The sequence below is a fragment of the Eschrichtius robustus genome, chromosome 17 (genome assembly GCF_028021215.1).
Source record: "Eschrichtius robustus isolate mEscRob2 chromosome 17, mEscRob2.pri, whole genome shotgun sequence".
Lineage (NCBI taxonomy): Eukaryota > Metazoa > Chordata > Mammalia > Artiodactyla > Eschrichtiidae > Eschrichtius > Eschrichtius robustus.
Window position 1 is genome coordinate 49,001,868 of NC_090840.1, and position 1,018,665 is coordinate 50,020,532.

At 36.9% G+C, this 1,018,665-nt stretch overlaps 3 protein-coding genes and 3 pseudogenes across 13 annotated transcripts; 2 read left to right on the forward strand and 4 right to left on the reverse strand.

The window, feature by feature from the left end:
- The first annotated feature begins 94,876 nt into the window (after nucleotides 1-94,876).
- OSR2 (odd-skipped related transciption factor 2) lies at nucleotides 94,877-102,542 on the forward strand. Of its 3 annotated transcripts, none has more exons than XM_068525840.1 (4): nucleotides 94,877-95,247; nucleotides 99,276-100,044; nucleotides 101,116-101,215; nucleotides 101,958-102,542. In XM_068525840.1, the coding sequence occupies exons 2-4, from the start codon at nucleotides 99,389-99,391 to the stop codon at nucleotides 102,138-102,140; spliced, it is 939 nt and encodes a 312-aa protein (XP_068381941.1). In that variant the 5' UTR covers nucleotides 94,877-95,247; nucleotides 99,276-99,388; the 3' UTR covers nucleotides 102,141-102,542. The 3 variants fall into 3 exon arrangements, with proteins under 3 accessions (XP_068381941.1, XP_068381942.1, XP_068381943.1); XM_068525841.1 differs by having other exon boundaries at nucleotides 102,040-102,542; XM_068525842.1 differs by lacking the exon at nucleotides 94,877-95,247 and adding an exon at nucleotides 98,623-98,895.
- A 74,352-nt stretch (nucleotides 102,543-176,894) lies between these two features.
- Nucleotides 176,895-941,896, forward strand: VPS13B (vacuolar protein sorting 13 homolog B). 7 transcript variants are annotated; one of them, XM_068526229.1, is made up of 62 exons: nucleotides 176,908-177,192; nucleotides 177,634-177,812; nucleotides 192,744-192,887; nucleotides 219,448-219,568; nucleotides 238,202-238,369; nucleotides 242,169-242,350; nucleotides 248,058-248,232; nucleotides 254,920-255,188; nucleotides 260,726-260,821; nucleotides 261,296-261,418; nucleotides 261,896-262,033; nucleotides 262,991-263,078; nucleotides 269,302-269,493; nucleotides 273,487-273,656; nucleotides 276,452-276,646; nucleotides 282,349-282,473; nucleotides 310,080-310,261; nucleotides 403,589-403,723; nucleotides 404,515-404,688; nucleotides 484,370-484,479; nucleotides 490,322-490,469; nucleotides 519,612-519,739; nucleotides 530,335-530,569; nucleotides 553,779-553,999; nucleotides 566,468-566,671; nucleotides 580,325-580,496; nucleotides 581,003-581,117; nucleotides 583,469-583,610; nucleotides 589,589-589,997; nucleotides 602,971-603,082; nucleotides 642,093-642,296; nucleotides 650,773-650,899; nucleotides 653,311-653,454; nucleotides 707,271-707,958; nucleotides 728,460-728,597; nucleotides 761,859-762,251; nucleotides 783,000-783,202; nucleotides 796,604-796,811; nucleotides 797,115-797,299; nucleotides 836,405-836,601; nucleotides 845,963-846,144; nucleotides 847,241-847,590; nucleotides 852,853-853,014; nucleotides 879,103-879,258; nucleotides 888,715-888,978; nucleotides 889,658-889,741; nucleotides 889,919-890,094; nucleotides 890,510-890,680; nucleotides 891,039-891,240; nucleotides 892,372-892,560; nucleotides 895,208-895,354; nucleotides 897,361-897,644; nucleotides 901,313-901,440; nucleotides 901,639-901,838; nucleotides 916,522-916,640; nucleotides 920,563-921,368; nucleotides 925,483-925,659; nucleotides 927,594-927,764; nucleotides 934,120-934,296; nucleotides 936,600-936,702; nucleotides 937,200-937,449; nucleotides 941,132-941,896. In XM_068526229.1, exons 2-62 carry the CDS (start codon nucleotides 177,666-177,668, stop codon nucleotides 941,378-941,380), a joined length of 12,054 nt encoding a protein of 4,017 aa, XP_068382330.1. In that variant the 5' UTR covers nucleotides 176,908-177,192; nucleotides 177,634-177,665; the 3' UTR covers nucleotides 941,381-941,896. The 7 variants fall into 7 exon arrangements, with proteins under 7 accessions (XP_068382332.1, XP_068382330.1, XP_068382331.1 ...); XM_068526230.1 differs by lacking the exon at nucleotides 583,469-583,610 and adding an exon at nucleotides 582,841-582,907 and having other exon boundaries at nucleotides 176,909-177,192; nucleotides 761,856-762,251; XM_068526225.1 differs by having other exon boundaries at nucleotides 176,909-177,192; nucleotides 761,856-762,251.
- On the reverse strand, nucleotides 191,534-192,552 carry LOC137751610 (heterogeneous nuclear ribonucleoprotein A1-like; annotated as a pseudogene).
- Nucleotides 337,101-337,632, reverse strand: LOC137751574 (novel acetylcholine receptor chaperone pseudogene; annotated as a pseudogene).
- Nucleotides 895,056-895,162, reverse strand: LOC137751679 (U6atac minor spliceosomal RNA; annotated as a pseudogene).
- A 1,574-nt stretch (nucleotides 941,897-943,470) lies between the features above and the next one.
- On the reverse strand, nucleotides 943,471-952,834 carry COX6C (cytochrome c oxidase subunit 6C). Of its 3 annotated transcripts, none has more exons than XM_068526002.1 (4): nucleotides 952,778-952,834; nucleotides 951,569-951,703; nucleotides 950,474-950,602; nucleotides 943,471-943,601 (listed from the first exon to the last, which is right to left on the reverse strand). In XM_068526002.1, the coding sequence occupies exons 2-3, from the start codon at nucleotides 951,680-951,682 to the stop codon at nucleotides 950,489-950,491; spliced, it is 228 nt and encodes a 75-aa protein (XP_068382103.1). In that variant the 5' UTR covers nucleotides 951,683-951,703; nucleotides 952,778-952,834; the 3' UTR covers nucleotides 943,471-943,601; nucleotides 950,474-950,488. The 3 variants fall into 3 exon arrangements, with proteins under 3 accessions (XP_068382103.1, XP_068382104.1, XP_068382105.1); XM_068526003.1 differs by lacking the exon at nucleotides 952,778-952,834 and adding an exon at nucleotides 952,633-952,768; XM_068526004.1 differs by lacking the exon at nucleotides 952,778-952,834 and adding an exon at nucleotides 952,353-952,371.
- Between the last annotated feature and the right edge of the window lie 65,831 nt (nucleotides 952,835-1,018,665).

Here is a 1,018,665-nt window from a genome sequence, read left to right on the forward strand (position 1 = left end):
CCCTCAAACTTCAAGTTCCTGCTTTTGCTCAATTGGATCAGCTGATGGATGGACTTGGATGCTGTTTCTTGATCCTCTGTTCTGGGCAGTTAACCCAAATGTGGAACTCCACCCTTTTCTTAGATTTCCACCAAAAGCACACTCACATGTATGTGTAGTATACTTAACTAAAATGGAAGCAATATAAAATTCCATGTTAGATATACCTGGCCTAAAAGTCTTCTAACAATTTTTTGGTTTTTTGTTTTTATAAATTTATTTATTTTATTTATTTATTTTTGGCTGCACTGAGTCTTCATTGTGCTGAACGGGCTTCTCATTGTGGTGACTTCTCTTGTTGCGGTGGCTTCTCTTGTTGTGGATCACGGGCTCTAGGCATGTGGGCTTCCATAGTTGCAGCACACAGGCTCAGTAGTTGTGGCTCACGGGCTTAGTTGCTCCGCAGGATGTGGGATCTTCCGGACCAGGGCTTGAACCTGTGTCCCCTGCGTTGGCAGGTGGATTCTTAACCATTGGCAGGAGGGTTCTTAACCACTGCGCCACCAGGGAAGTCCCTTTAACAATTTTTGGATCTCCTTTCTCTTGCTTCATTGCTTAGACCTCTGCCTTCTCCATTTTATTTGCCTGGCCAATCCCTCCTCTACCAGATCAAAAAAATATTTCCCACTCTCTTATACAAAGAAATTTAACTCTTTCTAGTTCATACCCTTAAACTCAAGCTTTGGTGTCACTTTAAATATCTAGCCAAACCCACCTAGGTGTTCACCCCTCCAAAAAGTCATTTCATGTACATTAGTCAGATTTTCTGCAGCAGCAAACAACTTGAAATCTCTATAGCTTCCAAAAACAAGCATTTATTTACTGTTCATGGTAACTGTTAGTGATTGCAACTCTGTTCTATGGACCTTCTCATTCTGGGAACCAGGCTAAAGAAGTACCCTTTCCCATGGTAGAGGGAAAAGCAAATACTTTGGCAGAAACACACTGCTTCTTAAAGCTTCTGCTTAGAATTAACACATTGTCACTTCCTGTCATCTTCCATTGACCCAAGTCACATGGCTGACTCAGAAAATGGGGTGGGAAAGTAAACTTTGCTTGTTCTGTTATAGAGAAGAGGATAGCTGGAGACATTAACACAATTTATCACAATGTAAGGAGTCACCCTCCTTAAAATTAATTGTAAACCGAAGCTTTATCCCCACCCCCTTATATTATATTCATGATTAAGATGGGTGTGTAATAGTGGTTCTGGAGGTTATCAGTTATGGGTGTGGGAGGGTGCCTATCAGAAAATCTAAAGAGCATTTCTATCCTAACCTCCACCCCGTTCTGATTTGTCCCTGGGGATAGGGGTAGGTATGTACATTTTGCAAAGAATCCTCAAGTGATTTTGATACTTCCTACCCTCAACCCTTTTGAGAACCACTGGAAAATGGTTTCAGAGGGAAAGCTCTTGTCAGATTTTGTCCACGGCATTCCTGTCACTTTAAGTGTGAGTCCTCCAGTTCTCTGTGTTGCAGAGAGCACATAACAGACACAAATAGGCAATAACATCTGCCTCAGATATTTGGCCAGAACTCTCCTTCTGCCAAGAGGAGCTTTTTTACACTGCAAGTGTTGGGTTACAGTGATTTGCTACTTTAAATTAAAAAACTATTGGTGAAATTTCTGTGGGAATATATTTTGAAAGCATTCAACCAGGAAGAGTGAAACATCACTTTAGATTGGGCTGAATTGGTCAATGTGGATGTACTTACCAGAAGTGCCACATGAAAACTGCTGGCTCAAGCAGCTGGGTGTCTAACTGGGTTGAATAAGACAAATCAGTCTCCAACACTGGCCCTCATTAAAGAAAGCAAAGATGCCAGAAATCCCTTGGCATATATACAGGAAGGAAATTAAAGACTCCTTGAGTTAGGAATGCTGGAAGAGATCCATTGTGAGTATCCTGCTTGTGTACCCATAACTGTTGCCCCAAGAAGGACTGGAATGACTATTCCCTGCCTTAAGGCCTTGAGACCCACCCTGCTGAAGGAAATTTCAGCATCTTTTTAAAAGAAGTGCTTCACTATGTTTTGAATGTTGGAAATTGCTGGTGGGAAATGTTGCAGTGAAAATGTGTTCCCTAGTTTCAACTGGGAAAGGGGAATCTTGGGACTGTAGAAGTGAGATAGCCTCCCTCAACAATCAGAGGCACATTGTGCGTGATTATAACAGTCAGGAACATCAGCTTGGTAATCAGACTGATCTCTCAGAGCTCTCTGACCAGGCCTATTTGAGCATAGCATCCCCACTAAAGTCTTACTTGATTTGTACAGTCAAAATACCCTAGATGTGTTGAATAATTGTCTGAACTGAGCTAATACAATAGAGTCATGACCTCATCCAATTTCCAGAGCTGAATCCACAGATCTACAGCAACTTGCTTAAAGGGGCAACTAGGTACCATATTATAACAGCTAAAGTTCATTCTTTGACTATTACTCCTGGACATTCTTAATGGCCATTTAATAGGATAACTGTGTCTAGGATGAGAGAAATAATTAAAGCTTTTTTTGGAAACTTTTAGATACTTGCTTTGAGCTAATAGTAATTTCTGGCACACAGAAATCCACTGAAACTTACCTATAAGAATAAGGACGTACCTGGGTCAGGTAAAATAAATGAAGTTTGACCCAGTCAAACTCTAAACCCATTCACTCTGTGGATTTTTTTTTTTTCCAGTTCCTGTGTTGATAGAATATTCTCAACAATTGGTAAAAATTCCCAGATTTTTTCCCCCTGACTTTTATGGTTGGAAGAACCAAATGGAACACACTGGTTTCCCACTCCCTTTTAAAATAGTAAATCAAAGGCAATGCTATATCCCTGGAGGAATTTCAGATATTAAGGCCTACCCAACAGCTGTTTTTACTTGCTCAACACAACGCCTTTTTTACTTTAAAGTTATAAGACAACAATTTGCCTCAAGAAGACTGAACTCCTCCCAGATACCTGAGGGTGAATCTTAATTAGACTAAGTCCAAATCTAAATAATTCCATTCTCCTTGCATTAATTGGTTTAGGAATGGGAATATGATGCCATTCTGCCCAATATGTGAGGGAAAGCCTGCTGGGGGAATGAAAGTATCCCAAAACATTCTTGGAAGAACGACAATGGATTACAGCTAGCATGATCACGCGGTGATTCTAGTTCCAAGTGCTGTTCAACATATGTATGGGGCAAAATACTACAGCCTCAGACTTCCCTGGTGGTGCAGTGGTTAAGAATCCGCCTGCCAATGCAGGGGACGCAGGTTCAAGCCCTGGTCCGGGAAGATCCCACATGCTGTGGAGCAACTAAGCCCGTGCGCCGTAATTACTGAGCCTGCACTCTAGAGCCCATGAGCCACAACTACTGAGCCCGCATGCCACAACTACTGAAGCCCATGCTCCACAACAAGAGAAACCACCACAGTGAGAAGCCCACTCACCACAACGAAGAGTAGCCCCCGCTCGCTGCAACCAGAGAAAGCCCACGCGCAGCAACAAAGACCCAACACAGCCAAAAATAAATTAACTAATTAATAAAAAAAAATACTACAGCCTCAGGCACTAGTATACAGCTCTGGAGCTAGGAAATACTCTTTTCTACATTCTAATAAGCAAGTAAACCAGAAGCACTTTGTTTTCACCTGACAAAAACCAGTAACAGTTCTAACAGGGCATCCTAGGGGCAATGACTTGAGATTGTCAATTAGTTCCTTCTGGATCTCTGGACATGCCCAAGTTCCTATCATTTCTGATGCTTGATTCTTTAGTTTTTGTTTTGATTCTGTGGCTACCCCATAGCCCTCTGATAAATTCCTTTCTTTGCTTAGAGTTCATTTCTATTGCTTGCAAAGAGCCCTAACAGATATACCTTCCTATAAAAAACCCACATATTTCTTTCACAATTGTTTTTGTTTTGCAGTTAGTTCTATGATATATTTATGAGTTTTATCCTGTATGTTTACTTGGCTTTATTGTGTGTCAGCAATTTTTTCTGCTACAAATTCCAAATTTTTTAATGCTTTAGTTTTGACGAATTTCTCAGTGCAATAGAGGCCATTTTTGAGAAGTTTTTCAGACAGGACATATAGATGGTCTAATTCTGAGATCTTTTATAACTGAGAATGCCATTCTTTTGACATTACACATAAATGACAGCATTTCCACTGTCGTCAAGTTTCTATAGATATTGTTTTATTTTTTAATAGTATTTGGTATTGCATAGAGATCTGAGGCGTGTCTGTTATTTTTCCACTGAAAATACCATTTTTCTGTGTTCATATACTTGGAAGTTTTCTCATAGTTTATTTCTGCTCCTTTGTTGTTTTTACCTTCAGAATTCCTACAAACTTGTCTGGATTGTTGAAGTTGCTTTGACAGAAAATCAATTTAAATCAGTTGTGTTTATCAGAGTTCAGTTGTAGACAACAAAATTCACTCTAGCTGGTATAAGCAGAGAGAGATTTCCTAAAGAGTATTAACTTACTACAAAATGACTGAAAGACTTGTAGTAGCAAGCTGGACTTTCAGATCAACACCTGAAGCTACAACTAAAATCTGCCTCAGCAAATGTGCTGTCACAACCACTGCACCACTGCTTACTTAAATAAAGACCATGCTGACTATATGCCATGGTCACAAAAGCGGCCAGACCAGAAAGTTGCTACCATCAACTAGGGACTGAGTAGACATCAGGGCTTCTGCTGAAGCTGCTGCAAAAGCACCAAAATGGATACTACGTCACATGCGGAAATCCTCACTGCAAAGGCACCTGGGTAATATAGACTTCAGTTTTCCAGCTTCTGGTGTACAGAGAGTCATGTTAATATTGGGCTGGACTCTTACCAAGTGAGCCAGTTTGCAATATCTGCCACACTAATTAGAGGAATAAAGGGAATTTATTGGCTAATGTACTTGGGAAGCCTGAGGGGTAGAGCTGGCTCTAGACACGACGAGAAGAAGTTCAAACCATGCTACCAGCCCTCTCTTTCTCTCTCTCTTCCTGTTCTTCAGTTCTGATTTTATTCATTCAACAAACATTTATTGAGAGACTACCATGTGCCAGACACTGTTGATAGTGCTGGGAGGCCACCCCCAGAGCCTCTTCTGTCCGCATGGGTGCCTGGGCCCAAGCCCCGCCCCCGCCAAAGCCTCCCCACGGGTCCTGGCAGCCCGAGTTCCACCCCCTCCAAGGCCTCCTCTGGCTGCACTGGCCCCAGTGGGTGTTGTCCTGGGCCTGCCCCTCAGGTGTCTTGTGCAGGCACGTGTGCTCCAGACCAGCACCAGGAACAGATGCTGGTGAGAGGAACACTTGCAGAGGTGGGGCTGACACAGCAGGTCTAGAGACCTACCTAGAGGTCTTGGAGGTCTACTGGGGAGGCAGGGGTAGGCTGTAGCTCAATGTGGGGGCAAGGACACTGATAGAGGAGGCACCAGGGAATTTTTTATTTTCATATTTTTTAAATTGTTTTTATTCTCTTTTACTTTTTATTTATTTATTTATTTATTGCTGTTGTGGTTCTGCTTTGCTTTGTTGTTGTTGATTCATTTTTATTGTTATGTTTTCTAATATATTTTTATTTTTTTAATTTAATTTAATTTAATTTTTTAATTCTTTGTTATTGTTCTGCTCTTTTCTGTTTGTTGTTTTTTTGGGTTTGGGGGGGTTTATTGTTTGTTTTCGGGGGGAGTTTTTGCTTTTTTGCAGGGCAGGAACACAGCCCCACCCATCAAAAAAACAAAACGACAAAAATATATGTTACAGGGCTTCCCTGGTGGCGCAGTGGTGGAGAATCTGCCTGCTAATGCAGGGGAAACGGGTTCGAGCCCTGGCCTGGGAAGATCCCACATGCCGCGGAGCAACTGGGCCCGTGAGCCACAGCTACTGAGCCTGCGCGTCTGGAGCCTGTGCTCCGCAATGGGAGAGGCCGTGATAGTGAGAGGCCCACGCACCGCAATGAAGAGTGGCCCCCACTTGCCACAACTAGAGAAAGCCCTCGCACAGAAACGAAGACCCAACACAGCCATAAATAAATAAATAAATAAATAAGAAATAAACTGGAAATTGCTAGCTGACAAAGAGGACCTTAGCTTCTACTAGGATTTTCACAACGCTAAAATTGAGATTTTTAAAGAATAAGATAAAGGTATAAACAAGACCACATAATTTAAAAAAGAAAAAAAAATGTTACAGACAAAGGAGAAGGTAAAAACCTATAAGACCAAATAAATGAAGAGGAAATAGATAACCTAACTGAAAAAGAATTCAGAGTAATGATAGTAAAGATGATCCAGAATATTGGAAATAGAATGGAGGCATGGATTGAGAAAATACAAGAAATGTTTAACAAGGACCTAGAAGAACTAAAGAACAAGCAAACAGTGACGAACAACACAATAACTGAAATGAAAAATACACTAGAAGGAAACAATAGCAGAATAACTGAGACAGAAAAACAAATAAGTGAGCTGGAAGGTAGAATGGTGGAAATAACTGCCGAGGAGCAGAATAAAGAAAAAAGAATGAAAAGAAATGAGGATGGTCTTAGAGACCTCTGGGACAACATTAAATCTACCAACATTCAAATTACAGGGGTCCCAGAAAAAGAAGAGAAATAGAAAGGGTATGAGAAAATATTTGAAGAGATTATAGTTGAAAACTTCCTTAACATGGGAAAGGAAATAGCCACCCAAGTCCAGGAAGCTCAGAGAGTCCCATACAGGATAAACCCGAAGAGAAACACTCCAAGACACATATTAATCAAACTAACAAAAATTAAATTCAAAGAAAAAATATTAAAAGCAGCAAGGGGGCTTCCCTGGTGGCGCAGTGGTTGAGAATCTGCCTGCCAATGCAGCGGACATGGGTTCGAGCCCTGGTCTGGGAGGATCCCACATGCAGCGGAGCAACTAGGCCCGTGAGCCACAATTGCTGAGCCTGCGCGTCTGGAGCCTGTGCTCCGCAACAAGAGAGGCCGCGACAGTGAGAGGCCCGCGCACTGCGATGAAGAGTGGTCCCTGCTTGCCAGAACTAGAGAAAGCCCTCTCACAGAAACAAAGACCCAACACAGCCATAAATAAATAAATAAATAAATAAATAAATAAATAAAAGCAGCAAGAGAAAAGCAAAAAATAACATACAAGGGAGTCTCCATAAGGTTATCAGCTGATTTTTCAGCAGAAACTCTGCAGGCCAGAAGGGAGTGGCAGGATATACTTAAAGTGATGAAAGGGGAAAACCTACAACCAAGATTACTCTACCCAGCAAGGATCTCATTCAGGTTCAATGGAGAAATCAAAAGTTTTACAGACAAGCAAAAGCTAAGAGAATTCAGCACCACCAAACCAGCTTTACAACAAATGCTAAAGGAACTTCTCTAGGTGGGAAACACAAAAGAAGAAGAAAAGACCTACAAAAACAAACCCAAAATAATAAAGAAAATGGTGAGACTTCTCTGATGGTATAGTGGTTAGGACACCACACTCCCAATGCAGGGGGCCTGGGTTTGATCCCTGGTCAGGGAACTAGACCCCGCACACATGCCACAGCTAAAAGTTCCCATGCCACAACTAAGGACCCCGTGTGCCGCAACTAAGGAGCCCACCTGCCTCAACTAAGGAGTCCGCCTGACACAGCTAAGACCCGGTGCAACCAAATAAATAAATAAATAAAATAAAATAAAAATCACTGATTCTTCTTAAAAAAAAAAAAAGAAAACGGTAGTAGGAACATACATATCAATAATTACCTTAAATGTAAATGGATTAAATGCTCCAACCAAAAGACACAGACTGGCTGAATGGATACAAAAACAGGACCTGTCTATATGCTGTCTACAAGAGACCCACTGCACATCCAGAGACACATACAGACTGAAAGTGAGGGGATGAAAAAAGATATTCCATGCAAATGAAATCAAAAGAAAGCTGGAGTAGAAATACTCATATCAGATAAACTAGACTTTAAAATAAAGACTGTTACAAGAGACAAGGAAGGACACTATGTAATGATCAAGGGATCAATCCAAGAAGAAGACATAACAATTATAAATATTTATACACCCAACATAGGAGCACCTCAATACATAGGCAAATGGTAACAGCAATAAAAGGGGAAATTGACAGTAACACAGTAATAGTGGGGGATTGTAACACCTCACTTACACCAATGGACAGATCATCCAGAAAGAAAATAAATAAGGAAACACAAGCTTTAAATGACACAATAGACCAGATAGACTTAATTGATATTTATAGGACATTCCATCCAAAAGCAGCAGAAAACACTTCTCAAGTGCACACAGATAATTCTCCACGATAGATCTCATCTTGAGCCACAAATCAATCCTCGGTAAAGTTAAGAAAATTGAAATTGTATCAATCATCTTTTCCGACCACAACACTATGAGATTAGAAATCAATTACAGGAAAAAAAACTGTAAAAAAACACATTGAGGCTAAACAATACACTACTAAATAACCAAGAGATCACTGAAGAAATCAGAGGAAATCAAAAAATACATAGAAACAAATGACAACAAAAACATGATGACCCAAAACCTATGGGACGCAGCAAAAGCAGTTCTAAGAGGGAAGTTTATAGCAATTCAATCCTACCTCAAGAAACAAGAAAAATCTCAAATAAACAACCTAACCTTACACCTAAAGCAACTAGAGAAAGAAGAACAAACAAAACCCAAAGTTAGTAGAAGGAAAGAAATCATAAAAATCAGAGGAGAAATAAATGAAATAGAAATGAAGAAAACAATAGCAAAAATCAATGAAACTAAAAGCTGACTGTTTAAAAAGATAAACAAAATTGATAAACTTTTAGCCAGACTCATTAAGAAAAAAAAGGAGAGGATTCAAATCAACAAAATCAGAAATGAAAAATGAGAAATTACAACTGACACCGCAGAAATACAAAGGATCATGAGAGACAACTATATGCCAATAAGATGGACAACCTGGAAGAAATGGACAAATTCTTAGAAAGGTATAACCTTCCAAGACTGAATCAGGAAGAAATAGAAAATATAAGACCAATCACAAGTAATGAAATTGAAACTGCAATTAAAAATCTTCCAACAAACAAAAAGCCAGGACCAGATGACTTCACAGGCAAATTCTATCAAACATTTAGAAAAGAGCTAACGTCTATCCTTCTCAAACTTTTCCAAAAAATTGCAGAGGAAGGAACACTCCCAAGCTCATTCTATGCAGCCAGCATCACCCTGATACCAAAGCCAGACAAAGACATCACACAAAAAAGAAAATTACAGACCAATATCACTGATGAACATAGACACAAAATCCTCAACAAAATACCAGGAAACAGAATCCAACAACACATTAAAAGGATCATACACCATGATCAAGTGGGATTTACCCCAGGGATGCAAGGATTCTTCAATATATGCAAATCAATCAATGTGATACACCATATTAACAAATTAAAGAATAAAAACCATATGATCATCTCAATAGATGCAGAAAAAGCTTTTGACAAAATTCAACACCCATTTATGATAAAAATTCTCCAGAAAGTGGGCATAGAGGGAACCTGCCTCAACATAGTAAAGGCCATATATGACAAACCCACAGCAAACATCATTCTCAATGGTGGAAAGCTGAAAACATTTCCTCTAAGATCAGGAACAAGACAAGGATGTCCACTCTCACCACTATTATTCAACAAGTTTTGGAAGTCCTAGCCACAATCAGAGAAGAAAAAGAAATAAAAGAAATACAAATTGGAAAAGAAGAAGTAAAACTGTCACTGTTTGCAGATGACATGATACTATACATAGAAAATCCTAAAGATGCCACCAGAAAACTACTAGAGCTAATCAATGAATCTGGTAAAATTGCAGAATAAAAAATTAATGCACAGAAATCTCTTGCATTCCTATATACTAACAATGAAAGATCAGAAAGAGAAATTAAGGAAACACTCCCATTTACTGTTGCAACAAAAAGAATAAAATACCTAGGAATAAACCTACCTAAGGAGGTAAAAGACCTGTACTCAGAAAACTATAAGACACTGATGAAAGAAATCAAAGATGATACAAACAGATGGAGAGATATACCATGTTCTTGGATTGGAAGAATCAATATTGTGAAAATGACTATACTACCCAAAGCAATCTACAGATTCAGTGCAATCCCTATCAAATTACCAATGGCATTTTTCACAGAACTAGAACAAATAATTTCACAATTTATATGGAAACACAAAATATCCTGAATGGCCAAAGCAATCTTGAGAAAGAAAAATGGAGCTGGAGGAATCAGGCTCCCAGACTTCAGACTATACTACAAAGCTACAGTAATCAAGACAGTATGAGAATGGCACAAAAACAGAAATACAGATCAATAGAACAGTATAGAAAGCCCAGAGATAAACCCATGCACATATGGTTACCTAATCTATGACAAAGGAGGCAAGAATATACAATGGAGAAAAGACAGTCTCTTCAATAAGTGGTGCTGGGAAAACTGGACAGCTACATGTAAAAGAATGAAATTAGAACACTCCCTAACACCATACACAAAAATAAACTCAAAATGGATTAAAGACCTAAATGTAAGACCGGACACTATAAAACTCTTAGAGGAAAACATAGGAAGAACACTCTTTGCATAAGTCACAGCAAGATCTTTTTTGAGCCACTTCCTAGAGTAATGAAAATAAAAACAAAATTAAACAAATGGGACCTAATTAAACTTAAAAGCTTTTGCACAGCAAAGTAAACGATAAGTGAGACAAAAAGACAACACTCAGAATGCGAGAAAGTATTTGTAAACAAAGCAACTGACAAGGGATTAATCTCCAAAATATACAAACAGTTCATGAAGCTCAATATCAAGAAAACAAACAACCCAATCCAAAAATGGGCAGAAGACCTAAATAGACATTTCTCCAAAGAAGACATACAGATGGCTGAGAAGCACATGAAAAGATGCTCAATGTCACTAATTATTAGAGAAATGCAGATCAAAACTACAATGAGGTATCACTTCACACCAGTCAGAATGGCCATCATCAAAAAATCTACAAACGATAAATGCTGGAGAGGGTGTGGGGAAAAGGGAACGCTCTTGCACTGTTGGTGGGAATGTAAATTGATACAGCCACTATGGAGAACAGTATGGAGGTTCCTTAAAACACTAAAAATAGAACTACCATATGACCCAGCAATCCCACTACTGGGCATAAACCCTGAGAAAACCATAATTCAAAAAGACACATGCACCCCAACTTTCATTGCAGTGCTATTTACAATAGCCAGGACACATAAGCAACCTAAATGTCCATCAACAGAGAAATGAATAAAGAAGATGTGGTACATATATACAATAGAATATTACTCAGCATAACAAGGAACGAAATTGGGTAATTTGTAGAGACGTGGATGGACCTAGAGTCTGTCATACAGAGTGAAGTAAGTCAGAAAGAGAAAAACAAATATCGTATATTAACGCATGTATGTGGAATCTAGAAAAATGGTACAGATGAATCTATTTGCAGGGCAGGAATAGAGACACAGATGTAGTGAACAGACGTGTGGACACTGGGTGGCGGGGAGAGGGGTGGGATGAATTGGGAGATTGGGATTAACGTATGTGCACTGCCATGTGTAAAACAGATAGCTAGTGGGAACCTGCTGTATAGCACAGGGAGCTCAGCTTGGTTCTCTGCGGTGACCTAGTCGGATGGGATGGGGGCTGGGGTGGGAGGGAGGTCCAAGAGAGCGGGGATATATGTATACATATAGCTGATTCACTTCATTGTGCAGCAGAAACGAACAAAGCATTGTAAATCAACTATACCCTAATTAAAAAAAAAATAGTGCTGGGGATGGACGCCGCAGTGAACAAAACACATATAAATCTTTGCCTTCTTTTGTGCTTACTTTCCTCTCTATTCACTTTGTTCTCTGGCAGGTTCTCTGAAAATGGCAGCAGAAGTGATTCCCGGTAGCCGTAAGCTTACAGGTTACTTGAGATTACACAAGGAGAAAGGACTTGTCTCCCCCCAGAGCCCAGATAAATTTCACACACAAAAAAATGATTCTAATTGGCTTTAATATATGATGGACCTATGACCAATCAGAATATGGAGGGGCATGCATCATATGCCCACCAGATGTTGGTGAGGCTGTTCCCAAACAGAAAAGGTATGTTCCATCCCTAAACTACCCAGCATACTACACACACATACATACACACACTCAACTTTACTTCTGTACATTCATTTTAAAAAGAGTTCCTTTCTATGACAATACAAATTCCTCTTCCGCAAACGAAATACACTCTTCCTTCCTCCCCAAAAGAAGAGATCCCAAAACTCATCTAGTTACTACTTCATGCTCTAAAGTACAGAACTTCAGGTCCAGATATGACTCATCATCTAGCAACCTATGGAAATATTAGAAATATAACTACCCCAACATATTCAATATTTCAATACTTAAGGGGAAACAGAAAACTACAACAGTTCTTATTTGAAAATGGAAAACCAACCTCCGGCCACCGCTCTCTAACAGGTACCTATCCAGCTGGAAGAAAGAGCAAACATCCTGCCCTGGCAGCAGAATCCTTTTGCACTGTCAACTCCGTGGACTAGTAACCAAAAGCCAGAGATCTGGTAGGGTCATGATCCCCTAGCCCAGTGGCTTTTTCTCTTTGCCACAGACTTTGATGGTCTGCCCTTCCCCCTAGTCCTAGGTTTAACTGTATTCCTCCAGCTTCTGTTCCTAAATGTGACCCAACTTCCCAGGACTCATAATCTTTCTCTGGACTACATCCAGTGGTTGTCTCTCAGTGGTGGAATGACTCTTACCTTTATCGAGCAGAGAAGGAACAGCAGGAGGTGTCTGGGTGAGGTCCAGCGGTCACCATTCTACCCTTGCCAGTTTTACCTTGCAATGCACTTCCCATCACTAACTTTAGCTTCAGGTTCAAGTAGAGAATACCATACTTAGACTTCTCCAAATGCACGTGGTTATCTGACTCTTGGGTATCTTGGAATGCTGGTTATAGGCAGAAAGGGCCTCTCAGCAAATCTATATGCCATTCCCCTTCTGCTTGCTGTTTAGACTAGAGCCTGCATTTTCAACAGTGTTATTGAGATATTTCCATACCGTATTATTCACCCATTTAAAGTGTACAAATTAATAGCTTTTAGTATATTCAAATAGTTGCACATCCATCACTGTAATCAATTTTGGAACATTTTCATTACTCCAGAAAGGAACCCCACTCCCTCATCTCCCAGTCTTCCCATCCCTGCCAGGCCCTGGAAACGACTAATCTACTTTCTGCCTCTGTAGATTTCCTTCTTCTGGACATTTCGTATACATGGAATCATACACTATGTGGTCTTTTGTGATTGCCTTCTTTCACTGAGCATAATGTTTTCAAGGTTCATCCACATTTGTAGCTTGTATTAGTACTTAATTTCATTTTATTGCTGAATAATATTCCACTACATATACAGCATCTTGTTTATCCATTCATCAGTTGATGGACTTTTGGGTTGTTTCCACCTCTTGGCTGTTAAGAATAATGTTGCTATAAACATTCTTGTACAAGTTTTTATGTGAACATATGTTTTCATTTCTTTCAGAGTATCTAGGAATGGAATTGCTGGAGCATATGCTCACTCTTTTTAACTGTTTGATGAAGCCTATTTTTTCTTGATATTATTAAAAACATCAAAAAGTCATTAACTCCAACATCGTGACGTTTTCTACAAGCCACTAACGTGTTAGTCACAGGAGGCATGTGATCAGATTTCCAAAATACAACAGGCGACAGTCTAATTTGTGTCTACCCTATAACCTAGATGTTCAGTTCTCAGGTGGGAACAGAAGAATTCTCGGGACTTCCCTGTTGGCACAGGGGTTAAGAACCCGCCTGCCAACACAGGGGACACGGCTTCGAGCCCTGGTCTGGGAAGATCCCACATGCCGCGGAGCAACTAAGCCCGTGCGCCACAACTACTGAGCCTGCGCTCTAGAGCCCGCGAGCCTCAACTACTGAGCCCATGTGCCACAACTACTGAAGCCCGCGTGCCTAGAGCCTGTGCTCCGCAACAAGAGAAGCCACGGCAATGAGAAGCCCGAGCACCACAACGAAGAGTAGCCCCCGCTCGCCGCAACTAGAGAAAGCCTGTGCAGCAACGAAGACCCAACGCAGCCAAAAATAAGTAAAAAAATAAATTTATAAAAAAAAAATTCTCATTACCACTTACCACACCTCAACTCAGACAATTCTGCGTTTTAGGGCCTTGACACTTGTTATATTCCACTTCCAATATTTATCTTATGATTGCAAGTGAACAAAAAGTAAGGTCTCACCAAATTGTGAGTTTGATTGTGAGATCTGACTTCAGATATAGCTGGATGCAATGGTTCAAAACTGTAAGTCAGATGCTGTCTCTCTGCTTTTCAGCAAGCTTTCTTCTACTTTGGCCGAATTCTCAGTTGGGCTTGCTCCACTTGACAGCAGAAGTGCCCCACCCCCCAGAAGCTCATGAATTGAGATTCCAAAAGGGATCCATATTAGTCCCTTCAAAAGAATGTTAAATGGCCTTGATTGTCGGGGTGCGGGTGGGGGATTCCTTCCTGGTTCAATTTCCAGGTCCAAGGTCTCAGGTCAGCCTGGGTTACATGTCCGTTCCTACGGCAGGGATGGTGTGGTCAAATGATTAATATCCACACTAGGTATGGGACGAGAGGTTTCTAAGAGAAGATATATACCTGGAAAAAAAATAGAAACAATTGCCAGTATACTTTCTATATCTATTATACTCAATTTCCTCATTTTCATTTTGATCTATCAATTTTCTTTGTGTTCTATGAAGTACTTTTCAAATTTGCCCCATACATCATTTATTCAGTTTTCTGAAAGGTTAAGTCTGTAATTGGCTTCCCACACTTTTGGTTTCTATTTCGTTTTAAGAATATCATTTATTTTTTAAAATATTTACTATGGGTCTATTCTTCCCTGGATATTATGCTAGTGTAAGGACCCTGTGTTCAGAAAGATATTGCCTAGTAGAGGAGGATGCAAATAAACAGAAACTTACAATACAGTGATATGATTAAGGTAAGCACAGTCATCCAACTCAGCCAGGAGGATTCAGAGACTTCTTCAAAGAGATAGCATCTTTAAAGAATGAGCGCTCGGGGCTTCCCTGGTGGCGCAGTGGTTGAGAATCTGCCTGCTAATGCAGGGGACACGGGTTTGAGCCCTGCTCCGGGAAGATCCCACATGCCGCAGAGCAACTAAGCCTGTGAGCCACAATTACTGAGCCTGTGCTCCAGAACAAGAAAGGCTGCGATAGTGAGAGGCCTGCGCACCGCGATGAAGAGTGGCCCCCCCGCTTGCCGCAACTAGAGAAAGCCCTAGCACAGAAACGAAGACCCAACACAGCCAAAAATAAATTAAATAAATTAATTAATTAAAAAAAAGAATGAGCGCTCATTAGATGGGGAGTGGGGACCAAAAAAGGAAGGGAATTTCAGGTCAAGACATAGTATGTGCAAAGGCACAAAGATGTAAAAGGGCACGCCTGAGAGAGGAACACTGATTAATTCCATGTGACTGGTACAGACAGAGCAAGGTGAGTGGCAAGAACACAGCTGATGGGGGACTTCCCTGGTGGTCCGGTGGTTATGAGTCCACCTTCCAATGCAGGGGACACGGGTTTGATTTCCAGTCAGGGAACTAAGATCCCACATGCGGCGGGGCAACTATGCCCACACACTCTAGAGGCTGCGCACCACAGCTGGAGAGCCCGCGTGGGGCAACTACTGAACCCACATGCTCTGGAGCCTGTGCACCAGAGCTAGAGAGAAGCCCACGCGTGACAACGAAGAGCGTGCACCCTGCAAGGGAAGATCCCGCATTCCGCAACAAAGATCCTGTGTGCCACAGCTAGGACCTGACGCAGCCAAATAAATGAATGAATGAATGAATTAATTAATTAATTAAATTTTTTTAAAAAGAACATGGCTGATGGGGTTCACAGGGCCAGGTCATAAATAACACTGCAGCTGTGTGCCTGGGGGGTTGGACTTTATCCTGGGGAAACGTTTAAACAGGAGAGTGTCATGATAATAGTTACATTTTAGAAGGGCAATTCTAATGCTAAGGTAGAGAGGGCCGTTCAGAAAACAAGACTATTCAAGAGGTTACTGCAGTCACAATAGTGAAAGATGGTGAGGGTCTCAATTAGGATCATGTGGCAGGTGTGTGACCTTCAAATGTTCAGCTCCTTCTCGTGATTAAGGCAGAAACTCAGCTGATGCCTGCACAGAGATTTTCTCAGCCCTTCTCCATATGGCTAAATCCTCCTCATCTTTAGAGGAGGCTCAGGTGTTACCTTCTCAAATAGGCTTTCACTGGCCACCTTATCTAAGGAAGCAATACCCCAACCACACGTACCTACTCAAATGCAACTTCCATGAGGGCAAGGACCTCATCCATCTTATTGACAGATCTGCCATACAAGTAGTAGAAACTTAAGAACATTTGTTGAGTAGATGAACATTGAGTGAACAAAAGCCATTCTCATACTCAGGCAATGTGCAGAAGCCCCTCAGGCCCAGGTCAGTGGGGAGAAAGGCTCTTGTCCTGAGGTCGTGGTGGCAAGGACAGAAGTCAGAGTCAGAGGGGTCTTCAAGGATGAATTTTCTCTGGGCCCTTTATCTTGTCTTCCATGTCACAACTGCTCTACTGGCCTCAAGTGTGTTCATTCACTGTTTAATTTAATCCCAAACAAACAATTAGCTCTAAAGGGTATGAAAAGCTATTTTTGTCAGAGGCTATCTTCCTCAGCCACACGGGAGAATCCATCTGCAGAATGAAGCAGCATAGGGGGAATAGAAGAAGAGGAGGAAAAGGAGGAAGGAGAAAAAGGCAGAGCCAAGAGATGGAAAGAGCAAGAGAGTAACAGCATCCAGCAACATCTCATCCCTCAGACTTTGCAATTATGTGAGACCACAAGGTACCTTTGGAGGTAAGCTCATTTATGCTGGTTTTTTGGACTTTCAACTGAAAGAGTCCTGACTCAGTAAATAACAAATCGAATCATCTCTCTGTCTCTCTACCTATCTATTAATGTTCCTTACTTTAAGGAAGTTCACAAATTCACTTGTATGATTCTTTTCTTCATCTTTTTCTATTCTTCTAGGACTTCTCATCTTTTCCTTCAGATTTTAAAAGAGCCAGAGGGTGGAAAAAACTTTGTAGGGGTGATTCTCACAGTTTATTTTTGTTGTGTTTCTCTCAAATCTCCTTACATGTTTATGTTAGATACTACTGTGGGTCTCATATTATCCACAGACTCTTAAAAGGGATTATTAGCATAGCTGTGGCTTTCTCCCTTTAAAATAAACCCCATCTGACTTGGAATTTGTATTCCTCAAGGGAGCGTCTTTTTCCAGATACACAATACTAAATATTTTAATCAAATATGTGATCAAAAATATTTTCCATTTTACTTCTTTTATTTATTTAATGGACTCATGTTACCCATGCTTTTTGGAAGAGAATTAATTTGGAATAAAGGCTCCGCTTTTATATTCCAAAATATGAGAAAATAATTTCTTGTCTCTGGGACATATAAAATGTCAGTCTAATTGTGCATTGTTTGGTATAGTCATGAGTAGTTCAGGAATGGATTTTAAATTATATATACTAATACTAAATTAAATTAATTGTTCTCTTTGGGAAATCTCTGTCATAGCTAAGGGGTTGGGTTTTAGGGTATGTCTTGAGCAGGTCATGTGGATCCTTTTAGAATTCTCCCATTATTTCAGTTCTCTTCTTTCATTCCCCAGTCTGGTCAGATAGTCCCACATGTCAACATCTTTGAATCCCAGGGCAGCAAGCTTAGGGGGTGGTTTCTGCCTTTCACCACGATTACAGAAAAGCTCCTGGGTTGAAGCAGAGGTGAATTCGTTACCAGGCATTAGGCTCTGTTCTCACAGCTAGTCTCTGATCTTTCTGCCTAAGCCTTAGTCTACCTTTTTTCTATTTCTGTTTTCCCTTCCCAGATTTGCATACCTCTTGGTTCTTAGCCTCCTTCTGGGGTCTGATCTCCCACTAGCTCTGTTTCATGGCGGGTTCTGACTTTCCAGCTAATGCACATGCTGGCTTCTATTGAGTCACAGGTTGTTGACCCCTGGCTGATTTTTATTTCTTCCAAGTTTTGCAGCCAGACACACTTATTTGTGGTCCATAATCCTGGTGCCGATTTATCACATCAGCTGCCAATGCTTAAAGACAATCAAGTGGGGAGACGCAGAAAGAGAATCAGGAACCAGAGAAAAATACAAGCTACCAAAACTGACTCAAGAAGAAGTAGAATATTGGAATAGAGCTATAACAAGTAAGGAAATTGAGTCAGTAATCAAATATATATATATATTTATATATATCCACAAAGAAGAAACCAGGCCCAGATGGCTTTCTCAAAGAATTCTACCAAACATCCAATGAAGACTAAATATCAATTCTTCACAAACTCTTCCAAAAAACAGAAGAGGAGAGAACACTTCCCAAATTATTCTATGAGGATAATTTTACCCAGATACCAAAATCTAACAACACATCACAAGAAAACCACAGAACAATATTTCTTATGAATATGGATAAAACGGGGCAATAAAAAGAAATAAAAAAACATCCAGATTGGAAAGGAAAAAATAAAACTATATTCACAGATGACATAATCTTGCATATAGAAAATCCTAAGGAATCCACTTAAAAAACTAGTAGAACTAATAAATGAGTTCATTAAGGTTGCAGGATACAAGATCAATATATAAAAATCAATTATATTTCTATACTTGTAAAGATCAATCTGAAAATGAAATTTAAAAAACAATCCAATTTATAATAGCATCAAAAAGAATAACATACTTAGGAATACATTTAGCAAAAGAAGTACAAACCTAATACTCTGAAAAGTGAAAGTATTCTTAAAAGAAATTAAAGATCTAAATAAATGGAAAAACATTCCCACATTCATGGATCAGAAAACTTAGCATTGTTAAGATGTCAATAATCCCCAAACTGGTCTATAGATTTTATGCAATTCCCATCAGAATTCCAGATGACTTCTTTGTACAAATTGACAAACTGATTCTAAAATTCATGTGGAATTGCCAGGGACACAGAATAGCCAAACCAATTCTGAAAAGGAAAAATAAAGTAGGAGGACTCACATTCTCAATTTCCAAACTTACTACAAAGCAACAGTAATCCACACTACAATGCCACATTGAGATGTGGTATGGGCTCAAGGATAAATATATAGATCCATGGAATAAAGTTGAGAGCCTGGAAATAAATGCATACATCTATGATCGACTGATTTTTGACAAGGGTACCAAGACCATTCAATGGGGAAAGAATAGTCTTTTCAACAAATAGTGCTGGGACAACTGGCTAGCCGCATGCAAAAGAACGAAGTGGACCCTTCACGCCATATACAAAAATTAAGACAAGATGGATCAAAGACACAAATGAAAGAGCAAAAGCTATAAACTCTTAAAACAAATTTATGGGCATGTCTTCATGGCCTTAAATTTGGCGATGCTTTCTCAGATATGACACCCAAAAGCAAGAGCAACAAAATAAAAAATTGGTAAGCTGCACATCATCAAAATTAAAACTATTATGTTAAGGGACTTGTATCTAGAACATATAAAGAACTCTTACAACTCAATAATTTTTTAAAAACTCAGTTAAAATTGGACAAAGGATCTGAATATACATTTATACAAAGAAGAGATACAAATGGCCAATAAGCACATAAACAGATAATTGACAGTGTTAGTTATCAGGGATACACAAATTAAAGCCACGAGGAGACACCACTTCACACCCACTAGGATGGCTAGAATCAAAAAGTCAAATAACAAAAGGTTTTGGCGAGGACATGGAGAAATTAGAACACTTATACACTGCCAGTGGGAATATAAAATGATGCAGCCACTTTGGAAAATAGTCTGGCAGTTCTTCAAATGGTTAAATATGGGATTACAATATGATGCAGCGATAATCCCACTCCTAAGTATATGCCCAAGAGAAATGAAAACATATGTCAGATCAGAAACTTGTACACAAATGTTTAGAGCAGCATTATTCATAATAGGCAAAAGGTGGAGACAACACAAACGTCCATAAACTGATGAGTGGATAAATAAAATGTGGTATATCCATGCAATGGAATATTTTTTGGCCATAGGAACAAAGTCCTGATACTCCTCTATAACACAGCTGAACCTTAAAAACATTATGTTAAGTGAAAGAAATCAGTCACAAAAGACCACATACCATGTGACTCCATTTATATGAAAGTCCAGAATAGAGAAATCTATAGAAACAAAAAGTCAAGTAGTGGTTGCTTAAGGCGTGAGGTGTAGGTGGGGATGGAGAGTGGGGTGGGGTGATAGCCAAAGAATTGGGGTTTCTTCTTGAGGGGATGGCTGCACATATCTGTGAATGTACTAAAAACCATGAAATTGCACACTTTAAAGGGTGAATTGCATGGTGTGTAAATTATATCTCAATAAAGCTGTTAAAGGAAACATACAAACAGTAAGCCAAATCCATTCAAGGGGTGTATTTGATGACTTTTCAAAACATTAGAAAGCTTTGAACATCTAGTACAGATTCCTGAAGGTTTAGTTTCAGGTATCTGTTCATTTTACAATTAATGATGATGAACTGGGAGATTGGGATTGACATATATACACTAATATGTATAAAATGGATAACTAACAAGAACCTGCTATATAAAAAAATAAATAAAATTCAAAAAAGAAAAGCAATTAATGAAGACTAAAGGAGCATTCTCAGAAATTGTTACTTGGGAGCTTAGAATTTCTAGTTGTGACTCTAAGCACAAGTACAGCACCTGTCATGTCTTTCAAAGGAGGATTTATTTGTCTTATTAACAAATCAAGAGTACTGAGTTTCTATCAAAGAGAGCAGAATAAAGAAAAAAGATTAAATGTTTTATTTGCTCAAATTGTTTAGAGAAATATGCTAGAGAATAATAGATGGATTTAAACTTCTTTAAGAGTTACTAGCACTTCAAGTTCTTCAAAAAGGAATCAGACATTAAAGTCCATTTAAAACTTGTAAGAGTGATATCAATAACCATAAAGTAGAGGCTGAATGAGTATTTCAAGTTAAAATTCATTACTAGACCAACTACTGGCTATAAGCAATGAAACTAAATACAGAGTAAAAGAGTTAGGGATAAAAGGAAAAAAATAAATAAAGCCTGAGGAAGGAGCTGTAACAGTATCTGGATGGGGGGATGACAGAATTAATTAGGAGGCAAAACTAGAAAGAAGAGTAAACAAAAAACAAAACATGTGAAATACTTAAATGGATGCTGGAAATATGATTATTTTGATCAGATCATTTTTTACTAATTTTCTCACATGTTTACCGATGGCTGAATGTGCACATAGACAAAAATTTTTTATCACATAATAAAATAGTTTTTTAAAATAGTAAAGTAGGTCTGGTGATTTTTTTTTTTTTAAATGCTCTCTTGTACCTGCTTCCCATGTTAGCAAAGAAAGGCTGAAAATTGAGGTTCCAGACTTAATCATTATTTGCCCAGTCTGAAGTAATAGTGGGAGGGAATCAAGCCTATAAAAGGGAGATATATACACATTAGTGGAAATGTGAATGAAAAATAGGATTACTGAATATTTGTCAATTAGAGGAAAGCCAACTTGATTTCTGCAAGAAGAAATCATGCTTGACTAATCTATAAAATTCTTTCAGAAAAAAAAAAAAAAAAAATTCTTTCAGGAAAAAAAAAATAAACATGTGGAGAAAGGGGAAAGCATGCATGTATTTTATTCATGGAAAAATCTTTGAATTTTTTTCACACCAATAGCTGTTTTTTAATTGAGTCACCTTAGGATTAGGCAGAGGGTTTTATTATGGATAAAGAATTAGTATCAAGCAGTATTAAATGGAAAAATGTAAACTGTGGAATTTCCCAAGGAATCAGTCCTAGACCAATCTAATTTAATGGTTTATTATGTTTTGGAAAAGAGAGTGCACAGTAAAATCTCTAAATTTGAAAATGATACTAAATTTTTACAGGGAATGATATGCCAAAATGACAGGAATAAACTATGCAAAGTAAAAATGACAGATGAATTTTGGCCTAAGTATAAGTTAAAAAACACATCAGTGGGAAAATAACCCAAGCTCTGGTTATAGATGGATTATGATTTTTAAGTCACAACGGAGCACAAGGCACTAGGCATCACTGAGGCTGTTCTTTAAAGATATCTTGATGTGCTGTTGAGGTTCAAAAGGTCAGTACAAGGTTATTGGAAACAAGACAACTGACATTGTTGATTATTCTATCTGTGAGAAAACTGCTGTCCCGACTGTTCTCAGCACATTTGGTTCTGAGACCCAGAAGCATGAATAGAAGGAACTGGCCACGCAGGATGTGCAATGATTATCACATGGCATGAACATGCATGCTTACCCATAACGACAGAATGCCAGGTTGTTTGCGTCATTGGTAAGAACCCAAATGGCATTTCTTGGGCTCTTTTAGACATCAGAAAATGGAAGGAGTGACTCAGACATTTACTGAGAAACCACAATGTGAAAACACTTTCACTGGTGCTAGGGAAGATGCACAGATAAATTCCACAGGGTCCCTTCCTATTTGAGCTCCAAGTCTAGGCAGAGAAATAAGGCCATTGCAATACAAAGGAGAGAGCGATTATGCTATATGAAAGGTATGGATGTGGGTGATCAGAAGGAGAAACAAAACACATTCATTTATTGTTCATTCAACTAACATTTATTGAGTACTACTCTTCATTCATGTATTACATCAATATTTATTTACTGTTTACTAGATGCTAGCTATCCTTTAGGTGCTAAGGACACAGCAATGGACAAGACAAGGAGTTAAGATAGATTTTTGTTTGTTTGTTTCAAAGGATTAAAATCAACCCGATAACATCAGGTAGACAGTGTTATGAAGAAAACAAAACAAGGAATTCCCTGGCGGTCCAGTGGTTAGGACTCCGAGCTTTCACTTCCAAGGGCCCGTGTTCAATCCCTGGTTGGGGAACTAAGATCCTGCAAGCCGAGTGTGATGGAGTGACTGGAGGTTGGAGGCTACTTTACATGGGATATCAGAAAAAGTCTCTCAGAGAGCTGGCATCTGACCTGACACCTGTTGATGAGAAGGAGCCTGCCACGTGAAGATGTTCAGGAAGAGTTCTCTAGGTAAAAGGAACAGCAAGTGCAAAGGTCCTGAGGTGAGAAGGAGCTTGGTGTGTTTGAGAAACAGAAAAAAGACCAGGGGTGGCTGAGTGAGCCTAGAAAAGTTAGACAGACAAGGCTGGAGGAAGACCTGGTTCTTCCCTTTGAGGCTCTCTCAAGCCCAACAGAAGAAAGAGAACATGTAGGCAATTACATGGGAACGTGAGGAGCACACAGGCATATGAGAGAAATTAATTTTTCTTTAAATGTGAAACAGGCATTCAAGATGATAGGTTTTGAATTATATTTTCAGAAAGAGCTAGGAACAGAAAACTGAGGAAGAAGGACTATGGACAAGGATAGTCCCAAAACACAAAAGTCCAGACCTTGGGCTAAGATCAAACTATACTGCAGGGATAGAAGCAGCAAGGGTGGGCAATGGAGGTACTGTCCAGGGCTGGAAGGCTAAGATTCTTATCCAGTAGGATTTGAGTGATTCCTGAAACATCAGTCAACCCAAGCTCTTTTCCACCAGAAACCTCTCAGAGCTCACTGAGGTCTCAAGAGTTACATTCACTTAACTTAAGCTTTTGCCCAATTAAAATGCAAAGACACTTTATAGTTAATTATCTTGCAGGGTATTATTAGTGCTTCATTTTTTTTTTTTTTTTTTTTATTTATGGCTGTGTTGGGTCTTCGTTTCTGTGTGAGGGCTTTCTCTAGTTGTGGCAAGCGGGGGCCACTCTTCATCGCGGTGCGCAGGCCTCTCACTATCGCGGCCTCTCTTGTTGCGGAGCACAGGCTCCAGACACGCAGGCTCAGTACTTGTGGCTCACGGGCCCAGCTGCTCTGCGGCATGTGGGATCTTCCCAGACCAGGGCTCGAACCCGTGTCCCCTGCATTGGCTGGCAGATTCTCAACCGCTGCGCCACCAGGGAAGCCCTAGTGCTTCATTTATTTGGGCATTTAATCTTCAAGAAGTTGAAGCACCCCTTCAAGAGGTTGAAGAAGGAATGGTAACACCTTGGTATGAATTTGTGCAGATGATTATAGCTCTTCCATCTTTATAATGAAGCAGGACATAGTAATGAGACACTTGCAACTTTTGGATCAAAACAAATTGATAGTTTTATGGAGACAGCAGAGAGGGCCATGTGAACCTAGGTTCAAAGTCTGTGGACTAGCTTCCCTGTGGGACCCGAGAAAAATTACTTAATTATTTGGAGTCCCAGTTGCCTTATCTGAAAGAATGCCAGCCCAAGAGATTTAACTGGATACGTTAAGTGAAATTGTCTGCTGGACTCAAATGTTCAATGGTCTATCCCACTCAAGCCTGTGGCCCAAATTCCGGGTCATGGCTGGGGGTTCCAGGAGGCCCAGTCTGGATGGGGCACAGGGAATCCACAGACCCTGAGGAGAAACAGGGGATCAAGGCGGGGTCACTAGGAGAATCTAATCCTTCTTACTATGCAAATGAGAGAAGATAGGCAAAAAAAGGAAATTTAACTTTATGCCAAAAAGGATTTGAGTAGAAAAACTGTGGAATCTCTAGAGTTACGATTTTCTCCCTTCTTAATGCAGGAAGCTAACACAGACATTGGTTTCAACAGTGTTAAAATAAAATGAGGTTAAAATCATTTATTGCCAGGATTTTGATAACGAAATCCAAACATAAGAACCACTAACTCCACTCGTCAGAATTTAAATCGGGTTAACCTCAAATCAATCCACAGTACATCCACAGGGGGAAACCATTTACACTGCCTGACCTGGGATTCTAGCAAACAAACTTTAACTGTGTAACTTCCTAGGCCTCTTTAATACCGCATTAGTCTAGGTTCACGTCAATTGTTTCTAGCCAGGAAAATGGGTTTTTAAATGGGTTTCCATTTGGATATGGTTCAATGTCAGACTGAACGGGGCTTTTTGCAGGCATTGGAATGCTCAAATGTCACCAGTTACAGTCAATGCAATTTTAGCTCACGAGATTTTATTTAATGCAATTATTTAAAGAAACAAGAAGGCTGAATAAGGATACTGGTATCAGAGGGACTGCAAAATCCATTGAAATGGCATCTGCTGAAGCAGAAACCAGTTGACCTATGTTAGGCTCTTAGTTCTATTATTATTAAACTAAATGTAGGACTTAATTGGATGAAGTGACATATGTCTAATATTTTTCATTCTTATGTACACGGAACAGGTTCAAACCAGCCTAGCATAGATTCAGGTACTCACCCTGTGGATTGGCCAATTTAGTTTGAGGCAAGGAGGCACTCCAAACATACCACACTCCTTGGAAATATGTTGAGTGGTATTGATGATAGCCAGAGCTGCAGAGGGTGTCAAATGCATTTGAAAGTGAGCAGAGCCCAGGCCCGCTGCCCCCTGGGTGGGGACACGCTTGATTTTAGGTGGGTGTGTTCCTTTTTGTGCTGTGCACAGAAAGTCCCCAGTGAAGGATCTCGCCCCACACAGAGCACGTCGAGATAATGTGAAGGATGCTGGAGCTGCAGCTCTTCTCTTTGTGAAAATAGTCAGAATGGTGTTGTCATTATTAGCAGCATTTGCCTTCGCTTTTTATTCTCTTTGTTTAATTTCCTTTTAGGAGGGGCAGTACCACATTGAGGGGTAAGGCAGACTCTCAGCTAGGTTCCTTGGTTTTGAACACTGGCTCTACCACTTGCGAAATAGGTGACAGTGGGCAAGTCCCCTAACCCCCTATGCCTCAGTTTCCCCATATATATAATGGAGATAACAGTAGCGCCCACCTCAAAGATTTGCTGTGAGGAATTCATAAAATATAGACTGTTTAGAGCAGGCCTAGCTCTAAATCAATAAATAATCAATTAGTCATCAATAAAGTTAGCTATTATTATGTTTCTGTATGGGTGATTAGAACAATAAAACATGCTTACTATGAAACAATTAGTACACAAAATTTTTTAAAAAATGAAAACCACCCATTACCACCCATATTCCCACTCTTCAGAGGCAATCTAAATATTTTGGGAAGGAAGTACAAGATACTTTACATGTCTAGAAATGTCCAGATTCTATATTTCCATTTGAAGGAAAGGTTTTCTGGTATTAAAAGCTAGGTTGAAAATAATTTTCCCTCAGAATTTTGAAAGCATAGCTCTATTATCTATAGCTTGCAGTGTCAACCTGGTTCCCCTCACAGTAAGTTCAACAGTAAGAAAGTCTTATGTTCAAGGATGTGGAACATCTTGGCAAATGTTAAATGATATCGATTAAAGCTGAAAAAAAGCTTATTTCACAACTCAGTAATCCCTCTCTTAGGTGTACACTCAACAGAAACGCATAAATATGTTCAGCTAAATGTCATGCTCATGGCAACACTATTCATCATAGCCCCCAAACGAAAACTACCTAAGTGCCCATTAAACAGTTGAATGGATAAATAAATTGTGGGATGAAACTCTATGCAGTGATGAGAATGGACAAACTATAACTCAACAACATGAATGAATCTCACAAATATAACATTGAGCAAAAGAAGACAGGCCCTAATGAGTAGGCCCTGGTTAATTCCATTTATATAAAGAATAAAAAACAGGCAAAATAATCTATGTTCTTAGAAGTCAGGACAGTGGTTACTTTTGGAGGGATAATGACTTAGGGCAGGAAACATGGGGGAGGCTTCTGAGAGGCTAGTAATTTTCTGTTTCTTACTTTGGAAGATGGCTATAATTTGTGGAAATTCACTGAAGCACATACGATATGTACATTTCTGCATATATATTATATTTCAATAGTTTTCTTCTTAAATTATGAAGCTCTGATGGTAAAGTTCCAAGCATCAGCCACTAGATGAAGAAGGATTGGTGGAATAGCAATTAAAGAAATATTAGGAGGTTGTTGCCTCTCCTAGGAATGAGGTCAGTCCCGTATATAACAGGGCTGAAGCTAATTTATGGAGGAAAAGCTTGACTAAGCAAATTTGCTTTGAAGGGTAACCAGGAACTCAAGACGACAGTAGGTATTTTTTCACAAAGTGAGAAACATCTATATGAAGTCAAGTAGCCATATAAATCCAGTAGAGAGTCCCCATGCCCAGTGCAGAGTAGCTAACATTTCATGAACTCCAAAGAAGGAATTTTATATATGTTATCTCTTTGAATCTTCGCAAGAGCGTTGAGAAATAAATATTCTGCCCTTCATTTTACAGATGAGGAAATGGAGACTCTAAAACATATTAGACTCCCTGGAGATAGATGGGTATTATTGATGTCAGTCCCCTAACCGGGGTCTCAAGTTCTTTTGAAATTTGCTCTCACCACCTCTTGGATGGGCCTGTTCCACATGCAAGATGTTCTCCAGCATCCCCAGCTTTACGTCCTACCAATCTGGCAATCTAGCAAAAAGCAACGATCTTTTCCAATATCTCTGGCACAGAAGTCTGGAGAAGGCTCTGACTAACCCAAGTAGAATCATGTATTCATCCCTGGACCAACTGACATGGCCGGGGAGGACAATTTTGTTCTCACCCTTTGTGGTTAGAGGAGATAAGATCATTTGCTAGCAAATCACATGAAACGAATTTCCTACAGGGAAGAAGGGCTCTGTTACCCAAAGAATGGAAAAAATTAACAGACGCCTACTACAATGCCTAAGGAAGATTTCCTGGGAACCCAAAAACTGTTGACCAGTGAGTGCTTAAATATCACTATTTCCAGGCAATATATGAGTATCTTTTATTTGGGTAGCATTTCACATCACAGAGCTTTGAGATTAATGTTCTGATTGAATTCTTACAACAAACACTGGGAATAAAAATTGTGTTCATTTCACAGATGAAGGAATAGGTCCATGAAGTTAATAATTTCTAAGGGTATAAGGTTAAACTTATAAAGTAGACCCAATCTGAGACCAGGTCAGTCTTGCACCAGAGCTTGTGTTCTTTTTGCCAAACCTCTTGGCCTTCCAACATAAGCACTACTAAGTGGCTTTTCTGTGTCATATTAGGTTTGGGGTTTTTTTAAGTTATTTTTATTAGTTAGTTTTAAAGCATAGGCCATTGCTTAGGGATACTCCCTGATAAAGGTATACCACATGCCTTTAAATTAGCAGCAGGCCAGCAATATTGGCTATAGAGTATCTTCCTATACATCAAAGTCCATCTTCATATTATCTTGCAATACAGTGGAATATCAAGACCTGCTGTGCCCTTGTTACTGACCCACAGTGACCGTCACGTAGAACAGCCCACTAGCTTTTCTGTGAGGCCCAGAGCCTGCCCATAGAACAATGCACAGAGCTGCCTCAGTCTGTTTCTCCCTCCTGGCCATACAGTTCCCCGCCTGGGGAGGTCAGAGGCTCTGTAAGCAATGTTTCCAGGGTGCAAGACCATAGGCCCAGTGGCCGTGTGCGGCTGCTGAGCCCTGCTCTATCTATACCCTGTAGCTGCACAGATTTCTCAGGCATGTTGCTGATCGTGCAGAAATTCCAAATGTTGTGAAGTTCTCAAAGCACTTACTGTTGAAAGAGTGTCTGTGTCGAGTTCGTGAATTCCATCTCTTTGGAATTCAGAAAACTGAGTGTCCATTCTTCAGGGTCGGTAGCAGCCTTACATCATCAACAACAAACATTCACTGAAAGCCTTTTATGTCTGGGGCTGTGGGCAGCTACCTACATTGTGTAACTGGGTCTCCTCTAGAATCAGGATCAGGCTCACCCTGTGACCACTTAATGCGGGTTACATGCCACCCCTTACCGCGTGAAAAGAGACACTGACCCATGACTAACCAGCTTTTGTCAAGGTGCTCCCCTGTGGAGGTAAGATGTGGGATTGCTAAATTCTGATGAAACAGAGGTAGTCAGAGGTACAACATGCTCCCAAGTGGTGAGGCATTGCTGTAGGTTGTACATGAGGTGAGTAGGAACCCAGGAAAGAATGTATTGAATGTGCACTGTCAGACATCATACAAACAGTAACCACTGTAGATCACTTTCCCCAGGAAACAGACTTGGGGATGGAGGTTCACTGGGAAGTGATGTCAGCACCACTGCATCACTTCCCAAAGAGAGGGATTAAGGCAGCGGATTGGGCAGCGGGAGAAGTAGAGTGATGATGCAGTTGCTATGGCGTCATCAGCCGGTCCCCCTGTGGGAAGCCTCTGGAGCTGGGATGGTCCTTCAGAGTTGTCCTAAACTGAGGTAAAGGGGTGGGGCTTCGTGCCCTCCCCACAAATTCAGTTGATAAATTACTGGATGCTGGCTGACCCTGAGGAGGGGGCAGAATTTGGGGTGACTGACTCCCCTCAGCCAACAGCAATTTCTGGAAGAGGCTCAGCTCTGAGCAGTCAGCAGCAGGGGAGGGAGGTGAAGAATGCCTTGGTCCCGAAAGGGTGATCTGGGCAGCACGTCACAGCATCCGCTACATTATATTATTTAATGCACATGAAAATTCTATGAGCTAGTTATTATAATGAGCATTTTAAAATGAGGAAACTGAGGCTCAGAGAGGTCATCTAACCTGTCTAGGTGCACATAGGCAGGATTTGAATCCGGGTCAGACTGACTGAAAAATCCATACTCTTTCTCCCGCACCACCTGGCCTCAGAAGGGAAGCAAAGGGCAAAGGAGGGAGGGGATGAAGGAATGCTGGAGGCGACCACACCCACTGCACAATTTTGTCAGAAACAGATTAGGAGATGTAGACAAAGTGGTTAAGAGCATAGTCTCTAGACTATCACGGCTGACTTTGAGGCTCACCTGCACTGCTTACCAATCCTGGGCAAGTATTTAACTTCTCTGTGCCTGTTTCCTTACATATAAAATGGAGATAATAATAATAATATGTGCCTCAAGGGCTATGATAAATTTTAAATGAAAGAATAAATGTAGTACCTGCCAAGGGCCCAGCACTGTGCCAAGCCTGTACTAAGCACCTGGTAAACGTTATCTACTGTTATAACATTCCGTTTATGGGAACTTTTTTTTTACAGTGCAGGAAATGTTTTCTTTAGGGTTCTGCTGAATCTTGCTACCATATCCAAAGAATGATGCCTCTCTCGGGGCACCATACACATGGCCTCATCTCCATGGACCTGGATATTTTAAGAAGCCAGTTTTTAGATGGTCAGGGTAACTTCAGAAATCTGAAAGAGAACCACGTGCCAACCACTCCTAACCCTTCAATGTATAATCCTGGAGGCAGAATAAATAAAAGAGAACTGTTAAAATAGCTCTTTCTTGTCTGCCAAACAAAATACTTTTTATTGAAGTCAGCTTTTTAGAAATCTTGGACAGTGCACGAGTAGAGGCTGTTCAACTCGCAAAGAAGCCTCACTTGAGTTTTGTAATCCAAGTCCCACATCCTGGGGAGAGAGATTATTAACCTTGTTGCTGCAGTTTCACCACTGCTTCCTCTGGATAGCAAAGCACACGGAACTAAACCCTCAGTACATGTTTCTTAGGTTTGTGGCCAGTATCTTATTACCACATACCCCCCTAGAGCCACTCAGTGACTGAAAGTGGGTTCTGCCCTCAGCTCATTTCATCCACCATGTAGACAAATAAAAAAGGACCCAGAAAGTTAAATCAACCACTCTTTTAAAAAATCATTTTTAAGGAGAAAATTATTTATCCAAGTGTAGGGGGTTAAATGGTGACCTCCCCTCCCCCCACCACCCAAATGAGAGGTCCACCTGGAAGCTGTAGATGGGACTTTATGTGGAAAAAGGGTCTTTGCAGATGTAATTCAGTAACTCATTCTGAATTATCTGGGTGGGCCTTAAGTTCAGTGACAGGTGTCCTTACAATAGAATGGTGGAGGGAGATTTGAGACATACAGAGGTCATGTGAAGATAGGCGTAGAGACTGGAATTGTGCAGGAATGCCTGCAGCCACCAGAAGCTGGAAGAGGTGAGGGAAGATTCTCCCCTAGAGCCTTCAGAGTGAGTGCAGCCCTGCCAATACCTTGATTTTGGACTTCTGGCTTCTAGAACTATAAAAGGATGAAATTCTGTTGTTTTAAGCCACCAAATTGGTGGTAATTTGTTACAGCAGTCACAGGAAACTAATACACCAATTTTTTCCTGTAAAACCCATAAGTATATGTGTACTATCCATCAAGATGTTTATGAGTCTGTTACATATCCAATAAATTTAAAATACCAGTTTAGGGACTTCCCTGGTGGCGCAGTGGTTAAGAATCACCTGCCGATGCAGGGGACAAGGGTTCGAGCCCTGGGAAGATCCCACATGCCGCGGAGCAACTAAGCCTGTGTGCCACAACTACTGAGCCCACGTGCCACAACTACTGAAGCCTGCATGCCTAGAGCCCGTGGTTCACAACAAGAGAAGCCACTGCAATGAGATGCCCGCGCACCACAACGAAGAGTAGCCCCCGCTCGCCGCAACTAGAGAAAGCCTGTGCACAGCAGCAAAGACACGATGAAGCCAAAAATAAATAAATAAATAAATAAAATTATTTTTTTAAAATACCGGTTTACATAATTCAAAAAGAGTCATGTACCACAATGTTCATTGCAGCACTATTTACAATAGCCAGGATATGGAAGCAACCTAAGTGTGCAATGACAGATGAATGGATAAAGAAGATGTGGCACATATACACAATGGAATATTACTCAGCCATAAAAAGAAACGAAATTGAGCTATTTGTAGCGAGGTGGATGGACCTAGAGTCTGTCATACAGAGTGAAGTAAGTCAGAAAGAGAAAAACAAATACCATATGCTAACACATATATATGGAATCTAAAAAAAAAAATGGTTCTGAAGAACCTAGGGGCAGGACAGGAATAAAGACGCAGACATAGGGAATGGACTTGAGGACACGGGGAGGGGGAAGGGTAAGCTGGGACGAAGTGAGAGAGTGGCATGGACATATATACACTACCAAATGTCAAATAGATAGCTAGTGGGAAGCAGCCACATAGCACAGGGAGATCAGCTCGGTGCTTTGTGACCACCTAGAGGGGTGGGATAGGGAAGGTGGGAGGGAGATGCAAGAGGAAGGGGATATGGGGATATATGTATACGTATAGCTGATTCACTTTGTTATACAGCAGAAACTAACACACCATTGGAAAGCAATTATACTCCAATAATGATGTTAAAAAAAATACCAGTTTAAAAAACTATGATCCAATTTTTACTTTTACACATTACATGACAATTATGTATTGCTCAATGAGTGTTTGGTCTATACATATTTTTCAGAAAAAAAAAGAGTTAGAAGGCTTTATACCCATACATGCACTTGTGGATAGGCCTCAGATCCTATCCTCCTGTCCAGATTTGAGGAAGTCACTTCTAGGATTGTGGGATTGGGTAGTCTCCCTCCATGGTCTGGAAATATCTACTTCTTTTCCCCTCAACAGGCCCAGACCAGAGATCAAACATTCATAGGAGACATTCATAGGCAGAACATTGTTCAGTGAAGTGGGCCCCACAGAAGATATGCAGGCATTTTGGGGACTGTGGCAAACTGAGAAGAGCATCCTTGTCTCATATTAGAGCTTCAACTCAGCTCTAACGGCTTGTTGTCATAAGGAACCAGATTGAATGTTACCAAATCTGATTTTTCAAGACACACTGGAAATTCAGAATTTTTACACAAAATCTCCTGTTTTTTAAATGTGGGCTTCTAATTCAAATTCTCCTGAAACATTTTTAGGCCAAATAAAACAGAAACTCAGATCTCTAGGTTTCCACTTGTGATTTAGACCTTTATAAGTAAAGGCCATCTGACTCTTCTCAGAGGATAAAAGAAATCGAGGCCCCAGAACACCATGCCTGAGTTCCTTCATTGGAAGAGATACTGAAAAATTCCTTTCATTCTTTGTTGATCAGCCTACAGCCTTGAACACAAGATAAGTTATGTAATCAAGTTGTTCTGCCACATTAAATCTTTCATAAACTGCCCTGCTAAGTAAGCACTGTGCCAGGCATATGGTAAATGCACAATGAATAGTAGCTATTGTCTTTGATACGATGGGTATGAATTTTCCCCTCTTCCTTTGGAGAACAATTTTCTTCCACTCCACCCAAGCATAGAGATGGGGTAGGATAGGTGGTACCCAGAAAATCGTGGAAGAGCATCTATTCCTCGGGCTACCACAGTGGCAGGTGGACCAAGCCTGCAGGATCTGTTCAAAGGCACGTGGTCCTATTCACTCCATTACCCTCAGTGCCAAGCAGAGCCATAGGAAATGTCCCTCGTGGCACCAAAGGCAACAGCTTTTAGTGGTAACTCTAGTCCCCAGCTCTGCTGCTCCCCATCCCCATCAAAAGTCCTGTCCCTTCTGGAGGACAACTTGGGAGCAGCTGGTCCAATTGGCCCCCTTCAGCCCTTGGGGGCCCTCTGTCTCTAGGACAACTCCCCTCCAACACCTGTAGAAGCCTAAGGTTTGGGGGGTTGGGTGAGGAAAAGGCTTTTAATTCCCCTCAGAAACAAAAGCAGGCCCACGACCTAGGCTACTTAGAGGAGTGGGTCAAGGACCAAGAGAGAGAAATTCCTCTTTTTTGGTTTTGTTTTGTTTTCTTCCAACAGGAAACAACAAAAAGTAATCTCAATGAATCAAGAAACCATTTTATTGTGTTAGGGAGAAATGCCCCTAAAATTCAGATCTCTGGCTGCCATTAGCAAAGCCAATAAGCCAAATAGTGCCCAGGAATGGAACAATAAACCAAAGACACAGGCAAGAGAAACAGAGAGGCATTTAGATTGGGAAGGACTACAGCAACACTCTGACCATGCTGGGATCCTCAAAATTTTAGTCTCCTGGGTCTAGAGGAAAGCCTCTTGGAGCTAGAATATACAGCTTCCATGCCTGAGACAATGATCGCCTCCCAGCAGGGCTCAGTCAACTCCATTGCTTGGTCGTCTCTAAGAAGCTGTGTGAATGAGAGAAACCCTCCATCTCTCCGTTTCAGCTTCTTCTCTAAATGGGACTCAACATCAGCAACCTTGTCTGTCGCAGAGAACCGTTGTACAGATCAAAAGAGAAAAACACATGTATTTTTAAATATAGGCAATATGCTTGAAAATTTGCAAGTTGAAAAGTTAGAAATGCCCTTGAGTCAACTGCCAACTCCTCACAGAACAGATAAAGGAACTTTTATTCTGCCCAGAACAAAAAATCCTGGCTATTCCCTTAAAACGCTAACATAGCCTTGTAGTGTTATCTAAGAATTTGTTACACCTTTCCTAAACTTTTGTTAGCTAGGATGACTTTGATTAGATAGATAACTGTGATTTAGGATTGTGACATTTATTGCAAAAGGTTTTTGAAACAACATGCATTATCATATAATTAGAGGTTCAAAGAAAATAGTTCTTTTACCGTTTATATGGGCTATGTAATGACCAGTCTGCCCATAGTTAAATACAAAAGGGCATTTTGATAACAAAGCAGTATTAGGTCAGCATTTATAGTGCAACTATAATTTTATCAACTGTGGGTCTGGAATTTAAAATAATAGCCAGGTTGATGTCCCCCATACTGTCTCTGTTCTAGCCCAGGAGATTGTACAGCCTACTTTTCAAATTCTAGAGCTTAAGATGTTAGAACAATGCTTTCAACTATTTTTTAAGACTTTTCATTCTTAGGCTCACTTTTTAAAACTGAGCAAAAATACTATGTTAATAAATCCAGTCATTCCACGTTTTATGGAAAAATAACTTTAAAAGCTATTGGAATGATTACTATATACTATTTTTTAAATGTTTTCAACACACTATTAAGACACAATAATAAAACAAAAGAATTATAGAACTTGAGGGGATCTAAGAGAACGAGTTGATTTTATAATTTTACTGATGAAGAAACTGGGCTCAGAGCTCTGGATGAACTGATCTGTCCCAAGTGACATTACTAAATCATAGCCAAACTTATTGCAAAAATGTCTACTGATAGAGGATTCTTTTAGGAAGATGGGTATTATAAATTAGTATGCTTGTGTAAGCACACCCCTCCTCTCACTGAGGATGGGTTAATTGCCATAGGATCTACATAATATAATTAAGGAATTTATACATTTTGAACCTATAATAGGTGAACTTGAAGGTCTGCTCCCTGAGGGTATGAAGTGAAACAAACCTAATTAGGATGGGTCAATAGAGGAGACCAATTCCTAACAAATTTCCAGGAAGATCCTATTAGAGCTGGTGACAGTTGTTTTTAAAGTTGAGGGACTAGACATTCCAATAGTTCACAGAGTGAGCAAAGTTCATGAAAAAGATAATAGAGACATCAAAATCCTGACTAAAGGAGATAATAATGAAGTCGATGATAGAAGCTTGTACAAAGAAGGCCAGAACTGGGTCAAAAAGGACATGGTGGGAAGATCGAAAAGGTTTTAATCATATGTTGGTATCATCACCATAATAATAAATGACTGTCCAAAATTTAAGTATGCTCTTTTGGCTGCAATGGGTGCACATGTGTTACTAAAACGTGAATCCTAAAATGAGAAGCAGTTCCTGGGACCAGATTGAAATGAATTCTGTTGAAAAAGAATAAAACTAATATATTTTCTGTATAAAAAGAAACAATGTGGAGATGTTTTTGTCTTGTCCAAACAAATGATTCATCAGTTAAAAAAAAAAAAAGATGATTTTCCATTTCCATCATTCCTTCTACACTGATAAATTGTAACACTACCGTATAAAAGAGTTTTCCCTTCTCTCTGTTTATTTATTCAATTATTTAGTTATGTCAGTATAGAATCATGAATTTTTATTTTATTCTATGGGTTATAATCCATTTCTATCATTATTTATTTTGATGCTCAAATTGTCCCAATTTGGCCACTAGGAGTCCCTTCAAGTTCCTTTTGACATATTCCTATCATTTGCAAGGGCTTCCTTGCTTTCTGTCACAACAGATGTTCCTGACTCAGCTTATATATTTTTCCCCTCTCAGTCCTGAATCGAGGAACTCTTTTAGTTTGGAAATTGATTTTCTTCATTTCTGGCAGGTTTTCTTGAATTATTTATTTGATAATTTCTTTTTTCTGCTCTCACTCTCTTAAATTCCTATTAGTCAGATTTTTGGCTTTCATCTGATCCTGTAATTTTCTTTTCTCAATAAAAAGTTTTATGATAGAAATTATAAAACTGCAAAAAAAAAAAGTAGAGAGAACAGTCAAGCCAAACCCCATATGCCCATCACCCAGTACAATGATTAACATTTACCTCTTAAAAAAAGTATATTTTAGGGAATTCCCTGGTGGTTCAGTGGTTAGGACTCAGCGCTTTCACTGCCAGGGCCCAGGGTTCAGTCCCTGGTAGGGGAATTATCCTACAAGCAGCGTGGCATGCCCAAAAAAAATAGAACAAAATAATAAAGCAATCCCAGATATTATATCACTTTTCACCCATAAATACTTTAGTATATATCTCAAATATAGATGAACTTTTAAAAACATAACTACCATTATGACATAAACAATATCACCCTAATTTCTTTTTCTTTTGAATTTTTGATTTTGATTTTATTTATTTTTTTATACAGCAGGTTATTATTAGTTATCCATTTTACACATATTAGTGTATACATGTCAATCCCAGTCTCCCAATACATCACACCACGCCCCACCCCCTGCAGCTGCTTTTCCCCCTTGGTGTCCATACGTTTGCTCTCTACATCTGTGTCTCAGTTTCTGCCCTGCAAACCGGTTCATCTGTACCATTTTTCTAGGTTCCACATATATGTGTTAATATACGATATTTGTTTATCTCTTTCTGACTTACTTCACTCTGTATGACAGTCTCTAGATTCATCCACGTCCTTACAAATGGCCCAATTTCGTTCCTTTTTATGACTGAGTAATATTCCATTTTATATATGTACCACTTCTTCTTTATCCGTTTGTCTGACGATGGGCATTTAGGTTGCTTCCATGAACTGACTATTGTAAATAGTGCTGCAATGAACATTGGGGTGCATGTGTCTTTTTGAATTATGGTTTTCTCTGGATATATGCCCAGTAGTGGGATTGCTGGATCATATGGTAATTCTATTTTTACTTTTTTAAGGAACCTCCATACTGTTCTCCATAGTGGCTGTATCAATTTACATTCCCACCAACAGTGCAAGAGGGTTCCCTCTTCTCCACACCCTCTCCAGCATTTATTGTTTGTAGATTTTCTGATGATGCCCATTCTAACTGGTGTGAGGTGATACCTCATTGTAGTTTTGATTTGCATTTCTCTAATAATTAGTGATGTTGAGCAGCTTTTCATGTGCTTCTTGGGTATCTGTATGTCTTCTTTGGAGAAATGTCTATTTAGGTCTTCTGCCCATTTTTGGATGGGGTTGTTTATTTTTTTAATATTGAGCTGCATGAGCTGTTTATATATTTTGGAGATTAATCCTTTGTTAGTTGATTCGTTTGCAAATATTTTCTCCCATTCTGAGGGTTGTCTTTTCGTCTTGTTTATAGTTTCCTTTGCTGTGCAAAAGCTTTTAAGTTTCATTGGGTCCCATTTGTTTATTTTTGTTTTTATTTCCATTACTCTAGGAGGTGGATCAAAAAAGATCTTGCTGTGATTTATGTCAAAGAGTGTTCTTCCTATGTTTTCCTCTAAGAGTTTTATAGTGTCCGGTCTTACATTTAGGTCTCGAATCCATTTTGAGTTTATTTTTGTGTATGGTGTTAAGGAGTGTTCTAATTTCATCTTTTTGCATGTAGCTGTCCAGTTTTCCCAGCACCACTTATTGAAGTGAGTGTCTTTTTTCCACTGTATATCCTTGCCACCTTTGTCATAGATTAGTTGACCATAGGTGTGTGGGTTTATCTCTGGGCTTTCTATCCTGTTCCATTGATCTATATTTCTGTTTTTGTGCCAGTACCATATTGTCTTGATTACTGTAGCTTTGTAGCATAGTCTGAAGTCAGGGGGTCTGATTCCTCCAGCTCCGTTTTTTTCCCTCAAGACTGCTTTGGCTATTTGGGGTCTTTTGTGTCTCCATACAAATTTTAAGATTTTTTGTTCTAGTTCTGTAAAAAAGGCCATTGGTAATTTGATAGGGACTGCATTGAATCTGTAGATTGCTTTGGGTAGTATAGTCATTTTCACAAAATTGATCCTTCCAATCCAAAAACATGGGATATCTCTCCATCTGTTTGTATCATCTTTAATTTCTTTCATCAGTGTCTTATAGTTTTCTGCATACAGATCTTTTGTCTCCCTAGGTAGGTTTATTCCTAGACATTTCATTCTTTTTGTTGCAGTGGTAAATGGGAGTGTTTCGTTAATTTCTCTTTCAGATTTTTCATCATTAGTGTATAGGAATGCAAGAGATTTCTGTGCATTAATTTTGTATCCTGTTACTTTACCAAATTCATTGATTAGCTCTAGCAGTTTTCTGGTGGCATTTTTAGGATTCTCTATGTATAGTATCATGTCATCAGCAAACAGTGACAGTTTTACTTCTTCTTTTCCAATTTGTATTCCTTTTATTTCTTCTTCTTCTTTGATTGCCATGGCTAGGACTTCCAAAACTATGTTGAATAATAGTGGTGAGAGTGGACATCCTTGTCTCGTTCCTGATCTTAGAGGAAATGCTTTCAGTTTTTCACCATTGAGAATGATGTTTGCTGTGGGTTTGTCATATATGGCCTTTATTATGTTGAGGTATGTTCCCTCTATGCCCACTTTCTGGAGAGCTTTTATCATAAATGGGTGTTGAATTTTGTCAAAAGCTTTTTCTTCATCTATTGAGATGATCATATGGTTTTTATTCTTCAATTTGTTAATATGGTGTATCACATTGATTGATTTGCATATATTGAAGAATCCTTGCATCCCTGGGATAAATCCCACTTGATCATGGTGTATGATCCTTTTAGTGTGTTGTTGGATTCTGTTTGCTAGTATTTTGTTGAGCATTTTTGCATCTATATTCATCAGTAATATTGGTCTGTAATTTTTTGTGTGTTTGTGGTATCTTTGTCTGGTTTTGGTATCAGGGTGGTGGTGACCTCATAGAATGAGTTTGGGAGTGTTCCTTCCTCTGCAATTTTTTGGAAGAGTTTGAGAAGGACGGGTGTTAACTCTTCTCTAAATGTTTGATAGAATTCACCTGTGAAGCCATCTGGTCCTGGACTTTTGTTTGTTGGAAGATTTTTAATCACAGTTTCAATTTCATTACTTGTGATTGGTCTGTTCATATTTTCTATTTCTTCCTGGTTCAGCCTTGGAAGGTTATACCTTTCTAAGAATTTGTCCATTTCTTCCAGGTTGTCCATTTTATTGCTATAGAGTTGCTTGTAGTAGTCTCTTAGGAAGCTTTGTATTTCTGCGGTGTCTGTTGTAACTTCTCCTTTTTCATTTCTCATTTTATTGATTTGAGTCCTCTTCCTCTTTTTCTTGATGAGTCTGGCTAAAGGTTTATCAATTTTGTTTATCTTCTCAAAGAACCAGCTTTTAGTGTTATTGATCTTTGCTATTGTTTTCTTTGTTTCTGTTTCATTTATTTCCGCTCTGATCTTTATGCTTTCTTTCCTTCTGCTAACTCTGGGTTTTGTTTGTTCTTCTTTTTCTAGTTCCTTTAGGTGTAAGGTTAGATTGCTTATTTGAGATTTTTCTTGTTTCTTGAGGTGGGCTTGTATTGCTTTAAACTTCCCTCTTAGAACTGCTTTTGTGGCATCCCATAGGTTTTGGATAGTCGGGTTTTCATTGCATTTTGTCCCTAGGTATTTTTTGATTTCTTCAGTGATCTCTTGGTTATTTAGTAACGTATTGTTTAGCCTCCATGTGTTTGTGTTTTTTACGTTTTTTTCCCTGTAATTGGTTTCTAATCTCACCGCATTGTGGTCAGAAAAGATGCTTGATATGATTTCAATTTCTTAAATTTACTGAGGCTTGATTTGTGACCCAAGATGTGATCTATCCTGGAGAATGTTCCATGCACACTTGAGAAGAAAGTGTAACCTGCTGTTTTTGGATGGAATGTCCTATAAATATCAATTAAATCTATCTGGTCTATTGTGTCATTTAAAGCTTTTCTTTCCTTATTAATTTTCTGTTTTGATGATCTATCCATTGGTGTAAGTGAGGTGTTAAAGTCCCCCACTATTATTGTGTTACTGTCGATTTCCTCTTTTATAGCTGGTAGCAGTGGCCTTATGTATTGAGGTGCTCCTATGTTGGGTGCATATATATTTATAATTGTTATATCTTCTTCTTAGATTGATCCCTTGATCATTATGTAGTGTCCTTCCTTGTCTCCTGTAACATTCTTTATTTTAAAGTCTATTTTTTTCTGATATGAGTATTGCTACTCCAGCTTTCTTTTGATTTCCATTTGCATGGAATATCTTTTTCCATCCCCTCACTTTCAGTCTGTATGTGTCCCTAGGTCTGAAGTGGGTCTCTTGTAGACAGCCTATATATGGGCTTTGTTTTTGTATCCATTCAGCGAGCCTGTGTCTTTTGGTTGGAGCATTTAGTCCATTCATATTTAAGGTAATTATCAAGATGTATGTTCCTATTACCATTTTCTCAATTGTTTTGGGTTTGTTTTTTGTAGGTCCTTTTCTTCTCTTGTGTTTCCCACTTAGAGAAGTTCCTTTAGCATTTGTTGTAGAGCTGGTTTGGTGGTGCTTAATTCTCTTAGCTTTTACTTGTCTGTAAAGCTTTTGATTTCTCCATCGAATCTGAGTGAGATCCTTGCCGGATAGAGTACTCTTGGTTGTAGGTTCTTCTCTTTCATCAGTTTAACTATATCATGCCACTCCCTTCTGGCGTATAGAGCTTCTGCTGAGAAATCAGCTGTTAACCTTATGGGAGTTCCCTTGCATGTTGTCATTTTTCCCTTGCTGCTTTCAATAATTTTTCTTTGTCTTTATTTTTTGCCAATTTGATTATTATGTGTCTCAGCATGTTTCTCCTTGGTTTTATCCTGTATGGGACTCTCTGTGCTTCCTGGACTTGGGTGGCTATTTCCTTTCCCACGTTAGGGAATTTTTCGACTATAATCTCTTCAAATATTTTCTCTGGTCCTTTCTCTCTCTCCTCCTTCTGGGACCCCTATAATGCGAATGTTGTTGTGTTTAACGTTGTCCCAGAGGTCTCTTAGGCTGCCTTCTTTTCATTCTTTTTTCTTTATTCTCTTCCACAGCAGTGAATTCCACCATTCTGTCTTCCAGGTCACTTATCCATTCTTCTGCCTCAGTTATTCTGCTATTGGTTCCTTCTAGTGTATTTTTCATTTCAGTTATTGTATTGTTCATCTCTGTTTGTTTGTTCTTTAATTCTTCTAGATCTTTGTTAAACATTTCTTACATCTTCTCGATCTTTGCCTCCATTCTTTTTCTGAGGTCCTGGATCATGTTCACTATCGTTATTCTGAATTCTTTTTCTGGAAAGTTGCCTATCTCCACTTCATTTAGTTGTTTTTCTGGGGTTTTATCTTGTTCCTTCATCTGGTACATAGCCCTCTACCTTTTCATCTTGTCTATCTTTCTGTGAATGTGGTTTTTGTTCCACAGGCTGCAGGATTGTAGTTCTTCTTGCTTCTGCTTTCTGCCCTCTGGTGGATGAGGCTCTCTAAGAGGCTTGTGCAAGTTTCCTGATGGGAGAGACTGGTGGTGGGTAGAGCTGGCTGTTGCTCTGGTGGGCAGAGCTCAGTGAAACTTTAATCCGCTTGTCTGCTGATGGGTGGGGCTGGGTTCCCTCCCTGTTGGTTGTTTGGCCTGAGGCGACCCAACACTGGAACCTATCGGGGCTCTTTGGTAGGGCTAATGGTGGACTCTGGGAGAGCTCACACCAAGGAGTACTTCCCAGGACTTCTGCTGCCAGTGTCCTTGTCCTCACGGTGAGACACAGCCACCCACTGCTTCCGCAGGAGACCCTCCAACACTAGTAGGTAGGTCTGGTTCAGTCTCCTATGGGGTCACTGCTCCTTCCCCTGGGTCCCGATGCACACACTACCTTGTGTGTGCCCTCCTAGAGTGGAGACTCTGTTTCCCCCAGTCCTGTCAAAGTCCTGCAATCAAATCCCACTAGCCTTCAAAGTCTGATTCTCTAGGAATTCCTCCTCCCGTTGCCAGACCCCCAGGTTGGGAATCCTGACGTGGGGCTCAGAACCTTCATCCCAGTGGGTGGACTTCTGTGGTATAAGTGTTCTCCAGTTTGTGAGTCACCCATCCAGCAGTTATGGGATTTGATTTTATTGTGATTGCGCCTCTCCTACCATCTCATTGTGGCTTCCCTTTGTCTTTGAATGTGGGGTATCTTTTTTGGTGAGTTCCAGTGTCTTCCTGTCGATGATTGTTCAGCAGTTAGTTGTGATTCCGGTGCTCTTGCAAGAGGGAGTGAGCGCACATCCTTCTACTTCGCCATCTTGAACCAATCCGTCCCAGTTATTCTTAAAACACTCTACCCTAATTTCTTAATATAATGTAATACCCAGTCCACGTTCATATTTCTCTGATTATTTTTTTAAATATCTTTTCACAATTGGCTTGAAGTTCAAGGCAGGATTACATCAAGGCCCACGATGCTTTTGGTTATTAGGTCTCTAAATTTATAGCATATCCTCTACCACTCACCCCTTTCTGTCTATATTATTTATCTGTTGAAGAAAATGAGCCATGTGTGACCCTCCAGTTTTCTTATTTCTCCCCAGTTTCTATCTCTATGTCTCTCTTTCCTATAAATTAATTTTTTCTTATTTTTATTTAGATATAATTAACTTATAACATTATATTAGTTTCAGGTGTACAATATAATGATTCAATATTTATGTATATTGCAAAATGATCACCACAATAAGTCTAGTCAACATCCATCACCATACATTGATATTTTTTTTCTTGTGATGAAAACTTTTAAGATCTACTCTCTTAGCAACTTTCAAATGTACAATACAGTATTACTAAATATAGTTCTTTGTCTCTTTTATTCTGCTTGCTGGGAGATTTCCTCAGCTCATCTTCCAATCTTTCTACTGAATATTTTTTTGGCAAAGAAACTTAAATTTCATGTTTTCTCAATATTTGTTTATTATAGCAAACTGTTCTTTTTTCATGATGCACTACCTTCTCTTATCTCTCCAAAGATACCTTTTTTAAAAAAATTATTTTTCTGCCCTTATGCATTATCCCTACTTCCTCTGTGTGTTTTTTTTCTGTTTATCTGCTTTAGTGCTAGTCTTTCTTGTTAGAAGCTTTCCTCAAATGTCTGGTGAACCTTGACTCTCTGTCCTTTATGTTTAGGAATGAGACTCTCAAAAGTGGATTATGCATGCGCAGGGCATGTTGACTTGTGTGCTCACTGTATAGTGAGTGGGCAGGAACCCAGCCTTCTTTGTTAAGGAATCCTCAAATGTCAGCTGCTCTAGGACTTTTCTTTTGAGCAACTGAATTTCCCCAGAGAGAAATACTCTCCAGTCTCCCATCTGGGATGTGTAAGTCCAGCAGCCAGGGTTACCTGAGTTTCCACCTTTCTCCTGCCCTCTAATTTCCTTCCAGTGCTTTCCATTGGCCAAATAGAGCTGGATGCCAATTGGAAAGGAAGCCTGGAAAATGGAGTTTGCATGGGTCAGCCCCTACTACACGGAGCAGAAGACAGGTGAGAAATGGATCTGAGAAAATGACTGGGGCAAAGGCAGTGGGGGACAGAGGTGGAGGCAGCAGGCAGGGGATAGCATTCTAATCGGAGGGGTGACATGTACAGGGGCCCAATGGATAGAGGGGACACTGCACAGTTGGGGAACATGACAGAAGACAGAGAGCAAGCTGAAGCTGACAGGAGGTAGGGCCAGACCATACAGGTACAGCAAGCCATGTTAAATTTTGGACTTTAATGCAAAAGCAACAAGATGACAAAAAAGTGTTTTAAGAAAGTGGTCATTGTAACTGACAACTGTACTTGAAATAAAAAATAATTATCAGCTACTCTGCAGAGTTGAGGCTATAAACCATCATCAACAGGAAAATGCTGTGAACACTAAGACAAAACAAAGCTCTGGTGAACCCACTGATCACCACAGTGGGAAACCAAATCAAACTGGCATATAGACAGAGAGTGGGAAACACAGAATACCATTCTCCAGCTCTAACTGAAGACCTCTGCAACAGTGGTTATAGCACTTTTGAGCACCTACTATGTGCTATGGAAGGAGCTCAGAGAAGACAGAAAAAAATAAATATTTTTTTAATGCTCACATATGCTAAGTGACACTAAGATACATGCATGCACACACTTACACACACATTGCCATTTAATTTTTACAAGGATCCTATGAGATGGGCATTATCACTCCTAGGTTGCCGATGAGCAATCAGGGGCTCAGGAGGAGTGTTCTGTGTCACCAGCTAGGAAGTGAAGGAGACAGGATAAGAACTCTAGTCCTCCTGATTTCAAAGCCTAACTTTTTGCTGTGAATGGTAAACCCAGACCCTTCTCAGACTTCTAGTTTCTTCGACAACCCATTAGTAGCACTGAGGAACTGTTCTTAATGGCATCCAGGTCGAGGTGATAAAATAAGTCTTCCTCCATTGAAGCAGTGCTTCCCGCTGTATTGTTTCCCTGGGCCAGGCGTGGTGTCAGAACAAAAGCAGGATACCCAAGTGGTTGCCGTTTCCTTATTTTAAATGGGACAACCACAAAACTGATGGGAATAAAACATTCTAAGGACCAACGATTCAATTCTGGTAGAAGGCTGGCAATCAGTTTCTCTAAAAATGTAGTCATAGGGAATTCCCTGGTGGTCCAGTGGTTAGGACTTGGCGCTTTCACTGCCAAGTGGGCCCTGGTCAGGGAACTAAGATCCCACAAGCCACGTGGTGCAGCAAAAAAAAAAAAATGTAGTGGTAGTAGAGATGAATTCAGGGCAAGGAGCAGTTAGCTGGGGTGACTCCATCCTGGACAAAGACACTAAGAAGAACACAGTATTACGCAGGTCTGGACAAACCACAAAGCCAAGCAGTTACAGAGAATTTATGGCTCAAGAACCCTCCCTGACTAGATACCTGACAGTAGGAGACCAGCATGAAGCGGGGCAGAGGTAGCCTCTAACAGGGCAAGAGAATTGAGTCTCCACATGCTGGGGGAGGATCAAAGCAATGGCTCTGGAATCTGGAAGTCGAGGTTGGTTTGAGGTCTGAGCTGGTGGGCAAAAGAGAGTAGAGTGCACCGGGGATGGCAAAAGGTGGTCCCCAGTGCCTCCAGTGTTTGAGGCTTGCTTTGCGGGCTAGCAGGTGGACTAACTTGATTTACAGGGCAAGGGCTGGGCTGGATTCTCCTAGTCTAAACCAGTAGTTTTCAAACTTTTTAAGGCAGTGAAACATTTTCTCCGAAGGAAATCTTAAGCGGAAGTGTAAACAACCAAAACAAATAAAGTGGATTCGCTCTGGTGGAAGCCAGTGGTGGGGATGCAAGGTCCTGCCAGGCTGGACCTGCTTTCCCCTTTCCAGGCCTCCTGATGTTGAAGCAAAGAGGATTCACAAATGGAATCATAATTTTCTCTATTGAGAAGTTAGATTTGAACTCCAACTTTTTTTTTTTTTTTTAAAGATTGATTGATTGATTGATTGCTATGTTGGGTCTTTGCCTCTGTGCCAGGGCTTTCTCCAGCTGCGGCAAGTGGGGGCCACTCCTCATCGCGGTGCGCGGGCCTCTCACTATCGCGGCCTCTCCCGTTGCGGAGCACAGGCTCCAGACGCGCAGGCTCAGCAGCTGCGGCTCACGGGCCCAGTTGCTCCGCGGCATGTGGGATCCTCCCAGACCAGGGCGCGAACCCGCGTCGCCTGCATTAGCAGGCAGACACTCAACCACTGCGCCACCAGGGAAGCCCAGAACTCCAACTTTTAAGTATGCAAATTAACTAGACCGTCTCAGGTCTCCTTTAGATGGAATTCAAACAGAAAAACTTTGAATTAGCACACCAATAATCATTTTCACCCTGCTCTCCCGGCAGTCCCCAGTGGTCCCTGTAATTTAGCTGGCTAAACCTTTTCCTCGGGGCCAAACAGCTAAACTTGAGCCAGGTGGGCTTAAACGCATGAACCAATTCAGAGTTTACTGTCCAAAGATGAAAGAGAAAAGTCTGCCAGCATCTTCTACTCATCCACATAAGGTTCCCAAGAGCGGGATTCAGCCCTCATCCTCCCCTCCCCGCACCCGCTGCAAATACACAGAAAGGCCAGCGCAATATAACTTCAAAGATCGGTCCTGCAGCCCCCTCAGACAAATTACACCAAAACAAGCCAAAGTGAACGCAATTGTCTTTACCAGTTTCATAAGGGAATTGCCTGGGAACCATTCCTTTTCAGACCTAATTATAAAGTCAGTTTTGAATTACAGAACAACATGGCATGAAAGCCAGTGTTTAACAAGCGGAACAAACAAACACGCAAAGCTAAAATGCAGTGGGCTTTTACCTGAGGGCTGCTGCTAGCGACAGCAGAAATGGCCTCTTTCACCAAGTCTGGGGTGCCCTGGAAAACTTCATACTTCTCCAGGGAGACAGTTCCTAACCGCCGCCACCCTCCCTTTAAAAAGCAATCCGGTGATAAATAAATAAACTACATTTCCCAGAATTCTCTTCGCTCAGGCGCGGGGCTATGTTTTAAACCACTCTGTAATTGTCACCAAAAAAAAAAAAACTCAAAATGTTTAAATGTGACAATATTTTGACATACAGAGTTGACTCAGCTCATTTCAAATCTCATCTTATCACTAGTGCCCTTGGGTATGTTTTTAAAGATAGAAATACTAAACTATTATGCTATGCCAGGACCAGCTAAGCATAACAGAAACAACAGTTCAATGATTTTTACACTCGGTGTATATATTACGTGTCATTCAAACATTAGCATGCATCAGAATCGGCTGAAGGGCTTGTTAAAACACAGGTTGCTGGACCCCACTCCCACAATCTGTGATTCAGCAGGTCTGGAGGGGGTCCCAAGAATGGCCATTTCTAACAGGTTCCCAGGTGCTGCCTTTGTTGCTGGTCCCAGATCACATCTTAAGAGCCGCTGACTTAGATGATCTCCATGGGCTATTCCAAATCTATGGGAAAAGCAGGCACACAATTACTGATTTCTACTTATTCTGATTTCTACAAGCTTTGAACTAGCAGCATCTGTGACAGTGAAGACCCTAGCCTTCCCTAGCAGTGTTAGGAAGGGTAAAAGGCAAAGCAACTAGTTCAGGAGGATCCAGAAACTGACACTATCTGGTCCAACACTTTCATTTTCCCAGTGAGGAAATTTAGGCTTAGAGATGTTTGTGCAAAATCTCCCAGTGATTCCATGATTGTGCTGGGACAGAGAACCCAGATGTTGTGGCTCCTGCCAGCAGTGGAGTAAAATGGGACAAGTGGATCTGGCAAGGAACAGGGAAGCCAACCTGACTCTGATCCATACGGATTTTTCCCTTGGCTCCTACCTCATCATTGTCTCTGCACTGGCAGAGGCTCAAATCCCCAACCCAGGAACTCCTAACCTCCCTTCCTTTTTTATTTAGCTCCCTTGGAGCCCAAGACAGGCAGTCAAAATTGGGTGGCCAAATTGTCACAGCAGCCTTCAGTTACAATATTTGGGGGCTGAATTAATGAATACAGAGCCATTTATTTGCTTTTCTATCTATCTTGTCTCTGTGACAGCAAGTAATGATAGAATCTTCCCAAACAACTAACCAGACCCTGTGCATCCATCAGGTACTCGGTTATTCTCAAGAAATTAGCATTTAAGAAAAATTGTTTAGGTGCACCAGTCACTCCCATCAGCCACCAGGGGTCACATAAATAGGAGTTTTCACTAGACCTTTCTGACTCACAAACTACCCTCTTCCTCCAAAGGCCTCGGTACAACACATAATTCAGCAACTAGAGTCCCTTGAAGAAGAAAAAATAAACACCTATAAAACTAGTCTTTTTCAGATTTCAGAGACATGAAACCCTTTAGGAGTCTAGGCCAGGGTTCATAACAATCCATTATCTGACAACATAGATATACAGATAAACCATTATTTTGGTAAAGATACATCTTCTAAACACCACTGATCTGGGCATTGTGGTTGTCCTTGAATTGAAGAATGATCACATTTTATTGTCTTAGCCTTGAGCATGGTTATCAATGCCAGACACTGAGAGGCTTAATTTGAAAGATGGCTATGCGGTCCAACTGGCAAATGCCTTTTATTCAGTTAGCAGGGACAGCTGAAAGCTTATATACTGTTGCACAAGCGAAAAATCTGACTTCCTAACGGTTCTTAAAGATGCCAGCTAGGAGCCTGTGTAGGCCAGCCTGCCAGGGCTGGGGCTGCAACCACAGCTCTGTGCTAAGGCTTTGCAGCTCGGCACCGGGTGGTGCAGCTGTTATATTGGCCAAAAAAGCACTGGCAGCCCCAGGAGAAACAGAGACTTAATTCACTTACAGGAACTTTCCTGAAAGAGTCTTTTAAAATGCATTTAAGGCAGACCAGGTGCACTTATTTTCTTTTTAAATCTCATTGCTTTGTCAGATATTCTCATTTATGGTTTTAATAGTCTTTATGTACAACATTAGCCACCCTCTGTTGCATTATAAATTATAATAAGAACTTATAAAACATATTTAAGTATAATGATTTCTAGGTAGGTTCCTTGAAATATATAACATCTAAACATCTGTGCTACAGCACTCGCAATAGATATACAGCCTGGGTTGCTATTTGGGTTGCCTGGAATTTTGTTAAAGATTTTGTAAGCCATGCATAGTTAAAAAAAAATAAAGCCATTTGTGTGTGTGTGTGTGTGTGTGTACACATTGCTCAGATATAAACAGTAGTAAAAGAAAGCCGATTCAATTCAATATATCATGCTGTTAAAACACTTCCAGCTGTCAACTGCTTCCATTATAAACAGGAGTTGGGAAGAATGGGCTCCAGAGGGGAAAGTGGTTGCATAAAGATGAAACTTCATAATGTGAGAGATGGGGTGGGGATTGGATTCAAGTCATCATTTAGGTGAAAATTGCCAATAACCTGAATAATTCTAGGAAAACTCTCCATGGTCCTTCACTACACTTTGAAAGCACTCAGCCCACAAACACTCCCGCGCTAGCATGACAAAAGACCTCCCTATGCCAGTAAGTAAAAATGAGTGCCAGAGCCATCCTTAAAGGTAAATATTTGGGATAGGCAGCTGTTTGTATAATGTGATTTTAAGTGTGACAAGCATGCACCCCACCCAAAAAATAGCTGTGCTTACAGACCCGGGTCACGGATGCCTTGCAATTCTGCCATTAAGGAGTATTTCCATCCCAGTCAGAAACTTAGGAATCATCCTTGGCTCCTCTTTCTCCTTCTCTGACCCCATTCAATCAATCACAAGTTCCTCCTACAGAGCTCTTGACTCTGTCCCTTTATCTTCATTTCCTCTGACAGTACTATAGTTCAGGTCTCCGTCAGTTCCTACCAGGGCAACAGCAGTTCCCTCCTGACTTATCTCTGTGTCTTCAGTCTATTCTCCATGCTGCAACTAATGGGATCTTTCTAAGATGCAAATCTGATTATGACAATCCCCAGCTTAAAGCCATTAGCTGGTTCCTCATCCCCTCAGGATGAAGTCCAGGTTCCTTAACAGGGTACACGAAGCCCTCGTGGTATGGCTGTTGCTGACTGCTCAGCCCCATCTCTTGCCAGGTCCTCCCATCACACATTCACCTTGTCTTGGTCCCTCAGCCTGGCTTCCAGGGCATTGAGCACATCATCCCCTTTGCTTAGAACACTCCGTCCCACTTTCTACCCTTCCCGTCAAAGACTTCATAAATCTAAATTTATCCCTACTTTAGCACTTTCTTACTATGTAAGCTTTAGCCATTTGACTGTCTAATTGTTTCTCAACTAGGCTATGTATTTCAAGAACAACAGAACTGTCGCTTATTCACTAGTGTATTTCCAGGACCTAGCACCATGCTTGTCACATTATAGTTAATAAATATTTGTCCATTCGATGAACAAATGAGTTCTAGTAAAGTTCTTATGTTCTATTAACATACTAATGTTGGGAATTCACACTTTAGTGTGATTTTCCTTACTACAGCTCTCTGAGAATATGTTTGAGAGGGTTAATGAAATAGAGGCAGAATTGGCTCTGGAGAACCAGAGGAAAGTAGAAAGACAATGATTAGCCAAGATAGGAAGGCACTGGGAAGGAAGGAAAGAACAGGTACTATTGGAGAGTTTAGAATGGCCCTTCATGGGTATAGAGAAAATAACAACCAAAACTTGGTTCATTCCTGATCGCATCCCTGAGGCTACCACCAAGGAGAGGTCAGTTCCACGGCCTGGGCTGATCATCGAGGTACCTGTACCCTGGCCCAGTGGCTTCACCAGAGCTGGCCTGATGGCTGTGTGCTAACCCCAGGTCTATGCTGTGGAGAAGCTGCAAGGGCAAGGCAGAGGTGACTGGACAGACGCACTGTTTCCTCCTGGCCAGTTTGACTGAACTTGTCTAGATACAGTTGGCTGTGACTAACTTTCTGCTTATCACAGCCTTTTGAAGTATTAAAACTCTACCAGCCCATACTTCATATATTTCCCTCCCCAAGTAAACTCTTTTGTCTATGATCAGTATAGAGGAAGCATAACGTGGAACACAATTTATTTATTTTACTACTGACCTCAATGAATTACTCAGTGAAGTTTCTGGGCAGGCGAAAAATATATCGTCTTCCTTCCATCCCATGATTAGGGCATTCACCAAGGCTCAGACATGAGCTCCTGATTTTTCTCCCATCTGGTTTCTTTCCTTGATGACCCAGTTCTACATCATGGCTCTCACTTTCAGATCTGGGTACCATACTAACAATGCCTAAATCTAAAACATCCACCCTGATCGTACAAGCATACTCCAGGCCCACATTTTTCATTGTCTATAGGACTTTTTCCTTTGAATATCTCACCAAGAGTTCCACCTCAACAAATCCAAACTACCTCATAGTCTTGTCTCCTCCCTGCAAAATTGACCCACAGCTGCAATGTCCTTACTTCTGCCAGTGGTACCATCATTCTCTCAGTCACATGTCAGGATACTCCACTCTTCCCACTAGAACATAAACTGCCACCTCCTCAATGAGGCCCACCTTGACTACTCCATTTAAAATTGCCACACCATGGCCCCAGCAGTCTCGATTTCCCCCCTCACTTGCTCCACCTTTTTCATAGCACTTACCACTTTCTAGCATACTAATTTACTTATCTATTTATTATTTATCAGTCTCTCCTTGACTCCTACTAGAATGTAAATACCACTGAAGATAGGGATTTGTACCTGTTTTTATTCACTGATGTCATACCTGTGCCTACAGCAGTGCCTAACACACAGTAGGCACTTCTGTAGGTACTCAATAAATATTTGTTGGATTAATAATTCATGCCACAAGTATATATAACAAAGAATATATTTTAAAATACCTCTGTCCTCTAGCTAGAACTTAAGCTCCATGAAGTAGGGGACTTTGTTTTGTTCATTGTTGTGCCCCCAGGGATTGTAGGTATTCAATAAAAATCTGTTGAATAAATGAATGGATGGGAACTCATTGAGTTACCTTTTTGTACCAAGTACTAAGCTAGGTGCTTGGGGATTCTAAGATAATTTTAAACAACTAACTATAATACAATGGGGTGAAGAGATATGATAGGGGTAAGAACAAAATGCCATGGAAGCTCAGGAGTGACAGCACTGAAGGTAATTCTTCACACCTGTTCATCTGCTTTAGCTGCCAGGCGAAGGCCCTAGAAAGAAAGTACGTGGTATGGGGCAATGCTTCTCAAATGTTACTTGTATATGAGTCACCTGGGGAATCTTGTTAAAATACAGACACTGGTTTGGTGGACCTGAGGAGAGCCCTAAGCTTTTATATTTTTAACAGGTCCCAGGTGATACTTAGGCTGCTGGTCCTCAGACCACACATCGAGTTACAAGTGTACTTAACTCAGCACCCATTCCCCCTTATATCCTTTTAGTAAACTCCAATTTTGTTCATGTATCTAATCTTCCCTTCCCCAGTACTCAGAGGAAGTGATCCTAGCCCCAGCCCCAAGGTTAGACTGGGATGGAGCTCAAAGCCAATCAGTATAAGGCATTCTTCTGGCTGATTACTGGATGAGAATGGGGATGGGAACTCAGGATTTTTAGTCTATGTTTTGGGGAAAGGTTTCTCTTTCCCTTCTACTGTCCCTCAACAAGGAAGCATGTGGCTTGATGACTGCAGGAGGCCATCCTATAACCTGAGCAGCAGCATCTTAAGATGAAGCCAGTGCCAGGAGCGCTGAGTGAAAAGAGGGAGAGAACCTGGGTCATTAATGACATCATTTGGCTGTTGATTGTGCTGAGCCTGGAATTTACTCTGTCTCTGATCTAATAAATGTCCTTATTGTTTAAGCCAATTTGAATTCAAAACTTCTCTTATTTGCAGCAGAAATCATCCTACTGATTACACATAACTTTTTTTTTTTTAGGGACTAAATATTTATTGAACACCTACTATGTCCCAGGCACCATCCTAAGGAAACTAGACAGCCATAATCCCTACCCTCATAAACTTTATAGTCTGTAAGATAAATTAATTTGAGCCCAAGTTAGTGAGATTAACAAAATTTCATTTTACTATTTACTTTCTTGGATGGAGACTACTTCTCCCTCCCTGACTGTACCTCTGAAATGGTTCTTATTAATTACCTGTTGCCCTGGTACAACTGCCTTAATCCTAAATCGGAGCTCTGTCACCTCACACTTAAAAATTGCAACAGTACCCTAATACCACTCTCAGATCCAATCTACAAACAAGTAACCCATCAATCTTCCTAAAGCATCAACTTCATGGAGCAAAAACTTCCAGAGACCCTCCTTGCTTATACCCGTGATTTTTAACCTTGTTTTATTAAAACAAGAAACAGTTCTTCAAAGGCAAAAAATGTCTTACACAAAGTCCCAACGTGTAAAATAGATAAACCAGTGTTGTGTTGTGGACATAGGGAAGGGTGAGGGGCAGACAGAGTCTCACCTGCCCCACTCCAGCCTACTCCTCACCCCCACTTGACCCTCCCAACACACCCCACCCCTGAGGAGTTGTGGTGCCTTCATTTCACACTATGTCACAAAATCAAACGCTTCCACTTGTCATTCTATTAACTGCGCCCATTCTTGATTCACTTAGGTCAGTCTTTCCACAACCCTTCAAACACACGCACTCATTCTCATGTCTTTGCTCAGGCTGTTTCTTGCATCAAGAATGTTGTGTGTCCTCCTTTATGTAAAACTGACCCACCTTCACAAGAAACCTGACAACAACAAAATACAACGCTCCCAGCACCCACAGAGCAGGCATCACCAATCAATCCCAATCCATCAGGCATTCTTTCCTTTGAGTCTTTGAGTCTTTTCCATTGAGTTCACAATCCTTTTTCATGCATCATATAGTCAAGCACTATCAACCCCAAAAAAGCAAAAAGCAAAAAAAATTTTAAGTCTTTTTTATCCCCAGTATTAAGTACAGCTCTCATTCTGTCATTTTATAGACTCACATTATCACTTAGTTATAAAATAGTTCGATCTGTGTGGTTCCTCACTTAGATTATAAATGACTGGAGAATAAGGCCTATATTTTCTCTTTCCCCTCAATTTCTAGCTCAGTTCTAGCTACTTTGCTAGGTACTAAATAAATATACTGGATGAATGAATATTCAGGTAATATTAATTTGTGTCTTCTAAAGCATGCTTATATGATCACCATGGAGTATCAAAACATGAGGCAGCACCACAGCTGCAAGAACCTTAGGAATCAAGAAACCTGAGCTCCTCTCCCACAAACACTATGAATTACCTATGTGGCCACTTCGTCTGGTGGGCCTTGGTTTCCCTCATCTATGAGAAGGAACTTGATTAAATTATTTGTGTTGATACTGGGGCGTTCTTTGAGTTTGCTGGGAGAAGCAGAACTCAGGTTACCAGGTCGCCTTGTGGGAGTGGGGCCCATTGGGAGGATATAGGGCATCTTCCATGTCCTTGGCTGTATTCTGGGTCCCGCGACTTCCATGGCCATGTGGAGAACTGGAATAACAACTCCTGACACAGAGCATGACTGACTACCTTTCTTTGTGTGAACTCATCATCAGTTTATCCCTATCCAGCAGACTCTGCTGGTTGGGCAGAGTTTCACAGCAAACTCTGTCAAAGGCTGTTAACCTCCCGCAAATCCAGCTTATACATGATTTTCTTTGGATTGGACACCAATCTCTGGTCCAGTCAGGTGGGACCAAGGTATCAGGGTTGGTTTCACTCAGGGACCACTCCTGCAACTTTATGTAGGAAGAAATGGTTTGGACCACTCTTTTCAGAAAAGGGGGCTGCAGGTATGGCACAAACCTAGTGCTTCATAAACACATCTCTCTCTTTTTCTAAAGTGTTTTATGTTATTTAACCAAATATTCCCAATCTTCACAAAAAGCATTAAGAAATATGCATTATGAAGAAAGATTATATACCGTATTCACTTAGTAGTGAATCTTTCTGCCCAGTAGGAAAGTATACAGGAAGTAGACCTAAAGAAGCAGGAAACTACACAAATGCAAAAATCCAACTCTCCTGAAGACTTTCTGGGACCCAAAGGCCTTAAACATAATACAGTATTCCTTCAGTATTTAAAAAAAAAATTTTTTTTAAAAAGGACACCAAAGATTAAAGTGTTTTATAAACTTCTAATGTGGATCTAATTCAAACACAGCCTGCCTGGAACATGCTCAGTCACAGCCAGTGACAAAATCTCCCACCTGTTGACCCTTCCCCACGCCCCTGTCCTGGGGTCCCACCACCATGCGAGAGTGCTTTCCATGAGGGGCTGGAACGCGCTTACCCACACATCTCACACAGAGAGATAAGGGGCTGGCCCATGAGCCCAAGGCCTTTGGCAATGGACACATTTTTATAAAGAGAAAAAAAAAGAAACACCACACACAACTGTGACTTTGTTTCTCAACTTATCATTTCACAAAAAGGCTGTAAAATGGAGTTTAATCAGAGTGCCCTTCTTTTTTCCAAACGATTTTAATTATTGGAATGCAAAATTTTGCCTTGTACTGGTTTGCTAAACCTTTTGCAAGGTGCTTAATATTAATAATAACTGTTCATCAAGTGCTTTATTCTGTGGCAAGGACATAATATGCATAATCACGTTTACTTCTCACAAGAACCCTAGAAGATAGAAATGACTGCATCTCTGAGAGAGTAACTTTCCCAGTCAGCCAGCTTATAAGAGGGAAGCCAAGATGCAAAGCCAGATCGAAGTCTCTACTGCCTTCCCATCCACCTTCTCTGACCCTTCATTTCCTCAACTGTAGAATGATCTCCCTTAGAAAACTGTAGGGAGACTTCAGTTTTGTTCCATTTGTAAATGTGCGTGGAACATAGTAATTGTTCAATAAATGTGGACTAGTAATATAAGTTTACACAAAAACTGGAGTCCAGAGAGCTAAGTCACATGGAAACCTCATGGGCAACACTGGTTTCTTTGATTTCCAGCCTGGAATTCTCTTCCTTTTTCTGTATTTAAAAAAATGTCAAATTTAACATTCCCCAAAGTGCAAAATATAGAGAGAATGTAAAATCACTCAAAATCCCATTATACCCACATAGCTTTCTGTATGTTTTCTTCTGCTGTCTTCCCATGTGTTGATTTTACATTGTTATAGTTTTATATTCTGTTTTTTTCACTTGACATTGTCATAAATGCTATAAATGTCATGAATAATATGAATACTATGTTACATACAATGTATGCTATTTGCAAATAGATGGAACGTTTTTCTCTCACCCTCACTGTCATGAGGGAGAGTAGCATGGTGATGAATAGTTCAGACTCCCTGTGAGAGAAACCTAGAAAAGAATCCTCAGCCCCGCCATTTTATCACCATTTGACTTTAGGGAAGCTTCTTAACTCTCGAAGCCTCGGTTTATTTATCTGCAAAGTGGGGATAACGATTCCTACATCATAGTATTATTGTGAGGATTAAGAGAGATAATATATATAAAACCCCTATGCTTTTATTATTCACTCTAAGCATTTATTGTTAACTATAGCTATGTGTAATTCTAAGTTTCCTCTCCTTCTCCAACCAAACAGCATTACTTCACATTTTCAGTTACTCAGTGGCTTTACAGAAATATGCTTAGAGATTACATAGGTTTAAGAGAGGAAGAGGAGAAAGGGAGAGTGGAGAGAGGAAGACGTGGTTGCTGGGAGGCCCTGCTTTTTCCCCAGCTCAGCAGGAGCAGCAGGGGTTTCCAGGCTGAAATTCCATTCCCAGGTAGCTCACAGGGCAGATCTGGCCTCGGCTGGGCAGTGTGGGCTGTGCCCACCTGCTCCCTCACGGCAGCCTCATTCCACGACGGCTCCCTCGGGATGCCCGAAGCGCCGTGGCCTGGGATGGAAGCAGCTGGGGCGAGCAGGGCGGCTTTATGTGTTCTCAGAGAGCTTTTCAGTTGTCTGAAATCCTCAGCTTTTCAAAGGAGGGCTGATCCCTACGTAGAAATGTGAAACTGCTCTGAGTCAAATAAATCATTAACAGGCAAGCTGGGAAAGAATGGGCAATAAAGAGGACAAAGGGTCAACCTTAGGCCTTCTCAAAAGGATTGACTTCACATGTGGGCTCCACTTCCTTATTCAGTCACCCTTGTGACTCACAGGATGACTTCTGCTCCTCCAAGGGAGCACCTGGGGCTGTGCCAGGAAAAGTCCTGTCACCTTCCACCCAGCTGAGCCCTCGCTGATTCTTAAAACTCTATTCTCCTGGCTTCCCGGACGTCACCCTCTCCTGGGCTTTCTGCTCCTTCTCCATCTCACCCTCCTTTGTCAGCAGTTTCTCCTCTACTTGACCTCTAAACATCACAGTTCCTTAGGGCACGGCTCTAAGCCCTGACCTCTTTTTGGGCTTTCCTTCTTCCTACGTGACCTCATTCATTTTCATGATTTGAAATATCATCTACATCTCGGTGACTCCTACACTGTAATCAGCAGCTCAGATCTCTCTTCGGAGCCCTACACCTACACATCCAATACCCTGGACGTACAAATCTACAATTGGATGTCTCAGAAATCTTCTATAACTGAACAAGTCCAAAATGTAACTTCCTCAAATTGTCCCTTCATCCAGTGTTCCTGTCTCAGTAAATCTCAGTCACTCGCACCTGCTCAGTAGTTCACGCATACCTGAGACCTAGCAGTCATCCTCGACTCCTGCCTCTTCCCTCACCACCCCTATCCAATGTAACACAAATCCCTCTCAATTCCTCCTCTACAATATTTTTGCATCCTCCCACTGTCACCATCCTCTTCCAAGCCTTCTCTTCTGATAACCAGTAGCAATCCCCTGAGCCCTCCATGTGGCAACTGAGGATCATTTAAAAACATGATAAATGGGATCGTGTCACTAAACACTGGTCTAAACCACTTCGCATTGCACTTTAATAGCCAGTGCATCAGGCACTGTGCAAAGAACCCTACATGTATTATCTTAATGAATCCTCACAACCCTACAATTACTATCCTGTTTTAAAACTAAGGAAACTGAAGCTTGGAGAAATGAAGTAATTTGACCAAAATAATGGAACTAGAATGAAGTAGAATTAGGATTTGAACTCAGTCAGTCTGAACCCTCATCCCAGGCTCTTAAATTATTGCTATCCTGCCTTTCACCTAATCCAAAATCTCTAACACCCCTAACAGGCTCTGTGGGACCAGGACTCTATCCAGCTTTATCTCCATCATCTCCTTCATCTCCATTGTTCCTTGTGTTCCAGCCACATGATTCCTCTTTCAGCGACTCTAGTACCCTAAGCTCTTTCCCGCCTCAGGGCCTTTGCATATATGGTTTACTCTGTCAGTAACACTTTTCCTTATGTGTGGACTAACTCCTCTTCATCCTTCAGGACTCAACTCTATTGTCACTTTCTTACCAAGAGAACTTTGCCTAATTCCTTATCTAAATTATTTTCTTATGTTATGCTTTCTCACTGCATCCTGTCTTTTATCTTCATAGCACTTACTACACACAAAAAATGTGTATATGTAAAATTGTTTAATGTTTACCTCTCCCATAAACATGAGCTCCATGAAAGCATAGACCATGACCACATTTTTCATCACTGTATCCCCTGAGGTTAGCATAGTAGCAGATGTTTAATTAATATTAGTTAAGTAAATAAATTTATTTATCTTTATGGGATAAATAATTTATGCACATCAATAAGAAAAACACTACATTTCCCGGTAGGTAGAGAGGTAAATGATAACAATTAACAAAATTGGAATAAAATAAATAAACAGGGGGATGGTCTACCTTATTAATAATCAGGTAAATTGAAACAAAAATGAGATATACTTTTTCATCTATTTCAATAGCCAAAATGACAAAATAAATAAATAAAACTTCTTAATGTTGATGGTGAAACTGACCCTTTCATGTTTTGATGGTGAAAGTGTCAATTGGTTAAAAAAAAAAAAAATCTTACCAAAAAACAGATTGATATGTATCAAGAATCTTAAAATATTTATATTCTTTATAATATAATTCTACTTCAGGAACTCTATTGTAAGAAAATAACATTAAGACAGAAATTTCTTTTATATCAAAATATTTTATCTCAGCATTATTTTTTTTTGCGTGGAAAAACTCATTTATTCCAAAGATGAACAAACACAAAGCAGCCCAGCCAGGATCTATACAAAAAAGCTACAGAAACAATGAAGAAAGAAACAGTAAAACAGAGGGCTGGCAAAGATTTCTCAATAACAATATTCCTTCCAAGGAGTGGATGGAACTTGTGACAAGTTATTTTACTGGGAATTGAAACAGGTCATGAAGAAGTGACCACTAATTACCAAGAATGTGTATCATTGATAGAAGAGCCACAAGGGGAAAAGATTTTGAGACAGCAGAAACAGCTAAGCTCTGGACTGACTATACAAATGAATAAACAAAAAAGAGGAGGTAATATTACACAAAGAGGTTGCAATTAGGAGAACAAAGTAAATAGTGATTTATAGGATATGTTAGAAAAATAAACATAATAGACATGACATAGAAGGCTTAAAAGAATTATTGCTAGTGAGTGGAAACATACCTAGATTTTGTATATTGACCTTTTCCCAGAGAATAGTGAGTGGACATTCACTTACTAATTCTAATAACTCGCCTATAGATTCTTTTGGATTTGCTATGCTTCTACTTGCTGGACAATTCTAATTTATTGAATGTCCAAATCATATCCCAGAAGATACTGACGCAGAATAGTAAAATACCTAGAGAGCAGCAAAGGAAAAACATCAAATTGTTTACAAATAGGAAGAGCACATGATAGGTGTACAGAAAAACTCTGGAAATGAAGAGGGAACTCTTAATAATTATGCTGGGACAGCAGACACTAAGTGGGCTGTCCTGGAACATACAGTGGGCCCATATGTACCTGTCTCTTGTTCTAAATTGCTTGAGTAAAGGTTATCTCAGCATTATTTGTAATAGTGAAAAACAAGGTAAATCAAATGCCTAACAATAAACATTGGTATATCCGCCACATTATATGCAGCCATTAAAATTATTTTTACCACAACTTCACAATAGCATGGGGAAATGCCTTGGCTGTGACCTTGAACGCATTGAATGAAAATGCATAATTTCTTATATTATATATGCCCCGACATAGGGCAACTTTGAATATTACACAATCCCAAAATATCCTATTGAAAAATTTAAAACAATTGAGCTTTTAGGGGCAGGGGACACGAAACTGGAATACGCAAACTTTTAGCGATGAAGATGAAATATTTAATTATCTTCTTATATGATTTATTAATTTAGTTTAAAATATATCCAAAATCACATGTATAGAAAATATACTGTTAAAAATTTTTTTCCACTCTCATATTTCAGGAAAAAATTTTATTCAAACTCCTCAGGGGCAAGTTTGACATCAGTGTCTTCATCATCTCTAAAGAGATACCTACCAATTTTCCAGGCCACCTCCTCTTCACTTCTGTCTAAATTGTTTGCAAAGTGATACTTTTTCCTTTTCAAAAAAATTTTTTTCATTACAAAAAATTTCAGACATAAGCAGAAGTATATAGAAATCTCAGCAATTACCAACTCATGGCCAATGTTTTTTATACTCCCGCACGTCCTCCTTCCTGGATTGTTTTTAAGCAAATCCCAGACATCACATCATTTTATCCAAAAATACTTCAATATGTATCCCTGTGATAAAGGTCTTTTTAAAAATACAACTGCAACACCTTTATATCAGATTGAAAAGTTAATTATCCCTTCACATTATCAAATATTTAGTAAGTGTTTGAATTTCCCCAGCTGTCTCATAAAGTTGTTTAAATCAGGATCCAGACCAGGTGTAGCCATTTCATTTGGTCAATAAGTTTTTAAATTCTGTGTGAATCGATAGGTGTCCTCCTTCTTCTTGCTCTTCCTTTTCATACAATGTATTCATTGATTTGTCTTTCAGAGTTTCCCATATCTGGAATTTTGCTCATTCCATCCCTGCAATATCACATGACATTTTCTTCTGGTTCCCTCTATTTCTGGAAACTTGTAGTTAGCTCTAGAGACTTTATCACATTCACATTCGATTTGTTCAGTGGCAAGAATATTTCATGGATGGTACTGAGTACTTTCACAGTGAGGCACATAATGCTTTGTTGTCTTTCTTTTTGCCATAGTATAGCCATTGCCTTGATCCACTATTGCATTAGGGGTGCAAAATGGTGAAATTCTATCATTCCTTCGTCATTTATTAGCTGGCATACTTCTACAAGGAGAAACTTTCTCTCATCAACTCTTGATTACCCTAAGATGCAATAGGCAGGAGAAGCAGGATAAATGCTTGATTCTTTCTCTTTATTTATTAGTTTTCCGAATAAGGAGCTGATTTCCTAGCACTCATTAACAGTGACCTACAAGGTTTGTATGTGTGTGTCACTGCGTTTTGTTTTATCTTATTTAGGACATACACATTCTTTATCTCATATAAGCTTCTGGCCCTGGAAATTGTATTGCAAGATAAAACCAACTGTAGAATATTAAGACAGTGGACTTGTTTTTCAGTAGATAAGTATATTTTATTGATAGATGATACTGAATTTCTTGTGCTCACTTGCTTTTTTTTTTTTTTTGATAGAATCCTTGTACCATGCAATTCACCAATATAAAGTGTGCAATGCAATGGTTTTTAGTATATTCACAATTGTAGAACACTTTCATCACCTCAAGGAGAAATCCCATAACCTTTAACTGTCACCCACTATGTCCCTACCCCCTCCCCCAACTCTAAGCAACCACTAACCTACTTTCTGTTCTATAGATTTTTGTGTTCTGGACTTTCATACAAATGGAACCATATAATATGTGGCCCTTTGTAACTGGCATCTTTCACTTAGCATAATGGTTTCAGGGCTCATCCATGCTATAGCATATATGTGTACTTTGTTTCTCTTTATGGTTGAATAATATTCTACTATGTGGTTATACAACATCTAATTTATCCACTCATCAGTTCATAGACATTTAGGTTGTTTCCACCTTTTGGCTATTATGAATTATGCTTCTATTGACATTCAAGTACAACTTTCTCTGTGGACATATGTTTTCATTTTGCTTGGGTATATATCTAATTGTAGAATTGCTGGGTCATAGGGAAATTATGATTAATCGTTTGAGGAACTGCCAGACTGTTTTACAAAGCAGCCACACTGTTCTACATTCCCATTAGCAGTGTATGAATGTTCCAACTTCTCCACGTCCTCACCAACATTTGTTGTTATCTGACTTTTTGACTCTAGCTGTCCTAGTGAATGTGAAGTGATATCTCATTGTGCCTTTGATTTGCATTTCCCTGGTGAATGATCATGCTGTGCATCTTTTCATGTGCTTATTGGCCACCTGTATATCTTCCTTGGAGGAATGTCTATTCAGATCCTTTGCCAATTTTTTTTTTTTCCTTTGCCAATTTTTAATTGGATTATTTGGTTTTCTATTATTGAGGTTTTGGGTCGTTGGTTTTTAAAATTCGCCACATAGATGTATATTTGCAATATCCATTAATATAAACCCAACGCTTTTTAAAAGTAATCTAGAAAAGGCTTACTTACAAATATAACCAACACTTACAATTGTGTAGTTATGACCTCAGTGTATTAGGGTTCTCCAGAGAAACAGAACCAATAGAATATAAGAGGAGATTTATTACAAAGAATTACTCAAGTGAATATGCAGACTAAAATATCCCACAATCTGCAAGCTGGAGACCCAGGAAAGCCAGTGATGTAATGTAGTCAAGAGTCAGAAGGCCTGAGTACCAGGGGAGCTCGATCCTGATCTGAGGGCAGGAGAAGATGAGGAAGAGGAGGTGAGTTGTCCCAGCTCAGCAGAGCAGGGGTGGGGGTGTGAATTCTTTCTTCCTCCACCTTCTGTTCTATTCAGGCCCTCACCTCAACAGATTGGATGGTGTTCACCACGTTGGGGAGGGCAATCTACTTCTCTGAGTCCACTGATACAAATGCCAATCTCATCCGGAAACACCCTCACAGACACACCCAGAAACAATGCTTAATCCTGGCACCCCGTGGCCAGTCAAGTCAACATATAAAATTAACCATCACACTCAAGAATGAACTATTGACTTCATATTAATTTCTTAACTAACTTTTAAAGATTCCAGCAAGTGACCTGAAGAAACATGGAAAAATGGTAAACTAGAACTGACTGCAGTTTTTTTAAGACTAAAATGTCTTCCCTGAATAACACATTGTTATTCAAAACAAAATAATTAATATTCTATAATACGATAGACTTTATAAAGACTCGAACATACGGTGACTCTCTCTTTTCTGAGGAATACTTTTTGGGAAACCCTGTCTTTTATTGGATATATGTAGTACATAATTTACAACCGTGTTTTTAAATGAAGCTATAGCGCCATGCAGCCAGCATTATTGGATGATTAATCATTAATCCCTCTCAGTTGCTGCAGGATTGTAGTAGATAGCAATATTAAATGATATTACACAGGAACTGTTCCTGAAATCTGTGTTCTGCCTGTGAGGGTGTCCTTCTTCAACTCAGACTCCAGAGGAAATGAGTCTTTCCACATCTTTACGATGTCCTTCCCATGGTTACGGTGCCCAAGAGAAAAGTGGCTGGACAGAGAGATTGCAGCCCCAAGGAGAGCATGGGTGCAGAGCCCACTGGGGAGACTTTAGCGGCCAGACAGTGCGCTCAGCAAGGGAAACAGAAAGCTGAAGTGTTGCAGGAGAAGCGAGGACGAGAGAATGATCACATCCCAGGTCTTGGGCAAGTCCCTGGGATGGGCTGCCAAGTGAGGGTCCTTCAAAAGAGAGCCATAGTAAAGTGGAAGCAAGCTTTTTGAGAGGATACACATTCCATAGGCAGAATGAGGTGGTTCTCAGAAGGTGAGAGCGGGCCCCAGAGTATGGGGTTGTTAGTTTTTATGGACTGGGTAATTTCATACTAACCAATGGAAGGAATATTCTAACTATTTTAGGGGAGAGGTGGGGATTTCCAGGAATTGGGCCACTGACCACTTGTTGGTCTTTTATGGTTGGCCTCGGAACTGTCATGGTGTCTGTCATGGCGCCAGTGGGTATGTGGTTTAGCATATGCTAATGTATTATAATGAGCATATAATGAGGCTCAAAGTCTGCTGGAAGTCGAATTTTCCACCATCTTGGGCCTAGTTGGTTCTAACCAGTTTATGTCTGTATCCTGTTTTTCTCAGTGGCTGTGTCCCCCTCTTCCTTCTTTTGACGACTGTGCCCTGCCCCCTTCCTGTTTCAGAAGCATCACCAGGCTCCTGATGATGCCCACACACAGCAAGGCAGCAGGCAACCAGCAGTTTTGCAGACTGCTGGAGGGACCACACACTGTAGAAAGTTATGACTCATCCTTGGTGAGGAAGAACTAGGGACTGGAGTTATATGACACTCTTCAATTTTTTGTAGCTTGTTGCATATAATCTTGTAAGTAAACTCCAATTCTCTTTACTAAGAGTGGGCTTGCAGAAATAGAGTTACAGATGTAGAAAACAAACTTATGGTTACCAGGGGTAAGGGGGGTGGAGGGATAAATTGGGAGATTGGGACTGACATATACACACTACTATATATAAAATAGATAACTAATAAGGACCTACTGTATAGCACAGGGAACTCTACCCAATACTTTCTAATGGCTTATATGGGAAAAGAAATCCTAAAAAGAGTGGATATATGTATATGTATAACTGATTCACTTTGCTGTACACCTGGAACTAACACAACATTGTAAATCAACTATACTCCAAAAAAAATTTTTTTTTAAAAAAAGAGTGGGTTTGGTCCATCTCAACAAATTACTTCATTGTCATCCTGAAGTTCTAAGTTAAAGAAGCTCTCTAAGTATAGACAAATTAGGTGGACCACAGCTAATTGTTAAGTCAAGATTCTGCCCTTGGGGTGATCAATAATATATCAGCAGTCTCCCTTACAAAATGACTAAGGCAGCTACAAGGGTATATTACTCATAGAAAATATTCTTAAATGAAATATACCAAAAACATTGGTTTCGGTATATTTTGAGTGTTGGTCTTATAAGAGTATTTATCCTACTTTTTTCCCTTTTCCAAATTATGTTCAAAGGGCAAGTATTTTTAAATGAAAACTAATAAAATAAAAACTGAAAATGAAGTTTAATCCTAAATGATTCATATTTCTTATAGTTTATAGCTGCACTATCTAACCTTGAAATATTGACCAAAAAATTACTCCTACTCCAAAAAGATAGGTTATAGAAAAACATTAGCTGGGAATTTGCCTATATAACATCATATCTGTTGAGGTTTTAGAGAACTAAGCCCTTTTTTCCCCTCCAGAGTTTAAAACCGACTGAGAGATAGACACAAGAGTTAGTTGAAAATCAAAACTCTTGTCTTGATCCCTAGTAAGGCTGGATTAGAGAATGTGGCTTTACATCTGTGACCACAGTGGACTCACTCACATGTTGCCCCCAAATTAAACTTACCTGCCTGGTCACAGGAAGAGCTGGAAAACCAAAGGCTTTCCTCTCAAGGATGGATGGTGCCCTGCAACTATACTACGTGGGGAGCAGACCAGAGGACGTGTTCTCTGCAGACGGCTGGGCCAAGAGGAAAGTGAAGTCCAAAGGGGCTGAGCCATGACAGCCCAGTTCTTATGCCCAAACAAACCAGAGGTAGAGGGCTAGAGAGAGACCGGGAATGTTACTTTAAGGAAAGCCTTCTATATGGAACTACAAGACCAGGGGAAAAGAAGAATCTCAACCCACCTGCAACATAATAAATGGTAAAAACTTCATTCAGATAACTAAGGCTATGTGACCCTAAGAAACAGTTTTGACTATTTCCTAAACGAAATTAATAAAAATTTTGGTGTCAAGTCAATGCAAAAAAAAACCACACACAAAGAGAATAAAAACCCACGACAGTCATTAAACAGAAGTAGCTCTTGTATTTTGAAAAGAAATAAGAGTTTTCTTTTTAAAATATGCAACAATAGGGACTCCCCTGGTGGCACAGTGGATAAGAATCCGCCTGCCAATGCAGTGGACACGTGTTCGATCCCTGGTCCGGGAAGATTCCACGAGCCGCGGAGCAACTAAGGCCGTGCACCACAGCTACTGAGCCCACATGCCACAACTACTGAAGCCTGCACACCTAGAGCCCGTGCTCTGCAACAAGAGAAGCCACTGCAATGAGAAGCCCGCACAACGCAACAAAGAGTAGCTCCCGCTCGCCGCAACTCGAGAAAGCCCGGGCACAGCAACAAAGACCCAACTCAGCCAAAAATAAATAAATAAATAAAATATGCAACAATATATTTAATTGCCTTTTGCTTCTTTCATATTCCACCAGTTAAGTGTCTTGCCCGTGAAAATCAGAAAAAACATTATTATGCCTAATAGAATTCTTTCTCCCTTCCCTAAACACTACTTAGCCAGAAACAAAGACATAAAAACGTCTTGAAAAGAGAGTAGAGAAACTGTTGTTTGTTTTTTAAAAAGTTAATCCAGTGTGTAAAGCTAGTAAGGAAAGCCCATCCTCTTAACTGGAGTTGCATAACCTTCAAAGAGTCCCTGGAGAGTCATAACCAGGTATGTTGATTCAACACCCACACATGCTGTGCACAACTTCTGGCCTTCATCCAGGCTCCTCGGGACAAGGTGTCCACATGTGTCTGAGTGCCGCCCAGGAGATGCCGGGGAAGGAGCTATTCACGTAGGAATTTCAGTGTTCGAGCCTCTTGCACCATGGTGCCCCGCTCAGGCATTAAACTAAATCCCTTTCCACATTGCAGTATTACTGAACCTGAGGAAAAGAATCTTCCAATCAGCCACAAAAGAATATCTCTGCTTAGGAGCAAACAGAAGTCCAGGAATGAGCACAGAGTCCTCCGCAGTCACCGCTGTTGGCAGCCATAGGCTGTTAGCTGGGGCCTTTCTTTACTGGAAAACCTTGAGTTTCATTCAGCCTCTCTGTCCTTAGCTCAAAAATACTGAAGCTGGATTCATCAGGCTGGAACTGTGTTGAAATTCTATGGTTCTTCAGTTTCTTTCTATCCAAGTATTCCTATGGAAATCCAATAAATTAAGGTGAAAATTATGTCAGTGATTGATTGCTCTGTTAATGCCAATTCAAAAAAAAAAGCTTGTGAGGTAGGCTTCTGTGCATGCATGTACACACATACACACACCCCACTCACAAAGCAAGGAGCTTGAATTATTTCAATTGTTTGTTCACACAGGCCCAAATTACTCAACCTTGCACTTCACGCTGCTGCTATTGACATGTTAATTGTACCAAGTTGTTTTTAGTTCTTTCAAACTGTCCTCATCTCTCTTTAAGTGGAACAGATTTCTAAACATGGGTCCTCAAAACAAGATGTTTGAGCCAGCACTGTACGCTCCGGGGCATGTAAGAGCTAAACACACTGATACGCTGAGTATGTGCCTAAAAGACGGATGTGTGACACAGGGCAATAAATAGTGGTTGATTGAAGGAAAAAGTGCTGAAACATTGAAGGGGAATACATCTTTCATTAAATGGAATTGTATTTTGTGTGTTGTAGGACAATTACCTATTTAGGACCATATTTTTAGAAGAACATTGGATTTAGGTCCCAATTAATCTGCCACTTGCTGTGTAACTTTAGGCAAGGTCCTTAAACCCTCTCTTTGAGTTTTAGTTTCTCCTCTGAATAGTGTAGATAAAACACCCACCTCAAAGGAGGTTTGTGAGCATTGAATAAGAAACTCTATGTAAAAGTGCCTGACACAGTATCTAAAATACTCAAAAGTTATCTGGATATTATCAATAAAATAATTATTTTATCATCAGAGAAATCCTTTTGAAATGCAAATAATAATCATCACTGATTGTGTATGTGTGTGTGTGTATGTGTGTGCGTGTGTGTGTGTAATTTTAAAAACTGAGTTTTATTTTAAATGTCCCCAGGTAGGAGATATTCATCATTCTGTCATACAGGGCACCCGCCACTCAGAGAGAAAACATCCCCGCTTCCACATATACACATTCAGTTCTTCTACAAGGAGCAGTCCTCCCCAACTCCCAATGCCTCAGTGTTATCTCATACTGCCTTTTCCAGTGACAGAAATCAAGGATTAAAGGACCATTTTACTCCTTCTATTTTAGGATAGCTTTTCCAGAAACCATTAAAGGTAGAAGAAAATTCTTCCTGTTTCAAAGATCTACAAAGGAGCAGCAGATTCAACATCTCCTGCTGGAAGCTCTGCAGAGTCTTCATTCGCTGTTTCAAATATACTTTTTATTTCCCTTCTGTGGCACAAGCCTAAACACGCTCCAGAGGGCAAGTTTCCCTCAAATAAAGTAAACGTTAAAACTTTAGCTTCCAGCCTAGAGCCGGACATACAGGGAAGGATGCAAAAAATTTAAAAGGGAAAATAAGGAACAAGCACCATGTCTAGAGTCAGTCTTCATAACTGAGACTCAGTTTCTCTTTCTGTAATGTAAGCACAATTGCCTTCCCTGTCCCCTCTGGTTGTTGGGAGGACCACATGACTATGAGTGGCAGCAAAGCATTATCCAAATGGAATGCACAATTATTAACCAGCATGCATATGACAAATACTAACTTAGATCACTGTTCCAGGCACCGAGGATTCAGCATTAAATATGCCCCCGGCCAGCTTCCTAAGTAATTGTAAAGTAATTTCAGTTTGGGATGAGTACTAGGTGGGAAATAAACAGAGCAATGTAATTTAAAAAAAAAAAAAAGCAGAAGGAGATGGGAGTGGCTCTACGTTAGTTAGGCCTCTCAGGATGGGGATTCTGGAGCTGAGACCTGAGCGAAAGGAAGGAGCCAGCCACAAGCAGATTTGGGAGAGGAGCTTTCCAGGCTGAGAAGAGCATCTGCCCAGGTCCTGAGATGGACATAAGCTTGCTGTGTCAGTGGAATACGAAGATGGCCAGTGTAGCTGGAACACAGTGAGCAAACCAGAGACGAACAAAAGATGAAGTCAGAAAATAGATGGAAGCCAGGGCATCGAGGTCATGGTAAAGATTATTTCAGAGACCTGCCAAAATGCACACGTTTCTGAGAACCTATTTAATTGCCTTGGCACAAAAAAGGCACTTAATAAATATTTATATTAATTGGATTTCCTGTGGGTAATGCCTTGGATACATCTGTGATCAACAGCCATCTAATTGACCAGGACCCTGAGCACCTGGCAGATGTACCAACAAAGCCTTTTTTAAGAGGACAGCATGCAAATTTCTTCCCAGGGAGCAGAATCCAGAGGCAGCCTCCTCATCCATCTTGACAGAAACCTCTCCTATCCCACTGTAGACCCCAGATCCCACCAGCCCCTGGCCAAATACCAGGAACTGAGCTCAAGTTTAGTACCATATCTTCTGGGTCCAAGGCCTCAGAAACCATCCCTGGAGTAGTGGGATAGAGGAAAGACCACCTATTCAAGGCCCCTTCTTTGCTCCTTACTAGCTATGCAAACTTGAGTGAGTTAGTTACCTGGTAATAATATAAGAAATGTTTATATAGTGCTTTATATGGGTCAGGCTCTGTTCTAAGGACCTTACTGTATTAACTCATTTAATCTTCTGTCTCACCATCTGTAAAGAGAGGATAATAACAGTACTTAGATCATAGGCTGAGGTTCCAGGTATAACATTTAAATACCATAAATGGTGTTCCCTTCTTTTCCTCTAAAGACTAAAATCCATGCCTTCAAAAGCACTAGTAGAGATAAAGTATATAAAGCACCTGGCCACAGTGGGTGCTCAACATATTATAGTTATAATGATAGCAATGTTATCAATTCTCCCCAGTGAAGCAAGCCCTAGTTCATCTGAAGGGCCAAAGCCCTACTGAGCGACTTACAGAAGCCAGCTATTTGGGGTACTGTTTTACTGATAACTTATCTTAGAAGCTGATTGAGAGCCTGGCACAGAACAGATGCTCAGCTGAGACACAGTTTCACTATCAGACCAGGAACGTCATTAAAAGGTAGCTATCTTACCTCAGAGAAAACAACTGAATATCAACTGTAGAAAAAAAAAATCTAAATTTTGTGTTGGTGGCATTCTCCAATGTTCAAACCCATCCCTCGGTTACAACTGGTAAATGAGGAGGGGGCCTGGTGCCTGTCAGCCATGTCAGGACCCATCTCAGAGTAAGAGGGAATAGCAGTGTTACAGCCAAGCAGAAGAAAGGGTCAGGGGAGCTTGGCTCAGGCAGATGGGCCCACAACAGTGAGAATAAGCCCTGGTGATGATGGGAGGAAGTAGAGAATGTTCATAAGCAAAGACCTCTCAAGCAAGATGCGCCTGTGTATCAGTGTACAAATCCTGTATCCCTCCCTGGTTAGCTTCGCACACAACACACCCAAGGGAATAAGAGTGGTCTCCTGCAACCCAGCTGGCCACAAGCCCTCACCTTGGAAGAAGGACCCTTTGGGTATAATACCTATATCAACAAAGACCTCTGTGAAATGACTAGACTTGAGAGCCTCAACATATCCATCCATTGGCACCTACCAGTAGATAGAGGTGTATTGTCTCAGCAGATAAGCTGGCTCCTGTCTTAGGAAACTGAGAGTAGAGGTCAGAGATAGGACACAGATCAGAAAAATCTTTGTCAGTTCTAAAACAGGCCAAAAAAAACCAACAACACTGAGGTTTAAGAAAAAAAATCAGAACAATTGTTGCCTGGGGGGATTGACTGGAAAGGTACATGAGGGAACTTCCTGGGGACCTGGAAATTCTATATTGTGATGGGGTATAAGTTACACGGGTGGTGTATCCATTTGTCAAACTTGTACAGCTAAGGGCTGTGCATTTTAATGTATATAAAGTTTACTTTAAAATCTGTGACAAAAATAAGAACGGAGTGGGGAGGGAGAGGAGAGGTATACATAATCTAGAAATAGCAGCATGTAATGGGTACAGGAGCATTCATTATACTATTCGATTTCCTTCATATATGTTTAAAATTTTCCATAATAAAAACCCAAAGCATGTCTTTGTCAGAAGAGTTACAACCAGGGGCCAGGAAGGGACTATGTGGGATGAGGACCCATACGGTCAAAGGGCAGCATGGGGAATGGACCAGAAGTGGCCAGGGGAGGGGAGCCCTTTATCTCCTGCATATTTCTTGCCAAATTTAGTCCTGCATGTTGCATATTCTTTGTCTTGTTGATCTGATCCTTTTCCTTTGAATTTTCTAGCCGTGGAAGAGGAAGCTAATACTTTTTATGTATTTGCACAGGCCACTGTCTTAATAGTCACAAGCACTCTAAGGGGAGGGTAGAAGGTAAACGTTGTTTAAATGTGTCCCAGGCCAGCCCTGCTCATGCCCAGTGAGAGACCTCAGGGCAGAGGGGCCCACAAACCCAAATTTCTTGAGAAACCCCCACACGAAGAAAGATCGTATTCCCAGAAGTGATTGTCACCAAACAAAAACTTGGGGGTGGGGATGGGTTAGTGAATAGCCTTCATGTGTAGATGGATTTCTCCACCAGAGGTGGGGCTGACAGACCGAGGCCTGCAAACTCATGGAAATTAGCAGTAATGAGACATAAACAGTCAAACCTCAAAATAACATCTCTGGCCTTTAGAATCAACACAGCTCTCCTGTCAGCCTGCACCTGGCCTGTCCGGCTGGGTCCGGGAGCCAGTGGGGTTTTAGGCCCCTTTTAACAGCTGCCAAGAGCACATTACTCACAGCCAGGATGTCAGCCTTTTATGTTGCCACAAGTGGCCCAGCCGTTGTTTGGGCCTGGCGAAGTCCACTGACGGTGTTTCCCAGGGCTGAAGCTTTGCGCTCTGATTTTTGCATCAGCTCCAGTTTGTCCAAGTGTCACCAGTGTACACTGAGCAAGCCCCCTGTACTCCTGTGCTGGCTTGCAGCCACGCTCACTGCCGGCCCACATCCTCGGGTCGATGGAGAGACAGGGCAAGAGGCTGAAGTTAGAACAGCAAAGGGCAACAACTTCGCTCGAAGAACTGATCCGCCTCGTCAGTGCCTGGGTCCCTAATACAGTGTCAACAGCTGGGAGGTGCCAGTTGAATGCAAAAAGCCTGCAGAGAGCATACCTGTGAAATTGCAAAAAGACCTGATTGTAATCCTTGTGTTTGAAATACACTCTTGAAATGGGTCAGTGGCTTGAATGGATGGGTGGCTGTATTAGATTAAAAGAGTCCCAACTATATCTAGTTAGTAAGGTCCTTCCTGGATCAGTGGGGCTTGGCAAGATTGGATTTGGGGTTAAATGCTAATGGGGTCATCAGTATCTGATGATGATAAACTCATATTTATTGCAGTTATTTGTTTACCGTCTTTTTTCCTTCTAGACTTTAAATTCTTCAAGGAGTTTGCCTGTCTTATTCACAGCTATGTCTTTGGGATCCAGCCCAGAGAAAATCCTCAAATAAATTTTTACTGAATGAAGGGATATGTTGAATTTTGACTCTTCAAGTTACCACAGCCTCTGAGGGCCTGGCGGCACTTCACATGACACCAGGTTCCTATGGCAGGAGACGTCCTTAGCTGGGTAGCCAGGAGCCCTTTCTAACCCCCTTCTCCCTTTCTCTCTCCCACTATAGAGGCTGGAAGGTCTCCCTTGCAGTTAGGGGTCTAGTCAATAATGCATAAGTGTGAGTCTGCTGGGTACTTCTGGAACAGAATTTGCTTCCTGATTTAAAAAACAAAAAAAAGTCAGACAAAAGAAGAGAACTTGGAGAACTTGCTGGTATTGCTTTTTCTCCCTTCTTTTTGCTCTGAATGTAGACTGAAAATCCAGACACTCTGACAGTCATCTTGCTACCAATAGTGACAAGCCTGGGGAGGAAAATGCAACTTCTAAGGTTTATAGAGTAGAAACACAAAAATAACCCAGGTCCTTAGCCTTCACTGAGTCACCGAATCATCCTTGGAACCACCTACCTCTAGCCTTCTTGTTAAGTGAGATGATATAAACATTTGTAATGTTTGAGCCACAGTTAGTCTATTTTCTATTCCCTACAATCAAATACTTCATAACTGGTACTTTTCTAATTTCCACGTTAGATAGATAGGACAGAGACTGTGTTTTATTTTTATTTATTTATTTTTAAAATTTTATTTATTTATTTATTTATGGCTGTGTTGGGTCTTCGTTTCTGTGTGAGGGCTTTCTCTAGTTGCGGCAAGTGGGGGCCACTCTTCATCGCGGTGCACGGGCCTCTCACTATCGCGGCCTCTCTTGTTGCGGAGCACAGGCTCCAGACGCGCAGGCTCAGTAATTGTGGCCACGGGCCCTGTTGCTCCGTGGCACGTGGGATCTTCCCAGACCAGGGCTCAAACCCCTGTCCGCTGCATTGGCAGGCAGACTCTCAACCACTGCGCCACCAGGGAAGCCCCTGTGTTTTACTCATCTTGTTATTCCCAAGTACATAGTTCTGAACCTGGTACACAGTAAGAGCTCAATAATTATTGAATGAATGAATGAATGAATGAGTGAACTAACAAATCAAGAAATGAATAAGAAGAGATTCAGGAATCATTTTTTGAGCTTCTATTATATACAAGGCATTGCTGGTTGCTGAGTGAGGGCTGTGATTAGAATGTATTATTTAGCTGAATATTTTAGAGGAATAGTCTTTTATAAGGTATTGGTTACAAACTATTGTGAACCTTGGTTCTTGCTCTTTGATTTATGTAAATTATGGTTTTTCAAAGTGCATGCTGTTTGCCTATTTTCTTAATGCACACATACTCATTTGTTTTTAAAGTTTGAAGGAAAGTAACTGTTCCTCTATTATGTTTATTAGTGGAACTCTTTCTATGAAATATGGAAGCTATTTTTCATCTTTGAATTATCGAAAATTGGTTCCGTTGAGGATTGACAAACTCTGGCTGTTTGCTGACATCATTTCATTTAGAGCACTAGGATACATACTATCCATGGGTTTTCAAAATGTTTGATGTTTGGAACTTTTAAATTAAAAAAAAATGTGGAGCCTTGATCAAATGGAAAAGTTTTAAATATATCTAATGCAAATTGTAATGAAGCAAAATTTATACTAGCTTACAATCAATGACCCATGCGAGAAGACGGTCTAACATAACAAAAAGAACAGAAAAAAATGCAAATATTATGTTAATAAGTCTGGGGATTAAGTTTGTGGGAATTATAATAAATTTTCTCTTCCCTGCATGCTGATCTTCAGCAGGGCCCAAGTGAAACAAGTATAATGAATTTTGTATCAACAGGCGGCAACACTTGTTTGCTTTTTAGAGTGGGACTTGATTGCATTTCAACAAATGCACTGATAGCTTGTGAAGATGAATATATTTTTTAAAGCAACCACATCTAGAAATAACATCCTCATGCAAACACAAAATGAGAATGGTGACAGAAGAAATCATAGAAACAAACAAATAAGCCTGAAACCTAGCACTACTTGAGAAAATGGCCCAAGAAACCCCAGGGACATTTCCTCAAACAAAGATTGATTCTCCGTGAGCTGAAACTACCTAGAGTCCCATGGTAGGAGAATGAATGGTCATGCAGCCCAGATCTGTGAACAACCTATTCAGGGACCAATGGATTCCTTCCCAGGATTCTTTTTTTAAAAAGGGGAATACTTTATAGCCATTAAAAATTTTAAGTTTGGAGTACCAGCCAAGTCATGGAAATGCATATATGGAATAAAGTTAAGTGAAAAAAGTAGAACATGAAACTGTGTGTATACACAGATTACAGCTTTGCAAAAACTCACGTGCATATGCTGACAGTGATGGAAGAGAATCTGGAGGCATGTCGATGCTTTTATGTGGAGCTAGCCAGTTCTTTTTCCTTTTCCTTTCTTCCTTTTGGAAGTTGTTTAGATTCATGATATAAGAAAAAAGAAAAACCCTAGCACTAAAATCGTCCATGGTACCCTGAAAGATTTGTCAGGCTTTCTTATGGGGCTCATGGAGGTTGGAGGGCCCAGAGAGCTCATGTCAAGAAAGCAGGGAAGCGTGAAGACAAGGATGCTCTTGTTGCCCCTTTAGACTCTGAGGGGAGTGCTCCCCTCGCTTGGCAGGCCTCGCACCTCTTGTCTCCTCAGACTGCAGTCTGGACAGCAGGGAGAACCCTCGTCTGTTTGTGAACAAAGGCTGATTGCTTCCATTGTCAATAAACAAACATTATCTGCTTCTGTTTCTCTGCTAAATTGAATTTCTGCTTACCCTATCTAGTTATATAAAGAATTTATGGGGCTTCCCTGGTGGCACAGTGGTTAAGAATCCACCTGCCAATACAGGGGACATGGGTTCGATCCCTGGCCCGGGAAGATCCCACATGCCATGAAGCAACTAAGCCCGTGCACCACAACTACTGAGCCTGCACTCTAGAGCCCGTGCTCCACAACAAGAGAAGCCATGACAATGAGAAGCCCACGCACTGCAACGAAGAGTAGCCCCCACTTGCCTCAACTAGAGAAAGCTCATGAGCAACAACAAAGACCCAACACAGCCAAAAATAAAAACAAATAAATAAATTTATTTAAAAAAAAAAAAAGACTTTATGTACACAGGTAAAAGAAATGACAAGGTTGCATAAGCAGGCAGCCCTGGGTAGAGTTGTGAAGTTAGTACAGTTTATTTCTTGGGGATCCTTGCTTCTTTTATGCATACTTTTCTCCCCTTCCAAAAGCCCAGGTGGTTCATGAAGCCACTATTTTCATCTTTCATCAACCTATTCAGGAACCAATGGATTCCTTCCCAGGATTCTTCTTTTAAAAAAAGGGGGCAGGGGGTGGAGATAGACAAAGGAATGAATCATTATAGGCTGAATTTCGGGTATGGAGGTAGGGTTTATATTTGGGAATGAGAACTTTAAATCATACTACGTAGGCAACCGTCCTTGTAAAAGCCAGAAAAGAGGAACAAAGAGTTTAATTTACTGGCTCAGGGTCAAATGACTAAAAAGAGGGAAAGTCAGCATTAGAAGTGAGGTCTGTAGAAAGCAGTAGGTGTAGTGAGAGGCTGCGAGAGTTCAGGGGAATGGGGGTGAACCCAGCTTTCTTTTCCCATAGGAGAGTAGAATCTGGGACGGTTTCCTCCAACGGCTGGACCCTGTGGCCACAAAATGCCTCATGATTGTTGCTGGTGGGTGACACAGTGTGATGCCAATCAGAAGGAAGAGGACAAAATCCTCCAGTTTTGATACAGTGGAGAGGGACAAGGGAAGAGACCAGGAGAGAAACTACTCGTACCAATTATTCAAAGCTAGAGTCCACTGGTAGGTTGTCCTGCAATGAGAATCATGTTGCCAAAGCTTCCAAAGTTTCCAAACCTTCTCCAGGGTAGCCACAAGAAGGTCAGATTGGCTGGACAGAGTGGGTTCTCTTCAAAGAGCACCATCCATCAGATCCTGATTGCCATCTCTCCCTATGCACCAGGCTGCCATAGCTCTCCTGACAATCTCTAAGACAAAGTTTTTAATCCACCTTTTGGCTCAATAATCCTAATTTTTCTGGCAGGCTTAAGGTTAGTATTCATTTATCTTTCAGTTAAAAACTACAAAATAAAACATCCAGACCTGCAGTATCACAAGGCATAAAAAGACACTTTTTGAAAATTTAAAGAGCAATACACGAATATTCTGCAAAAAATTCATGGGCTCTCTCGAGATCATTGAGCAGATTGGCAGCAGAACTGTTCTGTATGCTTCACTCATTCATTTATCTGAGGGACCCAGGTTTTGAGGAAATAGCGATATAAAATGCTTAGCAATTTACGCTATAGAAGGCAGCCCCCATAGCATTCAATGTCAAGAATCTAAACTCATTCAAATGCCTCTAATTTTAAGGATTTTTTTTTCAGTTCCCCTTTCCATATGAAATTTGTATTGTTGTTGGCCCAAACACCACTTTTTGATTGCCCTTGCTGCTTGCTGAGAATGCAGTCTCTAAAGCACTCTGTTTAATCTTTGAATCAGCTCAGGAAGATGGAATTACCATCCTTGGAAAACTGCAGTTTCGTTTCAAGAAACTCACTGCAGCTGCAACAATAAGATGGAAATGTGACTGGCCTGGAGGAGGCGAGGATTAAAGGTATGGGATTAAGAAAGCCTTGCTTGCCCCAGTGAATAGAATGATCACATAAATCACAGGCTAACTTTGGCTCCACGCAGCTCGTATTGAAGTATGTAGTGTCACAGACTCCCCATAATTAGGATTTGTCATCTTGAGCATCAGGATGGAGGACGCAGATGCCAAAGAGGGGCCAGAGGGAGAACAGAGGATGAGGAGGAAATGAATAATTTTGGTGATGGTGACTACTATTTTGATAGGAACCAGAATGTCTGTAAGATTTCAAGAACCATGTATAAGGGCAAGAGCTGTTGGAAATGTGCCTTCCAACTTCAAAATGTGCCTAACCATAAGAACGCTGATAAGCACTGGGGGAAGAGCAGCTGGAACTCTGCAGGCTGCTTGTGTTTCCTTTCTTGATATTTATTCCGAGATCACATTTGCAGCTGCATTTATCTGCTCTTTAGAAGTTCTTATATTTGGGGAATCATTAATTGTAAGATAAATACCTACTCACTGACATGGAAATGTAATATATCAGCCAGCTACAGAACTAGTTGTCTGCTAATGCATCTATAGTGAATCTGGAACTTTCCACCCTACCCAAGATGTCATTTATGGAGACTCAAGTTTATCACACCTCATGTTGCCTCTATATTAGTGCCCTAGGCTAAGACACTAAAAATAATGCTCTTTTCAAGAGAAAAATTTTTTAATTATGTTACCCAGTAATATGGATGGGGACATGAGAAGAGGTTTTGAATAAGAGCCAGAGCCCTGAAGGAATGACCAGCAGCGAAGAAACAGCATTGTGAATACAGTTGTAAGAGCAAGGTCGTTGAGAAGTAAGGTGTAGCCTGATCTTGTTAAAATGGGGTCAACACATGTTGGGATTTGGGGCAACATAGGAAGAAGTTCGAGGACAGAGGTAAAACCATGAGGAAACTGACCCCAGGATATCTAAGGCACAATGTCTCAGGATGCAGCAAGCTGAGGTGTGGTCAGTACCAGTTCTGTAGCTGGCTAATAAATTACATTCCCACGTGAACGAGTATCGATCAAAGCAGTAGGTAAGGCAAGGTGCCAAGAGGATCCAGGCAGCAGCCGTGGGTAGTAGTGTGGGTGATCTACAGGGGTCACTGGACCAGAATCCAGACCAGGCTGCCTAAGGGCCATGGCCAAGCAAAATGAAGTTCACAGTGTGTCCCAGGTATATACAGAACCAGAATTTCGAGGCTGGGTAACCAAGCAGCTATCGAGCTGGAATCAGGACATCTAGATAGGCCCAGTTCTGAGGGAGTAAGGATGATGACACTTCCACTTTGGGGCTACATTAAGGCCCGGGCTCAGCCTCTGAATGTGAGCTCCTGCTGATAATTCAACTTCATTCCAAATCACACTGGAAGGCAGGGCTGAGGCTGCCTGTTTCTTTCATGTCCTGGTCAGGTTTAGACCAGATGTTGGCCCTGTAGTAGACATATGCCATTTGTCTGCCCAACAGTCCTTACTTTGGGAACGACTTCTCCATGACTCAATGTGATTTGGGTACTGCCCTCCCCAGTGCACAAGGGTGGGAATGTGACTCAGGTCTGGCCAATCAGATCACTTCATTCCCCTTCCCACACCGATTTCTCCAGAGATAGCACATGGCACCAGCTGACCCATCTCTTCTATTGAAGGTCTTCTAATACTGGCATTTACTGAGTACTTACCATGTGCCAGGAACTGCTCTAAATGCTTCAGATGCATTTAATCCTCATATCGATTCAATAAGGTAATGCTGTTATCTCCCCTTTACAGATAAAGGAACTGAGATAAGTTTAGAGTAATTTGTCTAAGATCACACAGTCTGTCTCTAGGTGGCAGAGACAGACTATATAATTAGGCAGTTTTGTCCCAGAGTTTAAGCTACTGATGTGCAAGGGAAGACACACTTGCTTCCACTGGGATTGTAAGCTACAAGGACTATGTAAACTGGAGATACAAATGACCATCTTCCCAGGCCTCAGGATGGGAGTTGTCTGCAGTAGAGGAGAATGAGGCTTTACATTATGAGTAGGAGAGAGAAAAAGAGAAAGAGAGAGAGATTGAAAAGAGGCCCTCATCGTGTGGCTTGAGTTCCTGGATCTAGGTGTGCCTGAAGCTGTTCAACCCATGGACTTTTCAGTTACAGGGACCAGGAAACGCCCTTTATTGCTTAAGCTAGTTAGAGTCAGGTTTTTGTCTTTTGCAAATAAGAGTCCTGACTAACACAGGCTTGTCTGTAGGGTACTTCCGTATGCACTGGGAGGATTGGGGAAGTTGAGAGCAGAAGAGATGAGTCAGGATGTTAAAAACATATTGGCATCCTATGACATTTGTACAATTGCTATGGCATTCCGTGGCTCCAGTTGTGTGCCCTGCCTCAGTGATGGTCTATAGACATACTGACTATCCCTCCCCAGATATAGTCCACTGGCCCCTGGACAGAGGTCTGAAGTTAAAGCAATACGGGGCTATCACCTCATGAGGAGAAAATGTTTGATCTGCCTTATCAATGCCTGGGTTTATAGCACACTGCAAATAACCTGTAGAAAGCTGGTTGAACACATAAAGGCCACACCTGTGAAACTATAAAAAGCGAGATAATTGCAATGCTTGTGCTTTGCAATACACTTACATGCCCCCTTTTAAAAGGTTGGGGGATTGGGTGATTGGTTGATTGGTCCCTCAGGAATAGCTAGTATGTTTTATACTTGATCCACCTTTGACTAGTTAAATGTGTCCTTTCTAGGTTCCTGGGCTTACAGAGAAGTGGGCCTTGGTGTGGTTTGGCCTTGGGGCTAATACAAGTGAAACTCTTACAACAGCGTCTGGGCACATAGTAAGTGCTCATTAATCTTTGGCTTTCCAACAACTTCAGTATCTGGTATTACTTTTCTAACGAACAGATTATGTGGTAGAGTGAGTCGGGAAGGGTTTAACAGCTGGATGAACTATTGAAAGTCTCTAATCAATACTCCCACACATGGACAAGTTTTAGAGCTGGATTTTTTTTTTTTTTTCAAGAAGTCCACACTTCTTTCCTGCAGGTTTTCGTTTTCTAACCAGCAGTATTTGTTTTTTTGGGGGTTTTTTAAATTTATTTATGGCTGTGTTGGGTCTTCGTTTCTGCGCGAGGGCTTTCTCCAGTTGCGGCAAGTGGGGGCCACTCTTCATCGCAGTGCGCAGGCCTCTCACCATCTCGGCCTCTCTCGTTGCAGAGCACAGGCTCCAGACGCGCAGGCTCAGCAATTGTGGCTCACGGGCCTAGTGGCTTCGCGGCATGTGGGATCTTCCCAGACCAGGGCTCGAACCCGTGTCCCCTGCATTGGCAGACAGACTTCCAACCACTGAGCCACCAGGGAAGCCCCAGAGCTGGAAAGATTTTTAATTCAGAGATCAAAACTGGAGAAACCGAGGTTAAATGAATGCTCAGGTCACACAACTGATGAGTAACTGTGGCAATTAAAAGATCAGGCTACCACAATTAAATTTTGACAGCGTCTCAGTTTACATTGACAATGAGAACAATTAAATCCCTCTACTTTTTGAGTGTGGTATAATCCAATCTTTAACATCTGAATTAATTATCACCTTTTTCCCTGTCATCAGATGAACTAGTTTGGAAATCAGAAAGTGATTGTTCAGCAAGAAACTGTAGAACGTTGTAGCCGAAAGGAACTTTAGAAATCAAATAGGGATGGGAAGGCAGGGTTAAACAGATGTCTCTCCTGCAGGACCTCTCAGTGCTAACATGACTTTTGATTGTCCAGTAGGGAATCTTGTATACACCTTTCTCAAGTTTATTTGACAATGGAATTGTTTTCCTCAGGAAAGTTATTAAAATCTTGCGGTGTCCCAAGCCCCTGAGTAGGCACACGTTTTATTCTATAAATCCTAATTATTTTCCTGCTAGCTGAGGCCCAGAGAGACAGAACCTTCATTTTCTGTTCAGTGCACTTCAACTCCCCTCACTACTGGGGTTTCTGACCTCTAGATCCCTCCCATGCTTTCAGCGTATGGGGGAGAAGTCAGAAATTGCAGCTGCCGCCCCAGGCCCCCAAACTCCCCTCCCCACTGCAGCTTTGAATTCCCTCCACGTGTAATTATAAAGTATGTGTTCAGTTATTTACTTTCCCTGTTCCATGCAGAGTGTGTTACTGCATAATACCGCTCACAAGTAAGCCCAGCTTTCCTGCTGCAAGGTCTGAATTAAAAAGATTACAAGCCTGTATCATCCCAGTTTAGAAAGAAACCACTACTTATATAGTTTTTTTAAAAAAAATAGAAACAAAGGTTCTCTGTCCTCTCAGAAATGCAAGCAACATTGTAAAATTAAGACTTTTACATGGATTTTGTTGTTTCTGACGGCTCTAAATTGCCTCATTTAGAAAGGTAGAAGGGCTTCCCTGGTGGCGCAGTGGTTGAGAGTCCGCCTGCCAATGCAGGGGACACGGGTTCGAGCCCTGGTCTGGGAAGATCCCACGTGCCGCGGAGCAGCTGGGCCCGTGGGCCACAACTACTGAGCCTGCGCGTCTGGAGCCTGTGCTCTGCAACAAGAGAGGCCGCGATGGTGGGAGGCCCGCGCACCGCGATGAAGAGTGGCCCCCGCTTGCCGCGGCTGGAGAGAGCCCTCGCACAGAAACCAAGACCCAACACAGCCATAAATAAATAAATAAAACAAATACTTTAAAAAAAAAAAAAAAAAAAAGAAAGGTAGAAAATACAATGCCTATGTTTCTTGAATTTCCAGGAACCGAGTCTGGCAGCTGGTTCACAGTTGTCTTTTAGAGTATGGAAGCAAGAAAAATTATAACCAAAGTGGTGTCAATTTGCTCTATTTATCTTGGGAATTAACTTTAAAGCTTAATTGTCAGAGACAGTGACCTCTATACTCATGCAAATCCCCAGGGCATTACAAAAGCAGACTACTAGAGGGGAATGTGAATGCCTTTACGGAGTGAATCGGCCTACACAGCGCCTGAAGGAAAATGCTCAGCCCACGAGAGATGGAGTTGACGCCACAAGTTTTGTACTCATTTCCCAGCACTCAGATCTGGTTCCTAATCAGCTGCTTCTCTCTGACCTGTGTTTCTGCCCCTGAGCTGGTCGCACAATTGCCCATGGATGTGCCTGGTCACAGAGAGACATATCTTAAAATGAGCTGAGCTGGGGTCCACCGAGGGACCCCATTCAGCTTCTGAAGGCCCTTTAGGAGACAGTGCAGGGGCTGGGTGGATAAAGTTCTGCTTACTTAGGAGGGTTCCTGGGAAGGGTTTTGTCTGGAAACTTCCCCTTAATCTGGCAGAATTTAGAACAAATGTTTGGCTGAAACCATATACTATCAAATTAATAGAACAACTGTAGGATAGAGAACAATAAGTCAGAAAACAAAAATGCAAGCATACAGCTCATAAAGTCTACCTTATGGAAGTAGTACAGTGCTGAAAAAGTCCACATGGTCCTTGGTGGAATAATCATCCTCACCCCCAGCCTGCCCCAGCCTGATCCATCTTGCACATATTTAACTTAAAAAAAAAAGAGTAAATCATCTGAGCGAATAATGCCCAGGCCTCAGCTATGGTCAGTGGTAAGCCCAGATACTCAGCAGATAACATCACTTGTAATGAGGTAACAGTGAACAGCCAGGAGAGGCAGTGGGTTTTGGTAAAAAGCCTTTTATAAGTATAAAAAAACTTTGTTGACTGGCCCCGCCCTAAATCATTGCCCCGTATGAGAGGAATCCTTCAGAACAAAAACAATAACACTGAACTAGATTACACTCTAGTATATACAGCGATCCCCTCTCCTGGAATCACCACAAATTCAGAGCTGGGAACCATGGTTAAGTGCTTTCTTTTACTCTGAAAAATGTAGCTCATTAACTGACTTAGCCTTGACTTACTCTGGGAATGTTGTTCCCTGGGACCAAATCACAACTTCAGGGATGAAGACATAGGTGGAGACTTGCATTTAGCAAACCACATTAGTCAAATCAATTCTGGTGATCATTGGAATATCAGATAAGGCAGCCAGATCAATCTGATGAGTGGATCTCAGAATGGTCTAAATAGGCCTCCGGGATACTTAGCTCCTGATTAACAGGGGGAAGTGGAAGAGGACATTTGAGACTCAGAGTTTATCTTCCCAAATTGGGAGCAAGTGAGAAGCCAATGAAAGGGAAAGAAATAAGAGAGAAAATATAGTCAATAGAAAAACAGCTTTTGTGATTTGGCTTTTGAGTTTTTCTGAGAAAAACAAGATAGCAGGGAGAAATGCTTGCTGGTTTCCAAGGTTTACCTATTCTAAATTATTCCAACAGAACATTTGAGATCACTTTTTCTCAAACAGCCAATTTAAGGACCCATGAAGGCCAGTCACCAGGCGACAGCTTTAAATATCTCGATTCCCAGATCCACCTATAAAGAAAGTCTAGTATATGACCAGGGTTCTTAAGGCATTGGAGGAAAATGATTAAATGTGTCTCTAAGGAAACAATGTGGCAGTGGAGACACAGGCCTGGAGCAGTTCTTCCTAAATTTAATCTACAGGCAAATTACCTGGGGAGCTTGTTAAAATGCAGATTCTCATTCAGTAGGTCTGGCTGCATTTCTAACTAGCCCCCAGGTCAGGCCAAAGCTGCTGGTCCTCCAACCACATTTTGAAAAGCTAAGTCTTGGAGGACGGCTGAGGCTGGAGTTCTGGTACTTGTAGGCTTGGTATGGCAAAACAGGCTGCTGGGATCAAATCAACATCTTTTCCTGGAGGAAAATTCTACCTTCAGCCTAGAGATTGTGAGGTATAACAGAAAGAGCCCCTTCTGAAATCAGTAGTCCCAGCTCTGGGCTGTGCAAAAGTCAGCAGCTTGAGAAAATTACTTTCCTCCTGAGCCTCTGTGACCACACAGGTAAAATGACAGCACTGAATTATGTTGTCTCTAGAATACTTTCTCATTCCGTGATCCTAAATCCTTTAACCCGTGTACATAGAATAGGGTCAAACCAACTTAGGTGGCCTTTTCTAACTCTGCAGGTTATTAGTTACTGTATTTTAAGAAATCAGCATGAGTATCATACATCCTTTTGGTATGTTTGCTGTAAAACATGCATGTCCTTCCTATATATCAATTGTATACATTACTATTTAGACACGTAGTTACACCCTAAAGGGGGGAAATACATTTGTATGTGGGGGGTTGATAAAAGAAAAAGCTATTGTATACAGACTGAAAAACATTATACTTTATTTTTAAAATATTGTAAGAGCTGGTATAAACAATTCATAGCTTACAGATGTGTATAAAAGCTGCACGAATTATGCACATTTACTATTTGGAGGAAAAAAAAGTTGGTTTTAAAAATTGTTTGGACTGTATGTTCTTTTCCTTTTTAGCAGGGTTGGGAGCCAAAGGAATCGAATTACAGGGTAGAATATAAAATACCTCCTTCAAGGAAATAAATGTGTAATAGGAACTATCTAGCCAGTTCTCTCAGGCATGGGAATCCCCCAGGGCTCGTGTAAATGTGTATAAGTATGTCCTCAGTGTCACTCCAGATGTTTCTGCAGGGAAAGAATCCTCCTCCCCACACACTGGCATTAATGCCGTGCATGTAACCTCCATGCTCAGATTTGCCCGTAGCCAAGCAGCATCCTGAAGGAGGACCCCAAGCGAGACTGGAGATACACAGGCCCTTCCCACCCACCTCCCTCTATACCTAGAAAGTCATGTTTGTTGCTAAGTATCCTCCTAGGCTTGGAGGGGTGAATAGAGCCTGTATTAACAGAGGATAAGGCCCAGAAGCAAAGTTAACCAGGCTAAGAGGTCAGGCCAGGACAACTTTAAATGGTAATTAAGTCTCTCCACACTTATCTTTGGATATTGTCCTTGGGCTCTAGCTGAGCAGGGCCTTCTCTGCTATGTGAGAGTCTGCTTGCAGTTTTGATTCTGCCCCTCAGGGCAACCTGAGCTGCACGTTTTTGCTGCAGCCTCAGGCTGCCAGGGCTGTAAAAAGGCAGACCCTAACTTCTACAGTTGCCCCCCATGCCTGCTTTATATGGTGACAGGGCTAGGAGGAATCCAGGGCTTCCACTTTTCCTCTAGTGTGTTCTGTCTCATTTCTCATCCCATGTGCCAAGGGAAAAAAAATGAAGTACTCCTGCAGAACTCCCACTCACGTGGCCTGCCTGACACCCAGGGCCCATCCCACAAAGGGAATGCTGCCATGTGGTACCAGTGGTATTCCCCACGATCGTCCCCAGGCAGGCTCCTAACACCACTTGTCTCCCAACCTCACCCACCTTTGTTCACACCTCCCCACTCTAAGCAGAAAGTCACATACCAGCAGCCACAACCAAGAGTAAGTAAGTAGTGGCAATACGCTGAGGGGTTCCAAAGCATAATCCTGCCACTGTGTATGGTGCTTAAAACCATAAAAGCGGCAGAGCGGACAGGGAATGTTATCCAGAACCAGTGACAGTGATTACGGTGCCAACACATGTAAGATTACATATATAAAGGATCAAGCATCAGATCAAGACATCCTGTGGCAGAGACTCTTGGTCATCCCCCCAATATCCATTCTCTCCTTCTTCTTTAGTAATAGAAGCCTGAACTTTAGCTAGGCATACAGCCACCCAGAGTAAAGACTACTTTTCCCAACTTCCCTTGCAGCTGGTTATGGCTGCGTGACTACGTTTTGGTTCTCTGGAATCTCCTTAAAGAGTGGGGGCATGTCTCCCTCGCTGCTGGCTGGAATGCAGCCATCTTGGACTGTAAGGTGAAAGTCATTTCTTGAAGTTTGTGGAACAATAAGACAGAAGGAGCCCAAGTACCTGATAATCAAGGAGCTAGACACAATATTGACTCTGGTTTGCCTATGTTTATGTGAGAGATAAAATAACTTCTCTGTGGTTTAAATCCATGTTATTTTGGATTTTCTGATACTCACAGCTCAATTGTATTCTGACTGATACAATCTCCTTCCCGGTAAGACCTCATGGGATGTCAATGACGTCTCAAAATTAATTGCATCATTGTTTCATTAAAGAGTAACATCCAAAATAATAGCTTTGAAGCCTAAAAAATCTGTTCATCATAGATCTACTCCATGTATTCTCTAATTGTGATAAAATAAAACAACAGAGTACCAAAAAAATGTAATGCCCAGTACAATATTCCTATTTTTTAGTATCAACAGTAAAAATAAGTCTTGATAAAAGTCTTACTGTCAAGGCAGATGACTTTTTCTCTAGAAATACTTGTTGCAGTGACTTAATTTTTATACTCTTGACAACTAGATACTAGACACTGGGTCAGATTTCTTCCCCTCAGTTTTCTCTCCAAATCCTTGAAGGGGTAACAAGAGTAATTTTGTGCTGAAGAGGTTATGTTGATGGGCAAGAAAAAATCATAACTTTGTATTGATACGCATTCATGTCATTTAACCCTCAGAATATTCTTAATTTGCAGATTCAGAAACTGAGGCTCCAACCAGTGGCATGACTTATCCAAGAAATAAACTATTAACTAGGTACATTAGATCCAGGCTTTCTAATTCATACTATATCATAATTGCCTATTTACTTGTTTGTCTCCCCACTAGACTATAGCTCCTTATCCATTGTTGTATCCCTAGCACCTGCCACAGGGCCAACCATACCAAACATCCTCAATAAATACATGTTAAATGAATTAACAAGTCTAAAGTCCCACTCTGCCATTGCTCCCTTGCTCTGCAAGCGTTCTACAAGCCAACGCTCCTCATATATTACAGGTCATTCCCAGGTCATATGGCCTGTCAAGAGAATGTGGTCAAGGATGAGACAGAGGGGAACAGGATGGGTGAACACACCCATATGACACACTCGTGTTCTCCTCCACACTCTCCTGGGCCTGGGTGGGCCCACCACATAGGGCATTTGGATGTGTGTCTCACAGCCTGGGAGACAACTTGCACTTTGTGTACTTTCCCAGGGAAAGGAAAAGGCAGCCATGGTCTAACATGCTAGAAACGCAGCTGCCTGGTGTCCTGACATCATAGCATCCACCCAGTCTGATTCCTGGAGGCAGGTCCACTTGCCAGGCATGGGCTGGGGAGGGTGTAGAGGGGGAGAACGTGGGAAGAAGGGTTGAGCACCATAAAAAGGAGTATGTGGCTAAGACATGCGGTGTGACCAGGCACTGCGACACAGTGCAGAGCGTAAGAGTACAATGGGGTCTCTCAGCTTCTCATATAGGTTTGTCTCCAGATCCATTGAAGCTGTCTGTGTTCTGTGCTTAGAGGCAAAGATAAAGAGCTCATCACTTCTTGTAAGACCTGGATTCCCTGAAGCAAACTGGATCTGAGCTGGTCCTGCTCCAAGTTCTCCCAGGGAACAATGAGGATGGGGCCAACCTAGCTGTCTGCCACTTCTTTTACCCCTCCCTCCAGCTAGGGTGCCAGAGGAAGAAGGGTGTTTTTCTTTCTATGGCTCCTTACAGAGTCAGGAGGTGAAAACAGGCTTGAGTGAGATATGGTCACCAATCATAAGGCTCTACAGCTAAATTACCACCTGGCATGATGGAAATAACATTATTGTAAAATGTTGTCATGATATTAAGGTCTTCCAGTTGGAAAGCCAAAAGTTAAGCCTGTGCTGGCATTCATTTTCCAATAAATGAGCTGGCTCAAACACTGACTTTCTCTCCTTGACTTGTAAAAATGACTTAAAAATGTAAGAGAAAGTTCAGTAAATGTTTTAAAGATTGCTATTAAGTACAAATACTTTAACAATTTAACAAAACCAGAGGAAACCAACCTTAAAATCCCACCTTCCTTGCCCCCGGCCCCACCCCAAGTCAGGATGAATGTTCAGGGTCTCAAACAATAACACAGTTGTCTAGTACCTGGTACATAGTAGACACTCAAAAATATTTGGTGACAAGGAATTCTATGTGCCTTATGAGTTGGCACCTCACAGACTTTTTAGAGCGTTTGATGACTTGGCTTAGATTCAAGAATAGTGTATTAATCTTCTGGGGAATATTCACAGGCAAACAGCTACAGGGATATACATTTTCCTTTGTTAAAACTTGTATCTGCATTCAAATACTGGCCTTGGCATTTCTTAAGTGCTGGCTGCTTTGAATGTTACTATGTCAAACCATCTGCACTGGAAAGCAAAGTCCTGTTAAGAAATATGATCACAGGTTGTAAAGAGATTATCATGTTCCTGACCATTATACATTTTATATTTTGAAAATCCCCATAAGAAAAGGTCATACTAAAATGGCAACTCTTTGTCAAAGTGGAGCTGAGTACTTTTAGACAATTTATGACTAGGGTAATATGAAAATTCATTTTTGTTTGCGTGCATTTTCAGTGGCTTCCCTGCAGTGGCACACTAAAATGAAACTTTTCTTTTGACTGAAAATAGACGACAAGAGGCTTCCAGTCAGTCCCGATATTTAAGCATCTCGCCACTGCTTAAGAGGCAGCGCCTTCCACTGTTCTCACTGTCCTACAATGAGAAAATCTCAGTGGGAAGCAAATGGTCCAGTGGAGGCAGCTCTTTGCCTGGCTGGGGACAGAAGTTCGAGCCAAGGTTCTAAAGAGAACGTGCAAAGTGAAAGCTTAAGGGAGATTGATTTGGTATAAGAAAACCAGAAAGTGCGAGTCTTCATTCGGAGTTTTCACTCTGTGAGGGGGAACAACAGATCTTGTACAACCAAGTGACAGTGAAGGGGATTTGACCCAATCCTAACGTGACAAATCCGCAGGTTGAGGATCACGACGTTAACGTCCGGGTACACCTGACCTTGGGAACCTGGTCAGTTCTGGACAGCTGGATGCAAGATGGGAGCCAGCGCGCAGCAGAGGCCGTGAGCAAACGTGCGTGTCAGTTTCAGCTGTCCGAAGATCTCCCTATGCAGCCTCAGGGAAATCCAAGGGCTCAGAGACTTTGAGCCCGGGTCCAAACACGTTCCCGCCCACCAACTGTGACACTCCCAAACCCCAGGCACCGAGCACTCTGACTCAGTGCAGGGAGGGCAGGTAAGGTGCGGGCAGTGTATGTCAAGGTGTGTGTGTAAGTGTATTCAGTAGACACAGAGTCCCTAGCATGTGATGAAAACAGGAAAAGAATAACATCAACCTGGGCGAAGAAGGCAGTCGCGGTCAGAAACTTTAAAATGGGGTGCATTGCTCCTGTTTGGTCCCTAACAGGGATATTCCCGGAAATCACATCAAATCTAGCATTAGATTATAATAATAACAACAACAAAAAACTGACCATGAAAGGGGAAGGCATCCGTATCGCTTTCTCTTCCTTGCTCTCCTGCATGCACCTGGGCATTCTCAGCACTGTCTCCAAGGACTCAGGAGGTGCCTCCGAAAAAGTCAGATGAATGAGGGAATGAATGAATGAGCGAATGAGTGAATTAGCTGCCCTAGGCCAGACATTTAGGTGGGCATTCTGTGGAGAGAAAGGAAAGATGGGAAGGAGGGAATAAGGGAGGGAGAGAGCTGGAAAGACTAATCACGCACACAGGGGATTGACCCCCAAAAGTCAATTTGATCTAGGTCAGTGGTTCTCAAACTTTAGCGTGCATCCGAATCACCTGGAGGGCTTGTTCAAACGCAGATCGCCGGGCCCCACTCCTAGAGTGTCTGACCCAGTAGATGGGGCCAGAGAATCTGCATCTCTAACAGGTTCCAGAAGTTGCTGAAGCTGCCGGACCACACCTGACAACGGTAACTCTGGACCGATTCCACAGTCCCAGAGAAATGACAGCTGCATCTAGAAATGGAAACTCCAAGGCAATCCAAGGCCCGGCATTTTAAAAACACACCGCAGACAACAGAGAGCAGAGCTGTTCGGCTCCAGCCAGCTCACTGCCGCGTAGGAAAGGGAGCTCACTGGAAATCAAGATTTTCGTTAGAATTTTCCCAGTGGTTAAGAGTTCGCAAGTAGTTTGTTTTGTTTTGTTTTGTTTTGTTTTAAGTGAAAACCAAATAAAAATAGGTTTGCAGTCTTTTCTGAGGATGCTCTGGGCGCAGCGCGAGGGCTGGGCCAGTCCCACGCTGCCTAGGTGGCAGCATCCGCAGGGCTCTCCTCCTGAGAGGCGCCTGGGTCTTGTCCTCGGCAGCGGACACCTCTTGTAAACCCGGTCTTACTAGTCATGGACACCAGTGGGCTCCGTTCGAAGCGCACCGTGAGCTGGAAGCTGTCCTTTGACGCGGGAGCATAGGGAGAGACCTGGCTCTCTCTGGCGAGGCCAACAGCGGTAGATCTGCTTCCCTGGGGCACGGAAGGCGAAAGCGAGTCGTGCCCCCGCGCACCCTGGGAGCCCTCGCCCAGCACGTGCCGGAGCCCGCCCGCCGCTGCTGCCGCCTGCCGCCCCGAGACCTCTCGGGACTCCGGGCGGGTGAAGGCGCAGGGCGGTTCTCCTGCTCGCGAGGGGCTGACGGACCGCCGGGAGGCCTCGTGTGGGCCTTGCTGCGGCGGCGGCCGACCACCTGCCCCGGGAAAGCCAAACTCGGACGGGACCCGGGCTCACGGCACGGGCTGCCCCCAGGCGTGCCCATCTTGGCTTTGGCCACGTAGCTAACCCTCCGACCCGGTCTTCAGCCTCCACAGGTAGCTCCTCTTTCCCGGTGACTCGGTGCAGCGCGAGCTGGTGGCTGGAAGGGCGCCCGCCGAGGCCTCCGGCGGAACGAAGCTGAGCGAGGGGCGCGGGCACCAGGAGGGCGCCTCTGGGCTCCACACGCCCTCCTCCCCCCTCCCCCTCCCCCCCCCCCCGCCCCTGGGGAAGAGCCCGAGAGGCTCGGCTGGCCTCGGGCCCCTGAGGCTGTCTCGCCCAGCCCGACCCCGGAGGTGGCTGGGCCGGGGATGGGACGGCTGGAGGCGGCGGGTGGTCCTCAGGCCCCCAGACCCGGGAAGGCTCCCGCGCTGTTCGCGCGCCTCGCGACGCGCATCTTCCCGCTCTCAGGCCTAAGGAGAGCACAGCCCGCCCAGGGAACCATTCCCGATAGGGCTTCAGAAGCTGGGTGAGATGAAGGGTAAGTCGTGGGCAGTGGGAGAGTCTTTCCAAATGGGGTCCCTGAGAAACCTCTCTTGCCTCTCCCGCAGGGACAACATCCGAGGCCTTGGAATCTGCTGGAATCTGAGCTGATCACCGGACCGCCGCGAACTCCCTGAGCGGGGGTCAGAACTAGTGTCTCTCCCTTGCCCTGCGAAAGTCAGAGCCGCCCTGGGCGGCGTCGTGAGTCCGAAAATCCGTCTCGGAAAAACTGGCCAGGAGGGGAGTCGCTGGGAGGCCAACGCGCAGGATGCTCACAAAGGTCCCAACGGTGGGGGTGGAGCGGCTTACTGGCCCTGACAGCAAGCCAGGCCCTCTCTCTAGCACCCGTGTCGCGCATACGACTCTGCCACCGCAGCCAAGGAGCCCAGGAGGAGGTGAAAGAAACCCAACGATCGGGAGGGTCGCTGGCAGCCGGAGAGTCACCTCGGGAGCTAGCCGCCTGAGTGACTACCCCCGGCGCCCGCGCCACGTAGTGCTCGGGCCGCGCCTCCAGGGGGCGCTGCGGCTCTTCCCGCGGGCCGCGGAGCTCCCGCCTGCTGCCGCGCTCTCCCACCCCAGCCCTTTGTAGAGCGCTGTCCCGAAACTACTTTTTAAAAGACAAAATTCTTAGTCTCCTGCCTCCACATACTCAGTTCTGAGCCCAGTGCCCGCGACCCTCCTCTAGGTTTGCGCGGCCCTCCTCACTACTTTGGGGCTGGAGTGCACACGCCCAGAGAAGAGCTGGGCTCTCAATTCCTCCGGGCTCCGGCGAAAAGCGGCAAACAGGGTGGGAAGTTCAAATGCAGAAGGTCCCTGCCCTGGAGAGGCAGGGAAGGCTGGAGAGAAGGGAGGCGAGTCCTCAGTCCTCAGAGGCAATGGCAGCTGAGATCCCTGGAAAAAGATGGTGTGTCCATAACTTGTGACATAAAGGGCAAAAGTCTTTAGGATGTCCGCAGCGCGCGGTTCAGACTGGTAGAGGCTCGGAGTCAACCTCAGGGAAGTGTGTGTCTGACACCTGTTCGTGGCTTAACTGGCAGAGCCTCCTGGGTGGGCCGGTGGGGCGGGTGGGGGTGGGAGGTAGGGGGGAAGGGGCCCGCGCTGCCGAGCCCCCTCCTCCTCCCATTCCTCCGTTGTCCTCTCCCCGTCCTGCGTCAGGTCCTCCAGGGGAGGTTCGGGTATGGGCTGCAACTGCTCGCGCTCCCCTCGACAGTCTGTTAGCCACTTCTCTGGAAGTGTCCTTGGTGTCGCAAGCCCAGAGCCGCGAGAACAGCAGATGACCAGTCGGCGGAAACGTCGGAGTGAACCGCAGCGCTGCTTCTGGAGGGCGCAGGGGGAGTGGGACGGCGGCGCAGGGACTCAGCCCCCCGGGGCGCGGCTGGGCCGCTCTGTAGGCTCCAGGACTTACGGCTCTGAACACCCGGACCCACAACTCGCCGCGGGCCTATCTTCCTTGCCAGGCGTTGTCGCCAGGGGAGTCCGGCCGAGGAGGCTGCTCCTGGGTGGGCCCCCAAAGAGCATGCGTTCTAGACGCCGGCGGGGGCGGGGGGCTTGCTTCGGGCAGAGCGTGGAGCAACTCAAGGGCCGGCCGGAGTGGCCGCAGAGGTGGCCCGGGAGAGCCCTGAGAAGGGTGCGGCTCCGCGTCCAGCCTCCAGCTTGCTCTCCGCGTGGAGCGCGCACCTGCCCGTTGCGGTGGCCGGGCCTGGAGGCTGCCGAGGCGCTGCCGCACCTCGAGGCTTCTCCCGAAGCCCGGAGCTCGCCGACGCTTCCCTACCTTACAAGCGGCTGCAGCGCTTGGGCCGGCGTGGCCCAGACTCCACTGTGGAGCTTCGGAAGCTGGGGTGGGCGAGGTAAACACGTTTCTGGAAAAACCCAGGCTCAGGAGGTTTGCGGAAAGAGGGCGCAGCTCGTGAATGGTTGGAAATTATGTTCACCCTCGGGAAGAGCAGGCGGTTCCGCACACAACACCACACACACACACACACACACACACACACGGTGGGAAGGTGTGAAACCCACCGCTGGGAGTTTCCTCCACTTGCAGAAAAGGAAATATGAAGCGTAGGAACACTCTTCAGGTCACCACCCCGGGAGTTGTGTCCTGGGGGTCTGAAAGAAGAGAAAGTTCCCTCCAAATCTTCCAAATTGAGAAAAGCTGCGGAAGGAATGAGGCGGTTAGAGAGAGGGGACCGCAGGCATCCCCATAGCTGGGGCTCAGGACTGAGCGCTAAAATGAAAGCACCCCTATAGAATCCATTAGGGAAAACTTTTTTTTTAAAAAAGTCCTGAACTCAGGCATCCCGCTACTTCCACGCTGTTTGTCAAGTCTACTTTGAAGCAGTTCAACGCTGAAGGATATTAAACACTCGGGTCTTCATTCCAGGCTCACTTTTTAACCTTTGCAAATTTGAAATTGGAAAGAAAAGAAAAAAAAGATCTGCTATCTCTGAATTATGTTTTACCGAAGGAACGAAAAATTCTACTTACCTCTGCATAAATAAAATGGAAGGGATTTTATCCTAATAATAATATCCCGTAGCTTCTGCCTGGCTTCCCAATCATAGCTTGACCTCTTGACAGGTTTTAAGTCTTCTGCTTGTATTTGTCCACTTCCCCGCACGATTGAGATTATTTTAGTTGTGTTTTGGGCGGCACATCCAAAACCACATTTTGGCAGAACACCTTTGAATTGTACAGCCTCTTGGCTTGCAGATCTGCGCCCCTCAAAGCGCGGACTTGCAGGGGGCTAACGTAAATCGCCTCTGGCGAACTCGTCTGGGACGAAGGGCGTTTTGCTCAGTGTTGCTCACGCAGATCTCATCTGGAAAGAGGCTGTTTAGAATGAGAGTATGTCACCCCCTGTCACTCGGTCACCCTACTTCCAGAGTAGCTGAAGTGCATCCTGCAATTACACTCACAGAGGACCAAATCTTTAGAAGAACCTGAAAAATGTATCACTACACTTCAAATTCGATTACGTTTCCTGGCAACTGAACAATGAACTCTGTTTTTTGCTGGGAATGAAGATGTACACGTTTGAGAAGCTAGCATAATATTTTCCTAAATATTTTAAATGACTGCTCTTCACCCATTCCAGATGGATTCTTTATTGTTTGCCAATGGGTTGCAGATGCCCACCCCTTTAACCAAGTTGGTTAACTGTTTATGAAATGTACATTGGCTGATTAAAGCTTAAATTTTGGAAGAAATTTCTCCTGGGATATCCCACATATGTCTTTGCAGTAATTACGAAATTAGTCAATTGTCACCTCTATAAACAAACTTCGTTTTGAAAACAGCAGGCGAAAGCAGACTACAGATACAGTCATAACTGACCAAAAGTATGTACAAAACTATTTAAAATTGGAGGAAGGGTGATATATGTTGGAGAATACAATCTAAAAGTGATTGATTTTACCTACGAATAAGATAGTTATGTTAAACGTGTTAAGATGTGGAAATTAACGCGGCGAGCGCGCCAAGTAAAACTACAAAATGCCCTTTGAGTTTCTCTGCGGGGTCTTCGGGAGGCAGAAAGCCAGTTGTTCAGTTTCTAACATTATAAGGAAAAGTGGCACCGAGAAGGAAGGGGGTGGACGTTGTGTTTGTGTGTGAGTTTTGAACTGAGTCACCTTGGCTCTGCCTCTGTAACAGAGAAACCTCGAGCAAACCTGTGCCTTTAAGACTCAGTTGCTATCCAAACACAAGTAAACAGAGTGGACCATTAGCGGGCGCCGGGCGCGGAGGAGGAGCCTGGGCGCCGGGGGCCCAGCGCGGCTGCGGGACGCCCGCCCGAAGGGGAGGCGGGGCCGCTACTAAAGCCCGGGTCTCCGGGCCGCGAGCAGCCTGGGGAGGGACGCGGGCGGGGACAGAGCTCGGCGTGCTCGCTGCTGGAGGGTGATGGCCCTGCGAGGCTGCAGGCTCCGACCTTACCCCGAGTCCGCGGCGAGAGCCTCGCGGAGGCGCGAGGTTCCGGGCGAGCTCTGAGCGCGGGCTCCAACCACCCTGGGTCTTTACACATTCTACGACCACTGACTCGGGACGAAGGCGAGGATCCGCTCTCGTTTTGGCTGCTCGTCGTCCTCCAGATCATGTCCGCGGCTCCCGGGACTCCGCGCGGAAAAAGAAGTTTGTCCGGCGTGGACCCAATGACCTTTCCAAGCTGTGCGCCTCACTGCCTGGACCAGGTCTGAGTGACGCTGCCCAGGCGGACGTTTCTGGGGGAGGTGAGTGTCCGCTCTGGGAAGGGGCTGCAGCCACCCTAAGGAAGGCAGGCTGCAGGGGGTGCAGGGGGGCGCTCGGATTCTCGGTCCGGCGTGCCACAAGTTCAGAAATTGTGAAAAGAAATCATACGGACGCACTCCCGGGGCATTGTATTTTTCACTTTATCGGATCCCAGGCACGCCACTCCCAGCTAACACGCAACGACACACGCTTTCACGTACTGTTTTTAGTTTTGTTTTGCGACATTTAATCTAAGCACTCAGCAAAGCTTCTTCTAAAAGCTGATCTACGTACGTTGAGATGAAACCCCACAATCTCATGTTCTTTCTCACCCTGCCATAGTATTGCTGGTCCACCCGTCCCGGGGAAGCCGCGGCAGAGCGGACGGGCCGCGACACACAGTGCCTGCCGAGCCAGCTCGTTTCAAGGGAAAAGTAATAGTTCAGTCCTAGATAATTCTTCAGCCTTGTGCTGGCCTTTTGATTTTCCTCCCATCCTCTAGTCCTGGAGGAGGGGGCAGAAGGCAAATCCCCCTGGGGTTTAAACACTCGGATTCTCGAGAAGTAGCAACAGAGCAAGGAGTTGTGTTTGTATGGTGAGGAGGGAGAAAAAGGTGTTTGTGGAGGGTGCGCTGGCTCTGTCTCCCTACCTGTTAGCAGGGAACAAAAGAGGGCTGGAGTTTCCCGGAGCGAAACGGCGCAGACAGCTACTTTCTCTGCTAAACAAACTGCAGTCCTGAGCAGAACAAGAAAATTACTCATGCAGGGGGAGCGAGGGAGCAGAGAGAAACAGAACCCAGATTATGCGGAAGGCATCTTAATTTAATTAACTCCTTGGGAAGGCAGAGGCGCAGCGAAGGGGCAGGAACTTCGCGGCCCTTTCTCTCTGTTCACCTGATCCAATCTGGCCATTTTAATTTTTTTTTTAAAATGATCTCCTTAGATCTACTTGGAGTATAGCTCTCTGATTAATGTAAAATTTTATTGTGGCTTGGGCTGAAATTCAGCGAGCCTACGGATTCATCAGTCATTTCTCTCAGACACCAACCCACAGGTGTTAGCAGATGACCCCTGACTGTATACGATTTTTAGATAATAAAGTGTAATAACACATTACCAAAGAGCGAGCCTCCTTATCAAATTACTATTTTTTTCTCCAGTGTTTTGAAAGCTTCACTGAACTGAAATTAGTACGTACACCTCTCAGTTGTTGACAGCAAGTGAACTAAATTTTACAAAACATCTGTACATGTCTGGAAATTCCTGTGAAGAAGGCTGATGAAAGAAAACTAGTCTCAGCTCCACGGAAATATTTATGTCTTTTCGTTGGTTTAAGTTTCTTTCCTTGCAAAATTAAAAGTAACCAATGGTCTGAAACGGGATGGTGTAGAAGTGACAGCAGATGATGGCTGTTATTGCCTGAAACTGAGTGTGAGAACTACATGCTCAGCTCTAGACAAAACGAAAGTACTTTAGATCTCTGCATTGACTTAAAATATCTTTTGACATATATTTCCAGCTACTCAACAGGAGAGTGGAAATCTAAACTCCCTAATTCTTTATGGCAAAAATGTTTAATGGATATTTAGGGTTGCTCTGTTTGTGAAGGATTTGCTCTTCTTCTATGAAGAAACTATTTGTCCTGCAAATTAAAATGAATACACACTATGAAATAGCACTTTTGTGCCACCATGAAGCTGAATTATAAAAGAGGCATTAATTTTGGGTTATAAACCATTTGGTGGAAAGGGAAGGAAGATGGCACTCAAGTTTCTGCTGGCGGAATTAACATATAAGCTTTATGGCAGAGTTCACTTTGTGCATTTGGAATCAAGATCACAGGCCATGATATTCCTTCAATCGATAACACACCCCACACACGTACACATACATACACGGAGAACGTGGTGGGAATTGCACTTTGCCTCCTGTATTTATTTCTAAGAAATCCAGTCTGGGAAAACACCCAAATAATAATTTCGGTTTCCTATGTGGGGAGGCCACTTTTTAATACTAGGGGAAAAATAATATTTTGAATCTCTAGAAAATCCTCCTATGCAAAAAGAAGGAAATAAAGGTATAACTTATGATTTTTAATGGAAGAGGAAACAAATAGATTACCAGGGATGTTAGTAGAATCTTTTTTTTCCTACCTCTCTAGGAGAGGGCTTGAGGGTTGCCACTGAACAAAAATGAATTGTGATTTGTGGTGGGAAAGTTTATTACTAATGGAGGTTTACAGTTTCGGTTGAACGGTCTGACTGAGACCCTCTGACTGTTACACACCTCTCATTAACTCCCGGCCTCAACTCCCAGACCGCATACCACTGGGCAGAAGCGGTTCATTAATAAATCCCTGTCTCCAAGCCGTTCCAAACAGGGGAGGAGGGAGGGAAGGTGTGGGCCTCGCAGAGGCGGCCAGATTCTGCCTGGCCAGAGCGCTGTGTCATTAGCGCAGCCCTCTAAGCCTGCCCTCAGATAGAGCCACAGACAAGACTTCACAGCACGCTAGAGAAGAGCATTTCAGGCGCAGAAAGCGCTGGTGGCAAGGAAGTCTGGACAAACTCTCCCATCTTCCTGCTGGGTTCAAAAGCCAGGCATAAAGGTTGATGGCTCACATAGGCCTGCCTGCCCTTCTCTAGGGAAAGCGCTTAACTGTGAGTCCCAGCCCCTGGGGAGCCACCTTCAGAGGCACGGCCCAAGCCGCAGAGCTGGCAGAACTCTCTGCTAAAAAGGGGCTGGTAGTGGGAGAAGGTGGGCCTACCCTGAAAGCAGATGAGGTGCCCTGGGAAACTGGGTCTGAAAGCAGACCTCCGTGTTGGCACTGGGGCTTCAGAGACAGGCATGTGCGTGCGCCCTGCTTAGGCCCAGGCCGCAGACCCCGGCCGGCTTCCCGGTGGCAGAAGCAACGTCGCACTCAACTCCAGGCCGACAAACAAGCTTCCTCCAGGCAGGCAGAGGCGCACCGTACCCGATCTGCTGTGGCTCCCCTGCTGCTCCTTCTTTTTTCCTCCCCGGGGAACACTCTCGCCTTACCTCTCTTCTCTTTTCCTGGGGCCTGGCCGGTGTAGGAGCTTCTCCTGGTGCCAGGTCGAGAAGCGCTCGGGCCTCCCGAGAGCTTGGCGCTTGGTCCTGGATCAGGGACTTTCTCCACCCCCGCAACCCCCCACTGAGCCTGAACCATCTGGAAGGGATCTAGGTGGGGGGTGGGAGGAGACGGCCCCTGGGAAGGTGGAAGGGGTGATTCTAGGCCTCACCGGCCCCCCCGAGGTGTCACTTTTCTTTCCTGTGGCCCGTCACCGCTGATAAATGGGACAGAGGCAGAGGAAGGAAAAAGAAAACCTCTGAGGTCAGCGCCGGGCGAGGCGAGCCCCTCCGAGGGCCCCGCAGCCCCAGGAGCGCAAAGTGCGCCCGGCTGCGCTCCAGCACCCCAGGCGCGGTCCGGGTGAACGGCGGTCGCCGGGCGGGTCGACGGGCTCGGGGCGCAGCGCTAGGAGCCGCCCGGCCGAGCCAGGCCCTCACGCCCGGGTCAGACCCACAACCCAACGTTCCCCGGGGAGCTTGGAGGCACGGCGGCAACAGAGGCTCAGCCCGGGCCTGTGGGCGTTGGCACAGCGGGGTGTCACGGATGACCAAGCTTCGCCCGATCGGGTAGCGGTGGGTGGGCTGGACTGGGTGCCGCCTCTGCTGTAGCCCCTGCCCACCTTTCGTTCTCCCCGGCCCGGATCTTCGGCTCCTCGAATCAGTGCGTGCCTGGAATCCGATTTTCCCACGGGCGACCCGCTCGCCGCCGGGGACCACTTTTGCCCCGCCTGACACCCTGGCCCCGGGGGCTGAGCTCGAGCTTGGGTGTCGACTCGCCCGCCGGGCAGGCTCTCCAAAGTTCCCTCACCACTCCACTTGGGGGCCTCGGAGTGGGTAGGGAGGGGGACTTAGAAGGAAGGTGTTGTAACCCACGCGGCGCCAAGGGACAGACCGAGCAGGCTTGGATAATAGTCACGACTTTCTCTCTCTCCCCCGGCCATTTTTAGGGTTTTCTCTGCGCGCCGTTGTCCTTCTGGGTTTTCGCCGGAGCCCCACGCCCAGCCGCCTCTGAGTCCTGGAAAAAAAGGGTGGCTACCTCCGCCCCCCAGCACCCCGGAAAATGGGGAGCAAGGCCCTGCCAGCGCCCATCCCGCTCCACCCATCGCTGCAGCTCACCAATTACTCCTTCCTGCAGGCCGTGAACACCTTCCCCGCCGCGGTGGACCACCTGCAGGGCCTGTACGGTCTCAGCGCCGTGCAGACCATGCACATGAACCACTGGACACTGGGGTACCCCAACGTGCACGAGATCACCCGCTCCACCATCACCGAGATGGCGGCGGCGCAGGGCCTCGTGGACGCGCGCTTCCCCTTCCCGGCTCTGCCCTTTACCACCCACCTCTTCCACCCCAAGCAGGGAGCCATTGCCCACGTCCTCCCAGCCCTGCACAAGGACCGGCCCCGTTTTGACTTTGCCAACTTGGCCGTGGCCGCTACGCAAGAGGATCCCCCTAAGATAGGAGACCTGACCAAGCTGAGCCCGGGGCTGGGTAGCCCCATCTCGGGCCTCAGTAAATTGACTCCGGACAGAAAGCCCTCCCGAGGGAGGTTGCCCTCCAAAACGAAAAAAGAGTTTATCTGCAAGTTTTGTGGCAGACACTTTACCAAATCCTACAACTTGCTCATCCACGAGAGGACCCACACAGATGAGAGGCCGTACACGTGTGACATCTGCCACAAGGCTTTCCGGAGGCAAGATCATTTGCGGGATCACAGGTAAGGTGGGGAAAGAGGTTGGCCTGGGGAGGGAAAGACAGTTTATTCAGAATACCGAATCCTGATAGACATTGCAAGCGTCACTAAAATCCCCTCTGAACTAGAATATATCCCCCAAAGCCCTCCCCAGCCAGCCACAACCAACCCCCGAAATTTACCTTTTTCCTCAGCGGGCCCCTGCTGCCTGTTCTTGTTTGGGATACAGGAGGGCCACCCCATCCTTACGTAGTTAAAATCTGCTGGGTTGGCCTTGGTCCTGGGATCGGTTTTCCAGTTTCCACCGGGTCGACCTTAGGGGGTGGGGCAGGTAGAGCCAAGAAACCTCGAAGACTTTTCTCTGGTGGGTGCAGGTCCTGCCTGCGATAGGACCATTTCTGGAAATCTCCTCGGCCACCTCCACTGGGTTCCCTCCCTTCCCTGACTCGCCCCCAGGTGCGCCCCAGAGCCTGCCACAGGGACCTTTCTTTAAACTTATTTGCGGGGGTCTCGAGATCACTGAATTTAGAAACGGCTCTTCGCATTCCCTCCACATCTTCAACTATGCATTAATCAAAGGCAATTGAAGAAATACTATAATGTAAGTGTTTTCATCCAGTAAAAACTTCCCAGGAGTGGGGGTGAGGGTATCTTTTCCCTGGACTCTACTTGCTGTTGTTACCCCAAGGTAGGACTTCTGTACCGATCCTCCGCGGCTTTTAAGGGGTTCGCTAAAATCAGTCCCCCTAAACTTGGCCTTGCCTTACATCCTGATTTGACCAATTTAAATCCCAGAGAAAACCGTAGAGGCCAAGAAGAGCTCGTTCGGCACGATTTCGAGCTCCAAAATACGCCAGAGAGGGCGATCAAGTGTAGATAAAGCCGGCGTCCGGTGAATGTTTTGAAGAGTCTGGTTAGTTGAGGTTAACCATAAACAGAATTACACGGGGGGGCGGGGGGGGTGTAAAAACATAAATAATGGAAATCCTGTTTCTTTTCTTTTTTCCCTCATGACTTCGTTTAAAGTAATTGCAAAAAGAAACTCCTCACCGTGGTGTTAAAGCCATTTCAATGAAACCTTATATTGATTTTCAGGTATATCCATTCCAAAGAAAAACCCTTCAAATGTCAGGAGTGTGGGAAAGGATTTTGTCAGTCTAGAACTCTGGCTGTTCACAAAACTTTACATATGCAGGTAAGTTTGTTTTCTTGTTTAAAAACAGTGACTGGTTCTGTTTTATCATTTTTGCTCTAGAAAAGGTGTTCAGTGGCAGGGTCTTTCTCATAAAAGGCTCTATTTAGATCAGTTTTCTAGGTGGAGAAAGCAGCACACAGTTTTTTTATACATGAAATTAATTTTATTTAACAGAAAACATTTATGTGTTTTTCTTAAAGAACAAGCCACTCTCACTATTCTAAATCCTAATTTTAGAATTATTATTTTTTTCACCTGATGTGCCCTGCATTTAAAGCTTTCGTGTTTGGGAGGAAATAAAGGTAATTTTGATAATGGAGGCATGGTGAAATCCCATACGTTCTCTCCCAGGGGCCTCATAATTTGTAGTTTTCAGAACATTGAGGAATAGTTTAATTTTCCACCAAAGAGGAGCCTTATTACCCGAGAGAATGTCGTTCCTTAAGAGAGGATTAGAGTTTTTCCTTCCCCCTTTTCCTGCCTATGACATGGTGATGAAATGTAAAGAGCTGGAAATCACAAAGCCCACCGCGGTTATCAGTGTAATCCGGTCCCTGTGTGTGCCTGTGTGTGTGTTTTTGTGATTGGAGGATTAGGAACACAGATGTGTTCCTGCAAGTCTCCTCTTTGTTGTCGTGCGCGTGTTCTGTTAACCTTGTGATACGGATAAGACAGAAACTATTGAGAAGGGTGCCGTGGTGGTGTGAAGGATTAATCCTTTGCTTGCTTCACATCTGAACAGGAATCTCCACACAAATGCCCCACATGTGGAAGAACCTTTAATCAGAGAAGTAATCTGAAAACTCACCTTCTCACCCATACAGACATCAAGCCCTACAGCTGCGAGCAGTGCGGCAAAGTGTTCAGGCGAAACTGTGATCTGCGGCGGCACAGCCTGACTCACACCCCGCGGCAGGACTTCTAGAGAAGCCCCGGATCTGTCCCGGGCCGCCGCCGCCGCTCCCCTCCCCAGACACCTCTCCACGCCTCCCACCCGGGGGGGCCACCCCCAACCCTTCACTGACCCCAGCTCTTCCCCAGCTGCAGCCACACCGGCAGCTCCAGGGGGTTAACTCTTCTTCCCAAGGACTGAGAACTGTAGAAAGCCACACAAGTACATCCTTTCACAAAGAGCATATGCTAGTGTCTTGTAGATATTCACAGCTCATTTTAGAGCTCTGTACATAATGTTGTGGGTCTCTGTTTCGTTGTTTTGTTTTGTCTGTTTTTGTATCTTGTTGGATGCACCTAGGTATGGAAAATGGAAACCAAATTTATCTTTAAAGACTGTATTTTCAAAAATAAAATGTTTTCTTGTTTGTTTCAACACTCCTGCAAAAGTGCCTTGCTATTTGACTTCTGTTTTTCCTCTGGATTCTGGAAGAGTGGCATGTCTCTGAAATATTAAATATTGAAGGGCATTCTTTATCCCAAGGTTTCAAAAGTAAGACTTCTCACAGTTCTCTTACTGAAACTTCACCTCTTCCCTTTTCATACTGTGGCATTTTGGAATTGGTCAACTGTGCTGTCTTTCTGCTTTTTGAAGATATTAAAATTGATACCCATGAGGTTTTTCCTGCCCTTTTGTTTATTTTAATTCCTTGTGTATTATTCCTTCAGATAAAAGCAATATAATAATCATTATTAATAACAAGGCAACTCCAATGGCTGACCCATTTGAAAACACAAGGTGGGAAGAAGCATATGGAAAAAGCAGAGAAGGGAGCTTCTCACCACTTCACTTTTAGAAGTCCTTGACCTATTGTCATAGTTTATGATGGGCAACTTCTCTTGCCATTAGACTTTGAACACTATGATTTAGCTCTATAGACAGAGACTTTACTCCACCTTTGGGGGAAAAGTCTAAAATCCTGCTACAGAAGAATGCAGGCAGGTACAACCTTCAGAAGATGGGGGACAAGAACAGAAAGGAGAGACTACTTAGCTATGTTTGCACAAAATATTTTTTCCCAAGGGTAGAGACCTTTTTTTCTAGAAGGTTCGTATTTCTCTGCAAAGCAAACTGAGTTAGGTCACTAGCAAGGTTTCCATCACTGGTTGGCCTTTTGTCCCTGGGAAAATGCCAGAAGTACAGGTTATTCTGTGTATAGAGCTCATGGCAAATATGTAATCACCTTCTGAGGCATTTCAGTTCTTTCCCAAATGGTTCTGGTGGAATATGACACTAATATAATGACAACCCCATGTAGGATTCGAGTGGAAGGCTTTGGATGCAGACAAACAGTAGTACTATTGCAGAGTCCAGAAGGGAAATAATTTCTCTTCAAGAGGGAACATTGGAGGAACTTGTGGCCCAGTGGCCCTGTTCTTGCAAACTTTAATACTGAGCAACAGGGTGAACTAGTTATCCTCAGATTTTTTTCATTTGTGTATTTGTGTGGGCATGGCATGTTTCATCATCAGGGAGATACCAGACAAAATGCCCTATGTTTGTACCTTAGAATCCTCCAGAAGAGTAGGTAGAGATTTGGGGACTAGACTCAAAATTCCTCACCTGTGCCTTATTCAAAACAACTTATGAGGAGGTTTCAAAAAGCGTTCCTGACTCACGGCTTATTCTGTTCGCAGGGTGCTGGCTGGAAGTCACTTCCTCTCATGAGAGATCAATTCTCTCCAACAAAATGTCCACCCACTAAGTCTGTGTGTCTAATGCTCACACAAACGCATTTCCCAACATGGGATGGGCCCAAAGGCTTCACCGGGGAGGGGGTGGGCAGGGATGGAATGTGGGGATGCATGTGTGTGTGGCATTTAGAGGAATGAAACTGTTTGTTTTCTTTTGTTTGTACAGAATTAACTCAGTGACCTCCCTACCCCTACTCCCTCAAGATCCTGCCCACCTTGGCACAGAAGATTTGAATACTTTAGGGCAGGGTTACACATTGACTGTCCCTAGAGCTCCCCTAATCCAGCAGGCTTTTTCCATGTAGTCAGCCTCACTGCCCCACCCACTCCAACCGACTACCAGTGACACAATTCCGTAGCACAGGGTTCAGTCGAATTATCAAAGATTGACCCTTGCTCGATATCAAGCTCAGGCATACCCTTGAAGTCCCTGTCACAGGGAAATACAGATAGGTGTAACCAGAATACTCTTCCTCTCCATTTATTTTTATTGAAAAAAATGGAAATCAGAAGTGAATGAGGAAAAACAGAGAAGGTGGAGAAAGCAGTTTCCCTTCCCATATACATGCTATCAAAAGTTCAGGTAAATTTATTTATGCAGTTATTTCTTTAACAAATATTTATTTTGTGCTCTTCATGTGCCAAGCCCTGTGCTAGTTTCCAATGATTTTCATGATCAGTTTCTGCCTTTCTGCATCTAGTGGCACATTTTTGGAATCTTGACTACTTAGATAATTTAAAAACCTATAATAGGGCTTAAATTAATGGCCCTCTTCAATCCGGACTCTTAAACCCAGCGTCCATCTAGATTCAGAAAGGATCCAGCCTCAGAGTAGACTCTTTCCACATTCTTCATGATGACAGGTAAACTTTTGAACAGTGGGTTCCTCTCCACATTCTGAGTTTTGTTTTCTTCTTCTTTACACATCCAAGTATGCAGGAAATGATTCTTACATGAGACAAACTTATGAGACATCATGGGGGAAATGATATCTTGTAGCTTATGAAATTGATTTGCTGTTTGTTTTTTTTGGGGGGGGGTTTAGAAAAGAGTCATTATCTGAGATTTAGATTAGCCCGTGTTTTCCTTACACCCTCTACCACAGTCAACTCATGAATCAATACTCCTGGCCAGAGACCAGGAGTGGGAAATATCATGAGTCATAACCACAGTGCTGAAGAACTTCATGAACAACAGTTAAGTATTTAGTTGTGACTTTAGTCTCATTTTGTAATCTATGTGTGGGATTTAAAAAATAAGTTCTATAAATGAATTACATTGTAATCAATTGTTAATATAAAATTCTGAACGTGTGTTAGGTGTACTTATTGATGCTAATATTGAAATGTAGGTCCTTGTACTTCTAGAGCTTGATAAATGTACTGATTAAAATTATTATTTTGACAGGCATATCCTCTCTTACATGAGGAAGCTTTCCAAAATTTGACTCTAAGACAACTAAATATTTAAAAAGTAAACATATTTAAAAATCTCAAATTATAAATGGGCCCAACCATTACTAGTGATGAAACCAGAGGCAGTTACTGGAGGTTTCTTCTACTGTTCATTTGTCAGATATTAGCATAGACATTTGAACTTCTTCACTTAAATCATGTTCAGTCAGGGGCCCTTGCCCCAGTTTTGATTCTGGAAGGCCCTTGGGAAACATTAGTTCTTGAATATTGTCAATGTGATAGACTAGGTGCATTTAGATTAAACACAGTGTAGAATCTACAGCAAATTTTAACATGAGAAGTGAATTACCATGGCATAACGGGCTGCCTTTCTTATTACCAAAGTAATTTTATTATAATAAAGAGAAAAAGTTGATGAAACTATGTAACACTGCAAACAGGAATAGCTCTTGTATTTCAGAGGATTATTTATGTTCACCCTTAATAGCGTGTTATGTTGAGACTGTATTTCCCAATTTTTCCTTCTGAAATGTAACTTGCCACTGATAACCACCTCTGCTGACAGCAATGAGCAATAAAGGGAGTGGAGATTCAGAATGATTCAGCTTTGATGACCTGAGATATTTCAAGTTCATTCCTGTTTCTTTTCTTTATTGCTTGCTTTCTTCCCCCCAACAAAAATTACATTACTATCTAGGCTATGTAACTTTTTTATTTCTTGAAACTATCCAAGGCAAAAGCAATAGTGAAAAACTGTAAGTAACGCAAGTAGCCTACAAGAGGAAAATTGTGTAGGAAGTTATAATGCTACATCTGTTAGGATGCTTTCTGTTGCAAGAAACAGAAAATCTGACTTAAAGGGGCTTAAACAATAGGGGATTTATTTTCTGACCCAACAAGAAGAAGGGTCCAGGGATGTGTGATTGATTGGAGTGACAAGATCATCCAGAGCCCAATTCTTCCTACTTCCCTCTTCTTCCATCTTCATTGTGTAGCTGGCTCCCTTCATGGCCACAAGATGGATGCAATAGTTCCAACCACCAGCTCTAGTGTTTCCTTCTCACACACATCCCATAGGCAGAAAAGGGGGTTACCTCTTTCTTGTTAACCACTTTTTAAGAACTAAGAATCTCTCCCATAAATCCAGTCTGTAGACCTGCCCTCATATCTTATTGGCCAGAATTAGGTCGCTTGCTCCTTCCTTAGCCAATCACTAACAAGGGAAATAGAATTACACCGTGATTGACTTAGACTACATAAAATTCACCTTCTGTGCACCAAATGGTGCCAGGATTCCCTGAAGTTCTTGACTGCCTGAAAGACCTGAGCTCTGTTAGCAAGGAAGAAAGGAGAACTGACTATTGTGAATATTAAGCAGATGTTAAAAATGAAGTTTCCATTAATAACTGTATGTTGGAAGATGCTTATGTTATAAAAGCAGGATATTTGATGGTATATACCGGTATCCCCTGCTTTTTGAAAGTTCGCTTTACTTCACTTCACTTTCACAAAAGACCGACATTAGTACCTGTTCTTGCTAACTGGAAAGAAATCCGAAGAGGATTTTCACTTTTCCGAAAAAAGGAGAAAATAGCATTCAGCATTTGTTTTGCAGGAGCTGTTATAAAGGCAGTGCCACACCCTGAGCAGGGAGAGTGGCACCACCAAGGTCTTTCTCCGGGAACTAGACTCAGCATCTCAGCATCAAGCGGCCATAGCTTTGAACTCTGTCTCCGAGCATCTGTGCTTTATCTCAATTTACTTTGTGCATGCATTAACAAGATGTGTGCTAAGGTAATTGCTTCTTTGCTTTACACCATTTCTTAGGAAAGGTTTCTCAGAAGGCTCTACTTCTGGATAGTGGGGTAAACTATATAACCAAACAAAACCTTCAAGAGACTAAGCAGAAACAAAGACTAGCAGAAGATATACCAAAATGTTAACAGGAGCTATTCACAAGTAACAAATTAAGGGTCCATTCTTCTTCTCCTTTTCTTATTTTTCAACTCTTCCACAATGAATATGTTACTGCTATAAAGGAAAATGGTAATAAAGGTTATTTTTAAAGTCCAAGATAAAGCCTTAATTTCCTCAATATTTTTGTATTTCATTTTGCTTTATTGCTTTTGACCAGTCTTTGCTTGTCACTTTTCACATCCACCCTCATGCTTCTTCTAAACCATTCCTTTAATTTAGTTACATATTTACTTTAACTTTCCTTTTCTTTCTTCCTTGATTTCTATTCAAACCTCCTTTTCCTATCTTTTCTCTTCTCTAGGTTTCTGTATCCTGGTCCTTTTTTTCCTCCCCTTTAAGAGCTCCAATAATTCCAGCTCAGTGTTCGTCCAGGGTGTGATCATTAGAATTACCCAGGGTACTTATTTCTGGGCCCTCTCTAATTCAGGGGGTGAGTTAGAATTCCTGGTGATAAAGACCCAGGACTCTCTATATTTTAAACAAACACTTCAGGTAGTTCTTACATGTATTAGAAACTGAGAACTTCTGTATTAGACATCATCATCCCCTTTATCTTATCCATCAGCCATTTACTATGTGCCTACCATAATAAACATAAAACAAATCTCAACCCCCCCCCCTTTTTTTTTCTCACTGTCCTGGAAGTTGTCAATTTTTTCTCTTTCTTGGTTCCTACTACTCTTCCATAGTCTCTCCATCTACTTTTTCTTTTCTATTGCTGCTGTCCACAAATTTGATTTTTCCTTTTTACATGAGTAGATATCTTTTGCTTTGATGTTTTATTTTTTTGTCTTTCTTTGTTCACTTAATCCACTCACTAATTTATGAAGCAGGAGAAGAAAGAGAATGTGATAATTGATTAAGATGAGAAAGTCACAGAGAAATTTTTTACTTCTTTTTTCAATTGGTGTATTGAAATATTGTCACCAGATGACCTGTTACTTTGGCTTCTGTATGAAGAATATTAATTTGCTATGAGTAATGTTTTAGGTGTTGAGGTGTGGGTGTATGCTGGTTTTAAGATCAGAGCTAAATGAAATTGGGTTTTTTTTTTTTTTGGACTATTTATATTACCATTACACTAACATTTTAGTGCAGGAGGCCATTTTGTGATGGAAAGAGCCATGGACATGAAGTCAGAAGAAGGATTTAATTTTTTTTAAGCTCTGGAACTGTTTACAGACAAGACATTTAACCTCTCTGAGATTCAGTTTCTCACCTATAAAATGAAAATTTGCTCCACATAATAAGGTCTTCTCTAGCTTGTAGGATGTATAGTTCTCATTGAGGTAAGCATACATGCATTGTTAGGTAAGTATTGTTGACTTCACAAAAGCTAGAAAATACCAAGAAATCATATCACTTCGCTCCCATAAATTATTTTATTAATTCAGTAAAAATAAATGTGGGTTTGCAAATTAAGCTCTACTTAAAAATGTTATATGATTTGTCTTCCTAAAGCACCTGAACTCTTTTTTTTTTTTTCTTTTTGGCTGCATTGGGTCTTCGTTGCTGCCTGTGGACTTTTCTCTAGCTGTGGAGTAGCAGAGGCTATTCTTTGTTGCAGTGCACGGGCTTCTCACTGCGGTGGCTTGTCTTGTTGAGGAGAACAGGCTCTAGGCGCACGGGCTTCCGTAATTGTGGCGCGTGGGCTCATTAGTTGTGGCACGCAGGCTTAGTTGCTCTGTGGCCTGTGGGATCTTCCTGGACCAGGGCTTAAACCCGTGTGCCCTGCACTGGCAGGCGGATTCTTAACCACTGTGCCACCAGGGAAGTCCAGCACTTGAACTTTTAGAGACTCTTTAGAAGACTGTTGATTGAAAGTAATGTTTTTAAATTGAAAAATAAATGTATTTCTTTATTATTTTTCAGATGATAAAACAGTCATGCTTATTGTAAAAAAAATTCAAATAATATAGAAGGGTATAAAGTAAAAGTCTTTTATTTTTCCCTCCTCCATTAATAACCCTCTTAATTCCACTCCCCAAAGGTAGCTGCTATTAATATTTCTCATATATCTTTCTAGACATTTTGCTGTGGATATGCAAATGTAAGCACATACTTAAAAGCATACACACACAAATATGATCACATTATAATATTATTTTGCAACTTGCTTCCCCCATCCCATTTAACAATAAAACAATCTATATTGGTTCTGTTTTTCAATATCAGCACAAATAGGTATTCTTCTAAGGTAATGGAAAAAAACTCTAAGGATTTTTAAACCTGAGGATTAATTCTTTCATTAGAATTTAATATGGAGAAATAGGAAAAAACATTCTGTTACTGAAGTTATTTATAAAACGCCATCTTTAACTGACAACCTTTAGTCCCATATCTTAATGACAGCGGCTGAGAGAGTGCCTGAGGGTTTTGAAGACTCTTCAAGGTGTGTCATATTATGGTTCACATCAGTGCACACTGATATACCTCCCTGGCAAAAACTGAAAGATACAGTTCTTAAATCCCCTGGTGACCCATTATCCATGGATCATTGACAAGATAGAATGTAATAGCTCCTGTCTTTTTACCAGGGTAAACTTCCCAGTGAAAGTATACTGTTCATGCCCTACATCTTTTATCTAAACAAGAAAATTAATCTATGAAAAAGAAACTATATTAAGTAGATAATACAAATGCTCTCATTTTCTTTGTTATATTTTAATATTTATTGAATGAGGAAATATCCATTGAAATATAGTAGCTGTTTAACTGTAGAGACAGACTTAAAAACTTTTCCTATATCCTACCTTTCCAAATAGATCATCTGAAATTCAAGGCAAATGAATTGCACAAGATCAAGAATTTGGAACGTCAAGTTAAACTAAGATACTTTGCCCATTTAAGAACAGTGTTAAAACAGTAGTTCAATTGGTACTATGGGTCAGAATTTAACGTTTCCCATTATTTTGCTATGGTCTGAAAAGTCAGTGCTTCTCTATCCTAAAAATTACTTCACTTGTGAACTGGGTCATAGTCATAAGCCTTCAGAGGGACTTATTCACAGACATCTGCAATATTTACCATGTGGCACTGTGTTTTTGCAACATCGCACATTGACAGCGCTGTGTTGTAAATATCATTATGTGATGACAGGACATGGCCATGTTTTTATGTGATTCTGATCTAGATACATCTGAATTTCCCTATTTTATGTTAATCTTCTTGACTTCTCTAAGGCTTCTGCCCCATTTCTGTCTGGCTAGAGATAGAAAAGGTCAGAAATAAAAAGATGATGCTCTTGTCAACTTGGTTAACACTTCATTTCCTGCCTAGGTGAAAAGAAAAAAAAAAAGGAAAAGGGAAATAACTAGACCAACTATCTCCATAAAAATATAGGCAAGTGAATCACATATTGTAGCCTAGACTAATGAATTTGAAGAGGCATAGCCCTTCAACCAAGCGATTCCACTACAGAAACTCAAGCATATCTGTAGAAAGAGACACGGGTGAGAATACTGTTTGAAATATTGTTTACAATAGGAAAAACTCAAAAGAACATAAATGTCTACTGACAGGAAAATGGATAAATAAATCATGAATATTCACGTAATGGAATAGTAGTTAAAATGGATTAGCATTACATGTATCAGCATGGATTAATCTCAAGCACATAATGTATGAAAAAAAAGCAAGTTGCAGAATAACAAGCATATAAAGTTTGAAGACATGATATGTAGTTTATAAAAATGTAGTAAAAGTATAAAACGTTCTTGGAAATAATAAACATCAAATTCTGTATAGTAGTTACCTCTGAGGAGAAAGAGAAAAGAAATTGGGAACTGGTACACATTGAGGGGGACTCCAATTTATTTGATATATTTTTTTAAAAATCTGAAGCAAATATAGAAATTGTGAAGATGGCAAATTTGAGTAATGCATGTAGGGGTGTTTATTATATTAGTTTCTATACTTTTCTATATGCTTGGAAATTTTCATAATAAACATTTTCTAAAAAAAAGAGGAATCAGGTTTTAGCGTTGAAGGGGACTTTAGGAACCATCTAATACTAGATATTTAATGAGCAGCTACTCTGTGAAACTAGAGATACACTGATATACCAGAAAGACAAATTCTCTACACCCTTAAAGCTTACATTCTACTGGAGAGAGGCCAAATAAAAATATACACATGTAAATATACAAAAACAGGTATTATTAAGGACAGCATGGAGTATTTTATTTCATTTGAGGATGAGGCAATTGAGGCAAAGAAAAGTTAAGTGATTTTCTCATGGTGCAAGACAGTTCTAGAACCTTGCCTTCCCTCTTTGCCTTCCCACATACTTCTATTTTCCCCTTGTCACCTGTTAACTTATTCTAATTATTCATGGTGTTAGTCACAAACTCATTGACAATGTCTCACTTGTTTTGTAGACACCTTCAACTGAAGATATAAGGCAAAAGGCACAAATTTATCAAACGCTAAAACTTAGCTAAATAAGATTTAAAATTATTGAAATATTTTGAACAGGACATTAAATTTACACAACTTTCTTATTAGGTAGATCAGGATTATCTTCATTTCATGGGTGAAGAAAGAGGTGAATGGTAGTGGGGTGAAGTGAATTGCCTAAGGCTCTGTGGGAAATAAGAGTGACAGCTTCTGGATCAGAATTCAGAACTCTGACTAACCTAGTGCAAAATCCTTGAGTACCTTTCTTTCTGATCTTTCTTTTCAGGTTGATGTGCTTCACTTCCACACATCCTATAAAGTCAACACTGCTCTTGAAAGTTGTAAGAAGAGGGCCCATAACACTAATATTTTGTCAGACAAATTGAGCATTTTTTCACCTTCAAAGTTGCAAATTTATTGATAAAAATGTTTCATGTAAGTTTTTGTGTCCATCTAAGTGTGCAAATCCTTCTCTCCAGATAGTCTCAAAGAATGTACAGGAAAATAATTCTCCAGACTGCAACTATTCTATTTAGAGCTTTGAAGACAGATTTCAGGTGAGCTTCTGTCCACTGTTAGCAAGTAAATGGAGTGGAAGAACAGAATGATTATGGTGACCTAATCTACCTACGTGGTGTTAAGACATCCATTCTACTTATAAAATTCCAGCAATTGTATAGTTTCTATTAATTATCTTCATATCTATTATTAAAATAACTGTTTTAAAATTATGATAACCAAAGGTAATTGTTTCAGCTTCTTCTTCCTGTATTCATTAAAAAAAACAGTCACTGGGGCTTCCCTGGTGGCGCAGTGGTTGGGAATCTGCCTGCCAATGCAGGGGACACGGGTTCGAGCCCTGGTCTGGGAAGATCCCACATGCCACGGAGCAACTGGGCCCGTGAGCCACAACTACTGAGCCTGCGCGTCTGGAGCCTGTGCTCCGCAACAAGAGAGGCCACGATAGTGAGAGGCCCGTGCACCGCAACGAAGAGTGGCCCCCGCTTGCCGCAACTAGAGAAAGCCCTCGCACAGAAACGAAGACCCAACACAGCCATAAATAAATAAATAAATAAATAAATTTTAAAAAGTGAAATTCTAAAAAAAAAAAAACAGTCACTTAAAGAAATGAAGTCTTTATGGGGAAAATTATTCTAAGCAGAACTTAAATAGTCAACAACAGAACGTAGTATGGTCTAACACTATTGCTTCCCAGGAGTCTATCAGCAGACTTTACCCATCACTATACACTTTCCTACGAAGCTGATTATAGGGTTATGCTGTAAGTGCTCAATATTGACTGGTACAGGAAGACTCCAGAATTACTTATTATCTTAATTTTCCAATGAATTCTTTCTTTCCTTGGCTGATGTGTGAAGCTAGGCTTCTAAGGACTTCTTCAGTGTCCTTATTAAGAACATCTGTAAAGAACATCAGAATGAAGTGTTGAATTTCACCCATTTGGATTTCATTAAAGTGTCTATAGTTGTCAAGCATTTAGAAAGTCAAGACACTAAGAGTTTGGGGTTTGACCCAAAGGAAATTGGTCCTCATTTTAAGGCTAAACAGGAGGGATAACTGAGCCAAAGTTTTTTAGGGAGATTTTTTTAAAAAATCATTCATTTCAGATACATGCCCCTAAAGAATGAGAGCTTAAACAATCATACCTAATGATAAGTTTTCCATCTTGCCAAAGCAAAGTGTAGGTTTATTGCAGAGTTCTTAACCCAGAGTTCATGGACTTCTAGTGGGTCCATAGGCAGACCTCAGAGAGTCCATAAACTGTGAAATTTAAGCAAAATTTCATGTGCATATACACACGTGTATCTTTTTTCTGGGAAGAGGAAGCTGTAGCTTTCTTCAGATTTTCAGAGACAAATGTGATTCAAAAAAGATTTTAAAATGTTGGTTTGTTTTCTTATATATTTAGGTATCTTAACATTCTCAAAGTGTCTGAATGAGCGAAGTTTTAAACTTCTCTTTTTACTAAGAGTACATAAATGTAAATAACTTTTAAAATGCTAAAAAGGTAAACTAATTTTTAAATTAACAAATGACCAGAATTTTGGTAATTTTTGAAATCTCAGTTATGACTAAATTAACCTACGTATACACTCTGATTCAAACAGGTTTAACAAAAGTAACCTGCTTGATTATTCAGAATAACATAAAAAGAGTAATTTGGTTGAAAAGTGAAAATATGTTGTATTAGTAGTATGAAGTGATAAAAAACTTAAAGGAGCTTGAAAATTTTCCATTGTATTTAGTAATAATAATAATACTATTTGTTTGGTTAATTAATTAATTATGCTCTAATTAAAGTGGCATGAATTAATTTATATTGTGCTTGAAATCCACCTTGAGTAAAAACAGCAATTTCATTTCATAAAGAACACTAAGTACAATTAGTGAAATTCTAATGTGAAAAATCCACTGGGTATTTTTAAGTTTATAACATTTAAAATGAATACAAAATAATCTGATCACCATTACATTAATTCTAGCTACAGTTATATTTGGAACAGTTGGTAAAATTTAAGAGGTCATATTTTAAGTTCAAATACAATACATTATTTCGTCTCTGCATGTGATTTTTAAAAAGCATTGTTTTAACTGGATCCTATAATTACATTTGGCTTTTAAAATAGACTATTTAGTATTAAACTAACAACATTTTTTCAATGTGGTTTTCCTAGTGAATCATCCACTTTAGACTGGACTCAAAACACAGAATGCAGAAACACAGCAAGAATCTTTAATTTATAGGCTATCTGCCACTTGTCTTTGTTTCATATTGCAAAAAATATATAAAGTTATTTTTATCCCGAGTTAAACTTCAGAAATCAGTCTATTTTGATTTATCTTTGCTCCTTGTGCAGCAAGCTTTCTTTGGCCACTTCCTTGAATTACCGATCCGCTCAGATAGTTCTTAGCTTATTATACGTGAAGCTGGCTTATTTCCAAATTAACTTGGCTGGTCTCTTAATCTTTCCCATCTTCTCTCAAAACTCCTGATCAGCCCTCTTGATATTCACCAAACCAAACTTAGTTTCCAGACTTCACATTCCCCTCCCCGCCCCGCACTCCCTTGATACATATACTTTATTTTATTTATTTTTAAAATAAATTTATTTATTTATTTATTATTTTTGGCTGCATTGGGTCCTCGTTGCTGCGCATCGGCTTTCTCTAGTTGTGGCAAGTGGGGGCTACTCTTTGTCGTGGTGCGTGGGCTTCTCATTGTGGTGGCTTGTCTTTGTTGCGGAGCACCGGCGCTAGGCCCGCGGGCTTTAGTAGCTGTGGCATGCAGGCTCGGTGGTTGTGGCTTGCAGGCTCCATAGTTGTGGCTTGCGGGCCCTAGAGCGCAGGCTCAATAGTTGTGACACGCATGGGCTTAGTTGCTCTGGTGCACGTGGGAGCTTCCTGGACCAGGGATCAAACCTGTGTCCCCTGCATTGGCAGGTGGATTCTTAACCATTGTGCCACCAGGGAAGTCCGATATATATACTTTATATCATCAACCTTTCTTTTCTTATATTATTTTTCAGACACTTTGTTCTCTCTTCAAACTTTTTCCTTCTAACTTTGCCTCAAAATATTTTCTTCTTAATTTGTCTTTAAAACATACTTGAATTTAAATATTAGTGAAACATGGACTCTTGTCTGTTCTTTGGCATCAAGTTTATCTCTTACTGTTTAAGTAGGGTTAAGAATCAGTAAAGTTATAGTGTATGAATTTTATCTCAATAAAGCTATTATTTAAAAAAACCCAAAAAACAGTGTAGCAGAGAAAAAAATCCAATAAAGTACAGGAGTGTACAGTGAAGTGTTTTGAAAGATATAAACTGCAATATGGACCCTAGATATTTATCAGTATTGTAATTACTATTACACGCACTGTTTAGCTTTACAAATTCTCTGAAGCCTTCCTATAAACTAATAATTTAAACTCCCCTGCTAACTCACTGTCCTAGAACTATTTATCCAAATGCAAGCTATGTGAAAGCTTCTAGCACAACGGTTGGCATATAATAAGTGTCCAATAAGTGTTAGAAAACAAAAAAAGTTAAAGTACAATTGATAGAGTCAAATCATGTATATTAGTATAGGATTTAAAGACTAGAAGAATTTAACTTATGCCTAAAATAGTCAGGAGCCAATTTAAAGTTATATAAAAAAAATCTTATTCTTTGATATTAGAGATAATATATGCTGTAATAGTAATAGGGTTGGAAAACATCAGATTAAGAGTTCATTTTTCAGGCCTTACTTAGAAGACTATTTGTAAATATCAGTTGAAAAATGGTTTTGTAGAGTAACATGATGATTCCCAATCAGCTTTCTTCTCATTATGGGGATCTCACAGTTCTGGTGAACAAAGAGTATTTATTCCAACATGGTTCCTCCTTTTGAAAAGAGAGAGCAACTTTTAAATTTACTAGTAAAATATTTAACAGTGAATATGCAGTTCAAGATGTTTTAGTTGCTCAGAAGGTGCTTTGTTTATTTCAACCCCAGCTCCCTCTCCAGTTCTCAACACCAATGAAGAAGGAAACATTACTTATCAAAGAAGTTAAGGACCAAAGCTGATGAGCACTAATTTGCTAGTCAGGACAGCTAGCCTATGTTCAAAGTGGGGGTCTTCATTATGCTTCAAGAATAGAGATGTCTTTGGATTGGAAAGGAACTTTAGAAATGACTTTGTCCATCCCTCATATAGTATTACTAATAGAAAGAGCACCACTCACTATCTTACGAAGCTGCAGATTCCATTCTTATATAATGCCAAATGTTAGAAAAGTCTTATGCTCAATTCAAAATCCATCTCCTTGCACCTTCCAATGATTGCCCTCAATCCTGTCCTCTACTTCCCCTAAGCTGTAAAGTTGCAGGAGGGGGAGAGGGAGGAGAATTCCTCTTATATAAACAGATGAGATTATTTGAGTTGCACTTTGTAAAATGTTTAGAGTTGTTAGGGAATGGTGTCACCACACCACCAGGTCCTCAGAAAAATGCATTGCTTATTCTTTCTTTACTTAGATTCTAGACTAAGAAGTTGTCATCTCTCTCATCCAAATGTGTCAGTGAATTTAGCAAATTTTCAGTCTTCCAGGGAGATATGTCAACAATTACCAATGAATCAATGTTAGCACACCTTATGGGAGGATGGAGAGGGAACTAGAAGCTTCATTGCTTTATTTCCTTCTGTGGTGGTATGGTAGGAAGGAGGATTAACTGCTTTGAGCTGAAGCCTTACTGGGTATGAATCCTTTAAACCCTTGGCCCAGATTAACTGAATGATCCCAGTGTTGAGCACACAGTTGATCAAGAGTACTTGTATCACACTGATCTGCCTCATAACAAATCTGTTTGCAACCTCCTACACATTTAATGAGGAGATTCCATTGTCCTCCTCTTGCAAGTTCTAACTTGCTATATCCCTATCTTGATTTAAAAGGGCCTGAATTGCGTGATAGTATCTCAATCTGCCAAAGACCACAGCTTCTTCATTAAAAAAAAAAAAAAAGAAATTATTACAGATCAGGCAGCAGGACTCTTACAGTGTACACCTGGTTGGCCCAGGTTTGGCTCTTCCTCATCTATTAATTCATCCAAATAATAACTTCAGGGGCTTCCCTGGTGGCGCAGTGGTTGAGAATCTGCCTGCCAATGCAGGGGACACGGGTTCGAGCCCTGGTCTGGGAAGATCCCACATGCCGCGGAGCAACTAGGCCCGTGAGCCACAACTACTGAGCCTGCGCGTCTGGAGCCCGTGCCCCACAACAAGAGAGGCCACGATAGTGAGAGGAGAGGCCCATGCACCGCGATGAAGAGTGGCCCCCGCTTGCCGCAACTAGAGAAATCCCTCGCACGGAAATGAAGACCCAACACAGCCAAAAATAAAAAAATAAATTAAATAAATAAATAAATAAATCAAATAATAACTTCAAAAAAAGTAAGAAAAAATGAGTCACTCTGGTACCAAGCCTGAGATAATGTATATCAGCTTTGATCACATGCTCTGAGGTTTGGGAAAACGAATTATTATAAACTGGGTATCATCCTCAGCTCTTCCCTGGAAACACTTTTCTTAAATGTTGCTTTTGATCATATTTTTAAGATGAAATTAAGGATTCCTTTTCCCTAGTCATGTTTTCTCTCGAGCTAAAACCTTATGGAAACAATCCAATGGAATTATACAGCTATGGTTCCACTCACAGGAGCTCTTGGTAATGATTAAGTTTGCCTGGACGAAAGAATATGGAATAGGTGTTTGCCTCGTGGGTGTGTCAATGGGGGCGCCCTTTTTACTTTTATACAACCTGAGGTCCTATGAAAATCCCTGAGACATATCTGCAACCAAGAAATTCCTCTGACTGAATTTACTCCAATACTTCTCATTCATTTGATAGTCATTCAACAAATATTTGAGTATCTCCAAGTGTCAGGCACTGTCTTAATCTAGTATGAGAGACAAAGAAAAGAAAAACATGAATAAGTAAGTAAACATTATGATCCAAGTATATGTTGTGTCTATGGCAATATGTAGAAGGTTCCCTAGTCAGAGGGAGAGGAAGGGAGGGGATAATGGATACTCACTGGAGAAGGTAAATGGGATTTCAATGAAGAGGGAGCATTCACAAGACTTTCTCCAATGGAAGTATGCTATCCCAGTAATGATCAGACAGTTATGACAAATACGTTTCCTTTAAAGCATAATCCATGACACAAAAGTGTCTTCAGACTCTCTGAGACAAAAAGAATTTTGTAGTCAAATACATCTGAAACTTCACAATGCACATTAACAGTCAATATGTCTCTAAGAAGCCTAGTAGGAAAGAGATCTGATTAACAAAGTATAACCCAGCATTTCCCATACTGCCCTGACAACAACTCTCCTCTTTTTTTCTTGGGGGGAGACCTATTGCCATCCTGACAGATGCCATTAAAAATTTTAACCTAAAGAGAATAATTTCCCATGAAAAATGGATGTTGTGGGTCAATGAAATACATTTCAGCTTTTCTATGCTTCACAGGTAAATATTACCATAAAAATGGTTAATGGAGATGGCTTTAGAATGTTGCAAACTGGACCACAACTTAGAGTCTCTTGCTTACTGAAGCTCTGTGCTGAGCCCTCAAAAAATCTGCATAGAATCCCTACCTCAGAGGTAAACCGACTGGAGCCCTAGGGCAAAATATGTCTCTACATTCCTTGAAACAAGTGTGAAGAAACAAATAAAAGAACTGCCATTATGAATTCTACTAAAGCCATGATCAAAAGTCTCTATACTTTGAAATACCTAATCATATTACAGGATTAAAAACACATGAGTGAACACTAACCAATAATTTATTCATTTCTTATATCTACTTACATCTTTTAATTTTGAAAACATAAATTTATGGTTCTTTCTCGATTATACTGACAAAACCTTTTTCTTACTTTCCATCTGGTAGGTCCGTTTTGCTATACGTCTTGTTGTTGTACTTGGACTACAGTCATTTTCTGGCTTTATCCAAACTCACTTTTCAGAGTGACTTTTGAGTAGAAGAAGGGTTATGAAAGACTAAGAAGAGTTTGTATAAGAAGTCTCATCTTTTCTAGGAATTATGAAAAGGGTGTAACCCTCATATGAATGTTGGTTTTATTTTGTTGTGTTCTAATAAGGCTCTACTGTTGAGGCCATAGTGTAAAGCCATACTCGTAGAGATAGACATGATCCTCTCTGAAGAAAGTGAGCATCCCCGTATCAATCGTCTGGAAGGGGCAGTTCCTCAGACCGATATCAAGATCTTGGAAGGTGGGTCTTGGACTTGGGTGAGAACTCCTGACTCCCTGTGGGATCACACTCTTGCTGGACTTTTAGGTATACTGACTATTTGATGATGCTCCCTGGTGGTATGGAAAAATGGCTTCTCCCAAGGGCTAGGCAGGAAGGCAGGACCCCTGTAGGGCATCCTAAGATGAAGTGACACCCTTTCAGATTATCAAGTTTTATGTTGCTCTCTGTGTTCATTCCCTTCTAGCTATGCCCAAGTCTTTAGCAAAGCCTTATAATAGTTTAGCCTGGCTCAGGTCTCTGTTGTACACTAAGGACCTTAGGTGAGAATTGGGAGTACATTTTCAGGCCAAGGAGCTAAAGAGGAGACAGTAACTTGTTAGCATAGTTATATGTAGTTATGGTTATTAATAAGGATAATAACTATCAGGTATCGAGTACCCATTCTGTGCCAGGCACTTTACATATGCTATCTCATCTAATCTTCACAACAATCCTCAGAGGTAGGTTCTATTTGTGTCCTACGTGGACAAGGAAATTGAGACTCAGAGAGATTACAAATTTGCACACATCCCATAGCTACTGGGAGGTGGGATTTCAATCTAGGTTTCATCCGACTCCAGAGGCTGAACATACTCTAGTCAAATTACTTAACTTCTCAGAACTTAAGTTTTTCTGTTTGAAAACATCCACCTTCTAGGGTTGCCATAAGAATTCAGTGAAATAATGTATATAAAGGTCCCAGGCCATTGACTAGAAGACAATAGGTATTCCCCAAAATGGTGCTCATCATTATGTTTTTCTTCTGCCTTTCTGGACATTCCTTCTTAATATCTTTGAAGGCTTCCTCTTCTTCGGATAGCCTGCTAAATTGTGTTTTCCAAATTTGTTTTTTAACTAGGCACTTTCCTTAACCCAGGGCTTCAGCTACCATTTTTATGCTGGTGATTTATAAGTCTTTACCTTCAGCCCTGATCACTGCTGAACTCCAAACGCAGATATCCATTTATCTGACATCTCCACTTGGATGTCTCATAGACACACCAAATTCAATATGTCCCAAACTGAACACATCATCTTTCTGTTCCAATTCTGGCTCTCTCTCAGTAAATGGCATCATCCAATCTCCAGATACCTAACCTAGAAGCCTGGGAATCTTTCTCTATTCCTCATTCTCACTCATCCCTCACACTCAATTAGTCACCAGGTTCTCCCAAGTCTCTTTTTATTATCTCTTGTATCAGTCCCTCCCTCTCTCCCTGTCCTCCCTGAATTTCATTTCTACAGCCACTATCACTGCCTAAATTCAGACTCTCATCACCTCTATCAGGCACTACTGCAATAGTCTTCTAACTGGTTTCCCTACAATCTACTCAACCTCTTATGTGCCCTCAACATTACTGACAAAATGATCTTTCTAAAAAGCAAATTGTATCATCTGTTTCCCACTTAAAATCTTTCAAGAGCTTCCCATAGCTTTCAGGACCAAGTTCAAATTCAGTACACAAGGCCCTTCAAGATATGGCTTTTTCCTGCTTCTTAAGCTGTATTTCCCACTATTCCTCTATTTTTCATCTTTACGCTTTGTATCTGCTTTAAAGAATTACCTGAACTTCTCTAAAGGAAGATATTTCTAGCCTTGGGCCTTCTTCAGACATGTCCTTGGGATGCCCATCCTTCCTCCCTCCTCCCTCCCCCCTCTGCCGCCCCCTTGCCCAAGTGCCCCCCTTTCAACTCTTTCCTTAAAGCTCAGCTCATGGGGCACTTCTCTGGAGAGCTTTTCCTTGATCTTGACTCTGGTGTTTCTTCTTAATGCCCCCATGACACCCATATATTGCTATGTAACAGTACTTTTCATACCACCCATCTGTTTCACTAGTTTGTAAACTGGACCCCAAAGTTTGTTCAATATAGGGTCCCCAGCACCTAACCCCTAGTACCTAGCTCATAACAGATGCAGATAGACTGTTGGTTTACGAAGGAATGAGTTCAGGAAGAGAGATTTCAACCCTTGGCTAAGTTTTATGTAAATCTAAGAAGCTAAAGAAAATTTGAGTTAAGATGCCACATTGCTGGAGATTCCTTAAATCTCATTTCTTTCTTTCCCACCTGGTCCTTTTCTCTCCATTTTACTTATGGCCAGGTTCCACCACTCACCCTAGGAACATTAAGACACAACAGCTTTTAGACACACCATATGGAACAAGCAGTTAAGATGCAGAGTATTCCAGTTGGCAATCTAGGGAGATGAGATGGTATGATTGGGACCTGCCAAGCCAACACACACCCTGCCCTCTACAGACCTGAGCTTCAGTGCTCCTTTGTAAACCTGAACCAAGGTTGAGTGTTAAGGGGTTCTGTTTGGTTTTATTTTCACCAAAGAAATTGGATACTTTAAAAATTATTGTTATTACATTAATTGACCTCTTCACTTTCTTTTTTCTTTCTCCCTTTTTTTCAGACTTCTGTGAATGTTTTCTCCTTTTCAATTTTAAGCTGTTTCTCACCTCTCTTTCTCTGAATGTAATAGAGATAAAAAGAGTTAAAAAGAAGAAAAGCAAATCCAACTAATTCAAATGGTCATCAAAATTTTTAAGAAGCCTCTTTATGGGGGAGAGTCTCTGAGTTGGAAAAAGAGCATAGGAATCATATGGCTTACCCAACAACTTTATCTAGTAAATGGTGAAATGAAAGGAAAGAGGGAGTTAGTGACTTGCCCAAAGACAGTTGACTTAACCAGTTGAGAGCAAGAGTTGTATTGTGGCCCTAAGTCCCCCGAATTCCAGTCTTGACAGTCTCTTTTTCCTTGAAGACTCTCTCCACTTGTGCCCACAGGAAATACATTTCTGTTTATGCAAGAATATATATATATATATAATATAAACATATATATATAATATATATATATATATATACACACACATATTTAACACACAGATCAGAAAGAAGCCACGTGCTCGACGCTCAGGGCTGGGGTGTGGCTCCCTATATCTTGCCCTTGGGAGAGTAAGAAATGTCGCCAAGGGACTCCAGACTCGCGGATACCAGGAGCCTGGAGCTGGACAGAGCCACTGTTCGTCTGGGGCCTTTCACCAAAAAGTGAGGTGAGACACAGAGTGAAAGCCAGGCCCGTGCCTGCGGGGGCAGCAGGACCGGCTCGAAGCCCGGAGGCACGCCCTTCTCCAGCGCCTGGTGCGAGACAACTTCCAGGAACTGGTCAATAGGAAGAGTCTGCGGAGAGCTGGGCTGGCCTTACATTTGGGCGCCGGCTCTCAGCTTCGGGGCTCGGGATACGGCTGGGTCAGGGCGCTCCCACCGCCCTGATGGTGGGACCCGTCTGCGCGCCCTGCTCGAAGATGCGGCATTTTAGGGGCCTGGACTCCTGTCCCCAGTTTCTCACTGCCCCGTGCGCCACCGGCGAGAGACAGCCCCGGCCCTGTCTTTTGAGTCTCCAGAGCCTGGGCAGTGCCCGGGTCAGAGATGGACGGTCTTGTGTGTTTTTTTTTTTTTTTAAAGAAATTCACGTTCTTTTATTTATTTATTTATGACTGTGTTGAGTCTTCGTTTCTGTGCGAGGGCTTTCTCTAGTTGCGGCAAGTGGGGGCCACTCTTCATCGCGGTGCGCGGGCCTCTCACCATCGCGGCCTCTTTTGTTGCGGAGCACAGGCTCCAGATGCGCAGGCTCAGTAATTGTGGCTCACGGGCCCAGTTGCTCCGTGGTATGTGGGATCTTCCCAGACCAGGGCTCGAACCCGTGTCCCCTGCATTGGCAGGCAGATTCTCAACCACTGCGCCACCAGGGAAGCCCGGTCTTGTGTTTTAACCAACGTAAAACTCTCCGGTTTCACCGATGGAGAGCAACGACCTTCGACTTTATCAATGGAGGAAAACTCCTGCGTGTGGAGATCCATTTCCTTTCCTTTTAAGAGTTTATTCTATATTTATGCAGCGCCCCTTGTATACCAGAAACTGTATTATGTACTGTAGTTAAAAGGATGAAATTAGCCTCATATCCGGGGAGAGTTTACTTCCATATAAACTTAAAAACATTAGGTTATGAAAGGTGGTGAGTGCCAAATAGATCTAAGTGGGGGGCGGGGGAGGAGACGACGCAGGCGAGAGCGGAAGTGGGGGAAGAGGAGAGAGGGTCGGAAGAGGAGAGGGTTGCAGAGGGTAGAAGGAGGGGGAGAGTGTTGGAGGGGAGGTGGGAGAGAGAGGAGGGAGAGGAGGTGGCGAAAGAGGAAGGAGAGAGAGGAAAGAGGGAGAGAAGGATAAAAGGGCGGGGCAGGGAAGCAGCTACAGGAGATCTCAGACGGACGGGTTGGGAGGGAGGCAGGCGGGGAGGGAGAGGCCTAGTCTGTGTCCAGGAGGCCTCTCCTCAGTGCCCTCTTCCTTTAGGAAAGTCTCTCAAGCCCCCGAAGACGCTCCCGGGATGCCTTCCCGCCTGGCCAAGCGCCGTCTGGCTGCGGCATCGCCGCTCACACCGCGGCCAGCAGTGCGCAAGCCTCCAGCTCTCCAGCCTACACCGAACAAGGGGCCCGACGGCCTCCGCCGGAACCAAGCGGGCACCCTCCTAGACAGCCCTCCTCTCCGCGCGCAGGCCGGAAGCCAGGTGGGCGCGACCCCGGCAAGGCCCCGCGCGCCCCGGGACCGCGGGTGTCCGCGTCTCGCGGCCCTGACAGCGGGCCGGAAGGGAAGCTCCTGCGGCGACCTAGGCGCTGGCCCAGATGTGGGAGAAACGCGCGAACCTGCGGACGTGCCCAGCGGGAGACCAGGCCCGGGCGCGAGTCTCCTCGGTTAACGCTTGCTTGTGCTACTTTGTGCTGACTCGTTGATAACCGCACTGGGGGAGTGAGAAGGGAACGCGCCCGGCAGGCCCCCGCGGGAGGTGGCGGGAAAGTAGAAGAACTAAGACTCGGGCGGGAATGGCGACTGCTCGCGGCAGCGAGGGCTCGCGCCCCACGCCGGGAGCAAGCGGTGGCCGGGAGCCGTGGGCACAGATGGGAGGCCGGCGCGCGGCCCAGGCAGGGTGGAAGCGCGGGGCCGGCCGCGGACGGTCAGCACGAGCGGACGGACCCCCGAGGGCCCCGGCTGAGGCGTCGGGTGTGGACTGCGTGGGGGCAGCCCTGGGCGGCGGGCCTGCCGTGGGTGCGCAGTAGAGGCCACGCCGAAGCCGCCGCATCCTGGATCCTCGCCCTAGACGGAGCGGAGGCCTGACGGGGTCACTGGGGCGCACACAAGCGTTCAGGGCTCTGTTCCTTCTCCGGGTGGGCACTTGCTCCGGACCCTGGAGGCCGCTCGCGTTTTCCCGCCTTCTGTGCGCAGCAGGGTTGGAGCGCGCCCGACTGGCCCGCGGGCGGAGGGCGGTGGAGCCCGGGAGGCAGCCCGGCCCCAGTCCTCCACCCCCGCGGCGAGCGGCGGCCTTCAGAACCGGCAGGAGGCGCTGTGCGGACGAATTAGAACAGAATAACAGGATTTTCGGGGTGGCGTTTTCGCATTCTAGGACTGGGCTCCTGTAGTTGAGTGACCCGATTCAGACCAGCTCCTTCTTCATCTTCTCCCTCTCCACTTTAAAATGGGTGTGTTTGTGTGTGTGTGTGTGTGTTGGGTTAGTCAAAAGGATGAAATGTCAGCCATAGAGGTTGTAAGTAGAAAATCTTAAATTTCAGATTCAATGACGGTTTTAAAAGGAAGATGTAAGGCAGAAATTCTGATTCTTGACTATTTACAAAGGGCTCGCCTATCAGTGCCAGTTGTTAAAGATCCTAGGGATCTAACACTCTTTTTTTTTTAAGGAATTCCTTTATTTTTATTATTTATTTATTTATTTATTTTATTTTTGTCTGTGTTGGGTCCTCGTTTCTGTGCAAGGGTCTTCTCTAGTTGCGGCAAGCGGGGGGCCACTCTTCATCGCGGTGCGCGGGGCCTCTCACTATCGCGGCCTCTCCTGCTGCGGAGCACAAGCTCCAGACGCGCAGGCTCAGTAGTTGTGGCTCACGGGCCTAGTTGCTCCGCGGCATGTGGGATCTTCCCAGACCAGGGCTCGAACCCGTGTCCCCTGCATTGGCAAGAAGATTCTCAACCACTGCACCACCAGGGAAGCCCAGGATCTAACATTCTTATAAGACAAACTCATTCGTAGGGTTTGGTTCAAATTCTTTTCTGGAAGTAAGGGTTTATACAGAACTATTTTAGCTTATTGCTATCTGTAAGATCACATATCAGTAACAGGAACAAAAAGAAGTTAATTCCAATATATAATTGAAAATCAGTATAATTATAAAAATATTGTGTTTGGGATGGCCTTTATCAAACTATAAAAATCTTATTTGCGAATATGTAGTGATCTGTGAATCATTAGTGAATCCACTAGAACTGGAGCAGTTATGCAAAAAAATGAAATGTGTTATTTAATTTATCGTCGTAAGTGTAGGACCAAATCAAACCAGTGAATAATCTTCTGAAAACTCCGATCGGAAGTAAAAGGAAATCCCTGAACTCATCGTGTTTATGGCCAGTGTAAACTCTTGAGTTCTGTACGAATGATGGGGCTATGAAGGGACTGAATGGTGCTGCCTTAATCTGTATGTATTTTCAGTCTCAGATCTGCCTGTTGGTAGAAACTGGTACTCCTGGACTTTGGTTTTTAAAGTGTTTTATGCCATTTTGGAAATTATTCAGCTGTGATTATAAATGCAAAATGACTAAAATGCGTGGACTATAAAGAGACATTTTATTCTGTTAATGATTAGTCTAATCATATGGAAGAACTAATTTCCAAACAAAGCCTCTATTTAAAAAAACTATCATTTATTTTACATAGTGTGATTTGGAAGTGAACCTGTTCTAGTTAACAAATAACTATTTCAGGACCTCAGGATATTAAACTTAAAACCTGCATGAATTTTTGGGAAAAGGAAGAGTTTATGGTTTAAACATCCTCTGTGAAGTTTTCTGATCTCTCCCATCTGTAAACTCTCCTGGTGCTTTGTATGTCTCTCATTATTTACAGCTTTTATCTAGTCCAATTGCTTCCTATTTGTGTACATGTTTTTAATCTTGCCTCTTAGACTTTAAGCTTCTTGTGGGTAGAGACATCTTACCTAGCATAATGCCTTGTACCATGTATTCATTAATGTTAACTAAATGAATAAAACCCAAACTGTATACATGTACTATTCAACATGAATTTACAAAACTTGATTATAAGTTTTATGGTAAAATTTATAAGCAAATATATATTTGCCCTAACAAAACAAGTTGCATGCTCAGTATTGGTCATGATCATTTTCATTAGGGGTAGTTTATAATTTTTTACTTCATGATATAGCATTATATTTACTGCAACTTTCAATATTAACCTTATATCTAGAACAGAAGGTATAGGGATTTTCAGTATAACTTTTTATGGCTAACAGAATTCATTTACCAAATTACATACTACTTCTTCGCCAGACTACAAGGTGTATGATATAACAATACCATTGTATATATTTTCCAGAATGGAGGACTGATTAACACTTTGTGTTACTACAGTTTTCTAGTTTTTTTTTTTAAACACTAAAAAAATTAGCACTTGAATGGCAAGATTTAAAAAAAACCTGAGTCATAAGCAACTATTTTTTTTTTAACCCCTAAAACACGTTTTGAGGCAAAGGGAGCTTCTTAAGTTCATTTATTCAGCTTCCAAAATTGGAAATGATTTAATCTCAGTGGGAGAATATGATTTGGTCTCAGTGGAAAATTCTTGCTCTTCACACCAGTAATTTTATGTATGCACTACTACCAGAAGTGTGCCAGGGACAGATATACTTATTGACTGAAATTTATGCCATACCCTTGCAGAATGACCACTACAAGCTGGCTCTTCCGAATAGTATTGTATAGTAAGTTTGTTGAGACATTTGATTCTTACATTTAATTCAATTAACTCTGCATTGCAACTGGAGTAATCAGCAACCGGTAATATCTTGATTTTCAAATTGCATGGAAGACTTGGTGTTCCTGAACCAAATGAATGGATTTTGAGCTAGAGAATGCAGAAGCAAAGTTGTGATATAGTTTTGAAGTGGAAGGTTGGGGGAGGAGGGGATAGATGGTTTTTCTAGTCTAAGATTTAATATATAAAAGTACAAATTGTGAGTCCTTAAGAAGCAGTAATGTGATATGTTTACAGCTAAAATCGTACTGCTTTTTTAAAAAATTGAAGTGTAGTTGATTTACAATGTTGTGTTAGTTTCAGGTGTACAGCAAAGTGATTCAGTTATACATACACGTATCTATTCTTTTTCAGATTCTTTTCCCTTACAGGTTATTACAAAGTATTGAATATAGTTCCCTGTGCTATATAGTAGGTGATTGTTGGTTGGTACTCCTTTCTTAAAAAGGAAAAAAACAAAAAAACCCTATGCAGCTCAAAATTTAAAATCACAATCCTGAAGTGTCTTTTTTTGGGGTTAATTTAACTACATGAAAGCAACTTTTAAAAGTTATTTCCTTAAACTTTGGAATGTAATATATTTTGGCCAGGTGACCTGAAATAGAAAACAGATAAAGATGACTTACTGGTTAGTGAATTACCAGTCTGAAACAGACAGCTTACTTTTTTTCCCTCTTCATTTCCCCTGGACCAGCTGTTAATGTTTAACCTTCATTTACTACTTCAAGAGTCATATTTACACTTCTCCAGCAACTCTTTATCCATATGTTCCTTGGCCTTATGCATTATATAAGGCTCTTTTGGGGCAACTTCCTAATCTTCTCATTAAGAAAATATCACACTCACCCCAAATAACCCTATAGAAGATGTCAGATGGTATCACTACTAAAATAACCCCATAGAAGATGTCATCTGATATCACTTATAGGCTTCCTTTCATTTTTGCCAGTAACAGTCTTTGACAGGTTGTTCTTCTCATTTAGACAGCTAGGTAGGATGTTTCCTTTATTCAGTTGATAGAAAAAAAATCTTCTAAAAATACTTCACAATTCACTTGATATCAGATAATGAATTAAGCATCTTTAGGAGGATCATAATACAAAGGTAATTTTTCTTTGTCATAATCAATTGTCCTATCTGAAACAAGTGATCATTATTTGGCTTATAAATTTCAAATTGGAATGTTACTGCTTTAAGACTGTGTAGGGGATGTGACAAGAAAGAACAGAATGGACTTTACCTCTTGTCTGATAACTTGCTTATTCTAGTTCTTATGTGCCGGATATTGAAAGAATTGACAGTAAGGCTTAGGAAGTGCTTTTTATGAACAAATCAATTTCATTATTTTGACTTCCTTGACCACTTAATATAGTTATATATATATTGGGGGAAAAGGTCAATAAATTTTCAAATTGTTTTGTCTAAGTTTGGTTATTGGTAGTTAGTGGTTAATTCAGTGAAGTTGGATTAAGATTCTTGTATTTAAAGCTTGTTATAATATACTGATTATCTAACTGAACTTTAGCCATTCAGTATCACCAGGTTCAAGGGTTTCATCTGTAAAATAGATACAATCATATTTATCACCTCTGAGGAATATATAACATTTTGGTTTAAAAGCTGCCAGATAAGTTCTATCATAAAAATAAATTTAATATATTACAACCAATATTAGATCACTTGTATCTTTGAAGTTGCTTAGAGATTTACAAATAATGTGTGATTTAAGTGAATGTGTCTCATTCCTGTCTGATTTTTTCTTGGCTTAAGAAGATACTAACTTTTACCAGAATCTACCACTCCTTTCAAGGTAGGCCCAACTGACCCAAAAAAACACTTGAATTCAAACTTCATTTTGTCAAAAATAATTTCCTCTCTGCACAGAATTAGGCTGTCTCATCTAGGGCAGTTCTGTGTAGTGATATGGTGCTGATTCTCTACAGTCTTACCCTCCTTCATTTTTAAGTCTGTAGAGTCATCCTTATGAGTGTCCATTTCTGGAATCAGTGTGAATGAAACTGTGCCTGAAAATCCATATATCTAAAGCAAAAGTTACAGAGATTTTTATCGAGTCTTTAGTGACTAATAGAATTCTCCTACTATATTACACGGTTCTTCCTCTCCAGACTATAAATCATTATGCCCACTTTGACAGTTGAGAGATATTGACAGCGCTTGTTAAAATAAATTACAATTTTCAAATTTAAACTTACTACTCCCAATTCTGACGTCCTTATGAATCAGTAATTTTGGCACTGATCACAGACTTGCATTTTAACATTTGTTTTATCCTTTGTTCTCCTTGAGACTGTAATGCTTCTGAAGGCAGGTTCTAGGTATTGTTAGATTTTTTAATGCCTCGCGACCCTTGAGTATAGTTTTGGCATGTGGTATGCTCTCAGTGAATTATTCTTCAAATAAACATGGACTGTTTTTATTGGGTGTTGTGTACTTTTCTAGAAATATGAAGAATTAAAAGACATAACCTCTACCTTTGTGGTATATACAGTCATACTAAGGTTCACATAATTTATTAGATCACAACCTTTTATGTGTAATTCTGAAATCCCAGAAAACTTATTTTGTTATTTTTTTGTAACATTTTTTTAAATTAATTAATTTATTTTATTTTTGGCTGCGTTGGGTCTTTGCTGCTGCACGTGGGCTTTCTCTAGTTGCAGCGAGCAGGGGCTACTCTTCGTTGCGGGCTTCTCATTGCGGTGGCTTCTCTTGTTGCGGAGCACGGGCTCTAGGCGCACAGGCTCAGTAGTTGTGGCACGTTGGCTTCAGCAGTCGTGGCTCGCGGGCTTCAGAGCGCAGGCTCAGCAGTTGTGGCGCACAGGCTTAGTTGCTCCACGGCACGTGGGATCTTCCCAGACTAGGGCTCGAACCCGTGTAACCTGCATTGGCAGGCGGATTCTTAACCACTGCGCCACCAGGGAAGCCCCTGTTTGTAACATATTTGGCGGTAAAATCTAACCCAAGGTTAACTCATTTGGTAGAAAACCTGACTTGAACTGATGTGAAGCTTTTTATATTCTTCATTTATTTCACTTAAGAGGAATATTCATATGTTTAACTTCAGATATATTAACGATTTTAATTATGGTGGTGTTATGCTTTACATATGTGCTATATTACTTTTTGAAAGCTGAAAAATTCTGACTTCCAAAATGTATCTGACCTCAAGAGTTTTGGGGATTGTGGATCTGTATAACATACAGAAAGTTAAATGATAAAATATTTAAATAACAACTGATATAATAATAGGAGAAATATCTCAAACCACTACTTGGAAGGACACCTCAGACTTGGTGTCTCTGTTGGGTGTCCCTGCAAATGGGCAGGTACTCAGTCTTGGATTCCAGGGGCCAGAGGCAGATGACATAGGAGTATTTTCCTGACATATTCAGGCATAAGAAGAAACAGAGGATCTGTACAAACCAAGTTCTTTAGAAAGCACTGAGGATTGGAACCAGGGAAAGAGAGTTCAGTCCTCAAGGGGTAAGAGATAGCCTGAAAAAAGGAGCCAGAAAGCCACTGGAATAGAAGGAGGAATTAAGGGTAAGGTGAGAGTCCTGGACAGTTACAACAACCTTAAAGTGTAGAGTTGGGATGGGCTGGTACAGACAATTGTTGCTTGGATCTGAAAGGAGCCTTTAAAGCTCATTTACTCCTGCACCCTCTCCCTATTTTACAAATCAGTAACCTGAAGTTCAATAATTATTTTTCAAACATCTAGTTAGTGGTTGAGCCACAACACAAATCCACGTTTCATATTGCCTATCTAGTGCTCTTTCTACTACCAGAGAGAGATAGTATTTCAGTCTGAAGTGGTTACGAATGATTTTTCAGAGGATATGAGATTTGAATTGAGTTATTATAGTAGTTTGTGAAAACTTAATTCCCCATAAATCTATGAAAGTATTTTTGTGTATATTTTGCATTTTTAAAGTACCTTGATACCAAGGACTGTCTTAATTTTTTAAATCCCTAGATGACTTAGGAAGTATTTTGCAGATAGTATAGAATGAAAAAAACAAACAAACATTGAAATGGAGGCAGACTGAAAATAAGTGTGTGTTAGAGTGGAAAGGATACCACTGGGCATCATAAGACCTGAGTTCTATTCTAGCCCTGCACAGATTATCTGGATAACTTTATGCAAATCACTGAACCTCTCTAAGTTCTGATTTCCCCCTTGAAAAAGGGTAAGATCAATGGCCTTGAAACTCTCTTCTTCTGTAATTTAGGTCTGTGTCTGTATTTGCTAGGACAAAATAATTCCCATAACACGTACTGGATTTAATTGTTTAAGTATTACAAAGGCATTGGTCATATGGATTTAGATTTTCCAGGGACTCTGTCTCAATGGAGAGAGATCTCTCAATATATCTGGAACATTGATTCAGATATTTCGGTAAAATGAAAATATAAAATAAATATCAACAATGCATTCAACAATAATCATTTAACATTCACTATGTGTATGCAACGCATTGTATAAGATGTGTTCTCTGACTTCAAGTTGTTTAGGATTTAGTCAGAGTTTCCTTTAAATAATTTAAAAAGTAAGTAAACATAACAAGCTCAGTGGAGCTCAGATATGTTTAGCTGGAATGAATCAGCCTCTAAAAGTGTGGTATGACTGGCCATTCAACCTTTTGTTGGGACTGTTTAAATTACTTAGCATTTCATAATGTAAATATTTTGATACCGTGCACTCCTTGATTAGTATGAAAGTGGTTTACCATCTTTGAAGAAAACTTATAACTCTTGAAAATCAACTCAGAGAATAATGTTTCTGAGTATCATCTGGGATAATATAACTATGTCCCCAAACCCCCTCTTCTGAATCTCAAGCATGTTAGAGAAGGATCATATTCATTTCACTTTATGTTGTATTAACTAATGGTAAAAATATTTGGTTGGAACTGCATAGCATTGTGATTGACTGGTGAACATTTTAATAAAGGAGATCTAAATAAAGATAACATTTTTCAAAAGAAGAACATTGCTTGTGCTTGACTACCTCTTTGGTAAGACATTTATTCAGTCTTGTCAGTTAATATAGACTGGAACATTTGAAGTTACCAGCTTGTGAACATCTTTATAGGATGAACCATTCTGTGAAATTTTCTTGCAGGTATTTTCCTAAACAAAGGTTTTTGTTTTTTTTTTTTCAAACTTTTGACTGTGATCCACAGTATGAAAAAAAATTTACATTGTGACTCATTACACACATATATATATTCATAACTGAAACAAAACTTTCATGAAACAATACTTACCTCACTATGTGTGAAGTATAATGAGTTTTTAAATTCTGCTCTAATCTATTTTATTCTTTTGAAATAGTTGGTCCAAAACCCACTAAATTGATTCCTAACTCCCAAAAGGTGACAACCTGAAGTTTGAAAAGCTTGAGCTAAACTCTGTTTTGAGAGCAGTTACTCTGTTCTATTTAACTTTTATTCCCCAGTGCCTAGGTCTGTGCTCAGCACGTAGATGGTGCTCAGATAATGTTGGTTGAGTGCTTTGTTCTCAGTCCAGTTTCAGAAATGTTACTGTATCAGTGAGGTTTGTCTACAGCAGTTGCATGGAACTGTTGAAGGAGTTAGAAGAAAATTATTAGTAATTAGAAGATGAAGGTAAAACATATATGAGAAGAGGCAAAAGTCACCATTTGCTTAAAAAAAAAAAACCCCACAATAACAATGTGTTAGTTCTCTTAGAAGTTATAGAATCAAGTCCTGACTTGTCTGTTTTTCAAATGCCACTATTTTAAACTCAGTATTCATTCCTCAAATAATTTTATCTTGAAATTATCATCTCACAAACAGATAGTGACTTTCTCCTAACTGCTTTTATGTGCCTGTCTGCATGTATGAAGCTTAACTTTGATTAGGTGTTATTTTTCTAAAAAATAAGATCTATATCTTGTAAACTTTCTTTAACTTATTCTTTATTACCATTCTTCAAATATTCTGAGCCAACTATTATTTGTGTATACATCACATTTTTTTCTTTTTTTGTCTTCTAATAGTACAGTTTTTCTTCCCCATAGTAATGTTTGCTTAATTTTTATCTTAAGTATGGTCATTAATAATTTAAACTTTTCCATTCATACTCATTAATAACTTTTGGGGGGGGTTGATAAATATTTCGGTTCCTTACATGTTCAACTGAAATAACAGTCTATTATAACAAATATTGTTAGAATTAAAATTTCTGAAAGATTGCCTGGTATATTCTAGCTGTTAATTTTTTTCTTTGTAGCAATAATTTGTATAATAGGGATTCTGTTTAGCAAAAGAATTAGGTTAGTACAATAAAATATTCTGAGATTTGATTAATCCACATAAATAAAAGATACGTAATTTATTGCCATCAGATTTGAGCAGGGTTAAATTACGCCAATAGATCAGGTAATTTTTCACAACTGTTATTTTGCACTAATGATATATTATTTTATAATTATTCTAAAAATTAATGTATTCTTCTCAGCCATATACTAAGTTCTTCAATGGAATCTTCTCTTTCTTTTTATTCTTTTTCCAATTTTTCCTCTCTTTTTCTATTTCTTTTTTGTATCACACAAATACTTCAGTGTTTTATACAATGTAGAAACTCAGTGAGTGCTTGCTGATTAACTTTAAGCTGTTTCCTAAATCATTTAGGATCTCTAAGCCTCTCTGATATTAATGTTATGTAGTAGATAATGATTCAGTATTAGAATTTAGACAACTAAGTCCGTAATTCTGTTTTCTACTAACTCGGTGATTTTGATCTTTATGTCCTTTTATTTTCTTATGTGTAATCTACATAGGGCTAATAATTGCTTTTGCCTTTTGTCTATTTCATAGCATAATATGAAGATCATATGCGATAATTACAGAATGCTCTTTGAAAATTTCAGAGCACTCTACATGTATAAACGGTTCATGAGGCCCTTCATGTAAGGTTTTGATTAAATGAAATGATGTAAAATGACCAGCACAGTACTTAACACAGAGTAAGCAGTTAATAGTAACAGCTGCCATTGATGTTACTTAACTTGCATATGTACTGATAAATTTCAGTTATTTTATCTTTCACATTTTAAAAATTTAATAGAGTCTAATAATAACTAATTTTTTGTAAATCTATTTTTGAAGCTTCTCATTTTCTATAGTTCTCTTACTTGGAATCCTCCCCCCTCCCCCAAATCCGGTCTATTGTTTTTTATACTTATTTGCCATTTTATAAGTTTTACATATAAAATAGTTAAAATTTATAACTGGATAATTGAAAATAAAAATTTCAAGGTAATTCTTTAAATTGACAGTTAACCTATGAGATTGAATATTGTGAATTCCATATTTTGTATTATGACAATTTGAATTATTCAATATGTAATCATATAATAAGGGGACATTTGAGTAATGGCAAGTGCTTTGAATTATACAATTTTGATTAATTATATTTTGCCCTATAGCAGATAAATAAAATATATATTGCATTATCTTTTATAAGCAACAGATATTTTCCCCAAAAGAGGAATTTTAGCCAGTTGAAGATAAAAAAGTACAAAAGCAATTTAAATTTAACAATTTAGATCACATTCAGGTAATCATATTTTACTTATTTATAATATTACTATAGATTCCTTCATATTTTTTTCAAATTATCATTTGTTTTATTGTTTTCCTTATCAAAAAAAAAAGTTATCCCATTATAGTGACTGGAGCCTTCTTTCTTTAAGCATTAAAGATAATTCATGTTTTTTGTGATTCAAAATTATATAAGTGGGAGTTATTCAAGTAGTTTAACTCTTCCTAAAGAGGGAAAAAAGTGTGCTCCTGTGTGTGTGTGTGTGTGTATGTGTGTGTGTGATTTAATTAAATTGAGTCTTTTTTTTTTTCCTTTCAGGAACCTTTCCCAAAATGTTAGAAGAGGGATAGAAAAACATTTACAGCTTTTGTTTCACTTGGTGAACGAGTCAGGACCTGTTTGCACACAATAATCCAACATCAGCTTAAGTTTTTTGGCTCTGTTTTTGCAAGAGCAAGAAAAGATTTTGCTGCCAATTCCTGCAGTATTCTTTTTTTTTTTTTTTTGGTTGTTTGGATTTCCTATTCAGCACCACTTTACTTTGATTCTTTTGGTCATTAATCTGTTCATTTTGGAAGAATAAGTAATTAAAACAGTTTTGTAAAGTATTTTTTGGTGTGTGTGTGATATTTTGTTGGAGCATCTACAAAAGCAATAAAAATACCTGTCCAAACCCTCAGAGATGCAGATGGTGTCATGAATGTTTTGAAGACAGGAAACCATGCAGTCCTATTTTAAGAAATTCTGTTTATTTTAAAGTCAAATAAAAATTTTTCCCTCCTCTTTAAAGTGCCTGACTGGCAATAGAATTTTTATGGCATCCATTTACAGAAAAAAAAAAAAAATCTAGTAGATTGAGGTTTGAATACCACATCTCTTAGAGATACAGAGATCTTTGCAGTTAACTTATGTTTTCACCTACTTACTGGCTGACTTCTTAAAAATGTGTAATTTTTCATCTGTTTTTCTATTTCCTTCAGTATAATTACATCATCTCCTTAACCAGGAGGATTGCTGTCTACTCCTCAGCTCTGTATCATTAATGAAGATCTTTGACTGTGTGTTGGGTTTCCTTGGTACAGGTTAGCACTTGACTTTTGGTTGGCTCAGATTCATTATCAGGATTTTTCTGACTGTACTATCAGTGCTTTATTTCTTTATTTTCCATGTGGTAATTTCTTTCCTAAAATTTTTGTATTTTCTCATTTCTGTTCTCTAATTACTTTGTCTTTCATAGGAGTTCTAATAAAACTGGCTAACCGGGGCTTCCCTGGTGGCGCAGTGGTTGAGAATCTGCCTGCTAATGCAGGGGACACGGGTTCGAGCCCTGGTCTGGGAAGATCCCACATGCCGCGGAGCAACTGGGCCCGTGAGCCACAACTACTGACCCTGCGCGTCTGGAGTCTGTGCTCTGCAACAAGAGAGGCCGCGATAGTGAGAGGCCCGCGCACCGCGATGAAGAGTGGCCCCCACTTGCCGCAATTAGAGAAAGCCCTCGCACAGAAACGAAGACCCAACACAGCCAAAAATAAATGAATAAATAAATAAATAAATTAATTAATTTTAAAAAAACACAAAAAACTGACTAACCAAACAAAACCAAAAAAACCTAACCTTCTTGCTTTCTGAAACCTTGACTCTCTCCCTATTGAGTTTCCTTTTTATTTCATTCTTCAATTATTACTACTTTTGAAAATTACTTGGAATCTCTTTTAATCCCACTAGGTCATGCTCTCTTTATTCCTAACATTTCTCAAACCTGCCCTTTCTATATCAGTGTCAGTATGGTTTCCAGAGTCAACAAAGTCATCTATTTAAAACACAAACATCAACAGATTACTTCTCCCTAAAAAAACATTTAATAACTCCCCATCACCTACAGAAGAAAATTAATCTTAGCATTGAATATAATAATCTATCCCCTGCCTACCTCCCTGACACTTATTTTGGAAATATGAGACTACACATAATTCCCAGAATTTACTATGATGTTTTCTTGCCTCTGTGCTTAGCTCATGTTTTCCTTTGTGTAAAACTTTTTCTCACCCCTTCTTTACCTGGCTAGGAAGGAAGATTTTCATCTTTCAAGACTCTGCTTGGATAACATTACTTCCAGGAGATCTTACTGGCTGGTCGTGTAACCCTTTCTCCTTTGATTTTCCATTGGAGTCCTTGCCCATCTCTCTGATAGCACTTATCTGTTCATCTATTGCTATCATTCATTAGAGAATGGGCTCGTTGAGGGCAGGGGCCAAACTGTAGTTGCCTTTGTGACTGAAAGTATTGTTAAAACATCTGTTGAACTGAGCTTTTCTCCACTCTGTGTAAAAAGAAGTTGAATGTGCTGTGAAAGGTGTTGATAATAGAGAAAACTATGCCAAACACACAAGCACATTATAGGTTTCTGATAGCTTTTCTGATACAAGGTAACTGATCCAATATCCTACAGTTCTAACTTTTTCCTACTCTGAATCCATTCATGGTGAGGGAGTGAGACACAACATTACATCTTGAAAATTCTGGATCAAGGGAATTTTCTCTGTTTGCTTTGTGAAACTGTCTGACTTGGACAGTTTTTGACAAGAGTAATAAGCTCTCAGATTATTTTAGAAATGATGAGCTCTGTGTAGCAGGTGTCTTTCCCAGTGTAGGCTAACAACAGAAAGAAAAATACAGCTAACTGATTCCAGGTCTGAAACAGTCTCAATCTGTAGCCATTCTCCAAAAGCCTTTGGCAGGAAATATATTGGAATGCTCTGATTGTCCCGTTCTTGGAAAGATGGAAACAGGAAAAAAGTTGCTTTCATCAGTCCAGTTTTCTACATGTCTACAGTTCATGAAGTTTAACCTCTCAAAGAACTTTTAAAAGAAAACAGAATTTTAAAACATTAAAGAAAGAGTACTGATATTAATCTCTACTTCTATCCATTCTCATAGAATTTGATTCATTCCTCACATATTTCTGGGAGAAGAATTACCCTAGAATTCATGGGAAGTAAGCTTTTTAAAACTGATCATATATGTTTTGAAAGGTACACATGCACTTGTCAATTTATAAGTAAGTGAGAGGTGTTCTATAGTTTATGTTAATTAAAACAGTTCTCTATTGCATTTTTGTTAAATTGTTCAATTAACACTGTTTTTTTCAGCTACTTAATTAGATTATATGAAGTCATCTTATGACATTACTAAAAAAGAGAAATAATTACCTTTTCGGATATAATTAAAATTTATTTACAACTGGCTAATAATTATACTGATTAGTATCTGATGCTATATTTAATTTATCTAGACCAGTGTTGTCCAATAAAACTTCCTGAGATGTTGTAGGTGTTCTGTCTGTGCTGCCCAAGAGGGTAGCTAATAGCTACATGTGGCTATTGAGCATTTGAAATGCGGCTAGTGTGACTGAGGAACTAAATTTATAATTTAATTTAATTTTAATTAATTAAAAATTAAATTTAAATTCATGTGGTTAGTGACTACCACGTTGGACAGGGCAGGTCTAGGCTATACAATGTTATCAGTAAAGTTCCATAATTAGCTGATCCATAATCTATAATGCTGGTTATATGTCTTCCTACTAGACAGATGCATATTTTTGTATCAAAAATATCTTCATGGCCTGAAAAACTCAATGTATTTGATATTTTTCAGAGAACTAGAAATCTTAAAAGGTTACTATCATTGTTCTCTAGGGATCTATAATTTTGGTACGGAAACGACAATGAATGGTGCTAGCTCTATATTAAGAATTTTAGTATAGACTAACTGGCACCTTTTATAAGATTCTTCCATCATATTTGCTGAGGACCTCTAAGATCTGGTTAACATTTTTAGAAAACTGAAAACCTGAAATTTTATATACTAATCACCATCTAAGAATTTCACCATTATGAGGATATAATCAAACACTTTTGTTAATTGAAGTCTGTGCATTGGATTTCCTGGTAGAGGGAATTACCAAAGGGAGGCAGTTGAAAGGCAAGAGCAAAGGAAGAAATGAGGTAAATAAACTAATTTGACTTAGGAACTCTGAAATGATCTAGAACATGTGCACAGATTTTTAACTCCTCTCTGTTGTGATCCCCAGTTACTTCAGAGTTCTGGGAAGATGGATATTATGAAAGTGAGAAGACAAGGGAAAATTGCCTGGAAGATACTGTTGCTGAGTGGGTGGAGATGAGATTAATGGATAGCCCGAGAAGTCCAGAATAAATCAGTAAGTGTAGTCTAACCCCACTTATGCTTCTGTTACATTGGAATAAGATCACTTTTATTTCAACTGGTTGTTTATTACCCTATTTTCTAGAAGATTACCATCTTCAATTAAAGTATATAATATGTTCACTATATAACATTTTAATGTATCTTGGTTGGTGCCTAAAGAAATTTTGCTATGTGAAAAGCCATTATTATTTCTTATCTGTACCACTTTCCTCCAAGGGGAATCAAATAAGGAAATCAATTGCAGTGAATTTTCCACCAACCATTGAGGCGGTAGTTCTGCCAATCTGAAACTGTTAGCCATTTAAAATAGTAGGAATGAATTATCGGAGAGTAAATAAAAACTGATTCAAGTCTTTACCCTTAATTAAAATAAAACTAATCTAAGATTTGATTAACTTTCTCTTGGAGTCATGTTAAATTTTGATGATGTGCTTGTACCTCTGAGCAGGCAGGTTCTATTCAGATTTTCAAGTGGAAAAGCCGAATAAAATGTCTCAAGACATTCTTGGCACATTTAGAAGCATGAAGTGCCAAAAACTTTTATGAGAAAAAGACAACCTATTTTCTCAAGATTTCTAGTCCAGCTAGGGAAATTCAACAAAGGGGAGATTCTTAACTCCTAGAACTACCTTTAGCTTGTGGAAGAGAAATCAAGGACCAGAAGTTAAGTAACAGAAAGCAGAATAGTAAAAGAGTGTTGCCACCTGCGTCTTTGCTTGATAAAAGGGAAAGATAAAGTGTGTGCACGTGTGCGAGCACAGGTATAAAGTGCAGCCCTTCAGCGGCTCAAGGTCAGTCAAAATAATGAGTATTGAAGGTGATTTGCTCCCAACTTTCAATTTGTTTCCAACTTTAAAAATGGTTTAATGAATATAAAGTAATCCAAATCAAAATCTCCTTTTTACTCATCAGCAACTTTCTCATTTATCTTTTCTTCAAACTACAACAATTTTATTAAGCAGTAATACCAAGACAAAAAAAAAGTCTTTTGCAAATATTTTGAGTCAATGTTTGATTTTTTTTAGATCTGACATTCTTTTTTTTTTTAACATCTTTATTGGAGTATAATTGCTTTACATTGCTGTGTTAGTTGATGCTGTATAACAAAGTGAATCAGCTATATGTATACATATATCCCCATATCTCCTCCCTCTTGTGTCTCCCTCCCACCCTCCCTACCCCACCCCTCTAGGTGGTCACAAAGCACCGAGCTGATCTCCCCATGCAAAGCAGCTGCTTCCCACTAGCTAGCTATTTTACATTTGGTAGTGTATATATGTCCATGCCACTCTCTCACTTCTTCCCAGCTTACCCTTCCCCCTTCCTGTGTCCTCAAGTCCATTCTCTACGTCTGCAGAGGTCTGACATTCTTTTTCTTTGTTTTCACATATTAATCTACTTTTCTCTTCTCATAAGCAAATTTTCATTCCTTTCAAGCCACACACTCATGTATGGCTTTGGTTTCTTTCATTTCTCTATTTCATCCTTACATGCTACATGAGAACTTTATACAAAAGTAGCAACTTGTGAAATGAAATTTGATTTTTCATTGTTTTGTTTTTCCATACATTCAGTTATTTTTTCATTTCCATTTCCTTCCCCCCCACCTCTGCCTCTCCCCAATTTTTATTCCATTTCCTCAGAAGGAAACAAACATTTATTAGCCAAGCTTTTTGCCTTTCACCTTTACAGAGGAGAAAATGCTGGCCTAGAGAAGTTATGTAATTTGCCTAAGGTCACATTGATAATGGATGAGTTGTTTTAAATACACCATCTGCCTGACTAAAACCTTCTCTTCTTCAGTATGCCTTGTTTATCCCTTTGTAGGCTTTCTTCAACTCTGTTCATGCTTCCCACTCTTCTTCCCTTCTCTTGCCTCTTCTTTGGCAGCAGTTTTTCTCTATGAGTTTTCCTTCCAACATATGCTTTCCCAGCTTTCTCTCACAATCTCTCAAACTCTCTACCTTTTCTCCTCAGTCGCAAGGTTGTTTTTCTTCTAGTGAGAAAGCCGAAGTGGTACCAAAAAATGATTGCATTTTTTGATTAAACGTCTTAAAATTGTTTATATCTCCTGGTCTTGTAATTTTTAATTTATTCTAAAGAAATCACTGGAGATGTATGCAAAATGTATGTACAAGAAAGAAAAAAACCCAAGCATTATTTGTAGTTTAAAAAATTAGAATAATTTTAATGCCTAACAGTAGGGTTAACATGGGTTAAATAAACCCTAGAAGATATATAATGGACTATTACAGAGTTAAGTGAAGTAATGAATACGTAATGACATAGAAAAATGTTCATCATATATTATTTTTAAAATTAATTTATTATGAAAGCTCATTTATTATAAAGTTATCCTTCATACAAAAGAGATTTAAAATGTACATATTTATGGCTTCCCTGGTGGCGCAGTGGTTAAGAATCCTCCTGCCAATGCAGAGGACATGGGTTCGATCCCTGGTCCAGGAAGATCCCACACGCCATGGAGCAACTAAGCCCGTGCACCACAACTACTGAGCCCATGCGCCTAGAGCCCGTGTTCCGCAGCAAGAGAAGCCACTGCAATGAGAAGCCCGAGGGCACCGCAACAAAGAGTAGCCCCTGCTAGCCGAAACTAGAGAAAGCCCGTGCACAGCAACAAAGACCCAATGCAGCCTAAAATAAATAAATAAAATAAATAAATTTATAAAATGTACATATTTAATTTAAAGAAAAAAATGAATACCTATGTGTCTACCACTCACTTATTAAAACGAACATTACCAGTTTCTTTAAATCCCCCTATAAGAGACACTATATGATGGTAAGTACAAGAAACAAAGTAGCATCTTAGAAATAGTATATAAAAATGCTAATAGTACGTTCAGTATAACTTAAGTTTAGTGAAAAAAATATATGTATAGTAGAAGACTGGAGAGATACATATACACTAAAACATTAGCAATTGTTACCTCAGTTTAATGGCATTGTGGGTGAATTTAATTTTTTTAATTTCTAATTTTTTATTTCATTCTTTTTTAGTGAAAATTATCAGATTTATAATAAAAATACACAATAAATGTTATATATACATATAAATTTATTGTCATTATGTTATTTGGTGAAAATGGTAGACTGAAAAGTCAAGAAAATTCTTTTTTCCTTTGAAGCTAGGAAGACAATATCAGAGACTGGAAAGTAAAAGGATTGTTTATAATTCACCATTATACACAAAGGTTTTTAAATATCATTCTTTATCAGTATAACAATACTAATTCCTTTTAGGCACAAGTTCTGTACTACGTGACTGGTGTAAAAGAAGCACAAGTGTGTAAGTGCCCCAGGTATTTGGAGTAGACAGAGGAGAAGTTCTTCTCCAGTTGCTGTGGTCAAAGAGCTTATCAAGGAGGAAGGCTTGTTTTGGACTTTAAAGGGTGCAGAAGATTTAGATCAGCATTGTCAAACTCTTTGGCCTTAGGACTCCTTAATAATACTCTTCAAAATTACTGAGGACCTCAATGAGCTTTTGTTTATGTGAGATGTATCTATCCATATTTCTCATATTAGAAATTAAAATCAAGAAAATTTAAAATATTTATCAATATATTTTAAAATAAATTACACATTAATATAAATAATATAATGTTTATGAAAAATAACTGTATTTTCCAAAAAAAACCATTTAGTGAGGAAAATGGTAATGTTTTACATTTTGCATTTTAATATTTGGCTTAATAGAAGATAGCTGGATTCTCTTATCTGCTCTATTGTGATACCACATGTCATATGGCCTCTGGAAAACTCCACCATACACTTGTGAGAGAATGAGAGTGGAAAGGGAAACAGCGTCTTAGAATTATTATGAACATAGTGTTGATGTCGTGGCCCCCCTGGGAACCATTTTGAGAATTACTGATTAAAATAAACTGAGGGCAAAATAGAGGGATGGCATAATCTCAGAGGTGGGAAAGCATAAAACATATCAGAGGGCGTAAACAGACCAATCTGGTTGCTGTGAAAGATTTATATGGGGGGGAGTGCGAGAGATAGGGTTAGAAATGTAGGCTGGGGGAATCATGGTATGTCAATTAAAAAATACCAGCTTTCTTATTTATGACTGTAGTTGCTGACTTCTACTTTTGGCTTCAGAAAGCTTTAGGAGGGACTTCCCTGGTGGTGCAGTGGATAAGACTCTGTGCTCCCAGTGCAGGGGGCACGGGTTCTATCCCTGGTCAGGGAACTAGATCCCACATGCATGCCGCAACTAAGAGTTCACATGCCACAACAAAGGAGCGGCATGCTGCAACTAAGGAGCTGGCAAGCCACAACTAAGGAGCCCTGGAGCAGCAAGTAAGGAGCCCGCCTGCCACCACTAAGGAGCCCGTGAGCCACAACTAAGACCTGGTGCAACCAAATAAATAAATAAATAAATCTTAAAAAAAAAAAAGAAAGCTTCAGGAGAGGGGTGATAAAAGAGAAAAGTATAATGGCAGTATTCCTATTGACTTACTGATTGCTTTTTCATTCAATTTATTTAGTGTCTGCTACATTTCAAGCAACAAGTTAAGAACTAGTGATACAAAGATGATAATGACACGACCTCTACTCTTTAAAAGCTCTCAATTAAGTAGGAAATTCAGATATTAAAAATAAGTAATCCGTTCTTTAAACTGGAAGAACACAGAAAAGAGGGCAGGTTGACTGTGACTGGGAGGTGTGATGAACAGGTTGTGAAATGGACAGGAAGTCTTAAAGGTTGAAGACCAAGATACCAACAACCAGTCATATCTAACCATGGTGAAAAATACTAGGAGTATAGCATTGACAAATACAGAACTAGAATTAATACAGTAGATTTGAGGAGATGGTCAAATAGTAGTATAGAATAATTTCCTGAATATATCTTCTCTTTTGGAAAGTACAAGTGTACAAAATCTCTTTCCCCTAAATCCCTACAGAATCTTTCCACTGCCAGGCCTGGGAGACACCGTCAATTATCTTAATGTCTCTCTTCTCTTCATTTGCATCACGTTTTTCAGTCTTTTTGTTCTCCTCTGTGACCAGTAACTAGAGTGAAGGGGAGGAGGAAATTTAGATAATTACAACAGCTTTAAACCAAGTACCGGAGAACACCTTTGCTTGCCTATATAATTATGATTAAATAAATAAGTAAAGAACCTGTCTCCCAGCACCACCTGCAGGGCATGAAGAAGTCTGCAACAGGATTTAGTACTTCTCTACCAGAGTATCTTCAATCCAACATTCCTTTATTGAGCATCTACTAAGAGACTGATTTTAATAGCTGAGGAGAACACAAAGATCAGTAAGAGACCATCCACCCACATTCTAAGGGACATTATTAGAACTTTTTGTGGTGATTAGAGTAGCTTGGAAGAAACTGATTAAATTTAAGAGAATCAGGTTTCTTTTGTGCAAATTGAATAGTAAAGCAACTACTACATTGCCTTTTTATACCCTCCATTGATAGAAACCGAGAACAAAGGTGATTTCACAGGTTTAAGTAGTGAAGTAATGAAGTCTGTTTTTGAGGCTTCAAGGCTGTTGAGCTTGTAATATGATGAGAAAGACCTGTGTTGTATACCATTTTATGTGGGCCAGTTAAGGTTGTTCATGGTTCTCTGCTGGTCATAAGAGGGATCAGATGGGAAGAAGATACGTGGCTTAATAGAAATCCATAAGCACCTATTTGAAATAAACTCAGAGTGTATACTAGTAAGAGCCTTTTACATTCCTCATCAAATCATGTCCTAGAAGCCAGGAAGAATGAGGTTTCCAAAAGTTCCTAGCCTTCGATAGTCTTACAAACAAGTACAGAATGTTTTTCTGATTTTTGGCATTTAAAATAGAAGCAGAATGCACCGTATACACAAGGGGCAAAATAGATGAAAGGAGAGTTCATTACACTTTTAGAGCAAAGAAAGACCTCCATTGGGTGAGTGATAAAGAATATGAAAAATGCTGATCTGCAGGATGGCTTTCAGTGTTTTTGTCTAGATTTGGAGTCTTCTTATATATACAGACAGGATTTTTAGGGGGAGCAGCCAGTCAGCTATGACCCCCATCACCCATCCCACAGCCCTAGGAAAATGCATACATGACCTTGGGTAGTCATATTCTGGTCTTTTCAGCTTTTTTTGGACCAGGCATTTGAACTAATGCAGATTAAGTCCTGAATCAACTTTCCCAATTATACCTCTTTCTAAAATCACACCACAAGTTATAAAAGCAATGGCATGGTCTGGTAAGTAAAATAATAATTGTCAGAGGTAAGGGGAATCTTGGTATCATACAGTCCAGTATTTCTCAGAGTGTGAGTCCTCCATCTGCTGAAGAATTTCTTGCTTATTACAAATGCAGATTTGGGCTCTACATTAAACCTAATCAATTTCAGTCCTTAAGGATGACATTCAAGAATCTGCATTTTTTTTTTAAACCAAACTTTTTTTTTTTAATTAATTAATTAATTTATTTATTTTTGGCTGTGTTGGGTCTTCGTTTCTGTGCGAGGGCTTTCTCTAGTTGCGGCAAGTGGGGGCCACTCTTCATCGCGGTGCGGGGGGCTCTCACTATCGCGGCCTCTCTTGTTGCGGAGCATAGGCTCCAGACGCGCAGGCTCAGTAATTGTGGCTCACGGGCTCAGTTGCTCCGCGGCATGCGGGATGCGGGATCTTCCCATACCAGGGCTTGAACCCGTGTTCCCTGCATTGGCAGGCAGATTCCCAACCACTGCGCCACCAGGGAAGTCCGAGAGTTTGCATTTTTAATAAGCTCCTTAAATTGATATGTGCATTAATGTTTGGGAGCCACTAATCTAGTCAAACTTCTTCATATGACAGATGGGGAAATAGTATCAGAGAAGTGAAGTGATTTAATCAAAGTGACAGAACCAGTCAAAGGCAGAAACTGGATTCAAACTCAAATCTTTTGACTCCCATGTTAGAAGTCTTCCAAATATAAGTAGTTTGTATTTATTTGTGAATTCCCAATAGTCCTCAGTGAAAAGGGAATTTGAGTTCTTTGTTCCTTGATAGCCCCCCAAATTTAATAATTTATCATTAGTGGGTTCCCAGTACTTGCTAAGCAAGCTGTTGCCTTGAAATTTTGGGAATATCAGTTATAGAAGCTTGTGGACAAAAGTATTTTATCTTGTTACCGTTCCATTCACCATCACAATAAGACAAGAAAGATAATTTATCAACAAGGACATATACTCATTTTTCTCAAATCACAAGAGACAGCAATAAAAAGTAAACGGAAAACCCTGCTACTAGTGTTAAATAAGAATATCCCACTCTCTGTAACAACATACCATATGGTATTTCCCAACCTTGTTCAGTATTTAACCTAACAATTTATTGCTAGGCGTCTTGGCAGCAAGCTGTGCAAGTTGAAGTGGAATCTGATTGAGGTGAGTTAATTAATGTGGTGGCAGCTTGGAATGTTGTCCAGCTGCCAGTGAGAATTATGTTTGTTTGCCTTTGGCCCAAGTGTGAAATGGCTGGCTATTGATTTCAGAAGTGTGAGTGTGATTTTTATATCTCACACGAATGAATACATTTTTTGTATCCTACACATTTGGGGAAATGCTAAAATTTATTGGGTAATGTTATTTACCACTTGTGTGGCAGGAAGAGAAAGGTGGGATTTTGCCCCAGAGTTGACTTTGCCTCTGTAGAAAAAGCAAAAGCAGGTGGCAAATAAATCTATGAGCAGGTAAATAAGCCATCTGAAATTAGCTCATCTGGGCTAATGTTTTCAGGAATAACTTTAAAAAGGAGGTAAGCAAGATTTGAACCAGAAAAGAATAGCTCTTGTAATGATGAAAGGATCCTGAAAGTAGAAAACACAATGTTAAACTTCCCTTGAAAGAAATGGTTTTTGGATTTACTATTGAATTACATTTAGAATTTTAATTTTCTCTTCACCAAACACAACCCTCTATTGAAGACATCATCTCTCTATGTAATCTTCCTTCCTATCAATAACTGATGATAGTGACTCCTGTGAAGTGTTTTTGATGTTAAATGTACTATGTAGTTTTGACTAGTTGTTACTGATATGGGCAGGGGTTCTCCAGATCAAGTAGTCAATAACTAACACTAAACAAACACAGTTCAAAATACATTTGAAGGGTGTCAAATATTATTGTTTCCCTACCATTTTTTTAATGTAAAAATACCATTAAGATAAAAGGCCTTGACAAAAGTTTACTTTAGTAGATTAAGGTAATGGATACTTAAAAATTTAAAGTATACACACATTTCTTTCTTTTATGCCACCAGTTGGAACAAATCTAAAATACACTGAAACTGGGACTTCCCTGGTGGTGCAGTGGTTAAGAATCCGCCTGCCAATGCAGGGGACACAGGTTCAAGCCCTGGTCCGGGAAGATCCCACATGCCACGGAGCAACTAAGCCCGTGTACCACAACTACTGAGCCTGTGCTCTAGAGCCCACGAGCCACAACTACTGAGCCCGCGTGCCACAACTACTGAAGTCCATGCACCTAGAGCCTGTGTTCCACAACAAGAGAAGCAACTGCAATGAGAAGCCCGTGCACCGCAATGAAGAGTAACCCCCACTCGCCTCAGCCAGAGAAAAGCCCATGAGCAGCAACAAAGACCCAACGCAGCCAAAATAAATAAATAAATAAATAAATAAAAATAAAATACACTAAAACTAAAGGAAACGGCAGGCAGGAGATGTAAGAGCAAATAATATGAAGAAAAGGTTGCAAAACCTAACAAAACAAGTAGTAATACCAGAACTCCTTTTTGATGATAAAAAATATCCTTAAATTTTGATGTTGCCATGAGAATATTAATAAAACTTAAAAATGAAAGTGTTCACACTTTGGAAGATACTAAATGAAATTAGTTTATCAGGTAAAAATCTAGCAAAAATAGTATTTTAAAGGTAGAAATGTATAGAAAAAAACACGATGCAGTTCTTACCTCCTAAAAGCTTTAATTTAAGAAAATATGATGATAGCTTTCAAAACTTTTATTCAGATAACTGAGAGGTACTGGAGGTTTGGACTTCATTTTATTGGAAGTTGGAGAAAGGTAATTTTTTTGGTCACATGCTAAATAATAGAATATGATGTTTCCTTTTTCCCCAAGGGTACTTAATGTCGTATTATTTATGATGTGTTTTTTTCTATGCTGAAAATTTTTAGTAATAGAAGAAATTATTATAATTATATATAAAGCTATAGTTATTGCCTGGTTACTTAATTTTTTTCTTTATTAGATATGGCAGTTTCAAATATGAGAAAGACATTTTATGCCTACCTTTCACATAAAAAGTCAAAAAGAAAACCCTGGTAATTATTGTACTCTTCAGATTATAGGTTTATCATATCCTTGACCTTTCAGGCTAAAGTAATCCTCAGAATCTTGTTTTAGATTATATTGCTGTCAGAGTCAATAAGAAATCAAACATTTTAATCTAATGTACACCTACTGGCCATCTCATAAGGTCGGACTTACCACAGATAACTGGCCTGAGAATGAACTTTTATAAATTATTTAGTTGTTACCAAAAAAAAAATTTTTAATTTAGCTTGGCATAGGTTTCTTCAGACAAAATGTTTTCCCCTTAAAATTTTCTGATGTTTATGGTATGTTTACAAGTACATAATGACTGTGAAAGATGCCCTTACACAAAATTACCCTAAATTTGATTATTCTCATATGAACTTTACATTAACATAGCTAATGTGTTAAATAATTTTGGTGAAATGCTAAGTTTTTAAAAATGTGGGGTTTTTTTTAAAGAAATATCAGGACCATTTAATATTAATGAAAGATCCTCAAATAATTCTAACATCAGGAGATTAAAATAACACTACAGTATATGTTTTCAAAATACTACAGCAAAAATTATGCACCTTCTATGTACAAAATGATACATCAATGGGGGATGATATAAGTTTAAATAAAATTTATTCTGTGGCATAGTGAGGTAATTTATAAGAAGCTTTCATTGTCTCTAGGTAATGCGTCCTGCCTTCACTTCGCACAACTTCATAAGTTCTGTGTGATAACATTTGAGTTACTATAATGAAATGGTCAGTTTTTAAAAAATTATTTTAATTTTAGTGAACTTGATGTTTTCTTAAGCATTACAAAATCATTTGAATGCTTCTTCATTTTCCCATGTGCTCTTTTCAGATATAACTGGGTTAGTACAGTAATAGAATCATGGGTTCATAGAACTTTAGACTCTAAAGAGACTTAAATGTCCCTCAGTCTGTGAAATATAAGGTGAGTTAACTAATGTCCAGAGATTTAAAGTGACTTACTGCAATCATGAAGCAGATCATAGGTAGAGTCAGGCTAGGGACTCAGATCTGTAAGTTCGATATGCTTCCATCTGCATTAATTACTGCCCTAAGAAAGAATATGACTATAACTATATATGTGTATAATTTTTAAGAACAGTTTTAGGTTTACAAGAAAATCCTGAAGATAGTTCAGAGGGTTCTCATACCTCACACCCAGTCTCTCTATTATTATCATACATTAGTATGGTTACATTTGTTACAATCAATGAACAATCATTATCATTAATTAAAGTCCATACATATTCAGATTTCCTTACTTTTTACCTGATGTCCTTTTCCTGTTTCAGTATCCCATCCAGGATTCCACATTACATTTTGTTGTCACATCTCCTAATGCTCCTCTTGGCTATGAGTTTCTCAGACTTTCCATGTTTTCAATGACCTTGACAGTTTTGAGGAGTATTGTCAGGTATTTTGTAGAATGCCCCTCAGTCGGGATTTGTCTGATGTTTTCTCATGATTACATTGGTTATGGGTTTTTGGAAGAAAGACTACAGAGGTAAAGTGCCATTTTCATCAGTCTTATCAAGGGTACATACTATCAACATGACCTATCACTGTTGGTGTTGACCTTAATCAGCTGGTAGTGGCTTTCAGGTTTTTCCACTGTGAAGTTACTCTCCCCCACCCTTTTTCACCTTTTCATACTGTACTCTTTGAAAGAATTCACTATGTTCAGCCCTCACTTAAGGAGTAAGAAGTTATGCTCCATCTCCTTGGGTATATGCATAAATTGTTTGGAATTCTTCTGCAAGTGAGATTTGTCTTTTCTCCCTCATTAATTTACTCATTCATTCAATTATTTATTAAAGTCAGTATGTTGTATAGGATATTTATTTTATGCTTTAGTTTATAATTCCATACTACTTTATTTAGATTTTTGCTCAAATTTTCCAGATTTGGCCATTGAGAGCTCTTGCAGTTGGCGCCTATGTCCTTCTGACATACCCGTATTACTGTGTGTGTGTGTGTGTGTGTGTGTGTGTGTGTATCACTTCCTTAATATCTGGCACTACAGGATGCTCCAGGCTCATCTTGTATATTCCCTGCCAGAGTCCTAAAATTAGCCAGGTCTCCAAGGAGCTCTGGGTCCTTTTATCAGAGAATGGTGTTAGAGAATAAGAGGTAGGCACTAGGTGTGATCATTGCTACTGGTGTGTCTTTGCATCTATATCCTCTCAACTGGCAAAGCAAGGAAATAATTGTACACGTACATACACATATCTATAAATACTTATTTGTGTAACCAACTGCATCTATATTAAGCTAAACATGGGTACATATTGATGTCTTTAATTCAGTATATATTTTTAAAACGTCTTTTATTAGTTTTATATTATAAATGTAAAGTATATTCTTTTTTGAGGTGAAATGTACATAGCATAAAATTAACCATTTTAAAGTGTACAGTTTAGTGACACAGTCATGCAACCACCACCTCTATTCAGTTCAGCAACTTTTTCATCATTCTGAAGGAAAACCTCGTACTCATTGAGCAGTGCCTTCTCATTCCTCTCTCTCTCAGCCCCTGTCAACCACTAATCTGCTTTCTGTCTCTACGGATGTACCTATTCTGAATATTTATTATAAACCAAACCATATAATATGTGACCTTTTGTGTTCTTTGACTTAGCATAATGTTTTTGAGGTCCATCCATGTTGTAGCATGTATCAGAACATCATTCTTTCTTATGACTGAATAATATTTCATTGTATGTATATACCACATTTTGTTTATTCATTCATACGTTGATGGGCATTTGGGTTGCTTCCATCTTTTGGCTATTGTGAATAATACTGCTATGATATATCGTAGTAGCAGAATATAGTTTCTGTTTGAATCTCTGTTTTAAATTCTTTGGGGGTATCTACCTAGAGGTGGAATTAATGAATCATATGGTAAATCTATGTTTAATTTTTTGAAAAAGTTACCATACTCTTTTCCACAGCAGCTGCACCATTTTACATTACGACCAGCAATGTGTGAGGGTTCCAATTTCTCCATATCCTCATCAATATTTATTTTCCCTTTTTAAAATTATAGCTATCCTAATTGGTGTGAAGTGGCATCTGATTATGTTTTTGATTTATATTTCCCTAATGACTAATGATATTGAACATCTTTTCATGTGCTTATCGGCCATTTGTATGTCTTCTTTGGAGAAATGTCTTTTCAGTTTCTTTGCACATTTACAAACTGAGTTGTTGGTCTTTTTGTTATGTTGTAAGAGTTCTTTATACATCCTGGATATTAAATCCTGTCAGATATATTATTTGCAAATATGTTCACCTAGTCTATAGGATGCCTTTTGACTCTCTTTATAGTGTTCTTTTCTGCACAAAAGTTTTAAATTTTAATGAACTTCCATTTACTTTTTTTTTTTTTGCCTGTGCTTTTGGTGTCATTTAAGAAACCCTTGTCAATTCCAAGGCCATGTAGATTTGCCTCTGTGTTTTCCTCTATGAGTTTTATAGTTTAGCTCTTAAATTTAAATCTTTGATCCATTTTGAGCTAATGTTTGTTGTGTGAGATAAGGGGCTAAAGCCATTCATTTGCATGTGGATATTGAGTTTTCCCAGCATCATTTGTTGAAGAGATTATTCTTTCTCCATTGAGTGGTCTTGACATGCTTGTCAAAAATCAATTGACCACAGATGTTAGAGTTTATTTCTAGGCTCTCTGGTCTATGTGTCTGTCCTGATGCCAGTACCACACTGTTTTGATTACTTGTAGCTTTGAAATCAGGAAGTGAGAGACCTCCAACTATTTTTTTCAAGATTGCTTTGGCCGTTTGGGGTAACTTGAAATTTCTTTTCAATTTTAGGATGGGTTTTTCATTTCTGCAAAAATGGCATTGGAATTTTGATAGGTATTACATTGAATCTGTATATAGCTTTGGATGGTATTATCATCTTAACAATATTAATAAATTAACAATATTAAGTCTTTCCATTCATGAACACCTGCTTTTGCTTTCTTACAGGATGTAATTATTCTATCTTCTTGATCAATTGACCCTTGTATCAATATATACTGTTCATCTTTGTCTCATAACAATTTTTGACTTAAAGTCTATTTTGTCTGATGTTAATCTAGCCATCCAAGCTCTCTTTCAGTTACCATTTGCATATAATATTTTTTTCCACCTTTTCATTTTTCAATCTATTTGTGTCTGTGGATCTAAGGTGAGTCTCTTGTAGACAACAAATGGTTGGATCACACTTTTCTTTTTGAAACGCATTCTGCCAATCTCTGTCTTTTAATTTGTGAATTTAATCCATTTACATTTAAGGTAATACTGATAAAGATGGATTTACTTCTGTCATTTTGCTATTTGTTTCCTTTATGTTTTATATATTTTTTTGTTCCTCAAAACACAAATACTGCCTTCATTTGTGTCTAAGTGAATTTTTTCTATTGTATCTTTTCACGCCCTTCTTTTTTTTGCAGTATATTTTTTGGTTATTTTCATAGTAGTTATCTTGGAGCTTCCAATTAACATCTAAAAGTTTTAACAATCTAGTTTGAATTTATACCCACTTAGCTTCAACAGCATACAAAAACTCTGTTACTGAACAGCTTTGTCTCCCCATTTTATTTTGTTATTGTCACAAATTACATCATTATACATTACTGCCTATTAACATATATTTATAAATAGTATATAAATAAATAATTTTATGTATTTGTATTTTAAATCATATAAGAAACAAAAGAAGAGTAACAAACCAAAAATATCATAATACTGACTTCTACACTTACTTATGTAGTTACCTCTACTGGCATTCTTGCTTTCTTTATATGGCTTTCAGTTATTGTCTAGTGTCCTTTCATTTCCCTGAAGGAGTCCCTTTATTTAAAAAAAATTTTTAACATCTTTATTGGAGTATAATTGCTTTACAATGGTGTGTTAGTTTCTGCTGTATAACAAAGTGAATCAGCTATACATATACATATATCCCCATATCTCCTCTTTCTTGCGTCTCCCTCCCACTGTCCCTATTCCACCCCTCTAGGTGGACACAAAGCACCGAGCTGATCCCCCTGTGCTATGCGGCTGCTTCCCACTAGCTATCTATTTGACATTTGGTAGTGTATATATGTTCATGCCACTCTCTCACTCGAAGGAGTCCCTTTAGCATTTCTTTTTCTTTTTTTAAAAAATAAATTTATTTATTTATTTATTTTTGGCTACGTTGGGTCTTTGTTGCTGCACACAGGCTTTTCTCTAGTTGCGGTGAGTGGGGGCTACTCTTCGTTGTGGTGTGCAGGCTTCTCATTGCGGTGGCTTCTCTTGTGCGGAGCATGGGCTCTAGGCACGCGGGCTTCAATACTTGTGGCATGCAGGCTCTAGAGCACAGGCCTGGTAGTTGTGGCATATGGGCTTAGTTGCTCTGTGGTATGTGGGATCTTCCTGGACCAGGGCTCGAACCCACATCTCCTGCATTGGAAGGCAGATTCTTAACCACTGTGCCACCAGGGAAGCCCCCTTTAGTGTTTCTTAAAGGGCTGGTTTGCTAGCAATGAACTCCCTCAGCTTTTTTTTATCTAGAATGTCTTAATTCCTCCTTAATTTTTGAAGAATAGTTTTGCCAGGTATAGAATTTTTGGGTGACAGGTTTTTTTCCCTTTGAACATTTAAAATATGTTATTCCACTGCCTTCTGGCTACCATGATTTCTGATGAGAAATAGGCTGTTAATCTTTTTAAGAAGCCCTTGAACATGTCAAGTCACTTTTCTCCTGCTGCTTGCTGAATCTCTCAGCAAGTTTTTGACAGTTTTATTATAATGTGTCCTGGTGTGAATCTCTTTGACTTTATCCTACTTGTAGTTTGTTGAGCTTCTTGGATGTATAGATTCATGTCTTTCATTAAATTTGGGCAGTCTTTGGCCATTATTTCTTCAAATATTCTTTCTGTCCCCTTTTCTCTTCTGGGACTCTCACGATATGAGATATTTAATGGTGTCCCACAGTCCCTTTGGCTCTGTTAATGTTTTTTTTTTTTTCATTCTTTTTCTTTCTGCTCCACAGACTGGATAATTTCCGTTGTCCTATCTTCAAGTTTGCTGATCTTTATTCTGCCTATTCAAGTCTGCTCTTAACCCTTCTAATGAATTTCATTTTAGCTATTGTACTTTTTAGCTCCAGAGTTTCTATTTGGTTCCTTTTTATAATTTCTGTCTCCTTATTGATATTCTCTATCCATATATTGTTCTTCTGCTTTTTTTTTAGTTCTTTGCCCATGGTTTCCTTTAGCTTTTGAGTATATTTAAGACAGCTTACTTAAAGTCTCTGCCTAGTATGCCTGGGCTGCCTCAGGGAATGTTTCTGTTACCTTTTTCCTTTGAATGGGCCATACTTTACTGTTTCTTTGTATACCTTGTGATTTTTTTTTTTTTGTCAAAAACTGAACATTTTGATATTATAACTCCAGAAAGCAGATTCTCCTCCCTCCCCAGAGTTTGCTGTTGTGGCTTGTTGATGACTACAGTCATCCATTTCTCTAGTGACATTCCCATACTCTTTTGGAAAAGACTGTATTTCTTATTTGTGTGTGGTTACTGAATCTCTGTTGCATTATATCAGTGGTCAGTTAGTGACCTGACAGAGATTTCCCTAAGTGCCTGGAGCCAAAAAGGAAAAAAAAAACCCACCACACTCTCCTTATTTTCTCAGATTGGCTCTGAGCAGAGGCAGTCCTTCAGTGCTTGGACAGGCCACCTAATTCCGTCTTAGCTTTTTACTTCCTGCTTGTGCAGACCCTAAAGATCAGCCTTAGAGGTGCAAGCTTAGGGTCCACTCAGGTCTTTTTCTGAGCATGCATTGAGCTCTAGGCATGCATGTTGCATTAAAAAAGTATCAGTACTTCTTTTATTGCTAAATAGTATAACTTTTATTGCTAAATAATACTCCACTATATGGATATATCATATTTTATTTATTTATCCATCAATTGATGGACATCTGGATTGTTTCTACTTTTTGGCTGTTATGAATAATGCTGCCCTGACATTGTGGACTCTTTCTAGGCTAGTATAGGTAGATCTAACTCATTTATATTTTAAAAACAGACTTATTTATTAGATATAATTGATATACAATGCACTGCATATATTTAAAATTCATAATTTGATGATGTATAAGTCTGTGACTTCATCACCATAATGAAGAAAACAAACATTTTCATTGCTTTCATTTCAAAAGTTTCCACATGCCACTCTGTAGTCCTATGCAACTCTACAGCCCTATCTGACTGCACCCACTGATCTAATTCCTGTCATGAAACATTAGTTTGCATTTTCTAGAATTTTATGTTAGTGGAATAGTACAATATTGCACTTTTTGTCTAGTTTGTTTCACTCGGCATAATTATTTTGATTTTTTCCCATGCTGTTGCATGTATCAATAGTTACTTAATTTATTGCTGAATGGTATTCCATTATATCACAACTTGCTTATCCATTACAATTACAAATGATCTTTCAAATGATCTGAGATATTACAAATGATCCTGTTTAAGCATTTTTGTACAAATCTTTTTGTGGACTAATTCTTTCATTTCTCTTTGGTAACTACCTAGAAGTAGAATAGCTGGGTTGTATGGTAGGTGAATATTTAACTTTTTAAGAAAATGCCAAACTGTTTCCAACAATGAAAAACAATGGTCATTCAGACAACAGCCAACAGTTGTATCATTTTACATTCTTAACAGCAGTGTATGAGCATTCCAGTTGCTCTATATCCTCACCAACACTTGGTATGGTCAGCCTTTTAAATTTCAGCCATTTTAGTATGTGTGTACTGGTATTTAATTGTAGTTTTTTTTTTTTTTTTATAAAGCAGGTGATTATTATTATTTTTTAAATTTATTTATTTATTTATTTATTTATTTATTTATGGCTGTGTTGGGTCTTCGTTTCTGTGCGAGGGCTTTCCCTAGTTGTGGCAAGCGGGGGCCACTCTTCATCGCGGTGCGCGGGCCTCTCACTATCGTGGCCTCTCCTGTTGCGGAGCACAGGCTCCAGACGCGCAGGCTCAGTAGTTGTGGCTCACGGGCCTAGTTGCTCCGCGGCATGTGGGATCTTCCCGGACCAGGGCTCGAACCCGTGTCCCCTGCATTAGCAGGCAGATTCTCAACCACTGCGCCACCAGGGAAGCCCTAATTGTAGTTTTATATTACGTTTTACTAATGACTAATGATGTTGAGCATCTTTTTATGTATAACAGTTTGCCATCCATTTTTCTTCTATGGAGAAGTGCATGTTCAAATATTTTGCCAATTTTAAATTGGTTTTTGCTTTTCACTGTTACTGAGATTGAGGGATAGGAGTTCTTAGCATATTCTGGATAAAACTCCTTTGATGGATATGTGTTTTAAAAATATTTCAGTCTGTGGCTTGCCTTTTTATTTTCTTGGCAGTATCTCTATTGAATTAAAGGCCAGCATGTAGATAAATAAGGAAATCTTCATATGGCCACAGTTCATGTGGAAGACTTGCAAGTTTTGTTTGTTTTTTTTAAGAATAATATTCATTATTTATTTATTTATTTTCACACACACACACACACACACACACACACACACACACACACTGTATTTTATTTTTGCAAGAGATAAATAGACTGACACCAAGCATTGTAAATGGATGACCACAACAAAAGCAACAATGATTGCAATTACCAAACACGAAACACACTCATGCTATGTCATAATATTGACATTTAGTCCAGTAATCCTCCACTATAACAGCTCCTTTACTTTGCAGTGAAAATTGATTTGTATATTCTTTGCCTCTGAGTCCTTGTGGGATTTTTTTTTTAATTCAAACAGAAAGTCACAAAAATTATAATCATCCTCATCAGTTCACTCAGTCCCATGTAATTAATTTTTTTTTTCATCTTGATCGTTTGTTAGCACTTTTATGAGTTCATCCGTTTTTCATTAGAGTTCTGAAAATGCTTATTCATTCAGTTCAGCAGTACAGTCAGTTACCAGAAACCTGTACTTGTCAGAGTCTTTTCCATGAATTCCTTGAAGATGAAACCCTTTTATAGGAACATATTTTCAAAAGCATCAGAGTACACCCAGAACTGTCTGTAAATGACAAAAGACTTAAAAATGACCATGGTTAAAGATCTGATGAAAGTTCATAATAATGCAATTGACAAGGAAATTTAGTTATTTTTGAGATATACATTTTAAAGTAATAACTAGAATTATGACTTATAACATTATACCAGAACATATAAGATTTTTAGAAATTTCATGTAATGTCTGAAACATTTATATTAACATATTTCCATACAAATAACCCAATGAAAGTTTATTATTAGTTGCTTTGTTTGTTTGTTTTTATACTGCAGGTTCTTATTAGTGATCAATTTTATACACATCAGTGTATACATGTCAATCCCAATCGCCCAATTCAGCACACCACCATCCCCACCCCACCGCAGTTTTCCCCCCTTGGTGACCATATGTCTGTTCTCTATATCTGTGTCTCAAATTCTGCCCTGCAAACCGGCTCGCCTGTACCATTTTTCTAGGTTCCACATACATGCGTTAATATACAATATTTGTTTTTCTCTTTCTGACTTACTTCTCTCTGTATGACAGTCTCTAGATCCATCCACCTCACTACAAATAACTCAATTTCATTCCTTTTTATGGCTGAGTAATATTCCATTGTATATATGTACCACAACTTCTTTATCCAGTCGTCTGTCGATGGGCATTCAGGTGGCTTCCATGACCTGGCTACTGTAAATAGTGCTGCAGTGAACATTGGGGTGCATGTGTCTTTTTGAATTATGGTTTTCTCTGGGTATATGCCCAGTAGTGGGATTGCTGGATCATATGGTAAATCTATTTTTAGTTTTTTAAGGAACCTCCATACTGTTCTCCATAATGGCCGTATCAGTTTACATTCCCACCAACAGTGCAAGAGGGTGCCCTTTTCTCCACACCCTCTGCAGCATTTCCTGTTTGTAGATTTTCTGATGATGCCCATTCTAACTGGTGTGAGGTGATACCTCATTGTAGTTTTGATTTGCATTTCTCTAATAATTAGTGATGTTGAGCATCTTTTCATGTGCTTCTTGGGCATCTGTATGTCTTCTTTGGAGAAATGCCTATTTAGGTCTTCTGCCCATTTTTGGATTGGGTTGTTTGTTTCTTTAATATTGAGCTGAATGAGCTGTTTATATATTCTGGAGATTAATCCTTTGTCTGTTGATTCGTTTGCAAATATTTTCTCCCATTCTGAGGGTTGTCTTTTCGTCTTGTTTATGGTTTCCTTTGCTGTGCAAAAGCTTTGAAGTTTCATTAGGTCCCATTTGTTTATTTTTGTTTTTATTTCCATTACTCTAGGAGGTGGATCAAAAAAGATCTTGCTGTGATTTATGTCAAAGAGTGTTCTTCCTGTCTTTTCCTCTAAGAGTTTTATAGTGTCCGGTCTTACATTTAGGTCTTGAGTCCATTTTGAGTTTAATTTTGTGTATGGTGTTAGGGAGTGTTCTAATTTCATTCTTTTACATGTAGCTGTCCAGTTTTCCCAGCACCACTTATTGAAGAGACTGTCTTTTCTCCATTGTATATCTTTGCCTCCTTTGTCATAGATTAGTTGACCATAGGTGTGTGAGTTTATCTCTGGGCTTTCTATCTTGTTCCATTGATCTATGTTTCTGTTTTTGTGCCAGTACCATAGTGTCTTGATTACTGTAGCTTTGTAGTATAGTCTTAAGTAAGGGAGTCTGATTCCTCCAGCTCCGTTTTTTTCCCTCAAGACTGCTTTGGCTATTCGGGGTCTTTTGTGTCTCCATACAAATTTTAAGATGATTTGTTCTAGTTCCATAAAAAATGCCATTAGTAATTTGATAGGGATTGCATTGAATCTGTAGATTGCTTTGGGTAGTATAGTCATTTGCACAATATTGATTCTTCCAATCCAAGAACATGGTATATCTCTCCACCTGTTGGTATCATCTTTAATTTCTTTCATCAGTGTCTTATAGTTTTCTGCATACAGGTCTTTTGTCTCCCTAGGTAGGTGTATTCCTAGGTATATTATTCTTTTTGTTGCAGTGGTAAATGGGAGTGTTTCCATAATTTCTCTTTCAGATTTTTCATCATTGGTGTATAGGAATGCAAGAGATTTCTGTGCGTTAATTTTGTATCCTGCAACTTTACCAAATTCATTGATTAGCTCTAGTAGTTTCCTGGTGGCATTTTTAGGATTCTCTATGTATAGTATCATGTCATCTGCAAACAGTGACAGTTTTACTTCTTCTTTTCCAATTTGTATTCCTTTTCTTTCTTTTTCTTCTCTGATTGCCGTGGCTAGGACTTCCAAAACTATGTTGAATAATAGTGGTGAGAGTGGACATCCTTGTCTCGTTCCTGATCTTAGAGGAAATGCTTCCAGTTTTTCACCATTGAGAATGATGTTTTCTGTGGGTTTGTCGTATATGGCCTTTATTATGTTGAGGTAGGTTCCCTCCATGCCCACTTTCTGGAGAGTTTTTATCATAAATGAGTGTTGAATTTTGTCAAAAGCTTTTTCTGCATCTATTGAGATGATCATATGGCTTTTATTGTTTAATTTGTTAATATGGTGTATCACATTGATTGATTTGCATATATTGAAGAATCCTTGCATCCCTGGGATAAATCCCACTTGATCGTGGTGTATGATCCTTTTAATGTGTTGTTGGATTCTGTTTGCCAGTATTTTGTTTAGGATTTTTGCATCTATATTCATCAGTGATATTGGTATGTAATTTTCTTTTTTTGTAGTATCTTTGTCTGGTTTTGGTATCAGGGTGATGGTGGCCTCATAGAATGAGTTTGGGAGTGTTCCTTCCTCTGCAATTTTTTGGAAGAGTTTGAGAAGGATGGGTGTTAGCTATTCTCTAAATGTTTGATAGAATTCACCTGTGAAGCCATCTGGTCCTGGACTTTTGTTTGTGGGAAGATTTTTAATCACAGTTTCAATTTCATTCCTTGTGATTGGTCTGTTCATATTTTCTGTTTCTTCCTGTTTCAGTCTTGGAAGGTTATACCTTTGTAAGAATTTGTCCATTTCTTCCAGGTTGTCCATTTTATTGGCATAGAGTTGCTTGTAGTAGTCTCTTAGGATGTTTTGTATTTCTGCGGTGTCTGTTGTAACTTCTTTTCCATTTTTAATTTTATTGATTTGAGTCCTCTCCCTCTTTTTCTTAATGAATCTGGCTAATGGCTTATCAATATTGTTTATCTTCTCAAAGAACCAGCTTTTAGTTTTATTGATCTTTGTTATTGTTTTCTTTGTTTCTGTTTCATTTATTTCCGCGCTGATCTTTATGATTTCTTTCCTTCTGCTAACTTTGGGTTTTGTTTGTTCTTGTTTCTCTAGTTCCTTTAGGTGTAAGGTTAGATTTTTTACTTGAGATTTTTCTTGTTTCTTTAGGTAGGCTTGTATAGCTATAAACTTCCCTCTTAGAACTGCTTTTGCTGCATCCCATAGGTTTTGGGTCGTCGTGTTTTCATTGTCATTTGTCTCTAGGTATTTTTTGATTTCCTCTTTGATTTCTTCAGTAATCTCTTGGTTATTTAGTAATGTATTGTTTAGCCTCCATGTGTTTGTGTTTTTTACGTTTTTTTCCCTGTAATTGATTTCTAATCTCATAGCATTGTGGTCAGAGAAGATGCTTGATATGATTTCACTTTTCTTGAATTTCCTGAGGCTTGATTTGTGACCCAGGATGTGATCTATCCTGGAGAATGTTCCGTGCGCACTTGAGAAGAAAGTGTAATCTGCTGTTTTTGGATGGAATGTCCTATAAATATCAATTAAGTCTATCTGGTCTATTGTGTCATTTAAAGCTTCTGTTTCCTTATTTATTTTCATTTTGGATGATCTGTCCATTGATGTAAGTGAGGTGTTAAATTCCCCCACTATTATTGTGTTGCTGTCGATTTCCTGTTTTATAGCTGTTAGCAGTTGCCTTATGTATTGTGATGCTCCTATGTTGGGTGCATATATATTTATAATTGTTATATCTTCTTCTTGGATTGATCCCTGGATCATTATGTAGTGTCCTTCCTTGTCTCTTGTAACATTCTTTATTTTAAAGTCTATTTTTTCTGATATGAGTATAGCTACTCCAGCTTTCTTTTGATTTCCATTTGCATGGAATATCTTTTTCCATCCCCTCACTTTCAGTCTGTATGTGTCCCTAGGTCTGAAGTGGGTCTCTTGTAGACAGCATATATATGGGTCTCGTTTTTGTATTCATTCAGCTAGCCTGTGTCTTTTGGCTGGAGCATTTAATCCATTCACGTTTAAGGTAATTATCGATATGTATATTCCTATGACCATTTTCTTAATTGTTTTGGGTTTTTTTTTTATAGGTCCTTTTCTCCCCTTGTGTTTCCCACTTAGAGAAGTTCCTTTAGCATTTGTTGTAGAGCTGGTTTGGTGGTGCTGAATTCTCGTAGCTTTTGCTTGTCTGTAAAGCTTTTGATTTCTCCATCGAATCTGAAAGAGATCCTTGCTGGGTAGAGTAATCTTGGTTGTAGGTTCTTCCCTTTCATCACTTTAAGCATATCATGCCAGTCCCTTCTGGCTTGTAGAGTTTCTGCTGAGAAATCAGCTGTTAACCTTATGGGAGTTCCCTTGTATGTTATTTGTCAGTTTTCCCTTGCTGCTTTCAGTAATGTTTCTTTGTCTTTAATTTTTGCCAATTTGATTACTATGTGTCTCGACGTGTTTCTCCTTGGGTTTATCCTGTATGGGACTCTCTGCGCTTCCTGGACTTGGATGGCTATTTCCTTTCCCATGTTAGGGAATTTTTCAACTATAATCATCTCTTCAAATATTTTCTCTGGTCCTTTCTCTCTCTCTTCTCCTCTGGGACCCCTATAATGCGAATGTTGTTGCGTTTAACATTGTCCCAGAGGTCTCTTAGGCTGTCTCCATTTCTTTTCATTCTTTTTTCTTTATTATGTTCTGCAGCAGTGAATTCTACCATTCTGTCTTCCAGGTCACTTATCTGTTCTTCTGCCTCAGTTATTCTGCTATTGATTCCTTCTAGTATAGTTTTCATTTCAGTTATTGTATTGTACATCTCTGTTTGTTTGTTCTTTAATTCTTGTAGGTCTTTGTTAAACATTTCTTGCATCTTCTCGATCTTTGCCTCCATTCTTATTCTGAGGTCCTGGATCATCTTCACTATCATTATTCTGAATTCTTTTTCTGGAAGGTTGCCTATCTCCACTTCATTTAGTTGTTTTTCTTGGGTTTTATCTTGTTCCTTCATCTGGTATATAGCCCTCTGCCTTTTCATCTTGTCTATCTTTCTGTGAATGTGGTTTTTGTTCCACAAGCTGCAGGATTATAGTTTTTCTTGCTTCTGCTCTCTGCCCTCTGGTGGTTGAGGCTATCTAAGAGGCTTGATGGGAGGCTCTGGTGGTGGGTAGAGCTGAATGTTGCTCTGGTGGGCAGAGCTCAGTAAAACTTTAATCCACTTGACTGTTGATGGGTGGGGCTGGGTTCCCTCCCTGTTGGTTGTTTTGCCTGAGGCAACCCAACACTGGAGCCTACCTGGGCTCTTTGGTGGGGCTAATGACAGACTCTGGGAGGGCTCATGCCAAGGAGTACTTCCCAGAAGTTCTGCTGCCAATGTCCTTGTCCCCACGGTGAAACAGAGCCACCCCCCGCCTCTGCAGGAGACCTTCCAACACTAGCAGGTAGGTCTGGTTCAGTCTCCCCCAGGGTCACTGCTCCTTCCCCTGGGTCCCGATGCACACACTATTTTGTGTGCGCCCTCCAAGAGTGGGGTCTCTGTTTCCCCCAGTCCTGTCGAAGTCCTGTAATCAATTCCCACTAGGCTTCAATGTCTGATTCTCTATGAATTCCTCCTCCCGTTGCCAGACCCCCAGGTTTGGAAGCCTGATGTGGGGCTCAGAACCTTCACTCCAGTGGGTGGACTTCTGTGGTATAAGTGTTCGCCAGTCTGTGAGTCACCCACCCACCAGTTATGGGATTTTATTTTACTCTGATTGCGCCCCTCCTACCGTCTCATTTTGGCTCCTCCTTTGTCTTTGGATGTGGGGTATCTTTTTTGGTGAGTTCCAGTGTCTTCATGTCGATGATTGTCCAGCAGCTAGTTGTAATTCTGGTGTTCTCGCAAGAGGGAGTGAGAGCACGTCCTTCTACTCCGCCATCTTGGTTCCTCCTCGACTTGCAAGTTTTAATTGATCATGGTCTTAATACAAGTTTAGGGTGTGATGTAGCTAGTGAACTCAGGCTTTATCTATGAGTACATTTTGTAAATAATGAGAAGTAATAATCTTATGATACATTGTGCTGATCATATCACATTATTATTTTCAATTCTGGGGCCTAAATGTTAACTGGAACATCGTCAAACTTAAGTGCATTCAGAGGAAGTAGATTAGGATATTAAGAAGACTGAAAGAGAAAAGATCAAAGGAACTTGAGATAGTCTAGAAATAAAAGAAATAAACAGAGACAAAGTTTTCAAAAATTTGAAGGTCCTGCAGAGTAAGAGAATAGTTAAGTGCGTGGGATGTGTACTTAGAGGGACATGAATTCAAAATCTAGTTACTGTTAATAGAGTAGGCATAGTACTCAAAGGCTAGGTTTTTTCACTGGTAAAATTCATAGTACATGTTAAATACTCAACAAATAATATTATTCTTAAGCTTACTATGTGACAATAGTGTTGTTATGAACTATTTATTACATAACTACTTCTGGAAAATCATAGGATAATTGGGATATTCATTTTATTAATTTATTCTGAACAAAATTGGCACTTTATTTGCAAGGTCTGTCAGTGTTTTAGTTACCTATTGTTGTGTAAGAAATTGCCCCCAAATCTAGCAGATTAAAATAATAAACGCTTATTATCTCACAGTTTCTGTGGTGGTTTAGGAATTCAGGATTTAGGAATTCAGGAGCAGCCTACCTGGGTACTTCTGGCTCAGGATCTCTCATGAAGTTGCAGTTAAGATGTCAGCAAGGGCTGTGATCATCTTAAGGCTGACTGTTTTTTTTTTTTTTTTTAATTTTTATTTATTTATTTATTTATGTTTGGCTGTGTTGGGTCTTCGTTTCTGTGCGAGGGCTTTCTCTAGTTGCGGCGAGCGGGGGCCACTCTTCATCGCGGTGCGCGGGCCTCTCACTGTCGCGGCCTCTCTTGTTGCCGAGCACAGGCTCCAGACGCGCAGGCTCAGTAGTTGTGGCTCACGGGCCCAGCTGCTCCGCGGCATGTGGGATCTTCCCAGACCAGGGCTTGAACCCATGTCCCCTGCATTGGCAGGCAGATTCTCAACCACTGCGCCGCCAGGGAAGCCCAAGGCTGACTGTTGACAGAAAACCCCAGTTTCATCCTTGCCCCTTGGCAGGAGGCCTCAGGTTCTTGCCATGTTAACTTTCCCCTAGTGAAGCTTGAGCATTCTCATGTCATGGCAGCTGGCTTCTCCTAGAGCAAATAATACAAAGAGCAAGGAAGAAGTCACAATGCCTTTTATGTCCTACTTTCAGAAATCACATATTGTCACTTCTGCCTCCTTGAATTCCTTAAAAGTGAGTCACTAAATACAACCCATACTCAAAGGAAGGGGAATTAGGCTCCACTTTTTAAAAGGGTTATTATTAAAGAATTTGTGGACATATTTTAAAAAACCAATGCAACCAAAAAGGAAATTTGTGCACAAAAAGATTTTAAGGATGTTTCTGATGTTGACTTAGGAAAGAAAAGTGTTCAGCCCTCATCTCTGTAATCAAGTTTCTGGATATAGATTTCCTATAAAATCACCACACCAAATATATTTCCCTTTAAGTTTGCTTCTTAAAATATTGGGTCCACCTCAGGTAAAGAAATGTTTCAATTATTTAATTATCATAAAACCCTGACCTCATGGAGAGATATCCAGTCTTTCCCTGTAAAAGGGTCCCCATTGAGTTTGTGTCTGAAGTCTTTTGGCCATTCAAGATAAGAATCTTAATTTATGTTCTTCTGCTAGCTCAGGGTTAATATCTTCATATTATATGAAGACTATCTCCCCTGTCAATCTGACCTAGTATATTAGTTTCCTGTGGCTGCTATAACGAATTACTGCAAACTGGGTGGCCTAAAACAGCACAATTTATTCTCTTGTAGTTCCAGAGGCCAGAAGTCCAAAATCAAGGTGTCAGCAGGGCTGCACTCCCTCTGGAGGCTGTGGGGGAAGAAGATTCTTCTTCCTCTTCTGTTTCTACTTCTTTTAGCTTCTGATGACTCTTGGCATTCCTCGGCTCAGAGCTGCATCACTCCAGACTCTGTGGTCACATTGCCTCCTCCTTTTCTGTCTGTTATCTTCCTTTGTCTCATTTTTATAAGGACACGTTACTGGATTTAGGGCCCACGGTAAAATCTAGAAGCTCCTCTTCTCCAAATTCTTAATCACATATTTTTCTATATAAGGTAATATTCAATCTTTTACCATATTACCAAGGTAATATTCACAGGTTCTGAGAATTAGGATGTGGTCATATCTTTTGTGGGGCCGCCATTCAGCCCACTACCCCTATTATCACTATTAATTAGCCTGGCAAAATAGGATATCCTTAAGATAGTCCCTAAACTATGACTAAAACTTTTGTTTCTTTAAAATTTACTCTAAATTATTAATATAATCAAATGCCTGAAAATATATAATTCCTTAGAAAAGGTGGGATTTATGGTTTTTTGAAGATGCGATATAAACTTGAGAAATGTTGGTCTAATTGATTAATCTTTTGTTATCAAGTATTTTGTACATATATAGACACACAAAAACACCTATGTACTTACCACCTAACTCTCAAATATTAATATTTTGCATTATTTTAAAAAACATTATAGATACAGTTGAAGTACCCTGTATTCCCTTCCCTTGTTTTATTCTTCCATCTCTTCTTCTTTACAGGTAATTACTATCCTGAATTTGGTGTTTTTCTTTGTCATGAAAATATTTAATACTATTTATAAATATGTAGCTATCATAATATAGAGCCATATATTTCTTGGAATGCCATATATATGTCTATATATATTATAAATATGATATGCTATACTTATTGTTATTTTCTCTCAATGTTATATTTTTCAGATTTAGTAGTGTTGTTAAATATATAATTTTGTTCACTGGTTTTTTTTGTAGACTGAGTTGCAAACCATTAGTAGCTCAATCAATTTAGTAGGTCATGAACTACTTTAGAAAAAAAGAAATAGAATAACAGAGAAAATAGAATGCACCACATGCACTCAAGTTAAGTATAGTTTTGTGAAAGTTCTCTCTCTTTCTCTCTCTTTTTACATATAAATTGAGTCATTGTGTAAACTATATTTCTAACTGTAGGTAAAACATTTGAAAGTCATAGGTCTAACTCATTTATTTTCATTAATATAAATTTCATTATATGAATGTACCACATTTTTCCTGTTGATATTCAATTGTTTGCACTATTTTACTACTACAAATAATGCTGCAAAATACTGTTAAACAAGACTCCTTGTCCCCATATGTAAGACTTTCTCTATATTATTTACAAGTGGAAGTGCTACAGTATATGCATGTTCAACTCTGCTGGATATTTCTAAATTCCTCTTTGCTGTGGAGTTTTCATTAGCAGTGTACAACATCCATAGAACGTATTTACAACATCAAGAGTGAACCCTATTGTAAACTATAGACTTTGGGTAATAATGATGCATCAACGTGGGTTCATCAATTTTAATAAATGTCACTGTGGTGGGGAATATCAATAGTGGAGAAGGTTTTATGTGTGTGGGGACAGAGATTATATGGGAACTCTCTGTACTTTCAGTTCAATTTTTCCGTGAACCTACAACTGCTCTAAAAAAAATAAGGTTTATTAATTAAGAAAAGCAAAAAACTTCACCTGACTCTGGAGAACTATTGCCTATATAACCAACATGGTTTAAAGGCTTACTGAGACTTAAAAAATATTCTTTTTGTGGGGGGAATATCTCAATAAAAAAATATAATAGTAGGAGATTTGGGAAGGGCTACTTATTTGACATTAAAAAAAAGCATGAGCAATGAAGGAAACATATGAGTGAAAAGGAATGAAACGTATCTTGACTACTTATGGAACAGAGCACAACAGAACACAGGCTGAAAACCACTACTTTTTGATTCTTAAAACCAAAGAAAAAATGTCAGTGCCCAGATAATTTTTCCAAGGCAGGAATTTGGGAATTTTTTTCTTGGCTCCAAGAGAAAAAATGCCATAATAGCACAAAAAATGTTTAGTATTCCATGGTTAGTTATTATTTTGTTTATACATCATAGTAAAAAATCTATTTTAAATATCTGGCTAGGAGACACTCAAGATGGTGGAACAGTAAGACATGGAGATCACCTTCCTCCCTACAAACACATCAGAAATACATCTACATGTGGAACAACTACAACAGAACACCTATTGGATGCTGGCAGAAGACCTCAGACTTCCCAAAAGGCAAGAAACTCCCCACGTACCTGGCTGTGTGGCTGACAGGGTCTTGGTGCTCTGGCCGGGTGTCAGGCCTGTGCCTCTGAGGTGGGAGAGCCGAGTTCAGGACATTGGTCCACCAGAGACCTCCCAGCTCCATGAAATATCAAGTGGCGAAAGCTCTCCCAGAGATCTCCATCTCAACGCTAAGACACAGCTCCACTCAACGACCAGCAAACTACAGTGCTGGACACCCCATGCCAAACAACTAGCAAGACAGGAACACAACCCCACCCATTAGCAGAGAGGCTGCCTAAAATCATAATAAGGTCACAGACACCCCAAAACACACCACCGGACGCGGTCCTGCCCCCCAGAAAGACAAGATCCAGCCTCATCCACTAGAACACAGGCACCAGTCCCCTCCACCAGGAAGCCTACACAACCCACTGAACCAACCTTACCACTAGGGGCAGACACCAAAAACAACGGGAACTACAAACCTGCAGCCTGTGAAAAGGAGACACAAAACACAGTAAGTCAAGCAAAATGAGAAGACAGAGAAACACACAGCAGATGAAGGAGCAAGGTAAAAACCCACCAGACCAAACAAATGAACAGGAAATAGGCAGTCTACCTGAAAAAGAATTCAGAGTAATGATAGTAAAGATGATCCAAAATCTTGGAAATAGAATGGAGAAAATACAAGAAACGTTTAACAAGGACCTAGAAGAACTAAAGAGCAAACAAACAGTGATGAACAACACAATAAATGAAATTAAAAATTGTCTAGCAGGGATCAATAGCAGAATAACTGAGGCAGAAGAACGGATAAGTGACCAGGAAGATAAAATATTGGAAATAAGTACTGCAGAGCAGAATAAAGAAAAAAGAATGAAAAGAATTGAGGACAGTCTCAGAGACCTCTGGGACAATATTAAATGCACCAACATTCAAATTATAGGGGTCCCAGAAGAAGAAGAGAAAAAGAAAGGGACTGAGAAAATACTTGAAGAGATTATAGTTGAAAACTTCCCTAATATGGGAAAGGAAATAGTTAATCAAGTCCAGGAAACACAGAGAGTCCCAAACAGGATAAATCCAAGGAGAAACATGCCAAGACACATATTAATCAAACTATCAAAAATTAAATACAAAGGAGAAGCATTAAAAGCAGCAAGGGAGAAACAACATATAACACACAAGGGAATCCCCATAAGGTTAAAAGCTGGTCTTTCAGCAGAAACTCTGCAAGCCAGGAGGGAGTGGCAGGACATACTTAAAGTGATGAAGAAGAAAAACCTACAACCAAGATTACTCTAACCAGAAGGATCTCATTCAGATTTGATGGAGAAATTAAAACCTTTACAGACAAGCAAAAGCTAAGAGAATTCAGCACCACCACACCAGCTTTACGACAAATGTTAAAGGAACTTCTCTAGGCAGGAAAAACAAGAGAAGGAAAAGACCTACTTTAACAAACACAAAACAATTAAGAAAATGGTAATAGGAACATACATATCAATAATTACCTTAAATGTAAATGGATTAAATGCTCCAACCAAAAGACATAGACTGGCTGAATGGATCCAAAAACTAGACCCATATATATGCTGTCTACAAGAGACCCACTTCAGACCTAGAGACACATACAGACTGAAAGTGAGGGGATGGAAAAAGATATTCCATGCAAATGGAAATCAAAAGAAAGCTGGAGGGACTTCCGTGGTGGCACAGTGGTTAAGAATCCGCCTGCCAATGCAGGGGACATGGGTTCGAGCCCTGGTCCAGGAAGATCCCACATGCTGCAGAGCCACTAAGCTCGCAAGGCACAACTATTGAGCCCACACGCCACAACTACTGAAGCCCGTGAGCCTAGAGCCCGTGCTCTGCAGCAAGAGAAGCCAACGCAATGGGAAGCCCACCCACCGCAACGAAGAGTAGCCCCCCACTTGCTGCAACTTGAGAAAGCCCACGCGCAGCAAAGAAGACCCAATGCAGTCAAAAATAAATAAATTTATTAAAAAAAAAAAACTTCATTCCTTTAAAAAAAAAAAAAGCTGGAGTAGCAATTCTCATATCAGACAAAATAGACTTTAAAATAAAGACTATTACAAGAGACAAAGAAGAAAACTACATAATGATGAAGGGATTGATCCAAGAAGAAGATATAACAATTGTAAATATTTAAGCACCCAACATAGGAGCACCTCAATACATAAGGCAAATGCTAACAGCCATAAAAGGGGAAATCGACAGTAACACAGTCATAGTAGGGGACTTTAACACCCCACTTTCACCAGTGGACAGATCATCCAAAATGAAAATAAATAAGGAAACACAAGCTTTTAATGATACATTAAACAAGATGGACTTAATTGATATTTATAGGGCATTCCATCAAAAAACAACAGAATACACATTCTTCTCAAGTGCTCATGGAACATTCTCCAGGATAGACCATACCATGGGTCACAAATCAAGCCTCGGTAAATTTAAGAAAATTGAAATCGTATCAAGTATCTTTTCCAACCACAACGCTATGAGACTAGATATCAATTACAGGAAAAAAATCTGTAAAAAATACAAACACATGGAGGCTAAACAATACACTACTTAACCACCAAGAGATCACAGAAGAAATCAAAGAGGAAATCAAAAAATACCTAGAAACAAATGACAATGAAAACACAACGCCCCAAAACCTGTGGGATGCAGCAAAAGCAGTTCTAAGAGGGACATTTATAGCAATACAATCCTACCTTAAGAAACAAGGAACATCTCAAATAAAAAAATCTAACCTTACACCTAAAGCAATTAGAGAAAGAAGAACAAAAAACCCACAAAGTCAGCAGAAGGAAAGAAATCATAAAGATCAGATCAGAAATAAATGAAAAAGAAATGAAGGAAACAATAGCAAAGATCAATAAAACTAAAAGCTGGTTCTTTGAGACGATAAACAAAATTTATAAACCATTAGCCAGACTCATCAAGCAAAAAAGAGAGAAGACTCAAATCAATAGAATTAGAAATGAAAAAGGAGAAGTAACAACTGACACTGCAGAAATACAAAGGATCATGAGAGATTGCTACAAGCAACCCTATGCCAATAAAATGGACAACCTGGAAGAAATGGACAAATTCTTAGAAATGCACAACCTTCTCAGACTGAACCAGGAAGAAATAGAAAATATGAACAGACCAGTCACAAGCACTGAAATTGAAAGTGTGATTAAAAATCTTCCAACAAACAAAAGCCCAAGACCAGATGGCTTCACAGGCGAATTCTATCAAACATTTAGAGAAGAGCTAACACCTATCCTTCTCAAACTCTTCCAAAATATTGCAGAGGGAGGAACACTCCCCAACTCATTCTACGAGGCCACCATCACCCTGATACCTAAACCAGACAAAGATGTCACAAAGAAAGAAAACTACAGGCCAATATCACTGATGAACATAGATGCAAAAATCCTCAACAAAATACTAGCAAACAGAATCCAACAGCACATTAAAAGGATCATACACCATGATCAAGTGGGGTTTATCCCAGTAATTCAAGGATTCTTCAATGTACGCAAATCAATCAATGTGATACACCATATTAACAAATTAAAGGAGAAAAACCATATGATCATCTCAATAGATGCAGAGAAAGCTTTCGGCAAAATTCAACACCAATTTATGATAAAAACCCTCCAGAAAGTAGGCACAGAGGGAACTTTCCTGAACATAATAAAGGCCATATATGACAAACCCACAGCCAACATCGTCCTCAGTGGTGAAAAACTGAAACCATTTCCAATAAGATCAGGAACAAGACAAGGTTGCCCACTCTCACCATTATTCAACATAGTTTTGGAAGTTTTAGCCACAGCACTCAGAGAAGAAAAAGAAATAAAAGGAATCCAAATCAGAAAAGAAGAAGTAAAGCTGTCACTGTTTGCAGATGACATGATACTATACATAGAGAATCCTAAAGATGCTACCAGAAAACTATTAGAGCTAATCAATGAATTTGGTAAAGTAGCAGGATACAAAATTAATGCACAGAAATCTCTAGCATTCCTATACACTAATGATGAAAAATCTGAAAGTGAAATTAAAAAAACACTCCCATTTACCATTGCAAGAAAAAGAATAAAATAGCTAGGAATAAACCTACCTAAGGAGACAAAAGACCTGTATGCAGAAAATTATAAGACACTGATTAAAGAAATTAAAGATGATACAAATAGATGAAGAGATATACCGTGTTCTTGGATTGGAAGAATCAACATTGTGAAAATGTCTCTACTATCTAAAGCAATCTACAGATTCAATGCAATCCCTATCAAACTACCACTGGCATTTTTCACAGAAGTAGAACAAAAAATTTCACAATTTGTATGGAAACACAAACGACCCCAAATAGCCAAAGCAATCTTGAGAAAGAAAAACGGAGCTGGAGGAATCAGGCTCCCTGACTTCAGACTATACTACAAAGCTACAGTAGTCAAGACAGTATGGTACTGGCAGAAAAACAGAAATATAGATCAATGGAACAGGATAGAAAGCCCAGAGATAAACCCACGCACATATGGTCACCTTATCTTTGATAAAGGAGGCAAGAATATACAGTGGAGAAAAGACAGCCTCTTCAATAAGTGGTGGTTGGAAAACTGGACAGATACATGTAAACGTATGTAATTAGAACACTCCCTAACACCATACATAAAAATAAACTCAAAATGGATTAAAGACCTAAACGTAAGGCCGGCCACTATAAAACTCTTAGAGGAAAACATAGGCAGAACACTCTATGACATAAATCATAGCAAGATCCTTTTTGACCCACCTCCTAAAGAAATGGAAATAAAAACAAAAATAAACAAATGGGACCCAATGAAACTTAAAAGCTTTTGCACAGCAAAGGAAACCATAAACAAGATGAAAAGACAACCCTCAGAATGGGAGAAAAGATTTGAAAATGAAGCAACTGACAAAGGATTAATCGCCAAAATTTACAAGCAGCTCATGCAGCTCAGTATCAAAAGAAGAAACAACCCAATACAAAAATGAGCAGAAGACCTAAAAAGACATTTCTCCAACGAATATATACAGTTTGCCAACAAACACATGAAAGAATGCTCAACATCATTAATCATTAGAGAAATGCAAATCAAAACTACAATGATATATCTTCTCATACCGGTTAGAATGACCATCATCAAAAAATCTACAAAGAATAAATGCTGGAGGGGGTGTGGAGAAAAGGGCACCCTCTTGCACTGTTGGTGGGAATGTAAATTGATATGGCCACTATGGAGAACAGTATGGAGGTTACTTAAAAAACTAAAAATAGAACTACCATACGACCCAGCAATCCCACTACTGGGCATATATCCTGAGAAAACCATAATTCAAAAACAGTCATGTATCAAAATGTTCATTGCTGCTCTATTTACAATAGCCAGGACATGGAAGCAACCTAAGTGTCCATCGACAGATGAATGGATAAATAAGATGTGGCACATATATACAATGGAATATTACTCAGCCATAAAAGGAAACAATATTGAGTTATTTGTAGTGAGGTGGATGGACCTAGAGTCTGTCATACAGAGTGAAGTAAGTCAGAAAGAGAAAAACAAATACCATATGCTAACACATATATATGGAATCTAAGAAAAAAAAAAAGGTCATGAAGAACCTAGGGGCAAGACGGGAATAAAGACACAGACCTACTAGAGAATGGACTTGAGGATATGGGGAGGGGGAAGGGTAATATATGACAAAGTGAGAGAGTGGCATGGACATATATACACTACCAAACATAAAATAGATAGCTAGAGGGAAGCAGCCGCCGCCGCCGCATAGCACAGGGAGATCAGCTCGGTGCTTTGTGACCACCTAGAGGGGTGGGATAGGGAGGGTGGGAGGGAGGGAGACGCAAGAGGGAAGAGATATGGGAACATATGTATAAGTGATACAGTTTGTTATAAAGCAGAAACTAACACACCATTGTAAAGCAATTATACTCCAGTAAAGATGTTAAAAAAAAAACACATTCATGTACCAAAGTGTTCATTGCAGCTCTATTTACAATAGCCAGGACATGGAAGCAACCTAAGTGTGCATCGACAGATGAATGGATAAAGAAGATGTGGCATATATATATACAATGGAATATTACTCAGCCATAAAAAGCAATGAAATTGAGTTATTTGTAGTGAGGTGGGTGGGGCTAGAGTCTGTCATACAGAGTGAAATAAGTCAGAAAGAGAAAAACAAATCCGTATGCTAACACATATATATGGAATCTAAAAAAAAATGGCTATGAAGAAACTGGGGCAGGACAGGAATAAAGATGCAGACGTTGAGAATGGACTTGAGGACATGGGGAGGATGAAGGATAAGCTGGGGCGAAGTGAGAGACTGGCATGGACTTCTATATACTACCAAATGTAAAATAGCTAGTGGGAAGCAGCATAGCACAGGGAGATCAGCTCAGTGCTTTGTGACCACCTAGAGGGGTGGGATAGGGAGGGTGGGAGGGAGTTGCAAGAGAGAGGGGATATGGGGATATATGTATACGTATAGGTGTTTCAGTTTGTTATAAAGCAGAAACTAACACACTATTGTAAACAGTTATAGTCCAATAAAGTTGTTAAAAAAAATCTGGCTAATGGATAAAGAAGATGTGGCACATATACACAATGGAATATTACTCAGCCATAAAAAGAAACGAAATGGAGTTATTTGTAGTGAGGTGGATGGAGTTAGAGTCTGTCATACAGAGTGAAGTAAGTCAGAAAGAGAAAAACAAATACAGTATGCTAACACATATATATGGAATCTAAGGGAAAAAAAAAAAGGGTCATGAAGAACCTAGGAGCAAGACGGGAATAAAGACACAGACCTACTAGAGAATGGACTTGAGGATATGGGGAGGGGGAAGGGTAAGATGTGACAAAGTGAGAGAGTGGCATGGACATATATACACTACCAAATGTAAAATAGATAGCTAGTGGGAAGCAGCTGCATAGCACAGGGAGATCAGCTCTGTGCTTTGTGTCCACCTAGAGGTGTGGGATAGGGAGGGCGGGAGGGAGGGAGATGCAAGAGGGAAGAGATATGGGAACATATGTATACGTATAACTGATTCACTTTGTTATAAAGCAGAAACTAACACACCATTGTAAAGCGATTATACTCCAATAAAGATGTTAAAAAAAAAATAAAAGAATTTGCAGAAATTTTATCAATACAACCAAAAGGTCTCTGACCTGCGTGGAACATCTGATTAAAGACTTCACATCTCAAAAAAAAAAAAAATCTGGCTAATTTATCTTAATATATTGGTCTCATTTATTAAATTACCACACAAATAAGACTAGGCCCTTTTTCTTCCCTAGCAGAATAACAGGACTTGGAGCTCCTGCTCTAGACCACCTAGGGCTTTCAAACAATTAGTGGAACCATTTATATTAAAACTTCTGAGCTATGGCTTCAACCTCTTCACTTTTCAAGTGAAGCAGATAACTAATTACTTGGATAATTTAGTTGGCTGATTTAGTAGGCTTTAATAAGACCCAGATTACTTGGGTTATTCATCAAGGCTTTTTGTGAGAAGACAGTTGCTCTGAATTAGCCATTAGCTGCTTCTCTTTCTTTCCTTCTTTTTTTTTTCCCTCCTTCCTTCCTCTTTCTCCAACCCCCCCCCCCACCTTCTTTCTTTTTGAAACGTAGTTCCTTATTTTCATTAACAAGACAGATCTAAACACCTTGGCATCCTCACTTATGCCTCTTTCGTATGGCAGTTTCTAAAACTCTTTCAAGAAACCTTAATTTCATCCTACCACCAATGAGTTGGGAGACTGGGATTGACATATATACACTAATATGTATAAAATGGATAACTAATAAGAACCTGCTGTATAAAATAATAAATAAAATAAAATTCAAAAATTAAAAAAAAAGAAATCTTAAATTGAATTCCAATAAAGAGTTTTAGGAATTTACTTAGGAAGTGTTTTCAATTAAATGCAACGACAACATGGGTGGATATTTTAATAACTTTGTAAGGAAAGTCTATTTTCAAAATGCAGTGGTAGGTGTCTTCTTCAGAGGTTACCAAAAATAGTAAATACTGGTCAAAAATTAGGCAGCATGTCCTATGCTATCCCTTTAAGCCCAGTATATAGGTGTTTATCCGGTGTTGGGTGTTTGAGTTTCTTGACTTCGTAAGCTTGCAAAGTACTAGAAGGAAAGGTAGTATTTTATACATTCATTTCAGCCTAATAAAACCAATACTGACTCTTAAAAAACTTTGAATTCATTCCCTATCAGCTATTTCTTTTCACTTTCTCTAAGAGTCTCATTTCCTTCTGCTATTCCTACCGCTTTTCTGAAGTTCCATATAACGGCCTGCAATCCAATGGACCTCCACGATTTTCTCTTTATTCCTTCCCCGCACAAATTTAAACATACTAAACCACTCCTTCGCCAAAGTAAAAGAACGCGAGAGCTCGTTTACACGTTTGGTCAAAACGCATTCTCCTACATCACACATCCCGATCCCTTCAATTTCTCCTTTCCTCCCGCAAATGAAGCTCTCGATCTAAATTTACCCCCCACCCCACCTGCAGCCTTATTGCTATTGCTCTGCACACTGAACCCAAGTTCTTTCCAGGCCTTCCATTTCCTAAGAAAAACAAAAACCACTTGGTTTTCAGGGCTTTAAACACTAGGACCCGCTTTCTTCCTCCTCATGGGACCTATGACCTTCCGTGCTTCCTCACTCGGACTCGATCTCCACCTCAGTTGCTCTCTTCCCAGAGCACCACTTCCGGATCTCCGGTGTCTCCGCTTTACCGGTCCGCCCACCTCCCCCGCGCACTTCCTAGAGCTTTGTGCGAACCACTGGCGGGGTCGGAGTGGAGACGCAGGCTGGCCGAGCGCCAGCGGTCTCCTTCTAGAAGACGCACTAAACGGCTTCTCCAGCCTGAGAACTCCGGCCCTGCTGCGGAGTCGAGTGGTGGCGGTGGAGGGTTAGTTTGTTTCGAGCACCGAGCGGGGCACACCCGGAAGTGGCGCGGTACGGGAGCTGCGCCGCCTCCGGAGGCGGGTGCCAGGTACCGGGAGGTGGAGGAGACGCCACAGTACTCTTCGGCGTGAGTGTCACCCGAGGGTGGAATACGGCGAGAGGCGTACGGCCTGCTTCTGGCTCTGTTTCTACGGTGGTAGATCCGGCCGGGTTCCGAGGGGCGAGGGCCTCCTGGGGCGGCTGGGCTGGCTAAGGGAGGGGTGCGGCGGCCAAAGGCGAGCCTACCTCTCTTCATTTTCCCACTCCAGGGGACCCGCTTTCTTTAGGTCACCACCTCTTCTTCCCACTCCTCGCCAGGCGAGTTGAGGGGAGTTGTACTAGTGAGGAAGTCGCGGCTGGAGCAGAGAGTCCATTTGAGTTTTCTCTGCTTCTGGGAGAAGGCGAGCGGCCGCTTTGGTGGGGACTGTTGCTTTTCGGCCTCTTCAACCTTTCCTGAGAAATGCCTTTTCGTTAAGAAATGCACCACAGACTCAGTTACCTCTAATGTTTCTGTCTTTACCCCTTTCAGCTTCTGACTTTGACTCCTCTGTACCTTAAAGAATGCTGGAGTCATATGTGACTCCAATTTTAATGAGCTATGTGAATCGCTACATCAAGAACTTAAAGCCGTCAGATCTACAGCTTTCACTATGGGGTGGAGACGTGGTTCTCAGCAAGCTGGAGTTAAAATTGGATGTGCTGGAGCAGGTAAGCGGTGTAGCTGTCACTGGAAACATTTTCAGCCTGCTCAGAAGTAATCTGTGCTTTCCTACACTCTGACTTTATGCTTTAAAAGCTTAGTTTTTCTGCTAATGTATTTTGGGCTATCTTGAACTAGAGACCTTGCTTTACAGAATTTTTTTTTTTACGCTTTGTTACTAGTGGTGGATTATTAGAATCATAATCCCCCAAATTGCCGCAACAGATAGAAAAAAAATTTCATTGTTCTTGTCAGAATTGTTCACCCTGTTACTCAGTTCTTAAGCTTTACCGAATATGCTAATTTACATTGCTAGGATTCTGTATGACGCTGGAAAATATTCCCTTTTTCCTTTTTTGGGGAACGAAGGGGTGCGAAAGACAGCAAGGTTACATCTTGAGGAAGGTTCACTTAGTGGGAAAAATGACATTACCCATGACATCCTCAGAATATTGAGTAGACAGACAGATTGAGAATGCCAGCATAGTTGAAAACTTCTTTCTTAATCACTTTTTTAGTTTTTTTTTTTTTTAACATGGGAATGGTCTGATGTAAATGAACTGTAACTTCAAAGTTAATATATTTATTAATTCACTTAGTACACTTATTATTAACATATGCCAGGCAATTCTTTTAGGCTTGAGAATACAAAAATTATCTCTGGAAACTCAGGAGTCAGAGACCGACTGCTTTTTAGGAGATAAGGGAAGACAATTTGATGGTGATGTTATTAGTAACTTTTAGTTATATTCCACTGCTTTCTGTAGTCTGGAATAACCTGGAGTTAACACTGAGAAATAATATTCTTGGTTTCTTCCCCTTCCTCTCTCCAAGGTTGATTATCTTAATATTTTCATTGTTTTTTAATGAGCACAAATCCTAAGTATACAGCTCAAATTTTGCATATGTATACACCTGTGTAACCACTATCCAGATAAAGAAATAAAATATTTCCTACACCCCAAAACGCTCTCCTTGCCTTTTTGTAATTAGTACCCCACCCCTGAAACAAGTGACTGCTATTCTGACTTCTATCAACACAGATAAGTTTCTTGAACCTGTTCTTGAAACTTAAATAAATGAGAATCACTTGTGTTTGAATTCTTTTTTTCAACATTATGGCCAGGATTAACCCAGGTTCTTGAATGAATGACAGTTTATTCTTTGTATTGCCTTGTGGTATTCCATTGTATAAAGATTCACAGTTTATATATTTATTTTCCTTTTGAGGTACATTTGGATTTTTTCTACTTTTGACAATTATGAAGAAAGCTCTTATGAACATTCTTGTATTGGACAGAGGTGTTGATTTCCTTTAGATGCATACCTAGGAGGCAGGCATATATTTAGCTTTAATGGATACTGATAGTTTTCCGGAGTGGTTGTACCAATTTACATTCTCACCAATAATGTGTGGGAGTTCCAGTTACTTCACATTTTTGCTGTTACTTGGTAAGTTTGTTATTTTTAGCCTTTCCCTGTGCTATTGGCTGTTTGTGTATCTTCTTTGGAGAAATGTCTGTTCAAGTCCTTTGCCCATTTTAGAAAGTTTTTTTGTTGTTACTGAGTTGTAGGAATTATTTATATATTCTGGATATCAATCCCTTATCAGATATGATGTGCAAGTATCATCTCCCATTGTGGGTTGCCTCTTGACTCTGTTGATAGTGTCCTTTGAAGAACCAAAGTTTTAAATTTTGATGAAGTCCAACTTACAACTTTTTCTTTTGATGCCTGGGCTTTTGGTGTTATATCCAAGAAATCATTGCCAAATCCAGTGTCATGAAGCTTTTCCCCTATGTTTTCTTCTAAGAGTTTTATAGTTTTAGCTCTCACATTTAGATATTTGATCCCTTTTGAGTTAATTTTTGTATATGGTACAAGGATCAAACTTCATATTTTTTTGCATATGGTTATTCAGTTTTCCCAACATTTGTCGAAGACTGTCCTTTCCCTACTGAGTGATCTTGGCACCTTTCTTGAAAATCAAATGATCATTGATAGGAGGGTTTATTTCTGGGCCCTCCATACGATTCCATTGGCCTGTATGTCTGTCTTTATGTCAGTATCCCATTGTTTTGATTACCATGACTTTGTAGTAAGTTTTGAAATCAAGAAATGTGAAATCTCCAACTTTTTTCCTTTATTAGTTTTAAAATTTTTTAAATTTAATTAAAAAAAATTTTTATCGGAGTCCAGTTGATTTACAGTGTTGTGTTAGTTATGCTGTGCAGCAAAGTGAATCAGTTATACATATACATATATCCACTCTTTTTTTAGATTCTTCCCCCATATAGGTCATTACAGAGTACTGAGTAGAGTTCCCTGTGCTACACAGTAGGCCCTTATTAGTTATCTGTTTTACATATAGTAGTGTGTATATGTCAATCCCAGTCTCCCAATTTATCCCTCCGCTGCCCCTTACCAGTTTTTTAAATGTTAGGAAAAATTAATCATGAAGTCATGCTAGTTAGGAGTTTTCTTAGTTAGAAAGTTTTTAATTCCTGATTTAATTTCTTTAACAGATATAGGACTATTTAGATTTCTGTTTCTCCTTTTGTTAGTTTTGGTTAGTTATGCTTTTCAAGGAATTTCTCCATTTCCTCAAAATCAGGGATCAGCAAACAATGGTGTGGGCCTAACTTTGTAAATAAAATTTTATTGGAGCCCAGCTATTCTCATTCGTTTACATGTTGTCTGTGGCTGCTTTTGCAAGCTAAAACGACAGGGTTAATTGGCTGGAACAGAGTCTGCATGGCTTGCAAAAGCCTGAAATATTTACTATCTACTCCTTACTGAAAAAGTTTGCTTGTCTCTGCTCTAAGTTGTCATATTTAAGCCATAAAGTTGGTTTTTTTTTGTTTGTTTTTCACTTTAAAGTTGCCTTAAAAAAATCTAGGAACTGTTATGATATCCTCTTTTCAATGCTTATATTAGTAATTTGTATTTTCATTAGTATTGCTAGGGCTTTATTAATATTAGTCAAAACCCAACTTTATTGATTTTTTTTCTCCTGTATTCCTGCTTTCTTCGTAATGTATTTCTTTTTTAAAAAATAATTTATTTATTTATTCACTTATTTTTGGCTGTGTTGGGTCTCCGTTGCTGTGCACGGGCTTTCTTTAGTTGCGGCGAGCAGGGGCTACTCTTTGTTGCGGTGCACAGGCTTCTCATGGTGGTGGCTTCTCTTGTTGCGGAGCACGGGCTCTAGGCACAGGCTCAGTAGTTGTGGCACACAACAGTAGTTGTGGCACGAGGGCTCAGTAGTTGTGGCTCATGGGCTCTAGAGCACAGGCTCAGTAGTTGTGGCACACAGGCTTTGTTGCTCCGTGGCATGTGGGATCTTCCTGGACCAGGGCTCGAACCCATGTCCCCTGCATTAGCAGGTGGAGTCTCAACCACTGTGCCACCAGGGAAGTCCCCGTAATGTATTTCTGCTCTTATTTTTTTAAATCATTTCTTTTTTTTCCTGTTTCTTTGGATTTGATTTGCCATTGTTTTCTCTAGCTTCTTGAGGTGGAAGCTTAGGTTATTGATTTTCTTCAACCCTTTTCTACTCTAATATGTGCATTGAATACTGTACATTTTTGTTTAACCATCTGTTTAGCTTTATCACCACAATTTTATATGTTGTCTTGTCTTTTCATTATTATTCAGCTTAAAAAATTTAAAATTCCATTTTGACTTCTTCTTTAATCCATGGGTTATTTAGAAGTGTGTTGCTTAATTTCCAGACATTTAGGGAATAATTATCTTTCTGTTATTGATTTCTAATTTAACTCCATTGTGGTCAGCACATTCTCTGTATGATTTTGATCCATTATAATTTATGACTTAGTATATGGTCAAAATTTTATTTTTGTAAGTATTCCATGTGTAATTGATGAGAAATGTGTATCCTACAGTTGTTGCCTTATTCTTCCATAAATGTCAGTTGCTTCAAATTGGTTATTAGAGTTCTTCAAATCTTATAAATCCATATGGATTTTCATTGTCTGCTTGTTCTGTCAGTTACTAAGAGAGGTATGTTAATGGTTAACATCTCCAACTATGATTGTGGATTTGTCTACTTCCCTTTTATAGTTTTGCCAACCTTCACTTTATATACCTTGAAGTTACATTGTTAAGTGCATACAGATTCAGTACTGTGATACCTTATTGTTGAATATACTTAAAAAAAATCATTCTGAAATGTGTCCCTCTTTCATTCACTCTAGTAATTCTTTTTGCCTTAAAGTCTTTTTAATTATACTCTTTTAAAAATCATTTCAGTTGCTTCTCTAAAGATAACAAAATGGATATCTGACTTATTGGCATCTACCTGAAATTAGCATTCTTACCATTTCCTGAATAATCTTACAGTAGTTTAACTGCATTTGCCCTCTTCCTCTCCTGCCTTTTTTGGTATTGTGGTCCTTGTTTTTGTTTGTTCAGTTTGGGTTAGCTTGTTTAGTTTGGTTTAGTTTGTTTTTCTGCTGCCTGCAGGTAGAAGCCTAGGTTATTGATTTGAGATAGTTCTCTTTTTCTGCTATAGACATTTACAGCTCTACGTTTCTTAGCTGCATCCTATGAATTTTGGTATGTTGTGTTTTTATTTTCATTCAGTTCAAACGTTTTCTGATTTTCCTTGAGATAGCAGTGTATTTTTGCAGATGTTGGATGGAATGGTTTATAGATGTAAGGTCTAAATTGGTTGATAGTGTTTTTCAGGTCTTCTATATCTTTGTTGATTTTCTGTCTGTTCTGTTTATTATTATAAGTTATTGAATTATTTATTTTCTCACTTTTGTCAGTTTTTGATTTTGGGGCTCTGTTGCTATGCTTATATATGTTTTATATTTTCTTTTTAAAAATTTTTTTATTGGAGTATAGTTGATTTACAATGTTGTGTTAGTTTCAGGTGTACAGCAAAGTGATTCAGTTATACATATGCTCATTCTTTTTCAGATTCTTTACCCATGTAGGTTATTACAGAATATTGAGTAGAGTTCCCTGTGCCATACAGTAGGTCCTTGTTGGTTATCTATTTTATAAATGGTAGTGTGTGTATGTTAATCCCAAACTCCTAATTTATCTCTCCCCACCACGTTTCCCCTTTGGTAACCATAGGTTTGTTTTCGAAATCTCTGAGTCTGTTTCTGTTTTGTAAATAAGTTCATTTGTATATATTTTCTTCTTGAATTTACCCATCTATCATTATAAAGTGTCCCATGTTGTCTTTAGTAACAGTTTTTTTTCTTAAAGTCTATTTTATCTGATAATAGGGTAATTACCTCTCTTATGGTTACTGGTTGCATGATACATGTTCTTTTCTTTTTCCCCTCAGTACACTGCATTTTAAACTATCTTACCACTTTTGCCTTGTGTTGTGTTTCTTCAAGCCTGGTACCACACTGTTTGAAAGTTTTACAGACATGTTATTTGGCTTCAACAATTCTTTAAAATTTCATCTGCTGTATTTTTAACCTCTGACTGGGATAAACTGTTTTTAATTGTTACTTATTTGCATTGGAGAACACTCATATGAAAACCAGGGGAAAATACTGCTGGAATTAAGATCATAGAAATTAAAATTCTTTATATGCCTAAAATAGAATACCATACCATTTCCCTAAATAGCAAGAAAATATGGTGATTTGATGTATTCAAGGCAAGAAACTGGATCACATGACTTCCTGGGATCTTGTTTATTAATTTTTTTATTACGGTGTAAAAGACATATAGTGTTATATTAGTTTCAGGTGTACAATGTAATGATTTGATATTTGTATATATTGCAAAATGATCACCAAAGTAAGCCCAGTTAACATCTGTCACCATACATAGTTAAAAAAGTTTTGTTTCTTGTGATGAGAACTTTCAAGATTTACTCTCTTAGCACCTTTCAAATATGGAATACAGTATTATTAACTGTACTCACCATGCTGTACATTATATCCCAGGACTTTTTTTATTTTATAACTAGAAGCTTGTATCTTTCGACCACCTTTACCCATTTCATTCACTTTCCACCCCATTGCCTCTGGCAACCACCAATCTGTTATCTGTATCTATACAGAAAAATGATACATTAAAATGAAAAAAAAAAAAAAAACCTTTTTCTTATTTTCAACCTATTTGTGTTTTTGAATCTAAAGTATGTCTCTTGCGGAGAGCATATAGTTGGATCTTACTAGTTTTTAAAATCCAGTCTGACAATCTTTGCCTTTTTTTTAAAATTAATTTTTATTGGAGTATAGTTGCTTTACAATGTTGTGTTAGTTTCTGCTGTATAGCAAAATGAATCAGCTATACATATACATGTATCCCCTCTTTTTTGGATTTACTTCCCATTTAGGTCACCACAGAGCATTGAGTAGAGTTCCCTGTGCTATATAGTATGTTCTCGTTAGTTACCTATTTTATACATAGTATCACTATCCCAATCTCCCAATTCATTCCACCCCGCCACCCTTCACCCTTGGCATCGTTTGTTCTCTATGTCTGTGTCTCTATTTCTGGTTTGCAAAGAAAATCATCTATACCATTTTTCTAGATTCCACATATATGTGTTAATATACGATATTTGTTTTTCTCTTTCTGACTTACTTCACTCTCTATGACAGTCTATAGGTCCATCCACATCTCTGCAAATGACCCAATTTCATTACTTTTTTATGGCTGAGTAATATTTCACTGTATATATGTACCACATCTTCTTTATCCATTCCTCTGTTGATGAAAAGACAGCCCTCAGAGTGGGAGAAAATATTTGCAAACAAAGCAACTGACAAAAGATTAGTCTCCAAAATATACAAGAAGCTCATTTAGCTCAATGTCAAAAAAAAAAAAACAACCCAATCAAAAAATGGGTGGAAGACCTAAGTAGACATTTCTCCAAAGAAGATATACAGACGGCCAACAAACACATGAAAAGTTGCTCAACGTCACTAATTATTAGAGAAGTGCAAATCAAAACTACAGTGAGGTATCACCTCACACCAGTCAGAATGGTCATCATCAAAAAATCTACAAAGAACAAATGCTGGAGAGGGTGTGGAGAAAAGGGAACCCTCTTATGCTGTTGGTGGGAATGTAAATTGATACAGCCACTATGGAGAACAGTATGGAGGTTCCTTAAAAAACTAAAAATAGAACTGCCATATGACCCAGCAATCCCACTACTGGCAGTATACCCAGAGAAAACCATAATTCAGAAAGACACATGCACCCCAGTGTTCATTGCAGCACTATTTACAATAGCCAGGATATGGAAGCGATCTTTGCCTTTTGATTGGAATATTTAATCCATTCACATTATGTTTTTATTCATATGGTTGGATTTCTGTCTACCATTTTGCTATTTTCTAAGTGTCTCATGTCTTTTTTGTTTCTCTCATAATCCTTTGTGACTTTCTTTACTATTAAGTAGATATTTTTATTTATTATTTATTTATTATTTTTTATTTTTTTTGGCTGTGTTGGGTCTTCATTTCTGTGCGAGGGCTTTCTCCAGTTGCAGCAAGTGGGGGCCACTCTTCATCACGGCGCGCGGGCCTCTCACTATCGCGGCCTCTCTTGTTGCGGAGCAGAGGCTCCAGACGCTCAGGCTCAGTAGTTGTGGCTCACGGGCCCAGTTGCTCCGCGGCATGTGGGATCTTACCAGACCAGGGCTCGAACCCGTGTCCCCTGCATTGGCAGGCAGGTTCTCAACCACTGCGCCACCAGGGAAGCCCCAAAGTAGATATTTTTTAGTATTGCATTTTAATTCCTTTGATTTTTAATTTATTTTGAGTTATTTTCTTAGTGGTTGCTTAGAGGATTACAATATGCATCTAGTTTATCACAGTCTATTTGAGATTAATGCTAACTTTATTCCATTAAAGTACAGAAACTTTCTCCACTATAGCTTCATTTCTTCTCTGTCCTTTGTGGAATTGTTTTCACATATATTGCATTTCTTTGTTATAAACCTAGTATATCAACGTTATAATTGATTTTTGTGATTGCCTTTTGAATCAGAAGAAAAAAGAAGAAAACATTTATACTGTCTTTTAATAATTATCTACATATATACTTTTATTAGTGCTGTTTGTGTGGCTTTGAGTTACAATCTGGTATTGCTTCCTTTTGGTCCAAAGAACTTCTTTTAGTATTCTGTTACAAAGAATTACCTGAGACTTTGTTTATTTCGGTATGCCTTTATTTCACCTTCATTTTTGAAGTATACTTTTGCTGGATATAGGATTTTTGGTTGATGGTTATTTTCTTTTGTTATTTAAATATATCATCTCACTGCCTTTTTGCCCTTATTGTTTGTAATGACAAGGTAGCTTTTAATCTACTAAGAGTTTTCTTGTATGTGACTAGTTGATTTTCTGTTTCTGCTTTCAAGATTTTCTTCTTGTCCTAGGCTTTCAAAGTTTTTGCTTTGATATGTCTGGGTGTGGATTTGCTGATTCTTTCTTCTGCCAGCTCAAATCTGATGTTGAGCTCTTTCAGTGAATTTTTAATTTCATTTATTGTATTTTTAAACTCAAAAATTTCTATTTGTTTTTTTTTTTTATATTTCTATCTCATTCTTGGTATTCTCTACTTGATGAATCTTTGTGGTCATATATTCCTTTAATTATTTAAATATAGCTTCCTTTATTTCTTTGAACATATTTATAATAGATGTTTTGAAGATCTTGTGTAGTTAGTCCTACATTTGAGCATCCTCAGAGATAGTTTCTATTGACTACTTTGCATGCTTTTCATGTTTCACAATTTTTAGTTGAAAACTGGACGTTTGGATAATATGTTTTAGCAACTCTGCATTCTGATTTCTTCCCTCTGGGGATATTTGTTGTTGCTACTGGTTTATGTATTTGTTTAGTGACTTGCCTGGGCTAAATTTGTGGTGTCTGTTTCCTCTGCAGTGTGTGGCCTCTGGTGACTGTGCTCAGTTTTTTTTTTTTTTCTCCCCCAATTCTTTCTGTTTTTAGGCTTGGCTTTCTAGGGATTGTCCCTGGGTCACTATAATTGAGTCATCAGCCAGTGATTGGCTAGAGGTTGTTTAAACTTTTGAACTAATATGGCTTCTACTCTTTGGCATGGGACATATACATGTACTGGATAATGCTTTCAAAGTTCAAGGAGTTTACAAATCTGATCCATGTTTTTACTTACTCTGTTTACAAGGCTTCTTGGTCAACCAAGGATGAGTAGATTGTTAGGGGTCTCTCCAGTGTCGTCTGAGTAAGCACAGCCTCGCACATACGTATAGCTTTCCAGGTTACCAGGGATACTGAGGTCATAGCAAGGCCATCTTTGGCTGTCTTGTTCTCTGGATTTCTCTGTTAATTTTCTGGCTGGTCTTCTGTTTAGTTTCTTGCACCAACTGCTGTTGTGACCTCAGGGTAGCCTTCCCTTATTGCCCCTGGGATTTCTGTTGTTTTTAATAACTTCGTCCAGTTTTGTCACTGCTTTCTGGGGAGAGGATTTGCCAACCTTCTAACTTAGAATTCTTGAAGTCCTGTCTTACATTCATTTTTATTTTGTGGTAAAAAGCATATAGCATAAAATTTACCATCTTAACCATTTTTAAGTGGATAGTTGTGTTAATTATATATATTGGGGTGGCCAAAAAGTTTCTTTGGGTTTTTCCATAATGTATTACAGAAAAACCTGAATGCACTTTTTGGCCAACCCAATACATTGTTGTTCAACAGATCTCTAGAACTTTTCATCTTCCAAAACGTAAGTTCTGTACCCATTGAAAAACTACTTCCCTTTTCTCTCTTCCCCCAGCCCCTGGCAACCACTGTTCTACTTATGTGTCTAAGAATTTGACTAATTTAGGTACCTTACAGAAGTGGAATCAGACAATATTTGTCTTTGTGTGACTGACTTATTTCATTTAGTACAGTGTCCTTGAGGTTCATTATATGTTGTAGCATATGACAGAATTTCCTTTTTAAAGACTGAAGAATATTTCATCATGTGTATATACCACATTTTCTTTATGCATTTATCTTTCAATGGACATTAGGTTGTATTCACCTCTTGACTATTGTGAATAATGCTGCAAAAAATATGGTTGTACAAATATGTTTTCAAGATCCTGGTTTCAGTTCTTTTTAGTTTGTGCTCAGAACAGACTGCTGGATCATATGGTAATTCTGTTTTTAGTTGTTTGAAGAATCTCCATTACTGTTTTCTATAGTGGCTGCACCATTTTACATTTTCATCAGCAGTGCACAAGGGTTCTACGTTCTTCATATACTCACCACACTTATCACTTCCTGTGGTGGGTTTTTTTTGGATAGGTGCCATTATAACAGGTGTGAGATGATATGTCATTGTGGTTTTGATTTGCATATCTCTGACAATGATGGTGAGCATGTTTTCCTCTATTTGTTGGCCATTTGTATATTTTTTTTGAAAATGTCTATTTGAGTCATTTCCCCATTTTTAAAATTAGATTATTTGTTTTTTTGTTGTTGAGTTGTTGTAGTTCTTTGTATATTCTAGATTTTAACCCCTTATCAGATAATATGGTTTACAAAAAGTTTCTCTCATGTGGGTTGCCTTTCCACTTTGCTGAGTGTTTTCTTTGCTCTGTGGAGGTTTTTAGGTTTGATATAGTCCTTTTCATCTATTTTTGCTTTTGTGGCCTGCTATATTCATTTTTCAAGTATCCCTTTTTTCTGTGTGAGAATATTTTTTAATTGCTTACCTAGAATTATATTTATGAGAGCTAGTCAATCCTCTTCTTAAATTTTTCATTACTATATCCTTTGTGCAGCCATAGATATTCTGGTTTCAGGGATGTATTTTTCACAATGTATTTCTGAGTAGTTACAAGTAAATAGAATATTTTTAAGTTGTAAAATATATTTTGAGAAGGAAAAGGAATGAAAAGAAAATCATTTCTTTGTGGTTACCTCAGGATGATCCATTTATTATAACAGTCAGCATTTTCTTTTGCCTTTTACAAGGCATAAATGTGTTCTTATTTGTTTATCACAACAACTCTGTGATGAGGAAATGGAAATGATCTTGCTTATAGTCAGATAATTAATAAGTGTTGGACTTCAGTTGGATCTCCAACATGGGCCATATGGTTCAAAATTCCATGTTTTAATGTAGAATGCTGCCTCTTGTGTTAGTGTTTTGTTAGTTATTCAGATGATTAATAGCATTCTGGTGATACCAAGGTCTTGAGTTTGGTTCAGGTGTCTTTTAAATTCTCCCTAAGAAAAGCCAATTTGTGCCCATAGACTACGGTTTTGGTAGCCATTTCACAAACGTATCATTGTTACACAAGTCAAGGGTAGAGATGGAGATGTCATTGGAACATTATCCAAATGGATGTATAACCAATGGAAATGTATTCAGTGCTCATAATGAAAGTTAGATGCAGTATAGTTGTTGATAAGAGCAAGGGCTCTGGCATCATATTTTCCGGTTTCGAGTCATGGCGCTCCTAGATGAGTCATTTTTGAAAGTTAGTTGACCTTTCCATGCCTCAGATTTTTTATCTGTAAAGTGGGTATAATAGTATTTACTTTTTGGGGTACTTACAAAGATTAAATTTTGCATGCAGGTAAAGTGCTTAAAGCAGCGTGTGGTACACAGTAAGTGCTCAGTAAACATTGTCTTCGTTATAGACACTGATCAAAATATAATCTGTCCCATTGATTAATGCTGGGAGAAATTACTGCATCTTTAAAATTAATGAAATAATGAGAACTGTTTAAAAATTGTGACATTCCATTAGAATAGTAGAAATAGATTTTTAGTATTCTGCCCTTTAAAAAAACTTGTGAAGACAAAGGAGGCTTATACATTTGTAATAATAAATAGTTAGCATCTTTATATTGATTGCTCTTTGAGGAAGACAGTGTCCTAAGTGCTTTATATAAATTAATTCATTTAATCCTCAAACACACTACTATTATCCAGTTTTACAGATAAAGAAACTGAGACACAGATAACGTTAATACAACTTGCCTATTGTCATTGTGCTAGTAAGTAGCAGAGGTAGGATTAAATCCACTTGTGCTGGCTCTAGAGTTATTGGTCTTAACCACTTTGCTGTACTGTCTGTATATATTTAGCTATATTGCTACTATATTGCTAAACCAAGTAGGTGGACAATTCTTAGATGAATGAATAGCTTAATATTTATCTTAACTTTCACAGAGTTACAATAATGTGATTGAGATATAGTCCAAATACAATTTGTTTTTTTCTTTTGTTGGTTTGTAACATATTTTATCTGAAGGTGAAACAGTTTAGTATAAAATGATTGTGGTAACATTTATGTTTTCATTTCTAACCTTTTTTTTTTTTTTGAGAGGAAGTGCCATTTTTTTTTTTTTCATCTTTACTGGAGTATAATTGCTTTACAATGTTGTGTTAGTTTCTGCTGTACAACAAAGTGAATCAGAGCTATATGTATACATATATCCCCATATCCCCTCCCTCTTGAGCCTCCCTCCCACCCTCTCTATCCCACACTCCTAGGTTGTCACAGAGCATTGAGCTAATCTCCCTGTGCTATGCAGCTGCTTCCCACTAGCCATCCATTTTACATTTGGTAGTGTGTATATGTCAATGCTACTCTCACTTTGTCCCAGCTCCCCTTCCCCTGCTGTGTCCTCAAGTCCGTTCTCTACGTCTGTGTCTTTATTTCTGCCCTGCCACTAGGTTCATCAGTACGGTTTTTTTAGATTCCATATACATGCGTTAGCATACGTCTAACCTTTTTAATAATAATGGAAACCAGTCAGAAAACACTTAGAATTTATGACCAAATAGTATCCGGGTACAATCTTTAATTAGGTAAAGCTCAATAAATTTTTTTTCGAAGTTGGTCCATTTTTATTTTGTCAGGTCATTCTCCTATCTTTAATTCCGTTCTCCTCTTTAAACTTGCCTTACAATCATATTCTGTTATTATTTCCATTTAGCAAAATAAGAAGTAGAGGCCTACACAGGTTAAGTAGCTTATTAAATGTAACTTGCACAATAAGTTTTTGTAGTTTATTATTAACTATAGTTTAACAAGTTATTTGATGCTGCTTTTTAAAAAAAATAAATTTATTTATTTTTGGCTGTGCTGGGTCTTTGTTGCTGCACGTGGGCTTTCTCCAGCTGCGAGAGTGGGGGCTACTCTTCGTTGCTGTGCGCGGGCTTCTCATTGCGGTGGCTTCTCTTGTTGCGGAGCACGGGCTCTAGGCGCGCGGGCTTCAGTAGTTGTGGCTCGTGGGCTCTAGAGCACAGGCTCAGTAGTTGTGGTGCACGAGCTTAGTTGCTCTGAGGCATGTGGGATCTTCCTGGATCAGGGATCGAGCTCGTGTCCCCTGCATTGGCAGGTGGATTCTCAACCACTGTGCCACCAGGGAAGTCCATTGATGCTGCCTTTTTTTTTTTTAAAGACACATTTATTCAGCGTCATGATCATGCAATCAACAGCATGGGTGCAAAAAAAAAAAAAATCTACATTAAAACCCTTTGTTGGAATGCTTTATACTTTCCACAGAACAGAAACTAAAATAACCTGTTATACAATTAATCACAATTACAGTCCTTGAGTTTTTTTGCCCATACACATGAGTATTGTCTAAAACATGTGTTCTTTGTAGCAGCTAGGCCCTGCCACCACTGTGCTTAGCTGAGTTCACAAATCTTTTGTAACCTGTAGCTTCCCTGTCACTTCTCTGGCTCTCCTCTCCTGCTAAGCTTTGTTTCCTGGCAGTAATTAAAACCTTCTGCCCCTGCCATAGCTCTTGCTGCTGCTGGAACCGCCATAGCCACCTTGGTTTTGTGGTTCGGCACAGTATTGGCCTCCACCACCACCACAGGGGCCAGAACTTCTGCCTCCAAAGTTTCCTCCTTTCATGGGTCCAAAATTTGAAGATTGGTTGTTGTAATTGCCAAAATCATTGTAGCTTCCACCACCTCCAAAATTGCTTCCATCATTACCAAATCCATTATAGCCATCCCCACTGCCACCATATCCTCCACCACCATGGCTGCCACCAAAGCCACCTTGACTGCCACCAAAGCCACCTCGACCACTGAAGTTTCCTCCACAACCAAAGTTGTCATTCCCACCAAAACCACCTCCATGACCACCACCAAAGTTTCCAGAACCACTTCAACCTCTTTGGCTGGATGAAGCACTAGCCATCTCTAGCTTAGATAGGGCTTTCCTTACTTCACAGTTGTGGCCATTCACAGTGTGGTATTTCTGAATGACAATCTTGTCTATGGAGTCATGGTCATCAAAGGTTACGAAAGCAAAGCCTCTCTTTTTGCCACTGCCTCAGTCAGTCATGATTTCAATCACTTCAGTTTTCCCATACTGTTCAAAATAATCTCTTAGGTGATGTTCTTCAGTGTCTTCTTTAATGCCACCAACAAAAATCTTTTTCATAGTTAAGTGGCACCAGGTCTTTGAGAATCTTCTCTTGAGACGGTCCTCTTTGGTTCCCCAACTCTTCCATCCACCTCATGTGGCCTTGCATTCATGGCTGCATCCACCTTCTCCACAGTGGCATATGTGACAAACCGGAAGCCTCTGGAGTGTTTGGTGTTTGGATCCCTCATTACCACACAATCTGTGAGCGTTCCCCATTGCTTAAAATGGCTCCTCAGACACTCATTGGTTGTTTCAAAGCTCAAACCTCCGATGAAGAGCTTCCTCAGCCGTTCGGGCTCTTTGGGAGACTCTGACTTAGACGTGATGGCAGTGGAGGAGGGAGATGTCAACGATGCTTACTTGGCGGTGTCCACGGGCAGAAAGGAGTAATCTACCGAATGTATCTTGCTGCTTTTTGATGAAAAGTAATTTCCAGAATATTTTTGTGTTGGAAATTTTGTTTTTCTTTTCAGAAAGTATTTTGGATATTAGAATGAAAAAAATATTAAGCACTTCCTAAATTTTATTTAATATCTTGTGTTTTAAGGAATTGAAATTACCATTCACTTTTTTAAGTGGACATATTCACGAACTGAGGATCCATGTACCATGGACAAAACTGGGTTCAGAACCAGTGGTAATTACCATCAATACAATGGAATGTATTTTGAAACTTAAAGATGGAATACAGGTAAGAAATTATTGAACTTAGTTGTTTATGTTAACCAATTTTAATAGTTATTAGTATTTGATATTTTTTTAACTTTTGGGATGTGTCAGGTTTTACATAAACAAATCTTAGCTCATACACTTAATTTTTTTTTACATACCTATCAAAGTAACATAATTAATTGCAAAAGGGTTTTCTTAAATTTGGATAAAACATCCTAATGGTTATTTTCATACTCATTTTACTTAATCTGATCATAGCCTTAATAGGGATTATACATATTGCTTATTACCTATATCTGCTAGAAATGGGGCCTGATTGTGTCCAATTTTTAGGTGAAGGGTTTTGAATTTTTGCAAAGTGACATTTCTAAATGAGATGGAAAATTCTCAGGTTATTTTTTGAGAAGATGAAAATATATTGAATTTCCCTTCATACCTAATTTCATTGTGTCTTTGAAGTTTTGTCATCAGAAACTGATTTTTTTCTGACTTCTTTCTTCTCTGACCCATGTTACATTTCTTTTCAGTGTTTTTGTTAAGGTATAATAGTGATTTTAAGGAGTTTCTACCAAAAATTTTCTAATCTAGGCAGCAAACAGGTCTGGACAACAACATATTGTGATGAATTTTTCCACTTTTATCCTGTATAAAAGTAGTGTCTCTGTCTTTCATTTTTATTACTTTTTCCTTAGCCTGTGTTTAATTTTCAGTTTTAAGGAAGTCTTTCTAGAACCAAGTGAATTGATGAGTATTATTAAATTTCAATCTCTGTGAAATGAGTAAAGGTTATTTATAAATTGCTAAAATCATTTCCTATTTGCAGTAGATACTTTGAGCGTCATATGAACCTACTGGGCTCACAACTGTTTTTCTTTCTGTGAAATCTCTAATTCCAAACCTTTATTATCCAATTTAACTTAACTAATGTAGTTCCTGGAAGTGAGTAGACCAATGCTATACTCTCATTAAAATTTATTTTGGGAACTTTAAATATCTGGGAGATTGATTTAGAAATCTGTAGTTATGTGCAACAAAGTTTTATTTTACATTTATATTTGGTAATACTTAAATGGTTCTTAATCATCATCTCTTCCTGGAATTTAATTTTTTTTTAAGAAGTCTGGACTTGGTTATACCACCCATGCAGTGCTCCATATTAAGTGAAAAAAAAAAAAAAAAATCCAGACACTAAGTGTTTTTTCAATGGGAAGGTGGAAGTTTCAAGGCCAGATGTCCCATAAGAAACACATTTTAAAAGAGGCAAATTACAACTAATTATAGAGGCTGCAGAAAAAGATTTGTAACACATGACTTAGTGTAACCTAGAACTAATATTTGATATTGGACCATGCAGATGGCTACTGCAGGAATGATCAGATTTCCTGCTTATATGGTATTTGAGACTTGAATTTTGTGGTGTGTACAGCAAAAGGTCAAGTGTCATGAATGTAAACCACTCTCAAAACAAGTACTTTTTACAGATGTTTAAAATTTTGAGGTAGAAAGGATTTTTGAAAATTGCAGTTGACATTTGGACAAATTATTCAGCATTGTACACCCCTGGAGAGTTATACTTGAGTTTATGCTAGTGATTGGAATTAATTTCTTAGTAAAAACATTATAGATGAAACACATTTTAAAATAGTTTATTTTCCTATTTTAAGCTTTGATTAGTATAATAGGAAATTAAGTTAAAAAACTATGTATGTGTTAGTAAAATTGAGTAAGCCCATATTTGATTTATATTATTTCAAATTATTATAGATGCACAATGAAGAAAAGACTTATTTTCTAAATAAAATTAGTGTGGGATGGTAGGTTAAATGAAGTGGCCTTTTAGAGTTATAGGTATGAATCTGTTAAAAATAATATTGTGTGAGAATGTAATAAAATGAAATTTAAAAGTTAGAAATCTGAGGTTTATTCAGAAAACGTCATTATAAAAAAACAGTTGCTGAATTTCTTGATAAGAAGGCATGTGTAGTTTGTAAAGTTCAATTAAATTCTAACATTTGTTGATTTTTATTTTACTCGTCAATGCACTGAAAAGCATTGCAAGATATTTATATAATTTCCACAAAAGCTACTTAGAAAAAGAGATTTATAATGATTATGACTCTTTTGATAATAGTTATAGTATACTTCCTTAACATGTCTTTGTGATCATTTTTAATTATAGAGTTTTTTTGATGCGCAGGTGACCAAGTTGTTGTGTTAGGTAAGATAAAGTCACCTTGATGTCCAGTCTGAATTAGTTTAATATATTGATATGTCACTTAGTAAATATGCTGTTTACTCTGAGAGACATATCTGTGTCAGTCATACCCACCTTTAGATCCTGTAGATTTGAACTGTTTTCTTTTTCTTTTTTGGACTTGAGACACAGAATTTGATTGATGACACATTATCACTAGTGGTCCAGGTCTGACTTGTTTATTTAGCTAGTTTTGTCCACTCTAGTCTAATCTAATAAATACTTGTGGACCCAGCATATGGCTCAAGAATGAAAACCTTACCAGTAACTTACATTTAACTACGCGCTCCTCTCCTTTTGCATATTTTTGTTTATCCTCTGTGGGCCTCACCTGTAAACTAGGGCAAGACTTGCTATATAGTTCTTTTATTCTTTGATTGTGTATGCTTTCTCTGCTCATTGTGTTAATAATAAGTCTTGCAAAAAGCTTCTTCAACCTAAAGAGAGTAGTAAATTTATTTTTAAAGTACTAATTTATTCTGGCCTTTGTGCCACCTAGAAAGTAAACTTTCAAAATCTTTTGACCTAATAAATGTAACCACTTGTAAGGCTCTTTATAGAAGTGATACTTGTTATTCATAAAAACAAACAAACAAACTTTAAAAAATCTTTTGAACCTAAACCAAAACTATAAGTACCATTCAAAACTTGAGATAAAAAAACTAAGCTTTTTGTTAATGTATTGGGTTGGCCAAAAAGTTCATTTGGTTTTAAGTAAAAACATTTTTCATTTTCACCTGGAACTTTATTGAACAACGTATTCATTAACTGAACAAACTCTTTGGCCAACACAATATGTACTTTTTAATGCTTGGAGTTACAGAGCAATCTTGCCTGTCCTCTTTCCTTGCATGTTTTGATGCGGTGGAAATTGGTTATTGGAAGTTTTGCTAAGGCTATTAACAATATTTACATGGCCTTTTATTTATTTATTTTCTTAACACTTTAATTCTCTTATCTGAGGCTGGATTAATCTGGTTGACTGCTGCTGTGGTTTGAATATGTCCCCCCCAAATTCATATGTTGAAGTCCTAACCCCCAGAGATGATGGTATTAGGAAGTGGGGCCTTGGGAAGATGCTTGTCATGAGAGTGGAGACCTCATGAATGAGATTAGTGCCTTTTATTTATTTTTAAAAATTTTTAATTTTTTAATAAATTTATTTATTTTATTTATTTATTTTTGGCTGTGTTGGGTCTTCGTTGCTGCGCGCGGGCTTTCTCTAGTTGTGGAGAGCGGGGGCTGCTCTTTGTTGCGGTGCGCGGGCTTCTCATTGCGGTGGCTTCTCTTGTGGAGCACGGGCTCTAGGTGCTCGGGCTTCAGTAGTTGTGGCACATGGGCTCAGTAGTTGTGGCTTGCGGGCTCTAGAACGCAGGCTCAGTAGTTATGGTGCACGGGCTTAGTTGCTCCACGGCATGTGGGATCTTCCCGGACCAGGGCTCGAACCCGTGTCCCCTGCATTGGCAGGCGGATTCTTAACCACTGTGCCACCAGGGAAGCCCCATTAGTACCTTTTAAAAGAGGCTCCAGAGAGATCCCTAACCACTTCTGCCACGTGAGGATAAAAGGAAAAGGCACTGGCTGTGGACCAGAAAAAGGGCCCTCGCCAGACCAGGTTGGCACCTTGACCTTGGACTTCCTAGCCTCCAGAACTATGAGAAATAAATTTCTGTTGTTTATTAGCTACCCAGTCTGTGGTGTTTTGTTATAGCAGCCCAAATGGACTAAAACAACTGCCTTTTCACACATTGAGTAAGGGCTCAGAATTGCTGACTTAGGTTGTGGAATTTATTGTACTATTATTGATTCCCTCACTTGCACTACTACAGGTTAGTGATGGTGGTGATGATACTAGCAGATAGCGTAGTCTAGATTCTGTCTGTAGATTCCTTCTATGAAAAATGAGACTTAGAGTTCCCTATAAATTATGAGTAGCGTCTTTACTTCCCCTAGGGAATCGCTTTATATTGGGTGCATAAATATTTACAAATATTACATCCTCTTGTTGGATTGACCCCTTTATCATTATGTAATGCCCTTCTTTTTCTCTTACTACCATCTTTGTTTCAAAGTCTATTTTGTCTGATATAAGTATAGCTACCCCAGCTTTCTTTTAAATGTTTCTATTTGAATGGAATATCTTTTTCCATCCTTTCACTTTTGGTCTGTGTCCTTGTATCTGAAGTGAGTCTCTGGTAGGCAACATATAGTTAGGTCTTGCTTTTTATCCTTTCACCACTCTATTTCTTGTGATTGGAGAATGTAGTCCATTTACATTTGAAGTATTTATTGATAGGTAGGTACTTAATGCCATTTTGTTAATTGTTTTCTGGCTGTTTTGTAGTTCCTTTCTTCTTTCTCTCTTCATTTCTGATTTGATGACTGTCTTAGTGGTAAGCTTAGAATCCTTCCTTTATCTTTTGCATATCTGCTGTAGGTTTTTGCTTTGTGGTTACCATGAGGCTTATATATAACAGCATATGTTTATAACAGCCTATTTTAAGTTGATAACAACATGTGTTTGAATGCATTCTAAAGCTCTACATTTTTATCCCCCACAATGTGTTATGTTTTTGATGTCACATTTTACATCTTTTTATCTTGTGTATCCCTCAACTAATTATTGTAGTTATAGTTATTTTTACTACTTTTGTCTTTTAACCTTCACACATCATAGCTTTATAAGTAATTAATCCACTGCATTTACTGTATATTTACCTTTACCAGTGAGATTGATATTTACTTTCATATGTATTTTTCTTTTTAAAATTTAATTATTTTTAATTGAAGTATAGTTAACTTATTATATTAGTTTCAGGTGGGCAACATAGCGATTCTATATTTTTGTATAGTACAAAACGATCACAGGGTAAGTCTAGTTACTGTCACCATACAAATTGTTACAGTATTACTGCCTATGTTCCCTAGGCTGTACATTATATCCCCTTGATTTATTTATTTTATAACTGGAAATCTGTACTTCTTAATCTGCCTCACCTTCTTCATTCTTTCTCCCACACCCTTCCCCTCTGGCAATCACCTGTTTGTTCTCTGTATCTTTGCGTCTGTTTCAATTTTGTTATATTTGTTAACTTGTTTTGTTTTTGAATTCCACATATAAGTGAAATCATATGGTATTTGTCTTTCTCTGATTTATTCATTTAGCATAATGCCCTCTAGGTCCATCCATGGTGTTGCATGTGGCAGGATTTCATTCTTTTTTATGGCTGAGTAATATTTCATTTCGTGTATGTGTGTATGTACTACATTTTCTCCATTCATTTATTGATGGACACTTAGGTTGCTTCCATATTTTGGCTGTTGTAAATAATGCTGCAATGAACATAGGGGTGCATATATCCTTTCAAATTAGTGTTTTGTTTTCTTTGGAAAAGTGGGATTCCTGGATCATATGGTAGTTTAATTTTTTGAGGAACTTCCTTATTGTTTTCCATGGTGGCTGTACCAACTAACATTCCCAACAACTGTACATGAGGGTTCCCTTTTCTCCACATCCTTACCAACTTGTGTTATTTGTTGTCTTTTTGATAATAGCTGTTCTGAGAGGTGTGAGGTGATATCTCATTGTGGTTTTGATAATTTCATTCCCCTGATGATTAATGATGTTGAACAGACTTCATGTGTCTGTTGGCAATCTTTATATCTTCTTTGGAAAAATGTCTGTTCAGGTCCTCTGCCTATTTTTTTAATTGGGTTGTTCGTTGTTTTTGATGTTGCGTTACATAAATTCTTTGTGTATTTTGGGTATTAACCCTTTATCGGATATATTGTTTGCAAATACAGTTGTTTGGCTGCCTTTTTGTTTTGTTTTTTGCGTTTCATCACATGTAGTTTTGTGAAACCACTGCCACCATGACTGAGATATAAAAGTATATCACCATAACAAGGCTTCCTTGTGCTACTCCTTTTAACTGTACTATCACTTTCCCTACCTCCTGAACCCTGGCAACCACTAACCTGTCCTCATTTTATATAATTTTATTTCAAAAATAACAAATATAAATGGAATCATACAGTATGTAATATTTTGAGCATAGATTTTTTTCACTTAATATAAATCCCTTGAAGTTCAACCAAGTTGGTGTGTGTATCAATGGTTTGTTCCTTTTTATTACTGAGTAGTATTCTACTGTATGGATATATTTATACCATGGATTGTTTAACCATTCACCCATTGAACAACCTTTTGGTAGTTTCTAGTTTTTGGTATTACAAAGAAAGCTACTGTGAACATTTATGTACAGATTTCTATGCCTTGTAGAAGGAATTTTACAAGGTAATTTCATTTTTATTTTTAAAAATGATTGCTAAACTAATTTCCAGAGTGGCTATACCCACTATTCATTCCTATGAGCAGTGTATGAGTGACCTAGTTTTTTTTGTATCCTCACTAGCATTTGGTATTGTCATTATTTTTAATTTTAACCGTTCTGATAAGTATGTAGTGATGCCTCATTGTGGTTTTAATTGGCATTTTCCATATGGATAATGATGTTGAACACCTTTTCATATGCTTATTTGCCACATGTATTAGTGAAATATCTGTTCTTGTCTTATGCTCATTTTCTGATTTTGAGAGTACTTTATATATTCTAGACCTAAGATCTGTCTGTCAGTTATGTGGTTCGCAAATAGCTTCAATTTGTAATTTGTCTTTTCATGCTCTTACCAAGGCCTTTTACAAAGTGAAAGGTTTCTGTTTTGATTAGGTCCAGTTTATTAATTTTTCCTTTTATGCATTGTGGTTTCAATGTCAGAGCTAAGAATTCTTTGCCTAGCCGAAGATCATAAAGTTCTTATGTGTTTTTTCCTAAAAGTTTTATAGTTTTACATTTAAATCTGTGATCCATTTTGAGTTAATTTTAATATAAGGTATGAGGTTTAGTTTGAAATTCATCTTTTTGCCTGTGGATGTTCACTTGTTTCAGTACCATTTGTTGAAAAGATTGCACCTTCTCCATTGAATTGCTTTTGCCATTTTGTCAAAAATCAGTTGGGCATGTTTATATGAGTCTGTTTCTAGGTTCCCTATTCTGTCCCTTTGATTAATATATCTATCCTTGTGTCAATATCACACTGTCTTGATTACCGTAGCTATATAGTAAGGCTTAGCATTGGGAAGAATGAGTCCTCCTACTTTATTCTTCTTCAAAATTGTTTCTGGCTATTTGAAATAGTCTTCTTTCCAGATAAATTTTAGAATAAGCTTGTTTAGAAAAATCTTGCTAGGATTTGGCAGAAATTGTCTTAAATGTATAGGTCAGTTTGGGGAGAATTGACATCTTTTGTCAATTGACATCTTATGACACCATATTGTCTTCCAATCCATGAGCACAGTGTCTCTCCAATTATTTAGATTTTCTTTGCTGTCTTTCATCAGCATTATGTTTTTCCAGCATGTAGATCCTATATATGTTTTATTAGATTTATACCTAAATATTTTATTTTCTTTGGAGCATTTATAAATGTTATTGTGGTTTTGATTTTGGTTTCCAGTTATTCATTGTTATGCAATTGATTTTTGTGTATTGATCTTGTGTTCTGCAACTTTGCTTCATTTGTTAATTACAGGAGGTTTTTTGTCGTAGATTTCTTGGGATTTCTTATCTAGATAATCATGTCATCTACAGGTAGAGAGAGTTTTGTTTGTTTCCAATCTATATGCTCTTCCATCCCTTTTAAATTTACAAGTTAATATTTATACATCTTCACTGAATCTGGCTCCATGATGCCATTGTAAACACTTTGGCAGAGGTCATTAGGAACATCATTGTTGCAAAATCCAGTGGACACTTTTCATTTATCTTTTTTAATCCTCACTCAGTTGTTATATTTGATGCTTTTGGTCTCTTTCTGAAAACTTCACTTTTGCGGCTTCTGTGATTCTTTTCCTGTCTCTCTGGCACCCTTTCTCTGGCTCCTCTTGTGACTTCATTTCTGCTACCCATCCCAGATTTTTAATTGGAGTTTCCCAGGCTTTCATTATTTTAGTCCTTGTCTCTCCTTGGGTAATTTTATTCCTAGTGGATTTAGTTATCACTATATGCTATTTATTCATAAAATGCTATTTTAGGGTCCAGTCTCTTTTTTTTGCCCCTGAGCTCCAACACCAAGAGCAAAATGGACCTTCACTTATATGTCCCATAGAATGTTCCAAACTGAATTTATCTTAAACCTCAAATCTGTTCCTCCTTATATATTTCCTATTTCAGTGAAAAATTCCACTTTTTACCTTTAATCCAAACTAGAAACCCTGAAAACATGCTTAACTTTCATCCAACTCTGGATTCTACTGTTACATTATCTCTTGAATATTTCTTTTCAGTCTTCATTGGTACTTCTCTCCAAACCTTTTTTTTTACACTGCCTCTGGGCATGATATTTCTAAAATGTAAACTGGATTGATACTACCGTGTTTAAAATTTCTTAATGGCTACCATCCTTTTGCTTTCACAGTTCTTCTCAATTTTTTCAGCCTGGCCTCTGGAATCACTTTCTTTTCTCTCATATTTCAGCTACCCTGAATCATTTGTAGTTCCTCAGAATCACACTGTCTTGATTACTGTAGCGTCTATATAAATATAGTAAGCAGTTCATTCATGGACATGGGTAATAGATGAGAATGATTTTTCTGAGCACCATTTTCATTATCTTATCAATAAAGTCTAGATGCTCAATTTCCATTAATATATTGGTAAACTAGAATATCTTTTACTTCAAGCTTAGTATAAGTATAAAATGTATTTTGTCCTTATAAAAATCCATAGGAAAATTCAATTCTTCATTATTTATATAGTTATCCACTTAGATGAATTGCACAAAATTTATATGTTGCCTCTGGCTTTCCCATACTCTCTAGAGAACTTCGAATAAGTTTAATATTCACATAAACAAATTTGTTGATAGAGGCAAATCTACCAAAAAAATTCAGTTAAGGTAATCAGAAATTAAATACAAATACTTTCAGTTTTCTGTTGCATTTCTCAGGAAAAAAATTCCAGAAAGTTCCAAAAAGCAAGTCTTGAATTTGCCCTGCACCAGCAACTATTTGTTTACATAGCATTTACATTGTATTAGGTATTATAAGTAATCTAGATGATTTAAAGTGTATGGGAGGATGTGTGAGTAGGTTATATGCAAATACTACACCATTTTATATAAGGGACTTGAATATCTATGTAGTTTGTTATCCACAGGGGTCCTAGAACCAATCCCCCATAGATATTGAGGAACGACTATATCAGGGTATATAATTTTTCAGTATTAGAAATGTGAAGTTTTTAGTAGTAGAAATTTGATTGTAGTAACTGGCGCACAGTGATTTTTCAATTTTCAGGATTTTGTCTTTAGGGTAAATCTCCAGAAGTAGAATTCCTGGATATGATTATTTAAAAGCTTGTTTTTGGAACAGATATTGCCAAATTGCTTTACAAACGGTTTTATTAGTTAGCTCTTCCATCAGAAGATTGGAAGTGTACATTTTACCAAATCTTTATGAACAATGTGTATCATATTAAAGGAAAAAAGCATTTTTGAGATTTGATGATGTGAACAGTATTGGTTTGTTGTTTTAATTTTTATTTGTCTCATTACTATGGAAGTTGAACTTTGCCTGTGTATTTTAGTTGTTTCCCTTTTTTGTGAGGTGTTTTGTGTCCCTTATTGTTTTCTCATTAAGGTGTTGGTGATTTTCTTAATTTTTTTCACCTCTTTTAGTATTAGCTCTTTTTTGGGGATTTATTTATGATTTTCCCCATTTGTTTTTTACGTCTGGCTTTCTTTTTTTACTTTCAACATATGAACATTTTTAGATTGACACATTTGTTTTCTTTTCACTCTGATTTTTTTCCATTGCTTTTAAATAGTTGGACTGCTTTCACTGTCTTATTTTATGTTTTCTATATTTCTCTCCTTTTTAATGCAATTTTCCTTTTTTCTATATTATTTGGGTTGATTGTGCTTTTTAGATTCAGTTTTGTGTATTCCATTGGTTTTAAAGTTATACTTCTGTTTTTGTCCTTTTAGTAGTGATTACTGTGAAATTTTTACTGTGTATACCTAAACTTTAAATTGTTGTTATACTAACTTTACTCCTTCCTATTAATCAGTTTTGAGGATCTCAGAAGGCTTTAACTTATTATCTTCTTTCCATCTTATATGCTGTTATTATCCAGAATTTTAATTTCATTTTACTTTTATACCTCCCAAATTAATTGCTGTTGTTATTATTCTTTGTGTAATGAATACTTATTTGGTCTTATTTGCCTGTTTATCAGTTTTCTTGGTTTGCTGTTTTTAGCATCTCACTTCTTTCTGGGTTTAATTTCCACCTTTATGAAGTACTTTAAAAAATATTACAAAAGATTCTCTTAGTGGTAAACATTAAATTTTCATTGTCTAAAAAATCTTTATTGTAGTCTCTCTCATTGATAGTCTATTTGGTTGCATCGGGTTGGTGGATATTTTCTCTCAGTGCTTTGAAAATATTAACTCCACTTTTGAATTGGTTCTGTTTTTGCTGTTGAGATTTTTATATATTAGTGGTGTTACCATTTTATTGTAAAACGTGTCTTTTTTTTCCCTTAGTTGTAGTTAAGATCTTTATCAAATGTCTTTGCTGTTCTTCAGTTTCATGATCATGCCTCTAGGAGTGAATTTCTTTTTTGTTATCCTTTTTAAGATTTATTGTGTTTCCTATATCTATGGATTTATGTTTTTGATAACTTCTGAAAAATCTTTATCTGTTTGAATATTAATTCTGTCTTATTCTTTCTATTTTTCCCTTCTGAAACTTGTTTTACACACATTACAACTTCTCAGTCTATCCTTTGTATCCCTTATCTTTCATATTTATCTTGTTGTCTCTCTGTGCTGCACTGTGGGTAGTGAGACTCAAATCTGAGTCTCTCAGATCATAAACTTATGTGCAATTTATAAGAGGGTTTGAAGTTTACTGTAGTCCAATGGTTTTCAAAGTGTGATCTGAAGACCACTAGGTCATGATTTACTTTTTTCATCATCATTCTCTTATGAGTGTAGAGTGGAATTTTCCAGAGGCTACCTGATGTGTGACACTGTGGTAGATTGAAGGCGGAAGCAAATATGAGAATCCAACTGTTTTCTATTAGGCCAGATTTTTTAAAATGTAAAATAAAATAATTCCATTCTTTTTACCAGTTTTCTTTTTGTTTTGGAAAATATAGCTATTTTTCATAAAAAGCAAAAACTTAAAGTTTTATAATTTGTTTATAATTATGTTAATGTGATGGTTTTCTTATTTTTAAAAGCATATATTTAAACTTTTTTCTCCGTTTTTATTTCTCCTATGGTAAATATGGGTAGATGTAACCCATTTATACAAAAGGTCATTGGTGCTCTCAGTAATTTTTAAGAGGGTGAAATGTCCTGAAATCAGAAACTTTGAGGACCCTTGTGTAGAGAGTTGAGAGTAGGGAGCCACTGAATTATTTTAAGCTAGTAAGCAACTTGATTGAATTTGTAATACAGGAAGTTGACAGGCTTTACAAAGTTGAGGAATAGATTGGAGGAGGTGATTTCAGATAATTAGTTAAGCTCATTTTGCCATATTCTAGGGGAAAAGTGATGGGGCCTAGATGGAACTAAGTCATTGGCTGTGGGCATATAGAGCTGGGGACAGATTCTGGAGGAAAACGCAGAGAGGAAGTTCTAGAATGACTTCTGAAATTTTGGTTTAGGATGATTGGGACGGATTGTTGTGTTAACTTTTTACAAATTCTTTTTACAAATTGAAGACCTGTCTGTCAAGCTCATCATATACTAACATAATTAGTAATTAAATCTCACCAAAGATTAATATATGAAGGAGACATTATTCATTGTGGGTAAGTCACATACAAAATTATCATTTTAGTATATTTTCCTTTATTTGAAGGAAACGTTGAAAAGTTCATTCAGCAAATTGTTATCGAGTGCCATAGTACTGTACAAAATAATGAGGATATAGTGGTTAATGGGAGGACAAAACCTTTCTCTCCTCTTGAATGTTTTAAGGAAAAAATGTTATATCATGAGTAGCTTATGATTGTAATTTTAGCATAGAAATGTTGTCTGTAGTCTTAGAACCACCAGATGGTAAAATACTTTGCTTTAGATTTAGGTTTGTTTTTGAGCTGAAATAACTTGAGTAATTTAAAAACATTATTGAAAAGGAAATAAAAAACCAAAAACCAGGAACATCCACAAATAACTTGTGGATGAATGAAGATGAAGGTAAATGTGTTTCAAACTGTATTCTATGCCTTAAAAATTCAGGAACAAAAAAAAAAAAAAATTCAGGAACAGAAGAAATCATGGTTTCTTGAACTTCTACCTTTGTCTAAAGCCTCCTAATCAGAAGTAGTAGAAAGAACACTCTTTTTAGTTAAGCTGTTTGGGAAAATAGCTATGTGTTATAAAGATCGAGTTCTTAAAATATATATATATTTAAACTGTAGAATCTTTTATCATGTCATGTATAAGCTTGAAATTTGTGCCACGTGAAAACCAAACTTGGCATAAGGTGGATTTTTTTGGTTTAATAATTTTTTTTTTAACAGTAAGGAAGTTTTAATTCTTGTTTGCCATTCTGAATGTTTTTGGGGGGTTCTGTTGTATTTGTTTTATCCTTGGGAAGACTTTTATTTTCTTTTTTCAGCTGTAAGAGGTATTTTTATTCTCTCATAGGTCTTCTAACTTAGAAAGAAGAAAAATTGGGATTGAGATAAGAAAGGAAGGCTTTTAGTTTCATGAAGGACTTTCTAAGAATGTTATGAATGAATGAAAATATGGGGTTGTAATAGAAGTGCCAGTAAAACCTTAATTATAGTGTTCAATGCTGTGGACACTATAATTTATATGTCTGAATGCTAGGGAGGGGGAAAAAAAGCTGGTTTGAGACTTTGCAACTTGCTGGTAGTTGCAAGTTCTTTTTCCTCCTGTTAGCATTAAGCCATCTCAATGTGTTATCTGGAAGTAAAGACAATGAAGAACACAGACTGCAACTTCTAGTTTTTTATTTCTGTTTGGTTCACAAGGTCTATATAGGTTCCCTTTTAATCCATAAAATGCAACGGTTCTCTGATTTTTGTTTTGATTATTAGATGCTGCTAATTTTTTTTTTTCTTGAATTGGTTCATTTTTGCCTTGATTTTCTTTTTGAAACTTAAGGTATCTTATCTTTAGAAACTGTACTGAGCCTATATCTGTTCTTAGTTTTCTATAGTCAGATTATAATTGGGTTTTACTAGTCTGAATAACAATTTCTGCCTATTAATTGTAGTGTTTTAGATTATTCACATTTTATGTAATTTTCCATATGTTCAGGTTTAAGTCTAATTTTTTATTTGTTTACTATTTGTCCCATTTAATTTTTCTTCCTTTTTTCTTTTTTCCTGCCTTTTTTTTTGATTAGTTGAGTATATTTTAGCATTCCATTTTATTTTCATTATTGGCTTTTTGCTATAACTCTTCATTTTCTTATTTCGTGGTTGTTCTAGGGTTGACAGTATGCATGCTTAATTTATCATTGTCTACTTTCGAATAATAATATACTAAATGGATAATGTAAGTATTCTCCTTTAGTATGCTTACAACAGTATGATTCTCTTTATACCCTGTCATCATTTGTGCCAGTGTTGTTATAACTCTTATATATATGTTACGGACCCCAGGACTACATCATCATCATCGTCTTCATCATCATCATAGTTATGATTGCTTTGAACAATTAATTGATTTTTAAGAAATTAAAAAACAAAAAGTGTCTGTTGTATTTACCCACATAGTTATTTCCGGACTCTTCATTCCTGTATGTAGATCAAAGGTTTTAATCTAGCAGCATTTTACTTCAGCTTAAAGAACTTCTAGAAATAGTTTTTGTAGTGCATTTCATATCTACAAATTCTTTCAGCTTTTGTTTGTTTGAAAAAGTCTTTGCTACTTTCTTTGCTTAAAAACTCTGACTTCTGGATTTAACCTTTGGGGTTATTTCTGCTTATCTGCTTATGGTTGGGCTTTTCTAATAGCAGCTGTGTCTACTTTGTTTTCAAAAGAGAATAATAGCAAGAGTTGGAATGAGAGAAAGGTGGCCAACAGTTAGAAGATGAAAAGATCTTAGTAAGAGCAATATAAATAGCTTAAAGTAATTGCTTCCTTCTATGAACTCTTTAAACACTTTGTTAACAAACTCTCTAATATTATTTGTCAAAAAATTTTGAACTTTATTTTTCTAATTTGTTAAATGAGAATAACAGTATCTTATAGGATGTTTGTGATTATGAACAATGAATATAAAGCTCTTGCCTTGCTGTACCCATAATAATTAGTTACTCTCAATATTATTTTACAGCTTACGTCTTGTTTGCTTTTAAAAATACTCCTTTATAAATAATAAATATTCTGAAGTCAAGGACTCTTTCTTTTCCCACTGTTAACAACTTTTATCTCCTGTGCATTGTGCAGAGTATCCTGAATATAGCAGGTGCTTTCTTTCTTTTGACCCTTTACCACCTTCGTTCTACTTTATTATTTCCAGGCTCTTTTTTTTCATGTCTAGACCTAATGGAGTCTTTTCCTGTCTCATGTTACTCAACATCCACTTATTCATTAACTCACTGTAATATGGCTTCTTCCCTCACCACTCTAATTGAACTATTCTTTCAAAGTTCTGTAGTCATCTATTTGTTAGTAGTCCTAGTAAATCTTAATTTTTGGTTTTCCAGTTTAAGATGATTGTAAATACTATAATATTCAGATTTGCCATCTTGTTGGTGAAGAATTAAATTTGCCCACATTGTCCAAAAATGGAATAATTTTAAGGAGTGAATCTTGTTTGGTGTTGATGGTTGTTTTGTACATCTGCATACACAGAGGTACTGATGATGATCAGCACTCCTTAGTTGTTGCACTATTCCCGAAGGCTAGGCTCACACCTCCAACACTGTTGCACTGTTTAGCTCAGGCATGTTTTACTGTTTGCCTCAACTTGTCTAAATATAAACTTCCCTCCAAGTTAGAGCTCATTCTCAGCTTTAGTTATCTTATTTAGTAGAACCATTATTTACCTCTGAATTGCATTTGTTTTATAGGGAAGATAGGAATTATCATTGTTGACTGTAAATAAAATGTTTCTAATATTTACAATGCAAATGCAATGCCAAGAAAAAGGGGGAAAATGTTATTTAGGGTCCTATTAAGTAGTTCAGATTAACAGAGGATTTTCCAATGCATCAAAGAAAAGCCAATAAGAGATTGGATATACCTTTAGGAAACAAAATATTATTATTCTTATTGTTGAATGAGCCAAACTTTAAACTGTTAAAGAGTATGTTTTCTGAAAAATAAGTTTATTTTATATATGAATTTTAATTTCTTAATAGATAAGAATATATTGTTGTCTTATAACAGTTAAAGTATTTAGATCTTTTCTTAACTATTGTTTAAAGTATCTGTGAATATGGATGGACATTCAAGTATAGAATAGATGTTAGGGGATTTCAACTACAAAATAAACAAGTGTTTCTTATTTAAACAGAGATATAGTAAACATCATGGCTCTTCAGGTTTTTTTCCTTTTTTTTTTTTTTTAAAAACAGCACATTCATACTATAGCTCTACGGCCAAAGTCCCCTTCATAGCAAAAGTGAAATGAATCATTATAATCTGAATACTTAGCTAGTATAAAATTTTAAAATTCTTACTATTGTTATAGTGTATAATTTAATTCTTTTAACCTTTACTTCAATTATTTAAAATCTCAATTGGCTTCATTAGTATTATTGAGACGTATTCATAGTACTATTGAGAAAATTCTACTGTGTTTTACTGAAAATTTATCTTGAAATGTATTCTTTTCTTCTTACGTACTGAATGCTCCTGGGTTTCTCTTTTTTTGGATTTATATATGATTAGAAGATGTTTCTAGTTTTTTCCCCACACTTATGTATCTTTTTCCCCAAGTTAGTTTTAGATCCTATTTATCATGTTGGCCAAATTTTAACTTTTACTTTTGCATATGTTTAGAATGTGCTGTTTTGATATATTTTTTTTTTCGGAAATGTTGTATTTTTCTTTTCCTTGGGTCTGTAGAATCTTCTTCAGCCTATTTTCTTACTGAAAATTACTTTCCTTTCTCTTATTAAAGCTTTATTGTGTCATTAGAAATTAGTTAAAAGGATAACAGTAGAAATGCCTTGTCTTCTTGGTGGCAGTACTATAGCCAAGCAAAAATTTTATGCTTTTCCCCCTGGGCTATTTTATAAGATTCCCTCGTAATTTAGATATATTTGTGGTCTGATGTTTCTTGCCTTATAAAACAATGAAAACACTGGGTTGCAAAGCAATTTCAGGTTGAATAATTGTTTATCCTGTACGTTTTTATTAAGGCAAATGTTTTAAAGTGGGAGTCATGAAACTATGGCCCATGGGCCTACTGCCTGTTTTTATAAGTAAGGGTTTTTTGAAACACAGCTAAGTATTGTCTGTGGCTGTTTTATCTTATTTTATTTATTTTTTATCGAAATATAGTTGACATACAACATTATGTTAGTTTCAGGTGTACTACTCAGTGATTTGATAATTGTATACATTAGGAAATGATCATCACTATAAGTTTAGTGTTGATCTGTCCCCATACAAAGTTATTACAGAACTATCGACCATATTCTTTATGCTGCATATTACATCCCCATGGCTTATTTATTTTATAACTGGGGGTTTGTACCTCTTAATCCCCTTCACCCATTTTGCCCGACCCCTCACCTTCCTCCCCTTTGGCAACCACCCATTTGTTCTCAGTATCTATGAGTCTGTTTAGGTTTTGTTTTGTTTTTTAGATTAAGTGAGATCATGTGGTATTTGTTTTCTTTGTCTGACTTATTTCACTTGTGTCATACACTCTAGATCTATCCATGTTATTGCAAGTGGCAAGATTTCATTTTTTTTAATGGCTGAGTAATATTCCACTGTGTGTGTGTGTGTGTGTACACACACACACACACACACACACACACACACACACACCACATCTTCTTTATCCATTCATCTATCGATAGACATTTAGGTTGCTTCCATATCTTGGCTATTGTGAATAATGCTCCAGTTAATATTGGGGTGCATATATCTTTTCAAATTAGTGTTTTTGTTTGCTTCAGGCAAATACTCAGTATTGAAATTGCTAGATTATATGGTAGTTTTATTTTTGATTTTTTGAGGAACCTCCATCCTGTTTTACATTGTGACTGCACCAATTTACAATCCCATCAACAGTGCACAAGGACTCCCTTTTCTCCACATCCTCACCAACACTTGTTACTTGTTGTCTTTTTGATGATAGTCATTTTGACAGGTATGAGGTGCTATCTCATTGTAGTTTTGATTTGCATTTCCCTGATGATTACTGATGTTGATGAAGAGCCTGCTTTTCCCGATTTTATAGTCTTGCCTCCTGTGTCATAGATTAATTGACCATATAAATGTGGGTTTATTTTTGTGCTCTCTATTCCATTGACCTAAGTGTCTGTTTTCTGTGCCAGCACCATACTGTTTGGATTACTGAAGCTTTGCAGTATAGTTTGAAACCAGGGAGTATGATACCTCCAGCTTTGTTCTTCCCTCTCAAGACTGTTTTGGCTATTCGAGGTTTTTTGTGTTTCCATACAAATTTTAGATTTATTTATTCTAGTTCAGTGAAAAATGCTATTGGTATTTTGATAGGGATTGCACCGAAAGACACACAGAACAAAACTTTTGTCCCAGTATCACTGATGAACGTGGATGCAAAATCCCCAACAAAATATTAGCCAACCAAATTCAACAATACATTAAAAGGATCACACAACATGATCAAGTTGGATTTATCTCAGGGATGCAAGGATGGTTTGATATCCACAAGTCCATCAGTGTGACACATCACATTAACAAATTGAAGAATAAAGACCATATGATCATCTCAATAGATACAGAAAAAACTTTTGACAAAATTCAACATTCATTAATGATAAAAGCACTCAACAAAATGGGTATAGAGGGAGTGTACCTCAACATAATAAAGGCCATATATGACATACCCACAGCCAACACCATACTCAGTGGTGAAGAGCTGAAATCATTTCCTCTAAGATTAGGAACAAGACAAAGATGCCCACTCTCATCACTTTTATTCAACATAATATTGGAAGTTCAAGCCATAGCAATCAGACAAGAAGAAGAAATAAACGGAATCAAAATTGGAAAGGAAGAAATAAACCTGTCACTGTTTGCAGGTGACATGATATTATAGGTAAAGTATTCTAAAGAGTCCACCAAACGGTTATTAGAATTAATAAATGAATTCAGTAAAGTTGCAGGTTACAAACTTAATATACAAAAACCTGTTTGTTTCTGTAGACTAATAATGAACTATCATAGAAATGAAGAAAAGAAACCCACTTACAATCGTGTCAAAAGGAATAAAATACCTAGGAATAAATCTAACCAAGGAGGTAAAAGAGTTATACTCTGAAAGCTATATGGCATTGATGAAAGAAATTAAAGATGACACAAATGGCAAGATATACTGTCCTCATGGTTTGGAAGAATTAATATTGTTAAAATGACCATACTAACCAAGGCAATTTACAGATTCAGTGCAATCCCTGTCTATGGCTGTTTTCATGTTTCAGTGGGCAGTGACAGAATTGAGTAGCTGGGTCAGAGTCTACATGGCTTTGAAGCCTAAAATATATCTGGCTTTTTACAGAAAAAGCTTGCCTACCCTGTTTTAAAGTATATGATCATTTTAAAATTGACATTTAATTTCATTAAAATTAAAAGCAGAAAATAAAAATCGCCTTTTCTAGATTGATTATTATGATAGGAATTTGTATGTTGGTGGTTACTAAATTTAGAGAGCCCACAGACATATATGTTAAGGAAGGAGTTGATGTTTTCAATGTGGACAGTATAGTTATGGTGTATATTTATATTATCTGTATGTTGAAAATTATGATTTAGAAAGGTTGATCTTTATTTAGTGTTAAATTACCAGATACTTTAAGTAATAACCAAATAATTTGAGCACTTAAATAAATGGAGTCTTCCTGAAAAAAAAAGTTAATAATGAATGATTAGAAATTAAATTATTAGAATATGTGTGTGTATGTGTACTTGTGTGTGTGTTTTCATGTGTAGTGTGAGGTGGGAATGTGGCTAACCAGTTCTCCCTGTACGATTAGAGTGGTCTGTCTTTTCCACTGATTTATAATGCCACTTCTATGGTATTTCAAGTACTCATATCTATCTGGATCTGTTTCTGGACTCTCTTCCTTCTCTTTTTTTTTTTTTTTTTTGTTGTTGATTAAATTTTTATAATTCTATAATAAATCATGCTGAAGGAGGGGCAGTCCTCCCCATTGTCTTTATGTGTTGTGTGTGTGTGTGTGTGTGTATTTTGGTTATTTATTCATTCATATCTCTCTGTGAGGATCTTAATACATCTATTTTAAAATCTTTTAAGCATGTTTCAGAAGATTAATTTTATTGTGACTGAATTCCATTGATTTCTTTAGCTATGTTGGCAAAGCATAGTGGTTTGTAAGGTAATTTTGAATAGGAGATCACTATGTCTTTATTTTACCATCTTTTCTTTCTCAACCCTTCCTTTTTTTTGCTCATCCCTTCTAGTCTAGTAGACCATTTACTTCCTCTGGTCTCTAGTCTAGAGCCAGTTCTCATCTTGGCAGTTCAGGGCTCCTGCAGTGTTGATATGGGGTGATGTAGAGTTACTTGTCTCAATTCTCATTTGCAAGGTTTTATCCTTCTGACTCCCTTGCAGTGCAGCTTCATATGAAGTTCTGGGCAGTAGTTGGCAGTAGCTCTTTTCAGCCTCCTTGAAGAGTTGGGAGTTTCACTACATTACTGATTTCAGGTGCTGAGCCTGGTAATGGTCTCCTGCCTTACATAGACCAGTTTCAGTCCTCTTTATTGCCCACCTGCCTTTGCCAGTTTTTGCACCTTGAGCCAAGCTAAAATTTTCTTGTTTTACTTTATTGTTAGCATTACCCCCATCCAGTGTTTCCTGTTATCTAGTCTTCCATATTTTCAGAAGCATAAATCCTTACCTTTCTTTTTTATTGGAAATATGGTAACTTCAAATAGCACTTGTATTTGAATGAGTCCCAAATCTTTGTCTAACTGATTACTATTTTGATCTTTACTAGTAGATGTTTGGTTCCGTTGTGGACATATATATAGGTGTGAAGTGCCTTCACTGGAGATGCCACATACCTAAAATTGAATCTGCTCTTTTACTTTAAAAATTAGATTAAAAAAGTCAATTGGTTATTTTTGGGTAGTCTGGAGCTTAGAGTCTGTCCAGTACAATTCAAGGTCAAGCATCTCTCTTTCTACCCTGAAGTTTTAAAAGCTCATAAATTAGTGTCATTTTGCAAAATTAGAGCAGATATAAAGAGTCTTAGGAGACTGAGAAAATGGTGGCTACATTGACTGAATTAGGATGTAAAGGACAGGGCTTTTTTATTTTTTGTTTTTTCAGGAATGGGGGTTAGGGGAAAGGAACAGAGTCTGTTGTGGAGTTCATGAGTTTTGCTTTAACACTGAGTTTGAGGTGCTAGCATTTAAAAAAATTCTCATTTCTACTTCCTGTATCATTTAATTTCTAAACTTTTATAAAAACCTGTTAATAGTTAGTATCTCTTATTTTGCTTTTCATCATATATTACCAGGAGATTCTTCTTCCTGAAGTACTTTATCTTGTTAATCTCCTACTCATAAGTTTCATTGACTTGTCAGTATGTAGAAAAAAGCTTAAATATTTTGGACTGATACTCATGTTAGAGACCATTTGCTCTAGCTTCTTTTTACAGCCTAATATTTCATTTCTCTCTATTTTACCTAAATTGGACTACTTATTCTCTTTTCAGTGACGTGTGCTTTCTTCTTTCCTCCTTTTTTTTTTTGTTCAACCTCCCTCTTTTTTTTTTTTTTAGCAGGGCCCAGTCTTTTCAAACCATGTCCTTTGTGATGTTTTCCTGACTACTGTAGCTCACTGTGATCTCTCCCTTCTCAGAATATATGGCGCTTAGTACTCTATGTTTAGTTGGCCTTCTCTCATCTGGAGGCAATAGAGCAATGTAGGTAGGATTGTGCCATTTAGTAGCAGTGTGATTTTGACCCATTTAATCTCTTTATGCCTCGTGTCCTCATCTTTAAATGGGGATCTTCTTTTATGGGGAATAGTGTCTACTTCATAGAGTTGTTCAGAGAATTAAGCGATGTGAATGTAATGTCAGTAGTACATGACCCATTGGAAGTGCCATAAAAAAATTTTTTTTTTTCTGTGTGTCTCTTTTCCTCTCTGCCTGCCATTCTTCTTTCTTCCCTTTCTCTCTGCTTTCCTTTCATCAGTAATAATGCGAGGGACTTTTCTATCAGATGTATCTGGGCATTCATCCCAGCTCTTTTACTTCGTATCTTTTTGACCTTAGAACCTCTTAAGCCCTAATTTCCTCCTCCTCCTTAAAGTTCTGGCACATATAAATGCTCAATAAATTTCACTGTTTTTTTGGTGTGTGTGTGACATATGTAATAGCTGACTAACTTGAATTGCTCTTAACCTTTTTATGCATATAAATATTGTTCCTCAAGCAGGTAAAGTAAAGCTACCAGAATAAGGGTACCATCTATTTGTACTCCCTATTTTCTCTCAAAATGCCTGACACATACTTTTAAAAAAAAAAAAAAAAATCAGGTGTTCCTTGAGGGAAGTTACACATATAAGAAAACAAAGTGCAGTTTTATTAATCGGTTCACACACCCAGTCCCCCCGCAGTGAATTTTGGTAAATATTAGATGGTAGAATGTGGCTTAGGCCAGAATGCCTCTGTATATACTTTTGTTCTCTCCTTCCTTAATTTCTGCCCATTTCACCTTCCAAATCTAAGGGTGGGTCTAACCACTTCAATTCAGTGGTTTAAAAACAGGGAAGGAGAGGTTGGCAATATGATATATACCTACTGATACGAAGGAAAGGGGTGTCATAGGCAATAATGAAGAACAAATTTTTTCTAACATATGGTGCTATTAACCAGCATGGTTTGATTGTTCTCTGGCTGGGCAGTATCCTGGGTTAGGTGGCTAGCTGTGGGTGTGAAAAGAAGGCAGAGGAGAGATGGCTAGTGATTGCATCATCTGGGGAACATGGCTCTGGTCCTGTTACTGAGTAACATGGATCTCAGGGATAGAAGAGTGGCTCCATCACACAGGTGTTTACGGTTAGTACAGTGATCTCTTTCATTATTAAAATGTAGCCTAATACATCTTAGTGTATGTTAAGCTTTGGCCTGTCAGGTTAACTATTCCTGCATTTGGGAGGTTCAAGTAAAAGAATGCAAGGGAGCATAAGCTCTCTTTTCTTCTTCCCCAGCCTATCATAGTCCCTCATCCTCACCCTTGATGGGAGAGAAGATGGAAGCAGCCTCCTCTGTGGGCTTAAGCTGATGTGTGAAGAGGTTGGGGGCATACACTCCTTTACTGGAGTGGCTTGGCATTTTTTTTTTTTATGGCTAAAATTAAGTTTATTAATATTGCTGTCAGGGTAGAGGGGTTCCAGAGATTCCCATTTTTACCACAAAAGGTAGTGTTTTGTTTTTTCTGGCTCACTCTCCAGTTGTACCTCTGCGTTGCTGACTTGACTTGGCTCTCTGACTCTCCGAAGTAGAGTTACCTTTAGAGATTCTTTATTGCATCTATTGCCGTTATACCTGCTTCTGGAGGGGATAGAGGTGAATGTCTCCAAGGGCTTTGTAGCGGTTCGTTTCCAAGGCCCTCACACTCTGTTCAGGAGCTTTTGGTGACCAGAGCTTCCAGGTGAACCTTAGTCCTTCTCTGCTTGCCAGGTTTGGTGCCACACGGCTGAAGAGCATAAGGCACATCGCTTCTTCTGTCTTTCGTTTTCTCCTTCTTCAACTCTTTCTTACTTTTAACCTTTGTTTTTAAACAAGGACTTTGAACGATTCAGTCACCTGTTTTAAGTTTTGTCCTCAACCTTATTCATACTATTGTGAATCTGGGAGCTGATGGTTTTCCAGTTTTAGTTGACTAGCCCTGTGAGGGCTCAGGTGAAAAGTATGTAACATGATCCCATGATCAGTCATTATGAAAGTAATGGGTCTGTTTACATACAGTGTTTGCCATGTTTTCCCTCTGTTAGGAACTTTTGTAAGGAAATGACATTCTTGCTTGTTTCATGAGGAGCAAAGGGCAGTATTTTCAGAAATAGCTATGTGGTCCCCAAGAGACAACATTCTTTTGCCATGAAATCTACTTACCAGACATTTTGGAAAAATTGTATCCTAAATCAGAAAGATATAACTGTAATGTGTTTGGGGTTAAAAATTATCTCAAAACATTTTAGCTGGTATTTTTGAGAACAGAGTTTCTTTTATTAGAAATTAGAGGCTTTCAATGAATTAAAATGTGTAATAGTCCAAAGTGATGCATACTGGTTAAAAGCAGATGATGAACTCAAACTAATGGTAGAAATAATTCCCGTTTTAATAGTTAATATTATAACTGTTGTTTTGCTTTATTTTTTAAAATTTTATTTAGTTGGGGCAGGATTTGAATGGAAGCTCACTTAATTGATGCAATTAAAATGTAATTGAAATGAAAACAAGTCAAAATTATCAAAAGGATTATTTTCTAATTATAATACATATGCAACCATAATTTCCTAACCAGAATTAAGAAAGAAATGTTTGCACATTTGGTAATGTTTGTTTCATAGTACATATTCCTATGGGTACCATGATTAATGCCCATTTTTAAGGCACACTGAAATTTCAAGTTTATTAAAATTTTTGTTTAAGCAAGTAAAGTTATTTAGTTTGTTTTTCTTTTAAATGATAAAAATGTGTAGTTTGTAGGGAACTTTATTCAGTTCTTTTTTTAAACTATTTGAAAACTCATATTTAGTCTATGCACTTTACCCTTTTTTGCTGCTAATAACTTTTTAAAAATAAAATAACTTGTTCTTTCTTTTGCTTTAAAATGTTTGTCATCTCGTGTATGCCAGATTTATTGGACTGCAGTAGTTTTAGTGCATTTTGGCTGGAATGTTTATTATGACATCACTATAATCTATATACAGTATGTGATTTCAGATGGTTTCAGTGTTAAATATTTTCATAATTATGCTAGTTTTGGCAGTTCACTTGGAACTTTTTCACATCTCTTTAATGAATATGTTTTACTTCTGGGCTTTTGAGACAACCATATGTTTCAAAAATTAATAGTGTGCTTTTAATGTTAACATTGTGCAGAAGTGTATGACTACAGACATTTTTAAGGATCTAAGTTGAACTAAAAGTAATTACAGTAAGGTCTTATTCACAGTAGTAGTCTTTTAGTATTTGGAGACTATAACATCCCCCAAAATAACAGAAGATGTCATTATAAAGATTGAATAGTGAAGCTGTTTTGTGGAATGAAATGCTGTGAAGTTTGTTTTTTATTAACTTAAACATAAATTCATGTAAAAATTTCCTTTATTGTTTGTTACAGTAAATTTTTAACTTTTTGTTGTAATGAAGTTTCAAACAGAAATTTTTTCTTTTGCTAATATATCACACTAGCATCTGAAGCCATGCTATATTGTAAAAGATTCATCTTTTATTATTGTATAATCCTCCTAGTGTGGTAGTGAATAAGAATTTTTGTGTCCTAAAGGAGGTCCTATCATTGTTCTTATTTGCCTCTAGTACCCTATTAGAATGGTAAATTTAGTGGGTATCCTTCTTTTTGTTCTTGAAATTTTCTCTTCAAATATATAAAAGAGGAAAACTAAATTTATCACGATTCTTTTAAGCATTATGAAATAGTTTTATTGTTGATTAATGAATTGATGGTGCACAGTACACCATCTGTTTCCCTTTGTGTTGGAGAGATGTTTGATCTCTGCCTCCTCATATGCATCTCTCATTCAAGCAGAATGTGCTCTTTTATCCCCCCAAAAGGAATAAGATGATGTCAGATGCTTTTACCTCGTTTTACTACCTCATCTATTTCCTCCTTGTAATATCCATCTTCTTGAAAGAGCAATCTATGTTTATTTTTTCCATCTTAACTTGTTATTCACCCTTTGAACTACTCTTTTACTTCTTCCACTCCTGTCCCTCTACTGCAATTACTAAATGTCCTTTTTTTTTTTTCCTTTGGTTATTGGCACCCCCTGTCCTAATTACCAAATTTTAAGTGTTAACATCTCTGTGGTTCTTAATGTGACCTCATTTTTATTGAACTGGTCTATGCCTTTAGCTTCTGGTATTGTTCTCCCATCTTAAACATTGTATACTGTGGCTTTTTTTTTGACTAATCATTATTCTTGCATGTGCTGTTTATAGTTTTCCCCCTATTTAGCCTCCAATCTTAACCTAAAACATTCCTACACTCAGTTTTAACGGCCTCATCTCTCTAGTTCTTCCAAATAGAATGACTCTTTGTGTTCCTATTACTTGAAAACAAACAAAAAAGTACTCTTGTAGACTGGTTATATATGTTTTAAATAGATCCTGAAATCTTTGAGAACAGATATTATATCTAATTTGCCTTTGTAAATCCAGCAATTAACACATAAAAACATTATATAAATGTTTGTTGAATCAAGTCAAGGAAAGAGTACTCATTTGCATTGTATAAATTTCAAAAATATGTATGAGTTTTTTGAAGTTTTTATGTTATCCATATCAAAACCCAGTTAAACCTTATATCTAATCTGAACAATATTCAATTCAGTGAACAGTGTTAAATAGGATGCCAAGAATTCTGAGGATGATTAAGATTAATCATTAAAGGTGATTAAAAAGACAGCTTGGATTCTTAATTTAACTCACAAAATAGTAAGGGTCTTAACATATAAACAAATAGGGGAATATTAAGACCCTTTCCATTTGTTTTGCATTTTCAAATGGAAAATGTTTAAAAGCTTCCATTGAATTGTCTTCTTTTGCTAAAACCATATGTAAGAATTTTTTTTGACATTATCAATTGGTTTCTTTTGATACCAACTAAAGAAATAGACAATTTATGATTTTAAACTACTACTTATTTTTAAAATGGTGTTTAAGAATGCAAATTATGAAAAATTTTGGTTACATAGATTTTTAGAGCTAAAAAAAAAAACCTGAAGAGTCTTATCTTATCACATTTTAGTAACCTGCATACATTCAACAAAACTATTTAAAATTCTTGAATGGTGACTGATAATTTTCTTTCTTCAAAATAAAAATAGGATGACCATGAAAGCTGTGGTTCTAATTCTACCAACCGTAGTACTACTGAGAACACAAAATCATCAGTAAAACCCCGAAGAATTCAGCAGGCTGCTCCCACAGATCCTGATTTGCCACCAGGTAACTTCTTTTTTATTTTTAATTTTGGTTTATTTTTGGCTCCGTTGGGTCTTTGTTGCTGTGCGTGCGCTTCTCATTGCCGTGGCTTCTCTTGTTGTGGAGCATGGGCTCTAGGTGCACGGGTTTCAGTAGTTGCAGCACGTGGGCTCAGTAGTTGCGTCACGCAGGCTTCAGTAGTTGTGACGCACAGGCTTAGTTGCTCCATGGCATGTGGGATCTTCCTGGACCAGGGCTCGAACCCGTGTCCCCTGCATTGGCAGGCGGATTCTTAACCACTGCACCACAAAGGAAGTCCCGCCACCAGGTAACTTCTAAGGGCATTGATAAAACCAAAATTTTGATTGTTATTAATCATTGTTGTAGCCCTTTGTAGAATATATATTTTCCATATTTTTTAGTGTCATAAAGTATTTAAAATATATGTACATTTGCTGCATGACATCAGAACAGATTGAAAGACATTTGTGAGGGCTCTGGACTCATTCAAATTTTAATGCTCTTTTGCCCTAGGTTTATTCCTTAAGTTTCTTTCTTTCTTTGTTTTTTCTATTTACTCCTTTATTTAAGATTAAAAGGTGGGTGACTGAATGACAGTTACTTGAATATATTTTTGTCTTAAAATTTACTCATCTGTAAGTATAGGAATCACTGATCTAAACAACAAAATAACACAGATCATTTCAGACAGCTTCCAATCTCCAGATTAAAAGCTTCATCACTTCAATTATATATATAATTCCTTTCATTTCTTTTCTCATAGATTCTAATCATCTCTTGAGGACGATTAAAGGACAAATCCCAATAATTAATACATTGTTCTTACTTTGCTGCTGTTTGTCCCTATGCATGTGATCATATATCAGGACCCCTTTCCTTAAATTTTTCCTAGATTAAAGGTCAGGAATCAAATACATCTTCATGGAACACTAGTGCACATCTGATGCTTTTAACAGCGTTTCACATTAAATAAAAAGGAGACATATTGTTCTGGGTAAGATAAGCACTCATTACATCATTAAGTTAAACAATAGTCTTATCATTGTATAAAAAGTTCCCAGATAGCACAGGGAGATCAGCTCGGTGCTTTCTGACCACCTAGAGGGGTGGGATAGGGAGGGTGGGAGGGAGGGAGATGCAAGAGGGAAGAGATATGGGAACATAGTATATGTATAACTGGTTCACTTTGTTATAAAGCAGAAACTAACACACCATTGTAAAGCGATTATACTCCAATAAAGATGTTAAAAAAAAAAAAAAGTTCCCAGAAATTTAAGTTAGCTCTGTATTGCTTGAAATGTTTGTATAATAGTTACAGTCTTTTCCATGTGGCGATTTTGCAGAGCGAAGTGTCAGTGCAGGTATTTCATTCTTTTTCTGTTTCTGTTTGTTTCTTCATCACACTCACAATCTTATAGTTATTTGTTGTCATCAGGGAAACAGAGAAGAGGGATGGAAGTCAGCTCTTCTTGGGGACTCAGGACTTTCTTCCTTAGTTATATTAGTTCCAGTACCTAAAAGGTGGATCCCAATCCTGTTTTCACTCACAGAGAACTCTGAAAATATGCTAATTTATCTAAAAATCAACACCTAAGGAGACCCAAATCTTTTTTTACATTTTAAGATGATAACTGGGAATTTTTAAAAAAAATTTTATTGGAGTATAGTTGCTTTCTTACATGCGCTACAAGCAAAGACTTGCCTCTGACTCTACTTGTGGTCTCTTTGTTCCTCTTGCTTCGTGATAAACAAAGGAAACTGAAATTTTTATTTATCTGGAGGAGTAGTGGCTTACAAATAACAGTTCCTTGATAAATGTTTAATGAAGGAAAAAAACCAATAATTGTTACATGTCAGCTCTGTGGCCAAAGTGCATTGCTGCCTTTTTACAGTTAATAGTTATCAGTCACTTCTCTTTCGATTTTATTTATCCATTACTTCTTTTTTTTGAGGTATAGCTGACATTGGTATACACTTGTTTTCTGCCCCAAAGGTTTGTAAGCTGGTTTCAACCTAAGTTCAACTCAATATCAAAACTGTTAATTTTTGACAGTCTTCTGGCACCATCTACTTTACTTGTAAGAGGTTGCCATTAGGTACATCATTTCATAGCCCTCCTCCCTCAAATATAGGTTCTAAATTACATTTGAATTGAACATATTTAACTGGTGTTATATGCTGATGCTTTGTGTTCTTAAGAACTTTACCTAACAGATCTCAGTATTCTCTCTGGCCTTAGAATAAATAGATTAATTGCTATGGCTGGAGAAGGTGCCAGAAGAAGTTATTTTACTTCTGAATATTTCTAATTCTACTTAGAGTAGTTATGATGGTTAAAGAGCTTTCTAAATTCTTTTCATAATTATTAACTCCTTGGGAGAAATCCCTGGTGAATATAATTAAACTGTAAATTAAACTATAGCTTATTCTTATTTATGAAATGGGCAACCCCTTTACCCTCCAAATTTCTGACTACATATCCCCTTAAAACTTCCTAAGCCAGCTCATTGTATACAACTCTCTCCATCAATATCCTGGCAAAGAATAATCAGTTTTAGGTTTAACTGTTGTCTTATTACATTTTTTTTTTCTTTTAAGAAAGAACTTGTTTAAGAAAAATTTAAGCTTTTGTCAGTTGTTGATTTCACAGATTAAAAATCTTCTGTGGGCTAACTTGCATGTACTCAAAACAGGTCCCAGACTTTTAATGATTCTTTAGAGACTGTATTGGAATTGATACTGATATTCAGGATTGGGAGAACTGACCTATTTTTAGGAGCATAAAACATAAAAATAAACGTAACATAAAACATCCTATTTTTAGTGGCATAAAACAGAGCTGTGTTCTACTGAACTACTTGAGGTAGCTTTTGGATTAACAGGTGCTTTTCTGCCTTACCTAACAGGACTCATATCCTCTTTTATGCTGTGACAAAAATCACAGTTAAAGGAGTTGCTTTAGGAAGTAACTGAACTTGATGGACAATTACCGGAAGGCAGAGCAGCTAAACTTAATATTGCCAAAGGAAAAAAAAGGGATAATTTGACAGTCCAGTTGGATAATGGTAAATCATTTTATTTCAAGATTAACTCATATGGTTATTTGAGGACTCAAAATGACAATGTTATCTTACCTGGAAAGAACCTATATTAAGGTTCTTTCATGGTAGAGATGAATTCCCGTTCTCAAAATTTTCTAGGGCAAAGTTATCTCTTCCAGCATCTGTGGTTATAATTTTGGAGTTCAAACATTTACATAGATTCAGAGATACTTTTTGAGAAAAGTTTTGGTGTTGCGAATAGTTGTTTGCTCTATATCTTGAAGGATGGGCACCCCTCTAATAGGAAAGAAACACAAGTCGATATCTCATATTTTCTTTGCAGTTTCTGGTCTTGTTATCTGGAACAGTCTCTTTTAGATTATGCATCCTGACCACTGAGTGCATTGTGAAAGCAATTTAGTGGGTCATGGCAAGCATTTAAAAAATATGTAGCATAGAATAGAAAACCACATAATGTGGGGCATGTAGCAAAGGTTAATCATATTTCAAGAAACTTATGCGTATATGTGTGCTTTGCTGGGTTATGATGTAATATTTCTTACTGGGAGAGAGGTCAAAAGAGTTTGAATCTGACTGATTTGAACCATACACATTTTCTTTCAGTTAATGATATATAGGCCAGAACCTTCAATTACTTTTAATAACAGTTTTGAATTGTGGGCCTAGGATATTCAGTAAGATATGTTGACAATTCCTGTTTAGAGAGAAAGTTTAAGGATGTTTCATTTATTTCTTTCTTCATTCATGCTTTCCTCAGTATTCTCTGTACTTTATCTAGCTTAGAAGTGAGATTACTTCTAAGCTACATACCTGGATTATTTAGTCCTATGCTCTCTGAAGTGTACAACCTTTGGTTTTGTTGAAGGTCATTGTAAGAAGCCAGCCTTTTGTGGGCTACTTCTGCATTTTCTCTAAAATGGCTTTAAGGGTATTGTCCTTTAATTTATTCAGGAACTCTTAATTAACGGATATGTTTTTTCTTGTTAAATATTTTTTCATTAAAGTTTTTTTCTACTTATTTGCTAGGAAGCTCAGATAAATTTTGTGTTCTAATGCATAGCTTCCTCTTTCTTGATTTTGTCATGTAATTATCTCTTCCCTTTTTTTCTCCTTACCCTTTTACTCAGAATATATGTATTGGGTTGGCCAAAAAGTTACTTTGGTTTTTAAGCAAAAATAAATGACACATTTTTCATTTTCACCAAGTACTTTATTGACCAACGTATTCACAGTTTTGTTCCACTATGTTCTGCCATTTTCCAGGCTACTTCATAATTCCATCTTCCCAAAACTTTTTATCTTTTTGAGCAAAGAACAGTCTTCTAGGGAATTGAAATTTTTTCCATTAAGAGAATTTTATAAAGCCCGAAATGAATGGAAATCCGAAGGTGCAATGTCTGGTGAATATGGTGGATGAATCAGAACTTCCCAGCTAAGCTGTAACAGTTTTAGTCTGGTCATCAAAGAAACACGCGGTCTTGCATTATCCTAATGGAAGATTATGCGTTTTCTTTTGACTAATTCCGGATGCTTTTCATCGAGTGCTGCTTTCAGTTGGTCTAATTGGGACCAGTACTTGTTGGAATTAACTGTTTGGTTTTCCGGAAGGAGCTCATAATAGAGGAGCTTCCAATCCCACCATATACACAACATCACCTTCTTTGGATGAAGACTGGCCTTTGGTGTGGTTGGTGGTGGTTCATTTTTCTTGCCCCATGATCTCTTCCGTTCCACATTATTGTACAGTATTCACTTTTCATTGATTGTCACAATTTGTTTTAAAAACGGAACGTTTTCGTTACGTTTCAGTAGAGAATCACATGTGGAAATATGGTCAAGAAGGTTTTTTGCATGCTCTCACTCCCTCTTGCGAGAACACCAGAATCACAACTAGCTGCTGGACAATCATCGATAGGAGGACACTGGAACTCACCAAAAAAGATACCCCACATCCAAAGACAAAGGAGAAGCCACGGTGAGACGGTAGGAGGGGTGCAATCACAGTAAAAATCAAAGCCCATAACTGCTGGGTGGGTGACTCACAGACTGGAGAACACTTATACCACAGAAGTCCACCCACTGGAATGAAGGTTCTGAGGCCCACGTCAGGATTCCCAACCTGGGGGTCTGGCAATGGGAGGAGGAATTCCTAGAGAATCAGACTTTGAAGGCTAGTGGGATTTGATTGCAGGACTTTGACAGGACTGGGGGAAACAGAGTCTCCACTCTAGGAGGGCACACACAAGGTAGTGTGTGCATCGGGACCCAGGGGAAGGAGCAGTGACCCCATAGGAGACTGAACCAGACCAACCTACTAGTGCTGGAGAGTCTCCTGTGGAGGCAGTGGGTGGCTGTGTCTCACCGTGAGGACAAGGACACTGGCAGCAGAAGTCCTGGGAAGTACTCCTTGGTGTGAGCTCTCCCAGAGTCCGCCATTAGCCCTATGAAAGAGCCCCGATAGGTTCCAGTGTTGCGTCGCCTCAGGCCAAACAACCAACAGGGAGGGAACCCAGCCCCACCCATCAGCAGACAAGCGGATTAAAGTTTCACTGAGCTCTGCCCACCAGAGCAACAGCCAGCTCTACCCACCACCAGTCTCTCCCATCAGGAAACTTGCACAAGCCTCTTAGAGAGCCTCATCCACCAGAGGGCAGAAAGGAGAAGCAAGAAGAACTACAGTCCTGCAGCCTGTGGAACAAAAACCACATTCACAGAAAGATAGACAAGATGAAAAGGCAGAGGGCTATGTACCAAATGAAGGAACAAGATAAAACCCCAGAAAAACAACTGAATGAAGTGGAGATAGGCAACCTTCCAGAAAAAGAATTCAGAATAACGATGGTGAAGATGATCCAGGACCTCAGAAAAAGAATGGAGGCAAAGATCGAGAAGATGTAAGAAATGTTTAACAAAGATCTAGAAGAATTAAAGAACAAACAAACAGAGATGAACAATACAATAACTGAAATAAAAAAACACACTAGAAGGAACCAATAGCAGAATAACTGAGGCAGAAGAATGGATAAGTGACCTGGAAGACAGAATGGTGGAGTTCACTGCCGTGGAAGAGAATAAAGAAAAAAGAATGAAAAGAAGACAGCCTAAGAGACCTCTGGGACAATGTTAAACGCAACAACATTCGCATTATAGGGGTCCCAGAAGGAGAAGAGAGAGAGAAAGGACCAGAGAAAATATTTGAAGAGATTATAGTCGAAAAATTTCCTAACGTGGGAAAGGAAATAGCCATCCAAGTCCAGGAAGCACGGAGAGTCCCGTACAGGATAAACCCAAGGAGAAACACGCCGAGACACATAATAATCAAATTGGCAAAAAATAAAGACAAAGAAAAATTATTGAAAGCAGCAAGGGAAAAACGATAAATAACGTACAAGGGAACTCCCATAAGGTTAACAGCTGATTTCTCAGCAGAAACTCTACAAGCCAGAAGGTAGTGGCATGATATGCTTAAAGTGATGAAAGGGATGAAACTACAACCAAGATTACTCTACCCGGCAAGGACTTCATTCAGATTTCGATGGAGAAATCAAAAGCTTTACAGAGAAGCAAAAGCTAAGAGAATTCAGCACCACAAAACCAGCTCTACAACAAATGCTAAAGGACAATCTTTAAGTGGGAAACACAAGAGAAGAAAAGGACCTACAAAAACAAACCCCCCAAAATTAAGAAAGTGGTAATAGGAACATACATCTCGATAATTACCTTAAACGTGAATGGATTAAATGCTCCAACCAAAAGACACAGGCTTGCTGAATGGATACAAAAATGAGACCCACATATAGGCTGTCTACAGAGACCCACTTCAGACCTAGGGACACATACAGACTGAAAGTGAGGGGATGGCAAAAGATATTCCATGCAAATGGAAACGAAAAGAAAGCTGGAGTAGCTATACTCATATCAGATAAAATAGACTTTAAAATAAAGAATGTTGCAAGAGACAAGGAAGGACACTACATAATGATCAAGGGATCAATCCAAGAAGAAGATATAACAATTATAAATATACATGCACCCAACATAGGAGCACCTCAATACATAAGGCCACTGCTAACAGCTATAAAACAGGAAATCGACAGTAACACAATAATAGTGGGGGACTTTAACACCTCACTTACACCAATGGACAGATCATCCAAAATGAAAATAAATAAGGAAACAGAAGCTTTAAATGACACAATAGACCAGATAGATTTAATTGATATTTATAGAACATTCCATCCAAAAACAGCAGATTACATGTTCTTCTCAAGTGTGCATGGAACATTCTCCAGGATAGATCACATCTTGGGTCACAAGTCAAGCCTCAGTAAATTTAAGAAAAGTGAAATCATATCAAGCATCTTTTCTGACCACACGCTATGAGACTAGAAATGAATTACAGGGAAATAAACATAAAAAACACAAACACATGGAGGCTAAACAATATCTTACTAAATAACCAAGAGATCACTGAAGAAATCAAAGAGGAAATCAAAAAATACCTAGAGACAAATGACAATGAAAACACGATGATCCAAAACCTATGGGATGCAGCAAAAGCAGTTCTAAGAGGGAAGTTTATAGCAATACAATCCTACCTCAAGAAACAAGAAAATCTCAAATAAACAATCTAATCTTACACCTAACTGAACCAGGGAAAGAACATACAAAACCCGAAGTTAGTAGAAGGAAAGAAATCATAAAGATCAGAGCAGAAATAAATGAAATAGAAACAAAGAAAACAGTAGCAAAGATGAATAAAACTAAAAGCTGGTTCTTTGAGAAGATAAACAAAACTGATAAACCATTAGCCAGACTCATCAAGAAAAAGAGGGAGAGGACTCAAATCAATAAAAATTAGAAATAAAAAAGGAGAAGTTACAACAGACACTGCAGAAATACAAAGCATCCTAAAGGACTACTACAGGCAACTCTGTGCCAATAAAAAGGACAGCCTGGAAGAGATGGACAAATTCTTAGAAAGGTATAACCTTCCAAGACTGAACCAGGAAGGAATAGAAAATATGAACAGACCAATCACAAGGAATGAAATTGAAACTGTGATTAAAAATCTTCCAACAAACAAAAGTCCAGGACCAGATGGCTTCACAGGTGAATTCTATCAAACATTTAGAGAAGAGCTAACACCCATCCTTCTCAAACTCTTCCAAAAAATTGCAGAGGAAGGAACACTCCCAAACTCGTTTTATGAGGCCACCATCACCCTGATACCAAAGCCAGACAAAGATACTACAAGAAAAGAAAATTACAGACCAATATCACTGATGAATATAGTTGCAAAAGTCCTCAACAGAATACTAGCAAACAGAATCCAACACCACATTAAAAGGATCATACACCATGATCAAGTGGGATTTATCCCAGGGATGCAAGGATTCTTCAATATATGTAAATCAGTCAATGTGATACACCATATTAACAAATTGAAGAATAAAAACCATATTATCATCTCAGTAGATACAGAAAAAGCTTTTGACAAAATTCAACACCCGTTTATGATAAAAACTCTCCAGAAAGTGGACATAGAGGGAACCTACCTCGCCCTAATAAAGGCAGTATACCACAAACCCACAGCAAACATCATTCTCAATGGTGAAAAACTGAAAGCATTTCCTCTAAGATCAGGAACAAGACAAGGGTGTCCACTCTCACCACTATTATTCAACATAGTTTTGGAAGTCCTAGCCACGGCAGTCAGAGCAGAAAAAGAAAGAAAAGGAATACAAATTGGAAAAGAAGAAGTAAAACTGTCACTGTTTGCAGATGCAATGATACTATACATAGAGAATCCTAAAGATGCCACCAGAAAACTACTAGAGCTAATCAATGAATTTGGTAAAGTTTCAGGATACAAAATTAATGCACAGAAATCTCTTGCATTCCTATACACTAATGATGAAAAATCTGAAAGAGAAATTAAGGAAACACTCCCATTTACCATGGCAACAAAAAGAATAAAATACCTAGGACTACACCTACCTAGGGAGACAAAAGACCTGTATACAGAAAACTATAAGACACTGATGAAAGAAATGAAAGATGATACCAACAGATGGAGAGATATTGGAGTGGAAGAATTAATACTGTGAAAATGACTATAGTATCCAAAGCAATCTACAGATTCAATGCGATCCTTATCAAATTGCCAATGGCATTTTTTATGGAATTAGAATAAAAAATCTTAAAATTTGTGTGGCGACACAAAAGACCATGAATAGTCAAAGCAGTCTTGAGGGAAAAAATCGGAGCTGCTGGAATCAGACTCCCTGACTTCAGACTATACTACAAAGCTACAGTAATCAAGACAATATGGTACTGGCACAAAAACAGAAACATAGATCAATGGAACAAGATAGAAAGCCCAGAGATAAACCCACGCACCTATGGTCAACTAATCTATGACAAAGGAGGCAAGGATATACAATGGAGAAAAGACAGTCTCTTCAATAAGTGGTGCTGGGAAAACTGGACAGCTACATGTAAAAGAATGAAATTAGAACACTCCCTAACACCATACACAAAATTAAACTCAAAATGGATTAGAGACCTAAATATAAGACTGGACACTATAAAACTCTTAGAGGAAAATATAGGAAGAAAACTCTTTGACATAAATCACAGCAAGACCTTTTTTGATTCACCACCTCAAGTAATGAAAATGAAAACAAAAATAAACATTGGGACCTAATGAAACTTCAAAGCTTTTGCACAGCAAAGGAAACCATAAACAAGACAAAAAGACAACTCTCAGAATGGGAGAAAATATTTGCAAATGAATCAACGGACAGAGTATTAATCTCCAAAATATATAAACAGCTCATGCCGCTCAATATTGAAAAAACAAACAATCCAATCCAAAATTGGGCAGAAGACCTAAATAGACATTTCTCCAGAGAAGATATACAGATTGCCAACAAACACATGAAAGGATTCTCAACATCACTAATCATCAGAGAAATGCAAATCAAAACTACAATGAGGTATCGCCTCACACCAGTCAGAATGGCCATCATCAAAAAATCTACAAACAATAAATGCTGGAGAGGGTGTGGAGAAAAGGGAACCTTCTGGCACTGCTGGTGGGAATGTAAATTGATACAGCCACTATGGAGAACAGTATGGAGCTTCCTTAAAAAACTAAAAATCGAATTACCATATGATCTAGCAATCCCACTACTGGGCATATACCTAGTGAAAACCATAATTCCAAACGACATGCACCCCAGTGTTTATTGCAGCACTATTTACAATAGTCAAGTCATGGAAACAACCTTAGAGCCCGTTGACAGATGAATGGATAAAGAAGGTGTGGTACATATATACAGTGTAATATTACTCAGTCATAAAAAGGAACGAAATTGGGTCATTTGTTGAGACGTGGATGGATCTAGAGACTGTCATACAGAGTGAAGTAAGTCAGAAAGGGAAAAACAAATATCGTATATCAACGCATATATGTGGAACCTAGAAAAATGGTACAGATGAACTGGTTTGCAGGGCAGAAGTTGAGACACAGATGTACAGAACACACGTATGGACACCAAGCGGGAAAGCTGCTGGGGGGAGTGCTGGTGGTGGTGGGTGATGAATTGGGCGATTGGGATTGACATGTATACACTGATGTGTATAAAATGGATGACTAATAAGAACCTGCTGTATAAAAAAAATAAGTTCAAAAATTTAAAAAAGAAAAAAAAAAGTTTTTTTTTCACTTAACTTACGTGGAACCCAAACATCAGAGCAATTTACATAACCAAGCTGGTGCAAGTGATTTTAAGTGTTTGATTTGGGTATTTTGAGTATGTTGGCTATCGCCCATGTAGTATAACATTGATTGTTCTCAATTAACGTCTCGATTTGATCATTATCAACTTCAACTGGTCTATCTGACCGTCGAGCATGATCCAGTGAGAAATCTCCAGCACAAAACTTTGCAAACCACTTTTGACATGTGCTATCAGTCACAGCACCTTCTCCATACACCGCACAAATCATTTTTTGCGTTTCAGTTGCGTTTTTACCTTTCTTGAAATAATAGAGCATAATATGCCGAAAATGTTGCTCTTTTCCTTCCATCTTCAGTATTAAAATGGCTACACAGAAATTTACCAATTTTGATAATTTTTTTTGAATGCACGCTGATATGATAGCTGTCACAATACAGTCTAACAAAATTGTTTCAAATGAAGTTAAAGACAACTAAGCACTACTAGAGTCATCTTACGGAAAAGCCAGTTAAAGTTTTTGGCCAACCCAATATATGTATGTACACACACACAGGGTGTAATGGAAATATTTAGGGTATAGATAAATTAAAAATTATGTCGCCCACTGGGTCTGAAGTTGTGACCTAGACATCTTTGATCTTCATCATCTAGCATGGAGGTTAGGAAATATTATCTGTAAAGGGCCAGTTATTAAATATTTTAGGCTTTGCAAGCCATATATTTTCTGTTACAGCTATTCCACTTTTTTTGATGTACTGTGAAATCAGCCATAAACCGTAAATAAACTAATGTTTGTGACTGTGTTCCAATAAAACTTTATTTATAACAACAGATGGCACAGCCTCATTTGGCCAGTTGCGATCTGATACAATGTCTGGTTCATAATAGCCATTTATGTATTTACTGCACTGCATAAAAACTGAACTGCATAAAATCACACAGGGTTTTCAGAGATCGATAATCAGAATCATAGAGTCATTGAAATGTAGAATAAGAAGCTACTTCTGATTTTTCTGGTCTAGCAGTCTGTCTTTTTTGGGACATGGACGCTTGAAAATCTGTTGAAAAAGTTATAGACCCACATAGGCACTTTTAAAATTTGCATGTGACTTTGGGGTATTCACATACTCACTGAAGTCTATCTATAGGCCCCAGCTAAGCCTCTGATCTAGCTTACGTTTTGTGGATGAGAAATTGGAAACTTAGATATTTTGGTGCAGATGAGGAATACCTTATATACTTTACAATACCTGTGGTATACATGAGGTATATATTATTAAATTAGTAGTCATTTACTCAAGATTTTGTTTTCTGCAGAAAATATTGAATATGAAATGGAAGGGGTGTGTGTGTGTGTGTGTGTGTGTGTGTGTGTGTGTGTGTGTGTGTGTGTGTTTGCTTAATGCTTGCCACCTTAGGCTGTTAGGGCTTGGTTTTCTGAAAAAAAACTCTTGAAGGGAGTTTAATAATAGTTGGAGAGGTTATCAGATAATTTAAGAATATTTGTAATATATCAGGTGTTCAAGAGCCTGAGCCAAAAATGGCAATGTATTTTTTTTTTTTTTTTTTTTTAAATTTATGTATTGGGTCTTTGTTTCTGTGCGAGGGCTTTCTCCAGTTGCGGCGAGTGGGGGCCACTCTTCATCGCGGTGCGCAGGCCTCTCACTGTCGCGGCCTCTCTTGTTGCGGAGCAGAGGCTCCAGACGCGCAGGCTCAGTAGTCGTGGCCCACGGGCCCAGCTGCTCCGCGTCATGTGGGATCCTCCCCGACCAGGGCTCGAACCCGTGTCCCCTGCATTGGCAGGCAGACTCTCAACCACTGCGCCACCAGGGAAGCCCCGGCAATGTATTTTTATAGAAGATAGCACAATCATTTCTTGTCTACTTGCCTGTGGGGAAGCTCAGCAATTTAAGCTATCTAATCACTCTTCCTTTCTGGAACATCTAAGAATTGAGAGAACCTTGTTGTAAATGAAAAAGAAATTCAGAGCTTATTTTACCTCTTCTATTTTTATGCTTTTACTGTTTTTAACATTTTCCATTAACAGTTTCAGGAAAAACTTAAAAACAAAAAACAAAAAACAATGACCAGATGTGTAAGTTAAGTGGTGGACACCTTAACATCTAAATTTCAGGGGATTAGCAGGACAAAAGTGTTTATTTTCTTTATGTACCAGTCAAGGCAGTGTTCTATCAGAAGCCCAGGCTCCTTTTATCTTGAGGCTCTGCTATGCTCTACTCAGGCTTTGAATTATACTGCTTTCAGCCTCTTTTTTTTTTTTTTTTCCCTTTTTTTTAAAACATCTTTATTAGAGTATAATTGCTTTACAATGGTGTGTCAGTTTCTGCTTTATAACAAAGTGAATCAGTTATACATATACATATGTCCCCATATCTCTTCCCTCTTGCGTCTCCCTCCCTCCCACCCTCCCTATCCCACCCCTCTAGGTGGTCACAAAGCACTGAGCTGATCTCCCTGTGCTATGCAGCTGCTTCCCACTAGCTATCTATTTTACGTTTGGTAGTGTATATATGTCCATGCCACTCTCTCACTTTGTCCCAGCTTACCCTTCCCTCTCCCCGTATCCTCAAGTCCATTCTCTAGTAGGTCTGCAGACCTGCTTTCAGCCTTTTTAAGAGGAGAATCTGGAGAAGACCTATCTACTTCTTAATACCCCCAGGTTGGAGGTGATGTATATCCTTCTCAAATTTCATTGAGGAAAACTGTCTTCATGGACGTTATGTATATTTTAGAAGTCATATCTCAGAAACAATTGTACATTCTGGAAGGGGAAGCACAAAATATTGATGGATAGCTAGCCATTTCTGCCATACAGGTGTTCTTTCTCATTAATATGTTGATCATTTTAAAAGTATGTTATGCTTTTGTCAATAACCTTCAAGATATCTAACGTGTATATTTTGTTTACAACAGAAAAAGTGATAACTGGAGAGCTTTTATTTCATTCTAATTAGATTGAGTTTCAAAACATTGCTTAGTGGAGGCAGGCTGTTCAGTTCCCCAAATCTTTATTGCTGTATGCTGGAGCAGCTAGTTGAAGGCTATTTTTGCCCTTAGAGAATTAATGGCTTAGTATAGGAGATTTTGTAAACTACTAACTACAGTGCAAAACCAAAGGAAAGAGGAGCTCTAAGGAAGCACAATTAATATTTTTGGGATACTAAAAGGAAGGAGTGGTTATGTCCAGGTGTGCGTGGCTTCTAAAACACAGAGGTAAAATGGAGAGGTAAGAAAAATTGAAAATGAAAAGATGGAAAATGGTATAGTAGACAAGCACTATCCAAAAATAACATAAAGATCAGGCAAAATAAAACTTAAGGCAAAAGCATTGATGGACGTATATAATAGATGCTGAATTATAGTAAAAGGTACTGTTCTCCAAAAAATATATGATGGCTTTGTATGTACCTAACAACCTATCTTTGAAATGTGATAGATCAAGCAGACAAACCCAAACTGGGTCTTTGAATAGCACAATTAACAAGATTGTTTTATAGATACATGTAAAACTCTGCACCCAGCAGATAAGACAGTGTACACTCTTTTGATGCACACATTGGATATGTATAGACATTGAAAAAGACTTGGTCAAAAAGGAATTCTTGACAAATTTCAAAGAATCATTATCATAAAGACCATCCTCTCTGGCCAGAATACAATTAAATTAGAATAATTACCCATATGTTTGAATTTACTTCTACCATTTTATTATTTGTTTTGTCTTTGTAAGCTCTGATTTTCATTCTTCTATTTCCCCTCTCGTGCTTACTGTTTACTTTTCAGTGTCCTGAAATAGCTGCTCCATACTTTCTTTCCAAGTTTTCTGGCTACCTTCAGTGAGAAGGAGTGGAATGTGCTTACTTCATCTTACCCAGAACCTGGAACCTGTTAACATTTTGATGTACAACCGTTAAGAGACTTTTGTTTCTTTGTGTGTGTGTGCACATACACATACACATTTTTGTTTGTAATTTGTGTTTTTTAATGTTAGGAACATGTTTCAAGGACATTAATTTTTTCACAATGTTATTTTAATCATTGGCATGTATTACACTGTGTAACTGTTCCATAGTTTGTTTAATCAGTCCCTTTTTGTTTGTTATTTAGGTTATTTTTCATTTTCTGTTTTGTAAAATGCTTTAACAAACATACTGGTAGGTAAATCTTTGCACAGACCTCTGTTTATTTCCTTAGGAGAAATTCTTATCAACTATAAAATCAAAATTTGTGAGTAATTTTAAGGTTTTGGCATGTGTAACCAAATTATTCCCTGTGAAAAATTTGTTAACAGTATTTTCTAACAAGCACATTTTTGTTCCAATGCTGTTTTTTATTATCAAAAAATATTTATTTGAAACTTTTATAGACGGAAAATGCTGTCATATCTTTTATTACTAGCTGGAATTATCATTTTTTTAAACCATTTTATTATCTTTTCATTTCATTATGAAGAATAGCAAATTTTTATATTTTGTTAGCTGATCGATATTCAGTATTTTTCAGTTATATCTTTTGGATTTTCTATATAAAAAACAGTCATCTTCATGTAATGGTGATTTTGTGTTCTTCTTGTCAGTACTTACACATATTTCTCTTTTTTACCCTTCCTTAGTTGTTTAGAACTTCTCTGACTGGCTTAAATAATAATGCTGGTAATAAGTATCTTCAACTCACAGCTATTTTCCTTAGCTCCTACAGTAACTGCCCTAAGTTATCTTTTAGTTACCAAAGCTGATGGATTTAAAAAAAAAAAAAATTCTTGTATTATAGAACCTCTCCACTGCATTACCAATAAGGAATCCTTATTCTTAACCTTCTAAATAAGTTTTGTTTTGAAATAATTTCAACCTTACAAAAAAGGCAAGAACATTAGAGAGAACTAACTTTTCCTTTAACTATAAGTTGCCTATATTATGCTGCATAACCCCCCAAAATATTTTACAGCAAAAATTTGATGAGGGAGTTTTTAGGTGCTGTAACCAAGTCATCAACCATGGAATCTCTGTTTTTGAGCAACTTGGCTTCCTAGTGACCATGTTAGGATAAACTGATTGCAAGTACTGTCTGTTTGTAACCCAAGTATTTGCCATACACTATTTAATTTAATCATATCAGATAAATAAATAAGATATAATCTTTGCTCTCTAGGATTTCATAGTTTAACAGAGAAGGTAATTATACATAAACATATACAAATGACAGGCTTATGAGGTAACATAAGCCGAAGAAAAGTGATACAGTCTCCTTAATGTTGATGTGTAGGGTGAGGGACATTGGAGAAGAGAATATGGGGCAGAGGACATTCATGCTGGGCCTGAACAAGATGGGAGAATGGACAAAGTATTCTACACAGAGGGAAGATCATGAGCAAAGTCAATGAAAATTCATAGTGTTTTTTCTGGCCCTGTGGGCATTAGATGTATGTGTTTGGAGGAATGGGGTTTGTGGGTGGGAGAGAGTTGGATAATAATAAGAATTTCTGGAAAGGTTGACAAGTAGGAGGCTGTTGTTTTAGAGCCATCTAATACGACGTCTTAGAGGTTCTTATCCTGAGTGACCTTGCATTTTCAGATGCTTGTGGAATAGACCTGAATTACTGTTATTTCACTTGAATAGATATATTCCTAGGGAGTCTCTAAATATGGAGTGATGAGAGCTCTTAGATCTGCTCTTTGACGTTTTTCTGTAGCAAACTTTGAACTAAGTTATTATGAGGGATTAAGGAGATAATGTATCATTTATTCTGTTGGTTAGTTGCTGTTACTTTGGCATTGCGTGTTTTAATAGAAAAACATAAATAGTCTTCTGTAGAAGTAGTTCTTTTTAGATACTTGATTCTTTTACTTTGGTGATTTGGCTTATTCACCTCAGCTTGTATAATGAGAAACTGAAAGAAGATATTAAAAAGTAGATGAAAAATCCATCAGTAGGTTTTCTGTCAGTTACAATACATTTACAGTATTATGTTACTTTGCGTTATGTTTTCTCTGGTTCTGTCTCTGAGAGTTTTTTTTTTTTTCTTCTGGGGCAGGGGAGACAGTAAAAACTCATAAACTCTTAAGAGGATTTTATGAATTCTCTATTGATGACAGGTTTTTCAGAAATAGGAAAACCAATGTTAGTCATGCTTCTTGACTTCTCAGAAACTTCATTTTTAACATCTCTCTTGAGTAGTGATAGCATGGGGGGAATATGCATTTTAAGGTTGAACATTTTGATACTTAAAATTTCTTTTGGAAGCGTGATTTGTTAAGCATCATTTTTAGCATCTACTCTCATAAAATATTTGTTCCCTAAATTTATTGATATTTTGTATGTTAATTTTATAGCATATGATAATTGGCACTCTAAAAGCTGCTAATATGAGAAAAACTTGAACTTAGTCATTCTACATTTCTTTTCTATTTGTATCCATTGGTAATGAATGAAGCAGTTGGTTTTTGCAAGCATTTGCAGTTGAATAAATTTTTTTTTTTTTTTTTTTAACCCCACATTTGTTTATTTATTTATTTTTTGGCTGTGTTGGGTCTTCGTTTCTGTGCGAGGGCTTTCTCTAGTTGTGGCAAGTGGGGGCCACTCTTCATCGCGGTGCGTGGGCCTCTCACTATCGAGGCCTCTCTTGTTGCGCAGCACAGGCTCCAGACGCACAGGCTCAGTAGTTGTGGCTCACGGGCCTAGTTGCTCCGCGGCATGTGGGATCTTCCCAGACCAGGGCTCGAACCCGTGTCCCCTGCATTAGCAGGCAGATTCTCAACCACTGCACCACCAGGGAAGCCCTGAATAAATTTAAGTAAGCTTTCTTCTAGCAGGCTTCAGTGTAGGTGTTAACAATGTCAGTTGCTGACAGAAGTTGATTCTATTTTGTCAGTAAAGTTCTGGTTTAAAGAATACAAGCAGATAGTTATTTCATGAAATAGCTAAAATTTTAATTAGTTTTTACATAGGTTTTATAGTGGAAAGTGCATTTGAATAAAGTTTTTAATCTTTTTCTCCTTTGTCTTTTTAAATGCTGTTTAGGTTTAGTTTCACTTATATTTTCAATTATATTCCTCAATAATATATCTATATACACATTTATTGTGTGAGAAACTTCTGAGATTATGAATTCTCATTATGCTTTATCTGTTTTCTTTCTTTCCCTACTTTTCTCTTTTGTCTTCTTCATTGTGTTCTTTTTCCCCTCTTTCTTTAATACTTTCTATGTTTTCTTCCTCAGTCATATTCTCCCCCCTTCCGTGTTTCAGTATTATACATTAGTAAGTGGAGATCATTGAATCCATTATGATGGTCTTGTTTCTTCTATCTTTCTTCCTCCCGGCCTCGTTTTTGAATGTCTTTATGGGTATTTAAAGTAGGAAGAGAAAATGGTAGCTGAAAAAAGAACCTTAAAGAAGCTCTTCTTCCTCTTATGTATTGTATAATCAGTATATAGTAACATTGTTTCATTTGGGAAAATGTTTATAAAATAGGCAGAAATCAGACAAAGTACTTGTAGATTAGGATAATCTTTGAATGGGATCTAGACTTATGTTGTTAAAAGGTATGGCTTCTATGGTTTCTCTTCGTATGTGAAACTTCATGATATAGAACTTCTTTGTAATTGTTTTTGTTGGGGTGGATCTGCTACTTATTAGCTGTGTCTCTTTGGCAAGCCTGTTTACTTATCTGAATGTTAGTTTCATCTTTGCAAAATATGATAAACGATACCCATCTTTCACATACATTAAGTTTAGTAACATTTTAAGAATAATTATTTATTGATAGATTTAACTTCTAATTGGATTCTTTTTTCCCCTATTTTATAGGTTACGTGCAGAGTCTGATTAGACGAGTTGTAAATAACGTAAATATTGTTATAAATAATCTTATACTAAAATATGTTGAAGATGATATTGTCCTTTCAGTCAACATCACTTCTGCAGAATGCTATACAGTGGGTGAATTGTGGGATCGTGCGTTCATGGATATTTCTGGTGAGTAAACGCCAAGAAGAGTATAGCCTTTTCTATTGTTGAAACAATTGTCTTGGATTCTAAACCTTTTTTTGGGCCACCAGGCTCCTGGATAAGTCTAATGAAAGCTTTATGCCTTCAGCCTGGAAAAATGCACATATGTAAAATTTAGCATACAATTATATTAATTTTTATTCTTTCTTACCAGTCACATTCTTGCTTCAAATATTATATATAGTATTTTACAATGCTATGGGTTGAAGGAATAAAAATTAAATAATACTTAGTTAAAATTTTGAATGTTTGTGAAAGAGGAAAAGGGGACATGTTGCTTTTGCATAGTTCAGTAATGGCAAAACAGTGTACCTGACTGATTTATGTTTTAGGTTTGTGTACTACAGAGCATATTTGGAATTTTTGGATAATCCTAAAGCCTCCTTTATTATGTGCTGCATTCTCCTTCTGCTTATATTAAAAGAACTATTAAGTAATAATATAATTTAATCTACCAAATATTTATTATTATTTTATTTATTTTGTTCTACATGGAAGGTAGGCACTGTGTCCAGCCTTGAAATAGGAGCTCTGAAAAAATAGTGCTGCTTCTTAGTTTTGTCAGAAGACATAATAGTTAAATAAGGCACAACACTTGTTGATACATGTTCTGATAGGGTAAGCAGTGGGTATTTTTGGAAAACATATTAAGGAGACTATTGTGAACACCTTTTATTTGTGACTCGCCATTGTACATAATTGTTAAAGGTGATGGCACTAAAGTTGACTACCTGAGTTTGAATCCTGGCTCTCCCAACTTCATAGAGATGTATGACCTTGGGTGAGTTACTTCACTTCACTGTTGCTTAGTTTCCTCAAATACATACCATAGCATAAAAGTGTCTTATACATAGTCAGCACTCAGAAAATGAGCAGCTATTATTATTATTTAAATTCATTTTCTCAGATTCTCATTACAATTCCATAAAGTGATATCCTTTCTCATTCGTTTAGTCATATATTCATTTACTTATTTTAAGTCCTAGTTACAAGAAAGCGAAGTGAAATTGAGTCTCAAGGTTACTTAACTTGCCTTGTTAGGGCATACAAATAGGAACTAGAAGAATTGGAATATAGTTTTGTTTTTGTGTGTTCTTTAAGGTTTGGCCTTCACATTTTAATAATGAAGAATAATCCTGATCTTGCAGCTCTGTTGTGAGGCATAAATAAGAGCATATGCAAGGGCCCAAACTTTGCTTCTGAGACATTTTCAGTGCCTCCTTCTTATCCTCTGTGGAAAGAAATATTTGGTTAAAATGCCAAAATAAAAAGTTATGAAAAATAGAAAACAAACAGAACTGGATGATGCAGGATTGAATAAATGAGTTGACATTTTAGGGGAAGTAATGTCATTTATAGTTTTTACATAGAAGTAAAGCAAATATTACTCTGGGAAGTTATTTATAATGAATTAGAGTCTTGGATTGGGAGTTAGGAGATCTTGGTTCAAATCTTCCCTCCAGCACTAACCTAGTGCAACCTTGGGTAAGTCATTTGTAAATGTGAACAACCTACCAGTATATTTATGAGAGTCAAGTATGATACCACATGAAAGTTCATGATGATGGTGGTGGTAAAGACAGCAAAGAGTATTTTCCATTTATTGAGTGCTTGTTAACTGCTGTGCCAGGTGCTGTTTATTGTTTTTGTTGTTATTTTTAGTTAATTATCTTGTTTGAATCCTTTAGCTTCTGAGGTAGATACTGTTTCCCCTTTTATTAATTTTTAATGCAACATTTGGTACTTAAAAGGATTTATGTAACATACACTTGTTATAACACAATATAATGAACGCTTACCCTTTAAGTAACTAGAACATTAACAGTTTGCCCCTTCCAATGTACTTTTTCCTGTCCTGTTCCCTTGCTTCCTCCTAGAGTTAACTGCTGTATTAAATTTTATCATTTAATTGCTTTAAAAAAGTGCTGTAAAAAGGAATGAAGTCCTGATACATGCTAAAACATGGATGAATCTTGAAAACATTATGCATACATGTAAGCATTTCTTTAGGACATATGTAGTACTTAGGAGTGGGTTAGTTAGATGGGAGGATATGCAAATATTCACATTTTCAAAATAATGCAGAATCATTTTCCACAGTGCTTGTTAGATAGACATAGTTATTATCCTCATTTTATAGATTAAATTGTAGTACATTATGTAAAGTAAGTACCAGAACCAGAATTCATTTTGTATTTTTTTAAGATAGTTCCTGTTATATTCGTGTTTAAGAAAAATATTTTTCAAAGCTTAATAATTTCCTCTCTCACTGAAAAATTTTCTAGGATATCCTTGAAATGTGATCACTTTATATTCTTATAGCATAATGGATAAGAACATATGCTCTGGAGTAAGGTTGTCAGAGTTTGAATTACACCTCTGCTCTTTATAAAGTGTCTAACATTACAGATTATTTACCCTTACTGTGCCCTTGTTCCACAGCTTTTAAACAGAGCCATATAAATATTATAAGAGATAATGGATGTAAAAGATTTAGTGTAGTATCTAATAGCAAATACTCAGTGAATTATAATTATTATAAAGAGAGGGAAGGAAGCATCTAGCCGGTTTCTTTCATTTCTTGTTCTATTATGATAATTTCTTTAATTTATGTACATGTATATAATAACAGTAACTAAATCATTTATATACTATGTAAAATGAAATTATATGGTAGGTTTGTGTTCTTTTCAGCTAACAGACAAATTTGATATTTATTTGCTTAATAAAACTTTACTGTTTTCATACATGTGCATACTCTTTATACTTCTTAAAAACTTAAATCCAAAAAAAGAAAAGAAAATTAAATGTTGAATTAATTAGAGATTGCCAGGATATACTCAGAAATAGAAAGTATAGTTTATTCTTTTGAAGATTCCCATGGCCATAGCATGTGGATAGTTGCTAGCTGAAAGTCACTGACCAAGTAGATTTGGGCCTAATGTTTACCTAGGAATTGCTTATTAGTTAGGAATAAATTTGCTAAAGGTTTTATTTTCTAGTTTGATACTTTACCAGCAATTGTTTCCATTTTTATTCCCTTGAAAACAAACTTTATACCATTACTGGTAATTTTGTAATTTCTTCATTAGTTATTATTTAGAGGCATGCTGACCACTAGAATATTCTGTGATGATGGAAATGTTTTATTTTTTATTGTCTAGTACCCTAGCCACTAACTGTATGTGGCTTTTGAGTACATGAAATGTGGCTAATGTAACCAAGGACCTGAAATTTTAGTTTTATATAATTTTAGTTAATTCATAGGTGAATTTAAATAACACCATATAGATGGTGGCTACCATAATGAAGAGTGCAGTTTTTGAGAGTAGCAGTAAGTTTTTCAGTGTAAAATAAATGTTAAATGAGCGACTGTTACTCAAAATATTTTTTTAATATGGTTTTTCAAGAATTTTATTTTATTGTTATTTAATATTCCATTGCAGATAGTGAAATGTAGCAAAATTTTTCATAAACTTTGTCTTAAATTTGTAGTTAGGTGTCAAGCAAATTGGGGGCAAGCTGCTTCGTTTCTTTAGGCTCTGTTTGATTCTTTGTATATAAAATGGGGATTATTGTGCCTGAGGTTGTTGGAAGATTTAAATGATATAATAAATGAGAAGTTCTTTTATAGATTCTGACATCATGTATTAAATGCTCTATTAATCTTATTTCTATTATTTTTATTACTGTTATACTAATAAGTAATTGACTTTTTTTCCTCTAACTTTCCTTTTTACTTAAAATGTTTTTCTTTCCTTTTTAGCAACTGATCTGGTGCTGAGAAAGGTTATCAATTTTTCCGACTGTACAGTTTGTCTTGATAAACGAAATGCTAGTGGTAAAATAGAATTTTACCAGGATCCTTTATTGTACAAATGTTCCTTCAGAACACGTCTGCATTTTACATATGATAACCTAAATTCCAAGATGCCATCTGTTATTAAAGTAGGTGTTTCTTTTTCTAATAGTTGAGTTGCATGTTTCTACCTTATTGACTTTCATGCATGCTAATTATTATTAAAAAGCAAAGAAGAAATTAACCTCATAAATATATAAACCATTATTTTTTGTAAAAATGTTTTATTTATAACTTTTATGTTATTTGTTACATATTATAACTTTTTGTATTGTGTGTTCTAATAGAGTTATTTTGAGGACAACTTTTTTTTGTGACTGTAGTTTCTTTTTTAGTTTGTCCACCTGATTAGTGTTTTTCTCTTCAAGTAGATAGAGGAGATCATATCAAAAAGTGTATTTATATCCATGGTGGACTGAAGATCAATCTTTATTTCAATCCTTATAAATTGTTTATGTGATAGCAATAGTTATTGACCCTTATCTTTCTTAGGTAACTTTACAAGACTTAAATTTGCTTACCTAATATCTTAGTTTATTGGTTTAGGAAATTTTAGCTTTTTAGCTGTGGTATCAAAATGTAATTACAATTTTAAGTCAATGGGAATTTTTCAGTAATGTCTTTTTTTTTTTTTTTGACAAGCTTTTATTTATTTATTTATTTATTTAACGTTTTTATTGGCATGTAATTGCTTTCCAATGGTGTATTCGTTTCTGCTTTATAACAAAGTGAATCAGTTATACATATACATATATCCCCATATCTCTTCCCTCTTGCATCTCCCTCCCTCCCACCCTCCCTATCCCACCCCTCTAGGTGGTCACAAAGCACCGAGCTGATCTCCCTGTGCTATGCAGCTGCTTCCCACTAGCTATCTATTTTACATTTGGTAGTGTATATATGTCCATATGTACACTACCACTCTCTCACTTTGTCCCAACTTACCCTTCCCCCTCCCCGTATCCTCAAGTCCATTCTCTAGTAGGTCTGCGTCTTTATTCCCGTCTTGCCCCAAGGTTCTTCATGACCATTTTGTTTTTTTTTAGTTTCCATATATATGTGTTAGCATACGGTATTTGTTTTTCTCTTTCTGACTTACTTCACTCTGTATGACACACTCTAGGTCCATCCACCTCAGTACAAATAACATAATTTCGTTTCTTTTTATGGCTGAGTAATATTCCATGTATATATGTGCCACATCTTCTTTAACCATTCATCTGTCGATGGACATGTAGGTTGCTTCCACGTCCTGACTATTGTAAATAGAGCTGCAGTGAGCATTGTGGTACATGACTCTTTTTGAATTATGGTTTTCTCATGGTATATGCCCAGTAGTGGGATTGCTGGGTCGTATGGTAGTTCTATTTTTAGTTTTTGAAGGAACCTCCATACTGTTCTCCATAGTGGCTGTATCAATTTACCTTCCCACCAACAGTGTATGAGGGTTCCCTTTTCTCCACACCCTCTCCAGCATTTATTGTTTGTAGATTTTTTGATGATGGCCATTCTGACCGGTGTGAGATGATATTGCATTGTAGTTTTGATTTGCATTTCTCTAATGATTAATGATGTTGAACATTCTTTCATGTGTTTGTTGGCAATCTGTATATCTTCTTTGGAGAAATGTCTATTTAGGTCTTCTGCCCATTTTTGGATTGGGTTGTTTGTTTTTTTGATATTGAGCTGCATGAGCTGCTTGTAAATTTTGGAGATTAATCCTTTGTCAGTTGCTTCATTTTGTTCTCCAGGGTACTGGTAAATATTTTTAATGTATATAGTTATTCTCTAAGTGTAAATCTTGTGTTCTTTTATTGCATGACAGTTTTCTGTACCTCTTGTCTGTCTGTCTACCTATTTAGCTGTCTTTGAGGAAGAATTCACACAGTGACTTGTGATCTTGTTAATAACTAAGTTTTAACGTGGAATGAATTTTTATTATTGAATTACAGGCTTTTGTACTATAATGGAAAAGCCGGCCCTAAGTCCGAACACTGGTATTGACTACTGTGCCTGTTTGGGCATGGCTATATAAATTATTTATTACTTTTACATTACATTTTTAAAAACATAAAACACTTGCTATTTTATGTAGCTTTATTGTACTTAAATTTGTATTTATATATGAAATCCACCCATTTTTCTTTGGTAGTGCTCAGTCATGAGTATGTATTTTTTTTCCTTATGCATCATACAGTGCACATTGTTTAAATTCTGTTACTTTTTCCTTCTATTTTTGAATTAGCTTCTTAGGCAAAGATAAGCATGGAAAAGTATTAATTCAAAAGTAATTATGCCGCTGTCTCAGGACAATGAACTTACTTTCCTTCTTTGAACTTGAATCTGCTAGTAAAGTTGGGGAATGTTAAGGGTGAATTCAAGATATATTTTGAAAGCAAGTAATGGATATAGGGAAGCCTTACTATATAAAAAAATCTTATTGATCATTAGTACAGATTTAATTGTCCATTCTAGGATGTGGCTAACTTAGAGGAAAATAAAAATAAGTGAACTTGAGGAAAACTTAGTGTTGGCATCTAAGTTTTTCTCAAAACTGACTAGCCATGACATTTTATTGTAAAAAGTACCTTAATATAAATAAGCTTGTTGACAGGTGGTTTTTGACTTTGGTAATCACTGAGTGTGAGGTACCATTATGCTTAACTGAAATTAAATTTTGAGGTTTTTTTTTTAAAATTTAATTTAATTTAATTTTAATTTTTTTTTAAACATCTTTATTGAAGTATAATTGCTTCACAATGCTGTGTTAGTTTCTGTTTTATAACAAAGTGAATCAGCTACACATATACACACGTTCCCATATCTCCTCCCTCCCACATCTCCCTCCCTCCCACCCTCCCCATCCCACCCCCCCAGGCGGTCTCAAAGCATCGAGCTGATCTCCCTGCGCTATGTGGCTGCTTCCCACTAGCTATCTATTTTACATTTGGTAGTGTATATATGTCCATGACACTCTCTCACCCTGTCACATCTCACCCCTCCCCCTCCCCATATCCTCAAGTCCATTCTCTAGTAGGTCTGTGTCTTTATTCCCATCTTGCCACCAGGTTCTTCATGACCTTTTTTTTTTTTCCCTTAGATTCCATATATATGTGTTAGCATACTGTATTTGTTTTTCTCTTTCTGACTTACTTCACTCTGTATGACAGACTCTAACTCCATCCACCTCATTACAAATACCTCCATTTCATTTCTTTTTATGGCTGAGTAATATTCCATTGTATATATGTGCCACATCTTCTTTATCCATTCATCCGATGATGGACACTTAGGTTGCTTCCATGTTCTGGCTATTGTAAATAGAGCTGCAGTGAACATTTTGGTACATGACTCTTTTTGAATTATGGTTTTCTCAGGGTATATGCCCAGTAGTGGGATTGCTGGGTCGTATGGTAGTTCTATTTGTAGTTTTTTAAGGAACCTCCATACTGTTCTCCATAGTGGCTGTATCAATTTACATTCCCACCAACAGTGCAAGAGTGTTCCCTTTTCTCCACACCCTCTCCAGCATTTATTGTTTGTAGATTTTTTGATGATGGCCATTCTGACCGGTGTGAGATGATATTGCATTGTAGTTTTGATTTGCATTTCTCTAATGATTAATGATGTTGAGCGTTCTTTCATGTGTCTGTTGGCCATCTGTATATCTTCTTTGGAGGAATGTCTATTTAGGTCTTCTGCCCATTTTTGGATTGGGTTGTTTGTTTTTTTTGTTATTGAGCTGCATGAGCTGCTTGTAAATCTTGGAGAGAGGTTTTTTTTTAATACTACTGTGATGTAAAATTTACTGTTTTGAATTAGACCCATCATTCTTCCAACTCTTAGTGCTTGGAAATAAGTATTAAATGGACATGGTTAACCTCATTGATCATCTCAAAGACAGGGAATTTCCCAGAATGTTCCAGACACCCTAATTATTTGTCTAAGACTCCCACATATGTTTAAGTGGCTTTTGAGTTTATTTGTATTTTGGGTGGGCTTTTTGTAATTTTCTATCTTTTGTGAGTAATAAATATGTCTTAAGAGATTGTATCATCTATGAGATGTAGAGATTACGGTATGTAATCTATTTAACATTTCCCCTGTTTTTGAAAATTTACTTTTTCTTAACAGTTTTTCAGAGGAATGAAAGTCTACACATAAATCTTTGACCACATCTCTGATTAATTCCTTAGGAGAGATTTCTGTAATTGCAAATATCTTATTAATGGGTTTAAACTTTTTTAAGGCCTGTAATCTGTACTGCAAAATTGTTTCCAGAAAGGTTTAACCAGTGTATATGCTCATGAACATTAGGGGAGTGCCTATATTACACTCCTGCTATCCTTAAATATGATCATATTTTAAAAAAGCCAACCTGTTCAGCAAAAATAATACAAATTAATATTTATTTGATTATTATCAAACTTAGATTTTTGAAAATATGTTCACTGGCCATTATTTTCTCTTTGAAAAATTCATTCAGGTTCTTAGTCAGTTTTTCTACTGTGGGTTAACTTTATTGATTTTAAAGATATTTACATGTATATACATATAGTGTGTAAAATATCTTATATATGTTAAAGATATATATGTTGGTGTGTATAGTATTTTAAGCACATACATACACACATACACACAGAGTTGACACCGGTTTTGCTAAGACAGGTTATCACTGGTGCTGTTGGTGCTGTATGGTATTTAAAGGGTGTGGCAGAGAAATCTCAGATTGAAGAAGAGCTTGGCAGGCCTGCGGTGCCTGCCCCCTCAACCTGTCCCCCATTTCAGGGTCTATTCAGTGTATGATTTTTAAGTCAGTTTTAAGAAACCTGTACTCATATTTGAATATGGTATTTTACACCTCCCCACACAACTGTCTTCCCCTTCAAGTACAATATTTTGTGCCTTTAGCCCTAAAAATATGATGATTACCATTACTTCTTTTTCATGTTTCATAGACACTCAAATACCAGTTAGTTAAAATAAACCTTCCAAGAGACTTGACTTTATGGCTTAATTGGTTTTATTCCATGTTTATGTAACAGCAGGAAATCATTACACTGAGGCTGTCTTTATATTCTATTGATGTCTCATTCTATAAGGAGAACTTAGATTGGACTGCTTTGTGCCCTGTTGATAATAATTAATCTTATTTCTTATAATTGATTCATGTTATAAATTTTATACCATGTTTAAATCTTTTATTTAAAGTTTGAGAAATTTTCTTGATCATATTTTCACTTGGTTTTCCATATTGACAATAATCATTTTATCATGTGCATACTTACGTAGTTATGTTAGTAATTGACTCAGTTAACATGTGTTTTTAGGATGTGTGTGTATTCTTTTTGGTTCATAAAGCTGAAAAGGGTGATTAAAGTCTTACTAAAATGACATGAAACTTTTATGCTTAGTTGTGACAGAGATCTTTATGGTTTTTGTTGGAGTACTGTCGTACTCTTAACATTATAAGGTGGGTATTTTGGTAACAAGAAGTTTTGGGAAAAGTTATCTGGAAATCCAGTGTGACTGTATCTTTTCATTATCATTTCTATTTCCACTTAAATAGTTTGGATTAATATAGTTTCTATCTAAAGTGTATTGATCATCATAGAAAAATCTGTTTAAATTCCTAAGATTTTAAGCTATTATTTTGGCTTAAATATTAGAAATGTTGGGACATTACTGTTTCTCTTATGGTATTCCATTTTAAGACTTAACATTTCTCTACTTATGTTAAATGGTACTCCCTTTGAATATGCTTTTGTTGATGTTTTTGTTTTTTTCAAAATACAGATTCATACCTTAGTAGAGAGTTTGAAACTTTCTATCACTGATCAACAATTGCCTATGTTTATCCGTATAATGCAACTTGGGATTGCTCTTTACTATGGAGAAATAGGAAATTTTAAAGATGGAGAAACAGAAGATTCTACGTGTCACAATAAAGATATGTTAGGAAACATTGCAGGTAAATATAACAAAAACTAAACTATTGTTTTTACAAAGTGTTTTCACTATTGTGAAACTTCGAAAACTACAACATTAGATTATGTTTTGCAGTGTTCTAATATGATGGGATGATTTTATTTTGCTTGTTTGACACTAATTTTTTTCTTTCCTACATTTTGCATACTATTCTGACTTTCTTTTTTCTACATGTTAAAAATAACTTGAATATTTCTAATAGGTATAAGTGTTTGGAATATACATTACATAAAAGTTAAGGCAGTCCAACCTCAAGATTTCCTAGTAAATTATAGTGCAGTTGACCCTTGAACAACATGGGTTTGAACTGCGCAAGGTCCACTTGTACACAAATTTTTTTCAGTAAATACGTACTACAGTACTACATGATCCATGGTTGGTTGAATCCTTAGATGCAGAACTGTGAATATGATGGAGGGTTGACTGTAAGTTATATCTGGATTTTCAACTTGCACCCCTAACTGCCTTGTTGTTCAAGAAACAACTATATTGATAATTTTTCTGCAAAGTCTCAGCAAGAGTTATTATAACTTATTAAGTTATTTATACTTAATTATTATATGTAATTATAATTGACTATAATTATACCTAATTATATGCTTCATTGAAGGATACCTACTTAATTAATTGGAGCATTACTTAAAGAAGTATATACTTCATTGAAAGATACTTAGTGGGTTAGTTTCAGTTATTCAATTCATTATACTTTTACTAAAGCCTACTGTGTGTAAGACATTATTGCTGGGAATGTGGTAGAATGTAGAGATAAAGAAATGTGGGAGAATACAGAGACAAATTCTCTTCCCTTAAAATCTTAATATACAGTGGAGTGGACAGACATGTGAACAGTTAGTTAAGCATGATGTATGGTAGAATGATAAGATGTTTGATTTAATAAAGGTATGAATGATCTGAAGTAGAAAAATGGTGCACAGGATGATTGGCTTTGACTTGTGTTGGGTCTGAGACTCAGGAAAAATTTGGAGAAGATGATGATTAACTTCCATAGTTCGAACCTTTAGAAAAGGGCATTTAAAACTTAGGAACAGGGACTTCCCTGGTGGTCCAGTGGTAAAGAATCCGCCTTCCAATGCCGGGGACGCGGGTTCAATTCCTGGTCTGGGAACAAAGATCCCACATGCTGTGGAGCAACTAAGCCTGTGCGCCACAATTACTGAGCCCGGGCACCTCAACTAGAGAGCCCACGGGCTGCAAACTACAGAGCCCACATGCTCTGGAGCCTGCGTGCTGCAACTAGAGAAGAGAAAACCGGCACACCACAACTAGAGAGAAGCCCGCGACTGCAATGAAGAGCCTTTGCGGCGCAACAAAAGATCCTGCATGCCTCAACAAAGATCCCACATGCTGCAACTAAGACACAACACAGCCAAAAAATAGTTAATTAAAACAAAAACAAAAACAAAACCCCTTAATCTATAAAAAAACAAAACAAACAAAAAAAAACTTAGGAACAAATAATCTTATTAACGGCAAAAGACCGAATAAACATGTATCCAGAAAAGATATACAGGTGGCCAACAAGCACATGAAAATATGCTCAATATCATTAGTCATGAGGGGTAATGCAAATCAAAGCCACAGTGAGATACTGCTTTACAGCCACTAACCAGTGTAGTTATAATAAAAAGACACATAATAAGTGTTGGCAAGGATGTGGGAAAATTGGAACCCTTATGTATAGCTGGTGGGAATGGAAAACTATCTGGTTTGTCAAAAAGTTGAACATAGAGTTACCATATGAGCCTAGGTAGGGTTCTATTCCTAGGGTTATATGACAGAGAGTCGATAACATATGTCTAACATAAAAACTTGTATGTGAATGTTCATGGCAGCGTTATTCTTTTTTTTTTTTTTAATATTTTATTTATTTATTTATTTATTTATGGCTGTGTTGGGTCTTCGTTTCTGTGCGAGGGCTTTCTCTAGTTGTGGCAAGCGGGGGCCACTCTTCATCGCGGTGCGCGGGCCTCTCACTGTTGCGGCCTCTCTTGTTGCGGAGCACAGGCTCCAGACGCGCAGGCTCAATAGTTGTGGCTCACGGGCCCAGTTGCTCCGCGGCATGTGGGATCCTCCCAGACCAGGGCGCGAACCCGTGTCTCCTGCATTGGCAGGCAGACTCTCAACCACTGCGCCACCAGGGAAGCCCGGCAGCGTTATTCTTAATAACCAAAAAGTTTAATAACCTAAATGTCCATCAGCTGATGAGTAGTTAAACAGTTGTGGTGTATCTGTACACTGGAATATTATTCAGCCATACAAAGAAATGAAATACTGATACATGCTAAACTTTGAAAACATTAAGTGAAAGCAGCCAGTCAAAAAGGAACATGTTGTATGATTTCATTGATATGATATGTCCATGATAGCCAGTTCTGTAGAAGCAGAAAGGAGATTAGTAACCTGGACTTGTGGGGAGGAGGGAATGGAGAGTGACTGCTAATGGGTAGAGGTTTTCTTTTTGGAGTTTCATGTTTCTTAGAACATGAAAATATTCTAATATTAGATAATGATGATGGTTGTACAACTTTGTGACTACACTAAAAACCACTGAATGGTATACTTTTAAAGGCCAGATTTTATAGTATTTAAATTATAGCTTAATAAAAAAATTTTATCACCTTAAAAAAAGCTTAGGGAACATTAATAAGCATATGTAGGTATAAAACATTTTACTTCATTTCACACTAGGCAGCGAATTCCTGTTAGACATTGTTCCTGTCCTAGCAATTCATTACCTAACACCTAGAACAAAACCTAGCATATAGAAGCTGCTCAATTCATTTTTTTCACCATGCTATTATGATAAATTTCAAGTATATAGAAAAGTTGAAAGAATATTATACAGTGGGCACCCACATACTCATCATCTAAATTCTACAATTAATATTTTGTCACATTTGCTGTATCATACATCTGTTCATCTAACACCATTTTCTCTCCATCAATTCAACCAGTTTCTGATGCCTTTCAAGGTAAGTTATGGACATCAGTATACCGCACCCCTAGACTTCAGCAGCATATCATTAACTAGAGTTTATATTTATTGATGGTTCTTTTTCTTTTTTTGAAGATTAAATTCACAAGGTGAAATGCATAAATCTTAAGTATAGTATTTAAGAAGTTTTGAGAAATGAGTATGCCTGTGTGATGCAGAACGCCCATCAAGATATGGGTCATTAACATCTCACCAGGTTATCTCATGCCTCTTTCCAGTCATCCCCCACTCCAGCTGCCTGCCCACCCCAACTCCACTCAAGAAAACCCTGTTCTGAATCTTTAAAAAATCGTGGATTGGTTTTTGCTGATTCTGGAATTTCATATAAATAGAATCATATAGTATGAATTCTCTTGTGAAAGGATTATTTCATTAAGCATATTTTTTTTTACTTTTAATTTTAAAAAACTTTTTATTAAGACAGTTTTTAGAGCAGTTTCAGATTTGCAGCAAAATTGAAGGGTAGGTACAGAGATTTCCCATATACCCCTGCTGTCATACTTGCATAGCCTCCCCCATTATCACCATCCCCGCCAGAGCGATACATTTGTCACAATTGATGAACCTACATCATTATCACCCAGAGTCCATAGTTTAGTTAAAGTTCACTCTTGCTGTTGTACATTCTATGGGTTTGGACAAATGTATCTATCATTATGGTATCATACAGAGTATTTTCACTGCCCTAAAAGCATCGTATTTTGGGGATTCATCTGTGTTGTTGTATATATCAGTATTTCTTTCCTTTTTATTGCTAGGTACATTGTACGACTATACCATATGAATATAACATAGTTTATTTAGCCATTCCCCTGTTGATGGATGCTTGAACTATTTCCAGTTTTGTTTATTATAAATAAAGATGCCCTGGACGTTCTTCTGGAAGTCTCTTATAGACATGTGCTATTCTTTCTCTTGGGTAAATGCCTAAGAGTGGAATTTGTTAAGTAATATATGTATATATATATTTTTTTTTTTTGGAAGAAACTACCAGGTTGTTTTCTCAAAGTGGTTGTGCCATTTTACATTCCTATCAACAATGTATGAGAGTTCCAATTGCTTCACATACTTGCCAACATTTGTTGTTGTCAGTCCTTTTTACTTTTAGCTATTCGGATGGATATGTTGTGGTAGCTCATTGTGGTTTTAATTTGCACTTCCCTGATCAATTATTTTGAAATTTTTTCATGTGATTATTGACAATTAATATATCTACCTTTGTGAAGTTTATGTTAAGTATTTGCCTATTTTTAAAACTTTTTTGGGTTTCATTACTGATTGGTGGTTCTTTTTTTTTTTTTTTCTTAATTTTTTTTTAATTGGAGTATAGTTGATTTACAATGTTGTGTTAGTTTCTGCTATACAGCAAAGTGAGTCAGTTATACATACACGTGGTTCTTTATATATTCTGAATTCAAGTCTTTTGTCATATACATGTCAAATACACTTGGGGAGTATTTTTTGCCGGTCTGAGTTGCCTAATTCATTTTTAAATACGTGTCTCTTGAGCAGAGTTTTAAATTTTGATCAAATGTATTTTTCAAAATTTTCCTTTGTAACTATTCCTTTCTGTGATCTAAGAAGGTGAGTAGGTGTTTGTTTATTTGTTTGTTTGTTTATGGATGTTAAAAAGAGGGTTGCTTGCTTCCAAATGAGTCTGAATTAGTTTTTTCATCTGTCTAAAGCAGAGATCCTTAACCTTTTATTGTGTGTGCTACGGGCTCCTTTGACACTCTGGTGAAGCCAGTGAACCTTTTCTCGGAAAGTTTTAAGCGCCTTGATTTTAATATGCCTTGGTGTCCTTCCCCAATTCTGTTTATGTCTTGGGGATGTTTTTCTTTGCCCCTTTCTGGTGGTTCTTTTCATGGCCTCAGTAGTTTCCTTACATGAAACTAATACTTAGGTGAGGACTGGAGTGGGACCCTCTCCAGGTCTCAGGAGCTCTCACCCTGAACAGGTCTTTCTTGTTTGGTACTCTGCCCTGCAAACTCTAGCCGCCTCAGTCTGCCTGGACTCAATACTCTGTTTTCTCATCTAAGGATGTTAGGATACACCATTCCAAGGGCAAAGAGTATTTTAAGAATTCTGACCAGAGATCAAAGAGATGCTTTTTTCTTTTCCAGGTCACAATTCATTCTTTTTACAAGGCAGTAAGCAAAGATTTAGAACTTCAAAACCATCTTTCATCAAAAATCCCTCTTAATTTTTAATTAATATTAAGTATAAATTATAGTGACTGATTTCTTAGGCTTCTCTTAGTGATGTTTCTTTCTTTTGTTTCAAAAGATCAAGCAGTGGGATACTCCTCCTGTTTATTGGTTTTGACAAGAGAGGTCCAGAATCCATCTCTTTGGACCCAGCCTGGTCCTGGGTTGAGCTAACCTGACTTTTTGTTTTATAACCAAGATGAGATTCAGTGATGATGTCCAGTTTGAGATCTTACAAGGGACAGTTAATAACAGGCTTTATTTATTCCCCAGTAGAAACTTATATGATATTTATGGTTAATAGCAAGATGTGAAGATCAAGTAAAACGTTTTCTGGATTTGTAAGTTTTATAATTTATTTTGAAGTAAAATGGCTAAGGTCTCTTGGTACTGTATTTTAGGTACTCTAGTTACTATTTATCAAGTCTTTTTTTGTCCCAGATGAAAGAGGTCAATAGCCATGTGTCATGACCTAAAAGTGTACGATGTTCCAAGAGTCTCCTGTCATGAGAATTAAAAAAGTTACAAAGTTTTTCTCGCCAGAAAACCTGGAAGTGAATCTGAATGAAGATGGTATTTAATGGAGTGTGTGTATTTATTGATTTATCAGTGAAGAGTAGATATGTGTGAATCTGCTGGAGGCTGCTTATACCATGAATTTTTAAAAAAGTAATTTCTTCCCTAAATTCCATGATGATCTGCCTCTTTTGTTTGTATTGTTAGAATAACATTAAGGGACCTTGATGGATTTTGTCTTACAAAGGTGGAATAAGTTACAGTGGTTGGAATTTAAATCCTTAGTCTGCTAATTTGTAACCACATAAAAGTTCTTTGCTATAATTTTTCATCTATAGAATAGGAAAGATGTTATTTACTAATAAGAAAGTCACTATTATTTTTCTTAACTACATATGAGAATAGTTTCCTTATAACATTTACTTTCATTCTTTGGGATAATTCTTTTCTTGGTGGGGGCACATTCTGCCTAGGAATATTTGCCATTCTCTTTCTCTGTTGGGTGCATCAGGAAATCAAGAACTTTTCTTGGATTTTTCTGATATTACGTTTCTGAGAAAAGTCATTTTTTCAGCCCCTTAGCCTTATTTTCGGAAGGTAGGTTATATGTTGTTGTTGATGTTTAAATTAATGAGTGAATTCCTAAAGAATGAATTCTTTGTATTTATCAAACACATTTAAAAGTATGTAATAAACTACTCCCCATATAACATTGTGGACTATGAAAGGAGATTTATGCAGTACAATATATAGAAACTTGAAAATAGTAATGCTAAATTATTGGTTTCAAATAATAATAACCAATGTATGACTTGTTCATACTTTATATGTAGAAAGAATCATGTGGGAGAAACTTTTATATAATTTAAATTCCTAATTGTCCTCTTGCTTTAATTCCCTTTATTTAAAATGACTTTATTTTGATTGATAGGTGCTGAAGATGAAACACGAGTAGATACGCAGTATCCTGCTCAGTACAAAGGCCAAGAGCTGTATTCACAGGAAGAGGATGAGCAGCCACAGGGATGGGTATCATGGGCCTGGTCATTTGTGCCTGCAATTGTGAGTTATGATGATGGTGAGGAAGACTACCTTGGGAATGATCCTACATCAACCACACATCAACAAAAAGCACAGACTTTGAAGGATCCTATTGTTTCTATAGGATTTTATTGTACAAAGGCAACTGTGACTTTCAAAGTAGGTTTCCTTTTTTTTTTGCTGTTTATCTCTCAACTTTAATGCTTAAATTTTGACTTCTAGTAAGAATGTGGCTTAGTTTATTTTACACTTAGTAGATGTGAGACAAGAGTCTAACAATCTTTACTTCATAAAATTATATGTCCCTTCATCTGAAATCTCTGAATTTTGGTCTCTTTTTGTCTTCTTAAGGCCTTCTCCACTTTCCTTTTTTAATAGCTTCATGGAAAGTTTTTCTCTTCCTACTGAACCTTTCAATTGGCATACAGAGATGCCTTAGTATTTCCATTGAAAAAGAAATGCACATTAAAAAATCTCCCATGACTTCATGTACCCCTCTAGCTACTGTTTCATCTCTGTGTTGTCTTTTCATTGCAAAATTCCTTTAAAGCATTGTTTATATACATTTTCTCTCTTTCCTCACCTCTCTTTAAGATAGTCCAGTTTTTTTTATTATCTAGATCTTGATCTAACTCTGTTTTTCAGCATTGTTTAAAATACTTTGAGTACTTCCTCCACTAACAAATGCATGTAAAATACATTCTCAAAAGAGATTATATAATAGGTGTTTTCAGGTTAAACAGTAATAAGGTGAACATCCTTTTATTTTAAAAAGTATATGTTCTTCTTTGATCATATATTGTCTTCTCTGCCCCATAGCTATAACCCATACTTAATTTTAGGTTATTTCTTGACTTTTTATAGTAGTATTATCACACATTTAATATTCCTGAACAGTATCTAATTCATTCAGCAAATACATATTAGTGCCATCTATGTACCAGGCATTGTTTTGTCTCTGGAGTTCACAGTGAACAGGTGAGATATAAATCCCTGCCTCTTAAAATGTAAATTGTTATTATAAACAAATAAGATATATAATATACCCGTTGATGATAAGGGTTATGTAGAAAAAAGAAAAGGAAAGAGGAATAGCGAATGCTTCCACTAAATGGGAGGGGAGTTTTGCAGTTTAAAAGAGGGCGATCAGGTTGCCAAGGGGAAGACGGGGGAGGGATGGATTGGGAGTTTGGGATTAGCAGATGCAAACTATTATATATAGGATGGATAAACAACAAGGTCTTACTGTACAGCACAGGAAACTATATTCAATACCCTGTAGTAAACCATATGTATATATGTAATAAACAGTATGTGTGTGTGTATATATAAAAAAAAAAAGAGAGGGTGATCAGGTGTCATACTGAGTGAAATAAGTCAGACAGAGAAAGACAAATATCATATGACATCACTTATATGTGGAATCTAAAAAAATGGTATACATGAACCTATTTGCAATGGTATAAATGAACCTATTTGCAAAATGAACCTATTTACAAAACAGAAAGAGTCACAGATGTACAAAACAAACTTATGGTTACCAAGGAGGAAAGAGCAGGGGAGGGATAAATTGGGAGATTGGGATTGATATATACACACTACTATATATAAAATAGATAACTAATAACCCACCGTATAGCACAAGGAACTCTATTCAATACTCTGAAATGACCTATATGGGAATAGAATCTAAAAAAGAGTGGAGATATATATATGTATAACTGACTCACTTTGCTGTACAGCAGAAACTAACACAACATTGTAAATCAACTATACTCCAATTAAAAAAATAAATAAATAAAAGAGGGTGATCAGGGAAGGCCTTAATGGGAGGTGGATATTTCAGTAAAGACTTGCAAAAGAGGAAGCTCTGCAGATACGTGGGAATGAACATTCTAGGAGTAGCAAATGTAGAGGCCCCCAAAGTTCATGTAACAGCAAGGAGGCCGGTGGGGCTAGAGAAAAGTGAGCTAATGTGGAAGTAGTATAAAATCAGGTCAGAGAGGTTATGGGGTTGGGAGAGGTCCATAAATTGTGAAACCATGTAGGTCATTTTAGGGACTTTATCATTAATCTTGGATGAGATAGGAAGGTTTTGGACAATTTTAAGCATAGTCGTTATAGGAGGATCCGAATTATGTTTTAAGTTGCATCAACTCTGCTCTGTTGAGAATAGATTATAAAGGGACAAAAGCAGAAGTAAGGAGATCAGAGAGGATTGCAATTTTCAAGCAAGAGATGATGATGGCTTGGACTAGGGTGTTAGCAAGTGGAGGTGGTAAAAAGTAATTGGATTTTGGATGTATTTTGAAGGTCAAGAGTACAGGACTTCCTGATAGATTTTATTGATTGACATAAATGAAATAAAGAAGATCCATGGAAGGCTCCTGAGCAACTGGAAGGGTTGAGTTCTGATTTTCTGTGATGAGCAGTACTATGAGAGGATTAGGTTTGAGATAAATTTCAGGAGTTTGGTTTTGGACAAGTCAGTGAGGGAAACTGAAAATAAGTGACTAGTGATGTAGGTGGCAAACCAATAGAGTGCCTGTCTGGAAGCTAAGTGCCATAAATGTTTTATAGTGGAGGGAGTAGGTCATTTGTGAGAATGGATTCATTGGATTTGTCAATGTGGAAATTACTGGTGATTTTGACTGGAACAGAGATTTGAGACTGGTGGAATTGTAGTTGGAGTTGGTTAAAAACAAATGGGAAGACTGGTGGGAATGTAAAATGGTGTAGTCTGTGGAAAACTGGCAGTTCCTCAAAAAGTTAAACATAGAATTATCATATGACCAAACAATCACACTCCTAGGTATATACTAAAAAGAATTGAAGACTGAACTCGAGGAAATAGATGTACCTGAGTCTTCATAAAAGCACTATTTACAATGGCCAAAAAGTTGAAGCAACTTAGATGTCCATCAGACAGATGAAGGAATAATAACCTTTTCAGAAGATAGTGGCTATTCTTTTTTGATAGTACTCCAAACTCAGTAAGTGGTAACTTTAAAAAAGACCAGTTGTGTCTCCAGCTCTTGGAAATTGTCTGGTACATATTCAACAAATAAATGTTTGTTGAAGAAATCCATCATCTATCCATCTACCCATCTCCTTATCTGCTTACCGTTTTTTAAAATTTTTGGACCCTCTTTTAGATTATTTTTTCTTTGATTTTATTTGTCTTTGTGGGTTTATTTTTTTATGGAGGCGTTTTTCTGAAAAAGATAAACTCATGTGTCCAACCTGTGAAGTAGTATTACAGGTACTATTCCAGGCAACTGTTACATACTGGAAATGTAGCAAAGAAAAATCAAGTTTCTGCTCTGGTGTTTTTACTTTAGCTTAGATTGTTTAACTGCTTGAAATAAACTTTTTCAATCAGTAGTAAAGCTATATAATTTATAACTGTAGCAGATGGTAGATTAAAACTATTTAAAAATAGTCTTTAAAGATTTTTCTAATTAAAATTATTCCATATTTTCTAATCTGACAAAAGCTAAAAAATATAGACAATAAGTTTCAACAAAAGTTTAGTCATGGCTTGATTAGCTTGAAAGATTTTTTCTTTTGGTAATAGTTTGGGGCAGAAATGATAAAAAAATGTAAACATTACCTCTACTATTTTGACACCATTATTTATTATTTCTGAATTTTTGAAACAAATTATTATTTTATTTTATTAAAAATTTTGCAACTGAAATTCACTGATTTAGCTTTGTTTAAATTAAAGGGATATGGGTCAATCTGCAAAATAAAAATGATAAAACAATAAACCCTTTAAATGTATAATAAAGAGCCAACTGTTGCCAACTATTGTTAGATGTTTTGCCAGTTTTAGATGATCCAAGTGAAATTATTTTTAATTTAAGTTTGTGAGGGAAGTCAGCAATTGCTAGTAAAGTACTATCTTTTCTGGTGACTTGTACATGTTTACTTTTAAATTGGAAATTATTCTGGTACATTTCTGTTAACTTCACTGATGAGAAGAATTGTAATTAAACTGAGTCCGTCAAAACAGGCATTTATATACAAAACTTTTATAGACTTTTGGGGTAGTATTTGTCATTAGTCAATATATCTTTAAAAAAAATTTGAAACATTTATGTCTCTCTAAGGTTTCTCTAAGGGAAATATGTTGATATTTTGGAGGAAAACATTAGAATTATTGTTCAGCTTGGGTTTAAAGAATGTATGGAATTAATTTGTGGTTCATATTTTGGTCAGAAAATAAGGTCATGTTTCTACATTAGCATTCTGAACAGTTGATATCAATCCAACAAAAATCATGCCAAATTAAATGTAGCATTTAAAAAATAATGTTGAAAATTGTTCTTGTAATGTTTGAGGCCTTTTAATCAATTAATTGCTTTTTTTCTACAATAATTGTAGACAGCTGAAGGGCAATCAAGTTTAAAATATTCAATTTTACTTAAGCATTTTAGATTATAGAACTGTACTTTGAAATAACATTGTGTATACCAGTTCTAGAAGCATCCAAGAAATAAAGGCTTATATTATATAAAAACTCGTTGGTATAAAAAATGAGAATAATTAGTTGATTCCCAGTATAAAGAGGTTATCATGCTTAGAATTATAGCTTTTCAGTTCAATAAGTTCTATATGACCTAAGTTAAATATTGGTTTTTTTTTTAAATGTGATCTTTGACTTTGCATTTAAGTTTGAAGAATATATCCATTTCACACGAATAAGGCTCACTGAATCATTAGCAAACATGAGCAGAATACTTTTTTTTTTTTTAAAGTAACATCTTTATTTTGGAATAGTTTTAGATTTACAGGAAAGTTGCACAGATGGTACAGAGAGTTCACATACACTCCTTACCCAGTTTTCCCTCTTATTAACATCTTACGCTATCACAGTTCTTTTGTCAAAACTAGGAAGCCAACATTGGTGCATTATTGTTAAATTCCAGACTTTAATTTCATAATGACCTTTTTCTGTAACATGATCCAAACTAGGATACCACATTGCATTTAGAAAAGGAGCTTTTAAAAATAAATCAAATTATCTAATTTTTGGATACGTAGAAATAATATGCTGTAAGTTTCAGGGGAGCAAGAGTATATATATATATATTTTTTGTCAGCATCTATATCAGTACTTGTTATCTAGCAGGCACTCAGTGAGTATTTGCACGATTGAATGAGTCTGTGACACATGCTGTGAGATGATGTACTTTGAAAGTAAAGCCCTTGAATCTGCCTCCCTCATAGAACTAAAAAAGTTTTGTTGAATCTCTGTGTTTCTTCACAGCTTTCTTTTTGATTACAAATAGGTAGAAATCTTATAAATTATTGAACTAAACCTGATTGAATATATTAGTGAATGTAAAATGAACTGATGTTAAAATATATGTAAATTTTTGGCAGAATATATGAGTCATTTTATGACTAGGGGACTGTTATAGCTACATAGCTTTCACCATTTTAAGCAATATTATTAACAAAAAGGAGTATTTATATTCTCTATATGAACTTATTAGACTAGCATATTCAACCTTTATACCATGGATAATCTGTTACAGCTGTTTTTGTTGCACCTGTTTTCCTGCTTCATAATTTAATTTCCCGAATCTTAAAATTGGCCTTGTTTCCACCAATTCATCATAGTAATGACAGTTTATTGCCATTTAATACTAATTTGACTTACTTAATATTCTTATATTGTTTCATAGCTCACTGAAATGCAAGCTGAGAGTAGTTATTACAGCCCTCAAAAAGTAAAATCTAAAGAAGTATTGTGTTGGGAACAAGAAGGAACTACAGTTGAGGTAACCCATCAACATTGAATATACTTTTAAAAATCTTTGTAATGGTCCTTAAGGTTAATATTTAATAAATACAGGTTTTCAAAATCATAAATAGTATATTTAAAAATGTATTTATAGCTTTATATTTCTATTTTAGTGATCAGTAGTATTAATTGATATAATTATTCTTTAACAAAGATTTTACCATAATATGCAACATTAATTTATTCTTTCATTTTGTCATTTGACTTGTGTGTGCTCATATGTATGTGTGGATTAATGTTCTTGAAGTGCCAGTCATTGAGGATACAAAGGTTTGAGGATACAGAGACAAGTAAGGTATTTCTTATTTTAATAGGATGTGTGATCTGAGGAGAATAAATTTGGAAAGGTCATAATCCTAAAGATGTTTCAACTAATTTAGAAATTCTACAAGGAAAGCTTGTAACATTTTTATTGAAATTCAGGTTCATAACACCTCCTTTCCTCTTATAGGCCCTTATGATGGGAGAGCCTTTCTTTGATTGCCAGATTGGTTTTGTAGGTTGCAGAGCCATGTGCCTTAAAGGAATTATGGGTGTTAAAGATTTTGAAGAGAGTATGAATAGAAGTGAAACCGTAAGTCAAAATCTCCCCTTTCCTCCATTTTTTTTTTTTTTTTTGGATAGAATGCAGGGATAATGAGGTGCTTATTGAAGTGTTTAACCATACCAAAAAATCTGTTAGACTACATATATCTTTGGCTTGAGAGGGGAACTTTACTGTTTTCCCCTGTAAGAAATTATAGAGCTCAGGGGAATTTAGAAAGTTGGTAGTACTTAACACCGACAGTAGTTCCAAATACTTTCCAATTCATAAATGTTTCTTCTTTCTTGTTTATGACAGCTACTTGGAGTTCCTCTTTGGTTTGTTAAAATGTTCTTTGCCAAAATAGGCAGTGAAAATGGAGGCAGCATGCCTTGTCTTTTTACAGGACCTCAAGTTGTAGTGTGATTTCTATTGACTGCTGAATTGGTGTTATAAAACCAAGGTTTTATTTTCTTTAACTGTCTAATGATTTTTTCTCCTGTTCAAAAATTTTGCATTTATTTTCAGGAAGCCTGTTTTTTCATTTGTGGTGAAAATTTGAATATGAAAGGTTTGACATACCTCACAAATTCATTGTTTGATTACCGAAGCCCAGAAAATAATGGTACTCATGCAGAATTTATCTTGGATGCAGCTAATCATAAGGTCAGAGAATATATATTTGAGCCAAATTCTAGGTTGTGCTGGGGTGGACACTTTGTGTGAATACTTGTGATTGATGTTTCTTCTCCAGTAATATATTCTGAATGCTAGTAGTTTATTGAAACATCTAGCATATTTTTGTCTGCCTTGTATATCTAGAGAGGTTTGAGGAGTGCACAAAGATCTCTACTTTTATATAGCATGCAGCCACAGTTAGTTTATCCATTCCCTACTGTTAAAATAGTCATGGAGGAAACATGTAGAATTATTTCTTTTAATTTCAGTTACTTTTGAAGTGTGGGATTAATGAAAAGAAGTGAAGAATTTCACATTTTACTATATGTAGTGTTTGAATTTTTCATGTAAGATTATATTAATGTACTTTTTTTTTTTAATGTACTTTTTATGGAATAAATTTAAAAACTCAAAAGAAGTTCCTGAAGATTAGTATAATAGAATCAATGATTTACATTGATTCCACAGACTTACTTTTATAGTTGAAAGTAAAGAATTTAATTTTTATCTGCATAATTAACATACATTTAAAAATATTTTAGTATATTTTTAGTGTTTGAACTGTTTCACGTAAGTGTACTGAAATATTAAGGATTAACTCTATTTGAGAGTATATATTAGACCGTTTTGTGATGGTGATAAAGGTCAAGACCGTACTGCCCTACTCCACTGTAGGTATTCATTAACCAGACATTATTGACAAAGTGGTCAAATTGTCTAGTAGAATTATAGATGTCCTTTTGTATGGTCCATAGTAGAGGTAACACTACGTTTTTTAGAAGCCAATTCTTTGTGTAACCTCTGTTCTTCTTTCTGTTTTGCTAATCCTATGAGTTGGTACACATTCTCCATAAGGATATATGTCTGATTCTTGATCTATCAGGTTTTAAACTCAAAAGTCTGTTCTATACAATGTATGTTCTGTTTGCTTTGCTTTGTTGGCAGGAGACATACACTGAGATAGCTGGAATGCAAAGGTTCGGGGCTTTTTACATGGATTACCTGTATACAATGGAGAACACCAGTGGCAAAGGTACTGGTTTCTTTCCTTTATGTTTGCTTTTCCTTGAACAACAGAAACAAAGACTTCTTCAGAATCAATTGGTCCTTGACTGATTGTACTCTGTTACATCAGAGTTACCTTCTGTTACTTTGCGGAATGGTTTAATTTTAATGTCATGTTAGAATTTTCTTAGATTCTTAACATTTTTAGTCCTTTCTTTGTGCAGCTGATTGAAAAGATTTTTGTATAATCAACTAGAATTAGTTCTAATATGTACCAAATATTAAAAATTTTGATACATCAAATTTCATATTAAGTTGTCAAAGAGCATAAACATTTCCTTTTCTGTATTAAATACATTTTGAAGGTTATATACATCTTTTTATTAAAAAAGGAGTTTGTTGTTTCAAACAGAAAAGTAGAAATGTATTCTTCTAGAAACTATGGACACAGTCTTTTATTATTTTATTATGTGTTTCATTTTAGTAATCAAACGATTTCAGAAATTTAACTATTCTGTGTTGTGCTTATTATTCCAGCCTTTTTCAAATTGAAAACTTAGTCAAAATAGGGTCACCATTTTTTGTTAATTTTTCATATTTTGATAAATTATTTCTTTGTTTCAGGGGATGAGTTAGATATTGTGAATGCAAAGGAGACCAAAGCATTTCTCAAGAAACCAATAGGTAGTGTTTATGCACTTAAATAAGTGATTCTAATATAGCATGTTAAGGACAGTAATGTAAACAGACAGCTAAAAGAGGTCCAGGTGAGAAGGGGACTACCTTTGTCTGTGGGGTTGAAGGCTTCACAGAGGAGTTGATTTTGAAGGATCGTTAAGTTTAGTTAGATGAAAACAGAAGGAAAGAACTGTAATTTTCTGCTTCCTCCTTTCATAATGGATTTCTAAATGTTGGTGTTCTCATTGGTCAAACCTGGATTCACTTCTTCCCCTAAACTCTTCCTGAAGTAATCTTATTCGTTTTCATGGATTTGAGTACCTTCTATATGTTGTTGATGTCCATATTTGTATTTTTAGTCCAAACTTATTCTTTCAGATCTAGAATTAAATATATCCAGTGCACACTTGACATTTTTACTTCTGTGTCTCACAAATATCTCAAAATTGAATATGTTGAAATTGAATTATTAAAACCCTCATGACCACCTACTACTTCTCCCCTATTTTCAGTGTTCTCTTACTGGAAGAATTTTCTACTGTCTTCTAGTTGCACAAGCTGGAAATCTGGGAATCATGACAAACTTCTCCCCTAGCATCCAACCCATCAGCACATTTTGTCAAATTTTATCTCTAGAATCTATCTAGAATCTGTCTTTTCTTAAGCTTCACCGTTAATGCTCTCATCCAATCTGTTACCATCTCTAGATTCTAATATCTTTTTTACTGGCTATCTCCTTCCACTCTTGCCCTCCTATAATCTATACTGCAATCAGACTGGTTTAATTCTGTGCTTAAAATCTTCACTGCCTTCACATTGCTTTATTTAAAAATAAAATTCAAATAGTTGATCAGATTTTGCTGTTCAGGTATTTGGTGGATAATGATAACCACCAAGGAACATAGAGACACAAAAAGGAAGACTTTTGGAGGAAAAGGTGTGTTTTGAGTTACCCGTGGACATTGGTGGAGATGCTCAGGAGTCAATTGTATGTGTTAGGTTTCCTCCACTACAGCATTCGTATGAAACCTTTGGTAATCCGAAATGGTGTAAAGTGAAGAAGCAGTTACCTTAGGACAGATCTTGTTAACGGATGTGCAAAATAAATTGAGAAAAGCGTGTATGCTCAAAGACACAGTTCAAAGCTGTGGTGGCTTGATACTGACATTCTGAGTATAGTTCCTGGGGAAGGAGTTTGCTGGTGCCACTCTAGACGCTGGGGGTTTGTGCTGCCTCTGTAATGCTTCGCTGCAAAACAAGTGGTGAATGCTATTTTCACCTTTTTTTGTAAAAGTGAAAATTCTCTTCAGATTTATTTTGGTTAGGGAAACTGATCTTTTGTAAAAGTGAAATGGCCTAAAGCTAACTTTCGAAAAGCAAGGGATACCTGTATATGAAAGTACAATTCAGAAGTCTCTGTTCTAAGAACTTTGCAAATTTTTATTGTGTTGTAGTTACCAAATGTAAGCTGGTAGGTTTCCTCTTGTTTAGTATGATGTCTTACACATGTGCTGTGAATTTGGTATTTTGTGAGGTGGAGTATGAAGTAGTCTGCCTATCAAGTAAAGGAAACCTCTCACTGAAAATTTTATTTGTATATATTTGTTTCTAAAGTTTTTAAAAGATTGAAACATGATTTATATTTGCTAGGGTGCTTATATATTTTCTGCCTGAGACGCTGGTAGTTTGCTACTTTTTGCATTTTTCACATATTCCATTCCTGTGAATAGTGTGCATTGTATAGATATCTTAGTCTTTAACTTTTTTAAAACAAAATGTTAGATCATAACATACAAACAGAAAAGTTCTATACATTTATGTACAGAATAGCAAAGAAATAGAAACACCTGTGTATTCCCCACACAAGCCAAGAAACAGGACAGTGTCAACATTGCTGGCCTCCTGTGTGTTCCTTTTCCATCACAGTCTTCTCCCTCCCTCACTGGAAGAAACTGCTCTTCTTAGGTTTGTGGTAATCATTTTCTTGCTTTTGGTTTACTGCTTAAACAGATACTTTCTCAGCTGTGCAAGCAGATAGTTTTTTTGGGTAAATAATAAGATTCCACTGTTAATTTAACTTGTGAATGTCACATGTACATTAAAAATGTGTTCATTCATTCACCCAATAATCTGTTCACTTGTTCTTTGCCTGCTTTTTGGTAGCTGCTTTCATATGTGTGTTTCTCACTGTGAATCTGTATTCACTGATAATATAGTGATGGTGATAATGGCTAATATTTATTGAATGGTTTTAAATGGAAGGCGCTCTTCTGAGTGTTTTACACGTAGTAGCTAATTTAATCTTCATAATAACCCTATAAGTAGATAACAATATCCCCATTTTCCTTATGAGGAAACAGCCAGTCCTATACAGGTTTTGTAACTTGGCCAAGATCACACACCTATTATGTGGGATTTGAACCCAGCTAGTTTAAACTCTACAGCTTGCATTCGTAACTACCGTGTTCAGATTTTCTTCTTTCTTGGATTACTTGAAACAAGAAATTTGTGGAATTTTCAGTATTTATAAACCTAAGAAAAGTATTTTGAATTCTCAAAAGAGGTTAATTTTGAATTCTTCAAAGAAATATTTTATCTAAAATTCTTGGTTTGTTGTGATGACATTTATTTGTTTCTGTAGTCCAAATTATCAAAAAGTGCCCTAAATTTTATCTTAGGTATCTAAATGCATATTAAACTAATAATTTTACAAAGTTTGTAGTGGATTCTGAAATTTTGAAAGCGGATTTGATTGGTGTGCTTTAAGTAAGTTCATGATAGTATTTGGTTAATGTAAAAAACTAGTAAATGCAGTAAGAAAAAGAACTTGTATTATTTATTTTTGTTGTGGTAAATGATGTAGTAGTACTTTACCCGCATTATAAAATGACATATAAAGAAAAATTCGGTTAATAAGTTTCTTGTGCTGCTGCTTGATATTAATAAGCATTCTGATAATTATTTCATTTTTGTTATGCTACTTGAAAGCACTCACTGTTTTAGAAACTAAATTATTTCTTATTAATATAACTTTAAATATTATTGTAAGTTTTAGTCTTTTTTTATTTAAGAAGTTATTGCAAATGTTTTTATGGACTTAAAGTAGATAGCTGAACATTTAATCTACAACAGGAAAATTTTAGAGACATAGAGATAAAATTGAAACTATTTAGTTATTGGATTGAGGAAAAGGATGAGAGAGAGGCATCATGGTTCGTTGCCCTTTTGAATCCGGATGTCTTGGGAGAGTGTTGGTGTTAATTTAGGGGAATGTTGGAGTAGAAGCATTTGTGTTTCCTAAATTATTCTATTTAAGGATTAATTTTCTAGTTCCTGGGTTAGAGCTACTTTTTTTCTTTAAAAGATGGGTTTTATACAGAGACTCAGACTCATAAGGTATAAGTTAAATACAAGCAAACTTTAATGAGAACCAGTGGGGAAAGAAAGCAGGTGAATTTCTAGTAAAAGAAGACACATAGGGATATATAGTTCTCACGAATGAAAGTAGAGTTCCTTGTGCACTGACAGCACAGATGGTTGGTGGAGTTGTTTTGGTAGCTTGCAGATTCCTCTTCACATAGGGAGAAGAATTATCTTTTATTAATAGGTATAAAGGTATGGGCAGATGTAGGCAGTACAGGTTCTTTTGCCTCTGGCTGTCCTGGAGAGACTGGCAAGTCCTTCATTTTAGTTAGGCTAACTTGATATTGTCTTGACTCTTAATAAGAATAGCCAAACATTCAGGTGGCTGGAGTGACCAAACATATTGAGGGTGGGCACAAGTAAATACCTTGCTGAAAAGAAATAGCTAAAAGCCAGTCACAGTTCTACATTTTAGATAAGCTACTGGCATTATAAGCAAGTTGCATTATCTGAAAAAAAGAATAGAAGCCTCTAGACTTCTATTGTTTTAGAGACAATCTGATGTCTAAAAGAAGGGTCTTCTTGTAAATTGACATTTTTTAAAGAAGCCTAATAGCCTCTACAGGACTCGAAGCAGGATATTTTCCTTGTTTTTGAATATTTTGATTTGCAACCAGAGTCCTTCTGGTTATCTTCAAGCTACCTCATCCTAACAGGTAACTCTAGAAATGTCTGGTTTAGCTATGGAAAGTAGTATTTTTTTATGTTAATGGTATGCTATTTATACCTAATTTATAATGTGACTCTTATTTATGTGTATCATAAAATATGTTTAAGATTAACTTTGTATGTTTTATTTGTGACATTTAAGTCTGCGTGTAGTCATCTTGTTAAGAATATATGAGGACTTCCCTGGTGGCTCAGTGGTTAAGAATCTGCCTGCCAATGCAGGGGACACAGGTTCGAGCCCTGGTCCGGGAAGATCCCACATGCCACAGAGCAACTAAGCCCGTGCGCCACAACTGAGCCTGTGCTCTAGAGCCTGCGAGCGGCAACTGCTGAGCCCACGTGCCACAACTACTGAAGCCTGTGCGCCTAGAATCTGTGTTCCACAACAAGAGAAGCAACCGCAATGAGAAGCCCGCGCACTGCAACGAGGAGTAGCCCCCACTCACCGCAACTAGAGAAAGCCTGCGTGCAGCAGAGAAGACCCAACGCAGCCAAAAATAAATAAATAAATTTAAAAAATGTTTTTTTAAAGAAAAGAATATATGAATAATAAATTTAATTATTTTTTTGTCTCTGGTACTGGGACTAGAGATTGAACTGAACTCCTTTGTTTGAAATGAAGGAAATGTATTTTTGAAAGAGTTACTAAAAGGTGTAGATATAGGATTTTTGTGTTTAACTGGACCTTCCTAGATTCTAAAGGTAGTAAATGCTGGAAAGTTTTACTTCCCTATTTTTGTTTGAATAAACATAAGACCTAAGAAGTAAAATTTACTGTATGTTATCACTTAAAATAGTGAATTTATATATTAAAACCAAATCTCTAAGGTGTGGACAGGTTAGATAAGGAGAAATACCTGTAGGTAGAGCTAAGATTTTCTTTAGAAGACAGCCTTGGTTCCTCTTCGACATATGGGCAGATAAGGGATTGGGGAAATTGGATTCCACCCTGTGGAGCATGGCCTTAATGATTTTACTCTGGAAAAAGTTCAAAGCGGGTAATACCTATTGTTTACTTCCATGGTCATTAGAAAACTCACGAGGCGCCTTTGAACATGTAGTTTTAAGCAATCAATTTTTCCATGTAACTTCTAAGATAAAATAGTAGTAAAATGCAACTTCTTCGAGAGTCTCCTTTCCCAGTCAACCTAATAGTATTGTGTATAGAATTATTGGGTATAGGCCAATTAGATTTTAGAGAATAATTTTTTAAGAATGACCATTTCAATTTTATAGCACATCTTATAACATTAAATAGATAACAGGAATAATTGTTTTTTAAATCATCTGTTTTTTGTTGATAATATCCTCTCATCTACATAAAGAAAAATATAGATCAGCAGGGTTCTGTGTATCCAGTTGATGTAGAATTGGTTTTAAGGCATTAAGCTCTAAGCTAAAAAGATAAGAGAAATATTAAAATATATATTTGGTGTATCTGATTGATGCTTACCTATTAATATAATTTTGGCTTTTTGTAGGTTCTGCAAATCAACAAGACTTTTCTTCAGGGAAAAGTGAAGATTTGGGAACACTTCAGGAAAAGTCTACCAAAAGCCTTGTTATAGGTCCTCTTGATTTTCGCTTGGATAGCAGTGCAGTACATAGAATTTTAAAAATGATTGTTTGTGCCTTGGAACACGAATATGAACCATATAGTAGACTAAAACCAGGTTTGTTTTTGGCTTAATTTTGAATCTCTTGCCAGTTGATTTGAATGACTGTATAATCCAATTTGTTGTATTTTGCTAACTTAACGTTTTTAGTATGTTTTGCCTATCTGATTTTCATATATTTACTTGTTAATTTAAAGAGTAAACTTACATGTGGAAGTTATGGGAGAGGTTGGTATTCGAAAATTGTTTGCATAAGTATGTGCTTTTTTTGCCAGCGTTTGTCAGTATTGTATTGTCACCTTTTTGATACTCTTTCCCTTGTATACTCCTGAAATATGACCATTTTTCCACTTTAGTGGATTCTAAGGAGGAGACATGAAGAAGATGGGTTTTAAGCATATGAATTTAACATTCAAGAAAACTTAGGTCCTACTGGTAAAAAAAATTTTCTATGTGACTGATATTTTCTGCACGGTATGAAGATATGGTTATCACAGTTTCATAAAACACAAATTTCCTTTTCATGCAATGAAGCACTCTAGAGCAGGACATAAGAGTATAATGAGGGAGTATAGAGTAATAAAGACCTCAGCCTGTGGCATCAGGCTGAGTTCTGACCCCCACTTCTTACTGACCTTAGGAAGTAATCAACATCACTGATTTTTCCATTTCTCTATCTCTATGAGTTTAATTATTGCGATAGAGTTGGTTAAATTGTCTCCCCAGTATCCATTCTCCTCTTATAGTAATAGAAATTTCTGTGGTAGAAATTTTCATGATAGAAATAAAGACTTCACTTCCCAAATGCAGTCATATGACTAGGTTCTGGTTACTGGATGGGAGCAAAACTTCATGTGAATTTTTGCGACAGGACTTTAAAAGGAAAAGAGTGTGCCTTCCTTTTTTTCTTTTTCCCTTCTTTCTTGCTGGAAAGCAATATATAATGGCAGGGCTGGACCTGCTAGCTTCAACTCTGAGATGAAAACTGCATGCTGAGGATGACAGAACAATAAGATAGAGAGAGAGCCCAAGTCTTCAGTAGTGTGGTGGCACCATGGATCCTCTAGACTCAGATTGTTGAGTGAAAGAGAAATAAGCATTGTTTTTGTTGACACTTCTGTTATTTTCTTTTGTCACAGCAAATTTACTGTTGTCCTAAATGATACGCTTATAGGACCTACTTCCAAAGACTAATGCATGTAAAATCACGTAACATAGTGCCATAAGTGCTTGATATGTTCATGCATTCATTTCTTACACCTTGCTTGAATGCCTGCTCCATTGCCAGGTACTCTGATAAGTGCTAGGATAGTATGTACAGAATGGCTAGAACAGAAAACTGTGACAACACCAAATGCTGGGGAGGACATGAAGAAACTGGATCACTGATTCATTGCTGGTGGAAATATAAAATGGTACAGCCACTTCTAAAAACATTTTGGCAGTTTTTAAAAAAACTTAACATGCAGCTGCCATATAGCCCAGCAACTGCATTCCTGGGCATTTATCCCAGAGAAATGAGAACTAATGTTCACACAAAAAACAGTATATAATTAATTTTTCTCATGTTAAAACCCAAGCTGGTAGGTACTCCAGGGGACTAGGGTGACTCTGTTTCATGATGTGGTCTTAGACCCAGAATTCCTTTTATCTTGTTTTTCCACCATCCTCTGAGGTATACTTCATCTACATGGTCAATGTTGGCTTACCATTACAGTGTCTAATTTTAAGCAACAGGAAGGTGGAACAAGAGAAAATGGTAGGCATGTAGTTTCACTTAATGACATGGCTCTGTCATCTTATTGACCCAAACTTAGTAACATGTCCCTGCACCCAGCAGCCAGGGAGGCTGGAAAATGTATTCTCTAGACGGAGTCCATATACCTCACTTAAAATTCAGAGTTTTATTGCTAAAAGGAAGAAGAAAAGACTGCAATTAGCAATCTCTTCCACAGTGGAATTACACCACACACACACACACACACACACACGTTTATAGAAAATGAATATTTATTTGAAGCAGTTTATCATTTCAGAAATATTTATGATCTCTATAAAGAAACTGCTGCTAACTGACTTTGTACAGGCAGTTCTCTGAGTAGTTAGCAGTTCCCCTCCACTTTTTTTTTTTTTAAGTTCGTTATTGAAGTGTAAGATACATACTGGAAAGCACACAAAACTAAGGGTATGGCTTTGTGAATTTTGTAAACTTAACCACATCTATGTGACTAACTGTTCAGGAAATGGAACCTTACCAGCACTCCAGTATTCTCCTTCTTGCCCTCTTTTGGTTATTACTAAGAACCCCAAGGGTAACCACTCTCCTTACTTCTAACATCCTAGATTTAGTTTGGCATATTTTAGAATTCATGTAAATGTAATCACACAGTATATACTCTTTTGCCTGTGGCTTTAGCTTACATTATGTTTGTGGGATTCATTCTCATTTCTTTTTAGTATCCCATTTTGTGAATATACCATAACTTATTTATCCATTTTACTGTTGATGAGTATTTGGTTAGTTTCTAGTTTTTGGTTATTATGGTAGTGATGCTACCAACATTCTAGTACATACCTTTTGATTAACATATATACTCATTTCTGTTGGGAATTTAAGGGTGGAATCACTTAGGTAAAACGATCATATATGTTCACCTTTAGTAAATATCTCCAAACTGTTTTCAATTTGGTTGAATCACTTTACACGCCTACCAGCAGTGTAGGAGAGTTTTAGTTGCCCTTGATCAGGGGGTTGGCAAATTATGACTTATTACCTCTTTTTGTACAGCTTATGAGTTGATAATGGGTTTTGCATTTTAAATAGTTGGAAAAAATACAAAAAAGATTGATGTTTTGTGACACATGAAAACTATGTGAAAATTAATTTTCAGTTTTCATAGGTAAAGTTTTATTGGAACATATAGTCTTGCTCATTCAGTTATGTTTTGTCTGTGACTGCTTTTGTACTACAGTTGCAGAATTGAGTAATTGGGACAAACTGTATGACCCACAAAGCCTAAAGTATTTTTTTAAAAATTAATTAATTAATTTTTGGCTGCATTGGGTCTTCATTGCTGTGCTTGGGCTTTCTCTAGTTGTGGCGAGTGGGGGCACTCTTCGTTGTGGTGAGCGGGGGCTACTGTTCGTTGTGGTGCACGGGCTTCTCATTGCGGTGGCTTTTCTTGCAGAGCATGGACTCTAGGTGCGCGGGCTTCAGTAGTTGTGGCTCGCGGGCTCTAGAGTGCAGGCTCAGTAGTTGTGGGCCATGGGCTTAGTTGCTCCACGGCATGTGGGATCTTCCCGGATCAGGGCTCGAACCTGTGTCCCCTGCATTGGCAGGCGGATTCTTAACCACTGCGCCACCAGGGAAGTCTCCCCTAAAGTATTTTCTATATGGCTCTTTATAGAAAAAGTTTGCTGATACATATTTGCCAACTTTTAGTATTCTTAGTCTTTTTCATTTTAGCTTTTCCAGTGGATGTGTAGTGCTACCACATCGTGACATTATTTGTAGTTATCTGATACCTAACGATGTTAACTTGCTCTTGAAATAACTTTTGACCATTTGGATATATTATCTTTTGCTTGTTCAAGGCTTTTTGCCCATTTTTCCATTGAATTATTTGTTTATTTTTGATTTTTAGGTAGTTTTTAATTTTTAATATGCTGTGGGTACAAGTCCTTTGTGCATATACCTATGTCTATCTATGTGTCTGTCTATGGCAAATATTTTCTCCTAGTCTGTGGCTTGAATTTACATTATCTCAGTGGTGTTTTTATGAAAGGAAGCTGTTATTCTTTTAATGACAGAGATTAAAAATTTCTTTAAAATATTTAAGAAATATTTTAAAATATAAAACAAAATTTTACATAGCAAAGACATACATTTCTAGAGTAATTTATTCTTGTTAAAGGCAACACTTTTACAGCTGCTTCATTGTTGAAAAAAAGAATTTGACCTTAAAATTTGGAGAACTAATTAATTTTTTAGTTAATTAAGAAAATTATTTAAAAATAAATTTTCATTGAATTTTTATTATTTCATTTTAGATATTAAGGGTGAAAGTGAAACAGTGCTGAATCCTGAAGAAGTGGCATCTTTGGAGGAATATATTCCTACTCGACATACAAGTGTTACTCTCCTCAAATGTACCTTTACAATTTTCATGGCTGAATTCAACTTGCTGGATCATTTGCTGCCTGTCATTATGGGAGAAAAGGTATATTTTGTCATTCACTACTTGTTTTCTCATACATGTATATTTATTGGTCCTGTGATATTGTAAGAGGAAGTTGATTAAGTAATAGAATATCTGTCTATATATAATAGTTATCCATGGTGAAGTTAAAGCAATGTAGCTACGATTATTAATTCTTAGAAAATAATTTATCTATATTATATAAATAAATAAATAGATTAAAAAAATAACCTCAAGCTAAGGCTCTATAAAGAAATGTTGAAGAGCATTTGCCTCGATGTCAGACCATGTACAAGCTCTGACACCTTAGGACACTGCTTTATATCTCTAAGCCTTGTTTTCCTTTTCTGAAAAACAAAAGAAAATTATATTTTTCATGTAGGCTGACAGAGTCAGCCAGTAAAGAAGCAACAAGCCCAGATAGATTCAGATAGTTTATTACTTACATAGACAGCAAAAGCAAATCAGTAATGGTGTTGGCTTGCCTTGTCTTCAGGACAACCCTGAATCTAGAGCGCCAAATGACCTGCAGCACACATGGTAGGATACCTTGTTGACAAGGACTCAGTTCCACACTGCAGCTAAGCAGTTATATAGCCTACAGCTGTACTCTGAGAGAGTAGATGGAAAGCCCCGTGAATGAGGGATGCTGATGAGAAAATTTCCCCATAGCAGCATTTCTCAAGATGAGAAGTCGACTGAGAAATGGTCTTTTACCAGTTCTGCACAAGACCACCTATTTTCCCCTGTTCTGATAATATCATAGGGTGCTCCACCAAGGCTTAGGTCTTGTGTGTTTTAGCCTTGCCTTGTGGGCTACATGGATTTTAAGATTGTCTGGGTGCTGGCATAGAGCAATTCCCCCAAAGTACCTAGCTCCTAGAATGATTTTGAATATTCAGTGAAATAATGCATGTAAACCATTTTGCACATATTAGGAACCCAGTGATTATTACTGTGTTTCTTAATGAGGACTTATTAGATGCTTAATATTTTAGGTCCATATACAATGTATTGCTTTCTAAGTCTGCCATATACATATAAGGTATTATCTGTTATCTTTAATTTATTATTTTGGGGGTTATATTTCTTTTAATGGTGACATGATGATGATTATAGAAGTAAAAATAGTCCTAACTTTAAATAAAAAGAACTTATGGAAGTATGGCAGAGAATTAAGATATATCAGTTTCATTTTGTATATTTGCTCTCTATCAACCACTCATAATCGTTCATTGTATTGCTGGGTAAAGAGATCATCTGGGGAAAATTTTAGTGGAGAAGAATTAAAATATGACAGTATAGGCATGAACTTTAAAGTAACTATGGTTAATAAGTTCAAGAAAGAGACAAAAAGTGGAGGATTTCAAAAGACCTCAATCCATTAAAAAAAGAATGAAATGAAATTCTGTAGCTGAAAACTATAACACAAACTAGAAATAAAAGGATGGAAAAAGATGCATCATTTAAGAGCTAATCAAAGGAAAGATAGAGTGGCTATTTTAATATCAGAAAATGTAGAGCTTAAGACAAGAGGTATTGATAGAAGTAAAGAGAGTCATTCCATAATGATAAGTGTTGACTCAAAGAGTGAACAGTAGATAATTCTCAGAGATATGTTGAATGAAAGAAGGCAGACATGAGTATGTACTGTGTGATTCTGTTTAAATGAAGTCAAAGAACAGACAAAAGTGAGAATAGTGGCCACCCCTGGTGGGGATTTGATGTTACCTGAGAAGGGATATAGGAGACCCTTCTAGGGTGCTTGAAATGTGTGGTGGTTACATACATAAAAATTTGTTGAACTCTATGTTTAAGATTTTGTGCTTTACTGTATATTATATCTCAGTAATCCAAAATAAAGTCCCTTAGTAAAGTAATTGCTCAATACGTGATGGTTTAAAAATTATTAATGAGTCAAAAAGGAAGAACTGTATCTTCAACTTATTTTTAGGCACAGTGTTTCTCAATAATGGTACTATTGGCTTTTTGGACTAGAGAAGTATTATGTAGTTTTACCATCTTTACCCAATGCCTGCTAAATGCCAGTACTGTTCCCCTATTATTATGATAATGAAAGACAGACAAAACAATTAAACTGTTCTTCCCACACCTCTGGATGGAGGGTCATACTGTTCCTCATTGAGAGCTACAGGTATGGGAATAAGTTCAAGGGCTGGAAGGGGTGGCTTGCTAATTGGGTTCATACCCTGGACATGTTGAAATTTATCTGCATTTACTTGGAAGCTTAGAAAGATTCTGTAACGCTGAAAATACCAAGCCTACCTCGAGATTCTTAGGACTTTATGAGCCTTTAGCATTTTTAATATTAGTAGATATGATGTGGATCGGAAATTTTTCTGTCCTGCAAACTTTGCTTATTGTGAGTATCTTTCAGACTGTCTTGAGTAGTGCACTTAGTCGTTTAGTCATCTAAATGTGAATAAAGGGAAAGAAGATAAAGGCTCTGGAATATCTAGGATTTTTTTTGTGTGAATTATTGAGCTTAAGAAAATACCTTCAGTGTACTGAGGCACGTTGTGACAATATTCTAGTTGACTGAAAAAATAAAAAGCTTTAGCTAAAAGGGCACTGATAATTTCACAGTAAATAGGCATTCTTTGAAATCTGGGATATACCTAAAAATATGTAGAAGGTGTTTCTATTTGGTTACAGTAAGAGAGTCCCATAGCAAGGCATCATTTCTAGGATGATTTGATATCACTGCATAATGTGTCACTCTGAAGCTTGTATAGAGGGCATTGCACATCAGTCACTTTCTCCTGAAATATAAAGTGAACACTATTATTTTCTAGAACTCAAGTAATTTCATGAATACTACAAACTTCCAGTCTCTTCGGCCTTTGCCATCCATTCAGATACTGGTGGATAAAATTAATCTGGAACATTCTGTGCCGATGTATGCTGAACATTTGGTGCATGTGGTCAGCAGCCTTACTCAGCCTTTTGATAATCTGCTTCATTATTGCTACGCACATTGCTACCTTAAGGTATGAAAAGTGAATTTTCTTGTGTATTAGTATTTGGTTGCCTTCGGGAGAATTAAATAAATCTTTTTTTTCTTGGAGTTGTAATTTTACAGAATTAGTACCCTGTAAGATGAGATTTAAATAAGATATGATAGGTATATTCATTATTCAGCATAATTAATATAAAAATAAAAGTGTACCTATTTTAAAGATTTCTTCAATTATTTGGTGTTAATAGCTTGATATTTGTAAGATAATAGTAATTATAATTTTTGAAGATTGTATATATCATTGATTATAAGCAATGTGTAAGAGCACTAAGGATGTTTTAAAAGATTCATGATTTCTTTGAGGGGAATATTTGTGAGAGACAATGTTTTATAAAGCGAGTTGAACACATTTTTTTTTTAGTCATTTTCCTCTTATTGAATTCATGTTAATTTCTTAATGCCAAGGAAAACTTTATTACTTTAAATCAAGTTATGTAAAGTTAATTATTGGAGACTTTGCTCAGCTCTTCCATCTCTTTTTTTAATAAATATGTGATACATCCCACTATAGGTACTTACAAATAGATAAACTCAGATGTTGAGTAATAAGTGTTTTTGCTAAGCAAATACACATGTATAATCTAAGTAGAGATAGCATGTACCTAATTAAATTCTGTTTTATGGACTAAAGGAAGCTATGTCAAGTTGAAATCAAGAATAAGTACTAAAAGTGAGAGAGTTGGCATGTAAGAAAACATGCAGGTGAAACTTTCATATGTCTTACCAAGTCCTCTGTATTTAAATGCTAAACCCATTTTTGAATAAGTGTGGCATCAAGTAGCTAAGACATTGAAAGTCACCTAAAGTTTGAAACATACATAAAAAAGAAGTTAGTGAAAGCATTATGTAAACTATAGAAAAATGTATAAATTTAAGGCGTTTTACTCATAAGGATCAGCTATGGCAGATGCTTCAGAGAGATCAGGAAGGTTATAGTAGAATCAAAACCCTTTGAATTTTTTGGATTTGGGAGTTTTTGACCTCCAGTAAATAGTTTTCCCTGGGGATTTCAAGGAATTGTGCTTTCACACATGGCTGGTGGATATATAATTGGTATCATTTTGGAGAGTGCTTTCGCAGAATCTAATAAATTTGAAAACTCATCTACCTTATACTGATCCATTCCAATTTTCAATATATATACTATAGCAAGGGCCAGCAGACTTTTCTCTGAAGATTCAGATAGTAAGTATTTTAGGCTTTGTGGGCCAAGAGGCAAAATTTAGGATATTGTGTAGGTACTTAAATAATAGAACAAATTTCCATGAATCTTGAGTTGACAAAATTCAAAATGTAAGATAAGACTCTTTTTTTGTAATATAGTTTTACTAACGAGAAGAAGGAATTCTTTTTCTTGGGGTAACATTTCACCTAATTGGGGTTTCAACTTAGTGTTCCCTGTCATCAGATCAGTTATAAATGTACATGTGTAAAAACTATTCTTAGCTTGTAGGTAGTACAAAAACAGACAGTGGTTAGAATTTGACCTGTATACTGTAGTTTGTTGACCCTTGTCCCAGAGAAATTTTTGCATGTACAGATATGTACAGCTATAGGTCTATAAATACCCACATGGATAGCTCTCTGAGGCATAATTTTTGGTGGGAATGTCAGGAAGCGTAATGGTATGTATAGTATGATACCATTTATGTAAATTAAGAATACAAAATGGTGCTAAAGATTGTTCACAGATATAAAAGGGTTTATAAAGGTATAACAAAAGGGCGGGATACGTTCTGAACTCCTGAAAGTAGATTTGGGCGATCTGGGCATCTGGGCTTGGTGGGGGGCCAGTGAGACTAGCGTGAGGGTCATGGATCAGGTAAACTTTAGTTATGTTGTAAGGTTTTTAATTTTTTAATAATTTTATTGAAATAATTTACATACCATAAATTCACCGTTTTTAAAGAATAGAAATTAGTGATTTTTAGTATTTTCACAGAGTTAAAGCAACCATCACCACTATCTAATTCCAGAACATTTTTATCACCCCAAAAAGAAACCATTAGTATTTACTCTCCATTGACTCCTCCTGCCCCCTGTAAACACTAATCTCTTTCTGTCTCTGTATTTGCCTATTCTGGATATTTCATATAAATGGAATCATACAACATATGGTTTTTTGTGGCTGGCTTCTTTCGCTTAGCATAATGTTTTTCAAGGTTCATCTATTCTGTAACATGTATCAGTACTTTATTACCTTTTTATGACTGAATAATACATTGTATAGATATATACTATATTTTGTTTATCCATTTATCTGGTTGGTGGACATTTGTGTTGATTCCAATCATTGGTTATTACAAATAATATAGCTATGAACATTCTGTATAGGTTTTTGTATAAACACAGGTTTCATTTCCCTTGGGTATATACCTAGGTGTGGAGCTGCCTGTTCTATGGTAACTCTGTCTTTAACATTTTTAGGAACTGCCAAACTTTTTTTTCCAAAGGGATTCTTGCATTGTTTTACTGTCCCACTAGTAGTGAATTAGGGTTCTTATTTCTCCATATCCTCACTGACACTTGTTACTACTGTCTTTTTGATTTTAATCATCTTAGTGGTTGTGAAGAGGTATCTCCTTATGGTCTTGATATATGTTTCCCTAGTGACTAATGATGTTGAGCATTTTTTTTTTCATCTGCTTCTTGGCCATTTGTATATCTTCTTTGGAGAATATCTATTCAAATCTTTTGCCCATTTTAAAATGAAGTTATTTTGTCTTTTTATTGTTGAGTTGTAAGTGTTCCTTATGTATTCTGAAGGATTTTATTTCATTAAAAGTACAGGTGACAACATGACATTCATTTAAAAAATTCTGGGTGATGAAAAAAATTACTTATTATTTATTGTTTCCTCACTTAAATTGTTGGTGGAAAAAAATTAGGAGAAAATACTTAATTTCTCTCCATAAGAAAAGAATATAAGTATCAGTTTCAGTCCAGAGTTTCCTTTTGTTTCAATGGATACATGAATAGAAACTAGATTTAGAGGGTTTAAGGAATGAGTAGGCAATGAAAAAAAAAAGGTGGCATTTTCCAGCCTACTTTTTCAAGATTTTTGCTGATGACAGATGAGAAATGGAATTTTACTGATGGTTGGAGGGGAGAGGTAGTGATGAGAAAGACTGTTTTTTCTTTAAGAGTAAGTGGTGAATCAGCCATATTTTTTTGGAGAGGGGAAGCAGGGAATAGAGGGAGGAAGCAAGGCAGAGTGAAATTGTGAGCTAATAGATGAGCTAAATCAAATGAAACATCATATTGCTGTTCCAGCAATAGGTAATTATGAAGAAGTCCTTTATCCTTTTTAGACTTCATTTTTCCCATATGTACAATGAGGTGATTTAGTTAAATTGTTTTCTAATTGGATTTTTTAAAAGGTGGCACTGCATATTTAACTTTTCATTTTATGTCATATGTAAGTCATCTTAGTCAAGTTGGCATTTCCTTCAGCTAAAACTTCTATTAGTAGTTGCACTTACTGCTTCATACATTCTTGATGCCTCAGACTGTTGGTTTGCAGTGTTATTAATAAGTATTTTTATTCTATTTCTGAATATATGAACAGTTCTGGTGAAAACAACCTCAATTCATACTGTGCTGGTTTTCCTTTTTCTAGATAAAGGATTTGTAATCTTGGTCAAGGGTTGTTGACAAGTTATTCGGTTATATAGGTATGGTAAATCTGTGTGTCTTACTGCTGTGATTTAAAAGAGAGAGTTGAAATTGGTTATTTCAAAGAGCAAACACAAAACTAAACAAACAAAAAAAAGAAATAATTATTTTTGATGGTTCTTTTGAAATAATTATTTGTGATTTCACTGTAATTTATACTTGCTTGAATGTTCTCTGGAGTCATCTCTGGACAACATGTACATTTAGTAAAAGCTTAAAAAAATTGCAGAATAATATGCAGGACCTTCCCCAAAGTCCTTTGCAGTTCTGCAGACAACCAGCAGGGGATCTCCTCAACACCCAGTTTCCATCTGAGTACATTAATGATAGTGTCTGTGATTATACTGTTGGGACATTTATAGAGTATTAGAAGGTGGCTTGAGAGCGTTCTTAGTTGAACACAGATAATCTAGTTTGATAAAGTATTACCCTGGTTCATACTCTAGAAATATTTGGAGGTTGGGCATCGTTTGAATAATCATGCTTTGTATTAAGTGGTATTAATAATTGCAAATTTCAGAAACTTTTAAATACTGGCCCTTTCAGAGGAAATATGAAATGCTGAAATTGTACAGTGCCCAGAAGTTCTTTGCATATAGTGTTGCTTAGAGCAAGTCTTCAAAGAATATATATGTGGAATAACTTAATTTTTAAGGCTGATCAATTAAGTATTAGAAACATACTTTTTTCTTTTTCTTCTCAATTCTTTATTTCTTGCATCTTGGTTAATAGTGGGATTTATAGGAATCAGTAGGTATATCACTTTCATTTTTCTTGATAGTAATTAAGTAGGTAGGCCCTTTGAAATGCAGTTTTTCTTTGAACGTACAAAATTCTAACTAATGTCTATTTTCCAAAGTGTTACTTCGTTCACTGAAAACTGACTTTACAGGAAAAGATTTGACATTGTCAGTTTGATGAATGGTAGGAGCAGAATAGCTTTTTGAAACCGTTTGGAAGCAGTTTAATATTACTTTCTAAGAAATTGATCATTAGTTTATGTTCATTAAATGAAAGTATTTTGTATTGGAAATTAGTTACTGAGGTATTTTAAACATGTTTCACTGTAGAATTTAGCAGCTAATATTAATCCTAGAGATAAGAAAGTTAGTGCTTTATAAACCCAAGGAATAAAAAATAATAATGAAACATAAATGTTGGGGTTAAACTGCTTTTGCATGTTGTTGGAAAACAGTAACTCTTTGTTTTGTATCTCTGTGTGTCAGTGTTTCCTGTTTGAAACATTTACTTTATTGAAAATAATGGAAGAAGAAATATCATATTCAGTTCTCTGCAACGTTTCATGTAAAATGTGATGTTACATTGATTCTTCCTAGGAAGCAAATGTAGTTTTCAGGAATTTCAGGGAATGCTTATAAAATTTTTGAATGTGATCTGCTAGTTTTAAGTATAAACTTATAAAGAGTAATTTATGCCATGTACCAAATTTCTTGAGGTGAAAAACCTCAGCCCTACCATTATTTTTACAAAAGAAAGGGAAAAGATGTAACATTATTTAGGATATGTTTGGATATCCTTTTTGTGTGTGCATACCGTAAGTTGAAGGCAAAATACTTTTTAAGATTGTTTTTGTTGTAGTTAATGTTCTTTTAGGAATAAAATGATATAACAATGATTTACTAACAATATCTGTGATGTGCACAATGTAGTCAGTTTAACAGAGAATATGTGCATTTTAGCAGACAGTAAAATGCGAAATGAGAATTATGTATAGAAATAAAATGTGAAACCTAAAATTGGTCAAAAGAAGAGTCATCTTGCAGGGATATGAAAGAAATATTGTGTATTTAAATTTCTTAATTCTGACTTAATGTCCTATTTAATAGAAGAAAATGTTGATGTTTGGGAAGTGGAAAAAGACATCAGAACATATTTAGTGTGCAGCTGTTGTAGAGCAAATTGAAACTGACGTATTTCATCCTGTGCTTACTAAAACTTTGTCTCTGTGAACATTTGGATCTTTTCTTTTTGTTGCAGATATTTGGTTTCCAGGCAGGACTGACCTCTTTGGATTGTAGGGGATCTTACTGCGTACCTGTACCGATTATTCCCTCTTTCAGCACTGCTCTTTATGGTAAACTTCTGAAACTGTCCACATGCTGGTAAGTATTGTGTTAAAGTGTGGTTTATGGTAATTTTCACTTATTATCTTAGGAGGGGAAAAAAACCCTATCGTATCTGTCTTATGCCAGTGTGTTAGTTTTATATAAAACCTTAGAAAAATATGTGAAGTTAATACTTCGTGTATCTTTTTTTTACTGAGACGTTAAAAATCTCTTTTAAATGTCTGAAATCTATTAGGTTATAGTATTTGTGGTGGTGATAACTGTTGTTGGGGTAATAACTATCAATCCGTATCACAGCTATAGTAAAATGTTGCTTTTTCACATTGTATAGGAACTGCAGGGCAAGTACTTTCTTTTTTTTTTTTTTTTTTCTTTTTTGAGAGGTTACAAAGATTTTTTAATAAGTTGCAAATTAATATCAAGGCCAAAGTATTTTTCAACTAAGTAACAATTTCATGTGTATTCCTAACCACTGAGAAAAGTATACCCATGACATAGATTTAGTATATTTGACATGTCTGTTTACAGTCACTCTGCATTTGGGCAGAAACTGATTTTAGCCCTTACTTTCATTTAGTATTGGATTCCTTTATTTGGAGGTCATTCTTCCTGAATTAAAAGAGATTTATAGAAAGAGAGTCAATAGTTACTAATCATACCTTTTTCTTTTAGTTGAAAGCAGTGTTTTTAATATTAAAGAAATAATTGTTTAAGTATATGAAATAAGATTTAGATAAATGAAATTATATTCTGGTGAAATATTTCTGTATTTTAAAATTTGGATCATTTCAATTATTGGGAATACATCTTTGCTTTTTCCTCCTAATTAGTATTAAGCTTATTTTTGTAGGATGTATTTTCATTAGTTACTTATGAAAAGCAACAAAACTTTCAGAAAATAGATTTGACTTCTTTATCTAAAGTACTTCATTTGTTAACAATATAGTTCCTTTAATAATATATAACTCTTAAAATGGAATTTGTAAAGTAAATGCTAACATTTTCAAAGAAATTTGCCTGTTGATTCAGAAAATTAAAAAAATATAGAACTTGAAGTTAATTCATATTGGAACCAGTTCTTCTATAAAGTGAAATCACTGTTAAATTATTTTATTCTTAATTTCTCTTGATAAGTTTAATTTTGTCCTTAGTCATCCATAGTCCTCATATGGCACTTATTATGCTGTGTAGAGAATCACTTTTCAACTTTTTATTGTTGTTTACATGTTGCATTTGAGCCAAGTATTATATTCTGGTCTATTACAAAATACCATGGGATATGTCTCAGTTGATAAGTCAATATCAACTTTAATAGATATTTGTATCTGCTGATTTATTTATCACTCAAGACCCTAAAATTTTATTAGATACAATGCAGTTCACCGTGGGAAATACTTAAGTTCTTTTCAAAAATAAAACAGCCAAAATTTCCAAAGTGAATTATAGCCTTTATATGAAAAAAGTTGAATATTTAAATAGGTAAGGCTTATGTCAAGGATGTGTAAGGCTTGCTCTAAATATTGCCAAATTTGGTTTAAAATATATCTGCTGACATCTAAATGAAAATATTCCAATTAAATACTAAAAGCATGAGATCACAGAATGCTAATATTTATTTGGATGTGATTTGCTTTTTTTGTAGTTAAGACCACTTCTACATTATTTCAGTGGTATTTTTGCTATGCTTTACAGAAGTATGTTGTTTTGAAATAGTTTCTTTAAATTGTTTTCCTTAGCAAATACAAAGTAAGCTATAGTTATTCTTAGCAACTCTAAATTGATAGTAATCAATACAAAACTCAATAGATTGAGATGTATCTTAGTTAAATGAAATGAATAAAATACCAGATAAAATACATCATATAATACTTGAAATAAATAGAAATCATATGGAAACTGAGAATTCTATTTAACTGTTGCAGTGAGTGAGGATTATGTCAGCTCTGTCCCCATTCATGGTCTCTCCCTTCCTCAAATTATACAAGCTGTTTCATTTGGACTTTTAAAATTCACATTTCAGAGTTTCTTAAAGCACATTTATGAAGTTGTGTTTATATTTCATGCAGTAATGAGAAGAGCATATTTACTACAGGCCACAGCATTTGAAACAAAGGCATTTTATAGCACATTGAAAATTTTTTAGTTGGTATGTTTGAGTTAGTAATGAAAATCTAGATTTTACTTAAATCAGCAAAATAGTGTATACTCTTTGTTTTAAAATATTTCTAAATTGAGATATTAATTATATATGAAGCTGCAAACAAATAATATTTAATTTAATCAGGTTTGGTAATTTTTAAAATATGTGGCTTAAGTAACATTTAAAAAAAGTTATTTCTCTCCCATTTAAATGTTCATGTTAATATATTTTAACCTGAATGAGCAAGCTATTACAAAACTCCAGTTTCTTAGATTTAATTTTTTCAAAATATTTTGGTTACATTGTATCTTTCATTCTATATTACATAGTTTTCAAACATACAAAAATAAACTTTTCAAAAAATTTTTTTTCATTTTTTTATATCAGGTTAACTTTAGCTCTTTTAGTTCCTTTGAACAGGACTGAAATGTGTAGGGTGTGGTGAGAAAAGCAGTGACCAATAATAATTAATGACATAAATCTTGAGCAGTTAATTTAAATTTTAACTTGACTTTTTTTGATATGAGATGTTTAAAAAAGGGCAGTAAATGGTTGGTTAAAGGACAATAAAGTATCATAGCATTGTTTTTGCTAGCAGAATTAAGCATTGGTCTACTGTCCATAGTTATTTTAAAAATTTCTACAGTGATAATGCTTTTAGGCTTTTAGATATATTCTTGGCCTTAACATTTTTTTCAATACAGAGAAATGATAAACATTTCAACTCTTCCAAAATTTCTGATTTAAATATTAATATCTTATAGAAAAGTGCATATGTTACAGTGTTTCATAACTGAACTGAATGCTTGGTAACCAGCTGAAAGATCAAGAAACAGAATATTATCAGCATCCCAAAAGCCTCTCTCTTTCATCCTCCTCTAGTGTTAACCATTATCCTGGTATCTAATAGCATATATTCTTGGATTTAATATAAATGGAATCATACAACATATATTCCTTTTTTGACTGGTTCTGTCACTTAAAATAATTTGTGAGATTCATCTATTCTGTGTAATGTAGTTTTTAGATAGTTTGCCTTTGTCACTATACAATGTTATATGAACATTGACGATTTACACATTCTTGATCTGCAGTTTTAATTTAAAAATAGGTGCCTGAAGTTTGTGTCAATTTCTTTTTTTTTATTCCTTTGCTATTTTTTCTTTCCCTTAAGATGCTTCAGTTGTATTAGGGGACATTAGATGTCATTAAATATTTTTCATTTTTCTGTGTCTTGCTGGGCATTGTGCTAAGTGTTGGGATTGGGGAAAGAATAAAGTAGAATGCAGTGAGGGTAAAAGATATCCCCTCACCAGGAAGACTTACAGTCTAGTAGGGGAGGACACAGACACATATGAAAACAGTTGTCATTAAATTGCAAAATTGAGGCTTAAGCAGAATGTCTTTCTTGTTAGTTTAAAAAAATTAGAGAATTTCTCTAGGACCTCAGGAATGGCTTCAGAAAAGTGGCATTGGAATTGGGCTTTAATGGCTGAATCAGTTAGATATCCAGGTATTCAGAGGCTGGTTAGGGTGTAGAGGCTTCTAGGTGACAATGTTGTCTGGGCAAAGTCAGGGTTAGTCCATTCAGATCTGTGAAGGGATACAGTGGGAGAGGAATTTGGAAGACTACTTTGGGCCTGGACTTGTACACAAATAAGGATGTCTACACTTTTTAATATGAACACTTAAAAATAGTTAAACCAGTTAATCAGATATTCATTAGTCCCATTGCTTTCTGATCAGGCTGTTAAACTAACAACCATAATGTAGTTTCAAGTTCACTTTCTCCTATAATTGAGGGTTCAAAAATATGATCTTATTTATAAATAAATTTTGGAAGTTCAGAGAAAAATTACTTTGGCTTAGAAAGTCATGGAGAAAATGGAGAAGGTAACTTTCAAGCAGGTTATTAAAGAATGGGTAGGATTTGAAAGAGAATACTATACTTTTTTATACAGTGTTAGGCACTTAGTTTAACAAAGTTTTCATAACAACCCTGTGAGGTTAGGTGATATTCCCTCTTATAAAACTAAAAAACTCAGGTTACATAACTTGTCCAAAGTCACACAGTGGCTGGACAAGGATTCTCATGGAGGGTTATTTGATTCCAAAGTCCGTGATCCCTTCCTTACCCGAAAGGAGTGAAGATATAAATTATCTTTTATTAATCATCTTTGAAAAGCTCAGTATACTTTCTTGCCTTCTAGTAAATATGAATTTCCATGTGTAGAGAGGCTAGTTATGATAGTACAGCTAATAAGTCTGAATTCTCCTAGTAGCAATTAATAGTATATAGATACTACTGTGCTGCTGATCTCGTAGAATTGAAGTTCATTAGAGTTAGGTGGAATCTTAGGTATTATCTCAATTTCTGAGTCGTTATGACATAGCTTTGATTTATGGTCATCTATCCAAGGCTTGAACATTTTATTCAAAGGGAGTTAGCTACTTTCTGAGGCAACCAGATTCATTGTTGGGCAGCTCTAAAGCTCTTTCTCATATTGAATCAAAATCTGTTTCATGTTTCTTCTTTTTCATAATTATTCCTTATTTATGTCATGAGCCATTTTCATACTCATAGGAATGTGGGAAAACACGTATTTCTTTACAAGATTAAGGGATCCATTCCTTACTTAGCACAGTGCCAGATAGCTTGGTTTTGACTAGTGAAGTTATTGAACAGTTTATTTGTGGGAGGAAGATGCTTCTGTGGAATCTGTGTTTGAGTTCAGTGTTAAATAGGAAATACAGGATTTGGTGCTAGTAGGTTCATGGTATTGATGGGGAGAGGTGAGGCAGATACTGATCCTTTTGCCTCCCTGAAATGGAAACTGAAGCAGCCATTTTTCTGCTGTAACACCAGACTAAATGCTTTTAGCTTTAATGGAAGCTGGGCCCTTCAAGTATAACAAAAATGCCCATAATATTTATTAGCAAACAGAGAATGAGTAACCCACCCCACAGGACTGAAAATGGTGTTTGCTTAACTGCCCAGTTTGAGGCCTTAGGAGCATAGAGTTGGGTGTTTTTAATGTTCCTGGAGATAGATCTTTTTAATTCCCTTGTTTCCAAAGCTGTGTTTATTTTCATCTGTCTGCTTTTGTGATTCACATTCTCTGTAGCAGAATGTCTTAAAACTGGTAAGATTTAACTGAGATGTTAATTCTCTTATCTCCACTTGAGTGGCAGCAGCCTGATTTTCAGCTTTGGTTCTTCTGGCATCTGGAATATGATTTCATGGAATGTTTTGAACTGAAAAGAGACACCTACATCATCTATTACAATCTTTTCATTTCAAAGATGAAAAAACTGAATCCCAGAGAGGTCAAGTTACTTAGTTAAGAGCACACAGTTAGTATCAGTGCCTCGATTTGATTTTCATTTTCTTGATTCAGGGCTCCTTCAACTGTATCACACCGCTTTAAAAATTATTATTATTTTAATTTTTATCATGGTAAAATATAACTAACATAAAATTTACCATTTTAACCATTTTTAAGTGTAAGTTCTGTGGCATTAAGTACATTCACGTTGTTGTGCTGCTGTTACCACTATTCATATTACCACTTTCCAGAAATTTTATATTCTGTACCCATTAAAACAATAACTCCCATTACTCCCTTCCTTCAGCTCCTGGTAACTACTATTTTACTTTCTGTCCCTATGAATTTGACTATTTTAGATACCACATGTAAATGGAATCATTGAATATTTGTTCTTTTGTATTTGGCGTATTTCATTTAGTGTAAAGTTTCAAGATTCATCCATGCTATAGAATATATCAGAATGTCTTCCCCTCCCCCATTCCCCCCCTCCTTTCCTTCCTTTCATTCCTTTTTAAGTTTGAATAATATTTCATTGTATGTAAATACCACATTTTGTTTATCTATTCATGCATCAGTGGACATTTGGGTTATTGCTACCTTTTAGCTATTGTGAATAATGCTGCTGTGAACACATGTGTACAAATAATCTGTTCAAGTCCCTTCTTTCAGTTCTTTTGGGTATATACCTAGAAGTAGAATTGCTGAATCATATGATAATTCTATGTTTAATTTTTTGAGAAATTGCTGTTCTGTTTTTCACAGTGACTGCACCATCATTCCCATCAACAGTGCACAAGGGTTCCAGTTTCTCCACTTCCTTACCAACTCTTGTTATTTTCCATTTTTTGTTGATAGCCATCCTATTGAATATGGAATTATATCTCATTGTGGTTTTGATTTGCATTTCTCTAATGATTAGTGTTTTTTTTTGAAGTATAGTTTGCATACAATAGTATGTTAGTTTCAGATGCACAACATAGTGATTCAGCATTTAAATAAATTATGAAATGATCATGGTAAGTCTAGTGACCATGTTATCATACAAAGTTTTTACATTATTATTGATTATATACCTTATACTGTATATATATCCCCATGACTTATTTATTTTATAACTGGAAGCTTGTACCTCTCAATCCCTTTTACCTGTTTCACCCAACCCCCTACTTCCTCCATCTTTTCAAGTGCTTATTGGCCATTTATAATCATCTTTGGAGAAACATATATTTAAGTCCTTTGCCCATGTTTAAATTGGATTGTTTTTATTGTTGATTTGAAGGTGTTCCTTATATATTCTGTATATTAATCCCCTATTATATATATGTGATTTTGTAAATTTTTCATCCAATTCTGTGGGACTGTATTGCTTTTCAATGTTAAGTCTGTTTACTTTAACTCCAAAGCCAGAAGCTGAGTTTATCTCCTTTATATCATTTACTTTTTGTTTGAAATGTTAACTTTTAGATTTGACACAGTTTTTCTTAAGAATTGGTATAGCTTAAGCAAGTAAAAAGTGGTAATGTGTTTATTTGGAATAGGTCTACTTAATTTGGGGAAGAGAAGAAAGAGATGAATTTGTTAGAATTCTTTGGGTTGTTTACAAGTTTATCTTCACAGTATTTTTTGCTCTTACTGTTTGTGAGATGGCTTACTTACAATAGATTGTTTTTCTGCAAAATGATTTTGTAACTTTTTGTGGTATAGGGAGATCTTTTTCTGCTTAATTTTCTTCTCATGTTTTAAAGTTATATATCTGTTAAGCTCTGCAAAAGGTAGATATAGTGCTTGACATATGGAATTTATAAGTCTTTAGGTTATAGACAAGTTCAGTACTGCAAAATAAAATAAAAATTAAAACAAATGAACAATTAAATCAAATGACCATTCAGCTCATTACTTTCTTTTATTCGGAATAGGTTAGGAGGACATAGAAGGTTTTAGAAATAGTAGGAAGGTTGGGTTCTTAGTACCTATTTTTAACATGAATTCATAAACACCTCATGGTTCCCATTCTGGGTGGACATATATATTTGTCATGTTTTGAAATCCATATGCATATTTGCTTCATCACCTTTTTTATTAGCAATAAGACATTAATTATGGAAACTTTTTAAAAAAATAGGTAATGCTAAAGGAATCCAAAATAATTTTTGTGAGTATTATTTATTAAAAAAATACTATCATAGGCCTAGTGCTCATTGCTGTTCACTTTGAAATCGAAGAGAATATTGAAATATAGCTCTTTGAAGTATTATCAAATGGTAAATCAGTTCAGCCAAGGCACATACTCTGATTACAAATTATTTCTCTAGTGATAGATATTAACGTTGAGTTTAACAATCTGATGATAGAGAATATGTTTTAACAAATACAAGCAGATATGAACACTTATCTGTGTATGGTCACATAGCTAAACATTTCAGAATAGACTGGGATTCATATGTTAGTCTCTGAAAAATCCAGCATTGTTTGCTTTTTCTCTCTGTCACATCCTATTGAAATGGACATACATTGCAGATACCGGTTTCTGCTTCAAAGATAGGTGAATCAAATGAATGAAAGATAGGCGAATCAAAGATTTCTTCATCAAAGTAAGATTCGAACTTATCGAAATATGTGAATGGCATCTATTCCAATCAAATAGCCGTACAGTTCTTAAAAATTTACAGATCTTTTAAAGAAGCTTAGGGAAGTTTGAAAGTGAGACATACAGCCATCTTCATTTGTCTTTGGCTCAATTCATGCATTCATTTTGTATGTCAACTTTGAATTTCCTTAGAAAATACGTTTTTTTGTCCATCTGAAATTTTAGATTGAGCACACAAGAATGTCCTATCTTGTGAGACCCTAAGTGTGGGGTAAGTCCAAATTTTACAGCCTTAAAGGAAACAAAATATGTGTGCTTTATTTTATCTCATTAGCCTACACGTTAGAGATGGTTAAACATGATCACAATGAAAATAGCCCATCTGATCAATTTCTCCATTACATCATATGGTAAATTTGATTTGGAAAGTTCATAGTGCAAACTGTTCTCATTACAGTTTTCTTTTTTGATTTGGATAACTTGCTGAATTTTTTTTTTTTCTTTTTTATTGTAATAGCTCCCTTTGTAGCAAATGGTTAGGTATTACTTGTATTGTGTACTAAGGTGCTGTATTTTTATATGAACTGTAATCTCAGGTCAGGCATACAACAGTGGACTCATGCTGGATGCTCTGTACTTAATGTAACTTAATCTTCCATCTTACGGGATTCTGTGTTGTGTGACTTGCCCTATTTTGTTAATGTAACCATCTTTTCATTATAAATCAAGCATTTCTTTGCATATTTCTTAGAATCTTTTTTTGTTTTGCTCATACTGTTTTTGTCTTCTACTGCCTTTTTAAAAATGCTTAATTCTTCTTTTGTGTCTTTATCCTGTTGACTAAAGCAGGGAAGTCTGACCAGAATAGACAGGATGCATATTTTCTTCAATTTTTGAACAAGTTCCCCAATCTGTTACAGTTTTTTTTTGAAACTCCAAGGCGTTTTTCCACTATGTTTGTCTGCCTTTTTGCATACTTGAGCTTGTTCTTTATTATTCATTCAGGTCTATTCCACAGATAGGTGATGAATGCCCACTGCATGCCATACACTCTGCAGGGCTTGGCTAGAGATGCACCAATAAACAAAATAGGCAAGATACCTGCCCTCATGTCAGCAGAGAATACACAATAAATTAAAGGAATTTTAAGGAGAGAAAAACTGCTTTAAGAAGCAGTGTATATTGTCTTTTAAAAATCTAATTATAAAATTGTCCTTTTTGCTGTTTTGGGCCTTGGAAGGAGATGCTTACATAGTTTTTAATTGCATAATATTGTAACATTATTCAATATTTTTTTGTTTAATTTTTATTAATGATTTATGTTTGAAGTGAAAACCATGTAATTAGTATTAAAGCAAACAGTGATTGGAACTGAAATATAGGTTCCTACAGATAAGTGAAAACTAATTGAATTAATAAATTAAACATATTGTATTTTTATTTTCCAGCTTTATATAAGCTTTTCTAAAAATTTGATTTCTCAGCAGTTATTTTAACATGTGCACAATCTCCAGTATTTATGGAGGTTAACTTATATTAAGGCCTTTAAGACCTATTTATAAAATATACATATTTTTAAATTGTATCCTTGCTTTATACTCTTAACATCCACTTTTCTACATTATAATGTTTAGTGTGAATACACCTCAAAAATCCGTAAAGTCCTTCTAATTAAAAGATTTTTTTATTGTATTAAGATAAATATGTTCATGTGAAGATATATTCTTTGACTACAAATTACTGAGATTAATTTTTCTGGCAGGACTTTCAGAATATCATTACTTCATCATCACAGCTCATGCTGATAGTTACTTTCTATATTCATTGAGAAATACTTGTATTTCTAATTTGCATATAATTTATATTTGAAAAACTCATGAACAGAGTTATTTTTCAACTTATGTGTCTGTGAGAAATTTGTGAGAATTTTAATAATATAGATTTAATATTAATAATAATAGCATATGTGTGCCACAAGCAGTGCTAAGAGTCTTATATGCATTATCTCTTTAATCTTCATAGTAACGTTATGAGAGACATAATATATATACATTTTATGCATATCTTTGTCTTAGCTTCTTAATGCTAATACATCTATAAATAGTGAAGCTAGAATTCAATTTTAGGTTTATTTGAATCCAGACCCAAGATTAGCAGTTCCTTCCACCATTGGTGAGAGAGTGTATTGCAAGTTGGCATTAAGATCGCATCCTTAGACATCCTCTTATAGGAATAGCTTTGCTAACTTCTATTTATGTTATGGTTTTGTTGAGGCATACTTTATATAATATAAAATTCACCCTTTTCACGTGTACAGTTCAGTGATTTCTAGTGACTTTACCAAGGGGTACAACTGTTAACATAAATCAGTTTTAGAACATTTTCATCCCTCCAGTAAGATCCCTCTTAACCCATTTACATTTAATCCCCATCTCCAGCCCTAGGTCATCACTAATCTACTTTCTTTCTCCATATATTTATCTCTTCTGTCATGTAAATAGAATCATACAAAATGTGGTATCCTGTTTCTGGCTTCTTTCACTTACCATAATGTTTTGGAAGATCATTCTTGACACAGCATGTGTCAGCAACTAACTTGTCTTTTATTCTACATCTCTATGTTGCTTTCTTTACCCAGGTAAAATGTATTGAGGCTTACAAATAACTGTCCTTACTGTTATCCAGAGATATTTAAATTCCAGAGTTGGATGAGGGGTTTTAAAACCTTGTTACAGTTGCTGCTGTTAACTGTGGTGTTCTAAGAATATCCTTTTGTGTCATTAGCCCCTTCTTCAATCTCAAATAGACATAAACTTTTGCCATAATTTTTGAGAAATTATAGAGATGGGGCTGGTGTTTGGACTCCTTGCTCTGTGATTATTGGTGTTAAAACTCATAAATATAGAATTTAATCTGTATCAGACTTGTCTGTCTTTCTCAGGGAGATGAATAGCTGGTAGTAGGTCCTCTTTTTTTTTTTTTTTAATCTTTGGTAAATTAACTCACTTTGAAAATGCCTGTCTAGTCATTATAGCACTTTATGATTTTTGCATCTTGACTAGCTTTATTTTTCACATCTGCATTTATGCCCCAGGACCTAGCATATAGTTGATTTTCAATAAATGTTAATTAAAATGAACCAAAATAGAATTTAATTAATTTTATAAATATTTTAAAATCTGTTAACTTATCTTTTGAAGAGGACAGCAAAAAAGAACAGGTGTATTCAATCATATTAATGTTTAAGGAAGAAAAGGTAGGCAAACTACCCAAACTCAGTTTCCTTTTTTTGTTCATCTTTAATTTTTTTAAAATGAGCGAAGCTCTAATATTCTAAAGCAACTATTCTTTTAGATTCTAGCATCTAAAGAGAAATATAAGTTAAATGTACCATTCTTGAATATCTTCAGTTTTTATTCTCTCTGATAAATGCAAACATTCAGATATATGAGTGCTCTTGGAGTTTCTATTTCTAGATGTTAGTTTTTTTTTAGTTTCACTATGTTCTTTTAACTATTTTTTGGGAGGAATAATATTTGAAGGTGAATACTTAATTTTTAATACTTAATTTATTTCTCAAAGTATTCTTATTTTATTCTCATAAACTCCCTGTGAGTAGTTTTAAAAATTACAAAAATACTTAGGGGTCTGGTTACACCTGAAAATACTATATAACTGTAGCAAGCTTTCATAGTACTTTAGAGCTGTGTAGAATGTGGTTTATAAAGTTCTCTTTAATGGTTTATAATATGAATTATACCAGTGTTTTCAGTAACATTATTTTCATTTTAAAATTAGACTATAATTTAAATACAACAAAGTTCAACAATTTTATGTGACAACAATTCAGTGATTTTTGACAGATGTATGTAGTCATGTAGCCACCATCAAAATCAAGATATGGAACATTTCTGTCACCCCCAAAATTTCTCTCTTGCATTCAGTTCCTCTTCCTCCCCCTGGAGTTTATCAGCTTTTGGTGAGGGCAGTTGGCTTATGGTAAAGGTAATGGCCTATCTCGATTCCCTTGTTGTAGGCTGACCAGGGCATGACTGGCTGGCAGCTTGTTAGCTAGCAGTTGCCCTGCGGACGCATCTTTTGCCCTGCATTCCTGCAGGAATGTTTGAAGCCGAAGTAGCCTGTCTGTGCGGTGCATTGCAGCACTCTGGCACCTGGCATCTGAGCTGTGGGACTCAAGCAACCAATGGAGAGCACGGAGACTTCTTGCCACGGCTGCCATAAAAATTTCTTAAAAAAAAACAAACAAACCCCTTGGAGAACTTGACATGTGTCCCTTGAAGTTGGGTGGCCACAACAACTATGTATGTCTCATATGTAAACAACTTCTGAAAGTCAAAGTCTGACTGGAGCTGCTTGTGTAAAAAGAGAAACACGAAGTCTGCAGAAGTCTGCAGTAGGAACGAGTCACTCATCTACCACGGGCGACCAGAGGTGCTTGTTTTTCAAGAGTCAGTCGTGGCCCCTGCAGAACTGAGCTAGAGCTGAGTCCTCCTAAAAGGAACCCCACATGCAAGGCCTAAATGGATGGTGGACGTCAACTCAGTAGAGCGTCTTTTTGCAGTAGAAGCCGGGAGCTGAGGGTGGAGTCACCTATGAGGAGAGAGTCGACTGTGGGAGGTCACAGGTTTTAAAAAAATATTTCAACCAGGAGCAACTTCAACAGAGAGTTTCTGATGGCAGTACCAGAAGGTTCTTCTACGCTTTCCTTTAAAATGGTAAATGACTTGATGAGCAACATTTTTAATGTAGAAAAGCGACACCTGCCAACAAGCTGTGAACAAACCAGCGCTAAACATGCAAGGTTATGCAGACGCGAAGAACTAAACTATGAATTCCTAGCTTTAAAAATTCAAACTAAGGCTTCTGAGTGGAGAGCCTGTCGTTGCTCTGTGAGACTCATCTAGGTCTTATTTTCTGCGTGAGTAGAGGGCACTGGTGGTCTTCTGATGTCTAGGTCAGTGCAAGGCTAAATGCCAAGACTTTATGAATAATTAAGGGCTTCCTATCAAAATGTTTGTTCAGCTTAAGGACAAAGGGTTTCTGTTTTCTGGTCTTAAGGAAGAATGCAAGGGTTTGATTGGCATAGAAAGGAATGTGGGGACAGTGCCGAGAGGGAGCCAGGGGGAAGGGCCCTCACTTCCACGGTCAAGTGCCAGCACTTGATCTGGGCCAGTGCCCAGGAGCCCCAAATCTGCCAGTAGTCTGGGGAGTTTGTTAGGAAGTAGGATTGGGCCTTTAAGACAATCTTGTGTGTACCTTGTCTGCTAACAGCCTGATGATTGTTTACTGATACTCTTGCCTAAGTTATTTCACAGGGATTTCTCCCTGCTACACAGTGTTGAAATTACATTTCAGAGATTTAAAAAAAAAAAAAGACATGAAGAACACAACTACAAGTAAATAGCACTTATCTTTGTACTAGTTAGGTTTTTCCCTTTGATTCTTTTAGCAAGGGCAGAAAGAGCATGCAACATACGTTAACTGGAAAGTGTTGGTCCAATGAGAACAGGTTTTCTTCGATTTTGCTTTTGGAAAATTTGGTATTTTCAGCATGCAATTTTATGATCAGTTGGGTGTAAAGTTGTATAGGTAATTATGATCCATCTACTTCCCTTGTTAAAAGTTTTAAACTTGGTAAAATTGTTTAGTGGTAGCCAAATGAACATTTATAATTCCTTCTTAGATTATTGCCTTTAAATTTGATCTTTTGGCACTGTAGAATATTACTATAAGACTTAACATCTCTTTCTATGAGAAGAATAATATTAATACTAACCTTTTCTCAGTATTTGGTTTTACCTGTGTACAGCAGTGGGAGACATTTTGTACTGTCTCGATGTCAGTATATAATATGACAACATCTTATATTAGTGACAATATCTTTTAAATACATCTGTGTTTCATTATTTTCTTGGAACTGAAACTTGAGTATATTCAAAAGAATTCTAAGTTGTTAGTATACAGTGTATTTATTAAAAGAGAAATGTCTTGGTTAGAAATCACTAAATTTAGTCTAAGGGTTGTTTTTTTTTTAATAATTGCCTCTAAATTTCTTTCTTGTGTTTGATGATTTAATCTCTTTTAATATACTAACTTGAAATATAGGAACAAATAATCGTTGGAGTTCCCTGTGCTCAAAAGATCATACAGTGCATAGTTAGTGGCAGAAGAAAATCTCGAAGAACAGCATTGTAATACTCTTGTGTAGCATTTTGTACTTATTCCACTACATACAGTGATTTATTTGAACCTCACAACCAACCTTTGGAATAAACAAGTCAGGTATTATTATCTCTTTTATAGATATGGAAATGGAGGATTAGGGAAGATGATACTGTGGATCGAGAAAGATGAAATCACTTGTTTTAGTTGTTCCAGAGGTCTAGTTTAGCGTTGAGTGTTGGAGCCATTAATAGCATGTTGGTAGCTATTAGCGAGTTCTTGATAATAGGTTTGATTGTATTCTTCATTATGATTTATAACTTGAAAAAATATTTCCAGTTTCCTAGATGAATTTGTTAATACTTAGCACTTTTTAAGTTTCAACTGGTTAATTAGTCACTTGTTTGTTTTAAAAATAATTTTTTGGTAACTATCATGTGAGAACTGTTGTGTCATAGGCCTTGGAGTCCCATTATGAGTAAGATATGGTCTTTGCTTTCCCTAATTATGTCCTTCTCCTGCCTAAATTACTTTGCTTCTCATAGCTTTTGTGGTAAAGATTAAGATCTTTAAAACTTTCAGTGATGTCCTCCATAGTCTAGCCCCTTGGCTGTCTAGATTCATCTGAGTATCTTCCTCTCTATCCCCTCCCACCTTCTTGCCTTTTTCATTGTTTCTTTTTTTTTTTTTTTAAAACATCTTTATTGAAGTATAATTGCTTCACAATGGTGTGTTAGTTTCTGCTTTATAACAAAGTGAATCAGCTACACATATACACATGTTCCCATATCTCCTCCCTCCCGCATCTCCCTCCCTCCCACCCCATTGTTTCTTTTTCAGCCAAGTCTTTCACCATATTGTCTCAGTAATCAATAGCCTAAATAATTTTTACTTACTCCTCAGATATTGGCCCAATTGATATTTTCTCTGACTAGATCACATCTTCCTAATATCTTCTTCTTTTTTTAAAAAATTTATTTATTTTATTTATTTTTATTTGTGGCTGTGTTATGTGTTCGTTGCTGCGCGCGGGCTCTCTCTAGTTGCGGCGAGCGGGGGCTACTCTTGGTTGCGATGCGTGGGCTTCTCATTGCGGATGGCTTCTCTTGTTGCAGAGCACGGGCTCTAGGCATGCAGGCTTCAATATTTGTGGCACGTGGGCTCAGTAGTTGTGGCTCGTAGGCTCTAGAGGGCAGGCTCAGTAGTTGTGGCACACGGGCTTAGTTGCTCTGTGGCATGTGGGAACTTCCCGGACCAGGGCTTGAACCCATGTCCCCTGCATTGGCAGATGGATTCTTAACCACTGCACCACCAGGAAAGCCCCCCTAATATTTTCTTTAATGGGATATTTTTCCTATTTTTCACTGTAGTTTTCATAGAAGTGATTTTTACACTGTTTTTTTGTGATTATTTAATAGCTTTTTCCATTCTTTTTACATTAAGTTCAATAAGGACCATCTCTTTTTCTATGGAGGACATTTATCTTCAAAACCTTGAAACTGTGGAAAGCACAAGTAAATACTTATTGACATGAAGTTGGTAATTTTTTCAGTCATTTTAGTGCTTTTTGGTTGTCTGATTAGATTTTAGATTGTATGCTCTTTTGACAACCAAGTTTGTCTTCTTTTTACTTACATAATATATGCAAAATGTGCCCTTGGCCAAAGCAAAAACCAATGACTTTAACTAGTTACTGAAATTGAACTAAAATTTTAGTAATTTCTCTAATCAGAATTCTCAAGATAATATTTGAATGTTTTTAATTACATATATAAGATATATTGCATGAACACACTTCCTCTCTCTCTCTTTTCTTGAGTAAACATTTTTACTTAAGTAGACGAACTGTCTATATTGAATAACTTGTCTGGGAGATGATGAGATTAATGAAGAGACAACATTTTCCTCCTTTTGTATTTAGTTTGTTTGCTACCACCTGTAGTTCATTGTAAGATTTTGAACTTTATACATTATAATAATCAAGGCATTCATTATATTTTTATTTTAGTGATAGACAAATTTTACTTCTCATTTTTTCTGTCCATTTGTTATCTAATATTTAAGTTCAAATATTTACTTCAGAAATTTGAAAAATGATAAAATATTTTCAAGTCTCAACACAGCAGGATATAATTTGTATTTTACAGCTATTTGCAAATGCTAAAATTATTGTAATTAAATAAATATAACAGTTAATACTTGTAGGGATGTTGAGAAAGCGATACACTGATACACTGCCTATGAATGTAAATCTTGATTCAGACAGCAAAATGTGAAGCATGCATTAAAGAGACCAATGTGGAAGAATATGTACTGATGTACAAAGATCTTGATCACTAGGACATATTGTTTAGTCATAAAAAGCAGGCTGTAGACTTTTAAATATATATATATATCTGCATTAAAATTATAAGTGTATCTATGAATACAAAAAATCAATAGAGGTCTGTAGGTATGTATGCTGAATTCATAAAAAGTGGTTATCTGTGGGGAGTGGAGTGGGATCAGGAGGAGAAAAGAGGAGCTTTAACCTTTCATTTTACCTACGGTTTAGGTCAAAAATTTTTTTTCCCTTCCATGAGTATTGATATATTGTGTAAGTTGAAGAGTCGTTGTGTGCAGAACTAAATACACATTTCTTAGTTTTTTAAACTGCTTTCATTTCTCAGTTGAGTTAGTGAGTTTTGTACTCATTTTATTTTGGAAAAAGTGATCTAATCTTATTTTACTGTACAGGATATGAGTAATAACAAAAATACATTTTTGGAACCAATTTGTACATTCAGACCTTGCATTTGGGGACTCTGTATAAATCTTCAGATCCAGCTGTTGCTGAGGATATTCTTTCAGTTGCTGTGAGGTGTGTTGATTTTAAAAGAATGGATGGTTGTTCCTGAAGTGTATGTATGGCAAAAATATTATAGTACTGCTGTGAGTGTGAATGGATTGTTTAAGTTAATTCCTTTGCATCGAGTAATAAGAATCACTTCCATGTTTTTTATTTAAAATTTCGAAAGAAGAATTTTTTTTATAGCAATGCTAGAGTGGTCCAAAAATTTTGTCAGCTCTGTATTGTAATTTGTCAGCAAATGGAACAGAGTCTTTTAAAGTGTTTGTTAATTAAGGCATATTCATTTTCAGTCTTTGTTACTACACAGTCAAGACCTACTTGTTTCTATTTCCTTAAATTTATCCTGGAGTTTGTCCAAGTTGAGTTTTAATGAGTTGTTTATCCTGCTAGTTACATTAGAATTTATTTTTCCCTAGAGAGTAATGTTTGAATTGATAGTTTTTTAAACCTATTCTGTAATATGAACATATGTTCAGACTAGGACTTCTGGATATGTGAAATAGGCATTTGTTAAATAAATTATTTTATTTTCACCAACTTAACTGTTAAAATGTAGGTTTAGTGATATTTCAAAAACATGAGGTAAGTCCAGAAGTTGTTAGATAATTTTAGTATGAATTTTATTGAGCTGTTTTATTTTAAGCCGAGTTTAAATAAATTTGTAGTGGTATAAATCACAAGGAAAATTATACTTTTATTGTTTATTTTCATTGACTTTTTAATGAGGCCCCCAAATAGCTTAAAGTTGTAAAAGCTATTCATCTGTTTAAAAATTTCTGAGGCAAATACAGTATGATGGTATGGTTTGATGAAATGGATACGTAGGTGTTTATTATTTTCTATACTAGTTAACCTGTTGGAAATATCTCAGAATTGACAAAAACAGAAGAGGAAAAAACCCCTCTTCATTGATATTGTTATACTAGCAGGTACATTCTATAATCTACCGTCTATTGCCAAATCATTTATAAATGGTTTATTTTAGTTCAAATGCTACTGGAATATTAAACAGAAGTATAATAAAATGTACTTTTATTTGCAGTCAGTTATAGCTGGAAAATAAAACAAACCACAAAAACATGCCATACGTGTATGCTATAATTTACTTGTTTATTGTTGAATTCTGGCTTTTGTAAAGTGAGTTATTTCCTTTGATGTTAAATTAAATTGAACCTGAAGGAGAGAACTGCCCCCTACCCTTGGGCAGTATTAAAATGTAGAATAAATTAATCTTTTTGAATTTGCATATGTTTAAGTTTTTATTCAAGTCTGTGTTATCCATTTGGGAATCATTTTATGTGACATTTGATGGCTTGAAAGAGTACCGTATACAGTAGCTGAAGTTTTTATGAAATAAGTAAAGACCCACTTGTAAAAAGAATCCTGACTGTAATTTTGCCTTATAAATAATTATTGCTTTAGTTATAAGAACATGGTTCTTGCTACACCATAGGACTTCCTAAACACAACGGAATATCTGGCTAAAGATAGAGTGGCTAGATTAATTATACATTTTTATATTGTAGGTTTCCAAATGTCTGTTCTGTTTACTTAGTATCACTACTGGTAAACTGTTGTGCTTTTGTTTTTGTTTTTGTTTTTGTTTTGGTCAAGAATTTTGAACAGAAATTTGAGAACATAGTAGAAAGAGAACCACCACTCAATTTTTAAACCTGTAATAAAAGACAAGAAAGTGACTTAAAGAATGGCCACAATGTTAGAAAAGCAAAATGAACCAGTAATGATAATGAAATATAAATTTATGAATTAGATTCTATTGTTTTTTCTCCTGCCTCATTTGATCTCTATTATCTTATCTGCTTGGTTTAAGGAATCTTCTATTCAGTGCATTTTAAAAATTTATTTAAAAAGATTTAAAAAAAGATTTTTGGCCCCACTGCGTAGCATGTAGGATGTTAGTTCCCTGACCAGGGATCAAACCCACGCCCCGTGAGTGGAAGCATGGAGTCTTAACCACTGGACCGCCAGGGAAGTCCCTTCAGTGCATATTTATTTCCTTATCTATTTATTACATTCCTTTGATTTTGTGGCAAGATGTGACCAGGCTTGTGGATTGAACGGTAAATCTAGGTAGAGCCACACATTGCTATTAAATATTTGAGAGCTGTATGGACAGGGTGGTAGATGTGTTAATGTGCAACTGTATATTTAAATTATGAGGCATGCTAATTAAGAGAGACAGGTGATCCCAGGGTTTTGTTTTTATTTTGTTATTTTCGAGTAAGAAAGGGCAGTCGTTAGTTGATTGGACCAGTGTTCCTAGGAACAGAGTTCTGAATACTTTAGGGAGGTTTTGAATTTTAATTGAGATAAAATCCACATAGCATATATTTACTATTATAATTATTTTAAACTGTACGATTCATTGGTTTTTAGTATATTCACATTGTTATGCAGTCATCATCACCATCCAACTCCAGAGCATTTTCAAAACTCCAAAAAAAAAACCCTGACTCTATCTGTGATTCTGGATAGAGAATGCCACATACAATATGTGGCATTTTCTGTCTAGCTTCTTTTACTTAGCGTGTTTTCAAGGTTTCTCCATGTTATGGCATGTATCAGTACTTCATTACTTTTTATTGCCAAATAATAACTACTTTATAGTGATATACCACATTCTGTTTATCCATTTATCAGTTGCAAGTTTGGGTTGTTTCTACTTTTTGGCTAATAAGAATAATGCTGCTATGAACATGCATATATGAGCTCCAATATGAACAACATTTTCAGTTCTCTTGGGTATATACCTAACAATATAATTGCTATATTTACCTTTTTGATGAACTGCCAAATTGTTACACACAGTGGTCGTACTATTGTATACGTCTACCTCCAATGTATGAAGGTTCCAATTCCTCCCCATCCTTGCCAAGACTCGTTATTTTCTGCTTTTTTTTTCTTTCTTCTCCTTTTATGTCTATCTTAGTGGGTGTGAAGCGGTATCTCTTTGTGGTATTGCTTTTCATTTCCCTAATGATGTTGAGCATTTTTTTAAGTGCTTATTGGCCATTTGTGTAACTTCTTTGGAGGAATGACTGTTTATGTGCATTTTTTTTTTTTTTTTTTTTAAAGATAGCATTCCTTTTTTTTTTTTTTTGTAATTTTATTTATTTATTTATTTATTTATTTATTTATGGCTGTGTTGGGTCTTCGTTTCTGTGCGAGGGCTTTCTCTAGTTGCGGCAAGTGGGGGCCACTCTTCATCGCGGTGCGCGGGCCTCTCACTGTCGCGGCCTCTCTTGTTGTGGAGCACAGGCTCCAGACGCGCAGGCTCAGCAATTGTGGCTCATGGGCCTAGTTGCTCCGCGGCATGTGGGATCTTCCCAGACCAGGGCTCGAACCCGTGTCCCCTGCATTGGCAGGCAGATTCTCAACCACTGCGCCACCAGGGAAGCCCTATGTGCATTTTTAAATTGGGCTGTATATCTTTTTGCTGTTGAGTTGTGGGAATTCTTTGCATATTCCAGGCACTAGACCCTTCGTAGATATATGATTTGCAGATTTCCCCCTCCATTTTGTGTGTTGTGTTTTCACTTTCTGGATAGTTTCCTTTGATATACAAAAGTTTTAAATTTTGATGAAGTCCCATTTATCTGTTTTTCCTTTTGTTTTTGGTATCGTATTTAAGAAATTGTTCTTTAATCCAAGATTGTGAAGATTTACACTTATGTTTCCTTCTAAGATTTTATGGTTTTAGCTTTTCGATCAATTTTGAGTTAATTTTGGTATATGGTGTGAGGTAAGGGTCTAAGTTCATTCTTTTGTATTTCGATATTCAGTTGTTCTAAGACCATTTGTTAAAAAGACTGTTCATTCCCCACTTATTGGCCTTGACCATTTGTCAGAAGTCCATTGACCATAGATGTATGGGTTTATCTCTAGACTCTCAGCTCTGGTGCACTGATTTATATTTATATGTGTATTTGATTGCTGTACCTTTGTAGTAAGTTTAGAAATTGGGAAGCATGAGTCTTCCAACTTTGTTTTTCTTTTTCAGGATTGTTTTGGCTATTCAAGATTCCTTGTAAATCCATATGAATTTAATTAGTTTAGGATTAGTTTAATCATTTATTCAAAATAGATGGGATTTTGATAGGGATTGTATTGAACCTATAGCTTAATTTGGAGAGTACTGTCATCTTAACAGTATTAAATTTTCCAATCAATAAACATAGGTTGTCTTTCCATTTATTTAATCCCTTCTTTAATTTCCTTCAACAATGCTTTGTAGTTTTCAGTGTAAAAGTCTTAACACTTCTTTGGTGAAATACTTATTCCTAAGTATTTTATTCTTTTTGTTGCTATTATAAATGGAATTGTTTTCTTAATTTCCTTGTCAGATTGTTCATTTTAAGTGTATATGGGTATAAAACTGATTTCCATGTAGTTACCTTGTATCTTGGAACTTAGTTGAACTTGTTTTTAGCTCCATTCATTGGTGTTTGTGTGTGTGTGTGTGTGTGTGTGTTTATAGTTTTCAAGGTATGAGATCATGTCATCTGTGAGTAGTGATAGTTTTACTTCTTTTTTTACAATCTGAATGCCTTAACAATTTTTTTTGCCTGGTTTCGTGACTGGAACCTTTACTGCAATGTTGAATAGAATGGCAAGAGAAAAATACTTGACTTCTTCCTGATCTTGGAGAGAAAGCTTTCAGCCTTTCACCACTAAGTATGATGTTAGTTGTGTGTTTTTCATAAATATCCTATATCATATTGAGGAAGTTCTCTTTAGTGTGTTGAGTGTTTTATATTATGAAAGAGTATTGGATTTTGTCAAGTACTTTTTCTGTGTCAGTTGATATGGACATGTTTTCTCCCCTCTTCTTTCTATAAGTATGATGTATGGCATTGAGTTCTTGAGCCATTCTTTTATTTCTGGGATAAATTTCAGTTGTTATGGTGTATAATGCTTTTAATATTCTTCCAAATTTCATTTACTGGTATTTTACTGAGGATTTTGCATTTATGTTCACAAGGGATATCGGTGTGTAGTTTTCTTGTGTTGTTTTTGTCTGGCTTTGGTACCTGGGTAATACTGATGTTATAGAAGAAATTGGGAAGGATTCCCTTCTGTTCTTTTTTTTTGCAAAGAGTTGAATAGTATTGGTATTTTTTTCTTCTTTAAATGTTGGTAGAATTCACAAGTGAAGCCTTTTGATCCTGGACTTTCCTTTCTTGGGAGATTTCTACTTTATTTTTGAAGAATAGTTAAGTTGGAATTATAATTATTATTATTTTTTAAAATAAATTTATTTATTTATTTATTTATTTATTTATTTATTTATATATATATATTTGGCTGCATTGGGTCTTTGTTGCTGTGCGCGGGCTTTCTCTAGCTGTGGCGAGCCGGGGCTACACTTCGTTGTGGTGCACCGGCTTCTCGCTGTGGTGGCTTCTCTTGCTGCAGAGCACGGGCTCTAGGTGCACGGGCTTCAGTAGTTGTGGCACATGGGCTTCAGTAGTTGTGGTTCGTGGGCTCTAGAGCACAGGCTCAGTAGTTGTGACGCACGGGCTTAGTTGCTGCACGGCATGTGGGATCTTCCCTGACCAGGGCTCGAACCTGTGTCTCCTGCATTGGCAGGCGGATTCTTAACCACTGTGCCACCAGGGAAGCCCCAGAATTACAATTATTAATTGACAGTTCTTTCTTTCAGCACTTTGAATATTTCAGCCCAGTGCCATGTGGCCTCCATGGTTTCTTCTGAGGAATGCCTTCAAAGCTCAACCAGGCAGTTTTCAACTCTGCCACCTTTTCTTGTTGTGCATACCCTTAAAGTCAGCCAGAAGTGAGAGCTTAAGGCCTTTCTCTTGTCTTTTCTCTGCAGGTGCACAGCGCTTAGCATGTGTGCGGCCTTCCATAGTCCCAGGAAGGTGTCTGAGCTTTTCAGCGTTTTTATTCCTGAAAGTATCATTTCCCAGCCTTTCTAAGATTTTGGTTAGTCTCTTTTTTTGCCCCTTGTCTTGTCTATCTATTATTCCAGGCAGCAAGGACTATTGCAGTACATTTGCCTGTAAATGTTTTCTACAAATGCTCCTGGGTAGTTGTTTTAGTATTGGGAGAGTTCTGAATTAAGAGAGAGAAAGCAGGCTCTTTGAGTTGGTCCTCTAGGTAGCCACCAGACAGGTCAGAACAAACAACCACAATTTCTTTTGAATAAGGTCTTTTTTGCTTTCTCTGTTACCTCTTACTGGGGATAAGGGCTATTTGGTACCACTGCTGAGCCTGGGGGCGAGGGGATGTAACACGGGTAAATAAAAATACCACAAAGTTCACTGTTCCTACTGAGATTGAGCTGTTTAAAAATTTTTTTTAAATTTTACTTTATTTTTATTACGTGTTCCCATGTTTGTTGCAGGCTTTTGGTTAGTTTCTAGAGTTCTGAAAAAGTTGATTTTTGACAGTTTTTGCCAGCTTTTGTGTTGCTTTTATGGAGGGACAGACTTGGCATACCTTACTCTACCATCTTCGTTGATACAATTCCTCTTTTGGAGGTTTTAAGTGAAGTTTATTTCTTTTTGTTTTAATTAAAAAATGTTTTTAATTGAAGTATAGTTGATTTACAGTGGTTCAGGTGTACAGCACAGTGATTCAGTTGTATATATGTGTGTGTATATATATATATATATATTCTTTTTCAAATTCTTTTCCATTATAGGTTATTACACAATGTTGAATATAGTTCCCTGTGCTATACAATAGGTCCTTGTTGTTTATTTTATATATAGTAGTGTATATCTGTTAATCCTAAATTCCTAATTTATCCCCCCCTTTCCCCTTTGGCAACCATAAGCTTGTTTTCTATCTCTGTGAGTCTATTTCTGTCTTGTAAATAAGTTCATTTGTATCATTTTTTTAGATTCCATATGTAAATGATATCATATGGTATTTGTCTTTCTTTGTCTGACTTAAAAGTGAAGTTTATGTCTATGAGAAGGTAAGAAATCATTTGATAATTCAGTGTCAGAGCAGGGAGTGGAGGTAGTTTGATACATTGATAATGCTCATATCTTACCTTCGTATTTTAAAAATGTTTTATGAAATTAATTCATTTTGACATAGTTTGTGATTTCCATAGTCCATTCTTGAAGTATTGCAGTTTCTTAAATTTTTTTGGAAAAATAATGATATATATTTCTCAAAGGACCAAGCAAAACAATACAGACATTTATATAGGGAAAAAAGGGAAAAGATCACATAAAGTCATCCTCTGTTATCATCTTCCAGCAATGAATATTATCAGTAATTCTTTCCAGAATTTTTTATCTCAACATACAAACACATGCAGACATACTTTTATGTGTGGGTAACCCACCACTTCCTGCCATTACATGGAACCATATTATAATGCAACTACATACATTTTTACCATATTTCAGCGTATCCTTTCATATCAGTAGGTTCGTCTAACTTCATTCTTTTTAATATCTGAGTAGTTTTGCATCAAATCAATGTGTCAGAATGTATTCAACGATGAGATTTTCTCAGGTTTAGGCTATTTTAAATAATGCTGCAAACACTGTCTTTGTGTAAGTATTCTTGCAGGCTTGTGTGAAAATTCTTTTCAGATAGATTCCTAGAAGATGAGTTAGAGTCTGAGAGGTCTTGCTAATCTGAGAGGTTAAAAGAGTCATACATTGTTTTAGTTTGAATTTCCCTTTTTACTGGTGAGGCTTAAGAGTCTTTTCATGTTTATGGGTCATTTCTAAATATAACACCTGCATTTTTTCCTCCACCATTTCAGTGTATCTCACTGGAACCTGTACATAACATTGTTATAGCACTCATTATGTTAAATTATAATTACTGGTTTACTTGTCTCACAACTTAGATTCTGAATTCTTTGAGTGTAAAGATAGTGCCTGTATCTTCAGTTCCTAGCAAAAAACCTTGTATCTGTTAAGCTTTAAATATTAAATGTAATTGATTTTCACTATAGTCATCTGTGGTAGATTGGGCAGGGATAATTATAGTTGGCTTTTAAAGAGGGAAGTGAAGCTCAGAGAAGTTATATATATCTTTTTCCTAAAAACATGAAACAAATAAGTGATTTAGCCAGAATTGGAATTGATATTTTAAAAATTTCATGTCCTACTTCTAGTACCTTAAATGAAAAACTTTGAAAATAAGGCTAAAGAGATTTAAAAATAAAAGTAAATTCAAGGAAAGTGAACCCTATGGAGTCAGACTTTGATGCAGTCTCAGATGAATGGCTGTGTAAAGCCTATTCAGGTATTTCTTATGGATAAAAACCATGGAAAACCAACTTAATTAGTGAATTAGGTTATTATCAAACTGCTGCAACCACACTGCCTTCCTTGCCATTGCTTGGACTTGCCAGGTTCAGTCCTACCTCAGGACCTTTTCACCTGCCTGAATCACTCTCCAGAGATACCCACACAACTGTCACTTACCTCCTTCAAGTCTGCTCATGTCTTCCTTGGAATTAAATCTATCCTTTTAATATGATCTACCCACCGTATATGAAATTGCTCCCTCTTCAGTAGTTCCTATTCCATGCTCTACTTTTTCTGTTTCCAAGAGCATTTCTCTTCTAACTTCCTTATATCATTTGTTTACTTATATTGATCAATTTTTAAATTTGTTTCCTGTCCCCATTAGAATATAAACTGTGAGGACACTGGGATTTTAATTTTCTGTTTTGTTCATTGATGTTTTAAAGTGGCTAAGATACTTCCTAGGTAGCTAGTGCATGACTGCTACAGAATAGGCAATTAATAAATATATGCTGATTTTATAGATTTTCTATAGAACAGCTTTAAAATGAAGCTTGAAGACCAGCTAGGCCTAATCTGAGACCTAAACAGTCAAAGTCACAGCAACATTATAGCTCATTTTTTTATAGACCTAGGAACTGCAAAGTAAAAATCCAGTCTTGACTTTGAAGGATATTAGGTTTATTAGCAAGGTGGTTCTCAGCTGCAGTAGCAATGGCTAGAAAAGGAGCCCATTGACTTGAAAGATGACTGAAATTAAAAGTATACCTGGAAAATACAAAGGTAACCAATTGACATGAGACTCTGTCAGTATCTCAACTGTATAGGACTATTGCTTGAAATCCCTTTATAGTCTTCTTACGGTTAAATAGTGCACATACGCTGATTGTTTTTACTAGTCTGTAGTGGACAGGTGGGAGGATAGTAGAAAACAAGGGAAATTCTGGAGAAGGACTGGTACCTCCGTGTTACATTTATTGGAATGAATGCCCATAGAATTTTTTTCTTTATCTACTCTTTTCTCCAGGAACACTGATTATGTATATTGTCCTTTTCTGTCATCCATATCCGTGTCCTTTTCTAAAATCATTTTATACTTTTTCAAAAGTTCTATCTTATGTGACTTTCTGAATTTTATCTACTATGTTCTTAATTGTATTTTATGTTTTTAATTCCTAAATATTTGAGGATTTTGCAGATACCTTTCTTTTATTAGTTTATAGTTTAATTCCATTGTGATCAGCACATATACTCTGATTTCAGTCCTTTTAATTTTATTGAAACTTGTTTTTGTAAATGTAAATTGGTGCAGCCACTGTGGAAAACAGTGTGGAGATTTCTCAAAAGGCTAAAACTAGAACTACCATATGACCCAGCAGTTCCACTCCTGGGTATATATCCAAAAAAATAAAAACACTAATATGAAAAGATATGTGTACCCCAGTGTTCATAAGCAGCATTATTTACAGTCACCAAGATATGGAAACAATATAAGTGTCCATCTACAGAGGAATGGATAAAGAAAATGTGGTGCATGCGCACACACACACACACACACACACACACACACACACACACTGGAATACTACTCAGCTATAAAAAAGAATGAAATTTTGCCATTTGCAGCAACATGGATCGACTTGGAGGGCATTATGCTAAGTGAAATAAGTCAGACAAAGACAAATACTGTATGATATCATTTATATGTGGAATCCAAAAAATACAACAAACTAGTGAATATAACAAAAGAAGCAGACTCACAGATATAGAGAACAAACTAGTGGTCAGTGGGGAGGGGGGGAGGTAGAAACTATTGGATGTAAAATAGGTTCAAGGATGTATTGTACAGCATGGGGAATATAGCCAATATTTTGTAATAACTGTAACTGGAATTTAACCTTTCAAAATTCTATAAAAAATAAATTTAAAAAGCAATAAGGCAGATCTGCTAGTAAATCCTATTTTAAGTATTAATTAGTATTATTTTCACTGTTATTTTTGATGATTGACTTGATTTAAAAACTATAATGCTTGAGCTGAATATATGTGTATGAATGTGTGTGTGGACATTATTCTAGTTTGTGTTTTTATTTTTTATTATTGTTAGAGGTTCTGAAATAGTGAAACGTATTTAAAGTTAGTAGAATTGTGTATCTCTGATTTAATTCTAATTAAAATAATTTCTGTGTATACCTTTTCTTCCCTTGCATCCTAATTTATTTTATATGGCATTGTTTATAAATGTTATTTAATATATTGTTTGTTATGCTTTCTATTTTCTTATGCAGGACCAAAAGATCTCAGATTGCTATAACTGAATGTATATTTGAACTTCCAAATCTCACAGTTCAAGCTACAAGAGCACAGACACTTCTGCTGCAAGCAATTTATCAAAGTTGGTCTCATACTGGAAATGTCAGCTCTTCAGCAGTGAATGAAGCTTTGATGAATGAAGTTTTCCAAACTATAGGTAAGAACACAGTCTTCTTGAGAGGTGTATGGAAAACTCTTATTAGAGGTGACTAATATTTTATCATTCAAATTTATGTGTATAGCATGATCAACTTAAATTGTAGTGTATTTCTGTGAAAGCAGATTTTTATAGCTCCTGTGTAAAATCCAAGATATGAGTTAAGCCATTCAATTTTGTTCTCTGCCACCAACTTGTGGATATAGTTTGTAGTTGCAAGAGATTATTTTTCACCAGCTCCTTGTACAATTCATTCTTTGGCCTTACTTGGATAACTTTTGAGGGGATCAGTGTGTATGTTTGAAATGATAACCAAGTCAAGTATAAATACAATATGTTTGATTGTGCTGGTAGAGTGGAATAAAATCCTTAATTATAGTACTTTAGCAATTCATAAGCAAGTTAATTTTTTTAATGTGGAAAACATTAGTCTTACACCCTGAATGAATGAATTAACTATGGAAAATTAAAAATCTGCTTTGATGCCAGTATATTATCTTCATCTTTTATCACTCACTTTGTAGATAAACAAGAAAACTTGCAGAAGGCTTGCTTCTTTTAGTTGTTTCAGCTCAAAATAATGTTTCTTTTGTCAGTGGCACAAAAAGGATATATTTTTATTAAGTGCAATTATGCTTAAAATGATAACGTTATTTTTATCTTATACCTCATTTGTTTATTAAAATAAAGCTGGTTTTGTTGTTATACGATGCTTTTTAAGCTTCTAAGTTTAGACCTTACTATGGGGAATATCTTATAAATTCTTAAAAAATGCATTTTAATTAGAGCCTTTTTATTTGATATAGCCATTGCCTAATGTAAAATTTTACAGTTGTTTTGGAACAGGTTTTTAGGATTCTATAAAAAAATTATGGGACAAATGTTTAATTTGTTTAGAAGTTCTTAACTTGGGGCTTATGAAAGGGCTTTGAATTCTGTGAATACCCTGAAATAGTATGCAGATCTTATGTGTGTATAAACATATACCCCTAAGGACACACATATTTATGTTCTCTTTTTGAATTGATTCTTTTATTAAATGTAGTGAGTCTATTCCTTAGAGAGTCTTTTGACATATCTATTTTTTCTTATATTAACATAGTTAACAATTAGCTTTCGTTTGGTTGGTATTTGCTATAATTCCTTTTGCATGCTTTACTTAAAACCTATCTGTTTTTATCTTTAGGTATATGTCCTGGAAATAACCTATAACTAGATATTATAGATCAAGTTTTATAATCTGCCTTTTAGCTAGTAAATTCAATCCATTTATACTTGTGACTATAGGTTTTTTTCTCTTTGTTTCTATCATCTTACTGTTTTGTTTTCTTTTATACTGATTTAGCTACACTACTTTTTAAAAAATTGCTATTATTTCTTATTTAATATTCTCTTTACACTTGTTTGGAATTTGTATACTCCTATTGAATTTTTATTATTTTTTTAATTTTTGAATTTTATTTTATTTATTTTTTTTATACAGCAGGTTCTTATTAGTCATCCATTTTATACACATCAGTGTATACATGGCAATCCCAATCGCCCAATTCATCACACCACCCCCCCCACCCCCCCCACAGCTTTCTCCCCTTGGTGTCCATACGTGTGTTCTCTACATCTGTGTCTCAACTTCTGCCCTGCAAACCAGTTTTCTGTACCATTTTCACATATATGCGTTAATATACAATATTTGTTTTTCTCTTTCTGACTTACTTCACTCTGTATGACAGTCTCTAAATCCATCCACGTCTCAACAAATGACCCAATTTCGTTCCATTTTATGGCTGAGTAATATTCCATTCAATACATGTATGACATCTTCTTTATCCATTCGTCTTTCGATGGGCATTTAGGTTGCTTCCATGACCTGGCTGTTGTAAATAGTGCTGCAATGAACATTGGGGTGCATGTGTCTTTTTTTTTTTCACACGTTGTATTTTATTTTTACAAGAGATAAATAGACTGACACCAAGCATTGTACATGGATGACCACAACAAAAGCAACAGAGATTGCAATTACCAAACATGAAACACACTCATACTATGTCATAATATTGACATTCAGTCCAGTAATCCTCCACTTTAACAGCTCCTTTACATTACAGTGAAAATTGATTTGTATATTCTTTGCCTCTGAGTCCTTGTGGGATTTTTTTTCTTTTTAATTCAAACAAAAAGTCACAAAAATTATACTCATCCTCATCAGTTTACTCAGTCCCATGTAATTAATTTTTTTTTCATCTTGATCTTTTCTTAGCACTTTTATGAGTTCATCAGTTTTTCATTAGAGTTCTGAAAATGCTTATTCATTCAGTTCAGCAGTACAGTCAGTTACCAGAAACCTGTAGTTGTCAGAGTCTTTTCCATGAATTTCTTGAAGATGAAACCCTTTTAAAGGAAATTATTTGCAAAAGCATCAGAGTACACCCAGAACTGTCTGTAAATGACAAAAGACTTAAAAATGACCACGGTTAAAGATTTGATGAAAGTTCATAATAATGCAGTTGACAAGAAAATTAGTTATTTCTGAGATATACATTTTAAAGTAATAACTAGGATTATTACTTATAACATTATACCAGAACATATAAGATTTTTAGAAATTTCATGTAATGTCTGAAACATTTATATTAACATATTTCCATACAAATAACCCAATGAAAGTTTAGTATTAGTTGTTTTGTTATTTTTTTTTATACAGCAGGTTCTTATTAGTCATCAACTTTATACACATCACTGTATACATGTCAATCTCAATCGCCCAATTCAGCACACCACCATCCCCACCCCACCGCAGTTTTCCCCTCTTGGTGTCCATATGTCTGTTCTCTACATCTGTGTCTCAACTTCTGCCCTGCAAACTGGCTCATCTGTACCATTTTTCTAGGTTCCACATACATGCGTTAATATACGATATTTGTTTTTCTCTTTCTGACTTACTTCACTCTGTAGGACAGTCTCTAGATCCATCCACGTCTCAACAAATGACTCAATTTCATTCCTTTTTATGGCTGAGTAATATTCCATTGTATATATGTACCACATCTTCTTTATCCAGTCGTCTGTCGATGGGCATTTAGGTTGCTTCCATGACCTGGCTATTGTAAATAGTGCTGCAATGAACATTGGGGTGCATGTGTCTTTTTGAATTATGGTTTTCTCTGGGTATATGCCCAGTAGTGGGATTGCTGGGTCATATGGTAATTCTATTTTTAGTTTTTTAAGGAACCTCCATACTGTTCTCCATAGTGGCTGTATCACTTTACATTCCCACCAACAGTGCAAGAGGGTTTCCTTTTCTCCACACCCTCTCCAGCATTTATTGTTTGTAGATTTTCTGATGATGCCCATTCTAACTGGTGTGAGGTGATACCTCATTGTAGTTTTGATTTGCATTTCTCTAATAATTAGTGATGTTGAGCAGCTTTTCATGTGCTTCTTGGCCATCTGTATGTCTTCTTTGGAGAAATGTCTATTTAGGTCATCTGCCCATTTTTGGATTGGGTTGTTTCTTTAATATTGAGCTGCATGAGCTGTTTATATATTTTGGAGATTAATCCTTTGTCCGTTGATTCATTTGCAAATATTTTCTCCCATTCTGAGGGTTGTCTTTTTGTCTTGTTTATGGTTTCCTTTGCTGTGCAAAAGCTTTGAAGTTTCATTAGGTCCCATTTGTTTATTTTTGTTTTTATTTCCATTACTCTAGGAGGTGGATCAAAAAAGATCTTGCTGTGATTTATGTCAAAGAGTGTTCTTCCTGTGTTTTCCTCTAAGAGTTTTATAGTGTCCGGTCTTACATTTAGGTCTTGAGTCCATTTTGAGTTTATTTTTGTGTATGGTGTTAGGCAGTGTTCTAATTTCATTCTTTTACATGTAGCTCTCCAGTTTTCCTAGCACCACTTATTGAAGAGACTGTCTTTTCTCCATTGTATATCCTTGCCTCCTTTGTCATAGATTAGTTGACCATAGGTGTGTGGGTTTATCTCTGGGCTTTCTATCCTGTTCCATTGATCTATATTTCTTTTTTTGTGCCAGTACCATATTGTCTTGATTACTGTAGCTTTGTTGTATAGTCTGAAGTCAGGGAGTCTGATTCCTCCAGCTCCGTTTTTTTCCCTCAAGACTGCTTTGGGTATTCTGGGTCTTCTGTGTCTCCATACAAATTTTAAGATTTTTTGTTCTAGTTCTGTAAAAAATGCCATTGGTAATTTGATAGGGATTGCATGGAATCTGTAGATTGCTTTGGGTAGTATAGTCATTTTCACAATATTGATTCTTCCAATCCAAGATCATGGTATATCTCTCCACCTGTTGGTGTCATCTTTAATTTCTTTCATCAGTGTCTTATAGCTTTCTGCGTACAGGTCTTTTGTCTCCCTAGGTAGGTTTATTCCTAGGTATTTTATTCTGTTTGTTGCCATGGTAAATGGGAGTGTTTCCATAATTTCTCTTTCAGATTTTCATCATTAGTGTATAGGAATGCAAGAGATTTCTGTGCATTAATTTTGTATCCTGCAACTTTACCAAATTCATTGATTAGCTCTAGTAGTTTCCTGGTGGCATTTTTAGGATTCTCTATGTATAGTATCATGTCATCAGCAAATGGTGACAGTTTTACTTCTTCTTTTCCAATTTGTATTCGTTTTATTTCTTTTTCTTCTCTGATTGCCATGGCCAGGACTTCCAAAACTATGTTGAATAATAGTGGTGAGAGTAGACATCCTTGTCTCGTTCCTGATCTCAGAGGAAATGCTTTCAGTTTTTCAACGTTGAGAATGATGTTTGCTGTGGGTTTGTCGTATATGGCCTTTTTTATGTTGGGATAGGTTCCGTCTTTGCCCAGTTTCTGGAGAGTTTTTATCATCAATTGGTGTTGAATTTTGTCAAAAGCTTTTTCTGCATCTATTGAGATGATCATATGGTTTTTATTCTTCAATTTTTTATTATGGTGTATCACATTGATGGATTTGTGTATATTGTAGAATGCTTGCATCCCTGGGATAAATCCCACTTGATCATGGTGTATGATCCTTTTAATGTGTTGTTGGATTCTGTTTGCTAGTATTTTGTTGAGGATTTTTGCATCTATAGTACATCAATGATATTGGTCTGTAATTTTCTTTTTTTGTAGTGTCTTTGTCTGGTTTTGGTATCAGGGTGATGGTGGTCTCATAGAATGAGTTTGGGAGTGTTCCTTCCTCCTTAATTTTTTGGAAGAGTTTGAGAAGGGTGGGTGTTAGCTCTTCATTAAATGTTTGATAGAATTCACCTGTGAAGCCATCTGGTCCTGGACTTTTGCTTGTTGGGAGATTTTCAATCACAGTTTCAATTTCATTCCTTGTGATTGGTCTGTTCATATTTTCTGCTTCTTCCTGGTTCAGTCTTGGAAGGTTATACCTTTGTAAGAATTTGTCCATTTCTTCCAGGTTTTCCATTTTATTGGCATACAGTTGCTTGTAGTAGTCTCTTAGGATGCTTTGTATTTCTGCCGTGTCTGTTGTAACTTCTCCTTTTTCATTTCTAATTTTATTGATTTCAGTCCTCTCCCTCTTTTTCTTGATGAGTCTGGCTAATGGTTTATCAATTTTGTTTATCTTCTCAAAGAACCAGCTTTTCGGTTTATTCATCTTTGCTATTGTTTTCTTTGTTTGTATTTCATTTATTTCTGCTCTGATCTTCATGATTTCTTTCTTCTGCTAACTTTGGGTTTTGTTTGTTCTTCTTTTTCTAGGTCCTTTAGGTGTAAGGTTAGATTGTTTATTTGAGATTTTTCTTGCTTCTTGAGGTAGGCTTGTATAGCTGTAAACTTCCCTCTTAGAACTGCTTTTGCTGCATCCCATAGGTTTTGGGTCATCGTGTTTACATTGTCATTTGTCTCTAGGTATTTTTTATTTCCTCTTTGATTTCTTCAGTGATCTCTTGGTTATTTAGTAACGTATTGTTTAGCCTCCATGTGTTTGTGTTTTTTACGTTTTTTCCCCTGTAATTCATTTCTAATCTCATAGCGTTGTGGTCAGAAAAGATGCTTGATATGAGTTCAATTTTCTTCAATTTACTGAGGCTTGATTTGTGACCCAAGATGTGCTCTATCCTGGAGAATGTTCTGTGCGCACTTGAGAAGAAAGTGTAATCTGCTGTGTTTGGATGGAATGTCCTATAAATATCAGTTAAATCTATCTGGTCTATTGTGTCATTTAAAGCTTCTGTTTCCTTATTTATTTTCATTTTGGATGATCTGTCCATTGGTGTAAGTGAGGTTTTAACGTTTCCCACTATTATTGTGTTACTGTCGATTTCCTGTTTTATAGCTGTTAGCAGTTGCCTTATGTATTGAGGTGCTCCTGTGTTCGGTGTATATACATTTATAATTGTTATATCTTCGTCTTGGATCAATCCCTTGATCATTATGTAGTGTCCTTCCTTGTCTCTGGTAACATTCTTTATTTTAAAGTCTATTTTATCTGATATGAGTATTGCTCTTCCAGCTTTCTTTTGATTTCCATTTGCATGGAATATCTTTTTCCATCCCCTTACTTTCAGTCTGTATGTGTCCCTAGGTCTGAAGGGGCTCTCTTGTAGACAGCCTATATATGGGTCTCGTTTTTGTATCCATTCAGCAAACCTGTGTCTTTTGGTTGGAGCATTTAATCCATTCACGTTTAAGGTAATTATCAATATGTATTTTCCTATTACCACTTTCTTAATTTTGGGGGGTTTGTTTTTGTAGGTCCTTTTTTCCCCTTGTGTTTCCCAGTTAGAGAAGTTCCTTTAGCATTTGTTGTAGAGCTGGTTTGGTGGTGCTGAATTCTCTTAGCTTTTGCTTGTCTGTAAAGCTTTTGATTTCTCCATCGAATCTGAATGAGATCCTTGCCAGGTAGAGTAATCTTGATTGTAGGTTCTTCCCTTTCATCACTTTAAGCATATCATGCCACTCCCTTCTGGCTTGTAGAGTTTCTCCTGAGAAATCTGCTGTTAACCTCATGGGAGTTCCCTTGTATGTTATTTGTTATTTTTCCCTTGCTGCTTTAAGTAATGTTTATTTGTCTTTAATTTTTACCAATTTGATTACTCTGTGTCTCGATGTATTTCTCCTTGGGTTTATCCTATATGGGACTCTCTGCACTTCCTGGACTTGGATGGCTATTTCCTTTCCCACGTTAGGGAATTTTTCGACTATAATCTCTTCAAATATTTTCTCAGGTCCTTTCTGTCTCTCTTCTCCTTCTGGGACCCCTATAATGCGAATGTTGTTGCGTTTAATGTTGTCCGAGAGGTCTCTTAGGCTGTCTCCATTTCTTTTCATTCTTTTTTCTTTATTCTGTTCTGCAGTAGTGAATTCTACCATTCTGTCTTCCAGGTCACTTATCCGTTCTTCTGCCTCAGTTATTCTGCTATTCATTCCTTCTAGTATAGTTTTCATTTCAGTTATTGTATTTTTCATCTCTGTTTGTTCCTTAATTCTTCTAGGTTTTGTTAAACATTTCTTGCATCTTCTCGATCTTTGCCTCCATTCTTTTTCTGAGGTCGTGGATCGTCTTCACTATCATTATTCTGAATTCTTTTTCTGGAAGTTTGCCTATCTCCACTTCATTTAGTTGTTTTTCTGGGGTTGTATCTTGTTCCTTCATCTGGTACATAGCCCTCTGCCTTTTCATCTTGTCTGTCTTTCTGTGAATGTGGTTTTTGTTCCACAGGCTGCAGGATTGTAGTTCTTCTTGCTTCTGCTGTCTACCGTCTGGTGGATGAGGCTATCCCTATTGAATTATTAACTTAAAAAATAACTGATGCTGCTTTGGAATATAATTTGTTAGTTCTTCAAAAAGTTAAATGTAGAGTTATTATATAACCCAGCAATTTTACTCCTATAAATACACCCAGGAATTGAAAACATATATCTACCTAAGATCTTGTATATGAATTCGTAGCATTATTTTTTTCCTTTTTGCATGCAAAATTATTTATTTATTTATTTTTAGTTTTATTTAAAAAAATTATTTTAATTTTCGGTTATGCTGCATGGCATGTGGAATCTTTGTTTCCCGACCAGGGATCAAACCCACGCCCCCTGCATTGGAAGCACTGGACCACCAAGGAAGTCCCAAAAGTTTATTTTTTTAATAATAATTTTATATATTTAAGGTTTGGAACAATTTAAGGATGTTTTGATATACATGGTGAAATGATTACCAGGGTCAAGCTAATTAACATATATATCTCCTCACATAGTTACATTGTTTTTCTGTGGTGAGAGCACCTGAAAGTTTACTCTTAACAAATTTCCAGTGTACAGTACAGTATTTTTAACTAAAATCATCATGCTGTACATCAGATTTCTAGAACTTATCCTACATAACTGCAACTTTGTACCCTTTGACCAACATTTCTCATTTCTCCCACTTCCTGGCCCTGGTAAACAGTATTCTGCCCTCTGCTTCTATGAATTTGACTTTTTAGATCCCACATATAAAGGGGATCACATAGCATTATTCTGAATAGCCAAAAGGTGGATACAACACAAGTGTCTTTTAACCAATGAATGGATAGACAAAATGTGTTATATCTTTACAATGGAATATTATTCAGACATAAAAAGGAATGAGGTACTGATCCATGCTGTGGATGAACCTTGAAAACATTATGCTAAGTAGAAGCCAGATGCAGTAAGTCTCATATTTTGATTCTAGTTTTATGAAATGCTTAGAATATGCAAATCCACAGATACAGAAAGTAGAGTAGTGTTTCCCAGAGTTTGGGGAAAAGGAGGAATGGGGAATGACTGCATAAGTTTCTTTCGGATTGATGAAAATGTTCTCGAATTAGATAGTATTGACATTTTCACACTTGTGAATATGCTAAAGTCTATTTAATTGTACACTTTATAAGGGTGAATTTTATGTTATATGAATTTTATCTTATTCAAAAAAATGTTTTAAATTGATGAGTATTTAATTGGACTAAATTATGTGTTGTGGTCTGAATGTGTCCTACCAAAATTCATATGTTGAAATTCTAATGCCCAATGTGATGGTGTTAGGAAGTGGGGGGCCTTTGGGAGTTGATTAGATCATGAGGGTGGAGTCCTCACACATGAGATTAATGTCCTTATTAAAAGAGGCCACAGAAGAGCTCCCTTGATTCTTCCGCCATCTGAGGACACAATGAGAATTTAGTAGTCTGCAGCAGGAGGAGGTTCTCACTAGAGCCTGACCATGCTGGCACCTGATTTTGGACTTTCAGCCTCCAGAACTGAGAGAAATAAATTTCTGTTGTTTATATGCTACTCTGTCTGTGGCATTTAGGTATAGCAGCCCTAATAGGCTAAAGCATTATGTTATTGCCATTGTTATGGCCATGATTTTATGTGGAGTTACTGTACAAAATCTTTTCTTTCAGATCCTCACCCATAAGGGCCTATAGTGAAGCCTTCATTGGCAGTAGCCTTTATCACTGTTGGAAATTATCTAATTCATGTTTTTGATTGTCAGATTTCTGTTTTCTGTGATATTCTCTCCATAGTTTTTGTTTCTTTGTTCTTTGTTTTTTGTCTTTTTTTTTTGGTTCACTGTCTCACAGTATTAATCTTCCTTTATTTATTTAAAATTTTTGTTTTTTGTCAACTGGCTTAGATAGCCTAAAAATTCATATTAAGTTTTGATGGTGCTTAGTTTATAATTTTTATTCTGAAAAACTAATTCCATATTTCCTTTTTTGAATTTATCAAATGGACTGTGCTATGCAAAAACATGTTATTTAAAATTTCTTACTCTGAAAGTATTCTGTCCTAATAGAATGCTGGCGTAGGTCTTAAAAAAAGGAACAGACAAGTTATCACAGATTAAGTGATTCATAACCTGATGTTCTGACATTGAGAAATCTAAAATTATTAGAACTAATTTTATGGAGATTAAGGGAGTTGAGGAAAGTGGAACAATGTTAGGAAGGTTCATCGCTTTGCCAAGGAATCTTATTTTTATCAAATGAAGCAGCTAAAAAATTTATCATAGATGAATTACAAGAATCAGCTAAAATATTTTTAAAAAGCTAGGTTCCCAAGTGTCTAGTTTTCTTATGTCTTTTTTGCCCCCCCCCCCAAATCTTATTCCGTTTATTTTAGTCTTAGTACAGTGCTTGCTTATAATATTGTCCTCTAAATTTTCTGTCTTAAGATCCAGGATATATATATTTAAGGTATAAAGTTGTTAGCATTTTATTATCTTACATCTGTGGGCGGTCAATAGACAATACTCAGCAGTGTTAAGCTTTGTTTAATGTGTTTGGTTTAACCAGTGATCCTTTGCTTTACGTTGCAACTAGTTCTCATTTACTATATTAATGGAGTGATTATGCAGGCTATGTACGTTCTTAGACTTCTCAGACTTATATTCTGATAATGTTTGGAAGAAGAAACATTCTTCCATTTTGCAGTTGACTCTAAGCTAAGCACTTGTTTTCAACATTTCTGCCTCACCTTCCATCATAATCTTTTGCCCCTAGCCTACCTTCCTACTTCTTGCTATCTTATTATTGATAGTTACTAACGCATAGCATCCGGTTTTCTCCTGTCCATCATTCTAGTGGCTTTTCCCTCTGTCTCTATTGAGCATAATTCTCATTTGATAGAATTCTCCTGTATTATCCTTTTTTCTTTAATAGCTGTTTCTTTAACACAAGTCAGCACAGTTTTTTCCTTTGGATTAAGCACTGTGGTATAGTCTGTGTTTTCCTTAAAAAATTACATTTTTTTCCATATTCATGCCTTTGCCCAGGTTTACCCCTCCATTGTATGCCAGAAATGCTTTAACTTGGTTTCTCTTCTCCTTCCCATTCCTTCTGTTCAGTCTTTTTTTCAAAACAGCTTTATTGAGATATAATTCACCTACCATATGATTCACTTATTTTGGTATGCAGTATTTGGCTTGTAGTATATTCAGAGTTCTGTATTCATCACCACAATCAATTTTACAACATTTTCACTGCCCCCAAAAGAAGTCCCACATTCTTTAGACATCACTCCCCAAGCCTTCCATCTCCCCAAGCCATAAGCAAACACTAATCTGCTTTTTGTCTATATGGATTTGCCTATTCTGGACGTTACATGTAAATAGATCATGTAAAATACAGTCTTTTGTTACTGATTTCTTTCACTTAGGGTACTTTTTAGAAGTTCATCCATGTTATAGCATATATGAGTTTCTTTTTATTGTCAAGCAGTGTTCCACTGTATGTATATACCATTTTGTTCATCCATTTGTCAGTTGATGGACATTTGGGTGGTTTCTACTTTTGATATTTATGCATGATAATGCGATGAACATCCATGTACAAGTTTTTGTGTGGACATATGCTTTTATTTCTCTTGGGTGTATTTCTAGGAGTAGAAATTCTAGGTCATATGTTAACTCTAACCTTTTGAGGAATTGCCAGGGTGTTTTCCAAGGCAGCTGTACCATTGTATATTCCCACCTGTAGTATATGAGGATTCCATTTTTTCCCACATTTTCACCATAATGTTATTACCTGTCCTTCTGGTTCTGGCTGTCCTAGGGGCTGTGAAGTAGTGTCTCATTGTGATTTTGATTTGCATTTCCCTCATGTCTAATGGTGTTGGCTCTTTGTATATCTTTGTGGAGAAATGTCTATTCAAGTCCTTTGTTCATTTTTTAATTGGTTCTTTTTTTGTTTTGAGAATTCTTTATATATTCTAGATACAAGTTCCTTATCAGATACATGGTTTGCGAATGTTTTCTGCAGTTCTATGGGTTGTCCCTTTACCTTCCTGATGGTGATCTTCTAACTTTTTCAGCTGTAGCCTCAAGTACATCTTTACATTGGACCTTGTTATCATTTATCAATAGAAATGCTTTGTTTCTTCTTTGTTCCTGATCCTGCTTCTTGATCTTCATCATTACTTTTAGCCCTTTTATTTCTTTCAGCCTTTTTAATATCACAGAATCCTCACTGCTTTTGTTACTCAGCTTGATACCTGAGGCCAGCAATTTCAGTGATGCTACCCTTCTAGATTTATTTCTTCCTTTCTCTTTTCATCTTTGGTTTCTCTGTGCCTCTTCTGCAACATGTTCTGCTTGCAAATAAGAAACTTCTGTGTGTCCTACCTCTTCAATCACCAAAACAACACTGTGCTCTCTGAACTGAACTGTTACTGATTTTGAGGATTTTTAAGAAAAATACATTTATAATTGAGTTCCTATCTTACCATTTCATTAAGTGCAGATTGTAACTTATTAGTTGCCTTTGAAATCAGTGTCTTTGGTAACCACTCAGAGTTTGAAAAGAATAAAATAGAATGAAGTAGAATGCATGCAGTATATTGGGTTGGCCAAGAAGTTCCTTCAGGTTTTTCCATAAGATGTTACAAAAAACCTGAACGAACTTATTGGCCAACCCAATAGTAAGAAAAAGGATTATGTTTGTTATATCCGTAAACATGAAAGGTGTACGTTTTTAGTAAATACAATTATGCTTTAATTTTTTTCTTGGTGAGACTAGGAATTAAAATTCTATGCAGTTGCTTCTTGAATGTTTGAGTTTTGGAAACTGAGAGGACATGGGAGATGCCCTGAATAACAAAAGGAAAAAAATCTAGTATTTTCCCAAAGAGAGAGAACTAAAAGAATTTGATAATAAATAATTAATGACATGCATTTGAAATTTTAAAATTCCTTAGCTAGAAAATGCTTTATTGATTTTTATAATATTTTAGATGATGTGGCAGGGGAATGCACAGGGTCACTGACAAAACACATGTATATGTAAAGCATAGGACACTCCTGGAAAATTTAAAATGTGAAAAATATTCATTATGCAATCTTGAGAGCCAAAATAAAATGGTTATTGATTTCCTGATTATAATAACAATCGATTCTCAGTGAAGAGTGACAGATATCAAGTTGTGAAATAATATAATTTTATCACTCAGAGGAAGTAAGTAGTTTGATAGTGAAGTTGTATATGTGTCCTATTTATGTAGCATTTTTATGTAAAGAAAACTAAGCACAAAAAAAATCTTTTATTCTTGGTTTATAGGTACAGGATTATTTCACTATTTTACTAACCTGATTAGTTTTTTAAAAAAATACCTATTTAATTTAATTTTTTTCTTTTAATAACCAAAACTGTTAAATAGGTCTGTGTATGTAAAATCAAGTAACGTTAGGTTGTTGGATTTCATTGGGTTGTAGAATATGCAACAACCTCGTGCACCAGTCTTCTAAAATGTTGGAGTAATAATTGTGCTTCACAGCTGAGATACCAATTTCGTTTCAAGCATCAAAACTACAAATGCCTTTAAGGAAGAAAAGATGTTTTCTTTGATAGACTCTGTATTATAATATGTCACAAAAGTGAGATAATTTTTCTACAGTCAAGTATTTTAATTTCTATTTTGTGGATGAGTTTAAGAGGCTTTAAGAGAATATCTATGTGAATATTGAATTATACTACATGTTCTTTAAACCTACACTGATGAATTTTTCTTCCTCAGCTCTTCTAAAAAGAGAATAAAATTAAAAGATACTAAAATAAATAGTAAAAAAGTTCTGCGCTAATGCTTCCTAGAGATTTAATTTTGTGCACTGAATTTTATTAATCTGTATGTTACGTAGATACTGGTGTAGTGAATGTCTTACTATCTCTCTCAGGTAAAAGAATATCTTTACTTTTCAACTATTAAAATTACTGAATTGTAGTGTGGAAAATCTGCTTATATGTCTAAAGGAAGTACAGTTTGTTTCATTGAGTTTCAGTTAAGTTTCTTATCTATAAAATGGTGTTAATATCTTTATTGTTTTTAATTTTATTTTTTATAACATCTTTTTTGGAGTAAATTGCTTTACAATGTTGTGTTAGTTTCTGCTGTATAACAAAGTGAATCAGCTATATGCATACATGTATCCCCATATCCCCTCCCTTTTGCGTCTCTCTCCCACCCTCCCTATTCCACCCCTCTAGGTGGTCACAAAGCACCGAGCTGATCTCCCTGTGCCATGCAGCGGCTTCCCACTAGCTATCTATTTTACATTTCGTAGTGTATATATGTCAATGCTACTTTCTCACTTCGTCCCAGCTCACCCTTCCCCCTGTCTGCATCCTCAAGTCCATTTTCTACATCTGTGTCTTTATTCCTGTCCTGCCCCTAGGCTCTTCAGAACCATTTTTTTTTTAGATTCCATATATATGTGTTAGCATACAGTATTTGTTTTTCTCTTTCTGACTTACTTTACTCTGTATGACAGTCTCTAGGTCCATCCACCTCACTGCAAATAACTCAATTTCATTTCTTTTTATGGCTGAGTAATATTCCATGTAACACAACATTTTAAATCAACTGTACTCCAATACAAATTAAACAACAAAAAAGAAGGTGCTAGTTACATTGCATCTGGAAAAGGTCAATACAAAAGGCAGATTACTTCTGGTTGTCTTTCAGCTTTAACCACATGTTAGAGAAAAGTTTTCACTGGACATGCATCTTACCCATTAGTAGCAGAAACAATGTTAGAAGCTGGAAATACAAACTGGAGTCTATATAATTCATGCCAGCTTATTTTGATGCAACTCTTGATACTTATTATGAAAACTCTTGATACTTATTATGAAAAGTTTAAGATAAATTCTGAAGGTATGGAGAAAAGGGAACGCTTTTGCACTGTTGGTGGGAATGTAAATTGATACAGCCGCTATGGAGAACCGTATGGAGGTTTCTTAAAAAACTAAAAATAGAAAACCATATAACCCAGCAATCCCACCACTGGGTGTATACCTTGGGCATATACCATAATTCAAAAGGACACATGTACCCCAATGGTCATTGTAGCACTATTTACAATAGACAGCATACGGAAACAACCTAAATGTCCAACAATAGATGAATGGATAAAGAAGATGTGGTACATATATACAATGGAATATTACTCAGCCATAAAAAGGACGAAATTGAGCCATTTGTGGAGACGTGGATGGACCTAGAGTCATACAGAGTGAAATAAGCCAGAAAGAGAAAAACATGATATTAACACATATATGTGGAATCTAGAAAAATGGTACAGGTGAACCTATTTGTAGGGCAGGAATAGAGATGTAGATGTAGAGAACGGACATGTGGACCAAGCTGATCTCCTTGTGCTATGTGGCTGCTTCCCACTAGCTATCTGTTTTACATTTGGTAGTGTATATATGTCCATATGTACACTACCACTCTCTCACTTTGTCCCAACTTACCCTTCCCCCTCACCGTATCCTCAAGTCCATTCTCTAGTAGGTCTGCGTCTTTATTCCCGTCTTGCCCCAAGGTTCTTCATGACCATTTTGTTTTTTTTTAGTTTCCATATATATGTGTTAGCATACGGTATTTGTTTTTCTCTTTCTGACTTACTTCACTCTGTATGACAGACTTTAGGGCCATCCACCTCACTACAAATAAACTCAATTTCATTTCTTATTATGGTTGAGTAATATTCCATTGTATATATGTACCACATCTTCTTTATCCATTCATCTGTCGATGGACACTTAGGTTGCTTCCATGTCCTGGCTATTGTAAATAGAGCTGCAATGAACGTTGTGGTACATGTCTCTTTTTGAATTATGGTTTTCTCAGGGTATATGCCCAGTAGTGGGATTGCTGGGTCATATGGTAGTTCTATTTTTAGTTTTTTAAGGAACCTCCATACTGTTCTCGGCCATAGTGGCTGTATCAATTTACATTCCCACCAGCAGTGCCAGAAGGTTCCCTTTTCTCCACACCCTCTCCAGCATTTATTGTTTGTAGATTTTTTGATGATGGCCATTCTGACTGGTGTGAGGCGATACCTCATTGTAGTTTTGATTTGCATTTCTCTGATGATTAGTGATGTTGAGCATCCTTTCATGTGTTTGTTGGCAATCTGTATATCTTCTTTGGAGAAATGTCTATTTAGGTCTTGTGCCCATTTTTGGATTGGGTTGTTTGTTTTTTTGATATTGGGCTGCATGAGCTGCTTGTATATTTTGGAGATTAATCCTTTGTCAGTTGCTTCATTTGCAAATATTTTCTCTCAGTCTGAGAGTTGTCTTTTCATCTTCTTTATGGTTTCCTTTGCTGTGCAAAAGCTTTTAAGTTTCATTAGGTCCCATTTGTTTATTTTTGTTTTTATTTTCATTTCTCTAGCAGGTGGGTCAAAAAGGATCTTGTGGTGATTTATGTCATAGAGTGTTCTGCCTGTGTTTTCCTCTAAGAGTTTGATAGTGTCTGGCCTTACATTTAGGTCTTTAATCCATTTTGAGTTTATTTTGGTGTATGGTGTTAGGAAGTGTTCTAATTTCATTCTTTTACATGTAACTGTCCAGTTTTCCCAGCACCACTTATTGAAGAGGGTGTCTTTTCTCCGTTGTATATTCTTGCCTCCTTTATCAAAGATAAGGTGACCATATGTGCGTGGGTTTATCTCTGGGCTTTCTATCCTGTTCCATTGATCTATCTTTCTGTTTTTGTGCCAGTACCATACTGTCTTGATTACTGTAGGTTTGTAGTATTGTTTGAAGTCAGGAGCTTGATTCCTTCAGCTCTGTTTTTCTTTCTCAAGATTGCTTTGGCTCTTTGGGGTCTTTTGTGTTTCCATACAAATTGTGAAATTTTTTGTTCTAGTTCTGTGAAAAATGCCATTGGTAGTTTGATAGGGATTGCATTGAATCTGTAGATTGCTTTGTGTAGTATAGTCATTTCCACAATGTTGATTCTTCCAATCCAAGAACATGGTATACCTCTCCATCTGTTTGTATCATCTTTAATTTCTTTCATCAGTGTCTTATAGTTTTCTGCATGCAGGTCTTCTGTCTCCTTAGGTAGGTTTATCCCTAGGTATTTTAATTATTTTTGTTGCAATGGTGAATGGGAGTGTTTCCTTAATTTCCCTTTCAGATTTTTCATCGTTAGTGTATAGGAATGCAAGAGATTTCTGTGCATTAATTTTGTATCCTGCAATTTTACCAAATTCATTGATTAGCTCTAGTAGTTTTCTGGTAGCATCTTTAGGATTCTCTATGGATAGTATCATGTCATCTGCAAACAGTGACAGTTTTTCTTCTTCTTTTCCGATTTGGATTCCTTTTATTTCTTTCTCTCTTCTGATTGCTGTGGCTAGGACTTCCAAAACTATGTTGAATAATAGTGGTGAGAGTGGGCAACCTTGTCTTGTTCCTGATCTTAGTGGAAATGGTTTCAGTTTTTCACCATGGAGAACAATGTTGGCGGTGCTTTTGTCATATATGGCCTTTATTATGTTGAGGTAGGTTCCCTCTTTGCCTACTTTCTGGAGAATTTTTATCATAAATGGGTGTTGAATTTTGTCGAAATCTTTTTCTGCATCTATTGAGATGATCATATGGTTTTTCTCCTTCAATTTGTTAATATGGTGTATCACATTGATTGATTTGCGTATATTGAAGAATCCTTGCATTCCTGGGATAAACCCCACTTGATCATGGTGTATGATCCTTTTAATGTGCTGTTGGATTCTGTTTGCTAGTATTTTGTTGAGGATTTTTGCATTTATATTCATCAGCGATATTGGTCTGTAATTTTCTATTTTTGTAGTATCTTTGTCTGGTTTTGGTATCAGGGTGATGGTGGCTTTGTAGAGTGAGTTTGGGAGTGTTCCTACCTCTGCAGTTTTTTGGAAGAGTTTGAGAAGGATGGGTGTTAGCTCTTCACTAAACGTTTGATAGAATTCTCCTGTGAAGCCTTCTGGTCCTGGACTTTTGTTTGTTGAAAGATTTTTAATCACAGTTTCAATTTCATTCTTTGTGCTTGGTCTGTTCATATTTTCTATTTCTTCCTGATTCAGTCTTGGAAGGTTATACCTTTCTAAGAATTTATTCTTTTCTTCCAGGTTGTCCATTTTATTGGCATAGAGTTGCTTGTAGTAATCTCTTATGACGCTTTGTATTTCTGTGGTGTCCATTGTAACTTCTCCTGTTTCATTTCTAATTTTATTGATTTGAGTTCTCTCCCTGTTTTTTCTTGATGAGTCTGGTTAAGGTTTATCAATTTTGTTTATCTTCTCAAAGAACCAGCTTTTAGTTTTATTGATCTTTGCTATTGTTTCCTTCATTTCTTTTTCATTTATTTCTGATCTGATCATTACGATTTCTTTCCTTCTGCCACTTTTGGGGTTTTTTTGTTCTTCTTTCTCTAATTGCTTTAGGTGTAAGTTTAGGTTGTTTATTAGAGATTTTTCTTGTTTCTTGAGGTAGGATTGTATTGCTATAAACTTACCTCTTAGAAATGTTTTTTCTGCATCCCATATGTTTTGGGCTGTCCTGTTTTCATTGTCATTTGTTTTTAAGTATTTTTTGATTTCCTCTTTGATTTCTTCAGTAATCTCTTGGTTATTTAGTAGCGTATTGTTTAGCCTCTATGTGTTTGTAATTTTTACCGTTTTCTTTCCGTAATTGATATCTAGTCTCATAGTGTTGTGGTCAGAAGAGATACTTGATATGATTTCAGTTTTCATAAATTTACCAAGGCTTCATTTGTGACCCAAGATATGATCTATCCTGGAGAATGTTCCATGAGCACTTGGGAATAAAGTTTATTGTGTTGTTTTTGGATGGAATGTCCTATAAATATCAGTTAGGTCCATCTTGTTTAATGTGTCATTTAAAGCTTGTGTTTGTTTAATTTCATTTTGGATGGTGTGTTCATTGGTGAAAGTGTGGTGTTAAAGTCCCCTACTATGATTGTGTTACTGTTGACTTCCTCTTTTATGGATGTTAGCATTTGCCTTATGTATTGAAGTGCTCCTATGTTGGGCGCATAAATATTTACAATTGTTATATCTTCTTCTTGGATTGATCCCTTGATCATTATATAGTGTCCTTCTCTGTCTCTTGTAATAGTCTTTATTTTAAAGTCTATTTTGTCTGATATGAGAATTGCTACTCCAGCTTTCCTTTGATTTCCATTTGCATAGAATATCTTTTTCCATCTGCTCACTTTCAGTCTATATGTGTCCCTAGGCCTGAAGTGGGTCTCTTTTAGACAGTATATTTACGGATCTTGTTTTTGTATCCATTCAGCCAGTCTATGTCTTTTGGTTGGAGCATTTAATCCATTTACATTTAAGGTAGTTATCGATATGTGTGTTCCTCTTACCGTGTTCTTAATTATTTTGGGTTTGTTTTTGTAGATCTTTTCCTTCTCTTGTTTTTACTCCTAGAGAAGTTCCTTTAACATTTGTTGTAAAGCTGGTTTGGTGGTGTTGAATTTTCTTAACTTTTGCTTGTCTGTGAAGGTTTTCATTTCTCCGTCAAATCTGAGTGAGATCCTTGCTTGGTAGAGTAATCTTGGTTGTAGTTTTTCCCGTTCATCAGTTTAAATATGTCTTGCCACTCCCTTCTGGCTTGCAAAGTTTCTCCTGAAAGATCAGCTGTTAACCTCATGGGCATTCCCTTGTATGTTTTTTGTTGCTTTTCTTGTTGCTTTTAATATGTTTTCTTTGTATTTAATTTTTGATAGTTTCATTAATATGTGTCTTGGGGTGTTTTTCCTTGGATTTATCCTGTATGGGACTCTCTGCACTTCCTCAACTTAAGTGACTATTTCCTTTCCCATATTAGGGAAGTTTTCAACTATAATCTCTTGAAATATTTTCTAAGTCCCTTTCTTTTTCTCTTCTTCGGGGACCCATACAATTCAAATGTTGATGCATTTAATGTTGTCCCCGCAGTCTCTGAGACTGTCCTCAATTCTTTTTATTGTTTTTTCTTTATTTTGCTCTGTGGTAGTTATTTCCACTAGTTTACCTTCCAGGTCACTTATCTGTTCTTCTGCCTAAGTTATTGATTCCTTCTAGAGAATTTTTAATTTCATTTATTGTGTTGTTTATCATTGTTTGTTTGCTCTTTAGTTCTTCTGGGTCCTTGTTAAATGTTTCTTGTATTTTCTCCATTCTATTTCCATGATATTGGATCATGTTTACTATCATTACTTAGAATTCTTTTTCAGGTAGACTGCCTATTTCCTCTTCATTGTTTGGTCTGGTGGGTTTTTACCTTGCTCCTTCATCTGTGTGTTTCTCGGTCTTCTCATTTTGTTTAACTTACTACGTTTGGGTTCTCCTTTTTGCAGGCTGCAGGTTCGTAGTTCTCGTTGTTTTTGGTGTCTGCCCCCAGTGGGTGAGGTTGGTTCAGTGGCTTGTGTAGGCTTCCTGGTGGAGGGGATTGGTCCCTGTGTTCTGGTGGGTGGGGTTGGATCTTGCCTTTCTGGTGGGCAGGGCCGCGCCCGGCGGTGTGTTTTTGGGCGGCTGTGAACTTAGTATGATTTTAGGCAGCCTATCTGCTAATGGGTGGGGTTGTGTTCCTGTCTTGTTAGTTGTTTGGCATGGCGCGTCCAGTACCGGAACTTGCTGGCTGTTGGGTGGAGCTGGGTCTTAGCGTTGAGATGGAGATCTCTGGGAGAGCTCTCGCTGATTGATGTTACATGGGGCTGGGAGGTCTCTGGTGGTCCTTGTCTTGAACTTGGCTCTCCCACCTCAGAGGCTCAGGCCTGACACCAGGGTGGAGCACCAGGACACTGTCAGCCACGCAGGTCACTATGTTCAGTGGCCACCAATTGGATTCTTAGTTTCACTTAACTTCTTGGAAAACGCATGTTGTTGTTCACAAAGAGAACAGGAGGGCAGTGAGGAAATGTATCACTTCTTCTAACTGGGCTCCCGGCACCAGAATCCCTGCCTCGCCCTGTGGGCCAGCGGCTGTGATTATATCTTTAGATATACTCACAGAGTACTTGTGAGTGCAAAATATAGTATTATTTGTGGAGTTGATTTGTTATTCTTGTCCTGGCTATAGATTCCTGCTGTAATCACACAAATGGGGTTATTACCTATGGAGGTGGTTGTAGGTTGGAGGTTCTTGGAGACTGAGATACCCAACGTCAGAGTTGGAGCCTCAGGATCCATTGTTTCAGCTAAGAAGATATAGGGCAAAGGTAAATACAAAGTAAGGCAAGAAAGTAAATAGGATAATGAAGTAGTGAACTTGATAAGAGAAGAATAAAATTCAAGACGTTAGTTAGCTCTCGTTGTTTGGACTTATTGAAGAGACTGTGTATTGTGCCACTTTAATGTAACTGTTTACAAGAGGCTACAACAGGCTCACAGTCACCTAGGATGAACCATATATTCTGTCTTCTGCTGGGGATTCCAAAGAGGTGTGGAACAATAGTGGGATACTAGAAATATTTGCGCTGGGAGACTAGAAATATATGAAACCCTGTTTTTTAATCTGCCTTTTCATGTACTGTACAGCTGTCTACCAAGCATTTTTCCTCTACTGAGCTGCATATTGTAGGGACTGGCTACCATAAAACTTACTTGAATAGTCTGAATTGGCTCACCTTCTTTAGGTTGATGTTTCTCATGCATTAATTTCTCTTGTATCTTCCCAGTAATATTGATGTTGGCAGGTTATGTTTCCTGGGTTACATGTGTGAAAATTTATGCTTAGAACAATTTAGTGTTTTTCTTAAGTATCATCCTACAGAGTAAGCTAGTTTTTGAAGCCAGGCTTTTGGAGCTTTCTGTTACTATTACTTGTGCTACATCAAACAACCTGTCTGGTAATAGACTGGAAATAAAGTAAAATAATTTAAAGTTTGCTATTCCACTGGCAATTATGTAATGAAAGAATAGCAAATATTGGGAATTTAATTAAAAAATAAAGAAATTATAAAGAATAAAACAGAGATGTTAAAGTTTGGACTTTAACATATTAGTAATTGAGATTCTTGAATTACACATTTTTATTGTTCATGTTTCTGATGGTACTCAAATCATAGAAATTATAATCTTTGTCCTTTTGCTAGATGATAAAATACAAAGTCACACATGGCTTTTGTTTGCTTGGGAAACAAAGACTTGTTACCACTTTGTACTTATTCAGGTAGTTCATTGTTTTGTTGACAGTCTAGTTCCATTAATCTGGTATTTGCAGGGAAATTACTTACAGACTTTAAAATCTGTCCTGAAGGTGATCACATGGACATTTGAATCCATTATTTAAGTGATGTCTTAATGTTAAAATAAAAATCTTCTTTCCAGAATGTAACTGTAAAAGTATTTTATGCAAGATTTCATGTGGGATATCTTAATGGTTGAATAATAAATTTTACCTCATAAAATTGAAATTCAATAATACAGTAGCTTTCTCAGCTCAGTAGCATCTGGTCTATTCTCATGAGAGCCAATATTTTCCAACTCATTAGGATCATGTCGTTCTGTATGTCGTCAACATTGACTTAGCCAAGCTACCTTTACTTACATAACCGCCAAACTATTAAATAGGTCTCTTGTGGAGTGAAGTCAAATATTCCTCTTACTTTACTTCTGTCTTAGAAGAGGGGAAGAAAATGTACATACTGTAACATTTAAACATCTGGTCTAAAACCACATCAGTGTAACTCTGAGCAAAGTTACGCGTTTGGTATTCTTCCCAGGTGTGCATATAAAAAGGGTTTTGGGGTTGTTGAACAGTTCTTTAACCATTTAGGAAAAAGATTGAGGCATAGCAATATGCTTTTTCTATTCCTCAAACTACTTTTCCACCCCCACACCTCCAGTGTGTTCTAAAATATATATATATATATTTTTTTTGAAATAAATTTATTTATTTATTTATTTATTTTTGGCTGCATTGGGTCTTCGCTGCTGTGCGTGGGCTTTCTGTAGTTGCGGTGAGTGGGGGCTACTCTTCATTGTGGTGCGCAGGCTTTTCATTCCGGTGGCTTCTCTTGTTGTGGAGCCTGGGCTCTAGGCACGTGGGCTTCAGTAGTTGTGGCTCGCAGGCTCTAGAGCGCAGGCTCAGTAGTTGTGGCGCACGGGCTTAGTTGCTCCACAGCATGTGGGATCTTCCCGGCCCAGGACTCGAACCTGTGTTCCCCGTATTGGCAGGCGGATTCTTAACTGCTGCACCACCAGGGAAGCCCTAAAATATATATTTTTGAGCTGTTATAAAATTTTCTTTCCTGATAGAAGTATTGGTTATAAAGTTATCCTTGCCTAAAAATAAAATGACTTGAGTTAGATTTGCCTTAAGAACTACCAATAAGACTTTTTGATGTTTAAATTGGAATAAAAATTTAATAAAATATATTGAAGAAGACAAAAATGGAAAAGATATTCATGCTCATGAATTGGAGAGATCACTATTGTTATAATGTTCATGCAGCATAATGACTTGCCTTACATTTGTTGGGAAGTGATTTACCACAGTAAGTTTAGTGAACATCCATTGCCTTGTATAGATAGAATAAAAAAGAAAAAATATTTTTTTCCCCCCTTGTGATGAGAACTTTCAGGATTTCCTCTTCTAGTAACTCTCAAATATACCATACAGCATTATTAACTATAGTCATGTTGTACATTACATCTGCAGTACTTATTTATTTTATAAGTGGAAGTATGTACCTTTTGACCACCTTTATCCAATTTCCCTACCCTCCATCCCCTCCCTCTTGTAACCACAAATCTTATCTCTTTTTCTGTGAGGTTTTCCTCCCCTCTTCGACATGTAAGTCAGATCAAACAGTATTTGTCTTTCTTGACTTATTTCACTTAGGATGATCCCCTGAAGGCTCATGTTTTGTTTTGTTTTTTATCGAAAATGCCAGGATTTCCTTTGTTTTTTTGTGACTGAATAGTATTCCATTGGGTATTTACACCATATTTTCTTTATCCACTCATCTGTTGATGGACACTTAGGTTGTTCTCATATCTTGCTATTGTAAATAATGCTGCAGTGAACATGGGAATGCAGATATCTCTTGGATATAGTGATTTATTTCCTTTGGATATAGACCCAGAAGTGAATTTGTGGGTCATATGGTAGTGCTATTTTTAATTTTTTGAGGAATCTCCACACTGTTTTCCATAGTGGTTGCACCAACTTACAATCCCACCAACAGTGCCCAAGGGTTCCCTTTCCTCCACATTCTTGCCAGCATTTGTTATCTCTTGTCTTTTTTTTTTTTTTTATAGCTCTCTCTTTTACACATAAAACAGTTGTTGGACAACCAACACCAGTATTGATATTTACAAATTAGAATTTGACTTTGTCTTTACTTTATTCTTTTATTTTTATTTTATTTTATTTTTTTAATTCAAATAGAAAGTCACAAAAATTATAATCATCCTCATAAGTTCACTCAGTCCCACGTAATTAATTTTTTTTTTCATCTTGATCTTAGCACGTTTATGAATTCATCAGTTTTCCATTAGAGTTCTGAAAATGCTTATTCATCCAGTTCAGCAGTATAGTCAGTTACCAGAAACCTGTACTTAAGAGAGTCTTTTCCATGAATTCCTTGAAGATGAAACCCTTTTAAGAAACATTTTTGCAAAAGCATCAGAATACACCCAGAACTGTCTGTAAATGCCAAAAGACTTAAAAATGACCATGGTTAAAGATTTTATGAAAGTTCATAATAATGCACTTGACAAGGAAATTTAGTTATTTCTGAGATATACATTTTAAAGTAATAACTAGAATTATGATTTATAACATTATACCAGAACATATAAGATTTTTAGAAATTTCATGTAATGTCTGAAACATTTATATTAACATATTTCCATACAAATAACCCAAAGAAAGTTTAGTATTAGTTGTTTTTTTGTTTGTTTTTTTATACTGCAGGTTCTTATTAGTCATCAATTTTATACACATCAGTGTATACATGTCAATTCCAATTGCCCAATTCAGCACACCACCATCCCCACCCCACCGAGGTTTTCCCCCCTTGGTGTCCACACGTTTGTTCCCTACATCTGTGTCTCAACTTCTGCTCTGCAAACCGATTCTTCTGTACCATTTTTCTAGGTTCCACGTGCATGCGTTAATATACGATATTTGTTTTTCTCTTTCTGACTTACTTCACTCTGTAGGACAGTCTCTAGGTCCATCCACGTCTCAACAAATGACTCAGTTTCGTTCCTTTTTATGGCTGAGTAATATTCCATTGTATATATGTACCCCATCTTCTTTATCCATTCGTCTGTCGATGGGCATTTAGGTTGCTTCCATGGCCTGGCTATTGTAAATACTGCTGCAGTGAACATTGGGGTGCATGTGTCTTTTTGAATTATGGTTTTCTCTGGGTATATGCCCAGTAGTGGGATTGCTGGGTCATATGGTAATTCTATTTGTAGTTTTTTAAGGAACCTCCATACTGTTCTCCATAGTGGCTGTATCACTTTACATTCCCACCAGCAGTGCAAGAGGGTTCCCTTTTCTCCACACCCTCTCCAACATTTGTTGTTTGTAGATTTTCTGATGATGCCCATTCTAACTGGTGTGAGATGATACCGCATTGTAGTTTTGATTTGCATTTCTCTAATAATTAGTGATGTTGAGCAGCTTTTCTTGTGCTTCTTGGCCATCTGTATGTCTTCTTTGGAGAAATGTCTATTTAGGTCATCTGCCCATTTTTGGATTGGGTTGTTTGTTTCTTTAATATTGAGCAGCATGAGCTGTTTATATATTTTGGAGATTAATCCTTTGTCCGTTGATTCGTTTGCAAATATTTTCTCCCATTCTGAGGGTTGTCTTTTCGTCTTGTTTATGGTTTCCTTTGCTGTGCAAAAGCTTTGAAGTTTCATTAGGTCCCATTTGTTTATTTTTGTTTTTATATCCATTACTCTAGGAGGTGGATCAAAAAAGATCTTGCTGTGATTTATGTCAAAGAGTGTTCTTCCTGTGTTTTCCTCTAAGAGATTTATAGTGTCTGGTCTTACATTTAGGTCTCAAATCCATTTTGAGTTTATTTTTGTGTATGGTGTTAGGGAGTGTTCTAATTTCATTCTTCTACTTGTAGCTTTACTGTTTTCCCAGCACCACTTACTGAAGAGACTGTCTTTTCTCCATTGTATATCTTTGCCTCCTTTGTCATAGATTAGTTGACCATAGGTGTGTGGGTTTATCTCTGGGCTTTCTATCTTGTTCCATTGATCTATGTTTCTGTTTTTGTGCCAGTACCATAGTGTCTTGATTACTGTAGCTTTGTAGCATAGTCTGAAGTCAGGGGGTCTGATTCCTCCAGCTCCGTTTTTTTCCCTCAAGACTGCTTTGGCTATTCGGGGCCTTTTGTGTCTCCATACAAGTTTTAAGATGATTTATTCTAGTTCCGTAAAAAATGCCATTGGTAATTTTTTTTTTCTTTCTTTTTTCTTTGAAGTTAATTCATTTTACGTGTAACTCAGTGTCTCAAATTGAAGGAAATTTTTCCTAAAGTGGTAGGTTTAAGTTTTCAGCTTAATCTAGTGAGGGATTCCCCCATCCCATGGGAATACATAGTTTGTTTTATACCAAGAAGTAAGTAGGATTCTCTTTATAGGAGATTTATTTTATTCTGCCTTCACCAGAATCAGTCTATGAAGGGAAGGATATCTATGCAGGATTAGTTCAAGATCAGAGCCTTCTCCTTCGCACGTGTGTGCAAACACGCAAACACACACACACAGTAACATTTTCCCACACTTAATCTCACAGTCACATGCTTGCTGGAGTCCATCTCACAAATACACTTCAATAGTTAGCCATATACATGTACATGCAGCAAGATGTGAGAGTTGCCCCAGAGTGATTAAAGGTGGTGCACATACATCTATGTGGGGAGGTCATTTTAGGGTATAGGTGTACACAAGCCAATAGGGCCATTAACTTGCAGGTTATATTTGTCCCTTTTCCCCCAAGATAAATAAATCAAATGAAAAACACACACTGACTTCTTCCTGGGTGGCATGGAGGCAACTGCCTGGAAGGTCCACTTTCTTGCACTTCCTCTTTCCTACGACAATTTCATTTTGCCCTGAGGGGCCTTCTCATATAAGGACGGCTGCTCCTCGGTATTTCCCGCATTGCCGGTAATCCCCGCATTCCCTGGCAGCGAGGATTTCTTCTCAGAGGACCGGTCTTCGGGCTTTCGGGCAATTAGTAGGCGGCAGGTAAGCAGGATGCCGAACACCAGGGCATGGGCGTAGCGTTTGAGAGGATCACCGACTAGCTGGTGGAAGAAGAGCACAGCCAACACCAGCAAGAGTAGGAAGAAGTTGGCCACATCTTTGGGACGCCCAGGCACAAGGGTCATGACAATGCCACAGGCCACCTCAAGAGCACCAATGCTTGTGGAGGAGAATGGAATTGATCCCCATTTTCTTCAGCAGAGGGAGGGCTCGGACATAGCTCTTGTAAGCACGTTTCATATCACTGTAGGCATCCTTGCTGAGCCTGGGGGTCAACTTGATAGTCCCCATGAAAACAAAGAAGAGTCCCAGGGCCACTGAGAGTGCCACGACGGTTACGGTTCTAGGGGATGCCATGGGGTCACCAAGGCAGGTCCCGACTAATACTGCTGCTTTGCGCACCCTGTCTGTCTAAGGCGCAGGCACTTAGCACAGAGAGAGCTAGAGGGACGCTGCGGAGGCAGCAGGCAGCTAGAATGACAAAGGGAGAGGAGGGAGCTCCAGGGAAAAATTGAGAGACCGAGATTCAACCTCTCTCACTACAACAATCGCTGGGTCCTAATGCCCTACACTCTCTCCGCACTGGCCAAAAGCACAGTCTCGATGTTAAAGGAAGTCCTAAACTGAGGTGGAAAGTTCAAGTCTTAAATGGGGGAAAAGGTAGGTTATGCTTCGAGTTCAGTCCCTGGGCTGCCTCTGCAATGAGGAATTAAGGAAGACCGTTCGCCATTGGTAATTTGATAGGGATTGCATTGAGTCTGTAGATTGCTTTGGGTAGTATAGTCATTTTCACAATATTGATTCTTCCAATCCAAGACATGGTATATCTCTCTGTCTCTTGGTATCATCTTTAATTGCTTTCATCAGTGTCTTATAGTTTTCTGCATACAGGTCTTTTGTCTCCCTAGGTAGGTTTATTCCTAGGTATTTTCTTTTTATTGCAATGGTAAATGGGAGTGTTTCCATAATTTCTCTTTCAGATATTTCATCATTAGTGTATAGGAATGCAAGAGATTTCTGTGCATTAATTTTGTATCCTGCAACTTTACCAAATTCATTGATTAGATCTAGTAGTTTTCTGGTGGCATTTTTAGGATTCTCTATGTATAGTATCATGTCATCAGCAAATGGTGACAGTTTTACTTCTTCTTTTCCAATTTGTATTCATTTTATTTCTTTTTCTTCTCTGATTGCCGTGGCTAGGACTTCCAAAACTATGTTGAATAATAGTCGTGAGAGTGGACATCCTTCTCTTGTTCCTGATCTTAGAGGAAATGCTTTCAGTTTTTCACCATTGAGAATGATGTTTGCTGTGGGTTTGTCATATATGGCCTTTATTATGTTGAGGTATGTTCCCTCTATGTCCACTTTCTGGAGAGTTTTTATCACAAATGTGTGTTGAATTTTGTCAGAAGCTTTTTCTGCATCTATTGACATGATCATATGGTTTTTATTCTTCAATTCGTTAATATGGTGTTATCACATTGATTGATTTGCATATATTGAAGAATGCTTGCATCCCTGGGATAAATCCCACTTGATCATGGTGTATGATCCTTTTAATGTGTTGTTGGATTCTGTTTGCTAGTATCTTGTTGAGGATTTTTGCATCTTTATTCATCAGTCATATTGGTCTGTAATTTTCTTTTTTTGTAGTATCTTTGCCTGGTTTTGGTATCAGGGTGATGGTGGCCTCATAGAATGAGTTTGGGAGTGTTCCTACCTCTGCAATTTTTTGGAAGAGTTTGAGAAGGATGGGTGTTAGCTCTTCTCTAAATGTTTGATAGAATTCACCTGTGAAGCCATCTGGTCCTGGACTTTTGTTTGTGGGAAGATTTTTAATCACAGTTTCAATTTCATTCCTTGTGATTGGTCTGTTTATATTTTCTGCTTCTTCCTGGTTCAGTCTTGGAAGGTTATACCTTTGTAAGAATTTGTCCATTTCTTCCAGGTTGTCCATTTTATTGGCATAGAGTTACTTGTAGTAGTCTCTTCGGATGCTTTGTATTTCTGCGGTGTCTGTTTTAATTTCTCCTTTTTCATTTCTCATTTTATTGATTTGAGTCCTCTCCCTCTTTTTCTTGATGAGTCTGGCTAGTGGTTTATCAATTTTGTTTATCTTCTCAAAGAACCAGCTTTTAGTTTTATTGACCTTTGCTATATTGTTTTCTTTGTTTCTATTTCATTTATTTCTGCTCTGATCTTTATGATTTCTTTCCTTCTGCTAACTTTGGGTTTTGTTTGTTCTTCTTTTTCTAGGTCCTTTAGGTGTAAGGTTAGATTGTTTATTTGAGAGTTTTCTCGTTTCTTGAGGTAAGCTTGTATAGCTGTAAACTTCCCTCTTAGAACTGCTTTTTCTGCATCCCATAGGTTTTGGATCGTCGTGTTTTCATTGTCATTTGTCTCTAGGTATTTTTTGATTTCCTCTTTGATTTCTTCAGTGATCTCTTGGTTATTTAGTAACGTATTGTTTAGCCTCCATGTGTTTGTGTTTTTTACGTTTTTTCCCCTGTAATTCATTTCTAATCTCATAGCGTTGTGGTCAGAAAAGACGCTTGATATGAGTTCAGTTTTCTTCAATTTACTGAGGCTTGATTTGTGACCCGAGATGTGCTCTATCCTGGAGAATGTTCTGTGCGCACTTGAGAAGAAAGTGTAATCTGCTGTTTTTGGATGGTATGTCCTATAAATATAAATTAAATCTATCTGGTCTATTGTGTCATTTAAAGCTTCTGTTTCCTTATTTATTTTCATTTTGGATGATCTGTCCATTGGTGTAAGTGAGGTGTTAAAGTCCCCCACTATTATTGTGTTACTGTCGATTTCCTCTTTTATAGCTGTTAGCAGTTGCCTTATGTATTGAGGTGCTCCTATGTTGGGTGCATATATATTTTTAATTGTTATGTCTTCTTTTTGGATTGATTCCTTGATCATTATGTAGTGTTCTTTTTTGTCTCTTGTTACATTCTTTATTTTAAAGTCTATTTTATCTGATATGAGTATAGCTACTCCAGCTTTCTTTTGATTTCCATTTGCATGGAATATCTTTTTCCATCCCCTCACTTTCAGTCTGTATGTGTCCCTAGGTCTGAAGTGGGTCTCTTGTAGACATCATATGTTTGAGTCTTGTTTTTGTATCTATTCAGCAAGCCTGTGTCTTTTGGTTGGAGCATTTAATCCATTCATGTTTAAGGTAATTATCGATATGTATGTTCCTATGACCATTTTCTTAATTGTTTTGGGTTTGTTTTTGTAGGTCCTTTTCTTCTCTTGTGTTTCCCACTTAGAGAAGTTCCTTTAGCATTTGTTGTAGAGCTGGTTTGGTGGTGTTGAATTCTCTTAGCTTTTGCTTGTGTGTAAAGCTTTTGATTTCTCCATCGAAGTCTCAATGAGATCCATGCCGGGTAGAGTACTCTTGGTTGTAGGTTTTTCCCTTTCATCTCTTTAAGTATATCATTCCACTCCCTTCTGGCTTGTAGAATTTCTGCTGAGAAATCTGCTGTTAACCTTATGGGAGTTCCCTTGTATGTTATTTGTTGTTTTTCCCTTGCTGCTTTCAGTAATTTTTCTTTGTCTTTAATTTTTTCCAGTTTCATTACTATGTGTGTTGGCATGTTCTTCTTTGGATTTATCCTGTATGGGACTCTCTGCGCTTCCTGGACTTGGGTAGCTATTTCCTTTCCCATGTTAGGGAAGTTTTCGACTATAATCTCTTCAAATATTTTCTCTGGTCCTTTCTCTCTCTCTTCTCCTTCTGGGACCCCTATAATGTGAATGTTGTTGCATTTAATGTTGTCCCAGAGGTCTCTTAAGCTGTCTTCATTTCTTTTCATTCTTTTTTCTTTATTCTGTTCCGCAGCAGTGAATTCCACCATTCTCTCTTCCAGGTTACTTATCCGTTCTTCTGCCTCAGTTATTCTGCTACTGTTTCCTTCTAGTGTAGTTTTCATTTCAGTTATTGTATTGTTCATCTCTGTTTCTTTGTTCCTTAATTCTTCTAGGTGTTTGTTAAATATTTCTTGCACCTTCTTCATCGTTGCCGCCATTGTTTTTCCGAGGTCCTGGATCATCTTCACTATCATTAATCTGAATTCTTTTTGTGGAAGATTGCCTATCTCCACTTCATTCAGTTGTGTTTCTGGAGTTTTATCTTGTTCTTTCATCTGGTACATAGCCCTCTGACTTTTCGTCTTGTCTGTGTTTCTGTGAATGTGGTTTTTGTTCCACAGGCTGCAGGATTGTAGTTCTTCTTGCTTCTGCTGTCTGCCCTCTGGTGGATGAGGCTATCTAAGAGGCTTGATGGGAGGGACTGGTGGTGGGTAGAGCTGAATGTTGCTCTGGTGGGCAGAGCTCAGTAAAACTTTAATCCACTTGACTGTTGATGGGTGGGGCTGGGTTCCCTCCCTGTTGGTTGTTTTGCCTGAGGCAACCCAACACTGGAGCCTACCTGGGCTCTTTGGTGCGGCTAATGACAGACTCTGGGAGGGCTCTCGCCAAGGAGTACTTCCCCGAACTTCTGCTCTCTGTGTCCTTGTCCCCACGGTGAGCCACAGCTCCCCTCCCACAGACACAACCCCCCCCCCCCACCCCCGCCTCTGCAGGAGACCCTCCAACACTAGCAAGTAGGTCTGGTTCAGTCTCCCCTGGGGTCACTGCTCCTTCCCCTGGGTCCTGATGTGCACACTACTTTGTGTGTGCCCTCCAAGAATGGAGTCTCTGTTTCCCCCAGTCCTGTTGAAGTCCTGCAATCAATTCCCACTAGGCTTCAAAACCTTATTCTCTAGGAATTCTTCCTCCCGTTGCCAGACTCCCAGGTTGGGAAGCCTGATGTGGGGCTCAGTACCGTCACTCCAGTGGGTGGACTTCTCTGGTATAAGTGTTCTCCAGTCTGTGAGTCACCCACCCACCAGTTATGGGATTTGATTTTACTGTGATTGCGCCCCTTGTACTGTCTCATTGTGGCTTCTCCTTTGTCTTTGGATGTGGGGTATCTTTTTTGGTGAGTTCCAGTGTCTTCCTGTCGATGATTGTCCAGCAGCTAGTTGTGATTCTGGTGTTTTCGCAAGACGGAGTGAGAACATGTCCTTCTACTCCGCCATCTTGGTTCCTCTCCTCTCTTGTCTTTTTGATGATAGACATTCTAACAGGTATGAGGTGATACCTCCTTGTGGTTTTTGTTTTGCATTTCCCTAATGGTTAGTGATGCTGAGGACATTTTCATGTATCTGTTGGCTATCTGTATATCTTCTTTAGAAAAATGTCTATTCAGGTCCTTTACCCATTTTTAAATTGTATTTTTTGTTTTTCCTGTCATTGAGTTATATGAATTCTTTATATATACTGGATATTAATCCCTTATCAGATAGGTGATTTTGAATTATTTTCTCCCATTTCTTAGGTTTCCTTTTCATTTTGTTGTTTCTTTTGCTGTGCAGAGGTTTTTTATTTTTGATGTGCTCTCAGTTATTTATTTTTGCTTTTGTTGCTTGTGTTTTAGTTTTATATCCAATAAATGGCTGCTAAGACCTTTGTCAAGGAGCTCCCTATGTTTTCTTCTAGGAATTTTAGAGGTCTTATGTTTAAGTCTTTAATTCATTTTGAGTTAATTTTTGTGAGTGGTGTGAGATATAGGGGTCTAGTTTCATTTTTTTAACATGTGAATATCCAATTTTCCCAAAATCATTTATTGAAGAGATTGTCTTTTTTTTCATTCAGTATTCTTGACCTCCTTATCAATTATTAGTATGCGTGGGTTCATTTCTGTGTTCTTGATTCTGTTGCATTGGTCTATTTGTTTTTATGCCAATACCATACTTTTTGGATTACTATAGCTTTAGAATATAGTTTGAAAGCAGAACGTGTGATGCCTCCAGCTTTGTTGTTCTTTCTCAAAATTGCTTTAGCTATTTGGGGTTTTTTTGTGGTTTCATGTAAATTTTAGGATTGTTTTTTCTACGTATGTATAAAGAAAAACTGCTGTTGGAAGCTTGATTGGAATTGCATTGAATCTGTAGATGTCTTTGGGTCGTATGGACATTTTAACAGTATTAATTCCTCCAATCCATGAACATGGGGTATCTTTTCATTTATTTGCATCTTCCTTGATTTCTTTCATTATTAATGTCTTGTTATTTTCAGTGTAAAGATCTTTCACCTCCTTGATTAAATTTGTTTGTAAATGTTTCATTGTTTCTGATGCTATTATAAATGGAGTCATTTTCTTTATTTTTTCCAGATAAGTTGTCATTATTGTATAGAAATGCTGCTGCTTTTTTATATGTTAATTTTGTTTCCTGCAACTTTACTGACTTTGTTCATGTGATTAACAGTTCTTTGGTGGAGTCTTTAGGATTTTGTCTATATAAAATCATGTCATCTGCAAATAGAGACGATTTTATTTCTTCCTTTCCAAATGTGATGCCTTTTGTTTCTTTTTCTTGCCTGATTGCTCTGGCTGGACCTTCCAGTATTATGTTGAATAGTAATGGTAAGAGTGGGTGCCCTTTTGTTTCTGATCTTAGAGGAAAAGCTTTCAACCTTCCACCATTGAGTATGATGTTAGCTGTTGGCTTGTCATGTATGGCCTTTATTATTTTGAGATATGTTCCTTCCGTACCTGATTTGTTGAGGGTGTTTATCATGAATGGAATTTGAATGTTGTCAAATGTTTTTTCTGTGACTATTGAGATGATCATATATATATATTTTTTATTTATGTGATTGTGTCACATTTATTGATTTGCATATTTTGAACCATCCTTGCATCACAGGGTAAATTCCACTTGATTGTGGTAAGTGATCCTTTTAATGTGCTGCTGATTTTGTTTTGCTGTTATTTTGTTGAGAATATTTGCATCTATATTCCTCTGGAATATTGGCCGATAGTTTTCTTGTAGTGTCCTTATCTGGCTTTAGTATCATGGTGATGCTGGCCTCATAAAATGAGTTTGGGAGTGTTCCTTTTTCATTTTTTGGAAGAGTTTGAGAGCCTGGCTGTCAACCCTGGGGTCTGACTGGTCAGAACTTGCTCTCTTGTCACAGATGGACAGTCAAATAGATGAATGATGGATGAATGGATAACCATGGATGCACAACACCTTACCACATGTGCATACAAACTGCTGAGTGGAAACATTTCAGTGAGCATGATAGCCTGTGGCAAATGTATATGTGTGTCTTTTTGGACAAAATCTTTACATTTTAAGGTTTGGAAGTATTCAAGAGGAGATGTCAAGGAAGCAGCAACACCAAGGACAGCACCACCTGTGCATTCTGAATCTCAGGATGTGGGCAGGGCTGTGCTTTCTGATGAGTCATCTGTTAGAGCTTTGGATAAATTAAACACTGAGCAAATTGTTTAACCAGCATTGTGTCTACTGGGACCCCTTAAGAAGACTCCTGGCAGAGTGGCTTCATGCTCTTTTCTCTCCCTTTCCCTGAAGCCTTTCATCTTTTGGATCATAGCCCTGCCAGGACCAGATTTAGCCTACATCTACCCTTATCTGGCTACTAAAGTACCTCTGGGCTCACCCTTCCTAAACTCTGCATCAGGAAGGCAAGGATTACCTCATCATTCCACTTCTCAAGAATTATCAGTGGCTGTCCATTGCCCTCAGGCTAAACTCAAAAGACTTTTGGCTTGGCCTTTTAGGACCTGGGTTCTCCCTAGCCTCATACCTCATCTCTGGTTGAATCAAATCCTGCATACCTTGCTCTTCAAGTTTCCTTGCCTTCATGCCCACCGCCCCCCGCCCCTCCCCCCAAAAAACGAAGTGCTGATTTATTACCTCTTTTCTACTTGAAATGTAACATTAATATTAATATTTAGTATTAGCATTAGTATTTCCTCTGCAAATACGTCTCTCATTCACCCAGAGTTAATTATTTTTTCCTTTGTGGTATCATTGTGGTTAATATATCAGCTCATTTCAACAGATGTTTAGTACCTAGTAACTGCTAGAGTTGGACCCTGTTTTCAAAGATCTCTCAGTCTACCTGGGAAATATAGTATTTGATCTTTGATTACACGCATTATTCCGTACTGTTGCTATTTCTGTACTGAGGTTTTCTGACAAAATCTAATATGCTGTAATAGATCATATTGTTTAGACACTCATATGAAGTATCTTTCAGTTATTACTTAATCATAATAACTGGATTAAAAATTTATTGCCAATATTCAATTAAAGTAAATTCAATAAGTCGTTGGTTTTACGTATCAAATATAACAACATTTACTCCAGATTTTATTGTCAAAAGTAAATAACAGATGTTTCTCTTACAAAAATTTTTATTAGTAAGTGGGAACAGCTTTTTTCTGTTTTATTGAAATTCAATTGATTATGAGAAGAAAGCATTAGTAAATTTCATGTGATTTTAGCTTCATATTTGTAAATTGGAAAGCAGAACTCATCAGTAAAATGGCTAATAATTTTTTCCATTATCTGACTTGACTTGTTTTTGTAGATCTTTCTCCATAAGAAATAGTTACTTTTTTGTAATTCCTTATTTTTCTAAGAGTCTGCTTATACTCTGCACCACCTTACTCTTCTCAATAGCTACAACCACTTGATATCTGCTTGGTTTTTCATTCCTGCCTCATGTCTGTGTTTGATTCTGTCATTAATCTGGGAATGATATAAGGAATACACATCCAGGTTGACTCAGGAGCATCTACTCAACTTTGCAGTTAATCCTGCTTTGACCTTGTGCCTTAGCTCTGTTGATTGAACTTCTACTCGAGTTGTCCAAGCTTCCATGTTAAACTGCCATTTCAGTTCCTAGATGTCTGTTTGTTCTGCTGGGCCATTCCCTGTCTCATCAAAGACTAAGGACATGAATTTCCTTTTCCAGACTGCCATAGATTCTGGAGGCTTTTTCCTAATTTCAGCCTTGTGGATGTGGTACTCCCCACTAAATGTTACCAGACCATTTTTGAAGGATCTACCTACTCACTGCCAATTTTACCTTATTTTTAAAAAGGTAGTTATTGATTATATTACATTTGTCTGCTGGAATACTTACTGCATTGTTTCTCATTGGACAGGTATGTGATCTGACTACGTGGCTCTCAACTTTTGCATTTTTTCTGCATTCTCTAGATCACGGTTGGCAACTCTAGCTCACTGCTTGTTTTTGTAAATAAAATTTTATTGGAACATAACTATCTTGTTCCTTTAGATATTGTCTATAGCATCTTTTGTCCTACAATATCAGTGTTGACTAGTTGCAACAGAGATCATATGGCTCACTATCCAAAAACTTTTACTGTCTGCCCCTTTACCAGAAACATTTTGCTGACCATTGGTATAGGTTATAACTTTGTACTCTTCATTTGATGCCTATTTAAAACACTGTACTTTTTATTTTGTAGAAATTTTATGAGAAAAATAGCATATTTATTCTTGTGACTTCCATGTAATCTTTAAATTCACTTACTCAAATATTAGGCAGAAGATCTCCTAGACTTTAGATAGTCTTCAGTTAACTTTTTTCATTTTTTAACCAACATTTTGTTGAAGTGTTTCATCCAAAATAGATAGAATTGGGACTTCCCTGGTGGCCCAGTGGTTAAGAATCTGCCTTCCAATGCAGGTGACGTGGGTTTGATCCCTGGTCGGGGAACCGGGATCCCCATGCTGGAGGAACTAAGCTTGTGCGCCACAGCTAGAGGGCCCGCGTGCCACAGCGAAGAGCCCACGCACCACAACAAAAGATCCCACGTGCCACAACTAAGACCCGACGCAATCAAAAAAACCCAAAATAGACAGAATTAAGTGATTATGATAATTGATACTTTTTACCTCTGTTTAATCATCTACCCACGGTAAATCAATCACCAAGTATTGTCAAATTTATTTTCTAAGTACTTTTACAATACTTGGAAAAAAAATGGAGAGAAATACCTATTTCTCTCCATTTTTACTTCTTTCACACTAGGGCAACTCCATCATTTCTTTTTCCCCTTCCAATCCATTGTCTACCATGTGCCCAAGTAAGCTTTGAAGAATTCAGGTGTGATTGTAGCACTCAGCCTTCAATGATTTCCTGTTAACTGTAGGATGAAGACTCAAATCTGGCTCTATACTTTATTAACCTTTCAGTTTCTCAAAAGAGCTGTGCTTCTTTTTATCTTAGGGCTTTTCTCAAGCTTTTCCATCCTTCTGCAATGCTCTTCTCCCTTTGTTTCACCTATTTATATCAACTTATCCTTCAGAGCCCAGCTCAAATGTCAGTTCTTCAGAAGATTCTTGAAGTAGAAAATAGGTTCCATGAGACCAGGTACCATGTTTCAGTTTGTCTTGCTGTATCTCCAGCAGGTACTAATTACTACTGAGAGTGTCTAAAGATGGTGTTTCCTCATCTGCTTTTTTGAGTGAGCATTCAGAATGTGAATAGTCGGTAAATTCTACCAATTTTTAAGATCATCTCTCTTCCCTACCCACCCCCCCCCCAGCCACGCCCCGCAACCCCCAACATTATCTGTAGTACAGTAGATAGGAGCTAGGAGGTCTCTCTTTGCTAGTGAATGAGCAAAGTCAGCCACTTAAAGAATATAATTAAATTTGGGAGATAATTGTTAGTAAGAGAATACTGTGATTTAAGTTAACTGTGAAAAATGATTAAAATAGAATCGCTATATGGGTTCTTATATCTGGGGTTCTCAGGACCCCTGCATTTGGAGATTCTCTAGAAGAACTCAGTAGACTTGGCATACAGTTATACTTACGGCTACGATTTATTGTAGCAAGATAGTAGGGATACCTGTCTGATCATAAGAGAAAAAGACAGGTAGTTTGGAGAAATCCATACACAACCTTCCTTCTGCCCTCTCCCTCCTGTGAAGAAGGTACACTTGAACTGCTTTTCTCTACCAACAAAATATACAGTAACATGTGCACTGTTTCTGCCCAGGGAAGCCTGTTAGTGATTCAGTACCCCAGATTTTTACTGGGGGCTCCTCATTCAGGCAACCTCTATCTAGCACATTCCAAAATTCCAGACTCCCAGAAGGAAAGCAGGTGTTTAGTATAAACTATATTTTTTGTATAAAAGTCTAAGGAGAGCAGACCACTCTTATCAGTTAAGAATGAAGGCAAGTCAGGTTCCCAGATGCTGTCAGTCAAGGGCCAACTTCCCAGGTAGGCCTTTCTAAGGGTAGCAGCCTTAAGCTTGCTACTGTTAATTGTGGCACATGGGCTCAGTAGTTGTGGCTTGTGGGCTCTAGAGCGCAGGCTCAGTAGTTGTGGCACATGGGCTTAGTTGCTCAGAGGCATGTGGGATATTCCCGGACCAGGGCTCAAACCCGTGTCCCCTGCACTGGCAGGTGAATTCCTAACCACTGCACCCCCAGGGAAGTCCCTGCACAGTTCTTGAAACAGTGTTTATATTACCTGACAGCATCTGCTTTTTATTCTACTTAGGGAGGTGAGTATCTTTAACTAGATACATTCCTACCCTGAACAAAGTTGGAGAATGAGTTTTAAGTAGACAACTATCAGTCACTTTATTCTAAGACTTTTTTTCATGTTTCCTATAGGGAAAATTTGAATGCCTGATGGGGCAAATCATGTGCAACACTTATTCTTGTTTGCTCTGCTTAAGCTACATTGATCTTCATTCTGTTCTTCACACGTGTAATCTAAACTCTCTTCTGCTTAAGGACTTTTTCCATGCTGTTTTCTTTGCCATGTCCTTCCCTTTTTTGCTTGGCTTATCCCCACTTATCTTGGTGTTTCAATTTAGACTGTATCTATCTGTATCTCTCTACCCTCTCCCCCAGATCTCTTAAAGGGAGCTCCCAGATCACTTTCCAACTGTATTAAGATTGTTTGCTTGTCTTTCTCCATTTCCAGAGGAGTATATTCTCATCCTAACATATCACATGAATGAATGAGTTTAAAATTTGGGTGGAGAAGGAAAGGGGAGTGCTGGAAGAAGAGGAGGAGGAAGAAAGATTTAAATTTGTGTAACATTTTTGAGAATTATGTATTTAATAACTCAGAATTGTGATATCCAGTATGGTAGCTGTTACCCACATGTGGCTAGTCTGAATTGAGATGGCTGTAAGTGTAAAATACTTAACTGGGTTCAAACACTTTTTATAAACCAAAAGTATGTAAAATATCAATTTTTTGCATTGATTGAATATTAAATGATAATATCTTAGATATATAAAAATGTTATTAAAATTTCATCTATTTTTACTTTTTAATGTAGTTACTACAAATTTTAAATTATATATTGATCGAGAAAAACAGCGCATAAGTGCTTCTTTTATATTGTATTGGAAGTAGTTTGGGTGTAAAAGTGACACAAAATTTGCTGTTTACTTTTTAAATATCATTTAAGTAAATGATCAAAACAATTATAAGAGATCACTTGGCAGGTTTATTAAAATGTAGTAGTCCTTGTATACCCCTTCAAATAATAAATTATAATAGTAATAATAATTGTTAACATGTGAGTGGTTAGCATGTCCACTTTTCTAAGTGCTTTATATGTATTAACGCATTTAATACTTAGAAGCTCTTTTCTTAGATATACAATTATTCCCTTTTTCCAGATGAGGAAATTGGAGCACAGACATTACATAACATGTTCAAGGATACAGTCATGTCTGGTAATGATAGTACCTCAGAAGGTGATTTGCATGATTAAATGAGGTAATATAACTTTGGATCTCTGGGAATGTGATTTATCACATACCAAGCATTCAGTATTTTCGATTTGAATCAAATTAAGAATGCATAGTTTTTCGTTCATACTTTTCAGCTATAGTATATATGGGTGTTTTTGTGTCCTTTATTCTTAGTAATATAGTGTAGAATCTCAGAAAACAAAAGAACATAAATATGAAGCTTATAATCCTTACTATTATAAAAGACATATGAGTTGACTCCTTTTCTATGCAAATCCTTCCAGGATAGAAATAGAGCTGTTATTAGGCTTCCCCCTCCCCCTGCCATATAGAAAAAGAAAACCACTAGCAGCTTGGCTTGCTTTGAGCCAAATCTGGTTGTACCCATTTGTTTACCTATTGTCTGTGGCTGCTTTTGCACTCTAGTGCTGGATTTGAGTAGTTGCAATAGAGATCCTATGATTCATAAAACTTAAAATACTATCTGGCCCTTTTCATAAAATGCTTGCCTAATATAGGACCATATCAGTCCAATAAGAGAATCCAGGTGGCTGGACCACAATTAAGTTTGAATCCTAGATTTCCTTTGTCTGGGCTGCTACCTGAAAGGTATACCAGTTAGGCTTGCTTGGGACCACTGTCGTAGGAACGTAAGGTGCATCCTGCTTAGGAGTGTTCAGGGTAGAAAGCCGAGGTTTCAAAATAAGTACATACCAGAGGTTGGCAAACTAAATCTCCTAGGCCAAATCTAGCTTGTGGCCTTCTATAAAGAGGGCTATAAGCTAACAGTGTTTTTTTTTTACAATTCTAAAGGGTTGGGGGAAAAAAAAAGAGTAATGTGACAGATCGTATGTTGTCCACAAAGCCTAAAATATTTACTTTCTGGCCGTTTACAGGCAATGTTTTCTGACCCCTGTTGTCTTTATAATTCCCACTACTTTTTTCCTGATTATTACCCTGGGAGGTGTTCAAGAGGAGATGAACCCTTTGTTAGGACAGGTACATTTATTGACCATATTACTTTACTGAATTATGTGGACCTAAAGAAGGTGAAAGAGGTAGAGTCAGAAATCTTTCTTAGTTGAGTTATGAGGAGGCCATTCCAGTGCTCAACAATATTAGATGCCTTGGATTAGGTAGGGAGCATGGAATGTTCATCAGATATTCCAACTTTTGACATGTTGTGTGCCCTTTCTAATAGAAGGCACACCATTGTTAGCTGGTAAATGGCCTTGAACATGTAACAGCTTAATTTTGTTGGCCACATTGGTATGGCCAGAATTTGCTGATCAGACTAAGAGTTAGGGGTAAAAAAGTCTGATATAGTGAATTTGTCAGGAATAGGCTGGGCAGGGATGGGGTGGCAACACCTAGGGCAGTGTGGCCTTCATCACCACATTATAAACTGCTTGACTTTGGGTCATGAGTGGATCATACGACGGGGACCTCTGCATTAGAAAGAGTCCTTTACTTTTTGCCCAATCCATGATTGTGGATGTTTTGCCATGTCTGATACAGTGATGGATTCAGGCAGCAGTGGTGGCAGTCTGGGTGGTGCATGTTTATTCCAGTTGGTCTCATCAGTGAAAGGGTCCCTGCTGTGGGCATCAGCTTGAGTAACCCAGATGATTTGATCACCTGCGATTTTTCTTCTATAGGTTTTTTTTTTTTTCCCCTATAGTTTCTTTTTTCTATAGTTCCCTGTGCTATACAGTAGGGTCCTTGTTGGTTATCTATTTTATATATAGTTGTGTGTGTATATTAATCCCAGTCTCCTAATTTATCCCCTCCCCCATGTTTCCCCTTTGGTAACCATAAGTTTGTTTTCGAAATCTGTGAGTTTGTTTCTGTTTTGTAAATAAGTTCATTTATATCATTTTAAAAATGCTTTTTGATTTGCTATTTCCATTTGGCCTAGGGGTGGGGCACCTTACTGAGTCAGTTAGGGTGCCTACTTGTTAAAAGTCCACAAGTCCCAAATTGTGCCAGTCAGAATCTTTTTTTTAGGAGTTTTGAACTTGGAACCAGAGAAAGTGAGGTTAGTTTTTTCTAGTGGTAGAAGACATAAAATGTAGGAATTGGGAGTTATTATTGTTTTTGTTTCCTACCATGGCAAGAAAACACAACTCCAGAAAAGTAAAGTGATCTAAAGAGACCCAGGAGACAAGAGTTCTGGAGTCATTTGAGACTCTGGTACCAGTTTTTTCTGGGGCCTTGTCTTTTCCTTATCATCACTGGGTTTTCAACCCTTCTCCGTATTCTATGAACCAATTAATCTCAGCTTTTGGGTTAAGCTAGTTTAAGTTGGATTTCTGTTTCTGATCAATATGAGTCCTAACAAATACCTATCATTGTCTAATGTAAAGTATAATTATTGATGGTTTGGCATCTTTATCAGAGATATATTAACTGGTATTTCACCTAGACCCATTTCTATTTATTTATATTGATGTCATGGAGGAAGGAATGAAAAATATATGCACATTAAACTAGGTATTATTTCTAAATTGGTCAGAGTTGTTATTCATATAAAGTGAATCTCTAAGACCAGGAAGAAGTATAAAAGGTTAAAATGTACTTTGGATTAAAAGTAATAAAATTAGTACTAATTGTGACAAATGTGCCATACTTACGTAAGATGTTAACAGGGGAAACTGGGTATAGGGTATATGGGAACTGTTTGTACTCTCTTCACAGTTTTTCTGTAAATCTAAAACTGTTCTAAAACATAAAGCTTTTTAAAATAAAAATCAAAAATAAAACAAAAAAATAAAATTAGAAAGCAAAGATTTGATTGGAACAAACAAGAGAAGTTATGCCTTATACTGGACACCTAAGGGAGTATGAAGCTGTAGCTTGAACTTGAGTCAGTTCCATGGTGAAAGAGACAACCTGATTTTGGACTGATTCCAAATCAAAAGATTCACCACGAAGAACTGAGAAACTCTTCTTAATTTTATTCTTTAGTGATCAGAATTTTGATCAGTATTGCTGATCACACATTAGAAAATATTTTAAAAAAATACTGAACAGGTTTAGATAAGCTATTTGAAGAGTAGGAAAAATGAAGGCAATTATAAAATGAGACTAATGTTTCAGGTTTTTAAAACCAGAGAGGGGTTTTAATGAGTGTTCTCTAAAGAATAAGTCTTTGAAGCTTATTCTGTTACAGTGAAAACAAAACTTATATATCCTAATGACTGTTGCTTTTCTAAGTGATTCTTTTGGTCTATAGTTTCCAATCCATAGGCACTGTCATGTTCACAGATTTAAAAAATCTCTTTGAATTTGTTTTTTTAGCCAATTTAGAAGACATATGAGGAAATTAGTACCTTAGCTTCAAATACACACTTCCTTTTCTTTTAAAGGCAGTGTCAGAGAAACAAAATGTAATCTTGAATATGTATCTAGAACCATGCCTTGTGTTAGAATATAAAGAGTTGCTGCAATTCGGTGTCACCTTACTCACTGTTCTTCACTCTGAATTGTATTTATTTCTTTCAAATATTCAGACTCACCCCTCAAATGATCAAGATTTGTCATCATTGGGACAATTCAGAAAAATGACTTATAGGCCATAAATGTAGTTGTAAATAAGGAGTACCAAAAATGTTTTGATCAGTGAAACATTGATGTAGTTAGTTTCTGACTACTTTGAAGGACAGTTCTTGGCTGTCTGCTAATTCACTATAGCATAGTCAGGACCTATGGTTTAAATTCTACTCCCGTGGAGCCCCCTCTTACCCAATTCCATTTACTAGTTGTGGGATCTTAGACATGTTGCTTAGATTCTTGAAGTTTTAGTTTTTTCATTGTAAAATATGGATAATAATACATTTTTCATGGTTTTGCTGTGATAAATTGCATTTATCACAGTGTCTGGTGTAATAATTGGTAGCTACTGTTATTAATTATATTGATAGAAATAATAAAATATGTCTTGGATTATTTCATGATTTTATGAAAGGTACAGGGTTTTCTAATTCTGAAAAGGAAAATAATGAGCTAAAACTAGGAGGAATTTAGTTTTATGGAAAGAAGAACCAGTGGGGTTTTTAAATCTCTGAAACTGGAAAAGAACAGGATGACAGTTCTTCATTGAATGGTGTTGCATTATTTACTTGTTTTCTAATACTCCTTTCTTACAGAAATCATTGTGTATTTTTCTTGTAATAGCTATCAATATACTGATCATAGGATGTTATTTATTGTTTTATTTTTTTAAACATCTTTATTGAAGTATATTTGCTTTACAATGGTGTGTTAGTTTCTGCTTTATAACAAAGTGAATCAGTTATACATATACATATGTTCCCATATCTCTTCCCTCTTGCATCTCCCTAGGATGTTATTTAAATATCTCCATTTCCTTTGAATGTATTTTTTTCCCCGAGACACATAGTTTTTAATGCGTACTACAAAAGATGGCCCTTATATAATTATTAAGGGTTCGTTATTGCTCTGAGCTTATCTGAGTGATAAACAATATCACTGTCGGTATTGGAGATGATTTTAAGTAGTATGTTGGAAACTTAGTTTTTAATTATAAAAATTATTTTTTTACTGCATATTGGAAAAAATTTTTCCCCTATGTTATACCCATGATTTCAGATATTATTGCTTAAGATAATAGTGGAAAAAGAGTTTGCTCATGAAATGAATTTATTATGAAGTAAAAGTAAAAAACTGTGGGCAAATTTAAAGAAAAATATTAACAGTAGTATTAGCTAATTACTTATTTAGTGCTTACTGTGTGCCAGGCTCTCTTCTAAGTGCCTAATATCTATTGAGTCATTTAATCTTCAAAACAATTTTGAGAGGAAGGTTCTGTTACTATCCCCATTATACAAATGAGACACTGCGGCTTAGAGAGATTGTCTTGCCCTTGGTTATAGATCAAGTGAGTGGCAGAGCTAGAACATCAATCCATGTGCTCTGACAGTTTTCAAGCTCTTAGCCACTGTGCAATATTGCTGCTTCTTTACTTTATTAAGTAAATAATAGTACAAATGATACATGGATAGGGTAGCAGTAATATCATTAGTACACAAATACATGAAGTTTGTGAAAATTGCTCTAGATAATATAATATTTCTAATCTCTAATGAATATATTTCCATATGTACATATGTGGAATCAAATAGAGATGCTTTCAAAATATCTACCAAGGTTATTCTAAGTATTAAATGAATCATTATCACTTTATCATGCCTTTAATATAATGATATAATGCTGTATTAAAAGAAATCACAGTGTTGTGAGGTACAGTAACAGTTTTTTCACCACTTCTGCACCTGTTTCTGTGAAAAGGAAATATTCATACTTTATAACTAGAGAAAATTTTTTTACGTCATTCACAACTGTATTCCAAACTGTTTGATATTTTAGTTTTAGGATTTAACTTCCTAACAAAAGTCATGTGACATCAGCAGCGAGGTGCAGTGAAAACTCTCTCAGGAATACTCTTAATAGAAAGGAAGACTTTAGGTCTGTGAGGTTGTGTGGGCTTGAATGTGATTTTTATTTGATATATGAGCTGTGACATAACTATTGCATGACTGAGATGTACTTGTAAGTGCCGTACTATGCAGATGGGTTTTTTCTGAAACAAAGCCAGAAACAAAATCTTGAATGTGTTCATTTAGTGGGGAAAGAATACTTCATAAAAACATATGGAAACATTTCTAAGTTTTTTTCATTAACTGAGGCTTTTACTTTCTAAGCATTTTTATGATTGTTTAAGTTTATATGTCATTTGCCTCATATTTTCCAAGTTTAGTGAGACATAGAAGTCTTATAGAACTGGGATGTTTTGAAACAACCAGATCACTTTTAGGAATGTACATTTTAGAATTAGATTAGATGATTATTAGAAAACTAGGATTGAATCATGGATATATTTTTCATTAAATGATTAATCATAAGACTATCCATCTCTAATTAATTATTTTAACATGATGGGATTTGGTGAGGAGATGTATAGGGTGTTATTCTCTTTTTGCTCATTTAAAAATTGTAACAGCGTAGGACATTAAAGGAAATCATAAAAGGGAAAAATACCACAAGTAAAACATGACTTTTTAATTTTCCATTTTCCCTTCTAACCCATGTCCCTATATATAAAGTTTTACATGGTTCTATTTATTATGTATATACCATTTTATGTTATGCTTTTCTTTTATAACATTAAAATTTTTTTCCTTTTGGTGCTCACATACTTTTGTTTTTCCCATTGTGAAAGCATACAAAGAAAATTTCCTTGGATTCTGAATCCCTCTCAACTTCTCATTTTATCTTCCTCTTTCCCTTCACAGAGAAATAACTTAGAATGATTAACTTGTTGCCATTCCACTTAGCTTTGATGCTGAATCCAGTGTACGTTTTGCAGTTTTTATCTTCCTTGACTACATATTTGACACATAGAACACTTTTTGATTTGTGGGCTTTTCTCCTTTGTCTTTCATCCTTGACCTTGAGGAAGTACTTGGAGTAATCTCTTCCTGTGTGATATCAGCTACCACCCATACACTGACAAGTGCTTTATTTAATTCTTTAGCCCAGAACTTATCCCGAAACTGATAAATTCATTTGGATGTGCCATGGTGTCTAATACTGACTATATTCAAAATGAAACTTAACTCTTTTCTCTAATCATAGCTAATGGTATCACTATTTACCCATTGTCTAACGCAAAACACCTAGGAGTCATCATGTTCTGTCAGTTCTTCCTCTTAAATCTTTCTGACTTCTGGCTGCTGCTTTGTATTACCGTGTCTTTATTTCCAACTGGGATTATTGTAGTATCTTATCAAGTGATCTCTCAGTCCTCTCTTGTTCTTTTCCAATTCTTTCTCTCTATTGCAGTCTCAATGATCTTTATAAAATAGAATTCTGATTATGTCCTTTGGTGGCTTTCCATTTGTCTTCATGATAAAATTGGAACTTCTTTGCGTGTCAGTCCAAGGTCATTTCATGATCTCTCAGACTCATCTCTAGAAACTTTCTTCAAGTCCCTTCGTTTAGCCATTTTGAGCTACTAGGTGCCCAAACACACGTCTCCCAAACATCCTTGCTGTTGCACATGGTATTGCATCTGCCTGGAACACCTTTCTTAGCCTCATAAGCATTTCTTCCTCTTATCTGCTTAACTACTACTTTTCATTTCAGACTTAACTGAAGTTTCATAGCCTTCAGTCTGAGTTAGGGGTACTTCTTTTATATTCCCAGAGTATGCTGTCTAACATGATGCCAGATATATAGTATATGCCTCAAAAATGTTTTAAAATTGAATTATTAAATATTATTCCTCTGAGTTAATGTTTTGGGAATCCATTAACACTTGGAACTTAGGTGATTAATTTATTGGATAAAGCATTTTGCATCTTCACACATGTTAATATTTTTTAAAGTTATTTTCCTGCAAAACTATTCCAAGAAATATTGAATTAAAGGTAAGGACACTTTATGGCTCTTGGACATCATCCTTTGGGTAATGATTTTTAATATCAATCTTGACCAAAATAGATGTTAGAGAATAGGTATAGTGATCTTCAAAATCAAGAATATTGGTACTGGTAACGTTATCTCGGTTTAAAGACTTTTTTTTTTAGCCTTACGAAAAAACTGACCTCGGTATATTCATTAATTTTTGCATTTAGTAAACATACGTGGGCACCGTTGTATGTCACTCTTTGCGCCAGTCACTGGGAACACAAATATAGTAAGATTCCGCCCTAATTCTTTTCTTGGTTAATTGCAAAATAGGTTTCCCAAGAGCTTTTGTACATAATACATATGATATAATTCATACATGTTTATTCCACTAATTGGAGCCTGTCTGTTAAATAGGAAGACAAATCAATGTTAAAGTTAACCTATTAATGCCATAGAAGTTTAACAAATTTTTTGTTCTTTATATTTGAGAGTGGCTTCATTACATGTAAAATTGCCTTTTTCTGTATTAACATAGTATTTTTGCTTTTATCCCTTATGTTAGAGGAAGGTTGTTTTAGTTAGGATCAGTTTTTAATGAGTAATAAAAATGAAATGATTTTTTTTTTGTTGGAAAATATAATAGATTGCTGAATGAAGTTTTATTTTTTTTAACAACTTGAACTAATAGTATTTATAATATAGTTTACTTGTGTTTATTTCTTTACCTAAACTGTTCTGGTATGTTACATATTTCAATATTAAAATATAAGCAGATGGTTATAGTATTTCTTTGTACATGATATCCACACAAGAACTCTTTGTACTGTTGGCGTCACTGTTACACAGTTCCTTACTATAGTAAGTAAATACATTACCTCAGCCCTTAATCAGCCTACCATTGCCGCTGATGACCCAATGCTTAAGCTGTAATACTATGCTGCTGACCCAGACTCTCGGGGCTTATTTTATTTTATTTTTTGATGCATTGCTGTAGGCAATTTTAAGGGTGTGGAACCAAGCCATTTTCTCCCTTGGACTCCTTTCCACTTTTATTTCCTATGGGAGACTTAGCCTTCCTTTAAAATACTAGGATTTTTAAATCGTTCACCTATTCTCTGATTACTGGGTGGAGGAGTAATGCTACTTGCCCATTTTAGCTCACTGAATTTAAAAAGAAAATTAGTATGGCTTAACCATTGGTGTTAAACAATTCTCAAAATTAAAATTTTCGGATTTATAAAATGCTTTTCTAGTAGACACTTTATTCTTTCGTGTATGTGTGTGTGTGTTTCATGGTTTAGTTTTGTTTTATGCTTATATGCTAGGGATGTTTGGCCTGATTTTGTCCCAGGAGGGTGTAATTGAGAACTGACAGGTTATATGAAGTTGAAAAGAAATTTAATGAGTTGTAAAAATCAGTGCTTCATTTTTCCTTGGTAACTAATATGTTATCTGTAAGGAAGTGTTCTAAAAAGTTCAAAATGAATAGGCCTCTAAATTGCCTAGTAGCTGTCAATTTTAACAATAACTCCCTCTCGAAAACAAAATGAAGTTTATTCACTAAGAAGAATAAAGTTATTTTATTTTTAGAACATGTTAATGTTTGGGGCTTGAATATGCTGACCATATTAAGCTTACAGATTAAATTTATGTAAAAATCATATGCTTTTAAAGGTTTATCTTTTAAAATTACTCTTATTTTAGTTCATTTAGTTCATTTCCTTTCTTCATCAAGAAATTTATAGAACATCGTAGTTGAACCAGGTGCATTGTAAGGCACTGGGGTTATTACTATGAGGCAGGAACAGATTAAAAGAGCCCCATCTTTAATAGGGAAATAGATATATAAATAAGCAGTTAATTATAATATAGTATGGTAGGTACTGCTAGATGTTCAAAGGAGAGGCACAAAAAAAGATCAGTTAATTGTTTTTGAAGGTTTCATGGAGGAAGTAACATTTGAATTAAGACTTACATGTAAATAAACTAAGAATCTGCTAAGTGCCATGTGGTTACAAGTTTGGGGGAATGTATGGGTGTGTCTGTGTGTTTGTGTGTATGAACATTAGTGGGGAATGAGGGTGGTGGTAGTTATTTCATCAGATGCTTGAAATTAAATGAATGTTCCGTGCACTGTTAAAAATGGCCATTTTAATTTGTAGGCATTAAGAGTGATTTTTTGAGTTGGAAACAGCGCTTGTGGGGTTTTCCAGGAAGCAAACACTGAGATGAAGTTTGGACTGCAAATTGTTTACTAGAGAGTAGCACCTGTGTAAAGAAAAGAATGGGAGCAGGATTGGTCAGGAGCACTCCTCACATTGTGAAGCTGACTTGACAAAGTCTCTGCTGACCCAATCAGGGACCTCTGGAACAAAGTTGTTGGAGGAGTCCTGCATCGGGTGGAAAATACTACTCGATCCATGGGTGGTTGAATCTGTAGATGTGGAACCCGTGGAGAGGGAGGGTCGACTGTAAGGGACTTGAACGTCCGCAGATTTTTGTATACATCGGGGGTGTGGGAACAGGGGTCTTGGAACCAATGTCCCACTGATATCCAGGGAAGATTGTGTGTCCTTGACTGGAGAGCTGAAGCAAACTCTAAGCAAGCTAACAGCTGGAGGCTGTCCGCTAATAACACTCCTTGCAGCTGGGCAGTGTGTCTTTTGTTGAAGGGTAATCGAAGGTGATCTATGTGTCTGCCACAAGCGTGGGGTGGGCCTTGGGATGATATTAATCATTCATTCATTAACTATCATTGGACACGTGCTAAGAATAGTGCTGGGCATGAGTCTTGTGAGCAAAGCAGATACATTGCTGTTCTCATGTAGGGCAAAGTTCTGGAAGAAGAATATTTCAAGCAAAAGGAACATTGGGTATAAAGCCCTTGTTATGGGCAACAGCTTGGCACAAAGGAGAGAAAGAAAGAAGGCCACTTTGGCTGGAGAGTTCTGAAAAATAAAGAGAGAGAGAGAAAGAGAGAAGGGAAATGAAGTCAGAGAGTTGGAGGGAGCCAGTAAACCCTTGCAAGCCACAGTAAGGACTTTGGATTTTATTCTAATTGCAATGGGAGGTCATTGGAAGGTTTTAACCAGAGGAATGACACAATTTGACTTATGATTTGAAAGTTTACTTCTGTTTACCAGCTTTCACATTTAATAGTCATGGTGCAAATATGTCTTGACTTTTGACTTAATGATACACCATGTAGTCACTTGGAGAATTCTTTTACATTGCTGGCAATGGTATAATATCTGCACAAAAATGCACACATACACACCACACCCACGTATACACATGTTAATTCCTTTATCAGAGTTTGTTTTTACCCATTTCTCTTATTTCTATAGTAACTCATTAATCAGTTCTTTTGTTTTTAAGTGACTGTTTGATCCTCAATTACAAGTCATTTTAGTTATAGTTTTTAGCTGACTATGTACAGACTTTTTTTTGGCCTATTCTTAGCTCTGAAAAAAGTAAGTAAACTTCTTTGTTGGAATTTTATTTAGGCATTTGAAACTCTTCATGAGAATGTGTTGTGAGTCTTTAAAGTTTAACTAGTCCCTTACTGAATCCATACAGCTCTCTGGTGTAGTGCAGGACACAATTTAAAGATCCCAGGTTTCTTGTGTATAGCAGAGACCTGCACATTGCTGGCTGCCAGAGCTGCTCTTATTTTTCTTGGGATCAGAAGTTTGCCGTCCTCCCATAGGAATTTTTAGGACTCTTATCTGCACCCAAATTATTGACTTGCCTAGTTGAGAATGATTTTAGTTATCTATGATTCTTATTTAAGGCTTGTATTTTTTGCTGAAACTGTAAGTTTCAGTTTTCTGAGAAGCGTTTTCTCAGTGTTGAAGTTTGAACCTTGGCCCCACTATTTATTAACCATGTGACTTAGGTAACTCTCCTTACCTCTTTAAGACTCAGTTTCCTTCTCTGTAGAATGGGGAAGACCAGTAGGACCTGTTTTTATAGGCCTATCATGAAAAGTAAGTGAAGTAATACAAAATGTCTGGCGTACCACGACTGTTCTATAAATGAAAATTGTTACTGTTTTCACTCTTCCTTTAATTGTAGTTTTTACTTTATTAGGGTTGTATGGAAGTACAGATTCAGTTTGGGTATTCATCTAAAATCTGCTCTTTGGCTTTAGTTCTGACCTCAGTCTTTGAAAGATTGAATAGTAGAATAGCCACTTCAGTGTCATTTTTGGCGTTCTTGAATTGGTGTGTAAAAATGCTTACAGCCTAACAGCATCAGTTTAATAAATGAGTCATGCCACTTGGATTTATTATTAATGTCTCAATTTTCACTTTCAATTACACGTAAGCATTCTCTATGTAACTGAGAATGAGCATTTCCTCATTGGTTTTATGTGTGGAAATTCTGTCAGTGAGTTGAAGTGTAAATATTTATTATAAGAGTAAAATACTATAAGTACCAATGGTTTTAAACAGTGTTAATTTTATGTGCAACAGTAATTATTGTTTTGTAAGTTCAACGATTAGGTGTAGAGATTGATAGTTAACGTAAATATTAATAGCATACCTTATTTAGGTAACTTTATGAAGGTCTTTATAATTTTTCTAAGTTAAAAATGCCCTTAAACATTTAATAAAAATAGATTAATAGAGGTTGGATTATAGTCTCACTCTTTGTAGAATCTACAGAATTTTTTAATGTGCTAGCATTAATAAAACTTAAAAATTGTCTTCATTTTCTAGTTTAAAATTAGCAACAAGTCTCTCAAGATAAGATCCTATTTGGGAATTCACATCTTATAAGGTTAATTAAACACAGAAATCAGAATGTTTGAGGAGGGATAACTCAAAATGATGTTCATTAATATCTAAGAAAATAATCTTTGATTAAAATATAATAGTGAAAAAATATAATGAGTATGAAAAGAAGAAAGTGTTAGAGAAAAGTAAGATGTCTAGAACACATTCTATTTTTCCCAATCAAAATTAAAAACTTTTATGAGAATACTTTATAGCCATTCCTATGGAAGTTTAAACTAATTATTTTATAGAGGTAAGAAAGCTTAATAACTTGGTGGAAACATCAGCATTAGCAGTGTTAGCCAAAAAAAAGTCTTGTTCCCCCATCTACTTCAGTGGGAATTGAGCATTTATTTAGTATTGAGTATGTGTAGACTAGAGACTACAGAAATAACCTAGCAGCTGATAGCAGATGAGAAATCGTATACTATACCGTCAAAAGTCAGCTCTTAAAATGCTTAATAAAAAATTATAATGATAATTTTTTACTGGAATATTTACTCATATTTCAGAAGTTCATTCTGTTATGATGATATATGGCTTTGGCTAGAGCTGAGTAGTATGCTGGTTTTTTTTTTTAATGATATAGGAAAGTAGTAAACTTTTTCTTTTTTTCCTTCTATGTGCCTAAAACATTTATCAATTTACTGAAGGTATATAGAATGTTGGGTAAGTTTAGAAAAATTTTTAACATCAAAATCTTGTATTTTCATTCTACAAATTTTCAGAGGCCAGTTTCTATTTTAATTAATAATTTAGTAGATTGTGTATTATACATGTTCAATCAGAACGATTGCCAAATATTTTTCTTCTTGCTTATTTTATTACCTTGAATCCACATTGAAAAAAAGAAACTGAAGTTTCTTCTAACATAATTTACATACAAAGAATACTACCATGAAAACATTTTCTGTGCATTATTTCATTTTCCCCTTCGGTCAGTACTTACAATATTTACTCCTAGTTCTTTTGTAAGATAGTTATTAAACCACTAACTGTGAAATAGAGGGTGATACATAAATAAAATAAAATTTTGCTTTTTTGTTTTTCCTGCAGTGGAACACTATGGTCTATTGATTCCATTACCAATAGATGAAACAGAATAGGTGGGGGATGGAGCTCTTAAAGTTTAAAGGTGATTGTGTAGTATCCAAATAAGTAATACAGGACACATTTTAACAATACACGAACTGGTTTAATTTAATTAACTGAGGTCTAATATGGTGTGCATCCTACTTGTGGTAAACCACAGTGGCATTTACTGGCTGATGCTTCAAAGCACTACTGTTTTCATCCACTTTTATTGGCCAAATGTATCATAGAGGCATTATCTAAGGTCTGGAAAACAGTTCTCATGGATTTTTTTTTTTTTTATAGATTTATTTTACTTTTGGCCGTGTTGGGGCTTCGTTGCTGCGTGCGGGCTTTCTCTAGTTGCGGCAAGCGGGGGCTACTCTTTGTTGCAGTGTGCGGGCTTCTCATTGCAGTGGCTTCTCTTGTTGGGGGTCACGGGCTCTGGACGCATGGCTCCTGTAGTTGTGGTGCGCAGGCTCAGTAGTTGTGGCGCACGGGCTCTAGAATGCAGGCTTAGTAGTTGAGGAGCATGGGCTTACTTGCTCCGTGGCATGTGGGATCTTCCCGGCCCAGGGCTCGAACCTGTGTCCCCTGCATTGGCAGGTGGATTCTTAACCATTGCACCACCAGGGAAGCCCATGGATTTTGTTTTAATGGTAAGTCTAATCTATAATTCATTTATTGATATCAACTTAGCGGAATTTCTAAAATCTGTTCTTAATGACTTTTAAGTGTGAAACTGATGATTTTACCATGTTTGCTGAAGCAGAGAACAGATGAATTAGAATTCGGTTCTAGCTCAGTCAGTAGTGATCATCATGACCTATTACATTCACCCTATAAAATAATCTGTATTGCTAAAAGGAGGCAAGTGGACAATGGAAAAAAAGAATTGTATTTTTTATGTGTAGAGTATTCCGGAAACTCTTACCATTTCATAGTCTGTGTCAACTGTCTTATGCATAAAGCATTTATAAAAAAATCCAGTTCTATGATCATTTTAACTTACGGAGTAAACGAGATACCTAATTTTATATATATATATATATATATATAATCTACAAATGTTTAGTTTTGCTATTACAGATACCTTTTGGATTACTTGATAAGAACTTTAAAAATTGCTATGAAATTAGAAGATTATAACTCTAAAATTCTATCACAGTTATCTTTCAGTATGTTGTCAATGCAAGGGTAACAATTAAGGTCTTATGTGAAAATGGTGGGGGCTAGTGACCGGAATAATAGGTTTATTTTAGTTAACAGGAAAACAGGTCATGAAAATATATTGTCAGTAAGAAATGAATAAATATTAATAAAAAGTCATGATTAAGACAGAAAAAGTGTCATGGATGTCTTTGGACAATAGGCACACTGTAGTGATATGTAATTAATTTAGGAAGCATTTCTGTTACTTGACTACTACAGTAATGCAGTTTGGGGTTTTTGTTTTTTTTTTAACTTAGGAATAGTCAGATTCCTTACAAAACTCTCTAGCTTCATCTCATATCACTTGTCACCCCACCCTCCAATAAGTTCTATTTCCACTGAGCTTCTGTAACAGCTCTAGCTGTTTCCTCAGGTTCCTGGCTAGTGCTTTTCCATTGCCTGGAGTGCTCCAATTCACTCTACCCTCACTCCTTTTTCTGATTTACTTGTCTTTATCCTTTAGTCTCACTTCTCTAGATCGGGTTAAGGGTCCCTTTCTATATAATTTAGAAGTACCATATACTTTTCAAATTAGTATTTTTGTTTTTGTATAAATATATACCCAGGAGTGGAATTACTAGGTCATATGGTAGTTCTGTTTTTAGCTTTTTGTGAAACCTCCATACTGTTTTCCACAGTGGCTGCAGCTATATACATCCCCATCAATGGTATATGAGGGTTCCCTTTTCTCCACATGCCAACCAACAATTGTTATTTGAGTTCTTTTTGATGATAGTCATTCTGACAGGTGTGAGGTGATATTTCATTGTGGACTTGATTTGCATTTCCCTCATGATTAGCGATGTTGAGCATCTTTTCATATGCCTATTGGCCATGTGCGTTTCCTTTGGAAAAATGTCTGTTCAGGTCTTTTGCACATTTTTAAATTGAGTTTTTGTTTGTTTTTTGTTTTTTTGATTTTGAGTTGTATTAGCTGGTTATATATTTTGGATATGAACTCTTTATAGGTCATATCATTTGCAAATGTTTTCTCCCATTCGGAAGGTTGTCTTTTCATTTTGTCAGTGCTTTCCATTGCTGTGCAACAGCTTTTAAGTTTAATTAGGTCCCATATGTTTATTTTTGCTTTTATTTCCTTTGCTTTAGGAGACAGATTCAAAAAAATATTGCTACCATTTATGGTAGGGTGTTCTGCCTATTTTTCCTCTAGGAGTTATGGCTTCTGGTCTTACATTTAGGTCTTTAATTCATTTTGAGTTTATTTTTGTATATGATTTTAGAGAATGGTCTAATTTTATTCTTTTACATGTAGCTGACTAGTTTTCCCAGCATCACTTATTGAAGAGACTGTCTTTTCTCCCTTGTGTATGCTTCCCTCCTTTGTCATCAATTAATTGACCATAAATGCATGGAATTATTTCTACCTCTCTATTTTGTTCCATTGATCTATGTGTCTTTTTGTGCCAGTACCATACTGTTTTGATTACTGTAGCTTTGTAGTATAGTCTGAAAACAGGGAGCATGATTCCTCTAGCTCTGTTCTTTTTTCTCAAGATTGTTTCGGCTATTTTGCGGTCTTTTTTGTTTCCATACAAATTTTAAAATTATTTCTTCTAGTTCTGTGAAAAATTCTGTTGGTGTTTTGATAGGGATTACATTGAATCTGTAGATTACCTTGGGTAGTATGGTCATTTTAATAATATTAATTCTTCCAATGCAAGAACACAGTATATCTTTCCATTTGTTTGTGTCATCTTTAACTTCTTTCCTCAGTATCTTGTAGTTTTCTGAGTACAGGTCTTTTATGTACTTAGGTAGGTTTATTCCGAGGTATTTTATTCTTTTTGATTGCAGTGGTAAATGGGATTGTTTCCTTAATTTCTCTTTCTGTTAGTTCGTTTGTAGTGTATAGAAATGCAACAGATTTCTGTATATTAATTTTGTGTCCTGAAACTTTATTGAATTCATTGATGAGCTCTAGTAGTTTCCTGGTGACGTCTTTAGGATTTTCTATGTATAGCGTCATGTCATCTGCAAACAGTGACAGTTCTACTTCTTCCTTTCCAATTTGGATTCCTTTTATTTCTTTTTCTTGTCTGACTGCTGTGGCTAAGACTTTCCTTTTTTTAAAATTAATTAATTTATTTTTGGCTTCACTGGGTTTTTGTTGCTGCGCACGGGCTTTCTCTAGTTGCGGCAAGCGGCAGCTACTCTTCGTTGCAGTGCGCAGGCTTCTCCTTGCGGTGGCTTCTCTTGTTGCAGAGCACGGGCTCTAGGCACGTGGGCTTCAGTAGTTGTGGTTGCAGGCTCTAGAGCGCAGGCTCAGTAGTTGTGGTGCACAGGCTTAGTTGCTCCGCGGCATGTGGGATCTTCCTGGCCCAGGGCTCGAACCCATGTCCCCAGCATTGGCAGGCAGATTCTTAACCACTGCACCACCAGGGAAGCCCCAGGACTTTCAGTACTATGTTGAATGAAAGTGCTGTGAGTGGGCACTAATTTGAAAAGATACATGCATCCCAGTGTTCATAGCAGCATTATTTACAGTTACCAAGATATGGAAGCAACCAAAATGTCCATAAACAGATGAATGGATGAAGATGATGTGGTATACACACACACACACACACACACACACACACACACACACAATAGAATACTACTTAGTGGTAAAAACGAATAAAATTTTGCCATTTGCAACAACATGGGTGGACTTGGAGGGTATTATGTTAAATGAAATAAGTCAGACAGAGAAAGACAAGTCCTGTATGATATCACTTATATGTGAAATCTAAAAAATACAACCAGCTAGTGAATATAACAAAAAAAGAAACAGACTCACAGATTTAGAGAGCAAACTAGTGGTTACCAGTGAGTAGAGGGAAGAGGGCAGGGGATTAAGAGCTACAAATTATTATGTATAAAATAAGCTACAAGGATATATCGCATAACACAGGGAATTTAGCCAGCATTTTAAAATAACTATAAACGGAGTGTAACCTTTAAAAATTTTGAATCACCATATTATACACCTGTAATTTAAATAATGTTATACACCAACTATACTTCAATAAAAGAATTAAGGTACCCTATATTTCTTCCATCATACTACTTATCACATTTCATTGTAATTCCTGATTTAATTATTTATTTCTCTAAATGAGTTTTAGACAGTTTTTGTGGGAAATGACAATGTCTGTGGTTAGCAAGCACAAAATAAATGTTTTGAATGAATGTATTCTGATTCTAGTATTTACCAGTTTTTAAATTTAGGAAACATTTATTAAGTTCTTAAATATTACCTCTTAGTCCTGCCTGGTGGGAATGGGAGAGAACTAGTGGCCGTGAGGCAGGGTTAGGTGGGAAAATGATGCCTGTATTGAGTTTTGAAAGATGAATGAATCTGGATCTGGTAGCTGGTAAAAATAGATTAAATTTTGTTATGAATTTTTTTTTCTATTTATTCTGGAAGGATTTTAGTAGAATAAAAAAGAAGTCAAGGGATGCTAGCCTATAATAAAATTCATATTTATATTGGACAAAGTAAAAATTTTATAAGAAATTAATTTCATATGACAAATATAAAAAAGACAGTCCAAAATGTGCAGATGCTTCACGTTAATACTGACAGTTATTGGCCAGTTTATCTTATTTCAGTTCATGTTAAAATGAAAAGAATTAAAAAAAAATAGTTATAAGCACTAAGAGATTAACCGGGTATTGAAGAATAAATAGCGTTATGTTCAAAACACATAATACACCTAATGGTGACATTTTACTGTTCTATAATGATTTATTTAGTATAATGAATGATAATAGTATGTTTTAGATATATCTTTTAGGATTTCATAAAACCTCTCTTTGCTTCTCAAAAAATTCAACTCAGGTTGAAAGACTTAGCCAAATAACATGAGAAAATACCTCAAACTTCCATCTGCATAAGAATCACTTGGATTCTAAATGCAGGTTCTCAGGCCCATTTGTAGGAATGCCCTTGCATCTGACTTTTAATGAGTATCCAAGCGATTATGATACTAGTTATCGACCCTTACCCTCCTGACCAGTTAGTGGCAGGACAGATACATTCTGCATAAGTCTGAAGTTCTTTTGAACAGTACTATCCATGCTTTCATGAGTTTTGAATATTCTTAAGGACATTGAATGGGATGTTACTTTGAATGCATGAAGCTTTGTATATGGATTGATAAAATCAGTCAAAGTACTTTATACTTATCCAATGGGTACCCACCTTTCCAGAATAAATTGTGTTATAAGCCGTTTTGTTTATTATAGTCTGTGGAAAAATAAAAATGAACAATATTACTATAAAGGGCTGCAATGTTTGATAGTCTAAATAATAATTTATCTTTATTTATCTTGTACAGTTTACTTTGGTATTTCTGGCATTCCACCAATGCCATATCCTGATAGTAAGTACAGCTTAATAATCTCTGGTAAACTGTCAATTTGGTCTTTAAAGGATAGTCAGTTAAAAAAATGTAATATGGCAGTATATTTTTCTTTTCTTTTTTTTTTTTTAACCTTTTCCCAAGCTTTATTGAGATATAATTGACATAGAATATTGTGTATGTTTAAGGTGTACAAGGTGTTAATTTGATTCATTTATACATTGCAAAGTGATTACTACCACAACATTAGTTAACACCTCCATCCAGGTACACAATTACCATTTCTTTTTTGTGGTGAGAACATTATAAAGATTTACTCTCAGCAACATTCAAGTATATAATACATTATTATTAGCTATAATCACCATATTTTTCTAACTGACTTTGTAAGAGAATAACTTTGTTTTTAATCTTGGTTATTCCTTGCTTATATGTTGCTCATAAAAGATACAAAGCTTAGGCATTTATTTTGTTTTTTACCATTAAATTTTTTTATTAAGTTAAAATTAATACCAGGCCAATTCTTTGATGAATATAGATGCAGAAATCCTTAACAAAATATGAGTAAACCGAATCCAGCAATGCGTAGAAAGGATCATACACCATGATTAAGTTGGATTCATTCCAGGGATGCAAGGATGGTTCAACATATGCAAGTTGATCTTTGTGAGACACTATATTAACAAAAGGAAAGACAAAACCACATGGTCATCTCAAGAGACACAGAAAAAGCATTTGGCAAAATTCAGCATCCATTCATGATAAAAAGTCTCATAAAAGTGGGTATAGAGGGAACATATCTCAATATAATAAAAGCCGTTTACGACAAACCCACAGCCAGTATAATACTCAGTGGTGAAAAGCTGAAAGCCTTCCTTCTAAATTCAGGAACAAGGCAAGGATGCTCAGTCTCACCACTTCTCTTCAACATAGTATTGGAAGTCTTAGCCACAGCACTCAGACAAGAAAAAGAAATAAAATGTATCCAAATTGGAAAGTAAGAGATAAAACTATCACTATTTGCAGACACCATGATTGTCTAGACAGAGAACTCTAAAGTCTCTACCCAAAAATAATTAGAACTAATAAATGAATTCAGCAAGGTAGCAGGATATAAGATTCATAGTCAGAAATCTGTTGCATTTTTTTACACTAATAGCAAAATATCAGAAAGAGAAAGTTAAAAAAAACCTGTTTAAAATCACATTCAAAAAGTTAAATTCCTAGGAATAAACTTAACCAGGGAGGTGAAAGACCTGTATGCTGAAAACCATGAAACATTGATAAAGGAAATTGAAGATGATTCAAAACAATGGAAAGATACCCCTGCTCGTGGATTGGAAGAATTAATATTGTTAAAATGGCCATAGTATCCAAAACAATCTACAGATCTAACGCAATCGCTATCAAAATACCCATGGTATTTTTCACAGTGCTAGAACGAATAATCCTAACATATATATGGAACCACAGGAGACACAGAGTTGCCAAAGCAATCCTGAGGAAAAAGAACAAATCTAGAGGCATAACCCTTCCAGATTTCATACTGTACTACAAAGCTACAGTAATCAAAACAGCATGGTATAGCCACAAAAACAGAGATACAGATCAATGGAACAGAATAGAGAGCCCAGAATAAACTCATGTACCTTTGGTCAATTTATCTATGACAAAGGGGGCAGGAATATACAATGGAGAAAATACGGTTTCTTAAACAAGTGGTGCTGGGAAAGCTGGACGGCTACATGTAAATCAGTGAAATTAGAACAGTCCCTCACGCCACATACAAATGTAAACTGAAAATGGTTTAAAGACCTAAATAGAAGACATGACACCATAGGAGAACAATGGTGAAATATTCTTTGACTAAATTGTAGCAGTATTCTCTTAAATCAGTCTCCCAAGGCAAAAGAAATAAAACCAAAAATAAACAGATGGGACCTAATTAAACTCAAATGCTTTTGCACAGGAAAAGAAACCGTAAACAAAACAAGAAGACAACCTATGGAATGGGAGAAAATATTTGCAAATGGTGATTCTGACAGCAGTTTATTACCCAAAATATATAAACAACTCATACAGCTCAGTATCAAAAAAACAAACAACCCAATTAAAAAATTGGCAGAGGACCTAAATAGACTTTTCTGCAAAAGAAGACATACAAATAGCCAACAGGCATAAGAAAAGATGCTCAAAATCACTAAATATTAGAGAAATGCAGATCAAATCCACAGTGAGGTATCACCTCACACAGGTCAGAATGGCCATCATCAAGAAGTCTACGAATACTAAATACTGGAGTGGGTGTGGACAAAAGGGAGCCCTCCTACGCTGTTGGTGGGAGTGTAAGTTGGTGCAGCAACTATGGAAAACAGTATGGAGGTTTCTTAAAAAAGTAAAAATAGAGCTACCAGTATGGTCCAGTAATCCCACTCCTGGGTATATTTCCAGAAAAAAACAAAAACTAATTCAAAAAGATACATGCACTCCAGTGTTCATAGCAGCATGATTTATAACATCCAAGACATGAAAACAACACAAATGCCCATCAACAGATGATTGGCTTAAGAAGATGATACACACACACACTCACAATAAAATATTACTCAGCCATAAAAATAATGAAATATTGCCATTTGCAGCAACATGGGTGGACCTGGAGAATAGTATACTTAGTAAAGTAAGTCAGACATAGAAAGACAAATACTGTATGATAACATTAATATGAAGAATCTAGAAAGTAATGCAAACGAATATATATACAAAACAGAAATAGAGTCACAGACAGAAAACAAACTTATGGTTACCAAAGGGGAGAGGGAAGGAGGGATAAATTAGCAGCATGGGGAAAAAAACACCCCACATTTGTAGGTTTGCATTGGGTATGTGTGTGTATTTCAGTGAGATCGTATGCATATTCTGGAACCTGCCCTTTTCACTTAATACCATGTTATGGTTATTTTTTCAGCATTGTAGTATTAATATAACTTTTATTAAATATCTGCATGCTACTTTATAATATAGGAGTACTATTATTTATTCACTCATTGCCCTCTTGATGAGCGTATAGGTTTTCCTCCTTTTTGCCACTACTTGTGGTGGTGCAACATAACTTTGCATATAAAATCTCTACAGTTTTGATTTTCTTTCTATGAGATGGATCTAAAATGTGAGATTGTAGGTCAAAGAGAATGTGAATTTCAGCTTAATGAATTTTCTTTTGAAGAAATATAACAGTTTACTTTTTATTACAAAAATAGGTTGTAGAATATGGGAATTACTATAAAACATGGAATGAAATAAAAGTCATCCATAAATCTGTGACCAAAATGTAATCAATGTGATAAATCACAGCATAATTTTCCAATTATTTTTTCTCATTATCTGCTTTTTCCAGTTCATTACATCAATTGTGGTATAAGCAGCTAAAGTTTATTTTTACCACATGAGGAAGATTTTGCATTTATTTCAAGTTCCTAATTTATAGGTAATTTTTTTTTTTTAAAAGCCCTTCTGTTTTAAGTGTAGACTTGTTTTTGTTTTTCCTGCTACTTTTACTTAGAACAGCTGAAAACTTCGAATAAAATTCATAATACAATCTAGAAATTACAGTAGTAAAGAGAAAGGAAAAATGGCTCTGAATTAAGACAGAACGCTTGAGTTCTGGATGTGGCTTCTACCTGATTAGTCATGGAATTTTGGTTAAGTTACTTGACCTCTTAGAACCTCAGTTTCTTCCACTGTTTCCAAGTGTTGGAAATAATGACTTAGCATTTTGAGAGGGTTACTTACTTTCAAGTGAAGAAAAAGAAGCAAAGATATCAAGTGATTTGTTGATAAATGGTCTTACTCTATGTCTTAGAACCAGAAATAATTTCAGAGTTTTCAGACTCAGTAATAAGGAGCTTCTTTATGCTCCCCTGCAAGTCATTCCTGATCACCTCTATAGTTAGTTCTTATTCTGATTTGTTACCATCGATTTTGTTTTGCCTGTTTTTGAAGTTCATGTAAATGGAATCATATAGTATATATCCTTTTGTATCTGATTTCTTTCTCTCAACGGCATGTTTGTAATTCATCCATGCTGTAGCAGTATACTATATAGCTATGCTATGTAATATTATGCAGTGCTTTTAAATATTAGTCATGTATTAAAATAGGTAGGATAGGTTGATTGGTTCTAAGGAAAAAGTAATTTGCAGACCAATATGTATAGCACCACGCCACCTTTATTTTTAAGAAATTGGTGTGTGTATTTTTGTGTGTGTGTGTATGCAAGGGTGCATATGTGTGTATTACTGATGGATGGATAATTAATAGGTCAGATAGGTAGGTAGGCTGGTTGAAAGTTTTGTGTGGAAAAGGTTTTGTACATATAAAACAAGTGCCAGTTGTTACCTCTTGGGAAAGTGTAGAGCATGGGTGAGATGGAGGATGGAGTATGTTAGGCCGACTTCTTTATAAACTTAAAAAAGCTATGTAACTATGGGAGAGTTTTGCCTTTTCATGTTTTTTTTTTTTTAAGTATTTTTTAAGTGGGGAGAGGGTAAAACATCACCCTACCAATTAAATAAAAATTTGAAATATTCCCATTTTTCCCTGTTCTCCTCCTTATTTCATTCTACTTATCTCCTGAAAATTCTAATTTTAGTGGGTAACATTTTGTTTAATTTAGCTCTTAGAGGTATAAGAATTGCTCTTAAACGCCCATAAACAAGACTATTATGCCCTTTATGGGTTTTCTTGTGTGTTGGTCTAGTATAATTAACCCTGCTTCCCCTGATTCCTTTAAGAGATCTCTTAAAAGTTCTAGTAATTATTTACTAAGTATAGTACTTTTAAACAAGTGAGATATGATTCATTTAAGTAAATGACAAACTTTTCAATATTAAACTATTAAAGATTGATCATTTTTGGTGACTGAGGTAAACTTTCAATGTTTATATTTGGGTGTTTAAAAATATAAACAGAAGTAGAATTAGTTTTGGGTATAGATTTAACCTCTAAGGAGTCAGTGAAACCAGCTTGAAATAAATGAAATGTGTATCTTACCTTGCTATCTCTTAGTCACTCTAGTTTATAATCAAATCCACACATATTAATATCATTAGTAAATAACAAAATAATTATAAAATAAAATAGTAACCCTTTAACAGATTGCTAGCAAAAGAGGAATTAAAAAATTTTTTTTAATTTAATTTTTATTTTATATTGGAGTATAGTTGATTTACAATGTTGTGTTAGTTTTAGGTGTACAGCAAAGTGATTCAATTATACATATATATATATTCATTCTTTTTCAGATTCTTTTAAAGTGATTTTATTACTATGCCGAGGTAGCCAGTCTCCAAAGATGGCTATGAGCTATCTTTCTCAGTATCATTCTGTAGGTTCATCCCCTTGAGTTCAAGCTAGCCCTGTGATAACTAGCCTTTGACCAATAGATTGTGGCAAAAGTGATACTGTAGACAGCTGAGGCTAGGTGATAAGCTCTGCAGCGTATGCCTGGGTCACTTAGAATATCTGCTCTGGGTGAAGTCAGCTATCACGTAAAAAGTCCAGTGTCCCTGAGCCTGTCATGTTGTGAGGAAGCACAAGCTAGCCAACTAGAGTTGCTAATGTAGGGAAAGAGAAAGAGATGCCTGCGTGGCCCCCAACTGTTTCAGTTGTTTCGATTGAGGGATCTGACATGTGAGTGATAAAACCATCTGGATCACTAGCTCAGTAGAGACTTCAGGTGATTCCAGCCCCAGCTACCATCTGACTTCAGCTGCATGAGAGAGACTCAGGCGAGATCCACCCAGTTGAGTCCAGAAAATCCACAGAACTGTAAGAGATAAAAATAGATTACTGTTTTACACCGCTAAGTTTTGGAATAGTTCCACAGCAATAAATAACTGGAACAGACACTGTTAACTAAAATTTGTTTTAAATGTATTTTATTGTGGACATTAAGGGCCAAGATATTTTACTCACCCTCATTATATGACACTTTTCTTGATGACAGTATTTTGGGCCAAAAGGTACTGATGTAAGTAAATATTTGAGACAGAATTGCGGAAAAAGAATTATTGTGAGGTTCAGAACCAAAACTCCGCTGGATGTAGCCTGGAGCGTTAAGGGCTACTAGGAAGCTTTAAAGAGCTATGAATCACACCTCAGGGACCCATCAGTAATATTGGGCTCCAGGTTGAATTCCAAGTATTTCCTATTTATAGTTTCAGAAAAGAATAAGACATGAGATAATTTACTTTAAAGCAATCTAATTAAATAATTATAAGCCTTTCACTCCTTCCCCTCATATACTTTCTCTTTTCCTACTTCATTCATTTTTTAAAAAATTATTACTTTTTATTGAAATATATTTGACACAATGTATAAGTTTAATATATACAACATATTGAATTGATACATTTATATATTGCAATATGATTGCCATTGTGGTGTTAGCTAGTACCTCTATTACTGGAACTCATAAAAACAGACAGTAAAATGGTGGTCACCAGGGGCTGGGAATAGGGGAATGGGAGAGATGCTGTTTAAGGGTACAAACTTGAAACTATCAGACAGGTAAGTCCTGGAGATCCAATATACAGTATAGTGGTTGTAGACAGCAGTATTGTATTATAAACATCGAACTTGCTAAGAGAGTAGATCTTATTTCCATCATGCCCAGTGTTTTATGTGTATACAGAAATACCTGTCAGCCTCCAGCCAGCCTGACCTATAAAACTAGGGCAGTTTTCAAGCTTTTGCTGCTGCTGCTGTTGTTTTTCCTTCCAGTTTTATTGAGGTATAATTGACATATAGCACAGTGTGTTTAAGGTGTACAGCATAATGATTTGACTTACATACATCATGAAATGATTATCACAATAAGTTTAGTGAACATCCATCATCTCATATAGATACAAGATAAAAGAAAAAGAAAAAAAAATTCTTCATTGTGATGAGAACTCTTACCTCTTTTCCTTCATTAGATCCTATTTCTGTGGCTTAACTAAACTAGGATAATACTTCATAAAGTTAGGTTTCATGTTGAAAGGTGGGATTTGTATCAGACTAACATAGTTTTTAAGTACCTTTATACCTTCCAGATATAAGAAAGCATGAATCCCCTCATGTCAGAGACTGCTAGTGTTCCTTGATTACTAACTCTCTGACCTCAAGTTCACTGAAGATTAGTATATTAGGCATAATGCATTCAAGCTCATTTTCTAAGTTATCTTTCATGTTTTGTCAACTGCCAGGTGGACTTTGAGCATTTTGGGGGAAATGTGGTTAAAGTAGTCATGATTATCAACTGCTTGAAGTGCTTACTTGGTATTTTAAAGAATATTAATAAGGTCACATTTAGTTTTGTTGGGAGCTTTCACATGATTGCAAAATGACCGTGTTTTATATTTTCATTTATTTCCCCTGCCATTGTAGGTTGATGTACTTTCATATCATATTTGAGAAGTAACTGTTTGTTTACAGTCTAATATTAATATAGCATGTAACTTTTGATAGTTAAATGTTATGTAATTTTGGACACAAATAACATGCATTGGCAAGTTCATCTTAAATGCATATGAATTGAGAAGTAGAATTATAAATATAATAAAATGTAATATAGAACTGATAAGTGTTTTAAGATATACTTATTATGGTTTGTAAATATTATAGCCAAGGCATGCAGTTGCAGTAACTTCCAGAAACCGAAACAAATTTGAAAACCTTTTAACATTTTGCACTTAATAAACTCATTTATAGATTATTGCTTATGTTTAAAACTAAAAAACAAATTCCACTTTTCTGCACCCTTTCTAATAAAAACTTAACAAGTAGGCACACCTTTAAAAATGACGCAATCCACCAGTTATTTGGTAAGACTAGCATAATCATAAATTTCCTATCCATGCTTTTTCCAAAAATACTAACCCATATTGTTCTCCCTGGACCTGTTGTAAGGATGACTAATCCAACTGCTGAAGTTTCCCTTTATGTGTTTGATGGAACACTTGGCTTGCTGGACTACAGCTGTGTGTTTATGTGCAGTGCACACCTGCAGGGGCCTGACAAATAGCTGTAGTATGCAGAGGATACAAAATTACCCTGGCAGTGCTGCAAATAAGGAAGTTTCTGTTTTGAAGTCCATATGTGTGTGCGCGCTTGAGATGCCAGCTGGTGTATTTATGTTGCATGCACAGATGTAATACTGCCAACTGATTTTATACCAAATAAAGTTTAATCTTTTTGTACGTACTTTGTGTCAAAGTTATGAAGTGGTACATAAGAATTTTCTCACAACTTAGGTCTTTTAAAATAAAAAGTGCTATTAAAAATATGAACTCATGACATGATTAGGAAAGAGGATAGTGACATAGGTGGTTTATCTTTGTGTGGAAGAATGTTACTATTGCTATATCATTATATACATAAATAAGGCTTGGTTTATTATAATAATTGGTATATATCCTCTTTTGTGGCTAGAGCCAGTCAGGTCTGTGTTTAATGCAATTTATGAATACTGAAATGTGAAAGCCAAATTTATATGGTTACTTGACGTCTTTGACCTTTCTGTTTTTTCAGTATCCTTAATTTTAGCACGTTGAAATGATTGTGTATTTTGGGTGACATTTTTACCAATATATTTACATTTTTTTCTGAAAGAAATACCAGAATTAACAGGGATAATATTTTCCAACTCTATGGAAATTTAAACACCAATATAAAAATAGTGGAAAAGCCATTTATTCAAAAATATCTTTGCAAGGCTTTTTTTTTTTTTTAACATGCCCCCTCTAACCAAATGAAGAAATCAGTTTTATTTAATATGTCCACCCTAAACAAGAATAATGATTTAATAGTTGGAAAATTGATCTTCAAATTAATATTTGCAAATTAACCGTCTCATATCTGTTATTTAACTGCAGAGTTATTTTAGAGTTGGAATTCTTTCTTTTTTTTTTAAACACCTTTATTGGAGTATAATTGCTTTACAGTGTTGTGTTAGTTTCTGCTGTATAACAAAATGAATCAGCTATATGTATACATATATCCCCATAGAGTTGGAATTCTTTTGATTAGTGTTTGCTAGAGTCATTCTGTCTTAAGAACTCTCATAGCTTACCAGCTAATGAATTTTTTCAATGTATAGTTTCTAGTATTAATGGACTTTTTTTTATTGAACCATTTTCAAAAGTATTGATTTTTACTATATTTGAAGTATGTCTACAAATTAAGAATTTTTAGGCATTGAACAAAAACTGGTTATCTGAATGGTTATATTTGTTTTTGCTTTGCCTATGATTTCTGAAAAGTTTTTATCTCATATATGACCTGTACTGGCTTATAACTATTTGTAAGTGGAGAGGAGTTTAAGTGCTTATCCAAAATCATATTACTTTTAATTAGACAAATGTGATGATGCTATAAAAATGTTAGCCCATATTCTTCCAACCAATTTTGCATTTGAAACATACTAAATGTATTTTACATATGTACATCAAACTATATTAATTGATTCTTCATGCACTGATATAATTTATATTTGTTCTGACTTTGTGTTTGTAGAACTGCCTTATCATAGTTACATATTTGATTGTATTGGGTTGGCCAAAAAGTTCGTTCGGGTGTTCTGTACCATCTTGCGGAAAAACCCGAACGAACTTTTTGGTCAACCCAATATTTTTGCTCATGTTTTGTATGCCTTTCTAATTATCCATTATTCACTGTTATTCATATCGTTAAACTCATAAATATTTTAAATAATGCCTTTATTTTTATTTAAGTAGCGCCTTAGGAGGCATGATTTTTTTTTCTTCAGTAGTAGGCATTTTGTCATAAAAGGACATGCATTTGCTATTATTTCTAGCATAATTTTACTTGAACTTTGGATTTCAGGAAATATGACAAGGGTCTGAGCTTTTTGCATTATCCCTCACCCTTAAAATCATGAATTTTGATTGAATCAGGCTTCTGAATTCATGAAGACAACATGATTTTGAAAAAGTTTTATGTTATGAGACAGAAAGGTGAAATAGAAATCGCATCTCCTGAGGGATAGAATGGTTCTGATAAAATGTGCAATTAATCACACCTCAGAAGTATATTAAGAGACCAAGAAATTCAAAGACAAAACAGAAAGGCAGTATAGAATAGTTGAATAAGCTGTTGATCAGGAGACAGACAGTCCCTAGCCTTGTTACTCACAGTTGTGTGACATGAGGCTAGTTTCGTGGAACTTTAGTTTTTCCATCAGAGAAAGGGTATAGTAATTCCCTTTAATAAAGTTGATGTGAGTATTAATAAGGTAATAGACGTAAATCTCTTCCTAGGCTTAGGGTGTGGAGCATATAGGAGGTATTCAATAAATGTTCACTATTTTTAAAATAGCAGTAGTAGCAGTTTGAAATAATTTAATTACATAGGAAACAAGAGATTTATGTAAAATTAACTCAGAAAAGGATAGAAACAGGAAGGATTAATTGTTGCCATATATTTTTTCTTAATATTTTAAAGAAAGGACGAGAGCTTAAATTTGTACAGCTAAAAGACAGAACCTTTTATTACTCATTTAAGAGATTATATTCCATACATGGCTTGGTTATTTAGTGCCAGGGCCAGCTTCTTTTAGTAGGGTATCACTTCAAACACTGCTGCCGCCACTGCAGGTTGCAAGCACATGATTGAAGGCTTCTAGTTCTCAGCTTATGCCCAGATGTCTTTCAATAACTATAGCCAGTAATTTCTTCAAATTGCTCACTTTATCAGCAGCACATGTCATCAATCCTGAAGTGGTTGCTCAAGTCAAACTGCAGAATCTTTAGCTTACAGACGCAGCTGCAAACAGGTGAACAGGCAGAAAGTAATTTGTGCAGCTTGGTGGCTGTCAGACGAAAGACAGACAATCTGTGTTTAAAACAGATTGCAGGCCCTGTATGGGCCAGACAAAAGGGAATTCTCCAACTGCAAATAATTCCAAGGTTAACATATTTTCCTTTCTGCCATTAGGTGATTTGTTAAAATTGGAAACAATGAACATTATAAATCTACACAGAAACTGGAGACAAGATGAAAGGGAAAATCAGATCACTAAATAGGTTTACATTTGTCTTTCCAAAGAAATACAACTCGCATTCATATACGCTATCTTCTCACAAACTAAGCCATGTTATAAAATAATTCTTTGAAACTTATAAGATTATAAATTTTTCAAGTAGCATTAAGAATTACTGATATTAAAAAACAATGAAATCTGAACCAGTACAGCTTTTATAATAAATATTTTGGTTTCTAGAGTTAATTGTTAATTTGTGAATGTTAGAATTTGCTCTTTTAAAATATTATTTAGTATTTCCCTTGAAACTTTCTTAATGTAGATTTTTAAAGTAGCATATTCCAGATGTATCACACTTTTCAGCACATGAGGATCTCTTATGGTTACAGAACAAAATTCTCATAGAGAAAAAAAAAATTAAGGACTTAAGCATTTAAAAAAGTTATCCTCACATTTTATTTTCCTGGGAGTTACTGGAACATGACTGTAAAAGATCTGAATCTATCTGTAAGATAGCTACATTTTAGAAGATTGTTCCATAGTAGTATTAAAGAGTATTCATCATTTTGTCCATATATCTGAAAATTGGTAAACTATGTTGTAAGATCCTAAATCAGGAGGAGCATATCACTCATCAGTGTTAGTTCCTATGAGTGCTCACTCACTAAACAAGAAGGACTATACTACATTAGTTTAATGAGTAGTTCATCATGGAAAACTGCTGAATATACTATGACACAGGCATCTTTATATATTTAAAGTATACATGTGTGCCATGGTGCATGCCCGTCCTGCGTTGTGTGTAGCACGTAAGAAGTAAAAATTAGTCCTTCTTTGTTATTATGTACCAGAGCTCATGTCTGTGATATACAGAATGACTATAAATGAGTATGACTGATCTGTTCTCCCTTCTCTGTTCTGGTGTGTTTTCTCCTTTCACAATCACTTTAGTGTTGTAATTGTTTTTAATGGATAATGAACATTTGTAACATAGTGTTTAGGAATGTAATCTTCAGTGTCAAACTGGATGCGAGTCCCAGTTTGGTCATATTGTGTGACCTTGGACTAGTTACTTAACCTCTTCATTACTCAGTTTTTCAGTGATGATAGTACTATTTGTCTAACTCATGTTCTTTTTGTGATATTTCAGAAAAAATAAAGCATTGTGCATGGTGTCTTGCACATATTTAAAGGTTCAATAAACCTTAGCTATTTTCTGCTACAATTTAAACATCTTGGGGAGAGGGAGAGTGTTTGTCTTGCTCTTAGCTGCTTCCTAAGCATTTGCCACCTTGCCTTGAACACTAAGAACTCAGTAACTAATCAGAATGAATTTATTATTGGTTCTGTAAATTTCAGAGTCTACTTTGCTGACTTTGTTTAGTGATAGCAGTCCTTCCTTGCCAAGTACCTTGACAAGTACCTAGAACAATTCTGATTTGTTTTTTGAGTACAGACAAAATGAAGGGAAATGTGTATTTTAGTTTTTCTTATTTCAGTTTACCTAACTCTAATAACTTTTTATTTATTTTTATTGAAGCATAATTGACGTAAAGTATTATACGTTACGGGTGTTCAATATAGTGAGTCACAATTTTTTTTTTTTTAAATTTTTATTTATTTATTTATTTATGGCTGTGTTGGGTCTTCGTTTCTGTGCGAGGGCTTTCTCTAGTTGCGGCAAGTGGGGGCCACTCTTCATCGCGGTGCGCGGGCCTCTCACTATCGCGGCCTCTATTGTTGCAGAGCACAGGTTCCAGACGCAAAGGCTCAGTAATTGTGGCTCACGGGCCCAGTCGCTCCACGGCACGTGGGATCCCCCCAGACCAGGTCTCGAACCCGTGTCCCCTGCACCGGCAGGCAGACTCCCAACCACTGCGCCACCAGGGAAGCCCTGATTCACAATTTTTAAAGGTTATACTTCATTTATAGTTATTATAAAATTTTGGCTATATCCCTTGTGTTGTCAGTGTATCCTTATAGCTTATTTTATACATAATAACTTGATTGTGGTTATTTTTCAAATGTCATTGAAGTTTTTTCAGCTTTATCGTGGTATAATTGACAAAATTGAAAGATTTGGTGTGTTGTATATTTGACAGTTGTGATGATTTGATATACATATACCTTGTAAAAGGATGAAACACATCCATCACACATGTTTACACACACATTTGATGAGGACATTTAAATTCTACCCTTTTAGCAAATTTCAGTTATTCAGTATAGTGTTATCAGCTGTAGTTACCGTATTATACATTAGATCCTCAGATTTTATTCATCTTATAGCTGAAAGTTTGTACCCTTTTATGAACTTCTACCTATTTCTCCCACCCTTCAGCCCCTGGCAGCCACTTTTTAATCTGTATCTATGAGTCTGACTTTTTTTTTTTTTAAGATTCTACATATAAGTGATACTATGTAGTATTTCTCTGTCTGGCTTATTTCACTGAATATAATTCCTTCAAGGTCCATTCATGTTGTTGCAAACATCAGGATTTCCTCCTTTCTCATGGCTGGATAATAATTTCATTATATATGTGTGTATGTGTGTATATATACACACACACCACATCTCTTTATCCATTCATCAGTTGATGGACACTTAGGTTGTTTCCATGTCTTGACTATTGTGAATAATGCTTGAGTGAACATGGGAATGCAGAGATCTCTTTGATTCAAATATGTTGATTTTTAATGCCAGATTATTTTGTGAGTATAAGCCTCGTGGTCTTAGGCTGTGACCCATCAATGTTCCTCTTGGTTCTTAGGCCAAAAATTGATGGGTGCAAGAACACAAATCTTAACTTTAGGTCTTGCAGGTTTCTCATATCAAAACTTCTTTGCCTTTAGAGCACTAGCGAGAGCTTCTGAAATATACTGTTTTCCAGGCCAAACCAGACCTCTTACTTTGGAGGTCTCTGAGGGTGGGGCTTGGATCTTGGTCATTAAAAAAAAACTTCTTGTGTCAATCTAATGTGGATTCAGGGTTGAGAACAACTGCTCTAGAACAGAGATTGGCAAAGTACAGCCCACAAGCCAAATCTAGCCCACTGCCTGTTTTTCACAGGTACACAGTGGTTATTTAGTTATTTGTTTAGTTATTGTCTATGGCTCTGTTGTACCACAATAACAGAGTTGAATAAGTACAACAGAGACCTTATTGTTCACAAAGCCTAAAATATTTACTATCTGGCCCTTTATAGAAAAAGTTTGCCAAAGCTTGCTTCAGATTTGAGCCTGATTATCACAGCTTTGCCAATTTCCTAGACTTCATGTTAATACTTGAGGTAATTGTTGAATTAGTCAAATTTTTGGGCATCTTTTCATTTCTTGCCTAGTGGATTGTGAGCTATTGGAGTGCAGGCACCATATTTTATAGGCTTTATATGGGTAATTTTGCATAGTTGGGTCTAAGTAAATGTTCATTAATTGATGCTAGCTATTGGCCTTAGGTTTTTGCATGAGGGTACCAGCAAGGGGCAGCGAGGAGCTTTTGCCTTGCACACTTTCAATTCTTTCTTTATTTTTTACTTATTCATCTGTAATATTACAATATGTTAAAATAGATATAGTAGTTTACAGTATTACCAAGTCATAATCTTACAATTATGGCAAATCTCCTCTATATTTTTCATTTCTGTAATTCCCTTCAATCTTCATTGCTCTTTTTATCAGTTGTACTTGAATTTTAGATCTATCTCAGCTATAAAATAGCATATGACAGTTTCATCATTGTTACTGTTTTAAAAATTTGCCTTCATTCATATTCAGCAAATTTTGGCAATGACTGGGATATGTATGTCTTGAAAATATTTTGGGGTCTGGCAGATATGCGGGTGATTCAATTATAATAATTGTTTAGCCTTACTTCTAGGCCTTTAATGTGTCAAAATTAAGTTAGCTTTTTAGTGTGGTTACAGAAATTTTTTAATTGTACGTTGCTCAGGAGAAAAAACAGACACGAAGACATGCCATATAGCCTTCTGTTTTATTCCCCTGGATTGATGTATTCAACTAGTTTTCAACTATTACTGCGCAAACCTTGTTCAAGGATTGTGTCTCACCATTTGTATTCCAAATACAGTTAGTTCACATACATGTGTTATATATTTATTAAGAAAGTTCACCATCTTAAAAAGATTTTTTCATTTGAGTTGTTGAATTAAGTGAGTATGTTATTTAGGGCAGGGAAAAAAAAATAAAGCACTCAGGCAGGTTGCTGACTGCAGTCCAAATGGCTGATCAGAGAGTCTTTATATGCATTGGTAACGTGTTGTGCAATATAAGCTGAAATATATTCCACAAGGGAGGAAAACGGAATAGGTTACATACGCTGTTCCTAAGTGCAATGAATGTAAAACTCCATTACTCACTTTAGGCAGGTGCTTTTTATATGAGGCTTTAAAGAAATATAAAACTGCTGGTGAAATGATTGGTTTGTACAGACACCACTTAGCTTCTAGTGCTTTGACCAGATAAAGAGGCTAAAAGTATTCCTGCAAACATTTCTTGAATGAGTCAGGGATTGAAGGTTAATATTCTCTTGGTGTAATAACCTGTCAGTATAACTATTATATAGTATATGAAATTTGTCTCTGACTTGCTTATGAAAAATTACTTTCAGGGACACAGGAATAATTTTCTAGTTTTTCTTTTTATCTAGTTAATGATAAAGAAATGCCACTTTCCAAACTGATTTTTAAAGATACATGTGTGTATTTAAAAGTATTTTCAAAGAACTTCTTAAAGTAATATTTCATTGTAGTTTTTAGTGTTTGTTCTTCAAGAACTATAGAGTATTTTATAGGCATTAAATTTTGATAAACCTTTGGAATGTAAAATAACTCTTTTTAGGATAGCTCTACAACAAATTGATGAACATCATGAACGATTAGAAAGTATATTAATTAGTCCATAAAGATTTATAGTGATTCCACCTACACATACAAATGCCTGTATTTCTCTTCCCTTCAGCTCTTAGAAGAAGCACCTGTTAATAGTTTAAACACTGAACATTCTTCCATAAATGAATTTTCATAAACATGAAGTAAAAGGGAGGTAAAGGGTAATAAATAGGTATTTTTCAAATTTCTTTTAGGTTTTAAATATGTGAGCCAGTGGGTTTTCTTGTTAAACCCTCCCTAGGTGGATGGATTGATTTTTCTCTCCTCTCTTTCTCTGTATTATTGAGGTAAAATTCACATAACATACGATTAACAATTTTAAAGTGTACGATTCAGTGGTATTTAGTGTATTTACAATGTGGTGAACCTTTCATTCCCTGAAAACACCTTATACCCTTTAAGTAGTCACTCCCCAGTCTCCCCTCTGCCTCATTCCCTGATAACCTCTAATCTGCTTTCTGTTTCTATGAATTTGCCTATTCTGGACATACCATGTAAAAGGAATCATATAATATGTGATGTTTAAGTTGTTGTGTGTATAAATAGTTCAGTTTTATTGATGCATCGTATTCCATGGTATGGATTTATCACAGTTTGTTTATCCATTTATCTGTTGAAGGACATGTGGGTTGTTCCCAGCTTTTTTCCTTTCTCATCTGTACCTCTTATTTCTCTTTCTTGTCTTATTGCTCTAGGTAGAACTTCTAGCATTATGTTGAATGACAGCGATGAAAGCTGACATCCTCGGCTTTGTACCAATCTTTGCGTGAAGGCATTCAGTTTTGCACCATTAACTAGCTTTAGGTATTTCGTAGATCCTCTTTCTCATGTTAAGGAAGTTCTTCTCTCTTCCTATTTCCCTGAAAGTGTTTACCATGAGTGGGTGTTGAATTTTGTCAAATGCATTTTCTATATCAATAGATATTGTTTATGATTTTTCTTCTTTAGCCTGTTAATATGGTGGATTACATTGATCTTCCAATACTGAACTAAACATCTATTCCTGAAATAAATCCCACTTGGTCATGATTATTTATTTATAATTTATATTTATACACCCACAAACTCATTGCTGAATTCCATGTCTAATGTTTTGTTGAGTATTTTCACATGTATATTAATGAGGAATATTTGTGTATAGTTTTCCTTTTTTTGCAATGTCTTTGTTTTGGAATCAGGGTAATTCTAGCTTCATACAATGAAATGGGAAGTGTTTCCTCTCATTCTTAGTTTTGGAAGAGATTGTTTAGAAGGGATGTTAATTCCTCTTCAAAGATTTGATGCAACTTTCTATCTGTCCCTGGATTTACCTTTTGGGAATGTTTTTGTTGTTTTCTTGACTTATTGATCCATATCATCAAAGTTGTCATATTCTGTGTGCAGAATTGTTTGTATTATTTTCTCATTAACCTTTTGATGTTTGCAGTCTGTAGTGATATCCCGTTTCAGTCCTGATTTGGCAATTTATGGTCCCTCTCTCTCTTTTTTTTTTCCCTTTGTTAGCCTTGCTGAAGGTTTTCAATTTAAATTATTTTTAAAAAACCAGATTAAATAAACTTCATTGATTTCTGCTATCTTTATTATATCCTTCCTCTGATTGCTTTGGGTTTATCTTTCTCTTCTTATCTATGTTTCTGAGGTGAGAACCTAGATTATTGACTTCAGACTTTTACTTTTTCCAGTGTGTACGTTTCGTGCTATAAAATTTCCTCTCTGTACTGCTTTAGTTGCGTTTCACAAATTTTGATGTTGTATTTTCATACAGTTCAGTGTATGTTTTTAATTTTTCTTGAGTGTTCCTCTTTGACTTGTGGAATATTTAGATCTGCTTAATTTCCAAGTAATTGGAGATTTCCCTATTATTCTTTTCTTATTGATTTCTAATTTGAATCAGCTGTGGTCAGAGAAGAAACTGTTGACTTCAATTCTTTGAATTTGTTGAGATTCATTTATGGCTCAGAATATCATGGTCTATCTTACTGTAGGCACTTGAAAAGAATGTTTTTTCTTTTGTTGTTCTATCATATCATGAAGAGCTTATTGATTGGTAGTGTTTTTGCCATCTTCTAAATCTTTGTTGATATTCTTCTAGTTATTCTGTCAGTTGTTATGAGAGGTGTTGAAGTCTCCAATTAGAATTGTGGATTTATTTATTTCTCTTTTTATCAGTTATGTCCTACAGTTTTTGCAGCTATGTTAGTTTCATTTACACTTAGCACTGCTGTGTCTTTTTGGAGTATCTACTCTGGTAATTTTTTTTTTTTTTCTCTCTTAAGTCTACTTTATCTGAGGTTAATGTAAGCATTCCTGCTTTTTTTTAAAACATTGAGATTAAATTCACACACATTAATTCATACACAGCATTTACCATTTAGCCATTTTAAAGTGTGCAACTCAGAAGTTTTTATTATATTCATAAAGTTGTGCAGCCATCACCACTGTCTAGTTTTAGAACATATTTTATCACCTAAAAAGAAACCCCATATCCTTTTAGCAGTAACTCCCCATTTCCACTTAACTCCAACCCCTGGCAACTACTGATTTTTGTATCCTTATGGATTTACCTATTCTCAGTATTTCCTATGAGTGGAATCATACAATATGTGACCTTTTCCATCTGACTTATTTCACTTAGCGTTATGTTTTCAAGGGTCATCCATATCGTGGCATGTATCAGTACTTCATTTCTTTTTATAGCTGAATAATACTCTGTAATGTACTACATTTTGTTTGTCTGTTCATCAGTTGGTAGACATTTGAGTTGTTTCCACTTTTTGACTATTAAGAACAATGCTGTTATGGGAACGTCCTTGTGCAAGCTTTTGTGTGGACATATGTTTTCAGTTCTCTTGTGTATTTACCTAGGAGTGGAATTGCTGGATCATATGTTATCTCATTGTTTAACTTTTTGAGGAATTACCAAATTGTTTTCCATAGCAGCTGCACCACTTTACATTCCCACCATCAACGTAGGAGTGTCAATATTTCTCCACATCCTTGCCAATACTTCTTATTGTCTCTCTTTTTTAAATAGCCATCTAACTGTGTGAAGTGGTGTCTCACTATGTTCTGCTTTCTTTTGAGTAATATTTGTATGATCTACCTTTTTCTATTCTTTTACTTTCAACTTGCTTACCTCATCTTCGAAGTGAGTTTTTTGTGGATAGCATATGGTTGGATCATATTTAATCCAGTCTGCAATCTTGTCTTTTAATTGCTAGATTTAGATCATTTACATTTAATGTAGCTATTGGTTGGTTAGGCCTTAAGTCTGCCATTTTAGTTTTTAGGTTTTGCTTTCTGGTTGATCACTCTGTTTTTAGTGTCTTTATTTTTCTGCCTTTCGGTTACTTGAACATTATTTAGAATTCCATTTCGATTTATGTGTAGTTATTTTGAGTGTATCTTGTTGTGAAACTTTTTTTAGTGGTTGTTTTGGGTTTACATTTCATATATCTAACTTATTATAGTCTACTGGTATCATCATTTTTCTAGTTCAACTGATGTGTAGAAAGCATACTTATCTTTGTTTCTTAACCCTCTCCTGTTTATAATATAGTTGTCTTAAATATTGAGAACCACATCAGGTATGAATTTTGCTTCAACATGAAACATACTTTAGAAAACTCAATAAAAGAATAAAAGTCTATTATGTATATCCTATTTTTGCTTATTCTTTCTTTTTTCCTAATATTCCACAGTTCCTTATTTTAATTCTTTTTGTTTGGAGAACTTACTTTATTCTTTTAGGGAAGGTCTGCTAGTTACAAATTTTCTTAGTTTCCCTTCATTTGATAATGTCTGGTTTTCCCCTTCAATCCTGAAAGATATTTTCAGCAGTTGAAAAATGTTGTGCCACTTCCTACTAGACTTTATGGTTTCAAATTTAAAAGATCTGCTGTCATTTGAATTGTTTTTCCTCTGTGAGTAAGGTGTCATTTCTCCTCTACTCCTTTAAGATTTTTTCTCTGTCTTTAGTTTTTAGAAGTTTATCTATGATGTGTTTTGATTTCTTTGATTAATCTGGGGTTAGCTCAACTTCTGAATTTTCAGGTTTATATCTTTTGCCGAATTCAAGAAGTTTTTTGCAGTTATTTCTTCATGTACTTTTTTCAGCCCCACCTTTCTCCTTTCCTTCTGGGACTCTGATGACTTGAATGTTAGATCTTTTGTTACGGTCCTACAGGTACTTGAGATTCTGTGTTTTTTTTTTTTTTTCTTTCTTTCTATTTTCTGAATAGTTCAGATTGGATAATTTCTATTGTGCTGTCTTCCAGTTTACTGATTCTTTTTTTATCTTCTCTGTTCAGATGTTGAACCCATTCATTGAGTTCTTATTTCTGTTATTGCATTTTCCCAATTCTAAAATTTCTATTTGAATCCTTTCCTGCCATCATTCCTGCCTGCCTGCCTGCCTTCCTTCCTTTGCTAAATTATTATTTTCATTTGTTTCAGGCATGCTTATAATTGCTCGTAGAAACACTTTTATGATGGCGTTTTAAAAGTCTTTGTCAAGTAGTTCTAACATCTCTGTCATCTCAGTGGCATATATTAAGTGTCTTTTTCATTCACTTTGGGATCTTGGTTTTTGGTATGACAATTGATTTTCGACTGGAACCTGAAAATTTGGATATTGTTTCCTGAGACTCTAGATCTTATTTAAACTGTCTGTTTTGTATGGCTTCATCTGATAATGCTCCAACTGTGGAAGGGGACATGCTCCCTTGCTACTGCCTGGTGGAGGTAGAAGTCCAGGTTTTCCATTTGGCTTCCATTGGTATCTAAGGGTGGTGGTGGGGGGGCCCTGTAACTTCTGGCCCAAGGTGGGAATTCTAGCTCTCATTTAGACCTCCAGTGGTAACTCCCTGGCTTGGAGTGGTTGGATTACCAGGCCTCATTACTGCTCACCATGAGGTCTCTACTGACACCACGGTGGTGATGGTAGGATGGCTCATTATTGCTGAAGGTTGGTGAAGATCCTGACTCTCTACTAGGCCTTCTTTGACACTACTCTGGAAGGTTGAGGGGTGCCTTCTTAATGCTGGGTTGGGTTGGGTTGGGTTGGAAGTCCAGGTTCCCTATTAAGCCTTCTTTTACACTACCCAAGTTAGGGCACTGGGTTTCCTTGTTAGAACATGTTGAAAGTAGAAGTCTAGTTGACCTTCACTAATGTTGGTGGGAGTTGGGGCCACAGTTTTTTCTGTGGCATTTGCCTGGAGTAGAGCAGTTATTGTCTAAGAGTTTTTTGTCTTGCTGTTGGGATGCTTTTTATTCAGGTCCTTTGGCTAGGGAGAATAGGCTTTTGTTAGGACTTTTTATGTCTGTACCTGTTGCCCTTTCTGGGTTGCTGGCTTCTTCAGCTTCAAGTCTGGAATATGTGAGGCAAAAACAAAGCCTATACACGTTACCACCGTGTCTTTCTTTGGCTCCTGAGGTCTCTAACTGGTCTGCCTTCTTCTTTCCACCTTTCAGAGTCTTCTTATTTTTGTTTTGTATATAACATTGGGGTTTCAGTTGTACTTAGCATGAGAAATAGGGAAAAATCTACCCTGACTTTCTGGAAGTGGAACTTGTTTATTTCTGTAATGAACAAAGAAAAAGTGTCTTTAAAAATCTTAGTTACGTTTCTTTTTTGGTTAGAATAAGGGTGAATGTGACCTTGAGTTGATGCTGTTATTTCTTAGCTTAACCATACCTAAGCTACCTGATAGGATATTTTACTCTGAATTTGGCAGTAGTAATGTTTGTCCTGTAGGGATGTGACCTGCACTGATTCGTGAATAATGTAGAGCTCAATTTATGTATAGATTGGATTATCATTTCTGTTTTTTCTCTCCTTGTACATTTAAAAAAAAAATATTTCTTAGACTCCTGAGATCTTCTACCATTTAATTTGTATAGTATTTGGGTTATTTATTGGAAAGCTTAGTGTTATTTGTAAATTTATATATTAACCATATTTATCTTCTTTCCTTTCACTTATAAGTTTGGATATATATGCCAGAAATAGGGGGATTTTGTTGTTGCCTTCGGAGTCTACCTACGATTGTTATAGAGTATAATTTGTTTGTAGTCTTTAATGTGAAACCTTATTATATGATGGTATTAAAGCTTCCAGACTTATTAGTAAGTCAATATTTAGATTATATATGAAGTTTTATAAAATTTCCAATTTCTACATTAATGCCAATTTCTATATAATTTCTATTATTTTTCCATGTGTAGTTTTCATAGTTGTAACCATATTGCATGTACCATCTGATGTTCTATTGTTGTTTGATTTAACATTTCTTATAGATACATTTTGTATACTTTTACATAAACATCAAGTAACATAGGTTTTTATTAATAATGAGATATTGATATTTTATAATGCACTTAACCATTCTCCTCTTCTGACATTTAAAGTATTTTCTGATTTTTGCTGCTAATTAATATTGCTGTAAAGCATTTTTCCTTCTTTTTAGTTATTTCTTTGAGATAAATTCCCAGGACTGAGTTACTTGGTTATGGATTATAAACTTAAAAAAAATAATGTATAGATGTATTGTTCTCTCACATCATTCCATGAATATTCAGTGCAACTGGTAATGAAGGAAAATGGTTATTTTAATAAAACCTCAATAACTTTGAATGTTGTTTGTTGCTTAAATTTCCAGTTTTCCTTTAGCTCACTTTTGTTTAGTTATAGCAAAATTGATCTTTTGTCATACATCTTCTTATTATTTGTATCTCCTCTTAGGTGAATTTTCTTTTGTATTCTTTACCATTTACTGATTCATGGATTTATTTATTCATTCAACTAGATTGTGGATTTCATGAGAGAAGAGCTTGAATTGGTCTTGTTTACCCCTATAACCCTAGACTGTGCTTGGTATATAGTAGTGTATAGTAAAAACATAATGAATCAGTGAGTGAATGAATGAGACATGGGAGTCAAAATTTAGTGTATGCATAAGGAACCATTAGTAGATGATCATCCTTAGGTGATGCAGACAAAAACTTGCATCCTCAAGCCAGGGTGATTGCCCTTCTCAGTGAGAGACAGTCCAGAGTTATATGTGGTAGGCCTTTGATTTTGTCCTTGGAGGTCAGTGATTGAAGTAGCAAGAATGAATCTTGGTTGCATGCAGTCACAGTTCTTATAGTAAAAGAATGCTTGTCAAGCGTCAAGGTTTCATAGTGGTTAGATTTTACTTTGTGGTAGAATTGAGAATGCCTTAGGGCGGAATTAAACTAAGGAAAGAAGAATGATCTTGTCCTATGCAGAGGGAGTGAATGTTATATTTATTTTTATTCTGGTGTGCCCTTTAGCAACTCCCTCTACACACACACACACACACAGACACACACACACACACACACACACACACACACACACACACACACACGAGTTTCCTTAATTTAAAAGATAGTTTTGCCCTTACTGTGATGTCTTTTTTACTTTGCTAGCTAATCATTTAGCATCCTTATTCACATTTAAATTTTTTATTAAAAAATCTTTGACACAGTTTCCCTCTTATGTTTCCAATAAGCTTTTAAAAATAGTTTCTAGTCTTCCTGTGTGATATTTTTAAATGATCTCATTTCATTTTTGCCCTCATGCCTACATGGTTTGTTTTTTTCTTAATTTAATGCCCAAGAGTGATGGCTTCCTCTCCCCTTTACTCACTTTGACTGTCAGAATATGGAGTTTAATATGACTTTTACATAGTAGCCCTTCTTTAGATATTTCCACCAGTGGTTATTAATGAGAATTTTTTTTTAAAATTTATTTATTTTTGGCTGCGTTGGGTCTTTGTTGCTGTGCACGAGCTTTCTCTAGTTGCGGTGAGAGGGGGCTACTCTTCGTTCCGGTGCACAGGCTTCTCATTGTGGCGGCTTCTCTTGTTGCGGAGCATGGGCTCTAGGCACGTGGGCTTCAGTAGTTGTGGCTCGCAGGCTCTAGAGCGCAGGCTCAGTAGTTGTGGCGCACGGGCTTAGTTGCTTCGTGGCATGTGGGATCTTCCTGGACCGGGGCTTGAACCAGTGTTCCCTGCATTGGCAGGCGGATTCTTAATATTAATGAGAATTTATTTTTATGTATTTCCTTCTCATATGTGTTATGAAATACCTAATCCAAGAAGCAGGTATTTTTTTTTTTAAGCATTTTACTCTATTATCCTAAGTGTTATTTTCTTTTTAAGTTCATGTATGGGTACAATACTGAATGATCATAACTAGTAAGTGGGTGTTATTTATTATTTCAACTAAGAACTTTTATGTATAGAAAAACCCAATCTAATAATGTATGACTTTATTATTTGTATCATAAAGTAGTAATTAATTATTCGTTATCAGACATTATAGCTCTAGAGGCTAGGGGGAGATATAAAAGGTTTCAAAAGTTATTCTTGCAGTATCAGTTTATAAATAAAATTTAATTAAATATAAATTAATTTTTCTCATCTTTCACTAAAGTCATTAACTGACTTTACCTAGTCCATATTTTTTCTATCATAGGTACAGAAACATAATGACTGCTTCATTTAATTACTGTAATTTTTCTTTGCCTTTAACAAAATACTGATGGTATGTGACAATATTGCTCCCTTGAAAGGCCACTTTTCCTTTCCGTATCCCATTATACAGTCTTTAATCTCCTACACTGCAGCTGATCATTGGTTTTTAAAGCTTAAAGAAATCTTAGTTGTAATCAAATACTACCACTCTTTTTTGTTTTCTTCAGATGAGGAAACTGAGCCACAGAGATTTTGAATCTAAGATTACACAGTTATTTGGTGGCAGAGTTTATACTAGAATAAAAGTGTAGTGATTAGTGTACCATTTAGTAAACTGCCTTATTACTCCTTAATGTATATAAACTGAACTTCCCCGATAAGCTTGTGTTGTTTGTAGTAATAGTAACAGTGAGAATATACTAGCTAACATTTAGTGAATACTTACATGCCAGATGCTCTGGTAACCACCATCCACTTATCATTTCGGGGCTTAGGATTATTCTGTAAGGTAGCTGGTGAATTATACCCACTTTACAGTTATGGAAACAAAGTAGTTAAACTAGTACATTTTGGGATTTATAATGTGTTTAATGTCTCTGCATAACCTGCAGTGTTTAACCTCCAAAAATACTTGTTACTTCCTCATCTATCATGGATGAAATCCTAGGGAGAAAAAATTCAATTACGAGGTATGTTTACTTAAGAAACGTATAGCATAGTGTGATGTGACTTCTGTGCCTGGTAGCATGGTATGCTAATTAACCTGAAATCCTTTCCTTTACAAACACCCATGCTGGATAATGTATAACACATATAATGCTAAGTGAACTGCTGAACCTGCAAGAAAAAAAAAAAAAAGTTCCCAAACAAGGAGGAAACGAAAAACCAGAGTAGGAAGCAGGTATTCATGCTTTGACTGTCCTAATGGGCTGTGGCAACCTCAGTTACCAGTGGGTTTGGCTTTTAATCATCAGAACGGGGTGGGGACAAGAAAGGAGGAATTGGGACGTGATTTCCATTTCCCTAAGCTCATAACTTCTAAGGACTAGTGGAAAGATGGACTGTTTTAAAACTCTGCCCCACTCTCGTTTTAACAAAGAAGCTTCTTTGTTTTGGCCTTGATGGGGAAGATGGAGGGTGCTTTCCCTGAGAATTTGTAACCACAGTCCTGTCAGCACTCAGATTTTAATTTCTTCATGGTCTAGGAACCATCAAACCAATAAGTTAACTTAAAATGTGATCCTGGGTGGACTGGTTACATCTCTGGGTATCTAATAGTAAACACAAATATTTGCTTTGGCAAATACCCTTAATTCTGGCAGTGTGTTTAAAAAAGAAAGCCTTTTGAAATGTAAGCCCAGAATCCCAAGTTACTAACGACTTGAAAATAATCCCCCAAGAGCACAGACCTCCAATGGCCAATATAGACTCCTAGAATTTCAGTAATATAATAACTGGAAAAAGAGTATAAAATTACTAAGTTTAAAATTATTAAAGAAGTAAAAGATGGAGTTGAAAATAGGAGGGAGGCATAGATATTGTTAATAAGGACTAGAGAATTAAAAAAATGGAAGGTCAGAAGTCACTGAATGAATGATGTAGATTAGACATAGCTACAGACACTAGTTGTGAACTTAAAGGTGGATATAAAGAAATTATCCAGAATGCAGCACTGAAAATAGAGATGAAAATGTGAAATACTAGTCAATAGATCTGGTCACTAGAATGAGAGGATTCTGTATAGGTCTAATAAGACTCTCAGAAAGAGAAACTAGGAGAGAGGCACTATTTAGAGACTTCTTTTTTACCGCACAAAATTGATGCAAGATGTGAATCTTCAGATTTAAGAATCATAAATCCCGAACAGGAAAAATAAACCTAAATTTCTAAGTAGATACGTTGTGGTGAAACCCCAGTGTGCTAAAGACAAGCATAAATCTTTAAAAGCAGCCTAAGGGAAAAGAAATTAATGATATGATCTGCCAACATTAATGTTAGTTTTTTAGTTTCCACACTTGGTAGTGAAGACGTCAAGGATAAAGAAAATTCTTTGTTCTTGAACATCTGTTATAATTGAGGTACTTTGGTAAGCTATCTGGAATTCTCTTCTTTTAAGCCCATGAAGTCTAAATGAGTTACTGAAGTCTTCTTGTTAGACTGTGTCCAGAAGTTTTAAGTTCTTCAGTATTCTAACCAGGCTCTGCCCCCTTCCACATGAAAAGATTTATTTTTCTAGTTCCTTATAGCCAGAAATGTCTAAATTCCCTCACCTGTAATCGTAGCACAAAGTTAAGTAATCTTGAAGAAGAGCAGGTTAATTCTTATTGATACTGCAAGTTAGTTTTCGAGGAATGTACGTGGCTAGTATGACAGTGACATGTAGGATCGAGATTCTGATTCATGGAATTTTAGAGTTAGAAGCAGACTTTATTTTGTTAATATTTACATTAAGAGTTATGTCATAAACTAGGTGGCAGAATATATTGTTTTAAGTTAGGGCACCTTTTTCATCATTCTGTCAGTATGAAGCTGAGTCTTTACTTGCCAAATGTTTATTTGCCATTGTTGATGTTAAAAAAAGACTGAGAGAACCAGATTTGTACATACTTAGTAAATGCCTGTTGACTCTCTTTTTGCTGGAAACTACAGCAGAATGGACAGGGATTGCGGTGAGGGTGGGACAATGAAAAGTAAGCTCTTGCTATAGAAGACTTTGTGTTTTGTTCCTTGTGAATATGTTCCTTGTGATAGTTCAATTCTATCACCTAATTATCACTGTGAGCTATACTTTTGAGATTACTTTTTGTTTTCTGTCATTTAATTGGTTATAGTTCAATGGTTATATTTTATATTCTGTTCAAAATATTAAGTGATTTTTACCCAAATATTTTGGTTTAGCCCTAGGCTGTCACTTCATCTGCTTTTCCATGTTAAAAACAATAAAATCATTATCATCAACAACAATAACAAAACAACCACTACCTTTTAAAGTTTGCTGTCTCCTGTTTGCATGTCTTATCACAGGAGGTCATTTGCAGTCTTTGTCACCTATTGAGCCTCGGAACTAACCAGCTTTCTTGGTCCACCTATATGTTCTTGCCTGCCCAGCTGCTCTTGTTAAGACTTCCACCTTCTTCTCATGTGATAAATCTTCCTCTCCTTTTGCTTTCTCCTTTTATTCTTCCCCTGAAATGATAATGCTTCGTTTTTACTACAATATCAACCATTTAGAAGCTCTTTGCTATTGCTATTTTGTATAACGTTCCCTAATAACTCTACTCCTTCAATGCGTATTTTAAAGGAATTTACCTCTTCCCTCTACGGAAACCTTTACTATTGGTTCACTATCCTATGATTTTATTATTTTTGTGTATCTAGAATGCGTCCTGGCTGCTTGAATGTCCTGAATGACCTTTTGTTTTATTTTATTAAATTATAGTTTTGTAAAGCTTGTAACAAAAAGGGCAGTTCTGTGGGCCCTTATAATCTTCACTGGTTTTTTAAGGGCAGTCATTTTTGGCTCATTCTTAGATATTTACCTCTAAATTTCTAAATAAAATGCTTATATTGAAATTTTCTTATTTTTCATGTTTAGATATTGTAAACATACTTTCTACTACAACAACCTTAATGCCTTAAAACAACATAAGTTCATTTTATTACAGTTCTGTAGTTTAAAGTCTAAAATGAGTCTCACTAAAATCAAGGTGTCAGCAGGGCTGTGTTCCTCTTGAAGCCTCTAGGAGAGAATCCGTTTCCTCGCTTTTTCCACCTTCTGTAGGCCACCAACATTCCTTGGTCTGTGGCCCTCATCCCTCATCTTCAAAGCCAGAAGATTTCTGTGGTAGAGCTTCTGTCATGACATGTCTTTCTCTGACTCTCTTCTTCTGCCTTCCTCTTTCATTTTTAAGAACCCTGATGATTATATTGGTTCTACCTGGGTAGTATGGGATAATCTTCGCATTTCAAATTAGCTTATTAGCAACCTTAATTCTGTTTGCGCCTTAATATTCCTTTGCCATGTTAAGAACATATTCCCAGGTTCTGGGATTAGGATATGGGCATCTCGAGTGAGGGCGGGATGGCATTATTTCGCCTACTAAGAGGATTTAGCTTTTATGGCCAATACTCGCTGTCTGTATCTCTGTTCTTCTTTTCTCCTAAGTCATCTAATTATATCACAGCTTTTGCTTAAATATATATTCAGTATTAATATATTATGACCATGTATGTATGAATTATAGTATACTACCTTTAAATGTTTTTTCTTATGCAGCTTTTATCCTTGGAGTTAATAACTGCCTTTTTTTGTTTCATTAGTGTTCCATGTACTTAATATGAATTCCCCCAAATTCTTAGAGAAGCATGTCTTCTCTCAGTATGTTCAGATGCATTAATTGGTTTTAATTTTTAAAGTACTTTATACCTTATTTATTTATTTATTTAGGCAGTGCCGGGTCTTAGTTGCAGCATGCGGGATCTTTAGTTGCGGCATGTGGACTCTTAGTTGCAGCACGCATGTGGGATCTAGTTCCCCGAGTAGGGATCGAACCCAGGCCTCTGCCCTGGGAGCGCGGAGTCTTACCCACTGGACCACCAGGGAAGTCCCTAGTTTTAATTTTTGTAGTCATTATTCTTTTAGTGTACTTTCCTCCTGTTTCCATCTCTGTTTCCTTCTGAACCTGCTACAGATGTCTTGAAGTTTCCTTTTATCATTGTCCTGGAAATTCCCTTTTCTCTTATATTGGATCCCCTGTTTCTTGGATCACATATATTATTCTTTCCTGATTTATTCCTCTTTTTGGTAGAGCACAGTTCTGTAGCTGTCTTTCTAGCAAAGGAAGTAAACTTCTTTCAGATATGGCATGTTTGAGTGAATCTTTATTCTGCCTTCATATGTGAAGGTAGTTTGGGTGTATATGTAGATTTGTAGGTTGGGAATGATTTTTCTACAGACTTTAAAAAGCATTGATTTGTTGTCTTCTTGTTTCCAGTGTTGCTGTTGAGAAGTTTGATGCCATTCTAATTGTATGTTGTATGTTTATGTATTAACATTTTTCTGTTTTTATGCATCTGTTTCTTTTCTATCTCAGAAACTTTTAGGAGCTTCTCTCTTTACCGCTGATATTTGTTTTTTCATTTGTTGCACTGGATACGTGGTGCAACCTGTTAATTTGAAACTCATGTACTTCATTTGGGGAGACCTTGTTGAATTATTTCTTTGATTATTTTCTCCGTTTTGTTTTAATAGTTCTTCCTAGAACTTTTGGTTTTCAGATATTTGATTGTTTATGCTGATCCTTTCATTTATTGGTCATTTGGCCCATTTTCAGTCTCTTTGGATTTTTTGTTTTAATTTATGTGGTAGATTTCCTCACCTTTATTTTCTTCTTATATTAATTTAAGGAGAATTAACATCATGTTTTTAATTTCTAATGGCTATTTTTTGTTCTTTGAAAAGTTCAGCTAAACATGCTGTTCTTGTTCTAGTGTCTTCTGTACTCCCTCCAAGGATAGCAGCAGCAGCAGCAGCAGTAGTAGTAGTAGTAGTAGTAAGTATAATACAATAATATAATTATTATTACCTAAGTTTTCTGTTCCCAGCATTGTCTTTTTACCCCAAGTTCCTTTTCTGTGTTTGTTGTTTATCTCTCCTTTTCATGTTAGTGATTTATACCTAGTTTCTGATGAGCCCTCATATTGTAGAATAAAACACTAAATAACTAATTGGGAACTTGTGTGTGAGGTTGGAGCTTATTGAATGGCTGGTGTTATTGTAGGGGAATTGCACACTTACTCATTTTTGTTGTTGTTGTTTGGGGATAATCAGTTATCAGTATCTCTGGTTCCTTTTTCTTGGACTGGCCAGTTTTCAAAGATAGAAAACCTTCCATTTCTTTCCTGCAGGTTGTAACTCTGGCATTCAGTGTCCTTAGAGAGTAAAAGAAAAGGAGATTTCATTATTTAGTACATCTATTTTATATAGATTTTTAGACAATCTCCCATTTTTAGCATGCAACCTTTTCCTTGGTATTATTCCTTAGTTCAAAGTCCTTTTGGTTCAACCTCTCCAGCGTGAACCCTTCAGTCTTTTGCCAGGATGAGTGTGGGGTAGTTGTGTGGCTTCACCAATTAAAACAAAGGACGTGTGGTTATTAGATAGACTTTCAGTCACTGCTCATCTTTTTAGCCGTATCTGCATTCCTGCCCTCTGAACTGCCTGACTTCTTTAATTCTTATCTTTCCAGGGCTTATTGCAGATCAACTTGCTTCTTAGTTTAATAACCCACAGGCACTTTTCTCTAAGTCATCTTGTTGTTACTTGTTCATCAGCATCCATCTTCTGAAATTTTGATGACAGTTCTTGCCTCTTTGAAAGTTGCACATATAGTGCTTATCTTTTCATTTTCATTTCTTTGTTGGTTTAGGCCCGTAAAAATTAAGGAGGAAACAGAGGTAAACTTACATATGGCTTGACTCCTTAATCTTTTATTTCCACACAGATATACAGGTCATTCTCATTATTTCATCTTCTGATTTATAGATGATAATTATAAGAGTGATCGTAAGTTGATTACTGAACACGGGGGGGTTAACGTGTCTGTGAGGCCAGGAGAATTATGTTGGGCAAGAAAGGCGGTGTAAAAAGAATCTGAGCTAAGGGTGCACCACAGGACTAAGAATGTGTGTTCAGAGTTAATATTTTTCAGAAAAATACTCTAAGGAGAAAAAGTAACAGTGCATTATTTTATATTAAATTGTATTACAAAAATTCACTATTATTTTTAGATTATTCCATTGAAAGTGTATACCATGTAAAGTTGTATTTCAATTGCAGTGCCTTAGGGAGTCCCTCTTCCCTTCCTCTAGTAGAATATGACAGCAATATTTGAGTAAATCCACATGAGAGTGCTTTGTAATACTTTGTAAAGTCATTATTTCAAATGTAAGGTATTGTCACTGTCTTTGTGATTTTCCTATTGACTCATGTCAGCTGACTGTACATCTTATCAAAATTTTGCACCTCTTCCCTAAATTAAGTTCTGTAAAAAGTTCAGCAGATTTCTCAGAGTTAAATACCTTGAACAATAACTGCAGTATTTTGGCCTCCACATGGAACAATAATAGTGTCTTGCCTTAAGCCACATAACTACTAGATATGTAATGCTACCTATATCTGAAGGCTTGCTTTTTCAGTTTTCAGAGCTTTTGGTCTTTTTGTTTCACCATACTGCATTCCTAACAGGAGATTTCCTTTCACAGTTTCAGGAAGCTGCATTCATGTAGACAGAAAAAAGTGTGAATGGTGCCCTGAGTTGTGCAATGCCAAGACTCTGCTCCTTCCTACCTCCCTAGTGCTTATGTTTGGGGTGTTTTACAAATTTTGGTTTGATGGTAGAGTGGAAAGAAACCAAGTTTATTTTTAAATTATTTTTTATTAATACTTTTTCTTCTTTAGAGTAATTTTAGGTTCACAGCAAAACTGAGAGGAAGGTATGAGGTTTTCCATATACTTTCTGCCTCCTTCTTGGTCTGCACAGCCTCTCCCAGTATCGACATCCCCTACCAGAGTGGCACATTTGTTAATGATTGATGGACCTACATTGACACATCATAATCACCCAAAGTCCATAATTTACATTACTGAGGTTATTTTTTACTAGCAGTTTTTCTCCATTGTTGAAGTCTATCAAAAGATGACTATAATTATCTTTTAAAAAATCTGAGCTTGAACCATTAAAAACAAATTGCTTTTTGAAAAAGTTTTCTTAAGGAGAAAGTATGCAGGATGTTTTAGTTACTAAAACAAGTTTAAACATATCTGAGAGGGACTTCCCTGGCAGTCTAGTGGCTAAGACTCCTCACTCCCAATGCAGGGGGCCCAAGTTTGATCCCTAGTCAGGGAACTAGATCCTGCATGCCACAACTAAGACCCAACGCAGCCAAGTAAACAAATAAATAAATATTTTTTTAAAAATCTGAGAAATGTAATGATCATAAAAAGTGAAATAATTTCTTGATAGTATTAGTCTAAACTAAGATGCTTTATATATGTATAAGTGATTCTTATCAGAAGAGGTTTCCGGCAACTTCTTCTGATAAGAGTCTTATATACGGCATGCATTAGATATTAACAAAGACGTATCATTTGAGATTCAAGGTAGAGTCCTAAACTTGGTGTAAACTGTAAAAGAAGCAGCTTATAAAATAATTTTTTAAAAAGCCATTTTTGTCTATTCATATTTTTTAATTTTTGCATCTACCAGAACTAATTCAATCTTTTGGTTCTTAACACCATCAGTAACCCTTGAGAGAATCTTTGATTAGCTCTTGTCTGCTCATCACTATCTAGATTCTTTAAGTTTTTAAAAAAAATTGGCATAGAATGAAAGTCTGACTCTGGGGGCTTGAGAGTTAGAGGAGGGTATTATTCCATTTTGTATCCCTCTCATCACTTAACATAATGATTGGAGCAGTGTAAATTATCCACTGATTATAACTTCTGCATCCACAGTAGATGTTAAATATGCAGGGTAGCTCAGCTTCTTTTCTTATGAAGAGAAAAGTGAACCATGCCTGCCCACTTTCTGACTTGAGCCTGGGCAAAATCCTTATTTCTCTAAACCTTGGTTTTCCTGAATGTAAAGTGGAATAGTAATAGCTACCTTTTTTTTTTTCTTTTTAGATGAATAAAAATAACAAACTGGGCATAGTGCATGGCACTTAGTCATTGAATGTTAGGTGCTATAACCAGTAGTACTGCTACTACTGTTATTACTCCTATGCTATGTTTATTTCGTATTGTTGGCATCATTTGACTTTCTGAAATACTGCTTCTTAAGTTTTTTGAGTCATAGATTTTGAGAATTTGATAAAAACTGATAAAATCATAGAAAAATGTATAAATACACAGCATTTAGACTCCTACTTTGAGGATAATAGGTACCACTGCAAATGGAAATAACACAGGTGGTGAATATTGGGGAAGAGCAACCAATTGATATATGTTTATATAACAGTCAAATAGGAATTAGTAAATTTATAGGTCCTTCTGAAGTAAAGATTACTATGTGAGAAGGTATTTCTCAAGATGATGTCCTTTAACCACTGGCAAACCATGTAGTGTGTTAGTTAAACTGCAGGTTCCTGGGCCACATCTCAGGTAGACTCTTGGAGGACTATGGGGCTTCTTGAATGCACCACAGTTTGAGATCAAAGATTTTAGAGTAATGTTTAATATATCTGTCATAAAAAGTTCATGATTTTCTTAATTATTCATACTTAGTTCTCCTTAAAGGAGTTTCAAATATGAAGGATAATATATATTTGATTGGAATGTGGAATGGGGAAAAGAAGGCCACTCTTCATGAATATAGGTGAAATGAGTGGTGAAGTTTTCTGTGATAGGATCAAATTGTGTTAAACACCTCAGCTCTTTCTCTCTGCTGTAGGACTGAGCAAAAATTACTTAATTCCTCTAAGCCGTTATAGCCCAGTTTGTAAAAATGAGGATAACAATAACATCTTTATCACAGCCCTGTTGTGAGGATTGAATGAGATGTGTGTATAACACATAGTAAGTCCTCCAGTAAATGTTAGTTGATTAGAGTTCATCATCATTATCATTATTTTAGTGGTTTGCAGTAATGTTAGTGTAATGTTCTTAAGGTTTCTCTGCCTTTTTAATTCTCACCTACCCTTCAGGGCCAAAATGAGTCTCTCCTTTTTGAATTAAGTTTTCCCTACCATTTATGTCATGGTATTTGTTCCCTTCTGTGCTTTTATGTTCTTCAGCAAGTAGCATATAGTAGAGATGTTAATATCCACTTTTTTTGTTAATTGATGTGGAATCCCTTTGGTTTCTTTTAGCTACACATGGGATGCCAATTTTGCTTATAAGCTATTGTATTTTAACTTAGGAGCTGTTCTGAGCTATCTTGTTTCTCTCTCTTCACCCCACCTGACCAAGATATTTTGAGGAGGCTGTTTACTCAGGAAGTTTCGTGCTTAAATTACATGTCTCTGCCTAAATGAAACTCAATTTATAAGTTAAATTTGTATCAAATTGAAAATCTTACTCTATATTCTAAAACCAAATATGATTTTTTAGTCTCCTGATTTTTAAACAAATATTTGTTTCAAATTTGCATAAGTATAGTTATGCGAGTTCAGTCCATTTATTTTAAAATTACATCTTTTTAACTCCTAAACACTAAACTGTGAAGCCTAACACAAATACTGTAAGAACATCTGAGGTAGATAATTAAAGTGTAATTAAGTCTAATGCCTTGGTGAAGGAGTGTAAAAATTATTTAAATTCAATCGGCTAGTACATTTGCAGTTTTCTTTTATTAGGTGTGAAATCTAAGAATCCCCTGCCAACTCTTGAGGGCTCAATCCAGAATGTTGAATTGAAGTACTGCAGCACATCATTGGTCAAATGTGCCTCTGGGACCATGGGATCAATAAAAATTTGTGCCAAAGCCCCAGGTATGTGCAGCTGGACCGTGTAAAACTTTATTGCCTGTGTAGGAGAATTGGCCGTGCGTTTTACAAGGAGCGTTCCTGAAACAAGAATTTACTCATTGTTCCTATGAATCAGAGGTTTTAAATTTTTTTTATTTTTACTTGAAAAAAGTTGTTAATTGTGCCAGGATGATACTTCTTGGCATTAATAGGTTAATTTTTATTTAAGGAAAAAAATCTTTGCATAGTTTTAAGAATGGTTATGAGGGAGGAAAAATTAAAGGAAAGTTTATTCTTACACTTTTGGGGGGTAATAGGAGGTATAGATGTATATGACACTTAAAAATTAAATTAAAATGTTGTTAGTATAATGAAATTAAACAGAAAACCCAGCTGTTTTTCAACTGAATGTTGTAATTGATTTCGCCTTCCTTCCAATATTTTATTTCATAATATTTTCCTTAAACTGTGTTTGTTATTTAACTTTTTCCAGTGTGGATTAAATGTCTAGATAAGATTAAATAGGTACAGATTCCATTGAATATTTAGAATACAGTGTGTTCATGTTGTTTTATAAGCTTTTCTGAACATGTTCTACATTCATTAGCTAAATATTAAAACAACCTTTTAAGAGTTAAAAGTGCTTTTAATTTTATCAGTCATACTCTTTAGAGTATAACTAAATGTTCTGCTAGAATTACCAAGTATAAACTGAAATTTTATATTATGTTAGTATACTTTAAGATCAAACATCTTCAGGGTACTCCTATGTTTTATTTGATAAGAGTTTCTTTTTCATAAATATTTCTGTTCAGGTGAGAGTGGAAAAGAGAAGTTAATTCCATTGCTTCAGGGTCCTTCTGACACTAAAGACCTTCATAGCAGCAAGTGGCTCAATGAGAGTAGAAAGCCAGAATCTCTCTTAGCTCCAGATTTAATAGCCTTCACAGTCCTAGTTCCACAGTATATGGACTACTGCCACAGTTCCGGTAAGTACATCATTATTCACTTATTTGCATTTTCCTTTCCAGCAAGACTTTTAAAATTGGACTTTTTTTCTTTCCTTCTCTCCTTTCCTTAACTTCCTCCCTCCCTCCTTCCCTCCCTCCCTCCATTTCTTTCTTCCTCTCTTTTTCATTTGTGTCCATTGGGATACACTCTGCAGTTACACTCTTTGAAAATTCAAATGAAGTATTTTGTATCATTTTTGATAAATGATGTGTTTACAAACAGTAATGATTTTATTCTATTTTATTGAGATAATTCAGTTGTATGTATTAACAGTTAATCTCAGATTCAACTACTACTACTACTAAACCCAACTGAGTTTTAAAATATATCATGTAATACATAGAAAGGAGTAAAAGAAATTTAAAACATTGCAAAGAGAAAATATTTTTCTTGGGATAGTAGCACTTTGTGACCCATAGTTTGCCATGTTAAAGTTAGGTGTTTGGGCCTCCTGTGCTTGTACAAAAAGGAAAAGATATTGATGTTGTAATAAAGGAAAAAACTCAGAAGTCAAGCTCTTATTTCTTAGAGTTAAATTTTTTTCTAGAAGCACTTTGCCTAGAATCTGTTTCATTTTATTCACACCATAATAACAGATCCACACCTCTCATGTTGAGAGGAGATACTGGAACTATCAATGAAGACTGGGGATAAAAAGGTATAGTAAGTAGAGCCTGATGTCAGCCATGAGTTCAGTTAGTCAGTATGTAGTTGGTAAAGCCAAGACAATGATGCTAGAAATAATAATAGCTGCCTAAGAGTAGAGCTCAATTAACATTATATAACAAGAACTGTAGCTTGTAGAAAATATGTTAAGCATGACTGCACTAAGTTCAAAGTAGAAACCATGAAAAGATTTGTAATTGACTAACTACACAGAGACTATATGGAGGTGACTATTCGAAGCAGTGCACATATGCAGGGATGCAAAACCATTTGAAAGCAGAATTTGTTATAGTAGCATTTGCAGCTGAATGGCATCCACACTAGAAACTAGAAATTAGTGTTTGAAAGGTGAGTCTGAGAACCCCTGAGTCAGCTTGCCTTTAAAGACAATACTCCTCAAAAAGACATTTTCAACTTGATGAGGATGGGTGTGGTTTCCTAAGGAAAAAATTGTGAGGATGAGGCCAATACCCAAGTAAGACTGTGCCTATGGGTAGAAGATTTTACCAGTCCTTTAAAGTAGGGGTTGGTAAACATTTTACTAAAGGCCAGATAACTAACCTTTTAGGCTTTGTGGGCCATATGGGCTCTGTCTCAGCTGTTCAGTTCTGCTATTAGAGCACACAAAAATAATCATACCCAATATGTAAATGAATGAGTGTGACTGTGTTCCAGTAAAACTTTATTCACAAAGCAGGAGGTGGGCGAGATTTAGCCTATGTGGTTTGCCTACCCCGGTTTTAGGGAGAAGGGATTGGTGGTTAAATAAACATCATGCTTTTTGATTTCCCCCCCTAATTTATTTATTTTCTTTCTCTTTTTTTGTTTTTGACTGAGTTGGGTCATAGTTGTGGCACGTGGGCTTCTCTCTAGTTGGCGGCGTGGGGGGCTTCTTCTAGCTGTGGTGTGCTGGCTCCAGGGCACATGGGCTCTCTCACTCGTTGAGGCGCGCGAGCTCAGCTGTTGTGGTGCGTGGGCTTACTTGCCCCGTAGCATGTGGGATCTTAGTTCCTTGACCAGGTATCGAACCTGACTCACCTGCATTGGAAGGCAGATTCTTTACCACTGGACCACCAGGGAAGTCCCAACATCATGCTTTTTTTAATGCCTATTTAATTATATTCTTTAAATATGCTGTTTGAGAAACTCCATTATATAATTATCCAAATAGTAGTTTTCAGTAGGTTTTGTTTTCAAATCATAAGATCATTAAAATGTTATTAGAATGACCAGACCATCTGGTTAGAATTTTGATACCTAAGAAGGGACTAAGCTTATTAGAATCTACTGCATATTCTTAAATTGGACAGGGATTCTTCATTTTTTGTTTTGTCGTATACACAATTAGATCTAGAACTGAGTCAAGCATGTTTAAATAATTATCTGATCTTTCTCGTAACAATATTTGTATTATTCTTTGTAATTTAAATGTATATCTAGGGTCTCAAATATATATTTGCATTTTGAACATTTATAGTATGGGTCTAAAAGTAAACTACTATAAAAAAATTATACCTACGATATTTCTAGGAAAAAGTTTTTTTCTTACTGTTAAGGAAATTCACCTAATCTTCAACTTTAGTGTTACGTTTATTGATATGCTTATGGATTTGCATGTAAAATTTTAATGTGATCATGCATTTGGTGCTTTGAAAATATTCCTTTGGGTGTGTTTTAATCCTAAAATGTAATGTGTTTTTACTTAAACTACATTCACATACTTTATTTAGGGTATTTTTAAATTTAAATTTTCCATCCATCTTGGGAATTGCCACCCACATTCATGGCTTAGGTATTTATGATATGGTTATGAGAGAGCGCATAAGTATTATTTTTCAAAGCCAGTTTTAAAGTAATATTGACTAATCTTATGTTCCTGTAATAAGATTTAAAATTGGAGGTGTGTGTGTGTCTGTGTGTCTATATATGACTGATGGTATGAACAAATTATAAATAAATTTTAAATGAAGAAATAATTTATTAACAATCCTTTAAGTTTTTACTGAAATATCACGCTTTCAGCAAGTTGTTTCCTGGTCACTGTATATAAAAGATTTTTTCTCTCTTGTTTGCATATATGTGCATACACACACATACACACACACACACACACACAGAGACACATTTTATTTACCCACTATTCTAAAGTTTTTCTTAGTACTTATCACACTCTGCCATACTATATATGTTACTGATTTGTTGGGTTTTATTTTTCCCTGCTATTAGAATTTAATGCTTCATTATGGCTGGAATTTTTGTCTTTTTTGGTCACTGCTGTGTTCCTAGTGTCTAGAACAATATCCCACATATAGTAGGAGGTCAACAAATATTTAGTGAATGTACGAGCAAGTAAGTGATGATTACATTTGCTTTTCTTTGGTTTTTGAGGCTGGAGCACCTAAGGGAAATGGCATAGAACATGAGTCTTTATTGATGTTTGCTTTAAAAAAAAAAAAAAGATGCTGGGTAGTTGAACTCTTCTAGATGAACAATGAAAGGAAAGCACAATTAATCCCTGCTGTCTTTTTTAGAGACAGACCATCCAGATGAGGTTGTTAATGAGCTTTTCCCATTTGTTTATAGAACTTGAATGAGAGGTTTTGGAATGTGGAGTAGTAAGTGATTGGCTAACTGATTTGAGGCAAATTGTGTATTTTAGAGGAGTTTGGTGATCATTATAATTGGCTTCTGATTATCATGGCATGATGTGTGGAAGACAACTGCCTTTGTGCATATGCTCCCAAATTGAAGGGGGATATTAAAAGTGGGGACCAGAAAATGTTGTGGATATTATATTAGGAAGTGAGTTTTGAGAGAAGCTCAATTAGGATAAAGAGGCAGAGTTTTCTGACTCTGACTTCAGAATGTGAGGGAATGGACAGCTTTATTAATGAGAATTAAGTATTAATTGACTGAAAGAAATATTAGCAGTATTAGTAAAACTTGTTATAAAAACAGTATTTTACAATTTAAAAATCACTTTCATATAAATTGTTTTATTTGTTTATAAAACAAGACTGTTCAGCACAGCAAATGTTATTTTGTCTTACAGAGGAGGAAATAGAGGCTCAGAACAAGTCAGACTTTGAACTTGAATCTGGGGCTTCTAACTGTATAACATTTTCCCACTGTCTTAGGCTATTTATCATTTTGTCTTTTATTCTTAGGATCCATATTGCTAAACATTGTACCACCCAGCCTTGCACATTCTTAACTTTGAGGATCTCTTTCTTTACTTCGTATTAAGCACTGTCAAAAGAGCCACACTTCCATGATGTCACAGCGTTGTTTTGTCTTTGAAGTCTTAGCAACTCCCTTTGCACATTTCCCTCCTCCCCCTTGATCACTTTCTCTGCTTGACTGGCTCTGATTACAGTGAAGGAGCTGAAGGCTCCTATGGGAGTCCAGTGTGCCAGCCCACATTCTGCATTCATGGTTACTATTCACAGGAACCGTTTAGTGACACTTCTGTTTCTTATGTTCGTATAGATAAATAGAGAAACTAGGTACTTCTTTGGCTCCTTCAGAGGTAGAAGCACTTGGTGACTATAATTGATGTATGTAAAATATTTTAAAATAGGTTCTAAACATTTTTCTTCCCTTCTCTTTTAAATATAAACTTTAGCTCTTTTTCATATGCTATATTTTGCCTATGATTTATAGCAGGTTCTGCTTGTTAAAAAGTTCTTAGTATTTGTTAACCCTGTTATTAATGTATAAATAAACTTTAGGGTGTCTGCTATTTACGAATATAAAATGATCACAAAATACTATCAACTTGGAACAAAGGAACTTACAGGCCATCCATTTCAATTTCTAAGTCAGTGTTAGGAGTCCTTTTGATATGCCCCCCTCTTTCTATGTGTTTCAGATCTCTTGGCCTTCTTTCAGTTTCTCAGTTGTGATTATGCTTTTGCATATGCCTTTTTTTTTCTGTCTGGGATTCTTAAAACTATCCTTACCCCTTCACCTTATACCTGTTGACTTCAGCTTAGTGTTGAGATCTTAGCTCAACTACTATATCTTCAAGAAAGCCCTGATGCTGCCTTTCCCCTACCCCCCACCACCCAATTTGATTAAGTATCTCTGTTACATTCATTTTCATAGTTCACTCTACGTTTCTTTCATAACACTTAATGACAGTATATATTTATGTAGTTGTGTGATTTGAATGCTGTCTGTCTTCACCATTTGACAGTGAGTTTTGTGAGGACAGAGTTTGTCACTGGTTGCTTATCATTTTATCTCCAGCGCCTAAAATTTCCTGACACGTATGGAACGCTTGAGAAATCATTTGTTGAATGAGTGAATAAATGGACATTTTTGACAGATAGTGAAGGATATGAATGTATTTGACAGATAAATAGTAAGTCCTTAACACATGTTAACCGTCTTCCCTCTTCTCTCCCTATGTTTCTTCCTCCTCTTCCTTCCCCTTATATGTGTATCTACCATTGGAGAGAATATCTAACAGTATCTTTCTTTGTTAGGTTCAATTACTATTAGGTCCTCTGTTGAACTGTAACTTCCATTTCTTAGTCTCATAAGTGACGTGAAATAATATATCAGCCCTAAATATACCTGACAAAACTTATTATCTTATGTTTCATTGGCATTTTTGTATGACTGTACCTTTTCTGTTGAAACCTTAGTCTTTCTTGGCCTTCAGGTATTAAAAGATAACATCTGATGTCTTTTGCGTTTTTGTATATCTTGTGAATGGAGACACCAACTGCTGTTTATTCTAGACTATCTCTTAAAGGATATTTGTATAGTGAACAGTATTTGGGAGATAGATCTAGTGTCCCTCTGGAGCCAATGGAAGGCATGCTTACTGCCCATTATAAAAGATTTGGTTCCTCAACTCAGGGTCATTTCTTCTTTTTTTTTAAATTGAAGTATAATTGATTTACAATGTTGGGTTAGTTTCAGGTGCAGGATTCATTTCTTATAGTGCATTCCACTGCATGTGCAGGCATCCATCTGGATATGTCTTTGTGGAACTTGGGGACAAAGGGAACTGATACAAATACATATGTTGATACTCATGCTGCTTGCTGTGCCATGAGTAATAAAGTCCTTTGTCTGACTCAGGAGTCTCCTGTCTTCTACATCAGCGGTCCCCAACCTTTTTAGCACCAGGGACCGGTTTCATGGAAGACAGTTTTTCCAGTGCGGGGCGGGCGATGGTTTTGGGATGATTCAAGCGCATTACATTTATTGTGCACTTTATTTCTGTTATTATCACATTGTAATATATAATGAAATAATTATACAACTCACCATAGTGCAGAATCAGTGGGAACCCTGAGCTTGTTTTCACTTGCCACTCACTGATAGGGTTTTGATATGAGTCTGCAAGCAATTGATTTATTATGGTCTCTGTGCAGTCAAACCTCTCTGCTAATGATAATCTGTATTTGCAGTCACTCCCGAGCGCTAGCATCACCGCCTCAGCTCCACCTCAGATCATCAGGCATTAGATTCTCACAAGCAGCGCTCAACCTAGATTCCTCACATGCGCAGTTCACAGTAAGGTTTGCACTCCTATGAGAATCTAATGCCACCGCTGATCTGACAGGAGGTGGAACTCAGGCAGTACTGTGAACGATGGGGAGCGGCTGTAAATACAGATGAAGCTTTGCTGGCTCACCTGCCACTCACCTCCTGCTGTGTGGCTCGGTTCCTAACACGCCACGGACCGGTACCAGTCCATGGCCCAGGGGTTGGGGACCCTTGTTCTACATCATTCATTATAGGGTAAAAGCTTAGGATCACAATCCTTGACACTACAACAATGTAGTTTCTTGGTTCTCCTTGCTGAACCATATTCATTTCCCCCCTCAAGTACATTTCTTTCCTTTGTGCCTTAAATATAGGTTGTTCCTGATATTATGTCACCAGCCCTCTTCTATTTGGATGATTTCATCAACACCGTGTGTGTGTGTGTGTGTGTGTGTGTGTGTGTGTGTGTGTGTTTAGCAACCAACCATCTGAGTATATCTCTTTGTCCATTTATTTTCTTTTGAGATCCAAACTCCAAATTTTAGCCACCTCTTGACCATTGCCCTGTGGATATTTTACTGTGGCCTAACATGTTTAAAACGAAACTCAGTGTAATCTCCCCCACCCCATTTTATACTCCATCATTCAATTTCAGTTAATGGCACTACTTGCCTCTTAATGCTGCAAATTCTAGCACTAGCTTAATTGCTCCTTCTTTCTCCCCTGCATATGGTAGATGTTCCACAAAAGCTTTATTTTTTTTGGAAAAAACCTGAATAGTCCAGGCTAAACATAATAAATTTATTTTAGTTGCTTCCCGTATGATTTGCCTTCAGAGTCGTTGCCGTACTTCCACTACATGTTTGAAAATGTCTCTTTTAAAATTTAACACGAGGGCTTCCCTGGTGGCGCAGTGGTTAAGAATCTGCCTAACAATGCACGGGACACGGGTTCGAGCCCTGGTCCCGGAAGATCCCACATGCCGCAGAGCAACTAAGCCTGTGTGCCACAACTACTGAGCCTGCGCTCTAGAGCCCGCGAGCTACAACTACTGAGTCTGTGTGCCACAACTACTGAAGCCCCCATGCCTAGCGCCCATTGCTCCGCAACAAGAGAAGCCACCACAATGAGAAGCCTGCGCACCGCATTGAAGAGTAGCTAGCCCCTGCTCACTGCAACTAGAGAAAGCCTGCGCACAGCAATGAAGACCCGAGGCAGCCAAAAATAAATAAATAATAAATTAAAAAATAAATAAAATTTAACACAATCCTCCACATAGCACAAAGTAGAGAGTGTATTTCCCAGGTATATATAATGAACTTCTATTTAGTTACTATTTGTCTTAGCTTATGTGCTACTGGAAATTAAAGTTCTTTTTCACATAAACTACTGTTAAGATAGTTTTCTGTATTTTATAATCTAAATAAATGTATTAATTTACATGAAGAATGTCACACTTCTATGAAATTTCATCTAATTGATTTTGGTTCACCATTATTAAAGATGATAATCTCTTAAAGTATCTGGCTGTAGTCACTTGTGTAAGTAAGATGATCATGCTGTATTTGTTTTTGACATATAAAACTCAAAACAACTATTTCTTCCTAACACTAGAAAAATAGAATTAAATGATTATGAGGATATTTAAAAATAATTTAAAACAACTATTCCTCTTAAAATGTCGTTTAAATATAATACAGTTTAAGCTGATCTTTCTATTCCCTGGTATAATCAGTTGCAGAAATAAATATAAGGTTTTAACTTTACTGGGTTGCCATATATTAAAAGTTATTTTATATTTTACCCATCAAATATGTACAACTTTTGATCATTGTTATTGGGAAGGAAAGTCACAATTATAATTCTGTTCTCTGGAAACTCATGTTTAAATTGGGGAGGTAATTTTCCTTCTGGATTAAAATACATCAGCAAACACACACACTCTTATTTGACCATTCGTAGTTGGTTGGTTAGGATATGAATTGTTAAGGAGTTTTAAAAATGGAGACGGTATTTTAGATTGTAAATTTTAATTTATGGGGAATGGTTTTTTGTTCCAGAAAATTCTCCTCATAATGTAGAATTAAGTGAATTGCCTTGAAGTTATGTTTTTAGTATTTTTGACAGGGCACATGAGTAAGAATGCTTATATATTGTAGCAATTAAAGACAATTCACATTTGTGGTTTGGGCATAAATGTGTAAAAATTATACCCATCTATCTTATTACATTTCCTCTCTCTTCCCTGAGGACTTTACTATGTAGTTTATCTGTAATTGTTGCCAGTTTTCTATCATGTTCCCACTGGGCTTCTGGTGCAAAAAATCTTATCCTCTTGATGACAGAGCTTGCCTGAATGATTTCATGCTCCTAGCATTTTTGTTCACGGGAATTAGGGGCAAAATGTAACTACAGCTGAACAGAGCTTCTATTTTTGTAATTTTGGAGTTTAGGCTCTGTTATTGGAACTAAATGAAGAGATGCAGGTGTTCTCCAGTCCAACCCCTTTGGGAGTTTTGATGGTAGATGCTTGAAAAGAAAATGCATGTGTTTCCAGAGTCAAACAGCAGCTGTGAGACAAGGATTTATGTTTTTCTCAGAACTTTGGGATTTCAAAATGTTACATTTAATCACAAGCACAGAAAGGGGAGCAAATGTTAAAGATGTTACGCATAAAAGTAAGTTTACTGATTTCTTTACCATATGAACTATTTGTGGGAATATAGGAGCACAGTGGTTTTTAATCATAATATAAACAATTTCTGAAGGATTATGATAGTTACCAGAACATAGCCTTTTGAGAATGCTGCATTTGTAGCACAGAGAATTTTTTATCCTACTAAAATTTTTTTTTTCCGTTTAGACAGATACACACACATACACAGTGAAAGGTTTGGTAAAATATTTGCCAAATGCATTTTGATTATAACTTTTTGGGCAAAAGTTTAAATCATAAATGTCTTGTATTAATGCAGCCTGATGTTTTTAAGTATAAAAAATATAAATTTCTATCTAGCACAGTAATTAAGGGAATTTACACACATATAAAACATGTATGTTTAAATGTATGAAAGCAGATATATATTTAAAACATGTTTTCTTTTTCAAATCATGAAGTTTGTCTTATGGTTGATTCTCAAATTCATCTTTACTTAAGTAAAGGAAAACCCTCCCGTATTTCTTTGCCATTCTCATATTTTTATTGCTCTATTTTTTTAGTAAAATTATTCATTTATTCATTCATTCAACAAGTATTTTTTGCAAGTTTTCTGTCTATGTAAATAAAATGATGCATCAAAGTCTCTACTGTAAAGAAATTTATAATATATTGAGGAGATAGGCATAGAAACACCAAGACTGAATGAATGAATAAATGAATGAATGAATTATTAAAAAAAGCTTATATTTTGACTGCAACTTTATCCATTGTAAACTATATTATTTTGAACAACTTAACCTCTGAGTATTGGTTTCTTATCTGTAAAATGAGTATATTCTTACCTGATTGTTAGGATTGTTGTGTAGGTTAAACACTCTACCTTCAAGTCCATTGTAATTGTGAAACGTAATGCACACTTTAAGTATTAATTATTCTGTCCAAAATAGGACCCTCTGTTAATCATTTTTTTCATTAAAGGCTTGTGGTTTTTCTCGAGTCCTTTTCTTTCCTACCGTGTTCTCTACACGTCAGCTGATCCCTATCCACTTTAAATTTTCCTTCAAGTTAACTCTATAAACTTGTGGGTGTGCGGGTCTGAAGCTAGGAGTAAATCCTTTACCTAGTCGCAGGATCCTACCTTCTTCCAGATTGAAATGTCTCCTGGATGGCATGATGCTAGGAGTCAGAAACAGTTTCAATAGCAACGGGAAATTGCTTTGCTTGCTTCTTTGAAAGGTCCCAGATTCTGGAAGGAAGCCAGTGAGAGAAATCTCTTGAGCCTTATGGGTGACCAGTTGTTTTCCTTATTTATAGCACAAGGTTAAAAATTTTGCATTTTTTATTGCTTGTATAGTAAAAGGAAACTGGTATTCAAACTAAGTAAGTGGTATCTTCCTTTGTAAATAGTAAATTATTATATAAGAAGTATTTCAGGTGGTAATGGGCTTCAAGTGAACTTCAACATAAAATGTATAATGTTTTGTGGGTTTTCATATGGATCAAAAAGCTACCATTATTACTTCAGTTTATTTTTATATTTTAGATAATGATGTCTTCAAAGTGCATTTTTATTTTTGCATTTTCTGTTTAGATTTTGAAGTTGGCTGTATAGTAGCTGTCATATTGGTCAAATGAGAAGTAGAAGCCTTAGTGAACCATTAGGAGTTGATTCACAAAACAGGAGTGAAATTCACATCAGTCTTTGCTACCTGCCTCCTCCCCTAATTGTTTCATCCCTTCTAGAAGAAACTTGATTCCACAGATAGCTTTTGCATCCTTTCTAGTCAGTATAGTATTCACAGGAATCATCCTTGTGCAGTTATTTTGTTTTGTAAATAAATGATGAAAGTCAGTTGTCCATTAATGTGTAAGAATTTAAAAACTTTTCTGAGAACGTTTTGTTTGTTTTAGTTTCACCTTCCTCTGACTTCTGTCCTTACTGCTCCTCCTCTTCCTCCCTCTTCTCTCTCCTCCCTTCCTAATTAATTACCCCCTTCCAAGCAGCACCATGGCACTTTGACCATATCACAGGGCAAACAGTCATAACTGTTTATAGGATTCTTTCCCCATGAAACTGGTCAGGGTCATGACAAGTACATGATATTTCATTTTATTTCTAAGTTGATCTGTGAGGGGAAAATGTAGTCTGGCTTCAGCCTGTTAAAGAATAATTAAAAAGAAAAAGTGAAATCTTGACTCTCGTATAGATATAAAATGGACAAACATTAAAGCTTATTAACATTATTAGCAGTGAGAGAACCAGGCAGGTGTTACAACCAGATCAAAGGAGAGTTAAAAAAAAAACAACAGTCATTTATAGCTCAGTAATACTGTAATAAATTTGGAAACGGACGCAAAACAGGCTCCTTCAGCAGTGGGGAAGGGAGGTCAGTCGAATTTCTACCTGACAGAATTTATTTGCATCTATAGTGAATAATTATTTTGCATTACTATCAGTTATCTACAATTTAGAGATTTGTAAGATAGTTCAATGGCAATGAAAGGTGCGGAGTCCCCGTAAAATCACACTTAGATAACCTGGGAAGGTGTACTCTGAACAATGCAAAGCTCTTCATTGAAGCACAGTTTTTTTCCTACAAGCCTTACTAAATTCCACATGGCTAGGCTATTTTTAGCTGTGGTAGTTTAAATACAGAGGCAGGTCAGGAGTAATTTTGTGAGGCAAATATTCGGTATATGGAGGGAAAATCAAAGGAAAATAATACCACCGGCAGAGGGCAGTGATGAAGTTAACAGTTTCCTCTTGTCCAAAGGATGTATTGATTGTTGAAGAATTCTGGGCTACTTCTGTAGACCTTAATTTGAATTTAACTTTTGAAATCTTGTCATATTAAGTTCCCTTCAGCCAGGTGCTTTGTCAATATCTGCAACTTTCCAGAAAAAGGCCTTATGTTTTATTTATTTATTTATGTTGTTAAGGTATTAAATAAGATGTTCTAACCTGGTTTTAAAGTAAATAATGTGTTCTAACTTATTAAAAAGCTTTCCTGGTGAAAGTATTTATACAACAAAAATTTGAATACCTACTCTATATCAGAGAAAGAAGGAGAAGGAGAGAGAGAGAGTGTGTGTGTGTGTGTACACACATATACACAGGAAAGAGGAGCTCCTGAACCTCACAGAAGTAACAGTCTCTTGATTATGACATTTTTATTTTAGTGAATAGTTATATTGTATTTTTTCTTATGAGAATTAAATGCTTTATATAGTGTTATCTAAATTATAAGAAGCCTTTCTTCAAATGTAAAAATTACATCTTATCTGATATTTTCTGCTGAAGAGATGGATTTCTGAAATACTGTGAAAGTATTTGCAAGAATATAGTAGACAGAGTTGTGCAGAACTCAGTTACAGGTAAATAACAATAAAGAAAATTAAAAATACGTCACAGGAAGATGGCTGAAGGACGCAAAAGTAAGAAATACAAATGATAAAAAACACATGAAAAAAATCAAACTAATAAGTAGCCAAAGAAATGGCTATTAAAACAATAGTCAGGAACAATTTTTACCTGTGAAACTGATACTTAATAAATTATAAAACTGAAAGCTGAGAAATTTATGAAATGAGCACTTAAATGAAAGTCTGGTGGGACTATTAATTTGTGCAAACTCTCCAGAAATCAATTTAGCAAAACTTATTAAGGACTTTAAAAGTGGTCATCATTCGTAATCCTACTTTCAAGACTATATCCTTAAAGGAGTAATCCCAGATGCATTTAAAGACTTGTGTTTAAAATGTAAGGGTAGTCATGTCAGCTTATTTATAATCACAAATCTTCCTTGTTGTCCAATAGTAGGCAAATTATAAAATAAATTAAGATATATCTAAAGAAGAGCATCTTTGAAATTAGGCAATAGAAAATATATATCATAGGAAAATGTTCATAATAAAAGCTTGTGTCAAAAAAATGTATAAACCTACATATAATAAGATTCTGGTTTTTAAAAATTTCTCTCAACATCTGTATATAAATATATGTTTACATATATATTCTTAGAAAAGTTACTTTTTAATAGTGATTATTAATGCTGGATGGGATTATGAGTCATTTCTCATTCATATTTATACTCATAGGAAGAGTATTTGGTATTTTCTGCAAACAAACATTATTTTTAAATATTTCTTTTTCAAAATACTTATTTTCAACTAATTTATGGTTATTATGGTTATTTTGCTCACAAATAAGCATTCTTGCACATTAATTCTTATATAACCTTTAATAGTTAAATAAATTTCACTTTGAAAACACATGTGTGTCCTGAAAGCCAGAGTTTACAGCTTAGTTTTTATAGATGCTTTGAGGGTTTTAGTATATAGCTGGATAAAATATCAGATTTTAAGACAGCATATTTTGCATTTCTCCTTAGTTTCAGTCTAGTGATTAAAATGTTTAAAATGACTTTATTTTTCCTTTAATTTGTTTTCTATTTATAATTAAAATGTCTTCCCATTCAAAATATAGTTGAAATTTTATTTTATTCTGAGTCAACTGTCTGGGATAGTTGCAAACAGAAAAGCTTCAGTGAGTTTTGATTTAAATGTCCACTTACAAGTTAGCTCTTTGCATATTTGAATGCTTAGGATATTTGAATACGCATGTGAATATTTGAATACATAGGAACAAAGAATTGTCATAGTTAAAATTCAAGGCCAACTCAATAAAATTCTTCCTTTTGGTTAAACTCACAATTAAGTTGAAACACTCTAAATTTTTAGTGAAAACTAGTAGGAGTCAATACTCTAAAAATAGTACTTTAATGCAGCGGTCCCCAACCTTTTTGGCACCAGGGATGGGTTTCGTGGATGACAGTTTTTCCATGGACGGGGGGTGGGGGGGGGATGGTTCAGGCGGTAATGGGAGTGATGGGGAGCGATGGGGAGCGGCAGATGAAGCTTTGCTTGCTTGCTCGCTGCTGCTGCTCACCTCCTACTGTGTGGCCCGGTTCCTAATAGGCTGTGGACTGGTAGCAGTCAGCAGCCCGAGGGTTGGGGAGCCCTGCTTTAATGGAAGAATAAATAAAGAACTTTAATATCTATAATTGTTCTATTTCAGGTAAAAGTAGACTTAGGAGAATGGAATAGTAAAAAGATACTTTTAGGGAGACACTTAAAGATACTTATTGGCATTTCAAGAACATTAGAGGTTGATAACAGTGTTGCTTTTTGTTGTTTTACCCTCATTTCCAAGTAGTTTCCTTTTTTCTTCATTGAAGCATTATTTGTGATTATTAGCTATGATTAGGGTTACTTCTGGACTTCTTGTAGAAAAATAGAACATTTTCTTGGCGTGATTGGATTAGAGTTGACAGAGGGACAGGAAGAGGAAAACTCAAGAATTTAAAGAGGATTTATTTCTATATGTGAGTATGAAATTTTCTGAAGTTATGAGTTATAACTGATGAAAGGCAGGCAGAGCTTAGTGAATAATCTTTGGGGGAAGAAAGGAATTGATGGGCCTAAAACTCTCTGATAGGGTGATGAGCAGTCACTGAATGGAGAGGTAAGAGGGAAGGAAGAGTAGACAACATTAAACTAGCAGTTATTGGGTAAGACTTTAAAAAAATTAATTTTATATATATTCTTAAATCATTAATTGTCAGTTATCCTTAAACTAAGATTTTGTTATAATTAGTAATCCCAGGTAGACTAATTCATATATTTTATAGGGGAGAGATTTTCAAGATAATTTCTAGTCCAGAAGAAAGGAATAAAGCAAGCATGTTACAGCTGGGATCAGATGTCATCAGAGTCAAACAGCTAGGGAGTGGAAGAGGTTAAAACTGACTCTTCTTGTCTGGTGTTCTTTTTATCACGTAATTCAAGTAATCAGGTACATATTTACTTTGTGCAAGAAGCTTGGGATATGAAGTTGAAAAAACCCTTTTACTTCTTATTAATGAGCTTATAGTTCATTGAGGGAGACTTACAGATAAGCAGATAATTAAAAGGCAGTTAAAATATTGCCATAAAAGAAGGTAGTATGTGTTCATATCCAGGGAAACCGTTTACCCACACTTGGGGCTTCGGAAAGGATTCCTGGAATCAGTCATGTCCAAGGTGAGACATTAATTATGAGCTAGAGGAGGAAAAATGGGTCAGGTTTGGGGAAACTGCAGATAAGTTGTGTGCCAGCTTGGAATGGAAGGGGAACATGATAAGAGTTAATGCCTGATGAGATCAGCAAGCTCCCTCAGGTTATGAAAAGCCTTGAAAGTCATTGTAAAGATTTTGGACTGAGCTCCAAAGGGAGCAATTGAAAGTTTTTATCGTCATATTTCTGCTTTAGAAACCAGTGTAGGCTGGTTTAGAAACCAGTGTATGGATGAGGGTAAAAGACAGGAGGCAGGGACATTAAGAGAATGTTGCAATGAAAAAAATGATGCTGTCAATAGAATCACACAAATTTGTGGGACTGTAATGTGTTGGAGTCAGCAGGAGTTGGTTCATTGAATATGATGGCTAAGGGAAAGGACACAGTAGGCAAGCATGCAGTGTCTGGTTTGGCTAGCTGGAGAGCTGGGTATGTAGTACAGTGCCTTTCGCTGAGATGAGGTACAAAAGGAACGAGAAGCAAGTCTTATTTAGAGTGGTAGAGACATTTGGTATAATAGTAATATTTTTCTGGTTCTTCCTATGCCCCAGGTATTATGCTAAGCATTTTAAGTAGAACTGAAGCAGTTTGACTCTAGAACTCATACATTTACCCACTGAAGCAGTTTGACTCTAGAACTCATACATTTACCCATTACACCAAAGAGCAAAGACTGTGGAGGAATTCAGACCCCCCAAAATTGATAAGTCAGTTCATTTAATTCTGCTTAATTTCATTTATTGGCTGCTAGCTGCATACATAAAACTGCTAAAGGCTGGTATAAAAATGTATTCAGTACAGGTCCCCATCAAGTAGTATACACGTATAGCTAATTCTAAAAAAACAAGCTTAACTTTAACAAATACTGTAACTGATTGGGAGAAAAGTACTTCTATCTGAAAATAGATGGGGGAGATTAATTTGAATGGGAAGGGAGGATTGAATGATATTAGGAAAGGTTTCTCAAATAAAGATAGATTTTGAAGCCTGGAATGAATAAAGATTACATACGAGTTGAAAATTCTTATTGTTTAAACATTGCAAATACTTTCAATTGGCTTATATTGTTTTATTTTAAATGTTTGGTAATTATTGGGTTGGCCAAAATGTTTGTTCAGGTTTTTCTGTACGAACTTTTTGGCCAACCCAATAGTATGAGTGCAAGTCCCTATTTTTGTAAAAGTATAAAATGTTTAATTGTTAAAAAGTGCATGGTACATATTTATGGTTATGTAGTTTTCCTTCTAAAGTATTTCAGTATATTCAGGTAACTATAATCAGAAAATTGTATTTTAAATTTTACAGTGTGATTGTAAAATAGGAAATATTTTTAATACTTGCTATTACTGCTTTTGTTTTCTAAAACAAATTTTTTAAATTAAATATTGCTATCATTAGATTGTACTGATAAATTATGGTTTAGCTTGAAGTTAATTATTCAGTAGAACTTGACTTTTAGCTTTAGAAAAACAAATGCACAGGTTAATAAATCTTTTTTTTTTTTTGGATTCATTGTTAACAAACCATAACATAAGTAAGCCTCAGTCAGCCTGTGAAAGGGATGACTTAACACACTGTTGATGCATTTGGAGTGAAACATCTTTATCAAGTTAGTACAAGAAGCAGTCATGCCCTACTTGAATTACTCATTTATAATAGCTGAACAGCAGCCTGCATGTGGACTTTGAAATCCTGAGAAAATAAGATGCCTGCATATATCCAAATGTTGAAAGCCTTTACTCCTCAGCAGCTGGAAAATGTTGAGGTCTGTTGTCATCTCCTAGGTTTTTGGTCTTCAGGGAGATGTGATCAATTTAATTACTGACCAGCTTTATTCATTACTTTTAATGATTATGGCCTCTGATGTCAGCCTCTGAAGTTTGTAGCTTAAAAAGATCATGTTTAAATATAGCATATTTAAAATTTAAAAAAATCTAACACATAGATTATTTTACTTTGCTCAAGTTTATCACGTATACTCAGATTACTAAATATATTAAATATTTTAGATATAATGATAGAAATTAGTTGTTTAACTGAAGTCTAAAATGTGTTTGTCTCAAAGGTTCACAAAATATGCTCGACATATTGTTCTGGGTAAATTTTATGTATTAGTTCCATTCATGTGCAAAATTTGTATATTTTTCCTGACATACAGGCTGTGGTTCTATTTTGAATCACAGCTACTTATAAACAAAGCAACTAATTATTTGTGCTTCTTATTTATCATCTTTTTACTACCATCTGATGTCTAGTCTAAAGAATTTTAGAAAATATGGAATCATAAAGCATAGGCTAAGAAAAGATTCATGTTATATGAAGGAAGAAATGTATCATAACTTCGAGGCTGTTACTTGAATTCTAACTATGGAACCTAATCTTTGTATAAATCACTTGATCTCACTTTGTTTCCTAATCTATTACCTGATTGCAACACCAGGCAGTGAATACTTTTCTGTGGATTGTCCATTGTATAAAGGCATCCCTTTAAAGAGGTCATCATTCATGTCATAAACCAAGTGAATTTGCTAATTAATATTATTTTTATTACTAATTGCAGGATTTTCAGGCAGAGGACAGTAAAATTATTCTTACAAACTTAGTATGTTATGGCAGTATTGAAGAGATGGAAGTGAAATTGAAGAAGGTACCATGTGGCTGGTTAATAAGCTATAGGCAATATTGATATGTCATGTTTAACCAGTTTCTTTTTTTAAGTTGGTGTGTTAAAAATATTTCTCAGTATTAAAAAGTATAAGATATCATCCTCATTGACAAACAATTGATGATCATATATTTAGAGGTATTATGCTGGTGACATATTAGAAAATTTTATGGATATTCATAATAACTATCCTTATGTTTGAGAAATCAATCTATAGTTAAAATGAGCTAAGTAGTTTGCTTTGCTTTGTTTTGATACATGATTGTGTAACTGCAGGCTGCTCATCTAGAAGGAGCATGCACCATAAAGAAAAGTTTTATTTACAAAATCAGACTTGCATGTGTTTCTGAATCTTTGCATCTTCTTTTTAATCATATCTTTTGATATCCTTCCCTACAGCTGCTTTATTTAGACCCCTTTAAGCAAACCTGTGTGTGTGTGTGTGTGTGTGTGTGTGTGTGTGTGTGTGTAGCCAAGGGTGAGCAGTTTTGTTTTGTTTTGTTTTTTTTGGGCCACGCGGCAGTGGCATGCGGGATCTTAGTTCCCTGATGAGGGATCAAACCCGTTCCCCCTGCACTGGAAGTGTGGAATCTTAACCACTAGATCACCAGGGAAGTCCCAAGGGTGAGCAGTTTTGCAGGCTCCAGCAGGGCTCATCCCCAGCATGATATCAGTTCATATACCCTTGTTTGTTTCATTATGCCCTTCTCTTATCTCCAGTTCCAAAATACTTCATGGGCTTTATCTTTGGTTATACCTAAGTGAATAACACATGCAGCATTAATTTGTTCTTTGATAAACAGTAGGTCACTGTCAAATTCTACATAATTTTATGTCAACTTTTGAAAAATAACTTGTCAGTTAAAAAAAACTTCTAAACAAATTGTTGGTTGTAGAGTAAGTACTGAAATAGTATGCAACTGTAGCATGGTAAGGTTGCTCTGTGGAGTGTCTTCCGTATCCTAAAAAAACTGCTCTTTGAAATCTATTTAGACCTTTTTCAACTCAATGAGTCGTAGCTTAAACTTGTTGCTACACCCCCAGATCAGTCTGTGACCAAATGTAAACTTGTTTGGTTAAGAGTACAGTATAGGTTTCCAGATCGTTATTGCTTTGTTTCTTTCAGCCTTGGCGTTAGTTATGAAAGGGCATTTACTGGGAGATATTATGGGTCTTCCTGTATTCTGTTACTTGTACTTCTTTTACTTCGCTTACCTATTCAAGAGAGATTGCCTGTATTACTCTAGAGCTGGGTTCAAGTCTCAGCTGTATCCTTTACTGGGTGTCACATATGTAGTGTGTACCTCAAGTATTCTCATCTGGGAAATGGTAATATTAATAAATACTAGCCTACCTCATAGGGTTATTGAAAAGCTCAGATGAATTAATATAGGTGTGATTTTTTTCATTAACTAAATTCTGTGCACATAATGAAAATACTAGCTTTTGCTGGTGCTTATTAGTGTCAGGCACTATTTTAAGAGTACTACCTCATTTTATCCTCACAATAACTCTATGGAACAGGAACTGTATTCTTTTAAAAAGTTGAAAGTAGTAATTGTAGATGATCCGTTAAAGGTGTTTGTGTAAGATGAGGCAGAACCCGTATCTGACGTCCTTGGTTCTGTCTACATCAGAATATTAGTGAATGAATAAACATTTGTGTTTTATGTTTAAATAAAATATTGGGGGTATAGATGTATTCTTTCTTAGGATATCTCACTTTACTGATTATTTTTCTCCATCACTGAACCCCAGTACTCAGTGTCAAATAAGAGGCTTCTCTTGTAGTTCTGTCTCTCTTTAGCTCCTTTCCTCAACTATCTCTAAGGGGACTCAGTCTAAGAAAGCAGGGCCTTCTAGATTTTCTGCTGCACCAAGACTGCTATTAAGTCATCATCTAGGGGTTTGAGGATAATGAATTTTCACCTATTACTGGACTCATTTGGCCATCACTTTATACTCTATAGCCAGATTACTAGTGCAATGCCTAGTAATCTCTAGTAATCCCTAGTGCTTCAGATTAGCACGTCAGTATTTTGATGCTGAATACCAGTAAAAATTATGCTAAGTAACATGATGAAAAGGTCTTACTTTGTTGTTTGAAACCAGTTGAGAAAGAAAAGACATAAAAGCATCATTATTTTGCAAAATTGATGCTAGAGACAATGGGCACATATTTCTTACAAGGTGCAGATTTCCCTATAATTCATACTGTGCTTTAACTTTATAACTACATGTATTTTCTCTATAGCGATACCACCACTGAAGGAATTGAGGTGGCATTAAGAATGAAGAACGTTTCAAGTGTTTTTAAAGGCCAGTGCATTCCAGGATCAGTGAATCCAAAAGCGAAATTCCAGTAGAAATAAGATTTTGAAGCAGCTGCAGAATTTCTGTGCATAGCTCCCCATGCCATGGAGCTTTAGAGTGCGTGTTTCTTTTGTGTGACTACTTTAGTGCTAGGTGTGGCTCACTGCCTGAAAAGAAATCTATACTACAGATGTCTCACTAAGGAGAGCTGCTTTTCCATTTATACTGAAATCCATTTATTTGTTTCTATCTGTAATTCTCCATAGCTTCTGAATAATTTTTGATGTTTCCATAATCCTGATATATTAGAGTAATATCATTTATGACAGATAGCATAGTATAGTAGTTAAAAGCAGGGCTTTGAAATCAGGCTGATTCCTAACCCCATTAGGTACCATCTCTGTGATAATGGGCAAGTTTCTTGACTCTTCAGTAACTTTGTTTTCTCATTGGTAAGATGGGAATAATAATAGTATCTATGTCATAGGGTTGTCCCGAAGGTTAAGTGAATTCATGTGAGGAAAGCATTTAGAGTAAGATTTGGCATATACAAATATCAGTAGTTACCACTGTCATGGTAAACGTTTGTGACGAGAACTCCCCAAACAGAAATAAAGTAGTCTTTATTTTCTAGTTTATCAGAAATCACTTTCCTGTGAAAGGATATTCAGGTATAAGGAAAGAAGGAAAATTTTAATTAAGTTCAAATTTGCTTTTATTTTTTTTAAAGATTTTTTTTGATGTGGACCATTTTTTTAAAGTCTTTGTTGAATTTGTTACTATATTGCTTCTGCTTTATGTCTTGGCTTTTTGGCGGTTAGGCATGTGCGATCTTAGCTCCCCGACCAGAGATTGAAACCTGCACCCCCTGCTTTGGAAGGCAAAGTCTTAACCACTGGACCGCCAGGGAAGTCCCCAAATTTGCTTTTAAAAAATAATATTTTTTCATGGAATAAAACATTGTATCCAGTGGGTAGAATGAATTGATAGTATATGTCCAGCATTGGATAATTCCAGTTGGTTCTGTAAAGATAACTGTTAAATTTGTGCTGTCCCCTACTATTTGGAATGCCAGTGTTTTCCCTGATCAGCAGATGAGTTTTTGGTTATCTATGAAACATTTTCTCTTGAATAATTCACAAGCACATTAGACTCAGCACTTCCAAGTTAAATTCACCATTTTACTCCAGGCCTGCACCTTAACCAGGGAATGGTAGTATTACCAGTTCAGTCAGAAACCTAGGGATTGTCCTAAACTTTTCCCTTCCTTCACTTTCCATCTTTCCTTTTTGGGCAGTAATCAGATTCTCAGATTTTTCTATAAAACTTTTCTGTAAGACAAATCTGATCCTTTCACTTCCTTTAAAAATACTCTTCAATGGCTTTCTATTTCTTTCTGGATAAAGGACAGACTTCTTAGCCAGATATACAACTCTATCCTTATATCATGTAATGTTTTCACTACAATATGTGGAACCATTTTCAATTACATGAACATGACATTCTCCCTTACTGTTTTCATTTGTGTATATAATTTTCAGTGCATAGGAAGCTCCCTGCTTTGCTCCTCTCCACTCTATTCATTTGAAGCATTACTTCCATTAAAAATACATTTGCAGACTTCCCTCCCAAGACAAGTTAGGTGCCCCTCATGTTTGCTACCCCTCTGCATTCTGTAACCTCTTATGAATATTTTGTTAAACCATTTATCAAAAATTATGATGACTAATTTTTGTCAGTGTTTTCTACTAAATTATGATAGCTGAAATACAGGGACTATTTCTTATTTATCTATGAATGCTTAATGTTTAGTTTTAGGCAAATGGTTGGTGTTCAATAAAAGTTTGTTGAATTTATAAGTGGTTTTGAATGAGAACAAAATCTTTGGTAACAGTTACATTGTAAACTTGTCTTTAATGGAAGATAATGAGAATTAATTGCTAATAATTATTCTCAAGAGGCAAAAACAAGGAAATGGACTGAAATCCAAGCTTTTGCCCTTTTGACGTTAGTCGTTCTGTTAGTTTCTTCCTCTTATTTATTTACCACTTTAGCGATAACTATTTGGTCTAGTCTTTTTTTTCTTGTTAGTACTAGTTACTCTGTCAAAAAGTGCCTCTCATCTATTTACAGAATCACTCTTTAATTCGTAACTTTTAATTGTGTTAATGCTGTTTATTGTTTTTGTTTATCAGATGACTAGAAATAATATTTCCCCCTTATTTTGCATATTTATTGTTAATAAATGTGAAGTGGGTTCATTGAGCTGATTTAAGGGAATCTGACAAATTGGTTAGGAGGACTAGCCCTTGGAGGGCATGAAACACGGATCTGTCATTCACAGGATAAGAGGTCAGAGAACCGTGTGGCCAGGGTAAATATATGTCAGTTAGGGAGTTTTCCCTGAGAGTGGTTAAGAGGCTAAGAATGTGAACATACGGAGGTCAGGGCTATGTGGACAGAAGGTAAAAGTGATATCTAGAGTGCCAGAAAGGCCAACATGGTAGGGGTTTATATGTCTTAATTATTATTTAGGGGTATCTGGCTTTTAAGTGCAAAGAGAATGCTGTTTGGGGGAAACTGGCTGTGGGTAGCAGTGAATTCCCATTAGAAGTTGATAGAGCATATGAATAGTGGAGCACCTTGGCTCTGGTAGTGGGACACTAGTTATGTTTATTGTACTGACACTACTAGGTTCAAGACTACATATTTTTGCCTATGAATAACCTAGTTCAACCTGGCCTTAACCAAAAGCTAGAGACTAATGTTCAGATCTATTTAGTGAATAAATCTGAGTAGTTTTCTGTGCCACTGGCGGAACAAATTAAACTTTCACTGGTTCAGTGCTTATACCTACATGGTGTAGTGTGGGAGGATTATCAGCTAGTTTGTCTTATTGGTTTTGTGGCAGCAGAAAACTCTTAAACTGAGTTTTCCCATGGAAGAGGTATCTTTCTTGAAATCCCACATCTTTTACTAAAAAATTTATGAAGTGGGATGACAGTAAATTACTGAAGAATCATCAAAGCAAGTATGTTATTAATTGACAATTTATTGACTTCATCCCCCGGGCCAGTTTAAAGAAAAGGGAGAGTGGGTTAGATTTCAAGCTATACTTTGAATGCTGTGTGAGGTCTGTTTGAGATATTTTAGTTAGGCTGTGATTAATTAACTCAAACAACTATTAGTACATGGGTAAAAGTACACTCTCTTATGGATCTGTCAAATTGGTAATAATGGGTTCAGTACTGATAAAATTGTGAATCTAAATCTGGTTAGTGTTAAAGGGCACACAAAAATTCACCTGTCATCTTTAATCTTCTTTGATAAAGAATGGCAATAATTCAAGATTTCATGTATGTCTTTGGTATCTTTATATATATGTGCCTATATATGTTGTATATATTTTTTTAACTTCAGAGATAATGGGATACTTAGTCCCTTTTGTTCTGTTCCCAAAGAATAATTTTTTTAAATTTATTTTTATTTATTTATTTATTTAAATTGGTGAGTGACTATTTATTTATTTTATTTATTATTTTTGGCTGTGTTGGGTCTTTGTTTCTGTGCGAGGGCTTTCTCCATTTGCGGCAAGCGGGGGCCACTCTTCATCGCGGCGTGCGGGCCTCTCACTATCGCGACCTCTCTTGTTGCGGAGCACAGGCTCCAGACGCGCAGGCTCAGTAGTTGTGGCTCACGGGCCTAGTTGCTCCGCGGCATGTGGGATCTTCCCAGACCAGGGCTCAAACCCGTGTCCCCTGCATTCGCAGGCAGATTCTCAACCACTGCACCACCAGGGAAGCCCCCCAAAGAATAATTTTATTTGTTTTTGTTAATTCTGAAAGCATCTCTGTGCTATCTCATTGATTATTAGTTTTGTAATTTTTCATATTTTAACATCTCTGAAATCAGGAGTCCTTGTATAGTCAGTGATATCTCACAATCGCTCATGGCCTGAGTTGAGGTTAAGGTCTGCCAGAGAGATTATCTCTTTGCCTCTGCTGCCCATCTGGTGGCACTGCAACTTGAGACTACCACAAGTTAAATTATCTGCTGGAGGAATTTTTGGACTTCATTGATAGTGTGAATTCATACTGCAAATCTACGTGAATATCAGTTCATGGTTCACATTCCCTAAGATTTGTATTTGTCTCTCCACCCAATGTGAAGCTTAAGTCAAACAAGTTACCTTTCTGTTTGATGGCTTTATTTCTTACTTCCTCTTACACTGGCAGCTTTGATGTGTCAACTTTATGCAGGACTTTCCTATTAGACTTCCTTTTTGAAATTTTTTTTCTTTTTTAGTGATACATTAAATAATGCTGAGTCTTTATAATTAATAATATCTTAGCTATAATGATATGTAGGGGCCATGATGAACCAATAAACAACTGCATGTAGGCAACAGAAAATGGTACATACCCTTGGAGCTACTTCAAAGGTGGCATGGAATGGACTTTCTAGGGTCTTTTTTGTGGCTAAAAGTGAATTCATCTGCTGTATTGCTTGCCATATTTATAAGAGAGATCTCTTTGAACATTGTCCCAGGTCTGACAATCCAACATAGTGCTATACCTTGCACGATCATTTAGTGGGCAGCCCTTGACCTGAAATTTAGTAAAAGGTCTAGAGAAGCTGAACCATTCAATTATTATATAACCAGTGGCATCTTATTCTTATTTTTAAGGTAAGAGGTATTTGAGGATTTGTTCACTATTAATAAGGATTTGCAATAGGGCAAGAATTATTCAACTCATTCTTTTAAAGTTTTGTCATGAATTTAGGTGTATGCACCAAAGTACTCTAAAGTCCATAACTAGTAGAGGATACCTGTTTCCTATAGATTAATATCAATTTATATTTCCAAACAACTATTGTATTTTGTCTTAGAAAATTAGGGGATCCCTGGAAAACTTTAATTCACAGTTAACATTTTAAACCTTGACTTTAGTTTTCAAACTCAGATAGTAAGCCAGTTCCATTGTATGCCTCCTCTAATTTACTACCTCTGCAAATTGAACATTCTTTTTGTGAATTTTCATATTGGATGGGAGTAATATTTGAGCCGGTATACTCAATAAAAATTTATTGTGTATAGAAAGCATTTATATAGTAGTTAATATATTAGATTATTCAGTTCATGAACATACGATATTGAACAGGAATACTGTGGGATTATCATTCTATGAACAGACATTCATTGAACACTTACTGGGAAATATGGTGAATAAAAGAAGGAGATTGATAAACAAAATTCCACTGATAAAATATAGCCTCTATATGGTACTTGTATTGAGCTATTCTTGTCCTGCACAGATCTTATTTTAGGACAGAGAAAAGAATAAACATATTTAAATTATAGAATAAAGAACTTTAGTTCAGTACAAGGAAATGTCCTGCCATTGAGAGTAACTTGTGTGAAAGTCTTCATGAGTAGAGGTGACTCTTATAATTGAGATGGTTCCAATTGTGTTATTTTAAGGCCAAGCATATGGCCTAGTTAGTATCACAATTAGGGGAACAATGATGTAGTGTTGTGGTTCTTAATGCCGTAAAATCTAATGCTCCTTTTGATAGCATGTATTTTCTGATGCCTCTTTACTATCTTGATATAAAATTCATAGTTAAGGTACGTTTTTAAACTGATAACTTACAAAGAAATCAATATAATGCCATAGTTGTAGGAAGGGAAAAATAAGAGGAAAATAATTTATCCAGTATTTAGAGTGTAACTAGACTAGAAGACATGATGAAGTGCTCAGGTTAAGACACTTAGCCTGCCACATGTGTTATATCAGCACAGTTTTAAATTTTGCTTGCCTACATGTTGATAAATTGGCGGTGCAAATACTAAAATGGAATAGCCATGAGTGAAGTGACTTTCTGAAATGGTAAACACCTCTTGGTCAAATTCTTAATGATTCATAATTTTTCTCCTGTATTCCTGATAGTTAAATTTCTGGAACTTTCAGGTTCATTAAAGTAGGTGTGAAAACTACTATGTGTTTAAATGTAAAATGGAGTTAGATTCTAGGTTCAAATAATTATGAATAGATTTTTCACTCACATGAATGTCAGGATATTTGAAAATTGTTCAGGATGAGGGACCATTCTTTGTTGTGCAAGGGACTGTTTTGAGCATTGAACAACTTTGATGTCTTGGTTGACACCTAATGTCAGGTCGTGTCTCCTAATCATTGTGACAACCAGAAGCACTAATTTCCAAAAATGCCCCTAGAGGATGGTACAACCCTCATATATTATAGAACCTACTGGATGTGGAACAAAGAGCATAGGCGTACAGGCAAGCGTCATAGTCTTGGATTTGATTCTGTTGTCCTTCTTCCAGGCTTCTGATTACTTTGTGATTTGGGCAAGTTACTTAACCTCTCATAGTGTCAGTTTTCTTTCTGGAAAACTGGAAAGATAATATCTTACAGAGTTGTTAAATGGATAAAATAATATATTTTAGGTACCTGACGTGTGCTTCATGTGGGATGGGACTGCCTCTCTATTATTCACCACTTTATTTTCTAATACTAGTAGGCATTTAATAAATATTTGCTTACTCTTATTATTTAACTCTTATGTGTCACACTCTGTTCCAATGTTAAAAGCATGTGAGGGAGTGATTGCTTATAATAGGCGCCGGGACTATCATCTGTGTCTCTACTGTTATGTTTTGGAACTTGTGAATATTAGCTGAGAACGCTGGCTCTTTGGATTATGGCCTCAAGTTTCTAAGAGGGTATTAATTTAGAAATACAGTTGTTTCCTTTCTGGTTGAAAGAGACCTATAGGGTAAGGGTCTAATCTCAGTAAGCACGTTAATTTTCCAGAATACTAACGTTTTTATTATTTATGTTGTTTTGCTGATATCAAGGTGTTAGTGGGGGATGTGGTAAAAGGCTAAGGACTTTGAGTTCCTTGTAATCCTGATCTTTATGACGCAGATTTTAAAAATACAGCATCAATAATTTCTTTCTTTTTCAACTCTTTTTTTTTCTTCCTCCTGTCTTTAATGACCATCTGAAGTTTGCACATTGTATTTTCTCAGTAAATACTTGCTATCTTTTTCCTGTTATTTGACTTGTTTAACTTTCATCTTAGTCAATTCAAATGATTTACTAATAGACTACGATGGAATAGCTACTTCTGGCAATTTTAATGAGACTAATTACATTGAACATGTTGGAAGGGACTCTGTCTTCCTTTTTAAATTGCCATCCAACTTATTACAAAGAGGAAGCATTTAATTTGTAAATACTGCTCTACACTTTATAGAACAGTGAACCTTATAAGTATTGAGGTTCCCCTCAAATATTTATTAAAATTTTAACTCACCCAAATATATGATGATCATTATGAACATGAGTTTTTAAAGCAGTCACCTTGCTCTGTCTGATATTTACACTGTGAAAAAACTAAAAATTTCTGTTTTCTCTTCATTTTATTCCTCCAGGTCACCTTTGGGTCAGGCATTGCTGATTTTGCAAACATGCTTACACTTGACCTTTAGTTACTCAGTTTAATTTTGGTTCTGAGCCAGTGAGTGCTGAAATCTTTAAAACTAAACAAATGTTTAGCATTCATCAGTTTTAACCAATTGTGGTCTTTAAACATTCAGTTACTTCCACAAGATGAGTAACTATTGTTAGTTCCAGACTGTGTTACCAAAGTCTAATTCTGGAGCATGCTGTAAATTACTGAAAACCTATCTGATTATAATTCAGATTGGTTCAGTTGGTTTTAGGTTATTTTAAAATCTGAAGATTCTTTTATGCGCAATTTTATGAATCTGCTTAAATAAGAGATATAACTATAGTGGGTAATGACCATTTCTTTTTCCTGTAAAAAGTTAAAAAAATGTTTAATCTGTTCTGTTATTACACTTATATCAGATGAGCTTTTTATTCATTTCCTGTGCCGAGTTGGAGAATTTTAAATTTGCATTTGAATAGCATTTATACTTTCACTTTACTTCCAAATAACATTTTTTTGCTTAGTAAGCTTATGGACCATTTATTTAACTCCTACCGTACAAGAAATGTGATATGAGATATCCAAAGGATTAAAACTTAGTCATAATAAATAATTAATTTTATTCGATCTCATTTCTATCTCTTTGCAACACAAGGGGTTTCTAGACTTTGTAGACCTCTTTTGTATATGCAGGAAAGAAGGTGAGACTTTTGTGTTTTCAGCATTGCTGATCAAAGTGTAAATTCCTAGGAAGGCTTTTTTGGTCTTCTGCGATGCAATTATTGTTGGAAGCCAAACAGGCTTTTCTCAAGTGTTAGAGAGCACAATAATATCATGGCCTATTTGTCTGTGTCCAAAGACTGTGTGCTCCTTTAGTTGTATCATTTTGATGAGAGCCCTAATTTTTGGTTTCCTTGCTTTTGTCTTTATCTGTATGACTGTTCTTTGTTTAGAGCTCTTCGTTATTGACTGCTCTTTGCTAATAGTGTGGAGCAAAATAGCCATCTTTTTTGTGAGATACTTGAGATCTCTACATCACTAAAACATATAGGTACTCTATTAAAATGTATTCAGTTATTAGTAAGATCAAATTGAATTGTTAGATTTAGGGTTTCACTAGATCACTATTGTTTTCTGAGATTTGGGAGACCCAAGACTATGCTGATGTTCTTTATGTTGGACTGGATGTATAAATGTAAATTTGCATATTAAAAAAGTCTAAATCTTAAGAGAACATTAGAGGAAAATAGAAGTAAATTTTAAATTTCATGATTGGTCATGGTTTTTGGTCACATCAGTCTAATGTGAACAGTGATTGCAGTGTTTAAACTGAATTATTAGTATTAACCAATTTTCTTTTAGATTTATTTTGCTTATGAGATTGAGAGCATGAGCATGCTCATTTAACTGTTGAATCGGGAATTTAATATGAATGCAATCCACATGTCAGTGGCAAAGATTTGTGTGTTTTTACTGGACGTGTGAAGCCTTATGCAAGGGCTTCGTTATTGCAAGAGTCCTGTGTTGGTTCCTGTTCTCTTTTGTTATCTGCATTTACAAAGGGAGTTGAAGAAATTGGAATGGATTCAAAGGAAAAGAATAATTATTATTATTAAGATAGTAGTGAGAACGTGGGAATCGTACAGCAATGGTTCTTAAATATTTTTGCCTTAATTCATTGATAGTTCACACTGATGTATGTTATCCTCTGCACCTTATACTTACTCATAAAGGTCATTAGCATGACCATACAAATAATTTTTTATCAGAAAATTATAGAACAGAATCAGAGTGTGAATTACGGTCCTTTGGGAAATTAGTGTTGGACAGTGTGAATTTGACCTGCTTTCATGTCAGTTCCCTAGACTACACAGGTATGCATTATTTGATTTGGTCCCTCTCCTTTCCTACTCATTTTCCTGGTAGAGACAGTTTCAGACCTGAAAAAGTGGTCGTTCTCTCCAGGTCCTGATGACAGTTCTGAGAAAGCTATAATGCCTGGTACTTAATAGCTGTCTAAGAAATATTTAATGAGGGAGCTCTTAGGCAACTAACTTCAATCCAGAATAGAATGTACGTTTCAGGTTTCACTGGGATTAATTTCTGTCCATTTTGGCAGTCTCAGACTAGTTAAAGTCCACTGGGAAGAGTCTGTAGCATGGTCAACAAGAGAGTGTAAAGATTTATTCAAGCCCGGGCTATTCGACTTAAAGATACTTGTTTTGAAGATCAGCATCCAACATGGTTTAATTATTGTCTTGAGAGCCAAATGCTAGCAATGACAGGGATCACCAACGTGGAGGGTGAGTGCACAGCCTTGGCTTCATTCCTGTTGAGCGAAGGAGAAAGGAGTGTAGGTGGATGTGTTTAATGGGTGTATTTTCACTTACGTGTACGCCAAAAACTGTCCCTTTCACTTTCTTTTTCCCATTCATACTTATCATGACTTTCTTGACTCCATCACTGTACATACAGAGATGAGATCTCTTAGTTATGGTATCCTCAGAGAGTGTAGAGAGTTTGAGCAGTGGCTCTTAAGTTGGCAATTTTCATCTCTACAAAGGATAGAGGGAAGGAAACTAACAACTATTGAACATTTATTATTATTACCATTACTGAACATTTGTTATTATGACTATTATGCACTATGCTTGGTGCTTTTGTCTGACGTCTTTTTAAAATCAAAATAGCCCAATGAAGAAAGAATTATTTGCTTCATTTTTACATGGAAAAAACAAGGTTTAGGGAGACAAAGACACATAGTTAATAAGTGGCAGAACCAGGAATTGAACCAGTGTGTTCATATCTCCAAAGCTCTCTACTGTCTATGAAACTGTCTCAAATCAGGTATCTGAATGATTGGAAATGGTTGTAATAGTTACGTATATCTGTGTAACTATAAGCACAATTAAAAACTGAGATAGGTTACTAGGTACACTTGAATCATACTGCTCTACTCTCTTTTCCCCAAAGGTTGTAGTTCTAAGTAATCAGCTTGTGTTCCGATTAATGTTTATTGTACTCTGATGCAAATTTTGCCTTTATTTGACTTGCAACCTGCTTTATAGAGTTAGTGATTTATTGAATATCTTGGAAGCAAGTCCTTGACAGGCAGTATTTTAAGGTGAAATTGCTGCGTGAGGATTTTGTTAACCTGACATTTTGTGGTTTCGCCTCATAAAACTGGAAAAGGACTCCCAGCATGGAATGTTAATGGGGTGAAGTAATGAATGCAGGCTGGGATACCAGCAACTAGGCATGAGCAATCCTATAGTTCATACTCCATGATTCTTGGGGGAGGTCTTTGCAGACGGTAGCTTTACTAAAAGATAAAAGCGGTAGGAGATCTTTTTAACTCAGCAGTTGATCAGACTCCTTCTGAAATTTAGGCTTAGAAGCCAAGCAGTGGAATGAACATGGGAAAGTAATTAAAGTTAAGCAAGTGCAATCTCTCATGATAATTTTCACTTTCTCAAACTATTGAAGTAAATAATTATTGAGTACCTATTTCCTCTAACCAAATATTAGCCTTTTTATTCCATTCAGCTTTCAAGTACTGCCTATTTCACTTGTATCTCTCAATCTGTCAATAAGGTAACTAATTTAATTTTAGTGTTGTGCAGATTTTATTCCACTGGACAAAGTGATATATAATGTTTTCTTATCCATTTAATTTTATTTTAAAACGTGTGCTCTGCAGAGCCCAAGATTTCTTAGAGTTGCCATTGGGTGAGGCTCTGGACCTTTATTTCTAGATTCCATAAAAGCAACTGCTTTTTTCTGATTAATTTGTTGGACTACTATGTAAGATTTTGTTTGAGTAAAGGATTCTGCTGCTAAGAAAGTTTTAAAGTCTCATGTCTTAAAATATATTTTCAAAGTTTTTGTGATTGAACTTCAAGGGATAGAGCACAAGTTATACGTAGATTACCTTGAATCCTTTATTCTAAAGAAGATAAATGATTGTTTATAGGTTGAGGGGAATTTTTGAGACTTGTTACTTTAATATAATCAGTTTGGTAAGATTATCTTTAGTTGCAGAGATTATAAATGGTTTTTAAAATAATTGTTTTTTTTATATTTTGATACTTTTAATTTAAAGGGCTTTTTCCTCCACTGGATAAGCTATTAAGATACCTTTTACATAAAATCTGAGGTTTTAGTGACCATCCTCATTTTCATTTAGGTCCTGAACATGTAAACTGGTATTGTTATTCTCAAAAGCCTAATGACATATTTTAATCTATGCTCTTCTTTACTGTTTATTCAGTTAGTCAACAGGTCTTAAGGTTTTTTCCTTTAAGATTCTTTCAGATTTATCCCTTTTTATTCTTACTTTCCATACTTTAAAACTAGATTGGCAGCATTAATCACAGAATAGTTTGGATAGTTTGTTCTCTTTCTAATTTTGCTTCTTTCATTCATTCTATATAAGTTGTCAATTGATTTTATTTATTGTCAATTGGGTTTTTCAAGTGTGAAACCCCACGGTGATTCCCTATTGTGATTCTATCAGGTGAAATCCAGTGTTTCAACCTTTGCAACTGCTCATGTATTATCTAACATAGTAAAACAAACCAGTTTAATTTTATGCCTCATTTGTTCCTCAAAATATTACTCTCTAGGATAAAAGGTATTGACACTTCAGTCTACTTCTCAAAGGCAGTTTTGTAAAATTTATTACTAAGAACAACCTTAGCAGAGTAATTCTAATCTGTGTATATTTATGGCTTAGGTTAAAATCTCAATCAATATATATGTGGTATCTCAGGGGAAAGTTATGATTGAGTTCTCTTAAGAGCATTATATTACATGACTGGCAAGGACACTAAGCAAGATGCTAGTTCCTTGTAGAGAAGAGATCACTTTTGGTAGGACACAGGTGTATCAACTTTCAAGTATCAGCCAGTTTTTCTGGGGTGGTCTTTATACAAGTGCCTTTCAATTCTTATGATACTTTTTATGTTATCCCTCTGTATCTACCTTCCAAATAGTTAAATTACACATTCTTTTCAAGGTTTTACTATTTCAAAGAAAATAACATTTTCTTTCTTTGGATTTTTTTCCCTCATTAAATTGTTTATTTGTTGCCCATATGCAATGGCTTTTGGGGGCTGTTCTTCCATGTTCCCATAGTTGTACTTTAATGATTGGTTTACTTATCTTTGCCACTAATTTTATTGAAAAAAAAAATCTTAATCATCACTTTTCCTTCTCATCTATTGTCTACTGGATTCCCTTCTGTGCATCTGTGTGTATCATACCTGGAAGAATTGAGAAGATAATGACTCAAATAATTTTCTGTCTTTTATGGTTCAGATGAGGAACCGAGGTTGAAAAGACTTAACGTGTTCTGGCATATACAACAAGTACTCAGTATATATATTGAGTGAATAAACTAGTGTCATTCACATTTAATGTTTGAAATGTATATCTTGTTTCCAGCTAGCTTCTAAATTTCATGAGAGCAAAGACTATGTATTCTCTTGTATGTGAATATTTCCAGTTGTCGAGTAAATAAATAGTTTATGAAAAACTTAAGTGACTTGGAATAAGGCAGAATTTCTTTCTACCCAATTGGTTAAAAGTAAATTAGTCTGTGAAAGTAATTTTGCTCAAAATGGAAGTTGACAGTTTGACAACCAAGGTATTACTTGTAAGAGTTGAAAAGGAACTTGAGAAATTAAAATTTTCTAATATGAAATAAATTCTTATTAGTGGACATCCAGAAAATATAATACAGTTAAATTGTATACAGATAAACACCTAAGGTTTCACTCTCTTTTTTGGCCAGAATCTTATAGTTACAAAGAGAAGAACAAATAGGATAAAACTAAGCTGCCTTTAGCCATGTGTTAGTTTAAGATGCTTAAAAAGAAGACTCAAATGGATGCATGTTAGAAATTCATCTATTTCAAAAGGGTTGTTTTGGTGAAAATAGATGGAGAGACTGATTTCATGAGCACCCAGATTTAAAACTATACGATGCAGTAATTAAGTATTTTCATGGACTCCTCCCATATTTGTAATTAAATTTCATGTATTGTCTCTTATAAATGTATCATTTATCACACTTAATTTATACCACATTTCATCAATTCCGAGGTCCATTTTTTTCCCCCCCAGATTTTAACATTTCTTAAAATAAGTGGCCTTTTATTATTACTCTTGTCCTCAGTTGAAGTCTAGTTCTTATATAGAGGGAGTTTGTGTTTGCTTCTTCCAGTCATCTCAGACACCATCAACCTGAGACCACTTTACATTAAGTTATCTCTTAGATGCTGTTTGGACTTCACTGTTAGTATGAACTCAGAATGCCTTGATTTTGTGAGTATTGTGTTGTTTAAATTTTCTGGGGAGATTTTGTCCCCCACTCTTCACCCAGGGTAAAGGCTATTTCATGAGTTTTGTTGCTTTTCCTATAAAGTAGGAGGATTTATTTCTCTTAAATCTTACACAAAGGTGTACCCCTGGGGTGTTCCAGCTCTACGCACATATGAAACAATAGTGTGTCATAATTGGTGGTGTCTTTGATAAGAAGAAATACAGCATTATAATCAACATAATTGGGTAAAAATGGTAGCAGTGTGAAATTGAGTCAGCCCAATTCAATTTGAATTTTGAAGTTTATTAATGACTAAAAATGAAAATATTATTAAAGAATAGTGATTTTTATTCGGGATTTCTCTTTCAAGATGAAAATTGAACTAGTGGAGTATTTAGCCTTAATGCATTAACTATATCCATAGCTGCAAAAAGTGATATTTTCTCAAAAATTTGAAATAGCTCATACTTTGCAGACAGGTTTCTCTTTAGTAGTTTTAATACTTTTTTTTTTTTTACAGTCTTAATTTTTTTTTAAATTCTAAGAACCATTACCTTGAAAATGAGAAACTTCTGCTAATTTAAATTAACATTATGTCTGTGCTAGATAGGCAAACAGATTCTTTTCTCCCCCCCCACCCCCGCTGTGGAATTAAAACTTCTTCTTTCACTCAGTGTGATTGGGTCAGCTTAGGCCACATGCCTACCTTTGAACCAGTAATACTTGCCATGGAATGCCACGTGTTGGTCAGCTTTAGTTCAGGCTTTATTTATTAATTTATGGCCGAGTCGGGTCTTAGTTGCAGCACGTGGGATCTTTCGTTGTGGTGTGCGGGCTCTAGTTGTGACACATGGGCTCCAGAGTGTGTGGGCTCAGTAGTTGCGGCATGTGGGCTTAGTTGTCCCATGGCATGTGGGATCTTAGTTCCTGGACGAGAGATCAAACCGGCGTCCCCTGCCTTGCAAGACCGATTCTTAACCACTGGGCCACCAGGGAAGTCCCAGTTCAGGTTCTTAAAAACCCATCAAGGGGGATGAGATTGCCGTGACAAGCTTGAACCTAGAGTGGAGGTAGCACTCAATTCCAGGTTCTTGCATAAAGTTTGGGATTCTATTCAGAAGGAAGAAGAGGAGGGTGACTGCTGGAGAGGAATCAACAGCATCCTCTGTAGGACTTTATTACTTATATAAATCCTTTGTTTCACTCCCTTAAATGTCTTTGAAGAAATTACCATCTTCCAGATGATACTAAAAGCTCTTAATTGGTATGGACTTTTGGTGTGTGTCTCCTGCTATGGTATAATATCAGTACTGAACCTTTCTACTTTGATTTTGTTGATCCTAATAAATGTTGAACTTCACATATTATAAATTAAAAGGGAGTTGATATAAATATGTTTTAAAGATAAGCTGATAAATTTATATCATCTCTAATAGCAATAGATCCTTTCAGATTTTCTCAACTTAATATGAAAGAGCCATATTGAGCTTCTTAAAAAACTTGGTGCTTAGACTGTTTTAAGTAGTGTCTTACAGTGTATACTTAATTTGTTCTTAAAATGTCAGGTTAACAAAATCCTTGCACAGCAATTTCATCTTAAAAATGTCTGTCATAGACTTGTTCTAAATATTCAATAAATCACTAACTCTATAAAGTAGGGTACAAGTCAAATAAAGGCAAAAAATTGCATCGGAGCACAGTCAAGATTAATTAGAACACAAACGAGAAGCAAACGAGAAGCAAGATGCTAGATAGAGATAAGCCGGTCAGCACACATAGGATAGGATGTAAGCGGGACAGACCACACTGCCTGCATCCTGTATCCTGTGGCATGCAATGTTTATATGTTTTTTTCTCTCCTGCACCCTAACAGATTGATAATTTACTATCTATATTTAACATGTCTTACGAATTCTATGTTTCATAAGCTTCTTGCTTCCTCACACACAGATATAAGAGTTCTACTTATATCTCATAAGATATTTTAAAATTTACTGTCTGTGGTTAACATTTCTTACGAGTTTTATACATCTTGTTTTTCTAGACTTACACTGTAATTGAATATTCTCAAGCAATACATAAAGTGCACCTTGCAGAAATTCTTTATCAGTCAAGGTTTAATCAGAGAAGCAGACCACTAGGAGATACACATTTGAGAGATTTATTACAAAGCATTCTCCATACTCAGTTGTGGGAGTTGTTTAAACAGTCTGTGGAAGTTGTTTCTTCTATGTTTGGTGCTGTTACCCAAAGTCATCAAGGCAGAAAGTCAAGAAGGGAAGGTTGACATGAAGTAAAGGAAAGCCAGGACAAATGGGAACTTGTGAGGATTAGTGGAAACTGTGACCTCTCACTGTTTCCTGCTTTGATGATATAGGTATGGTATAGGTATCTTGTGAGAGAATATTATATCCTTCATCACGTAGCTCACCACGAATAATGCTTCTGGCCCAGGAGTAAGTCAGAGAATTTGAAGGAGAAGTTTTGGCAAAAGTTGGCGCTGCTTATGAGGCCGGCTGCTACCTGTGCCAAATAGGCGAGCCAGCAGATAAGCAGAGACGTGCATGGACAGCAGTATCACCCCATGAGTGTGAAACATACATGGCTGCCACTTCACTTGCACTTTTCAAATCTTGCTGAAAATACCTTTTGTAGCCAACGTTAACTTTGAGCTATCTAGAGAAGAGAATTTTAAGAAAGGGCTCACCATTGTATATGCCTAGGAGTAAATACCCTCCTTTGAGAAGTTTAGCTCAGGATGATTTCTAAGTTTTCATTCAGTTTGGCTGTTCTTTGGTTTATAGGACTTTTCTACTTGTGAAGTATGATCTTACCAGTTTTTACGTGAAACATATTGAGTGAAATTTTCAATCTTTTGGCATTTTTTGAGCATTCTAAGCCCTATATTTTAGTTTGGGGCATATTGTTTTAAACATCATTCATTTCAATAAATACTACTTAAGCAGCTACTGTAATTAGATTCTACACTATTAGGTTCTATACTATTAGTAAAATGAATGACTAATTTTGAAAAGATACATTTTTAAGGGATTCTGGAGGGACAGTGTAACCTATGTATCTTGTTTGACAAAATCACCTTAAGGAATGCTGATCAAAATTTTATGTCTACATTTTTTGCCTTGACATCCAGTGTATGTTGTTAGTGGTTCAAGAAAATTCATCTACATTAAGGGGAAAAACCCTGTTAGTTCCAGATTATAAATAAAATTGATCTTTTTGCAGTGTTACTGCCAATTTTGGTTTTGAAGCAGCTTATTTCTTTTTGAGCCATCAGCTATGGTGGATTATATTAAATTTAACCACTAAGTTTTCTCAGTGATCTTTACCTTCCTATTCTGTGCTATGACAATATTTCCTTGGGAATTTCCCTAAATAATGTCTTTCTTATCATTGTGACTGATCTAATAATGTACTGCAACACAGAAATTCTATCAGTAAATAATTTACTATCCTTCAGTGTTCCTTTAGAGCAATTTTTTTTTTTTTTTGACAGTGGCTCTTTGGACATATTGGACCAGGTATTTCTTTATTGCTGGGAACTGTCTTGTGCGTTTTAAGATGTTTTGCAGCATCCCTAATCTCTGCCAGCTAGGTACCAATCATATCTTCCAAATTGTGACAACTAAAAATATTTTCTCAACTTTTTTCAGCACCTGTGTTTTATTCTGTAATTTATATTAACTCATTAGAGATGCCTGTTTAAAAGTGTTTACCTAGGATTTTAGAAAGGAGTTTAAAATATGAACATATTATTTGGAGTAGTTATCTTGGGGCTACTATTTCAGAATGTAACTGTGCTGGAATTGTTGTATAAAGGTTAAAGTACCCCATATCAAAACCTTTTGATCACACATATAATATTAAACAATGATAGTATTGTCTTCATTGTTATAGTATTATGGCCATTCATAGAGAACATACAGTACTAGTCAGGGGCCAGTGATGGAGTTTGTGTATGTTTAATCAATTTTTTATTTGAAGGATGGGGCTTGGGAAGAGAAAGGAGAATTAAATCTTGGGAATTTAATCAAGTACTGAGTAAACAATCAGAGAACAGGATTTATCTTTCTTAACATCACTTAAGATACTTGTTTCTTACCCCTGGACACAAGCTCCTGCATTAGTTCTCCTTTGGTCATTTCCTCTTTCTTCCCTTACTCCTACCCTCAGTCTGAATTCATTGTATCTCCTAAGTGTTCCCTCCTTTATCCCTTCATTTTTAATATCCAAGTATTAGCACCTGTATTTTAATTTTTGATTGTCTCCTACCTTTTAAGCTGTGGGAAAATGGAGTGCTGGGTTGAAAAGTGAAGGCATTAGAAGGAAATCATAGTGATACAAGGTTCTACCTTACGTTAATGATCCTAGTCATTGTCTTTAAACAGAATGGAAACCATCAATATCTTGTCTTTCAATGGCTTTTAAGAGAATCTTAAAAAAAAAGAGAAAGGGTTGTGGGGCTGTGGCCTCCCTTCCCCTCCTCCCCCCCTCCCTTGGACCCCTATCCCTGGAGCCCTTTGTTAAAAAAGAATAATAAAAGGATTAAAAAAAAAAAAAAAGAATCGCCAGGTTCCCATGGTAATTGACTAAAAGCCACTAGTCAGAAATTTCTTTTTGTCCCCTTGTCTTAAGAAGCAGTTTAGGACTAGTTTAGTCCTTTATAGAATTATAGTATTAGACGGAGTTCAGTCTCTTAAAGAAAATTCATGTTATTCATGGTAAGGATTGTTCCTTCACCTTTCAGCTAAAAGCATTAAAAATGCTTTCCTTCAGTTTCTTTAGTCGTAGATAATTTTATTGCACATCCATTGAACTTCCTCTAATTTTTGTATCCTTTTCAGAATAAAGATAGATGGTACCATTAAACTCTTATTTGTCTAGTTTGGGACAGAAGATAATAAGGCCTAGAGAAGAAAAATTAACTTAAGTGAAAAGTGCTGACAATTTACTTAGCTGGTTTTGTTTGTTTGTTTGTTTACAGGACCATGAATTGGTCCTGTAAAGTGCTTAGAAAACCTTACTTTGGGGACCAACTTTGTTCATTTTTTTCCCCTGTTTTATTGAGAAATATTTGACATACATCACTGTATAAGTTTAAGGAGTACAGCATGATTTAGCATGTGTTGTGAAATGATTACCACAATAGGATTTTAGCTGAACCTATTGTCGTAATCAACTTTGTTGATTTTATGCATTGCAAGCTAGTCGTTTACCGTAGTAGCTACTACAGTGAGAGCTAAATAACAATAAAACTGTCAGACTATGTAGCAACATTATTTGAATCTTGCAGTTTATAGCTTTAGGGCAGCTAAGACTCTTTTATGGGGAACTTCTCTGTTTTAATAGACTATGTTCTCATTAGCGTACTTGACACTAGTAGTTATATGGGTGTAGCTGGAGAGTGTGCCCATCAGTTTCACACCAGTCACCTTGGGGAACTTCAACTTCAGTGGAGTCCCAAACATGCCATCCACAGCTTCAGCACCTCCAAATCCAGTGCACATGCCCCACAGGTCACCACTAGGGCATGTGAGAGTAAGTGCCAATCAGACGGATCCCAGGGTACGCGATTTTCCAAAGTGATACAGTGAATAATTCCAGATCCAGGCCTCCAGAAGCCCATCCTGTATATACTTGGAAGCTGTGGTTGCCAGGAATTTGTACAGTTTTTGGTTTATGTCCTTGGACTGGTGTAGATCTTTGTCTCTCTTCAGCTGGGCCTTGATTAGGTGGCCACAGTGAATGGTGGATGGTGTGGTACTTTTTGGCACCCCACTGCTGATGAACCATGTGGGCCATGACATTCTGCCTGGCTGTGCAGTTGGGCTGCAGCCGTAGATATATCTTGCCCAGCTCAATCTCCTGGTTGACTGATCTCAGATTTCCATACACAATCTTCTTGAGAGGATCAGGGGCTGGTTCAGTCATTTGTAAACGGTGTTAATGTTTTTCTCTAGGAGGTCAGAGTGGATGTAGTCACTGGTCTCAAATTGGCTCATGTCCCCCTTAGCCTATTGGCTGATGCCACATGGCAACAACTGCACACCCTAGGGCTTTCTGCACCTGGGTCACTAATAGGCATTATTTTGTGGAATGACAAGAGATGAGGTCATATCTTACAAAAAGATTTTTAAAAAATTTACGTTTTCAAGTTCCAGGAAAATCTGTATTTGGACTTTATTTGAAACTTTATTGAACTTGTCTGTATTTTATCTTATGTTTATGTGAGTGAGTGTTTGGTCGTCTGTTTTATCATACCCTATGCATATAATTTTATATCTTGTTTGTATTTTAATTCACTGGCTAGGACTTTCAGCATTGGAAGTGGTGGGTCAGCATCTTCTGTTTCATGATTTTTTAAAAAAATCCTAATGTTTCCCCAATAAGTGTGATATATGACTATATTAAGTATGATGCGATGCTAAATATATATCTTGCAGATATCTTAATAGATTGAGAAATTTCTATTAAACTATATGTGCAGCCCTACAACAAACCCATCTTAGTCATGCATTTTTAAAAATTTTTACTAAATGATAGTGTATTTCAAATTTTGTGAGAGGTAGCTAAAGCAGTGCTTAGAAATTTAATTTATACTCCCAAATAATTATACAAGCGGTTATGAAGAGTGTGTTTGTGTGTGTGTATAAAATAAATTGATAACAACTTAAAAAAAATTTTTTCTGGAAGATTTTGTGAAAGATTGGAATGATCTTTAAAAGTTTTGTGGAATTTTCCTTAGAACTTTTCGGTCCTGCCCCTCCCTCCCTCTTTTCTTCTCACCCATCTTACCTTCCCTCCCTCCTTCCTTTATTTTTTGTCTTCTTTACTTTGTGCTTTTTCCTTTCTACCATTGTAGCCTCCCTTCCTCCTTTCCTTCCTCCTCTTTCCTCCTCGTCTTTGTTCTTTTAAAAATAATTTTAAACTACTGTTTCAGTTCCTCTAGTAGGTTTAGGATATTCATATTTCCTACTTTCTGTTGAGTTAGTTTTGATAAGTTTATTTTTTCTAGGAGGCCACCTAGAAAGTTTTGCCCTATTTAACTTATCATTATTTCAAACTTGAATGATGGTTTATATGGGTATAAAATTTTGCCTTGATACTTTCTTTTTTCATTTCAGAAGTTTGCTGTTAATCTAATTGTTACTCCATTTTAGGTAATATGTCTATTCTTTCTACTTTCTTTTGTATCTTTTGGTTACAGTTACTTTATGTAATTTAAGCCCAATTCATTAGCTGTGATTTTCATTTTATCTTACTGGGGAATCATTTTGCTTCCTGAATCTGAAATTCTGTGTCTTTCAGCAACCTGGAAAATTTTCCACTGTTATTTCCTTGAATATTGCTCTCTCCTTCTTCTTGCTTTCTGAAACTTTGATAAAACATATGATAAAAAAATAACATATGCTGGATAGTATTATTCTATCATTCTTGTCTCTATACCCCTCTTTCATATTTTTAGTCTCTTTTTTAATTTGTGTTACATTCTGAGTAATTTCTTTTGGTATCTTTTCAGGTTCACTAATTCTTTTTTTATGTGTATAATCTGCTATTTAACTTACCAACTGTGTTTACAATTTCAGTGAATACAGTTTTTTAAAAATTCATTTTGAACTTCTTTCAGCTCTCTAGTCTTTTTTGTTGTAATTGGTTCTTAAATTTTGCATTCCATCTTTTGTTCTTTAATTAATTCAAACATTATTATACTGTAATCTACATTTAATAATGCTGTTATGTAACGTTTTTTCAGGTCTGTTTCTGCTGTTTTCTTTTGATCCTAGATCATGATAGCTTATTTTCTCATTTTTGTAATTTTGAATTATTAGCCCATGTTTGATAGTGCATTATCTAAGTGAGTATTTTGTAACCTGTGTTGAGCATGTATGTCTTTAACAGTTTTTGTTTATTTCCTACCAGATTTTGCCAATCCAATTCGTTTTTATTTTAATGTCTTTGTGCTTTTTCTGGTTATGCAGATAATGTAAAATTGATCCTCTAATTCACTGGGCTTTTAAAAAATTATGCCAGATTTTATTTTGCAGTGTATGTTTAGTAATATGTGTTGAAGGACCTTTATAATACCCTTAGTTTATAGGAATTCCCTTATAATTCCCCTTATTATTTTTTCCTATATATTTAGACATGCTAAAAGGCGTAACAGTTTATTTCACAAGAACATCCATAAACCCTTCTTTCAACTGATAATGTAGTTAAAGCTCCCTCTATATTTTTCCTTTTTCTCATTTCCCCTCTCCAAACCAAGAGTTGGTCACTATCTTGAACCTGGCATTTATTGTTACTGTGCATATATTCATACTTTTGGTATGTTTGTATGTATGCATATTTCATTCAACAATACATATAGTATTCTTTTGCATAATATTAGCATTATATAAGTGGTATTGTGGTAGATTATAAAAATTGATATAAATTTCTCTTCTCCCTGTGACTCTTTTTTTTTTTTTTTATAAATTTATTTATTTATTTTTACTTTTGGCTGTTTGGGTCTTTGTTGCTGCACGTGGGCTTTTCTCTGGTTGCGGCAAGCGGGGGCTACTCTTCGTTGCGGTGCGTGGGCTTCTCATTGCGGTGGGTTCTCTTGTTGCGGAGCACAGGCTCTAGGTGCGTAGGCTTCAGTAGTTGTGGCACGTGGGCTCAGTAGTTGTGGCTTGCAGGCTCTAGAGCACAGGCTCAGTAGTTGTGGCGCATGGGCTTAGTTGCTCCGCGGCATGTGGGATCTTCCCGGACCAGGGATTGAACCCGTGTCCCCTGCATTGGCAGGCAGATTCTTAACCACTGCGCCACCAGGGAAGCCCTCCCTGTGACTCCTGCAAGTTGTCACACTGTAGTCGGTCCATCTCTGATTTAGCTGGTGCATGTGATTTGCTATGGCCAAAAGGACATTAGCAAACATGACGAAGAGATTTGAAAAACACTTGCATTTTGAATCTTGCTTTCCTGCTACATTTGGAACCCTGAGACCACCATGTGAACAAGCTTGATCAAGAATATGAGATACCATGTTGAGGAGAGCCAAGGTGCTGTACCCTGCAGGCAATCAGCCTCTTTCTGACCTGGCAACTGACTGCGGATGTCAGAGTCAGCCTCAACTGAGATCAATCAAGGCTACCAGGAGGACCTTCCAGCTAGGGCCACCCCAAGTGGGTGACCTGCAGAATAAGAAGCCAAATAAATGTTAGTTGTTTTGGGGTGGTGTGTTATCTCGCAAAAGTTCGCTGCCACAGGTATCATTCCATTTGTATTCTTTCTCCAGCTTCATTTTATTACTCAACTTACGATGCATGTATCACAGCTGTGTAACTGTAGTTCATTCATTTTTCTCTGCTTATATTATTACATTATATGAATGTACCACAGTGTTTTCATTTTTTTTGTAATTATTTGTTGGCATTTAAAAAATTATTACAAATAATGCTCTCCTGAGTATTCTTGTGCATGTCTCCTTGTTTACATGTGCAATAATTTCAATAATCGTTTAAGTTTTAGGTCTAATTTTTAAAACAAACCCTCAGTTTATAAGTTAGGAAATATTGTTCAGAACTTGCCCCTGTTCATTTCAGTAAGTTTGGATTGACTGAAATGATGTTATTGCCTATACCAGATAATTGTCATTTTATCTTTATAATCTGCTGGCTGACTATGGTCCAACTTGAACCATAATACCTCTGAAGTGCATGTCACAAGATTTCTCCATGTGGTACTAAGATTAATTTTATGGCCTATGTGGTTTTTTTTCCTCAGCTTTATATAATTAACAAATAAATGGTCTTATATTTTTAAGTTGCTAACAAAATAAACTCTGTTTCTAGCCCATGTTTAGCACATCACATTTCTGATTATAGATGAAATCAAGACTGCTAAATAAAGCGATCATGGAAATAAACTTTTTCAGATGACATGCAGAAGTTATTTGTTTTACCTCTGCAATGCTAAACACCATAGACATAAATTAGATGATGCTATTTCCCCTGTGGAGCCATTTAAAACAGCTCTCTATTCTAAAAGTCAAATATGGTGATTCTGATCAGAGAACTAGGCTTGGCATTAACATTTTAAAATTTGGTTTAAATGATGTAAGAATGGTCATATCATTTTATCTTCATAGAATAATAAAGTGCAGTCATCATGATCCATTACTTGTAGTGAGGAAGCGCCTTTAAAAGTATTTATTTTTCAGTTATTCACAGAATGATTTGAATGTTTTGTTTTTAAGTGTAAATTATTTTTATTTATCCTATAAATTTAGTGATAAAATGTTAATATATAGTTTATATATTTGAAATGCAGACAAAGTTGAATTAGAGGAGTTTTTTCACAGCATGAAAACTTTCTGCCAAATGCCCACCTTTGAGTGTTACTTTGAGAAAATTTGCAACTCTCAGAAGGTTTCCAGTTTTTCATACCTAAAATAGACTATTTTCTGCCTCATGGAAAGGAAAAATAGAAGTTTATTTTTAAGGGAGGTGGGACGCTTTTCATATTTGAAAATAGCATGTTTTTTAAATTTCTTCCTCTTACTACTTAGTCTAATAGTTCCTTGTTGGAGGTATAACTCAGTAGCTCTTATAAATATATCTAGCACAAATCTAAAGTCTATAGTGGAGAAAGCCAAATCCAGAACAATATGTATTACATGATTAAAGTTGCCAGATAAAATATAGGATGTCAAGTTAAATTTGAACTTCAGGTAAACACCAGATAATGTTTGGTACATACTTATATGAAAAGAAATTCATTGTTCATTTGAAATTGAAATTTAGCTAGGTAGCCTGTATTTTTATTTGCTAAATCTGGCAGCCCTAAATATGATACAATTTTTATAAAAAGTATAATTGTAGATACATACTTTACTATAATTCTAGAAAAGAGTTCTGAAGAATACATAACAGAATAGTAATGGTTGTTATTTCTGGTGACTGGAGGGGAGGAGGGAAGATTTTGAATTCCTCTTTATACTCTGTATTGCTTTAATACATTGCAGCATACATGTATTTTTTAATACTTGTTTAACAAATTTTGATTGAAGTTGTAAAGATACAGTGGATTGGAGAAAAACAGTTGATACTTACCCTCATAGAGCTTATAAGTTGGAGGGACAAGTAATCACACAAATAAATATAAAATTGAAATTGCAGTAGTCTCACAGAAGAAAGAATTATTAACGTTATGAGATTATGCAGTAGGAAAATTGACTTGGTTTGGAAAATAAGTGAAAACATTCTTGAAGTGAAGTTTGAATTTAGCTGTGAAAGAGTGTAGGCATTAACTAGGTGAAGAGACTAGATTTTCTGTGTTTTTTTCTTTCTTTTTTTTTTTTTTAAAGACTACTCTCATTCTTTATTCAGAATGTCAAATCTGGGAGGACGGCTTATATGAGCTTTAGTGTAGTCCTGTTTCAAACTATACAGGTACTCTATCATTTCAATCCAGATCGTGCAATTTTATATTTTCCAAAATTAAAGATTATATGTATAAAAAAGTATCCATATAAAACATATGTACATATGTATCCCCATATGCATACACAGTTGAATATATACCCATATATATTATTGCTCATATATCTTTCAAATTTGTTAATAATAAGAAGTTTTAGGATTTTTTGTAAACATCTTTATTGGAGTATTATTGCTTTACAATGGTGTGTTAGTTTCTGCTTTATAACAAAGTGAATCAGCTATACATATACGTATATCCTCATATCTCCTCCCTCTTGCGTCTCCCTCCCATCCTCCCTATCCCATCCCTCTAGGTGGTCACAAAGCACTGAGCTGATCTCCCTGTGCTATGCGGCTGCTTCCCACTAGCTATCTGTTCTACATTTGGTAGTGTATATATGTCCATGCCACTCTCTCTCACTTCGTCCAGCTTACCCTTCCCCCTCCCCGTGTCCTCAAGTCCATTCTCTAAGTCTGCGTCTTTATTCCTGTGCTACACCTAGGTTCTTCAGAACCTTTTTTTTTTTAGATTCCGTATATATGTGTTAGCGTATGGTATTTGTTTTTCTCTTTCTGACTTACTTTGCTCTGTATGACAGACTCTATGTCCATCCACCTCACTACAAATAACTCAATTTCATTTCTTTTTATGGCTGAGTAATATTCCATTGTATATATGTGCCACATCTTCTTTATCCGTTCATCTGTCGATGGACACTTAGGTTGCTTCCATGTCCTGGCTGTTGTAAACAGTGCTGCAATGAACATTGTGGTACATGACTCTTTTTGAGTTATGGTTTTCTCAGGGTATATGCCCAGTAGTGGGATTGCTGGGTCGTATTGTAGTTCTATTTTTAGTTTTTTAAGGAACCTCCATACTGTTCTCCATAGTGGCTGTATCAATTTACATTCCCACCAACAGTGCAAGAGGGTTCCTTTTTCTCCAGACCCTCTCCAGCATTTATTGTTTGTAGATTTTTTGATGATGGCCATTCTGACTGGTGTGAGGTGATACCTCATGGCAGTTTTGATTTGCATTTCTCTATTGATTAGTGATGTTGAACATCCTTTCATGTGTTTGTTGGCAATCTGTATATCTTCTTTGGAGAAATGTCTATTTAGGTATTCTGCCCATTTTTGATTTGGATTGTTTGTTTTTTTGATGTTGAGCTGCATGAGCTGCTTGTAAATTTTGGAGATTAATCCTTTGTCAGTTGCTTCATTTGCAAATATTTTCTCCCATTCTGAGGGTTGTCTTTTTGTCTTGTTTGTGGTTTCCTTTGCTGTGCAAAAGCTTTTAAGTTTCATTAGGTCCCATTTGTTTATTTTTGTTTTTATTTCCATTTCTCCAGGAGGTGGGTCAAAAAGGATGTTGCTGTGATTTACGTCGTAGAGTGTTCTGCCTATGTTTTCCTCTAAGAGTTTTATAGTGTCTGGCCTTACATTTAGGTCTTTAATCCATTTTGAGTTTATTTTTGTGTATGGTGTTAGGGAGTGTTCTAATTTCATTCTTTTATATGTAGCTGTCCAGTTTTCCCAGTACCACTTTTTGAAGAGGCTGTCTTTCCTCCATTGTATATTCTTGCCTCCTTTATGAAAAATAAGGTGACCATATTCTGGGCTTTCTATCCTGTTCCATTGATCTGTCTTTCTGTTTTGTGCTGGTAGCACACTGTCTTGATTACTGTAGCTTTGTAGTATAGTTAGAAGTCTGGGAGCCTGATTCCTCCAACTCTGTTTTTCTTTGTCAAGATTGCTTTGGCTATTTGGGATCTTTTGTGTTTCCATACAAATTGTGAAATATTTTGCTCTGGTTCTATGGAAAATCACTTTTCTGAAAGTGATTGAACATATTTCCAAATAAGTCCTGGATTCCATATCCTTGAGGGGAAGGCTCCTTAATAATTTGTGGCAGTTAAAACAATTATGAAAAACAAGAAAAGATCTTTGAAATGTACACTGTGTTATCATATAATATTATCTTTGATTTTATGTGACTGTTTTTTCATTCTATTGAAAAAAACTTTTATAGCATATAGGTCTGTCACTTATAATTGATTAAATATGATTATATCGATTTCCAAAATTATCAGATTCATGATTAAGAAAATAACCTGCTATATTACCCCTGTTTGTATGAGAAAATGAGATTTAAGTCATTTCAACTTAGTTTTATTTTCTAATGAACATGCCATAACAATGAAGAATTTTTGTTTAGAGGACTAGATATAGCAACACATTGCTTTCTGAGACTTCGATAGTGTTAGGAAACATTTGGTTAAGCTGAAAAATGAGTTTTAATTTTTACTATTAATAATTGAGAACTTACAACCTTGGGGTAAAATCATTATTGTGAGCTTGTTACTCCAGGCCCTCTTTTCATTTTATATTTCAAAGTCTGTGCTTTCTAAACAATAGAGAAGAAATATCCCAGGATACAAAGAAATGAAACTTAAACTAAAATTGGGTATTTCGTCAGATTCCATAGAGTGGTTTTAATTTTCATAGACGTTTTTAGTGTGTTCACATGCTAGGAATTTGAATATCTTTAAATATTTATTTCAAACTGCATAAAAATGTGCATGCGTCCAGAAAGCATGTCAAAATTGGATTTTTAAATGAAAATTGCCTATTATAGTCTACGTAATCTTTAGAGTTTTCTTATACGGGACAAATCACAAATCTGTTTATTTGTGGAGACGTCTTTTTAGTTGCCTCTGTCCAGAATCAAAACTTTTTAATGTATTAATATCAAGAACGTTGAATTCAGGCAATATCAGTGGTCTTTTGAGACCTGCATCCAGTTCTGATTGAGTAGTATCCAAAGTGGACTTTTAGGCTAGGCAGAGGGAAAAGAACAGAACAAAGAAAGGAAAAAATGACCAATCATGGGAGAAGCGAAGTTGAGAGTGAACAGTGGAGAATGCTACCCAGTTCTTCTAGAGTAGAGCCTCTGAAAGAGAGCAAGGAGTTTTATCAGAATTTCCTCTCCATTGCTGTTATTCGTTGGAGAGTGTAATTTCCTTCAGGTAGTTGGGGTGGAGAAAAGGTTAAGAGCTGCTCGACTACTTTAGCTCTAATTGGTGTCTCTGCTTCCAAGCTTGCTCTTCTGTATTCTTTACATCACACCGATTGATTTTTTTCCCCTTTAATATAAATAAATTTATGTTATTCCCCACCCTCTTTTTTTTTTTTTTTTTTTTTGCCTGCGTTGGGTCTTTGTTGCTGCGCAGGCTTTCTCTAGTTGTGGCAAGCGGTGGCCACCCTTCTTTGTGGTGCGCGGCTTCTCATTTCGATGGCTTCTCTTGCTGCGGAGCACGGGCTCTAGGCGCGTGGGCTTCAGTAGTTTCAGCATGTGGGCAGGCTCAGTAGTTGTGGCTCGTGAGCTCTAGAGTGCAGGCTCAGTAGTTGTGGCGCACGGGCTCAGCTGCTCCGCGACATGTGGGATCTTCCTGGACCAGGGATTGAACCTGTGTTCCCTGCATTGGCAAGCAGACTCTTAACCACTGCGCCACCAGGGAAGTCCCTCCCCACCCCCTTTTATCACATTGAGAACAGAAAATTCCAACTGCTTATTCTAACTTAAAAATCCCCTACCTACCTCTCTGACCTAATCTGTCTCTGTTCCTTTTTCACTATGTTTTGGCTACACTGCCTTTATGTTTCTGTTTAGGGCTGTTCTAGCTGTGCCTTCTGTTTGGAATTGTGGTCTTACTGCTTTGTATTTGGCTGGCTCTGTGTCAGCTTACAGGTCAGTTTCATAGAGAGGTATTCATGACCACCCAATATTAAGGAGTCACCCATTCATTTTTTTCCTTATTACTGTATTATAATTCTCTGAATTATACTTATCACTATTTCATGTTTTCTTGTGTTCTTGCCTTTTGTTTATTTCTCTATTAACTACTGCATCTTTAGTGTCTAGAATGGTGCTTGGCATATAGTTGGTGCCTAATAAGTATTTGTTGGGTGGAGGAATGTATGAATCATTGCTCTGGGACTGGATATACTATCCATATAATATCCGTGTGTCTCGTCCAAGTAATACTCTCCATAATTTTCAGGACCTTTACTTGCTTGCAGTGTAAGTTTTATTGTAATGAAAATAGAAACCAAATATTAACAGTGAAAAAGAATTTTCAGGTTGAAGTCTGGAAAACTGGCTTTGAATCTTAGCACTTTCAGGTTTAATATAAATTAGGTGTAGTCACTATACTTCTGTGACTGTGTTCCTTCTCCTATAATGTAACTTCTCATAGGGTTGTTCTGAGGTTTAAATGAAACAGTATATTTAGGAGTTTTTTATGAAGCACTACACAGATTATTTTAAATTCTCCCTTATTCCCCCCTCCCCCACAAAGAAATCAAATAACTTTACCTACTTTTAATGATAAAGTAATTTTAAAATGAGCTTTGGTTTTATATTACAATTTTACTACATGTACTGTGTAAACATATGACTTAAATAGCTTAGAGAATCTCTAATATTGCTTTTGCATATTTTATGAATTGCAAACTGGTGACTTAATAATTTCTTTGACGTTTTCCCCATTAGTTCTTTCATTCCTGTCTCTCTTCCTTTCCTTTCTGTCACAATCAGCCAATTTCCTTTTGATTGGTTCTTCATATAATTTGAAATCCGGTTTCTTTATGCTTTCTGAAATATTTATTATAGAATATGTCATTAACTAGCTAGAAACATGGATTTGTTTATTCATCTCCAGACCTTGAGGACTATTTGGGGAAGTATAAAGCCCATTCAGCTTTTCTCTGTTAACGTTTTCTATGCAAAAACACTACCTTGATCAACTACTGAGCACAATTTGCACTTTTCTGCATTGATACTTTCACTCATATATTAAAATGCTCAGAATGTTCTCTCTTCCTCCTTCTCACCTGTCCAAACCTCTCTCTCCATAAATAATCAGGTAAAATCTACCTCTTCTCTAGTGATATTCCCAATCTGCTCTATCTGAAGTGACTGCTATTTTTTAAAAACCTTATGTCGGCTATTGTTTGTAATTAATCATATTTTACCCTTTCTGATACCTTATTTTGTTTTCTTTAGTCATTGGTAATTAACCACATTACTTTTTTACTCTCTTATTTTGTGTTTTTTAAGTGTCATTTGTTTTCCTATTGAGATTTGAAGTTCTTTGAGGTCCCTTTCCATAGGGTCTGCTGTAGCATTTTGTTTTTTTTTTCATTTTATGTGCTTAATAAAAGTTTTTTGTTTTTGTTTTTACTCTTCATTAAACAGCCATTTATTTTATTCCCAAAGGAAATAGTTTTGTATTTTATGAGTGGCAGTATTGTGAAGTGGTTAAGTGGCAGATTTATTGTAGCCACATTGCTTAGATTCTAATCCCAGCTTTACCACTTAATAGTTGTAGGACCTTGGGAAGGTCACTCAACCCCTCTGTGCTGCAGCTTTCTAATCTGTAATGAAGAAAATAAGAATACCTTTTAGGATTGTTGTGTGGCTTAACTGAGAAAATAAATGTAAAATGCTTAACACATTGCTTGGCACATAGTTGCCACTTAGCGCACACTAGCTGTCCTCGTCGATATCAGCATGATTCTTTTATGGAATAATGAAAAAGAGGCTTTGAAGTCTGATAGTCCTTTTATGACCTTGGGCAACTTTCTTTACCTCCCCAAAACGCAGTTTGGGCAGTGGGCATTATTTATTTGTTTTATGTGTGTGTGTGTGTATATATATATTCACTTCATATATGTGCCCAGTGCATATATATTTATGTTATAGTAACTCTCTCTAGCAACTCCCTTTTTCTCCATTGTGAATTGCAATTGCATTTCTGGAGCCAGGCTGTTGCTTTCCTCCCTCTCTCCCACCCTTCTGCCCCTTTTCCCTCCCTCCCTCCCTTCCACCCTTCCTTTCATCCTTCCATCCTCCCTTCCATCTTTCCATCCAGCTGTGTGTTTGTCTGACTAAAAGCAACTCAAGGAAGGATGACTCTAGCAGTTGGTTTAGTGTTTTTAGAACCTGAATTGTGGGAAACCATAACATTTTTTTCTAGGAGTCCATTACATTAAGAAGATGAGTAAGTATACAGAAATGAGTGAAAGTATTAATTTGGGAAACAGATTTTGGCCGTATGAATATGGGTTTCAAAATACTGGACGGTTTTATTATCACTTGTACCAGTGTCCCACATAAGAACCCTACTGATAAAGAAATCTTGACTTCTGCATGACAGTAGTTTATTTATTGAGTGTAAAGTACTAATTTCATCTGACAGTAGTGTAAAGGTAGTTAGTTGCTTAGAGGGTTACCTTCTTTTCATGTAAAATATTGTAACTAAATGAGAAGAATGTTAATGCAAACCAAATGTTAACTCTAGAGGATTATAAATTCAAAAATTTTTTTCTACAATGAACAGTAAAAAGCTTCTAAATTGTTGATGGTTTGCTTTTCTCTTAGACCAGAGAATGTTGTAGTCGGGCATCCACCTTGTGGGTTGCAAGAGCATCACCTTAGGCCACATCTGGACTAGCCACAGTGGTCTATCCAGCCAGTTATGAGAGGATATTAGCACCACCTTGTGGTGCTTGCTATACCGTGCCATTTACTTTTGGTGCCCTGTCATTACACGGGTCTTGATAATCAGGAAAGGATAAGTAAGGAGGACATCAGTTTGGCAGTTATCTTTCCAAAGCAAATACACGTTCTCGTCACTGGATACTTACTATCGAACCTTTAACACCCCCATAAGATTTTTAACTTGAGATCTTGCCGATTGTGGTAATAATTGATTTAAGTGCTTCAAATTCTTAGGCATATGTAACAAGATAGCTTTTAAAGTGTGTAAGAGTAATATTTAAGATTACTCTGATCTTTATTTTAGGAATAAGTATTTAAGTATGGTGTATTTGTTGAATTTTGTCTTGATTGCTGTTGTAACATATAGTATATAAACTGACTTTAAAAATATAGTTCTTTGCAAATTAAAATATATTTTTACAATTTCTTGAATAAAATTTTATAGTCATGAAATAACATTGACTTTTAAAAGCAACATTTTCATAACAGTTAGAATATTTTCTCCCAAGGATTTATTTTATACTTTTTTATTTTGAACAGTTGGATCCCTGATGTTATTCTCTGTTAAAATAGTTTTAGGTTTTTCTAACTTGGCTGGAAAGCAAAATGTATCAGTTATATTCAGTGTAATTCCTAAAAAAAAAAACAATGCTAAGGATGATGGACAAATATAAAGGATAGGAAGCACAGTAATGTGGGTATCATAATGAAGACATTTTGTGTTTTAAACAGTAAAGGAATATATACTACATATACTGAGTCCTCCGGATAATTTTAAAATATACACTTTTTTAAAGAAATGTAAATTTCCAAAGTTGACTGTATTGCTCAACCTTGAATATTTGTAATAAAAGTAAAGAACAGTTTAAGTGTAGACTTAAATAGAAAGTATCTAGTTTAATACATGGGTTAACCACTTAGCAGTTATGCAGTAAGCAGTGTGCTCATTCCAACTGAAAAGTAGGGCTGCTAGGTTATGAATCAGTGTGCAATCAAAGTCACGCGTTAGTGTTACTTGATTACAAGGGAAAACCACTGTTTTATTCTTTCAAAACATTATGTTGTAGACTTGAAGATATTATAACTAAGACAAGGATGACTTCTTAATATAACTTTATATTATTTTCTTTTTTTTTGAATACCAACTTTACTTTTTCAAATAAGGAAAAAAATTTTTAAGTTACTATTTAGAATCACCTTCATTCAGAAAACAAAATGCTAAAATGTTAACATTTTAAGAATAGGAAAGGTATAATTTGAGAATAAAGATATGTATTGTTTTCTAATTATCCTTTTCTCCTGGATTTATGCCTACTTGGGTATGATCTAATGGCAAGATCAAAAGGTGGTATAAATAAGTCTATTATATAAGTTGGAAAATTGAGATAATTGTGGTACCACTGACAGAAACAAGGAAACTAACAGTGGGAGCCAATTTTGTTTGTTTAGTTCTTAGCCACTTTCAAAAGGTTTCCTTGGCTATTGTCCCTTCCTCCCAGGGGCATTGGTTTTGGTTTCTATAGAGTATTCATTACTTCATCATTATCCACATCACTGTGGAAAATTATTTTCTTTTGAGGTAGATCATTATTTCCAATTCTTTTACTCTCTGTACTCTTATTTCAGGCAGTTGTTTATGCCCACAGGCTTTGGGGGAGATAGTACTGGGATTGATTTACTATCTATAGTAAACTTGAACAAGTTACCACCACTCGTTGATCATCAGTTTCCTCATCCATATAATGAAGATGATAATACCTGGCATATAGTAGTAAGTGCTTGGCAAGTGATGGCTATTACCTGGTATTATTATCAGAGGTGGACTTCAGGGTGATCTTACCAGAGTCTTACTGGGAAATCCATTTGACACTCATGGTGTTATAAGGAACGGATAGGCGTTCAGTGCCTCTCAGTATTGAGGCTCGGAGCCATACCTCTCATACCTTGTCTCATATCAAGGGTTGGCAAACTTTTTATAAAAGACCACATAATAAACATTTTAGACTTTGCAGACCATAGGTCTCTGTTTCAGTTACTCGATTTTGCTGTTGTAGTAGGAAAGCATCTGGAGACAATATGTAAATGAATGTGGCTGTGTTCCAATCAAACTTTATTTATAGACACAAATATGAATTTAATATAATTTTTGTATAATATTATTCTTTTGAACTTTTTCAACTTTTAAAAAGTGTAAAAACCTTTCTTAGTTTATAATCTGTACAAAAGCAGGTAGGCTGATTTTGGCTTGCAGGCTGTATTTGCTGACCCTTCCTTAGAGTAGAAACACATGGGGGCAGGATAGCAGGTAGTCTCTAAAGCAGGATATCAGAGAATCATCTCCCATAAATGAGGAATATCAGTTATACTTCTGGTGCAACTGTAAAGCACTCTGATCCTAATTAAGATAACTTTTGGTGAATAATATCATCCAGGATTGTCAGTCTTTTGCATCCTTGTGTTATTAGATAAATGAGGTTTTTGCCCACCGGGTTCCTAATGTGCAGAATTATCCTACTCAGATATTAGTAGTTAGGGACAGAGTAATTCTCTGTCAGCTGTCATGAAGACATAGACAAATGGACGAAAACGTGTGCTATTTGGTATGGCTCCCTTTAGGCATATATACATGTTAGTGTCCTCTAGGACCTCCTACGAAGGCTGGTTTAAGGTACACCTCACTATTTGTCTACGATTTTGACTCTACTAGATTTTCATTTCTTTAATGTACCTGTCAGAGAGCACTGCATCCCCTCCCCCGTAGGATGCTGAGTTTTTCTTCCCTTACGTCTGTCTCTTGGAAGACTGCTGTTTTGTAGGATTGGTTACCTTAGCCAGATAATTCAACAAGCTTTTGGTGCTGGCAAATAACATGTCTAGTTCTATGAAATCTAAAGACAGAACTATTTTTAGTTCTTCATCTAATTTCATCCCAAAGATATGATAATGATGATGGTGATGATAATGATGATTGCAGCAACTATCACTTTTTAAATTTCTGTGTAACAGGCATTTTATAAACATTTTCTCATTCAGTCTTCATTACAGCCCTATAAATTGTGCGGTGTTAGTCTCGTTTTACATTAAAGAAACATGCAGTGAAATGATACAGTCAGGGACTTACACAGTCGGCGTCAGTGCCAGATTCAGACCTATACCTTTGACTTCAAAGCCTTCTGCACCTCTGTGTTTCCATTAAACTTTGTACATGTCTAGGGCATTGCTCTTCTTATTTGTTTACTTCAGTGTCTCTACTAAATAAATATTGATAAGGACAGTGATTCTGTTTTAAATTTGTCATTGTACCTTTGGTTCCTATTATAGTAGGTGCCTAATGAATGTTGATTGAATTGATGATTGAATAACTGAGGACGGATTCAATATAATGGTGAAATAGGGGACGAATGGTCTCATGTAAATTAGGAAGTCCCTATTAGTAGTGTAGGATGAGTAAAGAGGTCATTCAATGTAAAGTGAGTCTTTCCTGAGAACCATTCAAGGGTTCTAGTGGCATTATATATGGTTATTGTCTGTTGAGGCTGTCTCTATTATCAAATCATTAGATATATAAAGTTATCACTTCAGGTGATTTTTTTTTATCATATCCTTTTTAAGTAGGTAAGTCATGGTCAGGCCTAGAATAGTGCCAGATACATAATAAGTGTCTTCTCTCTCTCTCTCTCTCCCTCTTGCCTCCCCATTTCTTTCTCTCTTTCACTCTCCGTATTTATGTATATACATGTACATACACATATGCATATATATGTATTCACGTATGTATATATATTTAAGATTACAAGTAATTCAGAGTTAATAGTTTGTGATTATTGAAATGGGAAATTCATTAAAACTTTATGAAAAGATCCTGTGAATAGTATCATGCACACACACGCATATGTGTGTGTGTGTGATTGTAAAGGCATTCTACAGGACAAGCATTCCTCCCATAACACCATACGTTAATTCCTGAAAAATCTTGCATTTGGCACATACAATTAACAGAGTTTTTAGGGAAAGTTGGGTTAGAAGCAGTTAGCAGTCAAAACATACAGAACTTTATAACCGGAGTACTAAAAAAAAAAAAAACAGTAACAGTTTTGGTGAAAATACTACCACAGTTAAGTCTCCTCTGGCAATGGTAATCAGGCTATCATTGTCAGGATAGCCTTAAATCTTGGGTCTCATGATTTGTTTGAGATGTAGATCTTTGAGGAAATTTTCTTTTTAAGAGTGACCACTTTCATCAAAATGAAAAACTGTGAATCAGTATATAGACTTATATATCAAAATTTTTTTTATACTTAGGGTACATGTCTTAGCCTCTTCTTCATCTGCACTCCCATCCTCTTCAGATAGCTTAACATATCGAAGGTCTAGTGATTCACGCAGCCTCAGAATCAGTCACTGCTTGTGTGAAAGAAAAGCTCGTCGATGGGATTATCAGCCTTTTCACATCATATGTTGTAAAAACTTTCTCTTTCATTGTAAGAAAGCCGATTGCTTCAAAACGTGCTGAGAAAAGCTGCATATGAATCAGTACAACCTTTAGGTTATATATGCTGATATCATTGCCCTATTTACCAATCACAATTTAGCTAATTTGCTGTAAAGAAACATAAATTAGAGTATAACAAACTGTTTCAATATAGGCTTTTAGCTCAAAATAAATAGATACTGACTTACACTTTATTCTGATTCCAAAATAGGATAAGTCCTTTCACTGTTTTTAAAAAATCTTTATTATAATTAGTAAAAATCTAGTCACAGCCTACTGCATAGCACTAGATAATGGAAAATAATGTGAATAGACATACAGTTTAAAAAGACACAGGGGGCTTCCCTGGTGGCGCAGTGGTTAAGAATCCGCCTACCAATGCAGGGGACACAGGTTCGAGCCCTGGTCCAGGAAGATCCCACATGCCACGGAGCAACTAAGCCCGTGCGCCACAACTACTGAGCCTGTGCTCCAGAGCCCATGAGCCACAACTACCGAAGCCCGTGCACCTCGAGCCGGTGCTCCGCAACAAGACAAGCCACCGCAATGGGAAGCCCATGCACCACAATAAAGAATAGCCCCCGCTCACTGCAACTAGAGAAAGCCTGCGCGCAGGAACGAAGACCAATGCAGCCAAAGATAAATTAAAAAAAAAAAAAGACACAGAAACTAGAAGTTCCAGTAAAATTTAAGTGTACATGGAAGAAATAATAAGACCTAAAATTTAAGGGGTGTGGGGAGAATAGGATATTTACTTGAATTACATATTTTATAAAAAGCCATTAGTGGATACTTCGAAGAGAGATAACCTCTTTGAGAACGATTATAGAACAGAGGTTATAAGTGTGAGACTTTGTAGTCAGACAGACCTGGTTTTGAATCCTGTCTTCTGAGCTTAATTGCTTTTATGATCTTGGACATGTTACTTCATTTTTCTAGGGCTCAATTTTAACATCTATAAAATGAGTTTAGTGTATAACCTACTTCCTTGGGTTGTTGTTAAAATTAATGAGATAAGGCCTTAAAAGTTTTTAGAGGACTTCCCTGGTGGCGCAGTGGTTAAGAATCCATCTGCCGATGCAGGGGACATGGGTTCGAGCCCTGGTCCGGGAAGATCCCACATGCCGTGGAGCAACTAAGCCTGTGCACCACAATTACTGAGCCTGTGCTCTAGAGCCCGCGAGCCACAATTACTGAGCCCGTGTGCCACAACTACTGAAGCCCGCGCGCCTAGAGCCCGTGCTCCACAACAAGAGAAGCCACTGCAATGAGAAGTCTACACACCGCAACGAAGAGTAGCCCCCGCTCGCCGCAACTAGAGAAAGTCCGTGCACAGCAACGAAGACCCAACGCAGCCAAAAATAAATAAAATAAATAAATTTATTAAAATAAAAAAGTTTTTAGAGTAGTGCCTAGCACATGAAAAGTGCTATTATTTATATTTTGCAACCTGAAAGATAATAAGAACCACAACTCAGTTACCCTTTTTTGCATTTAGGTGTAATGAAGATAACACTTTAAGGTGAGATCTTTATTGTCCCAGATAACAACTCTTTGAGATGAGGAAAATACATAGTCATGCTGACTGATCTCACTGTAATTTCATGACCACTATCCTAAAAGCAGGATCTTACTGCTTCTTTGCAATCATTCTCCACCCTCCACCCGCGCCCCACCCCCCCACCCCAGTCTGTTTATCCTGCGCTCTCCTGTCCTGGCTTATGTTCTGCTCCAAAGTGACTACTACTGCTCGTAGTCACTTTGGAGCAGAACGTTAGCATCATATGGGAGCTTGTTAGAATTGCACCATCTCAAGCTACACACTAGATCCATAGAATCACAATCGGCATTTTAATAAAATTCCCCAGGTGATTCTTTTTTTTTTTTTAACATCTTTATCGGAGTATAATTGCTTCACAATGGTATGTTAGTTTCTGCTTTATAACAAAGTGAATCAGCTATACATATACATATATCCCCATATCTCCTGCCTCTTGCGTCTCCCTCCCTTACTCCCTATCCCACCCCTCTAGGTGGTCACAAAGCACTGAGCTGATCTCCCTGTGCTATGCGGCTGCTTCCCACTAGCTATCTGTTTTACATTTGGTAGTGTATATATGTCCATGCCACTCTCTCACTTTGTCCCAGCTTACCCTTCCCCCTCCCTGTGTCCTCAAGGCCATTCTCTACGTCTGTATCTTTATTCCTGTCCTGCCCCTAGGCTCTTCAGAACCTTTTTTTTTTTTTTTTTAGATTCCATATATATGGAATTCCATATATGTGATTCCATATATGTGTTGTCATATGGTATTCGTTTTTCTCTTTCTGACTTACTTCACTCTGTATGACAGACTCTAGGTCCATCCATCTCACTACAAATAACTCAGTTTCATTTCTTTTTATGGCTGAGTAATATTCCATTGTATATTCGTGCCACATCTTCTTTATCCATTCATCTGTCGATGGACACTTAGGTTGCTTCCATGTCCTGGCTATTGTAAATAGAGGAATGGACATTGTGGTACATGACTCCTTTTGAATTATGGTTTTCTCAAGGTATATGCCCAGTAGTGGGATTGCTGGGTCGCATGGTAGTTCTATTTTTAGTTTTTTAAGGAACCTTCATACTGTTCTCCATAGTGGCTATATCAATTTACATTCCCACCAACAGTGCAAGAAGGGTCCTTTTTCTCCACACCCTCTCCAGCATATATTGTTTGTAGACTTTTTGATGATGGCCATTCTGACTGGTGTGAGGTGAGATACCTCATTGCAGTTTTGATTTGCATTTCTCTAATGATTAGTGATGTTGAGCATCCTTTCATATGTTTGTTGGCAATCTGTATATCTTCTTTGGAGAAATGTCTGTTTAGGTCTTCTGCCCATTTTCGGATTGGGTTGTTTGTTTTTTTGATATTGAGCTGCTTGTAAATTTTGGAGATTAATCCTTTGTCAGTTGCTTCATTTGCAAATATTTTCTCCCATTCTGAGGGTTGTCTTTTCGTCTTGTTTGTGGTTTCCTTTGCTGTGCAAAAGCTTTTAAGTTTCATTAGGTCCTATTTGTTTATTTTTGTTTTTATTTCTATTTCTCTAGGAGCTGGGTCAAAAAGGATCTTGCTGTGATTTATGTTATAGAGTGTTCTGCCTATGTTTTCCTCTAAGAGTTTTATAGTGTCTGGCCTTACATTTAGGTCTTTAATCCATTTTGAGTCTATTCCTGTGTATGGTGTTAGGGAGTGTTCTAATTTCATTCTTTTACCTGTAGCTGTCCAGTTTTCCCAGCACCACTTATTGAAGAGGCTGTCTTTTCTTCATTGTATATTCTTGCCTCCTTTATCACAAATAAGGTGACCATATGTGCGTGCATTTCTATCCTGTTCCATTGATCTATATTTCTATTTTTGTGCCAGTACCATACTGTTTTGATTACTGTAGCTTTGTAGTATAGTCTGAAGTCAAGGAGCCTGATTCTTCCAGCTCCGTTTTTCTTTCTCAAGATTGCTTTGGCTATTCGGGGTCATTTGTGTTTCTTAAGCACACTCAAGTTTGAGAAGCACTGTCCTTAAACCACTGTTTCTCATTTTATCTGCTCCTTAAACCCTCCCCCATACCTGACTCTCAGCTCCTTCAAACCCATTTTATGGATGATGACTTTGCTACCTACTTCTCTGAAAAAAAGTGAAAGTATAAGAAGAAACTCTCATACACTCACATGCACAACCATCTTAACTTACCTTTCAGTATCTACACCAGTACTCTGCCTTCCTGTTACTATAGATGAAATAGCCATGCTGTTATCTAAAGCTGGTTCACTAGATCCCATCTCTTCTCCCTATTCAAGGACATCACTGCAGTAAATCTGTACTCATTCACTTGTATCATTCACTTTTCCCTCTCTGCTGGATCCCACTTTCTCCTCACCAGCTACCACTGCATTTACTTGCCCTCTGCAGTAAAACTTCTCAAAAGAATTGTGCTATAACTACCGTCTCCATTTCTTCTCTTCCTGTTTCTGAATTCATTCCATTCAGTCTTTTGCTCCTCCCCACTCTATTAAAACTGCTCTTGTCCAAATTACCAGTAACCTAAATATTGTTATATTCAGCTGGCAGTTCACAGTCCTCATTTTCTCCACTTGGCAGCAGTATTTAACAAAATCACTCACTCTCTTTTCCTTGAAATACTTTCTTCCATTTGCTTCTTCTCTTGGTTTCTCTTCTTTTTCTCTGAGTGTTTCTTATTCTTATTGTCTGGTTCCTCTTCATTTCCCACTGGAAATATGTGACCTATTTCATCTGGCTTCTTCCACTTAGCATAATATTTTCAAGGTTCATCCACATTGCAGCATATGTCAGTTCTTTTTTCCTTTTTTGTGGTCAAATAATATTCCATTGTATGTATATGCTACTATTTGTTTATCGATTCATCCTTTATAGACATTTGAATTGTTTCCACCTTTTGGCAATTATGAATAGTGCTGCTATGAACATGTGTACATATGAATATATGATTACATATATTGGTTTGAGTACTTGCTTTCAATTCTTTTGTGAATATACCTAGGAGTTGAATTGTCTATGTTTAACTTATTGAGGAACCTCCAAACTGTTGCCACTGCAGCTGAACCATTTTGTATTTCCACTAGCAGTGTACTAAATGGTTCCTATTTTTCCACATCCTTGTCAATATTTGTTATTTTCAATTTTTTTTAGTATTGCCTTCCTAGTGGGTTAATGTTGTTGAACAGCTTTTAATCGATTATTGACTATTTGTATATCCATTCCTCTTTCTTCTTTCTGTTGAATTCTTGAGAAGACCCTTTGAAGATCTATGGAATTCTCTCTCTGTGCAGCTCTCTCTCCTCTTTGGTACTCTTTCCTGAGAACTCCAGCCACTCTGATCTCTGTGTATTCTCAGCTATGTCTCCTCTACTTGGAGAGAGTGCCGAGCTTTGCTTGGTTCCTCTCTCTGCACCATATCCTGGAAGTTCTCTCAAGGCAGTAAGCTGGGGCAATTTGCAGGGCTCACCTTATTTGTTTTTTGTATGTCAGGGTCCACAGTCCTTTGTTGCCTGATTTCCTGTGTCTTGCATACCTGTTTTTCATATATTTTCTCCCAGTATTTTGGTTGTTTCACATGAGAGGGTAAATCTGGTCCTGTTACTTGGCCTGGTGCAGAACCCTTTCATCTTTAAACTAACCTCAGAAAATAAGGCTCAGAGTATGCCAAATTCAGATGAACTCTGCTGAGAGTCCTGTGAAGAATTCATTACATCTTTCCATGTACCCTCACTGTCTTGGATGTCAAACATTTGTGCTTTGGCACTCTACTGGCTGGACTTGACACACTTCTGTGGGGGTGCAGTGTATAATCAATTGGTTTCCTTTGTCAGGGGGTGTAGACATTGATTATTATCCACCTGGGAGTGGAGAACTTTCTAAATGAAATCTGAATCTTTTCTATGACTACTGGCAAGAACTGAAAAATTCCCAATAATGAAAATCACATGTCTTAAAAGAAATAGACCAAGGAATACTTACTTTGTTTTAGTGATGTTGCATTTTCTCTTTATTTGTAATGGAAATATCTTTTATTTCCAGGAATATTAAGAGACTTTGTGACACAGACCTTTTTTTTTGTTGTTGTTAAATTAAGGAGCTTTCAGTATTAGGAAATATTTTTAAATTTTCACAACATCTGTTCAAAAACACAACATTTCTGTAAGAACATGTCCTTGTTCTTAGTAAATGCACACTGACATATTTAGAAATAAATGGGCACCATGTATCCAGTATACTCTCAAATGGATCAGTAAAGGATTTTATACATGTACACACGGATACACACATATGCAGATGTGTGTTGGTATGTGTAAAGCAATTGGGTCCAGATTTAGACAATTGGGGGATTTGGCTGGAAGGTATTTTGGTGCTCCTTGTACTATTCTTGTAGCATTGAAATTTGGAATTATATTAAAGTAATCAAATTCTTTAAAAATTACAATATTATGATCAGTTACTGTACTAACTCCTAGGTGTGAAATGTGACATTTCTTTTGTTTTTGCCTTTTCAGCATTCATTTCCTCCTTATCTGATTTTAGTTACAAGCTATATAGTTCAAGTGGGATTGATTTCACAGTGTAGTTCCAGGATTGAACATGTGACCCATGCCTAGAAATCCAGTTTCGTTCCTTTTTTGAAGTGATTGTTTCAGGGATTTTCATGTGAACCAAGCCATTGCAGGGAGATTTATTTCCAAGACTTCTGTTGAAATTATTGGGAAAGAGAAACTACCTTTGTGTTTCCAAGTGAGTAGGTTATAATCTGGAGCCTAACCGTAGTCACTTGCCATTATTTATAAGTTTGCCTGAGAACAGTGAAACCAATTTAGAGGAAAGAGAACCAACAAACTTCAGTAAGACTGTTGTTACATATATAAAATCAAAATTTTTTTTTTTTTTTAAAGCTTGATTTGATTAGCATTTGGTGCTTTGGATCATTCCCTTGGAAATACTGAAGAAAGAGAGGATGTAGCTTGATTTTTTTTGTATTCTGACTCTGTCCTTTAACCATTCTTTAATTTCCTTTTCAAATTTCTCTTTTCTTTAGGTCCATAACCATCTGTCCATAAACATTTCATTTCCTTGATGAACATAGTCTTGAGGTTTTTTTTTTTTTCTTTGACTACTACGGTTTTAGCTGTATTTATTTACACTGATAATATTTATATATATTTTTTATATAATAACTATAATATTTATATATATGCATGAATTTCATTGTTTATTATGTTGTATCATATTTAAATTTGTGTCTATTTTTATTTTACTTTATGGTTGTAATTTGATAACTATAACTCCTTCCTTCCACATAGTTCATTTACACTTCTACTCCCAGGAATAATGTTTCCACAAATAATGTTGGCCTATATATTATGACTACTAATAAATATGTTTACCTTGGTGTCCCCTATACACCCCAAATTCCCCATTTCCCATATTGCTGTCTTCACCTTTCTCTTCAAACCCATTTCTTATTTTAGTCCATTTCATCAATAATTATATCACTGTATCTTCTGACTTGAGCCATTCTTTCCTATATCTTACATCTAATTTAGTTATGAAATGTTACTTCTACCCCTCAAATAAAATATTTCTGACTTTTACTTCTCAGGCTGTGCCCTTGTGGTTTATGTCCTGAATGCCTGATTAATTGTAAAAATATCAAATATTACCTATTTTGCTTCTAACCCCTCAGTCCATAGTCCATGCTCTGTTCATTTTGATCTTTCTGAAATGCACATTTGAGATATCATTTTCTCCAGCCTGAAAATCTTCAGTGGTATTTAACACCCTCAGAATAAAATACTACTCCTTGGAATGGGCATTCATGGTCTAGTCATATGCTCATATTCATATTTTCAGCTCTAGCCTTTTAAGATTACTTGTATGTTCCTAAAGATACTGTCCTCTCCTTTATCCATGTTTTTGCACAAGCTGGTCTTTGTTCCTGGAATGTCCTTTCCTGCTTCTTGTCAAGTTGGCAGAATCCTACTCCTTTAGAATCCAGTCAGAAATCATTTATCATTGTACCTTGAATACCTAGCACAATATCTTATATGTATTAGATCTATAAATGATAGCTAAAGAATGGAAGAAAGGGAGGGAGAGAGTATGAATGAGGTAAAATGAAATAGACATAGGTTTAAATAGGTAATTTAAGATCAATTTAAGACACTTGGTTTCAGTCACATGCATATTCTTTGGGCAGGGAAGTATAGAACACCTCGATTGATAATCCCACTAAACTATATATGATTTCAGGAGAGGGGGTGTGATAATTCCCCAAAGGGAACTTGAGTGCTTTTACCAGAAGAAACAAAAGAAGATTTTGGGGGGTTCCTCAGAAAGCAAAGCCTAAGAGAAAGGCTTATGTACTACTATTACTAGCGATTATAGTTGAAGGATTAAGGTTATGAGTCAGCAAAGGAGGGAGAACAAAATGAGGATGTATAATCTAGTTATACACCACTGTTTCCCAGGACAGTTCTTTCTGGGAGAGATTTTTTTTCCCACGTGCTCACAGACTCCATTGGTCAAGGTTCTGTTCCTCAGGACACGAACTTTGCCGCTCCTCCAGCTTCTGCATGTAGTTATGGGCGCTGAGTGAGGAACTGTACTGCTGCATATCTCAGGAGTCATCTGCGAGCCCTGGATCCAGAGGCAAGAGACATGTGGGATAGGCACAGGTCTAGGCTCTGTCACTTTGCCCTGTATGGAGTTGTTTAGGAAGCCAGGTAGTGCTGGTCACCACTGCAACTGCTGGAATGATTTAGGCTCAAGGGGGGAATTAGAGGTATCTGAGACGGGGGGAAGGAATGCTAGAGAGTAAAAAACAATAACAACACAGGAGAATGTTCATCATAAAACATCAAAGAAAAAATGTATGTGATGCCAATTATATCTTTAAGAACTATATTTGTTTCCGGATACCAGCTTCATGTGGCTACAGTGTAGACATAGATGTTGAAACAGCTGGGGTTTAAGCCCTCAAATATTAGGAGTCTAATCTACAGCCAAATGTTAATATTGATTAACAGCATTTTCTTCCTAGTTTTTGTGGACCATAACATATCTCCACATAGCCTGTATAATTTATATAATCAGTTTAAAGTCTTAATACAACATACATGAAATAGTGTCACATTGGAATATTGGAAAACAGGCTGGAGAGAGATCTGTTTGTTATCAGTAATCAAAGTGTGTCTTATATTGAGTAATATTTGGAGTATTCTTTGATTTGAAAATATTTTAAAATAATTACTTCTGGATGAAATGAAGCAACACTTAATAATAAGTGCTTGAAAGATTAAAGGTAAATGTAAAACTTTATTCATATATTCATCCATTAAATTTAGTGTTTTCTATGTGCCAAACCCTGTGCTTGGCATCAGTCACATATGAACAGTGAAGATAGTCCCTGATCTCATGAGCTTATATTGTCTCTGAGGAGGTAGATAATGCGTCTACAGAAAATTATATAATCATAAATATTAAACAAAGATACTTGATGAAAACTTAATAGAGTGGTCAGAGCCAGGCTTCTGTGAAGGATTAGAGAGGTGAGTGAAGGAATAGCAAAGAATTTGGCGTGTTCAAGGGTAGATGGAATATAGTCACCATTGAAGAGTGTCAGAGATGAGATTTCAGAGAGAGGTGAGTCAGATCTTGCATGACTTTGTAGGCTATGATGAGAAGTTTACATTTAATGCAAAGGAGATTGGGAAGACAGTGTTTAAGCAGAGGAATAACAGAGTCACCTAAACACATGAAATCTTTAGATGTTTACATATATTGTTTTAAGTTTTTATTATAAAAGTAATTATATCTTTAGTAAATAGAATTTGGAAAGTTAGAAAATCTAGAAAGCAGAAAAAAAAAATTAACCCATCAACCAATCACAAACCACTGAAATTTCTTTTACATATGTTCTTCTGGTTTTTCCCTTGCTATTTATTTACCTTGCATTAGACTATATTTAAAATTTCTGTTTATGTCCTAAGAATTTTCTCATTATTACATAGTCTTCATAACCATCATTTTAATGATCGTGTACTGGCTTGTCACTTGAATACATCAGTTTGCATAACCAGTCCTCATTTTTGGAGATTTAGATCATTTCGAATATTTGCTATTATAAATAACTGTATGTGAAATTGTTAATATTAAACAATTCCTATATTTGTTTAGCATAGATTTCTGGAAATGAAATTAATTAGTTAAAAGGTATTGACTTTTTATTACCAAATTCGTATGGGAAATTGTTATAGTAAACTCCTACCAGCAATGTGTTAACAGGGGTCAGCAAATTTTTTCTTAAGGGGCCTTATACTATACATATTTTAGGCTTGTGGGCCATATAATCTCTCTAGCAGCTGCTCAGTTTTGCTGTTTTAGTACAAAAGCGGCCATAGACAACATGTAAACAAATGGGCATGGCTGTGTTCCAAACTACTTTATATTTATTAAAATAATTTTACTAAAATATCTCATAGTCTATAGACTGAAGCCTGTGTTACACTATCAGTTTTACCATATCCTTGCTAGTATTTTGATTTAAACTTTGAAAATTGTATGTCTAGGAGTTTTGGAATTAAATTTGACAAACTTATTTAAAATAGTTTTAAATCACGTCACTCAAAGCTTCAATGGTTTTTTTAAAGTAATGAGGTAGTATGAAATTAATATACTTTATAATTGTGGTTGGTTTTAATAGCTATAGCTATTGCTTGTGTTCTGTATTTTATATACTTGCTCCACATTAATCTTTGATGTTACAGAAAATTCTAATCCAATTTGAACTCCAGGAATATTAATGACTTCTTAATTCTTTTAACGGTTGGCAACCATGAATTTGAATTAATACTGGAATCCTATGCAGAATCCAGAAGTCTTTGAATTTTAAAGCTTCTAATTTTGTCAACTAATCTTCACACCCACATAAGCTTTGTAACCTTGAGAGCTCTATATAAGGCTAAAGTTACCTGCTCTTCAAATTTATGTGTATCTTGTAGTGTTTTGTGTCTGAGTTACAGAGGAAAGATATCAAAACTGGAACCATAGCAAGGTAGAATAAAACATTGGCATATTTCAGAGACCTGCTGTTATTTATGGTGGTGTATATGGTATAAATAGAATAAGATTCCAGATAACCATCAAGTGCTCTAGTAAGTATTTTTGGAAAATAGTGAGTAGGGTAAATTAAACATGCAAATTTATTTTTTTGCCTCAGCCATTGGTTTTTTTCCCCCAAAGGCAACTCAAGTTGGGGGAAAAATCATTTTAGTTTCAGGTTACTTTGTGAAAAACATAAATATTGGGGATTTGTTTATTTTGATACATGCGGATAAGCAATTTTCTAAAAAAAATTTTTGTTTATGTTTGAAACATGGTGATCCTAGGGTTCTTGTGTGAAGTAAGTCAGAAAGAGAAAAACAAATACCGTATGCTAACACATATATATGGAATCTAAAAAAAAAAAAAAAAGGTCATGAAGAACCTAGGGGTAAGATGGGAATAAGGACACAGACCTGCTAGAGAATGGACTTGAGGACATGGGGAGGGGGAAGGGTAAGCTATGACAAAGTGAGAGAGTGGCATGGACATATATACACTACCAAACGTAAAATAGATAGCTAGTGGGAAGCAGCCGCATAGCACAGGGAGATGAGCTCGGTGCTTTGTGACCACCTAGAGGGGTGGGATGGGGAGGATGGGAGGGAGGGAGATGCAAGAGGGAAGAGATATGGGAACATATGTATATGTATAACTGATTCACTTTGTTGTAAAGCAGAAACTAACACACCATTGTAAAGCAATTATACTCCAATAAAGATGTTAAAAAAATAAAAAAATAAATAAAAAATAAAAAGCAGCCTTACTTTCGGAAAAAGTGAAAGAAATAAGTTGGCTGGAGAAGGATGACTGATGGCATGGAGGGCAGTGTCCTGGGATTAAAAGAATGCTAGAAATCTATCCTATGATTTATGCCATGAGATTTTAAATGAAATGAGGAGTAATGATATTAAGTATCAGAAAATACATGCTTGTCGGGTTTTGGTTAAAAAAGCATTGCTTTTAATTTCCAAGTTAAGATTTATCATTATTAATAAAAAATTTAGTAATTCAAAGATTTCATAATTAAGTCAAAATGTATATTCTGTCTCCTAGTTAGTTTGTTGAATATTATCATAATTTTGAAAGAGTCCTTTCTAACCACTGCTGGTACATGGAATTTAAAAACTATAGACCCCATTTAGTGTGGATGACTTTGAAGATTCTTCTTTCAGTTGATTTTAAGAATCATTATAATAAAAAACATTTATTAAGTTTCCTGCTATTATCTATAAACAGAGATACATGCATTTGATCCTCAATTCTGTATGCTTAAAATTTAAGTCAGATGTAACTTCATAGAGTCAGCAAGATTAAAATGCTAAATCAGTACATTATTAATTACTTAGAATTAAGCATGATCAGAGATGATCAGTATTGGCTTTAAAATACTTAAACCAAACTAAATACTGCTTTATTCCAAGTTGTACATTAATTCATTTTTTATGCATCATTAATTCAAAAGGTAATTCTATCATGTTGTTTGCAGTATATTTGCAGTGCTCATAGCCTTAGGTTATTTAATATATGCTAATATAATTAAGATGTATGTTGGAGTTTTGGGCCTATATATAAAAGAGATGCAGAAATATTTGAAATGAATCAAACTGTCATATTAGTAATAGAAAAGATTTTACTGAGGTATGTGAGTCAATGATAATAAATTTTGTAGTTATGTGTTGATTTATAATCTATATTTTGATTATATTTTCCAGTAAAACAAAATAAACAAAATTTATTTATTTATTATTGAAGTATAGTTGACTTACAACGTTGTGTTAATTACTGCTGTACAGCCAAAGTGATTCAGTTGTACATATATATACATTTTTAATATATTCTTTTCCATTATAGTTTATCATAGGATACTGAATATAGTCTTTGTGCTATACAGTGGGACCTTGTTGTTTATCCATTCTATGTATAAAAGCTTACATCTGCTCACCCCAACCTCCCACTCCATTCCTCTCCCAATCCCCCTTGGCAACCACCAGTCTGTTCTCTATGTCCATGATTCTGTTTCTGTTTCATATATAGGTTCATTTGTGTCATATTTTAGGTTCCACATATGTGATATCATATGGTATTTGTCTTTCTCTTTCTGACTTACTTTACTTCGTATGATCATCTCTAGTTGTATCCATGTTGCTGCAAATGGCATTATTTAGTTCTTTTATATGGTTGGCAGTATTCCGTTGTGTATATATACCACACCTTCTTTATCCATTCATCTGTCGATGGATGTTTAGGTTGCTTCCATGTCTTGGCTATTGTAAATAGTGCTGCTGTGAACATAGGGGTGCATGTATCTTTTTGAATTATAGTTTTGTTCTGATAAATGCCCAGGAGTGGGATTGCTGGATCATATGGTAATTCTACAAAATCCAGTTTAAAGTGAAGAATTGCTTTTAAAAATTATTTTCTAGTTATAGGATACCATATTTGTTTACATTGATTTGGTGCAGGATACGGGGATGGGGATTCTGAATAATGAAAATCCTGAGTAAAGAACAATGACACACTGAAGATAAATAAAACAGAGACTTTTATGAGATCTGGTAATTTTCTAAATGGTTTTTACTTGTGGTGAATCAAGTTTTTGCTTTTGTTTCTTACATGAACCAAAATTTTCACTGAAATTCAAAATTTTGATCAGGAAAAATGTGGATGTAGTTTCATGGTTTTAGAATATAAGTAATATAGTAATATATTATCTTTCTATCATGAAGTGATATGTTTGTTCTACCCTGGTTTATATACAGCTTGGTTCATATACTTGCAGATCTTTTTTTTATATAGTATATCACTGGTATATTCACCTACATACACCTAGAAATACCACTATTTTATCTTTAAGTATATATTATATATAAGCATGTTTTATGCTTACACTGTTAACTATTATTGTGTTATATACTATTCTGCACTTATTTTTGTGTCATTACATACTCTCTACTTCATCGTCTAATAGCTGAGTGGTGTAACATTAAATGATTATAATTTGACTGTAGACATTGTTTTTTTTTTACATATTTTCATTACTGTAAATAATACTACAAGTGAACATCTTTGTGCATATATTTTAAGAGCATCTACAAGTATTAATGTAGGATTCCAAGAACTAAAATTGCTGGATCAGTGAATTGTACGTTTAAAATTTTAATAGGTGATTCCAAAATAACCTTCAAAAAGACTATACTAGTTTCCATGTCTTTCAGCAGAGCATGGGAGTGCTTTATTCATCACAGCTTTATCAGTAATAGACTTTAATTCATTTAAACTTCTGTTAATCTATCATTGAAAAATTATCTTATTGTTTTATCATTAATTTCTTTAGCTGTTAGTAATGTTGAGCATTAGTGAAGGCCAGTTGTATTTATTTTGTGAGTTGTCTGTTTATATTCTTTGCCCATTTTCCTGTTTGGTTGTTTTTTTTTACATCTGTATTGGAGTATAATTCTTTACAATGTTATGTTAGTTTCTGCTATACAACAAAGTGAATCAGCTATACGCATATATATATCCCCATATTCCCTCCCTCTTGAGCCTCCATCCCACCCTCCCTATCCCACTCCTCTAGGTCATCACAAAGCACGGAGCTGATCTCCCTGTGCTATGCGGCTGCTTCCCACTAGCTATCTATTTTACATTTGGTAGTGTATATATGTCAGTGCTACTCTCTTACCTCGTCCCAACTTCCCTCCCCCCCCTACCCCCGCCCTTGTCCTGTTTGGTTTTATATCTTTTTTGCTTAGTAATTTTTAGGTCTTCCTATGTCATGAATATTGTCTTTGTTATGTTTTTTCCTAATATTTTGTTCTAGTCTGATTTTTGCCTTTACTTTTGTCTCTGGTATCTCTTATCTTTTAGAAATTCTAAGCTTTTTCCTCTCAAAGCTGTTTGTAAATACCTTTATGGTTTTAGGGTTTTATGCCATAAATATAAAGTCAGAGGTAAAAAGTTTGAAACACCACAAAGTATTAATTACTGACACTTACGGTTTGAGGTTACCATTAAATCTCATTTGTGAATTCTGTTCCAATTGAGAAATAAGACATAAGAGTGAGAAGGAAACCAGTTATTAACTTAATACCTGATAAAACTGTTTAAGTAACTATTTGATCTGGGGAGAAAAAAGAAGAACACCAGTAAGAAATATAAAATAGCAAGCAGAGTCTTTTTGAAATCCAATTTGTCTTCCTTCTGTGGACCTCAACTGGACTGGAGAAAAACATGCAACCAGGATGAGTTCACTCACTTTGAATTCATGACCAGGGAACACAGATGGGTCTCTCTGAATGTGTCACTATTTCACACATTCTGCAATTTCCTAAAGCACTCATAACCTCTTCTGCCATCCTTATTCTTAACTTATGACATTCTTATATACTGAGAAAATGGAATTGAGTCAGTGGCTAAAATGAGCTCTATAATACTCAGTATTGCAGCTGGCCAGAGAATGGAAAGGGCAGTGGTGGTAAGAAGTGTTAATGGCGGAAGCTAATTTGAATGAAAGGATGTGCAGAATTTGGATAGATGGAAATAAAAAAGTACATGTGTACACAAATGTGTTCAATGTATATTTTTTATTTAATCTAAATTGGGTTTGACAGTAACATTGGTGTACGTGTGTGTGTATGTGTGTGTGTATATACATGTAACTAAAATAGAATGTTTTAAAGAGGTCTGCTTTATTAACCAACATATTTTATTCTTTCTGGTGCCCTTCATTCCTCTTCTAGAATTGAGTTTCTATCTGGCATAATTTTATTTTGGACTAAAGCACTTCTCTAATAATTTTTAGTAGGGCAAGACTTCGGGTGACAAATTGTTTTTGTTGTTTTGTTTTCATTTTAAAAGGATATTGTCAATGGATATAGAAATCTAGGCTGTCTTTTCTTTTTTTTTTTTAATAAACATTACATAGGATGAATATATCATAATTATCTAATTGTTCCCTTCTTTTGGACATTTAGGTTATCATTAATTTTCCTCTAATTTAAATACTATGAATTGAGCAAGAACAATTTAAGTGGTCTGTTTGTTTGTTTGTTTGTTTATTTATTTATTTATTTATGGCTGTGTTGGGTCTTCGTTTCTGTGCGAGGGCTTTCTCTAGTTGCAGCAAGCGGGGGCCACTCTTCATCGCGGTGTGCGGGCCTCTCACTATCGCGGCCTCTCTTGTTGCGGAGCACAGGTTCCAAACGCGCAGGCTCAGTAATTGTGGCTCACGGGCCCAGTTGCTCCGCGGCATGTGGGATCTTCCCAGACCAGGGCTCGAACCCGTGTCCCCTGCATTGGCAGGCAGATTCTCAACCACTGCGCCACCAGGGAAGCCCTAGGCTGTCTTTTCTTTTAGCACTTTAAAGGTATCATTCCACTGTCTTCTGGCCACCATTGTTTCGGATGAGAAATTGTCCATATCATGGTTCCCTTATGTCTGTTGTGCCTTTTTTTGCTCTGTATGATTTCAACAATTTTTTCTATCTTTGGTTTTCTGCATTTTGGTCATGATGTGTGTAGATCTGGTTTTCTTTTCCTTTATTTTTCTTGGGGTTTGCTGAATCTGTCAGTTGATACCATTCATAAGTTTTAGAAAGAAAATTTTAAAGAATCCTTTACCTCTGATACTGTATTTTTCAAATTCTAGGATTTCTGTTTGGCTCTTTTTAATAGTTTCTGTCTCTCTGTTGCAATTCCCCTTCAGTTCATGCTTGTCTACCTTTTTCACTACATTCTTTAGCATATGTATTAGAGTTCTTTTAAAGTCCCTGTTTGATAATTCTCGTATCTGCCACCTTTGGGACTGATGCTATTGACTGTTTTCTCTTTTGATAGTGAGTCATTTCTTTTTGTTGTGCTGTGTGTTTCATAATCTTTTTTTTTTTTAATTGAATGCCAAACATTGTATGTAAAAAAGAATAGAACCTATGGTAAATAATGCTTATGCCCACAAAAGGGCATGCCTCTTATTTTGTCATGTTTTTGGTGTAGTTGGGTTGGGTTTGGTCTTTGCTTTCTGTTCTGTGGTTGAGCTTGTTCTGATCCTGGGCTTTACTTATATTAAGTCACCCCAGACTTCAGATATTTTTGAGAGCAGGATCAGAATTTTTCTTTTAGTATGGTTTGTGACTTTCACTCAGTTCTCCTGACCTACCCTCAGACTTCAGCATGCCGTTTTCATCTGTCCTTATGGAGGGATCTATCTCTCTTAGTTCCTCTTTTCTTCTCCTAGCACAGATTGCCCTGCTTGGTGCTCACTGAAATGTTCAGAGTGGCTGTGAGATTTCTCTCAGTTCTCCTTCTTTGCACTCAGACTTCATCAGGCTCCATGTACCTGCATCTCAGTGGGATCTTTCTCAGCTGTCCCCTGTTATTCTTATGAGCATTTGATGGAGGCTTGTTGAAAAGGGATGGCAGGTGGGTAGATTCCCCTTGGTCTGCGATTTGCAGAGATTCTAAACTGTCATGTCTGCCCCTAACTAGCTCTAAACATTTGTTAAAAGGTCAGTTGTTTTCTTCTTATCCACTTTCTCTTCCTCCTACTGCTGTGCCAAGAATAAAAGCCACTGTTCATTCCTTCTGCCCTATGAGGGGCCTTTCACTTTTATGATTTTTGTTCATAAAAAATCTGACTGATGAATGTTGAAAAGCTTTGATAGGTTACATGGCTTGTTCTTATTGTTACAATGGGATAGAGTTCTCTTGTGATTTTCTGTATCCTAAGAGAAGGGGAAATAATTATTAATTAAGTAACATGAGCGACAATACACACATACCTAAAAACCTTATGATTCATTTATACTAAATTTGACAATTACCTTGGATAAGGTTGCCAGTAGCTGGCAGCTCATCCTTGCTCTGTCATTTTTTTAGTGTCTGATTACTCTATCTTGCCTTTATTCCCCACCCTTGTTTTTGAAGTATTGATTCTTCCTTTTTTGTTTATTTAACTATGTAGCCAAACGTTTTGAAATTATTCTTAAAATTAAGAGTAACAATTTCTTAAGAGCACTATGCATCTAAAAAGTTCTTACTTTACTATAGTTGCATAATAGAAAAATAGTGAGTTTTAGCCACTTAAACTTAGATGAAGATTAATATGTCTGTGTTTTTTGTCTCATTCATTGCTTTAAGATAAATGCAGGGTACTTTTTCCTATTAATAACTTGATATTTTACAGGACAGTCTCATTGGTTGACAAGGTTTCTGTAGCTGATAAGAAGGATGTATGTTTAATTTTAATGCTCTGCAACTTTGGTCTCTAACCCTTACTTCAGTTCTCATTCTTCAGCTTAGGATGTAACTGAAAATGACAGTGGTGCCTTGGTTTAACTAATTGGTAAAGCCTGAATGGAATGTGGATAAGTGAACCATTTTGGCGGTGAACAGAGGAGTAAAGCACACTTTTCTCATTAGTTGTCTCCCAGACTAAAATTAAACAGAATAATATATTGCCAAATTTTAGTGATTTATGGAGGATCTGTTCTGAGTCAACTATCACACTAATTGTCTGCACACTTATATGTCAAAACTTGTGTGTTATTTTTAAAGGCTGTGTCTCATAAATTGAATATAATATAAAAATATCCCTTTAAATTTAGAAGAACATTATCTCTAAATTATAATTTTAGCTAAGTTGTTAAATTAATAGATTATTCTCTTTTATTACCTGTTTAACATTCATAAAGTTCAAGCCTGGCTATAAGTCATTTAGTCATTTTTGGTATAATGCAATTATGTGACTTAAATGAATATTTGTTGGTGAAGTATTTAACTTTTTCATTATAATAAAATAAGACTTTCAGAATTAATTGTCCATGTGAAAATATTTACCTATTTACATTTGTTTTCCTTTCCCTTTCTCTACCATCCCAATTTTAAAGGTGTGCTAATAACTTACTGAGAAAGTTTTAAAAAATTTACTCAACATGCTTAGTTTTTGGCACATATGAAAAGACTATTAAAATAACTTGCCTCATATGGAGAAGTCCGTAATTCCTTAATTTACTTGTCTTTTGCAGTTTGCATTCTTTTAAATTTATAACTGCTCTGTTTATATATGTTCTTTTTTGCATATTTTCATCATAATTTAAAAAATAGTTTCTATGTGGCTTGTACTTGAGATGTATAATATTAGAACAAAACTTATCCTGATATATTTACTTTTAAAAATCAATTTAATTTATTCATTTTCTTCTTTTATCATCTTTTAATGGTAACACTTGGTGCAAAGAAAAGAATATATGTAAGTTTTGAAGAAAAATCACGTAATGAATACCATTGACTATTTGCTAAGAAGTTGATTGTCAATTTATTTGCTTTTCTATACCTCAGGAGATCTTTCTTTTTATTTAAGGTTCTTTTCTGTTCTTTTTCTCTTCAGTGTTTTGTTTCTTCTTTGTTTGTTTGTTTGTTTGTTTAATATAGGTTTATTTTTAATTATCCAGTTTGGATTCATTGGGCTTCTTAGGTGTGAGGCTTAATATCTTTTGGCAATTCTGTAAAATTCTCGGCCATTTTTTTCTTTGTTTCTTTTTTTTTTGGCGGTATCTGGTCTTAGTTGCATCATGCGGGTTCTTCGTTGTAGTGTGCGGGCTTCTCTCTAGTTGTGGCACATGGGTTTTTCACTCTGTAGCTGTGGTGCGTGGGCTCCACGGCATGTGGGCTCTGTAGTTGTGGTGCATGGGCTCTCTTGTTGAGGCATGCGAGCTCAGTAGTTGTTGCGCACGGCCTTAGTTGCCCCGCAGCATGTGGGATCTTAGTACCCTGATCAGGTTTCGAACCTGCATCCACTGCATTGGAGGACGGATACTTTACCACTGGACCACCAGGGAAGTCCCTCAGCCATTATTTTTTAACAATATTACCTCTTCTCATTCCTTAGTAACTCCCTCTGGAATCTAATTAGATATATGTTTGTTCTTCTTACTCAGTCCTCATATCTCTTAACATCATTTTAACTGTTTTCTTTCATTTTTCTATCTCAGATACATTCTAAATTATCTTATTGTGTTTCTTCTATTTTATTAATTTTCTCTTCAACTATATCTAATCTGCTATTTAACCTGTCCAATGAGTTTTTTACTTCAAAAACTAAATCTGTCATTTCTGTAGTTTCCATTTTTCTTTAAAATGTGTTCTTCGCTGATACTCCCTCATTGTTTGTTCCCCTTCATGATTGCATACTTTTGTATTTTAAACGTTTTCTACATAGCTGTTTTTTAAAAAAATATTTATTTATTTATTTGGTTGCATTGGGTCTTAGTTGCGGCAGGTGGGCTCCTTAGTTGCGGTTCGCCAGCTCCTTAGTTGTGGCTCGCCGGCTCCTTAGTTGTGGAGTGCGAACTCTTAGTTGCGACATGTGTGTGGGATCTAGTTTCTGCACCAGGGATCGAACCCAGGCCCCCTGCCTTGGGAGCGTGGAGTCTTAACCACTGCGCCACCAGCGAAGTCCCCGTAGCTCTTTTTCTGTATTCAAATACCTTCAGTGCTTGAAAGTCTAAATTTGTTAGTTCTTTTTTCTGGCTCTTGCTCACTTACCTTCTGCAGTGCTTGCTGATTTTTTTTGTTATGGGACTCATTCACAGATCTTAATTTGTAGCTGTTATGTTACAATGAATTGGAGACTTTTTTCAAAGAGAAAAATTTATTCTGCATTTTGCTAGTGGCTATAAGGATATTCCTCAGCAAGAAAATCTAAAGCTCATCTACCCCTCTTTTCTGTTGTCCCCATTTTGAGAATCCCAGTTATATTCTCCCTCATGTCACCTGCACCTGTTTTTTAATGTTCCCTTTTCAAAAGTCTTTTTAGTAATTATTTTGGTGTTTACATCCATGTTTTTAAATAACTTGGCTTTTCTTGCTCTTTCTTGATTGTTCATTTTACAGCATTATTCATTGCTGTCTAACTGTGGAAAATGATAATTGGCTAACTTTTACCCTCTTCAGCTCCCATCACACATTCCTCTGATGTACCCATACTCCCAGTAATCAAATGTATGATATTGTTGTATTATACGTTTGATTAATCAATGAATTCATTTTTTTCAGAATTTACATAGTTCTGTCTGTAGATATTATTCATGGCACGGTCATGTTTATCCTATGGTTTGTTATCCTTTCCTTTATAACATTTGTTTTTCCTGTATTTAATAAATTGTTTGTTGTTTCTAAGTTTTCCATGTACTTGTCACTAATTCACTATTGTCATCCTGGGTCACTTTTTTCCCGTGTTGGATCCTTTGTCTTCTGGATCCCAAAGTTTTTTTCTTGTGGTAATTCCTTCTTTTGACAAAATACATTCTTTATTGTTAACCATGTATTATTTTGGTGTCTTTAATATTTACGTGATATTAATTATAAAATATATTATTGTGGGCTCATGTGACAGCAAGCAGTTCATAGTAATTTAAATCTAATTGTAATTTTATTTCTGTATATGGATTTTAGAAAAGTCTTTTAACTTTTATGATTGAATTATGTATTCTTGAATTTAAATGCATTTTTGAACTCTATTTAAATGTGTTCAACACATTTCTTTAAAATAAAAAGGATTTGATTAATAGTCTTTCATATTTCAGGCCAAATTCTGTTTCTCACCTAGTAACATTTTGATAGAATAAGTTGTTATAAAACAAGAACACTATTCAAATTAGCTCTTGCTATATATATACTCATATATCTAGATACTATATTTTTGTTAGTTTGTGGAGTTGATAGTCTCTGGCATAGTAGAGCTGTTAGAGTTGTTTGAAAACTGGATATAATTTTGGGAAAGTCTTATTTTATTTTCCTTAATATAATATAGCATAGTAAGCCTTTATTCTGTATACTAGTGGTATTTGAGAAATAGGAGAATTTAGGTTCTTATGAGGAATCTGCATTCTATTACAGGAAAAAATATATATTAAATTGTATTTTCCAACTGACTTCAGTTATGACCCCCCTGTTTTGCAGTCATCTTGTATTTAGCTTCTCCCCATCATTCCTTTCTGATATGTGTATTTGAGTGAATCATTGCTCACTAGCACATGCTTTGTTACATGGAAGGAGGGATTGCTTATGTTGTCTCAGCATGTTGCCTAGGAATCTATACCGATTTTGGGTTCCTGGGAGAAGTAGCAATGTAAAGTAGAACAGGAGTACACATGGCAAATTTCGTTTGAAAATTCTGTGCAAAGCTTTGAAAAAGGAGGAAATTTCTCTTTTGCTTGCTTCCTCTCCTCCATCCTTGTATCTCAATCTCTTTGTGGTTCACTTTTCATAGGACTTGGTATTAATACTAATTATACTAATTGTACTAGCTGTTTTAATTATCTGCAGTATTATAGAACAAATGGGCTTTTTTCAACTAACCTGAGAATCTGTCTGCCATTTATTGTGATTCTTTTTTCAGCTCCTACCACGTGGAAGGTACTTTTTCAGATGCTGGAGATACAGTTGAGAGCAAAACTGACTAATATCCCTTCCTTCATGTTCTATACATCCTAGTGGAGCTAATACTATTTTTATCAAAAAATATATGTAGAAATGCAAAATCTTATTTATGGATATACATGACCTGCCCCACATAAATTAAGAATGGAATATTCTGCTTTAGTTAAGTTTATGTGAGCTACTTTTTATTAGAGAGGGACAAAAATGTTTTAGTTAGTAGGATGGAATTGCAACTTGTTACACTTCAGTCTTTGTGTTTCATGTCAGAATGTTAGCCTGCATTTCATCTAGGCAGCTCTCTCTCTCTGCTTCTGAACATTTAAAGCTGTAATTTACAGTGATAATATTATTAAGTGGTTATAGTAATGCTTCCTTTCATATCATGAGTTAGTTCTGTAATATAAACAAAAAAGGGAGATAATATTCCCTTCTCATGGCCAATATAGAAATTGCTGTTTGCCTAAAAAATAAAGTTTATTATTATTTTTTAAAGGCAAATGCACATTTAATGAGATATAATTCAAATTCCATAAAGTACATTATTTTAAAGTGCATAATTTAGTGGTTTTTAGTATATTTGCAAGGTTGTACAACAATCACCATTTTCTAATTACAGAACATTTTCATCACTCCCAAAATAACCATATATCTACTAGCAGTTATTTCCCATTCTTTCCTCCCCCCAGGCCCCAGCATCCACTGATCTACTTTTTTCTTCATGGTTTTGCCTGTTCTGGCCATTTCATGTAAGCGGAATTGTATAATATGTGGTTTTCTGTAACTGGCTTGTTTCACTTAGCATGTTTTCAAGGCTTATCCATGTTATAGCATGTATCAGTACTGCATTCCTTTTCATGGATAAATAGTTTTCCATTGTGTGATTCTACTACATTTTGCTAATCCATTCAGCAATTCATGGACATTCATGTTTTCCCACTGTTCGGCTATTGTGAATAATGCTGCTATGAAAATTTGTGTACAAGTTTTTGCGTGGATATTTGATTACAGTTCTCTTGGTATATACCTAGGAATAGAATTGTTGGGTCATATTGTAACTGTATATTTTGCTTTCTGAGGAAATGCCAGACTGTTTTCCAAATTATTTGCACTATTTTATGTTCCCACCAGCAATGTATGAAGGTTTGAATTCCTCCACATCATTGGCAACACTTACTGTTGTTCATCTTTTTTATTATGGCTCTCCTACTAATTGGTGTAAAGTGACATCAAGCTTATTATTTTTAGGAGGAATGTAACAATTTAAAAATCTTGTTTTTTAGGTGCCGTACTTCTTTGTAATGTACAAGGACTAGCAGTTAATATTGACCCTATCTTATACACCTGGCTCATTTATCAACCTCAGAAGCGAACCAGTAAACATATGCAGCAGGTGAGAAATTTTTATAATTCTCTAAATAATTTTTTTTCTTATTTGTTAGAGTTATATATTTCTTCTGTTGATTTTGTTTATGGAGGAACCAGAATTCTTCTACCCCTTTCAAGCAATTATACTCTTTAATTTCTGTACAAGAAATTACAGTTCAAAGTAGAGTTGCATTGATTGTTAAAGGGACTTGCTTGTAAAGCAGATACTTTAGAGAGACTAGGTTAGGTAGTCCTATTTTACTGGCTTATTTTCCCTCATAGTGCCTACATGTTTGTTCTCAGAGTGTCCAATACATAATAATTGCTTAGGAAATGTTAGCTTTCATTTTCATTATCTCTACATTTCTTCTTCATCTGTAGGTTTATTCAACAAACATGCATTGAGTGTGCCTAACTCTGGTATTGGGATGGTTGGTGCAAAATACTTGGGATATGTGTGTGTTTAAAGGGGTCCAAATTACAAAGCAAAAGGAGCTAATTATAGTCTCCTGAATACTTACGTGTAATTCTCTGTGTAGGTCATGATACTTAAATGTAATTCTGACAGATGGGTTTTATTATTCCCATTTTAAAGATGAAGAAACTGATACTTATTGAGATGAACTTACCTATTTTCACACATCTAGTATATCTCAGAACTAAGAATTTTTGAGGCCAAATTTATGTGATATTGAATTGCATTTTCCCATTGACTTAATTGTAATTTTGTAGCATTCTACTTGGAATAGCTTTGTATTTTTTTTCTGAGGTAACTTAAAGCTAATTTATAGGAGAAAAGTGTATAATTTTATATTTACATAAGAATATAAAAATTAACTAAAAAAGTGCAACCCGTGTCTCAAGGAGCATCTTTTTAAAAGTTTTTCTTCATTTTGTCCTAATTTCATTTGAAACTTCTGCCATTCCTTCTCCATTTCATGCTTCCTTTTATCAAATACTTACAGAATACAGTGCAGTATGCTAGGTACTGGAGCTATAGAAACAGAAATCGTGGTTGAGAATATCCCTTCCTCTAGAGGTATTTAGTGTATTTGATAATGTGAAGGAATATAGTAGTAATGCCATTCTTGGTACCTCCCTTGGTATCCATAGGGGATTGGTTCCGGTCCTCCCTCCCCTGTGGATACCAAAATCCACAATGCTTAGGTCCCTTGGTGTAGTACAGTTGGCCCTCTGTATCCTTGGGTTCCAGATCAACAGAGGGCTGACTGTAATTGCTATGTTAGATGTATTTACAGGAGTATATGAAAACATAAAAGGAAACATTCTCATGATCAGGTGAGGATGGGTGTTAGAAGGAGGAATTGACAATTGAGCTGAGCATCATAAAAGTAAGCCAGACAAGGAAGATTGTTCTAGACTAAACTGTGAGCAGAGGCAAAGACGATGGAGTAACTTGGCAAGAAAGGGACCTTCAGTGTTTCCAGGCTAGAGCCAAGTGTTCTTATAGAGACTGGTAGAAATTGAAAGCCAATTCATAAAAGATTTTATTTGTAATGGTAAGTGTTTGAGACTTTATCCCAAAGGGTACAGAGGAAGTATAGGAAACTAATATAAATAGACTTGGATTTTAGAAAGTTTAACACAATATGGAGTATGAGTAATGGAGAAGTTAGGACTAATGGCAGGGACAATTTGAGAAAAATTTAGTTGTAAATTTTTTTTCTTACTGAGATATAATTGATATATAACAGTATATTAATTTCAGGTAGCAACATAACAATCCAATATTTGTATATATTGCAAAATCACCACTATAAGTCTAGTTAACATCCATCACCACGCACAGTTAAATAATTTTTTCCCTTGTGTTGAGAAAAGATTTACTCTCCTAGTGACTTGCAAATATACAGTACATATTATTAACAATAGTCATCATATCGTACACTACATTTTATAACTGGAAGTTAGTACTTTGCCTTTACCCATTACATACCCCCCTCCCCCAATCCCCCTGTCTCTTGCAAACACCCTCTCTTCTCTGTATGTAGAGTTTGATGTTTGGGGTTTTTTGGGTTTTGTTTTGTTTAGATTCCACATATAAATGCGGTATTTGTCTTTCTTTGTTTCACATAGCAGAATGGCCTCAAGGTCCATCCATGTTGTCACAAATAGCAAGATTTTCTTATTTTTTAGGGCTGAATGATATTTCATTGTATTAGAAATTTTTCATTGGTTATTTTATAAGTGATGCAGTTATCTCCAGTACACCATAAATATCCCTGAATTTCAGGTAGCGTTCTAGCAGCTTAAGTAAATTATACATTTGTTTGATTGACACCAAGTACCTTCAAAGATTTTGATTTTTTATTTTATTTTTATTATATTGGTTCATAAGTATTTTTAAGTTAAATATAAATATTTCTCTAAGTTCAAAACTAGTAGTTTCATTTAAAAGATAAACTAACAAATACCCATAATCCTAATCATTCAGTTACAAATAATATTGGGATAAATATCTTCATATTTGCATTTTTCTTTAATTATTCACTTAGAATATATTTTTAGAAGTATAACTAGTAACTTTAGGCATGTGGTTTAGCATATTTTAAGGCCTTTGTAATATTGCCAGTTTGATTCCAGAATTGGTGTACAGTTTATATTTTCATCAGCACTTCATAGTATTACTATTTTGCTACAGTTCAGCATATCTCAAAAATATGCTTTGAAAATGCCTTTAATCTACTATTTCAGTTCTACATTTTCTCCAACATGGAAAATTGAGAGTATAGTTGAACCCTATGACCTTATTGCCCAGTTTCAATACCTGTCAACCCATAACTAATCATCTTCACTTTTAAAATCTATTGTGTGAAAAAAGCCTAGTATTCAGTAGTGGTGAAAATGTAGAAAATGGATGAACTCATATACTACTGTTGTGAGTGAAAATTAATAAATTTGTCAGTGTCTAATAAAATTACACATGACTGTAGCCTATGACCCCAAAATTCCACTTTTTGATAGAGCTGTGTTCTTACAGTGACATTCATATGAGCCTAAGGAGTCATGTATAAGCCTGTCCCTGCAGAATTCTTTGCAATGGTGTAAAATTGGAGACAACCTAAATGACTGTCTCTAACAAAGTAGATAAATAAAGCATGGCACGTTAACATGATGTATTATTTTTTTGTTAAAAATTATTCAATAGGTTTTAGTATGGAAGTCTCAAAATTCTGTTTAACGCAAAAATCAATTTCCCAAGGACATATGCAATATGAGAGTACTTATATTTTTCCCAAACCACCCTGCATATATTACATATTATATATTATCACATATCACATATTATATGTAGTATATATTATATATAAACTATACATATGACATGTGTAAGTTAATATGGGTGTAAAATATTAAAGGATTGTATCAATATCATAATAGTGATTGACTCTGGGAGGAATGGGCAGTTAGCAGTCAGAGGGGATTTTAGCTTTATCTGTAATATTTTACTTTTCTCCTTAAAAAAAGCAAATATGATAAATTGTTAATTGCCAGTAATTATTGGTTATAATGAAAATATGGATGTTCTTTTATTCTTCATAATTTCCTATATTTTTACATTTATTAAATTAATAATAAAGGAAAATTTTATAGGAAGAGGGACAAAAGGCTTTTTAGGTATTTTGGGACCACGGGATATTGATGGGGCAACAATAGGGCAGATATGGGACTAGGGTACAATGGAAATTTGGGGGAATATCCCGTACCAGAAGGCAGAAGAATGTAAGCAGAGCAACAGGTGGTTGCTAAAAATAAATGCTCCTTCTTTTGATATTTTTGACTGGGGTAGTCATATTTCCAAAAAAAGTGGTGGGAATCACTCATCTTTTACTCTTTTTCCAGTATCTCTTCATGCCTGACATATAGGAACTATATTAGCAATCATTCAGCAAATATTTATGAAGGGTCTCTATTGCTCACTGTTAAAGGTATTTTGGATACAGCCGTGTAGAGACATGTAAGAGCCTTGCTCTCTTGTTAGAAAGGGTTTTTATTTGGCCTTTTACTGTATTTTTACCGATGTGAAAATGCACTCAGAGTCTCAACCACCAAAAGAAAGATTTGTTTGTTTGTTTGTTGCTGGGTATTTCCAATATCATATCTTCCATCAATCTCATCTTTCACCTATTGTGCATGAATTAAATATCACACTATACAGCACGGAATTTTTCTGTAATTACATATTATATATTAATTTTGATTCTAAACTTGGTCCTAACTTCTTTGAGTGCTTCATTAATTCCAGGTTTATAAGTGATGTCCAGGAAATTCAAGGGATTATGGAATCACTAAGTGTTAGAGCATAAAGGGATTTTCTAGTAGACATCTCCACCCCCTTGTTTTATAGATGAGCAAGTTTAAATTAGACTCAGCATTTCTTATCTAGCTCTTAAATATTATTTCCTATTTAGATTTGTAAAAATATTATCAGTTTGACTAAATACTTAACATGAAAGCAGATATTCTGCGTTGTGGTGTTTCCCACAATATATTTAATCCTTCATTTTCTCATTATCAGTTTTCTTGTCCTTTTACTCACCATAGGGAATAACTTGTAAAATAATTTGGCTTTTTTTCCATTGTATTATATGGTTATATAATGTAACTATGTTCTCATTGAAATATTTATTCATAATTTAAATAATATTAAATAGTTATCATAAGTTGGGTGAAACTTAAAGTTGGATCTATAAAAGTGTGGATGTTGTAGACCACACTCCAGCCTAACCAACCCCCTCCAGATTCACCGTCTGATGCAGCTGTATCACAGTTATCATCTGTTGTTTCCCAAGCTGCAATTTCCTCCTCAATTTGTGGCTAAAACCCAACATTTGATGATTGTTTTCCACTCAGTTCAACATTGATCTTTGATCCTGAAGCAAACTTAAAAATAACTTTTTTTTTTTTGGCCAAAAATCTGACAAGATTGTATTGGGCGTCATCAGCAGTAACATCAGACTATTTCAGTGAATAAAGATGAAACAGCTGCTTTATTGTCCAGCTCAGCACTCATGCATTCAATATAGGATCGTAATGTTTTCCAGCTTTCTCTAACTATAGATATTTTTCTGTGCTTTCTAAATATGCTGTGGATATCACTTTGTCAGACACAATATAGAGATTTTCAGCAATTCTCAAAAAAAATTGGATTGTCCATATTAACATGTACCTAATCAGTTTATAGAAGTACTTCCCTAAAATATCATTTTATAAGGATAACTTTTCATTTACTAGTGATCATAATTTTCAAAGTTAATTTTAGTTTTGATTTGCCTCTAACATGTTACCTTTATACTTCTTACTAAAATTTATGTTAAACTTTAATTATTTCCAAGCTCTCTTGGTTTTCGCACAGAATTCTAATTTAAAATTGAAATTGTTAAATGTTCCTGTGTGAGTGTGTGTGAGAGACAGTGACCAAGAGGGAGGGCAAGAGAGATTGATTGATTCATTGATTTAAAATAATAAAGCCCCATGTATAGTATGGGGTATGTAGTCAATTATAATATCTTTGTATGGTGACAGATGATAACTAGACATATCATGGTGATCATTTTGTAATGTACAGAAATATCAAATCACTGTGTCATGCACTTGGAACTAACATAAAGATGTACCTCAATTATACCTCAATTGAAAACAAAATATGTAGACACTGGGGGAAAATGTATCAAAATGCGAATGATGGTTATCTTTGGGTGGATGGGGATTATGGGTGATTATTAACTAAAAAACAATAAAGCCTCAACCACAACATGTGATGGACTTTCTTCAGTGATGCTATGTTTAACCTTCTCTGCTTAAGAAATAGTAAATAATTCAGTTTTTCATTTGACTCTCTCCAGCAGCCTGTGATAGCTGTTCCTCTTGTTATGCCAATTAGCAGAAGGAAGGAGGATGAGGTGTCTGTTGGAAGTGCGCCCTTGGCAAAGCAACAATCATATCAGGCCTCTGAATATGCCAGCAGCCCTATAAAAACAAAAACAATAACAGGTATGTGTCAAGAATTCTAAAGGGTCTGTGATTTCACCCTACCTCTAAGCTAAGCAGTTATCCAGGCCATAATTTCGTGAATGCTGCCCAGAGGCACAAGAATCCTGGAATGGAGACAAAAGACTTTATATAATCTATAGCATTAGCGGTTACCGAAGTATTAGCATTTTTTTGTGTCCCTGCCCTGAGCCTAATTCCTACAGGGTGGCACAAAGAGGGCCAAGTGATACCTGTATACAGTGGATTATATTACAGGAGAGGAACCTGAACCTTTATAATGGGTAGAAATTATGCCTGCCATTTTCTCCAGTGGGAGGCCCTATATGTACCTTACAAGATTGTAAGCAAACCTGCTCTTTGTTCAGAAGGAAGACAATATCTTTGTCTTCTGAGGCTGTACACTGTACAGATATCCTTGAAAATAACATTGGGAACAAAGGCATTGACTGCCTCTACTTGTAAGACAGGCAAAAACACAAGAGACCCATGGAGAATCATCTCCCAATAATATCATTATGTTCCTGCTTAAAGTGAATTCTTGCAATCCACCCTACATCTCAATCTTCTTTCCTCCCCCTTCTCTTTGTTAGCTAGATCACCTATGCAAATATAAAACATAAATATTCTTCCATAAAACAATTTCTTTTATTTCCTTTTGTATAATTTAAAAACCCACTTTTTAAAAATTGTTTTATTTATTTAAAAAAAATTTTTTTTAACATCTTTATTGGAGTATAATTGCTTTACAATGGTGTGTTAGTTTCTGCTTTATAATAAAGTGAATCAGTTATACATATGCATATGTCCCCATATCTCTTCCCTCTTGCGTCTCCCTCCCTCCCGCCCTCCCTATCCCACCCCTCTAGGTGGTCATAAAGCACCGAGCTGATCTCCCTGTGCTATGCGGCTGCTTCCCACTAGCTATCTGTTTTACATTTGATAGTGTATATATGTCCATGCCACTCTCTCACTTTGTCCCAGCTTACCCTTCTCCCTCCCCATATCCTCAAGTCCATTCTCTAGTAGGTCTGTGTCTTTATTCCCGTCTTGCCCCTAGGTTCTTCATGACCATTTTTTTTTTTTTTTAGATTCCATAGATATGGGTTAGCATACGGTATTTGTTTTCTCTTTCTGACTTACTTCACTCTGTATGACAGACTCTAGATCCATCCACCTCACTACAAATAACTCAATTTCGTTTCCTTTTTATGGCTGAGTAATATTCCATTGTATACATGTGCCACATCTTCTTTATCCATTCATCTGTTGATGGACTAAGATCAGGAACAAGACAAGGTTGCCCACTCTCACCACTATTATTCAACATAGTTTTGGAAGTTTTAGCCACAGCAGTCAGAGAAGAAAAAGATACAAAAGGAATCCAAATCGGAAAAAAAGAAGTAAAAAACCCACTTTATGATTTCATTTTAAGTAGTGTTTTAAATTTCTAATGTTTTCCCTTAGATATTCAGCTTTATTCCATATAACTCATATATCCCCAACCATATTAAAAAGGGTTTTATTTTTTCAGTAACTCGAAAACACTTACTGAATATCTATAATGGGCAAGACTCTGTTGTAAGTAATTTTGAGGGTAGGAATATTAATAAGACATGATCCCTGCCCTTAAGGAATTTAAAATATGATCATATACACAAGGAAGTTAAAGCTAACATTTGTGGTTTAGAGGAAAAGTTAGTTTCCTTATCATATTTAAAAACAACAGCAGTAAAAATGCTAACATACATTTTTGTGGAGTTTTATACATAACTATTATTCTGTGTTCTATTACTTTTCTTAAAATAGGATGTTATGTTTATTTTGTGGAATCATTAGACTTCCACCTGTCAGTATCCACAAGCCTTTTGATATGTTGAGATTTTCTTTACCAATTGATAAAAATGCTTTTGCTTATTTTTTGTATCATAGGAAGATGATCTGTAACTTGTATTGATTTTTTAATATAAAATTAGATATTTCATTTAGATACCATGCTAAGTTTCAGACTTTAGATCTCTTGAACTGGTAGGTTACATAATGGTTTATAAATATCACCTCTTAATAAGATAAAATAAATGTCCACTAAGTATCAATTGATAAAAATAAGTTTAATTTTATATGATATTAACCACATATTCTGACCTCCTGCTTTACTATTTAGTCCAGTTTTTTAAATCACACTTGATAATTGATGTAAAGTAATTGTTAAGGATGAGTAAAGATGACAGAAAATACTTACTTAAATGAAATTACATGACAGAACTATGTAGAAAATATCATAGATTTTAGAATGCATTTGCTATGCATGGAGAAGTTTTATAGATAAATTCACATCTCATATTGGTTACCTATCAATTCATGAATGATATCGGTTAATATCTGAGATTTATTTTGCTTTCATATACTTTCCCACTTAATTATAAGAAATTAATATTTTATTTTGAAGAAATTAAGAAAAACCCCAAACATAATTTCTCATCAGTAATTATTACTTTATAGATAATCTAAAAACATAAACACATTATTCTTCTTTTAAAATTTTATTTATTTAGTTTTTAAATTTTATTGTAGTATAGTTGATTTAAAATGTTATATTATTTTCAGGTGTACAGCATAGTGATTCAGTTATACATATACATATATTCATTTTTTTTTAGATTCTTTTCCCATATAGGTTATTACAGAATGTTGAGTACAGTTCCCTGCGCCATACAGTAGGTCCTTGTTGGTTATCTATTTTATATATAGTAGTGTGTGTGTGTGTGTGTGTTAATCCCAAGCTCCTGATTTATCCCTCCCCCCCACATTTCCCCTTTGGTAATCATAAGTTTGTTTTTGAAATCTGAGTCTGTTTCTGTTTTGTAAATAAGTTCATTTATATCATTTTTCAAAATTAGATTCCACATATGAGTGATATCATATGATATTTGTCTTTGTCTGTCTGACTTACTTCACTCAGTATGATAATCTCCAGGTCCATCCATGTTGCTGCAAATGGCATTATTTTGTTCTTTTTTATGGCTAATATTCCATTTTAAATATGTACCACATCTTTATCCATTTCTCTATTGATGGACATTTAGGTTGTTTTCATGTCCTTGCTATTGTAAATAGTGCTGCAGTGAACATTGGGGTGCATGTATCTTTTCGAATTATGGTTTTCTCTGGATACATGCCCAGGAATGAGATTTCTGAATCATATGGTATCAGCTCACACTGGTCAGAATGGCCACCATGAAAAAGTCTACAAACAATAAATGCTGGAGAGGGTGTGGAGAAAGGCAAACGCTGCTACACTGTTGGTAGGAATGTAAATTGGTACAGCCACTATGGAGAACAGTGTGGAGGTTCCTTAAAAAACTAAAAATAGAACTAACATATGATCCAGCAAAAAACACATTATTCTTTATTTCAAATTACAAATGTGAACTGTAGTTCTTTGCATTTGAGTTGTGGATATTTGCTTTTTCCGTCTTTAGTGTTTCCCCATCTCTAGAACCCTTAGGTTATATATCCTGTAGGTATTTTCCTTATAGGTGAGGATGTCTATGTATCACCAGATATTTACTCAAGCTAGCATAACAATGAACAGTTATCAAACTGATGCCTGTGCTTGCTTGTTTTTGGACTGTGGGCATTTGTAGAAAGTAAAAATCCCTGGGTATAACATTTCTTCTTTATGACCAATGTATCTTGCCCCTTGGATGCCACCATTTTCACTTCTTTGGAAAGCTTGTTGGTATTGTTCTCTCTTTTCTTGAGAATGCTCTGTACTAATCATTTTCTTTATTTAGAATTATGTTTCAAAATTTTCTGTTTTATTTTTAATTAGAGTATACAGTTCCTGTTTTAGTTTTAATTTAAAAATGCTTTATGAGTCCTTTGAATTTGTATCTACTTCTAAATGTGGTTATCACTATTTTAATTATTACTTACATTGTATCATAAGCTATAATGAATTTGGTGAGGTATTCGTAGCCTTTCACAAACCTTTTTTCTTGTTGTTTTTTACTTTTACCATCTTAATCTTTTTAAGTGTATAGTTCAATTGTGTTAAGTATACAGATGGTCCCCAACTCATCATGGTTTGACTTACAGATTTTCGACTTTATGATGGTGTGAAAGCAATATGCATTCAGTAGAAGCCATACTTCGAATTTGAATTTTGATCTTTTCCCAGGCTAGCGATATGAGGTGGGATTCTCTGGTGATGCTGGGCAGGGGCAGTGAGCCACAGCTTTCAGTCAACCATGCAACCACGAGGGTAAACAACCAAAACACTCACAACCATACGACCATTTTGTTTTTTACTCTCAGTACAGTATTCAGTAAGTTACATGAGTTATTCAACTATGTAGTATAAAATAGGCTTTGTGTTTGATTATTTTGCCCAACTGTAGGCTAATGTAAGTGTTCTGAGCACATTTAAGGTAGGTTAGGCTAAGCTCTGAAGTTCAGTAGGTTAGGTGTATTAAATGCATTTTCAACTTAAGATATTTTCACTTTATGATGGGTTTATCAGGACATAACCCATTTTAAGTTGAGGAGGATGTGTATTCACATTGTTGTGAAATGCACGTTTTAATTTTTTAACTGAATTTTACAAGTGGAGATATGTGTTAATTTATGCTTGAATTCTTATTAAAATAATTTTTAGTTTTTATATTCTCAACCTAAGGTCCAAAGTTAGTCTTAAGTTCATCGCCAAGTTATGTAGTAGTACTGGCACATGAAGACTGAGGCTTGGCGATATTGCACTGGGCTTGATTTTGCTTTTTAATTATTCATCAAGAAGCAGACATCCTCTTCCAATCTCAATTAACCAATCTTAAGTAGCTGGCTGCAGGGGGAACATGTGCTTGATGGCTGGAAATGTGTTGACAGCAGAACAGCGCTATTTCAGTGATATAGGCACGTAGGGCAGGCCAAGCCAGAATAAAAGCATGTTTCACATGAAGATAATGTATTATCACAAAATTCTAAATGATCTTCTAGAGAATCTATATATCCTTCAAAACAAGGAACCCACTAAAAACTATGACATCTGTTTACCCTATGTTTTGGAAATGTTATGAACATTAAATTGGAACTCTTGATGAAAATGTCTGTAATGGAGATGAAAACTTTAAAAAGCAGGATCCTTCATAAATGATATCTCTTTAAAAAATACTAGCCATTTTTATCTTACATGTTTATATATTACCTCTTAAGTCTAAAGCACTGTAAGTACACAGTTGAAATAATAGAAGGCCTTTTAATTTGACTCCTTAAATAATACCAAGATAATAGTAAATGAAGACCTGATAATTGATGATGTAAATTTTAGTAGATAATGCCACAAATTAAACGTATAGAACTTTAGCTTCTGACTGTGATGGAGGAACAGGGACTAGATTTATATTCCTGTTGTAAATAACTAATAAACTGGTCAAACTATATGGGAGAACAAAAAAAGTTTCTAGACATTGGACAGTAGGCAGTGCAGTACTGTGATCCCTCATAGAAGGGAAACAAATGAGTTGAGCCCTAGGATTATCCTGGCTTTTTGGCTGAAGGCACATTCCAGACCACAGAGCAGGGTGGGATGTATCAAGCTGAACTCAGCTGTCTTGCTGAATTGAGGTTTAGGGAAGCAAAGGGATTGAAGTATAAGGAGGCAGAGATGACTGGAAATTATGGGGCAGAGTTTCAGAGAGAGAAAGCTATGCAGCAAAAGAGCTTCAGAGATCAGCGATAGATTTCTCCTTGAGTACTTGCTGAATAGTAAGCTGTGCCTGAATAGGATGAGACTCCACAAAGTTGGGTAAAGGATGACCAAGGACCTATGGTCTGAATGATTCCCAGAGCTCACACATGGCTAAAAGGCATTCAGGTTCCCACTGTGCTTAGTTTACAATTCCAACTGACCATTCGGGACATTCAGTAAAGACCCCAAAAAGATGACACCTCAATATTGGAGCTAAACTTTCCATAGAGTAAAGCCTACCTACACTCACCTTAAACACACTTTAAAAAAGCCTCTGAAGAAGCCAAAACAGTGAGTGAGTTTACTGCTGGCCAAATGAAGCCCAGTGCTATTAAGAGGAATACAAAAAGATCCAGATATGTAACAACTTAAAAGTCACATTGTCAAGCATCCAACCCAAAATTATTAGAGATGCAAAGAAGCAGGCAACTTTGACAAGGAGGAAAACTAGCAATAGAAATAAACTGAGAAATGACAGATGATAGCATTAGCGGGTATATTAAATACTTGTACATTAAAACAGGTACTATAACTGTTCAGATGTTTGAGGAAAGATGAATACAATTTGGAGAGAAATAGAAGATATAAAAAGGAACCATGCCCAACTCTAGAGATGAAAAATATAATATCTGATATCAGAAACTCACTGGGTGGAATTAGCAGGAAAGTAGACATTGCAGAAGAAGAAATAATAAAATTGAAGACATAGCAATAGAACTTGCCAAATTGAAGCACAAAAAGAATAAAGGGGAAAAATGTACAGAGCTTTAGTGAACTGTCAGATGATAATTAAGGTAGTCACAGTAGATCTCACTAAAAGTTCATATTTGACTAGATACTTGAAGCAGGTGAGGGAGTGAGGCATGTGGATATCTGTAGAAAAATCATGTGGGATTATATGTATGTCTAGGAAATTAGACATACATATAATCCCACATACCCCTTCACTTAATAGTTAAGGAGATTGAGTCTTTAAGAGGTCAAGCAACTTACCCAAGGTTAGAAAATATTTAATGGTACTTTTTAAAAATGAAAGTTCCAGGTTATAGTAGTCATTTTGTGATTATTAGCTGCCTCTTTCATTCCTTAATGGCATAGCCAGCCCTAAAATGAGGTCTATGTAAAAATTCCTCTCTAAAACCTAATATATAACCAGCCAACTTCAGAGTGTCTTTTTTTTTTTTTTTTTTGTCAAAGGAATTGTTCTAAATTTTCAGCCCAGTTCCATTGGACTAAGCTAGTTAAGAATTTTGTGTCAGAGCTACCAACTGGATATACCGGGAAACAACTCCCCTCTGTGATGAGCATGGAGGTTCTGCCTGGCTTTAATCGGGTGTCACTTCAGTGGTGCAGTTCCTGGCATAAACTCCAAAGTGAAACACTACTCCTGACATGTTTTTTCTTCCCTGATATGTCCTTAAATATATCCTGGAGTCATTCATGCTTCCAACAAAATTAAATTAAATATTTATGATATTTCAGATATTTAAAATTTTTGTCCAGCATATGGAAATTCTATTTTATTTAGTTCTCAAAGAGACTTAAATATGAAAAATCCTGAAATTTTAAAAAGCACTTTGTTACTTTGTTTATGTTACAGATAGTGAAAGTTTTCAGACTTCCTTTTTTTTAAAGAATCTTTCTTTTGACAATGAACTTGGGCTATTATGTAGAATATTTCTAATTATGTTTTTTTCCTGACCTGATTTCAAAATATAGTATTTTTAAACTAAGCAAGAAGTCAGTAATTTAACTGTAATTTTTAAGATTGTATTAAGTTTGGCTGAAGATATCAGAAAGCCCTCAATAACAGTGATTTAAACAAGATTGAATTTTTTTTTTTGAAAATATATGGAAATAATATAATTTATCAAGGACTTGTATCCAAAATATATACGGGACTCTCAAAATTCAATAATTAGAAAACAGACAACCCATTAAAAAATTTAACAAAATTTTTGAACAAGCACTATACCAGTAAAGTTATATGTATGGTAAATAAGCACAGAAAAAGATGCTCAACATCAGTAGTCACCAGGGAAATGAAAATCAAAAGCACAATGAGATACCACTACACACCCTCCAGAACAGACAAATTTAAGAAGACTGACCATACCCAACACTGGTGAGGATATACAGCACCTAGAAGTGTCATATACTGCTGGTAGAACTGTAGCATAACAAAGTCACTTAGAAAAACAGTTTGGTAATCTCTCAAAAAATTAAACATATATCTACTTATGATATCCTTTCAGTATTTACCTAAGAGAAATGAAAGCATGTGTCCATACAAAGACTCATACTTAAATGTTCATAGCGGCTTTTAAAAAAAAAAACAACAAAAAAAACCAAGATTGAATTTTATGTCTCTCATGTGAAAGCTTTGAGTAGGCACCCAGAGGTGTTAAGTTTCTCTAAGATCAGGTACTTTCTTATTCCCCATGGGTGGCCTGTGTTGCCAGGCCTGCCTTATGGTCCACAATGGATGCTTCAGCCATTTATCATATCTGCATTTCGATGAGTTGGAAATGAGTAAAGAGGACTCTTTTATTTCTTTAAATATTGTACAGAAGTTGCACCCTTCACTTTTGCTTCACTTCTTTTGGCCAGAAACTCATCACATGATCATATGTAGCTATGCAGGGGTCTCAGGATGGTAGTCTCTATTCTTGAAGGCCACACACCTGGCCAAAACGTGTGGCTTTTAACTAAGAAAAAAGGGGAGGATAGATATTAGAGGTTATTTAGCTGTCTTTGCCACAATAACTTAAAATAGAATGTTACAAGCTGAGTTTTAGAAGAGAAATAGGAAATAAGCATTTTTCTTTTAGTGGGGATGTCAGAAGACATAGCTGGTAAAAGTATTTTCATGTCTGAGGTGTGGTTTAGGTTTTTCTCAATGAGAGATAACAGGTTTGGGAGTCATCACCGTATGAATTGTAGTCAAAGCCACAGAGTGCATAATCTCTCAGGGATACCATGCACAGCAAGATGAGAAGAAAGCCCAAAATTAAATTCTGAGCAACTTTTCATTAAAGAGTAAGGAGTAGGAGCCAATGGAGAAGATTGAGAAGCTTCATTCTGAGAAGTAGGCAACAAAAGAACGTATGATATATATATATGACACAAATGAAAAGTTTCAAAGAGGGTGTCTAACTGCATGATACGCTGTAAAGTCATCAAGAACAATGAGGCTGAAAAACTTTAATTGGCCAAGGTCAGTTGGCCAGAGGAGCTTTGGTTGTTAGGGGTTGAATGGGAGTTGAGCATGTAGGGATAGCCTCTGTATACCACTCTTTCAGGAAATTGGACTGTGCAGAAACTTGGGTATGTCAGTAGTTACAGTGAAGCAAACAGGAGAGAAGAAAAAATTAGAGCAACGGTAAAGTTTGGAATAATTTATATAGTGAGATCACAGGTCAGGTAGAATGTAAGATCTTATAAACAGATATAAGATTTAACAGATAATTGCCACTTCCTCTGAGAGAGAGGTAAGAAGATAAAGTATATACCATTATATGTCAGTTTAGTTAATTTTCTCTCCACAAACAAGTATTTATGCAGGATAAGTATTGTTATCTTTGCACGACTGCAGAGAATGTAAGAGATTAGGAAATGTATAATTTTTTCAAGTCAAGCTCCTTGTTTTTCACATACAACGAATATGTTCCTTATACAAAAACAGGACATGACATTACACTTTACCTTCAGTTTTTTTTTAATCAGTTTAATATATTACTCCAAGTTTGAAATTTCTTCATCTTAAAAAAAAAATCATTCTATCCAAGGCAGTATAACTTGTAGGATGGTTTTTTAAGGAGGGAGATTTCCAATTTGTGCTAGTAATATTTGCTCCTGAAGGCACTGATGTATTTTGGATTCTAACTTTTTAATAATTGTGGATTATAAGTAAAATGGGTCATACCAATATAGTTATCCATCTAAAAATGTTTAAGCAATCCTTAATTTGATTAAGCTTGAATGTTGAGCAGGTATGTTCCTAATTATAGTGTGGAAATAGTATTACTGTACAAGAAATACACTTTTGTGGATTTATGTATATTAGAAGTTGCTCACTTTAATCATGTAGCTTAGCATAAAATTCCATTCCTTTGTGATTAATTAGATATTTAGTTTCATTGGAAAATATTAAAGCATGAGAGTACACACTAATGCATAATATGTAATTGATTTTATTCTCTCAGGAGTAAAATATGGTTTAAAAAACATTTTCCCCTTATGGAATAGAGAAAGGTTTAAAATGCATTGAAGGGGACCTTCATGATGGCAGAGGAGTAAGACGTGGAGATCACCTTCCTCCCCACAACTACATCAGAAATACATCTACATGGAAAACAACTCCTACAGAACACCTACTGAACGCTGGCAGAAGATCTCAGACTTCCCAAAAGGCAAGAAACTCCCCACGTACCTGCTTAGGTGCAAAAGAAAAAAGAAAAAACAGAGACAAAAGAATAAGGATGAGACATGCACCTCTGAGAGGGAGCTGTGAAGGAGGAAAAGTTTCCACACACTAGGAGGCCCCTTCACTGGTGGAGATGGGGAGGTGGGAGGGAGGGAAGCTTCGGAGCCATGGAGGAGAGCTCAGCAACAGGGGTGCAGAGGGCAAAGCGGAGAGATTCCCACACAGGGGATCGGAGCCGACCAGCACTCACCAGCCCGAGAGGGTTGTCTGCTCACCCACCGCTGCAGGCAGGGGCTGGGAGCTGAGGCTCAGGCTTCGGAGGTCAGATCCCAGGGAGAGGACTGGGGTTGGCTGCGTGAACACAGCCCGAAGGGGGCTAGTGCCCCACAGCTAGCTGGCAGGGAGTCTGGGAAAAAGTCTGGACCTGCCTAAGAGGCAAGAGACCATCGTTTCGGGGTGCGCGAGGAGAGGGGATTCAGAGCACCGCCTAAACAAGCTCCAGAGACAGCGTGAGCCACGGCTATCAGCATGGGCAACACAGATAGGCATGAGACACTAAGGCTGCTGCTGCCGCCACCAAGAAGCCTGTGTGCAAGCACGGTCACTGTCCACACCTCCCTGCCCGGGAGCCGGTGCAACCCGCCACTGCTAGGGTCCCGCAATACAAGGACAACTTCCCCGGGAGAACACATGGCGTGTCTCAGGCTGTTGCAACATCATGCCGACCTCTGCCTCCGCAGGCTCGCCCCGCATTCTGTACCCCTCCCTCCCCCCCAGACTGAGTGACTCAGAGCACCCTAATCAGTTGCTCCTTTAACCCCCTCCTGTCTGGGCAAAGAACAGATGCCAGAGGACTACCTACACGCAGAGGCAGGACCAAATCGAAAGGTGAACCCTAGGAACTGTGCAAACAAAGAAGAGAAAGGGAAATTTCTCCCAGCAGCCTCAGGAGCAGCGGATTAAATCTCCACAATCAACTTGAGGTACCTGCATCTGTGGAATACCTGAATAGACAACGAATCATCCCAAAATTGAGGCAGTGGACTTTGGAGCAACTGTAGACTTGGGGTTTGCTTTCTGCATCTAATCTGTTTCTGGTTTTATGCTTATCTTAATTTAGTATTTAGATCTTATTATCCTTGGTAGATTTGTTTATTGATTCGGTTGTCCTCTTCCTTTGTGTGATTTTGTCTGTATAGCTTTGCTTTTACCATTTGTCCTAGGGTTCTGTCAGTCGTGTTTTTTTTTTTTTTAAGTATACTTTTTAGCACTTGTTATCATTGGTGGATTTGTTTCTTCGGTTTGGTTGTGCTATTCCTTCTTTCTTTCTTTTTTTATTTTTAATTTTTTTATTTTTAATAATATTTATTTTTTATTTTAAATTTTAATAACTTTATTTTATTTCCTTTCTATCTTTTTTTTTCCCCCCTTTCCTTCTGAGCCGTGTGGCTGACAGGGTCTTGGTGTCCTGGCCGGGTGTCAGGCCTGAGCCTCTGAGGTGGGAGAGCCGAGTTCAGGACACCGGTCCACCAGAGACCTCCCCCCTCCACGTAATATCAAACGGCAGAAGCTCTACCAGAGCTCTCCGTCTCAACGCTAAGACCCAGCTCCACTCAGCAACCAACAAGCTACAGTGCTGGACACCCTATGCCAAACAATTAGCAAGACAGGAACACAAACCTACCTATTAGAAGAGAGGCTGCCTAAAATCATACTAAGTTCACAGACACCCCAAAACACACCACCGGACGTGGTCCTGCCCACCAGAAATACAAGATCCAGCCTCATCCAGCAGAACACAGGTACCAGTCCCCTCCACCAGGAAGCCCACACAACCCACTGAACCAACCTTACCCACTGGGGGCGGACACCAAAAACAGCAGGAACTACGAACCTGCAGCCTGCAAAAAGGAGACCCCAAACACAGTAACTTAAGCAAAATGACAACACGCAGAAACACACAGCAGATGAAGGAGCAAGGTAAAAAACCCACCAGATCAAACAAATGAAGAGGAAATAGGCAGTCCACCTGAAAAAGAATTCAGAGTAATGATAGTAAAGATGATCCAAACTCTTGGAAATAGAATGGAGAAAATACAAGAAACGTTTAACAAGGACCTAGAAGAACTAAAGAGCAAACAAACAATGATGAACAATACAAGAAATGAAATTAAAAATTCTCTGGAAGGAATCAATAGCAGAATAACTGAGGCAGAAGAACAGATAAATGACCTGGAAGATAAAATAGTGGAAATAAGTACTGCAGAGCAGAATAAAGAAAAAAGAATGAAAACAATACAGGACCGTCTCAGAGACCTCTGAGACAACATTAAATGTACCAACATTCGAATTATAGGGGTCCCAGAAGAAGAAGAGAAAAAGAAAGGGACTGAGAAAATATTTGAAGAGATTATAGTTGACAACTTCCCTAATATGGGAAAGGAAATAGTCAGTCAAGTCCAGGAAGTGCACAGAGTCCCATACAGGATAAATCCAAGGAGAAACATGCCAAGACACATATTAATTAAACTATCAAAAATTAAATACAAAGAAAAAATATTAAAAGCAGCAAGGGAAAAGCAACAAATAACATACAAGGGAATCCCCATAAAGTTAACAGCTGATCTTTCAGCAGAAACTCTTCAAGCCAAAAGGCAGTGGCAGGACATATTTAAAGTGATGAAAGGGAAAAACCTACAGCCAAGATTACACTACCCAGCAAGGATCTCATTCAGATTTGATGGAGAAATTAAAACCTTTACAGACAAGCAAATCTAAGAGAATTCAGCACCACCAAATAAGCTTTATAAAAAATGCTAAAGGAATTTCTCTAGGTAGGAAACACAAGAGAAGGAAGAGACCTACAATAACAAACCCAAAACAATTAAGAAAATGGTAATAGGAACATATATATCGATAATTACCTTAAATGTAAATGGATTAAATGCTCCAACCAAAAGACATAGACTGGCTGAATGGATACAAAAACAAGACCTGGATATATGCTGTCTACAAGAGACCCACTTCATGCCTAGGGACACATACAGACTGAAAGTGAGGGGATGGAAAAAGATATTGCATGCAAATGGAAATCAAAAGAAAGCTGGAGTAGCAATTCTCATATCAGACAAAATCGACTTTAAAATAAAGACTATTACAAGAGACAAAGAAGGACACTACATAATGATCAACAGATGAATCCAAGAAGAAGATATAACAATTGTAAATATTTATGCACCCAACATAGGAGCATGACGTCAATACATAAGGCAAATGCTAACAGCCTTAAAAGGGGAAATCGGCAGTAACAGAATAATAGTAGGGGACTTTAACACCCCATTTTCACCAATGGAAAGATCATCCAAATTGAAAATAAATAATGAAACACAAGCTTTAAATGATACATTAAACAAGCTGGACTTAATTGATATTTATAGGACATTCCATCCAAAAACAACAGAACACTCAAGTGCTCATGGAACATTCTCCAGGATATATCATATCTTGGGTCACAAATCAAGCCTTGGTAAAATTAAGAAAATTGAAATCGTATCAAGTATCTTTTCCGACCACAACACTATGAGACTAGATATCAATTACAGGAAAAAATCTATAAAATTACAAACACATGAAGACCAAACAATACACTACTTCATAACCAAGAGATCACTGAAGAAATCAAGAGGAAATCAAAAAATACCTAGAAACAAATGAAAATGAAAATACAATGACTCAAAACCTATGGGATGCAGCAAAATCAGTTCTAAGAGGGAAGTTTATAGCAATACAATCCTACCTCAAGAAACAAGAAAAATCTCTAATAAACAGCCTGATCTTACACCTAAAGCAGCAGTTAGCGAAGCAAGAACAAAAGCAGTCAGAGAAGGAAACAGAGAAGGAAGAACAAAAAATCCCCAAAGTTAGCAAAAGGGAAGAAATCATAAAGATCAGATCAGAAATAAATGAAAAAGAAATGAAGGAAACGATAGCAAAGATCAATAAAACTAAAAGCTGGTTCTTTGAGAAGATAAACAAAATTAATAAACCATTAGCCAGACTCATCGAGAAAAAAATGGGAGAAGACTCAAATCAGTAGAATTAGAAAAGAATAAGGAGAAGTAATTACTGACGCTGCAGAAATACAAAGGATCATGAGAGATTAGTACAAGCAGCTATATGCCAATAAAATGGACAAGTTGGAAGAAATGGACAAATTCTTAGAAAAGCACAACCTTCGTAGACTGAACCAGGAAGAAATAGAAAATATAAACAGACCAAACACAAGCACTGGAATACAGACTGTGATTAAAAATCTTCCAACAAACAAAAGCCCAGGACCAGATGGCTTCACAGGCAAATTCTATCAAACATTTAGATAAGAGCTAACACCTTCCTTTTCAAACTCTTCCAAAATATAGCAGAGGGAGGAACACTCCCAAACTCATTCTATGATGCCACCATCACCCTGATACCAAAACCAGACAAAGATGTCACAAAGAAAGAAAACTACAGGCCAATATCACTGATGAACAGAGATGCAGCAATCCACAACAAAATACTAGCAAGCAGAATCCAACAGCACATTAAAAGGATCATACACCATGATCAAGTGGGGTTTATCCTAGGAAGGCAAGCATTCTTCACTATATGCAAATCAATGTGATAAACCATATTAACAGATTGAAGGAAAAAAGCCATATGATAATCTCAATACATGCAGAAAAAGCTTTTGACAAAATTCAACACCCATTCATGATAAAAACCCTCCAGAAAGTAGACATAGAGGGAACTTTCCTCAACATAATAAAGGCCATATATGACAAACCCACAGCCAACATTGTTCTCAATGGTGAAAAACTGAAACCATTTCCACTAAGATCAGGAACAAGACAAGGTTGCCCACTCTCACCACTATTAGTCAACATAGTTTTGGAAGTTTTAGCCACAGTGATCAGAGAAGAAAAAGAAATAAAAGGAATCCAAGTCTGAAAAGAAGAGGTAAAACTGTCACTGTTTGCAGGTAACATGATACTATACATAGGGAATCCTAAAGATGCTACCAGAAAACTACTAGAGCTAATCAATGAATTTGGTAAAGTAGCAGGATATAAAATTAATGCACAGAAATCTCTTGCATTCCTATACATTAATGATGAAAAATATGAAAGAGAAATTAAGGAAACACTCCCATTCACCATTGCAACATAAAGAATAAAGTACCTAGGATGAAACCTACTTAAGCAGACAAAAGACCTGTATGCAGAAAACTGTAAGACACTGCTGAACGAAATTAAAGATGATACAAACAGTTGGAGAGATATACCATGTTCTTCTATTGGAAGAATCAACATTGTGAAAATGACTCTACTACCCAAAGCAATCTACAGATTCAGTGCAATCCCTATCAAACTACCAATGGCATTTTTCACAGAACTAGAATAAAAAATTTCACAATTTGTATGGAAACACAAAAGACCCCGAATAGCCAAAGCAATCTTGAGAAAGAAAAATGGAGCTGGAGCAATCAGGCTTCCTGACTTCAGACTATACTACAAAGCTACAGTAATCAAGACAGTATGGTACTGGCACAAAAACAAAATATAAATTAATGGAACAGGATGGAAACCCCAGAGATAAACCCATACACATATGGTCACCTTATCTTTGATAAAAGAGGCAAGAATATATGGTGGAGAAAAGACAGCCTCTTCACTAATTGGTGCTGGGAAAACTGGACAGCTACATGTAAAACAATGAACTTACAGCACTCCCTAACACCGTACACAAAAAGTAAACTCAAAATGGATTAAAGTCCTAAATATCAGGCCAGACACTGTAAAACTCTTAGAGGAAAACTTAGAACACTCTATGACATAAATCACAGCAAGATCCTTTTTGACCCACCTCTTCGAGAAATGGCAATAAAAATAAACAAATGGGACCTAATGAAACTTAAAAGCTTTTGCATAGCAAAGGAAGCCATAAACAAGACGAAAAGACAGCCCTCAGAATGGGAGAAAATATTTGCAAATGAAGCAACTGACAAAGGATTAATCTCCAAAATGTACAAGCAGCTCAAGCAGCTCAATTTCAAAAAAAACAAACAACCCAATCTGAAAATGGGCAGACGATCTAAATAGACATTTCTCCAAAGAAGATATACAGATTGCCAACAAACACATGAAAGGATGCTCAACATCACTAATCATTAGAGAAATGCAAATCAAAACTCCCATGAGGTATCACCTCACAGCAGTTAGCATGGCCATCATCAAAAAATCTACAAACAATAAATGCTGGAGAAGGTGTAGAGAAAAGGGAACCCTCTTGCACTGTTGGTGGGAATGTAAATTGAAACATCCACAGTGGAGAACAGTATGGAGGTTACTAAAAAAGTAAAAATAGAACTACCATATGACCCAGCAATCCCAGTACTGAGCATATACCCTGAGAAAACCATAATTCAGAAAGAGTCATGTACCACAGTTTCATTGCAGCACTATTTACAATAGCTAGGAGACGTGGAAGCAACCTAAGTGTCCATCGACAGTTGAATGGTTAAAGAGGATGTGGCACATATATACAATGGAATATTACTCAGCCATAAAAAGAAACGAAATTGAGTTATTTGTAGTGAGGTGGATGGACCTAGAGTCTGTCATACAGAGTGAAGTAATTCAGAAAGAGTAAAACAAATACCATGTGCTAACACATATATATGGAATCTAAAAAAGAAAAAACGAAATGGTTCTGAAGAACCTAGGGGCAGGACAGGAATAAAGATGAGACACAGAGGATGGACTTGAGGACACGGCGAGGGGGAAGGGTAAGCTGGGACGAGGTGAGAGAGTGGCATGGACATATAAACACTACCAAATGTAAAATAGAGAGCTAGTGGGAAGCAGCCGCATAGCACAGGGAGATCAGCTCTGTGCTTTGTGACCACCTAGAGGGGTGTAATAAGGAGGGTGGGAGGGAGATGAAGAAGGAGGAGATATGGGGATATATGTATATGTATAACTGATTCACTTTGTTATAAAGCAGAAACTAATATGCCATTGTAAAGCAATTATACTCTAATAAAGATGTAAAAATAAATAAATAAATAAAAATATTATTCAGAAAGTAATCAGAGAACTTAATGAAAATATAGGTTTATTAAATTGCTATTTTCCCTTTTTTACTTTGTAAGAAAATTTATTTTTATTTCTAAACCTAATATTTATGGGAAAAAGTTTTAGCAGTCTGCAGATTTTAACATTCTATGTAATTTTCAAATTATTTTGTAAGTTGTTTCTGCGCTATTCTGGGGTATACACAGAGTTTATAATCTGATATGATTTCTAAGCTTACTCTCCTAAAGGATTCCAATAGATGCTGGGTGATCATTTGATATTTTTGGTTGTAACCATAGACTAGAATTTCTTAACACTTGATTTTTTGATGTTTCACGAAACATCCCTTGATCACTTGATGATCATCTTTTATGGACATATCTGATAATTGCACCACTCACTTGGCCCTACTACATACCTGAACTTGTTGCATTGGTAGTGTTCATTTGAGTCCTCAAGTAAATCATCAGCTCAGAAAGAAATGTAACTTATACTTTTTTTAATGTGCCTCCTACTGTGTGCAGCAGAATGCTTATAGTGTCTGCTGGTTTATTCCAAGAATGTGTTCAGTTTGTTAAGCAAACTAGGTTTATTAATTTTTATATTTAAATGTACTACAGTTTGTATAGCATACGCATAATGTCTTACCTTCTTGAAACCTCAATTGTCGAGAATTAGACCAGTGATTATTTCATATTTAATTTAAAAAAATACTTGTTCCCTTACCTCCTTGGTTCCTTTTTTATTTCTCTAGGACAGTAAAACAGGAGATTTATTTATGTATGGTTTCTTTTAATATGTTCAAGTTCTATTCTCATTGTTACTTTGAAAGTAGAATATAGACTCCACTGAATTTTGTCAGAGGAGTTAGCTTTAGAAGGTAAATTATTTTAATGCTGAGAAGTTACTTTTAAATTCTACATCATGTTGGAGTTATTTTACTGTGATTACTGTCCTCACTGCCTTACTTCTTTCCTTTTTAAATGTCCTAGCCCAAGCCTGGATCAAAACAAAACAAAGTAGAAAAAACGAACAAAACTACTCTTTTTGGTTTCCTTGAACACAGCTGAGACAGGCTCACATTTTGTTAAAAGCATTACAATAGTAAGAGAATGAATTAAAACAAGTACAGAGAACACAGACTATTTGAAAGTAGTTTATCTTTAGAGTATTAGTCTTCAAACTTTTTTTCTCAGTACTTTCCTATAGGTAAAAAATTTCAAGTAAGCATCCGTAGTATATCATTTATTGATTTATACACTAAATGTGTGTATCACTATATTAATATAGAGCATGTAAGAAAATTTTAATTTTAAAGTTTAAATCTTATTATTCTGATAGAATTTTAATAATACATCAATAATATTGTAGTGAGAGTAGTAGTATTGTGCTTCATTTAAAAAGTTTAATACTTTTTTTTTTTAATATATAAATTTGTTTATTTATTTTTGGCTGTGTTGGGTCTTCACTTCTGTGCAAGGGCTTTCTCTAGCTGCGGCGAGCGGGGGCCACTCTTCATCACGGTGTGCGGGCCTCTCACTATCGAGGCCTCTCTTGTTGCGGAGCACAGGCTCCAGACGCGCAGGCTCAGTAATTGTGGCTCACGGGCCCAGATGCTCCGCAGCATGTGGGATCTTCCCAGACCAGGGCTCGAACCCATGTCCCCTGCATTGGCAGGCGGATTCTCAACCACTGCACCACCAGGGAAGCCCTAAAAAGTTTAATACTTTAATTATAACAGAGTATTAAACTTTAGTTTAATACTCTGTTATAATAACAACTTAAAGATTTAATTCTTAATTCAGTTTATTTCAATAGTTAATTTTAATGGCTGACATAATTGAAAAGCCACCTCGCTGAGATTCATCGATCCAAGAGGGGAAATGGCATCATTGATGCACTCGGGACGCTTATTTTTCATTCTCATCCATTTTGAAACTGTCTAGTGCGTTTCCATCTTTCTTATATAAATAAGGTATTCTTTCCATCTTTAATGGAAAGATGTTGCCTTTTTCTTTTAAATAAGTTAGTGGCATCTTTATGTATTATTATTTTTTAGTTAGTGGTATCTTTAATTTGTATGTTTGGCCATGTGTGTTTTACAGGAATCTTTTAAAAGTATATATCCAAATTATGAGGATTAATTTAGTTAAAGGTACATAATATAATTTAGTTAAATGTAGATAACAAAATTTATAAATTTGATTAACTGTATATATGTAAATTGTAATATGCCACAGTTAACTGAAAACAAAGAGAGAAGGGCCCCTGCCAGTTCCTTCCTGTTATTGAACATCTACTCCTCCTTCAGTATATTTAATGTAGTATTATGTGTTTCCTTCTGACATGGGGAAGAGCCTCATTGTTATTCTACTTTACTAGATATTAACTGTATGTCTTTCTCATTTTTAGATAAAAGTAAATATGAATAAATATTCTCATATTTGTCCCCTAGAGAAATGGATGGTCTCATAGTTTTGTGCACCACATTTTTGGAGGACACTGCTATATTGGGATCCTATTATCTGGAAGTTTAGCAAAACCTAGAGAAAGTCTGTCATATGGGTCCCAGGTGGGAGGGTCCCAGGGAGCCAAGTTGAACTGAGAAAAGTATTGGCTAGTGTAAAGTATTGGCTAATGTAGTTCAGGAAATCTTCTGGGGTGGAGAATAGATTAGAGGAGTAAAAACATCATTAGCATCTCCAAATATGCAGGCTTAGGCAGAAAGGCACTGGGATAATGACCAGTAAATGTGGTAATGGAAGAAGTGAGAACCAGGTGAGCTAGGCAGAGCATGAAGGTGAATGGTTCTTGAGGAAGTAAGCCCCATGATACTCTTAAAGCATTTTGTGGCACTTTGGAGCCTATGCAGGCTGTGTAATGATACTACAAGGGCTGGGCAGGTGCAACTACTAACATTGCCTGGTTTTCTCCTAATAGGTGATTCCTTTACAAGAGAAGACACATTTCTAAATTAGAAAGGGCTCTGTGATAGCAAGAGACAAAAACTGTATTCAAATGATTTTAAGTAAAAAAAAAAAAGGGGGGGGGGATATTTATTGATTCTGATAACCAAAATGGTAAGAAAGGCAAATACAGTATAAATCTTTTCTTTGGAATCACTTAGAATCAGACTCCACACCATGAGAACTCTTGTCTTTTCATGTTGGCTTCTCTTTCTCTTACTGAACATATTTTTTCTTTGACCTAGCAGTGTACATGGCTGTGGTACCTCTGGACTCATGTACTTAACTCTCTCTGATCAGATAGATAGTGATCTGGTCCAGTATTTGTTGAAAAAATACTCGAAGTGGTTTTTGTTTGGCCTGTCATGGCTCATGTGCATACATCTTGGACAATCACTGTGGCCAAGGAGGTTAGGCATTATGATTTGCCCAGTGGTAGCCAGGTTGGGCCATGTGTCCACCTCTGTGTTCAGGGGCATGAGATATGATACCAGAATATGTAAGGATAGCAGAAACATGGTTCCTGGGGATAATTTTTGAGAGTCAGTCAGCTATCCCAATTCATGTCTACTAATTTTTCATTTTATAGGTAGTCACAGCAGCTTTAAAACACAAAATGTTGATTATATAACACTTAGACTAACTCACCTTCACGCATTTCTGTTTCGATAGGAATAAGGTAAATGGATTATGAAGGTATTGCACACATGAATGGAGGGCAGGGTGAAAAAGAATTTAGAACGACATGGAATGCGTAAGATTGCAGACTTTATGACAGGTTTTCATTTGTTTTGTTTCTCAACCTAGAGTTTATTCAATTGGGGAAAAGGAATTAGGAGGTGTTTTGTTATATACAGTTTTGAAAATACAGTTCTGCTTTGTACAATTTATTAATTTTGCAACTTTGTTTCATTATAAATAATTTTTTAACAGATCATTAGTTATCATAACACAATCTAAAACCTGTCAGTTAATTTTAATTTTCTTTGAGAACATATTGTGATGTTAATAAGTGCATAGAAAGGTTTTCCAATATAAAGTTCTTCTTTGGAAATAAGTAAGTTATTCTAGTTTTTACACAAACTGGCAAGAATTCAGCAAAAGTTCAACCAAATTGTTTTGTATGCAGTCTTCTCCCCCCGCCTCCCTTTTTGCAGTCAGAACAAGATTATAGTTTCCAGATGAAATTCTGAATGTCACATAGTGATGACATATATTTTCCTGGTTGGCTCGGCATGAGATGCAATTTTGCATGCCATGTCACGCTGACTTGCAGAATCCAAAAGCCATTATTTCCCAAGGGGCTTTCAGGAGTGATAGTATCAAATGTAGTTTGTATTTTGATGAAAAGTATCGGGGCATTATTGCAGTTTCTATGGCAATTTGCTTAAAGGTTTATATATTATCCAAACTCCACAAATTTAAAAATAGAATTACTATGTAAAGGTCACTTTTTCTTCACGTTATTTAATTTTATATTGCCAAATAGAGTTGCCAAAAATCATGATCAGTGTAAAATATAGATCGAGAATTAAGAAGGTATAGTAGAAAAACCAGTAGATTAGTGACCAAAAAAACCAGTTTTTGACCCAGTTCCTCTCCCTTTTCAAGCTAACCTCAGACAGCCACATTTTTTATTCATTTATAAAATAGTAATAAGTATACCCAACTATCTCACAGATTTAAGTCTTGTTATAAGACTTAAATAAAGTAAGATATGTGAAAGTTCTATAAAGTGGTAAAATACAATTCAGGTAAAAAGTAAAGATGACATTTTTTTATGTTTGCATTTTAAAAGGAAAGCTATAGGGTTCAAGCAAGGTGAAGCTTATTTTAGCTATTAGTTTTTGACACTGCAGTGTAATTTTATTTTTTCTTTTCTTTATTTGATCTTAATCATCCTAAAGCTGCCTTAAAACCCAGTATTTCCATTCATGCCTACATAATAACATGTATTTCACACTGATGATCTTTCTATTTTACATCTGTTTTAACTGGCTTGCTTTATTATACCAGTCTTTTATTTATTTTTTCTTCTTTTCTTCTTCTTTTTTTAATGGTGTCTCACATTCAGTTGCCTAGACATCTCTGTGTATCTTACAGGCCCCTAAAGCCTAACATGTATCAAATCTGTACAACTCTGTACCTTCCCCTACCACTGTTGACCACGTTGCTCAAGGCCGAAACCCAGGACTCATCCTTAGTGTCTCCTCCTCCTGTCCCTTCTGCCTCCAAGTTATATCTTGAGTCTTTTTGTTTCAATCTGTTTGTATGTTGCTTCCCTAGTCAGAACTGTATAATTTATACACAATAAAGTGTGGTGTCCTAATTAGTCTCACGGGTGTTGTTTCCAGATCATCTCATCATCAATTGTCTAGATGACAGCAAGAGTCATGTTATTAAAAATCTAAATTGGATCATTTTATTCCCTACTTGAAATGCTTTTGTGACTTCCTATTGCACTTAAGATAAAATCCAAACTCCTTACCAAGGCTTACATAGTTTGACCTGACCTAGTCTCTGTTGGGTTCTTCCATTCCATCTTTTGTCATATTTTGTTACATTGATCCTCTTTCATTCCTTCAAACACTGCATGCTTTTTCTTGCTTGGGATCTTTTGCATATTCTGTCTCTGTTTCCATTGCTCTTTTCATAACTATGTACTTTTCATACTCTGATACTCTGAGTTTTTATTTAAATGTTATCCTCTCAGTAAAGGAAGCTTTCCTTTTCAGTCTTTCTAAAATAGGTCTGTGCCACTCCTCAGAGATACCCTACCATAGCACCTCTTTTCTGTCCTCATAATGTTCATCATAGTTTTCCCTTCTTTTGTTTTCTGTCTCTTCATCCAGAGTGTATGTCAAGGGCTGTATTTGACTAATATACTTTTGTATTCCCAGAATCTAACAGCTTTTCTGGCATTGAGCAAACAGTAAATAATTGTTGCATGAATGAATAAATTGTTTTTCTTTTGTTATTTTTATTTAGGGGCTTAATAATCACGTTCCTTAACATTATTTACCTTCTGTCCTTTAATTGATTTAAATTGACGTCCTGTAACTTTTCAAATCTGTTCCCAGATTTCCCAGGGATATTTATTGAATATTTGGGAGAAGGTAGCAGCTTGTGGTACACTTCAGATTGGTACACATAGTCTTTCAGGATATTCCTGCTACATCAGAAATTTACGTATATTTAAAAATATTTAACTATGATAATAGTCCAGGTACAACCTGAGATATTGAGGTAAATTTTTATCTTTAGTCAGATAATCAGTAAGTATAACTTTGAGTTCTTTCAGTGTTCTTAGCTCTGTGCTAAGTACTTTGGGAAATTATGAGATTATAGAGGAAGGGCCAAATCTAATTTGGGGAATTCAGCGACCATTTCTCAGGAAATGGCATTTAAGGTAGAACTAAAACAATAGGTTGATTGTGATAGAAAAGAAGTCATTTTGTTTCAGATCTGGTAACCTTCAAGTTCTTTTCTATATCTTATAATCAATTAATTTTTAATCATCATTATTCTCTGTATTTAAAGTACTTTAATGAACTTTTTAACATACATTACAACATTTAACGTGAACAGTATTCTTGACATTGGACATAATTATTATTAACTTCTGACACTTAGATTAAATTGCTTTCCCAAAGCCATATGGCAAATGGCACAGCTGAAACCATAAGTTGACTTTAAGTGTGGTACTTTTTGCATGGCATAGAAATGAAGGAATAATATTGTACCAAGTTGGATGATACATGCCTAAGAAGTGATTATTTTAACCAGTAAAGTCTGGGTCTCAAAATTACCTTATTTATTGTTGAAAACAAGAAGTGTAATGGATATCAGAGTACAATCTTAAATGTAGGGTTTATATAGCTCCAGTGAGAATGAACAAATATATTTTCTGAACTATTTGCAGTACCAAGATCCTTAGTAGAAATATACATTTATTATGTATTTGGTAGAAATGGAAGCCATTGCACAAGGTATGAAAAAACAGAAGAGGTATCATAGCATAGTAGTTAAAAAGCCTGGACTTTGGAATTAGACTGCTTAGTTTCTTATTACTGTTTTGCCGCTTATCAGCTGGGTGACTTAGGATAGGTTACTTAACCTCTCTGTGATCAGTTTCCTTATCTGAAAATGGTGATAATAAGAGTAAATAATAGTGTCTTCCTCATGGAGTTGTTATGAGGTTTAAATTGGTGAATATTTGTAAAGCGCTTATAGCAGTCCCTGGCATGTAGTAGATGTTACAGAAGTTTCGGTTAAATAAAGTATGGCTCAAGATTGGCAGTTTTATGGAGTATACATGTGCTACCTGTGAAATATACATGATTACAGAAAAAAAATTTTTCTCTTTTTAAAAAACAAACTTGTCTTCCTATTGTCTTTTAGATAATATGATGGATTGAAAATTAGTATATCCAGGAATCTAAGAAAAAAAAAATGGTTCTGAAGAACCTAGGGGCAGGACAGGAATAAAGATGCAGACGCAGAGAATGGGCTTGAGGACACGGGGAGGGGGAAGGGTAAGCTGGGACGAAGTGAGAGAGTGACATGGACATATATACACTACCAAATGTAAAATAGAGAGCTAGTGGGAAGCAGCCGCATAGCACAGGGAGATCAGCTTGGTGCTTTGTGACCACCTAGAGGGGTGGGATAGGGAGGGTAGGAGGGAGATGCAAGAGGGAGGAGATATGGGGATATATGTATATGCATAACTAATTCACTTTGTTATAAAGCAGAAACTAAAACACCATTGTAAAGCAATTATACTCCAATAAAGATGTTTAAAAAAAAGAAAATTAGTATATCCAAAATAGTGTGCTTTTACACTTCTAATGGCCAGATCATGCTATTTAATGAGAATTTTAAACTGACTGTGTTTTTCATTGCTTTTTGGAAAGCACTTTTAAGCCACATATAGATTTCAGCACCTCCTTTAACTTCTTAAATCATTCTATCAGCAAATTCAGCATTTACAATAAACGTGTGGCTTTTTTGGTTAATAGTGACTTGAAATATTACTTAGCAATCAGGTAATGGTGCCCCATCTGCTTGATAATATTATCATTTATTAGATGGACTTATTTTCAGACTGTGATAACATTATTTATACAACACTAATATTCTGTATCAGTAGATTTTAAAATTTGACCATAAGCAACTTTTGTGGAAACCTTTGGTATCCATGGTTTCAAAGAGTTTTAAAATTTGGTCTTGGGACTCCCCTGGTGGTCCAGTGGTAAAGAATCCGCCTTCCAATGTAGGGGATGTGGGTTCGATCCCTGGTCAGAGAACTAAGATCCCACATGCCGCGGGGCAACTAAGCCCGCATCCTGCAGCTACTGAGCTCGTGCGCCTCAGCGAAGGTCCCACGTGCCGAAAACTACAGAGCCCACACTCTCTGGACCCCACGCGCCACAACTAGAGAGAGAAAACCCTGATACCACAACTAGAGAGAAGCCCTCATGCCTCAATGAAGACCCCGCGTGCTGCAATGAAGACCCGACGCAACCAATAATAAACAAAAATTTTGTCTGCATTTAAAAAATATATATTTATAGAATTTATTTTCTAGAGCAGTTTTAGGCTCACATTTAAATTGAGGGGAAGGTTCAGAGATTTCTCACATATTCCCTGCCCCTACACATGCATAGTCACCCTCATTATCAAAATCCCCCACCAAGGTGGTACATTGTTATAGTTGATGAATTTATATTGATCCATCATTATCACCCAAAGTCCATAGTTTTCATTAGGGTTCACTCATGGTGTTATACGTTCCTTCAGTTTGGACAAATGTATAATAACATGTACCCTCCGTCCTAGTGACATACAGAGTAGTTTCACTGCCCTAAAAATTCTCTGTGCTCTGCCTGTTGTTGCTCCTCTGTCCTTCCTAACTATTGTCTCCATAGTTTTGCCTTTTCCAGAATGTCATATATTTGGAATCATACAGTATGCAGCCTTTTCAGATGGGCTTCTTTCACTTAGTAATATGCATTTAACTTTCCTCCATGTGTTTTTATGGCTCATTTCTATTAAGTGATGTGTAATACTCCATTTTCTAGATGTACCACATTTTTTCTAGCAGTTCACCTACTGAAGGACATCTTGGTTGCTTCCAAGTTTTGGCGATTATGAATAAAGCTTCTCTAAACAGCTGTGGCTTTTATGTGGTTGATCTACATTTAAATTAGTTAGTTAAATTGGCAGAGTTCTGTAATAAGTTTATGTAGCCATTTTCTTCTCATAACTGCTAAAATATAAAAGAATAACAATGAAGTCCAAGTAAATGGAAAGTAAATTAAAGTGTGTTTTATTTTAAAAATTATAATAGGTAATTCATTGTTGTAAAACATTAATTCTGAAATATACAGTGAAAAGTTAAACACCTCCTCCCCCTTACCCCTCATCAATTCCATTTTATACTGTCCTCAGAGGTAACCTCTGTCAAGGGTTTGTATTTTACCCTTCTATAACTCTTTCTATGTATGAGATAGACAAATACATGCTCAAACTCACATACTGTTTTAAAAACATATTTGGATTATACTACACACATATATATATATATATATATTTTTTTTTTCACTTCATAAGATATCAAAAATATGATTTCTGTCATATGTTTAACTGTTCCTCATTTTTAATTGATTGAATTACCATCCTTATGACAGGTATTTCAAAGTTAATTTAACCATTTCCTTTTTGATGGACAGATAAGTTGCTTAGCACTTTCTTTCTCCCCTTACCCCTCCCTCCCTCCCTCTGTTTCGCTATTTCAAATAATACTGCTGATACTAAACATTTTTATAAATTGTTGGTATGCATGTCTCATATGTTTTAGTATTTCTGTAGCATAGGGTCTTAGAAATGAGATTATTTTTTATAAAAACTTGCATGTTTAAATTTTGATAAATACAAAATGTCCTGTCTTGTAATTCCACTCTGTGGACTATACTTATTTATATTCCCTGTATACGAAACATTCTAACAAGGAGCTTAGATAATGTCAGATTTTTAAAAATACAAACTAACTCTTTAAAATGTTTGCCAAATGACAGTTGAAAAGGATATCTGTTTGTTGCCTTAATTTTTCATTGTTAGCAAAGTTGAGCTTCTCTTAATAAGTTTATTGGCTAAATTATATTTTTCTATGAATTATCTGTTCATATTCTTTTCCATTTTTTGTTGTTGTTTATCCACATGCTACTTGGATATCTTCATCTGAACATGTAATGAAAACCTCAACATGACCGTTCTAAAACTAAATTTCTTTTCCTCTTGATTCTCCTCCCGTGCAGCTCCATTCTTCCGTTTGATCAGATGTACAGCCTTGGCGGCGTCCTTGGTTTGCTTTTCTCTCTTACTGAACTTCTAGTCCATCAGTAAATCGTGTTGGCTGTATCTTGGAAATGGATACAGGAATTCACTGTTTCTTCCTACCTCCATTGCTACTACCATGTCTCACGACTTGTCTTCCTGTTTTAATACTTGATCTATGTAGACAGTTTTCTGCACGGTAGCTAGAGAAATTCTCTCAAAATATGTCCATTAATTTCATGAATGTATTTAGAATCCATCTTCATATTCTGGCTCCCTCAAAGTAAACCCAGCCTCCTTACCATGGCCTATGTAAGCCCTGTATGGTTTGGTCTCTGTTGATAGCTCTGACCTTGTCTCCCACTTCTCTCTTACTCTGTTCTAGCCATCCTTGCTTTTATACTGTTGCTTGAAAATCCTAAGTACACTCCCATCCTGGGCCTTCACATTGTTGTTCCATCTGCCTAGAATGCTCTGCTTCCAGCTCCATGGGTCTCTCTCAAACTGTTTTTGTTTCTTTTAAACAAACATTTTTTGAATTTCTAATATGTATAATGTGGTAGACTGTGGGATTATGAGAATAAAAGGTTTATGCTCCATGCCGTTAAGATATTGTAAATCTGCAAATATGTGACCCAAATTGAGAGGAGGGGGAAAGTATGCCTAGATACAGCAATTGTCATTCTCATAGTGGTGATATGGTAGCAGTTACTTTGGAGACCGTCCTATGATCATCAAACTTAACTTAGTAAAAGTCTTGAAAAGCAAGATCTGATTTATTTATTTTATGGTATTTAAAATAGCACCTATAAATTATATGTTTGCATTAACTTAAAATATATAAATACATATGGATCTGTCCAGATGTAATATATTGTTATAAATAATTATTTAACTTCTGAAATTTACATTATAAAAATTGTCAAAGTTCTCTAAGTTCTTTATTTTAGATGAACAAAATTTTTCATAACATATAACTGCCTTTTATGTGATCAATGCTTCTTTTGGTTACCATCAAAAAAAAAGAAAAAAAGAAAAAAAATGGAGAGATACTATGAGTAAGCTTTTGTTATCAGGAAAATTCATATACAGGAAGATACATTTTGTATCAATTTTGGATGAAGCAAGTGCTTTGTAGTTGAATTTTCTTTTTCATCAAGTAAGATTTTTATTGATGTATTAACTTCATGCTGAGAAACGAACAGATTGTTAGGTTACAGTTTAATAAATTTTCACAATGTAAACACATCCATGTATTAAAAAAATAGAACATTACCATTGCTCCACAAACCTACCTCCCAATTATCAATCCCTGACAAGAGCCATCAACACTCTCTTGAGTTTTAACAGATTAGGTTTGCTTGGTATTGAATAATTGTAAAAATCAGTAATTCTTTAAGATAAAATGATCTAATATGATATTTTATAATCTCATATAGAAGTTTTAATTTTAAACAAGGAAAGAAATAATATTGGAAGTATTTTCTGTATGTTTATGTGAAACTATAAGGTACATTTATGTTAAATAACTCTAGCTATTCTTATTCTTAGAATCCAGACCATTGTCAGTTCCTGTGAAAGCCATGCTGAATATAGCTGAAGGCTGTAGAAGTCCTGAAGAAAGAATGAAAGAGTTTATTGGAGTAGTATGGAATGCAGTAAAGGGTCTCACACTGCAGGTAAAATGAAAGTTAGGATATCATGGTTTTAATTTTTATGATTCCTTTTAATTTTTAATACCTTTAATATTGGTAAAAATTTTCTCACTGGTGACACTCATGTATACCATCTCATTTTCATAATTTAAATGAAAACTATTGGTGCACTTTGCATATTATTAATAAAATGATATGAAACACATGCTCTTCCTGATAAAGTTATAAAATTACACAAATTTTGAAATGTTATTTGAATTAAAAAAAATAATTCATTTTACTTTTTGTTTCTTTTAAGCATTATTTGAAATATTTTAAATGGTCAATATACCAATAACATTCTTATCTCAGTACTGAAATAAAAAACTTAGTTGGAATTAAAATGAAAGGGTTATCTAATTATTTTTCCTACGTAATTACAAACCAAATATGAAAATTGTAACTATCTATTTTATTGTTATTAAATTTTCTTCTCACTTATTTTCACTTTTAAGTACACATAATTTAATCTTACTGAATTACACTTCTTCCAGATCATGTTTTAACTGATGAAAATACACAATTAAATGCTTATCTCATTTCGTAGGAATTAGGTAAGGGTAACTCAACAGTTTTTCAGTTTTTGTGTAGATTTTTTTTCCTCTTTGAAATGAGATATGAAAGACTGATAACAGAGGCATCTTTATAGAATTTTATGTGTACCAGACAGTAATATCTAAGTACTGGGGCCTTTCATTTCTGTTTAAGATGTAGAAAATTGCAAAAGAATGTTGCTCCCACCTTATGAACAAGAAAGAACAAGGTAGATGATCTCTAAAATTAAACCAGGATGCTTCACCCACCTAAACTGCAAGATAACAAATATGTGCTGTTTTTAGCTGCTACATTTGTGGTAATTTGTTATGCAGTATAGAAAAGTGATACAAACACCTATGCATAGCTATAATATAGTCTGATTACTATAACAAAACCTTATTAAATCACTTTTTAGAAATATATCTAAAAACATCTCCAGTTCCCTAATATCATCATGTAAATATGATTACAGTTGATCCTTGAACAACATGGGTTTGAACAGTGCAGATCCACTTATATGTGGATTTTTTTCAATACTTCAGTACTACATGGTCCGTGGTTGGTTGAACCCGTGGATTCAGAACAGTGAATACAAAGGGTGGACTGTAAAGTTATATCTGGATTTTCTGCTGCGAGGGTTCAGTGACCCTAATCCTTGTTTTGTTCAAGGGTCATCTGTATTTGAAATACTATTTAATACAAGAGCCAGTAACCTGGGTTTTGACAATCTTTTACAGCCTCTCTTTTCTGAGCATGCTGCTTATATAAAATTAAGAGAAGAGGGGGGAGAGAGAAAGTGTTTTTGTCATTCTTTTGTTGTTGACTTTTTCACAGACATCAGCTATGTCTTAGCAATCTCTGCCAGCATGAGGCCTTTGCTGTTAATATTATCCTAATAACTCCTCGTGTTGACTTACCTGTGTTCCTCCTCTAGAGGTTCCTTTGATGCATTGGTGGCGTGAGATAGGAAGGTGAGACAACATGAATGCAGGAAACATTTAGTGCCTTTACATTGTTTGAGATTGATTGTAGAAGCAGAAAACAGACAGTGTTCTTAAGATATTGCTGAACATTTATATTCAATGTTACTTTCTTTAATCTATAATAAAGACTATCTCCTTATGATCTCTTCCATTGTATATCACTAAGTCCTTGTATAGACATTTACCCATGCCACATGATAGAGCTAACTAGACCATGTGTGGTTTTGCTCCTGGTAGCTATTTATATTTATTCACTTAATTATATGTAGCTTCTCTTATGATAAGATCTTTAATCTCAAGGGACATATATTACTGATGGGAATGAGGATGGTACATGGGCAACCTTATCTCAGTTTTATTCTTTTTCTCAATTTGGTCAACCTCAATCTGCATTCTTAGCTTACTCCAGTCTGTGGTCATAAAAAAATAAACTTAAGAAGTCTTTCTTATTTCTTGTGTTTCTACATAATGCCTTACTGACCTTTATGTGGTCCTCTAATTGCACTGTTTTAACACATTCTGTTTCTACTATTTAAATCACCAATAAAATAAATGTTTTTTCCCTGATGAGTAATACCCATCCTCTTGTTATGTATTATTTTGTAATCTTCTAGAGAGAGTAATCTATGGTGTATTTAGTAGTCAATAAATGTAAATGCTAAAGTGATTAGTAAGTTAAGAAGACGAGTAACTAGTTTGAGCACATATTTCTACTATAATTATTATATAAATAACAGTGAACTCATCTGATTATAATTCAATCTGAGGTTCTAAATTATAGTTTGACACAAATAATATTTCATGGAAGAAAGGAATAATCCAAATATTATTAGATCTCTTTCTAGCACTTTACCTTACATGTCATTTTTTTCGTTAGCACTGTACTTTAAGCCAGTTGTATTCAGAAGTTAGTTGTATTTTGATTTCATTAAACTGGGACCAAAAACTGTGGTAGGAAAGGTATGTTTTCTTTGTGTCTTTTCTGAGACTTATTTAGTGTGTAATAGATTTTCATGGACATATCTCTTAAATTTTGATGTCTGTGCTACTACAAAAATTTGCTTTCTTTTGACTCTCATCTACAGCTTTCTTTTCCTGGCAACACAGCTCCTTTCTTTTTTTGCTCAGTTTTCTTCCTCTATTCTAGTGAAACTGCTTTGATACCAAAATAAGCTTATATAGTATTCATTTCATATGTATGAAATATGTATATGCAATATATATATATATAGAAATAGAAGTTCTACTATAGTGGGACTGTAACAGATCTCTTGGACTTTATGTGTCTTTTTAATATTAATTATCTTGTACTTTCCTCAGAAATGTAGCTCTGGAGTTGATGAAGAGGTGGAATATAATTTGAGGATTGGCTCCAAGGCCCTATTGCTCTTTAATATGTCCTACTTCACTTTATGAAAGTTCTTATATCCTTTCTGTTAAACATTGTATTTCCCAAAAATTTCTGTTGGAATATAAGTATTTACTTAACGATCATAAGCATGTTAACCTTTTAGTACCCTAGTATAAACTTGTTTATTTTTTAAAACAGCTAGTTGCCTAGTAATACATTATAGAATGCTCTTTCCCTCCATTTTTCTTTCATTCATTCTCACATTCAGCACTTAACATTTGTTATAGATCATGCTAGATGCTGAGGAGACAAAAGAAATATAACAGTTCTGTTGGTCTAGCAGTATAAAGGCAAAGAACCATTCTATGAAGCATTTTGTGGGGAGTGTCTCTTAGATCCCTTAGAAAACTCTTATGATCCAAAAGAAAAATGGAGATGTCAAGGTAAATGTCATTTACTGAAAGGATACCTAGGGCATGCTCTGCCAGGTTCATGGTGAATTTGGATACTCTCTCAGATTAGTATTTATTGATTTATAGAATTAGATGACTTTATAGCATTCTCCAGAATATAATAGCTATAAAGAATATATAGCTGTTTGAAGTTTACTTTGGTTCTAAATATTATTTCATGATGATATAAGTAATTGTATCCAAAATAACCTCATTCCCTTTACCCATTCCATTAAAAAAAAATGGACTAATTTAGTGTAATTACCCATTTTTGATATCGTTTTGAGAAGTCGTTGTAACAGGGACTAAGAAAGCTAGTATTAGGTTACCTGATAATTTGACGGCTCTAGGAAAATCTTCCAATTTAAGATTCCAAGCAATATGAGATTGTTATGATATTTGTAAGCCAATAAGTAAACACATGAATATTCCACAACATAAGATATTCTGGCGAACATCCTCCTCTGCCCAGGATGAAGTAACAGGGACCAGATTTATCTTGCTGCCTGAAACAACCAAAAAATGGATAAAGTATATTAAACAATGGTTTCAAAACGCTAGATGATAGGGAAAGTTAGACAGCAAACCCTGAGAGACTTAAGGTAAAGTCACCAGAACCTAGTGACTTATGGATTTGGAGAATAAGAGAAAGGAGGGAGTCTTAATTGGCATTCCAGGTTCTGATCTGGGTAGATAGTGATGCCATTACATGATAGGAGAAGCAGCTTTTCAAGGTTAGCAGCAAATTGGGAGTTTGAATTTACACATGTATTTGAAATGCCTGTGAGATATCCAGGTATCTCTTAGACTGAATATTCATATCTGGAGTTTAAGGAAGAAATATAATTTTGGAAATCATCTACAGATGGTTATAACTAGGAGAATTCAGAAAAGTATGTTAAGTTGAAAGAGCAGTGGGCCAAGCAAATACCATTTCCAAAGTAGTCAGTATAAGAGAAAGTATCCTTGAAGCAAACCCTAAAGGAATCATCAGAAATGTAGAAGGAAAGGTCAGAGAGTTCAAGGAAGCCAAGGATGTATAGAATTTCAAGGAGCCATTGTTCAGCACTATCAGATTCTGGATGTTAACTCTGGGCTTAACTTTGTTTATCTGTAATATGAAATGGCTAGATTAAGTAATGTTTAAGATATTTCCAATTCTAATGTTCTTATGTAATTCTTTTGGTTCTTTTGCTTGTTTTGTAATGATGCAGTGCCTTCATTAGCTTTATCACGAACAATGAACTTAATCTTTTATGTCATTATGGATTAGTTATAAGTAAAGATACTGATGTTGCTCTTTTTTTTCCTTCTTTCTTTTTTTTTTATTTTTTATTTTGGCTAAATACACATGTAACATTTACCTTAACCATTTTTTTAAGTGTACAGTTTAGTCTGTTGTTCCTCAGTTGACTAAGCTTATTGTGTATAAATTAACATTTAATTATGGGAGTACTAAATTATATGTATTTGTATAGATTATTTTGAAAATGATCAAGGCACCTTGCTTGCCTCACTCCTAGTCCCAGGCCTGTATTATACATTTCCGAATGTTAGTATATTCTGAAAAAGTTCAAAAATAAAACTAGATTCTGATTCAGTGATCAAAATCTAGGCCCTAAAACTGAGTTTTTTAAAAAGTTGTGTCCATTGTCCAAGACGTTTTATGAGCCAAAGTATAAAAAAGAAAACCCTGAAGTTGTCATCAGATTAAACAAAACATCATAACTTAAAGCCATCTAAGGATTATTCTTTTAATGAAAGTTTGAGCAAGTAAATGTGCTTGGAATCAGAGTTTCTGGAAAGTTGATTTTGGAGCCAAAGTTGATATTTGCTAAGCCCATGAACTTTTTTACTTATTTTAGAAAGACGTACATTGCATTAAGACATCAACAATATTTGTGATAACCTATTTGTTTTTCAGTGGGAAAAAGAACTTGCATACTTAATTGTTATTGGATTGTTTTATAGTGCTAAATGTAGTGCTGAACAATTTTTTAATATGAATTTGGTTTGGGGGGGGGTCCTTTTCACCACAGATTAGCATAAACTCATTGTTTCTGCAATTTTTATCCGTCTGCTCATCAGCAAAGCTCCTGTCTATTACATTTTTTATTCCAGAACCACATAATTGGCAATGGCAAGCGATTGACAAAATAGAAGTACTCTGGCCTAGAATTCACTAATAAAGGAGAACATTACCCTGGTTTTTGCCAAACTCAAGTCTTTTTGTCTTTTACATTGAAGATCATGTTGCTGTCCTATGGCATTTCCTGGGTGTTTTTATTTAGTTTCTTAAGTCTTCTGACTGTGGACAGTATAGTGTAATGGACACTTTATTTTCCATACAAAGCATCCTGATCTCCTTCTTTTTGCTAATAACCTTTTATTCCTTTTAGGGAATGACTTTCCACGTTCTGTGAGATTTTGGTGAGAATGTCAAAGTTTCTCAAGCAACATAAGCCAGTTAAGCTAGAGCAATTGAATTTTTTCTCCCAGAAAGTTATATATAGCGTATGACCAGTGATGCAGTTATTGCACGATACACTTAATGTTCTCAAGTCCAGTGAACTTCCTGGCTTATCTCCAGGATGAGATAAGACATTTCAGGCTAGACACATCAGTTGTCAATCACATTAATTATGAAAGTAATTATTTCCTTTAATACTTAAAATTTGCACACAGGGCTATATTTTTATTTATAGGCATTGAGAAAGTGACAGCAGTTGCCTGGTAGTTTGTTAGAAAGAGGAAGTCTGGAATACAAATCTAGGAATTTTTTTCATGTCTTCCCTTGACAAGTATCTATGGGAAAAGTGTGGAGATTTGTAACACTCACTGTGGAAAAGAAGACAAGGTGCACTTTTGAGGTTTTTAACTAATGCCCTAAATTGTGTATATTTAGATTTCTACGAAATGGGAAGATATCCCAAATATTTTCATAATGTATTGAGAATTTATAGAATAAGAAAACAATTTGGGCTGTAGCTTATTTATGTTTCATAGTGCAGATATAATACTACTTACTTTGTTGGCCTCTGTATGCATAGATAGCTAAACCATAAGCAACAGCATTTTAAAATAAAAGGATTGTGAACATCTTTTATAAATCCATGAGAACTAATATATGGATCTAGTGTATAGTAGATATTTAGTGTATGTTCATTGGCTTTGTTTATTTAGCGAACATTTAGGTGGCAGTTAATATGTTACATCTTTATATCAAAGCTGATTTCCCCCCTTTACAGATGAAGAAACTGAAGTCATGGAGAGACTAAATAACTTGTCAAAGGTTCCACAGCTGGAGATGAACCCATCTGGCTGACAAGTCAATTTTATTAATTACTAGGTGTCTCTGTGAAATGAAATGATGAACAACATGCATTAAACAATTATTTTAATTAACATCAATATCTGGTGCTAATAAAAATAATTGTGTTCACTTATTTAACAATTATTTAATACCTAGTATATGCTAGGTGCTGTACTATGAACTGAGACTGTAGCATGAACAAAATAAGCACAGTGTCTGACATTATAGACTTTATTATGCTCTAGTGAAAATTATGTAAGGCTATTAGTATTTTAAAATCCTCTTGTTTCAAGTTTCTTAAATGCTGGGACTATGTCTTTTGTCTCTGTTTTCCTGACTTCCAGCTCAGTTAATGGTGGATGTTAAAGAATGCATGAATAAAAGAAAGAAAAATTGAATGAAAATACAACTTGCAATGTTTCTTCACTTTTATTTTTTACTTGAAACTGTTTCCTGAGGAGTAAAATACATTCATGCAGAGAACATTTCATTCTGTAGAAATTTTCTAACTATAATTATCACTAAAGTTTCAAGGGTTTTTTTTTTTTTTGAGTAAATTTATTTATTTATTTATTTATGGCTGCGTCAGGTCTTCGTTGCTGTGCACGGGCTTTCTCTACTTGTGGTGAGCGGGGGCTACTCTTTGTTGCGGTGTGCGGACTTCTCATTGCGGTGGCTTCTCTTGTTGTGGAGCATTGGCTCTAGGTGTGTGGGCTTCAGTAGTTGTGGCATGCGGGCTCAGTAGTTGTGGCTCGCGGGCTCTAGAGCGCAGGCTCAGTAGTTGTGGCGCACAGGCTTACTTGCTCCGCAGCATGTGGTATCTTCCCGGACCAGAAATCGAACCTATGTCCCCTGCATAGGCAGGCGGATTCTTAACCACTGTGCCACGAGGGAAGTCCAAGTTTCAAGTTTTGAAGAAAGGAAAACGTTATTTGGGAAATAGGAGCATTATTTAAAAGGGCAGAAAATATGGTGTGACATTTTAAAACATTTATATAAAGTTATTCATATAATGGACAGTGGGCTAATTAAAATGCTTATATTAGGTTAATGTGTAAATGAAACCTGTCTTAGTCTCTTCTTTTTAACTGAGTTATGGTCACAGTTATAGAGCACACAAATTAGAAAAATCAAAGTTTACCAAATCTTACTTATGGAGGATGGGGGTACAAATGGCATATATCTTTTCAAACAGCACTTGAAACTTCAGAAAAAACGGAACTTGGAACTTAAGAAAAAATGCATGACAATCATTTCATTTATTAAAATAATACCGAATAATTTCTACTTTATTGGTTTATCCTCGGCATATGATACTTAGATATGTAGCCCTCTTGACCTAATAGGAATCAAAATAGAGGTGGTTCTACTTCAAGAATTTGTAATAATCCCTTCACTTTAACACATGAATGTGTTCAATATTGGCAAAAGAACATGTTGCTACCAAAACTGAAATAAGATCCTTGAAACAGAAAGGATGTTGCCATGGAAAAATGAAGTAACACTCAGTGCAGCTGTGATGCATTAATGAATAGGATATTTTTTTAAAAGATCATTTGTGTTTGGTGTGGCTCAGAGGGTCCCAACCAGATGGTTTCCATGAACATGATCTGACCCCCGGTTTGAGGACTTCTTACTGGCAGATTACTTCATTTTCTTTCCCTAGGATTGTCAGATCCTTACATTAATACAAAATTTACTGCTGCAGATTTGTATTCACTTATATAAATCACTCAACATTTTACATTAAAACCACAATTTTAGACATACAGTTTAACAGTTATTTTAAGAGTGTAAAAAGATTTATGTGATAGCTTTAGTATACATAATAGATGTAACATTATAATAAGTTTGAACAATTTGGATTATGTATATGTTTTAGTTCTTATCATTAAAAGAATCCCCACAATATACATCATTTTTTAGAAAGTTTATTTTTTACAGTTGTTATGTATGTCAGGCTAACATACTGTTGACTCTGTATGCATTGCTTGGGTTGTTTTAATTTGATTAAATAATTTATTTCCAAATTAGTGGAAATTTGGAATATATTGTGATTTTGGCACAATTTAAATTTGTTTCTCAGGACATCTATGTATAAATCTGTGTATGGCGGCATATTAAACTAATTATCTCACATTGTTGGAAGCGTTTTTCAACATAGCATCAATATTTAACACAGGGACTTCCCTGGTGGTCCAGTGGCTAAGCCTCCGTACTCCCAATGCAAGGGGCCCAGGTTTGATTGCCGGTCAGGGAACTAGATCCCACGTGCCGCAACTAAGAGTTCGTATGCCGCAACTAAAAGATATCACATGCTGCAATGAAGATCCCGCGTGCCACAATGAAGATCCCACGTGCCGCAACTGAGACCCGGCACAGCCAAATAAATTAAATAAATAAATAAATATTTTTCAAAATCTAACATAAAGTGTTAAACACTGACCCTTCATTGTTTGACCTTAAAACCATAATTAATATAGGAGAATATGCTGTCAGGGTACCACTTTAACTTGTGCACTTTAACATCACTAATGCATTGTTCTATATTTTAAAACATAAATGTAATACATCTGAGACAATATTCACTTCTATTTCAGAAGTTAACAATGTTGTGATCTTAAATCGACAATGAACTACTTAACCATATACATGCTTAAATTATCTAAGCTACAAGATAAAATTCTAAAATTAAAAAAATCTCATACTTCATGAACCAATGTACTTTTTTTTTTGCAAAATTTTACTTATATTTTTCTTCACTGAGTTCATCAGTTTGTCCATGCACAGAAATATTGAAGGGAAGATGAGTAAGTGTACTTAATTTGTAAGACTGGCAAATTATTTATCATATCAAGGAATTCCAGTGCTGTTACATATCATGCTCTCACTAAGGAATATATTAACCCCAAGAGAAGGAATATTACTTTATTCTTAGTTATGTTTTATAAAATATGATCTCTTTGTTATTTTAAGTTGCTAGACTATCCAAACATTTTTCAAGCAAACAAATTTTAGTTTTTATTAGATAATACCTTTGTAAGCCAAATATTTTATAGAAAATTAAAGGTTTTATTTTGTATTTTCTTAAAAATAATTTAAGTATGGTAGGCTGTTTGGGCAGTTTACTAACCAGGTACAGAATATTACCTTGTAAGAGAGTCACCTAAGACTAATAGGCTTTAACTTACATTGCTTTTGAATTAAAAACTCATGATGTATTCAATTTTTTATTTGGTCTTGCTTAGTCTTACTTTAACTCTGTTAGGGTCTGGCAACCTAAGTAACTACACTGGGGATAGGGGAACATAAAAATTTCACATGAAATCATAATTTAGGTAATAAGTCGAAGTATGATAAAAGTAGGGAATAGCACTCTGATTTTTAAGTCTCCTGAATTTTCTTCATTACTATATGTTATAAACATGTTCTCCTTTAATGTTTGTCTAGAGATGTAATCTGAACATTTAAAATATTCTTTTCTTAAATTTCAGTATGTGAAGTAAGGGAGAAATTCACATAGAAATAGCTGTTTGTGGTTTTTTATTTTTTAAAGTAAGAGTAATAAAATGCTAGTCCGTTCTAAGGCCTTAGCTGGTGTTAACAAAATGTAATGAACTGCAAAAAAAGGAGGATTTTCTCACCTTTTTTTGCCAGCACATTTTCTAACTCAATCATGTTTCTTGGAAAGAACTGTGGAAAGGCAGATATGTTTTCATTTCATGTCACTGTGCTCTTTTGATCAAATTTATAGCAAGAAACAATACCTTTTCAAGTGTTTGTTGTATTCTTTAGTGAAAGTAACTCATAAAGACATAAGTATGGGGCATTTTCTTTTTTTTGGCTTGCCTGTGTATTCTGGTAAAGATATTAGATGTTTGAGGATACATTTACTCTCAAATTTAGTCTGATCCAAATATTTTGATTCTGCTTTTCTTTTCTAGCTTGAAGTACAATCTTGTTGTGTGTTCATCCCAAGTGATAGCTTGCCTTCCCCAAGTACAATTGTATCTGGTGACATTCCTGGAACAGTAAGAAGTTGGTACCATGGACAAACCAGCATGCCAGGAACACTTGTTCTCTGTTTGCCTCAAATAAAAATTGTTAGTGCTGGCCACAAGTATATGGAACCTCTGCAGGAGATTCCTTTTGTCATCCCACGACCCATCCTTGAAGAAGGTACTTTTTAAAAAAAGTCTTCCTATGGTTATTATCCTATGGTTATTATATTTTATACTGATATTTTTAGTTTTACTGCTTTTTTTTTTTTTTAATGCCAGTGCATTTCTGAATCAGTCTTCTCATTGAAAGAACTGCATGGAAATGAACTAAGTGATCTACAAAGTGGATCTACAAAGAGAGATATACAAAGTGAATGAACTAAGTGATGATGTTTATTGATAGCCACACCTTTTATATATATGGAGACTATATATATATATATACACACATATATATATATATATGGAGACTATCTACAAAAGATCATATAGAATACAGTATAATCACTGAAATGCTAAACATAGACAAAATTAACTTGAGAAGAAAGTTGGTTTCAGATGTTTGCATTAGGCTGAACTAAGAATTATAAGTAGGTTGATTTTAATTTAAGCCACTTGACTTACGAATGGATGTATCATAAATACATAATCAAATGAATACATTATTTACAGCAAGCATGATATATTTCTAGATTACTCATTTATTTAAATAAAGTAGATAATTGTGTGATGGTTGGAGCCATGGATCTTTCTTCAGTAAATACTTGATTTCTGATGTTGCAGTGTTTTCAGTTGCAGGTTCATACCCTTTTGAACTTTGATGTATTCATTTCAAACTGTGTGAACCTGGAAAAGTTTTGAGTCACAAAGTAAATAATGTGAATCTATATTTTAATAACAAGCCTCAAATTTTTTGACAGTGCTAAATAGGTCAACACCTTGTTCGTATTATTAGGATGTAAGTGTCTGAATCCTGATATCGTTCAGATTACCACAGTACTGTTATTGAAAAGCAGGTACAGTCTGCAATTTTTGATTTTGACTTAATGTCGATTTCTCTCTCCTTTTCTCTATTGAAATTTCCATTGAAATCTAGTTTTCGTAGGTTTATCAAAAGTAAGCATGATTTTACTGGCAGAAATTAATGTTGGTACTTAATGATATGAATACCATTATCATAAAATCATAGAATTGTGAGAGTTAGAAGGAACTTCTTTAGAGTTCTTCTTAAGTGCTCTTTGTCTTGATAATTTCTCTAGCATATTGGACATAGCCGTTCTTTGTTATTTGTTTTTGGTTATAGGGAATTCCTTATTATCACAATAGCTATTACATGTCATATCAAAGATATGCTAGAGTGAAGTGAGCTCATAAAGCTCATAAAGTGAGCTGGGAGTGCTTCCTCCTTTTTTTAAAAATTTTAACTCTGGAATAATTTTTGTAAGATTAAAATGATTTGTACCTTGACTTTTTGTTAAAACTCAATGATAAAATTCACATATTGTAAAATTCTTCCTTTTAAAGTATACAGTTAGATGATTTTTAGTGTATTTACAATTTTTATGCAACCATCACCATAAAATTTTAGAAGAGTTTTATCACCCTAAAAAGAATTGGTATATCATTAGCACTTACTCCTCTTTCTCCCTTCCCCCCAGACCCTATGAACCACTTGTCTTTCTATCCCTATGAATTTGCTTATTCTAGACATTTCATATGAATGAAATAACAAAATTTGTGGTCTTTTGTGACTGGCTTCTTTCACGTACCATTATAAGTGGTACGTGAAAGAAGCCATCTTTCACTTCTTTCATAGAACCATTGTTATAGCATGTATGTCTTCATTCCTTTTTATGGCTGAATAATTCATTTTATGGATATACCACATTTTATTTATTCATTGATTACTTGATGGACATTTGTGTTGTTTCCACTTTTTGGCTATTATGAATAATGCTGCTATGATCATTCTTGTACACTGTTTTGCATGGACATATGTTTTAATTTCTATTAGATATATATAGTAGAATTGTTGGGTCATTTGGTAACTGTGCTTAGCTTTTGAGGAATTGACAGACTGTTTTTCAAAATATCTGTGCCATTTTACAATCCCACATCAATGAATGAAGGTTCTAATTTATTCACATATTTTCATGTGGAAGTATAGTTGATTTACAATATTAATTTATCCATATCTGTGTCACCACTTATTATTGTTGTCTTGTTATTGTCTTATTGATTCTAGCCTTCTCAGGGGGTGGGAAGTGGTATCTAGTGGTTTTGATTTTCATTTCCAAAATGTCTAATGATGTTGAGCATCTTTTCATGTGCTCAGTGGCCATTTGTAGATCTTGTTCTGTATTTTCTTCTTCTATTCAAATCCTTTCTTTTTTTAAAAAATATTTTAAAATTTATTTTGGCTGCACTGGGTCTTAGTTGCGGCACGTGGGATCTTCGTTGTGGCATGCGAGATTTTCAGTTGCGGCATGCAGGCTTCTTACTTGCGGCATGCAGACTCTTTAGTGGCAGCATGCGAACTCTTAGTTGTGGCATGTGGACTTCTTAGTTGCAGCATGTATGCAGGATCTAGTTCCCTGACCAGGGATCAAACCCGGGCCCCCTGCATTGGGAGCACGGAGTCTTACCCACTGGACCACCAGGGAAGTCCCTTTTCAAATCCTTTGCCCACTTTTTAGTTGGGTATTTGTCTCTTTATTGCTGAGTTGTAAGAGTTATTTATATATTCTGATATTAGACCCTTATTAGATATGTGATTTGCAAATATTTTCTCCCATTTCTCCCATCCTCCATTTCTCCTGTTATCTGTTCACTATCTTGTTTGAATTTATTTAGTTGTTTAAATAACAGTTTTTTTCCTTTATACTGTAATATATGTTATTTTAATTCCTTTTTTCTCCTACTAGATTGGAAATTTTTCCTTAACTATTTTTTCTTTCAATCTTAGAAATTAACACCCTTTCCTCAAAGTCAACTCTGGTCCTAGAAATATTAAGCTGCATATTTAATTTATTAAATTATGCATTAAATCAAGTTATTTACTCTGCTCCTGAACAACACACAGGTGTTAAACTACTTTAATTCAATCATCCTCTCTGGATTAATGGGTTATCACTTAAAAAAAATAATTGCTTATATTTATTGCATATATATAATCAGGGCAGGGTTTGGAAAATTTATTTAGTAAGGAGCCAGATAGTAAACGTTTTCAGTTTTGCCAGTTACGTGGTCTTGTTGCAACTACTCAACTCTGCTTTGGAGTGCAGAAGCAGCCGTAGGCAATATGTCAATGAACTGACATGACTGTGTTTCTATGAAACTTTATTTACAAAATCTGATAGTCAGATTTGGTCATGGGCCATGTTTGTGGACTCCTATACTAGTGCCTTACTAGACATTCCTTCTTACAATTCAGTCCTTTATTCTATCTCAGATCATTTTCCTTTTGCCTTTTTGTGATGATATGTTGTTAGCAAACTTAATTTTGTTTGTTTGAAAATGTCTTTATTTTGCCCTCCTTTTTGAAAGATATATTGCTGGATATATAATTTCTTTGTTGGTAGTTATTTTTGTCTGACCCATTAAAAATTACGTTGGGCTGACTCTTGCTTTTCATTGTCCTATTGACAATGAAAATATTTATCTGCAATGTCCACTTGCAGTTTGTGTTTCTTTGAAGGTATTTTGTCCTTCCTCTCTGGCAGCTTTCAGAATTTTTTAAGTCTTTGTGTTTTAAAGTTTTAGTGTTGGTGTCTTTTATGAGTTCTGCAGGTTTTCTGGCATAATCTCTTCAGATACTGCCTGTGCCTCATTCTTTCTTACATATATTTTAGAATTTTTCACATTTTTACTGTATTATTCTTGTCTCTTCTTTGTACTTTTATATTTTTTCTCTTTGACTTGCTGACCTGCATTCTCAGTAATTTCTTTAATCTGATCCTCCATTTCATTAATTTTTTAAAGCTGGGTCTAATATGCTGTTAAACAGTTATTCATTGAATTTTTTGAATAAACTTTTATAGAATTCAAATATATCATATAGAAAACTGCAGAACTCTTAGTTCACAGCTTGATACGTTTTATAATAAACCTACCCCTGTTGCCTACATCTGAATCAAGATCAAAAATATTACCAGCACCCAGGAGATCTTCTCTAGTTCCTTGTGAGCCTCTCTTTCTTCAGATTCAAACTGCATCTTGACATCTAAAACCATAAATTAATTTACCTGTTTCTGAACTTTATAGCACTTTATTAAATTTAAATTTTTACTTATGATATTTTTTTCATTTTGATTGATTTTTAAAACTCCTTTTTATTCATAATTTTCAAGGCTTCCTTGTGTTTCTTGATACATGAATCATTTATTTTATATTATTGTCTAATTCCTGCCGACTCTTCCCTACTAGGCCTAGTATTCCTTGTGCATTCTTTGTTCTTTTTTATAGGGAGAGAGGTTATTTATTTTCTTTGGAAATTTGTCTATAGAAATTTTTTGAAGAGTAGCCGAAAGATTCCTCCTATACATACTTGAATTTACTTCTGATACATTGGGAGTATTACCAGTTCAGGAACACTTGCAACTAAATTCCTTGTTAGAGGTTTTTATGCCACTCATATACTAAAAATTTGAGTTAGAACTTACAGGATTGGCTGTGGTTATCAGTATTTTTCTTACTCTGTTCAAAGTTCAGTTTTCTGGTAGAGTTTTAGTTGGGTCATGTAGAGAGCAGAAAAATGGGGCAGTTTTATTTCTAGTTTACCCTAACATTAGTATCGTAGCCATTTGCATACAAGCCTTGTGTCCTGTTAAGTTCTTCAGTACTAATTGGCCTAGGGCTTTGTCTTTAATCAGCCTTACTTGTGAACAAGGATGTTCAATTTCACGTTTTGAAATGCCTCAAGCGATTTGTTTTGTTTACCTCTGAGTTTCTGGCTTCTCTCATTCCCTTGCATTAATAATCTTTACTTTTTGGAGAAACTCATTAATGATTTTAAGGAGATATTGTGTGTGTGCATGTGCGTGTTTGTGTGTGTAAACAAATATAAGTTTTAATCTTAGTATGTGTTACATATAAACATTTTATAAATACATTCATCATTTTCATTTGTTTTTAGTGTAAGGGTCATTCAGGGAATGAAATCTACCATTGTTTCTGGAAATAGAATCCCCCAGTGAGGTTAAAGATGTTATGACAATATTATAGCACCCCCTTAATGGATTTTATGAAAGGACTGATGTGTACTACCGTACTATTTGTTATCTCTTCAATACTCATTTCAAATCCCTCTTACTCCTGCAGCGCTCCTGCCAACTTCAACTGTTTGTCCTTTTCATTTGATAAATTGTTTTATTCTTATCTTGTTTTTCCAATATATTATGAATGTCTTAAGAACTACAGAAGTCTCCATCTTTAAATCATAAGATGTTATTATATTCTCTGATTTTTTTTCTAGAACTGAGTTAGAATCTTAGTTTATTTTCAACTTTTAAAAATATCATATACCAGATGGAGAGCACTAGAATCAAATAGAAACTTCTAAAGTCTATTTTTCATACTCCCTAGGAGACTATAGAGTGACTATATAATCAACATTGAAACCTAAATTTTACTTTAGGTTTCAGTTTTTTAACCACCTGGTTATTCTCATTGGCCAAACCTACTTTGAGGAAAGGAGGTTATTTCAAGATATTTAAAACTTCTTCAGGCATTAAAAAAACCGTAGATATTAACTTCTGAAAGACCATAAGTATATATTTTTTCTTCATTTTAAATGTTGTTTGTAAAAATATTTGAGTATAACCCTTTGATGCATACATGTAAAAAGTAGTTTACTCTTTATCTTTATACCTGTGCATAGATTGAGAAAGAATCTGGAGGTCTGTTCACTTTCAGTTTTCAACTAGTCCTCCTGGTTTCAGTGTCATTCCGCATTCTCTTTTTCAAACATATTTGAGTATTGGAACCTGTTGAAGGATGGTTGTCATGAATCAGATTGATCCTTTATGGTTTATCTCTCTGGGCCTCAGTCACTTGCTATTTATCTGTTATATTTATATGTTTAAAAATTTCGTGATATTACTTATCTGCTGTTTTGTCCTCTCCTGTTCTCATCCTCATTTTGATTTATAATGCTTTTTTTCTCTCTCAATGTCATTTTGCCGGTTTCAGAATGTAGATAAATATTTTTAATCATTCATGATCAACCAGATATACAATGTACCTAAATCTATACCACCTTCCGATTGTGCTTCTTTCTAGTCTGCTTCTCCAATACTATTATTGTTTTGTGTTCAACTCATTTTTGTTCAGTAAATGTTTTTTGATAATTGTAGATGATGGATTTGGTGAAAGTCTGAGAGGGCATGGGCTCAGGGGAAGATAGGAAAATTGGAGGCAAGGAGATTAGATATTGCATCTAGCTATATAGTTGTCTGGAAACATGACTGTCACACCCAGAATGGTGGTGATAGGGATGGAGAAAATGGGAAAGAATAGAGAAATATTTAACAAAAAAACTGGCAAAACTTTGTGACTGGATTAGTTATAGATAGTGAAAGAGAAGTAAATGTGTAGAATAACTCCATGGTTCCTAGCTTGGATGTCTGTGTAGACGTTTATATGGTTAATATTATGATTACAAATAAAGAAAGAGGTTTAGTTTTGGGTGTGGAAGATAGGAAGGATGAATTTAGGTTGGCACATACTGTAGAGTGTTTGTGGGACATTCAGGTAAATGTATCTAATAAGCTGTTGCATATATGGGTCTAGAGCTCAAAAGAGGAATCACTGTTAGAGATACACGATGTGATAGCAGGGAAAACCATGAAAAAAGATGTGATCACCTGAAATCACTTACGTAGAGGCAAATAAGTATAATCCAGATAGAAAAAGGGGGAAACACTAATGTTCACTGGCTGAAAAGGAAAAAAAAATAATCTATGTTGAAAACTGTGAGTAAGGTAAGTACGGAAAAACCCATGAGGCAGTAGTATCATGGAAGACACACGATCTAGTCATTTAAATGTAGCACAGATGCCCAATAAGATGAGGACTAAAAGGTGTGAAAGGGATTTGACAATTTTGGGTGATTGGTTTCTCTTATCACAGTACTTTCAGAGGAATAGTGTTAATGCAGGTCAGATGATGGTGCCTTAAGGACTAAACTGAAAGTGAAAAATTAATATAACAAATTTCCAGTGTCTTTAAAAACATATTTGAGAAAGACGGAAAAGAGAGATGGTATTTAGATGTATATATACCTTGATATCCTTTGGTTGTACACAACAGAAACCAAGTCAGGATAATTTAAGCAAAAATGGAGCTTAATGATTCATTGTCTGTATTCTACTGTGGGAAACAACTTTGAATTTTTAGTTAAAATTTTGATATTTCACCATTTGACTTTGGTGGTTATGAAGACCGTGTTTTCAGTGAAAGCTTTCTTTATCTTTTATTTTTAGCTTGGATTCATAACTCCTGTGAAGTTATTTTTCTCTTGCTCTTTGTCTTTGGTGTTGTTTGGTTATCATTCTGGAGTTCTAAATTTCTATTAAAACCTTAAGTTTTGAATCTAGTTGTTTAGATTCAAAATACAGTGATCTAGTCAATATGGTATGAACAAAATGAAAAAAAAACCCTTTAGCATTACAAAGATGATCAATATGATGAACAAAAGGGTTCTCATTTTATAGATTTGAGCCTTCTTCTATACTGAACTTGGACTTCAAAGTTCAAAATGAGGAACTGTTTGTTGAAATGTGTCATCTGATTTCAGTTGCCATGGGAAGGGAGAGATGATCGCTAATATGGCCAGATCCAATCTGTGTAGGGTGTGTGGGTCAAAATCAACATCTTGAATTTCATTAGAGAGTATTTGCAGTGAGGCTTGCAGATGTAATTTGCTACATCTAGCTCACACCTCTGAGCAGATGGGTTTCTACCCTTTGCCTAGCCGAGGTTTGTTTTTCCTTTTTTGAAAGAGTTGCCTGTGACTTTAATAAAATATTTTGACAGAGTTGGAATATAAAGATCATTTATAAATTAAAACTCTGCTATTGTTGGATTTAGTGAGTTTTAATAGAAACTGATGTGAAAATTGTTGAGCATCTATGAAAAACATGAGGGCTATTTTTTCCGTGTAATTCTGGTCACCTTAGTTGTTCATATGTATTGTTACAGTATAGATATTTTTAAAATATCATAGTTTGATAATCATAATTTCCACTTGTTCTGAAAGATGATGATGTACTATTGCAGTAGTTTTTTCCCCCAGCTTTACTCAGTGTCTTTGACTTTAATTCTTAAACCGTATGTAAATGAGGTTGCCTGAGTAAAAGAGGAAGCTCAGAAAAGAGCTTTAGATTTGTTCTTGATGGTGTTGTTTTTAAATAAATTTCTTGGAAGCCATCATACATGTATAATAAATGAAGTTAAGCTGTTGAACTGCCTAAACATATTTAATATAATTGCTACGGACATTGTTCTCTTCTCAGTAGCTCACATTCATCCTGCTCAATCATTTGTTTACCTCTGGGTTCTATGACTTTTAAAGGCTGGACAAGGAACCTTACTTTATTTATTTCCTGTTAATCAATTTTGCATTTTCCACCCTCCCACACAAACACCTATTTTAAAAACAAAAACCAATATGGCAGATCTAATATCCTGCTCACCTTTTAAAAATAAACTATATAATTTACATTGCCTTAAGATCTTAAAAATATGGTTTTTAAATGATACCAAGGTAGCATTCTAATTAATGGGAATTTTTAAATTCAGATACAGTTGACATATAAAATTTTGTAAGTTTAAGGTGTACAGCATGCTGATTTGATACACATATATTGCAATATGATTACCACTGTGGTGTTAGCTAACATTTCTATCAGGTCACATAATTATCATTTCTTTTTTTGTGGTGAGAACGTTTAAGATCTAGTCTCTTAGGAACTTTGAAGTGTGTAATATAGTATTGTTGACTGAAAATCACTATGCTGTGCATTAGATCTTCAAATCTTATAGTTGCAAGTTTGCACTCTTTAGCAGTATCTCTCCAATATCCTTACCCTCCAGCCCCTGGTAACCACCATTCTTTTATTTGTCTGAGTTCAGCTTTTTTAGATTTCATGTACAAGTGATATACAGTAGTTGTCTTTCTCTGATTTATCTAACTTAGCATAATGCCCTCATCAAAGGAAATTTGGAAAGCAAGTAACATATACAGGAGAAAATAAAAAATCACTTGATGATGACCACTTTTTTTTTAATAAAGAAGTGATTATTATTATTTTTAAAATTTATTTATTTATTTATTTTTGGCTGTGTTGGGTCTTTGTTGCTGTGCACGGGCTTTCTCTAGTTGTGGCGAGCGGCATCTACTCTTCGTTGTGGCGCGCAGGCTTCTCATTGTGGTGGCTTCTCTTGTTGTGGAGCATGGGCTCTAGGCACGCGGGTTTCAGTAGTTGTGGCTATACGTGATGTTATTTTTCTTTTGCTCCTTTTAAGAATTTCTCTCGTTCTGTAGTTTTCAACAATTGGACTATAATATCTATAGGTATTTATGTTTCAGTATTCACCCTGTTTGAGCTTGGTTGAGCTGCTTGGATGTATGTACTAATGTTATTCATCAATTTGGAGATTTTTCAGCCATTATTTCTTCAAATATTTTTGTGCTGTTTTCTTTCTTCTCTCCTCTGGGCCTTCCATTTTAGGTTAGTACGCTTCAGCTCTCTGAGGCTCTGTTAATTTTTTCTTCAATATATTTTTCTTGTTTTTCAGGATGGATACTTTTTTTTTTTTTTTTTTTTTTTACTTTCAGGAATTGTAGAACATTGATGTTATTGTTGTGTTTTTGCACAAGCAGTAAATAGGCTAACATTTTAGGTACAGGGTAATTATTCTTGAAAAGCAAGGCATCAAAATCAAGTTTATAGTTAATGGCCCGACATGTTGACAGGAGCTATGTGAAAGTCCCAGAGATGTCTCTGAGTTACTGAAAATGTTAAAGATCAGTGTGCTATGCAGGCAGGAGAGAGATGCAAAGGTAGACCCCCTCTGGGGCATTCTGTGGAATACAGATATGCTGGGCTGGTTCCCACACAGGCCAATGTGGAGGAGGTTCTGGGAGGGGTAATCTCATGTCCACCATTGTGCCTGTCCCTTCCATTAATGCCACAAGACTTCTAAGGACAGTATGTGGTATTAACACGCTTATTGTTCCAATCTTGGAGTTTTACTCACCCGGCAGCAGAATGCACAGGTACAGAAAGTGTATCTACAATATGCCAGAAGTGGGGTTGGTGGGGGGTGGGGGCGCTGCATTAGATTCCACAGGGCAGTGGGGGATTGAAACACTCACACCTCTAGCTTCTAAGGAAAGCTGCGACTTAAGCCAAATCCTAAGAGTTTATTTAGGCTTTGATTCAAGGACATGATGGCTTTGCCTTCCTAGATGCTCTCCTTGCCAGTAGGGTCATGTCTTGGATTTGTTGGATGGCTGGTGCTGCTCCTCTGTTAGGCCAACAAGGAAGGGCTCATGGTACAGACCTTTACGTGGCAGATTGAGTGAGAGTGGTGCCTGTGTCCTGGGGAGACCACTGTCTCTGGACTCTGGACAACTCTTGGTCTGACTGATCTCCCTGGCTACCTCAATGACCCCAAGTGCCCTGCCCGTTTTTCTAGATCCTGAAGATCCTGATAACATTGGCTGTCCTTATGTGTTTGTATATAATGGGAGATGTTGAATGCTTACTTGAATAGACTTGAACACGATCCCCAAGTACATTTCTTTAGCATGGACATTCTTCTCCCTCCCAGAGGCAGTCATTTGGGGATTATCTGTTCTTCCTGGTCTCCTTTTGGTTTTCTTCCCTAGTCAGATTGGATAATTTCTATTGATCTGTATTTAGGTTCACTGATTGTTTTTTTTCTTCTGCCAGCATGAATCTGCTATTGAGCTTCTCTACTAAATTATTCATTTCAGTCATTGTACTTTTCTACTTTAAATTTTGATTTGGATTGGGATTGACATATATACACTAATTTGTATAAAATAGATAACTAATAAGTGCTGTATAAAAATAAATAAATAAAATAAAATTTTGATTTGGTTCTTTTTTGTATTTTCTTTCTCCTTATGAGATTATTGATTCATTGTTTTGATACTTTCCTTGAATTTTAAAAAATCTTTTTCTCTAGTTCTTTGAACACATTTATAGTAGCTACATTGTTGTCTTTTGTTATGCTTCATGCAACATCTCTTGGCACATAGAGACAGTTTTTATTGACTGTGGTTTTTTTCCTGAAATAGGGTACACTTTCCTATTTCTGTGTTTGTCTAAAATTTTTAAAATATTGAGAATTTTAGGTGTGTGCTTATGTATTCTTCTTTTTCCCTGGAAAGTTGTTGTTCTTTTATGCTAGTTTGCTTCTTTGTAAAGTAACTTCCTTGGGCTAAATCTGTTTCTTCCTAACTGTGTGACCACTGATGTCTCAGCTCAGTTTTGTTCTGTTCTTATTATTCTTGGTTTTATTTTTAACCCTGGCTTTTTAGGTATCACCCTTATGTCTTCTTATCTTAATGGTCAGCCAAAATTGAACAGAGGTAGTTCTCAAATAAGGCTTTTGTCCTCTACTAATAGATAGATCTCTATATGTGTTAGGATTGTGTATTCAGTGTTCTGGCCATTCTCATACCTGCCAAACTTTTACTTTCCTCTGAGCCCTTCCACATGTCCTCTATACATATGTGTAGTCTCAAGGTTGTTTAGGAGTGTCCAGATAACTCAATTCTTCTGCATCCACTGTGCTTGTGTGCCACGTCAGTCAGGAATATGCTTTCTCCAATCACATTCACAATCTCAGGCTAGTAGAGCTGTTGGCCCTTCCTGTTCAACCATTACTGAGATCATCATTTCAACGACAAGACTTCTGGGTGTGGTTGTTGTTCACTACTCCAGATCAGGTGACCTCTTTTTGACCATGGCAGCAGTGCCTCTAGTTTTTGTGGCCTGCCTTGCACTGGCAGAACCTCCTGGACTTTTGTTTGCTGGGAGTTTTTTGATTACTGATTCAATTTCATACTAGTGATCAGTTTGTTCAGATTGTCTATTTCTTTCTGATTCTGTCTTGGAAGATTGTATGTTCCTAGAAATTTATCTGTTTCTTCTAGCTTGTACAATTTGTTGGCATATAATTGTTCGTAGTGTTGTATTATGATTTTTTAATCTCTGTGATATAGGTTTTAATTTCTCCTCTTTCATTTCTCATTTTGTTTATTTGGGTCTTCTCTCTCTCTCTCTCTCTTTTTTTTTTTTTTCCTTAATGAGCCTGGCTAAATAAAGGCTTATCAGTTTTGTTTATTTTTTCAAGAAAACAGCTCTTGAGTTCATTGATCTTTTCTATTGTTTCTTTTATCTCTATTTCATTTATTTCTGCTCAGATGTTTATTATTTCCTTCTTTTGAATTTAGGTATCATTTGTTCTTCTTTTCCTAATTCCTTTAGATGGCAGGTTAGTTTTTTATTTTAGAATTCTCTTGTTTCTTGATATAGGCCTTTATTGCTATAAACTTCCTTCTTAGAACTGGTTTTGCAGCCTCCCATAGATTTTGGAAAGCTGTGTTTTTATTTTCATTTGTTTCATGGTATTATCTGATTTCCTCTTTGATTTCTTCATTGACGCATTGGTTTTTTAGGAGCATGTTGTTTAACATCTGTGGGTTTGTGTCTTTCCCATTTGTCTTCCTGTAATTCATTTCTAGTTTGATACTGTTGGGGTCAGAAAAAAAATGCTTGCTGTAATTTCTGTTCTCTTAAATTTGTTTAGACTTGTTTTGTGACCTAGCATGTGATTTATCTTGTAGAATGTTCCGTGTGCACTTGAAAAGAATGTGTATTCTATTTTTGAATGGAATATCCTCTAGATATTTATTAAGTCTAACTGGTCTAATGTATCATTTAAGACCACTGTTTTCTTATTGATTTTCTTTCTGGATGATCTGTCCATTGATGTAAGTGGAGTGTTAAAGTCCTCTACTATTATTGTATCGATATTATTATCAGTTTCTTCCTTTATGTCTATTAGTATTTGCTTTATGTCTTTAGGTGCTCCTATATTAGGGCCATATATATTAACAAATGTTATAGGCTCTTCTTGTATTGTTCCCTATATCATTATGTAATGACCTTCTTTGTCTTTTGTTATCGACTTTGTTTTAAAGTCTGCTTTGTCTGATATGTGTATTGCTATCCCTACTTTATCATTTCCATTTGCATGAAATATCTTTTTACCTCCCCTCACTTTCAGTCTGTGTGTATCTTTAGCTCTGAAGTGAGTCTCTTATAAGCAGCATATAGATGGGTCTTGGTTTTTTTTTAATCCAATAGGCCACCCGGTGTCTTTTGGAGCATTTAGTTCATTGACGTTTAAAGTGATTATTGATAAGTATATACTTATTGCCATTTTGTTACTTAGTTTTTTGGTTGTTTTTGTAGTTCTTCTTTGTTCTTTTCTTCCTTTAGTTTGTTCCTTTGTGATTTGATGATTTTCTTTGGTATTTTTTTTTTTTTTTAGTGGTATTCTTATGTTCTTTTCTCTCTAGTTTTTGTGTATCTGTTGTAGAATTTTGATTTGTGGTTACCTTTGGGTTCATATATGTTGACCTATATCTATTTGTTTTAAACTGGTAGTCATTTAAACTTAAGCACATTCTAAAAGATCTACATCTTTTACTCCCATCCCCCATGTTTTGTTTTTGAAGTCATATTTTACGTTTTCATGTTTATCCCTTAACTCTTTATTGTAGCTAAAGTTGATTTTACAATTTTTGTCTTTATTTTTATTTTTATTTTTATTTATTTATTTATTTATTTATTTAGGCCGTACCAGGTCTTAGTTGTAGCACATGGGATCTTCGTTGTGGCACGTTTTTTGCGGCATGCAGACTCCTTAGTTGCGGCATGCGAACTCTTAGTCGCGGCATGTATGTGGGATCTAGTTCCCCGACCAGGGATCGAACCTGGGCCCCCTGCATTGGAAGTGTGGAGTTTTACCCACTGGACCACCAGGGAAGTCCCTACAATTTTTGTCTTTTAATATTTGTACTAGCTTATTTAAGTGGTTGATCCACAGCCTTTAGTATATGTTTGCTTTTACTAGTGGGATTTTTCCTTTCCTATAGATTCTTCTTTTTGTAACCTTTTGTTTTCCACTTAGCAAAGACCCTTTAACATATCACTTATTACTGATGAACTGTTTTAGTTTTTGCTTGTCTGAGAAGTTTTTTTTATTTCTCCTTCAATTCTGAATGATAACCTCGCTGGGTAGAATAACCTAGGTTGTAGATTTTTCCCTTTTAGCACTTTCAATATATCTGCCACTCCCTTCTGGCCTACAAACTTTCCACAGAAAAACCAGCTGATAGCCTTATGGGTGTTCCCTTCTATGTGATTCTTTTTCTCTTGTTGCCTTTAGAATTCTTTCTTTAACTTTTGCTGTTTTAATTATGATGTGTCTTACTGTGGGTCTCTGTGGGTTCATCTTGTTTGGGACTCTCTGTGCTTCCTCTACCTGGTTACCTGTTTCTTTCTTCAGGTTCAAGTTTTCTGCCATAATTTCATCAAATACATTTTTGACCCCTTTCTTTCTTTTCCTTCTGGGACCCCTATGACGTGAATGTTAGTATGCTGATGTCCAGAGGTCCCTTAAACTGTCCTCATTTCTAATTTGCTTTTCTTTTTGCTGTTAGCGCTAGAGCCAGATGTGAGCTTGGAGCTTCTCCTGTGCTCAGTGGTCATCATCCATATGTGGGTGGGTAGGGTTGGATTCCCAGATGCTGGACAAGAAGCCCTGAAGGTCAGTCTGAGCTGGTTCCATTCCCTCTAAGTTTGTACTATACTCCCTCCTGGCAATGACACCTTTGCCCCAGGGGGGAATATCGCTGGAGCAAGAGGGCCTGGAGAGGTTACCCAGTGTCGAGTGCCATTCGAGCTGGAACGTTCCTGACACAGCAATCAGAGCTCCAGATGGCTCGTAATCCACCACTCTCTGTCAGTGCCAGTAATGTCTGCTCTCGCCCTGTTCAGATGCAGTGCTGGGTCTGACTGGTTCCATCCCCAGGTGCGTACTTTCTTTGGCAGTGTCAGCTATTGCCCTGGAGGGAGCTGAGCCAGACAGAGTAAGAGGGGCAGGCGCAGGCACCTGCTGCAGGCAGGAGCACGTGCTGTGACCTTTGTCGCAGGAAACCCGCCGGAGCCCTGGGCAGTTTCAGTCTGCTTCCTCTGCCTTGTTTCGAGGAGTTAGCAAGTTTGCACATGCATTCTTCGGGAGTAGAGTCTTGGTTTCTTCTGTTAAGTCCCATTGCTTTCCAACCAACTAAGGGGACTTGTCTTCCTGGTTTTGGATTCTAGGACTGAGGTGTCCAAAATGTGGTACAAACCACTTACTCCCCAGGGTGGATCTTTGAGCCCTTGATATTACCCTCCTCTTCTGTGTCCCCTGTTAGGAGTACAGGTTCCCCCAATTGTTGCTTCTCCTCCCTCCTGCCCGACTCCCTGTGGATCTTTCTTTACAGCCTTGGTTATAGAGTAGCCTTTCTGCCAGTCTCCAGTTTGTTTTCAGTGAGAGATGCTCCACATGTAGATGTATTTTTTTGATATGTTCATTGTGGGAGATGAGTTTGGTGTCCTCCTACTCTGCCAGCTTGATATCTTCCTCCTACATCACATTTTCTTTATTCATCTGTTGATAGACACTTAGGTTGCTTCTATATCTCAGATATTGTGAATAATGCTTCTCTGAACATTGGGGTGCACATATCTTTTTCTAGTAGTGTTTTTGTTTTCATTGGATGAATACCCTGAAGTGGAATTGCTAAATCGTATGGTGGTTCTGTTTGTAATTTTTTGAGGAACTTTCATCCTGTTTTCCATAGTGGTTGTACCAATTTACATTCTCATCAACAGTGCAGAAAGGATTCCCTTTTCTCTGCATCCTCGCCAACACTTGTTATTTATCATCTTTTTTGGTAATAGCCATTCTGACAGGTGTGAGATGTTATCTCATTGTGGTTTCGATTTGCATTTCCCTAATGATTAGTTTTGTTGAGCATCTTTTCCTGTGTCTGTTGGCCGTCTGTATGTCTTCTTTGGAAAAATGTCTATTCAGATCCTCTGCCCATTTTTTAATCAGGTTGTTTTTATGATATTGAGTTGCATGAGTTCTTTATATATTTTGGATATTGTGGATTCTCAGTTTCTTGGAAGGAAGTGTAGCCTTGGATCGTTCCAACTATTTGACATTTGAGCTTCCTTTCTGAAGTTCTTGACAGTTTTTTGGGAAAAAATGACTTCTAGCCCTCATTGATAATTTTGTAAACTTTTTATACTTCCTTTAATACCTTTCCACTCCCTATGAAAGCTATTATAAATTTTCACCACTTTCCTCAAGGTTATCTGATTATTTCCCCTACCCAGCATACAACCTCCTTATTACCTTAATGAAAGCATTGACAACTTCCCATCCAAACAGGGTCCTGATACAGGACCTTTACACTTACTATTCACCTTCCAGAACACTTTTTTCCCAAGTAGCCTCATGCCTTATGTCTCTGTGGAATGTCATTTTATCAGAGTGGCTTTTCTGGACTCTCCTATCTTAAAGTGGCAGCACCCTGTTCTGTTACCCTGCTTAAGTGCTCTTCAGAACATCTAGGACCATCAACATACTATATGTCATTTAATTATTAGTTTATTATCCTTCTTTCCACAACTAGAAGGCAAGATCCATGAGAACAGTGAGGTTATATTGTTCACTGCTCTCTCCCTAGATCCTAGAATAATATCTGGCATATATTTAATTCAGTAAATACTTGTTTAACAAATGAATCTACCTTACCTGGAATAAGTCTTTCGTCTGCTGACATTGCTTAGGACCAAGCCATTTTTATTCATTTATCCATCTCAGTCCATCCCTCCCTCCCTTTCTCCTTTCCTTCCTTCCTTCCTTCATAAAGCAAATATTTATTGAGTGCATACTATATGCTATGCACTACGTTTTTACGGAACTTGCTTCATCAGTTATAACCTCCTTATTTAACCCTTGTTGTCATCTAAAAATGCTAAAATTTCTTTCAGCTTACTCAGTTAACAGAACAAACCTCTTATTTGCAAATCCAGTGGAAACCTTTTAATCCTTGATGTTCATTGATTCTTTTTTGAAATTCTTTCTTAACTTCTGGATAACCACTTTCCTTGATTTGTTTTCTGTGGATAGTGGCTACTTCTTTTGAATATCATTCATGGGCTCCTTTCCTCTACACTTTCTTTAAAGATAGGTGTTCTTCATATTTATAGCTTTACTAGGTATTCTCATCTATACCTATACTTAACCTGTCACCTTTTCTCTGACGGTTTACAAATCTAAGAGATTGTCACATACCTGACTTCTTTGTTCCTTTTTTATATCCTTAGGTATCTGTTTGACCTAGATTGTCCATCAGTTGGCACTGATAACATGATAGAATCTTGTGCTACAGAGTAACAGTTATTTTCAATACCAAAATTGCTCTATTCCTAATTTCACAGCTAGTCGCTGGTCATACCTGTCAGCTTTAGCATGTTTTTAAAGTGGTTCACCTGAGCCCCAGAGAATGAAACCATACTTGAGGTGCCAAGTTATGGATAAACATGATCTCCACGACTCAGGTTTTCTTCCATATAATTCCCTTCTGTATGAGGTTTTCATGAAATACAATTCATTGATTCAGACTCTTTCATTTATCACACTTTTTTTTAAAGTCTTTATTGAATTTGTTACAGTATTGCTTCTGTCTTATGGGTTTTTTTTTTTTTTTTGGCCCTGAGGCATGTGGGAGATCTTAGCTACCCGACCAGGGATCAAACCCGCACCCCCTGCATTGGAAGGTGAAGTCTTAACCAGTGGACCACCAGGGAAGTCCCCAAACTCTTTAATTTAGTATTTGGAATAGTTTCTTGAACTGAAAGAGTCCTTGGGTCATCCGTGAACTTCCTATCTTCCAAAAAAATTCTTTAAATAATAATACCAAATAATGAAAGAAGTGAAATTAATCAGGACTTTACTTTTTACCTTTTTTTTTTTAAACTTTTTTCCTTTTTCTTTGCTCTTTATTCTTATGTCTTTTCTTTTGTCACTAAGTTGGTTCTTTTACTGTAATGAAATAGTCCACTCAATTCTTGTGAAGGGAAAGGCATGAAATGGCTTAGCACTTCATGTGGAAAAAGCAGAGGAATTAGGAATTAGCATTTCTCCTCTAATACTAAGGGATAGTTAGAGCTAGGATATTTACCTAAGTCTCCCTGGTGCAAAATACAGGCTCATGCTGTAGAGGCAGTGTCATAGTGTTCTAATGCACTCAGTAAACCAGTTTATCAACTTAAGTAAATTGATATACTCTGTCAGTAATATAAAATGAATACACAAATGTGTATCTTTTATTCCTAACAAATACTCATTTATTAGGAAGGTTAACATGGCAAAGCTTTTATGCATTAGTCAGTCTTGACTTTCATCTAATGGCAGTAAACAATTCTTTTGCAGAAGTCTTGGGAAGGTAATAGATTTAACTCAAATTGACTAAAATGTCTACATGTACTATGTGTTATGTTAAGGGAAATGATAAATGAATTTATTATCTAGGATGTTTGTGTTGTAAATGTTTATAAGTATTTTTATTATTTTTGTAAATACAATGTATATAGTTGAAAATGTTTTGGAAAGGGAATCATGTTTCTTATGTTGTTAAAGTTTTGAGAACACGGTGTTTGTAAAATACATATTCAATTAAAAAAGCTTAATAAGGGATAATTGGCTATTCAGTTATTTAAGAAAAAGCTAAAGTAGAAAACAATCAGGAAGCAAAGAATAGCATTTAAAAATAAGGATATTTAAAATACCCTATATTTATTTTTTAAGTTATAATCCATATATCATATCACTGAGTCATGAGACCCAAGAAATATTTTATGATAATGTTTCCTTAATTATGTAGGTGTCTGTGTAATAATTTAAGTGAGGTAAGAAGTGCCATTAGTTAGTGGTAAGTCACTTTAGAAAATGTTTAATTGTAACATATCTTGACAAGCTGTAGCAACTGAGGGTATGTCTTGTTAGCTGACCATATGACCTTAAATAAATTCTGCATTGCTATAATTTCGACACCTCTTTTAAAACTGTAAAGTAATTACTGATATATTAATTGCTTGAAAGACAGCACTAGTCTTTGAGGTTACTTTTAGTTTTAAAAGCAATAACTGTTCTGGTTTTGCATTGTTTATATCTGCAATCATAAGTTTTAAGGAATCTTAAAATTTTAACAGTATTATATTTCTTTATACAGTAATGAAAATTTGATGATTAAGTTATGATTAAACCAGTAATAACTTTCAGACGTGAATACTAGTTAGCACTGAATGCTTTTTTTAAAAAATAAGTTTATTTATTTTATTTATTTATTTTTGGCTGCATTGGGTCTTCGTTGCTGCACGCGGGCTTTCTCTAGTTGCCGCGAGCAGGGGCTACTCTTCGTTGCGTTGCGCAGTCTTCTCATCATGGAGGCTTCTCTTGTTGCGGAGCACAGGCTGTAGGTGCACGGGCTTCAGTAGTTGTGGCTTGCGGGCTGTAGAGCACAGGCTCAGTAGTTGTGGCTAACGGGCTTAGTTGCTCCGCGGCATGTTGGATCTTTCTGGACCAGGGCTCGAACCCGTGTCCCCTGCATTGGAAGGCGGATTCTTAACCACTGCGCCACCAGGGAACCCCCCGCCCCCTTTTTTTTAAATACATGCTGAGTTTATAAACATTTATATATGTACAAAGGCCTATGGAAGGATTAAAAAAGTGAATCAAGCACTGAATGCTTGGGTTTCTAGATATGAAGAAAATATTTCACAAATTTGAAATGAATTATCTATTTTATCATGAATTAATAATCATGATATTTTTCAATATAAATTGTATATATTTATATAAATGTTATGTATTTTTAATTTATATTATTTTATACATGCAATACATTTTACATTTCCTAATACAAAGCAGTATTTTCTTCCAAAGTAGAAATTTGGTTACAGAGCAAATAAAACTATATGTTGCTCATTTTCATTTCCTTCTCTTCCAGGCATTTCAGCAGTTCTCCTCTTCCAGGAGAATTGATTATGCTTTATATCTTCTTTAATGCCTTCATTCCTTGAACATTCCCACTGCTTAAATTAATATCATGTAGAATTAAAGAAACCCTTTTATCTCAACTGTCTGTAAATCAGTTTAGTGCTAAGTGGTTTGGGGAAACAGTGTCAGCACTTTTGGCTCATTTATGTTTGTAGAATACACTGCATCTGTTTCCAAATTGTTAACCCTCACAATTGGCAGTAAAATATTCCTGATTACACTATTTCATATTTGAAATAAAAACCTGCCTGAGACATACTGGATTGTGGGACATAGGGAAAAGAGTTAAGGAGAAGAGGAAAGACACTGTTTTGTTTGTTTCGAAAGACACGTAATGACTAAGGTTATGAAAGAAAGAAAACTGAGGGGGAGTATCTCTAATATTGAACAGTTTTCTTTCTTCATTTTCTGTATTGATCTTTGTAAGGTGATTTACCTTGGTGCAAAGTATATATACTTTTTCCTATAATAAAGCACAGCATCTTTAGAAAGGGAAAGACCAATTCTCTTTGCAGAATACTGATCCCTGCCCACCAGTATTGAAGACTGTAAATTAGTCTCACACTGAATTTTATTTATTCATTTTGTCTCAAAGCTTTGCCATATTCACTTTCTTTTACATTAATTCATCTGAAGTTCATTAGTGTTTGGTTATCATTTTTTGAGAATTAATTTATTGGTATTCTTTTCTCTGTTGATAGTGTAGAGGTTTCACAAATTCACACAGAAATGGCATTTTCAATCTTCCTGCTTCGTTTTTATTTTTTTCTTGTTCTTTAGACAATTTGACTATTTCTGAATTCTGCCAGCAATAAATAATTTTTCTAAAATGAAAGACTCATTTTATAGCCTTAACACTTTCTAATTAAAGTTAAAATACTAGTCTTGAAGGTCTCAGAATAGTACATGATCCTGGTCCGTCATGGATATCTGAGCATATTTTACGGAGTCCTCAGAACAGTATATTGCCAGTGTTGTAAATAGATGAGGTGCTTTTTATTTTGGGGTGTGTGTGTGTGTGTGTGTGTGTGTAAAAGGAATAGGTGTGCAGGTAATGATGTGTTACGTTTTGATCATTTTTTCACAGTGATTAATTGTGGGAATGTTTGTCATTACATGTTAAGCTCTTCTAGATAGAGTGTACTTTTTAAAATAGATGATCTGCTTGTTAAATAAATGGATGTAAAATATTACCTTAAAAGGTTCTGTTTAAGACTTAGAATATGGTATACCCAATTTCAGCTAATGGTCTGATTCCAAAGAAGAAGCAGAGACACATATCTGAGATAGTACCAATGTCATTTGGAATTCTTTTTTTCTATTTCATGAATTTAAATGTGGTGCGTTTTACCCAACATAATCACCATTTAACATTTCTTGGATAACATAAAATTTGAAGGACTATGTATATAGCTCGCTACAGATTTTAAAATATGTAACCTGAAATCATTCCAAAGTATTTTAAGACAAATTTGGCAAAGCCTTTATTTTGTAAATAGCATGGAACTTTGTGTAGGTTTTAAAATAATTTCAGAATTAGTTACAGATGATTTAAAGTTTGTCATTCTTTCCTGGGGGCAAAATATTTTAAGTCTTAAGACAGGCAGAGTACCATGGTGCTGACCGCATATTATTATGCAGTTTCCATTGTTTCCAGTCAAGTTGTTGTGGACTGCTATGTAGCTAGATTTAGTTTATTATTCAGGTCTCAATTTCAAAGTTTCCAATTCTAATTTTATTAACTACTTGATCAAGACATTTTGAATGTTCAAGCATATGAGAATCTATCTTGTAGCATCCCCTGAGTATCACCATTCACAATTCAAATGCTTATTTATATTCCTTTAGTATATATGTTTATAGCATGATCTACTTAGTTATTCACTTGGTATTTTTTTTCTTACTAAAATATAATATGAACCTAATAGTACGATGTGATCTGGTTCCAGCTCTGTGTGAGCACGTCCAACACTACAGGGGGAAAAGAAAAAGACTTGAAGGAAAAATAATAACAATGTTAATAGTGCATATTCCTGGGAGTAGTAAGATGGAAGGTGAATTATGACTGGTTTTGATATTTTTCTTTATATATTATATCTTCTAAGTTATTTTCAGTGAGACACTAGTACCTCTCTAATTAGAAGATAAATATTTTCAATTTGTTTTAAAATAATCTAGATACTTAAAAAGAAGTCTGTATTATACTATCTATACTATCAAGTGCTAGTAGAATTGCAAAGTCAAAAATACAAGTCATAGGAACATATTTTCCATCAAATTGGCATCCCAGTAATGAATATTTATGAATGTTTTAATACTGAGTACACTTTTAAATGCTATTTCACAAAGTATTTTATCTATAGCCACAATAAAAAAAAAAGATAGTTTTGTCTCATAAATTTATATTAACAATTTTTTTCTCTGGTAAATTAATAAAAGAAAAAATACTAAAACAATGAAAGAAATTTTGCTTTTAATTCTGAAATGTATGAGTACTTTTATTTTTAAATAAAATATACTTGATTTAAAAATAACATATATAAGAATCACCAACTGAAAATATGTACGTGCGTCCTGGGTCTTAACTCTCAGAGATTTCTGATTAAGTAGGTCTGAAGCAGAAACCAGGAATCTGTATTTTATATCAGCACCCATATGACTCTGATGCAGATGGTCCGACAGACCATAGTAAATTGTTTATTCTTTTTTTATTCTGCAGTCAGATCTGTGGTCACCTTTAGTTCATTTTCCTAATTTTCCTAATTTAACACATTCTCTGTGGTCTCCAAGGTATAATGCATACATCCCAGCAGTTGCACTGTACAACCCACTAGTACAAGGGTGAGGGAGGAAAAAGTTAGAACTTGTATTTATATTTTTATCTCATTTCCTTAATTTCTACTTGTATGTTTTATAATGTACATAATTATTGATATAGTAGTATGTTATAATAAATACAAATATAAACATTTTTAAAAGGTAACCCTTATATAACATGTAAACTGTTTAACATGTTGGTCTCTGGGATACAGCATACGCTATTTATGATGCCATATTAACTGTTTTATATTTCAAATATTAACAGTAGATACCTTACTATCAAGTGACAATTAACTATATTTTTGTTTGTGTGCCTGCCTACCCCCTTTTGTCCCCATTATCAGGTGATGCCTTTCCTTGGACAATCAGCTTGCATCATTTCAGCATATACACCCTTTTTGGAAAACAAGTGACACTCTGCCTAGTGGAACCTATGGGTTGTACCTCTACTCTAGCTGTTACATCTCAAAAACTACTCGCTACAGGACCTGATACGAGGCATTCATTTGTTGTCTGTCTGCATGTTGACCTAGAGTCACTTGAGATAAAATGCTCGAACCCCCAGGTTGGTACATTTGGTTTATGAAAGGAAATTTAAAATAATGTGATTTAAGAACAATTGTTACTCATTTTGTTGAAGGGTTTCTCTTCTATTAAGTGTCTTAAATTATTTTTAACAGGGCCATCAAGATCAGAATGGTTAGATTAAGTATTGCTTTGAAGTTCTCTCAAGTTTTGTAATTCAAACTCTTCTGAAAATGTAATGGTGGCAGCATAAATGCATCTTTTGGCTGATGGAATGAAATCAGTTGCAGATGTAAAGTTTTTTAAATGGTGAAGAACTACTTTACTGTCAGACTGGAAGAGTCTATTGAAGTGATCAAATGTAATTTCCAATCAGATTCTCACTCAAAACTTCTTTTGCTCAACGTGTAGTATTTTTTTTTAAAAAAAAGCACTGTTTACTCTTTAAAAAAGGCATTTTGTTAATCCTTTAACATTCCAGTTGGTATAGGCCAAACATGTTATATTCTACAGTTTTATAATTTAGTATGAATTCAGATCTCCTGGGTTTGTACAAATTATTAGTTACATATAATTTAATACTTGTTTCTTTGACCTCAAGCAGACTCTTGTATATTTTCTATGCAGATTATCAATGTTGAATAGTATTTGAAATTATATTTTTAAAACAATACTATTTAGAGTTTTATTGGATCTGTTAGGTCAATGTCGATAAATCTTTGTTTATTCCAGCATTAGTGGTGACAAGCTAGTTTTTGAAGTGTGTTTTTTTAAGTGGGTTCAAATATTATTCCACATGTTATAGAGCCTCCTTACTGAAACCATCCTCCTTCTTTCCCCTCTTCTCTCTGCCTTGCTCCACCTACTGTATACTCTACAGTTTCGTTTAACTTTCATATGTATTTGTGCATTTTGAAAAGATCGGACCTGCTAATTTAATCTTGGTGATGGCCTTATTAAAAAAATACATACAGTTAGAATTATGATGAGGCAGTTATACTAAACTAATAGCTTATCCACCATTATAAAAGTAATTTCTTTTATAATCAGTAGTAAATTCTTTTGAACAATAGTAAATATTCCAGATTAATGGCCATTTGCCATTCTATTATGACCCATAGTAGTATAGTAGAGAATAATTATGAAATGACTTACCTCCTCTTAGATTATTCTTTGAATGCTACTGCTGATGGTTGTTGAAATGCATTTCCTAGAGGAAGGAAAACTGCTATTGGTTGAATTGTGTCTCCGACAAAAGATATGTTGAATTCCTAACTTGTAGTATCTCATCATGTGACCTTATCTGTTAATAGGATCATTACAGAGGTAATCAAGTTAAAATGAATTCATTAGGGTGAGCCCTCATCCAGTGTGACTGATATCCTTATAAAAAGGGAAATTTGGAAGTAGACAGTCACAGAGGGAAGTTGATGTGAAGATACGCAGGGAGAGTGCCATGTGAATGGAGGCAGAGATTGGACTGATCCAGCTTCAAGCCAAAGAACACAAGGATTGCTGGCTACTACCAGAAGAAGAACCAGAGGCAACGAAGGATTCTCCTGAGTCCCAGAGCATGGCCCTGCTATTACCTTGAGTAGGGACTCTCTAATCTCCAGAACCATGGAACTATAAGTTTCTGTTGTTTTAAGCCACCCAGTTTATGGCACTTTTATATGGCAGCTCTAGCAAACAGATTATAGAGAAACAGATTCACCTTCTTTAGCTCCTTTATCACACAAGCTGTTAAAAGGGAAAAAAATAGATTTAGTTCTATCATAGCAGCAGAAGCCCATCTCAGCCCATCAGTCCCACTGATTATTGCTATATACTCTGGGGGAAAAGAAAGCAAAAACTAACAACATAAATGAATGTTTCCAATTTGCTTTTTAAATAATTGAATTGCAGAAAAGACTTTAAAACAGCTATTATAATTTTTTTTTATGAGGTGTAAAGGAAAGCAACACTGAATGAAAAATGTAAGAATTCTCAATGGAGAAGTAAAGTATAAAAACAATCAAATGGAATTTGAGAATTGGAAATACAATACCTGAAAGAAAAAACCATACCGTATGGGCTTAGAAGTGGCCTTCATGTGACAGAAGAGTCGTTGAACTTGAACATTGTGCATAGAAATTATTGAATTTGGAAAACAGAAAAGATATTAAAAATAGGATCGAATCTTCAGTGGTTGTGGGACAGAATGTTCGAATATATGTGTAATTGGAATTCCAGAAGATAAGGAGAAAAAGCTGGGGCCAGAAAAATATTAACAAATAATTGTACAAAATTCCCAAATTTGCAGCAAGAGATAGGCTTTTACATATTCATGAAGTTTACCTAGTCCCAAGCATGTTTATCTTGGATACATTGTGATTAAAATACTAAAAACCAAAGATAAATTTTTTTTAAATAAAGCAGCTGCAAGAAGATACATTATATATGGCTTAATTTGAATGAGTGCCGATTTCTCATTAAAAACCATAGAGAACATGGGACTTCCCTGGTGATCCAGCGGTTAAGTCTCTGCGCTCCCAATGCAGGGGGCCCAGGTTCAATCCCTGGTCAGGTAACTAGATCCTGCATGCTGCAACTAAAGATCCCGCATGTGAGAACGAAGATCCCGCACGTGGCAACGAAGATTCCGCTTGCTGCAACTAAGGCCCAGTGCAGCCAAATAAATAAATATTCAAAAAACAAACAAAAAACCCCACAGAGGACAGAAGACATTAGAACAATATCTTTAAAATGCTAACAGAAAAACACTGTCAAGCCAGTGTGCATGTCTCACAGAAATTAAAGTGAAATAAAGACACTGTAGATGAAGGAAAACTAGGAAAATTGTCACCAGCACCTCTACTTTACAAGAAATACTGAAGGAAGTTCTACAGGTTAAAAGGGAGTGGAACCAAATGAAAACCTGCATCTTCAGAAATAAAGGAAAACCAACAGAAATGATAAATAGCTTGATAAATCTTTTTTTTTTTAACTATTTAAAAAAAATATGGGACTTCTCTGGTGGCGCAGTGGTTAAGAATCCATCTGCCAATGCAGGGGACACGGGGTTCGAGCCCTGGTCCCGGAAGATCCCACATGCCGCGGAGCAACTAAGCCCATGTGCCACAACTACTGAGCCTGAGCTCTAGGGCCCGCGAGCCACAACTACTGAAGCCCGCGCGCCTAGAGCCCGTGCTCTGCAACAAGAGAAGCCACCGCAATGAGAAGCCCGCGCACCACAACGAAGACCCAACACAGCCAAAAATTAATTAATTAATTAAAAAAAAAAAAAGCATCTGGGAAGCAAAAGTTTCCATTAAAGACTAACCATATAATTAAAAAAAATATATGTATGACTGTGGAAAGCAAAATGCGGAACACTGTCTGCTAGAGCTTTCAATCAATGTATGTGGATTTAATATACAAGACAACTTGGGACTTCCCTGGTGGCTCAGTGGTTAAGAACCCCCCTGCCAATGCAGGGGACACAGGTTCGAGCCCTGGTCCAGGAAGATCCCACATGCTGTGGAGCAACTAAGCCCGTGTGCCGCAACTGCTGAGCCTGTGCTCTGTAGCCTGCAAGCCACAACTACTGAGCCCACGTGCCACAGCTTAAAGCCCATGCACCTAGAGCCGGTGCTCCACAACAAGAGAAGCCACCGCAATAAGAAGCCCACGCACCACAAGGAAGAGTAGCTCACCGCAACTAGAGAAAGCCCGCAAGCAGCAACGAAGACCCAACACAGCCAAAAAAAAAAAAAAAAGACAACTTCATCATCAAAGTTAGTGGGGGATGGGCTAAGGGGACCTAGTGGTTGTCAGATTCCTAAATATCTCATGAAGTGGTACAGTATAAATTTAAAAGTAGACTGAAAGTTTTTCTACATATATTAAAATTTCCTAGAATAACTACTAAAAAAAAAAGCAAATATACAAAGAGATATAACCAAAACGCCAATAGATGAATTAAAATGAAATACTAAGAAGTATTCAAATAATCTAAAGAAGTGAAGAAGTGGTGACAGAGTTACATAAAACAGAGGATGGAAACAGAAAACAAAAAATAAAATTGTAGGGCTGATCCTGCCTTAGCAAGAATTACATTAAATGTTATGATCCTAACTGGGAGTGTTTAGACCAGGATTCAGCAAACTAAGGCCTGCAGATAAATTTGGCCACACCCTTTTTTTCACATACTGTGTAAGGTTGCCATCATGCTACAACCACAGAATTAAGTAACAGCAAGGGAGAACACTATGTAGCTCACAAAGTCTAGAATATTTACTATCTGACCATTTACAGAAAGTTTGCTGACCCCTGGTCCAACTGCTCCTATTAGGGTAGGAATAAAGCAAGACTCTACATACATTGCCTAAAAGAGAAACACTTAAAATATAAAGAAACAATGTAAATAAATGCATAGGAAAAAATACACCATACAAACAGCATAAGAAGGATGGACTTATTTATTTTAATATCAAATAAAATAGACAAAAAGAAAAAGAGTATTACCAGAGATAAAGAAGGACATGAAAGAAAAATGGGCAGAATTAAAGGAAAAAATAGGTAATTCTATTCAATCATATTAGGAAATTTTTATACGATCTCTCTCAGTGGTTGTAAAACAACTAGATGAAAAATAAATAATTGGAGATATAGAAGATATGAAAAATACTGTGAACTCACCTTGACCTAGTTGACATTTATAGAACACTATATTCAACAACCATGGAATGCACATTTTTTTCAGGTGTACATGGTCTCATTATATTAAGAGAATTAAAATCAGTAAAGTATATTATCTAACCATAGTCAAATTATATTAGAAATCAATAATAAATTAACTAGGAAAACTATAAATATCTGGACATTAAATAATAACTCATATCTGAGAAACCAGATATCACACTTAATTGTAAAATATTGAACTGTTTCCCACTAAGATCAAGAAAAAGCCCAGAATGCCTCCTTCTATCACCTGTTCTTTGTCATACTGGCCATCTTAGCCGTTGCAATTAACCAAGCAAAAGAAATAAAAGACACAAAGATAAGAAAAGAAGTAAAACTCTCCCTATTTTCATATGATCAAATATTTTATAGAAGATCCTGGAGGAATTAAGAAACTATTACTAGAACTAATAAACTTATTATGGTTGTAGGAGACAAGATAAATATATAAAAACCAATTGTATTTTTCTGTAGTAGCAGCTAACAATTGGAAAATGGAATGAATCAGTTCCATTTATATTGGTGCCAACAAACATACACAAATGCCTCTAACAAAAGATGTCCAAGACCTCTACCCTGAAAACCACAAAACATTGCTGAGAGAACTTGAACATCTAACTGGAGCGAGATACCTGTTCATAGATTAGAAGATTCGGTATTGTTAAGATGGCAGCTGTCCCCAAATTGATCTAGATATTGGGCATAATCAAGTTTAAAAACATTTTCTCCTTGAAAGACACATTAAGATAGCAGAAAGCCAGACACTTGGAAAAAGTATTAGCAACACATTTATCAAACTGTTACCGAATATTTATGGAATCCTTTCTACTTGGTAACATGAAGACAAAGAACAATAAATAAAATAACATGAATACAAATAACGGGGAAAAGATTAGAACCACACAAGATGTGTGACTGGTCAGTAAACACATGAAAAGATACTCAACATCATTATTTATCAGGAAAAAAACAAAATAAAACATGAAGACATACCACTACATACCTATTAGATTGGCTGTAATTTAAAAGATGGAGTATTATGAACCAACTAGAACTCTGTATACTACTGATGGGAATGTAAAAATTACGTAACAACTTTGGAAACAACTTTGAAGTTCCTGGAGGGGAAGAAAAAAACAAAAAACATACGACCCAGCCATTCTTCCCTAAGTATTTCTTCAGAGAAACAAAAATGTACATCCACTCAGAGACTTTTACATGGATGTATTTAACAGCTTTATTTGTATAGCCAAAGACTAAACATAACCCAAATGTTCATCAGTAAGTGAATTTAACAAATTAAACAAATTATGGCTTATCCATACAATGTAATACTATTCAGCCATAAAAAAGACTGGGTTATTGATAAAATGCAAGATCATGAAAAAATATTGCAGTCATTACACTGAGTGAAGGAAGCCAGACCAAAAAAGAGTACTTACTGTATAATTCCATTTATATAAAATGTTATAATGTGTAAACTACTACATTGTGACAGAAAGTAGGTTCCTGGTTGCCTGGAGGCAGGGCAGGGAGAGGGAAGGAGAAGGGGGTGGTAGGAAGGATAGACTACAAAGGGATATGAAGAAACTTCTGAGGATAATAAGAAAAAATTTTTTATTCATAGTTTATATTTAGTAGTAGCTCAGTCCCTATAAAATAGACAGCTAACTACTACTTGGAGTTATCTACCAGAGACCTTATATTTTAGAGACTTATTTTAGGAGTCATTATAGCCTTGGGAGGATTGGCCTACTCCACGTGTTCTGGTTATCCATAGCAATCCCAGCTGAGAATAAATTCTGTTCCCATTATGGTTTTAGCCTGGGACTCCACTATTATTAATCTTTAAAAAATTTTTTTTCTTTTACTTTGAGATACTCAATAGTATGGTGATTTCTGTGGAGTCTTACTAAATGCAGGACTGTGGCTCAAAACTAGAGCTCTGGGATATCTTCTTTAGATATTCACCTTATTTAGAACTAAGCTCAGGTTTTGTTGTTGTTGTTTAAATATAAACCAGTTCTAAGCCAAGTCATCACATAAATAGAATTTATGTTCGGCCTGGCATTACCTTCTTATGTCTGCTCCTTCCTTTTGTCCTTTTGTTGATCACTTGACTCCCATGGGCTCCTTGCTGCTGCTCCCCAAATACCAAGGGCCTTTTTTTTTTCTTTCCTGAGAATTAAACCAAGACTGAATGAACCTCATGCCCTGAGAATCCCTTTGCACCCAAAGTGTAATGAATTTTATTTATGCACTTAATTCTACTTTATCTTCTTGATAAGTCCTGATAAACCAACTTCTGTAAAATTGTTAGCAACTGCTATATCCAAAGTTGATCACCAGGTTGTTGGGAAGTTTAAGTGAGATAGTTATGAAAATACTTTGCAAACTCTCCAATGGTATATGAATGTCATTTTGTTAGTTTAGATTGACTCTGATGTAAAATGTGAGATCCTCTGTGTAAATTGGTATGAATATCCCTGGTGGACTGTAGCGGTATTCCTAAAGGGACAGGAAGTCACAAAACAATATAGCACTCTGAAGAATCAACATGTACTCAAAGAAAAAAGTAAGGAGTAAGTACTCTTTTATATCCTTGTGTGCCAGATTAACCTAAATTTTAATGGTAAAACATGAGACTCCAAATAAACCTCTTTTTTGTGAGTGGTTGCTTTAGCCTGTGCTTCCAGACTCCCTCTGGATTCTGTCAAAATTACAAAGGATGACTTGATTTTTTTTTTTTTTCCTAAGTGAATTCAGCAGATATTTATTGAGTGCTACATGTAGGCCAGAAATGAGGGGAGAAAGATTAATAAGATAAATACATGAAGAAGGCCATGCCTACACACATCATAATCCAACTGTTGAAAGCCACAGATAAAGAGCATATCTTGAAGGTATCATGAGAAAAAAATGACACATGCAAGAGAACCAAGATTTTGTTAGCTTACTTCTCATAAGAAACTGTAGTGATCAAAAGAACAACATCTTTAAATCGTGAAAATTAAGAAAAATAAAAGCCTCTCAACCCAAAATTCTAAGTAAAAAAATATATAACATTTATGAATGAAGACAAAATAAAGACATTTTTCATATGAAAGAATCTATCACCAGTTGGACTGCACTACAAGAAATCCTAAAGGAAATCCTTCATGCTGAAGGGAAATGAAACCAGGTGTTTGAGCAACTTTTCAAATGTTTATTGGCCGTTGAGTTTGCTCTTTTGTGAATTGGCAGTTCATGTTGTTTACATTAATTTGTATTTTCCTGATTATTAATAAGGATGAACAGGTTTTTCAATGTTTATTGGCCAGTGAATTTGCTTTTTTATGGTTGATATTTCATATCATTTACTTAATTTTTCTATTAAATTTCTTAGCAATTTGAAGAGCCTCCCTTATATTCTATAAATACAAAACCTGTATCTGTAATGCAGTTATTTGCCTTTAAACTTTATGGCATCTTTGGCCAAAAGCGTTTAATCTTTCTTAGTGAAATATATCTATATGTCTCTTCTTATTTTCTGGGTGTCCTGCCTTATATAAAGTGTATTGTGGGCCCTAAATTCCAAATATCCATATGCATATAAGATCCTAAAATTTCTTTTACTATTTTTATTTTTCCTTTTAAGATTAATGACCCAAAATAAACCTCTTTCTTGTGAGTGATTTCTCACTGATTAATCGGGGGGGTTTTTTTGTTTCTTATTTGTGTTTTTTGTGAAGTACTTCTTATCCTTTTTTGTGCCATGGACTTCTTTGAGAATGTTATAAAAGCCTTTCCCCCAGAACAATGTATACGCCCACTAAATTTCACATACACTGTCAGAAGCTTTATGAACTTTGGATTATAGCCAGTGTATAAGCTTCTTGATTCCATTCAAGTAATTCCTACTTCAGTGCCATTCTTTTGTTTGTTCGTTAGAGTGACGTCAGAAGTGTTTGCACTTGTACATTAATTAATTTGGTTCATTATTGCTCAGAGCCCTCAAGTAGTTTATATACTCTAAAATATAGTGCAAGCTCTATATGTAGGGCAAGCTTAGACCAAATTTATTGTCATGTCTGACATTGTTGTAGATCTCTGTATCAGCTACAGAGACCTAAATTGCTGTGTCAGTTTCTGGAACTCACTGCCATTAAAAGCCTTAGACACTGTAAATATTTAACCTGGTTGAATATTCAGAGAATTTGTTCCTAGGAGTGAGTTCCACCAACCTTGCCTTTTATCTTAAGTGTTTTACTAAGTTACCCAATTCCCTTTAATGTCTTTAGGCACTAGTCTCTCAGACCTTAAAAATTGTGTTCATTCCAAAACTAAATGAATCCTCTTTAATACAGAATCTTCTTTAATATAATAAAATTTCAATTTTCCCTCTACCAATAAATTGATACATTTTGTCCACCTATAAGGCATTCCGAGAAACATAAAACTATCTTTGCATTTTTTGGTTTTAAGTTGTAAAACTAGAGAAATAATGGGTTTTATGCTCCTTTCCTATCCATTTTGTCATAGTTTTTATTGCTGTAAGTTCAGTTTTCACCAAGCTAATGGAATTTGGCATCACTGTCTAAGAACACAAGCATTCAGTTCGGACAAAACTGGATTTGTATTCTTACACAAATCACCCATTTTTAATTTCTCTGAGCTCCTGATTTTTATTTTTATCTTTTAAACAAAAGTAGACTAAGTGTAATGCTCTGTATGAAAAGGATGTTTTTGTTTTTGGCAAAAACTCTTTCTTTTGAAACTGAATTTTAATGATTAGTAATAACCTGCATGCCAAATGAAATAGCCTTTCTAAATTCATATTTACTTAGAGCTCTTTTTTGTTCAACATGGATCAGTAATTGCTTGTTGAAGTTCCATTCCTGCTTGGTTTCCATTGACATTGTATATCCATGGTTTTTCTTCTCCATGTCTACCTTTCTATTTACTCTTCTATCTGACTCTCCTAATATGCTGCAAAACTTGTCATGGCCCCTATGTCATGTCTTGTTCCTTTCCTGCACTTGGCTATTGCTCCTGGTATTCTTATGACTGGAATGGCTTTTTGCACCCACTTAAATCCTATCTATCCTTCAAGAATGTATTTCCTTGAGGTTTGTCTCAGCCTCTCCACTCCAATTAAGTCTTCTTTCTGATTGGTTATAAGATTAAATGAGAAAATGTATGTGCAGTTAATTTTTCAACAATAAAATGTTACTTTTTTTATATTTAATATCTTGCATATCAAATCAGTAGTTGATATGCAAAATATTATTGATATTCAATCACCTTCACACATAACCTATATAAAGCTGCCTCACGTGATGCTCATTTTTTAGAGATCTTTTAAAAAAGTTTTTTTGGGATTGACATAAATACAATAAACTGCACATGTTTAGATTATCTAATTTGATAAGGTTTGACTATGTATACCCATGAAATCATCTTCACAATCAAGATAATGCATTAATCCATCATCCTCAAAAGTTTCTTTGTGCCCCTTTGTAATCCTCCCTTTTACTCCTCCCCCAATCCCAGGCAATCACTGATACTGTCATTATTGATTAATTTTCATTTGCTAGTATTCTGTATAAATGGAATCATACAGTTTGTGTTCTCTCTCTCTCTCTCTCGCCTAGCTTCCTTGATGCAGCATAATAATTTTGAGATTAGTTCTTGGTTTTGCATGAATCTATAATTTATTTCTTTTTATTGCTAAGTATTCTGTTGTATTGTTGGTTAACTTATTGGTTAACATTTGAGATTTTTTTCCAGTTTTAGACTATTACAAATAAAGCTTCTATGAACATTTTTATATAGGTCTTTGTGTGGACATAGACTTTAATTTTTCTTGGGGAAACACTTAGGAAATGGCTCATTCACATGGTAGGTATATGTTTTTTTCAGAAATGGCCAAACAATATTCTAAATTTTGCATTCCATCAGAGTAAATGAGAGTTTTAGCTGCTCTACATCTTTACTGTTACTTGGTCTGATTATGCTTTTTAATTTCAGACGTCTTAATAGGTAGGTAGTGGTAGCTCATTGTGGCTTTAGTTGGCATGGTTTTCAGTACAGCTTGAAGGATAAGAGTTGAACATTTATCTTCAGCATTTTTGCCCTGTTTTTTTAAAACCTCTGAATTTGTGAAGTCTGGGTTCTGTGATAGCAACTTTCTTCTTTGAAAATAATAATACGTTTAAAGTTTATGTCAGTGTTTGCTTGGCATGCTGAATACACAGTGTACTTGGTGACATTCATATACAGTTATTTAACGGTAACGGTTAAAGGAAACCAGAAGTCGCGACAGTAAAAACGGCATCAATTCTCTTAGGTAAATAAACCTTATGCCTTTGAAAGTATTTAGAAACTGTTTATGCTTTCCTTATTTGTCAGTTCTAATTGTTTAAGAAAAAGTAAAATAATCTTTTTAAAAAATTTGGTTTGGAACAAAATGGTTTCTTTTTAGAAAACACTCATGATTATGAAAGACAAAAGAATTTGAACTAAAATTTTTCTAAGAGCTTTTTTGTAGGATCTCTAGCCATTAGATTTTTTTTTAAACAAAAAGAGCTATAACCTGAGATTTGAGACTTCATCACACAAAAAGCAGGAGAAAACTGTAACCCATATACTGTTCTATATCAAATAAGGATTGACAACACTGTTTTTAGGCATCTGTTCTGCCCACATAAGAAGCCAGCTTTATCATCTGGATGTGTCCTGGGGCTGAAACTTCTTATAAATATGAGAATTTCTTTCTTTCTTTTTTTTTTTTTTTTTTTTAATGGCAAGCAGAATATGGTATCCAGCTGTGGATTTGCTTATACATTGTGTTTGCATTTCCCCCCCTAGGCTTGTTTTATACAGTATATGGCAATATGTTGTCATATAGATTCCATGATTAATGCTTATTTATGAAATCTTATGTAAATATCTTAGAACTTAGTCAAACAACGTGCAAGTTAAACAGTTTTTTTTTCTGAATATTGGAATGACAAATCTGAGGGGAATAGTAGGTTGGATAGTTTATGTTCTTTATCTGTAGAAAAGTCTCATATGTAACATTTTCCTTTTACTATTCTGTGTTATATCTTTCTTTTTTACTTTATTTTGCTGGGCAAGATATCCAGTTTCAGATTTATTCTTCAGAAAATAGAGAAAGTTTAAATGTGTAAATAATTCAGAAATAAGAATGGTAATTATTTCATGTATAACTAAATAATCATGTTTACTAGGATATATTTGACTTCTAATTTTGATCCTGACCTCTGTTTAAGAGGCATTTCTTTGTGGTTGTTCTATTTGTCATATATTAAAAGAAATCTACTGTCCCATAATAAGCTGTTTTATTAACATTATTTTATTAGCATTATTTTCCCACAGAAATGCTAAATTGCTTATAAAATATCAAAATGTGACTATGTGGCAAATTACAAGTGTGAATAAATTCATTATATTTCTCAAATTCAATTCATGATAAAATGTTTAATATTGTATATTTTTATATGAATTATTTTTCTCTATATCTCATCAGAATTGTGGTATTATGACAAAATAGTCATGATCCTATATATAATAATTACAGTATATATAATATATAGTAATTATATATCACAGATTATAGGTCATGATATTAATACCATGATCAGTGATACATTGATAGATTTTTGTTTCATATATTCTTATTTCCCTGGACTTGTTTTCATTTTCTCACATTTAATATTTTAGTCAGTTGTGACCAGAAGTTGAAAGATTTGTTTTTCCTTTTTATTTTTTCCCTTCTGCTTAGGTGCAGCTCTTATATGAGCTAACTGATGTCATGAATGAAGTCTGGAATAAGATTCAGAAGAGAGGCAATCTCAGTTCTTTTTCAGCTTATCCGGAGTCGATGGTGGGGCCTGTCCCTAGTTCTCCAGTTAGAAGCAGTATAGGCACAGCTCCTCCAGATACCAGCACATGTAGCCCATCTGCTGACATTGGAACTACTACTGAGGTAAGTGTTCCTGAAAAATTCTGTTACTAAATGAAGGGTGGTATATATACCACAGAGTTCTGTATCAGGATTGAGAATGAAGATGACTTCACCTCTGTGGAAGCTGGTGAGTTTAGAAGGTTCGTGAGGAGCTATGGTAGCAGTGGCTGTGTATTACTGTTTCTTTTAGGTCCAAGTATTTTAATCACTTTCAGTAGTTAGTGGGGTAGTTCAGGACAGTAGGGGTTCTGTGAAATGGCAAAAACTGAGACAGTAAATGTATGGTTCCTCAGAAGTATGGAAACGTAGAAGCTGATACAACAGAGGCTCAGAACCAGAGTGCCTTTGTTATCTTTAGGTTAGTGATTTTTCAGTCTTGTCTGAACCAAAGTTCTCTCCTTCTTCCTTCTGATCATAGAAGCCTTTCTTTTCATTTTTAACACCATCACCTCACCCAATATGCCAGTGCCCCTTTTAATAACAAATGTTTTATAAAGCCCCCTTTACTATCCTGAAATGAAAATAAACATAATATAAGCTACATATACATATAATTTCAAAAATATCTAGTATCTTGAATAAAATATAAAGGATTAAAGGAAGGTAATTTAAGGTATAATAATTATTATTTTAATATATAAATGCTCAGGCATGGTTACATTAGAAGTTGTAATGAAGTAGCCAGGTACATAGAATTACTGTGAGTGTATCTACCACAAATAGACTTGTGCAGGTCTATGTTAAATACCACAAGTTGGTACTGTTGTTGTTGCTGTGATTTCCTGAGGTAATGGCAAACTTGATAAAGTTTCAAACAAAAGTTTTTATTCTTTTCATTTCAGTAGTTGCATTTCTGGAACTCTTAATATATAATAAAATCATGCATAAATGCAAAAATATTGTGTTTAGATTTAAAACAGAATTCAGTTTTATGCTCAAATGTTGACTTATAAACAGGATTTTTACCTACTTCAGTGTCTGTAAGATAGTGTTCATTTTTCAGGACAGTCCTATATATCATAGGACCTCTTGATACCCTAACTGCTAACCCTTAAATTCCAGTGGTGACACCCAATCACTGAGTCAACCAAAAATACCCTAATACATTTCTGAAACACCCCATAGAGGCCTGAATTTTTACCACTGAGAACTACTGTAATATAATAGAGGTAGAAGTTATGTTTTTGTTTTTGCATAAACACATGCTGGAGTAGATCTATTTGACCCCTGCATAAGCAACTTCTCTATCCCTGCTCATTCCAAATCTTAAGAAACACAATGACCTAAGTGATAGGATTACTTTTTTTCCCCCCAAATGAAAATCTAGAAGTGTGCCCTTATGGAGTCAATGGGACATATCCTTTGAGGGTAAAAACAGTAAATCCTTTCTTGGAGATTCTTAATATTGTTAGAATACAAAAGCTCTTGCAGTAAAGAAAACTTTGACTTTCTTCACCGCAGTACTCTCCAAACTCATTTAACCAAAGACCCCTTTATCATAGCCTACATGTTAACATTGCACAAAATACACTGTGAAATACTTTGGTAGAGTAATCAAAGCTTGGGGTGATACATTGCTAGACAAAGCTAGTACAAGTGAAATTGATAAATGAAGTTAAATATTCTGGACATTTGGCAGAAAGGAGAGTGTTCCATTAAACAGTTGTTCACTAAGTACTGTATTCATTGGAATGTCAAGATGAAAATGAGTACCTGTCTTGGGAGTAGTCTTTTAGAAAGAAATGTTTAAGAAAACATTGCAAGCCCAGAAAAGACAGGGCTCATGTGGAATGGTCACACCTGTTGGTCATACATCTAGAGCCTGCCATTCACACAAAGTACAGATTGAATGGTACTTTCTAGAATTGTGTAGTGTCCAACCTATACAGAAGGACATGGTGACCCTGATTATAAGATGTAATAGAGACGAGCATGCCCTGCAATTATAGAGAAGTTATTAACAAATTCATTCTATGGGATCTGTAGGTATTTTACAAAGGCAGTAACATATGAGATGGATCTTCAAAAGTGAAAAAGACATTAGTGTCAATTTTGTTTTAGTAGGTGTATAATAAATGTGATAGACTGGAAGAATGGTGAGGAAGTTAAGAAAGGGAGAGATTAACAAAGGGAGAGATTTCCTCAGTCACTTAAAAAAATTAATTCTGATTTAAAAAATAAGTTCCTTACATGACTGCAATTAATTTAAACTTAGAATGTTGAGGATTTTATTCTGATTGGATTATAAAGATAAATAATGAAGATGCTTCTAGTGGATTTGTTAGTTTTGTATTAGGTATGGATTTAATCTGATCTGTGTGAAAAAGATCTGAAAGTGAAAGAATCTTAATGCAAAAGGTTCACATTAATATTCCAGAAAGACCATATAAAGCAGCTTACCTAAGGTAACAGAGCTATGGGGGAAAATGTGGTAAATATTTTCAAAATGTACCTTCTTTTGTTTACGTAGTGTGGTTAAGAAAAGAAAGAGGTGAGTGATTACTAGCAGCCCAGTATGGATTTGAAACCCACACTCACTTGAGAAGCTTGTTCCCTGAGAAATATCTTAAAATAATTTAGCTGGTTTGTTTTCCATAAAGGGCAGGAAGATTTTTGTGTAGACAATTTTGATATGATGATCAATGTTAAGACTTTGATTTAACTTTACAAATTAGAAGGTGTTCGTGTATTGAACATTTCATGTTTAATTTCTCTTCTTGCTCTCAAGAAAATATTTATGTGGAGATCAAGATTAACTATGTTTGCATCTGAGTTTAAATTAACCTCTTTGAGAATTAGCCAGTAAATGATGACATCAGAAAATATAGTCATTGTTTTCTCCTTTTTGTATGAATGCTTCATCTATGATTAAATCTGTGGCCGTTTAATTCATCCAGAAGTCAGAATTTGTGCCCAAGCTTTCATTTCTCATTTCTTTTTGTTTATAGTGCTGCTAAAATTGTGTGTAATGACCTTTGTAATTTTTATTCCTTTTGTTTTGAGTTCCAACATGGTAGATGTGTTACTGTGATCCTTTGAATTCCATTTAAAAAATGTTTTTCTAACTTTCATGAAGTTTCCTGTATATTTAAATGTGTTACTGACTGAATGGAGATAAAGCCGTGTCCTCTCACTGGAGAAACTACTTAATGAATGGGGCTAGGGAGGACAGTGTGGAGAGGGTATGCATATATTTTGTTGTAATCCATAATAGGCCTTTATGCCTATTTGACCTGGCATTCCCAGGAAGCTCTAGCATCCCTTTGCTCTTGCTAATCATTGACTAATAATCTTTTGATTATAAGAAGACATTCTGTGGACAACACTGTCATGTAAGCAACAGAACTGTCTGCATACAAATTTAAATATATGGTATATGATAATCTCTAGGTCCATCCATGTTGCTGCAAATGGCATTATTTCATTTTTTTTTATGGCTGAGTAAGATTCCATTGTGTATATATACTACATCTTCTTTATCTATTCATCTGTTGATTTAGGTTTCTTTCATGTCTTGGCTATTATAAATAATGCTGCTATGAACATTGGGATGCATGTATCTTTTCAAATTAGAGTTTTCTCCAGAGAAATGCCCAGGAGTGGGATTGCAGTGAGACCTAGAGATTACCATATTAAGTGAAGTAAGTCAGACAGAGAAAGACAAATATCATATGACATCACTTACATGTGGAATCTAAGAAAAATGATAGAAATGAACTTATTTACAAAACAGAAATAGACTCACAGAGATAGAAAACAAACTTATGATTACTAAAGGGGATAGTGGGTGAGGGGGGAGATAAATTAGGAGTTTGGGATTAACATCTACACACTACTATATATAAAATAGTAAACAACAGGGACCTACTGTATAGCACAGGGAACTATACTCAATATCTTGTAATAATCTATAATGGAAAACTGAGTCTGTAATGACTCAGTTCCCAGTCATTACCCTGACTTTGTGTTTCCTCTTCATTTCTGACATCTTGAGATGTCCCTTTATTTATTTCAAGTTTGACTATTATATTAGTTAGAAAAAGATGGCATTCTCATAAGGACAAAGGTGTTGACTGGGAAGGGAAACCACAGGAGATAGTACAGTACCTGGAGCTAGTAACGCTGGAATGTTTTTGCCATAAATAGGCTTACGGGCAGGGAGAACAGGGGATAATACTGACTTCGTTCTCCTCCCTCCTTTCTATCTCCTGCCATGTTCCTCATTAGCTGAAAACGACCAGAAACCAGAGGACAAGAATATTTGTACATATTGTTCGCACAGGTTAGCCTCCCAGGTAGAGAGGGTATTAATGATTGAAGGGTAGGTCTACAAGACCAAAGAAAAGATATACAGCACTTTAATGTATTAAAACAAATTCTTGTGTTTTACCTAGAATTTCAGTGCTTTTGTAGTAGAAAAGGAAAACATTCATTTCAACTTAGTCTGCCATGTTACTTGAATTTAAATTTCTTTAACATCATTAAGTACTAAGAACTGGTCTTTGGAATCTTTGTTTTTCTCATTCTGCCTTGTACATATTATATTAGATTCTCAATATCATTGGTAACTTTTTTTTGCTGAATTTTTTTTTTATTGTGGTAAAATATAAGGAACATAAAATTTATCATTTTAACCATTTTTATGTGTACAATTTCGTGGCATTAAATAAGTAATCACAGTGTTGCACAGCCATAACAACTATCCATTTCCAAAACTATTTTATCATTTCAAACAAAAACTCTTTTCCCATGAAACAGTGACTCCCCATCCTCCCAACCCCATCCCTGGTAACCTCTACTGTACTTTCTGTCTCTGTGAATTCGCCTATTCTGGGTACCTCATATAAGAGGAATCATAAGTATTTGTTAAGCTTATTTCATTTAGTATAATGTTTTAGAGATTCATCCAGGTAGTAAGATGAATGTTTTATACATTCATCCATGTATAAGAATTTCATTGCCTTCTATGGCTGAGTGTTACTCCATTTGTGTATATAGCATACTTTTTTTTATCCATTGATCTGTTGATGGACGTCTGGGTTATTTGCTCCTTTTGGCTATTATGAATAACGCTTCTATGAACATTGGTGAATAAAGGTTGATTAACTCTTAATGAAGTAATTTTGCCCTGAAGATATTATATGCATTTTATATGACCGGTGCCTGACAAACCATTTCAAAACTAATACCAGAAATGCTATTTTAATTTTTCTTTACCTGTTGAAATATTGGGTTGGCCAAAAAGTTCGTTTGGGTTTTTCCGTAAGATGTTATAAAAAACCCGAAAAAACTTTTTGGCCAGCCCTATACGTTGATAACTGAGTTATTTGGTATAGAAATTAGGGGGTAGAGGAAAGTGAATGCAGAATCATTAAATATACTTTATTTAGTCCTGATTTTCTTACTCAGAAGAGCACATTTCTGTCATTTTAATGAGATTTGCTTAGTACCAGCATGAATGGTATAGAATTAAAATGGCATTTAATATTATCCCTAAATGTATTCAAGCATGTTTCAAAGCTTTGCCAAAAAATGTGGTACTAAAGGGAAAAAAGTGAAAATTAGAAGTCGTTTATTTAGTTTCCCTAGTAACCTTGCAAACAGAAAAATAGAATGATGGTAATTTATTTTCTCTAAGGTGTATTTTTTTTTTTCTCCTGGGGAAAACTAGCTAAATTCTGTGTGCTACTTCCCACTTTTTGTCATAGACTCTCTACTTTGTCAGCTTTAAGAATTGCCTTCCTCTGACTTTGGTATAATAATTTTGCAGAGCTTGACAAGTGAGAAAGATGTTTCTCTTAATTCCATCAATTTACAGCTATACTATTGAAAGGGATTGTTGGAAGATCATTTACTAGAAAATTGAAATGCAGTGAATTGAAGTTAGTGTCACACAAAGTAGGGACTGGGCCAGCTCATCTGAGTGTGATTCTAAGTTAATGGAATCTATAGAAGTCACTTTGGAATCAGACAACTTGAGTTTTTAATTTCTGCAGTTTATGATCACATTATTTAACCTCTGTGCTTTAGTTTCATCATCTCTAAAAGTGGGGATAATGTTAATATTCATCTCAATATGTTAGTACAAATATTAACTGAGTATGTATAGTTTGTCCGTATACTCTATGATTGTGGCACATTCCTCTATTTGTGTTTTCTTTAATTTCAATAAGATTTTAGTTTTCTTTTTAGAAGTCTTGACCATTTTGTTATAGGAGTACACTTCAGTATTTGGCACTTTTATTCAGTTGATACGATTATGTATTCAGTACTTGTTTCTTCTTCTTTATTCCTTTAAGGTGACTAGTAACTTTGGTTGATTTTCAAATATTAAGCTGATCTTGCGTTTCTGGAACAAACCCAACTTAGATGTAATATATTTTCCTTTTCATATCTTGCTGGATTGTGTTTGCTAATATTTTATTTAGGGTTTTGGTTTCATAGTCATGAGTGATACTGGCCTTTAACTTTTCTTTTACATAATATCTTTGTTGTATTTTGGTATCATGATTACACTGTCTTCACAAAATGATATGGGAAGTGTTCCCCCTTGTTTTATTATGTAGAAAAATATGTTTTGTGTGGAAATTCTCACAGTCACTGTATATTCCCATGATAATCAACAAGGTAATCCTAATTGAAAAGGCACTAGTGTATAACACATACCTCATCCAAACTGGGTCTTAGTTTAGGCATTCTTTGCATATAGAAGAAGTTTTAACTTAGAAGATTATTAGAAAAGAGGTAAGGACTGGATAGACAAAATACACTAATGTTATCATCATAAAGGGAATATAGGCATGCATCTTGTTCCAGGTTCCCAACTCCAACAATGCTATTGCTGTATTCCTAGAAAATGAATTTTATACTACTCATTATTGATAAAGTAATACTTAATGGTAAAATAAAGATGTTTTATGGAGTTCTGGTAGCCCAGGCTGTATAAAATGAAACTACTGAACATAGTTTTTATAGATGCTAAACAAATACACTGTCTTTTGATACTGTGCCATTATGACTTTATGTCCCAGTTAATGTTTTTATGTCAAATTTTTTATTCTGGTAAAATATACACAACATAAAATTACCTTTTTAAACCATTTTTAAAAGTACCCTTCTGTGACATTAAGTACATTCACATTGTTGTGCAACCATCACCATCAACCATCTGCAAAACTTTTTTTATTTTTCCCAGCTGAAATGTGGTACCTGTTAAACAATAACTTCCCATTTTAACATTAAGTTTTCCAATCCATGAACATGGGACATTTCTCCATTTGTTTGTGTCTTCTTTCATTTCTATTAGCAATATTTTTTAGTCTTTCACTTCCTTGGTTAAGTTTATTCCTAAGTATTTTATTCTTTTTGATGCTATTATAAACAGAATTGTTTTATTAATTTCCCTTTCTGATTGTTCACTGTTATTGTGCAAAAACACAGATGTGGGTTTGTATCTTGCTGAATTTGTTTATTCTAAAATTTTTTGTTGTTGAATCTTTAGGATTTTCTACATGTAAGGTCATGTTGTCTGCAAACAGAGATCAATTTGCTTTTTTCCCTTTCCAATTTTGTTGCTTTTTACTTCTTTTTCTTGCCTAATTGCTCTGGCTAAGACTTCCAGTAATATGTTGAATAAATATTTCACTTAACTTTTTAAATATTAGGCAATATTTTCAAGTTGAACATAATTTTCTCTTTTGATAATAATTTTCTGTGAAGGAAACCTTCTAGCATGTTTCAGCACTAACAAATTTTGTTCAAATAGCAAAAGATGTATTGAAAGTTTGACACTGTTGCTTTTTCTGTTCCCGTATTAGTTGTACTTTTTATACTATTTTTTTCATCTGAAATAAGTGTTAAGTCAAACGTTATGGGTTGGAGGTAAAATGATTTACACTGAGAGGCTTACATTGGTTCAGAAGTAACAGTGTTAAATAATGATTATACTGTTTCAGTGCCATACTGGATGTGAACTATAAACTTTCTATTATCACCTGTCACCTATTATCTTTATCATCATAGGATAACCCTAATTTGAGCAACCAGTACCTACTCTGTACCAAGCAGTAGTGCTTGGTACAGAGTAGGTTTTAAACACATTGTTCTTTAATATATGGATGTTAAACGATTTGGGAAGTCAACTCATTTTGAACAAATTAAACCTGATTTATTATAGTACGGGGCATAGAGATGTATATATTCATTGTCACTACAAATATATTTTGATATGAATTCATAAAAGCATATATTGAGTTTATTTTTTGTTTGTTTTTATGTCTTTTGTTGTTTTAAACATAATTCTTTTATATTATTTATCAGATCTGTTATCTGAATTTCTTGAGAGTCTAATCCTACTGTTGTATTCTTAACCCTTGCTCTTAGTAGACTGTTTCCGTATGTGTTATGTGCTCTTCTATTGGGAGTTCTTCACTAGTGCGACTTTATGAGACTCTTACGTAGCATATGAGGGCCTGTTCCCCAATAGGGATTTTCTGTGTTTCCTTCTCTGAGGGACTCCAAGGGCCATCACTAGCCTGGGACTCCTTTACTGTTAATTTCATAGCTAGATGTTTTTTGAAACATTTCGGTAGTATGAAATCAAGCCCTCAAAGCTACATGTAACCCAGAGTTGTGTTTAAAAAGTCTCAAGGGTAACTTTTTTCCACTACCTAGGCTAAGATAGATATTGCTTTTTTCTTGGGTTTATTCTGTTGTTTTTCTAATTTCTTAAATTGGATACTTAGCTTAATAATATTCAGCTTTTAAAAAAATTAAGCATTTAAGACTCAGTCCTTTATCTTTAGCAGAATTTATAATATTTAACCTTGGGGATGAATATGTGTATACACCTAATATATAGGTGCACTGGGAAATTTAGCCCATCACTGCATTGCTGCTTCCCAGAGAAAATTCTGTGTTACATAGAAGGGTGAGCAAAAATTTTGCTATAAAACAAGATGTCTCTGGCATGCTAATTCTTATCATGGACCCAAAGTAAGGCTTTACCTGTACACTTGAAGAACATATTTCACTGTATTTCAGCTAGTTAAGGTTGTCCAAAATTTGTGTTCAGGTAGATGTTCAGGAAAGTGAAACACTGTATAATCATGTTCATTGAAATATTTATGCCATTTTGCTTACAAGATAGCCCAACAATAAAAACTGCCTTTGAAAGTGCTAACATTTTGATGATTTGTTTTAATAACAAGTAAACAAAGCAAATAGATACACAATACACAAATACATACACATTCACATGTTTCCCTTATAGGGTAAGTACATAAACTGTTAAGTCTTTTGGAAGCTGTTCTAATTATATAAAATGTTATTTTGAACTACTGGATTTTCAGTACTTTCCATAAAGGTGATATAGGAAGGACAGTTATTACGGATAGCTATATTGTGTTCATGAAATTAAATCCCTCCAATTAAGTTGTGATTTTAGGCAAACCATTAAGCATTTTTTCATTTTAGCTTCTTGTATATGTGTATAATGTCTTTGATAATGTCATCCTTATTCACAGCATTTTAAAGAAATAATTTTAAAGCTTTAGAAAAATCTAAAATACTGAATGAATGCTAGAATATTGATTTATAACTCAACCTAAGGTAAAAATTGACAAATTAACCAACAATGTTGGGAGGTTAGGGTCATGGCAAAATTCGAATTGCATATTTTATTGATTCTGGAATTAAAATTACTTCAGCAGCCTAGTTCTCAAAAAAATCCAGCATGAGCTATATTGTATAGCATGGAATATTGTCAATATTTTATAGTAACTTTAAATGCAGTATAATCTATAAAATATTGAATCACTCTATTGTACACCTGAAATTAATATAGTATTGTAAATCAACTATACTTCAATTATAAATATATATATTTCCAGAAAACAATCCAGCATCAAGTGGTTCATTTCTTAGTCCCCAGTAATTATTTAAAATGCATTTATTTTCAGTTAAATCCAAAGTGAAAATCTGGGGGGAGAAATGAATGAAGGTGGTCAAAAGGTACAAATTTCCAGTTATAAAATAAATAAGCCCTAGTGATGTAATGTACGCCATGGTGACTGTAGTTAATAATACTGTACTGTGTATTTGAAAGTTGCTAAGAGAGTAGATCTTAAAATTTCTCATCACAAGAAAAAACAATTTATGACTGTGTGACAATGGATGTTAACTAGACTTACTGTGATCATTTCACAATATATATAAATATCGAATCATTATGTTTTATACCTGAAACTATTATAATATTATATGTCAATTGTATCTCCAAAAAAAAAAAAAGTGAAGTTGTTTGGCATCAACTGCTATAGCAAAACTATTGTCAGTTTTTCAGTGATTTAAGTGCAGTTAACCTAAGCAGTAATCTACCTCAAATTATTATTCTAGACAACCTTTTAGAAAGTAAGTTTAGTTTGAACTTTTTTACTCAGTTGATATTTTAAGGATGTCTCATAATAGTTTAAAATCTCTTCCTCAAAATAGACTTATTTCATTAAATATTTACCTTTAAATGATTTTATCTTCAACATTTAGGGAGAAACTTTTATTCAAAATGTAGAAATCTTAGCATTTAGATTATCATCTAATTAATTGAGTAGCTGTTGAAAGAACCAAGATAATACATATATCAAAGCAGGTTATTGTTTAGCCTTCACATATGAATCAACACAATATTTTGTTGTCATGCTTTTCATATTTCAAAATAATCATGCTGGAAGATGTCTCTAGTTTCTCAATTATTGACTTATTTTTTTATGCAAAAATTTTATTACATAAATTTAACCTATTTATCTGAGGTCACCTTACATTTGTTGTGCTTATTTATATTATGTATCTGTATGTTTAAATTTCTAATTAATATTTGCATTCCAAAAGTCCATAAAATTTAAAAACACTATTTAAGGTATTTGTTGCTGAGTTGGGTAAGAACTATTATTTTTAAATTATTTTGACATAAAGAATTCACTATAAATGAATCTAGTTTAAAAAAGCACACTCTTAACAGTTGCTTGTGTTAAGTAGAAGTATTTGCTTATATGATCCTTGGATGACTTATACTTTAAACTATGAGTAATTCTTTTTATGTTGACATGTTGATAAGGAGCAGTATACTTTTCAGTGGATATAGCTCTAGCTTCCTGAATATCGATCTCAGTGGTGGTAGAAGGGGAAATATGAGTGGCAGGCTTAAGTAGTAAGCTTAAAAACAGTTATTCATTTTTCCCACCCTTCACATTGAAATGGTGAGAGCAAAGGTAGTGGAAACCACAGCAGTCCACTTGTTATCGTTGACTTAAGTACAAACAGCAGTGGAAGTGTTTAGACCTTTGGGAAGTTTTGTGATTGAAAAAGAATGCTGGAGTTATTTTGATAAGGGAGAGTAGCAGTGTGGCCAAAAGTATGATCATCCCTGAGCTCTGAAGCAGGCCAAGGATGAAGGGCTGAAGTGTTTGCTCTTCCAGATGAACAAAGATAAATTCAGCTAGCATAATAAACTCAGTATTTTGGTCAATTTGCGACAAAATGGTGAAAGAATTGAACTGTATATTTTAGACCTTGGCTAAAGAGGTGTGGGAAAATAGTTCAGCGTCTCCAATTCTGGCTCAATTTTTGCTATAGATTTAGAAATAGAGCAGAAAATTGATGCACAAACATATTTAACAATACCATACCAAATGTTGTAAATCCAAAATGAAAATTGAAACTGCATGAAGAAGGAGAGCAAAACTTTTTCTCAGGAGTGCTTGCTTATTAAATTTGAAGCCACAGTTTCCTTAGCATTCCTACTAGGTATACTTAATAGTGTTAACAATCAAGGTTTCATTGATTTGAGATGGTCTTTTCCCTACAATTTCCATTCTTGGGATTATAATGTTCCTCTAAGTGTTGGAGGGAGAATTTAATTTATGAATTCTTCTGCTCTAAGACCCAATCCATAGAGAAAGGCATACTGACTACATTATGCTGTCTTTTATTGAATTTTTGTAAAATGTATCTTTTTCTGGGATTAGTTTGTGCTTTTCATTAGATGTTGTGTTACTTTAGACAGCTAACCAAAAACCTGAATTTTTATATAGCTTCTCAAATTCTAGGAATTTCAATTTTAGCAGATTTAGGACCATTTGGTTTTGGAAAAGCATCTAGATGAAAACATCACGAGCAGTGAGCTTTCTGCTTTGCTTGGTGTAATTGGAACAAAGAATGGCTATACTGTCTTCAATACATCATGCTGCCTGCCAAACTAAGCTTAAGTACATATAACTAATATTTAAATATATATACATGTTTTAAAAAGTAAGCATGCTCTGGTGTATTTGATCAGTTCACAGAGAATGAGTTTAGGTTCTGGAGTTTTTTTGAAGGTTTTAGATGGACAGCAAAGTTGGGATTTAAAAAACCCAAATACTTGGTAGCTAATGCTAAAAGAACAGAATACATGAGTGAGTGATCACTGTCTCTGGCACCATCTCTTCCTGCCTTTGAGACTGAAGCTGTTCATCTTCAAACCAGGGTTTATTTTCAGCTGCTGAAAAGATAAACAACCCAACAGACCTTTTACAGAAAGTTTATTAGTACCAAATTTAGGACCTTATATGTATCCAGAATTCAGTATGTATTTGTTGAACTGAATAAGCTTATGTTCTGATGAAGGTTTGGGGCCAGCATGTATGGCAGGTTCTCTGAAGCTGCAAGATTCCCTTCTTCTGGGCTGAGGTCTGTGATCCAAGGGTTATATTCTTGGGCTTCAACTGCCTTTTATTGGGCTGGAAACACACTCTGAAGTACATCAAATTACAAAATAATACCATCCCAAATGTGCAAAACATTGAATATTAACCTGGGAAAATTTCTTGAGCTAAGAGGTATTTATCAAAAGCCTGCTCATTTTACTTACATTTTGTTTCATTGTTATCATTTTTATTGTACCCTTCTGTAGGATATGTATAATTTGCAGAATATATTTCTGTAAAGATAACCATAACACACACACACACACACACACACACACACACACGTTCATGCTCTTAACCTCTAATTAAGAGACTTTTAACCATATAAATCATTTAAAAAATCTGTTGTCAAATCTGCTAACTTTTAAATGTCTCCTTAATATTAAAATATGTGAGGCATGATGAATGTTTTGCTGTTTCTTAAATCATGGTGATTATGCTGTGTTTTACTATGGTTATTATATATTCATACATAAATACACCATAGCAGGGGTAGACAAACTTTTTCCATAAATGACAAGATAGTGAATATTGTAGGCTTTGTGGATCATAGCAGCTCTAAAGCAGCTACTTAACTCTGCTAATCGGTAGTCATAGGCAATAGATAAATGAGTGGATGTGGTTGTGAAGGTAGTAAGACTTTATTTCCAAAAATAGAGCCCGATTTGGCCCTTGGCTATAGCTACTCTATAAGGAAATACTCATTGGTGTGATCCTAACTCGTTTAGAGGAACTGGAATGGCATGCATGTACACTGTAACTATGAAAACCATATGATTAGTGTATGTTTATATTACTGGCATTATGTATAAGCATTCATATGATTTGCATTCGCATATATGATAAGTTAAAGCAGTAATTGCAGATTTTAAATTATAAATTTTTAGTTATTTTTATTTATGTTACAAAGTATTGTTGTTATTCCTCATCCCAGGGAGATTCTGTACAAGCAGTTGATGATTCACCATTCTCGGATTCTGTTACCTTGGAACAAACTACAAGTAACATTGGTGGATCCAGTGGTCGTGTTAGTCTGTGGATGCAGTGGGTGCTCCCCAAAATTACTATAAAGCTCTTTGCTCCAGATCCTGAAAATAAAGGCACAGGTACAGGATTACTTTTCAACTGAAAAGATAAAATATTAAACACTATTTTTAGAAGAAATTGGTGATTTAGTTTTATTTATCATTGGCATTTAAATCAATCATTAAGTCTAACTCAAGTGATTTCTATTAGTAATACTAACATGTTGCCTATAATACCTAAATTTTGTCTTATTTGTATTAAAATTCACTTCAAAAGCCATGAAGTAATTTCTTCATTGGTCATATCACTAAATGTATTGCAAAGACTGTTGACTGATATTAGATGTAGCACTTCATACATTAACTGGGATTTCCCCTGTTTTGAAATAAGCATCGTATCTTAATTTTGAGGCCTATACTGATATTAATTTTCCTTATTATTGTAGAATCTTATGTGGTTAATGAACAGAAGGTCTCAGTCCCTCTGTAGATGTCAAGGATATACATGCTAACGTTAAATGTAAATAGAAAGTTTTAATATTGATTGTGAACCCTATACTGATATTAATATTTGCTTCTTATTGCAGAACTTTGTATGGTCAGTGAACTAGAAGATCTCAGTGCTTCCATAGATGTCCAGGATGTGTACACCAAAGTGAAATGTAAAATAGAAAGTTTCAATATTGATCACTATAGAAGCAGGTAATTAATGAACAATGAATATGGGAAAAGCTATAGTTTCCTTGAGCAAAGTCTATAAAAGAATTTTTATATTTTAATTTGATGCCTTAATCTTTAAAAAAATACTGTACATATTCCCAGAGATGGTTCTTACCAGGTATATTACCAGGTTAATTTTACTTGGTATTCATTCATATATGGAATATAATAAAGTTTTGCTTTCTGAGAACGCAAATCTGTTCGTAAATATCCACACTGCCATATTGAATGAAATAAGCTGCTTTTACGAATCACCTCACAATTTGTTATGCATGTTGTGTCTTTGCCAAGATGCCTGGGACACAGTTAATGGCTCTGGTTTTTGCTGAATACTCCTCATCCACTCCCTATACCATAGATTGAAATGGAGCAGCATATCATGTTCCTTACAACTTTGAGTACTTTTCTTACCTCACAGATGATTAATGAACATGTGGTGGATGTTCCTAGAACCATATTTTTCCTTCCTAGTAAATTTCTACCAGAAGTAGATTATAAGTAAATATGATTTGTTTATAGTAATAAGTAATGGTAGTAAAAAAGTAACGTTTTAGATATTTTCATAAAGATACATAGCAATTTTATTATTAATTTTTCCCAAATAAAAATACGAATGCTTTTGGGAGTTTTGTTTGCTTTATAACACTACCCTGGAATTGAGTTTTTTTAACTGCAATATAATTCACATACCATAAAACTCACACGTGCTTTTTAAAAATTATTTTTTAAACAGCATCGTATTTTCTGCTTCATAGTATTTTGGCAAAGAAACAACCTTACAGTCCTTTTTTTCCTGGATTCATAATATTTATTCATTCAGCAATTAAGTGTCTCCACAAGTACACGTGTTTCTGTACCTTTATTGATGCATTATATACTCTAAAAGCCGAAGTCTTTTTATTTAACGGGTTTCTAATTCTACGTTAAAAACATTCGAACTTTCATTCTTTATTATACATATCATATTGTTTATGAAAATAACTCTCAACTCCGTCACAGCCAAAAAATTGTGTCATAACAGTGATGGTCAAAATATTTTGCTGGGTTTATATTAAGACCTGTTATAATAGTATTATTTTAACAAGTGTATGATAATTGTTTTTGTTGTAGTAACAGTGAATCATTAATTGATTTTTGATAATGGAATGGTTAGCTCTTCAGTTTCTTTTGAATGCTATATATCTCTATATCAAAATGATCCTAGCAAGTGATACATGAATTTTATTTTATTGCTGAAATAATTTCTTGATTATGTGAATATTACAATTTATGTTCTAGATTATCAATGATTTTACTGTTCAATTTATGTAAGCTTTAAATATTTAGATAATTTATTTATTCATTCATTTAATCAAAATATTTATTGAATGTATATTATGTCCCAAGCACTATGCTAAGCACTAGGGATACAGTGTTTAAAAAAAATAGACATAAGCCATGCCCTTATGGACCTTAGAGTCTCATGGGTGAGAAAGAAAAATAACCTTGGTAAATATAGAATTTACCATTAAGACAAATGCTTCTCTGCAGAACTACCAGGGTGTGGTGCTAATGTAAATTGTTCTATTGATTGCATTGTCAGATCCACGTTTTAGTTCAGTGTAGTGTTGTTTGCATCAGAACTACTTGAAATAGTTATATATGCTCAATTTTTTTAACTCAGAAAAATTGAAGAGAACAGATAAGGTGAACTTATGTTTTCCAGGCCAGGGGAAGGTTGGCAGTCAGGACATTTTGAAGGAGTATTTCTACAGTGCAAAGAAAAACCTGTGGTGAGATTCATTTAGTAATTATGATTTTTAAAAAATATATTATAAACTGTTTTTCTTTGTTCTTTCATGCAATGGGACTAATGGTTATAAGAATTAGAGCTCAGTAAATTCTTTTTGACCTTCTCCTCCAATATTACATTATAAAATAAAACTATTACTTCCTTTCAGCTGCTTGTGTTTTGTAACCATTTTCCTGTTAGAGCAATTAAGTAAATTTTTCAATAACGCAAAGGTAGGATTGCTTTTATTAATATACTTTACCATTAGTGTATTATTATGTTGACCTTTTAGAAGTTTTTCCTAATCATAAGTGAGTTCATATTGGATTGTTCTTTATTATAAATTGAAAGTAGTCATTTACAATAAAAGCAACTATTTTTTGTTTACTTCCATTAACAATGCTTTTGCAGAAGATGGTCCGGGCAGAGGCCATACCTAGCAGTGGCTCAAACCTAAACCTATGCAAACTTGAGCAGAATTAAAACTATCCAGATTTTTTTGCTTATGGCTTTTATTGCTTTTTGTCTTTTCACCTTCTTTGCTCCTGTCCATCACCTCAAGCCTTGGGGAAGAGTGTTGGTCTCTGGGGCAATGTGGAGGTGTCTTCCTTTCCTGTACTGACAAGCTGAACAGACGCACCTTGTTGGTTCGACCCGTCAGCAAGCAGGACCCTTTCAGTAATTGCTCTGGCTTCTTTCCTTCTGTAAGAAATCATTTTTAAATTATGCTACAGAACTCCCATTAACAGGAACCCAGAGAAGGAATTGAACTATCCATAGAGTCAACTCTTGATTTTCATCTTCCTCTGTATCATTCACTTTGTAAATGAACTATAATGTATTCTTAAATCATAGACTGGTTTTCACTATAATTTGTTTATGGGTTACTTGAGTATGCTATTTGTCATTCTGGTTTTGTGAATATAAACTAATTTTACCATCAGCATTAGAAAATCAAAGTAGGATGTTGAACATGCTTGTTAACTTATACATGTATTGAATGATCAAGAGTTGACCATACTGCTTTTGTCATTCCTTTTATGATTATTCCTTACATTGCTTTTTTTCCCCTATTATTATACCATTTCCTTCTCAGAACTAACTCCAAGTACCTTATTTGGTGCCTGTTATATCTGGACAAGGCTGTACGTCTGTCATTTACTGGACGGAAGATGAACGGTAGACTGTATACCAGTGGGTTTTAGAAGTTCAGAACCTTTTTTTCCCTAGTGGTACAAAATATCTGATTATGTTATTAAGCAAGTTCTTTTAAGTGACTTTTTTTTTTTTTTTTTGGTTGTTCTCTCCATTTTTTTTTTTTCACACACACACACACACACACACACACACTGTATTTTACTTTTACAAGAGATAAATAGACTGACACCAAGCATTGTACATGGATGACCACAACAAAAGCAACAATGATTGCAATTACCAAACATGAAACACACTCATACTATGTCATAATATTGACATTCAGTCCAGTAATCCTCCACTGTAACAGCTCCTTTACTTTTCAGTGAAAATTGATTTGTATATTCTTTGCCTCTGAGTCCTTGTGGGATTTTTTTTTTTTTTTTAATTCAGACAGAAAGTCACAAAAATTATACTCATCCTCATCAGTTCACTCAGTCCCATGTAATTAATTTTTTTTTTTTTCATCTTGATCTTTTGTTAGCACTTTTATGAGTTCATCAGTTTTTCATTAGAGTTCTGAAAATGCTTATTCATTCAGTTCAGCAGTACACTCAGTTACCAGAAACCTGTACTTCTCAGAGTCTTTTCCATGAGTTTCTTAAAGATGAAACCCTTTTATAGGAACATATTTGCAAAATCATCAGAGTACACCCAGAACTGTCTGTAAATGACAAAAGACTTAAAAATGACCACGGTTAAAGATTTGATGAAAGTTCATAATAATGCAGTTGACAAGAAAATTAGTTCTTTCTGAGATATACATTTTAAAGTAATAACTAGGATTATTACTTATAACATTATACCAGAACATATAAGATTTTTAGAAATTTCATGTAATGTCTGAAACATTTATATTAACATATTTCCATACAAATAACCCAATGAAAGTTTAGTATTAGTTGTTTTGTTTGTTTTTTTATACTGCAGGTTCTTATTAGGCATCAATTTTATACACATCAGTGTATACATGTCAATCCCAATCGCCCAATTCAGCACACCACCATCCCCACCTCACCGCAGTTTTCCCCCCTTGGTGTCCATATGTCCATTCTCTACATCTGTGTCTCAACTTCTGCCCTGCAAACTGGCTCATCTGTACCATTTTTCTAGGTTCCACATACATGCATTAATATACGATATTTGTTTTTCTCTTTCTGACTTACTTCACTCTGTATGACAGTCTCTAGATCCATCCACGTCTCAACAAATGACTCAATTTCGTTCCTTTTTATGGCTGAGTAATATTCCATTGTATATATGTACCACAACTTCTTTATCCATTCATCTGCTGATGGGCATTTAGGTTGCTTCCATGACCTGGCTATTGTAAATAGTGCTGCAATGAACTTTCGGGTGCATGTGTCTTTTTGAATTACGGTTTTCTCTGGGTATATGCCCAGTAGTGGGATTGCTGGGTCATATGGTAAGTCTATTTTTAGTTTTTTAAGGAACCTCCATATTGTTCTCCATAGTGGCTGTATCAATTTACATTCCCACCAACAGTGCAGGAGGGTTCCCTTTTCTCCACACCCTCTCCAGCATTTGTTGTTTGTAGATTTTTCTGATGATGCCCATTCTAACAGGAGTGAGGTGATACCTCATTGTAGTTTTGATTTGCATTTCTCTAATAATTAGTGATGTTGAGCATCTTTTCATGTGCTTCGTGGCCGTCTGTATGTCTTCTTTGGAGAAATGTCTATTTAGGTCTTCTGTCCATTTTTGGATTGGGGCGTTTGTTTCTTTGATATTGAGCTGCATGAGCTGTTTATATATTTTGGAGATTAATCCTTTGTCCGTTGATTCATTTGCAAATATTTTCTCCCATTCTGAGGGTTGTCTTTTTGTCTTGTTTATGGTTTCCTTTGCTGTGCAAAGGCTTTGAAGTTTCATTAGGTCCCACTTGTTTATTTTTGTTTTTATTTCCATTACTCTAGGAGGTGGATCAAAAAAGATCTTGCTGTGATTTATGTCAAAGAGTGTTCTTCCTATGTTTTCCTCTAAGAGTTTTATAGTGTCCAGTCTTATATTTAGGTCTCGAATCCATTTTGAGTTTATTTTTGTGTATGGTGTTAGGGAGTATTCTAATTTCATTCTTTTACATGTAGCAGTCCAGTTTTCCCAGCACCACTTATTGAAGACACTGTCTTTTCTCCATTGTATATCTTTGCCTCCTTTGTCATAGATTAGTTGACCATAGGTGCGTGGGTTAATCTCTGGGCTTTCTATCTTGTTCCATTGATCTATGTTTCTGTTTTTTGTGCCAGTGCCATATTGTCTTGATTACTGTAGCTTTGTAGTATAGTCTGAAGTCAGGGAGTCTGATTCCTCCAGCTCCATTTTTTTCCCTCAAGACTGCTTTGGCTATTCGGGGTCTTTTGTGTCTCCATACAAATTTTAAGACTATTTGTTCTAGTTCTGTAAAAAATGCCATTGGTAATTTGATAGGGATTGCATTGAATCTGTAGGTTGCTTTGGGTAGTATACTCATTTTCACAATGTTGATTCTTCCAATCCAAGAACATGGTATATCTCTCCATCTGTTGGTATCATCTTTAATTTCTTTCATCAGTGTCTTATAGTTTTCTGCATACAGGTCTTTTGTCTCCCTAGGTAGGTTTATTCCTAGGTATTTTATTCTTTTTGTTGCCATGGTAAATGGGAGTGTTTCCATAATTTCTCTTTCAGATTTTTCATCATTAGTGTATAGGAATGCAAGAGATTTCTGTGCATTAATTTTGTATCCTGCAACTTTACCATATTCATTCATTAGCTCTAGCAGTTTTCTGGTGGCAGTTTTAGGATTCTCTATGTATAGTATCATGTCATCCGCAAACAGTGACAGTTTTACTTCTTCTTTTCCAATTTGTATTCCTTTTATTTCTTTTTCTTCTCTGATTGTCGTGGCTAGGACTTCCAGAACTATGTTGAATAATAGTGGTGAGAGTGGACATCCTTGTCTCGTTCCTGATCTTAGAGGAAATGCTTTCAGTTTTTCACCATTGAGAATGATGTTTGCTGTGGGTTTGTCATATATGGCCTTTATTATGTTGAGGTAGTTTCCCTCTATGCCCACTTTCTGGAGAGTTTTTATCATAAATGGGTGTTGAATTTTGTCAAAAGCTTTTTCTGCATCTATTGAGATGATCATATGGTTTTTATTCTTCAGTTTGTTAATATGGTGTATCACATTGATTGATTTGCGTATATTGAAGAATCCTTGCATCCCTGGGATAAATCCCACTTGATCGTGGTGTATGATCCTTTTAATGTGTTGTTGGATTCTGTTTGCTAGTATTTTGTTGAGGATTTTTGCATCTATATTCATCAGTGATATTGGTCTGTAATTTTCTTTTTTTGTAGTGTCTTTGTCTGGTTTTGGTATCAGGGTGATGGTGGCCTCATAGAATGAGGTTGGGAGCGTAAAAATTAGCCAAATATTTTAAATAATTGTGTTCCTAGATTTAGTGTTTAACATTGTATTTGCATAGCAAATACTAGTTTCTGATTTTGAATTTTTTCTAGTCTAGTCTGGAAAATTTTTCATGTCAGTGGAAGCTCTGTTTAGATTTATTTTCTTCTCTTTAAGTGTTCATTAGCGTCCATGAGGAACTTTCTTAATTTTAACATGTATTCATGAAAGAAAACCAAAATTATTGTTAATGCCCTTTTTTTTTGAGTTTTTTAAAATTAATTTTTATTGGAGTATAGTTGCTTTACAGTGTTACATTCTACTGCACAGCAAAATGAATCAGCCATACATATACATATATCCCCTCCCTTTTGGATTTGCCTCCCATTTAGGACACCATGTTAATGCCCTTTACAATTTTATCAATTTTTCTAAATCTTAAAATTTTCTTAACATTTCAGTAATCATTGCTTTCTAACTTTTCACTTTAAATACTATAAAATATTGATTATTACTACATGAAAATAATATTTATTTTATCTCAACTCCAGTTAGTATTCATTCATTCTTTAATTATTCCCCCCTTTTATTAGGGGAGTTAGGGATAGAGCAGTTCAACACACTTTCTCTCATGGGTGTTGACCTTTCAAGAGTACCTACATTCAACATGTTTAAAAATATCTTCCCCAAATCAAAACATTTATACATTGAAACACCTTTTATACTATTTCCAGGATTCAAATGTTGCCATTAATTAAGATTTGAGGTGGGTTATTTAGATTAGTGGTTGATTCTACCCCTCCCCACCCTAATTCCTGGTTGAGACACCTAGAGACACTGTTGCTATGGCCTCTTCCATTGGGGCCATACCACAGCACCCTTCTCCATCCACTGTTGCCTGCAATCTAGCATCATAGCGATAAGACTGGGATCACTTTTTCTTGTTTTACTGTATTTCCTTTTGTTTTGAGTGTAGAAAGCAAAAAGAAAGGGAAGTTAGATAAGGGGCAGTGAGAAAGTTGGAAATAGTAAAAAATGCTTTGAGGGCAGGACAATTATATGAAAAGTGATTATATTGCATATTCATGTAATGCCTACTTTCCAAGTTTTTTTTTTAATGGTGAGAAAATTAACTTTGAGAAAAAAACATATGCAAAGGTAAATTTTATCTCACCTTTCTTCATTATGAAGTCCAGATTAAAAACAAAATTAACAGTGAAAACTGAATTTCATACTATTTTCTTTTCATTAGGTGATAGGCAACAAAATGAGAGGAAGAAAATGGAAGTAGAAGAGGTTTACTAGTGATGGGATAAAGGCTCAAACACATTGCTGCTTTGCTACTTCTAACTTTTTTCTTTTTTATGTGAATGTATTTCCTTCTTGTTCTTCTTCCTCGGTTCACTTCCTCTCTTAACATCACTCTTTGGACTCTAATAACTAAAAATCTTCATCAGGCCTTGGGAAGAGGGGTTGGGAATGTGGAATATAACGACTTAACTCTAATTTTATTTTGAGTAATATGCAAAATAGAATTTTATGTACATTAATTGGTTCAGGAAAACTATTGGTTCCATTTCACAAATGGAAATACATAACATGGTATTTCAATTTTGCGTGCATAGAAACCCCCTCTCTGACCCAAATTATGACAGCATATTGCTACTCTTAATGAAAAATTATCAAGAATGAAAAGATAAATCTAGATATGATCTGTTCTAAATTCTGAATGTTACAGAAAAAGTAGAAATTATAGAAACAGGCACAAAGAGGTTAATTACCTCACTCAAGATCTAGAACTACAACCCAGGATTCCTAACTTCAAGTTCAGTCATTCTGTCTTAGAGGCTTTTGCCCTGTCTATGGAATTGATCAGTAATATGCTCATTAAGAAGTGTGCTTTTATCTTTTTATTTGTAATAAACAGCTGACCAGTCATGAAAAAAAAAGTGTGGACGTGATAAAAGATTAAAGTATCAACCGAGATTGTTTTCTGCTTTCAAATAGTTTGTTTTGGGTTTTTTTTCCTTTGTTTAATAAAACATGTATTGTGATTTCCTTTTTCTGGAACAGACAACTGCAAAACTTCTAGATGGCTCTCATCAGCAGCATGGATTTCTCTCTTTGACATATACAAAAGCTGTAACAAAAAATGTTCGCCACAAGTTAACAACAAGAAATGAGCGAAGAAGTTTTCATAAGTTACCTGAAGGTTTAACAGATGGTTCCCCTCATTTTCTTCATGAAATACTTCTTTCAGCACAAGCCTTTGATATTGTCCTTTGTTTTCCTTTACTTAATGCCATTGCAAGTATATTTCAAGCAAAACTACCAAGGACCCAAAAAGAGAAAAGAAAATCTCCTGGTCAGCCCATGAGGACCCATACGCTGACTTCACGCAATTTACCTTTGATTTATATCAACACAAGTGTAATCAGAATTTTTGTTCCAAAATCAGAAGAAATGCAGCCAAGTATTGAAGGTATGTCTTCAGAATTTTTTTTTTTTTTTTGCTCTGATTTTCAATAACCTTCATCTAAGGACTTTAGTTTTTCTTTTTGTAATATGGTAGCTGGTTGTAGGTTGCAGTTTGGTGTATTTTAAAAAGAGTAAATATGTTATAGTCACTTTACAACTAAATCTTTAGGAGTTATATCAAAATATTGGGAATGTTTCTGACTCTACTAATTACTAGAGTAAGAAATATGAGATTTTTTTCCTTTAGGTCTTTTGCTAGTAAAGCTTATACTTTCAGTTGTTTTGTTAAACTCAAATGTTGTGTTCTGTATACCTAAGATAACTAAAAATTGCTTTAAAAAATTAGCAAACACACCACACACTGCATTAATGGCATAAATTATATTGACAGTCTTGTGCAGCCTTTACCACTATTTCCAGAATGTTTTCATCACCCCAAACAGCAACTCTATACCTTATATATTAAGCAGTAACTCCCCCATAGTAACCTCTAATTTACTTTCTGTCTCTCTGAATTTTCCTCTTCTAGATATTTCATAAAAGTTGAATCACAGAATATTTGTCCTTTTGCGTCTGGCTTATTTCACTTAGCATAATGTTTTCCGGGTCCATTCGTGTCGTAGCATGTATCACAATTTCATTTCTTTTTATGGCCGAATAATAACTATTGTGTGGATACACCCCATTTTGTTTATCCAGTCATCTGTCAGATACTTGGGTTGTTTCCACTGTTGGGTTGGCTATTGTGAGTAATGCTACTATATACAACCGTCTGTTTGAGCCCATTTTTAATCCTTTTGGGTATATACCTAGGAGTGAAATTGCTGGCTTATATGTAGTTCTTTGTTTAGAATTCTATGTTTTTGAGTAACCATCAATCTGCTTGGAAGCCCTTTTGACTAGGACAGGATTTATGGTATTTTCTGAACAATACTAATGTGCAGGCATAGTTGAGTCAACAGGAAGAGCAATGGGAGCTCCCTCTTAGTAGGGGTGGTAGTACTTGTGTGCTGAGCACCTTCTCAATGAGACACAGGTCAGCAGTTTCACTGGTTAACTCTAGCTTCATTTTTCTGTCATACTCAGTGGTGGTTTATTGAAACAGGTTCTGTGTTTCATTGATTTGTGTAGATGTCTGAAGGAATACAAATCTGGCTATTTGAGAAAAGGGTGGGAAAGGAACAGCTTTATTTCCTTTGTGTTTGCATTTGTTTTGTTTGTTTGTCATTTGTTGGCTTATTGTTTTATGATCAATTAGTTATGTTTCATGACTAATACTATATATCACACAGTTTTGTTGATGTTGGTTTAAATTTCCCATTTGGTTGCTATAACTAGGAAAATCTCCAATTGATTGTAATTGCAAGAAAATTTCTAAACTCCTGCTATTGTATTTTTAAAGCTGCTTTTTTCTTTTTTGGGTGGTGCTTGTGGTGGGATTTTTAAGGTATAAGTTCAAAATTCTGATTCCTAAGCACCTGCTAAGCAGGTAACCTTGAATAAGAGTATGGGGTGAGGCTGCAGGTGGGATCTTGTTATAGCCATCTTTGGAAAATATGGTCTGCCACATTTCTCTGTGGCCTTTGGTTAATTTTAATCCTTTGCTTGTGTGAATACTTTTTGTAATAAACACCTTTTTAGTGGCATTTTTCATGACTTGGGTAAGTATATATATATAGAGAGAGAGAATAAATTCCTAGCAAAAGGATTGCTAGATCAAAGGGTATAAATATCTTCAAAATATTAAGGGATGTCAAAATGCCCCCCTAAATGGCTGTACCAGTGTATACTGTTTCCACACTGTCAGTCTAACAGAGGTTTATGAAACCTAAATGGCTATACCAGTGTATACTGTTTCCACACTGTCATTCTAACAGAGGTTTATGAAACCTAAATGGCTATACCAGTGTATACTGTTTCCACACTGTCATTCTGACAGAGGTTTATGAAACCTAAATGGCTGTACCAGTGTATACTGTTTCCACACTGTCATTCTAACAGAGGTTTATGAAACTTTTTGGTCTTTTCTCAGTCTCATTAATGAAAAGTACACTTTTTTTCTAAGGAGTTGCTCATCTTCATCATTTATTAAGAGCTCTTTGTGTTAAGCCTTTTGTTTGACCTACACTGTATTGCATATGTCTTTTCATTTTGGGGGTGTTTTTGCCCTCTGTGTGTGTGTGTGTGTGTCTATGTGTACATCTATATTTATATCTACATGTACATATCTTTATTTATACCTGTTCTCATATCTGTATCTACCTGAGATGTTATGAATTGCCAAACTATGTGCCTATCCACAAAATAATATATAAAAATGCATGCCAAAAATTCAAAGGTTTTGACATATTGTATTATGTTAAATTTTTTTAACACGTTATCTTTTGGCATTGCTACTCTTAATTCAAATGGTCATAATATTTTTATCAGATTAATTAAACCAAATGTAAATTATGTCTTACTGAGTGTGATAGCATACTGAAATGCTGCTATATCATACTTCTCAGCAGGAACTATTTTATAAAACTATCTCCAAGCAATGTGTGCCTGTCGATCAGAGATGATTGGTAAACTAGATGCAACTACATTTCCCATTAATATACATAATCATTAGGTTACACATTTATTGAACCTTCTTTCTGTCTTCAACTGCAAGTATGGCAATAACTAATAAAACCTTTTGTTGATGGCTTTGTGTAGGGTTGTCAGTACAGTTGTGGCTTTATAAAACTTGAGACTTTAGATGTTTTATTATGTAGAGTTTATATTGAGAATCTTAAAGGAAAAGTTGAAGTCTCTAAAATGCTTTTATTTTATGTTGAATTTAAGAAAACTGAGTTATGAACAACAGTCTGACTTTGTCTGACAATTACATGAAAATTCTGCTCTTTATTTAAGCTTTTGGTTACTTATACAAACTCATAATTTCAGAGTTGTTCATAGCCTTTTCATTTTCAATACATACTCTCGCCTCAAGAAAAGATGAAATCTTTCAGACTTACGTTTCATTTTACAGTAAATGTAAAAGTTTATAATAGTTCATCTTAAAATTTAATAATAAGAAAAATATATTTAACATTCTAATATTTAAAGAAGTGATATTGAAAGTCTGGTTTTCAACTTGAATATTGCTTGCTTTATGTGCAATTATTATCAAGATTCTGAATCTACAGGTGTTTGGCTTCCAGCTGGAGCTACTTATTTCATAACAGAGGACTGGTTTTTGGATCTAGTATGAGTCTTCTAGTCTTCTAGTTCCTCATGAGGCTTAATTTTTAAAAATACAGTTAAAGCAAAGAAGGAAGGCATTCATTTTCGTGTTGAAAATGCTTCTAGAGGGAACATTTCCTCATTTGGCCCAACTATTAAATGCAGGTGAAATAAACCAAAAAAGAGAAGCTTTGAGGTGGAGTCAAGATGGCTGTGTGGGAAGACGCGGAGTTTGCGTCTCCCCACAACTAGGGTGCCTGCCAGCCGCCGGTGGGGGACTTTGATGCCCAAGGAGATGGGAGGAACCCCAGATTGAACCGGTAGCACGTAGGGGGACTGAGGGGGGAGGAGAAGTGGAGGCCAGAAAGGATCGGCACCCCTGAGACTGGGGAGATAATAAGAGGCAGGTGGGAGGGACTCTCCAGGAAGAGCAGGAGAGGAGTGGAGGGCGATTGCCTGGCGCGCTTGGGCCGGGGAGCCTGCTGAGCGCCCGAGCCGGTCCCCCCCACACCAAAGCCCCATCCAGGCCATGTGGGTCCTGGGGGCATAGTAGGGAGGCTGGGGAGATCAGGAGAGGCAGGCGGGAGGGGCCCTGTGGGAGGAACAGGAGAGGAGCAGAGGGCGTTTGCCCCGCCCACTCAGGCCAGGGGAGCCTGCTGAGCTCCCAGGCAGATCCCCTGCCCTCCAAAGCCCCCTCCAGGTCACGTGGGTCCTTGGGGGCATAGGAAGGAGGCAGAGGGGAGAACAGGAGAGGCAGGTGGGAGGGGCCCTTGGGAAGGAGCGGGAGAGGAGCAGAGGGCGATTGCCCCACCCATTCAGGCACGGGGAGCCTCCTGAGCTCCCAGGCCGATACCCTGCCTTCCAAACCCCCTCCAGGCTGCGTGAGTCCTTGGGGGCATAGGAGGGAGGCCGGGGAGATCAGGAGAGGCAGGCGGGAGGGGCCCTCCCAGACCCCAGACCAGAGGAGCAGGAGAGGAGAGGAGAGTGTTTGCCCTGCCCACTGGAGCTCAGGAAACCTGCTGGGCTCCCAGGTGAGGTCCGCTGCCCTCTGAGACCAGGGGTGGAGGGCACGCCTGGGCCCCTTCTGTTTCTTGAGCCTAAGCCCCACACCCCACGGCCCCCATGGCCTTTTCCAGCCCTGTGGTCCTGAGCATTGGCCCCGCCCACTGCCCAAACCTCGCCCTGGCTTAGGCCCCGCCCTCCACAGCCAAGGCCTTCCCCCACACACACACTTTTATTCCCCCCCTCCTCCTCTTTCTTCCTATTGTGGTACTGATGTACCTTTCGGTTGTTGATTCATATATATTTTTATTTTTATATACTTTCTAACATATCTGTTAGTTTCCTAGTCTAAATTTATTTTTTACCTTGTTATTGTTCTCTTTTTTTTTTTTTTTGCCACCCCATGTGGCTTGCAGGATCTTGGTTCGCGAGCCTGGGGTCGGGTGGAAGCTCCTGTGGTGGGAGCTCCAGGTCCAAACCACTGGGCTAACAGAGAACCTCAGACCCCAGGGAATATTCATTAGAGTGAGGTCTCACAGAGATCCTCATCTCAGCACCAAGACCCAGCTCTACCCAATAGCCTACAAACTCCAGTGTTGGAAGCCTCATGCCAAACAACCAGTAAAACAGAAACACAATCCCACTCATTTAAAAAAAAAAAAAATGAGACGGCAAAAAATATGTCACAGATAAAGGAGCAAGGTAAAAACCTGCAAGACCAAATAAATGAAGAGGAAATAGGCAATCTACCTGGAAAAGAATTCAGAGTAATGAGAAAGGTGATACAGAATCTCAGAAATAGAATTGAAGTATAGATTGAGAGAATACAAGAAATGTTTAACAAAGATCTAGAAGAACTAAAGAACAAACAAAGATAGATGAATCAACACAATAACTGAAATGAAAAATACACTAGAAGGAATCAATAACAAAATAACTGAGGCAGAAGAACGAATAAATGAGCTGGAAGACAAAATGGTGGAAATAACTGCCAAGGAGCAGAATAAAGAAAAAAGAATGAAAAGAATTGAAGACAATCTCAGAGACCTCTGGGACGACACTAAACGTGCCAACATTCGAATTGTAGGGGTCCCAGAAGAAGAAGAGAAAAAGAAAGGGTCTGAGAAAATATTTGAAGAGATTATAGTGGAAAACTTCTCTTACATGGGAAAGGAAATAGTCACCCAATTCAGGAAGCAAAACGAGTCGCATACAGGATAAACCCGAGGAAAAACACAAAAAGACACATATTAATCAAACTAACAAAAATTAAATTCAAAGAAGAAATATTAAAAGCATCAAGGGAAAAACAAAAAATAGCATACAAAGGAATCTGCATAAGGTTATCAGCTGATTTTTCAGTGGAAACTCTGCAGGCCAGAAGGGAGTGGCAGGATATACTTAAAGTGATGAAAGAGAAAAACCTACAACCAAGATTACTCTACCCAGCAAGGATCATTCAGATTTGATGGAGAAGTCAAAAGCTTTTCAGACAAGCAAAAGCTAAGAGAATTTGGCACCACCAAACCAGCTTTACAACAAATGCTAAAGAAACTTCTCTAACCAGGAAACACAAGAGAAGAAAAATACCCACAAAACAAACGCAAAACAATTAAGAAAATGGTAATAGAAACATACATATAGATAATAACCTTGAATGTAAATGGATTAAATGCCCCAACCAAAAGACACAGACTGGCTGAATGGAAACAAAAACAAGACCCATATATATGCTGTCTACAAGGGACCCACTTCAGACCTAGAGATACATTGAAAGTAAAGGGATGGAAAAAGATATTCCATGCAAATGGAAATCAGAAGAAAGCTGGAGTAGCAATACACGTATCAGATAAAATAGACTTTCAAGACTGTTACAAGAGATAAGGAGGGGCTCTACATAATGACCAAAGGATCAATCCAAGAAGAAGATATAACAATTATAAATGTTTATGCACCCAACATAGGAGCACCACAGTACATAAGGCAAATGCCAACAACCATGAAAGGAGAAATCAATAGTAACACAATAATATTAGGGGACTTATACACCCCACTTACGCCAATGGACAGATCATCCAAACAGAAAATAAATAAGGAAACACAAGCTTTAAATGACACAATAGACCAGATCTAATTGATATTTATAGAACATTCCACCCAAAAGTGGCAGAATACACTTTCTTCTCAAGTGCACATGGAACATTCTCCTGGATAGATCACATCTTGGGTCACAAATCAAGCCTCAGAAACTTTAAGAGAATTGAAATCATATCAAACATCTTTTCTGACCACAATGCTATGAGATTGGAAATCAGTTACAGGAAAAACACTGTAAAAGATGCAAATACCTGGAAGCTAAACAGTGCACTACTAAATAACCAAGAGATCACTGAAGAAATCAAAGAAGAAATTAAAAAATACTTAGAAACAAATGACAGTGAAAACATGATGACCCAAAACCTATGGGACGCAGCAAAAGCAGTTCTAAGAGGGAAGTTTATAGCAATTCAGTCTCACCCCAAGAAACAAGAAAAATCTCAAATAAACAATCTACACTACACTTAACTAGAGAAAGAAGAACAAAGAAAACCCAAAGTCAGTAGAAGGAAAGAAATCATAAAGATCAGAGCAGAAATAAATGAGATAGAAACGAAGAAAACAGTAGCAAAGATCAGTAAAAGTAAAAGCTGGTTCTTTGAGAAGATAAACAAAATTGATAAACCGTTAGCCAGACTCATCAAGAAAAAAAGGGAGAGGACACAAATCAATAAAATTAGAAATGAAAAAGGAAAAATCACAACTGACGCTGCAGAAATACAAAGGATTACAGGAGACTACTACAAACAAGTATATGCCAATAAAATGGACAACCACAAAGAAATGGACAAATTCTTGGAAAGGTACAATTTTCCAAGACTGAACCAGGAAGAATTAGAAAATATAAACAGACTAATCACAAGTAATGAAATTGAAACCATAATTAAAAATCTTCCAACAAACAAAAGTCCAGGACCAGATGGCTTTACAGGCGAATTCTATCAAACATTTAGAGAAGAGCTAACACCGATCCTTCTCAAACTCTTCCAAAAAGTTGCAGAGGGAGAAGCACTCCCAAATTCATTCTACAAAGCCACCATTACCCTGATACCAAAACTAGAAAAAGATATCACACAAAAAAGAAAATTGTAGACCAATATCACTGATGAACGTAGATGCAAAAATCCTCAGCAAAATACTAGCAAACAATCCAACAGCACATTAAAAGGATCATACAGCATGATCAAGTGGGATTTATCCCAGGGAAGCAAGGATTCTTCAATATATGCAAATCACTCAATGTGATACACTATATTGACAGATTAAGGAATAAAAACCATATGATCATCTCAATAGATGCGGAAAAAGCTTTTGACAAAATTCAACACCCATTTATGATAAAAACTCTCCAGAAAATGGGCATAGAGGGTACCTACCTCAACTTAATAAAGGCCGTATGTGACAAACCCACAGCAAGCATCATACTCAATGGTGAAAAACTGAAAGCATTTCCACTAAGATCAGGAAGAAGACAAGGATGTCCATTCTCACCACTCTTATTCAACATAGTTTTGGAAGTCCTAGCCACGGCAGTCAGAGAAGAAAAAGAAATAAAAGGAATCCAAATTGGAAAAGAAGAAGTAAAACTGTCACTGTTTGCCAAAGACATGATACTATGCACAGAAAATCCTAAAGTTGCCACCAGAAAACTACTAGAACTAATCAATGCATTTGGTAAGGTTGCAGGATACAAAATTAATGCACAGAAATCTCTGGCATTCCTATACACCAACAACGAAAAATCAGAAGGAGAAATTAAGGAAACACTCCCATTTACCATTGCAACAAAAAGAATAAAATAGCTAGGAATAAACCTGTCTAAGGAGGTGAAAGACTTGTACTCAGAAAACTATAGAAAACTGATGAAGGAAATCAATGATGACATAAACAGAGAAATATACCATGTTCTTGGATTGGAAGAATCAACATTGTGAAACTGACTCTACTCCCCAAAGCAGTCTACAAATTCAGTGCAATCCCTATCAAACTACCAGTGGCATTCTTCACAGAATTAGAACAAAAAATCTTACAATTCGTATGGAAACACAAAAGACCCCGAATAGCCAAAGCAATCTTTTTTTTTTTTTTAACATCTTCATTGGAGTATAATTGCTTTACAATGGTGTGTTAGTTTCTGCTTTATAACAAAGTGAATCAGCTATACATATACATATATCCCCATATCTCTTCCCTCTTGCGTCTCTGTCCCTCCCATCCTCCCTATCGCACCCCTCTAGGTGGTCACAAAGCACCAAGCTGATCTTCCTGTGCTATGTGGCTGCTTCCCACTACCTATCGATTTTACATTTGGTAGTGTATATATGTCCATGCCACTTTCTCACTTTGTCCCAGCTTACCCTTCCCCCTCCCCATGTCCTCAAGTCCGCCAAAGCAATCTTGAGAAAGAAAAATGGAGTTGGAGGAATCATGCTCCCCAACTTCAAACTATACCACAAAGCTACAGTAATCAAGACAGTATGGTACTGGTACACAAACAGAAATATAGATCAATGGTACAGGATAGAATGCCCAGAGATAAACCCACGCACATATGGACACCTAATTTACAACAAAGGAGGCAAGAACATACAATGGAGAAAAGACAGCCTCTTTGATAAGCGGTGCTGGGAAAACTGGACAGCTACATATAAAAGATGAAATTAGAACACTCCATAACACCAAACACAAAAATAAACTCAAAATGGATTAAAGACCTAAACGTAAGACCAGACACTATAAAACTCTTAGAGGAAAACATAGGCAGAACACTTTATGACATAAATCACAGCAAGATCCTTTTTTGACCCACCTCCAAGAGAAATGGAAATAAAAATAAACAAATGGCACCTAATGAAACTGAAAAGCTTTTGCACAGCAAAGGAAACCATAAACAAGACCAAAAGACAACCTTCACAATGGGAGAAAATGTTTGCAAAGGAAGCAACTGACAAAGGATTAATCTCCAAAATATACAAGCAGCTCAGGCTGCTCAATATCAATAAAACAAAAAACCCAATCCAAAAATGGGCAGAAGCTCTAAATAGACATTTTTCCAAAGAAGATATACAGATTGCCAATAAACACATGAAAGGATGCTCAACATCACTAATCATTAGAGAAACACAAATCAAAACTACAGTGAGTAGTTGGTCACACTGGGCAGAATGGCCATCATCAAAAAATCAACAAACAACAAATGCTGGAGAGGGTTTGGAGGAAAGGGAACCCTCTTGCACTGTTGGTGGGAATGTAAATTGATACAACCACTATGGAAAACAGTATAGAGGTTCCTTAAAAAACTAAAAATAGAACTACCATATGACCCAGCAATCCCACTAGGCATATACCCTGAGAAAACCATAATTCAAAAAGAGACATGCACCCCAATGTTCATTGCAGCACTATTTACAATAACCAGGACATGGAAGCAACCTAAATGTCCATCGACAGATGAATTGATAAAGAAGATGTGGCACATATATACAATGGAATATTAGCCATAAAAAGAAATGAAATTGAGTTATTTGTAGTGAGGTGGATAGACCTAGAGTCTGTCATACAGAGTGAAGTAAATCAGAAAGAGAAAAACAAATACTGTATGCTACCACATATATATATAATCTAAAAAAAAGTGGTGGTGATGAACCTAGTTGCAGGATAGGAATAAAGAGGTAGACATATAGAGAATGGACTTGATGACACGGGGTGGGAGGGTGAAGCTGGGGCGAAGTGAGAGTAGCTTCAACATATATACACTACCGAATGTAAAATAGTTGGCTGGTGGGAAGCAGCAGCAAAGCACAGGGAGATCAGCTCGGTGCTTTGGGACGACCTAGAGGGGTGGGATAGGGAGGATGGGAGGGAGGCTCAAGAGGGAGGGGATATGGGGACATGTGTATGCATATGGCTGATTCGCTTTGTTGTGCAACAGAAACTAACACGGTATTTTGAAGCAATTATATTCCAATAAAGTTCTATTAAAATATATATATATATATATAAAATATATATATATATATAGTTAAGTTAAATGTGGGGATAGATAAATTCATAAAGACTAATTCACCAGTAAGATGTTGCATTACCTACCAACATTCATGTTAGGTTGGAAGGCCCAGAGTTAATTATTAGGCCATCTCATAGATAGCATGAATAGGCTTTGTCAGGGAGAGTTATTCCCTCCAGTTCTGGATGGACAGAAATAGAAAAGATCTGTGGTGTTGTTTTCCATGATGTTGGCTCAGGAGTCTTGCCTTTGACTGCAGTCTTAGCTGCGAGCTCTGACGAGGTGGACCACATCTCTTGTCTGATCCTTGCCAGAGCAAGGACCCAGAAGTCTTGCCCGCGTACACCTTCAACCACTGCTTACAGCTACTACCACTCCCACCACAGTTCAGCTGTTTATACGAAATACGTATTAACCTATATGGAATCATCATCTTTCCCCTAATCTTCAGCTGTTTCTGTTAATGGTACTGTTTGCTTGTATTGGTGTGAAATTTGCAAACTTCAAATGTTTTTATTAAAGAAAAAAAAAAGAATACCAAAATTAAAAAAAAAAAAAAGGGAAGCTTGTTTTTTTTTCCAACTATAAAGTAACTAAAGAAATGATTCAAGGCACTTTCTTGCATAAATATCTATTTTTATTATTTTTTTGTATCTCTCAAAGGTACATTTTGATAAGCTTGAATACTTTCTATAATAAAATTGATTGCTTTAATTTAGTTTGTGGATGATCTGCATTAAGTGCTTTTTATCATTATTATTATAACTTCATAGTCAGTTTAATATAGTGAGAATAGTTTTGGCTCTAACAGAAACAGAATTCTGTTCTTGGATCTGGCTTTGTATGTAACACTAAGTACGTCATTTTTCTTCCATATGTACTTCATTTACTGCAGTTTTTCTATTACATTTCAGACTTTCATATGGTCGGTAGTATCTGTAGCCTAGAAGAACAGTTAGCAAGTACACTAATTGCACTTTTGTGGTATGCTCTATTCTCCAGGCTTACTATTTATTGATTTAATTGAGGCCTTCTGCTTAATCAGAGGTTTTTATCCACATGGAACTATTTGATAAGCATGGCATAAAATGCAAGATATATGAAATGTAAACAGTGTTCATAGTATAAGGACCTATAATCAAGCCAGACCTCTAGTCATTTGAAATAGTACAACTGCATGAGAAGTAGTTTTCTATTTGATCTTTTTTGCTATGGACATTTAAAAATACCATCTTTATTGTAGCATCCACATGCTAATATTGATTATGATAGCTTGTCTCTTTCTTCCCCTTTTGCTGTCCTTCCCCTTCCCCTGCCATTTTGGCTCTCCCTTTATGTACATCTTATTCTGGTTCTTTCTTTTCCTTGCTGAATATCTTTCTTCTTACTTTTCTTGATTTTCTTAATTCTGACTTTCTTTTTTAGACTAATCTAAGTCAGACCATACTGAGTGTTCTGCTGAAGCAGCTGGAAATAATCTCTTAGCTTTTGCATTCTTTGGCCACCACAGTTTGGGAAATATGGATTGTATGCCTTTGTAGGCATGTTCTGTTCAGGATATTCCTGAGGTCTTGCAGGCAGTCCTTTTCTGTTCCATTTGTGGCAGATGATTGTTCTTTGAGAGAAATTATGAATTTTAGTATATGTTTTCTTCACAACCCAAAAGGTTGTATATTGTTAACAATTTTAAACAGCTACTACAGTAGACTCATCTGTGGGGGAAGAGGGAGTAAAATTTAATATAAATTAATGGGGCCATCAAGAACACCTTTTCATTCCAAATAATTTTTAGAAAAAGACATTAAATTAGCCAGTGACTTATGGAAAAATTGTTAAGCTTTATATCATGAGAACATGTGATAAAATTTTTTTATTCAGTATAGAGAAAAGAATCAGAATTAATATACCTTTTTACCTTTTATTGTTTTCTGAGAATACTTAGCTTTAGATTCCATTAGGAAGTAGAAGTTTTACACAAGTGTGAAATTACTATTTCTCAAGTAATTCCACTATAGAAATTATTAAAATTAAAAAGTACCTAGAATAGAAAGTTGAAGTGTCCTTACGTATTAATCAGTTACTGGGGTTTTCTTTCTTTATCATTGCAGCCATTATTTTCTTCACCATTGCAGCCATTAAGCTGACATGTTACAGCCTAAAGTGCTATTGTGTGTTTGTATGTGTGTGTGTGTGTGTGTGTGTGTGTGTTGTATTTAATTATTACTAATTGTGTAAATTCAAGTAACTTTGAGAATTTGTTACTGCCTTTCTGATATCCTTCAATATATTTGTAAACAACAATGCAGTGTTGAAACCCCAGGGCTGAAAATCACTTGGGAGAAAGATGTAGTAGTATCAGATCATGAAATTAGATAAACATACTGCTTCAATATTACTTATATATAATTAATATCACATGTTTTCATGTTGAGTGGAGTTTTTTTTCATTGCCATTTTAATTGTCTATACAGAGAACTACTTATTGGGATATAAAGGAAATAGTTAAGAAAAGCATTAACTATTTCTATTTTAAACAAATTTTTCCTTGTCCTCATTTATGGTCTTATCTTAATTTGTCTATCCCATTATTCAAAAATTTTTCCTTAAAGCTGAAGTTGCATACAGATCTACTGTATACCTCATGAATCTATTTCTTTTACAGTTAATCAGGCAGCAAAAGAAGACACCATGGTTCTGAAGATTGGCTCTGTTGCTATGGCTCCCCAGGCTGACAATCCCCTTGGCAGATCTGTCCTCAGGAAAGATATTTACCAGTAAGTTTATTTTCTTATGTTCAATCTTGCAACAATTTCATACTGCAAAGAAGTACACTGATCAATAAAACTTGCTCAGTGTGGCCTGTAGAAATACTTTTCATTCGGGATCTTTTGATATTTAAAACCAGGTTTTTCTGATTTTCTTCAGTTGTGGGTTTTTAAATTCATTCAGACAAATCAAGTATTTCTGTGAAGTGTTGATGAATAACAGAATGTAAGTACCAAGTCACCATAAAACTGAAGAAGCGCAGTTTGGAAAATTTTAGCAGACTTTAAATTTGACCAAATTTCTAATTACATGAGAAAATTAGGTCCTCTCTAGAACTACCACATCCTAATATAGTCATATTGCATCAAAATGAAGCATTTTCTTAACTTAACTATAAGCCATTATTTGAAATGTAGGACTGTGCGTGTCATATGGATCAAAGCTGTAAAGAAAAGCAAACTTCTAAGGAGAAATTTCACAGTAAACACTTTCTGTGAAAATGCCACGCTCTGGATTTTGTCACTGACTATTTGCAAACCACACCAAGCATATATGGACAACTAAACTGGTGAACACATGTAATCAACATGATAAAAATAATATATCATTCGTACTGAAGTTGGCACTGCTGCCAGACATAAAAGTACAGTTGCAAATAATGCCAAGTGAGAAAAGTCACAGAAATACAGATGAACAAGTGTCTTATTTTTCCTGCTGGTCTGTTTTTCAGATGTTGTAGTCTCTCACTCTTATCAGAAAAAATTTCTACTGTTCTCCAATAAATGTTACTGCTGAGAAAGATTCTGATTTTTGTAATGCATTTACCACCTAGAGGATGACAGCTATTTTTACTTTAAGTGGACCTAGGTATTTTGTTTTCTCAATATTTTCTGTTATTTGTGTTGACATTTTTTGCCTTTGAATTGTATATCTTGCTTTCTTTCTTGTATTACTTTTTCTGGTAGCTTAGAGTATTCATCCCTTAAATAAGTTTTTATTTTGCTAACTTATGTAAAATTTAAGGATGTCAAAACTGACGTAGGCCTTAGGAATCATCTAATCCAACTTCCTTATTTTATAGATTAGGAAACTGAGGAGTCAAAAGGATAATTGTCTCTAGTCAAGTAAGGACAGAGCCAAGATCACAACTCATATTTTGACTTCCTCAGTATCTAGAGAAAGGATTACAGCAGAATCCTTTCTGGGTGAAAACAATTTAATTTTCTAACATTTGGAAATTCTTTTAGGTATATTTATCTTTTCTTTTCCACTTCAGAGCTAAGTAGTCCTCAAAGAGTTTCCTAATTTCCTTTTGGTGAAAGAAATATGTTTCATATTAAAAGACCCTATCACCATCAATAAAGTGAACCACTAAGATACTTCCTCTCCTCCTCTACCCTTTCCCCTTTCTGGCTCTTCAGCAGTCATTTGTGGAGATGTGGCTCTCCTATGCCCCTTTCATTGCTTCCTCCCCTTTGTCCTTCTTGAACTTTTTTTCCCTCAGTCTCTCTTCTTATTCACTTCTCTATATTTTTTCAGACCTTATTTTTCCTTCCCTTTCTGTATCTTTCTTCATTGTTTACCTTTTCCCTTTTCATATTTTTTCTCTCTTTACTTTCTACCTTCTTTCCCTGTATCTCATTTCATTCCATTTCACTATTTTAATAGTTTGACTTATTTTATAGAATATAGAAATATAATGCCAAAAAATAAAGTCTAAAAATGTACATTATCTCTTTAGATCTTCAATGCCTTACATCCTGCCTCACACAAAATACATATAAATATGTACACAAAAAGTACATAATAGCTATTTTATGTTTACAGAATAAATGCCCTTACTTTCTTTTTCTAATTGACAAAACTGAGGCAAACAGAATTTTTATGTGTTTTTTCCAAAAGCATATACTTATCTAATGGCAGAGCATTTCAGAATCTATTTCTTTAGAATTCTCTTCAGTTATTTTTAAATTCATATTTCTATCATTTAGTCCCTCCCCCTGATTATGTGATTTAGTAATTTCATTCTCCTGCTCCCTTTCCATATGTTTTTACTTCCTCTTTCTTTTAATCTGCCTTTTGTGTTTCTTCTTTCTGTCTTGTTTTTTCTAACTTCCTCAGTGTGATAAATGGCATCTATAAAAAACCCACAGCTAATATAGTTCATAGTCAGAGACTGGGTGCTTTCCCCTTAAGATCAGGAGCAAGACAAGATATCTGCTCTCACCACTTCTATTTAGCATTGTATTAGAGGTTCTAACCAGGGCAGTTGGGCAAGAAAATGAAATAAAAGGTACCCAGATGGTAAGGAAGAAATAAAACTGTGTCTTTTTGCAGATGACATGACCTTGTATATAGAGTATCCTAAGGTAGCCTCTGGAAAACTTTTGGGCCAATAAACTAGTTCAGCAAGGTTGCAGGATAAAAAAATCAATATATAGTTAACCCTTGAGCAACACAGGTTTGAACTGCATGGGTCCACTTATATGTGGATTTTTTTCAATAGTAAATGCTACACAGCCCATGGTTGGTTGAATCCGTGGATACAGAACCATGGATATTGAGGGCTGACTCTAAGGGACTTGAGTATCTATGGATTTTGGTATTCCCGGTGGGTCCTGGAACCATTCCCCCACAGATACCAAGGAACGACTGTGTAAATATCAGTTCACAATAACAATAAGCAATGAACTCTTTAAAAGTGAAATTAAGAAAACAATTCCATTTATAATAGCATCAAAGAGCATTAAATACTTACAAATAAATTTACCAAAATAAATATACAACTTACACTGTAAAAACTACAAAAATTGTTGAAAGAAATTAAAGAAGATCTAAATACACAGAATTATATCCCAATTACATAGATCAGAAGACTTGGTATTGTTAGATGTCAGTACTCCTCAAAATGATCTGCAGATTCAACATAATCCACATCAAAATTCCAGCTGGCTTTGTAGAAATTGGCAAAGTTTCTATATGGAAAATTATTCATATGGAATTTCAAGGGACCCAGAATAGCCAAAACAATCTTGGAAAAGAACAAAGTTGGAGGATTCACACTTCCAGATTTCAAAATTTATGACAAAACAACAATAATCAAGCTAGTGGAGTACTGATATGAAGGTAGACATACAGATCAATAATAGAATTGAGAGTCCAGAAATAAACCATCACATTTACTATCAACTGGTTTTTAATAAAGGAGCCAAGACAATTCAGTGGTAAAGAATAGTTTTTCAACAAATGGTACTCAGAAATCTGGATATCCACATGAAATTGGACCCTTACCTGACATTATATACAAAAATTAAGTCAAATGGATCAGAGACGTACAATTAAGAGCTAAAATTCTGAAACTTATAGAAGGAAGCATAGGAGTAAATCTTTGTGACCTCCGATTAGATAATGGTTTCTTAGAAATGACACCAAAGGCATGGGGGACAAAAGAAAAAATAGATAAAATGAACTGTATCAATATTATAAACGTTTGTGCTGCAAAGGACTCTATCAAGAAAGTGACAATCCACAGAATGGGAGAAAATATTTACAAATCACCTATCTGATAAGAGATTTATATCCAGAATAGGTAAAAAACTCTTACAACTCAATAATTGAAGGACAACCAGTTTAAAAATGTGCAAAGGATTTGAATATATATGCAAAGAAGATATAAAAATGGCTAATAAGCGCATGTAAAGGTGTTCAACCCAATTAGTCATTAGGGAAATACAAGTCAAAATGACACCCACTAGCATGGTTATAATATAAAAGGCAACAGATGTGGAGAAATTGGAACCCTCACACATTTCTAGTGGGAATGTAAAATGGTGCATCTACTGTGGAAAACTGGCAATTTCTCATAAGGTTAAACATAGAGTTACCGTATGATGCAGGAATTTAACTCCTAGTAATGTACACAAGAGAATTGAAACATATATCCATACAAAAGCATGCACACCAATGTTCATAGCAGCACTATTCATAATAGCCAAAAAGTCAGAACTACACAAAGGTTTATCAACTGATGAATGGTTAAGCATAGCGTGTTATGCCCATAAAATAGAAAATTATTCTGCCATAGAAAGGGATGAAGTATATGCTATAATATGGATCGATGTTGGAAAAATGCAAAGTGAAAGAAGCCAAACACAAAGAGCCACATATTATATGATTCTATCTATATGAAATTTCCAGAGCAGACAAATACATAGAGACAGAAAGTAGAATAGTGTTAACTAGGAGGGGAAAAAAGAATGACTGCTAATGGGTATAGGATTTCTTTTGGGGGTGATAAAAATGTTCTAGTATCAGATAGTAGTGAGGTACAATGAATGATATATAATGAGTAAAATAAGAGTATACAAAATAAAACACTGAATCGTACACCTCAAAAGGATAAACTTTATGGGATGTCAGTTATATCTCAACAAAACTGATTTAAGAAAAAAAATATTACTTGATGTCACAAAAAGGTCCAGAGGAACTAAATTTCAGAGAGAAAAACACCCTTTCTAGGTAAGTGGACACTGGGTACTCTTTTTGTTTTTACACCTTTATTGGAGTATAATTGCTTTACAATGGTGTGTGAGTTTCTGCTGTATAACAAAGTGAATCAGCTATATGTATATATGTATCCCCATATCTCCTCCCTCTTGCATCTCCCTCCCACCCTCCCTATCCCACCCCTCTAGGTGGTCACAAAGCACCGAGCTGATCTCCCTGTGCTATGCAGCTGTTTCCCACTAGCTATCTATTTTACATTTGACACTGGGTACTCTTTTCAGCTCTGGAATTATTTGCCTCATCTGGCTATAAGCAGAGAGATTTTGTTGTGGGAAGTAGAAATCAAGGGACATTTATCAGTCACGTAGGCTAGAGTGACATATTGGAATCTGGAGAAGCCTCAAACATACAGTCAGTCCTCTGCAGTGCTTTTTTCTGTGTGTCAAGTGTGGAAGGGGAGCTGGCAAGAAGAAATTGAGTTTCTCAAAGTTTCACATTCCTTAAAAGGCAAAGCCATGCTAGAGGTGCACTGTTCCGTACAGTAGACACTGACTACATGTGACTGTTCTGCTTTTGAAATGTGGTAAGCCAAATTGAGATATTCTGTAAGTATAAAAGATACTGAAGATTTTGAAGAATTAAGAAGAAAATAAAATATCTCATTAATAATCTTTATATCGATTATATATTGCAGTGACCATATTTTAGACATATTGAGTTAAATATGTTCTTACAACTGTTTTCCACTGTTTTTTTCAATCCTTTCATCAGTGTAACTGCCAGCAAATTTTCATTTACATAAGTGGCTCCCAATTGTGGTTTGCATTATATTTCTATTGAACAGTACAACATTGTAGGGAAAGGCCTGCAACAAACACAGGACGTCTCACCCTTGAGACGTTTGAATCCAAAGGTGAATTGGGTTTAGTTAGAGTTGCAAGCCAACCCCAGCCTAGCTCAGTTCACGACTGGATGGAAATGATCCACCCCTTATCCGTGCTGCCTGGTGAGAATAGATGTGCCTTCTCTGGGAGAAAATAACATTGACTTCTGTTTCTGTAGCCTTTTTATACATGGTGTCTGATACATGATAAAAAAGAAAAAAGATATCCAAAAAGCAGGAAGATTTGACCCATTATCAGGAGAAAATTTAGCTAGTAGAAAAGGCCCGCAGATGACTGAGATTTGAAATTAGTAGAAAGGAGTTTGAAATAATTGTTATTAATACTGTAAAGAAAAATGTTGAAAAAATTGAAGATTTCATAGGAATGAGCTCTATTTAAATTAGATCCTAAAACTGAATAATACAGTATCTGAAATTAAGGACTCATTGGATAGCTATAACTGCAGATGGACAAAGCAAAAGATAGGATTAGTGAACTTAGAGATAGCTTCAGAGAAATTATCCAAACTGAAGCACAGAGAGGGAAGAAAAAGATTAGAAAAGGAAAAAGGAGCAAGAAAGAGAACAAATGGAAAACATGTGGGGCACTGTCAAATGGTCTAACGTGTAATGAGAGTACAAGAAGTAGAAGAAAGATTGAATGGAATAAAATGAGTAATTAAAGAGATAGACCTTGAGACTTCTCTAAATTTATCAAGAGTCATTAACTAGCAGACTCAAGAAGCCTATCCTCAATACAAGCAAGATAAGTGCAAAGAAAACTACACCTAGGTACATGTTCAAATGATTGAAAATCAAAGATAGAAGATAAAGAGACTCCTCCCTGACGGGCTGAGGCAGGATGTTGAGCAAAGACAGAGAAAATGCAACAGGATCTGCATCCCCCAACACAGGTTTCAAGGCCTAAGACAGATCTCAGGAGAGATGAGATGCTTTTGTCTTTCCTGAAGTTTGAGAAAAATCTTAAATGCAGCCAGTTAAAAAAAAAAAAAAAGACATATTACCTTTGAAGGAAAACAGGAAGACCAAAATAACTGAACACCTTAAATTTGAAGATGAGAAAACTCCTAGTTGATGTGCGGCCATTCTTCAAATACTTGGCTTATCATGTGTCATTCCGTCTGAAGCTAAGAATAGACCTAGGACCATTAAATTTGTGGATATTATAATGACATTAATTGCAGCTCAGTGAAATAAACGTCTTTCAGATTATAAAAGTCTAATCATAAATGGGACTGTTTGTTCATTAGTCATTATTTGACAAATGTTTATTTGGAGCCTACTGTGCATCAGGCACTATTCTAGATATTGAGTATAGATCAGTGAACAAGACAAAGAAAAATCCCTGGTCTTAAATTTAATGGAGGAGAGAGACAGTTATTTATAAATAAATAAAGAAAGAATCTGGTCTATTAGACTATAAGAAATGCTGTGGAGGCAGTACAGCAGGGAGGAAGATAGGAAATGGGAAGCTAGAGGTGGACAGCATGGCCCTAATCAGAGGACATCTCACCAAGAGAGCACAGGATCCTGAAGCAGGAGTGTGCCCAAGAAGCCAACGGCAGCTGAAACAGTGTGTGCCCGGGGAAAGTAGTAGGCTGTGAGGTGAGAGACACTATGGAGGAAACTCATAGACCATTGTGAGGACTTTGGCTGTTATTTTGAGTGAGATGTAGTTGTGGGGAAAATAATTTACACATGCCCAGTTTTGAAATACTGCTTCTGTTGTTTACTAAATATCTATCTACAGAAGGAAGTGAAGGGCTCACCAGCAGGGACTAAAGATAGACAAAGATAGAAAAGGGGTGAAATATATATTTAAAAACAAAGGAAGTCACAGTTCAAAAGAGCCAATGGGAGTTTGATATTGATCTCTAAAGGTTAAGGATTATTTCTATTATTTTTGTCAACTGAATGTGTGATATAAGTTTTTTTGATTATTAAGGGGTTGATTTCTTCATCAAATGAGAAACTCTAAGAGGGTTTGAGCAGAGAAGTGGCATGATTCAATTTATATTTGAACACATAATTCAGGCCAATATGTGAAGAATAGACTGTAGGCAGGGAAGGGCAAGGGCTTGTGACTACTGCAATAATCTTGGCAGGAGATGATGGTGGTTTGGCCCACGGTTGTGGCTGTGGAGGTGGTGAGAAGTGGTCAGATTTTGGAGATGTTTTAGAGGTAGAGCCAAGAGAATTTGCAGATGGATTGCACATGGGGTTTGAGACGAAGGACATAAGGATAATTCAGTTGTGTGGCATAAGCAACTAGAAGGATGACATTAACTGAGGGAAGGAAAGACTGTGGGAGGATTTAGTTTGGGGGATGGGCAGGCGGAGTTCAGGAGTTTATCTTTGAAAATGTTGACTGTCTCAGGAGGTACTGAGCTACCCATTGCTGATGTAGCAAAGGCTGATCAACTACATGGAAGGCTTAGAGAGGGTTATGATTTATGTTGAATTAGACTAGTGCTTCTTAAATTTAATGCGCATATGGATCACCTGGAGATCTTTTTAAAATGCAGGTTTTGACTTGGGAGGTATGGAATGAGGCCTGAAATTCCACATTTCTACCAAGAGTGATTGGGTATGACACTGATACTGGATCATACCGATGTGCTGCTTCAAGGACCACACCTTGTGTAGCATAATCAGATCAATGGTTTACAAGTTTTGAACAAAGAGGATTTTTTTAAAAATACATTTTTTTTTTTTAAGGAATTTTATTTATTTATTTATTTATTTATGGCTGTGTTGGGTCTTCGTTTCTGTGCAAGGGCTTTCTCTAATTGCGGCAAGTGGGGGCCACTCTTCATCGCGGTGCGTGGGCCTCTCACTGTCGCGGCCTCTCTTGTTGCGGAGCACAGGCTCCAGACGCGCAGGCTCAGTAGTTGTGGCTCACGGGCCTAGTTGCTCCGCGGCATGTGGGATCTTCCCGGACCAGGGCTCGAACCCGTGTCCCCTGCATTGGCAGGCAGATTCTCAACCACTGCGCCACCAGGGAAGCCCCAAAAATACATTTTTAATAAATGTTAATAATTTTAATGCTAAAAACTCAAGCATTATGAAAGGCTCTACCACAGAAAGTGAGTATCCTTCACTCCCATGCTTTCCCACCCACTCCATAACAAAATCACTCAGTGGAGTCTTTTTTTAACTTCATAATTTTTACAAACTTTCAGTTGATAGTTGTTACTTTTAGAATCTTTGACTCTGGAAATGTAAAATAATAAAACTTTTATTAAGTTACTAACACCTTATATGAATTCATACTTTATTCTTCTTCTAAAAAAACATCTGATCCACTAGAAAACAACAGAACATATATAACATATTTATTCAGTGTTCATGCCCAGCTGTATATAGTCATGAGCTCCTTTCTTAACTATCTATGCTCTTTACCTGCTTCCTGCTTGCCTACTGATCTAACTATCTTACATCTGCTTGTTCCTGGACAAGACAATCTCCCAGTTGACTTTCAGCTCAATCTGAGATGTTCCTATTCTATGATGTGTTCAACCATTTCCCTGACTTATACCGAAGTTCTGAAGCACAGACAGTCTGGCCTAATATTAAGATTTTCCCTTTATCTTGCAAAACCTCTTTTCCTGAGAGATGATTCAGGTTCTTGTCTCAAGCTAAAAGAGAAGCAGGAAAAACAGTTAAGGATAAACGATTATAAAGGCAGACTTTTTAAAAAGTTACCTATGCTAGACTGATTTAAGGAAATTACAATAATATAGGGATTATAAAGAAGTATAATTAAAATGTTTAAATGTGTTTGTAACTTAAACATATTAAGAATTTAATAAATTTGCTTATTCTTTTCTTATATAAATGGATTATATATTGTTTAGAAACTTTATGTTCTACAAATTCTGGTACATTATCTGTAGCTCATTAATTATAGTGTTTACGATTGTTTATTAAAAAATGGAAATAGGTCTCAGTCAGGATCTTAACCATTTTATAGGATAACTGCTATAAGAAAAATTACATTGGATTTATATTATTTCTATTCCTAAGCCTTTTCTAAAAATTTCTTTGACTGTGATCCTGAATTCTATCTGTAAGTAGTTGACTTGGTTTTTGTTTTAAATAATTTTTCAAAAATAGCTTTCCATATGAGAAATAGAATAAATAGCCCTATATCAGTCATTAGGACAGTAGGTATCTTTGAGCCATTTATGCCATTCCATTACATGTCTGCATGCATTAATTCATTCATTACTTTAATTCATTTATTTATTAAATATACATTGATTAATTATTTCAGTTATTTAACAGATATTTATTGAGTGCCGACAATGTATTTGATGCCAACGATAGATATTTTTGACTAGAACTCATGGTACCTCCCTCCATGGAACTTAAAACCTCAACCACATCATTTGAGTCAGTGAAATTACATTGTGAAGCTCTGCTAGATTTGATAACATTAATAATTTAATAATTTTACTTTGTCTATAACACCTCCCACAATGCCTAGATTGATGAAATAAGCAAAATCAGAAGTTATGAACTTGTGCCCTAAACTTTTTTTCATGGTCCCATTTTTTTTTTTTTTTTTTTAAAGATTTATTTATTTTTATTGATTGATTGATTGATTGATTGCTATGTTGGGTCTTCGTTTCTGTGCTAGGGCTTTCTCTAGTTACGGCGAGCGGGGGCCACTCTTCATCGCGGTGCGCGGGCCTCTCACTATCGCGGCCTCTCTTGTTGCGGAGCACAGGCTCCAGACGCGCAGGCTCAGTAGCTGTGGCTCACGGGCCTAGTTGCTCCGCGGCATGTGGGATCCTCCCATACCAGGGCTCGAACCCGTGTCCCCTGCATTAGCAGGCAGACTCCCAACCACTGCGCCACCAGGGAAGCCCCATGGTCCCATTTTTATTGTAAGTGTCCTTATAGCATTCTGTCCTGCATCTTTTGAAAATTATTATGCGAGGAAAGAATGATTCCAGAAGTTCCATCTAGTTTTGTAGTTTTCACAGGAAGGAATAGAGAAAAGTGTTCTTTAATTCTGTTCAAATTTTTTTCTTTTTAAAAGTAGCCAAGGGAATAGAAATGTTAACGTTAATTATTCATGAGGCTATATAAGTAAAATATATCACTTTTTCAGTACATTTTAAGTACCTTTAAAAAAAATTTTTTGTATTCCAAGTTTTAAAAAAATATTGTTTACAGTTTAGTTTATCATTATTCAGTCATCTTGTTATCAAATTAAAATATGAAAAGTTAAAATACGAATAAAAAATAATTTACAAGTCAATTGGTAGAATGACTTTTTAAATATCAAATCTACCTTTATTTTAATCTATTAATAAACCAGTATTATTAAAATTTTTTAAATAAAAGTGTAATATAGTGTTTATTTTAAAAATATAAATAATCAAAGTGTGTGTGCATAGAAAATGGAATTCCAAGGCTTACTCTGAGTGCTGATTGCTCCCTTACTTTATTGCCATTGTTAATAGTTAGGTTGACACTCTTTTAGACCATTTGTGTGTGTGTGTGTATGTGTGTTGTGTGTGTGACTGTCTCTGTCTTAAATAATGGGATTGTGCTCAACATATTGCTCTGCAACTTGGATTTGTTTTAAACTCAGTAATACGTTGTGGACATCCTTCAGTGTCATCATATTCAGAAATATTTGCCTGTTTTTGAACTAACTGTTTAAGACGGCATAGATCAGAAGACTCTTTAAAGACTACTTTTTTATCTCTAACCAACAGACTATTCTCCATTATTAAAAAGCTTCGTGAAAACTTAACTTTTGTAGAACATTTTGTGACCAAGACTTCAGAACATTATTATACCTGAGAAAATGTGAAAGGCGTTTCCTTCAGTGAAATAGCTACTAGGGTGGGAACAAATAGATCAGTAACAATAGGAAACTGAAATTATTATAGCTCAAGTGTTGTCTGTTACCATTTGAATTGCAAAGGCCAAGTGATTCACAGTTCAACACTGCTGTATGAATTAAAATGTTGTAGGCTTTTTTGGCTTTAACATACCACATATTTGATGATGGCAGCTCTGTTTAACATCTGTCATAGTGCTCAATTTTTAACATGGTAGAATCCCTGTCTTCTAACCCAACGTGCATCTTCCTCCATGATCTGACCTCAAGCTGGATTTCAAATCTTACCACTAATTGTTTTCTTACATAAGACACTTGTTCAAGTTAAGTATTTTATTTACCCCAGTAATGCTTAGTAAGTCCTTTTCTATGGCCCTTGTTTATGTATGAATTTTCAACTTTCTTGAAATAAAGCTTTCTTCCAGCTTAGCCTTTCAAAGAGTTTTTGTTATAAAATCTTTACATTGGTGCAGTTATGGATTCTTTAAAACTCTTTTCCTTTGGTGTTCAGCATTGTTAGTTAAATTTTTTTTAAGAATCACATCTGTCTTTTAATGTGTCACTTAACTCATGCTCTCTTTTTAAAACGTTTCATAATCAGTTCACTTAGAAGTAATGTCTCATTTCTTTGGCCTTCTATACTAGTGTCTGACCTACATTTCTATAATTGTAATATACTAGTAGCAGCAGCAGAAGTAGTAGTGGTAGCAGCAGTAATAGCTAACATCTATTGTGTGTTTTCTTTGTGTCAGGGATTCTGCTTGATGCTTTCAATGCAATGCCTATGAATCGCAATAACTTTAAGAGTCAGGTATTAGGATTATCTGTATTTTAAAGACAAAAAACTGAATCTGTAGACATTAAATAATTTCTCATGGGTCACACATAAAATAAGGAACAGAACCAATTCCCATTGCCCATGCTCTTTACCACTACATGCTGCCTGTAACTGAATTTAAGACAGACTGGCTTTAATTTAACTAACTCTAGTTAACCAGTATGAGTTTGAAACTTAATTTTTTTGAAATTTCACATTCATACTCCATTAAATTTTATTACTGTTTAGATGCTATAGTTTTTTTCTAACAACTTTCTTGTTAACAGTAAACTGAAAAAAACTATTAGGTACCAAGTTTAGTACATTTTTAATGCATTTTCCTTAGGTTCTGGAAAATATTCTAAGCTAAGATGGACTTAATATTATAGATGTTATAGCCATAATTTATGGTAAAAACTCTTATAACCCTAGTGTTTGAGGTCTTCAGTCCTTGAGGATACTTGAAAATTAAAAGAATTTTCATTAGGTTGTACTTAATACTGCATTAGATCTACAGAAAATAGCTCCCCATTTGCATACCTAGCTAATGATTTTGATCATCATCAAGCTTTTTCTCACATCTGTTATAAGGTCTGAAGTGGGTCATGACCAGATATAAATATTAACATAGGTTTGCTGATTAATGAACTCAATATACTTTTATGATTTTTATTTCATAAGAGACATCTTTCTCTTTTTACCTCAGTATAATTTAGTTATTACTCTAGTTCTATCTCAGAGTTATGAAAGAAAAAGAGATAAGTTAAAATTCTCTTTTCTTTGTTATAATTCTCTCTTCTTCCCAGAGTATTCTTACATATCATTCTTCTCTAAATTGTGTTGAAGAAAATACTGATTTTATTTTTTAAAAACAACTACGTACTATCTGTTCACATGTATTTTTCTACACCAAAATTATATCAAGTTGAATATGTATGTTATGAAGGTTTCTACTAACTTGGGCTTTTTCTCTCTAATCCTATGCAATTGAGAAATACTGTATTTAAGCTACGTATTTGAAAATAGGGCTTACAGAATTAGATGCACAAATTTGGAAGCCATTTAAGATTACATGTTGTCTCCCTATATCATTGCTCTTTCACATGGTCTAAAAATTCACAGTCTTTTAATACCTATACTAAAAGATTTAAAAAATAAACTAGTGATTGTAACAATAAAATTTAGTTTATACTTCTTTCCAAAATATTATGTTTGTTAAAAGAATTTTAAAATGTTAAAAACAGAACTTTTTGCTTTTGTAGTATTTTTAATTACAAAGTTTCTTAACTTTCATCTTTTACTTGAGGAAACTATATCCTTCTTTTAATTGGACGTTTGTGAACTTCTGCCTATAGCTTTTGGTTCATGCCTTAAATATTTGTGGGTCTTCTGATGTCCCTTATGGGATTTTATCTGTGACTAATTTATCCCATAGCTCTTTAAAAACTTTGTCAGTTGTTGAATTTTTAGCCATTTCTTTTTTGTAGACATTTGCTAATCCTTTTTAGTGCTTTCAGTACTTAATAGATTTGAATCTAGTATTGGGTTTCAGCTTTTCTCCATAGAGAATTTCATTCTCTTAAAAATTGTCCACAAGCATTATATGAAAATTCCATGGTAACTTTGGCAAACTTTTTAGACATCTTTTATAAATGAGGCTTCTGACAGGTGTACCCTATCTGTAGGAGTTTAATTCATGGAATTTTACCTTTAAAGAAATATAAAAGTTAGGGGAGCTGATTCATTTTTACTCTTAGAAGACTTGCATTAGTAGAGTTCTTCCAGCAGTATATACACAATTTGTTTTCTGTCTCCTTATTGCTTTTTTATGGGCAAGTTTTGCAACAGTGGTTCCTCTCAATTTCTCACTGTGAACCTGATGTGACACCATCAACACAGGAAGAATGGAAAATCATGCTTTGTTCTTATCTAGTTGATGGGAAATTTTAACTTTCATTATAAAAATTAACTTCATGAGTAATATTTCAGAAGCATAAATGTTCAACACAAAAAAATGCACGTTTCCTAAATGGAAGCTTTACTGGAAGCTTGTTAAACTAAGCAGAATTTTTTTTTTTACTACTATAAAATGTCTTTTAATTTTTTATTGACTTTGATGTATAATCACTGTGCTAAGATTTTTTTAAATCATAGTTTACTAAGAATCAAGAATCAAGTACCTCGTTAAAGGTTTTAAACAAATAGACCTTGATGCAATCCAAGATGGCAACACAATTCTTTCATACATTAAAACATTAACAATATCATTTTGTAATTTTTAACCTTCTTATGGTTGTCCTGACTTCTCAAAGGGTTAATATTCCCAATATGAACTAACATTAAATTGATGTGACCAAGAAATTCATGGTTGAGATTAACTTAATTTTTAAATTTTATTTTACATGTGTACTTCAACAATTTACGTAGGCCCAAACAATTGACAGTTGAAGCATATGACCTACAGAAATTCATAGATGAGACTAACATCCTTTAGATGAGCTTAACATCATTAACAGTTGTGCAGTATGCTTTGAAAAATTATTTTTATTTCAAAACAGGAAAATTATTCTTTTCTGGAAATAGTAATATGACCTTTCTTTATTCCTGATGAATGTGCAGCTCAAGATATGGTATTGCTCCTCTATGTGTCTTTACAGTTTCTCATAAAACCTAGCTTATCATCTGCTTTAACACTGAGTTGTAGTTCCCAGATACATTGTAAAGATTAAATTCTACAAATCTCTACAAAACTACGCCCTCTCCCTCCCAACCATTAATTTCTTCCTAATTTTCTTTCTATATAAATGTTCTCAAAATAACCTTTGTGTTGGTTTTTGGCAAGGCATGTTTCATATCTAGTGACATTATGTCCCTAATCCTGTAATGCGTAGTGTTGGTTTCAAATAACTCCCTTTTAGCAAATCAAAGAGATTGGGATAGTAGGTATTTAGAGTAACTTGCCTAAAAGCTTTGTTTGAAAATACTGTTGGCAGACTTTTAGTCCCTGTTGTGTTCTTCAGTTGATCTAGTGTGAAGGCTTTGGATTTATGTTTGGCCTTCACCAAAGTAACTGCGTCTTTTGTGGCTTCCTGTAGCAGGATGTAGGTTTCTATGAATGTGTTTCTATTTGCCGCCAAAATCTACCTCAATATCGGTGTTGAAACTGACTATAAGTTCTACTGTCATAAATTTTAGAATGTTATATTAAATGTATTAACTCTTTTATTGATATTTTTGATGCTTTCCTCTAGAAATTCTTGTTGGAAAAAAGCTACAGAATAATAGAATTTGTTTGGATTTACATCCTAACAATTTTTTATCGTGAACTTGGAAAATCTATCTTATACTTATTTTAGATACATTCTGGCTATATAAAGTATGCTGGATATGTAATATCTTATTATATGCATTCCTGATTGTGTGTTCTCAATGAGGCACTAACATCATGTGAAATTATTACCTAAACACTTCTGGGCTTAAATTCACCTGAGAGAAAGCATTGTGTACCTTCCAGATACATCTTCAGAGTTTCTGGAATATGATGACTGTTCACCAGAACCACTGACATACAAGACAGCTCTTTAAAAAAAAGTAAAACATTGTGCTACTAAGTGTCTGATGTAAAGTAAGAATTACATTTTTTCCTCATTAATAACAAAGATTGAATCTTGTAAATAAAGAGTAGCCTGCATGTTTATTCTTATAGTTATTCATATACTGTACCATGCTCAACATTCTAAAAGGATTTAACAGGAGAGATAGATGATTGATTGATAAAAAAATCTTTGACCAGCTTTGAGTTTAAGAAACTTGTAAATGTGAGTTGCAGTGTCCGCTTTGTAACTGCAATTTGAGGAAGACCCATTTTACCCTTGTTAATTAGTGGCTGTTTTCAGCCAAGCCCTTCTTATCCCCTCCACAAATATAGACGCTAATTAGAAAGCAAGGTAGGAAGCAAGCATCTATGCATTCATTTAATATGTAAGACTAATAATAAAGTACCTCTACACATTGTGTAAGAGCACTTGCTAACCACTAATGAGATGCTACTACACCAAAATCCTTGTAATTTTTTTTTAAATTTATTTATTTTTATTTATTTTTATGGCTGTGTTGGGTCTTCGTTTCTGTGCGAGGGCTTTCTCTAGTTGTGGCAAGCGGGGGCCACTCTTCATTGCAGTGCGCGGGCCTCTCACTATCGCGGTCTCTCTTGTTGCGGAGCACGGGCCCCAGACGCACAGGCTCAGTAATTGTGGCTCACGGGCCCAGTTGCTCCGCGGCATGTGGGATCTTCCCAGACCAGGGCTCGAACCCGTGTCCCCTGCATTGGCAGGCAGATTCTCAACCACTGCGCCACCAGGGAAGCCCTAAAATCCTTGTAATTTTTATAGGAGATAAAGGAAATTATTATTTTCTAAAGTACCAATTTAAACAATAGCTATTAATAAATATACTTATCTTTACTTATTATTTTATTATGTGTCCACTAGGTCACTGCCCTGAAATAAACTATAATTCTAACTGTTTTATATAGTAGAAATACTTACTGGCTGTTTTGAATCTGTGCATCCTCTGTTCTGAAGAAAGGTATTTCCTCAATCTGAAATACTTTTCTTGCCCGTCGTTTCTAGCATTGATCTGTGAACAAAAACTTTCCTGAAAATCATTCCACATTGACAAAGGTAATGAAAAATACAAATGTGATTGCAAAAATAGATAAAAAAATAAATCAGCACAAAGCTAATTTTTTACTGGTCTGAACTTTTTTTTAATATCTATTTTTTATTGAGTTATAACTAACATTCAGGAAAGTGCATTAATTATTTGTATAAAGCATGATGAACTTTTATATATATATATATATGTAGCCATGTTACAACCACCCAACACCCCAGAAACTTTCCTCATTCCCACCCTATCCAGTACCCTGAGCTCCAAAGATAACCACTATTCTTACCTCTATAGCCATAGATTAGTTTTGACATAAGTAAATGTTAAAATGAATTTTTAAGTTGTGACAACTTTTTTCTCAACATAATTTATCATCTATAAGTCTACTTGACATAGTCAAGTCAATGTCAAATCATACAATTCAAGATATAAATGATTTTGATCAAAATTAAAAAGCAATTTTTAACTTCAGTTAGTCATACCTTAATATCAAATTGTATATTCATCCACTATGATATTTTCCATGTAAATCACTAATGAATATAAGGAAAAAATAAAGGTGCCATGAATGAATATTAAATTTTTTATTAATAAACATCTCTATTCATCAAATTCTGATGAAGGATATACCTTAATAACTCTGGTTATAATTGAGCTTTTGAACCAATTGCTATGAGTTTTATTTATTACCACAGTTATTTAGTGCAAATTGTCATATGCATATGTCTGTGGCATTTGTACATTATATAGTATATTGCTTTTCAAAAGGAAGTAATTATTTGTATTCCAGGACTCTGTTGTTCTCTAACTGAATTGACTGTCGTCCAGGTATGGGTTTGATAAACTGACACAACAGTGAAAAGAATCCCTGTCCCATGTCAGCTTATCAAACACACTGTGGACAGCATGTCTTTGGCATTTCCAGTTAAGTTCTGAATAGAAGTCACGAAGCTCATGTTCAGTGAAGCACAACCTCAGTATTTCCAGGTGATTTTAAATAACACCTGATAAAACTGAGGTATAGTCCCACTAAACTTTAAGAACTATCCAAAAACTAGGGAAAAGAATAATATGCATAGTTACAGAATTACAATGTCATTGGTTCAGTTTGGTGACGGAATGGATATTAATGAAATATACAGTAATTACTAATATCCTGTCATTCTGGTAAACAGCATTACGTTATGCTGTAAGCATATTCATGATGTAGAATAAAACAATGAAATCAAATGCTTTTTTTCTATCCTAGATCATACCACAACAGATATCCTCCTGGGAAAGTTATCCTTCAGTCTGAGTTGGTCACTAATTTTTTCCAACTTCATAGTCTTCATTTTGAATAGTGTAACTGAATCATTTGTACATTTTCCAATTAAGTGTAGGCATATTAAAAAGATATTCTTTTAAAATTTATTCTTAGTGTCATAAATATATTCTGGTGAAAATCTAACTTATAAGGTGATATAAGTCAAAACATGTTTACTTATATAATATTTAACTTTATTTACATATATCTATAATAAAATAGTCAAATCTGTAACATTTATGAGTCAACTTGCCTGATATTATATCATATAAAATGTGAAAACCTATTTTTACAGGTTTATTTTCTATGCTTTTAACCCTTCAGAGAAGAAATTACATTATGCAGTTACAGTACCTCATCAGTGGAGCTCCATTTCTGTGCTGCAAGTAGAAATGTAGTGCAACAGTGCTGAGCAGAAGTTGCTCTTCTCTTTGGAGAAAATTGCAGTATCCAAGAGCTTTTTTAACAAGGGACTACTTTTAAATGTGTATGGTCACCTTAAAGGATATGTAGAGCATTTCCTGCCAGTAGGATTAGAGGAAGGAAGCGCCAGGCCAAAATGTTTGATGTGTTATGTACTGTAATTCCTTTCATGTGTTCGGTGGCTTTTATATGTTGATCAATGTTCTGCTACCAATTGTGACCTTGGTGTGGTCCAGGTCATTAAAGTTCGACCTTCCTTAGTGTATAGGGTCATTAACTGTACCTAGCAGCATTATTATAATTAAGCATGCTGTTTTCGTTTGAATAACCACCTCTCATTTTCATTAAAATATTTATTTTTCATAATTGGATAATCCTCCTAGAGACTGATTTTCATGAAAGAGATGATTCAGTGTTAGAGCATTTTCTTCCCGTAGTTTCCTATGAGCATATAAAGTTCAAGATGGAAACTAGCTTTTTTTTTTAATTTTAAAAATTCTTTTTTTTCTTCCGGTTTTATTGAGACATAATTTGACATACAGAACTATGTAAGTTTAAGGTATACAGCATAATGATTTGACGTACACACATCATGAAGTGATTACACAATAAATGTAGTGACCATACATAATTTCATATAGATACAAAATAAAAGAAAAAAAATTTTTTTCCTTGTGGTGAGAACTCTCAGGATTTACTCTCTCAACAACTTTCATATGTAACATACAGCAGTGTTCACTATATTAACCATGTTGAACATTATATCTAGTTTTATAGTGTAGTTTTCCTGGGTGTGTGAGTCTTACAGGCAGTAAAAATAAGTATTGACAAAATAGCTATCAGTAATATTACATACCTTTAATGAAACAAAGTTGATGATTACACATGTTCTTTACCTTTCTAAGATCACATATTCAAAAGCAGATGAGTGCTAATCGGCTGTAGATTTAGGCTGTGTTTTAAACATAAATGAGCAACAGGGGCTAATTAATATAGTATAATGGCAAAGATTTGATAACAATCTAAGTGCTCAACTGTAGAGGAGTGGTTAATGGAATAATGATATATCCATGCAGTGAAATTATAAGTAACCATCACAAAGGATGGTATGGTTGCCTATTTATTAACATGAAATGTAGTTTACATATTTGTTAAGTGAACAAAACTGTTTTAAAAACTGCATGTGTAGTATGATCTTATCTATGTACATGTTTACATGTGAATGGAAAATAGCCTGGATGGTTACACACCAAATTGTCAAAGGTAGTTACCTGTGATTATTGGTATATGAGAAATTGTTTTTCTTGTTCTTATTTATGGATATTTTCCAGATGTTTTTAGACTAATTTACACTGTAATTGCAGTTTTAAAAAGTAGGAAAAAAATGGCAGTTTTATATCCATTATATCTTTAAATCTTAAGATATCGTTTTATATTTTTAGGGTTTTTTCTGTTCACTCAGTATAAAATATATGAAAATAGGTATTAGATTGGCCAAAAAGTTCGTTCGGGATTTGGCCAACCCAGTATTTTATTCTTTCATATTCATCCTCTCTATAACCTTTATATTTGCTTTTTGGATATTTTAAACTTTATTTTTAGTATGATATCATTAGCTCACCCATTCATCATTTAGCACTCAACAGTGGTAATTCTAAAGAAATACGTGCTCTATTCTGGTGTGTGTGTGTGTGTTGAGGGTTATTTTGTTTACTTATCTGAGGAACCAGTTTAATCTTTTCCTTTCATATGAGCATCCAAATATTTTCAGTATTTGTCTTTTCTCTCTCAGTGCTGGTGCTGGATGTATCATTAGTACACTAATTTGACTAAGAGTACAGGCATGTACTAGGTGCCAACCAGGTATTTCTATAATATAGAAATAATAAAGATGTTCTTCTTTACATAATAAATCAGTTTTATTATGTCATTTATTTATTTTCTCAAAAATCTTTGTGAATGCTTACCATTCACTAGCTATTTGCTAGATGTTGGGCTACACTATATGCAAAAAATGTAATAAAATATACACAGTCTTTACCTTCATGGAACCTTCATGGAACATAGTTCAATCATCTTTATGCTTAAAGTATATCAATTGACTGCTTTTTTTCAAACGCCTTTTTCTCTTGATAAAGAAATATATGGTACATTTAAAATATAAAGGCAGAACTCACTTAAATTTTAATATTCTTTGTATATGAAATACAGTGTATCTGTATTTATCTTGTAAGGAATGTTTCACTAGTTTTGTAAGTTAAAGTTATTGTCATTGTGACTTAGTCATTTTCAGGCCCTGGCTTATGATGTTAATATTCAAGATCAAAATAATCCTGATTAAATTTTAAGCGTAATAGTGTACAAAATAAAAAAAAATTTAAGTAAGACCTTTCACCAATAATTTGTAATTAATTACTCACTCAGCTGGCCTTTTAAAAAAAGATGCAGTAGTTTTGTGCACATTCTTCTGTATTTTTTGCAGTATGTTAAGATAATGATATACATCATGTATAATTCAAAAACATGTTAATGTTGAATGAGAATTCTGTATTTTAATATCAATGTGAGTTTATTAATTCATACAAAATATGAATAGCAGATTATGTGAATATTTGGGAAAGGGAGTATTTATACATAATAAAATAAAACTGAGGGCTTCCCTGGTGGCGCAGTGGTTGAAAGTCTGCCTGCCGATGCAGGGGACACGGGTTCGAGCCCTGGTCCGGGAAGATCCCACATGCCGCGGAGCAACTGGGCCCATGTGCCACAACTACTGAGCCTGCGCGTCTGGAGCCTGTGCTCCGCAACAAGAGAGGCCGCGACGGTGAGAGGCCTGCGCACCACGATGAAGAGTGGCCCCCGCTTGCCACAACTAGAGAAAGCCCTCGCACAGAAACGAAGACCCAACACAGCCAAAAATAAATAAATAAATAAATAAATTTATAAAAAAAAAATAAAACTGACATAATGAATGTAGTAGGCAATTGTTAGATAAATTATTGATAGAAAAGATGCTTAGAAGTAAGTATCATAATGCCTCCTCTTTTTGGAAGCAGCTACTCTTAGTGAAGGTGTATTCTATTTCTTCTTTTTGGTACTCTAAAGCAGAAAACACATTTCTCTCTATAAACAGTTATATATAAACAGTTATATATTAAAGGAATACTTTACGGTGTTCACATTAAGAAAAGAGATTTAAAATTCATCACCAGCTAGGTTGGGAGTCATTTTTGTAGCATCTCTTTAAGAGCTGTTTAACCTCATTATTTATTTCTCAGTTCCTAAATTTTATTTTGAATGCTTGTGCTTCAACACACATGCTAAGGCGTGAAAAATATCCTTTTTATCCACCACTTTCATGTCTCAGTTTTATTGGTAAAATATTTCCTAGCTCTTACCCCACTTCTGACCATGTCTTTTTCAGAACTAAAATTTTGAATTTGAAGAATTCATAGGTAAAATGAAATTTCATCTTATCTAAATCAGTTTCTTTTGTATTCCCTTTGAAAGATACCAAACTTTTTTTTATATTTATTTTGTAACCAAAATCTAAAAGCTACGTAATTGTTCTCTGAATTTTTACTGTGGTCTTGAGTCCCTATTTTGAGTAACTGTACTTTCATGTTTTATATGTTTGTCTTTGCTGTTGCTCAACATTTTCTTTTCAATTAAAAGGTTATTTTCTTAAAATGTCATGGTATAGAGGCATAGATACTAAAGGTTAAATTTTTTTGTGGTTATTATTCTGCTTATAAAAACTGTCAAATGTGCATTGTTAGATTGTTCATATGTTGCCTTAATTCTCCCTTTTCCTTTTCTGAATTAATTACAGCTTAGAAAATGTCCAAGGGTAATGTATTTAGAAACTATACTGTAGAGTAATATTATTTATCATATTTTAAGATTATAAAAGAAAATTGCTCTCTGGTATCAATTCAAGCTTATATAAAATATATTCTTAATCAGTATAACTTAAATATTTTGGTCAGATAGTTCATATTTTGCTGACTAAAGTCAACACTGTGTTATTATGACATGATACTTAATCAACCAAAATCAATCAGTTTTTGTATTTCTTGCCATGTTAAAAAATTGATGCTCAAAGTAAATAAAAATATCTCTATACTTTAGAGAATAAGATAGGGCAAAATATTTTTATGTTCTTATTTTCCTGAAGAATAAAAAAATCTTCATATTAGGAATGGCATGATAGTGTTTCCCTTCCTGAGTGAAATAGGTAGTGATTTATTTTCAGATTCATTATGCTGAATGCAGGGATAAAATACTATATGTGGAATTCTAGTAATATATAATGTTTCAAATTTTTAAATTATTTCTGTTTAAATTAAATCTAGATAGTGTTCAATCGTAGAGTTAATGGAGATCTTTCTAGAATCTCATCTCATGAGATTAAGTTTCTGTAAGGGAAAATTTTTGAAAAGAAAATTCTAATCCCAAACCTTGGAAAGCAACTAGCACATGCCTTGACGGTATGTACATTTATTTAACAGAGATGTCCTCAGAATTTTCTTGTTGTAGCATTGCTGTTTTACGATCATGTAGTGTCCTAATTATATGTGTGTAATTAATCACATTTTGATTATACATGGTAAGTTAGGGAGATTTTCTCATAGAGAAATCTTTTGGTGCTATGATAACCAGAGGGAATCTCCATGGAAGAGTTAGAAATAGGTGAGACCCTTGAGGGATATGTTGAATTATAGCAAATATGCCAGGTAGAAGGAAATAAGGGGTCAAAGAAGAGAAACAGGTACATTTAGAGACCTGAGCAGGCTTCTTTCTGTATTAGAGGACTGGTTTCAGGGGCATAATGAGAGAGAGGTGGGGAAAAGTAATTGAGGTCAGACTGTGGAAGCTTTGAATTTCTGGTTAAAGATTTGTGCTTCATTGCCCTCGTGAATTGGGGAGGTCCTGAGTATTTTTGATCAGGTTTGTACTATATTTGGACGATTAAACACAGTGCCAAGGACATAATAGATACTTAAAGAGCACAAATTCTGGTACCTGACTGCCTGGATTCAAGTCTCAGCTTTTCCACTCACTAGCCAACTGTCCTTGACCAACATAAGGTACTTAATTAACTGCCTCAATTTCCTTTCTGTAATGTAGGAATACTACTACTTACCTCTTAGGTTGTTCTGAGGATTATATAAATGAATGCATGCAAAACATTTAGAATTTGACTGGCGTATAGTAAGTATTCAGAAATATTTACCGAATACTTATTTGTATTTGCTGTCAAAATTTTTATAATTGATGAGTATTTTTGAAGTAATTACTTAATCTGTCTGTACTGTTTTGATTAAATTGCAGAAAGGATTCCACCTCTAGTCCTTGCTTATGCAAGATTAAATGAGTATCACTGACAAACTAAGAAATTGTAATTTTTTGTGTGCCACATAAAAACACATCCCACCTAATCCTGCCTACCCAAGGAGGAGTTTTTGTCAGTGTAAAATTCCCAGATAATTTTCAGTTTGTAGTTTTATGCCCTACTTAATATTAGCTATTATTTTCATAGCATTTTATAGTTTAAAGAGTACTGTCACATATTTTACCTTGTTTAATTTTCATTGCAGCCCAGGGCACTTCTTAGCACTGTTAATCACGTTTTGCAGTGGAGAAAAACGAAGCTCAGTGTTGCCCAAGTTCACACGGCTAGCTTGAGCTCTTTAACTCCACTACATTGTAATTCTTCTTGGCCTTTTTATTGAAATAGCTACATCAGAACAATATAGAGAATAAGAAAATGTATTCTGCACCCACCACTTCTGTTCTACAACTTGCTTTTTTAACTCTACCTTATACATATTAGACTCATCACTTGGATGTTCATAATCTCATTCATAGTCCGTTGCATGGATGTGCCAGGTTGTTTATCTTTCCTTCTACTAATGGACATTTACATTTTTTATCTTTCTCTATCACATATAGTATTAAAATGAATATTCTTCAGCATTCTCCTTGTACACATATAGTAGTTTCTCTAGAGCAGTGCCTTATAAAAGACCTTTCTTCAGTGGTGGAAGTGTTCTATATCTGCCCTGTCCAGTACAGTAGCCACTGGACAGATGTGGCTGTTGATCCCCTAAACTGTGATTACTGTGACTAAGGAACTAAATTTTAAAAATTGTATTGAATTTTAATTAACCTAAATTTCAGTAGACACATGCAGCTAGGGCTGTTGTACTGGACAGCATGGCTCTAGGTTATATAGATAGGAGCGAAATCATGTCCTAGGTTATGCACAGCTTCAGTGCTGCTGGACATCACCAAATTGTTTTCCAAAGTGATTGTATCAGATTTACATTCCCAGTGGCTGAGTGTGAGAGTTGCCATTGCTCTACATTCTGGCAAACACTTGGCATTAATACTGTTATACTAGACACTACAGACAAGATTGTCTTAGGACTGGTTGTAAGTGGAAGACCCTTAGGGAAGAATATTTGCTGTCTACAACTGGAGGCAATGCTGTGATGTCCTAATATGATTAGATACATAGATGTGTCCCCTCTAATGTATGGTGATAGAAGGGCGTTACCTACCATACAACAGGGAAAATGTACCAGATTTTTAAACTAAATATGAGACTGTGTACTTGTTGCTGACTAGAAGATTCTTGATTGGTACCTTTCGTTAAACCACCTTTATTCTGATTATTTTGCATCTTGAGATATTCATATTTTAACATCACGTATTAGATTTCCTGAACTATTGCTGCGTTTTTAAAAACTACTAATTTTCCTTTACAAATAAACAGAGTTGCTTTATGATCATTGTATGTAAATTTGAGAATCGTGAGTTCTGGTCCCCATTTTTCTTTGACCAATTTTGTAACATTTGTGGGTCTGAAGCAACTCAATGCATTATAAACTATATAAAATAATGTGGCAATATTGTTTTTAAAAAAGGAGTTTCTTTGTTATATACCAAATTTAAAGATTCCTCATCTACCTCCACCCCCAAAATTCTTTCTATCTACTCTAGTCTGTTGTCTTAGAAATATTATCTTTATTAAGTTTAATTTGACATCTCAATTATTTACCCAACTATATCACACATATACATTTTAATAAAGTATAATCTTATATTTTATTTTGAAAACCAGTTCTTATATTAAGTATAGAAAAGAGGTAAGAGAGAGGTCTGAATTTGTAGTCAGAAGGTGTGGTTTCCAGTTTAGACTTTGCTGTCCAGTCTCCTTACCTAAATCATCAGCCTCTATAAAATGGAGTCTACCTGTCACACCCTGTGGTTGGTGATTTACCTGAGATGATATTGAAAAGTATCTGCAAACCATTTAACTGTATATAAATTTTAGAGTGGTATTATTAATATTATTACTATCATGTGTATATTTATGTATTTTGCATTATGAACCACTTTATAGTTAGGTAAGAGGATGGGAATAATGTGGAGTAATAAGAATGTAATTAAAGAGAAAAAGGTTTAAATGATAGAATTAGAAGCATACTAATAAAAATGAATTTGGTAAGAGATAAAGAGAGGTGTCTTTGAGAATATTTTTCTTAAAGATTTCCCAAGCAATTTAGAATTAGGAAATTTGCATTTAGTCCAACTAATTCAGCTACAATTTGCTTTACATAAATACTTGTATAGGGTTATAGGATTTTTTCTTATTATAGAAGGTATTTAGAAAATTTAAAGAACCTTTCTTTCCTATTTAATAATACATATGAACATTTCTCTTTCTGTGTGAACAGTCTTTCAAAACCTCATTTTTAATTACTCACCAGTGTGTTTAAATACCATTATTATTGCTGACAATCTTTAGCTGAGATTTTGAGTAAAGGGGAGCCAATTCTGAATCCTGATTTAATGATGGTTTTTGAAAGGAAGTCTTCTTTGTAAACATAATTTTAGGAGTAGGAGATGATGGGTAATGATTGATTAGTAGAGAAAGAGGGAATGTTACACATGAGAATTTCATGGAAATTTTCAAATAGGATTTTCAAATTGGATTTGGAAATAAATAGGGAACCTGTTAACTACCAAAACCAATTGTTTTAGTAAATGAAATGAAAAAATGGAATAAAGATATGAAGAAAATATCTGAATGAGAAAGAGTGCTAACACAGTTGGATAAAGTCTGGGTGGTTCATGATTTATTATAATAGGAGTTGACTTGCAGCCATAGAAGATTTTATAGAAGAATCCTAAATCAGGAGTGTTGCCAAAGATGTGTTGCAGAAACATTAGAAGCAAGTAGGAGGTCTGACTATCTTTTAATAAGGACACATTATAAATTTGACCTATTTTATTACCATCTTTAGAAACCTAAAGAAATGAAATCTAAAGAAACCTGAAGAATGCAGGGGTTTTACTAAATTTACAGTTAGCCTTTCAAAGTCACCTATGTGGGAATTGCAGTAAACTTCACTGCTAAGTAAGACCATTCTGGGCTCTAATACATTAAAAAAGTTAACTTTTATGCCACGTCCTTGCACGTTTTAGAAGTCCATGAAGGTTTTACATAAACGCACCTGTAATATATTATTATAACATTCTGGAAAAAACTCTCTGATCTCGTGTTATCAATGAATGATTATGTATTATTATTTGAGTTGAAGCTATGGAAATAAAATACACTCATTCTAAAAATTTAATGTTTGAATATTAACGAAAAAATAGTATTAAAAATTGCACTATTTTATTAGTATAAGAAGGAAGAGATTGCCTAATCTTGTGAAATTTTATAGTATGTGTGTGGTGTATGTTAGGCTATTTAAAAATTAAAAGGCTAGAATGACATTTGACAATGCTTTTGACATTTTTTTTTCTTTCCCATAAGCCAGCCTAACTTTTCTAAGCTTTCTTTTGTTGTTGTCCTTTTTTTTCCGCAGTGTTCTCAAGCCTTTCACATCTTGTACTTACAGAATTTGCTATTTGAACCTATGTGTGGAATTTTGCATTTGTTCCCGTTAAATTTCATCTTATTAGTTTGACTCTGTTCCAGTATCTTGTGATATTTTAGAATCCTGGTTCTCTCATTCACTATATTAGCTGTACTTCCCAACTTTGTCATCAGAAAATTTGATAAGACAGAGTTATATGAATTCATTAAAATTAATGAATGATAAAAAAATTATTGAATTGAGCCAAATCCTCTGGCATGTTACTAGAGACCTGACTCCATATAGATATTATTATTTGGATTGGGTATTAAACCAGCTCTAAATCCATTTTACTATGTTTTCATCAAGGCCATATTTCTTTATTATATTAAAAAAAAAAAACTTAGTTTCACATCTTCATAATATCAAGTTCCATAATATTGATGCTGATTTCTCATTTATCATGTTACCATGATACAACCAGAAAAGAAATAGGTTTGGTTTGGCTTGATTTTTTGGCTGTGTTGGGTCTTTGTTGCTGCACGCGGTCTTTCTCTCATTGCGGTGAGCAGGGGCTACTCTTCTCTGCGGTGCGCAGCCTCCTCATTGCGGTGGCTTCTCTTGTTGCGGAGCACGGGCTCTAGGCGCGCGGGCTTCAGTAGTTGTGGCTCGCAGGCTCTAGAGCGCAGGCTCAGTAGTTGTGGCGCACAGGCTTAGTTGCTCTGCGGCATGTGGGATCTTCCTGGACCAGGGCTCGAACTCATGTACCCTGCATTGGCAGGCGGATTCTTAACGACTCTGCCACCAGGGAAGTCTCTATTCTTAGTTAATTCATATAACTCCTAATATATACCACTTTCTATTCTTTCTATTTCTATTTTGATGAAGGGTTTCATCAAAACCCTTCTGATGATGAAAAATTAATTTTGTTGAAGATCAACATCATAATTACATTTTTTACAAAATTGAAGTACCATTTCCATTTCTGTATATTCTAGTACGTCTCTTAGTAATTTCTCTGAGATCACACAGTGGTTTCTTTGATCACACCAACAAATTTTTTAATGCAGTGCACGTTCAGTTAGTGCATTTCTTTAACACATGTTTCTAATGGGATGAGAATTGTTTGTTATAGTTTGATATACTTTTAACATCGATCATACATAGTATACCTTGTAACTTTTAAAATCATCTTGTAAATATACCCCATTTATAACACGAGTGAGCAAGTGAGGACTTACCAGCACAAATCTGTGACTGAAAAAAAACTTCAAAGCTCATGTTTGCCTGAAGATAGACAGTGAAAGTCTGCTTTCTTATTTGCTTAAGCAATGAGAGTATTTTGAGACTCTTCAAGTAGAAAGAGCTAAATGTTTTATATTCTAATGAAGTTGCTTATAATTTAGCCATCAAAAGGAAAATAACTGGTAAATACTGCTGTCATGTCATTTTTACTTTATACACATAAATCATTTAAAATTTGTATAACTGAAAAAGGTGAGTTTTGTTACTACCCCATCATAAAACCATTATTAACGTGAAATAGCTTGTTTATTTAAAAGTTTATATTGCTTGAAAATTAATTTTAGTTTCTGAAATGTATGAAATTCTTAGAAAATGATTTAATAACTGGATTACTCTGTTTTTGCTCCTTTATTTTTATAACCCCCTTCTTTCTTTTTAGAATGTGAAATACATGATTAATTTATCACTTGGACTAGAAATGTAGGGAAACCATTTTCTTGCCTAATATTCTGTTTCAACTCAAGGAATTATTATAGGGCCCATTTGCTTAAGTTGAAGTCTCTGCATCCTCAGTGTACTTTTTGATTTTATAATACAGAGTAAGTGAGACCAATGGATTCAGTCTGAAATCAGGCCAGCGGCTTCTTTCTCATCTACTGTAGTAATAAAAACAACCAGGTGTCATTTATAACATACTAAACATGTTAAAATTACGCATTTACTCCCAAAGGAAGCTTATGTAGCTAGGTACCATTATCTTCTTACAGAGGAATCTGATATTCACTGAGTTGACTTCTCCAAGGATATATGTATAGCTTCTAAGTGGTAGAACCAGAATTTGAATATAATTGTGACATTAAAATTCATGCTTTTAATGCAGTGTTACTATACTGCATTTTCCTCGACCATGTACCGTAATGGTAACCAACTGTCTTGTAGATGTGTGCCCGTCATCATAGAATGGACTGGGCCAGAAAATGTAAGGGAATCCTAAGAAACCTATCTCCTTCATTGGAGATATAATTGAGAAGTACATATACTGGCATTTGTGAATCAGTTGTGCTGCTGAATGCATATAAAGCATAAAATAAAACTGAAGATAGAACCCTGGACATCACTAATAACTGAAGGGGCAAACAGAAGAATCTTGTAAAGGAGATTGAGGGAGCGTGGAGCCATGCAAGCTCATGAAGGAAAATTTCAAGAATAAGCAAGATGGCAAGAATAGCTTTATATATACTAGTTATTTACTTTGTGTCAGCTGTTACTTTGCATGCATTAACTCATTTGACTCCCCTCAGTGACTTCATTTTTCAGATGAATAAAATGAAGCCCTGAAACTTTTATATGCCCAAAGACACCCAGTGGTAGGTGGCAGAGCTAGAATTATGGATCCAGGCAGGCTAATTGTGCAGTCTGTGCTTTTCACCAGCATGCTGTACTGCCATTTTGAATTGTCAAATGCCCAGAAAGTTTAGGTGAGTTAATGACTGAAAGTCATCCATTGGATCTGGTAATTAGAAAATCATTTGAGGATGTTTTCCAGTAAAATTTCAAAGGAAGGATAAGGATGACACCTGATAGCTCTTGGTTAGAGGAGAAAATAAATAGTGAAGAAATAGAAATGCTGAGAGGAAAATAAGGGAATGTGACAGGGTGGTAGCTAGAGGGGTATACAGGGCCTTAGGGAGAGAGTTTCTCTCTTTTACAAGGAGAATTACTTGAACATATTTTAGTTCAAGTAATTGAACTTGAATGGTAAAGTAGCGGGAGAGAAAAAGAAAAAAATGAGAGTAAAGTCCCCAAGGGAAGTGAAGGGAATAAAGAAGAATATTTGTTGTTTATTCAACTTTCATATATTAAAAGCCTACCATGTGCCAAGTAATGTGTCTAAGTACAAGCTGGTGAGAAAACAGACACTGACCTAGCCTTCAAGAGTGAAGTGAATTAACAGAGATATCTTGGCCTTAAAGAGAAGAGATGCTTCTTCTAAACAATTCGGTGAAAGAGGCAGGACAAGTATGAGTTTATCTGTTTTATAAGTGAAATAGCCTCAGATTTACTGGTTCTTGTCCATGCTCCCTTCAGTTCAGATGGCAGAGATAGGATGTTCCAAGTCAAAGGGATGTGATGCTCTAAGTATCAGAATGTGGTGTTTAGAATCAATAAGGATGCTAGTTTAGGCTGTTTAAAAAAAACAAAACAAGGGAGCGGGCATATTCCTCGGCCCTAGTCCAGACCTGCTGAATCAGAATTTCTGTAGGTTTAAGAACTTAACATTTGTAACAAGCTCCGGGTGATTCTTTCTGCACGCTGAAGATGAGAACCCCTGCCTTAAGTCATTGGTCATGGAAATCGGCAGTTGGTCTCAGCCTGATGGTCAACCATTTACATCCCCTGCCCTATACACTCTCAAGATTACTGTCACTTATGGAGACTTGGTGACAAAGATGTAGACATTTAATTTAATCAAGACATATAAATTTTACTTCTTTTTACGTTCCTGTTTTCTGGCTTGTTTAACATTTTGTAGATCTCAGTTGAGCTGTAAGTAATGAATTTTACTTCTTTACAGTGAGTTCCCAAGATATGCCTGTTCAGCAATGGGCGGTAAATGATTCAACATGAGCTGTTTCTTATGTAAACATACAAAAGGCCTGACCCAGACTAAATCAATTTAAAAAGGAAAACATTAAAGCTATGTTTCCTGTTGTATACTTAAAGTCTTCTTTGGTTCCTTATGATTATACCATTGACCAACTATTTCAGACTTTAGTTTATCCTCCTACACCACCTGCTGAAATGGTTCAAATGGTATGGGAGATGAGTTTCGGAAGGGCAAAGCAATTACAATTATAACTCCTACATTTTAGCTAATAAAGCAGCTTTTTGTGTTAAGGGTAAGGGAGTTATGAGCATCTTGACTCACTCCCTTTCCTGATTTGAATTGCTAAAAGGTTTTAAAAACTGCAATAAGGAGGGAGAGCAAAGTTCATAGAGCCTTTAGAAGGATGTGAAGTTGAGACAAGAAAATTTGATTCCTATTTATGATGTCAAGCATTTCTATTAGAAATTTAGTTAGGAAATAATATGAAGCCTTTCTTATTAAGATATTGTACTTGTATTTTCTTAAAGCAGATATTGTTACTATTAGGCATTCTGGTCCTCACTGAAGCCATAAAGTTCTTTTCCTATGATTAGCTCCCTGGTAAAGTATCATTCTATTAGAATTCTTTAATAATTTTGCAACTATTTCTTGTGCTATGAAAATGTAGTGCACTAAGTCAAAGCTCTCTTGAATAAAATATACTTTAATTTTTGGCTTTGCAATCAGATTGTTTTTCACTTTTAGGCTATTTTTAGTTATAAAATTCTCACTTAGGGAAAACAGCATTTTAAAAGTTGTACAATGATTTCCAGGCTTTGAAAAAAAGTAAATTATTTCAAATCTTATGTCTGTAACTGTTTATATTTTTATACCTTAAAAAAATATCTAGTGTACCATGAGATGCAAAATGTACCTTTCACAAGATATCTTGTTCTAATACTGCTTAATAAAAGTTAATGTATGGTATTTGAATGAAAATATTTTGAATATGTTTTCTTAATTTAGTACTGAAAAACAAAGCAAAGTACTCTGAGTATTCTATTTTATAATAACTGGAATTGGTTTTAAGTATACATAAAACAAAATGGGTATATCTTATACTTTAAAGATTAGTGAATATTTCAAGTTGAGGAATAGTACATTGTAACAATTGATGAATCTACATTGATACATCCTAATCACCCAAAGTCCATAGTTTACATTAGGATTTACTCGGTGTTGGATATTATATGGGTTTGGACAGATTTATGATAAGACATGTATCTATCATTATAGTATCATATAGAATATTTTCACTGCCCTGAAAGTCCTCTGAGCATTGCCTATTCATTCCTGCCCCTGACCAACCTGTCTCAACCATTGATCTTTTTATTATCTCCATAGTTTTACTTTTTCCAAAATGACATATAGTTGAAGTTATACAGTATGTAGCCTTTTCAGATTAGCTTCTTTCACTTAGTAATTTGTCTTTAAAGTTCCTTATGTTTTTTTCTTGGCTTGATAGCTCATTTCCTTTTTGTGCTGAATAATAGGATGTACCACAGTTTATTTATCCATCCATCTACTAAAGGACATGTTGGTTGATTCCAGTTTTGACAATTATGAATAAAGCTGCTATAAACATTCAGGTGCAGGTGTTTGTGTGGACATGTTTTCAGCTCCTTTGGGTAAATACCAAAGAGTGCAGTTGTTGGATCATATGGTGAGAGTATGTTTAGTTTTGTAAGAAACCGCCAAACTGTCTTCCAAAGTGGGTATACCATTTTGCATGCCTACCAGCAGTGTATGAGAGTTCCTGTTGCCCCACATCCTTGCTAGCATTTGGTATTGTTAGTCTTCTGGATTTTGGCCATTCTAATAGGTGTGTAATGGTATCTTTTTGTTTTAATTTGCTTTTCCCTGTTGACATATGATGTGGAGCATCTTTTGTATATCTTCTTGATCCTGCTCATATTTAAAAAACCCTTTTTCTTCTTTTTAAACAATTATTTTATATTTCATGTGTACTAATCCAGTTTGTGAAGCCTTTGAGGGTCTGTTTCTTCTGCCCATTGTGTCTGTTAGTCTCTCATTTCACTTGGAACCAAATGTGCAGAAATTCTTTGAGTTCAGATTGAGTTCAGCTCAAGAGAATTTGCTTTTACCTGTGATCTGGTAGCACTGTCTACCTGGCACAAGCCTCTCCAAATTAAAATTTTTTCATGCCACATTGGAAACTCAAACCCCCAAATGCTGTCTTACGATGGCAAAGTCTTAGAGGGATTTTTTTTTTTTCCCCTGTTTACCCGTTGCTAAGGCTAAGGTCAAGATGAGTAAGCTGGTAAGTTACCTTGTCTCTTTCAGCATGGGCGTTAGGAGGGCTTTTTTCCATTTTTTAAACTTTTTTAAGTTTGAAATACTTGTAGATTCACATGAAGTTGCACATACATCTCCTGTGTGCCCTTTACCCAGTTCCCTTCAGCGTAACCTTTCACCAGCTTTATTGAGGTATAATTGACAAATAAAATTGTAAGATATTCAAAGTGTACAACTTTATGATTTGATATATGTATACATTGTGAAAGGATTCTGCCATTGAGTTAACACATCCACCACCTTTTGTGTGTGTGTGAGAACATGTAAATTCTACTTTCTTACCAAATCTTAGTAAATTTCAATTATACAATACAATGTTATCAACTATATTCACCATGATGTTATACATTATATCCTCAGACCTTATTCATTTTATAACAGAGAGTTTGTGCCTTTTAGCCAACCTCTTCCTATTTCCCCAACTGCATAGCCCACGGCAACCACTTTTCTATTCTCTGCTTCTATGAATTTGACATTTTTTTAAATTCCACATATAAGTGATATTATGCAATATTTGTCTTTCTCTGGCTTATTTCACTCAGTGTAATATAAATAAGCACTCCGGGTTTATCTATGTTGTCATAAATGACAGGATTTTCCTTTTTTAAGGCTGAATGATATTTCATTGTATATACAGTTGACCCTTGAACACCGCAACACGGATCCACTCATACACTTTTTTTTTTTTTTAATAGTATGTACTGTGAATGTAGAACCACTGAACTGTGGAGGAGGAGCTGTGGATATGGAGGGCTGACCATAACTTATACATGGATTCATAACTGCTTGGAGGGTTGGTGCCCCTAAGCCCCAAATTGTTCAAGGCTCAACTGCAGATGCCATATTTTCTTGATCCATTTATTCACTGATGGACACTTAGGTTGTTTCCATACAATGTATGGAAAAGGCTTCTGTGAACAGTGCTGCCATGAACATGGAGTACAGATATCTCTTTGCGATTAATGATTTCATTTCTTTTGGATATATACCCAGAAGTGGGATTGCTGGGTCATATGCTGGTTCTATTTTTAATTCCTTGAGGAACCTCCATACTGTTTTACATAGTGGCTGTATGAGTTTACATTCCCACCAACAGTGTACAAGGTTTCCCTTTTTTCCATATCCTCCCTGCATTTATTATCCCTTGTCTTATTGCTAATAGATATCCTAACAGGTATGAGGTGATATCTCATTATGGTTTTGATTTGCATTTTCCTGATAATTAGTGAGCACCTTTTCATGTATCAATACCTTTTGGCCAATTACATGTCTTTGGAAAAATGTCTATTCAGATCCTTTGCTGGTTTTCTTAATTGGGTTGTTTTTTGCTATTGAGTTATATGAGTTCCTCTTATATTTTGAGTATAACCCCTTATCAGACATATACTTGAAATATTTTTATTCTAGAGGTTGCCTTTTCATTTTGTTGGCAGTTTCCTTTGCTGAGTAGAGGATTTTTAGTTTGATGTAGTCACACTTGTTTATTTTTGCTTTTGTTACCTTTGCTTTTGGCGTCAAATCCAAAAAATCATTGCCAAGACCGGTGTCATAGAGCAGACACCCCTGTGTTTTCTTCTAGGAGTTTTATGGTTTCAGATCTTGCATAACTTCTTGCATAACTATAGTACAATATCTAAACCAGGAAATTGACATCAGTACAATCCACAATTGCATTCAGATTTCACAAGGTTTTTTTTGTTGTTGTTTTGTTTTGTTTTGTTTTTTGGCTATGCCATGTGGCATGCAGGATCTTAGTTCCCTGACCAGGGATCGAACCCGTGCCCCCTGCCGTGGAAGCATGGAGCCCTAACCACTGGACCACCAGGGACTTCCCTCACCAGTTTTATTTTCAATCATTTGTATGTATATGTCTATATGTGTATAGTTTAGTGCAGTTTTGCCACATATGTACATTCATGTAACCACCGTCACAGTCAAGACACAGAACTGTTCTATCACAAGTCTTCCTAGGAGAGCTGTTTTTAATTCACCCTTTGAAGGTTGATGTAGTCCTTCGTGACCCCCGCTTTTTATGCAGTCTCCTATAAATAGATTCATCCATCTCCTTAGGTGGGCCTTGAGCTTTATCTCCTCCTGTGCGATTATCAGAAAATCACTCTCTGCAGGATTCAGCAGAAACCCTAAGAGCAAAGGCTGGCTTTGGCAGGTGCTTATTTATTAGTGTTCCTAATTTCACTTTTTCGGGGTGGCTTTGCACCTTCTATTCTCTAGTGCCAGCTCTGAAATGTGTTTAAAAAGATGCTTTAAATTGTCTGCAAGCATTTTACTTGTTTCAATCAGAAGATTCACTCTGATTTTCTAATATGCCATATTTTGGAAACAGGTAACCATGGAAATATTAAAGAGCATTTATCTTTATAGTTTTCATTAATAGTTTTTTCATAATTAGAAAAGTTGACTTTGTTTTATCATGGTGCCGTGCATCTATGATTAGTTGATGATTAGGTATATTATTCATTCAAAACCATATAAGATAATGTATTTCAGGAATGGTCATAACATTTATAATGGACCTCTTTATGAATAGTTTAATTTTCAGTCATACATTTTATTTATTTCTATAATAGTTTTAATATTGAAATAATTAAAACAGAGAAGTTAAATAATTTCTCCAAGCTCATGGATCATTGAAAAATCTGACACCAGAGTTCACATGAGTCTTTTGCTTATCCTATTTTCTACAACTCAGATTTAAATGGTTTTGCAATTAACTTTTAAGTTGGATTTATATACCCACATACTGTACATTTCTCTGAACTTTCAAATCAGGTTAAAATGACAAATATATTTTTCAATTTCAAAAGCGAACAAAAAGAAAAGTGTAAAATCTCAAACCCTGGTTCTTAGAAAACTTAAAAGTTTGAAATTAGCATGTTTAGAAGTATTAAGCTATTGCTCAATATACAACCCATTTTTACATGAGAAGGAGAACCTGTGGAAAGTCATGTTTTCCACAGACAGATGATAGGAGGAAAATAGCTTGATTTAAGGCCAAGAGTAAATATGAGGCATTTCAAGCGTAGGTGAAAACTAATGACATTTGGTGTTTCTCTGGTTTTTATCTTATGACTTTGCAGTTTCTTCAAGTGCCAAGAAAAATAGAAAGGCCGATGTTAATGTTGGGCTAGGTTGCTTTGTTTGTCTTTTAATATAGTACTAATTTTATTTCCAAATATACTTTTTCTTCCTTCAAAGGGATTCTTAAAAGTATTTTAGTTTTCTTTAAAAGTAGGCTTAGGGACTTTATGTAAAATGTAGAAAGCATTGGCTAGTTTAAAATAAGTAAATATAACTTTTATATGGGGAATAATAATCTAGGGAAATAAGCTAGGCCACCCACTGCCAAAGATATTTGCTGTATGTCAGAGTTTATGTGGCCCTGCAGCAGCAGTTTACTGTCTAAAGACTGTGTGTTCTTATTGCTGTGGACAGATGGAGTCTCCACTTGAGATTTGTAAAGATTTGTGTCAGTTCAGATCAGTGAATTGAAACAGCATTTACTGATTGCTTACTAGGAGATGTAGTTTCTGACTTCAAGAAATGTATGCTATATTGAGAAAGACTGACAGGTCCTTGTGATGTTCTTGTACTTATAAGTACAGAAGGACCCTAAGAGCACAGATTTGGGAGGAAGGGAGTTTGAAGAAATGGTGGTCAGGAAAGGCTTCATAGAAAGTGAAGTTTGAGCTGTGCCTTTAGAATTAACAGGTTTACACCAATATTCAAATGAAAGGAGAGCATTTGACCAAAATAGGTGTACTCACAATGTTACTCCCTCTCACCTGCACCCTCATTCACTCCTTTTTTCTTTGCCTTCATTAAGGCAAAATGAAAGTGTTCATGGCTGATTTTATGGGCCCTGTTTTTAATGCAATTCTTAGGTTCAAGTAAAACTTCAAGCCACCTTTCCTTGCATGCCCATTCCTAGATTGTAATTTTCTAAGTTAGAAAAAAGAAAACAAAAACCAGGTTCAGCTCTTACCTTAGGAATAATGAGAGTCCATTCATTCAGTTTCTCTGGTTCCCACTATGACTTCTTGACCAATGCCTGTTTGTTTCCCTGTTCTCTTATCGTTAACACCTTGTGGTATTTCCCTGCCTGAGCTGCCTGTTCATTCATTTGCAGTCCTATCCCTGCTCCTCTCTTCACTTGAATTCATTTGCCTTAGCCCTCACCTTGCCTGGCCTAATGCATGCCATCTCCATTCCTGCACATCTGGCCCAGACATCTGCCATCTTGAGTCTCAGTGGTCATCCACCTTCCATCAGTATTTGACCAGCTTCTGGGCATGGTCTGACCCACACTGTTTACTTAGACAAGAGGTAGTCTTGATCACATTCACACTGTCTCTCTGTAGTTTTCAAACTAGGACTCAGTGCTTCCCTCCCTTCTCCCTCCACTAATTAGTTTCATTAGTATTCAATTGATATAATTAATTGTATTTCTTTTCTAATCACTGCAATTGTATCTATACTAGTAAAACTATTTTTATCCTCTATGTAATTTCACTTTTGTGTTGATTGAAACTTTCATGGGGGACAAATGTTACTTTCCTTTTGATTACTCACTTTAAAGCATCTGTGAACCAACGTAACTAAAAAATTACAAACTCACACAAACTTAGTCTTATCTGGCTTCCAAATCCTGAACGCTTTTCTTCCCACCCTACCACACTGCCTTGCTATTTTCAGTCTAAAACCTTCATGAAACATTTAACCATTTACTTCCTCTAATCTAGCTTTAAGCTGCTGATAATTTTATTCATTTGCTTAGCCTTGGGTCCAATAAGATCAAAGTTCCAACTCTATATGGACCAGTAATCCTTACTGTGTTTCTACATCAGTAAGCAATGTACTCTTGTCAACAATTTAGTCTATATGATGATGGGTTATATAAAGGACCAAAGGCAAAAGGTAGGGGAGTTAAATAGATTAGCAAGTCTTCATCACCTTTCCTAACAAGACATCAGAGTGCTGAGAAGGGAAAGTAGGTGTTTAGCATTGCAAAGAAGACAGGGTTTTGAGGCAGAACCCTGGATTTAAGTTGCAATTTTGTCCACATAGTAGCTCAGTAACTTTGGCTAAGTCTTTCAACCTCTCTGCATTATTTTCTCTTTAGTAAAAATGGAGATAATAATATGACCTCACAACATCTCAAGGATTTAAATCATAAATGTGAAAGTACTTAGAAAAATAGCACAGTGCTGGGAATAATGTAAGAAATCATCATAGGGTAGACACTGTAAGTGCTAAGTTTTGGGTATGTTTTCAAGTCATTAGTATGTGGTAACTTTCTAATACCTGCCTCATAGATTTGATTAACCCAGTAATCCAAAGGAAAAAAAAGGTAATAACATGATGTTAGCGAGCAAAGTAAACATAGAATACTTATTTTATCTATTCACTTTTTTTCACTGCCTTTACAGGAGAGCCTTGAATTTAGGAATTCTTCGAGACCCTGGATCAGAAATTGAAGACAGACAATACCAAATAGATCTGCAGTCCATCAATATTGGTACTGCGCAGTGGGATCAACTAAAACCGGAGAAGGAAAATGGCACAGGAGGGGTGCTAACAGAGAATGAAAGAAATTCTCAGAATCCAGCCCTTGAGTGGAATATGGCCAGCAGGTGGGAAATGGTTGAGAAGCTTTCTCCACGTTCTAATATTTCATTGACAGAAGAGCAATTGATGATACAGTCTTTAGCACGCCCAGCCTAAGTGTTTTAGTATTGTTTCTGCATTTCATGACGATCATTAAATATATTTTGTAATTGTAGCTGATGATTTTGCTTAGAAACCTGCTAGTCCTACCACTGTTACACTGCAATTATTACAAGTTTAAGGTCGTGTCAGAATTTTTTTTTTAAAGCTTGTTAGTTGATGAAAGGTTCCACTTCAGGCTAAGGATTCATTCACATTTTCCCTTAAAATCCATTATATTCAAAGCCAGATTTTCCTTATTATTATAAATCCTTGGCCCCCAAATGTTCCGTTAAATGGATATTCACAACTTAAAAAAATAAAGATAAAACTAAAATAAAATCAATGTAGGTACAAATAGAGAATTAAAAGAAAGAAATGAATGACTAACTCTGTGCGTGGGTTCTCAGGGAAGGTTTCACAGAATATATGGCTTTTGAATTTGTTTCCACAAAGTACGAGTGGCAGGAGAGGGGAGGGGGCATTTTGAACTAAGAAAGCTACTGCAGTATAAAAACTTGGCATGTTTTATTCACTTCTGAATACCAAGCACATAGTATCATGCTTGGCACAGAATAGGAAGTTCGTGAATATTTGAGTGAAATAGTGAGGGATCGAATGATTAGATGATTAAGGAAAGCTAACAAATCAAGTGACTGAATGTGAGTGTTCCTGAGAGATACTGATTCAAATAAAGACAAGAAATTTTAGATCTGGTGCTGTTTAGTTCTGCTGATTAATCTTGACAGAAATACAAACAGAACCATAATATCATTAGATTTTTGTTTTTCAATAGGTATTACAGGTAGAACTCAAAAGATATACAGTGAAGAATAATTTACTCCCTTCCCTAACCATTATTAAATGGCAGTCTTTATAATGGTTTTCATTTATTCCTCCTGATACATTACTCACATTTTGTCTGTAATCATAATGTGTTTCTGTGTGAATGCTTGGGAGAAGGAAGTAGGGAAGTTAAGCATAAGGAATCATCAAATTTTAAAACTTGCAGATCTCTTGCTTCCAAAACCTTAATTTTTCAGCTGACAGAATACATCAGGGTTCAGTCAGAGCAGGACAACCGCTATAAGTATTGTAACATACGGGATTTATTTTAGGAATAAGACCTTATCCAATTGTGGAAGAAGCTGGGTGACCTGGGTAAAAATTTGTAGCACCCCAGGGAACCTGGGAAGCCAGGCACGTCCAGTGGCTGGAGGGAGCACCGAAGGCTGGTAGGCAAGTCCATGGGAGGTTATTGCTTCTGCTTCTGGAGTTGAGCCTACAGTTGCTATTGGCCAGCAGAGCCAACAATCAGGAAAAAGTCTCAAAGGTGGGAAGAGTGAGGACAAGCTGGAATCTGCTGGTACCTCTGCATCGTAATTTCACTGCTATTTAAAACAGTATGACTGTCAGAGAATATTGTCTGTTATTTCTCTTCCACATTCCAACTCCCTTGCAATTTTCTCTCTAAACTCTGAACCATTCTTAGCAAGTTATGGAACAAAACCACTACAGCAAACTAAGTTTGAGGAGATTCCTTTGCTTGTCCAGTGTCACTTAAAAATACAGCTAAGTGTGGAACCTCGGTTTGCTTCCTCTTAGTCAACTGCTTTTCTTGTACTCAGTACTCTGACGCCTTACTCTTATGCTAAGTTCATTGTTAGTTAATCACTTTTTTTTCTTTTAGCAACCATTTTTACTACATCTGGGCTTACTTTTACAATCTGAGGTAATGAAGTGATGAGAACTAAAATAACCTGTACTGATGTCTGCCATGTGCAGGTTACACATTAAAATCACTATTGCTATTTGACATGGTGATGAGAGCTTTCGGGGTGTGTGGGATGGTGTGGAAAGTTTATCTTGTAATTTCCTGAAAATGCCAATGAGCCTTAATTCTCCAAGTTAGTATGATTTTCTTGTTTGTACTATTTAAAGATAAAATTTGAATAGACTTGAAAACTGCAGTTAAATAAATAATTTAGTTTTTATAGCAAATGCTTTTGTTTGGCCCTCTCACTATCTGTGTTTGATTTCCCTGGGTAAATTATCTTTCTGACTTTACTGAGAGAAATAGAACATATTTATTTGTTTGAGTATTTTGATGTACATGGACCAAATTACATATACTACCCTTTGGCCTTTTTCACCACACATAGGATTTTTTTTTTTAATTAATTAATTATTTTTATTTTTGGCTGCGTTGAGTCTTCATTGCTGCGCGAGGGCTTTCTCTAGTTGTGGCGAGCGGGGGATACTCTTCGTTGCGGTGCGTGGGCTTCTCATTGCAGTGGCTTCTCTTGTTGCGGAACATGGGCTCTAGGTGTGAGGGCTTCAGTAGTTGTGGCACTCAGGCTCAGTAGTTGTGGCTCGCAGGCTCTAGAGCTCAGGCTCAGTAGTTGTGGCGCACGGGCTTAGTTGCTCCGCGCCATGTGGGATTTTCCCAGTCCAGGGCTTGAACCTGCGTTCCCTGCACTGACAGGCAGATTCTCAACAACTGCGTCACCAGGGAAGACCCACAGATAGGATTTTTTTGAAATTGTTATTACTATGTTTTCTTAGCAGGCTGTATTTGAATTTGACACGATCGTAAAATCTATCCATTCTATGCTTCACAGGGTTAGTAACATTGGCTATGTGGAAGTATGGCACTGTGTTGCTATTAAAGTACCTGAAGCATGAATAATGCCTTAATTCTGAGAGATCATGACTATTCCATCTGACTGTTGATCTCTTACATTTTTACTTTTTTTTTTTTTTTGTATTTGCTTCTGATTTTTTTTTTAACATCTTTATTGGAGCATAATTGCTTTACAGTGGTGTGTTAGTTTCTGCTTTATAACAAAGTGAATCAGCTATACATATACATATATTCCCATATCTCTTCCCTATTGCGTCTCCTCCCTCCCACCCTTCCTATCCCACCCGTCTAGGTGGTCACAAAGCACCGAGCTGATCTCCCTGTGCTATGCGTCTGCTTCTCACTAGCTATCGATTTTACATTTGGTAGTGTATATATGTACATGCCACTCTCTCACTTTGTCTCAGCTTACCCTTCCCCCTCCCCGTGTCCTCAAGTCCATTCTATAGTAGGTCTGCATCTTTATTCCCGTACTACCCCTAGGTTCTTCAGGGCCATTCTTTTTTTTTTAGATTCCATATATATGTGTTAGCATACGGTATTTGTTTTTCTCTTTCTGACTTACTTCACTCTGTATGACAGACTCTAGGTCCATCCACCTCACTACAAATACCTCAATTTCATTTCCTGTTATGGCTGAGTTTTATTCCATTGTATGTATGTGCCACATCTTCTTTATCCATTCATCTATCAATGGACACTTAGATTGCTTCCACCTCCTGGCTATTGTAAATAGAGCTGCAATGAACATTGTGGTACATGACTCTTTTTGAATTATGGTTTTCTCAAGGTGTATGCCCAGTAGTGGGATTGCTGGGTCATATGGTAGTTCTATTTTTAGTATTTTAAGGGACCTCCATACTGTTCTCCATAGTGGCTGTATCAACTTACATTCCCACCAACAGTGCAAGAGGGTTCCCTTTTCTCCACACCCTCTCCAGCATTTATTGTTTGTAGATTTTTTGATGATGGCCATTCTGACTGGTGTGAGGTGATACCTCATTGTAGTTTTGATTTGCATTTCTCTAATGATTAACGCTGTTGAGCATTCTTTCACGTGTTTGTTGGCAATCTGTATATCTTCTTTGGAGAAATGTCTGTTTAGGTCTTCTTCCCATTTTTGGATTGGGTTGTTTGTTTTTTTGATATTGAGCTGCATGAGCTGCTTGTAAATTTTGGAGATTAATCCTTTGTCAGTTGCTTCATTTGCAAATATTTTCTCCTATTCTGAGGGTTGTCATTTCATCCTGTTTATGGTTTCCTTTGCTGTGCAAAAGCTTTTCTGTTTCATTAGGTCCCATTTGTTTATTTTTGTTTTTATTTCCATTTCTCTAGGAGCTGGGTCAAAAAGGATCTTGCTGTGATTTTTGTCGTAGAGTGTTCTGCCTATGTTTTCCTCTAAGAGTTTTATAGTGGCTGGCCTTACGGTTAGGTCTTTAATCCATTTTCAGTTTATTTTTGTCTGTGGTGTTAGGGAGTGTTCTAATTTCATTGTTTTAGATGTAGCTGTCCAGTTTTCTCAGCACCACTTATTGAAGAGGCTGTCTTTTCTCCATTGTATATGCTTGCCTCGTTTATCTAAGACAAGGTGACCATATGTGCGTGGGTTTATCTCTGGGCTTTCTATCCTGTTCCATCGATCTATATTTCTGTTTTTGTGCCAGTACCGTACTGTCTTGATTACTGTAGCTTTGTAGTATAGTCTGAAGTCAGGGAGCCTGATTCCTCCAGCTCTGTTTTTCTTCTCAAGTTTGCTTTGGCTATTTGGGGTCTTTTGTGTTTCCATACAAATTGTGCAATTTTTTGTTCTAGTTCTGTGAAAAGTGCCATTGGTAGCTTGATAGGGATTGCATTGAATCTGTAGATTGCTTTGGGTAGTATAGTCATTTTCACAATGTTGATTCTTCCAATCCAAGAAAATGGTATATCTCTCCATCTGTTTGTATCATCTTTAATTTCTTTCATCAGTGTCTTACAGTTTTCTGCATACAGGTCTTTGGTCTCCTTAGGTAGGTCTATTCCTAGGCATTTTATTCTTTTTGTTGCAGTGGTAAGTGGGAGTGTTTCCTTAATTTCTCTTTCAGATTTTTCACCATTAGTGTATAGGAATACAAGAGATTTCTGTGCATTAATTTTATATCCAGCTACTTTACGAAATTCATTGATTAGCTCTAGTAGTTTTCTGGTAGCATCTTTGGGATTCTCTCTATATATTATCATGTCATCTGCAAACAGTGACAGTTTTACTTCTTCTATTCCGATTTGGATTACTTTTATTTCTTTTTCTTCTCTGATTGCTGTGCCTAAAACTTCCAAAACTATATTGAATAATAGTGGTGAGAGTGTGCAACCTTGTCTTGTTCCTGATCTTAGTGGAAATGGTTTCAGTTTTTCACCATTGAGGACGATGTTGGCTGTGGGTTTGTCATATATGACCTTTATTATGTTGAGGTAAGTTCCCCCTATGCCTGCTTTCTGAAGAGTTTTTATCATAAATGGGATTTGAATTTTGTCGAAAGCTTTCTCTGCATCTATTGAGATAATCATACGGTTTTTCTCTTTCAATTTGTTAATGCAAATTAAAGTTTAATTGCATTAAATTTATTGCAAATTAAATTTTAATTGCATTAGAAAGTCACCAGATAGTGTTCCTCTTGGAAGGAAAAGAAAAAAACCGCACACACACACACACACACACACACACACACACACACACTAAAATAGTCTTCAACTCTTAACTAAATATTTGATTTTTAAAGTTACTTTACAAATCAAATGACTTATCCTTATGACTATTTAAAAATAAGAGAAATCTGTAAAAATAGGTATAGTTAATAAAATTATAACCAATAATTTTCCAAAAAGTATGTTATATATATTTATTGTTCATAATAAATGTGTGTGAATATTACTGTTTTTTACATTTAGGAATATCCACTCTAAGGGATTATCTCAGTTGATTATCACAAGTCTTAAGTATCTTCTGGTCTATCTTTCTCTGTAGTATTTCTAGTTTACTAATTTTTTCTTAAATTATATCTAAAATTCTGTTTATTAATCTATTATATGTTTAATTTTAGTAACTACATTTTTTATTTCTGGATACTCTGTTTGGTTGTTTTTTAAATCCATTTTACCTTTCTTGATAGTACTTTGGTTTTTTCCTCCTGTTTTTCATTCCATCCTATATGTCTTTAATGATCTTAAAGAAATTTATTGTATTGTCCATATGTGGAAATTCCATTATCAGAAGGTCTTGATAATGAATTTGATAATGGGGTTGAAGTCTCCTATTGCTAAAAAAAAAAAAAATTTGGAGTGCATATAAAATCTGTGATTAGGAGTTTATCTTCAGTGGTCTTTGTTCCTGGGAATCCTTTTTGTCGGCTTGAACGCATATTTTTCCAAAGAGATTTTACATTTATTTCTGACTGATGCCCTGGGGTTATCAAAGGTCTTATGCCACTTTTATATGAATAACTCAATATGGGTATTCCTGGACCAACACAAGTAATATAAGTTACAGCTTCCAAACACACATGGGGTAGTCCCATTATTTTTAATTTTCCCATTATTTTTATTTTAATTTTTAAGTTGAAAAAGCAGGGAGATCTCTGTTTTTTCAATAATCCCTCGTGCCAAATCAGGCAAACTTCCTTGTTTTTTTCTATTTCTGATTGGAAGTTGTTTTTCTGACCTTTTAATGGCCCCAGATCTAAGTTGGCAGCTCGTTTCAAAATCCTTGCCTGTCAGGGATGTAAGGATTAGCCTGTTGTCTCAATATGGCCATTAAAAATCTATTCCCTTGGTTTACTGAGAGTGGCTAGGACCCTGAAGTCATTAACAATGTCAGTTAATACTTTGAGTTTTACTTCCCTCTTTTGTTAGTTTACTAGATTATTATCTAGTAAAATATTAGCAGAATTTAATTCTTGTTGTAGTTATTTCTTCAGTGTTTATTTTTACTTTCTTTTGAATTCAGCCTTGAAAATACTTGAATCTATAAAAAAGTTTTTATGATTTAAAAAATATGTATCCTTAACGCAAATACTTACCAGAGATAATACAAAAGAAAAGTTAGCGCTCTGTACCAGTGAAGTTCTAGTTTTATAAGAATATTGACTTAAAAAACTTCTTTAAAAAATTTCTAACATCATAGGTCTTCCATATGTTGTGTTACTTACTGATTTAATTCACATAGTGGGAAAAAATTATGATACAAACAAGTACTTTTTTTTCCCCATCAGTGCTTCAGCTAAGGTTTGCTCTTAGTTGGTTCCCTGCCATGTTTTCCATTTTAAGGTATTTTTAATACATCGTATATTTTAGCACTCCCCTATGAGAGCACATCAGATGTTACATGTTTCTCACATTGGTCATTTTATGGAATTTGAGCTATTAGGCTATAATTGTGGTGTCTCTCAGGATCTCAGCCCTTCCTCTGTATTCAGATATTAATACTTCTTCTATTCACCAGATCTCTTAATTCTTTAAAATTGACTTTCTTGAAATCCAATACTTATGTGTCACAGAACCAGATGATCCAATTTGCTTTTTTGGCAGACACCATAGAAAGCTCTGCCCATTGCACAGTTTCAACAAAAGATACTAGTATTCTCTAGACTATTCTGGTAGAAAAGGATATAGACAGACTTGAGTTTTATCTGGGCTTTTTCATGAGATAACTTATGCCAATTCTCTGATCTCAACTTGGTCATTTTATAATAAAAGAGAATAATAGGGACATATTTACAAGGAATATTAAATTAATGGTTCCAAGGAACTTTTGAGGTACGGCTTGCTAGTAAAACATAGAACTGTATTATTTCATGAAATGAAAACTAAGAATATGGGTAGTAGACTTGAAGATCTGCACTAGCGCAAGCTTTGGTTTCTCAATAAGATTTTCCAATTTTATCTTCTACGATGAACGCAATACTTCCTTTGAAATTATTAGCAATTAGCAATTTTGAATGTAGAGTAGGAATAGTGTGCTAAATAACTGATCAAAAGGTGAGAATGTATAAAGAAAAATTAAAATAGAGGTCAAATGCTGCTCTGTTATCAACTTGCCCTGCGGGCCCAGTTGTGGAACCTTTGTCAACTGGGTGGTCTTAGCCCAGTCCCTGAACCTCATTTCCTCATAGATAATATGGGGCTAGTAATGTTCCTTACTTCACATACAGGGTTGCTGTGAAGAAGAATTCAGTATCAAAGTCACAAAAGCCATTTCACAAACTGTAAAGGCAGTCATAATCTATGAACTCATATAGTTCTTAGAGTTAAAAAAAAAAAATCAAAGATTAAGAGGATATGCTTGTGAACCTAATGAGATTGGAAAGATGGCAGTTGTCAAGCAGAATGTCAGAAATATTAAAACTAGGAAATTAAAAATGATCACAAAATAGTAAGATTATTTTTGATAGCAAGAGAGATCCTAAACTGTAAAAACAAAAGGAATTAAAAATAGAAAAAGTAATTTATTGAAAGGTCCTAGGATGCTCTTAATATGAAATTGATTAATTACATCTGAACTTCTCAGTGATTTTTTTATATGAATCTGAAGTTAAGAATTGAAGTTACAAAAATCATGATTATAAAATGTACAGATAGACACACTCAAAATAATTATGTAATTTTGTCATACATGTTTGTAGTACAGAGAGTTGTACAAATTTAATGAAAATTATCCTTAAAAATGAAAAAGCTAATATATTTTTTTTTTTGAAAAAGCTAATAATTTTTACTTTATCTTTTAGCATACGGCGGCATCAAGAAAGAAGAGCAATTTTGACTCCCATTTTAACAGATTTTTCTGTCCGAATAACTGGAGCACCTGCCATCATTTTCACCAAAGTAATTTCTCCAGAAAATATGCACACTGAGGTTAGAAATTAATTTAGGTTTTATTTTAGTCTAAATATTGGAGCAGCTTTTCTTGTGTGTTAGGAGTTTTCATAGTTTCCGTGCATAGGATATCAAATTAGCTTATTATTAATAAGTTATTATTGTAGCTAATAATTATTAAGTACTTTATAGTACTATTTAGGTATTGCTTTTCATGTAATAACTCATTTAATCCTTATAATAATCCTATTAACTTCTCCTACTGTCCTCGTTTTGTAGATGAGGAAACTGAAGCATAAAGAGTTAACTTCTCTAAATATTCACAAATAGGAGGCAGAACATGGTGTGAACCCAACTGGTCTGGCTCCTGGCTATACACTCCTGACCTCTGCCGCCTCTTTCTAATGAAAGCAGCAATAATATTGACAGATCACTTAGGGTTCTCACATGGATTACCTTACAAAGAGATTTCTACATGAATTACCTTATTTACTCTTCACAGAATCCATATGAGGTGGATATTATTAGTATACATATTTTATAGATGAGGAAACTGAGATCAAAAGAAATTAAGTAACTTGACCAATCTTACTAGCCAATTACTAACGGATCCAGGTTTGAAGTCTAATCACTAGGGTATACTGCCTCCATGCCTAGAATAGAAATGTAATAATAATGTGATCCATCATAACTTTAAAAATATTCTTCATAAAAATTTGTTATGCTAAAAACTTGATAAACTTTTTGATCATTCACAGAGTTATAGGCAGTTGTTATAAAAAGTTCAGAAAAATTAGGCACAGATTAAATATCTTATTAATCTAAGGTGATAAAAGTTTACATCATTCTTTGAGTTTTTAAAAAACAATATTTTGGGGCTTCCCTGGTGGTGGAGTGGTTAAGAACCCGCCTGCCAATGCAAGGGACATGGTTTCGAGCCCGGGTTCGAGCGCTGGTCTGGGAAGATCCCACATGCCACGGAGCAGCTAAGCCCGTGCGCCACAACTACTGAGCCTGCGCTCTAGAGTCTGCGTGCCACAACTACTGCAGCCCGTGCATCTAGAGCCCATGCTCCACAACAAGAGAAGCCACCACAATGAAGAGCAGCCCCCGCTCACCGCAACTAGAGAAAGCCCACGCACAGCAATGAAGACCCAATACAGCCAAAAATAAAAATAAATAAATTTATATAAAAAACAAACAAAAAAATATTTTGTATGTGTTATCGTATTTGATGTTTGTAATTGCCCTATAGGGAAAGTTAGGTTAGGCAGGATATCTTTATATCCACAAAAGGTATATAAAAATTAAGTAAGTCTACTTATATCTTTCAGTTACTTAGTAACACAATTGGTTTAAAATACACAAATATATTCCCTTCATCATTACTTGTGGAATAAAATAAGAATTCTAACTATAATGAGTAAATTTTGGAAACTTTTTGGGGGGAATATTTATTTAACCAGAAAAAGGGGATCGTTTCCGACATGCTTTTCTTTATGGCTTTATTAAAAGCTGCTCTAAGCTGTGTAGTTTGTATTTGGACCCATTATAAGTCTCCTTAAATCCATTCTCTTGGATGACACTATTAAGGAGAAGGTTTGTTGGACATTTCCAAGCATTTGAACATTGTCCACATGCACTTCATGACAAGAGGCAGGGCTTCTGCTTATTAAGTGAAACTTCTGGATTTTTCATTTCTGTTTTCCTTCCCTGAATGGTTTTCCAGCAGTGAATGTTCAAGTGACTCAGTTATGCAGAACAACACCAGTTATGTAGTGGACAGCTACCTAATGCTGCCAAGATTTTAGCAGTTTAAAGAAGTGAAATTAATTAGTCTAGCTACCTTTGGCTTCAGCACTCCATTTTGTTATAAATCATTTGGAGTGTATCCTTTGGAGAATACTCAGACCATACCACTTGTGACTGTAATTGCTGCCTATAGTTGCCTGTTTACATCTGTCTGCCCACCTAGATTGTAACCTTCTCAAGAGCAGATTGCCCTTCAAGGCCAGCCTCACTCTCTGTGATATTCCTAGCACTCTAGTATGCTGCATGGTACTTGGGAGATGCTCACTAAATATTGGTCCGTCTGAGTGGGTGAACAAGATTATGGTAAAGAATTACATCATTGCCTACATATTGAAACAATGATAGTAGTTTGACGTATGAAAAGCCAAACGTACATGAAATGGTGAAAAATTCTTAGTGTGTTTCCCTGTGACTAGCATATGGCTTGGTGCACAACAGGCCCTCATAAATGTTTATTAAATTAATCCATTAAACTGTTGAGTGGCCGTGCTCACCATTTCTGCTATTCTCATTAACAGATGAACTCAAGTCCCAGGAGAATTCATCAACATCGTAAAGGTCTAATAAGTAAGAATGATAAATTATCATCTAATGGCTATCATGTTTCTTTATCTCTATTCAACCTTTTTTTCTTTCAGGAGATTTTAGTGTGTGGCCACTCCTTGGAAGTGAATATAACCACAAACCTGGACTTCTTCCTAAGTGTGGCTCAAGTTCAACTCTTACATCAGTTAATAGTAGCAAATATGACTGGAGTGGAATCATCAAGCAAAGCCACAGAGGTAACTATTACCTGATTTTGATTAGGCTTACTGCATTTGTGCCAACTTTACATTGATAATAGGAAAACAAAAATTAAATGCTTTCTGCTAATTATTCTGTTTAATTTTATTCAAAATATGGACATAAATCATTTTGGATTGGTGTTCTTTATTTTTGAAATTTGTTTGGTCTCTTTTCCTGTAATTTATCATGAACCTTCGCAGAATTGCTGTGGCCCAGCCCCAGAAAAGCCTCTGTTAAAAACATGATTTTATTGCCCTGCTGCAATTTTTAAAGTGCAGTGCACAAAACCTGATATAGCTTTCACTTACTCAGATACATTACAGGGACAGGGCCTCTTTTGGAAGTGAACTTTGTGAGAGTACTGTGGGAATAGCTTCAATAAATAACTTCTAAAGCATTCGTTTCCCATGCTCAGTGAAGAATGGACACAATCAAAAAACTTGAATGCCTGCCTAGAATTTTAATTTTGATCCAGTGTTCATTGGAAGCCTACATTGTAACCACAAAGCATGTCAGCATGAAACAAAGAAAGCTGCTTGTTAGATGCTTCTCAAAATATTTTTTCTTTGCTTTTTGTTTCCGTACTTCTATAATCATATCTGTACTTAGAATAAATCTTTTATAAAATCTCTAATGAAGAAACTGTTTATCTTTGAAAAAGGCATTGCTTATATTTTTGTCATGAGTTATGCAGAAGGCTCTAAGTGCTATTTATTAAGGAGGAAGGGAAGGAGGAGGTGTTCACTGAGAGCCACTTGATGCTAAGCAAGCGTGCCAGGTACTTTTATGTAAGTTAACTCATATAGCATGTTATTACAACCACTCTGTGAGGTACATGTGAACATTATCACCATTTTACAGATTAGGATATTGTGACTCAGAGGTAATAAGTGACCTGTCTGAGATCATACACACATAACTAAAAAATGGTAGATCTGAGGTTTTAATTTAAGTCTTTCAAATCAGTGCTTTTTTCATTCTGCCATGGTTGCTGTACTATAACTGTTACATTAGTCTGAATCACCTTTATTTTTTTAATTATTTTAAAATGATAAAGCTTTTAACTTTCATAAAGAAAGATTCTCTAACTATATCATCTTTTACCACCCATGATTTGTTTGCTCAGTATCTTTTTTAAAAGGACTATAAAGCTGTATGCTCTTCAAAATACTGACTTTTTCCCCAATGTATTTTAGACAATCCATAAGAATATAAATATATGATATGAAAATAAGCAGAGCAAAAATATTTCCCCATGGCATTTTCAATGAAGTCCTTGAAGGAGGTTGGGTTGGAAACAAATTCCTATATTATTTGTGCCAATTTTATGAATCTATCATGTCAGTGAAATCTAACTCACGGATTTCTTTTTTATTTCTTTTTTATTTTTATTTTTAAAACATCTTTATTGGAGTATAATTGCTTTACAATGGTGTGTTAGTTTCTGCTTTATAACCAAGTGAATCAGCTGTACATATACATATATCCCCATATCTCCTCCCTCTCACGTCTCCCTCCCACCCCTCTAGGTTGTCACAAAGCACCGAGCTGACCTCCCTGTGCTATGCGACTGCTTCCCACTAGCTATCTGTTTTACATATGGTAGTGTATATATGGCCATGCCACTCTCTCTCACTTCGTCCAGCTTACCCTTCCCCCTCCCCATGTCCTCAAGTCCATTTTCTACATCTGCGTCTTTATTCCTGTGCTACCCCTAGGTTCTTCAGAACCTGTTTTTTTTTTCTTTTCTTTTTTTTAGATTCCATATATATGTGTTAGCGTATGGTATTTGTTTTTCTCTTTCTGACTTACTTTACTCTGTATGACAGACTCTATGTCCATCCACCTCACTACAAATAATTCAATTTCGTTTCTTTTTATGGCTGAGTAATATTCCATTGTATATATGTGCCACATCTTCTTTATCTGTTCATCTATTGATGGGCACTTAGGTTGCTTCCATGTCCTGGCTATTGTAAATAGAGCTGCAATGAACATTGTGGTACATGACTCTTTTTGAATTATGGTTTTCTCAGGGTGTACGCCCAGTAGTGGGATTGCTGGGTCATATGGTAGTTCTATTTTTAGTTTTTTAAGGAACATCCATACTGTTCTCCATAGTGGCTGTATCAATTTACATTCCCATCAACAGTGCAAGAGGGTTCCCTTTTCTCCACACCCTCTCCAGCATATATTGTTTGTAGATTTTGTGATGATGGCCATTCTAACTGGTATAACTCTCAGATTTCTGATGTGTTTTAGGAATTTATAGAACTTAGCAAGTTGATTGCTAACTATTTGCCTACCTGCTTCTAATGCCTTTTAGTAGGGTCTGATTTGAGTAAATAAGGCACACTCAGAGTTAGATTTCTAACAACTCCTACCTGAATGTCAAGTCATTCCTCACAGTTCCATAAACGAGCTAGGATTGTTTTTGTTGTTTTAAAAATGTGTCTGTGGTCCTTATTCCTTCTTGGAGATGATACTAAAAGTACAGACAATATACTGAAATACAGTAGAGACAATACACTGAAAAATGATTAAGATGGCAAATTTTATTTTATGTGTGTTCTACCACAATTGAAAAAAAAAGTACAAACTCTCTGAAGACAATTTGGTCCTATCCCCAGCCTCAGTGGGATATGTCTGTGAAATTTCAATATTAAAAAAAAAGACTTTCCATGAACTAGAAGAATGTTTTTCTATTCATAAATGAGTAGCACAACTCATATCTGATAGTCTAAGAACATAAAGATATTGTAAGAATTGGTATAATTTCTTCCTTAAATATTTGATAGAATTCACCAGTGACCCATCTAGGCCTGATGCTTTCTGTTTTGGAAGGTTATTAATTATTGATTCAATTTCTTTAATATATGTAGGCCTATTCAGATCCTCTTATTTCTTCTTATGTGAGTTTTGTTAGATTCTGTCTTTCAAGGAATTGGTTCATTTTCTTGAAATGGTTATCAAATTTGTGAGCTTGGTCATAGTATTCCTTTATTATTCTTTTAATTTCCATAGAATCTGTCGTTATGTCCCCTCTTTCATTTCTGATGTTAGTAATTTGATTCCTCTCTTTTGGCTTTTTGTTTGTTTGCTTGTTTTTTGGTTTTTGGTTTTTGTTTTTTTGGTTAGCCTGGCTAGAGGCTTATTAATATTATTGATCTTTTTAAGGAATCAACTTTGGGTTTTATTTGCTTTATTGGATTTTCTGTTTTCAATTTCATTGATTTCTGCTCTAATTATTTCTTTTTTCCTGCTTACTTTTGATGGTGTTAATATTTTCAAACAGTTTTTCACAAGGTTTCTTTTGAAACTTTAATTACGAAAATTATTCAAGAACATGAAAAGGAGATTTTGTTAGTAGAGGAAGCATATCTACACTGTTAACAAAGGGGAAGAAAGATAGACAGATATTTGGAAATTGAAGTGAAAACAGTGGAACAATATAAGGATTATTACTAGAACCAATATTTAATATTAGTTTTAATTATATAGACAACTAACACATAATAAAACTTTCAAGTATATAGCTAAAAGAGAAGCACTTCTGGCAATAAAATGACCAGCTGATGGTTTAAGCAAATTGCCTCCCATGTTAATTAAAACTTTTCCAATATTTTTGCTCTAAAAATGTACTCATTGCTTAGTGATCAAGCAGCCTGTATTTGTACACTTCGGTTTTCAGTGTTTCCTTCAAGTGTTTATGACTTCCATGATTGCTGGTTCCCAGAATATTCAATTTCTTCATTTTAAATTAACCTTTTTTTTGTCTCTATACATATTATGATAGGCTGAGAAAGTACATGAGAAAAAACATTTAGTATTCAAAAAGCCGAAATTAATTCCATATTACAAAGTACACGGCCTTCTATATTTTATTCTATAGTTCATGTCTTTATGATAACATCTGTCTCTATAGTACTAGTACAACAGGAATGTTATTTGGGTTTCTTACATTCTAGTTCCCTGCCATTTACATGAGGTGGGAGTTAACCTCCTAGATAACTTCACAGTCAAATCTAAATGTACAATTCTAATTTTTCTCCAAAAATAGAGCTCTACTACTCATCCTTGGTTTCTTTCCCAATGTTTAGCAGGGCAAAATTGGTTTACTCTTTAGAAGATTCTTTACCTTCTTATAAGGTGGTCTAGATCCCATAAAGGCCCAATTATATAAAAGTGGTTGTTAGTAATATAATCATAACATTCATGCAAGAAGAATTAACAAGGGAGATAGTTCAGTTACATGTACCAGTAAATGTCAGGAAACTTTTTAAAGAGAATATGACTAAACAAAGAGTTAAAGTATTTTAATTTGTGCAAGTCTGTTTATGGGCTAATAATGCAGACCATTTTTATATGATATCAAAAAGAAACTAAACATCATTTTAAGTGTTCCGAAAGCTATTGGCATGCAGGACATTATAAAATGTTGTTAAAAAATAAAACAAAAAATTCTACTTTTTTAACATTTTATTCCAGTTGCAGTCACCCCAAAAACAAAAATACACCATCAAAAAAGATAATTTGTATAGAGTGATTATAATTTATATCAGAGTGATTTAAACTGAGATGAAAGCTGAGTAACCTATCTGAACTCTATAAAATTATAAACAGTATAGATAAGATACTAAAACTAGCCTGTTTACTTGAAATGGTTAATTTTTTTTATAATGCAATGTTACTTTTATCGAAGTAGTGCATGAATTTTAACAACCAAATGTTGCTAAACTAAATATATCAAAATAGTGTCAGTGCACTGACATCCCCACCTCATCCTGCTTAGCCATTTTTAACTCTGTAAGCCTTGTCTTCTGGTATTTATCCCATCTTTCTGAATAAAATGAATAGACTACCATCTCTTGATTTACTCATTTTAGTATTACCTATTCACTTGCTGTTTACTGTAGATGAAGATTCCGTCTCTTTTACACTTCTCTTCCACTCTTACATTTTCCCAGTATTCTTATATCATGTTTTTAAAGTCAGTATGAATTGTTTTCATTATAAACACTATGTAAATATTGTTCATTGCTTAGTGAAGTAATATGATGTGATTATATTTCCTCTCTTTATAGTCTTCTGTTTTTCTTAAAGTTAATCATTGCCACATTCTTTTTATTTGCTCAGTTTTTTTGTTTTTTTTTTTAATCTCTACCTCTTCTCTCATTCTCTCCAACCCGCCCCAAACCCTCACCAGTGACTCTACATAATGCCTGGCAATTTAATTTTTCACACTTTGAAACTTATAAAATAATGTCAACTCTGTTTTTACCCTTGGAACCATTTTTCGTGAAGTCTTCATTTTTCCTTCTCCTTTCTGGACCAGTAGTTCTCTAGACCTGCTACACACTTGACACAACTGAGCCAGATGAGAGAAGGTTGTGATTTTTGAGGTTAATGGTAGAGTGTTGGGAAATTATAGGGTATCAAGTAAGTAATGTTTTTTCCTATGAATATAAATAAGTAAAATCGCCAATATCTTTATCCCACCATTCTAAAATATTAGGTATTTTGAGTTCCTATATAGAAACAGTATAATAGTATAGAAAAATATTGTAATAGAACTTATTATACATGCCTAATATAGTTTACGTGGGTGTTTTTACAATTTGCTATAAAATAGAATATAATATATAAGTTGGACTTTTTTGAGCTGTGATTAAGTATATGCCCTAGGAGTGGTGGCGAAGGTTGTTTTTTGGTAGTATTATTATCTTAGCTTGGAAATTATCTGCTTTGGAGTTGTGCTTCATTTTAGGAATGGAAATTCTTGTTTTTTTGTCAATGGTGAAAAATTCTTACAAGGCATACTTGACCAACCTAAGGATTGCTAGGAGTCGTTGGAACTACAAACTTAAGAGTAAAGAAGAAGGGGGACTTCCCTGGTGGTCCAGTGGCTAAGACTCCGTGCTCCCAATGCAGGGGGCCTGGGTTCAATCCCTGGTCAGGGAACTAGATCCCACATGCATGCCACAACTAAAGAGGCTGCATGCCGCAACTAAACAGACTGCATGCCGCAACAAAGATCCCGCGTGCCACAACTAAGACCCGGCGCAGCCTAACTAACTAAATAAATAAATATTTTTTTAAAAAGAGTAAAGAAGAGGGGAAGGGACTTTGAGTGGTGGTGTAGAAGCAGATGTTTTCTGGAGTAGAACTTTAGGCAAGATGAGCAAAATAGAGGCTAATATACCTTGAGAAAACATGTGAGTGGAGGTAGGGTTTGAAAGCAGGAAATAAGACTGGTTCGGGAGAGGATGTTGATGTTCTGGTCTATCTCAGTGCTTTCTATCTTGAGGTGGACATGAGTGGGAGAGGCCATTTCAGAGGTTACCTATTTCTGTAACCTCTGTAACGTTTCTCCTTTAGAAAAGGAGATAGGAATATTGGATAACATGGATGTGGTGACTTTCCATCAGTGTTACTATGCTGAGTATTTGTTTCCCTTCAGAGGCACCTGGATTGACTACTTGTAACCAGGCAATAAACCCAGGCTCCAATAAAATATGGATTCAAGCAGAGCCTTAAATGGACAAGAGGCCCTCTGAGGAAATACCTTGAATTTCTTAAAATCTAGACCTGGAAAAGATATTAAGTATTTTACTACCTATTCTCTCCAAGGGAAGGACTTCTTAGGTACATTGAGCTATCACACCTGTCTCAGTTTTAGTTAGGCCTTGTAAATGTTAAAAATAGTATAATTTTCTCCTGGTAAGCTTACGCTTAGAGAGAAACATGCCATAGTTACTTCAAGGTAGATGCTAAACATCAAGAAAACAAGAAATATTTTAATTTTCCAGCCACACTAATATTTATCCCATATGTTGGGTTGGCCAAAAAGTTCGTTTGGATTTTTCTGTAACATCTTAGGGAAAAGCCCGAATGAGCTTTTTGGCCAACCCAATAGATTTCTTGACCAGAAATCCAGTGAATACAGTAAGTTTTCCTAAGGCACTATTAAACTGTCTGTCCTAGTCTTTTTCAGCAGTATTCAATGAGGGCTTACTCTATACCAGATATACTGGCTACAGACTGATAGAGGTATGAAAAATAAACATACTGTGGTCCCTGCCCTCTAGGATTTTATAATATGGTTGAAAAATACAACATAGACAAATGGATTTACAACTAAGACCTCAGAGCAGTAAACAAAAAGTGTCAAATAAGCTCTATGGAAAATTAGTGCTATAACAAGTATTCAGAATAAGAAGAGAAGACTTTAGGCTGGGTGGTCAGAGATCTAGCTTCATGGAGAAATTGGGGTTGAATAGGCAGAGAACAGTGACCTGCTTCTTTACTCAGTAAATATTGAACCCTTTCTATGTGTCAAAAACTACTATGGATACTGGGGTGACAGCATTAAACAAAGGAGGTGAAGTTTCTGATTTCATATTCTAGTGCTCATATATTCAGTGATATGAAGATTGACACTAATAAACAAATAATTAGAACTAGATCAGTGTATATATTGATGTCTATATAACTAGTAATACATGACTATATATATGTATATACATACATACATATATACATACATACACACAAATATACACACATAACTAGTTGCATTCAGTTAGTTATATGCACATAATTAGTTGCATTCATCACTTTCTATTTGCCAAAAGTTATTCATGTGATTACACCTAGCTCTAAGGGAGGCTGGAAATGTAGTCTTTCTAATACAAGGCCATATGTCCTGCTAAAAATTATTTTACCATGAAAAAAGGGGATAATGAATATTGGGGTACAATTGCCAGCCTCAGCAACAGAGGCTTCAAGGTCACCTGGTAGTCAAAGAGAGGATATTCCTTAGAAAGCAGCTTTGGCTCTCTTCAATACTTTGAACATATCCTAAAGTTCTATGCCATATAACATGGCAGAAATAATGTTATCTTGCAAATTGTTCAGTGCTGATATAGGGACAAATATTGTCTTTGCCCAGGGTTTCTTACTCTTTTCGCCTGCTAATAGAACTCCCCTTCCTTTGGCTAAACAACATTCTCTTATTTTATGCGGTTTTGATAAAGATTCCCATTACAGGGTAGACATGAAACACAGGTCTGACTTTTTTTTTTTAATTAATTAATTAATTAATTTTTATTTTTGGCTGTGTTGGGTCTTCTTTGCTGCACGCAGGCTTTCTCTAGTTACGGTGAGCGGGGGCTACTCTCCGTTGCAGTGTGCAGGCTTCTCATTGCGGTGGCTTCTCTTGTTGTGGAGCACGGGTTCTAGGCATGTGGGCTTCAGTAGTTGTGGCACGCAGGCTCAGTAGCTATGGCTCGCAGGCTCTAGAGCACAAGCTCAGTAGTTGTGGTGCACAGCCTTACTTGCTCCATGGCATGTGGAATGTTCCCGGACAAAGGCTCGAACCCGAGTCTCCTGCATTAGCAGGCGGATTCTTAACCCTTGCGCCACCAGGGAAGTCTCCTGACTAATTATTGTATCAATCCCCTTCGCCCAGTTATTGGTCCAGATATGGGCACACTACCAGGCAAGTGCAGTGTTTCATATGAAAACACTGGGAAGAATAAGCCCTCTCTGCTAGGGAGCATTACGTTCAGATGTAGTCATATTGGAGCTATCTTTGACCATTGTCTCACTCTTCTCTTTCACTACTATCTCATGAAGGAAATCTGTGTCAAAAAAGAGGAGTTGAACTCACAGAAATAAGCAAAGCTGAAAGAAAGAGAAAGTCTTTGACATCATGTGACTCCCTTGACACAGTTCTAGTCAATGAGATATAAAGATAAATGTTCTACAGATTTCTAGGAAAGTCTCTATGTTCTTTTTCCTCCTTCTTGGAATAACAACAGTGGAAGTGACTAGCCACTTGTTGCCATGTGATGACAAACATGAGGACAAAAGCCATGCACTAAGAGTAGCAAAGTGCGTAGATAAAGTGATTTGAGATGTGAGTGATATCATGAAGCCACTGCAACCAGCCCTGGACTTTAGGAAAATAAACGTAAGTTGTTAAGCCACTAATACTTGGCGTTCTGTTACATGAGGTCAAACACAATCCTAACTGATACAGACAGTGTTGCAGTATTCTGAGGTGGAGATGATAAAACCCAGGGAAAGTACTGAGCACAGAATAGAATTTGATGCTGAATAAATGCTCACAGTATGAATTAATAAATGAATTCCTTAATTCATAGGAAGTCCTATTTCTGTGCATAGAAATAAAAAAGATAAGATGTATGCCACATATATATCAAAAGAACTGGAAGAAATTGATGATTAACTATATGTTTGATGGACACAGGTTGGGTAGATATTGTGGAAGGCTTTGAATACTAGGCTGAAATGTTTTAAGTAAGTAGTAGGCAGTAGAGAGTATTTGAAGTTAGTTGAGCTAGAGAATGACTTCAACAGGTGTGCTTTGAAGTTCAGATCCATTTTAGACTGAACTAATCAACTGTATTAACACACTATTAGTTGGTGTGTGATCTTCAGACGTAAATTTTATCGTTACATTTTCTTCTATTCTAACATAATAGAATATGTTATATTCTTTTACAGTATCAGTTTATTTCAGTTAGGATTTGAAATTGCTATAGCATATAATATCACCTATTGTTCCCAGAAGCTACAATTCTTTAAAAAAAAACCAAAAACCACACTTTTTATTTCTTTATTTTCATTTATTTATTTTTTTATAACATAACTCCATACTTTATTCAGATTTCCTAGTTTTTACCCTAATGCCATTTTTTTGTTTGTTTGTTTGTTTTTGGTTTTTTTAAACATCTTTCTTGGAGTATAATTGCTTTACAATGGTGTGTTAGTTTCTGCTTTATAACAAAGTGAATCAGCTATACATATACATATATCCCCATATCTCTTCCCTCTTGCGTCTCCCTCCCTCCCACCCTCCCTATCCCACCCCTAGGTGGTCACAGAGCACCGAGCTGATCTCCGTGTGCTATGCGGCTGCTTCCCACTAGGTATCGGTTTTACATTTGGTAGTGTATATATGTACATGCCACTCTCTCACTTTGTCCCAGCTTACCCTTCCCCCTCCCCATGTCCTCAAGTCCATTCTCTTGTAGGTATTTATTTCCGTCCTGCCCCTAGGTTCTTCATGACCTTTTTCTTTTTTTTTTTTGATTCCATATATATGTGTTAGCATACAGTATTTGTTTTTCTCTTTCTGACTTCTGACAGACTCTAGGTCCATCCACCTCACTACAAATAACTCAGTTTCGTTCCTTTTTATGGCTGAGTAATATTCCATTGTATATATGTGCCACATCTTCTTTATCCATTCATCTGTCGATGGACACTTAGATTGCTTCCACCTCCTGGCTATTGTAAATAGAGCTGCAATGAACATTGTGGTACATGACTCTTTTTGAATTATGGTTTTCTCAGGGTATATGCCCAGTAGTGGGATTGCTGGGTCGTATGGTAGTTCTATTTTTAGTTTTTTAAGGAAACTCCATACTGTTCTCCATAGTGGCTGTATCAACTTAAATTCCCACCAACAGTGCAAGAGGGTTCCCTTTTCTCCACACCCTCTCCAGCATTTATTGTATGTAGATTTTTTGATGATGGCCATTCTGACTGGTGTGAGGTGATACCTCATTGTAGTTTTGATTTGCATTTCTCTAATGATTAATGATGTTGAGCATTCTTTCATGTGTTTGTTAGAAATCTGTATATCTTCTTGGGAGAAATGTCTATTTAGGTCTTCTGCCCATTTTTGGATTGGGTTGTTTGTCTTTTTGATATTGAGCTGCATGAGCTGCTTGTAAATTTTGGAGATTAATCCTTTCTCAGTTTCTTCATTTGCAAATATTTTCTCCCATTCTGAGGGTTGTCTTTTTGTCCTCTTTATGGTTTCCTTTGCTGTGCAAAAGCTTTTGAGTTTCATTAGGTCCCATTTGTTTATTTTTGTTTTTATTGCCATTTCTCTAGGAGGTGGGTCAGAAAGGATCTTGCTGTGACTTAAGTCATAGAGTGTTCTGCCTATGTTTTCCTCTAAGAGTTTTATAGTGTCTGGCCTTACATTTAGGTCTTTAATCCATTTTGAGTTTATTTTTGTATATGGTGTTAGGGAGTGTTCTAATTTCGTTCTTTTACATGCAGCTATCCAGTTTTCCCAACACCACTTATTGAAGAGGCTGTGTTTTCTCCATTGTATATGCTTGCCTCCTTTATCAAAAATAAGGTGACCATATGTGTGTGGGTTTATCTCTGGCCTTTCTATCCTGTTCCATGGATCTATATTTCTGTTTTTGTACCAGTACCATACTGTCTTGATTACTGTAGCTTTGTAGTACAGTCTGAAGTCAGGGAGCCTGATTCCCCCAGCTCCATTTTTCATTCTCAAGATTGCTTTGGCTATTCAGGGTCTTTTGTGTTTCCATACAAATTGTGAAATTTTTTGTTGTAGTTCTGTGAAAAATGCCACTGATAGTTTGATAGGGATTGCATTGAGTCTGTAGATTGCTTTGGGTCGTATAGTCATTTTCACAATGTTGATTCTTCCAATCCAAGAACATGGTATATCTCTCCATCTGTTTGTATCATCTTTAATTTCTTTCATCAGTGTCTTATACTTTTCTGCATACAGTTCTTTTGTCTCCTTGGGTAGGTTTATTCCTAGGTATTTTTTTCTTTTTGTTGCAATGGTACATGAGAGTGTTTCCTTAATTTCACTTTAAGATTTTTCATCATTAGTGTATAGGAATGCAAGAGATTTCTGCGCATTAATTTTGTATCCTACTACTTTACCAAATTCATTGATTAGCTCTAGTAGTTTTCTGGTAACATCTTTAGGATTCTCTATGTATATTACCATGTCATCTGTAAACCGTGACAGTTTTACTTCTTCTTTTCTGATTTAGATTCCTTTTATTTCTTTTTCTTCTCTGATTGCTGTGGCTAAAACATCCAAAGCAATGTTGAATAATAGTGCTGAGAGTGGGCAACCATGTCTTGTTCCTGATCTTAGTGGAAATGGTTTCAGTTTTTCACCATTGAGGACGATGTTGGCTGTGGGTTTATCATATATGGCCTTTATTATGTTGAGGTAAGTTCCCTCTGTGCCTACTTTCTGGATGGTTTTTATAATAAATGGGTGTTGGATTTTGTCAAAAGCTTTTTCTGCATCTATTGAGATGATCATATGGTTTTTCTTCTTCAGTTTGTTAATATGATGTATCACATTGATTGATTTGCATATATTGAAGAATCCTTGCATTCCTGGGATAAATTCCACTTGACCATGATGTATGATCCTTTGAATGTGCTGTTGGATTCTGTTTGGTAGTATTTTGTTGAGGATTTTTGCATCTATGTTCATCAGTGATATTGGCCTGTAGTTTTCTTTCTTTGTGACATCTTGTCTGATTTTGGTATCAGGGTGATGGTGACCTTGTGGACTGAGTTTGGTAGTATTCCTCCCTCTGCTATAGTTTGGAAGAGTTTGAGAAGGATAGGTGTTAGCTCTTCTCTAAATGTCTGATAGAATTCGCCTGTGAAGCCATCTGGTCCTGGGCTTTTGTTTGATGGAAGATTTTTAATCAGAGTTTCGATTTCAGTGCTTGTGATTGGTCTGTTTATATTTTCTATTTCTTCCTGGTTTGGTCTCGGAAGGTTGTGCTTTCCTAAGAATTTGTCCATTTCTTCCAGGTTGTCCCTTTTTTTGGCATATAGTTGCTTGCAGTAATCTCTCATGATCCTTTGTATTTCTGCAGTGTCAGTTGTTACTTCTCTGTTTCATTTCTCATTCTATTGATTTGAGTCTTCTCCCTTTTTTTCTTGATGAGTCTGTCTAGTGGTTTATCAATTTTGTTAATCTTCTCAAAGAACCAGCTTTTAGTTTTATTGATCTTTGCTATTGTTTCCTTCATATCTTTTTCATTTATTTCTGATCTGATCTTTATGATTTCTTTCCTTCTGCTAACTGTAGGGTGTTTTTGTTCTTCTTTCTCTTATTGCTTTAGGTGTAAGGTTAGGTTGTTTATTTGAGATGTTTCTTGTTTCTTAAGGTAGGATTGTATTGCTATAAACTTCCCTCTTAGAACTGCTTTTGCTGCATCCCATAGGTTTGGGTCATCGTGTTTTCATTGTCATTTGTTTCTAAGTATTTTTTGATTTCCTCTTTGATTTCTTCAGTGATCTCTTGGTTATGAAGTAGTGTATTGTTTAGCCTCCATGTGTTTGTATTTTTTACAGATTTTTCCCTGTAATTGATATCTAGTCTCACAGTGTTGTGGTTGGAAAAGATACTTGATACTATTTCATTTTTCTTAAATTTACCAAGCCTTGATTTGTGACCCAAGATATGATCTATCCTGGAGAATGTTCCATGAGCACTTTAGAAGAAAGTGTATTCTGTTGTTTTTGGATAGGATGTCTTATAAATTATATGAATTAAGTCCATCTTGTTTAATGTTTCATTTTAAAGCTTGAATTTCCTTATTTATTTTCATTTTGGATGATCTGTCCATTGGTGAAAGTGGGGTGTTAAAGTCCCCTACTATGATTGTGTTAATGTCAATTTCCCCTTTATGGCTGTTAGCATTTGCCTTATGTACTGAGGTCCTCCTATTTTGGGTGCATAAATATTTACAATTTTTATATCTTCTTCTTGGATCGATCCCTTGATCATTATGTAGTGTCCTTCTTTGTCTCTTGTAATAGTCTTTCTTTTAAAGTCTATTTGTCTGATACGCGAATTGCTACTCCAGCTTTCTTTTGATTTCCATTTTCATGGAATATCTTTTTCCATCCCCTCACTTTCAGTCCGTATGTGTCCGTAGGCCTGAAGTGGGTCTCTTGTAGACAGCATATTTATGGGTCTTGTTTTTGTATCCATTCAGCCAGTCTGTGTCTTTTGGTTGGAGCATTTAATCCATTTACATTTAAGGTAGTTATCGATATGTGTGTTCCTCTTACCACGTTCTTAATTATTTTGGGTTTGTTATTGTAGGTCTTTTCCTTCTCCTGTGTTTCCTGCCTAGAGAAGTTCCTTTAGCATGTGTTGTAAAGCTGATTTGGTGGTGCTGGATTGTCTTAGCTTTTGCTTGTCTGTAAAGGTTTTAATTTCTCCGTCGAATCTGAATGAGATCCTTGCTGGGTAGAGTAATCTTGGTTGTAGGTTTTTCCCTTCTATCACTTTAAATGTGTCCTGCCACTCCCTTCTGGCTTGAAGAGTTTCTGCTGAAAGATCAGCTGTTAACCTTATGGGGATTCCCTTGTGTGTTATTTGTTGCTTTTCCCTTGCTGCTTTTAATATTTTTTCTTTGTATTTAATTTTTGATAGTTTGATTAATATGTGTCTTGGCATGTTTCTCCTTGGATTTATCCTGTATGGGACTCTCTGAGCTTCCTGGACTTGATTAACTATTTCCTTTCCCATATTAGGGAAGTTTTCAACTATAATCTCTTCAAATATTTTCTCAGTCCCTTTCTTTTTCTCTTCTTCTTTTGGGACTCCTATAATTCGAATGCTGGTGTGTTTAATGTTGTCCCAGAGGTCTCTGAGACTGTCTCAATTCTTTTCATTCTTTTTTCTTTATTCTGCTCTAGTTATTTCCATTGTTTTATCTTCCAGGTCACTTATCCGTTCTTCTGCCTCAGTTATTCTGCTATTGATTCCTTCTAGAGAATTTTTAATTTCATTTATTGAGAACACACTTTTTAAAGTGATGAAATAGAAGGGTGAGAGGGCTAAGATTGCCCTGAGTTACGTTCATTTGGCTGCAGTAATTACTCTGTTATTCCTGAATAGTAAGTAATCATCTTATTAAGCCTACTTACAGAGGTAGTGTATGTAGGAGTAACATGCTCATTTTCAAATCAGTGTTTTAGAGTAAATAAAACTTTTGTAGCAAAATAAAAACCGTATTTTTAGGGCAAAGAGTAGAACCACAGCGTTGGGGATCTGAAGGTGGAGGTTCTTTGATGCACACATTACAGATCCTGGAGAGGAGTGTGGACAACTTATAACAGTAATTGAGCATTTCTTCCTTTGCCTTCTCTCCTTCCTCCTCCTTCTCCTCCACTTAACCACTTGCTTTTAGGCACTTCCTTAGCTCTCCTTTCATTCCAGTCTCTGGTAACGACTCACTTGGTAACCTGTCCCATGAATGCTTGGTACCTGTTCTTATACTCTCTTTGATAGCCATAAACTATGTTTTTTTTAAGGAAAATCTCATTTACACAAAAAATACTTTAATGATCATAAAATATACAGTATTTAGTCCATGTTTCTTCAGATTTCTAAAATAATGGATATTTCCACCAATATAATGTTTCTGTTCCCTCAGAATTTTGCTGTTATTTATTGTATTTGGGTTCTCTACAACTATTTAAAGAATTAAGAACTACAAAAAGCACTATATCCAACTGTCTATGAAGCATGATAAAGTTACAGTAAAAAAAAAAAAAATGTTATAGTCAAGCTGGTCAGAAAAGGTACAAGTCCCTTAGCTCCAGTGCCAGCTCCATCTTTAATCAGCTCCTGTCCTCTTAAGACTGCTATCCCCTCTCATCTGTGCTTCTCCCCAGGTCTCTTCTCTCTGTACCATATTTATATTTCTTCTTGACTGTGCTAAGTTATATGCCTTCTCTCTGACTTTGAATTCTGTCTCTTTGATAATTGCTCCTTTCTCACATATTTTTCTCGAATTTCCAGTGCTGTCTTTTAATACCGTATTCCTCATGACCTACAAAAATGTTCATCTATAAGGTGAAAGCACTAGGAAAATAGGTTATAACTAATACATTATTATCTCTTCTGAGTCAAAATATAAATGAGCTAGCTGTTCAAAATAACTGAGGGTCGATGATTTGCTTGGTTTCCTATCTGACAGTTTGTACTTTTCTAACAAGCAAACTTTTGGGCTTTCAGTTACTTTTATATAAAAGAATCAACCTTAAAAAAAATACTAACATCAGAGCCATGGGAATGTATATAATTCTCATCTAAGATTTCATACATTTTTAAATTGCTTATTTCTAGACCTTTGGCTCTTCATCAAAGGTTTTCTGCAGCAAATGACTAAAAAACCTCTCACAGAGTGTAGAGATATATAAAATAAACACCAAAACCTAAATCAAGTAATCTTCTTTCTACCCTTTTTTAAGATTCCTGGACTTCACCAAATGTGCCATAGGTGCCTTTACACCTTTCTTTCTAAAAATTGGCCCATTCAGTAATACACCGTTGGAAGACATGAAAGTACACTGGGGAGGTTGAAATTTTCTATATCTTGATTGTGGTGATGGTTATACAACTGTATACATTTGCCAAAGCCCCTTAACTGTATGTTTTAAAGAGTGAATTTTATTACTTACAAATTATATTCCAGTAAACTTGGCTTAAAAATGTTTGGCCACTTAGTAACACAGATTTAGAAGACACAAAAATCCACTGGCAACAGTGATTTACATTAATGTCAGAGTGTCTGTTATGGAGGTAGCTACCCAGAAACTGTAACACCAGCTAACACTTATTGGGTGCTCAGTATGTACCAGGTGGTCTAAATGTTTTATGTAGCTTAACTCCTTTTTTCCTTACAATAACCCTTTGAGTTTGGGCCTGTTTTTCAAATTGTACAGAAATGGAAACTGAGTCTCAAGAAAGTCCTATAGTTTGCACAAGTTTGCATAGCTAATAAGTATCAAAACCAGGCTATTCCTCCCTCACCCCACCTGAGAATGTACTGGTTAAAAGTACTGTCAGAGGTAGTTCAGTGACCTAACTGGTACGGATGTGAGTGTTTTAACAGGGAGAATTAAGCAAAAACTAGTTTATACAGGCCTTATTTGTTCTTATATAAAATTTATTTATTGTATTGTAATAGTGAGCCATTGAAGGATCTAAAACAAGATCATGACATCATCAGATTCACACTTGGAATAGTGGCAGGTGGGTTAGGTAGGGAGACCACTGGAAGCTCTAGCTGTAATCCAGATGATGAGAGTCCAAACTGAAGCACTGATTTAAGGAAGAGGAAGAAGGCCAGTACTGGGCTGACTCTGCATTTGCTTGAAAGGATGTATAGAAGGAGGAAAGTCCTAGGGAAATAGGTTGTAGCTAATTCATTATTATTCTTTTGGAATAAAATTATGATAAATGAGCTGGTTTATCTCAGCACATGTGTTAAAGGAAAGATAGGGCTCTAGATCATTCTTTCCTCAGCTGTTCAAAATTGCATGACAAAAGGCAGTGACTCTCCTGCTACAGGTTTGCATATAGGCATCAGCTTTTCCTGAATTCAAAGGCCACAGATTGGGATCTCCCTGCACTTTGCACCTTCTTGAACTCTTGAATACTCATCTGAGTATTTCATACATGCCCCCAAATAAAAATGTTGAAGTATTGTCTTTTTAAAAGTTCAGGAGAGGGTTGTTATTTATTTGTTTATTGGTTTTATTTTTAAGTATGGAAGATCAAGTATGTTTAAATGTCAGTGGGAAGGACTCAGAAGAAAGGTTGAAATGTATGGGATGAGAAGGGAAAATCAATAGTGTAACATTCCTAAAATAATGAGAAAACAATACCCCATGAATAAAGGGTAGAGGGATTGACACCTCTTCTAACGTAACAGAAGGGAAGAAAGAAAGGATGGTCACATATGTAAGAAGATTTAAGAGTTTAGTAATACAGAGTTGGGAGTTGAGGAGGTGCTCATTTGATATTTTACTCCATGAAATAGGATGTAAGGACATCTATTAAGGAATGGTACAGGGCTCAGAAATTTGAGATGGGGGGCAGGAAGCTACTTATTCTATTGAAACTTTAATTTTTTACCTAGTAAATATAAATTGGGAGGTACAAAAATGCATACAAATAATAGTAAAATATAAAGATTTCTAAAATTAAGACCAGAGAAACAAGAACACAATATAAATTGGAGCCACAAGGACTGAACCTCAGATTTGGCTCTTAACTTCCTGGCAGCCAAAAGAAAAGGGAGATTCAGATACTAATAAATTACTACAAGGTTTTACTGATTTTTGAAATGTATAGATCTTTAAAAATAATTTTTATATTTTAAAATAGTTTTAGAGGTACAGAAAAGTTGCAAAACTAGTGTAGAGAGTTCCCATATACCCTGCACCCCGCCTCCCTATTATCAACAACAAATGTCCCTAGTATGGACATTTGTCACAACTTATGAACCAATATTTCAACATAATTATTAACTAAAGTCTATACTTTATTCAGATTTCCTCAGTTTTTACTAAGAACATTTTACTAATGTCCTGTTTCTGTTCCAGGATCCCATCCAAGGATACCATATTACATTTAGTTATGTATCCACAGGCTCCTTAGACTATGACAGTTTCTCATATTTTCCTTGTTTTTGATGACCTTAAGTGTGTTGAGGAGTGGTAGTCAGGTATTTTTTAGAATGTCCTTTAATCTGTATTTGTCTGATGTTGGGGAGGAATATCTACATAAATCATTTGGAATTCTTCTGTACTGGAGATTTGTCTATTCTCCTTCATTTCAGATACATATGATTAATAGATGTGCCTTTAACACTAAAAATTTGTAAAAATCAATTAATAGTATAGATTGCAACTGTAGTTAATCCCTTATATGCCAACATTTCTTTAATCTCTTAGAGCTTTAGTATCTCCGTCTGCAGAATGAGAGCTTTGGACTATGCTGTTGACCTTCACTTCCCTTTCTAATCTTTCATTGGTGTCTTTGATGACCTGAGGGAAAGCCCAAGACTGACCTCCAGTGGTAATCCGTGCTGCTCTCCTAGAAATAAATGCCTGTTTGTTGAGATGAGTTGGAACAACCAGATAGTTAAGAAAAAGCATCACTCACAGCAAGGCAGTTTCTAATTTATTCTTCATTTATTGGTAGTTGATTACAAGTATCAATTTCTCTATGATATGACTAGAGTAATTTCTGTCTAAAAGTGACCCAAAAAATGTCTTTTTCTGTTCTTCTGAAATTTCAGCCATTTGGAAGGAAATGAGTCTAAACTCTCTTTGTCAATGTATAGGTAACGCTAATTCTGGGTATAATCACTTCAAAATGTTGCTTCTGCTTAAGCGATTTCCTCTCAGTAATTTAGTAGAGTTTTTTTCAGTCATTAATTTTAGTTCTCTTAAACTATTTTCTGAAGTTAACTTCCCATCTTTCTCATTTTTTTCCCAAGGCTTCTCTCTCCTCATGGAACTATATTCACATGAACTCTAGATTCCCCCTTCCCCAAATAATCTTAGAATATATTTGTGAACCTGTGGAATTTGAGTGTATTTGCATGGGGGAAATTCCTCTAATATTGTTTTTAGCATTTTCCAGGGGGTGGATATAGGTTTTCTGGAATCTGAGGTTGGTCCTTTTTAGAAAGAACAAATTACAAATATAAAATTAGGTTCAGGCGCTGTATAAAAATAATAATAAAAATAAAATAAAATAAAATTCAAAAAAATAAATCAATAAAATTAGGTTCAGGGTCTCGAAAAATGTCCTATGCAAGCAAGAGTATTTGAAGCTGAAACTTCCTATTAACTTTATGCTAAGTATCCCTCAACCAGTTTTGGATGAAAAATGACATTACCACTGTATTAGTTTTCTGTTGTTGCTGTAACACATTACCACACATTAAATAGCTTAGAACAACACAAGTGTATTATCTTTCTCTTCTGTTATCAGAGGTCTGATACAAGTGTCTCACTGGACTAAAATCAAGGTGTCAGCAGGGCTCTAGTTGTTTCTGCAGGTCCTAGGGAAGAATCCATTTCCTTGCCTTTTCTAGCTTCTAGAAGCCTCCTACACTCCATGGCTCGTGCTTTCCTCCCTCCATCTTCAATGTCAACAATGGCAAGTCAAATCCTTCTTAAATCATATCTCTATAACCTTTCTTCTGTCATTGCATCTCTCTAGCCACAGCAATGAATAATTCTCAGCTTTTAAGAACTCATGTGATTAGATTGGGCCCACCCAAATAACCCAGTATAATCTACCCATTTCAAGATCTGTAACCTGAATCACTTCTCCACATCCCTTTTGCCTTGTCCAAGTTCACAGGTTCTGGGGATTAGGACATGGACATCTTCAGGCAGCCGTTATTCTGCCTAACACAACCACATAGGAATATGGTCTCTTTCTTCTTTCCACTTGATGATAATGACCAATGACATATTCTTACTGACTCAAAAAGGCAGCAGCAAGCTACCAAACCCAGACAAACCTAGGCATCTTTTCCAGAGTCAAACAATGCATCAGAAATCCTAAGTGTATCTTTTGAGGGAAGACATGGTACAGAGAAAGTGTTAGAGATTGCTTATTGTGTATCCAATTTAAATTTGAAGGTTAGTGTTAACACTATTGTAGCAATTTGCCCCGGCTTAAAATAACAATTTTTACGAAGTAATTATATTTTCGAAAACAAAAATGATTACTGGCATTGTCATAATTTTTTGTAAATCTCTGTAATGTATGGCTTAAGGGAAGACAGCTAGATTCTCATATCTGCTCTGTATTCAATCTGTTGCAATATTTGTTTTGGTTGATGTATAGGAAGAAAAATCCAGCCTCACAAAGATATGTAGTCAGAAAAAGGAGTACTTTAATAACCTTTAAGATAATTGTGGGTGTTCTTCTTTGATAGACAATAAAACTTGAGATATGGTAGTTTCTTTTTTGTCTACTTTATTGACTTTATATTTTTAACAGTTTTTTTCAGATATAATCCACATACCGTACAATTAAGCCATTTAAAATATGCAATTCTGTGACTCTTAGTATGTTCAGAATTGTGCCACCATCACCATAATCAATTTTAGAACATTTTCGTCACTCCAAAGAGAAACCCCCTACCCCTTAACCATCACCTCCCAGTTCTCCTGTCCCCTTCAGCCCCAGATAACCACTCATCTACTTTGTTTCTCTACAGATTTGTCAGTTCTGGCCATTTCATATAAATAGAATCATTTATGAGTGTATCCTTTTGCATAATGTTTATATCGTTCATCTCTGTTTTAGCCTGTATCAGTTCTTCGTTCCTTTTTATTGCTAAATAATATTCTGTTGTGTACATATATGTATAACATTTTTAATGCATTATTCAGTTGATGGACCTTTGGTTTTTTCCCACTTTGGGGCTATTATGAATAGTGCTGCTATGAGCATTCATGTGCATGTATCTGTGTGGATATATGTTTTCATTTGTCTTGAGAACATACCTAGGAGGGAGATTGCTGGATCATATGTCAACTCTATGTTTAACCGCTGTAATTTCTTAAAAGGTTAGTTACAATATGGAATTTGAAGCCATAGCAATGGACTTTGCTTATTCTGTTATGTTACAGTTCATTAGTTTGTCTTAACTTTTATTGAATCTTTTATCCATGCATGATTTTGTAACATCATGCATTGGTCATTTGGAAAATATTTATTTACTTAGTTATGCAGATCTTCCAAAAGTGGACACATTTTATTACATAACATCAAAATGCATATTTTTTAATATTACTACTTATCTCGTCAGAAAAGTCTAAATATTGGGAAGCTATCAGGTTCATGATAGCAAATACAAGTTTTTCAAAATGCTAGTTTTTCTTAAAAGTTTAAATTTCATTATTGACAATTAACACTGTCTGTTGTTTCCCTTTAAGGAGCAGTTTATTTTAGAGAAAATATTTGTGAAATACCCAGTTCTGAATAACCATAGTTTTTTCAATCACTCTTTCAAATAAAAAATTTTTTATAAAGAAACCAGCTAGTATAGCATGCAGTTCAGCTGCACATCTGCTTTCCCTCAAGACAACTATCATTCTTTGGTATACAGTGCAGGTGCTTTGTGCATACTTCCCATTTCATCACATTGAATATTAAAAAGATACAGGTTTATTGGTCAGGATTTAATAAAATGAATAATTTTTGCCGTTTCATCAAGAACATTCTTACATGAAACTGTTATTTGATTCATTTTTTACTGTAAGTGTATGGTGGAAAACTAGCTCATTTGGGTACTACTGCCTGTATTAATCCTAAGGTATACCCCCATTGCTTTTGCACCATCAGTCTAATGTCAACATAGTGAAAAAGACAAATTATGTCTTAGCTTTATTGCAAAATTAGTTTTGACCTTAAGGAGTCCTTGATAGGGTCTCTGAGACCTCAAGGGGTCCGTGGACTACGCTTTGAGAAATGCTGTTCAGACACTACACTTTGTTTCTCCTTCTCAAAAAATGATATTTCCCAGAAATGTTGAGATTAATGAAAAGCCATATGTCATTTTTGTAGAAACAAATATATTTTTGTTATTTTAGAATATACTATTTAAAATCTTATTTCTATCTGCACTACTTTCAATAGTTCCATAATCTAAAGATATTCAGAAAGTAAATACATCTCCACCATCATTTTAAAATGAAAAAAAAAAAGGAAATCAGTTTTTATTTGTCTAAGGTTGATTAATTAACTTGCTGTACATTTTAAGTTGAAACCCAAGCCTTCTGATTCTTAACTACAGTGCTTTAGTTTTTTAATAGGCTACTTCACTAGAAAATCTGTACGAAATATCATACAGATGTCTTAAAAGTAAAAAGTCCAAAGTGTATGCTTAATGTGTCTGTCACATTGAATAATTTTCAAATAATCATCTTTCAGGCTTCAAAAGCGATTATATAAATACATTTAGAAAGGGGTTGGGGGAACGGGTGATGGTAGTCAAAAGGTACAAACTTCTAGTCATAAGGTGAATAAGTTCTGGAGATCTAATGTACAGCATGGTGACTGTAGTTAACACTGTATTGTATACTTGAGTGTTGCCAGGAGAGTAGATCTTAAATGTTCTCACTACAGACACAAAAACTGATAACTATGTGAGAGAATGGATGTGGTAACTAATCTTATTGGTGGTTGTTATTTCACAGTATATACATATATCAAATCATCACGTTGTACACCTTGAACTTATACAATGTTATATGTCAAGTATATCTTCTTAAAGCTGGAAAAACTACTCTTAGATTAGAAATTGAATATGAATGCTGACGTTCTAACTTAACACTCTCAAGCTGAATTCCCCTACGCGGTGCTCTATGGGAAATGAATCCATTTAAACAGATTAAAGAAATATTTTAAGAATGCAATGTACCTTTAGTTATAAAACCTCTCACTGCTGCAAATATACATAAGACTTTTGCAATAAGCTGAATGAATTAGTTATATAAAAATATACAAATTAACTTTCTATGTAAAATATAATAAACATCAAATAAATTATGTATATTTTATTAGCTGGTTGATCGATTTTTGTTAGTACTTTATTTGTGATATAGTTTTGGCAGAAATGATAGAATTGAGAAGACTTTTAAACTGAATGTTTATCTTAAAATTCTCGAGAATCAGGTGTTGTTAATAGTGCCGCTGATGATGGCAATAGATAATATTCATTAACTGCTTACCATTTAGCAGGTACAGTATTGTGTTATTACATGCATGATCTCATTTAATTCTCAAATAGCTATGTTAGAAAGTTACTGATATACTAAGAATTAATGGACAAAAGAACAAACAAAAACAATGCTTTGGGTCCAGTTATCACTGACATGTATTTATTTGTTACAGGAATAATTTCACTACCCTAAAACAACTTTCTAAGCAGTCTTCTACTTCAGAGCAGGAATTGTTTTGTGGTGGATGTTTTGTTTTTTATTTTCTAAATCAGTTTCTTAGCATAATCTGACTTTAGTTTCTATCTTAACACTAGTAAAATGGGCTAGAAGGTCTCCTAGTCTTTCTATAAACTTAAAAAAAGAATTCTTTCCAGAAATAATGTTCTTATAGAATAGGTTTGATTAAATTTTTCCATAAAAAATTCAGATGGAGGAAGGATACCAGGTGATGCGTAAGAATTTCAGGAGTCCATATCTCAGGACTCAAAATGATAATGATGATGACGACGATAACAGTCATTTATTATATACTTATTATTAGCTAAGTATGGTGAGTACTATATGAGCATTATCTCAGTTCTCTCTAAACCCCATAAAATATAGATACTATTCTTATTCCTATTTTTCAAAAGGGGAAACTGAAGCACAGGGGTTTTTTTGTTTAAGTTATTTTCCCAGGATCATGCAATTGGTAAGTGATGAAGCCAAGATTCCAACCCAGACTGTATGTCTATGGTACATCCTGCCTTTGCATTAGGCTAGCAATCTGGATTCATGATCCTGGCTTTACCACTTTTTAATTGTGTCCTTGGGTGTATTTCTTCTTTACACTTCAATTTACTCATCTATAAAATGGGAATAAGAGTAGCAGTTCTTAGCTTTTCATAACTTTTTTAGGGTCACAAAAAGTTTGGGGGGCTTTTTGAGACTTGTGAGGATAAATGAGAAAGTAAAGTGCTCAGCACAATTCTAAGTACACAGAAGTGCTCAGTAAATGATAATGTCTATGGCAATGATAATAATGAAATAAAGTTTCTCTTATTGAGTGCCTCATTTCCACCCACGTGGCCCTTACCACTGTGCATCAATATCCTCCTAACTGCCTTCATCTTCTCATTTTAAACCAGTCCAATATACACAGCAGCCAGGGAGTAATTATCCTAAAGTTTATTTAGGGCCATATCATTCCTTTGTTCAAAAATCTTCAATGCTTTCCCTCTGCCTGATGAATTAAATAAGAACTCAGCCTGATACTGAGTTCAGCATCTTTACTTCACTCTGTATATCAAGTGGAGACAGCAGAATTCCTTTTACGTGTTTAATATGTTTTGTTCAAACATATGTTTAAGATACGTGCTTAATATGTTTTATTGTATGGACTGGTTAGTAGCCTGGAGCATAAGTTAAAGGTGAAAATGTTTTCATGCCTTCCTCTTGTTTGGTGGTAAAATATCATAGATGTCAAAGCATCTCAGGACCTGAATGATAGGTTACATAAATGTAAAGCTAGGTAGGGACAGTTTATTTTAATATGTTGGCATCCTATCAAAAAAGTATAGACTCCAAACAGCCCATTTTTTATCCCAGAAAAAAGACCTAAGAAAATATTGGCCTTTTCTCTCTGTATATGGGGGCCTCTTAGTACTTAACTTAATTTCCACTCTTCCTTGATTAAATAAACAAGAATAAATGAAATGACAAATTCAGGGGAGTACATAGATTTACACTTAGAGATTACTTATAGTCTGTGTAGGCTAATGTGATTTCACTAGAGAAAAATAACTCCAAGAAAAATCTTTTATTTTAATTTATTATTCTTTTAAAAGTGTTTCAGTATGAAAAGGAAGTCTCGTGGGCTAGGGTAATTTTAACCTGAGTGTCATATGGGGATTTGGACTTGATCAGATCATTTAAAAATAACTCTACAAAACTTGATTATTTAAAACATAACTTTATGTTTTCATTATTTGTCTTAAATATAAATTTATTTTATTGTGTTTCATACTACGGTGGCAATCTAGAAGAAAAGGCAGATGCCTTTACCAAGTTTCATTGTAAAATTTTTGCTTGCCAAAATCAGTATCAGGATATTTCTCAGATGTACTGAAATTTGCCTCTATTTCAATGCAATAAATAGTTACTGCGTGGTGTCAGCAATTACACTATTAGTGATTTTCTAAATGAAGTGCTGTAGCATAGCAAGGAGTACAGAATGGCCAGAAGAATTGGACTCAAATCCTGGCACAACCACGCCATGGCTCTGAAAGACAGCCAGACTTTTTACTTCTGAGCCTGTTTCCTCATCAGTAAATTTGGGATTATGCTCCGTAATTCATAAGCTTATTGTGAGGCCTAGATGAAATTATGTTTAAAAAAAAAAAAACCACTTACGCTTGGCTCTTAGTATATACCCATCAAACATCACAGTAGTTATCACTGCTGGAATTTGCTACCATATGTTAATTTACAAGGTTTTCTTTATTAAAGTTTATTCCTTAGGTAAGGAAAACTGTATGCTTAAATATATTTTGGCAGTTTATAATGGATAATTTTCTAAATTTCCTTTGGATTTTTCCATAAATGTAAACTACACTGGAACTTGCACACTGTGATTTATGGGAATAAATCTGAACTAGGCATCAGAGAAATTGCTATAAAATTTGCTTTACCACTAATGATAGAATCTTGGTCAAGTCACTTTTCCACTGTGGCCTTTAGTTTCCTCCTATGTACAATGGGAGAGTTAGAGCAAGGGAGTTGTGATAAGTTAAAGTCCCTTTCAGTTCTAGAATTCAGTGATTGATTGTGGATTATTCTGCTTCATTCTAAGGTCTGACTGCTTTTCATTTTTTTATTGTCCTTGCTTTTTATTTGATTACATGTAATATAACATACATATATGTGTAAGTGGGTGTTTTCTAAACTTGATGATGATAATCACCAGGGATGCTCATGAAAACTGGTTAAAAATCTCCAGAGATTCTGATTCAGTAGGTCTGGAGAAGGCCCCAGGAATCAGTAGTTTAGTAAGTGTCCCAGGTGATTCTTATCATCAAGTTGAAACTGCCATGTTCTTTTTATTATATCTAAAAGCTATTCTTTGCCGGGGAGAGGAAGAATCTATGTTTTGGGATGCTGCGGACATTTACTTCATCCAATAGATGTTTAATGTACATTTACAATGGGAGATAATAAAGGAGTCTATGAGCTAGTTGGGGAATTTTTTTTAAATAACAGCACAGTGAGTAACAGATGTATGAATAAAGGGATGTGGAGCAGAGAGGAGGAAGTAATCAGTTCTGCCTGTAGGGATGGAGGAGATATCAGGCAAGACTTGTAAGAAGAGGTAACATTTAGGGCAGACTGTGAAAGATAAATGGGCATTTCCCCAGCAAAAAATGTGGGGAAGGGTATCACAAGAAGGAGGTACAATGTGAACAAGAAAGTATAAGAATGCCAGATATAGCTGGACGACTTTGAGCAATATCGTATGTGGGTCAGGAGAAATAGGCTGCAGGAAAAGTGGCCTTCAGAGTAGAAAGGGCTGTTAATATAATGTTAAAGGTTGGACTTCATTCTGAGATAGTGTGACGGAAGGAATGGAGACGTGCATAGGAATGTGTGTTTTCTAAGGTTCACTCTGCCCAGGTGTAAAGAGTACATTTGGGGAGTGACTACAAACAGGAAGACCCAGTTAGAAGGCAACTATAGTTTCTACTAGGAAGCAGTACTAGTTATTACCAAAGGCCCAACCACTGGAGTCAGACTGCCTTGAATACTGGTTCTGTCACTTACTAGCAGGCTTCTAAATTTTCTCATCTGTAAACTGGGACATAATTCTGCTACTTATTGCTTAGAGTTGTTGTGAAGATAAGATAATATGTTTAAAGCACGTGAAATGGTCCCCACAATAAGCACTCAGTCATTGTTAGCTTCTGCCGTTACTACTGTTGCTGTTGTTTATTCAGGATTGTAAGGGCCATGATTAGACTAGAGGCAACAAGAAAAGAGAAGTGAGAATAACATAGAACACATTTTCAAGGACTTGGTGATATATTAAATATATGAGGGTTAATGGACAGAGATGAATCAAAAAAGATTACCAAGATTTTTAGTTTGAGTGATTGGAAACCATTTAACACATTCCAGTCGTTCAAAAGTGATATTTCATAAACAAAGCATATGCTTTTGCGTATCTTTTACCTCTTTATCTATTGGGGTCATAGTAGATGTTTATCATTATAAGAACTCTATAAAGAGTATTATTAACCCTTTATCATATTGTTTGCCTATTTATATATAGAATAAATATGGTTTTCTGGTTTTCTTCTAATGTTAGGTGTTTTGGTGAGTGCTGGTTGGACTCAGAACACCTAGAGTCTGGTTCTGCATCTTTCAGTGCTGCATAGAATCACAGCTGCACCACCAATCACAGTCTGTTTCAGGGAAAAGTTCATTAGACTAGTTTAAGTAGTATAACCACCCTGAGAATTACTGTTATTCTTAAACTCTTAGAATCTTAGAACTGGAAGAGCCCTTAGATGTTATTTAATTTGATGCTCTCTTTATAGGTGAAGACATTGACACATTGTGTATAGAAATACCTTGATTCAAACAAAGTGAAATTCATAATGTCTGGCATCCAGTAGAAACTGACATGAAAAGAAGCAAGAAAATATGACCCATGATAAGAGGAAAAATTAGTCAGTACAAACAGACCCAGAAATGACAAAGATGATAGAATTATTAGACAAGGAAATTAAAACAGTTATTATAGATTATGTCATCTGTATAAGATGGTAGGGAAAAGCATGAACATGTTGAGGGAAAACATGAAAAATATTTGAAAGCTGAACTTCTAGAAATGAAAAGTACAATATCTGAGATTAAAAAACAACTGAATGGAATTCACAGCAGATTTGACACTGTAGGGAATATCAGTGATCTTTAAGACATAGCAATAGAAACTATCCAAAATAAAACATACAGAAAAAAAGATGAGGGGAAGAAAAGGAACACAGAGCATCAGTAAGCTGTGAGAAACTTCAGTCAGCCTAGTGAATGTGTAATTGTGGTACCTAAAGGAGAGGAGAGACAGGCTAAGACAGAAAAGTTTTTTTAAGAAATGGTGGCTGAATATTTTCCTTATTTGATGAAAACGATAAACCCAAGAGATCCAAGAAGAACCCTAAGCACCAGACACAGGAAAAAAACTGTACCAATGTCAAATTTTTACATCCACTGATAAAGACACAATCTTTACAATAATCAGAGGAAAAAAGACACAAGGATAAATTAATTGCTGCTGACTTCTTGTTGGAAATGCAAGCCAAAAGACAGTGAAGCAGCATCTTTGAGGTACAGAACAGCAGAACATGTCAACCTAGAATTCTATATCCAAACAAAATAGCTTTTAAAAAACTGAGGGGGGTGTAGAGAAAAGGGAACGCTCTTGCACTGTTGGTGGGAATGTAAATTGATACAGCCACTATGGAGAACAGTATGGAGGTTCCTTAAAAAAATAAAAATAGAACTATCATACGACCCAGCAATCCCACTACTGGGCATATACCCTGCGAAAACCATAATTCAAAAAGAGTCATGTACCAAAATGTTCATTGCAGCTCTATTTACAATAGCCAGGACATGGAAGCAACCTAAGTGTCCATCATCGGATGAATGGATAAAGAAGATGTGGCACATATATACAATGGAATATTACTCAGCCATAAAAAGAAACGAAATTGAGTTATTTGTAGTGAGGTGGGTGGAGTTAGAGTCTGTCATACGGAGTGAAGTAAGTCAGAAAGAGAAAAACAAATACCGTATGCTAACACATATATATGGAATCTAAGGGAAAAAAAAAAGGTCATGAAGAACCTAGTGGCAAGACGGGAATAAAGACACAGACCTACTAGAGAATGGACCTGAGGATATGGGGAGGGGGAAGGGTAAGATGTGGCAAAGTGAGAGAGTGTCATGGACATATATACACTACCAAACGTAAAATAGATAGCTAGTGGGAAGCAACCGCATAGCACAGGGAGATCAGCTCTGTGCTTTGTGACCACCTAGAGGGGTGGGATAAGGAGGGTGGGAGGGAGGGAGACGCAAGAGGGAAGAGATATGGGAACATATATATATGTATAACTGATTCACTTTGTTATAAAGCAGAAACTAACACACCATTGTAAAGCAATTATACTCCAATAAAGATGTTAAAAAAAAAACTGAGGGGACTTTCCTGGTGGCGCAGTGGATGGGACTCTGTGTTCCCAATGCAGGGGGCCCAGGTTCAATCTCTGGTCAGGGAACTGGATCCCACATGCATGTCGCAACTGGGAGTTCACATGCCACAACTAAGACCCGACGCAACCAAATTAATTAATTAATTAATTTTAAAAAATAAGTTAAAAAATTAAGAACTGAGGCACAATAATGATTTTTTTTCAGACACACAAAATCTGAAATAATGCATCACCAGTAGACCTGCACTACAAAGAATATTAAGGGAAATTCTTTAGATAGATGGAAAATGATACCAGGTAGAAATCTGCATCTAACCAAAAGAATAAATCACTGAGGATGATAATTATGTGGGTAACTGTAAAGGACTCCCCACCCGCCACTTTTAAATCTCTTCCAGGACTACTGACTGTTTGAAGCTAAAATAATAACTGTAATTGCGGTGTTACAACTATGTGGAAGTGTAATGTATGACAATAATGATACAAAAGCTGAGAGAGGAGGAGTTGGAGTAAACTGTGAAAAGGTTCTTAGACTATATGCGAAGTAGAAGGCAAGTCATGATAAGTTAAATTTTAAAAAGTAATTTCAACACAGATATGCACAAACAGCATTCGACTAGTCATAAGATTTGTTAACTGGGATACGTAAATGAATTTGGAGTTAAGAATCACATCTGTCCTATATCTCAAAAATAATTCTTTACATATTTGTTTGATCTACTTTAAGACTGAAAATGCAAGTTGATGCTATCAGATATTTACAAATAATATTTTGAATAGTAAAACCTAGATTTTTTTTTTTTTGTTTAACACGTAACCTGCTTTGTATAGAGTTGGGTATGACTCCTGTAAGAAACAAGAGGACAATATGAGCCTGGACTCAGACATCCATCACATTGAAAGATTTATAAACAACTTTCTACTCTCGTTTCTGCTAGGCTTTGTTGTTTTAAGAAGGCAAAGTGAATAAATTGTGCTAGTCCCAGCTCAGCAAAATTGTTATGCAGAAGAGATGTGTTGTCCTTTCCCTTTCCTCTCTCATTTTTGTCGGTTACCAACTTTATACTCAGCCCTGGCAGCTGATTCACGGTCTCTCAGCTATTACATCGTGTTATTTTCTGATACTCTGTTCTCCCCAAAATGTCCCCATCTTGGTAAGCTGCACTTTGCTTTCCAATGTAATAAATATTAACAATGACATTAATGACATAGCTCCTTGGTGAACTACACTTTGATCAATCAGCTGGGGAGGAGACGAGGAAAAGGGCAAGTAATCTACTCCTTCCTCTGCATAATATTTTGGCGATTTTCTTAGCATCATTTCTTATTTGATAGTGACTGATAAAAAGCCGTATACCAATGAGCAGTAGCTAACATACTGTGTTTCCTTAATAATAATTCCTCATGTTTCTATTTCACAAATAGTCTATCAGTTGCTCCTGGGAGCAGTCTCAGGGCTTTTCTGTTTGGAAACTGAATCCTAGAAAGCGAATGATAAGGGTAATCTGCTAGATCCTGAACTAGAACCTAGCTCTGCAGACGCCTAGCTATTGCAGTGCCAAAAACAGAAGGAAGAGTTTGGGGATTAAGTGACAGTATGGTTGTCTGCACGTGGGGACTGCTGGCAGCAACTCGTCTAGACTTTTTAAAGCCTGAGTAGAATTCATTCCTTTATAATCTTTGATAGAAATATGAATACTGTCCTTCAAGGAAGGCCTAAAAGTTTTGTGCGTGAACAACCTCAGGAAACTGCTGCTGCTGTTGCTAAACCCACCCTGGGAGTGAAGTTCCGCAGAATACCTGCCCTTCACTGCAGCCTCCTTGCTTAATGGACCCTGCACACAGCTCTGTGAAATAAAATCCTTTCAGCTGTGTTCTCTTTTAGCTATTACATTTTCCTTACATTTTGTTTGGTTTGGTTTTTTCCCTCCTTTGGCTTTTAGGGTTAGTATAGAATGGTAAAGAGTGTGCGTTTTGGTGTAAGTCTAGCTTTCAGAGACCTGCTCTGGGACTTGGCCAGGTTCCTTAACCCTCTAAACCTCAGTTTCCCTGTAGGAATTTTGTAAGGATTAAAAGTAGTGTAGGTAAGAGACTTAGCACATAAAGACTCAATAAATAAGTATGGTTGTTATTAACATTTTTGTTGATTTCTTAAATCATAAACAATAAGTAAAATAAAAGTGCCTTTTTTTCTTGATGCGACCCATTTCATCCCTAGATAGTTATTGAAACAAGTAAACAAGAAAATGTTCATTAGAGAATCTAGGTGATAGGTATACAGATGCTTATTGTAAAATTCTTTCACCTTTTTGTGTGTTTGAATATTTGCATGATGGCATGTTGGAAAAAAAAAAAAAGAGAGAGTTTACAAGAATGATGGTGTTGCAATAAAAACCACTGAAGGTGACTCAGAAGAACTAGAAGCCGAAATTTCTCTTCTCAAGACATCAGTAGTGTAACTTAAATGACGATTCAGATGAATTGCTGGAATGATTCTGTCCCCTTATGTTGCAAGCATTCAATTCGTGAGAAAATGCATGGTCTGAAATGCTGGGTTTCCTACCTTGAAATTGCTTGGCATTACCCATTTTATGTGAGCAGTCTATGACACAAAAGGATAATGAAGTATATATGAGAGCTCACTGAAAGAGCTCTGGAATTAGCAATTCAGAAATAAAAGGTTGGGAGGGAAAGCTGTATGCAGAAAGGGAATCAGGAAAGTGACTTTTATTGACCTTCTGTTACATATGTGCCAGAGGCCCTGTTTTACAAGGATGAGTAAAATATCTTCCCAACCTTGAGGGAGTTCATACTTTGTGTCAGAAGATACCCCATCAGTATATTATGGTACCCAATAAGAAGTGCCATAATAAAATTGGGTCTGAGAGCATGGTAGAGAAAGAATTACTAAAGAATCCTCTTGGGTCTTCCAGACTCCTTCAGTCAGTTAGGGAAAAGCTGTTAAAGCTTGACATTATTTCCCACAGGGTTTTGTTGTTTATTCGTTGGTTTCTTTGAGAACACAGGACCCTACCTGTTCTAATGCTAATTCACTAAGATTCATAAGAAACCTAGACTCCACCTCTAAAAACTGGGCACCTACCTGCCTTTGTAAACAGAATTCCCAGGCTCTCTGCATATGGTGATATAGTTGTGAAAGACCACCTGCATACCCTCACTTCATAAATAAGAATGGAGGGCAATCAAGGGCAGGCCAAAGTTCTTGCAAACTAAAGTGACAATAGTTAGGACCACGACCTTGATATTAATCCCACTGCCATCTCTTTTTCCTCTCCTGCCATATGTCATCATTCTCATCTCCTACAGGTTACGTCTTAAGAGTCTGCTCTGTTCCTACCCCAGCACTTTCGAACAGTCCAGTTGACTCTTCCAATAATGTATAATAACATGGCCCACTTTTCATTGCTGCTTCTGCTTTACCATGCTGCTTCCTATTACTTTACTGGGGCTTTTTTGTCCTTTCTGCTTAGTGAATGTTTTGTTGCAGAATTCATTATAATGGAATCAGACCTGTGTAAGACAAGTCATTTTGGAACCATTGTCTAGGCAGCTCTTAGAAGGGTGTTAGATGAAAATGGTGAAGAAACCCCCAGAAACCTTCTCAGAAGTCTTCCACCAGTTTGTTAAGAGATAATTCAAAGAACTTTATCTACATTCATTCCTTTTTGTAAGATGATGGGATGCATGAATGAATAAATGAATGAGCAAAAACAATAGAAAAGCTATGGACAATAATATTAATAGCTTCTAACATTGACATAACTCTTTACAATCCATGAAACTTTTTCACTTACATCATTTAATCTCACGCCATCCTTATAAAGTAGGTATTTTCTCCGTTTTATACTGTCACCAATAAGATCTAAAGATGTTAAGGTCCCATCACAGGTAAGTGGAAGCGCCAAGATTTGACCTACAGGTCTTCTTAGTCTAATTCCAGAGCCATTTCATCCTGCCCAAATTGTTCTTGAATCTAGGGGACAAGAAGCTATAAACACATTTGGCTTTGGTAAGTGAAAGGCAATCAGGAACGTTTCTTAATTCTTAAATTGGTAGGCTAGCATTTCCAGTTACTACAGTGAGAGAAATGTTGGCTTTAATGAATAAAAGTGATTTTGTATAAGGTTTTCAATACAGTTCTAGCTAGAGTGCCTAAAAAATAAAAGGCCGTAGATTTATTTTTAATCTACAAATAAATGTATGCTAAGGAGAATGAACTGGGATTGTAAAGTGAGGATTATGGCAGTTCACTGTATGAGGTTAACATGTTGAAAATGGAATTCATGATGCTTCTCTTCCTCCAAACATACCCACCCATAGTCGTTTTTCATATCAGTCATTGACAACTCCCATTTTTCCAGTTGCTAAAGCCAAAATTTATGAAGTCATACCTCCTCTTTTTCTATTATACATCACATCTTATCTGTCAGGAAGCCCTGTTGGCTTTACCTTCAAAATATATCAAGAATTCAATTCATTTTCACCACCTTCACTGTTTTGCCCTGGTCCAGGCCATCATCTCTCAGCTAGATTACTAAGTAGGTAGCCTCCTGACTCATCTCCTTTTTACACCCTCTCCTCCCTACCTCATATTCTCAACACACCAGCCAGAGTGATCCTTTTAAAACCTAAGCTAATTGATTCTACTGTCCCCTCAGAAGCTTTCTTCACTGTCTCCTGTTTCTTTCAGAGAAAAGCCAAAGTCTTTACAATGATGGCTTCCCAGGCTTTCTATGCTCTGGCCCCTATGTTACTGTCTGATCTCCTCTCTTACTCCACTCCAGTCATACTGACCTCCTTGCTGTTCCTTGAGCATACCTAGTGGGATTGCTGCCACCAAGGCATTGGCGGGGGTTCTCTCCCAGCAGTTCCTCAAGTCCTTACTCAAATGTCTCCTTTTTAATGAAGCCTACCATGACCACGCTATTTAAAATTGCAGTCCTGTCTCAGAACTCCTGGTCTCCTTTACCCTGCTCTTATTTTTCTCATACCACACTTAATTAACTAACATACTATATAATTTACTTACTTGTTACATTTATTAATTCTCCCCCTTCTCAGAATATAGGCTCCACAAGGACAGATTTGGGGACTGATTTGGGTTTTGATTTAGTTTTTGTTCCCTGATATAGCCCCCAGTGCTTAAAATTACTGGGCACACAGTAGGAGCTCAATACAGATTTGTTAAATGAATAAATGATGGCTGTATTTAATGCCTCTGAGCAAAGAATTTACGGTTATTGAGGAGGTAGTACTATGGTGGTTCCAGTAGCAGTTGACCTATATAAAGCCCTACATGATAAGACCACTGATCGAGGTAACAGAAGTGAGAGAGGTCTGTAGGGTTGAGCAGTTAGTCCAGTTACAAAGCTCCTCTAGTAAAGAGTAGTGTTCTTTGTCTTTAAAGGGAAAGGAGAATGTATAATGGAATTGCCTGTGGCTTCCTAAATATTACTTATATAGCACTTGACATGGTATGGCTTTTCCAGATCTTTAAGGTAACCAGATATTCTGTATTCACTCATTCAAACAAGTGTTTTTCAATACACCTATTATGTGCCAGGCGCTATGTAACTAGTTTCAAGTTGAAACTTGGAGCAACTACAAGGAGTATGCGTTAGTATATCCATATTTAATGTAGAAAAATGAACATTTCACTGGTTTGTTAGGTTGGCTTGCCAGCATTGCTTGTGTGCATTCCCTCAGCTTTTTGAAAATCCAGATACTCTGCACATGAGGAGATAATGCTACTTACCTGTCATCAGTAGGACATGCACTTGGACTTGGAATTGTTCTTTTATAATAATAATGTGAATAGTGGCTCACATTTGCGAGAGTATTAGCCAGAACTAGGAGTATAGGCTGTGTCTATGAAACAAAATCTTTTTCTGTATGAATCTAACTTAACTGACCCAATACTAAATGAACTAACTTGCCTAGACAATCTATTATGTGGTCTCATGAGATACAGAATGAAAAAGGTCAGTGATGGGTATGTCTGTCAGTTGGTGGCCAGTGGAAGTTTGATCCTAACAGTGTTTTTCTAATGTTCTGGCCAGCCTGGTTCTTTTGGGTTAAAGTACCATTTCCCTTTTCATGTAGTAAGCACTTTTCCCCTATAAAATAGGCCATTCCTTGGAACGGAAACAGCACTGGGTCTTAGTAACTTGGGTAGTTTTTTAGCACTGGATTGTTTAGTTTGTGAAAATATTTGATTTAGACTGAGCTTGTGGCCTGATGATGTTTAGAAGAGTGCCAAAGTGTAACTCATAGGAGATGCCAGTAAAAACCATTGCTGGAAGAGGTGAATAATGGTTGCGTCATTTTCCTGGTAGGTGTAACCAGGCTGAAAATCCATCACTGCCATTTTTTAATGTGTTCCTAAGAATAAAGTCAACTGGTATTCTGGGAACTACGTTAAGTATCAACATATCTGCCAGTGCTTTGAGTCACTGTCCCACTGTCTTTACATTGTTAAGGAAGCTTTGTTTCATCATTGTGTTTTATTGCCAAAAACAGCAGTAATATTTTTCTTTGACTTTTAATGAGCATTTTTGTTGCAGTGAAAAACCTGAACATACCACATTTTTCATAGTGATTTAACTTTGATATCAAGCAAATTCTTACTAACAAACAAGTTCTTGTAAAATGTTTTAAAACTTCAATTCCTAAAATATCCTCTCTTAAATAAAGTCTAAAGACCAGTATAACTGGGGGATGGGGTGGGGGAGTCACATTTGGTTAAAATAAAATGAGGTCTTGTGAGTAACATGCAATAGTCAGGCCAACACAGCAGATCTGATTTCTAGATTAATAAAGTACAAACGGAAGATTTTAGGATTCAAACAAAGTACATTAAAAAGTGTTTAATTCTCCTTGGTTAGTTCAGGATGCTTCTAGAAATAGTGAATGTACAATTCCCTGATGCCTGTTGTAAATGAACTAGACCTCAATAACTGATAAAATGTCTTTGTATGTATGCCTTTGGCTGTGTTAGAGAGCCTATTAGGAGACCCGAGATGCTCAAGTAGATAGAATCACAAACCATCTCCTGCTCCTTGGAGAGTATGGGTACAGGACAGAGTGGGAATGGACAGGCAGAATGGAAAGTGAATTATTGGCATCTGACAGATTTGGGTATACTGATTATGGTATGGGAGGCAGGTAGCAAGATGGAGTAGTGTGATCCCTGTTTTTTCTTAAGCCCTTAGACCTGGATCCTGTCTTTCAAGGAAGGGATATAACTTTCCCTTCAAAAGGGTGTCATTGTACTAGGGCATGCCATCTTCATTAAGGAAGAGTGTGTGCACAGGCATAGCTGGCTAATGGAGTGCACAGCCTGGCTCCGTGGGAAAGTCAGGCTGCTTTATCCACAGCAGTTCTTGGGGACATTTCTCTATGACCTTAACCACAGTTTATACTTGTATATAAAAGAATAAAAAGAACAGAGTAAGAGAGAGAGAGAGACAAGTGAAGACTAACTCTTTTACTTTTTTTTCTTAGTTGGCAAACATTCTCAAAAGCCTTTTTTTTTTTTTATTCCAACTGATCGGACTGCAAGTGTCTCTTTGATCAGATATTTGTATTGTCCTTATTTTAATTTTCTACTTTATTTTATGCCTGAGTCCAGGACCACAAGGAACACTCACACAGGAAGGGGCTGGGAGGAGGAAGCTAGATAGAACCTAGAGGAAATCCACAGTTTCAGACCAGGGTTCTTGGTAGAGTGACCATAAAACTTACCATCTGATCAGGAAAATTTTGAGAATAACACTGGACACTATTAATAAAGAAGATAATAGGTGTGAAATAGGACTGGCTTTGGCCATCCTTGATGTGTGGTAATTTGAATGAAAGAATGCGTAGGAAGCTGCTGTTGCTTCAGCCCCAAACTCTTCCCTTTCTAAAGGTTTCTGTAAAATAACAAGGGGAGATTGAAAAACAATGAGAGAAAATCAACAGAACCAAAACTTCTTTGAAAACAGCAAAATTGACAAACCCTTAGCTAGTCTGACCAAGAAAAAGACAACTCAGATTTCTAAAATATGAAATAAAACGGGGGAAATTAATACTGAGCTTATAGAAATAAAAAGAAGAAAATGCTATCATCACCATATACAAAAATTAATACAAAATGGGTCAAGTCCTGGACATAAGAGCTAAAACTAAGAAACTCTTAGAAGAAGACATGGGAGTAAATTTTTATGATCTTAGATTAGACAATGATTTCTTAGATATGACACAAAAAGCGCAAGCAACCTAATTAATTAATGAGATTTTATCACAATTAAGAGAGTGAAAAGATAACCTTGGGACTTCCCTGGTGGTCCAGTGGTTAAGACTTCGCCTTCCAATGCGGGTTTGATCCCTGGTCAGAGAGCTAAGATCCCACATGCCTCGCAGCCAAAAAACCAAAACATAAAACAGAAGCAATATTGTAACAAATTCAATAAAGATGTAAAAAAAAAAAAAAGGCAAGAAAAAACCCACAGAATAGGTGCAAATATTTTCAAATCATCTCTCTGGTAAGGGACTTGTAAAGAATCCTTACGTGTCAATAATAAAAAGGCAGCCAATTTAAAAATGGGCAAAGGATCTGAGTAGACATTTCTCCAAAGAAGATATACAACTGGCCACTGAGTACATGATAAAACTATCAATATCATCAGCCATCAATGCACATCAGTACCACCATGAGATACCACTTTGCACCCACTAGGATGGCTATGATGATAAAGACAGATAATAACAAGTATTGTTGAAGATGTGGAGAAATTGGAAGTTTCATACACTTGGTGGGAATATAAAATGTTGAAGCTGTTTTGGAAGGCAGTCTGGCAGTTCCTCAAAAGATTAAACACAGAGTTTATATAACCCAACAGTTCCACTCCTAGTCATATAACTGAGAGAAATGAAAACATATGTCAACACAGAAACTTGTACCTGAATATTTATATCAGCTTTATTCATAATACCTAAAAAGTAGAAGCAACCCAAGTGTCCATCAACTAATGAATGAATAAGTAAAATGTACTATATCCATACCATGGAATATTACTTAGCCATATAAAGGAAAGCAGCATTGACACATACTGCAACAGGGATGAACCTTGTAAACATGGTGCAAAGTGAAAGAAACCAGTCACAAAAGACCACACACATATTGCATGATTCCATTTACATGAAATGTTTAGAATAGGAAAATCTGTAGAGACAAAATAGATTAGCGGTTGCCAAGGACTGGTGGGGAGGGAGGAAAGTGAGATTGTGAAGGAAAGTGACTACTAATGGGTATGGGTTTCTTTTGGGAGTGACAAAAATGTTCTAATACTGATGGTGGTGTTGTTTTCACATCTCTGCACATATACCAAAAAACATTGATTTGTATACTTTACACAGATGAATTATGTGGTATGTGAACTATTATCTCAATAAAGCATATATTTAAAAATTACGTCAAGTGGTGGTTGACCTGTAGCAGATTTGAACTTTGTGGCCCTCAAATCACAGGCATACACATTCATGACACAACCATCCTGGGCAGCTTTGCTTTTATCTGTTTTACATATTGTGCGTCCGTCCTCCCCCACCTGCCCCCCCCCCACTACCCTATTACTCCATAAGATTTTCTTTGAAGAAAGAGTACTGTGGCTAAAAGCAGTTTGAAAATCTCTGGAGACAGTGAGCTCCAGAACCAATTCCAACTCTAATAAGCCATTATTCTGATGCATTGAACTGAAAATTTGAATTTGGCCTAGATTACCCCATTCTAGCTCCATGTCAACAAAAGGAAAGTTGTGAACAAAGACAGTTTTTCCCAACGTAGCTACACACAGGTGTGCCTTAGTGGAAACTGTGGAACTCAGCCAGGTCTTCAATTCCCTAGTGTAGTGCTGTATTGCCAAGCTCTGCTTCCTGTTCTTGAATACAATGATTTGCTAAAATAGAGACACCTGGTCCCAGCACCTTGCAAAATGGACTTTTTCTTTCAACATTTCAAAATATATTTATATATTGATGAAGCCTTTCTCTGAGAAGCCATCTGTCTGAAATCTGCAGCAATAAAAAACTTCCGTAGACCTTATTTATTCATAATGGTGTCTGTTGCTTCACTGCTCTATTCCTTTCTCCTCCTCCTTCCTTATTTTTTCATTCATTCATTTATTTACAAAGTGTATATTTATGAAGCATCTACTGTGTGCCCAGCGTTAGGTATTTAGCACTGAACAAAATTAACTCATCCCTATTATTATGGATCTCGCCATCTACTAGGGAGCCATATATTAACAACAAAAAGTTTTAAACAACAAAAAGTTTTTAAAATTTCAAATTGTAAGGGCTATGAAAGAAAGAAATAAGGTTCTGAGATAGAGATTCTGGAGGTTGTGATTTTAAAAGGAATTCTGGAACCACATTCCAGTGTTCAAATCCCAACTTCACCATTTACTAGCTATGTGATTTTGAGCAAGTTAGTTAAGTTTTCTGGGCCTCAGTTTATCTTAAAATGGAAATAATAATAGTACCTACTTCATAGAGTTCTGAGGATTAAATGAGTGGGTATAGAAAAGTGCCTAACATATACTAAGTGCACATAGAAACGTGCCTGACACATTCTAAGCATCCAGAAAGTGTTATCTGTGTGTTGGTGGTGTTGCTTTAGAAAATATCAGGTCGGGGGCTTCCCTGGTGGCGCAGTGGTTGAGAATCTGCCTGCCAATGCAGGGGACACGGGTTCGAGCCCTGGTCTGGGAGGATCCCACATGCTGCGGAGCAACTAGGCCCGTGAGCCACAATTACTGAGCCTGTGCGTCTGGAGAGGCCGCGATAATGAGAGGCCCCGCGCACCGCGATGAAGAGTGGCCCCCACTTGCCACAACTAGAGAAAGCCCTCGCACAGAAACGAAGACCCAACACAGCCATAAATAAATAAAATAGTGTTTAAATAAATAAAAATAAAAATAAAATATGACTAAAAAAAAAAAAAAAGAAAATATCAGGTCATCAACCAGTTAGGTTATCATCATTGCTATATTAATCACCTTCATCACTGTCATCCACATATACTTATCTCACCACATATACATGCTCTGTGCACAGGATTTACAAAAATGGATGTGGTGTGTTTCTGGACTCAAGAATCCTGCAATCTAATAAAGAGAGCGTAAGGATTACGAGAAAATAGCAATAGAAAACAGCATATGCTAAGTACCAGATACGTGATAAAGATAGTATGTCCTACAGGATTGAAGGAGAGAGAGTAGTCATTCTGGGCTCATAACGGAAAAGGCCTCATAGAAGTAATGGACCCTTAAGAAAGAGGGCATTCCAGGCTGGCATGAATGAAGATGTGGAGGCAGGGGGTGGGTGAATGTGAAGTTCCAGAATGGAGAATTTGAATAGAAGAGTAATGACGGTGGGTTAGAGAGGAGGTCTCAGAATATTGGTTAAATTATTCAGTATGCAGTGGTCTGCCATGACCAGATTCTGAGCTGGAGTGATAAATAAGATTTCTGTCACTGGTCTCCTGAGGCCCACTACTTCATACATTATACTTTCTTTCGCATCCCCATCATCATCATCTGGTCAATTGCTTTCTAACTGGTGGTACTACCTGCAATCTCTCTGCTCTCCAATCTCCTACTCCCACTGCACATTTTGATGACATTAATTTTTCTCAAGCATCCTTTTGTCACTTATTTGCTTAGAAAGTTCTTCATTTTGCATTATCTACAGCAGTTTCTCAGTTGTTTGTGTGCATAAAATTACTGGGATTTTATTAAAAGTGCAGGTCACCTCTCACCTTCAGGTAGGATACCTCTGGCGTGGGGCCTGAGAATCTCTGTTAAAACCCTAGGTGATTCTGACTCAGGTGATCAAGTGGCTCTGCTTTGAGGAAGACTGGCATAAAACTAAGAGTCCAGGTTTGTTAACCTGCCACCTAGAATCTTGCTTTATCCAACCTAATTTTTCACTATTCTCATTAATACATCTTCAGGTTGAGCAAAATGGGACATTTCCTTTTCTGTGCACTTATCCGTGCCCTGTTTTGTCTTTTGTCCCTTTTTCGTTTATGTGGTTCCCTCAGCCTCAGTGTCCTTACTGCCATTTCAACAAGTCTTGCTTCTTTCAGTCTTGGTTCAGATGTGTCCTAACAGCATCTTTATTAAGTATCTGTAACCTAGAAGGCAGGGTCCAAGTTTAACTGATTTTTATATCTACTCCCCCACGCAGGGACCTAAATGAGCACCTTGCAAATGATTCAGTTCATTTGTTCCTCCCTTAATTTATTCAGTAAAAATATTTTTTAAACTTTTTATTGGAGTATAGTTGATTTACAGTGTTGTGTTAGTTTCAGGTGTACAGCAAAGTGAATCAGTTATACATACAGCCACTGTTTTTTTTTTTTTTTAGATTCTTTTCCCATATAGGCCATTCAGAGTATTGAGTACAGTTCCCTATGCAGGTTCTTATTAGTTTTCTATTTTACATATAGTAGTGTGTATATGTCAGTCCCAATCTCCCAATTTATCCCTCTCCCCTCTTATCCCCTGGTTACTGTAAGTTTGTTTTCTACATCCGTGACTCTACTTCTGTTTTGTAAATAAGTTCATTTATACCCTTTTTTTTTTTTAGATTCCACATATAAGCAATATCAGATGATATTTGTCTTTCTGTGTCTGACTTCACTCAGTATGACAGTCTCTAGGTCTATCCATGTTGCTGCAAATGGCATTATTCTTTTTTATGGCTGAGTAATATTCCGTTATATATATATGTATGACATCTTTATCTATTCCTCTGTTGATGGACATTTATTGAGTGCTTACCATGTATCAAGCACTGGTGATAAAGTAGTAAAATAAACACATAAAATGTCTCTGTTTTCATGGACCTTATATTCTAGTGGGACAAATGTTCTTAAGTATATATTGAAAGTGTTTTGTTATCTGTCAGGGCTATGTGGAATACTTTAGGAAAGGGAGAGACCAGTGCAAGAAATGAATTAAGGAACTCTAGTAATTAGCCAGTGTAGAATGGGAAGGGTCAGTGAAAATAGAAAATACAAAGGGCACAGCAAGGATAATTAATGAAATGAAGGAATGACCAGCAGTCTTTGGTGGGGCCAGGAAGGAGTACTCAATATTTGAGCCTCTTGAGAAGGAACAAATAAATAAAAAGTTAAGGTATAGAGGTGATATTTTTGGGGAAAAGGTGTTTTTAAATGTTATGGTGATCTTTCAGGTGTGTGATATTAATAATCGGATATCTGAGTAGAAATGCTCAGTAGCAACTACAAATATAGGGGTCTTGTAAGAGCCCAGTCCTCTCTCCTTTTCCCCTTCTGCAACTCAGCTCACAATATTCGTTCAATCCCAGCTGTTCCAGGGCCAAAATCCTCCCAAGAAATATTCTATGTCTCATTCATTTGATTTTCTGAGGATGTGATATGAGTCCATGCGTTGGCCCCATTTCCCTCTTCTCCAAGTATTTGTCTAGAATGAGGCCTAAGCCCAACTCCAAAAAACCATCTCTAATGATAGCCCTTCCTTGAATGGCTCTTAGCTGATTGGGGATTTGGCTTGCTGGAGGAACTAGGAAGACATTGTAATTGAACCAGAGAGTCTTTTAAAATGGGGTATGGTGGTGTGTCATCATCTCCCTATGTGACAATCACTGTGGTCATTTATGATTCTTGGGAAAACAGGCTAAGGTTGGAAAGGCAGATTGTGAAATCATTGTCAAATCATAACACAGAGACTGATTGGGAAGCTGCCTGCATAGCCTGGAAAATCATCTTTCTGAATTCTTGTAGTTGATCTGGCCAAAAAACTCAAATCATTTTGGACTCCTGCCTTTCTCTCATAATACCCAACATCCAGTTTGTCAGCAAATACGGGTTGTGAGTGTGTGTGTGTGTGTGTATCATATAAAATTTTATTACCTGACTTCCCCACTAGAATGTAAACTCCATGAAGGTAAGGACTTTGTTTCGGCTATATCCCCAGCCAGTGCCTAGAGCATAGGAGTTGTTCAATAAGAATTTGTTAAGTGAATGAATAATGTGAAATAAAATTGTCATTCCACATCTTGATCAGTAATTTTGACATTGGCTCGTGTTTAAGAAACTCAAGAAATATTTTATCCCAATAAAATTATTATAGCTAAAGTCTAAACATTAACCATACTTGACTGAATAATGTTACCTTAAAAATACTGTTGACCCTTGAACAATGCAGGGGTTAATCTGTGTATAACTTACAGTCGGCCCTCTGTATTCGAGGTTCCTTTGCATCTGTGGGTTCAACAAACTACAGACCACATAGTACTGTAGTATTTACTATTGAAAAATATTCGCATATAGGAGGACCCACACAGTTTAAATTTGTTCAAGTGTTAACTATAATATTTTTTTTAAAAAAATAGAAACTTTATTCCTTAACTGGTTTAGAGAGATGTAAGTTCTTCCCAGACTTGGTTACTACTTTAATGTTTGTAGAGATGATGCTTGATATTTGGGAGGGAGTAATGTACATTTTCCTTCTAACTTTTAAACTTTTATTCAAGTAGTCCCACATGACTGGGAATATCCTTAAGGTATAGGTTGGATTACCTTCATTAATGTACAGAAAGTTTCTTTCTTAGAACTGCAAGAATTACTTGGGATATATCAACATATGAAAATTTACAAATGTTGTGGGGCTAGCTGACCAGAGCTAAAGTTAGGAATACTTAACCTGATTTAGAGAATACTTCAAATTTCTAAGGATTGAAGGGAGAGGTTAATATGATCAAAGCAGTTTGTGTGGAAGGCCATTTTGACCTAGTGATGATTTTTATGGAGTAGCAGAGAAGAACAAAGTTGTTCTAATAGAAAAGAAGAAATGGCTGCAGGGCATAAGCAAATGTTTCTCTCTAACATCTTGACTATTTTGCATTTCAAGTCTGTTGCATCATTAAGGTATTGATAACATATGACACACAGAGAATCAATATATAGCTTTAGTTCAATTTGGATTTAATCTGCCATCATGAGGTTAAAGGGGAGCCAATAAAAGTTTGTAAATGACCCTGTATTCTATAATGTCTTGATGTACTTCAATAAAATCAGATACAGTGTAGAGAATACTGATATTCAGGTTCACTTTGAAGAAAATCTACAGTTAACTGAACCAGGTTTGTTTAGATTTAGTAAATAGAATATATAATAATGAAAATCATCTTAATATTTTTGTTAACTATATTCTGTTTGACAGTGAAAATCAGCTACTGGTTAAAGTTAATTATGGATATACTTAAACCATTTTCATTATTTTTCAACTTGTACTGAATATTAGGGGAAATTTTTTAACGTATGCTTTTGCTTCATTTCCATAAACTCTGCATAGTTTCTTTAAAAGAGCATATGTGATTTGAGGGATAAAATAATCAAGGATTCATACAGTTTTTTATCGATAGAAATTTCTCCAAGTTCAACTCTAGTTTTCTTATCAGAAAAATCAGGTTCATAATTGCAAGGCAAAGGCCAACTGGAATAGTTAATAAGCATATTCTACTTCTGCAGTGCTGCAGAAACTAAATGCAAACTTTTCTGTGACTCTTACAGAGAATGTATAGGCTGGGTAAACTTTCATCTGCTTCAGGGTCAGGGCTGATTCAATCTTACTGCAAGTTTATGAGAGTGGCTGATGTGATACAGTTGTTTCTAGTAAAATCAGGCTAGCTCTAAGGAGCCAATCTAAGTCAGTCTGTAAGTAAAATTCTATGAGAAACAGACTCCAACTCAGACACAATTGTAAACCCTGATATAATGAGGACTTGCAGCTGATTTAATCCTATTGAAAATCTTTAAGCAGCCATGGGACAAAATGGTTTCCACATTGACATCAGTGGAATGAACCTTGGATTTCATCAGTATGAAGAGCTGTTACCTTGTACACATAGTAGCCACTTTTTAAGAATTAACATCATGGCCATTTCAAAGCAGGTTGTTGTTTCTAAGATGTACAGGCAACTACTTTGATTAAGATCCGGGTTCCCAGAATGTGTCAATATTTATTTTTTAAAAACTGAATTCATTATAAAAAGCAAACAAGTCAAACTTAAACTACGGAGTTAGTATAAATCAGTTAGATCTAGTCTCCTTGAACACAAATGGCCAACCTATTCCAATTTTATATGTGAGAGACATAGAGAAAGAGAGAGAGAGAGAATCAGAACTGTTTCTGAGTTAAGACTTTGTATGTGAAGTCTTGCCTGGAACTAATTTTTTTTTTTTCATGAATTTAAAAGCCCCTGAAAATAAGCTTATGCTGTGAAATCATATATGTTTGACAGGACAGACAGGTACAAAAGTCTTCAGGGTCAGCTCTGCTGATAAAATCTCAATAAGTAGGATTTGAATTTGTATGGATAGGTTGGTGTGTATACTTTTTTTTTTTTTTTGGTTGTTTGGTTTATCATATTGAAACAGACACTGATAAAGATCTAGGTATTATAGTCAGTTTAGCACTAGAATTGGTCCCTTTTCATAATTTACAACTTAAGTTAAGACAATAGACCGAATACAACTACAGTAAAACACAACCTTGCTTGAACTATCTCCGTGCTTTTTTTATTGCAGTTAGCACTGGTCTTGAAATGTGAATATTTCAACTGATACTTAACAGGCAGTAGTGGCCTCATACTGTAACTTCAAAGAGCCGGAAAAGTAACTTCATGAAAGGGAAAACTTGAAACTATAGTACTCTTTACCATTCTATCTGTTAAGCAGTGATGGGTATCATTAGTTCTGCTCTTTTGCATAATTACTGCAGTATTGTGAAAACTTTCTGCCATCCAACTGGGAACAATTATATCATGTGGGCTCTTGTATAACATTTGACTCAGAGAAATAAAATATAAAAAGCCCTTGTTTTCTAGCACTCTGTAGTACCCAAGTACATACAGTACTTGTTCAAGTTTGTTTTTTAAGTAAAAAAATAACATGGATTGGTAACACTGAAGGAGGCATTTCATATCAAAGTCAATTTATTCTTTATAATGTTTTTTTTAATTTAATGTGCTTAGATAAATTTTATCTGGCACATCACTGAGTTGCAGTGGTAGTTTGCCTATAAAATGATAAAAGTTCATGAAGTGTAATGCTGACATCACTGAAAATTTGAGACTTAAAAATACACTTTTATTGTTCACTTGACTAAATTAAGCAAGGTGAAATGAAGTATCTCTGATTGGTACAACAATTTGCTATTTATCTAAAGCTTCCAGTGTAGACTATCTCTGTGTTAAAGGCATACAACAACCTTTCCCAGGAGCACCACCCTACCCTATCCCCAAAACCAAACTTTTTCAAGATATAGCTGGAAGGGTATATTTGAAAATATTTAGGCAATGAGGCACATAACTTTTTAAAGTTTTTAAAAATTCTCCTTTGTAATTCCAGTATGTGAAACCATTAAAACACTGTAACCAACTTTTTTTTTTTTTATATTTGATTTTGTAAGATAGCGCGTTTACTTTTTTGAATATACGACTACATTTTAGCAAGGGCAGCAAAATTAGAATAAATGTCACAGTGATATACAGATGTGATTGTCACTTTGATTTTGTGGTTTCACACTTGACTTTATCATAATTTGTAAGATGTGAAAAGTGAGCTCATGACTGGCAAAAGATATTTTGATCAAGGTTAAAGTATAACTGCTGCTGTTATATAACCATGATTTTGATGAGAAGGTGGGAAAATATGTAGATATGTTTATGTCTGGTGTATAAAGATTCCTTAAAAATACAAATTAAAAGAAATAATGTGAATTAAAATATTGGAATAGGTGCTGAATTGCCATTTTTGTCAGCCGTCAAAGCAAAAATTATATGTTTTAGTCTTTGTTAATTCTCGAGGTTGGTTTGCACATACTTTTCTTTAAATTTTTTAATATCCATTTACTTGCAGCATATTTATTAATATGGCTAACTTTTGAATGTGCTTGTAAAAATGTTGATATGGCCAAACAAGAAGTTTCAATCAATCAAGCTTATCTTTCTCCACTCCAGAGTTCTACTGCAGAACATCTAATTAATGTCATTTGAAATTATTTTAATGCATTCTTTGGTATTGTCACATAACGTGTGATTGTAGCCACTACTCCTGAGGTACTATGGCTCTTACCAGACTCCAAGGTGAGCTAGTACACTTACCTATCTCAGTGCATTAAAAGGAGGCATTAGCTTCCCTAGCTACTGGTCCAGCTTTCAGCACCCTTTCCGTGGTGGCTATCTGTACCACATATAGCTGTGAAAGGATGGGGAAATGCGCTGAAATGATCTAAGAAGTAAACTATCAACTTGACATGTTTTCCTAGCTATTGAAAACCTTCTCGTATTGAAACCCATTGATAGTGAAACTGTAGAATTCCTGTGATTTAAGTACCATCTGGTTGTGCTCAAGGCTTTAAAGCTGTTATCTCTGCATAAAATTTCAGAGTCCTGTATTTTTTTCTTCACCAAACTATCCATTTTTAAGCCACAAATATTTTTCCAGCTTTTTCAGATTTTATCTGAAAGTATATTTTAACAGTATTTAAATAGTTCTTAAACAATAACAATTTATCTTGATAGATGGCATGCTGTGTTTTTTCATTTTATTTTAATTAGCCATTGTGGAACAAAATTCCCTTTTGTTTTAGTCTTTTGAATATTGTTTAATTATAGTTATCATGCCAGATATCTTAAAGGTTATTTTACCAATACAGTTTCATTTAACATAACCCATATGGAATCAATAGCCCAGTTTCCTAAAGTGAATGCTTGGAAAATCTTACATTCATATGTTAAGAGTACACATCCTTTCCTCATTAGTTGGAAAGTACAGGGATTTTGGCACAGGTTCTGTGTGGAAGCATTGTGCAGCTTTTATATGGATTTTGTTTTTAGCCTTTGATGACACTGTTTAGAATAGGAAGTATCTAATAAGTAAAGCATTTTGTCTCAAGTGCTGCCAGTGTGTTTAATATATGCCTGGAGGTCTGAAACATTATCTTCTTCGCTGCAGTAATATGCATTTAATTCTCTGAAAGCAGAAGGTCGAACTTTTAAAAGGGACGCAAAGTACATTTTCAAACAGAATAATTCAAAACATATGGAAGAGGGGACCAGAGTAATGTACAGTTGGTTTTTATGGTTTAATCATGATCATGTTAATGCACACCAGTAGCTAATTAAAGAAAACTTTTATTGTTCATTTTAAATGAGTTAGGTAAAGAGTGGGAGAGCTGATGTAATAGCACTGCCCAGAGATACATGTTTCTGCTGCATTCACTAACAGCAAGCAGATATTGCTATTTTTGACAACTTAAATTATTAGTCCCCTTGGACAATAATAAAGGAAAAGTTATTTTCAGAGTTATTACACTGTGAACTTTTCTTTTTCCACAAAGGAATAGTAAATTGATGCCCAAGTTTAGGGCTTAGCACACATAATTAGTTATAAAACCTTCTTGATAGGCCAGATACTCTTCAATATAATAGATAAATCTGCAGTGGACTGGTGACAAGCCAATGGATTTTTAAATATGTCTCAAAATCACCAGATTATTTATTTCAGTTCTACAAATAGTGCGGAAACTTAGAAAACTGGAGGAAGTCTTGACTTTTAACCGATTTTTAAGAATTTAGTCGTCTAATACTGGGAAAGTTGTACTTCCCCCCCCCCCCCCATAAGAGTTAGAGTCTTTCATCTCTGGGTCATTGGTTCAAATTCCATTCTGCTCAGTAGTGAGTAGAATTAGTTACCATCTGACTTCTGTTCAGTAACCCATGTGCCCCGAGCTGATAGCTGCCATCCTGCCCCTGCTGGTTATTTATATCGCAAGATTGTGCTCCTTGACATTCACTAGAGTCTAATGTGACAGTCTCAACAGGTAATAGTGCTGGACACGGCATTTCTTTATCTTTACCTACAGGTGGTTTGTTTTGTCGTATTAACACTGATGGGGAACACTTTAAAGAAAGAGAGGCTAGATTTTTAAATACAAATCTGTAAATCAGAAAAAGACAATGTAATGCTCTGTGCATACGTCTCATATAGTTAATTGTAGTTGCCTTTCCTGATTGAGAGAGTAAAGATAGTTGAGTTCCTGATTTGAGTTTCTTGTGCAACTCAACCTAAAGGATTTTTTTAGTTATGCTGTACACAGATATTTGGTTTGTAATGCTTCAAAATGTGGGCAGTAAATCCTAGATTACTTATGTACCTGATTTTATTATCTTTTCACATATTATTTGAGAATTCCTAGCTGGTAGTGGATTTGGAGGTATATTTGAAATTTTTATAATAGATAACTAAAACTTTTCCAATTAAATTGTCCTTTTGATAATTGCCTTATTTTTATTTTACTGAATTTTAAAATTAAATACGTTCATTTGTTTGGCCAGCACACAGTTATTGAGCTTTACTATGTGACAGGCAATGTGGTGTGTGCTACGAGTACTGATGGCATTCTCTCCTACCCATAGTCTGACCTTGGGATTAATCTCTTTAAGCCTCAGTTTCCTCAGCTGTAAAATGGGGATAACAGTACCCCCTTTAAAGGGTTGTAACACTTAGTAAAGAAAATGTATGTAATGTGCTAACAATGTTTAGCAAATAATAAACATACTCAGTGTTATCTTATTTTTTTATCTTCAATTGCTCACAATCTTTGAGACAGACCAGTATTTGAAAAGTGCTATAATAACATTAGTTTGTTATAAAAGCATAGAAGCTGAAAAGACTAGCACCACGTGGAAAGGTTGAGAAAGTCTTCACGAAGAAGATGACTTCTTTTTTTAACTTACCCTTTATTGAGTGCCTACTACGTGTGGTCAGTACATTAACACATTTAATGATGCAACAATTTTGTGGGTTGAGTATCAACGTCCCCAGTGTGAGGATGAGCATCTAGCAGAGACAGAGGATTTCTTCAAGTGTGATCAGCGCAAAACGTGGAGGATGCAGATAAGGAAAGAGCTCATGAATATGTCTAGACAGACCTTAAAGAGTACAGTATACACATATATCTACATATTAACAATTATGTACTTCTAGTCTGCAGAGCAATTTTTTCATTTAATATTGTATCAGAAACTAACATCTCATCAAACATTTATGGATCCTCTCTTCAGTGTGCTAGGCACTGCACTATTCCTTGGTGATAGAAGCAAAATGATATGGCCCCATCCCTCCAGCAGTCCTTCACCTGGTAAAAGAGACAGACACACAACAGCTGCCCATTATCAGGCATTTACTATATGCCAGGCAGTGTGCTGACCTCTTTAGGTACGTTAGCTCATTGAATCCTCGTACTAACCCCTTGAGGTCGGATTTATTACCGACATTTTACAGATGAGATTATGTAGCCTTAGAGTGGATTGTAATTTGTCCAATAACGTACAATTAGCAGGTGTCACACTTGACCCTACTTCTCTCTGACTCCAAAGTCTTTAGATTGTTTTAATACTATCTGATACTGCCGCCACAGGACATTTTAGTAGAAAATAATAAATCCTAAAATAGAAGTATGAGTTAACTATTAGGATCACCAAGCAGGAAGAGTTGAAAGCAAAACTCTCAGACAGGTGTCATTGTTCTGAGTCTTCATGGATAGCTAAATGTTTGCCAGCTACAGCGAGCTCAGAAGGGGGCTCCAGGAAGGGAAACAGCATGGTATACCTAGAATGGTTTAAAAGAACGTGGTGTCTTCAGAGAACGGGGATTAGCTGTTTTTGTTTCAAATACCTGAGGCTGGGTTTTTCTAACAACAATGTGCCTTCCTCAACAACTTTAAAATAAATTAACAAAAAATATTATTTGAAAAATTTTAATGACTATAACATCATTGTCTTGAATTATTTAACTGTCCTTTAACATTTTCACAAGCAACTTATAATAATTTGTAGCAGGTGGAAAAATGATACTATATTTACCAAATTAAGGAATAGGCTAAAAAATGAGAAGCAATACCCAGTACTTTGGGAATATTTTCCCACTGATGATCGTAATATAGTTTAGTGCACCCTTTTTGGAAAGGTGCTGGCAATATTTGACAACCTTAAACTTTTTCATACCATTTACCTAGTAATTCCACTTCTAAGATCCTCTTAAGAAAATCTTATTAGATGTTTGTCATAGATGTTTGTTGGCAAAAGTTGAATACCTGAAACTCCAATTATATGGGAATAGTTGAACAAATTATTCCTAACGCTAAATGAAATATTATGCAGCTTTTTAAAATGGCATTTATGAAGAGTATATTAGCATGTAAAAAAATTGGGTTGCAGGGACTTCCCTTGTGGCCCAGTGTTTAAGAATCCACCTGCCAATCCAGGGGACACAGGTTTGATCCCTGGTCCAGGAAGATCCCACATGCTGCGGAGCAGCTAAGCCCGTGTGCCACAACTACTGAGCCTGCGCTCTAGAGCCCGTGAGCCACAACTGCTGAGCCCACGCGCCACAACTACTGAAGCCCGCGTGCTTGGAGCCCGTGCTCTGCCACAAGAGAAGCCACCGCAATGAGAAATCCATGCACCACAACAAAGAGTAGCCCTGCTCGCCCCAACTAGAGAAAGCCCGTATGTAGCAACGAAGACCCAATGCAGAGAAGAAAAAAAAAAAAGGGTTACAAATTTGTCTCTACAGTATTATTATAACCATAAAGGGGTGGGGGTGGGGGGAACCTATGCACGGGTAGGAAAAAAGACGAAAGGAAATACACTGAAAGATTGCCATTGGCTATGTTTGGTAATAAAATGGGGGTCGGGAGGATTTTGTTTTTCTCTCAGATGTTCCATGATTTCTTTAATGAATCTGAATGACTTCAGTGAAAAAGCAAGTGAAATATCTAGGTCTCAAATAGCGTATCACAAACTAATGGTTGGGAGACTAAAAAAAGGGAACCAAAGAATCAAACTGGAGGTCTTGCTGTTGTGCTGCCAAAGTAGTCATAACTGCTGCTACCACCAAGTTGTTCTTTGTTCTCTATGTAGGCAATTGGTGGAAAATTTTGAGAAATCATGGATACATTCAGTGCACAGAGGGAAAATCCACCTTCAGTGGTTTTAATTACTTACATTTTGCTTGATCGCTTACACTTACCCTTGTTTCAAGTCCTGTTGTAGTAAAGGAAAATAAGCATCATTTTGAATGGCACACATTTAGTTTTCTTTGTCCTTCATAATTTAGGACTACTGACTTTTCCCTCTTTTACTATCCAAAATCCTATAAATCAGTTTTATAACGACAGGGTAAACAATATAAACTACTCCTGCCTAAAATATAATTTCAACCAATAGTAATCATGATTTGGAAACAGTTTATTATACTACTTGGAAGATCACGGTAAAGAATACTAACTAATGTAACTCTTTAAAAGGCAAAGAAAGTAAAGTCTGACACCAAAAGGTACATTTAATTTAATTTTTTTTTTTTCTTTTGGCTTGTGGGGATCTTAGTTCTCCGACCAGGGATTGAATCCACGCCCTCTGCAGTGAAAGCGCAGAGCCCTAACCACTGGACCGCCAGGGAATTCCTCTGAAAAATATATTTTAATGATAGAAATGCACATTTGATGTTTATCCTAAGTATTGTCTTGGCATTTTAATATGAATCTTTTTTTTTTTTAAATGTTGAGTTTCTTTAGGAGTTTTTTTGTTTAAATTCTTCTACTTTTTTTTTTTAAATTTATTTATTTATTATTTATGGGTGTATTGGGTCTTCGTTTCTGTGCGAGGGCTTTCTCTAGTTGCGGCAAGTGGGGGCCACTCTTCATCGCGGTGCGCGGGCCTCTCATTATCGCGGCCTCTCTGGTTGCGGAGCACAGGCTCCAGACGCGCAGGCTCAGTAATTGTGGCTCACGGGCCTAGTTGCTCCGCGGCATATGGGATCTTCCCAGACCGGGGTTCGAACCCGTGTCCCCTGCATTGGCAGGCAGATTCTCAACCACTGCGCCACCAGGGAAGCCCTGAATCATTTTTTGAAAGAGCGCCTAGTTTGTTTTTATGCTTACTCTCAGTTATACTAGACCCATTTTTAACATGTTTCTATAACATTTATGTAGTAACACTTGGACTGTAACTAGTTTAAAATATTTTATTATTTTTCCTTACAGATCTCTAAGCAAGAACAGAAAAAAATGGATACATATGATGGAACCATGGCTGATACCTCATCTCGGTACAGTGGTGCTCAGGATAGTGGAATTGGCAGTGACAGTGTTAAAATCAGAATCGTACAAATAGAGCAGCACAGTGGTACCAGTCAGCATCGCATTGCCCGTCCCTCACGCCAGTCATCAATTGTAAAAAATCTAAATTTTATTCCTTTTGACATATTTATTACTGCAAGTAGAATCTCGCTAATGACCTATTCTTGTATGGCCTTGCCCAAATCAAAATCGCAAGAACAAAAGGATAATGAAAAAACAGGCAAGAGTTCATTAAATCTCCCAGAAGTTGATTCAGATGTCTCTAAGCCCAGCCAGGCATGTATTTCCATGGTTACAGCAGAAGATCTCTTAAGCAGCAACATATCTTTTCCTTCAGGGAAAAAAATAGGGGTCATCTCTCTGGAAAGTCTGCATGCATCCACAAGGTCATCTGCTAGACAAGCGCTTGGCATAACTATCGTTCGGCAACCTGGACGAAGAGGAACTGGTGACCTGCAGCTAGAACCTTTTTTGTACTTTATTGTGTCCCAGCCTTCTTTGCTTCTGAGTTGTCACCACAGAAAGCAGCGAGTGGAAATATCCATTTTCGATGCTGTGCTTAAAGGGGTGGCCTCTGATTACAAATGTACAGGTAAGAGCCTTCAGATTTACTGGGGTGCTAATCACTACTACTACTTACTAAGTTTTAGTCCCAAACTTTGAATATTGATCAAGCAGAAAACAGCTGGCAGACCAGACAAGACTTCTTTTCTCTACAGAATATGTAAATATGTAAAGTTCACGTCCCACAGCTGAATCATGTTTAAGTAAATGTTTGAAATGTAACAGGGTTTTTAGCCTTGGTGTTCTTACTGTGCCTCTGAATTTTTTTTCAGGAACTGAATGAAACAGGGGCTCTTTCTGGGCTATTGAAATGCTTAACAATTTCCAGTGATTAGGAAGCAAAGTGTTTTTTTCATATTAATAGCCCATAGGTATGCTTTCCATGTCAATGCAGCTGTTCAGGTAAAAAAAGAAAAACCTTAGAAAATGAAGTTTATTGTTTCGGTATTCTTTTGCCCTAATCATCTTGCTGTAACAGCATAATATTAAGTGTATTTGAGAAGGTTTATTAGTAAAATAAGATGACCTAAAGATTTTATACACCTGGGCTTCCCTGGTGGCGCAGTGGTTAAGAATCCGCCTGCCAATGCAGGGGACACGGGTTCAAGCCCTGGTCCGGGAAGATCCCACATGCCGCGGAGCAACTAAGCCTGTGCGCCACAACTACTGAGCCTGTGCTCTAGAGCCCGTGAGCCACAACTACTGAAGCCCACGCGCCTAGGGCCTGTGGTCTCTGGCAAGAGAAGCCGCCGCAATGAAAGCCCGCGCACAGCAACAAAGACCCAACGCAGCCATAAATAAATAAATAAAATTTTTAAAAATGCTACTTCCTTTTAAAAAAAGAAGATTTTATACATCTACAACAAGCACATTTACTAGTGGTGTTGGCCAGCTGGCTCTTCTTGCCCCATCCAAACCTTCCTTATAACCAGAGCGTGTCATATATTATAATAATTATATTGAACTTCTGAAGCTTGTTGCCTTTTGAGACTAGGAAAGTGATCAGGGGTTCAGATTTAAGATGTATGGGCTGTTAAGTAACAAGAGCTAATGAAAACAGGGCCAAAGAAGATACAGAGACCTTTTCCCTGAGTTAATGTAGAATTAGAGATTTGGCGGGAAAGACTACCAGAGAGGATAGCTGGACCGTCTTAAGATCCAGTATTGGAAGAGGGCCCTAGCAAGCTTGGGTATAATTCAGGCATTTTATTGTTCTCAGGTGGTTCCCGTGTAGCAGATGGACGCCAGCAGTGAGGTATCTGGAGAATTTGTCCAATCTGGAAGTCAGGCTGGTTCATTCTTGGCATTAAGGAGAATCATTTTACACAGCAGGCTCCTGGAGAGTAGAGAGCAGGTGTGAGGGTCAGGATTCAGCCCAAGGAAGTAGGTTCAAAGGAGCCCTTGGCTCTTGCTGAGGTATAGTTCAAGTCCTCTACTTTAGAAAGTGGTAACTGGCCAGTTGCTAAGGAGGAATATTGTAGGGTTACCTCCTAGGCTGCCTGCTGGCCCTCTCTCCATTGATGTGCTGGTGCTGGCTCATACTGGCTCAGAAGAGCTGATTGTTAAATTTTTAGGAACTTTGAAAGACAGTTGTTAAACTACTGGTAGTTTAAATCGCCATAGTGAGAGTATTTACACCACAGATATTGGCAAATGCTGTCAATCAGCTGTCCTACTCTGAGAGCCAGATGTTAAACATTTACCAGCCACCACTGCCTCCCTTCTTCAAACATGTTCTCATTTACTGAGTGCCTATAATATAATGGGTACTTCAGGTCACTGGAGATGGGAGAAGTGCTGAAGTAGTTGATGTTATATGATTCAAGGACTCATGCCTGTAGACCTGATACCTGTTTGGGTGTCCGCTTAGCATTGGCAAAAGGTAGGTGTAGGATTGGGAGAATAAGAGTTAATTCCAAGCCCCTCCTTAAGTGCTTTCAGCTGCAGTTGCTTTATGGGTGGGTGGCTTTAGCAGCTTCTACTAAAAGATACTAAGTTCAGCAAAGTTATCAGGGCTCATAGCAAAGGTGTACATTTGAATTATAACTGGTTCCTAGGTTGAAATAATAAAGTATTTTTTGTTTAAGAAAACATCCTTGTACGTAGACCAATGTGGAACCCAATTTCAGTAGATGAAGCTTAGGATGAAGGTTATGGGCCAGATTGAGTATAGGGGACTTACCTGTGGGAGGAAAAATTCTTACATACCTCCTAAGGAGCATCCTTTGCATAATATTCTTGTGGATGCCTTTCCTTACACAAAAAGCATCTTCTTGGACATTTACACTATGCTAATAGAGTCATCAATATAAGTTAGCATGTTTCTTAAAAATGAATTTAGTGATTTGGAGAAATTTGTCAGAAAACAAGTAGTTAAAATAACAATGGCTACAAAAAAAAAGTACAACTAGCAATTATTGAGTATTCAGTCTGTGCCAGGCATTGTACTAACTGCTTTAAATGCATTATCTCACTTAATCCTCATAACAACTCTGTGGGAAATATGTTCCCATCTTACATAAAAAGAAACTAAAGTTTGGAGAAGTAACTTGTCCAAGATTACAGACTTAGCAATAAACAGAGCTAAAATACAAAACCAAGATTTTTTGGACTTCTGAGTCTCTCAACCTGTATGGATCCATGAAGTGGGGAGAAAGATGTGAATCGCAGTTGTCAGTCAACCTCCATTGTCCCTCTCCAGACCATGCAAACGGTTCCCTTTCTTTGTTTTAACTGGTGAGTTTGTATATATGTGTCCATGATGTGACTACACAGTACAGCCTCTCTTGGTAAATGACAAAACTGAGTTGAAATTCTAACTCTGTCACTTAGGAGACGTGTACCTATCTATGTCATAGGGAGATTATGAAATCGAAAAGAGATAATTAATGAAAGTACTTAGCATTGAGTCTAGCAAGTAGTAGGCCCTCATAAATGTTTGCTGCTACTGCTTTAGTTATTAATATCAATATATAGTAGAAAGATTACTAAATTAGGAAGCAGAAAACCTGGGATTTAATTGTTCCTATTAATTAGCAGAGTGATCTTAGCCCGGCAGTTCACTTCTTTGGGTTTCTGTTTCCTTATGTGTAAAATGTGATGATTATAAAAGATACCAACAAGGCTCATTCCAGGTCTAAAGTTTTATCATTCTGTAATTTGGAATTCGTCTCCCCATACTTACCTTTCTAAAAATATCTAAACTAGCTTTGGCCTCAGGAAGTTGACATCTGTAAGCCACTACCCTATCAGATTACAATTTATTTTGACTTGTTTTAAAGATGCAAGTTTTCTTTTGATATTCTAGTGGAACACTAATTAGTTTATTCAATACTTAAATACATAAATTTTATTAAATATTCATGAAGTTATTTTTCGAAAACTGATTTGAGGAATTTCTATTTTAAATTGGTCCACTTGAATGAACTATCCAAGTTCCATTACCAATTTAGTCGTCCAGAAACGCTTCATGTAGCGCTTTTAATCCTGAAGAAAGCAGTGTTCCATGTCCAGGATTCTTTTGAAGCTTTGAAATAGTAACCATGTGGGTAAGAAAAAAGAGGAAAATATGAATAACCGTAACACTAACATTCATGGGGAAGAGAAGGAGTAAGGTGGAAGTGGCCAGTTGCATTTCTGGATTCTGAAGTGAAGGACCATTGGCAATGTCTTAATTGGAGGGACAAAAAGGGGTATCACCAGGCAGCTAACTTTCTAAGAAAGGTCAAGGAAAGGTTAAAGGCATCACAAGTTAAAAATGAAAGAAGAAACATGTTATGTCTTTCTGTAGTGTTCATACTTTCTCTCTTGATTCTAAAATTAATCCTTTTTTGTAAGGTAACTCAAGTGGCAGCCAACCAGTAGCAGTTTTAGCATATATGTGCAGTTCAGTGATCGCCCAATTTCAGCATTTCAGATGCGCCAGAGGTTGTTATGGAGATAATGGATTTTCTTTTTTAAGAGGACAGAAACATTTGATTGTAAAAAAACTTTTAGCACAACAGCTTGTAATTGTTTACTGTTTTATGTGAAAGTCATAAACTATTATTATATGTGCTAATGTTACTTTGTATGGAAATCATATGGAACAAAAAGTAAACAAAGAATTTTGTGTCACTCCTTCAAAACACTTATCATGTTCAGAAGATAATTTTCCAAAAAATCATAATTCTTATATAAATACAAAATGAACATGTCAAAGATTTTACTTAACTCATTAATTAATGAGGGAACCAATAAGAATGTTACAAAAGAATTCATACACAGGAGCCCTCTAAGGCCCTGGTCATCTCAGAGGTTTTGATTCTCTAATTCATTAGGATCATAAAAATGGTAAGAGCCATTTGATCACTGACTTTATTCATTGTTTAAGCATGGCTCGGGGTAATTCTAAAAAGATGGAAGTACTTTTAACATTAAATTATGAAGATGTGATTTTTATTTGACATATTCAAGAGATTGCAGTGAAGACCCTGAAAGCAAATACTAAAAATCCTTTGAGCATTGTTGGAATACAGTGTTATAGCTCAAGGTAACTATTTTAAATTAATCAGCATGGTTTTTAAGATCACACCCTCCTCTTTTAGACAATCAACTTGACATTATTTTAGTATGAACTTCTGACCCCTATTGTGCCTTCATTTCTACACTCAGGCAATCTTTGGGAGTAGTCATTCATTTTTTCTATTTGAACACTGGCTATTTATCAGACATATTCAAGATGCTGAGGAACCAGTAATAAGACCCAGTTTCAGCCTTCAGGCATCTCTCATCATTTAGTTACTATACTTATTATAGCTAATGATGAAAGTTTAACAGGATATGGATCTTCATGACATGGAGAGCTTGTGAAACGCTTGAAGTTAAGTAAGAGTTAAGTAAGAACTGTAACTTCTACTTCCGGAGAAACAATTTAGAAAAGCTTAGTATCGTTTGTATGGGATGATTCAAGGAAAACTGCTAGGATTTTGAGGAATGAAATAGGACTACTCTTCATTTTATTTTTTATTTTTTATTTTTTTAGTAGTAGTAGATTTTTCCCTAGCTGCAATTCAGAATAATTTTTAGTATTCTGTTTAATTTATCTATTTGCTTTTTGGCTGTGTGTCTTTGTAATGTATTTTAGTGGTTGCTCTGAGGTTTCCAATATATATGCTTAATCTTTCACAGTCAGTCTAGTTAGTGGTAATATTTTAACACTCCAAGAAAATGTAGAAGCCTTACAATCATAAAGGTCTCTTTACCCTTCCCCATTTATGTTATAATTATCATATATATTACATCTACACATACTGAAAATCCTACCAGATAAGATTTTAACCTTTGTTCCAATAATCTTACATATTTTAAAGAACTAAAGAGGAAAAAACTAGTATGTTTTATATTTCTCCCAGGAATTTACCATGTCCAGAGCTCCTCCTTCATTCCTAAAGTTCCAGGTTTTCCTCTGGTATATTTTCCTTCAGCATTAAGAACTTCTTTAGCATTTCTTTTAGAGCAGGCCTGTAGCAACAAATTCTCTTAGTTTTCCATTATCTGGGAGTATTATTTTCTCTGTCTCTCATTCCTGAAGGATATTTTTGCTGGATATAGAATTCTAGGTTGACATTTCTTTCAGCACTTCAGTGATATTGTTCCACTCTCTTCTATCCTCTGTGGTTTCTGATGAGAAATTCATGGTAATTCCAATCATTGTTTCCATATATGTAATGTGTTGTTTTCCTCTAGTTGCTTTCAAGATTTTTTTCTTTATCTTTGGTTTCCTGAGATTTATTATATGATGTGTCTGGGCTTGATTTCTTTAAATTTATCCTGTTGGAGGTTCTCCGAGTTTCTTGACTCTGTAAATATTTTTTTAACGAAATTTAGGAAATTTTTGGCTATTCTTTCTTTAGATATTTTTCTGTACCAATCTTCCTACTCTCCTTTTGGGACTCCAAAGTTAAGCTTTTTTACATTGCTCTTCAGATCCCTGAGACCCCATTCACTGTTCTTTCTTTTTTCCTCTCTGTTCTTCATATTGGATAATTTCTATTGGATTTTTCTGTTTTAATATTTCCATTTGGTTATTTTTTTGTAGTTTATATTTCTCTTCTGAGAACTTCTATATTTCCATTTATTTCAAGCAGGTTTACCTTTACCTCATGAAACACAGTTGTAATACTTACATAATATCTTAAATGCTTGTGTCACTGCCACCACAGCACAGCCACTGCATTGTACAGCTTCACACACACACACACACACACACACACACACACACACACAGAGCCCACCCTTGGGGCAAAACTAGGAGAGAAAAAAGAAAAATAAAAAGCAGCTGGTTTCCCTGACAGTATTGAAAACCACAGGGGTCTTATCTTCCAGACAGGGTTTCTGTTGGACTTTCGGCTGTTCCTGCCACCACTGTGCACCACAATTTAGGACTCACTCTCAAGTCAAAGTTATAAGGAAAAAGAGGAAAACCAAAACAAAACAAAATGGAAAATTCACCGCTATGGGGTCATATCTGCAAGTTTAACTCCCCTCCGTAGTCTGCATTGCTCTTGTTTACTTTTGAGAGTCGTCAGGTATTTGTGTTTTGTCTTTTTTCTTGAGTTTTTAATTTAAGCAGCATGGGAGATGGGCTGTACTGAGCTTATTCCAATTTTGGCTGGCACCAGAAATCCTGCAATTTTAAGATAATAAAAATATTTTCTGGTCCGTTAGTGGAGGCATGGTTTTCTGAGAAACTTAATACAGGATTTCCTCCAAAAGTGATACTTTAATATCTTTACATCTGTAAGCACAGATCAGTTAAATATTTTGTAATGAATAATTACTGCTCCCAGGGAGTTGTCAGCATTAACTTGATTCTGCCCATGTCACCATTAAGCAAAGAACATACCCAAATACTCAAAGGGTGGTAATAGTGTTCTCTCAATGTGTTCCTTAGGGATATTCTTTCATATATTATAAAATCAAGTTAGAAGAGGAAATGCTGTGAAACTCATTGTTCCTCATGTCAATCTGCCTTCTCAGCACATGTGACTATATATATACATATGTGTGTATCATATAAGACCATTTATACACATATATATTAAAAAACCTAATTCTACATGGGATGCTACCCAGAATAAAATGGAATCTTTATGTATACCTATATCTACATCTATTTTAGAAACCTGAAGTAAAATAAGAATGATGAGAATTGCTTATGATTTTGAAAGTGTCATTAATAGAGTATAGTCCCCAATCTGCATAATTTAGTGATCTTAAATTATACCAGCTATACTTGAAAGTGTTTCATGTTACTCTCCATAATTTAAAAAAATGGCAAATTATTTGAAGTATAAATTATCAACTTCAATTTCTTTTATGACTATTAATACTAATAACCTATAAATGATTTTCCATCTAGTCCAAGTAGATAGTATATCTGTGAGTTAACAGGTTTCTTTTTAAAATATTAAAATAATGGCCTTTTTCCATGCCCTTCTAACTTGGAGCAACCTCTAACAGAAATGAGATCTTCTGCCAGCACCTTTACATGTAGCAGCTGTATTATTGGCAATTCTCATTTAAATAAAGATGTATGTAGTTGTTTTAACATAATCGTATTAGTTGTGTTTATAAATATTTAAAAATTGGTATTTGTTTTGTTTAAGGTAATGGAGTCCAGATTTGAAATTGCCTCATATCTTGACTATGCAGCCCAAGGCAGCCTCAAAAAGTCATTTTTCTTCTTGTTTGTTTGGGGCTTTTTGTTTGTTTTTGAAGAAATGACTGTGCCATCTGGTCAATTGTGAAGGAGTTGAACCATTCTGAGCGATTTCACTACCCCCACCCCCTGCTCCCTCAGTACACGGTCATCTTATTACTCGTTAATGGGTGTTAGGGACTAACAAACTAATTTGAAAACAATTGCTTCTGCCCTCTTGCAACCTTTTTATCTTATTGTAATTTTTCAAACATCAACTAAACTAAAATACAGAAATTACAGTTGATTAGAACTTATCTTCCTAAAAAAGCAGGTTATGACACAACTTCTGTGTACGTCAGAAACACCCATGCCATGATACCTCTAGTATGGGACACTTTCTTTTTATAGTTTTATAAATGTTACAGATATGGCTTCAGGTTCAATTAAGAGGCAACCATGGAATAGAGTTCATTTAGAGGTCAAGATTTAGAGTTAGTTGTGAGTTCTTATCCCTGCTCTGCTACATACAGCTGTGTGACCTTGGACAAGTTATTTAACCTCTCTAAGCCTCAGTTCCTTATCTTTAATATAGGGATATACTGGTAGCAACCTCCTGGGGTTGCTGCGAGGATTAAACGATGTATATGAAGCTCTTAGCTAAGTGTGCAGCATAGAGCTCAATGAATTGTTAATGTTATGGTTGTTGTTGCTTTTTTCATCATTGTTAATATGTTTAAGCTGAACTTAAAATAGGGGTTGTAATCGGCCAAAAAAAAAAAAAAATTCACGTCATTTCAGTGCCATTATAGATATTGTGTAGTTTGAAAATTTTCAGTTGTAATAATTGGCTTCTTTACTCTTTCATGAATAGGTCTGCAGAAAATGTGCCAAAGACGTTTAAGTAAACCGACAGTTAGAAAATCATAAACTGGCTTCTAACACCTCATAAATCATATCTTGATTTCATTTAGTTCTTGTGACTTTAAGAGAAGGATTGAATTACATGTCTCTTTAGAATTAACAGTTTTGCTAATGTCCCTGGAAAGGCTTAGAATTAACCTGTGACTTTAATGTCATAATGATCACAACTTGAACATTTATCTGAAAATTTAGCTGCTAAGAACGTTTCTTGCTGGCCAGTAGTAATGTGAAATGAAATTATTGCTTTGACAGGACTCAGCGAGTAAGTAGGTCTTCTAAATGGGAGGCACTCTAGTACATCACTCAGGGAGAGTTGTGGTGAGAAAGTTAAATAAGAAGTGACCCAGCCAGTGGGGGGGATTTATGTATGGGGAAGGGTTTGGGAGTGGAAATCAGAAATTTTGACTTTTAGTCGTGGCTCTAATGCCAAGGCTCTTTCATGCAAATAACTAAATTTCTTAGTGCTTATCTCTAAAATAGGTACAGGCATACCTCAGAGATATTGTGAGTTCAGTTCTAGAACCACCACAATAAAGCAAATGTTGCTGTAAAACAAATCACAAGAATTTTTTGGTTTCCCAGTGCATATAAAAGTTATGTTCACACTATAGTGTAGTCTGTTAAGTATGCAATAGCATTATGTCTAAAACACAATGTACATGCCTTACTTGAAAAATACTTTATTGCTAAAAATGCTAACCATCATCTGAGCCTTTAGCAAGTTCTAATCTTTTTGCTGGTGTGGGGTCTTGCCTCTGTGTTGATCAGGATAGCGATTGCTAAAGATCTGGGTGGCTGTGGCAGTATCTTTACATAAGGTAACGATGAAGTTTGCCACGTTGATTGGCTCTCCCTTTCACGATTTCTCTGTAGCGTGCAATGCTGCTTGATAGCATTTTACCCACAGTAGATCTTCTTTCAAAATAGGAGTCAATCATCTCAAACCCTGCTGCTGCCTTATCAACTAAGTTTGTGTAATATTCTAAGCCCCTTGTTGTCATTTCAACAGTCTTCATGGCGTCTTCACCAGGAGTAGATTCCATATCAAGTAACCACTTTTTTGCTCATCCATAAGAAGAAACTCCCCATCCGTTAAAGCTTTATCATGAGATTGCAGCAATTTAGTCACATCTTCAGGCTCCACTTCTAATTCTAGTTCTCTTGCTATTTCCACCACATCTGCAATTACTTCCTCCACTGAAGTCTTGAACCCCTCAGAGTCATCCATGAGGATTGGAATCAACTTCTTCCCAACTCCTGTTAATGTTGATATTTTGGCCTCTTCCCATGAATCACAAATGTTCTTAATGGCATCTAGAATGGTGTATCCTTTCCAGAAGGTTTTAATTTACTTTGCCCAGATCCATCAGAGGAATCACTATCTATGGCAGTTATAGCCTTACAAAATGTGTTTCTTAAATAATAAAACTTGAAAGTTGAAATTACTCCTTGATCCATGGTCTACAGAATGGATGTTGTGTTAGCAGGCATGAAAACAACATTGATCTCATTGTACATCTCCATCAGAACTCCTGGGTAACCAGGTGCATTGTCAGTGAGCAGTAATGTTTTGAAAGGAATCTTTTTTTCTAAGCAATAGGTCTCAACAGTGGGCTTAAAATATTCAGTAAACCATGTTGTAAACAGATGTGCTGTCATCCAGGCTTTGTTCCATTTATAGAGCACAGGCAGAGTAGATTTAGCGTAATTCTCAAGGGCCCTAGGATTTTCGGAGTGGTAAATGAGCATTGGCTTCAACTTCAAGTCACCAGCTGCATTGGCCCCTAATAAGAGAATCAGCCTGTCCTTTGAAGCTTTGAAGTCAGGAATTGACTTCTCCTCTTTAGCTATGAAAGTCCTAGACGGCATTTTCTTCCAATATAAGGCTGTTTCGTCTGCATTGAAAATCTGTTGTTTAGTGTAGCTACCTTCATTACTTATTTTAGCTAGATCTTCTGGATGACTTACTACAGCTTCTACATTAGCACTTGTTGCTTCACCTTGTTATGTTACAGAGATGGTCTCTTTCCTTAAACCTCATGAACCAACCTCTGCTAGCTTCAGAGTTTTCTTCTGCAGTTTCCTCACCTCTTTCAGCCTTTATATGTAACTGAAGAGAATTAGGGCCTTGCTCTGGATTTGGCTTTGGCTTAAGGAAGTGTTGTGGCTGGTTTGATCATCTATCCAGACCACTAAAACTTTCTCCATATCAGCAATAAGGCTGTTTCACTTTCTTATCATTTATGTGTTCACTGAAGTAGCACTTTCAGTTTCCTTCAAGAACTTTTCCTTTGCACTTACAACTTGGCTAACTGGTGCGAGAGGCCTAGCTTTCGGCCTGTCTGGGCTTTTAATGTGCCTTCCTCGCTAAGTTTAATCATCTCTAGCTTTTGATTTAAAGTGAGAGATGTGCAACACTTCCTTTCACTTGAATACTCAGAGACCACTGTAGGGTTATTAATTGGCCTAATTTCGATATTGTTGTATCTCAGGGAATAGGGGGGCCTGAGGAGAGGGAGAGAGACAGGGGAATGGCCAGTCAGTGGAGCAGTCAGAGCACATACAACACTTTTGGATTCAGTTCATTATCTTATATGGGCATGGTTTGTGGTGCCCTAAAACAATTACGATAGTAACATCAAAGATCACTGATCACAGATCACCATAACAAATATAATAATAAAAAAATTTGAAATATTGGGAACTGACCAAAATGTGACGACACAAAGTGAGCAAATGCTTTTGGAAAAATGGCACCAATCAACTTGCTCAACACAGAGTTGCCACAAACCTTCAATCTGTAAAAGATTCAATATCTGCAAAGCACAATAAAGCAAAGTGCAATAAAACAAGGTATACCTTTATAATAATATCTGGTCTTTGTAGTTTAATGGTTTAGTCTGAGCTCCAAATGAGATAATATTTATGAAATACCTTGGAACTATGAAATATTCAGCTATAAGTTGGGACTTCAATAGTTATTAGCAGTAGAAGGGAGAGTTTAATAGACTTTCCTTTTTGGACATGATAAAAAGATTAGTGTCCTGGCCCTTTTTAACACCAATTTTAGTCATCAACATTTACTCAAAGTGAAGGAAAAAATGGGAGGAATCATTTATAGCCACTGGATTGGCTTTCAATGTTACAGAACCCAGACTTAGAGCAGAGACTTACAGTTGGGATTAAGTTGATTGTCCTTGAATTTATTTGACTACATTTTTTTGACTGGACAGCACCCTTTCTTTCCTTGTTCTGAATTTTAATCAGATGTCATATATAATATCTGAAGCCCACGTTAGAATTTAACATGAAAGTAACAAAATAGGAAAGAGATCAGGAACAACACAGAACAGCCTAGAACATAAAAGGAATTCATTGAAATGATATTTCACATATTATCTGCTGATTAGGATCATTAAGTAGAAAGAATGCACTTTCTTCTAGCAAGATATGGAAGATTTGGTTCTAAAAATAAGAACCAATGGACCCTGATGATGACACATGCCAGCAGCCATTTCAATCTTTTCTTCTTTCTCTTCCTGTGGGCTCCAGCCTTGGGATTTCAAACCAGGAAATCTCTTCCCTTCCTGTCACATCTTATGAGGTGAAAAAACACTTATGGAGTTAGTCAAATGCCTAGATATCGACAAGGAGACGGTGGCACTGACCTTGCATCCATAGCAATTTAGAACTGGTTTCTTGGTTGATTTTGCTGTTGTAACATTGCATTGTTACTGTGTTTTATGGATCTAGGTTCCTCCACGATTTAATTTTCAGGTATTGTAGAGGCTTCATGGACTACATTTTTTTTTTTTAACTTTATTTATTTATTTATTTTTGGCTGCATTGGGTCTTCATTGCTGTGCGCGGGGCTACTCTTCATTGCGGTGCGCAGGCTTCTCATTGCGGTGGCTTCTCTTGTTGCAGAGCACGGGCTCTAGGTGCACGGGCTCAGTAGTTGTGGTGCACGGGCTTAGTTGCTCCGCGGCATGTGGGATCTTCCTGGACCAGGAATCAAACCTGTGTCCCCTGCATTCGCAGGTGGATTCCTTAACCACTGCACCACCAGGGAAGTCCCTCATGGACTACATTTGCTTCTGTGGCTACATTAAAAAACTAATAATAATAAGATAGCCATTAAACTAAGGATCATAAAATACAGAAAAACATAAGAAACTCAGCAAACCTGAAGCTTTGCCTTTTACATGTCCAGTGGTTGGAAGGTGACTATTCTGAAAGTAACCACTCATTGCAGGAAGTTATTCTTCCAACCGTTTTTGAACATACCAAAACCAAGTACAACCATGGCTTCTGAAAGAGGCCCTTGGGAGCTGTAACCATATCAATTTTATAGATAGAGGCAAATTGATTTAGTACAATAGACCCTCCCAAAATGCTTCCCTTTAAATTTTATTCAATTTCTGTTAAGGAAAACCTTTGTGTATTCTTGACTGGTTATAAAAGGATTCAGCTAAAGAATCATCTAGGAACATCTTGTCAATGAAGTCAGAGAGCAGAAGGGAAAGTAGGGAATCTCTAAGCCTTTACCTATTACCCTAATTCCTCTTTAGGTATTTTCTCCCTCCCTACTCTGGCTAGTTATGAACTCTTCTTGATCTTCCTTAAAAAAGAAAGCCCTGTGAAATTGAAATCCTGGTGGACTCACCATGTTTACTTATAAATTATTTTAAAGTGTCATTTCAATCTCTTCTTTGTATGAAGGTTGATATACTCAGATACCTTTGTGAAAGGAGTCTCTAACTTCTAGTTTAAAAAATGGAAAGGAGTCACCTTTGGCTTGCAGATTATTTACATCCTTGACTCATATATGTAGGCCAAGTATTTCTAAATGATGAGAAAGAAGGTGAGAATATAATTCTGATAATTATCAGAACCAAAATGCAGAGAAGTTGTCAGGTGTATAATTTCTCCTTAGCCAAAAGTGTTTGATAGGGAAGTAAAATAGGTTGACTAGTATTTCAAACCTCAATAATTATTATTTTAAATGTTAAATATAAAGAAGTTTACTGGCTTCTAAGATCAAAATTGAGTGTAATTTCCACTAATAAACAACGCTTTTTATTTTTTACCTTTTATATTATATTCCTCTGATTTTAGATAAGTGATAAAGGTTTTTCAAAATTAAAAAAAACAAAAACAAGAAAGTAAGAAGAATAGACACTTGAAAGATATACCACACACATACTCCTATTTTGTTTAGAGTTTGTGCTTAAGAAACAAAATAGTAACTGTTTATTGAACTCCTACCATGACATGTCCCATACAAACCACTTACATATATTATCTAATATAATATTCTCAACATCCCCACAATTTATTATCCCCATTTTGGAAACAAACTGGGACTCAAGGAAGTTAAAATTAAATTTACCCAGTTTAAGGAGTCAGGATTTATACCCAGATTTGTGTACCTCCAGAGTTCATGTTCTTTCATTACCCTACATTTTTTCCTGTGTTATAAAGTGATATAAACTCATCTATAGAACAAAATGTTAGAAAGCTCCATGAAAGAAAGTCTTTGTTCAGTAAGTCCTGGGCCAGTGATAAACTGTTTCACAAACCTCTTGCATGTGACAGTATCTTATCACCTGTCAGTTGTCCCTCAAGAGTTCATCAAGAGTCACTTAAATGCTCTTTCATAAACATGGCAGCTCTGGATAACTCAGGCCAAAGAGAACCAATCTCCCTAAGCAGCCATAGATGCCACTTTGGTTCTGTGGCAGCCTGGGATAGGCCTGGGCTCATTACCTATGACAGACTTCAGTATGCTTGTGACTAATAATAACAGGTCATTGAAAACTTTTTTAAAGGTGGATAAAATATATAGTCTGTTTTTCTTTTAAAAAAACAGTAGATCCTTCCGGACTTTCTGGAATTGGTAAAATGGAGACAAGTAAATCTCGAGAAAGGAAACTCAGTGCTGGGGGAGGCAGGGAGTGGGGGGGAGAAAGAAAACTCAATGCAATATGGCATCAAAGCCAAAAGTTGCTGAAATTAAATCTACAGTAATAGTTTAGGGAACACTTTAATTATATACCATCAGTAGTGCTAATATTAGCATCCGTAGGATTGAAAAAGCATGATATAATTTCAAAAGTTGTTGATAATATCGAGAAAGATTTTGTTAGCCAGGATTAAATTAATACAGCAAGAAGCTAATACCAGGAATAAGATGACAAATTATTTGCTTACTGAAGAAAACATGCTTAAAGTGAGGTACACCAAAACCCAATTAATCAAAAGTTTATTTTTCAGGATTTGTCCCCCAAATTTCAACTAATAATATCTTTTTCTGGTAACACAAATTTACAAGAACTCTCCATCATGGGAAAATTTTGTTTCCTTGACATTGCTCCATCTTTAAGTTAGCACTCATCTTGCATAGACTGTAAAAGACCAAGGGTATCATGAGAAAATTGAATCGAAGAGTCAAAAACATTATTACGACTATAGTTACTTGCATCTTCCTCCGTGAAAACATTGCCTGGAACTTTCAGGGAAAATAACTGTTGGGCTAATTTCTCCTGCTGCCCTTCTCTAACCAATTCACTTGTTAGAGGTGTTCCCGAGCACAAAAGTAGCCAAGAGAAAGGAGTAACAGGTATGCATTATCAACTCCATTGTAAACCTGTGGTTGGTAAAAATAACTGTCACAGAAGGGAGGGGAAAATGAGGAAGAAAATGATGTTGGTTTGGAGTCTCACTCTAGTTCTCTTTATAACAGATATTTAACTTTCAAATAAAGAGACTCTTATGACACAAGGCTTTTTAAAATTCAAAGTTTTTACTCATATGGCAAAAAAAAAGAAGCATCTTGTATAAAATTAACTAGACAGAAGTATCTGGCATAAAAGATACCAGATATCTGGTGTAACTGGACTTCATTATATGTTCAGTATTATGTCAATCTGAAAATGAGGAAATTCTCACTGAAATCTGTGGGAAAATGTCTCCTCATTGGGACCTTACCAAAAATTCAGCTTATGAATTCAGTTATGAAAAAGAAATATCCTGCCACATAGTAGAACAAAGCAGAGTAATCAGGAAGCTTACAAAATCTTCAGCACTCAGCTGTTCTATATGAGCTTGGAAAATAAATTTTTTGTAAGTAGAAGATTGCAAAGAAAATAAACAAGTTCATTTTTAAAGTTTCATCTTGAGTTGGCCACATGAGTCATGTTATATTTTATATAATTCAGATGTTAAGCAAAGACATACTTAACTCTGTGAATATCTGCTAAGGGTTAAAAAATAACAATAATGAGCAGCACTACCAAAGTCACTTTATCAGAGTCAGAGGAAGACCTCCCAAGCAGTTAAGTGAAATGAAAGTTTTGTGAAGAAGAGCAAAGTAATCTACCAGCACAAAGAATATAATCTGAATCAAGTCTCTATAAAAGCCAGGAGTACCTTAATCCATCTGGGAGTGGACTTGAGACTCTGAATCTTCCCTTTGAGTGTTCTTTGTGACATGATATGATGAAGTATTTTATTCTGGAGTCCAGGTCAACCCAGAAGAAAAACAAATAACTTTGTCAATACCAATGTCTCCTTGAAGTGAGTTCTAACTGACTTTGAACAGGATTTATGGCTGTGAGCAGTTTGTCATTTGTTCTGACCCATTTCCCACATTCTGTTACTCCTGATAAGATATGGCTTTCTCCTGTTTCTTAGGCTTAGGGACAAGAGTGTAAATGTAATCGTGCTCATCAACACCAGCAGGATCTTATTCTTTTGAGAGCTTCCTGTACTTAAATAAATAGGTGTTTGCTGAGTATGAAGAAGAAAACTGGCAAAGTCTAAAGGAGCCTCCAGTATGAAAAAGTCATCCCTATTTGTCACTCCATTTGTATTATATTCACAGGCTCCTTTAATCTTGGTTTATCTGGTGCTTTTCCAACTATGTTGACCTCAAGGAATGTGTAATATGAGTCCTATTTTCTAGGTCTGATGATGGAATTCAGGAGAAGCTAAATTGAAGACAGTTCAGGAAGTCTAGAAGTCATGCCCCACATCATCTAGCCATTAGAGCAAGAGGGACTAAATAGTGACTTACAAACCTGAGCTATTCTCTGGGATTCTGACATATGTTTCTGCTACTACTGCTGCTTCATCTCACCACAGTGACTACAGGCATATCCAGAGTAGAGATTTTAGCCAAAACTAGGAGAGTAGCCACCAGCCCTGTCATACATTCAGTATTCATCAACCATGAACCTGTATTTTCCTCAGTGTTCTTAATTTCAGTTATTCTCTTCTTTTAGCAGCCCTCTAAATGCAGCTGTACTTTTTAAACCAGGGGTGTAATAATATTAAACCAATAATATCATTAGACCAGTAAAACTTTGTTGGGAAATAGTCATTGAAATTTTTACTTCCTTGGATACCTTTCCTAGACTTTTACATTTTCTTTAATTCGTAATTCCTATTCTGCTTCCTACTATTGCCAGATTGTTTATTCTGACTCTGTTAAGTCCCATTCCTCTTCAATTGCCCCAGTGCAGACTCCTATGCTGGGTGCCAGATGGCAAGGCCCTTTAACTTTACACAGCAACCTGTGTAAAACCCATCTCCCCTACTTGGAAAACTCTCATTCACGTCATCAGAATTTGCCGCTCCCCCAGTCTATACCTTGATGAAGGTAGGAATCAAATATCCTTTGAAGTGTTTTTTTCTTATTTTAATTTTTGTAAATGTTTGGTATGTAGTCCTAAAATTATAGTTCCATATATCAGTTTGTGCTTAGGATCATCCTAAAGATGATTGTCTTCCAGTAGAATAAAAGGTATATATAGATATGTGTGTGTGTATGTATGTATGTATGTATGTATGTATGCAGATATGCCTTTTACTTTTGAATTTACTAAAGCTGGTTGTCAGTTTCTTTGTTTTATTCACTTAACAAGACAGTTTAAAGCTTTTCTATATCAGTACATCAGATTCACTCCCTTCTTTTTACCAGCAGCATAGTATCCTATGCAGTATTCACAATGTAGTCGTAATTTATTTTACCATTTCTCTATAGATAGATATTTAGTTTTATTTTGTTCCAGATTTTTAATATTTCACATGATACTGTAGTCAACTCTTTTGGACATTTTCTATGTATTCTTAATTATCTCTTTAAGATAGATTCCTACAGTGGCCTTTCTGATTACAAGGGCATGGATATTTAGGATTTTGGTAGACACTCGTTTCAACCCTATTTACACTCTTATCCACCATACATGGTAGGATCAATTTTTCCTCCTCCCACACACAAGATATTACCAGTCTTTTAAATTTATGCTAATCTGTTGAGTGAAAAAATGTATTTCTTGCTTTAATTTGGGTATGCTTAATTAACAGTGAGACTGAGCAGTTTTTTCCTGTTTTTCATAAAACAGTGTTCTCCAGAAGGATTAAATAGCTAAAGGTAAAAATAAAATTTTAAAAACGCTTCAAGAAACTATAGGAAAATATATAATCAACCTAGGGATAAATCCATTATTAAGAAAAAAGTATGCATGCAAAAAGCATCAGGATATAGTTAAAAGGCAACTAACATACCAAGAGAAAACATTTGCTGCACATTGCAAACAAATCATTAACACCTGTAATATATAAGGAGCTCCTACAAATTAGTAAGAAAAAGAGCCCAATAGAAAAATGAATACTTATTTTTAGAAGAAGAATCCTAAATGGCCAATAAATGAAAAAATACTCAACCTGCTTTGTTATTTACTATTAACAATATAAAATGGCTGTCTTACTATGTCAGTTACATATAAATGTTTTTGATTCTTTTAAACACTGTATGGATTATCATTTTTTATTTAAACATTAATCTGTTGATGGACATCTAAGGTGTTTTCCACTTTTTGCTATGATAAACAGTTCTACAGTGAATTTGTGTGTGTCTGTGTGTGTGTGTTACATAGGCTTTATCAATTTTTTTAGTCTTGGCCTGATAGGTAGAAAATCCTACTTATTTTTAAAGATTTTTTCCTTTGATTATTGCTAAGATGTACTATCTCTTAATGTTTATATTTTTAACTGTTTTTATGCCATTTGTTTTTCTTTACTTATTATTTATTTTCTTCATTAAATAGGTGCTTATTCTATCCTCAACCCATTTTTCTATTAGTATCTATATTGATTATACGAACTCTTTATATATTCATGATATCCTTTTCTGCCATACAAGTTTGAATATGTGATTTTTATAAATTGTTTTACTTCTCATCCTAAGTTTTACTTGCCAGTTTTTTTACATATCATATTAATATTTCTATATCAATTTAATTCATGTCTGTTCATTATTTATTTAGCTACATCACTTATATCTGTTTTCTCCATTAGATCACTGTTCTATCTCTAGATTGTATCATCTTCAAAATGAAGAATTATGTCTCCTCATATAGGTCTGGCACAGTATTATTTATTTGATAATAATGGCTTCTTCTTGATGATGGCTACATAGCTGAAACCTAGAAATAGACCCTCAGGTCCTGGCAGGTTACATAGTACCTACAAACTGATTATAGATCCTACCAGCAACAGACTTTTTGCCATCCTTTCACCAGACTTGACCATTATATTTGAAAGACAGAATAGTATGGTGTTACTATGTAATGGATCTACTATACATACTCTCACTGCTTTAAATTCACTGATCATATAAAAAGAGAAGAATGCACTACCTTAGTGTTTGATCTTTACCACATAGATCTAACGTCACGATCAATTGCTTTCAGTGTTTTCTTTGAAATCACATAAAGGTTCATATGTGCCAAATTTCATAAGGATCACATGATAAGGTCAAGAAATACAAATTCCAAGGCAGAATTTATATGCCCGGTTCACATATGACAGTAATACTATGTAACCATATGTTGAATATAATACACAGTATGTAAATGCTATTCTTGAAAGCAATCCAATCAATAAAAACTAAAATAAATAACACTTTAATAACACATTTCACATCAACTGAAAATGGAATAGATGGACTCTATGGCAAGAACATCCCTATAAAATTGACATTCAGAGGCCATTAAAACCCAGAGAGTAAAACAATCCTGAAACTAAAGAAAAACTGTGAATATTTAGAAGATTTTTAAAAGCCTACTTACATTGTATGCCAAGACACAGCAGTTGTTTTTATTTAAAGAGCTATTTCAATAAAAACTGTGGATTGCCAAGCATTAAAAAGCTAATTCCATTTGCCATCACCAATAGCTGAATGAAACCTTAAAAAATATATACAATATTAACCTTAAAAAAAGTTTAAAATACACAGTATTTAATAGAAAAAGTCAAAACTGAAAAAAGTCAACTTTTAGTCATAATTGGAACTATTAAAAGATTGACCAATTTTATCATTTAAGAAGGTTATGGGAAAGCTACTGAAGTTAACTTCAAAAGCCTAGCAGTAAAAGTGATTGTAATGTCAGTAAAACTCTGAAACAGATCAAATAACCCCTAAGTAGTACTAATCCACTGCATCTTTGAACATGTATATGCCTCTTTTTAAGCTGAAAAGGTTGCCCCTTTTTTCTTTAACTTGTTTCCAACATCCCATTAAAAAAAAAAAAAAAAATCTATTCAACTGTTAACAGTCAGCAGCTCAGAGTACAGAAACTTTACCTTCACTCAAAGATGATATGAGTTAAGATTTGAAATATCTTTTCCTCTTTGGCCTGGTTCTGGAAAACATGGTTTTGTCATTCTACCTGTAGAGAGAGAGCGTCTCTTTCTTCATGCAAGTATTTGTGCACTGTATGTATACAAACAAATACATTAATGAAGGTTGCATACAATATTTTAACCATTTTTTTCTTTGCTTATCAGCTCAAACTCTTACACCAAAATTGATGTTTGTGTTGTAATTGACATTTTTAATTTTAATTTTGTCTCTTCAGATCCTGGGAAGACTTTGCCTGAAGCCCTTGATTACTGCACAGTTTGGTTGCAGACAGTACCTGGAGAAATAGACAGCAAAAGTGGTATTCCACCTTCACTTGTAATGCTACAAATTAAAGATTTTCTTAATGGACCAGGTAAGAAAGTCGTAATTCAAACTTTTTTTCATATGAGTCTATTAACGTGTACATTGGGTCTGTTAACAATCTTGACATTCCTTGCCAAAAATGAGTAATTCATTTGTCCTCCAGATGTGTACTCTTCTCAGGCTGCCCATTCTAGAGATCAAAAGGCAAATATTAATATACATTAAAAATTACCTTTAGTCTGGCAAAAAGTAGTTATCAATTAAAAAATTGACTGGAAGCCAAAGACTCAAGATTTTATTTCTACCTTTTCTACTAGTCGTGGGACCTTAGGCAGTTATCTAATCTCCTGTGCCTCAGTTTCCTTACCTGTAAATGAAGAGAATAAAATAGGTGATGGGTGGATAGATGGGTGGGTGGGTAGATGGATGGATAGGTGGATAGGATACATGACATACATACGTAAGATAATATACATAAGTAGATTGGATTAAATACATAAATACACTTATTTCAAATGCTTAGCAAAGTGCTTGGGACATATTAACACTCAATTTTAAATAGGTAGATATAGATATCAAAAGGTATTGGGTGCTTATTATGTCCCAGGTACTAAGTGCTTTACATACTTGTACAAACCCAAGAAGTAGGCCCTATAATTATCCCTATTTTATGAATAAGGAGGCTAAGACTTAGAAAAATGAAGTAAATTGCCCAAGATCATAGTAGCAGAGGAGCCATTCAAACTCCGGTCTTTATGACTCCAAAGACCTAGATCACTTTCATACTGCACTAATTTTAGCATAACTAAAGATTTTTTCTTTCTTCTCCATCTCCTCCTCCTCGTCTTTCTTTTTCCTGCTCTATTTCTTCTTCCTTCTCATGTTCCTCCTTCTCTTTTCTTTGTTACTCTTCCCTTACCTCCGTGAGATCTTAGCTATTTATTTAACAGAAATTACTACATTCAGTTTCCCTTTTGTTATCTTATATTTACAGTGCTGCAGAACCTGTTAGTCATTAAAAGAATACTAGTTTCTTCATTACGAATTTAAAACAATGGTGTTACACTGTCTTAAGATCTCTAGCAGTACTCTGCAAGGCATGAATTTTGATGATTGAAAACTATCCCTCTGTGGACCTGATTCAGTTTGTGTGCATGCTGGTGCACTTACGATCTATGACTACAGATAGAGAAGGTGGCCCATCATCACGTCTGGAATAGAAAGAGCCTGAAACCACCTCAGTTGGCCCTTTCACTCTGGCTCAGTTCTTCTTAAGCATGTTTCTCCAATGCTGGAATTTAAAAGGTATAGGAGAAATATGAAGAACGAGTTCTAATCATTAGTATCTAGCTGTGGTTTTAAAGACTCAAAGGAAGTGAAGAAGCTGATGATAAGGCTAAGGGAGTCATTAAAGTTGGAAGAATCCTTTGGGGTGAGTTGGATGATTGAGAGGAGTGTGAGCCTTCGTACTTGGTTAGTGAGTGTGAAGTACCATATTTCATTGAATTCAAGCAACCATCAATTGTAGGAAAAAACATTTTGCGTACCACTAAGGAAAAAGAAAAAAATATCTGCTATTTAAGCTATGATACAGTGCTTTCTTACTGCATCAGTTGCAGGGCAAAAGACTGAACATGCTAGAATGAACGAAATAGGGTAAGAACATAAGGGTAGTTCATGGACAAGTGACAGGGAACTTGCATTTACTTCTTTTTTCTCTCTTTTAGTGTCAGATTTCTTTTGCTTTCAGGCACAGTCTTCACCTTTTGGCTAGAAAGTTCCCTTCTAGTTTACATTTGATTGATTTGTTTGTAAAAGGGATGGGATCTTCAAGTCAGTGGTAAATTGTGTACCATATTTTCATGGCTACCAAATAAATTGAACTTTAAGAGAAATGTCAATGAACAAATGAAAAATTATATGTTTATCATTGCCATTCAATGTGACTGTAGCAGGAGTGCGATTTTTACAACAGTTGTACTTTTGTATTTCTTATACTTCTTAAAACTGGAAACTACGTATATGCCATTTCTAATTGTATGCCCATTCAGTAATAGTGATAATATATCTGGAGATTCAAACTTTTAAATTAATGAATTGAAATAGTTATTTTACAGCCGTGCTTCTCAAACTGGAGTGTGCATTTGAGCATCTCTGGGGAGCTGGTTAAATGCAAATGTGACTTAATAGGGATGAAATTCTACATTCCTAACAAGCTCCCAGGTGAAATGGATACTGTTGATCTGGGGATAACACATTTTGTACCAAGATTTTATTTGACTCATATATTAATAAAACATATATATATATATATGATTTTCTTAATACCATCAGTAACAATTACTGAGACTCAAACTGCAGATATTTTGGGGCACAGGAGAGGGGGATGATACGAACAATGATGACTGGTTTTTTAAATGGTACTTTTATTATGAAAAATCAAATACAATGTCCAATAAATGGTTTAAGTTCTTCAAAGTCTTAAAACATTTTAACCAAGAGCACTTTTCTTTCATAAATTATTTGAGGGAAGATTACTTTGAATGATACGTCAGTTCTGTGGGATTCCACTAGAACATTAACCTAACAGCCTTGAACTACTCCAGAATTTACTATCTTAGACAAAAAATTCCTTAAACAATTTGTCATATAAAGTATGTAAGCAGATGTTATTACATAACATAATTGTATTCTCTCACTGTACAGCTACACTATATTAATTGAGAGATCAATAGGAATAACAGGACATAATAAAGCATTTCTTGCTGTAGGAATGTATTATTTTATAGATTTTTGGCAACTCAAGAAAAATATATTTTTCCAGATTTTATGTAATAGTATATTAAGAGCAATATTATTTATGCTAAGACTGGGGGAACAAACTTCAGCTTTATAATAGTCCCCAATACTATTCTCTTCCCTTAAAAAATAAAAAGGCCTTTTTTTTAGTATTGAAAATAATGCTTCTAAGTTTTATGCAGTATTATCGTTAAGAATCTTTTGATACCAAAAGATTGTTTGTTTTAATTGTTTAGTTTGTTTTATTGTTTAGTTTAATCTATATGCACATCTTATTTAAGTATCATTCCCAAAGAATGCTTTATGCTACAATGCTACACCTCTAAAATAGTATATTTTCATTTCTTCTTTTCTTGCTCTTGAACTAAGGTTTCAGTAACAATAAAAGTTATGACCCTGAAGAGTAGAGGAAATACTGATTACAACTACCCAACCTTAAATTTTCTTCATAAAGGTGCAAACTTAACAGCTTTTGAATTCAGCCTGTCGGATGTTTTTTCCAGGGATTGTTTTATCTAAACAAGGTGATGCATATGCTGCTCTTTAGCATCTGTTTTTGGAAAAAATACTTCAGTGTTCTTGAGTATTCCCTGATTTCCTCTGTTCACTTAATAGTACCTTAGAGCAAATGGTAGGTCCCAACTTCTACATCAAAAACCCCTTCAAAGCTCTCCCAACCCCAACCTCCTTCCTTCAGAGGCAACAACTGTACTACCCATTAGCAAGGTCAGTGGCTTGGAGAAACCTGGAAAACAGCAGCTACCAGAAACCCAGCAGAACAATATCTCCAGCAGGTGATAGATTAGTTGGAACAAATTGGAACCATTGCAGTGCAGCAATCCTGGTTTCTTTCAAGCTGTTTTTTAAATGTCGTCATTTTAATACACAATCTAAGCCCCGCGGAACAGTCCACAGCAGGTTAATTTGAATCATATGATGTGTCACTGCCCTCAGCTGACATGAGCTCTATTCCATGTGTGAAGCCATAATAAATCCATTCCCAACCGAGGAAAATTCCCCGTGAGAAGGTGAACTAATCCAGGCCTCACACTGGCATGCTAGCCCTCCATAATTGAAAGCAGGGCCACCTGTTCCCAGCACAGTTAGCCGATAGAGAAAAAAATTACCATTAGATCAGATATGTCTTCTATTGAAAACTCATTCATACTTCTTGCAAATTCAAATTCAGCTGTGAACTGCTTAGTATGACATCATACAGAAACTTAGGAATGTGCCCACTTGATCCCAGTTTTGTTAACTATAGGATTTCTTAACTTTGAAATGAATTTTTTTTTTTTTTTTAATTTAATGAGAGCTGACACATGAGAAGAAGAACTGGGAAGGGTGCAGATTTTTCTAATTAACTCAGGGTCATTTACAAAAATATTTGAGCTCCCTGGTATTTTTTTCATTGTTTCTTTGCAGACATATTTTTGAACACTGTCACTGTAGCCATGAAATGACATTTAAAGGACAACAAAGAAAAAATATGCCAAATTAGGAGAACATTCCCACGTCATTTATGTTTTATTGTAAATTAATTAGCATACTACAATCTTTGTATAATTTTAATTATATCAAACACAAAGTTATGACTGTAATTTCCTACTTCTTTTATTTTAGTATACCTGGTGTCTCTAGTTGAAACACCTAGCCACTGATAGTTTTTCTCTTAATAAAATCATTTATTTAGTCTCTTCTTGTTTAACCTGTTCAGTAATTTACCTATGTAGTTTTCAGTTTTTCTGATTTCATTCTAGCTTTGGATTGGTTTTATTTAATTTTTGTTTTAAAATTTTATTTGACTTTTAACTAATTGTAACCCATTTTGAGTATAGTTTTCTTCTTATGTTTTGTGAATTAACTAAGTGTTTTATAGGTTGCAATGATTGTAATTTTTTCTTTAAAAAAATTCCTAAACATCCTAGAATATCCCATTTCCACAAGCCTCTTTGATTTGAATGAAAACATATACTTAAATAATGTGAAATATTACTTTAAAAACTTCTCAGATACAGTAACACACCATTCAAATAGGTTTGTTTATATGAATATAAAGTAGAAATTTTAAGTTGTTTACCCCCTATTTTGTGTATTTTTGAAACATTTTTACTTTTCTTGATGAAATCTGCTTTTATGTTCTGTTATTACTGAATTCGTTACTCATTACATATGTCATCCAGACATTATGTAGAAGATGACCGAGTCAGGGGAATTAAGATACCTGAAAAAGACACAAATAGCCCCCTGACATTTTCTGGAGTAGAAAATGAAGAATAAGTAATATGATTTTTAAATACAAGAAGATTCAAGGTGAAAGGAAGCATCTTAAAAGCTAATTTTAATTAATTTATTCCTCTTAATGTAACCCTGATAGTTAACCCTTTGCCTCTTTTCTCTTTCCAGAAATAGGGCCAAGGTCCATACCCTAATGACTGGAGTCCTATCTCTATCTTAATTCAGTTTTACAGCCATACTAGCAGGCTATCTTCTACACTTAAGAAATGTAAACTAGTCAATAAAACTGTAAGAACCTTGACTTTTGCATTTCCTGAGTTTTATGGGTTCCAATTTGCAGTGTCAGCATTGCATTATCATAGTTTATTTTCCCCATGATTTATCAAAATGAAACAGTAAACTTGAAGTCAGGATGTCAAATAGAGAGTGGACCAATAATTTTATTTTATTATTTAATTTTAAAAAATTGAAGTAGAGTTGATTTACAATACTGTGTTAATTTCAGGTGAACAGCATAGTGATTCAGTTTTTTTGCAGATTGTATTCCATTTTAGGTTATTACAAGATATTGGGTATATTTCCCTGTGCTATACACTAAATCCTTGTTGCTTATGTATTTTATGTATAGTAGTTTGTATCGGTTAGTCCCATACTCCTAATTTGTCCCTCGCCCTCTCCCTCTCCCCTTTGGTAACCATAAGTTTGTTTTCTATGTCTGTGAGTCTGTTTCTGTTTTGTATATACATTCATTTGTATTATTTTTTTAGATTCCACATGTAAGTGATATCATTCAGTATTTGTCTTTCTCTGTCTGACTTATTTCACTAAGCATAATATTGTCTAGGTCTATCCACGTTGCTGCAAATGGCGATATTTCATTCTTTTTTATGGCTAAATAGTATTCCATTGTATATATATATACCACGTCATCTTAAGCCAATTGTCTGTTGATGAGCACTTGGGTTGCTTCCATGTCTTTGCTACTGTAAATAGTGCTGCTAGGAACATTGAGGTGCATGTATCTTTTTTAATTAGAGTTTTCATTTTTTCTGGATATATACCCAAGAGTAGAATTGCTGGATCATATGATAGTTCTATTTTTAGTTTTTTGAGGAACTTCCATACTGTTTTCCACAGTGTCTGCACCAATTTACATTCCCATCAACCATGTGTGAGGGTTCCCTTTTCTCCACATCCTCTCCAGCATTTGTCATATATAGCCTTTTTGATGATAGCCAGTCTGACCAGTGTGATGTGATACCTCATTGTGATTTTGATTTGCATTCATCTAATAATTAGTGATGTTGAGCATCTTTTCATGTGCCTGTTAGCCATCTGTATGTCTTCTTTGGAAAAATGCCTACTCAGATCTTTTGCCCATTTTTTGATTGGGTTATATGAGTTGTTGAGTACAACAACTTGATATTGAGTTGTATGAGTTGTTTGTATATTTTAGATATTAACCCCTTGTCAGTTGCATCATTTGCAAATATTTTCTTCCATTACGTAGGTTGTCTTTTCATTTTGTTGATGGTTCCTTTGCTGTGAAAAGGCTTTTAAGTTTGATTAGATCCCATTTGTTTATTTTTGCTTTTATTTCTTTTGCCTTGGGAGGCTGATCTAAGAAATTATTGCTACGATTTATGGTCAGCAAATGTTTCACCTATGTTCTCTTCTAGGAGTTTTATGGTGTCATGTCTTACATTCAGGTCTTTAAGCCATTTTGAGTTTATTTTTGTATATGGTGTTAGGGAATGTTCTAATTTCATTGTTTTACATGAAGCTGTCCACCTTTCCCAGCACCACTTGTTGAAGAGACTGTCTTTTCTCCATTGTATATTCTTGCCTCCTTTGTCATAAATTAATTGACTGTAGATTTATGGGTTTATTTCTGGGCTCTCTGTTCCATTCCATTGATCTATGTGTCTGTTTTTGTGCCAATACTATGCTGTTTTGATTACTGTAGATTTGTAGTATAGCCTGAAGCCTGGAAGAGTTACACCTCCAGCTCTGTTCTTTTTTCTCAGAATTGTTTTGGCAATTCTGGGTCTTTTATGGTTCCATGTAAATTTTAGGATCATTTATTCTAGTTCTGTGAAAAAATGTCATGGGTGATTTGATAGGGGTTGCAGTAAGTCTGTAGATTCCTTTGGGTAGTATGGCCATTTTAACAATATTAATTCTTCCAATCCAAGAGCATGGGATATCTTTCCATTTCGCTGAATCATCTTCAGTTTCCTTCATCAGTGTTTTATAGTTTTCAGTGTATAGGTCTTTCACCTACTTGGTTAAGCTTATTCCTAGGGTTTTTTTTTTTTCTGGATGCAGTTTTAAATAGATTTTTTTTTTTTTTACTTTCTCTTTCTGAGACTTCATTACTAGTGTAAAGAAACAGAAAAGATTTTTGTATATTAATCTTGTATTCTGCAACCTTGATGAATTCATTTATTAGTTATAATAGTTTTTGGGTGGAGACTTTAAGGTTCTCTGTATAGAGCACCATGTGATCTGCAAATAGTGACAGTTTTACCTCCTCCCTTCCAATTTGGATACGTCTTTTTTTTTTTTTTTTTCTTATTGCCGTGGCTAGGACTTCCGATACTATGTTAAATAGAAGCAGTGAGAGTGGGTATCCTTGTCTTGTTCCAGAATTTAGCAAGAAGTCTTTCAATTTTCCACCACTGAGTATTATGTTGGCTGTGGGTTTGTCATAAATGGCATTTATTATGTTGAGATGTGTTCCCTCTGTACCCACTTTGATGAGAGTTTTCATCATGAATGGATGTTGAATTTTGTCTTGAGCCTGCTATTCTTTGTATAGACAATAATGTCAGCTATCTCTTTTATGCTTACAACTTCCAAATGCCTAGTTCTAGTTTTGATTTATTATGCAACTCCAGGACTATTTCTTCATCTGACTATGAAATGTGTTTAGTTATTTAAAATTTAACATGTTCACATTAAGTCAAACTATTTTTCTTTCCTCTTCTTTTTCACTCCTTCTCTTAGTATGGTCTTCAAATTTCTTTACATTTGCTAGTGATAGCAACATTCTTCCACTCGTGTCTTCTCACAATTTTACTGTCACCTTCAATTCATCTTTTTTTTTTTTATTCCAAGTCTTTTTAGTTTTTCCTTTGAAATGGTCCTCCATTATGCCTGCTACCTCCCTAGTGGGTCTGGGCGCTCACTACTTCTTCAGTCTGTTTACTGGCAGCCCTCATTTCAGATTCTCCTTTTACTCAATAATTTTCTCCCCTCTGCTCTTGCTAGATTAGCTTGCTCTGCAAACCCATATGAATCTTGACCACCCACCTCCCTCAGTTGATCAAATCATAACTCTTCTCAGAGCTCAAGACTCTGTTATCTGGTGTCATCTCAACAATCCAGGCTTACTGTCACTAAGAAGGTAATTCTGAGTGAGATTGTTTTACTTCTTTGAACCTCAGTATTTTCTTCTATAACGTAAGAGAGTTGTCCTAAGATTCCTCCAAATTCTAAAATGATGGCTGTAGTCCCCAGTGGAACTCTTCATTTATTTTTCACAACAAGCGTTTATGAGCAATTATGATATTTCAAGTGTTGTTCTAAACATTGGAAATACGGTGGTAAGCAAAAGATACACAATCGCTTCTCTCAAGAAATGCACACCATGTAGTAGAAAAGACAAGCTTTGATTACCAAGTAGTCACACTGAGTAATATATAATTACAACCTAATATAAGTGTCATGAACTTCTATGGATTTATAAATGAGTGGAGATTTAGGGAAGCTTCGCTGAGCTGAGTTCAGACACTTGAATGAAAAGGAGTTAACCAAAGACATGGAGGGGAGGGCATCTTTCTGACAGAATATATGCAGAAGACCCTGTGGGGAAGGGAATCATGGCACACTGAAGGAAATGAAAAAAGGGCAGAGGGAGGGAACAGTAGGAGGAAATGAGGCTGTAGAGAGAGACAGAGGCCAGGCCTTGTTGACCATAATAAAGGATTTGGGGGGTTTTATCTTTAGAGCACTGGGAAACCATTGAAGAACTTTAACCTGGACATGTATGTGATGGGGGAGGGAGGAGGTATGTGTGTTTATTGATATGGTTATATTTGCATTTTGAAAAGATGATTCTAGTTGCACAATGGAGAATAGATAAGAAGAGCTAGAGTAGGGGCAGGCAACCAGTTAGGAGAATATTGCAGTAGTACTAGTGAGAGATAATGGTAAGTTGGATCAAGGAATGGTAATAGACATGGAGAAAAGTGAAAGATTTGGTAGATATTAGGGAGGGAAAATCCATAGACTGGTAATGGAATAGAGGGGATGGAGGGTAAGAGAGATTGAGCATGACTTATGGGTTCCTGGCTGATCTAACTGAATGAATATGGTGCTGTGGACTGAATTGTGTCCCCACAAAATTCATATGTTGAAGCTCTAGTCCCCACTGTGATGGGGCCTTTGGGAGATAATTAGATTTAGATGAGGTCATGAGGGTCGGACCCTCATGGTGGGATTAGTGCGCCAGAGAGCTTGCTGTCTTTCTCTCTCTCTCTCTCTCTGCCATGTGAGGACACGGTGATAAAGCAGCCATGCAATCCAGGAAGACAGTCTTCAGCAGAAACCAACCTCAGCTCATTCCCCAATCTCAGAATTCCAGCTCTAAACTGTGAGAAAATAAATTTCTGTTGTTTAAGTCTCGCAGTTTGTGGTATTTTGGTATGGCATCCCAAGCTGGTGGTAATCCTATTTACTGATATAGAAAATGCTTGAAAAGAGCTATATTTTGTTTGTTTGTTATGTGTATGAGAGTAGGGGGAGATCATGAGTTTTGCCTTGGATATGCTGAGTTTGTGGTAATTGTACTTACATATCTGGAGCTCACAAGAAAGACTAAGACTAGTGATAAAGGACTGGATATTTTGGAGTTTGGGGGATATAGGTGCTAATTCAAGCCACAGGCCTGGATGAAAATACTCAGGGAAAAAGAGAGGAAGTAGAGAAAAGAGCCTAAGACTTCATATTGAAGAAGTCCAATCAGTATTCACTGTCTAAGAGGAAAAGGAGGAGCCTTGAAAGGAAACTGAGGGCTAAGAGGAAAATTTGGAGAGTGTTATATCAAAGAAGCCAAGGGAAAAGAGTGTAGAAGTACTAGACATGTCAAGTAGTGATACAAGATACAGAAAGATGAGAAATTGAAAATAGCTAATGGATTTATAGACATTGTGACTACAAATATTATCCCTTCACCCCATTGGATTAATTTGGATGGACCCTAGTCTAGAATGCATTGAGGAGTGGAAACAGAGCGTATAACTCTTCCAAGAAGTTTGGTTGTGAAGAAGAATAATAAGGATAGAATATGAAGGGGCATTTTGTTTCGTTTTGTTTTTTCCTTTTTAAAAAATTGTCCAAACGGGACTTCCCTGGTGGCACAGTGGTTAAGAATCCACCTGCCAATGCAGAGGACACGGGTTCAAGCCCTGGTCCAGGAATATCCCACATCCCGCAGAGCAACTAAGCCCGTGTGCCACCAACTACTGAGCCTGTGCTTTAGAGCCTGCAACCCACAACTACTGAAGCCCATGCGCCTAGAGCCCATGCTTCGCAAAAAGAGAAGCTACCGCAATGAGAAGTCTGTGCACCGCAACAGAGTAGCCCCCGCTCGCCACAACTAGAGAAAGCCCGCGCACAGCAACGAAGACCCAACACAGCCAAAAATAAATAAATAAATAAATAAATAAATAAATAAATAAATAAATAAATAAATAAATAAATAAATAAATTTATCCAAAAAAAATTGAAGTATAGTTGATGTACAATATTATATAAGTTACAGGTGTACAATATGGTGATTCACAAATTTTAAAGGTTATACTCCATTTATAGTTTTTATAAATAAAGGGGCATTTTGTATCATCGTTTTGGGTTTTATTTTTATGGTGAAAGAGACTTGAATTTTCTCATGTTTAAATATCAGCCAGAAGAATCCAGTTGAGAGAAGAATTGGATAAACTAAAAAGAAAAAAGATAAAGGTGGGTTCCTTAGAAAGAATGAAGGAGAAGAATCCAATATGCATGTGAAAGAACTGGTGTTACCTAACAAATTAAGGAAGGAAAGGAAAATGGCATATGCAGGTAGTTTTTCAGTTTGGTAGCAGGAAATTGAAGGAAATTTAACGGCTTTAACTTCCTCCGTGAAGCTAGAAGCAAAGTCATCTGTTGAAGTTGAAGAGAAGAGAGAGAGAAGAGAGATGATTTCAGTGGTTTGAAATCATCCTCCAATATGATTTCTTCATATGCTATAGTCATTCTCATCTCTATGCCTTTTTAAAACTTTTTATTATGGAAAATTTAAAATATATACAAAAGTAGACTGAACAGTATATAGAACCTCCTGCTTAAACAATTGTCAACTTATGGCCAATATATTGTTTCTTATATACCCCTATCTACTTCCTCACCTTCTGTGTTATTTTGAAGCAAATCCCATGCATCGTATTATATCACCTGTAATATTTCTGTTTGTATCTATAAAGATAAGAACTTTTAAAAACATAACTGCGATGCTTATCAAACCTAAAGAGAATAATTCTTCAGTATCATCAAATTTCGAATTATCTCATGAATATCATAGTGCATGTGGGTGTTTGTGTGCATGTATGGTTTTTGTTTGTGTGTGTGTTTTTTTTTTTTAAACCTAGAGCCAGATAAGGTCTATGCATGGCTCTTGGTTATGTCTTTCAAATTTCTTTTAATCACTAGGTTTCCTCCTCTCTTTTTTTCATCTCTTGCAATTTATTTATTTATTGAGGTATAGTTGATTTTCAGTGTTTCAGATATACAGCAAAGTGATTCAGTTTTATATATATATATATATATTTTAATATATTCTTTTTTCAGATTCTTTTCCATTATAGGTTATTACAAGATACTGAATATATCAATAGTTCCCTGTGCTATACAGTAGGTCCTCATTGTTTATCTATTTTGTTTATAGTAGTGTGTATCAGTTAATCCAAATTCCCAATTTATCCCCCCACTACTTTCCCCTTTGATAACCATAAGTTTGTTTTCTAGGTCTGTGAGTCTATTTCTGTTTTGTAAATAAGTTCATTTATATAATTCTTTTTAGATTCCACATATAAGTAATATCATATGATATTTGTCTGTCTGTCTGACTTACTTCACTTAATATGATCATCTCTAGCTCCATCCATGTTGCTGCGGATGGCATTGTTTCACTGATTTTTATGGCTGAGTAATATTCCATTGTGTATATAGTATATATTTATATACCACATCTTCTTTATCCATTTATCTGTCCATGGACATTTAGGTTGCCTCCATGTCTTGGCTATTGTAAATACTGCTATGAACATTGGGATGCATGTATCTTTTTGAATTAGAGTTTTCATCTTTTCTGGATATATGCTCAGGAGTGGGAATGCTGGATCATATGGTAACTATTTGTAGGTTTTTAGGAACCTCCATCCTGTTCTCCATAGTGGCTGCACCAATTTACATTCCCACCAGCAATGTAGGAAGGTCACCTTTTCTTCACACCCTCTCCAGCGTTTATTATTTGTAGACTTTTTGATGATGGCTATACTGAGTGGTGTGAGGTGCTACCTCATTGTAGTTTTGATCTGATTTGATTTGATTTCTCTAATAATTAGCAGTATTGAGCATCTTTTCATGTGCTTGTCAGCCATCTGTATATCTTCTTTGGAGAAATGTCTATTTAGGTCTTCTGCCTATTTTTTGATTGGGTTTGTTTGTTGTTGTTGTTGTTGTTTTTTGATACTGAGCTGTATGAGCTGTTTGTATATTTTGGAAGTTAAGCCCTTATGGGTCACATTGTCTGCAAATATTTTCTCCCATTCCATGGGTTGTTTTTTCATTTTGTTTATGGTTTCCTTTGCTGTGCAAAAGCTTTTACGTTTAATTAGGTCCCATTTGTTTATTTTCGCTTTTGTTTCCCTTACTCTAGGAGATGGATCCAAAAAACATTGCTGTGATTTATGTAAAAGAGTGTTCTGCCTATGTTTTCCTCTAAGAGTTTTATAGTATCCAATCTTACATTTAGATCTGTAATCCATTTTGAGTTTATTTTTGTATATGGTGTTAGAGAATGTTCTAATTTCATTCTTCTACATAGCTGTCCAGTTTTCCCAGTATCACTTATTAAACAGACTGTCTTTTCTCCATTGTATATTCATGCCTCCTGTGTTATAGATTGACCATAAGTGCATGGGTTTATTTCTGGGCCTTCTATCCTGTTCCATTGATCTAAGTGTCTGTTTTTGTGTCAGTACCATACTGTTTTGATTACTGTAGTTTTGTAGTATAGTCTGAAGTCAGGGAGCATGATTCACATATATTGAAGAAACCAGATCATTTATCATGTAGAGTTTACCACAATTTGGATTTTGTCTGCCCTTGTTCTCTATATTTCCTACATATAAACTAGTAGTTGGCTTAATCTGATTCAAGTTTGTTTATTTTATTTATTTATTTTTTAGCAAGACTATTTTGTAAAAGGTTTTATATTGTTCCATCAGGAGGCATATAGTGTCTGAAGGTTTCTTTTTGTGATGTTAATAGCCATTGATGCTTAATGCCTAAATTCATTGGAGGTTGCAAACAGTAATATTTTAATTCTAGCATTCTTTTTTTCACACAGTAGCTGGAATATTTCTATAAAGAGAAACATTTCCTCATCTAATATTTGGTTACTTAGTAGTATGGTTCACCTAAGAAAGGCAAGATGCATGCTTTCCCTTTATTTACCCTTTAAAAAAAATAAGTTAGTTTTCTAGATGGGAGGATTTTTTTCATAATGTGTATGTATATCAAATCATCACAACGTACACTTTAAATATCTTACAATTTTACTTGTCAATCATACCTCAGTAAAATTGGGGAAAAGCGAGTTACTTTTCTTAGTATTCCAGTGGTGGCCATTTAGTTGTTTTTTGCTATTATTCTGAATTCATTATTTTTAGTGATGCTCAAATTGTCTCCTCATTGCCAGTGGTAGTCTCTATAAATTGGCTTCTCTATGCTTTTAATCTTCCCTTAGTCTGAAATCCTTGCTCCCTTGTCTCAAAGCATTCAGCTGTTCCCAAAAATCAGATATGCTGTCTCCAAGGATGAGTATATGCCATCATTGAGAATAGGAAGATAAAAAAAAGGAAATGGGCACCAAAAACGCTGCCACAGTTTGGAGCAATGGAATGTACTTAGTCTTCCGTGATAACTGCTTAGAGGGAGAGAAGCTCATTTAGATGAGTTCAGTTCAATGCATTCATTTTAGAAAACCAATTCAATTACCCTATAATCAGAACTTTTACGTTGTGATTTATTTTGGTAGGACAGTGTAGTCAAAAAAAGTCAATGCTTGATTATAAGAATATGTACATGAGTAATTACGCCCAATTCCAAGTGTTAAGCACCATGAACTGCTGCTGGCTGACCAAGTCAAGGGCATGTGTCAGTCCATGTCTCTGAGCCTCCTTAGCAGTGCATGGGACAGCCTACAACCAGTTCCATTTGGTGTACCTTTGTTAACTGACACAGTTATGTCTGCCGCCACTGAGGTCTTTACACTTCACACCTTCAACGAAAACCTGTTGATCTCATTGTCAAGGGCAGCCTTCCAAGTTTTCTAACTCTCACACCTGTGAATACTCAGTCTCCACTGTCCATTATCATCATGAATACCTTTACTTTGACACTGTAACAAAAATCTGAATTTAAATTGCTGAATAAGAGAAAAAATGTACCATGACCTAATAATAAAAAATATTTTTATTAGAGTTACTGTAACACATAAAGTCAAGTTTGATTATAAATTTGTTCTTTGATTTGCATTTACCCTTCTACGGTGGGGTGGGGGGGAACACCATCATTCCTGTGTCTGTACATAGGCACCATGGCCACTGATTGTTTTCCCAGCAAGCCTTGCTTATCTTAAAAAAAGAAAAATTGTCTTTTACAAATAAAATTCCAAAGGAAGAAGCACTTAACAAAGAATTTTTCTTTCACAAATGTTATGATTTGGGTATAACAATACCCAAGCCATATTGAATCCATTGGGTTTTTGGTAATAGATTTCAAAATACTTCATAAATGTAAATAATATGATGACTAATGGGTCAAGTAAAGTTGGAACATTTTAAATGAGAAAATAGCTGGAACAGTTTTCAGGAAACTTTTCCAGTTGATGTTTGGTCCCCCACAAGGTGTGCATTAACATAAACTTAGGGGAATCACCTCTGGGGCTTGAATTCCCTCTCTGATTTCATTATTACAATATGATTCTTTTCCTTTCACTATTAAGTCATCTCTTAGGGTGATGGGAGCATAAAATAAGTGTAATTTATTTGTATTTGTCTAATCTCCTTTTAACTCAATAATCATTCCATCATTCTGTTTCCTGGTAACTGTTCAGAAAGTTTTGAAGGGTAATTAGAGTCTAATAATTGACAGGCATGAGTTTACTTGGTAACTTAAAGATATAGAATGTGTTCTGGGGATGGTGAGAAATTAGATTTGGCAGAGAAATAGATGACTCAGCTGGGAGATTCTCTATTACTACACATTCTTAAAATCTAAACATTGAAAGTAATCCATTTATTAAAGTTCATTGAGGATTATGAAAAAAATTCTAAACCCTTTAAAACAAGAATCTGATAGTAATTGGAATAAAATCCACATGAACCATCTATGCCTGGTTCTTTATCCAGTTCTATTTCCAATTCTTGTAAAACATCATTTTATATAGCTCCCACTGTTTCTGTTGAATAAAACTTTCGTAGTCCATTCCTTTAATGTTTTCATCTTAATAATGAGGTTAATGTTTTTCATCAGTTTTTAAAAGTATGAAAGAAGACCAGAAAATACTCAATTTTTATTTTTATTTTTTTATGCTTATAAATGCCAAACTTGTTTGGATAATTTTCCCATTTGTAAAAATAATTGTGAAAATAATTTTCCTATCATTTTGAAACTACAAATATTTACAATAAAGGCAGTAATTTTCTACCCCAAAGAGTACCTGACTAGTTCAAGGATGTAAAAGTCTAGAGACACTGGGGAATAAAAGTAACAATACAAATTTGTTGAATTATCAGATGTAACAGTGACTTCATGATTTTAATTGAAGGATTCACACATGCTGATGGACTTTACACAGCAATAAAGGGTGCTGTTGCTTTCGTGGTGTTTCTCATTCTGGTGCGTGCTGCATATCTCTTCGTGGACCTGGTACTTTGAAAGGAATACCTACTATTACAGTATAACCTCATTTTAGCTCTGCTTTTTGGGCTCTTGACCTGACTTGCCCAAACAGGACTGCGCCAGTCTCTCTGTGTAAACATAGGCTGTGTTTTGCAAGGAATGTAGCTCAACACTCAAGCTCTCAGGGGGTGGGAGTGGGGGACTTGTGGCCTAGTGGAGGGCACCATGCACAGAGGTTGCACTGTATGCAAACAAACATACAGAAACCATTTAAAAGGTAAATTATTTAAATGTTTTAAATATCAACTTATTTCTTATAGAAAGTTAACATAACACCTGTATTGTGCTATATATATAGCTCTAGTAGATTTTTGAACTTTCTAAAAACTTTTATCTGCTGCTGCTGTTCAGTGACTGAGAGATTGCATTTCTACTCCTAGGTTTAAGATCACTCAAAGAATGAAGTTTTCATGCACACAGAACAGTTTGACCTAACCACACAGGAAAGATAGATCAAGTGATCAAAGTGTCCAAATAAGAAGCCCTCTTTTATCAATCCACTGCTTCAGGAAAGAGTCATTCAGAAACCAGCCCACAAAAAGTTAACATTAAAAATTTACATTTCAAATTCACTAAGCAAAAGAAATATATAAGAAATGTAAATAATTAAACTTTAAAATGATTTTTTACAATTATCCTGTAGCATTTATTCTTCTGAAGTTATTAAAGTTTAAAATCACACTGACACTTTTGGAACGAACTACATGAGAGACGGAGATACAAGATACTGCTTCAGATTTTCTTATTCCTAACATTTGTTGAGTCCTGGTTAATTGTTATATATAAACTAGTGACCTAATAGAGATTCATGACTTAAAAGATAGAACAAGACAGGCAATTTTAAGTAGTTATATATTTGTCATCTCCATTTTGAGCTATTAAACTCATACTGAATAAATATTGTGGGCTGTTCTTGATGTCGCTTTGGGAAATTGATCTTTCTGATTTCAGACTTTTCAAAGAAGTTATATTTGGTAGAATAAGGTAGATAATATAGCTCAAATAGATTCATAGTTGAAATTCACAAATATGATAAGATTTTAGTACACATTTCTTTCTCTGAATTATCAGCATTTGACTTCTACTGATAAAAAAGAACCTTCTTTTAAAATTTACTTTGTAGAGCCAAGTCACATGAAGGAATATATTCTCTCTCCTAATTAAACTACTTTATTATTTTTTTAACATCTTTATTGGAGTATATTTGCTTTACAATGGTGTGTTAGTTTCTGCTTTATAACAAAGTGAATCAGTTATGCATATACATATATCCCCATATCTCTTCCCTCTTGCATCTCCCTCCCTCCCACCCTCCCTATCGCACCCCTCTAGGTGGTCACAAAGCACCGAGCTGATCTCCCTGTGCTATGCGGCTGCTTCCCACTACCTATCTATTTTACATTTGGTAGTGTATAGATGTCTGTACCACTCTCTCACTTTCTCCCAGCTTACCCTTCACCCTCCCCATATCCTCAAGTCCATTCTCTAGTAGGTCTGCATCTTTATTCCCGTCTTGCCCCTAGGTTCTTCAGGACCTTTTTTTTTTTTTTTTTTTTTTAAGATTCCATATATATGTGTTAGCATACAGTATTTGTTTTTCTCTTTCTGACGTACTTCAGTCTGTATGACAGACTCTAGGTCCATCCACTTCATTACAAATAACTCAATTTCGTTTCCTTTTATGGCTGAGTTTTATTCCATTGTATATATGTACCACATCTTCTTTATCCATTCATCTGTTGATGAACACTTAGGTTGCTTCCATGTCCTGGCTATTGTAAATAGAGCTGCAGTGAACATTGTGTACATGACTCTTCTTGAATTATGGTTTTCTCAGGGTATATGCCCAGTAGTGGGATTGCTGGGTCGCATGATAGTTCTATTTTTAGTTTTTTAAGGAACCTCCATACTGTCCTCCATAGTGGCTGTATCAATTTACATTCCCACCAACAGTGCAAGACGGTTCCCTTTTCTCCACACCCTCTCCAGCATTTATTGTTTGTAGAATTTTTTGGTGATGGCCATTCTGACCGGTGTGAGGTGATACCTCATTGTAGTTTAGATTTGCATTTGTCTAAAAATTAATGACGTTGAGGATTCTTTCATGTGTTTGTTGGCAATCTGTATATCTTCTTTGGAGAAATGTCTGTTTAGGTCTTCTGCCCATTTTTGGATTGGGTTGTTTGTTTTTTTGATATTGAGCTGAATGAGCTGCTTGTAAATTTTGGAGATTAATCCTTTGTCAATTGCTTCACTTGCAAATACTTTCTCCCATTCTGAGGGTTGTCTTTTCGTCTTATTTATGGTTTCCTTTGCTGTGCAAAAGGTTTTAAGTTTCATTGGGTCCCATTTGTTTATTTTTGTTTTTATTTCCATTTCTCTAGGAGGTGGGTCAAAAAGGATCTTGCTGTGATTTATGTCATAGAGTGTTCTGCCTGTGTTTTCCTCTAAGAGTTTTATAGTGGCTGGCCTTACGTTTAGGTCTTTAATCCATTTTGAGTTTATTTTTGTGTATGGTGTTAAGGAGTGTTCTAATTTCATTCTTTTACATGAAGCTGTCCAGTTTTCCCAGCACCACTTATTGAAGAGGCTGTCTTTTCTCCACTGTATATTCTTACCTCCTTTATCAAAGATAAGGTGACCACATGTGCGTGGGTTTATCTCTCAGCTTTCTATCCTGTTCCATTGATCTTTATTTCTGTTTTTGTGCCAGTGCTGTAGTGTCTTGATTACTGTAGCTTTGTAGTATAATCTGAAGTCAGGGAGCCTGATTCCTCCAGCTCCGTTTTTCTTTCTCAAGATTGCTTTGGCTCCTCGGGGTCTTTTGTGTTTCCATACAAATTGTGACATTTTTTGTTCTAGCTCTGTGAAAAATGCCAGTGGTAGTTTGGTAGGGATTGCACTGAATCTGTAGATTGCTTTGGGTAGTATACTCATTTTCACAATGTTGATTCTTCCAATCCAAGAACATGGTATATCTCTCCATCTATTTGTATCATCTTTAGTTTTTTTCATCACTGTCTTATATTTTCTGCATACAAGTCTTTTGTCTCCTTAGGTAGGTTTATTCCTAAGTATTTTATTCTTTTTGTTGCAGTGGTAACTGGGAGTGTTTTCTTAATTTCACTTTCAGATTTTTCATCATTAGTGTATAGGAATGCAAGAGATTTCTGCGCATTAATTTTGTATCCTGCTACTTTACCAAATTCAGTGATTAGCTCTAGTAGTTTTCTGGTGGCATCTTTAGGATTCTCTATGTATAGTATCATGTCATCTGCAAACAGTGACAGCTTTACTTCTTCTTTTCCGATTTGGATTCCTTTTATTTCTTTTACTTCTCTGAATACTGTGGCTAAAGCTTCCGAAACTATGTTGAATACTAGTGGTGACAGTGGGCAAACTTGTCTTGTTCCTGATCTCAGTGGAAATGATTTCAGTTTTTCACCACTGAGGACGATGTTGGCTGTGGGTTTGTCATATATGGCCTTTATTATGTTGAGGTAAGTTCCCTCTATGCCTACTTTCTGGAGGGTTTTTATCATAAGTGCGTGTTGAATTTTGTCGGAAGCTTTCTCTGCATCTATTGAGATGATCATATGGTTTTTCTCCTTCAGTTTGTTAATATGGTGTATCACATTGATTGATTTGCGTATATTGAAGAATCCTTGCATTCCTGGGATAAGCCCCACTTGATCATGGTGTATGGTCCTTTTAATGTGCTCTTGGATTCTGTTTGCTAGTATTTTGTTGAGGATTTTTGCATCTATGTTCATCAGTGATATTGGCCTGTAGTTTTCTTTCTTTGTGACATCGTTGCCTGATTTTGGTATCACGGTGATGGTGGCCACGTAGAATGAGTTTGGGAGTTTTCCTCCCTCTGCAATATTTTGGAAGAGTTTGAGAAGGATAGGTGTTTGCTCTTCTTTAAATGTTTCATACAATTCGCCTGTGCAGCCATCTGGTCCTGGGCTTTTGTTTCTTGGAAGATTTTTAATCACAGTTTCAATTTCAGTGCTTGTGATTGGTCTGTTCATATTTTCTGTTTCTTCCTGGTTCAGTCTCGGAAGGTTGTGCTTTTCTGAGAATTTGTCCATTTCTTCCAGGTTGTCCATTTTATTGGGATATAGTTGCTTGTAGTAGTCTCTCACGATCTTTTGTATTTCTGCAGTGTCAGTTGTTACTTCTCCTTTTTCATTTCTAATTCTATTGATTTGAGTCTCTTCCGTTTTTTTCTTAATGAGTCTGGCTAATGGTTTATCAATTTTGTTTATCTTCTCAAAGAACCAGCTTTTAGTTTTATTGATCTTTGCTATAGTTTCCTTCATTTCTTTTTCATTTTCTTCTGATCTGATCTTTATGATTTCTTTCCTTCTGCTAACATTGGGGGTTTTTATGTTCTTCTTTCTCTAATTGCTTTAGGTGTAGGGTTAGGTGGTTTATTTGAGATATTTCTTGTTTCTTAAGGTAGGACTGTATTGCTATAAACTTCCCTCTTAGAACTGCTTTTGCTGCATCCCATATGTTTGGGTCATCGTGTTTTCATTGTCATTTGTTTCTAGGTATTTTTTTATTTCCTCTTTGATTCTTCAGTGATCTCTTTTTTATTAAGTAGTGTATTGTTTAGCCTCCATGTCTTTGTATTTTTTACAAATTTTTTCCTGTAATTGATATCTAGTCTCATAGCATTGTGGTTGGAAAAGATACTTGATATGATTTCAATTTTCTTAAATTTACCAAGGCTTGATTTGTGACCCAAGATATGGTCTATCCTGGAGAATGTTCCATGAGGACTTGAGAAGAAAGTGTGTTCTGTTGATTTTGGATGGAATGTCCTATAAATATCATTTAAGTCCATCTTGTTTAGTGTATCATTTAAAGCTTGGGTTTCCTTATTTATTTTCATTTTGGATGATCTGTCCATTGGTGAAAGTGGGGTGTTACAGTCCCATACTATGATTGTGTTACTGTCAATTTCCCCTTTTATGGCTGTTAGTATTTGCCTTATGTATTGAGGTGCTCTTATGTTGGGTACCTAAATGTTTACAATTGTTATATCTTCTTCTTGGATTGATCCCTTGATCATTATGTAGTGTCCTTCTTTGTCTCTTGTAATAGTCTTTGTTTTAAAGTCTATTTTGTCTGATATGAGAACTGCTACTCCAGATTTCTTTTGATTTCCATTAGCATGGAATATCTTTTTCCATCCCCTCACTTTCAGTCTGTATGTGTCCCTAGGTCTGAAGTGGGTCTCTTGTAGACAGCACATATACAGGTCTTGTTTTTGTATCCATTCAGCCAGTCTGTGTCTTTTGGTTGGAGCATTTAATCCATTTACATTTAAGGTAATTATCGATATGTATGTTCCTATTACCATTTTCTTAATTGTTTTGGGTTTGTTATCACAGATCTTTTCCTTCTCTTGTGTTTCCTGCCTAGAGAAGTTCCTTTAGAATTTGTCGTAAAGCTGGTTTGGTGGTGCTGAATTCTCTTAGCTTTTGCTTGTCTGTAAAGGTTTTAATTTCTCCGTCGAATCTGAATGAGATCCTTGCTGGGTAGAGTAATCTTGGTTGTAGGTTTTTCCCCGTAATCACTTTCAATATGTCCTGCCACTCCCTTCTGGCTTGCAGAGTTTCTGCTGAATGATCAGCTGTTAACCTTATGGGGATTCCTTTGTATGTTATTTGTTGTTTTTCCCTTGCTGCTTTTAATATTTTGTCTTTGTGTTTAATTTTTGATAGTTTGATTAATATGTGTCTCGGCGTGTTTCTCCTTGGATTTATCCTGTATGGGACTCTCTGTGCTTCCTGGACTTGATTAACTATTTCCTTTCCCATATTAGGGAAGTTTTCAACTATAATCTCTTCAAATATTTTCTCAGTCCCTTTCTTTTTCTCTTCTTCTTCTGGGACCCCTATAATTCGAATGTTGGTGCGTTTAATGTTGTCCCAGAGGTCTCTCAGACTGTTCTGATTTCTTCTTTTTTTTAAATAGTGTGTTAGTTTCCGCTTTATAACAAAGTGAATCAGTTATACATATACATATGTTCCCATATCTCTTCCCTCTTGCATCTCCCTCCCTCCCACCCTCCCTATCCCACCCCTCTAGGTGGTCACAAAGCACCGAGCTGATCTCCCTGTGCTATGCGGTTACTTCCCACTAGCTAGCTATTTTACATTTGGTAGTGTATATATGTCCATGCCACTCTCTCACTTTGTCTCAGCTTACCCTTCCCCCTCCGCATATCCTCAAGTCCATTGTCTAGTAGGTCTGTGTCTTTATTCCCGTCTTGCCACTAGGTTTTTCATGACCTTTTTTTTTGTTTTTCCTGTCCTGAATTCTTTTCATTTTTTTTTTTTCTTTATTCTGCTCTACAGTAGTTATTTCCACTATTTTATCTTCCAGGTCACTTATCCGTTCTTCTGCCTCCGTTATTCTGCTATTGATCCCTTCTAGAGAATTTTTCATTTTATTTATTGTGTTGTTCATCACTGTCTGTTTGCTCTTTAGTTCTTCTAGTTCCATGTTAAACGTTTTTTGTATTTTCTCCATTCTATTTCCAAGATTTTGGATCATCTTTACTATCATTATTCTGAATTCTTTTTCATGTAGACTGGCTATTTCCTCTTCATTTGTTAGGTCTGGTGTGTTTTTACCTTGCTCCTTCATCTGCTGTGTGTTTCTCTGTCTTCTCATTTTGCTTAACTTACTGTGTTTGGGGTCTCCTTTTCACAGGCTGCAGGTTCATAGTTCTCGTTGTTTTTGGTGCCGGGCCCAGTTGCTAAGTTTGATTCAGTGGGTTGTGTAGGCTTCCTGGTGGAGTGGACTAGTGCCTGTGTTCTGGTGGTTGAGGCTGGATCTTGTCTTTCTGGTGGGCAGGTCCACGTCTGGTGGTGTGTTTTGCGGTGTCTGTGGCCTTTTTATGATTTTAGGCAGCCTCTCTGCTAATGGATAGTGTTGTGTTCCTGTCTTGCTCGTTGTTTGGCATAGGGTGTCCAGCACTGGAGCTTGCTGGTCGTTGAGTGGAGCTGGGTCTTGCCATTGAGGTGGAGATCTCTGGGAGATTTTTGCCATTTGATATTACATGGAGCTGGGAGTTCTCTTGTGGACCAGTGTCCTGAACTTGGCTCTCCCACCTCAGAGGCACAGCCCTGACACTGGCTGGAGCACCAAGAGCCTGTCATCCACACTGCTCAGAATAAAAGGGAGAAAAAAAAGAAAGAAAGAAGAAGATAAAATAAAATAAAATAAAGTTGTTAAAATAAACAATAATTATTAAAAAATATATATATTTTTTTAAATAAATTTATTTATTTATTTTTGGCTGTGTTGGGTCTTCGTTTCTGTGCGAGGGCTTTCTCTAGTTGCGGCAAGCGGGGGCCACTCTTCATCACGGTGCGCGGGCCTCTCGCTATCGCGGCCTCTCTTGTTGCGGAGCACAGGCTCCAGACGTGCAGGCTCAGTAGTTGTGGCTCACGGACCCAGTTGCTCCACGGCATGTGGGATCTTCCCAGACCAGGGCTCAAGCCTGTATCCCCTGCATTCGCAGGCAGATTCTCAACCACTGCGCCACCAGGGAAGCCCCCCAAAAATAATTTTTTTAATGTAATAAAAAAAGAAAGAAAGAAGAGAGCAACCAAACCAAAAAACAAATCCACCAATGATAACAAGTGCTAAAAACTATACTAAAGAAAACAAACAAAAAAAAAAACAGACAGACAGAACCCTAGGACAAATGGTAAAAGCAAAGCTATACAGACAAAATCACACACAGAAGCATACACATACACACTCACAAAAAGAGAAATAGGGACAAAAATATGTATGCCATTGCTCCCAAAGTCCACCTCCTCAATTTGGGATGATTCATTGTTTATTCAGGTATTCCACAGATGCAGAGTACATCAATAAACTACTTTGGAAGGTGCCAAACTGACCTGTGCTTTTGAGTTTTACTGGTTTAACTGACTCTAGCCAGCTGTTAAATTAAAGCCTCCAATTTTCATGTGCCACACTGTTTTGTATTAGTAAGATCAGGAATTGTCCTATGGCTTCCATAACCTCTAGCAGTAGCATTCCATCTTTTTCACCTTTTGCAGGAAGACCATCCTGATCTCACAGTTAAAGGTATTAGCATAAGTGTTCTACTTCCTTGTTGGAGGGGCCATGGAGAATGGAAAGGAAACCTGAAAAACTTACCCAGTACAGAGTTGGTTAACACTTAGGCCTAAAGTGGGCTTCCCCTACACATAAGGACACATTCCAACCCTTTAGCCTTTTGAGAAACACATGTGAGGGTAAAAAATAAATGGAGTGGAAAAAACTGTCCTGTCATGCATATGACAAAGTCGTTGAAATAATTTTGTTTCTTTTTTATTTTTTAAATTAATGTGCAGTAAAATTGTCCTTCGTTGGTGCACAGTTCTATGAATTCTAATAGATGAATAGATTCATGTAACCACTACCACAGTCAAGATACAGAACAGTTCTACCATCTTAAAAAACTCTCATGGTATTCCTTTGTAATCACACCTCCCCCTAAATCCTACCCTATGATAATTACTGCTCTCCATCACTTTAGGGTTTTTGTTTATTTGTTTTACCTTTTTGAGAATGTCATACAAATGTAATCATACAGCAGGTAACCTTTTCAGACTGGCTTCTTTCACTCACATACTGCCCTTGAGAGTCAGTCAAGTTGTTGTATCTATCAGTAGTATCAATACATTCCTTTTTATTGCTGAGTAGTATTCCATTTTGTAGATGAACCATAGTTTAAGAATTCATCCATTGAAGGACATATAAGTTGTTTCCAATTTTGGTGATTATGAATAGAGCCACTTTAAACATTTGTGTATAAATTGTTGTGTGATTGTAAGTTTCATTCCTCTATGATAAATACCTAGGTGTGGGATTGGTGGGTCGTATAAGTCATAAGAAATTACTAAAATGTTTCCAAATAGCCTGTATCATTTGACATTCCCACAGCAATGTACGAGAATCCCACTAGTTCCATATCATCTCTGGCAGTTTGTGTTATCAGTATTTTTTATTTTAGCCATTCTAATAGTTGGTTCATTGTCATTTTTATTTGCACTTTTCTAATTACTAGTGATGTCATATGTCTTTATATGTGCTTATCTGCCATTCATATATCCTTTTGGTAAAGTGTCTATTCAACTCTTTTGCGTATTTTAAAATTAGCCTGTTTGCTTATTGTTGAATTTGAAAGTTTTTTGTATATTCCGGATACAAGTCTTTTGTCAGATATGTGACTTGCAAATATTCTCTCCCAGTGCATAGGTTGTCTTTTCATTTTCTTAACACTACTTTTTACAGAGCAAAAGTTTTTAGTGTGAAGTTTTTTCAAATGAATCATGCTTTTTTTGGTACTGTATATAAGAATTCTGCCTAACTTCAGTACTCATAGATTTTCTCCTATGTTTTCATCTTAAAATGTTTTATATTTTACATTTTATATTCAGATCTATGATTCACTTTTAGTTAATTTTGGATAAAGTATAAAGTTGAGTTCAACTTTTTTCTTTCTTTTTGCGGGGGGTGGGTGGGGCATGAGGATGTATGACACCATTTGCTGATAAAACTCTCTTCATTGAACTGCCTTTGCAGTTTAAAAAAAAAAATCATTTCACAATATTTGGTTGGCCTCTATAATCTGGGTTCTCTGTTCTGTTCCACTGATATACATGTATATAACTTCTCCAGAATTATACTGTATTGATCATAGTAGCTTCATAGCAAGTCTTAAAATTAGGTAGTATAAGCCCTCCAATGTCATTCTTCTATTTCAAAAGTGTTTTAGCTATTCTAGTTCCTTTGCTTTCCTGTATACATTTTAGAATCAACTTTTCTATATCTGCAATAAATACTGCTGGAATTTTTATTGGAATTGTGTTAAATCTATAGATCAATTGGGAGAGATTTTATATCTTTACTATTTTGAGTCTTCCAATCCATGAATATGTTATGTGTACAGTATATCTCTCCACTTACTTAGATCTTTAATGATTTTCCAACATACAGATTCTGTACGAGTTTTATCAGATTTATACCTAAGTATTTATTTTATTTGGAGCTTTTATAAATGTTGTTTTTTGTTTAAATTTTACTCCAACTGCATATTGCTGGTTTGTAGAAACTCAGCTGATTTTTGTGTAGTGGTCTTGTATTCTAAAATCTTGTCAAGTTCACTTAGTAATTCTAGGAGCTTTTCTGAAGATTTCATGGAGTTTTCTACATGGACAATCATGTCATCTGCGAATAGACATCATTTTATTTCTTTCTTTCCAATCTTCATGCCTTTTATTTCTTTTTCTTGCCTTGTTGTGCTGGTTGGGATCTCTAGTATTAAATATAGAGTATGAGTAGTGAGAATGAATATCATTGCCTTGTTTCTGATCTTAGGGGAAAAGCATTCAATCCTTCATGATTAAGTATGACATTAACTATAGGTTTTTCATCCGTGAACTTTATCAGGTTAAGGAAGTTTCCATCTATTGACAGTTTGCTAAGAGTTCTTATCATAAATGGATATTGGTTTTTCAAAAGCTTTTTCTGCATCAATTGATATGATCATGTTTTTTTGTTTTGTAAACTGGTAATACCATTACTTTGATTGATTTTCTAATATTGAACCAACCTTGTAGTCCAAGGCTAAACCCCTCTTGGTTGTGGTGTATTATTAGTTTCTTATATTACTTGATTTTTTAAAAAATTTATTTGGAGGATTTTTATGTCTCTGGTTTTTAGGGATATTGGTATGTAGTATTCTTTTACTGTCTTTGTCTAGTTTTGGTATCAGTAATGATGGTTTCATAAAATGAATTTAGGAGTATTGTCTCCTATTTTCTGTGGTACAAGAAAAAGAAGGAAAAAATGAGGCATTTTTCTTAGTCCCTGTGGGCATTAGGAATTCCCTTCCCATTACTGAAGCCAGAAATAGAGGGTTTCCCCTACTACTCCCTCTATCCACACCTGATGCCCACCTCCAGGTTTTGGGCTGCCCCAGGCTGTGGAATATCAGAAGAAAAATGAGAAACTCACTACCTTTTGGTGGTATTTTGAAATCTAGTCATCTTCTTCAGTCTACCTGTTACCATTTACTTTTCAAAATCCTCAAATAGCTGCTCTGTGTAGGTTTTTTTTTGTTGCTTGCATTTGTTTTTTTGTTTGTTTGTTTGTTTTTTAACTAGGCTTTGCACTTATTTTTTTTAATTTATTTATTTTATTTATTTATTATTTTTGGCTGCATTGGGTCTTCGTTGCTGCATGTGGGCTTTCTCTAGCTGTGGCGAGCAGGGGCTGCTCTTTGTTGCAGTGTGTGGGCTTCTCACTGTGGTGGCTTCTCTTGTTGCAGAGCACGGGCTCTACAGTGCAGGCTCAGTAGTTGTGGTGCATGGGCTTAGTTGCTCTGTGACATGTGATATCTTCCTGGGCCAGGGCTCGAACCCATGTCCCCTGTATTGGCAGATGGATTCTTAACCACTGCGCCACCAGGGAAGCCCTCTGTATAGGTTTTTTAGCTGTAATCTCTCCAGATATTATAGCTGTATAAAGTGGGAGAGACAGGGCTCCATCTTTCCTGGAACGCTGAAGTAATTTTTAAAGAGCGGGAAATGGCAACTAACAAAGAGAAGAGCAAAGTATATTAGATATTTTTGCTCTGGGGGGAAAAGGTGAAAGAAGCTAGGGCAAACATTCCTAGGCCTTGAAACTTCATTTATGATCACATTAGAAACAGGAAATAATATGTGGGTAAATATGCATATGGAGTTTGTATTAGTTTTTTATTGATGCATAACAAATTACCACAAATGTAGTGGCTTATAGCAATACAAATTTATTATCTCAGTCCTGCAGGTCAGAAGTCCAGTTGGGTTTAGCTGTATTCTCTGCTCAGAATCTTACAAGGCCAAAATCAAAGTGTCATTTGGGCTGGGCTCTAATCTAGAGGGCTCCAGGGAAGAATCCACTTACAAACTCATTCCATTTGTTTGCATAATCCAGTTCCTGTGGTCATAGGACTCACGTCCCTAATTCCTTGTTAGCAGCTGGCCAGTGCTTCCTTCCCTCAGCTTTAGGGTGCCCATTCCTTCTCACATGACCCCTACCATCCTCAAAGCAGCAATGACATATCATAGACCCCTTCTCACGTTTCAAATCTCTCCGACTTCCCCTTCTGCCTCCTTCATGTACTTTTTAAAGGGCCTGTATAATAGATCAGGCCCACCAGATAATCTCTGTGTTAAATTCAATTTACCTGGGATTTTTATCACACCTATAAAATCCCTTTCAGCATAGCAGTACCTAGATTAGTGTTTGATTCAGTAACCAGGGGAGAGGAATCTTGGGAGAAGGGGGTCATCTTCAGAATTCTGCCTACCACAGAACCAGATTAGAAAGTTTCAGGGTGCTCCAACATGAACTGACCAAACATGTACTTCATGCTGAGTTTGAGGCCCAATGCTAAGTATTAAAGGTGAAAAATGTACACTCAAGGATCTTCTCTATTGGTGAGAGACATAATCTCATAAAAAGATACTTATGCAGGGCCAGCTTTGTGGAACTACTTCTTGGAGAACGTGCTGAGCAGTATCCTGAAGATTATGCATTAGGCAAAGAAAGAGTATATTAGACAAAGGAGCAACATGATCAAAGGTCTTGTGGTATGACATAGCCTGGGCTGGGGGGAGTGGGCTGTATAAACTCTTTGATATTTCTGGAGCTTTAATATCTGAGGTGGGCAATGGCTGCAGATAAGGAAAGGCAAGCCTTTTTTCCCATTCTAAGGAGCTTCATCTTTTATCCCATAGGTAAAGAAGAGCCATTAAAGAGTTTTAAGCAATAGTGAGCCAATCAGGATCACAGTAGAAACAAATCATTTGGAAATTACTCTGGAGACTGGATTAACAGGAATCGGTCTAGACAGGGAATCCTTTTAGGAGGCTTTATATTAGCTGAGCAGTATCAAAGGCACGGAGGGAAAACATGGGGAGTGGCTGGAATGCTAGAGAGAAGGAGATTGGATTCAAGCAATATTTTGGAAGTAAAGTTGACAGAACTTAATCACTGAGTGGGTTTGGACCAGGAAAAGAGGGAATGAAATGAGTCAAAAAGTCAGATTTTTTATTTGAGCCAGTTGGTAGATTAGAGTCATTAACTGAGACAGGGAATATAGCATGTGTGAGAGGAGGTAATGGATTGTTCTGGATGAAGTGATTTGATGAGCCTGTGGGAGTTCAGTAGGAAGGAAAAATTCATTCATTTTTTTTTTCCTTCACTGCATCATTAAATGTTCATTTTGTACTTCCTGTGGACCAAACAGTAGTTTAGGCATTCAGAATATTAAGATGTAGAACAGTCCTTATTGTTCAGGAGTTCACAGTTAGCTGGACTCTGACAGATACCTAAGCAGTAACTATAAAAATAATATGAATAGGTACCTGATGATGATACAATGCACAGGACATTCTGAAAGCAATGGTTGAGAGGCACCTCACTTGGCCTCAGGGGTCAAGAAAGACTTCCTGGAGTCTTTGAGACTCAAGGACTGAGTCTCAAAGGACAAGTTAGACAAATAAGCAGAGGTATAGTTTTTTTGTTTTTTTGTTTGTTTGTTTCCTGTGTCACTGGGACTACCATACCTGAGATACAAGGATCCATATTGAGATAGTAGTCAACAACTCTCATATATTACCATTCCGTGGATGTTTTGTCAGTTTACAGTGAGGGAAAAGGGATCCCTTAGGCTCAGCAGTTAGTATAGGTGGATATTTGGGCAACTTCCTGAGTAGGTCAGTAAACTGTTTCTATGGCTACTTCTGACGCTTAGTTTAAATCTCATGTTATGAATCCAGGCAAAAGCAGGTAGCTTCTGGCCCCAATATCTGAGTCTCCTTTCTGCTTTAGCTTTGTTTTGTTTTCCTGTTGTTGCTATCATCTGTTAAGATTGTTTGTTTTTTTCACTGTGGTAAAAGGTGGTATTATTTTCTGTGAGGCCACAGAATTTCGAGGCCCTCGTAAAAGAATTTACAGGCAGAGCCGGACAGTGTATGAATCATTTGAATCATCCAATTTCCCTAAAATATTTGCCCACCAGCCTCTTTGAGTACCCCAAATTCTACAAGTCAAAACTAATTCCTTTCAAAAATGGTGCTGGTATAACTGGATTTCTGCATGCAAAAAAAAATTAAGTTGGACCCCTACCACACAAAGCACAAAAGTTAATTCAAGAGCAATCATAGACCTAAATGTAAGAGGTAAAACTATAAAACTTGTAAAAGAAAGCATAACTGTAAATCTTTGTGACCTTGGGTTAAGCAGTGTTTTTTTTTGTTTTGCTTTGTTTTATAAATTTATTTTATTTGTTTATTTTTGGCTGCATTGGGTCTTTGTTGCTGTGCACGGGCTTTCTCTAGTTGCGGTGAGCGGGGGCTACTCTTCGTTGTGGTGCACGGGCTTCTCGTGGTGGTGGCTTCTCTTGTTGCGGAGCACGGGCTCTAGGCGCACGGGCTTCAGTAGTTGTGGCTCACGGGCTCTAGAGCACAGGCTCAGTAGCTGTGGCGCACGGAGTTCGTTCCTCCATGGCATGTGGGATCTTCCCAGACCAGGGCTCAAACCCATGTCCCCTGCATTGGCAGGCAGATTCTTAACCACTGCGCCACCAGTGAAGCCCCCTAAGCAATGGTTTTTGGATATGACACCAAAAGCACAAGCATAATAATAGATCTGTTGGACTTCACAAAACTTAAAAACTTTCGTGCTGCAAATCATACCATCCAAAAAACTGAAAAGACAGTCCATGGAATGGGAGAAAATATTTGCAAATCCTATATCTCATAGGGACTTGTATCCAGAATATATCAATATAAAAGACTCATACTATTTAATAAAAAGACAAATAACCCAATTTAAAAATGAGCAAAGGGTGTGAATAGACATGTCTCCCAAGAATATATACGCATAGCCAGTAACATTAATGCTCAACGTCATTAATCATTAGGGAAATACACATCAAAATCACAATGGGATACTACTTCACACCCACTACGACTGAAGAAATGAAGAAATGCTCAACATCATTAATCGTTAGGGAAATAAACACATCAAAATCACAATGGGTTACCACTTCATACCCACTAGGATTGCTGTAATCAAATATGACCCAGCAGTTCCACTTCTAGGTAGATACCTAAAAGAATTGAAAACATGTTCACAAAAAAATTTGCACATGAATGTTCATAGCAGTATTATTCATAATAGCCAAAAAGTGGAAACAACCCAAATGTCCATAAACTGATAATGGATAAACAAAATGTAGTATATCCATATGATGGAGTATTATTCAGCCATATAAAGGAATGACATACTGGTGATACATGATTCAACACAAATGAACCTTAAAAACTTTTACTGTGTTAACTGAAAGAAACCAGACACAAAAAGCCAGATTTTGTGTGATTCCATTTATATGAAATGCCCAGAATAGGCAAATATATAGAGACAGAAATTAGCTTATTGGTTGCCCGAGTGCTGGAAGTGGGGAATGGGTAGGGACCACTAAGTGGCATGGGAATTTTTTTTTTCCCTGGTGGTGATAATAATGTTCTGGAATTAGATAGTGGTGATGATTACACAATCTTGGGAGTATACTAAGAACCATTGAATTGTATACTTTAAATAGGTAAATTGTATGATATGAGTTAATATGTCAATAAAGATGTTAAAAAACATAATTCCTTTAAATCAGGGTGTTGTTTTCCTGTTTAAATGAATGTAGGGAGCAGGGAACATTCTAGTATTGCAGAAGGGTGACTTAGATGTCTGACCCTTTCCAGTGGACAACTGGCTAGAAGCAGGACTCTCAGAGTTTTGCTTAGCCTGATTAAAGAAACACCAGGAAAGGCACACTTAAAAAGGGTGGTACCCTGAGCGAGCCTGGGTAGACAGGAGGAAACTCTAAGGTGCTGATGTCTGAGGAAGATGAGAAGAGGTCCTCCTATTGAAAACAGACAGAATGTTAACTTCATCTGCTTGATAACTTTGCTATTCCTAGCTTCATCTGTGATTATGTCTTGTATTACATCAGGCTCCAGTGAAAAGAATACTTGTTAGGTTCAGTTAAACTCAACCATTTATTGAACAGATACATATGAGAAACACACTGTGCCAGGCACTGGGTATAAACATGAGTGGCATGCTCTGCCTTGACAACCCTTACAGTCTTATGTCTTATTGATAATAAAAACAGAAGTGAGAAGGCAAAAACAGAAGTGATAGGGCCTAGTTAGTTTTAATGTCAGGTGACTAAGTGAGTAAGTGGCAAATAAGGACAACATCCGGTGGATGATACATGTAAAATGGATTTTAAGAAATCTCAGTCTTACATTAGATGAGGTATTTGAAACTTTATCAATGCAGAGTCCAAGGAAAGATGTAGGGACTCTTCTGGGTTTTAGTGGGTCACAGAGGGGAAACAAATGTTTTGTGCATATACTTTATCAGAGAGTGGTAGGGGAGGCTACTGCAGTTAATCAGTTGGACAAATATTTATTAATACCAGTATTTGTGTCAAACATTGTGCTGGGTACTAAAGGAAGCCCTTTTAACCTCGGAAGAAAGAATGTCAGTTCAGTAACAAACTGGAAAGGCTGCTTAATTTTACCTCAGAGTGGGAGGGCAGAGGCAGATGTCCGTGTGTGGCCTTTGCTCTGTCAGGAACAGACAGACAGTCACATGGATTGAGACAGGAACGTAGGCATGTAAGTAGTCCAGGGAAACTGTTCCTTCAAGTAACTACATGGAAAGGTTAGGTGGTAAGTAAAAGAATTATAACATCTGACATCCTAATGAGTCCACAGTACAGGCGTTGGGAAACTGAAATAGGAGCTTGACAGGGAAGTAAAGGCTTATTTTCAATAGGAGAGCTTCAGTAATTTTCTTATCCTTTTCAATTCTATAGCAGACATCAACTTGGATATATCAAAGCCTTTGAAAGCAAACCTGAGTTTTACCAAGCTGGATCAGATAAACCATTTTTTGAAGAAGATAAAAAGTGCACACAGCAAAGAGACCTCAGCCCTGTCAGACACCATGCTGAATAAGGATGAGCTTCCAGCCTCCAAATGTTACCGTGGAAAGTCGTCTAAGCTTAAAGTTCATGGTGATGGAGCACAAAAGATTCCATTTCAAGAAAACGTGTGGAGAACGGTTTCCTGCTTTCAAAAAATTTCTGTTCGTACTACTCAGATTGTGGTCTCCATGGAAACTGTCCCCCATCCTAATAAACCGTGCCTGTTAGCATCTTTATCAACCCTCAACGGAAGCCTTAATATCAAAGCAGCGCAAAAAGTGCCTGGTAAGTCACAGAAAAGGGGAGAGGGAGATGACAATGACTTGTTAACATCTAAAACTGCATAGTGTTGAAGGTTTATATTAAGTAGAGTTTAAAAGTTTCAAGAGCCATTAGAGATTAGGAACATTTCTGGTTTGTTGCCTTATTTTAAAGAAAATGTTATAACAAATCATTTAAACCTAAGTATGTTAATGCCGTAAACTAAACCGTTCCTATCTACCCCTTCAGTCATGTTCCTACAGATGTCTTTATAACTGTTCATTCCTAAATTTCTTTTTACCTAAAATAGCTGTAGTGGAAGAACAGAGTATGTATCAAGGTTTGTGCGCCATTAGAATAGTAGCTTTTATTATTTTCTTTATTTATTTATTTATTTATGGCTGTGTTGGGTCTTCGTTTCTGTGCGAGGGCTTTCTCTAGTTGCGGCAAGCGGGGGCCACTCTTCATCGCGGTGCGCGGGCCTCTCACTATCGTGGCCTCTCTTGTTGCGGAGCACAGGCTCCAGCTGCGCAGGCTCAGTAATTGTGGCTCACGGGCCCAGTTGCTCCGCGGCATGTGGGATCTTCCCAGATCAGGGCTCGAACCCGTGTCCCCTGCATTGGCAGGCAGATTCTCAACCACTGCGCCACCAGGGAAGCCCAGAATAGTAGCTTTTAAAGTGAGGTCTCAGAGGCAGCAGCAGCAGCAGCATCTGGGAACTTGTTAGAAATGCAAATTCTCAGACTCTACCCCTGACCTCCTGAATCAGAAAGTCTGGGCATGGGGCCCAGAAAAGTGTGTTCCAACAAACCCTACAGGTGATTCCGATGTGCTACATTAAGTTACTGGTAACAATTTATTTAAAAAGGAAAAATTGCTCTGGTGGCAGGAATGCTACACAAAATGTAATAGAAGCCAAGGTTCAACTTTGAAAAGACAGTGCCATTGAGGACTATCAGGCAGCAACACCTGCAAGGAAAGGCCATGCTTCAGTGCCTGGCTGAGCAAGGGAGCCCGTGGACTTGGCAACTGAATGTCCTTGATGGGTGGAGAGGTGAGAAATTAACAGGCAGTGACATCTACATTTTCCTCAACTGTTATGTGCTTTTTCACACTGAATCAAAAAGGGTAGGCAGAAGGAATGTGAGGGGAAGAGAAAAGACAAGGTACAGGTGGGGAATAACCATTTTCAATCACAGAAACTGCTACTGTTAAAGTTCAGGGCATGATGCCAGAAATTTTACTTTGAAAGTAAAAGTAGCAAAAGGAAAACATTTTTTTCCACTTTAATTTGCAGGAAAGAAGTGGGGCTAGAGGGATAGTGCCCTGGATAAAGTAAATCCTGAAACTGTATGCAACTTAGTTGCTTACCAAAAAGTAATTAAGTGGCAGCTGGAGACTAACTGTGTAGCCAGTTTGGGCACAGTAGTTGAAGAGATAAAGAAGGAGTTTTGTAGTTGAGAAGTATGAATTTTAGGCCAAAAAAATAAATGATTGATTTCTTTCTCATCAGAAATATTTGTGACCAAGCCAGCTAAAAGCACTGTATTTCTTTTATTGTCTTAAAAGTTGGAAATGAAAACTGTAAGGTCCATGGGACATGAAAGACTATGAAGCACTGGAGGCTACAATGTCTGATTTATCCACAAATAAATTACAACCCAGACAACACTGAGGCCATTCCCAGGCCTTTTCAGTTTTACCTTAATCATAGCAAGGAAAGGTTAGGACTCAAACAGAATGAAAGCATTTAACATGTACTGTACTCAATTTTAGGTCCTTTTCTTTATTCATTCTTGTTTCTTGTTTCATTCATTTGCTACTCATATTTTATCCAATTTTAATAGTGTTTATTCTCAGTAAATATCTCTAAAATATAATTAAAATCCTCTCACTGAGCTTTACAAGGTAGTAGATTCATTCTGGTTTTGTAACTTGTTTTTTCCCTTTATGCTAGTACCCCTACTCCTTTTACAGTTATACTCTTAGATCTAGTTAAATGCAAAAGTAGAAACTATAGCTTTGACTAAGACATACTTGGTATAACTCTAATATGTAGTGTCCTGCAAATGTTCTAAAGTAGTTATTTGCATCAACAAATCAGATCAAATTGAATTTAGCCATTTAATTAATAGAAACTGTTTTATTATGAGAGTATAACAAACAGCAAATCTGTTTACTCTACATTTCTGCTTGATGTGATGGCATGCTCAAATGTTTAAGAGATGACAGAGTCAGCAAAATAATAATAAATTATAATTAAGTGAAGTAAGATTGTAAGTTCTAGTTATTGCTGTAGAGTGATTTCTAGGAAATTATAATTAAGAGATTACGACATATTTTTCAGAAATTGATTTTTAACAAAGGAAAACTTTTTAAAAGTAAAATAAAATTTAAGCTTTGAACATTAATTTCATTGTATATTTGCATATCTTAAAAATTCATGCTTTGCCACTTGGATGGAATATATGCAAATGTATACTTAATGTATATTTTTGGTAAGTGGTAAAAAATATTTCCCAGCAAAAAAATAAAATAACCCTCCTACCAGTAGTCATATTTCTTTTTGTGTTTTTCAAGTGACATCGTTCTGTATTCAACCAAAAATTTTTCTAGTGTATCTTTGAGTTCAGTGGAGTTAATGTCAGATTTTTATAGTTTGACTCTAATACAGTTATACTGAACTGTGTCTTTGATTTTACAGTTTATATAACTATTGTGACCATCTGCAGCAGCTGCACTTTTCAAATTATTTGCTGAACCAAATTGAGCACAGTGACAAAAGTAGTCATCTCAGATGTACTATTAAACAGAGAAAGAAAAAGGAGCATTGCCTTGGTACAGCATAGCCATCTGCTATACAGATGTTATTGTATAGAATGACTTAAGATAAAATAATTGTAGAAAATTTTCATTAAAACCTCAACAATTTGCACTTGTTTATGCGAATCTGCATAACTCCCCAATGAGACAACACACTTGGGGTTTCTTTGGTTCTCACTCACTTTCTCTTTGATCCTTTTTGATGTGCTGACTTTAATAAACACAGTCAAAAACATTGTGCAAAAAACATCATGGAAAAAACTACAAAGGAACAATTATAGCAGCAGAAACTACTCTAATCCCTAACTTACGCAAGCTATTTTTAGTGAAATATTTTTTTTAACACTCTTTATATGACAATGTTGTATAAACAGGGTAAAGCGGTCCTTTCCAGATGAGTTTTAATTTAGGAGCTGAAATAGATTTGTAATGCTAGAGGAATCTTATGGTCTAAGTAATATTTAGAGAAACACAATTGGGAATGTGTCGTAGGCATGCTTCTTCACTTGTGAAAAGTACAAAAAATATTTGAGTTTGCCTAATGATTATATTTTTTATCATCTAAACCGACATAAGCTTATGGGAAGTGTATGTGGAAAGGGAATAATAAAAGAATGAAAGAGGAAAGTTAATATTCTCCCCAAGACATTGTCAATACATGTAAATCTGAAATGCTTTTATGTTCATTTACTGGTTTTTACAACAAAATATGTACAGATTATTCACGGAAATGTTTTCATCATTTGAAAAAACGAAATGGTTAAATATTTTCCACTTAAAAAAAATCCTTGAGTTCTCCTTAGCCTCCTGTACTATTCTGTGGCCCTAAACTATCCGAGTTTCAAGGAACGTGGGTTTTTTTTTTGATTCCACTCTGCAGATGCTGGTGTAACAGTGACTTTTAATAACCTAACTCTTATTTCTGCTAGAATACTTATGTTCTCCCATGTGTCTGTGGTAAAATGGCCCTAAATTTTAAAACTTTACATACAAGATGTAATGCTTGTATTTTTTTAAATTGGTGTGTAATTGCAAAAATCTCTATGATTGTGTATAATATTGCCAAATTTTCTATGATTATGTTATTGATAACGAAATTAGTCTTGTTTCAAAATCATATCTTATTTTCTGAAACATTTTAAGGCAGATATTTCTTTTGCTAGCCATTAAATCTGTCCCGTTCTGTAGTATGTTCTTTTTTAAAAGTAGCCCTCCCACCCCCCCTGCACACACACACACAGTCTTTTTTGCTGTTTGAAGTATAGTGTTTTGGAGAAACCTTAAGTATGTAGCTATAAATTCTGAACCAGCAGTGTAGCACTTTGCACAGGCAGGGTGGGGAGTGAGCTGCAGACTTTAGCTCTCCTTGTCAGAGTAAATTATGGCTCTATTAGGGCGGCACTTCTTAGATTTCGGCAAACAAGGGTACACAATTCAGGCTGTGAAATAGCTGTGCTTTAGGCTGCCTTGCTCTTTCTTGGGGGCATGTCGATTAGCAAACTCCATGTAGATAAGGGAAAGGGAAATAGGATATGAACAAGTTAGGTGGCACAAAGCGTTGGGGGAAGAGCCTAAGTGAGGCCATCTTGGCTGGCATTTTAGTCAGAATTAGGGAAAAGTTGCAAGAATCCCCTTTCCATAGGGACTTAGGAGACTTTTCATCCATGCAGAAAGCAATGAGTTGAATTCCTAGTCAAAGAGCTGTGGTTTAAATAACTTTCACTACCCCAGCCTCTGTCATCCAGATGTACTTATCTTTGTGTATAAACAAAAGTAGCAAGAAAGAAAGCATAACCACATTATTCTTCATGTATACAGATGCCTCTTTTCATGTTCACTGAATTCAGGACCAGTAAAAATGTAAAGAACGTAGAGTCCCTTTTCATGTACTGAAAAGTGAAAGCAGGTTATTAATTGATACAAAGTGGAGCTCCAGCTTTTCATTCCAGAGTCAACTGGATCTCCTGAGGAAAATCTCCTTAAGGCGTTGTCATAGCCATTGGATGCTGCAGAAATGCAAGTAAGCCTGAGGGGAAATAAAACATTAAATTATATATGACTACCTAAAATAATATATTGCAATAACAAGCCATTTACAACACCCCAAAGACTTTTGTTACTTTTAGAAAGAAATAGCATCTTTTTCCAATGCCTGAACAATAAGAAATGAATTCTTTGACAGTTAAAGCCAGAGGACAAACTTAACTTTTAAACAGCCACTGAGGATTGAAGTGGAAGTACAGTTTGTAGACAGCTATACAAATCACCAACAAACCTTAATGAATATTGGGTGTGGGCATCAGTGTCCTGTCATTTTTGACACTGTGTCTCAAGTAGCTTAAACCCAACACTCAAGGAAAGGTGGAGACCTCATTGGGTCTGTTAACATCTGGGGTTTTATTTGTCATTTTGGCCATACCCCGCAAGCGCAAAAGAAAGAGTAAAAGGGGATTATCTTGACAATGAAGTGAGTTACTGAATCTTGTGATGATGAAAAGCAGAAGAATTCTAATGCCTTTCTATAGTCCCTGAGGTAGAGGTGCGTTTATAGTTTTGCAGAAGTAAAATGTAGGCAGGCAGAACAGATGGCCCAGAGTCCGTGTAACCTGACACCCCTCATCCCAGAACTGAGGACCACTATTAATCCTGGTCAGATTCCCTCCTATTACTTTATAACAAGGTTCAAAGTTGCTACTGATGAACTGGCCTGTCCTTTTTTTACTCTTAAATTACCTGTGGATTACTGATTTTTTTTCAAAAGTGATATTTTTCTGTGCATAATGGTGGACTATTGAGACATTCAAAAAAGGTAAAATAGGAAGTTCTAAAAATTGAATGGGAAATAAGTGGAAAAAGTAAAATTCTCATAACTTTTTTTCAAAGTAAGGTTCCATATTTATTCTCTAGTACAGCGGGAAATAAAAACCATAAATGTATAAGACATTCTCTTGGAAAGTAATTTTCTCGTCCTCTGTCTTAGAAATCGTATGCAATGGAGAAGAAATCCCAACATACAAGTTTTATTCTCCCGGCTGTAATTGTTATCAGTAATATACGTTTAGATAGAATTTTGGTCAATAATAAGCAATGTTAATACTACTATCTTAGAAATTATCTTTTTTCACCCCCTCAAAAGGAGAGGTAAAAAATTAAGAATGTTTGATATTTTTTAAAAACTCACTAGTAGATATATGCTGTTCAGGCATATTTATATGGTCACTTATTTTTTCTTGTTTTGTTTAACCAAATTATATTAATTCAGTCTTTACATCTTTCATTTGGAATATTTAAATTTTTCTGTGCTAAAGGGTCTGTGGGGTTTTTTTAATGTCTGTTACGTGATTTTTGTTCTTCGTGTACCTTTTTTCTGTGCTGTGAGGTTACTATAGCTGTTTTGGATTTTAATGAGAAGCCTTTAAATGCATAGGATAGTAACTTCAGAAATTTAGAAGGTAACCACTGGGTGAAATTTCTGATGTGTTAATTTCCAGGCTGCCTGAAAAGTAAAAATCAACCAATAAGCAGCCATGTTCGGATGTCAGAGCACTCTCGTGTGCTGTGGCGCAGTGAACATGATGTACCTGCCCAGCCTTTCGTAGAGGGAGATGAGCTCATCTCAGAGAGATAACCATCTCTGACTTTTTCTTCTGATTAATCACCGACCTGAACTCCATTTGAACCTTGTTAGACCAAAAACAAGCAGAATTCCTGGCCCAAACTATAAAATATAATTAAGCCCTTTTGAAATGATGTGTAAAAGAACATTGCTGTACCCCCCACTTATAACCACTACCACCACCACAACCAATAAAGTTAAATCAAGCACTGCCTGTAATGGATTAAAATAATAAATGTTCCTGGATTTCAGTGTTTGAAGTACTTGAAGAAAACAGGCTCCCAGCAGCCTGGGTAGCTGAATGCAGGAGAGACATTTATTAATGACGAGTTCAAGGATTTGGCCTGTTTAAGATCATTACTTTGTGTTTACCATGGGTTACACATCTCTTATATTTTTACACAGCCCACACGTGTCCACATGCAATAATGAAAGCTTTTTTTTTCAACAAAAGAATTGTTAATTGTGTAAATATGGTTCTCTTGGGGAATGTGAAGTCTTCCTAAGACTCTGCTCCCTTCTAATGAGAAATCCAGTACAGTTATTACACTCTCCCAAGTATACCCACCTTCAAATCTTGCCTCCAGCTAGATTAGTCTTTCCCCCTATTGTTTTTAGTTACCAATTCCAAACTTAATCTAGACTGCTAGAAAACTGTTGGCCTCTGGTTATGTGTTTTTTTAATAAATGTATTAATTTATTTATTTTGGCTGCGTTGGGTCTTTGTTGCTGCTTGCGGGCTTTCTCTAGTTGTAGGGGCTACTCTTCATTGCAGTGCGCGGGCTTCTCATTGCAGTGGCTTCTCTTGTTGCAGAGTGCGGGCTATAGGCGCACGGGCTTCAGTAGTTGCGGCGCGTGGGCTCACTAGTTGTGGCTTGCAGGCTGTAGAGCGCAGGCTCAGTAGTTGTGGTGCACGGGCTTAGTTGCTCTGTGGCATGTGGGATCTTCCCGGACCAGGGCTCGAACCTGTGTCCCCTGCATTGGCAGGCGGGTTCCTGCACCACCAGGGAAGTCCAGGTTATGTATTTTAGAATTGTGTTCCATTGCACTAGACTTTTTGTGCTTATGTACTATAGAAAAAAAAATCAATGCTTTTTATTTCTTCTCCTACCTTTAACAAAGATAAGGGAGAGAACCATTTTTCTAGATTTAGATACATTTGAGGTGAAAAACAGAGACAACTGGTAAAAATGTCCCATATACGCATTTTAAAACAGTATTCCTTGGACAGGAGAAAAAAGGGCATTTGAGACAACAAAAATGCTATCAATTAACATGAAAATATCTCACTGTGCAAAATGCTATTGGAGAAGAAAGTTTCCAGTCCTAGCAATTAAATACTAGAGATCTTTTTCTTTTTTTTTTTCTTTTTTAAATTTTATTTATTTATTTATTTTTTTTTGGCTGTGTTGGGTCTTCTTTGCTGCGCTCGGGCTTTCTCTAGTTGCGGTGAGCAGGGGCTACTCTTTGTTGCACTGCGCAGGCTTCTCACTGTGCTGGCTTCTCTTGTTGCGGAGCACGGGCTCTAGGCGCACGGGCTTCAGTAGTTGTGGCACACGGGCTCAGTAGCTGTGACTCGCGGGGTCTAGAGCGCAGGCTCAGTATTTGTGGCGCATGGGCTTAGTTGCTCCGCAGCATGTGGGATCTTCCTGAGCCAGGGCTTGAATCCATGTCCCCTGCATTGGCAGGCGGATTCCTAACCACTGCACCACCAAGGAAGTCCCTAGAGATCTTTTTCTTAATAGTGTCTCCTTTGCATCCTAATGATGGCACTTTATAAGTCAGTATTAGGTGAAATGGATAAGAATTATTGTAGCTCCTAGAACTGGGACTGTGGAAAAAGAGAGGGTTAGAAGTAAATATCCCCCACTCCACTGAATTTGTGACAGTGTTTAGTTTTGCTGCGGTCACAGCAAATTGCCCTCTCATCCACATAAGCCAGAAGGCTATTTGCTAGGAAAGTTTCTGGCAAAGCAACCCTGTCAGTGATAAGTGACTGAAGACACATCTTAGATGTTCTTTTGCTCTCTGGCTGGGGCTCTGGCTCTGTAGGCTATGTTGGCATAATATACTGAGGCCAAGCAAGACAGCCGGGGACAGGAAAAAGACATTTATTCACAACCCTGTTACCAATTGGAAAAATGAAATTACTAAGAGCTAACTAATAGCAGTAGTTTTTATAAAGCAGCACGGTGCTGGAAGGAGGCAGACAATCCCAGCCCTGCTACTTGCTGGCAGTTGATTGTGGTAAAAGCTCATTTCCAAAATAAAGACAAAAATACTTAATTCATGGGGCTGTTGAGTGGATTAAGTGAAATATCGTACACAGAGTACCCTACACATTCCTTAGCACACATTTATTAAATTCCTCAATAAATATTAGTGTTTTTGTATCTTCCTCTCCCTCCCTCCCTCTCCCAACTCAGTCATACCACATGAATGCTGAGATCATAGAGCATTAAATTTTAGAGCTGAAAATTATCTCGGAGATCATCCTCTTTATCAAGAACACTTTTTATCCTTTTTCTCTCCATCATCCAAACACACTGTATTTAGGATAAGATAGCTAGCATGACTATACCAACCAGATACTACTGTAACCAAAAAACTTAGTACACTTCGGCCCTGTCTCCAACAAATTCATGATTTCTTTCAGGATCTTTGAAATACTTAAAATACCTCATGGACCGCCATTACTATGTGGGACTCCCTAAGTGTCAGAGAACCCTAGGTTGAGGCCTACTGAGCTAGGCCTAACTCCCTCACTTAGGGGTGCCGAGATGAAGTGATTTGTCCAGGGATACTCTGGGGTGCAGTGGGGACTGTAACACACGTCTCCTGCCTTCTGGATTTTCTATTAAACCAGTCTTTAAAAACCTGGATCATGTAGATTAATACCAGTTTCTAAGCCATTGCAGTAAATCACTTAGGAAGTCATTTTGCTTTCAACATTGTTTGAGTTGATACCAATTCTTCCATTCATGTGACTTACTTTAAAAAAAAAAATTGATTCACCAGCAGTTTCCTCATTAAATTAACCAGCTACTGTATTCTTTCCTCTATGAGAAGGTTGCTCTACACTTTCCAATATGCACGGTCAGATTTGTTAGTAGGCTTTTTTTTTTTTTTAACATAGCCACATGATCCAATCAGGTTTTATTTTCCTAATAAACTGACACAACTGTGAAAGCAGTAAACATGGTGGCAGTAAACATTGGAGGGGAAGAAAGAGGCAAAGCGTATCCACCGTCACCCTTTGGTATTTTCAGTTCAGTTTTTCTAGGATCTGAGAGTTTTAAAACATTTCTCAAAAAAATACCTTTCCCAGACAAGGGCCAAGTATAAATAGCCAACTCAATAGACATTTTTGTCTTCCATGAGTAATTCTCCCTTTCTTCATATGAAAGAAAAATAAAATCCTATTCCTGCTACTTGTCATTTTCTTATGTCCAAAAGAAGAGGTTTGGATTAGACTAGAAGTCCCAGCTTTTACTCACTGATAAGGACTAGATGAGAGTCCCTGAGGACTGGAAATCCCACCCATGAGAAATCTCAAGTGCTTTAGAGAAGGGATACACGTTAGCAGGTCGACCACCCAATTGGACTCTCGTTTTGAGGACTGGACTTGTTAGTAACTTTGTTGGGGAGCACCAGCACCCCTGTCAGCTTAAACATCTGTGTCCGTGTAGTTCTCTGACAGTTTTGTTGTATTTTGTTTCATTTATTCATCTTATCCTATATTACAACTTACTATAACAACAGATGCAGATATAGGCTTATTGCAAAATAGAATGTAATTAGATAGGATCTGAAACACTTACATATTCTGATCAAGAGGGGGAAAACAAGCTATTTTGATGGTTAAACTACCCAAGTGCAGGGACTTCCCTGGCTGTCCACTGGTTAAGGCTCCGTGCTTCCACTGCAGGGCACATGGGTTCGATCCCTGGTTGGGGAACTAAGATCCTGCATGCCACATGGCACAGCCACAAAAATAAAATAAAAATACCCAAGTGCCATTTTTATGTGCTTCGACGTAATTAGTTGAAGAAACTAGAAATGAAAAGATTTCTAATCATCTCCTTAGTGGACCAGACTTACAGAATTTTTTTTCTAGTCATCTAGTCATTTATGGTCATCTTTTTATGGATCATACTTACGAAAATTTTTCTTCCTCACTTTTTGAGTCATCCTCATGCTTCACTGTTATGCAAATCGACTTCTGGATGTATCTAACACATGCTTGCTGATTTCCTAGTAGCCTTAGATTATTTCCAGCTGGATAAAAATACCTGGATATGCTTCGCTAGCACGTCATCATTGAGTACCCTTTCTAATGACATACAGAAGCTTGCTGTAGATTGCACTTTGCACAGTCAGCATGTAGAGAGTAGGAGCCCTAGTAAAGGTCTAGTAGAGACCGACAATGTAGGGCTGGCAGCATTTTGTAAACATTCTCCAAAGCAAGTGGTTTCCATTTATTAGTCTTCTGAAGGAGTATTTTAAAGGTCAGGAAACTGTTTGTTCCTTGAACTAAATTTTTACACTCAATGAAAAGTATGTCGGTATGCAAACAAACCAAGATTATTTCTATTTATCACACAAGTTGTTTCTGAAATTACTTCTCAATGTTGATACACCTCATTTAGTTTAATTAAGTACCTGCCATTAGTTTGCTAGAGCTGAAATTAAATATATAAACACAGATTTTTGAAAGAAGCCAGTGGAAGAGTCAGGCAGAAAAGCATTCTATTGAATGGAAGGAGGTAGAAGAGGTAATGTACTTAGTCAAAAATGACCTTATCCCACAGTCACGAAAAGCAAGGTAGGATCCTGGGTTGGATCCTGCAACAAGAAGAGGACATGAAGGGAGAAACTGGTGAAATTCAAACAAGGTCTATGGTTTAGTTAGTAGCGTTGTATCGATGTCAATTTTCTGGCTTTCGAGACTCATTCTATAGTTGATGTAAGTTGTTAACATTAAGGGAAGCTGCATGAAAGATACTAACTTTGCTGAAAGCCTGAAATTATTTCAAAATTAAATTTTAAAAAATGACCTGATCAGTGATTGCATAAATAGCTTGAATAATATTTTAATAATCTTACACTTTTGTAGCATATTTCTTTAATTTTTTTTCTTCTCTCATCATTTTTGGAAATTTAAGGGAAAAATTAAAAGTACAGAAAATGTAAAGGATAATACATCAAATGCCTATATACTCATGAGCTAGAACAAATATAAACATCTTGTCATGTTTGCTTATATGTAAACACACACACACACACACACACACACACACACAGGGGTAGAGGAGTGGTAAAACTTCACAAAATTATTCAACCTTTTCCAATGTTTCAGTGCTAAGAAGTTAGTTTTTTATAATTTTTACTTACAGTCATTTTGTCCCACCTTGCATTATTAGTCCATTAAGAAGAAGAATAACAGAGGCCTTTAACTCACTTTCTGTTGCCATTTATTCCAGATTTTGAATGTATAAGTATCCATCTTACATGAACTCTGAATATTCTCTGTGGCCCTGGGTTTATATGTGTGGTGATATATAAAATAAGATTCATCTTATCCCAAGGAAGATATTTAGTATGTTTCCTGATTGAAAAAAACAAAAAGGAAGGGATGATGTCCCACAGGCCAGCTTCTCACAGAGTAAAAGAATGGGGACAGGAGAATTAATAACTCTGTCACGAGTCCCAGGATTATTTTCATAGATTGTGGTAAAAGTGTGAACTTTGCTTTACCATTCACAAATGACCCTTTGTGTAATTTATCACCACTCTTTATTATTAAGTGATCACCATAATCTCTTATTACTGGTCGCTTACACCAAGATTAAAACCACTTGAACTAACATGTTTCTCTATTATTTTGTTGTACCTTTTTAAAAATGTAGCCGGAAATGTTCAAAAGGAAACAGAGACTCTATTAAACTTAAAAACTGGTACTCGTGGGTGAACCTTTCTGTGGTGCCGCAAGTAACTGGATCCCTTCGTTGCGGAGCAAAGCCACAGCAGGCTGGTGTGTGTAGCAAGTGCAGTGGGCAGGTAGGCACATGGGGATGAGTTAAACTACTTACGTGTCTCAAAAGCAAACCACGCCTAATTTCCTAATTTCCATGTAGGTGTATGACATGAAAGAAAAGAAAGGAGACAGAAGGGACCAGGCAGGGCACGTTTATATCTATAGGTCATGTGTTCCCGTAATGCCTTTAGACAGTGCCTGTTCCTGTATCCTCACTGCCAACATTAGCATCTTAAATTCTCAATGCCCCCTTTGTGTTCATACGAGCCCATGATCAGTGCTGGTAGACCTGAGAAATAGGCAAGTACAAACTATAAAGGATTAGAAAAAGTAAGAATAGAGTGAGGGGTAGGCTATTGGGGAAATGAAGGGGTAAAGAAAAGAACAGCAACTCAACACATAGGTATTCAATTAAGTATTTGATTAGAGTGAAAGAATTGACAGCACATAAAGTGAATAAAAAGCAAAAACTAAAATTGTTTGTATGATAATAGGGAAGTATTTGTGTTTTTCAACAGTTCACTTGCTGAACAGAGTCAAAATTATAAATGTTGTTGGTTGTCTTTTTTTCCCTCTGATGCTTACTGAGATCTCAGAACTTGAGGCTAAAAAAGGAAAAATCTTGTAATGTGAAAGAAAATTGCAAATTATTCGCTTTATCTTTGTATATACCCAATATATGGTAGATAACCAGTAAACGTTGGTTGAATGAGTAATGCACGCATGCATAAATATCAAGTTGGAGGTGATCCAGTATATCCAAATTCCTTATAGACAGAAGCATGGGAGTAGCACTTATTTAAGAAATTAGGCATGGTTATGGATACCATCATAAGAAATTATCCTTAAAGCCATTATAGTAAAGAAGTTCACTGAAATAGCTGACACATGGTGGCAGCCAGCAGCTCTAACACCTTCATTTTCTTGCCTTCAAAACCGGAAAGCAAGAGGAAAGGTTACTCTCCCCAAAGTATTATTGTACCTCATTGGTTTTCGTTAAGCCTCATGTTCATCCTTGAACCAGATCAAACTCCAGAGAATATCAAACCTGAAAATCTAGAAATTTCAGCAGGTTCCTAGGCCTACTAGTCTACTTTCTAGAAAACCAGTCATTAAATTCTGCTATTGCTGGAATATAGCTGTAGCTGGGTCAGTGCCTGCCTCAACTGTAAGGTCTCTTGTATTTCAGGCACACTGTGTCTCCTCCTGCCCTCCTCAGTGCTCACCTGAGTCTGACCCACCTTCTTTCTTCTTGTTTCAGGCTCCCAAATGTTTGCCCGACCATTGGCTTCCTATTTCTAGGCCATTTTCCCAAGGTCTCAGTCCCTACCTTTACCTTTACTCTCCTGAGAATTCTAGGTATCTCGTTTTCTCTACCCGAGCAAGAAAGAATAGAATTTGTATGACAGTAGGAAAATGTTCACGTGTTTAACAGTGTACACAGTAACACAAAAGCTGTCAACATTTTGATTTTTTTTATGTAAAAATGCAAGTCTAGAATTTTTTATTATATCCCTCCTCACCCTAGCTAATAAATATCAATACTTCTAGTTGTGTAACTTTGGGGAGTTCAGAAGAACCTTCCACCAACCCTACTCACGTTCTTCTTTGAGAAGGGATAAGCACTTTCTGAGGAATATACGGTAAGGAATCACAATGCAAATTTTGTCATTCCAGTTCTAGTTTTAAGGCAAAACCTCAGAAACTTAGTACAATATCAGTATTTTGAGGCCATTGCTGCACAGTAGAAATATCCAGTAAGGTTCAAATTCTGTATGTATTAAGTTACTTCTACAAAGAAGATTTTATCATATGCTTACAAAATATCTTTGTATAAATGAAAAGTGCTATAGAGTGAGAAAGGTAATCTCGTTCTTCTGTATGCTCCAGAAAAAATGCTGTCAAGCCCATTCTTAATGAGACTTCTAGGGATAAATATCAGCCCTTGCTTTTGATAGTCTTTTCTTTGATAGATAATTACCTTTGCTTTAATAAAGCTGTCCTTTGTTTCTGTCTTAGCTCTTTTGCTTTAATTTTGACCACTCTCTCCAAAGTGATGTTTTAGGGATGATCAGACATCAACACATCAGAAGGAGTACTCTGCAGGTTTCTCACTGTTGTAGGAAGAGATTACAAATAAGAAAAGGGAATAGGCTAGAAACCAAATCCTGTGGTTTGGGATTAGAACCAGAGGTATCAGTATGAATTCATGATTTTTAATATATTTACTGATAGATACAGAAATATACATGAGTGTGTATACATGGGCAGTAGACACACATATACTTCTTAGCCCTCTCTACTGAGAGGCCCTAGAAACAGTGATACCCTAGCAGCAATGAGCATACCTACCACCCAGATTTTGGTTTCTAGATGCCATTCTTCAGCAAAAGAAACCAAAGCTCTGGAGAAATGACTGATGCCAGAGATGGGATGGGAAAAATACAACTGAGCCTGAAACATCTTGTGGCCAGAAAGTAAAGAAGTTCTCAAAAAATTATGGGGGTATATCACAGTGACACAGGAACCAACTTGAAGGGGTTCCCAATGGCCAAAGCTGGTTCAATTTAAGCAACAAAGTAAAATAAAGATAGTATTAGATTAGGACCCATAAAATAAATATCCATGAGTCCATACTGGTATAAATAAATAATTGAACTAATAAATAGAGTAGAAGGGACAGCTCTTTTTTACTATAGAATACTAGTTAATAATTGTAGAAGAGTAAGAGAAATAGGAAATCAACATTACCACACACCACAGTAATAATTGTTGCAGGCAAGAAGCATTAATGGATGCTAACATTAATGGGTAAAAGTTTGATGTAATAGAGGATATTTGCATAATCTGCAGATATCTCTCCACAGGATACTTACTGTTTACAAATGGAAAAATAACCACTTCACAGTGGCGAAATCTGGCAGACTCCACTTTAGCCATGTGATGAACATTAGTATTACCAGCAAGTAGTAAAACATCAATATCACTTTCCCCAGTATGATGCACTGAGAAGGGTATCAATCACTTCTCTGGTATTCTGGCCAAAAATGCATAACCTCATTCTAATGAGAAAACATCAGATAAACCCAAATTGAGAGATATTCTGCAAAATAATTGGCCTGGACTATTGAAGAGACTCAAGGTCATGAAAGACCAAAAAAAAAGCTAGAGGATCTGTCACTAATTAAAGGAGACTAAGGATCCTAGATTGCATCCTGGACCAGAAGAAGGACATTAGTGAGGGAAATGGCAAAATTTAAATAAAATCTGTAGATTACTTAGCAGTGTTATGCCAAAGTGAATTTCCTGATTTCAGTGTTTGTACTATAGTTACATAGCTGGGTGAAAGATACATGAGAACTCTGTATATTTTTGCAACTTTTAGGTAGGTCTAACATTATTTCAAAATAAAAAGGGTTTAGTTTCTTTTTCTTTTTTTTTTTTAGAGGAAGGGACTTGGAAAGATGGCTTCTAAGGTCTCTTCCATCCAGCATTACTATTCTGTGATACAGTGATGCAAAATGAAGAATGGCAAAGATTTAAGCACTTTTCTTTCCTGCCTGTCAATTAAGAAATATATTGTGACAGCTGAAAATAGGATCATATTCTAAACTGTCATTTAGTACAGTAGGATATGTCCTGAATAACTATTGTTTTGACTAGTCCTATACTGCATAAGATGGTCCTTGCCTCCGGGATGGTCACAATCTACTGGTGAAGGTGGTGTGGCCTTCCTTTTCAGTCACTTAGATTACTAAGGTCTCTCTTCCTTGATGTTTTAAAATAGTAGAGTTGGGTAGAATGATATAGGAATTGGTAAGTCTTGGAAACCTATCTAAGAGTGAACACTCAAAGTGGGTTCCAAAATTTCCAATCTGGGTGCCTGATGAGAATGATAAATAAGATTTTAAAAAAACCCTAGGAGAGCTTTGATATTAAACACTTCTCGTGTGAGGGACCAATAGAACATTCACATTAAGATTACCGTCAGGTAATTGGGTATTTCATTGCAGGTAGTACGAAGATGCATGTATTTGAGAATAAAAGGTATCGTAATTCTGACATTCCCTTAATGCTCATTTGCTAGATGACTGTACTGAATTAAGCCTATACTTGTATACTCCCATTATGACAAATTTTTGAATAATGAATTGGTGTGTTTCATTTAGCAAGTACTTACTGTTGAGAAGTAAATATTTTAGGAAATGTAATGCAGTTAAGTCAGAAATTGTGACTTAAGTTCTAAGCTCCATTAATAAAAATAATTGTTGATTCTTGGGTATATGAGGGCCTGTTTCAATTTTTTAATTTACTGTTCTATTTTTTCTTTAAGTAAAGTGTAACTCTGAATCAATAAAATTGTGTAAATGAAGTGGAAGTCTTAGTGCCACTATATATTTGATGAACAAATTTAAGAAATTGATTTTCACCATCATGATTTTTAACAAGAGTCTTAACCCTAATGCTTTTGTGAGTGTGATTGTCCTCTATGGAAGATTAGAAGTTGTGTATCTTATTTCTACAGTAGGAATATACAACATATATGCAGTTTTCAAGTCACCACAGAGTTGAAAAGCCAACATGGGTACTCTACTTTGAAACGTGTATGCTGTGGGCCTAAGGTGTTTTTTAATCTTTCATCTCTTTTTTTTTTTTTCCCCCGTTAACATCTTTATTGGAGTATAATTGCTTTACAATGTTGTGTTAGCTTCTGCTGTATAAGAAAGTAAATCAGCTATATGCGTACGTATATCCCCATATCCCCTCCCTCTTGCGTCTCCCTCCCACCCTCCTTATCCCACCCCTCTAGGTGGTCTCAAAGCACCGAGCTGATCTCCCTGTGATATGCAGCTGCTTCCCACTAGCCATCCATTTTACATTTGGTAGTATATATTTGTCCATGCCACTCTCTCACTTCATCCCAGCTTACCCTTCCCCCTCCCCGTGTCCTCAAGTTCATTCTCTGCATCTTTGTCTTTATTCCTGTCCTGCCGCAGGTTCATCAGAACCGTTTTTTTTTTTTTTTTTTTAGATTCCATATATATGGGTTAGCATATGGTATTTGTTTTTCTCTTTCTGACTTACTTAACTCTGTATGACAGACTCTAGGTCCATCCACCTCACTACAAATAACTCAATTTCATTTCTTTTTATGGCTGAGTAATATTCCATTGTATATATGTGCCACATCTTCTTTATCCATTCATCTGTCGATGGACACTTAGGTTGCTTCCATGTCCTGGCTATTGTAAATAGTGCTACAGTGAACATTGTGGTACATGTCTCTTTTTGAATTACAGTTTTCTCAGGGTATATGCCCAGTAGTGGGATTGCTGGGTCATATGGTAGTTCTATTTTTAGTTTTTTAAGGAACCTCCATACTGTTCTCCATAGTGGCTGTATCAATTTACATTCCCACCAACAGTGCAAGAGGGTTCCCTTTTCTCCACACCCTCTCCAGCATTTATTGTTTGTAGATTTTTTGATGATGGCCATTCTGACCGGTGTGAGGTGATACCTCATTGTGGTTTTGATTTGCATTTCTCTAATGATTAGTGATGTTGAGCATCTTTTCATGTGTTTGTTGGCAATCTGTATATCTTCTTTGGAGAAATGTCTGTTTAGGTCTTCTGCCCATTTTTGGACTGGGTTGTTTTTCTAATATTGAGCTGCATGAGCTGCTTGTATATTTTGGAGATTAATCCTTTGTCAGTTGTTTCGTTTGCAAATATTTTCTCCTATTTTGAAGGTTCTCTTTTCGTCTTGTTTATGGTTTCCTTTGCTGTGCAAAAGCTTTTAAGTTTCATTAGGTCCCATTTGTTTATTTTTGTTTTTATTTCCATTTCTCTAGGAGGTGGGTCAAAAAGGATCTTGCCGTGATTTATGTCATAGAATGTTCTGCCTATGTTTTCCTCTAAGAGTTTGATAGTGTCTGGCCTTACATTTAGGTCTTTAATCCATTTTGAGTTTATTTTGGTGTATGGTGTTAGGAGGTGTTCTAATTTCATTCTTTTACATGTAGCTCTCCAGTTTTCCCAGCACTGCTTATTGAAGAGGCAGTCTTTCCTCCATTGTATACTCTTGCCTCTTTTATCAAAGATAAAGTGACCATATGTGCGTGGGTTTATCTCTGGGCTTTCTATCCTGTTCCATTGATCTGTATTTCTGTTTTTGTGCCAGTACCATAGTGTCTTGATTACTGTAGCTTTGTAGTATAGTCTGAAGTCAGTGAGCCTGATTCCTCCAGCTCCATTTTTCTTTCTCAAGATTGCTTTGGCTACTCAAGGCCTTTTGTGTTTCCATACTAATTGTGAAATTTTTTGATGCAAGAGGGAGGAGATATGGGGGTATATGTATATGTATAGCTGATTCACTTTGTTATAAAGCAGAAACTAACACACCATTGTAAAGCAATTGTACTCCAATAAAGATGTTAAAAAAAAAAAAAGCCTTGGCTATGGGGGCAGAGTTTAGGTGGGGGGTGGAACTTAGACAGGGGTGGGGCTTTGGGTGGGGCGGGACCTAGGTGGGTTGTGGGGGCAACGTTCAAGCGTGGGGCGGGGCCTCTGCTTAGGACCTGCGTGGAAGGGGGGAGGCAGCACGTGGAAAGGAGGGCCTCTGGAGTGTGGGGTTCCCGAGTTTGGAGGTAGGGCCCTGAGTGAGGGTGTTTGGGTTCGGTTTAGGCTCAGCTCATTGGAGGGGGTCTCCAAATGTAGAGGTAGGGCCCTGGGTGGGGTGTAGGGGCGGGGCTTGGGCTCTGCGCGGCAAGAGGAAGGCTCCGAGGGCAGAGGATTAGGCCCAGGAGCCCAAGAGGCTTCCCGGTGCCTAAGTGGACAGGGAAAGCACTGGCCCCGTTCCCTTCCGTTCCTTCATGTCCCCCCACCCCCCACCATCTCCCCCGTGGCCACTGGACCCCTAACTGTGGGTGCGTCCCTCTGGATGTAGGAACTCTTTCCCTCCCCCTGCTACCTCTCAGGGGTGCAGGTCCCGGAGGTCTGACCTTTACTTTTGCTCCCCCTTCCCTCCCTCCCACTCCCTCAGGACCCTCGTGGCTGGAGGGGGCCTCTGTCAGCAGAGGATCAGGCCCCGGGATCTCAGCAGTTCCTAGGGGTCCAAGTAGGCAGGGGAAACCTGGCCTTGCTGCCTTTTGATCCTCTGCCCTCCCAATGGTTCCCCAATTTCTCACTTCCAGTGTGGGATCCCTTCCTCTCCCCCAGCAGCCCCTCAGGGGCGCCAGTCCCACGCTGCCTCCACTTCTCCTCCCCCTTCACTCCCCCGACACCCCATGTACTACCCAGTCACTGGGGGTTCCTCCCGTCCCCTTAGGTGTCCGTGATCCCCCACCAGTACCTGGTAGGTGCCCTAGTTGTGAGGAGACGCAAATTCCGCGTCCTCCTACTACGGCATCTTGACTCCCTCTTTCATCTCTTTTAAGGATCAAATATCATTAGAAAAATAAGCCATGGGCATTACATACGTGGTCTGGTGAAATTCAATATTCACAATGACAATTCAGAATATGAGCTCCTTAGGGGAAAGTTAACCCACCACTCTAACTTTGCATCGAAATATCTTAAAGTGTGCCATTGGTTTTATGAAAAGGTTTTGATCTACACTTCGAGTTTAAGTTCAAAAGAAAAGCTACATTTTAAAGTGTATTCCTTTTCTGGGTATATTTACTTTGAACTATAGCATATAGTTTTTCTCATAAATCTAACCTGCCACTATCTGTTTTTAAGACTTTGTAAACTTCAAGTGGTTATGATGTGTGAAGTTTGGATTAAACTAAAATTTTTAGAAAACACATGTTATATATTTTGATTGTTTTGAATTTTAACATGGGCCAGTCAAAAACTTGAGTGTCTCACAAAGTAATATACTGTACTCTGTTACTACAAGAAATCACAGAAAATTGCCCTCTCCCATCATGTTAACAATAGACAAATGAAGCAGCTGTTCTCATTCTTAAATGTAGTGTTTGAAAAACTTGCACAATTTAATGAAAATGTCTCTACTCATAAAACTTAAAATGCTCACACATGGAAAAAGTCATAACGTTTTGGCAAATATTGCTTTGTTAGGAATGTGAGTGAGGTATACCTGCTTCATAACTAGAATTCTATATAAATGGCATGAAACTGTGGGGAAAAGCCAACTGAAAAGAAAACTCTGACAAAGGATGAGTTAATACTCTTAAAAAATGCAGATAGTTCTTGCCCAAACGTACTTTTTCTTTGACAAGGAAGAATTATAACATATACCCCTCTCCATCCCTTCTTTTTTTTTTTTTCCCCAGGTGTAATTCTTGGATCATCATTTCTACTCAGCGTAAATGATTTTCTCCTTAAAACAAGTCTCAAAGAGAGAAGTCGGATTCTGATAGGACCATGTTGTGCTACTGCCAATCTGGAAGCTAAATGGTGTAAACACAGTGGCAATCCAGGCCCAGAACAGTCCATACCAAAAATATCCATTGATTTAAGAGGAGGTCTGCTGCAGGTCTGTTGGGATTGGCCCCATTTTTCCCATAAGTTTTAAACTAGCCTTAGTTCATTGTTTGAACTGTTTCATTAAATTTTAAATCTTGGTGTGGTGAGAAAACGGTATTGTCAGATTGCTGTTTTACTAAACTTTTTTAACAGCTTTATTGAGATATAATTCACAAATCATACAGTTCACCTAATTAAGGAATACGATTCAGTGGTTTTTTACTATATTCACAGAGTCGTGTGGTCGTCACAACAATCCATTTTAAAACATTCTCACACACCCACCTCCAAAACCCTTTATCCATTAGCATTCACTCCCCATTATCCTCCAATTTCCTCTCCAGAACTAGGCAACCACTAACTATTTTCTGTCTCTACATATTTGACTCTTCTGGACATTTCATGTAAATGGAATCATATGAAATGTGGTCTTTTGTGAATGGCTTCTTTCACTTAGCATCATGTTTTCAAGGTTCATTCATGTTTTTGCAGGTGCCACTGCTTTATTCCTTTTTATGACCAAATAATACTCCATTGTATGGATATACCTCATTTTATTTATCCATTCAGCAATTGATGGATGTTTAGATTCTTTCTACTTTTAGCTATTATGAATCATGCTGCTGTGAACATTTGTGTACAAGTTTTGTGTGGACATGTTTGGAATTGCTGAGTCAATAAACTTTTTTCTATGTGTAGACTTTTCTAATTACAAAGTAGTCAGCCTGTCTCAAGCAGTGTCATCAGCAGTAATATAAGAACCATTTCCTAATGACAGGTCGTTAGCTATTATGATGTCTGATTGCTAACATGGTATATAACCTTACATTGCAACCTTTTATGCATTTGATTTGCAGCCAAGTATTGAATGTGTGAGGGTATCCAACTTATTTCTTGATATTTTCTATTTAGGTAGAATTTGAATGTGTTCTTTTTTTTTTTAACATCTTTATTGGAGTATAATTGCTTTACAATGGTGTGTTAATTTCTGCTGTATAACAAAGTGAATCACCTATACATAAACATATATCCCCATATCACCTCCCTCTTGCATCTCCCTCCCAACCTCCCTAACCTACCCCTCTAGGTGGGCACAAAGCACTGAGCTGATCTCCCTGTGCTATGCAGCTGCTTCCCACTAGCTATCTATTTTACATTTGGTAGTATATATATATATGTCCATGCCACTCTCTCACTTCGTCGCAGCTTACCCTTCCCCCTCCCCATGTCCTCAAGTCCATTCTCTACATCTGCGTCTTTATTCCGGTCCTGCCCCTAGGTTTGTCAAAACCATTTTTTTTTTAGATTCCATATATATGTGTTAGCATATGGTATTTGTGTTTCTCTTTCTGACTTACTTCACTTTGTATGCCACACTCTAGGTCCATCCACTTCACTACAAATAACTCAATTTCGTTCCTTTTTATGGCTGAGTAATATTCCATTGTATATACGTGCCACATCTTCTTTATCCATTCATCTGTCGATGGACACTTAGGTTGCTTCCATGTCCTGGCTATTGTAAATAGAGCTGCAGTGAACATTGTGGTACATGACTCTTTTTGAATTATGGTTTTCGCAGGGTATATGCCCAGTAGTGGGATTGCTGGGTCGTATGGTAGTTCCATTTTTAGTTTTTTAAGGAACCTCCATACTGTTCTCCATAGCGGCTGTATCAATTTACATTCCCACCAACAGTGCAAGAGGGTTCCCTTTTCTCCACACGCTCTCCAGCATTTATTATTTGTAGATTTTTTGATGATGGCCATTCTGACCTGTGTGAGGTGATACCTCATTGTGGTTTTGATTTGCATTTCTCTAATGATTAGTGATGTTGAGCATCTTTTCATGTGTTTTTTGGCAATCTGTATATCTTCTTTGGAGAAATGTCTATTTAGGTCTTCTGCCCATTTTTGGATTGGGTTGTTTGTTTTTTTGATATTGAGCTGCATGAGCTGCTTGTATATTTTGGAGGTTAATCCTTTGTCAGTTACTTCGTTTGCAAATATTTTCTCCCATTCTGAGGGTTGTCATTTCGTCTTGTTTATGGTTTTCATTGCTGTGCAAAAGCTTTAAGTTTCATTAGGTCCCATTTGTTTACTTTTGTTTTTATTGCGATTTCTCTAGGAGGTGGGTCAAAAAGGATCTTGCTGTGATTTATGTCAGAGTGTTCTGCCTATGTTTTCCTCTAAGAGTTTGATAGTGTCTGGCCTTACATTTAGGTCTTTAATCCATTTTGAGTTTATTTTTGTGTATGGTGTTAGGGAGTGTTCTAATTTCATTCTTTTACATGTAGCTCTCCAGTTTTCCCGGCACCACTTATTGAAGAGGCTGTCTTTTTTCCATTGTATATTATTGCCTCCTTTATCAAAAATAAGGTGACCATGTGTGTGTGGGTTTATCTCTGGGCTTTCTATCCTGTTCCATTGATCTATATTTCTGTTTTTGTGCCAGTACCATACCGTCTTGATTACTATAGCTTTGTAGTATAGTCTGAAGTCCAGGAGCCTGATTCCTCCAGCTCTGTTTTTCTTTCTCAAGACTGCTTTGGCTATTCGGGGTCTTTTGTGTTACCATACAAATTGTGAATTTTTTTTGTTCTAGTTCTGTGAAAAATGCCATTGGTAGTTTGTTTTTTGTTGTTTTTTTTTTTCCATTTTGACTTTTAATTGTAATATTCTCCTTAATAGCCAAAGCAGATGTCACCATTAATGATGTTAGTGTTTCTCTAGGTATGAGAAGATGCAAGAATTTCGGCTCAAAAAATCTTCTCCTGAAAATATCTAACTATCTGAAGGCCTGTTCTGCCAGTTTTTCCCAGAGCAGAGACTGCCTCATTCCTGATCTCCACTCTGAACTCCTTCGGGGGGTGTTGAAGGTCAGCAGCTTCAGTGGCTCATGATTTAATCTTTGTAGAGGCAGACAGCAAGTACCAATGGCAAGTGCCAATTTCCAGTCAGCAGGGCCCCTTCATGGTCTTAAATTTGACCATGGTTTGGGGGGCATTTCATGACCATTTCATTCCATGGTGCTAGAAATGGTCATTCCCAGGCCTGGCAAAGAGTTTTCTGATAGGCTACTCAATGTGCTTTTACTGGACTAGGCCTTAGGAGTACCCAAAAAAATCTCTGGACCACCTGTCTTACTAGTCTGTTACAGTCCAGGAAAATATTCCGTTGTTGCTTCTTCCCATATCTAGAGTTACACTGTTACCATCATTGATCTTACATGGAACCATATATCATCATTTTATGACAGGCTCAGTCACACATTTGGTAATGTAAGAAACAACAATTTTGTAAAACAGGTGAAATACAAATAACATAGCTAGCAGTATTAGAGAAGTCATAAGTAAGAATTAAGCGAGCTTCCATTAGGTGTGGCCCAGTATATCCCAGGTTGCCTGACTTAGTCTGTTCTGTACCAATCCTTATCTTTAAGGTAAATTATATATTGGCACTGTCCATAAGGCACCCCGCCCAGTTTCCTAGTGTTACTAGACTGATTATCCTTACTCTGATTTAATTGTTCCCAACATAGAGGAGCCTTTAAACTTAAATTACCATGGCCTGGTGTTAACTACATAAATCTATCCCATAATTGTGGGAGGTCTTATTCCTTGACTGAAATTTTGCTTGTTGCTATGATTGAGCCTGAGTAATAAAGAAAAATTTATGGCCAGAGTCAGAGTAGGATCATTAATTGGCTAGGTGAGGGGATCCCACCTAGTAATATTAATAGTGGCCTAAATAGGACTATAATTTCTCTCTTCTAGAATAAATTTCCTAAGAGCCAAACAGTTTGAGCCTAGTAGTAGTTACCAAGGTAACCCAGAAGTACTAGACACAGGTAACTGGCCACAAACCCAACAACTGGATTGATTTTTAAAACAGCATAGGATCGTGCCCATGATAGGAAAACATTTGATTCATATGCGAGGGTCCAAGAAGTCAAGAAAACATTATAAATGATCATACGAGTCAGGTCCAGGATCTTGGGCAAGCTGTCTACTTCTGATGTCGTCTTCTTCTCATCCTGGTATGAGTGTAGTTTCTCTTGTTTGAGCATTGTTTTAAGGTGATTTTAAGGTCAGCCACACTCTCCATAGGCCAGTCCACTGCAAGGGCCCTTTTTGAGTGGAAATTAATCCAGGAGTCATTCCCTTCAGTTTCACTGTGCATGAGCTAGTTAAGAGTACCTGATAAGTGTCCTTCCATCCAGGTTGGAGATAGTCTTTAAATTATGTCTGTTCCAGCATGCATAATCTCCTGGTACCAGGTCCTGGGGCATCTGATCTTCATTCAAAGATAGATTACTGAGATAAACTTCAGAAACAAACTTAGAGTGTCCTTCAATTAAACGTTACATTAATATAGCATGACAGCAAGGAACTACCTGGGAGATAAGTCTTAATAAATATAGACCCCCCATTAACAAAACCGGAATTTAATATTCACTGAAACATAATATTTTTCTCTCTAAAATTACCCTCATTTTTACCAAATATAACCAAACTAAGAGTAGTTTGTTTGCATAATAAGTCTGGTCTCAATAAACTTGGCCTGATGATTTATATAACTATGATGATAATAGACTTTTTGTGTGTGTGTGTGAAATTTTTATAAGGAGTCTCATACTGAACTTTTAAAAGATCTCTCAGGACTAGGAAAGTCATACCAAGGGCTTATCACACATTTTGCCTAACAGATCTAGGTGAATTTCTCACTTTTCTTTTCTTTTTTTTTTTTTAATTTTGAATTTTATTTTATTTTTTTATACAGCAAGTTCTTATTAGTCATCAATTTTATACATATCAGTGTATACATGTCAATCCCAATCGCCCAATTCATCACATCACTCCCCCCCACCACCCCCCCGTGGCTTTCCCCCCTTGGTGTCCATACATGTGTTCTCTGCATCAATGTCTCAATTTCTGCCCTGCAAGCCAGTTCATCTGTACCATTTTTCTAGGTTCCACATATATGCGTTAATATACGATATTTGTTTTTCTCTTTCTGACTTACTTCACTCTGTATGACACTCTCTAGGTCCATCCACGTCTCAACAAATGACCCAATTTCATTCCTTTTTATGGCTGAGTAGCATTCCATTGTATATATGTACCACAACTTCTTTATCCATTCGTCTATCGATGGGCATTTAGGTTGCTTCCATGACCTGGCTATTGGAAATAGTGCTGCAATGAACATTGGGGTACATGTGTCTTTCTGAATTATGGTTTTCTCTGGGCATATGCCCAGTAGTGAGATAGCTGGATCATATGGTAATTCTATTTTTAGTTTTTTAAGGAACCTCCATACTGTTCTCCAGAGTGGCTGTATCAATTTACATTCCCACCAACAGTGCAAGAGGGTTCCCTTTTCTCCACACCCTCTCCAGCATTTGTTGTTTCTAGATTTTCTGATGATGCCCATTCCAACTGGTGTGAGGTGATACCTCATTGTACTTTTGGTTTGCATTTCTCTAATAATTAGTGATATTGAGCAGCTTTTCATGTGCTTCTTGGCCATCTATATGTCCTCTTTGGAGAAATGTCTATTTGGGTCTTCTGCCCATTTTTGGATTGGGTTGTTTGTTTTTTTAATATCGAGCTGCATGAGCTGTTCATATATTTTGGAGATTAATCCTTTGTCCGTTGATTCGTTTGCAAATATTTTCTCCTATTTTGAAGGTTTTCTTTTCGTCTTGTTTATGGTTTCCTTTGCTGTGCAAAAGCTTTGAAGTTTCATTAGATCCCATTTGTTTATTTTTGTTTTTATTTCCATTTCTCTAGGAGGTGGATCAAAAAAGATCTTGCTGTGATTTATGTCAAAGAGTGTTCTTCCTATGTTTTCCTCTAAGAGTTTTCTAGTGTCCAGTCTTACATTTAGGTCTCTAATATATTTTGAGTTTATTTTTGTGTATAGTGTTAGGGAGTGTTCTAATTTCATTCTTTTACATGTAGCTGTCCAGTTTTCCCAGCACCACTTATTGAAGAGACTGTCTTTTCTCCATTGTATATCCTTGCCACCTTTGTCATAGATTAGTTGACCATAGGTGTGTGGGTTTACCTCTGGGCTTTCTATCTTGTTCCATTGATCTGTGTTTCTGTTTTTGTGCCAGTACCATATTGTATTGATTACTGTAGCTTTGTAGTATAGTCTGAAGTCAGGGGGTCTGATTCCGCCAGCTCCGTTTTTTTCCCTCCTGACTGCTTTCGCTATTCGGGGTCTTTGGTGTCTCCATACAAATTTTAAGATTTTTTGTTCTAGTTCCGTAAAAAATGCCATTGGTAATTTGATAGGGATTGCATTGAATCTGTAGATTGCTTTGGGGAGTAGAGTCATTTTCACAATATTGATTCTTCCAATCCAAGAACATGGTATTTCTCTCCATCTGTTGGTATCGTCTTTAATTTCTTTCATCAGTGTCTTATAGTTTTCTGCATACAGGTCTTTTGTCTCCCTAGGTAAGTTTATTCCTAGGTATTTTATTCTTTTTGTTGCAACGGTAAATGGGAGTGTTTCCTTAATTTCTCTTTCAGATTTTTCATCATTAGTGTATAGGAATGCAAGAGATTACTGTGCATTAATTTTGTATCCTGCAACTTTACCAGATTCATTGATTAGCTCTAGTAGTTTTCTGGTGGCATCTTTAGGATTCTCTATGTATAGTATCATGTCATCTGCAAACAGTGACAGTTTTACTTCTTCTTTTCCCATTTGTATTCCCTTTTTTCTTTTTCTTCTCTGATTGCCATGGCTAGGACTTCCAAAACTATGTTGAATAATAGTGGTGAGAGTGGACATCCTTGTCTCATTCCTTATCTTAGAGGAAATGCTTTCAGTTTTTCACCATTGAGAATGATGTTTGCTGTGGGTTTGTCGTATATGGCCTTTATTATGTTGAGGTAGGTTCCCTCTATGCCCACTTTCTGGAGAGTTGTTATCATAAATGGGTGTTGAATTTTGTCAAAAGCTTTTTATGCATCTATTGAGATGATCATATGGTTTTTCAGTTTGTTAATATGATGTGTCACATTGTTAATCAATTTGTTAATATGGTGTATCACATTGATTGATTTGCTTATATTGAAGAATCCATGCATCCCTGGGATAAATCCCACTTGATCATGGTGTATGATCCTATTAATGTGTTGTTGAATTCTGTTTGCTAGTATTTTGTTAAGGATTTTTGCATCTGCATTCATCTGTGATATGGGTCTGTAATTTTCTTTTTTTGTAGTATCTTTGTCTGGTTTTGGTATCAGAGTGATGGTGGCCTCATAAAATGAGTTTGAGAGTGTTCCTTCCTCCGCAATTTTTTGGAAGAGTTTGAGAAGGATGGGTGTTAGCTCTTCTCTAAATGTTTGACACAATCCACCTGTGAAACCATCTGGTCCTGGACTTTTGGTTGTTGGAAGATTTTTAATCACAGTTTCAATTTCATTACTTGTGATTGGTCTGTTCATATTTTCTGTTTCTTCCTGGTTCAGTCTTGGAAGGTTATACCTTTCTAAGAATTTGTCCATTTCTTCCAGGTTCTCCATTTTATTGGCATAGAGTTGCTTGTAGTAGTCTCTTAGGATGCTTTGTATTTCTGCAGTGTCTGTTGTAACTTCTCTTTTTCATTTCTAATTTTATTGATTTGAGTCCTCTCCCTCCTTTTCTTGATGAGTCTGGCTAATGGTTTATCAATTACGTTTATCTCCTCAAAGAACCAGCTTTTAGTTTTACTTATCTTTGCTATTTTTTTCTTTGTTTCTATTTCATTATTTCTGCTCTGATCTTTATGATTTCTTTCCTTCTGCTAACTTTGGGTTTTGTTTGTTCTTCTTTCTCTAGTTCCTTTAGGTGTAAGGTTAGATTGTTTATTTGAGATTTTTCTTGTTTCTTGAGGTAGGCTTGTATAGCTATAAACTTCCCTCTTAGAACTGCTTTTGCTGCATCCCATAGGTTTTGGACCTTCGTGTTTTCATTGTCATTTGTCTCTAGGTATTTTTTGATTTCCTCTTTGATTCCTTTAGTGATCGCTTGGTTATTTAGTAACATATTATTAGCCTGCATGTGTTTCTGTTTTTTACTTTTTTTCCCTGTAATTCATTTCTAGTCTCATTGCATTGTGGTCAGAAAAGATGCTTGATATGATTTCAGTTTTCTTAAATTTACTGAGGCTTGATCTGTGACCCAAGATGTGATCTATCCTGGATAATGTTCTGTGCGCACTTGAGAAGAAAGTGTAATCTGCTGTTTTTGGATGGAATATCCTATAAATATCAGTTAAATCTATCTGGTCTATTGTGTCATTTAAAGCTTCTGTTTCCTTATTTATTTTCATTTTGGATGATCTGTCCATTGGTGTAAGTGAGGTGTTAAAATCCCCCATTATTATTGTGTCACTGTCGATTTCCTCTTTTATAGCTGTTAGCAGTGGCCTTATGTATTCAGGTGCTCCTGTGTTGGGTGCATATATATTTATAATTGTTATATCTTCTTCTTGGATTGATTCCTTGATCATTATGTAGTGTCCTTCTTTGTCTCTTGTAACATTCTTTATTTTAAAGTCTATTTTTTCTGATATGAGTATTGCTACTCCAGCTTTCTTTTGATTTCCATTTGCATGGAATATCATTATCCATCCCCTCACTTTCAGTCTGTATGTGTCCCTAGGTCTGAAGTGGGTCTCTTGTAGACAGCATATATATGGGTCTTGTTTTTGTATCCATTCAGCCAGTCTGTGTCTTTTGGTTGGAGCATTTAATCTATTTACATTTACATTTTACATTTTAGGTAGTTATCAATATGTGTGTTCCTATTAATTTTCTTAATTGTTTTGAGTTTGTTATCGTAGGTCTTTTCCTTCTCTTGTGTTTCCTGCCTAGAGAAGTTCCTTTAGGATCTATTGTAAAGCTGGTTTGGTAGTGCTGAATTCTCTTAGCTTTTGCTTGTCTGTAAAGCTTTTAATTTCTCCATCGAATCTGAATGAGACCCTTGCTGGGTAGAGTAATCTTGTTTGTAGGTTTTTCTCTTTCATTACTTTAAATGTGTCCTGCCATTCCCTTCTGGCTTGCAGAGTTTCTGCTCAAAGATCAGCTGTTAACCTTTTGGGGATTCCCTTGTATGTTATTTGTTGCTTTTCCCTTGCTGCTTTTAATATTTTTTCTTTGTATTTAATTTTTGATAGTTTGCTTAATATGTGTCTTGGCGTGTTTCTCCTTGGATTTATCCTGTATGGGACTCTCTGTTCTTCCTCGACTTGATTGACTATTTCCTTTCCCATATTAGGGAAGTTTTCAACTATAATCTGTTCAAATAGTTTCTCAGTCCCTTTCTTTTTCTCTTCTTCTCCTGGGACCCCTATAATTCGAATGTTGGTGTGTTTAATGTTGTCCCAGAGGTCTCTGAGACTGTCCTCAATTCTTTTCATTCTTTTTTCTTTATTCTGCTCTGCGGTAGTTATTTCTCGTCCTTTATCTTCCAGGTCACTTATCCGTTCTTCTGCCTCAGTTATTCTGCTATTGATTCCTTCTAGAGAATTTTTAATTTCATTTTTTGTGCTGTTCATTATTGTTTGTTTGCTCTTTAGTTCTTCTAGGTCCTTGTTAAACGTTTCTTGTATTTTCTTCATTCTATTTCCAAGATTTTGGATCATCTTTACTATCATTACTCTGAATTCTTTTTCAGGTAGGCTGCCTATTTCCTCTTTATTTGTTTGGTCTGGTGTGTTTTTACCTTGCTCCTTCATCTGCTGTGTATTTCTCTGTCTTCTCATTTTGCTTAACTTACTGTGTTTGGGGTCTCCTTTCTGCAGGCTGCAGGTTCGTAGTTCCTGTTGTTTTTGGTGTCTGTACCCGGTGGCTAAGGTTGGTTCAGTGGTTTGTGTAGGCTTCCTGGTGGAGGGGACTGGTGCCTGTGTTCTGGTGGATGAGGCTGGATCTTGTCTTTCTGGTGGGGAGGACTGTGTCCGGTGGTGTGTTTTGGAGTGTCTCTGAAGTTGCTATGATTTTAGGCACCGTCTCTGCTAATGAGTAGGGTTGTTTTCCTGTCTTGCTAGTTGTTTGGCATAGGGTGTCCAGCACTCTAGCTTGCTGGTCGTTGAGTGGAGCTGGGTCTTAGCGTTGAGATGGAGATCTCTGAGAGAGCTTTTGCTGTTTGATATTACGTGGGGCCAGGAGGTCTCTGGTGGACCAATGTCCTGAACTTGGCTCTGTCACCTCAGAGGCTCAGGCCTGACACCCAGCTGGAGCACCAAGACTCTGTCAGCCACCCTGCTCAGAAGAAAAGGGAGGAAAAAAAAAAGAAAGAAAAAAATAGGTAAATAAATTAAAGTTATTAAAATAAAAAATAATATATTATTGAATAGAAAAATATTTTAAAGTAGTAAAAAAAAAAGAAAGAAAGAAAGAGAGAGCAACCAAACGAGAACACAGATCCACCAATGATAACAAGCTCTAAAAACTATACAAAAAAAAAAAAAAAAAAAGGGCAGACAGAACCCTAAGACAAATGGTAAAAGCAAAGCTATACAGACAAAGTCACACAAAGAAGCATACACATACACACTCACAAAAGGAGAAAAAGGAAAAATATATATATACATTAAGAAATTTTAAAAAGGAAGAGAGCAACCAAATCAATAAACAGATCTACCAATGGTAATAAGCTGTAAATACCAAACTAAGATAAACATAAAACCAGAAACAAATTAGATGCAGAAAACAAACCCCAAGTCTACAGTTGATCCCAAAGTCCACCGCCTCAATTTTGGGATGATTCGTTGTCTATTCAGGTATTCCATAGATGCAGGGTACATCAAGTTGATTGTGGAGATTTAATCTGCCGCTCCTGAGGCTGCTGGGAGAAATTTCCCTTTCTCTTCTTTGTTCGCACAGCTCCTGGGGTTCAGCTTTGGATTGGGCCCCGCCTCTGCGTGTAGGTCGCCTGAGGGTGTCTGTTCCCCACCCAGACAGGCCAGGGTTAAAGCAGCAGCTGATTAGGGGGCTCTGGCTCACTCAGGCCAGGGTGAGGGAGGAGTACGGAATGCGTGTGGAGCCTGTGGCGGCAGAGGCCAGCGTGACATTGCAACAGCCTGAGGCACACCTTGTGTTCTCCTGGGGAAGTTGTTCCTGGATCACAGGACCCTGGCAGTGGCGGGCTGCACAGCCTCCAGGGAGGGGAGGTGTGGATAGTGACCTGTGCTTGCACAGAGGCTTTTTGGTGGCGGCAGCAGCAGCCTTAGCATTTCATGCCCGTCTCTGGCGTCCAGGCTGATAGCCGCAGCTCGCGCCCACCTCTGGAGCTCGTTTAGGCAGTGCTCTGAATCCCCTCCCCTCACGCACCCCAAAACATTGGTCTCTTGCCTCTTCGGCAGCTCCAGACCTTTTCCCGTACTCCCTCCCGGCTAACCATGGCGCGCTAGCCCCCTTCAGGCTGTGTTCACGCAGCCGACCCCAGTCCTCTCCCAGGGATCCGACCTCCGAAGCCCGAGCCTCAGCTCCCAGCCCCCACCCGCCCTGGCGGGTGAGCAGACAAGCCTCTCGGGCTGGTGAGTGCTGCTCGGCACCGATCCTCTGTGCGGGAATCTCTCCACTTTGCCCTCTGCACCCCTGTTGCTGTGCTTTCCTCCATGGCTCCGAAGCTTCCCCCACCACCCCCCATCTCTGCCAGTGAAGAGGCCTCCTAGTGTGTGGGAACTTTTCCTCCTTCACAGCTCCCTTCCAGCGGTGCAGGTCCCGTCCCTATTCTTTTGTCTCTGTTTTTTTCTTTTTTTTTTTTGCCCTACCCAGGTATGTGGGGAGTTTCTTGCCTTGTGGGAAGTCTGAGTTCTTCTGCCAGCGTTCAGGAGGTGTTCTGTAGGAGTTGTTCCACATGTACATGTATTTCTGATGTATTTGTGGGGAGGAATGTGATCTCCACGTCTTACTCTTCTGCCATCTTGAAGCTATCCTGAATGTGTTCTTTATATGACTTGGTGTTCCCCAAATTTGACACAAATCTAAAAAGCTTGAGGAATTCAGAGTTATAGAAAATGGAAATTACTAATTTGTTAATAGTGGAGGCATATTAAATATGAATTTCTTGTCTTCATCTAAAAGTTGTCTTGCCTCACCTTTTTCACCAGTTTTCTTAGTGACACAGAGGTAGATGTGGGGAGCCCAGTAACTTATTGCTTTACATTGATTGGTTTGGAGATTTTCAGTATCTGTTATAAATTTTCATAGATTTACTCAGCATGTGATTTTGTGTTGTTTTATCAAGAATAGTAATTGTATTACCATTTTTCCAAGACAGCAAAGTAACTCCACATTAAAAACAACAATAAGAGCAAAAACAAAGTATATCATCTCTACATTATAAACTCTCTTGACATTTTAAAACCTGGAGCACAGTGTTTGACTACCCAACTTGACTTTTCACCTATCTCTGTTTTTCAGGATTCAATAAAAATAGGATTGATGAGAAAAAAATAGACTTAGTATCATACCTCTTACCTTTATTTCTGAGATGCCTTAATTCCAGAGAGTAGGACTTAATCTGAGGGTTTAAAACTTACCCACAAAGCATAGGCTTATTCTTTTCTACCTCTGTATATTCTTTTCTTCTTTTCCATATTAGCTGGTTCTCTTAGAAATTATGGTTGTATTGCCTTTATCCAGTATATTCAGAGAAATTTAATATTATTGAAAATTTATGTCCTCTGACATTAATCATTATTACCCACTGGTCATACTTCCATTATGGACTAATACTCTTCACATGCAGAAAAAGGGAACTTGATCCTCTCTGTTAGAAGTAACACCAAGAGTTTGTTCTGAAACTGTACCATAGCTCCTGTACAGTTGGTTCTCAAGGGCTGTGGAATACTGTTTGCTGGCACTTTCTCACTAAACACTAAAGTTGGGAGCCTTTTAAGTTCAGGTTCACTGAGCATCTTCCTTCTTTTTTTTTCTGAAGAGTGAAAGTGCAAAGAAAGGAACCCTATAATCAAAATGTGTTCATGTAATCTCATGACAAAATGTAGAAGCTGTTCTACAATATTATTAACATTTTGGCCTAGAAGGATCTTCATTGCCTTCTCTCAGACTGTAATGGATGTTCTTTTCCCTCTTAGCTAAGTTAATTCATAAACATTACCTCACATCAACATAATTTCATTATCAATTCAGCATTTAAAATTGATTCCTATCCACACAATATATGATATACTTGATTTTTCTTGTTTTTATGTACTTACCCAAGAATAGAATTTCATCCCATAGGTCAATTGCTTCTTAAAAATTATAGTTTAATTATTATCAATAGTTAAGTTAAGTGTAATTACAGTCTTGAACTAATTCAAATATGATTGTACCTAATTATCCTCATGAAGTGTTTGTGTTAAAGCCAGTAAAATTTTTCATATGATTTTAAAGGTTTTCTGGGGTCAAGAACATTTGAATTGCTTAGTTCTTCTACATGAATTACTCAATGGATACCTTAAAGAGGAGGGAAATTTTGAAGTGCAAGTTTCTGAAACAGTGCCGCAAATTCCACCTCCTATGGAAAAAAATCAGATATTTAAAAGTGAACAAAGTTCGGATGACCTACGGACAGGTCTGTTTCAATATATACGGGATGCTGGTAAGTAGCGATAGCTTCAGTGTGATTGTGTGTGTGTTTGTTTATTTTACCTGCACATTCAGTAAATGATAACGCATCAAGATCACTTGAAAAGTAAGTCAATACCTGCAGTACAAAAATAGTACATTGCCATTCAGTCTCTCTTAAGGGAAAATTCTTGATTTGTTCCTGTCTTAAACCATGTAAACATGATCAACCAGCTTCTTTATATTCTTTTCTTTTATACTCATAATTTTTTCTTGTGTAATAAACCAACATGTTCCCCTTCGAAAGCATACAATCAATTATACTTTCGTTTAACAGAACCTTTGAAAATGCCTGGTGTCTATGAAGTCTTGTTTTACAATGAAACTGAAGATAACCCAGGGATGATGTTATGGAGATATCCAGAACCTAGAGTGCTCACCCTTGTACACATAACTCCTGTGCCCTTCAACACCACAGAGGATCCAGATATTAGCACAGCAGACCTTGGTGATATGCTACAGGTATGGAATGACTCTTCATTTCAAAATGAAAAACAGTGTGGGAAAGTGCTGATTTGATCATAGGAAAAATGTTGGGAGCATACCTCTCTTTTCCGTCAGTTGTATCAGAGAGAAGTACACATGTATGTGCATATACAAACACATACGTATGTACACATACACACACACACACACACACACAAGACACACATATACTAGAAATTGTATAATAAGAGAATAATGTCATTCAGATTCATGGTACATGGCAATCCTGAGAGTTCTTAATTCTACTCTTCAATCTGTTATAGGTAGCTTACATAGTCTCCAGCTAGTAATGGGACAAACAGGTGTCATTGAGCTCACCACACATTTTCTGAGGACCTACCATGTGCTCACACTCTTCAGAATTTTTAGAACTGTTCTATGAAATGAGGTATGTCCCCATAAGCCCAGAAAGGATGACTTAATTTTCATTTCATTTCCTGAGCTGAAAATGGTCTTGGGCCTTGTGGTAGGCCGATAGGAAAACCATCTAACCAGTGATCATATTCTGTATGATTTTGTGGAAAGTTTGTTGCTTGTCATTTCCCTGAGTGTGGATATCACTATATTATTATTCTACTTATTAATATTCTACAGATCTGAATTTCTCCTAAAATTTGTTTTTCTCTTAGTTGTCCACCTATTACTAGATCACATAACCATCCACTCGTAGTCATTCCTGATTGCTCTTTTTCCCTAACTGCTCACATCTAATTCATCAACAAGTCGTGTCAGCTCTACCTCCAAACATGTCCCTATTCCATCTACCTCTTTCTGTTTCTACTGGTACAACTTGAGTTCAAGCTACCATCTTCTGTTCCCTACTACAGTAGCTTCCTAATTGGTCTCTATGATTCCATCCTTGACTCCTTGTAGTGCATTTTCCAGACAACAGCTAGAGTGATCTTTTGAAAATGTAGGTTAGGTTACATCACTCCCCTAACTTAAAACCTGATGGTGGCTCCCTTTAAAACTAACAGAATTCTGTATCTTACTATGGCCTGTAAGGACCTCTGATCTCTGCACTGCCTACTTCTCTTGTATGTCTTGATCACTTATCTCCAGCCCCTGGTATAGAAATATGAGCCAGTTTTTTTAATGACTGCTCTATACTTAACAACTCAGAATAATAATACAAATCAGAGGAAACCACAGTACATATTAACATTGGTATTATTATATGATTATTTAATTCTTATTTAAATTCCTGGTTATAATATAGTCAGATGTTCACCTTCTGAATTGATAACATTGAAATGTGTCATCATTTTGTCAAGTGAACTAGAGTATGCAGAACTATCCAGTTTGCCAAGATGTCAACAGTATCTACTTTCATTTTTTTTTTTTTTTCTTGTGATGAGAACTTTTAAGATCTACCCTCTTAGCAACTCTGCTTTGATTCTTAAATCCTCACATTTGCTTCCCCTTCTGTCAAGGTCATATTCATGATGATCTTCTCTCCTAGTATTCTTGGATTTTTTTTGCTAAATAAAATGACATTGTCTTTGAATCCTACTGTCTTGTTAGACTTGCCTAAATGTAGAACATCTGTAGTATTTTCAGTCAAAATGAAAATACTCATATATCAAAGTTTCAGCATCATGTAAGGGCTTCTTTATAACTGATTTTGGGATTCAGATTTATAGTTAAATGTTAATTAACATAAGCCTAATAACTATTGGTTGGTAGTATTATGCCAGTTGTATTAAACAGAGCATTTAAGGTAGTAAGTACATTCACTAGTGATATGTTCTTCATCTTCTCACTGCCACTGGAGAGGCAGGAGAGCTTAGTGGTTAAGAGAATGAACTATAGCCAGAATGCCTGGGTTCAAATTCTGGCTCTGCCATTTGCAGACTGAGTCACCATAGATAAGTAACTTAATCTCTCAGCCTCAGGTTTTCTGTTTTGATTTTCTTTCATCAGTAAAATGAGGCCACTAATAATGTAATGCTTATAGGAATTAATATTTATAAGACACATAGAACAATGCCGGGCACATGGTAAGTGCTATGTAAGTATGAGTACTACCAGTACTATTACAGTGATTATCGTCAAAAGTCTTTGCATTGGGCTTCCCTGGTGGTGCAGTGGTTGAGAATATGCCTGCTGATGCAGGGGACATGGGTTCGAGCCCTGGTCTGGGAGGATCCCACATGCCGTGGAGCGGCTGGTCCCGTGAGCCACAACTACTGAGCCTGCGCGTCTGGAGCCTGTGCTCCGCAGCAAGAGAGGCCGCGATAGTGAGAGGCCCGCGCACCGCGATGAAGAGTGGCCCCCGCTTGCTGCGACTGGAGAAAGCCCTCGCACAGAAACGAAGACCCAACGCAACTAAAAATAAATTAATTAATTAAAGAAAAAGAAAAATCCTTTGGAAAAAAAAAAGTCTTTGCATCAAGCAGAAGCACAGGCTAGATCAGAGAGAGCTGGGGTCTAATGACTCTACAGACCAGCTGGAGTAGTCTGGGAGATCTGGGATAGTCCGAGGCGCCTATACAGTAGACTTGGCACACAAGCACTGCGTGAAGGAAGCCTGGCAGGTTTCAACAAGCAAAGAGCTGGTATCAGAGAGGTCCTGCTGCATTTCATATCTTGTTGGAGAGAGAGGAGCTGATACATGGCAGAGTTCAAAGACAAGGATGCTGGCCTAAGAAGCAAGACAGGGTTGTACCTACTGTAAGCTGAAGGGGAAACCTTGATCCCAATGGTAAGAAAGGACACCCAGAATTGACAGCTGGGATGGAAGAACAGAGCAGGACTGGCAGAAAGTTGCCATGCTACTGAGCTCCCAGCCTAACCTTATATTCCCCCGGCTAGGAGCAGAATTTGGCCCAGGGGTTGGGGTGACCTCATCTGTAGAAATATGACAGCTTTTTCCTTGAGTGCTTGCAGTGCCCGACCCTGAGCATACTCCTGGGGACTCAGAGACAGATAAGACACTGTCCGCTCATCAGAAGCTCTCTGTCTAGCAGGCAAGTTTCTCTGGTTGTTTGGGGTAGAAGAATTTCCCTATTTTCAGCATTCAAGCATTCAAACATTCAACCTTTCTGTTGTCAGAATCATTTTCCTGCTCTATGTGATTATCTCTAGGTCCGTACCGGCGGCACCGCTAAAATACTGAACTACCAATCCTGAATAGCAGGGAACTTATGAAAAGAAAGCCCTTCATCAACAGGGTATAGTGTAGATAATGTAGACATTAAAGTCTCAACTGCTGACTCCTGTTCCCCTCCCCCTTTGTATTTTACTAACTCAGTGACCTTAGGCAAACTGCTGATCTCTTGGAGCCTTAATTTCCTCAACTGAACACGGGAGTTAATGCTATTTACCTTGCAGAGTTGTCAGGAGATTTAAGTGAAATATTATCGCTAAAACAAATAAGTGCCTTACACATAGTGAGCTCTTAATAAATGTTAATTTCCTTCCCTCCACTTCTCCTTCACAAGCAAATGCCTGGACCACTAAAAAGCCTCGTAAGTGAAATTCTAGCCTTCAATCTCTTCTCCTTCCAACCTATCCTACTAAGTTCTTAAAGGAACAGGTGGATTGTGTCATTCCCTGAGAAAAACCTTCAGTGGTCCTATCACTGCTAGGCTGACCTTGAGGGCCCTGCAGAACCTCCCGACCCAGCTTTGCCTTTCCTTCCCTTCCGCATGATCTGTGCTGTAATCAAACTGGCCTATTCAGCATTCCCGAGCCTGTGGTCTCCCACATCCATACCACTCCCTCTTCATTTGAGTCTCTCCCTTTTCTGCTGAAATCCTATCCACACATCCAAACAGCTCCAGTGCCATCTATTCCATGAAGCCTTTCCTGGACACCATCTCCAAACATGATACTGCCTTTCTCTGAAGTTCTGTAACACTTCATGGCACCACTTTTATGCTATTTCTCACCTATTCCTCACATTTTAATTATCCATATCTTGTCTCCCTCCTAGACTGTAGGTTTCCAAAGGAAATGATCACATCTAACTTTCATTATGTTCCGTACAGTATCCACTGCAGTGGAGATGCTCAGTATATTGAATGGATCAATGAGTACATGGATGTCTGTGTTCCTATTCTGTATAATTCAAAAGCATTACATTGTTTGTCATTATTTTATGGCGCTATTGACTGCATTTGGTTTTACAAACTGAATTATGGCAGGATGCACTGTGTTATGCTTCAGTGGCATTACCTACTAAAAACACGCAGTCTAATGTCATTACGTTACACAGGCTCTTGGTGAGATCATTGACTCTTCTGCCAAGGCCACTGCCCCCTAGGCAGAGGCTCGTCCTTAAATACAAAAACAAGTTCATCTCCTTGGTTTTAGTCCTAAAAACAGAATCAAGCTTGGATTAATTTTTTCCTTCAGGACCATTTAGTTCATAAGAAACTGACCTTATAGAGTTCACTTGTATAGAACCCTTAAATATATCTGTTTGTATCTCTTTCCATAATTAATATTGGGATTTATAAACAGGCTCCACAAATGACTTTATGGACTTTATGGAATTTATTTTGCGATTGTACTGAAAAATATGGAAAACATGTCTATACTATTAAACTAGCCATAGGTTCAGAATAAAGACCCTGAAATTAATGTTCACAGAAAACCAAAGGAGCTTATTTTGTGGTCAGTTTTATCACATTAAATTTTAAGTGTTAATAGTATATTTAGATGTCAATAAAATTAGGATCTGTAAGGTAGAGTAATACCATCAACCTAGAAGGAATGTTGTGCTATTTAAATGAGCTGAAATGTAAGAAATTTCTGGCACTGTGTCTGGCACATACTGTAAGTTTTCCTCTCTCCTCATCCTGTTGTGTACACTGCCTACTGAGGATTCCATTTTGGGAATACCCGTGTTCTCAGATTGTAAATTTTTAATTCATCCTTTATAGTGGAATTGGTGATGGAGATTTTAATTCTCACACAGATCTGTCACGGTTGGTGCTTGTTCTTGTTCTCTCAATACTGTATTATTCTTGTTTTTATATTTATTTTCATTTATGTATTGTACTAAATTTTTAGATATCTTCGTTAGGTATGTGACAGTAGCCCATACTAAATCGCATCTTTCCCCAAGGATCTCAAGAGTGTAAAGCTTGAACATTACAATTCAAGATAAACACTAAATGTTGGGTTGGGATCACTGAAGCAATTTAAACAGATGTGAAGTAAAGTTAAAGGAGTGAAATGAAGGATAACATACTGTATGGATTAAAAGGAAAGATACAGGAGCTAAAGTCAGGAATTTCTCTAATGCAAGAAATATCTAGGGTGTATGTAAGATTACTGGTGTTAAAGTCAAATAAAAGGGAAAGAGAATGTTTAAGTAATTTAGGGAAAAATTAACACATGTTAGAAAAATTAGACAGGACATTTAAATTCAAATCTACACCTTCAGAAAATGTGAATATAGTTAACAAATGAGAAGATAAACATATATCTGTTATTTTTATTTCCACTTCATAGCATTTATCATCAACAAATAATTGTTAAATATCTTCCCAATATCAATATAGGATACTACAATGTATAGACAGTGAAGATATAAAGAGATAGAAGATCTGTCCCTACTCTTGTAAGGTTTATAATCTAATTGAAAAGAGAGGACATAATTGCATATGTAAACTCAGAAGATAGAATAGCTGAATATATATTAGGATAGACCCATTATATAGAAGGAATCATGTAATTTGGGGAATTCTGACATCTGAAGAGTAAATTGAATTAATTGGCAAAAAAAGAATAAATTTGTTGCTAAAGCTCTATAATTTCATAGCACTTTCTCAGTTAAAAAGGCATTTTCAAGCTTCAGAATTAGGTGCAGAACTCTTATATGACTAGAGTCCTTAAAAGATATCTTCTCAAGGATAACAGGAAGAAAAAGACAAAAGCAAGCTGTGTCATTTGTTTATTTCTGGTGGAGAAAGAGAATGGTAAGCCAAAGAAATCAGTGCACTCATGCCCAATTCATTTTTGTTTATCCAGTTTAAAAGTCATGGAAATTAGTTTTTAAAGTAACACTAATATGACTATAAAAATCAAAGTGAAACCACATTGGAAGACAACAAAAAAAAAACATATACTTGGAAGCCAAGGAGAATCTAAATGGTTGAGATCTGTGTTATTTTTCTCCAAAGTGTTATGATCATCTTTGTGTTTGACACCCAACACTGTGCTAAGTGCTTTGCATACATAACCTCATTAAATCTCCTTTTATTCTGAGGGGTGGGCATTATCCCCATTTTATAAGTGGGGAAACTTATAAAGAGAAATTAACTGTTCTTGAAGCATAAGAAGTGGGAGAGCCAGAATTTCATCTCAGGTCTTTCTGACTCCAAAACTTACGTTCTTTACCTTATTTGTAAAACAATGGAATTGTTTTGACACGTCTACAAATGGGACACATCTACAATACATTTGTAGATGTATTGTAGATGTATTGTCACATTTAAGTGACAGTGAGGGACTCTGTTGAGAAATGTGGAAAGAAGGAAAATAAAATTATTCCTTTGCTTCAAACTGTTAAATCATGAAATAATGAATCAGGCCAAAGATATGCAAAATAACCTTAAATAAATAAAAGGACCCCCAGAAACAAGATGGTTTGGGTATAAAGATATCTAAAAAAAGAATGTTTCCTTCAGAAGGAGAACTGGTCAGCTCTAGAGGCCTAGGATGGTCATGGAAGCATTTGTTGGAAGAAGCCCTCCTGGCAGCATTCAAAGAAATGGTGCCTAAATGTCTGGTTCACCTGGTAGCTAAATCCCCTTTATGAAGATGAATGTAGCAGCTGTCAAATCTCTGTGTCTAACATTCAAGTCATCTAACCCCCCAAACAACCTTCTAATAGTTTGACTCCTGATACAATCTGTCTACAGAGAGTTTCATACACTTCTCAGGCCAGCATCAGTATCCAGGCTGCTTGGCAGTGATACATCTTATGGTAAATTAATAACTTGGCATCTGGTTTATATATCAGTCTCTAGTGAACTTTGTTACATGACTCAGCATTCCTAAATCTAGCCAGTGCTAGGACACCATGGAAATTTCTTGAGACTGCAAGACCAATGGCCAGATCTTAAATCATGGTGAATCCATCATGCTAAGTACCCTCTTGCGGCTACCTGCCTTCCCAGCATGCTGACCTCTCCCAAATGATGGCTCTATTGTGCAGTATGTCACAAACCTTTCCAAACAAAATCCCACTCTTACTACCTTGAAGAGTTGGGAGGAGTAAAGATAATGTATATAAAGCATCTGGCATAGTGTCATGCATAGTTAAAGGCTCAGTAAATTATTATTACACCGCTCTGTAACTGCTGTCATTATCATCATATCATCATCCTCATCGTCATCCTCTCAATTGATCAAAGAACCTCGATCCCACTGTGTTAGACCAAGAAAGCCCTGTTTTCTTAGAAAGACACTTTTTGTGTTTGTAGTCTGTTAATGTCATAATAATTGTTGATAATGACGGCTCTGCATGTGATTAATGGAATGCTTTCACTGATGTGAATGGCTGCTAGACGAGACACCACCTTCCCACATGGTCATGGTCAGTGCCTCCGAGGTAGTCTGTCAGCTACAGTCCTCTAGGTTGCAGGTAGCAGAAACCCCACTGAAGCTGGCGTAGCAAAGAATAGAGGAGAGAGCTAGTATCAAGATACAGTGGGGAAAACAAATACCATATGCTAACACATATATATGGAATTTTAAAAAGGAGTACTGATGAAGCTAATGGCAGGGCAGGAAAAAAGACGCAGACGTGGAGAATGGACTTGAGGGCCCGGAGGGGAAGGGGAGCTTGGGGTGAAGTGAGAGAGTGGCATGGACATATATACACTACCAAATGTAAAACAGATAGCTAGTGGGAAGCAGCCGCATAGCACAGGGAGATCAGCTCGGTGCTTTGTGACCACCTAGAGGGGTGGGATAGGGAGGGTGGGAGGGAGACTCAAGAGGGAGGAGATATGGGCATATATGTATATGTATAGCTGATTCACTTGGTTGTAAAGCAGAAACTAACACAACATTGTAAAGCATTTATACTCCAATAAAGATGTGAGGAAAAAAAAAAAAAGATACAGTGGTGAGTCCTAGAGGCCAAGGGCAAAATGCAGCTGGGCCTTTAGTAAAGGATAGGGCCAGGAGTGGAAGACAGGAATCCAGGGGAGTATTTACCCACTCTTACTTTTCTCTGCGTCTTTCCCCATATTTGCCTTATTCTTCCTTTTCAACAGACTAGCTTCTTTTTTCCCCTGCTTCTCAGACCGCTGGTAGTCCCCAACAACTCCCAGAGCTCCCAGAGTCACATTTACAAGTCCAACCTCTGGTCCCGTTCCACATTCCTGACTGACCTAGTTTGGTGTCAGGTGCTCTTGGCCCATTTAGCTAAGGCCATGGGGTGGAATCACATTCACCAGCATGACTGTGAATTAGGGGTCATTTGTGAGCTTTGCAGATACCCGCGAAGGGATTCATCCTGTATCATGTCTCTTAGCGCTCTTGTTTGCCACCCTGGCTAACCTGGCCAAACTCATGGTCAGTACTGGCCTCATGCAGTCAGCTGCTTCTTTCCTGTCTGACCAACTCTGAAGATCTTCACAGTGTATTCTACCCTTCCAAGAGGGAAGCCTTTTATATATGGTCTGTGGTTTCAGAGAAGAGTCGCCACTGACAGGAGGGTCTCTAAAAAGACTGCCTCACTAAAAGAAATTTACTCCTTTTTTGCTGTGGTTTTTCCAGCTTTCTCTTTTGCAGATATCTGTCAAAGCTGTTTCTCTCTGCACATCACAGGCTGTCTGCATCTAGAGATAAACCTCACATCACTTTTTTAAATCTTCTCATTGTCCTCCCCAGGCATCTTCTCAAAATACAGATTAGGCAAGTTTCAATGTCTTACATTGAAGATACATATGAGATATTTTCTTTTCCCCAAGTATCTTTCTTGGTCAGTGCTTCCTTTTTAATGCAGTGACTATGTAACACATTAGCAACGCCACAGATTCTATAAATACTCTCTTGGTTCTAATGATATATGAGAGCTTTATACATAAAATAATTTTCTGGTTTTGAAACTGAGTTTACAGTGTGATGCCTAATGTCCGTAGCTTAGTGATTTAATTGTTTGGTTTTCTAATAACATTTTATCTTACATACTTATCCACAGACTGAACTGAAGCTTCATTAAACCTTATAGTTGTGTGGATTTCATTCTTTTTTCGTAATTATGTGCAAAAATGTTCCAAGTCAGAGAGTAATACTCAGTATTACCCAATAAATTAAAAACTAGACTTTTGCTGCTTTAAACTTGACATTACAAGCTTCCTGTGATTCTAAAGCACATGGACCTGATAGGTAAAGGTTATGATATTAGTACATGGTGACACTACAGAAAAAGAAACCTTCAGAGAACTACTTGCAATCAAATATGATTTGCCTCTTCCATGCACAACTTAAAAAGAATAAAAGGAAGAGTTCTTGGGTGTTTCTTTTCAGCTGTGTTGGGCGGTTCACTTATAGCTGCACATATGTTCCCAGAATCCTGAGCCTTTTTATTTTATAAGCACCTCCTGCCCACTGGCAGCTGTACTAATGTGTCCCAGAAGGCTTTGCTCCTATCCATCATCTTTAGGAGTGGTGCTTAAAGCCAGATATGAAATTCATTGTTGCTGAAATGCAGAAAAGAAAAAGAAGTCTTGCGGGCTTTGAGGAAGTAAGAGGCAGAGCCCGACTCTTAGGAAATAAAGGAAAGAAAAAGTCCTGCGTACCCACTGGACACAATAATAAATGGTTTTGAATGATGGGTAACAGTGCTGGATTGACTACTAAGTGTTTTGCATCCAGATGCCATTGCCTCCTTTTTTGGACAATGAAGGGGAACCTAAAATAGAGTATTCCCTGGATACACTTTTAATTATTCTGTCTTCAAAGTGTTGTAAAAGTATTTTTTAAAAAGAGCTCCGCCTGAGAATTTTGAGGTTAATTCAGTAAATACTGATAAAAGGACCTGCGCTAGGGCCATAAGACATACAGAGGAGGAGAGGGTTCTAGTTCTGCTCTCAAGGCACCTATCGTCTTTTTTTTTTTAACATCTTTATTGGAGTATAATTGCTTTACAATGGTGTGTTAGTTGCTGATGTATAACAAAGTGAATCAGCTATACGTATATTTATATCCCCATATCCCCTCCCTCTTACGTCTCCCTCCCACCTTCCCTATTCCACCCCTCTAGATGGTCACAAAGCACGAAGCTCATCTCCCTGTGCTTATGTGGCTGCTTCCCACTAGCTATCTATTTTACGTTTGGTAGTGTATATATGTCCATGCCACTCTCTCACTTTGTCCCAGCTTACCCTTCCCCCTCCCCGTATCCTCAAGTCCATTCTCTAGTAGGTCTGCATCTTTATTCCTGTCTTGCCCCTAGGTTCTTCTGACCATTTTCTTTTTTAGATTCCATATATATGTGTTAGCATACGGTATTTGTTTTTCTCTTTCTGACTTACTTCACTCTGTATGACAGACTCTAGGTCCATCCACCTCACTACAAATAACTCAATTTCACTTCTTTTTAGGGCTGAGTAATATTCTATTGTATCTATGGAGGCACCTATAGTCTTTTAGGAGGAATAACAATTACACAAAATAAGGCAAGGCAGAACTGCGAAGTGATATAGGAGACACATAAAGAACATGCCTTTTAATCAAGGAGAGTTTACATCTGACTGAAAACATTAGGAAAAGGCTTCACGGAGGAGATGGCAGTTGAGAGGATCCTTGAAGGCCGAATAGGACTTCAACATACAAAATGAGGGGAAAGGGCATATGATGAAAAAATCAGTCTGAACAAAATTTCAGAATTGAATAAGAGAAGACAGAACTTATGCTTGGGAGGTGGCAAATAATCTGGTTTGACCAGCACAGATTATACAAGTAAGGGGTTAGTGGATAAGTGATAAGCTGCAGACCTAGGTTTTTAGTATGACCATTCCATGGAGGGAAAGAAGGTAACACATTCCAAACTTGTCCTTTTACATGTCATGTCTCTTCTATCTTCTCTGTAACCCTGTGCACTTGGTACTGTTATCTCTACTTTAGAGCTAAGGTTACTTAGGTTCTGAGAAGTTACATAATCTTTCCAAGATCATAAAGCAAGTAAGGAGGTAAAACCGAGACTCAAGTCTAGGTTTTTATGAATCCACAAGTTTTTCTTCTGTGTTGTACTACCTTGACTACTTCTTAGAGTATGGAGTTTGTATTTCATCTGATGGGCATTAGAGAACCATTGGCAGTCCAGGACTTGAGGTAAGTTAATCTGATACTCTGGTAGAGAGTGGAATGGAGTAAGAAGAGACCAAAATTGAGAAGACCTGGGAATTCCCTGTCAGTCCAGTGGTTAGGACTTAGTGCTTTCAATGCCAGGGCCCGGGTTCAATCCCTGGTCGGGGAACTAAGATCCCACAAGATGCATGGTATGGCCAAAAAAAATAATAAATTAATTTTTTTTAAAAAATGAGAAGACCTGTCAGGGGTCTCAGAGAAGAGATGACAAAGGCTGTAAACTGGGGGCGGGGGTGGGGTAGGTGAGGAGAGGGGAGGTAGTAACTGGTGTGGAGAAAAATAAATGAATGCAGGAGACATTGTAGAGAAATAATCTATGTTCTTGACAACTAATGTGGTAATTTAATGAGAGGGAGTAAGAGAAATCATAGATGACAGCTAGATTTAAGCTCCATAGGAAATATGGTAAGACTATTTACAAAATTTTGGAAATAAGAGGTGCGCCTCTCATGCTGGGCACTATCACCCTGCTCCTAACTGTGCAGATTATATCTCCTCCTGAAGTCAACTGCAGAAGTGAGTGTGTTCTGCCCTAACTACAGGTAAGAAAGCTGAGGGTCTGAAAAGTTAAATGACTTGCCGTGGGCTTCTTCTCCCTGAGAAGTGCATGAATGCACACAAGATTTAACATACAATTTCAAGAAGTTTATAGACGCCTGTAAGCTGTATATGAATCTTTGATGAAGAATCCCAACAAGAAATACTGCCAGAGCTACTGGAGCTCTGTGTCCATTAGGATTAGGTTCAGATGTGAGTGACAGAAAAGACAAAATAACAGCAGCTTAGGCAAAACAAGCTTCTTTTTCTATCATACATGAGAATAATCTGAAGGTAGGTGGTCTAGGGTTGTATGTGTCTCTACGAAGTCATGAGGGCCCAGGTGTCTTCTTGCTTCCTGCTGCTCTGCTGTTCCCAGCACTTGCTTTTCCTTCATGGTCCAAGATGGCTGCACATGCTTCAAGCATCTTGTCCCCAGTCCAGCCGGAGGAAGAGGAAGGAACCAAAAAAGAGCAGAAAAGGATGTTTCTTGGAACCCACACCCTGCACACTGTGCTGCCAACATCCCAGAGTCCAGAATTGTATCACGTGGCTACTCCTAGTTAAAGGGGAAATTGGGACACATTTGCTAAGGAAGAAGGGAAGGAGAGGTCTCGGGAGACAACCGGAAGTCCCTGCTGGCATCACAGCTGTAACTCTTGGGGATCCAGGTCCACACTGTCTGCTGTGCTAGCCAGCCCTGTGACCTGCTTCTGCTTCTGACCTGCTTGTGAAATTGATTCATCACTTAGTCTATGGTGCAGTAAGAGAACTCACTTTCTACTTCATTAGTGAATAATCTGCTGAAGCAGAATTTGTGGAGAAAACTTAAAAAGCAAATGAGATTTTTGAAATAAAAATAAATAAATAAATAGTTTGAAATGCTAGCATTCCTTGGGCTTCAAAAAAGTAAGAGGTGGAGAAGGAATCTGTCAATAAGACGTGCTTTTAAAGTAAATGGAAAACATTTGCAAATTGGAAGAATACTGAAGTCATTTTTGTCCTGTCACTTTATTTGGTGGTAGAAATTTTATTAGCCTATTTCTCTTTTCCTATTAAATACTCTTATATTTAGAAAGGAGGGAGGGGAAGCTTTTTTTTTTTCCTGGAAACGAAGAACTATGCCTAGCAATCAGCATGTTTGATGTTTATTGCTCAGTATTAAAAAATGTTCACGCTATAAAAATAAAAAAAAAGAAAGGACAGTAAATATGAACTGATGGCCTATGATCATCTTTTTATGAATTATTCTCCCCAAATAGAAGTATTTCCCCCAATGAGAGTCACAGTAAAAACCATTATTTAAAAAGTATGACTCGTTTCCTGAAAGCTACAATACCTTGTTGAGAAAGTAACAAACAGAAAGAGAAAAGTGAAGTACAGAGAGGCAGTATAGCCTAGTTGTTAAGAGCAAAGATTCTGGGAATTCCCTGACGGTCCAGTGGCCCACTGGTCATTGGGGAACTAAGATCCCATAAGCCTAGTAGCCAAAAAAAAAAAAAAGAGCAAAGATTCTGGAACTAAAGTGTCTGGGTCCAGATCCAGGGTCCACTGGGTGATCTTGGGCAAAATACTTAAGTTCTCTGTACTTTAGCTTCCTTATCTGTAAATTAAGCATAGTAATTTGAGTTGTTGGGAGGAATAAATGATTGCTAGATGTGAAAAGCACTTAGAACATTGTCTTGCACATAGTTAATGCTTTATAAATGTTAGCAAGTATTACTTTCCTCGAAGGGCTTACTGTCTCCAGGTGCCAATTTGTCTCGTATTCTGTCCTAGATTTTGAATGTAGGGGAAAAACTGAGTTTTGATTACAAACTAAAAATTCTTTATCCTTTTACCCATTCTTTTCATAAAGACATTGGTCTGAAAAATTCATTTTTTTCATATATTTTCAAGCATGTATGGCCTTCCAATTTTCTTATTCGACTCCTAGTTAGGAAAAATAAATAAATCAAACTTGAGAACCTTACCTTATTTTGTAGCAACATTTTAAATGCTATATCAAAGTTAAGAATCTTGATTCTCTTATACTATTAACACTTTTTTAGCAGCTTTTTTGAGATACAATTCACATACCATACAATTCACGCATTTAAAGGGTACAATTCAGTAGTTCTTTAGTATATTCATGGAGTTGTACAATTATCCCCACAGTCAATTTCGGAACATTTTCATTGTCTCAAAAAAGAAATCTAGTGCCCTTCAGCTATCACTCTCTCGTCTCCCCCTCCCCCAGCCTTTAGCAACCACTAATTTACTTTCTGTCTCTATATATTTACCTGTTCTGGACATTTCATGTGAATGGAATCATATAATTTCTGATTTTTTGTTTCTGATTTCTATCATTTAGCATAATGTTTTTCATAGTCCGCCCTCGTTGAATCGTGAATCAGTGTTTCATTACTTTTTGTTACCAAATAATAATACATTGTATGGATTTACCACATTTTACTTACTTACGATTCATCAGTTGTTAGACATTTGGATGTTAGCACTTTTTTTTTTTTTTGAAACCAGAAAACTCTTTATTGCAAAGGTACAAAAGGATCACAGCAGAGATGTACAGCAATAAATTAGGTGTGGCCAGGAGGGGACGGGCAGGCATGCCAAGAACAGGGGCCACAACATAGGGTCTCCTCAGTAATTTATATTGTGATAAAAGTTGGGCGTTGGCACTTTTTGAATTCTTATCCACTTGGTCTCTGCTCTGTCCTGCAGACTTGAGGGGAAGGACCAAAAGGTGATGATGATGATTAATAATATTTACAAAGTGTTCTTATAAGCATTATCTCTAAGAGCTTACAATCCAAGCTTCGTGAAACAAATACCTGGGCAACTATCACCCAGTGTTATATAATAAGTGTTAATGGAAGTACTGGGAAGGAAGTTCATATAAAAGTTGATGAGCTTCAAAAGTAGGCTTAAATCCAGATAGTGGAGGATTTTAAATGTTATGCTGAGACATTTGGGCTTATTCCACAAACACATTGTTCTGTGAGGGTAGTCATTAAGGTTATCAAGCTGAGCAACAAGCGTGGCTGATTACAGAGCGAAGGGTGAATTAGAGGATACTACAAATATACTTTGTTTTTATTGTGTTCACTTTATTGCACATCACAGATTTGTAGTTTTTATAAATTTAAGGTCTGTGGCAACCCTGCATCAAGCAAGTCTGTCGGCACCATTTTTCCAACAGCATTTGCTCACTTTTTGTCTCTGTGTCACATTTTGGTAATTCTCACAATATTTCAGAGTTTTTCATTATTATTATATTTGTTATGGTCATCTGTGGTCTTTGATGTCACTATTGCAAAAAGATTACAACTTGCTAAAGGCTCAGATGATGGTTAGCAATTTTTTTTTTAATATACACATAGGATTTTTTTTTTTTTCTGGCTTTATTGGGTTTTCGTTGCTGCACATGGGCTTTCTCTAGTTGCGGCGAGCAGGGACTATTCATTGCGGTGCGCGGGCTTCTCATTGCGGTGGCTTCTCTTGTTACGGAGCATGGGCTCTAGGTGCACAGGCTCAATAGTTGTAGCTTGCGGGCTCTAGAGCACAGGCTCAGTAGTTGTGGCGCACGGGCTTAGTTGCTCTGCGGCATGTGGGATCTTCCTGGACCAGGGCTCGAACCCGTGTCCCCTGCATTGGCAGGCGGATTCTTAACCACTGAGCCACCAGGGAAGCCCAATGGTTAACAATTTTTAACAATAAAGTGTTTTTTTAAATTAAGGAATGTATGTGTTTTTTAAGGCATAATGCTGTTGCACACTTCATAGACTACAATATTGTGTAAACGTAATTTTTATGTGCCCTGGGAAACAAAAAAATTTGTGTGACTTTATTGTGATATTCACTTTATTGTGGCGGTCTGGACTGAACTCACAATAGCTCCAAGGTATGCCTGTATAGGTCGACTGCATAGAGACCTATTCAGAGCACAATTACTCAGCAGTAATGAGAATGACAGCTGGAATGGGAAGGAGAAAATGAATGTAAGAGATAGACATCTGGAGGTAGAATTAATATTAGATTTCAATGCCTAGATACAGATGATAATAGGGGGGGAAAACTAAACCCTGTGGGTCTAGCCTAGGTGACTGGATGGATTGAACATCATTCATGGGAACTGGAAATGTCACAGAAGAAATGAGGTAGTCAGATTTGTGGAAGCGATACCAAGTTCTACATTGAACACTTACAATTCAAGGTTTTATAGATGAATGATCATGAATGAAATGCCTACCACAAGTTTGGAAATGTATGCTGACAATTCAGAAAAGGGTCAGATTATTTAAGAAAGGGTTTGGGGAGTCATTCTCATAGAAGTAAAAATCAAAGCCACGAAAGTAAAATAGAGGGAAGTCGCACTTAGAGAGAATGAAGCATTCAAAGATACGAGAACTAAGAATAGAACCATGAGAAATCTCACTATGTCCAATAAATAAATAGTAGATTTGGAATTGTGGTGGGTTGAATAGTGTCCCCCCCAAATTCGTTTCTACCCAGAACCTCAGAATATGACTTTATTTGGAAATAGGGTCTTTGCAGCTGTAATTAAGTTACGATGAGGTCATACTAGATTAGGGTGGGCCATAATCCAATGACTAGTATCCTTACAAGAAGAGGGAAATTTCGATAGAGACAAGCACACATGGGGAAAAGGCCATGTGAAGGCAGAAACAGAGATTGAAATGACACAGCTACACACCTAGGAAAGCCAAGGATTGCCAGGAGCCACCAGAAGCTGGGAAGAGGTAAAGAAGGATTCTTCCTTAGAGCCTTCAGAGGAGCATGGCCCTGCTAACACCTTGATTTCAGACTTCTAGCTTCCAGAACTGTGAGAAAACAAATTTCTGTTGTTTTAAGCCACCAAGTTAGTGGTAATTTGGTATGGAAGCCCTCAGAAACTAATAGAGGAATCAACAAAGGAGTGGTCAGAGAGGAAGACCTAGGAGACTACAGTGACAGCAAATACAGGCATAGTGAAAACTTTAGGAAGCTTGGAGAGCTCAGCAGAATCATGACTCCAAACAGACAGAGTACTGTGGACTGGGAAAACAGCCGTGAATTTGACAACTTGGAGATCACTGTTGACTTGGAGAGAAGTTTTAGTCACCAGGGCACCATGGCAGAACCATTCCCCTATAATAGCCCATCTCCTTCTTGGATACTGTGCTTGGGTCACATTGGGCTTAGTTGTTTGACATTCTCACTAGACTGTAAGTCCCATGAGAATAAGGTTCTATTCTTTATTCATCAATATCTCCCTGTCACCAACTGCTATGTCTCCCAGAGACCAGAACATAGTAGTTGCTTAGTAAGTATTTGTGGAAGGAATTAAAGGATGGAGAGAAGAAGTTAGGAATTAGAAGTTATTAACTTGGTTTACACAATTCTGTGGAGGAAGTTATTGGTCGGAGGGCTTAGAAGTAGAGAGTTGAGTGATAAGTTTCATTCCTTGGAGACAGAAGAAATTAGAGGCAAGATGTCAATTTTTAATAGTTGTAAGATGACAATGACAAGGCCTAAATGAAGGTTTGGTCTATATCTATATGCTTTTGTGCACTATCCAACAAACCTTGATAAATGGTAGTATGCCAAGGACTAAAAACAAACGTGGAAAAAGACCCTAAGTTTTCAAGATTGGAAGAGACAGTTTTTTGCTTTTTTTGCCTCTCGTTTGTTGTTTATTTATTGTCTTCTTATTTAGTGCCAGCCATTGCTAAGAGCATTATATGATTACCTAACTTAATTCTTAAAATGCTACAAAAACTGTTATTCACGTTTTACTAAGGAAGCTACAGCTCAGAGAGGTTAAGTAACCTACTGAAGATGCCCTTCGTGAAACACACTTTTACATGGGATCCGTGTTTCTTAAATTTTGGCATGCATGGGGTGGTCCAAAGCAGCCTCCTTCAAGCACAGACTCTTTTTTGAAATGAACTCTTGTTTTCCAACCAAATTCTATGTTCTACTCTACAGTGCATTTTTATTAGTTTTACTGTTATAAAAGAGTATTCCATCTCATTACCTATAATTATGTTATAAAACTGATTGAAACCAAAGTATGTCAGACAGTTTTCTCTATCTTGGTGTCACAATGTTTTAAAAGCCTAGACTTACATAAATAAGTCACTGCAGATGGCAATTCTTTTTTCACTGATTTATCAGCCACATAATAGTGAATCACTGAGTAGGGATGCTCAGAGTACTGCCAAAGCAGCTAAATAATATGTTGGTTTTAGGCTACTCTCAGATGGAATTTCGATAAGTGGTTTTTCTTGATAACAGTTCTTGTATCATATATTGGACTGGAATGGTTGCTTATCCAATGTGCACTATAGGAGACAACCTCTTTTCACTATCTCAAGGAAATAATACTCATACAAGGGCATTTTCAATGAAGAGATGACTGATAATGGTTGTTCTGTACTTTTGTGAGTCTTGCTATATATAAAATGAACCAGAATTCTCAAAGGACTCATTTTCATCGCAACCAGCTTTCTTAACACAGCTCTCAAACTTCATTTTACTGCAATGATCTTGAAATATGTATAAAGTACATTCACAGTTTTATCTTACAGTTGTTGATTGGAAAGTATTTAGCCTTAGAAAAACGTTTGCTATATAAGCCAACTTTGAACCATTCTTTAAAAGTAAACAATGATTTCATTAATTTTACCCGTATTTTTACTCCCTATCGTGACCTCTCTTTTTTACTCCATAAGGAAAAGTCATTTCCAAACATTGACCAGTACCTTTTTCTCTTTAGCTACGTCATGGTCCATCTGTGTAAAATAGTAAGCTTTCAAATTTGCTTCCTATTTCATTGAAAATTTATCTTAAAAAATTAGTACTCTAATTATTGAATTTTTTTATCTTTTTAAAAATACCCTATTGAGCACATTAAGAAAATTCAAAGCTTAACTTTGATGTAAGGTAATCTTAGTGATTATTGTAGTGTATTTTAGCATATTAAGAATTTTTAAATGGTCTTGAAGAATTAACTTTCCCACAGTTTATTCTATTGTAGGTTTGGCTCCATCTACAATAGATACACAACCCTACATTTTTTTCCCAAGCAATACCTTGATCTCTTTAAAATTTATATACTATGTTGGAAACCTCCACTTGATACTTTATCATCAAGTATAAAGTAGACCTTCATAAATACTATCTTATTAATATAGCCAACATAGACCAATAAAATAACCACCTCACTAAAGTCGATGCTGTCATCTAGTGGTAGGGTAAAGAACCTTAGTTGATCGGGCAATTTTTCAAGTATGTATTGCGTACGCTAAAATTTATCATTTGATAGTATTTATTGGTGATGGCATTTTTTTAAATTAAGGTATAATTGACAGATAATATTATATTAGTTTCAGGTATACAACATAATGATTCAATATTTATATACATTGCAAAATGATCCCCACAATGTCTGGTCAACATCCGTCACCATACATAGTTATAAAAATTTTTTTTTCTTGTGCTGAGAACTTTTAAGATCTGCTCTCTTAGCAATTTTCAAACTTATAGTACAATGTTAACTATAGTTGCTATGCTGTACGTTACATCCATGTGGCTGATTTCTTTTATAACTGGAAGTTTGTACCTTTTGACCCCTTCACCCATTTTGCCCTCCCCACTCCCTGCCTCTGGCAGCCACCAGTCTGTTCTCTGTATCCATGAACTCGGTTTTGTTTTTTTGGATTTTGGTTATTTTAGATTCCACATGTGAGTGAGATTATACAGTATTTATATTTCTCTGTCTGATTTATTTCACTTAGTATAATGCCCACCAGGTACATCCATGTTGTCACAAATAGCAAGGTTTCATTCTTTTGTATGGCTGAATAATATTTAATTGTGTGTATGTACCACATTTTCTTTATCTGTTCATCTATTGGTGGACACTTAGGTTGTTTCCATTTCTTGGCTATTGTAAATAATGTTGCAATGAACATGGGGGTGCATATATCTTTTTGAGTTAGTCTTTTCATTTTCTTCAGGTAAAATACTCAGAAGTGGAATTGCTGGATCATATAGTAGTTCTATTTTTAATTTTTTGAGGAACCTCCATACAATTTTCCATAGTGGCTGAACCAGTTTACATTACCACCAGCAGTGCACAGGGGTTCTCTTTTCTCACCAACACTTGTTATTTCTTTTCTTTTTTTTTTTTTTTTTACGATCTATTGATTGATTGATTGATTGATTGCTATGTTGGGTCTTCGTTTCTGTGCGAGGGCTTTCTCTAGTTGCGGCAAGCGGGGGCCACTCTTCATCGCGGTGTGCGGGCCTCTCACTATCGTGGCCTCTCTTGTTGCGGAGCACGGGCTCCAGACGCGCAGGCTCAGAAATTGTGGCTCACGGGTCTAGTTGCTCCGCGGCATGTGGGATCTTCCCAGACCAGGGCGCGAACCCGTGTCCCCTGCTTTAGCAGGCAGACTCCCAACCACTGCGCCACGAGGGAAGCCCCTACACTTGTTATTTCTTATCTTTTTTATAATCGCCAATCTAACAAAGGTGTGAGGTGATATCTCGTTGTGGTCTTGACTTGCATTTCCCTGATAATTAGTGATGTTGAGCATCTTTTTATGTACCTGTTGGCCATCTGTGTGCCTTTTTTGGAAAAAATGTCTACTTAGATCTTCTGCCCATTTTTTAATCAGATTTTTTTTTTTTTTTTGGCTACTGAGTTGTATGAGTTCTTTATCTGTTTTGGGTATTAACCTCTTATCAGATATATGATTGGCAAATATTTTCTCTGATGATGGCACTTTTTTTAGCTCTCTTTTTTCCCCCCTTTTCCTTTTTATTTTCCTTTTTTTGATTCAGTGCAAATGTGGCCTTTTCTGAGATATGTGCATGGTTTCATGACAATTATTTGTTATTCAAGCTCCACCTTCTAAAATGATTCTTAAATCAGTTTTGAAGGAAGTTTCAAGCAATTTTTAAATTTTTCCTTGATTGATATGCTTATTATATTATTCCTAATAAAGACTTCTATCATCACATCAATTTTAGTTGAGGAAAAAAATCTGATGATTCCCTTTGAAAAAAATTCTAAGTTTCTGTCATGAAAAATTTACATATACGAAAGTGAAGAGTTTAGTATAATAAACTCTGTGTGTCTCTCACACACCATTAGTAATTATCAATGTCCTGTTGTCCTTGTTACATCTATTCCTCTCACCACTTTTTGTTGATCCTGTTATTGTTTTTCCTGGAGTATTTTAAAGGAAGTCCCGGACATCATATTATTTTACCCATTAATAGTTCAGTAAGCATTACTAACAGGTAAATATTTTTAAACATAACTTCAATATCTTTATCACAGCCAACAAAATGAACAATAATTCCTTAGTAACATATAATAATCTATATTTAATTCTTCCGATTGTCTCAAAACTATTTTTTTTGAGTTGGTTTGTTTGAATCAGGAGCCCAGTGAGGTCCATACATTGCATTTGATTGATATGGTTCTTATCTCTCTTTTAATCTATAATAGTTCCCCCTCTCTTTTTTCTCCCCTGTGTCATTTATTTGATGAAGAAATTGGATCATTTGACCTCTAGAATTTCCTATATTCTGGCTCACTTTATCCTTATAATATTGTTTAACATTTTCCTCTATCCCCCATATTTTCTGTAATCTAGTAAGTAGTTGTTATGGAAGCTTGATTAGATTTTATTGGCATTTTTTTTTTTCTTGTAAATAATGCTTCCCAAGTGACACAGTATTCTTCCGGTTGCATCACAATGGGAAGCACATGACATCTGCTTATTACACTTTTAGCAATGTTAAAATTGATCGGGTCATCGTCCATCATCATCAAGTTCCCCATCAACCTTTTACACATTGGTTTTAGCATCCATTGATATGTACCACAGTTGGTCAGCAATTTCCTCAACCCACAGAAATTAAATCCAATGATTCATTCTTCACTAAGAGGGAAGAGGCAACTTGCATTTATTGAGCAATTTCTATGTGCCAGAAATTTTGCTTGGCAGTTTACCTACATCCTTTCATTTGCCCTTCCCAAAATCTTGTGCATTCTGTATCATCATTGTAGTTTAATAGGTAAAGAGACTGCAAATAGAGAGGTCATATAGCTAGTAGGTGACCCAGTCATGCTGGTTTTAGGAGTTGTTTTTACAGAAAATTAACCTAGAAAATATTAATTCTTATTTATATGAAGAAGTAGATTAGATAGTTTAAATATAAAGACCAAACTGAATGAGAATGAAAACATCTAAAGCATTTGTATTACTATCAATAAAGTGATGTCAGCGTCATATAAGCTAGGTACCTCCCTGGCCCCAATTACGGACCATTGGAGTCCAGCAAATAATTTATTTCAGTCTTAAATATCCCTTTAATGAACTAAAAATGTAAGCTATATGGTAGTTCATTTTACAGAAAGCCATGATGTCTGCCAAGGAACATTTTTATAAAATGAAAACTATATCATAAAGCATTTTCTAATAGTGAGACATGCTAAACAATGCAGTGTTGATGAGAGAAATCTTGAAATTTCTTCTTCAAGTCTTTAAACATCATTTGTCTTCATGGTTTGGAATTACTCTTGTCCAGAGCAAGTTGATGTCTATATGACCTCCCAAAGTCCTTTCTAGTCCTGTGATTCTCACACTAATGAATTTAAACAGAAAAGGATTATTGGGCCAAAACTCGGAGTATCTTCAGAGCCAGAATGTAGGAAAAGTTACAAAATACAGATGTCTGTCAGGGATGAGGTCCAAAGGGAGAAAGAAGCAGGCCAGGAGTTAGAAATAGATATGTTGTTGTACCAAAAAAAAAAAGTTTTGAACTTGGCCTTTAGCCAAGAGAATTTTTTTTTAATACTTAGATCAAACTTTTAAGCCATAATATTCAGTTGAGGTACAATAAAGTCTTGGGGTTGAGGATATGTAGTTGGAAAAAAAAATTATAGTTCATTACGTTCAAGGAAATGCAGACCAGCTCTCAGTTCCTCAGACCTGTGCCAGATTATGTGTTTTAGAGAATCAATAATCCTATATTTTTCATTCAGGAGTAAAATCATTCTGATGCTCTTTGGAATTGTCAGTATTTGCATATCAAGAATTACAAATGAAAATCAAAACCTTTAAAATATTGTTTAATTATGTAAGATATGACAGAAATGTTTTTACTTTTTAACCCTGAAAGTAAGCCATTCTTTTTTTTATGGAAACATCTCTAAAATTAGTACCATTTATTTTAATTGCTTACTAAATTTTTAAGAAGTGGTTGTATTGGGGAATATAAAAGAATTTGTTCTTTGTGGTTTTTTTACTTTTTTAAAAGTGGCATGTTCCAAGAATACTTTTTTCCCTTGGGCAGCAGGGTCAGAGGAAGAGGATCAAGTAGGGAACACCCATGAAGGTGCCTGTCATTCTGTGTGAATATAAAAACTGATCTATGGGCTCAGCTTGTTGTTGGGTTGTTGTTTTTTTTTTAATCCTGTCCATACTATTTATTAGTTTTCTGTTTTACTTTTTTTTTTTTTTTTTGCGTGCATCTCGAGAGAAAAATTTGTCCCATAAGGTCTGTGATGTACCCCTAAAACAGCAAATTAGGTGTCTGTGGCTTTTATTCTAGTCTGTGATATGTTATGAATGTAACTAAATTTGTCTAAAAAGCATTCCCAAAGCTCATCTTTTCCACATTACATTCTTTCTACATGATGATTCGCTTAACAGGACATAGGTCACCACCAAATAATGGTGGTCAGTACAGCCAGAAATTCTATCTGCAGATTTATGAAGAAAGAGCCAGTCATTCCAACCCAGGAAATTTGCCTCTCTGTAGATTTTCTGAGATGATTTTGCAAGACTTAGAAAATTATAGATATCTGTGAGAGCCTTCTTTGTTCCCTCAGCCACCTGAAACCTGAAAACAAAGCAACTGAACAGAGCTGTGGTTTGATATGTTCAGTTGGTATGTAAATAGACATATTTTCTAACACCCTGTGGCTGTTCTTAATGGTAAATCAGGAAAGCATAAGGTTAAGAGTGATTGGCACTAAACTACTGTAAGTCATTATTTCAGGCAAATTTGACATGACATATAATAGGAAAAGAATCACAATCAGTGTCAAAGGCATTCATGTTTCCTTGTAAGGGTATAAATCATCAGTGTGCCTGACTGCTTTTCTTTTGCATTTCACTTTGGGACTACAGTGTTGAGGTGGCCATTTGCGAGTATGATTGTCCTAGGAAACTATACAGTTTACTCATGTTTGCTTTATCGGATTTGAACATATATTTGAAATTCCAAAGAGTTTTGTGTGTTGTGAACAAAATTTAATTATATAACTGATGATAAAAAATTAATGCATGCTGATTTTCAAGTTTATAGTCAAATTTTATCCATTTTTTTAAAAAGTGGCTGGTAATTTGTGCCAATTACCTGTCATTTCTTGTCAGTTGGATTTTATGTATATTTGAAATATGACAGTTCACATTTTGTTTAATGATATGTGTTTTGTATTCAGTCATAATATTTCCAAGGTAGGGAAGGCTTTGAGTTGAATCCTGAAAAGATGAAACACATCTTGTACATGTGTGAATTTATGTTATTTTTATATTTATATAGTGTTTATTTCTTGACCTTTTATATATTGTTCATTTCTTGACCTCCAGGGGGCCTTCCCTGATATCCTCCATCTCCACCCAAGCTGGGAAAGTTGCCCTTCTTTAGGACACCCTGGGCCTATTTATATTACTGATTCCTTCCTTCACTTTGGGCTTCTTGAGGGCAGAGTTCATAAGATGTTTATCTTTGCTCTCCAGTGCCTAACATAGTACTTAGTGGGTGTTGACTGTGACTGAGTGAAAGCTTAAAATGAAATAGAATAAGATTAGCTTAATGCATTGAGACTGTCTCCTAAAGGTAATTGCCAAAGTAAGAGGCCCTGCCTGCATATTCATCTTCGTCTGGGCTTTACATACTGTTGTCTTGATCAGTTTGGTGGATCTGTGAAGCCTCCTGAATGAACAGGCTGAAGACAAGGAGACCCTTGTAATATTTCTGGTAAGAGGATTAAACAAAGAGAATAGCAGCTAGGATTATAGCTCTTTCAGCACAGGAGAGTCAGGGAGTTACAAAGGTACACAAGCTGGAGTTCCATACGCACAGATATACACAGATAACTATGAGATAAGATTGTATTACTAAGTGCCAGTAAGAAGAGTTTAAGCTATATGTGTTTGGGGAGTTCAGAAGAGAAATCACTTCTAATTTTGATTATTAGAGAAGACTTTTTGATTTGCTTACTTTTCTAGAAGGAGATGAAGAGAATAGGTTTGAAAGATGGATGAGATTTCAAGAAGCATAGATGGAGACAAACTGATGGCAGCTAAAGGCATATGTAGTATAAAAGTAGGAGGTTAGTTTGGGGAGACAGGAAAGGGCCAGAATTTGGGCATAATTCCTTAGGAATGATAATGGAATTTGCACGGTTTCATTTTTACCACGTTGAGATTTATTCCCCTAGCACACTTAATCCAGAATACCAGAAGTCAACCGAGGTTACTATTTTGAAAACTATACTGTACAGTCTGCCCTTTACTCAGGGGTTGATTATGCAGGCTTAGTTTTTTAAATTTTTCATACTTTTTCTTCTTTTTCCTTCCTGTTTTCTGCCTACAAATAATTCTTCTTCCCATAGTACCTCCATCAGAGTTAAAATCACGAGTCACTATTGCCTACTTATTAGCAGTTCTGTATAAGACCTGGTGAAAAGACAGTATGAAAAGATAAACTCTCCCACTGATAAACAGTTAAACCACATTAATTTGGACTGTAAAGACAGGTTCAAATTTACCAGAAAAGTATGGAGTAATTGTGTGAAAACAAATTTTTCTTAAACACACTTTAAATCATTTCTGGCAATATCAGGTACTTAACTACTTATGTATTACTTGTTGGCAAGTTCCATGAAGTCACAAACCATGTCTGTCTCCCTTGCTGGCCATTGTATCCCTAGCTTACCCTTGACATAGAAACAATAAATATTTGGTAAATAAATTAAAAATACTTGATAGGCTAATTAATCTCACTTTTACACATACATTTATATATGTGTGTGATATATGTGGTACATATAAAACTATATACTAAATAGAGTATAGTTATAGTCAAAAATTGTGAAGGGTTTGAGCTTTACCCCATTTGCAAGTTAACAACTTAGCCTGCCAGAGTCTCATGGATGCTGAAGAAAATATGGGAGCGCTGGATCAGAGGTGAAGGATAGTTTATTACCTACAACAGTGTGTCTGCATATGTGCCAGTTCCCCAAGCCTCAGTTCCCTTAGGGTGACATGAAGAGAGCCAGGTGATGCTTAAACACACAGTGAGTTACATTAAAAGAGAGGAACCCCAAACTCAGGGAATCTGAAATTTTTGAAATGGGGAGTAAGCATGCCTGCCCTGTTCAGAGACAGAGAGACACTGTCTCTGTCTTCCATAGCTGTTTGCTATAGAAATGAACTTGAGAAGATAATCTGGAGCAAAGACAATGCCTTCTTCTAAGATATGTGGAAATGTGATAGACCTGTGGAAAAGTATCTCCCAACAGACATATACTCTAAAGGGCCTCTGTGAGGGCAACACTTTTCATCTAATCAAGGAATCAGCGAATTACAGCCTGCAAGCCAAATCCAGCCCACCACCTGTTTTTGTAAATAAAATTTTATTGGCACACAGACATACTCATTTAGATATTACTTACATGCTGCAGTAGGCAAAGTCAAGTAGTTGCAGCAGAGAGCATATAGCATGCAAAGCCTCCGGTGTTTGCTATCATCTAGTCCTTTACAGAAAAAATTTGTTGACTGCTCAATCTAAACATTTAACTTTATGACAAGCCTTCATAAAATATTCCAAGCTTGCTTTTTTGTTCTAAAATATTTTCAGATTTTTTAAAGTTATTCTGTAATCCCAGTTGACTTCTTCCCAATTATTAAGGGCTACCCTGTCTGTACTATAGTTTTCTCTTATTACAAAGGGTTGTTAAGAGCAATTATCAGTGATTACTGTATTCTTAACTTTTTTAGTTTTAAAAACAATCTTATAGCAGATTATCACAATACAAGTATTTGGTTTATGAACATTTCTTATTTGTCAGGTTGCATGCTTCTGAACCTCTGCCACAATCAGGTAACTAAAATATGGGAGTCATCATAATAAAGTGAATGAGCTCCCTGGGTTCTAGAATCCTACAGTCCCAGGTCTGCAACTTACCATTGAGATCCTTAGCAAGTTATTTAACCCTTCTTTATTTTTCTCATCTGTAAAATGGATATGCTCTTACTAACTTAAAGAATTACCATTGAGATTGAATAAAACAATGAAAATCTTAGCACATAGTATGCACTTTAAAATATAAACTTTCTTCCTAAAATATAAAGTCAAAAAGCAAGTCCTATATTTATATATCACTTTAGACTAGTTTTAAGAGCTAGAGTAGTCTTATTCCGTCCTCTGAATTTTTTATGGATAAGAGTATTGAGGCTCATATTGGTTATGTGACTTCAAGTCAAGGTGACAAAACTAGTTTGCAACTAAATTTAGATTAGAATTAAGTTCCCCTGATTCCCAATTAGTGTTCCTTACAGTATACTATGTACATTTGACTATTCCATACAGATGAGTAAAATACCTGAACAGTTACAGCTGAGACTAGAACACAGTAGTGAGTTTAGGGTTTGTGGCCTCATTAAAAGAAACCATAAAATAGTAAAGTTGCCCTTGCTCTAAGTTAGTTTTGACTCAGAAGTTCTTAATATATTTTTATTATTTGTCTTTATGGAAAATATTATCTTGAAAGATGTCATGTTACACACCTGCATTTGCTTGAAACTTGGTAGCTTGATAAATTGATAAGATAACTGGGTCATATGTTAAGTTTTTTGAAAAACCAACCCAAACATAGATCCTAATAAAAGACTGTTACACATTTCTTTTTAAAGGCTAAAAAAGCATTTCTCAGGACTCTTAAATTACCATATTCTGATACCAAGGGAAAATAAAATCTGGACTTAGAGTCTTGTTTGTACTTAGAAGGTTTTCCGGACAGGAAGGCAGTCTTGATGCAATGCAGTAAGCCACAATACCAGTGGGGCATTACAGGTGAAAAATCTGCAGCTGTACCCCTTCACCACAGTGTACTACAACTGTATGCTGGAATATTTCCTGTACAGAAATAGGGTTTGGTTAACTTTGTTTCCCAAGAGTAGATCACATTAAAATGTTATAAAATCATGATTTCCTGCATTTTGAATACTTGTGGTTTCTCAACTGGTTCCAATATTTTAAGTTTGTTTTTTTTTTTTGTATGACTCCTATTAGTTGAAGATGTATAGAAGCTTTTCTTTTCCTTCTTCAAAATCAACTAAAGAGCAGATACAAAAACTGGTATTATAAGCTAAAAAATTTGAGCTTATATACATATTTGTATTTTATGCCATTATTAAATGGTGGGTTTATACTTTGAAGTAGAAGCATAAAAAACTGACATGCTGCTATCAGAATACATTTTATTTTTAATTAACTATTGAAAAATATCTCTACTCAGTTGCATTTGTTTTATGTGATGAATATGTTTCTCCTCTTATAAGTAATTGATTGTAGAAATGTTCTTCATGTTTAAAAGGACAGTTACTTAGGTCCAGTAATAATCATAAATAGAAACCACATCTGTATTTATGGAGGCAAAGCTGGTTTTTTACCTTGTTAGGTTTTAATGTTTATATTGCTCTTTACATATCTTAATTTCTATAATAATATATAGATGTCCATTTATCCTAATTTCTATAATAATATATAATAAATTATCCTAATTTATGTAATGATACAATGTATATATACATTGTCTCTTTCAGTCACCCATCAATCCACTATTTTATGCTCAGACCTCACATTCTATATTTTAACTCTCCACTTACCTACTGTCTAGTCATCAATTAAAAACTCTTTATCTACCTCTAATTTTTCTAGTGCATTCCCCACTAGGGAATATATTTGGTCTTATCACCACTTTGACATTGTGATAAATATAGTGTATCCTTTTACTTGCTGAATGAGATAAAATAACTTTCTATTAACAAAATAAGGGTTTTACAACAATTAACTCTTTCAAAAGTTATCAACTAGGAATGTTCCAGTGTGAAAAACCCTTTTCCCACCCAGGGGTGTAGGTCAGAAAGAATTCGAAGAAATCGATACTTGAGGCAGTGGATAACAGAAAACTTTAAAGCTAAACAAAAGGCTCAAAAGGAAGAGCTGGGGAATGAGATGTCCACACAGACTTTGAAAAGTTCCAACAGATTCCTGGGAAACTAGGAGGATATGTACATGCATAAATCTGTGCACTTACCCCAGGCTCTGCACATGCTAAGAATGACCTAAGAAGGCCCTGTGCTCTCACCTCAGGCTGACCTTAAGGCTCTGCACAAGCAGGAAGGGAAGGCCAGGGGAGAGTTGAGGGCATGCCCTAATAGGCACATAGAGCCCCTCAGCAGAAACTGGGTATACTTGTTGTTTCCAGGCCTTTAAGGAAATCTCTGTCTAATTATTAACTGACCACTAAGCTCACCAAGTAGAGACTTCAGTGGCCACATATAAAGAAAACAGACTTTTTAGAATTAATTCATAAATGTTAGTAACAACAACAACAAAAAAAAGAGAACAAATATCAATGACAAGAAGCCCTGGGGAAGGGAGTCTGATTTCCACAGTTGCCATTATTTATTAATAATATAATAATAGTAATATAGTTAATATTTATTAATATAATAAAATTTTATATCATTTAAAATGTCCAGTTTCCAACAAAAAAGTATGTGCTCTGCAGAGAAACAAAGTCTGACCCATATACAGAGGAAAAAAGTAATCAATAGTAACTGTCCCTAGGATGCCCAGATGTTGACCTCACTAGACAGACTTGAGCTGTCTATTTTGAATATGTTCAAAAAAACCTAAAGAAAGCCTTGTCTAAAGGACTAAAGGGAAATATGAGAATGATGCCTCACCAAATAGAGAGTATCAATAAAAAGATAGAAATTGTAAAGAAAAAAAAAAAAGAAATCCCAGAGTTGAAAAGTATAAAAAGTGAAATGAAAAATTTACTAGAAGGGCTCAATAGCAGATCTGAGCAGGCAGAAGAAAGAAGCAGTGAATTTAGAGATAGGTCAATTGAGATTATTGAGTGTTGAAAACAGAAAGATAAAAGAATGAAGACAAGTGATCAGAGCCTTAGAGACTGTGGAGTACCATCAAGTGTACCAATATGTGCGTGAGGGGAGGCCTAGAAGTTAAGGAGAGAAAGGAGAATAAAGACTATTTGAAAAGCTAATGGCTGAACACTTCCCAAATTTAATTAAAAACATTAGTCTGCACATCCAGGAAGTTCAATGAACTCCATGTAGAAAAAACTCAAAGATTTCCATACCAAACAGTCAGCCTATCCAAAAAAAAAAAACCAAAAACCACCCTGACTGCAACTAGAGAGAAGTGATTCATCATATATAAGGGATGCTCAGTAAGATTAACAGCTGATTTCTCATCAGCAACCGTGGAGACCAGAGGCAGAGAGATAACATATTCAAAGTGCTGAAAGAAAAAGGTAGCTAAAGAGAAAATAATTGCCAAATTAAGTAACTATAAATGACTGGGATTAATGGTAAGGGTCAAAATGTATTCTGCATTCAGATTTCTTTCTATGAATCTACTTTAAAGAAACTGAAACTGGAAATTGTAAATGATACATTATGGAGTCTATTTTTCTTCTTTAATCTAAAGGTAATTAAAGAGCAAAGGATTTATAGCCAAAAGGTCTGCCACTTACTAAATGTGTAACCTTGAACATATTACCTAACTTCTCTAAGCCACAGTTCACTTATCTGTAAAATGGGAATAATGTATTCCTCACTAAGATAATATACAAAAAAAGTTTGTAAATTGTAAAAGGCTGTTCTTCTACCACAGCTTCCATCAGTATTTTTATTACTGCTACTACCAAAATCACGGATGATGATGGAAAAGTGAACTGTTTTACCCCTACTGTACTGACCTGTTAATTGGTGTCCTGAGAAATCTGGAAATGTAGTGGGAGGAGTGATAAAGATGGTATCCTCTGATGTAACCTAGCCTTAATAACTTACTACTGAATGGAAGTTCCAGCTTTGTGCTAACCAGCCCTACACAGTCAGCTAGGCTCTCTATTTCGTCATAATATAAAGGAAAGGACAGTTGAATCAGATTGATAGAATGTGTCACTTGCTAAATACTACCACCTCTTTATTATGTACGTAAATACAGGGAACACACTTCCTCTGTATCCTTTTCTTAGGTTGCTTGGTGGCACTGAGTGGGCAAAGGGGCAATGGCCCAGCTTTAGCAGTCCCTGGACAAAGAATTCAGACCTGTTTATCTGTGAGCAGATGGGCAGTTGCAACCCTGCTAATAGTCTTGGCAGTACTATTAAATAATAAAAACAAATTAAGTGCCAAAATATTCTTTGTACCAAAAATATTTTTAAATGGCCAACACACATGCAAATCTTCCCAAATTAGCCATCAAATGGAAACAAATCTTGGAATCATATTGTAAATGCAAAAATACATGTGCTTTTACCAACTGGCAGATATACAACCTAAAATATATTCATATGCAGAGACCACATATGCTTAGAGTACAGTTTATTATATATGGCTGGCTAATTTTTTAGGTCCTGTCAAATAATGGATAGGAAAACAAAATGTAATAAAAATATATATAATCTTGACAGTCATTTGAAATGTACCATGTGTTACATGTGGAATGTTTTCCAGTGAAACCAATTTACTTGTTCCCACTTCCCATGACTCAGTACTAGATATTTAGGCTTTCTAAACTATTTTTGGCAACCAAACTTTCTTGGAATAGTCATCTTTCCTTCAAGTTATTCAGTGCAAGCATTAATAATAAATCCTCAGTTATAGATACGTAACTAAAAATCATTCACATCATCTCCTTCAAACCTAAAAGCACAAAATAAAGTTATTTTAAATAGATCACACAAAATAGAGCCCAGATTTATTCCTGAGAATAATTAATTGCTGCCATATGAATCACAATGTGACTGCGTTAGATTTTTAGTTTAATTCTGTTACTACTAGATGAGAGATCAGCTGGGCAATGTCTACCTCTAACTGAAAGGCAAAGGAGGATTAGTGAGCTAATGAAAAGTTTGTTAAAAGTGGGTGTGATTGCAAAATAATTCGAAAGGAGAGCTCAGTATATAAAACAAGACCTTTTTAGAACAGAAGACTGTAAAAAAGATTATTTTTTCAGCACCTATCTTCACTCATAAATTTTAAGACTATTTATTGAGCATATACCATGTACCTCACTCTGTGCTATGAGTTTATTGGAGAAATAGCTGGAGTTCGTTAAGAATGCTTGTCAGAGAACACACGGAATGCAGCCAGGCCTCAGGAAGGAGCAGTAGGCTACTTTTAGAACCACAGCCATCGTCCCTACCCTCCTAAATGAGGTCTTAATTCCAACACATGCCTCGCTTCCCTCTTTCCTAGTCACTACCCAAACTGTAAGATTTAGCCCCTCTTGCCTAGATACTGATTTGTATCCCCTTTTCCTTCTCTTACCAAAACTCCTTTCTCCTCTACCTCCCAAACCCTTCCACTGAGCCCTCTGGAACACCTGTTCTGTGACTAGTGAACTTCCCTAAACCTCAGCCTCTTCTTCAAGAATTTCCTCTACCTCTTCACCTTAAATGAAATCCTGCTGTCCCCTGGGACTCTGTCCACCACTGTCACCCGCCCTGAGGTGGAAGCAGTTTATTCTCCCACATCGTTTTTTACCTCCGGGTCAGGAGATAAGGTGTTCTGCTGCTCACCTATGCCACTTGCCTGTACTCTTCTCCCCTCCTGTAAAGGCTTCCTGCTTTTTTGAGACTCCTTCCGTCCAATTATATCATCCTCACCCCTCTTCGTTGTTGCCGTCTGCTATTTGGTCGTTTGCCCTCATTCTCAGAAGTCTTCAGCCCATGGCCTCCAGCCTTTTTCTTCACTGCCGTCGACATCCATGTGAAAGAGGCAGTCAGAACCCCAGCTCCTCACTCTAGTGACCTCCTCCTCCACTCCGTCTCAGTACTCACTCCCACACACAAGCCCTGGGACTTGCCAGCGTCCCAAACTGCTCCACCTCCTAAATCGTTCATTCCAGCATCCTAATCTTACTCACAGTCTTTCCATCTCTCCAGCCCGCTCATTCGGCAAGCCCCAGTACAGTCATTCATTAAACCGTATAGAGATCCATAGTTCTCTGCTTTCTCCCGATCCATCAGCTTACTCTGTTTTCACATCCCCTTTTAACCAGTTTACGTTCTTAATTCGTCATTTAAAACACCTTCTTGCAAATAAGTACCCTGAACTTCATTGTTCTCTTTCTTTCCATTACACTCTCCTGACGAAAGGCTAAGCCTGGTTGAGTCTACAGGTATGTATCAACACAGTTAACTCCCTCTTCAACTCTCGAGAATAGCCAACTCCATACTCAAGATTTCCACTTGGATGGCTCATTGATGCCTCCAACTCAGCTTGTCTAAAAATGAACTTACGATCTCCCCTCTTCCACCTGACACCACAAACCTACTCCCCAGTGGGACAAATCAATCTTACCCATTCCAGTAAATGACATCAGCACCCATACAGTTGCTTGGGCCAGAGACCTGGGGGTCATCCTTAACACCTCCCTCTCCTATACCTAATCAGTCAACAGATTTTTCTCCCACATACCACTCCATTGCCACCAACCATACCATAAGCCATCTACATTTCTAGCACAGATCACTGCCTTAGCCTCCTAATTGCCTGTTCACATCCGTGCTTGCCCCATTCTCTTTTAATACATTCTCTACACAGTATCCAGAAACTTTTAAAAACATAAATTTGACTTTAAGCATTGCTTCTTTGCTTAAAACCCTTCAAAGAGATCTCACTGACATTAAGATAAAGTCCAAAATCCTTATCGTGGACTAAAATAATTTAGTTTTTATTATCTACATTTCACAGATGAGGGAACTGAGGCCCAGGGTCATTAAATAAGGTGCTCAAGGTCATAGAGCAGTGATTAAAGGTCAGGACCAGGATTTCATCCGAAGTGAATGTAATACCAACAAGAGTTTTTCCTTATGTTGGAGAAATTTTAAAAATAAAGATTATATCTATATGATTTATAAACCTGTGGCTCAATATATATTTCAGTGGACAGTTGACTAAAATTACCTTTAAAATACTAATTGTACTGAGTGTTGTTATCAGCTTTTCTTTTGAGGTTTTGAGGACAAAAATGTTCTTAACATGGGGGAAAGGATTAATATGTGACTTTTGCAAATGCACTTATAGGCATACAATCTTAAACTTTTTAAACAGAAGTTTCATTTATTAATACCCCTTTATTAACCAAGGGAAATAGGGCGTATAAAGGAAAATACTGACAAACACGTAACACATATTTTATGATGTATTTCTATACTAGTTCTCTGTTGTTTCCTAAATTTTGAGAGTAGCCTGGAATGTTCCAATTGAAGTATGTAACCTCAGAACCAGCCTCACACAAAGTTGTGAACTAAATAAAATTTTTCTTTGGCTTTCTTCCAAATCTCTCTTTTTGAACTTTCACAATTTCTCTTTGCCTAAGCCCCAGTGTTGGTACAGTTTACTTTCATTGCCCTTAAACTACCTAATGGCTTTCCACAATGGTTCCCAGCTTGCATTGCCTTTTATTATGGATTTATTCCAACTCTCTCCTGTACGTCAAAACTTGCTAGTACTTTTTCTTAAGGCCTCACTCTGCTTTCCAGTGTGACGGCCAATTTTCTTAAGCTATTATACATTGATTTTCTTTTAACTAATTAATTTATTTATTTTTGCCTGCGTTGGGTCTTTGTTGCTGCTCACGGGTTTTCTCTAGTTGCAGCAAGCAGGGGCTACTCTTCGTTGCGGTGCGCGGGCTTCTCATTGCAGTGGCTCCTCTTGTTGTGGAGCACAGGCTCTAGGCGTGCAGGCTTCAGTAGTTGTGGCACACGGGCTCAGTAGTTGTGGTGCACGGGCTTAGTTGCTCCACGGCATGTGGGATCTTCGCAGACCAGGGCTCGAACCCATGTCCCCTGCATTGACAGGCGGATTCTTAACCACTGAGCCACCTACTGTATATTAGGTGGAAGTCCCTATTGTATATTAATTTAATGGAGAACTTCTGGAGACAATACCAGAAACAAGTCTTTTTTTCACCCTATTTGCTGTGTAACCTCTCTACCAAGAAGATGATTTTTGAACTTTACATTCTGTTAATTTGTTACTAATAAAAAAAAAAAAGATAGGTATGTTAAATGCGCTTTTCTAAACTCATTTGCCCTCTCCCATGAGATTCTTATGTGTCTCACCCCACTTCCCACATCTTATCCATTTCTACTTATGACTTTCTTAAGCTAGAGGACTGACTTACTGGCAGTCTAGAAAAGAGTTAGGCAAGGAGATGTTCCTTTATCTCTCAAGTAATAGGCAACATACAGGGAAATATTTTAATAGATATGCAGCAGAAAACCATATTGAACTATGATTACAAGGTTCCTGAATATCCAGGCTCCAGGTTTATTATTATTATTATTTTTTATTTATTTATTTATTTATATATTTATTTATGGCTGTGTTGGGTCTTCGTTTCTGTGCGAGGGCTTTCTCTAGTTGCGGCAAGTGGGGGCCACTCTTCATAGCGGTGTGCGGGCCTCTCAGTGTCGCGGCCTCTCTTGTTGCGGAGCACAGGTTCCAGACGCGCAGGCTCAGTAGTTGTGGCTCACAGGCCTAGTCGCTCCGCGGCATGTGGGATCTTCTCAGACCAGGGCTCGAACCCGTGTCCCCTGCATTGGCAGGCAGATTCTCAACCACTGCGCCACCAGGGAAGCCCAAGGTTTATTATTTTCTTCCCACAGGTCCAACCCATTGTTAAGAAATCTAACAAGCAGGACTCTTATTCACAACCTACCTGATTCTTTTAACAACACCCAAGCTTCAGAAGTGTTCTTGGAGCATGAGAAGGATAAATAATTAGTAACTAACATTTCTTAAGCTTTTATTATGTGGTATTAAATGGAAGGCTTTGTCTCTTTTAATCCTCACAACAATTCATGAGATAGTTCTGTTATTATCCCCTTTTTAGGGATATGAGTACTGATGTTAGAAAAATTAATTTGCCCAAGAATTCATAGCTAATGGAACTAGAAATTGAATCCCATTAGGTATAACTCTAAAGTTTATGCTTTAATCTTCTATGCTTCTTTGTGGAGAATTTTTAATGTGCCATGGATGGACTGAATCACCCAGGATATGTGTATTCGTTCATTCATGAATTATTCATTCATTCATTCAGCAACATTTTTTGAACATTCACTGTATACAGTTTGCCAGGTTCTGTGAAAATCCAAAGCTTAGCCAAATGGAAATCATTCCCTCAAGGAATGTGTCTACCAGCGAAAATGTCATGTATAGAAATAACTGTAACATGAGGTGTATAGTGATAAGAGCTATGAAACAGATTCCCATTTTTAAAAACTTTTGGAGTTCAGAAAAGGGAAAGCATTTCTGCATCTGGGAGGTGAAAAGGCTCAAAGAAAGTTGGTATTTCATTTGGACCTTGATAGATGGGAAAGATGTAAACATTAGACAGTGAGAAACCAGGGATTCTACGGGTATTTGAGGCTGAGAGACAGTATAGGAACAAAGACCCAGAGAGGGGAAAGTTAGAAAAATGTATGTCATGGAAGGCAAGAAGAGGGAGAATTTCAAGAAATGGTGGCTAAAAGTAGAGTTTATGGATATGTCACTTGTCCTTATCACTAACCAAAACATATGCTCTGTTTCATCACACTGTTAGCCTCTTATGCTTATCCATTTTGTGCCCCTTTCTTCCATTTAGCACGTTGCCATACATGGATGTTCAAGTCCCTGTTTAAGGAAAAGAAACTCTTATAGGTGGAGGTAAAATTTATTCCCATTCAAAGATTTAGAATCACTTATTTAGGAAAGGAAGGTTAAGGAGAAATCTATTCATTCAGGAAGCTTTTATTAATATCCTATTATGTTCCAAAAACTGTTTGATGCTAATATTTTTAAAAATAATATGCCATTTTTGCCTTAAGGATCACAGAGTCAACTAAAGGAGACAAACATGTAAATAAGGAATGGCGAAATGTAATGACTTCTATGATAGAGGAGTGAGTTAGATATGGAAGTGACACAAGAGAGGCAGTGACCGGTTCTGAGAATGGTCATAGTTAGGAAATGCTTCCAAAAGAGGAGACACATCTGAGCCCAGTCCTTTTTTTTTTTTTTTTTAAGACAGATGGGATCAACTCACATGTTCTATTCTGAAGCTTTGTTTTTTTTTTAAGTTAATAATATATCTTGAGTGTCTTTTGTGTTAGTATATATAGGTATTCCGTATTCATTTTAACGGTTGTACAGATTCCAGTCTAGAGATCTGCATGTTATATTTAATTCCATATTGATGGATATTTGTATTTTTCCAATTTCTTACTAATACAGTACTGAAGTAAATACACACACGTGCACACACACACACATACTTGTATTGGAATATCTGTAAAACAAATTCTTAGATGTATCCTTCCAAGCATTTAATAGATATTGCCAAATTATTCTTCAAAAATAATGGGTAGAAATGCTTTTTCCCGCACCTCTACAGAAATTGGAAATGTCAGTCTTTTCAAACTTCCAGATTAATAAAGAAAAATACTACATTATTGCTTTAATTTTAATTTATGTAGCTATTAGTGAAGTTGAGTATCTTTGCATGTTTACTGGCTGGTTATATCTTTTCTTCTGTGAATTAATTGCTGTCAGAATCTGGGATTTTACCTTATGCAAGCTAATAAATTAGCCTGTTAACGTTTTATGGATGCTGACAGAAAATATTAGACTTTTGGGTCAGAAACAAAGAATATTATTGCTCGTGGCACAGCAAACAGTGTGTGCATCATGTTTGCATTGGTTTCTCTTGCCCCCAAGTCCCACAAGGGCGATGCAGAAGGGCCCCCAGGGGGATGCTCTGCATGCAGTAGATAAATGGCACAGCATGGAGAATGGAGCTTGTCAAATCAACCTCTTTTAGAGCAAGTCTGCTCTTTGTCCTGGAAAGAAACTTTACCTCATCACTCAAGGATACTTTCTGCAAACAGAACCTGAGAAATGGTCCCTGGTAACAGCTTTCAGGGCCTTGCATCCTTTGCATACCTGGCAAGAACATGCAGGGACGTTCAGGGCCTCTTCCAACAACTTTCTTTGCTTATTTTTCTATATGCTTACTTATCATTTTCTCATTGATTTGTAAGAGCTCTCTGCTATCGCAACAAGTATTTGTAGATCTGTCATTAACTATTACCTGTTTTATCCTAACCTTGCTTTTTATTAATTTTGATGTTATCAGTTGTGAGGTTTGTTTTGTTGTTTGTTTTACCATCTGCAGGTTTCATGCCATACACAGAAAAGGCTACCCTATTATGATAAAAATATTAAATGATTTTTTCTCTTATGTTTTCAGCTTTTAGCCTTTAATATTTTGATCCTTTTGGAATTTACTTACATATAGGAATGATGTAGGGACCCACTTTGGTTTTACCAAATGGCTGACCAGTTCTTGCAACCTCATTTCCCATCTTTCCCCTACTTGTTTGAAATGGTACCTTCATCACATACTAAAATTTATCTGTACTTACGTATTATTATTTTTTTCTTCTTCTAATCTATTTGTATGTTACTACTCCAACCTTATCTTTTAATTTTAATTAGTATAGCTTTATAATAGACTTAGCATCTGGTAGAATTTGTTCCCCACTCTTTCTCCTTTATTTAAAAACTTTCTTGACTGTTTCCACATATTTTTCTTGAATGAGTCTTTTGAAATAAAGTAGGTAAACAGGATGAATGCAACTATGAAAAGAAATCCTAAACTGCTGTCCTTTACAACTGTATCCCCTTTTAAAAGTCTCATTAATGTTATAACTTTTATGAAGATTCACGTTGCATGTCAACAAATACAGAAGCATCATTTCTGCTTGCATCTTCTAAAATCTTTTTTCTTTTAATATAGATTCCTTGTAGTTTGGAGTACTGGGATGAACTCCAGAAGGTTTTTGTTGCATTTCGAGAATTTAGTCTGTCTGAAAGCAAAGTTTGTGAGCTGCAGTTGCCAGATATCAATGTTGTGAATGACCAGAAGAAACTGGTATCCTCGGATCTTTGGAGAATTGTGTTGAACAGCAGCCAAAATGGAGCTGATGACCAAAGGTAACTCAGTGAACAAAGTGAAAAATGAAATAGTGGCATTATACTAGGAAACAATCGTCAAGTCATCTTATCTAGTGGCCCCTCACTTAGCTATATCGCAGCTGTCTAGCAGCTGCATCTGTCTAAACTACGGATGAGAACCAGGAAGTGAGATAGAAGCTGATGTTTCAAAGTCTGTGTACTAAAATTCCTGTGTTTTACTGTGAGCTCTCTCTAAGAACCTGTTCCTTAAATATAAAAGGAAAAAAGAGCAAAAAACAAACTTCAAAAAAAAAAAATCCAGTTATCCTGAGCTAAAAAATATAGAGGAAAAGAGCCATACACACTTCAATAGACTCTTAATGACACAGTCATCAATATGTGTAAATGTTAACCCTGGGGCATTAAAAGAAACGTTAAGTAAATTGAATTGTCTCCTTCTTTTTGGAACTACTTCCTTCTTAAGGGGTTTTTAAAAAAACTTTAAAAGACAGACCTCCAGACATTAGGAAAACTTGACTAACCAAAATAATTTATACTCAAGATTTCAGATAGCCAAAGTTTTATTCAGCTCTTGAATCTATTTGACTATAGTCTATCTCTAGAGCTATAGACTTCAGGTATTCTGAATCGTGTCCCCAGAACTTCCTGTTCTACACCGCCTACAGGATATCTGGTTAGTGACAAAACAGGGCCAGATTGTCCCTAATTCCAATGTTTGCCTGCTTACTACATCCACTAACTTAGAGTAGAGAAAAAATGGCTTCAGCAATTTATTCTTCAAGTGCTCCTTCTAGTTTACATATCCTTATTATGTCTTTCTGTTCATGCTCCCCTAAATGACAAGGAAAAGAAAGTAAATCACCATCAATGGAACAGTTTTTCGGGTCATATAATATGTGTACTATGGGCCTGTGCCTATCTTGCTGCCCATCACTTTCAATGTCCTACCTTCTAATTCTCCTGACGAGTTTGCTCTAGCATTATCTTATTCTTTGCATATAATCCACCCCCGTTTTTTCCCCCCAAACAGCATTTTGACACTAACAAAAAGAAAAAAAATCCACCGTTTCAACACCCTGCGATTGAACTGTTTTCTCTTTTTTGTTACCTTTATTTTTGCCCATCATTGTATGCCTTTACAGGGTTATAATCATAGCACACCATTTTGTATTCTAATTCCTGTTTTATATTATAGATAGTTGTGAATGCTTTCTCTTTTTGTAATTAATAGTAATATATGTTCATTGAAGAACATCTGGGAAATAAAGAAAATAATACCACCCATCATCATATCACACCGAGATAACCTCTGTTCACATTAGTCTGTAGCATCACAGTCTTTTTCGTTGATTACTTTGTATGCTTAATAATAATACGTTTTTTACTTTATGGTTTCTATTTCTAGGTCATTTGGGCTCTTTAAAAATAATTGCCTTCCCAGTATATTACCTAGTAATGTACGACTGGTGAAAATATATTAGAGGAGTGGGGTCTTGATTTTACCTGTATGAAATGCAGCAGTGAAAAGAACACCACCCATCCTGGGAGGAGTTAGCAGATGGATAGAAAGATTGCCTGTTCTAAGCATAGGTTACCTAGTCAGAAACCAGGAAATCTCAGAAAACAGAGCTATGGGTGATGGAATTTTTTTAAATCTGAGTTTCATTATTAGTATCAAGTTAGAAATCATTTCTTGATTCTGATTATCAAGGAATGCATTTTCATCATTGAAACAAGCATTTTGGACAAGGTTAATTCCTCTGAATCTGAAACATTCATAAAAATCACTTTGTGGTAAGCTTAGCACTGCAGAAACGTGGAACCTTTAGGGACTGGAAATTTTTGCAGACAGTCAAATTTAGGCAGTTTTTCACCAAGCTTTCGACATTGTAATCACAGATCTTTTGTCCTCACCTCGGATTTTTCAACTTGCCTAATATTTCACAATTGATCTTGCTTTAAATTGTTTGACATTAAGCATTTTTTAGGTAGAAATTGATATTAGTGAAATTAAATTTAAAGAGCTGGTTTAAAAATCAACATAATAAAACACTATTAAGACATTTTTCAAAAAGGACAGTAAATAAATTTCATCCAGTTTCTTGAAGGAAAACATCAGTGCTTTGATGATATGTCGACATTTCACGTAGAAATAAAAGTGCTACAGTTAGATCCAGTATATTCTGTCATGAGAAATCTAAAAGTGGACAAAAACCTGACACTTTTATGATTAGAGATTATCTTCTCTTAAATAATATTTATGGTTTGAGAAGGATATGCATCAGACTGTTGTACATTACTGGAAGAAAGTTCGTAAAAATAAGTCCCATGAAGCTTAATCTAAAAAAAAAAAAAAAAAAAAGGCGTCTTGCCCACAATTGTCAAAAGTGCAACAGTGTAGGATATTTAGTGGTAATGGCATCACTGTGTGTATGTAAATAGAAGCACTATTTATTAGAGATTTTCAAGTTAGCAGACCTGGGTTTAAGTCCTGGCTCCATCACCAACTAGCTGTTTGTCCCTGAGAAACTTGATTTCTAAGCTGAGGCCTTAAGGAATGGGTAGGAGCTAACCAGTCTGAGGGGTGGCAGGTAGCCTTCGGTACAAAGGACTGGAGACCAAAGATTCACTCTCTTAAACCTTGGTCTGTTTATCCCATACAGGCATATTATCTTTAATTCAGTCCCCGTGTATTTGTGATAATTATTTTCCACTATCTTTAATTAATGGTTTGCTTGATCATATGAAAATGAATGATGGGTAACTGTTGTTTTTTTCAAGGTAGCATGGGAAGGAGAGTAACTTAAGCTTAGTTTCCACAATAGTATTGACCTTTAGGAGAGTTCTCTTTCTATTTGTGGTGCACTGGACTGAAGCAAGAGATACAGCCTTTAAGCCCTGATCAGGGTATCCATTTCAGCTATTTATTTTTAATCTCAGCATGTATGTATTTGCCCACCCCCACTGCCCACTGCTGAAGCCTAAATAAACCCCTTTTCCCAGTAGGTCCTGACAAGAAACAGACAGCACACTCAGACTGGTTAACTGAGGAGAGTTTACTGTAAAGACTATTTACAAAAGTGTTGGCAAGGTGAAGGGATAGGACAGTACCCTGAGGCTAGAAACCATGGGGAACCATCCCACTCTTAGTCCTGAAAGAGCCAGGTAATAGAGCCATTACCAAAACTAACCCAGAATGGGTGGTTGTAGCTGTTTTTGGTGGAGGGACCAGCAACGTGCAGAGACGTGGCTAAGAAGGAGCCAGGAGAATATGAGTCCTCCCGCCACTCTCTTCACACCTTCTGATCTCCCTCGGGCACCTTCCACTGGCCGAACCAAAAGACAAGCCGAGGACAAAGCAGCTTGTTGATACAGTCAGGGGCAGAGAAGAGGATGGGGAGGGGTAGAAAGCGGATTTAGAGAGCAAACAAGATAGCCAGCAAGCACACGATGTATTTGGAATTTACAGTTTCTTACCTAGTGATGGGACCTAGGTGGAAAGATGAGAAATGGCTGGTGGGCCCAACTCTCAGGCTTTGGGCCACTCTACTAGGTTCCCTGAGTTTGGTATCAACCAGATGTCTTCTGATGGACCAGAACAACTTTCTACTTTGTTTCCCCCTCTTACCCTCACCCCAAATGGCTAACTCCAGAAGTATGTGACTATCTAAAGTCACAAGTTACAGGCAATTATTGTGTTACACAGTAATAACTGTGAAGATCTTGATATATATGTCCAGTTAACTTTATGACAAATTGTTTGATGATAATGCTAAACTGTTTACCTGTGCCGAGTCTTTGGTGGTTTTGTCTGTATTACATGGTCACTTTCTCACAACGTTAAAACGTGAGAGTAGGTTGCTTACAAGGACTTTTTATCCCCACCCCCGAAACGTTGGTTCATAGAAGAAGGCATCCTGGAAAAAGAAGTGTGTGGCTCTTTCTTCGTGTGATAAAAATGGAAACTGTTGAGTTTTTTAGAGTGCAAAATAAACAAAAATAAGATTTTCTCCTTCTCCCTAAAGATCCTGTAAGTCGCTGTCCACTCATATTTAGTGATCTTTGAGACAGTGGTCCACAGCTTTTTGTGTATGTGAGGAAGAGATGCTTTTTATTTACCAAACCTTCATTCTTGTGTGTATAGCCAGTGCAGGAATCAGAGGGAGAGCGTTGTGATGGTAAAGTCCCTGGATCATTTCCTTTCTCCTCACTGGTTGAACTTTCTCCTACCAGAAGGTCACTGTGGCCTCTAGATAATTGTTTGCCTCCATTTGGCTACTCGGATCTGTACTTTTAGATGTACCTAAATTTGCTGGGTACCATTTTTTTTTAACCTTTTGACTTTCATAAACCATTCAGACAACAATCTTGATGTTTGGAACTGCTTTGCCACCTTGTTACAAGGTATTGACAGTAGTTCCCTGTGCTATGCAGTGGGTCCTTGTAGCTTATCTATTTTAATTTTTTTTTAATTTATTTATTTATTTTTGGCTCTGTTGGGTCTTCGTTGCTGCACACGGGCTTTCTCTAGTTGTGGCGAGTGGGGGCTACTCTTCGTTGCGGTGCACGGGCTTCTCATCGCAGTGGCTTCTCTTGTTGCGGAGCACGGGCTCTAGGCACGCGGACTTCAGTAGTTGCAGCACACGGGCTCAGTAGTTGTGGCTCGTGGGCTCTAGAGCACAGGCTCAGTAGTTGTGGCGCACGGGCTTAGTTGCTCTGCGGCATGTGGGATCTTCCCGGACCAGGGCTCGAACCCATGTCCCTGAATTGGCAGGCTGATTCTTAACCACTGCGCCACCAGGGAAGCCCCGCTTATCTATTTTATATGTAGTAGTTTGGATCTACTAATCCCAAACTCTTAATTTATCCCTTCCCCAACCCATCCCCCACTATCCCCCTTGGTAACCATAAGTTTGTTTTCTATTTCTGTTTTGTAAATAAGTTCATTTATATCATTGTTTTTTAGATTCCACATATAAGTGATATATGATTTGTCCTTGTCTGGCTGACTTACTTCACTTAATATGATAATCTCTAGCTGCATCCATGTTGCTGCAAATGGCATTATTTCACTCATTTTTATAGCTGAGTAATATCCCATTGTGTATATATACTACATCTTCTTTATCCATTCATCTGTTGATGGAATTTTTTTAATAAAATAGAAACAATCAATGTGAAAAGGACAAATACTGTATAATTCCACTTATGTGAGATACCAAGAGTAGTCAAATTTATAAAGACAAAAGTAGAATGGTGGTTACCAGGAGATGAGGGAGAGGAAAATTGTGTATGGACTTTCAGTTTGGGAAGATGAAAAAATTCTGAAGATGGATGATGATGCTAGTTGCACAACAATGTGAATGTACTTAATGCCACTGAACTGTACACTTTTCACTGGTTAAAATAGTGAATTTTAAGTTATGTGTATTTTACCACAATTTTTAAAATATATTCAGTAACCTCCCCCGGCCATTTTATAGGTGTACTAGGTTACAACAGAGGTGTATTTCTTATTTGGGGTTAGAGTTAAAACATTCCCCAAAAAAGACAGATCTAAGGTGTAGAGAGAACGTGGTGTAGCAGGCACACACATCGACCCTTGTCTTCTCTCCTCCATGCGGTGCTCTCCCAGGATGGACAGGACAGTGTTTTTGCAGTAGGCAGGGGAGAGTCTAGGTGAACCAATGTTGAGAGACAGTGCCACAGTGGGATGAATGACAGTGTGATATTGTCAGATCCCTCTTGGGAGCTAAAGGTAATCACCAGCAACTAACATTAAACTAAGTAACCAGTACAGTACCCTGTTTGCCAACCAGGAAAAGAGGGATGAGATTTTTTTTCTCTTGTGGAGTGATAGACATTATGCTAAGCAGTTTCTATGTAGTACCTCCTTTAATACTCAAAAAGTAAGTCCAGTTACTATACTTACTTTACAGATGAGAAAACAGATTTAGCTAGATGATAATTTGCCCATGATTACAGTGTAAGTGGAAGCAGTGCAAGCATTTTCATCTCGGTTTTCTTACCTCAATCATTCTCTGCTTAATCTCTATGCTATATTATAAAACTCTTATTACCACAGAGGGATACAGAGAAAAGCCCAAGGCTTTATCAATCAAGTCAGATCATTGTTGGATACCTGCAGAGCTATAGGGGTGACATCCAGGGGTGAATGTTTCAGGATTATGCCTGGGTCCCTGCAGTGCCTATGGATCAATCAAATCTAAACTTACTAAAACACTCCTTGTTTAAAGGAATTGATACCCTTCTATGGGTCACCCAGGACAGTAAATAAGTCCCTTTGGCTAACATGAAGGTATGGATATGTAAAACTCCTGCCATACTTTCTACTTTTTAGAATATTTCCTCTATTCTACAAATTTGAATTTCCATTAGGAACTGATTGATATTTGAACTAACTACTGAATCTTGAGTTCTATGTATTACTATTTGAAAGGTTTTGCCCCTTGGAGCCATCTTTACTTTTCCATTTCTGATTATTACACATCTCATGAATTACGTTTTTCCTTTTGATATCTGGATCAGATCAAAGTCCATTGTACTTAATTAAGGAAATGATATAAATGTAGTTGCTATAAGTGTCCCTAGCAGGGTCATTGTTCTCATCTTTATGACTGTTTAGCTCTATCATAGTTAGATATTTTTAATCCTTATGTAAAAGGTAAACATGCATATGCTACTTTTATAGTGTATAGTGATGATCACATTAAGTTGAATATCAAAAAACTATAAATTTACTGATTCAAAATATAAAGCATTTCATGTGCATATACCATATTAATTTTGTGTTTAAGACATTTTAATTTTGATATAACTCCAATTTTTAAATAAAACTCTAAATTTTTAAATATAGATTAATCTAGTAACATTTTAGTCAGGATTTCAAGATGGAAAGAGTGCTGACCACTTGAATATATATGTTAGGAGTTACTACATAGACCTAAAAATATCTTTTAACCATTGATTTGTACATTTAATTTAGGAAAAGTGAAAAATCAATCAATTTGTTATAAATAAAGATTTTGACACTTACTTATTTGTGATGTCTTAGCAACCTTTTTCAACATGTTACAGAATTTGCTACTCTCAAGAGAGAGAAAAGTAAATCTTGGAAAATCTCAAGAGTGTCAAAAATTGCAGTTGGCAAGAGAAATTCTTCAGATAAACACCTCAAATTGTGTACTTACTGTTTTAAAACTGATCTCAAAGTACTCTCACCTGGATTTTTAATAATATCTTGACTAACGCTATACCCTATTTTTAACAACTTCTTAAAGTATTATAAGGGAGAGATTTCATATGTGTAAAACACACGTACAACTAATACAGTTTGGTCTTTCTGAATAAATTCAAGTTTTAATTTTACCTTGCCAATGAGATCTCTTTTTAACTTTAATTTTTTTAATTGAAGTATAGTTGATTTACCATGTTGTGTTAGTTTCTGGTGTATAGCAAAGTGAGTCAGTTATAAAATGTATATATATATATATACACACACACATACACACATGTTTTCATATTCTTTTCCAGTATAGGTTATTACAAGATATTGAATATAGCTCCCTGTGCTATACAGTAGGACCTTGTTGTTTATCTGTTTTAAATGAGATCTTTATCTGTAACTCCACAGATAAATTCCTAGAAAGCTATTTGGGTTAGTATACCCATTTATAGAAGTTTTAAAAATATGCCTAGCTGCATTTTCATGCATAACATTTCATCAGAAACATAGTGCCCCAGAGTTGTGTTTTCTTTGTATGCAATGGAGTTTTTCTAACATTGCAGTAAGTACCACCACATGACTATAAACACCTTGAAGTTAAATACTCAGTAAACCTAGCTTTCATTTTCACCAGCCTGTTCACAACCTCTTTCAAAGCTCAGCTGAAGATTCACACTCTGCAAATCCCGCATGATTCACCCTGTGCCATTCTGACTTCCTCTTGTATTTGCACTCTGGCAGCACTTCCAACTTTCCTATTCCTTGATGGTTGTTCTGTTTTATAATGTTTGTAAACGTCTACATATTTTATATCACCAGTTAGACTGTGAATTCTTTGAAAACCAAGGATTTATTTCTTTAGTTTTTCTTGTCATAGTTCTCCCTAGGATACTGTAAACCAGTGTTTCTTCTCTAGGCTCCTCATGGATTTGGGAGCCAGGCTACCATAGCTGTAGAGCAAATTTCAGATTTGGAAAGAAGAGGGTGGAAGACGGTAAGGGGGAATAGGGCAGCATCTATTTAGTGATCCACAATTAGCAGAATGCATCTTGGCCCCTCCCAATCCCCAGGTCTCATGCTTCTACTAGCATTGAGGGGAGGCAGCTAGGCTGCACGTTTCCCATGCACACCAGCAGCCGCTATGTACAAATTTCTTCCCTCCTACAGATGCCTTCACTATTTATTTTAATCGACTTTTACTGGTATAAAATGGTGTTGGGAGGATGGACAAGTAAAGAGAGGACACATGCGGTGTAATTGTCCATGGAACCTTGGTTCTTCTGGACATGGTCATAACTTTTATGGCACCTAATACAGTATGCAGTAGGTATTCAATAAAGAGTATTGGCTAACTCATATGGGAATATGGATGTGGATGACCTGGAGAAGTAAAACAAAAGAAAGATTTATGGTGACACTGAAAATTTTGGGTTTTTTGAACAGCACAGTCATACTCTGAATTGTGTTGGTCTTAACTTACGGACAACTTGTTCTCATATTAGTTTAAGTGAAATGTGGATGGAAGAAAATTGGGTTGGAGGTCAACATGGCCTGGGGTTTCAGGAATCCTTCAAAATTTTTCTGCTAATAACTCATAGAGAATAATCAACGAGAACTTAATTTTTTTTAATTTATTTATTTAATTTGTTTATTTTTGGCTGTGTTGGGTCTTCATTGCTGCGCACGGGCTTTCTCTAGTTGCGGCGAGCGGGGGCTACTCTTTGTTGCGGTGCGCGGGCTTCTCATTGCGATGGCTTCTCTTGTTGCGGAGCACAGGCTCTAGGCACGTGGGCTTCAGTAATTGTGGCTCGTGGGCTCTAGAGTGCAGGCTCAGTAGTTGTGGCGCACGGGCTTAGTTGCTCCACGGCGTGTGGGATCTTCCCGGACCAGGGCTCGAACCTGTTTTCCCCTGCATTGGCAGGCGGATTCTTAACCACTGCACCACCAGGGAAGCCCCAGAACTTAATTTTTTAAAACAACTTGTTTATGTGAGCAAATATGGAAGATTTGATGAGAACATTGACTATAGGATTATGGGAGCTAGCTTTAAAAACCCCTATAGAAAGACATTTCATTTATATGATGTTGGGAAATTTAGGTTATTGAACTTCTTTTATTAATTATCTCCCACAGCTCTGGAAGTGAATCTGGTTCTCAAAGCACTTGTGACCAACTTGTAACTCCAACAGCCCTGGCTGCCTGTACCAGAGTTGACTCCTGTTTTACCCCATGGTTTGTCCCATCTCTTTGCGTTTCCTTCCAGTTTGCTCACCTGGAGTTCCATTTTTGTCATCACCTTGATCAACTAGGCACAGGTACTCTATTTTAGCATCGGAATAACATTCACTTAATACTTATTGTTTTATCCCTGCACAAAACTCCTTCCCTACTGACCACCACACACATGGTAGAGGAAACTTTTAGAAGCAGCATTCATCTCCTCTAACAGTAAGCACCAGCAAAGTTATTCTGAAGTTGATTTCGTATAATAGGTGTCCCCCTTACATTTGAACCATCTTATGGACCTTTTATATAGGGTACCATTTATATTGAATTGCCATGATTTTGCACACTTCCTAATGAGAATTTTCAAGGAAGTTACAAAAATTGCAGGTTTTACTGTTACTCCAATTATGATCTTTTTGAAAGAAATACATCTGTTTTTTTCGTATCTTATGAGCCATTACATGAATGGCAAATAGTTTCCAAAAGTACTTGATACTACCTTATCTCGAAAGTACAAATACCTTCTACAAAAAATGGGCAAATTCTCCAATAATTTAAAAGACTAGCATTTTTACAAGTTTATAAGGTAGAAGAATAAGTTTTTCCACACACCAAAAGTGGCCTTTTATAAGTTTGCTCATGTTCATGAATAATTATTCCTAAAAGTCTGTACCAAACCTTTTCTACTTAATACATTTTGATTCTGGTATTAGGTTTTCAACCTACATGTAATGGAAAAAGGAAAAAAATCAGATTAAAACTAAACACAGCTGCTGTTAAGCATCTTGCCTTTTCAGCAAAAATGGAGTTTAACCTGTATTTTCTAACTCTGTTTGGGTCATGTTTTTGGTTTTGAGATTTGGTGGGTAGATACAGAGCACTTCTATGAAATGCTTCTTAAATATTTACCTCCTCTTCATTTTATTTGTTGTCTTTTGTGACCAAATTTTTATCTGTGCATGTAACCTTTGGAAAGAGACCTGCTGATTGAACAAAACAGTTTTGTTTGCAAATATCAAATGGTAATTCAAATGTTATATTATCTTCAAGAGAATGTTTGAATTTATTAACCAGCAAATATTGCATTCAGTAACCAAGAAGTGAATAATTTAAATGTCATCTCTTTATTTCCATAAAGTGTTGGCTCATCTCAACTGCTGTTTTTCTTGTTTGTTTTCTCAACAGCTCCACCGCAATACCTACAGCCATTTATTTCTGATAAAAATGTGCCATCTGAACTAGAATACATGATTATTTCCTTCAAAGAACCACACATGTATCTTCGACAATGGAACAATAGTTCTGTCTGTCAGGAGATGCAGTTCTCAGCTCAAGCAGACTGTAAACTTCTAGAGTGCAGAAATGTTACAATGCAAAGCATGGTGAAACCCTTCAGCATCTTTGGACAGATTGCAGTTTCCAGCAATGCAGTAGAAAAGCTGATTGATTGCTCTATCAACGTTGACTCAATATTTGTAAACTTTGGGCAACATGTAGTTCATTCTCTAAACACTGCAATACAAGCTTGGCAACAGGTATGTATATTCTAGAACAGTTTACAGTTTGTCCGTGTGTGATCTTTTACTAGGCACTTTATGTTATCACTTCTAATAATAAATTAAGCACAAACAAAAATGTGAGAGAATGAAGAATTTGATGGGCACCATAATATCTGGGGCCTCCTCTGTTTTGGCAAAGTGATGCATGTTATTTTTAAAACCTTTGGAGAACATGGGTTCTCTACTCATGCATCAGAGATGATGCCCACATTTTTGTGACTAATGTACCACATCTGTGTGGAAAGTAACACATTCCCAGAAATTTTTTCCGAGTATTATGGCTTTAGTTTGCCAAAGCTCAACTTGGTATGTATCACATTGTCGAAGCAGCCATTGCAGAAATGAAGAACCTGTGTGAGCCTTTCTGATATAAGCAGTTCATCTTTTCAAAGAGAAAAGGCAGTGAGAGGAAATTATGTGAACACAGTATAATCTTAGTCTTTCCCCCATTATCATTCTGCCATTTTGATTCACTAAAAAAGCACTCGATAATAGATTTTGTAACCAGCTAAAGACTCTTGATTAATAATTTTTTACTTTTATCTTTTGTCAGAAATTATCCATATCAAAAAAGAGATAGAATATACATCTGTCTTGAATGACATATTTAAAATGGGGAACCTGCCCACGTCCACTAGCATGAAAATAATTTCACAGAATATTTGGATAATATTGATAATATGCTCAGTGATTTAATAACAAATCACCTCTGCTTCCCTTACTGATTTTCAGTATAATATTGCATTTCCATAAAGCTTGTGTTGTTATTTAAGCTGAGACGTTTCCCCACATTTTGTATGTTACAGGTATTTGTGCAGACTAACTCCCCAAGAGAAATGGTCCTTCACTCCGCCCTGACCTCATGTGGGGATGGGGCAGTGGTAGGGGGAGGGGCTTGAGTTCTAGAATTTTTATGGGAATGAACTCTTTTCGTTATATGCATGAAGACCTATACAAGACTAAGGAATTAATTACCTAACATGGCACTACAATAGCAAAGGGAAAGAAGATAACACATCTGTTTCATATTTTAAAATTCTTTTTTAAGGGCATTCCATGGTTTTCTTGCTGCAGAGGACATGCGTAAAATAAGAGCTAGTGTGATCTAAATCTTTGCAGCTGGTTCGAATAGCGATGCGAAAAAAACCTCTGTGGCTCCAATTTCTGTTTTTTGTCATATTTTGAACAATGCATTTAATAAAAAACAAACCTAGAAAATATAAAAGAGTCATTGATAGAGCATTTAATCCCAGGATATTTTTGTCTTGGTATCAGGACCATTGTAAGAGGACTCATGTGTAGCAACTACTGCAGAATGGCCCTCAGAAATATCAGTTTCCTCCCAGAGTAAAAATATTCTCTTAGACACAGCTATACATATAAATAAAATACGACGCATAAATATTTAAATGTTTTAAACCACATCAGAGTGTGAATGACTGACTGGCTAACACAGTGCCTTGAAGGAATATTCTGAGTTTTTTTAAAAATGGAATTGTATATTTGATTAAGTAGAGCCATATGTCACGTAGCATATCGCTGACAGGTACATTCTGTGAATAGTTGGTTCTGATTTATACAGGGATTTGGCAATGTTAACATGAGCCACAAGAGGATATACTTCTGTAATTGTTGCTGTAATTTTCTTGTTTCCTCCCATGTCAAGCGTACTTGCCACCAAGTTTTAATGTGGTAGGCATCTCTAACCCTGTGTATTCTAAAGTAAATACAAAAACGCACTACTTTGAAATTACAGGACATTTGACATTGAAATGGGCTTATAGAGGGGTTATTAAGTTCATTGTTTCTAAGATGTTCTGAATGTGGTTTATCCCCTTTAGAGGGGAAGCTTAGTTACCCAAGCTTGGATTTTATTATGTATATAATGCTCATATACAGTATAATTATTGCCAATGACAAACGTGAATTTAACAGGCTGGATAAGCAATTTGAGTTTTCCACATACTTTTTATCAGATTCGTATCCGAGACAAGTCATTTGTATCCAGTGTGGATGGACCAGACAGTTGAAGCATGAAACAATTTGGCCTTTCACCTTTAGGTCACAAGTTTAAGATTAACAGAAGCCTTCATCAGTGTCTGATTTCTCTGGCTGTAGTTTTTTTTTTTCTCTTTTGTAAATGATTAATGTTTTGTGAAACCAGATTAAGGACCCAAAATGCCACTTGCAGTTTGCTTTATATTTCTTTGTCACATTCCCACATTTGGACCAAATAGGATTTAAAGGAGATTTTTATTTAAAAATCAAGGTTATGCTCATGTGTCTTATCTTACACCATAATGATATCTCTCTTTAATTGCAAATGCCTGTATAACACTCCAGCACAAATCTTAAATGTAAATAAGCCACCTCTTAATTACGAAAGCATTCTGAGGTTTCGCTTTTATATGATGTCATATACAATATGTACAAATTTTTTTATAATATGCTAGAATTTAAACATTCCAAGAAACGCTTAAACTTATTACAGTTATAATGAACTGCACAGATGAAGGAGCAATAGAGAAACAGTTCCCTGAGGACTTCGAGTATTCTTTAGAAAAATGTAAACAACCCCCTTGTGTTCTTTCATTTACATTTTTTCCTAAAACCCTCGTCATTTATTAAAGGTCAGTTTTTAGAGATGAGGAAAGTAATATGATTTTTTTTCTAACCAAGCCCCATCTGGTAACCTGACCTCTGTGTAACCAGTGGATTGATCCCAATTCATTATGAAAATTGAATTTCAGTCTCAGGATGTCTATCTAAGTGGGAGTTTGGAATCATATCCCTTTCTTCATGTTTGTACTGTTGGACCTAATGGAGAGAAAAATGTTTACAAGGAGAGCAGTTTATGTTGATTATATAACGCTAAATGGAAAAATCTCATCAAAACTAATTATACACTGTGACTCCAGTTTAATTAAAGGTTTACAAACCTTTAAATATATAAGACATATAAGATAGGATTAGATAGGATAGACTAGAATAGGAACAGGCAGGACACTCAGAAGTGAAAAATTGCTGGAAAAAAAAATTCTCCAAAATGTTCACAGCAGTTATCCCTGAGTATAAAATTAGAGACTTTGTTTTTAAAAAAAATCAGTACTTTCTGTATTTTCTAATTTTTATACTGGGAACATATATTACATTTGTAATTTTAAAAGTTAAATTTACTCATGTTTGTTTCATAAGTGTTTATTGAGTACTTATGTGTCAGGCGTTATGCTGACTACAGGAGCAAAAGTTGTAAATAACAAAGACCTGGTTCCTGCCCTTATGCAGCGTAGAGTCTAACGATGGAGACAACAGTGGCCCATAATCATGCAAATAATTACTCAGTCCCAAGAGGGGTCAGTGCTTTTAAGGCAAAATATATGGTGTTGTGTGAGCATAAAATAGAGGGACCTAAGGTGATCCGGGAGGATCTCAGGAGGCTACTTTACTCTGAGGGCATGACCTGAAAACAGGAACCTGAAAGCTGAGTTGGAAGAAATTAGTCGAGCAAGAAGGAAAAGAGGTCCAAGCAGAAGAAAGGCACTGAGGCAGGAAGGAGTTTGATGTGTTGGATGAATTGAAAGGAGGCCGGTGTGGCGTTGGAGCAGCTGAAAAGGGCTGGTGGAGCTGGGGTCTAGCAGGCAAACGGAGAATGGTTCAAGATGCAGCAGGGGCCAGATCAGGCAGGACACCTAAAACCCGTGGGCAGTCCAGTTTTGAAATCATAGCTCATGATTAAAAGCCACAGCAAAAAGTAATATGGTAGGCAGCAGATAATTATTGGTTATAACTGCTTCAGTCTCACTTAGCCAGAGACTCCTTTCATGATTCGTGTGGTTGTCAGGCAAGGTTCCACTCCATGAGAATAGAGAGGTTTGGTGAGAATAGATGGATGATAGAGCGAACACTTTAGGAAACCCTCAAGAGTATCTAGAAGAATGAGGTATTTCAGGGCCTCTTCACCGACTGCAGCGGGAGAGCTCTGCCTGCCCACTTTGGGGGCCTTCTGGATGATTAGGAAGGGATTGTACCTCCCAAGATAACTGTTCTCATGAGGTTCTAGATCAGGTCTTGGTCCAGGCTGGATTCCAGGTGTGTTCATCCATAGACCCCTTGGCTTCAGGCCATGTAATCACTTAAATTTCTATGCTCGTGAGTGGCATACCCCTTTTTACTCTCCCTCCCCTCAGTAAAATGGCAAATGACAGAGTGTGGCATTGTGACATTATTTAGATCCACAACCAGGAAATAGAAGCCAACTGGAGAAGCATCAGTTACATATTACCTCCCATTGTCTGCAGGTTCATTGGCTAGTTAAGATATTTTTCTGGCGTTCTCAAGTTAACCATTTATTTAGCTATTCTTTTCATTTACCAAAGGTATGTTTATCATTTTTTAAGCCATAAGCTAACCAAAGTGATAAAAGAGTAAGCACAGAAATTCTCCATCACATTGCCAGTGCTTCGATATAACAGCAACCCATGGAGATACCATTAAGTTGAGAAGGAGGTACCAACACAGGAACGTATTACTAATTTGCTGAACCTTAGTAGATTAATGGAAGACATTTGCTGGTTGATTATTAGCTGAAACAGACACCAACAACTGTTTTTCAACTAACATTTTTTGTCTTGAAAACTGCAGCTTGGCTTATACTGACTCTGAAGTTGATCTGTTTTGTGTGTTCAGCCTCTTAACAATAGCGGGAAAGTTATGGTTTTATTTACATCTCTCCCTGAGCAGATTTACACACACACATCCACCCTCCCCCTCAAGGGAACTGGGGATGTATTACCTAAATGATCCTTACTTTCTGTAGGGTACAAACTGTGGCTTTGGTAATTGGTCTTGATTGTCAAGTTTAGAAGGCCAGGAACATGGTAATTCTAGCCTGTGGTACTCTGCTCAGAAACGTGCGCTACCCAGTACAGCATTCTTTGTAGCATGTTAATTCATTTAAAAATGTTAAAAGTTTGAAGGATCTCATTGTTCTTTTACTCTTCTGTGTGTATGATTTATTTTGCAGGAATATAAATCAAAACATATTCTTGGAACATTTAAGATCTCTTTAAGGTATTTTTTGTGCTTATCCTGGAAGTATAGAATACTTTGTATACCAGAGCTAATGACAACAGATCTTTTAGTATTTCTGTGTTGTAACAATCGCCACTGGGCAGACAGCTGCCAAACATCTTGCAATTAATCTGATGCACATTGGCTTTCCTATTCTTTTTCTTTCAGAATAAATGCCCTGAGGTAGAGGAGTTGGTCTTCAGCCATTTTGTGATCTGTAATGACACACAGGAGACACTGCGGTTTGGCCAGGTGGATACTGATGAAAATATTCTGCTGGCCAGTCTCCATAGTCACCAGTACAGCTGGCGCTCTCACAAATCCCCACAGGTATTTGAGAAACAGCCTTACAAACACAGCAATTGTTAAGGTTGCGGATTCATTTCTTCTGCATTTGTGTGCCTGTGTCTGGTTATTTCCCTTTTTAAGTCTCCCACAGGGTCGCACAGTATGGCTACATCTGACAGAAACCCAGAAATGTTTAGAGGAGGGAGCACAGTGTACCCATGCTCCTCTTGGAGTGGACGTTCTCCTGTTCAGCGTAGGTGCTCTTGAGGGAGCCTGGTGTGGTGATTATGAGGTTGAACTCTAGAGCCAGAGTACATCAGCTTGGATCCTGGCTCTGAATTACCTTGCTTTGCTTTCATGCTTCAGTTTTCTCATATGTAAATTGGGGATAATAATAGTCCCTGTTTCATAGGGTCGTGAGAACTAAATAAGTTAATATGTAGAAGGCACTAAAATCATGCTTGATATACTGTAAACATTGTATGTCGGGTATTATTTTTCATTTGTTTATTCAGATTCTTACTGTGTATATAGTCCGTGCCAGTGATGTCTTAGGCACTGGGAATTCAAAGGCAGAGAAGTCTTTAGTCCTTGCCCTCCAATGACAGCTCACTGTCTGTGACAAAATGAGCGCAATGACAGACTATGCCCAAGGGAGCACTGAGAAAAGACATACCAAAGGACGTCTGTTTTCCAAGTAGTATAATTCCATTTTCCTGTCACTTTAGATGGGAATAATTAGAGGGATGTGCCCTGCAGGGATAACTGAGGATGAATTAAATACAAAGATGTTGTCTTAAATGAGTAAAAGAAATCCTAGGAAGTACTCTCAAGAATAATGTTATTTCTAAAACTCTGGGTAATAAGGAAACTACTGTCTGCTTATGATTAAAAGAAAGTCATTAGATTAGAGAGTTTTCCCATCTCGTCTGTAGACCAGCTTTAGAATATGTTACACGCTCAGCTTTTTTTTTTTTTTCAGTAGCTCGATTCTGATTTCTTAACTTGGTTTTTCATCATATTGCCACACTATTAGTATAAAATTTGGAAAAGTAGATATAGTGCAGTTCTTCTTAAGTCTATTTATTTAATTCTGGTTATTCTAACAGGACATCAAGACATCATATCTCCTTTTTTTAATAAAAGTTCTTACAAAAATGAGTACATATGAGTATGATATGATATTGCACTTGTATTTTTAGAATGAACAACATTCCCTTATTTTCTTTTTTTTTTTTAATTTATTTTATTTATTTATTTGTGGCTGCATTGGGTCTTCTTTGCTGCGTGTGAGCTTTCTCTAGTTGCGGCGAGCGGGGGCTACTCTTCATTGCGGTGCAGGGGCTTCCCACTGCTGTGGCTTCTCTTGTTGCGGAGCACAGGCTCTAGGCACGTGGGCTTCAGTAGTTGCGGCTCGCGGGCTCTAGAGCGCAGGCTCAGTAGTTGTGACGCACAGGCTTAGTTGCTCCACGGCATGTGGGATCTTCCCGGACCAGGGCTCGAACCCGTTTCCCCTGCATTGGCAGGCGGATTCTTAACCACCGCGCCACCAGGAAAGCCCATGCCCTTATTTTCTAATTCTCCTTTTGAGAAACGTCTGTGTAAGTGAGTTTTTAAGTCGTTTGGTTGTTTACCCCTTGTAACATCATTAAAGGACAATTGATTGGTTGGTTGGTTCGTTTCAAAATTAAGTAATTATTTTTTTCTTATTAATTGCAAAAGTTAGAACATAGAGCAGATATATAAACCGAAAAAGGAAAAAGAAAAAGACCACCTATAATTCCAACCACCCAGAGGCAATCCATGTTGTATAGCCTTTTAGAGCTTCGAAAGTCTTCTATGATCATTGCATTCCCAGAAATGAACTAGTAGTGATGGGAAAGAAACCTCTGAGAAGGTGCAGTAATGTGTGATCGTATACTGTACCTGTAGCCACTTCACCCATTCATACACACACGCTGCAGGGCTTAGCCAATAAAAGGCAAAGCAGAGGAAGCTTAACTCCCTTCAAAGTCATTTTAAGCTGCATGGACTACCATGGCCCTCAGTGACCCTCAAGATTCCCTGGAGACTGGAGCCAGGATGGGAAGGGTGATCGTAAGAACAGCAGGCTCAGGGGTGTGGAGGAACAGTAGTCTTCATGTTATGGATGTACGGTTTCTAGATGGGAAGGACATAAACAGGAAACAAGAATGGCTAACCACTGCCACACTATACCTTTCATATTTATACTCTTCTGCACTTGGGTCTTTTTGCATTTATTACTAGTCTTGTTTTCATAATATCCCTGTGTGATTTGTATTTTTTATATTTATGCATATTTTATAGATAAGGAGACAGAAATGTTAAGCTAAGATGGTGGAAGAGTTGGGACTGAATCCCATGTCTTTTCACTCTCAATATAGTGTTATTTCCACAACATTGTCAAACTCTCCTAGGTTTTGGCAGCGTGATTTGTCTGTTAGAAGAGCCAAATGGTGAGGTTTTGAGAGGAGGGCTGAGAAATCACTGGTATAATACTCCACATTTAAAGCTAGACTAATATGGGATTCTTGGTACAAGTATGAACCCTTGCAAAGCTTTAAGAACCAAAAACAATAAGAACCTTTTAATGACAAACTGGAAACATAAGACAGGTATCTATTAAACTTTTTTTTCCTCTTTTTAATTTGTAACTGCATCTTCTGGATACAAATTTTAAGGTGAGCTACAGTCATTATAATCTTTAGACTAAAACTTAGATCGTATTTGTAAAAGGTGTCTCTTTACTACAGCTACCTATGCTACGTAAAGAAGTGTGTTTTAGGACCCTCTGAAGCCAGAGAGGTCTAATGGGCCCAGAGGGTCTTCATGGAATTCCATACACCCACAATTGCAAATTCTGCTGTGTTCTAATGAGAGGTTACATCTGAGGATCAGAAAAGCTAACCACTTAGCTTCGAACTGCACCTGGATGTAGTCATAGACTCACAAGTGAGCAAACTGTTCCTTTTTCCAGACTCCAGGTCATATCCTGCACTGCCCAGCAGGCTTGGTTTTAGGAACATTTGTGTCTGCATGTTTATGCTACCTTGGGTGTTAGTCAATTCATAGTCTCAGGGAGGATTTCTAAAGTTCAGAGAACTTAACTCCACTAAACAATGTAGCTTATATTGCAGAGATCAAGAAAGTGGCAATGACACCTGGAAAGGTTTCAAAGAGGTCAACATGTCTTAGAACCACACAGGAGGTTGCTAGCAACAGTAAGTCCCAACAGGATGGAAAAAAATACGGACACAACCAATTCCAGAAATCCAAAGCTGAAAAACCTTTTAGAATTGAAAAGTTATAAACTCTCCTTATAGTTTCTAACACATGCTCTGAGGCAGAATCACTTAAAATGCTGGATATCCCACAACAGTTGCTTGCCTAAGCAAACAAAGGAAGCACAAAACTTTTTCCTAGGGAATAATTGAACATGTTCAGCTGCACAGTCATATATGCCACCACAAAGGGCCCTTAAATATTCCAGTTCAGTAGACTTCAGATCAGGTTGGACGAGAACAGTGACTGGCAAAGGACTGGTCTTCAGAGAAGTGCTTCACATTATATGAAGTTGAATCTGAGGACTGGATATGTGAGTTTATGGAATTTTTCCCCAGAATATGGGCAGAGTCAAGGGAAGCTTTGTTAAATTTAGCCAAACTGACTGTAGTGGCGCTTCCATCATAGTAGGACTTGGTGTGTAGGCTGTTCAAGTTAACTTCCTTTTCTGGTTAAGAGAGATCACTGTTAGGTAATTAAACTGCTTGAATTAGGAATGCCTCTATCTTGTATGTAAGGAACTACATTTGCTTTTATCCTCAAAACATGCCCAATTTATAGATTATGCTTTTTTTTTTTTAGAATTCTTACTACGAGTTACTTAATTTTAGTAATCAAACCATCAGTCAAGGTGAAAATGAGCTCTAGACAGAGCTATAGAAAGTAACAAAATATTGCTCCAAAATGGATATAGTAGGAAGTTTTATAAGCTTCTGAAAATGGCAGATATTTAAAAATGCGAAATGCAACAAGGTAAGAATCAGTTTGGAAGAGCAGCAGAGCATCTGGGAAATACTCATCAAAGTAATCAGATTTAGGGAAGAAAATGTAAATCAGACATTAGTTTCATCAGGCAGAGATTGGCCAACTTTTCTGTGCAGGGCCAGACAGTGAATATTTTAGGCTTTCAGGGCCTTAGAGCCTCTGTCAGAGCTATTCAACTCTGCACAAAAGCAGCCATAACAAATGAGTGTGACTATGTGCCATAAAATTTTAAAATAAATTTTAAAATTTATTTTAAATGAGTGTGACATAAATTTTAAAATTTTTAAATAAAATTTTATTTATAGACAATGAAATTTGAAGTTCAGTAATTTTCACACATCACATACTAGTATGCTTCTTTTGACTTTTTTCAACCACCTGAAAATGTACAAAACACTCTTAGCTCACAGGCTAAACAAAAATAGGTGGTGCACCACATTTGGCCCACAAGCCATGCCTGATTTGCCAACCCCTGCTCTCAGGTCTCTCGGTGGACAAAATTCAGGAGACTAAAGGTTTGATATAAAATTGTCTTTGTTCTGATCTAAATGGGATTCCCATCACTTGAAAACTTGGTAGCATTTTTCAGAAATTATGAAATGACAGGTAATAGTTTAAATCTAACACTTATAAAATCAACCTGTGCTTACCACATAACAGTAAAATATTTGTATCGTTCTTGTTCTCAGCCCATATAGACAGGAAGTTCCGCAGTTCTTTTTTTGGATGTAAAAATATTTAAAAGTGAGATCTGATCATTTTTCCTCCTGCCTAAAGGAAAAGTGATGGTTTTTTGAGTATCTACCTATGTTAGGGAAATTCCAGCCAGTTGTCAATTTTATTAACTAGACTGTCATTTCTCAGTCACCACTCTTTCCATATCCATTTATATAGTGCATGTGCACAAATATACCTAGAGAATGAGCACATTTCTTGTTGCTACAGTCACAAGTTAAAAAATTTAAAAGTAGACTTAGGGAGACAGGTAAATATTCTGTGTTGGCAAAACTGTTCGAACTGATAAATTTGTCAAGTGTTCGCCTCTGCTATTATATGGCACACAGCATATCAGAGTTTGCTTAGAAAGGGCAAATGAAAAGACACTCTTACACACTGAAGGTGCAGATGGAATTGATACTTCCTTTCTAGAAAGCAATTTGATAAGAAGCATTATAGCTATTAAAATGGTCATAACCTTTGACCCAGTAAATCTCCTACTAGTAATCTACTCTCAGGAAACAATCCAAATTAAAACAAAGGTTTATACACAAAAATGTTTATTATAATTTGACTTATACCATCAAAAGTCTAAAATCAAAATGTTCACTTTTAAAGAAATAGGTATGTAAAATCTGGCCTATCTATGAGATGAACTTTTATGGGACCTTTAAATTTTTACATAGGAAGGTGAAATGCTACCATATCATATCAGTCAGAAAAGCAGAACATAAAATTCTACACATATAATATGATCTTAATAATATAAGAATAAATGCACAGAAAAATACTGGAAAATATGTCAAAATACTGGCAGATATGTCAAAATGTTACCAGTGGTTGCCTCTGAATGGTGTATTTTTTTAAGGTGGTATTTTTCCAATGTATTACATTTTTATATACTTCTCAACTTTTTAAAATAAAGGATATAGATTATTAAATCAGAGAGAAGTTATTAAGTAAAAACCCTGAAAATATTTATATATACACTAAAAGACAGGAATTTCAAATGCTAATTAGAACATTGGCAAGTGTAATGACATTGTTGGCCAAAAAGGTCGTTCGGGTTTTTCATAGCATGTTATGGAAAAACCCGAACGAACTTTTTGGCCAACCCAATATATCAAGAATGGTTATTTTTAATGTTTCTCTTATGAACTATTGCAACAGTTTTTCTCAATTATTCTCTTAGTTACATCTTTGCCCCACTTCAATATACCTTGCAGACTACAACTCGAGTCATTTTCCTAAATGTTTTGATACTTTCCTGTCCAAAAATATTTACAGCCTCCATCATCATCTATTAAATATACCCAAATTATCTGGCATCCAAGGCCTGCCTCAGTCTATTCACAAACCCTCCTCTCTGCCATTATTTCTGTCTAGCTGCTTATTTGGTCTCCTTCCCTCCCATTCATTTTTAATCAATAAATGATCACTTCTTGTGACCTATTGTGTGTAATTAAATATGTACATTTTTCTAAGAAACTTACTGTCTGATGAGGGAGTCAGAAAAGTAAACAAATTATTATCGACATGATCTATATCTATGAGGATATTGTAGCAGTAGTTCCAGACAGGGAGAAATGATGGGTAACTGAATTAAAACACTAGCCATAGGGAAGAAGAGCAAGAGGACCAGGAAGTACAATCAACTGCATCTGAATATGGACAAGGTCTTAATGAGAACTCAAAGAAAATGTTTCCTAACATGAGGAGGGGAATCTGCTAAGGCTTCCTAGTGGAAGGCATGTTTGTACTGAATTTTCATGTTTACATAAGTGTTAGGTCAGGGAAAGGCAGTGGGGAAGCGGTTCCAGGTAGAGGAACCAACATGTGTGAAGGCCACAAAGGCATGAAACAACATGGCATGGTAGGACTTGACTAATTTGGCTACAGTGTAGAGTACATGTGTGGAATTGCAAGACAGTAAAGTAGATGAAGGCCATGAGGGCCCTTGTATGCTGTGCACATGAGCAGAACCAGGGAGACAGACAGGCAGGCAGCATGCCATGTTCAAGGGAATTCAGGTTTTGTTCAGAATAAACTCAGGCATAAATTTGCATGCCATGCTGAAGAGATGTGTGCTAGGAAACTGGCTCTTTGGTGGTGATGGGAATACCCTGATTTGCAGGGTTGGCCGATTATCATGGTGTAAGTACTCCTACCATAGCTGATTTCAAGCTACCAATGATTTAACAACCAGCTCACGAGATTCCTGAATATTTAGCAGTACTTTTTCACAAACAAGTATGAGCCAGCTCCAACACACCACTGTTTGGAGGAGTTATGTTCTGAAGAGCCTGGCTGTCCATTTTGAGGAGATATACCTAAATGTGATGGGCAGCTTTTGGCTGCTGAAGGATTTTAAGTCGTCACAGGATCACAGTTGCATTTTGGAAAGATTGCCGTCATGTAGTTGAGAAGACAGTCTAGAGGAGGCTGAGAATACATGCAGAGGGTTGTATGGGCACCAATGTATAGTCCAGGAGTGAGAGAGATTATAGTAACTGAGCCAAGACAGAGTAGAAGTCAGAGATTGGTGAAAATGCCTAACAGACTGATCTTTCTGTGAATAACAGCTATAAATTGTGAGCAAAATACAAAACAACTACCTCTGGAGACGAACAAAGGCAGGCAGATTTTGAAGGTGAATAGAATCTTCGAGCAAGTAATCTGCACAGAACGATTTACCCATTTTTTGTTGGCTTTGCTTTGAGGGCAAACACAGTTGTAGCAGTGCAGGAGTGGCCCACTGTCTTTCTGGCCCAAGGTAACAGGTGAAAGAGCTCAGGCAACCAAGGCTGCTAGAGAGTGAGGAGAAAATCTTGGAAAATGGAATGCCAGAGAATGGGAAAATAATATGTTGAAATTTGGCCCACCTGTCTGCTTACTACCGAACCACACATGCATGGGGCAGACTGAAAGCAGATTGTACCCAAGCCTTAAAGAACTGAATTAATCTGCACTGCCACTCACCCAGGTGTAAGAGTTTTAGTTTGACTCTAAACAAATTAATTACCTGTTAAAAATATTAACACTCTGGAGGGATTATAAGAGAATCCAGAGTGTCCACAACATAGCATCATTTACAGTGTCCACAATATGACCCCAAATTACTTGACAGATCTCAAGAATCTCAAAAAAAAAAAAAAGTTACTTAATTTCAAGGGAAAGATAATTAGCAGATTCCAACACCAAGGTGACCCAGAGGTTGGAATTATCAGGCATATATTGTACTTTAAAGCAACTATGGCAACAGTAAAGAGATTTTACAGGTATAATTAATTCCTAAATTAGTTGATTTTTTAACATTTTTTCAATTGAAGTATAGTTGATTTACAATATAATATTAGTTTCAGGTATACAACATAGTGATTCAAAATTTTTATAGATTGTACTCCATTTAAAGTTATTATAAAATATTAACTATATTCCCTGTGCTGTACAATATATCCTTGTTGTTTATTTATTTTATACATAGTAGTTTGTACTTCTTAATCCCCTACCCCTATCTTGCCCCTTCCCCCTTCTCTTCTCCCACTGGTAACCACTATTTCTCTATATCTGTTAGTTGTCTTTTAGTTTATCAAAACAGAGGTGATTCTAGGTGGGCTAATTTAATCAGGTAAAAGCACTAAAAGAGAGACTGGACCCTTTTGTGAGGAGAGAGAGAGATACATACATTCCTCCTGGCCTTGAAGAAGCAAATTACCATGTTGCAGCTGCCTATGAAGAGGGCCATGGGGCAGGGAGCTGCGGGAAGCCACCAGCACCTGCAGGTGGCTCCCAGTGCTGGTCATTAAAAAGTCAAAGCCCACATCATATAGAGACCGGGGAATAAATTCTGCCAACAACCTGAGTGAGCTTGGAAGCAGATTCTTCCCAAGTCAAACCTCTAAATAAGAATGCAGCCCAGCTGACACCTCAGTTGCAATCTTGTGAGACCATAAGCAGCTAAGCTATGCTTGGACTCCTGACCCACAGACACTGTGAGATAATAAATGTGAGTTGTTTTAAGCTGCCAAATTTGTGCTAACTTTTTACTCAGCAGTAAAAATACAACATGACACAAGAAAAAAGTCAGTAAACTTGAAGATGGATCAGTAGAAATCATCAAATCTGAAGAAGAGAGGAAAAAAAAGATTCAAACAAAATGAATAGAACTGCAGGGACCTGTGGGACAATTTCAGAAGATCTAATATATGAGTAATTGTAATCAGAGACTGAGAGGAGAGAGAGAGAATGGGGCTCCCAAAATTAAAGAAATAATCTCAGCAAACTTCCCAAACTTTGTGAAAGGCAGAAATTTACAGACCCAAGAAGCTCAGGAAAAACTCCAAACAGGTGTTTCAAAGAAATTCACACCCAGGCACATCATAATGAAACTACTAAATACCAAAGATAAAGAGAAAACCTTGAAGCAGCCAGAGTTAAACTATAGGGGAAACAACAATTCAGATAACTACTGACTTTTCTTTATATATAGTGGAAGCTAATAGACAGTGGAACAAAATCTTTAACGTGCTAAGAGAAGGTTTATTAGGGAGAGATCCATTTGGAAGATATTTTGGAGGTTATAATCACCAGGATTTGGTAATTGACCATGGAAGAGAAGGGCCTGGATCGACTCCAAGGTTTCAGACTTAAGGGACAGGTTGGTGGTGGTGTACTTGGCCACAACAGGGAACTGAGTAGGAGGACAATGTTTTCCATACAGAGAATGGGGCAGATGTGAGAGCACAGCACAGTGTCCCTAAAGTCCATTTTGGACACATTTGAGTTTTAGGTTACTTTGGAGGCAGGAAGGATGATATATTAGAAACAGCACAGATTTGAAGCTGTAAATACCTGGATTTCACTCCTAAGGTTTTTTAGCTGTGTAAAATTGGACAGTGTCATAATTCCTTGGAGCTACAGCTTCCTCTTCTGCAAAATTAAGAAGTTATTGTGAATATCCCATGAAATTACATTTATAAGGTGCCTACGAAAGAACTCAGCTCTGTGTATCCAAAGGAGCCTTTCCTTTCCTTTCCTTTCTCTTTTCTAACCAGACCTCCAAGTGGCCATGCTGAATAGGCAAATTGAATGTAATGCTCTGGAGCTCAGAAGAATAGTCTGGGCTAGAGGTAAAGATTTGGCCTCTCATCAATGCCTAGGTAGCAGTGGGAATAGACACGAATGCCCAAGGAAAGAGTGCTAAGATCAGAGTATGTTATTAGTTAGCTCTTGCTGTAGAAAAATGTACAGTGATGGTACAGGCGTAGGATAACTATTATAGATACTTCCATTCATAGGACGAGAAAATGGGAGACACATGGGAGTTACTGATCCATAGAAATTCTGAAATCCAAACAGGTAAATGTTGGAAGTTTCTTAATCAGTAATCATTCATACTGCTGCTTGGGAATAATTTTCCATGGCTCCTGGCTTTGGACTTTTGGCTCAAGCCTCTATGTCATCGATCCTTTTCCATGAAAAGTATCCTTTGTTTGCTCTTCATAATTTTCTCAGCCTGCTTTCTACCAGTTGAATTATGAAAGTTTAAAGTCCCCTTTACATTTTGTACTGTCTTTGTCTCTCTCATTCTAAGTTGGCAGTGTTTCTGCCAGTATAATTCTTTAAAGAACACTGTAGGTCTCTTGTTAATCTTACTGTGGTTCAGCACTGTGGACAAAATCACACCCACATCTCTTCAAGACAGTTCCTTCTCTGCTTTGGGATTCTGCCCACACTGCTGGGGGACATCACCCTTAAGTGTTTCAGAAGCCCTACTGTTTGAATAGTTCATTGAGACACCAATTTAGATCTTTCTGAGATCTTAACAGAGGATTTTACAACCACATCCTTAGCTTCATTCCCTAGACCCAGCTTTCCTGGCTGTGTCCTGGATTTGATCTTTGCCTGGAAGCTCTTGCTTGATTTTTAACATCATTTCCATCTGGAAGGCTAGAAATTTTCAAAACTAGCGAGTCCTGGCTCCTGTTTATCTAACAGTTCTTCCTTATGCGTGCATCGTTCCTCTTGGACTTTATTTAATATAAGCAGCAGATAAAAGCCAGGAGACACTTCAACACTGCCTGGAAATCTCCTTAGCTAGATCACATGGTTTATTAGGCACATTTTCTGCTTTCCATGTTACTGCAGGTTATGGTGTTGCTGAACTCTCCGCCACTGCATAACAAGAAACCCCTTTCCTCCAGTTTCCAGTAACATTTTCCTCACTTCCTCACTGGCAGCCTCCTCTAAGGCCATCAAGTTTCAATTAATAGTATCTTTGAAGCACCTTAGATATTCACTAATACTCTCAAGTCTTTCTGGTTTTTGTGCACAGCCCTGCTCCAATGCCCCATCCCCCCCCCCATTTTAGGCTTTTGTTACAGTAGCACCCCACTTGCAGGTACCACACTCTGTATTAGTTACATATTGCTGTTTAACAAATTACCTCACAACTTGAGTAAATAAAACAACAAACATTTATTATCTCGATTTCATTAGCCAAGAACTTTGGGAGCGGTTTACCTGAGTGGTTCTAGCTCAGAGTCTCTGATAAGGCTGTAGTCAAGACATTAGCTGGAACTGCAATCATCTAAAGGCTTGACTGGGCTGGAGGATCCATTTCCAAAATGACTCCCTCATATGGCTCTTGGCAGGAGGCCTCAGCTCCTTGCTACAAGGATCTCTCCAAAGAGTTGCTTGAGTACTCTCAAGACATAGCAGCTGGCTTCCCCCAGATCAAGTTATCCAAGCTAGAACAAGACAAAAGCCAGTGTCTTTTATGACCTAGGCTCAGAAGTCATTAGTAATCATTTCTGTAATATCCTAGTGGTTGTCCAGATCAGCCCTATTCATTGTGGGAGGGGACTATACAAAGGCACAAATAAAAGGAGACATGGATCATTGGGGCTGTCTTGGGGCTGAGCTGCCATAAGGATTTAAACCCCATAGAATTTAGGGGTTAGGCTGAGGAATGGGATCCATTGAAGAGGAATAAGGGGAAGACAGAAAACCAAGACATGGCAGGAAAACTGGACATAATCGTGTTCTAAGAGCCAAGGAGACTATCTAGAAAGATAGAATTATCAGTGTCATATGCCACAAGGAGATGGAGTGAAGCAAGAACTGGGGAGACCATTGTATTGGGCAATTGGGAGGTCACTGATAGCTCAAGGAAAGCATTTTCAGTGGCAAGATAGGGATAGAAATCAGATAGAGTGGGTTGAAAAATGAATGGGAGGTGAGGAAATAGGGAGAATGAGCATAAATTTTTTTTTTTAATCTTGATTGGGTGTTAGCTAGAGAAAGCTGCAGGGTCAAGCAAGGATTTTAAATTAAAGTACCTTAGGCATGTTCATATATGAGCAGAAATAAATAGCAGATAGGTTGGTGATGCAGAAGAGAGGAAGAATGATTAACGGCATCAGGTCCCAGAAGGGGAGAAGAAGAAGGCATCCAGATCACAAGTAGAAGGATTGACCCTGGATGGAACGAGGTTTATACCAAATATCTATTGCTGCTTAACAAACCACCGTAAAACTTTAGTGGCCTTAAAAAATTTATTAGCTCATGAGTGTGTTGGTCAGAAATCTAGGTGCACTTAGTTAAGAGGTTCTTCTGCTTATCTCAGCTGGGCTCACTCATGAGGCTGCAGTTACCCGGTAGGCCAGCTGGGGTTGGGTGGTCCAAGACTGCCCCACCTACATATTTGGTACTTGGCAGACCACTGGCCAGGGTTCTCTTCCATGTGATCCTTCCAGCAGGCTAGCCTAGTTGGGAGAACGAGAGCAAAGACTGCAAAACCTGTTGAGCCTAAGCTCAGAACTCTCACAGTGTCTGCTGCCACATTCTACTAGGCGGAGCACGTCACAAGGTGAGGCCAGATGCAAAGGATAAGGAACAAGATTTTAACCTCTTGGGAGTTGCTAAGAGAATTTGTGGCCATTTTTAACTTACCACAAAAGCCTCCTCCTGCTTTGAGACGAGAGAGAGTGAGGATGAGTGTGAATGTAGATGTGGTTGTAGTGTGTATTTGCTGAAGGTAAAAAGAGGGAAAAAAAGTAGGAGGCTTTTCACTCCAGGGAAGGTCGGGGGTGGGGGCGGGATGAACCTGTAGAGAGAGGAGAGGAACTTGTGTACTGAGGAGTTTCTGTCTCCACACTAAACATGTTAGGAAGCTATGGCTGTGTTTTAAACATGAGCAAAACTCGATTATATTTGAACTATGAAATGATCACTTTTGCTGCCTTTGACCTATAGGTGTGATGAAATGAGCAATATATACTAACAGACCTCTTTATATTGGACTGTATCAGCATTCCTGGAATAAATACCTGAACACAGCATTTATTCTTTAAACATACTCCTAGATTTTATTTAGAAGTATTCCACTTAATATTTTTGCATTCATGTCCATTCATTAGTCTATAGGGTTTTTTTGTTTGTTCATTGGCCTGTTTGGGGGATCTTTTGTTCTTTTTTTGTCTCAGGATTATGCTAGTTTTGTAAAATAAAATAAAATTTTCTGCTAACCAACAGTGTAAAAATTAAAAAAAAGGAGGCTTTTAAAAAAGTCATTTTCCATTAGAGAAATGCAAATCAAAACTACAATGAGGTACCACCTCACACCAGTCAGAATGGCCATCATCAAAAAATCTACAAACAATAAATGCTGGAGAGGGTATGGAGAAAAGGGAACCTTCTTGCACTGTTGGTGGGAATGTAAATTGATACAGCCACTATGGAGAACAGTATGGAGGGTCCTTAAAAGACTAAAATAGAACTACCATATGACCCAGCAATCCCACTACTGGGCATATACCCTGAGAAAACCATAATTCAAAAAGAGTCATGTACCACAATGTTCATTGCAGCTCTATTTACAATAGCCAGGACATGGAAGCAACCTAAGCGTCCATCGACAGATGAATGGATAAAGAAGATGTGGCACATATGTACAATGGAATATTACTCAGCCATAAAAAGAAACAAAATTGAGTTATTTATAGAGAGGTGGATGGACCTAGAGTCTGTCATACAGAGTGAAGTAAGTCAGAAAGAGAAAAACAAATACCGTATGCTAACACATATATATGGAATCTAAAAAAAAAAAAAAAAAGGTTCTGAAGAACCTAAGGGCAGGACAGGAATAAAGACACAGACGTAGAGAATGGCCTTGAGAACCCGGCAGCCGCATAGCACAGGGGGATCAGCTTGGCGCTCTGTGTCCACTTAGAGGGGTGGGATAGGGAGGGTAGGAGGGAGATGCAAGAGGGAGGGGATATGGGGATATATGTATACATATAGCTGATTCACTTTGTTATACAGCAGAAACTAACACACCATTGTAAAGCAATTATACTCCAATAAAGATGTTAAAAAAATACAAAAATAAAAAAGTGATTTTCCACAATATCTAATCCTGTATCTTGCTCATAACTGGCGTTTGATAAGTGTTCACTGAATAAATAAATGTTGAGATTTCTCATAACATCTGACATTTCTCAAGAACATAGATTTAAAAGCTTATTTTCACAATATGAACATTGTAAACAGCATTCTTTGCATCATATTGGATGCTTTTATGTGTATTATATAGACACGCAAAAAGGGATCCTCTGATCTCAAAATGTATGCTTTTGTATGCTGTCAGTGCAGTTGGACTTGTAATTAGGAGTAGCTCCTGGTCTCCCCCACCTCTACCCCTTTGGCCTCCCAGTGGCCTCTGATGAAAACTGTTATAAAATAGGAAAATGCTACAGGAGGGGACTAGCAGTGTACTTCAAAGGAGACCAAATTTCAGGTCCACATGCATGTCCAACTCTTCCTACTGTGTTTAACTCTGAAGAAGTTTTATTGTTTATCATAAACTAAAAGTACATTGTACAATTACCAAATATTATTGATTTAAAGTAGACATTATTTCAAGTTAAGTTTGCCTTATATTGTCTCTTTCTCTAATCATGGAAATAGACTCCCAGGAACTACAGTAACACCCTTACTGTTGTGTAGGGCACAGCTGTCCGCAACTAGCAGTTCCATTTAGGGAGGAAGGATTGTATGCCTTTGCTCCCCAGTGGCAGTAACAAGCTTCTTTTTATTGTTGCTGACATTAAGATAGCTAAAATCAACAGTGAGGTAAACACTTCTTGGGACCATCTGGCAAGGACTTTAATCCAAAATATTCTGTAAACACTGAGTCCATTTGAGTACCCAAGGCCTACTATCCAGTCACCATAAACTGCATTTTTATTTTAGTTCTAAGCAGTCATTGAGACAGCAAAATAGTAGACTGTAGACTCGGTCTCTTCACCTTTCTCTCAAAATATTTTCAGTTTCCTGAGAGATTCCAGGACACTTACATTCTCTGAGGAAGGTTATTGTGCCTTGTTGAAGTCACCAGTAAATGGGGCCCTAACAGTTTTGGTCATTAAGTATCTAGTGGATAGAGATATTTGGAATGTCTTCATTTACTGTTGGGAAATACACTTACTCCATTTAAATGAGAGGCAGAAGTTTGGGATTGAGTTTTCCTTTTCCTGTATGTTTCAAAGTTTCTTTGTAAAAATGGTTTGCAGTATGACCTAGTTAAGACTTTTAAAGTCATAAAGAAATGGCAAAGATAGGATTGTGATAGGGCACTTTATCCAGTCCCAGGGCTGATTTCTGGAGTTTTCTACAAGCCTGCATGAAAGGGCACAACTGGGGATTATTTCAACTGTGAAGCACCCGGAGGAATGACTGCTGGTGCTGCTAATGGTCTCTCTGTCCCTTCTCGGGCAATAAATTTTAGATATTGAAATATAGCTTTGGAGAAAAATGTAACTGAGGATTCCTTAAGCTTTTTACAAGACACTCAAAGGCTTTTCACAAGCTAGTGCTCTGCAAATGTGAATTCTTGATGTCTAAACATAAAGGTCTTTGACTGAACTAATTTTAAATGTGAATTTTAATACAGAGTGCTTGGAGAAAGGGAGTGCAGCTGGACCATTAAAGCATGGTATTTTGCCATTTTTAAGTAATGGGAAATACTGATTAAGAATGTTATAAAGATTTCAGCGTACAGAATGTGATTGTGTTTAATCATAACCTGTTACCACAAGTCTGTGTAACAAAAGCATTAACTCTATTAAAGACAACGGCATACCTATTATACTGTGGCACTTTTTAATTCTTTCCGTGCTGAACAGGATATTGAAGAGCTTATTATCTAAAGGTCAGAATAATGCCCAAGACATGGCCAAGCCCAATGAGTGTCAGATGCATGGAATGTTGGATGACTTCATAGTTATGAAATTATTTCATTTCTCATGATAATTCCTGACTTGCCAAGTTAGTGAATTTTAAGAACTCTGAGAGCAGATTTTAAGATAAATGTGAAATAATCCATACTTTTGGAGTCAGGGACTTCCCTTCAGGCATTAGTTCATATTTGACTTGCTTGACTTACACTTGGGGATAAAATGAGTTAGGACAAGGTCTTAGATACCACATTCCCTCACTGGGAAAGAAAACCAACTTGCACAACTTTGGCTGGCTCATGTTTCTTGTTATACAGGCACTAAGAAGCAGCGGTTGCCATGAAATACTTTATTTAACCTTTATGAAAATGTTTTCTTAGTATGGCAAGGCAGTTTAGTTAAGTGAAAATAAATAACTGTAAAAATTTTGGATTTCTTTTATATCCATCTGTTGACTTTTTTTTTTCTAATGAAAAATTAGGGATAACAATTATAATTGTCTAAATGGCCATGATGACTAAAAATAAATTACAGATTGCATAGAACTACTTGATCTTCTCTTAGGACACATGTTGGCAATGTCTTCTATTTTACATTAAACTAAATTTTGCTAAATGATGAATGAACATTTTAAAAGAAAATTTAAAAGAACAATTTAAAAGAAAATTTTTATTCAAACTTTGGTTAGGTTTCTCTATGGTTTATATTTGTATTTAGTCAAAATTGATTTTCAGACAAACAAAAGCTGACAATTTGGCTCACAAACTCAGAACATTTATCCAGGTCTGAATGACTATCAAACAGTATCTCCAGTTTCTTATCTTATTGGCTTCCATTTCTCAGCTTACCTACAGTATCCTTTATTATTTCCATCCAACATACCCTTATCTCTTCCACTGAAGAGTTGGGTCTAACCAAGAGCATACTATCATTCTGTCAAGAGGGAGTGTCTACACAGCACCCGAATCTCCTGGCTGTTAGTGCCACTCAATTAAGCAGTTAATGTTTGTATTTATTTTATCTAATTATTTAAAAAGAAAATGTGAATTATTTCATATTTTATAGACAGACTATCCTCTTCTGTACACACTCATAAGCATACATATCAAATTTCTCTGAATTTTTACTTTTCAGTCACTTATGGTAACATTAAGGATGAACAGCCTCAAAGATTATCACACAGTTTTGGACTTAAGGCAGCTATTAGTGTCACAGCTCATGTTTTATCAGTCATATATCATTTAAATATAGGGAAGCCCATACCCTTTAGAAACATGAAAACAATAGATATGTGTAATGTTGAAATGACCTTTTTTTTTTTACTGTGTGCATTTATATCTGATTTCATGATTAATATGTTCCCAAAAAGTTATGCATAAAATTATATTTTAACATGAAAGAATTTGCTTATTAAATCTTTTTGCAAAAAAAAAAAAAATTGTGAGGTTGTGAGGTAAATTATTTTTCCCTAATTTAGATAATTTCAATTTAGGTAACTTTATAGCAAAGAATACCCATTAAGCATCCTATTGTCTTGTAGATAATGTATAAATTAAAAGTGCCATACTCTTCACCCTACTTTTTCTTCTTTTTTTAACTTATTTTTCTCTTAAGTATGTAAATGTTCATGATAGATTGAACAGAGACTAATGTCTGAACAATGAAAAACCATAAATAAATTCTGGAATACATATTGTAGTTATTTATGAGAAATCTTTTTTAATTTTTAAAAAGTTTCTATGACTTGATTATAGATACACTGAAACATTGATTAAGCCTTAATGTTTGCTAGACGTGGGCCATTTGACATCCTATTTACTCATGGAAATTCAAATGATTTATCATAAACTGTATGATGAAGTGACACATACTGTTTTAAAACCATGAAGATGAATAGATATATGAATAGCATTTCTTTCTTTATAATAATTATATACGTCATTTTTCTTTCATACCTATGACATTTTCTCTCATATTTCTTCATCTATTTGTCTTTTTGCTCTGCACAGTTATAAAGATTTTCAAGTTTTCCTTCCATATTAATTATTCATACTTGCTCTACTTGCATCAGTGTAGATTGTTATTCTGCAAATGCATTCTTTGTTTCCTTGCATTTATTTCTTATCTAATTTCCTTTTCATATCATCTAGTTTTTTTAACTTCAGGCTGTTTTCTATTTATACTAGACTCTTCTTTCCTCTCAGTATTTTTCTACAGTTTTATAGAAATCATGTATTTTTGCATACTTTAGAGAAAACCAAAACCTTTCCTGATTTCTTTCCCCTGAATTCTGCAACTGGGTATTTACAAACTAGTCTCTTCCCCTTATTTTCTAAGGTGATATGCTTTTCCCTTTGTTTCGCAGTATCTTTTCATAGTTCTCATGGCTTGTTTTCATGTCACTTTTGCTATTTATTAATGTTTGTATCATATGAATTGCCCTTGGTTATACTATATTATCATTTGAGGAATGGTGGGATTTTTATTCTCGTATCTCCAGCTACAGGGCCAGATAATAAAGTCAGTTCCTATTCCACTTCCCATTTTTCAGCTGGCATTTCCTAATATTCTCAACTATACAGAGGTGAAGGCTTCTACATCCTCCCATGCTTCTCTGTTATCCTGAATTGTCAAGAGTCATAAAAAGCTAGTTTCCCTCATTCACAACTACTGTTTTTTTTTGTTTATTTTTTTCCTGACTCTTTCTTCATCTATGTTTGTCTTGTGATGACCGTTCATAAAATACAGTGGTAAAATAAATAAATAAATAAATTATTTACTATTTAGGACTAGATATAGAAAGACCAGGGAGTTAGTTAATAGCATTATTTCAAACAGCCCAACAACTATCAGTTACTGTGTTTCAGTGCCTTTAATGCTTCAATCCCTGGTGTTTATTGATGATGGATGCTCTGAGGGTAAGTGGCAGTTCCTGACCTAAGAGTTCACTGCCTCTTCATCCTCCCTTTCTGTACCACTCTCTCTCAGGCAGGTCCTCTCCCTAACTCTCAACTCTCCTCCATCCCCAAGAATCTGCACACATGCCTCTTGGCTGCCTGAGAGCAAGATCTGACCTCCTGAAACAATGAATTTTTGTTCGAGTGTGCCTCTTTCTTTTCCAGGATCAAAATTCAATGGTTCCATTTGGGTTATGGTCAAAGCTGTTAGAGGAAAGTAAGCTGATGAGTTCATAATATAAAGTTAATTTTCCAAATTACATTGACACGTTGTTTGCACAAAGGTTTGAAGCCATAGTTTGCTACTTTTATGACTTGTCTTGGTTGTAATGCAATCAATGTGGTTTTCAGACATCAATTTTGTACAGAAAGAACCACTCCAAGTTAGGTTGTCACCTGCTTTTGTTTATCAGATGTAACAGTCCTGTATATCTTTTATTCTATTTCAATATGTCTTTTTTTCATGTTATTTCTTTGGGTAAGTAAAATATGTCAATCTCTGGTCAATCTTTTAATTTCCCCAAGCATAATACCTCTGGAGTCCTACAACAATTTTTTCCTTCCTCTCATGAATTTTTGCACTATACTTTTTCTGGTGAAATATCTCTCCCACTATATTGTGAGAACTTACGGTGTGTGTGTCTCATTTGTCTTTATCTCCACCATGTATAGTACAGTTAGTTGGCTTATGGTGAACATTTAATAGATGTAGATCCTAAGAATATTTGCTAAATTGGAAAGAAAAAAAAACTATTGCCCTAGGGTGAAAAACCCTCAAATTATTATATTAAACTGCTCCAAGAATCAAGTGAGTAAGTATACAGCAAGCCAGACCCTGTGTGAGGAGCCAGTGGTGGAGGCCTCAGAGATGAACTGAGGCCCATGTCACCCTTTTAGCAAAGTGCCAACAGAGCAAATGGCAAAGCTGACTAGGACAAATGGGGAAACTTCATGCAGGAAGCTGAATTTGAGTTTTTAAAATAAAAATGTCTAATTTCTTTTTACTTGGAATGCAGGCTCTGTATGCTTTCTATTAGACTTTTTTTTTCATTTTAATAACATTAATTTTTATCTGATTGCAAAGTAATACATATTTATAGTACGAAATTTGGAAATTACGTAAAAGCACACAAAAACACACACAAAAAAGAAACTTAAAACCCATAACCCCACAACCCCAAGATAACCACTGTTAGCATTCTGGTATATTTCTAGCCATTTTCTCCCTGAGGAATAGGAATATATACTTTTTGTTCGTTTTACAAAAATGGGATGTATACTGCACATATCTTTTTGTAATGTGCTCCTTTTCTGGTTAATCTTTGGCTAAGTAATATTGTTCACGTTTTTTCATTCTGTGAGTTTTTCTCAATGGCTTGAGAGGATCCTAAGTATAAGAGAGGCTCTGAGTAAGCGCACCTCAGTTCAAATCTTATCCCTGGCCCTCTTCAGCACTGTGGCCCTGGGGAGGTCACACAGCCTCTCTGTAACTCAGCTTGCTTTTTCATCCATAAAATAAAACAAAATCAACTGCCACATAAGACTGTTTTAAGGAATTAATAAGAAAATATATAAAAAGCAGCCCACTGCTTGACACATAGTATGTGTCTAACAACTGATAGCTATTATTGTTTTTACTATATTTCATTTGACTAATTTCCTAGTAATGCCAAATTTTCATTATTAAAACAATTCTGGAATAAACCTACATCTAGGTAAATCTTTGCACATATGTATAATTATTATATCAGGATAAATTCCTGTTTAGAATTGATGAGCCCAGTGAGTATCTGAAACTTAGATTTTTGATACAAGGATTACCCTCCAGCTACAATTTTCATTCTGACCAACATTTTGAGAGTGTGCTAGGTTTCCCTTCTTTTGTAAGAGGTTGTTTTATGCTGATCTGTAGCCTTCATTTAATTCAAACAATCTTGAGAGAAAACCTACAAGCCCTCATATTTTGTGTCATGATACTTGTGGGATAACAGTGACTTATATCACCTCCTGAAGGGTTGATTTGGAAAGCTTTCTTTTTCTTTCTCCTCTTTCCTCCAAAATACACTGCATCAAAGAGTCCAAGCTGTCCACTAGAAAATAATTCAATTTGACTTATTTCTACTTTATCATTCCTTTAGGTTGTGCTCTATAGAAGTAAAAGGATATATAGGGTCCTAAGAGTTCCAATATTGAATCAGAGTGACACCAAGCATTAGCAATTATCTAGACATTTTTCTACCTGGTTTTCAGCATTATTTCAGATACTCTGAACATTCTGAAATTCAACTGCCTTTAAAAAAGCAATAATGAGCAACATATTTTATTTTGTTTTTGTGTTAGTTTATTGGTGTGAAATGTACTATCAGTTCCACTTATGCATTCCAAACAAGCAGTTTAACATTGATCTGTTTAATTTGATCTGTAGCTTTTCAGATATTATTTTAGATAGACAAGAATGTTTTAATATTTTAACTTAATTTTCCCTCGTGATGCTTATCTAGTATATCATTTGGGCTCTGCTTTATGCTTTAATATCAGTATTGCAATGTCTGAATTATAGATCTGAGGGATTGCATTGATTTATAGTTTAATCTACTATTGTTATCCACATAAAGCAAACCTCCCGTATAGAAAGGTCATTCAAAATAGGAACTGTTTCTGAATATTTTGATTTGATTCTCATTTCATGATATTATTTTATGCACAAATATTGCCACTAAAAGTTTTGAATTTCTACTTTGGGTTATTTTTCAATAATCCTGATTCATTTATTCAACAAATATTTTATTGAATGCCTACAATGCACTAGGCTTTTGGGATATAGATGTAAGTTTAGAAGTTTAAAAAACAAATATGATGCTTAAGCTTTAATATATATATAAATATACATTATATACTGTATGTTTATTTTATACATATATATACAGTAGCTTATTTCACTTGCATTTCACTTTAAGTTTTTAGAACTCCTAAAATTTCTACAAAGAATACAATGGATTGGGGAAATTTTTTTTTAAATATTTATTTATTTATTTGGTTGCACCAGGTCTTAGTTGTGGCAGGTGGGCTTCTTAGTTGCGGCTGGCTCACTGACTCCTTAGTTGTGGCAGGTGGGCTCCTTAGTTGCAGCAGGTGGGCTCCTTAGTTGCGGCAGGCAGGCTCCTTAGTTGTGGCTCGCCGGCTCCTTAGTGTGAAACGTGGGCTCCTTAGTTGTGGCATGTGAACTCTTAGTTGTGGCATGCATGTGGGATCTACTTCCCTGACCAGGGATTGAACCCGGGCCCCCTGCATTGGGAGCACGGAGTCTTAACCACTGCACCACCAGGGAAGTCCCTGGAGAAATATTTTGAAGTTATGTAATTTTCAGTTTCTTTTTAGAACATTACATATTACTGTACAGTAAGTTACTGTAAAATGCAAAAAATATACAAGTGACTCTAAAGACAAACTTTCAATTTCTGATTAAGTAGAAATCATCTTGATAACAATTTTAAAATGAATAGTGAAGTAAAGTTCACAGAAAAGTATCTAGTACCTTCATTTATATTTAAGATACAATTTAAAAATTGTTCTTAACCATCCCCTCTCTGTTTCTCTTCCTTGGTGTACCCTATTATCCTAGATTTCGTCTTGTTTTTCTCTCCTCTGTAGTCTGTCGATTCAGGAATTCTCCCTTGGATGTACCTGTGGGTGGTCCTGAGAGCTGATCCCCAAGCCCCTGATCAGTAATTCAGTTTAAGTTTTATTTTTTATTCAATAAAATGAGTGGAAAGTTCTATGCTCCCATAGAGCATAGAGTCTTCAGTGGAATTTAATCTTGCTGCCAGTGCAGCCCTGGAGTGGGAGGGTCTGCTAGAAAAAAATAAATGTGGCCCCTTGAGACCTTCCATTGAGCGTGGCTACTGTACAACCTGCCTTATACTTAGTTTCAGTTCCCATTGAAAAGTTCAAACAAGAGTGGTTCATATTTGACTCTCTTTTTCCCCCACAATGGAAAATATTAGACACTAGCTAAGTAGGCCACAGAGAGTGAAAAGCCTGAATGGAAAAGGTGGTGAAGGAAGTGAGTCCGTAAGGGAAACTTAATAGAAAAAAGGGGAAAGAAAATTTCCAAATTGATAAGAGAACATTAAAGATGTCTTGGACTCCAGGCAGAATGGATAGTAATATTTTGCTAAGCCCGTTGCTTCCTTTCTCCTGTTTCTCATTCTGTTGCAGTTGTCCTGACCTCCACACTCTGCTCTCACCATCCTTTCAACACATTGCTCATCTATACAGAAGGCTAATTCCTGAATAAAGCACAAATTCCTTAGCTTAGTAAATCATCAGCGTTGGCCACAATCTAGATCTACTTCTCTGACCTTATCCCTAACTCTTCTTTACATGTTCCCTTTTCTCCAACCAGTTGAGACTATTAACTTTGCCCCAAGCAAACCTTCTGGCTTCACCTCTCAGATTGTCCCCTTGGCCCAGAAATGACTGTCATTCTTACTAGTTGAAATCCTACCCAAACTCTGAGACCCAAATGCTTCAGGAAGCTCTCCCAGTCACAGCAGCCTAAACAAGCCCTCTCTTCTCTAGACTTCTCTCATAATGCCTCTTGTTGGTTAGTTATGCATGCCTTATTTTCCCTGTAAAATCTTAAGCTCCTTGTGGGACAAAGACCAAAGCTCTTCTCTTTATTTCCTCTATAGTTCTTAGCATATTGCCTTCCTTATAGTATCTGAATAATAAAACTGTATTGGATGAATAATAGAAAGAAGTCTCATTAGGATTAGGCAGTCTAACACAAATTTCACATTTTTATGCCTGATTTTATAGTTTCTTCGGTATAGAAATAAAAACAGGCATATGAGTGTTTGTTATTAAATGGAGACTTTTCAGCACCCATAGCAGTGAAATTGAGCGAGTTGGTCCAACAGGAACAGAACTTCCCACCCTCACTTGATGTCCAGGCGTATCTGAGCACCCCTGTCTAGTGCCCAAATCACTTACACCATGGGAAGGAGGACTAAAGTACCACTAGGCCTCCTGAATTCCTTTTTGTAGATTTTCTCTCCAAGGAATGTCATTCCTTTCCTATTAAATTATATATATATAATTGCCAATGATATTTAGATGCTTTTTAACTGTAAGCCAAACATTACAAATATTCTATTGGTCATGCGTGTGGGGAGAAGCGTCATGTTTCTCTCCCACTTAACTTTTCTGTGTGAACTAATTCCAAATGTATCTGAATTTTCATAATTCGAAGAAAATATATGTGCCAACATTTTGAGAACAAATAGCTGCCAAGCGAAACCTGCCAGCATACTCCTTGGTGACATTCAGTCATTAAAAGCTGTGTACACAGAGTGAGCTACCTAAAACTGAGCTCAGATGCAAATGTGAACACTTCTCAATTAAAATTACATTGTGTATATTAAAACTTTCTTTAGAGGCTGTGGAATTTTCAAGAAAAATACAGCTGAGCTTGACCTTAAGTACCTTACCTCATTATTTTTTTGTCATTTCCAGCTACTAGTCTCTCCAAAGAAAACAACTTTCTTTGTTTCTTTTAGTTTTGTGTGTACCCTGAGCTTTATTCCCAATTGCTGCTACAAAAAACTGAAATGGTTCCTAACACCACTATTGTTTTTCTTTTTTTTTTTTCTGTAACTAATATTTAAACATCAAAGATACTCTGGTACTTTTATGTTGAAGAATGTATATAAAATCACATTTTCCCTAAAGGTATTTTATTTGCTGTCCAGGAAATTTTTTTTTTTTTTTTTTGAGCTGTTAGACTTCTTTTTTAGAAGTTATCTGAATGGTAGCCTTTTGATTTCACAAGATCACTGGCGATGGTATGGAGGACGAACTGGAGCGGGGCCATATTAAAAGCAGGGAGATGAGATAGGAGAGTTTTTTAAAATATTTTAAGATATTTAAAAACAAAAAAACCCTCTCAGTTTTCCACCAAAAAAATCACATTGTGTTGACCAGTGACCTTGGGAAATTTTCAAATTTAAGCACGTTATAAGGGTTCCTCCCAAAGCTAAAACTAAAAAATAATGTTTCCATCAAAAAACTTTTATTGTTATGGCAATTCCCATGTAAGTCCTTAATGCATTTACTTTAAGAGCCTATTATGATAGCTCTTACATAATATTTTCAAAGTTTTATTCATTCTGTTAATTTGGAAAATGTTTCATGTGATTAGCCTTTGGTTAGTTCTTTTAAAAAACTATATATTATATGAAGGAAAATATTAAGTTTGTGTATCATCTAAATCTTTTTCCTAAAATGTCAGTTTTATTCCCTTATACTTAGTAATCATATAGAACATTGTTTATTTTCATTTAAATATGTATCCTAAAGAAGCAGTCATTATTGTTGTTTTAGAATACTTGTTCAGTTAGTGGAATTAAGTTTGGAATACTTAATTGCAGTTAGTGGGTAGGAGTAGAGATAGAAAATATTTGATGACCATGAAAGAAATCTAAATATTACCAAAAGTGGCAATGCTACATGAATAAATATGAATGTGGATCAGGAGACTCAACTGGTAAAAGTTAACAATAAATACATGCGAGAAAAAAGTAGAACAGAGACATTTTCTCACACATTCAAAATGTTAAAGGTATTTCTAATTTGATATATGTGATCTCATAAGTAGACTGTATTAAATGAACTGCATCTTCAAATTGCTGTTTTGTTCTTAATCAAAAGAAAAAATAAGGAATGGCAATTTAGGGTCAAAAATAATGCTACAAACCAAATTTAGCTTTAATTACCGTCTAGCCAGAAGAAGGAATAAACTATATCAGCCAAGACCACGATTCTTTGATCTCACATTTCAGCCTCCTTGTCCTCCAGATGAATGAAATGGTCTTTCCTCAAATGTTCAACAGGCCTTTTACCATTTGATAGGACAGTTATTTTTAAGAAGGTTTAAAATGTGATCTGGAAAACCACATTGACTCTATGTGGCATATTTGCTATTCTTAGCCTGGTTGAATAAGCTGGAAGTGGATGAATAATGCAGGTTAGAAAGAAAACAGATGCTAAATATTACAGATAGGAAGGTTTTCCAGCAATGAGACTTTCATTTTAGGGCTAGTTTTTGTTGGCACTTTTGGCATTATGACGAGTGTTGTTTTTCTCTCCAGCTGTTACACATCTGTATTGAAGGCTGGGGCAATTGGCGTTGGTCAGAGCCCTTCAGTGTGGACCATGCTGGGACTTTTATTAGAACTATTCAGTACAAGGGTCGAACTGCTTCACTGATCATCAAGGTTCAGCAACTCAGTGGAGTACAAAAACAGGTAAGTTTCTTTGTGTTCATGGCCCAGACAACTCTTGATCATTTGATGTAATTAATGGAAGGGAAACTTAAAGAAATGAAAATATCAATAAAAAAAAAATCACACTGCCATGCCCAGTTATGCCTACTCCTACCATGCACACGAGCACTTAATAAGTGCTTGTTGATGTTCCTGATGATGATGATGGCTTCATACCCCTTGTCCCACGTCTTTTACAAGAGCTGCTAACGAGCAGTGTAAACTTTACTGATTTTCATTTCACCTCTTCTCCCTGTCACCACCTACCTTCTGGTGGAGGTGCTAATGAGCTGTGAAATGGCCAAAGCGTCTTTACTGAGAAGGAAAAGAAGTCAAGGATGGTGGGGACTCTGGATAATCCAACAGTGGATAACCAGGAGTTGATTCTCATACATGTAAGAATAACCTGCGCGCAAGTGTCGTGATACTCTCCCATGACAGAGTGGGCCTGGGTCTCCAGCAAGCTTTCTTTTCCTAGGAGTTAATATTAACTGCAGTAAAAATTCACTGCAGTCTAACTCTTGGCATATAAAACTTCAGCTCTCAGCACATATTTTTATATATTTTATAAAACTTCCTTTTGGCTGTTTCTGAAGTTCTAAGACTGCAAAGGGGAAAAAAAAGTATCTGACACTTTTTTGTGTTCTTAAGATGTGAAAATGTGGTTTTTAAAAGATGTTTTTCAAGCATGGAGCATATGACAAGAGTAGAAAGAAAAAAAGGAAGTATTAAAATCTGAAAACTGGCTTCACTGCACACATAATAACTGGATTTGTCATAAGAGTTTTAACATATACATCTGCATCTGGATTGTAACAGTCTATCCAGAGCTTATGTGAACTGAGGACGTGATAGAGACAGCACTCAGTCCCTAGAAAAGGAAAAAGGGAGCTTTCCATATTGAGCACCTGGGGCTACTCCATTGCTGTATGCCAGGGGCAGGCAGGAAGCAACTGGTGAGGTGAACAGTAGGACCTATACCATATACATGCTTGGCCTGCACCTAATCAGGGAGCTGGACTTCATGTTCTCATTATGGTGGGCAACAGAAGTGAAAAGAAACCTATAGCCAGAAGTGAAAAGAAACCTATAGCAGAGGAGTCTCAGACAAGAAGCATGGAAGAGTCTTCCCAGTCAACTGACCATTCCTCCAAGTATTTGTTGATTGCCCCCTGTAGAACAGAGAAAAATGAAAGACACTAAGTATGTAACACAATCTTTGCTCTTAAAATGTAAATTTATGTAAACCCAACAATGTGTACCACTGACAGTAAGTGTGAAAGGAATTTAAAGGTTTCACTAAGAAGATTTGACTTGAGCTGGGCTTTACAAAACATGTCGAATTTAGATTAAGAGAGGGCATTCCAAGTCAGCAGTATAGGATAAATAAAGATACAAATATGGGACAAATGTGTCTTACCCAAGGACTCATGAGGGGACCAGTGTGGCTAGTGTGGGCTTTGAGCTGGAAAGTCATAAGAACCAGAAGTGTCTCTCCTATCTGCCCTTAGAGCTCTCTTACATGGATATGCTCTCAACAAATATCTGCCCAATACACACTGGTTTTCTGATTCTGTCACTCATGGTCTCTCAAGAATGCCTTGTCTACCTTCCCATTCACCAGCATGCCTGAGAAAAGGTCATACAGCATCTGTTTGAATACTCCAAACGATGGGAGTCTCATTCTCTCACACATCAGCCCTTCCCATTGTTGGTTACTTCCAGCAGTTAATGAAATTCTTTCCTAATTTTGAGCCAAAATCTGTCACCATTCAGCCAGTTTTTACCATTCCTCAGAACTTGTGAGGCATACGCAAAAAGCACACAACTTGTTACCTCTCCTCTATGTTACAGCCCTCCAAAAACATGAGAGGAGGTAGAATATTTCCCCTTAGTTTCTTTCCCTCTAGGCTAGTGGTTTTCAAACTTGAGTGTATATCAGAATCCCCTGGAGGGCTTCTTAAAACACAGATTGCTGGGTCCCACCCCCAGAGTTCCAGATTCAACAGGTCTTGGGTATAGCATGATAATTTGTATTTCTAACAAGTTCTCAGGTGCTTTGACCACCATAGCTCTGGTCTGAAGTTTCCCAGTTCATTCAAGTCTTTGGCATGTGGATGCTAGAACATTTACCAGTCAGTGGAAAGGCAGGGTCCTTCCGTGGAGAAATCTTTTCAAGGAATGTCCTTGGTGGTTAAGATCACAGGCAACCTTGCTAGCTGCGTGATCATCAGCAAGTTATCTAACCTTTGTGAATCGCTTTTCTAAAATGGGACTAGTAATAATAGTGCCTTCCCTCATGAACTAAGTATGAGAATTAAATGAGTTTCTATATGTACAGTGCTTACAACAGTGCCTGGCCCATTGTCATAATCCAATAAATTTTAGTTACAATTACAATAATGAAATATTCCCAGGCATGAGTAATGCTGGTTGGACTTTTTTGTGTTGCTATGTTAATGCCTCATTCTTGCCATAGATTTATCTACTTTCACGAAATGATATTAAATTTCAGGGATAAATTAATACATACAATGTACCTGAGCAGATACTATTGCAACAGTATATCATAAGCCCAAAAAGTCGGTCATGTAAAACACATTATTTTTTTTAATTCTCACAAAACTTTACCTACTTTTTTTCTGATTGGAAAAGATTTCTCAGTCCTAGTACTTATTACCTACATGACCTTAGGCACATTTCTTAACCTTTCTATGCTTCATATTCCTTTTGTAAAAGAAAGCACCCAATAAATACTAGTTCACAGTGTTATTTGTATGTTAACTATTATAAAGTATATCTGGAAACACAGAAAAGCCTAATGAAGAAAACTAAAATTACCCATAAATCTACCAACCAAAAAATATATTCTATTATTAATTTGGTGTATTTTTTCTACTCTTTTTTTCTATGCAGAAATTTTTTAACCAACTTGAACTCTGATTGTAATTACAGTTTTTCAACTTGTTTTTTTCCCTTAACATTATATAATGCTTATTTTCTCATGTTATTTAAAATTCCTGAAGTTATCCCTTTAATGGTTGCATAGTGATTTACCATATGGTGTATCAAACCCCATGTAGACATTTCCTTGTTGTTGGGCATTTAGTTAATTTCCAATTGGTTACTATAATAGATCCTTAAATACATATCTTTGTGTATAAATATATGTCCAAATTTCTGAGTCTGTCCTTAAAATAAATTGCTATAAAATTTAATTACCTGCACAAAGGATATGAATGTTTTTGTGGTGCTTGATGCACATTCCCAAATTAAAAAGATGTACTTTATTTCTTAGACAAAATTCATCGTTTTGTCTTACCAGAGTCTTGTTGGGGCTACACTAACCTTTTAAATAATTAAATATATATTTGTTCTAAAACTTCTGCTGATTTCCTGAGTTTTTCAAACCATTAGCATTTTTTAAATCTTAAATATTTATGAGGGGTTCAAATCAGAACTAAAAAAAATTTCCATACATTGAAAGTTTAAGGAGTTCTTTTAATCACTCTCTCTGTTAATGTCAAATATACAAATTTTAAGGCATCTGGTGCCAAGTCACATTTCAGAACTTTTCCAAATGTTATTTGTACTGGTAAATGTTAATAATCCTTTTCTGCGGGGAATGCCTCTCACACTTTTCTCTGCTTCTACCTCATTTATAATAAATACTCTTTAAAAAAAAAGTCAAATCTAGCCAAACAGGAAAGGATTCTTTGGAGAGCGATAATGGAAGCATAACCAGCCCTTGCATCGCATTTACCTTTTTGAAAGGAAGTGTCTTCTTCTCCCACAGGAACTGGGAAAGTCCATTTTACATTCCCACTATCATGGAAGGTACATACACATATAACTTATATTTTGAGTTGTAGCATTTCTTGTCATCATCAAATGAGATTGAGCTCTATATTGGGGCCATTAAAAAAACTTAGCAGAGTATGGACACCAAGGGGGGAAAGCATCGGCAGGGGGTGGGGGGGGGGCGGTGGTGAGATGAATTGGGAGATTGGGATTGACATGTGTACACTAATATGTATAAAATAGATAACTAATAAGAACCCACCGTATAAAATAAATAAATAAATAAAATTTTAAAAAAAACTTAGCAGAGCAGGGAAAATTAGAACACAGAAACAGCAATTCATTTAACCTAGAATGAAGCAAATGGAAAGTGGGTTATACTGAACCCAGGTAATACGAGGTTCAGCAGACCACCATGCCAACCTCAAACCAACTGTTGCATGTATCAACATTGTAAAAAACCTTTCTAGTCAGTGTTTTTCTGCCTTTCCCCTCTCTCCCTCCCTCTCTCTCTCTCCCCCTCTCTGTCTGTCTGTCTCTCTCTGTCTCTGTCTCTCTCTCACACACACACGCACACACACAAAAATGTATTATTTCTTTTTAAATTGGATTTTTTTTTATGGTCAGGGTAGATTAACTAACATTCAGATTAGCGCTAGTTAAAGTACGTCAGAGACAGGATTTCCTCAGTTGGCCAAGTTAGGAAGATAGGAACCAAGCTTCCAGAAGAACTTCATGGATTCCTGCCTCCCTCACATCTTCGCTTCTTTCCTTCTACCCCACCTGGGCCTGGAAATTTGCAGTAAACCGCAGCTGCCTAATTATGAAGCCCCATTTGGGGAGGAGGGTGTGTGCAGCTCCCTGATGTACCTTAACTGCATTAATACACCACTGGACAATGGAGAATTGGCTAAAGCTTGCCTGAACAATGACGTTTGGTTACCTGTACCCTGCCTTTCCTGTACCCCTCTCATTTCCCCAATTCAGTGAAAGCTGACCACACATAAAATTTCTCAGGGACTTTGTACATTATACAGCTACTCACGCACATGTATTTGCTTCCGTGTTTTCCATCCCTTCATTGAGGAAAGCTTTACCACTCTAAAAACCTAAATGTACACATGAATGTATGTATATATATTTGTATCTTTATACATACACTTTTAATCATGGTTAAGATATCATTTTCCAGTGCATCTGGTGCTCTGGAGTTATTCTTTAATATCGCTATTCTTCTTGGCACTGATCTAATAAGAGTTCTGAAACCTGCTAAGTAAAATCATATGTGGAAATCTTCAATACACATCTTTGTGGCTTTGGGGAAAGAGGGGAATTAGTGTGAAACCTGGAAATGTGTATTAAAGAGAAACCCTACATTAAAAAAAATTAAGTAGCTGTCTTCAACTGATAAATTAATCTTGAAATTCTAACCATGATTTTCAAAATAACGGCGTTGTAAGTGTTGCCACTTTGAAGAAAAGCAGGCACGGCTCTCACTGAACCCTGCGAGGGAGCAGCCGTGAGAGCGCACCACTCCAAGCGGCAGCCATTTTGGATTTTCCTTCATCTAAGTAGCCTTCCCTCCCTGGCCACTTTTAAGGGTTTTCTTTTTATCAAATTTGAAAGCCTATTTAACAGGCTTTTTGGTTCAAAATGAAACTATAAAAACCCACCAAGAGGATCTTTGTCTTTAAACAAAGTGAGTCCCAGATGGTTGCGGAGATTCTGTGGTTTCTGTGAGAGACAGCCAAATTCTCTCCTAAATCTCATGGGGCCCAAAGGTTCTGAAACAAGAGCAGTGAGCACACGTTGCCAGGCCTGGACACATCGGAATAAGAACAGAGTCAAATACTGCCTCAGAGCTTTCTATTGTTTGTTCAAAGTTGGGCAATGCTATGGCGTCATAAGGCTTATCATGAGTGTCTAGCCTACATATGCTAGAGAAAATCTTGTGTGCTAGTTTAGAACTCATAGTTCAGTGGACTTCCATGTTTGTTATTTTGAAAATATTGTTTTAAAAGATTATAATGTCCAGAGTATCTAGGGGAAATGTAACAGTTAAGCATAGCTTGGTTTTTACAGATGTGTTCCTTCTAACGAAAATTCAAAGGAGTAGATAGTTGGAAAATAAATGTTTAAGAAAATGCTAAACCTCACTATTCGAATAATGCAAGTTGAAACAACAGTGACTTTAATTTTTGGTCTGTCAATCTAGCAGATTTGCTTGGGGTGAATAATAGTTCATAGTTGTTCACATTTTTTTGTGTAAATAATAGTTTTGTTTAAAATGATAGTTACAAAGTACTCCTAATGACATAGGAAAATGTATCAATTAGGATGCTTTCAGCCTGAAGTTACAAAATAGGATTTTTAATCTTCATAGCAAGCTAATGAGGCAGATACTATTATTGTTCCTATTTTATGTTTATTATCTCACATAACAAAAAGGAAGAAGGCAGACTCGATGTCGGTTAGTTAATTAAGCAACTCAGTACTGTTATCTGCTTCTCTGCCGTCCTCTTGAATTTGCCTTCCTGACCTCAAGATGGCTGCAAAAGTTATATCCTCTCCTAACATCTTCCATGGCAGAAAAAAAAAGGAGAGTTTTCCCTTCTCAAATTGTCTCCCTTATTATCAAAGAGTAAAATCTTTCCCAGAACCTTTTAGCAGCCTTCCCTTTTTATATTGTTCGCCAAAACAGAGCTCCATGTTCACCCCTAAACTAATCATTAGCAAAGAGGTAATGGAATTACCACGATTAGCTTGTACCAACTGTGATACAGCCAATGGGGGTCATGGGAGGTGTCCACCTTCCCTGAGTACTGTGCTGCTTTTTGAGACCTAGACCAAATCAGTGATTTTAACAGCAAAGGAAAAGGAGGGACGAGCTATTTGGAATGGAACCTCTGGTTTCTGCCACATTTACCTTGTGATGGGCAACCTTTATTCTCTTTATGTTGTTTCTGTTTTCTTAATTAGTAGGTATTAATTTTATGAGATACAGACAGTCAGGATGGTGATCAACACAGACTCTGGGCCAGACCATCTGGGTAACATCAGAAAAGTTATTCAACATCTCTGTGCTTCTCTTTTTTTCCTTGTTAAGATGAGGAGTCATTGTAGTGCCTGTTTATGTGGTTGTGAAACAGGAGGGAAGGGGGCAGGGCACAACCTTTAAAAGAATGACATAGCCATAGGACATGACAAAGACTGGTTAGAACCGACTGGGTCCAAGATGGCAGAAGATTCGACTTCTAGTAGACCTTGAGCCTCATTATACAACTCATTGTGATACGTTAGCGTGCTAAATGACACACCTACAAGCACCGTGACAGTTCTGAGGCCAACCATAAAAGGTCAAAAAGTGGGCGGTGGCCCAATTCCTGGAAATCCCCACCCCTTCCCCAAAACAGTTGGAATAATCCTCCCACTCATTAGCCTGTGAAATTACCCAGCCTATAAAAACTAACCACGCCACATTTTGAAGCTCTCTCGCCTTCAGAGATGGCCCACACTCTGTCTGTGAGTGTGTTTCTCTCTAAATAAGTCCACTTCTTACCTATCACTTCATCTCCAAATTCTTCTGCGACAAAGCAGGAACCTTAAATTCACCAGGAACAGTTGCTGTGAGAATAAAAGATAATTTGTGAAAATACTTTGTATTAGTCACGGTTCTCCAAAAAAAAAAAAAACCAGAACCAGTAGGGTGTACGTGTGTACACACACACATATACATATATATGTATATATATATACATAGAGAAAGGGAGGGAGAGATTTATTATAAATTGGCTCACACGATTATGGAGGCCGGGAAGCCCTAAGATCTGCCATCTGCAAGTTGGAACACCAGAAGAGCTGATGTGTAGTTCCAGTCCAAAGGCTGGAAAAGACCAGTGTCCAGCTCAAGCAGTGAGGCAGGAGGAGTTCCCTCTTACTCAGTCTCTTTGTTCTTTCAGGTCTTCAGCTGATATGATAAGGCCCACCCACGTTCAGAAGAGCAGTCTGCTTTAGTCAGTCTACCAATTCAAATGTTAGTCTCATCTAGAAACACCTTCACAGACACACCCAGAGTAATGTTTGAGTAAAATATCTGTGCACCCCATGGCCCATTCAAGTTGACACATAAAATTAACCATCATATCCTTAGACATACATGCTATACATGTATTACTTAGTATATATTTTATAACCTGGAAAAATATTACGAATAAGGAAAACAGTATGTGACAGTCCTATCTTCCTCAATCATGGTGCAAATTCATATTACACAGGATTTGCTTTCTAAAAGTATTCACTGCATAGGAGTAAATTTTGTGTTATCTTTTCAATTTCCACCAATTTAAGAGACATTTCTTAATGCCTGCTCTGAACTATACTCTTAGCTGGATGAAAAGTTAAATAATACATGGGTTTAATGGATAATTCTGTGTGTTTTATAAAGATAATGCTTCTACGCTGTAAGAAAAACCTGAATAAGATAAAATATAATTAGGCTTCTGAGTTAAAAGTTGTTTGTATTATCAGTTTATACAGAGATTTCGTATTGCGTAAGAGTGCAATAAACCCTTGGAAATCAGCCTCAGGGAATAAATTGATCACAATTGTCATCTCAGCTATGAGAGCTGAAGTCTTGTTTCCAATCCCCTTCCTTTTTGACTGCTACATTGTTTGATACCGTCGACCACCACCTCCAGTCAGTCTCTTCTCTCGTGGCTTCAGCAGCCCTGCTTTCTCCTGACACTCCTCCGTCCCTTCTCTGGCTTCTCACCCTGAGTCTGTACCTGAAGTCTTGGTCAGTTACTGGGTTTGAGCCTCCACCCTCTTTTCCAGGTAAACTGTCTTCCTGTCCGCACACATTTGTGAGGCTTTAATTTCACAAGTCTTCCATCTCCAATCCCACCTTCACTCTCAAGCACATGACCAGCATCTGTAGCTGGGCATGGATCCTGCCTACATGTCTGTCCTTTGAATACTGCAAACTCAACATGACCAAAGCAAAGTCCCTTCTCTTCTTGGAAGCCTCTTCTTCTTCTTGTACTCTCTAAATAAGCTAACGATTTCATTTTCTTTCCATTAAAATCAGCATAGTTTACTCTGTCTGAACAAGGCATACCTTGTTTTATTGTGCTTTGCTCTATTGAGTTTTGCAGATACTACATTTTCATCAGTTGAAAGTTTGTGGCAACCCTGCATCAAGCAATCCAACAGCATTGGCTTGCTTCGTGTCTCTGTGTCACATTTTGCTAGTTCTCGCAATATTTCAAACGTTTTCATTTATTATTATCTTTGTTACGGTGATCTGTGATCAGTGACCTTTGAAGTTACTATTGCAAAAAGATTACAACTCACCGAAGACTCAGATGATGGTTAGCATTTTTTAGCAAAAAAAAATTTTTTAGTTAAGATATTTAAATGTTCTTAGACATAATGCTTTGAATACTTAATAGATTACAGTATAGTGTAAACATAACCTTCATATGCACTGGGAAACCAAAAAATTCATCTGACTCCCTTTGTTGCAATATTTGCTATATTGTGTTGATCTGGAACCAAACCTGCAGTATCTCCAAGGTTTCCCTGTATTTCCAATTGATGAAGTCTTATTGATTGATGGATTGATTGATTGTCTTTCAGATTATCATCTGTGGAAGACAGATTATCTGTAGTTACTTGTCTCAAAGCATAGAACTAAAAGTCGTTCAGCATTACATTGGTCAAGATGGACAAGCTGTGGTTCGAGAACATTTTGACTGCCTCACAGCCAAACAGAAATTGCCTTCGTACATACTAGAAGACAGCGAACTGACCGAGTTGTGTGTGAAGGCCAAAGGAGATGAAGATTGGTCAAGAGACGTGTGTCTGGAATCCAAGACCCCTGAGTATAGTGTTGTCATTCAGGTATGAGAAGTAGTACAATCCAGAATAGAGCAGCTTTAAAATTTGAAATTTCTCGTTATGTTCTTTATTCAGTACAGCACTTAATTTATTAATAAATGCTATATACAGAAGAGGGGAGGCCTGAAATAATATAAAAAGGCTTTGAATATTATTTCTCAAACTTTTTTGTCCCCATCCCACGACAACACGTTTGTATCAGTTCCAGTAGTTCTCATAGCCAAGACTCTACCCCTCCCAGATGGAGATGATTTATATCTTGAAAAAGATTCTGATGCACAAGGGCTTTGGAGGGACGGGAGGGAATAAAGGGTGTCCTCCCCACTTGAGAAGCTTTATGATGATCTGCTACTTTTTTATCTCTTTCTCAATCTCCACCATCATCACTTTCATTCCCATAAAGGACAAATCCTCTCTTTTGTTCTCCCACTCGCTCTTATATCAGTCTCTCCACATACAAATCCCTTCATCTTTATGGAAAGAATTGGCCCCATTGACTCACTGCACATTCACTTTATGCCATAATGAAGTCTGTTTTTGCTTATTCTTTGTTTTTAAACGGCTTTTTTCTGTAACTTTAAACTTTTTGTATCCTCCAAATGGATATTATATCTGTGCCTTATTTTGATTAATTAGTAAACTGTTTAGTATTTAATAGAACCGTTTTCTATCTCATGTGCAGGTGCCATCTTCAAACAGTTCTATTATTTATGTCTGGTGCACAGTTTTGACTTTAGAACCCAGCTCTCAAGTGCAACAACGAATGGTAAGTGCTTTCTAATCCTAAAATATGGCATATGACTTTGACCTTTCCTGTTCTGAAATAAATTAAGGTCAGAGTGACCCAGGGAAGAGATTTATTACAAGTTTGTTTCAGCGTCAAACAGCTGGAATACTGCAACAAAGCAAATATGAAAGTTGTTCTGTCCTTTTATTTTTATAGATTGTGTTCAGCCCTCTTTTTATCATGAGGAGTCATCTTCCAGACCCCATTATCATACATTTGGAGAAAAGAAGTCTGGGATTGAGTGAAACACAAATTATTCCAGGAAAAGGACAGGAAAAACCACTGCAAAACATAGAACCTGACCTTGTACATCACCTAACATTTCAAGCAAGGTACTGGGAAAATCCTTACATTTTCTTAAGAGAGATTCAGTAGAAAAGTAGCTTTGTCCTACTGAGGGGGTAAGGGAGGATAGAGTTTTTTGTATGATTTCTTATCTTATGAGAATGTTATTTTTAAGTTGCCCTGCCTAGTATTCTCTTATTCTCTTCTACAGTTTAAGATAAAATTCAGCCCCTTTAGATATAAATAAGAGGGATGATCAGAAAATTTAATTGACACATAATTTCTGTAGAGGAACAAGAGATCTCCACCCAAGCACTGGGGAGGAAAGGCCATGGCCCAGATAATTCCCCAAACTGTGTCATCATCCCTAAAGCACCAAAAAATTGACTCACTCTCACCAAAAAAAATATTGGTTTGTAATACATCTGATAATCATTCTTGTGTTTTCTTTCCATTTCCTAGAGAAGAAGATGATCCTTCACATTGTGCTGTTCCCATCTCAACATCCCTCATTAAGCAAATAGCCACTAAGATACACCCTGGAGGCACAGTTACTCAGACCCTTGACGAATTCTATGGGCCAGAAAAGTCCCTTCAACCCACATGGCCCTATAATAAAAAGGACTCTGACAGGTAATGTTCTCTAGCAGTCTTTTTCTACAAACACTTCTCAATATTAAGAAATAAATGACCATTCACAAAAATCTTAGATACCATAAAAACATTTTAAAACAGAAGATGTTTGCACGTATCTGTCAGCTTCTGACCTTTTATCACCTAGTAGATGTATTCTGTAGATTGCTTCATTCTTAATCTCGAACATAATTGCATGAAAAGTTTCTTTCTCCTGGATGCAAATTTAGCATTGCATGACTCTGGTGTGAAGAGGTGTCATACAGGAGCATTGTGTGTCTGGAATCCTTAAACACATTTCATGAATCCTGAAGTCATCATGTTTCATTGAGTCTCTTGGATGTGGTATTTGGCACAGGAATGAGCAGCTGAGCCAGTGGGACAGCCCAATGCGAGTGAAGCTGTCAGCCTGGAAGCCATATGTGAGGACCTTGTTGATAGAGCTGCTACCCTGGGCCCTGCTCATCAATCAGTCCAAGTGGGACCTCTGGCTGTTTGAGGGAGAGAAGATTGTTCTACAGGTTCCTGCTGGCAAAATTATTATCCCTCCTAATTTTCAGGTACTATAACTTTTTTCTTTAAACTAATAGGAATTCTTTCCTTTCAACAACCAGCTTTTATTCTGAGGTTGCATTTATGTTCTTAACAGAATCAATCAGTTGTGGAAAACTGTCCTCCTAGACGCATATGTAAGGGGTATGGAATGTTCTTTGATATTCAAAGACATCTCAGATGTCTTTTTTTTTTTTTCCCCATCAGCAGTATTCATGCTTGAGTTATCATTAAATTTGATAACTTGTACTAGTTACATTCTCATTTCCATTGCATATAGGATGTTTGACAAGTATTAGGATTTGCCTACTCAGGATATGTTAAGAACATAGAGCCATATTCTCTGCTAACCCACCCCCTAGATATTTTTGTGGTTCTTACAGAAACTCTCAGAGATGTGCAAGATGGATAAGAATTAAAGATTTCTGAACAGCTATTTTTGTCAAGGCCCCTTTTCCTTTATAAGTGGACTTGCCTGTCCATAATCATGGATGCCCCCCATTAGTGATAACAGCATAGAATCATTAATAACAAGGGAAGAAAAACTTAATTGTAAAACAGAATTTCATAGGAAGATTTTATATTCCATTACAGGAGAACTTTCTTGATAAGGCTAGCCCAGTTCAAGAAGGCACATAAATTTGTAAGAAAATAGAGTACAAGGAATTTCTAAATAAAATGTTTTCCTGATAGGGAATAATTTGAGAGTCCTTTTTTTTTCTTTTTTTTTTTTTTGAACTCCAGTTTATAAACATCTTTACTCAATTGCATTTTTCCTTTTTTTTTTTTAAACAATCATATGATGTTACCTTAAGGAATTGGAATGTTGACCTACATGTACGTAGTGTTGCATATTATTCTTTTGTCAAATGAAATGAAACCTTCAGTTTTTAAGCCTTTGGTATATAGGGTAGTCACAGTTTAGATTGATGTTTTTTTCCCTCCTTCCATAAATATGAATTCCATTGTGATTCAGAGAAAGCACTGGGAACTAAAATAAAATGTATGTTGCCATTACAAAAAAAAGGGATTTGGTTGCCTAAGTAGGCCTAGTACATAATATAAAAAATTCCTACGAATTGAGATAAAAATATCAAACTTAAGAAAAATACTTTATAATTGAGGCATTACTTTTCCAGGAAGCTTTTCAAATTGGAATATACTGGGCAAATACAAACACTGTGCACAAGTCAGTAGCAATTAAACTGGTCCATAACCTGACATCTCCAAAGTGGAAAGATGGAGGTAATGGTGAAGTTGTGTCATTGGACGAAGAAGGGTTTGTTGCTGCCGAAATAAGACTTGGTGCTTTCCCAGGACATCAGAAGGTAGGATCAAAGTCGATAAAAGTCTGTGTGGCTTGGGGGATAGCATGCCATCCCCTCATCCTGTTTAAAATGAGTCTACCCTTTTCTTTTTTAATCCCTTTTTGGTATTACTTGTTCCAAACAATTTTTAACAGTGTAACGTGATTTCTTAGACCTCTCTGTTTTACAGTCGTTTTTTTTTTCCTTTACTAGTGATAAAAGCTGTGTCACATAGTTTATCCAATAACCACTCTATTTCAGAACACTCAGCAGTCACTTGATTTATTGTATGTAGGGGAAAAAAGTGAACTTATTCCAAAATATCCACAAGTTGTACTTGGCCTCCTTGTTTTAGAGCAGGAGGTAGAGCTGCTAACATTCTGAGTATTGAGTGAAAGGACAAAGGCTCCTGCAGCAAAGGTTATATTTCTGGAAAGGGCATCCTGAGCAAAATGATGTGGAGTTGTATTATTGAACAGCGGACTGGTACCCATGTTTATGAAGATGAATACAAAAAAAGCAAAAAAAAGTTATTTAACTAAATATAAGTGGTATGTGCTTTTCAACATGAATCTTTTCTAAAGTAGTATATGAAAACCAGTTAAGCTGAATAATATAGTAACAAATCACATTAAACTGTATGTATGAAGTAAGTATCATAGTGTACCGTGTAGAAATCTCATGCTGTACTTAATGATATCTTCGTTATTTTAGCTGTCCCAAATCTGAAAAAGAAGGGATGCTTCATCAGAGTAGTACAATTCAGAATGACCTTTCTCTGGGGAGAAGCTAGATTTTGACAGGCATCTTCAAAGAGCCTCTTGAGAAAAGTTAGGGTCATTTGGTGACTTTTTAAAAATAAATTTCTCTGATACAAAGTAGTAGGTCTTCAGTATTCAAGGCTGGTATCCATTTCCTCAGAGTTGTCTGGGCAACACATGTTTACGCTCTGCCGGCCAAAATACTGTAACACGGGTGTAAATGGCAAAGAGCTGTAAGCGTGAATCACCCAAAGTTGAATAGTTGTAAGTTGAGAACTACCGTCAAAACCTGGAAAAAAAGTTATGGTATGCAGTCAAACACCTAGTACCTCCAGCACCTCGCAAAGTGGCCACAGCAAGTGCGAATAAATGTTAGTGAAGGAATGAATGAACTGTTGGAAAATATAATATTATTATATTTATATCTCATTATTCTCTAGTAGTGATTCTCAAACTTTTTAGTCTTTGGACCCCTTTACACTCTTAAAAAATACCGAGGACCTCCAGAAACCTTTTGTTTATGTGGATTATATCTATTTGATATTTATCAAATTAGAAATTAAAACAGAGAAAATTTTAAACACAAGAATTCACAAACATACATTTCATTAGCCATGAGCATGATGACATCATATGTCATATAGCCTCTGGAAAACTCCACTGTATGCTCCTGTGAAAATTAGAGTGAAAAAGACAAATAGCACCTTATTATTATTTTAAAATTAGTTTTGACCTTGGGCCCCCCTGAAAGAATCTCAAAGACCGGCTCCTCCAAGGGTTCCCAGACCACACTCTGAGAACTTCTGTCATGACATTACCACTTGCTAGATGGATATCTTTAGGCAAGTAATATCTTCTCTGAGCTTCAGTTCCTCATACAACGTGATAGGACGATGAGATGATACACTCCATGGTTAAGAGCAGCACCGGGGAGCCAGTCTGCATGGTTTCTAATTCCAGCCCTTAGACCCTCTTTATCTTTGTGACCTTGGGCAAGTTGCTTACCTCTTTGTGCCTTGTTTTTTCTCTTCTGTAAAATGGGGATAATATAGTAGCTACCCCATGTGGGTGTAGTGAGCATTCTGTGAATTAATATGCATAAAGTACTTTCAACAGGTGGAGCACAAGAAAGCAATATATGAGGGTCAGTTGTTACTATTTTCTTCATCATCGTCATCATTATTTAAGTTCTCAGAACTCCCCTTGGTGCAGGTACACATTCAGTGAGATAGCTGCTAGGATGAGCATGAGGAGGAGAAGGGGAATGCCGGATTGAGTTCTTTATGTTGAAGAGGATAAGTGGCATCTGTTTATGTATAAGTGCTTTATAAATAAATATTTTGTGAGGGAATTGGTTTAATAGCTTGAAAACAAGTCTCTGTCACTATACAATAGCAGGAAAAGTAACCGGTTTGCTAAAGCACCCTGTTGAAGAGTAAATAGTGACCCTTTTTAGGGACCAAGACAGTTTTGAGACTGAAAGGGAACGCTACTAAATCCTCTGGAACAGATGATAAAATTGATACTGTCCTGGGCAAACCAATGGATAAAATGACTTTTAAAAATAATCAAGAGGTTTTTATATGCCATATAATATATTTTTCTCCCTTTGGAAGCACCCACTTAAGTATCAGATTTAATTTGAATTTATGTATTATGTTCTGTTGTTTAGAAGTTGTTAATATTTTCATTAATTAATTGATGAAATACATGATTGGTGAGTCAAAATACTCTAAAGATTGGGCAGAATAAACAAAAAAACAGTGGTTAGATGCCACAAGTAGGTGGCAGTGCCTTAACCTTATGTGCCTCTTCCATCCTTGTCAAGGGGAGTGCTAACCTTCTCTCCTTTCATACAACACCCATATAATATTTTTAAAATTACTCTTTCCTCAATTGTCCTGCAGTTATGCCAGTTCTGCATTTCCTCCATGGTACAGCAAGGCATACAAATTATTCAGGTTGAAGACAAGACTACAATAATCAATAATACACCGTATCAGATATTTTATAAACCACAGTTATCTATCGCCAGACCCCACTCTGGAAAGGAGGTAAGCAATTCACAGATGATTGTTTTGTCTAAGTTTTCATAAATCAATAATAATTAGTATGAACTTTTTTTTAACCTGGAACAAATCAAAAGCTAACACTGAATATAGGTAAAGATTCATTTATTTTTGCTTTCATTAAAACCATGGATGCCATGGTGAGCACTTCCAAGGTAATTAATGAGGAGACGTCCTACCAAGCAGGAGATCCGGACCCACTGGCAGCTGGGTGCTGCCGGCCCCGTCTGCCCTGAGGCTGCAGCGCTCTCTGCCAGTGCTCACTAACACAAGGCCCCACCGGCGGGAAGCGGGCCTGAGGCCTGGCTCCGAGGCTTCTGGAAAAGAACATCTGCCTCGCAGGCCACCGTGCCTGGAGGAGCCGTGTGTGAAGGCTCAGCCCCAACGGAGCCCCAGATCTGGGAGCACTGAGCTCTGTGTCCACGAGGAGAAGAAATGTGAAAATGTACCAGCTCATTTATGTTAACGTCTCTATGGCAGAATACGCGGAAAATGAATCCAAGAAGGATTTTTTTATTCAGTTCTTTATACAGTTCAGATGAACAGTTTAATTTTAAGAGAGTAAGGAGATATTTTAAAAGGATTTGAAAACAGAATATGCTAAGTGGTATGCTATTGTTTTACGCTATTGAAACCATCATATAGAAAAGTATTATTTTTCTTTACTTTCATCTGAATTTATTGTTAGCCCTTACTTTCAGCTCCTAAAAATTACATTAGAGCAATACAGTAGGATGAAAGTCTTATTCTTCTAAGCCTACAGTGCATTATAGTATTTATAAAAATGTCAGAATAATAGAATTTCATCTTGGTTCGCTGAAGTATTGATAAAATAAATAGGTGACCAGAAGTACCCTGGTGGGTAGTAGAGGTCAACAGTAATTGCACTGTAGGCGAGGATTTGAGGAAAGAACCAGCATGAGCCCTGATAATTTTCCTGCTTCTCCCCACCCTAGGGCTTCCTGAGGCATTGTGTCAGGGTTTTCAACACTGACCCTTCCTCATCTGAAGAGGGGCATAATTTTGCATTCGTTGCAGGTTTGGGGTGAAGGTTAAATGAGGTAATGTGAGTAAAAAGGCTGGGCACTCAGGAAAGGAGCATTGCCAGCAGCCACCTCAACACCAGCATCACAGTGGGCTCCTTGAGAGAAGGGGGAGGCCCCCATTCTTTCTGCAGCTGAGGGGGCCCCCTTTTTCAACCCTGACCCTGCTTCGGGCAGGTGTGGGAATTGTTCAAAGACATGGTAATCCCTACCCTCTCAGGGAGACTGTCTGGGACAGTGGGAGAAACAGCCAAGGGCGAAGGAGGAAGCCTGGCTTCTGGCTAGGCTTTGCCACACACTGGCTTTGCAATGTTGGACAAATCATCTGCACTCTGGGAAGCAGCTTCCTCAGCTGTGAAAGAGGAGGGCCAAATAAATTATCTCTAAAGGTCCTTTTTATGTCTACAATCCTGAGACTCTCTAATGTGCCAGAAACCATGTGGAATTCCAACAGAGGGTTGGAGATCAGAGTTTCCTGCTCCCTCAGGATGAGCCTTCAAAAAAATTTGTCTTCTGAGCCCCCAGTTTACCCTTCTGTATCTCATTCCGATCTCTTCTGCCCAAGGTCCCCCGGGGTGCCACCCTTTCAGGCCAGCCACACCTCTCTAGGAGGACTCCCTCCCAACAAACAACATTGCTACCACATGGCATGGCCTTTTCTTTGCAATACCTGGGGGTATTGAGAACTTTGCCTCGCCTTTGAAATCACACCAGTTTTATCATGTTTCATTATGCCTAGAAAAGCCGACCCTGTTCTTCTTGCTCCTTGTAATTGTCTCATTAGAGCTTTCTCATGGGAACAGGATTTCTAATATTCCCATGTCCCCCACCTGGCCACCTCCTGAGAATATATGTTATGGTTTCTCAGAAGCTGTGCTTTAAAAAGTTTAGCTTCTCTTTAGGACTGTAGTAACTGTGCTCTCTCTGCACTGTCTTTTCTTTCTTCAGTATTTTCATGTTCCAGACAGCGCTACTTTCAGCATTTGCCCAGGTGGCGAGCAGCCTGCTGTGAAACCCAGCTCCCTTCCTTGCTGGGACTTAATGCCTGACATCAGTCAGTCAGCGCTGGACGCATCCCTGCTTCAGAAACAGATCTTGCTGGCCTTCTCTCCTGCCGCAGTTGCCGACAGCTCCCAGTGCTGGAGCCTGCCAGCTATAGTTAGACAAGAGTTTCCCAGACAGAGTGTGGCAGTGCCCTTCGGGAACTGTAGGGAAAATGGATTCTGTACCAGGTATTTTACATTTATGTGAATGTCCTTCTTTGCTTCATCCAGGTGCCGGGAGAAATAGGAGAATTGTTGCAGTGCTCACCACACGTAAAATTAGGTTTTGCTTTTATTTTGCATGGCTTCTAGATTTTGTATACAACTGGGCAAACGTTATGATCACACATGGGTTGTCCCAGTGTACTACTGATGAGATTTTTCCCTTATGCAGCTTCTACTAGGGGGAAATGTGATGTTTATACCATAGGATAGCAGAAATCTATCATAATGAAAAGATCGCCTTCTTTTATGGCTTCTTGGCCTCTGTCAAGTGATAAGAAGTAAGGGTTAAAATATGAGAGAGTCAAGTTGGAAAACCTTTTCTTTTCCCATATTTTACTTTTACTTCAAAATGGAATTTTTCTCAAGTCATTAAGAGAGATAACTTAGATAAACACAAGTCACAGAAGACTCTGTTCTGTGGTTGTTCCTGCACGCAAGTTACTCCAATTACCAATTACCAATTATGCAAATAGCAACCACAGAATCAAGCCAGAGACATGTAATGGTTTGTTCATACCGGACTTTTATTTTGCGGTCGTTTTGCATGCAATATGTCCTTTCTGTAGCTGTCAGGAATAACTTATTTATGGTATATATAAAAAGTACAAAAGAAAACATATTGTAACCTTATGAGAGGTACCTTTTTTCGTGATTATGAATTTATAGACTTTATTTGAGATTTTAGCCATCTTAACTTTGATGTATATAGAGATTTCTAGTAGTAATATTTTAAAAGATAACTTCCTAACTCGAGTTATCCTTAATAGTAAGGCTCCGTTCCCTACACACATCCCTTCTTCTTTCACAACACTCACAAACATCCATGATTTTATAAACACTTTTCACCCCTAACTCGAGAGGAATGTTTTGTCCTTATGTTCTGGTTGGAGAAGTTAAGTGTGGTGAGTTTTTTTTTTTAATTAAAACAAACTTGGGACTTCGGCACAGTGCTTAAGAATCCGCCTGCCAATGCAGGGGACGCGGGTTCGAGCCCTGGTCCGGAAAGATCCCACATGCCATGGAGCAACTAAGCCCATGCGCCACAACTACTGAGCCTGCGCTCTAGAGCCTATGAGCCACAACTACTGAGCCCGTGTGCCACAACTACTGAGCCTGTGCTCTAGAGCTCACGAGCCACAACTACTGAGCCCACGTGCCACAGCTACTGAAGCCCGTGCTCCTAGAGCCCGTGCTCCACAACAAGAGAAGCCACCACAATGAGAAGCCCGCGCACCGCAACGAAGAGTAGCCCCGCTTGCTGCAACTAGAGAATGCCCGTGCGCAGCAACGAAGACCCAATGCAGCCAGAAATAAATAATAAATAAATAAATTTATTTTAAAAAAAAAGTATTGTTTCCGAAGGGGGGTGGGGGGAGGGATAACTTAGGAGGCTGGGAATTAACATATGCACACTACTCTGTATAAAATAGATAACCAACAAGAACCTACTGTATAGCACAGGGAACTATACTCACCATTATGTAATAACCTATAAGGGAAAAGAATCTGAAAAAGAATATATGTAAATAACTGAATCGCTGTGCTGTACACCTGAAACTTACATAATATTGTAAATCAACCATACTTCAATAAAAAAAAATTTTTTTGAACATCTTTATTGGAGTATAATTGCTTTACAATGGTGTGTTAGTTTCTGCTTTATAACAAAGTGAATCAGTAATACATACACATATGTTCCCATATCTCTTCCCTCTTGCGTCTCCCTCCCTCCCACCCTCCCTATCCCACTCCTCTAGGTGGTCACAAAACACTGAGCTGATCTCCCTGTGCTATGCGGCTGCTTCCCACTAGCTATCTGTTTTACATTTGGCAGTGTATATATGTCCATGCCACTCTCTCACTTTGTCCCAGCTTACCCTTCCCCCTCCCCGTGTCCTCAAGTCCATTCTCTAGTAAGTGTTATTTTGAGATAATCGTAGATTCACATACAGTTATAGGAAATAATACAGAGAGGTCCCATGTATCCCTTACCCAGTTCCCCCATCTTGCAAAACTAAACTATAATATCACAACTGGGATATTGGCATTGATACAATCAACATATAGAACATTTCCATCAATTAAGTGTGGTAAGTTTAAGGAAGTATTTTTGAAAGCAATGTGAACCTATGTATAGAAAACAAAACTTATTTTTAAAACTGAGAGACAAAATGTAAAATAAAACACTTAGAAATTAAGTTTAAAATTCTAAGATTTTATTAATATAATTTAAATCTTTATCTATAAATATTAAGCTAAATATTAAATTGGAAGTGCCATATTTTAGTCTTGACCCCAGCTCTCTTGGCTATCGGTAGAGCATTCATTCTCTGTGGTTGGCTTGCCTGGCTCTTCCACAGTTAGGCTGGGAGAAGAACTTCGGTGTTAATCCAAAGACTGATACTCGGAGAGTGTTCCATCTCCTCTCCTCTCTCCTCCCCCCAGGCCAACAGTGCACATGTCATGGTGTTAGTCAGTAATATGATTTCCCCAAATACTAATCGACAGTTCACCTTGACATTTCAGACAAATACAGTCTTTGGGAAGAACTCACACTGGCGAACAGAATAGGTAATGAATGGGAAATTCTTTAGTGTGTCATTGACCCCTTATAATAAGTGTAAACTGAGGGCCACATTAGGCAAATATCTGATTTCTTTGATTAATTTCAACAATCGGTCCACAGAATTTAAACTTCAGAGAGAATTTTTTTCCTGCTTTGATATGAAATACTTTTTGGTAGTCTCTAGGTCTAAATTGGAGCCTTTCTCTCTGTCCATTGTAGAGGTCAGCCTATGGCCACACAGCAGTTTCTCTGAGGCCAAATCGTAAATACAGCTTTGCTCTTCGTAGTCAAAATGGAGATCCTGTAAAGCATGATGACTGGCAAAAATTGACAACAAACATACTGAGCATACCTACCTTTAGAATTAAAAAAGAGCAAGTACCCAGGTTCTCTAGTCGTCCTTCTAGAAGCACATCAACTCCTCCTTTGCCAAAATTTACCAGCACTTTTGAGGAGGAAGTCACCCCATCTGAAGAGATTAAGGCACATATGCACAGAGGAAAAAAGAGCGGGAGGAAAAGCTAGCACAAGGATATCTGTAATTCTCTCCGAGTGGTAGGAGTTATGGGGGTTTTATTTTATTTATATTTTTAACCTAATTTTTTTTTAATTTTTATTTTATATTGGAGTATAGTTGATTAACAATGTTGTGTTAGTTTCAAGTGTACAGCAAAGTGATTCAGTTATACATATTCTTTTTCAAATTCTTTTCCCATTTAGGTTGTTATAGGATTGAGCAGAGTTCCCTGTGCTATACAGTAGGTCTTTGTTGGTTATCTGTTTTAAATATAGTAGTGTGTATATGATTTTTCACATTTTTTTGAATATTTTATGATAAAAATGTTTACTACTGTCAGAAAAAATTAGTACACCTATCATTAGTGTTTGGCAGGTAATAGATGAGCGGATGACCATCCACTCTCTGGAAAACATTTCTTCTGATGTATAAGAGAGAAGGTGTTACAGAGGTTCTGAATATTGCAAATCCAAATAAACATGTTATCAGGAGAGAAAGCATGCATTTTTTTCTAAACCATTTCTATCCTTTGATCTGATTCTGTTCTAGGGCTATAGCACTGACATATCAAGAGCACTTTGGAGTGACTTATTTAACCCTCTCAGAAGACCCTAGTCCTCGAATAATTTTCCACAACAGATGTCCAGTAACAGTACTTATAAAGGAAAATACTAAAGGTATATGTTATTGTATTGAATTTAAATAGTACAAAACCTATATTCTTTCTGGAGGTTTTTGACTTCGTAGTTACCTGTGATCCTTAAATAAAAGTGAGCTTCTTTGAGAAGTTTCTCTTGCCCCATTACGTTTAACATCCCCAAGTCTTTTTCTTCAAGGCCTAAGTCTGCATATGCCTTTCTTTTTTTCAATTTTAGATATTCCGAAGTATGAGGTTTATTGCAGAAGAATTCCTCCTGAGTGCTCAATTCATCATGAGCTGTATCATCAGTTTTCCAGTTACCCAGACTGCAGGACCAGAGACTTACTCCCCAGCCTCCTTTTGAGAGTAGAATTGCTGGAGGAAATGACGAGTGAGTGGAGCGACGCCATCGACATCAACAATCAGGGAACACAGGTCAGTGAGCCGTGAGGGTTCCTGCCAAAGCCCAAAGAAACAGTCCCTTTTCTAAGGTTCTGGTAATTGCCTGTTTCTACACATAGTTTTCTAAATGCTGAATGTCTTGTCTCTGTGTGAGGGCACATGTGTATCCACTTTTACATCTTCAATGGGCTATAAATTCTCAAACACAAGTATGTATCTCAAAGCGTACTTTGCAACTGTTTATGAGAGGGGAGCACCAGTTAAGCAAGCCCATCTTGGGTCTAAATCCAGGTCAAAAATGAAATAAAATTGTTAATCTTCTTTATACGGAAGGTAATCTAACTGTCCAGATCTTAGGACAATCATATTGTCAACCCTAGATTAATCACCTCTTTTGAAAATTTGCTAAGTGTAAAATATACATATTAATCCTAGTAGTATGTGAAACTTTGCAAATTTAAGCACAGTTTTAAAAACCTGAACAGATCAGATGTCCTGATTTGTCTCTGTCTCACTCTGGATGTTAGTGATAATATTTTTGTTGAAAATGGCACAGGAACCTAGCATTTCCTTTCTGCTCTACTTAAAATTTGCCATTTTTCAGTGCAATTCAGTGGCATTAAATGCATTCACAATGTTGTAAAACCATAACCACTATCTATTTCCAGAAATGTTTCGTCATCCTGAACAGATACTCTAAACCCATAACTCCCCATTCTCCCCTCTCCCCAACTCCTGGTAACCTCTATTGTACTTTCTGTCTCTGAATCTGCCTACTCCAGGCATCTCATGTAAGTGGAATCATACAACATTTGTCCGTTTGTGTCTGGCTTATTTCACTTAGCATAATGTTTTCAAGGTTCATGCATGTTGTAGCATGTGTCAGAACTTCATTCCTTTTTATGGCTGAATAATATTGTGCTGAACTTTTTAAAAGTCCATTCACATATATTAGTCCATTTGATCTTCACAACAAGCTTATGAAGTAGGTCCTATTGTAATGGTTACAAAACACATATTAAAGTTATAAATGTACTTACAGTGATAACAATGGTTATCATTTAATAAGTGCTTACTGTATGCTAGGCATTGTGCTAAGCACTTTACAATCATTCTTACTTAACCTTTGCAGCAGCCATACAAGATAGGGACTGTCACCTCCACGTTACAGAAGTGAAAACTGAGATCTCCAGAAGGAACATGGCCTAATTCCCATGTGTTACAAGGGAAGGGACTGGGGTTTTATCCAGACCTGCCTGACTCCATAGCATGTGCTATGAATGCTACTTCCTTACCTGGAATTCCTTAACTGCCCTCTTCCCCAGTCCTGCTGGCACATTCTTTCTCATCTCTCAAGAGATTCTCTCCCTACACCCCCGTGAAGTCTCCTGCCCACCCCCCTGGGACCCTCTACATACTCATACAACATTTGTAACATTTAATTGCATTCACTTCTGTAAATGATTTCCTACCAAGTCAAGATTCCTGGCAGTCAGACACCTGCCTTATTCATCCACAGCCTACAGCAGAATGCCTGCCTACACAATGAGATCTGAATACGTATCAAACGAATAAATGAATGACTGAATGAATGAAAGAGAAGATGAGGTTACCAAGAGAGGTCTTATAAAGGAGGAGAAGAGGGTCCCAGGCCTAACCTTGGGAACCTCCAACATGTGAGTGTCATGCAACAACAGACTGAGAAGGAGCAGGAGAGTGGCAGGAGGAGAAGCTGGGCAGGGCAGAAGCAGGAAGGCCCTGAAAGAGAAAGTTTACAGGATGGAAGACGGTGGGAAGAGGGCCAGCAAGGTAACCATTGCAAGTTACAGGTTCAGAGGGAGTGGAAGTGAGGGAGTGCAAGGACAGGTGAGAAGTGTTCTTGCAAGAAGCGTGGCCATGAAGCAGATGAGATCAGTGGGGAGGAAGCCCTTTGTGTGCTGCAGGAAAGGAGTCAGTCGAGGAGACATGAAAACAGGAGCGAGGAATTGCCAGAGAGACAAGTCCAAAGCACGGGGAGTGTAATTCTACTTGAACAGAAGGGCCACGCCCTCTTCTCTGATGGCAGAAAAGAGTTGGGGATGGGCACAGGTGTAGGTAGAGATCTCAGGAGGGATGGGCTGGGAAATGGAGTGAAGTGATACCCACTGGCCTTAAGTTTATTTATTATGAAGTGTGGAATGAAACATCTGCTGAGAGACAGAGGGAAAGGGATGGGGGCCTGGGGAGAGCGTAGCTGTGGAAACAGGTGAAGGACATGGCCGGGGACAGGTGCAAGAGGGGCCCCGCTCACCTGGGAGACCTGCATTTGTGGTGCCCCAAACTACTGAGGGGTGTGATCTCCATCCGCAGTGTTCATGTGATGAACAGTGAAAATCTGCTGGGTCTGTGCAGCCTCAGAAGACGTTCCCCGTCTCAGTAATTTACAAAATAAGTATCACCAGCTTCTCAAGGGTCCCTGAACTCCCCTGCATCGGTTTGAAGATGTTTGAAACCTTGCTTATACATGTCTAGGGAATTCTTTACAATAGGCATTCTGCCTGCCAAACCTTATTTTGGGGATTCCTGTTCACTCTAAATTTCCTCAAACCTTTGTAGTCAGGGACACTTCAAAGCTGAGAGGAGGTACTGTTTCCAACACCCTTATCATCCCTGGTCCGAGGACCCAGCAAAGTCTCATGTTCCCATTTATCTTTGAGGAGCTGTGTGCCATATGTCCCGCAGACCACGGTTTACTTCCTATTCTGGAGGAAGATTTGTTTCAGGCCCTCGCTGACATCTCCTCAGTAACACACCAGGGCATATAAATCACTGGGGAGCTTGGGGAGCTGCGTCCTCTGATGAAAGGAAGCAGCCCTTCTGTAGGAGGGAGCTTGTCTTCCAGGAGCTTTTCCTCAGCCCTGGATCACAGGCACGTGATGTGAATTTCAAAGCTGACCTAAAAAAAGCAGAATTAAAACACCATAAAACCTCCATTATGCCCCAAGGAAGAAAACTCCTTTAGCTTTTGTCAGTCATAGAGATGCCCCTGCCTTGGTCATGTAAATAAGCCGTGTCATGTTGTTTAATGTTGACGTGGAATATGAGAAGGAATATGCAGGCAGTAACTTTATGGTTACACAAAGAAGTATTCTTTGATCAAGAGTTAACTAGAAGACCTGAGAGCGTGTCGGCCACAGAATTCTGATTGGGGTGGGTTTTCTGGGGCTGTGTCCTTGGCTCACACCTGGTTAGAAGACATCTCAGCCAGAGGCCCCGCAGTGGCAGCTGGTGCTCTTATCCCTAATGACAGTGGGTGGGAGCCTGACTTCAGGGAGGAAAAATCTTTAGATTCTCAGTAAGTAAGAAAGCATGAAAAATAAGCTTACGTTGATCATTTTAAGTCATAATTTTGATCCTATCAGGGAAATACTTTAGAATCCTGTCACAGTGTATGGGATTTCAATTGCTGATAGTTCAAAACCTTATTTTCGTCAAAGTTAGGCAACCTTCTTTGGAAAAATTGAAAACATAAAAAGGTACACAGAAAACATAGTAGTTACCTTTTTACTAATATAGACATTGAGAAACATTGCTTCAGTCATTCAATCCACAGGACTTCTTGAGATTAAATATGCGCCAGACATTATAACCTGGTGCTGGGACTACATAAAATACAGTGAACAAAAATGGAACACAGCCCTTTCCCTCAAGGAGATCATGTGTGGAGGAGATAGATGATAAGCAAGTAATCCCATGGGTCGTTGTACTGTTGTGAACTCTGGTAACAGCTCTGCAGGAGAGGCGGGTACAGGTGTGCTGTTATACGGCAGACTAATTTGAGAGGCCAAGGAGTGTGTCAATGGGTAAGAGACCTGGCATCTATGCCTTAAAGGAGGAACAGGCATTAAGTAGACGAGAGAATGGGAGACTTTTCTTGGCAGAAAGAACAATGTGTTCAAAGCTTTGGTGCTCAGAGAGGGAGCATTGGCCTTTCCGGGATCTAAATGCCAGTGTGGCCCTAGTGCCAGATGAAGGAAAAGGGGGTAAGAGAGGGGAGGCTAGTGAGGCAGTTCAAGGCCAAACCTGGCAAGATGCTGTAGCTCCAATCACGGATTTGGGTTTTTATCTTAAAAGCCACAGGAAGTAATTGAATTGTTTATGAAAAGCAATTTCTGAGCCAAAGAAGAACGAGCAGTTTGAACCCCAAAAGGCAGATTAAAATGATCTCTTTGCAGGTAAATTCTCTTCTACAAAGATCCAGTAAATTCTCATGATCTTTGACTCTTTTTTTTTTTTTTTTTTTAATTTATTTTATTTTTGGCTGTGTTGGGTCCTCGTTGCTGTGCATGGGCTTTCTCTAGTTGCGGCGAGCGGGGGCTACTCTTCGTTGCGGTGTGCGGGCTTCTCATTGTGGTGGCTTCTCTTGTTGCAGAGCATGAACTCTAGGCACGTGGGCTTCAGTAGTTGTGGCACATGGGCTCAGTAGTTGTGGCTCACAGGCTCTAGAGCGCAGGCTCAGTAGTTGTGGCTCACGGGCCCAGTTGCTCCGCGGCATGTGGGATCTTCCCAGACCAGGGCTCGAACCCGTGACCCCTGCATTGGCAGGCGGACTCTCAACCACTGCGCCACCAGGGAAGTTTAGTGGGGTCAGCATCATTGCTGTTTTCTTCTCCTATAAGCTCTGTACCATTTACAAAGTGCTTTCACATCCAGTCTCTGTTCTCTCATTCATTTATTCAACCAACTTTTATTGAGGACCTATCAAGGGCCAAACCCTTTGCCCTGAATAATGTATAATTCCCACCTTCAAGGTACCTGCATAGCTAAATAAATGCAGTCGTGTGTAGTAAGCCCTAAGACAGAGGCTTTGATCACTGCAAAAACTCTTAAGATAGTCGGGGCAGTAATTTTGATGTTTATGTTACTGATGAGAGGATTGAGGCTTAAAAAGCAATCCACTAGGTGGTTTATAATTAAGCAGCATCAGGCTGGAACCTGGGTCTGCTCACTTGTGGCCCAGTCTCGTTTTTCCTATACCAAGCTAAGAGCACTGTCTGTCCTTTGGAGTCCTGCCCTGGCTACAAACATTTCCACCTGAAAGTCGATGAAAGCACAAGTTAGAAGAGGTTTTCTAATTTCCCCTTTTACCTAGAGCAAGAGTCCCTTCCATGACATCCCACCCTAGAAGACTCCCAGTGTCATAGTCATGGCTTATTCCAGCAGTGACTATGAGAAAGTTTCTGCTTATATCAAGCTGAAAACTATCCCTCTGTAGGATCCATTCATCCATCCTTGTTTAACCTGCTGAGGCATCACAGAGTGTTTACTTCCCCTTTAATAGAGCAACACTACAATCATTTGAAGGCAGATTCAGCATCTTCTCTAACTGTTCCCTTATCCAGGCCAAACGTTTCTGGTTCCTTGAATCATTCCTTCAGCAAGTGTGATTTCCAGACCCATCACCACAGTTACCCTAGCCTGAACACACTAGTGTGTTATGTTCCCTTTTAAAAATCTGGCAGCCAGAATTACACATACTATTCCAAATGTGGTCTAACCAGCTATTACCTCCCTATGCTTCCATTAATAAATTAGAAGATTGAGTTAGCTTTTTATTAACGAGTTCAGACTGTTTGTTATTATTGAACTCGTGGTCAGCCACATCCCCCAGGTCTTTATCATATGACTTGCTGTACAGTTGACTTTTTTAACCCAATGACAGGACTTAACATTTACGCCCGGTAAATTAAATCTTGTTGCCATTGGCCTAATCCACTTGTTGAAATCACTTTTAAAAAAACTGTGATGCTGTCATCCAACATACTTAAGTATCCCTAGTAGCTTTATGTCATCTATAGATGTGGTGAGCATGCATTCTACATGTTCATCCAAGTCATTAATAAATATGTTGAACAGGACAAGTCCAAGGTCAACATGCTGCAGTGAATCACCAGACACTTCCCTAATGCGTGGGTTCAATCAGCCACTAACACACCAAACTGTACTGTCATCTAGCCCACATTTCTTAAATAAGAAAATGTGTCTAAAAGCACTTTTAAACTATACTGTATAAGATATTTCTTATCTTGCTTGCAAGAATATTGTGAGACACTTTGGTAAATGCCTTGATGAACCAGAACTCAAATGTGTAATCCGTCCATTTGGTGCAGATCAGACAGGGGTAACCCTGAGCACTAATGCTTAAAGAGCATGTAGTCATTTTCAGAGATATCATTAGCATCCATCCCAAAATGTTTACATAGAGAAGCAGTTGTCGATCCAAGTGAGAATCTGCCTTATAAAATGTGTGGTGCAGATGTTTTGGCTTCTTGCTTACTTCAGTCGCCTCCCTCACCCCCCCATATCAGGGCCAGAAGAGATATCAGCAAGTTGACACCCAATTGTAACATCTGCCAAGTATCTTGGTTGAGAGTCTCCTATGTGTTTACAGTTTGTTCTGGTTGAGTCACCATTGCTTCCCAAGATACTCAGGAGTAGGGATTTCCCTAAAATATTTTTCAGTAAGTATACAGAAGGAAGAATTACACCCAGAATATCTGTTATTTTCTTCTCATCCTTATCCAGTCGTTCCTACCTTAGAAATTTTCCCCCCTTCTTTTCCTCTCTGGGAGATCTAATTCATCTCCGAGCTTCAGCTACCATCTGTGTCACCCAGTCACTCCCAGGTACCTGTCTCAGGCCTCCGCATCCCTCCCGAGCTCCAGCTCTGTGTTTCTGGCCACCCACCAGACATCTCTGCCTGTAAGACCTGCAGTCACCTCAAGCCAGCGTCATCATCTGAAACCAAAGGGATCATTTTCCATCCCCCAAGCCAGCTTCTCCTAGAGTCTCTGCTTCAGTTAATATCACCACCATTTTTCCAGTATAAAAACCTTAAATAATACTGATAAAAAGTTGTATTGAATGCCTGCTTTATGTCAAGCACTTTACACAAACATTGTCATTAGTCTGCATTGCATCTCTTACAGGTAGATGGCACCTGAAGCTCAGAGAGGTTAACTTGCACAGGGCAAGTGGACCTGGGATGCAATCCCAGGACTGTCTAGCTTCCAAGCCTGTCTTTTTCTGCAGCATCCCAGTACCTTCCTTTCCCTCTCTTCCCCCATTCTTCCAGTAAGTCACGAAGTTCTGGCAGAAATTCCGCAGAAGTGTCTCTGTATCTGCCCCTTCTCTCTGTGACCAGGGTCTACTTCAGGTCTTTTATTCATCATCTCTCTCCCAGATTTTAACAATAGCCCGTTAAAGGGTCTCTCTGTTGTCAGCCTTCCTACCCACAAATCTGTCTCCACAGCTACCACCAGAGTGATTACTAAAACACCGAGTCCAGTGCAGAAAAGCCTCTTCACTAGACTGCTTAAGACAAACCACTACCTGCAACCAAGCACGCTACATCTTACTGCCTTATTCCCTCTGCAGGTTAGCGTTCAATCCTGTAGCATATGGGGAAATCTCTTCTTCCCTTCAAAGTCTAAATCTTGAAGTCTTCCATACTATGATTTTCCTTCCTAAGATATTCTTTTACAAACTATTTGATCTGGGGATATAAGTATATTTTATATTTTTTCCTTCCCAAAATAGAGGGTGAAATGTTTTACAGATTTTTGCCAAAAGTCAGCAGAGCAAATGCAATGCCTGATTACCATATCTTCAGATCAATTTGTGGAGGCTGAGACATCCCACAGTAGACAAGCTGGAGACCCAGGAAAGCCATGGTGTAAATTCCAGTCCAAGGGCAGGAGAAGATGAAATGAAATGTTCCAGCTCAAACAGTGAGGCAGAAAAAAGGGGCAAATTCTTTCTTCCTCCACATTTTGTTCTATTCAGGCCCTCAGTGGATTGGATGATGCCCAGCCACACTGGAGAGGGCAGTCTGCGGACTCCACTGATTCGGATGCTCATCTCCTCTGGACACGCCCTCACCAACACATCCAGAAATCATGTTTTAATCTGGGCACCCGGTGGCCAGAGTCAAGTTGACACAGAATTAACTATCAGAAAGGAAGTGCAAATGTGAGGTGGGAGCAAAATCAATCAGGTAAAAGAAAGAGAATTGAAGAGGGATGAAGTCCAGCAAGTGTACTATGATGGGAATTGAGCCCAGTTACAGAGAGAATTAGTACAAATTGGAGGAGGGGGTGGCTTAAGGACTTTTAATAACAGGGATAACCGTTATGTAACTGAGCTGCAGTGCTGGGATGCTTTGTAACTGCCTCTTGATTATCCCCGGATTATTCCATATAGTCTATCAGGATAAAAAAGAGGGAAAGAATGGGAGAGAAAGGAAGAGAGATAGACTTCCAAGATTACTTTCAGTTATTTCCTAGGCGTCACCTTGTAACTTAATTACTCAGTAAAATTAAACTGGTGTAATTTTTTTAAATATTGTTTGTTGGATAAAAATATAGTAAATAATCATTTTAATAAAGATAACTGAATATATAGAAAAGCACAAGTTACGTTACACTGTTCCTTATTTGTAATTGTAGTAAAAGATAATGTACTAACTGGGAGGCAGGACCTAGGCCTCAGTGGTTTTCTTATAGCCACAATGTGTAAGAGAAAGTCTTACTGATCTAAGTGCTCTAACACAGACACAAATGACAGAACACGGAGTATTCCCCAAATGTTTTGTGGTTAAAGCAGCAAGTCTCTTACTGTATGTTGCCTATAGCCTTCCACACACATACCCATACTACCAACGTGAAGTGAAGAAAGTAAAAAATAACTAAATGACAGCATCGATCAGGACTGACTAGCTTATTCTGCAATAATAAACAACTCAAAAAAAAAAAAGAAAAATGCCCTTGGCTTTTTATTTAAAAATCAGTCTCTTAATTCATTCTTCCCCTCCCCACCCCAGAGCAGCTCTCCTCCCCAAGATTCTAACCAGTCACCACATCCCACTGGAATTCAGTACTTCTGAGTGATGCCCTCTTAGCCTGGATGTGGCTCCTTTTCATCTGGAGATGTATGAACTCATCGGCTCCCCTCTCCCCGCCAAAACACAGGGCAGGATGACGGTAATAACTCCTCCAAACTGGAAAGAGGGAGAATGAGACACATACACAGCCTCTCACCCATAACAATTCTGAAATTTTTCTGAGCACATGTTGTGTGGGGTTTTATACCTTGTAAACAAGGAATAGTCTTCAAGCCCTGTCTCTGCTCATGGAAGAGCTCTTTTACCGTTGTTCTTCCGGTCCCTGGATCTACCCTCAGAGATCCTCCTTGGCCAACATCTGAAGTTGTATTGAGTCTCAAATAATCAATCACAGACTCTTTTAGTCTAGGCTCATGAATTTATTAGGCAGTAGTAATTTATCAGAAACTCAGTAGACTGCTTATCTGTTTGATTCCAGAGAATTCCATGTGCTAGTAACCACATCCTTGGTCCTTTTAAAGGCATATTTCTGTACTATCTTGCTTCCTTACCTCTCTTTGGATTTAGGAGAGCTTCTGTGGCAAAGTTAAACTATTCATCTAAAATTTTTTTCTGAGTCACCTTAACAATTAAGAAGTTTTAACAGTGAGTTCTGATGGCTATACACAGCCCTGAGTCTGAGTATTAATCTGCCTTCATGTTCAAAGATTAAGTTTTATCTCTTACTGTTTGGGGTTAAAAGCATTACTGACTTTGCAAAGCCCTGAATTTCTGGAATCTCTTTATTCTCTTGAATTTCTATTTGCAAACTGGCCAGTTCTTTCCTGAGCTCATTGCTTCTTCATAGTGAAACACATTGCCAGACACAGCCAGCAGCAGCCAACACTCACTACTTATGTTTTGTCTTCAAACCTCATCTTCTAGAGCTACAAATCTATTAGGTTTATAATCTACCTCCCAAGTAATCTCAGACAAGTTTTACTAAGTGTCTTGCCACTTTGTAACATGAATTCCCTTTCTTGTAGCTTTCAATATCAATTTCTATTGCCTACCATTAAGCCAAGGACTCAGATTTTAGGTTTTTGCTGGAACCCTATTTCTATTACCAATATTTCTATCCATTAGTATCGGCTACATTATGCTGCCTATCACGGTCCTGTTTACTTCTTGCTCGTGCTACATCCCAGGGTTTGTCATCAGGGGCTCTGTTCTACATGGTCACTCAGGGACCCAGGTTGACAGAAGCCCCATCATCTTCTGTCTGGCTCATTATAGCAAACCACCCGCAAACCTAGAGGCTTGCAACAACGGTGATTCAGAGGGTTTGGTTGGGTGATTTTTCTGTGTGAGCCTGGGATCACTCATGCAGCTGCATTCAGGTAGAGGGTTGGCTACGGATGAGTTCAGCTGGGAAGTCTGGGCAGCTCTCATACCACGTGGTCTTTCCTCCATAGGGAGGCTAAACCAGGCTTTCTCACATGGTTGGCAAGAGGGCAAACCCCAAAAAGCAAGCTTTATCATGCTTCTTCTTGAAGAAAAACTGTTGCCCTAATGAAATTATACAGAGACCATGATGGTTAACACCCTGAGAGGGAGAAACATTTTATACATCTCTGCCTTGGAACTTGTAGCTCTTATCTCATTACTTGTGTACTTGGCTTTTTCACCACCCAAGCTGGGAGCAACTTGAGGGCATGATTACTTCTCAGTGCCTACTGCAGTGAGGAGCTCCTTGTAGGCTCACCTTAAATATCCAATAATTGATTGAATGATTAAATGATCAAACCATTAGACCAAAACAAGAATTTATTTTAATTTCTGGGGGACCTGGCACTAATTCCTCTGGCACTTGGGTTCCCAACTCTCTAATCCCTAGAGCTCACATTGTACAAAATGCTTGGTGTTGCAGGTTATTTCTCTACATGTGAAAGGAGACGAGAGTAGGCTACAAGAATTAAAGGCTGCGTTTCTTCCGTTCTAGTGATGAGTAAAAGGGACACCCAGCAATATTTCTCTCCAGGGTCCAGGTTTTTGGCTGGAAGACGTACCTTAAAGGTTTAGGTTAATTTGCTTACTTTCGGAGTTCCCTGGGCAGTTAACAGAAACCATCAGCTTGCCTTATCCTTGCTATCTTAGGAAGTACACGTATCCTCACTTCAAAACGCCTGCCGATTGCTTTGAGAATGAGCAGAACAATAAGTATTTTCCTCTTCTGATCCCCTTCTTCCCTCCTTTGAGGGGTAGTAGTTCTGGTTTCTAACACTCTCTGCTAAAACCCTGGGGTATGCCCTGAAGTTATGGACAGTCCTTGAGAGGAAGGAATATACATGGGAGCACAAGACCTTAAAAAGGTTTGTGTCAAATGAATAATCCCATGTCTGTAAGCTTGGAAGAAAGCAGTTGACTTACTTTACATATCATACAAAATAATAGCTTTTGTAAATGTGACTGTCTCTCAAAGAATATCTGTTTGTTTTGGGTTCGTGAGCTGAGCCATTTTTTAGATTGGCTGCATTCCACATTTTATCATAGTCAAGTTCAGTTTTTATCTTGGAACAAAAAGGCAAATTCAGGATACAGAGTCTTTTGAAACAGACATTTTTGCAAAACAGTCCACTTGGGAAATGTATCCATAGAGAATACAAACTGACTCCACTCCTGCCCTCAAGAAGTTGAGAATCTAGTGATTGAGTCTATGATATAAACCAGTGACTGTAATACAAGCAATAAGATTTGTGATCAAACAGAAGTATTTCAGGAATGTAGGAGTAGGTATCAATCTGAGGAAAGGAATGGAAAAATTAGAGAATACCCTCCTGGAATAAAGTGTCCTTACCCTGTATGTGCAAAGATGCATAGGATTTGGAAAGGATTTGCATGGGGGGACAGCACGTTGTCTGCACAGAGGGTGCTGAGGGGCATTCAGGGACCTAACTAAGCTAGAGAAGTGGCCATAGGATGAAAAAGAAGGCTAGGGCAGGAGTTGGCAGAGCAGGAGATGAAAGTAGGGAGGAGGCAGAGGTGACCTCCAGGTGCCCTGGATGCTGAGGACGCTCAGGATTTCTGAAGGAGGAGCCGTTGTACAAGAGGAAGCCCAGTAACCTTGAAGTCACTTCCAAGGGTGAGAATCACAGACTCCTGTGGTTCTGTGTACACTCTTTCTGGTACCTCTTCATTTGGACAAAATTAGAACACATTCATTACATGCCAGGCAGACACCTAGCTTTGTTCCTTCATCCAGGAATTTTCAGTCTTTCTTCTTTTATTTGCGGTTCTAACAATAATAAAGGGCCCAGACTTGGACTGAATTGATATTGCAAATCATCAGCATCAACATCCCCAAACACAAGGAGGTTCTTGCCCTTACCTTCAGGTAATGCTGGCAGTGAACATGATGTTCTCGGAGTCATTCTTCAAATAGTTCTGATTTCAAATATTTGTCCATTTAAGCAACGTTGGTATTTAATTCTGAAAGGACATCTGTTCTGCTGGCCTGGCACCGGGCTTCTGAGATAGAACTTTTTTGCAGGGGGGGATAGAACTGTTTTTTAAGTCTTAGTCCACCTTCTCATGGAAGAAAAATTAATTTTTACTCCAAGCAAATCAAGTTATCTGACATTCTTGTTAGAAGTTATGTGAGGGACCTTGAGGGGACTATAGCATGTCTTGTTGGTGGGTTTTCAGGTATGTTTTTGTGTCCCCAGCGTAAACGGGCATCATTATGGTAATAAGTCAAAACTCAAGAGCCTGAAAGTTTTTTGCACATTGCATTTCAATTCCTGTGTTTTAGGGGGTTTCTTTCCCACAGAGCTTCATACGCACACATAAAGCTGGCCCATGGCTGGGCTCCAGCCCATAGAGAGTTATTTGTCAATTCCAGAGAAGCAGAGAATGAAGACACTCATGCCCTGTCATACATCTTTTTTTTTTTTCTATGAACCTTACAGCTGGATATTGAAAAATCTGGATTTGATTCTTTTTTTATTCATTTCAAGTCAGCTGAATAGCCTCTACACATGGATATAAAGAAATATAACCAGGAAGTGTTTGTGGTATTGAATCAGAACTTAAGACATTTGAAGCCTCTAAGAGTTTTATAGTGTCTGGCCTTACATTTAGGTCTTTAATCCATTTTGAGTTTATTTTTGTGTATGGTGTTAGGGAGTGTTCTAATTTCATTCTTTTGCATGTAGCTGTCCAGTTTTCCCAGCACCACTTATTGAAGAGGCTGTCTTTTCTCCATTGTATATCCTTGCCTCCATTGTCATAGATTAGGTGACCATAGGTGCGTGGGTTTATCTCTGGGCTTTCTATCCTGTTCCATTGATCTATATTTCTGTTTTTGTGCCAGTACTGTACTGACTTGATTACTGTAGATTTGTAGTATAGTCTGAAGTCAGGGAGCCTGATTCCTTCAGCTCCGTTTTTCTTTCTCAAGATTGCTTTGGCTATTCAGGGTCTTTTGTGTTTCCATACAAATTGTAAAATTTTTTGTTCTGGTTCTGTGAAAAAATGCCATTGGTAATTTGATAGGGATTGCATAAACATAGGCAGAACACTCTTTGACATAAATCGCAGCAAGATCTTTTTTGACCCACCTCCTAGAGTAATGAAAATTAAAACAAAAATAAGCAAATGGGACCTAATGAAACTTAAAAGCTTTTGCACAGCAAAGGAAACCATAAACAAGACAAAAAGACAACCCTCAGAATGGGAGAAAATATTTGCAAACAAAGCAACTGGCAAAGGATTAATCTCCAAAATATACAAACAGCTCGTGCAGCTCAATATCAAAAAAACAAACAACCCAATCAAAAAATGGGCAGAAGACCTAAATAGACTTCTCCAAAGAGGACATACAGATGGCCAAGAAGCACATGAAAAGATGTGCAACATCACTAATTATTAGAGAAATGCAAATCAAAACTACAATGAGGTGTCACCTCACACCAGTCAAAATGACCATCATCAAAAAATATACAAACAGTAAATGCTGGAGAGGGTGTGGAGAAAAGGGAACCCTCTTGCACTGTTGGTGGGAATGTAGATTGATACAACCACTGTGGTGAACAGTATGGAGGTTCCTTAAGAAACTAAAACTAGAACTACCAAATGACCCAGCAATCCCACTACTGGGCATATACCCAGAGAAAACCATAATTCAAAAAAACACATGCACCCCAGTGTTCATTGCAGCACTATTTACAGTAGCCAGGACATGGAAGCAACCTAAATGTCCATCAACAGGAATGGATAAAGAAGGTGTGGTACATATATACAATGGAATATTACTCGGCCATAAAAAGGAACAAAATTGGGTCATTTGTAGAGACGTGGCTGGATCTAGAGACTGTCATACAGAGTGAAGTAAGTCAGAAAGAGAAAAACAAATATCGTATATTAACGCATATATGTGGAATCTAGAAAAATGGTATAAATGATCTTATTGGCAAAGCAGAAACAGAGACACAGACAGAAAACAAATGTATGGACACCACGGGGGGAAAGAGGGGGTGGGATGAATTGGGAGATGGGGATTGACATATATACACTATTGATACTATGTATAAAATGGATAACTAATGAGAACGTACTATATATAGCACAGGGAACTCTAGTCAATGCTCTGAGGTGACTTAAATGGGAAGGAAATCCAAAAAAGAGGGGATATATGTATACATAGAGCTGATTCACTTTGCCGTACAGTAGAAACTAACACAACGTTGTAAAGCAACTATACTCTAATAAAAATTTTTTTAAAAAAAGGACATTTGAAGCCATTTCAATAGTGTTTCTTATTGCTTTTCAATCTGATTTTGAGTATTCTTTTTGCAGGTTGTGTTCCTGACTGGCTTTGGCTGTGTGTATGTGGACACTGTCCATCAGTGTGGCACAGTCTTCATCACTGTGGCCCCAGAAGGAAAAGCTGGACCTATTTTAACTAATACCAACAGGTAGGCTTAATTAGTATCCCAGTATCAGCAGGGTATGTTTCCCGTTATAAAGTTGTAAACCTACTATTTGCCATTCTTTGTCATCCAAATATATACATTAAGGCTTTTGGTTAATTATTGTATAATCCATAAGGGTATGGTTATTAGCATTAAATTACACCCATAATAAGAAGCAATATATCATCTTCCGTGGGTACCCCTTCCAGTTCTTCTGTGGTGAGTTTAACAAGCTGATTTACAAACTAAGACATGCATCGTAGAATTATACATTATCATTAGCATGAAATGCAAATTAATACTTCTCTATCCACACAACCACCTAGTAATTAGTAATTAGACTTAGCTACAGCAAAAATAAAGTCACCTCTAAGAGCCACGTTTTCCCCCGTTCAACCTGAGTGTTGCCATCAGGTTTTACAAATATGAACCAGAGTTATTATCCTTAATTTAAAGGAACTCATATAATTCAGTAGGAATAATATGAAGATAGTCCCTCCTTCCAAAAATTAAACTAGGGCAAAAGACACGAACAGAAAATTCTAGGAAGAGGAAACACAAGTAATCAAAGAAATGCAACTTTAAATAGGATATTACTTACTGAATTAACAATGATGTTCCATCGTATAGAGTCCTAGTAAAAGTGTAAATTGTTACTATTTTCTGGCAAGCACTTTAGCAATATGTATCAAGGGCTTTAAAATCCCTCTGGCTTGGAAATTACACTTTTAACAGTTTTAAGAGCTTGAGAGTTAAAGCAATAATTAGAGAAGTAGGCAAAGGTATGCAGAGAGATTTTATCACATTGCTAATTATAATGGCAAAATATTCAGAGTACAAACCCCATCAGCAGGGGAATAAATGATGCATAAATGTACCATAAATGGTATATCCACAGAAAAAAGACTTATAGGATTTTAGTGGAATAGAAAAATACATATGATGACTCTTAAATAAAGCAAACAGAATATAAAATTGAACATATAAATATCCTAGTTATGTGCACATACAAGTACATATATGCACACACATTCTCACACATACACAAAGAAAACATTCCTAGAAATAACACTGAAAAGAAAAGAATCAAAATTGTTAATGGATGTGCGGTTATAAGTGATTATTTAATAATTTTCTGTATTTTAATTTTCTACAAGAAGAATGTACTGTATAATCAGAAAAATTTTAATTTTTTAAATTTTTATTTAAAATATGAAATAGTAATATCAACTTTTATACATTTGTTTAAGCTCCTTTTTTTAAATTTCCTTGCTTTTCATATATGGTTAAGAACTCATTAATTTGGACCTTGCCAAATTATCATTAATTTGAATTTGTAATATTTCAAACAGGTTGGGTAGACTATTTCCTTTGCCCAGAAGTGTTTGTAAAAAAAATTAATAGTGTAACAAAACCAGAGACTAAATTTTGACTTGCATAGCCCAAAATTTCAAGCCCACACGACAATTTCAGGAACGTTTTATCTAGGGCATTAGGAGGGCATTGTTATGACAGTAGCAACAATCCATGCATTCAGTGGTAGAAATAGGAAAGGAACAAGTATTTGCTTGTATTTCCTTAATTCATTTGTTCAGCAAATATTTTTCAAGTGCTTACTGGATGCCGGTGCTCTTGTAGGGATGAGGATACACCAGTGACCAAAACGCCCAAAATCCCTGCTCCCAAGGAGATCACATTCTCATAGGTGGGGAAAGGGAGGACAGAGAATAAACATAATAAAAAAGGAAATTTTATGGTTCAGTAGAAAGTTGGAGTTCTGCAGGGATAAGAACAGAGCCTGGGAAGGACTAGTAGTACCTGGGCACAGGGACAGAGAGAGTGTAGTTTTGAAAAACTGGTGTAGGTAAGCCTCACCAGGAAGTTGACATTTGAGCAACTTGAAAGCAGCGAGGGGGTTAGTAATGTGTGGTCATCTGGGGTGAGCTTTCCAGACAAAGGGCACAGCCAGTTCAAAGGTCGGAAGCAGTGTGCCTGGCGTATTGGAGGAGCAGGGAACAGGCCAGTGCAGGCCAAGTGTAGAGGGTGAACAGGAAGGCACTAGTGCCTGGGGTCAGGGAGGGAAGGGCTAGAAGGAGGGGACACGTCGTGTAGGGCTTCGTTTTACTTCTGAGTGAAACCAGGAAGTCACTGGAGCTTTTTGAGCAGAGAAGTTACATGATGTGACCTAAATCTTTAGAAGACCATTGGCAGCTTTATTTTTTTAAGTTTATTGAAGTATAGTTGATCTACAGTGTTACAGTGTTACAATGTTAATTTCTTCTGTACAGCAAAGTGACTCAGTTATACACATATATATTCTTTTTCATAGTCTTTTGCATTATGGTTTGTCACAGAATATTGAATACAGTTCCCTGCGCTTTTGCAGTAGACTATAGAGAAGCACAGGAGGAAGCAGGGAGACTGGTCAGGAGACTATTACAGTTATTCACACTAGAGGTGGTGATGGCTTAGGCTACACTGTCAGGGGAAGTGGTAAGAAATGGTCCGATTTGGGACGTATTTTAAGGAAAAGCCAATGGGATTTCCCTGGCGCATTGGATAAGGGTTGAAAATAGAGGCATCAAGGAGGATTTCCAAATTTTTGGTCTGAGCCCCTGGTAGGATGTGGTTGTCATGAACTAAGATGAGAACGACTGTATGTGGGATTGGGGGTGAGATCAAGAGTTTGACTACAGACGTCTGACCACTTGAGATGTCTTTTGAGACGTGTAAGTCACTACTATGTGGATGGGCAGCTAGAAATACAAGATCAGAGTTCACAGGGAGTTCTAGGCCGAATATGTGACTTTGGAAGTCATCAGCATATATGCACGTCAAATCATAGGCCTGGATGAAGATCTCCAAGGGGAGTGAGTGGAGATGGGAAGAGAAGAGGACCAAGAGCTCAACCCTGGGCACCTTAACTTTAAGAGGAGGGTGTCCCATAGGTGCTGAGCGACCAGACGTACAAGAGCTGAGAGCAGACATGCAAAGAAAGTTTTTCCAGAAGGAGGAAGTTATCGACCCCGTCAAATGCCATTGTAGGGTGAATGAGTCACGGACTAAATGCCCGTCATTTGATTTAGCCACATGGAAGTCCCTTGGGGGCCTTGACGAGACTTGCTTTGGTAGACGAGTGGGGACAAAGGCCTGCCTGGAGCAAGGTTAAGAGAAAATGGAAAGTGAGGAATAGCAGACAAGGTGTATATGCTTTGGAGTTTTTATGTAAAGAGGATCAGGAAAATGAGTGATAGCTAGAGGGGGAGATAGAGTTACGAGAGGGATTTTTTAAGACAAGAGAAATAAGAGCATGTTTATAAGCTGCTAGTAGTGAAGGAAAAACAATACAGAAAAGGGGTGAATTTCTGGAGAGATGACCTTGACGGGAGTGAGAGCCCAGTGGTTTAGCGCACGTCAGAGGGGCTCGCGATGGGCAGCTCAGCTCTAAACGTGGCGGGGGGAGCAGAGCACATGGCCTGACACGCTGGTAGCTGGGCTGTTGTGGTGTGGGCTCGTGATGAGTTTTCTTCTGCTTGCTGTACTTTTCCAGCATAAGGCATCTTGGTTATTTTATTATGACTTTCTGCTTTGTGATGATCATGACAGAGAATTAGTGCACAAAGAACTAGAGGGATTTGAGAATAAAAAATCTGGTGTTGATAAGGGAAACATGATACAGCAACACGACAAGAACTTGTAATAGTCCCTTTGGGAACATTTCCCAATGCTGTTGGAGTATGACCGGCTCTGTCCAGACACAATGTACTGAAAGTTGAGTTCTTATTTGTTTCTTACGAGAATCTGATGGGACGTCAGGAGGTGTTTAATAAGGCACTATCATTAAAAACTAAGACATTAAGGAAGAAAGGGAGGGAGGAAAAGAAAAGCAGGGGAGACTCATTGTTCTTTTCCCTTTCTCCCGTAGAACTCTGGAGAAGATTGTGACATTTAAAATGTTCATCACTCAGTTGAGCCTGGCGGTGTTTGATGACCTCACCCACCACAGAGTATCGTCTGAGCTCCTGAGACTTACACTGGACAGCGTTTTTCTCCAAATAGCCCCGGTGGCTGGTCACGTCCCTGGGGAAGAGACGGCCACCGCCCTCTTTCACCTTTACTGTGTGGAGGTCTGCTGTAGGGACCTGCAGTTGGACAACCAGCTATATAACAAGTCCAATTTCCACTTCGCTGTCTTGGTCTGCCAGGGGGAGAAAACAGAATCTATTCAGTGTTCCAAGACGCAGAGTCTCCTTACGTCCAACAAAGATTTGGAAGAATACAAGAAAAACTGTTTCATCAAACTCTGCCTCACCTTAACTGAGGGCAAGAGCTTCTTATTTGATATTAACGAGTTCAGTTTCGAACTGAAACCTGCCCGCTTATATGTGGAAGATACATTTGTCTACTACATCAAAACTTTGTTTGAGACCTACCTTCCTAGCAGCAACCCGGCCGGTCACCCCGCGGTCTTCGCAGGTGGGAAACAGGTGTTGCCCGTGCAGGTCAGGCAGCACGCCAGGGCCCTGGTGCATCCTGTGAAGTTACGGAAGCTGGTGATACAGCCGGTGAATCTCCTCGTCAGCATCCACGCTTCCCTCAAGCTGTACATAGCCTCCGACCACACCCCGCTCTCCTTCTCAGTGTTTGAAAGAGGCCCCATCTTCACCACGGCCAGGCAGCTCGTCCACGCCCTGGCCATGCACTATGCCGCGGGGGCTCTCTTCAGAGCAGGTGAGGACACAGCCAAGGGGCCACGATGAGCCGGAGCCTGAGCAGAAAGGAAAGGCTTTGGGGTGGGCTTACTGACTTCAAGACATAGGGAAGCAGCTTGGTGGGAGGTGAAGAGCACAGCCTTTGCAGTTAGACAGTAATGGATTTGAATCCAGACTCTGCCACTGCCGGCTGTGAGGCCTTGGGCAAGTTATTGAACCTCCCATGTCTCAGTGTCCTCATCCATAAAATGGGTTTTAAGATTTTTGACAGGAAAAAGTGAAAGTATGTAAAGTACCCTGAATTTTGGTTGGCACTTAATGAACACTCAGGCAATAGTAGCTCTTACATTTGCTGTTATATAACAGAATTTTAATCCCATTTAGCAAACGCTTTTTCAGCTCCTTGCAGGCACAAGGCTCTATGCTAGGGCACTAGTGCGGCCAGAAAAACCAGCCCAGGCCCTCAGGTCCTGGGCCTAAAAGAAATCCAGTTCTGGGTTGTTAGCTTTCTTCATTACAGTCCATGAATAGCTCCAGGTGAGAAATTCAGAGGATTTGTGTGCTCGTCAGAGGCATAAAGAGCCTTCTACCTACCCAGCGCAGCCCTGCCTGTCTAGACAGATAGCAAAGAGAAGGCTGTAGGCATCTCAGCCTCTCCACAGGCCTGAGCCCGGGGCGGGGGGAGTCCGCAGGGGGTGCTTTGAACATGTGTGCAAAATGTTGTATGGGGAGCGCTGTGCACTGAAGGTTGCTTTGGAGACCAAGTTGTCTCCTGATACCCTATGGTGATTGGCTTCGGAACACGCCTTCTTGACCTAAATTCACTCTAAAGTGGTTTCAGTCTGATAATCTGGCTCCTCGCGTTCCCATGCATTCCAGCACCCGACACCAAACAACCAGAGTGGGTCTTGCAGCCCCTTCTGGTAAAGAGCATGGAGGTCTTCCTTTCTGAAAGTCACAAACAAGAGACCTTGGTAATGTTGTACTTGGTGGGTGCATTCCCATATAAGGTAACATTGTAGCAGTGACTGACCCATGTAGTTGCCCTACTGCTAAGAGTACATTTTCTCCATAAAGGAATTCATAGAGTTAGAGCGCTACCCAGAACTCTCAACTGAAAAGGGCAAGATCAGGGGAGGGCCCTGCCCGGGAACTGTTGTTTTGATAGCTTGTACAACAATGAAGAAAATTTTTCCCTCTTGCTAGGATATTATTTAAAAACAAGCAGCTACGATTTCAAATTTAATAGACGGGTATATTAAAAACCTACCCTTTCAGGCAGTTTTTGTTTTTAACCTGAGAAGCATGCCTGTAGGTTACTGAGCTCTGCTCTGGAGCCTGGGAAGGAATAAGCTTCCCGTCCGTCTGGTCATCACATTAGGCTGAGTTGTGGGGAGCACCCATCAGAGTAATGAGCTGGCAGAGAAACTCCAACTGTGACCACCAGGGAACCACGTCCCTGCAGCCTACGTGCTAAAAATGATCTCTCTTTGTTTTGTTTTTCATGAGCTTTCACAAGAACATTCTGTTTGGATTTTTTGTAATCCACCTAAAAGTTCTCTAAGCTGTTGTCCCAATCTCATTATATGCTGAGACAAGAAATTCTGAAACAGAGGGCCAAGTTTTTAGGCCTGCTGGGAATTCTGTCACTAAAGGCCTGCAGACAATCTGAAGATTATCTGGAGGAAAGCAGTGATTTTTGAAAGAGTTGGAAATGGGAAGATGGTAGGAGGTTACCCCTGGGTAGAAGCATCTTAAAGAGAATGTACTGGCATTCTAGTAGAGGAAAGGAAAGGGCTGGCCTGGGAGTGGGCAAGTTGCCTCTGCATCTCACATGGGTCAGTATTCACCCACTGGACTTGATTAAAAGGTTCCTCATTGGGATGACTGAAATACCCTGACCTCATTTCTAGGGAGGTACCTGTAGAGGTTTTAACAGTAAAGTAGTTAGAAATGAGTAACAACTGACCCTATTTGAAGAAAAGAATGTGGGCTCTGTAACTTCCTGGGGTCCCCCTCTACCTCCAAGGCTCAGTTTGATGGGAAGCCAGACAGGCACTTGTTTTCAACAAAAGTCTGGAAACAGGTAAGGAAAAGATACATGTGCTTTTGGAGGGAAATAATTAAAGAAGGAATGCCCTCAGGTGCTTTGGTCCTTTTCTGGCCATCTCAGATGCCACTGAGAAGTAGCGCTGGTCCACACGTAGCCTTCCCATCAGCAGTGAACCTAACCCAGGAGAGTCTCCCTCACCGTCCCGTAGCCGGGGTGAGGGCTAGAAGGTGAGGCTGGGTGCTTTCCACACACCCTGTGCCCCGCTGCCCTGGCCTGAATGGGCCCATTGTAGAGTGAGTGGTCTTTGCTTGGCAGTAGCTACGCACCTTTCTTTATCTCTATATGGAACTTTAGGAGAGAAGGGCAATTAAGATGTTTCTAGTCCAATCTTCTGCCTCCAGGCGAACCTTACAACTATGCCAAGCTGAAGGAAATTTGTTGTTTCTTCACCTCCAGAGAAGGCCCTCCAAGGGAGACTATTCCACAGCCTTCCACGGTACCCTGCCTACTCAGCGCAGCCTGGGCTCCCAGGAAGAGGGAGGGTGGGCTCTGGAACCAGCTAAACCTGGCTTGGAACCCTCGCACGTGTCTAAACGGCGGGGAGACTGTGAACTGACTCAACCTCTGAGCCGCAGTTTCCTCCTTGTCCTGCCTGCCCTTGAGATGGTGGAGACGGGGTAACACCGTGTCGGAGTAGGCTCTGTCCCCTGCACCTGGAACAGTCCCTGAACCCAGGGAGTGGCTCAGTCCTTGGCTAATCTGAATTTACACGGAGGCAGGTACTAGGACTTGAAGAGTTGCTGTGAGAATTGAGGGAGTTGAATGCCTGGCGCCCATAGGCGCTTCCATTTATAATCTGCATCTTCTGGAAGTTATTCCCTCTTTTAACCTAAACCCTAGTGTTGTCCTCTAATGTGCCAGAGAAGAGAGGTGGGCTCAAAATTTAAGAACGTTCCTCTCTACAAGGGCTGGGCCTGGGAACCCTTCAGGGCTCTGGCTTGGCTCTTGCACCCACACCTTCCCTACCCTCTGGGACTGATGACTTGACTGGGAGGTCTCTGTCACAGGCCTGGCCTCCAAAACCCTGCTGGGGGGGCAGGATTGGCTCCCACACGGGTCCTGTCCCCGCGGCCTCCCCGTTAAAGCGCTCGCCGCCCTGGGCTGGAGAGGCCATGGTGTCCCCGGGGGGAGCTGTCTGTTCGGCATCCTCCTCTCCTGAGCCCCCGGCCCTTGCCTGCACCTCCCGTCCTCCGGGCGAGAGCCCCGAGCCCCCCACCGGGGGGAGGAAGGCGAAGGGGAGCCGCTCCATCCTCCACACCACAGCCCCGTTCCCACGGGGCCGAGCGCTCGGCAGTCGGGCCGCCGCTGAGCGGGCGGGCTCCTGGCGAGCCCCAGCTCAAGTAGGAAACCAGATCCAAAGCTCCCCTCCTGGGACATTCGCGGGGAACACGCCCCTCTCGCTAACCTAAGCAGCATGTCCCTGTCACTAGAGTTTACACAACTGAAGCTGGGCTTGAAGGGGAAACATTTCTCTGGCTCCAGCTCCACTCCGAAGGGAAGCGCTCAGCTTGGTAGGATTGGGAAAGATTAAAAATAACTGCTCCATCCTTGTCAGAACTGTGCATCCCCTTTACAACACCGCATTTAGCATCTGGCCTCCTCCCCTGACCAGGCGTCTCCTCCTCATCCTGGTGCCTCCGCTGCCCAAGGGGGTTTTAAGGATAACTTCCCGGCCTGCGAACACCTGCAGCCCCAGGGGCTGCCTTTCCTGGGGGCGGGAGCATCGTCCCCTGCACACGGGTCCCTTTTAGCAGGAATACGGGAGGCTCGGGCAGGGAAGTCATATTAAAGCTATTTGTGAGGCCGCCAAAAGGATCACTTCGATTTATAAAGTATGAAAGTTTGCCATTTATGAATTCACAGTGAATGAGTTATTTCCCATATTTTGCTCCAAAGGAGCTTATTACATTCTCCATTCTAGTGTGAAAAATGAATTGCAGGGAAAATGGGTCACTTGTCCCATATGTTGAAAGTGCTGTGTTTAAGATTTCAGTAACCCCTTCCCTTTGGTCCCTCACAGGCTGGGTGGTTGGATCCCTGGAAATCCTTGGCAGCCCGGCAAGTTTGGTGCGAAGCGTCGGGAATGGGATCGCCGACTTCTTCAGGCTTCCGTACGAGGGGCTGACCCGAGGCCCGGGAGCCTTTGTGAGCGGAGTTTCCAGAGGGACGACATCATTTGTGAAGCACATTTCCAAAGGTAGCTATTCGGGTTCCTTGTAATGAGGCCTTATTTTCATTCCTTCCCTCTCTTATTTTTTATTTTTAAAGAACGTGTTAAAAGTTTTCAGTGAATTAAGTTTGCCTCTAACTTTGTTTGGCTTGTTAGCTGGCAGTGGAGTGTTGGATTTGTAACAAAGCTCATATATAATGTCTTATATTTTAAACAGATCACTGCTTGCCTGTAGTGTGTGAAAATGTTTCAGAAACTTCAGAATTTGAAACCTCCCAATGGGAAAACAAGGATTGGCTCAACTGTTATTCCATGTGATAAATACAGAAATATTAAAGGTGTTCAAGACTTCTGCTAAACATCAGAAATCCTACACTGTGTTGCCTCATCACATTTTTTTAAATGTAGATACAGTTGTCATAACTTTTGTAAGGCTATGGATACATTTTGACGTGGAAGCCAATTGGGAGGTGAAAGAGCCAGCTTTTCCCTAGCACGCCACGTAAACAGTGCCACCTTGTGGCCCAGACGGGTCATCAGGCGCAGAAGCCAAACTGCCGCCCACAAGAAGGAGAGCGTGCTTTCCTTTCATCCGTGTGTTTGTTTGCCCATATTTTGGTCAGGTTGGCAGTGACTCGGGAACTAACAAGGGCCATCTGAGTCCCCGTTTCTTCTCAGCAGGAGGCAGGGGAAACAGGGCAAAGGCCTCCTCCCCCATAAAAGGCTTTTTACTGTCAACAGTTCTGCAACTCTGTTATGAGTGGGCAGGTTACAGAAGTCTCTAGAAGGCCTCAAACAAGACTTGAGCTCGAAATATGAGAACCCATGATCCATAGAGGGGGACTGGCAAGAGAACAGCAAGAGCAATAAACCAAATTCCATGGACAGTCACGGGACCACTCCCCCGGGGACCCGGTCATCCGGGAGGCCTGTGAGCCAAGCTGCAGGAACTCACAGATGAGTCACTGGTGGATTTCTCACTCTTGACACTTGAATCTTTGTGGTTCTGTTGTTTTTATTTTAAAATAAGACAACCAACACTTGCTAAATTGCACTCCGGCAGTAATTTTAGCATAGTGACTCACTGAATGTTTTTTACACTTGTTCTCTCCTTCTCTTAGGAAAATCTGTTTGGTTTGTCTGTGTGTGTGCACGTGGATTTTTTCTTTTCAGATGACTGGTTAAGATGCAGCTGCAAAAACAACATCTTCCATTTCTTCTGAAAACTAGACATCCATAACAGATGAACTAATTCATTAGCTTCAGGATATGTCCGTTGATGTCTTTCAGTTTTGCTCACTGGGGTCTATGCAGACTTGCTAGAGGGGATTATGACTGTCTTGAGCAAGATGCAGAAATAGCCTTTCTTGGGAAAACCAGACAGAATCGTGGCTTTCACATGCTTTACTCCCTTTGTTGTCCTCACTGTTTTTCAGCTAACACCCTGAATATCAAAATCACACATATTCTCTGTGGCATAATAATTATTTCCTGACTGTCAAATGATAAAAGTAGAAACATTCCTTTACGATCTGTTTAAAATTCAGCAACATAACCTTACCCTTTCAAATCAGAGCAGGCAAATTGCAACCTTCAAAACTGGGCCTCAGTGAGGACTTCAAAACTAACTATTTTAGCCAAGCCCTAACATTCAGATGAAAGTGCATGATAGCCTCCTATGAGGCCGTGGGCATTTTTCTGGTAACGGAGGTTCTAATTCTACCCGCTGTGAGGAAGTGCCATCACCCTTGTCAGCAAGTGTTCATCTTCACCTCATTGTCTTAAGGCTGCTTCTTCAAACTGATCGAGGGGAAGCCACCCTCACTCTCCATGGGCGAGTCCAGAAGGCGGATGTGCTTCCACCTCCCTCTCCCCTCCCCCACAGCGCTCCAGGGACCACTCCCCTAGGGGCCACTGTCTATGTGACCAGGAGACCAACCCACGTGCTCTTGTGCCCTCAGGTACCCTCACCTCTATCACCAACCTGGCCACGAGCCTGGCCCGGAACATGGACCGGCTCTCGCTGGATGAGGAGCATTACAACCGGCAGGAGGAGTGGCGGCGGCAGCTCCCGGAGAGCCTAGGCGAGGGGCTCCGGCAGGGCCTGTCCCGGCTGGGCATCAGCCTGCTCGGTAAGGGCCCGCCAGGGACCGGGGCCCAGGACTTCCCACGGGCTGGTTGTGGACTGTCCCTCTTTCTGCAGAGATGCTGAGGCTCAGAGAGGCCAAGGCACGCATTCTGGTTCCTACCCTGGCCAGCGGGGCTCTGGAACCGGCACCCTCTCCAGAGCCCTTGTGCGGCTGCGCAGGGCCATCCTGGGACCTGGGCGCTCCCCGCTCCCCGCTCCCCGCCGGTCGCATTCCCGCCTTCCCTCGCCTCTGGTGGGAGATGCCTCTCTGCGTCCTCGTGGCTTCCGTAAGACATCATTCACTCCGTAGGGCCCCGCGCGCGGGGTGTCAACACAAGGATGGCAGCCCACAGCTGCATGCTTGCTGAAGGGAGCAACGGGCAAACCTCCTGAAGCGCTTGCTGCCTCTCTGCCACAGATACTGCAAACGCCTGCTTGTGTTTGGGAAGCACTTGAGCAATGTGCAAATGTCATGTAAACTTCAGTGAGGAGCCCACTTTTCCCTTTTATTTTTTTAAGAATGCCAGATCTGCCTGACTCCGAGTAATTGCCATTTGTCAAGCAGCCAGATGGTATAGCTAGAGATGAAGATTGCTAGGGGTATTTCCAAATATTACAAATGTTTGAAAAATAAGTTGCTTTGGAAAATCTATGAAAAGGAAGCTTCAGAGCTGAAATTTTACAGAGCAGGATTTTCAAGGGTATCTTTTGTTTATTTGTTTGCAAAGGAATTTAAAACTGTATTGCTTGGCAGCCTGCCTGCCGAGCATCTGAAGGAGTGTGCATCTTGCAGAGATCAAAGTGGCCCAAAGCAGGGAGAGCAAAGGTCAGAAAAGATGAGCTTGAAAGGATTTGTCCTCTCTCCAGGCTGCAGTTCCGTACATAAACCCCCCCGCACGACTCGCAGCGGGGCCAGCTGAGGCCCCGAGAGGAAGTCGTAAGATGTTACAACTTCAGGTTAAGTTACTAGAAAGTGTTTAAGCCCTCACCTGCGGTGGTGTGGGGCACGGTCCTGTGATGATGTGTGGGAACGGGGACCCGGGGTGGAGCAGCTGGTCAAGGAGCGACCCCGCCGGCAGAGTGGCTGCTCTGGGGAAGGGCGGGCTGGAAGGGGGGGGCCGGTCCTCGGGAGCCAGCGGACCCCAGGCTCAGGTGTCCAGGCCCTTTCTCTGTGACCTCAGAGCTTCTCTTTTGTAAATTGGGGCTGAAAATTACTCTGCCGTTATTGGAAGTCATGCTGGTCGGTTGTGTGCCAGGCATAGGGTCCGTGTTTGGTAAACAGCACCTTCATTATATTCTGGCAGCAAAGGAACTATAAGAGTTGCCTGGTTTCAGAGAGTGTCCCCGCAGAGAGAGACATCTGAGCAGTGGCAGGAGCACTTCTGCTTTAGTTTTAGTCCAGTGGGTTCAGTTGCTGTAACCACAGGAAGTGTCAGTGAGGTTATCTTGGAGCCCTCAAGCCATCATTTGGGAACTGTGGGACCTCTTTCTGCTAAGAATCGTGGCTTTACATGCCCTCTGCTCTGGGCAGGAGAGCTTCCTTCTTGCTGTCCAAGCGCTTCTTGGATGGAGGCGCTCAGCAGAGGAGACCTGAGCCAGCTGGCACGTGGCTGTCCCCATCCTGACTAATCTGTTCTCTCCCCACCCAGAGAAGCCCACATCCACCACCCATTTTCCACAGTGTAAAACTGTGCCTGATGGTAGAAATCAGTTACGTGGGGAGCCATGGTTCTGCCTTTGTGATGTCACCCTTTCCAGCATGGCTCCTGTTATTAACCAGGGTAGAAAATCCTAAACCTTTGAACTTTGCCATAGCCATCATGTTTTGTACTCACTCATCCATGCAAGGAACCACTTAGCCTGTCTGTGGAAACTACAGTAGGCTCGTGGAGTCTGTGGGCCCCTAAGAGCTCCACTCCCAGCAGCACATGTGGAGCAATGTGTCCATTTCTGTGCTTCTCAGGCTAAGGTTGGTCCCACCAGCTTCCTTTCCTGGAAGAGTTCAAGAACTCTCTGTATCCCACATAATCACTGGGTCATTTCAAAACGTCTGGTCCTTGATGTGTGGCAGGAAGAAAGGGGAGAGTAGGACCAACCAAGTCCCCTCACCTGGGAAAGTATAGATTTGTCGCCATTTAATCCATCCCCAGAAATGGTGTATAAAACTGCCAACTGCCAGTAAATGCCCGATTGAAGTTAGAGCTATTATCATATAATAGTTTGAAAGCCATGCTTGGTGAAATCAAAATGCTAGTTCCTCAGTTTCTTCCTTTATAAGACATAAACATAAATGACCTGGTCAGTAAAAAATATATGTAAGTAACACTTCTGGGTTGTCAAAGTACTTTCACATGGGTCATCTTATTTGATCTTCAAACCTAGGCATGAATGAGGTTAAGTGACTTGCCCAGGTCAAACCTCCAGGCAGGACAAGAACCTGGGCCTTCCCACATGTCACCCACCCTGGAGGGCTCCAAGCCTGGAAACGATCAGGATGTGGGGAGACTGAACAATTGACAGTTCCAGGGTAGGAAAAATACATTTCCCCCAAATGTTTATGGGTTTGATGGGCCTTCTTGACTCGGCTTGGCCCTCATGGGGACACGGTGGAGCGTTATGAGGCACTTGAAAAATCAAAGGACGTCTTTAGCTGTCCTGCCCAGCCCCATCGCCCCGGGATAGTGAGGAAGTGTTGGGCTGCAGAGGGATGCCGCGGAGGCTCCTGCAGGAAATCCACAACCGTTTTCAGAAAGCAGTGGCTTCTGGAAAAACTCTGTTTAGCCTGCAGAGTTGGCATCAGGCTTGCCCGCATTTACCAGATCCGTTCCCCGGATGCCCCCACTTTCTACCACCCCCTGGAGCCTGCTGAGAGAGGATGTGAGCTCCGTGTCGCAGCTGCACGGCACGTCCCCTCCCAGGTGGGACTTCTCCCTGGTGAATACCTAAGGCAGGATGTCAGAACTCGCTTCCCTGGCCCGTGCCTGAGCTGGATGAAGCGCTGCTGGCTTTCCCAGCAGCCACACCTGTCTTGACGGCCGCTCTCGGGACGCCCTTCGGAATCCCGACCACGTAGGCCTCCACCAGGTGAGTCGGGACGGTTTCGCGAGCTAGCGAGTGAAGAGCTCGGCACCGAGAAGGCGCTTAACACACAGTCCGGCTGATGCTGCCCTCAGCCATCAGCACCCTGCTTTGCAGTTAGAAGGGAATTTGGGAATAACAGACGTGCTTCCTTCTCAGTTTGCTCATCTGTCGTGGTCAAAACAAGCAAGCCTCAAGCCGGGATGCCTAATACACTCTGTGGGGTTCGTTTGTCCCTGGAACGTGAGCTGTGGAGTGGTGTCCCAGCCCAGGCCTGTGCCTCCGCTATTGTGATTTAAAAAAAAATGTTCAGAATAAAATTACAACATGTAATAAGGCAGTACCAAAATAGCCACACAGGCAGAACATTCATAGATAGTGACCCGGTGAGTTTTGCCTAAGGCTGGGGAGCAAGTCACAGAAGAGGTGAGGGAGGGTCTTTTAGTTCCCTTGCTTCACAGAGCAAGCCCTCCTCTTCCAGCAAAGGGTAGGAAAGGAAGCACGTCTGGGACTTCCCTGGCGGTCCAGTGGTTAGGACTCCATGCTTCCCCTGCAGGGGTGCACGGGTTCAATCCCCGGTCAGAGAACTAAGATCCCGCATGCCACGCAGTGTGACCAAAAAAAAAGAGGAAAGGAAGCACATCCGGCTTCTGCCCTGCCCAGCACACGACGGGGGTCCGGGGAAGCGCCCCTTCCCTCCCTGCCTCACTTCATCACATCACAGCCGGCTCCATGTGGCTGCCCTCCCCGTGGGTCTGATGCCAGCGGACAAGTTTGGGGATCAGTCGCCACTAACTAAAGCCTCAGAGCAGAGTTGGAGTGTATGGCAGTAAATAATTTACCAGTTGTGGGATTTAGCGGGATTACACTGCCTGAGAGACCCTCTGAAGCCCTGGGAGAGCTGCCTCTCAGGCTCAGCTGCAGACGCAGGCCGGGCTGCCAGTCTCTCACGCACCTGGAGCCCAGTGAGGTGTCGGTGTGTGTGACAGGCCGGCCTCCCGCCTGGGGCCTGGCACTGGCCCAGGGCATGCGCTCCTGCAGCTCCTTCTCTACCTCTTAGCATCTAACACCTTGTCACGGGGTTCAGGTTTTCCACTTTGGGGGCTGCCTGAAGAATTTATCTATCAAAGTTTATCTATCAGAGCCTTCACCGTGGCCGGTGGCTGGAGAAAGTGGAAGGTCAAAGGGGAGTTTCACTGTGATACGGGTTTGCACTTAGGCAGATCCAAGTCAGAGCCTTGTGTGGATAATCACTGCTCTATGCTCCTTGTGCTGGTCAGGCCTGACACATTAAAGGAAAATGGGAGATTTTCACCTGCCCCCCAACTCTGTTTTAATAGTGTTAACGGCAATCTGCCCTTCAGAGAAGACATTTCTACCAGAAATACAGGCAATAACTTATTGGTGAATTTGTAATTATTTACCCCACCTTTTCTACTCTTAAGCATGGAGATCTTTCAAAGAAATCAGAAAGTGAAATCACAAAGTCTGTGTTCTTTGATTTGATGCTATTCACTTTGAACTGTCTGCTATGAAATGGTTTGAAGAGAAGACCCCAGGGTTCTTGCCTCTCCCAGTGCAGCCGGTTCCATTAATACTTCCCAGCTGCCCTGACTTCTGACCTCATAGATGGAGAGCAGAACATCAGATTCCTCAGACTGAAAACAGGAGGCGAGCTCCCAGCCCAAGCACCAAGACCAGGTGTCTTGGGGGTTGCTGAGACTGCCATCCCTTGGCCCCTGATAGCCAAGGTGGCCCAGGCCAGCTGTGAGCAGCTTCTTCCACTTCCCTCATCATTTCTTTAAGAGGTTTGGGAAGCGGTGGTCTAGGCTGGGAAACAGACCTGTCGCCTCAGGTCATTCTTAATCTGTCAGTACATAAACTTAAATGGCTCTGTCAAAATTTAGAGGAGTGGAATCCATGAAGAACATTGGCTTTACAACTGACCCAAAGGAACTGGCCTTTCATTTTACTGGATTTCGTTCAATGGAATATTACTTGAAATTAGCAGGTCATTAACTGAGAACTGGAAATCTCCCTTTACCCAGGAGACTGAATTAGTGGCATTTGGAATAATGGGATTTGACATGTACCACGATTTCTACCAGGGGACTGTGCATTTTCATTAATCCTAGCAGGTTTGAGCTGAAAACAGAAAATTCTGTCAAGAATTGTAATGAAATTTCTACCTCTTACTGGGTTAGGGAACCCTTCCCTCTGACACGGCAAAAAATCTGGACTGTTGGGGCCTTTAGTCGAACTCATCCCTGGTCCCTCAAGGTAAGAGGAGCAAGGGGGGGGACCCACAGAGGCTGAGGGATTCGCCCTCCAGCTCTGAGCATGGCCTGGCTGCCCCGTGGGAAAGCCGTTAGAGCAAAGTGCCGTGAGCGCAGGGTTCGTAGCTGTTCTCAAGTGAACGGTAAGTGGCCAAACCTCAGCTGAAGTGAGAGAAAAGGAAATTCTTCCAAGACTGGCAAAGGAAAGAGCTTGTTTTATAAACAGGATCAGTGAATAGCTTGGTGGTTAAGAGCGAGGCTGTGACTCGACTCCCTGGACTCCAATCCTGGCTCAAGCGCAGGGCAGCTGTGTGACCTTGGGAAAAACTCCTTAACCTCCCTGTGCCTCGGTGGCCTTGTCTAGGAACTGAGGGTAAGAGCCACGCCTGATTCCCTAGGGTTGTGGGAATTAACGATCTCCTACAAGTAAGCTCTTAGCACACAGTAAGCACTCAAAACAGATTTGCTATAATAGCAATAATAATTACTATATCAACAATTACTCTTATCATATAATTATTAACATATTAACATTACATTACTATTAAATAATTGCTCTTATTCTTACTAAAAGAGAGAACAAGGAAAGGGGCTGGCCCTTTTCAGTTTTTTCATCCTCTTGATTCAGTGAAAATGTATTAAGCTCACTCTCCTCCTAAGGAATTGTTAGCTCTTGTCCCTAAAGTGTGTTGCCTGATTTCTGGAAAAGGATGTGTGGGTGTCACTTGGGAATAGTCTGGCATGTTTATTAAATTCTAAACTGAACTTCACAGATCCTGTGTTGGGCCAAACCCAGTCTGAACATTGTGTTTTTATGAAGATAATAATGTCTAACACATCCTCAATGTACTTAGATAAATGGTAAACAAATGCATAGTAAAGAGCTTTATAATGAGGGTGGGGTTTCATTTTCAATCCAAACAAAACTGTGCTCCAGATAGAAGGTTTTCTCTTTCTCAGGATTTTATGCATCAGTCCTCACCCGGGGCTTTTTTTGTTTTTCAGGTGCAATTGCTGGTATAGTCGATCAGCCAATGCAGAACTTCCAGAAAACATCAGAGGCTCATGGTTCAGCAGGACACAAGGCCAAGGGTGTTATCTCCGGCGTGGGGAAAGGAATCATGGGAGTGTTCACGAAGCCCATTGGAGGGGCTGCTGAGCTCGTGTCACAGACTGGCTACGGTGAGTCCTGGAGAACCAGCCAACTCAGACATCACCGATAAATTTGCGTTATTATACCAAGGTTTCCCTAAGATAATCTAGCCCCTCACATGACAGAGGAGTGAAAAATGAAATAGATAAATCTATAAATAAATAGTCCTTTTTCTTACTTCTTTATGCTTATTTACACAAAGAGTTGAATTGGACTATGACTAATAAATTACGATAATAAAATTATAAAGCCAGGAAATCAATTAATAATTTCAGTATATACAGGTCACAGAATCTTTTTACAGTCATTTAATAAAATCGACTTTAATGCAAAGTAACCAGTTAGAGGTTGAGGGCAATAAATCCAATATATTGAAGCAGAAAGTAGACTTACTTTTTCTGGTGAGCAATTTGAAAGAAAAAAATAAGTTATAAAGCAGGAAGATACCTTTAAAAGACAATGCGTATGTATGTGGAGAATGAGAGAGAGAGGAGCATGCGTGTGGCGGTGGGTGCATGCGCTTGCCCGTGCAGCTTGGCGTCAGGCATGGCTTTCTCGCCAGCAACTGTGCTGCTCTTGCAGCCAGGCCCAGTCTCCTGGCCAGTGTCAGCGAAGGTGCATGATCTGCCACTGAAAACCCTTCCCTGAGCAGACAGGTGCGGAGAACTTGGGCTCGTGGAACTACCGCATTAGGCTGGTGCCAGGCCTCTCCACACACACACGTGCACGCAGGAGCAGTGGGTGCGTGCGAAAGGAAGCGCCTCCTCCTGTGCTAATTTTCTGCATTCTTGGCAGAGCACATTAAAGTGACTTTACAGAACCAGGCAACTGGAATTGTTAGCTTTTTTTTTTTTTTTTTTGGCCGGCCCTCGCGGCTTGCAGAATCTTAGTTCCCCGGCCAGGCACTGAACACTCGGCCCTTGGCAGTGAAAGTGCGGAGTCCTAACCACTGGACCGCCAGGGACCCTGGAATTGTTAACCTTTTTACCTAAAATCGGTGTCATCGTTTTGGTCATGAAGTGGCTGGCTGGCTGGAACCACAAACTACGGGCAGGAGCTTTGCATCTGTATCTGCATCTGGCCATAAAGTCTGCAGGGTGCATTTGACTGCGGCCTCCTGCGCCTCACTAGGTCTGACAAGAGGCAGCCCACACTAGGGCATAAAACCCGTGTCTGAAAGGAAGAGAGCGGGAGACGAGTGCCCACACTCAGGCAACCATCCGGAGAGGCTCCTTTAAGAGACCACACAGACAGGAACATGTGTTCCTCTCCGCTCTTCCTCTCACCTCCTTCCCCTCAAGTTCTGTCTCTCACTCCTTCTGTGGATGACATTTTCACTCGCAGGGAAACTGACAAAAAGAACTGCTGCAACTTATAACTGGACAAAGTTAAATGCTCCCTTATCAAATACTTAACACGTTAATAAAAACAGTATTCCTTTTTGCTATAGACTGCAGTGAGGTAAAGTCAACTTATACTTCATAAATTCCTCTGGTCTTGAAAATGCCATTGTCCCTCACTGTGTGTTTCCCAAGGCTGAGGAACTCTCCCTTATGTAAGAGCACCTCAGAACAGAGCCTCACATGGGCCTTGCTGGTTTCCATCATTCCTGTAAAACTTTTATTACTGCACTGAAGGTTTTACAAACCACTAACTCTTAGTCTAATGACTGTGCCTCGTTTATAAACATTTACAAGCCCTCGGAAGGCACACATGCTGTACCATCTTTGGTTCCGAAGCGTCTCTCTGGAGGGCTGCATGACTGCTGCTGGGTGCCCTCGTCTGGTGCTGGCACAGGGAGAGCGTGTAGTAAACCAGAGGCCCCAAGAGCACTCATAAATGTATATGGATTCATGTTTAACAGCTGGATTAAGTCACTTAAATACTGCATCTAGACAAACCGTGTGCCTTTGTGTGCATCTCTGTGTATGTTGTGTTTTCTATTTCACCAGCCACAGCACAGATACGGAAGTATTGTAATATTAAGCAAGGAAGTCAACTAACAATCTTGACTTTTGTATCACATAAATTGTAAATGATGTGTAAGCTATTGCTCCAGACTGATTACTCCCAGGAGCATTATGCGTCCTCTAATTGCCAGTCTATGCTTGGACTGTAGCTCATTCATATTTCAGTTTGCAGCTAATATAAGATCACCAGGGTTAAGAGCATTGCAATGTTTAATGATTATCTATATACTTGCTTCCAAAGATGTGATATCATTTTGGATCTGTAGCATTTTATGGATGGCTTTAAGCAGATGACATCACTGTAGCATGAAACTGTTTTCCAGAAAACAGCTAGTAAAACTCCCTTACTTCTCTTACCACAGGTATTTTACACGGAGCTGGACTTTCTCAGCTTCCCAAACAGCGCTATCAGCCAAGTGATCTGCATGCTGACCAGGCTCCAAATAGCCACGTCAAATACGTCTGGTAAAATTATCTAGACACTTGTTCAACTGTACACGTGCGCTGTATGTTAACAGGGCCTGGCTTGCTCTCAAGCTAACGGGCCACACTTCCAGGGGAGCCCAAGAGGAGCAGCTGTTTTCGGGGAAAGGCTGCCATCCACGGATGTGGGCTGGCAGCAGGACGCAATGCCCCCTCCCACACGTCCCACTCAGGGGGAGGATGCGCGCTGGCAGAGGTGCCCGGGCCTGCAAGAGGGCCTGAGATTCTCTATGGAGCCAGTGTTCTAATTAGGGGTGACATTTCTAATGGGGAGAAAAGGAATTACCAAAGCCAAGGGATATCTTTGTCTCCAGGAGGAGCTGGGTTCTGTTGACCAGAATCAGAATTAAAGTGACAATTACATTTCAAACTGAAATAATCAGATTGGTGAGGGCCTCTGCCTTGGTACAAACAGTGAGCCCTGATAAGTGACCATCTTTTCTAAGCTGGCTTGGCCTCATTTTTCTCCTCTGAAACAGGAAAATGCTTCAGTCTCTGGGCAGACCAGAAGTCCACATGGCCCTGGATGTGGTTCTGGTGAGGGGCTCGGGCCAGGAGCACGAAGGGTGCTTGCTGCTGACGTCGGAAGTGCTCTTCGTGGTGAGTGTCAGCGAGGACACCCAGCAGCAGGCCTTCCCTGTCACGGAGATCGACTGTGCGCAGGACAGCAAGCAAAGCAACCTGCTCATCGTGCAGCTTAAGCAGCCAAGAGTGGCCTGTGACGTAGAGGTACGTTTCGGAAAACAGGGTGACCAGGGTCAGCTGCCGGCAAAGTTGAGACACAGGGTGACCGCAGGTACCAGGCATTTATGGGCCAGCAGCGTCTGGAGTGGGTGCTGGAGACCAGGAGGGCTGCCAAGGGGAAGGGGTGTGGGCAGCAAGGAGGCCGATGGACTCAAGAGCTGGGGCTAAGCCACCAAAGGAATTGAAGGTTGGTTGTCATGGAGCTGGGGTGCTGGAGCTTCAAAACAAGCAGGTCTGAACAAGAAGGGCCAGGACCAACGCAGCAATTCCATGCAAATACTCCACGAAGCAGGCCTCCTGGTCTGAACCCCACAGAGCAGGCCCAAGTCTGCACGTGGCCTGGGAGTGACTGCAGCAGGTCACTTTAGCAGGGACAGGCGAGGACCACCGTAGAAGTGAGGGGTGTCATGAGTGAAACAAGGCACAAGCAGTAGGCCTGACCTTTGCAAGCTCACAAACCAGGAGGCCTGACTCACTCCCCTCCCTCATTCCCAACTCCTGAGAGTTCAGGGTCAAAATTTTGTCAACTCTCTCCCATCCCCTGCCCTATATTTTGTGTGGCTCTGTGTTCCCTTTCCAGTAGGACGGTTTCCCATCCCCGAAGTACCACAGGGCACCTCCTGGGGATGCTGCTCAGGCTCTTGGGGCAGCTCCCTGGCCACACAGCTCCTGAGATGTGCTGGCTGCTGGCTCCCGGCTCCACATAAGTTGATGTAGAATGGATGTTCAGGTGGGGCATTCTGGGTGTCAGGGGTCAGAGGTGAGCAGGTGCACCCACTGCAAAACTGCTCTGCCCCTGCCCTCCCTGCTGCCTGATCCATGGGGCCCTGAGAGTTGACCTCAGAGACAAGACATCTTTTCCCACACAGCTTGATGGGGATGGATCAGAGGCAAGGTGTAGCCTGCTGGTCCTAACTTAGGGTCTGAGTAGCCCCAGGAAGAGGACAGCAAACCTGCCTCCAGCAGGTCCTGCCTGATTCCTTCTTTCATTATTTTCTTCCTGGTATGGGAGCCTGCGTCTCCCTCACACCACTGTTTGCGTAAAATTATTTGAGAAGATGGAAGGCAGCCAACCACAACAACTCTGAGATTTCTCTAGTTTCTTGGATCGTAATCAGTCAGGCTTTAAGCTGGGGCTTGGCACTAAGACTACATTGCTGGTTCGAGTTGATGACTTTCTGGGAATAAACAGAGGTCAGATGTCCAGCCTGTCTTTATTAGATCTGCCAAAATCTTCTGATCCAGATGACAATAAAGCAGGAGTGTTCTGGCTACAGGCCTTGGCAGGGGATAGTATCATTATCTTCAAGTCCTTGGTCCTTAACGAGAAGCTCCCAAAGCCCTGAGGAATATCTGTGACCATTGTTATTCCTTAGTTGCTTGGGAAATATTTCAGATCTTTCTTAAACTATTGAGACTAGAGAATCATCTTTAGCTGTTAAACTGTCTTCAACTGTGATCCTTCTCTTTGGCTTTTCTGCTTGAGGAGGGGGTACTGTGGGGAATTACAGCTGGAGGGGAACAGACCTCAGTTTCTCCGGGGGTTACTGAGATGACAGGTGGAGTCACCCCTTCCCCACCCCCACCCCCCCCGCCAGAAGTTGCCAAGGCTAATTGAGACCATGGGATCAGTGAGTTAGAGGCAGAAGCACTAACACTCTGGACGCCATGCTCACCACTCGTTTCCCATTGGTGTTCAGTGATAACAGAGTTGGGGTGAAGGGGTGGCTGAAACAGAGGCAGGAAGAGATGACTGAGGGCAGGAATACTGCAGGGCAGCTACTGAGCTTACACAGCAGCACCCGGCACTGGGCAGACCTGGGCAAACCGGTAGATACCAAGCATGCTTTCAGCCTCCAAACTGCACTGTTTCCTTTACCTCTAAACCCCAACTCCTTATTAACAAAAAGTAACTGCCCGACTAATCCTGTGTCCACACCCTAACCTCCTCCCTCACCCCGATGGAGACCCAAGCTGCAGAACAAAATGGTCTTTTTTTTGAGAGATAGTAGACCCTTCCTTAATAGCACTATAATCCAGTGTATTTTCAAAATGGGAGTAGGGGAGTCACTCAGCGGTGCTGCCTGACCATACACTTTCCTCAGTGGCCATGCCCAACCTAATCCACAGATGTGTGACGCTGGGCTGGGAAGCCTACCCCTTATCTTCCAGTGAAAACTAAAGAACAGTATTTTAAAATCTTTACATGAAATGGCTTTTCTGGGATTTTTGCTCTAGATGCTAGGAAACACAGCTCCTTTGAATTTTGGAAGGAATTAATTTGTAGATGACATCATTTGGTATATTCAAATATGGCAGGATTTTTTTAAAAACCAGCATTTGCTTTTCTTAGTTAAATGCAGCCATTTTTAGGGTAATAATTGCTTAATATGCCTGGCACATTACTGAAATCCCTTATGAGAGGCTCACCATGAGTCAGGAGGTCAATTTATTCCTTGGCCATGTTCCTTTCACAACACGGGTTTTCCTGTGCTGCTGTTCAGGAGGAGCAATTAAGACTCTTGTGTATTCAGAGCTTTCCAGCTGAATCCTGACCCCATCAAATGATATCATCAGAGCGCTGGCTTTTGCCTGGTGGTGCACAGCTTTCATCTGTCAGTGAATCTTTGGGGGCCTTTATTTTCTTTCCCAAGCTTAAAAATATGAGACGGAACTCTAATGGATGCCCTACTTATTCCTTTATTTCTCTGGCAGGCAGACCTCCCTCTCTACCATCCCACTGGCTTTCTGCAGCTTTTAAGACACCCTTGGCTGCATCGTCTCTGTGCCCTACACAGAAATATATAAATTCTTTACTACTATTTCAAAACCTAAAAAGCGCTCATTAAAATGTTGTTTATAATTCTTCCAGAGTAGTCTTCCCAACATTTGGTAGGTAAAGACCACTGAAAGGTCAGTGGCTACCTGATCCCCACAGGTCAGTGGCTTACACAGGAGACTTCCCACTCCACTTGATTTACACAGTAGATACAGAATTTCAGGATGGGAGGAATTTATAGCTCCACTTGCCTTTGATGGGTACTTTCTCAGAGAATCTCTCTTAAGAACTTAGGTAGTATATCTCAGTTCTCCTATTTGAGTTCCACTGAAGAGGAGCCAGACTTTTATGAACCATAAATGTACTTTGCATCCTCCCTCTTTTCCATAAAAATTTCCCCTTCCTCTGCCCAGTTTTTTTATTTTCTCTGGCTTTAAATCCTAGTATTTATAAAAGCAGAAAATGTTACAGTTCAAAAGGTATTTGTTTTTCTAATGCTCTGTCCAAAGCCACTGGGTTTGAAAGAGGTAAAGAGGTTCTGTCTGGAGAGGTTTGTGGAGACAAGCAAACAGAGCTTTTATCTCAGGGTTTAATGTTGATTGATTAGATTCAAGCAGAGGAAAGACACTTTTCTCCTTTGTTCCTGGACTAGGCTAGTAAAGAGCCAGTGACAGATGTTTTGAGAGTTAGTTAATGAGTAAAATATTCTGAAATCGTCAACTTCAAACATGGGAGTTTTACACAACACCAAATGCTTATTCGGTGGCTTTATTAGATAACCTAAAAGGCACAACATCCAATGTATCAAGGCAAGAGAAGGAATGATTTTGTCATGGAAGTCTCCTTATGAGCGTTTGGCAACTTAAAAAATCTTTTCTTGGATCCCAGGTGGATGGAGTTCGAGAGAGACTGTCAGAGCAACAGTATAACAGACTTGTGGACTATATCACAAAGACGTCTTGTCACCTGGCCCCCAGCTGCTCTTCCATGCAGACACTATGCCCTGTGGTGACTGTGGAACCTCTCCCTTCCACTGTGAAAACATACCATTATATGGTTGATCCACACTTTGCCCAAGTCTTCATCAGTAAATTTACCATGGTGAAAAATAAAGCCCTGAGGAAAGGGTTCCCTTGAGTCCCCTCTGAGGTGTTGATTCCTGCTTGTGCAATTTATTTCTGAAAAAGAAACCTAATGAGCTCTAACAACATCTAATGTGGGCAAAACCCACTGTTCTATAATTGTTATAGTAATTTTCTAGCCTCTTCCAAAACTAATTCAGGTTCTTCCTTTTTCCCAAAACTAAGATACTTCAAAATTGAGTGACTGATTGATTGATTAAAAAAACCTATTCCTTTCCCATTTGGGGACAATGAACAGAATCCTATTATTAATCTTATCACGTGCAGAAAATACATTCCTTTTTGCTGTTTGCTAAAATTTCGACTATAATTAGGCTCTGTTAACTCCAACACAAAACATGGTCAGGCCTTGGAAACAGATTAAAACTTCATCCCCAGTTGCATCTGTTTTTAGGCTGAGACAACTGCCTAATAAATACCCTCGTCTGCAGAGGTTCAGATTCTTTATATGAAATAAAATGCTTAGGAGCTTACTGTTTTTAACTTGTTAATAAATTATTTGTTACTTAAATGTGATGCTGTTTCTTTAAGTGAAAGCTGCCATGTACATTCCTAAACCTTTATGGAAATTTACAAAACATTCTGATGACTGTCCAGGTACATTTTTGGAAAAAATGTTTTTCTAGTTTGTTTTACTAGGCAAGCTTAGAGAATCTTTTTTATCTACTGATAAAAACAGACCCCAGGTGCTCAGGTGAGTTTCTTTAGTTCCATAAGCAAAACACTACTGGGGAACTCCCACTACTGGATATTCTTATGGAAGGACTCACCCTGATGCACTGGCAGACTCAAGAACCCGAACATTAACCTGAACAATAGTTTATTTTGCTGACTTGGCTTGATCACAAGCATAAAGATATTCCCAGTATCTGACATTCTTTTGTATTTAAAGATGGATTTGGCTTAAGATCCTGGGTCACCAGGGACCACCTTTAATATTCAGTTAAAATTTGATACTCCAATTAAAACACATTTTTACTCATTACATCCAAACTTGGGCCTACAACCTGATACCTACAATTGTGAGATGCTAAGAAAATTCAATTTCAAATGCCCACTTTAACTTTCTTTAAACTTAAGCCTCACATGTTATTGGGCATAAGAGGTCACTGCATAGTTGTTTGCTGTTAATGGAAATTCAGGCTGAATATGGAAAAAATGGTTCCACCATTACTTTGCTGTAATCATACTCATTTAGGAAAGTTTTGTCAACCTCAAGAGTAACTATTTTTAAGACTGTAAATATGTATTAAGTCGTATGGTAATTTTGCATACTACTTTAAGAATTGTTATATGAAATTGTTTAAAATAAAAGGAATCCTTGAATTACTGATAACACATAAATGTGGGTTCTTAAAATGCAGCTTTTCACTCATACTTGAGTTTATTACAGTTTACATCATTGGAACTCAGGAATTTTGCACGAGTTAAAAAGAAAATTTTTGTTAACATAATAAAAGAACTGGTGATTAGCTGTGGCTAAAATACACTTAATTCTTAAAGCTCTCTGTAGTATCACTTTTATCACAACAAAACCACAATTATTAAAGGGGAGAAAGGTCCTAAGACCTCCCTGAAAAAATGTTATTACCACACTCTAAATTAGCAGACATTACTCAATAGCAATTCCAATTAAATAACACAACTTTTTCTAGACTAGATGTATATTCCATATTGTACAGTTAGGTCTTCAATAAAGTAATACTGAGTAAAGAACCTTAAATTTTAATTACCTACTATTACATCTGTCCAGTGGTTGGATCCGGTAGGGCAATCCAGCGACAATGAACTCCAAAGACATTTTATTGGAAAGGCAAGTCTCTGTTCCTTTTAAGAGCCCACAGTATAGTAGTCATGTAGGCTCACGCAGACCCCTTAAACCCATGGCCCAGGCAGTTACCTCAGTGAAATGGACAAAATGTGAGAGGAATCAAAAATGTCCTAAAACAATGAAAATTTTAAAAAATTATGAATCTTACGATGATAACTTGATTTCAATAAGTTCTAATTTAATTCCAATGATACGACCAATTCTAATGCAAGTACCCCGAACTATATGTATCAGCAAGAGTAACTGCACAAAAATTTAGTGTCCACAGTATTTGTTAATCGTTTATTTATCATGAGAAACTATTCCTTAGCCCAGATATTAGTAGTTCATAGTTCAGGAACACAGGTAAGTGACAAACTTCCATGGAACTCAACCCAAAGAAATTCTGTGGAGAAAAACAGAGTGGCCAAGTTAATGACAATCATTCTCTTAATACCTCACCACCCTGGAGATCCCCTGAGGTCTACTGCTACCAGTGGAAGCCACACTTAGATCACTCACCCTTAGCCCAGGAGCAGCCCTGTTCAGGCTGCCTGGGCTCCAGGTCCATTCTCCCCCAGGCTCCCTAACCTCCCTGACCAGCCTCTTTTCCACTTGGGACATTCACACCTTACTTTGGGGTTTTTTTGCTTTCATTTACCAAATTCTGCTTTTTTTCTTCAAGTCCACCCCCCCTCTGTTCCCTTCTCATACCCATACTGTTCTTAAAAACCAGTAGCCCATCTGTTCTAAACAACATTTCTATTCCTATCTCCAAATCTGTTCCTCTTTTTCTTATTGTTTTTTAAATAATCAACTTCTTGTAAGTAAAAGGTAAAAAAAATATATTTAAAAAAATCAGCCTGTTAACATCTGATTATGAAATGCATACCCACTGTGGAAGTTTTGAAAATTTCAAAGGTACAAGAAAACAGCAATGTTAAGATTCCACACACAACCACTAATATTTTCTTGATCTTTTTACCTTCAGCCTTTTTTTCTGTGCACTCTTTAACATAGATCACCCTTTACAAAATACATTCTTAGTTTTCTATTCTACTAATTTCTGTTACTCTGTGATTACCAATTCTAAGGGACATAATAGTCCATGATATGAATGTCATAAATTCCTTATCAATTTTCCAACCACTGGGAATAAAGTTGTTTTTCTACTATTATATATATTAAACTGTGGCATGTATCTATCTGTGACTCAGATACCGCCTTTATATTAAATATAAACAACTATAGAAATGGAATGTAATAGAATTGAATCTTATATTAAGCAAAAGTTATTCATAGTCAAAATTATCCTTGAATCTTTTACAAAACTGACCTGAGTCCAATACAGCAGGTCTCCCCCACACCCCAGATCTTGGGAAAGATCACACACACACACACTCTCTCACACATACATATATATGGCAGTTGGAATGCTCCTTCAGGAACAGTCTGCCTGAAAAAAAAAAAGCACATTCACATTCCCCTTGTCACAGCAAACTCACACTGGGGTGGTAGACAGGATCTTTAACTCTACTTGAATTGTTCTACCTCACTATTTTGTTGAGCTTGAATGAAGTTAAACACATGAATTACAAGATTCCACAGTACAAATAGTTTCATCAGGTACTGGACACATGCTTTCAAATCAATTTAACAGATGACCTTTCCTCAGCACACAAGCCAGTCCTCTTCTAGACACAGAACCTTAATCACACTGTCTATAAGGCAGTAGACCTTAACCACCCAAACCAGAATCTCTGGAAAGCCACCAAGTCACCTATGGACATCCAAATAACAAACTAAAAATAACAAACTAACAAACTAAAAATAACTGTCAAAAACTTGTTTTTTAAAGCACTTCTAAAAATGTGATTTTCCTGATGCCAATCTAGCAGTAATAGCACAACATGCAAAATGATTCTGAACAATAAAATCAACTTCATGTCAGCAAGATGGTGCAATAACAAAGCTCCACACCCCTACTCCCGAAGAGAAAACGCAACGACACATGGACCAAAGTGTGTTTGTGAGAACTGCAGAAATCAATTAAGCTGCAACAACCAAGCAAACACCTAAATATGAAAAAGCTGCACTCAAAATGGCAGGAAATGTCGTGCACTTTTTTCTCACCCTTGCCCCACCCCCTCCTCAATGCAGCAGTGTGGTCAGGAGGAAAGTGACCAATTCCTGACTCCTCCTTCAGGGCAGAAGGAAAAGAGAAGACCCTGCATGCAATGTTCTGGCTTACTTGAGGGCTTCCCAAGGGACTGCTTCTATCTTTATCTCAGAGCACTGATGAGAATGGTGACAGAGTTTAAGTGACTTATGAGACACCACCAAAAAAACCAACGTATGTATTCTGGAAGTGCGAGAAGGGGTAGAGAGTTTATTTGAAGAAATAACGGCCAAAACCTTCCCAAATTTGAGGAAAGAAATGGATATATAAATACAAGATGTTACTGGAAGTAAGATGAACCCAAAGAGACCCAACACGAAGACACATTATAATCCAACTGTCAAAAACCAAAGACAATGGATCTTGGAAGCACCAAGAAAAAAATGATTCATCGCCTACAAGGGAGCCTCTGTAAGATTATCAGTGGATTTCTCAGGAGAAACCCTGCAGGTCTCAAGGATGTCAGATGGTAAATACAAAGTGCTCACACACACACACAAAAATTACCAACCAAGAATACTATAACCAGCAAAAATGTCCTTCAAAAATCAGGAAGAAAATTAAGACATTCCTAGATTTTAAAAAAAACTAAAAGATAAGGAATTCATTACTACCAGATCTGCAATGAGAGCTCTTCAAGTTGAAACAAAATTACACTAGACAGGGACTTCCCTGGTGGCGCAGTGGTTAAGAATCCGCCTGCCAATGCAGGGGACATGAGTTGGATCCCTGGTCCGGGAAGATCCCACATGCTGCGGAGCAACTAAGCCCGTGCACCACAACTACTGAGCCTGCACTCTAGAGCCCGCAAGCCACAAGTACTGAAGCCCGTGCGCCTAGAGCCCACGCTCCGCAACAAGAGAAGCCACTGCAGTGAGAAGCCCGCACACTGCAACACGAAGAGTAGCCCCCGCTCACTGCCACTAGAGAAAGCACATGCACAGCAACAAAGACCCAACACAGCCAAAAATTAATAATAAATACATTAATAAAAAAATTACACTAGGCAGTAACTCAAAAGCCATGTGGAAATATAAAGCTCACTGGCAAAGGCAAATATATGAATAAATACAAAAGCCAGTGTTGTAACTGTTTCATATCCCCACTTTTAATTTTGTAGGATTTAGAGACAAAAGCTCTAAAAAAAAGAAATCTATGTTAATGGGTACACAATATCTAAAAATACAATTTGTGGCATTAGTAACAAAGTAGGGGAGCAGCGTTGTAAAAGAGAAGTTTCTATGTGATTGTAATAAGTTGTTACCAATTCAAAATAGATTATAACAATAGGTTGGTTTAAACTCCCCAAAAGTCATAGATCTGAGGAATGGATACAAAACAAGGTCCAACTATGAGCTGTCTACAAGAGATTCACTTTAGATCCAAGGACACACATAGTTTAAAAGCTAAGGATGGAAAAAGATTCCATACAAACAGCAATCAAGAGAGCAAGAGTAGCTATACCAATCGCAGACAAAACAGACTTTAAGTCAAAAAATGTTACAAAGACAAAGGACATTATATAATGATAGAAGGGTCAATTCACCAAGAAGACAGATTATAAATATCAATATATATGCACCAAACATCAGAGCTTTGAAATATATGAAGCAAATGCTAACAGAATTGAAGGGAGAAATAGACAGCTCTACAGTAATAGTGGGTGACTTAAAATACTTTCAATAATGGCTATAAGAACCAGACAGAAGACCATTAAGAAAATAAATGGACTTGAACACTACAGACCAATCAGATCTAAGAGACAAATACAGAACATTCTACCTAACATGAGAATACACATTTTTTTTTCTCAAGTGCATATGGATTAATTTCCATGTTAGGCCATAAAACCAGACAATAGATTTTAAAATACTTAAGTCACATGAAGTATCTTTTCTGGTCACAAGAGATGAAACTAGAAATTTATACCAGAAGGAAAATAGAAAAATCCACAAATATGTTGAAATTAAACATACTCTCCAACAACCAGTGGGTCAAAGTAGATATCAGAAAAGAAATTTAGGACTTCCCTGGTGGTGCAGTGGTTAAGAATCCACCTGCCAATGCAGGGGACACAGGTTTGATCCCTGGTCCGGGAAGATCCCACATGCCACGGAGCAACTAAGCCCATGCACCACAACTACTGAGCCCGTGCTCTAGAGCCCGTGAGCCACAACTACTGAGCCCGCGTGCTGCAACTACTGAAGCCCACGCGCTTAGAGCCCGTGCTCTGCAATGAGAAGCCACCGCAACGAGAAGCCTGCGCACCGCAACGAAGAGTAGCCCCCACTCGCCACAAATAGAGAAAGCCCACGTGCAGCAAAGAAGACCCAATGCAGCCAAAAAATAAAAAAGAAATTTAAAAAGAAGATCAAGTCAACAACCTAAGTTTACACCTTAAAAAGGTAGAAAAAGAAAAGCAAGATAAACGAAAGCTAGCAGGAAATAAAGATTAAACAAAATAGTGAACAGAAAAACACTAGAGATACATCAACAAAATCAAAAGAGCTGGTTATCTGCAAAGATCAACCAATATAACAAACCTTTAGTCAAACTAAGAAAAAAGAAGACTCAACTAAAAACAGAAATTAAAGAAGGGACATTATGTCACCAAATTAGATCACCCACATGAAATGGAATAATTCCTATAAACACACAACCTACCAAGAAATAAGAAACAGATTAACAGATTTATAACTAAGTAAGGAGATTAAATCAGCAATCAATAACCTCCCAACAAAGAAAAGCCCAGGATCAGACGGCTTCACAGGGAAATTCTACCAAACACTTAAAAAAGAGTTAACACCAATTCTCCTCAAGCTCTTCCAAAAAACTGAAGGGGGGCGGGGGGGAACAATTCCAAATTCACTCTGTATTTTTTGTTTTCTATATATTTATATTAAGACATCTTAAACATTTCTGTATGGCGGAGAGACTGGCCCCCACCATGTTTTCCTGAACCTCTCACATGTCTCTTGTGGCCACATCTGACTCACCATCTCATTTAAGAATATAAAACATTCTATAAGACCAGCATTACCCTGATATCAAAGTCAGACAAATATAACACAAGAAACTACAGAGTAATATCCCAAATACAGATGCAAAAATCCTTCAAAAAATACTAGCAAACAATTCAACAGCTCATTAAAAGGATTACATACCATGACCAAGGATGATTCAACATATGAAACTATACCACAGAAGTATAAAAAAGCCACATGATCATCTCAACTAATTCAGAAAACGCATTTGAAAAATTCAATACCTTTTCATGATTAAAAAAAATTCAAATAAAAAACAGAAAGAAACTACCTCAACATAATAAAGGTGATACATGAGAAACCCACAGCTAATATACTCAATAGTGAAAGACTTAAAAGCTTCTCCAAGGTCAGAAAAAAAAAAACAAACAAGGATGCCCATTCTTTTTTTTTTTTTTTAATTTATTAATTAATTAATTTTTTTTTTATGGCTGTGTTGGGTCTTCGTTTCTGCGCGAGGGCTTTCTCTAGTTGTGGCAAGCGGGGGCCACTCTTCATCGCGGTGCGCGGGCCTCTCACTGTCGCGGCCTCTCCCGTTGCGGAGCACAGGCTCCAGACACGCAGGCTCAGTAATTGCGGCTCACGGGCCCAGCCGCTCCGCGGCACGAGGGATCTTCCCAGACCAGGGCTCGAACCCATGTCCCCTGCATTGGCAGGCGGACTCCCAACCACTGCGCCACCAGGGAAGCCCCAGGATGCCCATTCTTAACCCTTCTATTCAACATAGTACTGGAAGTCCTAGTCAGAGCAATTAGGGAAGAAAAAAGACATCCAAATTGGAAAGGAAGAAGTAAAACTACCTCTGCAGATGACCTGATCTTACATGCAGAAATCCCAAAAAGATTTCACACGCACACAAAAAACTGTTAGAATAAACTCGGCAAAGCTGCAGGATACAAAATCAACGCACGAAATCAGCTGTGTTTCTAGACACTAACAATGAATAATCAGAAAAGCAAATTAAGGAAACAATCCCAATTACATTAGCATTTAAAAAAAATACAATTCTTAGGAATAAGCTTCACCAAGGAGGCAAAAGACTTGTATACTAAAAGATACAAAACACTGCTGAAATTAAAGACAAAAATGGAAAGACATCCTGTGTTCATGTCCCCTTAACATCATATCCAAAAATTAACAAAATGGATCAAAGACCTAAAGGTAAGAGCTAATAAAACTATAAAACTTTCGCAGAAAATATAATACTTTACAACACTGGATTTGTCAATGATTTCTTAAACATGACACCAAAAGCACAGGCAACAAAAGAAAAATTACATAAATTAGACTCCACCAAAATTTCAAATGTCTGTGCATCAAAGGACACAATTAACAGACTGAAAAGGCAATCCATAGAATGGGAGAAAATATCTAAATCATATCTGATAGGGAGTTTTAAATAACTCCTACAACTCAACAAAAACAATCCAATTAAAAGTGGGCAAAGGACTTGAATAGCCATTTCTCCAGAGAAATGTCCAAATGGCCAAAAAGCATGGGAAAAGATGCTCAACATCATTAACCACTAGGGAAATGCAAACGAAGACCAAAATAAAACAACACCTCACACCCATTTGGATGTCTACTATCAAAAAACCAGAAAACAAGTGTTCACAAGGATGTGGAGTAATTGCGACCCTTGTGAACAGAAGTTGGTGAAGTAAAAAATGGTGCAGCCACTATGTAAAATAGTATGGCGGTTCCTTAAAAAATTAAAAACAGAACTACCATATGATTCAGCAACTCCACTTCTGAGTATATACTCAAAAAAGTATTAAAGCAGGGTATCAAAGAGATATCTGCACACAAAGCAGCAGCATTATTCACAGTAGCCAAAAGCAATCCAAGCGTCCATTAACAGATGATTAAACAAAATGTGGTATATAGATAAAATTGACTACTTAGATGAAAAGAGTTCTGAAGACTGGTTGTACAACAATGTAAATGTACTTGACAATACTGAACTGTACACTTAAAAACAGTTAGGACTGTATATTTTATATATACTGCCACAGTTAAAAGATTTTAAACAGTAATTTCAAATAACCATATTACCTTTATATTCCAAAATCACTTTGCACTCTGAAAGATACCAGCCTTCCTCATCTCCTCAAAATCTTTTATGGAATCATAATTTCTGTAGAAATCTGCATATGCCTTCTTTCTTGGTTCAGCCACAGCAAACTAAAAAGTAACATATCACATTTAGGACTAATTTTTTTTTAATTATTAGAAACAATATCTAAAGACAACATAAATCACCAAGTTTTTGTTCACCTTGAATCCTACTTATCTTGAATCCTATTATTAAGGCCCTGAAAGAGGTAATTAAGTTAAAATGAAGTCTTTAGGGTGGGTCCTAACCCAACATGACTAGCATCCTTAGAGGAGGAGAAAATTCAGACAGAAACAATGCTAACACACAGAGGACCATGTGATAAGAGGGAGAAGACAGGAATACAAAGCCAAGGAGAGAGGCCTCAGAAATCAACCCCACAGCCAACAATTTTTTTGGCCGCGGCGCAGGGCATGCAGGATCTTATTTCCCCAACCAGGGATAGAACCAGTGCCTCCTGCAGTGGAAGCACGGAGTCTCAACCACTGGACTGCCGGGGAAGTCCCCCACAGCTATCCTGATCTTGGATTTTCAGCCTCAAAAAAAAACCATTTCTATTGTGGAAGCCACCCAGTTTGTGGTATTTTGTTATGGCAGCCCTAGCAAACTAAGACAGCTTCATTTAAAGATGGAGGACAAGCTACCTGGGGAATAAGATACTTTCCCATCACACTTAGGTGGGTGGAGAAAGGGTAAGAGGAAAGGAGCACATTAAAGAGGGAATTTCTTTAAAAGACTCTAGGGACTTCCCTGGCAGTCCAGTGGTTAAGACTTTGCCTTCCAATGCAGGGGGTGCGGGTTCGATCCCCGGTTGGGGAGCTAAGATCCCACATGCCTCGTGGCCAAAAAACCAAAACATAAAACAGAAGCGGTATTGTAACACGTTGAATAAAGAATTTTAAAATGGCCCATGTCAAAAAAAATCTTAAAAAAAATAAAAGACTCTATATGCTATCTATGAAAATAAAATACATTTTCAAATTTAAAACACATTTTTGGACCATGAGCACAAAGTAAAAATAAAACATGCATACCTTATAGAAAGCTGCAACTCCCAAGGAGACAACGAATGCTCCAACAATATGAAATCGCAGACGCTTGGCCAGAAGGCCACGCATCTGAGGTTTTGTCAAAGAACTGGAAGCCATGGTAGTTTTTCTCCTTGACAGCTAAAATAATAAAAGACAACTCTTAGAACATAAGATACCTAAAGAACTCTTCTGCATAATGCATTTTAGTACCCAGAGAGGCACAGGCAGGACAGTGGACCTACTCCTCTCCCGAAGCCTAAGGTCTTTACTGGCTTAGCGGTTTCATCTTCTCACACGGTGGACGACCACCCTAAATAAGCAAGATGATCGCAGAAAAACAGTAGTAACCAGGAAACAAGAACGACAAAAACCTCACCCAACTACAGGGAAGATTAGCAGCGGCTCTGGATGGGGAATCACAAGTGCAAACATTCCTAGCATTAACTCTACAAGCTTACTACCAACTCATTTCAGCCTGTGACACAGCTGTTTTCCCATTTTATTGAGAAAACCGGGACGCAGGAAGGTTACGGGACTATTTCAAGGTCACGCAGTCAAGAACTAACACTCGGGCGGGACCGTAGCAGGTCCCGCAGGGCCCACTTTGTGACCCGGGCCTGAAGGCCGCGGCGCGCGGGCCGGCCTCCCGACCTTCGGCGAGCGCGGCCCGGGCAGGGGCGTAAAGGTCGTGGGCGCGCGCAGGGGGCTGCCGGGAGCCCACCCCTGCACTCCTACCACAGGCCCGGTGACCCTCCTGCAGCTTCCCAACTCCAATCACAAACACTACCACAAAGCTGACGCCCACTAAGGGCCGACGGTGCTCCTTGAGCCTCTGGAACGGATGAGGAAGAAACCACCTTCCCTTTTTGTAGGTGAAGACACTGTGACCAGACAGGTCAAAAGACGCAACGAAGGTCACGCTGAAGGCGGTAAAAAATCAGCGGCCACCGGGCCCGGACCGGCTGTCTCAAAAGCCCGGCGGTCCCTCGAGGCCCCTGAGCAAACCCGCCCCCGTGGGACCCGCGCCGCCGGCCCGCCTCCCCTAAAAGGCCGCAACGAGGACTTGCTGGGGTCGACGAGGGCGAGAGGTCCGAGGTTTTCCGCCCCAGAGATGCAGAGTAACGATTTAGCTCCAATGTAGACCGACAGCAGGCAGCAGGAGGCGGCAGGTACGGAAATCCGAACGAGGGACGCAAAACGCGCAAGACTCACCTCAACAACGACGTCCTTGGAGAAATGGACGGCGTTCCACCAGTGCGCAGGCGCATAAATAGAGGGAACGGAGAGAGGATCCGGCTACGGTGGCCCAAAGAATACAAAAGGCCTCCGGCGCACGTCCCGCTGTTCAGAGCTGAAGTTAACCTGCATATTTAGCCTCTTCTCTGTGTAACCTTGGATTCAGGGTTTGAACTTGTGAGTCAGTTTCCTTAGTCAAGTCGAGAAATTGATCTTACTCATACACAGAGTTGATATGAACTTATTGGGGAATTCAAAGATTTTTAATATGTGAATTTTTTTTTTTAATGTACCCTACAAATACAGCACAAATCATCCTGGGCATGGATTGCTCCAACTATGTGCACAAACCAACATTTTCATTATGACTATCCTTATGCATCTAGCCACTTGTTTGGGTAAAGAGTGAATAAAACAGCCAAGTTCCAGGAACTCACAGCCCAGCAGATGAGAGACATAAACTGAGTAACATCAATCCCAAGCAGTAGGCGCTACCATAGACACGTGACCCTGGTGCTGCAGAAGCAATTACCTGCTTGGAAAAGCTGAGCAAGTTTGGATGAAGTATTTGTGTGGACTTTTAGTAAAAGACAAGTGTTTTAAAGCAAGGTATCTGGAAGTTTATGGAAAGTAGTGTGTAAAGTAAGGCTCTTGTGCCTTAGGGTTGTCAGACTTGGTTTTTATTGAAATAACCTGGATTTGTACTGCATTATTCAACTCAGCAAGTACTGTGAAAGATTCATAGGATACATGATATTGATTCAACATATATAGATTGAGCAATTACTAGGTACCAGGCTCTGCTATTAGCAGGGCAGATCATCAAGGAGGTCATGGAGTCTTTGTCCTCAACTTGTTAACAGATGGTTCTGGGGAGTGAAACCTTTCAGCCACACAGAAATGGTGCTAATTGAAGGTCAAAGTGGACTTGTACCTCAACAACATTTTTTTTCAGACTTCTTATTGTTGTCGAAGACAAGTTCGTGTGCCTGAAAAATGGTGAGGCCAAACAAACTGAGATGTCGGAGTTTAGAGCAGAGAAAGGTTTATTGCAAGGGCCAAGCAAGGAGAACAGGCAGCCCGTGCTCAAAAAAACCGAATTCTTCAATGGTTTGGGAGGAAGAGTTTTTAAGGGCAAAATTTGGGGTGAGGGCTGCAGAGTATGTGACTTTCCTGTTTTTGGTGGTGGTGAAGAAACAAGGTGGTGTTCCGGGAATCTTGTGCTCAGCCTGAAGTTACGTTCCTCCAGGAACTGGGTGGGGGCCTTAGTTCCTACCGAAGAACTCAAAGACATATTGTTATATATCTGTGAGGTGAGTTATCTGGGAGGCGAGTCTTAGAGAGTAAATATAGACCTCAAGTAACAGAACTAGAATTTAATATCCATTGAAACATAATCTTTTTCTTTCTAAAATTACCCTCACTTTTACCAAATATAGCCGAATTAAGACTAATTTGTTTACCAAATAAGTCTGGTTAATTGGTCACATAGGGTTTTTTACACTGGCTGTACTGGAACTTTTCATAAGGAGTCTCAGACAACTTTTTTTGCGTGTGAATTTTTGAATTTTATTTAATTTATTTTTTTATACAGCAGGTTCTTATTAGTTATCTATTTTATACATATTAGTGTATATATGTCAATCCCAATCTCCCAGTTCATCACACCACCACCACCTGCCACACCACTTTCCCCCCTTGGTGTCCATATGTTTGTTCAGACAACTTTTAATAGGCCTCTCAAGGCCAGGAAAGTCATGCCAAGGACTTGCCATTAGATTCTTCCTGGGTGAACTTCTCTCCTCTAGAGTTCCCCAAAATATCAAGATTCCTGTACCTGCCAGGAGGCAGCCTTTCTTGTTCACCTGATAAGTCTGTTCAGAACCTAAGAGTTTCCAATTTCTGGATGGATCAGGTAGAGAGAAAAGATAAATGTTTTAGTTCTACTTACAAAGGGGTAATTTACCAAATTGCTTTAAGTCATAATTACCATGAGGGGAAAGGTTTCCTTATATCTGGAAAACACAGATCAAAACCAATAATATTCCAGATAAAAACCATGAAAATTATAACCATATTCATCAGTTCACTGAGTAAGCAATTCTTTTGTTAGTAGTTTTATGAAGCCATCAGATTTTCCATTAGGATTCTTTAATTTCTTACCCAGTTCAGCAGTATGATCTGAAATTTACCAGAAACTGTGCTTGTCCAAAAGTCCTTCCTATGAATCTTCTAGAAGATGAAGCACTTTTGCAAAAGCATCAGAGTACAATAATAACTGTCTATACATGACAAAAGACTTTAAAAGGCAGTTAAACACCTGATTATGATGTAATTGACAAAGAAACTTTGTTACTGCTGTGACACACAACATTTTAATATAATAACTATAATAATGACTGATAATATTAGCAGATAGGTTAGGGGGTCCCTGGAGAAAAAAGAATCAGTTATAGCTTTTTGACATAAGAGAAGCCGTTTTAGGCCTCAGCCATTTTGTGATCTAAACCTGGCAACAATGCTTGCTCTTGAACAGGTCTCAGTAATAATAATCTTAAGGGAACAAAAGAACTGTTATCAGGCAAGAGAAGTAACAATAACAAAGATAAATCAGATGTAAAGACTCCCAGTTCTGTTTCCATGGTAAAGGCTAGACTGAAGCACTTTCTTGAGCTGTTTTGCAGAATTTAAACCCCCCTTGGGCACTCAGTCACAGGATCAACTGGAACCTAAGGGATGATGATGACTTTTTCTGACCCTTGTGAGTTCAGTCAACTAAAGCTTGGACTTGGTTGAACGTGGCCCCAATTCAATGCTGAACTCTCCTCTGCTCAAGCCCCTTCATGAATATGCATGTACCCTTAGCTTAAAACTGCCCCAATTTTGCTGCTGGGGAGACAACTGCTTTGGGAAAGACCCCAGTGTTCTCCTTACTTGCTGCAAGTGGTAAAGCTATCCTTCTCCCTATGTTTGGCTTGGTTGTGTCTTTTAGTTTGACACCCACCAAGAGGCAAACCCAGTTTGGGGGTAACAATAACACTATATATCAGGACATATCCAAATTTTAGAAATTTCATGTAATTTCTATAATGTCTATATTAATGATATTTACTCATACAGTATAACCTGAGAAGGCTTATCACTCATTTGCCAATGCTTCCCATGTAATTTAACATACCAAATAATCCTAGTTAATTTAATCTCTCTGAGATGCTGAGATGCCTCAGGGTTCCTCTGAAGTATCCCAGAGTTAGCTGGAGGTCAAAAGAACCTCATTAAGAATTTGATATTTGGAAAGTTTGTCAAAAATATCAAAACACTTGGTCAAATAGTATCACAGGTCACTGTGAATACTTATTCACATAATCAAAGTGACAATAAACGATTTTAAAAACAAATACAGGTCACTTAAAGGCAAAGAAAAAATCTGTTATCAAAAGCACCGTTCTAAGAAAACTTTGTTCTCTTAACAGAGAGAAACCAAATCCAGTCTTGCACCAGCCTACTCTTAATAACAAAATCCATTTACCTAATTAAATTTAATCCAATCTGAGCCAATCCTGACCATGTACAAAACTTTTTTCTCAGTGTTCCTTTTCACAAACCTTCTACAACTTTTTGTATCCATACTATTTTGGATTTTATTTTCTTTTCCATTCAGAAACAACCAGCTCTAGGACAAAACTACTGTTTTTTTCCCTAACAAAATGCATTTCCATTCCTCATACATTCTTTTACTGAAAACACATATCGTACTTTCCTGGAATACTGAAATGTTTCCCTTATTAGTTTAGTAGCTTCATATTATAATTTTAGCCCTTAAAAACCTTAATCTCTAGCAAAAACCAAGAATCAAGTAATTGTGAACTGTTTGTCATACCAGCATTTCCTGATTGGAACTTATGTTTTAGTTTTCCTCTTGTAAGAAGGCAAAGGTAGGTAAACTCAGACCTGTTTAGCAATTAATGTTCCAGTATTTTATCTTATTTGAAATGACCTAGATTTTCCATAAATTCCTATCATTTAATTTAATTTAACAAAACTAAAGTTTCAAGTTACCAAAATCAGTGGAGACTATTTGAAGTCTTCAGCCTGGGAAAGCCTCTCAGATTGCTCTGAGGGACTGTTCCAAAGAGGCAAAAGAGGAGCCAGCATATATAGGAGTTTTGCAAAAAACAAAAACAAAAACAAAAAACAAAAGAAAAAACAGGTAGTCGAACATCAAAAGATTACTGCTAATTAAAGAAAAAACAGACATCTCAAGTTAATGAATTTAGAGCTTTCCTATGTATGGGAAGATTCAAGAGTCTGGGCTTAATGAAATTGTTCCTTTGATATGCACCTTAACCATCTAGGGCCAGTATCCTGTTTTCCTCCATTCTGAATCCCCTCAGGGTACACCTTGGTGGGGGAGGGGTGTGGCCACAGTGGCTGATGGCTTGATGGCCACAACATCCTTTGTTTACTGGTAGGGTAGGTGACATTCTTTGTCCACAATATCAAGTTATTTTCCTTGCTGACAAATTGCAACAGATATATTTGACTTCCAGTAAACATAAGTATAGTAAAAGTATTATTCTTAATACTGATGACTCTAAAGACATGTCTATATTAATCAAAGCAACAAGCTTAAGTTAGCTTTAATACCATATATTAATTTAATATTGAATATTTCCCAGATCATGTGAACCTGAAATTTATTCTGGTCAGTTTCTTTTATATTTATGAGAATTTTTATAAGCGCTTAATCCTTTTAAGCCAATTAAATGAATTCATCCACAAACCTATCTTGGCAATGCCATTTCAAGGCAGAGACACATCATATTTATAATGTACGCATATACATACATCTATATAGACACAGACAGAGGTCTCACAGTTTTCCTGCTTGAGTTTAAAAGGCCTCTTTTTTTTTTTTTTCTTCAGTCTCAGGGATTACAGATGATTAAAGTTCCTGAGAACCCAGGTAGATCATCTACAACCATACATGTCACTCACTCACTTTCACATGTCTCACTTCCAGATGAAATTAAATCAGCATTCAAGTTACTAGGACCCCCTAATGAAGGTCAAAACCAGGAAGAGAGAACAGGATTCAGATTAGTACTCATGTACCAAGACACTGAAGCACACACCTAAGATAAAAGCCAAACCAATTCCAAAAGGCTCACTTTGATACAATAGCATAAAAGCCTATACATAAGGAATCTCATCCCATTTTCCTTCCTTCTACAAAACAGTTCTAGTTGAAAGATGGTGTTATAATTTAAAGCACCATAGGGGCCATTGTTCTCCAGATCCCAAGGAGTACTGAGGCCAAGCAGGGTAATAATAAAATACCATTTTCTTTCATTCATGGGAGCATAGCTGAAGATCTCCCAGTTTTGTAAAATACACCACAGGGGGCTACAAGATGGAACAGAATTCTGATCACCCATACTTAATTATTCACAGCTGGTGTTGTCAAATATCAAGCAAACAGCAAACCAGTGCAATGCAGAACAGTCTCTAGGAGTTGGTGCAGTTTCCCTAGCCACAGAAAGGGAAATTCTCAACCAATGCCCCACCAAGGATGGAACCAAAGAGCCAAGCCTTAGTCCAAAAGGGAAAATCCCAACCAATGCTCCATCATAGGCAAAGCCAATGCAACAGGGAAGATCCCTTTAAAGTTAGGAACAGCCATATGACTTACTGTGGCCAAAGCAATATGAGTGAAAATGACATGTGTCACTTCCGGGTCGATGCTTCACACCCCAGCATGTGGTTTGCCATGTTCTCTTCGCCTTGCCTTTGTTATAATGGAAGTATTGGTTGAGAAGTCACCTATGTCTCCTGGGTCCATGAAAGACAGAGCTAAGCAGAGACCTCCTACTATCCTGTACTGGCCAGGTTCAGTGAGTGAAAAATAAGCAGTCTGGTAGCATGTTATTCCACTGAGATTCAGGGATTTTTTTGGTTCTAAAGACAAACTTAGCTTGTCCTGACTGGTACAGGAGGTGAAAAAACAAAAGTATCTGTTTTAGTTAAACATGTGTATGTAAATGCTAAGAAAGATAAAATGAGTAATAGAGACAGTGAGATTGTGAAAAAGAAATGGAGACATTAAGGTGGCACTGGAAATGAGCTATTTTGATCACCACAATTTCTCCTAAGTTGAAAACAAAACAGCCCTTCCAGGTTAGGGGCATCCCTGAGCCCAATGCTGACCTCCCCAGAATCTGTGATGTTCTCAGCAAAGCCCTGAGTTTATGATAGAATCTGTCTGCTGCTTAAGAGTCCTCCAGCTGCTGACCGAAGGTAACTCTGGGTGTTTGGGCCCCTCAGGAGGTGTGTGCCTGGGGCGTCAGCTCCCCCAAGACTTCTTAGAGGTAGAGCACTGTATTCTAGAGGATTTTGGACTCCTCCAAAGTTTGTATGTGGATCAGGGATGATGTTTTCTGACCACTCTAAGGCTGAGTTACTGCCTCACTGTAAGCCCTATGTAGTTTGCAAAACATGTGCACATATGTGTTACAGTGGTAGAAAATAGCAGGACTGGGGATGGAATCTAGAGTGGGAATCCTCCCACAGCAGAGATGTGGAGAGCACCTCCAGAGAAACTCTACCTCAGTGGACACCACTCATTAGCCTATGATTTGTTGAGCGCCTGTTATGTGCTCTGTGTGTTCCTAATGGCTAAGAGGATGGTCCCAAGAAGCCACTGATGACACTCCCCAAATCAGTAAATTATTTCAAAACCTTCCATTTCTCTTTCATTAAATAGATATATCCTCCTAGGTCCCAATTAGAAAATCTAAGAGATTATTTATTCAGACTAACAGTGATGAGGTCTGTGAAATAACTAAGTACCAGATTTGATGCTTTTCTGGTCATTTTAGAGCCAGCAGTATTTAAAAACAAATCTTCCAGGACTTCCCTAGTGGCACAGTGGTTAAGAATCGACCTGCCAATGCAGGGGACATGGGTTCAAGCCCTGGTCTGGGAAGATCCCACATGCCACGGAGCAACTAAGCCCATGCGCCAAAACTACTGAGCCTGTGCTCTAGAGCCTGCGAGCCACAACTATTGAGACCGCATGCCACAACTACTGAAGCCCGCACGCCTAGAGCCTGTGTCCCACAACAAGAGAAGCCACTGCCATGAGAAGCCCATGCACCGCAACAAAGAGTAGCCCCCACTCACCGCAACTAGTGAAAGCCTGTGTGCAGCAACAAAGACCCAACACAGCCAAAGATAATAAACAAATAAATAAATACATTTTTAAAAAAGAATTTTAAAAATAAATTGTTTGTTTAAAAAAAAAAAAGAGGACCTTCAAGATGGTGGAGGAGTAAGATGTGGAGATCACCTTCCTCCCCACAAATACATTAGAAATATATCTACATGTGGCACAACTCCTAGAGAACACCTACTGAATGCTGGCAGAAGACCTCAGACTTCCCAAAAGGCAAGAAACTCCCCAGGTACGAGGGTAGGGCAAAAGAGAAAAGGAAAAACAGAAACAAAAGAATAGGGACGGGACCTGCACCTCTGGGAGGGAGCTGTGAAGGAGGAAAAGTTTCCACACACTAGGAATCCCTTCACTGGCAGAGACAGGGAATGGGCCCGGGGTGGTGGTGGGGAGCTTCAGAGCCACGGAGGAGAGCACAGCAACAGGGGTGCGGCTGGCAAAGTGGAGAGATTCCCGCACAGAGGATCGGTGCCGACCAGCACTCAGCAGCCTGAGAGGTTTGTCTGCTTGGATTGGGGCTGGGAGCTGAGACTCAGACGTTGGAGGTCAGAACCCAGGGAGAGAAATGGGGATGGCTGTGTGAACACAGCCTGAAGGGGGCTAGTGCGCCACAGCTAACTGGGAGGGAATCCGGGAAAAAGTCTGGAACTGCCTAAGAGTCAAGAGGCCATTGTTTCGGGGTGCGCGAGGAGAGGGGATTCAGAGCAAAGCCTAAACGAGCTCCAGAGATGGGCACGAGCCGCGGCTATCAGCACAGACACCAGAGACGGGCATGAAACACTAAGGCTGCTGCTGCAGCCACCAAGAAGCCTGTGTGCAAGCACAGGTCAGTATCCACACCTCCCCTCCCGGGAGCCTGTGCAGCCCGCCACTACCAGGGTCCCGTGATCCAGGGACAACTTCCCCAGGAGAACACATGGTGCACCTCAGGCTGTTGCAACATCACACTGGCCTCTGCCACCACAGGCTCGCCCTGCATTCCGTACCCCTCCCTCCCCCCGGCCTGCATGAGCCAGAGCCCCCTAATTAGCCATTCCTTTAACCTTCTCTTGTCTGGGTGAATAATAGGCACCAGAGGGTGACCTACATGCAGAGGCAGGGCCAAATCGAAAGCTGAACCCCAGGATCTGTGCGAACAATGAAGAGAAAGGGAAATCTCTCCCAGCAGCCTCAGGAGCAGCGGATTAAATCTCCACAATCAACCTGATGTATCCTGCATCTGTTGAATACCTGAATAGACAACGAATCATCCCAAATTCAGATGGTGGACTTTGGGAACAACTGTAGACTTGGGGATTGCTGTATGCGACTGACTAGTTTCTGATTTATATGTTTATCTTAGTATAGTTTTTAGCGCTTGTTATCATTGGTGGATTTGTTTATTGGTTTGGTTGCTCTCTTTTCTTTATTACTTTTTACATTTTTTTATTTTAATAATAATTTTTAAAATTTTTATTTTAATAACTATTTTATTTTATTTATTTTCCTTTCTTTTTTTAAATAAATTTATTTATTTTATTTATTTAATTTTGGCTGCATTGGGTCTTCGTTAATGCACGCGGGCTTTCTCTAGGTGCGGCGAGAGGGGCCTACTCTTTGTTGCGGTGCACGGGCTTCTCATTGTGGTGGCTTCTCTTGTTGTGGAGCACGGGCTCTAGGCAGGCGGGCTTCAGTAGTTGTGGTGCGTGGGCTTCAGTAGTTGTGGCTCGCGGGCTCTAGAGTGCAGGCTCAGTAGTTGTGGCACACGGGCTTAGTTGCTCCGCGACATGTGAGATCTTCCCAGGTCAGGGCTCGAACCTGTGTCCCCTGCATTGGCAGGCAGATTCTTAACCACTACGCCACCAGGGAAGTCCCTCTTTCTTTTTTCTTCTCCCTTTTCTTCTGAGCCATGTAGCTGACAGGGTCTTGGTGCTCCAGCCAGGTGTCAGGCTTGTGTCCCTGAGGTGGGAGAGCCGAGTTCAGGACATTGGACCACCAGAGACCTCCTGGCCCCACGTAATATCAATCGGTGAGAGCTCTCCCAGAGATCTCCATCTCAACACTAAGACCCAGCTCCATGCAACGACCAGCAAGCTACAGTGCTGGACACCCCATGCGAAACAACTAGCAAGACAGGAACACAACCCCACCCATTAGCAGAGAAGCTGTCTAAAATCACAGTAAGTTCACAGACACCCCAAAACACACGACTGGATGCAGTCCTGCCCACCAGAGAGACAAGATACAGACTCATCCACCAGAACACAGGCACCAGTCCCCTCCACAAGGAAGCCTACACAACGCACTGAACCAATCTTACCCACTGGGGGCAGACACCAAAAACAATGGGAAGTACGAACCTGCAGGCTGCGAAAAGGAGACCCCAAACACAGTAGGTTAAGCAAAATGAGAAGACAGAAATATGCAGCAGATGAATGAGCAAGGTAAAAACTCACCAGACCAAAAAAATGAAGAGGAAATAGGCAGTCTATCTGAAAAAGAACTCAGAGTAATGATAGTAGAGATGATCCAAAATCGTGGAAATAGAATGAAGAAAATACAAGAAGCGTTTAACAAGGATCTAGAAGAACTAAAGAGCAAACAAACAATGATGAACAACACAATAAATGAAATTAAAAATTCTCTAGAAGGAATCAATAGCAGAAAAACTGAGGCAGAAAAATGGACAAGTGAGCTGGAAAATAAACTGGTGGAAATAACTGCCAGAGAGCAGAATAAAGAAAAAAGAATGAAAAGAATTGAGGACAGTCTCAGGGGCCTCTGGGACAACATTAAATGCACCGACATTTGAATTATAGGGGTCTCAGAAGAAGAAGAGAAAAAGAAAGGCACTGAGAAAATATTTGAAGAGATTATAGTTGAACACTTCCTAATATGGGAAAGGAAATAGTCAGTGAAGTCCAGGAAGTGCAGAGAGTCCCATACAGGGTAAATCCAAGGAGAAACACGCCAAGACACATATTAATCAAACTATCAAAAATTAAATACAAAGAAAAAATATTAACAGCAGCAACGGAAAAGCAACAAATAACCTACAAGGGAATCCCCATAAGGTTAACAACTGATAGTTCAGCAGAAACTCTGCAAGCCACAAGGGACTGGCAGGACATATATAAAGTGATGAAAGGGAAAAACCTACAACCAAGATTACTCTACCCAGCAAGGATCTCATTCAGATTCAACAGAGAAATTAAAACCTTTACAGACAAGCAAAAGCCGGGAGAATTCAGCACCACCAAACCACCTTTAAAACAAATGCTAAAGGAACTTCTCTAGCAGGAAACAGAAGGAAAAGACGTACAAAAACAAACCCAAACAATTAACAAAATGGTAATAGGAACATACATATCAATAATTACCTTAAATGTAAATGGATTAAATGCTCCAACCAAAAGACACAGACTGGCTGAATGGATACAAAACAAGACCCATATATATGCTGTCTACAAGAGACCCACTTCAGACCTAGGGACACATACAGACTGAAAGTGAGGGAATGGAAAAAGATATTCCATGCAAACGGAAATCAAAAGAAAGACGGAATAGCAATTCTCATATCAGACAAAATAGACTTTAAAATAAAGACTATTACAAGAGACAAAGAAGGACACTACATAATGATCAAGGGATCAATCCAAGAAGAAGATATAACAAGTGTAAATATTTATGCACCCAACATAGGAGCACCACAATACATAAGGCAAATGCTAACAGCTATAAAAAAGGAAATCGACAGTAACACAACCATAGTAGGGGATTTTAACACCCCACTTTCACCAATGGACAGATCATCCAAAATGAAAATAAATAAGGAAACACAACCTTTATATGATACATTAACCAAGATGGACTTAATTGATATTTATAGGACATTCCATCCAAAAACAAGAGAATACACTTTCTTCTCAAGTGCTCATTCTCCAGGAGAGATCTTATCTTGGGTCACAAATCAAGCCCTGGTAAATTTAAGAAAATTGAAATCGTATCAAGTATCATTTCCGAGCACAATGCTATGAGACTAGATATCAATTACAGGAAAAAAACTGTATAAAGTACAAACACATGGAGGCTAAACAATACGCTACTAAATAACCAAGAGATCACTGAAGAAATCCAAGAGGAGTTTAAAAATACCTAGAAACAAATGACAATGAAAACAAGACAGCCCAAAACCTATGGGATACAGCAAAAGCAGTTTAAAGAGGGAAGTTTATAACAATACAATCCTACCTCAAGAAACAAGAAACATCTCAAATAAACAACCTAACCTTACACCTAAAGCAATTAGAGAAAGAAGAACCAAAAATCCCTAAAGTTAGCAGAAGGAAAGAAATCATAAAGATCAGATCAGAAATAAACAAAAAAGAAATGAAGGAAACAATAGCAAAGGTCAATAAAACTAAAAGCTGGTTCTTTGAGAAGATAAACAAAATTGATAAACCATTAGCCAGACTCATCAAGAAAAAAAGGGAGAAGACTCAAATCAACAGAATTAGAAATGAAAAAGAAGTAACAACAGACACTGCAGAAATACAAAGGATCATGAGAGATTATTACAAGCAACTATATGCCAATAAAATGGACAACCTGGAAGAAATGGACAAATTCTTTTTTTCTTTTTAACATCTTTATTGAAGTACAATTGCTTCACACTGTCACACCAGTTTCCACTGCACAACAAAGTGAATCAGCCATATGCACACACATATCCCCACATCCCTTCCCTCATGCGTCTCCCTCCCACTCTCCCTATCCCATCCCGCTAGGTGGTCACAAAGCACGGAGCTGATCTCCCTGTGCTCTGCGGCTGCTTCCCACTAGCTATCTATTCTACATTTGGTAGTGTATATATGTCGATGCCACTCTCTCACTTCAAGAAATGGACAAATTCTTAGAAAAGCACAACCTTCCAAGACTGAACCAGGGAGAAATAGAAAATATAAACAGACCAATCACAAGCACTGAAATTGGAACTGTGATTAAAAGTCTTCCAACAAACAAAAGCCCAGGACCAGATGGCTTCACAGGAGAATTCTATCAAACATTAAGAGAAGAGCTAACACCTATCCTTCTTAAACTCTTCCAAAATATAGCAGAGGGAGGAACACTCCCAAACTCATTCTACAAGGCCACCTTCACCCTGGTACCAAAACCAGACAAAGATGTCACAAAAAAAGAAAACTACAGGCCAATATCACTGATGCACATAGATGCAAAAATCCTCAACAAAATACTAGCAAACAGAATCCAACAGCACAGTGAAAGGTTCATACACCATGATGCAAGTATTCTTCAATATATGCAAATCAATCAATGTGATACACCATATTAACAAAATGAAGGGTAAAAACCATATGATCATCTCAATAGATGCAGAAAAAGCTTTAGACAAAATTCAACACCATTTATGATAAAAACACTCCAGAAAGTAGGCATAGAGGGAACTTACCTCAACATAATAAAGGCCATATATGACAAACCCACAGAAAACATCGTTCTCAATGGTGAAAAACTGAAACCATTTCCACTAAGATCAGGAACAAGATAAGGTTGCCCACTCTCACCACTATTATTCCACATAGTTTTGGAAGTTTTAGCCACAGCAATCAGAGAAGAAAAAGAAATTAAAGGAATACAAATTGGAAAAGAAGAAGTAAACCTGTCACTGTTTGTAGATGACATTATACTATACATAGAGAACCCTAAATATGCTACCAGAAAACTACTAGAGCTAATCACTGAATTTGGTGATGTAGCAGGATACAAAATTAATGCACAGAAATCTCTTGCATTCCTATACACTAATGATGAAAAATCTGAAAGAGAAATTAAGGAAACACTCCCATTTACCATGGCAACAAAAAGAATAAAATACCTAGTAATAAACCTACCTAAGGAGACAAAAGACCTGTATGCAGAAAACTATAAGACACTGATGAAAGAAATTAAAGATGATACAAAAAGATGGAGAGATATACTGTGTTCTTGGATTGGAAGAATCAACATTGTGAAAATGACTCTACTACCCAAAGCAATCTACAGATTCCATGTAATCCCTATCAAACTACCAATGGCATCTTTCACAGAACTAGAACAAAAAATTTCACAATTTGTATGGAAACACAATAGACCCCAAATAGCCAAAGCAATCTTGAGAAAGAAAAACGGAGCTGAAGGAATCAGGCTCCTTGACTTCAGACTGTAGTACAAAGCTACAGTAATCAAGACAGTATGGTACTGGCACAAAAACAGAAATATAGATCAATGGAACAGGACAGAAAGCCCAGAGATAAACCCACGCACATATGGTCACCTTATTTTTGATAAAGGAGCCAAGAATATACAATGGAGAAAAGACAGCCTCTTCAATAAGTGGTGCTGGGAAAACTGGACAGCTACATGTAAAATAATGAATTTAGAACACTCCCTAATACCATACACAAAAATAAACTCAAAATGGATGAAAGACCTAAATGTAAGGACAGACACTATAAAACTCTTAGAGGAAAACATAGGCAGAACACTGTATGACATAAATCACAGCAAGATCCTTTTTGACCCACCTCCTAGAGAAATGGAAATAAAAACGAAAATAAACAATATGACCTAATTAAACTTAAAAACTTTTGCACAGCAAAGGAAACCATAAACAGAATGGAAAGACAACCCTCAGAATGGGAGAAAATATTTGAAAATGAAGCAATTGACAAAGGATTAATCTCCAAAATATACAAGCAGCTCATGCAGCTCAATATCAAACAACAAACAACACAATCCAAAAATGGGCAGAAGACCTAAATAGACATTTCTCCGAAGAAGATATACAGACTGCCAACAAACACATGACAAGATGCTCAACATCACTAATTATTAGAGAAATGCAAATCAAAAGTACAATGAGGTATCACCTGACACTGGTCAGAATGGCTGGTACATCATCAAAAAATCTACAAACAATAAATGCTGGAGAGGGTGTGGAGAAAAGGGAACCCTCTTGCACTGTTGGTGGGAATGTAAATTGATATAGCCACTATGGAGAACAATATGGAGGTTCCTTAAAAAACTAAAAATAGAACTACCATATGACCAAGCAATCCCACTACTGGGCATATACCCTGAGAAAACCATAATTCAAAAAGTCATGTACTACAGTGTTCATTCCAGCACTATTTACAATAGCCAGGACATGGAAGCAACCTAAGTGTCCATCAACAGATGAATGGATAAAGATATGTGGCACATATACAAATGGAATATTATTCAGCCATAAAAATAAACGAAATTGAGTTTTTTGTGGTGAGGTGGATGGACCTAGAGTCTGTCATAGAGGGTAAAGTAAATCAGAAAGAGAAAAACAAATACCATATGCTAACACATTTATATGGAATCTAAAAAAAAAAAAAAAGGTCACTATATCTGTAGTGTCATCTGCAGATGCAGAGAATGGACTTGAGGACACAGGGAGCAGGAAGGGTAAGCTGAGACAATGTGAGAGAGTGACATGGACATATATACACTACCAAATGTAAAATAGATAGCTAGTGGGAAGCAGCCGCATAGCGCAGGGAGATCAGCTCGGTGCTTTGTGACCACCTAGAGTGGTGGGATAGGGAGGGTGGGAGGGAGACCCAAGAGGGAGGGGATATGGAGATATATGTATATGTATAGCTGATTCACTTTGTTATATGGCAGCAACTAACACAACAATGTAAAGCAATTATACTTCAATAAAGATGTTTAAAAATAAATGAATAAAAATGGAAAAAAAGAGATTAAGAAAAAAGCTTCCCACAATCAAGCTGGCATCAATCACAGAAGGTATACACAGAAATTTCCTAGCCTGATAAAAGCCTTTATGACATGAAGCTGTTAGATTAAAGTCATATTAAACTCAGCTGTTTAAAATATCCTATATGAATATAGAAAGAGCAAAAAATTTACTAAATAGAAAAAATCAAGAGAAGGGGAAATACCATATTTTAACTTCTAAGAGGACACAACAAAGCTAAAAGATATTCTGAGGGAGGACACGATAACAATTCCTTAATTTTAAAAAGAGGATCTCTTAGTAATTACTTTGGAATCCCACTTTGAACTTGTGTTAATTTCAATTTGTGGATGTGGTGAACTAATCAAATCCAATAAACATGGATGTCTTTATCATCCAGATGTTCCTCTGGGTAGACAGTCACCTGTCTGGCTGGCTAGCAGCACACAGTTATCTGAGGGCTGCATGGTCACCCTGACATGGGCCAGGTTTAAAATCTGGGGCCCCAAGCAATCATTTCAGAACGGACCACCTCACCTATCACTACCTGAAAAATGGGCAGACCTGGCCCCTTTTGTACACTTCCCCTCACATTTACCTTTAGCCTTCTCTGGATTACAAAGAGCCTGGATTTAAAATATATTCAATATTCAAATTATAACAAGTCTATATGTGACATGGAACACAGCACACACGTAAAAAAATGAATGTGTGCTATAACTTCTGATAGTGGTAAGTGCTGTGAAGAAATGAAACAGAGTGCTGGGGGGGTGCCCTTTAAGATGGGGGTCAGAAATGCCCTCTCCAAAAGGGTGAGCTTTGAACAGAGTCTCTACTTACATGAAGCAGTGAGCCCTGTGAAGATCTGGCAGAAGAGTGTTCTCTGCAAAGAGAGCAGCAAGTGAGGGCATGTGAGGCTGCTGTGTTCTAGAAGAGCAAAAGGCTAAGGAGACAGGAACTAAGTAAGCATGAGAGTTCACTCAGGAGGTGAGATTTAAAATGGGATTAGCTTGTCCAGCTGAGTAGATGGGGAGAGCATTCCAGATGATTGGCTGAATTTCCACCACCTGGTGGCATGAGGACTTAGAGAGGAGAATTAGAGTTACATTTCCTACATCTGTAGGGCTGACATCTGAGGACTCAAGTTAACACTTCCTATAACACAATCTATCAGTTACTCCCTTATCAACTATTTTGGGTTTTAATTGCTTGTATATACATTTTTTAACCCTTCTTAGATTGATGATAATAAAGGGAGCAAAATGGGAGTGAATAATCCTATCTTCACCACCTTCTGTAAGCAGTGTCAATGGTCTTGCTTCTTTGAAGAGCTGTAAAGTCCCTTTGAGAGCCTCTACTCTGAATTACCAATTTAGAGGAAATACAAGGGACAGAGGAACATGTTAAACACCACCACGGGGATGTAGTTAGCAGAATCCAGACTATGGGAATCTCTACAGGACAACCTGGTTTCTTAAAAAATAATAATAATAAATTGCAAGGAACAAAAGAAGAGTGAGAATTGTCAACCAATCACAACACGTGGAACTTATTTGGGTCCTGATTCAAACAGACTGCAAAGAAGAAAGGCAAAAAAAAATCTAAACAGATTTATGACCTGGAGGTAACTAGAAATTTGAACACAAATTGGCTATTTATGAATTTAAGAAATTATTGTGAAATCTCTTTTTTTAGGAGTGGTAATGCCCTTATGGTTTAGAAATACATCCTGAAATATTTCCCAATCAAATGATATGATGATTATTATTTCCTTCCATATAATACAAATGGGGTTGGCAGGTAGGTAGACAGGAGTGGGGGGTATTGATTAGGGGAGAAATAATCAGGGGTCAGCAAACTGTTTCTATAAAGAGTCAGGTAGTGGCTGTGGGCCAAGTCTTTGTTGACAGTACCCAACTATCTTGTTGCAATGTGAAATCAACCACAGGCAAACTATAAAGAAATGAGATGACTGTGTTCCAATAAAACTTTATTTATAAAAACAAGTACTGGGGGCTTCCCTGGTGGCACAGTGGTTAAGAATCCACCTGCCATGCAGGGGACACAGGTTCAAGCCCTGGTCCGGGAAGATCCCACATGCCGCGGAGCAACTAAGCCCGTGCACCACAACTACTGAGCCTGCACTCTAGAGCCCGCAAACCACAACTACTGAGCCCACGTGCCACAACTACTGAAGCCCGTGTGCCTAGAGCCCGTGCTCCACAACAAGAGAAGCCACTGCAATGAGAAGCCGGTGCGCAGCAACGGAGTAGCCCCTACTCGCCGCAACTAGAGAAAGCCTGCGTGCAGCAACAAAGACCCAACACAACCAAAAATAAATAAATTTATATTAAAAAAAAAAAGACTCTGAGGACTCAGATTAAAAAAACAAAACAAGTAGTGGGCTGGACTTGGCCCTTAGGCCATAACTTGCCGACCCCTGGTCAAATGGCCATTATTGTAGCTGGGTCATGGTTACATAGGAGTTCACCATACTATTCTGTCTACTTTTGCATATGTTTGATGTTTTCCTCAATAAAATGTTTACAACAAATGAATGTCTTTAGCATTATTTACAAGCCTCAGACCACTCTTCAGCCTTCTTGGTATTATTCTTGCAGGTGACTATTCCTCATACCTGACCTGGATGACATACCTTTCATTTCCCCTTTTGGATAAAGGCTTTTAAACTCCAAACTCACCTGAGATCCCCCTGAACAACTACATTAATTTTGGTTTGGCCTCAATATGGAATCTATCTGCCCAATGCCAGCGTGATTCCACGGGTACATCTGTTCTAGCGAAGGACTGTCCTTGTAAAACAATCTGACCATGCTTTCCAGGAGCTGGGACCATTAGCTGGGCCATCTCATTAATCAAGGGCTTATAGATCCTGGCATCCTGGGATCTGCTGGGGCCCATCGAGGGTCCTACTGGGCCCTGTCTTCAGATTCTGGAAGCTACTAGAAGAATGTTCTTCCGTCAGATTTACAGCTTCTGCTGCTCTAAGGCAGCCCCTGGTCTATTGAGTGGAAACCCACAGTAAGCACAGGGAAATGCTGGATTGAGAGAGGCCCTCACCCTCCCCGCACGCCAGGCCCTTGAAACCACCTTCTGTAGTTTCAAGACTGGGACCAGGACTCAGAGCTGAAAGTCAAACTAGCTCAAAAAATGTTTGGAGACAGAAGTTTCTGTCCACCCTGTGAACACTGAGGTGGTCCCCTGAGCTCAACCCTACCCTGAATTGTATGGCATATAAAATTATTTTGTTATTTTGAAATTCTTTTCAAACATGCAGAGAATAAGTATATTTTATTTATAAAATATCTGCCAATCATAGGTAATTAAGGTATTATTTTACCAAAAAATTTTTTTTGGTTTGGCCCCTATTTTCTGCCATGTTGAGATTATCCATAACTATATTTTTATTTTTAAATTTAATTTAATTTTCACTTTTTGGTCCTCTCATTCCTCTTAAGCCATACCATTTGAAGTGGAATCAGAACACACCTAGCATTTCCCTAAGTAAGTGAAGAAATATAAAAACTCTGCTTTCTCTCAGTCTAAGGTGCTTATTTTAAAAATATTTACTGACGTTACTCTGGGCCATACTTTGTGACAGTTTTTGTGGAAGCAAAGATGAACATGATTCAGTCCCAAACTTTGGGGAGCTCCCAGAGTCCTGTAGACCCCTACATTCTCATTCTAAACTCCAGGACACTGCCTTCTAAGCTTCCCATCTCTTTAATATCACCAGCTATTCTCATTATTGATAGAATTAAGCTTAGTGTATCAATTTTCTGTGCTTTTCTTTCTGCCTTCTAGAGAGAGAGAGTGACTCAGGACAAGCAAAGATGTGTGCAGCCCCAGGAAAGAGGGTCTTAGTGTGCCTGCAGCCTAACCCAAAGTTTCCAAGCTTTATCTGCACACCCCTACACTATTACTTATTAACCTTCTTTAAGTTGACTCATTTTAAATCAATGTAGCCATTAATATTTGGAGATGCTAACATGGGCTTTCTCATTTTCCATACTGCCACCATTCACCTGGGTGGAATAACATTCTATACACACGGTCTTCAGTGTAGTCAGCTTGTGGAAGTGATTTTAAACCTCCCAGCGGGCAAATGGTCTTAAAAGCCACAGCTTTTGATTGGTGTGAGCTCTCTAAGGAAAAAGAAAGTTTTTGAGAATCAACAGCTAAGTCTATCAGGAAGCAGGGGTATAAAGAAAGTGGATTATAAGCAATGAGCCCAAAATATTCACAATTTCCTACTCCAAGGGAAATTAAATGAGATGGGAGGAGAAGAATCAGGGAAGAGGTAACTGGAGCTTGGATGCTTCATGGGTGGCAGAGAGGGGGTTCGGGCCAGTTCTAGCAGGTGCTGTAGAGCAGAGCTCCTTATATTTTAATGTGCGTGCAGATTCAGACTCAGTGGGTCTGGAGTGGGGCTGGAGATTCTGTGTGTCTGAAAGGCTCCCAGGAGATGCTGGTGTTGTTGATCCACAGACTCTATGCTGATTAGCAAGGCTGTAGAATGTCTTAAGGATTCCCATGGATTCATGGGGGGGATCTGTTCTGAGATTGAGCTATGGGCCCCAAAGATCCAGAAGATGGGTGAGGAGGACAAAAATTAAACTTCAGGAGCCAGTGCTGGGGCACAGTGTCAAGACTCAGGAAGACTGTACTGTACCCAGTGAAGGAACAGGGTAGACCAGGCACCCAGCTCCTCCTTGAGGCCAGAATGAAAGTCACTCCAGAGAGAAGGGAAGAAGGGGAGGGCATAATTCTAAGGAGAATTCTGAATGGACCCTGAAACGACTGAATTTTAAATCGGGGATGATTGAATTGAGTCACACTTTCTGTTCCAGAGAAAGAAATAGGGAACAAGAGCTTACCTGAGTTCAGTTATAGAGAAATAAAATGACAATTCTTGCATATGGGAACACAGTATCTAAAATTCATACCTGTTAAAATTTTTACTTAACAACTTTATAATATATATTATTAATTATATATAATATATAATTTATATAATTTTTAATAATTTTTAAAAGCAAATTCTGTGTAAATTTTATATCACTACAGAACATAAGTCAGGATCACTTGAGGACCAAGAAATCATATTAATGTCTAATTGAAGGCCCTGAGTCTGACTTGAATTTTTTTTAATTTTTGAAATTAATTTAATTAATTTTTTTATATAGCAGGTTCTTATTAGTCATCAATTTTATACACATCAGTGTATACATGTCAATCCCAATGGCCCAATTCATCACACCCCAACCCCTACAACCCCACCGCTTTCCCCGCTTGGTGTCCATATGTTTGTTCTCTACAGCTGTGTCTCAATTTCTGCCCTGCAAACTGGTTCATCTGTACCATTTTTCTAGGTTCCACATATATGTGTTAATATATGACATTTCTTTTTCTCTTTCTGACTTACTTCACTCTGTATGACAGTCTCTAGATCCATCCACGTCTCAAAAAATGACCCAATTTCGTTCCTTTTTATGGCTGAGTAATATTCCATTGTATATATGTACCACATCTTCTTTATCCATTCGTCTGTCAGTGGGCATTTAGGTTGCTTCCATGAACTGCCTATTGTAAATAGTGCTGCAATGAACAATGGGGTGCATGTGTCTTTTTCAATTATGGTTTTCTCTGGGTATATGCCCAGTAGTGGGATTGCTGGATCATATGGTAATTCTATTTTTAGTTTTTTAAGGAACCTCCATACTGTTCTCCATAGTGGCTGTATCAATTTACATTCCCACCAACAGTGCAAGAGGGTTCCCTTTTCTCCACACCCTCTCCAGCATTTATTGTTTGTAGATTTTCTGATGATGCCCATTCTAACTGGTGTGGGGGTGATACCACATTGTAGTTTTGATTTGCATTTCTCTAATAATTAGTGATGTTGAGCAGCTTTTCATGTGCTTCTTGGACATCTGTATGTCTTCTTTGGAGAAATGTCTATTTAGGTCTTCTGCCCATTTTTGGATTGGGTTGTTTGTTTTTTTAATATTGAGCTGCATGAGCTGTTTATATATTTTGGAGATTAACCCTTTGTCCGTTGATTCATTTGCAAATATTTTCTCCCATTCTGAGGGTTGTCTTTTCGTCTTGTTAATGGTTTCCTTTGCTGTGCAAAAGCTTTCAAGTTTCATTAGGTCCCATTTGTTTATTTTTGTTTTTATTTCCATTACTCTAGGAGGTGGATCAAAAAAGATCTTGCTGTGATTTATGGCATAGAATGTTCTGCCTATGTTTTCCTCTAAGAGTTTTATAGTGTCCGATCTTACATTTAGGTCTTGAATCCATTTTGAGTTTATTTTTGTGTATGGTGTTAGGGAGTGTTCTAATTTCATTCTTTTACATGTAGCTGTCCAGTTTTCCTGGCACCACTTACTGAAGAGACTGTCTTTTCTCCATTGTATATCCTTGCCACCTTTGTCATAGATTAGTTGACCATAGGTGCGTGGGTTTATCCCTGGGCTTTCTATCTTGTTGCATTGATCTATGTCTCTGTTTTGGGGCCAGTACCATATTGTCTTGATGACTGTAGCTTTGTATTATACTCTGAAGTCAGGGAGTCTGATTCCTCCAGCTCCGTTTTTTTCCCTCAAGACTGCTTTGGCTATTCGGGGTCTTTTGTGTCTCCATACAAATTTTAAGACTATTTGTTCTAGTTCTGTAAAAAATGCCATTGGTAATTTGATAGGGATTGCATTGAATCTGTAGATTGCTTTGGGTAGTATAGTCATTTTCAAAATATTGATTCTTCCAATCCAAGAACATGGTGTATATCTCCATCTGTTGGTATCATCTTTAATTGCTTTCATCAGTGTCTTATACTTTTCTACATACAGGTCTTTTGTCTCCCTAGGTAGGTTTATCCCTAGGTATTTTATACGTTTTGTTGTAATGGTAAATGGGAGTGTTTCCTTAATTTCTCTTTCAGATTTTTCATCATTAGTGTATAGGAGTGCAAGAGACTTCTGTGCATTAATTTTGTATCCTGCAACTTTACCAAATTCATTGATTAGTTCCAGTAGTTTTCTGGTGGCATCTTTAGGATTCTCTATGTATAGTATCATGTCATCTGCAAACAGTGACAGTTTTACTTCTTCTTTTCCAATTTGTATTCCTTTTATTTCTTTTTCTTCTCTGATTGCCATGGCTAGGACCTCCAAAATTAAGTTGAATAATAGTGGTGAGAGTGGACAACCTTGTCTTGTTCCTGATCTTAGAGGAAATGCTTACGGTTTTTCATGATTGAGAATGATGTTTGCTGTGGGTTTGTCATATATGGCCTTTATTATGTTGAGGTAGTTTCCCTCTATGCCCACTTTCTGGAGAGTTTTTATCATAAATGGGTGTTGAATTTTGTCAAAAGCTTTTTCTGCATCTATTGAGATGATCATATGGTTTTTCTTCTTCAATTTGTTAATATGGTGTGTCACATTGATTGATTTGCATATATTGAAGAATCCTTGCATCCCTAGGATAAATCCCACTTGATTGTGGTGTATGATCCTTTTAATGTGTTGTTGGATTGTTTGCTAGTATTTTGTTGAGGATTTTTGCATCCATATTCATCAGCGATATTGGTCTGTAATTTTCTTTTTTTGTAGTATCTTTGTCTGGTTTTGGTATCAGGGTGATGGTGGCCTCATAGAATGAGTTTGTGAGTGTTCCTTCCTCTGCAATTTTTTGGAAGAGTTTGAGAAGGATGGGTGTTAGCTCTTCTCTAAATGTTTGATAGAATTCACCGGTGAAGCCATCTGGTCCTGGGCTTTTGTTTGTTGGAAGATTTTTAATCACAGTTTCAATTTCATTACTTGTGATTGGTCTGTTCATATTTTCTGTTTCTTCCTGGTTCAGTCTTGGAAGGTTATACCTTTCTAAGAATGTGTCCATTTCTTCCAGGTTGTCCATTTTATTGGCATACAGTTGCTTGTAGTAGTCTCTTAGGATGCTTTGTATTTCTGCAGTGTCTGTTGTAAATTCTCCTTTTTCATTTCTAATTTTATTGATTTGAGTCCTCTCCCTCTTTTTCTTGATGAGTCTGGCTAATGGCTTATCAATTTTGTTTATCTTCTCAAAGAACGAGCTTTCAGTTTTATTGATCTTTGCTATTGTTTTCTTTGTTTCGATTTCATTTATTTCCGCTCTGATCTTTATGATTTCTTTCCTTCTTCTAACTTTGGGTTTTGTTTGTTCTTCTTTCTCTAGTTTCTTTAGGTGTAAGGTTAGATTGTTCACTTAAGATTTTTCTTGTTTCTTTAGGTAGGCTTGTATAGCTGTAAACTTCCCTCTTAGAACTGCTTTTGCTGCATCCCATAGGTTTTGGATCGTCATGTTTTCATTGTCATTTGTCTCTAAGTATTTTTTGATTTCCTCTTTCATTTCTTCAGTGATCTCTTGGTTATTTAATAACGTATTGTTTAGGCTCCATGTGTTTGTGTTTTTTATGTTTTTTTTCCCTGTAATTCACTTCTAATCTCATAGGATTGTGGTCAGAAAAGATGCTTGATATGATTTCAATTTTCTTAAATTTATTGAGGCTTGATTTGTGACCCAAGATGTGATCTATCCTGGAGAATGTTCCGTGCACACTGGAGAAGAACGTGTAATCTGCTGTTTTTGGATGGAATGTCCTGTAAATATCAATTAAATCTATCTGGTCTATTGTGTCATTTAAAGCTTCTGTTTCCTTATTTATTTTCGTTTTAGATGATCTGTCCATTGGTGTAAGTGAGGTGTTAAAGTCCCCCACTATAATTGTGTTACTGTCAATTTCCTCTTTTATAGCTGTTAGCAGTTGCCTTATGTATTGAGGTGCTCCTATGTTGGGTGCATATATATTTATAATTGTTATATCTTCTTCTTGGATTGATCCCTTGATCATTATGTAGTGTCCTTCCTTGTCTCTTGTAACATTCTTTATTTTAAAGTCTATTTTATCTGAGATGAGTATAGCTACTCCAGCTTTCTTTTGATTTCCATTTGCATGGAATATCTTTTTCCATCCCCTCACTTTCAGTCTGTATGTGTCCCTAGGTCTAAAGTGGGTCTCTTGTAGACAGCATATATATGGGTCTTGTTTTTGTATCCATTCAGCAAGCCTGCGTCTTTTGGTTGGAGCATTTAATCCATTCACGTTTAAGGTAATTATCGATATCTATGTTCCTATGACCATTTTCTTTTTTTTTTTTTTTTAAGGTTTTCAATATAACATTTATTTCTTAAAAGTTAACATGTGCATAATAGGAAACCAAAGAACACAAGAAGCAAAAAACAAAGTCATCCATCATCACAAGCAGTTTACCATTTGATGTGTCCTTCTAGGTCTCGTTTGTGTATTTAAACACAACTAAGCATCCATTTTTATGTAATTAAGATCATACAGTTATGTATCATGCTTTTCACACATCATGAATATTTACCACTTCAAAGTCCCAAAGCTATGAGTATTTTGATAACCAAAAATACACTACACCAACTCAATCTGGAAGGAAAAAAATGTAATCCTTTCTTGGAGACAAAAACTTCAGAAAAGACAAAAATGGCAACAGGGCTCTAGATAAAGACATTGGCAGAGTTATGCTTAAAATACTACATTCCCTTAACGTTCAATTAAAAATGAGACATAAAGCAACACAGTACCCAAAGTATAATGCTTTTAAGAGGATTCATTATCTGATCTAAACTATTAAAGTATTAGCAAGGAGGTATGTTTCCACTGAATTACTTAATGATGTATTCCTATAGTACAGCTAAGAGATGCACACACATCAATGGTTATCATCAAAATATAAAAAGGAACATATCCACATACTTCCCTCCCTTTTATACTTCCTTCTGCCCCTCTGCTGCCAACCTAATGAACAAGTCCTGGTGTACATTTCTCAGATGGTTTAACAATTCCATGTCCAAGATGCTACTTTTTTATCAATGGTAACAAAGATATTTACAAATTGGTTAATTCACTAGCTCTACTTTTTATCATACATTGTCACCTCAGGACTCCTAAAAAGCCTAGATGTTGCAAAATAATGAATGAACCTTGTCCATAATAAGCATTGGTACTTTACAAAAATGCACATTTAGACCTATGGTTATAACCTAAAACTGTCTTCTAGATATGGAGATATTAGCCAAGAGCCCTTCCCTTCACCCTTCCTCTTACCCCTCCTCCAGCATATCAGCGACTAAGTACAGGACTATATCTAGCTCCAAGAGGTGGATTAACATAGACGCTCCCAGAAGACACAGCCCTTCCTAAAAACCAACAAAAGGGCATTTATTAAGGGGTTATTTTACTACCTCTACTTTTAATATACTTTGGGCATTAGGACTTGCTTATTCTTTAATACGCAGCAATTAACTAAAACACACAAATAGAACAATGGTTAGACAATCTGAACTTGTCTAAAGACTCATGGGCACAGATCCCTTCTCTGTACTTCCTTCCCTGTCTGCTCCCCGCCTCCCCACCACCCACTGAATAGTCAGCTTACTCTCCAAGACTCAAGTTTAACAATTTCCACTCCCCCAATACAACCATTCCTATGAATTAACAGAAAAAAAATACTTAAAACGTGTTACTTTTAACTATCTACTTTCGACATATGTTGTGCACTTTTACACATCTAGAAAGATTAGATGTTTCAAATACGGATTTAAGTTTGTCCACTATATATACATGTAGTAGCACTGAAGAAACTGCACACAAAGGGTATAGTCACAAAGTGTCTCCTAAACAGGAACACTCTGGCCTAGAAGCTTCCCCTTCTCATCTCTATCAACCCAGAGGACAAGAATAATAAGCATCTGTAATGCTTAGAGGGGATTTTAACAATTTTACTTCCTCCAGTTGTTTTCAGAAGTCTTTCCTATGAATTTTAACACAAAGTGTACACAATGTATTTATCGGCTATTTTTGTCATACACTGGCAACCTCTTTAACATCTAGGAAGACTAGATGTTGTAAATTTGGACCTCTGTCCTTTATGTACACTACGTACACAGCCAAGTAAAACAAAACGCAGAGACATACCGGACAATGGTTAGTCTTGGTATAAAGCCCTTTACACTTTCTTCTTTCTCCCTGAACCAGCACAAATAAAATAATGTGTACTGCTCAGAGAGGTGGTTTGATCATTTTGATCACTCCATTTCTAAAAGACAGTATTTCATATGGATTTTAACAAAAGGATATATCTACAAAATATGTTACTTCACTACCTCTACTTTTAACATACTTTGTGCACTTCTAAACATCTAGAAAGACTAGATGTTTCAAATAAGGACTTAAGTTTGTCCACTATATACACAGTAGTGTTGAATAAACTACACACATGTAACAATGGTTAGATCTGAAAGTGTCTTCTACATAGGAACATTCTAATCTAGAACACTTCATTTCTCCTAGTACCTCCTTTCGGCCATCCATCCAACATTGGGCAAGTACAGGCACAGGTGTCACTTAGATGTGATTTACAATTTCACTTCCAAAGGTCCTTTTCAGAAGACGGCCTTTCAATGAATTTTAACACAAAGTGTACAAAATGTGTTAGTTTACTAACTCTACTTTCGTCATACATTGGCAACCTCTTTAATATCTAGAAACTAGATATTATAAAATTGGGACCCATTGGTCCAGTATATACAAAATATATACAGTAAAGTTAAACAAAATGCATGTCACATATAGAGCAATGGGTAAGTTGCAATGTTCTAGTAACTGCTAGCAAAACACCTTTTGCAATCTTCCCTCCCACCTCCTTAAACCCAATGAACAAGCACAGAGTATACTGTTCAGAGAGGAGGTTTAACAATTCCATTTCCAAAGACAGTATTTCCCATCAGTTTTTAAAAGCTATTTACAAGAAGCATTATTCTACTAAAACTACTTTTAAATACATCAAGCACTTCTAAACATCTAGAAAGAATAGATATTTCATATAAGAACTTACTTGTCCACTATGTACACAGCACTGTTAAATAAAATTGCACACATGTAACAAGGGTTATAATCTGAGGTATCTTCTAAATATGACCGTTTTGGCCTGAACCATTTCCTCCCTCACTTCCTTCTCTCCACCGCCAATCCAGTGGACAAGTACATGCATGTGTAATGCTTAGAGAGATGGTTGAACAAATTCATATCCAAAAGTCATTTACAGAAGACAAGCTTTCCTATGAATTTCAATAAAGTGGACAAAATGTGCTAATTTTACTAACTACTTTGTCATACACTGGCAACCCCTTTAACATCTAGAGACTAGATGTTGCAAAATTAGGGCTCAATTTGTCCATTATATACACTATATACACAGCAAAACAAAATGAACATACAAAAAATGGTTTTGTATGAAAACGTCCAGGTATGAATACACTAGCATATTACCTTTTGCAATTCTTTCCCTCCCTCCTCCAAACCACTGAACAAGTATAGACAATAGTATACTGTTCAGAGAGGTGGTTTAACATTTAACATTCCCAAAGACAGTACTTCCTATGAATTTTAGCAAAAAGATATTTACAAAGTGATATTTTACTACCTCTACATTTAACATACGTTGGGCACTTCTAAACATCTAGATGGACTAGATGTTTCAAATAAGGACTTAATTTGTCCACTATATACAGAGCAGTATTGAACGAACTGCACACATGTAACAGTTATCATCTGAAAGTGTCTTCAAAATACCAGCATTCTAGCCATTCTAAGACCAACCCCCTTCTCTCTCTCCCCCGCCTCCAACCCAGAGGGCTATAATGCTCAAATTTTCAGAAGACAGTCTTTCCTAGAAATTTTAACACAAAATGTACAAAATGTATTATTTACTAACTCTATTTTTGTCATACACTGGCAACCTCTTTAACATCTAGAAAGACTAGGTGTTGTAAATTAGGACTCATTTGTCCATTATATACACAGCAAAGTGAAACAAAATGCAGGAACATAAAAAAGACAATGGTTAATCTTGCCTCACTATAAACACACTGGCACAGAGCTCTTTGCACTTCCTTCTCCTCTCCCCGACCTTGAACCAGTGCACAAACACAGTGCATACTGCGTACTGTTCAAAAAGGTGGTTTGGCCACCCCTCCCCCCCAAAACAACATTTCATACGAATTTTAACAAAAAGATATTTACAAAATGTCTTTTTACTACCTCTACTTTGAACATATATCAGGCACTTCAGAACATCTAGAAAGACTAGATATTTCAAAAAAGTACTTATTGTCAACTACATTACAGTAGTAAGGAATAAAATGCACACACAAAACAATGGTTCTAATATGGAAAAGTCTTCTAACTGTGACCAGTCTGGCATAGAACCTTCTTTTCTTCCTCCTCAACGTCTGCCATTCCATGTCCTCAACCCACTGGACAAACGTGGACCTCTGTGGCTCCTGATGTCGCCTCTAGAGGTGGTCAAACAACTCCATTTCGAAAAGTCATTTCCAGAAGACATTTCTTTTCTACGGTTTTTTTAAAGAAACAAATGGGCATTTACAAGACATGTGACTTTAACTCTATCATACGTCGGCAACCTCTTCACATCTAGAAGGCCTATATGTAGCGAAAAGTTTTCTTTCGAAAGGTTGAGGGGAAAGTTGAGAGCAGCTTTTTCATATTATATACACAGGCCTTCTATAAATGGCCAGTAAATCTTCCCAAAGGGTGGCGGGCACTTCCTATTGGCCGCATGTGGTACGTTATTCTACCATTTCTATATTCCGACATTGAAGTCTTGGTAGAACGACGACCAACCGCCCGATGACCTGCTAACGTTCCACCCGTCGTCGACCGGGTCTCCGCTCACCTTCCGGGCCCGTTCAGGCCTTTGTCCGTAGTTGTCCGGACGAGGTGAGGTCTCGTCCAACTGGGACAGAGAGTTCACCTCAGGTCCCGGATCCGTGCGGGCTCCAAGGCCTAAGGGTGGCTGAGCTGGCGTCCACGCAGACCCCCCTTCCCGGGCCCTCGAAACTCTAAGGGCCCTCCGCGGCATTCCAGTGGCCGCCATTCTTCTCGCCCTGCCACGCCCGACGCCCAAAGGCGCCACGTCCTCGGTGGCCTGCCGGAGGCTTCGCCTAACCCCTGCAGCGTGGGGTCAAGAGACCCGGCGGTGGGCGGGATCTGGGCTCCAAGGGGCCGCCGCCATTAGGTCGCGGAAGTGGGGGTGGGGGAGAAGTTCGTTGCTGCTTCCAGGCTCGGGCCCTGCCAGTGGGCTGCTGCGGCGAGGGCTCTGGGGCTCGGCAAGACACAGCCTGAGCCTGTCCCGGGGGCCCCCCAGTTCACCTGCCGACCGGAGGCCGGAGGGCCTGGAGGGCCCCGGGCTAGAAGGCCGCGATCCGCTTCTCACCGCGCTCTCTGCCGGAACTGAACTCCATTTTCTTAATTGTTTTGGGTTTGTTTTTGTAGGTCCTTTTCTTCTCTTGTGTTTCCTACTTAGAGAAGTTCCTTTAGCATTTGTTGTAGAGCTGGTTTGGTGGTGCTGAATTCTCTTAGCTTTTGCTTGTCTGTAAAGCTTTTGATTTCTCCATCGAATCTAAATGAGATCCTTGCCGGGTAGAGTAATCTTGGTTGTAGGTTCTTCCCTTTCATTGCTTTAAGTATCTCATGCCACTCCCTTCTGGCTTGTAGAGTTTCTCCTGAGAAATCAGCTGTTAACCTTATGGGAGTTCCCTTGTATGTTATTTGTCATTTTTCCCTTGCTGCTTTCAATAATTTTTCTTTGTCTTTAATTTTTGCCAATTTGATTACTATGTGTCTCGGCATGTTTCTCCTTGGGTTTATCCTGTATGGGACTCTCTGCACTTCCTGGACTTGGGTGGCTATTTCCTTTCCCATGTTAGGGAAGTTTTCGACTATAATCTCTTCAAATATTTTCTCGGGTCCTTTCTCTCTCTCTTCTCCTTCTGGGACCCCTATAATGTGAATGTTGTTGCGTTTAACGTTGTCCCAGAGGTCTCTTAGGCTGTCTTCATTTCTTTTCATTCTTTTTTCTTTATCTGTTCCACAGCAGTGAATTCCACCATTCTGTCTTCCAGGTCACTTATCCGTTCTTCTGCCTCTGTTATTCTGCTATTGATTCCTTCTAGTGTAGTTTTCATTTCAGTTATTGTATTGTTCATCTCTGTTTGTTTGTTCTTCATTTATTCTAGGTCTTTGTTAAACATTTCTTGCATCTTCTCGATCTTTCCCTCCATTGTTTTTCCGATGTCATGGATCATCTTCACTATCATTATTCTGAATTCTTTTTCTGGAAGGTTGCCTATCTCCAATTCATTTAGTTGTTTTTCTGGGGGTTTTATCTTGTTCCTTCATCTGGTATATAGCCCTCTGCCTTTTCATCTTGTCTATCTTTCTGTGGATGTGGTTTTTGTTCCACAGGCTGCAGGATTATAGTTTCTGTTGCTTCTGCTGTCTGCCCTCTGGTGGTTGAGGCTATCTAAGAGGCTTGATGGGAGGCTCTGGTGGTGGGTAGAGCTGACTGTTGCTGTGGTGGTCAGAGCTCCCAACCTTCAGTCTTAAGAAATTTGTTGAAACCTCTGGTCAACTGATGCCCTCTATTTATTTTTGTGGGTTTATAACTTTATCCTTTACAGTAGTTTTTAGGGGTTTGGAGAAAGAGGAGCTAAACACATGTGCTTAATCCACCATATAGAATTACAAGTCTGAAAGTGTTGTTTAGAAATCTTACCATTTCCAGTGCTTTTCTTCTTTCCTGCAGATGCAGGCTCCCATCTGGGATCATTTCTATCCAGCCCTGGGAACTTCCTAAGTATTTCCTGCACTGCAGGTCTAGTGCCAACAAATTTCCTTAGCTTTTGTTTTTCTGAAAATATCTATATTTATCCATCATTCTTCTATTTTTAAAATTTTACTTTGAATTAATTTTAAGCTTACAGAAAATTGCCAGAATAGTACAAAGAACTCCCAAGTACTCTTCTTAACTGGTAACATTTAATTTTTAACCTTTTGCCACATTTGCTTAGTTATTCTATCTTTCTAATCTCCCTCTGTTCCTTTGTCTCTGTATATGTATATATATTATTATGTATATTATGTATATGTATTATATATATTATGTATATATATTATATTAACTTTTGATATTATACGTAATTTTGTATAATATAAGTTTTTAACAATTTGAAAGTAAGCTGTAGATATAATGACCCAGGTTCAGGGAATTAACACTGAAACAATACTACCGTCTAATCCACAGATCCTGCTCAAGTTTCACTGATTGTCCTGACAATGTTCTTTACAAGTCTACAATCCAATCCAGGATCACATATCACATTTAGTTATCACGTCCCTTTAATTTGCTTCAATCTGGAAGATGGCCTCTGTCTTTGTCTTTCATGCCCTTGACATTTTTATTTATTTATTTACTTACTTACTTACCTATTTATTTATTTTTGTCTGCATTGAGTCTGCATTGCTGCCCACGGGCTTTCTCTAGTTGTGGTGAGTGGGGGCTATTCTTCCTTGCGGTGCACGGGCTTCTCATTGCGGTGGCATCTCTTGCTGTGGAGCACCGGCTCTAGGTGCGTTGGCTTCAGTAGTTGTGGCTTGCGGGCTCTAGAGTGCAGGCTCAGTAGTTGTGGCACACGGGCTTAGTTGCTCTGTGGCATGTGGGATCTTCCCGGACCAGGGCTCGAACCCCTGTCCCCTGCATTGGCAGGCGGATTCTTTTTTTTTTTAAATTAATTAATTAATTAATTTATTTATTTATGCCTGTGTTGGGTCTTCGTTTCTGTGCGAGGGCTTTCTCCAGTTGCGGCAAGCGGGGGCCACTCTTCATCGCAGTGCACAGGCCTCTCACTGTCGCAGCCTCTCTTGTTGCGGAGCACAGGCTCCAAACGCGCAGGCTCAGCAATTGTGGCTCACAGGCCTAGCCGCTCTGTGGCATGTGGGATCCTTCCAGACCAGGGCTCGAACCCGTGTCCCCTGCATTGGCAGGCAGACTCTCAACCACTGCGCCACCAGGGAAGCCCATTGGCAGGCAGATTCTTAACCACTGTGCCACCAGGAATGCCCGCTCTTGACATTTTTTTTTTTGAAAAGTACATGCCCGTTGTTTTGCAGAATATCACTCAGTTTGAGTTTGTTTGGTATATTCTCATTTTTCAGGAGAGGTTTTTTGTTTGTTCGTTTGGCAGGAATAACACAGAAGTGATGCTATGTCCTTCTCAGTGCATCCTTTCAGGAGGGGCACAGTGTCAGCTGTCCTCATTTCTTGTAATGTTAACTCTTACTACTTGGTTAAGGTGGTGTATGTCCATAAATAGTCAAACAAAGTTGAAAAAGAAGGACAAAGTTGGAGGACACACACTTCCCAATTACAAAAATATGTGGTACTTGCATAAAGACAGACATATAGACCAATGCAATAGACTAGAGCACTGCTCCCCCCGAAAACCCCTCACATATACAGTGAAATGACTTTCCATAAGTGTGCCAAGACCATTCAATTTTGAAAGGACAGTCTTTTCAACAAATGGTGTTGGGAAACATGCAAAAAAAAAAAATGAATTTGGACCCTTTCCTTATCTTACACAAAAACTAACTCAAATTGAATCAAAGACCTAAAGGTAAGAGCTAAAACTATAAAACTCAGAAGAAAATACAAGAGAAACCTCATGACATTGGATTTTGCAATGATTTCTTCGATATGACATCAAAAGCACAAGCAACAAAAGAAAAATTAGATAAGGCAGACTATATCAAAATTTAAAATTTTGGGCATCAAAAGACTCAATCAACAGAGTATAAGGCAACCTACAGAATAATAGAAAATATTTGCAAATCCTATGTCTGATAAGCTGTTAGTATTCAGAATACATAAAGAACTCCTACAATTCAACAATAACAAAAACAAATTCAAAAATGGGCACAGAACTTGAAGAGACATTTCTCCAAGAAGATGCCCAAATGGCCAATTAGATGCTCAACATCACTAATCATTTGGGAAATTCAAGTCAAAACCACAATGAGATACCATTTCATACCCATCATGATGGATATTATTTTTTTTAAATAGAAAATAACCAGTGTTGGGAAGGATGTGGAAAAATTGGAACTCTTATGTCCTGTTGGTAAGAATATAAAATGTTGCAGTCACTATGGAAAATGGTATGGTATTTCCTCAAAAAAAAAATTAAACATAGAATTACCATATGATGCCGCCAAAGTTTGGGGAATAGACTCTTGGATTCACATGACACACCTAAAGAAAGCACCAAATCTTGACTGGACCTGCACATAATCTGGTGAGCTGAAAGTAAAGATTTCCCAGAATTGAAGCAGATGACACCTGATGAGACAGCTTTCCCAAGATTTCTGACCAGGCCTCTTGGAAGCTTGCCACCAAACCTTTGACAATGACATAACACTTCAGATCTCCAGCGTCTATGATCTGTTAACAGGACTTTAGATAAAAAGTGCCTGAGAGTCCTCCCTCCCACCTCTTCTTGCTACTCAAATGTGATCTCAATAGGTTTCCAGTCTGTGTACTTTCCCTCTGATGTGAGACACTACACCCAGGAAAGATCCTTCCTGGCACTGAGGGACAAAAAGCCACTGAAACTGAAAACCTGACTCCTGATCAGTGATGCTTTCAAAGAAAGATCTTGATTAAAAGGGGGAAATGTAAAAAATTAATAAACAGAAACCTCAATTAAATAGAGCCAGGAGGGCTGAAGGGGAAGTTCTCACACCCTGTGATAATAGCGGAGCCCAACAGGAAGAAGAAAGACTCCTCTTCCTTCCTGACAACAACTCAGCTAATGAAAAGCTATAGGGTCTTTGTTTACTATAGCCCTTCCAACCTCCTTGTCCCCTCTATAGAGTTCTCCTTCCCTTACTGTGCGGGGACTTGCACATGGCTAGCCATGATTGCAGACCCTAAATTGTAATTCTCTGCTGATGCTGAAAACCACCCCCTTTCTTTTTGCTGGAGAAATAACTGGCAGTCCATTTGCTTTAGGTCAAAAGATTAATAGTTGTTTATGGCAGAAGAGGAGGTCTGATACTAGTTACTTCATCATGTCCAGTGCCAGAAGTCCACAAATATTTCTTAGGTTCTTATAGCTCAATCTTATATTTATACAGTAAAAAGTTAAAGGTAAGCAAACCTATACCGTGTGATTTCCAGTTTAGTTCTGTACAGGACAGGAAACATGTGCGATCCCTGTCTGCATGCTTCCTGTAACTTTAGTAATCTCAACTTGCACTGAGGATACAGAAAGGATGATTTGCAAATTCATAAAAACAGAGCTAAAACTTCAAGAATCCACCTAAGTCATACCCAAGTACCATTCAGTTTTTTATTTTAAGCCACTTAGATTTCAGGGTTTGTTATAATAGTATGGCCTGGCCTAGCTTAACCAATGTTCCAATCAAAGAATATCATAAAACTATTTTTGACAAGTAAAAAGGAAGCTATAGAGAATCCATATTGTTATCACCCATGAACAACAGTATCATGAGCATATGTATTAGTATTTAGATGAAAACTTATACCCATGCACACACACATATACAAGAACAATTAACTTGCCATGCCATAAAGTACATCTCAGAGATCATTCAAAAAATAACTTCCACATTAAAAAAAGAAGACTTTCTCACTTCATTGGTTGAGAGTTCAAGTGGCTAATCAATTCTTACATGACCAAAAATACAAAAGTATAATCTAAGCATTGTATTATCAAAATATATTGTATCAATGTCAGTATCTTTAGGCCAAGTATTAGAGTCTAAAACCAAAGCCAAGCATCACATTTTAGAAAAATTGAATACTTCTAGAGAGATTATTCTACCTATCTGCCACAGAGGGATGAGATCTGCATTTACTTCTTAATCATCTATTCCATTTCTAGGAAATAAGCAACGTTATTATTAATATCAAATGAGAAGACTAATTTGCTTCATATGAGGCTTGGACTTTAATTCTCCCTTGACACTGAGACTAGGTGTCATAATGATAGTTGGATAGGCTCAAAAGGGAATTAATGCTGGAAGTCATCATGGTTTCATGATATAAGCTGTTAGCAGTGTAACCATGGATAAACTAACCTCTTTGTGCTCCAGTTGTCTCATCGGTAAAGTAATAACTTTTATTGATGGTTCTGGTTCTTGTAAGGAACGTAGAACAAGCTGGTAATTAATAACCATTTAATAAATGTTAGCGAACATTATCATGATCACTATCATCATCACTATAGCAAGGAAATTCAGATATTATTAGTGCTGACCACAACTTCGTCATTCACTTTGTACAAGAACGTGAATAAGAATGTAAGCAATAGGTTTTATCATTTTGGCCCTTTCTTTTACCTCCTTTAGTAAAGTAGGAGTATTGCTATACGTGGCATACTGAGAATTGTGGTAGATGTTTTAAAAGTAGAAGTCGGGACTTCCCTGGTGGTGCAGTGGTTAAGAATCTGCCTGCTAGGACAGGAATAAAGACACAGACATAGAGAATGGACTTGAGGACACAGGGAGGGGGAAAGGTAAGCTGGGACGAAGTGATAGAGTGGCATGGACATATATACACTACCAAACGTAAAATAGATAGCTAGTGGGAAGCAGCCGCATAGCACAGGGAGATCAGCTCAGTGCTTTGTGACCACCTAGAGGGATGGGATAGGGAGGGTGGGAGGGAGACGCAAGAGGGAGGAGATATGGGGATATATGTCTATGAATAGCTGATTCACTTTGTTTTAAAGCAGAAACTAACACACCATTGTAAAACAATTATACTCCAATGAAGATGTTAAAAAAAAAAAAAAGAATCTGCCTGCTAATGCAGGGGACACGGATTCGATCCCTGGTCCAGGATGATCCCAGATGCCACGGAGCAACTAAGCCTGTGCGCCACAACTACTGAGCCTGCTCTCTAGAGCCCTCGAGCCACAGCTACTGAGCCCATGCACCACCTCTACTGAGCCCATGCACCACAGCTACTGAAGTCCGCACGCTCTAGGGCCCGCATGCTGCAACTACTGAGCCCGCATGCTGCAACTACTGAAGCCCATGTGCCTAGAGCCCGTGTTCCACAACAAGAGAAGCCACTGCAATGAGAAGCCCACACACCGCAATGAAGAACCAACGCAGCCAATAAATAAATAGATAGATAAATAAATAAAAAAGTAGAAGTCAAGGAATACATTTCTGAACCAGGTTTCTCTATATTTCAAAAGAAGCTTTCAGTTAAATATTAGAAAAAATCAGAACATGCCATCTTGGAAGAGAGTTTTAAATTGTGAGGAAAACAGCCTTAAGCAAGCCACATACATTTTTAAACTGTTTTTTTTTTCCCTCATACATTTTTAAACTTGTTTTGGAACCACCTTGTGGTTCCTTCGTGTTTGCACACACACACATTAGACGGAACACAGGGGCTATGTTAACAAAAACACTGCCATCAGAGCTCAAGGTAAATGTATTATAAATTAACTTTTCATTATTTAATCTTGGATCCCCAGGTTCTTGGAAGTATGGTGGAATCACATTCATCAAAATGTCTCAAGGGACACATAAAGCTTTCAAATACGTGAGGATTTGGATAAGGTAACTTGGCAAACAGAGCTTGAACTTGGCAGTGTAGGTTGCTACATCTACAGCACAGATTCACAAAGTATCCTTTCCATCTCCCTTGGTTGATGACCAACTAACGTGGCCAAGTCAGCTCACTAAACAAGGGTGTTATATTCCAGGCACACTGAATTCAGAGTTTCAAGAGTTGCTTGTTTTCCCTCTTTATCAGTTAGCTAGAGTTGGAGAAATCCAAAAATTGAAAATTTTTATTTATTTTTTTTAAGGTCACATTGTCTTTTACCAAGAATCAAAAATTTAACTATAACCTCAGGAGATACAAAGTGTGGTGCTTATAAAACCATCCAACTATTTTTTCAAAGGTTTTAAACCTACTAAAATCCTGGACCCTACATGCTGCTCAAAAAAACACTGAATGGATTTGTACCAGCACTGTCACAAGATGGCATGCAGATAAAGTGACCCTAATTAGACTCAATCAAAAATATATGGCACCTTCTGGATCTGTTAAAAGCATAGTAGGCATATTAACACAAGTATTTTAAACTTTATTCAATTCCAACTAAAATATGACAGATATACCATAGCACTAACCAAGATTTTTCGAGAAGATGGTCACCAAAAAACCTTCTTCAAGCATTAAGCTGCAAATCAGAGCTTGGTTGCCTATACAGGATTCTCAGACAGGCCAAAGACCTATGGAACTGGAATTTGTCCCTTAAATTGGCCATTCTTAATGCATTCATAAGAGATTTACAAAGCCCATGGAATTGTCCATTTTATAAAGCTGGAATGCTGTTGGCTTAAGCATTACTTGGGACTTAAAAAAAAATCATAAAATAACCTGTTTTTACTTTATTGTTTTTTCTTGAAAAAAATCTAAGTAGGAAAAAGTAGATCTCATATTTCTGTTGCACTGAAAGGTTTGAGCTTCACGATTAATAGTATTGGCAGCAGATAGTGTAAACAGTCCTCCTTAAATGCATTTTGATTAAATGCATTTAGAGTTCCACTTAAGATGCATTTTGCCATGTTCAGTATGGTGCTAGACATGGGGTGGAAAAACAGCAGATATTTTTCCAAGCAGGAAGCATGAGATTGCTAAAATCCTCAGCCTCTACCACAACATTAATTAGTGTGTTTCACCAACTAAGGCTGTAAGATTTGTAAATGAAATTCTAGAAGGGGCATCAAGCTAAAACAGGATATGGAAGCCAAATGGAAAACATGAACCAATAAAAGAAAAAAGCTAAACTAGCTAGAAGTCTAAGTTTAGTCTTTGAAGTCAGTTCAAGTCCTGCATGCTTTAATTCTGATGTAATCTTAAAATGGTGGGTACAAACAAGAACTCAGAAACAGCTTTTGGAACTTTTGGACCAACTGCACATGAATCAGTTTGTTGATGGCTATAATGATTACACAGTGGTCTTTGCTGAATTACATCTGAATTAAAACCGTCATTCTCCTTAGGCTGAAATATAATAATGAATATTATCAACAAGAATAGCCATCCTGCAAACAATACACCCCCCATGCTTATAAAAATTTTTACATAGTATATTACATTTTGTTCATATATCACATTATTTGTCTTAACAACAGTAATGCATAAGCTCTTACACGCTAGCACATTCTTCCTGTATGACAATGTGTTGGTGCCTTGTTTGTCCTGTCGTTTGTCTCATTTCACATTCTAGTTAATGACATGATTGCTTTTCTGTGTGCAAGAATATTTTTCTGAGAAGAGAGAATTCTCTGGATTTAAAAAAACTATATTTCTGGCAAGATGGGAACTTCAAGCACATATGGCATAAAAAGACCATGTCCATAATAGTCTTAGTGGACAAAAAAATTCTTCAAGTAGAAGCAAAATTGGATTAAGTGCATTTTTCTTGTCTGCTAACAGCCTTAAAAATAAATAGTACACACACACAAAAAAAGGAAAATGATTTTTTTTTTAACAATCCACTTAAAATCCTCAGATGGAGTAAGTGTTATCAATATGTTGTAAAGTGTTTTTCATATGAGCCAAATTAATTATTCTTTGAAAGAAATGAAAGTTATTTTCTTTTGATGATAAGTGGAAATGTTTACTACGTAAACATTACTTTAACTTAAAAAGAAGGGTCTTTTGATAAAAACTCCTTTATATACATAATTTCAGTACATTTTTTAAAAACATCTTTATTGGAGTATAGTTGCTTTACAATGGTGTGTTTTATAACAAAGTGAATCAGCTATACATATACATGTATATACATATATCCCGATATCTCCTCCCTCTCCTCCCTCTTCCGTCTCCCTCCCACACTCCCTATCCCACCCCTCTAGGTGGTCACAAAGCACCGAGCTGATCTCCCTGTGCTACACGGCTGCTTCCCACTAGCTATCTATTTTCCATTTGGTAGTGTATATATGTCCATGCCACTCTCTCACTTCGTTCCAGCTTATCCTTCCCCCTCCCCGTGTCCTCAAGTCCATTCTCTACATCTGCATCATTATTACTGTCCTGCCACTAGGTTCTTCATAATCATTTTTTTTTTTTTAGATTTCATATATATGTGTTAGCGTAGGGTATTTGTTTTTCTCTTTCTGACTTACTTCACTCTGTATGACAGACTCTAGGTCCATCCACCTCACTACAAATGACTCAATTTCGTTTCTTATTATGGCTGAGTAATATTCCATTGTATATATGTGCCACATCTTCTTTATCCATTTATTTGTTGATGGACACTTAGATGGCTTCCATGTCCTGGTTATTCTATATAGAGCTGCAATGAGCATTGTGGTACATGACTCTTTTTGAATTATAGTTTTCTCAGGGTATATGCCCAGTAGTGGGATTGCTGGGAATATGGTAGTTCTATTTTAAGTTTGGTAAGGAACTTCCATATTATTCTGCATAGTGGCTGTATCAATTTACATTCCCACCAACAGTGCAAGAGGGTTCCCTTTTCTCCACACCCTCTCCAGCATTTATTGTTTGTAGAATTTTGATGATGGCCATTCTGACTGGTGTGAGGTGATACCTCATCGTAGTTTTGATTTGCATTTCTCTAATGATTAATGATGTTGAGCATTCTTTCACGTGTTTGTTGGCAATCTGTATATCTTCTTTGGAGAAATGCCTGTTTAGGTCTTCTGCCCATTTTTGAATTGGGTTGTTTGTTTTTTTCATACTGAGCTGCATGAGCTGCTTGTAAATTTTGGAGATTAATCCTTTGTCATTTGCTTCATTTGCACATATTTTCTCCCATTCTGAGGGTTGTCTTTTCATCTTGTTTATGGTTTCCTTTGCTGTGCAAAAGCTTTTAAGTTTCATTAGGTCCCATTTGTTTATTTTTGTTTTTATTTCCATTTCTCTAGGAGGTGGGTCAAAAAGGATCTTGCTGTGACATGTCATAGAGTGTTCTGCCTATGTTTTCCTCTAAGAGTTTGATAGTGTCTGTCCTTACATTTAGGTCTTTCATCCATTTTGAGTTTATTTTTGTGTATGGTGTTAGGGAGTGTTCTAAATTCATTCTTTTACATGTAGCTGTCCAGTTTTCCCAGCACCACTTATTGAAGAGGCTGTCTTTGCTCCATTGTATATTCTTGCCTCCTTTATCAAAAATAAGGTGACCATATGTGCGTGGGTTTATCCCTGGGCTTTCTGTCCTGTTCCATTGATCTATATTTCTGTTTTTGTGCCAGTACCATAGTGTCTTGATTACTGTAGCTTTGTACTATAGCCTGAAGTTAGGGAGACTGATTCCTCCAGCTCCGTTTTTCTTTCTCAAGATTGCTTTGGCTATTTGGGGTCTATTGTGTTTCCATACAAATTGTGAAATTTTTTGTTCTAGTTCTGTGAAAAATGCCATTGGTAGTTTGATAGGGATTTCATGGAATCTGTAGATTGCTTTGGGTAGTGTAGTCATTTTCACAATGTTGATTCTTCCAATCCGAGAGCATGGTATATCTCTCCATCTGTTTGTATCATACTTAATTTCTTTCATCAGTGTCTTATAGTTTTCTGCATACAGGTCTTTTGTCTCCTTAGGTAGGTTTATTCCTAGGTATTTTATTCTTTTTGTTGCAATGGTAAATGGGAGTGTTTCCTTAATTTCTCTTTCAGATTTTTCATCATTAGTGTATAGGAATGCAAGAGATTTCTGTGCATTAATTTTGTATCCTGCTACTTTACCAAATTCATTGATTAGCTCTAGTAGCTTTCTGGTAGCATCTTTAGGATTCTCTATGTATAGTAACATGTCACCTGCAAACAGTGACAGATTGACTTCTTCTTTTCCAGTTTGTATTCCTTTTATTTCTTTTTCTTCTCTGATCACTGTGGCTAAAACTTCCAAAACTATGTTGAATAATAGCGGTGAGAAAGGTTTCAGTTTTTCACCATTGAGAACAATGTTGGCTGTGGGTTTGTCATATATGGCCTTTATTATGTTGAGGTAAGTTCCTTCTATGCCAACCTTCTGGAGGGTTTTTATCATAAATGGGTGTTGAATTTTGTTGAAAGCTTTTTCTGCGTCTACTGAGATGATCATATGGTTTTTATCCTTCAGTTAGTTAATATGGTGTATCACATTGATTAATTTGCGTATATTGAAGAATCCTTGCATTCCTGGGATAAACTCCACTTGATCATGTTGTAGGATCTTTTTAATGTGCTGTTGGATTCTGTTTCTCGTATTTTGTTGAGGATTTTTGCATTTTTGTTCATCAGTGATATTGGCCTGTAGTTTTCTTTTTTGTGACATCTTTGTCTGGTTTTGGTATCAGGGTGATGGTGGCCTTGTAGAATGAGTTGGGGAGTGTTCCTCCCTCTGCTATATTTTGGAAGAGTTTGAGAAGGATAGGTGTTAGCTCTTCTCTGAATATTTGATGGAATTCGCCTATGGAGCCATCTGGTCCTGGGCTTTTGTTTATTGGAAGATCTTTCTTTTTTTTTTTTTAATTTTTTTTTTAATTTTTATTTTTGGCTGTGTTGGGTCTTCGTTTCTGTGCAAGTGCTTTCTCTAGTTGTGGCGAGTGGGGGCCACTCTTCATCGTGGTGTGCAGGCCTCTCACTGTCGTGGCCTCTCTTGTTGCGGAGCACAGGCTCCAGACGCGCAGGCTCAGTAGTTGTGGCTCACGGGCCCAGTTGCTCCACGGCATGTGGGATCTTCCCAGACCAGGGCTCGAACCTGTGTCCCCTGCATTGGCAGGCAGATTCTCAACCACTGCGCCACCAGGGAAGCCCCTGTTGGAAGATTTTTAATCAGAGTTTCAATTTCAGTGCTTGTGATTGGTCTGTTTATATTTTCTATTTCTGCCTGGTTCAATCTCGGAAGGTTGTGCTTTTCTAAGAATTTGTCCATTTCTTCCAGGTTGTCCATTTTATTGGCATAGAGTTGCTTGTAGTAATCTCTCATGATCTTTTGTATTTCTGCAGTGTCAGTGGTGACTTCTCCTTTTTCATTTCTAATTCTATTGATTTGAGTCTTCTTTTTTTTCTCGAGGAGTCTAGCTAATGGTTTATCAATTTTGTTTATCCTCTCAAAGAACCAACTTTTAGCTTTATTGGTCTTTGCTATTGTTTCCTTAATATTTTTTCATTATTTCTGATCTGATCTTTATGATTTCTTTCCTTCTGCTAACTTAGGGTTTTTTGTTCTTCTTTCTCTAGTAGCTTTAGGGGTAAACTTAGGTTGTTTATTTGAGATGTTTCTTATTTCTTGAGGTAGGATTGTGTTGCTATTAACTTCCCTCTTAGAATTGCTTTTGCTGCATCCCATAGATTTTGGTAGTCGTGTTTTCATTGTCATTTGTTTCTAGGTATTTTTTGATTTCCTCTTCGATTTCTTCAGTGATCTCTTGGTTATTAAGTAGTGTATTGTTTAGCCTCCATGTGTTTGTATTTTTTACAGATTTTTCCTGTAATTGAGCATTGCTTTCAGAAAATATACTTGATATGATTTCAATATTCTTAAATTTACCAAGACTTGATTTGTGACCCAAGATATGATCTATCCTGGAGAATGTTCCATGAGCACTTGAGAAGAAAATGTATTCTGTTATTTTTGGATGGAATACCCTGTAAATATCAGTTAAGCCCATCTTGTTTAATGTGTCATTTAAAGCTTGTGTTTCCTTATTTATTTTCATTTTGGATGATCTGTCCATTGGTGAAAGTGGGGTGTTAAAGTCCCCTACTATGATTGTGTTACTGTCGACTTCCCCTTTATGGCTGTTAGCATTTGCCTTATGTATTGAGGTGCTCCTATATTGGGTGTATAAATATTTACAATTGTTATATCTTCTTCTTGGATTGAGCCCTTGATCATTATGTAGTGTCCTTCTTTGTCTCTTGTAATAGTCTTTATTTTTAAGTCTATTTTTTCTGATATGAGAATTGCTACTCCAGCTTTATTCTGATTTCCATTTGCATGGAATATCTTTTTCCATCCCCTCACTTTCAGTCTGTATGTGTCCCTAGGTCTGAAGTGGGTCTCTTGTAGACAGCATATATATGGGTCTTGTTTTTGTATCCATTCAGCCAGTCTATGTCTTTTGGTTGGAGCTTTTCATCCATTTACATTTAAGGTAATTATTGATATGTATGTTCCTATTACCATTTTCTTAATTGTTTTGGGTTTGTTATTGTAGGTCTTTTCCTTCTCTTGTGTTTCCTGCCTAGAGAAGTTCCTTTAGCATTTGTTGTAAAGCTGGTTTGATGGTGCTGAATTCTCTTAGCTTTTGCTTGTCTGTAAAGGTTTTGATTTCTCTGTCAAATGTGAATGAGATCCTTGCTGGGTGGAGTAATCTTGGTTGTAGGTTCTTCCCTTTCATCACTTTAAATATGTCCTGCCTCTCCCTTCTGGCTTGTAGAGGTTCTGCTGATAGATCAGCTGTTAACCTTATGGGGATTCCCTTGTATGTTACTTGTTGTTTTTCCCTTGCTGCTTTTAATATTTTTTCTTTGTATTTAATTTTTGATAGTTTGATTAGTATGTGTCTTTGCTTGTTTCTCCTTGGATTTATCCTGTATGGGACTCTCTGCGCTTCCTGGACTTGATTGACTATTTCCTTTCCCATATTAGGGAAGTTTTCTACTATAATCTCTTCAAATATTTTCTCAGTCCCTTTCTTTTTCTCTTCTCCTTCTGGGACCCCTGTAATTCGAATGTTGGTGCGTTTAATGTTGTCCCAGTGGTCTCTGAGACTCTCCTCAATTCTTTTCATTCTTTTTTCTTTATTCTGCTCTGCAGTAGTTATTTCCACTATTTTATCTTCCAGGTCACTTATCCATTCTTCTGCCTCAGCTATTCTGCTATTGATTCCTTCTAGAGAATTTTTAATTTCATTTAGTGTGGCGTTCATCATTGTTTGTTTGCTCTTAGTTCTTCTAGGTCCTTGTTAAACGTTTCTTGTATCTTCTCCATGCTGTTTCCAAGATTTTGCATCATCTTTAGTGTCATTACTCTGAATTCTTTTTCAGGTAGACTGCCTATTTTCTCTTCATTTGTTCGGTCTGGTGGGTTTTTACCTCTCTCCTTCATCTGCAGTGTGTTTCTCTGTCTTCTCATTTTGCTTACTTACTGTGTTTGGGGTCTCCTTTTCACAGGCTGCAGGTTCATAGTTCCTGTTGTTTTTGGTGTCTGCCCCCAGTGGGTAAGGTTGGTTCAGTGGGTTGTGTAGGCTTCCTGGTGGAGGGGACTGGTGCCTGTGTTCTGGTGCATGAGACTGGATCTTGTCTTTCTGCTGGGCAGGACCACGTCTGGTTTTGTGTTTTGGGGTGTCTGTGACCTTATTATGATTTTAGGCAGCCTCTCTGCTAATGGGTGGGGTTGTGTTCCTGTCTTGCTAGTTGTTTGGCATAGTTGTTTGGCATAGGGTGTCTAGCACTGTAGCTTGCTGCTCGTTGAGTGGAGCTGGGTCTTAGCGTTGAGATGGAGATCTCTGGGAGAGCTTTTGCCATTTGATAGTACATGGAGCCGGGAGGTCTCTGGTGGACCAATGTCCTGAACTCAGCTCTCCCACCTCAGAGTCACTGGCCTGACACCTGGCCAGAGCACGAAGACCCTGTCAGCCACACTGCTTTGGGGAAGTCTGAGGTCGTCCGCCAGCATTCAGTAGGTGTTCTGTAGGGGTTGTTCCACATGTAGATGTATTTCTGATGTATTTGTGGGGAGGAAGGTGATTGCCACGTCTTACTCCTCTTCCATCTTGAAGGTCTCCTTCTCTGAGATTTCTTTAGAGCTAATTTCTGTAGGTCAGAAATACAGCATGGCCTGGCTAGGTTCTCTCCTCAGAGTATCACAAGGCACAATTCTGGAGGCTGGGAAGTCCAAAATCAAGACAGATTCAGTGTCTGGTAAGAACTCACTTCTTGCTTTGTCCTCATGTAGTGGAAGGAGCCAATTTCAGTACTCTTATGATGGAAACTGTATAGGTGGGTTTATATTTATTTATAGAATCTATATGTGAATAATTAATAATGGCTCCCAACTAAGCATGTTCAGTATTTTGACCATACACATTTAATTATTTTTAATTGAACTATAGTAGATTTACAATGTTGTGTTAATTTCTGTTATACAGCAAAGTGATTCAATTATACATATATATCCTTTTTAAAATATTCTTTTCCATTATGGTTCATCATAGGATACTGAATATAGTTCTCTGTGCTATATAGTAGGATTTTGTTATTTATTCATTCTATATATATTAGCTTACATCTGCTAACCCCAAACTCCTGCTCCATCCCTCCTCCACCCCCTTCCCCTTGGCAACCACAAATCTGTTCTCTATGTCTGCGAGTCTGTTTTTGTTTTGTAGATAGCTTCATTTGCATCATATTTTAGATTCCACATATAACTGATATCATATGGTATTTATCTTTCTCTTTCTGACTTACTTCACTTAGTATGGTCATCTCTAGTTCCATCCATGTTGCTGCAAATGGCACTATTGGGTTCTTTTTATGCTGAGTAGTATTCCATTGCATATATATACCACAGCTTCTTTATCCATTCATCTGTTGATGGACATTTAGGTTGTTTCCATGTCTTGGCTATTGTGAATAGTGCTGCTATGCAAATAGGATGCATGTATCTTTTTGAATTTTAGTTTTGTTTGGATTTTTGTCCAGGAGTGGGATTGCTGGATCATATGGTAATTCTATTTTTATTTTTTTGAGGAACCTCCATACTGTTTTCCATAATGGCTGCACCAATTTACATTCCCACAAACAGTGTAGGCGGATTCCCTTTTCTCCACATCCTCTCCAGCACTTGTTATCTGTAGACTTTTTAATCATGGCCATTCAGACCAGTGTGAGGTGGTACTTCATTATAGATTTTTTGTTTGTTCTTCTAAAATTTTTATTGGAGTATAGTTGCTTTACAATGTTGTGTTAGTTTCTACTGTATACAGCAAAGTGAATCAGCTATACATATACATATATCCCCTGTTTTTTGGATTTCCTTCCCATTTAGGTCACCACAGAGCATTGAGTAGAATTCCCTGTGCTATACAGTAGGTTCTCATTCGTTATCTACTTTATACATAGTATCAGTAGTGTATATATGTCAATCCCAATCTCCCAATTCATCCCACCACCCCCCTTCCACCTTGGTATCCATGTTTGTTCTCTACGTCTGTGTCTCTATTTCTGCTTTGCAAATAAGATCGTCTATACCAATTTTTTCAGACTCCACATATACGTGTTAATGTATGATATTTGTTTTTCTGACTTACTTCACTCTGTATGACAGACTCTAGGTCCATCCACATCTCTACAAATGACCCAATTTCGTTCCTTTTTATGGCTGAGTAATATTCTATTGTACATATGTACCACATCTTCTTTATCCATTCCTCTGTTGATGTACATCATAAAATCTACAAACAATAAATGCTGGAGACAGTGTGGAGAAAAGGCAACCCTCCTACACTGCTGGTGGGAATGTAAATTGATACAGCCACTATGGAGAACTATGGAGGTTCCTTAAAAAACTAACTATAGAACTACCATGTGACCCAGCAATCTCACTACTGGGCATATACCCAGAGAAAACCATAATTCAAAAAGACACATGCACCCCAATGTTAATTGCAGCACTATTTACAATAGCTAAGACATGGAAGCAACCTCATTGTAGTTTTGATTTGCATTTCTCTAATAATTAGCAATGTTGAGCATCTTTTCATGTGACTATTGGCTATCTGTATTTCTTCTTTGGACAAATGTCTATTTAGGTCTTCTGCCCATTTTTTTGATTGGGTTGTTTGTTTTGTTGTTGTTGAGTTGTAGGAGCTGTTTGTATATTTTGGAAATTAAGCCCTTGTTGGTTGCATCATTTGCAAATATTTTCTCCCATTCCATAGGTTGTCCTTTTGTTTTGTTTATGGTTTCCTTTGCCATACAAAAGCTTGTCAGTTTGATTAGGTCCCATTTTTTTATTTTTGTTTTTATTTCTATTGCCTTGGGAGACTGACCTAAGAAAACATTGGTACAATTTATATCAGAGAATGTTTTGCCTATGATCTCTTCTAGGGAGCTTTATGGTGTCATGTCTTATGTTTAAGTCTTTAAACCATTTTGAGTTAATTTTTGTGTATGGTGTGAGGGTGTGTTCTAACTTCACTGGTTTACATGCGAATGTCCAACTTTCCCAACACCACTTGCTGAAGAGACTGTCTTCTTCCCATTGTATATTCTTGCCTCCTTTGTCAAAGATTAATTGACCATAGGTGTGTGGGTTTATTTCTGGGCTCTCTATACCATGCCATTTTGATTAGTATAGCTTTGTAGCATTGTCTGAAGTCTGGGAGGGTTATGCCTCTTACTTTGTTCTTTTTCTTCAGGATTGCTTTGGAAATTCTGTTTTGTTTTGTTTTTCTTTAACAGTAATTTTTCCTGTAATTGATATCTATTCTCATAGGTTGTGGTCAGAAAAGATGCTTGATACTATTTCAGTTTTCTTAGATTTACCAAGGCTTGATTTGTGACCCAGGATGTGATTTATCCTGGAGAATGTTCCCTGTGCACTTGAGATGAAAGTGTATTCTGCTGCATTTGGATGGAATGTCCTGAAGATATCTATTAATTCCACCTGGTCTAATGTGTCATTTTAGGCTTGTGTTTCCTAATTATTTTTCTGTCTGGATGATCTGCCCATTGGTACAAGTGGGGTGTTAAAGTCGCCCACTATTACTGTGTTACTGTTGATTTCCCCTTTTATGGCTGTTAGCATCTGCCTTATGTATTGAGGTGTTCCTATGTTGGGTACATAAATATTTACAATTGTTATGTCTTCCTCTTGGATTGATCCCTTAATCATTATGTAGTGTCCTTCCTTGTGTCTTGTAATAGTCTTTATTTTAAAGTCTATTTTGTCTGATATGAGTGTTGCTACTCCAGCTTTCTTTTGATTTCCATTTGCATGGAAGATATTTTTCCATCCCCTCACTTTCAGTCTGTATGTGTCCCTAGATCTGAAGTGGATCTCTTGTAGACAGCATATATATGGGTCTTGTTTTTTTATCCACTCAGCCTGTCTGTGTCTTTTGGTTGGGGCATTTAATCCATTTACACTTAAGGTAATTATTGATATGTATGTTCCTATTACCATTTTCTTAATTGTTTTGGGTTTGTTATTGTAGGTCTTTTCCTTCTCTTGTGTTTCCTGCCTAGAGAAGTTCCTTTAGCATTTGTTGTAAAGCTGGTTTGGTGGTGCTGAATTCTCTTAACTTTTGCTTGTTTGTAAAACTTTTGATTTCTCCATCGAATCTGAATAAGATCCTTGTTAGGTAGAGTAAGCTTGGTTGTACGTTTTCCCCTTTCATCACTTTAAATATATCCTGCCAGTCCCTTCTGGCCTGCAGAGTTTCTGCTGAAAGATCAGCCAATAACCTTATGGGGATTCCCTTGTATGTTATTTGTCATTTTTCCATTGCTGCTTTTAATATTTTTATTTTGTGTTTAATTTTTATTAGCTTGATTAATATGTATTTTGGTGTGTTTCTCCTTGGGTTTATCCTGTATGGAACTCTCTGCACTTCCTGGACTTGATTGACTATTTCCTTTCCCATGTTAGGGAAGTTTTCGATTATAATCTCTTCAAATATTTTCTCAGACCCTTTCTCTTTCTCTTCTTCTGGAACCCCTAAAATTCGAATGTTGGTATGCTTAATGTTGTTCCAGAGGTCTCTGAGACTTTCCTCATTCCTTTTCATTCTTTTTTCTTTTTTCTGCTCTGTGGCAGTTATTTCCACCATTCTATCCTCCAGCTCACTTATCCGTTCTTCTGCCTCAGTTATTCTGCTATTCATTCCTTATAGTGTATTTTTCATTTCAGTTATTGGGTTGTTCATCACTGACTGTTTGTCCTTTAGTTTTTCTAGGTCCTTGTTAAACATTTCTTGCATCTTCTTGATCTGTGCCTCCATTCTATTTCCAAGATTTTGGATCATCTTTACTATCATTGCTCTGAATACTTTTTCAGGTAGGTTGCCTATTTCCTCTTCATTTATTTGGTCTTGTGGGTTTTTACCTTGCTCCTAAAATCTGCAAGATATTTCTCTGTCTTCTCATTTTGTCTAACTTACTGTGTTTGAGGTCTCCTTTCCCCAGGCTGCAGGTTCATAGTTCCTCTTGCTTCTGGTCTCTGCCCCCAGTGGCTGAGGTTGGTCCAGTGGCTTGTGTAGGCTTCCACATGCCTGTGTTCTGGTGGGTGGAGCTGAGTCTTTTCCCTCTGATGGGTAGGGCCATGTCAGGTGGTGTGTTTTGGGGTGTCTGTGAGCTTAGTATGACTTTTTGCAGCCTGTCTGCTGATGGGTGGATTTGTGTTCCTGTCTTCCTTGTTGTTTGGTGTGAGGCATATAGCACTGGGGGCTGCAGGTAGTTGGGTGGAGCTGGGTCTTGAATTCGGATACAGGCCTCCGTGAGAGCTCTCACTGATTAATATTCCCTGGAGCTGGGAATTCTCTGGCAGTCCAGCGTCCCAGACTCAGTGCTCCCACCTAGAGGCTCAGGCCCGACTTCCAGTCAGGGAGCCAAGACCCCACAAGCCACTCATCATGGCAATAAGCCAGATTAAAGAAAAAAAAAAAAAGAAAGACAAACTAAAACCCAGACAAATGGTAAAAGCAAAATCAAACAAACAAGAACAAAAACAAACACACACAACAACACACACACAAAAGAAACAAAAACAGAACCAAAGAAAACAAAAAACAAGAGACCAAACAAAAGAACCCCAAAACGAAATCAAACAATTAAAAACAAAACTAACAAAAACACAAACAAAAAACAAAACCAAAGCAGAATGCCAACTGAAGAATAAAGCAAAGAAAACAGACAAGAATGATAAAAGAAAAGGAAAAAAACACAGAACATCAGAAGAGCAAAGTAAAAATAGAAATATAAAAAAATGAAAAATATATTAAAAACAGAAAAAAACCACAGAACAGAAAACCAAAGTAAAAATAGAAATATAAAAAGATAAAAAATATGTTAAAAATCCCAAGACTAAATAAAAATAAAAATAAAAAAACAACAGCAAAAAATAAAAATAAAAAGAACCAACAACAGAAGGAATCAAAATATAATAAAAATAATAGGAATAATAATGTTTTCCTGGGGTCTCAGCTGTCAGTGCCCTTGCCCCTATCATGAGCCACATCTCACCTCTGCCTCCCCAGGAGGCCCTCCAATGCCTCTAGGCTGGTGTCTGGACCTGCTATGGGCCCTGTGGGGACAGCTCAGACTCTGATCTGGCCCCACTCCCACGTGTGCTGTCCCCAAAGTCCACAGCTGCCAGAGCTAGACCATTTTCTTTTGTGGGAACACTCATTGTCCATTCAGATATTCCATAGATGCAGGGTCTACCTAGCTGATTGCAGGGATTTAATCTGCAGGTTCTGCAACTGATGGGAAGATTTTCAATCCTCTTCCTTAGTCACCCTGCCCCTGGGGGTCAGCTGTGGTTTTATCCCCACCTCTGCATGTGGGCCACCCACAGGAGGCTGCTCCTGAGGCTGCCCTGGAGCACGTGGGTCTGCCTCGGTGAAGACAGGGTGCAGAGGTGGCATGGCTGCTTGGATTGTGGGAGCCCCAGCAGCTCCAGGTGCACAGGGAAGCCGGCGGCCACAGGCGCAAGAGATATGGCCCTAGTGGGAGGCTTTTCTAGTGCTCAGCAGCAGGTGCATGAGGGCCAGCCCTGGCAGGATTTTTTCTAGCAACTGGCAGGTGCCATCGTGTGGGGAGAGAGAGGCTACAATGGTGGCTCCACCCCCTGCATGTGACTCAACAGTAGTGCCCTGCTCCCATGGCAGTCTGGTTTTCCTGCATAGGCATTCCCTGTTGCAGATTTCCTCCCTCCCGGTCCCTCAGGCCGTATTCCCACAGCTAACAGCAGTCCTTGCCCCAGGTTTGCTCTCTAATCCCCATGCTCCAGCTCCCAGCCCATGTGCACTGGTGCACCCACATTCCCATGGGGCACGTAGGCCCGCAGTATGGACCATCTGTGTCGTTTTCACTCTGTCCTGTCTGCCACAGATTGGTCACTTCACTCTCCTCCGACAGCCTCAAATGCTTTCCTTCTGTCCCAACCGATTTCCCCATCAGTGAGGGGGCTTCCCTGGATGCGGGAATCTCTCCCCTGCTTCAGTTCCCTCCCCCCCTCACCCCACCAGGGTGCAGGTCCTGTCCACTTCCTCTCCTCCTCCTTCTCCTTTCTTTCTTTCGTCCTACCCAGTTATGCAGGGATCTTTCTGGTCCTTTCTGGTGTCCAAGGTCTTCTGCTAGTGTTTAGCCAGTGTTCTGTACGAATTGTTGCATCTGTAGATGTATTCCTGATGCATCCGTGGAGAGAGATGAACTCCACGTCCTCCTACCGCTCTGCCATCTTCAAAACACTGGAAATTCTGGGGTACTTTTTATTGTTCCATATTAATTTTAGGATTATTTGCTCTAGTTCTGTGAAAAATGTTATGCATAATTTGATAGGGATTGCATTAAATCTGTAGATTGCTTTGAGTAGTATGGCCATTTTAACAATATTAATTCTTCCAATCCAAGAGCATGGCATATCTTTCCATTTCTTTGAATCATCTTCAATTTCCTTTATTAATGTTTTATAGTTCCCAGCCTATAAGTCTTTCACCTAATTGGTCAGGTTTATTCCTAAGTATTTTATTTTATTTTTTTGGTTTGATTTTAGAAGGTATTGTTTTTTTCATTCCCTGATATTTCATTGTTAGTGTAAAGAAAAGCAACTGATTTCTGTACGTTAATCTTGTATCCTGCTACCTTGCTGAATTCATTTATCAGGTATAGTAGTTTTTTTAAAAAATTAATTTATTTATTTTAGTTATTTATTTTTGGCTGCATTGGGTCTTCATTGCTGTGCACAGGCCCTCTCTAGTTGCAGAAAGTGGGGGCTACTCCCCATTGCGGTGGGTGGGCCACCCACTGCAGTGGCCTCTCCTGCTGCACAGCATGGACTCTAGGCACGCGGGCTTCAGTAGTTGTGGTTCGTGGGCTCTAGAGTGCAGGCTCAGTAGTTGTGGTGCACAGGCCCAGCAGCTCTGTGGCACGTGGGATCCTCCCAGACCAGGGCTTGAAACCGTGTCCCCTGCATTGGCAGGTGGACTCCCAATGACTGCACCACCAGGAAAGCCCGGTATAGTAGTTTTTGTGTGGAGTCTTTAGGGTTTTTTATATATAGTATCATGTCATCGCATATGATGACAATTTTACCTCTTCCCTTCCAATTTGTGTACCTTTTATTGGGTTGGCCAAAAAGTTCGTTTGGGTTTTTCCATAACATCTTATATAAAAACCCAAATGAACATTTTGGCCAACACAATATTTCTTTTTCTTTTCTGATTGCTGTGGCTTGGACTTCCAATACTATGTTGAATAGAAGTGGTGAGAGTGGGCATCCTTGTCTTGTTCCAAATTTTAGTGGGAAGAATTTCAGCTTTTCACCATTGAGTATTATATTGGCTGTGGGTTTGTCATAAATAGCTTTTATTATGTTGAGATATGTTCTCTCTATACCAATTTTTAATCATGAATGGATGTTGAATTTCGTCAGATGCCTTTTCTGCATCTATTGAGATGATCATGTGGTTTTTGTCTTTTCTTTTGTTGATGTGGTATATCACATTGATTGATTTGTGTATATTGAACCATCCTTGTGAACTTGGGATGAATTCTACTTGGTCATGGTGTATGATCTTTTTTATGTGTTGCTGGATTCAGTTTGCTAGTATTTTGTTGACAATTTTTGCAATACTCATCAGAGATATCGGCCTCTAATTTTCTTTTTTGGTGGTATCTTTGTCTTGTTTTGGCAGCAGGGTGATGATGGCTTCACAGAATTTTATCATAAACATTTTTGCCGTAGACATTTTTGCCTCAAGGATTCTGACTACAAACATTTTCACCACATATCTAACTGGGCAATTTTGCTGTGAAAGATAAAATAATGAAAAATAAAAGAGGAACATTAAAAAGGAGACATTGAAACATGAGAAATGAATAACAGAATTTAAAAGACTTTATTGTGAAATACAAAATATTTGAATACCTTTAAAATGTGTATAGATTCATGGCAATACTGCTCAAATAACTGATTTTACTTTGTGAGCTGTACCTCAGCACTTGTCTTCCAAGTCTTTCATTCATAGTATTATACATTTTTTTGTTTGTCTGTTGATTTGTCTCCTCTTTGGGCATCACACTTTTTCTTTTTTGCTAAATTTTCTTCTTTTGTTAAGAGAGGTATCAGTTTCCAAATCCTAGGACGCAAATTTGTAACTGAGCTTTGTATTGTGTTGTGAAAGCCCTCTACAGTATTATTTGTGCTTGGCATATTGTCACATGTCTGTTGATAGAACTTCCAAAGCTCTATGAGAAATGTGGGTTCAACTCTGTGCCTTCAAATCACTGAAGGATTTTCAAATTAATGTCATCATTTTCTAGTATAGAGGTAATCTGGGTTTACACTGTCTTATTTCACACTTCCAGGAGGTTTTATCACCATGTTTTCTATTAAGTTGATAAATGTAGTTGTTATCATTCACTATTTTAAGAACACCACATCTACTCATCATTGTATAGACCATTACCAGGGCTAAGATTTATGTAATATAAAAATGGGAGTACTGCATCAATGGAGACCATTGACCAAACTACCACACCAAACTGTCAACCAGTTATTTTATCCTTTATGGAAAAATTGCCTTAAGGACAATTAGTTATGTGGCGAAAATGTTTGTGGTGAAATGCTTGTGGCAAAGATGTCGATGGCAAAGACGCTTACAGCAAAAGTATGTAGAATTCCAATGAATAACTGCAATTATATAGGAATAGGCTGTGCCACATATACAGTGCAGAGTGATGCAATGGCAGCACTATTACATTTAGAAAGTAGAAAATAGCCCACAAGTGTAAGAAGAAAAAGCCATTGTCATGATTTTCTGGTAGGAAATTACAAAATTTCAGCCTCATTAAATCACTGAATATCTAATAAGGATGTGATTAAAACATGTAAAAATGCAACACAATTGATAAGTACTATAGCAAGATATGTGCAAGGTACCATGGCAAGACAAAAGAGAAAAAGATCAACTCATCTGGGGGAGAAAAGAGTCAGGGAAAGCTTTAAGGAGAGAATGTTTGAATTGGGCCTGTGAAAAATGGATAGGAGCTTCGTGGGTAGAAGAGGGAAGGGATTTCCATGCAGAGGGGACAGGTATGAAACTGCCACAACCTATTTGTGAGTGGAAGTAATTTGTTCAGTGGTTCTCAAAATGTGGAATGTAGACTCCTCTTTCAGGAGGTCCATGAGGTCAAAACTATTTTCATAATAATACTAAGATGCTATGTGCCTTTTTCACTGTGTTGATATTGGCACTGATGATGCTAATGTGATAGTGGGTAAAGCTGCTGGCCCCTTTATATGTATCAAGGCAGTGGACCAGAATGATTGTATTCTTTTAAAGGAAAAAAGAAACAGTTTCACTTAAGAATGTCTAAAATTATTAACTTTATTAATGTTGATTGTTGAGTACACACCTTTATAATATTCTAATTGATGAAAGGGGAAGTAAACAGAAAGCATGCCTGTCACATACCAAAGTATAATGGTTATCTCCAGAAAAAGCACTTGTGTAATTGTTTGAGTTGCCAGCTGACCTATCCACTCTTTTCATGGAACACCATTTTCACTTGAAAGGACTGGCATACAAATTATAGTTATTCAGACTTGGGTATTTGGCAGATGTTTATTCAAAAATGTACAAAGTGAGACTGTTACTTCAAGGAAAACAACAGACAGTATATTCCATTGTATGCAAGTTCAACATTTTGTTTATCCACTCACCAGTCGATTGATATTTGTACAGTATTCACATTCTGGCTATTATGAACAATGCTGCTATGAATGTTAGCATACACATTTTTGTGTGGAAGTGTTTTGATTTCTCTTGGGTAGTTTCCTAGGAGTGTAATTGCTAAGTAGTATAGTAACCATAACTTTTTAAGGAACTGCCAAATTTCTACCAAGTGCCAGTTACTTTCCCACCATCAATGTATAGGGTTCCAGTTTCTCACATCCTTGTAAACACTTGTTATTTTCTGTATTTTTGATGATAGCCATTCTAGTGAGTGTGAGTTGGTATCTCACTGTGGTTTTCATTTGTATTTCCCTAACAACTAATGATGTTAAACAGCTTTCCATGTGCTTATTAGCTATTAATATATTTTTCTTTGGTGAAATGCTTATTCAAATATTTTGCTCATTTTAAAATTGGGTTGTCTTTCTTTTGGCCGCGTGGCATGTGGGATCTTAGTTCCCTGACCCGGGATAGAATCCATGCCCCCTTCAGTGGAAGCGTGGAGTCTTAACCACTGAACTGCCAGGGAAGTCCCCGGTTGTCTTCTTATTATTGAATCTTAGGAGTTCTTTATGTACTCTAAATATAAATCCTTTGGCAGGATTTATAACATGCAAATATATACATATATAATTTGAAAAAATTTTTTCCAGTCCTCAGTTTGTCTTTCATTTTTGTTTGTTTGTTTGACCTGTTTGTTTTTTGGCCCCACTGCAGGGCATGCAGGTCTTAGTTCCCTGACCAGGGATTGAACCCTTGCCCCATGCAGTGGAAGCATGGAATCTTAACCACTGGACCACCAGGGAAGTCCCTGTTTTTGTTTTTGTTTTTTTTAATGGGATCTTATGAAGCACAAAAGTTTTTAAATTTTATAAAGTGCCATTTATCCGTTTTTATTTCTTTTATGGATCTATTATGTAGTTGATTTCATATAGGGGATATTTTTGACTAACCCAAGGTCATGAAGATATTTCTCCTGTCTTCTTTCAAGAGTTTCTGTTTTATTGCTTAATACAGGTCTATTATCAATTTCGAGGAAGATTTTGCATATGGTGTGAGATAGTTTCTCACTGAATTGCATTGGCACCTTCATTGAAAATCAACTGATGATAAATATATGGATTTATTTCTGGTTTCTAAATTCCATCACATTGATCTGTATGTCTATCCTGATGCCAATATCACACTGCCTTTTTAAAAAATAAATTTATTGATTGATTGATTGATTTTTGGCTGCATTGGGTCTTCGTTGCTGCGTGTGGGCTTTCTCTAGTTGCAGAGAGTGGGGACTACTCCTCGTTGCGGTGCGCGGGCTTCTCATTGTGGTGGCCTCTCATTGCAGAGCACAGGCTCTAGGCATGCGGGCTTCAGTATTTGTGGCTTGCGGGCTCTAGGGTGCAGGCTCAGTAGTTGTGGCACACGTGCTTATTGCTCTGTGGCATGTGGGATCTTCCTGGACCAGGGCTCGAAACCATATCCCCTGCACTGGCAGGCAGATTCTTAACCACTGTGCCACCAGGGAAGTCCTATCACACTGTCTTGATTTCTGTACCTTTGGAGTACATTTTGAAATTAGAAACTTTAAGTCCTCCAACTTTGTTCTTATCAAATTTAATTTGGAATAGATCCTTTGTATTCACATATAAATTTTAAATCAGCTTGTCAATTTCTACAAAAAAGTCTGGAGAATTTTGTTAGGGATTGTGTTGAATCAATTCATAATTTCAGGAAAATTGGCATCTTAGAAATATTGAATGTTCCATTCCATGAAAATATAATGCATCTCCACTTATTTAGACTTTTAATTTTTATTAGCAATGTTTTGCAGTTTTCAATGTACAAGTCTTGCACTTCCTTTGATAAATGGAACATTTAAGTATTTGATTTGTTTTGGTGCTATTGTGAATAGAATGTGTTCATTGTGATCGCTTTTGGTTTCTTTATTGCTAGTATAGGGAAATATAACTGGTTTTGTACATTGATCATGAATTTTGCAACCTTGCTGAACTCATGTATTAGCTATAGTTTTTGTGGATTCCTTAGAATTTTCTACACACAGAATGATGCCATCTACAAATAAAGACAATTTTACTTCTTCCTTTCCAATCTGAATGTATCTTCTTTTTCTTGCCTGATTATACTGGCTAGAATCTCTAGCACAATGATAAAGAGAAGTGGAAAGAGTGGAAACTTTTGTCATGGTTCCAATCATAGGGGGAAAGATTTTAGTCTTTCCCCATTAAGTATAATACTAGCTGTATTTCTTTAGTAGATGTTCTTTATTACTTTGAAGAAGTTCCCTTTTATTCCTAATTTGTTGAGAGTTTTTTAGAATGGATGTAGGATTATCCCAAATGTTTTTTGTCTATTGATCATGTGGTTTTTGTCCTTTATTAGTACAGTAAATGATTTTGGATTTTAAACAAATCTTGTATCCAATTTGTTTTTGAGCTTCTTAGATGTGTAGATTAGTGTTTTCTATTAACTGGGGGATTTTTTTGGCCATTTTTTTTTTCTTTCTTCTTCTCCTTTTTTTTTTTTAATACAGCAGGTCCTAATTAGTCATCAATTTTATACACATCAGTGTATACATGTCAAACCCAATCTCCCAATTCATCACACCCCCAATCCCACCCGCCCACAGCTTTCCCCCCTTGGTGTCCATACGTTTGTTCTCTACATCTGTGTCTCAACTTCTGCCCTGCAAACCGGTTCATCTGTACCATTTTTCTAGGTTCCACATATATGCGTTAACATATGATATTTGTTTTTCTCTTTCTGACTTACTTCACTCTGTATGACAGTCTCTAGATCCATCCACGTCTCAACAAATGACCCAGTTTCATTCCTTTTAAAGGCTGAGTAATATTCCATTGTATATATGTACCACATCTTCTTTATTCATTCGTCTGTCGATGGGCATTTAGGTTGCTTCCATGACCTGGCTATTGTAAATAGTGCTGCAATGAATATTGGAGGGCATGTGTCTTTTTGAATTATAGCTTTCTCTGGGTATATGCCCAGTAGTGGGATTGCTGGATCATATGGTAATTCTATTCTTAGTTTTTTAAGGAACCTCCATACTGTTCTCTACAGTGGCTGTATCAGTTTACACTCCCACCAACACTGCAAGAGGGTTCCCTTTAATCCATACCCACTCCAGAATTTGTTGTTTGTAGATTTTCTGATGAAGCCCATTCTAACTGGTGTGAGGTGATACCTCATTGTAGTTGTGATTTGCATTTCTCTAATAATTAGTGATGTTGAGCAGCTTTTCATATGCTTCTTGGCCATCTGTATGTCTTCTTTGGAGAAATGTCTATTTAGGTCTTCTGCCCATTTTTGGATTGGGTTGTTTGTTTTTCTACTACTGAGCTGCATGAGCTGTTCATATATTTTGGAGATTAATCCTTTGTCCGTTGAATTGTTTGCAAATATTTTCTCCCATTCTGAGGGTTAACTTTTCGTTTTGTTTATGGTTTCCTTTGCTGTGCAAAAGCTTTTAAGTTTCATTAGGTCCCATTTGTTTATTTTTGTTTTTATTTCCATTACTCTAGGAGGTGGATCAAAAAATACATTGCTGTGATTTATGTCAGAGTGTTCTTCCTATGTTTTCCTCTAAGAGTTTTATAGTGTCTGGTCTTATATTTAGATCTCTAATCCATTTTGAGTTCATTTTTGTGTATGGTGTTAGGGAGTGTTCTAATTTCATTCTTTTACATGTAGCTGTCCAGTTTTCCTAGCACCACTTATTGAAAAGACTGTCTTTACTCCATGGTATATCCTTGCCTCCTTTGTCATAGATTAGTTGACCAGAGGTGCGTGGGTTTACCTCTGGGATTTCTATCTTGTTCCATTGATCTATGTTTCTGTTTTTGTGCAAGTACCATATTGTCTTGATTACTGTAGCTTTGTAGTATAGTCTGAAGTCACGGAGTCTGATTCCTCCAGCTCCGTTTTTTTCCCTCAAGACTGCTTTGGCTATTCAGGGTCTTTTGTGTCTCCATACAAATTTTAAGATTTTTCGTTGTAGTTCCGTAAAAAATGCCATTGGTAATTTGATAGGGATTGCATTGAATCTGTAGATTGCTTTCGGTAGTATAGTCATTTTCACAATACTGATTCTTCCAATCCAAGAACATGGTATATCTCTCCATCTGTTAGTATCATCTTTAATTTCCTTCATCAGTGTCTTATAGTTTTCTGCATACAGGGGTTTTGTCTCCCGGGTAGGTTTATTCCTAGGTATTTTATTCTTTTTGATGCAGTGGTAAATGGGAGTGTTTCCTTAATTTCTCTTTCAGATTTTTCGTTAGTGTATAGGAATGCAAGAGATTTCTGTGCATTTATTTTGTATCCTGCAACTTTACCAAATTCATTTATTAGCTCTAGTAGTTTTCTGGTGGCATTTTTAGGATTCTCTATGTATAGTATCATGTCATCTGCAAACAGTGACAGTTTTACTTTTCTTTTCCAATTTGTATTCCTTTTATTTCTTTTTCTTCTCTGATTGCTGTGGCTAGGACTTCCAAAACTATGTAGAATAATAGTGGTAAGAGTGGACATCCTTGTCTTGTTCCTGATCTTAGAGGAAATGCTTTCAGTTTTTCACCATTGAGAATGATGTTTGCTGTGGGTATGTCATATATGGCCTTTATTATGTTGAGGTAGGTTCCCTCTATGCCCACTTTCTGGAGAGTTTTTATCATAAATCAGTGTTGAATTTTGTCAAAAGCTTTTTCTGCATCTATTCAGATGATCATATGGTTTTTATTTTTCAATTTGTTAATATGGTGTATCACCTTGATTGATTTGCGTATATTGAAGAATCCTTGCATCCCTGGGATAAATCCCACTTGATCATGGTGTATGATCCTTTTAATGTGTTGTTGGATTCTGTTTGCTAGTACTTTGTTGAGGATTTTTGCATCTATATTCACCAGTGATATTGGTCTGTAATTTTCTTTTCCTGTAGTATCTTTGTCTGGTTTTGCTATCAGGGTGATGGTGGCCTCATAGAATGAGTTTGAGAGTCTTCCTTCCTCTGCAATATTATGCACGAGTTTGAGAAGCATGGGTGTTAGCTCTTCTGTAAATGTTTGATAGAATTCACCTGTGAAGCCATCTGGTCCTGGACTTTTGTTTGTTGGAAGATGTTTAATCACAGCTTCACTTTCATTACTTGTGACTGGTCTGTTCATATTTTCTATTTCTTCCTGGTTCAGTCTTGGAAGGTTATACCTTTCTAAGAATGTGTCCATTTCTTCCAGGTTGTCCATTTTATTGGCATAGAGTTGCTTGTAGTGGTCTCTTAGGATGCTTTGTATTTCTGCAGTGTCTGTTGTAACTTCTACTTTTTCATTTCTAAGTTTAATTTGAGTCCTCTCTCTCTTTTTCTTGATGAGTCTGGCTAATGGTTTATCAATTTTCTTTATCTTCTCAAAGAATCAGCTTTTGGTTTATTGGTCTTTGCTATTGTTTTTTTGTTCCTATTTCATTTATTTCTGCTCTGATCTTTATGATTTCTTTCCTTCTGCTAACTTTGGGCTTTATTTGTTCTTCTTTCTCTAGTTCCTTTAGGTGTAAGGTTAGATTGTTTACTTGAGTTTTTTCTTGTTTCTTGAGGTAGGCTTGTATAGCTATACACTTCCCTCTTAGAACTGCTTTTGCTGCATCCCATAGGTTTTGGATCATCGTGTTTTCATTGTCATTTGTCTCTAGGTATTTCTTGATTTCCTCTTTGATTTCTTCAGTGATCTCCTGGTTATTTAGTAACGTATTGTTTATCCTCCATGTGTATGTGTTTTTTACGTTTTTTTCCCCACTAATTGATTTCTAATCTCAAAGTGTTGTTTGTGGTATGAAAAGATGCTTGATATGATTCCAATTTTCTTAAATTTACTGGTGCTTGATTTTTAACACAAGATGTGATCTATCCTGGAGAATGTTCCGTACGCACTTGAGAAGAAAGTGGAATCGGACAGCAGAGGCAAGAAGAACTACCATCCTGCAGCCTGTGGTACAAACACCACATTCACAGAAAGATAGACAAGATGAAAGGCAGATAGACAAGAAAACCCCCCAGAAAAACAACTAAATGAAGTGGAGATAGGCAACCTTCCAGAAAAAGAATTCAGAATAATGATAGTGAAGATGATCCATGACATCGGAAAAACAATGGAGGCAAAGATCGAGAAGATGCAAGAAACGTTTAAAAAAGACCTAGAAGAATTAAAGTACAAACAAACAGAGATGAACAATACAATAACTGAAATGAAAACTACACTAGAAGGCATCAATAGCAGAATAAATCAGGCAGAAGAACGGATAAGTGACCTAGAAGGCAGAATGCTGGAATTCACTGCTGCAGAACAGACTAAAGAGAAAAGAATGAAAAGAAATGAAGACAGCCTAAGAGACCTCTGGGACAATGTTAAATGCAACAACATTCACATTATAGGGGTCCCAGTAGGAGAAGAGAGACAGAAAGGACCAGAGAAAATATTTGAAGAGATTATAGTCAAAAACGTCCCTAACATGGGAAAGGAAATAGCCACCCAAGTCCAGGAAGCACAGAGAGTCCCATACAGAATAAACCCAAGGAGAAACACTCCAGGACACAGAGTAATCAAATTGGCAAAAATTAAAGACAAAGAAAAATTATTGAAAGCAGCGAGGGAAAAACGACAAATAACATACAAGGGAACTCCCATAAGGTTAACAGCTGATTTCTCAGGAGAAACTCTACAAGCCAGAAGGGAGTGGCAGCATATACTTAAAGTGATGAAAGGGAAGAACCTACAACCAAGATTACTCTACCCGGCAAGGATCTCATTCAGATTCGATGGAGAAATCAAAAGCTTTACAGACAAGCAAAAGCTAACAGAATTCAGCACCACCAAATCAGCTCTACAACAAATGCTAAAGGAACTTCTCTAAGTGGGAAACACAAGAGAAGAAAAGGACCTACAAAAACAAACCCCCCAAAATTAAGGAAATGGTCATAGGAACATACATATCGATAATTACCTTAAACGTGAGTGGATTAAGTGCTCCAACCAAAAGACACAGGCTTGCTGAATGGATACAAAAACAAGACCCATATATATGCTGTCTACAAGAGACCCACTTCAGACATAGGGACAGATACATACTGAAAGTGAGGGGATGGAAAAAGATATTCCATGCAAATGGAAATCAAAAGAAAGCTGGAGTAGCAATTCTCATATCAGACAAAATAGACTTTAAAATAAAGACTATTACAAGAGACAAAGAAGGACACTATATAATGATCAAGGGCTCAATCCAAGAAGAAGATATAACAATTGTAAATATACAAGCACCCAACTTAGGAGCACCTCAATACATAAGGCAACTGTTAACAGCTATAAAAGAGGAAATCGACAGTAACACAATAATAGTGGGGGACTTTAACACCTCACTTACACCAATGGACAGATCACCCAAAATGAAAATAAATAAGGAAACAGAAGCTTTAAATGACACAATAGACCAGATAGATTTAATTGATATTTATAAGACATTCTATCCAAAAACAACAGATTACACTTTCTTCTCAAGTGTGCATGGAACATTCTCCAGCATAGATCACATCTTGGCTCACAAATCAAGCCTCAGTAAGTTTAAGAAAACTGAAATCATATCAAACATCTTTTCTGACCACAATGCTATGAGGTTAGAAATGATTTACAAGGGAAAAAACGTAAAGAACACAAACACAGGGAGGCTAAACAATACGTTACTAAATAACCAAGAGATCACTGAAGAAATCAAAGAGGAAATCAAAAAATACCTAGAGACAAATGACAATGAAAACACGACGAACCAAAACCTATGGGATGCAGCAAAAGCAGTTCTAAGAGGGAAGTTTATAGCTGTACAAACCTACCACAAGAAGCAAGGAAAATCTCAAATAAAGAATCTAACCTTACACCTAAAAGGAACTAGAGAAGGAAGAAGAAACAAAGCCCAAAGTTAGCAGAAGGAAAGAAATCATAAAGATCAGAGCAGAAATAAATGAAATAGGAACAAAAAAACAATAGCAAAGACCAATAAACCAAAAGCTGATTCTTTGAGAAGATAAAGAAAATTGATAAACCATTAGCCAGACTCATCAAGAAAAAGAGAGAGAGGACTCAAATTAAACTTAGAAATGAAAAAGTAGAAGTTACAACAGACACTGCAGAAATACAAAGCATCCTAAGAGACCACTACAAGCAACTCTATGCCAATAAAATGGACAACCTGGAAGAAATGGACACATTCTTAGAAAGGTATAACCTTCCAAGACTGAACCAGGAAGAAATAGAAAATATGAACAGACCAGTCACAAGTAATGAAAGTGAAACTGTGATTGAACATCTTCCAACAAACAAAAGTCCAGGACCAGATGGCTTCACAGGTGAATTCTATCAAACATTTACAGAAGAGCTAACACCCATGCTTCTCAAACTCGTGCATAATATTGCAGAGGAAGGAAGACTCTCAAACTCATTCTATGAGGCCACCATCACCCTGATAGCAAAACCAGACAAAGATACTACAGGAAAAGAAAATTACAGACCAATATCACTGGTGAATATAGATGCAAAAATCCTCAACAAAGTACTAGCAAACAGAATCCAACAACACATTAAAAGGATCATACACCATGATCAAGTGGGATTTATCCCAAGGATGCAAGGATTCTTCAATATATGCAAATCAATCAATGTGATACACCAGATTAACAAATTAAAAAGAAAAACTATATGATCATCTCAATAGATGCAGAAAAAGCTTTTGACAAAATTCAACACTGATTTATGATAAAAAACTCTCCAGAAAGCGGGCATAGTGGGAACCTACCTCAACATAATAAAGGCCATATACGACAAACCCACAGCAAACATCATTCTCAATGGTGAAAAACTGAAAGCATTTCCTCTAAGATCAGGAACAAGACAAGGATGTCCACTCTTACCACTATTATGCAACATAGTTTTGAAAGTCCTAGCCACAGCAATCAGAGAAGAAAAAGATATAAAAGGAATACAAATTGGAAAAGAAGAAGTAAAACTGTTACTGTTTGCAGATGACATGATACTATACATGGAGAATCCTAAAAATGCCACCAGAAAACTACTAGAGCTAATCAATGAATTTGGTAATGTTGCAGGATACAAAATTAGTGCATAGAAATGTCTTGCATTCCTATACACTGAAGATGAAAAATCTGAAAGAGAAATTATGGAAACACTCCCATTTACCATTGCAACAAAAAGAATAAAATACCTAGGAATAAACCTACGTAGGGAGACAAAAGACCTGTATGCAGAAAAGTATAAGAAACTGATGAAACAAATTGTATATGATACCAACAGATGGAGAGATATACCATGTTCTTGGATTGGAAGAATCAGTATTGTGAAAATGACTATACTACCGAAAGCAATCTACAGATTCAATGCAATCCCTATCAAATTACCAATGGCATTTTTTACGGAACGAGAACAAATCATCTTAAAATTTGTATGGAGACACAAAAGACCCCGAATAGCCAAAGCAGTCTTGAAGGAAAAACACGGAGCTGGAGGAATCAGACTCCCTGACTTCAGAGTATACTACAAAGCTACAGTAATCAAGACAATGTGGTACTGGCACAAAAACAGAAACATAGATCAATGGAATAAGATAGAAAGCCCAGAGATAAACCTACGCACCTATGGTCAACTAATCTATGACAAAGGAGCCCAAGATATACAATGGAGAAAAGACAGTCTCTTCAATAAGTGGTGCTGGGAAAACTGGACAGCTACACGTAAACGAATGAAATTAGAACACTCCCTAACACTATACACAAAAATATACACAAAATGGATTAGACCTAAATGTAAGACCAGACACTATAAAACTGTTAGAGGAAAACATAGGAAGAACACTCTTTGACATAAATCACAGCAATGTATTTTTTGATCCACCTCCTAGAGTAATGGAAATAAAAACAAAAATAAACAAATGGGACCAAATGAAACTTGAAAGCTTTTGCACAGCAAAGGAAACCATAAAGAAGACGAAAAGACAACCATCAGAATGGGAGAAAATATTTGCAAACGAATTATCAGACAAAGGATTAATCTCCAAAATATATAAACAGCTCATGCAGCTCAATATTAAAGAAACAAACAACCCAATCCAAACATAGGCAGAAGACCTAAATAGACATTTCTCCAAAGAAGACGTAGAGATGGCCAAGAAGCACATGAAAATCTGCTCAACATCACTAATTATTAGAGAAATGCAAATCAAAACTACAATGAGATATCACCTCACACCAGTTAGAATGGGCATCATCAGAAAATCTACAAACAACAAATGCTGGAGAGGGTGTGGAGATAAGGGAGCCCTCTTGCATTGTTGATGGGAATATAAATGGATACAGTCACTATGGAGAACAGTATGGAGGTTCCTTAAAAAAGTAAAAATAGAATTACCATATGATCCAGCAATCCCACTACTGGGCATATACCCAGAGAAAACCATAATTCAAAAGGACACATGCACCCCAATGTTCATTGCAGCATTATTTACAATAGCCAGGTCATGGAAGCAACCTAAATGCCCATTGACAGACGAATGGATAAAGAAGTTGTGGTACATATATACAATGAAATATTACTCAGCCATAAAAAGGAACGAAATCGAGTCATTTGTTGAGACGTGGATGGATCTAGAGACTGTCATACAGAGTGAAGTAAGTCAGAAAGAGAAAAACAAACATCGTATATTAACGCATGTATGTGGAACCTAGAAAAATGGTACAGATGAACCGGTTTGCAGGGCTGAAGTTGAGACACAGATGTAGAGAACAAACGTAT

Coding starts and splice junctions, on each gene's coding strand:
- OSR2 (XM_068525840.1), top strand. CDS start 99,389: ATGGGGAGCAAGGCCCTGCCAGCGCCCATCCCGCTCCACCCATCGCTG. Junction 100,045..101,115: donor GATCATTTGCGGGATCACAG/GTAAGGTGGGGA, acceptor ATTGATTTTCAG/GTATATCCATTCCAAAGAAA. Junction 101,216..101,957: donor ACAAAACTTTACATATGCAG/GTAAGTTTGTTT, acceptor ACATCTGAACAG/GAATCTCCACACAAATGCCC.
- VPS13B (XM_068526225.1), top strand. CDS start 177,666: ATGCTGGAGTCATATGTGACTCCAATTTTAATGAGCTATGTGAATCGC. Junction 248,233..254,919: donor TATGTTAGGAAACATTGCAG/GTAAATATAACA, acceptor TTTGATTGATAG/GTGCTGAAGATGAAACACGA. Junction 762,252..782,999: donor AGCAGCGCAAAAAGTGCCTG/GTAAGTCACAGA, acceptor TTTTTTCCCCAG/GTGTAATTCTTGGATCATCA.
- COX6C (XM_068526002.1), bottom strand. CDS start 951,682: ATGGCTTCCAGTTCTTTGACAAAACCTCAGATGCGTGGCCTTCTGGCC. Junction 950,603..951,568: donor GAGTTGCAGCTTTCTATAAG/GTATGCATGTTT, acceptor GTTACTTTTTAG/TTTGCTGTGGCTGAACCAAG.